Raw genomic sequence first — 1133883 nt, forward strand, 5'->3', positions numbered from 1 at the left:
TGTGTGCCATTATCCTAGCGGGCCTCCCTGAGGTCGTCTCTGCCACGCGGCCGTCAGTCTGCTTTGCAATACCGACTTTCTGTCTGAATCGACCTCTCACGTTAGGTGCACCTCACAAGGTAGCGCATACACTGAGGTGACAAAAGGTCATTGGATACCTCCGTGATAACCTGTCGGACCTACTTCTGCCCGGCGTAGCTGTCATAAGAGTCGAGAGCAACAAAAAGGAAGCAGTGGTTGAGAAGGGAGTGAGACAGGGTTCTAGCCTATCCCCGATCTTATTCAAATGGTTCAAATGGCTCTGAGCACTATGGGAGTTAACTTCTGAGGTCATCAGTCCCCTAGAACTTAGAACTACTTAAACCTAACTAACCTAAGGACATCACACACATCCATGCACGAGGCAGGATTCGAACCTGCGACCGTAGCGGTCGCGTGGTTCCAGACTGTAACTCCTAGAACCGTTCGACCACCCCAACCGGCCCCCGATCTTATTCAATCTGTACATTGAGCAAACCGTAAAGGAAAAAAAAATTTGGAGTGGGAATTAAAGTTCATGGTGAAGAAATAAAAACTTTGAGGTTTTCTGATGACACTCTGATTCTGTAAGAGACAGCAAAGGACTTGGAAGAACAATTGAACGGATCAGACAGTGACTTGAAAAGAGGATGTAAGATGAACATCAATAAAAACAAAACAAAACAAGGATAATGGAATGTAGTAGAATTAAATCAGTTGATCCTCAGGAAATTAGATTAGGAAATGAGACACTTAAAGTTGTAGATGCTATTGGGGCAGCCAAATAACTGATCATGGCTGAAGTAAGGAGGATATAAAATGTAGACTGGCAATGGCAAGGAAAGCGTTTCTGAAGAAGAGAAATTTGTTAACACCGAGTATAGATTTAAATGTCAGAAAGTGCCTTCTGAAAGTATTCTACATCTACATTTATACTCCGCAAGCCACCCAACAGTGTGTGGCAGAGGGCTCTTTATGTGCCACTGTCATTACTTCCCTTTTCTGTTCCAGTCGCGTATGGTTCGCGGGTAGAACGACTGCCGGAAAACCTCAGTGCGCGCTCGAATCTCTCATTTTACATTCGTGATCTCCTCAGGAGGTATAAGTAGGAGGAAGCAATATATTCGATACCTTAAACAGAAACGCACCCTCTCGAAACCTGGACAACAAGCTACACTGTGATGCAGAGCGCCTCTCTTGCAGAGTCTGCCACTTGAGTTTGCTAAACATCTCCGTAACCGCTATCACGCTTACCAAATAACCCTGTGATGAAACGCGCCGCTCTTCTTTGGATCTTCTCTATCTCCTCCGTTGTAAGATGGCAAGAATTATGCCCCTTACATGAAGTCATTAAAGATCACCTAACTCACGTTGAGTGATCAGTAGGGGTGAACAAAATGACTGACAAGGCACAATGCATCTTGTAGAAGGTATAGTATGGACGTATTGGAATAATTAATGTCGGGTGATAGTTTTAAAGTAATTCACATGACATGAAAACTTTGTGGAAACGAGTCGATTTACTGGACGCTAGTTTACCCCAGGGAAGTATTTAGAGTTGACCGTGGCCAGTAGGGGAACGGTGAAGGGAAGCGACAATAGGCAGCTTGGGGCGGCTCAAGCTCTGAGAAAGCGGTAACGCGGCACGGCCTCCAGCCGCCTTAAGATAAGTGACAGCATGGGTGGTTGACCTCGACCCCATGCTGGTGTACTGGGAAACAGATGGAGAACTTGTACGCCTGTTGATAAATGTCCGTCATCCCGTTTTCTGTGAAACATGCGAGAAAGCCACGCAAAGCTACGGTGGAGCGGTCGACAGCAGTCAAAATATGCGTGTTCGTGACTATAGCAACTTCAAGCTGATTTCACGGTCTGCAGAGTCTGAAGCAAATCAGGTGAAGAGCGACAGAATAAAACACGCCGGCCTCCGATGGGAATGTAGGACCAAGGAATTTGAAGTACTCTCCTGGGAGTCAGAATTCCGGAAAACTTGGTGTTGTGCAGACGCTAACCTTGATGGGTGGCCTGGGAGGAGATAAATAACAGAAGTTGAGAGGAAGGGGAATTTTGTGGGAATTTGTTCACTTCCCAGAGCAGGCATTGGTTGGTGCTGGGAAGCGACGCATAATTAACGCGACTTGCACTGCAATTGGCGCAAGTGATTTTGCTGGATGGGAAACTGAGGCGAAGAGTGGACTGTGAGAAGTCTCCGTAGAGGTCTTGCATTCCCAGCTTGCCTAGAGTGCGGACGTGGCGTTCTTCACTCAGATTGCCTGAGAAAGGGTGAGCATCTCTGCAGTTTAGGACTTAGCAAATGGAACGATTGAGCTTGGAGATAGAAAGTTTTGGGTTCAGCTATGTACTGAGCAAGATAGCTAGGAGTGAATAGACGAGCGCAGCCTTGCAGCACCACGAGGTCGGCCGACGTCCACACAATGACGCCGCTCCGCCACGCTGAATTCTGTGATATTGCGCCTGCTCCGGCCACTGATCAATTTGTTGGTGCACATCGGCAAAGTTTCCACGAGGGTTTCATGGGCTGTGTATTGTAGAATTCTTCTCACACTTCACATTACACCTGGGTCAGTCGATAGGAATTACTTTTTATTTATCGCGCATTGATCCACACAGACGCTATTTATTACCACTGCCTGTTAGGAGAGTCATATAATGTGATGATTGAAGATCGTGAGTTAAAATAAATCTGCACTAATCGACTGCATCTGTTTTCAATCAAGTACTTGAAATCCCAAGACACTTTCTTAATTAATTTTATGTTCAACATTTGCATCTGGTGTTTAATAGCTGAATATAACATCAATGTGCACCCCTTCTTAATTAAAAGGGATCAATTCTGAATCAATTAATGTCAAAACTGCCACCGCAGTTCAATCAGGAGTCACAGGGCTTTATTACTTTCTTTGCGTTATCCAACAATTCGGCAGTTTTGCACTCTCTGTTGATCTGTTAGTCAATTACCTGGGGTGAACACATGCCAAAACCAGATAAGTGATGGGTGGTGTGTTACACCATCAACCTGACATGATACGGATCCCACACTAATGAGCAATACTCGAGTATAGGTCGAACGAGTGTTTTGCAAGCCACCTCCTTTGTTGCTGGACTACACTTTCTAAGAACTCTACCAATGAATCAACCTGGCACCCGCCTTACCAACAAGTAATTTTATATGATAATTCCACTTCAAATTGTTCTGTATGCATACTACCAGATATTTTACAATAGTAACTGCTACCAGTGTTTGTTCCGCTATCATATAATCATACAATAAAGGATCCTTCTTTCTATGTATTCACAATACATTACATTTGTCTATGTTAACTGTCAGTTGCCACTCCCTGCACCAAGTGCCTATCAGCTGCTTATCTTCCTTCATTTCGCTGCAATTTTCTAATGCTGCAACTTCTCTGTATACTACAGCATCAGTACCGACTTTCTGCCTGAAGCGACCTCGCATGGTAGGTACACCTCACAAGGTAGCGCGTACAGTGAGGTGACAAAAGGTCATTGGATTTCTCCGTGATATCCTGTCGGACCTACTTCTGCCTGGCGTAACTGTTATAAGAGTCGAGGGGCACGAAAAGGAAGCAGTGGCTGAGAAGGGAGTGAGACAGGGTTGTAGCGTATCCCCGATCTTATTCAGTCTGTACATTGAGAAAGCAGTAAAGGAAACAAAAGAAAAATTTGGAGTAGGAATTAAAGTTCAGGGTGAAGAAATAAAAACTTTGAGGTTTTCTGATGACACTCTGATTCTGTCAGAGACAGCAAAGGACTTGGTAGAGCAATTGAACGGATCAGACAGTGACTTGAAAAGAGGATATAAGATGAACATCAATAAAAGCAAAACAAGGATAATGGAATGTAGTAGAATTAAATCAGGTGATCCTCAGGAAATTAGATTAGGAAATGAGACACTTAAAGTAGTACATGCTATTTGGGCAGCCAAATAACTGATCATGGCTGAAGTAAGGAGGATATAAAATGGAGACTGGCAATGGCAAGGAAAGCGTCCCTGAAGAAGAGAAATTTGTTAACACCGAGTACAGATTTAAAAGTCAGAAAGTCCCTTCTGAAAGTATTTCTATGGGGTGTAGCCATGTATGGACGTGAAACATGGACGGTAAACAGTTAAGACAAGGAGAGAACATGTAATGTCTCTGTCACGGACGCCAAATTTAATTTTTTTTTGTGGTATTCAAAAAAAATTTAAAAACCTCTCTCTCACCGGCCTGATTTAGCTTCACTGATCAGGATAGTAAAAGTATGCGTATATTAAGGGAATTTTCATTCACAAAGCAGGCTTATCACATTCACACAGTTCAATACTGTTCTATCCTGATCAAATTGAGCTTAACTTAAATTCCATAAGGCAGTGAAGCAATTTCGAATTTTTTTTTTTTTTTTTTTGAAGTAATAAAGTGGATATCTTGAGCATACAAAACGGCAGGTTCGTCCAGTGTAAATCAGACATTCCCCACTGATCCCGTGCTACGCAGCGTAGTAAGCAAACACTGTCAATAATAATCAGTTAAATAATACGCGAACACACTTACTTTAGTTTAGTTCATGTATTAAATTCCTTCTCATACAGAATCTCATCAAGATGGCGACTAGCTCAACAATACATACATATACATCCTCCTTCTTTCACGGCTAATCGGCAAGATCTCCTTCATTCTTTTCATAAGAGAAAACATAGATAGCAGATAAGCTATTCCATGGAGTAAATGGACGCTCCAAGGAATAATAGGGCTTGAAACTACTTTGCATTGATAAAATTTCTGAAAATATCGCGGAGAGACCGCTGCAAGAGACATTACAAACAGAAGCTTTTGAAATGTGGTACCACAGAAGAATGCTACAGATTAGATAGGTAGATCACGTAATCAATGCGGAAGTACTGAATAGAATGGGAGAGAAGGGAAATTTGTGGCAAACCTGACTAAAAGGAGGGATCGGTTGGCAGGGCACATTCTGAAGCATGAAGGGTTTCACGAATTTAGTACTGGAGGGAAGCATCGAGAGTAAAAATCGTATAGGGAGGCCAAGAGATGTATGCAGTAAGCAGATTAAGTAGGATGTAGTTTGCAGCTGTTACCCAGAGATGGGGGCTTGTTCGAGATAGAGTATCACGGAGAGCTGCATCAACCAGTCTTTGGACTGAAGACTGCAGCAACAACAACAACAGGCAGCATCTCGACATGGCATGGACACGACAAGTCCTTGAAACTCTCCTACGGAAATACTGAGTCATCTTGTTTCTAAAGCCGTCCAAAGTTGCTAAAATGTCGTCGGTGCCTGCAAGAATTGACCTCTCGAGTTATGTCCCATAAATGCTTCGACGGTATACATGTTGGGCGATCCGGGTGGTCAAATTATTTGTTCGCATAGTCCAGGATATTCTTCAAACGCCGGCCGTTGTGGCCGAGCGGTTCTAGGCGCTTCAGTCCGGAACCACGCGACTGCTACGGTTGCAGTTTCGAATCCTGCCTCGTGCATGGATGTGTGTGATGTCCTTAGGTTAGTTAGGTTTAAGTACTTGTAAGTCTAGGGGACTGATGATCACAGATGTTAAGTCCCATAGTGCTCAGAGCCATTTGAACCATTTGAACCAGTCAATGATATGTTCAATTAGACCAGAAGACACTCCGCCTAAACACAGCCCGCATCATTGTTGAGACACCATCACTTCGCACAGCTCTTGTTGACAACTTGGTTCCTATGCTTCGTGGTGTGTGCGCCACACTCGAACCGTACCATCAGCTCTTGCCAACTGCAACCGACTAGGTGACGTAGTGGTTAGCACAGTACGCTCGCATTCGGGAGCACTACGGTTCAAACCGGCGTCCAACCATCCTGATTTAGGTTTTCCGTGATTTCCCTAAATCGCTTCAGGAAAATGCCGGGATAGTTTCTCAGAAAGGGCACGGCTGATTTCCGTCCCCACCCTTCCCTAACACGATGGGACCATTGTCCTCGCTGTTTGATCCCGTCCGCCTAACCAACCAAACATCCAGCTGAAATAGGGACTCATCTGACCAGGCCTCCAGTCGTCTACGGTCCAACCGATATGGTCACGAACTCAACGAGAGGAGCTGCAGGTAAAGTCGTCATGCTGGCGAAGGTACTCTTGTCGGTCGTCTGCTGCGGTGGCCCATTAACGCCAGATGCACCCCACTGATCTAACGGAAACGTTCTTCGGACATCTCAGATATCTGCAGTTATTTCAAGCACTGTTGCTTGTCAGTTAGCACTGATAGCTCTACGCAAACACTGCTGCTCTCGGTCGTTAAGTGAAGACAGTCCTCATCTGCTTTGTCGATGGTGAGAGGTCATGCCTGAAATCTGGAATTCTCGGCACACTCTTGACACTGTAGACCTCGGAATATTGAATTTCCTAACGATTATCCGAAATGGAATGTACCATGCGTCTGGCTCCAACTACCATTCCGCGTTCGAAGTCTGTTAATTCTCGTGGTGCGGCCACAATCACTTCGGAAACCTTTTCACGTGAATCACCTGAGTACAAGTGAGAGCTGCGCCAGGGCACTTCCCCTTTACACCGTGTGTGCGCGATACTACCGCCGTGTGTATACGTGCATAAGGCTACCCAATGGTTTCTGTCACCTTAGGGTAAATCAGCTGTAGATACGTCACGAGTTACATCTATATGAGGGGCCTAATATCAAACAAGGCTAAGTCCATTCTGATATTTCTACGGGAGAAGCGGAAAATTGAAAAACATATTGCCAATATAGCCACGCTTGTGAAATTTTTTATCCGCGCTCTTTCATGTCAAACTAATGATTTTCGTGGCAAAAATCTGTATTTAAGTCGTACAAATGGGTTAAAAGTTGGACTTGTCCGCCTTTGACACTAACTATTAGATTTTTCCGATTTTGAAACTACAAAAACGTGTATCCACGTGCGTCTTACAATACTTTTTACTATATTTTTAGAGAATAGTTAACAAATTCTTACTTATGGACTTCTGTTGTAAGAATAACTCTTTTAAAGTTAATATAAAACAAACATACAACACAGAAACAGTGAAAGGGCTCGAACAAAAAAAGTACTGAACGATCAGATCGAAACGGTTATAAATTTTAGCACTGGTTGCTCTTGAATAAAAGAAATACTTAATATGTTTCAAACATTAACGAAGTAACAATAAAGAACTAAGCGCATGAACTGAGCACTGAATCCCCGTCTTTTTCCATACGCTCATATTCCGCACCAGAGGCTTCTTTTTCAGTGGTACTGCGCTACCATTGCAGTCTCTCTGTTCCATGCGATTTTTCGCCAAAATGTTTCTCTAATAAGTTTTTTTACGTCTGTAGTCTTTTTGGGGTTCACAGCGCATCCATGAGGTATTGTCGAAGGGTTCTACAAACCAAAAGGATTTGCCTTTCTTTGTAACAGCGAAAAGCCTGCCAACGTCAGTATTATAAGATAGCTCCCCAGCTACCAACACATTTGCATTGGCTTCTGTTAACAACGAATCGGAAGCGTTTGCATTCAGCTTTAATTCACCCTTCATGCAAGACTTGCTTACGCAACTCAGACGTCATGAGCTTTTAGGGATATTGTTTTCCCACTCTCATCTTACCACTTCGGATTTTATGTTGCAGAACTTACCCTTTTTATTAAGTCCGTCATCACTTTCCACAGCTGGCATCAGAATACTTCGACTAGTGGAGTAACGAAATAAGAGTTTACGAGGGAGGTTTTAACATAACCTCGGGAAAAAGAATCAAGTTGCGTACATGAGACTTCGTGTTAGTCTTTCTCTAAATGTTCAGCAACGGTGGAACATCTTTTCTCCAACGATGGATGAATAGGTGGAAACCTTGGTTGTAGAAGTGTGCGTTCTGACTGTTCAGGAAACACTCCACCTCGAAAATCGTTATTCTGAAAGTGCGTGCCACACAATGACTTATTCATCCAAGGAGAACCGTGGGGCGCGGGGGAGTGGGGGGAGGCGTGTTGAGGCAAATTTGATAGCCCAAAAAAGCAGCACGTGTGATTAGCGTCCTGTTCAGAATGAACCAGGACGTTTTCGTGGAGAAAAAATAACCCCTCGGACAGCTGTCTATGACGCTTGATCTTGGCAGCCTCCCGTAATCTCCTCGGGAGATGTGGTAGTATGCCCCTGTGTCGGTTTGCCCCTTACAAGAATTATTACTAGCGCTACACCATGGCAGTCCCAGAAAGCATTCAGCATCACCTTGTCCGATGAGCGTACCATTTCCACTCGCAAATACAGCGAGGGAAAAACGACTTTGCCGGCCGAAGTGGCCGTGCGGTTAAAGGCGCTGCAGTCTGGAACCGCAAGACCGCTACGGTCGCAGGTTCGAATCCTGCCTCGGGCATGGATGTTTTTGAAGTCCTTAGGTTAGTTAGGTTTAACTAGTTCTAAGTTCTAGGGGACTAATGACCTCAGCAGTTGAGTCCCATAGTGCTCAGAGCCATTTGAACCATTTTTGAAAAACGACTTTCTATTGCCTCCCTGCGAGTCTTAATGTCTCTTATCTTATCTTCGTGGTCCTTACGCGAAATGTACGTTGGCAGCTGTGGAGCCGTTCTGCAGTCATCTTCAAATGCCAGTTCTCTCAGTTTCCTCAATAACGTTCCTCGGAAAGAACGTTATCTTCCCTCCGGAGATTCCCATTTGAGTTCCTGATACCACTCGGTGAAACTCGCGTGCTGATCGACTCTACCTGTAAAAAATATTTCAGCCCGCCTCTGAATTGCTTCGATATCTTCCTTTACTCTGATCTGGTGGGAATCCCCAACACTCTAGTAGTACTCAAGAATGGGTCGCACTAGTGTTCTGTGTGATTTCTCTTTTACAGGTGAACCACACTTTCGTAAAACTCTTCCAATAAAGTGAAGTCGACCATTGGTATACCCCACTACAATCATTACATGCACATTCCATCTCGCTTTGCAACGTTACGGCTAGGTATTTAATCGACCTGACTCTTTCAAGCAGCACAGTATTAGTGCTGTATTCGAAAATTAAAAGATTATTTTTCCTGGTCATCTGCGTTAACTTACATTTTCCTACATTTAGAGCTAGCTTCATCACACCAACTAGAAATTTTGTCTACGTCGTCTTGTATCCTGTAACAGTTACTCAAAGGCGAAATGTTCCCATACACCGGAGCGTCAGCAGCAAACAGCCGCACTTTGCTACTCGCCTAGTCCGTCAGATCATCCACGTTTATAGAGGATAAGAGCAGACCCATCACACTTCTCTTGGACACTCTTGACGATACCGTTGTCTCTGACGAATATTCCTGTCTGACACAACGTACGCCGGCTGCTGTGACCGAGCGGTTCTAGGCGCTTCAGTCCGCAACTGCGCTGCTGCTACGGTCTCAGGTTCGCATCCTGCCTCGGGCGTCGATGTGTGTGATGTCCTTAGGTCAGTTAGGTTTAAGTCGTTCTAGGTCCAGGGGACTGATGACCTCAGATATTAAGTCCCATAGTGCTTAGAGCCATTTGAACCATTTGAGCCGGCCGGTGTGGCCGTGCGGTTAAAGGCGCTTCAGTCTGGAACCGCGTGACCGCTACGGTCGCAGGTTCGAATCCTGCCTCGGGCATGGATGTGTGTGATGTCCTTAGGTTAGTTAGGTTTAATTAGTTCTAAGTTCTAGGCGACTGATGACCTCAGAAGTTAAGTCGCATAGTGCTCAGAGCCATTTGAATCATTTGAACACAACGTATATGGTCCAAATACTTAAGTATTCGAGCCACTCACATCTGCAAACCTATTCCGTACGCTCACACCGGCGGTGACAATCTGCCATTAGGAACCGTGTCAAATGCTTTTCGGAAATCTAGAAATGTGGAATTTGCCTGTTGTCCTTCATTCACAAAATATCATGGGAGAAAAGGGGAAGCTGAGTTTCGCATGAGCAGTGCTTTCTAAAACAGTGCTAATGTGTGGACCTATGTTTTTCCGTCTCAAAGAACTTTACTATATATGAATTAAGAATATGTTCAAGAATTCTGGAGCAAACCATTTTAAGGACATGTGTCTGTAATTTTTCGGGTCAGTTCTTTTACCCTTCTTACGTACAGGAGTCACGTCCTCTCTTTTTTCCACACGCTTGGGACTTTGCGTTGGGCGAGAGATCGCGATAAATGCAAGGTAAATAAAGGGTTAATGCCGTAGAGAACTCTTTCTGAAACCGAATTGGGATTCCATTCAGACCTGACAACTTACTTGCTTTCGACTATTTCCGTTGCTTCTCTACGACAAGGATGGCTTTTACTATGTCCTCCATACGAGAATTTGTGCTGTCTTCAAATGACGGTATGTTTGTACGATACTCCTCCGTAAATGATTTCTTAAAAGCCAAACTGAAATCTTCAGCTTTCCTTTTGCTATCTTCTATTCTCACACAGATCGATCAACGAGTGACTGGATAGAAGCCTTCGACTCTTTATGTATAACCAGAATTTTCTCGTGTTCTCGACTGGATCCTTTGCTGACAAGGGAACCTCCCCATCGCACCCCCCTCAGATTTAGTTATAAGTTGGCACAGGGATAGGCCTTGAAAAACTGAACACAGATCAATCGAGAAAACAGGAAGAAGTTGTGTGGAACTGTGAAAAAAATAAGCAAAATACACAAACTGAGTAGTCCATGCGCAAGGTAGGCAACATCAAGGAGAGTGTCAGCTTACGAGCGCCGTGGTCCCGTGGTTAGCGTGAGCAGCTGCGGAACTAGTGATACTTGGTTCAAATCATCTCTCGAGTGAAAATTTTACCTTTTTATTTTCAGATAATTATCAAAGTTCACGCACTCACACATAATCAACTTCGCTCTCCAAAATTCCAGGACATGTTCAGATTTGCTTGGACATATACAGGATTTGGCGGTCTACGCACGGAAACATTTGAAAACGTCAAAAACATATGTTTTGACAGAGCATAGGGAAAACTGTGCGACTGTGAAACTGTTGCATTCATTTGTTGCAGTTTATGTGACAAACTCTTATGTTTTCATCACTTTTTTCGGAGTGATTATCACATCTACAAGAAAACCTATATCGGGCAAGGTAGAAGCATCTTTTTACCCATTCGCCAAGTGTGCAAGTTAGGTGGGTCGACAACATATTCCTGTCATGTGACGCACAATATATCAGACGTGTTTTCCTGTGGAGGAATCGGTTGACCTATGACCTTGCGATCAAATGTTTTCGGTTCCTATTGGAGAGGCACGTCCTTTCGTCTACTAATCGCACGGTTTTGCGGTGCGGTCGCAAAACACAAACACTAAACTTATTACAGTGAACAGAGACGCCAATGAATGAACGGACAGATCGCAACTTTGCGAAAATAAAGAAAGTAAAATTTTTACACGAGGGAGGATTCGAACCAAGGATCTCTCGTTCTAAAGTTGCTCACTCTAACCACGGGACCACGGCGCTCTTCAGCTCATATTGTCCTTGATGTGGCCTATGTCGCACATGGACTACTCAGTTTGTATATTTGGCCTATTTTTTCATAGTTCCACACAACTTCTTCCTGTTTTCTCGATTGATCTGTGTTCAGTTTTTCAAGGCCTATCCACTGTGTCAATTTATAACTAAATCTGAGGGGGGTGCAATGGGGAGGTTCCCTTGTGAGAAGTGATGGTGGTAGTCGTTGTGTGCTTCGCGATCTTTTTACAGACGCACGAATCTCAAATCCGCGTCTGATCATCCAAAATTATGTTTTCCATGGTTGCTCTAAATCACTCCACGCATCGCCAGAATCGTCACTTAGAAACGACACTGCCGACTTCCTTCCCCGTCCTTCAAACAAACCGAGTTTGTGCTCGGCCTGTAAAGACTTCGTTGTCGGCGGGACCTTAGACCCTAATCTTCCTAAATCCATTCTTGATCACAGTGTAACACCACAGCACTTGTCCGTGATGATGATGTGGCTACGGGAGTCATCTGAATTGGCCTGACATAGCTGCGACATCCCCTGCACTGCCTCCGTTCAGCGAACTTATTCAGTGGGCGTGAACAGCCGTGGAACCCAGCCGGCACCGACCTTTGTCATGTTAAAAATACCATGCAAGGCGTTGGAAACTGAGTCGTCAATGATTTTCGTTGTTTCCACGGTCTTCTCGACAGTGATACGCCGGTTATCGAGCATCGGGACCTCCACTTCACTTGCGATTACAGGTTCTTCACAGAAGGATGGTCTGCCACCTTCTTCCTTGACATGCAGATTTGTTTAACCTACTGGAAGCGTATGCGCCATCTAACTACTGTGTTGTGTAATGGTGCATTATTTCCGTCCACTTAGTCCAACTCAGTACGGATTGTTATATCACTCTTCAAATGAAGAAAATGTAACTCTATTTAATCAAATGGTTGAAACGGCTCTGAGTACTATGGGACTTTACATCTGAGGTCGTCAGTCGCCTAGAACTTAGAACTACTTAAACTTCACTAACCTAAGGACATCACACACATCCATGCTCGAGGCAGGATTCGAACCTGCGACCGTAGCGGTCGCGCGGTTCCAGACAGAACCGCCTAGAACCGCTCGGCCACAACGGCCGGCTTCTATTTTATCAGTGGGCTACGCCACTTCTTTTATGTTTTTTTTTTTTTTTACGGGTCTCGCGGTACTGTGACATGAAGCGTTCAATGTGTGCCAGGACTGCAGACATGCACCTACAAACAAAAAATTAATTATGTAAATTCGTGTTTTCGAAGTCATGATTAAAACTTTGACTACTCATCGTACTAATAGGAAGTGCCAGATAGTCCTGCCAGAAATAGAGAGTAGTGGCAGATGATAACGGGTTCTTAATTCGATGAAGAGCCTCTAGTATGGGGTTTCCGTGATCCACTGTTTCCTGTATCTTACATTTTAAGTGGCTGTCCTTTCTATTCTAATAGCTATTACGTCACCATCTAGACTTTTCCTCAATTCCATATGACAAGATGACCAACGTGGCACATTATTTTTAATAAATACAGCAACCAGCTACTTTGTTACGTATTCAAGCTAATACGTATTTCGGCCTTTCACCCATCTGTAATCAGCGTAATACATATTTGAGCCTTCAGCCAGTACATAGTTACAACATCGGCAGCAAAATGGATGGTGCAGCTGCCCTGTACAGTATAACAGTTTTGTTTAGATACCCACTTCGCGACTTGTATATTTCCGATGTATTGCTGTTTCGAAATACTTATGTTCTATTCTCTTGTTCTTATTCCAATTATGGATGTGGCGGAACACTTTTTTGCTTTTATTTTGCACAAAAACAGCCCACTATTGGCCATGTTGCCGATTGACTTCTTTGATTACATGCGAAAATACGTCTATGGTCAAAGATTATAATTTGCTTACATTTTCTGCTATGGTCAAATTTATATTTAGCTTACAGTTTCTATCCGACAGAACTGAAAGCGAAAAGTAACTTTGACCATGTTCGTATGAGAGAACTGTAACGAAAATGTAACTCTGACCGTAGCAGAACCTACAAGCAAAATATAAGATTTGACCATAGACGTGTTTCCGGATGCAAGTAAAGATGTCAGACGGCAATATGTCGGGTACTGGCCTGTTTTTGTTATTTTTTGTGAAAAATAGAAGTAAGAAAATGTTTCCGCCGGATCCATAAACGCCAAAAACTGAATAACAACAAGCAGAGTAGAAAGTAGGTACACCTAGACAACAATACATCGGAAATATACAACTCGCGAAGTGCAGTAGCTAAACAAAATTGTTACTTTGCTTAGGGCAGCTGCAGCATCCAATTTGCTGCCGATGTTGTATGTACTGACTCAAGATTCAAATACGTAATACGCTAACTGAAGATCGGTGAAAGCCCGAAACGTGTATTAGCTTAAATAAAAATACATAACAAAGTGGCTCGTTGCTGTATTTATTAAAGTAATATAAGCCACAGCCACGGAGCTCAACATCCAGTAAAATGAATAAATTATTGTTAACGTGGTATGTGTTTTAAATTTTTGTGCGGTGCTGGCCTGGTCTATTTATTATTAGAGAGATGTTTATAGTCTGTACTTGGGAATTCCTCTGTAAAAAAATTTTTAATAACTGGTGAGTTGACAAAATTTCTATAGTCCGCTATTTTAATTCTAGTGCATTTTTTGAAATACCTTTCAATGACCTAATAGTTTTTAATATTGTCTATGTGTCAATGTAAATGCTTGTGACTAAAGAGAGAGTCTCACTTTAACAACCAATCAGTGAACAGCTTATAAGAAGTTTTTCAGTACCCATCTCATGATATTTTATGAAGGATGCCAACGCCCGCGCTACTGAGCGGCCCAATTATAAACTCTCACCATCGTGGGAATTATAACTATCGTTGGAATTAACCAACTAAGAAATCGAGGCGAGAAATGGTATCCATGGATGACCTGAACATGGGTTATTTGAAATACTCTGAACTGTCTATCAGGATAGAGAAAAATTGCTATGATAGACTAAAGTTTGCTGATTTGGTTTCTGTTTACTAGCTACGGGGCACGAACTTTCGAAGTCTTACACACCCTTAGTACAAAATGACGCTTTTGCGTGGAGATATGGCAAAAATTATAGGCTTTATCAATGAGAGGCAAGAAAACGCCACCTGATTATGTGCTGAACTATTGAGCTAAAACTGAATGAAACAGCTCTGTTCATTCTTTACAACTTAAAACGACCCTACACAGACCTGAAGCAATAAATATTTCCACAATTATTAAGTTTAATAATAGTAATAGAAGCTATGGACAGTTACTGAAGTTTTCTATCTATATCTTTTGTAAACAGAAAGGACTGATATTATTCATCAGGAACATAATTCGCATGTGTCAGTCCATAATGGTACCAAGAAGTAGTTGTTATATACGCGCCGTCGCGGAGATATATCCATAAAAGGAAAAAACCTTCGTAGCATTGCAACTTCACACAAAGAGGGGCTATAAATGTTTATCAGAGCTCTGTAGGTCTTAGATAAATTGGGCGTAAGGTTATTCTCAATACTGATGGTTTCTGCGCTCACGTCGGCACTGCAGTGTGGGGTGGAGACAGTAAGTGTGCTGTCGTCATATGTGTACAGACAGGGTGAACTTTGTTCGCGGTCACTCCAAGCGATGAAAGATTGTTTGTGCAGGCTGCGCATCAGAGAAATTACAGAGTGACTGTATTTGCTGCTGGCACCAGATCCGCTTATTCTACTGGTGGTGCGGCGCTACCGTGAATCATTTAAAAGATTCTGGTATTGTAGCCACCTTCAAATGCACAATTTATGTTCCCAGATACCTGCAACAGATGTTCGCAAGGTTAAGTGTTGTGCGCTTACCCAACACTAGAGCTTAGCCGAGTCAAGGGATATGAAGCGCATTCCCATTTAGGTAATGCAGTGGGTCATCAGACACGTAGGAGGCGCTTAATGTTGCTAAGTAGACAGCTGGCCTGTATGAAGATCAAAAAGTTAAAGAGAGAAGTACAAGACATCTTCTCCGCATGGACTCTTTCCCTCTTGAATAAATGGGCCCTCATTCCTGCTGTAATACGCTCGGAACAAGCACAAGACGGAGTGCCACTGCTCGCTGTAAAGTAAGACGAATGTTACCACGCTCAAACCTGTACAGCTACAAAGAGCGGCTAACATCATACGAGAATTTTAGAGCACCTCAAATCCCAAGAGGCTGTCTGGGTAGCTTGTGTGGGAGTACACTTGCACAGAAGCCCAAGACTATTATGAAACGGGCGTCTGTTTAATTTAATTCACAATAAATACAGCCGGCCGAAGTGGCCGCGCGGTTCTGGCGCTGCAGTCTGGAGCCGCGAGACCGCTACGGTCGCAGGTTCGAATCCTGCCTCGGGCATGGATGTGTGTGATGTCCTTAGGTTAGTTAGGTTTAACTAGTTCTAAGTTCTAGGGGACTAATGACCTCAGCAGTTGAGTCCCATAGTGCTCAGAGCCATTTGAACCATTTGAACAATAAATACATACGCAAAATCCCATAAGAAAATTTTAAAAAATATTAAACTATGATGTAATCGGGAAATATGTAAAACTTATGCTTAATTTCATGTATCATGTAATGCACCAATCACATTCGTCTTTCTCTTCCCCTCTAAAGAATTAAATTAACAGACTCTATGGAATATAATGAATGTTATATAGAATGGGAGATGGGCGACGCATGGGAAAAATCTTTTATTAACAATTTTCGAAAAATCTGTGGCACGTCTATAACAAAGAACTGCCGAGTCTCTCTGCAGCATCGCGTTCTGGGGAATGGGGTACCCCGGAGATATAATGTGGATGCGATGGAGGTGCAGAGCAACCACTATGGAACAAGAACCACTAAATAACCTACCATCGGACGTTTTATTAAGGAAAATCAATTAAGAATTTTTTTTGAAAATTCGTGGTAAGTACCTATGGGACCCTGCTGAGGTCATCGTTCCCTAGGCTTACACATTACTTAATCTAACTTAAACTATCTTAGGCTAAGGACAGCACATACGCCTATGCCCGGGGGAGGACTCGAACCTCCTACGGGGGAAGTCGCGCGAAACGTGTCAAGCCGCCTAAGACCGCGCGGCTACACCGCGCGGCAATTAAGATTTGATTGTAAAATTAAGTCTGTCTTTTGTAGTCGCCTTAGATTGGCGATAGCGATGTGTATGTATACAAATGGCGGTAGTATCGTGTATACAAGGTATAAAAGTGCAGTGCACTGGCAGAGCTATCATTTGACTCATATGATTCATATGAAATGGTTTCCAAGATGATTATGGCCGCACGACAGGAATTAAGCGATTTTGAACACTAAGTCATAGTTGGAGCTAGACGCATGGGACGTTCGATTTTGGAAACCGTTAGGGAGTTCAGTATTGTGAGATCCACAGCGCCAAGAGCGTACCGAGAATACTAAATTTCAGGAATTATCTCTCAACACCGACAACACAGTGGTGGACAGTCTTCCCGTGAGCAGAGGCGTTTGCGTAGAGTTTCTACTGCTAACAGAGAGACAAAACTGCATGAAATAACAGTAGATATCAAACTGGGACATTCGACGAACGTATTAGTTAATCCTGTGAGGCGAAATTTGGCATTAATGTGATACGGCAGCAGGCGACCGAGGCGAGTGCCTTTGCTAACAGCACGACATCGCCTGCAGCGCCTCTCGTGGGCAGCCGGCCACTGTGGCCGAGCGGTTCTAGGCGCTTCAGTCCGGAACCTCGCTGCTGCTACGGTCGCAGGGTCGAATCCTGCCTCGGGCATGGTTGTGTGTGATGTCCTTAGGTTACTTAGGTTTAAGTACTTCTAAGTCTAGGGGACTAATGACCTCAGTTGTTGAGTCCCATAGTGCTCAGAGCCATTTGAACCATTTTTTTCTCCTGGGCTCCTGACCATATCTGTTGGGCCATAGGCGACTGGAAGAAGACCCGCAACAACGCCTCAAGTCAGTAGTAGCAATGAGACACACAGAGCACAGAGATGCCTCACACAGAGAGCATCCCAGAGTGCCCCAGAGAGCTACAACACCAAGAAGAATCTCTTCTCGGCTTTTGGCAAGATCGGTGTGTAGTTTCTTTTCAATAGAGAAGGACTTAAGGATAAGGAAGGGTCTGATCAGAGGAATCACGATTTCAGTTGCTAAGAGGTGACGGTAGGGTGCGAGTGCGGAGCAGACTTCGCGAAGCCATAGACCCAAGTTGTCAACAAGGGATTGTGCAAGCAGCTGGTGACTGCATAATGGTGTGGGCTGTGTTTACATGTAACAGACGGGGTCCTCTGGTCCACCTGAACCGACCATTAACTGGAAAAGGTTATGTTCGCCTGCTTGGAAACCATTTGCAGCCATTCATGGACTTCATGTTCCCAAGCAACGACGGAATTTTCATGATTGACAATGAGGGATGTCACCGTGCCACAGTTGTTCGCGATTGCTTGGACGAATTCTAGACAATTTGAGTGAATGATTTGACCCAGATCGCCCGACATGAATCCCCGTAGGACAGTTATGGGACATTATCGAGAAGTCAGTTCGTGCACAAAATCCTGCACCGGCAACACTTTCGGTATTATGGCTCAGTAATTCTTAGGGGGCTTCCAACCACTTGTTGAGTCCCTGCCATGTCGAGTTGCTGCACAATGCCGTGCAAATGAAGGTGCGACACGATTTTAGTGCCGGCCGGCGTGGCCGAGCAGTTCTAGGCGCTTCAGTCTGGAACCGCGCGACCGATACGGTCTCAGGTTCGAATCCTGCCTCAGGCATGGATGTGTGTGATGTCCTTAGGTTAGTTAGGTCTAACTAGTTCTAAGTCCTAGGGGACTGATGACCTCAGAAGTTAAGTCCCATAGTGCTCAGACCCATTTTTGAAAGATTTTAGGGGGTATCACATGAGTTTTATCACCTCCGCGTATCACTGATGCAAACATAAATATTAATTTCACGGACACAGAACACTGCTAGATTTGTTACCGGTAAGTTCGATCAGCATGCAAGTATTACGAAAGTGCTTCGTGAACTCAAACAGGAGTCCCTGGAGGCAAGACGACACGCTTTTCTCGAGACATTATTGCGGAAATTTAAAGTACCGGTATTTGAAGGCGTCACATTGTGTTTAGTGATGAATACCGGTTCGGCACTACCTCAGACGACCATCGTCGGGGAGTATGGAGAGAGGTCCCATTCTTCCGATGTTTTGGAGAGGCAAAGTGGTGTTATTCCTGGTGTCCTCGTGTGGGGAGTTAGCGGATATTTCAGGTCACGGCTGGTAGTGCCTGAGGGAAATCTGTTGGCGCAACGGTACTTCGGGGACACCCTGCGTCGCCGGCCGCTGTGGCAGAGCGGTTCTAGGTGCTTCAGTCCGGAACTGCGCTGCTTCTACGGTCGCAGGTTCGAATCCTGCCTCGGGCATGGACGAGTGTGATGTTCTTAGGTTAGTTAGGTTTAAGTAGTTCTAAGTCTAGGGGACTGATGATCTTAAATGTTAAGTCCCATAGTGCTTAGAGCCATTTGAACAATTTTTTGAACACCCTGCGTCATTAGGCATTACACAGTATAGTATTGTCATTTTTCAAGAGGAGATTGATCGTTCACACAAGCCACACGTGTCTCTCAGAAATGTCTGAGTGATGCTGAGGCACTCTCGTGGCCAGCTATCCGCAGATCTGTCTCCGAGTGAGCAAATGTGGTACCAGTATGGACGTGAATTCGGTCCTGATGACACTATCTGGGATACCAAGGACCAATTACGTAAGTTGTGGGCCAGCATTCCTCAAAAGAGTACACAACGGTTTGATGACACCATTCCCCACAGGATCAGTCCACGCTTCCAGGCCAGACGGGGTGGAACGTCACACTGACAAGTGGGCTTATACTGCTCAGTCCTTTGTAAATCTGACTCGATTTTGCAAACACTGAGATAACACCACATACCCTCTCAACCAGTGAAGTTTCATTTCATTTTCAGCTCTCCTTTGAGTGCTTCAGTCTTTTTTGTCAGGCGGTGTACTAGTATATTGTTTGCTTCCCTGTAGTCAGACCTTTCCTTTGCAAAATACTCTGATATGGTCCTGTACGGGATCTATTTCCAAATATTTTTGCCTGGTTTGTAGTTTTAAAATCGTGTACTGCGTGAAACTACTATATAGATGTGATGTTTGTTCTTTCGGACACTTCCTAAAGGACAGACACCTTGTGGTCCAGCGGCGATCCAAATATTATTCAAAGTTTTCTGTGACGTTACCCGCATTCGGGCATTGAAATGAATAACTGGTAACAGGCAACAGAGTTATACGCTACATGAACCTTTCACTCGCCATTTCCAAAACCCGCAAGAGAGTCAATAAGGTAAGGTATAAGATGTGGCTAAAAAATTTCAACGACTATCGCGTGCTACCTTGAGCACACGAACTGACTCCGCAATAGCATTACAAAATATGGCCACGCTTACAAAATAAAATCGGTATGAGCTGCACAATCACAATGTCTGTCTGACACGCACACAAATATTCCTGTGAAAGATCCAGATGCAAATTTGGGGTGTAGTGCAGCAAGAGGTCCCCAGGTGGCGCGCATGACCAGCGTAAGGCACATTTACGAAACACAAAAACTACGTGCAACTAATAAATGAAGATGTATATATGCAAACAATAACAATCACATGACATCAAAAGTACATTGAGGTATACCTACATAAAGTACAAATAATAGCGAGTCAAAATGCCATTTACGGAGTGAACCAGCTAAATTTTAAAGTGCATGCGTAGTTTATACATACAAAATCAGCAACGCAAACATCAAGGCATCAGGATTAGGGGCAGTCATAAGCATAAATGTAAGTTACTGAATTTAAAAAGGTAATGTCACCTATAATAAACTGAGGTCATTAATAAGCCCCCCTTGAAACATAACTCCCCTAACTTCACTCACAACAAAATGAACAAGTTAAAAATAAAACTGTCGACGTAAAATAAAAGGTATCATTGTAGCAACATTTTAAACACTGGTAGTATTGTATCATAATATACTTGATTTCTGCTATTCAGTTGATAGTTCAGTAACTTGTCTTTATCAGCATAGAGATGTTTAGTAATTTACAGCTCCTTTAGTAGATTTAGCTTTTTCGCATTCTGAGCAAGGTGTAGTATTCTCAAGTTTTCTAGTGTGACAGGCTGGTGCCTGCTTGACTGACGCAGACGTAGAATTCTGTCTAACCTGGCCCTTCTTAGTTAGCATGTGCTCGCTGAACCTGGTCTTAAACATTCTGCCAGTGTGGCAGAGTCATTCGCTCTAATTTGTATATGTCAGACTCTGCATACTTATTCATATGGGCGCGTTCACAGTGAATGTAGCTATGCTGAAGCTTATCAGCTTAGTCAATCATAATGGAGGTTCCCCATAAACGGGATCACCACAAATTTCGACCTCGAAAATATCGAGACGGGAAGCTGCCTATGCTCACCTACTGATGTTTTTCCTTTACGTCCCTTATCAACTATTGCAGGATTGAAGGCATTGCTTACAGTGATGCATTTCAAATTCCCTAATTCTTTTTCTGTGGAGGATTGGTTAAGCAGTATCTCACTAACGCGGGGCACCATAGATTTGTCAAAAATAACTTAGCTTATACGAGGAGGATGGCAAGAGGAAGCGTGGATTATAGAATCTCGTGAGTTAACGATGGATGTCAAATCGAATAATAGCCCCAGTAAACTCAAATCTAACTAGTTAAGCGTCGTATTATGGTCCATCGCTTCGTGAGTGAATATCATTTTTTTCGTGCAAGACCTTAAATTTCTTAGCTAGCAATGTAATGTCAGAAACAGGGCCGGTGAAGACAATAATAATATCATCTGACATTGTGCTGTCACACCGGCTCATACCGCACTTATTTTGTAAGCGTGGTCCTTTTCTATACTGCTATGGTGGGGTCAGTTGGACTGCTCAAGGTAACATGCGATAGTCGTTGAAATTTTTCCTTCACCTCTTCTTGATGATATACTGGTGGTTTTCCTTTCTTTTAATTAGGTTTACTTTGCATTTCGTATGTTCTTATGACAGATGGATTACATATCTAGTTACTGTTGCATCCATTTTTCGTTTTATATGGCTTTATGATAGATGGGATTCATATCAAGATACTTTTGCGCAAGTTTCTGTTAGTTTTAGATCATTTTACCTGCTTGGTCGTACAAGGTAGGATCATGCCCCTTCCTTTATTTGTTTCTAATTGATTGGTTTCTTATTTTATAGAAAATCTGATGATTTCCCAAAGGGTGAAACGCGTCATTGATATTAAAAAAACTTCCCAATGAAGACTGTTTGTACATACACCTTCTGATGTATCGGAGTAACCCTCCTTTCTTTCCCCCCTGTTGTCTAAACGCTGAGCAGCCGATTGAAAACAGTTCACCACAGAACTACCATCCCATGGCAAGTGGCTCTGCCCTTTAGAGCGGGAATTTACAAGCTGCAGGGAAATTTAGTTCAGGTCTCAACTCAGTATTGAGCGTGGAAGGCAATCAACTTCGTTCATACTTACGGGATATCTCAATTAATTTGTAAGCTTAGGAAGATGGACAGGGAATGTAATAGTAATGAAACAGATTAAGTTTAACAATGAGATATAGTCTATAAGAATTCATAAACATATAGCTGATGTGTTAATACTACTTATATAGAGAGATAGCACTCAGTGAATATACAGTAGGAATCAACCCAGATAGCTATCAAAAAGACTTAAGCGACTCTTGGATTATTAGTGTGCTGGAGAGAGTTGAATGCATGTGAGAATCCTCATACGCTAGAGAGAGAATTGAACCCCTGAAATAGCAATCGAGGTAACAGTGGGGGAGTGGGTTTGCGATGACTGTTTACCGCATGGCAGAGTGTGTAGTTTCACGGCAACTGTGTGATGCAGACGCGCAAGCAGGTATACATGGTGACGCCCATGTGTGAGCGACGTTACTGTCTTCTGCTAATGTTAATGTACAGAAAAACTGACTCAAGGCCGAAAGTGCTAAGAGCACAGCGCATTGTCGTGGAAGTCTTCTTGCTGTTATCGTAGGTATGAAGAGAAGCTAGCAAACTGAAACTCGAGTAGCTGCGCTCTGAGGTTTTATGACCTCTGAGTGATGATATAGCGGTGAGCTTCCGACATCAAAAAATAGGGCTAATGCCAACGTCTGGAAGGGGCTGCCTGTTGGGGCTTCGATGTCACCTGTTCACAGAACTTTCACATTCAGCATTCTCTCCATCCGGAGAGACACCATAGTCTTTGCACCTTCTGTTCCGCGAAGAAGAAAAAGAAGAGCCATTTGAATTTTGATCTGAATTTATCAATTGTAGCCACCTTGAACAACAAATAGAATCCTCTCAAAATGATCATATCTGAAATCAGAATCAGGGCTATTGTTCCCCAGTATGTCAAGAATCAGGAATCTATTAGTCTCTTTCCTCTTTGGAGTTTTAATGAGGGGTTAATTTACATTAAAAGTTTAAGGAATCTCGAAATAAAATTGACAACCAGACCGTAAGTTCACCAGTGAGTTGGTTATTACGAACTGGTCGGAAATTTGCAGTGTTAGCGGCTTCACGTGGATGCGCATGTATGTTTCTTTTCGCCTGTGTGAAATTGTCGGAACTGTAGACGTCGTCGATAAAGTGGGATGAATCACGAAGTCTGAACGAGCAATAAAACCATCGGCAAAATTATAAATTACTTAGAAGGTAAAGAGGAGAGACCAAATAATTAAAAATGATTGCACCAAGAAGTAAGATCATGATCGCTATGTTTTTTTTTCAGTGACGATTTGTGGGATCTTCCAGAGTGGAAATGTCTACATTCAGCGTCTTCTACTGACAGTCATTCACCAGCTGATTTGGTGTTGTGCTCCTTGGATATACACCCCAACAAGATGACAAGTAGTCAGTGAACACTATCTGACAGCTTTATAGCTTACTGAGCCATGTCCTCCAACAAACTCTGGGGCGGAAGTCAGTGTAGCACACCTTCCTGTGCCGAGATTGAGGAGACCAGGGGCAAAAACTCAGTCAGCAAATATTAGTAACTTGTACACGCAAATCCAATCCAGTCAGGGACTCATATGGAATAATTAAAATACAATTTATGTTCCGTATGGGCCAAATATTTGACGCGTGCCTGGCAAATGTTTTAGTTCTAGCCTTCAGTGAACATAAAAATTAATAAAACATTTGTTTGTTTTAATGTATGTGGTTCTCTATCAGCTTCTTTCCCATAGAGTAATCTGTTCGCAATTCTACAAATTTGGTCGTTCGTTTTTTGCATACCTTCAGCAGCGTGTAGCGTGGTGATCAATAAAAAAAAAGTCTGTTATTTCAGGAGGGCACAATGTCATTTGACACGCGTCTGACTGTAGAAGTAAACACTTCATTGTATTTGCCTTCCTGCCCTTTCTCGTCATTTCCAACATGCTCCCTTTCAGTGTCCATAGGCTGTCGGTTTTGAATTTACTTGCCCATTTAAAGTCAATGACCACTGTTACAAGCCAGAAGAGAGCGCGCACACTGATTTCACGTAAAACTGTAATGTAAGGCACTTACGTTTCTAATAGAAAAGGAGCCCCTATTTTTTTCCTCTTGTTTCTTTGCTTTAACGTCCACTCGTTTCCCGCTTTGCCGCGCGGTTTGAGGCTCCATGTCACTGACTGCGCGGATCCTCCCGCCGGAGGTTCGAGTCCCCCCTCGGGCATGGGTATGTGTGTTGTTCATAGCATAAGTTAGTTTAAGTAGTGTGTAAGTCTAGGGACCGATGACCTCAGCAGTTTGGTCCCTTAAGAACTCACACACATTTGAACATTTTTCCCCGCTTTCAGTGTCGTTAAACAAATAATTTCCTCAAGTTTTCCTATAATGTCACTGTTAATTTTACTTTTTCCGTAGCAGGTTAGCCTTAATGTACTTAATTTTCAGATCTTCTTGTGTAGTGGAGACTTTTCAAAGGCATACAATGCACGTGGCAATGCCACAACGGCAATCCGGTCCAGTTATAACACCTACTTTTGACCATTTTTTTTTTTGTCTGTATCGATATTTCTATGTCAATTTGCAGTGTTGCTTATATAGAATGCTGTATCTATCATGGAAATTCTTTTACTATGTATACATGTTTCAGTTACGTGAACTTTTGAATGACGTTGTTTGAAATGTGCTTGTAAATTTAAATAACTGCTGGAATAATTGTTATACGAGGGTTGGAACTTTAATAGTGGCAACTATTTATTTACAGCTCGTACAAAATAGATACGTGTTTCAAAGTTTTACTGACCTTCAAACTAATCACCAGCATTGTGTATAACCCGTTTCCAGCGATGTGGAAGTCGTAGGATACTCTTAGCTGTGCCAGTTGTGTTGACAGTTCGAGCGTCGGAAGTGTTTCCTTCAGTTTAGAAATCGAGTTGAACTTACGAGGTCTTAAATCAGGGGAGTGCAGTAGGTGGTGTATAATTTTTGGAGCACAACTTATGACCAGCTTAGAGACAGAAGTGATGACACCTTCTACAGGACCCGACCATCATTTTGTAGGACAATGCTCAAGCACGTACAGTGCAAGCTGTTAGTGATTTGTTTGACTGATGGGGCTGCTAAGTGCTGTATCTCCTACTGCACTCCCCTGACTTAAGCCCTCGTAAACTTAAGGAAAAACTTCATGGTTCAAATGGTTCAAATGGCTCTGAGCACTATGGGACTCAACATCTTAGGTCATAAGTCCCCTAGAACTTAGAACTACTTAAACCTAACTAACCTAAGGACATCACACACACCCATGCCCGAGGCAGGATTCGAACCTGCGACCGTAGCAGTCCCGCGGTTCCGGACTGCAGCGCCAGAACCGCTAGACCACCGCGGCCGGCCAAACTTCATGGCATTCGCTTCAGAACTGCTACAAATTCGTCGGGCAACAGACCGCGCCGCTCGAACTGTCAGCACAACTGGCACCGCTTAGGATATCCTACGACTTCCACATCGCTGGCAACTGTTTATACGCAATGCTGTAACTACTTTGAATGTCAGTGAAACTTTGAAACACGTATCTATTTTGTACGAGCTGTAAATAAATAGTTCCAACTATTAATGTTCCAGCCCCCGTATAATGTACTGTAAATAACTTGGTCCATAGTTAGGGTACATAGGGTTGAATGTTAAAGATGTGAGGAAGGCCCGCAGCTGCGGGAGTAGCTTTGTGGAGTGGAAAAGGTGTGGTTGGAGTGCAAGTGGTAACTCGTCCTGTGTGACGGCTAAGGAGTCTGGGTTGAGCAGTGCTGTGGTTAACACCTCGCTAGCAGCAGCGGATCATTGTGGCTCGTATTCCTGGAGTTTTGAGGCCAGAAGAGCTTAAGGGCAGTATTTATGGGCCTCGGATGCCGCGTTTGATGATACGATTATCATAGTATGCTTTTTGGCCCTATAAAAATATAATTCAGACACCAAGAAGGTATGTAAGAGGGCGAGGCCAACAGTATTGCTATGATTGCATCGCCGGCAGGTAAATAGCCACTGGAAATTTCCACCAGTGCCACCAGCCTTCAGCTAAATTGTTTATATTTGGCATTCTGTAAATGGATCAGGTATTTGTGAAATTTGGTTGATTTCATAACAATAATTGTGGTGTCGCTAAATACTCTATCCCAAATCACAAACCTGAACAAGAATCCTATCCTAGTGAATTTAATTCCGAGTGTCCCGATTTATTACGAGAAAGTGGTTGAGCTTGAATTTAATGTTGTGTTGTTATTTGTACAGCCAATTACACTTTTGAGTAGGTCAAAAGACTGCTTATCAGATCACATTTGTTATTTAAAGAGTTATAGTTTGTTGTGCTTTACTTAATTAATAATTAATGATAAGAATGCTTACCTTTTCTCATACAAACTGGTGTAGTTTTGCTAATGAGCATTGTTCTTCAAGCCATGAAAGTCTAAGGGTTCTCACTTACTAGGCTAGTTAGTTAATGAATCAATTCAAAAGCTCCTTCAGAGCCAGTGTAGTTAGATCTGCATTTTGTTAATTTGCTTCAACCCGAGTTGGTTAATGCACAGGCATAGAACCCTGTACTAAGCAATGAAGTTAAAGATTATGATCGCTAGCAGACCACGCGATTTAAACTCAGAATCATTTCAAGCTTTTCCCTGTTCCTGTTCTGTATTGCTATTTGTTCATGTGTGTCGGTAATTGGTTTTATAAACTGTTGCACCTAGTTCATTCAAGGTACGTGTTGTTAAAGGCATATGTTACTGTTTACTATCTCATTGGCCATTTGCTGGTTACTAGCATATCTACCTGCAAGGTTATAGGTTACTGTGTTGTAGTGTGAACAGCTATAAGGAAAGAGTTTAGTGTGTGTGTCAAGGAAGGTTAGGTTAGCCTTAGGACTGTCTTCTGCTTTAGCCTTTTGCTTGACACAAGAATGCCTAATTAGGCTGGCGACCGGTTTTAATATGTAATGTTACAACTTACTTTTGTGCTAGGAGAACGTTTGTTCGTGACCCACCTGTTCACTGTTGTTTATACTCTGCTGGAGTGTTTCGGAAACGAGTCCCAGTTTGATTGTTCTGTTTGCCTTAGGTTATCTCACGGTGACAACTGTTCTGGCGTAACCACAAGCGCCGGAACGACGAGGACGAACGGAAGACCAGAGGAGGCGGCGAGGAAAGGTCGGCCAATGGTGCGCGGAATTGGACCGCGCCGCGCCAGGAGCGACACCTGAAAGAAGTGGCTATAAGAGCCGCTCCTGCCAGCCTCGGGGCTCAGATCGCCTCAGTGTACTGACATTAGCGGAACGTATCCGCGGAGCGTGCTACAAGAACAGCTAGCTGTGATCCGTATCAGTTACTTGTCTGGACTTCGCCTGTAGCGAGGACTATTACTGTTCGCGTGTTACTTGTGACACAGATGAATCTCCGAAGTTAAGTACTGTCAATATAGAAATAAAACTACTATTATTATTTGTTTGAATTGTTGTACAGCCTTTCGAGAACACTACATTCTTTTTTTATGTGCTGGCGCCTTAATTCTCTTTTGTGGTTACTTTGCAGGGGCGCTCGCTTTGCTTTAACAGACTCTTGCCGTTTTTACTAATGAGTGTTTTCAATAGGTTTGTTTATAATTAAATAAATCTTCTGCTACCAGTCACGATTTTTCTTTATTTTACTATTCGCACGACGCGTTTCGAGAAATAATTCTCATTTTCAAGTGCGTTTTTTTGATGTGTGTTAAGCCATTTCTTTTCATGTTGTCAGTGTGTGTGAGTCTGCTTCATTTTGTTGACTTTTACTGTAATACATAAGAAACGCGATTTTTTAGTTGGGTATCAATTCTTTCTGTGAGGTTAGTGGCTAAAGTTTGAGAACAATTTGTACTTACAGGTTTCTAATGGTCCATTTGTGTAGAGTCTCACACACACTTAACATCACACACAACTTGTACATTTTACACATCGAAAATATCTTATATAAACAAAACAGTTACAGAGATCTTCTTACAGGTAGTTCACAGAGATAACATTATAGGTCTTCCACAGATTATGATATGCTTTTGCACAGAGGTTATTTATCTTAACAGTTTGATTTTACAATTGTGCTTATTTATATGTTTCACTATTTTTATTTAAGTATATTATCGAAACATCTGAAGAAATTCACTGATTCACTTTCAAGTTTTTCATTTAATATTTTATCTTCAGGTGGGCGTTGCAGAACATTTCTTTACTTTTGTCATTATTTTTGTCTATTTGTTGCATTTGTGTCTTCCAACATGCCCACCAATCCTTTCCCGCCCCCTGCTCAGGCGCCGCAGCCGCAAGCTTTAGATTCCATACAGCTAATGCAGATGTTTCAGACGCAGCAGATTTCTACCCTGCTCAACACGGTGCAGCAGCTACTCGCGAATGCAGCGCGCTCTATGGAACAACCACCACCTACTACGGTTACTATACCACCTTTTCGATAATTTTGTGAACAAGCAGAAGAACGGCTCGAGTGGTTACAACAGTTTGAGACACATTTACTTACCCACAATGTTGCAGGTACTATGAAACTTCCCTACCTGTTATCCACAGTAGGAAGTGCAGTGTTCATATGGTTCAAATGGCTCTGAGCACTATGGGACTCAACTGCTGAGGTCATTAGTGCCTAGAACTTAGAACTAGTTAAACCTAACTAACCTAAGGACATCACAAACATCCATGCCCGAGGCAGGATTCGAACCTGCGACCGTAGCGGTCTTGCGGTTCCGGACTGCAGCGCCTTTAACCGCACGGCCACTTCGGCCGGCAAAAGTGCAGTGTTCAGATTAACTCAAAAACTGTCTTAACGTCACTCCGAGTGAACTTGCTTACGATCAAGTAGTACAGTCACTAACAAACTATTATGACCAACAAATGAATGTGGTTCAAATGGCTCTGAGCACTATGCGACTTAACTTCTGAGGTCATCAGTCGCCTAGAACTTAGAACTAATTAAACCTAACTAACCTAAGGACATCACACACATCCATGCCCGAGGCAGGATTCGAACCTGCGACCGTAGCGGTCACGCGGTTCCAGACTGAAGCGCCTGTAACCGCACGGCCACACCGGCCGGCCAAATGAATGTGGTAGCAGCTACGTATCAATTCTTCAATTGCAAAAAACGGTCAGACAAACTTATCTCGAGTGGGTAGCTGATTTTCAAGATATGACAAGGAAATGCAACTTCAAATGTGTTTGCGGTTCTTTATATTCAGACATTATGTAGCGTGATGCGATCGTGTACACCGTTCCTGATGTCAAACTCGGAGAACAATTTTTGAAACAATCCGATCCATCATATCAGCAAGTAGTGCAAATACTAGATCAGTACTACTCCAGTGCCTCGTCGGCTCATACATTTGAGCAGCCAGCTTTTTGCCGGGTAGTGTCCCTTAGTTGCGATCGCCCCATTCCGCACCGGCGGCTTGCGCTAGCCAAGCCGGGTAAACAACCTTCCACGCCGCGTACGCAGTTCGCTAAACAGGCGGCTACACAGGCGAACAGAATTACGTCTTGCCCTCGCTGTTATACACGGCACAAACGCCAAGACTGCCCCTCCTGACAAGCTCAGTGTTACGCTTGTGGTACGAAAGGACATGTGCAATCCGTGTGTTTGCAACAGAACAAACATCAGAATTGTGCCCACTCACAAAAATATAGTCCCAAAGCCCATGTCATTAATGCAGTATATTCCAAGTCTGCAACTAGCAAGCGTACAGTTTCGTTGGTGATAAAATTTGTAAATTTGTGGTAAGATCTAACGGGACCAGTCTGCTGAGGTCATCGGTCCCTAAGCTTACACACTACTTAATGTGACTTAAACTAACTTACGCTAAGGGCAAACCACACACCCACGCCCGAGGGAGAACTCGAACCTCCGACGGGGGGAGTCGCGCGGACCGTGGCAAGACGCCTAGACCTCGCGGCTCGTCGGTGATACGACATTCAAATAAACAGTTTGTTCATTTACTTATTTAGGGGAAACGTGTGAAATTTCAGTTGGACACGGATGCCTCTATCACGTTGCTAAATCGTCACACATATGAACTCTTCGGCTCCCCACGCCTGTCAAAACTAGCATGCAACTGAGACGGCTTATAATGGACGAGACGTACCCATTCTCGGAACATGTACTTTGCCTGCCATGTGTCACTCGCATACGCAAACAATGACTGTTACAGTGCTAAAATCACGCGAGTAAGAGAACATATTTAGTCTTGATTCCTTTGACTTTAACATTCAGGACAATAAGTTGGCAGTGTCTGCATTCAATACAAAAGACAATGTAGCTAGCTTGTTCAAAGAATTCCCGGAACGCTTTTCTGAAGATTTAGGCAAACCTAGCAATTGTGTTGCACATAGTATGCTGAAAGACAATGCTCAGCCGAAATTTTGCCGGGCCAGACCCCCTCCCATTGCATTAAGGGACAAACTCGCTGCTGAACTTGAAGAATTGCAAGATAGCAGATTTATTGCGCACATATCAGCTAGTCAATGGGCAAGTCCTCTGGTTTTGCTCCCCAAACCTTCAGGTCACATTCGCCTCTGTGTTGACTTTAAGTCTACAGTCAATCCTCAAACAGTCATTGTTACTTATCCCTTGCCACGCCCAGAGAATATCATGGACAAATTAGGCGCTGGACGCAACTTTTCAAAAATTGATTTGCGCGATGCATATTTTCAAATACCGCTCGATGAAGAATCTCAAAAAGTGTGTATAGTGAATACTCACTTCGGCTAGTTTAAATATTTATGTTTGCCTTTCAGCAGTGCTTTCGCACCCGCCATTTTCCAACGGTATTTGGAACAGCTGACTGCACAAGTGCCAAACTGTTCAAACTATTTGGACGATATTGTCGTAGCAGGTCGTACACCGGAAGATCACATTGTTATCTGATGCGGAACTAAAGTGTACTCTGGACAAGTGTGATTTTTTAAACCTGAGTTGCAGTATCTTGGTCATGTCGTAAACAGTCAAGGTGTATATCCTCTTCAGTCGCATTTGTTATCCATACGGGACCTGCCAGTTCAACGCAATTTCACAGAATTGCAGGCAGTCTTAGAGAAAATGAACTATTATATTCGGTTCACACCGAATGCTGCACAGATTGCAGCTCCGTTGCATCGCTTGCGTCACAAGAATCTCCCCTTTGTTTGGATAGATGAGTGCTACGTAGCTTTTCAAAAACTTTATAAGATTCATTGCACAGTTACCGATGCTTAGTTCACTTTGATCCTGACAAACCGTGTTGTATTGCAGGTGACGCTTCCTCTTACGGAATTGGTGCAGCACTTTCGCACAGAATTGGTGATAAGGACAGACCTATTGCTTTCGCACCAAAAGTGTTCTCCAAAGTTCAGTGTAACTTTTCAGAAATTGAAAAAGAGGCTTTGGCTGTTGTGTTTGGTGTCACCAAATTCCACCACTGTTTGTATGACAACTCCACCATAGCCGGTCCCAAGCCCGGTTGAGAAAGGAGGAGGGGGAGGAGTAACACCTCGTTAAAAAACCTTGTTTCACCTGGACCAGGTGACAATACCTCATGAGGGCCCCTTGCCAGGGATACGGTGAAGACCTCAACGGCAGCGAAGGCGGAGAAGATGGACTTCGATACGGCGGAGCTGGCAGAAGAGGCACCTTTTCTCTTTGGGTACAAAAAGAGTACAAGTAGCGACTGAACCCCAGAGGGGCGGCTACAGACAGCGATGGTGAGCGGCTGACTTTAGGCTGGGCACCCTACTGCCTATGTTGAAAGTAACGGGAAACTACCACATTTCATTCCCAAGCAGTACATGGTATGTCTCTCCATGTGAAAGATTCCGGAGTTAAAATTTCCCCTCATTCGGATCTCCAGGAGGGGAGCACATTGAGAGTATACCTATTTGAAAGGAAGAAAGGGACAATGAAGGTAGGAAAGATAAGGATTGGAACATGGAATGTGCGGACACTACTGCAAGCAGGAAAGTTAGAGAATGCAAAACAGGAGATGAAAAGGAACAGATTAGATGCCCTCGGTTTGTGTGAAATGAGATGGGGAGAGAATGGGGAGATAGAAAGTGGAGATTATAAGCTCTTTTACTCAGGGGAAATCAAGAGTGGTGAAAACGGATTAGGAATATTGATAGGGCAAAAGTTGAAAAATAAAGTAATGAAGGTACAATATATTGATGGACGACTGATGATTATACGACTGAAGGGTAGTTCAAAAGATCTGGTATTAATACAGGTATATATGCCAACCAGCCAGCATAGAGATGAGGAGGTGGAAGAATATTATGAGAAAATACAAGAATTCATCGAGAAAGAAAATAGAAATGCCTGCGTTATCATCATGGGGGACTGGAATGCAATGGTGGGTGAAGGAAGAGATGAAGATGCAGTAGGAAAATTTGGATTAGGAATAAGAAATGAGAGGGGTGAACGAATAATTAGTTTCTATAAAGAAAATTCATTAGCAGTGGATAACACATTATTTGAACACCACAAAAGGAGACGTTACACATGGATATCAAATTTGAACAGGGAAAGATATCAGTTGGACTACATCCTGATACAAAAAAGTTTAGAAACTAATTGAAGAATGCTAAAGCTTATCAGGAGCGGATATAAATTCAGACCACAACCTAGTAATGGGAGAAATACAAGTGAAACTGAAAAAAGTCTGGAGAGGTAAGGCAAAGGAAAGACTAAACATAGAAAGACTTGAAGAGGTAGGAGAGGCATCAGATTTGGAGAACAGATTTATGGAAAAATGGCAAAGAGATAGTGTTGATGGAAGTGTTAATGACAAATGGATAAAAATGAGGAAAGGGCTCATGGTCTCTGCCAAAGAAGTACTAGGAATTAGAGTATCCCAAAGTACCAGGAAAGAATGGAAAACAGAAAACATGTTGAAAAAGATGGGCGAACAGAGAAAGTGGAAAAGTGTAGAAACTGAAGAAGGCAAAAAGAGGTACAGGAAACTGAATAATGAATTAAGAAGAGAAACTGAAGAAGCAAGAGAAAAATGGATGAAACAGAAATGTGATGAAATAGAGAAAATGGAGAAAGAGGGAAAGTATGAAATGATGTATAGACTGGCTAGTGAGATAGTTTTTGAACGTAAAAGAAAGACGAATAACATGGAAATAGAAAGAGCGGATGGTACCCTAGCAGAAGAACCACAGGAGGTTTTGAACAGGTGGCAAGAATATATTGAATGTCTGTATAAGGGAGATGAAATGCAAAGCGAAATTAAGGTTGAAGAGGAGCAATATGCGCCGGAAGATGGAAAAGGATTTACCATCTTGGAATCAGAAGTAGAAAAGGCGCTGAAGGAGATTAAGAATAGGAAGGCATGTGGAATTGATGATTTGCCAGCAGAACTGTTGGAGAGTCTGGGAAACAAGGCAAGAAAGGAAATAGTCTACCTCTGTAACGAGATATATGACAAAGGGGAATGGCCAGAGGACTTCCTTGCAACAGTTATGGTACCAACAGAGAAAAAGAGAAACACTAAAAAATTTGAGGAGCACCGAACCATCAGTCTAATTTCTCATGCAGCTAAAGTCTTGCTGAGAGTGTTGAATAGAAGGTATATGGCAAGCTGGATAGAGGGATTGCAGAGGGACAGTTCGGATTTAGGAGAGTAAAAGGAACAAGAGACGCTATTGGCCTGTTAAGAACTATAGGGGAAAGATATATGGAAAAAGGTAAGGAAATCTTTGCTGTTTTTATAGATTTAGAAAAGGCTTTTGACAGAGTTCAGTGGAACAAGCTCGTGGATATTTTGAAGAGGAAAGGAGTAGATTGGAAAGAGAGACGACTGATACAGAAACTATATTTCCACCAGGAAGTAAGGATAAGGATTGGAAATGAAATGTCAGAAGGAAGCAGCATTGGACGAGGTGTTATACAAGGTTGTTGCCTTTCCCCGCTGTTGTTTAACGTATACCTTGAAGAGATTACTGCGAAAAGCTTAGATGGGAAAAGAGGAATATGTATTGGTGGAATAGAAGAGAATAGAATGTATACGATTTGCTGATGACATGGTATTAGTGGCAGAAAGTGAGCGGACAGTGAATAACATGCTGAAAGATCTTGTGTGGAATATGGGATGCAAATAAACACAGCAAAAACAAAGAGTATGGTCATTAGTACAAGACGCAGACTGTCCAATATTAAAATAGGACAATCTACCATTAGCCAAGTAAGTGCATTTAAATATCTTGGAAGCACAATAACTGAAGGCTTGAGATGTCACCAGGAGGTGAAAACCCGAATTGCCATACCGAAGGAGGCATTCAACAGAAAGAGGAGACTCTTATGTGGCAAATTAGATAAAGGACTAATGAAAAGGCTTGGCAAATTTTTTTCTGGAGTGTGGCACTATATGGGTCAGAAACATGGACGCTGAGACGAGAGGATGAAAAAAGGTTAGAAGCATTTCAGATGTGGATGTGGAGGAGAATGGAGAGAAGAAGCTGGATGGAAAGAGTGAGTAATGAAAGAGTATCGGAAAGGGTTGGTGAGAGAAGATGTCTGCTGAAGGTTGTAAGAGAAAGGAAAAAGAACTGGTTGGGACATTCATTCAAAAGGGAGTGCTTGCTAGCAGATGCTTTGGAAGGATTGGTTTGTGGGAGAAGACTGAGAGGAAGAAGGAGATACAAGATGATAGACGACATAAAGGGAAGAGGAAATTATGTAGACCTGAAGAGGATGGCAGAAGACCGGACAGCCTGGAGAACTACCATGTGAAAACCTGCCTTTAGGCAGAACACTGATGATGATGATGATTTGTATTGCAGAAAATTCTACTCAGTAACGGATTCTTTGCAACCCTTGTTTCATCCGACGAAACCGGTTCCTGTACGAGCTGCCCAAAAATTCCAAAGATGCGCTTTGTTGTCGTCTCAATACCAGTACGAGACTGTGTATCGTCCGACAGCTGAACATGGTAATGCGGACGCACTTTCACGTCTTCCGATTGGCCCTGCTACGGACTTTGACGCTTCTGCTGCATCTTGTTGTCACATCCAAGTTTCAGTCTTTTCCGCTGAACTATAGGAAAACTGCACAGGTTACAGAAGCTGATCCACATTTGAACATTTTGCTCAATTACGTTCGTACATGTTGGCCTTGTTCTTTGCATAGCATAAAGAATTATGTAGTGCGCCGATACTTTGCATGTCGGTATAGCCTCGATGCACAGAAAGTTGTGATTCTTGTTCAGATTGGCAGTGGACAGTCACGTGTGTTGATCCCTAAAGCTTTTAAAAACGAAGTGTTGCAGTTACTTCACGAAGGACACTGGGGGATTGTTCGTACGCAACAGTCAGCGCGTCGACACTGTACTTGGCAGGGCATGGACACCCAAATAGAACAGATGACGTCACAGCGTCTCTGCTTGGCCTAAGTCACAATCGCCATGACAACGTGTGCACACAGACTTTGCGGGACCTTTTTGGAACACCCGTTGGTTGATTGTGGTTGACTCATGTAGCAAGTTTCCATTTGCTGTGCCAAGGAACTCGACAACGTCACGTAGCACAATTCAGGTATTGTCATCGATAGAAGGTTTACGTGAAGTAGTAGTGTCAGACAACGGACCTCAGGTCACGTCAAATGAATTTGAAATATTCTGTGAACGCAATGGCATACAGCATCTAACTAGTGCACCGTTCCATGCACAGTGAAACGGCGAAGCGGAACGGTTTGTCAGAACATTTAAGCAGCAGATGGCCAAACTGCGCTTCGCACACACCAGGGATCGAGCATTGCAACTGTTTCTCGTCTCGCATCGTTCGCACCCACGAGATAGACCATCGCCGGCGGAATTGCTTCACGGCCACCGCCATCGCACACTGCTTCACCTGCTCCACCTTCCTCAGCATCCGGCCGCAAATATAACTTGGCGCCGCATGATATCGTCTTTTATGGGTTTTGTAGCAGCAGAAGACGGTGGGCGCGAGGCGACATCGTCCGTCGACTTGCCGCTTGCACGTGTTTCAGGTCCAGATGGCTTGCAGCGCCGCCATCAAAACCAACTTCGCCTCTGTCATGTACGCGATGATCTTTCAGTCTCTCTTGCCCCAGATTCACGGGTCCAGAGGACAGCACGTCCGCAGCAGCCGCCAGAGGGTGTCATCACGACACCGCGGGACGACCCCATGGAGACAGAGCATTCGCCTCCTCTGCCTCCACTCGTCCTACCGATGGAGCTGGACTCACATGCACCGCAGCAGCCGCCGCCTTCTTCATCTGGCTCATGGCAGCAGGAGGAGGACACGTACCCTACTGGTCGTTTTCCGGGGGACGTTTCCGCCAGAGCACAGCCCGGATGATGGGATACTACCGGAAGCTTGACGTCCCCTGCAGACACAGCTTCCGAGCCGTCGAGGCGCCCACACTCCTGCATCCCCCGCCGTGGTCGCACTCCATACACGACGGCGGTCCGTCGTTTTGATGGGGGAGGTGAGGGGGCGGGAGGTAGGGGGGGGGGAAGAATTTTCTCGCGTAACTACAGGCTCCGGAACGGCGAAGACGAACGGAAGACCAGAGAAGGCGGTGAGGAAACGTCGGCCAGTGGTGCGCGGAATTGGAGTGCACCGCTCCAGGAGCGATATCGGAAAGAAGTGAATATAAGCGCCGCTCCTGCCAGCCTCGGGGCTCAGATCGCCTCAGTGTACTGACGTTAGTGGAACTTATTTGCGCAGCGTACTACAAGAACAACTAGCTGTGATCGTTGTCAGTTACTTGTCTGGGCATTGCCAATAGCGAGGACTATTACTGTCTGCATGTTCATTGTGACACTGATGTATCTCCAAAGTTAAGTATTGTCAATTGCTTTATAGAAAACTACTAATGTTATTTGTTTGAATTGTTGTATAGGCTTTCGAGAGCTCTGCATCCCTTAGGTACCCTTAGCGACGAGTGGGCAAGACACAACAACAACCTTCAAAAATTCCTGGCAGAGGTATAGCCTTAGCATCGATTATCGTTTTAAGGTGGTCGGTGGTAGCGTTACACAGTCTCTTTCATAAAGAAAGAGAGGTCAACATAATTAATTCCTTAATTTCAATGATAGATTCGAAGTGTTTGCAAAATTCCGAGTTCATTTGTAGTGATCGTGGATCTGATCGCCAATTAATAAAAAATCCGGGTAAGTGCGAGTAGGACTCGCGCAACGAGCGTTTCGTACACACTTACCTGTGTATGTAGATTGTTCATCCATACCGGGAATCGAGAATTTCGACGATTTTTGACTGTTACTGATATCGATACTGTAAATATATCAAAATATGTAACTTAAGTGATCGTATCTCTCGATTGCATTGATATAGAAGCTCAAACTTTTTACGCCGTCAAAGGACTTGACACGTCAGTCCGTTTCTGAGAATAACTGGCTGATGGACAGACAGATAAACAGTCAGATAAAATACGACCTAATCCTTTTTGTGTGATACAATTACATATTCATAATTCCTGTTTTTTTCTCTGTGCTTGTACTGTGAAACCTTGATTTTTGTCAAATTCACGATTCTAAGTCAACGGGAAGTACCCTATAGGCTTTGCTGAGTGAGTTTGCGAGTATCAAAATATGTGATATAAATGGCCGTAGTTTTTGATTGCATTGACGTAGAAGTTTACATTTATTATGACGCAAAGGGACCGCAGACCTTAGTACGTCACATAAATTTCATCTTGATACGTCTACCCTTCCCTGAGAAAAAGTGTTTTTAGCAGTCTGACAGACAGACGCACGGACAACAAAGTTATCCTATCCTATAAGACTTCCATTTTTATCGCTGAGGTACGGAATCCTGGAAAGTTGTTAAACTAAATCAATCATTTTATGTAATAAGATTAACTACCTCCAACAAGCAGACACCACCTGCACGGAAGGTGGTGTCTGCGGCTTTTCGCGGATGATGCTGTAGTATACAGAGAAGTTGAAGCATTAGAAAATTGCAGCTAAATGCAGGAAGATTTGCAGCGGATAGGCACTTGGTGCAGGGAGTGGCAACTGACCCTTAACATAGACAAATGTGATGTATTGCGAATATGTAGGAAGAAGGATCCTTTATTGTATGATTATATGATACCTGGAACAAACACTGGTAGCAGTTACTTCTGTAAAATATCTGGGAGTATGCGTACGGAACGATTTGAAGTGGAATGATCATATAAAATTAATTGTTGGTAAGGCGGATGCCTGGTTGAGATTCATTCGGAGAGTCCTTAGAAAATGTAGTCCATCAACAAAGGAGGCGGCTTACAAAACACTCGTTCGACCTATACTTGAGTATTGCTTATCAGTGTGGGATCCGTACCAGGTCGGGATGACAGAGGAGATAGAGAAGATCCAAAGAAGAGCGGCGCGTTTCGTCACAGGGTTATTTGGTAAGCGTGATAGCGTTACGGAGATGTTTAGCAAACTCAAGTGGCAGACTCTGCAAGAAAGGCGCTCTGCATCGCGGTGTAGCTTGCTGTCCAGGTTTCAAGAGGGTGCGTTTCTGGATGAGGTATCGAATATATTGCTTCCCCCTACTTATACCTCCCGAGGAGATCACGAATGTGAAATTAGAGAGATTCGAGCGCGCACGGAGGCTTTCCGGCAGTCGTTCTTCCCGCGAACCATACGCGACTGGAACAGGAAAGGGAGGAAATGACAGTAGCACGTAAAGTGCCCTTCGCCACACACCGTTGGGTGGCTTGCGGAGTATAAATGTAGGTGTAGATGTAGATGGAGGTTAAGAAGTTTTCACATTCCCCATTTAATTAATTTAGAAAGTACGCAAGATCACGTAAATCCATGGCGTTCAGGGTCGTTACGCACGATTAAAGTATGGAGCTATGTGGACACATAGGCGCACTAATTCCTCTTGCGTTCTGAGAACTGACACCAAGACACGTCACGCCCAGTGGCCTGAGGCACTTTGTCATTTTGGCAAAGGGTTCTTTTTCTAGTCATGTACACACGTTACAATGTGGCAACCCGAGTTTACAAAAGTATGGAGATAACACTTGTCAACCCCATTTGGTTGCAGTACGGTTTGATTAGCATGCTTTGCGGTAGGACGCTTGCACCAAGTAGGTCAATTGCTACGGTGCAATCAGGCCAATTAACATCACGAGCGCCCGGCATTGCAGTTCCACAGATAGCAATACGCTAAGCTTCATCATATTGCCCCCGTCTCTGTGATCGTATTTCGGAACTCATTGCTAACTTGTTCCGTTTTCTTAATTCATCTCAATTAAGCAGTTCTCGCTCTCTCTAGGGGCTGGACACATTCTTCTTTAGTTTCATTGTGTCTTGATATGCTGTCTGTTTCATTACTCATTCTGCAACGTGGCAGTTTCCCAAGTTACTCAGAATTGTGAGTACACTCGATAAGGTATTCTTACAGGGCTACCTCACATTTGTGTCTTATTTTTTCAACATAGTCGAAGTTACTTTCAATTACTGACCTCTAAAGATTTGTAGCTTTCCACTGCCCCCTTTTCTCTTATTATCTCACCAATTTTGGTGACGAAACACTTGCAGTACGTAAAGATGATCGATGTCTCCACGGTCCAGGAACAGAAGATTCGAGTGAGTGCAACTTGCTGCCTAATAGGAAAACACTAACAGTCAGTTTAATCCCGATTTCTATCCACTGTCACTACAGACGAGACAACAGACAAGGTACCATACAAGTTCCAGCGGTTATAAACTCTCCAGTTCGTTATGCTGCGACCATGACTGCACATTTCATTCAATTCACAGAATTATGGCATGATTGAGACTGAACTCGTAAGTCTAGCTGAAGAAATGTGCCTGTCATGAATGAAGCCTATGGCAAGTGACGATTCATCTGAAAATGCTCACACATCCACGATCATGACTCCTCTCAATCTGTAACCTGAATTTCGGAACCTGAGACGTTTTCACGTCGGAATATGTGAAACTGGCGGCTGTTTCACCACGTAATGATTCAGCCTCTATTGCGCCATAACAGGGACGTGTTACTTGCTTTAATAATCAGACATACCACACGTCATGTAGACCGCAGTAAGATCACTGAGATTACAAAAGCGGCGATTAGCGGTTTCTCAATTGGTTCCATTGGAACAGCAAGATGGCGTAATGTTGTGGATCATAAACAAAGTGCGAAAGTTTTGTTTTCCTGTGTATAGAATCAGCTACATGCCGTCCAACGAATTTGCAACTGACGTGATCTACGCTGAGAAAAAACGGCGACAGAAAAAGCCTAGGAAATATGCCACAAACAGCGACAGCAATTCTTAAAAACATGCCATAACATACAATAAATAAGATTTAAAGATCCCACTGATGATGACAATATTTGTCGCTGAAACTAGTTTGGGGAATAAATAGGTTAACAAATAACAAAGTGTTTTGCATCAAGGCGGACTCACAATTCCCATACTGTTGTTTCTCTATGCAAACACGGACCAAATGGAAGAGTCCGTTTACCACCAGTATATCGAAGAAACGCTGCTGTTTACTGGGTTTCCAGAGAGTGAGGGTAACCGCTTCACATCTATATCTCGCGCTCCCCCTAAAGTGAAAACCTACGCATCGTCTTAGCAGTGGTAATTATGAAGAGTGTAACACCCACGGATGCCATTAATAAACGAAAGTGGTTCAAGTAAATTGTATATCTGCAGTTCCTTTAAAAAAATCTCAATTAAAATTCAAACAGTCTCTATAGCACCATTAGCCAAATTAATCGACGCTCGTTGTCCTCCCATCGGTATTCCTCCGAAAGCACCAGACGCGACTGGCTTAAAGCTGTAATTACTCTACGAGCCCCAAACACTTTTCGTCGGATCTGATGAGCTCCAGATTCCGGCTCAATAAAGCTTAATTGCTGGGTCCAGTGACAGGTTAAAAATGAATTCGTATAAAGAATTGCTCGTATATCAGTTAGGTGACAGTAGTTCCATTAGCCACTTAACTTCTAGGAGACTGAACATATTGCCTGCTACGTAGACTGTTATCAGTGAAATTATTAGATGCCTAAGTAAATAATACAAAGGATATTATCGTTTTGTGGTGAACGAAATACTGGGAAAGGTTAACAGGGAGAACTCAAAGCCATTCCAAACTCAAATGTTCTGATGTATATTACACGTTGCTTCTTCGAAATATTCCAGACCTCTTATAGCACTTCTGTTGCTCTATGGCCACTTGGAACATGGCCAATTCTTATGAGCTATTACTGCGGCTAGGGTCAGAGTTCTCGGCAGCTATTTTCTGCTTGTTACTTGGAACTGAAATGACAGAAGGTGTCGTCCTGACCCTACACTGACGATTAGCGGTTTAACTGCCGACGTAATAGCCAAAGGATGACCAAACTGACGAGAGGAAGCGGCATAATAGCTGCTAACTTGCAGAAACTCAACAAACCCTTCCTCATTCTCGCTTAGATCAGCTGCTGTCGTTATTTTATGCATCCTTAATACACGTTATGCACCTTACGTGACTCTTACCTCCTCTCTTCTGCCCCCAGATGACCTAGCCATGATCATTTACTGGATAGTGGAGTGATCGTAAGTGGTAAGTGCTTAGCAGTGTAACAGCAAAATTTGCAATTCAAAAGAGGTCGTCTATCAGTAGCGAGAATATTTCCACCGTGGAAAATTGCCACTGACTATTTTTCCTGTTACACGGCGCGGGCTTCGGAATCGCCTGTGAAATAAGTAACAGTTTAACACTTACGCTACCCGCATGGGCAGAGGAGCAACGTGTGTATTAAATTAACTATTCTATACACGACCCAGAGCAAAAATACGTTTTACTAGTATAATGGCTATCTGTAAGGAGTATGTTAACTGTGCGGACCTATCTACGTGACCTTACCATCCTCCGACATCGGTCCGAATTTATTTATGTATTGGAAGACGCATGGCGAAATCCACCATTCTTGTTACCAAATTGTATTTTTTGTAATAATATTTTCTGCTTATGTAAATATCTCTGTCGTCAGTCTTACATTATGCGTTAGCTTGACTTCCATTTCTCTTTGGTGGCGTAATATAGTGTGAAGTACACTCCTGGAAATTGAAATAAGAACACCGTGAATTCATTGTCCCAGGAAGGGGAAACTTTATTGACACATTCCTGGGGTCAGATACATCACATGATCACACTGACAGAACCACAGGCACATAGACACAGGCAACAGAGCATGCACAATGTCGGCACTAGTACAGTGTATATCCACCTTTCGCAGCAATGCAGGCTGCTATTCTCCCATGGAGACGATCGTAGAGATGCTGGATGTAGTCCTGTGGAACGGCTTGCCATGCCATTTCCACCTGGCGCCTCAGTTGGACCAGCGTTCGTGCTGGACGTGCAGACCGCGTGAGACGACGCTTCATCCAGTCCCAAACATGCTCAATGGGGGACAGATCCGGAGATCTTGCTGGCCAGGGTTGTTGACTTACACCTTCTAGAGCACGTTGGGTGGCACGGGATACATGCGGACGTGCATTGTCCTGTTGGAACAGCAAGTTCCCTTGCCGGTCTAGGAATGGTAGAACGATGGGTTCGATGACGGTTTGGATGTACCGTGCACTATTCAGTGTCCTCTCGACGATCACCAGTGGTGTACGGCCAGTGTAGGAGATCGCTCCCCACACCATGATGCCGGGTGTTGGCCCTGTGTGCCTCGGTCGTATGCAGTCCTGATTGTGGCGCTCACCTGCACGGCGCCAAACACGCATACGACCATCATTGACACCAAGGCAGAAGCGACTCTCATCGCTGAAGACGACACGTCTCCATTCGTCCCTCCATTCACGCCTGTCGCGACACCACTGGAGGCGGGCTGCACGATGTTGGGGCGTGAGCGGAAGACGGCCTAACGGTGTGCGGGACCGTAGCCCAGCTTCATGGAGACGGTTGCGAATGGTCCTCGCCGATACCCCAGGAGCAACAGTGTCCCTAATTTGCTGGGAAGTGGCGGTGCGGTCCCCTACGGCACTGCGTACGACCCTACGGTCTTGGCGTGCATCCGTGCGTCGCTGCGGTCCGGTCCCAGGTCGACGGGCACGTGCACCTTCCACCGACCACTGGCGACAACATCGATGTACTGTGGAGACCTCACGCCCCACGTGTTGAGCAATTCGGCGGTACGTCCACCCGGCCTCCCGCATGCCCACTATACGCCCTCGCTCAAAGTCCGTCAACTGCACATATGGTTCACGTCCACGCTGTCGCGGCATGCTACCAGTGTTAAAGACTGCGATGGAGCTCCGTATGCCACGGCAAACTGGCTGACACTGACGGCGGCGGTGCACAAATGCTGCGCAGCTAGCGCCATTCGACGGCCAACACCGCGGTTCCTGGTGTGTCCGCTGTGCCGTGCGTGTGATCATTGCTTGTACAGCCCTCTCGCAGTGTCCGGAGCAAGTATGGTGGGTCTGACACACCGGTGTCAATGTGTTCTTTTTTCCATTTCCAGGAGTGTATATAAAACAAAATTATTTATACACATTGTCTTTTTGCTTTGTTTTTAGGCCTCCTTCCTTTCCACAATCGCAGTAATACAGGTAACATAGATACGTTATATACAGTCGCAAAAGACGGTATACAAGCTACATCAATTGCGAAATTACTAATGTACTGTTAGTCCATTAACTTTCTGATATTCATAACTTACAATGAACTGATACCTGCATTCAAGAACGCCAGTTAGTACAAAGCATATAGGTACATATATAACGACATAACGAATATTAATTTTTCTTCCTTCAAGAGTAAGATTCTGCGAGAAAAAGTCGTAAGCAACACTGTTAATATCTGTGTAAGAGTTATTTTCTGTAAAGGAGTCTGTCAATAGATTTCCAAGCCCACGAAAATGTACGACACAAAATGTTGTACCGCGTTATGGTATACAAAAGAACAGAGTAATACCTATAACATATTCTTAGAAGAATTTAATTCATTGAGTATTATTAGCTTCGTCGAGCGGTTGCTCACGTAACACAGCAAGAAACGCATATCCGAAAAAGAGAGAATATAATATAAGTATTGGAAGTCTTTTCTTAAAATATTTGTCTGTAGTGTCGCCTTATTTGGAAATGAAATGTTAAAGGTAAGAAGTAAAGAAAATAAGAGAATAGACGCTTTTGAAATGTGGTATTACATAAGAATTCTGATGGATAAATGCTGAGACCGAGTAACTAATGAAGAGGTGAAGTCGAAGTAGTCTCATACTAAGGGACTAAGCGAATGGAAACAGACTGAAACAATCTCTACTTTTGTGGCATCCGTACAGTAGTAGATCACGATAGAGTTGTGTCAAATTGACCTTTCGATACCATTCTCTTTCTGGCGTTTCTTTGAAATTTGCATACCTCATGTTCTAACAACGTTTTCGGGACTAATATAATATTTGGCGCCTATCAATCGAAATTTCATGTATCATATTATATTTTTCCATTATATTTTGAAAATACGCTTCTCTGTATTTCCACTTTATCTCTGAAAACGTTAATTGTCATTTGAAATCAGATCTGTTACTTTTACCAGTTATTGACAAAGAAACTTACTTTTGGCAAAACGCAAATTATTAAAAATTCGTGATAAAAATTATATTTGTGTTTGTTAAATCGTTCATTCTTCAGGAAACATGACTATATTTCTATTGATATTCATTACTTGCTTTAATAGTATCTCTTACAGTGTTTTTGCTAATCGGTGTATTCAGGAGGGTGTTGCGGAAATTTTCGTTGCTTTTGTACTTATTTTTATTGCTTGCTTTGTCTGTTTATCGTAATGAGCAACCCACCTCACCCACCCTCTGCTCAGGCGCCTCAGCTACAAGCGATAGATGCAATGCAACTAATGCAGATGTTTCAGTTTCAGCTCCTGATGACTCGAGCCACCGATACAGAACAACAAGCCGTACCTGTAGCTCCGAGTGCCATAACGCCTTTTCGTCAGTTTCATGATCATGACGAGGAATGGCTCAAGCGATTGCAACAGTTTGAAGCCCACGTAATTGCTCACACCATAACGCGCACGGTGGTAGATTCGCTAACTAATTATTATGACCAACAAGTGAATGTGGTAGCACCTAGGTATCAATTCTTTAATTGCAAGTAAAGGTCAGAACAAACTTATCACGAGCAGGTAACAGATTTGCAGGGTATGACGAGGAAATGCAAATTCAAATGTGCTTATGATGCTTTGTGTGATGCGATCATGTACAAAGTAACTGATGTCAGACTTAGAGAACAGATTTTGAAACCTTCCAATCCATCAATTCAGCATGTAGTGCAAATACTACACTACTGGCGATTAAAACTGCTACACCACGAAGATGACGTGCTACAGACGCGAAATTTAACCGACAGGACGAATATGCTGTCATATGCAAATGATAAGCTTTTCAGAGCATTCACACAAGGTTGGCGCCGGTGGCGACACCTACAACGTGCTGACACGAGGAAAGTTTCCAACCGATTCCTCATACACAAACAGCAGTTGACTGGCGTTGCCTGGTGAAACGTTGTTGTGATGCCTCGTGTAAGGAGGAGAAATGCGTACCATCACGTTTCTGACTTTGATAAAGGTCGGATTGTAGCCCATCGCGATTGCGGTTTATCGTATCGCGACATTGCTGCTCGCTTTGGTCGAGATCCAATGACTGTTAGCAGAATATGGAATCGGTGGGTTCAGGAGGGTAGTACGGAACGCCGTGCTGGATCCCAACGGCCTTGTATCACTAGCAGTCGAGATGACAGGCATCTTATCCGCGTGGCTGTAACGGATCATGCAGCCACGTCTCGATCACTGAGTCAACAGAAGGGGACGTTTGCAACACAACAATCATCTGCACGAACAGTTCAACGACGTTTGCAGCAGCATGGAGTATCAGCTCGGAGACCATGGCTGCGGTTACCCTTGACGCTGCATCACAGACAGGAGCGCCTGCGATGGTGTACTCAACGACGATCCTGGGTGCACGAATGGCAAAACGTCATCTTTTCGGATGAATCCAGGTTCTGTTTACAGCATCATGATGGTCGCATCCGTGCTGGGCGACATCGCGGTGAATGCACATTGGAAGCGTGTATTCGTCATCGCCATACTGGCGTATCACCCGGCGTGATGGTATGGGGTGCCATTGGTTACACGTCTCGGTCACCTCTTGTTCGCATTGACGGCACTTTGAACAGGGGACGTTACATTTCAGATGTGTTACGACCCGTGGCTCTACCCTTCATTCGATCCCTGCAAAACACTACATTTCAGTAGGATAATGCACGACCGCATGTTGCAGGTCCTGTACGGGCCTTTCTGGATACAGAAAATGTTCGACTGCTGCCCTGGCCAGAACATTCTCCAAATCTATCACCAACTGAAAACGTCTGGTCAATGGTGTCCGAGCAACTGGCTCGTCACAATACGCCAGTCACTACTCTTGATGAACTGTGGTATCGCGTTGAAGCTACATGGGCAGCTGTACCTGTACACGCCATCCAAGCTCTGTTTGACTCAATGCCTAGGCGTTTCAAGTCCGTTATTACGGCCAGAGGTGGTTGTTCTGGGTACTGATTTCTCAGGATCTATGCACCCAAATTGCGTGTAAATGTAATCACATGTGTGGTGTCACCGCTAGACACCACACTTGCTAGGTGGTAACTTAAATCGGCCGCGGTCCTGTAGTACATGTCGGACCCGCGTGTCGCCACTGTGTAATCGCAATCCTAGCGCCACCACATGGCAGGTCACAAGACACGGACTAGACCTCGCCCCCAGTTGTACGGACGACATAGCTTGCGACCAGACGTACGAAGCTTTCCTCTCATTTGCCGAGAGACAGATAGAATAGCCTTCAGCTTAGTCCATAGCTACTACATAGCAAGGCGCCATTTGTATCAGTGCTTATAACTTACTAATATTCAAGAGAGATGTATTCCAACAAGAGAATAAAGACAAGTATTAAACGCATCTACGTACTTTTCCTCTTATTCATTAATAAGTCTCCTGTTCCAGAACTTCAAGCCCGTCTGCGTTAGTTTAGCGTGCACCTAGCTACCTCATTGTGTCTAGACTGTATGAACTAGACACAACAACATGTCTATTCTAGTACAATATATTTGTCCAATGAATACCCGTTTATCATCTGCACTTCTTCTTGGTGTAGCAATTTTAATGGCCAGTAGTGTAGATCAGTACGACTCAGGTGCCTTGTTGGCTGATTAGTTGAGCAACCACAAATTTGTAAGTCGAGTCGCCCCTTGCTAGTGACCGGCCCACCAGGCAGCGACAACCAGCACGTGCCATGCCGTGGAAGCAGTTCTTTGTGCCATGTAAACAGCTCCCTATACAGGCGAACAGAATTCAGTCATGCCCTCGGTGCTATTCACAGCACAAACAGCAAGATTATCTACGAAATCAAGAATTCAAGACGAGTGTAAATTGCTAACTACTCTTTACTGCTATAGATAACATAGGCGTTTCCTGTCTAAAACCATTGTTCTCGTCATTAATTGCTCACGTTGAGACGTCAGCCACTTCAGACAGAAATTTCATAAAAACTTAAATTTCTATTGTAAATACTATCGTGATTATCAGTCTGTGGCGACAAGGTTGTTAGAAGATGCAGCAACCGTAAAAAAATAAAATAAAAAAAATTGGAAATTTGTGGTAAGGGCTTATGGGACCAAACTACTGAGGTCGTCAGTTCCTAAGCTAACGCACTACTTAATCTAACTTACGCTAAGTATAACACACACACCCATGCCCGAGGGAGGACTCGAACCTCCGACGGGGGGAGCCGCGCGGACCGTGACGGGGCTACCACGCGCGGCTCGGCAACCGTGGATCGCCGTTCTAGACAAGGTCCTAATGGAGTTGATTTGTCATCGCCTTCCTCCGACCTGTTATGATGTGTCAATTGTGTACCTGTGTCGTGTGGAAGACTATATTGTGTATTTGTACAGTGCAGTGTTGGGTTTGTGTTGCTATGAGGCGAAGGGGCAGATCAATGCCCGGTGGCAGCACATAGCCTACTGCTCTCGAGTAAAGCCAAGGACGCCGCCGAGCTTAATGTCTCCACCCGACGGACAAACCACCACCTACAGTGTCCCATGCGCTGACTGTATTAGACACTGTGGAGAGGTTTGGAGTTTAATCCAGGAAACCGGCGTAAAGACTAATGATCACGAATTTTACGCCAGCACCTCTCCTTCCTCTGTCGGACAGACAGAAGTTTTCGAACCGGCTTACCTTTAAGTCAAATGTCACCGAACAGGCGTGCGTTAGCTCGTCTACGGAAGCGGGTTAATGAAGAGCATCAGCATCGAATTCTGGCGACAAGAACTGTATGACACAAATTGACGATAAAAAGGGATACGTTGACAGCATATATCCCAAGGAATCAAGGTAAAGTTAATTTAATAACGGATGGAAGAGCAGGTATTAAAAATTGTAGAGGGACACCAAAGTTCGATTGCAGTAAGCAGGTTCGAGTGCATTACTTATGTAGAGGAGAGACTTGCACAGAACAGACTTGACTAAAGAGCTGCATCAAACAACCTTCGACCTTCAGATCACAGTAACATTTTAACCATACAACCCAAAAAAGGGTGAAAAAGTTACATTTTTACTAAACCATCATAGGTTTTATTGCTCGGTGTTCTAATCAAAGGACGTCATAATTTGTAGTTTATGCACTAGTTAGTTACAATTATAAGGTCTCCAACGGTAGAAAAATGGTTCAAATGGCTCTGAGCACTATGGGACTTAACTGCTGAGGTCATCAGTCCCCTACAACTTATAACTACTTAAACCTAACTAACCTAAGGACATCACAAACATCCATATCCGAGGCAGGATTCGAACCTGCGACCGTAGCAGTCGCACGGATCCAGACTGCAGCTCCTAGAACCGCTCGGCCACTTCGGACGGCTCTCCAACGGTAGGTCACATACGAAATAAGTACAAAATATCCTATTTTGCACCCTATACTCTCAATACCAGATTGGCAGGAACCGCTGATAGGTACTAAATGGAATCGTAAATTTTATGAAAGTTTAGTAATCTAGGGTTAAAAGACATTTTGAATCCTTCTTTCGTTCGTGTAGAATGACTTGTTTGCCACCCTAATACAATAATTAGTTATTATTGCACCATGTATTACCGTTCTTTCTCGGAAACCATGTAAATTATTTCTTGTTTTGTTGCGACTAATGGTCTCTAGCTCGGCTGAGCGTTCTAGACGACGTTATTCGTTAGGTTCATAATAACTGAGGAATCACACTGGGAATTTACTTCCTTTAATAATACATTGAAGGTTTTCACGCCCAGTGTTTACTTCAGTGAAAACTTTCAGGTTACGTAACGATGGTCGAAGTATTCAACTACTCACTGGAGTTTCGGCACCATCTGAGGAGACAAATCGGCAAAATAATTGATCGGTGCGTGGTCGTCGTTTACACCGGATATGCGTTAGCTCCTCTGTGCGCTACGATCGTAGAGTTTATTCCCCACGTACCAGGTACCTCGTCAGTCGTCCAACTGTCTATTTATCTCTGAAAATATCTCCCGCAGTTGGGGACAAAGTATCAGCGAATGTAAGGTCGTAGGCTTCCACTGTCAGCGCCTGTTTGAGAAAATCAATTACAGTATCAGTAAATACCAAAAAAAAAAAAAACTACTAAAATGCCGACGTTTCGACCGACTTTGCATCCGTCTTCTTCAGGGCGACTGCCTGCTGGATTTTGATGATGATCTTCCCTTATGTCTTATTTTGGCTGTGGCTACCAGCGACACATTCTGGAAAACCATTCGTCAGTTCGAAGTAAAAATAATCCAGAGCGGCCGCAAGATCCGAGATCTGTAGAGCCCCACAAAGGATTCCGTAGATGTTCCCCGTACTGATGGCGTTTACGAACTTCTACGTGAATGCTATAAAGTCTACGTTGATGAAACCGGGAGTCCGATAGCAATCGCGTGTCGGAGTATAAACGCCACATGCGACTGGTGCAACACAACAAATCAGCTATAGCTGTACACCACCAGGACTGAAGCCAACCATCAGGGTGGTTCCAATTAAAATGCATCTATTCACTTAAGTCCGACGTGGGCTGTAATTATCATATGGTAGCGAAACTTGGCAGATATGCTGATGCGTTAATGAGAAACCGATTTACGATGGAAAAATAATTAGTTCCAGTTGTGGCCACCAGGTGCAAATCTAGCGCTGTACTGTGTGTGTATGACAGTATGACCACCATGCTATCATCATGTAGCAAGTCATAACATGAGTGAACAGTAGTATAGCTATCCAGAAGAGAGAGACCGTGTACTATCAGTCAAACCGTTTTATGTGAACGGCAGCAATTACAGTGCTGGAATGAGAGAGTATCGCCGACTGAAATGTCTGAGGGGAGGCCCGATGTCATTAAACGGTTTAAAGAGGATACTGATGAAATTCGAAAACACGGGTGAGCTTGGTATGACCCCTTGAAGGGAAAGGCATCCTATTCCGGTGGAAGTTATTGAAAAGGTTGCTGTTGCTGTAGCTGACCATACAGCACGTGCCCCGGGTAGTGCTACTGCTTGAGCAATATCACGAGAACTGTCCATTCCATGAGTAACAGAATGGCAAGTTTTGCGGTCTGTTTTACACTGCTACAAGACCCAGACGGTGCAGCAACTGAAACCTCATGATCCGCAGCACCGTTCCGAATTTGGTCTTCGGTTTCTGGCACAGATCGAAATTGACGAGAAATGACAGGACAATATTCTATGGAGTGAGGAGGCACATTTTACACTACAGGGTGCAGTAAATACACAGGACTGCGGAATTGAGGTAGTGTTAAACCGTGTTTTGTGCACGAAGGGACAGTGCACTCGCCGTATACGACTGTATGGTGCGGATTCACGACCACCTTTATTCTCGGCCTGTTCTTCTTCGAAGAGAGTACAGATACAGGACCTCTCACGTAGCCCGCATCTCGTGATCGTGCGGTAGCGTTCTCGCTTCCCACGCCCGGGTTCCCGGGTTCGATTCCCGGCGGGGTCAGGGATTTTCTCTGCCTCGTGATGGCTGGGTGTTGTGTTATGTCCTTAGGTTAGTTAGGTTTAAGTAGTTCTAAGTTCTAGGGGACTGATGACCATAGATGTTAAGTCCCATAGTGCTCAGAGCCATTTGAACCTCTCACGTATACTGCGACGTCTTTTAATTGTACAATTATTAAACCATGTACTCATACAATCGGTATTCGGTGTTGAATAAATATACCAATTTATCTTAAGAACCCACCACCTTAACCCCTTAAAACTAAATATGCCCATGCAATGTACGTAGATCACCTGTCTAGCGGGTTTTGAACGGTGCACACCTTACTTGGGATCCACGATCAATAAGGTCGTACTTTGGGACAGCCTGATTTTGACCGCGGCGACAGACCTCCTTGTACAGCACGTGATTCCTGCTGTGAAAGAGCGCAATTGTGTGGAAACCACTGTTTTCGTGCAACATGGGGAAACACCTTATGTTGCCCGCCCAGTGAAAGATCTACTTCATGCAGCCTTCCACAAACATGTTGTCACAGAGGTTCTCCAGATGCATGGCCGGCTGGATCACGTGGATTTTTGGCTCTGGGGATATCTAAAAGAACGCGTTAACCAAGGACACGTTCAGTCGCTACCTGATCTGAAGACCATTGTACAGGAATACGTTGCTGAGATTCCACCGGAACTGCTGCGAGCAACTCTTGATAACGTCGTTTAGCGGATTCAGCATCTCTTCAACATTTCTGGCGCTTATATTGTAGAAATTAAGTAAGCGACAGTTAATAATAGAATCAACATTATGCCTTTCTCGCTTGTTTGGCCTTTTCTGCCCACGTGCTGTTCCTCATCCATTACATATGGAAAAATTTCCATACATCTTTCTTGCATTTACAGCGCCAGATTTGGACCTGGTGGTCAAAGTTGGAACTAGTTTTTTTCTCACAAGGGAACCTCCCCATCGCAGCCCCCTCAGATTTAGTTATAAGTTGGCACAGTGTATAGGCCTTGAAAAACTGAACACAGATCAATCGGGAAAACAGGAAGAAGTTGTGTGGAACTATGAAAAAAATAAGCAAAATATACAAACTGAGTAGTCCATGTGCAAGATAAACAACATCACGGGGGCACGACCTCAGGATCGCCGTGGTCCCGTGGTTAGCGTGAGCAGCTGCGGAATGAGAGGTCCTTGGTTCAAGTCTCCCCTCGAGTGAAAATTTTAATTTTTTATTTTCAGACAATTATTATCTGTCCGTCACTTTTTGGGAGTGATTATCACATCCACAAGGAAACCTAAATCGGGCAAGGTAGAAGAATCTTTTTACCCATTCGCCAAGTGTACAAGTTAGGTGGGTCGACAACATATTCCTGTCATGTGACGCACATGCCGTCACCAGTGTTTTCCTGTGGAGGAATCGGTTGACCTATGACCTTGCGATTAAATGTTTTCGGTTCTCATTGGAGAGGCACGTCCTTTCGTCTACTAATCGCACGGTTTTGCGGTACGGTCGCAAAACACAGACACTAAACTTATTACAGTGAACAGAGACGTCAATGAACGAACGGACAGATCATAACTTTGCGAAAATAAACTTTTCACTTGAGGGAAGACTTGAACCATGGACCTCGCGTTCCGTAGCTGCTCACGCTAACCACGTGACCACGGCGCTCTTGAGCTCACGCTATCCTTGATGTTGCCTATCCTGCGCATGGACTACTCAGTTTGTATATTTTGCTTATTTTTTCATAGTTCCATACAACTTCTTCCTGTTTTCTCGATTGATCTGTGTTCAGTTTTTCAAGGCCTATCCACTGTGCCAACTTATAACTAAATCTGAGGGGGGTGCGATGGGGAGGTTCCCCTGTCAGTGTTAAGTGCTTCTGCATTAACGTAACAGAATGTCTATCAAAAGCAGCTGCTATACAATAATTACAGTCCACATTGGACTTCTATGAGTAGCTGCATTTAATTATGACAATCTAGTATTAATTTTCAAGTGCCTCATGTGTTGGTTCAGCACCAGTGGATGCGGAAAAAAATAAGAGAGACTACTGTAACAATTAAACACCCTAGCAGGATGAACAGTGAGGATGGCTACAATTTACAAACGGCCTGGCTGTTAGCGATTCCAGACCAGAGAGCCGCGTATTGCCTCAGCCAGCAACTCCACATGACTCGTGCTCAACTCTGCAAACAAGCTGCCATAAGTCAACGGCCCTGCGGCACCAAACACTTGCTGCAGGAAAACACAACCCCTAGGTTCAAATGGTTCAAATGGCTCTGAGCGCTATGGGACTTAACATATGTGGTCATCAGTCCCCCAGAACTTAGAACTACTTAAACATAACTAACCTAAGGACATAACAAACATCCATGCCCTAGGCAGGATTCGAACCTGCGACCGTAGCAGTCGCGCGGTTCCGGACTGAGCGCCTAGAACCGCTAGACCACCGCGGCCGGCACAACCCCTAGGTAAAAGACCCCGGTTCGCCATTGTCTGGCAATCTCCTACCAGAGTGGCACAGGCACTAGCCTGTAGTCACCCATTCATCATTCATAGCAATCACTGTTTCGCATTGTCCAATGGCATCCGAGAATGTAACGTCTGTAGACATCTGACAATATAGAAGAAGCAATGAGCGAAATAAAAGAAGGGTTCAACAGTGAGCTGTGCGTGGCTCGTTGGCTCCTTGGCATCTTGCCATTGGGTTATGGCATCTCGTTTCTTATTCGATTTACTGGCGTCACTAAGTTGCTGGCTTGCCTGCTTGTGAGTGGCAGCAGCAGCGCTTATCGATACGAGTACTGTGGTACTATCTTTGGAACGCTAGTATTTCCAGGTGGCGTTGTGTGGAGCAAGGAGTTGTGAATGGACATCAGTTCGGTTGGGGCACAGCATTGAGCAGGTCGGTGCAGCACGAGGGCAAGCCGGGGCCACTGGCGGCGTGCTGCCACTGCCGGATCGAGGAGGGACGACTTCGTTGCACACCGAACCCTGTACGTTTAAGTTGTGTGAACAGTTAACTGCTAATGCAACCTCGACTATTCAGAGATCTCGCCTTCGGCCGGCAGGTTGTTGCCCCCAGGGCCTCTGAGCCTGGCGGCAATGAGTGAAGTGTTTCGAGGTGGTGAAATATTGCAGCTCTCTTTCTCTATGTGCTATTCATCATTGAATTTAGTATTATCCTTATTAGTGAATCGCAACCAGCGGTATTTTCTGCCTTGTAGCCGCTAACGCCCCAGTTATCTGCCATGGAGGTTAGCGTACTTTTCCGGCTGTGTACCTGTCCCCATCGTGTTGATGCTGTCCGACACGGCTTGTAACCGACAGCCCTTTGTGACTTGAAGTTGTGTGTGGCCTTCAGCCGAGCAATAATTTCACTTCTTTCGTGATAAGGCCTTCAGCCATTTTACAGTAAGTTTTTTTTAACAAACTTGTTTTAAAGGCAAGGTATTTATTTTAAAGGTGCTATTTGGAATTGTTTTCTGACTTCTAATTCAGGCCTTCCATCGTTTGTTATTTGAAAATGTTTGTGGCCTTCAGCCGAGTAATAATTCCACTTCTTTTATAATAAGGCCTTCAGCTGTGTTACAAATTTTTGTGCAACGAAGTATTTATCTTAATATGTGCTATTTGGAATTGTTATTCTGACTTCTAATTCAAGCCTTTCAGCCGTTTGTTGTTTGAGATACTGTTGGTGGCCTTCGGCCCCCAAAATTGTGGAATTTTTTTCCCCCTGTGATAAGGCCTTCAGCCGTCATTCAGTCAATTGTGTTATTTTAAGAGATCGTTTTAAAATTTTAATTTCTTTAAAAAAAGTTTACGTATTTGCTGTGCAACCGAGAGTAACTGATTACAGCCCCGTCCACAATCCTAACCTTATCCTGCCCCATCCTGAAAATACAGCTCTCAAACAGTTGTATTAAAATTCACGTGAAAGGATATCAATGATAAGATGCGCTAATGACATTGCTGACTTCGTTGAAGGCGAACAAGAATTAAAAGATCTAATGAGTACAGAATATGGATTAAAAATCAATCGAAGAAAGACGAAAACAATGAAAACTAGCAGAAATAAAAATACTGAGAATATTAACATTAAAACTAGTGATCACGAAGTAGAAGAAGCGGAGGAGCTACCTTGGAAACAAAATAACCAATACCGGAGGAAGCAAGGACATAAAAAGCAGACAGCGCTAGCAAAGATGGCATTCCTGGCCAAAAGAAGTCGACTAGTATCAAACATAGGCTTTAATTTGAGAAAGAAATTGACAAGAATGTACGTTTGGAGCAGAACATTGTATGGTGGTGAATCAAGGACTGTGGGAAAAATGGAGCAGAACAAAATCGAATCGTTTGACGTGTGGTGCTACAGGAGGATGTTGAAAATTAGGTAAAGTGATAAGGTAGAGAATGCGGAGGAGCTCTGCAGAATCGGCGAAGAAAGGAACCCATGGTAAACACTGACAAGAAGAAGGGACAGGATGATAGAACTTGTGTTATGAAACGAGGGAATAACTTTCATGGTACTAGAGGGAACTGTGGAGGGCAAATACTGTGGGTAAAGACAGATATTGGAATACGTACAGCAAATAATTGAAAAGGTTTAGTGAAGAGCTTGAACCGTGATTTATTTTCAAAGAATATTCTTAAGAATTTATTTTATTTACTAGCGATTCATCAAGAACATTAACACATTTAATCACACTATGTAAGCATGGAAGTAGTTACCAGGGAGAAACTGATCAAATCATAACCAAATTCCTTTTAACAAATGGGAATTTTATTCACTTTAATAGTGCCTAAAAGCATTTTTCAAAAGAAACAGATTAAAAATTGTAATCAGAAAGCACCCTCTAAATATCAAAGTTACAATTTATTCAGAGGCAGAAAGAAACAAGTTTTGACTGTATGAGCTTTCGGGCAGAGAACCTTGCCGCTCCCTTTTGACACAGCCGTAGTTACGACCGCTCACAACAGCCTCTGAAAGACTACACTGGTGCAAATCTGCAACACACCAGATTACTTCTTCAAACTAAGAGTTTTAACGATTTACACAAGCACACAAACTATGCACCCCCCCCCCCCCCCCCCGCCCGTAGGAGGGATGGAAATGGTACAAAACACTAACAATAAAAATATTAACCTTGCCACCGAAGGTGCAACTTGATTTTAACTTCCAAGCAAAGTCTTATGGTGAAAGGGTGGCAACTTTATATACTAAAATGATCATTTAAATAAAAGCCATGAAATGCAATCTTATATAAAATTCTACAGTACACAGATACCGCCTCTCAAGATCATAGGCAATAATATCAAAGTTTCCAAAGATCAAAACATATTTCAGGTATTAGGCCGTTACACCCCAAGCAAAAAATTCGTTAACACACCAAATCCGTACCGGCCAGACTGATGTCGTGGGTTGACTCCTGTTGCTCTCGTCTCGACCGCGAAGTCACTAACCCTCGCTATACGCCGCGGCCCATTGGACTCACGTGGCGACCTCACATGCGCCGACGCTCAAGACGGACAAGTCATCTTTTGTCTCAGTGCGCGACCGACCAACCGATCGATCCAACCGCCAATGACCATTGCCTGAGCAAACTCGAGCAGACTGGCGGCCCAACGCGTAGACTCAGATGCAAGAACTAAGCCCCGACCGGGCGACCACTCGCTGAGTTCTCTTACTGGCGGAGTGGAAGGACTCTCATTTTTCCGGCTTTAAAGGTTGATCCGAAGACAGACAGACACTAACTGCCTAACAAATGCGGACGAGGGACAGACTAGCAAGCTGGGGACGAGAGACTGACCCAGACTGACCGACTGGCGAGTTTTTTTTTGTTTTTTTTTCATTTATTGTATTTCAATTCCCCATCGGGGCGGGCTGGCAGCAGCATATGCGCTGCTCTTCAGCCGAAACACATAGAACAAAACAATAGAAGACATTTAAAAATAACAAAGGAGAGAATATGGTGAACATAGATATAAAAAATGGGGAACATCATGGAAGGCAATAGATAAAAAACGGGATGATTGTAAAATGGAGATAAAAAACTGTTTAAAAGTAGCACACAAAAAAGCCACACACTGTGACAATTAAAAGAACACAAGGCACAGTATGACTGGAGCATAAAAGGTATCGAGGATGGCTTAGCACAGAACAAACATTGACGGCGAACCTCAAGGCAGTACACAATTAAAACCACACCTCTTGACGCACAGGAGAAACAGCACTAAACACAACACTGATGTGGCACACTGACGATGATCAAAACAGAGGATCTGCCAGGTGCAAGGAGATGAGGGATACCGGAAGAAGGGAGGAGGGGAAGAGATGGGGGAGATGAGCGGGGGGCGCGCTGAAGAGGGCCAGGTAGGGAGGGATGTGGGAAGGAAAGAGGCAAGTATGGGGTGCAGGGTCTCAGGGGGGGGGGGGAGGAGGAGGAGGAAAATCCGCTCTAGGAGAAGGAGGGGAGAGGAAAAAGGGGGCCCTGGGGAGGGGGGGGGGAACAAGGCCAGGTTATAGTTGGAAGGAAGGGTAGATGTCATGGCGAAGTTCGTCATCCGGGAGGGGGAGGCGTTGGAAATTGCCCTGATGAAGGAGACGGAGGGTGTGGAGGTGGAGAGAGGGAGCAATACAGCGATAGAGGCGCAGCAATGGGAGGGGAGTGGAGAGGAAGGAGGAAACGGAGAGGGTGGGGGGATCAAGCCTGCGGACAATGTAAAGGATGCAGAGATGTTGGAGGAACAGGAGGAGGTGGGGGAAGGGGATCAGTTCATACAGGAGCCGTGTGGGGGAAGGAAGGCGGATACAGAAGGCAAGGCGAAGCGCATGGCGTTCAAGGATTTGGAGGGCCTTGCAAAAGCGGGTGGGGGTGGAGATCCAGGCAACACTGGCATAACAGAGGATAGGATGGATGAGGGATTTGTAGGTGTGGAGGATGGTAGAAGGATGCAATCCCCTTGTCCGGCCAGACAGGAGTTTCAGAAGGCGGAGGCGGGAATGGGCTTTCTGCTGGATGGTCTGGAGATGAGGGGTCCAGGTGAGGTGTCGGTCGAGGGTGAGGCCAAGGTATTTCAGGGTGGGGGTGAGCTGGATTGGACGACCATAAAGGGTGAGGTAGAAATAATGGAGGCGAAAGGACCGAGTGGTGCGGCCTATGATGATTGCCTGCGTTTTGGAGGGGCTGAGACAGAGGAACCATTGGTTACACCAAGTGGTGAACTGGTTAAGGTGGGTTTGGAGAGTACGTTGGGACTGTTGAAGGGTAGGATAGAGAGCCAGGAAGGCGGTGTCATCAGCATACTGGAGAAGGTGGACTGGTGCGGGTGGCTTGGGCATATCAGCCGTATACAAGAGATTAAAGGACAGGGGAGAGGACAGAACCCTGGGGATGCCAGCTGTGGGATAAAAGATATGGGAGTTGGTGTTGTGGAGGGTGACATAGGAAGGACGGTGCGAGAGGAATGAAGCGACGAGACGGACAAAATTGATAGGCAGGGCGTAGGTTTGAAGTTTAAAGAAGAGACCGGGATGCCATACACGGTCATAGGCATTTTGGAGGTCAAGGGAAACAAAAATGGCGGAGCGATGGGAGTTGAGCTGGAGGGCCAGAAGGTGAACGAGGTTGAGGAGTTGGTCTTCAGCAGAGAAGGAGGGTCGGAAACCACACTGGGTAAGTGGGAGGAGGTGGTGTTGAGCAAGGTGCTGATGGATACGGTGGGAGAGGATGGATTCAAAGACCTTACTGAAGACAGAGGTGAGGCAGATGGGACGATAGGAAGAGGCATCAGAAGGGGGTTTGTTGGGTTTGAGGAATAAGAGGACGCGGGAGGTCTTCCACAGGTCAGGGTAGAAGCCAGTAGAGAGGATGACATTATAGAGACATTATAGAGGTTGGGGCAGTTCTTAAGAAAGTGGGAGGCCTTGTCAGTCAGGAAGGAATAGGGGCTTTCTCGAAGGTGACGGTAGGTGACACAGTCGTGACCAGAAGCCGTGTTGCATTTGGACCGGAGGATAAGTTTAATGTCTTGTGCTGTGATGGGAGTGTTTATGTCGGAGGGGGGCTACTGCCCCAAGTACTGAACACTAGGAGCAAGTGGAGCGACCGAGGTATCGACACGTTCCATGACGGTGGGGAAAAGAGAATAATCAAAGTGGGGATCATCGGGGATGGAGAAGACCTCGGAAAGGTGGGAAGCAAAGTGGTTGTCCTTACTGAGGTTGTCAGGAAGAGGGCGATCGTTAGGGAGAAGGAGGTAGTGCGGAGCGGAAAGGGAACCAGTAAGGCGATGGAAGGCGGACCAGTACTTGGAGGAGTTGATACGGAGGGTGGCGTTGAGTCATGTGTAGGTCTGGCGCCAGTCTCGGCGTTTCGTTGCTGTAATAAGGTTCCGTACGTGTCGCTGTATTTGCCGGTGGTGTTGGAGTGTATCCCTGTCACGAGTGCGCAGGAAGGAGCGATATAGGCGGCGGGATTCACGGAGGAGGAGGACAACCCGCGGAGGGAGAGTTGGACGGTGTGGGTGGATGGTTTTAGTAGGAACATGGGCCTCCACGGCGTCAGTAATTACCTTCTGAAGGAAGGATGAGGCGTGGATGATGTCGTCAGGATGGCGATAGGTAAGAGGGTGGCTTTCGACCTGGGTAGAGATGGAGTCCCGGTAGGCAACCCAGTTGGCACGGTGATAGTCATGGACGACCTTGGGAGGGGGTGCAGGGTGTGGAGCTGGAGGGGGGCGATGAGCAGACGTTATGGTGAGAAGGACAGGGAGGTTATCGCTACCTGTGGGGTCAAGGACGGCGACAGCGATACGCCTAAGGAGGATGGTGGAGGCAATGACAACATCGGGGGTGGTGTCACTTTCGAGTCGGGTGTGCTGGGGAAGGGGAAAAAGGTCACCTTGGATTGTGGAAAGGTGCGGTCAATGTACGAGATGAAGTCATAAGGAAGAGGAGCAGTGGAGCGGACATAGATGGTGGCACAGGTAATGGTGAGGGAGGGGAAGAAGACGCTAAGGATAAGGTGTTCAGTGGGGTCATTGAGGAGAGGTTGTGGCTGGACGGGGATATGCTTATGGTGGCAAATCGCGACTCCACTCTGCGCACGAGGACCAGGAGCATCAGTGTGGTGGAGGATATAGGGATAGGTGAAGATAGAATGGTGGGGCTGGAGAAAGGTTTCGTTCAAGAGGGAGGTGTTGACTTGGTGGTGGGAGAGGGTGTGCATGAGGAGGTATTTGTTGGAGCAGAAGGAGCGAATGTTCTGGAAGAGGAAGCGATACTCATGCCGCGCCATGGCGGGAAGGAGGGTGGGAAGAGAGGGAAGGGAAGAGACTTAAACTAGGGTGTCGAGGGGGGTGAAGGTGAAGTGGGCTTGGTTGTGGGAGTAAGTGGCGAAGGTGTTCAGGAGGAAAATGGAGCGAGTGGCAAGTGAGATTTTTTGGAAGGTGTGGGGGTGCTGAAAAGGGTGAATGTTTTGGAGTACAATGGTAAGGAAGCGGATGATGTCCTCGGCCGTGGGGGGGTGGACGGAGGGAATTGTTGGGATGGACAGGGGGATCGACGGGACAAACTGGGACTGTAAGCTCAGGGGTGGCAGGAGGGGGTTTAGCTTTACACTTGTGGGAGTAGGTGGGACGGGGGCCATTGCAGGTATTACAGGAAGCAGGAGCAGCGAGGTTGGGGCAGTTCTTAAGAAAGTGGGAGGCCTTGCAATGGGGACAGGTGAGGGGGTTTTTGCAGTTGGGAATCAGGTGGTCATTGTACATCAGGCACCGCTGGCAATGGTAGGATTGGGGAGGGGATTTGGAGGATTCGACAGGGTGGCGATGGTGGTATATCAGGGCACCCTGGGTGATGAGATGGTCAATGGATGGGGCGGACTCAGAGAATACCCGCATGAGGTAGATGGGATCATAGGCATTGTGGATACGGCGGGTAGAGCGGATTTCCAAGTTGGGGTGGGAGTTCAGTTCTGCCAACACTTCATCCTCTGTGATCACTGGGCTGAGCTCGGTGATCATAGCGGTGTAGGTGGGGGGGGGGGAGGCGACGGGGAGGCTGGGGCTGACGAGGAGTGGAAGTGGAAAGGAAGGGTGTCAGAGAGGCATGGGGGCCAAACATGACTCGTGGGAGTTTTCGCAGGAGGTCTGTGTGAAAGGATGGGGACGGGGACTCAATAAGGACTGAGTCCCTGCGGAGAATGAGTTGGGAGATGGGAGCACCAGGTAAGTACTTTTGTATCTCCACGGAGAGGGTATGAGCGTCGAGGAACTTAGGATCGGGAGTTGACAGGACAAAGGTGTGGATGGTGGGGGCCGAGGTATGGGTGGCAAGAGGAGGGATGGTGTCCATGGAGACGGCAGGAGGAGGGGGAGGTGGTGTTGATTTTTTGTGGGAAGTGGCAGGAGCAGAGTCGGTAATGACGCGCTTTTGGGGTTTTTTGGAGACTGGAGGCTGGGAGGAGGGGAGAGGGACGGGGAGAAGAGGGAGGTGGCGGGTGGCAGATCCCTGTGACGTAGTGGAGGTGCCGGGAGAAGCAGCCGGTTCAGTGGCGGCGACGGTGGCTCGGCGCGACGTGATGTGTGCAGGAGATGCAGATGACGAAGCGACGGGGTGGGTGAGAGAGGGGAAGCCGACCACCTAAGGGGCGGCAGTAGAGGCGGCAGCAGAGGCGTACGTGAGGGCGGGGGTAGTAGTGGGAGCTGTTGAGGGTGTGGAGGCTGGAGGAAGGGTGTAGAGGTGAGGGTATACAGCAGGGGAGGAGATAGGGTGATGGGTAAGTGGGCGAAGGGGAGGGGAGGTGTAAGGAGGGAGGCCAGGGGCGGCACTCCAGGAAGTGATTGTGGGAGAGGGGGAGGGGGAGGTGTAGATGACAGTGGAGGTGGGAGTACTCATAGCAGATGAACGGCGACAGACAGACGGACGGACAGCAGGCAGCGGCGGCGGCGGCGGCAGCGGCTACGGCGATGGACAGGGAGCAGGCAGGCGGACGGACGAACAGCTACAGCAGCAAGCGGCGGGCGGGCAGACAGACAGACAGACCGACTGACAGACAGACACAATCTTCGAAGGCGGAGATTCCACCCTGAGAGTAGCCCAGGCTTTGCAATCTGACGCTTTCGAAGGGGGGGATCCAACCCTCTAGATCCCGACTGGCGAGCTCATAGCGCCCCTTAAATGCACGTGAGCGGGCAACCTTTCTCCTTTCCCACCAGAGGGAGACACCAAAGCGGCGCCACCGCTGGAAACGGAGGGTGACTGCTTCACACAACGCGCTGCGGCGCCCTCTTCAAAACAGCAATTTTTACCACGGCTCAGAGCTATTCTGAGCTGAAGAAGTTGGCATAGGAGAGGAATTCTTGGTGGGCAGCATCAAGTCACTCAGAAGGCTGATAACCTGATGAATGAAAAATAAATAAATAAATAATAAACGGGGGCAGACCATCACATAATTCTAGCAGTTAATCGCCCTGAAGAGGTTCGCTGCAAAGACGGCCGAAACGTCAGTATTTCAGTTGTTTTTAGTATTTCATAAAGCGTACCCTAATACCTCAAATGATTTTGTTCAAAACTGGTGAATAGTTTTATACTTCGACTGAGCGTCTCAGCATGGAAGGTGTAAATGAAACTGGTTTCGTTTGTGAATATTTTGCGTATCTCGTTCGTCGAGCGTGCTGATGAGCGAGTAGTAACAGGAACGCCGTAGGCCAGGGCCCAGCCTCCTGTAGCGAGATCTGGTTGCGTGTTAAGTGGCGGTGGCGTCGGCTCGCCAGCGGGCTGGTCTGCGCGGCCGAGAACAAGGAAGGCAAAGAGGCCACGACGGCGCGCCGCTATAAAGCGCTATCTCGCCAGATTGCGCTACGAGCTGTAAATTTGCCCGCTATCAGAGGCGCGGCCGTGTCTCGCGCCCCGAGTAAACCGTACAGTCACGCGCCCAAACAAAAGCGCTCCAGTTCCGCGCACGTGCGCACCCCGCAGTTTGTGTAACTGGGCGTTCCCTGCCACCGCTCCACACCGCACTTGTTGAATGGTGCACCAGGCCTGCCGCGTATTCGATAAATCTCGAACTCCGTCTGATGGTTACAGGGCGTCTTCAACGCTCCAACGAAACAAGTTTTCATTTTATGACGCCACAGTTAAATTGAGTAAATTTTTTCTGGGTAATTGACTGACACATGACGTGCAATACAGGATAGTTATAAAGCGCATGGAACATTTCAAAAAATCGAAACCGATAAATAGCTTAGAACAACATAGCAAATGATGCAATCTGTGAAAGACAAACTTTCAATTTTTCCTTACGTTTCCAGAATGAGATTTTCACTCTGCAGCGGAGTGTGCGCTGATATGAAACTTCCTGGCACATCAAAATTGTGTGCCGGACCGAGACTCGAACTCGGGACCTTTGCCTTTCGCCGGCAAGTGCTCTCGCAGGAGAGCTTCTGTAAAGTTTGGAAGGTAGGAGACGAGGTACTGGCAGAAATACAGCTGTAAGGGGGGGGGGGGGGGGCGTCAATCGTGCTTGGGTAGCTCAGATGGTAATGCACTTGCCCGCGAAGGGCAAAGGTCCCGAGTTCGAGTCTCGGTCCGGCACACAGTTTTAATCTGCCAGGAAGTTTCTTTCCTTACGTTGTTTATAGACGTTGTACGAGGTCCGACAATAAAGTAATGAGACTGATTTTCTTTGCAAGATGTGGCAATCCTGCAGGCTTGCGTAGGCACAGTATCTTTGACCTCTGTCTACAAGCTGCTTCTAGTCCAAGCGGCACATCAATGCAACTGCTCAGTCGTGAGTTGTGCTGTAATAAGTTGACACGTGTTTGTGTCTCTCGTCACGGAAATGGAACTGCATAATCTAGCGCAACGGTATTCCATTTCTTTTTGCGTTAAATTGGGTGAAAACGCGACGACAAATTACGGTAAGCTTCAGAAGGCTTTTGGAGAGGAGGTTATGTCAAGAGCTCAAGCTTTGCGTTGGCATAAAATGTTTAGTGAAGGCAGAACGAATGTTGATGATGAAGACCTCTTGGACGGATGTCAACTTGACCAGGGTGCGTGAACTCGCACGATCTGATCGAAGATTATCCGTGAAAATGATTTCAGAAGAACTGAACATCAGTCGAGAAACGGTTCGTCTAATAATAACTGAAGATCTTGGTATGAGAAAGATTTGTGAAAAAATGGTCACCAAAAATTTCTCACAACATCAGCAAAAAACACGGAAAAATGTGGCAGCCGATCTGTTAGAGCAAACAGAAATCAATCCAGAACTGTTGAGCCATGTTATCACTGGTGATGCAAGTTGGTTTTTTCAATACGATCCAGAGACAAAACGCCAAAGTTCGCAATGGTGCTCAAAGGGATCACCCAGCCCAAAAAAAGCTCGCATGTCAAAGTCAAAAATGAAATGCATGCTTGTGTGCTTCTTTGATTCCAAGGGAATTGTTCATAAAGAGTGGGCGCCACCTGGACAGACAGTTAACCAATATTACTACAAAGAAATTTTAGAAAGACTTCGTAAAAGAGTTCTTCGTGTCCTGCCAACATTGCTGACAATTGGATACTACATCACGATAATGCGCCATCCAATACTGTTCTGTCAGTACAGCAATTTTTACCTCATACTAAATTTCAGTACTATCACAGCCACCTTATTCACCAGATATCTCTCCGTGCGACTTTTTTCTATTTCCAAGAGTCAAAACGGCGGTCAAGGGAGACCATTTTCAAACAACACAAGATGTCCAAAAAGCTGCGGCTAGGGTCTTGGAGGATATTACAGAAGATGAGTTCCAGAAATGTTACCATCAATGGCAGAAGCGCTGGAAAAAGTGTGTGCAGTCAGAAGGGAACTACTTTGAAGGAGACAACACTAAACTTGACTAAAACGGTAAGCAACATTTTTTTTTCACGTCAGTCTCATTGCTTTATTGTCGCACGTCGTATGTGTGCACTCTTCGTCAAACGGCACTCATGTATTCGGTAGTCTAGTTCTGCCCATACTCGATCCAACATCTGGAGTGACAGTAAGAAAAGCTGCTGTGATGCCATGTCGCAAGTCTTCGGAGTTCTGTGATATAGGTGGATAATAAACGCTGTCCTTGATGTAACACCAGAAGAAGAAATCGCAAGGCGCCATGTCCGCCTACCGCGGTGGCCACTTGCGTAGCGCCGTATCAACTGCTGCAACACATGTCCGGCGACTTGGCAACGCCTCGTTCCGGTAAACTCCTAAACAGTGGTTAAAATATGTAGCGGCGCCATCTTGTTGGAAGATGAAATCCCTGTAATAATTTTCAAGTTATGGCATGAGCCACAATTGCAGTATGTCGAAATAGGTGATACCGTTGACAGTTCTCTCAGCGAAGAAGGGTCCATAGACTGTCCTGTTGAACACAGCGCAGAACACGTTAACTTTCTCGAAATCCCGGACGTCCTCAGCAGTTGCACGTGGATTCTCTGTCCCCCGTATTTATGTGTTGAGTCGTTCGGCCTTTCCCGAAAGATGAAAAGTGGCTTCGTTACTTAAGATTAATTTGCTTTTGGAGTAGTTATTTTCAAGATGGTTCTGCATATCAGTGCAGAACTGCAGACGTCGCAATTTGTCGTCACGGCTTACATCTTGCAGGAGATACAATTTGGACAGTTTCATTTTCAATCATTAACGAAGGATATTCCACACTGTTGTCTTAGGGAAGTTAATTCAGCACTACCTCGATAGGTAGACTTTGTGGACCTTCACATCATCACAAAGTGCACTATCCGTCCTGTAACGACCAGTCGGATCCAGCGTTTTGCACTGCACAAAGAACCAAAAAAATGGTTCAAATGGCTCCAAGGACTATGTGACTGAGGTCATCGGTCCCATAGACTTAGAACTACTTAAACCTAACTAACCTAAGGACATCACACACATCAATACTCGAGGCAGGATTCCAACCTGCGGCCGTAGCAGCAGCGCGGTTCCGGACTGAAGCGCCTTGAACCGCTCTGTCACAACGGCCAGCGCACAAAGAACCATCCACCTCGAATTTATTGTACCACTTCACAATGCTATTGTAAACTGGTGGTGTCTTGTGAAACTTGCCACATAAAGGTTTTTGCACACTCGTTACCGATTCGCAACGGGCAAATTCTAGGACACTAAATGCTTTCTGTGTCTGGTTCGCCGCCATGTTCAACAACTGCAGTTAGCGGCGCCCCTATGCTCGTTTTTCGAACTAACTTCCCATTACCTCGTGGTAGGGGAAAACCTAATTTTTTGAGTGTGTTTCTCATGGACTGTATCATTTGCTGTGCTATTTTTCGCCGTTTATCTATAACGATAGTTTCAAATTTTTCACCGGCTTTATCCTTACCCCGTACAAAATCGACATTTCGATTGCAGTTGGTAGCTGTGGTATCGTAGTCAGTCGATACTACACAGGGGGCAATTGTTCCGCGTACAGTGGTTGGTACTAGAGGTTCCGTTGTTGTCCAACCACAGGCCGCACGAGTGCCACGCCCCCTGAGCTGAGGCGCCAGCGGCTCTACGGATCACGTGGATGAGACACAGCCGGACACCAGCTCTAGCCAGTTCTGACCGAGTTCTCGCTAAGTTCTTGCCCAGTTGTCGAGTAGGTCCAGTTAGCAGCAGTCGAGGATCCGGTCGCAACTTTCTCTACGAAAGTAGTACATCAGGAATGGCCTCAAGATACTTTTACATCTATATAATGGACAGTTAAAGTGTTTAACTCATCTTGCGTTTGTAACGACTTTCGACAAGACTGCTCTGCACAAAAGTTGAGTATAATACAATATTCCTCTCAGTGATTCTGTTCTCTGACTCTTTTTATTCCAGTTTCAGAACCCACGCAACCATCCCAACAGGACATCGATCTTTTAGCGACGAGACTTACTTGGTCACTTCAGCGACAACCATGATGGGTCTGACTGAAGGTGGCGGTGTTCTATGGTAGTCGTTACGTCTGTTTGCTTTATGCTTCACACAAACAGAAGATTTTATTGAATGTAGTTTGCGCCATTTAATGGAGATCTTTTGTCTGAAAAAATAGCACAGGATAGACTGCTAGCATGAAATGATTGTATTCATTGCACTTCAGTTCCGTTGCAGCGGTTTTTGCTAATGTTAATGATACCAGTTCCTTAAAAAAATCTGTCAGTCCAAATGCATATGCTGATCGCCTGACACATAAATTCCGAGGCTTGGGCGAAATCACGTCGTTGTATCGGAGTACTGTCTGTTAAGAAAATTTCCGTTCACTTCGAGCATGACATCTACAAATATGTTCTCCGATCAGTGGCGTTTAGCGATCCTGAACGCTGGTCTGCCACATGGAAACACGATAGAAGCCACGACAAAATTTCCTCATTTCAGGACTACTGATGGAAGTTGCCACTACCGCCTACATGCGAGCACATCGTCTTATACCGGGTGTCCTATTTATCTTGCACCTCCCCCCCCAAATAACTTTTTGTCGAGAAGAAAAATAAAAAAAATGTTTCAGACATATGTTGTTTAGCTATGAGGGGGCCATTAATGAGCATTACTGCCTTCCCTGTACCTTTCTTCGTTGCGAAGATACGAACATTAGAATGTCCCTATACCATTCTACATATTTTTTATTCGGCAATCCACTTACTCTTATCAAGACCTATTCAAAACCATATCGCAGCGTACCATTCACGAAAACATGGCGTGGTTAAAAATGTAATACAAAAATGATTTTGATTTTCCTGTACTAGTACACACATAAGTCGTCCACTTGCTGTAATAGACTACGGTCGCAGGTTCGAATCCTGCCTCGGGCATGGATGTGTGTGATGTCCTTAGGTTAGTTAGGTTTAAGTAGTTCTAAGTTCTAGGGGACTGATGACCTCAGAAGTTAAGTCGCAGAGTTCTCAGAACCATTTGGACCATTTTTTTTTTTTTGCTGTAATAGACAGTAAACAAATGGAAAGAGAAGGAAAATGCACATCCGTTATTCAGGCAGTCGTTTTCAGTTGTTGTGTGAGTTCAATGTACTTTAACAAAGAGGAGGTAGAAATGCTGCTCATCTATGGACAACGTGAGTTAGCAGAACAGGAATGCCAGTAATGTTTCTTATTTACAGTAGAGGTACATGTACTACAGTACGTAGTACTTTCAAAGTATATGTTGTGTACAGTAACGGCAGACCTTGATTAAAACCTTCATCATCATTTATTTCTTTTATTGTGATTGAATGTAGGCGTAATGCTACTCAGAAAGAGGTACTCTACAGAGAGCGATATCCTGACAAGGACCCACCTTCCTGGCCGCTGTTTCCTCGTCTTGTTGTGGCGCTTTGGGGAAAGGAAAATTTCAGCATAATACAATACAATCGTCGTAGAGCTCGCATAGACGAATCCGCCGACTTCACTGTTCTCGCTTCTGCTGCAATGAATCTACACGCCAGCGTACGACAGGTTGATCAGGAGATTGGCATTCCAGCACCAAGTGTACGTATATATCATCCTGATATGTCACCAGTTCCATCCTTATCGTGTACACTCACACAGAGAATTGCATGACTACAGTTTCCAGTTCTGTCAGTGGGTGGAGCAGTTTATTCTCGCCAACCACAACTTCTTCTCGCGTTCTTTTTCATATCGATGAATTTTCCTTTCAAACTAAGGACAGGTAAATACAAAGAACGTGCATATTAGTTCAGCGAAAATTCACAATGGGTTAGAACGATGGAACATCAGCGTCAATGGAGAGTTAATGTCTGGTGCGGGATGCTTCGTACTATAATAATTATTTGTCCCTATTTCATCAACGGTAACGTAAAATGCAGGGTATATCCCAACTTTCTCGCACAAATTCTTTCTAAACACCCAGATATAGGGTTTTCGTAATTTCCCTAATTCGCTTCGGCAAATGCCAGGATTCTTCCATTGAAAAGGGCTCAGCTGATTTACTTTCCCAGCCTTTCATGATCTTGACTTGTGGTTCATCTCTAATGACCTCGTCATGACAGGACATTAAACTCTTCGTTTCCCCTTTCCTCCAATCACATCTCAGTATTTTACCAGCCAGTAAAACTAAACAGCCATTCTCAGTCCAGTATTTTTACTAATCACGAAAAAGTCAGTCCCATGTTTGTTCTCTGTATCTCCCACGTCTTAATGGGCGTAGTTACACTATTCAAGGCACAATGGAGTGCTAAAATTGAATATTTCCACATCTAAAATGTCTGTGCTATTTCTCACAATACACTACTGCTGAACGAATATAAAAGTTAAGCTGTACTTTTCAATGAACGTAGTTTGATTTATGTACCACACTTGATGCAAGGGATGAGGGACGCCAAAATTAAATATATCCACATCTAAAATCTCTGCAAAATGTACCTACGATCCATCACCAACACTCGTACACGCACACGCACGCACGCACACACACACACACACATACACACACACACACACACACACACACACACACACACACACCGCACACGCACACACGCACATACAGTTTACTAATCTGTCACAATGTTATTTCCACTTCTAAAATGCGTGAGGATGTACCTTACAGTAATGCCATGCTTAAAATGTACGTAAAATACATGTCAGCAACACAGTATTTGTATCAAGTGCCACAAGCTTACGTTCAAGTGTAAAATATCTGCCAAAAAAGGTAGAAGGTGTAACTTACAGTATTTCCACATATTAGTTGTTTTACAAACTGTGCAATATAGTAAACGCTAAGATAGCATGCTAAGCGGGCACTAACTAGTGTAATGCTAACACGTTTGTTTATTTAGTGATCACAGTCCACTTTCTTGATTACAACAATGGACCATAACATACAGAATTACATATATGTGAATTGTCATGACAATATTCTTATTTTCTTACCCCTTTTGTTTTGAACACGAATTAAGTTTGCATTGTCTGCAATAGTGTTTTTACTTATCTTCATATTTTTTTCTACTAATTTCACTCTAACATTTAGATGGTACCAAACGTTTTCTATGACATCTCGGTCCACCCTCAGTCGGGGTCTTCCCTTACTGTGGTAGAAAGAGAGCCATAGGTTTTCGTTATTTCAAATTATCTTGACTAATTTACAGTGATCTTATACCTACTGCTATTACTACTGTTACAACATCATATACTACATCTACAATAAGAAACAATATAACTATTACAATCACAAAAAAGTCCCAAATATTACTACCACCACCTAGGTTTTTATTTATTCCTGTATTTATTTGTTTTTCAGCATATGCTACTAGTGTTACTAATACTAATATTTCGAGATTTCTGTTATTATTAAAAATGATCACTACTTGTTTTGCTGTAGTCTGAGGTGGACAAAACTACACACATACTGTTTAACACTATCTATATGTACTTAGTTTCTCTGTACGTTCCGTACCACATTGGCCACCGCTTCGAGTGCAGCAATATTTTGCTGCCTCCAGACAGCATGGTGACGGATCTGATCGTATGACTTATATTTCACGGTTTCTTCTCATTCTTCTTGTATGCGCTTGTTGCCACCTACCTTCTCTCATTCATACAGGACCCTGTGATCGTAGAGATAATTGAGCTCCGTTTACATTCCATAGGGTCGTATATAGGCTTTACTCCTCTCTGCTATGGTGTCTTTTGGCTATAGTTATGCTTTGCTTTTTCTGAGACAGCATCAGCTACATTGTTTAAGATATGAAAGACATATTTTACTCTAATTATGTAATAAACAGTTATACCTCTTAAAACCGACCAAGGGGCTCTTGCTATATCTTCAGCTAGGGGACATTCCTGTAAGAGAAGATCTGCTGTGCCGGTTTCACTTCAGTCACAGCTGCTCGTTGCCCTTTTACCTATTTTTTTCATATGTAGGATATGACTCATCTCCGGTAACAAAGTGGACCAATTCCCTACTTGGCTCAAAATGTGTTTCTGAAGCCTTTCAATCACATCAAGAAAAAACTGAATCGTTCTCCGTCCTGTGCCTATGAGTTCCATCTCGGCTGCCGTTCTTCAAATATTAAAATTCTTTACTACTGTTGCTTTTGTAGCCAGTTCTCCGAGAATTCCGTATATTTTTTCACACTGTTTCTTCAAATGGTTCAAATGGTTCTAAGCACTATGGGACTTAACATCTGAGGTCATCAGACCCCTAGACTCAGAACTACTTAAACCTAACCAACCTAAGGACATCACACACATCCGTGCCCGAGGCAGGATTCGAACCTGCGACCGTAGCAGCAGCGCGGTTCCGGACTGAAGCGCCTAGAACCGGTCGGCCACTGTGGCCGGAACTGTTTCTTCTTCAGCCAATCCATGACAGCCTCTTTTCTTATTTGTAAGTTCAGAGGACATACGCCCATAAAAATAGTTGACTGCTGAAGACTTCGCAGCATCGTAGCAGAATTCGTCGTGAACAGAGTCCTGAGGGATTACTTTCGTAATACGTTTTGTAACGGTTGTGGTACTTGACAGCGTCACATATCGGTCTTTGCAGTAATCCCGTACTTCTTGGTAGCCCATTTCCCTTAATCTATTAAATAACGAAGGATACCATAAATTATCAAATGCACCAGATATTTCTATCATTATACCAATTACATATTTTGCGTCTGCAGCGTAAACTGTTTTTTAATTTTTTTTTTCTTTTTCTTGTTAATTGAATTCTCAGCACATTTATCCTTTCTGAATCCAAATTGTGCACTATTTAATCCCGTTAGAATCCTGTGGCATTTTAATCTATCAACCAGAATTGTTTCCAAAATCTTACCAAGTACTTTTATTGGACAGATGAGCTGGTATAATTTCGGTCGTATGGGATCTTTATCTTCTTCCTTTTTTACAGTGACTGCTTCTGCCATTTTCCAACATTTTTAAAGCGCCCGTGGGCAATGCATTCATTAATGAATCCGCTCGTATAAGGAGATACACAGAGACTTAATGATCGTGCTACCTCACCTGGTATGCAGTTGGAACCTGGAGCCCTTTTACTTTCATCGCGCATACGATTTCAGCGACCTCTGTATGAGTACAAGGGTATACGGCAGCTGTATTGTCATAAGGTTCTTCAAGGTCCTCTCTCAGCTTTTTGTGATATTCAGCGCCGTACTTTTCGTAGTCATGTGGAAGAAAAACTTTATAGAGAACTTCAGCGGACTACCTCCAGTTTGTTGTCATTCGGCATCCAGTCTAGATTGTAGATAGAAAGTGGGGGGGGGGGGACTTTATTTTCTCAGTTTCAGTTTTATAGGGCGTGTCTCAGGAGCCCACTGCCAGGTTTTCAGTACTGACACAAGTCGTTCAACCATTAAAAACCAGTTTTCGATTTCAGCTGTAAATGAGCAAAACTGTAACTGCCATATCCACTAGAGCGTAATGACAGAAATTCGGCTTTTCATCTACATCATGAGATTCCAAACCTCGACACGGCAAAGACTGGGATGTGCGAAGTCTCAACGTGTCTATGGTCAAACCTGTGTCCTACCTTCCTATTCATAACGAATTCTACTCCCTTTACACCATTTTCTGATGCTTGTGATATTACCCTATATTCATCTGACTAGAAACGCTTAGGTTCTTTCTATTTTGCTTCACTGACTCCCACTATATCTACACTGAACCTTGTCGTTCCTTAGCTTCCCTGCCATATTCAAACGTCTGAATTGTCACGCTCCCACTCGTGTAGAGCGTTACTTTTCCTTTGGGTTATTCAGTCTCCTCCCGGAGATCCGCAGGCGGGAAGTAATCAGAAACCTTATACCAAAGGAAAAATTATCATGACGCTTTTCAGGTACGAGCTACATTTCTTGTATATACAGATTATGTGTCTTTAACAAAATGGTTTCCACTGCCCTCACATTTAAAGATTAATAATAATAAAGTTTAAAAAACTGCACGAAACAATGCTTCGTCTCTGTTGTACTCTCGTAAGCAGTTTCAAAATAGTTAGCATTTTAAGTTTATTTCTTGGTAAATTTACTGATTTTCCCACTTGACTCGTTCCATCACGTGATTGTGTTACTGAACTTGAATACGCACTCTTTGTACGTTCTTAACCTATCTTGAGAATTACTCGCAGATAGTTGTGCACTGTCGGTCTATTTCTGCCCTCTAGATGAGATTAAGACTCCAATGATGCAATGACAAATAGTCACTGGGTTCTTGTATGTCAGTGTTGCTGAATTTGTCGAGGAAAGAAGTTGAGTTGCCAAAAAGACAGGCAAAGCCATTGTGTTCAGTGTCAGAGAAAAACTTACAATCTGGTGGCAATTCTTGGTTGACGTTTGTCATATTTATGGCAGTTCTAGTGATGATGGGGTTTCTTTATCACAGAATTTCAAATTCCAACTGTTTGCCTTGCATAGGTGTAATTGTCTTGTCCGTTGTAATACTGCACACTTCGCATAAGACTGAGGCGGCCAGACTGACTTTGTGTTTCTTAGCAAAACTTGGGTAGGCGGTGGTGGTAACTTCCTATGGGACCGAACTGTTGAGGTCATCGGCCCCTAGGCTTGCACACTACTTAATCTAACTTAAACTAACTTACGCTAAGGACAACACACACACCCATGCCCGAGGGAGGACTCGAACCTCCGACGGGGGGAGCGGCACGAACCGTGGCAAGGCGCCCAAGACAGCGCGGCAGTTGGATAGGTTTCGGTACAAGACGTCTAGTCACACAACTCTGTTATTTGTGGGTAAACTCTTTGCCTGGTCATTTCTCCCATCTTATGACGAATTCGTGTGAGGATATTTGATTGTCATAGGATACTTAGAAGAGCGTTGGCTTAATTGGTGACAGGTTCTTCCTAAGGACTATTTCAGTGTGTCCTCTGCTACGTAGCTTTTTTGTATGTAGTAGATGCGGAAACATACGTTAATTTTGCATTCTATATCAATACAAATCGATAGCTTTAATCTGAGGATAGGAACATTTGGTCTTGCCACGCTACCACGAAAAGTATTCGTCCCACATAGTTTTCAGCTATTATGTAGGACTGCAGCTGTGCAAATGAGCTTGGATAATACGTAAGAATTGATGTGACCAGCGGAAAAATCCTTCTACCGAAGCACAAAAAAATTTGAATATATTCCTGTTTATTTAAAAGACTCTGGCTGAAAAGTGTGGTACATGCTGCCTTATTGTACCTTCCTCAGCACCAAAAACTGCGACATGTGAACATATTCCCGCTTTTTTTTAAAACATACAACATACCTCACACTTCCACAAGCTGCCCTAACTGTAACTCACTCACACCCACTAGTCCATCGCTCTAAGTCGCTCATACCAATCCCCTCTCAGTTTCCCTTTATCACTCACTCATTCATCCCAACTCATTGTCACTATCTCTGTCTCCTGTGTCACAGCCAGAGTCCCCTTCGTTCGGGCCTGCTACTACCGTCTCCTCTCACTGTCACTATGTCCGTTTTGTTCCCTTTTACTGCTAATATCTTATTCTTTCTTCCTACTGCTGCTCTGCTGCTTTCTCTTCTCAGGTTCACTATCTATCTCTCTTCCTCGTTGACATTGTCATGTACTCTATCTCTCACTATCGCTTGTTCTCACCCACTTCCACTTTCTCTTCCTCTTTATTCCAGCCCCCCCCCCCCCCCCCAATCCCCGGGACTCTTTCCTTCACTCTATCTAGCACTTCTTTCACTGTCAACTATTTTCCACTGCCGTTGTGCCCCTTTTTTCCCTCACGTTGCCATTGACTCCTTCGCTCTTTGCATAACACAACCGCTGTCTACTGTCTTCCAGTATTTATTGCTTTTCGATCTCTCTGCCACTGTCACTGTCTTCTTCTCTCACAGCATATAAAAAGCGCGAATTTGTTTGCATGCCAAAATTTTTGAAGGTGCTGAAGAAGGCAGAATGAGGCACTCTTTTCAGTCATAGTCTTTTAAATAAACAGGAACATAATTTTATTTTTTGTGCTCCGATAGGAGCATTTTCCGCTGGTTCCATTCTTTTCTCTGCTGCAGCAAACCATATAACTCTTATGAAAAGAAATTTATTGGTCAGTAAAATTTAGATAGTTCACTTATGTGAAACTGAAATAACGCAAACCTAGTTTTACACCTCAGACCGGGTCTTACGAGCAAAGGAAATTTGCATGTGCTTCAGTACCACAGTATGGGGTCCCCACATGATAACGGAGGCACTTTACAGCACATTTCTCCGTGCTATGTCACTTTACAAACTATGTTTACGCCTCACACCAGAGTTTACGTGCGTATTTTACGTCTGCAAATAGGGTAACTCTGAACTTCTGTATCTCGGAAACGGATAAAGACATGAAGAAAATTTTCAAGATTTTTCGAGATCGGGAACTTAGGAACATATTGCAAAAACTTGACCCACTTGCTGTGCATAGCCGACTTGTTATCCTCGGTTAGGTTTTGGTTCGCTGTGACGGCGAAAATACAGTATAAAACCTTTTTGCGGGGTTTTCCGAGGAAGCATCCTGAACTAATGGTACCTCCATAAGTTCCATCAAGTCCACCGAAGATATCAAATCCAAAAAGAACCAACCGATTTGGTCCATCTGCCTAAGCAAGAGGAGCTGTGTAATATTCATACGTTGACTTTGTACTGTAGGATAGTGTCGCTAAGATGATCCTACTTTCGGGTATCCAAATGATCCTTAGCCAAAGCGCTACCCGAATCACTTGACCCTATCTTTTTATCACCAATACAGTCCGAGGTATTAGCTCCGGAAAATTCCGTGTTTATGCGCGGCGTTTTGGAAGACATTAGGTACACATGCTGTCACATACATACCGATAAGCCGTTTGTACTGTCTAGATTTCGAAGGCTTTGCTCCTTAATGTCATTTTGAGTGACTGCAGAACCTTCTGCCAATTGAATCGTAACATATGTGTGGGATTCACCGTCATGTTTATGCCCATATAGTGTTTTTTGACCATTATGCGCAGCCATGGGTGCCGCCGATACTCAGAATTGGAACCGATGTTGACATATAATAATTTATCCATATTGATTTTGGTTCAGCTGAATGATATTCGTTGAGTATGTCGCCTGCGTTGATTCCATGTTGCTTATCATTTAAAATTAGACTTTACCCAATAGACACAGCTTCTACGGATAAGATGTTGCGCTACCATTGCATAGAGAGAAGTAGGCTAAGGAAAAACCTGACGAAATGTACTCTGTAACTGTATCGGCTCCAAAAAATTAAGCCGGCCGCTGTTCTAAGCGCTTCAGTCCGGAACCGCGCTGCTGCTACGGTCGCAGGTTCGAATCCTGCCTCGGGCATGGATGTGCGTGATGTTCTTAGATTAGTTAGGTTTAAGTAGTTGTAACTCTAGGGGATTGATGGCCTCAGATGTTAAGCCCCATAGTGCTTAGAGCCATTTGGACCACTTTACAAAAAAAATTATCATTAATCTTGATACGAGTGCGCACATTTCATACACATGCATCGATAATTTCAATGAATTTCCTCTAAAATCTCAATCTATTCATGACTGTTTCAAGGTAGTCAAATTCGACTCTACCGTACACTTTTATAAAATCGAAAAATCCAATACGCAAAGTTGCTAGCGCTTCTCAAACGAGATGGAAGACATCTCGATAATCTGACAATATCTCAGTCGTTCTACGTCCTGGGAACGCGGATTTTCGGTAGTGTACCAAGGCCCCTGGCAATTCAGTGTTTAGTCAACTTTTAACGACTCTTGTGAATATTTTGTAACCAGTATTGGTTAAGGCAATCGGTCGTACATTATCTGCTGCAGTGGGTTTCGATTTATCTGGAAGTAGCACCGATGCAGCGACCGTGATTTCCACCGTTGGTACTGTCCTCGTAGGTTTTCATTGCAGACGTTTTCTAGCGTGCCACCTGGTAAACGCCAGAATTTGCCATAAAATTTTACCAGCAAACCCGTCGGTACCGGCCGATTTGTGACTTGGTGCCTTCCGGAATGAATCATAAATTAGTCACAGACGACCCCCCCCCCTCCCCCCAGATCACTAATCGTCCTGGGAGTACCCCATTCCAAACGTCCATTGCATGCAGTTCCCTTCGCAACGTTGGCTCAGAAACTGGTTGAAATCGACCTGTATTTACTGACGGCATCAGTTGTTGTCACCTTTGAGACCGATTGTCGTTGCCAAAGTGTGACATTTGACTCCGGTCCCAGTCGATTAGGATCATTTTACAACTACTATTTTTCTGTTTTGTTACAATGCTGCGTTTGTTATACCATTCCTTGTAGATAAGATCGACAGTATGCATTCGCACACCAACAATTCGGCAAACTTCATTGACGACGTGGTCATGGGCGCGTCCAAACACGATACCCCCTTTCTGCCATTCTGTCAGGTCTCCAACATCCCTGATTCCATACTACCGACGGCACATACGCACCACTCCACAAACATGACTTACGTCAGCCCTGGAGGGGCACACGACCGCCTGGTACCAGTTCTTCACTGTCTACAGCCACGCACAGCCACCAGTGTGATCTTCTCAAGGGGCAAAAAATATTTTGTGTGGTGAGCTTACTAGCGATGGGGCAAACCGACCGGCTAGGATCGACAGCAGTATTTTAGTTCTGAATAATCGATACTTTTCGGTATTTGTTTGGTATCGTTTATAACGGTCGTGAGTAAAGAAACGAAATATTATTTAGCCATACCAGCATTGCTAAAAATTTTCATTTTTAAATAAAATTTATTACAGAACGAGTAATTTTCATTCGTAAAATTTGCATTGCTTTGAAATATTGTGTTATTACAGAAAATAGGGAAAAGCGATCAGTGTGATTTTAATAACAATGCCGACAGTAAGGACCAACAAACACATGGCATGAGCACTCCTTTGACAATAATGTACCTGTTACCAAGTGGCGTGGCCTATTAGATGGTACACGTGTACGTGAAGAGTACAAGACCTGGCCGATCTGGTCTATACGGTAATTTCTCACTATCGTCAGATATTACGGAATGACAGCATCCCTAGTCTGGGAGTATTTTACGAAATGATGTATCAGTAAAGTACAATGTTCCATTCGCTTGAAATGATTAAAAGTGGGAGGATCCAAAACAAAATTGTGACATTTTTATTAGGAGAAAACTTAAAACTTAACAGTTCACCCATAGTTTACAGTGAAAATATAAAGCAGCTGTTGGGTTGCCTGTGTCTAAACAACGCGGTTTAGCGCTTGAAAATGGACAAATTAACACAAATAATAGTTCTTCAACCTCAGTTTTCACCCTTTAGAACTGACTATTCGTAATGTACAAGTATGGTAGTATCCCCGATTACATGATTTTTGAGCAGAGTTTCAAAAAATTAGAATCGATAGTAGAATACGGGTTATTTTTTGTAGCAGTCACTTATCGAGAAAAGCTCCTAATGGTGAACGGACTAATTTTCTTTTATTTGCCTATTTAACATGTATCTTGAAATTGAGGGAGACTAGGTTTTTCGATCTTTGTTCGATTTCTACGTTTATTAAAGGAAATAACAGGAATAAAAAAACCCAAAATCTGTTATTTTAGAAAATACTTTTTATCAGTCCGGTTACACTCGCGTTGTAAAAGAGCTATATAACCGAAAAACCGTTGTTTCAGCGATAACCGCTATCCTCGGAGCTTATACGCAATTATTTAGAAATTAAACGACACACTTTCTCATTTTGGCTCCGAAAAGTTTAACCTGGTCTTTTTCTCTTAATCTACACGCTAAGCTGTCTTTTTTGTTTCTTAATGGAAGAATTATAAAATACCTATGTAAAATAAACACACTGATTTGGATTAACCTTAATACAATAATGACTGTTTCAACCTATTGAATCTGTGCGTCGTTGAATGCTGTGGACTTTTTTCTACAGCGGGGGAGACCGGAGGAATTATCGACATACCAGGTAATACCAACACCATCGTTTTCTCAGTTTAGTAGCACTGTTGTCAGTGAGAGACTGCTGCGGCACAGCGGACTTTGCCAGACGTAGGCTGCAGGGGTGACGAGCTCTTGTGACGCTAAAAATTAATTTTTTTTATCTTTGATATTATTTTTGGTTTCCACTTGAATTCAGGTAAGCGTTTCAATATTTTTTTAACTGATATTTAGGTACATAGTATTCTCTATAGTGTTTCTTTCAGCATTGGTTTTGTAACTTTTCGAGCATTAGCAAATCCATTTATCCAGAATGAGATTTTCACTCTGCAGCGGAGTGTGCGCTGATATGAAACTTCCTGGCAGATTAAAACTGTGTGCCCAAGTTTCATATCAGCGCACACTCCGCTGCAGAGTGAAAATCTCATTCTGGAAACATCCCCCAGGCTGTGGCTAAGCCATGTCTCCGCAATATCTTTTCTTTCAGGAGTGCTAGTTCTGCAAGGTTCGCAGGAGAGCTTCTGTAAAGGTAGGAGACGAGGTACTGGCAGAAGTAAAGCTGTGAGTTCCGGGCGTGAGTCGTGCTTCGGTAGCCCAGTTGGTAGAGCACTTGCCCGCGAAAGGCAAAGGTCCCGAGTTCGAGTCTCGGTCGGGCACACAGTTTTAATCTGCCAGGAAGTTTCAAATCCATTTATGTTTGATTTCCACTATGATGTACGTGTGACAGATGAATATGGGGCGATGTCGACAGGGGGTCGATATTTACCCATGAGCTAAACTTCAGGAAAAAGTTGTGTGCACTTAAGTAAGTCTTATATTAAAATTCAGATGGCAAGGATAATATAAAGGAAATCAGAGAGGACTAAATGACAGAAGAAACCCTACAACAGTTTAGTGAAATCCAGAAGATCCCTGAATAGCGTGTCAGACAAGCTGAACATACCAATAATTACACTTTATGACTGATTAAAATGGAATTCAGCCATGATACCTACTTTAGGGAAAATATCTGATTTTAATCCTGAAGAAGAACGGGATTACTCAAACATGTGACTACATTGTCTCAAATATTCTATGGCATCCTTGGTTGATATGCGGTGAATTGCCTACGACTTTGCTGAAAAACTATGCTCTGAGCACAATTTCAATAAAATTACCAAATGGCTGGAGGATACTGCGTTCCTGGTTTTAAAAAGAAAAATCCTAAAATAAGCTCAACAGAACTAACAGTAACAAGTATCATAAGAGTTCTCTCTCTCTCCCCGTCTGAACAAACCTCGGAAGGCCCAATGATATCGACCGACCGCCGTGTCATCATCAGCCGATAGATGTCAATGGGTGCCGATAGGTAGGGACATGTGGTCAGTACACCGCTCTCCCGGCCATTGTCAATTTTCATGACCGGTGTTGCTATTTCTCTGTCAAGTAGCTCCTCAACTGGCATCACAAGGTTTGAGTGCACCCCGCTTGTCAACAGCGATCGGCAGACCTAGACGGTCACTCATCTATGTGCTAGCCAAGCCCAACAACTCTTAACTTCCGTGATCGGATGGAAAGCGGTATTACCACTGTGGCAAGGCCACTGGCATTCAAAGTGTTCTAGGTTTGAATAAAAGTTCATGTGTGTGTTTGTGTGTGTTTTTTTAGCAACTTGGACACAATTTTAGAAAACATGCTGAATACATTTTTTTATATATGTTACGATGATAAAATCTCTTACTTTCTTAGAACAGGAATTTTGTTCAGTCTGTACTTCATACTGTTGTTATTACCCTGTAAGAGTGTCGATATTACCCAGGTTCTTGGAACAATACCGACAGTTTACAGATTTAAGAAAATGTTCTTATAGTTTCAAAAGAATTCAACATTTTTATAGTTTGTGGTGCAGCTTTGCGCCTAACACCCCTGTATCGCACAGGATGCCACGAATTTTCCCATGGAAGTGACGGATTCCAAAACAAAACGAAACATTTCTTCATGTGCCGGTATTCCCCCGACCTCCCCTACACAATGAGGTGTCAAGACTGTACAGATCGTTCTCGTCTCTCGTGTTCACTGAATCAATGCTGCTGTTTCTTGTCGCTAACCAGAAAATTCGTAAGCGAGTAGACGTACAGATAAGTCAGTGAAGAAGCCGCAGTTTGTTAAAAAAACGCTTACAAAGTCTCGTGAACTAACAGTACATGTGACCCGCAGTTGATTCGTACATCTCACAGTGTTCGGTAGCTCCTATCTGCCTTCTTATGCCTACATGAGCGATAGTCGATTTAGTGTTTCTTTGAGGTTTTCATGTTACTCAAATACTGTTAAATGGCGATCTGGGCAACTGTGGTAATGCCTCGTTCGAATGCTCTCACTTCTTTCTGGTGAGGGGAATGGCCTTAAATGCAAATGGTGCAACTTCAGAGCCCTATTGGGACCTAACATAAGATCTCGACAGCTGGCTATTGAGCATATTCCGTATAATAACCGCAACGTGAGGGCAGCCTTGCAGCTCTAGATACTACCCCGACGCCAAGTCACTGCGTATTCCACATACCTCATAAGAATAATTCCCGGCAATAGGTGGTGAAGGGTGTGCAAATCCTCTATCAAAAACAATGCCATCTTCTGCTTCTCGGCCCTTCACTCACACAGCTCATTTGGAAGGTTGAGCACTGCCAGACAGGTGCAATACAGCATTCATTTTTCCGATATACCAACAGGGAAGCAAGACGGACTGCTCTAATTACGGAGGGATCAAATTATTTGAGGTGGCATACAAGATCCTTTCTACAATATTTTAGACAATCTAAAACCATTTACATAAAATGCCGTTGGAGACGACCAGGCTGGATTCCGTCCAAACCTTCAGAAATACTGGGAAAGAGATAGAGAAGACCAGATTTTCAAAGAGCTTAAAGCAGTATTCTTCGAGATAGGTTCTATGAAACGTTGAAGGAGTTCGAAATCACAGATAAATTCATTGAAATGTTTAGGAAATGTGTAAGTGAATCAAGAGTAAAAGTACGGACTGAACAAAGTCAGCGACGTGGTTGGTAGAGGCTTTTTCGGTGACGGGTCTCCAAATCCATTATTAATGTTTTGCGGCGTAGAACAGAAACGACGCGGAGGAGTGTCCTTTCCGAACACACATTGTCTGTACAAAGTAACCGCACACCTAATGCGGACATTTATATGTGGTGTGTCCAACTTTAGCTGCTATAACGACTAGATCAGTGCAGGGGACACAGTCAATGAGATGTCTGAATGTCTGTGGAGGCTGTGAGACGACATCAGCCAATAGTATGCTGACTAGGACCGCACCACGAAAGGAGCGGCACCTATACGATGAGGAAATAAGCGCCGCTCCAGCTGGCCTCGGCCGCACTAGAAGACGAGCTGTGATATAAACTCTATAGCAGTGACTTATGAAATTGTGTCATTTACTTGCATGGAAATTGTATATATCGAAGGACATTGATTATTTGCATGTCGCCATTTGCCTGTGACCCATCTTCGCAGAAATGCGTGGTTAAGTATTGTCAGTTTAACTTATTATAATAAACTCCACTAATAAGATTTGTTTGAACTGTTGTTTAGCTATCCGAGAAAAAAGTTTCCTAGGCACTCTATATCAGGCGAGTTGGCAGAATCCCACAGCGAAATGTGGATTCTCAGTCCCCCAAAAGCACCAATTTTGCTTGTTGACGAACTCATTCTAATGAAAGTGGCCTTCATCGCTACACCAAACCTTACAGCGCATACTAATTCTCATGACGCCCCGAGGGCAACCGTGCAGCTTGAAGACCTAACGCAAACCGTTCAGAGGTTGCGACGTTTCTATTTCATATAGTTTAATAATTGTCATCCTGCATGTAATCAGTATTACGAAATAGTAGTGATGATAATAATAACGATCTTTTGTAAATAGTCCAGTTTCGAGGCCCAAAAACTAGTAAACTCTGTGTTTGTTACCCCTTAGAAAATTTCATTTTATCCCTCAGGGGGTAATTATCCCCAGTTTGGGAACCACTGGGTAAGTGGATGTAAGAGAAGTGTGAGTGACGGAGGAAGTGCTGGATGAAAGCAGCGTGGGTTTCAAGTCTAGAGCAACCTGTAGGGAGCACAGCGCCATACGCAGAGCACAGCACAGGAAGACGGCTGGTGGAGCGCTGGCTCGCCAGATAGCGCTATCTACGCCTCCGCCGCCGCCGCCGCCGCTTCCTGAAGCAGTGATAGCCGCGAGAGAGAGATGTGTCCGCCCGCCGCCCGGCAAGTCGCTGCCTCTTAAGTCTGCTACAGCCAGTATATCACCACGTGTTACAAACCTCTGGGGGACGGGGCAAGGGAAGTCTCTTTGATTATAGCACCCACTGCCCGGAAAGTGACCTCTTGCGGTCGAGGCCACGCTGATAAGGCACTCTCACAAGACAGAAGACTGCAGGACGTGGGTCTCTTCTGACGTGCTCTGACAAAGGACCACTGTGGGCAAAGTTCCTAGAACTCCATTCTACCAGCCAACACAAATTTCTCCGAGGGCTACTGAAATAGCCGGCCACAGTGACCCGGCGGTTCTAGGCGCTCCAGTCCGCAACCGCGCAGCTGCTAAGGTCGCAGGTTCGAATCTTGCCTCGGGCATGCATGTGTGTGATGTCCTTAGGTTAGTTAGGTTTAAGTGGTTCTAAGTCTAGGGGACTGATAACCTCAGATGTTAAGTCCCATGGTGCTCAGAGCCATTTGAGCCATTTTCTGAGCTATCAAAATCTATTACGGAGGAAGCTCGATTATACGGACCTCTGTTACACGGTTTCACGATAATCTAGATTGTCAACACGAGCAAATGTCTCTAGTTCAGTCCGTGCGTACACGGACGTGACACGCTGTCACCGCCCACCCGCGTACAGCGCGATCTCTGTTCTTCGATTTTCATTACTGTTTGAATTACACAGCGCGCGTTTCTTTATTGACTGACTTAGCTCAATGGTTCCCAACCGTTCTTAGACCAACACCTGCTGAGCGCAATCAGACGTTAGCTAGTAGCCCCCCACAGCCATCCGTTGTCCCCCTCTCCCACATTGTTGCCAACTTTAGCACGTAACAGCCGGCCGGAGTGGCCGTGCGGTTCTAGGCGCTTCAGTCTGGAGCCGAGCGACCGCTACGGTCGCAGGTTCGAATCCTGCCTCGGGCATGGATGTGTGTGGTGTCCTTAGGTTAGTTAGGTTTAATTAGTTCTAAGTTCTAGGCGACTGATGACCTCAGAAGTTAAATCGCATAGTGCTCAGAGCCATTTGAACCATTTTTTAGCACGTAACTAAACAGTAGAATGAAAGATTTCTTTGAATACTTACTTTTAAAATGATGAAAGATGAATGATATTTAGTTTGTGTGGTGTGTGTCTGAATGAATGACGAAGGAATTCGTGGCACGTCGCAAATGCTACCCACAACTCCTCAGAAAAGAAAGCTAACTATCCACAATGAGGATTGTTACAAAACATGCTTCCCGTGCATTACTTCTCTCCATTGCGACACTTGCTTGACCTGAGCACTGCAACCCCAATTAAAATCAAACAAGTTCAGATGTGTGCTCTATACTTACTGTTGATAAATTACTTCATTACTGCACTCCTTGCTTCTGAACTGGCAGAAATTGGAGGATTTCAGGCTGTTAATGCTTTGTGTCTGACTACTCTAACGATAATAAAAAATTTTATAGCATTTTTGTAGCCCTTACGTAGTTACTGCTGCGTCGTGCTGCCAATAAATTAATTCATGTCTTTCGAAGTGCATAATGAGCAACTTCTGGACTACTGTAGGTACTATTTACAACTTGGAGAAGACTTTTTCTTGAGATGTTTAGCATTTTTTTACCTATATGTCATATTCTTATCATCAGCGATGTGCCGGATAAAGCACAACACGTCTTTGTAGTGGGTGGACTATGTGAGAAACCTGTAACCTCAACCACATTAATGCTACTAATTGAGAAAAAGTCATTATTGATAACTTATATCTTTAATATTAGAGTCTTACAAAATTGTGATAATAGTAACGATCTTTTGAAAGTAACCTAGTTTCTTGACTGATTCAGAATCCAATTGTTTAGTTTTCACCCCTCATAGAATATCATTTTACTCCTCAGGGGGCAATAACCCCCAGGTTGGGAACCACTAACTTAACTGCTAATCGCTACGCCTCTGCGCCGTGTAGCGTCTGTCCTTAAAAATGCGGCAGCGCGAGAGAGTGGTGGTGTCGCTTAAACGTCAAATAAACATATTGATTCGTTAAAAAAAAGGAGAAACTGGTCGAAGTTAGCGGGTAAGTACGGTGTAGGTACCACTACGATAAGCGATATTAAGAATGCCGTACCAGTTATGAAGTACACTTGTAAACTTGATAGTGATGATCAGAGTAAGCTTCGGAAAGTGGTGAAGAAACCGAAAACTGAACTTTTGGAGGAAGCTTCATATTGTTTGTTTTTACAAAATGATCAACTAGACAACCAATATTTTGTCTCTTTCTCTGTGCAAAGGCATTACAGTTCAGCAAGGAAAACAAGTGGCGATAAATCGTTTGTAGCTAGTAACGGATGGTTACGCCGATTTAAATATCGGCATGGAACTTGCCAATTGGAAGTACAAGGTGAAAAAACGTCAACCGTTGAATATGCAGGACATTCTTCTAAGGATGGTTTTAAAAAAGAATTGGACGAAAGACTATGACTAGGACTTCGTTTACAGCGCTGATGAAACCGGATTAAACTGAAAATCGTTACCGTCAAAATTTTTAACTTCACGACGAGAGAGTTCATTCCCAGGATTAAGCTAGTAAAGTGCGAGTAACAATATCAGTTTGCATAAACGCTACCGCGACCCACAATACGCCTTTGTTTCTCATCAGAAAATCAGATTCTTTAAAAATATTAGGATTATCTTAACTTGTACAAATCAAGCAAGCGCATGGATGAACACCGAGATATTCATTGACTAGTATGACACCACTTTTATCGCTGACGTAAAAAGAAATTAAAAACTAAATTGAGAGATAAGTAGAAGTCCTGGTTGTACTACACAGTGCGCCAACCCATCCTTCACTCGAAATGTTAGAGAGAGATTAAATGGAATGTTCACAGTAAAACGTTTGTCTCCTAATGTGGCATCCTTGCTACAACCAATGGATGAAAGTGTTATTGAAACATCAAAACGACTTTACAGAAAACAGCTTCTACAAAGATTGTTATCTGTTGATGAAGATAATAAAGAAATAGTTTTGTCATTTTTCAAGTATGTGAATTTAAATGAGTATTGTCATTAAAAGGTTGTAGATGTGTGGGGTTTGATTGAAAGGAAGACTTTGAACAAAACTTGGAAGTGGAAACTGAAACGGCAGCATGAAAATCCAGTGAACGATACGGGTGATGCTGTTTTGGAGGATATATGTGAGTTAATGACAACCATACAAATATGCCAGGAATGTGATGCCGATAGTACGAAAGACTGGCTTACTTGTGTCACTAATGGTCAAGGTTTTCAGATCTTGTTGGGTGACACAATTGTTAAAAACATATTGCAAGCAAACGAACAGCAAGAAGTGCAAGAAGATAAAACAGAAGAAAACGTAGATGCAGCAAAATAATGCAGGACCATATTATGCAGGAGCATTTCAAACATTGGAAACTACTTTCAATTGGTTCGAAAATCGGAGTGTGATACAGTGAGTTCACTACAATTAAAAGGAATTTGTGATGAGGCGGCAACGACGACAAATATGAGTTTCGTCAAATGACAGTTACGAAATATTTTAAACAAAATTATACTACAGTGACTGTCCTATATGACTTTTGTTAGGTATTTCATGATTAAGGTTGCAGTATTTTAGTAACTGTAAGTAAATTTGTACGTGTATACGAAAATGTGTCTCTAATTTCTCAATAAAGATTGATTTTTGTTGTTAGTAAGTTTAATTTGTTTTTGCTGTACTGAATAAACGCTTAAATTATGTATTAACCCCAGAAAGATAACCATATGACAATGTACCCGAAAGATAACGACACGCTGGCGATGTAGGCGATCTTTCTAGAGTTAATAATACAAAAATCGCTTTTCTTCATATTTTCAATTAGAATTTTCGATTATCCGAATGACTTACGGAGGAGGAGGAGATTAGCGTCTCACGTCCCATAGACCACGAGGTCATTAGAGACGGAGCACAAGCTCGGATTAGGGAAGGAAGGAGAACGAAGTCGGCCCTGCCCCGTCAAAGAAACTATTCCGGCATTTGTCTTAAGCGATTTAGGGAAATCACGATAAACCTAAATCAAGATGACGGGCGCGCGTTTGAACCGGCGACCTCCCGAAGGTGAGTACAGAGTGCTAACCACTGCGCTACCCCGCTCGATGAGTGACTTACGTCAACAGTTAGTTCGGTTAATCGATTCTCGACTGTATATGCAGTTTGTGTATAAGGTGTCGGATTTTATGGACGTCTTACATGAAGTAGTTAGAACAGCACTTGTATTGTAATTGTAATAAGAGATCGATACATGCGGGCTGCGTCTTTTTTATATTGAAATCAGCTGAAAAATATACCTGTTCAAAAGAAGTCCCTCTAACTAAGGTCTCACCTTCAAAGGACGTCATGTTTCCAAGTAGAGAAGGAATTAGCATATTTCATCAAAATATAAGAGGTGTTAGAGATAAAATTAGTGAACTGCTTATAGATGTTGCCTCTGAAATTATTGGTATATCGGAGCACCACTTAAATAATTTAACAATTCAGAGGCTTCCTTTAGCAGGATACAGATTAGTTGGCTGTTTTTCAAGGAGTTACTTGCGGGGTGGGGGAGTGCTATGTACGTAAAAAACAGTATTCCATTTGAGTCCATAGACGTATCACGACACTTCTTTGAATAGATATTTGCATGTTGTGCGTGGGCAGTTGAATTTTTGTTGTTTATAGGTCCCCTAACTCTAACTTCACAGCATTTCTACTAAAACTAGAGAGGGTTCTTGATTAATTTTGTATGAAGTACCAGAAATTACTTATATGTGGTGACTTCGGTACAAATTTTGTATATGACGGTGCAAGAAAAGGGATGTTGGTAGATCTCCTAAATTCATAGGAACTGGTGTTTTTTCCAACTAGGGTGCAGGGGGACACTAGCAAAATCATAGACAATATTTTTATTCATTATTCACTACTAGATGGACATTCTGTTAGTAAAAGGGTGAATGGCCTCTCAGACCATGATGCACAAATTTTTAAACTAAAAGGCTTTTGTACTCAAACAAATGTCACATATAATTACAAACTATGTAGGAAAGTTAATCCAATAGCAATTGAGAATTTGTTAAACCTTGACAAGGAGCAAGAGTGGCAAGATGTTTATAGTGCCGATAACATATATGATAAGTATAATGCTTTTCCTAACACATTTCTCATGTTCTTTGAGAGTTGCTTTCATTGGAACATTCTAAATGGGGTACCAGCAGTAATAGGCAGCCCAGGTGGCTGACTAGTGGGATAAGGGTATCATGTAGAACAAAGTGGGAATTATATCACAATGGTAGAAGTAGTCACAATCAAGCTATAGTAGTCCGTTACAGACACTATTGTAAGGTGCTAAAAGATGTTATTAGGAAGGCAAAGAGTATGTGGTATACAAATAGAATAGCTAATGCACAGGATAAAATTAAAACTACATGGTCAGTTGTGAAGGAAGTGTCTGGTCTGCATCACAAGGCCTATGATATAAAGTCAGTTCGTAGTAAAAATATTTCTGTTACTGATAAATCAGATATATGTACAGTATTTAACAATCATTTTCTGAGCATTTCTGGTGAATTAAATAAAAATTTAGTTTCTACAGTGAATCATGTAACTTTCATGGAAATTGCCTTTTCGAGATTGATGTCTGAAATACTCCTCTGTGATACAGAGCTGATTGAGTCAAAAATTAAATAACTGAAGACTAAGGGCTCTCATGGATATGATGGAGCGCCTAGCAGAATATTAAAGTACTGTGCTGCTCATGTTAGCCCTGTATTTAGCCATATTTGTAACTTTCCCGTTAGGAATGGTCAGTTTCCTGAACGATTAAAGTACTCAGTAGTAAGGCCGCTTTATAAAAAGGGAGGAAGTGATAATGTAGACAATTTTAGACCTATTCCTATGCCATCAGTGGTTGCTAAAGTTACTGAAAGTCTGTGTATGTAAGGATAATTGATAATTTTATATCACACGGTTTGCTGTCAAATGTACAGTTAGAAGTCGTTTAACAACTGAAAATGCTATGTTCTCTTTTAGCTGTGAGGTACTGGATGGGTTAAAAAAAAAGATTTCGAACACTAGGCGTATTTTTTTTTTATTTAACTAAGGCGTTTGATTGTGTTGATCTGAAAATATTGCTCCAGAAGTTGGACCATTATGGAATACGGGAAGTAGTTCACAATTGGTTCACCTCTTACTTTAGCAACAGACAGCCAAAGGTCATTATTCACAATGCTGAGAATGGCTGTGATGTGGAGTCTGAGTGGGGTACAGTCAAGAGGGGGGTGCCCCAGGGATCAATGTTGGGGTCACTCCTGTTCCTTATTTATATAAATGATATACCCTCTAGTATTACTGGTAACTCTACTGGTAGCTTGGTAGTAAGGGATGCTGTGTGCAACATTGGCTCGGTTTCAAATAGTGAAGTTCGTGGCCGAAGTTCATGGCTTGTAGAAAATAAACTATCGCTAAATCACAGTAAGGCTCAGTTTTTACAGTTTCTAACACACAGTTCAACAAAACTTGACATATTAATTTCACAGAATGGCCATATGATTAGTGAAACTGAACAGTTCGAATTACTAGGAGTTCAGATAGATAGTATACTGTCGTGGAAAGCCCACGTTCAGGATCATGTTCAAAGATTTAATGCTGCCATTTTTACTATTCGAACGATATTTGAAGAGAGTGATCGTTCGACACGAAAATTAGTCTACTTTGTTTATTTTCATTCTCTTGTGTCGTATGGTATTATATTTTGGGGTAACTCTTCCCATTCTAAAAGGATATTTTTGGCCAGAGAGGGCGGTTCGGGCATAATTGGTGTAAGTTCACGAACCTCTTGTCGACCCCTGTTCATGAGTCTGGATATTTTGACATTGGCCTCTCAATATATATACTCCTTACTGTCATTTCTTGTTAACAATATTAGCATATTCCCAAGAATAAGCATCTTTCACTCAGTTAATACTCGGCAGAAATCAAACCTGCATTTGGATCGGACTTCCTTAACTCTTGTGCAGAAAGGTGTGCAGTATACCTACTGCATCCATTTTCAGTAAGCTACCACTTAAATTCAAAAATGTTAGGAGTAATACACTCGCTTTCAAATTGAAACTGAAGAGTTTCCTCATGGGTCACTCCTTCTATTCTGCTGGGGAGTTCCTTGAAAAATTAAGCTGATTCTTGCTGAATTGTTGATCGCATTTGCTTAAACTTATGGATTGACTTTTTTCGGGTTCATAAACATTTTATTTTTATTTGTTATTGCTTTTATGTTGTAATTTCATGTACTGAAACGTTCCATGACGTTGGAGATTCGCTCCTCAATCAGGTCCTACGGAACTTGGCGTGTAAATATATACACTCCTGGAAATTGAAATAAGAACACCGTGAATTCATTGTCCCAGGAAGGGGAAACTTTATTGACACATTCCTGGGGTCAGATACATCACATGATCACACTGACAGAACCACAGGCACATAGACACAGGCAACAGAGCATGCACAATGTCGGCACTAGTACAGTGTATATCCACCTTTCGCAGCAATGCAGGCTGCTATTCTCCCATGGAGACGATCGTAGAGATGCTGGATGTAGTCCTGTGGAACGGCTTGCCATGCCATTTCCACCTGGCGCCTCAGTTGGACCAGCGTTCGTGCTGGACGTGCAGACCGCGTGAGACGACGCTTCATCCAGTCCCAAACATGCTCAATGGGGGACAGATCCGGAGATCTTGCTGGCCCGGGTAGTTGACTTACACCTTCTAGAGCACGTTGGGTGGCACGGGATACATGCGGACGTGCATTGTCCTGTTGGAACAGCAAGTTCCCTTGCCGGTCTAGGAATGGTAGAACGATGGGTTCGATGACGGTTTGGATGTACCGTGCACTATTCAGTGTCCCCTCGACGATCACCAGTGGTGTACGGCCAGTGTAGGAGATCGCTCCCCACACCATGATGCCGGGTGTTGGCCCTGTGTGCCTCGGTCGTATGCAGTCCTGATTGTGGCGCTCACCTGCACGGCGCCAAACACGCATACGACCATCATTGGCACCAAGGCAGAAGCGACTCTCATCGCTGAAGACGACACGTCTCCATTCGTCCCTCCATTCACGCCTGTCGCGACACCACTGGAGGCGGGCTGCACGATGTTGGGGCGTGAGCGGAAGACGGCCTAACGGTGTGCGGGACCGTAGCCCAGCTTCATGGAGACGGTTGCGAATGGTCCTCGCCGATACCCCAGGAGCAACAGTGTCCCTAATTTGCTGGGAAGTGGCGGTGCGGTCCCCTACGGCACTGCGTAGGATCCTACGGTCTTGGCGTGCATCCGTGCGTCGCTGCGGTCCGGTCCCAGGTCGACGGGCACGTGCACCTTCCGCCGACCACTGGCGACAACATCGATGTACTGTGGAGACCTCACGCCCCACGTGTTGAGCAATTCGGCGGTACGTCCACCCGGCCTCCCGCATGCCCACTATACGCCCTCGCTCAAAGTCCGTCAACTGCACATACGGTTCACGTCCACGCTGTCGCGGCATGCTACCAGTGTTAAAGACTGCGATGGAGCTCCGTATGCCACGGCAAACTGGCTGACACTGACGGCGGCGGTGCACAAATGCTGCGCAGCTAGCGCCATTCGACGGCCAACACCGCGGTTCCTGGTGTGTCCGCTGTGCCGTGCGTGTGATCATTGCTTGTACAGCCCTCTCGCAGTGTCCGGAGCAAGTATGGTGGGTCTGACACACCGGTGTCAATGTGTTCTTTTTTCCATTTCCAGGAGTGTAAATAAATGTGAATGACATTACCAGTCATCTGTATTGCATGCTCGGGAGATAATTAGCTGTCAGAACACGGCACAATGTTTTTCCTGAGAAACCACAGGAAACGAGGACGGGTATTGTTAACTAGCGAGCTGCCTCGTGGTGCGTGGCAGGGACGGGACAGCGTTTTTGCACGGGCTGCCTCAGGGGCGGCCTCGTTCCGGAGTCAATGGCACATCACTGGACGCAGGCCTGTCAGTTGAAAGCCACCTCGTAGCAGTACACGTTTATAGGGGCTCGGGCCGTTGTAAGTCAGTGGAAGGTGGAGTGCGAAGTGAAGCTTGTTGCGGCGAAACGCCACCAGCCCAGCCCCACAGTCCGACGGCCACAGCTTAAATTCGAAAAAACCAACAACCATTGGCTCTTCTGAAAAACTAGGCAGGAGTGGAAGTTTTGCTGGAAATTTCCTCGAAATTGCTACGTGGACTAGCATGGATTGGAGGAAGGCTGTATGGCTCGAAGTAGGGTGGGGCCATCCGTTTAGGGATGAGCCCTGTGACTGGACAGGAAAGTGCGGTCATTCTGCTGTTCTTTTGCAATGGCAGAGCTGTTAGTTTTGTGTAAAGAGCTGAGGGGTCGGAGCCTTCTCCGTGAGGGGAGAGGAAGTGTCTCTGTGTGCGTCATCTAGTGCACAATATAGAGGCACTTAGGTTTTTTCTGATTATCGAGTAGATGAACCTGCGCATCTCTGTGAGCTGTACATTCGTGACTCTGCAAGCAATGTAGGGAAATTAAGGAGTTCTAAGAGCAGTTGGACATTAGAAGTGCTCTTTATTCTCGCATTCTTATAGCGAGGCTCTTGTCTTTATCTGGCCTGAGGGCAAGCAGCTGATCTCACTCGCACAGGGTACGATGTGACACCAGTTCCCTGAGAGGAGTGGCTGGCCGAAGTAGCCGTGCGGTTCTAGGCGCTACAGTCTGGAGCCGCGTGACCGCTACGGTCGCAGGTTCGAATCCTGCCTCGGGCATGGATGTGTGCGATGTCCTTAGGTTAGTTAGGTTTAAGTAGTTCTAAGTTCTAGGGGACTGATGACCACAGCAGTTAAGTCCCATAGTGCTCAGAGCCATTTTCCAACCCCCTTCCACGTCGTGGGAAAACGTCCTTTCGTTCGTCGGTGGGACTTCCTTGTGCGACAAAAAATCGTCAGATTGGAATCGCTAATAAACAGGAGACTAACAATACGTAAATATATAGAATAGGTCATGTCTGTACATGTTTGTCGCGCGGTATTTGTTTTGTCTGTGATGTCATCTAACCAGTGTAGACACTTGTTGGTGATTGTTACAAATTAAATTTGTGTAAATTTACAAATTGATGTAGCCCGGAAACGCGTTTAGCTAACACCTTGATTCGTGTGTCATTATGAAAATCTTGTGGAGTATTTCTAGTACCCAGAAAATTAAAAAAAATCGACCGGACTTTGAATGAAAATCGGTAATAAATTGAAAATTACGAGGTAATGAAAGACATTGTCTCATACTACTCGTAAATATGCTTGATATTAATTTTAAGAAAACGCAAATCGGAGGAAAGCTCGAGTAAGAACGAATCCAAAAAGTCTAATGCCGAATGAATGTAAGAGCTACGGTAGCGTTGAAAAGGAAATGATAAAACGGTGCAAAGTGATAACGTAGCTGACCCGTCGGGCATACAGCGGCCAGCAACAGTCCAAATTTGTGCTTTATCTATTCTTTAACCACTATACTACTCTGTGGCTACTGTATTAAAGAGACCGACAATTAGCTGACATACTAATACGAAACACTTCATGATCTTATTGCGACGTTTTCAGGAGAAATTTACGCCTTGGACAGAAGTGCGAACAGTGAAAGTTTTTGTCTTCTTCTGTCTCAATCGGAAGACTTGTTGACAGCACTTCTTCTTCTCCACTCCTCTCTTTTCATTCTTAGTATCCTCGTTTCCGTTGTATGGACCTGTCTGGACTACGGACGGTTGGGATTAACGAGCGCCTACTGTATAGCCCGAATTATGCATCAATGGTAATTCTAGCAATTTGCCCGTTAGACTTGGAAATCACGAGAGGAGCCTCGTGTTGATTAAAGAAAGACAATCAAACGGAGGCCGTAGAATATTTGGAATTGAGAGCCATATGAAAAAGTTGATGAAGATTACATAATACATTTTACAGCTGTGGCAAAATGGGTACTTCAGGCACAAGCAAGACAACATACGACTGTCTTTGTAACAAAAAGGAAGGACTAAAACTGAGACAAAAGAATGACATTTGCGCCAGTGGCAGTCTACGCACTCCGGAGCAACTTTGTAGTAATGTGCGGTGTTTGAAGATACAACGGGTAGGATAGCGGTACGTTTACGCTGCAGCCTCGCTGCTGGCACATCCTGGTCTGGCAGGAATCTCGCTTCTCGCCGGGAACATTTATCCTGAGTCTGTTCGTGTGGCTAGTACAGTGGATTACTTGCAGTCTGAAGCAAAAATGATATTCTCTGTATCCTCTGAGGACAGTAACACTGGTTCGTTCATTCAAAAATGTGGTTATTGACAAGGGGAAGGAAGAAGATGGATGTTCTCTCTGAAAGTAGACCGTGCTCACTGCAAACACTCTCACAAGTTCTAACAAAGGCTCAAAGACTATCCGGAGCACATTGAGACAGTTACGAAAGTCGCAGCAATATTTTCAGTTTATTTTAAATATTATTGAGCCAATATGCACTGAAGAGCCAAAGAAACTGTTACATCTGCCTAACATCGTGTAAGGCCCCCGCGACCACGCAGAACTGCCGCACCACGACCACGACGTCGGAATGCACAATGGACATATAAGGATGCAGGTGATCAGATAAAATGCTTACGTACGTGTCACCTGTCAGAGTCGTATCTGGATATATCAGGGGTCCCATATCACTCGAACTGCACACGCCCCACACCATTATAGAGTCCCCATCAGCTTGAACAGTCCTCTGCTACATGCAGGGTCCATGGATTCATGAGGTTGTCTCCATACCCGTACACGCCCATCTGCTCCATAAAATTTGAAACGAGACTCCTCCGGGTAGCCAACATGTTTCCAGTTATAAACAGTGCAATATCGGTGTTGACGGATCCAGGTGAGGCGTAAAGCTTTGTGTCGTGCACTCACAAAAGACACACGAGTGGGCATTCGGCTCCGAAAGCCCATATCGATGATGTTTCGTTGAATGGTTCACACGTTGATACTTGTTGATGGCCAAGCATTTGCTAAGGTCATCAGTCCCTAAGCTTACACACTACTTAAACTATCCTAAGGACAAACACACACAACCATACCCGACGGAGGACTCGAACCTCCGCCGGGACGAGCCGCACAGTCCATGACTGCAGCGCCTAAGACCGCTCGGCTAATCCGGCGCGGCTGGCCCAGTATTGAAATCTGCGTAAGGGTTGCACTTCTGTCACACTGAACGAACGATTCTCTTCAGTCGGCGTTGGTACCGTTCTTGCAGGAACTTTTTCCGGCCGCAGCGATGTCGGAGATTTGATGTTTTTCCGGATTCCTGATATTCACTGTACACTCGTGAAATGGTCGTACGGGAAAATCACCTCTTCATCGCTACCACGGAGATGCTGTGTCCCGTCGCTCGTGCGCCGACCATAGCACCATGATCAAACTCTCTTAAATCGTGATAACGTGCCATTGTAGCAGCAGTAACAGACCTAAGAATTGCGCCAGACTCTTCTTGTTTTATATATGCATTGCCGACCGCAGCGCCGTATTCTGCCTGTTTACATATATCTGTATTTGGATACGCATGCCTGTACCAGTTTATTTGGAGCTTCAGTGTAGTTAAATACACTACTGTTTGGAGAAACTGAAACGCCAAGACCGAGAGATGCGATCACAATGAAATTTATTACAACAATTAATGACATGACAGTACACAAATGATGAGCATTACGGACCCCCACACGGTGTGCAGGCGCGTCCACAATACATCAAATGTGGCTGCAGGAGAACCCGAACGAACCATATCCCAGACATGTTCGATGGACGACATGTCAGGCGAATGGCCTGGAAGCAGTGGTACTGGTCATTCTTCGATGAAGGCTTGCACATTTCTCGCTACATGCGGTCAGGCGTTGTCCTGCTGAAAAGTGGTCTGTGGAACAGCCTGCAGGAGGAACAGTGCCTCGGGCTTAAAACCTGCCTCATGCAACAGTAGCTGTTCAGATTGCTCTCAAGAAGCGAGATCGTGTGTTACAGGCAACTGCGCCTCCAAACCACCACACTTTGCGTTTGCCCGATATGCCGCTCAACATTGCTGTCTGCCCGACGGCGTTCACCAAGGCGGCGTCGAACACGTATGCGGCCATTAATGTTGAACGAGTTGAAGCCGGAGTCGTTCGAAAATCTTCATTTTTCCACCCAGCACGCTAGTGTCGGCGTAGTCATGCCCATAGCATTGTGTGGTGTTGGTGGTTTCTAGTCAGTGGAAGTCGACTCAATGGCAATGAAACAGATGTCAGAATTAACCATCGAGTTGGTGAAAGTGATCAGGAAAGTGTGGACTCTGAGATGTTACAGCGAATCATGGAATCGATTGGCACAGTGGAAACAGTGGTAACATGCTGCCCTTCCCCAAGGAATCCAGCAGACAACACTGTTGACCAGGGTTGTTTGAGATAGAATCCAGAGGCGGAAACAAACTTCTACAGTGAAACACTGTTCTATAGTTTAGATGCGCCCTAATGAATGAACAAAAATAGAAGTGTTCCGGTTTTACACACGGAAGCAATAGTAGTAACAGTAGTACTAGCAGTTGTGTAATTGGTTTGGGGGTTTCTACTAATTTTATAACAGTAAAAAGTGCTTTTTTTATAGAATAGATGTATTCCCGAATTGCTTATAGGTTTAGACTTCAGCTGTACAATTTATTAGTGACATACAAAAATTTTTGCCGGAGTGGGACTCGAACCCAGTTCCCCCGCTTAACTCAAGCAGTCGCCTTAATCACTCCGGTTATCCGTACACGCGTCCCAGACCCATCCAAACCTTCATATTTCACCGTGTCCATGTCCCTTACTGCCCGTACATTTTCTGTGATTCCAAAACGAGGGGAGACATTGTTATTACGGCCGTTTTGTCCTATTTTGGTATGTAATACGAGTACAATACTGCAGTTATAGTAGTATACATACATTGTAAAATTCAGACATTCTAGAATTGTATTACATGCCAAGACAGGCCAAAACGACAATAATAACTATGTCTCTCCCTGCGTGAGAGTCATAGAAAGTGTGCGCGCACAAGGGACGTGAAGACCGTGACACATGAAGGTTTGGATTGGCCCAGGAGGCGTACACGGATGCCGAATAGGTTAAGGCAACCGCTCGCGTTAAACGGGAAATCTGGGTTCGAGTCCCGCCTCAGCACAAATTTTCATGTGTTGCTAATAAATTGTATAGCTGATGTGTAATTCGCTATTTGAGAAAATATATCTTCTATTTCATGCAGTTGCAGGTCGCCAGCAGCGTTCGCTCCTTCAGAAATACACGCATGTCTGAAGGACATTGCGTAGCACTATATAGACACTGTAAAAGACAGACATTGCAAAACTGTAGTTTAAGGTTTTTTTTATAGTTGTTACAGCATCAGGATTGTTTCTTTGTGGTATTTTTAAGCACTGTGTACAAATAATTATTACAAACATTTTTATTATATACAAAATGTGAGTTGTATGGCCTATTTTAGCTTCCCGTGTAGTAGGTTCTAATTGTGAATAATGAATAAGTACAAAACCAAATAAATGTCTGGATATTCCTTTGTAGGTAGGTCTTTCTCTTCATCTCTTACCTTTAATAATTTCTTTCATTACATTAAACATAAAACTATTGTGTCTGTAAAGGTGGTGAATAAACCGACCTCGTAACTTATGTACTGTTGGTAGCAGAATTTCTTCATGTTTGAGTTTTGCTGTCCCGAGATCGTTTTCCCCTTTCCCATCATCACATTTCAGACGTCTCTTATGGAGCGAGGTGACGCAGTAGTTATCATGCTGGACTCGCATTCGGGAGGACGACGGTTCAAATCTCCGTCCGGCTATGCAGATTTAGGTCTTCCGTCGTTTACCTAAAGCTCTCCAGTCAAATGCCAGGAACGCTCCTTTCGAAAGGGCAAGGGAAATTTCCTCTCCCATCCTTCCCTAATTCGACCTCGCGCTCCGCACTGCCAACGAGACATTAAACTGCAATTTTCCTTCCTTTTTCTTCCAGACGTCTCTCGTCGCAAGCGCCAATAAGTCCACGTTGCCGAGCCATACTACGTCACGCTCCATACAAAACCCTTAAAAAAGCTCTCTTTGGTCTTTATATCTACGTTCCTTCATGTAACCAGCAACTTCTTGTAATAGGCTGCCTTTGTCTATGCAGTTCTGCTCTTTGTATCGACCGAACTTATGCCATCTAAGTCAAATCTGCTTCCTGAGCAATTAAAGATATTTATTTGTCTGAGTGGTATTCATTATCTCTAACGTCTACTGCAATACGTTAGCGGCTGCGTACCATAACTTCGGTCCTGTTTGCATTTTTTTTGCATGTTACCCTTCTCTTACAACACCTTGTTCATTACTATCTGGCAGCGATCTAAAATAATGCTTTTGGTTTTGCGAGTCTGAGTATAGTTCGAATTTATTGTCTTGGCATATTTTGTAATCAATTAAGTGTTCACCTGAACAGTTACATCTCAGCGGCCACTTCAGTTTCATTCGTCATCGCAGAACGAACAGGAAGACAGCGGAAAGCGGCCAGCTCATTTCCACAGCTGATAACTATTAGCGTCAACGCTTAGAACTAGAGTCGCACTATCGTTACTCAAATAATCTGTTCACTATTTGTAAGGATATTACGATTAAGTCATCAAATATGTTTTAATGAAAAATTTTGGACTCGCCTGCACTGCTTAGCACAAGTACGATTTCTGATCAAAAATATCTGACACCCAGATGTAATGCGAAATTGAGCACTAGATGTTACCACCAGATCAAAAGAGGAGGGAAGTGTTGTGTTGTCAGTAGAAAAATAGTCACAGAAAAATGATTAGCTCAGGAAGGCTAAGCGACTTCGAACGTGAATTAGTCATAGTATGTCACTGAGGAAGAAATCCATTTGGGACATTTCAACTGTCGTCTATTGGTGATGTGATTGTGAAGTGGAAAGGCGGAGGAACAAGCACAGCTGAACTAAGATATGGTAGACATGACGCAATGACGGCCAGCGGCTGTGGAGCATTGCGAAGAGTGGTTGTAAAAGTCGAACAAAATCAGCACAAAGGATCACTCGCCAATTCCAAAATTCTTCCAGTGATCCAGCTAACACAGTTATTAGGCATAGGAAGTTAAAAAGAACCGTGATCGATCAGCTCCTCATAAGCCACACATTTCTGTTGTCAATGATAAGCGACGCTTGATGTGGTGTGACAAACGACGCCACTAAGAGGTGGATGACTGGAAACGAGTGATGTGAAGTGATGAGTCACGCTATACCCTGCGTCAGTCCGAGGTAACGGTCTGGGTTCGGCGAGTGTCTGGAGAACGTCACCTACCATTATGTGCAGTGCCCACAGTGAAGTATGGAGGAGTTGATATTACATTACGGGACCGTTTATCATGGTTTGGTTGTCTCTTATTGTGCTTAAGATAACAGTAAATTCGAAAGGATATCAACATGTTTTGGCACCATTTTGTACTGCTTACAGCAGAGGAACAGTTCAGGGATGATGATATTACCGCCGGCCGGTGTGGCCGAGTGGTTCCAGGCGCTTCAGTCTGGAACCGCGCGACCACTACGGTCGCAGGTTCGAATCCTGCCTTGGGCGTGGATGTGTGTGATGTCCCTAGGTTAGTTAGGTTTAAGTAGTTCTAAGTTCTAGGGGACTGATGACCTCAGATGTTAAGTCCTATGGTGCTCAGAGCCATTTGATGATATTACCAGCATGACGATGCACCCTGTCATAATGCAGTAGCATCTCTGAGACAGTGGTTTGTGGACAAATAACATTCCTGAAATACGTTATTGCAGTGCTTGTGTTATTTAGAATGCAATGTCCCTTCGGACTTGCATGCATTCATAATGAATGTACGAGTACAGGTTGTAGACACGTGGTTGACGATATATTGAAGTTTGAGCCTGACCGTGGGACGCGCTCTGATAGCCAAATGGTAAGGCGACCGCTTGCAGTAAGCGGGAAATCCGGACTCGAATCCCGGGCGGGTACAAATTTTCACTGTCGTCATTAAATTGTACAGCTGATGGTTGCCCACATTCTCAACTGCGAACACATTTCATGCAGTCCTCCAATGGACTGGCCTGCCCCGAGTCCCGACCTGAATTCAATGGAACACCTTTGGGATGAGTTTGAACATCGACTTCGCTCCAGAACTCAGCATCCAATATCATCGTCTTCTCTGGTTTCAGTTTAAAATTGTAAATTTGTGGTAAGATCTTGTGGGACCAAACTGCTTAGGTCATCGGTCCCTAAGCTTACACACTACTTTATCTAACTTAAACTAACTTTAACTTACGCTATGGACAACACACACACCCACACCCGAGGGAGGACTGGAACCTCTGACCGGGGAGGGGGGGGGGGGGCGCACGGACCGTGACAAGACGCATGAGACCGCACGGCTGGTTTCACTTCTTGAGGAAGACTCGGCTGCCATTCCTCCACAGACATTCAGACACTTATTGAAAGCGACCACAGTAGAGTCCATGACATCATAATGGAGAAAAAGGCGAAGTGTGGATACACGCCATATTAATGTCAACCAATAGGTGATCGGATACTTTTGATATATTATGTCCAGAAAAAAATCATCCTGCAGTGCAATGGCATACCATGTATTACACAGAGTAACCAATATACTTGGGAAGACACTGCATGTGATGTATGTTGCTGCTGAAGAGTATCAGTTCATTTGCCTCAGACCGTCCCTGGGAAGAAATGGGTTCGTGACACTCGACAATAAATCCAGCAGCGATAAGACTCATACCAGATCATCGATCACGCCGTATGACACCGTTTCTCAGTGACTTGTGGTCATGATATGCGGCGGTTAAAACGCATATCTCTGTTATGTTGAAAATCCGCCCTAGACATCGTTGCCCTTGAAGATACCGAATTCTGCTGTACTCTCCGGTATGCTGTAACCTATACGTGTTGCACCGATTATCATCCCAAACTGAAAGTCGGTTAACTCGCGACTTGCTGCCCTGTTCACTACACACATCTCTGCAACAGTCTGCTCAGATATTGTCTCTACGTTCGTGCCATACGTCCCATCTAGTCGCATCATTCAACCAGATAAAATCAAATACTTTGTAGTGAGTAGAAATAATGCTGACAGACCTTTAGATGTGCATATTGAAATCTTTGAATGGATAAAAAGAGTTCAAATACAGTGACGGAAAAAATCGCAACACGAAGAAAGAGTTGTGTGACATAAAGGAAACATGATGGCTATTCAGATTGCAAGCCAGTAGCGTAAGAGTGGTGCTAGTAACGCCACTATGAGGATACAAATCACGTTTGCCTTAAATGCACGCTGTAACGGTCGTGAGTGTTATTTACCTTTGAGATTGGATATTGTGAGTTGATGTTGGTGAAGAATGCCTATAAGGCAACAAAGACGTCATTATCAGCATCTCGCTGAGTTTGAAAGAGGTCGTGTGATACAGCTGTGATAAGTTGAATGATCGATCTGTGAGACTGCAGAAAGACTTGGCAAGAATGTAGACACCGTACATGATTGCTGGTAAGGGTAGTCACGAGATTATATGGTCGCAGGAAGAGCGGGCACCGGATGGCCACGCGGCACTACCGAGAAGAAAGGCCACTGTGTTCGGCGTATGGCCCTGGCGCATCGTACTGGATTTACAGCAGCAATTTAAGCAGCAGTTGACACCACACTGACACAACGAACTGTTACAAATCGGATACTTCAGGGACAGCTGCGAGCCCGACGCCCTGTAGCGTGCATTCCACTGACTGCAAACTACTGCCACTTGCGAATTTAGTCTTGTCGACACTCTAAATTAATTATTTTTTGATGTTTCGATTTTTTCCCGTCAGTGTATCATTGGACAGTACTCAATGAAGGCAATAAACATACTAGGAAGTAATGGCAAGAATTCAGGCAGGAAACAGGTCAAGGTTTGCAATCGGAAAACTGCTGAAGTCCCAGATTCTATCGAAATACAGGGTGTTACAAAAAGGTACGGCCAAACTTTCAGGAAACATTCCTCACACACAAATAAAGAAAAGATGTTATGTGGCTCAAAAAAATGGCTCTGACCACTATGCGACTTAACTTCTGAGGTCATCAGTCGCCTAGAACTTAGAACTAATTAAACCTAACTAACCTAAGGACATCACACACATCCATGCCCGAGGCAGGATTCGAACCTGCGACCGTAGCGGTCGCTCGGTTCCAGAATGTAGCGCCTAGAACAGCACGGCCATTCCGGCCGGCCTATGTGTACATGTGTCCGGAAACGCTTAATTTCCATGTTAGAGCTCATTTTAGTTTCGTCAGTATGTACTGTACGTTATCATGATTTCATACGTGATACTCTACCTGTGCTGCTAGAACATGTGCCTTTACAAGTACGACACAACGTGTGGTTCATGCACGATGGAGCTCCTGCACATTTCAGTCGAAGTGTTCCTACGCTTCTCAACGACAGATTCGGTGACCAATGGATTGGTAGAGGCGGACCGATTTCGTGGCCTCCACTCTCTCCTGACCTCAACCCTCTTGACTTTCATTTATGGGGGCATTTGAAAGCTCTTGTCTACGCAACCCCGGTACCAAAAGTAAAGACTCTTCGTGCTCGTATTGTGGACGGCTGTGATACAATACGCCATTCTCTAGGGCTGCATCAGCGCATCAGGGATTCCATGCGACGGAGGGTGGATGCATGTATCCTCGCTAACGGAGGACATTTTGAACATTTCCTGTAACAAAGTGTTTGAAGTCACGCTGGTACGTTCTGTTGCTGTGTGTTTCCATTCCATGATTAATGTGATTTGAAGAGGAGTAATAAAATGAGCTCTAACATGGAAAGTAAGCGTTTCCGGACACATGTCCACAGAACATATTTTCTTTCTTTGTGTGTGAGGAATGTTTCCTGAAAGTTTGGCCGTACCTATTTGTAACACCCTGTATACGAAGATTTGGATGTAGAAGGCTAATACAATCCGTGGTCGTATGAGGAGCAAGAGACATCGACTCTAACCCAAAACATAGAAAAAAAAACCTGACATCTGGGAATCCTCTTAGTGGCAGATTGTTGGACCAGTGCGAGACAGAAGCGACTAGAAGAAAAGGAAAGACCGCGGACTGCAGGAGTTCTAAAAACCGCTGAACACCTTGGCAGTGATTAGAGAGATGAGACTGATGCGATACGCACACGTAATGCGTCGCGAAGGGCATATCATCAGTCAGATGGGGGAAAAAGAGATCATGGGTTGTAGCAGACCAAGGGGAAGACCAGGACTGAGGCGGATTGAGGGGATCAGGACTAGCTCGACACGAATACATGGACCCAGGAAGATGGAGGAGGCCAAAGAACGACTGGCCAACCTCGTAAGCAAGTAAGTTCATATCTGACTCTCACAAATAAAAACCACTCGATATTCGCACATGAAGATAAACGAATTATGGAAGAAAGAGGGGAAGAGATATAAGTAAAAAGAGAATTATTCCAGAATATCTAATTAATATTCATTAAAAGCGATCCAGGAAATTGTTCAAATGGTTCAAATGGCTCTGAGCACTATGGGACTCAACCGATGAGGTCATTAGTCCCCTAGTACTTAGAACTAGTTAAACCTAACTAACCTAAGGACATCACAAACATCCATGCCCGAGGATTCGAACCTGCGACCGCAGCGGTCTTGCGGTTCCAGACTGCAGCGCCTTTAACCGCACGGCCACTTCGGCCGGCAGGAAATTGTTCACAACTGCTAATTATGTGTTGGAAAAAGATATATGTCCTAATCTCCTTTCCCCCACCTCTCTGTCAATCTCCTCCTCCTCCCTCGCTCCCCATATCCTTCTCTCCCTCTCTCTGTCGATCTCCACTTTCCCCCTCCCTATGTCCTCCTCCCATGAACCATGGACCTTGCCGTTGGTGGGGAGGCTTGCGTGCCTCAGCGATACTGATAGCCGTACCGTAGGTGCAACCACAACGGAGGGGTATTTGTTGAGAGGCCAGACAAACATGTGGTTCCTGAAGGGGGCAGCAGCCTCTTCAGTAGTAGCAGGGGCAACAGTCTGGACGGTTGACTGTTCCGGCCTTGTAACATTAACCAAAACGGCCCTGCGGTGCTAGTACTGCAAACGGCTGAAAGCAAGGGGAAATTACAGCCTTAATTTTTCCCGAGGGCAAGCAGCTTTACTGTATGGTTAAACAATGATGGTGTCCTCTTGGTTAAAGTATTCTGGAGGTAAAATAGTCCCCCATTCGTATCTCCGGGAGGGGACTACTCAGGAGGACGTCGTTATCAGGAGCAAACAACTGGCGTTCTACGGGTCGGAGCGTGGAATATCAGATCCCTTAATCGGGTAGGTAAGTTAGAAAATTTAAAAAGGGAAATCGGTAGGTTAAAGTTAGATATAGTGGGAATTAGTGAAGTGCGGTGGCAGAAGGATCAAGACGTCTGGTCAGGTGAATACGGGGTTATAAATACAAAATCAAATAGGGCTAATGAAGGAGTGGGTTTTATAATGAATAAAAAAATAGGAGCGCAGGGGAAGCTACTACGAACAGTATAGTGAACGCATTATTATTGCAAAGATAGACACGAAACCCACGCCTACCACAGTAGTACAAGTTTATATGACAACTAGCTCAGCAGACGACGAAGAGATTGAAGAAATGTATCATGAGATAAAAGAAATGATTCAGATAGTGAAGGGAGACGAAAATTTAATAATCATGGGGGACTGTAATTCGATAGTAGGAAAAGGAAGAGAAGAAAAAGTAGTAGGTGAAAATGGAATGGGAGTAACGAATGAAAGAGGAAGCCGCCTGGTAGAATTTTGCACAGAGCATAACTTAATTATAGCTAACACTTGGTTTCAGAATCATGAAAGAAGGTTATATACGTTGAAGAGGGCTGGAGACACTGGAAGGTTTCAGATAGATTATAGAATGGTAAGACACAGATTAAGGAACCAGGTTTTAAATTGTAAGACAATTCCAGGTGCAGGCGTGGACTCTGAACGCAATCTATTCATTATGAACTGTGGATTAAAACTGAAGAAACTGCAAAATTCTGGAAATTTAAGGACATGGGACCTGGATAAACTGAAGCAATCAGAGGTTGTAGAGAACTTCAGAGAGAGCATTAGGGATTGAGTGACAAGAACAGGGAAAGAAATACAGTAGAAGAAAAACGGGTAGCTTTATGAGATGAAATAATGATGGCGCCAGGGGATCAAGTAGGTAAAAAGTAGAGGTCTAGTAGAAATCCTTGGGTAACAGAGGAGATATTGAAATAAATTGATAAAAGGAGAAAATATAAAAAGGTAGTAAATGAAGTAGGCAAAAAGGAATAATACAAACGCCTCAAAAGTGAGATCGACAGGAAGTGCAAAATGGCTAAGCGGGGATGGCTAGAGGACAAATGTAAGGATGTAGAGGCAAGGATATAGAGGCATATATCACTAGGGGTAAGAAAGATAATGCCTACAGGAAAATTAAAGAGACCTTTGGAGAAAAGAGAACCACTTGTATGAATATCAAGAGCTCAGATGGAAACCCAGTTCTATGCAAAGAAGGGGCAGGAAGGTGGAAGGGGTGTGTTGTTGTGGTCTTCAGTCCTGTGACTGGTTTGATGCAGCTCTCCGTGCTACTCTATCCTGTGCAAGCTTCTTCATCTCCCAGTAACTACTGCAACCTACAGCCTTCTGAATCTGCTTAGTGTATTCATCTCTTGGTCTCCCTCTACGATTTTACCCTCCACGCTGCCTTCCAGTACTAAATTGGTGATCCCTTGATGCCTCAGAACATGTCCTACCAACCGATCCCTTCTTCTGGTCAAGTTGTGCCACAAACTCCTCTTCTCCCCAATTCTATTCAATACCTCCTCATAAGTTACGTGATCTACCCACCTTATCTTCAGCATTCTTCTGTAGCACCACATTTCGAAAGCTTCTATTCTCTTCTTGTCCAAACTAGTTATCGTCCATGTTTCACTTCCATACATGGCTACACTCCATACAAATACTTTCAGAAACGACTTCCTGACACTTAAATCTATACTCTATGTTAACAAATTTCTCTTCTTCAGAAACACTTTCCTTGCCATTGCCAGTCTACATTTTATATCCTCTCTACTTCGACCATCATCAGTTATTTTTCTCCCAAATAGCAAACCTCCTTTACTACTTTAAGTGTCTCATATCCTAATCTAATTCCCTCAGCATCACCCGACTTAATTAGACTACATTCCATTATCCTCGTTTTGCTTTTGTTGATGTTCATCTTATACCCTCCTTTCAAGACACTGTCCATTCCATTCAAATGCTCTTCCAAGTCCTCTGCTGTCTCTGACAGGATTACGATGTCATCGGCGAACCTCGAAGTTTTTATTTCTTCTCCAAGTATTTTAATACCTACTCCGAACTTTTCTTTTATTTCCTTTACTGCTTGCTCAACATACAGATTGAATAGCATCGGGGAGAGACTACAACCCTGTCTCACTCCCTTCCCAACCACTGCTTCCCTTTCATGTCCCTCGACTCTTGTAACTGCCATCTGCTTTCTGTACAAATTGTAAATAGTTTTTCGCTCCCTGTATTTTCCCCCTGCCACCTTCAGAATTTGAAACAGAGTATTCCAGTCAACATTGTCAAAAGCTTTCTCTAAGTCTACAAATGCTAGAAACGTAGGTTTGCCTTTCCTTAATCTGTCTTCTAAGATAAGTCGTAGGGTCAGTATTGCCTCACGTGTTCCAACATTTCTACGGAATCCAAACTGATCTTCCCCGAGGTCCGCTTCTACCAGTTTTTCCATTCGTCTGTAAAGAATTCGCGTTAGTATTTTGCAGCCGTGACTTATTAAACTGATAGTTCGGTAATTTTCACATCTGTCAACACCTGCTTTCTTTGGGATTGGAATTATAATATTCTTCTTGAAGTCTGAGGGTATTTCGCCTGTCTCATACATCTTGCTCACCAGATGGTAGAGTTTCGTCAGGACTGGCTCTCCCAAGGCTGTCAGTAGTTCTAATGGAATGTTGTCTACTCTCGGGGCCTTGTTTCGACTCAGGTCTTGCAGTGCTCTGTCAAAATATTCACGCAGTATCATATCTCCCATTTCATCTTCATCTACCTCCTCTTCCATTTCCATAATATTGTCCTCAAGAACATCGCACCTCTATAGACCCTCTATATACTCCTTCCACCTTTCTGCTTTCCCTTCTTTGCTTAGACCTGGGTTTCCATCTGAGCTCTTGATATTCATGCAAGTGGTTCTTTTTTCTCCAATGGTCTCTTTAATTTTACTGTAGGCAGTACCCCTCGTGAGATAAGCCTCTACATCCTTACATTTGTCCTCTAGCCATCCCTTCTTAGCCATTTTGCACTTCCTGTCGATCTCATTTTTGAGACGTTTGTATCCCTTTTGCCTGCCTCACTTACTGATTTTTTGTATTTTCTCCTTTCATCGATTAAATTCAGTATGTCTGCTGTTACACAAGGATTTCTACTAGCCCTCGTCTTTTTACCTACTAGATCCTCTGCTGTCTTCACTATTTCATTCCTCAAAGCTACTCATTCTTCTTCTACTGTATTTCTTTCCCCCATTCCTGTCAATTGTTCCCTTATGCTCTCCCTGAAACTCTGTACAAACTCTGGTTCTTTCAGTTTATCCAGATCCCATCTCCTTAAATTCCCGTTTTTTTGCAGTTTCTTCAGTTTTAATCTATAATTCATAACCAATAGAGTGTGGTCAGAGTTCACATCTGCCCCTGGAAATGTCTTACAATTTAAAATATGGTTCATAAATCTCTGTCCTACCATTACATAATCTATCTGAAACCTTCTAGTATATAGAGGGGCTATACAAGGGCTATGTACTTGAGGGCAATATTATGGAAATGGAAGAGGATGTAGATGAAGATGGAAAGGTAGATATGATTCTGCGTGAAGAGTTTGACAGAGCACTGAAAGACCTCAGTCGAAACATGGCCCTGGGAGTAGATAATATTCCATTAGAAGTACTGATAACCTTGGGAGAGCCAGACCTGAAATAACTCTATCATCTGGTGAGCAAGATGTATGAGACAGGTGAAATACTCTCAGACTTCAAGAGGAATATAATAATTCCAATCCCAAAGAAAGCAAATGTTGACAGGTGTGAAAATTACTGAACTATCAGTTTAATAAGTGACGGCTGCAAAATACTAGCACGAATTCTTTACAGACGAATGGAAAAGCTGGTAGAAGCCGACCTCCGGGAAGATCAGTTTGGATTCCATACAAAAGTTGAGGCAATACTGACTATACGACTTATTTTAGAAGATAGGTTAAGGAAAGACAAACCTACGTTCCTAGAATTTCTAGACTTAGAGAAAGCTTTTGACAATGTCGACTGGAATACTCTCTTTCAAATTCTGAAGGTGGTAGGGGTCAAATAGAGGGAGCGAAAGGCTATTTACAATTTGTACAGAAAGCAGATGGCAGTTATAAGAGTGGACGGGCATGAAAAGGAAGCAGTTGTTGAGAAGGGAGTGAGACAGGGTTGTAGCCAGTCCCCGATATTATACAATCTGTATATTGAGAAAGCAGTAAAGCAAACAAAAGAAAAAATTGGAGTAAGAATTAAACTCCATGGAGAAGAAACGAAAAATTTGAGGTTCGCTCAAGATATTGTAATTCTGTCAGAGACAGCAAAAGGACCTGGAAGATCATTTGAACGGAATGGACAGTGTCTTGAAAGGAGGATAAGATGAACATCAACAAAAGCAAAGCCGGCCGGAGTGACCGAGAGGTTCTAGGCGCTACAGTCCGGAACCGCACGACCGCTCCGGTCGCAGGTACGAATCCTGCCTCGGGCATGGATGTGTGTGATGTCCTTAGGTTCGTTAGGTTTAAGTAGTTCTAAGTTCTAGGGGACTGCTGACCTCAGAAGTTAAGTCCCATAGTGCTCCGAGCCATTTGAACCATTTGAACAAAAGCAAAACGAGGATAATGGAACGTAGTCGAATTAAATCAGATTAGGAAACAGGACACTTAAAGTAGCAGATGAATTTTGCTATTTGGGGAGCAATATAGCTGATGATGGTGGAAGTAGAGATGATATAAAATGTAGAGTGGCAAATGGCAAGGAAGGAGTTTCTGAAGAAGAGAAATTTATTAACATCGATGATAGATTTAAGTGTCATGAAGTATTTTCTGAAAGTATTTGTATGGAGGGTAGCCATGTATGGAAGTGAAACACGGACGATAAATGGTTTAGACAAGAGGAGAATAGAACTTTCGAAATGTGGTGCTACAGAAGAATGCTGAAGATTAGATGTGTAGATCACGTAACTAATGAGGAGGTACTGAATAGAATTGGGGAGAAGAGAAATTTTTGGCACAAATTGTTTATAAGAAGAGATCGGTTGGTAGGACAGGTTCTGAGGCACCAAGAGATCATCAATTTAGCACTGGAGGGGACCGCGGAGAGTAAAAATCGTAGAGGGAGACCAAAACATGAATACACTAAACAGATTCAGAAGGATGTACAGTAGGTACTCGGGGATGAAGAAACTTGCACAGAATAGAGTAGCATAGAGAGCTGCATCAAACCAGTCTCTGGGCTGAAAACCACAACAACAACATCTCAAATTTTCCCTCCCTCTCTGTCCATCTACTCCTATTCCTCTCCCTGATTTCGAACTTTGTTTACTGCTATTGCAATTTCAGACCCTGTAGTAGTATTATAAGCTTGTGAGTCATAAATACGACTTGTCTGGTTTCTGTGAAAACGACTGCGAGGAAGAAAACAAAACACATTGTTGTATATATGTGGTTTTTGTTTAAAATGTATGTGAGAAATAATATGTACGAGGGAAACAATTTTTCTAACGGTTTAACTGCACTACTATTGTAGTTAAAACTGATTGCGGGAAAGTAAACAAAACTGCACGTATTTACAGCAGAGCAAAGCACACCGTTTTTCCCCGCAGTCCACTTCAACAGAAAACCTGTACGTCGTTGTTTAAAAAAATATACGCCTTAGTCAGTAGGAATGTTAATTAGAGTGTCCTGTAAAAATCTGAAATAAATTGGTCAAGAACTTTTCGACATTTTTGGTAAAAAGGTTTTCCTATTATACTGTTACGTATTACAAACAAATTTATTTATCATATACATTAAAAATGTATACCATATTCCCGTCCGAATGTTCATTAGAGTATTGAGTAAAAACCTGAAGTAAATCCGTCAATTTTCGAGATTTTTGTTAACAGCTCTTCCGCTTTCTATATTAAACATGTACTTATATATTGTGAGATGGCGCTCCAGTAGGTATCTTTAAGGAGAGATCAAAAAGTTTCCGTTTGAGCGCGTTGCTGCAGCGTACACTGTCTGCAGCGTTCTGCGGCTCCGATGCGGGTATATAAGCACCGACTTGTCGGCAAGGGATTAGTGTGGCAGTGGTGTCTTACCGGCGTGCGGTAAATGCGGAAATGTAAACTATGGCAGCGTTATAACCTAATGCGGGCAAACAAGAGCAACGTGCTGTTTTTCTTTTCTTGGCGGCCGACGGACAGACACCGGTACACATCCATCGGAGAATGTGTTTGGGGCAATTGCGGCGTGTAATTAAGGCGAGACGTCCGGGGAAACTGCGATATGGGGTGCTGCTGCATCATCATCACCGTCCCCGCATCGCAAATGTCGTAACGCAGACAGGAGACACTTGAACGCCGGCCGTTTAGCCCTTAGTCTCTCCCAACTACGATTCTCACGGCTTCGGTCCCTTGAAAAGGATCTTGAACGCTCGATGGTTCCTGCCGGACGAGGATGTGCAGCAGGTAGTTACAGACTTCTTCACGCACCAGGACACGTTTTTTTATCAAATGGGTAACCTCAGCCTAGTTCGCTGGTGGAACGATTGCCTCAATGCTCACGGCGATTTGCCTGATTGGCATACCGAATCTGGACTGTACGGTCTTCCAACGGAAACTTTTTGATCACCCCTTATTAAGACACACGCGAATTCGAATGCAACTTTGTGTCAAAATTCCACAGCAACCGACGAAAACAATCAGGAGCTTTAAAATTTTCAACAAACGAAAATTTACATTTTTATTTATGTAGATTAATTAATAAGTGAATAATTCAGCGAGCCATGTTGAAACCTAATTTTTAATTATCCGTAAATTTCATCAGAAAATCTTTAGAGCACTCATATTCGATTTACTTAACATAATAACACGCACCGTAAACACTTGGGCAATGAAGCAGAGACAACATGTGTTCATCTACAATCTATAGATCATCTTATCATCCAGTAACACATTTAAACCTTGAGCGGTGTTAATTTATTCATCTCCTGCAGCTGGCATCTTTTGTACTCACAATATTTCCACGGTCATCCGATTGCAAAGTGGCCAAATTTGACTGGAAGTGCACTCTCTCCACCGGCATACAGTCAACCTGCACATAAGCGAGTTATCAGTAACCATATGACAGAACATTTTGGTGTATGGTATGTCTTTAAGAGAGGAATGGAATTCCCACTGTTCTCAACAAGTCACTCGTAATATATTTCACATTTACTTATCACACCTTTCTGGCCAAATAGTCATAGCACTTTTAAACTGCGAGTTTCCCAAGCGCTGCCTATGATCTTCACGACGTTGTGTCCTAGAGAATGCTGTAGAAACATACGTAGAGCAGCCAGGCGTCAGAGAAAGAACTGCATCTGACTATTACGGGAAGTATGAAACTTTCCTACTACACTGACGCAAAAGAAATCGCAACAGTAAAAAATTATTAATGTAGAGTAATGGAATTTCGGGAACACATTTGTCTAGTTAACATATTTAAGTGATCAATATTGCAATATCACAGGTTAATGTAAGCGCGAGATTGCCAATGCAAATATGAAATTCTGGTACATCAAAAAAGAGGTTCAAATGGCTCTGAGCACTATGGGACTTAACTTCTGAGGTCATCAGTCCCCTAGAATTTAGAACTACTTAAACCTAACTAACCTAAGGACAACATCATACACATCCATGCCCGAGGCAGGATTCGAACCTGTGACCGTAGCGGTCACGCGGTTCCAGACTGAAGCGCCTAGAACCGCTCGGCCACACCGGCCGGCTCTGGTACATCAATAAGCTGTGAAGCGCCAGGATGTTGAATGCAAGCACGCAAACGTGCATGCGTTGTGTAGTAAGGGTGCTGGAGGTCACTTTGTAGGATGCCTTTTGCATTTGGTCGGTCAATACAGGAACGGCTAACTGTTTCTAGATGACGCTGGAGTTGTCGTCCGATGATGTCCCATATGTGCGCTGGACTCGCATTCGGGGGTGCGACGGTTCAAATCCGCGTCCAGCCACCCTGATTTAGGTTTTCCGTGAGTTCCCTAAATCGCTTCAGCCGGCCCAAGTGGCCGTGCGGTTAAAGGCGCTGCAGTCTGGAACCGCAAGACCGCTACGGTCGCAGGTTCGAATCCTGCCTCGGGCATGGATGTTTGTGATGTCCTTAGGTTAGTTAGGTTTAACTAGTTCTAAGTTCTAGGGGACTAATGACCTCAGCAGTTGAGTCCCATAGTGCTCAGAGCCATTTGAACCATTTTGAAGCCATAAATCGCTTCAGGAAAATGCCGGGATGGTTTCTTTGAAAGGGCACGGCCGATTTCCTTCCCCATCCTTCTCAATCCGATGGTACCGATGAGCTCGCTGTTTGTTCCCTCCCCTACATAAACCAGCCAACCAAATGTGCTCGATTAGAGACAGGCCTGGTGATCTAGCAGGCCAAGGCAACATATCGGCGCTGTAGAGCAATAGCGGAATGTGAGTGAGTGTTATCTTGTTGGAAAACACCCCTTGGAATTAAAGAACAGGTCTAACCACCAGGCTGACGTAAAAATTTGCAGTCAGGGTGCCTGGGCTAATCATGAGAGTGCTCCTGCCGTCATACGAATTCGCACCCCAAACCATAACTCCAGGTGTAAGTACGGTGTGTCTAGCGTACAGACTGATTGGTTGCAGGCCCTCAACCGGCATCCTTCTAACCAACACATGCCCATTACTGGCAGTGAGGCAGAACCAGTTTTCGTCAGAAAGACACCGAGCGGTCTAAGGCGCTGCAGTCATGGACTGTGCCGCTGATTCCGGCGGAGGTGGTTCGAGTCCTCCCTCGGGCATGTGTGTGTGTGTTTGTCCTGAGGATAATCTAGGTTAAGTAGTGTGTTAGCTTAGGGACTGATGACCTTAGCAGTTAAGTCCCATAAGATTTCACACACGTTTGAACATTTGAACATCAGAAAGACACACAACAGACCTTCACACTGCCCTCCAAAGAACCCTCGTTTCACGCCACTACATATCAACTCCACCCAATATGCGTGCTCTGCCAATACACTCCAGCTCAGATCGCTCACTTACGTTCCACGTCTTCCAAAAACTACATCAAAACTCCGTAAAACGCCGACCTACACTGCAGCGAACTTGTATGGGAACTAAATAACATTCATGATGAACTATATGAACGAGTATGAAACATTCTCGTCATAAATAGTTCGAATCAACGTTCGGTTATGGTACGCCAGTAACGAACTAGATATACACTATGTGATCAAAAGTATCCGGACACCTGACTGAAAATGATTTACAAGTTCGTGGCGCCCTCCATCGGTAATGCTGGAATTCAATATGGAGTTGGCCCACCCTTAGCCTTCATGACAGCTTCCACTCTCGTAGATATACGGTCAATCAGGTGCTGGAAGGTTTCTTGTGGAATGGCAGTCCATTCTTCATGAAGTGCTGCACTGAGGAGAGGTATGGATTTCGGTCGGTGAGGCCTGGCACGAAGTCGGCGTTCCAAAACATCCCAAAGGTGTTCCATAAGATTCAGGTCAGGTCTCTGTGCAGGCCAGCCCATTACAGGGGTGTTATTGTCGTGTAACCACTCCGCCACAGGCCGTGCATTATGAACAGGTGTTTGATCGTGTTGAAAGATGCAGTCGCCATCCCTGAATTGCTCTTCAACAGTGGCAAGCAAGAAGGCCTGTCCTCTGATAGTGCAACGCAAAACAACAAGGGGTGCAAGCCCCTCCGTGAAAAACATGACCACACCATAACACTACCGCCTCCGAATTTTACTGTTGGTGGATCACGTGCATCGGGCATTCGCCAGACCTACACCCTGCCAATGGATCGCCACGTTGTGTACCGTGTTTCGTCACTCCACACAACGTTTATGTTTACGCTCCTTACACCAAGCGAGGCGTCGTTTGGCATTTACCGGCGTGATGTGTGGCTTGTGAGCAGCCATTCGACCGTGAAATACAGGTATTCTCACCTCCCGTCTAACTCTCATAGTTCTTAGAGTGGATTCTGATGAAGTTTAGAATTCCTGTGTGATGGTCTGTATAGATGTCTGCCTATTACACATTACGACTCTCTTCAATTGTCGGCGGTCTCTGTCAGTCCACAGCCAAGGTCAGCCTGTAGGCTTTTGTGCTGTGCGTGTCCCTTCACGTTTCCACTTCACTATCACATCGGAAACAGTGGACATAGGGATGTTTAGAAGTGTGGAAATCTCGCGTACAGGCGTATGACACAAGTGACACCCAATGATCTGACCACGTTCGAAATCCGTGAGTTCCGCAGAGCGCCCCATTCTGCTCTCACACAGTGTCGTACGACTACTGAGGTCACTCATATGGAGTACCTGGCACTAGGTGGCAGCACAATGCATCTAATATGAAAAACGAATGTTTTGGAGGTGTCCGGATACTTTTAATCAGATAGTGTAAGTCGTTGTGGTGGTACGTCTTGCTTCAGCTTCCATTCCACAAAACTTAAAATGCGAAATAAAATCAGATTCTGCGTAAATGCGTGCCACACAGATATTGTTTGGCGTAGGGCGGCAGCCAGTCTGATAATGCAGTGTGGGTTCGTTTTTGATGCGGTTTTTAACATTATCTACACTGAAGATCCAAAGAAACTGGTACACCTTCTTAATATCGTGTAGGGTTCCCGCGAGCACGCAGAAGTGCCGCAACGAGACCTGGCACGGACTCGACTAATGTTTGAAGTAGTGCTGGAGGGAATTTACACCATGAATCCTGCAGGGCTGTCCATAAATCCGTAAGAGTGCGAGGGGGTGGAGATCTCTTCTGAACAGCACGGTGCGAGGCATTCCAGATATGCTCAATAATGTTCTAGTCTGAGGAGTTTACTGGCCATCGGAAGAGATTACACTCAGAAGAGTGTTCCTGGAGCCACTCTGTAGCAGTTCTGGACGTGTGAGGTGTCGCATTGTCTTGCTGGAATTTCCCAAGTCCGTCGGAGTGCGCAATGGACATGAATGGATGCAAGTGGTCAGACACGATGGTTCGTACGTGTCACCTGTCAGAATCGTGTCTAGACGTATCAGCGGTCCCATATCACTCCAACTGCACACGCTCCATACCATTACAGAGCCTCTACCAGGTTGAACATTCCCTTGCTGACATGCAGGGTCCATAGATTCACGAGGTTGTTTCCATAGCCATACACGTCCACCCGTTCGATACAATTTGAAACAAGACTTGTTCGACCACGCAACATGTTTCCAGGCATCAACAGTCCAATGTCAGTACTGACGGGCCCAGACGAGGCGTAAAGCTCTGTGCCTTGTAGTCTTCAAGGGTACACGAGTGGGCCTTTTGCTTCGAAGCCCATATCGACAACGTTTCGTTGAATGGTTTACACGCTGACACTTGTCGATGGCCCAGCATTGAAACCTGCAGTAGTTTTCGGATGGGTTGCACTTCCGTCACGTTGAATGATTCTCTTCAGTCGTCGTTGGTCCCGTTTTTGCAGTATCTTTTTCCGGCCGCAGCGATGACGGAGATTTGATGTTTTACCAGATTCCTGATATTCACAGCACACTCGTGAAATGGTCGTACGGGGAAATCCCCACTTCATCACTACCTAGGGGAGTAATGACCTCAGAATTTGAGTCCCATAGTGCTCAGAGCCATTTGAACCATTTCATCACTACCTCGGATGTGCTGTGTCCCATCGCTCGTGCGCCGACACCTTCAAACTCACTTAAATCTTAATAATCTGCCATTGTAGCAGTAGTAACAGATCTAACAACTGCGCCAAACACATGTCTTATGCAGGCATTGCCGGCCTCAGCGCCGTATTCTGCCTGTTTACGTATCTCTGTATTTGAATACGCATGCCTACACCAGTTTCTTTGGCGCTTCATTGTATATTAGCCAGCAACTAACCTGTGACACGATCCCAGTTGCAACAAAAATCTGATTTTCAATATTTCATATAATTATTGACAAATTTAAAATAGTGCCGTAATTTAGTTATTATGTCATATAATCTTAAGTTAAAGGCTTGATATAGTAATAGAAAGAGTACAGTTAGAAACTGTGTTAGTGTCGGTGGGGCAGGTTAACTCACAGTGCACAGATTATCCCGATGATATTCATCCAGTATTTCAGATTGAGAACACTTAGCGATTTCCAACAAATTTCACACCTGATTTCAAACCTTAACGAAACTTTCTCACGACGACAACCCCACAACATGATGAAAGCAAAAAAGTTTGCTGCTTACCGCATTTCGCTGTTCATGCAGTAAAACTTCGGCTCCATACATTATTTTTAATTAATTTTTTTCTTTACTACTAACTCTATTAGAATCTTATTTTGCCGACAGTATCCACATATACACTTGCAAAATTTTGTTACTGTAAGAGACATACTTCAAAAGATATCATGTCATAAATATTGAGATGCGTGAAGAACTGCCTTTTGGTTAAAAGGAAGTGCAAATTACCCAGACCATCCTCATCCACTGTTGGGCAATGAGCGCACTTAGCAATTTCCAGGAAACTTTAAATATTACTTCAAACCTTTTCCAAACCTTTCCTCACTTACATGCTTAAACGTCAAATATTTAGCACATTAATTACTTTATGAAGTAATCAGATGTTTGAAGCTGTTTTATACGTTACGGTTCGAATAAAAAATCGGGGATTGGGGCTTTAATGGTTTAAGAAGAAAGGTTGACTTACATGAGCGAGTTAGGATCTGCAAATACTTCATTAGACGTAAGAGGCAGATAAAGGTAACAGAACAGCGCCGTTTGTATTGCGTACTGACAACAACCGCAAGTCCTTGCTTTCTCGTCTGGCAGATACGGGGCAGCTGTACGTAAAGTACTTGTAGACAAGAATTTGTTGCTCAGAAGTCTTTGTCGACACAGGTGAGTTCAGAATAGAATATAAGAGTAAATTTATTAATCTTTCAGTATGTCTTTAACACTATCGGCTTTGCAGTGCATATTTTAGGTTCAAATAAGTACATTAACAAACAAATACATCATTTACAATCAATTTTCATTACGTGTCTAAGTGCATACGTGATAAAGTACATCATACTCTTTTCCAGTTTCACATTATGTGTCTATATATTGATTTGGAAAGTGCATTATATGGATAAGTAATCAGTACACATTTCTTTATCTTGCAGTAAGTACCTACCTTTACTCACTGTTTACGTCATTAAAACTACTTTGAAACAGTTCTTCAACTGACTACGATGCTTTTCTTTCAACCCACATTTGTAACATACTGACGTGTTTAAATTTACCTAGAGGTAGGGTTTTTATTCTTTGTGGCTGTTTTTATACACATCGTAGCTTAGACGTTTGTGGCTATTTTGTATTACTGACAGCTTTACAAATAATACGTCTACACATCTAGTTTACAATTTGTTAACTGTGCAAATGTAAATTTCTATATGTTGCCCTTGACATATACAAGGTGATTACAATTAAACATTCAAAACGCTGTAGAAATAACACCACTGGTCGGAATGGCGTCAAATTGCAACGGAATATTATCAGAGAAAGGGGAAAACGTGTGGCATAAGTAAAAAATAGTGTGAAATTGATCAACAGATGGCGCTGTATATGTCAGAATTCGTAAATTAAAACACCTGTCATGTACACGACCCACTGAATTTGGTATAAACACGCCGGGTACACGGCTTTTCCTCCTTTCGTGTCTGCGACGTTCACCATGACCATTTCAATGCAGGATCGCGCTCTGCTCGTAAAGCTGTATTACAAGAATGATGACTGTGCACACATCGCTCTGCAGAAGTTCCGGACACTGAAGGGTTTGAAAAAAGGCGTTGGTCCGATGACTGCCATGGGTCTGGAGAAAGTGATTCGGAAATTCAAAAAGACGGGTCCTTTTGGTGTGTAACCTGGTAGAGGGAGGAAACGAATTGATTCGACGTCAGTGAAAGCAGTGGCCACAGCAGTGCAGGAGGAGACGAGTGGTGGTGTGCAAACGTGTAGTGCACGGAGAATTACTCGAACATTGGGCATACGCGTCAGCACGGTGCGTAACATCCTACGAAACGTCCTTCTTTGCTATTCATTCAAAATTACTCATGCGTACGAGTTGCCTCCTCTTGACCTGCCAGCAAGAGAGACCTTTGCTTTAGAATTTCTTGCTCGCATGGAAGTGGACAATGATTGGCCGTGGAAGATGTTATGGACAGACGAAGTCCACTTCTATCTGACAGGATATGTCAGTACACAGAATTGTCGAGTATGGGCAACGGCAAATCCACACGCAAATCAACCAGTACCACTTCATCCTGAAAAGGTCAGTGTGTGGTGCGGGTTTACGGCATCATTTATCATAGGGCCACATTTTTTCGAAGAGACAGGTGCTTCCAGTCCTGTTACCTGTACCGTCACTGGTAAGAGCCATGAGTGTCTTTTGCGCAACCATGTCATTCCAGCTCTCCAGCAGCACTGTTGAGTGGAATCTACTTATGACGGCCTGCACCTGAACATGTAGGGAAAGTACAGATCACCTGAGCTCATTGCAGAGTGTGTAGAAGGGCCACAAGCACACGAGAACAACTCTCTGGGATTACAGGAGTCCGAGGGACACATCTTGTACCTACGGTCAGCGTACAGACAGGCAGTGTGGGAAGAAACCAGGACGCAGTAAGACGACAACATATACAACAGTCCGCAGTAGTGAAGTGAATTTTTTACGTCGGAACTTTGGAGAATGGAAAACAAAATAAAAAATGTAGATGAGCTCATATATTATAGTTCACCACAATGTCTAAAATACGCAAAGGAGCAGTTTATGCGTACATAAGAAGCTGGAAGCATGTGCTTGTGTGCTGCAGAAAATTTCTCATGTAATTTTGACGGTTCTGAGGTCCCTGCTGAGGAACTTTAAGCTCTTTGAGGAATTTAGATTCATTGTAGAGATGCTGACAGACAAGAATAAACAGTTAACAGTTTTGGAAATTTCTCAAAATCATTTGAGATGAATGATTCCCACAGATATGGACTCATGCTATTTTCTTATCCATTCTAAGTCTGTGCCCAAGCCACAGTGATGTTGAACCATAATCTTCCTTCCTTCCTTGCTCCCTTTTCTTCTCTTTTTAATTTCTACATCACAAGGACTTCGACTGGATGGAAGTTAAATCACGGTAGCAAGGGATTTTAGAAGACACCTAACTAAGAGTCAATTAAAGGGGTTACTTGACTGTGTGGTATTTACCGGAGATTTACGTCAAATCACATCCTAAATAATGTAGCTTTGTGAAGTTAGAAAAAGAAGGATGTAACACAAGGATGGGAATCAAAATATCAAAAAGATTCTGAGGTACTCAGAACAAACTGAACTAAAACTTATAAGTTGTACCATCCAGACTTGATGAAAGATTTTATTGGTTTTGCGTGCCAAGTGTCAACTTACTGAGATAATGCTTATTCACTAATTAACGTATAAGCCGCCATTAGTTTCGGCATTCAGATGTTTCCATTTCTGTCTTGCCTGAAATCATAAAGTTCTAAGTTTTCTGTTGAACTGTACACTATTACAGGCCTATACCAAAATCGTGAGATGCTCAGTATTGCTACAATAATGGAGCTTTGAAATAGTGTATATTAAATAACCAACAAACTTTTCCTATTGCCTTGGGAGGGTTAAAAGTAATTCCCTTATATACTGAAGCAAATTTGTTCATCAACATTTTACTAATAAAAGAAATGAGGTACTGCAAGTATAAAGTTAGAAGAATGCAAAATTATGTCTTGATCATTGGATTGTGATCCACAGTGGCTATGAGCAGAATAAAGAGAGACAAGCAGAGAACAAGTGGACTTTGTACCCAGTATACACCTGAAAAGAAAATCTTATTTTACAGAAATATTGTTGAAATTGACAAATAGTTAGTGTGTATTCCTAATGAAGCTGAAGCATTTCTTATTTAGTACACAAATTTTATACAGGGATAGTTTGGAGAGCCGCTCGGATTAGCCGAGCGGTCTAGGGCGCTGCAGGCATGGGCTGTGTGGCTGGTCCCGGCGGAGGTCCGAGTCCTCCCTCGGGCATGGGTGTGTGTGTTTGTCCTTAGGATAATTTAGGGTAAGTAGTGAGTAAGCTTAGGGACTGATGACCTTAGCAGTTAAGTCCCATAAGATTTCACACACATTTGAACATTTTTGATAGTTTGGAGTCGCAAAATGCGCTGAAAAAGTAAATGAATGTTGCCACTTTTCCAGCTTGCACTGCCTAGCACAAGGGGTATAGAGAATGTGCATATTGCACCAGAAAACAAAGTTCTCCAGTGGATGGGGAAAAGACAGATTATATCTGACAATACCAAACGAGCTGCCATAAATTGTGTGTGTTGACGTCTGTAGACCATTTTCGCACACAAAGACCTGTGCTAAATATATTGTTGCGCTGTATATATCTCCAGAAATTATTGAAAGTATGCAAAGTCCAGATAGCTAACTACTCACCTACAGTCAAGTCCATAGTCAAGCACATCAACAGTACTCACTTTAAATGTAACAGTAAAATATCTCAAAGGAAAGCGATCTCTGAGAAATCTTGATCTCAAAATTTCATCCAGAAGCAAACCTAGAAGTAAGAACAATCCATGAATTAAACTTGTTTATCTGTCTGTCAGAATAAGAATGGGAAACTCACTGGTTTGAGTATCTTAAATGGTTTGAGGGTGTAATGAAGCAGCTTCCTCATACATCACCCAACATTACCCCTATATAAATTGCATTTTGAGGAAAAGGAAAACGACTGGACACAATTAAGACAGAGACTTAGTTAACATGCAAACAGGAAAAGTAAAAGAAGGCTTAATCAATTTAACAGCAAAGGCAGCTCAAGGGGAGGCATAGTACAGTAAAGATGTAACACAGCAGAGAGTGTGCTGCATAGGAGACTATGTATTGGTATGGAACTATATGCATTGATTTTCCGAAGAGATACAAAAAAAAGTGAGAGCATTTGCCTTCAGGACCATACATGATAGTGCAAATGCCACATGGAAAAATGAAGATGAAACAGCAGCGCCTAGCAGGACATTAACTCTGAGGTCATACCAGTGATGTACTCAGATTAAATAGGAGTTGGAGGCTTACAGTGAATCAAACAGCTGTGTGGAATCAGCACAGCTTGATGAGTCAATGTGGAGACAAGACAGACTAACTGCAAGGGGCTATCGTATTTGGACATTCTCATAATCACACATTGATTCAAGTTTAGTGATTTGCTGGTGTACTAACATGGAATTTCCTACTTGTCTACAAGGAATGGTGTACAACTCTCAGCCATGTAACACAACATAAGGACAGTGGTCATAAAAAGATTCTAACTGACAAGAACCAGGTGTCATTCCCTGTCAATTACAGTCAGTTTAAAGCCCAACAGGAATTGCTGCTGTCAGTGAAAGAAGATCCACCTAAACCAGTTATTAAGTGTATTTGTGGAGGGAACTGCATGCAATGAACATTCTGAGGCGGGTACATCACAAAGCAACATTGCGAACGTAAGGCTGTACGTCTTCCGCGAATCAAACAACACCGAAACTAGGTGGTAGCAATAAGTCACGATTTTACCTCTTTCTAACTGATGTGGGTATCGAGTGCACCAACACCCAACAAGGTGTTCAACACACGTTGTGTGTGTAGTTCAGGCTGAAGGTGTTCCTGCAATGATTTGGGGTGTTTTTGCTTAATGTGATTTTGGTGCACTCATTCAGGCTACCATGAAGATGAACCATGATGCATATTTCGTTCACACTGTTGAAGTACTGCCCTTACTTCCACATCTTCATGATGAGTAAGTTGTGGATATTCCATCTTGTACAGTGAAAACAGCCGTGTTTACAGGTCTGTATGCATATGTTCCTGTTCTCGCACCAAATCGCACCTCGACTGGCCCAAAAAATCACCTGATCTTCATCTCATAGAAAATATCTGGAATTGTTTACAACAGTGGGTGGAACTTAGCAGTCAACATCCCTGTTGTTTGACAGCTTTATGGGACCTGAGCATCAGTGAGTGACTTCAACTGAAAAAACATATGGACTCTTCTCCACCAAACTGAGACCATTACAAAGGCTAGAGGTAGTGTTATAAGGCACTGGCATGATGTCTCTTCGGACCACTTAATTTTTATTTCCTGTGTTTAGTGTATGAAACTGTAGGTCCGCAAGCCACCATACAGTACGTGACGGAGGGTACAACTGCTACTCATTTTCTTTCCTGTTGCACTCGCAAACAGAGCAAGGGAAAAACGACTGTCTATATGCCTCATTTTTCGTAGCTTATCTTCTCGCTCCGTACACAAATGGTTCAAATGGCTCTGAGCACTATGGGACTTAACATCTATGGTCATCAGTCCCCTAGAACTTAGAACTACTTAAACCTAACTAACCTAAGGACATCACACAACACCCAGCCACCACGAGGCAGAGAAAATCCCTGACCCCGCCGGGAATCGAACCCGGGAACCCGGGGCTCCGTACACCCCATGTATGTTGACGACTGCAGAATCGTTCGTCAATCAGCTTCAAATTCCAGTTCTCTAAATTTTCTCTATAGTGTTCCTCGAAAAGAGCGTCGCCTTCCCTCCAAGGATTCCCATTTGAGTTCCTGTAGCGTATCCGTAACATTTGTATTGTATTTTATTGTATGTTAACCAGGGACCTAGAAACGATGGAGAGGCTCCGTCCCCACCGCAGCCGCAGTGGTCCACAACCCCATGACGACTACCGCAGTCCACTTCACCCCTCCGCCGTCCCACACCGAACCACTCTTTCAGGGTTATTGTGCAGTTCGGTTCCCGGTGGACCCCCTCCTCCCTCTCCCCCTCCTCCCCAGGGAACGTCTCACACCAGACGAGTCTAACCCCTATGCTTGCGCGGTAGAGTAATGGTGGTGTACACGTACGTGCATAACTTGCTTCTGCAGCAATCGCCGACATAGTGTAGCTGAGGCGGAATAAGGGGAACCAGCCCGCATTCGCCGAGATAGCTGGAAAACCGCCTAAAAACCATCCACAGACTGGCCGGTTCACCTGACCTCGACACAAGACTGCCAGGCGCATTCGCGCCGGGGACCAGGCACTCCTTCCTAATTCGGAGCCCCCACGGCTAACCGGGCGGGCTCCGTAACATTTACTTGTTGTTCGAACCTACAGGTAACAAATGTAGCAGCCCACCTCTCGATTGCTTCGATGTCCTCCTTCAATCGGACATGGTACGGATCCCAAACACTCGAGCAGTAGTCAAGAAAGGTTGTATCCGCGTCCTATATGCGGTTTCCTTTAAATGTGAACCACACTTTCCTAAAATTCTCCCAATAAACCGTAGTCGACTATTCGCCTTCTCTACCACAGTTCTCAAATGCTCGTTCCATTTCATATCACTTTGCAACGTTGCGCCCAGATATTTAAATGACTTGACTGTGTCAAGCAGGACGCTACTAATATTGTATCCGAAAATTAGAGGTTACATCTTCCTACCTATCCGCATTAACTTATATTTTTACACATTTAGAGCTAGCTGCTATTTATCACACCAATTAGAAATTTCGTCTAAGTCGTCTTGTATCTTCCTACAGTCACTCAACTTCGACACCTTCCCGTACACTACAGCATCACGGCAAACAACCGCAGAATGCTGCCCACTCTGTCCACCAAATCATTTATGTATCTAAAGAATAACAGCGGTTCTATCACACTTCACTTGGGCACTCCTGACGATACCCTTGTCTCTGATGAACTACACTACTGGCCATTAAAATTGCTACACCACGAAGATGACGCGCTACACACGCGAAATTTAACCGACAGGAAGAAGATGCTGTGATATGCAAATGATTAGCTTTTCAGAGCATTCACCCATGGTTGGCGCCGATGGCCACACCTACAATGTGCTGACATGAGGAAAGTTTCCAGCCGATTTCTCATACACAAACAGCAATTGACCGGCGTTGCTTGGTGAAACGTTGTTGTGATGCCTCGTGTAAGGAGGAGTAATGCGTACCATCACGTTTCCGACTTTGATAAAGGTCGGATTGTAGCCTATCGCGGTTGCGGTCTATCGTATCGCGACATTGCTGCTCGCATTGGTCGAGATCCAATGACTGTTAGCAGATGTGGAATCGATGGGTTCAGGAGGGTAATACGGAACGCAGTGCTAGATCCCAACGGCCTCGTATCACTAGCAGTCGCATGGCTGTCACGGATCGTGCAGCCACGTCTCGATCCCTGAGTCAACAGATGGGGACGTTTGCAACACAACAACCATCTGCACGAACTGTTCGACGGCGTTTGCAGCAGCATGGACTATCAGCTCGGAGACCATGGCTGCGGTTACCCTTGACGCTGCATCACAGATCACAGACAGGAGCGCCTGCTATGGTGTACTCAACAATGAACCTGGGTGCACGAATGGCAAAACGTCATTTTTTCGGATGAATCCAGGTTCTGTTTACAGCATCATGATGGTCGCACCCGTGTTTGGCGACATCGCGGTGAACGCACATTGGAAGCGTGTATTCGTCATCGCCACACTGGCGTATCACCCGGCGTGATGGTATGGGGTGCCATTGGTTACACGCCTCGGTCACCTCTTGTCTGCATTGACGGCATTTTGAACAGTTGGACGTTACATTTCAGATGTGTTACGACCCGTGGCTCTACCCTTCACTTGATCACTGCGAAACCCTACATTTCAGCAGGATAATGCACGACTGCATGTTGCAGGTCCTGTACGGGCCTTTCTGGATACAGAAAATGATCGACTGCTGCCCCGGCCAGCACATTCTCCAGATCTCTCACCAATTGAAAACGTCTGGTCAATGGTGGCCGAGCAACTGGCTCGTCACAATACGCGTCACTCTCTTGAGGAACTGTGGAATCGTGATGAAGCCGCATGGGCAGCTGTACCTGTACATGCCGTCCAAGCTCTGTTCTGACTCAATGCCCAGGTGTATCAAGGCCGTTATTACGGCCAGAGGTAGTTGTTCTGGGTACTGATTTCTCAGGATCTATGCACCCAAATTGCGTGAAAATGTAATCACATGCCAGCTCTAGTATAATATATTTGTCCAATGAATACCCGTTTATCTGCATTTCTTCTTGGTGTAGCAATTGTAATGGCCAGTAGTGTACTTCGAAAAAGTGCAACTGTTCTTCAAGGCACCACACGTTACTATTTATTGCATCATAAACAACAACAAAAGAAACGTTACAGGGTCACATAATTTTTAAAACTGTGCAACAATATCTGGGAAATGTGCAGTGGTGTAAATACAAAACGTAGCGAAAAATCATTGGCACAGACAAAAGTATCTGTGTAACACGCTCCCAAGCAGCATAATTCCCTTTAATGTTGGAAACAGAGAAGAAAAGAGCGGTAAGCAAAACAATCTTACTTCAGTAGTTAAATAAACGAACTTATTTTGTACCTCCTACGTAATAAAACTTGATTGGCGCTCAATCTGTAGGTCATTAACAATGGTTTTGCTGAACAGAACAACGAACGCATTGTGGCACGAAAATGTAATTCAGCATACACTGCTTTGCTGATAAGCATGCCATGATCGAAGAAATGAAGAATCAAATCTTTTTGTTATAATCTTTAATTTAGTAGACATGTATTATGGAAAAATCTTAGCTTTTGTGTTGTAATACATGTCTACATATGTCATTGGTAACTGCGAGTGCAAACTAATTTTTTCTTTCAAAACATATGCATAAGATTAAGTAATGATAAAAGTGTGGGCTGTAATTATCGTACGACATTGAAACTTGGTAGAAACGCGTTAATGCAGAACCAATTTATCCTGGAAAAAATTAATTCCAAGTTTGGTAACCAGGTGCAAATCTGGCGCTGTACAGCAACTCGTCGAAGTGTCCAGTGCTCATGCCAAACAAACTGTGTAAGCGGCGGTAACAATAACATCAACATTATGCCTTTCTCACTTGTTTGACCCTTTGTGCCAATGTCCCGTGCCTAATCCATTACATATGGAAACATACCTATAGCCTTTCTTGCATTCACAGAGCCCGATTTGCATCTGGCGGCCAAACTTGGAATTTTTTCCATCGGAAATCGCTTCCGCATTAACACATTAGAATATCCACGAAGTTTCGCTGCCGTACCATAATTACAGCCCGCACAGGAGCTCTGCGAGAAGCTGCACTTTAATTATAACCACTCGGTATGTTTGAGCACGAGAGAGTTTTTGCTGTGAGGAGACAATGAAAATCAAAATTCTTTTGATGTCTGCTACCGTCGCCTTATCTGTAATGAAGTAATACATCGATTTTTCTGTTACACAAAGGCTTAGCTACAGTAAAACACCCTACCGCGCTGCAGAGGATCGATTCGTTCTGTTTCTCCCTGTAGAGTTAAGATAGCCTATCGGTAAAGACAGCCGTTCATGTGGGTCACGTATGCCCAGGCTAACACGAAAAACAGCGAAGAGACGAGTAATGGTATTCGAAACAGCGGATCAGCTGCAATAGATCAACCACACGCATCTGGAATACATTGTTTCCACAGCACCACTTAATACACCGCTATTGTTTTCCCAGCACGACTCGTTAGTGAGAGATTTAACGCTGACAGTACAGCGTGTCTCGAATGACAAAAGGGCGTTTTGTGCCGACGCTGTCACTGGAAGAGGACGGACATTTTCTCAGCGACAGGTGTGACGTATTTTCGTATCCTTCCCTTGCTTCTCCTTCCAGAAATCGAATTGCTCAGAATAACGAATTGGAGGCGAGTAACATGGAGGGATCATTTTTCATCGGCTTCCGGTAAGGAAGGGTGTGGATCAACTTAAGATATTTCAATTGCTGTTGAAGATATTGCCAAGGATCATACACACTTCTTATGTAAAAACCACGAGTGCAAAAATGGCGATTTTGGCATGTGTACATCTGCGAGTTTCATCTTTTGTGTTCATTGTTCAGGTAAAATCTCGAAAGTGTTGCCATGATGTTGTAGGAGAAACTCCAAAAATTTATTATTCCGAAAGTTTAAATAAAAGTGTACTTTGTAATGCCACAACAATGACTGTGATACACACATGGGTATGGTACATTGGTACATCTTACTGAATAAATCTATAGAACAGGGAATGCGTCAGGTTCGTGCTCCAGGCATTCTCTTGAATGCCCTCAGATCATTGTGCGATAATGGATGTGCTACGTGCATTGACTACGAGCCCTGGAAAATTTTTATTATATGAGATTACAATAATGTATTGTATTTTGTCAGTACTTACTTCTCTTTAGACGTAAAAATATGACTGAGATCACTTCAAATATTCATTTATGTATGCATTTCGTTGTACAAAGAAATCAATGAATAAAAATCGAGACGGCAAACGAATGGTTTCAAGAACAAGCGAAATTCAGGCCAACAACGCAAGTTTGTTGCAAATATTTTACAAAAGAGGTAGAAAGGTCGTAGAAGAAAGAATGTACAAAATAGCAGAAGGCATTTCACTAGCTTCTGCTCTCTCGCAGTGGAAGAAGACATGATATATTTGCCATGGTCTTTTGTTTCCTATCTTAAATGTTTTCCAGTATCTGTCCTATATGGTCTATTTACTGTTGTTAAATCGGTCACAGTACTGCTTTGATTATCACTGCAGGGGCAGTTTTTGTACCTAAGCTTTCGCCTATATTGTCGTACTTACGTTCGGATGGTTTGAAATGGACCTAGGTGTCAGAAATTAGTCACCATCAAGAAATAAAAAATATATACTTCTTAATGCAACTTATGAGGGAGCTAAAACCATTTATTTCAATTATGAAACAAGACCGGGTCTGTTTTTCACCTGCATCACGCTACAAGTTCGTAAAACTAACCTTACTAACATTCTACATCTTTATTCTTCAAGTATACATATTTATTTCTCAACATAGTGTCCCTAGCGACAAACACACTTCTCCATATGAGAGACCAGTTTATTTATATCGTCAGTGTAGAACGTTTGACTTTCTCGACGGAGTCGCAAGCTCATCTCCGCTAGCACCACGTCATCACTATCAAAGTGAAGTCCTCAAGAGTGTTCATTAAGTTTTGGAAACATGAAAATCGGATGGGGTCAGGTTCGGGCTTTATGGAAGATGATCGAAGATAGAGAACCCAAGGCGTTGGATTTTTGCGGATGTCGCAGCACTCGTGTGTATTCTGGCAATATCACGCTGAAGGGGGGGTGCTCAGTGTGTGGAAAAACTCTTAGAATTCGTGCTTTCAGTTTTCTCAGAATCTTTCTCGCTCCGACGTAGTTTCGTTACACAGCGCCACGTTACACGCTACAATTCGGAGCCCTCTTTTGCTGAAATTTTTTCTCGGTCGTATTATCTAGTCCTTGTTCTCCATTAACTCTACTTGTATTCGCTCTCCTACCATACGTTCCAATTCCGCATGGGTATTACATTTTCATCTCGCTTTAAAGACTGAATTATCCTTTCAATCAAATCAAACTCTTTATCTCGCCGTCTTCTGTTTCTGCCACTGGTATGTATGCCTGAACGTTGGCATTGGTTTGATTTCGATACTGATGAGAATAACTCTGTCAGTGAACTGTCTACTGTAACTCTCTTTTTGCCCTTCTTTCCCATTCGTAGCGAATCCTATTCTCGTTAAACGATTTTCTGATGCTGTTGATGATATCCTTCATTTGCATGAAAAGGTATTTTTATCGTCTTTCCATTTCACTTCACTGACCCCTACAGCGTTTGTTTTTCCCTATCACACTCAGACTTATGACATTTTACGCTCCGTCACGTAGAATATGGTTCTTTCGTAGGTTATTCAATCTTTTTCTCATGGTTACTGACCCCTTGGCAGCCCCTTCCCAGAGATCCGAATGGGAAGCCATATACTGGCAACATCTCCTGTGGACATACATCACGTGTCTATAATGCAGTAGTTTCCATTGCCTTCTGCACCCTTACCTTCTCGACACACTTACATCTCTCCAGCACTTTACGACGTCACTTAAGACGTCATGTTGATGATTCGCACAGTGTGATATGCGATGTGGTTAACGTGAGTGTGAAACTGCCGTAATTGACAGATGTTTCGAGCACTAGTGTTGGTAGCAATATTATTCTCCGCTGTCATGTTTTACTGCCTCTTTGTCCTTTACTGACTGTGACCTTGCTGAAGGTAATTCGAGTTTTCATACTCATCTGTTCCTTGACGCAGAACTCTGTGAACACTGATGCATAGTTTTACGTTATGTTTATCCAATTCTGTACAAATTTTATGTAACTTCTGTTGGAGTGTGCAGTGAACATTAATTATAATAAATTAAGAAAGCTGCATCTAAGTTCCGGATCAGAGCCGAGGAGCGTAAGTGCGATGCTCGTTATGAAACAAATATTTGCTCATGCTCATCCTTTTCTCTGAATTCTTAATATAATTGATCGTTGAGTTTGGCCATTGTGCACAACGATAAGGTCATCACAGTGAGAACAACAAGCTTAGATGTTTGCCATTTTGTGTTTATTATTACACATATAAAAAAAAGTTTTGCATCACATCGATTTCGAGAGTTCCGGAACCTGTAGGAAAATGGTTCATATGGCTCTGAGCACTATAGGACTTAACATCTGAAGTCATCAGTCCCCTAGAACTTAGAACTACTTAAACCTAACTAATCTAAGGACATCACACACATCCATGCGTGAGGCAGGATTCGAACCTGCGACCGTAGCGGTGGCTCGGTACCGGACTGAAGCGCCTAGAACCGCTCGGCCACAAAGCCGGCCGAACCTGTACATAAAATTGGAATAGAGATCAACATAACAGCATTTCCGCCCTTTTTATTGCTCATGAAAACCACACATTGCATGTTGTACCACAATACAGCGAGACCTTCAGAGGTGGTGGTCCAGATTGCTGTACACGTCGGTACCTCTAATACCCAGTAGCACGTCCTCTTGCGTTGATGCATGCCTGTATTCGTCGTGGCATACTATCCACAACTTCATCAAGGCACTGTTAGTTCGTATTGTCCCACTCCTCAACGGCGATTCGGCGTAGATCCCTCAGAGTGGTTGGTGGGTCACATTGTCCATAAACAGCCCTTTTCAATCTATCCCAGGCATATACGATAGGGTTCATGTCTGGATAACATGCTGGCCACTCTATTCGAGCGATGTCGTTATGCCGGCCGTTGTGGCCGAGCGGTTCTAGGCGCTTCAGTGCGGAACCGCGCTGCTACTACGGTCGCAGGTTCGAATCTTGCCTCGGGCATGGATATGTGTAATGTCCTTAGGTTAGTTACGTTTAAGTAGTTCTAAGTCTAGAGGACTGATGACCTCAGATGTTAGGTCCCATAGTGCTTAGAGCCATTTGAACCAATCTGACGTCGTTATCCTGAAGGAAGTCGTTCACAAGATGTGCACGATGGGGGCGCAAATAGTCGTCCATGAAGACAAATGCCTTGCCAATATGCTGCCGAAATGGCTGCACTATCAGCCGGAAGGTGGCATTCACGTATCATACAGCCGTTACGGCGCCTTCCATGAGCACTAGCTGCGTACGTCGGCCCCACATAATGCCACCCAAAAACATCAGGGAACCTCCACCTTGCTGCGCTCGCTGGACAGTGTGTCTAGAGCGTTCACCGTGACCGGGTTGCCCCCAAACGTGTCTCCGACGATTGTCTGGTTGAAGGCATATGCGACGCTCATTGGTGAAGAAAACGTGGTGCCAGTCCTGAGCGGTCCATTCGGCATGTTGTTGGGCGCATCTGTATCGCGCTGCATGGTGTCGTGGTTGCAAAGATGGGACTTGCCTTGGAAGTCGGGAGTGACGTTGCGCATCATGCAGCCTACAGCGCATAGTTTGAATCGTAACACCAAGTCCTTACCGAGCGAGGTGGCGCAGTGGTTAGCACACTGGACTCGCATTCGAGAGGACGATGGCTCAATCCCGCGTCCGGCCATCCTGCTTTCAGTTTTCCTGACTTCCCTAAATTTCTCCAGGCAAATTCCGGGATGGTTCCTTTGAAAGGGCATGGCCGACTTCCTTCCCCGTCCTTCCCTAATCCGATGAGACCGATGACCTAGCTGTCTGGTCTCCTACCTCACAACAACCCAACCCAACGACGTCCTGTGGCTGCCCGACAAGAATTACTCAACATGTGGTGACGTAGCTGTCAGGGTTCCTCCGAGCCATAATCCGTAGGTAGCAGTCATCCACTGCAGTAGTAGCCCTTGGGCGACCTGAGCGAGACACGTCATCTACAGTTCCGGTCTCTCTGTATCCCCTCCATGTCCGAACAACGTCGCTTTGGTTCACTCCGAGACGCCTGGACACTTCCCTTGTTGAGAGCTCCTCCTGGCACAAAGTAACAGTGCGGACACGATCGAACCGAGATACTGACCATCTAGGCACTGTTGAACCACAGACAACACGAGCCGTGTACCTCCTTCCTGGTGGAATAACTGGCAGTGATCGGCTGTTGGACCCCCTCCATATAATGGGCGCTGCTCATGCATGGTTGTTTACATCTTTTAGTAGGTTTAGTGACATATCTGAACAGTCAAAGGGACTGTGTCTGTGATAAAATATCTACAGTCAACGTCTACCTTCAGGAGTTCTGGGAACCGGGGTGAAGCAAAACTTTTGTTATTGTGTATATTACGTCGCCTAACTATGGAAGGATTTAAGACAAAGTAAAGGAATCTAAGTCAAGTCCAAAATCAACAGATATTTATTCGCTCCAATGAGTAACAAAAATTGCAATAAAAGTTAAGAAAGAACAAAGCTCTATAAAGCCCAATTCAAATTACAAAATAACGGTAACACTGTGGGAACGTACCAAAAATGTTGTAGAGTGTATGGGAAAGCACAAAAAGATCTGCTCATCTGAGCAGCTCACGAAATCAAAGTTAATGATACAACGAAATGTGACGAATTATAACCAAATTAAATAGCATAAGTTACGTGGCGGAGTAAGCAAGTAACGAACCGCTCAGAGTATGGGTCGTTCTACTGCAACTGGAACACTTGCGTTTCCATCAAGCGAGGGGCGCAGTGATTAAGGACTTGAACTTAAGGAGGAAGAAAAAAAGATTAGGGTTTAGCATCACATAGGTCAGTGATTCCCAACCAGGGGGTCAATTACCCCTCAAGGGAAGCGTAAAACGAAATTTTCTATAAGGCAAAAACAAATGAGATCAATTGTGTTTTGCTCACTAAACTAATTATTTTCAAAAGATCGTTCTCTTATCACTCTTTTGTTGATTACTTAAGTTATCAATAACTACTTTTTTTTTTTGCAAATACTAGCGTCAATGCATGACACAATGTAGTAGGCTTCAGTTTGTGAAACAAATGTATGGACAACATCTTCCTCCCACTACAAACATACTTTGTACATTGTACCACGCATCTATGGCAGTAAAATTGAAATATACACGGTCCAGTCACATTAATGTGACCTTCATCTACGTTCTAAAAAAAATATAGTGTATAGGCAGGGTCTAAATCTTCCTTATGTACTTATAATCTGACGCACCAACCTGTGACAGTCCGTTGGATCAGTGAATATCCATGCCAGCTAAAGTGAGCTCGGCGCGGTTGCTTCGAGCGTCTAACAGTCACGTCATACGATTTTGTTTCCGTTTCTATGGCAGTGACTCAGTGTTGCCGCAGTTCTGGGCGACTATAATTTATAGTGACTTTTGCAGCGCCTTATGTTCGAAATATCTGCGTTTATACACTCCACGGATTGTACTGGCGTTAGGTGAGTTTCTTAACGTTTACCGGTATCGTAAAACTAACTCCATGTAACAAACGAAAAACGCGGTCTGGAAAAGGAGGTACCTTGAAAGGTCAAGCTAGCGGACTGGGTCAATTCTAGCGTCCAATTCCACCCGTCGGCTTTGACCAATGACGTAATGTGTGATATTATTAAATGATTTCTCTGGATTTCCTCGCTACGCGCGTATTTAAAAAAAATCGATGTAGATTTTTTTGTTTTCATATCGTAATTTGTTTTCGGCATCTTTCGTTAATGAAAGTAGTAGTCATTTATAAAATATTGATTTCTCTTTTTTCTTGTTTTACGTTGCGTTTTTTTATGTTACTGTACTGTGCGATTGCTACTTTTTTGGTTACTCTGGAGGGGGGGGGGGAGGTTTTTCTGTCGTTTTATATATTTTCCGGTTATTCACGGTAAATGATGACAGCCAAAACAGTTGCAGGATAAAGATTTATTAAAATTCTTCACCACGGTTTCGGTATATCTAAATATACCTTCATCAGAAGTAAAATACAACTGAACAGGGAGACACCTTCATTAGCAAAAACTTAGCATCGGAACTGAGAGAGAAAAAACACTATAGCTTAAGTAACTGTAAAATTACCAGAGTATTACAGGCACAAAAACTTTTAGTCACTTACTAAAATCACATCATGCAATGGAGATTCGTAAAACAATTGTGCCAAAGGCGTCGTCAGCAGTTAAAATATCATCTCCATTTATAAAGCATAATTATGGACACAGGGTCGATGCGAACACAGCTTACCATCAATCAGTACTTCGCCTATGAACTAGCGTGAAGAGGGTGTCTTGTCCGTCCTCTTTTAGAATACTGCTGCGCGGTGTGGGATCCTTACCAGATAGGACTGACGGAGTGCATCGAAAAAGTTCAAAGACGGGCAGCACGTTTTGTATTGTCGCGAAATATGGGAGAGAGTGTCACAGAAATGATACAGGATTTGGGCTGGACATCATTAAAAGCAAAGCGGTTTTCGTTGCGTCGGAATCTTCTCACGAAATTCCAACTTGCTCCTCCGAATGCGAAAATATTTTGTTGACACCGACATACATAGGGAAAAACGATCACCACGATAAAATAAGGGAAAATGGAGCTCGTACGGAAAGATATACGTGTTCGTTCTTCCCGCGCGCTAGACGAGATTGGAATAATAGAGAATTGTGAAGGTGGTTCGATGAACCCTCTGCCAGGCACTTAAATGTGATTTGCAGAGTATCCAAACTGCAACCCGCGGTCAGCTTGAGCACCGAATCAAGTGTTCGTGCGGCCCGTGGTCCTCAGGTGTATTTTTTCTTTTTTTAATGCTTTTAGCAGCTAGCAGCAGACGCCAAATAGACAACAATCTTTAAGAGCTTTTTAAGAGTTATACTTACAGTGACACTAATATAATAATATAATCATAAGCGCGTGACTGCGTGTGAGATCCCTCTCTAAGTTTTTATATATTTTCAGGTTTCAGATACATATTTTAACGGTTTTTGGGATAATATTTACTATATAAGTGACTTATTAGTGGTTTCTTCATTCACCTCTGCCTTTCTTGTGTTGTGACCTGATATTTGTGAGTGTTTCGTATCGAGCAACTTAACCTCTTACCTGTGTTTACATTCCGTGCTGACCAGTTGCACCTGTAGCGGCTCATCGAAAGCTAAGTACTAATTAATTGTTTGTTGTATAGTGGTTTATTTAGGAACTTTAATAGTCTTCAACCGGTGTTCTTGGTGTTTTCTGGTGAAATAATTTCAGAAGAACTTTTTGGGATCTGTTTTCAGTTTCGTTACTGTGTCATTAGAGGCTCAAATGGTTCAAATGGCTCTGAGCACTATGGGACTCAACTGCTGTGGTCATTAGTCCCCTAGAACTTAGAACTATTTAAACCTAACTAACCTAAGGACATCACACACATCCATGCACGAGGCAGGATTCGAACCTGCGACTGTAGCAGTCGCACGGTTCCGGACTGCGCGCCTAGAACCGCGAGACCACCGCGGCCGGCGTCATTAGAGGTTTGATTTCCTTTCTGTGTTAGTCTTTTGTTATATTCTCATTTGTTGTTGATTAATACTGTTAATAATAGTAGTTACTTCCCTTGTAGAGTAAGTTTGTGATTTTTGTAGTCAGTTTTTTAACATCTTCTTATTGTAGTAGCAGAACTTAGATAAAATAGTTTTCTTGCTTCAATAACTGTAAAATTTTACCGTGAGTGAGAAGTGTGGGCTTTGCCGTAGGTTCGTGAGTAGTGGATCGCGGTGTGAGACTTGTTCGAAGTATTTTCACTTAGGGGAATGCAGTGGGGAAGCCAGTGGGCATTCTGGTGAGATCCTCTCCTGGAACTGCAGGTTATGTAGCAAGAGTAAGTTGATAGAGGAGCAGGAGCCTAAGATCTGTGCCCTTCAGGTGCAGTTGAAAAACGCACAGGAGGAGCTAGATAGGATGAGGAGGGAGAAGGGGGTTGGGGAATGGGAGCTGGCTGTTGGCAAGAGATCTGCTAGGAGAAGGAGATTTTCAGATAGTTTTACTATTGGTGTTTGCAATAGATATGACCAATCGCCAGAGTCTAGTGGAGAGGAATCTCTAGTAGCTGTAGATGTAGGAAGGATGCACCAGACCTCAGCAGTTACGGTGCAAAGTTGCAAAGTCGAAGAGAAAGAAGAAGGTTCTGCTGTTAGGTAGTTCTCATGGAAGAGGTGTAGGCCAGAAGTTGCAGGAAGTGTTGGGGAGTGAGTACCAAGTCACCAGCATTGTGAAGCCTAATGCAAGATTGGCTCAGGTGACTGTTAACATAGGGGGGTTATGTAGGGATTTTACTAAAGAGGATCAGGTAGCCTATTGTGGGTGGGGCTGGTAATAGTATTGATAGGGATGGGGAGTATGACATAGCCACTCAGACTGGCAACACGAATGTGCATTTCGTGTAACTGTTTCAGCGTCACGATCGGCCTCATCTTAATACAGCGGTCAGGCGTAATAACGCGAGACTTGTGGGGTGCGCCGATGACAGAAGGCATGGGTCACATTTCAGTGGTGTCGGTGGAGTCTATCAGCAGGACGGGTTTCACTAGACACGGCCTGCACCTCAACAGGTATGGGAAGGGGAGGTTGGCAAAGCTTGTAGGTGACAGCATAGGTGGATGTGGTGGGATCACTCATGGGAAAATTCCTGTACTAGTGGGTGTTAGAGCTGCACGTTCTTTAGATTCAAGTCAGCTGATAGGTATTCCTGCTTAAGGGAAGTCTCTCTAACAAAGGAACCACTTCTGACAAAGCTTAGGTATCCGAGTAATGAGGGAATTAGTATATTTCATCAAAATATACAAGGTATTAGAGATAAAGTTAGTGAACTGCTTATAGATGTTGACTCTGAAATTATTGGTATATCTGAATACTTCTTAAATAAGGAGATAATTCAGAGACTTCCTTTACCAGGATACATGTTGGCTGGCAGCTTTTCTAGGAGCTCTTTGCGGTGTGGGGGAGTAGCCATGTATGTGAAAAACGGCATCCCATTTGAGTCAATTGATGTTTCAAAGTAGTGTACTGAAAAGGTGTTTGAATGTTGTGCAGGTGTGGTTAAATTTAGTGGAGCTAAACTTCTAACCGTGATGACTGGGTGTTGTATGATGTCCTTAGGTTAGTTAGGTTTAAGTAGTTCTAAGTTCTAGGGGACTGATGACCATAGATGTTAAGTCCCATCGTGCTCAGAGCCATTTGAACCATTTTTGAAACTTCTAACTGTTGTTATTTATAGATCCCCAAACTCCGATTTCACAACAATTTTGCTAAAGCTAGAGGAGGTTCTTCGTTCACTTTTTAGGAAATACAAAAAGTTAGTTATATGTGGCGACTTCAATATTAATTGTATAAGTGATTGTGCAAGGAAAAGGATGCTGGTAGATCTTAATACATATAATCTTATGCAAACTGTATTCTTTCCAATGAGAGTGCAAGGGAACAGTACAACAAGCATAGACAACATTTTTGCTCATTCCTCATTGCTAGAAGGGCATACTGTTAGCAAAAAGGTGAATGGCCTTTCAGATCATGATGCACAAATTTTAACTCTAAAAGATTTTTGTGATGCAACACATGTTAAATATAGTATCAACTTTTTACGAAAGCTGATACAGTTGCTGTAGAGACCTTTGTAAACCTTATCAAGGAACAAGAGTGGCAAGGTGTTTATGGTGCTGGTACAGTAGACGATAAATATAATGCTTTCCTCAAGACTTTCCTCGTGCTCTTTTAAAGTTGCTTTCCGTTAGAAAGTTCAATACAGGGTACTAGAACAAACAGGCAGCCTGGGTGGCTGACTAGAGGGATAAGAATATCTTGTAGAACAAAGTGGCAATTATATCAAAACGTTAGAAACAGTCAAAATCTTGCAGCAGCCCATTACAAACAGTATGGTAAGGGGCCTTAAAATGTTATTAGGAAGGCAAAAGTATGTGGTATGCAGATAGAATAGCTAAGTCTCAGGATAAAATTAAAACCATATGGTCAGTCGTAAAGGAAGTGGCTGGTCTGCAGAGACAGGTCGAGGATATAGAATCAGTGCGTAATGGGAATGTCCGTGTTACTGACAAGTCGCATATATGTACAGTATTTAATAATCACTTTCTGAATATAGAAGGTGAACTAAATAGAAACCTAGTCCCAACAGGTAATCATATAGCGCTCTTAGACAAAAGTGTTCCGAGATTGTTACCTGAAATGCTCCTCCATGATACTGACAAGAGGGGGATTGAGTTAATAATTAAATCACTAAAGATCAAGAACTCTCATGGATATGACGGGGTATCTAGCAGAATACTGAAGTATTGTTCTATGTATGTTAGCCCAGTACATAGCCATATCTGTAACTTTTTCTTTAGGAGTGGTCGGTTTTCTGACCGATTAAAGTACTCGGTAGTGAAGCCACTTTATAAAAAGGGAGACAGGGATTATGTTGACAATTTTAGATCTGTTTCTATGCCCTCGGTGTTTGCTAAAGTTATCGAGGAGGTTGTATATACAAGGTTACTGGGGCATTTAAATTCACATAATTTGCTGTCAAATGCACAGTTTGGTTTTAGAAATGGTTTAACAACTGAAAATTCTATATTCTCTTTTCTCTGTGAGGTTTTGGACGGATTAAATAGAAGGTTGCGAACGCTAGGTGTTTTCTTTGATTTAACGAAGGCTTTTGACAGTGTTGACCACAAAATATTACTGCAGAAGTTGGACCATTATGGAGTAAGGGGAGTAGCTCACAATTGGTTCGCCTCTTGCTTTAAGAACAGAAAGCAGAAGGTAATTCTCCGCAATATTGAGAGTGGTAGTGATGTTCAGTCGCAATGGGGCACTGTTAAGTGGGGCGTTCCCCGAGGTTCGTTTCTGGGGCCACTGCTTTTTCTTATTTATATAAATGATATGCCTTATAGTATTACAGGTGATTCAAAAATATTTCTGTTTGCTGATGACACCAGCCTGGTAGTGAAGGATCTTGTGTGTAATATTGAAACAGTATCAAATAATGTAGTTCATGAAATAAGTTCGTGGCTTGTGGAAAATAATTTGATGCTAAATCACAGTAAGACTCAGTTTTTAGAGTTTCTAACTCACAATTCAACAAGAACCGATATTTTGATCAGACAGGGCATATTATAAGCGAGACGGAACAGTTCAAGTTCCTAGGCGTTCTGATAGATAGTAGCTGTTGTGGAAAGCCCATGTTCAGGATCTTGTTCAGAAACTAAATGCTGCTTTATTTACCATTAGAACAGTATCTGAAATAAGTGACAGTTCAACACGAAAAGTAGTCTACTTCGCATATTTTCTTACGCTTATGTCGTATGGTGGTATTTTTTGGGGTAATTTTTCTGATTCAAAAATGGTATTTTCGGATCAAAAATGGGCTGTTCGAGCTATAAGTGGTGTAAGTTCGAGAACCTCTTGTTGACGCCAATTCAATAATCTGGGAATTCTGACATTGCCCTCACAGTATATATTTTCTTTAATGTCGTTTGTTGTTAGCAACATTAGCCTATTCCCAAGAGTTAGCAGCTTTCACTCAGTTAATACTAGGCAGAAATCAAATCTGCATGTGGAATGCACTTCCTTGACTCTTGTGCAGAAAGGAGTGCAGTATTCTGCTGCATCCATTTTCAATAAGCTACCACAAGAACTGAAAAATCTTAGCAGTAGCCCAAACACTTTTAAGTCTAAACTGAAGAGTTTCCTCATGGCTCACTCCTTCTACTCTGTCGAGGAGCTCCTGAAAGAGTTGAAAAATTAAGCAAATTCCAGTGTTACATAGTTGATTTTCTTTATTTAAACTTACGACTTGTCGCCTGAATATGTTTCTTACATTTCATTTTATCTGTGTCTACTATCGTGTTATAATTTCGTGTATTGACTCGTTCCATGACCATGGAGACTTCTCCTTGATTTGGTCCCACGGAACAATAAATAAATAATCGACGTTGGTGAGTTCGACGGTGATCTGAGTAAACTTGGTCGCTTACCTTAGGGGCGAAGTGCAAAGAGTCGCGGCCATGGCGGGTCTAATAGAAATGAGAGGGGAAATATTTTACTGTTTTGTCTTCCAATGCTGACAACTCAAGAGGACACGCGTAACACGCGGCGATCAGATGCTATGGCATAAATTTCAAACGGAAGTAACTCGGATTCGTGAATGCGAATTATAGAGACGACATCTTCAAATGTGATACTTTGCAGCAAGTAACATGAAATCAAATTAATGAGTAGAGGAAAAGTTCCAAGATGGCCGCCGTGTAAGTGACGCCAGAAACCATTTCCAGAAAGTTAAGTGATTTAGACAGGAATATAATTTAGTTTAACGCCGACAACAAATTAAATACGTGCATTAGTGTATCGTTTAGTCTTGCCGTTAAAGGTTTGACTTTTCTTTACGTATTTTTTCAGAAAACACGAAAAGATCGTAACTTCGCGTAGTCGCGCTTAGGCTTAAATTTTGTAAACGTGTTTGTTTCTTGTTTCACGGTAATTTAACTAGTTTCTCGGTATCAAATAAGTAAACTACCGTAAATAGCGTATAACTTCATTGTTTTAATACAGATTTCAGAAAAACAGTGTAACTTTATATCAGAAACTTGCTTATATACATTTGTTTATAGGCCTAATTCTCGAAACGTTTTTGGAGAATCGAAGTTAAAGTATCTCGTTTAATTGTCCTTTTTTTCATTCCATCGAGTGAAATATATAATAAATAGTGTATACCTTCATTGTTTTAATACAGATCTCAGAAAAATAGCGGAATTTTAAATCAGAAACTTGCTTATATACATTTGTGAATAGGCTTCATTCTTGTAACGTCTTTTTTGATTTTCGGTAATTTAATTGATTTATTCTAGCTAAAGTATTATTTTTGCCATGAGTGAGAAGTGCCTGACTTGCCGTAGAATTGTTAGTTCCGGGGTTTGGCGTGATGGATGCTGTAGTTTTTTTCACTGGGGTGACTGCAGTGGCGTGGGTGTCGGGAAAGTGGATCAGGCTCATCAGTGGTTATGTAGGATTTGCAGCAGAGATAGGAAGATAGTGGAACAGGAGAGGTAAATTGCTGCCCTTCAGGCTGAGCTAGATCAGGCTAGGGAAGATCTGGACAGGTTAAGGAGGGAGAAGGGCAAAGAGAGGTGGGAAGTGGCAACAGGTAGCAGAAGGAACAGGCCTAGAACTAAGTCTGACAGTTTTGTGGTGAATGTCAAAAATAAGTTTGACCTGTTGCTTCAGTTATAAACTGATGAGCCTCAAGCAGAGGTAGGTGTAGACAGGACACAAACTTTCAATAGGAAATTGAAAAAGAATGTAAGAAAGTCATCGAAAAGGAAGAAAGTTTTGTTGTTAGGCAGTTCTCATGCCAGAGGTGTAGGCCAACTTCTGCAGGAGGAATTAGGACCAGAATACTAGGTCACAAATTTTTTCAAACCAAGTGCTAGTCTGGATCAGGTGACAGAGGATTTAGGTTCACTCTGTAAAGGATTTACCAGGGAAGACACCGTGGTTATTGTGGGAGGGCCAGGGAACAGCATCGACAGAGATCCTGGGTACAGTATAGAGTGTGACCTGGTAAAGATTGCGTCGGCATCGAGACACACCAATGTTGAATTTGTATCTGTCCTGAGACGCCATGACCGGCCTCATTTGAACTCTTCTGTTGGGAGAGTTAATTTGGAGTTGGAACGGCTGCTTGGGTCGGAAGCGGGGGCTCATATTGGTGTGGTTCCTGTTGATTCTCTCAGTAGGTGGGACTATATCAGGCATGGCCTACATCTCAACAGGAGAGGGAAGGGGAAACTGGCTGGGGTAATAGCAGTAAATTTAAGGGGGGGAGGCACTGCCATGAATGGTAAAATACCAGTGGTTACAGGTGTTGGAGCAGCACCTTTTTTAGGATAGGTAAGACAGAAAGATGTCAAGTTCTACGAGAGGTCAGGATTGAAACAAATCTTCAGTTTAGGAAAGAAATTAAACAGCACAATTCTAGCACATTGGATCACCAATCACAGCTGTCAATTATAAATTTTCACCAATCACCAGAAATTTTATCTCCACCAAGTTGTATCTCAGTCCTAGGTAATTGCATTGATGAATTAAAGTCACCCAACCCAGTTGACATAATCTGCCTCTGAACACCATGTGACCACTGGTATAGGAACTAGGCCTAAGCACAATGAGAAACTCAGACAGGAGAGTACTGCAAATGTTAGAATAAGGAAAGGTTCTCATAAAAGTATAATTAAAAATAATGTAAGTATATTTCATCAAAATATTGGGAGTTTAAAGAATAAAATAAATGAGCTTCTGGTTTGTTTAGAAGATTTAGAAGCTGAGGATGAAATAGATATACTATGCCTGTCTGAGCATCACATTGTTACTGATATGGAAAAGGTAAATGTAAGTGGATATAAGCTCTCTGCACATGTGATGAGAGAAAATATGGAGAAAGGAGGAGTTGCCATATATGTCAAAAGTTATCATTCTGCAAAAAGTATAGAAACAAAAAAGTTTTGTGTAGAGAAACATATAGAAGCATGTGCCTGTGAGCTTAAATTAAAGAAAGGCACATTTATAATTGTAACTGTATATAGGTTCCCATCAGGAAATTTTCATCTATTTCTGAAAAATTTGGACTCCTTGTTGTGCTATCTGTCAGACAGGGGGAAGCATATTATTATTTATGGGGACTTCAATGTAGATTCTCTGAAAGAGGGTAATAGGAAAAATGACCTTGAAGTATTACTCGGTTCTCTCAATTTGACACCCGTTATTGATTTTCCTACTTGGGTGGTAAAGGATAGCAGCTCACTGATAGATAACTTCTTTATAGACCAAGATAAGTTTAACCAGATAAATGCTCAGCCTGTTGAGAATGGTCTTTCTGATCATGGTGCACAGGTAGTTACAATATATGACATAGCTCCATTCAGCAATACTAAACGGTCCTCCAAAGTAGTACGTTCAGTCAACGATTTAACAATTGCAAATTTCAGGGAAAGCCTACAGCAGTTAGACTGGGATGAGGTGTACCGAGAACCTGATGCCAATTTAAAATATAATTTATTTCATGACATTTTTGTAAATGCATTTGAAAACTGCTTCCCCAAGAAAATAGTTAAATATACTCATAAGAAACCTTGTAACAAACCATGGCTTACTAAGGGTATAAAAATATCTTGTAACCGGAAAAGGGAAATGTATCTGACAGCAAGAAAGAGTAGTGACCCAGAAACTATCAAACATTATAAAAACTACTGTGTTATATTAAGAAAAGTTATTAAAAAATCCAGGAGTATGTGTATCATGTCTGAAATCAGCAACTCTGATAATAAAATTAAAACAATTTGGAATATTATTAAAAGAGAAACAGGTCAACCAAGAGCAGAGGAAGACAGTATTACCATAAAATTGAATGAAAACTTTACGAACAAAAAGTCAGAAGTTGAAAATATTTTTAATAATCATTTTCTAAATGTTGTGGATATAGCAGGATCCAGATGTTCATTAGAAGATGCTAGGCTGTTAATGGAAGAGGCCATACCTATGCAATTTGATACAACTGAAATCTCACCCACTTCTCCCTCTGAAATTAGGAAAATAATAAACTTGCTTAAAAGAAAAAACTCACATGGAATTGATGGCATTTCCAGCAAAATACTAAAAGCTTGTTCTCAACAGATAAGTAAGATTCTCAGCCACCTGTGTAATAGCTCTCTGGAACAGGGCATTTTCCCTGATAGACTGAAAATGCTATTGTTATACCTTTGTATAAAAAGGGGGATGGATCTGATGTCAACAATTACCGTCCAATCTCCCTTCTAACAGCTTTATCCAAAATTTTTGAGAAAGTAATGTATTCAAGAGTAGCTTCACATATCTGTAAAAATGAAGTACTAACAAAATGTCAGTTTGGTTTCCAGAAAGGTTTTTCAACAGAAAATGCCATATATGCTTTCACCAATCAAATTTTGAATGATCTGAATAACCGAACACCACCCATTGGGATTTTTTGTGATGTCTCAAAGGCTTTTGATTGTGTAAATCATGAAATTCTGCTAGACAAGCTCAAGTATTGTGGCATGAGTGGGACAGTGCACAAATGGTTTAATTCGTACCTAACTGGAAGAGTGCAGGAAGTTGAAATATGTAGTTCTCATAACATGCAAAGATCGGCACATTCCTGAAACTGGGGAATTATCAAGAATGGGGTTCCACAAGAGTCAGTCTTGGGTCCTTTGTTGTTCTTAATATATATTAATGACTTGCCATTCTATATTCATGAAGAGGCAAAGTTAGTTCTCTTTGCTGATGATACAAGTATAGTAATCACACCTGACAAACAAGAATTAACTGATGAAATTGTCAATACTGTCTTTCAGAAAATTACTAAGTGGTTCCTTGTAAATGGAGTCTCACTGAATTTTGATAAGACACAGTACATACAGTTCCGTAAAGTGAATGGTATGACGCCATTAATAAATATAGACCTTAATCAGAAGCATATAGCTAAGGTAGAATATTCCAAATTTTTAGGTGTGTCCATTGATGAGAGATTAAATTGGAAGAAACACATTGATGATCTGCTGAAACGTTTGAGTTCAGCTACTTATGCAGTAAGGGTCATTGCAAATTTTGGTGATAAACATCTTAGTAAATTAGCTTACTACGCCTATTTTCACTCATTGCTTTCATATGGCATCATATTTTGGGGTAATTCATCACTGAGGAATAAAGTATTTATTGCACAAAAGCGTGTAATCAGAATAATAGCTGGAGTCCACCCAAGATCATCCTGCAGACATTTATTTAAGGATCTAGGGATATTCACAGTAGCTTCTCAGTATATATACTCTCTTATGAAATTTGTTATTAACAACCAAACCCAATTCAAAAGTAATAGCAGTGTGCATAACTACAATACTAGGAGAAAGGATAATCTTCACTATTCAAGATTAAATCTAACTTTGGCACAGAAAGGGGTGAATTATACTGGCACTAAAGTCTTTGGTCACTAACCAAATAGTATCAAAACTCTGACAGATAACCAACAAGTATTTAAGAAGGAATTAAAAGAATTTCTGAATGACAACTCCTTCTACTCCATAGAGGAATTTTTAGATATAAATTAAGAAAAAAAACAAAAGAATTTATAAATAAAAAATAAATAAATAAATAAACACAAAAAATAAAAAGTTGTTATATTGACTTAAGTATGTTGTTAAATTAACTTAATTATGTCATGTATTGGAAAATTTGACTCGTTCCACATCATTACGAAATATCGTATTCATGATCCATGAAACTAGTATTAATCTAATCTAATCTAATCTAATCTGACATTCCAAACAGTTGTGATCTTGTCTTCAATTGCAATTACTGTTATTAATTAATATAATGTACTAATTTATGTACATTATCAAAGTAAGATCTATTGGGAAAGGTGTTGTAAAGTGGCCGAGACGGAAAAGTTTTTGTCCGGAACAGTGCTGCTGCCTGCCGAGAAGTGGTCACACTTGTTCTAATACACATAGTCATTGTTGTTAGTGAGTCTCACAGAGGAAGCTTGTTCCGTTAGTTTTTAGTAAAAACTTTTTTTTTAATTTCGAGTGATCTGATGTAAGGTAAGTCATTTACATTATTTTTGTATGGAGAGTAATAATTTTTTACCATATAAATGTTTGAACAACGTCTTTTGGCCACTAAATGCGTCTCCTTGTAATTTCTTGCAGTTTGATAATATCTTCTGTGGATCACTAACGCCGACATGGCGTCCAATCGGGAAAAGTGGCCAAAGTGTTTAATCAATGGGTTAGTTACTTCCAAAAGACACGCATGGTACAAAAGATAAAACTGTCTTCCAAATCCTTTCTTTACAGAAAGCTATCATTCGTCACGCTATCCCTTTGCGAAAATTTTAAATTAAGTTATATTATTCAAAACCGTCTCTGTACTATTTGTCCTAATACAAAAGCCCTATTAAAAACGATCTGCTGCAGCGTTTTAGTATTATTTCAGATACAAGGACGTGAAGATGGCCGGAAAATACGCCCAAAAATCAGAAAAACAAACATGGGGTTCTGCTTCGATGGCACTAGCTACTGAACCCGCTTAGATGCGGAAAACCGATCACATTATAAGCCTTGAGAAAAATGCATGTAGTTCCTCTATGTTATTTCCTTTTTCACTGTAAAATATTTGGCAGTGGCAAGCGACCAATAATCGTGATTTGGTGAACACTGAATTTCTCTTTGAGTTGCCACTTTAACCCGTTTCCCCTTCCTGTACCTATGTGGCCCGAGGTGTCTCCCTACAATGTCAGTATTGGCTATTGAGCAAAAAAATTAGACGACCACTGTGCCAGATGGTGCACAAACCGTCGAAAACCCCTGTAATGACCTGGGACAGAAGTACAGTACATGTCAAAGACTTTTGCCATGACCAGCACGTTGTGCTGCTCCGCAAACTATTCTAGAATGCATGGAATATGAAAAGAAGCAGCGGCGCCTTGAAGACTGTACAGCACTTTAAACAGCTTCATGAGGATCCAAACTTACTTTCAGAAATTGTCACTAGCGACGAAAATTTTATTAGTGGCTACTAAGCACCAGTCTCCATGATTGAAGAGCCCTTTTCCTTCAAATCAAAAAGTAGTCAACTGAATAGCACGACAGACCCACCAATGCTGATCTGCTTTTGATTGTATTGGCGGAACTGTCAAAGACGTCCGTCTCAGCAGATCAAATACTCCATAAAGCATTTCATACGGTAACGGTATTTTAAGAAGTTTCATGCAAGCGCGAGAAATATTCTGAGAAGTGGTGCACGAATAATTGAGTACTTCACCATGAGTGAGGTTCTTTGAAATGACTGTTACTCCTCAAGTTGTTCAAATGGCTCTGAGCACTATGGGACTTAACATCTGAGGTCATCAGTCCCCTAGAACTTAGAACTACTTAAACCTAACTAACCTAAGGACATCACACACATCCATGCCCGAGGTAGGATTAGAACCTGCGACCGTAGCGGTCGCGCGGTTCCAGACTGGAGCGCCTAGAACCGCTCGGCCACACCAGCCGGCCAGTTGCTCCTCAGAACTCATACTCAGCGAAATAGTTGCATGTGGGTTCCTTCTGCTTTCCCAAGAAGAAAATCAAATTAAAAGGATGAAGATTAAATACAGTTCAGGATATTCAAAAAGGACTCCCAGGGTCTGTTTCAAAAGCGGCAGCACCTCTATGACTGGCTTGATACAGTTCTGACATGAACGTACTGAATAAATTGTAAGTAAGATGTAACGATCGTTATCAATACATGCTGGAAACTTTGGGTTAGTGTATAGTATTTTCTGCTGAAGCAAATATAAAACTGAATGCTTTGCTGTACATGCTGTAATATCTTCACTGGTGAGTTTTCTCGGAAGGTCTTTTAGAATTCCGTTGTTATTAAAATACAATCTGGATGTTGTTGTTGTTGTTGCTGTTGTCTTCAGTCCTGAGACTGGTTTGATGCAGCTCTCCATGCTACTCTATCCTGTGCAAGATTCTTCATCTCCCAGTACTTACTGCAACCTACAGCCTTCTGAATCTGCTTAGTGTATTCATCTCTTGGTCTCCCTCTACGATTTTTATCCTCCACGCTGCCTCCAATGCTAAATTTGTGATCCCTTGATGCCTCAGAACATGTCCTACCAACCGGTACCTTCTTCTTGTCAAGTTGTGCCACAAACTCCTCTTCTCCTCAATCCTATTCAATACCTCCTCATTAGTTATGTGATCTACCCATCTAATCTTCAGCATTATTCTGTAGCATCACATTTCGAAAGCTTCTATTCTCTTCTTGTCTAAACTATTTATCGTCCATGTTTCACTTCCATACTCCATACAAATACTTTCAGAAACGACTTCCTGACACTTAAATGTATACTCCATGTTAACAAATTTCTCTTCTTCAGAAACGCTTTCCTTGCCATTGCCAGTATACATTTTATATCCTCTCTACTTCGAACATCATCAGTTATTTTGCTCCCCAAATAGCAAAACTCATTTACTACTTTAAGTGTCTCATTTCCTAATCTAATTCCCTCAGCATCACCCAACTTAATTCGACTACATTCCATTATCCTCGTTTTGCTTTTGTTGATGTTCATCTTATATCCTCCTTTCAAGACACTGTCCATTCCGTTCAACTGCTCTTCCAAGTCCTTTGCTGTCCCTGACAGAATTACAATGTCATCGGCGAACCTCAGCGTTTTTATTTCTTCTCCGTGGACTTTAATACCAACTCCGAATTTTTCTTTTGTTTCCTTTACTGCTTGCTCAATATACAGATTGAATATCATCGGGGAGAGGCTACAACCCTGTCTCACTCCCTTCCCAACCACTGCTTCCCTTTCATGCCCCTCGACTCTTATAACTGCCGTCTGGTTTCTGTACAAATTGTAAATAGCCTTTCGCTCCCTGTATTTTACCCCTGCCACCTTCAGAATTTGCAACAGAGTATTCCAGTCAACATTGTCAAAAGCTTTCTCTAAGTCTACAAATGCTAGAAATGTAGGTTTGCCTTTCCTTAATCTAGCTTCTAAGATAAGTCGTAGGGTCAGTATTGCATCACGTGTTCCAACATTTCTGCGGAATCCAAACTGATCTTCGGCGAGGTCGGCTTCTACCAGTTTTTCCATTCGTCTGTAAAGAATTCAAGTTAGTTTTTTGCAGCTGTGACTTATTAAACTGATAGTTTGGTAATTTTCACATCTATCAACACCTGCTTTCTTTGGGATTGGAATTATTATATTCTTCTTGAAGTATGAGGGTATTTCGCCTGTCTCATTCATCTTGCTCACCAGATGGTAGAGTTTTGTCAGGACTGGCTCTCCCAAGGCCGTCAGTAGTTCCAATGGAATGTGGTCTACTCCCGGGGCCTTGTTTCGACTCAGGTCTTTCATTGCTCTGTCAAACTCTTCACGCAGTATCGTATCTCCCATTTCATCTTCAAAACATCCTCTTCCATTTCCATAATATTGTCCTCAAGTACACCGCCCTTGTATAGACACTCTATATACCCCTTCCACCTTTCTGCTTTCCCTTCTTTGCTTAGAACTGGGTTTCCTTCTGAGGTCTTGATAGCCGGCCGAAGTGGCCGTGCGGTTAAAGGCGCTGCAGTCTGGAACCGCAAGACTGCTACGGTTGCAGGTTCGAATCCTGCCTCGGGCATGGATGTTTGTGATGTCCTTAGGTTAGTTAGGTTTAACTAGTTCTAAGTTCTAGGGGACTAATGACCTCAGCAGTTGAGTCCCATAGTGCTCAGAGCCATTTGAACCTTTTTTTTTTTTTTTTTTGAGCTCTTGATATTCAGACAAGTGGTTCTCTTTTCTCCAAAGGTCTCTTTAATTTTCCTGTAGGCAGTATCTATCTTACCCCTAGTGAGATAAGCCTCTACATCCTTACATTTGTCCTCTAGCCATCCCTGCTTAGCCATTTTGCACTTCCTGTCGATCTCATTTTTGAGACGTTTGTATTCCTTTTTGCCTGCTTCATTTACTGCATTTTTATATTTTCTCCTTTCATCAATTAAATTCAGTATTTCTTCTGTTACCCAAGGATTTCTACTAGCCCTCGTCTTTTTACTTACTTGACCCTCTGCTGCCTTCACTACTTCATCCCTCAGAGCTACCCATTCTTCTTCTACTGCATTTCTTTTCCCCATTCCTGTCAATTGTTCGCTAATGCTCTCCCTGAAACTCTGTACAACCTCTGGTTTAGTCAGTTTATCTAGGTCCCATCTCCTTAAATTCCCATCTTTTTGTAGTTTCTTCAGTTTTAATCTACAGTTCATAACCAATAGATTGTGGTCATTTTCCACATCTGCCCCTGGAAATGTCTTACAATTTAAAACCTGGTTCCTAAATCTCTGTCCTACCATTATATAATCTATCTGATACCTTCTAGTATCTCCAGGATTCTTCCGTGTATACAACCTTCTTTTATGATTCTTGAACAAAGTGTTAGCTATGATTAAGTTATGCTCTGTGAAAAATTCTACCAGACGGCTCGCTCTTTCATTTCTCTCCCCCAATCCATATTCACCCACTATGTTTCCTTCTCTCCCTTTTCCTACTCTCGAATTCCAGTCACCCATGACTATTAAATTTTCGTCTCCCTTCACTACCCGAATAATTTCGTGTATCTCATCACACATTTCATCAATTTCTTCATCATCTGCAGAGCTAGTTGGCATATAAACTTGTACTACTGTAGCAGGCATGGGCTTCGTGTCTATCTTGACCACAATAATGTGTTCACTATGCTGTTTGTAGTAGCTTACCCGCACTCCTATTTTTTTATTCATTATTAAACCTACTCCTGCATTACCCCTATTTGATTTTGTATTTATAACGCTGTATTCACCTGACCAAAAGTCGAACTTCACTAATTCCCACTATATCTAACTTCAACCTATCCATTTCCCTTTTTAAATTTTCTAACCTACCTGCCCGATTAAGGGATCTGACATTCCACGCTCCGATCCGTAGAACGCCAGTTTTCTTTCTTCTGATAACGACGTCCTCTTGGATTTACAAAGCTAAAAATGGCACGGTGCAGGCTTAACAGGAACTCAGTTGTTTATCGCAAGACTTGGCACATCTGGCGAGTAACGACTGAGCAGCATATGACTATACACTGTGGATGCACATGCTGCGAAAATATACAGTTTACTAATCTTGACCTCTATCACTAAGGCACAGTTCATGAAGGCCGTACACGTTACCACTTTTCATCACAGGACGTCTGGATTTTTCTCTCACCAGTGAACAAAGTTGTGGCATTATTTAAGTAACGAATCTATCAAGCAAGTGGAACCAGCGTAAAGCATTATTTTATCTGAGACTGCTAGATGATTATACCGACCCCAGGTATATCATAATTATTAAGGCAGAAGGTACGAATACGTTTAGATTGCAGCAATAAATCAACCATATTCAGTCTCTCAGCTGTGACTGAAATTGTTAAACTACACGTCACCTGACCACGGATAACTAGCTGGATTTCTCATGGTTCAAGGATATTTCTTGCACAGATATACTCAGCTCATGAGCGACTGTATTTGGTTAAGCTCCAAACGCAGCTGCAAAGTCTCGTAGAATGAGGGCATGACAATATTGAACTGATCAGTAAGTACTAATGGGCTCTTGGTCTCCGAGGCCACTAGATCATATTTGATAGGAATAAGCACAAATTTTCATGCTTTCCATCCCTTTCCAATTTATAACCATACATAGTGACACAAACACTACATTACATAGCACGAGTACTTTCACAATCATCCACACAGCCCATTGTCTCTGTCAGGAGTACTCACACTGTCATTACACTTCGTCACTAAACACATTAATGTGCTGGTCACTACTAATAAGTCTGTCAGCACAAAAACTGGATACCTCCAGCCCTTTCTTTTCATTTTTTCACAGCTGTAATTCCTTGTGCAAGAACGCGAGGAAGGCTACCCCAAAATTAGATTCTTTCGAGCCAGTCCCAGCAAGCTGATCCCGTTTGGGAGTAACTGGAAGCAGATCCAATTCTGGCATCTGACTTACATCCAAGAGAAACCGTTTGTAAAATTTTGATGGAATGGGGAACTGGAATTAATTTTAATTTATAGTTGAGTCAATGCTACCATCCATATATACTTTCACATGACTGTGTGATTCGCAGTTAAGCACTTCGCAGAGGGCTCACAGAACCACTTTCAGACTGAAGAATGAAATTTTCACTCTGCTGCGGAGTGTGCACTGATATGAAGCTTCCTCGCAGATTAAAACTGTGTAGTGCTTCGAGAATTTCGGAGTAAATTCTAGAACCACTCGGCCTTCCACCGTTTCGAACACCCAATATTTTAGAGGTGAGTGGGAGAAACGAATACGCCCTACTGCGCATCGCCTGTTTATATGTGCTGGTCGAAAAACAGTTACGAGAAAAAGATGGACCGGTCAGCCGAACGGCGGCAGAGAAGTACCTGCTGTACGGTCCACAGAGTTTCCATGTACGGATAGAGAACAACAAGGAAAGTTTATGTACTACTCTGTGCTCTTTAGTGTCTGTGTTCTGTGTTGATTGTGAAAAGATTAATGAACAATTGAATATACACTCCTGGAAATGGAAAAAAGAACACATTGACACCGGTGTGTCAGACCCACCATACTAGCTCCGGACACTGCGAGAGGGCTGTACAAGCAATGATCACACGCACGGCACAGCGGACACACCAGGAACCGCGGTGTTGGCCGTCGAATGGCGCTAGCTGCGCAGCATTTGTGCACCGCCGCCGTCAGTGTCAGCCAGTTTGCCGTGGCATACGGAGCTCCATCGCAGTCTTTAACACTGGTAGCATGCCGCGACAGCGTGGACGTGAACCGTATGTGCAGTTGACGGACTTTGAGCGAGGGCGTATAGTGGGCATGCGGGAGGCCGGGTGGACGTACCGCCGAATTGCTCAACACGTGGGGCGTGAGGTCTCCACAGTACATCGATGTTGTCGCCAGTGGTCGGCGGAAGGTGCACGTGCCCGTCGACCTGGGACCGGACCGCAGCGACGCACGGATGCACGCCAAGACCGTAGGATCCTACGCAGTGCCGTAGGGGACCGCACCGCCACTTCCCAGCAAATTAGGGACACTGTTGCTCCTGGGGTATCGGCGAGGACCATTCGCAACCGTCTCCATGAAGCTGGGCTACGGTCCCGCACACCGTTAGGCCGTCTTCCGCTCACGCCCCAACATCGTGCAGCCCGCCTCCAGTGGTGTCGCGACAGGCGTGAATGGAGGGACGAATGGAGACGTGTCGTCTTCAGCGATGAGAGTCGCTTCTGCCTTGGTGCCAATGATGGTCGTATGCGTGTTTGGCGCCGTGCAGGTGAGCGCCACAATCAGGACTGCATACGACCGAGGCACACAGGGCCAACACCCGGCATCATGGTGTGGGGAGCGATCTCCTACACTGGCCGTACACCACTGGTGATCGTCGAGGGGACACTGAATAGTGCACGGTACATCCAAACCGTCATCGAACCCATCGTTCTACCATTCCTAGACCGGCAAGGGAACTTGCTGTTCCAACAGGACAATGCACGTCCGCCTGTATCCCGTGCCACCCAACGTGCTCTAGAAGGTGTAAGTCAACTACCCTGGCCAGCAAGATCTCCGGATCTGTCCCCCATTGAGCATGTTTGGGACTGGATGAAGCGTCGTCTCACGCGGTCTGCACGTCCAGCACGAACGCTGGTCCAACTGAGGCGCCAGGTGGAAATGGCATGGCAAGCCGTTCCACAGGACTACATCCAGCATCTCTACGATCGTCTCCATGGGAGAATAGCAGCCTGCATTGCTGCGAAAGGTGGATATACACTGTACTAGTGCCGACATTGTGCATGCTCTGTTGCCTGTGTCTATGTGCCTGTGGTTCTGTCAGTGTGATCATGTGATGTATCTGACCCCAGGAATGTGTCAATAAAGTTTCCCCTTCCTGGGACAATGAATTCACGGTGTTCTTATTTCAATTTCCAGGAGTGTAGATTTCTGTGTACATTCACGTACTGGACTCGCTTGAGACTAGAGACTTTTCACTTACTTCATGTCTTAGCTGTGAACGAAGCAAGACACATGTATGATGTTCATAAATTATTTGGTTATCAAACCAATGATATCTGAATATGTGTAAATGACTCTAATGTTTAAGGACTAAGTTAGCTTGCAGAAGTTGTTGTCTGTGGAAGTTGAAAATATAAAGTGATTGAACTGAAAAGTACCCAAATTATTTCAAGAATAGAGAAGTAGTTTAATAAATTCCTTTAACCAACTATAGTCTTCGGAGAAGAAGCTTTTGGTAGATCGACGTAGCTAATTACCCAGAGAAGAGACTCGACTACACACAACATGCAAGTTAACTGACTTGAGAGACGTGTGAGCCTTGCAACCAAATACCACACTGTCTCTTGTCGTCAGAAAAACGTTAAGGCGCGTGCCCACTAGCAAGTAACTTCCGCAAGTAATTTCAGCAAGTACCTCCTGAAGTGTTTACATTAGTAAGAAAATTTGCGCAAGTTGACTACTGCAAATTGCTTCTGCAAGTTAATTTCACGAATTTGCTGCATGTACTTGCGCAAGTGTATCCACTACAGTTCGCGTTGTTGAGACAGGCAAGTTGTGGATTACATTGTCGTGTGCACAAACCAGAGCAGCCGCCAGTGTTGTTTTATTGTTATTGTTAAAGAAAATGCGTGACGAAAAGTTAAGAAAAAGAGAAGTGTTTGGGTAAAGAAATGGATACATCCTTAAGTTTCCAAGAAACGCTACTGAACGAATCGAAATCAAAGGACATTGCTCAGATGACAAACTTTATGAGAATGCCTTTTGCAAGTTTTGAACACCTCTTGTCAATTGTGGAATCAAATATTCGGAAACAGGATACAAATATGCGGCAAGCAATATCACCAAGAGGTCGTCTTTTAATTGCTCTTCGATTTTTAGCCACAGGTAAGAGAATAAAACACGTAAATGTCAAATAAATATTTATTGTCTATAGTCGTACATTTATATTTATTTCACTGAATTACTTTTTTAATTTTTAGGCGATGGTTTTCACTCTTTGATGTACCTTTTCCGAGTACCCGTTTGCACAATCTCTCGAGTTGTTACAGATTGCTGTGTGGCTCTATATGAATATTTGAAAAGAGAATATTTGAAGGTTAGTATTTTGATATTTCATAACTCACACAAATAACTCGCTTAAGCAGAAAATTTACGAAACAGTTACCTTGTGGATGATAAACTTGGGCAGTATCAGAAATAATAATTACTTTCTCTGATGGTGTGCAGATGAAACTGCTTTCACCTGTCGTCCAAGAATTAGTTATACGAGTAGTTTCATCTTCCTCAGATACTTCGAGTATTGCCTTTTGTATTATCCTCCTTAACATTTTTCAGCTTGACATTTGTGTTAATAACCTTAATTCCGATGCCACAAAGTTTCCAGACACCTGATGTTCATCAACAGGTTTGTGTATTGCTTCTATTGCCTGGTTTAGAATAGTGTCTGAATTTTCCTCGGTATTTTTTTTTTTTTCTTTTCAAAATTCTTCTTCCCTGTACTTTTTCCTGGACTGTATCTGTCTCACACTCCTTATCTTCCCTAGTCTTTTCTGATCCCTAAAATAAACACTGTGTGGTGTGCGTACTGTAAGACCTTCAGTACACACACATCAGATTATTTGACAATATGTCTCGTGGTCTTATCGTGGCGTGTTTATCTTCTGCCGTTAGGTCAGACGATAGAAACGCCACTTGCACGCTTAGAGTAGCAGATTGACGGTAACCAACTTTAAACAGAACTTGATTAATTTTGACATACCTTTATTAAAAATAATAACAAGCATAAAAATTACTTAACTTGGTTCTGGGTGCTATTTACAATTGACAATCTGAAGTTCTTTTGGTATTGGTACGTTAATCTTATTCTCACATATCTCTGATACTTGACAAAAGTGTCTATACATTTATCTTCATGGCTATGCACAGGAATATGGTAATCTTATTAGGCACAGACTGAAACTTGACCATAGACTGGTACAGACAAATGTAGACTGGTACAGACTAGTGCAGGCAAATGCAGACTGACTAATCAGAGGTCTGTACAGTCGTTATAATACCTCGCGCGTTCATGTATCACTGCGCGAGTGAGATCCGCGAGGAGAAAGGGTTCTACGTAAGCAGCAATCTCATTGGCTGCGTTACATATTAATACGCGGATCGGCGGAAGCAGAATTTGGTCCGCATCTATGGCAGTGCCATCTCGGCGGAGACGGACAAGCGCTGCGCCTGCGCTGTTGTGCTTAGCGGGGCATGCTCTAGTGGGAAAGTTGTGTTGTGTACGTGCTGACTACGCAGAACTATGTACACAAGACACTGCAATGTAATATTTATCTTCAAAGTGATGAATTTCAGTCGTAATTTTGTTTTCTATAATTTTAGGTACCTTCAACAGAAGAGGAATGGTTACAAATCGCTACTGGTTTTGGGAATAGATGGGATTTTCCAAACTGTATTGGCGGTATGGATGGAAAACATATAGTCACACAGGCTCCCAAGAAAGAAGGCAGTGCGTACTTTAATTATAAAGGGAACCACAGTATTGTGCTATTGGCATAGGTAGAATATCTCATAGTGGAGTTTTTAATAATTGCAGACTGTCAGAATGTCTTGAGTCTAATTCTTTGAATGTACCAGTTCCTCGAAATTTACCTGGTAGAACTGTGCAGATACTTTACGTCATTGTTGCTGATGACGCATTTGCTCTAAAAAATTATATTATGAAGCCCTACCCTTTTAAGGGCCAACCAGTGCAAAATCGTGTGTTTAACTATCGGCTTTCTAGAGCAAGAAATGTGTCAGAAAACTTTTTTGGGCTTATATGCACACGTTTTCGAGTACTACGAACGCAATTTTTTCTAAACCCAGAGAAATCGAGGCAGATTGTCAAAACGATTTGTGCTCTTCACAACTTTTTACTCACAGGAGAGAGAAGAAATTCCTTTTTTGCCCCACCTGGCACTTTTGATTCTCAAGATTTACACATGCAAGGAGAAGGGCGCAAAAAGACATATGGACAGAAACGAATATACCGCTGGAACCAATAAACATACATAATTGGCCACAGATGGCCAAGGAAGTCAGAAAGGAATTCACAAACTACTTTGTTTCACCAGAAGGGGAAGTAGCCTGGCAATACAGACGCCTTTAAATTTCAATTGATTGCTGATGAGAGTGTAAACATAAATACATCTGTAATAAATACTACATGCAGAATATTAAATTTGTTTCACTTACCGTATTATCTTCGGTTTCTTCTGGTATGTAGGAACGAAACAAATTTCATGGAATCAAAGAATTCCCATTTACTTTTATATAAGTCGTCTGAACTTTGCCCACTTTTTCTTTTCTTCGATTTATTTAGTTCTTGATTATACTGCGTACGCAAATTGTGGATTTTTTCCGTATTTCTGGCTCTGCAGTGTCGAATTATGGCGCAATAATTTCCATTGCGTTTTTTTAACCGATTTTTAAAGTCCATTTGTTGTGTGTCCCACAACACGGGAAAACACTCCACTCGCTGAATAAGCTATTGTGTTTTTTCACTCGTCCGCACGACCTTCAAGACTGACGTTTCATACTGTATACACTTCTGCAAACACTAGCTTGCGGAAGCTACTTCTCCAAGCTGACGAACCTTGCGGATGTCAACTTGCTGCGGGTGCTTCCACATGCAAAGAACTTGCAGAAGTAGCTTCTGCAAGCGACTGGCGGAATTTTACTTGCTAGTGGACGCGAGCCTTTAGAACTGTGAGCCCAACCAAAGCTCCAACGCGGCACCCTTGCCTTTCGCAGGCAAGTGCTCTATCATCTCAGCTACCCAAGCACGACTCACAATCCGTCCTCACAGCCTTAATTCCGTCAGTACCTCGAGTCCTACCTTCCAAACTTCACAGAAGCCCTCCTGCAGACCTTTCAGTTTTAATCTAAAAATGGTTCAAATGGCTCTGAGCACTATGGGACTCAACTGCTGTGGTCATAAGTCCCCTAGAACTTAGAATACTTAAACCTAACTAACCTACGGACATCACACACATCCATGCCCGAGGCAGGATTCGAACCTGCGACCGTAGCAGTCGCACGGTTCCGGACTGCGCGCCTAGAGCCGCGAGACCACCGCGGCCGGCCAGTTTTAATCTGCCAGGAAGTTTCATACAAGCGCACACTCCGCTGCACAGTGAAAATTTCAGCCTGGAAACATCCCTCAGCCTGTGGCTAAGCCACGTCTCCGCAACATCCTTCCTTCCATGAGTGCTAGTTCTCCAAGGTCTGCAGGAGAGCTTCTGTGAAGTTGAAAAGGTAGGAGACGAGGTACTGGCAGAATTATGACTGTGAGGAAGGGGGAGGGGGGGGGGGGCGTCAGTTGTGCTTGGGTAGCTCAGATGGTAGAGCACTTGCCTGCGAAAGGCAAAGGTCTCGAGTTCGAGTCTCAGTCCGGCATACAGTTTTAAGCTGCCAGGAAGTTTCACTTTCTACTTCTCGACCATTCCACTCTCGACCTAGAAAAACAAACACCTAAATCCTTCCATGCAAGTTCCGATTTCTCTTATTTTATTATGATAATGATCATTTCTCTCTAAGCAGGTGGAAGTCAACAAAACATTTTCGCATTCTGAGGAGAGAGTTGGTGACTGAAATTTCGTGGGAAGATCTCACTGCAACGAGAAACGCCTTTATTTTAATGACTGCCACCCCACCTAGCGTCTCACGTCCGTGACTCTTTCCGCTCCTTCGAAATAATACAAAATGAGCGGCCCTTCTTTGAACTTTTTCGATGGCCGTCAACCTTATCTAACAAGGGTCACATATCGCACAGCAGTAATAAAGCAGACATCAAACGGCAGTGGTAGAGAAGAGGATGTAATGTAGGCATTCTCCTTCGTCAATATTTTGAATCTTCTAAGTGTTCTGCCAGTAAAATCCATTCTATGGTTCACTTTTTCCATATTCCCAATGGATCTAATTTAACGATATATTGTTCGGGAGATGTGACTTTTTATCCAAAGGAGTTTGACTTTGTAAAGAACCACGGGTGGGGATTTACTGGTTGTCTTCTAAATCGTTTACTTGTATACAGATTAGGAATTGCGAATGGCCTGCAGCACTTCTTTGGAGGACACCAGATATCACTTCTGTTTTATGTTGATGACTTCCCGTCATTTACTACGAGCTGTGAGCTATCTGACAGGAAATGACGAATCCAGTAGCACAGCTGTGATACCCTACAGGCTCGTAGTTTGATTAGAAGCGCCTTGTGAGGAATGCTGTCAAAAGCCTTCTGGAAATCTATAAATGTAGAATCAACTTGAGATTCTCTATCGACAGCACACATCACTTTGTATGAGTAGAGCCGGTTGTGTTTCAAATAATGGTATTTTCTGAATCTGTGGTGGCTGCGTGTCAATAAATCATTTTCTTTTAGGCATTTCATAATATTTGAACACAGCATATGTTCCGAAAGCCTACTGTAAATAAGTGTCAGTAATGTGGATCTATAACTCAGCATATTACTTCTATTTCCTTTCCTGAGTAAAAGTGCAACCTGTGCTACTTTCCAGTGTTTAGGTACGGATCCTCTGTTGAACAATCATTTATAAATGAGTGCTAAAAATGGAGCTATTTCATCAGCATACTCTGAAAGGAGCCTAATTGTTATACAGTAGGGACCAGACGACTTGTTTTTATTGAGTGACTTTTTCTGTTTCTTCGCTACACTGAGGATATCTAACGCCAAATTACTCTTGTTGGCAGCGTTTGTTGGTTTAAATCATAGAATATTTACTGCATCCTCTTTGGTGAACGAATTCCGGAAACTATTTTGGTAGTGGTGCTATCATCGGTAACATTACCATTGCTATCATACGGTGAACATAGTATATACAGGGTGTTACAAAAAGGTACGGCCAAACTTTCAGGAAACATTCCTCACACACAAAGAAAGAAAATATGTTATGTGGACATGTGTACGGAAATGCTTACTTTCCGTGTTAGAGCTCATTTTATTACTTCTCTTCAAATCACATTTATCATGGAGTGGAAACACACAGCAACAGAACGTACCAGCGTGACTTCAAACACTTTGTTACAGGAAATGTTCAAAATGTCCTCCGTTAGCGAGGATACATGCATCCACTTTCCGTCGCATGGAATCCCTGATGCGCTGATGCAGCCCTGGAGAATGGCGTATTGTATCACAGCCGTCCACAATACGAGCACGAAGAGTCTCTACATTTGGTACCGGGGTTGCGTAGACAAGAGCTTTCAAATGCCCCCATAAATGAAAGTCAAGAGGGTTGAGGTCAGGAGAGCGTGGAGACCATGGAATTGGTCCACCTCTACGAATCCATTGGTAACCGAATCTGTTGTTGAGAAGCATACGAACACTTCAACTGAAATGTGCAGGAGCTCCATCGTGCATGAACCACATGTTGTGTCGTACTTGTAAAGGCACATGTTCTAGCAGCACAGGTAGAGTATCCCGTATGAAATCATGATAACGTGCTCCATTGAGCGTAGGTGGACGAAACTAAAATGAGCTCTAACATGGAAATTAACATGTCCACATAACATCTTTTCTTTATTTGTGTGTGAGGAATGTTTCCTGAAAGTTTGGCCGTACCTTTTTGTAACACCCTGTACACTGCTTAAGCAAATGTTTTGGTGTGAGTACACAGGCTGTTCTGGTTATGAGGTGGATAAGGAATATTTTTGTGCAATGATTTATGATGGTTTTGAGTCTTATTGAGCCCTAGAGAATAGTTCTGCTTAATTTACTGTCTTAGAGAAATCTCGACATTCTTCATGAAAACAGAAGTGAGGCCATCAATTGCACAAACCCCAAACTGTTTTCCAGCTGCATAGAAATGGTCTAGTGAAGCAAGGGATACAACCTTGAGTTTGGACCATTCACTGTTTCTATTTTGATTCTTTTTTCACAGGTCAGTACACCTTCTTCTTGTTTTCATACTTCATTTGTGTTCAGTTTTCAATGGGCTATCCACTGGGCGATTTTACCACTAAATCTGAGGGTGATTCAGTGGGGAGTTTTCTTATTAGTAATAAACAGCCAAATGCATACGCATTAGACGTACTTGTGCAAACACTATATGCACCACTTACAGACATTAGTTTCAAAAATACAATTCCCAGCAGACTACAGAATTAAACACATCACTAAAAATGGTAATTCTGTTGGCAATGACGCTGTTTCTACCAAAATATTAAAATATTGATAGGATTTCAGTCAATTTATCTTTCCTAAATCAACCTCCTCCCACATTCCCTCATCCCTACTTCCCTCATTCTACATGCACACCATCCTTTCCTCAGTTTCCCTCTTCCTCTGTTCTCCCCCCTGCTCCAAATACTCCATTTTTGCATCACATGCAACCAAGCTGGAGTGCTTGTACAATGTAGTAAGCCACTCTTTTCTGTCCTCATTGACCACTCAATGACTCAATTATTGGTAAATTGTTATTTTTGTTCCTTCCGTTATTTGAATCTCATCCAGGTGTTAGTATTAGCATTCGTTTAATGTTAGTGGGCTCAGTTGTATATTTATTAGACACTCTGAATTTTTAATGTAACATCTGTTTAGGAATTTGTAGTGGACACTTGCGCATAAAATCCACAAAATAAATATGTTAAACTGTTTAATACTTTTGTGTGCTTGTCTATAAGAAAGATAAAAATGAATTAATAAATTGCGAGATAGTAAAGAACAAGCATATGGTATAAATTGCTGCATGTCAAAGCTCCAAATTGTTGTTGTTGTTGTTTTCCTCATTTTTTGGTGTGTGTGTGGGGGGGGACTTAATGGTATTCATGATCTATGAAACTATTTTTTAATGTTACATTTTGTTAGTAAAGACTCAGCAATGTGATTACATGTAGTATAAAATCTTAAAGATAATTATAAGGCTGTCCTTCCTTTTTTAAATAAATAAAAAAAAAACAATATCTGATCTGAGGAACTTGTCACAGACAAGCAAAATGCTAGAAGCCAATTTCATTCCAGATAACAAATGGAAATTAAAATACTCATGCTGTAAGTAAACAGAAGTAAACAGTATCCACAGTAATTCTGGACAGGATCTGTCTGAACTTGAGATGTATTGAGATTCAACATCTGCAGTGTGCTTCACAGGCAAATCTGCACCAAAGTCATGTGAATTGGAGGGGGCAATGTCTGCTGTGAATAAAAATTCTGCTCTGCACATTTGAATGCTCACTCCTATGTGTTACTGACTGTATGTTACTACGAGGGTGGGTCAAATGAAAACCATAAATATTTTTTAAAATATTATTTATTGTGCAGAAGTGGTACAAAACTGTATCACTTTTCAACATAATCTGCCCCATCCTCAATGCAAGTCCTCCAGCGCTTCCAAAGTGCATAAATTCCTTTAGAAAAAAATTCTTCTGGTAGTCCGCGCAACATCTCATGCGCCGCGTGGGATACCCCTTCATCAGAACGGAACTTCTTTCCTCCCATTGTATCTTTGAGTGGTCCAAACATTGAAATCACTTTGGGCCAGATCTGGTGAAAATAGTTGATGAGGAAGACACTCAAAATGCAGGTCTGTGATTGTTGCAACTGTTGTTCAGGCAGTGTGGGGCCTTGCATTGTCATGTTGCAAAAGGACACCTGCTGACAGCAATCCAAGGACACCTGCTGACAGCAATCCACATCGCTTTGATTTGATTGCAGGCCAAAGATGATTTTTTTAGGAGATCTGTGTATGATGCACTGGTGACAGTGGTCCCTCTAGGCGTGTAATCCTCCAAAATGACTCCTTTTTTTGTCCCAAAAGAGAGTTAGCATAACCTTCCCTGCTGATGGTTCTGTTCGAAACTTCTTTGGTTTTGGTGATGAGAAATGGTGCCATTCCTTGATTGCTCTCTTCATTTCTGGTTGGTGGAAGTGAACCCAGGTTTCATCCCCATCCCCATACATTCTTGCAAGGAAGCCATCACCTTCTCGTTCAAAGTGCCGAAGAAGTTCTTCACAAGCATCAACACGTCATTCTCTCATTTCAGGAGTCAGCTGCCGTGGCACCCATCTTGCAGACACTTTGTGAAACTGTAGCACATCATACACAGTGTGGTGTGCTGACCCATGACTAATCTGTAAAGATGCTGCAATGTCATTCAGTGTCACTCGGCAGTTTTCCTTCACTATGGCTTTAACTGCTGCAATGTTCTGTGGAGTCACAACTCGTTGTGCCTGACCTGGATGAGGAGTATCTTCCACTGAAGTCACACCATTTGTGAACTTCCTGCTCCATTCATAGGCTTCCTGCTGTGACAAACATGCATATTCATTCATCGATGAATTTCAATTGGTTTCACACCTACACTACGCAAAACCCAAATAACAGAACGCTGTTCTTCCCTGGTGCAAGTCGCAAGAGGGGCGGCCATCTTTATACTGATACTGCGGTGGTATGTGTGCATCTGCACCATGCTGCCACCTACAGGCCATTCTGCATGCTGTTTGTAGCACGCTTACCAGCTTACAGGGTAACAGCGCGATATTTCCATTTGTTATTACAAATTTAAGGCTTTCATTTGAGTAACCCTGATAATAACAGACGCAAGCACAATCTTTAACTCACAGCTGCCAACTGCTTGATTTTAACTATTACTTCTATGAGAAATTTACACCTTCTCTGAAATATTTTTCCCTTTTATTGTTATTTAATGCTTACCAAATTTTCTTTGATTATAAATTTATACGACAAAGTCAATATGCTGATCAAATATTTTATGACACACTGAATAGTACAAAAGCTAGAACCTGAGCGTATTTACGGAGCATTCACTAATGCCAGCAGTACTGTGATTGATAGTTAAAATGCTGATGATAACTGTAAGTACATTGTATTTCACAATTGCTATCACACATTTCTAAATATTGTAGAGGGGAGTCAGTAGATAATGTAAGAAGAAATCCATGCCTAGAAATGTATCATTTATATAAAATAAATTTGAAGATCAGATCGCTCAATTTCTCACTTCACAATACAGCATGGAATGGGAGAGCTGCACAACTTATATATACTGAGAATGTTTTCTGGTTCCTCTCAGTCCATCACATACCATTTTCATCAGAATACATCAATAGCTGCAAGAAACTGATATGCTTGCAACTAAGAGGGTTGACAGTGGTGCTCCATGGACAAGCATTAGTGTTTGTGGAACATGTGGATGAAAGCATCCATTGCACATACACCTTGTGCAACAAACAATAGAGTCACCAAGAGCGCTCATGCCCATTTTGTCTACTGTGTATGTGCCATGAAGCTGGAGATTTGAAACTGATCAAATCTTCCAACTTATATTACATCAAACAGTACATTTCTTGATGTGTGTTGCTTATCAAACCATTATCTACTAAGTTCCCTATAAAGCCCCCAGAAGCCAGTAATAAGAATTGTGAAACACCTTGTATATTGTTTATTGAGCACTTTTCTTTCTTGCAGAGTTGTGTACATCAAACATAAAATGGCATACCATACTCACAGTGTAGGCACATAGCTTATTGATTATGGCATGCAACAAGGTAAACCAATATTACAATGCTCTCAAAGCTTTGCCTTTTGCACTTCCACATTCAACATAAAAATAATGCATTACTATTGATGTCTATTTCTTAGTTCTTCAAGGTGTTTTAAATTCTGTTTCAAAATGACCTTACAATGAAATTTCTCTGATGATATTAGTTACATTATACTAACACTAAGATTGTTATCAGTAATGTTTTAATTGCAGACTTGTAGGTAGAACTTGTTTCATTATCAGTTTGACTCTCTTGGGGAATGTAAAGATATTTACACCATTTCTACACATAAATAACAATAGTGTCCATATTTTAATCTGATACAAATGGGAAATGATTTGTTTTATTGTTTAGAAAAGCAACAAACAAATATTTATTATATCTTTGGTATTTGAAGTATATTAAGCAGATATTTTCATAGAATGTAAACACAATGTATAAAACAAAATCTATATTTAGTGCTTAGCTGAAGTTTCAGGGCTATTTTGATTAGTGTTACAGCAACTGTTAAATATTTGTATCTCACCACGGTTGGTTCACAACTATCATATTAGTGTTGCTCACAGTGTTTCTATAGAAATATGGCTGCCCACAACTGCAAATGCAAGTAGGTACAATTGATACAATATTATTATATGCTACTGACACTAATCACAAATAAGATAGTTTAGTTATCCCAGAAAACATCAATGTGGTGTCTGTATTAGCTTTCAGGTTTCATGAGGAACTGTTCAGCTACCACTGTCTCATTTTACTACTTTCTTGTGTAGACCTTCTTGTGGTATTTTCTGTTATGGTTCCAGCTGCAGGCGAGAGCCGCAAGCCTTAGGCAGAGCATTAGCAACTTGTTCTGTGTGTGCTACTTCAGCCCTGAGTTTTATAATTTCATCTTCGTAATAATGAATCCACTGCATCTGGAAAAAATAATTGTTCATACTGAGCAAATGAAACTCGAAGTGCATTACAAATTTCATCAATTTTTTTTTCCCCCAATTCAGAATGTTTTGCTTTTCAATTCATGCAAGACCATACTTAAATCACATGCCACAAAATAAAAGCTAATACTTAACAATAGCATAAAAACTTTATTAAACAGTACAAAGTGAACAAATAAACAGTCTACACAAGAAGACTGTCAAGCCTGTATCATTATGTATGATCAAACACAAAACACACACAGTACTCATTGTCTCTGACTATAGTATCAAAGTGTGGTAGGACATAGACACTCAAAGAAGCAGAAACCTGTTTGGGCACTATAGTAATTTTTAATGTACTATGAATTATTTTGATTTGATCAGTAACTCATTCAAGCATTGTACATTGAACATCCCAACAAAAATGTTGACAGAGAATATATGGGGGAGGAGGGGAGCAGAGGTTACAAATTTTACATGAGAAAATTCCTGCAGTTACTGGTGTAGGAGGTTTAAGTTAACCTCTTGACTCACACAGACAGTACAGTAGAGATCAAAATAACTGAAGTTCCAAATTGGAGCATATATCTATCATAATGTTCCAAATTAGCAACTTCCTACTGTAGAAGTAATATAGGGAAAGGAGAAATAATTATATATATGAAAACTAACCATAAATTCAAAGTTATAGACACAAGTAGTTATCACAAAGAGTAACACAAGTAGACATGTAAACACAAGGTGATGTTACCAGTAGTGCACTTTTAATTATTGCACTTTCCATATCCCCACTGGGAAATATTCAAAAGTTCTCAGAAAAATTTCAAACAATGTTGTGTCACTGTGAGACAGAGAACTGTCCTTAAGCTAACTTTAACAATCATGCAGTATAATTATAATTTCTATCTAATATAAATCCTCCACACTGCAGTATGAAATGATGTGTAGTGAAAAAATAATATATAATGACAATATCAAAAAACTCAATGACATGTTAGGAAATGCAGCATGGTCTGAAACAGATTATTATTACACACGCAAACATTTTGCTAGTGGATTCTTCCTCAACAATCAATAATAACTTTAGTTATGGACACTGTCATTTTTGTGTAATTACAACAATGATATCATGTGATTAATATAATAAATATGTACCACATGTACCATATTAGATATTATTATATAAATATTTACCACTGCTAATATGCAGCAATACACAAAAATAGTACAATCAATAATGGAACTCAGAAATATTTCTGTGAATATAAAAATCTTTTAATTAATGATTATTTCAACTTGCTCATAAATGTGCTCAATGAATTTCCTTTATAGTTTTTGTAACCTGTCTTTCAGCTGCCAGTTATCTCTTTTATTACTCTGTACCAGTGGCCCCTTACAGGGCCACCTGCATTGCCACCTGCACCGCCCCTGCCAGTCAGCCTGCATGCTGTTTGTTTGTTTCTTTCGTCAATCGACTCGATGAATTGAGTTATCGAGTAGTTGTACTTTCCTATGTAGCACTCATGAATGCTCTTATTGATCATGATTCTGTTACGCAAGCATTGTGTGTTTGTCCCAGATCTGACCATCCCACTTTGCACATGCTGCACAAAATATTGTATACCTGCATCTATTGCTACAGTAGAAAGAAGTTTTTCAACGTTGCGCCATACAAAGTCATGGCTGAGGTCATCAATGAAGCAGGATCGACTTAATGGCTCACTCTGACATTGATTGTCCCATTGACAATGTAATTAATCAATTTGCCAGGAAGAATAGGCACACAGAATTCATCATTTAAGGAAGAGAACTACAATTGTATTTTTTTTATGTCATAAGATGGCATTGTCTTGTATATATGTATAATCAGTTTAAATAAAACTTTCTTAAACTTTGCATGTGACTTTATGATTATTATTTATTACGCTAAAAGTAAAGGTAGCTCGAGATACTTTTAGCGCCCCCTCCTTGGGGTTTTTCTGTATCTGCCTCTGTACCCTACAAAATTCACAACTAGTTCATGGTACTGTAATGATGAATGTCTCTGTACAATACGCTTGCTACTTCATTCTCTTTTGCAAATATAATTTTTGTAAATACAAACAAAGAGTACAGTCATCAAATTGTATTTGGTGATAAAGTGCCTACAGGACTGATGTTTGATATTGGATCGATGTTATTATAAATGTCCTAGCAAATAATTGTCAGTAAAAGCAATTAAATGTTTTTTTGAATGCTGAAGTAAAATACGAGGTAGCTATTTTTGATCTCAATACACCAAATAAAATGTTCATTACACTGATTCAATGCTATATTATTAATAATAATTGTGACAAAAGAGGAGCATACAGCTATAAGAACAAGTGCTGTCAGACATATAAATTCAGAAATATGATTAAATATCCATTCAGAAATTCCCAGAAATCTTCATTAGTATACAGATGAGAACAAAAAAGGAAAAGTTGTGCAACTGCTGAAGTCACTCCAAAATGTGGACCAAAAACCAAGAGATAACCACATAACAAAAAAATTGAAAGGAATGTGACAATCCATATCACTGAGGCAGTTGATAATACAATATTTTAGAACACAAGTTAATATATACCATAGTGGAAAAAGGAGACTGGATATCTGCACTGACATAATTTAACTCAGTGGGTAAATGCTAGACTACAAATACATAGATTGTGAGTTCATTACACACTTTGCTCTAAAATTTTTCTGTTGGTTACCACTCCTTTCACCTCAGTCACTGAATCACTTAAGACAAAAATATGAAGTCACAAAATGTGTCAAAATCCATGTTACACTCTAAGTCACCTAGCAACTGAATGGGTAAGTCATTTCAAAGTTGAAAGCAAAGCAAGGGTAAACTGACTGCAACACAAGCATGGCATAGTAAAGCACTGAGGAATTCAAACCAACCTTTATGTTGAGGACAGTTTTAGCTTTACAGACATAGCACATAAATACTAAATTCTTCTGGGACACACAAACACACAGTGCACTGAAAGCAGTATATCAAAGTGTGCTGCTGTTGACAGGACTGGAACAACAAATTGAGTGTGAAAACACTGAACTCAAAGCAACTGTATCTGACTTGCTGAAAGAATGACCTGTTGCTTCTCACAACACTCTGGACCAGTGAACATTGTAGATGTCTCAGTAATGCAGCAAGAAGCACAATTTCATTGAGAATGTATTGTGGGGTTGTGGGAGGTTAGATGGCCCTCTCAAACACCTATCAACACTTTGCAAATGAAGAATTCACAATTTATGCTATCGTTACTGTACACACTACACACACAGTGAGATGACGAAAGTCATGGGATACCTCCAAATATTGTGTTGGACATTCTTTTGCCCAGTGTAGTGAAGCAGTTGGACATGGCATGGACTCAACCAGTCTTCCGAAGTTCCCTGCAGAAATACTGAGCCATACTGCATCTGTAGCTGTCCATAATTGCGGAAGTGTTGCTGGTGCAGGATTTTGTGCATGAACTGACCTCTTGATTATGTCCCATAAATGTTCAATGGGATTAACTTTGGGCAATCTTTTTGGCCAAATCATTCACTCAAATTGTCCAGAATGTTCTTCACACCAATTGTGAACAGTTGTGGTCCTGTCACAAGATACACTGTCATCCATAAAAATTTCATCATTATTTGAGAACATGAAGTCCATGAATGTCTGCAAATGGTCTCCAAGTAGCCAGACATAACCATTTCCAGTCAACGATCAGTTCTACATCTACATCTACAGTCATACTCTGCAAGCCACCTGACGGTGTGTGGCAGAGGGTACCTTGAGTACCTTTATCGGTTCTCCCATCTATTCCAGTCTCGTATTGTTCGTAGAAAGAATGATTATCGGTATGCCCCTGTGTGGCCTCTAATCTCTCTGATTTTATCCTCATGGTCTCTTCGCAAGATATACGTAGGAGGGAGCAATATACTGCTTGACTCCTCGGTGAAGGTATGTTCTCGAAACTTCAACAAAAGCCCATACTGAGCTACTGAGTGTCTCCCCTGCAGAGTCTTCCACTGGAGTTTATCTATCATCTCCGTCATGCTTTCGCAATTACTAAATGATCCTGTAATGAAGCGCACTGCTCTCCATTGGATCTTCTCTATCTCTTCTATCAACCGTATCTGGTACGGATCCCACACTGCTGAGCAGTATTCAAGCAGTGGGCGAACAAGCGTACTGTAACCTACTTCTTTTGTTTTTGGATTGCATTTCCTTAGGATTCTTCCAATGAATCTCAGTCTGGCTTCTGCTTTACCGGCGATCAACTTAATATGATCATTCCATTTTAAATCACTCCTAATGCCTACTCCCAGATAATTTATGAAATTAACTGCTTCCAGTTGCTAACCTGCTATATTGTAGCTAAATGATAAGGGATCTTTCTTTCTATGTGTTTGCAGCACATTACACTTGTCTACATTCAGATTCAATTGCCATTCCCTGCATCATGCATCAATTTGCTGCAGATCCTCCTGCATTTCAGTACAATTGTCCATTGTCACAACCTCTCGATATACCACAGCATCATCTGCAAAAAGCCTCAGTGAACTTCCGATGTCATCCACAAGGTCATTTATGTATATTGTGAATAGCAATGGTCCTACGACACTCCCCTGCGGCACACCTGAAGTCACTCTTACTTTGGAAGACTTGCTGCATTTTGTAATCTAGGAACTCTTCAATCCAATCACACAATTGGTCTGATAGTCCATTTGCTCTTACTTTGTTCATAAACGACTGTGGGAAACTGTATCGAACGCCTTGCGTAAGTCAAGAAACACGGCATCTACCTGTGAACCCATGTCTATGGCACTCTGAGTCTTGTGGACAAATAGCGTGAGCTGGGTTTCACACGATCTTTTTCGAAACCCATGCTGATTCCTACAGAGTAGATTTCTAGTCTCCAGAAAAGTCATTATACTCGAACATAATATGTGTTCCAAAATTCTACAACAGATCGACATTAGAGATATAGGTCTATAGTTCTGCACATCTGTTCGACATCCCTTCTTGAAAATGGGGATGACCTGTGCCCTTTTCCAATCCTTTGGAATGCTACGCTCTTCTAGAGACCTACGGTACACCACTGCAAGAAGGGGGGCAAGTTCAGTTGGCTCAGAAGACCCAGTCTATTCCATGTAAACAGAGTCCACACGATTATGGAGCCACCACCAGCTCGCACAGCACCATGTTGACAATCTGGGTTCCTGGCTTTGCTGGGTCTGTGCCACACTCAAACCCCACCATCAGCTCTTGGCAACTTAAATTGGGACTCATCTGACCAGGTCACAGTTTTTCAGTCATGTAGGGTCCAACCAATGTGGTCACAGAGCCCAAGAAAGGTGCTGCAGGTGATTATGTGCTGTTAGCAAAAGTACTCACTTTGGTTGTCTGCTGCCATAGCCCATTAACAACAAATTTTGCCACACTGTCATAATGTATATATTCATCATACATCCCACATAGATTTCTGTGGTTATTTCATGCAGTGTTCCTTTTTTGTTAGCTCTGACAACCCCATGCAAATGCCTCTGCTCTTGATAGATAAGTGAAAGCTGTCAGCTCCTGTGTTGTTGATGGTGAGAGATAATGCCTGAAACCTGATATTCTCAGCACACTCCTGGCGCTGTGGATCTTGGAATACTGAATTCCCTAATGATTTGAAAAATAGAAAGCCCCTTGTGTCTATCTCAAACTATCTGCATTCAAAGTCTGTTAGTTCCCATCATGTGGCCATAATCACTTGCAAACCTTTTCACAAGAATCACCTGAGTACAAATGACAGCTCTGCTAGTGCAATGCCCCTTTTATACCTTGCGTGTGCAATACTATAACCACCTGTATATGTGCATATCACTATCTGATGACTTTAATTACTTCAGTGTACATTGTTTCATTACGCTACACATACTATCAGCTAACATCATGCCCATTTTGTGTACCAGAACTTCCAATTTGCTAGCCTGGAAAACTTAGTCAGCATCCCTCTTTAACAAGTGAGATGTTGAGTTCAGAAAGAGGATAAGGTGTTAGATTATATGTACATCATTTAACTTTATGAGTAACTTTTTGCAGAAAAGAAAAACAACAGGAAAAGCATAGTTTGAAAGTGTTATGTGAAATGATAGATGTTTTATTGTCATTATTATTATTATTATTCATTTGTGTTATTTTTCTTGTCAAACCCCTACTATGTGTTATCTAAGACATCCTTCAACATATAGAATATATTGCTTAAAAGGTACTCTTTACTTTCCTTTCTAAATAAATTTGTTTTAGCAATTTCTTTAACCTCGTTTGGCAGTTAAAGACTTCTATTCCTCTATATAAAATGCTATTTTGACATTTATGTCTATTCTTTCTTGGTAAATGTAAGTTCAGTCTACATCTTGTTCCATAGTCATGAGCAGCGTTGTCTGTACAGTAATTATCAATGCTACTTTTCAAGGGTACAACTGACAGTTAAATGTACGCACACAGTGAATTCCAACAACAAGCAAAAGTAGCAGTGAATATTATCTCTGAAGATGACAATTAGTACTCCATGACTGTCTTTGCACAAAATTGTAGGTCTAAATAGCTATGGGCACTCACAGAAGATGTTTACATTATTGTCAAAGACCATTTGTTTGTAGGTGTATGAGCTTGTATACTGTACAGTCTATACTTCTATACTGTACATGTGAACAAAGCTTCATTCATGGAAGACTATTGCTCCAGGATGTTTGTATTTTATTTTCCACTTTTGTATTTACAGCAAACAAATCTGAAATAAAAATCAACAGAACAACAAAATTTACCTGCTCATGCCTGGCTTCTCTAAGAGCTCTGATTCTCTCGTCTAATCTGATGTTCAGTAATTCATTTTCTGCCATCACAAACTTTCTCTCCAGGATTTCTATTGTAGAAATATCTGAAGAAAAACAACAGTGACATGTTACACCACTTGATAAAAGGTGACTGCTGCTACTTCACAGTATTTAGCAAATAGCTGGTACTGATGCATGCCAATTTCTGCAATTGGAGCATTTATTTGTTATAAAAATTGCAAAAATTAAAATAATACAAGTATTGCAGTCTGATCATATTACATTACTATAATCTATCTGGGCTTGTGCTGTGGGACTAGCTTTAAGAGATCACATTTATAGGCTGCATATTATTTTCTGCTGAAGTTCTACCATTTCCACAAAATGAAAATTAGTCCACAACACTGTCACAAGCATGAGAAGTAAAAAAAAACGTGGTTTGCTAATTCCTATCAATGAATATTTTTGATAAGTGAGATCTACAGTTCCTGAAGAGGAATCCAAAACAAATTAAAAACACAGCAAGATCAATAATACAGTGGTCAATATGATGCATAACTGTCAACTTCATATGACACAATGAAATGTCATGTTTGCCTCATGCCACCATATTTACAGGCAGCTATACACCATCAAACATATCCATGTAACATGGTAGGTGTACTCCTTTCAACACTGCTTAGCATCAGCATTTCTGGATAGTTTAACTATCTCCACTTCAGGAGCTGTATCAATATTCAGGCTACACAAGAGTGCGAATTCTGTATCCAAGCAGGGCACAGATACAAAACCTACAACCGTATGCCATCTGAACTGGCTAAATTATCTCCACTAAACAACCCCAACATTTAATTCATCATTGGGAGAGTAACAGCATTTCCAACAGGACTGAATGTATTTCACAGAATCAAAGTGTGAAATGTGTTTTTTGATCACTATCCAAGATTAGGTCTCTTGTAGGGTGTGTAAAGGATAATCTTGGTTTTTGTAAGGCCCGTGTCTAGCATATTCCATGCAGTCATGGCATATCATACAGTTGTCAGGGCGTCAGCACCACAGCACCACGGAACACCAACATATAGAGCATAAGTGTCTCTCACACATACAACAGAAAAACTACTATTGCAGAACACTGCCTTTGTAGCTGTCATTTTATAAGAGTACAACAGCACAAAGATTCCTGGTGAGCACTTCCCTAGCTGTTAGGGTAATTTATTAAGGAAGCAGGTAGGAAGATTGTTCTGTTTAGCAAAAGTGACAAAAAGTAGATTTCAGAGTACTTGACAGCTCAACACAAAAGTTTTGTCTGAAGTACAGATAGTGTTGAGGATCAGTGAACAAAGTTCAAAACCATCATACAATATGCATTAGATGAGTATGTGCCAAGCAAGATCATAAGAGATGGAAAGGAGCCACCATGGTACAACAACCGAGTTAGAAAACTGCTGTGGAAGCACAGGGAACTTCACAGCAAATATAAACATAGCCAAAGCCTTGCAGACAAACAAAAATTACGAGAAGCGAAATGTAGTGTGAGGAGGACTATGTGAGAGGCGTTCAATGAATTCAAAAGTAAAGTTCTATGTACTGACTTGGCAGAAAATCCTAAGAAATTTTGGTCTTATGTCAAAGCGGTAGGTGGATCAAAACAAAATGCCCAGACACTCTGTGATCAAAATGGTACTGAAACAGAGGATGACAGACTAAAGGCTGAAATACTAAATGTCTTTTTCCAAAGCTGTTTCACAGAGGAAGACTGCACTGTAGCTACTTCTCTAGATTGTCACACAGATGACAGAATGGTAGATATCGAAATAGATGACAGAGGGACAGAAAAACAATTAAAATCGCTCAAAAGAGGAAAGGCCACTGGACCTGATGGGATACCAGTTCGATTTTACACAGAGTACGCAAAGGAACTTGCCCCCCTTCTTGCAGCGGTGTACTGTAGGTCTCTAGAAGAGCGTAGTGTTCCAAAGGATTGGAAAAGGGCACAGGTCATCCCCGTTGTCAAGAAGAGATGTTGAACAGATGTGCAGCACTATAGTCCTCTATCTCTAATGTCGATCTGTTGTAGAATTTTGGAACACATATTATGTTCGAGTATAATGACTTTTCTGGAGACTAGAAATCTACTCTGTAGGAATCAGCATGGGTTTCGAAAAAGATCGTATGAAACCAGCTCGCACTATTCGTCCACGAGACTCAGAGGGCCATAGACACAGGTTCCCAGGTAGATGCCGTGTTTCTTGACTTCCACAAGGCGTTTGATACAATTCCCCAAGGTCATTTAATGAACAAAGTAAGAGTATATGGACTATCAGACCAATTATGTGATTGGGTTGAAGAGTTCCTAGATAACAGAACACAACATGTCATTCTGAATGGAGAGAAGTCTTCTGAAGTAAGAGTGATTTCAGGTGTGCCACAGAGGAATGTCATAGGACCGTTGCTATTCACAATATACATAAATGACTTTGAGGATAACATCGGAAGTTCACTGAGGCTTTTTTCAGATGATGCTGTGGTATATCAAGAGGTTGTGACAATGGACAATTGTACTGAAATGCAGGAGGATCTGCAGCAAATTGATGCATGATGCAGGGAAAGGCAATTGAATCTGAATGTAGACAAGTGTAATGTGCTGCAAACACATAGAAAGAAAGATCCCTTATCATTTAGCTACAATATAGCAGGTTAGCAACTGGAAGCAGTTAATTCCATAAATTATCTGGGAGTAGGCATTAGGAGTGATTTAAAATGGAATGATCATATTAAGTTGATCGCCGATAAAGCAGAAGCCAGACTGAGATTCATTGGAAGAATCCTAAGGAAATGCAATCCAAAAACAAAAGAAGTAGGTTACAGTACGCTTGTTCGCCCACTGCTTGAATACTGCTCAGCAGTGTGGGATCCGTACCAGATACGGTTGATAGAAGAGATAGAGAAGATCCAATGGAGAGCAGTGCACTTCATTACAGGATCATTTAGTAATCGCGAAAGCATTACGGAGATGATAGATAAACTCCAGTGGAAGACTCTGCAGGGGAGACACTCAGTAGCTCAGTATGGGCTTTTGTTGAAGTTTCGAGAACATACCTTCACCGAGGAGTCAAGCAGTATATTGCTCCCTCCTACATATATCTCACGAAAAGACCATGAGAATAAAATAAGAGAGATTATAGCCCACACAGAGGCATACCGACAATCTTTCTTTCCACGAACAATACGAGACTGGAATAGAAGGGAGAACCGATAGAGGTACTCAAAGTACCCTCCGCCACACACCGTCAGGTTGCTTGTGGAGTATGGATGTAGATGTAGATGTAAATGTAGTGATTAGATGAGGAACTGACCTTATAGAGACAGGCATTTTTATTTAAATTCTGCTCGGAATCCAGCTTTCTCACTGGTCAAACAACAGAAAGAAAGCGTTAATTCCACAGTTCCTGCTCACCCACTGGTAATTAATGTTCACTACTGATAACTTTGATGACAGTCATCTTTAGCTGTATGGTGGTGCTAGTTGCTTACATCATGTGTGTTGTCTTTTTTGTGTATGCTGTATTATGGTTTTTAGTCAGCATAGTCCCGCCTACTGAAGGTTTACATTTCCCTTCTTTGATTTATGCCTTGAAAATGATAGGATGTTCACCTATCGGAATATCAGTTGTTGTCAAAGATGTCACATGTCTGCATTCCCGTAAGTTATTTGAACAATATAAACTGGGAAAAACTAGTTTTACAATAAGATAACTGTCACTCCAGTGGCTAGCAGATCAGGCAACCTATGACAAATGGGTTACTGTAAGGTACATATATTCTTAATAACTTTTGTAATGTTGTTGACTCTCAATATTGTGTCTTATTTTTTCTAAAAGTTTGTTAAACATAATTGGGATCAATTACAAAGCTCAACTATTAGATTATGACAAGGATGGAAAATCACTGTGAAAATTTTTTCACAAATTGTATCACAGAGGCACATTTCATAGTTATTACAAAACTGGTTGTGAAAATCATCAAAGAGTAAAAAAACAACTGGTAGTGGCAAACATATTCTATGTATTAGCTTGTACAACATTTCATTATGCATTGCTTGACTTGCTGTGGTTAAATCCTTTCTGAGGCTTAAGATTTTTTTAAAATTTTTTATTATTGGACGGCATCAGGTAGGTAATGGCATAAAACTGCTGTAACTCCTTGGGCTGAAAGATAGAATGGGGGAAAAAGTTAAATGATGTAAATTATATCGAGCTGGTTAAAGATCATCAAGGCTGATAGATGGTGTGAAGCAAAGATACCAACTGTCAAAGTGCATTTTATGTGGTTTCTGTGAAGTAAAGATACCAACTGTCAAAGTGCATTTTATGTGGTTTCTAAGACTGTGCAAGATTCTTACTGTTTGCTTAAAATCAATACATTGTTTTTGTTAAATCTAAATCAAACAGTTGGCTGAATTACTCAATATAATTATTAAGAGACAAAGCAATGATTTCCAAATGTTTACAACCTCAAAGTTGGGCAGGAACTTTCAGAAGCAATGCAGTGTCATAAATTTATCCTTTTATTTCAGCCACAATTTTCCCTGCAAAGAAAACACAAAGTCTGTTGATCTAGTTTGTAGCACAATTGATGTGGTGAGTTTTAAAACCTGCCTCGTGACAATTTTGGTCATACTGAATTATGTTTGCGATCCTGTTATCAATATCAAATTCTACCATGTGCTGAAAAGTAATCTTGCATAATTCAACCATTTACTGTAACAGAAGCCTTTGAATATACCAGTGAGTTTTAAATTCTACAATGTGAACAGAACTATTTCATTTTTCCCCTTTCCTACAATGTCTATGCACCAATCATAATGCTTCCCATCCACACTGCCTTGTTTCTAGGGTTTTAGATCAAGGACAACCTGTATTTTGTGAGCTGTAGTTGTGAGTACTGAGTGTGTTGTCACCCAAGATAGAGAGCACAGGAACTGCAACAGACTGTAGTACAGGTGAAGTAAGGATAGGAGCTTGACAACCATATCTTAAATAAATGCAAAACTATGCACCCAAATCGAATGCCAACTGGCATTCCTGTTGCAGAGGCAATGGTGGTTAATGTTCAAAAACTATTGGTGACCATTTGGGTGCACACTGGCCAAATGATACTTATCTGCATTACCATAAGCTCGTAAATGAAAACAACAAAGTGATTTAAAATGTGAATACAGAAGGGATGACAAAATGTCTGAACAAAGACCTGCAGAAGAGAACCACAACATTGATTTTGTGTAAAAAGCAATGACCATTAACTTAACTAACTTTAGCTAAACTTGTATAACCACTTATACTCGTATTTTCACATTGTTGATTCAAGGGATAGACTAAAACATTATATTATTGATTATGAGAGGTTTGATTGCTAAAAAAAGTGCTACAACACTTTTTTCATGGTTCTATTCAAATTGAGTTTCAAAACTGCCAATGTGAAAATAAATTACACAAAATTCTTGGCAACAATGGCTTCAGATCTTTGAATATTCTCGATGCTTATACGGATTACAAACGGAAATTAGTTCAATGAATTTGAACTTTTGTAAGTATAATACTATAGAAGTTACATATTTTCCTCATTTTTCTTTAAATATTAATATAGTAACATGGCAGATATTGCAGTTTGCTGCCTCAGTTGTTTAGAAAGATTTGAAACAAAAAAGAGAGCTTTTTTCTCTTGGATTCACTTTCACAAGGCAAAACTTTTTGTGCTGCCGACAGACACATACAAAAGTCCACAATGCTAGCCTAGATTTCTTGGGAAGAAGAGAAGGAAGGTTGGTGGAAGGTAAAAAGAAATGATAAGTCCTTCAGATTGCAGGAAGGTGGGGACCCACCTTTCTTCCTGGCAGTATTAAAAATTTTGACACCTGAAGTGAAGTACTGGTCAGTAATTCTGCCTTCAATTTTAGTTCTCATTTTTCTTTTTGATACTGAATTGTTTCTCAGTCTCATTGTTTTATTCAGTTCATTTCTACATACAATTAAGTTTTTTTCACTCTTGTAATAGTTGCAGATACTATGTTTTCCTGCAATGCTTTAATCCACAATAGCTCACATCAAACACCACTAACTGGAGATCAGATCTGCATAAAATTCTACTGTTAGGTCCTTCAACGCTTTAATTCACATAAGCTCAATTTAAAAACCATTAATTGAAGGGTCATATCTGTATGGAACTCTACTGGCGGCTCTACAGCCATACTCTGTGAACCCTGTGAAGTGCATAACAGAGATAGATCCCATTGTACAGTCATTTGGGCATTTTCCTGTTCCATTCCAATATGGAGCACAGGAAGAGTGGTAGTTTACATGCCTCTGTGCATGACATAATTAATCTAATTTTGTCCTATTATCCCTATGGGAGCAATATGTAGGAGGTTGTAGTGTATTCCTAGGGTCATTATTTAAAATCAGTTCTTGAAAGTTTGTTAGTACACTTTCCTGGGATAGTTTCCATGTATCTTCAAGAGTCTGCCAGTTCAGTTTTTCAACATGTCTGTGACACTCTCCTATGGGTCAAACAAATATGGAACCCATTTTGCGGGCTTTCTCTGTATACATTCAATACCCACTGTTAGTCCCACTTAGTATGGGTCCCAAACACTTCAGCAATATTCTAGCGTGGGTCACATGAGTGATTTGTAAGCAATCTCCTTTGTAGACTAATTGCATTTCCCTAGTATTCTACCAAGAAGCCGAAGCCTGCTACCTGCTTTACCCACAGCTGAGCCTGTATAATCATTCTGTTTCATATTCCAGTGCTACACCCTGGTAAATGTATGAATTTACCAATTCCAACTGAGACTCTCTGATTTTATATTCATAGGATATTATGATATTTCTTATTTATTTATTTATTATTTTTTGTGAAGTGCACAGTTTTACATTTCTTAGCATTTAAATTGAGTTTCTAGCCTTTGCATCACTTTAAAAGCTTACCCATGTTAGACTGAATATTTGTGCAGTTTTGTGCAGACTGTACTTCACTCTAGATCACTGCATCATTTTCAAAAAGTCTGAGGTCACTATCAGCACTATCTGCAAGGTCATTAATGTTCAACATGAACAGCATGGGACTCAACTCACTTCCTGGGGTACATTTTAAGCTATTTCTACATCTGTCAATAGCTCTCCATCCAAGATAACATGCTGATAGATCATAGTTAGAAGGTGGGCTAACTCCACCACAAATGCAGTATAGAATCTGATTGGGATTTCATCAGGCCCTGGGGCTTTGTTCAGTTTTATTGATTTCAGCTGTTTCACAATGCCACTGGCACTAACACTTTTTTCATTCATCATTTCAGTGGTACAAGGAATAAATTGGGGCAATACTCCTGGGTTTTCCTTTGTAAAGGAACATTTGAAAACAGAGTTAGCACTTCTGCTTTTTCTTTTTTAATCTCAATTTCTACTCCTGTCTTGTCCATGAGTGACTGGACACTAACTTTGGTACCACTAACAGCCTTTACATATGATCAGAATTTCTTTGGGTTTTGTGAAAGATCTTTCAACAATATTCTGACTTCCCACATTGCTCTCTTGACTGCCAAACATGTTTCGTTCAGCATCTCTCTATTTATAGCTCTATGCTTTGTTTTATAGCTATTATGTAGTAGTCTCTGTTTCTTTAGAAGTTTCTTTACAGTGAATGTATACTGTGGAGGATCTCTCTTATCATGAACTGTTCTTCTGGGTATGTATATATCCACTGCATGGTCAACTATTCTTTTAAAATTGAGCCACAGCTCTTATACATGCTCCACTCCTTAACTAAAAGTTTCAGATTCCTCACTGACATATGACACTACTGCTCCTTTGTCTAGTTTGTTGAACATGTAAATCTTCCTACTAGTTTTAGTTGCACTTCAGTATTCATTTTTGCTGTTACTGTGTCATGGTCACTGATACCAGTTTCAACCTCAAAGCGATCAGATCTGTTTGTTGCCGTTAGGTCAAATATATTTCCATCATGAGTGGGTTCCAAACTATCTGTTCTAGGTAGTTTTCAGAGAAGGCATTTGGTAATGTTTCACAGGGCATCTTGTCACATCCACCACTAGTAAAACTATAATTATCCCAATTGATGGTTGGATGATTGCAGTATGATTAGGGAACTTATGAATGAGCAAACTGAGGTTTAAAAGAGTTTTTGATTACATCAGGAGGTGAGTCAGGTGGTCAATAGAGGACCTTATTTTAATTTTATGCTCATCCTTGTTACTGATTCTTGCCCAGATAATCTCATATGCAGCTTCAATTTCTATCTTGGTAGATTTCAGTATCCTGTCTACTGCAACAAATACACCACCCCCATTTCCTAATCCTTTTGGTACATGCTTAAATCTTTCCCAAAGTTCTCACTACTGTCAACTTCAGGTTTTAACCAGCTTTCCGTGCCTAGTATTATGTGAGCTTCAGTGCTTTTTAGGAGTGCTTCAAACTCTGGCACTCTGTTGCAAATGCTTTGGCAGTTAACCACTAGGATTTTAATACTCTCATTTGTGAGGGGCCTTTCTCTGGATCTTCAACTGACACTTCTCAGTTTCTTACGGCTATTGTCATCTGGATTTGATGGAGAGTCACCTAATCTACTTGGGTAGCTGCCTCTGATATGTAGTGCACACCTGACTCATTTGGGGGGACCCTGCAACTCTCAATCCTATGGCATAGTTCTAGAAAGTCACAGCCTAGCTTGTAACAGAACATTTGCTGCCTCTGGTTCAGGCCTTCCACTCAGTTAAGAAACTGAGCATCATGATAAGTTCTGGGGAAAATGTTGCTGATTGTGAGCTTCATTGGAACTCCATGAGCAGAGCCAGTAATCTCAGCCTTCTCTGCTATTTGATTTGATTTGATTTGATTTGATTTATTTCGTGTTCCGTAGGTCCAACTGTGTTGGATACACAAGGACGTGGAACGAGTCAGTTTTTTACAATTACAATCTGCTAATCTAATAGCATATAAAGAAATATGAGTACATAATTATATAAAAATTTATACAGTAAATTCTTTGGGCAGCAATACAAAAAAAGAAAATACATATTTTCTTAGAATCATTAAGACACTACAGAGAACAGATAAGGAGCACACACAGTTACAGAGCTCAGGTTAAATAAAAATCATAGTGGCATTATGTCAACTTGTATTATATAATATTAAAATATTACAATTTATTTAGTTAAAAATTCATCTAGACTGTAAAAAGCTTTTTCTAGCAAAAATATTTTTAGAGCTTTCTTAAACTCACTATTGTTATGAATCTTTGTCTTTATTTCGGGAGGAAGAGCATTGAAGAGTTTTGCTCCAGTGTAGTGGACACCCTTTTGTGCCAAGCTCAAATTTCTGAGTTCACTGTGTATGTCATTCTTCCTCCGTGTGTTATGCTCATGATAATTACTGTTTGGTTGAAATATATCTATATTTTTACAGACAAAACACATGAGAGAAAAAATATATTGGCATGTAGCTGTGTATATTTTAAGATTACGAAAACTATTTCTACAAGAGTCTCTTGGGCGCAATCCACATATAATTCTTAAAGCTCGCTTCTGTGCAATGAACACTTTCCTTGCTAATGGCTGGTTGCCCCAAAAAATAATTCCGTACTCAATGAGACAGTGAAAATAGCCATAATATGCCACTTTTGCAGTGTTAGGTTCAACACATGAAGTGACAACCCGTAAAGCATAGGTAGCAGAGCTAAGCCTCTTACAGAGATCAATAATATGTGAAGACCAGTTCATTTTCTTGTCAATGTGCACTCCAAGAAATTTTGTTGTTTCCATTCTAACTATTGGTTGATTACCACATGTCACACTTATCTCTCTCTCTTTTTCTGTTTTTGTACAGAATTGAATAAAGCTGGTCTTACTGGAGTTTAATGAGAGACCATTCACCTTGAACCAATTAACCATATCTGAGAGTATGTGATTAATGAGTTCCTCAAGATTGTTGTCTGTTCTACTGCTCATAAAAATTGTGGTATCGTCAGCAAATAATGTAAATTTACACGGCAGGCTTGTACATGATGGTAGATCATTTATAAAAATCAGGAATAATAGTGGCCCAAGAATTGAGCCCTGGGGCACTCCACATGTAATGGAACTCCATTCAGAATCTGAGGAAGTGTCACTTACTCCACCCGAGCTATTCAACACAACTTTTTGTTTTCTGTCTTGGAGGTACGACTGTAGCCAATTGCCTGCAACCCCACTTATTCCTACTAATTTTGCTTTTTGCAAGAGAATCTGGTGATCAACACAGTCAAACGCTTTGGATAAATCACAGAAGACACCAAGTGCTAGCATTTTTTCATTAAGAGTTTCTAGGACTTCATTTGAGAGTGCGTAGATTGCATCTTCTGTTGAACGGCTCTTTTGAAAGCCAAACTGGCTCTTACTGAGAACTTCGTTCTTCATGAGATGATCAGTAATTCTTACATGTATTAGCTTTTCTAGAATTTTGGAGAAAGCTGTCAGCAAAGAGATAGGTCGATAGTTAGTTAGTTCAGCTTTATCACCCTTTTTGTACAGGGGCTTCACAATGGCATACTTAAGTCTACTGGGAACAACACCTTTCTGAATGGAAGCATTGAAAATATGACAGAGAATGTCCTTTATCCACACACAAGAATATTTCAATAAATTACTAGATATATTATCGACCCCTGCAGAATTTGTTCTTTTTAGAGACAAGATGATTTTTTGAATTTCTTCTACAGTAACAGGATTAAGGTGCATTTCTGAAATTGTGTTTGAATATACGGTTTGACAAAGAGTTACAGCTTCGTCAACATCGGGCTTGCAACCAATCTGTTGGGTTACTGATAGGAAGTGTTTATTAAAAATCTCAGCCACCGTTTTGGGGTTATCAACTAGGATACCTTCATATCTGATATTATTTATATCTTCTTTACTTATCGTATCTCTTCCTGTTTCTTTTTTTACAATGCTCCAAATTGCTTTTATTTTATTATTAGAATTATCTATTTTCTTCTCATAATAAAGGGCTTTAGATTTCTGTATTAGTTTCTTCAAAATTTTACAGTATTTTCTATAGTGTTTCCATTTTTCTACATCTTTACAGAATCTAATGCAGCATAAGTTTCCCTTTTGGTTTTACATGACTGTTTTATACCTTTTGTAATCCAAGGCTTGCTTACAGAATTGGAAGCCCTGTTTCTGACCCATTTCTTGGGAAATATTTCTTCAAAAAGAGCACAGAATTCATTTATAAAACAGTTAAATTTGGTATCAACATCATCATGGCTATACACTAAAGACCAATCAATTTGCTGCAACCTGTGGATGAAAGCTCCTTTCGCCTCTTCATTAATTACTCTTATGAATTTCCATCGAGGAAATTCTTTTTTGAACAGATTAACATCATAAATAGTGAGAATTTGTCCATCATGATCTGAAAGCCCACTTATAACCTGCTTGACAATATAATTCTGATGTCTATTTACATCTAAAAAAATGTTGTCTATCATAGTTTGGCACTCGGATGTAATTCTTGTTGGAAAGTTTATTACTGATGTCAGATTGTGTAAGGTCATCACAATCTCAAAGTCTATTTTATTCTTATTTTCAGTCAAAAAGTTTATATTGCAGTCACCTAATACTACAATATCCTTCGCTTTAGAAAGTAACCATGACAGTAGGAGTTCCATTGAATGCAGAAAAGTTTTTATGTCACCTGAAGGAGCCCTGTAGACAGCCAACACTATTATTGGGTAGAATTTAGTTGTTATTTCTGTGGCACATGCCTCAAATTGTTGTTCCACACAATATTTCTTAATATCTAAAGCTTTGTATGCTACACTATCCTTAACATAAATTGCTACTCCACCTTTATCTTTATTTTCCCTACAGTAGTATGTTACTAAAGTATAACTTACTATAGATGGCAAGGCACATTTATCGGTAACATGGTGTTCAGTTAAGCACAAAATCTGGGCATTATTTATACTATCCTTTTCACTAATGTTAATAAGGAGTTGGTCTGTTTTGTTTAAGAGACCCCTTATGTTTTGATGAAAGAAAGAGATGCCTTCCTCTTGCTTTTTTTTTCTATTAGTGCTGTTACCTGACTGAGAATCCATTGGAGTCTGCCTTGGGACAGGAGAGAGGAGACACCTGACACTACCTAATGTTGTCCCTTCTTTTTCTTCAGGCCCACACACAAAAAATCGTTGAGATGAGGGGAGGAGTACAGTATTATGGGGCAATGGGGAACATTTATTTGTTTTTTCAGCCCTGGAATCTGGAATGATCCAAGTATGAGCTCAGAGCCCAAATGCATCATTTGTATCATAATGCACCACAGTCTGCAGTTGGCTGCACCTTGTTACCTTAATGGCTGCCAGAATAGCCTCTTCAACATGCTGAATGAGGCCCCCAGGCAAATACTCTCGAGTGCACTTGGTGTTCCTTCTGCTTCCTTGCTGCAATTTCTTTAAGGGGTACCATTGCTCGCCTTATGTTTGAATTGCTGATGATTGACAAATCCCTATCCATTTGCATTCACTGCCTGTTGACTCAGGACACAGTAGATTTCCCAACAAGTAAATAAAGTCTCACTGGCTCAGTTTCAGTTTCAGTGGAAGACAGCACCTCAAACCTAAGGGTCAGGTGGATGGGTGCAACAGTCTAAGTTCTTCCTGAATCTTGTCTCAACTGCAGGGGATTCCTAGACCTATCACTGACATGCCACTCACTGCCAAGTGGACAAGTAATGATGGGTCCTGTGTTTCCTGCACGAGAGACAGTATCCACAGGAGAGGATAGTACTTGATGTATCACTGGTACAGAACTAGGTATCTCTGGTACACAACTCCCCATAGCCCTTCCAACACATCCATTTGCAACAGCTTCTAATTCCTTGACAGCAGTCAGGGCAATTGCCAGCTGCTTACAAGTAGCAGCCAACGCATCTCCTGCCTGAGAACAGTACACATGGTGGGGCTGCATTATGCCTGGTAAAATATTTTACAGAACAGTAATTTAATAACTTTATACTAGGCTTGCCAGTTCTCATTTAATTTATGAGCCTGATATGCTACAAGTATTATCAGGAGCTTTTTGGAACTAAAGTGATTCACAGCTAAAAAAACAAGATACCTATGGCAACAGAAAACTTGGCACACGTTTTACTTTTTCTCTGACACTTTTCAGGTTACAGACACCAAGAAAATTTGGCAGTAGCATTAATTTACCATAAATGCTGACAATATACACTCATATTAAAGAAAAGAGAAGTAGTGCAACATGATACATTACTTATTTACAGCAACTGTAAATTGCAAATGCTGATCTATTATAAAATAGATTATACAAAATATCTGTAATTTACAAAAAACCTTGCAAGTGTCTGAAACTTCTTAAAAAGATACTTTTTTCATGTAAATATATGAATTTAGTGAACTGCTGGCTGTGAATGATGGTACTGTGGACAAAGTTTCTGCAAAACAAACATTAAGTTTACAGTTGATGATATAACACAACACAATACTACAACCAATCAAACACTTGCCAATCCCATAGATGAAATAACTTTAACCAGAGACACAAACTAACTTGTATGGCCACACCTGGATATTATTCCAACAAAATTATACAATGTTTCAAGAATACAAAATTATACACCAGCTACAGAAGCCACTAACAATCTACAATGATTATTGATACCATGGAAATTAGAGACTTTTCACAATCAGGACTCTACAAAATTAACTGTGAAGAATGCTCAAAATTTTATATTGGAGAAACAGAAAGGAAAGCTAGCACACAATTTAAAGAACGCATACAATAGCCCATCTATATTTTCTGTACACTTAAAAGACATAACTACAAAATACCTACTTCAAATATTAGATAAGTTACAGAAAGGAAAAACAAAGGATATAATGAAAGAAACTGAAATTTACAACCATCTAAAAGATTAGTCAGACAGAATTTTAAATGGGCAAACAGACCTGCAAAATGGGAAATTCCTAGACAACTTTTTACCAGTGCTACGACAAAGCATTACAAAACCATAGAATGTAAAATTATCACTACACTCATTAATAAATATGACTGTAATTTGAAACATCACACAAACATAAAGCAGTTGTTACTCAGACTCTCATAGTTTTCAGTACTGTTTCATTAGACTACTGTGATCAATTTTATATATAAGATCTTTGTAACAACTATTCAAAAGTGACGTGCTCCCACAGTAAGGGTACAAATATTTACAAGTTATTTTAAAGAAATTACATACAGTCATATTTACACCAATGATGAATGATAATTAAGTATAATTGAGAAGAAAAAGTATATGCAAGTTAATTAACAAATTTCTGTAAAATAATTATAATCTTCCTAGTGTTAAGTATGTTAAAGCATGGACCTTATATACAAGAGCTTTGCAACAACTGATTGAAAGTCACTTGCTCCTAAAATAGTGTAAAAGCTCTCTAAATTATTTTATAAGCATAACATGCAGTCACAGGAGTAAGGATATACATGGCATAATTTACTACTAAAGAACCATCCATACAGTAAATTACAATGTGTGCAGTATACCTAAAGATGTGACTTGTTCCTATATCAATACCACAAGTGTCACTAGTGCATCCAATGTATAATGCTTTCGTTTTAGATGATTGAAAGTGGCCTAAGGCCAAAATTGTACAACTGTACAAGAAATAAAGAGAACAGTAGCTGAAGGCATCACGAAATCATTCAAAAAATTCACCAAAACTGCAGACCCTATCACACTGAAGAAAATTACTACACAAAATATAACACCCCCCCTGCTCCCAATGAACCATGGACCTTGCCACTGGTGTGGAGGCTTGTGTGCCTCAGCGATATAGATAGCTGTACCGTAGGTGCAACCACAACGGAGGGTTGTCTGTTGAGAGGCCAGACAAACTTGTGGTTCCTAAAGATGGACAGCAGCCTTTTCAGTAGTTGCAGGGGCAACAGTATGGATGCTTGACTGATCTGGTCTTGTAATATTTAGCAAAACAACCTTGCTGTCCTGGTATTGCCAACAGCTGAAAGCAAGGGGAAACTACAGCCATAATTTTTCCTGAGGGCATGCATTTTTACTGTATGGTTAAATGATGATGGCATCCCCTTGCGTAAAATATTCCAGAGGTAAAATAGCCACCCATTCAGATCTCTGGGCAGGGACTACTCAGGAGGACATTGTTATCAGGAGAAAGAAAACTGGCATTCTATGGATTGGAGCATGTAATGTCAGATCACTTAATTGGGTAGGTAGGTTAGAAAATTTAAAAAGGGAAATGGATAGGTTAAAGTTAGATATAGTGGGAATTAGTGAAGTTCAGTGGCAGAAGAAACAAGATTTCTGGTCAGATGAATACAGAGTTAGAAATACAAAATCAAATACAGTAGAACCCGTCTAATCTGACCTTGGATGGTCCGTCACTCTGGTTAGTCCGACCATGCTCAGATTTGCGAGCCTGTGCCGACTTCTCACTGACTGGATGCCTGTCGGGCGATTTTTGCGGTGTCTATCGCTGTGCATATTGTTATACTGTACGTTATTGTGCAGTTTTATCCTTTGTTGGAATTCAAAAACATCATTGTTTGCTTTATTCCGTATTCTCTACAGTACTTATTACTGTAGATTCATTGTGTGTACAGTTATCTGTTTTTCAACATGTCTGGATTCAAACGTAAACACGTAACTCTTTCACTAAATGAAAAATTAGCTGTGCTACAAAGACTGGACGAAGAAGAATCACTCCAAAAAATTGCAAAGGAACTGAAAATAGGTGTTACAACAACTAAGGATTGGGGGAAGGATCGGAAAGACATTGAATCCTATATGGTTATGATTGATGGTGAAACACTCTGAATAATTGCAAAACATTACAAAAGCCTAAACTTGAACTGCTTGATATCGCATTGTGGATGTGGTTTCGTCAAGAAAGAAGGAAAGGAACTCCAATATCCAGGCCATTTCTCAAAGAAAAAGCGATAGTTTTGGACCAAAAACTGGAAGCCGAAAGTAAATTTGCTGCCAGTGAAGGCTGGGTTGATTGCGGGAAAACTCGTCATAGTGTATGATTTGTTTCTATTTCCAGTGAAAAACTATCTGCCAATGCCGCAGCTGTTAAGGAGTTTTCTGTTAAGTTTCAAGAAATTGTAGAAGAAAATGAACTGTTGCCCTGCCAAGTGTATAACATCGATAAGACAGAGCTGAACTTTAAAATGTTGTCAACAAAAATGCTCGCAGCTTCAAATGAATCTGTGGTAGGAACGAAACTTATAAAAGATAGAATAGCAGTCATTCCTTGTAGCAATGCAGATGGTACCCACAAGCTCCCCTTGCTCGTCATTGGCAAATCTAAGAAGCCAAGGGCATTGCAAAATATAAACTTATCTTCCTTGCCAGTTTATTACCGCAATGAAAAATCTTTGTGGATGGACTGCAATCTTTTTAAATCCTGGTTTTTTGATGAGTTTGTGCCATTGGTCGAAAAATACTTGAAGCAAAAAAATCTGCCTGTTAGTGCTCTACTGCTGTTGGATAACGCACCATCACATCTATCTGAGGAAAGGGGACATAAAAGCTCTCTTTCTGCCTCCTAATGTGACCTCAATAATCCAACCAATCGATCAGGGCATTATCAAATGGTTAAAAAGGCAGTATCCCAGAAAGTATATCAGCTCAATCTTGGAAAAACCTGAAGGAGGTCATAACTTATTTGAGGCAATGATCCCTGAACATCAAAAATGCTATCTACACCATCGCTGCAGCATGGGATGAACTCAAACCTGACATATTGTGAAAATCATGACGTAAGCTTTGGCCACAAGTTATGACTGAAAATGAGCATACCAAAGATGAGCAAAACAACAACGCACTGGAAATCGTTAAAGATCTACAACCTCTGGAGCTGAACGCCCTTGCCAATGAAGTTGAAGAGTGGATCAACGAATGTGACAAAGACTGTGACACTTTTGAAGAGCTCAGTGATGACCAGATTGTTGCTGCTGTTAGCCAGGAAACTGCGAATGAGGACTCGGACCATGAAGACAAACCCCCACACCCGGATTTCACACAATGATGCAAAAAACGCTTTTAACGTCGCCCTTCATTACATCAAGCAGAATTCCACTTCAACTCCAATGGACGTTTTGTGGATAAAAAAATGGAGGGACACTGCAGCTAAATCTAGAATAACATCTGCTAAACAAAGATGTATCACTGACTTTTTTGTCAAGTAATTTGTTTTCGTTTTTACTGTAGAAACAGTGCACACAGTATAATCATTTCTTAGTTTGTACATGCAGTAGTTTATTTCTTTGTAAAAAATTCTTTTTTATATACAGCGATATCAACAGTTTTTAGTTTACAGTATACATCATTTATATGTTATTAAGTATAGTACAGAACTGTAATTTGTTTGTTGTTTTTCCTTTCAAAACCAGTACATATTATAGTGTGTGTAGACTTTTTTAGTTAATATATTGTTTAACACTGTGTAAAAAGCATCTTTTTATATTACTGTAGATGTCATTTAGTTCTTAAATTGTTTAATTATTTGTACTAAATGTCTTTTATATGTTTTGCAATAAATATTAGATTTTTCGGATAATCCAACCTTTTTTTCATTCCAAACATGGTCCTCGACCTGAAGGTGATGGATTAGATGGATTCCACTGTAGGGATAACACAGGAGTAGGTTTATTAATGAATAAAAAAGTAGGAGTGAGAGTAAGCTACTACAAACACCATAGTGAATGCATTATTGTAGCCAACATAGACACAAAGCTCATGCCTACCTCAGTAGTACAAGTATATATGCCAACTAGCTCCACAGATGACGAAGAGACTGAAGAAATGTGTTGTTTGTGTTGTTGTTGTTGTTGTTGTTGTGGTCTTCATTGTTGTTGTTGTGATCTTCAGCTCAGAGAGTGGTTTGATACAGCTCTTCATGCTATTCTATCTTGTGCAAGCTTCTTCACCTCCCAGTACCTACTGCAACCAACAGCCTACTTAATCTGCTTAGTGTATCCATCTCTTGGTCTCCCTCTACATTTTTTACCCTCCTTGCTGCCCTCCAATACTAAATTGGTGATCCCTTGATGTCTCAGATCGTGTCCTACCAACCGATCCCTTCTTCTAGTCAAGTTGCAAAACATGTTGCGCCACAAATTTCTCTTCTCCTCAATTCTGTTCAATACCTCCTCATTAGTTATGTGATCTACCCATCTAATATTCAGCATTCTTCTGTACCACCACATTTCAAAGCTTCTATTCTCTTCTTGTCTAAACTATTTATCGTCCAAGTTTCACTTCCAGACATGGCTTTAAGAAATGACTTCCTGACACTTAAATCTACACTCGATGTTAACAAATTTCTCTTCATCAGAAACATATAATGAGTCTAAAAAAATTATTCAGATAGTGAAGGGAGACGAAAATTTAATAGTCATGGGGGACTGGAATTTGATAGTAGGAAAAGGAAGAGAAGGAAAAGTTGTAGGTGAATATGGAATGGGGGTAAGGAATAAAAGAGGACTCTGAAAACAGTCCATTGGTTATGAACTGTAGACTAAAACTGAAGAAACTGCAAAAGGGTGGGGATTTAAGGAGATGGGATCTGGATAAACTGAAAGAACCAGAGGTTGAGAGAGTTTTAGAAAAAGACTGACAAGAATGGGGGAAAGAAATGCAGTAGAAGAAGAATGGATAGCTTTAAGAGATGAAATAGTTAAGGCAACAATATGTAAAAAATTGAGGGCTAGTAGAAATCCTTGAGTAACAGAAGAGATATTGAACTTGACTGATGAAAGGAGAAAACATAAAAATGAAGTAGGCAAAAAGGTATACGAATGCCTAAAAAATGAGATCAACAGGAAGTGCAAAATGGGTAAGCAGAGATGGTTAGTGAGCTAATGTAAGGATGTAGAGGCATATATCACTTGGGGTAAGACAGATACTGCCTACAAGAAAATTAAAGAGACCTCTGTGAAATGAGAACCACTTGTATGAATACCAAGGGCTCAGATGGAAAACCAGCTCTAAGCAAAGAATGGAAAGCAGGAAGTTGGAAGGAGTATATAGAATGTCTATACAAGGGCAATGTACTTGAGGGCGGTATTATGGAAATGGAAGACGGCATAGATGAAGATGAAATAGGACATATGATACTGCGTGAAAAATTTGACACAGCACTGAAAGACCTAAGTCAAAACAAGGCCCCAGGAGTAAACAACATTCCATTAGAACTACTGATAGCCGTGGGAGAGCCAGCCCTGACAAAACCCTTCCATCTGGTGAGAAAGATGTATGAGACAGAAAAAATACCCTCAGACTTCAAGAAGAATGTAATAATTCCAATCCCAAAGAAAGCAGGTGTTGAAAGGTGTGAAAATTACTGAACTATCAGTTTAATAAGTTATGGATGCAAAATACTTACACGAATTCTTTACAGACGAATGGAAAAACTGGTAGAAGCCAACCTTGGAAAGGACCAGTTTGGATTCCGTAGAAATGTTGGAACATGTGAAGCAATACTGCACCTACAACTTACCTCAGAAGATAGATTAAGGAAAGGTGAACCTACATTTCTAGCATTTGTAGACTTAGAGAAGGCTTTTGATAATATTGACAGGAATATTATCTTTCAGATTCTGAAGGTGGCAGGGGTCAAATAAAGAGAGCGAAAGGCTATTTACAACGTGTACAGAAACCAGACCGCACAGTTCTAAGAGTCGAGGGGCATGAAAGGTAAGCAGTGGTTGGGAAGGGAGTGAGATGGGGTTGTAGCCTATCCTCAATGTTATTCAGTCTGTATAATGAGCAAGCAGTAAAGGAAATAAAAGGAAAATTTGGAGTAGGAATTAAAATCCATGCAGAAGAAATAAAAACATTTGAGGTTTTCCAACCATATTGTCATTCTGTCAGAGACAGTAAAGGACCTGGAAGAGCAGTTGAACAGAATGGACAGTGTCTTGAAAGGAGGATATAAGATTAACATCAACAAAAGCAAAACGAGGATAATGGAATGTAGTCAAATTAAATCAGGTGATGCTGAGGAAATTAGGTTAGGAAATGAGTCACTTAGTGTAATACACTCCTGGAAATTGAAATAAGAACACCGTGAATTCATTGTCCCACGAAGGGGAAACTTTATTGACACATTCCTGGGGTCAGATACATCACATGATCACACTGACAGAACCACAGGCACATAGACACAGGCAACAGAGCATGCACAATGTTGGCACTAGTACAGTGTATATCCACCTTTCGCAGCAATGCAGGCTGCTATTCTCCCATGGAGACGATTGTAGAGATGCTGGATGTAGTCCTGTGGAATGGCTTGCCATGCCATTTCCACCTGGCGCCTCAGTTGGACGAGCGTTCGTGCTGGACGTGCAGACCACGTGAGACGACGCTTCATCCAGTCCCAAACATGCTCAATGGGGGACAGATCCGGAGATCTTGCTGGCCAGGGTAGTTGACTTACACCTTCTAGAGCACGTTGGGTGGCACGGGATACATGTGGACGTGCATTGTCCTGTTGGAACAGCAAGTTCCCTTGCCGGTCTAGGAATGGTAGAACGATGGGTTCGATGACGGTTTGGATGTACCGTGCACTATTCAGTGTCCCCTCGACGATCACCAGTGGTGTACGGCCAGTGTAGGAGATCGCTCCCCACACCATGATGCCGGGTGTTGGCCCTGTGTGCCTCGGTCGTATGCAGTCCTGATTGTGGCGCTCACCTGCACGGCGCCAAACACGCATACGACCATCATTGGCACCAAGGCAGAAGCGACTCTCATCGCTGAAGACGACACGTCTCCATTCGTCCCTCCATTCATGCCTGTCGCGACACCACTGGAGGCGGGCTGCACGATGTTGGGGCGTGAGCGGAAGACGGCCTAACGGTGTGCGGGACCGTAGCCCAGCTTCATGGAGACGGTTGCGAATGGTCCTCGCCGATACCCCAGGAGCAACAGTGTCCCTAATTTGCTGGGAAGTGGCGGTGCGGTCCCCTACGGCACTGCGTAGGATCCTACGGTCTTGGCGTACATCCGTGCGTCGCTGCGGTCCGGTCCCAGGTCGACGGGCACGTGCACCTTCCGCCGACCACTGGCGACAACATCGATGTACTGTGGAGACCTCACGCCCCACGTGTTGAGCAATTCGGCGGTACGTCCACCCGGCCTCCCGCATGCCCACTATACGCCCTCGCTCAAAGTCCGTCAACTGCACATACGGTTCACGTCCACACTGTCGCGGCATGCTACCAGTGTTAAAGACTGTGATGGAGCTCCGTATGCCACGGCAAACTGGCTGACACTGACGGCGGCGGTACACAAATGCTGCGCAGCTAGTGCCATTCGACGGCCAACACCGCGGGTCCTGGTGTGTCCGCTGTGCCGTGCGTGTGATCATTGCTTGTACAGCCCTCTCGCAGTGTCCGGAGCAAGTATGGTGGGTCTGACACACCGGTGTCAATGTGTTCTTTTTTCCATTTCCAGGAGTGTAGATGAGTTTTGCTATTTGGGAAGCAAAATAACTGATGATGGTCGAAGTAGAGAGGATATAAAATGTAGACTGGCAATGGCAAGGAAAGCATCTCTGAAGGAGATAAATTTGTTAACATTGAGTACAGATTTAAGTGTCAGAAAGTCTTTTCTGAAAGTATTTGTATGGAGTGTAGCCATGTATGGATGTGAAACATGGACGATAACTAGTTTAGACAAGAAGAGAATAGAAGCTTTCAAAATGTGGTGCAGCAGAATAATGTTGATGATTAAATGGGTAGATCACTTAACTAATGAGGAGGTACTGAATAGAATTGAGGAGAGGAGAAATTTGTGGTGCAACTTGACTAGAAGAAGGGATCAGGTGGTAGGACATGTTCTGCAGCATCAAGGGATCACCAATTTAGTATTGGAGGGCGGCGTGTAGGGTAAAAATTGTAGAGGGAGACCAAGAGATGAATACATTAAGCAGATTCAGAAGGAGTGGGTTGCAGTTGTTACTTGGAGATCAAGAAGCTTGCACAAGATAGAGGAGCATGGAGGGCTGCATCAAACCAGTCTCTGGACTGAAGACCATAACAACATATAACATTCCCTATAAGCACCACTTACATATACAATTAACAATTTAGTACTACACAATATACCATGATAACCACATAAGTTTTGATGAAATCAACACAGAAAATGTATAAATTCAACATCAAGTTTTTGTACCTAAATTTTTGAAACAAATTTATGCAAAACATCATGTTGCTTGAGAACAAAGGAAATTCTGGGAGTCAGCTTAGATACATAAAGTATATGTAAATAAACATACCGATTGCATGGATTTTGCAACTTAGCTTACTTTGTGTCCCCTGTTACACTAGTGTGCTAAGGATGGACTCTAAAACTTCAGTATATCTCAGAAATACAGTGTGAAATGTGTAGTACAGCAATGAAATACAACAATGTTATACACTAACAATATGTTTGGCCAAGATAATCTTTTACATCTGCAGTCATTTTAATCTCTTTTTTTGACTATTCACTTTTCTACACATCAGTGTTCATGTTTCATTGATAAATTCTTCCATTAAGAAAAATTCTGATGTAAATGTTCTATTCACTGATATGGTAATCTAGATGGATGAGATTTACTATTACCTAATTCAGAAAACTTAGTCATTTCTTCAGTGATAGATCTTATCTGTTGCAGAGACCACTGTGCTACTTTTAATGTTTCCACCTGATCGTATCTCATCTGATCTATGTCACCTTTCACCTGAAACACAATTAAAGTTGAGAATAATATAAATTTCATCAAGTTCATTTTAGTACTGAATTCTATCATGCTATCCTAAATCATTTGCATCCAGCATTAAGGTATGCTGTGTACAAACATTTTCACTTTAGAAATGTAAATCTTTGGTCATTGGTGAAAAGGGTGGCAGAGTGTCATTTGTAACATTAACTAGAAGAGAAAAAAGGAACTGTGGTAGTTGTGTTGCTCACTGAACACAACAGGCGGATACTATGGGTTTGCTAAGTCTGGAGGGTAAAACAGATGGGTAAAGCATGAGAACAACGCAACGAAAAGATGTCTAAATACAAAACAGTTCCTTTATTGTAACATTAACAGGTACAATTAATTACAGAATAGCAGAACACATTTAAAAACGTAAGTTGCCAAAAAAATGTCTCTGAACAAAAACGCTTATTTGTGTTGGCCCGGTAATCCCACTAACCAAGAACGCATTATGAATACACACGAGGAGTGCCCACTGACTGTGTGGAGTGTAATCAGTTTACACATCTTTAAAGACAACAAGAGGAACATCATTAATGTTCTTAAGGTGTCATAAATGGGACTTATCTAACATGATGACCAAGGAAATATGCAAATAGAAATAAATGAACTTAGAAGTACTGTGAGTGCATCTAACCTAACAGAGTGATCAAAGCAAAATACAAATAAACAAAGATGAGGTACTATAAGTGAAACTAACCTAAAACAGTGACTAAAGCAAATACAAAATACAGATAAAAGGACTTGAGGTTCGGTGGTCGAAGCTGGCCTAACATAGTTGGGGATTTCAGTCTCTAACAGCTGCAAGCATGATGCTGCATTAGTTTATGTATAGTTCACAAAAAGATGTTGGATCTTGCCACACTCCCTACAATTTAAGCTTCAAACAGGTACGCTGTTACTCATAATGCAAGCACGCACATAGCTTACTTTGTACACTTGTAAAGAATAGATGTCTTTCTTTTACCAAGGAAACATTTATGATGAAAATCACAGTTTAATCTCAGTTTAATTCAAAAATGATAAAATAAACTTACATTAAATGAGCTAAATCACTGTTTAATTAGACAATAAAAAAAATAAAATGTCATTATATCATCGTTGCTCCATACAAGTATTGTTGTTGTGGTCTTCAGTCCTAAGACTGGTTTGATGCAGCTCTCCATGCTACTCTATCCTGTGCAAGCTTCTTCATCTCCCAGTACCTACTGCAACCTACATCCTTCTGAATCTGCTTAGTGTATTCATCTCTTGGTCTCCCTCTACGATTTTTACCCTCCACGCTGCCCTACAATACTAAATTGGTGATCCCTTGATGCCGCAGAACATATCCTACCAATCGATCCCTTCCTCTTAGGTTGTGCCACAAACTTCTCTTCTCCCCAATCCTATTCAATACTTCTTCATTAGTTATGTGATCTACCCATCTAATCTTCAGCATTATTCTGTAGCACCACATTTCGAAAGCTTGTATTCTCTTCTTGTACAAACTATTTATTGTCCATGTTTCACTTCCATACATGGCTACACTCCATACAAATACTTTCAGAAATGACTTCCTGACACTTAAATCTATACACGATGTTAACAAATTTCTCTCCTTCAGAAACACTTTCCTTGCCATTGCCAGTCTACATTTTATATCCTCTCTACTTCGACCATCATCAGTTATTTTGCTCCCCAAATAGCAAAATTCTTTTACTACTTCAAGTGTCTCATTTCCTAATCTAATTCCCTCAGCATCACCCAACTTAATTCGACTACATTCCATTCCTTGTTTTCTTTTGTTGATGTTCATACTATACCCTCCTTTCAAGACACTGTCCATTCCGTTCAACTGATCTTCCAAGTCCTTTGCTGTCTCTGACAGAATTACAATGTCATCGGCAAACCTCAAAGTTTTTATTTCTTCTCCATGGATTTTAATACCTACTCCGAATTTTTCTTTTGTTTCCTTCACTGCTTGCTCAATATACAGATTGAATAACATCGGGAAGAGACTACAACCCTGTCTCACTCCCTTCCCAACCACTGCTTCCCTTTCATGTCCCTCGACTCTTATAATTGCCATCTGGTTTCAGTACAAATTGTAAATAGCCTTTCACTCCCTGTATTTTACCCGTGCCACCTTCAGAATTTGAAAGAGCGTATTCCAGTCAACATCGTCAAAAGCTTTCTCTAAGTCTACAAATGCTAGAAACATAGGTTTGCCTTTCCTTAATCTAGCTTCTATGATAAGTCGTAGGGTCAGTATTGCCTCACGTGTCCCTACATTTCTACGGAATCCAAACTGATCTTCCCCTAGGTCGGCTGCTACTAGTTTTTCCATTCGTCTGTAAAGAATCCGCGTTAGTATTTTGCAGCCGTGACTTATTAAACTGATAGTTTGGTATTTTTCACATTTGTCAACACCTGCTTTCTTTGGGATTGGAATTATTATATTCTTCTTGAAATCTGAGGGTATTTTGCCTGTCTCATACATCTTGCTCACCAGATGGTAGAGTTTCGTCAGGACTGGCTCTCCCAAGGCTGTCAGTAGTTCTAATGGAATGTTATCTACTCTCGGGGCCTTGTTTCGACTCAGGTCTTTCAGTGCTCTGTCAAACTCTTCACGCAGTATTATATCTCCCATTTCATCTTCATCTACAACCTCTTCCATTTCCATAATATTGTCCTCAAGTACATCGCCCTTGTATAGACCCTCTATATACTCCTTCCACCTTTCTGCTTTCCCTTCTTTGCTTAGAACTGGGTTTCCATCTGAGCTTTTGATATTCATACAAGTGGTTCTCTTTTCTCTGAAGGTCTCTTTAATTTTCGTGTAGGCTGTATCTATCTTAACCCTAGTGAGATAAGCCTCTACATCCTTACATTTGTCCTCTAGCCATGCCTGCTTAGCCATTTTGCACTTCCTGTTGACCTCATTTTTGAGACGTTTGTATTCCTTTTTGCCTGCTTCATTTACTGCATTTTTTATATTTTCTCCTTTCATCAATTAAATTCAGTATTTCTTCTGTCACCCAAGGATTTCTACTAGCCCTCATCCTTTTACCTACTTGATCCTCTGCTGCCTTCACTACTTCATCCATCAAAGCTACCCATTCTTCTTCTACTGTATTTCTTTCCCCCATTCCTGTCAATTGTTCCCTTATGCTCTCCCTGAAACTCTGTACAACCTCTGGTTCTTTCAATTTATCCAGGTCCCATCTCCTTAAATTCCCACCTTTTTGCAGTTTTTTCAGTTTCAATCTACAGGTCATAACCAATAGATTGTGGTCAGAATCCACATCTGCCCCTGGAAATGTCTTACAATTTAAAACCTGGTTCCTAAATCTCTGTCTTACCATTATATAATCTATCTGAAACCTGTCAGTATCTCCAGGCTTCTTCTATGTATACAACCTTCTTTCATGATTCTTGAACCAAGTGTTAGCTATGATTAAGTTGTGCTCTGTGCAAAATTCTACCAGGTGGCTTCCTCTTTCATTTCTTACCCCCAATCCATATTCGCCTACTATGTTTCCTTCTCTCCTTTTTCCTATTGCCGAATTCCAGTCACCGATGACTATTAAATTTTCATCTCCCTTCACAATCTGAATAATTTCTTTTATTTCATCATACATTTCTTCAATTTCTTCGTCATCTGCAGAGCTAGTTGGCATATAAACTTGTACTACTGCAGTAGGCATGGGCTTCGTATCTATCTTGGCCACAATAATGCGTTCAGTATGCTGTTTGTAGTAGCTTACCCGCATTCCTATTTTCCTATTCATTATTAGACCTACTCCTGCATTACGCCTATTTGATTTGGTGTTTATAACCCTGTGGTCACCTGACCAGAAGTCTTGTTCCTCCTTCCACCAAACTTCACTAAATCCCACTATATCTGACTTTAACCTATCTATTTCCCTTTTTAAATTTTCTAACCTACCTGCCCAATTTAGGGATCTGACATTCCATGCTCCGATCCGTAGAACGCCAGTTTTCTTTCTCCTGATAACGACATCCTCTTGAGTGGTCCGCGCCCAGAGATCTGAATGGGGGACTATTTTACCTCCAGAATATTTTATCCAAGAGGACGCCATCATCATTTAACCATACAGTAAAGCTGCATGCCCTCGGGAAAAATTACGGCTGTAGTTTCCCCTTGCTTTCAACCGTTCGCAGTACCAGCACAGCACGGCCGTTTTGGTTAGTGTTACAAGGCCAGATCAGTCAATCATCCACACTGTTGCCCTTGCAACTCCTGAAAAGGCTGCTGTCCCTCTTCAGGAACCACATGTTTGTCTGGCCTCTCAACAGATACCCCTCCATTGTGGTTGCACCTACAGCACGGCTATCTGTATCGCACGCAAGCCCCCCCACCAACAGCAAGGTCCATGGTTCATGGGGGGAAGGGGGGGGGTTATAAGTATTAAACCACAATAATGATGCATTCAAAGCATTAAACAGTGCAGTTGCATCAGATAACTGCCAACTGCTTATTTGATTGCTAATTACCTTGTAGATAACTGTCTCATTTTGGGACTGCTGCTAGCTTGAAATCTGGTTTATTTTCCTGCATGGATCATAAGTTTTTTTGTCAACTAGCTCCCAATTTACTTTGTATTACTGCTGCACACTTAGATGTATGACAACACAGCGTATCACTGTGTTAACTGAAGCAATAGACTTGGGCTCGCAATTGCAAAACAATGTTATCCGTAACTGGTGCACATTATACATAGGCATGGACTGATCAAGTTTATACTCTATGCTAAGGACATGGGATCACAAGGCAGGTGGTGAATAATGCTGTCCTGAAGTATGGTATCAACCTTGCCTTCCAATTTTCCATAGGCATCATGGGAGCCTGCAACACTGTTCATTTAACAGACACACAAAACTGACTCATCATTTATCTCTTCATGGGTCATGCAACTATCTGCAACAAGCCAGTATGTTCTGATGATGAAATAACTTAAACATAAACTTAACAACAAAAGAACATTAAATTGTTGCATTTCTCGTGTGCACAGCTTGGCATTAGCAGGGGGAGTCCAGGTGTTGGGGAGGCTTCCTGTAGCATGTTTCAGGAAAAAAACCCAAATGCTGCAGCAAAAAGGTGTGTAGCAGAGAAAACTCTTTTTCTCGGATGCATTCAGCCAGTGATGCAGTTTTTGCTGAGCAATGAGCCATTTGCTACAGTGCAAGATCATCAATCGAGCAGACAGGTGGTGGGCACGAAAAAGTAGTAGAGCATCACTGCACAATAGCCCCCCCCCCCTCTGCTTCCCCCCTCCCCTCTTCAAGAAGAAGAAAGCAGGTTGCAGAATGCAGTGGCCACTCCCAATATTGATTACTGAACTGCCACTTGTGGAAGCATGGTGTCAGTGGGGCAAGGGCCACTGATGGTGGAGGCACTGCATGATACATAGCGGCCTCTGTGACATCGCATCACAAGCTCAGCATGGTGGTAACATCCAACTGCATGATCAAATGGGATGGGGGGCAGTGATGCACATGGTAGGCGGGCATAGTTGGGTATGCTGCAGTGTGGGGGCGGGGCCTGGTGGAGCGATGGGAAGAAGCTCGTGCTTAGGCAAGTCGCACTTCGCGGAAGGTGCACAGTGCATCCTGCATGGGTAGCATAACACATGCTGTCCTGTACCGACACTGTACACACTCACTGCTACCACCTCTTGTTACTACACTGGGTCACACTTCATGGTGAAGGTGTGTGATGGCATCATGGGACTGGTGACAGGTGCCTCAGTGTCATCATGTGGTGTTGGTGCCTCTTCACTCAGATAAGGCACCAGAGGACAGGACCAACAGCAGGAGCGAGGTGGCAGGTTTCAGGGGCAGCTCTGCTGGGCATGGTGTGATGGCAGGGTGGCCTCCACTCTCAGTTTCCAAATATTGCCCACCAAGGTGGCAGTGTCCATCACCTCAATTTCAATGACAGATGGTGCGGAAGGGCTGGGATGTTGAGTGTCTATGCCGGCTTCGATCAGTCAATGGCTACTGTGGTGGCAGCATGACATAGATGTATATAAAAGGTCCTCTCCCTGCACTTGAAGACAAGGTGCAGGCCTGAGTACTGTTGGCAGAGCAGTGACTGGCTGGTGTCCATCCAGGGCACGACATGCATGCAGATGGAGAGGTACTGATTCACAAAGTGTTTGTGCTCACCAAGGCATTGTTGGGGCACCGGGCATATGTGTGTCATGTAATTATTACACATAGGCTGGGTTGCAGGTGGTGACCAGCAGGGGTTGCAGCCTGATGAAGTTGCCTGGGACAGTGAGCAGTTGCCCATAGACAACTTCCACTTTGGACACACGCAAGTTCGTTTCGTGGGCCACCCACAATGCTAGCAGAACTAGAGGCACGGTGCCAGACCAAGTTATGGTTTGCATGCAAGGATGGCTTTTAGGATCATGCAGAGTCTCTCCACCACACCATTAGTCACAGGGAGGTAACTAGTAATAAAATGGATGAGCCTACCACAGGTTTTGTTTAAACAGGCAAGATGTGAATTGTCATCCGTGTTTCATCATCATGTGTCTGGGGTATCCAAAATACAAGACCCAATTGACCATGAAAGCCTTTGCCACTGTATCCATCATGATGTCAGGCAGTAACATGGCTTCTGGTCACAGATTGTACCTCTTGATGATGGTGAGGATGTTCTGGTGGTTGTTTGGCATTGGAAGGGGGCCTACAATGTCAGTTATGTACATGGGAATAACGATGGTCCACTGGAACAAGTGCTGCATGAGAGGCAGGTGTGAGCCCAATCAGTATAGTCCCATTGAATGTTGGGCCAGATGAAATGCTCCAACATGAGGGCCACAGATGCACAGGTGCCAGGATGTGACAGGTCTTTGAAGTGTTTGAATGCCACCTTGTTTAAGTCTTGAGGGCTTGGGGTGGGGGGGGGGGGGGGTGCAGGTGCAGATACACTCTGTGGAGTTGGCTGGGTGGCTGGAAGTCACGCAAAAGTTGCCACCCAACATTTACGTTTGTATCAGGAACTGTGTGCCGTTGGAGGTTGAGGCCAGCATTTGACCTCTCCGCAGTCTTAGCAGCTCAGGAATGGCTGCCTTAGTGGCAGCCATACCAGTGTAGTTGAGTGGGGCAGTGAGAGCGCAGGAGCAGCTGAGGCAGTCGGTGATGATATTATCGATGCCTGCCATGTGATATATGTTGGTTGTGAACTGACCTATTTACTCCTGATGAAAGAACTGCCTAGGGGAATTCTAAGTGCCTTCCTTTTGACAAAACCCTGTCATAAGCGGGTGGTGGTCAGTCAAGATCATGAAGGGGTGTCCTTCCACCAAGGGGTGGAAGTAGTTGGCCGCCTCATAGACAAGAAGAAGCTTAAAGATGTACACCGCCTAGCTCTGCTGTGGCTCAGACAGCTTCATGGAAAAGAATGCCAGCAACTGCCAGGAACCTGTCATCAAAGGATGAAACCTAGGGCAGACTGGCTGGAATCAGTAGCGTTCATGAGCTGGGCAGTCAGATGGGGTTGCACCAGGAGGCGGTATCAGTTTACACAGTATTTTAAGACACCAAGAGGAACATCGTTAATGTGTTTAACATATAGGAAAAAGGGGCCAATCAAACACAGTGATCAAGGAAATATGCAAATTAAAAAAGTGAACTTTTAGGTACTTTGAGTGTATCTAATCTAAAATGGTGATCAAAGCAAAATACAAATTAGCCAACTTGAGGTGCCAAAAGTGAAGCTAATCTAACACAGTGACAAAGGCAAATAAAAAATACAAATAAATGAACTTGAGGTCCCATAAACGAAGCTAATCTAACGCAGTTGGGGATTTCAGTCTCTAGCAACCACAATGGTATGCAGGTAGCTCACAAAGAGAGGTGGATCTTGCCACACTTGCTATAATTTAACAAGCTCTGTGATGGGGATACTACACACTCAGGACGCAAATCTGTGAGGCAGTTGCTAAATAATGTTGCCCTGGAGTATGGCACCAATCTCACCTACTAGTTCTCCACGGGCATCACAGAAACTTGCAGTGATGCTAGTTTTACAGACACGCACAACCAACTCATCAATGATGTCTTCAAGGGTCATGCTCTTATCTGGGAGCACTGCATCAAGCTGTTAAGTTCTGATAATGAAGTAACATGAACATAAACTGAACACCAAAGGAACATCAATCACTGCACTTGTCATGTGGACAGCTCTGCACTGATTTGGGAAGAGTTGAGAGTTGGGGACATTCCCCGTAGCATGCTTTATGGAAAAACCACATGCAGACTGTCAAAGTGGCACATGGTACAGAAAATTCTTGTCCTCAGATGCATACAGTTCACAGTGCAGTTTTCCTGGGCAACACATCATCTGTTATAGTGCAAGATTGTCTGCTAGAGCAGGAGAGTGGTGAGCACAGACACATAGTAGTGCATCACCACAGTGTATTATGATATAGCTTGACATATGTAGTTTTTATTACAAAAATCAGTAAGAGACATTTTGTAGCAGGAAACAACTCTCAAAGTCCAACCTGAGTCAGAGTTGTGCTTTTGACATGCAATGCAAAAAGAAAACAGTCAAGCTGAACGTTTTGTTCTTTTTGTGACCACAATGAAGGGACATTTTAAGATGTCCAATATAATCATCTAACTTCCTAAACAATAACAATGTAGAAGCTGTGCTGAGGTATTCTGTTGTGGACTTTGAGCCCATGGCTTCATCTGAAGCTGTAAACTTGTATGAAGGTGAAAGACTTTAAATGTTTGTGTTTGTAACAAGAAATATGATTTGTGAAGTAGGTATGATGCTCTAATTTCAATCATATAGTGTGTTACATTGACCTCTGTCTGCTGCTCTTTTCTTTTTTTTAAGTTGGTAGTCATAGTGCAGAGATGCATTTTGCTCCTCACATGTAGGTATTGTATTCCATTGTTAGATACAGCAGCCTGTCTCTGTTTCATCTGAGATGACCTCTTATTTGGAGATGACTTAGTAAAATTTACATTCTACATATAGTGTAATAAGATCTCTCACTCTTTGCTCATCAGTATATTTAGCTATGCTCCATTACTCTGTAAACTAATTCCTGGCATTTGTACACTAGCATTCAACATTTTTCTCACCTTTCTTATTTCATTGTACATTGATTATGCCTTTTGCATTTACTAAACTTCATTTTTTTCTTATTATATCTTATCTTTCTCACAGTATCACATTTCATGTACTACTGTCCTTCTCTTGTAGCCCTTGAAGGAACATTAACTGCTCCTGCAAATTCCCTCAAACTTATATTGATGGATGAATTTTCAGTGCATTTCAGTGTGGCTCATAATAAGATTTATGTTGGCTTGTTCGTCTTGCCTTCCTACAGTTATTGAGGGGAGATACACTTTCTTTAAAACTTTCACATCTCATCAAATGAATAATTCTGCTGTGCATCTCACATTAGACTATATTATTTCAAGCTTTTTCTCACTGAATAATTATAAGGATTTCTCAGTGCATGATAACATTTTTTGACACAGTTACATGGGTATTTTACAAAATTCATTAGGACAGCATATTCAATAACTATGAATAAACATACACTGGAGTAGAGCTTCATGCACAGGAATAGGAATTTGTGTCATTATCTGTTTATGAATTAAGGCACCAAGGTTTTTCACCTAAGTTGAGGTTGTAACATTGTCTGATAGAGGTTAATAATGGGTCTGAGTCTGCTCACACAATAGTAAATGTTAATTTTTAAACTGAGTGAGCTTTGCACCTTTTTCCCTCTAAGTGTAGGATGCCTATATCTATTATTATTCATAATTTTTGTTTAAGTTATGTTCAACGAAAGACGAATCTGGCTTCTTTTCTCTCCAGTTTCAATGGTGTTTTCTGAGCCTAGTACTCCCAGCCTGTCCAGTGTAGCAGGACTGACACTCTTGGCCGATGATCTTATAAACCTCCCATTTCATTGCAGCAGTTCAGAATCAATGAAAATGATTAAGTTCAGAAGCAGTCATATTCTTGAAATAGACACATCCACCCATCTGCAACCTTACCAGTCTAATCCTATCTGCAAAGCATGAGTTTTATTTCAATTCGTAATATATCATCATAGTGTAATGTAACAGGGATTAAACATCTGCATGTACCAGTTTTACAAAGTTTATTACCTTTATTTTCTTGGTCTACCTAAGTGTCTTTGTCCTTTAGGATTCTTATTAACCATTTGTTTCGGTAGTTTTTCACCTCACATTCTGTCCACATACTGCTTTCATCTCTCTCTCTCTATGTAATCATTTACTTTGGCATTAACAGTTTATAAGACATACCTAAACACTTCTTTAGACTGCTTGTAAATCATATCAGTTGACTTGTTCTCTCCTTCAGCCCACCTCATAACTGGAAAATTGCTTTGCATTCTCTATCCCTCACAGGTTCCCCAGGTATTTCCTGCAAAATTATATTATTTGTGACAAGATTGCCTTATGGAGACTGTTATGGACAACATGGGGCTTAAAGTAACTTGTTAGATAGCTCATACAATTTACTTTCATCTCTCTTTCCCTTTACTGCTTCTTAGCAATAAGCACTAATTCTCATGTTCATAATTGCAAACCTGCAAAACATGCTGTAAATGCAAAAATTAATTCTGCCGAATAAATAGTTCAGAAAGTTTTCAATACAAATAACATCATGCTATCCAGCAGAGAGCACATGATTAAACAAAACTGAACCATCTTTTTCCCATAATCACCTACTGACATGTATTACATAGTCCAAGAAATTGTCATAGTCATTACATATGTGTATTCTACTCCATCATTTTTCAGAATTTTTACTTCTACACATCATGCTAAGTGTAATTTCAAAGCTGATATCCTTATTAAACACTCTTTGGATAGCTGAGCTATTAATGTTATCTTTGATTATGAAGGAGACATGTCATATGGAAAAGTCACCAGCCATCAGCTTTGTTTCGTATTTTCTTGATACTCTTTCATCATTTCATGTACACGGTACAGTCAGCTATGGAACAAGTCAGTTGTGAAGTGATAAGAGGGACACACATTTTTTGATGATAGTAGGGGTACATACAGTATTTTGCAACTGCATAAATACAACAGTTTACAATTTCAGTACATAATGTTAGATTATTTTCTATAAGTTATTTATATGCACATAAGCTCCAGACGGGAGTAGCAGCTTTTATGTCAATAAAATTAAATTTATTTAGTACCACTCCTAAATTTATAGTCATTACAAAATTGGCACCTAGAAAATTCTGAAGGTTACTGTTGTGCCTCACCAATCTTTCAAAGTGCCGCCGTACAGTCACGCACGTCCTCTACATGTGGCGCTGTCTGCCAGCCATGCAGTAGCAGCGCCACCTAAGCGGCCAGACAGCCAGCGGCCGCTAGACTTGGACTCAGTTATGATTTGACTGTTAAAGTCTACACATGTCTTACTTTGTTTACTTGATCTGTGACTTTCATGTATTACGTCATCCTAGAAATATATTTGTTCAACTTGAAGTTATAACAACTGGCGATGAGGTAGTGAATTTTTCTTTTTATTCGTTGACCTACGTGTTTCCATGGCTACTTTAGAGCAACTATTGCAAGGTCTCATAGAACAGCAAACGCTTCTCACAAATGCAATTCGTGATTTCATTTTGGCATCCAATGCGGGGCGTCTCTCGTCATTGTCTCTACCTCCTTTTCTTCCTTACGAAGAGACAGCGGAAGACTGGTCTGATTACAAAAAACGTCTTCGACAGCACTTCTTGGCATTTCATGTTGTGGACGAACAAACATGTAAGTCTATGTTCCTTTCGTGGATTTCACCTCAAATGTATCGGTTGTTGTCACAATTGGCTCCTTTGAAAGATCCTGCATCTTTGTCCTTTGCTGAAATGTGCTCACTTCTGTCCGTCTATTTTCAAAAGCATACGCATGTGGTAGCCTCTCGTGTTGCCTTTTATCGTTGTCAAAAACAACCGAATCAATCCTATCGCGCTTGGGCTTCTGAACTTCACAGCCTCAGTAGAAAGTGTCAATTTGTTACTGAAGCTCACAAAGAATCCTACGCCGATTCCATGGTACGGGATGCTATTATCCAGTCGGTGCCCGACAAAGAAGTTAGGCAACATGCCCTTCAGTTGGCAAATCTGACTCTAGATGAAGTCCTACCAATCGCTCAGTCTTTTGAAATTTCTTGCACCGCTGGAGTGCAAATTGAAGCGTGGGGTGACGTCGGGGAAATACAACCTCTGTGCGCTGTTGACGAAGCATGTGGCGTGTCCCCGCCAGCCGATGCGGCTGCAGTATGGTCCCAAGGGCAGCCTCGGCCTAACCATAAACAAACCTCTAAGAAACTGCAGCAAAACCCATGGCAACTTCCTTCATGTCCACGGTGTTTTCTGAAACATTCACGAAGGGATTGTCCTCAACATTGGGCCGTGTGTCACAAATGCAAAAAAAAGTGTCATGTGTCATCCGTTTGCAAATCCGACCGCATACATGAAGTTCATGAACATGGCGCTGATTCTGATTCTATGTTGTCTGTCAATTGTACTTCTTCCCTTTCAGGGAAGTTATTCCTCACTGTCCAAATACTTGGTCAGGATGTTTGCATGCAGGTGGATATGAGTTCTGCTGCCACTATCATCAATTCTCAGACGTATCTTCAGTTGGGTTCTCCAATCCTGCCACCTGTCACTAGGCAATTATGGACTTACAATAAACAGAAGATTTCTCTCTTGGGACAATTTGATGCTGAGGTATCTTACAAATCTGCCGTTCGCACTGTTCCCATATTCTTGGTTGATCAAAGTAACGCGGAGAATCTTTTTGGTTTCGATGCCTTTCGTGTTTTTGGGTTCTCCATAGATGACTCTGTCAATATTGTCTCTGATGCTATTCCTTATGCTCAATTGGATTCCTTGTCAACAACATTTTCGTCCCTTTTTTCTCCTGGGTTAGGCCGTGCAAACGACTTTGAAGCTCATATCACTCTCAAACCCACTACTCGGCCTAAGTTTTTTCGGGCTCGGCCCATTCCTGTGGCCCTATGTGATCAGGTCAAACGGGAGCTGGATTGTCTCACGGCTTCAGGGGTCTTACTTCCTGTCACTTCCAGTGAGTGGTCCTCTCCTGTCATTGTCGTTGCTAAACCAAATGGTGATATTAATCTCTGTGGCAATTTCAAAGCCACTGTAAATGCTCAATGCCTTAGCGACACTTACCCTATGCCTCGACCTGAAGAATTGTTCACTAAACTTGCTGGAGGCCAGTATTTTTCTAAACTTGACCTGTCAGAAGCTTATCATCAACTTCCTCTTGACGCTGCTTCCCGGCAGTTTCTAGTCCTTAACACGCCTTTTGGCTTCTATCAATACCAACAATTGCCATTCGGGGTTGCCAGCTCCCGTGCTCTCTTTCTTTTCTTGGAACAATTATTGCTCACTGTCCCTGGGTGTATAAATTACATGGACGACATTGTTGTCACTGGCTCCACCACTGAAGAGCATCTTCAGAATTTCTGCACACTTTTTCGTGTCTTACAGACTGCCGGTCTTAAGTGTAATCTTCAGAAATCAAAATTTTTTCAGGCATCTATCACGTACTTGGGGTTTCAACTCTCTCGGGATGGTATTCGTCTGCTTCAGCAAACTGTCACTGCGCTCGATGCCCTTCCTCACCCTACATCTGTTAAGGAATTGCAGGCCTTCTTGGGGAAAATAGCATACTATCACAGGTTTCTACCATCTGCTGCTTCAGTGGCTCGGCCGTTGCATCGCCTGTTGCATAAAAACTTGCCTTTTCACTGGTCCGCGTCATGCGATGTGGCTTTCCAGAAATTGAAGACTATGCTGAAACAGGCCCCATGCCTGGCTACTTATCAACCTGGCCAACATCTTGTTCTTGCCATGGACGCCTCTCAATACAGGGTTGGTGCAGTCCTTTCGCACCATTTTTCTGACGGTTCTGAACAACCCATTGCTTATGCCTCTAAAATGCTCACGGATGCCCAATTAAAGTATTCTCAAATTGAAAAAGAAGCTTTGGCCATTATTTATGCTCTTCATAAGTTTGGTGTTTTTCTCTATGGATCCAAATTTCATCTTGTTACGGATCACAAACCACTTGTTTCCTTGTTTCATCCATCAACGTCACTTCCCAACAAGGTTGCACACTGCCTCCAGCGTTGGGCTATTTACTTGTCTCATTTCAATTATGAGATTCATTTCTGGCTGACAGCTCGACATGCAAATGCTGATACACTGTCTCACCTTCCCATGGGTCCTGATCTGGCATTCAATAGGGGCGAACTTTTATGTTTCCACCTGGATGTTGCCGAGCAGCGGGTTGTGGACGGGTTCCCCATCACCGGGGACCGACTGGCGGCTGCTACGGGTTCTGACACTACCCTCTCCCAGGTTTTTACACTGTATTCAGAAGGGTTGGCCAGATCTTCTGTCCGCTAAGACTTCTGATCCGTTGTAGAACTACTACGCTTTGCGTTACTGCCTCACAGCTAGGGATGGTGTTATCCTCCTTTCCACCGAAAATGCTTCACCGCGTGTTGTGGTACATGCGTCTTTGTGTGCTTCGGTCTTGCGCCTCCTTCACCAAGGGCACTGGGGTGTCTCTTGCACAAAATCTCTGGCACGCTGTCATGCGTACTGGCCCAGCATCGACTCTGAAATCGCACATATGGTCGCTGCCTGTGGCCCTTGTGCGTCACAGGCCACCGCCCCGAAGTCATCTTTGTCACCGTGGCCTTCGCCTGAGAAGCCCTGGGAGCATATTCATGCTGACTTCGTGGGACCTTTTTCAGCTACTTATTGGCTTCTCGTTACTGACGCCTACTCTAACTTTCCTTTCATTGTCCGTTGCACGTCGCCTACCATCGCGGCAACCACCAATGCTCTAGCTCATATTTTCTCTTTGGAAGGCCTTCCCTCTACTCTTGTTACTGATAATGGTCTGCAATTTGCCTCTTCCGATTTTGCAGACTTTTGTGCCCATTACAGCGTCATGCATATCATGGCCCCTCCATTCCATCCACAGTCAAATGGTGAGGCTGAACGACTGGTCCGCACATTTAAGGCTCAGATAAGGAAACTCCTGACTTCTTCTGCTGCTGATGATGTGCTTCTCCAATTTCTGGCTTCTTACTGTTTCACCCCCATTGGCAACCACAGCCCGGCTGAGCTCTTACACGGCCGACAGCCCCACACGCTACTTCATGTTCTGTGGCCTTCCACCTCACGGCCGCAGGTGCCTTCGCTTGGCCAGTTCACCGCCGATGACCTTGTATGGGTACGGGGATATGGCAGGTGGCCAAAATGGAGTCCTGGCCACATCTTACGACACCGTGGGCTGATGCCTGTATGAAATCCAGACGGACCGGACACGGGTGTTGCAGTGCGTCATTGGGACCAGCTTCGGCAACGCCTGTTCCAGATGCCGCTACACCACCTTTGGCTCTACCTGATGCTCGGGATCCAGGAATCTCTCAATACTCTTCACGCAGTCCTCTCACCATCATATCGGTGCCAGCACAAGAATTGACGACACCAGGAGACGTGCCTATGCAGGAACCAGATGACCATCATCTGTCGGAGCAACTCTACTCGCCTCCTTCTCCTACAGACACAGACACATCGCCCCTGTCTCCTGTTAGAACAACAGGACTTGCCACAATGGGCATATTGGTGACCGGGGCCCCAGCAGATTCGACCCCCACGTCTCCTGTCATCTCGACGCGTTATCATCGGGAACACTTTCGTCCGTACGGGAAGCCTCCTCCTCGAGACTTTACGGCCAGTCAAACAACACCTATGGATGTTAGCAATCTACAGGCCACCTCCATCAAGATCTGTGCAAAAACTTCAAAGGGGGGAAAAGTGTTGTGACTCGCCGATCTTTCAAATTTCCGTCACGCAGTTACGCGTGTCCTCTACATGCGGCGCTGTCTGCCAGCGATGCAGCAGCAGCACCAACTAAGCGGACAGCCAGCCAGCGGCCGCTACACTCGGACTCAGTTATGATTTAACTGTTAAAGTGTACACATGTCTTACTTTCTTTACTTGATCTGTGACTTTCATGTATTGCGTCGTCCTTGAAATATATTTTTTCAACTTGAAGTTATAACAGTTACAATAAAAATTAGGAAATTTATAGATTCCATAGATATCTACATGGATTACTTCCTGAGGAATTTCTCTATGCTGTAGAAGCAGTGGGAGGTTAAATATGCCCGTCAATATGATTTTAAAACTTTATATTAGTATTTACTAATTTAACTTTCTCGCATCTGAAAAAGCTTTAACTGCATGCTGTGTTTCTCTAAAATTAACACCATATTTAATATAGAATGAAAAGAAAGAAAAATATTTGTTCTAGGTATTTTCCGTGACAGCAATTTTCGAGCACTCCCTTTAGTTAAAATGTTACATTGAACTATTTGGAGACATTTTCAATGTGTGTATCCTATCCAAGATTATCCTGAAGCCAGAGTCCTTTAAAGTTCATGTGATCTACTGACTAAGTGGTTTTGTTATTTCACAGTGTATTTGTACACAGTTAGTCCCTACCTTTTACACTGTGGAATTTTAGTGCTATTATTTCATTTTAATTAATGATTAGTTTATTTTTATTAGTGATATTTATTGCACCTTGCTTCATAAGCGCATATTAATTGTACAAACTTATCCAAAGAAAAAAAAAAGGGTCTGAGTGCTATTGGTCAAGATCAGACAACCTCAACACTTTCTATACGATGACTTTTGCTTCTTTTTCAGACAATGGGATATCCAGGATGGACTGTATTAGTATTATGAAAAGATAGTTGCTGCTCACCATATAGTGGAGATGCTGAGTCACTGATAAGTACAACTAAAAGGCTGTCACAAAATAAGCTTTAGGCCAACAAGGTCTTTGTCAGAAGAAGACAACAGGCACACACACATCCATGTAAATGCAACTCACACACACATGACTACCATCTCTGGCAGCTGAAGCCAGACTACAAACAGCAGTGCATGATGGGAGAGGCAACTGGGTAGGGGTAAGGAAGAGGCTGGGGTGGGGAGGGGGAGGGATGTCGGGTAAGAGTAGGGGATGGTAAAGTGCTGCTGGGAGAGCATGCAGAGACAAGGCAGAGAGAAGGTAGGGCAGATAGATGCAGTCAGTTGGTCAGACGAAGGGCAGGGGAGAGAGGAGGGGGTATCAGAAAAGGAGAGAAGTAAAAGACTGGGTGCGTTGGTGTGTAGTGCTGGAATAGGGACAGGGAAGGGGCTAGATAGATAAGGACAATGACTAATGAAGGTTGAGGCCAGGAGGGTTACGGGAATGCGGGATACACTGCAGGGAAAGTTCCCACCTGTGTAATTCAGAAAAGCTGGTATTGGTGAGAAGGATCCAGATGGCATAGGCTGTGAAGCAGTCATTGAAATCGAGAACATTATGTTGGGGGGCTTGCTCAGCAACAGGGTGGTCCAGTTGTTTTTTGGACACAGTTTTTCAGCAACTATTCATGCACACAGACAGCTTGTTGGTTGTCATGCCCATGTAGAATGCAGCACAGTTGTTACAGCTTAGCTGATTTCACAGGTAGCCCTGCCTTTGATGGGATAGGTGATGTTTGTGACTGGACTGGAGTAGGTGATGGGAGGATGTATAGGACAGGTGTTGCATTTAGGTCTACAACAGGGATAGAGTCATGAGGCAAGGGGTTGGGAGCAGGGGTTGTATAGGAATGGACAAGGATATTGTGTATGTTTGGTGGACAGCAGAATACGACTGTGGGGATGGGTGCGAAGGATAGTGGGTAGGACATTTCTCATTTCAGGGCATGATGAGAGGTAGCTGAAACCATGGCAGAGAATATAATTCAGTTGCTCCAGTCCTGGGTGGAAGTGAGTCATGAGGGAAATGCTCCTCTGTGGCTGGATGGTGGGACAATGAGAGGTGGTGGGTGGTTGTGAAGATAAGGCATGTGAGATCTGCTTTTGTACAAGGTTGAGAGGGGAGGGGGGAATCATGGTATGTAAAGGCCTCAGCGAGACCCTTGGTGTATTTTGAGAGGGACACTTGTCACTGCAGATGCGATGGCCATCGGTGGGAGAGAGTTTTGGAGGGTGGGTTAAATTTAGTAGTCTGCAAGTCAGGGTTTGGCAGCTATGAGAGGACATGGGGGAGGTATGGGTTGTTGCAGATCTGGTGAACTTCTTCGTATGGAATGGGTGACAGCTTTCAAAATGGAGGTATTGCTGATGGTTAGTAGGTTTTATATGGGCAGAGGTACTGATGAAGCCATCCAATTCCCATTGGATTAGGGAAGGATGGGGAGGAAGTTGGCCATGTCCTTTCAAAGGAACCTTGCCGGCATTTGGCTGAAGCAATCTAGGGAAACCTAAACCAGGATGGCTGGATGCAGGTTTGAACTGTTGTCCTCCTAACTGCAAGTCCAGTGTGCTAACCGCTGTACCACCTCACTCAGTGGGGCTAAGGGTTTGCGGAATCTGAACTGATAGAGGTCATTGTGGAAGGAAGGATGGCAGCTGGAGATGGGTAATTTGGTGGTAAGGCCATTTAGGAGGATTCTATAAGCCATAACAATGCAGGAACAGCATGTGAGACTGGGTTCTGGTTATGAATAAGGAAACTTTCCAGTACTGATGCAGATGGAGGAAACAAGGATCGATGGTGGTGGAAACAATGTGAAAAAATACATAAACAACGTAGAATTACACACGAAAAGCTTTGCAAAAAACACAAATGTAACTATAATTACTTTGTGTACTACTGCTACCAATCCTAACTGTTGTTAAGATTGAATGTGCTGGCTCATACCATTCACAGATTTGCACTGCATATTGATGATAACAAGCATTTACTGTACAGTCAGTGCATACCTATTTCAGTACAACTAATTTCTTTATTGTTAATATTCATGTATCATCTGTTTCTGCCACAATATGCTAGGTACATGAATAATTGTAAAACTATTATTTATGGAAATTCTGGTACCCAATACCATTCATATTAAAACCATTAAAAAACAAAGTAATACCAAAGCTTTTGTGACAAAGTGTTCAAATGGAAGAAGTAAAGTTAGCAAGTGCAAATAAATGAAGTGGCATTGACAATGAATGTGCTGATTGCATTTGTAATTGTTATTGTTTAAAGAGTCAATTTAGCATCAGCAAAATGGATACATACTTCAGAGGTTGTGCCTAGAGAATGTACCACAATAATGCAGGAATGATCCATGCTAAGTGTATCTTTTAAACATAATACAGTTTAGTGATAATGCATAACATACTACAGTCATGAAGTCTTCTGTCATTTTGTTGCATTATACTTACTGCCACACTGCAGCATTTCACACTACCTGCCAGGAATTGTTACATTCCTCTTTATTAATATTACTGCAGATCTTGGCAGTATCACATACCACACAATATATTTGCAGATAGTAAAAGGGATTTACATTAAGCTAGAGGGGCAAATAAGTTTCAGCTTTTAATTTCATCTAGGTATTGACATTTTGGTGTTGTTAGCCAATCCTGGTAGAAGCTATAGTAAATTCAATGTGCACCACTAAATATTACAGCTTACTGCATAGATATCATAATAAAATAATATAGACACAGGATTGCAAAATCTTTGCTGGTTTTAATTTTTTGTAAAGGTATAAATGAATGTCAGTTCTTGAAGAGTTAAAATCAATCAACTACTTCAGTTTTCTGCATTTCGATCCCTAATGTAAACAATTAGTACATAATTTATGAGCAGTTATTTTTACAAAATTTCTGCCTATTCAGAACAACACACAGGCAAATTAATGTACAAATGACCAACAATGACTAAGTATATTTTTAATTTACAACTGCCTGTCCCGCTCCCCCTTCTTCCTTCTTCCACACCCCATGCCTCCTAAATTCTTCTCTCTATTTTTATTAAAAGAATTATGTTTAACACTTTTTCTTATGAAAATGGTTGTAATTTACCTGTACAATCTTATTTCTGTTTGAGTTTCCAGCATATTCAATAGCTGTTAAATCAGCTTTAGTTGCTCGTACACGGCTGGAAAATGCATAAGCTTCATCAAAAAGTCTTATTGCTTCCACTTTGGCAGCACCCGACTCTCGATTAATTTTTGCAATTCCCTGAAAATGTTAGACAGAATTACACTGGTCTGATTTTTTTTATTTAGAAAGTAATGATAATCTTGTGAATATTAACATTAAAATACTTAATATTGAAAAGATTATTCCAGCCTAGACTTTCCATTAATTGAAAATAAAAAATAAAAATAAGTCACCATTCACATGCAGAGTAAGGGTTGCACTCAGGAGTAAGGAGTAGCTAATTAGGTACAATAGTCAAGCAGTGTGTCAAGCAACTGCTGCATGGAGGGTTTTGAGTTCAAAACTCATCTGGACTGTACAATTTTAATTTCCATATTCAGTTCAGATACATTCTAGAAGTATCACATTCTAGAAGTATCACCATGCTGGTGATGGTGGTGGCCAATCATAGTGTGTACTATATGAAACACCAAAAGGGATCATTGAGATATGTGACCACTCGGTCACCACCCACAGGTCATGGAGACTGGTCAGAGCTGAGTCCAATGCACACAGTGTTTGCTTTGGTGTATCTTAAGTTTCCTTGAGGGCATTTTGGTGAGGTGACATGGAGTACCATATAAGTATCCTCACCTGTTGATTGTTCCTTGAACTGTGCAAACACAGTTCAGGAGCAATGGACTGACTCAGTCTTGCTGAAAGTGCAGCTCACCCACATAGTTTTGAAGACAAATAAATAGATGCACCAATTGGACAGTACAATCCTGTTCTTTTCCCAGAAAAAATAACAACAAATGTAGTAGACATAATCTCATCTGACAGCAGTGCTCCCACACAAGAAAACCTCGGGCATCAGCCTAAACGTTGCCCTGCTGGAAAACTGGATACATCACCTCATCCGGTTCTCAATGTATACCCATGTGTGTATTCAAAAATCAGTCCAGGTGAACTTTTCCATTTTTTCTGTATCCAGTGTTGATGTTCTTGTGACCCTGTGGATGACCGGGACATGTGGTGTGCTATTGTCGAGAAAGGCGGCAGATATTTGATGATGCCCACGCCATAAACATGTGAGACAATAAATTCTACACTTCAAAGCCAGGTGGTCCCATATGGTATAGCTATTCACCACCTGTTACTAACAAGCATGATATTGTCACAGAAGCAGCTGAGTAGAACTGTGGTGTAGTGGTTATGATACTAAACTGCTGCATGGAGGGTCGTGAGTTCAAAACTCATCTGGACTGTACAATTTTAATTTCTATATTCAGTTCACGTACATTCTAGAAGTGTCCACAAATGTTTAGAATCATTGTACTGGAATGTTCTGTAGCTGTATATATACTGTATGTGTTCTGGCTGGAGGCAGTTTGCTCTGTGTTCTTGTATGTGCAAGTGCTGAATAAACCTTCATTAAGTGAAGTTGTTTGTCATTCATCTAATTACACCTTCGTCTACATGACATTATGCTGGTGGAGGTGCTGGGTATTGGAACTTGTGATAGTGCACATTATCAATGACACAGTGGCTCCCATCAGGCCACAACACAGCCACCATTCACGTGGCGAGAAACCCGAGTTCGAGCCATATTCAACAGATCGCAATCTATCAGAGACAGAAGAAGAAGAGTACATTATGATGACAGCAACTGTATGCCACCACATGAGACATCCTTCTGGGTTCTCTGGTGATGATGGCCAAGATCCAAACAATTGGCTGAAGATATATGAGTGTATAGCCAAATTTAACAAATGGTATGACACCGTGTGTTCGGCTAACATATTTTTCTACTTGGAGGGCACTGCCAAGCAATGGTATGAGAACAACAAGGAGAAGTTCACAAGCTGGGAAGTATTACAGGTGGAGTTGGGCAAGTATTTTGGTGACACACAATGACAGAAGTGTAAGGCTGAGAATAAATTAAACTGCAGGGCACAGCGTCCAGGAGAAATGACAGCATCCTACATTCAAGACATCTTGGAGCTGTGTAAAATAGTGGATCCTAGAATGGAGGAGGAAGATAAGGTTGCACATTTCATGAAGGGTGCTGCTGAGGATATGTATCAAGCCCTACCCCTGAAGGAGGTTTCGACAGCAGACAACTTCAAAAATGGTGCCAGTATATAGAGACAATTCATCAAAAAAGAATTACACACAAGAAGTTGAGCAGCTTCCAAACATCGTATCGATGTCTGTGATGGAGGAAGCAACTGATTTCACAAGTGTTCTTTGTCAGATAATGAGAAAGGAAGTCCAGAAGGCACTTGGATTGCACGGCGAGCAGAAACTGAGACACTTCAGGAGGTCATAAGGGAGGAAGTGGAACAGACATTGAACCCAAGCTCTCGTCCTTCATTTTCCTTTTAAATGGTGAAAAAGTCAAAACCCAGGTGGAGTTACATTCCTATAATGCTGCATGAGGAACCTGTTTGGGCACCAAGGAAGACCGACATCTGGAGGACCCAGGATAGCCAACCAGTATGTTTCCACTGTGGACGACCGGGACATGTGGTGCGCTATTGTCAAGAAAGGCGGTGGATATTTGATGATTCCCGCACCAGAAGACAGCAGACCGATCTTAGCTGACACCAAACCCGGGGCGACGAAGATGAATAAGGCAAAGGTCCCGAGTTCAAGTCTCGGTCCGGCACACAGTTTTAATCTGCCAGGAAGTTTCAACTGACCCGGTACTTGGTCTGTATGAGAGAGCACCTACAGAACTACACACAGATGCCAGTGGGTATGGGATCGGTGCTATTCTGGTGCAAATTTTGGATGGAAAAGAGAAAGTTATAGCCTATGCTTCTAGGACACTTACAAAAGCCGAGAGAAACTACTCAACTACAGAAAGAGATCTGGGCCATGTGCAGATTTTGACAGTATCTCTATGGAAGGTCATTCACAGTAGTTACAGACCATCATTCACTTTGTTGGTTGACAGGTCTTAAGGATCCAGCAGGACGACTCACCAGGTGAGCACTACGTCTTCAAGAGTATGACATTACCATAGTGTACAAAAGTGGAAGAAAACCCCAAGATGCCAAATGTCTCTCAAGAAACCCTGTGCAAGACCATCAAGGCTTTGATGAAGATAGTGACTGTCTCACTGCACTCCAGGATCTCTCTGCTGAGCAGAAGAAGGACGCCAAGATATCTCAAATTATGCTTGCCTTAAATCAGTCAGAGGATGTGAAAGGACAATTTAAGGTAGTTAATAGGATTACTTTGCAAGAAAAACTTTGATCCATTTGGAAAGAGGTGGCTACCAGTGATTCCTAAACATGTGCGCTTAGATATTCTACAGAAATTCCATGACACATCTGAGGCTGGACATTTAGGATTTATTAAGACATACGATAGAATCTACAAGAGATATTTCTGGCCAGGTTTATTTAGGAGTGTCAGTCACTATGTGTTGCACTGTCGAGAGTGTCAGAGGAGAAAGGCAGTTCCTCAGAAACCACCTGGTCAACTCATACCAATTCCACCAGCTGAAACGCCTTTCCAGCGTGTTGGGGTTGACCTCCTCAGACAATTTCCAATGTCTGCTAGTGGCAATAGATGGGTTATTGTTTGCGCTGATTATCTGACATGCTATGCCATTACAAAAGCTGTGAAAACAGCAAAAGCATCTGAGGTAGCATAATGCATCATGAAAGACATTGTATTAAAACATGGTGCCCCGAGGTCGTTAATTACGGATCAAGGGAAAGTTTTTCAATCAAATCTTGTGACAGAATAAAATGTCGGTGCAACATTACTCATCACATGATGACTGCCTACCATCCACAAACTAACTGGCTTACTGAATGCCTTAATAAGACCTTGGCTGACATGCTATCAATGTTCATCAATGTTGAGCAAAGCAACTGGAATGAGGTACTACCTTTCATGACATTTGTCTACAACACCACGAAACAAGACACCACAGGACTTACGTCATTTTTCCTGGTGCGTGGACATGGGCTGGCTATGATGATGGTCACTGTGTTTCCATTACATCCTGACGATTTGGACGATGACTACATCATCCAGGTATTAACCAGAGCTGAGGAAGCTTGGCAGTTAGCTGGACTCCGCGCGCCACAGGCTCTAGAAAATGATCGCTGAAGGTATGACACGAGCCACCGCCCTGTTGTCTATCAGCCTGGTGACCTTGTCTGGATCTTCACTCCTGTTTGGAAGGTTGGTCTCTCTAAGAATCTCCTCAGGCGCTACTTTGGACCTTATAAGGTTGTAAGACAGTTGTCTGATGTTACTTATGAAGTTGAAGATTTCGACCCGAACACAATATGAAGAAAGATCAGAGATATGGTCCATGTCCTTCGAATGAAGACCTATAAGGATCCTGCAACCCAGGGTAAATTCGAATCAGAAAGATGATGAAGCAGCAAAAGCAAGTTCTAAGAAGATCACCATCAGGGCGAGAATCAATCATAAGGAGTCGGAGTATGCAGGACCGATGACTCGTTCCCAGACTAGAAGAACGCAACACCGTGATGCTGTTCACTTAAGGAGGGAGCAATGTTGCAGAAGAAGCTGAGTAGCACTAGGGTGTAGTGGTTATGATACTACACTGTTGCATGGAGTGTCGTGAATTCAAAACTCATCTGGACTGTACAATTTTAATTTCTATATTCGGTTCAAGTACATTCTAGAAGTATCCACAAATGGTTAGAATGTTCTGTAGCCATATACAGGGTGCTCCATTGATAGTGACCAGGCCAAATATCTCACAAAATAAGCATCAAACGAAAAAACTACAAAGAACAAAACTCATCTAGCTTGAAGGGGAAACCAGATGGTTTTATGGTTGAACGTGCTAGATGGCGCTGCCATAGGTCAAACAGATATCAACTGCGTTTTTTTAAATAGGAACCCTGATTTTTTATTACATATTCGTGTAGTACATAAAGAAATATGAATGTTTTAGTTGGACCACTTTTTCCGCTTTGTGATAGATGCCACTGTAATAGTCACAAGCGTATAACTTTGTGGTATCACGTAACATTCCGCCAGTGCGGACGGTATTTGCTTCATGATACATTACCCGTGTTAAAATGGACCATTTACCAATTGCAGAAAAGGTTGATATCATGTTGATGTATGGCTATTGTGATCAAAGTGCCGAATGGACGTGTGCTATGTATGCTGCTCGGTATCCTGGATGACATCATCCAAGTGTCCGCACCGTTTGCCGGATAGTTATGTTATTTAAGGAAACAGGAAGTGTTCTGCCACATGTGAAACATCAACCATGACCTGCAACAAATGATGATGCCCAAGTAGGTGTTTTAACTGCTGTTGCGGCTAATCCGCACATCAGTAGCAAGAATCAGGACTCTTAAAAATGTCGGTGTTGAGAATGCTACATTAACATCGATTGCACCCGTACCAAATTTCTATGCACCAGGAATTGCAGGGCGATGACTTTGAACATCGTGTACAGTTCTGCCACTGGGGCACAAAAGAAATTACGGGACGATGACAGATTTTCTGCATGCATTCTATTTAGCGACAAGGTGTCATTCACCAACAGCGGTAACTTAAACTGGCATAATATGCACTATTGGGCAATGGAAAATCCATGATGGCTGCGACAAGTGGAACATCAGCGACCTTGGTGGGTTAATGTATGGTGCGGCATTACGGGAGGAAGGATAACTGGCCCCCATTTTATTGATGGCAATCTAACTGATGCAATGTATGCTGATTTGCTACGTAATGTTCTACTGATGTTACTACAAGATGTTTCACTGCATGACAGAATGCAATGATGGATGTCCGGCACATAGCTCGCGTGCGGTTGAAGCGGTATTGAATAGCATATTTCATGACAGGTGGATTAGTTGTCGAAGCACAATACCATGGCCCACACGTTCACTGGATCTGACGTCTCCAGATTTCTTTCTGTGGAGAAAGTTGAAGAATATTTGCTATCGTGATCCACCGACAACACCTGACAACATGTGTCAGCGCATTGTCAATGCATGTGCGAACGTTACGGAAGGTGAACTACTACTCTGTTGAGAGGAATGTCGTTACACATATTGCCAAATGCATCGAGGTTGATGGACATCATTTTGAGCATTTCTTGCACTAATGTGTTATTTACAGGTAATCACGCTATAACAGCATGCGTTCTCAGAAATGATAAGTTCTCAAAGGTACATGTATCACATTGGAACAACCAAAATAAAATGTTCAAATGTACCTACGTTCTGTATTTTAATTTAAAAAACCTACCTGTTACTAACTGTTCGTCTAAAATTGTGAGCCATATGTTTGTGACTATTACAGCACCATCTGTCACAAAGCGAAAAAAGTGGTCCAACAAAAACATTCATTTTTCCTTACGTACTACATGAATATGTAATAAAAAAATGGGGATTCCTATTTTTAAAAAATGCAGTTGATATTTGTTTGACCTATGGCAGTGCCATCTAGTGGGCCAACCATAGTGCCATCTGGTTTCCCGCTTCAAGCTAGACAAGTTTTGTTCTTTGTAGATTTTTCGTTTAATGCTTATTTCATGAGATATTTGGCCCAGTCACAATCAATGGACCACCCTGTATATACTGTATCTGTTCTGGCTGGAGGTAGTTTGCTCCACACTCTTGTATGGGCAAATGCTGAATAAACCTTCGTTAAGTGAAGTTAGTGTTCGTCATTCATCTAATTACACCTTCTTCTACATGACAATATTCTGCACTGTGGATCAGTGCATTGTTGTTAATAACCCAGATGGGATGTACCAATACTATGAAAAAGGCAGTTGTTACTCACGATGTAGTTGAGGTGCTGAGTCGCAGATAGGCACACCAAAAAGACTGTCAGAAAATTAGATTCTGGTCAACATGGGCTTTGTCTGAGCTGGAATATACACACATGAACACTTGCGCAAATGCAACTCACACACACATGTCTACAGTCTCTAGCTGCTGAGGCCATACTGTGAGCAGCTGCACATGATGGGAAATACAAACAGGTGGTAGGGGTAAGGAGGAGGCTGAGGCTGGGAGGGGGAGGGGTAGTAGGGGATGGTAAAGTGCTGCTTGTGTGAGCATCCAGGGCCAAGTTGGAGGGAGGGTAGGGCAACTAGGTGCAGTCGAGAGGTTATATGGAGGACACAAGGGGGGGGGGGGTTGTTAGCAAGAGAGGAGAGAGGCTAAAAGACTGTAGGTGCACTTGCGGGATACAGGGCATGTGCAGGAGTGCAGGAATGGGAACAGGGAAGGAGCTAGGGGTACCCTGTATCATCACCTTCCCTGTTCTCATCCTCCTTTTCTACAACCCTGCCCCCCCCCTCCCACACATCCACTATCTAACCTCCTGACTGCACCTAGCTGCCCTACCTCTCTAAACCTCGTCCCTGTACGCTCCCACAAGCAGCACTTTATCATCTCCCACTCCTATTCTGCTATTCTTCCCCCTCCCCGCCCCAGTCTCCTCCTCACCCCTACCACCTGGTTGCATCCCCTGCATGCACAGCTGCTTGCATAGTGGCCTCAGCAGCCAGATACTGCAGTAATGTGTGTGTGAGGTGCATTTTCATGAGTGCATGTGTGTGTTTTCTATCTCTGGTGAAGGCCTTGTTGGCCAAAAGCTAATTTTGTGACAGTCTTTTTGGTTGGTCTATCTGTGACTCAGCATCTCTGGTGTATGGTGAGTAGCAACTATCCTTTGCATAATATTGTTGTTGTTAATATCTGCAATAACTGATAGTAATCCTCTACCATCAACAGTGGGTTGCCCATGGCAGCACCCTGGTGACTGTGTTTTCCCCTCTGCCAAGACACGTAAGGTATATTTGTGCATTTGCACATGAGAAGCTCTGTGCCTGTATGAACTTGGGGATATTGTATAACATATGGCTGGCATCCACAGCCTGGATGCAATCATATTCGCTGATGTAAAGTGTATTGTACATCCTCCACTCAACTGCAACACTGACTGCTTATAAATGTGGATATGAGGAAGAAGAGAGGCAGGTATAAAGGAAGGATCACCAGAAACAATAGGGTAGAACAAATAAACAAATAAAATTAGAAACATAAAAAATACAACACTACAGAAAGCACCACAATGAAAGGAAAAACATGGGCTAACAGAGGTCAAGTCTAGAAGGAAAGTAAGGTGAGGTAATTATCAGAGTGAAAGTTCTCAGCCCTGTAGTTCTAGTAGCCACATCCATACTTCCACTGTGTAGTGGATGGCAGAGGGTATTTCCCAGTGTACCATTTATCAGGATTTCTTTTCTTTCCATGTGGAGTATGAGACGTGTGTCCATTGTAATTAGTCTAATGATATTTATATGGCCTCCTTGGGAGTGATACGTGGCATCGGCCTTGCCCCAGTGGATACAGTGGTTCCTGTGAGATCACTGAAGATAAGCACTGTCGGGCATGGCCGCCACTTGGATGGGTGACCATCCAGCTGCCATGCACTGTTGCCATTTTTCAGGGTGCACTCAGCCTCGTGATGCCTATTGAGGAGCTACTCGACCACATAGTAGTGGCTCGGGTCAAAGCAAATCATCATAATGACCAGGAGAGCAGTGTGCTTACCACACGCCCCTCCTATCTGCATCCTCAACTGAGGATGACATGGCAGTCAGATGGTCCTGATGGGCCACTTGTGGCCTGAAGATGGAGTGCTTTTTTATGGGAGTAATATGTAGGGAGCTATAGTATGTTCCTAGATTCCTCACTTAATACAGGTTCTTGAACCTTTGCTAGTACCCATTTGTGGGATTGTTAACATCTGTCTTCATTTGTCTGCCAGTTCATGTTTTGTTACATTCCCATTATGCTCTCCCATGAGTCAACAAACCTGTACCATTTGTGCTGTCCACTTTCATATACATTCAATATTCCCTATTAGTCCTATTTGATAATGGTGCCAACACAGTGAGCAATATTCTGGAATGGGTCGTACAAATGTTTTGGAGGCAATCTCCTTTGTAGACTGCATTTTCCCACTATCCTATGAATTAACTAAAGTCAACCACCTGCTTTACCTGTGACTGAACCTACATGGTCATTCTGTTCATATTTGTAGGAGTTGACTGACTACAAAATGGAATCACCGATTTGTCATCATGCAATACTATGTTTCTTCATAGTGCACAGTTCTGCATTTATGAACTCAAAACATCTAACGTTACTTTTAATATTTTGTGCCAGGTGGTTGGTATAATAATATTGTGGTCCCACTCATATATAAAGAAAACCAAAATGTTGACACACAGACACAGACACACATACACAAAATGCATGGATTTTGCAATTAGTTAACTTAGTGACAGCTTCTATTCCAGAATGTAAAGATGAACATGGTATTGTTAATCTATCCCCCTCAAAACAGCAAAACCATTGGAGCACTAACAAAACTTGTCTTCCACTTGGAGCAGCTTACAATGTGTCAACAAAATCATGTGAGGGTAGGCTGCTATAGCCGTTTTCAACTCCAATAAAAAACTTTTGGTTATGTGACCATGTTGTCATGTTGTTACATAGACCACTATTTTGTCAGTTTTCAACGATAGCCTAAACATCGGTTTGCATAACAATGTGACAAAGTGCTCATGTGCCAGAAAATTTTTATTTACAGGGAAACTGTTGTGTGACCTGTATAGTATAGCAGCAATGCAAAAAGCCTTTAGTTATGGCTATCATTCCTGCCCCTTATGTTCTCTGTCATGGTGGTGATTGTTAGAGCTATATCTCAGTTTTTAGTTACTTATCCATTTTTCTCATGTATGTACACCTAACTTCTCTCTCTCTCTGATTCTCTGCATTTATGTTTCCCTATCTTACTCTTTCTTCACATATATTATGTGACCAGAAAGTTGACTATAACCTCCTTCTTTATGAGGTCTCTATTCTGTTGAGCACTTTCTTTATATGGTGAATGGTTGTCCTTCCTCACACTACTGTTTTCAATCCATGCCCCCACCCTCACCCTGCCCTACTTTTCATTACCTTCTTAGCTGTCATTGTTAAAGATTAGTACACCTTGACTTCTTCTGCATCAATAAAAACTGTACTTCAGATGAATACCTATTTAAGGAACATAATAAGTAAATGAATGGATGCATGAGAGACAGCTACTGATTTACAGATGAGCAAATTATCACAAAACAGCCACATATAAAACAGTGGTTATTGTTGGTAAGATGTCAAACTTGAATAATTTGCCAATGAAGAACACATGTTCATTTGCTTAGCAAGAATAATCCCTCCTTTTTTAAAGTGACTGTTCACTGTTTAGCGTAACCCTTTGTGGTTAGAGGTTACCTATTGTCCTGCCCCCCCTCCTTCCCCCCTAATAACTGCAACAAAAATCGGATAAATTAAACACAATATTTATTTTTATTTCTAATTTGTATTCAATCTGGTAACTTCTTGTCCATCTGGTGAATCACAGCCACTCTTTCTTATTTATGTTGTTTCTTTTAAGAAACAAGATCTTGTTCTTAACACTAAATGTAGTGTTGCAATGTTATATTTCCATACCTCTGAAATTTTTGTTGAATGTGTGTGCTGAATATCATGGGCCATTTTTAAAGCATAATTAGTCTGCAGTTCAGATTCTTCTATATGATTTTTGATGTTGGTGGTCATCTTCTGTGAATTTAAGATTGCATGCTTTATTTTTGGGATCTTCAGTACTGCAGAATGAGCTAATTTCTTGTGATGTTGCACATTCTTGTCAAAAACTAGGAAACAAAGAAGTGAATAAGAAGGATCATATTTTTTTCTCTAACAGTTTTTGGACATACTACATAAAGATACAGTTTTTCTTACATTAGTCATATATTCATTATTTTGTTCATTACTGGTTAGTTATTTTCGTGTTCCATAGATTATAATTGTGGCCTTCAATTTAAGTAAAACAAGTCATGATGTTACATGTTCTAAGTAGAAAAAATGGCAACATACTGACCAGTTTTCTTTCTGTATACAGTGATTTATACACACATTGAGAATTTCCTGTTTGGTATAAAAGGAGTAGTCAAGAGAATATGATTTCAGTTTGTGTCTGAGGTTAATTTTATTATTTGTTAAATTCTTTACATCACTGGGTATGTGGCCGTTTCTCCGCTGATACAATGTTTATTTCAAAATTAAAAGTTAAAAATCTGTAAAGAACATATATTCTTTGACTCCTACATTAGCATTCAATATCATGTTTTAGCATCAAAATACTCTGCTTTTCAAAAAAAAGTGAAGCATGTAGAAGACAGTCAGAAGTCACTGTATGAGAGCTAATCACCAAGTTCCCTCCATTCAGTATTTTTTTTTTTTTTTACAAAATGAGCATGATGTTACAGAATTTGTTTTACAGTAGTGTGAAAGTATACTCAAATTTATTTTTGCACATTTTTTTCCAGTTACATTGAGGCACTGTTGTAGCATCTGATGAGCTTTGGTCGCAGAATTCTGCACCCATATGGCATTAAATTTCTGGTAGCCCGAATGAGTGAGGGTGGCATATGTTCAAAAATGGTGAAGTCCATGATAAAGAGAAAATTTGTTAACTGAGTATCATAAATGCAGATTTGATTCATTTGGTTGACAAAAGGGTTAGAAAAAACTACAGAGTCACTAACTCAGAGCTTTTTGTTGATTTGGTTATGGTCTTCTGAACAAAGTGATTACCAAAGTTCTGGGCTGCCAGGAATTTAATGCCAGATGGGTGCAGATGGGCAGATTTCTTCAACTGAGGAATTTCAAAGCTCATCAAACACTACAACAAATGTCTCAATATACCTGGAAACTAGGTAGAAAAAGAAATTAGAATGTGAACTTTCATAGCACTGTAAAACAAATTCTGTAACTTCATTCACATTTGTTTAGATAATAAATGGAGGTCAATTCTTGAATAGCACTCATAATTACATACACATACATAAAAATGATAGGTAGGTAAATTGTTAGGGCTGCAATTCTCTATGACAGGTAAAACAGGCACCAGAGTGCCTTCCAGCTGTTCATGTTTAGTCTTGTTACCAGCCTCTAGTGTATGTAAGAGCATGAACAGTGTCCAATATTAAGTGACCACTGTGAAGGATAGCAGCGCCAGACAGGGTTTAAAAAGGGGCTCATAGTGGGTCTTGATTTGGCTGTCTGGTCATGTCATGCAGCATCAATATTTGTGGGGCATTTGAATGTCAGGCTGCGTGTAAACGTGAGGGCAGGTTCCAGTCAACCTCATCAGACCAACACAAGGGAAAATAGCTGTATTTTACACCATGCAGATTGTAGCTCTTACACAACTGCACCTGCCATCCAACAACCAGTAATTTAATCCCTGCAGCAATCTGTATCATCTCCCACCATTGGTCAGAGACTAGCAGCAGCCAGACTAGTGAATTATTGTCTCCTTCATAGGTTTCTGTTAAAACCAAAAACAAACAATTGTGTTTGGAATGGTGCCATGATCAAGATGCAAGGACTGCTGATGACTGGTGTCATATTGTGTTCGATGATGAATTGCGATTTTATGCTATTCCATATGAGCATCGTTCGCTGGTATGATGGTGACCAGGGGGAAATTCCTTTCTTCCAATGTTTTGGAGAGGGAGTATTACTCTAGTGTCAGGGTGTGGGGAGTCACTGGGTATGTCTTCAAGTCATGACTCGTAGTGACTGTGGAATCAATGACTGCACAACAGCACATCACAGTCAACCTATACCCTCATGTGTTACCTCTCATGTGACAGTTTGATGGTGCAATTTCTCAACAGGGCAATGCTTGACCACAAATGGAACATGTTTCTATGAACTGTCTGTGTGATGTTGCAGTACTTCCATGGCCAGTAAGATCACCAGATCTGTTCCCAATGGAACATTTGAGGGACCAGCTCAGATGTTAAATCATCCCAAGGCCATTATGTACGATTTAACAGACCAGTGACAATAGTTGTCAGTTAGCAAGCCTCAGAAGAGGAGAGAATCGTTTTTTGACACACTTCCCAACTTAATTAGTGGATGCATCCAGGCCAGAGGGGGTACAGAATCATAATAAAAGTGGAATCATACTGTGAAGTTCTTTGTAAATTTAACCCAATTTTGTAATAACCAACATCACCTACCCTCTCAAATCATGAAGTTTTATTTCGTTTCCTCCTTCCCTTCTACTTGCTTCACTTTTATTTGTCAGGCAGTATACATTCTTTTACAGATATATTTATAAATAGAAAATATTTATTGAAGACGTGCAGCTGTATGATTGCATATTTCACTATAACTAGTTAGACTCAGACCATCATCTCACTGAATGCATGAACAGAAAAAACATTGAAATTACAAGCTTATCCACATGATGTATAAGACACTCTCATAGTGTAAATGCTGCAAATGAACCAGGCAAAAGGGACTACAGATGCATAAAAATGATACTGACAGAAAGTGGAAAGCAGAAAAGCAAAGTTGTCGGAAAGAGAGATATCACCTAAAGGGAAGCAGCTGTATGAAGAGCAAGAGCTCAGACAGGCAGACAGTACTAAGCAAAGAACAGATGGCTGAAAGGTGGAATGATACATAAAGGAAAGACACTTTATGACTATATTATGGAATGGGAAGAGGAAGTGAATGAATTTGAGAGGTGTGATGATACTGTGAGAACAATATAACAGAGCACTGAAAGACATAAGGACAAACAAGATACTTGTCACAGTTGACATTAATAACAGTCCATAAATCTGGTCCCACATGGTATTTGCTTAATATGTTGTTAGTATTGGTTACCAGTTTCCTGGCTCTTAATCGTATTTAATAAATTTATATTTTGTGAACCAACCTCTCTTTTTGTTTCCCATCTTCTGTTCAGATGATTTATGAAGTTTGCTTTGTGTTACTGATTAAAGGTATAATGGAAAGGTGAAGAGTCCCCTACAATTAGTCTTCCCTCCTCATCTCATATGATGCGGGGTTCTGGGTGACTTTTGTAAACTGTACCCCTTTCCCTAAACCTCTTCAGTCCTTTTCCTACATCCCTCTTCCTTTTCCTTCAACTCTTCTGCCAGAGGAAGGAACCACTAGCTCCAAAAGCTTGTAAAAGTTAAATTCTTTTGTGTGTGTGTGTGTGTGTGTTCCCCTACCACTCATTGCTTGGTTTGTAGATTTTTTCATCTGTCCATTTACATTATAAACTAAAATTCAGGAATATCTGCAATATGCTTGCCTATGGAAGCCTTAAACTTTTCAAGTGACTCAGATTGTTTTCCAACCACAAATCCCTTTACGTGTGCAAATAAGCCGAAGACAGAGGATGCAAAATCTGTTGAACAAAATGCATGTTTCAAGAATATGCACTTCAGATTCCCCTTTTGCCCTTTGTGGGCAGGTGCATCAGTCTTAATGGATGGTGATTCTCTTTTAAAGTCCAGGCCTCTTCTTGCATATTTCTTTTATTTAATTTGCCAGAAGGCTCATGTAGAACTGTGATTTAAGCCTTTTCAAAATATTTAAAAACAAGAATCCTTTTTGCAACCCAGAAAACTCTGGCTGTAACCTTTTTGTCAAATGAAATAAATTTCACCTTTTTTTGTGCAGGCCCACTGCTTTCTACCTACAGCTTTGATTATTGTTCAGTTTCTGGTATCAACTGATTAACCCATCTCTCATCCTCAGTAACAAATTGGTGAACAATATTCTACATAACTGTAAGTTATTATCCTCAAAAGAGAATGTCATAATTATGACAACAAGATGGCAAGGGGGTGATCTGATCTAACTTCTGTTGATACCTGTGACAATATCAGAGCTACGTGAAAGAGTTAGGACAATATTCATCATATTTGTAAATAGGTTTGAATTAAATCATATGAAGAGTTGGCCAACATATTACAATTTCCCACAAAAGTCTCATGAAATGGCCATAATGAGAAAACCAGAGAAATTAAAGCTTATATGGTGATTTACCAAGAATCATTCTTCCTTATGCGCCATTCATGACTGGAACAGTGAATGGGGAGAAGACAGAGAGGTACCAAATGTGCTCTCTGCCCAATACTGTAAGGCAGCTTGTAAAACCTATATGTACATATAGAAGAGGAAATAACATGAAAACAGAACATAAGGACAGTGGAAAGAAGCTTGTTGCCCACATTTATTCAGGCAAAGTAGTGTGATGATGTTATGCCAAATTATAGGATCATCAATGAATTTCAGAAGTGTTCTATGATTTTACTGTTGAGCTACACAGTCAGTGCTGTGTCCAGGTGTAATCCAAATATAAAACTGACAGAGTTATTCCTGCTCAGACATAATAAATAGAGCACTTCTTAAATTATGTCAATTTCAAACCAGTATATAAATTTAATCAGAATGTGCAGTATGGTGTTCTTTGTATTTTACTTTGACTTACAAAATTTATTTTACCTTGAATATTTTTGTGTGCATCAGCAACTTCTTTGTATGTTGAAGATGCTAGTTCAACAGTACTATCAACATTGGCATTAATTTCCTGTATTTCGTCATATATACTGTTAACCAATGTTTGCTTTCCAGCCACAAGTTTGAGTAAATTATTTGATTTTGAAATATTTTCAGCTGTGCTATTATATAATTCTCTGTTTTCATCCCACATTTCCATAGCAACACTAATGATTGCTGAAGCCTATAAAAATTGAAAATTTATTTATAAAAATATGCAATATTGCAATTTACTGACAAAAAGCGGTTACAGACTGCCTCCTTAACAATGCCAACTAGGTGCAACACAACACTTTAATTAAAGTTTTGGCAAAAATCAGTATAACACTGCAATAGATAAACTGTAAAATATTGGTCTAAGAGTGACACAGAATATGAGATAAATTCAGCAAACATTGGATTTATAAACAGAATGTCTCTATTAATTCCCCTCTGTGATGAGTCATTAACAGATTAGGTTGTCATATTATCATAGTTTCTGAATATGAGAAATTTTGTAACATTGGAATCATCACAAAAATATTTAATTCTTAATGCTTTCAGAAATAAACTAGTGAACATGAAAGTAACAATACCTTTTCTCTACCTCTATGATCTCCTTTTCAACAGCTATGATCTCTGTAAGGGAGGATCACTGCTCTGACTCTTTTATAATCAAGAGATGTATAAATTGCTTTGAACTGAAGTTACTGATGTAGTAAAGAATAAATAGAAAATGGGTAGCAGAGACAGATGAAGAAGCATAGATGTTCAACTGTTCAGGTTCTCAAACTCATTTAAATTTACTGCTGGTGGAATTTATGTTTCTGTTAATTGTCACCTCCAGACCATTCTCAACACATTCCTATCTTATGTACAGGGCACCAATCATTTCTTTTGCTGGTGATATAATATCAGTTTATCTTATGTAGATGTCCAGCATTTTCAGAAATAGTGCATACATCTGATCACTTCAACAGGACATACTTCCTAGAAGGAAACAGTCAGCTGATTTCAACATGATATGTGTATTTTAAAAAAAGATCATATCAATGTGTTCGACTAAGAAATGTGTGCTCTCACTTTCCACAGCTACCACATACATTTATAAATGTTGCTGATTGAAACTAGTGGCCCATTTCTGTTAAGAGTTTATGTATATACACATTTTACATATTTCATTCAGTCTGTCTTGTGTACATGTTTTGTACAGCTATAAAACATGCAGCAACACTCAGTGCAAGAAGTAGTGGGGGGTAGCCATGATAAAGTTTGACTAACCTTCCACATTAATCACTTGTCTCATCATAAGATTCACAAGTTCCCTTCTGCACACCTTGTTCACAGATACTATGCTTAGATAAGATAATGAAATGGCGTGTGGCTAGGGCCTCCCGTCGGGTAGACCGTTCGCCTGGTGCAGGTCTTTCGAGTTGACGCCACGTCGGCGACCTGCGTGTCGATGGGGATGAAATGATGATGATTAGGACAACACAACACCCAGTCCCTGAGCGGAGAAAATCTCCGACCCAGCCGGGAATCGAACCCGGGACCTTAGGATTGACGGTCTGTCACGCTGACCACTCAGCTACCGGGGCCGGACCTTAGATAAGATACAAAAAAAAAAAAAAAAAAGAAAGTAGTCTACCTGATCCAGTGCTATATATTAAATGTACATATTATAATCTTGGACTGCCACTGATTAAGGCTATTAAAGTATCTTTGTTTTTGTGAAAGCTAATGTTTATCCCAAAGCAGTCAATCTGCAGTGGCAAAATCAAACAATAAAAACCAAGTAGGTACACAATGTAATCGAAAGTATCTGGACACCACCACAAACATATGTTTTTCATATTAGATGCATTGTGCTGGCATCTACTGCCAGGTACTCCATATGAGTGACCTCAGTAGTCATTAGACATCATGAGAGACCAGAATGAGGCACTCCACAGAACTCAGGAACTTTGAATGTGGTCAGGTGATGGGGTGTCACTTGTGTCATATATCTGTATCTGAGATTTCCACACTCCTAAACATCCCTAGGTCCACTGTTTCCAATGTGATAATGAATTGGAAACACGAAGGGACACGTCCAGCACAAAAGCGTACAGGCCGACCTCGTATGTTAACTGACAGAGACCGCTGACAGTTGAAGAGGGTCGTTATGTGTAATAGGCAGACATCTATCCAGACCATCACACAGGAATTTGAAAGTGCATCACATTCCACTGCAAGTAATATGGCAATTAGGCGGGAGGTGAGAAAACTTGGATTTCAAGCCCAAGCAGCTGCTCATAAGCCACACATCATGTCAGTAAATGCCAAATGACACCTCGCTTGGTGTAAGGATTGTAAACATTGGATGATTTAACAATAGAAAAATGTTGTGTAGAGTGACAAATCACGGTACACAACATGGCAATCTGATGGCAGGGTGTGGGTATGGTGAATGCCAGGTGTATGTCATCTGCCAGCGTGTGTAATGCCAACAGTAAAATTCGAAGGCAGTGGTGTTATGGTGGGGTCGTGTTTTTCATGGAGGTGGCAGACCCCTAGGCAGTCATGCAGCATTAAAAATATATAACGATTACTAACACATTGTGCTTCAACTACACTTCAGGTGAATACTTATACATCTGATTTACTATGAATTTGGCTAAGGATTTAGTACTGTTTGTGGATAGCTTGGAAAAATCATTAGATATAGGCTTGGACTAGCTGTGTTCTCATTAAAAAAGAACAGTGTAGTAGAGGGTGACATACTAGCAGTTTGGACTTCTGCTTGGGATTATTCTGTAGCTACTCAAGGCTTGTGAATGTATCTTTGTAAAATATATCCATCACAATCAATGATGGCAAGGTTTCCCAGTGACTGTGTCATGACAGTTACAGCTTACTGTTAAGAAGTCTGAGATTGCCTTAAACCTAGACCTAAATGCAACATTCTTTACAACAAAGTGAGAGGATGACTGTTAAATTACAATAATTAGTTGATACATTACAATGTCACACCACAGAATCTGCTGGATACAAGAAAGTTTTTCCCAGTATAATTCTCCACATGGTAGCTATACCTACAGCATTAATGTCCTTATTTTGGATGTTTCTGTTACCTTTTATTCCAAATTAAAGACTATATTATACTGTGCCAGATTTCATACCTTATAAATCTCCAGACATACATTATAACAGTTTTGTTTCAGTTTTTAAACCAATACTTGACGACTTCATGCTACACATCAATATGAAGTCTTCAGCCGTACCTAATTTCTATCAACCTCAACCAATTCATTTTGCATTACGAGAAGACTTGCAAGTTCAACTGTGTTGTCTTCAGAAACAAGTAATAATGCCTGTTCTAGTCAACGAGATTATACAACTAGTAGTGGTGCAAAAGCCAAATGTATATTTGTGCATTTGCATGAATTGCAAAGCATCTATAAATGCCTAATCAGAGGTAGACACTTCTTTGATTCCCTGCCTAAAAGAATTGATGGACATAATTAGCTGGAGGTTAATTCTTCTGATTGAACCCACCTACAGTTATCCCTGAACTAAGAATCCAAGGCAATGGTGGTAATAAATACACTATTTGACTTATTTCTATACAATAATTTGCTATTCCAAGTGAGTGGTGCCCTTGATATTATCAGCAATATCAAGAACAACTAAATCAATGAATACCTCAAAACACTAACTACAATGATGATACAACTGTCACTAGATCAATAACAGAAAACATTTTGATACAATTAAAGTGCTATTTTAAAGTACTTCAACACAGTGGCTCTAAGTGCAATTAACAAAAATATATATACTCTAGCATAGTGAGGAATATCTAGGCCTGGAAGTAGACTCAATTGAATGTAGGATTTACATCAGTTGTGTCCTCCAACCAAAAATTCACCATATGTTGTACTGCATGCACGGAGAGTATTATGTACTAGCAGCTCCCTGTAGCTTCTCAACATTACTCCCTAGCTACTAAAGACCACTGCTTGTATAATCAAGAAATAAATTGAGTGTCACCTCCACCATAAAAGTCAACTGTCCCTTTCAGCTCCTTTGGTGTAGTAACAGGTGTTTCAGATTCATCTGAAAATGGCATTTCAATTGTTTTTGTGACTGGTTGAGTTTTCTGGAGTAATGCCTATGCAGACTGAGAAGCATTTCCTTGTAATGACACTTGAGCTCAATGCATGTGTCATCTACTGATAATTCATACTGCACAGCTGATGAGTAAAGGGCAAGAGGAACTGATGTAAGTGTAGATTTCTCCTTCAGTCCTTGACTAAATGAAAAATATTTGAACTTATCACATGAATAGGACATAATCCAAACATGCCATCATGAAAAGTCTGAATTACTACAGCAAAAAGTGGAGGACACTTAAAACAGTGTAGCACTGACAACAAAAAAAGTGTCTTAATTGATTTGAATAATATTTTATGTTGTAGAACACTGAGAAAAGAGAATGTTGGCACCTTGGAATGAGAAACTTGGAAACAAGCTGGTCAGCTTGTATGCAAGCTACTTTTGTGGGTATCTATGGAAATTGGCTGGAGGACCATGAAGCCATGGGTATGTAATATGGTGTAGGACATCCATGCCTCATCACTGAAAAGGGAGGACAGAGGCTTACCCATTCTTTAAAGCAGTGTAGATAGCAACCTGTAGCAGATTTGACAACAAAGTGCAAAAATGGTGCAGACACAAGTGTTCCAGAGAACACTGTTCACAGCGCAGGATTGAACATGGGGCTCCCTTGCAGATAACCCCTATATGTTCCTATGCTGACCCCACAACATTGTTATTTACAACTGCAGTGATCGAATCATAAAGAATTAATCATGGATCAATGGAAATGTGTTGCTTAAGTGGATGAATCACATTTCTTGTTCAGTGGTCATGTCTGGATACATGAGGTGAATGACTTTTCAGAACATGCTATGCACTATGGATGCAAGATTTGGGTGGGGGAAGGGGGTAGCATTTTTTGTGTGTCATGTGGAGATATTTTAAGGTATTATGATGGCTGTGAACTGTATGACCATTATTGGGGACCATCTGAATCCCTTCACACTTGACGTTTTCCCTGATCATGATGGCATCTTTCAGGCTGGCCTGGATTGTGCTACAGAGGCTTGTTAGTGAACTCATATTGATGTCTTGGCCACCAAATTTGCCTTATCTGCACTTGATGCAATACATCTAGGATGCTATCAAGCACGAGCTCTATGCTCACAATCCACAACCCCATATTTGACAGGAACTGTGTTACCTGGACATAGACATCTGGGGCCACAGGCATCCAAAAATCTACCAAAGAGTTGTCAAATCTATGCCATGCAAAATAATTGCTGATTTGGATTCCAAAGTTGGACCAACACACTATTAAGCAGGTGATTATAATGTTTTGGCAAATCAGTGTATTTCTCCCTGTTCTCTCTTTATATATATATATATATATATATATATATATATATATATATATATATATATATATATATATATATATATATATATATAAACTCTTTGTCTTTGAATATGTCTGCTTGTGTCTGTTTATGTGTTGATGGATATGTGTGTGTGTGCGAGTGTATACCCGTCCTTTTTTCCCCCTAAGGTAAGTCTTTCGGCTCCCGGGATTGGAATGACTCCTTACCCTCTCCCTTAAAACCCACATCCTTTCGTCTTTCCCTTTCCTCCCGTCTTTCCTGACGAAGCAACCGTTGATTGCGAAAGCTTGAATTTTGTGTGTATATTTGTGTTTGTTTGTGTGTCTATCGACCTGCCAGCGCTTTTGTTTGGTAAGTCTCATCATCTTTCTTTTTAGATATATTTTTTCCACGTGGAATGTTTCCCTCTGTTATATATATATATATATATATATATATATATATATATATATATATATATATATATATATATATATATATATATATATATATATAAACAAAGATGATGTGACTTACCGAACGAAAGCGCTGGCAGGTCGATAGACACACAAACAAACACAAACACACACACACAAAATTCAAGCTTTCGCAACAAACTGTTGCCTCATCAGGAAAGAGGGAAGGAGAGGGAAAGACGAAAGGATGTGGGTTTTTAGGGAGAGGGTAAGGAGTCATTCCAATCCCGGGAGCGAAAAGACTTACCTTAGGGGGAAAAAAGGACGGGTATACACTCGCACACACACACATATCCATCCACACATTTACAGACACAAACAGACATCTCACAAGCAGACTTATTTAAAGACAAAGAGTTTGGGCAGAGATGTCAGTCGAGGCAGAAGTGAAGAGGCAAAGATGATGTTGAATGACAGGTGAGGTATGAGTGGCGGCAACTTGAAATTAGCGGAGATTGAGGCCTGGTGGGTAACGGGAAGAGAGGATATATTGAAGAGCAAGTTCCCATCTCCGGAGTTCGGATAGGTTGGTGTTGGTTGGAAGTATCCAGATAACCCGGATGGTGTAACACTGTGCCAAGATGTGCTGGCCGTGCATCAAGGCATGTTTAGCCACAGGGTGAACCTCATTACCAACAAACACTGTCTGCCTGGGTCCATTCATGCGAATGGACAGTTTGTTGCTGGTCATTCCCACTTAGAATGCATCACAGTGTAGGCAGGTCAGTTGGTAAATCACGTGGGTGCTTTCACATGTGGCTCTGCCTTTGATCGTGTACACCTTCCGGGTTACAGGACTGGAGTAGGTGTTGGTGGGAGGGTGCATGGGACAGGTTTTACACCGGGGGCGGTTACAAGGATAGGAGCCAGAGGGTAGGGAAGGTAGTTTGGGGATTTCATAGGGATGAACTAACAGGTTACGAAGGTTAGGTGGACGGCGGAAAGACACTCTTGGTGGAGTGGGGAGGATTTCATTAAGGATGGATCTCATTTCAGGGCAGGATTTGAGGAAGTCGTATCCCTGCTGGAGAGCCACATTCAGAGTCTGATCAAGCCCTGGAAAGTATCCCGTCACAAGTGGGGCACTTTTGTGGTTCTTCTGTGGGGGATTCTGGGTTCGAGGGGATGAGGAGGTGGCTCTGGTTATTTGCTTCTGTACCAGGTCGGGAGGGTAGTTGTGAGATGTGAAAGCTGTTGTCAGGTTGTGGGTGTAATGGTTCAGGGATTCCGGACTGGAGCAGATTCATTTGCCACGAAGACCTAGGCTGTAGGGAAGGGACCGTTTGATGTGGAATGGGTGGCAGCTGTCATAATGGAGGTACTGTTGCTTGTTGGTGGGTTTGATGTGCACGGACGTGTGAAGCTGGCCATTGGACAGGTGGAGGTCAACGTCAAGGAAAGTGGCATGGGATTTGGAGTAGGACCAGGTGAATCTGATGGAACCAAAGGAGTTGAGGTTGGAGAGGAAATTCTGGAGTTCTTCTACACTGTGAGTCCAGATCATGAAGATGTCATCAATAAATCTGTACCAAACTTTGGGTTGGCAGGCCTGGGTAACCAAGAAGGCTTCCTCTAAGCGACCCATGAATAGGTTGGCATACGAGGGGGCCATCCTGGTACCCATGGCTGTTCCCTTTAATTGTTGGTATGTCTGGCCTTCAAAAGTGAAAAAGTTGTGGGTCAGGATGAAGCTAGCTAAGGTGATGAGGAAAGAGGTTTTAGGTAGGGTGGCAGGTGATCGGCGTGAAAGGAAATGCTCCATCGCAGCAAGGCCCTGGATGTGCGGAATATTTGTGTATAAGGAAGTGGCATCAATGGTTACAAGGATGGTTTCCGGGGGTAATAGATTGGGTAAGGATTCCAGGCGTTCGAGAAAGTGGTTGGTGTCTTTGATGAAGGATGGGAGACTGCATGTAATGGGTTAAAGGTGTTGATCTACGTAGGCAGAGATACGTTCTGTGGGGGCTTGGTAACCAGCTACAATGGGGCGGCCGCTCCCAATCCGAAACCTCTGTCCTATCCAAAGGCCTCACCTTCAGCCCCACTCGCAGATTCAACCAAACAGCCCTTGTCAAAGATTTACTGTCCTACACTCATACTCTCTGCTGGAAATCACTTTGCCACAAACAAAAATGATCCTAATCCTACTCCTAATGATCCAACTCCCCAAGACACCATCCAAATTGAACCCCGCCTGGAACAGTTACGTCCTCCGTCGCAGCGGGACCCACCTCCTCTTCCTCAAAATCACCCTCTCCAAACCTTCCAGGAATTTCTGACTTCCAGCCTTGCATCTCAACCCTTCTTAAAAAACCTTAATCCTACTCCCAACATCACCACTGCTGAAGCCCTGGCTATCCGTGATCTGAAGGCTGACCGATCCATCGTCATTCTTCCGGCGGACAAGGGTTCCACGACCGTGGTACTTGATCGTCAGGAGTATGTGGCTGAGGGACTACGTCAGCTTTCAGACAACACCACATACAAAGTTTGCCAAGGTAACCCCATTCCCGATGTCCAGGCGGAGCTTCAAGGAATCCTCGGAACCTTAGGCCCCCTGCAAAACCTTTCACCTGACTCCATCAACCTCCTGACCCCACCGATACCCCGCACCCCTACCTTCTACCTTCTTCCTAAAATCCACAAACCCAATCATCCCGGCCGCCCCATTGTAGCTGGTTACCAATCCCCCACAGAACGTATCTCTGCCTACGTAGATCAACACCTTCAACCCATTACATGCAGTCTCCCATCCTTCATCAAAGACACCAACCACTTTCTCGAACACCTGGAATCCTTACCCAATCTGTTACCCCCGGAAACCATCCTTGTAACCATTGATGCCACTTCCTTATACACAAATATTCCGCACATCCAGGGCATTGCTGCGATGGAGCATTTCCTTTCACGCCGATCACCTGCCACCCTACCTAAAACCTCTTTCCTCATCACCTTAGCCAGCTTCATCCTGACCCACAACTTTTTCACTTTTGAAGGCCGGACATACCAACAATTAAAGGGAACAGCCATGGGTACCAGGATGGCCCCCTCGTACGCCAGCCTAGTCATGGGTCACTTAGAGGAAGCCTTCTCGGTTACCCAGGCCTGCCAACCCAAAGTTTGGAACAGATTTATTGATGACATCTTCATGATCTGGACTCACAGTGAAGAAGAACTCCAGAATTTCCTCTCCAACCTCAACTCCTTTGGTTCCATCAGATTCACCTGGTCCAACTCCAAATCCCATGCCAATTTCCTTGACGTTGACCTCCACCTGTCCAATGGCCAGCTTCACACGTCCGTCCACATCAAACCCACCAACAAGCAACAGTACCTCCATTGTGACGGCTGCCACCCATTCCACATCAAATGGTCCCTTCCCTACAGCCTAGGTCTTCATGGCAAACGAATCTGCTCCAGTCCAGAATCCCTGAACCATTACACCCACAACCTGACAACAGCTTTCGCATCTCGCAACTACCCTCCCGACCTGGTACAGAAGCAAATAACCAGAGCCACCTCCTCATCCCCTCGAACCCAGAATCCCCCACAGAAGAACCACAAAAGTGCCCCACTTGTGACGGGATACTTTCCAGGGCTTGATCAGACTCTGAATGTGGCTCTCCAGCAGGGATACGACTTCCTCAAATCCTGCCCTGAAATGAGATCCAACCTTCATGAAATCCTCCCCACTCCACCAAGAGGGTCTTTCCGCTGTCCACCTAACCTTCGTAACCTGTTAGTTCATCCCTATGAATTCCCCAAACCACCTTCCCTACCCTCTGGCTCCTATCCTTGTAACCGCCCCCGGTGTAAAACCTGTCCCATGTACCCTCCCACCAACATCTACTCCAGTCCTGTAACCCGGAAGGTGTACACGATCAAAGGCAGAGCCACATGTGAAAGCACCCACGTGATTTACCAACTGACCTGCCTACACTGTGATGCATTCTATGTGGGAATGACCAGCAACAAACTGTCCATTCACATGAATGGACACAGGCAGACAGTGTTTGTTGGTAATGAGGATCACCCTGTGGCTAAACATGCCTTGGTGCACGGCCAGCACATCTTGGCACAGTGTTACACCGTCTGGGTTATCTGGATACTTCCCACCAACACCAACCTATCCGAACTCCGGAGATGGGAACTTGCTCTTCAATATATCCTCTCTTCCCGTTACCCACCAGGCCCCAATCTCCGCTAATTTCAAGTTGCCGCCACTCATACCTCACCTGTCATTCAACATCATCTTTGCCTCTTCACTTCTGCCTCAACTGACATCTCTGCCCAAACACTCTGCTTGTGTCTGTGTACGTGCGGATGGATATGTGTGTGTGTGTGTGAGTGTATACCCATCCTTTTTTCTCCTTAAGGTAAGTCTTTCCGCTCCCGGGATTGGAATGACTCCTTACCCTCTCCCTTAAAACCCACATCCTTTTGTCTTTCCCTCTCCTTCCCTCTTTCCTGATGAAGCAACCGTTGGTGGCGAAAGCTTGAATTTTGTGTGTATGTTTGTGTTTCTTTCGGTGTCTATCAACATGCCAGAGCTTTCGTTTGGTATGTTACATCATCTTTGTTTTATATATACACTCCTGGAAATTGAAATAAGAACACCGTGAATTCATTGTCCCAGGAAGGGGAAACTTTATTGACACATTCCTGGGGTCAGAAACATCACATGATCACACCGACAGAACCACAGGCACATAGACACAGGCAACAGAGCATGCACAATGTCGGCACTAGTACAGTGTATATCCACCTTTCGCAGCAATGCAGGCTGCTATTCTCCCATGGAGACGATCGTAGAGATGCTGGATGTAGTCCTGTGGAACAGCTTGCCATGCCATTTCCACCTGGCGCCTCAGTTGGACCAGTGTTCGTGCTGGACGTGCAGACCACGTGAGACGACGCTTCATCCAGTCCCAAACATGCTCAATGGGGGACAGATCTGGAGATCTTGCTGGCCAGGGTAGTTGACTTACACCTTCTAGAGCACGTTGGGTGGCACGGGACACATGCAGACGTGCATTGTCCTGTTGGAACAGCAAGTTCCCTTGCCGGTCTAGGAATGGTAGAACGATGGGTTCGATGACGGTTTGGATGTACCGTGCACTATTCAGTGTCCCCTCGACGATCACCAGTGGTGTACGGCCAGTGTAGGAGATCGCTCCCCACACCATGATGCCGGGTGTTGGCCCTGTGTGCCTCGGTCGTATGCAGTCCTGATTGTGGCGCTCACCTGCACGGCGCCAAACACGCATACGACCATCATTGGCACCAAGGCAGAAGCGACTCTCATCGGGCTGAAGACGACACGTCTCCATTCGTCCCTCCATCCACGCCTGTCGCGACACCACTGGAGGCAGGCTGCACGATGTTGGGGCGTGAGCGGAAGACGGCCTAACGGTGTGCAGGACCGTAGCCCAGCTTCATGGAGACGGTTGCGAATGGTCCTCGCTGATACCCCAGGAGCAACAGTGTCCCTAATTTGCTGGGAAGTGGCGGTGCGGTCCCCTACGGCACTGCGTAGGATCTTACGGTCTTGGCGTGCATCCGTGCGTCGCTGCGGTCCGGTCGCAGGTCGACAGGCACGTGCACCTTCCGACGACCACTGGCGCCAACTTCGATGTACTGTGGAGACCTCACGCCCCACGTGTTGAGCAATACAGCGGTACGTCCACCCGGCCTCCCACATGCCCACTATACGCCCTCGCTCAAAGTCCGTCAACTGCACATACGGTTCACGTCCACGCCGTCGCGGCATGCTACCAGTGTTAAAGACTGCGATGGAGCTCCGTATGCCAAGGCAAACTGGCCGACACTAACGGCGGCGGTGCACAAATGCTGCGCAGCTAGTGCCATTCGACGGCCAACACCGCGGTTCCTGGTGTGTCCGCTGTGCCGTGCGTGTGATCATTGCTTGTACAGCCCTCTCGCAGTGTCCGGAGCAAGTATGGTGGGTCTGACACACTGGTGTCAATGTGTTCTTTTTTCCATTTCCAGGAGTATATATATATATATATATATATATATATATATATATATATATATATATATATATATATATATATATATATATAGGGAAACATTCCATGTGGGAAAAATATATCTAAAAACAAAGATGATGTTACTTACCGAACGAAAGCGCTGGCAGGTCGATAGACACACAAACAAACACAAACACACACACAAAATTCAAGCTTTCACAACAAACTGTTGCCTCATCAGGAAAGAGGGAAGGAGAGGGAAAGACGAAAGGATGTGGGTTTTAAGGGAGAGGGTAAGGAGTCATTCCAATCCCGGGAGCGGAAAGACTTACCTTAGGGGGAAAAAAAGACGGGTATACACTCGCACACACACACATATCCATCCACACATATACAGACACAAGCAGACATCTCACAAGCAGACATATTTAAAGACATTGGACAAATGGAGGTCAACGTCATGGAAAGTGGCATGGGATTTGGAGTAGGACCAGGTGAACCTGATGGAACCAAAGGAGTTGAGGTTGGAGAGAAAATTCTGGAGTTCTTCTTCACTGTGAGTCCAGATCATGAAGATGTCATTAATAAATATGTACCAAACTGTGGGTTCGCAGGCCTGGGTAACCGAGAAGGCTTCCTCTAAGTGACCCATAAATTCATTGGCGTACGAGGGTCCACCCTGGTACCCATGGCTGTTCCCTTTAATTGTTGGTAAGTCTGGCCTTCGAAAGTGAAGAAGTAGTGAGTCAGGATGAAGCTGGCTAAGGTAATGAGGAAAGAGGTTTTAGGTAGCATGGCAGATGATAGTCGTGATAGGAAGTGCTCCATCGCAGCGAGGCCCTGGATGTGCGGAATATTTGTGTATAAGGAAGTGGCATCAATGGTTACAAGGATGGTTTCCGGGGGTAACAGATTGGGTAAGGATTCCAGGCGTTCGAGAAAGTGATTAGTGTCTTTGATGAAGGATGGGAGACTGCATGTAATGGGTTGAAGGTGTCAATCTATGTAGGCAGAGATACGTTTTGGTGGGGGCTTGGTAACCAGCTGCAATGGGGCGGCTGGGATGATTGGGTTTGTGAATTTTAGGAAGTAGGTAGAAGGTAGGGGTGCGGGGTGTCGGTGGGGTCAGGAGGTTGATGGAGTCAGGTGAAAGGTTTTGTAGGGGGCCTAAGATTCTGAGAATTCCTTGAAGCTCTGCCTGGACATCAGGAATGGGATTACCTTGGCAGGCTGAGGGACTGTGGCTGAGGGACTGCGTCAGCTTTCAGACAACACTACATATATACTGCCAAGGTAATCCTATTCCTGGTGTCCAGGCAGAGCTTCAAGCAATTCTCAGAATCTTAGGCCCCCTACAAAACCTTTCACCTGACTCCATCAACCTCCTGACCCCACCGACACCCCACACCCCTACCTTCTACCTACTTCCTAAAATTCACAAACCCAATCATCCCAGCCGCCCCATTGTAGCTGGTTACCAAGCCCCCACAGAACGTATCTCTGCCTACATAGATCAACACCTTCAACCCATTATATACAGTCTCCCATCCTTCATCAAAGACACCAACCACTTTCTCGAATGCCTGGAATCCTTACCCTATCTATTACCCCCGGAAACCATCCTTGTAACCATTGATGCCACAATCTTATACACAAATATTCCGCACGTCCAGGGCCTCGCTCCGATGGAGCACTTCCTATCACGACTATCATCTGCCATGCTACCTAAAACCTCTTTCCTCATTACCTTAGCCAGCTTCATCCTGACTCACTACTTCTTCACTTTCGAAGGCCAGACATACCAACAATTAAAGGGAACAGCCATGGGTACCAGGATGGCCTCCCGTACGCCAACCTATTTATGGGTCACTTAGAGGAAGCCTTCTCGGTTACCCAGGCCTGCCAACCCACAGTTTGTACAGATTTATTGATGACATCATAATCTGGACTCACAGTGAAGAAGAACTCCAGAATTTCCTCTCCAACCTCAACTCCTTTGGTTCCATCAGGTTCACCTGGTCCTACTCCAAATCCCATGCCACTTTCCATGATGTTGACCTCCATTTGTCCAATGGCCAGCTTCACACATCCGTCCACATCAAACCTACCAACAAGCAACAGTACCTCCATTATGACGGCTGCCACCCATTCCACATCAAATGGTCCCTTCCCTACAGCCTAGGTCTTCGTGGCAAACGAATCTGCTCCAGTCCGGAATCCCTGAACCATTACACTAACAACCTGAAAACAGCTTTCGCATACCGCAACTACCCTCCCGACCTGGTACAGAAGCAAATTACCAGAGCCACTTCCTCATCCCCTCAAACCCGGAACCTCCCACAGAAGAACCCCAAAAGTGCCCCACTTGTGATGGGATACTTTCCGGGGCTTGATCAGACTCTGAATGTGGCTCTCCAGCAGGGATATGACTTCCTCAAATCCTGCCCTGAAATGAGATCCATCCTTCATGAAATCCTCCCCACTCCACCAAGAGTGTCTTTCAGTCATCCACCTAACCTTCGTTACCTCTTGGTTTATCTTTATGAAATCCCCAAACCACCTTCCCTACCCTCTGGCTCCTACCCTTGTAACCACCCCCGGTGTAAAACCTGTCCCATGCACCCTCCCACCACCACCTACTCTCGTCCTGTAACCCGGAAGGTGTACACGATCAGAGGCAGAGCCACGTGTGAAAGCATCCAAGTGATTTACCAACTGACCTGCCTACGCTGTGAAGCTTTCTATGTGGGAATGACCAGCAACAAACTGTCCATTTGCATGAATGGACCCAGGCAGACAGTGTTTGTTGGTAATGAGGATCACCCTGTGGCTAAACATGCCTTGGTGCATGGCCAGCACATCTTGGCACAGTGTTACACCGTCCGGGTTATCTGGATACTTCCCACTAACACCAACCTGTCAGAACTACGGAGATGGGAACTTGCCCTTCAGTATATCCTCTCTTCTCATTACCCACCAGGCCTCAACCTCCACTAATTTCAAGTTGCCGCCGCTCATACCTCACCTGTACTTCCGCCTCGACTTACGTCTCTGCTTGTGTCTGAGTACGTGCGGATGGATACGTGTGTGTGTGTGTGTGTGTGTGAGTGTATACCTGTCCTTTTTTCCCCCTAAGGTAAGTCTTTCCGCTCCCGGGATTGGAATGACTCCTTACCCTCTCCCTTAAAACCCACATCCTTTTGTCTTTCCCTCTCCTTCCCTCTTTCCTGATGAAGCAACCATTGGTGGCGAAAGCTTGAATTTTGTGTGTATGTTTGTGTTTGTTTGTGTGTCCATCAACATGCCAGCACTTTTGTTTGGTAAGTTACATCATCTTTGTTTTTAGATATATTTTTGCCACGTGAAATGTTTCCTTTACACAGTCTTAATAATTACTCTTGCTTTACTTCTTGGATTTGCATTTTATCTGATTAGATCACTGGATGTTTAAGGTTATTATTCACAATCTGAAACTTCCTTTCACACTTCCCCCTTCTTTATTATCCTCTCTTACATTACTTTAAAGTACCATTAAATAAGTCTCAATCAAGCAAGCTCAAGATTCATCAACTTTTCAATTTCACCTTCCTACTTGGCCCTGTATCAATTGTTCCAATTTTGGCATGTATCGAATATATAATTTTCTTCTGATTTTATTTTCATCTCTGTTATGTTTATATTTCTACAATCACATTAAATTAGGACAATGTGAAGCAAAGTTAATTACCTGTGCAACTGTTGTTGTAGCATCTAACTGTATTTTTACCAGATCCACTTCTGGAAAATTAAGACTCGATATTTCAATATGATTATTAAGAGCTGTGCTATATGCATCATTTACTTTATCCACTGAATCATCTGTGACAGCTTTTGTTAATTCCATTTTACTGACTGCTACTTCAGTTTCAGCTTTCAGCTTTTCATTCTCATTGCTGCAAATTTAAAATGAAATGAATTTTATGCATTTAAATTAACATTAATCTGTGAATACAAAAAAGGTAACTTCATAACAACCATTTGTTATTCTTAATAAAGAGGAAATGATGATATCATGAAAACTAGATTGAAGTGAAATGCCCCTATGCTTGGGAAGTAAACAAACAAAGATTTTTATTGCGAACATGATATGATATATCATCATCACAGGAAAGCAAAATTGCAGAACTAACCTCTTGGGCCCATAAATATGATTGCCATTGATTTATATTAGTACTCAATGTTTTCTGTTTGTAGCTGCAGATATTATCAGATATAAAATATTCTACACAGGAAAGAATCTCCAGAATAAAGGTAAAACCAAACAAAGGTAAGAGTCCCAATTACCAAGCAGCTGCAAATAAATAGAGGGCTTGGATGAGTCTCAGCAGTGACTGTAACACTCTTTTCTGCAATTTTCAGTATGCATTATTACAACCATAGCAGCAGTTTCTTATTGGCTTACTCTTGTATCTCAGACTTCCTTGTAAATCTTAAGATGTTCATCCACAGAAAATACAGGATTATTAACATATTTTAACATAATATAACTAATTCCAAGATAGGGGGAGTATTAGTGTATATGTTACTTGTTTGACATTCGCTAGTGCAAAAGTCTTATTTGGTAATAATCCTTCCAACTCAACATTATACACAGTCTTAAACACTGCAGCAAATATTTATTTACGGAAATTAGAAATTCTGATACAAACTATATCTACTTATTGGTCTTGGCATATAGCTTAAATGACGTCTGCTCTCTCTGATCTCTGAAGCTAGCATGGTTAGTGTTTTATCATCACCAGCAATAATGATTCATCAGATGAGTAAGATCCATGAACAATAGGTGATAACAAATAGAACTATACTGCTGGTTACTGAAACTGCTACAAAATGAAGATGGCACACAACAAATATGACACTGGCATAACATGTGGAGGCCTATAGGAGGAAGCCAGATTGCATCTTGCACTTTCATATGGGCCAGGCAACTAGTGTGATAGCATAGGATGTCATCCGTTACACAACAGAGTCACTTCTGGTTTACATAAATGGTAATTTGGAAAGCAGCTGCTATATTTCTGATGTGATAAGGCCAGTGGATATCCTCACTCTTCAAGGTCACCAAGACATTATCTTTCAATAAAATATTCCAAGACCACACATTACCTATGCTGTCCTGACCTACCTTGGTACAGAGGGTGTTTGATTGTTACCATGGCCAGCATGACTTACAGATCTCTCACCCACTGAAAACATCTGACCATGGGTTGCTGAAAGACTGGCACACCACTACTCATCAGCCACTAAAACTTCCGAACTGTATCATAGAACTGAAGCAGCAGGGAATGATGTATCCATATCTATCATCTAACTGCATTTGACCAGCTGTGAGCTACAGTTGATAGCTCTGTGTACAAAATTGCACATCTGTATAATCTAAAATATAGTTAATCAAGTGTTCTTCTTACTGTGATATATACACACTAAAATGTTATGTTTTGCTTTCTCTCCTGATGTGGATTTAATGGTCAGAAGTGTAATTCAGGGTCAGGCAGGAACTTGCTAAGAACCTGAAGATAAAGGTGGTAAGAGCAGGACAGAATGAGAAGGAAACCAACTGTTAGTTTTGCTTCTCTTCTTTTTTCTCATTTTCTTTCTATATGGAACTATAAAATTTCCTGCTACATTAATGGCATGCCATCATCTATATGATAACTGATAAATTCTTCCTGTTTAAAAATACAAGGGAATCAACATCTACATACTATACAAATCATTGTGAATTGCATGATGAGGGGACACTTCCAATTATACAGTTATTAGGGCTTCTTCTCATTCCATTCACATGTGGAGCAAGAGAAGAATGATTGTTAGTCTAACCTTGTCTTTGTGTTCTCTACCCTAATTACACTCCTGGAAATTGAAATAAGAACACCGTGAATTCATTGTCCCAGGAAGGGGAAACTTTATTGACACATTCCTGGGGTCAGGTACATCACATGATCACACTGACAGAACCACAGGCACATAGACACAGGCAACAGAGCATGCACAATGTCGGCACTAGTACAGTGTATATCCACCTTTCGCAGCAATGCAGGCTGCTATTCTCCCATGGAGACGATCGTAGAGATGCTGGATGTAGTCCTGTGGAACAGCTTGCCATGCCATTTCCACCTGGCGCCTCAGTTGGACCAGCGTTCGTGCTGGACGTGCAGACCGCGTGAGACGACGCTTCATCCAGTCCCAAACATGCTCAATGGGGGACAGATCCGGAGATCTTGCTGGCCAGGGTAGTTGACTTACACCTTCTAGAGCACATTGGGTGGCACGGGATACATGCGGACGTGCATTATCCTGTTGGAACAGCAAGTTCCCTTGCCGGTCTAGGAATGGTAGAACGATGGGTTCGATGACGGTTTGGATGTACCGTGCACTATTCAGTGTCCCCTCAACGATCACCAGTGGTGTACGGCCAGTGTAGGAGATCGCTCCCCACACCATGATGCCGGGTGTTGGCCCTGTGTGCCTCGGTCGTATGCAGTCCTGATTGTGGCACTCACCTGCACGGCGCCAAACACGCATACGACCATCATTGGCACCAAGGCAGAAGCGACTCTCATCGCTGAAGACGACACGTCTCCATTCGTCCCTCCATTCACGCCTGTCGTGACACCACTGGAGGCGGGCTGCACGATGTTGGGGCGTGAGCGGAAGACGGCCTAACGGTGTGCGGGACCGTAGCCCAGCTTCATGGAGACAGTTGCGAATGGTCCTCGCCGATACCCCAGGAGCAACAGTGTCCCTAATTTGCTGGGAAGTGGCGGTGCGGTCCCCTACGGCACTGCGTAGGATCCTACGGTCTTGGCGTGCATCCGTGCGTCGCTGCGGTCCGGTCCCAGGTCGACGGGCACGTGCACCTTCCGCCGACCACTGGCGACAACATCGATGTACTGTGGAGACCTCATGCCCCACGTGTTGAGCAATTCGGCAGTACGTCCACCCGGCCTCCCGCATGCCCACTATACGCCCTCGCTCAAAGTCTGTCAACTGCACATACGGTTCACGTCCACGCTGTTGCGGCATGCTACCAGTGTTAAAGACTGCGATGGAGCTCCGTATGCCACGGCAAACTGGCTGACACTGACGGCGGCGGTGCACAAATGCTGCGCAGCTAGCGCCATTCGACGGCCAACACCGTGGTTCCTGGTGTGTCCGCTGTGCCGTGCGTGTGATCATTGCTTGTACAGCCCTCTCGCAGTGTCCGGAGCAAGTATGGTGGGTCTGACACACCGGTGTCAATGTGTTCTTTTTTCCATTTCCAGGAGTGTATATACACACATTATTTTAGTACATTCACCATACTCACACAGTCCATTATCACTGAATTCTTATTATATTATCCATGATATTGTAGCCAGTCCCTAGCCAGGTCACTAAATCCATCAACATTGCCTCCACATCCTGTGGCTTGTCTAGTGGCTGGGATGGAGGCATTTCCCTGTCAAAGGTACCAGTTTCCCACTACAATGTGTGTGCACCACCTGTGGTGGTACTGTGATCACCAAATTATTTTGTTTATCTGTGATCATGCGGCTAGACACATCCGAGCATGCACCATACATTGGCATTGCTTCTTGTGCTACCTAACAATTTTCCATTGTTGCAGGATATCCACTGGTCCTTCGGGAACTCTTCCATGCCTTCTGCATCTCTTAGGCAATTCTGTGCCCCATACTCATTGTCAGCCTTTGCTCACCATGGCTGACAATCCTCTTGTGGTTCATCGTTCCCTTTTCATGCATTTTGGTACTTCTAGTGAACCCTCCACCCACGGCCACATCTCCACCCTCCATGCATTTCCTCTTTTTCATTTCAGCCAAAATGGACCCACCATCTCTTTGTAAGGGGGCAGGGGCATTGTAGCCAACTCCTAACTGGGTCACTACAGCCACCAACATTATCCCCATGTTCTGCAAGTTGTCTAGTGGCTGGACCACATGCATTTCCTCATCAGAAGCATGATTATTCTGCTACACTGGGTGCACACCACTTATAGAGGCACTCTGATCACAGAACTATTTTCTTTGTCCTCAATCATGTGGCTAGACACATCTGCACATGTGCCATCCATAACAGTGCTGCAGTCACAATCATGTGATCAGGTGTACATCAATCTGCCTTCCTTTGTATGCCATGACCAGACCAACAGCAGGCAGACTGTTCTCCCACATTGGGCAGTTACACTAATCAGTCAGAGCCTCATCACCCCTATCATCACATCCTTGGACGCCGCCACTCGTTGAATTGTTTCTCCCATCAGTCTTCGACACCTGCCAATGTCATTGCTGGCTCACCAGCCCTACACCTGTGCGCTCTGTCAACATACTCATATTCCAAGCAGCCCTGCTGGTCAAGTGTTGCCTCCCTGCTGCTCTTGATACCCTTGCTGGTCTGTCAGCATTGCTGCATCCCAGGCCAGTGGCCAACAATGCCTGGTGCTGTCTGCCTCTACCACTGCCAGCTCATCAGGCTTCAGAAGCTGCCGATCTCACTGGTTGCCACTCATGCACCACTTGCTGCAGCATCAAGTGCTCCATATCTGCTAATGCTGCCTTTTGTTGAGAGCAACATCACCATTCCCAATCCATCAGGCTAGTGTATCCTGGCTGGTACCCACCGGTCGAGTGCTGTCTACCAAAGTGTGATGATGCCTGCCAATATCAGCAGACACGGCCGCTAGCTCATTGGGCTACCAACACAGCCAGTCTCACTGGGCAGCCATCACATCCCTCTCACTGCAATGTCAATTACCAGGCAGTTGCCACACCCTGCCTAGTACCACCAGTTTCCAGCTGTGCTGTACTACAGCCTATGACATGTTCAAATTAGATCCAAAAGGACTTCAGTATAGTAATAGCACATGCTGTGTATTGTTAGCTATTGTACAATAAACTCCTGCAGGTGTCACTGGGAACTGCTGTTAACCTCCTGTGCCCTTGTCATTGTGCAAGGACATACAACATTACATTCACAATTATCAATTATTTCCTGTAGAATCAATATCTATATTATCTCAACGTACCCTACACCACAATGTACCCTACACCAATACTCAAATTCACAAGCAATTTAAAGCACCACACCTGTAACAAAAGATGTATCTATCACATCTAGATTTGATTATTTGCATGATAATGGAAAACTCCAGCAAACATTATTTGCATCCTCATAGTGGCACTACTAGCACCGCTCTTATGTACAGCTGTTTGATTGCTTGCAGTTTTACTTTCTAGTTTTCTCTTCTTATTGTTTAAAATTTTTATTGAAGTGCAAGGTAAACTGGTATTTTGGGTAAACTGATATTGGGGTAAACTGGCATTGGGGTAAACTGGCATTGGGGTAAACTGGCATTAGGGTAAACTGGTATTGGGGTAAAATGGTATTGGGGTAAACTGGTATTGGGGTCAGTAGAAGCAACAACACTGGAGCAATGAGGAACATTACGAAGCAGTATACAAATGCCACCAAATGTAGACATCGGCACATGGGGGACAGGGAATACTTGACCCCTGATGGGACATGGTACAGCCTTTTTTATTCATTTATTTTGGGTCATAAGTTCTTTGGCTGGCTTGATGTGTTCTGCCCTGGGCCATCATCTTCATCACAGAGTAGTACTTATCACCAAATTCTTACGAATTTCTAGCAATGACTATCTGTGAATCTATGAAATTGCGTAGTTAGCATTGTCCAACATGACAGGAAATACACACAAACACACACACACACACACACACACACACATCCATACTCTGATGAAAAAAATTGCAATATCAAGAAGGAGTTATGTGACATAAATGGAAGTTGGTAAGTGTGTTTCTACATCTGAAAGATGACGTCTATTCAGATTTCATGCCAGTCACATAAGAGCGGTACTAGTAATGCCACCACAAGGATGCACATCATGTTTGTTTCAAATGCACATTGTAATGCTCTTGATCATTAGTTACCTTTAAGGTTAGACATGGTGAGCTGATTTCAGTCAAGATTGTCTTCAAAGTGACAAAACCTCATTGAGTTTGAATGAGGTCATGGAATAGGGCTATGAGCAGTTAGATGTTCTTTCTGCAGTATTGAAGGAAGACTTGGCAGAAATGTAGCCACTGTACATGATTGTTGGCAGCAGTGATCACGAGAATGTATGGTCGCAAGAAGACCAGACTCTGGATGGTCATATGGCACTACCAAGAGGGAACACCATCGTGTTCAACGTATGGCTGTGGTGCATCATATTGTGTCTGCAGCAGCAATTCGAGCAGCAGTTGGCACCACAGTGACACAATGAACTGTTAGAAATTTGTTACTTCAAGGACACCTCTGAACCAGATGCCCTGTAGTGTGCATTCCACTGACCACAAACTATTACCATTTGCAATGTTTCAAGTGAGAACTCACTGGAAAGCAGGTTGGAGGTCTGTTGTCTTTTCTGATGAAAGCCGATTGTGTCTCGGTGACAGTTTTGCCATGTGTTGGTTAGGAGGAGGCCAGGTAAGCACTACAACCAACCTGCCTACAGCCTACACACACTAGACCTGCCACATCTGAAGTTATCATCTGAGGTGTGATTTCATATGACAGCAGGAGCACTCTCGTTGTTATTCCCTGCACCCTGACTGAAAATCCGTATGTCAGTCTGGTGATTCGATCTGTTATGCTACCATTCATGAACAGCATTCCAGGATATGTTTTCCAACAGGAAAACACTTATCTGCATAGTGCTGTTGTAATCCAACATGCTCTACAAAGTGTTGAATGTTGCCTTGACCTACTCAATCACCAGATCTGTCTCCAATGTGCACATACGGGACAACATTGGGTGACAACTCCAACATTATTCACAACCAGCATTAACCATGCACAGAACTCCATCCCACAAACTGACATCCGGCACCTTACAGCATAATGCACAGATGTTTGCATGCTTGCATTCAACATTCTGGTTGTGATACTGGTTGTTAATGTACCAGCAGTTCACATTTGCAAGGGATTATCTCACACTTACACTAAACTGTGATCTTGCCACGTTAATCGCTTAAATATGTCAGTCAGACAAGTGTATTACCAAAATTTCATTACTCTACATTAAGTATGTTTTAGTGTTGTCATTTTTTCCTGTGTGTGTGTGTGTGTGTGTGTGTGTGTGTGTGTGTGTGTGTACAGAGTGAATAATAAATGAAGAAAAATATTCCATACAAATTGTCACACATTGGGCTACAAACAAATTCATTTTCCTCATGTTCCTATGTCACTAAATGATAATGTGATTGAATGTTATAAGATCGAGAAATGTGAAGCAGGCCTTTGGAGATCCTGTACACCAACATAGGCCTATGGGAAAGATCAGCAATACCGCACAGCATGCATGTGTTGTAGGTAGTCGACACCACTGATTATAAGATGAGGCGTGCGGTGTCAAGCACTGATCTGTGTGACCATGTGAGCAATGACAGCACCCACATCTATCTAGTTCCATTTCTGCCAACCAGTATTGTGTATTGTGGCTAGTTGGCATAGGGAACAGAAAGTGAGAAGGAATTGTATTACTATGTATACATGTTTTATTGTTTGGTTTGTGTGTCCTGGATTTAGTCTCAACAAACAAGTACAAAAATTCTGAATACAAAATATGATTACTCAGTAATGTCTCAGTTAATCCATACAAATACAGTACAGCTTTGCAAATCCAAACTAACATAGAAATACATTAGCAGAAGCTGCAGTGGCATTTCATAGAAGTGACAGACACAGTGTGTGTGGCAAATTTCGGCTCTCCGCAGAAAGGGTTGCTGAACACAATCCATCAAGTCTCTATCTTTTTGCATAATATCACAGGCATGTTGTGCTCTGCATTGAATGTTGTTGACATCAACAATTCCTTCTTCATAAGTCTCAGATTTTAAATGGCTCCACAAAAAAATCCAATGAATTAAGGTCTGGCAATCTAGTTGGCCATACAGCAAGGCCTCCACAACCAATCCATTTGGAAGGAAAGGAATTATCCACATAGCATTGCACTGCACCACTGAAGTGAGCACTGAGCAAGAGCTCCATCATGCATGTGCCACAGGCTCATACAAGAGGCCAAACTAATGGCTTCCAACAATTCTGGTAATGTAACATCCAGGAAATGCAGATAGTGCTCTCCTGTCAACCTTGGTGGTATCACATGTGGCCCTATGAGATGCCAATAGGTAATACCACTTGAGATATTGACAATGAATCATTGTTGATGCCCTTGTACCACTGTGATGCAAGGGTTTTCTTCTGCCCACTCACGCCAATTGTGTGAATTCACTATACCCTTGTTCATGAAATAGGCTTTGTTGGTTGACAGCATTGCTTGCGAAAAATGCTGGTTGTGTCTATGACACTATAAGATGAATATGCTAAAGTCCAGCCTCAGTTGATAGTCTCCCTCTGAATCCTTGTACATAGTCTCCTCCACAATGCTTATACCTTTTGCATGTGAAAGGGATGGTAATGGTTTCTGTGTAATATTAGGAAAACAGTAGACGGTGACATTCATAGTGCAGTGGTGAGAGATCTTCTGTTTATTCTGCAGTCCTCTACAAAAGGTGGTAACAAATACTGTTTGGCATCCACACAGTACATCGGCAGTTGGCCCCATCCATTAAATCCTGTAGGTAATACACATGCACCATACTCCTTCTAGCACCTATCCACAGAGTAAAATGTTTTTGCAAATGGAAGGTGTCAGTTAGGAAACCTCTCATGGTAAAGTTTTCTTGCAACTTCAGCTGTTCCATCGACAAAACCATAGGTGAGGTAGATGTCGCCAATTTCCCCATTTGTGAAACTTGATCCATAGTAACACTGTGATGTGTTCATTAGCAGTCAGCATGGCAAGTATCAACTAGAGTGAACAGTACCATGCTATTGTAAACACATCATGCATGCTGCAGTTTTCCTTCCACCAATGACCGCTCTTTTCATTTCAGGACAAACGTTCTGTGAAATGAGATAGTACACTCTGCCACCACCAGCAATGTGTGGCTCATAAGTTCTGACACAATTCCAGATACAATTCCACTATACTTTCTCATATCTTTCAAATGTTTGCAGGTACAAATCAGCTCAATGGTGTATCATGCGATGCACCTGAATGCACATGTTGTGATCATTATGTTTGTCAGTTTCTTGTTAAATGGTTAACTATTTCCTTTGTCTCATGTACACAATACATTGAGTTGAACAAAATTAACAATGGTCTGTCACTTTTTGTGTTTTGCAGCATGCAGTCCTCAGAATATTGTTCCTCATTTATGACTCACCCTGTGTGTATAAATGGATGTTCCACATCTCCTAAACCAATGGACTGATGTCAACCAAACTTGGTACACATACCAGTTCATTTACTGTCTGGAAAGAAACCCTGTGGTGGTAAGAATCATCCACCTATCAAAGAGTTGGGGAAGGAGACAAAAAAGCAGAGTAGCCCATGATGTGTTGATTCCCACACTTCTTATCCAGTATTTGAAAATGAGAGCATTTAGAGACTTGCAACAAACCTTACATATAATTTCAAACCTTCTTGAAACTTGATAAAAGGAAAAAAGTTTGTTACTCACTACATTTTTGCTCTTCATGCAGTAAAACTGCCTTATAAACATGATGTTTTAGTTTATTACTTGTTTACTACTAACTGTTTTCATGACACGTTTTGCAGACCATGTCTACATGTGTCACACATGTACCTAGAAAAATATGTCATTGTACAACACTTAATTCAGGAGATGACATGTCACAAACACTGAAATTTGTAAGAAACTGCCACATCATGCATACCATTTTAATTTATTACTTCTTTATTACTAACTGCGTTCACAACACATTTTTCAGATATACACATATATCACTGGATGCAACTGCAAAATTCTGTCATTGTACAGTATATAGTTCAGGAAGTACAACTGCATAAACTTTTAGCTGCATGAAAAAGAAACTGCTGGACAAAATTTGCTAGACATACAGGTGAAATATTTGTATAAATATGCATGAAATATGTTAAAATATGTTGGAAATGTATTTGACATCTATATATGTGAGCAAAATCATGAGTAAAAAACTCCTCCTAAACCCTTGGAATGATTGAAATCAAATTTGGTATATATATTAGTTACAATCAGGATAGAAATACTGTAAGAGTGAGAACCATCAGCCTCCTACCACAGTGAGAGTGATAATGTGGACAAAAAAGGGGGGGACAAGGAGATGGACAGACAGTGAGGGGACCAGGATTCTCAGCTAGTTTTTATATGTACATACATATATACACTGCTTGATTTGTGACGGTATGCCGTAATAGTACCTCTTATGAAAAAACAACATTAAAATACTGTTTTAAGATGTCTAAATTTCGTGTTTTAAGAGTCTAAATTTCAAAAAAACACCCCCAGAAGGTCACAGTACTGGAACCCTCATTTTTAAAAACGAAACACCACACACACACACAAACACACACACACAAAGGCAATATTAATACCCACATATGAATATCAATGATAATTTCATGTATAATGATAATATCTTTGGAAAGAAAAGCAATGTATAAAAATGTAAACAATAAATCAGACAATGCTTACATACTTTCATAGAACATGTGTCAAGTCAATTGATTGCTCTTTTATTCCCACATAACCCAGCCCCCTTTTCCCCAAAGTGAGGAGCATCCTGATGTAGGGGCATTATCATCCACCTCTTGCATGGAGAGATGGATGTGGCACCAGTACAGTCGCAAGAGTGGTCAAAAGCATAATCAGTGGTGAGTGGCTGGGTGTTGACCCTGTATTGAGGTCTGCATGATGTGTGACCATGGTTCCCCACATGCTGTCCAAAGGTGGTGATGGTATGATCCCACTCATTTCACTCTCTTACATGATACCTTGCTACATTTGTTATTTTCAAGATTTGTTACATGTGGTCCCCATATTACAGCATATGGAAAGGTCCAGTGCATGGGGGCTGAAGAGGCACTCAAACTAAATTAGTGCAGAGCATATCATGAAAGTATTCCACGAATCTGTATGTACAAAAATCTGGTGTTCACTGTAGCAAGAACCAGTTCACTGTAGCAAGAACCACAGTGGCTATTGGATAATTGTGACACATTTCCACATTTGCTGAACCAATAATGGTAGTTCCACTTGATCCGGCAGTGATGCAGATTTGAGGTAGTCTGCCGGAAACCTCAGTTCAGTCAAGGTTAACCACTGTCAGATCTGCAAACAGCCAGTAGCCCTAAAAGGATCAAAGAAAGCAGTTCCATCCCTTTCCCTTGGTGATGCATGAGAGTGGTCTTTAAAGTTCTGTGCCATCTTTCAGTCATTCCATTGCTGACAGGATGATAACTTTTAGTGTGGTGGCACTAACCACTTTGGAACAAATATTTTTGCAACTGTCTCTGTGATGTCTGTCGGTAACTGGCATAGCTTCTGCACATCTCAGGAATCTGTCAACTGCTGTGAATATATATTTGTAAACTTCTGGAGGTTTGGGGCCCAGGAGGTCTCTCTCTCTCTCTCTCTCTCTCTCTCTCTCTCTCTCTCTCTCTCTCTCTGTGTGTGTGTGTGTGTGTGTGTGTGTGTGTCCAAACCTTGCTGGAGACACAGGGAAATGTCTGCATGAATGTGTCATCCCACCTTGCATCTCTGACACTGAAGGCATGCATGAGCCCAGGCCCAAGGATCTTTTTTTACTGAGGGAAACACGAAAAAATCGATTAACCAATGGAAAATCGAGGATGGATTGTAACAATATTATCAGAAGGAAGGTATGAGAGTCTTTTTGTTGTGCCTATCTGAATCTTCACTATATGGTGAGTAGCAACTTTCCTTCTCATATTATTGAAATAATAGATTAATAATTTAGTCATAACATTTTCTCCTGAATGTTCCAGGTTACGGTCACTGTTAAATGCCACTTTTCAAAATTGTGGAGAAATGTAGGGCCATAGCTTCAATTTTGAGACATCACACCATTTTTTAGAATTGCCACCTGGCACTCAACTTGCTTTAACCTCAGTCTCATGGAAGGATCTTTCAGTAAAAGTTGCAGTTGGTGATCCATTGCTTGGGCCGTGGCATAATTGTCGTGTTTGAAAGTATTAATCGAACTGAAAATACAAGAAAAGTAGTCACTGATTGTGTTTTCTGTGCCTTTAATATTACATTATGTCAATGATAAATTGACTGATAAATTCAATTTGCATGAACTGTTGAAGGGAACATTTTATCACCGACATTTTGAAAGGCTGATGTGACAGGTTTCTGATCTGTATAGATCATCACTGCCCAGGACTGAGTTTGAGGGCTAAAAAGCCTCATGCTTTCAAACATCACCAGCAGCTCTGTATCATAAGCATTTCATTCCTTTACCCTGGCTATAATTCTTTCAAAAAAAAATTAAAAAATTACAAAAGTTGACTTTTTGGTGTGGAGTGGCATCAATTGCACTTTGGCTATTATCTACAACAGTGTAGATAGTACAGGGTGGCAAGTAGCATTGCTTCTGCAATGCTCACTTGTAGACAATAAAAAGCTTTGTCCATTTCTGGAGTCCACTTGAGTACTCATTTGTCTATGGCATTATAATCAGAAAGTGCATTAGTTACAGGTGCTTGAACGGAAGGTGTTGCCTGAAGATCATAGTGACAAAAATTCACCACCATTGGTAACACCCTTTGTCCTTGGAAAGTCATGTAAAATGGACTTCCCCAGTAGCAGGTAGGGTACCACGAGCTGAGATCCTATGACTGGGGAAGGTTACTTCACTGTTGTTTGTGATTCACTTACCTTTCTTAAACACAATTCCATGGCTATAAAGTCTCTATTGTACTTCATGAACATGCCTGTTGAGTAACTGAGTCTTAGACAAGAATACCAGGATATCGTCTAAATATGAAAAAAGCCTTGTGGTAGCCCAGAAAAGTGAAAATATTTGCACCTGCCAACATACAGGTGAATTCTTGGATATCAGGTATGGGGTATCTATTCAAGACAGTTCTAGCATTCAATCTATCGTAATCACTGTGGGGATATCACAAGCTGCTGTTTTTATGAAAAAGGTGCAGGAGAGACACCCACAGACTGCAGGAACAACTTGTAACTCCCAACTGAAAAATTTCCTCAAAGACTGCTGTAGTCCCTACAAGGCACTCTTATGCAATCCTGTGGACATGTAAAACAGGTGTGCTTGCAGTCATATGTATTTAGCACTTGTTACTGCACTTAATTCCACACATCTGCATGGACCTCTGTGGCTCCACAATATGCACAATATCAGTGTCCTGTGAGAACTGTGTACTTATACTGTCGACCCTTCTCAGCATGCCAACAGCATAATTACCCTGAATTCCACTAACTTGGTGACTGTTGATCCCATTTATCAGACATGTGATTGTCAATTCCATAGTAAGAGCATTATGTGAAAGAAAATCAGCACCTAAGTTAGGGTAAGTGATGTTGGCAACCACAGAGGTCCATTTGAAATGGGGAGTGAAACCTATATTGATCATCAGATTTTTGTGGCCATTGTTTACAGCTATTAAATGTAAGGGCTCTTCAGACATTTACATCTGCTGTGCACAAGGCAGGCATATACTGACTTCTGAACCCATGTCAACCAAGAAAGCCAAATCATAAATTTTATCAGAAATATGTAACTGCTATTATGCTGTGCTGTATGCTGGAGGTAGTATGACTGAGCAGGTGCTATACTGCTCTCATAGGTGGCATATTGGCCACTGTGTTCCCATTTTCAACTAGTTGTGAGATGATGCTACTTTTACTGGCTAATCCTGATGTCCATTACTGTTTGGGTAATCACATGGATTTGTGCACTTTGTGGCTTGGAATCAGAAATGGCTATGATATCAGCAGAGGTTGGCTTCGAATTGGCTGTGACCTTGAGACCGAAGAACAGAAGAACATTATGAACATAACATTTTATTAGGTGCAGTCCACAGCCTTAACTCCTGAAACTGCTTGATCATCATCTCCACCATGGTGCATAGACCTCGAAGTTCTTCAGCTGTGCTGAGTAAGTGTCAGTATCAGGAGATGGCAGCACAGAAAGGCTTCATGTCTTTGGGTGGGCTCAACAGTAATCAGTTGTATTTGCCTGGAGCATTAGGAGCTATTGATGTTGTAGTCATACATTACACGAATCTAGCACTGCCTGCACACTATCAGCAGTTTGCAGTAACTTATATAAAGGTTGCCCTTCATGTACTATCAAAGCTAGCTGTACCTGTGAAGACAGTAGCCTGTGAAATAACAAATCATCAGAAACCCTACCTGTGTCAACGGCAGCACATAAATGTCTCCAACACTCTGATGGGTTATTTCACCACATTTTTCATAATATAGCACTTGTTTAAACTTTTTATCAGGTAGTTTAGCGCAAAGAGCAACTAAGGCTGTTTTGAGAGCATGGTAGGCTTAATGATGAAGTGAGTGCGAAATACTGTCCAAAATCAAAGTGGTTGCTCTCTGGTCCATGTTGCTGAATGCCAGTGTACACTGCATGTGGTCTCCAGTGACTTGCTGATTGAAAAACATTCAACAGAATCATGAATAATATTTCAAACTGTGCAAGCATAAATGACAGGGCCCACAATTGTAACCACGCTGCAGAAGAACTACATGAGCCAATGGATGGAAAGTCTGTAAGTGGAGTGTCCAGTTGCAGTGCAAACAAGAGCACCAGAAACAATGATCTTGTTATGTCTGGTTTTATTTTTCTTTCCAGCATAGCAGAGGTACCTAGCTTGGATGGTTGAAGGTTGGATTTACTCACAGCACTGCATTTGTTGATTGCTTTACAGGTGGCACTGGATCTTGCCGCTTATGGTGTGCATCCTCCATGACAAAATTGCTTTTTGGGGATGCAGAAAGTACTTGTCCACAGCAAAACTGTTCTTGTATTTGGTTACCAAATTATGTAGGCAAAATTAATACAAATACACATATAAATGCTAATTTGTGTAAAACGATAATAAATTTTCTTGAGGAAAAAAAGGAACATGTCAACATGAACAATAAATCACACAATAAATAACCAACACTCTCACAGAACATATATCAAAATCGATTGATTGATGTTTTATTCCGTGTTCCTCATACATCCCCCCTCAAGCTGCTGAAAGGAACCCTTCCAACACCCCGACACCTGGGTTCCCAGCACAACAAAAAGATGGCAGTAGAGTACTATATCCATCATCTGTCCCTAATTACATCAAGGACATCCCCTCTGCTTCTGCACAACAGAATCACAACACTAGTTTCCCTTTTGTCTGTAGACAATAAAGAACTTCGTTGACTTTATAAGTCTGCTTTCCCTTTTATTTAGTAGAGCTATTGTATTACGCTCTGAGGAACACAGCTGTGTTGGTATGTACAACTGTAGTTAATATATCCACTTACATGCATCAATCAGGAAGAGAAACTACCATTTTTACACTCAAAGTGAAGAAAAAATGTAATATTTTATGTTTAATATTACATGCTGTCCATGAACTGGGACTTACTGAACTCTTTGGAGTGCGACATAGCACCACCCACAATTATGGAACTACAAATTGTAAGTCCAGTTGGCATGGCTGCACAACAATGTGAAAAAGGAGAGATGAGGCCTGCCTCAGTCAGTCATATGTTTGTAAGAGTTGATTCCACCAGCCAGTTTGTGGGCTGTTTTGGGTTACTTTCCTCATTCAGTTAGTTACAGACTGGCCATGGGTACACTTGAGTTAATCCTATCAAAAATACACAGCTTTCAGAGCACATTTTGTTTAGTTTAAGTATACCACTCAACTTGGAAAAAAATATAAAGTTGGAAAGTAACACAACATATCCATTAATGTTATCAGATGTGAAGATTCATAACCAAATAAAGTGTCGTGGATGACATCCAAGTTGAATTTCTCAATTTCAAGGAGTATTAATATTGCATTTTTGTTGATATCCAACATAATTTTCTCAAAAATTTTGATCTTTTTAAATAATTTTATTTTCTGTTTGAAAGTAAACTTTTGGGAAAATGAATACTTTTTTGCGAATATTTCATACCTGTTTTTCATATCTCATACTATTTCCTGGATTTAATTGTACAATAATGTAATTTCCATTTGTTGACTAAAAAAGGTAGCATACACATTCATATAAATAACATAAAAAGTTATATTTTGTACACACTATTGAAACAGGCTTGCCAGTTAAGTTTCAAAGTAATCTACCTTGAAATACAAAGATAATATGCTTTGTGTACTTCTTGTCAAATTTAGCTCTTGGTGCATGGCACATTTTCACACTCACCAAATAAATTATACCAGAACTGGCAATTTTAAAATCTTGCTCTCTTTCTCAAAATTTTTCATGGGCTGCCATGCCACTGAGTAGAAGAAATTAGTTTTAGTCATGTTAACACATATTACTTTGTAATTTTAACTTGGTTCATGAATAGTTTTCTTTGTATTGCTTTATATTTTGTATTGTACATATTTCACTCAGATGCAATACCATTTCATCATAAATTTGTTTCAGGTAGTACATTGGCAACAAGAATTCATCCAAAGGTGGTGAAGGGTTATAAGAGGTCTGTTCCTTCATTTTTAACAGTTAAGATGGGCAAATAATGCAAACATGGGTTTACTGCCTCTTGTTCTTCATCCAAACCTGCAACCACAGATGAAAATATTGAAAAAGTGTGCTACATGAGCACTAGGACTTTTTGGAGCTCTTCCTGTAATCATTGTGTAGTTTGTGTTCATATAAACAAGGAATGTTGTGCATTTATGTACCATACTGACTACAATGGACACAGTGTCTGAAAGAATGGTCAGGAATAGCCTGGTGAAAAACATTTGAAATAGACTTTTTACTATACCTTAATGCATACTGATTATTTATAGCTTCAGTGGGCATTCTGTTAACTTCAGATGCTACTTTCACACATGCTGATGCTGTGTCCATGATGAACTGTAAATCTTCGTGTTGTCTGTAAAACAAAATAATAAGAAAAATATCATAGACAGTTCTTGATGAAATCATCTCCAGTTATCTGTCAACAATATATTTACAAGTTACCTAATTATCACCTATGGTATGCATTGTATAACCATCTGTGACTGGAGATTAATTTTGCTCTTAGATCATGAAGTGAACCCAGCTGACAAATTCACTACTTTGCATACCACTGAACTTGAATCAAATGAATGACATTCAGTGTTGATCAAAATTAAGAAACACACTTAGCACCACCATAAACGTCGGCCATCAACACCATTATGCAACTTGGACTGCAGGTATTAAATGTACATCACAGATACATAGTACAAGGGTAAGTCAATTATTATCTGCAATTTAGTTATGTTTTTGTTTATTCTGGTAGTACTATTGTTTTATATTGATGACACATGCTTTGTTTATTTGTTGTTTTATCTTTGCAATTTTCAGGCTTCTACGTTAGTTTCATTATCCCTGCCATGCTGTTAATCATGGCTGCTCTGCTGTCTCTTTTCACCAAAGAAGAGCAACATTCAGTGATTCGTTTTTTGTGGTCGGAAGGCTTACCAGGGGCTGAAATTCATTGAAGACTTTCGGTACAGTACAGAAACAGTGTTTTGCCACAACAGAGTGTCTACAAATGGATTGAAAAATTCCTAAATGATTGCACAAGTGTTACACACAATGAAGGAGCCGGACGACTGTTTACCGCCACAAATGAAGAAACCATTGAGCATTCACGTGTAATGATTCTCTTGGACAGACAATTAACTACTGACAAAGTGGCACATTGTCTGCGAATTATTCATGGTTTTGCCTACAAAATCATCCACAACAGATTTGGGTTTCATAAAGTTTGTGCAAGATGGGTCCCAAAACAACTCACACAGTTGCATAAACAAACATGCTTGGACATGTGCAAAAAACATTTGGATCACTGTGGTAATGAAGGGGACAACTTCTTAGACAGGATCATTACTGGTGATGAAACATGGATCCATCATTACGAGCCAGACAGTAAATGGCAGAGTATGGAATGGAAACATTCAAATTTGCCATGCAAGAAAAAATTCAAGACCCAACCATCCACAGGAAAACTTATGCTTACAGTTTTTTGGAATGCACAAGGTCCAATACTGGAACATTATGGGGAAAGGGGCACAACAATAAACAGTGCATGTTACATTGAGATGCTTACTCCCGGCTAAAGCCTGCAATTCGAAGCGAACATCGAGGATTGCTGTCAAAAGGTGTTGTGTTGTCGCATGACAATACCCATCTGCATACTGCTGCCTACACTGCTGAAACGTTCCAGAAACTCAAATTTGACGTACGGGATCATCCTCCATATAATCCCGATCTTCCCCCTCCTGACTATCACTTGTTCAGTCCACTCAAACAGGCATTAAGGGACTGTTGATTTGTCTCTCTCAGATGAAGCAGTGAAAGAACAGCGCGTTCCTGGTTCACAGCTCAACCAAGAACCTTTTTTTATGAGAGCATAAGGAAGCTTGTACAATGATGGACCAAGAGTGTTGAAACACAAGGAGACTATGTCGAAAAATGATGTTCTTGTAAGTTCCCTATTAGATTACAATAAAAATTTTTAACTCCTTGGCAGATAATAATTGACTTACCCTCATATTTGTTACTGAAAGTCTCAAATAGTAAGGATAAAAAAAAATAAGCGAAAGAAGGCTCAAGAACCTTGTGGAATTCGTTGCATGCAGAAGAAATCCGTAACAGTCATACAACCACCTCCCCCCCCCCCCCCTCTCTCTCTCTCTCTCTCTGTGTGTGTGTGTGTGTGTGTGTGTGTGTGTGTGTGTGTGTGTGTGTGTGTGCGCGCGTGTGTGCACACGCGGTCGTGCCTGCGCGGGCGACGACGCTCGCCTGCATGCATGCGTGCATGTGTGATGGATCAGTGCCATCTGGCATCAAACATTAGGTGCTGTGGTTGGTTTGACTTTGAACACAAACTGTTTCTCAAAGTGGCATTACATTGTGTTTTCAGCTATTTGTTGAGCATGATGACAACATACATATTACAAATTTTTAGCCATTGATTTAGGCAATTTTCCGTGCAGAAAAAGGTTTCAATAGCTCACAAGTTTTAAAGTAGTTGCTATTCAGTGATAAAGAGACTATTGGTACAGAGAGCAGCAGAGATATACGTTGCATTTTCTGCTTAGACACAGCATTCATAAATTCTAAAGTTGAACACCAAAATGCTTTACTAGGCTTGGTGTTTTCTGGAGGTGATATGCCCTTGCCTTTCTCCAACAACTGAAGTGACATACCCAGCCAGATGGACTCCAAACCATGGTGGAGCTTGGCACTTTTCACATTAACAAATATTGACAAAGCACAAAGAAGTGCCAGAAAAAATACTAGCACTGACAAGAGATTAAAGTCCACACTAGCACATAACCATTGAGTCGCCATGTCACACTGGTGTCTATTTATTGATGAAGGTGTAATTACTGACTGGCCTACATGTACTCAAACCATCAAAATTTCATTCTCTTACTCTGTTGCAAAATGTCTTTGAAACACTTTTAAACTTTTTTACGGTAATTACAAGTTACCTCCAAGAATTTTTAATAGTCATTTATGACCTTCACTCATCACATACATTACCAATAATCTCTTTAACCTAACCTTACACATAGAAAAGCATTTTCAAACTTCAGCAGTGTTGGAGTGCAAACAATAACTTCCTTGTGGTTTATATTTCTCTTAATCTAGTATTGCATAAAACAAACTCCATTCTTTTGTAGTGTCACCAGATTTTGAACTGATGAATGCTATTTAACTTAACTTATTCCACAACATTTTACTAGACGAAAGTCAGTCTCGGTTCACTGTCTGTGATTAACACTAATACTACAGTCTGTGATTAACATTATTGTAATATAGATTTCCATGTTCAGCAGTCAAAGTTCTTTTCTGTACTAATTTAAGAGCAATTGCTTTATAAAATTGGCCTTTAGTACACAGTGTCAGTCTCCCCCTACCACATTCCTACCACAGACTCGGGGGTTCAATTCCCAAAAGCATGCAATTATTCTACCTGGAGATACCTTGGAAAAAAAGAGACATTGCGCAAAATCTATAAAAAGTAACTTCCTGTTGCCTGTAAGTGATAAGTAGGTACTTTGTCCAAATACTGTTTCAAGATGCCACTGTCATTTGGCAGATAACAACATTTCTTAAGTGAAATTCAGCAAGAAAGCATTCTCTTACATAATAAATCTTTCCTGACTGAGATGATGAACAGAAAGTAAAATTTATTAACATATATTGTTATACATGAGAATGTACAATTAATATGTGAGAAAAGAGGATGCTATGATACTACATGACTTGCTTTACTGATGGTTGTTCTGTAAAGAAATTTCAGAGGGTTAGTTGTTTTTATTTTAAATCAATATTTATTTTCACCTAGATAACAAACAGATCAATTGACAAAAGTAGAAATAATGAAATACTACTGATACAGAACATGGACTGAAATTAAAATGGAGTGTCAGTATAAGGTAGAAGATCAGGACAATCTAGTTATGTGTGTATCTGCATTCTATATTGTCACTGAACAAAGACATTGTGTGAAAGCTTAGCAGGATCTAATTTATAAACTGTCTTGTATGTGAACATGTAAAGGTATCTTTTCACGAAAATTTTGCATTAATATTTAAATACAACTCCATCTCCATCCTATTAACTATAACTTCATATCAGTGAAAATGTCTGCCTGCTTAGGTGGGTGGTAACGTGCTTGCCTCCCATGCACTGAGCCCAGGTTCAATTCCCAGCCGGGTTGGAGATTTTCTCCACTCGTTGACTGGGTGTTGTGTTTTCCTCATCATCATTTCATCGTCATCATCAGCCTCAAGTTGCCCAATGTGGCACTGACTGAAATGACTTGCACTTGGCAGTTGAATCCAAATGGGACCTCCCGGCCAACAATGCCATACGATCATTTCATTATCAGTGAAAATGTATTAACCATAATTTGATGTGTCTCCTATACTGGGAACTGACTGATAATATCTCCTGGCAAATTTTTCCACTCATTTACTCCTCTGCCAATGCAAGAGTGCTTACCTCCACTGTTTTTCTATAATTGCACACTTATTTTGTACCGATGGCCTTTCCTTACTCTAAATCATCAGAGACCAGTCTATGCCCTATGTCTTCCAATGCATCCTCATCCACATAATCCTGAAAACTTATGCAGGTGTAGCTTTCATCCTTCTTTGTGACAGATTTCCCCTTTCAGTTTCTTAGTCATTTCTGTGTCACTGCTGAACCTTCTGCAGTCTCTCAAAACAGTAACGTTTGCTTCTAATACAAGTATCCAAATCAAGGACTCAAAGAACCTCATCAGACACTGTCTAGAGGATAACACAAAAGGCTTAAAACTGGTTCATAAATATAAGTTAAGACACAATTTTGTCAGCATGTAGATAATCTGCCAATAGAAACATTCTGTCTCCCCCATCCTCACTACAGCTGAACCCTTTGGGACTGAGTAACCTTCAATCTTCCCCAATCTGCCATTCTTCTCTCTCTAGAAAAGAAACTAACAGTTCTGAAATATAGATATTGTTTTTTCTATTCTTAAATGTGTTCATAAGCAATACTTGGAATTTTACCTCCTGAAAGTAAGTAGTGGCCAGCCATTCTGTCTCTGTAATTTTACAGTTTTCTCAAGTGAATTTACTTCTTGGTAGAGATAATGTAATTGGGATGCTCTTTTCAGAATGTTTTTCAGATTAAAAATAGTGTCTCCTAATATACTGACTTGAAGAATTGGACACTAGTTTCTGTCATATACTTTAGTGTGTTGTTGCCTCACATAATTACAGTATGTTATAGAGCAGTGGTCATCAAACTTTTTTGCTCAAGGGCCAAAACTAACAATATGATGTGGCAGCTTGGGCCGCAGATTTCCAGGTCTTTTTATTAACTGGCAAACCATGTAAATGGTGTGTTATGAACCTCTAATAGACTAGCTATAGTAAAGAAGCAAGAGGTTTACCACTGACTTTCTAGCACTTATCATTGAAGTCGATACCATTCGGACCACTATGTGTAGAATGTTCTCTGTTTCAGATTGTTGCCACCCGTAAACTTTAACTCTGTAATTGTCCAACAAAATGTTGCTGCGTTGTCTTTGTGAACAGATGGTTAATAACAGCAAATGGACTTATACTTAAATGTATTATGTAACATGAGACACGATCATAACTGTTTTCTACATGTTTTGAAAGTCATTTTTCTTCAGCTCACTTGACTGAACTACAACAGCCTTAATTTTATTTCATAACTAGATGAGGTACCTGGCATTGGACAGATATGTATTTATTCCAATTTTATGTTATTCTGTCTCTTCCGTCCCTCACTCTCTGTCGTCCATCTCAACTTTCCCCTCACTCACCATCTCTTCACCCCTTTAACTGTCCATTTCGCACTCCCCCTGCATGTGTCCATGTCCCCCTCCCCCTTCTCCCTCCACATTACCATCCCCCGCCCCAATAAAACATCACCTTTGCTTACCCCACAATATTTCTTTACAGATTGAAAATAATATGTATATCAGTGTCGTTGAAATCGACACACACACACACACACAGACGTCCACCTCCCCCTTCTCCCTCCACACACGCAATTTTAAGAGCTAATGACTATTTCTTTTAACAAATGTGACACACACACACACACACACACACACACACACACACACACACAGACGTCCACCTCCCCCTTCTCCCTCCACACACACAATTTTAAGAGCTAATGACTATTTCTTTTAACAAATGTGTACCTCATATGAGTGTCTCTATAATGTGTATTCATGAATCCAATGAACTTTCATTTACGATTGATACAATAGCAGATAATTGGTATGAGGTACACACACCCGTTCGTTGTCAGCACTAAGAAACAAACAAGAAAACATTTCCATTATTACATCCCCTCCCACCACAATGACAAATCTATCTGCCCCTGTACCAAGTGGCACCTGTAAAGGTGATAGACAACTTTATGCACTCCTACTTACAATTCTTCCAGTAATTATATTTCTCATTTGATGAAGGAGACAGGTACAGCTGACAGCTGTAAATCATTTATTCTTTACCAGATTTGGATATATATCACTTATCGTTCTTCAGAAACTGTAAACATTAGCACCTGTTAAAATGAAATAGTACTTTTGGAAACAAACCACTCGCAACTGTTGGATGTATGTGACTCCTTCGCCAAATAACATTGCTGTGCAGTTGCTGTCAACAATAAGCCGTGTTTATGATGCTGAAATTCTGCAATACAGGGAAAAAAGATTTTTAAATACCCATCCACTGATTTGACAACTATTAGATTATGAGGGATATATTTCTGGAAGACATATGAGTAGTTGTGTCATGTTGTCAACAATTACATTTTTAGTCAGTCTTCACAGGAGTCGAGTGCTGAGACTCACGGGAATAATCATTGTGGTAGCATGAGTCAATGATGACATGTGCCATTCACAAATTTTCACAGAATGACTGTCACCATGTTTGCAAGTGTTGAAAACTGCATAAAATGTTGCTGATCAAATTTCAATTAACTGGATAAAAGCATACAGTGCATCTGACTAATTCATTCCAGTTTAATTATCTCTGTGAAAATAAAATTCACATGACTTGCATAATCTTACAATATTCGTGTAACTAGGCAGGAGCACATGAAGGGTGAACAGAAGGAAGGGAATCATTAGTAATTTTGAGTCACTACCAAAAACAAATCTGGGATCAGTGTATCTTGTTCTTGAAATTTATTTTGAAGTACTTTCATGCAAGATAAGATAGATGTATTATTAAAATATTATATTACATTGTTCAAATGGCCACAAAAACTTTATTATAATTGCATTAATCTCAAACTTTCAAAAAATGTAGAAATAAATGCAACAGGCTATACAAGAAAGCTACAGGTCTCTTATTGAATCTGGTTTTTATTCATTATAATTGAAAAACATAAATACAAATATATAATTTTTCATTAATGTGACTTGTGATGTTGAGCTTTTTTGTCTATGTTATCTATATCTGCATCGTTTGGGCTGCATGCAATCCTCATTGCATCTTCTAAATCACTGGACAACCAATTACGATATTTATTTTTCAGGTACTTCATTTTTGAAAATGAAGCTTCACAAAGGTAAGTTGAAGGAAATAGTGTTAAAATGAACTGTGCAATTTTTATAATTGTTAGGCACACATTTCCAAAATTCAGTGTACTGTTGTGTTTCACAATGTTCTAAAAACAGAGCTTTAAGCTGTGTGTCATGCTGAAGTTTGATTATTTCATTTAGCAAATTAGTTTTAGGAAATCCAAATTGTCAGAATAATTTGAGATCATCATGTCCAGCTTGCCAAGAGTTCTCTACCAGAATGGAACAGCTTCGAATATTTCTAACATCTGCAAATCTGTTTTTTATTTCTTCCAAATAGTCTTCCAAATATTCTTTCATGTTTTCGTAAATAGTTTCAGTGATAGTTAAGCCTGATTGGAGCATAGCAACAGTTGGAAAATTAGACAGATCTTTTACCTCGAGTTCATTTATATATAATTTCAGTTTAGCTTCAAATGCAAATATTTTGTTAGTCATTTGCCCAATTATCTTGTTCGGTCCTTGTAATTCCAAGTTAAGTGTGTTGAATTTTTGTGTAATATTGGTTGAAAAAGCTGTAAGTATCCACCATTCATCATCATCAAGTTCAGTATAATTTTTGCCACTTTGTTGCAACAACAAAATAACTTCAGATTTCAAATTGACAAACTATTCCAGCTCTTTTCCTTTGCTTAGCCATCTGACAGCAGTAAGTAGGAGAACATCACTGTAACAAGCTTGCAATTCCTGCAGAAGTTCTTTAAATTTTTGGTGATTAAGTTCATGGGCAGAATGAAATTTGTAACACTTATAACCATTGTATTTTTTTAATTTTTATTTTTATTTTTTGGTATTTGAAATTTGACATGCCAAGCTTTCTTGATGCAGTAAGCAGTGAATGGAGAGTAAATTTGGCAAATTCCATTCCTTCTTAATCAGTGCTATCAAACCATTGTTGATGCCCGTCATTGACGGACAACCATCTGTACATACTGACATTAACTTTGTCATAGATAAGTCATTTTTTAACAAATTCTTTAATTGCATCCACAAAATCACATCCTTTTGTGTGACCTTTCATGGTTATAATTGGTAAAAAATCTTCCTCTACTACCCCATCATTTGTGTAGTAACGCACAAATAATGAAAACTGAGCCATCAAAGCTAAATCTGTACTGGAATCACATGCAAGACTGAAGTATTTGCATAGTTTGACTTCACTAATTACTGGTTCAAACATATATTTTGAAATATCTTCTATACAACGTCAACAGGTAGATTCTGAAAGTGTGAGCTTATTTTTTTCAGCTGATATTTGTTTACTGTCAGATAAATTTTGAAACAAAGTTTCAGAAACAGTCATCATACATTGCTTCACTAATTCAGAATCAGTGAGAGCTTTCACATTTTTTGCCAGAATATTACATACTTGGTATGATGCTCTTGTGACAGCCTCACTTTGCCCAACTGCTGCTAACATAACATTTTGTTGACAACAAATGGTAGATTTTAGATAAGCAATTTTTTTCCTTTCTTTCATTTGAATTCAAAGGAAAAGCTACTGTAAATGAATTGTGCTTACTTGTGTAGTGGCAAAATGAACTATCTCTTCAGTCCCACAATTGTATCCCGACATATTAAGCAAGTAGCAGTACCTTATTTGTGTCCACTTATAAAGCAAAACTCTTCTTCCCATATTTATTGAAAACTCCTTTTCTCTTCACATCTTTTCCTCTTAGTCACTGTTCTTGAAGGTACATCAGACATTATTTATTCCACTAATAATTATATCACCAAATATGAGCACAAATACACTCAATACGCAACGAACGCTCAGGGGCACCAAAACTTAGTTCAAAACAGACACACTGACAGGACAAAGCTAACAATGAAGTGGCTGTGGGACAAGTCCACCGCTGACAAACGAGCAGCCATGGGCACACGGTGCATTCGATGCACAGCTCACATTGTTGGCTAGCAGGCTGCTCACGCCTTTGGCACCTGCGGAACACCAGCAAGTGGCACATTAAATGAAACTGGTGGATGGTTTTCAGTTACCTAATTACTTCCATGATCTTAATCACAATTCTATGCAGTTTCTGTGAACAAAACACAGCTATGCCAGACAAATAGATAACTAATGCTACCCGTGCAAAGCCGAGAAGGGTCGCGGGCCACACGAAAACATAATTTGGGCCGCCGTTTAATGGCCAATGTGGAGTAATACAAGTAAGAGAATAAAGTACTTGTACAAAAAGTAAGCACTTTATACATTTTGTAAAGATAACTGCACATCTTGGATAACCCTACAAAAGATTATGATAGCAACATTACTGTGCTTTTGGAGCTCTTTGGATTATGTTTAGTGGGGTCAAAGCTAGCATGGTGAGTGGAGTAATATGTGATTGATTGAAGTCAGAAAAGAAGCCAATAAGAAGTCTAGTAAAACAAAAAGTTTTGATTTAACTTCTGTCTTCTAAATATTTTATCATCTGATGATTAAGGTAGTAATTAGTGAGGTTGGCACAAGATGGTTCAGTTCCTGTTTCCCTGCATCAGTACCTTACACCTCATATGTTTGGAATTCACTTCCATTTGCATTTAATTTATCTTTTCATGGTCACTAGGGATGATAATAAATACCAGTTTTAGCTAAATCCAATTTACACAACCACAATGCAAGATACAAAAATAATTTCCACATTGACATTGCCCTCTTAGCTTTTCCTTCGTTTCAAGGTGGGATTTTTAATTCTAATCTATGAAATAATGTAAATATTAAGCCAGAGGCAGAATATAAACAACAGCTACTTGATATAACTGAGAAATCAACCATTTTTATGAGAGTAGTAGCTTTTGAGCTAATTTTACTACTTTTATCTGTTGGTCCTTTGAATCATTATTGTACAAGAAATGCACATGAATATGTACACAGTTTCTATTAACTGAAATATATCATCACATTTTTATGATTGACAGTTGCTACTGCAACCAACAGAATTACTCTCTGGCATCCAATCTTTTTTATTAGCGTATGTCTTGACTCATTCCACATATTATCTTCCATACTATATAAACTTGTTGCAGAAACAGTCAAGTATAATAAATATCACATACTCTTTGTCTTATAATTCCACTGGTCATATTGATGAAAGACCCAGTACTATCAACAACTGTCATTGAGTCTACCTCCAGCAAAGGCATTGCCAGCAAAGAAAACACAGCATCTCTGACCAAAAAATCACATGAGATAAGCTAGACAGTCAATTTAAACCCAACTGTCCACAAGTTCATTCCCATTCTTTGCTAGTCAGCTGGTGCCATACTCTGATCTAGCCAACAACACTGCTATACTTACAGATTATGCTGGTTAGAGTAGTGGACTGTTCTCACTGTTGTGTACTGATAATGCCTATATGTAAGATTGTTGCAGGGAAGTCAGACCTAAGTACCTATGCACTGGTAATGACTGAACCTAGCTAAATAACTAATTGTTACAATGGTTTCCACCATCATCTTATCACTATTACTTACCTAAGTTACTAAACTGCAACTGTGTGTGTTCAGTGTGCACAGTGTGATTTCTTAGATTTTTTTGTGGCTCAGGACAGTTTATTTGTTTCATTGTGAATTTATTAGCTTTTGTTAGATGTTGCACTGTAGTTATACATGTGTCATAAATAACTGTTGCCATAGAAGAGTGAGTCACATTATTGGTAATGAGAAGGCTACTTTTGTATCAAGGCACAACTGTCACAGATGTGAAGCTTTTTGAACTGTAGTAGCAACAGCTCAGTCAACATAAGGAACTTTTTTTTGTCCTAAAATGCATGTAGTAGCAGCCTATTTAGAGAATTTTCAAATTGCAAATCTGATTTAGAAAGCAATATTTCATGGGTTGCCAACCTTAAAGTTTAAGGAGGAAGTTCAGATTTATGTGCACATGTGGCCAATTCTATGCTGAAAGTTTAATTTGAGATGTGGTAATCCATTTGTCCCAAGTGTTATGCATTGCATGTGATTTTGAAATCTCATAAGTTACACAGCAGACATTTCATTCTGATTCTGAAATCTTTACTATGGCTCCAGAATGAAAAGACTCAGTGCATCAGACTTTCCTGTCAGATACTAATGTGATAAATGAGTGTCACCCAGTGGCAGCTCACAAACCCTGTTTTGTGCTGCCCAATATTGTTCCAAGTCACTGATTGTGGTAGTTTCAGTTGTTTCCTAGCACTCCGAACTGTTTTATACTGCATGCAGGTCATCAATGTTTTCATTATGAAGCTGAAGGTCACCATTGTTTTGATAAAGGGCAAGTTGCAGGTGTGTCTCAAATTGTGGCAGGTATCAGGCAATGCCCTACACCAATTCATATTAATAATATTACAGACAGTGATGATAAAGTAGAGCATAGGAAGATAATTTTATGTGCAGTATTACAAGAAGTACCAGTGATGTTTCTCTATGATACTCGTGCATCAGTAGATGATAAATCAGTCATCATACTTCAGTATTGATGCTCTGCCATTGGACAATGTGCAGTCAAAATTATGGATATATGGATACCATGAGATTTCATTGTCAGGCCAAGTGCAGCTTTCAGTTAGATATAACCAAGTTACTCAGACAGTAACTTCCCTGATTGCTGCAGACTGCAGATCCATTCATAGAAAACATTTTTTGATTGCATGCATACTCCACATTTGGGTTTTCTGTTCAGCATCCTGTGCCTAGCTTCAGTGCAATGTGAAGCAATAGAGAGCATCTGCTTCTGATTTGCCCAGTTTTATCCAGCTTTAGTGAAGGTTTTGAATTTTCATATCCCCGTTGTGTTAAAATCTTTGGGGTGCTGTTTTTTTAAAGCTTGTCAAGTTCTGATAGCACTCAGAGATGAAGTTAACCTAAAATCAGACAGATTGGAAAACAACAACTGTTTTTCCACATTTATTTTAGCCCATGGACTTACTCTTTGATGGTAGTATGAAAGCCAGGTGGCTTCCTTCACTTGTGTGGCAATTTGAAACTTACAGTCAATGCACAAGCAGAAGTAGATTCATAGCTGTTGCCAAGCCTTGATCAGCTCTTTTCTAAACTGTCTGGGATCACCTTTTTTCCAAAACTATCTCATAGAAGCTTATTCTCAACTTCCATTAGATGACAAATCCAGAAAATTTTGGTGCTGAACACCTCCCCTCTCCCCTGTCCTCTATTAGTATAATAGATTGTTATTCAAAATTGCTAGTGCACTAGCCATATTCCAAAGATCTTTGGAACAGTTCATTACAGGTATCCCCCACTGTGAAAACTACATGTATGACATTTCAGCAACAGGATGTACTAACAAAGAACATTTACATAATTTGCATCTCATTTTCATGGCACTTGCAGACAAAGGCCTTATGCGTAATTTTTTCCAACGTCATGCATAATTTTTTTCAAATGTTTCTTTTTTCGTGTTCTGTCATGCACCTCAGCAACATTCTCGGTAGTGCAGGCCTTCGGTCCAAAAAAATGTTGTAGCACTACAGAAAACTCCAGTTCCCAAGTCAGTGAAAGATCTCCAATGCTTTTAGGTAAGGTTAACCATTAGGGGCACTGAATAAATAATACAATACATTTTTTATCAGCCAATTTTTGTTCAAGAGGGCATTTAAACAATGTCTGCAAACACTCAGCAGTGGAGAAAAGAACTGTAAATTGCTGGCCAAAGTGTAGGCCAACAAAAGAACAAGGAGAAGGAAATATATCTGACCTCTCACAAATAAGTTGACTGCACACAACTGTGATGTCTGCAATGTTGCAAGGTGTGGACACTCTTATTTGAAAAGATTGACAAATAACAATCAAGCAACTCAGTGCTAAACTTGACATCTCTATTGGTAGTGCTGACACACTTGTTCACAAGTTAGCACATTCGCCGTTCGTCGTTTAGGGGCTAGCGTTGCTGCATCTGGATGACGGGGGCCCAGGTTCGATTCCCAGCCAGGTTGGGGATTTTCTCTCTCTGGGGACTGGATGCTTGTGTTGTGCTCGTCATTTTATCATCATCATCATCATCATCATTTGTGACAGTGGCTAGATTGGACTGTGCAAAAACTGGGACTTTGTACGGACGCTGATGACCATGCAGTTGAGTGCCCCTTGAACCAAACATCATCACAAGTTAGCACAGTCAAAGGTTTGTGCCCACTGGGTTCCTCAAAACCCAACTGAAGAGCATAAGGAGGAAAGAGGCAACATCTCTGCCAAACTGCTTGCTTATTCTTGTCAAATTTTATCACAGGCGATGAAATATTGATTCACCATTTTGAGTGCGCAACACATGCCTCTTTTGAACAGCACACTCAGCTGCATGTGGATTTCATTGGCTCCTTCCTTGAAGCAATGTGGTTTATTGTGGTAGACTCCTTTTCTCATTTTCCTTATGAAGTCAGGATGATCAGATAACAACTTTATGCACCCATGCCATCATTGTAAACTGCTGAATCTTCTCTTCCTACCAACTGAACGAGCCAAATAGGAAGCAACACCATTTTGAATGGCACCCTGATGTGGGGGCACACTTTTGAGTGGACTCCAGACTGGATCCAGGGGTTCATTGCAATACAATAAGGATGCCAGCTGCTTCTGGTAATGACTATGTGAGGGATGCTGTGCAGACATAGCAAACTGCTTCATCTGCAGCATTCCAACTAGATGTCTCCCAATCCAGAGGACTGCTGCAGTGATGACATACCCAACATCAGGCGTTTCATCACCTTGCTGCAGATGGACATCTGGTCCTTCCATCCCAGCTAGTACAGTGGACTCTTGTAGTCATTAATCCATCTCCTCTTGTGAAGAACTGCCTAGGCTACTGGTACCAGCATTGGCAGAGCCTGCTTACAAAATCCTCATATTGCCTTTGGAGTCTCTAGCTTCGGTTCTGCCACCATTGTGTGGGAACCAGAGTATTACCTTGGAAATGACCAGAGACTTCCTCTAGCAACTGCTCACTGCAACCTTATTATCCTCCCTATGTTGGCCTGATCACGTTCAGCCCTATGTGCCAATTCCACGTGGAAGAGATCTTGTAACTCCACCAGATGTATATGGAAAATGCGGAACTATCGATAAGTGTCTTTAAATCTATGTCTGGTGAGGGCACTGGCAGCAAGGAAACCAAAGCATCTTTGGTCCACTAATCACATGAGACCAGCTAGTCAGCCAGTTTATGCCTGAGCAGCCGCAAGTTTACTCTCATTCTCTGCTAGTCAGCTAGTGCCATGTTGTGATCTAACCAGTAACACCACTATATTCAGGGATTCTGCCAGCTAGCACAATGGTGTGTTCTTACTGCTGTGTAAGTTGACCATGCCTGCATGTAAGATTGATAGAGTGCAGTTACGCATCAGCACATATGGTTTGGTATACTGATTGAGTGTAGCTAAGTAACTATTATGTTAGTTTCCACCACTATCACTATCACCACACACCTATGGTGCAACTGGCCTCTATTCAGTGTGCACAGTAAATTAGTTTGCAAATTCTTAAATTTATTTGTGGCTCAGGACAATTATTTTTTTGTTGTGAACTTACTGACTTTTTGACATGTTATGATTACAAAATACAGCACAAGAGAGACAGAAAATCACAAATGTAAACATCAGAAAAATATACATGTAACAAAATGTACATGAAAACAAGAATAAATTCTTAAAACACATCTTGCTAAGGATGGAAAACGTGTAACTGATGCAGTTTTTCATTGTTTAAACCATGAATGACACACTTGCATGCTTTCCAAAACCACTGATTGTGATGAAAAAAAAATAAGTTCTTGACTTTTGTTTCATATTGCAGTGTTCCTGTACATGTATAATAAATTAATGTTGCCACAGAAGAGTGCATCACAACAGCTTGTAAACATGTGCATTTTCTTTCCATTTACCTTCAAACAGATAATTGCTACCCCTACAGATGCTATTATTTTCCCTTCTCTTTATGCAACACGAGTTTACAGAGGGCCATCCTGCTCCGCCATACAGCACTCTCATGAAAAACACTAAGCTTAGAAGAGTTGCTAGTCTGATGGTTGGTGTGCACACAAACTAAAAACTGTACAGTTAAGTAGAACTACAAAAATAGTTATCTGGCAATGACTGCCTTTTCTCTTTGATTGTTTGGTATTTCCACATACTAAAAATAGTACAGTCAGTGATGTTAAAATAGGATTACCTGGCAACCATTGCTTTTGCTTCTTTAGTGATATGAAAAATTCTGTAATTTTGATGATTCAGAGCAGCTGATAATGTCTGAGCTGCATTCAGAGAGATTGAACCAATTACATCCAGATAATCTGTATTGTTCTGTAAAATGAAAGAGTTTGGGCATTATTCCTTCCAGCTGACATGTCTTACAGGAAATCCATCATTTAATTCAAGGATTCTTATGACACGCAAGTTGAGAGTGAACAAGTTGACTCTGTGCTCTCAGAAAGTAAGCAAACAGATAAACATTATGTAAAATCTAGGAATAATTACTAATTCTGTTGCCCACAAATTGGCACACAGAAATATTAAAAGTAAGAGTAAAATACAGGAAAAACAATAGTTTTAAATTATAATAGTTGTAGTTACACACATAGTTTTCAATGGAAAATTAAGAGAAAGAGTCTAAGTGTACGTCTCATCTGTTTAATTCAAAAGTACAGTTCTCATATGCTCAGCAAAAGTAAAATGTGACTCATGGAAATAAAGAAACTAGAGACATTTGGAAAGTGATGCTAAAACCTTAAATCTTAAGATGGCAAATAAAATATCAAATAGATAGATACCAAAGAGAATAAGGGACAAGTTAGTGATATAAAGGATGTTCCAAAACTATTCATACAGATTAATACAGGAAGTAGAAAACATCAAAACAAATATATTTAGTTATGAAAAGGGAAGTTGCTACTCACCGTATGACAGAGATGCTAAGTTGCAGATAAACACAACAAAATTACTGTCACAAATAAAGATTTCAGTCTGAAGGCCTTTGTCAAAAATAGATGACAGACGCACGCGCGCGCGCACGCACGCAAGCTCTCTCTCTCTCTCTCTCTCTCTCTCTCTCTCTCTCTCTCTCTCTCTCTCACACACACACACACACACACACATACACACACACACACACACACACACACACACACACACACAACTATAGTCTCATGCAACTGCAGCCACATTGCAAGCAGCAGTGCATGATGGGAGTGACATTTGTGTGGGGTAAGGAGGAGGCTGGGGTGGGGAGGTAGGGTGGGCTGGTGGACAGTGAAGTGCTGCAGGTTAGACGAGGAGCAGGCGAGATGTGGGGGGTGGAGGTGGTAAGAAAAAGGAGAGAAGTAAAATGACTGGGTGAGATGGTGGAATGAGCACTGCATAGAGCTGGAGTGGGAACAGGGAAAGGGTTGGATGGGTGAGGACAATGACTAACAAAGATTGAGGCTAGGAGGATTATGGGAATGTAGGATATATTGCAGGGAAAGTTCCCACCTGTGCAATTCAGAAAAGCTGGTGTTGGTCATTGACATGAAGGATGTCATCTTTGGCAGTGTGCTCAGCAACAGGGTGGTCCACTTGTTTCTTGGCCACAGTTTGTTGGTGGCCATTCATGCGGGCAGACAACTTGTTGGTTGTCATGCCCACATATAATGCAGCAAACTGGCTGCAGCTTAGCTTGTAGATCACGTGACTGGTTTTACAGGTATCCCTGCCCTTGATGGGACAGGTGATGTTTGTCACTGGAATGTGGTGGTGAGAGGATGTATGGGACAGCTCTTGCATCTATATCTATTACAGTGGTATGAGCTATGAGGTAAGTGGTTGGGAGCAAGGGTTGTGTAGGGATGGATGAGTATATTGTGTAAGTTCAGTGGATGGCAGAATACCACTGTTGGGAGAGGTGGGAAGGATGGTGGTCAGGACATTTCTCATTTCAGGGCACAACAAGAGGTAGTCGAAACCCCGGCAGAGTTGCTTCAGTCCTGGGTGATACTGAGTTAAAAGGAGAATGCTCCTCTTGGACCAGACTGTGGGACTTAGGGAGGTAGTGGGAGACAGGAAAGATAAGGCATGGGAGATTTGTTTATGTACAAAATTGGGAGGATAATTATGGTCTGTGAAGGCTTCAGTGAAACCCTCAGTATATTTTGATAGAGACCGTTCGTCAATGCAGATGTGACTACCATGGGTGCCTAGACTGTATGGAAGGGACTTCTTGGTATGGAATGGCTGGCAACTATCAAAGTGAAGTTATTGCTGCTGGTTAGTAGGTTTGATATGGATGGAGGTACTGATGTAGCCATCTTTGAGGTGGAGATCAACATCTAAGAAGGTGGCTTGTTGAGTTGAGTAGGACTAGGTGAAGCAAATGGGGGAAAAGTTGTGGAGGTTCTGGAGGAATGTGGACAGGGTGTTCTCACTCTTGATCCAGATCACAAAGATATCAATGAATCTGAGCCAGGTGAGGAGTTTAGGGTTCTGGATGTTTAGGAAGGATCCCTCTAGATGGCCCATGAATAGGTAGGCAAAGGATGGTGCCATGCAGGTGCCCATGGCCATACCCCAGGTTTGTTTGTAGGTGATGCCTTGAAGGGAGAAGTAATTGCGGGTGAGGATATAGTTGGTCATGGCGAGTAGAGAGGAGGCTGTTGGTTTGGAATCTGTCGGGCATTGGGAAAGGTAGTGTTCAATAGCAGTAAGGCCATGGGTATAAGGGATGTTAGTGTAAAGGAAGGTGGCATCAATAGTGATGAGCAGGGCACCCTGTAGTAAAGGGACAGGAACTGTGGAGAGCTGGTGGAGGAATGGTTGGTGTCATTTTATATAGTAGGGAAGATTCGGGGTAATAGGTTGAAGGTGTTGGTCTACAGGAGCATAGATTCTATCAGTGGGGCACAGTAACTGGCCACCATGTGGCATCCTAGGTAGTTGGGTTTATGGACTTCATGTAGAATATAGGAGGTAGAAGTGCGGGGGGTGGTAGGGGAGAGCAGAGAGATGGAGTCTGAGGAGAGGTTCTGGTATAGGCCTAAGGATCTGAGGAGTGACTGGAGATCCAACTGGATTATTATAATATAATATAATATAATATTATATTATATTATATATTAATGTACTATAATATAATATAACATAATATAATAATAATTGTTTCTGTTCACCCCTACCACTCTCCATACTCCTGCCTTCTACATGCTTCATAAAGTCCATAAACCCAACCACCCAGGATGCCCCATTGTGGCTGGTTACTGTGCCCCTACTGAGAGAATCTCTGCTCTCATAGACCAACACCTTCAACCTATTACCCGAACCTACCTTCCTATATAAAAGATACCAACCATTTCCTCCACTGGCTCTCCACAGTTCCTGTCCCTTTACCACATGGTGCCCTGCTCATCACTATGGATGCCACCTCCCTTTACACTAACATCCGTCATGCCCATGGCCTTACTGCTATTGAACACTACGTTTCCCAATGCCCGAAGCATTCCAAACCAATAATCTCCTTCCTAGTCACTATGACCAACTATATCCTCACCCACAATTACTTCTTCTTTGGAGGTATTACCTACAAACAAATCCAGGGAATGGCTATGGGCATCTGCATGGCACCATACTATGCCAACCTATTCATGGGCATTCTAGAGGAATCCTTCCTAAACACCCAGAATCCTAAACCCCTCACCTGGTTCAGATTCATTGATGACATCTTTGCGATCTGGATTGAGGGTGAGAAAACCCTGTCCACATTCCTCCATAACCTCAACAACTTTTCCCCCATTTGCTTCACCTGGTCCTACTTAACCCAACAAGTCACCTTCCTAGATGTTGATCTCCAGCCGGCCGGAGTGGCCGAGCGGTTAAAGGCGCTACAGTCTGGAACCGCACGACCACTACGGTCGCAGGTTCGAATCCTGCCTCGGGCATGGATGTGTGTGACGTCCTTAGGTTAGTTAGGTTTAAGTAGTTCTAAGTTCTAGGGGACTTATGACCACAGCAGTTGAGTCCCATAGTGCTCAGAGCCATTTGAACCATTTTTGATCTCCACCTCAAAGATGGCTACATCAGTACATCCATCGATATCAAACCTACTAACCAACAGCAATACCTCCACTTTGATAGCTACCATTCATTCTATACCAAGAAGTCCCTTCCATACAGCCTACCACACCAATGGTTATCACATCTGCAGTGATGAGCGATCCCTCTCAAAATAGACTGAGGGTCTTACTGAAGGCTTCACAGACTATAATTATCCTCCAAACTTTGTACATAAACAAATTTCCCATGCACTATCTCTCCAGTCTCCCACCAGATTTTCTGAATTTCACAGGTGGGAACTTTCCCTGCAATATATCCTATGTTCCCGTAATCTTCCTGGCATCACCCAGCCACAGAGGAGCATTCTCCTCGTAACTCAGTACCGCCCAGGACTGGAGCAACTGAATTACATTCTCTGCCAAGGTTTTGACTACCTCTCATTGTGCCCTGAAATCAGAAATGTCCTGACCTCCTTCCAACCCCTCTCACAGCATCATCCTGCCATCCACCAAACATACACTATATACACATCCATCCCTATACAGCGCCTGCTCCCAACCACTTACATCATGGCTCATACCCCTGTAATAGATGTAGATGCAAGAGCTGTCCCAGACATCCTCCCACCACCACGTTCTCCAGTCTGGTCACAAACATAACCTATTCCATCAAAGGCAGGGCTAGATGTGAAACCACTCATGTGATCTACAAGCTAAGCTGCAAACTTGTGCCACATTCTATGTTGGCAGTCATGCCAACAAGCTGTCTAGCCACATGAATGGCCACCAACAAATTGTGGCCAAGAAACATGTGGCCCATTCTGTTGTTGAATACGCTGCCAAACATGAAATCTTTCATTTCATGACTGCTTCACAGTCCACACCATATGGATCCCAACACCAGATTTTCTGAATTTCACATGTGGGAACTTTCCCTGCAATATATCCTATGTTCCCATAATCCTCCTGGCATCAACCTTCATTAGTCATTGTCCTCACCTATCCAGCACCTTCAATGTTCTCATTCCAGCACCACACAGCCCTCAATTCACCATCACACCCTATCTTTTCTGCTACCCCCCCCCCCCCCCCCCCGCACCCCACAGCCCACCTCTTGCATGCCCCCATCTAATCTGCAGCACTTCACTGTCCACCACCCCACCCTACTATCTCTCCCCTTCCACACCATCTCTCCCCTTCCACACCCTGGCCTGCTCCTCATCCCCATCCAGTCACCATTCCCATCATGCACTGGTGCTGCTGCTCACAATGTGCCTACAGTTGCCTGAAACTGCAGCTGTGACAGTCTTTTTGTTGTGCCTATCTACTACTCAGCATCTCCACTATATGGGTGAGTATCAAATTTCCTTTTCATAGTATTGTTACATTCCATTCTGGATTTTCCATTGTTTGATATATTTAGTTATAGTGCATATGGTCCCTGAACGGCAATTTCTGATGCTAGGGATGACTTACACAGTGGGTAGATTAGCACACTAATTATACCAGTGGCATCCACAGGAACTGCTCAAATGTGCATTGATTGTCATTTCCATTCAAAGTTCCTTGTAGGTACACAATTGTACCTGCAGCAATGGCAATTCTAGCAGGGAGTCTTCTTCTGTTTCCACAGCAGTATCATGCAACAGCTGCTTCATATGCCCCCAGAAAAAGAAATCCAGATATGAGGTCAGGTGACCTGGGTGGCCAGGCTACAGGGCCACTGCGGCCAATCCACTGATTCCCAAAGGTGGTTCCCAGATGATTTCTCACAGTAATGCTGATGTGGGCTGGCACCCCCACATACTGGAAGTACATCCTTTGTCTAGCAATCAGAGGTACATTCTCCAGCAGTTCTGGCAATACATATTCCTTGAAGATGTGATGTCTCCACTCACTGAGACAGAATGGAAGAATGTATGGTGCAATAAACCTATGCCTGAGAATGCTAGCCCTCTCTTCAAAACCAAATCACTCTTGATGAGCATGAGAGAAGATGGGTCAGATAGAAATAGAACTATGTGCACTGAAAAATTCAGCCCATTAATAATTATCTGTTTTGTCATACCTAACTTGAGAGCCCTCATTCTCCTCTTTCAAATACGTATTATTGTTGCCAAAGACTTAATATTTCAAAAGTTATCATAATTCAAAATTGTTAATTTCTGGAATGTTTGAATCTCAAAATGTAATCCTTTCAAAATTTCAGTGTTAGGATCTTGTAACATTAATTTTTTTGATTCCAAAGATGTATACTTTTACAAAAATAACACATTAGTTGGTGACATATTCAAAGGTCCACCTAAAAAAATTGTGCCTCCCAATTTTAAGACTTTTTAAGTTTCAAAGGCTACAACTAATAGTTAACTAAAATTACTTCTGTATAATATGTACATGTATTATGTACCTTTAATGTCTTTTATTTTATAAATTAGTATGTGAGTATGTATTTTATTGTTTTATAACATCTGAGCAACATGTGGCTTTAAATAGGTGTCAGTCGCATAGCAATAGTCAGTCTGTGTCTAGCAGTCATTATGTAAACTTCCATGTCAGTGTGTTGCCATGCATCATTCAATTTGCAAAGTTACATGTCCACCAGTACCAGTTGAGCTTTAGTGTCAGAATATTCACACAGTCAGTTCAAGCTCTGCAATCTTAAAATGTTTAATTACAATGACTATTACAATCAAAAGTACACTCCTGGAAATGGAAAAAAGAACACATTGACACCAGTGTGTCAGACCCACCATACTTGCTCCGGACACTGCGAGAGGGCTGTACAAGCAATGATCACACGCACGGCACAGCGGACACACCAGGAACCGCGGTGTTGGCCGTCGAATGGCGCTAGCTGCGCAGCATTTGTGCACCGCCGCCGTCAGTGTCAGCCAGTTTGCCGTGGCATACGGAGCTCCATTGCAGTCTTTAACACTGGTAGCATGCCGCGACAGTGTGGACGTGAACCGTATGTGCAGTTGACGGACTTTGAGCGAGGGCGTATAGTGGGCATGCGGGAGGCCGGGTGGACGTACTGCCGAATTGCTCAACACGTGGGGCGTGAGGTCTCCACAGTACATCGATGTTGTCGCCAGTGGTCGGTGGAAGGTGCACGTGCCCGTCGACCTGGGACCGGACCGCAGCGACGCACGGATGCACGCCAAGACCGTAGGATCCTACGCAGTGCCGTAGGGGACCGCACCGCCACTTCCCAGCAAATTAGGGACACTGTTGCTCCTGGGGTATCGGCGAGGACCATTCGCAACCGTCTCCATGAAGCTGGGCTACGGTCCCGCACACCGTTAGGCCGTCTTCCGCCCACGCCCCAACATCGTGCAGTCTGCCTCCAGTGGTGTCGCGACAGGCGTGAATGGAGGGACGAATAGAGACGTGTCGTCTTCAGCGATGAGAGTCGCTTCTGCCTTGGTGCCAATGATGGTCGTATGCGTGTTTGGCGCCATGCAGGTGAGCGCCACAATCAGGACTGCATACGACTGAGGCACACAGGGCCAACACCCGGCATCATGGTGTGGGGAGCGATCTCCTACACTGGTCGTACACCACTGGTGATCGTCGAGGGGACACTGAATAGTGCACGGTACATCCAAACCGTCATCGAACCCATCGTTCTACCATTCCTAGACCGGCAAGGGAACTTGCTGTTCCAACAGGACAATGCACGTCCGCATGTATCGCGTGCCAGCCAACGTGCTCTAGAAGGTGTAATTCAACTACCCTGGCCAGCAAGATCTCTGGATCTGTCCCCCATTGAGCATATTTGGGACTGGATGAAGCGTCGTCTCACGCGGTCTGCACGTCCAGCACGAATGCTGGTCCAACTGAGGCGCCAGGTGGAAATGGCATGGCACGCCGTTCCACAGGACTACATCCAGCATCTCTACGATCATCTCCATGGGAGAATAGCAGCCTGCATTGCTGCGAAAGGTGGATATACACTGTACTAGTGCCGACATTGTGCATGCTCTGTTGCCTGTGTCTATGTGCCTGTGGTTCTGTCAGTGTGATCATGTGATGTATCTGACCCCAGGAATGTGTCAATAAAGTTTCCCCTTCCTGGGACAATGAATTCACGGTGTTCTTATTTCAATTTCCAGGAGTGTATTTAGTTCAATCACTTGTTTCGTTGTGAAAGGCTACTTGTTAATTTTCACTTGGCCACTTAGAGCCTATGAAAACTGCTGATCTCTGCTATGATGTCTGTTGAAATTACTATGTGCAAGCTGATCATCATGAGTGTGTTTAAAAATAACAGGTGTGAATGAAATTTCAAAAAAAGCAGATATGTGTTGAATTTTTTGTCAAGTATTTAAAACACGTGATAATTATCAAGAAGATCTATGAGACCTATGAGACATCAAAACAGGTTGGTAAGCTTATCCATTGAGTCCAAAGATTCAATGTACTAACAACTGGCAATGTGCATAATTAACACTCAAACTCCTATGTGAAACTGTGGCTCTTAAAGTGTCTCTTTGCTGGAATGAAATAGCTGTAGACCAGTTGTCAATATGGTGTGATTTATGGTTGCAGGTATATAAGAGCATACTTGACATCTTGGATATGATTAATAAAGGAACCCTTGGAAAGGACCAGTTCAAAGTTGACATATTGATTGGGGAGATCATGTTGAAAGGGGGGGGGGGGGGAGGGGGAGGGCAGTAAAATGCTTACTTTCTTTTATAACATTGTGAGTACCAACTGGTGCAACTTATCTCACTAAAACATACCTCTAATATTTTCAGTACAGCTTGAATAATTTCTTCAGCATGAGATATGTTTGAAACACACTGCTGTATTGTGTTGATGATATTTTCTGTACCACTTTCGGTAACTGATTTCAGAAAGTCTGTAGCATCAAGGTCTTGCTGAAGTTCATTTATTTTTTGTTTCAGACCAACCTCTCCACCTAAAATAAGCATGGCATAGCTTTTACAATTTCCAGCACACAGTAGCACACTGATTATTAAACTAGTATATGCTAGACATAACTTTGTATAAAAGAGCTCCTTAATTGTAGCAACATGCCCTGTAAGATATTAGTAGTAAAGGCATTATGAACCAATAAGATAATTTAAACTGGTAAATTCAATTGACACAATTTTTCAAATTGTGGAGGGACAGAATGATTGGTTAACATTCATCTTCAGGATGCAAAATTACCAGTATTGATATTAGAAATAGTTTTCTGAACTTCCCCAACTAAGCCTTCTTTCTGCTCTGAAGAAGGAGTGTATAAGTTCCAAAAGCTAGGAGTATTATTTTCTAATTTAAGTGTTCCTGTTGGCAGTACTGGCATTCAACCCTGAAGATAAATTACCAAATGAATCTGTTTATTTTTATCTTTTTTTATAAATATGAATAATGTTACAATTTCAAATGTCAAAATTTCAGATATACATGGATTTTAAGGGAGGGGGAGGGCATCAGAGAGAATAAGGGGTCAAAAAATACAGACATCAAAAGGAAAACTGAATTCAGAAAACTGGTAAATTGTTAAGAGAAGGAGTGTAATTGGATAGATAAAAAATCTACTCATCAAGCAACAGCAGGAAACCACAAATATAACAAAAAGGTTTTACTTATGCAAGCTTTTGGAGCCAGTGGCCCCTTCTTCTGGCAGAAGTGTTGAAGGGGAAGGAAGATTGGTGAAGTAAAAGGAGCTGGAGAGGGTTAGGAAAAGAGTCAAAGTTCAGAAAAGTCGCCCAGAATACCAGTTCAGGGAAGACTAACTGGATGGAATGAGAAGCAAAAACTGATTGTTGGTGACTGCAGCGGACAAGATTGGTAAACCTGAGAGTTTAAAGATGGAAGGCAGGGTAATATGCAAGATAGAGATTACTGTTAAAAGGTCATGTATGAATAATAAGAATGAAAAGATAAGTGCATTGTACATGACGAGATGGGTGGGAGGGGGACTGTGAAAAATAGGCATGTCAGAAAATTAAAGATGTAGAAAACTAAAATGGAGTGAAGCAAGGAGTAGTTATTGTGAAGAAATCCTGAATGGAAGAAATTTATGTAAATTAAGACCAGGTGGGTGGCAAGAAGCAAGGATATGTTGTAGCACTAGTTCCCACCTGCAGATGCCTGAGAAACTGGTGTCTGGGCAAGAATCCAGATAGCGTGTGTGGTGAAACAGGCAGTGAGGTCAATAATGTCATGTTGTAGAGCATGCTCTGCAACAGGATACTGTTTGTTGCTGCTATACACCCTCTTCATATGCCCATTGATCCTGACTGACAACCTGGTGGTAGTCATGCCGACGTAAAGGGCTGAACATAATAGCTGGTATGTGACGTGTCATTTCACAGGTGGCTCTCCCTCCGATAGTATATGTTTTGCCAGTTATAAGGCTGGTGAAGGTGGAGGTAGGAGGATGCATAGTGCATGTCATGAAGTGGGGAAGGTCACATGGGTAGAAGCCAAAGGGTGGGGATTGATGCAGAAGGAGCATAGGGTCAAGGATGTTATAAGAGAAAAAATGGCTAGCCAGTACCTGCTGAGGTGAGATTCCATGTACAGCCAACAGAAACAATTATAAATGAAAAATGCTATTTCTCACTTAAATATCTTCAACATTTTGCAGCCCTGTCAGCAACTGTGTAAATATTAATTTTAATTTTAATAATTAACAGCCTCAGTTGCACTGTTTACCTAGAATTTACCTAGGTTTCAGTCGGGATAACCTAACCTTCTTCAGAATAACAGTAAATACCATTTGTCCATAGTGGACATCATCAAGCTAAAACTAAAAATCCATAAATTATCGTCAGGCTATAAAACTTATCTGGAATTGCCTCGGCCCCACTTCGTGACCACGATGCAGCAGCCATGAGTGCTGTACTGGAAAAATTCTAGGTAAACGGTGCAACTGAGGCTGTTGATTATTAAAATTAAAATTACTGTTTCTCACTGTTAAAACATGTATGCTCCTCCTTCAGGGAGGAGGATGATATTTTCTACTTTTAAGTTCTTCTATTGACAGTGTCAATGTAACATGCCATAGCTGTGTAAAAAGACCAACTTGGTTTCTACACAACTACAACATTTTATGTTGAACATAGTGATCAAATTATTATGTATCAGTGTGTTCAATCTTACATACAGCAACAAATGAAAAGTAAGTAGCATTGCATACTGGGTAATACAGCATAAACTAATGTGATATACCTTTCAAGGTTCCCATTGCATACTTCTGGAAGATGTCCAATGAAATATTTGTAACCAAGAGCTGTGTCTCAAACTGATCACTCATATCTAAATGTGAATTCTTTTCATATTCATTTAGATTCTCCATGAGATTTTGCAGAGACTGACGTAAGGAACCCACATTAGATTCAACCAGACTGTAACACTGGGGGCACTCCAAGCAGCCATTTTTCAAATCATACATATTCTCCTTGCAGCGATCACATTTAAGACCTTCAACGTCCTCAAGGCACTAATAAAGACAGTAATCTAGATCACTTTCATTATAAGTTTTTCACTCACTATATTTAATTTAATAATTAGTATAAAAATTCAGTTATTTATGCAAAAATGTGCTACAACCAAAACATAATCTCTTACTGTAGATGGGTTGTAAAATTCCACAGCTGTTATATGCCTGATTAAAATTACTTGTTAGTTGACATTTCATGCCATGGAACCAAGTTCCTACATTCAGAAGTTCCTGGTGTTAGATGTGAATTGTCCAGAACTGCTGAAGTGCCACAACAATACATTAGTTCGTATCTAGCACTGGAGTAGTGGTGTGTACACACCTAGTCCCTTATCAAGCACTACTCCAGTCTATTTGACTATAACTAGCAACCATGTTGGCAGCAGGTCCTCTACACAAAGCCATAACTGTGGGCTTCTGACAGCCTTTGTGCCAGTGCTATGGTGGCACAGACCATACAACTAAGAAGAAATTTTCATTAAATGACTGTTATAAATTTCAAAGTTACTGCATCATTGTCAAAAACTCCACTGAACTATGGAACAGGCATATGAAGGGTCACAATGAGTTCTGCTCTTTGAACTCAATGTAAGGATCAAAGATATTTTTAGGGTCCCTTATTTTTATCCCACACACTTATACAAATTATTTTCCAAGCATTTGTTGACATAAACAATCTTACTAGCCATACTATCTTTCAGCAACACATAAAAATTCAATTGTTTCTACTGTACTCTTTTGAGACCCAACACTAAATAACGAGGAGAAAGACCCAGGAGAGTCATGGATCTGTAGTATATCATGATGACTGGTTGTAGTATTTCCTACAGCTTAATTGACAAAAACAGCTGTGATGTTCTGCAATCAAAATGGATAAAATAAAATATTAATCCATATTTTTACTTGAACTGTGAGCCTAAACAGTTCAGCAATTTAACCAGTATACCAAATACACTATTTTTACTCAAAATCTGTCTTTTTTAAATATTATCCTCTTAACTGTGATTTCTGTGTCTAAAATTTTAACATCACTCCATTACCACTGGTCATTTTTCATTTCCACCCAAATTATGTGGCAGCTTTCAAGACTGGAATCTGTATCTTATAAAGATCAGAGTACTGAGCAGTAGCTCAACGCCTGAAACTACTCTGTCTTATGTGCAACTATTATAGTGATCTTGTCTTTACCATGCAATGATTTGACTGAAAATGAGAGCCAAGATCATAACACAAATAAGGTGAACTTTACTGCTGAGCTTCGAGGAATCTGTGGTAGTCACCAGCATAACATCTGTGAATGCATAGTGAAGCGCAGTATAATTTTGTGGCAACGAATGCACGGACAATCTGCTTTACTCTTTTATTTTTATGATTATTCTTTGTATTGACTTAGATTTTTCAGTTGATTGGCATTCAAGCTTAAGGAAATAAAAAGTTATTGCCTGACTGCTTTGTTGGATCTCCTTAGCACACAGAGATAAGCTGTAGTTGGCTAAAAATCTATTACAGTAAATTTTAACTGTATCACTGTTAACAGGTCACACTATCCATGGTGTATCAGCTACTCTACATTATGTTAGTCTACCAGTAAAAATGTGCCTTTTTTCATGTCATATAACTGCCTCTTCAAATATAACAATTTTTAATCCAGAAAAGGAATTTTCTAGAGAATGAAAATGACATATTGATGAGAAAGAGAATGAGGCTAGACTTAGCAAGTGTGAGTGTCACAGGCTGAGGAACAACAGTGCTGAAAGAATTATCAATTATTGAAAAAGAGTGAATCAATCACACATTTTATTTTAAATGCAAAGCACAGAATTTCAAATAACTACAGATGAAAATTTCACTGTTGTACCAATCCTACCATCCTTTCTCGTTCCTTGCTCATTATTACTACAATCAGACAATGAACTTCTCACTATAGGCCTGTGAAACAAACAATATATGCAGTCTAATCTAGGATAAAAAACTGTCCTCATCCAGCTAATAATATGTACATTTGGAAAACATCAGCAATGATCACATAGTGCTTTATGAGTTCAGCTTATCACTGTCCCACAGAGGGTTACTATACATTCCCACTGAAGTAATTAGGTGTATCAATTCTATCAGAAATCACTAATTAACAATATTGTGATAAACATGCAAATATGTCTGATATTACAATTACTCACTGAGCATTGCCCCGAATTATCACACAGTGGACTAGATGACCCAAGAGGATTACATTCACATTTCTTACATCCATTCTCTGAGAACTTGTGAGTGTGTATTTCACATGCATCACACTGTTTACCTGTAACCCCTTCTCGGCAAGTACACTGTCCACTATCTTTATCACATATTTGACTGACAGATCCTGTGGGATCACATTTACAGACCTCACAAACCTGAAATTTGCAAATAATTATAATTAATGAGATCAACTGAAATAGAATCCAAGTTATTTTTTCTAAATGTACTGAGTTTTACCTTATCAAACTTATTCATTGGTAACTCATCTCAGTTTCTGAGTTAGCTTTTTAACTTATTTAAGTCTGATCTTCAATATTCAATTACACTGTTGTTGTTGTTGTGGTCTTCAGTCTTGAGACTGGTTTGATGCAGCTCTCCATGCTACTCTATCCTGTGCAAGCTTCTTCATCTCCCACTACCTACTGCAACCTACATCCTTCTGAATCTGCTTGGTGTATTCATCGCTTGGTCTCCCTCTACGATTTTTATCCTCCACGCTGCCCTCCAATGCTAAATTGGTGATCCCTTGATGCCTCAGAACATGTCCTACCAATCGATCCCTTCTTCTAGTCAACTTGTGCCACAAACTTCTCTTCTCCCCAATCCTATTCAATACCTCCTCATTAGTTATGTGATCTACCCATCTAATCTTCAGCATTCTTCTGTAGCACCACATTTCGAAAGCTTCTATTCTCTTCTTGTCCAAACTATTTATCGTCCATGTTTCACTTCCATACATGGCTACATTCCATACAAATACTTTCAGAAATGACTTCCTGACACTTAAATCTATACTCGATGTTAACAAATTTCTCTTCTTCAGAAACGATTTCCTTGCCATTGCCAGTCTACATTTTATATCCTCTCTACTTTGACCATCATTAGTTATTTTGCTCCCCAAATAGCAAAACTCCTTTACTACTTTAAGTGTCTCATTTCCTAATCTAATATCATCAGCATCTCCTGACTTAATTCGACTACATTCCATTATCCTCGTTTTGCTTTTGTTGATGTTCATCTTATATCCTCCTTTCAAGACGCTATCCACTCTGTTCAACTGCTCTTCCAAGTCCTTTGCTGTCTCTGACAGAATTACAATGTCATCGGCAAACCTCAAGGTATTTATTTCTTCTCCATGGATTTTGATACCTACTCCGAATTTTTCTTTTGTTTCCTTCACTGCTTGCTCGATATACAGATTGAATTACATCGGGGAGAGGCTACAACCCTGTCTCACTCCCTTCCCAACCACTGCTTCCCTTTCATGCCCCTCAACTCTTATAACTGCCATCAGGTTTCGGTACAAATTGTAAATAGCCTTTCGTTCCCTGTATTTTACCCCTCCCACCTTCAGAATGTGAAAGAGATTATTCCAGTCAACATTGTCAAAAGCTTTCTCTAAGTCTACAAATGCTAGAAACGTAGGTTTGCCTTTCCTTAATCTAGCTTCCAAGATAAGTTGTAGGGTCAGTATTGCCTCACATGTTCCAACATTTCTACGGATTCCAAACTGATCTTCCCCGAGGTCGGATTCTACTAGTTTTTCCATTCGGTTGTAAAGAATTCACGTTAGTATTTTGCAGCTGTGACTTATTAAACTGATAGTTCGGTAATTTTCACATTTGTCAACACCTGCTTTCTTTGGGATTGGAATTATTATATTCTTCTTGAAGTCTGAGGGAATTTCACCTGTCTCATACACCTTGCTCACCAGATGGTAGAGTTTTGTCAGGACTGGCTCTCCCAAGGCTGTCAGTAGTTCTAATGGAATGTTATCTACTCCCGGGGCCTTGTTTCGACTCAGGTCTTTCAGTGCTCTGTCAAACTCTTCACGCAGTATCATATCTCCCATTTCATCTTCATCTACATCCTCTTCCATTTCCATAATATTGTCCTCAAATACATCGCCCTTGTATACCGTATTTACTCGAATCTAAGCCGCACTCGAATCTAAGCCGCACCTGAAAAATGAGACTCGAAATAAAGGAAAAAAAAAATTCCCGAATCTAAGCCGCACCTGAAATTTGAGACTCGAAATTCAAGGGGAGAGAAAAGTTTAAGGCCGCACCTCCAAATCGAAACAAAGTTGGTCCATTGTAATATGAGACACAATTTAGGTCGAATGAAAGATGATACAGCTACAGTAGTTTGGTTCGAGTCGTAAGCTTAGCAGTTAAGCTTTACCAGGTAGCCATTGCTATGCGTCAGGCGCTCCGTCCGTATTTATACGGGTACCTTTCCTTTTTCACGTGCTTCGTCTGGTTTGAATCGATTGCTTATTTTGCTTTGATCTGATAAGTGCCGTTTTCTTTGTTATAGGTGTTTACATCACTCTAAGCTGAAAATGCATTACTGTACTGTGTAATGCATTGTTTGTCGCATTTTGATAGTGCGTGTTTACGGCCTGTCGCCGCTCGCGGCATGACTTGCTTTTGTGCGCGCTACCGCCGCTTAAAAAAAAAAGAGGAATCATCTCATTAGCGAAACAATGGCAAGAGACTGCTATTTGTTGTTACTTACACTGCTGCTTTCTTTGATAATGATCAACAAGAACCAAATGCATATGATAGAACATGCGTATGATAGAACATGTTCTGAACGAGAGTTTTGCGAAAATTTTCCTCCGTTTGAAAATCTTTGCGGCCGCTTCTTTAGTACATCAAATTCTGCACAGAAATTAGTCACCTTACATTTAAAATCTAGTCAGTTGCCGTGCTTCATTTCTGACTGTATCACTATTAGGCATAAGAATAATACGAATATAAACATGACACGATACGTATATTCTTCCGCGTTTGCTGTTGTCTCACTCTAGTTTCGTAGTTTATTACGCAGACAGGATTTAAATGAGATAGCAGCAAACACGAAAGAATACAAGGCAAAATGTTTATATTCGTATTATTCTTATGGTGAAGAGAATACTGCATGTGATTCACATTTCATCAGGTTCCTATTACCAACCATCTCTTCTCACAGGTAGGAAAAAACTCGGAATGTAGAGTTGGCCATATTGACAAACATCCCTAACAGTCTTGCCAGTCGGATTTTCGTAGTACATTGAAATTCTGCTACATTCGAAGATGAACAATACGGAATTTGTATTTACTTCGTTGGATAATGTATGAAAATGCAGTGGTCGAAACTCGGGGCGGAGAAAAAAAAAGCTCGTCTTCTACCTTTTTTTTAAATTTATTTTGGCGCCAGTATTTATCTTTGTGCCCACAAAGCACGCTTGTGTAGCGCTACATATATTCGACGGCAGAAGTTAGTTGTGGCGGCACCTATCAACATTTTTCAGAACTTCCGCTTGCTTTGCACTCGATTCTAAGCCGCAGGTGGTTTTTTGGATTACAAAAACCGGAAAAAAAGTGCGGCTTAGATTTGAGTAAATACGGTAGACCCTCTGTATACGTCTTCCACCTTTCTGCTGTCCCTTCTTTGGATTACACTATGGATTACAAATCTCACTAATTTTGCTAGTACTTTGTATGACGTATGCACTAAAGCATTTACTGTTGAATGTTACTATCGAACATTTTGATAGTCCATTCAGCATAGGGTGCATGATTAATGAATAATTTACGAATTCATTGTCAGAATCAAAACATGTTATTTAGTGTATTGTTCTGTCTGGCAGAAACCACAACAAAGAAGCTTAGTACTGTCATTAATTTGTTAACTGAAATGAGAGAGTTATGTAATTTGTAACATAATGTGAAATATCTGAAAAATTAAGCTTTCTGAGCAATTGTAATGAAGTACTAATTTAGATACCTTACTACTCTTAATATTAAAATAACCGTCTTCACAGGTATCACAGTCTCTTCCTGTAACATGTGGTTTACATGGGCACTGTCCTGTTAAGTGATCACATATGGTATCATCAGTGAGACTTTGTAAAGTACCTAGTTTATTACAATGGCATGGTGTGCAGTTTCCTTTGATGGAAGCTATGGCATTACCATAAAAACCTGTGGAGAATACATTATTTCAGTTCAAACATAAGACATGGTAACAAATTATTAACAAAATCTTTGCATAACAAAATATGACATTAACAAGAATGAAAAAAGTACATTACTTTTGATAACACAATAAACTGGTTATTATATTATGGCAAGTATGTTTTACATAAGAAATGTCGCTAAATAATCTTCTACTAAAACAGAATTCTGAACCACGTAACTTATTTAGCAAGGTGTTTGTAAAACCTATCTACCCACACTACCAGAGCGCTCTTTCATCCTTAGGTTTTAGTGGCCTGCTCTTTCCTTTAAACCTTCCCCTACTTATCCTTCTCTCATTTTTTCCTGAGGAAGAAAGTAATAGTTCCAAAAGCTAAGATAGTGACGTGTTTTTACATGTGTCTGTCAGCAATTACAAATTTTGTAAGTACTAGCCAGCAATTCTGTCTCATAATTTCATATTTTTCTCAAGTAAACAAGTTTCTTCCCATTTATATTGTTCTGATTATTGCAACATTTTGCATCAAGTTCCAAGATTCCACTTTCATAGCCATTTCACTTAAGCCTTCAAGTATTGTGTATGTGGAACAACATCTATGCTTAAGACTGTTTCTATATTAGGTTAGTCAGTTCAACACAAACCGACACACATTCAAAGGAGCTAAATATTTATTATTTTCCACCTCTGGCTGATTGTCAATAACATGTTAATTATAATCTTCCTTTATTCTTCTCTTGTAAGTTATAATTAATTACTAGACATGTCCTGAAGCTAGTATTTGTGAATGACTGCTTATGGTCATGTATAAAGTACTATTTCAACTGAAGTTCCTGGATTCATGTTATTGCAACTGATTCTTTTCTGGTCTCACTTTCTATGCCTGTCTTAGTTTTTGAAATTGCACAACGGAAAATCCAGAATGAATTAATATGCCAGAACACTTACATAGTCCTTTCCCCTACTCTACTACTCTCCCCCTTGCCCCCCTCCCTCCCTCCTCCCCCCCCCCCTCCCCGCCACCCCCTTTCAGCACAGTGTTCCAATGCTGCACATAGCAAGCCACTATGCTGTCCCCACAAGAACCCTGCATTCTCCCACAGGCAGCACTAGCATCTTTCTCTACCACTATCTTACCATCCCTTCTCCTTGCCGCCCTATGCCCCTTGTGTACACCACAATTCACCTCAGCAAAAATTACTACTCATCTCATACACAGTAGCAGCTGGGCCTTAGCACCTGAAGACAACAGTGGCCGCGTGTGTGTGTGTGTGTGTGTGTGTGTGTGTGTGTGTGTGCGTGTGTGTGTGTGTGTGTGTGTGTGTGTGTGTGTGTGTGTGTGTGTTTTTGTGTGTTTTTTTCTGTCTACATCTGATGAATGGCCGTGTGTGTGTGTGTGTGTGTGTGTGTGTGTGTGTGTGTGTGTGTGTTTGTGTGTTTTTTTCTGTCTACATCTGATGAATTACTTAGCCTGATAGCTATAGTTGGAGTCACGAATGATGGCAGTCGAGTTTAGGCTCATTCTACACACCTACATCATGCATTCTCTGACAGCCAATGAGCATTCAATAGTGTTATGAGTGCCATGCCTCTGAATGTTGTATGCATTGTCAGCATTCTACTCAATCATAATGAGTTATTTAGTGAATTATTATTCCATTTGTTGCAAGCTGTCGTGGGAGATGGTGGTGGTGGGCGATAAATTCTACATAAGTAAGCAAGAGACATAATTTGTGGGATACATACTTTCATCAGGAGCAAAGCATGTATATGCGCATACTCCAACTGTCATTTGGAACCAGCAACAATGCTAACCCCATGATTGTCTCAACCTGTGTGAACTGCCATTGTTCATGGGTCAGACTATAATAATATATAGCCGACTTTCAAAATGCTCCTGTCTGCCACTCAATGACTTCTCTATGTGATGGATGGCAATCCATTTTTGTTATAATTTTTAGGCAGCATCAGTTGGTCTCATATGGCCTTTAGGACAGTCTCTGTCAAAATTTGACAGTCTGCTGGCAATATACCACAATTTAATGCAGGAGCAAGAGCATACCTATAGCACTACAGAGGGCAGTTTGCCAAAAGGGTGATAAGACATTTGGATACCTATAGTACTACACATGTCAGTGTTCATAAAGGGTTTCAAGACACTTGGAAACAAACTAAACTTGTCACATTGAATGACTGAAGTTTTTTTCAGGGTTGCCACAAGTTTACCCAAATGAAATTCTATGAAATTTCCCTGATTTCCAGACAATTTTTAACATTTTTCCCTGACAAATTTTAAGATGTCAATAGTAAGTTACAACATAAGTTGACAATCTGTCTTTGCGGCTATGGTACAAGAAACACTAGTGCAAATGATAAAATAACTAAAAAACAACTTAAAAGCAACTAGTGTTTCCTATTGTAAGCAAAAATATTTCCTCATGGGAAGCATGCTAGGGATAAGACCCTGCAGTTGTGCTATCGTCTGTGCCCTCGGTGGCTCAGATGGATAGAGCGTCTGCCATGTAAGCAGGCGATCCCGGGTTTGAGTCCGGGCCGGGGCATATTATTAATTATCATTTCTTTCTAGAGAAGCTGCATGGTCATCATTGGTATCTGTTCTTTCAGAACAGTTACTATCTTCATATAACATCAACACCTTTTATAATGAACTGTTTTTAAATGGAGAACGCAAGCCAAATGGTATGTATGTTTCATTAATACCACTGATGTTATTTTATTTCAATAAAACGAAGCACATATATGACAAAAATATGCATTTCCTTGGATTTAAAATACCTTCACTGATTTGAGAAATAACCTCAGAAAAAAGTAGGCCTCTTCAAAGCAGTGTATAAGATGAGGAAGAATTATGTAAACCAACACTGTAGGTGACTGTCAATTAAATGTTGGTTCTGCTATGTTTGTTATTATTGGTTATTACTCACTGTGTTATATCTATTATTTTACAGGTATTGTGTGATTTATCTTTTGAGAAATATTTGAGTACACAGTATACAAACTGCCAGTGACTGACACAATTTTCTTCTTTTTATTGTCCATACTTTTGAACATATAAACTATTTTTGAAGAGCCAAAATGTATTAGAACAAATAAAATATCTATGAAACACCACACTACAACATACTTGTGGTGAGGCTGTTGCAATTCCAGAAATCCATCACCCATGGCCTCTGGCCTGCTGAGGAGTACTGCAGCCCTGGGTCCATGGATAAACCATGAAAATCCACTGCATTATGCAACACACAAACAGACCCAGCCTGTGGCAGATTGGGAAGACTAGATCCAACAGGCAGGGCCTGTACATTAGTAGGAACTGAGTAGCTTCAGATCGGCAGGCCCGACCCACTACAGATAGTTGCATAAATGGCCTCCAGTTTTGGCCCATCGTGGAAATCAACTCGTGTGGCCAGCTATTCATGAACCACAGACAGCATGTTGATGAAATGAGACCACGATGATCAATCCATGCAACAGATAACTTGTTCAAATACTCTGAGACAATAATAATGAGAGTATGTAGTAACTAATCGTAAAGATGATTGCTGAGCTGCAGACAGTTAGAAAGGAAAATACAATCACACCCTCACAACTACATTTTCAGGCATAGAATTTGTCAGGAAATGAGAGCCCACACACATTCACACAATCCCTCCAAACAAACCACTCTTCACTCATCCCTGCCTCTCATCAGCAGCTGCTAGGCTAGCAGCAAGAAGTGGTAGCAGCACTTAGAAAAATGTGATTTTTCCAGTGTTTTTTTTTCAAATTTCTCTGATATTTCCCTGATGTGTTTGAAATTCCCTGATTTCCAGAACCTGTGGCAACCCTGTTTTTAATAACCTGGCCAACAGTGAAGAAGCCAGGAATAATAGAAATTTTGCAGAAATTCAAAACTGACAGCAAAAGCTTGCAGTGTTTTGGAATTGAGTATTCACAGTGCTGAAACATCACCAGAATCTCCAGATGTGATCATGAGTTTTGATTCTCCAAGAAAGGGACATAAACGAGACTGGAAATCTATGGACTTTGACAATTTTAACAAAAAGTTCATTACTGCAACAGAGGAGAGTACCTGACATCTAGAAAAAATAAAGGGTAATCCCCATGAAAAAATAAATTATTCTGGCTTAGACACCTCCATACTTTCTCTTATACACTCAGTTGGTTTCTGATTGAGAAAGTGTAATGATGGATGAAAATTTTTAATGGAATGCAGACACATTGCAGCAGCAGGAACAAAGCTTTTGTTTATAATGCACTTATTGGGTGCTGAGGCCAGTAGGCATGTAGTGGACTTACATAAAAATTGGCTTCAGAAAACCTTACAAAAAATATATTTTGCTTGACTTCAACAGAAATAGTGGCTTGAAAGTACATACAACTTACTTATTGATTTGCTTAGTTTGTCCTCTGAATCATTCTCATGCAAGAAATGCACATAGTGATTTTCTATAGTATATATCAGCATTTTGGGTGATGGCTGGAGTAATGGCATGTCTCATCATCATCATCATCATCATCATCATCATCATCATCATCATTTAAGACTGATTATGCCTTTCAGCGTTCAGTCTGGAGCATAGTCACCCCTTATAAAATCCCTCCATGATCCCCTATTCAGTGCTAACATTGGTGCCTCTTCTGATGTTAAGCTTATTACTTCAAAATCATTCTTAACCGAATCCAGGTACCTTCTCCTTGGTCTACCCTGACTCCTCCTACCCTCTGCTGCTGAACCCATGAGTCTCTTGAGTAACCTTGCTTCTCCCATGCGTGTAACATGACCCCACCATCTAAGCCTGTTTGCCCTGACTGCTACATCTATTGAGTTCATTCCCAGTTTTTCTTTGATTTCCTCATTGTGGACACCCTCCTGCCATTGTTCCCATCTACTAGTATCTGCAATCATCCTAGCTACTTTCATGTCCGTAACCTTAACCTTATTGATAAGGTAACCTGAATCCACCCAGCTTTCGCTCCCATACAACAAAGTTGGTCGAAAGATTGAACGGTGCACAGATAACTTACCATATTTACTCAAATCTAAGCCGCACTCAAATCTAAGCTGCACCTGAAAAATGAGACTCGAAATCAGGGAAAAAAAAATTTCCCGAATCTAAGCTGCTCCTGAAATTTGAGACTCGAAATTCAAGGTGAGAGAAAAGTTTTAGACCGCCCCTCCAAATCGAAACAAAGTTGGTCCATTGCAACATGAAACACAATTGAGGTCGAATGGATGAAGATACAGCTACAGTAGTTTGGTTCGAGTCGTAAGCTTGACAGTTAAGCTTTAGCAAGTAGCCATTACTGTGTCAGGCGCTTCCTTTTTCGTGTGCTTCGTCTGGTTTGAATCGACTGCTTATTTTGCTTTGATCTGATAAGTGTTGTTCTCTTTGTTATAGGGGTTTATGTCACTCTAAGCTGAAAATGCATTATTGTACTGCGCCATGCATTGTTTGTCACATTCTGATAATGAGTGTTCACGACCTGTCGCCGCTCGCGGCATGGCTTGCTTTTGTGCGCGCTACCGCGTCTTACAATAAAAAAAAAAAAGAGAGGAATTGTCTCATAAGCGAAACACTGGCATGATACTGCTATTTGTTGATACTTACACTGCTGCTTTCTTTGATAATGATCAACAAGAACCAAATAATAGACTGCGTATGATAGAAGATGTTCTGAACAAGAGTTTAGCGAAAAATTTTCTCTGTTTGAAAATTTTTGCAGATACCTCTTTAGTACATTACATTCTGCACAGAAATTAGAGTCATCTTATATTTAAGAATCTAGTCAGTTGCCATGCTTTATTTCTGACTGTATCACTATTCAACATAAGAATAATACGAATATAAACATGACATGATGTGTATGTTCTTCCGCGTTTGCTGTTGTCTCACTCTAGTTTCGTAGTTTATTAGACAGACAGGATTTAAATGAGATAGCAGCAAACACGAAAGAATACATGGCATAATGTTTACATTCTTCTACCTTTTCTTTTAATTTATTTACTGACGCAGAGGTTTTGGCGCCAGTATTTATCTTTGTGCTTGCAAAGCATACCTGTGTTGCGCTACATGTATTTGATGGCAGAAGTTAGTTGTGGCGACACCTACCAACATTTTTCAGAACTTCTGCTTACTTTGCACTCGATTCTAAGCCACAGGCAGTTTTTTGGATTACAAAAACTGGAAAAAAAAGTGCGGCTTAGATTCGAGTAAAACAGTAGTCTTGGTACTGACTTCCTTCTTGCAGAAGAGAGTAGATCATAGCTGAGCACTCACTGCATTAGCTTTGCTACACCTCGCTTCCAGTTCTTTCACTATATTGCCATCCTCTGAGAATATGCATCCTATGTACTTGAAACCGTCCACCTGGTCTAACTTTGTTCCTCCTATTTGGCACTCAATCCGTTTATATCTCTTTCCCACTGACATTACTTTCATTTTGGAGATGCTAATCTTCATACCATAGTCCTTACATTTCTGATCTAGCTCTGAAATATTGCTTTGCAAACTTTCAATCGAATCTGCCATCACAACTAAGTCATCCGCATATGCGAGACTGTTTATTTTGTGTTCACATATCTTAATCTCACCCAGACAGTCTGTTGTTTTCAACATATGATCCATAAATAATATGAACAACAGTGGAGATATGTTGCAGCCTTGTCTTACCCCTGAAACTATTCTGAACCATGAACTCAATTTGCCGTCAACTCTAACTGCTGCCTGACTATCTATGTAAAGACCTTTAATTGCTTGCAAAAGTTTGCCTCCTATTCCACAATCTCGTAGAACAGACATTAACTTCCTCCTAGTAACCCGGTCATATGCCTTTTCTAGATCTATAAAGCATAGATACAATTCCCTGTCCCACTCATAACACTTCTCCATTATTTGCCGTAAGCTAAAGATCTGGTCCTGACAACCTCTAAGAGGCCTAAACCCACACTAATTTTCACAGGTCTCTAACAGCTGCAAATAATTTTTTGGCAGGTAGGGAATATTCTTGTTCCTACTAAGGTGAACCATCAGAACAAAAGTCCTGTCAGCAGTCTACAAGTCCTCGCACGTTGACATTCATGTAGTCTCTTGTAAATAAATGACATTCATAGGTGACGTGGTATGATAATGATGACTTAGACGTTACCAAAATTAATTTTGCAGCTTTTTTAACCATTTTATCACAGGAAGTTTCTACAAGATTGAACAGAATGCAAATTCATCATCGATGGCAATTTTTATCACATTAGCAAGAAAGTTTCAAACCTCTTATGGTACTTTACTTTTTATCTTAGAATACTTTTATGTTTTCAGGATAAAATATGAATCACTTGCATCTATAACCACAGCGAATGTTCAGATATGTATATTTTTCAGTCCAAATATGTTAATGCTTCTATTTTTCCCCGCCCCTGTACAAACAAAGAAACTTGAATTGTAGAAACAGAAGAGGAAGAAGATGAAGATGAGATGGGAGAGAGGAAACAGCAAGAAGAATTTGACAGAGCACTGAAAGGCATTAATCTAAAAAAGGACCCAGGAGCAGATGGCATTCCCTCAACATTTTTCAGATCCTTGTGCAGCCAGCCATGCAAAAACTATCCCACATGATATGCAAGACATATGCAATGTGCAAAATATCCTCAGATGTCAAGAAGAATGTCGTAATTCGTGACAAATAAGACAGGTACTGAAATGTGTGAATATTACTGAATCATCAGTTTAATGATTCATTGTTGTAAATTATTTATGGCACAATGGAAAAACTAGTAGAAACTGACCTTGGGGAAGATCAGATTGGGTTCCAAAGGAATATGGGAACACATGAGGCAATCCTGACCCTAAGGCTTATTTTAAAAGACAGATTGGAGAATGGTAAACCTACAATTATATCATTTGTTATTTGAGGCTAAGTTCACTGTCATGAAGAATATGACAGTGGGCAGTTCAGTTCAAGTATGGACATTTCTAATAAACACAATCATGGATATTGGATGTACATATAAGGCAGAAAAGAGGTAACTGTGAAGAAACATTTGGTAACAGAAGAAATACTTCAACTAATTGATGAGGGAAGTAAGTACAAAAAATGTTCAAGGGAATTCAGGAATGCTGAAACATAAATCATTTAGGAATGAAATGCACAAGAAGTCAAGGGATGCCATGACAAAATGGTTGCAAGAAAACTGAAGAAATTGAAAGAGTAATTACTGACAGGAGGACTGATTCAGCAAAACAAGCTTCAGTGAAATTAAAAGCAAATTCATTAACATCAAGAGTGAAATGGGAATTCCACTATTAATCTTAACGGAGGGTGTGTAAAGAATACATTGAAGGCCTCTATGAGTGGGGATGACTTGTCTTATAATGTGACTGAGGGTGAAATGGGATTCAGTATAGAAGACACAGGGTATCCAGTGTTAGGGACAGAGTTTAATAGAGCTTTTGAACACTTACAAACAAATAAAGCAAAAATTCCTTACATCACTGGGAGAAATGACAACCAAGCAACTATTCAACTTCATGTGTAGAATCTTTGTATGGCGACACACCACCAGACTTTCTTCCACATAATCCCAAAAATAGTGAGCACAGACGAACACGAAAATTATCACACAATTGGCTTAATGGCTCAGGCATCAAAGTTGCTAACAAAAATAATGTATAGAAAAATGGAAAAGAAAGCTGTGGATATATTATCTGATGATCAGTTTGACTTTCAGCAAGGTAATGGTATCAAAGATGCAATGGAAGGAAGACTTAAGACGACTCAAGACAAGTTCATAGAATACACTGACACGGGAAACAGCATTCAGCAATGTAATGTTTGTTGTTGTTGTCTTCAGTCCTGAGACTGGTTTGATGCAGTTCTCCATGCTACTCTATCCTGTGCAAGCTTCTTCATCTCCCAGTACTTACTGCAACCTACATCCTTCTGAATCTGCTTAGTGTATTCATCTCTTGGTCTCCCTCTACGATTTTTACCCTCCATGCTGCCCTCCAATGCGAAATTTGTGATCCCTTGATGCCTCAGAACATATCCTACCAACCGATCCCTTCTTCTTGTCAAGTTGTGTCACAAACTCCTCTTCTCCCCAATTCTATTCAATTCCTCCTCATTAGTTATGTGATCTACCCATCTAATCTTCAGCATTCTTCTGTAGCACCACATTTTTAAAGCTTCTATTCCCGGAAATGTAATATGATGCAAGATTTTTGAAATTCTGGGAACTAAGAGGGAACAATAATATTGATAGAAGAAGAATGGAGTGATCAGATTATAAAGGCTGTAAGACAGGGATGCATTCTTTTATTTCTGCTGTTCAATAAATGGATCAAAGAAGCAATGACAGACATAAAAGAAATATTCAAGAGTGGAATTAAAATTCAAGGTAAAAGGGTATCAATGGAAGATTAGCTCATTACATTGCTATCCTGAGTGCTTAAATGGGAAAAGAATTACAGGACATGTTAATGGAACAAACAGTATAATGAACACAGAATATGGATTGAGACTGAATCAAAGAAACATGAAAGTAATGAGAAGTAACACAAATGAGAACAGCAAAAAGCTTAACATCAAAATTGGTCATCACAAAGTAGTTGAAGTTAAGGAATTCTGCTACCTCGGAAGCAAAATAACCCAAGACGAACACACCAAGGAGGATGTTAAAGGTAGGCTAGCCACATGAAAAGAGGCCACTGCTGGTTAAGAGAAATCTAATAGTATCAAACATAGGTCTTAATTTGAGAAAAAAACTGAGAATGTACATTTGGAGCACAACATTGTATGGTAGTGAATTTACTGTGGGAAAACTGGAACTGTAGAAAAACTGGAACAGGAGATAATAATAATGTTTGAGAACAGGTGCTATAGAAGATTGGTGAAAAATTAGGTGGACTCATAACATAATGAATGAGGAGGTTCTCTACACAAATGCTGAAGAAAGAACAAATAGAAGACACTGACAAGAAGAAGGAACTGGATGATAGGACATGTGTCAAAATGTGAGGAAATAACTTCCATGGTACTAGAGGGAGTTACAGAGGGTAAAAACTGCAGAAGAAGACAGATACACATCCAACAAATAATTGACAACAAAAGGTGCAAATGCTACTCTGGGATGAAGATGTTGGCATTCAAGAGGAATTTGTGGCAGGCCACGTCAAATTAATCATAAAACTGTTTACTCAGAAAAAGAAAGATTTAGTGAAATCTTTTGGTAATGTTGACTGGACCACACTCTGAAATTCTGAAGATAATAGGGATAAAATACAGAGAACAAAAAGTTATCTGCAACTTGTACAGAAAATACACTGCAGTTATAAAGAGTCAAAGGACACAAAAGGGAAGCGGTAGTTAAGAAGTGAGATAGGGTGGTAACCTCTCCCTGATGTAATTTGATCTGTACACTGAGCAAGCAGTAAAGGAAAGCAAGGAAGAATTTGGAAATGGAATTAAAGTTCAGTAAGAAGAAATATAAACTGATTTCTGTCAATGACATTGCAGTTCTGTCAAAGAAGGCAAAGACATTGAAGAACTGTTAGCTAGTAGACTGAATAAATAAAGGGGAAAAATTGTTGCACAGCTGACTAAAAGAAGGGATCAGTTGACAGGACACATCCTGATGCATGAAGAAATCATCTATTTGGTAACAAAGGGAGGTGTGGGATGGAAGCTAAAAGCAGTTGAAGGAGACCAGTAATCAGGTTCAATATGATGCAGAAGTTAAGCAGAAGTGAAGAGGCTTGCGCAAAACACACTAGTGTGGACAGCTACATCACATCAATCTTTGGGCTACGTCTACAATAACATACATGTTGTTGATGATACTTTCTGCATCATTATATGGCACTAAAAAAAGGAAATAAAATACCACATTTAGCTAATTATAAGACAAGAATTTTTCCCAAATTCATCATTCAAAAAATACGGTGTCATCTTATATTCACAGATTAAACTATTGCTGTTCAGATCAACATTTTTACACACTTAAATCAATTAATACAGGGGTTGTCTTACATTTAAAAATGAAGCTTTATCTATTGAGGTTTCATAAAAATTTATTTTGAGGAATTCAGGAGGGTAGGACTTAGCACTCAATGCTTTCACTTGAATAGCATCGAGATTTTCCAGTACGTCAAAGCACTTGATACTGTATTGACCTAGCTCAAACAATAACATAACATCTGACTTCCAGTGCCAGTGCAGTGTGCATGGGATACACCAGAAACTATGTATTAGCCACTACAACAATCTAATGCTCTGCTTAAAAATGGACAATTTTGTGAACCACAGGAGGAAATAGCATTAAATTCTGTCAATTTACGAACTTTTGTTGTATTTGAACAGGTCTGCAATAAAAGTTCTCATACATGTATGGGTGGCACATTCATATTATACATTTATGCTACTTTTAAGGTGAAAATCTTGTCCTTCAAAAAACATCAGTTGATTCTGAATCCAAGTCAGTGTTCTATTTAGTTGTGAGTAACTGTAATGATTTACCAAGTGAGTTGAAAATGAGAAATTCAGTTGCTGTTCGTGTATTAGAATACTGGGGGAAAATGTCACCAGCTTTTAATCAGCTTCAGAGCAAAATGGGAAAATTAAGAGAAAACGAGAAAGAAAATTAATACAGAATTAAATGTCTAACAGGTGATATAAATCACACTGAACTGACTGCAATTGGTATCGCAAGAATAAATTACAGTGGAAGGACCCATTGTCGAGATAGTACCAACAGATGGTACTAGATCGTGGGACGAGTGAAAGTTTGAGAACTGGACTGAATTGTGATTGTGATCTTTTACTTACATATTAGTTTCTGCTGTTAAATATGGTTTGTATCCAAGAGGATACTGCCAGCTATGTTCACTACAGCTCAAGCACACTATAGAAGGGTTGGAGGGGGGCGTGGCAGGGGACAGTGACACCAGTTTAGCTAAGAACTACAATGATTGCAGGGTGGGGATGGTGAGAGCGCAGCAAATTTCGTCTTGCTCCCCCCCTCCCCCCCACCTTGTCCCCTCCCCCTCTAATGGGAAATTTATTTTGTGTACTTTGGCTTTTTATGAACATCTGTCATGTTTAAACTGCAGTTTACCTGAACTCATTTGTACTCAGAATCGAACTGATTTTAAAATTGGACAAGTACTCAACACACCATACAGTTCTGCTTAAGATGCTAAAAGTCTAGATTGGGGCCAGTGATTTATATTTCATGCAGCAATATTGTCAATGCTCGCCATGAGTTATGACGGGAACAATAGGGGTTGTGTCAGCTGCTGATACTACAAACTCAATGAGAGAGCGACGGGCAGGCAATATGTTTGGAAGCAACAGACATATAAATTCTCACATCAATATAGAAATGAAATCCAGTCTGTGTTTTCTCAGGTCCCACCCAATTGCAACCTCTAAAATGGCAAAATATTCGGAAATGACAAATATCTGTGACAACGAAGATTAAGTTTCACAGCTGTCCTGTTAGGATGGTGACAATGATTAAAAATAGTGATACCACAGATGTCAGGCTAAATAATGTCCTTTTTGTCTATTTTATTATTCCTTGTATTATCAAAATGTAGGCAAGAGATATATGTCCTAAGTTTAGAATAGGTGTAAGATTACTTCTTAAGCAGATACCCTATGTCAATGTAAAAGTTTGTAATTCTGATTAGACAGAATATTTTTTTTTAATTTTTCTTGAGGAACATTTTTTAAGTAAAAAAGGGGGGTTGTTTTATATTCAGGGTCGTCTTATACTTGGGTAAATATGGTAAATCAAACAGTGAAAAACAGAAAGACAAAGAAGATGATCATTTAGTTTATTAATCACCAATTTTAGTCATTACATTGTGAGCTTACCTTGTGAGCATCTTTCACACTGTTCTCCTTCTGTATTGAAAATGCATTTCAGGCATACGCCTGTAGTAGCATTACAGTTCCCAGTATCATTGAAATCAATGTTACCATTGCACTCACAAGGCTGACACGACATGACAGGTCCATTAATACCATCAGGATCTCCATAATACCCATCTTCACAGATGTTACAGCGAGGTCCTATGAAAAGCAAAAGTGAAAGTGAAATTCCATCAAAAATATTTTTACCAAATTAAACAGGGTAAACTACTACTTGGATTTCTGTGTGTGATACTGCATCAGACAGAAAATTGTGTTTTATATGTTGTACTTCAAATTTAATTTATCATTAGCAATATAGCAGTATACAGTTTTATTTGGTGACAGTTTAATGCACTGTGAATAAAAATTACAATCATAGCACTCTCATACTTTAGAATGTTAAATAAAAATAAATTGTTTGCAATTTGTACAAAAAACTCGCAATTAATGACAATATACATGATTACTCTGACCTAAATGTGGCTACAGTGCCATGAGGATAAGCACTTAGGGCAAAAAATTAGTCGCCCTAGGAGACATCAAGCAAATACTATGTAACACCACCTCTAGCCTTGATAATGACCTCAATTCAGTAAAAAAGGCAGTCCACAACTATCTTCAGGAATATCACATGCAGCTGATGCCCTCATCGATGAGTAGATTCTGTTGCTGTTGCTGTTGTTGTTGTTGTTGTTATTGTTATTGTTGTTGTTGTTATGGTCTTCAGTCCAGTGACTGGTTTGATGCAGCTCTCCATGCTACTCTATCCTGTGTAAGCTGCTTCATCTCTAAGTACCGACTGCAACCTACATCCTTCTGAATCTACTTAGTGTATTCATCTTTTGGTCTCCCTCTACGATTTTTACCTTCCACGCTGCCCTACAGTACTAAATTGGTGATCCCTTGATGCCTCAGAACATGTCCTACCAACTGATCCCTTCTAGTCGAAGTTGTGCCACAAATTCCTCTTCTCCCCAATTCTATTCAGTACCTCCACATATGTTATGTGATCTACCCATCCAATCTTCAACATTCTTCTGTAGCATCAGTTTTGAAAGCTTCTATTCTCTTCTTGTCAAAACTATTTATCATCCATGTTTCACTTCCATACAGAGCTATACTCCACACAACTACTTACAGAAAAGATTTCTTGACACTTAACTCTACACTTGATGCTAACAAATTTCTCTTCTTCAGAAACACTTTCCTTGCCATTGCCAATCTACATTTTGTATCTTCTCTACCTTGACCATCAGCAGTTATTTTGCTCCCCAAATAGCAAAACTCAGCTACTACATTAAATGTCCCAGTTTCTAATCTAATTCCCTCAGCATCAACTGATTTAATTTGATTACATTCCATTGTTCTTGTTTTGCTTTTGTTGATGTTAATCCTATATCCTCTTTCAAGACACTGTCCATTCCAGTCAACTACTTTTCCGGGTCCTTTGCTGTCTCTGACAGAATTACAATATCATCAGCAAAACCTCAAAGTTTTTATTTCTTCAACATGGATTTTAATTCCTACTCCGAATTTTCCCTTTATTTCCTTTACTGCTTGCTCATTATATGGATTGGATAACATTGGGGATAGGCTACAACCCTGTCTCACTTCCTTCCCAACCACTACTTCCCTTTTGTGCCCCTCAATTCTTACAACGGCCATCTGGTTTCTGTATAAATTGTAAATATCCTTTCGCTCCCTGTATTTGACCCCTGCCACCTTCAGAATTTGAGAGTATTCCAGTCAACATTGTCAAAAGCTTTCTTTAAGTCTACAAATGATGGAAATATAGGTTCACCTTCCTTAATCTAACTTCTAAGATAAATTGTAGGGTCAGTATTGCCTTGCGTGTTCCATCATTTCTATGGAATCCAAACTGATCTTCCCTGAGATCGGCTTCTACCAGTTTTTTCATTCATCTGTAAAGAATTTGTGTGAGTATTTTACAGCCATGATTTATTAAACTCATAGTTTGGTAATTTTCACACCTATCAACACTTGCTTTCTTTGGGTTTGGAATTATTGTATTCTTCTTGAAGTCTGAGGCTATTTCGCCCATCTCATACACCTTGCTTACGAGATGGAAGAGTTTCGTCATGGCTGGTTCTCCCAAGGCTATCAGTAGTTCTAATGGAATGTTGTCTATTCCTGGGGCCTTGTTTTGACTTAGGTCTTTTAGTGCTCTATCAAACTCTTCACACAATATCATATCTCCAGTTTCATCTTCATCTACATCCTCTTCCATTTCCATAATATTGCCCTAAGGTATGTTGCCCTTTTATAGGCCCTGTATATACTCCTTCCACCATTCTGCTTTCCCTTCTTTGCTCAGAACTGGTTTTCCATCTGAGTTCTTGATATTCATACAAGTGGTTCTCTTTTCTTCAAAGGTCTCTTTAATTTTCCTGTAGGTAGTATCTATCTTACCCCTAGTCATATATGCCTCTACATTCTTACATCTGTCATCTAGCCATCCCTGCTTAGTTGTTTTTGCACGTCCTGTCCATCTCATTTTTGAGACATCTGTACTCGTTTTTGCTTGTTTTATTTAATGCATTTTTATATTTTCTCCTTTCATCAATTAAATTCAACTCATTAAATTCTGTTACTACTTCATCTCTCAAAGCTACTCATTCTTCTTCTACTCTATTTCGTTCCCCTGTATTTGTCAAACGTTCCCTAATGCTCTCTCTGAAACTCTCTGCAACCTCTGGTTCTTTCAATTTATCCAGGTCCCTTCTCCTTTAATTCCCACCTTTTCACAGTTTCTTCAGTTTTAATCTACAGTTCATAACCAACAGTTGTGGTCAGAGTCCACATCTGCCGTGGAAATGTCTTATAATTTAAAACCTGATCGCTAAATCTCTGTCTTACCATTATACAGTCTGTATGGAACCTTCCAGTGTCTCCAGGCCTCTTCCACGATATAACCTTCTTTCATGATTCTTAAACCAAGTGTTAGCTATGATTAAGTTATGCTCTGTGCAAAATTCTACCAGGTGGCTTCCTCTTTCATTCTTTATCCTCATTCCACATTCACCTATAACTTTTCCTTGCCAGCCGGTGTGGCCGAGCAGTTCTAGTTCGCTTCAGTATGGAACCGCGCGACCGCTACGGTCGCAGGTTCGAATCCTGCCTTGGGCATGGATGTGTGTGATATCCTTAGGTTAGTTAGGTTTAAGTAGTTCTAAGTTCTAGGGGACTGATGACCTCAGATGTTAAGTCCCATAGTGCTCAGAACCATTTGAACTTTTCCTTCTCTTCCCTGTCCTACTATCAAATTCCAGTCCCCCATGACTTAAATTTTCATCTCCCTTCATTATCTCAATAATTTCTTTTATCTCGTCATACATTTCTTCACTCTCTTCATCACCTGCAGAGCTAGTTGGCATGTAAAATTGTACTACTGTTGTAGGTGTGGGCTTCATGTCTATCTTGGCTACAATAATGCATTCACTATGCTGTTCGTAGTAGCCTACCCGCGTTCCTATCCTATAGCAACCAAATTGCAAGAATACTGTTTGCTGCGTTTCACTTGCTGTTCCAGATATTCCTGTGGGATTAAGACTGGTTGATTTAGTTGGACAGGTGTGGTATAGTACTTAGGTATTCATCAAAACAACAATGGATGTGTACAGTCCTGTGAACATGGGTGTTATAATCTTGGAAGATGCAAGTGCCCATAGCATACTCATCAGGAAGCTGTAGAAGAACAGGAAACACTTTCTCATCAAGAATGTTGAAATAAGCATTCTGATTCATGTTCACAGTGACCTGAATAAGTGAACCCAAGTCATGGTAGAAAAACATCACTTAAAACATCATAGAAACACTTCATACATGAACTGCACCCTTCATGTACTGTAAGTGCCTCACTGGACTGTCGATGCAACTGACACCTTGCATAATTTGAAAAGAGATAAAATCATGACTTGTTGGACCACATTGCATGCCTCCTGTTAGCTAGCACCCAGTTATTTGTCCCATTTAATACATGTAGCCCTGCTGAAAACAATGGCCTTTTCTAAAGTGTTTTGACTCCAGATTTCTGTTTTATGCAGTTCCCTTTGCAATTATCACTTGGGAACTGGTTGAGATGGACCTGCATTCACTGATAGAAACAATTCATCTTGGGTCACTAATATTTTATCTCATCAACTTATCATTAATAATATAGTTATCATACTTCTGTAGACCAATTACAGCAAGATAGCAAGACAGTACTCAAGTTTGGTTCAGTAAACAAATTGTTATCCCCACCTGCATTGTGGCTTAGGTGGTGAGTCAAATCAAAAATGTAATACAGACTGGTGTGTGGTGCACAGAAATATGTAGCAGAGAACTGTTAACATTAGCTTCAAAGTTCTTGCTCTTTTTCTAGTAAGAGTACACATACTCACAAACGTAACCATGCAGATAGAAATGGGTCATCATTGACTGACTGTAGGATTATACAAGATGACTTTGATACAATTCCTAGTTGGTTGATGAATGGTAACTTGCTCTAAATGTAGAAAAATATAAGTTAATGTGGATGAGTAGCAAACACAATCCTTAAATGTTGGAGTACAGCATCAGTAGGGTGCTGCTTGACATAATCACATTGATGAAATATCTAGGCATAATGTTGCACATTGATTAAATATCTAGGCATAATGTTGCAAAGTGATATGAAATGGAATGAGCACATCAGGTGGGTAGTTGGGAAAGCAAATCCTAGACTTTATTTTATTGGAAGAGTTTCAGGAATGTGTAGCTTGTCCATAGAGGAGATGACATTTACAATGCTAGTGCGACCCATTCTTGAGACAGTTAGAATGTTTGGGATCCCTTCCAGGTCAGATTTAAGGAACATATCATCACAATTCAGAGGTGTGCTATGAGTTGTTACCAGTAGGTTCAATCAGCATGCAAGTATTATTTTCTGGAGGTGCTTTGTGAACTCAAATGTGAACCCTTGAAGAAAAATTTTGAGAATAGGAATTTGTGGCCAACTGTAGAACAATTCTACTGCCGCCAATGTACATTTCATATAATGACCACAAAGATACAATGCGAGAAATTAGGGCTTATATGGATGCTTTTAGACAATCACTTTTCCCTTGCTCTTTTTCTGAGTGGAACAGAGAAGGAAATGGCTAGCCATGCATTGTATGGTGGATTATGTGGTTTATATAAATATGTAGGTGTGGATTTTATGTATTTTTCCATTCAAGAATTTCCATTATCTAAAATTATAATATCATTTAAACATTATTTATTGTGTACCTATGATATGAATCCCTTGATAAATATAAGTCTGCCATTGCTTATGAGCCTGTAAGTTCCCATAGGAATAATTCAACTGGGAGCCTGTGCGAACCAAGCACCGCATGGTATAACTCTTCACTAAAAAGGATTTCTTGGTATTCACTGGTTCTTGGTTAGCTTAATTAAATACAAATTGCTCAGTGCACAAATTGATAAGCATAGTAAATGCAAAACACCTGCAAATAATCATCATGTTCAGCACCACAGCTCATTGACACTAACACCAATGATTAATGAAAACCACCACTGCTGTTTAATAAAACAATTTATTGTGTTTCAAACAGTTTCACTCTTAGAACATCATTGGGCTGCCTGCAGTTAAACAAAATAAGACATTAGGGCAAAAGCTACAGTGTCTTAATCAATAAAATAAGTAACTCTCACTGTCAATAGTTTTATAATAAGTCCTCATTGAGTTATACCAATCATGATGTAAATCATCTTGTTGTCCTATGTAATCTTAAATATAAAATCTGGAAACAATGATCCCTAACATTTTGGCAACCATCGGGTAGCAGCATTGAAAGCATACATGGCACACTGTGCGCACTACATTATCCAGGCAGGGCCATCCACAAGAGATGTAAACAAGTAAACACACTACTTGGCCTTCCTCGAGTGTTATGTATCGATTGTGCAATAATAATTATTAGAAGATAAATCCTTACAAAGTGCTCACACAAAATTGCAGCAAATGATTAATTACACAGTACTGTTGTAAAGTAATTACATAAAATATAACAGATATGATAATTGTGATCTCACAGAATGATTATTGAATAAAGTGGTTAGAAAAGATGCAGTGTCACTGAACATGTAAAAGAGATAAAATAAGCAAACTTGTGGTTTTTGTCATATGTTGTTAACAGAATTAAAGTCAAGTTGCGTTAAACTTACTAAAATTATTTACAAACTAAGAGAAACAAATGTCAGAGGTTACACAAAGCTGTATCACCAATGGGCATAAAAGTGAGTGTCTCGTTACACAAACAGCTGTGATGTGATTACTTATAGTACACAAGAAACAGTAACTGCGATCATACACAATGACTGTGATTAAAGAATAAAAGTATTTACAACAAACAATGTACTGTCATTGATCACATAAAAGAATCCAAACAAATTATAAAAATGTATGAATGTTTGTATATATGTTCCACAGCTCCTCCTAAGCTTCTGGGTCGATTTGGCAACTTGACACACAGATCATTTAATGTCTGGAAAGAAGCACTATGAGGGTAAGAACCATCTACCTGTCAATGGGGTGGGAATGGGGGTGAAACGAAGTTTAGTCCATGATGTGCAAAAACCTAGACTTCATTCATCCAGTATTTGAGAATGAGACCACTTAGTCATTTGCAGCAAAATTTAAATATAATTTCAAACCTTTACAAAACTTTTTCTCACTGACATACTACACAAAATGATCAAAGAAAAAAGGTTACCCCTTACTACATTTTCACTGTTCATGCAGTAAAAATGCTGTATCAGGAATGACATTTTGATTTATTACTGCCTTACTACTAACTCTATTCATGACATTTTGCAGACAGTACTCATGTATAACACTGGACACAAATGCAGAACTATGTCATTGTATGACACTCAGTTCAGGAGATATAACATCATAAATGCTAAGATGCATGAGAAACTGGTACATCATGCATGGCAATTTAATTTATTACTTCTTTACTACTAACTCTACTCCAAACACATTTCATAGACAATATCTGCACATACCATTGAATGTACCTGCAAAATTATATCACTGTAAAACACACACTTCAGGAGTTAAAACACCATAACAATTGAGCTGCATGAAAATGAAAGAGAAGCCAAAATCCTCTTGAGATACAGGGGATATTTGACTAAAAATATGTGTGGATAAGAACCAGCAAGTTCCTATTAGGGTAGGTGTGATGGACAGGGAGCAGATGGAGAGAGAGAGGGGGGGAAGGAGGAGATGGACACAGTTGTGGGGAAGGAGGAAATGGACAGAAAGAAGAGAAGGTGGAGATGGACAGAGAAAGGAAAGAGAAGGAGATGGACAGAGAAAGGAGAGAAGGGGCTGGAGAGACAGGAAGGGGAGGAGATGGGCAGTTAGAGGGGGCAGAAGGAGACTGAAGATGAGAGAAGGAGGTGAACAGAGAGAGGTGGAGGAGAAGACGGTTGAGAGAGGGGGGGTAATAGATTAACAGAGATGGGAGGAGGAGAAAATAGACAGTGAAGGGGGACAGGAGATGGACTAATAGGAAATTGTAACAAATACATGCCCTGCCAACACCAGGTACTCAGCTATTCACAAACCATAACTGAAGTGGGTGGTTCATGTTATATGTTCCTAACAAATTAAAACAAGCTGTGCTGAGCTTACTACAAAACTGACCAATAGAAGAACAAATTCCAACACTTACATCGTTATTAGATAAAGCGGTGAGTAACTGATTACACAAATGATGGTGAAGTAATTATAGAAAATATAGCAAAAACTGTAAATGTGATCACACAAAATGATTGTGATCAATGAATAAAATTGATTAAAAATTACGTTATTAAATATGTAAAACTGTGTTTTTGTTAAACATGTAGAAGATTAAAATAACATAACTGGATGGTAAATAATTTAGGGGTAAAGCAGACCAATCACCAAATAGCCAAAGTTTTGAGGCATTGAAAGGCTCATACAAAAGAGAAAGAAAACTTGCCAGCTTTTGGAATCAATCCTCTGTTGAGCTAGGGAAGATGCACATGCACATGCACATGCACCCCCCCCCCCCCACACACACACACACATACACACACTGTACCCTACATTTTGCCAGCTGGATACAGTCTTGTGTTGACAAAGTTATTATCTAGTTGTGTTAAACTTGCCTTAATTATATATAATAAAAGAGGACATGTCAGTGCTTGTATTAAATTTTAACACCAGTAAGCAGACAGTAAAATGAGAATATGATCAAAATAATGACTGTGAAGTAAAAAACATTAACTGATGGTTGTTTTTACTTCCCAGTCAATTGTTTAATCATTCGTTAACTGTTTTATCTATTTAATGATGAAAAACTTTGAGCAAGCAATGCATTAAGTGCCAACACCTCACATTTTTTTAGCATTGAGATAGTTCTTCAGTCACTCATCCTTAAGAAACTTTGTGTAGTGAGAGTGCATCACATGTAATGCAGCCTTTGAAGCCATCATGCTGGAAAACAACTGCCAAGTGGATTTGGATGACACTACAGCACCTGTAAACATAAGTAATAGATTCTGATCTATTACTAATGTTTACAGGTGCTGTAGTGTCATCCACATGCCCAAGCACATGCACATGCACCCCACCCCTCCCCCCCACCCCCCCACCCCATATTCTCATTTTTCTGTCTGCTTACTGGTGTTAAATGTAATGTGATACACTGATGTATTACTAATGTTTACAGGTGCTGTAGTGTCATCCAAATCCACTTGGCAGTTTTCCAGCATTACAGCTTCAAAGGCTGCAGTGTCCTCTGCAGTCACAATGCAATGTGCTTGACCTAGACAAGGAAGCCAGCCATGCACGACACAATATTTTCAAACTTCTGACTCTGCTCATAGACGTGCTCCTCTCAGGAACATGTATTACCATACTGGGCCTTCAGTCCATTATTAACTTGTCTCAACTTTTTATGCAAAAACAGAACAACAAAATGCTATTCATCCCAGATACTGATGGTAGTGGAGGCTGCCATTTTTACACTGTCCCTGTGCTGGAGTACAAACATCTCTGCAATGCTACTTCCTGCAGGACCTCTGCAGGCTACTTAGAAAATAATTAACAACTTACAGGATCCTGGCACCATATTTTGAATCTGATTACGTATTTAGTTTTCATTTGACTCATCATACAATGAACTGATAGATATTACAATATTTATTTTACTTCAAGTGTACCTGTATAACCAGCTGGACATTCCAGGCAAACAATATTGCTTCCATTGTAAAGACAGGGCCCACCATTTGGACAAGGACATGGCATGCAATCAAATACTGAGCCTTGTAAAGCATTTCCATAAAATCCTTTTGCACATAACTCACAATTATGACCAGCTGTATTGTGCTGGCAGTTACATTGTCCTGAAAAATAATATTGGATGGTTTGTACATAAAATATAACAAAATTCTGTCCATTTCAAGCATTAGCATTATTACTGCAAGTTTACTGTCTTTCACATATGAACAACTTAACTTTAAAACTAGCTTTCTAGTTAGCATCAACAATTGCAAATGATGCAACTTCTTTACAGTTAGGTAAATGAGATAAAATAAATACAAAGGAAAATGGCAGTTGCAGTACTTCAGAAGTGAAGTGAAGGTACTGTCGGGTACAGCTAAACTGGTGGCTGTCCGACTTTTGCTTGACGTGATTCGGAAGAATGAAGACCTTCAGTTGAGTAATAATAACTTTATTGCGGCGCGTATCTGACGACGCCCGGCATGTGTGGACAGTTCGGGGGCTATAAAATTTTGCTTCCAATCTATACAGAGGATCCTCAATCCTCGGGAACTTCTGTAGTTAGGAGAGAAAATAATATCCGTCCACACAAGTCAGGAGACAAGGAACTACTCACTAACACTAAAAAACAAGGAATAATAATCATAAGAAACAGAACGTATATAAAAGTTATAAAACACAGCGCCTCTAGAGGCTGGGCGCGGAACTACACAGCGTTGCTACATCACTGTACTGACACACACGCACAGCACACACACACACACACTGGCGAGCTCGAAGTAGCGCGCGGCAGCGTCGCTACATCAGCCCCCCGGGCGGAAGCGGAGCGTCGGCGTCGAGATACCGCGCCGGAAAGTGCACCCGACGTCCAGAACGGGTCGTCCTCGCCGGAGGAGGAGGAACAACGTCAGGAGGCGGATGTTGTGCTGCGTTGGGCGGCGAATGTTGAAGAGCCGGCGCCGGAGATGTGGCGTCAGTGTCTGGAACAGCGGTAGGTGGACGCCTACGACGAGGTGCCGCTAGTGGGGTGTCAGGAAAAACATATGCAGGTTTAACCCGATTCAACGCGACAGTCGTCGTTTTGCCGTTCACTAGGATATCCATGGTGTGGGCACTGCGCCGTAGCACTTCATATGGACCAGAATAAGGAGCTTGTAGAGGCGGTTTAACGCCCTCAGTGCGGAGCATGACGTGACGACATTGTTCCAGGTCCTGGTGCACGAAAGTGGGCGGCTTGCCATGACGTGTGGCTTTCGGAGGGCGAATCTTTGATACATGGTCCCTCAATCGTCGCAAGAAATCCGGCTGGCCAGTAGCAACTGTCTCCGCGGCATCAGCGTCTACAAAGTCACCAGGAAGGCGCAGTGTTTCTCCGTAAACCAGTTCTGCCGCTGACGACCCCAGGTCTGGTTTGAAAGTCGTCCGTAAGCCTAACAAGACCACTGGTAGTGCGGTTGTCCAGGTTTCTTCGTGGCACATCAGCGCGGCCTTCAAACAACGGTGCCAGCGTTCGATCATTCCATTGCTTGCTGGGTGATAACTTGTGGTCTTATGGTGGGTGTAACCACAAAACTTGGCCAGCTGTGAGAACAGGTCTGATTCAAATTGCCGTCCGCGGTCAGTGGTAATATGTAGTGGGCATCCAAATCTTGCCAACCAAGTCATTGCAAAAGCGGAAGCTAATGTGTCTGCTGTGACATTATCCACCGGCACTGCCTCCGGCCAATGCGTAAAACGGTCGATCATTGTAAACCGATATCTTTGCCCGTTCGAAGGTGGAAGTGGTCCGACTACATCTAAATGAACGTGGGCAAAGCGGGCGGTGGTATCCGGAAAATCGCCGATCGGTGCGTGTACATGGCGGTTAATCTTGCAGCGTTGGCACTGAAGACAAGATTGGACCCACTCGCGGCAGTCTTTTTGCATGCCTGGCCACACGAAACGTTGCGATACTAGGCGGAATGTCGGGCGTACCCCGGGATGGCACAATCCATGCACTATATCAAAAGCTTGTCTTCTAAAAGCCGGCGTCAGAAAGGGACGAGGTCGGCCGCGAGAAACGTCGCAGTATAGCTGTGTGTCCTCCCCCGGAACATCAACAAGTTTCAGTTGCAATGCTGAAGCCGTGTCTTTAACATAGGCAAGGAGTTCTTCGTCGTCTCTCTGTGCCTGTGCCAGTGCAGGAAAGTCTATGTTACTGGAAACACTGCTGATCCGTGAAAGGCAATCCGCAACAATGTTGTCGATCCCAGAAATATGTCTAATGTCGGTAGTAAACTGGGCCACGAACTCAAGGTGATGAAATTGACGGGGAGAGCAGTTGACACTATTCCGACGGAAGGCGAACGTGAGTGGCTTGTGGTCTGTATATATCGTGAAAGTTCGCGCTTCCACTTGAGGGCGAAAATATTTCACTGCTTGGTATACCGCCAGGAGTTCACGGTCGTATGTGCTCCATTTTCTCTGTGCAGGCGAAAGCTTGTGGGAATAATACGCCAGTGGCTGCCATGCGTTGTCGGACCATTGTTGTAACGCGGCACCGATCGCCGTCTGGCTCGCATCTACGACAATTGCTAATGGCGCGTCGAGTCGTGGGTGTGCGAGAAGCGCCGCGTCAGCCATACTCCTCTTTGTTGCCTCGAACGCAGAACACATGTCCTCTGTCCACTGTATCAGAGACTTGCTATTTACCTTAGGGCCTGATAATGCCGCCGTCAAAGGTTCCTGCAGCTCCGCAGCGTGAGGAAGGTGTCGTCGATAAAAATTGAGCATCCCCAAAAAACGACGTAATTCTTTGATCGTAGTTGGTCGGGGTAGCTGCAAGATAGCGTCCACCTTCTCGGACAGAGGAAGAGAGCCTTCAGCAGAAATCTTATGGCCAAGAAATGTCACCTCTGACTGCCCAAAAACACACTTGTCCACGTTCAAGACGACACCGTAACGCTCCAATCGCTCGAAAATCTCTCGCAGATGTTGTCGGTGTTGATCGTGGTCAGCAGAGAACACTAACACATCGTCCAGGTAGGCGAAACAGAACGGCAGCCCCTGGAGAACCGAGTCTATAAACCTTTGCCAGGTCTGAGCGGCATTGCGTAAACCGAAAGTCATAAATTTACTTTCAAATAAACCGAAAGGCGTTATTATTGCAGTCTTTGGAATGTCGTCATTGGCCACCGGAATCTGTGTATACGCTTTAGCGCAGTCCAGGACTGTGAACACCGTGGCACCATGTAAAGCGTGATTATAATCCCTCAGTAACGGAACGGGATATCTGTCCGGCACCGTTCGCGCGTTAAGCGCACGGTAGTCACCGCATGGGCGCCAAGCTCCACCCTTCTTCGGAACAAGATGTAATGCGGAGGACCACGGGCTCTTAGATGGCCGCATTATGCCCTCACGAATCATGGCGTCAAATTCTGCCTTCGCTATCTTCAATCTGTCCGGAGCGAGATGCCTAGGTCGGCATGCTACTGGGGGACCATCAGTCGTTTGAATGTGATGCACCGTGTCATGTGGTATGAACCTGGGAGCGCCGGGCGGCCTGGTCAAGTTCAGATAGTTAAGCAGTAATTCAGTGTACTCACCCTCCGTAGCATGGACCAACTTGGCACTGTGCGTTGCGGTGTTGCGACGGAAACCCGTGACAGCTAAGCCAGTGACGCTGTCTACCAAGCGTGCGTTCGCGACGTCCGGCAGCAGGTGATAGTGCGCGAGGAGATCAGCCCCGACGATCGCCTCCGTGACGTCAGCAACTGTAAAATTCCACTCGTACGCGCGACGTAGGCCGAGATTAAGCTCCATCCTCTGTGTGCCATATGTTGCGATGGAAGAATTGTTGGCAGCCGTCAGACGGAAGGCAGTTGGCGGCCGGCAACGATGTATGGCTGTTCGTGGTATGATACTCAGGTCCGATCCAGTGTCAATTAAAAACTTAACGCCGGAACTCCTATCGGTAACGAACAGGCGCTTGGAGGATAACTGGCAGTCGGTTGCGCCTATTGTCGACCGCCGGTGGCGTTTGGGTGCGAGCATGGCGATGTGCACTTCCTTGCCTGATCGCCAAATCGTCGGTGGTACCAGCACAACGGTACCTCGCCTTGCGGAGTGGTAGTACTGCCGGAAGATCTGCTTCTCGAACGCCGCCGTCTGTATCGACTTCTTCTATTATTGTCGTCGTCCCGTGCTAGCAGCGCACTGACCTGGGCGCACAAAAGCTCAACCTTGGCAGCGAGAGAATCATGGTCGGCTCGTGCCACAGACGCGGTACTATTTGCACTGTTGTCCGACGCCGCGACTGCGCTGACCGGAGCCGGTGTGATCGCGTCCTGAATCCGGTCTGCTAGCTGCGCCACGTCATCCAGCGGCATGTCCGTTTGTGAGGCGATTATGGCTTTTATTTGCGGCGGCAACCTACTGCTCCACAGCGTTCTAAGCAGACTGTCTGGCACAGTAACGGTGTCAACTTTGCTGCGTAGATGTCGCAGGTATTGAGAAGGCTTCCTGTCGCCAATTTCTTCCTGTGTCAGAACCGGACGTATCCGGTCCTCTTGTGACGCGGCAACCCGTCGAATCAACTCTGATTTTAGCCTGGCATAAGCTCCAGCCTCGGGCGGTGCTGTGATTATGTCCTGCACCTCGGCTGCATAACGTTGGTCGAGTTGGCTCACAATCAGCGCAAATTTAGTTGCTTCGACCGTTATTCCAGCGCAGCTAAAACTTGCCTCTGCCTGCGCGAACCAGAGTACTGGGTTGTCGGGCCAGAACGGCGGCAAACGGACTGCAATCCTGGAGACGGCCTGCTGTTCGGTCATTATGTGCTCGTTACTTGCGTAGCTCACGACTGCTTCTTCTTAATCACGTCGGTCTCTGCTTGGATCACGTCGGGGTCACCACTTGTCGGGTACAGCTAAACTGGTGGCTGTCCGACTTTTGCTTGACGTGATTCGGAAGAATGAAGACCTTCAGTTGAGTAATAATAACTTTATTGCGGCGCGTATCTGACGACGCCCGGCATGTGTGGACAGTTCGGGGGCTATTAAATTTTGCTTCCGATCTATACAGAGGATCCTCAATCCTCGGGAACTTCTGTAGTTAGGAGAGAAAATAGTATCCGTCCACACAAGTCAGGAGACAAGGAACTACTCACTAACACTAAAAAACAAGGAATAATAATCATAAGAAACAGAACGTATATAAAAGTTATAAAACACAGCGCCTCTAGAGGCTGGGCGCGGAACTACACAGCGTCGCTACATCACTGTACTGACACACGCGCACAGCACACACACACACACACTGGCGAGCTTGAAGTAGCGCGCGGCAGCGTCGCTACAGTACCAAGAAGAAGAGGTTGTAACAATGGAAAATTGTACTGAAATGCAGGAGGATCTGCAGCGAATTGACGCATGGTGCAGGGAATGGCAATTGAATTTCAATGTAGACAAGTGTAATGTGCTGAGAATACATAGAAAGAAAGATCCCTTATCATTTAGCTACAATATAGCAGGTCAGCAACTGGAAGCAGTTAATTCCATAAATTATCTGGGAGTATGCTTTAGGAGTGATTTAAAATGGAATGATCATATAATGTTGATCGTCGGTAAAGCAGATGCCAGACTGAGATTCATTGGAAGAATCCTAAGGAAATGCAATCCGAAAACAAAGGAAGTGGGATACAGTACGCTTGTTCGCCCACTGCTTGAATACTGCTCAGCAGTGTGGGATCCGTACCAGATAGGGTTGATAGAAGAGATAGAGAAGATCCAACAGAGAGCAGTGCACTTCGTTACAGGATCATTTAGTAATCGCGAAAGCATTACAGAGATGATAGATAAACTCCAGTGAAAGACTCTGCAGGAGAGATGCTCAGTAGCTCGGTACGAGCTTTTGTTGAAGTTTCGAGAACATACCTTCACCGAGGAGTCAGGCAGTATATTGCTCCCTCCTACATATGTCTCACGAAGAGACCATGAGAATAAAATCAGAGAGATTAGAGCCCACACAGAGGCATACTGACAATCCTTTTTTCCACGAACAATAAGAGACTGGAATAGAAGGGAGAACCGATAGAGGTATTCGAGGTACCCTCCTCCACACACCGTCAGGTGGCTTGTGGAGTATGGATGTAGATGTAGATGTAGAACTTGAGAACAGCTGAAACTGTGATGTGTAAAAGTGAACATCAGTAAGTAAAAGAAGCTGACAGATATCACAACTTTGTACTTAAGGGGACTACACTACAATTTTAACATAGAAGTGTTTCTAAATGTGACAGACAGTTTACTGCTACAAAAAATATCTGAATTTAGTGACACTATATTTTAAACATACATGATTTAGAGCTACATGCATAAAGTAAGAGAGTTTTATAAGAATAAGTAATAATTTCTTGCAAGAAGCTGCAGTTTGAAATGCATCAGGGGGTGGGCAAGGTTCCTTCAGTGAAGATACAGTTTTGTAAGGGTATAACACTACACACATGACCATATGAAGGTAATATGTTGATTAATTGTGGGCTGTTACTGATAAGAGCCTTCCATTTGTTTTTTTGTCACAGCAAAATAGTTTCCAAAAAATATATGTGATCCTATTGATCATTTTGCATTACAGAATGATAAGTAGAGATACACTCTTGGAAAAAACTATTTGTTTAATATTGCATTTTTGTTTTATACTGTACATTACATTTGTAATGAGCAACAAACAGATAGCCATAAATTTCAAGAATTTTATTTGGGACAGTTTAAATTTTTTACTCAAAGTGTAGATATCTGATACATGGTCAATAAAATGCAATTAGTTTTACAGAAAGCATGTCATCAGATGAAAATTATGGGAAGGTCATAATTTAAACAAACATGTGAAATCTAGAAATTTTTATGTCAAACCTGTTATTAATTTAAATAATAATGTTTGTATTGAAATATTAAAATTGCAGAATCCAGAAACATAAATTTTGTTTATAACTGAGGTATTAATTGAAAAGTATTGTAATTAGAAAAGTTTAATTTTTCAGAATATTCTAGCATCAAACAGTAACCTATAAACAAATGAGAAGCACACCAGCTGCAGCTTCAGTTATTCACTTGTTGTTGAAATGTAAACACGAGTTCAGTCTTTCAGATGTTGTGAGTTTTTGTAAAAGAAATTATTGATTACAATATACATTCTCAAACTGTAATTGTGAAGAAGCCACTTCAGAAGAAAATAAACAGAAAAGGTATGTGTGAAGGATTGTTCCAATCATAAATATGAAAACCTGTCCAACAAAGCTGATGATGCCAGAGTTTATCTACAACTATTTTAGCAGAAGGCAAGAAAAATATAAGCAGCTTTATTAGAGTTTGTGAAACTTTATTCCAAATGACAACTATATTGTGCAACAGTTGTTGTTTAGCAACCCAGCATTAGTAATGAATCATACTGCATATTGTATTTAACAATATTCAACTATATGTGGAGATTTTGAAGAAAGAAATATAAATAGTTCATGTAGCTAATTTGGGAAGTATACTTAGATGTGCCATCTGAAAACACTTTTAAATCCATGTGAGAACTGCTTCACCTGTTTGCTTTAGGCAGTTCAAAACACACACTGTTACATCTGCCAATTCACTTACATCTGATACACAGTTGATGTTATACATTTTCTAAAATTGACCGCAAAATACACATTTTCATTTATGCCATAACACCTTCAAAGCATCAAGTGATCCAACACTAATATTAAAACTGTAAATCAATCATTTGAAAAATAGTACCAGTACAGAAAGTATCTTAATACCTATAGAAAAGAAAAAGAACAGCAAAAAGTGTGAGGAACATAGAACAGTGAGCCTGATATTGCATGCAGCCAAAGTCTTGCTGAGGACGCTCAACAGAAGGCTATATGGAAAGCTGGATTGCGTTATAGGAGATGAACAATTTCGTTTCAGGCAAGGAGTGGGAACTAGAGATGCCATTGGGCTACTGAGAGTGATAGGGGAGAGGTGCATGGAGAAGAATAGGAAGGTGTATGTTGTGTTCATTGATCTTGAGAAGGCTTTTGACTGTGTCATATGGGACAAACTGATGGAAATCTTAAGGAAACATGTAGTTGACTGGAGGGATAGACAGCTAATTAGAAATTTATATTTGAACCAGAGAGCAAGAGTAAGAATAGGAGGTGTGCTGAGTGAAGAAATTGAACTGGGAAGAGGTGTAAGACAGGTTGTTGTTTATCACCAACACTGTTCAATATATATATGGAGGAAATTATTAGTGAAAGTTTTGATGGAAGGAGAGGAGTTTGTATAGGCAGTCGGAGAGTGGATTGTGTAAGATTTGCAAATGACATGGTTGTGATGGAAGAGAGTACAAGAGAGATGAAACAAATGTTAGATGATCTAAACACAAAATTAGAAGAATATGGAATGAAGATTAACAAGAAGAAAATGAAAAGCGTGGTAATTGGAGGAAAGGGGAGAAAATGCCATATGAAAATAGGGGGAGAGGAAATGGAGCAAGTGAATAACTTCAGTTACTTGGGAAGTTTAATAATGGATGATATGTACTGCTCAACAGAAATTAGGAAAAGAATTGCAATGGCAAAAGAAGGATTCAAGATGAAACAGAAATTACTTTGTGGGCCACTAAACAAAGACCTGAGAAAAAGACTTGCCAAATGCTACATCTGGAGCATTGCACTATATGATGCAGAGACCTAGACATTGAGGAAGGAAGATGAAAGAAGATTGGAGGCACTAGAATGTGGATATGGAGAAGAATGAAAAAAGTGAACTGGTAAGACCAGTAAGGAATGAAGAAGTATTATGAATAGTTGGAGAACAAAGAAACATATTGAAAGTCATCAGAAAGAGAAAACGGAACTGGTTTGGACATTGTTTGAGAAGGGACTGTTTATTGAAGGAAGGAATAGAAGGAATGGTGGAGAGAAAAAGGGAGAGGGGAAGAGGAAAAAGAAGATATCAAATGCTGGACAATACCAAATGAGGCAAATATTAAGAAATGAAAACACTGGCTATGGACAGACAAAAGGAATAGGCTTAACCCACGACAAGACCTGCCGTAAGGCAGAATACAATACATACATACCAGTACCATGATTTCTTTTTGACAAACACACAAAAGACTAATCCTTTCGTTAATAATGAAAAGCAACATATTAACTACCATTTTCACAAACATGTGACACTCCAGTGTTATCAGAGTTGTGGCCCACCTTATGTACAGAAATTTGCTGGATGGAGTAAAAAAAGAGGTAATGCTGACAGGCTGTTAAATTTCCTACCGTTACATGACGTACAATTTTTGTGTAATGGAAGTGTAAATGTGCACAGCTGTGAATAGTGCTCTACTGTTGTACTGACTACTGATTCAGTTGAAGCACTGCCTGTTGATGAAAAATTGATATTTTGGCAATAAGTTTATTTAGCATTGTAAAAATGAGAAGTCCTGGATGGACCAACATGATATTGTTAGCACTGTAATAAGGAAGTTCCATCTGCATCTATGCAATTCCATGCAAATTCCATTACACTACCAGCTATATTATCCAAAATACAGATTTCTTATTTTGTGGTCTTTTTTCTACTTTTTAATATTCTGTTTTCCTTCACAAATACTAATTTTCAATGTACAAACTTCATTTTGATGTTAAGGCATTAAACTGGGAATCCATGATTAACATAATTATGTGACTGTTTGTTATTTAATTCACTTTTCCCTGTACATTTGGATAAAGCTTGGTTTTCATAATTCTCCCACAGGCCATCAAACTCAGTATGCATATCAAGTGAAGAAGTCAGTAAAATATTCTTCGCCATTATTTGGGTCTCCATAATAATTATACTATTTGAGTATCAATTTACAATTCATTATTAAAACTGCCATATATCTTTTCTTAAGACAGAGATGAAAATTAAACTTAATTACAAAGTTACCAGTATTCTCATCACACATTTCAGCATGTCCATTGCAGCTGCAAGGCACACACACAGTCGCATGCTCATTATGTGTTTCCCAGTAATAGCCAAGGGCACATGATTCACAAAACTGACCAGTGTAAGCATTTGGACACACACACTTTTCTACCCATTTGGCTGTGATGTCTCCCATTCCATGAACAGCTGTTCCAAGTTCCACATCGTCCAGAAATATTGTGCCTGTTAACAAAATATGTTCAGTATCAGTGTTCAGGAATAATATGCACAAATATCAAGGACAGCCCTGGAGTGTCTCCCCAGAATCAGTTCCAAGGCCTTTGACTTACATTGATCCTAAAATGCAAAAATTTATAGACTTATGATAAAGATTCTGTACATTAAAATATTTTAGTAAAAAAAAGTAACAGACTAATGGTTAAGATGACTGGTGGTTATAAACAGAAAATCTGGGTGCAAACCCACCTGGCACAAATTTTCAATTTGTCTCCTTTTTTTTTTTTTTTTTTTTTTTATTTATTTAAAAAAATCAGTCTACTGACTGGTTTGATGCGGCCCGCCACGAATTCCTTTCCTGTGCTAACCTCTTCATCTCAGAGTAGCACTTGCAACCTACGCCCTCAATTATTTGCTTGACGTATTCCAATCTCTGTCTTCCTCTACAGTTTTTGCCCTCTACAGCTCCCTCTAGTACCATGGAAGTCATTCTCTCATGTCTTAGCAGATGTCCTATCATCCTGTCCCTTCTCCTTATCAGTGTTTTCCACATATTCCTTTCCTCTCTGATTCTGCGTAGGACCTCCTCATTCCTTACCTTATCAGTCCACCTACTTTTCAACATTCGTCTATAGCACCACATCTCAAATGCTTCGATTCTCTTCTGTTCCGGTTTTCCCACAGTCCATGTTTCACTACCATACAATGCTGTACTCCAGACGTACATCCTCAGAAATTTCTTCCTCAAATTAAGGCCGGTATTTGATATTAGTAGACTTCTCTTGGCCAGAAATGCCTTTTTTGCCATAGCAAGTCTGCTTTTGATGTCCTCCTTGCTCCGTCCGTCATTGGTTATTTTACTGCCTAGGTAGCAGAATTCCTTAACTTCATTGACTTCATGACCATCAATCCTGATGTTAAGTTTCTCGCTGTTCTCATTTCTACTACTTCTCATTACCTTCGTCTTTCTCTGATTTACTCTCAAACCATACTGTGTACTCATTAAACTGTTCATTCTGTTCAGCAGATCATTTAATTCTTCTTCACTTTCACTCAGAATAGCAATTACATCAGCGAATCATATCATTGATATCCTTTAACCTTGTATTTTAATTCCACTCCTGAACCTTTCTTTTATTTCCATCATTGCTTCCTCGATGTACAGATTGAAGAGTAGGGGCGAAAGGCTACAGCCTTGTCTTACACCCTTCTTAATACGAGCACTTCATTCTTGATCATCCACTCTTATTATTCCCTCTTGGTTGTTGTACATATTGTATATGACCCGTCTCTCCCTATAGCTTACCCCTACTTTTTTCAGAATCTCGAACAGCTTGCACCATTTTATATTGTCGAACGCTTTTTCCAGGTCGACAAATCCTATGAAAGTGTCTTGATTTTTCTTTAGCCTTGCTTCCATTATTAGCCGTAACGTCATTACACATCTTTTTTAATAAAAAAACTTCAAAATGTACTTCAAATACTGTAATGACCTATACTATACTTGTATGTTTCAGTGCTTGATCTGGGACTAAGGGAAAGGAGGAAAAATGGAAGATACACAATGCTCATAAAACAAATTTGTCTCACTATATTAAGGCAGTAGATAGATTCTTCTTCAACAGGCAGACAGCCCTGGAGAGGAACATGTTGGCAATAAAGTTCTTAAGCCCCAGAACACGGCAGTATTTTAAGCTGTTTGCAAAATTAGTCTGAGTGAGCAAACATGTCTATTTGTCATTTTACATAGCCGCAGAATAATTAGAGCCCTATTGAAATTTAATGTAACAATAAAAATAGTGTAATTTCTCCTTTTATAATTTTTTTAGGTGTAACCATTTTCAAAATAATTTTCCATAATTCACGATCTACATTTACGTCTACATCTACATCTACATACTCCACAAGCTACTGTACGGGACTTGACAAAGGGTACGCTGTACCATAACTAGTCACTTCCTTTCCTGTTCCACTCACAAAAAGTGCAAGGGAAACAGGACTGCCTACATGCCACAGTATGAGCCCTAATTTCTTGTATATTATCTTCATGATCCCTGCATGAAATGTATGTTGGCAGCAATAGGATCGTTCTGCAGTCAGCTTCAAATGTCAGTTCTCTAAACTGTCTCAGTAGTGTTCTTCAAAGTGAATGTCTTTTTCCCTCCAGGATTCCCACTTGAACTCCTGAAGCATATCTGTAACACTTGCAATCTGATGGAAGCTACCGGTATCAAATCTTGCAGCTTGACTCTGAATTGCTTTGCTGTCTTCTTTCAATCTGACCTCTTGCAGATCCCAAACACTCAAATGGTACTCAAGAATAGGTCACACTAGCACCCTATATGCGCTCTCCTTTACAGATGACCTACTTTTCCCTAATATTCTCCCAATAAACCAAAGTCTACCATTCACTTTCCACATCACAACCCTCACATGCTTGTTCCATTTTATATCGCTTCACAATGTTATGTCCAGGAATGTAAACAGCATGACTGTGTCAATGCTGCATCCAAACATTACGGGTTTGTTTTTCCTACTCATCCACATTAACTTACATTTTTCTACATTAACAGCCAGCTGCCATTTATCACACCAATTAGAAATTTTGCCTACGCCATCTTGTATCAAGCTAAAGTCACTTATCTTCAACACCTGCCTGTAAACCACAGCATCAACATTGAATAGCCACAGATTGCTGCCCACCCTGTCTGCCACATCACTTACATATATATATAGAAAATATCAATGGTACTATCACACTTCCATGCGGTACTTCTGATGTTACCCCTGTCTCCAATGAACATACACCATTGAGGACAACATACTGGGTTCTATTACTTAAGAAGTCTTCCAGACAGTCCTATCCATATGCATGTACCTTTGTAAACAGTTTGCAGTGGGTGTCGAATGCTTTTTGGAAACCTAGAAATATGAAAGCTGCCCATTGCCCTTCATCCACATTTCACAGTAATACAATGGAAATACAGGATGGAATGTAACAATATTATTAAAAGGATAGTTGCTACTCATCATATAACAGAGATATTGAGTCACAGATAGGCACAACAAAGAAACTTACCAAATAAGGTTTCGGCCAACAAGGCCTTCGTCAAAAAAAAAAAAAAAAAAAAAAAAAAAACACACACAAATGCTACTCATACAGACATGACCACAGTCTCATGTGAGATAAGAACAAGCTGGGTTTGACACAATTAATGCTTTCTAAAGCCATGCTGATTCATGGACATGAGTTTTTTGTTTCTAAGAAATTTATTATACATACTGTATTTGAACTCAGAGTGTGCTTTAGAATTCTGCAGCAAACTGATGTTAAGTATATTGGTCTGTAATTTTTGTGGGTCCATTCTTTTACCCTTCTTATATACATTCTCGACACTTTGCAATAGTTGAGAGATTCATGATAATTGCAAGCTAAGTAAGGGACCAATGATATAGACTACGTTTTGTAAAACCGAACTGAGATTCCATCCGGACCTGGTGACTTATCTGTGTTCAACTTTTTCAGTTGTTTTTCTGTGCAAGGGTGATACTTTTAATCTCACAAACAACAAGTCGTTTACATTCTCAGGATTCATTCACTTTAACATAACAGCTACTCTCTCTTACTGCGCAGTAATGTTGTCTTGGCTGATTTCTTCTCGTCTAGCAACACAGCATTTATAATTTCCAATGAAAGACAGAACCTCCTCCATTTGGGTTGTTCAGCTAGAATAAATGCTTCATTATCCACTACCTGTTAGTGTATTAGTGTGGAATAAAATATTTATTCCACCTGAACAGCCTAAGTGAAAAAAATGAAATGAAACAATGATATGGCATTGATGGCCAGGAGACCCTCCTGGAGAAGTTGGGCCACTGAGTTGCAAGTCTTTTCATTCAACGCCACATAGGGCAACTTGCATGTTGATAAGGATGAAATGATAATGAGGACAACACCACACCCAGTCCCTGAGTGGTGAAAATCTCCAACCTGGCTGGGAAATCGAACCCAGGCCTGCTGCATGGCAATCATATGCACTGACCTCTCAGCTCAAGGGGTGGACAGCCTGAGTGAAAATGGTTCTGTTTTTCAATATAATGAACAATTTTATCCTAGAGATGCTATGTTATATGTAATATTGGTTCTCCTAAGGTAAGTTTGTGTCTGTTGTTACTGTTAATGTTCATTTGTTGAAATTACTAGGATATTTCCCATTACTGAGATGATTTCTTTTCATCTTCACAAAATGGACCATAATTTTTCACTTCTCTTAAGTAGGCCTCTACCATTGAAGATGTCTCCCTTACTCATGTACAAGTCATGATCAGAAAACATATTTTTATATTTTTTTAGAAAAAGTGCAGTTAAAAAAAATAACTGGGTACTGTTGATAACACTTAAAGACTATTTTTCCACATAATTACCATCCCACTCAATGCATGTGGTGAGCTGTGGCACAAGCTTCTTTATGCCCTCCTCAAAGAAATCTCCCACCAACTCCTTCCCCCCTTCAGAACCTTCTTCTACAACTGTTTGTCAATTGAAAATTTAATTCCGCTCATGTGTGCCTCCAGGGTGGTGAAAAGACAATAATTTGAAGATGCCAAGTAAGGGGGATATGGAGGGCAATTCTAAACATCCAGACCAAATGAGTTCAAGAGCACCTTGGTGGCTAAGGTTGTGTGAGGACTGGCATTTTTATGCACTCCTCTCTGCAGCATTCCCCTCCTTTTGTTGAGATTTCTTTTAGGGTCTCGCAATATTGTTATGCATTGATGGTCTCCCCTCAGACCGAAATTTGAGCTAACTGATGCCATTTGATCCCAAAACACTCAGTCTATGATGTTTTTGCTTGATATTGTGGTTTTGAATTTTTTGGCACATGGGGAATTGATGTGATGCCACTGTGACAAGTGTCTTTTTGTCTCAGGTGTGTAATGAACTAATCATGTTTCATCTCCAGTCACAATAGAAGTCAGAAAATCCTCCCCTTCCAATTCAAGTTGCTCAAGAAACTCACAGGTGCTACTTACCTGATTTCTGCGTGTGTGTGTGTGTGTGTGTGTGTGTGTGTATGTTTGTGTGTGTGTGTGTGTGTGTGTGTGTGTGTGTGTGTGTGTGTGTGTGTGTGTGCTGCTCTGTCAGCTGTTTAGAGAGCCATCTTGCACACAGTTTCCGGTATCTCAGTATTTTTGTGAGTGTCTCGTATAAGAGAGTTGTGGATAAATCATAAAAATATCATCCACTGTCAATTGGCTGTATTCATGAACACTTTCCTTGAATTTTTGTACCACCTTCTCAGTCAGAATGGCAGATCTTCCACTCCTCTGTTCGCCATGAGCATTTGTTCTGTCTCAACCAAACTCCCTACATCACTTAAACACACTCATTCTATTCATAAGACCTTTGCTGTATAGCATTTTGATTCACAAAAAAATTTTGACAGGTGTTATTCCTTCCATGAGTAGGACGCATGTCACAGCATGTGGCTTGAGTGGTGGGACTTCTTAACAACATTTTTCATGAAAGTGGACACCACAATGTAAGTTTACATGCTATTGTGATCCTGTGATGCTCACTCTAGCCACGGGATCCTCATCTACCATTCACTGTTACCAATCCTCATAAAACAAAAATCCACAGCCCATGATGGTCACAGTACACTTACTTTCTGAACATGCCTCACACTCCAACATTACTGTAATGATGAAACATTTTCTTTTACACATAATAAACAGAGCAGTAATAATGCCACTAAGAGTACTCTAATATAAATAAAAGATCACCATATAAAACTGGTTCTGTTTTGAGAACACTTTGAAATAGTTAAAGCACTCTGGGAAATAAATTGTTAGTAATATCAATGTTGTGTACCATCTAGATTAATATGGAAAATGAAACATACATATTCCTGAGTGACATGGTGCAGTGGTTAACACTTGACCTCAGAAGGAGTGAGGTTCACAACCCAATTTCAATTATGCTGATTTGATTTTTCTATGGTTTCCATAAGTAATTTCAGGTGTATGCAGGGATGATACTTGAACACAGCCTCTGCAGATATTCACTTCAATCTTTGCTACAACTTTGTCTTTAATGACAATGACATCAATGGGACATTAAACATCTAAATTTCTTCCTCCTGATGCCTGCTCCCAAAGCTGTGCCTATGATAATTAATTCCCAATCCAATTTTTTGTAGCTGCAGTATATGCCAACAGTAAGGTGTTTTAAAATACAGTGGAGCAGTATGTTCATGACTTAAAGGAGTAATCAATATGCTCTCTCTCTCTCTCTCTCTCTCTCTCTCTCTCTCTCTCTCTCTCTCTCTCTCTGTGCGTGTGCGTGTGCACGCGTGTGCGCGCGCGTGTGCACGCGTGTGCGCTTGCGTGTATGGGGTGTGGAGAGTGGCATAACTTTGCTCTCAGAATAAATTAACTATTTAAAGTGTGATTTCTTTTTGTTTCCAGTTATTGGTGAATGTGTCCTCCAGTGTGGTACATTCCATCTGCTGTGTATCTGCTCCAGTAATCTCTGAGCTGGTTGAGACACTTTAGGTAGAAGAATTTGTTCTCATGTTCTATCCTATGAAATGCTGTGAGTGGCCTGCACAGAAGTAGAGTCTTCAAGGTCACAGCCACTGTCTGCCACCAGCTGGGGCTGCGGGCTGCGATTCACCCACGTCTCAGCTTCGTTGCCAGGTCAGTACCTTTAGCAGTGCGGTAGGTCAGAGCAGCTGAAAGCTCAGCGTTAACATGCTATATTGAGAGTTCACGCCTAATCTCAGTTTCTTACTGTCTTTAGAAAGGTGCTATGGGGTGGGTTTGGTGGTGAACAACAATGCAGGAGCAATGGCCTACTTGCAGTACTGCTCTGGTCAGTGTGCCTAAAGGGCAGAAAGACATTTGTAAACAATCAAAAATTATCATATCGAATGTACTCAAGTTTTTTACTGATCTGGGTGACAATGAAGAGGCAAGGAATAAATTTTGCACAAATTCATAAACTTACTGCTACAGTGTGTGGTGTCTCCAAGTCAACTGTAGGCCGTATTAGCAAATCTGTGTCACTGGCTGAATCTCCAGACATGAACGAAAATTTTGATTTTTCAAGAAAAGGACACAAACATGAACAGAAATCAACTGACTTTGATGATTTTAACAAAGAGCTTGTGCGTAGAACTGTACTTGGACATTATGACAGAGGAGAGTATCCAACAGCTAAAAAAAATACAGGCTGACCTCCATGAAAAAATTAATTACTCGGGCTCAGAGACCTCCATTCTTTGTCTTCTCCACTCCCTTGGTTTCTGATTCAAGAAATGTAATGATGGACACAAATTCTTAATGGGACACAGAGACATTGCAGCAGCAAGAGCAAAGTTTTTGCGTACTATAGACTTCTTGCGTTCTGAAGACACCAGGCCTGTAGTGTACTTGAATGAAACTTGGGTTTCACAGAACCACACCAATAAGTAAATATGGCATGACTCCAAAAGGAAACAGCAGTTTGAAAGTACCTATGGATAAATGTGGCCAATTAATCATTGCCCACACTGGTTCATTAACCACAGGCTTCATACCAGAGGCCAAACTTGTTTTTTGTGGTGGAAAAAGTTCTTGCCAATCTGATTACCATTCAGAAATGAATGGAGAAGTTTTTCCATTCAGATGGAGAAGCTGCCAAGTTCAAATTGGGACAAGGCAGATATTATGGAGTGATTAAAGAGAAAGAATGTTTCATTTTCAGTCCATGAAATGAATGCTGAGCTCCTGTCTAAGGAAGAAATCATAGGTGCCAAAAATACTTACGAATTTGATCAACTGGTGAACAAAATGGGACACCAAGTGGAACATCTACCACCGTATCACTGCCAGTATAATCCCATAGAATTGATATGAGCCCAGGTAAAGTGAGAAGTAGCAAAAAGAAATACTACTTTCAAACTTCCTGATGTCGAGAACCTAACACACGAAGCTCTTGGCAATGTTACTCAACAGGACTGGGAGAGCTGCATAAAACTTGCAGAAGCATTTCAAGAAACTGATTTCTTGAATCAGGGTTTAAGAGACACCATAGTGGAATCTGTGATGATACACTTGGCTGAAGCCAGCGACAGTGAATCTCAAGACACAGAGCCACAAGATCCTTCAGTTTAGGTAAGAGCCATCTATGTAAAAAGCTAACTTGATTTAAATGTTTGTCTATTCATTTCAGTTACAGAGGATTACAGAGGACATGCTGCAAATGTTTTTCCCTTACAGTAGACATCTGATAAATTTATCACAAACGGTGGTGAGTTGTTTACTCGACAGTAATTGTCAATTAAAATAAGACTGTCAATTCTGCATCATTAATAATAGTTTTTCCTAAAAACCTGTATCAAATGTCTTTACATTCGGATATAGTCTTATTGCATTCAGTTTACTTGTACAGGGTGATTCAAAAAGAATACCACAACTTTAGGAATTTAAAACTCTGCAACGACAAAAGGCAGAGCTAAGCACTATCTGTTGGCAAATTAAGGGAGCTATAAAGTTCCATTTAGTTGTACATTTGTTCGCTTGAGGCGCTGTTGACTAGGCATCAGCGTCAGTTGATGCTAAGATGGCGACCGCTCAACAGAAAGCTTTTTGTGTTATTGAGTACGGCAGAAGTGAATCGACGACAGTTGTTCAGTGTGCATTTCGAACGAAGCATGGTGTTAAACCTCCTCATAGGTGGTGTATTAAACGTTGGTATAAACCTGAACGTCAACTACCCGAGGCGATGGATCGGCCGCCAGGCAGCCCGTGACAGAGCACTTCATCACTGGCCTCCAAGAAGCCCTGATCTTACCCCCTGCGATTTTTTCTTATGGGAGTATGTTAAGGATATGGTGTTTCGGCCACCTCTCCCAGCCACCATTGATGATTTGAAACGAGAAATAACAGCAGCTATCCAAACTGTTACGCCTTATATGCTACAGAGAGTGTGGAACGAGTTGGAGTATCGGGTTGATATTGCTCGAGTGTCTGGAGGGGGCCATATTGAACATCTCTGAACTTGTTTTTGAGTGAAAAAAAACCTTTTTAAATACTCATTGTAATGATGTACAACAGAAGGTTATATTATGTTTCTTTCATTAAATACACATTTTTAAAGTTGTGGTATTCTTTTTGAATCACCCTGTATATTCAAAATTTAACTCCTTTTTTTCATAGAAGGATTTACTGGTTGTTTCATAGTAAGGGTAATGCAGTTCATAAAATGACAAATTGTTGTGGTGCTTCTGCATTGACTGTACATATAAACAGTGCAGTAACATCAGAACAGTCCCAGCACCTATTCTGATTCTCCAAGAAGAGCATAGAAATCTATGATATTTGACGACTTTTACAAAAAGGTAGTATGTAGAACTGTATTACTTTAGTATAACAGAGGATAGTATCTGATGGCTAGAGAAATACAGGGTAATGTCTGTAAAAAAAATTGATTATCCTGGCCAGTCATTTCAATGCACTATCTTCTCAGCCCACTTGGTTTTTAATTCAGAAACTGTTATGATGGATGAAATTTGTAACACAAGACAGGGACATTGCAGTAGTAAGAATGAGGTTTTTGTGAACCAAACATGTATTGCATACTGAGAATAACAGGCTTACAGTAAATTTAGATAAAACTTGGGTTTCACAAAACTTTTCAAACAAATATTTTGCTCGACTTCAGTGAAAATATTGGCTTCAAAATAACTACAATTACTTTTGCGTAGTGTATATTGGCATTTTGAGTGATGGATGCAATGACAAAGGATATGTATTAGCAGCCAGTAAAATATTTTCAGGAAGTAGGGAAAATTCTCAGTCATATTAAAGCAAGCTGTCTGAACAAAACTCTTGGCGACGACCTACGACGACATGGAAGTAATTTGCCTCTGTATGTGATACGATAGAATAATGATGTTTGAAATGTTACCAAAAGTAATTTTGTAGTGACTTTCTCATGAGAAGTTTCTTCACAGTCCTACAGAACAAAAATTCATCAGTGACTACATTTTTTGCTATGCAGTCAGCACAGTTTCACAGCTCTTATAATATTTTATTCTTTATCTCAGAATATTTTTATGTTTCCAGGATGGAGCATATGCATCTGAAAACTTTGAGAATGTTCATAATTTATTTTTTTCTGTCCAATTATGTTAGTGATTCTGTTACCACCACAAGTTGAAGTAAAAAATTATTTTCCTCTAGAATTTCTAGTAACATTAGTTTTCATTTTTTTGTCCTGGCAATGCTGTAACAAGGCAAGATGAACTTGAAGCCTTATTTTCATGACTGCCACTATAGTTCTCCTTCCAATGGTAACAGCAATTTGACCATGCACGATACCATCCCGATTCTACACTGATCAGCCAGAACGTGACCACCACTAACCTACAAACCCATCCACGTCATAGCATTGCCACCTGACGAGGAATAACTGCTAGTCACTCACACATGTGCATGATGCATGTAGTATCAGTGAGCGTGCTGCCCATGTGCAGAATGGGGAAGGTGTGCAATCTATCCAAGTTTGACCAAAAGCAGACTGTGACGTCCAAGAGATTTGGCACAAGCATTCTGAAAACTGATGACTTTTCAAGTATTTGAGGACTGCTGTGGTGAGTGTTTTCACCACATGGCAAAACCGAGGTGAAATCACGTCCTGTTATTGTGGGGTTGGGCAGCCATCCCGTTAATAACAGGTGTCGTACATCATAGGCTGGGCAGACTGGTGAAACAGGACATGCAGCAAACTGTGGTGGAACTATCACCAGACTTTAATGCTGAACAGAGTACAAGTGTATCCAAAGACACAGTGCACCGAATGCCCCTAACAATGGGCCTCCACAGCTGACAACCAATGCATGTGCCAATGTTAACACCACAACATCGGCATCTATGACTGAAATGGGCACATGACGATCAGCAATGGACATTGGCACAGTGGCAGAGCATTGCATGGTCTGAAGAATCCCGATGCCTTATTCATCATGCGGATGGGAGGATGCAAATCCATCATCTTCCAGGGGACTAGCTCCTTGACACCTGCACCGCAATAGAAAGAAAAGCTGGTGGTGGCTCCATTATGCTCTGAGGAACAATTACGTGGGCATCCATGGGTCCAGTGGAGTTCATACAAGGCACCACGATGGCCAAAGAGTATCGTACACTGATTGCAGACCACATACACCCCTTCATGACTATCATGTTTTCCAATGGCAGTGGCATATTTCAACAAAATAATGTGTCATGCCACAAGCCCTGGAGTGTGATTGAATGTTTTGAGGAACACAGTGGCAAGTTCCAATTGATGTGCTGGCTCCCCAGCTCGCCAGATCTGAACCCATTGAAACACACTTGGGATGCGATTTAACACGGCATCAGAGCTCATCGACACTCTCCCTAGAATTTAAGGAAATAACGTGACTTGAATGTGCAGACGTGGTGCCAACTCCCTCCAGTGACCTACCAAGGCCTCATTGCTTCCATGCCACAATGTGTTGCCGCTGTTATCCATGTCAGAGGTGGACATACCAGCTATTAGGTAGGTGATCATATCATTCTGACTGATCAGTGTATATACTCATAGTACTTAGCTCCAACCTTACCATCCCAAACCTTCTGAGTTCCAGTGGACACCAATGCAATGTGCTCTTAATTAGCAGCCATCAGTCTCATTTCCAGTTCCACATTCATTTACCATGAGAGCACTGCCAAGACAAGACCAATTAGGGTGCCGTAACAGCTTGACAATGCATACAGTTATGCTGATAGTTAAGAACATTATCTTGTTCATACCATCACTTATATCAAATGCCCTGCCCTTGTCACTGTCCCATCCAAGCTGATCACTGCTCCACCCATTAATACTTCCTTATCATCTTTTAACTCTCACATAAATGTCCTAATTCCTCCACCATCTGATTAACTCCTGAATTTACCTTTAAAATGCGGGTAACCTGATACGCTGATTCTAAATTCTCTTGTAACTGAGGGCCTACGCCTTTGGTATGACTACTACCTAGCAGCAATATTGTCTTCTTCCTTACATTAGCAATGACCTTCTTGTGGTAATCCACACATTGCTACACCTCTGCCACTACTACCACAATGTGTGTCACACGTCTGAGCAGTGCATTGTTCGACTGCTCCAGGCCCCCACCAGAGGCCACTCTGTTGACCATGGTCGGGGCCTCAATTGCCTGCAGCCAAAAGCCAGCAGCCCCTGGTAGGCAAATCCTCTGTATACTGCCAGTCACCAGCTCTGTCTGGGTGTGTTGCACATGTCACTAAACTGTATTGTACTACTTATGTTTATGCTGTCATGCTGTGGCCTGATAAATAGTTGCTAGTTTCCCACATCTGTGTCCTTTATTGTGTTCAGAGTTAGAACACAATTGTTGATGAGTAGAAATTCAGTGACTGATTTTTCATATAACCTCTGTATGGAGATGGTACTTCAATCTCTTCTCCACCAGCAGCAACTTACTAAGGCTGCCTTGGAAAAATCTGTGGCTACATTGACTGTTCCAGCCCCACCAGCACTGGTAAACATGCTGTCATTTCCACAGTATGCCAACTCTGCTGAAGATTGGGATGCTTGTGAAAAACAGCTCTGCTAGCACTTTGTTGCATTTAGGGTGATGAGCCAGACAATGTGTAAAGCTCTGTTTTTATCATGGATTCCTCCTTACACGTATCAGTTGTGTCAATTTGCCACTTTACGGGAACTAGCCTTCCTCTCTTTTGAGGAAGTGTTTAGTTTGTTGTCTTCTTATCACTGCAAGCACACTCATGTCCTTGTCACTTGCATAGAACTTTGCCACTGCAGCATTAGCCACACCAGTCTTATTGGGATTGGATGGTGGAGCTGTAGGGCTTGAGCCACAAGTGTCACTTTATTCCTAACATCTCCAAGGAATCCTATGCCTTCTACATGGTTAGAGATGCAATAATCTGTCTATAACTGAATAATCTGTCTATAATTTTCAGTGTGAGGATCCATCCTTGGATGAAGTTTTAAATACTAATCAGTCTTTTGATTCTCCCACACTGCAGACCAGCAAACTGAAACATGGGGGGACATCGCCATCCTTGATAGTGAACTACATTGGTGCATAGCAACAGGCTTGCTGAGCAAGAGGAGGTCGATTGTGTGTAAACCAGGAAACCACCCTGTCGGCAACAACAACCAGGACACTATGCAGCACTTCCATCATGACCTTCTTGCTTTGTGCAACATGAGAGAGCTGCCAGGCCTACCTTGTGACAAGTGTCACAACGCCGTCCACATTGCGTGGGCTGTTGTTCAGCCTTCCCCAGAACAAGTGGATGTGGACAGTCATTCTATTTCATCATTGTCTGCAGGTCAGACTAGGCTCTTTATTAAAGTGTATGTGCTGAACAAAAAACTGTCACTGCCAGTGGACACCAGAGCAGCTGATTCCCTCCTGAACTCTCAAACATACACATGGCTGGGCTCCCCAGCATTTGCTCCCACCAAATGCCATCTGGTAAGTTACAATAAACAGCGTATTCCTGTTCTTTGTTAATTTACAGCTGTCACAGCTTACAAAACTTTAGTCCAGCTGTCACATATTTGGTTGTTAACTATCTCCTTGCCAAAGGTTAGATGTTTTCATTGCTTCTGAATTTTCCATTACTGACACTGTACATCTGTAACAGATCAGGCTCTCTATCAAGACCTAGATGCATCATGTTCTGAATTTTCAGGTTTGTTTTCTGAGGGCTTAGGGTGTGCGAACAACTTCACATCACATATCAAGCTTAAACCTTTGGTTTAACTGTTTTTTTTTTTTTCAGATGTGGCTTGTACCTGTATCCTTATGTGAACAAGCTATGTCTCAATTGGATTGCTCAACATCACTCATTGTTGTTTGCCCAATTTCAACAAGTGAGTGGGTTATGCCACTGGTGATTGTCAAAAATGTATTAGGTCAGCTCTGGCTTTGTGTAGGCTTTAAAGTTGCCATCAGTGCACAGTCCTTTATTGACACATATCGTCTAGAGAATTACTTGCAAACTGGTAAAGGCCAATTATTTTCCAGAACTAACTGAGCTGAGGCCTACCTGCAGATTCCATTAGATGACACATTCAAACAATAGCTTATCATGAACACACCTTTTGGTCTTTATCAGAATCAATGTTTAATGTTTGGGGCAGTTATTGCCCTGACTATTTTCCAACACTTTTTGGAGCAACTCACAGAGGAGGTTCCTTGCCGCATCAACAATCTTGACGATATTGTAGTAACAGCAAATATGACAGAACAACACTTATGTAACCTCTGTTCTCTATTTACTGTTTTACAAACCATAGCCCTTAAGTGTGATCTTATAAAGTCACAATTTGTTCAACCCTCTATTGTGTATCTCGGTCATAAGCTTTGCAAAGAGGGCGTTTGACCCCTGAAATGGCATATTGCTGCTATTATTCCTTTAGCTCATCTGCCCAATGTGTAGGAATTACAGGTAGCATAATAGCAAAAGTTTATTTTGGGTGCAACCAGTCTCACACTCTGCACCAGTTGCTTCATAAAAATGTTTTTTTCGAGTGGTCATCAGCCTGTGAGAATGCATTTGTGCAGCTTAAAAACAATTTACACTCTGTGCAGTGCCTTGCAGCCTTCCACCCTCATAAACATTTAATCTTGGCCACAGACAAATAACAGTGTGGGGTGGGGGCAGTTCTGCCACCACCATGCAAATGGCTCTGAGCACCCTATTGCTTTTGCACCCAGAATGCTCACCACAGCTCAGCAGCTCTATTTGCAAGTTTAAAAAGAAGCCCTTGTCTTGTTTATGCCATAAAATGTCATGTCTTCTATAGAGTACAAAATTCCACTTAGTCACAACAGATCATAAACCTTTAGTTTTCTTGTTTTACCCTGTAGCTGCTTTACCTGACAAAGCTGCTGATTGACTTCAACAATGCACCTTGTTTTTGTCAAGATGCAACTACAATATACATTTCCACCCTACATCACAGCATGCAAATGTGAATGCATTGCCTTGGCTGCCCATGTGCCCTGTGCCATTGTTTGATCTCGAAGAACAGTTGTGTTTTCAACTTGATACAGAAGTAAGACAGACTATTGATGGTTTCCCCATTATCAGCTCCAGGACTGCACAAATAGTAGTTGCAGACCCAGATGTTAAACAAGCTGTGAGCACAATACGACAAAGGCAGCCTGACCATCTGCCAGGCCAGGCATCTGACCTGTTGTGGAATTTCTACATTTTCTATCGTCAGTGAAAAGGAGTACTTCCCATGTTGTGATTCTAGAAACGGTGTGAAGATTTGTTTCAGCTTGTTACAGCAAGGTTATTGGGAAGCCTCTCACACTACAAAGTTGCCACATCAGCATGGGCTCTGGCCTGGTGTTCATTGTGAAGTGGAGCAGCTGGCTGCCATCTGCCATCAGTGTTCCAGTCAACTGGTGGCACCTGCACTGTTTCTAACATTGGACCAGCACCCACACTTTCTTGGAAAAGAATCCATATTAACTTTGCTGGACATTTTTTGGTTATTGATTGTTGATGCCTTTTCCAACTTTCCTTATGCTGATTGTTGTCCATCTATCACAGCAGATGTGATGGTCAAGGAGGTGTTAGTTATTTTTTCCATCAAAGGCCTATCTTGTATGGTGGTTTTGAACAATAGTCCTCAATTTTTGGCTCAATCCTTCAATTATTTTTGCTCCACAGTGGTATCCACCTCATCACAGTGCCTCCATGTCATCCACAATCCAATGTGAAGGCAGAATGCCTTGTGCAGATTTCCTAAATGCAAATGCCCTAATATGTCACAGAATTACTGGTAGCAAGGCCCTTACATTCTTTCTCAGTTCTTAAAGAAAGACAAATCAGAGACAAGAGTCCAGCCAAACTCCTGCACAGCTGACAGCCACAAACACTGCTCCATCCCCTGCTGCCAGACAGGTGTACTGCACCAGCATCAACATCATCATGGTTTGTGCCTGGATCTCCAGTCTGGGCTCAAGGTTTTGAATGACACACTTGGTGGATTCCAGGCATCACCCACAGCCAGCAAATGCATCATGTGTTCATTGTGTATACTGACTAGCACCTTGTAGCATGCCACTACAATCAGCTGTGAACTTAGGAGGGCACTAATGCCTCCTTGCAGACTGCCGCAATGACTCTTCTTCCACCAGCAACATCATTTGCTGTGGGCAGCATGCCACCCAGCCTGTGCACACCAACCCTCCTGAAATGGTCTCAGGCTGCTCCACCAGTGGCCCAGCCACACAAGGGTTATGCGGCTTGACCTCTCAATGCCCTTGCAGTGCCACTTCTCGCAGGGATGGGGGCTTCTGGGGCAGAGAGGGTGGTCAGCCAGGGCTTCATCAGCACACCTACAGGCATCTCCCACACTGACGCAGGTGCCTCATACACAGACCCATCCACTGCCTACACTGGCACCGGTGCCACTTACACTGATGCCAGCACCTATCGCCCACCTGCCGGCGCTGCCTACATTAACTCTGGACCCTGCAGCTCCCCAGCTCACAGCACCCACTGCCAGTCCAATGTTGACATTACTCCTACTTATGGGGTGCTGTAGTCATCCACGTGCTCTCTGGAAGGGGTAGGAAGACAAACATGACCACACTTGCGGCACTTCCACCCCTACTCACTGGTTCATGTGGACCTGGAACTGTTCATGCCCAGGACGTCTGTTTCAGATACTACCGATGTGTCAACCATCAGAGTGTCATGGAGCTGCTCCAGGCCTCCACCAAGGGCCACTGACTGTGGATGGTGACACAGCCACCTACAGATGAAAGCCAGCAGCCCCTTGTGGGCAAATGGTCTTCATATAGCTGTGCTCCAGCTCCAGCCAGTAGTCTTGTACATGTCACTATCTGTATATGCTGTCACATCATGACCTAATAAATAGCTGTTGGTTTATCACAGCCATGTCTTTTATTGTATTCAGAATTAGAACACATATTTATGTTCATGGACAATAAGCCATTTCCCTGTATAAGCTGTTCATTCATTCATTGGCAAGTATCTTATTTTAAGATATTTACCATGTCACGTGTAACTTAACTTCAGCAGTTGTGCTAACATATCTTAATATGGTATGTATGCTGCTACAGTGACAAAACCCGCATAAGAGCTACACTTTCTTCATTTTACACAGAAACTTCACACCTGTGATAGCTGTGCTTATTCCTGCTATGGTTGCACAAAACTCTTATAGGGACCCCATCATGTGTTGCTTTTTCTCCACAATACTGTGTGAACCATAATAATGCTGTAAGCATAAGAATTTCTATGGTGATTTAGCTTGATAATGTCCAATTAGGGAAGTTAACTAACCACTAAATGGTGAAATAAAATGATTTCAAAATAAAAGCACAGTATATGTACAAAAATGACTTCCTTTATGGAATATGGTAGCTGGAACCTATAAAACTGTGAGACTATGTGCTCCTCCCCTTCAACTACTACTAACTGCTAGTTCCCAACCACCAGCCACCTGATAGCCTGCATTCTTCCTCACTAGCCTCTTTCTTCTTAAAGGCATAGATCTTCCTTTTCTGCTTCTCTGTCAAATTGCCTCTAGTGCAAATCTTGCAGCTCCAACAGAGGGCCTCTGTGAGTTCTCCAGTGGCCTTGCCACTGCACTCACCCCAGTGAAACCATCTACTAAACCCTAACAATGAAACGTGCCACTCACTTATGCCTTCTCTCACAGTTTTCACTTGTGATCGAAAGAATTAATTACCATACACAAAAAAAAAGCTCTGAGTGTGTTAAAAAAAAGGTGAGTATTCTGTGATGTGCTATATTTGTTCAACACAAGAATATATCAAGTGATTACAAGAATACGTAAAGTGATGAGAATCTGCTAAACCCTGTATTAATGCAAGTTCACTAATGTCAGCCAAATGTATGTAAACAAAATGCTTAGAGTAAGTCGTACATAATGAAACTTCAAATAAAACAAGATATTTTCAAAAACACACTGCAGAATGTCAAATTTTCACTTACGTGACAAGAAGTATGTGCAAAAATATGAGAGAATTTGCAACATTCATTATGAAAGGGCGTTCTGTGTGCTGGCTGTGCATAAACAAATGTCAGATCTGGATTGTATTAGAGCATTCCAATAATGGAACATAATGTCCTGTGTTAGTGAATTTGTACCATAAAATTCAGCTATTTATCTTCAAGATCCACTTAGTTCTTGGCCATAAGTTATCCTTAGAGGGCAACGCAAATGGGACTCCAAGAAAGTGCAAGACACACCAATATCAAATCTGCTATTGGCAGTAAGTCAGCTAAGAGTCACTGGACAAGATTAATTTCTTCTAATTATTGTTGGTCCACATTATACGACCTTGACTTTCTTTGTAGGATATAAACACATTTTGTTGGCAACGAGAAGCTGAAAAATTGTCAACGAGCACCAGACATTTAGACGTACAACTGATACTGACCTACGATTGTAAAAACAGATTGCTCAAGGTACTGAAAGAGTTGGATGGCATTTCTAGCTCATGAGCTCCATGGATCTTTTAGTCAGTCCTTTTCTTATTTACTGATCCCGTCTGGTGTGGTCTGGTCTTCACCTGCTATCACTGAACACACCTTACCACAAGTTTCATACTCAGTCAGCATCTCAGACACATTTGACCTCTATAGATCTATAATAATAATCTTGTGTGGTTCGGCGGCTTGATGAAAGTCTTTCAAATGGATGCTGTTTTCACAACTTGGATGTCCCTGACTTTCTCCAATAATCCTACTAGGGAAAGGGGACCTATAGTTTAACATGGAATCTGGACCTCATGTCATTTCTGGCATATCTTCACATCATGAGAGGTTAAAATCGGACTGAAATACCCTGTAGTTCAACTGGGGTTTGATCTCATGGCCTTTCAGTTTCCTGGCACATGATTGATCTCTAGATCACCAGGTCTGACATCTATAATCATTACAGACATTTTAAAATACAAATGTACCCCCTTGAAATCACTTTAGTAATGTATTGAAGAAGTAATTGATTCGACCTTAGCTCAGTCACTCAATAAAAAAAATTCATGTTGTTGAAGTTGTATAAAGGCCCATCTTTATATTTTATTAAAACATTCACCAAGCTGTGTATATCTGAAGCTCAGTTTCAGTGCTGCTATTTGTGGTAGTTGTGTTTGAGCCACAATTTTGCACACAAATGGATGGCATCCTCAGGTTCACTCAGATTTGGTAACTAAACTGCTTGTACATATATAGGGAAAGGGTAGGGGGAAGCCAGCCGGATTGGTGGACAGACAACTTCATGTAATTTATGTAAATGGAAATCAGCTGTTGTCCAGTAGAGATAAAGCTCATTGCAACAACACAGATTAAGATCAGTTGGTTTGGAACTGTGTGTTATTGACTGCAGAAAGTGAGTGCTGAGACTAAGGTCCTAGAAAACTAGGATGGGGTAGAACAGTGACCATCATGTTCTGCTATGTTTAAAAAATTAAAACACTTCAGATATGAAACCAAGTAGAAACCTCCTTTCTAACGGGAGTTGGACTGCACCCTCTCTAACTGTGTAAAATCTGCGAAACACTACCACACAGATGGGCATCTACAGAGAAGGTACACTAGTTCATGTTGTATTATAATATAATCTAAGCGGCAAGGGGTTATAAGGCTGTGTATGTCTGTAGAAGGTAACAGATATACAGTCTTTGTTAATGGACAACTTGTGAATGATAATTGACAGTATAACTCCAGAAAGTGATACTTGGTGAAGCCTACATTGATAATGACAAGAAGATGTACATCATGTTTTTACCTTTAGTGCTGCTAGTTCCCTTGATCTGCCAAGATGAGATATTGGATAAAATGTGAATAAATTCTTGAGAGGATAAATGAGGCAGCCATTCATACACACGATGTTCATGAAGACGAAACGTTTGATACTGCTTCTGAAAATAATGAAGCAGGTGCATTGCTTTAATTACTCCTTGCAAGAGAAAAAAACATCTAATAAATAATAATAAAGGAATTAATGGTATCATAACTTTGGAAATATGCAGTCCCTATCCAGCTATCATTCCACTGAATGTAACAGTTATTCTTACAGCATCATCATGACTGTAAAACTACTCTTAATAATAATAATAATGTAGGAATAACTGTTACATTCAGTGCAATGAAAGCTGAACAGTGAATAAATATTCACAACATTTAAAGGTAACAACTGTAACATGTATAACTGGTAAACAAGCAATACCAAAGGGACAACCATCTGTGAATGACACGTCATATACCAGCTGTTATGTAAATACTGTTCAGCCTTTTACATCAGCATGACTACCACAAAGTTATCACTTATGATGAATTGGCATAGGCAGAGAACGTACACTGGCAAAACATGACAGCCTGTTGCAGAGAGTGCAGTACAGCATGACACCACACATGCTATCTGAATTCTTGTTCCAGACACCAGTGCCAAAGAACTTCGTTAGTGGGAACTGGCATTACAGGATGTCCTTGGTTTGTGTCCTCAATGTTACCTTAATTTACAGTAGTTTCTTTGGTTTCAGAATTTCTTCATAGTAACTATTCCTTTCTTCACTCCCTATTAGTTCCTATATCTTTCGTTTTCTGACCTCTCTATCCCCTGCCCTCCATCATGTACAATGCACTTACTTTTCCACTCTTATTAACTCCTGCACAATGTTTTGGCAGTAATCTCTGTCTTGCATAATACCACAGCTTCCACCTTTAAGCTCTCAGCTTTTCAAATCCCATCTGGTAATCAGTCTTTCCTTCTCATCCCATCAGCTTGGCAGCTTTTCCAAACTCTCCCCATTTCCTAAACCTCACCAGTCTTTTTCCTTCACCCTTCTTCCTTTCCTTTCAACCCTTCAGCAAGAAGAAGGAGCCACTGATTCCAAAAGCTTGCAAATTTAAATACCTTTTCTTTATATGTGTGTTCTCATGTCATTGCTTGGTGAGTAGATTTTTTTATCTATTCAATTAAATTATTTCAGGACATGTGATATTCACTATGTTATTATTTTGTATGAATTGAATAACCATTTCTTGTGATTTTGATGTACTGCCATATAGTCACCCCCCCTACTGAAGACTTTAGGTGTTTCCTTACTATGGACCAAGTGAGGTGGCGCAGTGAGTAACACACTGGACTCGCATTTGGGATGATGAAGGTTAAAACCCATATCTGGCCATCCAGATTTAGGTTTTCTGTGATTTCCCTAAATTGCTTAAGGTAAATTTCAGGATGGTTCCTGTGAAAGGGCACAGCCAATTTCCTTCGCTGTCCTTTCCCAATCCAAGCTTGTGCCCTGTTTCTAATGACCTCATTGTCGATGGAACATTAAACACTAATCTCCCCTTCCTCCTCCATACTACGGGCAATTTCTGTGCCTTCATGGCCAGATAATGCCAGCTCCACTTAACTTCCATGTAGTGGGAATTTCCTGCTGCTGTACCACCCGTATTCCTGCTGCATGCTCACATAACTTAGTACCACACTTAGTAAGCCTAAGTATTTAAACCAGTCCGTACATGAGTGAACTTCTTTACTATGTTGGTATGTGCCTCTTCTCAGCCATGTTGAAAGACATTTTCCATTACACTGTTTTATACATTAACAAGGTGCTGAGGACCAACAACCAATTTTATATCCAGTACTATGTGAATTAAAGAAGTTCCAACAGCTTACCATTAGCCTAAAGAAACTATGCATTTATCTTCTTCGTCCTAACTGAGTATATCGGAGTCAAATGTTACCACCCTACCGGCCAACCCACACTACACCACCACCTACACAATGTACACTCCCATTTGCTATCAGACAGTCAAAGGGTTGTTTCTGTGATCCAGAGGGATTGGCAGAGTTACTTTCTATCATATATAATTAATAGGATTAACACCTAACCCATTCAGTCTGATACTGACTACATGCCACCATGTCATCACACTATGTTCCTACACCACGTAAGAGCACTATGGAGCAATTGTCTTCCATAATTCATACTGGGTTACATTACACTACTTGGTGACTGCACTGAAGAGTGTACATAAAAGAAATCCATAGTGAAAAGCTGCGAAACTTATCCACCTGGCTTTGGTGTTAGTTGTTTCAATATATGGGCAGTTAGAGAGATTGTATCACACCCTTGCCATTTAGGGACTAGTTCTGACATACTTTCGGTGACCCAGTTACTTCCTCTACCAAAGACACATCACCACAGTTGTCTGCTCTGCCAGTCTGCATTGTGAATTAATATCGGTGGGCAGCTGCGGCCAGATGCTACTTTATTTGTCTTCCCCTGTCTAATTATTACTCTCATGCTGAGCTACCCACACTATTCTTTGTGTCCTTTTTGCTGCTAGACAGTAGATTATGGCTAAACTCTCCCAGCAGTACAGGTTACCTATTGGAAGAAAAGGTAATGCATTTTCAACTTGGAGGAGACCGATGTGACAAAAGCTAAGTACAATACTTTATTTTGAACCATTTAGCTGTTCTTGCTGCTATAAAGTTTGTTGTGCAAATCTCATGTCCTGTGAGTGCACACACCAGTTCCAGACAAGAAAGCTGAATGATATTTCAACAGCAATGGTAGTCCTTTCAAGTATCTTCCTAAAGAACAGTTTTTGTTTTCGTTGACTAGGGTAACTTGTTTTGCGTTACTTTATGAACATTTTCCAGGTTACTTTTATTTTGGCCAGCCTGTATAATTTATTACATCATTTATAGCAAACGAAGTTTCAAATAAGAAACCTGAGACACCAATAACAGAAAAAATCACAAGAAACTAAAGAGACTCATCCTTCGTACTAGGTAAAGCCTTACTGCCTCATATCTTCATTTTTATGTGTAATCCATACTTATTACTTATTGAATTTAATGATAACATCTTCATAGACAGCTCTTTAAGTGAAGAATAGAACAATTTCTGCCGGCCGTTGTGGCCGAGCGGTTCTAGGCGCTTCAGTCTGGAACCGCACTGCTGCTACAGTCGAAGGTTCGAATCCTGCCCCAGGCACGGATGTGTGTGATATCCTTAGGTTAGTTAGGTTTAAATAGTTATAAGTCTAGGGGACTGATGACCTCAGACGTTAAGTCCCATAGTGCTTAGAGCCATTTGAACAATTTCCATGAGAAAAGTGTCAGACTTGGAACACATCCTTGACTTTGGGTACAGCTTGGATATTTTTTTCGAATAATGAAAGCTGATAGTATAGTTAAAATCAATAGTGCAGAATGCTGCCTCTAAACATCTACTCCTTAGTGAACTCACTATCTGGTAAGGGAGTTTGTTATTGAGATCTCCAAATGAACACAGTTGAGTTAGCTAATTTTTTAGTTGGGAAAAATCAAAGATACCTTTATGTTAGCTATTCAAATGCATGGACAGAAAAATTAATTCTGTACACTTTGTACTTGAAGAACTCAAAGAGACACATAAACAGAAGTCATTTAAGAAGAAAAATCTTTCCTGAATTTGTCGACTCACTCATCTAAATTGCCAAATACTAAAATAATAGACATTCTGGGATGGAATAAAAGCAGTAGAATGCTACTCACTGCATAGAGGAGGCACTGAGTGGCAGGCAGGCTCACTGAAAAAACACTGCTAGATCCAGCAATCTTATTTCCATGTGCCTGCCTGCCACTCAGTGCTTCCTCTATGTAGTGAGTATCTATCTAAGTATCTATCCATTTCATATTGTTGTCAAATACTTCGGCATATAGATGTGTCTTTACAAGTACAAATCCAGTTTCATCTCTACAAAAGGTGTGCCTTCATTATCATGGAAAGTCTAAGTTACTGTCAAAGTTAAATTCTGAATAATCTTTCACTCTGCAGCAGTATGAGCATTGTTTTGAAACATCATGATATATTAAAACTGTGTGATAGATCAGGATTCCTACCCTGTGCTTTGCCTTTTGTGGGTAATTTTTTTGTTACTGACAGCTATTCAGGCACGGCTCCCAGTGTGCCCTCACTGCTTCACTTCAATCAGTACCTCTCACATATCTTCTCATAATGTTTGACCTCTCAGATAGTTTCAAAATAGCTGATGTAATATGTCCTCTTATGACCAATAAAATAATTTGATTACAAGAGGCCTTTGTGCTCCCCTTAGGCTGCAGTTATAGCGGAGCTGTGTGGCATGAGTGGAGCAATGTGGCACGGCGAGCACAGCAGCGATCACAAAACAAACCAGCGCATGTCAGTGCAAGTGATTATAGTGGTACTGCACGTGGAGCAGCACAGAGCAGAGTAGCACTGAGCAAATCAAACAAGCCTGTTTCTGGGAGCAGTGACCAGAGCATTCGAGCGACTCCGGCTGTGGTCGGGCAATGCCAGCAGAATTCGGCTTTCGCTGTGGGTAGTAATGTCAGAACTGTTGCAGGTGCTCAAGTTTCCTTTGTTGCACTGTTGAGAAAATGATATCAGCAAAAGCTTTGATAGCACCTGTCTTTACTTGGCACCCTTTGTGGGACCACCAAGACAACTATCATCACTACTGATTCATTTTGGGCAAGTTATGTGATGATGTGACAGCAGAATTACAGACTATAAGTACAGAATGCATTTCATTAATCTCTCATTTCTTTCACTGTCCTAAAATGAGAGGCAGTAATAAAGTTGAAGTAGCATAGCTGAGAAACATCAGAAAATCGTGTTTTATTTTCAAAACCATCTCATTTGGACAGCTTCAGTTGAAGATCTATTAGAGTTTCATCCTGTGTGATAAATGCCTTGCACACAATGCTTTATATCTACTGTATTCTGCTTAACACTCAAGGAACCTTGTAGGTCAATGAGCATTGTGAAGAACATGTAAATTTCACAATGTTTTCAGCAAATTGTGCTGAAGTTTCTATTGGCTTCCAAAATTTGCTCCACCTAGTGCTCATTATTCCAAAAGCACGTTCTATTAACCATCATGGTCTGGAAATGCATTTGTTGAAATATTCTTTTCGTGGATCTAAAACACACTGACTGTTAATACTTGAAAAAATGCCTCAACAATGGATATGCCTAATCTCCAATGAATGCAAAAGGCAATCCAATTGATGTATTTAGTAGTGGATGGTCTTGAGGTATATTGATATCCCCTTCTTGCATTGAGTAAAATACACCAGAAGAATAAAATCTATCATCTTTCCTTTCCTTCCCATGTCTCCCAACATCAATTATAATATTTTTCAATGCAAACTTTTCGAAATTCTTGCAGTAGGTTACTTAATTTTAAAATATTATAATAACTATGACCATTAACAAAACAACAAGCAGTTCATCATAAAGTTGATGAGTAAAACTTTGAGATGCATTAGAATTGAATTTTTTTCACCAAGTAGTTTCTTTATAATGGTTTCATAAATACTGCAGCTCGGCTGGCTTGTGCGTTTGCTGTCCATGCAGTCAAGCGAACCTGCTGGCTGCCGCACCACTCCCTGCCTCGCCGTACCCGGGAGTGAAGTAGTGCTCTGGCAACTGCCTGACATGCAGCTACACTCTGCACTGTTGTGCTGCTCCACTATAATCTGGGACTGAGGTAGTAGGTCTAATCTGTGCAAATTTTACTGTCACTTTTACCAGTATCTCACTCAAAGAGAATATAACATTTTACCATTGTACTTTTACTTGAATAAAGTGTTACATTTTTGTGGCAGGTGTGTGTGTGTGTGTGTGTGTGTGTAAGTGTGTGTGTGTGTGTGTGTGTGTGTGTGTGTGTCATGCATTTCAGAGTTTGCAAAGAGCAATGAGGTTCAGCTTTCTCATTTGTTGTAAACCATAATATTTCCTCGTGTTCTGGATTTATTTCATAAAACATATAAAGAAATATTTACTGGTCAGATTTGCATTGAAATTAGATTGTCATGGTCTTGTAAGAAAATTACTCATGTCATATGTATCATATTTCTTGATATTCTAAGATATATACAAAAATGTTAAACTTTGTTGTTAGTGACTTACAGGTGCTGCTGATGTAGGAATTGAGTTTCCATAGATAACCTGTTTAAGAATTTTTCCAGCGCCTTCAATAATTATTTCACCAAATGTCATGTCTTTGCCATCTTCCAGCAACCAAAGCTTGAAAGAAAACAGCTGGTTGTAGCTTGCTCGCTGGTCACCTAAAAATCTGTCTGAATAAAATTGGTTTCAGTGATCGTAATTTTTACCTCAATGTATACAATGATCTAAGCAACATATATTATAAGTTAAAAATCATTAGTTTTAATATTCTGCTTTCTGCAATATGATAAAAAAATCATGTAGTACCTTCTAGACAGGTTAAATACACAAATTTTTCTTTGTGTATTATACCTTTGAATGTTGCAAGCAATACCCTGCCCAGACAAATATCAAAGGCTTTTTGGTTATTACATGCATTGCTCTTATTATTATTATGGTTATTACTATTACTATTACTATTACTATTATTATCATCAGCATTATCCTAAAGCATGGGTTTCCACAGTTAAGTTTCTTTAAAGGATTAGTTATATCTCTCTACAATTTCTGTGGAGCTGTTATTTTTCATGTGAAGAGGAAATTCCTCCTATCATAATGCATCCTCTTCTTTTTTCAAACTTTTGTTATAATGTAAAATAATACTACATGACTGTAACATGCCAGTGGTTGAGTGAGACTCATGAGCCATCTCAAAAGTGTTAAAGACTATGTTAGGCAGCTCTAAGGTCTTCATTCTTTTCTGGAACTTCCTAAAACAATTCCTTCAGCCTGTTTTTCAATGTGCTGAAGATGTTGTTGTCAATCACTCATTATTCCTTGGTTTTTCAGCTTCTGTGTGTTGCGAGAGGAATTTCAATACCAATAATTTCATCGGTCTTACTGATTTCAGAAATGGAAACATGTGATAAGTGTACAGTACTTACATCAATTCAGTAGGAATTATAATACGAAACACTGTGTCCTCTTTTATAGGTGGCAAAGGACTCTTGATTATTCTTATTCATATAGCATGAAACATGTAAATATTGTTGAAATGAAGACCATGTCCCAGTAATGAACATGCTTGACACACTTCAAAGTAAGTTATCACTTCAAAATGGTAAAAATTGCAATTGTACATAAAGAAATGTGAAAACAATCCAGGCAGAACATCTTGTAATGTCTGAAATGCAGTACAATTGCAGACAAAATCTGCTGACCTACAATTTTTGCACCCATTTTGAGTAATGCTCATGTATGGATGAAATTTTTGAGCAACATTTCCTGCAGTCATATAAATACAGGAATATGTATTTGGTAACGTTTGCCCCAGGTGCTCACGGTGTGAAACCTTACATTTCCATCTATATATTTTCCAGACTACTACATACCTTACAGATGTTCAACAGTGTTTTTCCACCTTTCTTTTATGAAGAATAGTGTCTTGCAACTGAACAGTTTGAATGCAAGCAACAGAATTGTGTCAGCAAGCATTTCATCAATCCAATCAAATAATTTCAGATTAGTCTCCAATCAGTGTACGTCAACACTGGCATAGTCCAGTCATTAATTATGGAAGTAATATTCTCCCCAGGTAATATTGTGTTGAGTTCTTTCATCAACATGATTCTATACTAAATAGCTTACTTTGCATAGTTCCATTCATTGATGTGACATGGAATCATTTTTAGGGCAGTTCACTAATCAAACACAAATTACTCATTTCACAGAAACTTGCTGTAAGCACAATTTCTTATTTCAGCTGTCAAACATCATACAGGCAACTGGTTGAAAGGATGACATATTAACAACAGCCTCACAATACTCTCTTATGAAGCTGTGAGAATCACAACAAAGAAAGAAAGGAAGATTAGGGTTTAATGTCCCATCAACAGTGACATCATTACACATGTAGCACAAGCTTGGATTATTTGAAGGAAATCAGCCATGCCCTTTCAAAGGTATCACCCCAACATTTTTCTAAAGTGATTTAGGGAAATCGTGGAAAACCTAAATCAGGATAGCCAGACAAGGATTTGCCATGCCACTCCACTGAATGTGAGTCCCATGTACTAACAATGCTCAGTTGTGAGAATCAGGAGCAATTTGATAATAATAGTAGCATTTATAAATATAACACTATGGGCAAAAATACCTTCCACCATCCAAAACTAACTCTAAGCTGGCATTAAAAAATTGCAAAGTATGCAGATAAAAAGAACACTAAAGTCTGTGGTGTAAGATTGAGAGCAGGCTATTGGCCTTACTCCATGTAGAACGCAGCCTTTCTTCACTGGGCCCATTACCCTGGTCATCTTTTGACCATGGGAAAAATCTGTGGTACTCAATTGATAAAGACTGAGTGGACCTGAGGTCATCCTGGAGGGATTGGAAAGGGAAAAGATCACTGTCTCTTTCTTGGGTTAACCCATGACCTCCAAAGTTGAGTCTAGTGCTCTACCCACTAGACTACCATGGCCACCTACCTTGTAAAGTAAAGGTGCTGAAATATGTATCATGAAAGTTTTAGAAATAAACTGAAATATTTTCTACTTAACAAGTTTTGCTCCATACAAGAATTTCTGAATAGGTATCAGTATGTGACTGAGTTACATTTATCAAATTTTATTGTAGATTAAGATTAATTTCCAAAAAGTGCACTTATGTAAAAAGGCCATGATGTAGCCATGTTTTCACAGGGAGAATGTATCTTATTTGTAGACCTACTGACACATTTCACTTCATAGCAAGTTTGGAAATATGACCCACAGAGCATGCAAAAACCTTAACTAAACCACCTATCTGTAAATATTTTATTTTGCTTTTTAAGATGAGTTGCTATTTTCGTTGAATATATTATCTTATTGTTGTTGGACCATCACAGCAATGGACAACACAAAACACCTACAGATATTAGTATATACAAAAGTACAGTAGATCAGCTATTGTCATTATACCACTACATTACAAAATATAGTCCCCCAAGTCACACAACATTATGGACAAGCAACCTGTCATACAACTTGCCTTCAAATACATGTTCAGAGAGATTTTGTACAACTAGTGGAAGCACTTAAATAATTTATGGTCTTTAAGCTCAGAACTTATTGCTATAGGGAACAAATTGACTAAAAGGGATAGGTTGACAGAACACATCCTGAGGCATCAAGGCATAGCTAGGATCACAGATATTAACTGATTTTGATACACTTTCTGCATGTAACCAAGTCTATAGTTGCTTTACAAGTTTTTTTATAGCCAAGCAGTCATTTTATCTTTGTGGTGTTTTGAAAATGTCTCTAGTTGTGTTTGAAAGGAGTTGAGCGCTGACCTTATTGTTGACTGTGAACTCCAAACAGTGGTTTGCTGAGTATAGATGTAGATGTATGCACCACTCAATACTGAAATGATTGTTTGGTTGTGCCATTAACAAATAAAACACTCAACAAAAATTCATATCCAACAAAAAGATTACACCAAGGGCATAGAAAAGGTGTAAGTGAGGGAACTGCAATAAGACAAAATCCTTTAGTAAAAAACTTCCTTGTGGGAATTTATCTGTGTGCAAAGAAAGAGCTTTGAGATGATCTCCTGCATTATTTAAACAAAACTGAGTGCTGGATTGCACACTTAACCTAAAACCTTTGCTTCTGCTGATTCCTGGTTAAATCACCCACCACTCTAATCTCAATTGCCTCTTTCATTACACTGTTCCATAAATTTGTTGCCCGCTTCACAGTGTGTTACTTGGCTATGTGAGTTGGTGTAATGCTTGTGTTACATACATTTTTATTCAATAGTTCTTATCGTCTGTCCAACATAAGACATACCACATTAGTACTATATATGATTTACACCCAGATTTCAGAGCCTTAGATTTTCTTTCATGCAACATAGTACGGTATATCTTTCAATTTCATGGGAGGGACTGACATACATTTGAAACAACATTTTCAAAGCATTATCCCAATCTTCCACGGAACAATGTCAGCATATGGATTCTTTGTGATCCCAGCTGCTTCTTCACTGGTATCAGTGCCGCCTGGAGGTGGTGTCAGTCTGCTCAGTCTGTTGTTCTAAGTAACTGTTCTTTTTCAAAACATCCCTTAGCTGTTGGAGATGTTCAGCAAGGTTTTGTTTCTGTCACAGCATGATCAGAACATCTCTGTGGTGGATGTGATCGGTCACAGCATGCAAAGTGAGTTTACACATACACATGTTTCGTAGCCTCTCTCTGTAACGGTCTGTTTAAACATGGAATAATGTCATAGGAAATCATGATTTTAGTGCATTCCACGTGGCCATACTATAAATGCATCATCAACATAATCCAACAAATTTCTGTTGGTGTATCAATACTAACATTATCGCGCAGACAATGAATTTGTCGGACAGTGTAATGAATAAACCAGTCAAGATTAGAGTGACCGATAATTTAATCAACAGGGGCAGTAAAGTGAGAAGTCCAACACCTAGTTTACTTAAATCACATCTGAGTGCTCACATTCTGCTTATAGCTAAATACCTATTAAGAGCCTTTTTAGTGAAGAGGTCTGTCTTATAGCATTTTTTCTGTAACTTCTTTACATTTTAGCATCAATTTTCTGTCAGAAAAATTGCTAATGTGGCTTGTAGTATATACCATTCACATTTTGGAGACCAGACAGTGTGCAAAGCAATCTGTGCTTGATACCTGTTGAGAACAAACAGGGACATTGTTAAATTATTGTGAAAGAAAACTTGACAACTCAGTTGCAAACACAAAGACATAAACCACCAATTTTTGAACACAGTGTTAAGGATCACATATCTACAGCTTCTCGCATAGTAAGAAAACAATGTAATACCAAGGTATACCTGTCTTCTAAATATTCAGATCATCTTTCTAGATGTCCAATATTGTGTATGCATGAACATCTGTCTACTTGTCTTGAGTTGCTAGTGAGAAATTTGGAAACCATGTAATACAGGTAGTAAGGTGATGATAATACTAGTTCACACTACTAAACTTCTGAATAGGTGAAAACACTGACAAAGCGGCTGCTCTATAACAATCATGAGTAAAAAAAATCTGACTCAAATTACTCATATCATGACAAAGTATAACATAAATAAAATATTACACTTTCAAGTAAGCAGTTTTTTATGTATAGCAATCATTTGAGCACGACAAAGCTTTGGCAGGTAGTGAGAACTCTTCAAACTGCTTATTTTTCTTTACAAGAATAATTCTGCATGCATATTTATATTCTTAAACTCAGTGCTCCATTTCTACTAGAGTTCTGATTTATCTCTCTGTCTTCCATGCTACCACAGCAACCTTTGCCAGGTTACCAAGGTTATGATTATCCACTGTCATGGACAAAAATAGTTGAACTCAGATAGGTCCCTCCAAATGGAAGGAAGAATGTATTAATAGCAAAAAATCTGTCTTTCCTTTACACCCTGTCCAGTTAGCCTCTACTGACCCAGGGCTCTAGGTGACTTTTACGAAATCCATCCCTCTTCTTAAATCTCACTGGTCCTTTCCCTTAACCCATCTTCCTCCCCCTTCAACTCTTCTGCCAGAAGGAGCCACAGGCTCCAAAAGCATGCAAACTTTAATACCTTCATATGTGTATTTCCCTGCTGCAGCTTGGCGAGTAGATTTTTTATTTATGCAATTACATTATATTTTCAAAAATTGATTATTTTCATTAAAAATGCTTACATATTTATAAAGAATTTCATGTACTGTTCTGAGTACTATTCTGTACTTCCATGCATTCAATCTAATGCCAAACTTAGTTTACAGTTTGCCACTGAATACTGTATAACTCTTAGTACTTTCATATCGCATGTTTATGTTCTCTGTAAATTACTTGCTGTTTCCAATCAAATGTAGTTTAAAATTTTGTACAATTATCCTTCCTCCCATTTACTGGTGTTTTCCTGCATGATAACCGTCCAGTGTCACCCAATGATGGTGATGGCCTACAAAGCTAAATACATATCTAATACATAAATAAATGTCAATTGACCATTCACAATTTTTGTTTGTAATTCTTATATTTAAACTGCCAATATTCGGGTAACATATCTTATAAGTGCATAGTTGAAAGAGGGAGAGATTGGCTAGATGGGGAGTAAGGTACTGTGAAGCCAGCAACAGTAGCAGCAGCAGCAGCAGCAGTAGTAAAAAAGTTTCTGTACCTGGGGCTATGAATGTTACTGGTTCACCCTGTGAAGCATTTATTCCTATAGCTTGGAAGTCTGCATCATATTTTATCTTTACAGGAAACCCATCATGATCCTCTGCTTTCCAGCCTTCTGCATCATACTCAAAAGTGCTTTTGATGACTGATTTTGAATATCCTCTAGCACTTTCACAATCCATTGAATGACCATGACAAAAACAAGGTGTGCAACCAAATATATTCTTTTCATCAAGATTGAAATATCCATATTTACACCTGTTAAATGTAAAAATAATATTTTATGCTGACATAGCAACTTTCATCAAAACATTCTGTCATCTTAAGATAATTCTCCCGTAACACTATTTCCATATTGGAACTGAACTTTTTTCACTTTTAACAAGAGACACACTAACTTTTCTAAATTAGTTAACTAAAGTACAAAAGATACCAACTGCTCTGACCCAAGGAAGGAACTATGGTGTTTGTGATTTATTAAGAGGTGACTGATTAGAAATAACAAATAACAGTTAAGAATAACAACATTATTACACAAACAATAATATTTCATTTTGAAAAATATATAATTCAGAAGCTGTAGCTGAGTAAAAGCTGCAACCTTCTTTCAGTTTTAGACTGCCATGAAAACAACAACACAGAAAACACATGGACATATATGTAGTAACTGTTAAGGTATCAAAGTCAATGCCACAAAAACAGGTAGGAAAGAAATGAGATTAATTTTTATGACTTACGCATCTTATATATTAAATCCTTGCAGTTACAAGAACAAATCTGATGGCAAAAAAAGAAAGCTTAAAAAATATGCTAGAAAGTTAAGATACACAATAAAATATGTGTAAAAAACTCATTCTGAACATAAGTGAATGAAGGCAAGTGTTGTGCTGCACAAGTTTGGCAAAGAAGATAAAAAGTGTACTCAGTTGGTATTCAGATTGAAAAGTGGAAAAAAATTATTCTAGGCTAGCCTTCTTTAGTCATTGTCACTTTTAACAAATTGTGTCTATTTATTCATTCATTCATTCATTTATTGTGTTCTGCAGGTCCTATCAAGGGAGGATGTAACTAGAATCAAAGCACACATCAGCAAAGGGCATAGATATGACAGAAACTTAAACTGCCATATATACAGTATTAACAATAAACTATCACTCTACTGTTAAATGATATTATGCTTACATCATCTAAATTTAATGGAATAAATTAGTAATGAAGCTGCTGCTTTGAAAAAAGCTGCTGCCTCCTCAGTTTTAGAATACAACTGTTGTTTGTTATTAGTAGCTTAGCATTTGCTTCATTATAATGCTTTTTCTCAAAGAAAATATTTTTTTCATCTATAAATACTGAATCCTATTTATGGTACTTTATCACTTGTTGCACATCTTTATAACAAACATTGCTACTTGTCTTGTAGTTAACAGAACCTTTCAGCCCCTGACTAGATATTCTAATAATTTGTTCAAAGAACTGTGAATGAGGTATGCTTTTAATTTTATATCATTCTGAAAACTGGACAAGAAAGAAAAGTCTAGATGAAAATTATTTTTGTATCTTGTATTGCAACTGTGTATATCAAAGTCCAGTTGAAACTGTTTTTTATAATCAGCATAAAAAATCATTAAGAAGTAAATATGCTGGGAGGTGAGTAAGAAATCCAGGTAACATCCAGTTACTGTGGTGTGAAATTATTCATCAATTTCTAAGGGGATTTTTCAGTTCAAACAGAAGTTTTTTCATGGTTATACAGCTTCTGCCATAAAGTGAGACTGTGGAGACCTGGATATATATAGAGTCAACACAAGTTTGAGTGCAAGCATTGAAGCAGTGACTTACCTTTGATATCAAAATTACATCAAATTATCACTTTTGTCTTAAGTTCTTTGTGTCTGAGCATACTGCTACTGTGTGAGTCCAGTGATTTCATTATTTAGTGTAATTAATACAAATAAAGTGTAATACTTGTCGTTGATTCCATTCTTGCAGGATCTTTATAGCCATAAAACTATTCAGATCAGTATTTCCTTATTGCTTTGGAGTCTCTTTCTCAGTTAGTACGTTACATGTTCCATAGATCATTTGAACAATGCTTTTCTCAAAATGATGTGAAACAAGTCAGTTTACAAGGATATATACACTGACTGACTGACACACAAACACACACACACACACACACACACACACACACACACACACTAGAAAAACAGTTTTTTAATAGAAATCTATCCATGGAACAGACAGAGTAGTCCAGAAGAAATGATTTTAGGTTAGATTTAAAACTTACTTTGCTACCTGTCAGACATTTTATGTTATTGGGCAAATAATCAAAAACATTTTTTGCTGCACATCGAACTCATTTCTGAGTCACTGCCACATTTAATGATGGGTAATAAAGGTTATCTCTTCCCTCTAATGTTATAGGTGTGGACATCATTATTATTCTCAAACTGTGATAGATTACTTATGACAAATTTCATTAGCAAATACATTGAAGTGCTAAAGAAACTGGTATAGGCATGCATATTCAAATACAGAGATATGTAAACAGGCAGAATATGGCACTGTGATCAGAAACTTCTATATAAGACCAACAAGTGTCTGGCACAATTGTTAGAATGGTTACTGCTGCTACAATGGCAGGTTATCAGGATTTATGTCAGTTTGAAAGTGGTATTATAGTCGGCACATAAGCATGGGACACATCACCTCTGAGGTAGCAACAAAGTGGGGATTTTCCCCTATGACTATTTCACAAGTGTACCATGAATATCAGGAACTCAGTAAAACAACAAATCTCCACAATGCTGCAGCTGGAAAAAGATCCTGCAAGAATGGAACCAACGACAACTGAAGAGAATCATTCAAAGTGACAGAAGTGCAACACTTCTGTGAATTGCTGCAGATTTCAATGCAGGGTCCATTAAAAACTGTCAGTGTGCAAACTATCCAACAAAACATCAATGATATGGGCTTTCGGAGCTGAAGGACCACTCGTGTACCCTTGATGACTGCGCAACGCAAAGCTTTACGTCTTGCCTGGGTCTGTCAACACCGATGTTCGACTGTTAATGACTGGAAACATGTTGCCTGGTCAGATGAGTCTCATTTCAAATTGTATTGAACATGTGTATGTGTACGCATATGGAGACAACCTTATGAATCTATGGACCCTGCATGTCAGCAGGGGACTCTTCAAGCTGGTGGACACTCTGTAATGGCATGGGGCATGTGCAGCTGGAGTGGTATGGGACCCCTGATATGTCTAGATATGACTCTGACAGGTGACATAAACACAAGCATCCTGTCTGATAACCTGCATCCATTCATGTCCATTGTGCATACCAATTGACTTGGGCAATTCCAGCAGGACAATGTGACATCCCACACATCCAGAATTGCTACAAGGTGGCTCCAGGAACTCTCTTCTGCATTTAAACACATACACTGGCCACCAGACTCCCCAGACATCAATGTTATTGAGCACATCTGGAATGCCTTGCAACATGCTGTTCAGAAGAAATCTCCACCCCCTCATACTCTTACAGATTTATGGACAGCCCTGTAGGATTCATGGTGTCAGTTCCCTCCAGTACTACTTCAGATATTAGTCAAGTTCATGACATATCATGTTGCAGAACTTCTGAGTGCTTGTGGGGGCCCTACATGATACTAGGCTGTTGTACTGTGGTGCTGCAGTTAAAATGCCTGACTCCTTGAAGATATATCCACAAGATGACCACAGGTGTATACCACGTATTATTCTTACTGCTTGCTTTTGAACAATCAACATTTTCTTTCTAAGTTATTCCATGAGACATTATTGAATGAAAATATGCAAAATATCGGGAGGTTAATTCACCTGTTTCCAAACTTAGCAATTGTATGAAGAGTAAACATAGCTGAACTTAATTCTTTGAGAAGATCAGTAGTATGTTTCTTCCAGTTCAAGTTTTTATAAATATGCATGACCAAAACTGTGGTACATGTTGTCCAATTTACTGACTCCTGTGCACTGCTATCACAACAGTTGGCATGACAATTTGTTGTACATAACTGAATGTAGTGTGCTTCCTCAGAATTAAGGGAGAGCTTTGGGAGCTAAGGGACAGATATTCTCTATTTTTTTCTGTTCATTTGATGTCGGAATTCCTTAATTTTGTTTACGGTCTTCCTGTACTCTTTCATATACTACATCTAGTGCCACATTTGTTTTCATCAACCAGTTAATATGTGTCTCCCTACTTTCCATATTGTCTAAGCGTCTCCCTCATCATTTCTCCAGTACCATTCCTTCAATGCATCCATATAATCACAAAAAAAAAAACTCCACAAGTGAATGAAAGGAGGGGGAGAAACTGTGGTTTCTGTCCCTTCTATTCTCTCATGCCTCAGCTTGCTGCACTTCATATTGCTGATCTTATTCTTTTTGTTTCTAGACTCTTTCTAAACTTTTTTCCCTTTCTTCCAAGTCCGTCAGTACACTACTTGCTCAGTGGTATGGACTTCAACTGCCATGTTAAAGTATCTGCAAAAACAAGGTTTATCTATGATATCCGAGTCATCATCCTTGGACTCTCCGGAAGTGTAAGAGGTAGTGCAACAATTTTTCACTTGCCTAACCAATGCCTCCCTCTACAGGTGACTACATTGCCCATTTGTATCAAGACTGCCAGGTCCTTTGTGAAACTTGTGTATGCCTGGGTTTATCTCTTCTGTGGAGCATTTATAACAATTAAAGTGACACTCTTGGTAGCTGTATTTAATACAAGGCACAGCATAACTGTATACTCCTTGTCATCCTCAATGCTCTGTTTTTGTAAGTCACTTACGTACAAAAGTGGTAATGCTAGCGGCACATGAAAGTCAAAGAATTCCCACTGAATAATATTTTGTACCTCCACTAACTATGTGAAGTGTTAATCATAAAATTATTGTAATTGATGAGTGTACATTCGTAAAATTATGTATTTTATGAGTTTATTACTGTGGACACAAAAAACCAACCTCGAGTACAGAATGCTCCCAGTTACATACAAACTGTTGCCCACCATGAGCAAATACAACAACAAATAGTTAAACATGTAATAATTAGATGATAAAGAAATAATTAATAAGCTACGACATGCAACAGATTCAAAACAATAAATGACAGTTGGCAGGCAGCAATGAGCTGTCTAGGGCTCATGCCCAATTTTTTGTGTGGTACCCTGTATTTATAATCCTTATACACAATACCATACAGCTGTCAGACATGGTAGTTTTAGCCTGAAATTTATAATCCTTATACACAATACCATACAGGTATCAGACATGGTAGTTTTAGCCTGAAATAAACTGTAGCTTTGAATATTTTTTTTCTCTTACATATTGTTTTCACAAAATTTTTGTTCTATTAGCACTTTTTGATGTTCTGACTACTACCATGTTTCCGTTATAGATGCAGCATTTAGTTAAATGACCAAGATTTCATTTAGCTACAATAATTGAGTTACATCTCCATGGGGTAAATATTGTTACACAGAAAACCGGTGTTGTGAAAGGCCTGCTGCCCCTCCTGTGATGATCATTGTGTTGTTTAAATTTTCTTCATAGTAACATTGTATCACTATTTACTTGCACCAAATCTCTCCAACAACATACTATTTATAGCCAAGAGACAAAGTGAACAAAAAGAAGCACAGCATACAGATGGATTTTTTTTCAAATATTGAGAATTAGCTGCACGTATGAAAAGAACCCAAAAATTTTTAATTCATCTTTCTATGACAATGTATGACACGAATGTAAAATAACTTTAATAGATACTTCATGAAAATAGTTTCATTAATGTGCACACAGCATGCATTTCATATCAAGTTATTTCATCATAATATTTTCAGCTGGTAACCATTTTAATGCAAAAACAGATCTCTTACAATATATGACAATATAAACTAATTTCCAGTTTACTTAATTCCTGCTGTCTAAATATCTGTATAGCAATTTAACTGCAAGGCTTACAGTTTAAGTGTATTTTTATTATTAGCGTTTTAGTATGCATATAATACCTGTGGCATTTATCTCCCTCAACATTTTCTTTGCAGTTACACAAACCTGTGACTGGGTCACAAGTAGACTTATTAGCAACACTCCCAGCTTCATTACAAATGCATGGCTTGCATCCTCCATTTGAGAGGTCATAATAATTGTCTTTGCATTTATCACATTTGTTACCAGTTACTCCAGGCTTGCATATACACTGTCCCTGACTATTGCACTGCTGACTCTTTGACCCTGAAAAAAAAGAAGAAAATTTTGAGGACAATGACATTTTAATTTTTTGCCAAATGCTTTAGAATAGTTCAATTTATTTTTAAAACAGTTATTGATTTCAGAGCTCTAAACATACCCAACAGTCAGTCAACACATTTCTAAGCCAGAAACTTAGTCCAGTCTGACAATATTACTACAGCTTGTCGATAATAACTTTACACTTTACACAACGATTCATGATAATGTATATATTTTCATAGTAAGGGATAGCACGATTCATTTATTAACTGGTCCCTCATCATAATATAAAAACAAATTACCGCAATTGTAAACACTATTTAACTCACATAGCAACAGAATTTATAATATCAGCAGAAGCGTTTCAACGTTTGGCACTAGTTTTAAATTTCTACCTGGCACTGTCTCACAGCTAATAGACGATTGTTCATATTGACAACAAATGCCAGCTCCAGCGACAATGTCTCATTGCAAATTACTGGTGCTGGCGCGCTATACTTGAAACAGAGGACAGGCTCCACAGTTCACATGTCAACCAAGTTATAAAAAAAAATGTGTGCTAAATCTTATTGGACTTCAGTGCTACGGTCATCAGTCCCTAAGCTTACACACCACTTAACCTAAACTATCCTAAGGACAGACACACACACCCATGCCCGAGGGAGGATTCCAACCTCCACTGGGACCAGCAGCACAGTCCATGACTGCAGCGCCTTAGACCGCTCAACTAATCCCATGCGGCAACCAAGTTATCAACTTAATTTAGTATACATATGACCAAATAAATATTCAGGTACATTACCATTCACATTTTTTTTGTCTCAAACGTTTCGCCTCATAATTAAATTGTGACCTAGTTTTTCAGGTGGTTTCCCTCGACTGCGAAGTGACTGTCGAAACTGGAAACCCATCCCAGATGTTCGCCATTGGGGTTCCTTCTGCCCCCTACCAGCTCGCCTCGTATTTGCCTGAAAAGTCCCTTGAATCGTCAGTGGGTCATATCTCGAACAGCCTGTTCTTCCCATAGGGGTTGGGAATGAACAACAATTAAGAAGAGGGCAGTCAAACATGCAGCGGCCAAACAGAGTGCAGTCAGGGGCCAGTGATCCAGTCAATGGCATTCATTGCGAGTGAGTCGGCTGCTGTGCAGAAAACGATGCCCAACTGTTGCTTCCATGTACACTGACTTCGAGAAAGCGAAGAAATTGACAACATGATATCAATAGTAAACAAGAAGACTAGGATGAATTTGCAACGAACTTTAGTGTACTGAACATTTAGGTGTTTCTGTGACAAGTAATTTATTCCTTTTTAAATAAAAATGTCTTAATATTTTTTACTTATGTCACGTCCATGAGGGCCATTTTATTTAGAATCTGTGGAAGGTACATTAGCGTATTTGGTTTTGTTTGTAAATATTTCTTGTAGTATGTTATCTTGTTTTTCTGATTAGTTCTACATGCTGGAGCAGTGGTCGTCAAAATGCGGCCTTCGAGTCACTTGCACCCCAAATCAATTGCTCTTGCGGCCCACGTTTCTAAGCCATATTTTATAATAATATTCTTCTAGCAGTTAACTGCAGATCCAAAACCGTCAAGAAACCTTAAGAGCTACTTAACAGTGCACATTTCTTGCTCCATAACTAACAAAAACACTAAGGGAGAAAATAATATTTTCAGAGATGCTTAATTTTAATTGACGTCGGTAAATTCGGCAGTGCGCAAAGTGAAGTTGGCTGCTTATGTCATGTACAGAGTGGTGTGTAGCGCGGCCACTGCGTGTTTAATAGAAGTGAGAGATGCGATATTTTACTGTGTGTCGTCCTGTGCTGACAACTCATCAGCGTGCGCAACTATCACCGATCAGCTGCTATGGTATAAATGCCAAACGGAAGCAACGTGGATTCGTGAATGCGCAATATAGAGACGGTCGTCTTCAACTTGGTACATGTTTGTAGAGAGTAATATGAAATCACATTAAAGCTGTTGTAATACAATGCAATGACTACATGGAAAATGGGATTAAAAACATTTAGTAAACATTTGTGAACGTGTCTCATATTGCATTTACCGTCGATAATTGATGTAACATACTAATTTACGTAGATTACCAATTAATAGTAAGATCGGTATGGGAAGACGTGGCAAAGTGGCCAGGACGAGAAAAGTGGCGAATATAAGCATATTTTTTTGCCTTGAACAGTGCCGAGAAGTGGTCAGACTAGTTCTCATATACATACATTGCCATTGTTGTCAGCGAGATAGACAGAGGAAGCTCGTTGCGTTGCTTTTTAGTAAGAACTTTTTTCTTTTTGAGTCGTCTGATGTAAGAAGATACGTCATTTATATTATTCTTGTTATCTCATTTGTATGGAAAGTAATAAGTTTTTGCAATATCAATGTTTAAACAACGTCTATCCTTTGCAATTGTAGTTCCTTGTTATTTATTTCAATTCGATAGTTTCTTCTGTGGATCACTAATGCCGACATGGTGTCCGGTTGGGGAAGGTAAGTTACTTCCATAAACCGCGCATAATACAACAGATAAAAGCTATCATCCGCCGTTCTATCCGTTGGTGTAAGCTTTGAATTAATCGTGTTATGTTATTTAAGACCGCCCCTGTACTATGTGGCCTATACAGCAACCCGATTACAAATGGCCTGCTGCAGACGCTTAGTATTGTTTCAGAGAGTAGGGCGTGAAGAACCGCAGAAACTGTGCCCGCAAATCAGAAAAACAAACATGGGATGCTATCGCAATGGCATTGGCCGCAGTAACCGCTTAGGTATGGAAAATTGGTCAATATGTAAGCCTTCACAAAAACGCATGTTGTTTCTTTTTCACTGAAAAATATTTGGTGTGATACCTTATAAAATGCAGATTCAAAATATGTTAGTGGTAAGCTTCTATTAACAGCCATGGTACGGTGAAAACTGGATTTCTCTTTGAGTAGCGTGGCCACTTTACACTCACCCTCCTAAGTGAAGCGGCCCGAGGTGTCACTCTACGGTATCAGTATTGTCTCTTAAGCAAAACAGTTTGACAACCACTGTCCTGGAGGATCCCCTCACTACCGATCTATTGGAACGAAAAGGACACCTGATCTAATCTATGATCTTGGCGATGACTGCTACTTCAGTTATTTTCACATGTCTCGTGAACAATTCGATCCATTAAACGAGCTCATTTATCCTAAAATCTTGACTGACTTTAGTCGCGCAGCGTGAGTCGTTACGTGAAAATATAGAAAGGGAAAAAATAAACAGACATCGGAAAATTTTATTAATTGGTCCTCTAGATACATGGGCGCTTATACCGAGTGGCAAGGTGTGGCACGCCCCCCTATGTCACGGAAAACAATACACTATGTGATCAAAAGTATCCGGAGACCTGGCTGAAAATGACAGGTTCCTCCGGTAATGCTGAAATTCAGTATATGATGTTGGCCCACTCTTAGATTTGATGCTAGCTTCCACTCTCGCATTAATACGTTCAATCAGGTGCTGGAAGGTTTCTTGGGGAATGGCAGCCCATTCTTCACGGAGTGCTACATTGAGGAGAGGAATCGATGTCGGTCGGTGAGGCCAGGCACAAAGTCGGCGTTCCAAAGCATACGAGAGGTGTTCTACAGGATTCAGGTCAGAACTCTGCACAGGTCAGTCCATTACAGGGATGTTATTGCCGTGTAACCACTCCGCCACAGGCCGTGCATTATACACTCCTGGAAATGGAAAAAAGAACACATTGACACCGGTGTGTCAGACCCACCATACTTGCTCCGGACACTGCGAGAGGGCTGTACAAGCAATGATCACACGCACGGCACAGCGGACACACCAGGAACCGCGGTGTTGGCCGTCGAATGGCACTAGCTGTGCAGCATTTGTGCACCGCCGCCGTCAGTGTCAGCCAGTTTGCCGTGGCATACGGAGCTCCATCGCAGTCTTTAACACTGGTAGCATGCCGCGACAGCGTGGACGTGAACCGTATGTGCAGTTGACGGACTTTGAGCGAGGGCGTTTAGTGGGCATGCGGGAGGCCGGGTGGACGTACCGCCGAATTGCTCAACACGTGGGGCGTGAGGTCTCCACAGTACATAGATGTTGTCGCCAGTGGTCGGCGGAAGGTGCACGTGCCCGTCGACCTGGGACCGGACCGCAGCGACGCACGGATGCACGCCAAGACCGTAGGATCCTACGCAGTGCCGTAGGGGACCGCACCGCCACTTCCCAGCAAATTAGGGACACTGTTGCTCCTGGGGTATCGGCGAGGACCATTCGCAACCATCTCCATGAAGCTGGGCTACGGTCCCGCACACCGTTAGGCCGTCTTCCGCTCACGCCCCAACATCGTGCAGCCCGCCTCCAGTGGTGTCGCGACAGGCGTGAATGGAGGGACGAATGGAGACGTGTCGTCTTCAGCGATGGGAGTCGCTTCTGCCTTGGTGCCAATGATGGTCGTATGCGTGTTTGACGCCATGCAGGTGAGTGCCACAATCAGGACTGCATACGACCGAGGCACACAGGGCCAACACCCGGCATCATGGTGTGGGGAGCGATCTCCTACACTGGCCGTACACCACTGGTGATCGTCGAGGGGACACTGAATAGTGCACAGTACATCCAAACCGTCATCGAACCCATCGTTCTACCATTCCTAGACCGGCAAGGGAACTTGCTGTTCCAACAGTACAATGCACGTTCGCATGTATTCCGTGCCACCCAACGTGCTCTAGAAGGTGTAAGTCAACTACACTGGCCAGCAAGATCTCCGGATCTGTCCCCCATTGAGCATGTTTGGGACTGGATGAAGCGTCGTCTCACGCGGTCTGCACGTCCAGCACGAACGCTGGTCCAACTGAGGCGCCAGGTGGAAATGGCATGGCAAGCCGTTCCACAGGACTACATCCAGCATCTCTACGATCGTCTCCATGGGAGAATAGCAGCCTGCATTGCTGCGAAAGGTGGATATACACTGTACTAGTGCCGACATTGTGCATGCTCTGTTGCCTGTGTCTATGTGCCTGTGTTTCTGTCAGTGTGATCATGTGATGTATCTGACCCCAGGAATGTGTCAATAAAGTTTCCCCTTCCTGGGACAATGAATTCACGGTGTTCTTATTTCAATTTCCAGGAGTGTAAACAGGAGCTCGATCGTGTTGAAAGATGCAGTCGCCCTCCCCGAAGTGCTCTTCAACAGTGGGAAGTAAGAAGGTGCTTAAAACATGGATGTAGGCCTGTACTGTGATAGTGCCACTAAAAATAACAAGGGGTGCAAGCCCCCTCCATGAAAAGCACGATCACACAATAACGCCTCCGCTCCCGAATTTTACTCTTGGCACTACACACGTTGGCAGATGACGTTCACCGGGCATTCGCCATACCCACAACCCTGCCATCGGATCGTCACATTGTGTACCATGATTCGTCCACACAACGTTTTTCCATTGTTCAATCGTCCAATGTTTGCGCTTTTTACACCAAACGAGGCGTTGTTTGGCATTTACCAGCGTGATGTGTGGTTTATGAGCAGTTGTTCGACCATGAAATCCAAGTTTTCTCACCTCCCGCCACTTGCAGTGGACCCTGATGCAGTTTGGAATTCCTGTGTGATGGTCTGGATAGATGTCTGCCTATTACACATTACGACCCTCTTCAACTGTCAGCGCTCTCTGTCAGTCAACAGACGAGGTCGGCCTGTACGCTTTCGTGCTGTATGTGTCCCTTCACGTTTCCACTTCACTATCACATAGGAAAGAGTGGACCTAGGGATGTTTAGCAAGGTGGAAATCTCGCATACAGACGTATGACAAGTGACACCCTAAAACCTGACTATGTTCGATGTCCGTGAGTTCTGCGGAGCGCCCTATTTTGCTGTTTCACCACGTCTAATGACTACTGAGGTCACTGATGTGGAGTACCTGGCAGTAGGTGGCAGCACAATGCACCTAATATGAAAAACGTATGTTTTTGGTGGTGTCCGGATACTTTCGATCACATAGTGTAAATATAGGGTCATAATGTATTTTTCGTTCAAGAAAATGATTTAAAAGACGTTATTACGCTGGTTTTTAATAGGGTAGGAAGAGGAAAGTCCTTTCATGGCTGTATACAAGTCGCCATTCGTCTTCCGAAATATTAAAAATACTCCAGACTTTGCTATAAATATGCCCAAGAAACTTACTATATAATGTGTATATCGTTCGCCCAGTGTTAATTTAGAGATATTCTTTTCAAAACTTATACAAAACCGAGAACTAGCGTTGACTCTGAAACATAATATCCTTTTGTGTGGGGACTTTAACATAAATACAACTAAAACAGATGACACCAGTAACACATTTATGAATATCCTACATAGTTTTGGTCTATCATCACTAGTCAACTTTGCAACAAGAATAACCACACATTCATCATCTACCATTGACCATGTAGCTGCAGATGTAGGCAGAGAAAACTGTGATGTACTTGTCAAAAATCTGGGACTGTCTGACCATCTATGTCAGATTATAAAAGTAAAAGCTTGTGTAAAAAAAGAATCAAAACTGCATTTATATAAAAGAGCCTACTCTCCATCAGCTTTGCAAGAGTTTTCCTTAAAGTTAGCGCATGAAAGTTGGGAACGAGTATACATAGAAAGTAAACTGAATAGCAAGTTCTCCAATTTTATGTCTGAGTTTAAATTAAAATTTGAAGAAACATTCCCCAAAGCATTAATTCCCATTGGAACACCCACCAACAATAAATGGATTACTAAAGGAATTAGAAAAAGTGCTCAAACTTGTAAATATCTAAACTCCATTAAAAAGGACAATAGTGATTCAATTTTTTTGCACTGCTACAAAAGGATCTACAGGAAGGTACTCAACACTGCAAAAAAATCAGCCAACGATAGGTTCATAAATTTAGCCAATAAGAAAAGTAAAGCTACATGGGCTGTAGTGAAACAAGAAACAGGATCCGTGAAGCAGAGAGGTACAAACACACAAATCAGGAACAAGGAAAACTTAGAAAGTAACCCGAAAGAATTAGCAAATTATGTGAATACCTACTTTAGCAGCATTGCAACGAACTTACAGAAAATTTTTCCAAAAGGTGCTAATCAACCAATACAGAAGCATATAGCAAACTCAATGGCATCCAACTCCTGAGGAGGAAGTATGCAATGTTGTAAAGCAATTAAAGAACAAAAACTCGGCAGGTTTAGATGAAATCCCAATGTGTGTGCTGAAAAAATGCATAAACTGTATCAAAGCTCCACTAACAGAAATCATAAATGAATCCTTCAAAACTGGTTGCTTCCCTGACTGACTGAAGCATGCCAAAATTTTACCAACTCACAAGAAAGGTGACGTAGAAGACATTGACAACTACAGACCAATAGCCCTATTGTCACGCTTTTCCAAAGAGATAGAAACAAGAATGAAAAACAGGCTTTTGAGCTATCTAAGTAAATTCAACCTCCTCTGCAAAGACCAGCATGGTTTCAGGCCTGGTAGAGGTACAGAATCTGCAATAGCACAATTTACAAAAACAGTTTTAGGAGCACTAGATGAGAACACCTATGTAACTGGCCTTTTCCTAGACCTGTCTAAGGCATTTGATACAGTTGACCACCAGAAGTTGTCGCATAAATTTGAGGCACTAGGAGAAAGGGGAGTGGTTCTCAAATGGTCTCTGTACAAACAGAGTACAGTCAGTAGAGATCATACATGTCTCCAGTGGATCAAAGTACATTGAGAAACATATATCTGATCCACAATATATCAATATTGGGGTCCATCAAGGAAGCGTACTAGGCCCTGTATTATTTCTGGTGTATATAAATGATTTCCCGCAACATATTAGCCATGGAGAGAAGATATTGTTTGCGGATGACAGCAACATAGTAATCACCAGTAAGACACCAGAACAAATGTTGGAAAATTCTACTGAAGTGCTGAGGGATGTTCACAAATGGTCTCAGGAAAACAAAGTAACTCTCATCGTAAAGGAAACAAATACAATATGCTTTAGAATGAACAGAAAACAGAGTCCCTTAAATTTAAAACTAGATAACATCTGCATAGATGATGTACCTACAACAAAATTATTAGGGTTGTACATTGACAGCCTAATGAAGTGGAATGAACATGCTATGAAACTCTCGAGAAAGATATCAACAACATTTTATGCACTTAGAGTCCTTATATCCGCAAGCAGTAGTGAATGTTTGAGAACTGTATACTTTAGTTATGTTCATTCAGTAATCACTTATGCCCAGAATTTACAAACAGCACTTAAATTGCAAAAGAGAGCAGTAAGAATTATAACAAAAAGCAGTAAGCGGGCCCACTGCAGAGAACTTTTCAAAATGTTAGAAATTCTAATTGTTCCTTGTGAATTTATACTCCAAACCATAGTGTACATCAAGAAAAATATAGAAAATTATAGCACAAATAGCAGTTTTCATAACTATAGTACAAGAACAAGTCACTGTCTTCACCTAAACAGGAAGAATAAACATAAGACTCAAAATAGCTTCTTGTATGACGGTGTAAAACTGTATAATAAACCGCTGCAGAAAATAAAAGAAGCAGATAACATGTACCACTTTAGGAAAAATCTTAAATTGTTTTTGCAGGAACACTGCTTTTACACTATAAGTGAATTCCTTAGTACAAAATGATTGTAAATAGCTTTTGTTTCACAATATTTTGATAAGGTGCAAAAATGATTGTAAATAACTTATATGTTTAACTACATGTAACAACAAACTGTATAAATATATGAATGTACGCAACTGACAACATCCATCCATTTTGATATGTCCACGGAAAATAGATAAATAAATAAAAAATAATAGGTCTAGCCTCCCCCCTCCCCGCCACCTTTACAAACTATCGTACAACAGAAGTGATTTCTGGCGTTCCCAAAAGCAGTGTTATGGGCCCTCTATTGTTCCTTATCTACATAAATGATTTAGGAGACGATCTGAGCAGCCGAATTAGGTTGTTTATAGATGGTGATATCGTTTATCGTCTAGTGAAGCCATCAGAAGATCAAAACAAATTGCAGATATTGGTATGATGCTAAAATTGCCAACTGACCCTAAATAATGAAAAGTGTGAGGTCACCCACATGAGTGCTAAAAGGAGTCCGTTAAACTTCGGTTAGACGATTTATCAGTCACATCTAAAGGCCATAAACTCAAAAAAATGGTTCAAGTGGCTCTGAGCACTATGAGACTTAACATCTGAGGTCATCAGTCCCCTAGAACTGCTTAAAACTAACTAACCTACACATCCATGCCCGAAGCAGGATTCTCCCCCGAATGCGAAAATATTTTGTTGACGCCGACCTACAGAGGGAGAAATGATCATAATAATAAAATAAGGGAAATCAGAATTCGCACGTAAAGGTAAAGGTGTTGGTTTTTTTCCGCGCCCTGTTCGGGATTGGAATAATAGAGAATTATTGTGAAGATGATTCGATGAACCCTCTGCCAGGCACTTAAGTGTGATTTTCGGTGTATCCATGCAGATGTAGATCGTATGGGCGCCCTTGCTCGAGAACAATATTTTATAATTATTATGTACAGCATAGGAATAATAATGCTACAGAATTGTTGGATAGTTCGTGCAAGCATTTTATTACGTCAGTTGAACTGTATTTTATACACCTATATTAGCGTGGTAGTACAGTTTATAATAGTTTGCATTTGCCACGGGGTGGTCAGAAATAGTTTGAAAAGTAGGTTAGCCAATCAGGTCGCTGCGAGCGCAAATTCAAGCAACCTTCCAGCGACAGTGGCGCCAAACGTGTTCGTTTGGTTGCCTCAAACCGAACAAACTTAGCTTTTGCCCACCTAGCTTAAATTTATCACTTTCGAAAAAGGCCGTTTTAACTGGTAATGAACAAGTGGGAATTCAGGAGCCGCAGATGTTTGTACATTACTGCATTTTAAACGCATGCAACTGTTTTAATTTGTGCACACAACGTTGGCTAAGGTTAGTGCTAATTAAATCGGAAACAGCGCAACGAATCAAATTTTTTTCTTAACAATTATTTCTCAGCAAAAACTACCCTGCAACACCCTTACAAGCTTTCCAGACAGTTTCTGACCACACTGTATATAAATATATGGAATAAATTAATAATTGTTTGACACAGACTTGCACCTGTGTCCTCCCTCGTTACTGTTCTTTCCCAAACGTTTTTATATTCGACAGGATGCGTATCGTACAAAAATATGTTTCCACGCATCCAGTCTAACAACCTTGGACAAGAGCGGTCTAGCGCGGGCGCCAGTCTTCAGTTTGATTAGGACGATTGATTTCATAGTAGGGTGCCTCTTATTTTACTAGTGTGATTTCTTCTTTGTGCTACCCCATATCTGGTTTCATCACACGAAAAACGAGATGTAATTGGTGCTCATTAACAAAGGGAAAGCGGTGCCTTAGATTCTTATATTTGGAATAAAAGCGAAAAATCACTTAAAAATTTCACTTCCATTTTTGTAATGTATATTACTGCACAGAAGAAATTGATTAACCAGTAATTTCATTAATTTAATTATTAATATAGCTGTGTTAACTTCAGTAAAACAATGTGTAATACTTATGCACAAATTTGTTATTAAATATGATGATAAAATCCTGATTCTTTGATGAAGTTTCTTTTTATTCACTGAAAACTTATTACAACATTCTGATACATCCTGAACCATATTCTCCTTCCGTTTATCGTTTTTTATGTACTGTAGTTCTCCAAGAGCACGACAACTCTTAGTAGGAACGTTTACAATTTTCAGTTTATTTACTAGGTGTAGATTGTTGACGAAACCTTCATTTTAATGCCACTGCAAAGGGTTCTTCGTAAGGAGTTCATCACTCAGGTTAAATCTGGTAAAAAGTGTCTTGTTTTATTTGAAATAAATGATTCAATTCAACTACCGATAATATCTAGGTTTTGATTGCTACTGGAACCCTTTTATTACTTCGTCTGATGATTATGTCTTACGATTCAATGCACTCAACATTTCAACTGTTGTTTCAGGAGATAAATTAGAATCTAAGACTGCAGATGTGACAGAGTCAGGAGATAGGTTCCATAATTTTTTTTTCAATTTTTTTGAAGGTACACTAAAACTACCATGAAAGTAAGCTCGATATTTGAAGGTACACTAAAACTACCATGAAAGTAAGCTCGATATTTAACAAATTTTTAAGGAAAGATGTAAATAAAATACGATACTGTGGTTGTAGAAGGGGCACAAACCACTTTTCACGGACAATATATCTTAATTTCCATTCTATTCATGTGGTGATAATTCAAATTCATCACCGAGGCCCAATATTTTCAAGCAATAATTAGTTTCCTTCATTCATCTTGCTTGATAGATTGCCTCTAGAATACAGAAAAATTTCCCACAAGATCATACTTCGCCAAGAATGATTGCAGCTAGAGCTGATAACCTCGCCGTCGAAGCCTGCAAACTCCAAATACACGATTACAGTTAACTTTAAAAATTTTGCATATTTTTGTAATTCCTCCATTTTTTATACTAAACTTCTAATTTTAATATGCGGTTTCTTGGCACCTGCGTCGGAGTTAATGCATTTTTTCCTCAACAAATCGTCATTACTCATTTAGCTGGTTTGACACGTTGATACACATTTACACGGAACACAGCAAATTATAAAAGAAAACTGTAGAAATGTGTACTTCCAGTTATTTCTTGCGACTAGTGCGCGAGCATATAAACTATCTCCTGGAAACGAACGGAAACGATGTACTTTCGCAATTCTGGACGACTACAGAGGCAGCATGGCTGAATATTTCTGCATGGGCCTTTCAATGACTTATTTAGTCCATGTGACGTCGAGATGCTGCTCCAAACCAGGCAGGAGGTGGTCCGACACGATGTTGGGAGATGTGCGATGAGTCTTGTCACCTCAATTTATGTTCCCACTTTTTGTATCACAGATGGTATCCCATAACAGTACTTTGATCTTTCGGCAGCGTGCTAAGTGAACTGACGTGGAGCAGACGTTCCGCCTAGTGTGGACTGACCGTCATTCCACTGGGACGTCAGCTTCCGTTCTGTTCTGTTGACGTCCGCTGTGGATCGGTCGCAGTACGAGGTCCACTCTGGCACGGACAGACTCACCTAGCGGGTGGCAGCGGCACGGCCTGCAGGCGGCGCGCGCTCCCGGGGCCCAGAAGCCGTGCCGGCAGCGCTCGCAGGCGGGACCCTCGCGGTCGCCCTGGCAGTCGAGGCAGTGCGCCGCCCTGCCCGTGGCGCGCTCCAGCGCCGCGTCGAAGAAGCACCGCCGAGAGAAACCGTTGCACTCGCAGCCTGCGGACATACACAGCGGCGGTACAGTTTAACAGCTCTGCTACAACGACATATTACACTGCTTGACAGTTGCTGAGGAGTTGAGACTTCTTTCGACGGCAATAGTCACCGGCAAAGAAGGACGAAATGAAACACAGTGCATATACAGGGTGTTACAAAAAGGTACGGCCAAACTTTCAGGAAACATTCCTCACACACAAAGAAAGAAAATATGTTATAGTGGACATGTGTCCGGAAACGCTTACTTTCCATGTTAGAGCTCATTTTATTACTTCTCTTCAAATGACATTAATCATGGAATGGAAACACACAGCAACAGAACGTACCAGCGTGACTTCAAACACTTTGTTACAGGAAATGTTCAAAATGTCCTCCGTTAGCGAGGATACATGCATCCACCCTCCGTCGCATGGAATCCCTGATGCGCTGATGCAGCCCTGGAGAATGGCGTATTGTATCACAGCCGTCCACAATACGAGCACGAAGAGTCTCTACATTTGGTACCGGGGTTGCGTAGACAAGAGTTTCAAATGCCCCCATAAATAAAAGTCAAGAGGGTTGAGGTCAGGAGAGCGTGGAGGCCATGGAATTGGTCCGCCTCTACCAATCCATCGGTCACCGAATCTGTTGTTGAGAAGCGTACGAACACTTCGACTGAAATGTGCAGGAGCTCCATCGTGCATGAACCACAAGTTGTGTCGTACTTGGAAAGGCACATGTTCTAGCAGCACAGGTAGAGTATCCCGTATGAAATCATGATAACGTGCTCCATTGAGCGTAGGTGGAAGAACATGGGGCCCAATCGAGACATCACAAACAATGCCTGCCCAAACGTTCACAACTGCGTGCGTATTCTCGTCAGCCCACAAATGTTGATTGTGAAAATTTACAATTTGATCACGTTGAAATGAAGCCTCGTCCGTAAAGAGAACATTTGCACTGAAATGTGGATTGGCACATTTTTGGATGAACCATTCGCAGAAGTGTACCCGTGGAGGCCAATCAGCTGCTGATAGTGCCTCCACACGCTGTACATGGTGCGGAAACAACTGGTTCTCCCGTAGCACTCTCCATACAGTGACGTGGTCAACGTTACCTTGTACAGCAGCAACTTCTCTGATGCTGACATTAGGGTTATCGTCAACTGCACGAAGAATTGCCTCGTCCATTGCAGGTGTCCTCGTCGTTCTAGGTCTTCCCCAGTCGCGAGTCATAGGCTGGAATGTTCCGTGCTCCCTAAGACGCCGATCAATTGCTTCGAACGTCTTCCTGTCGGGACACCTTCGTTCTGGAAATCTGTCTCGATACAAACGTACCGCGCCACGGCTATTGCCCCGTGCTAATCCATACATCAAATGGGCATCTGCCAACTCCGCATTTGTAAACATTGCACTGACTGCAAAACCACGTTCGTGATGAACACTAACCTGTTGATGCTACGTACTGATGTGCTTGATGCTAGTACTGTAGAGCAATGAGTCGCATGTCAACACAAGCACCGAAGTCAACATTACCTTCCTTCAATTGGGCCAACTGGCAGTGAATCGAGGAAGTACAGTACATACTGACGAAACTAAAATGAGCTCTAACATGGAAATTAAGCGTTTCCGGACACATGTCCACATAACATCTTTTCTTTATTTGTGTGTGATGAATGTTTCCTGAAAGTTTTGTAACACCCTGTATAACACAGATTGAGTGGTACAGATTTCACCACTTGGGATAGTAGTATAACAGACATAAATAACGCACACTGATCCGTACCTGCATACTAAGAGTTATCATCCACCATACCAATGCACTGGCGTCCTTAGGGCCCTGGTACGCAGAGCATATACCATTTACGACGCGGAGAGTTTAACCCAAGAACTTGCGCATTTGATGGCTGTTTTTAAGGAAAATGGATACCCCGAGCAACAAATTCGTGGACTATAGAGTTTGAACCATCACCGGAGGTGCATGAAGAGAAGCATAGATCCGTGGCCTTTATTCCTAATGCTGGGGGCATATCGTTTAAGACTGGAAGAATTGTAAGGAGTTTTAACGTTAAGAGTGTGTTCCGTCCACCTCCCACGATTATGGCACTACTCGGCTCTGTGAAAGGTGATTTGGGGCTTAGGAAGACTAGTATATACAAAATTCCGTGTCAATATGGGAAGGCTTACATCGACCGTTCGATTGTCACAGTTCATGACCGGTTACTTATGACTACATTCGTAGTGTCTCAGCCCAACGTACTCATTACTCGTGGAAGACATTCTTACCAAGTCCCGCAAGAATTCGGGTAATATGTGTGCATCCGCAAAGAAGGAGGTCATGGCTGGTATTGCCAGAACTATATACTTAAATATATACAGGGTGTAAACGGTATAAGGCGCCAAAATTATACACATGGCACATCTCGCAATGCTTGACAAAAAAGTATAGTGACATGTTTGCGTATTTCCTACGGTTGTCCCAGAAAAAAAACAGTTCGTCTCAGGATAATGGTTTTGGAAAAGTAGATACTTGGCCTTACACGTCGGTTCCTGTTATTGCCCGCTGCGCGTATTGTCATCGCGAGCGTAAATCGTAAACACATAGCCAACTGCGGCCTGAATGGCTGCGTCACTTTAATACACCGAGCGACGACTTGAATCAGCAGTTGTCTTGTGACAGCCAGAGCGAGAGCACCAGCAGCAGCGAGTACTGTTTGTATAAAGCGTTTATTTTGCATTTTGTTTACGACCTTCCACTAAGGAAGGGATTCTATTTGTGTTTATCTGCTCTGCATAGAAACTAACAGTTCTTGATCGTTAGGAGAGAAATTTATTTTGTACTTATTGCTGCGCTTAGCTTTTAAATAGTTTTTCTGGGAAAACCTAGCGTAGTTTTCGCATCTCGTATTTCAGTGAGTGTTTCTTGATTATCAGAGTAGCTCATCAGAAGATTATCTTGGGAATTTGTCACCGTATAGAGTAGGGTAAACATAGTCATGTGTAGGGACTGTGGTTGTTGTGAGCGGACGCAAGGAGAATTGGCCACTCTTCGGGGGCAGGTGGAGGCTTTGTCTGTTAGGCTCATCGAGCTCGAGGCGCAGGCGTCGGCTCGTAGTGGCGTTGGGGCAACTGTGGTGAGACCTATGCCTACTTCGGTGGCCTTGGAATCACATGGAACCCCTGATGTCGCTGCGTCTTCCGGCAGTGAGCATCTTACCGGTCAGCCATCACTCCAGGGTGAATGGCGGACAGTGGTGGGCTCGCGCGTGCCTGGCCGAAAGGCGAAGGTGGGATCTGGCCGCGTGGCAGCTGCCTTACCCCTTTCCAACAGGTACGGGCTGCCTCCTAGTGGTGATGACATCGTTTCCGAGCCACCACAGGATGCCTCGCCTGTTGGGCCAGTGGCCGATTCTCCGGCAAGGTCCCGACAGTCACAGAGGGCGGGCCTATTAGTTATAGGGAGCTCCAACGTTAGGCGGGTTATGGAGCCCCTCAGGAAAATAGCGGGTAGGTCGGGGAAGAATGCCAGTGTGCACTCGGTGTGCTTGCCGGGGGGTCTCGTCCGTAATGTGGAGGAGGCCCTTCCGGCAGCTATTGAACGCACTGGGTGTGACCGGCTGCAGATAGTAGCACATGTCGGAACGAATGACGCCTGCCGCTTGGGTTCTGAGGCCATCCTTGGTTCCTTCCGGCGGCTGGCTGATATGGTGAAGACAACCAGCATCGCACGCGGAGTGCAAGCTGAGCTTAATATCTGCAGCATAGTGCCCAGAGTCGATCGCGGTCCTCTGGTTTGGAGCCGTGTGGAGGGTCTAAACCAGAGGCTCAGACGACTCTGCGACTATAATGGTTGCAAATTCATCGACCTCCGTTATTGGGTGGAGAACTGTAGGGCCCCCCTAGACAGGTCAGGCGTGCACTACACACCGGAAGCAGCTACTAGGGTAGCAGAGTACGTGTGGCGTGCACACGGGGGTTTTTTAGGTTAGAGGGACCCCCCCCCCCCCCCCTTGGGCGAAACGATAAAATACCTGACGGCTTACCAGAGAGAACATCATCATCGTTGATAAAGAACGTCCGTCCTCAGAGACCAAAAACAGGAAAAGTTAACGTAATATTGGTAAACTGCAGGAGTATCCAGGGCAAGGTTCCTGAATTAGTATCGCTTATTGAAGGAAATAGTGCGCATATAGTATTAGGAACGGAAAGTTGGTTAAAACCGGAAGTGAACAGTAACGAAATCCTAGACACAGAATGGAATATATACCGCAAGGATAGGATAAACGCCAATGGTGGAGGAGTATTTATAGCAGTAAAGAATTCAATAATATCCAGTGAAGTTATTAGCGAATGCGAATGTGAAATAATCTGGGTTAAGTTAAGTATCAAAGGTGGGTCAGATATGATAGTCGGATGCTTCTATAGACCACCTGCATCAGCAACCGTAGTAGTTGAGCGCCTCAGAGAGAACCTGCAGAACGTCGTGAAGAAGTTTCGTGATCATACTATTGTAATAGGGGGAGACTTCAATCTACCAGGTATAGAATGGGATAGTCACACAATCAGAACTGGAGCCAGGGACAGAGACTCTTGTGACATTATCCTGACTGCCTTGTCCGAGAATTACTTCGAGCAGATAGTTAGAGAACCAACTCGTGAAGCTAACGTTTTAGACCTCATAGCAACAAATAGACCGGAACTTTTCGACTCCGTGAATGTAGAAGAGGGTATCAGTGATCACAAGTCAGTGGTTGCAACAATGACTACAAGTGTAATAAGAAATGCCAAGAAAGGAAGGAAAATATATTTGCTTAACAAGAGTGATAGGGCACAAATCGCAGAATATCTGAGTGACCACCATCAAACGTTCATTTCTGAGGAAGAGGATGTGGAACAAAAATGGAAAAAATTCAGAAACATCGTCCAGTACGCCTTAGATAAGTTCGTACCGACTAAGGTCCAAAGCGAGGGGAAAGATCCACCGTGGTATAACAATCATGTACGAAAGGTACTACGGAAACAAAGAAAGCTTCATCATAGGTTTAAGAGTAGTCGAATCATAGCTGATAAGGAAAAGCTGAACGAAGCGAAAAAGAGCGTAAAGAGAGCAATGAGAGAAGCATTCAACGAATTCGAACATAAAACATTGGCAAACAATCTAAACAAGAACCCTAAAAAGTTTTGGTCATATGTAAAATCGGTAAGCGGATCTAAATCCCCTATTCAGTCACTCGTTGACCACGATGGCACCGAAACAGAGGACGACCGAAGAAAGGCAGAAATACTGAATTCAGTGTTCCGAAACTGTTTCACTGCGGAAAATCGTAACACGGTCCCTGACTTCAGCCGTCGCACGGACGCCAAAATGGAAAATATTGAAATAAACGATATCGGAATTGAAAAACAACTGCTATCACTTAGTAGCGGAAAAGCATCCGGACCAGACGAGATACCCGTAAGATTCTACAGTGATTATGCTAAAGAACTTGCCCCCTTTCTATCAGCAATTTATCGTAGATCTCTGGAAGAACGTAAAGTACCTAGCGACTGGAAGAAAGCGCAGGTCGTTCCCATTTTCAAGAAGGGTCATAAATCAGATGCGAATAATTATAGGCCTATTTCGCTTACGTCAATCTGTTGTAGAATAATGGAACATGTTTTATGTTCTCGTATTATGACGTTCTTAGATAATACAAATCTCCTTCATCATAACCAACATGGATTCCGCAAACAGAGATCATGTGAAACTCAGCTCGCCCTATTTGTCCAAGAAATTCACAGTGCCGTAGACACTGGCGAGCAGATTGATGCCGTATTCCTGGACTTCAGGAAGGCATTTGATACGGTTCCGCACTTACGTTTAGTGAAAAAAATACGAGCTTACGGAATATCGGACCAGGTTTGTGATTGGATTCAGGATTTCCTAGAAGAAAGAACACAACATGTCATTCTTAACGGTTCAAAATCTGCAGATGTAGAGGTAATTTCGGGAGTACCGCAAGGAAGCGTGATAGGACCTTTATTGTTTACAATATACATAAATGACTTAGTTGACAACATCGGTAGCTCCGTGAGGCTATTTGCAGATGACACGGTTGTCTACAAGAAAGTAGCAACATCAGAAGACTCGTACGTACTCCAGGAAGACCTGCAGAGGATTAATGAATGGTGCGACAGCTGGCAGCTTTCCCTAAACGTAGATAAATGTAACATAATGCGCATACACAGGGGCAGAAATCCATTCCAGTACGATTATGCCATAGGTGGTAAATCATTGGAAGCGGTAACGACCGTAAAATACTTAGGAGTTACTATCCGGAGCGATCTGAAGTGGAATGATCACATAAAACAAATAGTGAGAAAAGAAGGCGCCAGGTTGAGATTCATAGGAAGAATTCTAAGAAAATGTGACTCATCGACGAAAGAAGTAGCTTACAAAACGCTTGTTCGTCCGATTCTTGAGTATTGCTCATCAGTATGGGACCCTTACCAGGTTGGATTAATAGAAGAGATAGACATGATCCAGCGAAAAGCAGCGCGATTCGTCATGGGGACATTTAGTCAGCGCGAGAGCGTTACGGAGATGCTGAACAAGCTCCAGTGGCGGACACTTCAAGAAAGGCGTTACGCAATACGGAGAGGTTTATTATCGAAATTACGAGAGAGCACATTCCGGGAAGAGATGGGCAACATATTACTACCGCCCACATATATCTCGCGTAATGATCACAACGAAAAGATCCGAGAAATTAGAGCAAATACGGAGACTTACAAGCAGTCGTTCTTCCCACGCACAATTCGTGAATGGAACAGGGAAGGGGGGATCAGATAGTGGTGCAATGAGTACCCTCCGCCACACACCGTAAGGTGGCTCGCGGAGTATAGATGTAGATGTAGACGACAGTAGGAGAGTAACCTGTGCAGATGTTATTGCAAAAATAGTTCAAATGGCTCTGAGCACTATGGGACTTAACATCGTAGGTCATCAGTCCCCTAGAACTTAGAACTACTTAAACCTAACTAACCTAAGGACATCACACACATCCATGCCAGAGGCAGGATTAGAACCTGCGACCGTAGCGGTCGCGCGGTTCCAGACTGAAGCGCCTAGAACCGCTCGGCCACACCGGCCGGCTGTTATTGCAACTCTGTTAACTGTTAGGATGGAAAGGAGATTTACTATAGCTGAACTATGCGATATGCATTTAATTTATGGCGAGGCAAAAGGTGTTGCGAGGGCAGCTGTACGAATTTATCGAGAACGCTTCCCGCAAAGACGACTTCCTGCACGAAAGACATTTGCTGCTGTGCACCAAAGGTTTGTGTCATTGTAATTCTCTACTTGTATGCGATTATTATGCATTTACATCTTAATAAAGTACAGTAGTTACCCGCACCTTTGTAAATTTTCGTCCGTATGCGAAACGTATCTTCTGTTCTGATATGCTTTCCGTTTTTGTTACATCATGACAGAATACAACTGACGAGTACGTATTTAATTTCCTTAGATTGAGAGATACTGCCTCTTTACTGCCCCGCGCAGAAGGCAGAGGCCCACAACGCGCCGATCGTACATTGGAAGCTGAGGAAAGAATTCTGGACCGCATCCAGGAGGATCCTTCTCAGAGTACTAGAAGCATCGTCCGCCACGTGAGTATATCACACACTGTCGTTCATCGCACTTTGCAAGAGGAGCGTCTGCGGCCTTACCACATTCAACGCGTAGAAGCATTGGAAGAACAAGATTTCCCTCCACGACGTGAATTCTCAGAGTGGTTTTTGTTACACAGTGCGCAGCATGATTTTGTCAACAAAATACTCGTCACAGATGAAGCGTGTTTCACTCGCGACGGAATAACTAATTTCCATAACATGCACACGTGGCGTGTACACAATCCTCGCCACGTAGTGGCAACACATTTTCAGCGACGATTTTCCGTAAATGTGTGGGCGGGTATGCTCGATAATTACATTATTGGGCCCTATGTTTTACCTGAACGTTTGACTGGTAGCTATTACTGAACGTTTCTAGAGGAAACATTATTACCAACGTTGTTAGGAGACATTCCGTTAGGCATACGTCATACATAACATGTGGTTCCTCGACGACGGTGCTCCACCACACATTGGTCACAGAGTACGCAGATTTTTGGATAGTCGATTTCCAGGACGTTCGGGTCCACGTCGACGACCAGCACGCAGCCCTGATTTAAATCCACTGGATTTTTGCTTTTGGTGCCATATGAAGAAACTTGTTTATGCTGAGCCAGTAAATAATATGGACGAATTGACGCAGAAGATTTTAGATGCTGCCAATACCATAAAGGCCAATGTGCATGTGTGTGAACGAGTGCGACGAAACTGGGTTCGCCGTAATGAAGCACGTGTAGAAGCGAATGGTGGTCATTTCGAACATTTATTGTAGTATTGGTGTACGAGGAAACGAAGTAATGGGTTTTCTTTTCTTTACGATGTTGTTGTACAGAAGGAAAATAATGTAAATTTAGTGTTCGTTATGGCATTGCCGTCAAAAGGTGACACAGTTGATTGTAATTAATGCACAACTATCTACTTGGTGATTGATTGAATTTGTACTAATGGAAATACATTATGTTTGATATTATCTTGTCATTACTACTACGACCTTCGTTATCGACTTGTTGAGAAACAGACTGGTTGTATTCAATTCACGTAAAGCGAATTACACATTCTTGACAACCCGAAAACCGTTTACATTCCTTTTTTCGGTACCACCTGATTATCACAACACGTCATTGTACACGTCTAATGATTTCAATCCTCTGGTCGGCTCGTTGCCTTTCTCTGCCCGCCCCGTCATTGTAGGCAATAATCTCGGTACGCCGTGTACTGTCGGTTGACTACGTAAACAGAAATGCGTATATTATCTATCCTACGAACATTAGGTTTTAATAATACAAAAATAAAGTACATGATACAAGAAAATGTCATTAGACTTTTTTGTCAAGCGCATCGAGATGTACCATCTGTATAATTTTGGCGCCTTATACCGTTTACACCCTGTGTAATATAACTTTCGCTTTTAGTTGACTTTCTGAATAAACGTTATGCCAACCAAATCGCAACTGAGTGGCCTACATCATTTATGGGTCGTTAATTTAGTTCCCGGTATTATTATCCCTGCTATTATATTACTTGCCATCATGTGTAGTCCAACAGCGAAGTGAGGAGGAGGAGGCGTTACGCTATGGGAGTCGCTTTCGTGGCTAGGGTGTCGTCCCCTTGTTGCGCCTAAGCAAAAGCTAAATGTGGAAGGATATGAACTCACTTTACAGCAATGTATATTACGTACAGTACAGGAACAGTACGCAGACGATGATTGATTGTCTGAACATGACAATGCTCCCTCAAAGCAGCATCTCTGGGGAAATGTTTCATGGAGAAGAACATTCCTGAAATGGACTGGCCTATTCAGAGTCCCGACATGAACCCAGTGGAATAACTCTGGGATGAGATACAACGTCGACTTCACTCCAGACCTCAGTGTCCAACATCACTACATTCTCTGGTTCCAGCTCTTCAGAAAGAATGGCCGCCATTCCTGCAAAGACATTCAGGCATCTCATTCAAAGTGCCCACAACAGAGTTCAAGCCGTGATGAAGGCCAAGAGTCGACACACGCCGTATTAACGTGTCAGATATTTTTAATCACATAGTATCGTATTGGGCCGGTATCACGTACGGATGTCGGACGCCTGTAATCGTTACAGGCAGCAATTGCAGGCTGTGCATCATTGAGACAGGATCCCACAACCTATTGGCCAGTCCTACAGTCAACAGTTCGGCGGTGAGTTCGTCTTCCAACACGATAACACACGAGCACACCACGCTGCCCATCAGTCGAATGGAATGACCAGAGTTATTTGCGTAGGGCAAGCTGGGACATGTAGTTCACCGTCACATGAAACGTCCTCTCCCACTGGAACATCTCAGGACGGAAAGTGGAACAGACGCGAGCAGTAATTCCTGGACTATCTTGTGGACAGCTTGTCAAGAAGGATTTAAGCGTGTTACAACACACACAGTTGCAAAATGGAAGCATATTTTATGTTATCCAGTAGCTCTGTTGTGTAAATATGTGCACTTTCGATAAAAACTACCTTTATTTTATTCATTTTTGTTTTATTTCACAGTAAAATTACTTTTTTTTTTTTTAGTTTCATAAGGCTTATACTTTCATGTCTTCCTCCCACTGAACCGAAACCCACTCACATTTGCGCGTATGAAGATGGGGCAAAAAAATTGTTGGGCATTTTCCGCATTTAACGATAGTGTTACAAAAGTTAATAATTTTCAATGAAAGCTATTGTTAGTGGTGGAGAAGCATGAACAGTTCTGTTATGACTACTAGATGCAAGTCTGATCAATCGATAGTTGTGCCGCCCGTAACATCATTACCTGCGAACGCGAAATGAGATGAAACAGGACGTCGTTCAGCCTTAATTGCATCTCAGTTATGCTACCAGCAATACAGAAATGTATAATTTGTTGCCTATTAGCCAGGCGCAACGAACAACTGTGCAGAGAATTTTGTGTCATTCTTCAACGGAATTTGCTTAGAAGTTGTGCATGATAATATGACATGAACTAGGTCAGCTTCGTTATTTTCGTTCTGATCGCTACCAAAACAAACTGCTCATTAGTTTATTGTCCTCTGCGGATCATTCAGCTTGACTCAGTTGTCAAGTGCCGAACGACTGAACCATAGGTTTCAGGTTCGAGCCAAGGTAAGTCATAGAATTTTCATCTATCATCCATCACTTGTTTCATCTCTGTCAGTGTTTGTTCGTGTGAAAAAAGCCGAGTAGCTACATGGTTTGGAGTTGAAGTTAGAACCTAGATCCTCCTATCACAGGATGGGAAAGTCAGTTCAAAAGTCGAAACAAAACAGCATCATTGCCCAGATAAACCTTCGGATTGAAACGGCTTTACCTTGGTGACAGTTTATCTACGAAAAAACAGATCACTAATATCTCAAATCAGTCGAAACTTATTTGAGGTGAATTAATTCAGATATACGCTCCGTACACAGTGTGTGATAACACTTCCTTAAAGTACGTTCCGCACTGCTAGTGACGAGGATGATAGGCCGAGTTCTGTCAGCAAGAAGGCTTCAGTCAAAGCGTATATGGGGCATGATATTTCTTAACTGCATATGTTGTATACTTGGTAGTAGCGTGAAATCGCATCGAATGCTTTTCGGGCGAAATATCGCATCAATTTGCGCTCACCTTTCTTCCTTTGGAATCTCGTTAAATTTGCGAGCCCGGTTTTATAAGATCCGTAATTGCCGAATCGGTATTGCTTCTTGCGGAGGAGTTGCTCAGTGCACTGAGCAACAAAACCGTTCGCCGTAGCAAGCACAAATCGTATTGTAGAACCTTAAGAGCAAAATCTCGCAGTTAACAGCATTACTCGTCTTTAGTCTTTAGAAGATGTAGAATGTCTTGTGTAGAAAATAACCACGCTTCCCTTCAGCATTGGAGGTGATATCTGATCGCTAAAGGCTTCGATTAACCGTCATCCTGTGGCCGGATGCTGGAAGAATAACCATTAGGGAGCAATGATAATCAATATGTGTCACCGGGGCGAACTTAATGCGCACGCTGACTGACATTAATGAGCTCATAACTCAAGAATAAACTGCGAAATTAGAGCCTTAATACTCGACACCTCATTAACCATTGACGTACAAAGGAGAAATATTGCTCAGCAAATCAATGTATGAAAGATTCGTACTTAATTATCATTTTTTTTTATCCCTTTCCATCAAGCACCTGCACAGCTTAATTATATTACGCTGTTGGACTACATCATACAACCGCTAGCGTTAAGTGCTTTTTCTACAATATAGGAGCCTAAGATGGTAATTCTGGTTGAAAAGCAATAAATTGTTGCTCTTGAGGCTCTCACGGCAGATCTGTAGAGTAAATGACTCTCAGCCCTGTCGCCGATTCACGTTCTGTAAACTGTATAAGATCTCTTTGAAGCAGCTGCTCGACATCGTCTATTGTCTACTTGGAGTTTTACGGAAGCTAAAGCGGGCTAAAACTGAAACCAGAATAGCCCAGCTAGGCGTGTCGTAGCTTCAGAACACAGTTGAGGGTCGAAAAGCAGTCACACGCTAAAACACCATGATAAATAGTTCCATAGTAATTTTCTCAAAAATCCACAAACTGTTTTTTGAGTGTCGCATATGCCTTCAACAAGACAATCGTCGGAGACGTGTTTGGAGGAACCCGGTCAGTCTGAACGCCTTAGATATACTGTCCAGCGAGTGCAGAAACGTGGAGGTTCCCTGCTGTTTTGTGGTGGCATTATGTGGGGCCGATGTACGCCGCCGGTGGTCTTGGAAGGCGCCGTAATGGGTGTACGATACGTGAATGCTATCCTCCAATCGATAGTGCAACCATATCGGCAGCATATTGGCGAGGCATTCGTCTTCATGGATGACAATTCGCGCCTCCATTGTGCACATCTTGTGAATGACTTCCTTCAGGATAACGACATCGCTCGACTAAAGTGGACAGCATGTTCTCCAGACATGAACCCTATCGTACATGCCTGGGATAGATTGAAAAGGGCTGTTTATGGACGACGTGACCCACCAATCACTTTGAGGGATCTACGCCGAATCGCCGTTGAGGAGTGGGACAATCTGGACCAACAGTGCCTTGATGAACTTGTGGACAGTGTGCCACGACGAATATAAGCGTACATCAATGCAAGAGGACGTGCTACTGGGTATTAGAGGTACAGGTGTGTACAGCAGTCTGGACCACCACCGCTGAAGGTCTCGTCGTATGGTGGTACAACATGCAATGTGTGGTTTTCATGAGCAGTAAAAAGGGCGGAAATGATGTTTATGTTGATCTCTATTCCAATTTTCTGTACAGGTTCTGGAACGCTCGGAGCCAAGGTGATGCAAAACTTTTTTTTTTTTTGTGTGTACATAATCTGTAAGCGTATACTTCTAATTTTTCTCAACAACATTCACTTCGCGTACGTTCTGTGTGGGAAGCATGAGTGATCCTACAAACGTCGACGAAATAATCGAGTTCTTGCCACACACGGGCCAACAAGTCTTCCGAGATTGTCGCCGTTGCTTGTTAAATTCTGCTTTTAAATTCCACACCGTCACCTGGAAGAGAAGGGACATAAACTGTATCTTTTACATAACCTCATAAAAAGAAATCAATTCTCCGCTCGGCTGCACGGATTTAAGCTGTACCCCTTTTAGCTTCCGTAAAACTCCAAGTAGCACTGTGTTAAAATGTGTCCTAACATTACGGTGAAAATGTGAGGGTGCACCATCTAACGGAAGAACAAAGTTCTCTGATTCTGTTTGCAACAATGGCATTAACCAGTTCTCCAGCATCTGAAGGAAGAACTTTCCAATAACAGTTTGTTCTTGAAAGAGGAAAAGGTCCCCAAACTTTCTTGTGAGACATGGTACAAAAAACATTGACCTTCGGAGAATCTCACTCGTGTTCAACAACGTTTTGCGGTTTTTCCGTTCCCCAAATCCTACATTTGTGCCTGTTTACTTTCCCTTTTGTATGAAATGTTGCCTCGTCCAAAAATATTATCGAATTCACATAACCATAATCTTCGATCTGCTATGTAAAGATAAACTCAAATGGCTGTTCTTTGTCTTTAGAATATTACTTAGGCTCTAACTGTAGTCTGTATGGTTTCATGTTTAATTTCTTACGCAAAACACACCATGTCGTTGAAACTTCCTGGCAGAGTAAAACTGTGTGCCCGACCGAGATTCGAACTCGGGACCTTTGCCTTTCGCGGGTAAGTGCTCTACCGGTCGGGCACACAGTTTTACTCTGCCAGGAAGTTTCATATCAGCGCACACTCCGCTGCAGAGTGAAAATCTCATTCTGGACACCATGTCGTTGGTGACATTTCCATCTTACGTGAAACTCTACAGAGAAATTTTGCCGGAACCCTTGCGAAAGCTTCTCTCACGCTTTGAATGTCGTTTTCATTCACACCTGGCCGACCACTTCTCTACTTATCACACAAACACCCAAGCTTAACGAACTTAACATGTAGACTGTAGACTGTCTTTCTGGAAGGCGCTGCTTTCCCTAAATTTTCGAGCCGGCCGGTGTGGCCGAGCGGTTCTAGGCGCTACAGTCGGGAACCGCGCGACCGCTACGGTCGCAGGTTCGACTCCTGCCTCGGGCATGGATGTGTGTGATGTCCTTAGGTTAGTTAGGTTTAAGTAGTTCTAAGTTCTAGGGGACTGATGACCTCAGCAGTTAAGTCCCATAGTTCTCAGAGCCATTTGAACCATTTTTGAACCTAAATTTTCGTTGGATATCAGTCGCACTCCTTGTTTTGTCAAAAATCTAGCACGCAGAAGGCCTTTTCAGCTCCAAAAAGCGCCAGCTTGATTATGATACCATTAGCGACCACACATGGAACTACACGTCGCACTTACAATGAGAGGAAAAGCTTACAAGTTTACTCTTTCAAATTATATGTGTTGTTACTTTGTAATGCTACTCATTCGCCTTCAATAATTTTTTTAAAGTGTTCCCGGACTTTAGAAACAAGCTGCATGTTTTTCACCTCGTTCGTTATCAAATACGTGTAACAAGATGTTTTGCTACGTAAGTTAACTTAAACGATTTTATAACACTCTGTAAGCTTGTACGCCTCTATAAATCGACGATGGTGTCGGAGAAGTCCGTACATCACAATTCAAACCTACGTACCCATTTTTTAAATTTACGGATTGTCAGCTACAATTTTTCACCACCGAAAATGTTTATGAAGTATGAAATCAATGTCCACCACAACATATTAGAAAAGAAGAACAAATACATACAAAGCTCGCTGCATAATAATAATAATAATTTCGGAGTGCTGAAACGCCTGTTGCAAATGTTTCAATTTGCGCGACTTCGGTGATTTGCTTGTCTCTAACCTATCCCAGCTATACTAACGGGGAAAGGGGACCTACATTTTCAGATGAAATCCAAACCGCGCGTTATTTCTGGTGAACAACCATGGTGTTACGAGATGAAGGCTCAGTTAAAGGCAGACCGAAAGAATCCGTCCGATAGGGATTCGACAGCGCAAGATCTCTGTTTCCAGGCAGGCTACTTACTGCTAGACCACCAGGTCTGTATAAGCAAAGGTAACTACGCATAACTTTTGTGTACACTTATATGTTATCATTACGTACTTCTCTGTGTCGAACGAATTCGTAGCAATCTAGTGGGGGTACGTGATTAAAAAAGTAATGTTTGCCGGTGGACCCTGCATGACTGTTACGTGGCAGTATGCGATTCATTCCCTGTCTTCATAAAGATAATGAGGTTCGTGTAATTCATTTGCTACATTTGATAAAGAGCTTACGTCAGGTCGCGGGATCGAAACCCAGTCGGGCCATGAAAATTTTCAGTCCACCTCTAATGTATCCTTCAAGCCTCAACGAAGTGAGGAGTCATCAAGAATGACACGCGGTTCGGATTCGACGGTAAACTGTAAGTCCCCTTTCAAAGTTGGAGAACTGGGATGGACTGGAAACACGCCAGTCGCGGAGATGGCGTCCAATTAAAAGACTTATGTCCATCCATTGAGCGACACGTACTACAGACCTGTTCGAGTGGCGAGTGTAATAAAATGTGACAAATGACGTTACGATCGGAAATCCCTATTTGCATTTGTGAAGACAGATGATAAAATGGAAATATGTAACAGGCAACGCATAGCTCTCATTTTTTCAAAGGAATATGATATAATATGCAAATTTCGCAAAAATTGGGAAATGTCATTGTTTTCTCAACGGGAATTCGATCATTATGTTTAACATTTGATAGAATTTGAAATATTATACTTCGATTAAAATAATTTTGATTAAGACATTTGTCCGATTTGACCAATAGAGGTCAGGCAACAGCCATCTGCCACTCTTTCTCAGGCTCCAAATGCGCTGTGTTGCCTGCTTTGTAGGTCCTTTCAGAGTCTTGTCAGGCGTTGCGGGTTTGCAAAGAGTGGAGGAAGGGGGTAGCTCTCAACACCATCCCTCGCCACTAACGTCTATCATTCACAACGTCATTGTGTTAGAGCTATGGTACCCGTGAAAAGTTGCTTGTATGGACCGGTAGTCGTAAATTTTTAATGTGCACAGCGGAAAAGTAAAATTACATAGTTAATTAGGAGATTTTGTTTGTCTACAGGCATATATCCGCTATCTTCGTATCAGCTAGTGCTTTTCTTTTGTATTAACACGTTCACGTCGGCTCTGGGAATTGTGTTTCTCGCTGTGTGGCGGTGCGCGTATTCATGTTTTCCTCCATCTGGCGGCACCGATTTTCCTGTTTCTCACCGTGGGGCGGCGATCGTATTCAAAGGCGTTAAGGTACCATTTTAGTGTATTGATCTTTTATTTTGAAAGCGGCATAGATCCATTCTTTTAAAACTACGACAGATCCCATAAAATAATTTTACATTAAACTCATCACAAATTACATGATATCTCATTTGTTCAGAACGCTCTCTGTTGCATTGCCACATAAAATTGTATTCACAACAACTCGTTGCGCCTGGCTGATATGTAATACATCATACGTTGGTGTGTTGCTGGTAGCATAATTGGTAGAGTCGAGCGTGAACCACTTGCGGCCGGTCGCAGGTTCGAATCCTGCCTCGGGCATGGGTGTGTGTGATGTCCTTAGGTTAGTTAGGTTTAAGTAGTTCTAAGTTCTAGGGGACTTATGACCTAAGATGTTGAGTCCCATAGTGCTCAGAGCCATTTGAACTTGCGGCCGGGTTAACATGCCGGACACACAATGTGGTAGTGATGACAAATATTCGTTACCTCGCACTAATCTTTGTAATATCTTTGTAATATTTTGCCCTATACGTGTTAAAAATGGTATTTGATACATCGTGGGGGACTAACATTATCGCAACGGTCTAAACCGGCGGTTTCCTGTGCAACAAATTCCACGATTATCAGTATTGATGTCAGCGAAAGGTACTGGCTGAATGCCACCATACCATCACTCGGGCTTTTATTATTTTTTTGAAGATATACTTTGAGTGCAAAGTGTTCTTGTATTAACCAGTGTAATCAAAACATTATCACCACAGCTGAATTCTCACTTTGTCATTGAATATATTTATATTTCTTTATTTGAATGACGCCCAATCTGACTTCGGAACGTAATAATTTGAATGTGCAACTTGCTGCTAGAGAATTACATTTTTCTTGAAGTCTAAGGGTATTTCACATGTCTCTTGTATTGTGCAGACCGGTTGGAGGTGTTTTCTCATTGCTGCCTCTCCAAAGAATCTCAATAATAATAAGGGTAAGTCGTCTATTCCAGGGCCTTTATTTTGACATATTTTATTCAGTGCTCTGTAAAATTCTTCACGCAATGTAATACCTTCCTTCTCATCTTCATCTGTTTACTCTTCCCTTTTTATAACAGTGACGTTATGTTCATTTCCCTTTAACAGCCCTTCTATATAATCCTTCCAAGTTCCCCTCTTTATTTAGGACGGGCTTGCCATCTGAGCTCTTGATAATCACACAGTTGCTTCTCTTTCCTACAAATATCTCTTAAATGTTCCTATGGAGGTCACCTATCCTCCCCATCGTCATGCATGCTTCTACAGCCCTCCAATTGTCCTCTAGTCACTCCTACTTAGCCATTTTGCGCTTTAAGGCAACCTCATGTTTTAGACATCAATATCTCATGTGCTATTCACAGATTTCTGCTGTGTCTTTTCTTTTTGAGTATTTGGTTCTATGTTGCCTTCTGTATTTCATCTTTCAAAGCTTTCAATTAGTCTATTTCAATCCTTTCACCTGTTTCAGTCAATCGCTGCCTAGTGCTCTCTTTGAACCTCTCAGAAACCTCTAGTTCATTTAATTTGTTGAGACCCCCTCTTAACTTCCTACATTTCTCTAATATCTTCAGTTTTAATCTGTAGTTAATGGCGAATAAATTATGATCAGAAAGAAACTCTGACCTTGGAAATGTTTTGCAGTTTAAAATCCGGTTTCCTAATGTATATCGTACGATCAGCGGAATAATCTACCTGAAACCTTTTGGTGTCTCCAACACTTACACTTATACCACCATCTTTCTTTATCCATAAACCATGTATTTGTAATGATTATATTGTTATTTGTGCAAAATTCTACCAGGTAGCTGCCCCTTTCATTCCTTCCCGACAGTCCATATTCTCCTGCTACATTTCCTTATCTCCATCTTCCTTCAGTCGAATTGCAAATCTGTGATTACAATTAAATTTTCAGCTCCCTTAATAATCTAAATAATTTTATTATGTCCTCATTCATTGTTTCAAACTCTTCATTACCTGTGGAGTTAGTCACCATATAAACATTTACTACAGTGGTGGGTGCTGGTTTCGTGAATGTATTGGCTACAATAGTGCATTCACAGTGCTGTTTATGGCAGCTTGCCAGTATTCCTATTTTCTTATTCATTATTAGACTGACTATTGTATTACCATTATTTGATTTTGTATTTATAAAACCCCACTCATTTGGCCAGAAGTTCTGTCCTTCTTGGAACGGCGCCTCATTAATTCTCAATATATCCAGCTTCGATCGATCTATTTCTCTTTTTAAATTCTCTAATCTACTCAACCGATTAAGGGATCTAACATTCCAAGCTGCGATCCGCAGAACGCCAATTTTGGTTTTCCTGACGACATTCTCCTGAGTAGTCACCGCCTGGGGATGCGAATGGAGTCAACATCATCAAGCTATAGAGTAGAGCTTCCCACAGTAAAAATGGCAGCTGTAGTTTCCCCCTTGCTTTCAGCTATTCACAGTACCAACATGGAAAGGCGATGTTGGATAATGTTACAAGGCTAAATCAGTCAGTCATACATACCGTTGCCCCTGCAACTACTACTACCCCTCTTCAGCAAGTACAGTTTTGTCTGTCGTTTCCACAAATACCCTTCTGTTGTACAGGTGTGTATAACGTTGAGGCACGTAAGCCACCTCTACTCTGAAAGGTTCATGGTTCATAGGGGACAAATCCCTACTCTGTGTTATCTAAATAATCCACTGTATACATCATATTACTTAACATAAACTTATAATTGTCTTTCTAATTAGTTCGTATCCGTAACCACTTTAATTTCCTCGGAAAATCTATTGTACAATTTTATTCCTTGTAGAAAATACTGGATTTAAATTTCTGTTTATTCTTTCTTGGTGAATGTTTGTTCAGTCTGTCCCTTGCACCATGATGATAGACATAGATGTTTCTGCAGATATTTTCGAGATTTTTGTATGTACATAACTGATTGGTAAATTTACTCACGTGGGGTAGATAAGTCACCAGAGTTTTGAAAAAATCTTTACAATATGCTCGATTATTCAGAATGAAATTTTTGCTCTGCTGCGAAGTGAAAATTTCATTCTCGAAACATCCCTCAGGCTGTGGCTACGCCACGTCTCCGCTGTATCCTTCCTTCCAGGAGTGCTAGTGTTGCAAGTTTCACAGGAGAGCTTCTGTGAAGGTAGGGGATGACGTACTGCCGGAAGTAAAGCCGTGAGGACGGGTCGTGAGTCGTGCTTGGGTAGCTCACTCGTAGAGCACTTGCCCCCAAAAGGCAAAGGTCTCGAGTCTCGAGCCCGGCACACAGATTTAATCTGCTAAGTTGTTATTTATGGTTATTATTCTTAAGTCCGTTGTCTAGTACTCTATAGTTTGAAAACCATACTTACATTTTGTGCATTTGTTATCGATGAAAGAATAGTGAATCTAACAACTGGGTGTATGTAATAACAATTATGTAACTAAAAGACACTGGCACCTCGTTGACGGGACGAAGGGCATAACATGCCGATGGCATTCTGTTTGCTGGTATCACTGTCTGTTTAGATGACATCAGCTCACAATAAATATTCATTTCTACAGATGATGCGTTTTTTGCGCAATCTACAGGGTGCCAGCCACATTTAATTTCAGACTGTAACACTCCTTACAAGAACCGAAATTCTTGCAACACGTTTGCTTTATGTTCAATATCGCTTATTTCCAAATAGTCCAATCGTGAACTTTTTCCCAGCATTCAGTTTGTATTTTGAGCAAAAAGGACTCTTGTGTTTCAGTGACTATAATGTTGCTGTAACCAGCGAAGGAAAGGTTTCCCCAGGAGTAACACGACTGAGTAAGTCATTGATGTACATCCTGAACTATTTCTAATACTAATGTTACACAGCAGAAATTTATTATGCGAAAATGTAAAATTTTCTCGAAGCCTACTCCAGCCAGCTCCAAGCCAATCCAGGCCAACACCAGTGTCGCGATCCAAACAAGGAACGGGGAAAAACAGACGTTGCAGATAGCAGATCAAACCCGGAATAAATTTATTACGGAACACATAGACTGTATTCACAGTTGCGAATATGGACAACCACCAGCTGTGTAATGGAACGACGACAATCAAAATTTGTGCTGGGTCGAGAATTGAATTCAGATTTCCGGCTTATCGCTTATTTTCATTGTTGTCATTCTACACTCCTGGAAATTGAAATAAGAACACCGTGAATTCATTGTCCCAGGAAGGGGAAACTTTATTGACACATTCCTGGGGTCAGATACATCACATGATCACACTGACAGAACCACAGGCACATAGACACAGGCAACAGAGCATGCACAATGTCGGCACTAGTACAGTGTATATCCACCTTTCGCAGCAATGCAGGCTGCTATTCTCCCATGGAGACGATCGTAGAGATGCTGGATGTAGTCCTGTGGAACGGCTTGCCATGCCATTTCCACCTGGCGCCTCAGTTGGACCAGCGTTCGTGCTGGACGTGCAGACCGCGTGAGACGACGCTTCATCCAGTCCCAAACATGCTCAATGGGGGACAGATCCGGAGATCTTGCTGGCCAGGGTAGTTGACTTACACCTTCTAGAGCACGTTGGGTGGCACGGGATACATGCGGACGTGCATTGTCCTGTTGGAACAGCAAGTTCCCTTGCCGGTCTAGGAATGGCAGAACGATGGGTTCGATGACGGTTTGGATGTACCGTGCACTATTCAGTGTCCCCTCGACGATCACCAGTGGTGTACGGCCAGTGTAGGAGATCGCTCCCCACACCATGATGCCGGGTGTTGGCCCTGTGTGCCTCGGTCGTATGCAGTCCTGATTGTGGCGCTCACCTGCACGGCGCCAAACATGCATACGACCATCATTGGAACCAAGGCAGAAGCGACTCTCATCGCTGAAGACGACACGTCTCCATTCGTCCCTCCATTCACGCCTGTCGCGACACCACTGGAGGCGGGCTGCACGATGTTGGGGCGTGAGCGGAAGACGGCCTAACGGTGTGCGGGACCGTAGCCCAGCTTCATGGAGACGGTTGCGAATGGTCCTCGCCGATACCCCAGGAGCAACAGTGTCCCTAATTTGCTGGGAAATGGCGGTGCGGTCCCCTACGGCACTGCGTAGGATCCTACGGTCTTGGCGTGCATCCGTGCGTTGCTGCGGTCCGGTCCCAGGTCGACGGGCACGTGCACCTTCCGCCGACCACTGGCGACAACATCGATGTACTGTGGAGACCTCACGCCCCACGTGTTGAGCAATTCGGCGGTACGTCCACCCGGCCTCCCGCATGCCCACTAAAGCCCTCGCTCAAAGTCCGTCAACTGCACATACGGTTCACGTCCACGCTGTCGCGGCATGCTACCAGTGTTAAAGACTGCGATGGAGCTCCGTATGCCACGGCAAACTGGCTGACACTGACGGCGGCGGTGCACAAATGCTGCGCAGCTAGCGCCATTCGACGGCCAACACCGCGGGTCCTGGTGTGTCCGCTGTGCCGTGCGTGTGATAATTGCTTGTACAGCCCTCTCGCAGTGTCCGGAGCAAGTATGGTGGGTCTGACACACCGGTGTCAATGTGTTCTTTTTTCCATTTCCAGGAGTGTATTATACACCTGATGGTTGTCTATAATCGCAACTGCAAATGCAAGTGCATTTGATGAGCCCTGAAGATATTGCCTCACCTCGCCGATCAAGAGGCCAGAATCGTAAACTCAGCAGCATAACCTCAACGAGAGGAAGACATCACGATATTCTAATGGCACAGCTTTATTTCTGAAGAGAGAGTAAGAACACTTACCAGGCTGCTGATATGGCGGAAAGGCACTATATGAAGCCCTGAAAATCATCTTGCAAAATAGAGGGCTGGCGAAGAACACTGATGAGCACAGAAACGTAGCCCATACTTGACCCTCCCTGGCCAGACGTAACATGGGAACTCCGATTTTTATTTTAAAATATTTCGGTTCTGATAATTGTTTCACTAAAATTTTAGCCTCATTTGTCGTTTGTATTATCTCTACTGTCGGCGCCATATCTGTTAGTTACGAACAGAACCTAACGATTCCAGCTTATTTTGCAGGATCTTGTGGCCAGACACACTCATCCTTGTTAAGAGCAAGTGCCACTTGTAAATTCTACTATTGGTAATTCTGTACTTCAGATGAATCTTACACATTTTCTGGAGTAAGTTGCTTGAATCAATTTGTATTTACGTGAGGGCGCGATGTGCCCAAGTATTATTTGTCTGGGGTGTTACATGTGGACCTATGATGGTTGCATGGTCGTTATCAGAATCACCACACAACAATTTTTGGTTCCCCGGTCTGCAGAATACTTGGCCCAACTATTTTTCTTCAGATGTTCAATTTCTCTTTATTCCACGTTCGTTTGTGGTTCAGGAATGTCACAGCTGCTCCAACTCCATGTATTCTTGCCATGTGTTACTTCTGTTTCTTCTCATATTTCATTATGATGTCCATTTATTAGTTTTTGTCTTATATCTTCAATTTACCTACTGTTCAGCAAAGGGTATACCACCACTGTCGTCAAGCCTCTCTCTGCTGCCACGTCAATTTAAGCCGCAATAATGGTTTCCTTGGTGGCAGTCAGTGGTGCTCCAGAATTTTCGCATTCTGTTTCTAGAAAATAACCCATTTACTAACTCGAGGTAAGTGACTCGGCTGTACAATTCTGCACCACCAAGTCTTATCTCGGGCGCTAGTCACACGAAACCTCTGAGCTCCTGCAATGATACTCAGTATGGTCTTCCTGAACCCATCGAATCCATATTGGCAAGTAGCAACATGGCGGAACGACTGACTGTAGTTTTCACAGATCACAATGCTGCTGCTGTAGAACGCTAACCCGTACTGGTAGACATTTTTTCTTCTAACACGAGGCGTAGCACGGTCTTGCTAGGAACAAACAACACTCAAATACAAATTCCGAATGAGAAACTTGCTGCCTAATTTTCCTTATGTAAATGAAGATCCATTGCTATTAACTACACTCTAAGAAAAAAAAAGGAAAAGAAGAAAAAGGACGCACTACGAGGGAATTATCCGAATGGGTTGGAAATCGGTAGACATGTTGTACGTATAGAGAAAAATAAATGATTCCAATATCAGAAAAAATGCATGATTAATTCAAGAGCAAGAGTTTCTCAATTTGAGCAAGTCAATAACGCCTTAGTCCTTGCCTGGCCCTTATGGGAGCAGTTATTCTGTTTGGCATTGGTTGACAGAGGGAGATAATACAAGGGAGGGAGATGATACAAGAAATAAGGCCTCATATGGACGAACATAGATAGACGTTTTTTCCTTGTTCTGTTTGCGAGTGGAACAGGGAAGGAAATGATTAGTAGTGGTACAGGGTACCGTCCGCCACGCACCATATGGTGTTTGGGGGAATGTATGTATATGTACACTGCTGGCCACCGTAAATGCAACACCAAGAAAGACAAGAGGTAGCACAACAAAATTTATTTTGTAGATAACATGTTGACCAAGTATCAAATGATTACGTTTACAGACGTCTGTGACATGTGGTTCCCGCCAGAATCAGTAGCCAGAGTAGCCGCCATTGTTGGAGATCACCGCTGCCACAAGTCTCGGCATTGACTCAAAGACGCGTTGGATGTGTTCCTGGGGTACAGCAGCCCAAGCAGCTTCCACACGTTGCCAAAGATCATCTGGTGTGGCAGCTGGGGATGTAATCTGGGTCACTCGTTGAGCAACCATGGACCACATGTTTTCTATCGGCGAAAGATCCGGAGAGCGAGCCGGCCAGGGAAGCAATTCAATCTGGTTATTGACGAAGAAACTTTGGACAATGCGTGCCACGTGTGGTCGCGCATTATCCTGTTGAAATATGGCTGTGGCCGAGCCCTGAAGGTAAGGAAGGACAACTGGCTCCAGCACCTCGGATATGTAGCGCCGGCTATTTAAAGTACCGGCAATACGTACTAGAGGCGTGCGAGAGTAATATCCAATACCGCCCCATACCATAATACCCGGTGCAAGACCAGTGTGGCGGTGCATAATGCAGCTGTCCAGCATCCTCTCTCCACGGTGTCTCCACACTCGAATCCGACCATCGTGGTGCTGAAGACAGAAGCGTGCCTCGTCAGTAAAGACAACGTCATTGCATTCTGCCGTCCACATCCGTCTGTCATCACACCATTGGCGACGGAGACGTCTGTGGTTCTGCGTCAATGGTAGACGAAGTAATGGACGTCTTGCGGACAGACCACTCTGCTGTAAACGGCGTCGAATGGTACGCGCAGACACTGGATGATGCGTTACAGACGCAATGTGCTGTGCTATGGTTCGGGATGTCACTGAGCGATCCGTCACTGCCATGCGCACAATTTGCCTATCAGCACGTGCAGTGGTGCACCGAGGTGAATGCGATCGACCACGTCGGTCCGTCGTACCCTCCTGCATCCAACGGTCACATATCCGCATTACAGTTGTTTGGTTTCGTCCAACACGACTAGCGATTTCTCTGTATGATAATCCACAATCTCGGTAAGCCACTATCCTTCCTCTGTCGAACTCGGATACTTGATCAAACGATGTTCGCTGTTGTCTACGAGGCATAACTGATCGTCTTGTGAAACAACCACAAGGTAAACACACGTGCCGAACGTACACTCGTCGAAATCGCCAAGCCTTAAATGGCGCTATGAGGCGGCGCCACAGGCGCGCGTGATGTGCGTCTGCGCTGAAATTCTAATCAGTTGCATATCTCATCGCTGCAAACCCATGGTGTAAATTTCACTTGATTCGGATGCTTCCTTCAGGGTGTTGCATTTACGGTGGCCAGTAGTGTAGATCTCCTCCAGCTCCCTCTCCCTATTCATAATTTCATGCCTACTCTCCCTATTCACCTCTTCCCACTACTCTCTTCAAATTCACCTCTTCCTACCCCCTCTCCCTATTCATCTCCTCCTGTCCCCTCTCTCCATATCCATCCCCTCCTGAGGGAGATAGTTCCAAATTACGTCCAACTGGTGCGTTAGATCGTAAAAATCCTGAGATGGTTGCAGAGCCCTGCCTATAATGCTCTAAATGTTCTCAACTGGGGAGAGATCTGGCAACCTTGTTAGCCACGGTTTGGTCTGCAAACACGAAGACAAGCAGCAGAAACTCTTCCGTGTAAGAGCAGGCATTATCTTGCTGGAAGCTAAGCCTAGGATGGCTTCTGAAGAAGGGCAACAAAAAGGGGCGTAGAATATCGTCGATGTACCGCCGTGCTGTAAGAGTGCCGTGGATGACAGTCACAGGGGTCCTGCTGCGAAAAGAAATGGATCCCAGACCATCACTCCTGATTTTCAGGCCATATGGCGGGCGACAGGATGTACAGGGCGTCTCGAGACAGGTGTTCACTGGTCATCCGGCCTCAGCTCGAAGCGGGACTCATCACTGAAGATAATTCTACTCCAGCCAATGAGAGACCAGGCCAAAAACGTATCTGGAGGCGTCCCAAATAGCAGTGGGATACCAGTCCGACTGTCGCTCGCCACAGTCCTGACAGCCAGAGATAATGGTCTGAGGTAACTTTTCATTTCATAACGGGTCCCCTTTGGTTGGCCGGCCGCTGTGGCCGTGCGGTTCTAGGCGCTTCAGTCTGGAACCGCGTGACCGCTACGGTCGCAGGTTCGAATCCTGCCTCGGGCATGGATGTGTGTGATGTCATTAGGTTGGTTAGGTTTAAGTAGTTCTAAGTTCTAGGGGACTGTTGACCATAGATGTTAAGTCCCATAGCGCTCAGAGCCAAGCCCTTTGGTTGTAATCCGCGGCACGCTTACAGCACAGCGGCACGTTGACGATATTCTACACTCCGTTTCGTTGCCCTCCATGAAAAGCTATCCTGCGCTTACATTTCAGCAAGATGTGCCAGCCCACAAGAGTTTCTATTGCTTGTCAAAAAAATGGTTCAAATGGCTCTGAGCACTATGGGACTCAACTGCTGAGGTCATAAGTCCCCTAGAACTTAGAACTACTTAAACCTAACTAACCTAAGGACAACACACACATCCATGCCCGAGGCAGGATTCGAACCTGCGACCGTAGCGGTCGCGCGGTTCCAGACTGTAGCGCCAGAACCGCTCGGCCACCAGCGGCCGGCTATTGCTTGTCTTCGAGCTTTCTAAGCCCTGCATTGCCCAGCATGGTCCCCAGATGTCTTCCCAATTGAGAACTTTCGATGTATTATGGACAGAACCATCCAACCATCTCGAGATTTTGACTATCTAACGCTCCAATTGGACATAATTTGACACGAAATCCCTCAGGAGAACATGCAACAACGTCTGACACTCCACTCCCTTTCTCTTTCCTCAGACATCAGCAGAAACGCCTCTGAGTGCGTAAGCATCTATAGAATAAATGACTGGGGTAAGGAGTGGACTCTTATTCTGTGCCAGAGCACAATGGTGTTTAAGGTGTACACAAATTGGTTTTAATGCAGAATTATTGTCAAGGAAATACACGAATTTACATAGGTTGTAATGTGACAATGTTAGGACAGTTGTTAAGATAACGCATTTCGTCCTGAGTAATCGAAATAACTCTAAACACAACAATATCAAATTACTTACCAGAAGTTTCTTTACAAAATTATTCTTACAACTACGTCGTGAAGTTAGCCAATATTATGACAGATCATCTGATTCCGATTCTACGTTCAGTACTATTTAGGATGACAATCAAGTCTATGGGGGATGGTCAGTTTTTTGTGAAATGTTGAGCAAAAGATTACTCAAGGTTGCTCGAGTTCACAGAGAACGTATGTTGGTGAACCAACAAGTTTACGCCTCTACTTGCTGCATTTACCTTAGCTACGATGATCTGTTGGCTGCATGTCTGCTCTCGTCCTCTGAAATTCCTATAAAAGCTAATCAAAACCTTTGCTGATTTTATCAGCAGAAACTCTCCTATGTTTCTCGTTAGGCGAGAAAACATGCACTAATCCCTAGTCTTGAAATATGGTGATATGCACGTGCGTGGCTGGAGCAGCGTGCATATTACAATGCCCTCTCAGTTCTCGCAAGAACAATTAACTATATGGCCGGTTCGCTTCTCCGCTGTTGGAGCTCAACCATGCACCAGCTAATATCTAGCTGAATTTCAGCCGCAGTGATCGCAGTGTTCACACAAAATTCCTCCTCTGTGTCGTACAGAGCGTTATGTGCCCCGTTCTACACTTGACGCCAGTTCAATGGAGAGTCTCCGAAATTTTCGGCCTTGTCTCATTCATAGCGAGACTGTCCCCCACCTGGTCCTTTCGTGCTCCATTACGGCTTTTTCAGACCAATAGGAGCGTTCCTCTTATTTTGTGGAAACTCTCTCTGCTATTCCCAACGGGCCTACCATTAAACTGTGTTGAAATTTCGGCACTTTACTCCTTCCTAATTCGTCTCAGCCAATTGGACATTTTGTGCTCACTCCAGACGCCTAAAAGTTTCATGCATACATCACCAGCGTACCACGCACAGTTCAAGTGATCGACTGCATCACTGGTTTGTTCGTATCCATATAGAAATTCCCCAACACAGTTTTCTAAAGCTTCTTTCTATACCACTCTAGTGGCCAGCTATTTGCCCTCCAGGATGAGTCATCTGGCCAGTTCATTGTCTCTTGCCGTAGGTCGCTTTTAAGAGCTTTCCGCTGTACTCCACCCATGACGAGCCTGGGACGTCGCCCCTCACATTTGCTTCCCAAATGAAATGTTTCCTCCAGCAGCTTGTTTCACCTCTTGGTCATTGACATTCAGGATATAGGTTTGGTGTGTTAATACTGTCAATTGAGTGTCATCCCTTTGCATTGCATACTGTACATTATTATAGGCATATCTGCTCGTTTTCGCCAAGGTATGTCAGGTGACATATTCACCTTCCCATTACAATGTTTAAAAATTCTCATGTAGTGTACAAAATTGACCTTCATTTAATCTGCCACCTTACAAACTCTATCAACCAATGCCAAACCAAACAACTGCTTGCACAAGGACCCAGAGACGGACCATTGCGTTATTGACTTGTAATTTTTCTGAAATTGCAATCATTCGTTTGTCCATACATGTAGTAGTACATCACATCTATCGATATCTGTGCCATTCGGAGAATTCCTTCATGGTGCATCTCTTTTTTTTTCTTAGAATTTATTGTGTGCAGTTGAATTGCAAGTCTAAGCATCTAATACACTTTATGACATCTATTTGTGGTATAGCAGTTTTAATTACCAGCAGTACAGTGTTAGAAAAAGTGGACTTCAGTTAACACTCCTGTCTACGGCCCAGTGTCATTTCATTACGAAGAAAGTCAGTCAGTACACACAATCACACAAATTTTGCTTATCTCTCGCAAAATGTTGCAGAAAACCCTTCCCTGGGGAACACCTTAATGGTTGGATATGTGTATATCTTGAAAGTTACAGAGAGCAGCGTTATACTCTTTCTTTCTACTGGCGAGCCCTTATTGCAACATTGTACTTGGAATGTGGATTAGAAAACTTGTTGAGATCGACCTGCATTCAGTGACGCTAACAATTTCTCTCAGGTTTTAAAACATGGTCGCTGATAAGGCGAGCCACTCATATGCATTCACTTTAGGTTTTACGACCTCTATCATTGTGCCCTATTGCATGGCTGCGAGTAATACACTCTTCCTTGCAGATGCATTAGGCAATCTGTATTGATACACCAACACATTGGGTAATTTCTTTTACAGTGTGCTCATGGGTACATCCAAACATGATGACTCCTAGCTGCCAGTTTGACATGTCTCCATGTCGACTAATCTTATTGCACTGGTTCCTTCATGGTGCATCTCTTTTTTTTTTTTCTTAGAATTTATTGTGTGCAGTTGAATTGCTAGTCTAAGCATCTAATACACTTTATGATATCTATTTGTGGTATAGCAGTTTTAATTACCAGCAGTACAGTGTTAGAAAAAGTGGACTTCAGTTAACACTCCTGTCTAAGGCAGGCTACATGTCAGGAGCAAGAAACTGTTGTTTTCCAGAGGCTGTCCTGCACAACAGGTGAGTTGTGTTGGACTAGCATGTCACAGCTTCATTGCCATGACTTACATCAGCTTTGATACACACCACGCCCTGTACAGAGCTTGAAAGTGACCGATGGATTCTTTTAAGAGGCTGAATTACATTTTCTCCAGTGGGATTATTATCATATCAGTATTCGTTTCTTACCACCAATCTCCCACCCTATGTCTGTCCACACATGTGTGTGGGGGGGGGGAGGGGGGGGGGTGGATGGGTGTGTGGGTGTGTGTGCATGCCCGGGATCCCCTTCCAAATCCCTGGATTGATTTTAGCCAAATTTTGGCCCACAAACAGTAAACTTCACGAGCATCAGCACTGTGGGGTTCATAACCTCCTAGCTCCAATAGGAGCAGAGATATGAGCAAAAACATGTTTTTTCAGTTTCTGCCATATGGGCTGCCCTGCACAGTAGGCATGTTGTGTGGAAATAGTATCGGCCAGCCTTATCAAACTGGTTTGCAAGGCAGGCTACATGTCAGGGGCAAGAAACTGTTGTTTTCCAGAGGCTGCCCTGCACAACAGGTGAGTTGTGTTGGACTAGCATTGAACTGCTTTATCGACCTGCTTTATATGGTGACTTAAATGTCAGGGGCAAAAAACGCGTTTCAAGCCTCTGATATGCAGGCTGCTCTGCACAATAGGTATGTTGTGGAGAAGTATCGGCTGCTTTATAGACCTGTTTTGTAGGGGCTACACATGTGAATCGGCATGGCTGAGGGAAGGTTGAGATGGATTGAGGAGAGCATGGATAGAGAGAGGGGGCAGTAGGGGATGGATATGGAGAGACGGGACAGGAGGAGATGAATAGGGAGAGGAGGGTAGGAAGAGATGAATAGGAAGAGAGTAGTCGAAAAGGTGAATAGGGAGAGTAGGCATGAAGTTATGAATAGGGAGAGGGAGCTGGAGGAGATCTACATCTACATACATACTCCGTAAGCCACCATATGTTGCCTGGCGGACGGTACCCTGTACCACTACTAATCACTTCCTTCCGTGTTCCACTCGTAAACAGAGCAAGGAAAAAAGTCTATCTATATTCCTCCATATGACCCCTTATTTCTTGTATCATCCAAGTGGTCCTTAGCAAAATGTATGTTGGCGGTTGTAGGATCGTTCTCCAGTCAGCTTCAAATGTTGATTGTCCAATGCGGTACTGTTCCCCTAAAAGATCGTCATTTTCCATCCAGAGATTCCCATTTGGGCATCTGAAGAATTTCCATAACACTTGCATGTTCTGCGAATCTACTGGTAACAAATCTAGCGGTCCATCTCTAAACTGCCACAGTTTCCTAAATCAAAATCGACCATCGCCTTCTCTACCACAATCCTTACATGCTCGCTCCATTTTATATCATTTTGCAATGTTACGCCCAGACATATAAACAACGTGACTGTGTGAAGTAGGACAATACCAGTGTTCTATCTGAACATTATGGATTCGTTTTCCTACTCGTCCGCATTAACTTACATTTTTCTACACTACTGGCCATTTAAATTGCTACACCACGAAGATGACGTGCTACAGACGCGAAATTTAACCGACAGGGATATGATGCTGTGATATGCAAATGATTAGCTTTTCAGAGTATTCACACAAGGTTGGCGCCGGTGGCGACACCTACAACGTGCTGCCATGAGGAAAGTTTCCAACCGATTTCTCATACACAAACCGCAGTTGACCGGCGTTGCCTGGTGAAACGTTGTTGTGATGCCTCGTGTAAGGAGGAGAAATGCGTACCATCACGTTTCCGAGTTTGATAAAGGTCGGATTGTAGCCTATCGCGATTGCTGTTTATCGTATCGCGACATTGCTGCTCGCGTTGGTCGAGATCCAATGACTGTTAGCAGAATACGGAATCGGTGCGTTCAGGAGGGTAATACGGAACGCCGTGCTGGATCCCAACGACCTCGTATCACTAGCAGTCGAGATGACAGGCATTTTATTCGCATGGCTGTAACGGATCGTGCAGCCACGTCTCGATTCCTGAGTGAACAGATGGGGACGTTTGCAAGACAACAACCATCTGCACGAGCAGTTCGATGACGTTTGCAGCAGCATGGACTATCAGCTCGGAGACCATGGCTGCTGTTACTCTTGACGCTGCATCACAGACAAGAGCGCCTGCGATGGTGTACTCAACGACGAACCTGGGTGTACGAATGGCAAAACGTCATTTTTTTCGGATGAATCTAGGTTCTGTTTACAGCATCATGATGGTCGCATCCGTGTTTGGTGACATCGCGGTGAACGCACATTGGAAGCGTGTAGTCGTCATCGCCATACTGGCGTATCACCCGGCGTGATGGTATGGGGTGCCGTTGGTTACACGTCTCGGTCACTTCTTGTTCGCATTGACGGCACTTTGAACAGTGCTGACTGCTGCCCTGGCCAGCACATTCTCCAGATCTCTCACCAATTGAAAACGTCTGGTCAATGGTGGCGGAGCAACTGGCTCGTCACAATACGCCAGTCACTACTCTTGATGAACTGTGGTAGCCGGCCGTTGGTGGCCGAGCGGTTCTGGCGCTACAGTCTGGAACCGCGCGACCGCTACGGTCGCAGGTTCGAATCCTGCCTCGGGCATGGATGTTTGTATTGTCCTTAGGTTAGTTAGGTTTAAGTAGTTCTAAGTTCTAGGGGACTTATGACCTCAGCAGTTGAGTCCCATAGTGCTCAGAACCATTTGAACCATTTTTTTTTTTTTGATGAACTGTGGTATCGTGTTGAAGCTGCATGGGCAGCTGTGCCTGTAGACGCCATCCAAGCTCTGTTTGACTCAATTCCCAGGCGCATCAAGGCCGTTATTACGGCCAGAGGTGTTTGTTCTGGGTACTGATTTCTCAGGATCTATGCACCCAAATTGCGTGAAAATGTAATCACATGTCAGTTCTAGTATAATATATTTGTCCAATGAATACCCTTCTATCATCTGCATTTCGTCTTGGTGTAGCAATTTTAATGGCCAGTAGTGTACTTTTAGAACCAACTCCAGCTCGTCATACCAACTAGAAATTTCTTTTAAATCGTACCATCCTACAGGCACACATCTTCGACACCTTTCTGTGCACCAGAGCACACAACAGCAGTTTGCTGCTCACCCTGTCCGCAAGATCACATAAAGATCATATGTATAGCGGTCCTGCCATACTTCCCTGGGCACTCCTGACGATACCTTTGTCTGTGATGACCACTCGTCATCGAGAACAACATAATGGGCTAGACTGCTTAAGACGTTTGGAGCCACTCACATACATGGGAACCTATTCCATATGCTAGTACCTTCGTTAACAGTCTGCGTGCGGTACCGTGTCAAATGCTTTTCGATAATCCAGAAATATGGAATCTGCCTATTGTCCTTCGTCCATAGTTCGCAGTATATCATGTGCGAAAAGGGCAAGCTGAGCGTCACACGAGCCGTGATTTCTAAAACCGTGCTGATTCGTGGACATAAGCTTTTCGGCCTCTAGGAACTTTATTATATTCGAATCCAGAATATGTTCTAGAATTCTGCAACAAACCGATGTTAAGGATACTGGCCCGTAATTTTGCGATTCCATTGTTTTACCTTTCTTATATACACGAATCACGTACGTTTTTTCCAGTCGCCTGGGACTTTGGACTGACCGAGAGATTAGTGATAAATGCACGCAAAGGAAGGAGCGAATGCCGTAGAGTACTCTTTGTAAAACTGAACTGGGATACCATCTGGATATGACAACTGCTTGCTTTAAACTGTTCCAGTTGTTTCTCTACGCCATGGATGCTTATTATTATGTCATCCATATGGATCGATACGGAGGGAGTGGCTATAGGAGATGGACGTGGAGAAGGGGGCATAAGGAGAGGAAGAGAGAGAGAAATGATAGATGATGAGATGGAGAGAGCGAGACGAACAGAGAGTGGAGAAGGAGGTGGAGAGAGAGATGGGCGAGCAGGAAAAGAGCAGAGAGGTGAAGGAGGAGACGATCACAGATTGGAAGTAGGAGATGGACATTAAGAGGGGAGGAAGATATGGACAGAGAGAGGAGGGAGGAAGATGTTGTCGGAGAGATGGGGCAGAGGAAATGGGCAAAGAGAGGGAAGAGGAAGAGATGGACAAATAGAGGCGGGAGGATGAGACGGGTAGAGAGACAGGGAGAGGAAGAGATGGACACAGAGAAGGGGTAGGAGCCGATGTGTGCAATGTATGTGTCGAACGTGTATCGGAGCAAAGTCACAGGGATAAGACTAGCTTTTTATAATTTGATTTTTATGCATTTTTCTCGTAAACATACATGTACTTCCACTATAACGGAAAAACGCTGAGGGAAGTCAAGATTAGCCGCACAAAGGGAATCCAAATTATCGGTGAAGATAAAAGAACACACCTCTAATTACATCATACGAGTACTCTTTTATCATGAGATAACTGTGAGCCTTCAAAACTTGAAGTCACACTTTATCGTCTCCAGTATCCTTATCGATAATCAATTTTAGAACATCAGCACTACATGAGTAAGCTTATCGTTTTATCGAATTGCACCGGCCGCCCGAATTCTACAAGAATGAGAATATTTCGTAAGTCTCCCTAACGATGACTAGTATCTAGTATTCGCTATAGCAAATGGAATAGTTGAGTTTTTTTATGTAAGGAATTCCTGAAGGCTGTATCATTTTCTGTATGGTGTGAACAGATAGTGAAATTGCGTATCCCTGTCATTTTCCACTCCTGTCGCCAATGAGGGGCAGTTAACCATCGGCAATGCTGTTTGTAAACTCGCATTTATATAATTTTGCAGTCATGATCAGATTTTTCGTGAAGTAATTTGATTTTTCAACGCTTCTGCATTGACATTCATTGATGTACTACGCAGGTTCTTAATAAGGTCGAGAAAGCCCCGTCGCAGCGACAATAATAATCGTGAGGTCATCGACATGAGTATTAAAAATATTCCGTTAAATTTCAGTTACGTGATAAATCACACAAAATTAAAGGTTGCCGATTCAACTAAATAGATAGGGATTACAGTTATGATGAACGTAAGTTGAAATAATAACACATAAATCAGAAGGAGAACCAAAAAATGCGTTTTATTGTCAGGGCACTTAAAAGATGCAACAAATCTTGAATTGCTCGGAATAGAATCCATATCAGTTAGGACTGATGGAACACACCGAAGAAGTTTAAAGAAGGGCACCTCATTTGGGTTGGCAATCATTAAATCAAAAGGCGTTTATCGTTGCGACGATATCTTTTCAGTAAATATCAACCACCAAGTTTCTCCTCTGAATACCAAAATACTTTATTGACCCCTGTCCATATAGGGCGGAATGAACATCGCTATGAAACAAGAGAAATTAAAGCTCCCTCAGAAAAAATTAGGAATTCATTTTTCCCACGCGCTTTTCGAGAACGGAATAGTCGATAAATACTCTGAAAGTGGTCGTATGGAACCTCTGGCAGACACTTGAGTGAGAATAGCAGATGTAGATATTTCTGTCAAAATGCTATAAATATTTAGTGTGAATGTGATTCGGGAACTGTGGCCGATTCATGGCTCAGCCGGAATAACTGAGAAACATACAAGCTGTTCAAATGAGACCATGTGCGAAACCCAGTTGAGCCACTGCATGCCATCCTCACAGCGTGTCTTCTTATAGATTGTTCTGACCACGCAGTCACCAGCATCTATCACCCTTCAATGAACCAAAAGTACTCGTTCCGACTCAACTGATAATTAAAAAAAAAATTGAAATCAGAACAATGGTGACGCCTGACGAAGTCTACAGTTTTGTTCTCAGCCGAGAACGACATCGTTTCTCATTCCAGTTGATAAGGAGGCTAGGAACTACGCCAGATGTGTCGACCCACAGAAAGATACGTATCCATAATTACAGTTTCAACCCAATGTTTCATAAAATCTGTGCTGATCGATACAACTGTGTAACAGTTTACGCGACGGACCTAAGTGAAGGGATGACCTCGGCTGCTTCGAAGTATTCTATAAACGTGCTCGAAAAATTAACATCCCTGGTAAATGCAGTTTATGGGGCAGAGTCACGTGTGATCTTGAGGGCACTAGAGTAAATGAGATGTAATTGGACTGCATCATTTCACTGGATGTCGTTCAAGTTATTTTAAGTGTATTTCGACTTCAAAACTGGAAGAAAAAAAGTGTAAGGTTTAAAGTTCAGTCGACGACAGAGTCATTAAAGGCAGACAAGCTAGGGCTTGGGGAAAAAATAGGGGATGGAAGCCATCCGTGTCCCAACACCTCTACCGATTTACATAACCCACAGGGGACCTAAATCTGGATGTCTGGACGCGAATTTTAACCGCTCCGGTTGCAAATGAGAATACAGCAGATGAGATTGATAAGAGTTAGAAATCGGCGTCAGCCATTTACAACTGAAGCGGATTGCTCAGTCTTATCAATGTGATCATCAGTTGTGATTGTTCACCAAATCAGACTTTATGTATTAGTCGGGTACATAACTTCGTAGCGTTTGTCCGTATGTTTAATATACACAACTCATACACATAACAGAGACTTTAGTCATTAATAATATATTCTGCTTCACGATTTACAACAGCCTGCTAACGCTGGGTTAACTTTTCCATTCCGTGACTGTAGAAATCATATGGCTTTGAGGCGAGGAACTCGTCGAGCCGTGTTCGGAGCGCGATTTCATCCAGTAAGGAAATTCCTTAAAGTTTGTTCGACAGAGGAAAAGGTGAAAATGTGAGGGCGCAAGACCAGCTGAATAGGGTGGGTGCAGAATGAATTACCAACCCAACTCCTGTATAATTTTTTTTTTTTTTTTTTTTTTCAGTCTAGCGCAATTCATCACTTCACGCAGTCTACCTAGTCGTTGTTCTTGGATTGTGTCTACAAGATGTTTCAGTTGTTGACAGTAAATGTCAGCAGTGATGGTTATATATTGGGGAAGCAATTCGTAATACACTATACCGGCGCTGTTCCATTAGAGGCGTAGCATTATCTTTTGGGGATGCTCACAGGTCTTAGTATGTGGAGATGCTTCCTTGTTTGGGCTCAACCATCACTTTTTTTTCTTATATTAGCCTAAAGACACCATTTCTTGTCAGCAGTAACGACACAGGATAGGAACGGTTGGCGTTATTCTCGAGCCAGTTGATGACGAGCAAAGGCAGATGCAACTATGGTCACCCAATAATTTCTGTGATTTTGCCTCAGAGCATTTGATGTGGTACCAATACACCCGACTTTTGAAACTTGCTCAGTTCATGTAAATATCTCATGATGGTGGAATGATCTCAGTTCATCACATTTGCCAGTCCCGAGTATTATAGGAGTCTGGTCCCAGACTTCTACAATCATCAGGAGAGAGCCGGGTGGCATGTGGTGATGAGGACCTAACTACACTCGAGAGCGCCGAAATAACATCAATGGCAATAACGCTTTTATTAAGCAACAATACGCGATTGTCTACCAAAGCGCCATGCCATAGCCTGGCTGGCAAAAGAGGGCCGGTATGCACTCCACTTGTGGTTCCGCCAATGCAGCAAAGCGTTGGATGGTGCTGGTCGACCTGTCAACACCGGCGGGTTTCTGCTCTACTTTTTTTGTTTTTTTGTCGTCAGTCTACTGACTGGTTTGATGCGGCCCGCCACGAATTCCTTTCCTGTGCTAACCTCTTCATCTCAGAGTAGCACTTGCAACCTACGTCCTCAATTATTTGCTTGACGTATTCCAATCTCTGTCTTCCTCTACAGTTTTTGCCCTCTACAGCTCCCTCTAGTACCATGGAAGTCATTCCCTCATGCCTTAGCAGATGTCCTATCATCCTGTCCCTTCTCCTTATCAGTGTTTTCCACATATTCCTTTCCTCTCCGATTCTGCGTAGAACCTCCTCATTCCTTACCTTATCAGTCCACCTAATTTTCAACATTCGTCTATAGCACCACATCTCAAATGCTTCGATTCTCTTCTGTTCCGGTTTTCCCACAGTCCATGTTTCACTACCATACAATTCTGTACTCCAGACGTACATCCTCAGAAATTTCTTCCTCAAATTAAGGCCGGTATTTGATATTAGTAGACTTCTCTTGGCCAGAAATGCCTTTTTTGCCATAGCGAGTCTGCTTTTGATGTCCTCCTTGCTCCGTCCGTCATTGGTTATTTTACTGCCTAGGTAGCAGAATTCCTTAACTTCATTGACTTCGTGACCATCAATCCTGATGTTAAGTTTCTCGCTGTTCTCATTTCTACTACTTCTCATTACCTTCGTCTTTCTCCGTTTCATTCTCATACTGTGTACTCATTAGTCTGTTTATTCCGATCAGCAGATCATTTAAATCTTCTTCACTTTCACTCAGGATAGCAATGTCATCAGCGAATCGTATCATTGATATCCTTTCACCTTGTATTTTAATTCCACTCCTGAACCTTTGTTTTATTTCCATCATTGCTTCCTCGATGTACAGATTGAAGAGTAGGGGCGAAAGGCTACAGCCTTGTCTTACACTCTTCTTAATACGAGCACTTCGTTCCTGATCGTCCACTCTTATTATTCCCTCTTCGTTCTTGTACATATTGTATATGACCCGTCTCTCCCTATAGCTTACCCCTACTTTTTTCAGAATCTCGAACAGCTTGCACCATTTTATATTGTCGAACGATTTTTCCAGGCCGACAAATCCTATGAAAGTGTCTAGATTTTTCTTTAGCCTTGCTTCCATTATTAGCCGTAACGTCAGAATTGCCTCCCTCGTCCCTTTACTTTTCCTAAAGCCAAACTGATCGTCACCTAGCGCATTCTCAATTTTCTTTTCCATTCTTCTGTATATTATTCTTGTAAGCAGCTTCGATGCATGAGCTGTTAAGCTGATTGTGCGATAATTCTCGCACTTGTCAGCTCTTACCGTCTTCGGAATTGTGTGGATGATGCTTTTCCGAAAGTCAGATGGTATGTCGCCAGACTCATATATTCTACACACCAACGTGAATATTCGATTTGTTTCCACTTCCCCCAATGATTTTAGAAATTCTGATGGAATGTTATCTATCCCTTCTGCCTTATTTGACCGTAAGTCCTCCAAAGCTCTTTTAAATTCCGATTGTAATACTGGATCCCCTATCTCTTCTAGACTCCTGTTTCTTCTTCTATCACATCAGACAAATCTTCACCCTCATAGAGGCTTTCAATGTATTCTTTCCACCTATCTGCTCTCTCCTCTGCATTTAACAGTGGAATTCCCGTTGCACCCTTAATGTTACCACCGTTGCTTTGAATATCACCAAAGGTTGTTTTGACTTTCCTGTATGCTGAGTCTGTCCTTCCGACAATCATATCTTTTTTGATGTCTTCACATTTTTCCTGCAGCCATTTCGTCTTAGCTTCCCTACACTTCCTATTTATTTCACTCCTCAGCGACTTTTATTTCTGTATTCCTGATTTTCCCGGAACATGTTTGTACTTCCTCCTTTCATCAATCAACTGAAGTATTTCTTCTGTTACCCACGGTTTCTTCGCAGCTACCTTCTTTGTACCTATGTTTTCCTTCCCAACTTCTGTGATGGCCCTTTTTAGAGATGTCCATTCCTCTTCAACTGTACTGCCTACTGCGCTATTCCTTATTGCTGTATCTATAGCGTTAGAGAACTTCAAACGTATCTCGTCATTCCTTAGTACTTCCGTATCCCACTTCTTTGCGTATTGATTCTTCCTGACTAATGTCTTGAACTTCAGCCTACTCTTCATCACTACTATATTGTGATCTGAGTCTATATCTGCTCCTGGGTACGCCTTACAATCCAGTATCTGATTTCGGATTCTCTGTTGACCATGATGTAATCTAATTGAAATCTTCCCGTATCTCCCGACCTTTTCCAAGTATACCTCCTCCTCTTGTGATTCTTGAATAGGGTATTCGCTGTTACTAGCTGAAACTTGTTACAGAACTCAATTAGTCTTTCTCCTCTTTCATTCCTCGTCCCAAGCCCATATTCTCCTGTAACCTTTTCTTCTTCTCCTTCCCCTACAACTGCATTCCAGTCGCCCATGACTATTAGATTTTCGTCCCCCTTTACATACTGCATTACCCTTTCAATATCCTCATACACTTTCTCTATCTGTTCATCTTCAGCTTGCGACGTCGGCATGTATACCTGAACTATCGTTGTCGGTGTTGGTCTGCTGTCGATTCTGATTAGAACAACCCGGTCACTGAACTGTTCACAGTAACACACCCTCTGCCCTACCTTCCTATTCATAACGAATCCTACACCTGTTATACCATTTTCTGCTGCTGTTGATATTACCCGATACTCATCTGACCAGAAATCCGTGTCTTCCTTCCACTTCACTTCACTTCACTGACCCCTACTATATCTAGATTGAGCCTTTGCATTTCCCTTTTCAGATTTTCTAGTTTCCCTACCACGTTCAAGCTTCTGACATTCCACGCCCCGACTCGTAGAACGTTATCCTTTCGTTGATTATTCAATATTTTTCTCATGGTAACCTCCCCCTTGGCAGTCCCCTCCCGGAGATCCGAATGGGGGACTATTCCGGAATCTTTTGCCAATGGAGAGATCATCATGACACTTCTTCAATTACAGGCCACATGTCCTGTGGATACACGTTACGTGTCTTTAATGCAGTGGTTTCCATTGCTTCTGCATCCTCATGTCGTTGATCATTGCTGATTCTTCCGCCTTTAGGGGCAATTTCCCACCCCTAGGAACACGTGAGGCAAAACTGACCTTACGACTTATCTTAGAAGAAAGATTAAGGAAAGGCAAACCTACGTTTCTAGCATTTGTAGACTTAGAGAAAGCTTTTGACAATGTTGACTGGAATACTCTCTTTCAAATTCTAAAGGTGGCAGGGGAAAAATACAGGGAGCGAAAGGCTATTTACAATTTGTACAGAAAACAGATGGCAGTTATAAGAGTCGAGGGACATGAAAGGGAAGCAGTGGTTGGGAAGGGAGTAAGACAGGGTTGTAGCCTCTCCCCGATGTTCTTCAATCTGTATATTGAGCAAGCAGTAAAGGAAACAAAGGAAAAATTCGGAGTAGGTATTAAAATCCATGGAGAAGAAGTAAAAACTTTGAGGTTCGCCGATGACATTGTAATTCTGTCAGAGACAGCAAAGGACTTGGAAGAGCAGTTGAACGGAACGGATGGTGTCTTGAAGGGATGATATAAGATGAACATCAACAAAAGCAAAACGAGAATAATGGAATGTAGTCGAATTAAGTAGTGTGATGTTGAGGGTATTAGATTAGGAAATCAGACACTTGAAGTAGTAAAGGAGTTTTGCTATTTGGGGAGCAAAATAACTGATGATGGTCGAAGTAGAGAGGATATAAAATGTAGACTGGCAATGGCAAGGAAAGCGTTTCTGAAGAAGAGAAATTTGTTAACATCGAGTATAGATTTAAGTGTCAGGAAGTCTTTTCTGAAAGTATTTGTATGGAGTGTAGCCATGTATGGAAGTGAAACATGGACGGTAAATAGTTTGGACAAGAAGAGAATAGAAGCTTTCGAAATGTGGTGCTACAGAAGAATGCTGAAGATTAGATGGGTAGATCACATAACTAATGAGGAGGTACTGAATAGGATTGGGGAGAAGAGGAGTTTGTGTCACAACTTGACCAGAAGAAGGGATCGGTTGGTAGGACATGTTCTGAGGCATCAAGGGATCACCAATTTAGTATTGGAGGGCAGCGTGGAGGGTAAAAATCGTAGGGGGAGACCAAGAGATGAATACACTAAGCAGATTCAGAAGGATGTAGGCTGCAGTAGGTACTGGGAGATGAAGAAGCTTGCACAGGATAGAGTAGCATGGAGAGCTGCATCAAGCCAGTCTCAGGACTGAAGACCACAACAACAACAACAAGGACAAGAGAGTGCCGTGAACCTCTATCCGCTCCTCGGCCCTCTTTGACAAGGCCGTTGGCAGAATGAGGCTGACTTCTTATGCCGGAAGTTTCGGACGCCAATGCTGATTATTTATCAAAATTTAGGCAGTGGCGGGGGATCGAACCCGGGACCGAAGACGTTTTGATTATGAATCAAAGACGCTACCCCTAGACCACGGGTACATGTCGATCTCCAAGGTGCTCTCATCGACTTTGAAAATTTGCACTTGGGAGTGATACCTGGAATACTCGCTGACTGGCAGGAGTAGGTTCTCAGCCCAGTTTAGGGGCCGGCCGGGGTGGCCGTGCGGTTCTAGGCGCTACAGTCTGGAACCGCGTGACCGCTACGATCGCAGGTTCGAATCCTGTCTCGGGCATGGATGTGTGTGATATTCTTAGGTTAGTCAGGTTTAAGTAGTTCTAAGTTCTAGGGGACTGATGACCTCAGCAGTTAAGTCTCATAGTGCTCAGAGCCATTTTGAACCAGTTTAGGGGACAAGAGACGACAGCATCGGTTTCGGCCTCAGGAATGGGATGAGCAGCAGCGCTGTCACTCCATCTCGAACTTTGATGATGGACAACGTCCAGGCCACGCAAGTCAAGCCTCCAGCAAGCCCGTAGGGTGATGGCGTCCTCCGCACCTAACCAGTATTGCCCCAGAAGTTGGCGGTGCACCTGGTAGCAACAGCGTTCTTCCAGCCACACTCGTTGCTCCAGAGACGATCGAAAACAGCTAGGCATGTGGAAGGTCGATCCCCATAGCCTCCCCTCTCACTGGATAGCTGCAACTAACACAAGGGCTGAGACTACGCACTGGGCAGTCACCAATCCACTCTCATCAATCATATATTTGTTAAGAAAGGTGTGATATTTATTTTGGAGCTTCCCGTGCGTTCTGCAGAGGTGGAGATGGAAATGACTGTTGGGTCCTGGTTTTCCCCTGCTGTTAGATGTCTTAGTGACTTCAGACTTTCGCAACTTCAGAGTCCGTTTTCTGGTGGTACAGCACCTAAATACTTAAGTGTTCCATTGTACCTTGTCTCTTCACAAGACTCTCCTTTGTCCCTAGTAAGACGGCATTATACGGAATTGCAGGCTTGGGCGCTTGTTTGTTCCCCGATGCTGCAATAGCTTCCGTTGTTGGCGCAACTCGCTCAGCATTTCCTCCAGCTGCAGTTGGCAGTCTAGTGGCCATTGACACGCGGTTCAGCTTGCAGGAGCTGCTGAGGTCGAACTTCAACGAATTTTTAGTGTCAGCCGGGGATACGATCCTGGGGTGTCACAGTACACTGACGTGGATCACTGTGGATTAATGCGTTTAAACGATCTTCATCAAAACCGAAATGTCTTCCTGATCGTGGAGAGTTATAATGTCAAAATGTTCCTCCTTAAAACGACAAAACAATTTTCTTGCCGTGCTCTGTCCAGTAGCATTATCCCCATACACGGCGCAAATGTTTCTGACTGCCTTCGCTGCTGTCACCTCTATATTGAACTCAAACAGGAAAAATGTTCTAAATGTTACGATTTCTCCACTGGGCACTCTGTATGTTGACGTCACAGCTACTCTCACTATCTCCAAATTTCAAAATGACGTTATGTAAACTCACATAGCAACAGTAAACTACAAATACAAGTTGACATTCAATAAATAAGCCCATAGCAACCGGAATACCAACGTGCAAAATAAAAACTCTACGAACTTATGCAGCAACCTAATAGACTGGAGTATGGTGACGGCTGCGCTACATCATTTTGTTTTTGTCATGTGTGGTAGGGGAATTAGGTGTCCTGCTGGGTACGAAGGCACGCGAAAGTTCAGTTAAATAAGACCACAAACTTAGCTCATAAACACGTCGTTATGATATACACTGTGAAACAATATGCCGTTCCCCTACAAGCTACAGTTTCGTTATTTAGTGGTAGTAACAGTGTCTGAGCTTGCAGAACACAGACTATCATTAATAAACCGATGTTGGCAATTCTCTTTTCGGCCAATGAGGCGAGACGAAGTCATTCTGCCGAATGTCTCATCACTGTACGTTATCTATGCTGTAGAGACATACAGCGGGTGGTAGATATGGAAACAGCAAAAAGAGCTCACAGTCACATCTGGTGTAGGAAAATCGTTCGAATTTAAAACAGCTTCTAGTCGTCTTGAATGCATAAATTCGGGCTCTGTACAGTTATCAAGGGATACTATACTATTATTCTTGGGAAACAGTGGCAAGCTCAGGTAACTACAATGGAGGTGGTTAGTGATCACGCTTTCTTCTCTCCACAATAGACCATAAGGGCTCAATAATACTGAGATGTGGTGACTATAGTGCTAAGGAAAGATGCGACAATTCATCCTCGTTGTGACAGAACCAGTCCTGGACGACGTAAGTCGTGTGAACAGGCGCCTGTCGCCTTTGAACGTAGCATCACCATTGGTGAACAAATATTGTAGCATGGGAGGGCGGTCATCAGCCAAAATGGTCACATAGTCCTTGGCAGTAATGTGACATTGCAGAGTACCCAAGGGGCCCACGGAATGCCACGATATGGGTGCCCAAATCATCACCGAACCCCCGCAATTTATCACTCTTGGGACGTAAACTTGGTCGGAAGCTGGAAACAGTGTGCAACAAAATTCGTCCTACCAAACGACTTTCTTCCATTGCTGCTTAGTCCAAGTTTTATGGCTTCAGTACCATGTTTTCCTGTTACGGGCATTTGCATCACTGAAGAGTGGCTTTCGAATTCCAGCTCGCACTGCAGTTCCCTGTTTATGGAGCTACCGTAGTGATGTTTTCGTCATGACAGGGTTCGCAAGCGCGACTTTCAGTTCTGCGGTACCTGCCATAGCTATAATCCTCATACTTTTCCTCACAGTATTCCTCAAAAACGGGCAGTCACAATCACTTTTCGTCCGCGTTGTGACCTAGCGCATGATGTCTTCCTAGTTTCCCTGTATCCGGTATAAATCTACGATATGGTGCCTCTTGACACGCCTAACACTTCGGCTACTTTGCTTACAGAATAACCCACCATACGAGTACCAGAAATTTTCGCACGTTCGAATTCACTTAGATCTGAAATAATTCACTCACAACGGCATAGAACACTGTTCTAACCACGACTGACATAACGTATTGAGGACATTGCGCAGATGCCGTTCGTGGTCAAATGCAACAGCGCAACCTACAGGCTTGACTAGTATCTACACTTATATCCAAGCGTACATTTACATTGAACGTTTATATAGCTACATGCTGGTCATTTAAAGAGTTTTCTGTAAAAATTATTATTTTTATTCAACAGTGTGACAATTTGTATTCGAGAATGCCTCTATGACATAGAAACAGTTGTTACGGAGAATCATCTTTAATCTGCATTTGAAAAAACTTTTGCTATCTCACATTTTATTTCCATGTGTGAGTTGTGAAAGAGTTTTATAGCTGCAAATCTCATTGCTTTCTGTGCCAAAGTTATAATGACTAAAAGCTAATGCACACATATTTCTTTCTAGTGTTGCAGTTCTGAATGTTTCTGTTATCCTCGAACTCACATGGATTATTGATAACAAATTCCTTACTTGAATAAATGTATTGTGGGGCTGTGTTTAAAATTCCCAACTGCTTAAAGAGATACCTGCAATATGTGCGTGTGTGAACCCCACATATACAGATGTTTCTAATTACTTTCTTTTGTGCATTGAAGACTTTTTGCGTATGTGAGAAGTTATCCCAAAAAAAATCCCATAAGACATCAATAACTGATAATATGAAAAATATGTTAACTTACTAAATTCTATATCCCGAGAGTTGTAAAACTATGTGAAAAGTAGCCTAACCTAAACGTTTTGAGTTGTATACTACATAGTTTTTGCGTTTTAATTTTTCATAAACATGCACACCTAAGAACTTTGAACTTTTTACGTTATTTATTATTTCTTGTTGCTATACTATGTAATAGGGGATAGGATATATCTTACGGTACAAGAACTGTATGACTTAAGTCAATTTTTGGAAACCATTCAGTAACTTTCACAAAACATCATTTACTATTTTCTATGTTGATGCTTCTTTAATCGGCTTCACAATATTGCTTGTAGCATCTGCAAAGAGGACTAATCCTGCTTAGTGAGTCAAATAACATGGCATATCATCCGTATCGAAGATGTGCTTTCCCTCTTTGTATTACACGAACATTCTAAGGTAACTTTCTACATTCAGTTTCTTAAATAAGAAGTAAACCAGGCAAGTGCTGAACTACATATTTCGTAAAAACTTATTTTCTCTAATATAATATAATCATTTACTAGGTGAAATGATAAGTCACTGAAGTTCCCTGTTGATATTATTTTATCAGTTAAAGATTTTATGAAGTGCTCAGAAAATGTATTAATAGTTGGCCGTTTTAAAATCCAAATTGTGACTGGCTAAGTATCCCATTACTATACAGGTATGTGTTGAGTAGAATGTGGTACAAATTTTGATTGTCTGTGTGATGTCTGATCATCTGTCACCTCGTTATACAGAGAATGTTTGCAGGTAGCTGGGCAATTTTTTTTTTTTTTTCTTCTGGTAGGTGGTAGAAGTGGAGGAGCCATATAGGATTAGCTCCGATTTCTGTTTTATTAGGAATAATACGTTGGAAATGTTAGAGAATCAATGGGATATTATCAGATTCTTTTTTGACTCAACAACACGGCAACCATTGCATTACTTTGGATGAATAAAACACTAGCGGTCCGGTCTACTGTATTCCATATGTTTAAATAGAAAAAGTAATATCTCTTGCCAATTGTGCAATTTTAAAGTCCATCTGCTTACTTGAAGGTGGCAAAATATTTCAACAAAAATAATGTCAAGCAACATCATTAAAGCCGCGATGTCGGGTGCAAAACATATGTTAAACAAAAATCGAAGGTCTTATATTTCTTCCAGTTAAGTAATAAAAGTATTCGTTTTTGCGCAGTTGGCTGCCCTGCAACATCTCGGAAGCAAAGATAATGCTCGGGCAGCTACACGCATATTAAAAAATTATTGCCATTCAAACTCCGGTTACGCATTGTCGAACTTAAAAATTATAATCTCTTCACTCTTATATACAGAATTCAGAGCTGGTGACAGTTTTAATGAGAATGCATTGCACTCGGCGTATCTCGTTACAAACGAAGGAAAATCGTAGTGTCATGCGGCAATTATCACCCTATAGTTGTAAATGTAGAATGGCAGAATTTAAAGTTTTTGTGAAATTATCATTTAACAGGCTACGACTGTAACAATCCCACTGGGCGTATAAGATACCACTGATTTTCAAACTATAAGGGCCAAAATATATTAATAGTTGCATGTTTGACATTCGTGGTCATTGCCACATTACATTAGCGGTAATGCTATGAGTAAGAAAAAACTACGGTAACTGACAGTACGTTCATGTTGTTGAATAGAACGCGCGAGCGTTCCTATCGATGGTAGCTCGAACTCTTTTTGGAGGGCTAGCCACTTTCCTCCAAATTATGCAGCCGTGTTTCAGTGACGTGAGTTTCAAACAACGCACGTCGCACATTACTGCACAGGTAAGCAACTACTATGTGGTAAAAACTTTGTGATGCTACCTCAGTCAAGAATAATGCCAGTGAAGCGGATTTGCCAATATGGCATCCAGATTATCTCTTTTCCTTGTCCAAGAACATATCACGCTCCGTATGTTGAAACAGCCCAACATCTGATATTATATTGCACCACCCTGCATTCGATGGGTATACTGTTACAACGGTAATCGACAAATTAGAGCGGTGTGCTCTATAAGACAGACATAATTATTACATCGGGCAAAGGGCTTTTATGAACATTACTGATAGCTTATTTGTACTGGAGAGTCTAAGAACATAATACACTTCATGTTCAAACAAACAAACAAAGTTGTTATATTAGAAGGATTAGAACGCAAGAAGAAACGTCATTTTATAAATGCAGTATTTGAGAACCGAATAGAATAGATAACAGATACTTTAGGGATCAAGTTCACTGCACTTTGTATCAACAGTACTTGTCGGAATGTGAAATGGGTGTTATGAATGATACATACTCAACACTGGTGTAATATTCTACAGTATTTATTATTTGTTACGCGAGTCGGTTTTCAGCTGTTACAACATTATCACGTACAAAGATAAGTATGCGGTGCAGTGTGATATTGTTGGATCAAAGATTTAAACTAGTGCATGTACAGAGTGTCTCCATTTCCAAAGATGGAAAATGTTAATGTTAGAATCAGAAACAAAAGAGCGGGATTATAATGGCGTAACATCCTAAAACTGGTTCGTGTAAAAAAATTAATATTGTAGAATATTACACCAGTGTTCTGAGTGCTTCATTCATAATGTATAAAGTATTCTACCAAGAACCGATGGAACAGTCAATCAATAAAACGAATGCAGAACGCAAATAATGGAAATTTGTGGGATGGTCTGATGGGACCAAACTGCTGAGGTCATCGGTCCCTAAGCTTACACACTATTTAATCTAACTTAAACTAACCTACATTAAGGACGACACACGCACCGATGCCTGAGGGGGAGGACTCGAACCTTCGACAGGGGAGGGGGGAGGAGGGGGGGAGCCGCGCGGACCTCGTGATAAGACGCCTTAGACCGCGCGGCTACCCTGCGCGGCGCAAATAGTGGCAATGGGGTATAGTCATGAACGATTCTCGGCAAATGATTAGTAGATTGAGAAATATCATATTCCCGGCACTGAAGTTGCTGTTAAAACGTATTTATTATCTATAAGGTCTGACATTTGGGCCTGAAATTAGGAAGCTACGAATGGTTTAAAATTTCTAGTAAAAATGGTGTATAGTGTACTGCAACTAATTGGTATCATTTAGGAGTTTGTTTCATATGCTGGTAAGTATGCTTTCTTGGTAATCTAGGTATCATGTTTTGCAGTCTGATACCAAAACAAATGGTTCTGAGCACTATGGGACAACTTCTGAGGTCATCAGTCCCCTATAACTTAGAACTACTTAAACCTAACTAAACTAAGGACATTACACACATCCATGCCCGAGGCAGGATTCGAACCTGCAGTCTGATATCCAAAGGATGTATTGAGATTTTACTGACATGAACGCTGTCGTTGTTCCAATATGTAATGTACTATATGGCAACATATGAGTTTACTGTCTAGCAAAATACATTGTTGTCTGTATTTCCTTGTTTATTATGATATTGAAATTAAAGTTGCCAGGTAATGACCTCGGAGTGAAAATGGTCCTATAATATTATTTTAACAGTAGCACTGATGACACATGTAGCTCCTATCTGGGGATATACAGCTCCATTACTTCTGCTCCTGCTGTTGGTCATACAGAACAAGCAACTAATAGTAAGCAATTATCCACGATACACACGCACCGTAGATATGCACAATGAGCCTCTTGTGCAGGTATCCAACAGACTTGTCACACAACTGCGCAATAACTCGAGGCTCTCAAGTAACCCTTTCATTCTCAAGCAGATGAACTGCCACACAACAATAGATAGGAACATGCACTGTCCGTCCAAAATGATCCGAGACTGATTTTATTCCTGGCGTACAAGCAACGTCAGCGTAGTAACTACGATGGCAGCTTGACCTAACAATTGTTAACATCAGCTGTGCATCCGACAGTCACCTGTGAGCAGGCAGTGTTAAGTAGTGGACGTGCGGCCGTGGTGTGTCAAGGTTGATCTGTCACAAATCACAAAGGACAGCATCTCTGAACCAATTCTTTAAGACATTCTCCAGGACGTTCGGAAGGAAAGAAATGTATGTGCAAAGTTTGTCCCCCATAGCTCGACGCCAGTGCAAAAACAACGACAGTTGGATGCCTACCACGATTTGATTGAAATGCAGAACGCGGACAATTTTTTTCTGGAAAAAGTCATCACGAATGATGAGACTTCGTGTTATCAATACGAACCTACCACAGAACGACGAAGTGCAAAAATTCACACGAAGAGGCAACGCTTTGACGACATAACCGACGTCCAGGTCAGCGAGATGCGCAAGTTTAACAACATCCCAAGAAGAACGTTTCTGACAATTTCACACTGTTATACGAACGTTAAGTGTGTTGTACTCAAGTGAGGGGAGACTGTGTACCCGTAGAACACCTGAAACATTAAAACCATCGCCTTAACTTTTATCTATTTCCTTTCTAAAACCAGTCTCGGAACGTTAGACGGGGTAAGTCATCCTCGTAGGGAATCTAGCCATCTAGGGCAAGTATAAACCTAATAACGCCGACAACGTGATGACGACGAACCCCTTCATATCGACAAATTTGGGTGGCTTTATAAGCTACGCTATGCCTAGCACCTGGCTGTAACAAGAAGCCCGATAATACGTAAAATGCGAACAGAACCCAATCATCAACAAGATCTAGCGGCCGATTTTATAATCGAATTGACTCTGTCATGACGGCTTTGGTATATTATTGGAACGAGACCGGTATGGTTGGTCTAGTAAAAATCATCAGGGCCCAGAAATTACGGTAGCTTCCCCATTACTAACATACCCTTGATCAGGTGCATAAAACGGCGCTGCTGGCAAGAAAATTCCACCAGCAGTATACGTCCGGACTGTCACAGGGATTTATTCCAGCAGCTTTTTTCATTCTTTCTTAAACCTCCATTCAAAAGCTTTCTCTCTACTATTTCCTAGATGACACCATACTACCCAGACGCAGACATCATTGAGCCGCGACAGTAGAACTTCTTTGTGATCACTATGCCAGTACGAGCGTGTAGGGATCCACATCTAAAAAACGCAGCTAACAGTGGTCAACAGGGCGTCATTTCTCAATAAATAAATAAGCACGGAGCAGAAACAGCGAAAAAGATCCGTTTATGTCGCAAACCCGTTAAATCTAGGTAGCCAGACGAGGACTGGAACACCGTTCTTCCTCGTCTTCACCACTACATTACCTCCTTCTCTAACTTTCCTAAAGGAAGTATCTGATGATAGTGAAACCACTGAACCTGAAATCAAGATTTTTTTTAGATGCTTGCTCGAATCTCGATCGTTCTAGATATAAAAGTGAAAGGAAATAGAGTATACTATATAATTCAACTGTACAACATAAACAAATCGAGTCTGATGTTTCCTACAATATATATATATATATATATATATATATATATATATATATATATATATATATATATATATATATATATATATATATAGAAAACATACTCTGTTACAAGTGTGTTATTAACTATGAGGCATTTCGTGCAGTTAGTGTGTCTTCAGATTATCTGTAATTACATAACAGTCAATTCACGAACCTATCTAGCACTAGATAATGGGTTGACTAAGCTAAAGGTAAGCGCAGACTGCATTAGTCATATTTAAAAATTACTGATATGATGGTGTTAAGGCGAAGACCGCAATCGTTAAGTATGGACATAGGAAAGCCAGAAATGGCATCCGAAACTGCTAAGTTAAAAGAGTACAACTATAACCTTATTAAGAAATTAAATTCGAGTGAGGACAGATTTAGAAACCAAACATAAACTCAACAAAGCATGGCAAAATGCGGTTGGAAGATAGGTTAACGATCACAACGATGAATCGTAGTGGTAAACAAGTACTGCTCCAGACAACGTATATGGCAAGTGAGTAGGTCGAACAGTTGACTGATGTGAGAATGAAATTTACTAAAAGACTCCAAGTGGCAGCACTCACAGCAAAATGGGATTGTAATAAAGTAAATATCGAACAGAGCCAATTAAAATTATGGAATAGAGTAAAACACTCATAAAAATTAAAAATAGATGAACTGGTAGTGACATAAAAAATAACTATTTCATTAAACTGCCAACTATTAAGATGGACCGAAATGTCAATCTAAATGAATAGGGAGATGGAGGGTGGAGTGGGGGGGGGGGGGGGTCGAGAGGGCAAAGGATACGAGATTGTAAACATACGGGAGGAGGGGGTCAGTCAAAAATACAAAGGGTTAAATAATATTGGTGTAATGGTAAAACTTACACAAAGCCACAGCGGGAGGAGACAAAAGCAACAAAAGTGAGGAACAGACCCAACAGTTACGTAAAACAAGAGAGAAAACTACCTAAATTTTGGCAAAGTTAGGTAACTTGACGATCCACAATTTGATGAACTAATGTGGATACTGAATGTCTGTACATGGGAGAGTGATCAAGAAAGACTTCATTGCACACTTACCCACTTACGGAAAAATTATTCCAGCCCCATTAACACTGACTGTTTGTTCTCCCTTGGCAGAACTGCGAGATACTTTTTACAGTATACATGGTGTAACGGGTAGAAGTGCAGATATTTTTACGTCTGGTACTTTAGTATGTACAAACATCAGTGTGCTGCTTGTTTTTTCTCTGTGTCAGACAGTCTTCTACACAAATACGTCACAAACTTTACAGCCTGATGTTTTCCGCAGGATTGTAACTGCACCACTAAGTGGAATACACGTGCCAGTATAGTCTAACTGTTCTGCGTCCAAGCGTTCACACTTCAGCACCTGACCTTACGCCCCGGGAAAATAAACATTAATGGTTTACTCTTGCGACATATACGTGGAGGTATTAACCAATCTAAAAACATACTACTCCTAATAGCTCTAATATTAGTCTGCAGCCGGCCGGGGTGACCGAGCGGTTCTAGGGGCTTCAGTCTGGAACCGCGCGACCGCTACGGTCGCAGGTTCGAATCTGGCCTCGGGCATGGATGTGTGTGATGTCCTTAGGTTAGTTAGGTTTAAGTAGTTCTAAGTTCTAGGGGACTGATGACCTCAGAAGTTAAGTCCCATAGTGCTCAGAGCCATTTGAACCATTAGTCTACAAATGAAGTGAAGTAAATACTGATGTCATGTTGTTCAGTACACCGTTCTCAGTCACCAATAGAAATATCTGTACTTATACTCGGTACACTCTGTATATGAATGACGAGGTGGATACCTTTGGAAGTCTCATGACGCTTTTACTCTTTTCTCAGGTAATTGTGTTGTATAGAGGGAAGTCGCAGAGCTGGAAAATTATAGCAAAATGCAGAAGATCTACGCTTCGTACAGGACTCGGTACTGACTCTCAGCATGAAGTATTGTATTGTATTGCACACTAATAGTCGGGGAAGGGCCATTACATGATTTCCGAACAATCAATGGAAGATATCATGTTAATTTTAAAATCTTGGGAAAGCACACAGAGCGATTTAACATAAAACGACCATGTAACATTAATCGTGAGTAAGGATGATGCCAGAATGAGTTTCATTGCAAGAATCGTCTGGAAATATAATCTACCCACAAAGGAGATAGCTTACAGAATCCTCATTCAATCGATATTTGAATTAACAGTGACGTTACCCCTTATGCCAAGCGAATGATCAATGTCAGTGATTTACAGTTTAATCTACAGCAGAATGATCTTCTAAAGAAGGGCTTAAAACGTAACATAATACCAGTAATGAATGATAAACGCGCCTCTGATCTAACTGTAGGTTTTAAGCTTTCCATAATACGAATAGGCTCAAATTAGCATGTGAAACTAGAGGTTTGATCGAGAAATTTGTTAACTAAGTAATGTCAAAAATGAACATTTAGTTTTGAAGTCAATTATTAAAAAGCTTAAGGTGCACAATGACATAGTGATGGGAAAAGATAAAGGCATCATAGCCATTCTTATTTAAAAGGCAGACTATATTTCTAAAGTTGAGTAGTTTTTTAAGGACAATGGTATCATACACATAGAATGCGAACCAATGAAAGCTTTTCAACACTGAATTGTTAATCTGTATTCTTTCTTTTAGCAACATTATTACTCTTGAAAATCAGCAAAGGCTTAAAGCAATAAAACCCAAACCTCCATCACTAAGTGCTCAAATAAAGACACTTAAATCGGATTTTCCTGTCCTGCACTGCCAGTTCAGAAGAACCTACTGTCAAATTTATCATGCAGATTTATGGCAGTTGTATGTTTATGATGACTGTTTCTTGATTCAAAACGGGAGAGCCCTCTTTGATCGGCTTCAACGCAAAACATTCCCACCATACTTTAACGTACCTCTTGTTAAAACCATTGCATCATTGCCGACAACACAGCCGAAGTTCACTGATCCAAGATGAAACTGATGAGTGTATAGCAATCCTCAGAATTATTACTTCTATAACTACTTTTCGTTTAACAACCGTATAAACAAACAAAATGGTGAGTTAGCAATGGGGAACTGTTTAGCTGGTTGTTTAGCCGATATCTTTGTTAACAGCCTACAGTATAAATACTCTAAGCAATCCGCTCTTAGCAAGACTTGCTTTTTTATTGGAATTGTGTGAAAACGTAAGCCCACTTCCGGAAGAGTTTAGTAATCTGAGTCCCAAATTGACTTTCACGCACGAAGTTACGTGTCTAATCAATTACTCAGTCACCTCGATGTAAGCATCCGATTGGTAGAGGGGAACATCGTGTACAAATTTTCCGAAAACGTACAACCAGCGACGCCATCATATGCAGATCTTCTTGTCATCCCGCTAGGCATAAAACATATTTTTTTCTCATCTATTATTGATCGGCCACTCCATGTCCCTTAACGCCCTAATTCCGTAGAACACGAGTTAGTTAACTTGAAATACATCGCTTAATCCGACGATTACCGTCCCAATTTAGCAGTTAGCTTATTACTTTTTAAGTAAAGCAATATGAATAACACAGCTGGTACTCGGAATACTCCTTTCGAGTGCATCTAGGTCGCGAGGTTAAAATGCTGTTTCCGGAGCATCTTCTCACTAAAAAAGACGATGTAAAAAATAATTTCTTTCGCTGTACGTCATAGAGCTAGTGGTCATCGTGAACCGACGCTCGATTCTCTCCAGATCCTACATGTAGGACCTAAAGGATAAAAATTAACCCTCCCCTCCTCCGTCTCCCTAAATATTTCGTTTGGCATTTCGGTCCATCTTTATAGCTGGTAGTTTACTGAAACAGTTATATTTTAAGTCTCCACTACCTCGTCTATTTTTAATTTTTAAGATTATTTCATTCTATTCCTTCATTTTAATTGGTTCCGTTCAACATTTACTCTAGTTCAGTCCCATTTTACTACCAGCGCCGGCAGTCGGTGCTTTCAGTACTTCTTGTTCTCAAAAATTATTCAAATGGCTCTGAGCACTATGGGACTTAACATCTCAGATCATCAGTCCCCTAGAACTTAGAACTACTTAAACCTAACTAACCTAAGGACATCACACACACCCATGCCCGAGGCAGGATTCGAACCCGCGACCGGAGCGGTTGCGCGGTTCCAGACTGTAGCACCTAGAGCCGATCCCGCTCGGCCACCCCGGCCGGCCTCTCGTTCTCACCTCAGTGTACTACGCGTCCCATTCGCTTCATCAAATACGTTGTCTAGAGCAGTACATATTTCCAACTGTGATCCATGGCTGTGTTCGTTAACCTATCTTCGCACCACACTTTCCATGGTTTGGTGAGTATCATTTTGGATCATTAGTCTATGCTAACGAAGATTTTTATTAATATTGGAATTTTACGCTTTTAACTTGGAGAGGTTCGAGTCCTCCCTCTGACATGGGTGAGTGTGTTGTTCCTAGCGTAAGTTAGTTCAAGTAGTGTGTAAGTATAGGGACCGATCACCTCAGCAGTTTGGTCCCTTAGGAATTTACACACATTTGAACTTAGATGTTTCACTTGCCACCTCAGACTCTCTTATGTCCATATTTGACGACTGTGTTCTTCGCTATAACGCCATTATATCAATGTCTTTTAAATATTGAAACACGTATGTTGTGCGGCAGCGATGCTGAGACATTGTAGAATCTCTGACCAGAGCAGTTGCGCTCGACTCGCAGTAGCGAGCAGTCAGTCAGTCTGCAGTAGTCAGTGCTCAGTAGTGCTTGGAGTCGGTTGCTAGCAGTAGCGGAGAGCAGTCGGCGGGCGTCGGCATCGCAATGGTCGAGATTCAGGACGAGGTATAATTTATTTAAATAAATAATCATGCAGCTTTGCGCTCATCAGATAATGTAACGAACACTCATTGTAATTTAACTTTCAAAAATCGCCCCTAATAATAATTTTGATTTAAAAGCAATTTTAGAGACAATCATTCAAATTTCCTTCCATTTCCTTTTAACAAAGATTTTTAAAAGGTACTTCCAATGCTTTTCATGCAAGCGCCAGAGAACAATAAGAGCAGAATTTTGACATGCAGTTTCACTAAGGTAAGAAATTTATTCTCGTTTCGCACAGGGCAAACACCGACTTTTCGGTTGAATTGAGTTTAGGTTATCATTACAGTTTCATTATCATGGAATTAGCGTTCATTATTTAATGGGAACTTGTACTTGAGTCAGATAGCGAGCTTTCATTTAATTGTCTTTGCCATTAATATTCTTGTGGGGAGTTTATACTTAGCTGTGGCACCATTTCTAATAAATATAGTCTTTTGAAATTTTTTGTGGGGAGGTTACACTTGGCGACACCCGGTCCAGGATCGTATTTCGTGAGAATCTTTTGAAAACAGTCAGATATCTGCTCTTATTTGCTTAAATATAATTATAATTTGGCGCAACGCTTTTACTAATCTGTGACTTTCTTTCTACAGGTCAACGACAATTCGTTGCTCTGTTGTATTTGAGTGTTGCTTTTTGCATTGTGTTTATTTGTTTTGTGATTTATTGCGACTATTGTAAAAATGCCGCGAAAGACTGTGAATAGTGTATCGCGAGGTATTTTGAATGAAACTTCCGACTTAAACATGACCGATAGCAATTGTGACGCGCAGAGTAGGGATGACAATGCTGCGTTCACTAACAGTCAGTGCGTTCCAACCGCTAATGACGACTTTTACCTTAATGATGAACAAACGAACTCAATTGTCTCCTCTGTTAATTTGACGACAATTGATGACGCGGGACGCACTATTGTAATGAACGCTGCCCAGGTTAACACACCCGGTTTGGAAAATTCAAGTAACGTGCAGAGAAACTTTTCTAATGAAAACGGACAATGTACTGAAAGTGCGACGGATTTATTTAATTCCGAAATAATGTCTGACAGTGTACATCCGACTGACAAACCCTTTTGTGAATCTCAAAATAACCAAATGGTTACACAAAATGAGACAATTCCAGATCCAGCATTGATTAACACAGAGAGCAGAAATGCTAATTTTTTATTGGATCCAATTATGGCATTTTTACGACAAATGGAGAAACGACAGAATGAAAAACAAGACAATCTTAGTGAAGATTTCAAACAACTTAGAGAACAGAACAAACAAGATAACGAAAAACTCAAACAACAGAACGAACAGCTAAATGAAAAATTAGACAACAATTCCAGGGAACTTAGTGAACAAATTAGAGCCGTTGCCGCGCAGTGCCATGACACTAAGGAACAGTTACGCGAGGAAATTGAGGCTTGTTCAAAAAAAAGTAGCGAAGAAATTAAGTCTGTTGCTCAGGAATTAAGGGAATTGCAAACAGCTACAACCGAAACACTTAGAGCGGAAATTAGCGGAGTCGCTAAACAATGCTCTGAAAAAGCTACACAATTACGCGACGAGTTTAAAGCAATGACGGCAGAACTTTCGCGGACGATGGATACTAAGATTGACGCGAAATTCGAACAACAGAACACTCAAATTAACGAGCGTCTTAGTCTTCACATAGAAAACAGTGATACGCGTTTCCGCAAATTTATTGACGATCAAAATAAAGTCAAACGTCAAGTCATGGAAACAATCACTGCACAGAGACAAGAAGACAAACGTAAAATGTTTGCGAAGGCAAAAACGTATATAGACAACAATATTGCTACAGTGTCCGACGAAATTAATTCCGTCAAACAGTTGAACGCGGAATTAGGTAATGAGATTTCGAATCTTAAATCAAAAACAGATACACACGCAGTAAATATTCAATCAGTGACCGACAGACTCGAACAATTAGAACTAACACAGGATTCCGATGTCGTGAAAGCTGATGTTAAAAAACTGAACGAAACTACACGTAGATTGCAAAACCAGATTAATGCCACAGACACTAAAACCGATGATCAGGTTAAAATACTGACTGAAAAATGTGATGAATTGGCCAGTCGTATTGACGTCATCGAAAGTACTAATGACAATAAATCAGATGATACTTCACCGGTTTCGTTTAATCAAACACCTGAATTTCAAAATTTACAGCAGACAATTAATGAAATTGATTCGTCTAATAACATGTTGCGCAGAAAGTTGTCTAGTTTACAACAGGAAGTAACAGAAATGAAAAGTATTTCAGTTAATAACGCATCACAGCAGACGCCATTTTTCGAACATTTGCCAGACTCACGCAGCGCGTGTAATTTGAGTAATCTACAGAGAGTACGGGACTTAGATTCAGAAATGACACAGAGAAACAGATTCTCACACAAACCTGAACGTATTCTTAAAATCAGTGACGAGAACGTAGATTATGAGCAATTTGCATTTGTAAGAAAATCTAAGGAATTTAATAATGACAGAGCACAGGTACACGATTTGAACTGGTTACGTCGATTTATTTTTGTACTTTCACCATTATTACCTGTAATGCAGAAACGAGCTTTGAACCTGTTACGACAATTTGCTATTGTAATTTCATCAACATTGCCTATTTTACAAAAACTGCAATTAGCATGGATACAGCAATTTGCTATTGGATTTTTACCGCTATTGCCTGTAACACAAAAACTAAAATGTATTTGCAGTGCGTAATTGACCTCAGGGGATTCATTACGCTTTAATGAATATGTGCCGTAGCGAGCATAGGGCCCCGAGCTGTAGTAGTGCTGTTTCATCTTTAGTTTTCTGCACTGCTGCCTTCTCTTCTACTATCCTTTATATCTATCAAAACAGCTCTTTAACTATTGCTCTATCTAGTATTAAGAAATAGGTAAAGAAAACCCGATAAGACAAAATTTTACCGAATGTGACAATATTCAGTAGGCACTCCCGTAATGACAACTACCGCCGTAATTTTAATAACAAAAAAAAAAAAAAAATCGTAATCATCAGTATGTGTAAAATTAACAGCAAACGCATTTTTTTGGTAACAATAGACGTTTTTCACCACAACGGCATGAAAGTCAGTCGCTTAGCATTCCTGACCAACAATGTAATGTACAAGCTTTAATGTTTCGCCGCGTGCACGTATAGTCCCAGCTACAATAAATAGTAACGCACAGCAAAGAAATAACTACGTATAGAAACACACTATTTCGACTCGTATCGTAATGCGCCGTGTAGAAGTGACTATTATGACAGACGTAAAATTAACGAGCACAATTTTCAGCGTACATTTCATTACAGTCGATCTTTTCAGCAGCAAGAATGTCAGCAACAACATATAATCATGAATGAAACAGACAATAGGTGTCATCTATAGTGTAACATGTCAGTAAGAAATAACAGAGCAGTTTAAATAGTCAAAATACCATAACATCGTCCCGTAAATAACAGCACGTATGACAGAATTTGACCAGACACAGTACAGGTAGCCTATTCCAGTAACGTAAGCAATACTTATTGACACGTAGAATCTTATTCACGAGAATGTTGTTGAAACATGCTTTGCTGAATACACCACTTTTATCGCACCCAGATCTTACCAGAAATTTTTCCATTGCCACCGACAGTTCCAACACAGCTTTAGGCGTATACATTTTTCAGGAAATTGAAGAAGATGGCTCAATAGTAATTAAAAACATCGCATTTGCAAGCCGCATTTTGTCACCTGCTGAACGAAATTATTCCGTTACTGAACTAGAAACATTATGTGTTGTATGGGCTTTTACGAGATTTAGGCATTTTCTTTATGGAAGACACACGACCGTTTACACAGATCACAGAGCTATTCAATTCTTACTTTCGGCTAAATTCACTCACGACAGGTTAAGTAGATGGAAACTTTATTTGCAGGAATTTAATTTTACGATTGTTCACATTCCCGGCACACAAAATGTTATAGCAGACGCACTTTCTCGTTCTCTCAGCAACAATCAGCAAGACGTAGCAACCAACTTCTGCAAAGCAAATTTCAGCGTCATGTACATTCAGCAAGTTGCATTTGAAAATTTTATTTCATCGTCATTACAAGACATAGCAAAAGAGCAAAGCAAAGACAATGTGTGGAAAGAAATTAAACACCTTTGGCAAGATAAGAATAATGTTACGATTAGAAACCACTACACTGTACGCAATGACATTCTGTTTCGCCGCTCTCATCCAGACAGTAACAATTGGTTATTATGCATTCCTGACGAACTGGTTAACAAATTAATCTGGTACACTCATTTAAGCTACGCACATTATGGAGCAAGAAAATGTTTTCTTATACTGAGACAGAACTGTTATTTTGCCAACATGGAAAAACGTATACGACGAGTTTTAGCGTCATGTAAAATTTGCCAGAAAGCTAAGTCAGACACCACTTCACACATTCCTCCATTATATCCCATTGTACCTGTTAAATTAAGACATATGGCCGCAGTAGACATTTTTGGTCCAATTCCGAGAACTAACAGAGGTTTTTGCTACATCTTTGTCGCTGTTGAACTCACTTCAAAATTTGTTACTTTCACTCCGTTACGCAAAGCTACTGCTAAAACTGTTTCGAAAGCATTTGTAAAGCATTTTCTATTTCATGTAGGGCATGTGATGAAAGTAATTTCTGACAATGGATCACAATTTCGTTCTGCTATATGGACACGCATGTTACGAGCTAGAAACATTTCTCCGATCTATATATCTAAGTACCACGCCTCTTCGAACCCTTGTGAACGACTAATGAAAGAAATTGGTAAACTGTGTAGAATATACTGCCACAAAAGACATGTTAATTGGGACACACACGTACACTCATTTCAAGATGTAATTAATTCCATTCCAAATGAATCCACTATGCTACCTCCGTCTGTTATACTGAAAAACGTTGAACCACCAAACAAAATCAAAGAATTAGTAACATTTCCTACATCTCGTCGATTACGACACCACGAAATAATTGACATTGCGCTGAACAACATCAAACGTGCCGCAGAGCGCCGGAGAAGACAGCAAAAACAGGTTTGTAGACACCGAGACTTTCACGTTGGACAGAAGATATTAGTACGTACACACTATTTATCCAGCAAATTAAAAGGTAAGTGCAGTAAATTTGAACTTCTATACGCAGGTCCATATCGGATTCGCAGCATTCCTCACCCCAATGTTGTACACGTCGAAACTCTGAGAACTAGAAAATCGAAAGGCAACCATCATGTGTCAAACATTAAACCCTTTATCGAATGAAACCACTTTACGATGTAACATGCTATGAGGCCGTTTACACATTTTATGACCACTTATGCAATTATATTCACATGACTAATTACTGATGATTATCGTATTTTTTCTTGGCAAGTGCCCGGCAAGGTAAGGTTAGCAGGTCGCTTTTCTTGTCGTTACACATCAGACCGTGCACATTTTTTTCAGATGAACTTACACATTTTATGACCACTTATGCAATTATATTGACATTACTAATTACTGATGATTATCGTATTTTTTCTTGGCAAGTGCCCGGCAAGGTAAGGTTAGCAGGTCGCTTTTCTTGTCGTTACACATCAGACCGTGCACATTTTTTCAGATGAACTTACACATTTTATGACCACTTATGCAATTATATTGACATTACTAATTACTGATGATTATCGTATTTTTTCTTGGCAAGTGCCCGGCAAGGTAAGGTTAGCAGGTCGCTCTTCTTGTCGTTACACACTAGACCGTGCATTTTTTTTCAGATGAACTTACGCATTTTATGAATAATTATGCAATTCTCTATAATGACGCATTAATTTTATCAAATTCTCTCTCCATTGAAGTCTTTAATTATCGCATCTATTAACTACACTACATATAAGCTGAACACAACGAATGTCACATTTTGTCTTTCTTATGTATGTACGATTGTTTTTATGTTTTGTTTGTATGCACTGTGAACTAGTTAAGGTATAACACACACCATTTGACTTTGACATTTTGCCTTGTGATATCTCAACATCGTGACTGTTTTACATTTTCCTTTTTTGCTGCTGCATTACGATATTCTCTGTACACTTTTTGCCTTTAAACACTGTCTGTGCTTTGAGATATTACGTTTTCTGTCATGTTATGTTGTATGCTTAATTGAGTCACCATTAACCAGTCACTATTTAATGGGTATATGATTTAAATGCAAGACATTAATCTTTGTTCATCAATTTCAGAAATAAATGATGCGTACAGGAAATGAATTAAACAGAAGTGGGAATTTCACCTATGGAATAAACGAAAGAAGATGCAATAAGCTAATGAGGACGAGTAAATGGATCAGAATTAACAAGCATTAACCAGAATATATTATACACATCGCAGAATAGCAGTCTTAACTAATTTTTTCTTTCAGAATACAAAGCGATTGATGCAAGCTGTCAGACAGAACTACACATTTTAGTTTTAAGTGATGAAATATGCTAGGGATTAGGAATAGTTGTGTGATGAATAATGAAATGATTTTTGCAGATGATAATGAATGCTGATAATGAACAATGATGAAGAATATGGTACTATGAATAATGAAGTTTTTGTTTACAGGTGATGATAATGATGGAGTTATGATGATATGAATAATGAAGTTTTTCTTTACAGATGAGGATAATGTTGAAGTTATGTATTTATGCTATGTAGTTATTTAAGTATTTGTTGCAGTTTACTTTGACAGCAGGTGTTATATTGCGTAGTAGGATGACTGAAGGTTTTGGAAAGGACAGCTATGGAACACATTTTTTATACACATTTCACTACCTGTTAATTCGAAGTTCACTACTTTTCAGCATAGTCTGCGTTTCTTCTTTCAGCTCAATAATCCATTTTGTATTTTTCTTTCAGGAGAAGCTTTTTATGATACTTACTAAACTTGTTACTTATTATACCTGTTCTAGTACTTGCATTTTTCTTACCCACTTGTGTCTATCATTTATAAATGTGATAACCTTGCTACAACTGACTCATGACGAATGACGTTACACAATCTTTTCATTTATAGGAACAACCTAGAAGCAATTTTTTTTCTCTTATTTCTTCTTGCTTTCCCTTGTAATTACCCAAAGCAATGCATTGCTAGCAGAAAAAACAAAATGTATTAACAGTCCCAGATAATGTCACTACTTTATGATAATTCTGAATAACACTGATCAGCTCTGAATAGTATGTCACTTGAATAATGACTTCTTAAGGATACCAAAACATAATTGCCACTATCTATTGTAATGAGAGTACTTATTATGCCCATGCTTATTAATGCTACTAATGTTTTGTACTATTCAGTACTTGCTGGCCACTGAGTGCCCATAATTAATGTAATTACTTATTATGCCCATGATTATTAAGGCTATGACTGTAATTCACTGATTTTTCTAATAATGATTTCTTAATGATATGAAGAATACTGAATGATGAATAATGTTTTATACTATTCAATACTTGCTGGCCACTGAGTGCCAATAATTAATGTAACTTAACGTTTTGTTAGTGTTTTCAATGATGACTTCCCATATTAATACTGAATGATGATAAATATTTTGTACTAATCGAAAGTTGCTAGGCCACTGAGTGTTAATAGTTACTTGTAAATATGTCATTTGAATGAGGAAAAATGTTTTGTAATACTCAATACTTGATGGCGATTGATTACCACTCTTGTCTTTAAATTAATTAATGAACATTTTTCTGTAATACTACATTCATGGTACAGAAATGTTCAATGACTAGAGTATGGATACCGCAAACTACTTATGTAATCACTAATCAAGACTTGTGTGTTAGTTAATGTCCTTCACCTTCTGACCTAACTACCTGAAATTATTGTAACATCCATTTGTCTTGTCCATCCTCATTATCATGGAGCACTATATTTGGTTTTTGCACTAATTCTACGTTGGTGTGCCGCCTCTTAAAAGCGTGGTGTTGACACGACATGCTGTCCACCACTGTAGGCGAAGAAACTACTTATGTAATCACTAATCAAGACTTTGTTATGGAGCACTGTGTGCCGCCTCTTAAGAGCGTGGTGTTGACACGACATGCTGTCCACCACCGTAACCGATGAAGACGTTATTCTGGTCCCACTGTTTGGTGTACCTGGTATACTGCCAAATGATAGTATGGAATACTACTACGACGTTTCACTGTCTTGATAAGCTGATAAATACTTCTGGGAACGGAACTGCAGATTGTATCACTTAGTTGTGATTCTGTGGAAAGATATGGACTTTCAGTGCAGCTATGTGCAAACTAAAGTGCTACAACCATGATGCAATCCTTCCTTTCCTATCCTAATAGTGAAAATCATTTTTTTAGCTAGCATCATTTATGTTCATGGCATATACATTTTTTCTCGATTTGTTGAACTCTAGTGCGAGTACACTTGTGTCACTTGTCGACATGATTTTTGCCATTTGTTGTCAAAATACTAAAGACATTTTCGATTTGTTTTGAAGTGCAGTATGTGTGCACTCTTGTCATCTATATTGTATATACTTTTTGTGATTTGATGATTTTTTTGTACTCTTGCGTTTATTTGTTATAAAAATGTTCAAAAGTTTTCAGTGCATGTGCACTTATGTGAATATGTTTTCAACTGAACTACAGTGCCTGTGCACTCTTCTCAATTTTCGATATGATTTGTGTTCATTCTGTATACCTTTTATGATTTATGTCATTTGTTACTCTTGTATATACATTTCGTCTTTTACTGATATGTTCTCCACTGCAGTGCATGTGCACTCATGACACTTGTCAACATGATTTTTTTTTGCCTGTTATGAAACTGCTAAAGAATTTTTCAGTGTGTGTACACTTTGTTATCTGTCAAATAATTTGTATATACATTTTTCCTGATTTGTTTTGTACTTATATTTTGTCTTGTCTGTAATGTTTTGTAATCGGTGCATGCGCACAACATTTAATTCATGTCATACATCTAAATATTTTGTAAATGTTAATTAATTAAAAGAAAAATTTGTTACGATGGCAAGTCCAAATGACTCACCATCGCTGCCAAATTTTTGCCCCCCCAGTGGAGGGTTATGAAACACGTATGTTGTGCGGCAGCGATGCTGAGACATTGTAGAATCTCTGACCAGAGCAGTTGCGCTCGACTCGCAGTAGCGAGCAGTCAGTCAGTCTGCAGTAGTCAGTGCTCAGTAGTGCTTGGAGTCGGTTGCTAGCAGTAGCGGAGAGCAGTCGGCGGGCGTCGGCATCGCAATGGTCGAGATTCAGGACGAGGTATAATTTATTTAAATAAATAATCATGCAGCTTTGCGCTCATCAGATAATGTAACGAACACTCATTGTAATTTAACTTTCAAAAATCGCCCCTAATAATAATTTTGATTTAAAAGCAATTTTAGAGACAATCATTCAAATTTCCTTCCATTTCCTTTTAACAAAGATTTTTAAAAGGTACTTCCAATGCTTTTCATGCAAGCGCCAGAGAACAATAAGAGCAGAATTTTGACATGCAGTTTCACTAAGGTAAGAAATTTATTCTCGTTTCGCACAGGGCAAACACCGACTTTTCGGTTGAATTGAGTTTAGGTTATCATTACAGTTTCATTATCATGGAATTAGCGTTCATTATTTAATGGGAACTTGTACTTGAGTCAGATAGCGAGCTTTCATTTAATTGTCTTTGCCATTAATATTCTTGTGGGGAGTTTATACTTAGCTGTGGCACCATTTCTAATAAATATAGTCTTTTGAAATTTTTTGTGGGGAGGTTACAATATAACTAATGCGGTCTTTGCTGTTCGAGGCAAGTGAATCACTTTCCGTCTCGCCTTTAGCCTAGCAATCTCAATGTTCGGTGCTATATTGGTTCGTGAATAAACTAATACAGGGTGTTACAAAAAGGTACGGCATAACTTTCAGGAAACATTCCTCACACATAAATAAAGAAAAGATGTTATGTGGACATGTGTCCGGAAACGCTTAATTTCCACGTTAGAGCTCATTTTAGTTTCGTCCACCTACGCTCAATGGAACACGTTATCATGATTTCATACGGGATACTCTACCTGTGCTGCTAGAACATGTGCCTTTACAAGTACGACACAACTTGTGGTTCATGCACGATGGAGCTCCTGCACATTTCAGTCGAAGTGTTCGTACGCTTCTCAACAACAAATTCGGTGACCGATGGATTGGTAGAGGCGGACCAATTCCATGGCCTCCACGCTCTCCTGACCTCAACCCTCTTGACTTTCATTTATGGGGGCATTTGAAAGCTCTTGTCTACGCAACCCCGGTACCAAATGTAGAGACTCTTCGTGCTCGTATTGTGGACGGCTGTGATACAATACGCCATTCTCCAGGGCTGCATCAGCGCATCAGGGATTCCATGCGACGGAGGGTAGATGCATGTATCCTCGCTAACGGAGGACATTTTGAACATTTCCTGTAACAAAGTGTTTGAAGTCACGCTGGTACGTTCTGTTGCTGTGTGTTTCCATTCCATGATTAATGTGATTTGAAGAGAAGTAATAAAATGAGCTCTAACATGGAAAGTAAGCGCTTCCGGACACATGTCCACATAACATATTTTCTTTCTTTGTGTGTGAGGAATGTTTCCTGAAAGTTTGGCCGTACCTTTTTGTAACACCCTGTATAACAAAATTGTTATTACTAGTTATAGATAATCTGAAAGTGCATGAGATGCGTCATTATTAATAAAATGCTTGAAATAGAAACTAGTTTTCTGTTTCTGAAACATTCAACCACTGGTGCTACATTAGGCCAAAATGGAATGGTGTAATGTGTACATAATAAATGGATTGAAATTGCAAGAAGTTAAATTTCCATGACCCAAAGATCATTCATATTTTTTGGATAATCATCTTAGTAAATACAAAAATATGGATTTAGTACGCTATTTAAAAGGTTATAGATTGATTTTTCTCGGTGCTGCGTGTTTAATGCATAGAGAAAATTCGTCAGCAAAATAAGCAGAAATACCAAAACTAGTAAAATCGAAATCTCCAGTGGACTAACATCTAAAATTCTGCACCGCATTCATCCATTCTAGCGTGTATTTGCGAACAAGGCTCTCTTAAAATAAAACTGAACATCAGAAGTTGGACCTTCATCAAGCAGCATAGGTGAGAACATTTTTATCCGACTAATGGCACAATTAATTACGAAGATAAACCTCTGGGAACACGTGTACATGCGCGAATGATGTCACCATAAGACACTGGGCATTGTACTACGTAACTGCAAGACCTGAGTGGTTATGTCGTTTGCGTACTAGAGCTACCTTCCAGAAATCTTATCAGATCATTCGCAATATCTTGTCAGCTGATTACAGAAATCCCAGCAGATATGAACAGCACTGTTTCCTTTGTATGATGCAATTCACATATGGGTTAACTCACGTTCAAATAGCTTTCAAATTCGACAAATGTCAACTCCAATAATTAGCATTAACCAACGAAATTGTCGAGAGCATAAGAGGGTGAAACAACGGTTTTTGATTCCTGCGTAAAATGAAAATTTTCTGCAATTTGTGCGAAACTAGCTCTCCATAAAGTCGAGAGATCCATAACTGTGCGAATTATGATGATTCTTCACCTTCAGATTCAGGCTGTTTCTAATGAAATTATTTTTATCTGTAGTACGGCACGATGATCCAGTATCTACATCTACACTCACAAGCCACAATATATGTAACGGAGTTTGCACTGTGCACCGTCATCTCCTTCCATAACCGTTCAGGCGCGAATATTTCGCGGGAAGAACAACTGAGGCATTCTCCGGAAGAAAGACTCATAGGACACAATGGTTATTAGGAATCGGACAGTTTAAATACTTACTTCTAATATATTTAAATGAAATGATTCTAATAATAAAGCATGTTTTAATAGGCTGTGTACTACTATTAAGTAAATCTTTCCATAATACTAGATATCTTTATCTATATTTTTAATGTGAGCCGGCCGCGGTGGTCTAGCGGTTCTGGCGCTGCAGTCCGGAACCGCGGGACTGCTACGGTCGCAGGTTCGAATCCTGCCTCGGGCATGGGTGTATGTGATGTCCTTAGGTTAGTTAGGTTTAAGTAGTTCTAAGTTCTAGGGGACTTATGACCTAAGATGTTGAGTCCCATAGTGCTCAGAGCCATTTGAACAGTAATATTATTCTTAATACTACCTACGTTTTATTTTCCTATCGTCTTTCTTCGCATTCAATTTGTCATAAAATTGTCGTTGTTTCCTACTCGTTACTACCGTTTACTGTTACAAACCCGCGAAACAGGTTTAAAAATGGTTCAAATGGCTCTGAGCACTATGGGACTTAACTTCTGAGGTCATCAGTTCCCTAGAACTTAGAACTACTTAAACCTAACTAACCTAAGGACATCACGCACATCCATTCCCGGGGCAGGATTCGAACCTGTGACCGTAGCGAGAGCGCGGTTCCAGACTGTAGCGCCTAGAACCACTCGGCCACTCCGGCCGGCGGAACAGGTTTATTCGTAACGTAAATACAGCACTAACTGGCATGCTCCAAGTAAGCTGACTTTCACATAAAAAGTCGCTGCATTAAACTGAATGAGAAGTGCTGCACACACCATCAAGAAAATGCTGCCCTGATCTCTAGCACTGAGATAATGAAGCAAAACCTCGGTTGAATATTCTAGATAACCCGGTGACCAATTTTAAACTATTCCCCTAAAAACGCCATACAGACCTGCGGACTTTACCTCCGCAAAATGCCTCAGTTGAAGGTAAATCTCTGTGTGGGCAGGACTCTCTAATTTTATTTTTATTATTTTTTCGTGAGATATATGAAGGAGGAAGCAATATATTGGTTGCCTCTTTTAGGAAGCTACTGTCTGGGAATTTTAACAATAAACCACACCATAACGCAGAATGCCTCGTATCATCTACCATTGAATGGGCATCTCCATTACACATTCTCGACTGATAAATGAAACTGTAACTAAACACGCTGCTCTTCTTGGGATCTTCTCTATTTCCTGCATCAATCCTATCTAGGGGTGAGATAGAAAATTAAAGAGACCTTTGGAGAAAAGAGAACCATTTGCATGAATATCAAGAGCTCAGATGGAAACCCAGCTCTAAGCAAAGAGGGGAAAGTAGAAAGGTGGAAGGAGTATATAGAGGGTCTATACAGGGGCGATGTACTTGAGGACAATATTATAGAAATGGAAGAGGGTGTAGATGAAGATGAAATGGGAGATATGATACTACGTGAAGAGCTTGACAGAGCACTGAAAGATCTGAGTCGAAACAAGGCCCCGGGAGTAGACAACATTCCATTAGAACTACTGACAGCCTTGGAAGAGCCAGTCCTGACAAAACTCTACCATCTGGTGAGCAAGATGTATGAGACAGGCGAAATACCCTCAGACTTCAAGAAGAATATAATAATTCCAATCCCAAAGAAAGCAGGTGCTGACAGATGTGAAAATTACCGAACTATCAGTTTAATAAGCCACAGCTGCAAAATACTAACGCGAATTCTTTACAGACGAATGGAAAAACTAGTAGAAACCGACCTCGGGGAAGATCAGTTTGGATTCTGTACAAATATTGGAACACGTGAGGCAATACTGACCCTACGACGTATCTTAGAAGCTAGATTAAGGAAAGGCAAACCTACGTTTCTAGCATTTGTAGACTTAGAGAAAACTTTTGAAAATGTTGACTGGAATACTCTCTTTCAAATTCTGAAGGTGGCAGGGGTAAAATACAGGGAGCGAAAAGCTATTTACAATTTGTACAGAAACCAGATGGCAGTTATAAGAGGCGAGGGACATGAAAGGGAAGCAGTGGTTGGGAAGGGAGTGAGACAGGGTTGTAGCCTTTCCCCGGTGTTATTCAATCTTTATATTGAGCAAACAGTGAAGGAAACAAAAGAAAAATTCGGAGTATGTATTAAAATCCATGGAGAAGTAATAAAAACTTTGAGGTTTGCCGATGACAGTGTAATTCTGTCAGAGACAGCAAGGACTTGGAAGAGCAGTTGAACGGAATGGATAGTGTCTTGAAAGGCGGATATAAGATGAACATCAACAAAAGCAATACGAGAATAATAGATGATGCTGAGGGAATTAGATTAGGAAATGAGACACTTAAAGTAGTAGATGGGTTTTGCTATTTGGGGAGCAAAAAACTGATGATGGTCGAAGTAGAGAGGATATAAAATGTAGACTGGCAATGGCAAGGAAAGCGTTTCTGAAGAAGAGAAATTTGTTAACATCGAATAGAGATTTAAGTGTCAGGAAGTCATTTCTGAAAGTATTTGTATGGAGTGAAACATGGACGATAAATGGTTTGGACAAGAAGAGAATAGAAGCTCTCGAAATGTGGTGCTACAGAAGAATGCTGAAGATTAGATGGGTAGATCACATAACTAATGAGGACGTATTGAATAGGATTGGGGAGAAGAGAAGTTTGTGTGCACAACTTGACTAGAAGGAGGGATCAGTTGGTAGGACATGAGGCATCGAGGGATCACCAATTTAGTATTGGAGGGCAGCGTGGAGGGTAAAAATCGTAGATGGAGACCATGAGATGAATACACTAAGCAGATTCAGAAGGATGTAGGTTGCAGTAGGTACTGGGAGATGAAGAAGCTTGCACAGGATAGAGTAGCATGGAGAGCTGCATCAAACCAGTCTCAGGACTGAAGACCACAACAACAACAATGGATCCATACTGACGAGCAATATTCAGGCACTGGTTGAACGACGTTTTGTAAGCTACCTCATTTGTAGGTGGACGACACTTCCTGAAGATTCTTTCAATGAAACTAATTCTGGCATCAGCCCTACTGATGGTTAGTGTTATGTGGTCGTTCTATATTAAATCGCTCTGTATGCGTTCCCAAGATTTTTAAATCGTGTGATATCTTCCAGTGACTGTTCGGCAAACATGTAATGGGTCTTCCCAACTATTTATCCTAAGAGTCAGTGCCGATCCTGCACAAAGACTCGATCCCCTGCAGGTTTTTCTGCATTTCGCTACAATTTTCTAGCGTTGTGACTTGTCTCTATACAACAGCATTATCTGCGAAAAGAGTAAAAGCGTCAAGGAACTTCCGAATTTATCCACTAGGTCATTCATATACATGGTGCAGATATTTCTATCGGTGACTGAGGACCGTGTACTGAACAACATTAGCTCAGTATTCACTTCATTTGTAGACTAATAATTATAGCTATCAGGAGTAGTACGTTTTTAGATTGGTTAGTACCTCCAAGTACATGTGGCGAGAATAAACCATTAATGTTTTTTTCTTCCTGGGCAGAAACTGAAGTGTTGAAGTGTGGACACTTTGACGTAAAATGGTTAGACTGTACTGACAGGTGTAGTCCATTTAATGGTGCACTTGCGACCTACCAGAAAACATCAGACTCTAAAGTTTGCGATGTGTTTATGGGAAGGCTTCGAAGAAGAGAAAAAAACAAGCAACACACTGATGTATATTAAACAACCACACATAAAAATATCTGCCCCTCTACCGATTAAACCATATATACTGTAAAAACTATCATGCAGTTCTGCCAAGGAAGAACAAAAGTAAATTGTTAATAAACGAAAGAAATTTTACGTATGAATCTATGATCATTATGCACCGCAAACAAATAATTTTCGTTCATATTGCGCAAGGTTTTTTTTTAATTCGATGTATTTGCGCTATTGCCATCGTCAGTTATAGAATATTAAATTCTACACTACTGGCCATTAAAATTGCTACACGACGAAGATGACGTGCTACAGACGCGAAATTTAACCGACAGGAAGAAGATGTTGTGATATGTAAATGATTAGCTTTTCAGAGCATTCACGCAAGGTTGGCGCCGATGGCGACACCTACAAAGTGCTGACATGAGGAAAGTTTCCAACCGATTTCTCATACACAAACCGCAGTTGACCGGCGTTGCCTGCTGAAACGTCGTTGTGATGCCTCGTATAAGGAGGAAAACTGCGTACCATCACGTTTCCGACTTTGATAAAGGTCGGGTGGTAGCCTGTCGTGATTGCGGTTTATCGTATCACGACAGTGCTGCTCGCGTTGGTCGAGATCCAATGACTGTTAGCAGAATATGGAATCGCTGGGTTTAGGAGGGTAATACGGAACGCCGTGCTAGATCCAAACAACCTCGTATCACTAGCAGTCGAAATGACAGGCATCCTATCCGCATGGCTGTAACGGATCGTGCAGCCACGTCTCGATCCCTGAGTCAACAGATGAGGACGTTTGCAAGACTAAAACCATCTGCACTAACATTTCGACGACGTTTGCAGCAGCATGGACTATCAGCTAGGATACCATGGATGCGGTTACCCTTGTCAGGAGCGCCTGCGATGGTGTACTCAACGACGAACCTGGGTGCACGAATGGCAAAACGTCGTTTTTTCGTATGAATCCAGGTTCTGTTTACAGCATCATGATGGTCGCATCCGTGTTTGGCGACATCGCGGTGAACGCATATTGAAAGCGTGTATTCATCATCGCCATACTGGCGTATCACCCGGCGTGATGGTATGGGGTGCCATTGGTTACACGTCTCGGTCACCTCTTGTTCGCACTGACGGCACTTTGAACAGTGGACGTTACATTTCAGATGTGTTACGACCCGTGGCTCTACCCTTCAAACCCCTCAAACCGTAAATTTCAGCACGATAATGCACGACCGCATGTTGCAGGTCCTTTACAGGCCTTTCTGGATACAGAAAATGTTCGACTACTGCCCTGGCCAGCACATTCTCCAGATCTCTCACCAATTGAAAACGTCTGGTCAATGGTGGCCAAGCAACTGGCTCGTCACAATACGCCAGTTACTACTCTTGGTGAACTGTGGTATCGTGTTGAAGCTGCATGGGCAGCTGTACCTGTACACGCCACCCAAGTTCTGTTTGACTCAATGCCCAGGCGTATCAAGGCCATTATTACGGCCAGCGGTGGTTGTTCTGGGCACTGATTTCTCAGGATCTATGCACCCAAACTGCGTGAAAATGTAATCACATGTCAGTTCTAGTATAATATATCGGTCCAATGAATACCCGTTTATCATCTGCATTTCTTCTTGGTGTAGCAATTTTAATGGGCAGTAGTGTATAAACAATATTCCATATCAGTGGCATGATATGTACTCACTGTCATGAAATTTTAGGGAGCTCTGTATTTTATATCCGGTGATGGCAGTAGTCGAAAAGTATCATATGGAATTAAAAGGTCTTTAGGCAATCTAGATGAGGAAATATTTCAGTCAGCTTTATTAGTCTCAGGTGTTCGTATTTCCACTGTAATACATTTCGGTGTTACATAGCTCCATCTACAGACGTGCAAATGATGTCGAAGACACTTATGTCTATCTAACAGAGCTCATGTTAGACAAGCGTTAAGTGTGTCATTTCAGTATCATTATTGCTGTGTCATCTTATATCATCGGCTTCTAAATGTGGCTTGCTCAGTCGGTCTTCTGTGCATGCATTAATTGCGTTGCTTAATGTACTCGACGTATTTGTGCAGTCGTCTGTACCTCTTCACATGGAGTTCTGCAGCTCTGCAACGATAGCGTGATGTACATATGGGCATCTTAAATCTAGACAGCTGAGTGAAATATTCCAAACATACAAGGACTGGAGAAAAGTACGGAATCAATGTGAGAAATGTATGCTTGAAAATAAGTATAGATGATAGCCAAACCTGCAAGTTGTCCACGAATTGCGTTCCTGCAGTGTCCTCAATACGTTGCAAGTGTTGTTCGTGGCCCTGTGTAGTTTCTTGTGCGTTATGTTGGAGCTGAGTTACTTGGAACTTGAGATTTTGTTGGTGCTCGTTTGGTTGGTGATTCCATCAACATTGTAGCTGAAGGGTTTGACATTTTAAGAGGCACCATGTCAAAGATTTGTGCTGCATTCAGGAAAAGTGCAAAAACACCATCCGTTAAGTCACAGCGCGGATGACAATGCGCTGAGTTGTTAAATCCTGCCTAGTCGTCGAATCTGGGGTGTCTAGGAAACCTGCCTTCTCGGATCGCTAGACAACATGCAAACAATTCGTGTTAATGAGTTTTATTACGAAATGAACAATGTTAATACTTAACTTTGACAATAACTCAGAAGCGTCGCAAGCAAAAGGCGATATGCAAGTAAGAAATCTCTTCAGTATGTACAAAACCTAATATAAATGAAGTAATATAGTGTACCCTTCTACTCAGGTCGCTAGTCGTGAAGCTTCTGTAGAACTGGGCCGCGCTTATGTTCTCTTTGCAAAGAGGCCATTGCTGTCGCGTTGCCGTCCTGGAGAGGGGTCGGTCAGCGTGCAGTTGGCTGACGTTTTCTTCACAGCCCTATGTGCTCTCTCTTTCCCGACTGGCGTGCCGGCCCTTGACTTCACGCAGTACCGTGAGTAATCGTAGCGGAAACCTCTGAAGAGGACTGTAACGAAAACTAAGAGGACGACAGCTGCAGAAGTAGAACTGAATGTCACACTCGCGAACCACGTTGCACCAAAAAGGAAGGCAGCTCCATAAGCTGGGAATTGTAATGCGAGCTGGAATTCCAAAATCATTAATCAGTGATGTAAATGTCTGTAACAGGAAAGCAAGGTGCTGAAGCCATAAAACGTGGACTGTGGAGCAGTTGTCGGATAAGTCCTGTTTTTGGTTCAAATGGCTCTGAGCACTATGGGACTTAACATCTGAGGTCATCAGTCCCCTAGAACTTAGAACTACTTAAACCTAACTAACCTAAGGACATCACACACATCCATGCCCGAGGCAGGATTCGAACCTGCGACCGTAAGTCCTGTTTTTAACTGTATCCATCTTCTAGCCGAGTTTACATCACAAGAGTGGAATATGGCGGGGGCGGGTGATGATTTGTGCAGCCACATCATCGTGTTCCATGGATCCGCCAGGGTAGCCGAGAGCGCTAACGCACTGCTTCCTGGACTCGGGTAGGCGCGCCGGCCCCGGATTGAATCCGCCCGGCGGATTAACAACGAGGGCCAGTGTGCGGGCCAGCCTGGATGTGGTTTTTAGGCGGTTTTCCACATCCCGCTATGTGAAAACTGGGCTGGTCCCCACGTTCCGCCTCAGTTACACGACTCACAGACATCTGAACACATTCGCACCCTTCCATGAATTCCACTAGACGCAGACAGCAGGGGTACACTCATTCCACCCCGGGGGAGGGCGGGGGGGGGGGTACGGGGTGGTGGCAAGAAGGGCATCCGGCCACCCCTAAAACTAACCTTGCCAAATCCGTTGTAACCACGCCGACCCTGCAATCGCTGCGGGACTATGGCGTAAGCGAAAGAAAGATCGTCGTGTTCCATGGGCTCCATGGTTACTGTGCAAGGTCTCATAACTGCCAAGGACTACGTGAACATTGTGGCTGATTAGGTCTGTCCCATGATATAACTTTTGTTCCCAAATGGAGATGCTGTGTACCAAGACGACAGAGCCCGCCTTCATACAGATTGCATGGGCCAGGACTGGTTTTGTGAGCACCAGGATGAATCTCTCCTAGCCACCATCGGCACCAGCTAGCAGCCTTTGTGGTCTACTTTGAAAAGAAGGGTGCGTGATAGCTATCCGCCTCCATTGAGAAGCTGTTTTGAATGCAAACGGTTTTCCTTCGCCATATAAGACGCAATACGTCAATTCGTTATTTTTCTGGTGCTTCCATATTTTAGTCTACCCCTAGTATATTATTAAATAATGAAGCTGAACTCCCACGACGTTTGCCTAGAAAGACGAATCGCACATAATAGATAGGTATTATTTACTTGGAAAGTAAATTGGTTTCTAACAGACCCATAACGCTATCCGACATGAAATTTTCACTCTTCAGCGGAGTGTGCGCTGATATGAAACTTCCTGGCAGATTAAAACTGTGTGCCCGACCGAGACTCGAACTCAGGACCTTTGCCTGTCGCAGGCAAGTCCTCTACCATCTTCGCTGCGTAAGCACTACTCAGGTACCCTCCTCACAGCTTTAATTCCGCTGCAGAGTGAAAATGTCATTCTGGAAACATCCCCCAGGCTGTGGCAAAGTCATGTCTCCGGAATAACCCTTCTTCCAGGAGTGCTAGTTCTGCAAGGTCTGCAGGAGAGCTGCTATGAAGTTTGGAAGGTAGGGGACGAGGTACTGGCGGAATTAAAGCTGTGAGAACTGGTCTGAGTCGTGCTTGGGTAGCTCAGATGGTAGATCACTTGCCCGTGGAAGGCAAAGGTCCCGTGTTCGAGTCTCGGTCCGACACATAGTTTTAATCTGCCAGGAAGTTCCATAACGCTATATCCAACAAGATGGCGCACTAAATCAGTGGACTCGTATTCTGGGCGAACGGGCTTCAAACCTCCGTCTAACTAAACTGATGTAGCATTCTCACGGTTCCCTGAGACTATAACAGAAAGTGAGAAAAAATTCTTCCTAGTCAGTCTTTACATTGGCCTATACTAACAAACAAATTTGCGATTTTATTAAGTGTTTTCTAAAAAATACAATTTATTTTCCAAAACACGTTTCGACTGTGTGTCATCGTCTGTGGGTCTCTATTTCTGAAACTACCTTAATTGTCCAAAAATGACTATGAGCACTATGGGACTTAACATCTGTGGTCATCAGTCCCCTAGAACTTAGAACTACTTAAACCTAAGTAACCTAAGGACATCACACACATCAATGCCCGAGGCAGGATTCGAACCTGCGACCGTAGTAGTCACGCGGTTCCGGACTGAAGCGCCTAGAACCGCTTGGCCACCGCGGCCGGCTACCTTAATTGTGAAAACGTATTTGCACAGGTCGGCTTTCAACGACGTCACGATATATTCCTATCCCAGTCCCTGTCAGACCGTCTCTAATGACCCTGACATCGACGGGACATTACATGATAACCCCCCTTTCCTGAGCAAGGCAGTATCAAAGGCGAGTGTAAAATTATGAAACTTTTATGTATTCTGTAATATCATACAGTTTACTTATTGACCGCAGGAAGCTGAAGTAAGATGGTTTTGCACATTCAAATTACAAGCCGCATGTCAGCTCGACGTCACAGGTTACAGGTGTCTAGGAAGACACACGTTTCGGCCGTGTCTGTTGCACACCCGTAGATTTTCCCTGTTGCAGAAGGAGATTCGAACAGCTACCACTGCCACAGCGCTATGTTTTTACATCAGGCGAGCAAACAGTGCATTTTAGCAGCATTCCTCCCTGTCAGGTGTTGGGTGGTCAGCGTTGGCAGGTTGCGTCAGGTCAGATCACATTACTGAGTTACGTAAGCGGTGACGTCACGCCCGTGGCGTAAGGCTCGCAGGCAAAGTAGCGCGTAGTGCGAATGATCGACGCAGGCGAGGCGGGTAGCAGCAGGAATCAGCTGTTTTGTCGGCGATAAAGCAACGGGAAGCAGTGTGCCCCAGCTGCAGGTCTGTATGGAGCTACTCACTTGCCAAACACTCTGTTGTCCATCGAAGATTTATTTCTCCGTAAGGCAATCCGTCCGACCCACAGCTGATAATTTTAGCGCGGCGTGCCGAGGGACAATGTCTCAGGAAGAAAATTTGTTAGTCTGTAGTTGTGTTACGGAAGTAGATCCTAGTGACCAATTGAAATTATCTACCGAATCAGGATCGACGCTGCACTTTTGACTTTTGCAGAGATGGATTAGAAAAGCTATTCTTTGCATTTGAGTCGCGTTCCAGCACACGAACTTCCCCAAACCGATTGAACGATATCCTGCAGAAAATCGACACTCCAAAAAAATATTCAGGTTAAGGGTTGTAAGCTCCTCTTGATTTTTTTTCTGTATTTTTGAATTAAATATGTTTTTCAAACTTCGCCTTCCACAAAAACAATGACTTTTTTTGTATTTATCAAATCTTTTTCGATAGCTATGTGTCATCTTCCATGGGCTCAATTACGAAATTGGATTTTTGTTGGTCGACTTGTTTTTATTCTTTTGTGGCTTAAAAGGATGCCTGTTTTACATTGTATTGTACAACTTTAGCGTGTTTCTTTTTGTTTTAATTACATATAAAATGTTTTTCACATCTTTTACACTTCACTCTCCCCTTTTATAACATGTTTTCATTCACAAAAACGAGATCTGGGAGAAAAGTTATGTCTCCAGAATCATCATAAAAGTCATAAAAAGGCAAAAATGCAAATCGACATGTGCAATTACACTTTCACAATTAAGGTAGTTTCAGAAAGAGAGACCCACAGACGATGACACACAGTCGAAGCCTGTTTTGGAAAATAAATTGTATTTTTCAGAAAACAATAAAAACGCAAATTTGTTTGTTAGTATAGGCCAATGTAAAGACTGACTAGGCAGAATTTTTTCTCACTTTCTGAACATGTATTTTTGTGTTTGTATTGCAAGTGAACGCGGAACAAAATACTTCATTTCCCATCAAAGTAATTAGTATTGTGTTACATATTTAATCTCGTTTTAGCGGCACTAACAACTACATTGTTTGGTTGGCCGTGACCCTTGTTGCATTCATATTTTTCTATGCAAAAAAATACGCGGAAGCACGTTTTATAGAAATGTATTCTATTTATTTTTGCAAATCTAATTTTATACTTTTGTGCCACCATCAGTATGATGTCTTCATTTTTATAACAGCTCATATATAATTCTAAATTGTACCGTAATTGTTTATTACTATTTAGATTTGAGCTCTCAGATCGCACACCTAATATGCTGATTAACAAGGTTACTAAAGTGTTGAAAAACGTCTGGGTGAAGATATAAAAAATATTTATTGTACAACAACAAGCGAAACTTATTCCAAGCAATTCTGCGGAAAGGGGTGTCAAAGAACGACACCGACTAAAAGTAGCACTTGAATTTTTTTGCCTCGAAAGAAGATTACGTTAGATGAAAGGATGTAAAAAGAATTACTATAGTTCTCACCTAAGCGAAAGAGTATGATTACTGCGTAATGTGTCATTGAACTAGCAATTCTTTAAAAATATATCATCTTGAATGCAATGTGAAACTTCGTTGCATTTAAAATGCTATAAACTGAATTAAGAGATCGCAGAGGAATTTTCTAAATGTTTTTCCGACATTTCGGGTGCATATGTATAATAAAAATGGTCAGTTGGAGCGACCGATCAAACGTCGCACATAACATGGCTTCTCTCTGTGACGAGATTTTCAGCGGAAAGCTGATTTTAGAAATCAGATTTTTCTGACCTCTTGTTTTCTACAGATTTTTCTATACTGTAACCCACTCTCGACAAGTCCTTGATAACGGGGCAGTTGGATGCGTTGGGCGAAGAAATGTATACCCTCGTCTCCTGATGGACGATTTAGTTCATGAATCCCGAATAAAGAATTTCTGCTGGTCCCTGATGTCCACATCCCCTCTGAGACACGTTCAAGTCTGCGAAAATGAAGATGTAGAATGCATTTATGCGCTCCATTGTCCTCTGTGGTTCACAAGGCTGGACACTGCCTAAAAGGGAGGTGCTAAATTTTTTTGCATTTGAAAGAGAGACGATGAGAAGAATCTGGGGGCCGGTGAGAGACGAAGATAGTTGGAGAACAAGCAAGAATAATAAAATTTAAGAGATCGTGAATCAAGGCCACGTTTTACAACAACAAAAGAGTAGATGACTCCAAGGTCAGGTCACGTAGTCCTGACACCAGACGCCCGACTTGCTAAGCAAACTTTCATTGCCCACAGTGCAACAAAAAGACCCTGTGTAGCTCACGGAACAGATGACGTAAAGGAAGGTGCCGAAGCTTTGATTGCAGTCAATAAGGAGGAAACAGCAACGGAGAGAATACAGTGGAGACATTGGGTCAGTGATCGATGGATAAGAAAGGATGAAAAAAATCGAAAAATTTACTCTGAACTGATTCATCAAGGTCTTATCCGGATCCGAGTAGCTAGTGTCAGTAATATTAGCGAGAAATGGCATAGTGTGCATGTACGTGTCTTGGAGCTGTAGCTGCTCACTGATCTTGAGCTGCACACATCCTGTGTCACTACGAGAAATGTAGCAACGTGCTCGCCATTGCAGGCGACCGATTGTCTGTGCAGAGCTCCGTTCACTGTTGCGTGACGCAAGAGCGAGCCTGCACGAACGGACGTGTCGTCACGGCACTTGTTAACTAGCCGCTAGTTAGTGGAGGGCCGAACAAGGCCGCTCGTCGTAATCATATGGCTCATATCTGTCGCACAGGTATTCTTCTCTCCATTACCGGGTTACGGGGAAGCGGTTTTTTCCCGGTATGCGCGTATAAGAAAAATGCCTTCAGTAGTATGGAGTTCTGACGGTAGGTTATCCCCTGGAATGTAATTTTGTCGTACTTCATAATTCTCATTCCATAGATTAGGACTACAGAGACTGGTTGTAATACACTCTATTACAGCATGAATTGTCGACTCTTTTTGTAAATCAAAGATCGACTGCAAGTAGTCAAATTTTAGCTGTTTGATGGTTCCAGACAGACAGACATTTCTTACAGGACCATTACTTTTCACACTATATAGAAATGACCTAGAAGATAACATCGGTAGTTCCATGAGGTTTTTCGCAGACCATGTTGTTCTTTACAGAGAAGTCACAAAAATGGGAAATTGTAGTGAAATACAGGAAGACCTGCAGATGATCGATGCTTTGTGTAGGGAGTGGCAATTGCCGCTCAACACTAACAAATGTAACGTTTTGCGAATACAAAGATAGACAGACCCTTTATTGTATGACTAGCTGACAAATATGGCATTCCCTGGATATTCATTTTCCCAGTTTTCTATTAGAAACGTATCGTTTCTGTGCGCTGGGCACAGCTGCTTCGCATACCTACAACATGATTCTGTAAACGTCTCCATGGCAATGCCTCTTCATAGATCTATAGACGGCTATTGTTTTCCCACACAACCGTTTGCACTTCGCAATTGTAAGCTGTCAAAAGCCCTGCCAGGTGTCAGGGATATCCTAAGTTGACTCGACAGTAAGTGTGTGTTAGTAGTAAAGAATAAATATATCAAAACTTCATGATAGATGCGACATTATTTTTCATTCAGCTTACTGTTTAGAAAGCCATATCTCTTGAACTATGCATCGTACAGTGATATACTTATCTAGGTATATTTAATGACATATGTCAATACTGTCTGCGAAATTTATTGCCAATAGAATTGGTAAAACAGAAGTAATACGTTCAGACGTCATCGATGATGCGGCAGTTTTTACGGATCTCGTTGTTTATTATGTCGTATCTGCTGAACTACGATAGGTAGGTGCTACTTACCCCACTGAGATTGTTGTCTGACGTAACTGATGTGTGTACCAAGTTTGGTTGAGATCGGGTCAATGGGTTTCGAGGAGATGTGAACATGCATATACGCAAACATACGTCCATTTTTATAATATGTATGGATCACACGGCTGCAGAACAATCACTGCAAGTAATTACTTCCATAAAATATCTAGAAGTAAGCGTCCGGAGTAATCTGAAGCGGAACGACCATAAAACACTAACGGCAAGTAAGTGAGATGCCAGACAGATTCATTGGAAGAAAACTCTGTAAATGTAGTCTATCGACAAAGGGAGTGGCTTACAAAACACTCGTTTGACCAATACTTGTTTACTGCTCGTCAGTCTAGTATCCGTACCAGATGGTATTGATAGAGAAAGCGGGGACGATCCAAAGAAAAGCAGCACGTTTCGTTACAGGTTCATTTAGTAAGGCGGAAGCGTCACGAGGATGCTCAGCTAACTCTAACTGCAGACGCTGCAAATAAGGCATTTTGCATCAAAGTATGGTCTACTGCTAAAGTTTCGAAAGCGTACGTTCCTAGAAGAGCCAACCAATATATTGCTTCCTCCTAGCTATATCTCGCAAGAAGACTACGAAAATAAAATCAGAGAGATTCGAACCCATACGAAGGCTCACGAGCAATCGTTCTTCCCGCAAACCACACGCGACTGGAGCAGGAAAAGGGCGAATTGACCGTCGTGCACCAGTACCTTCCATCACAAACCGTAAGATGGCTTGCGGAGTATACACTCTGTGATCAAAAGTATCCGGACACCTGGCTGAAAATGACTTTAAAGTTCGTGGCGCCCTCCATCGGTAATGTTGAAATTCAATAGGGTGTTGGTCCACCCTTAACCTTGATTGCACCTTCCACTCTCGCAGGCATACGTTCAATCAGGTGCTGGAATTACAGCCCATCCTTCACGGAGTGCTGCACTGAGAAGAGGTACCGATGTCGGTCGGAGAGGTCTGGCACGAAGTGGGCGTTCCAGAACATCCCAAAGCAGTTCCATAGGATTCAGGTCAGGACTCAGTGCAGGCCAGTCCGTTACAGGTGCTCGATCGTGTTGAAAGATGCAATCGCCATCCCCAAATTACTCTTCAACAGTAGGAAGCAAGAGTATGCTTAAAACGTAAATGTACGCCTATGCTGTGATAGTGCCACGTAAAACAACAAGGGGTGCGAGCCTCCTCCATGAAAAACACGACCACACCATAACACCACCGCCTCCGAATTTTACTGTTGGCACTACACACGTTGGCAGATAACGTTCACCGGGCATTCGCTATACCCACACCCTGCCATCTGATCGCCACATTGTGTACCGTGATTCGTCACTCCACACAACGTTTTTCCACTCTTCAGTCGTCCAATGTTTACGCTCCTTACACCACTTCATTATCACATCGGAAACAGTGGACCTAGGGATGTTTAGGAGTGTGGAAATCTCGCGTACAGACGTATGCCACAAGTGGCTCTCCAGAACCACCTCTTTTTCGCAGTGAGATAACATATTTTGCGGGGTATAGTTTCACCATGAACAAAGCCCGAAATGACATATGAGAGGACTACTTAACTTACTGTTTGACACGTTCCTTGAAAAACATTCTGAAGCCACTAAAGTATCACGGCCGATGAAAGAGGTCAAAAAATCTCGATATAGGTAATCTGTTTTATCCAGACTATGATGTTTTAATCAATCGCATATAAGTTACGGAGATTTTATAAGTAGCAACATATGTATGAAGTGCAGATACAAACCAATTATCCCATAAAATTATTTAAAGCTTTCAGTTTAATAATAATTATTTTTGGGTTTTGAATTAAGTACAGATAAAAGTTGCTTGGTTGACACATTCCTTTTGGTATGTTGCATTAGCCTAACGAACCTGTTTGCTTAAAGTTACAAAATGTTATTTTTAACTCTGAAGTAGTCATTTACGCAAGGACATCAATCGCAAGTTTTTCTTTAAAACGTCACTACCTGGCATAAAAGGAAGCATCCAGAAGACGATGTAATTCGCACACGTACACATGGACGAGTTAGAGTTGCAATTCTTTGTGACAAGTATAACGGCCACCAGACGGCGTACAAGGGTGGTGAGCAGCGTCAGATGTTGAGTGATCACTGTGGACGTCATGGAGATGCCGCGTACAATGTGAGAGAGCATTATCAGTATGGGTCTCCATACGTCCGGATGGTCGAATCGAGCAATATCCACATTTGTTAGGCAATCAGATGTGACAGTGGTCCGCTGTTGGACTGGCAACTCATCAAAAAAAAAATGGTTCAAATGGCTCTGAGCACTATGGGACTCAACATCTTAGGTCATAAGTCCCCTAGAACTTAGAACTACTTAAACCTAACTAACCTAAGGACATCACACACACCCATGCCCGAGGCAGGATTCGAACCTGCGACCGTAGCAGTCCCGCGGTTAGGCAACTCATCCTCAAGGTTCCAGTCGACACGTTCGACCACCACAAGGGAGGATCGGCGTATTGAGCATCAAGCACATCCTAACCCCTTCCAAGCTGTGCCTGCCAATTGACAACAAGTGATTGACTCCCTGCAACTTTCCGACACCCTGGCACCACTGATCGGAGACTAGCAGCAGCTGGGCTAGGGGATTACCGTCCCACATGTAGGCTGCCGTGAACACCACAAAACAAACGGCTGTGCTTGGAGTGGTGACGTGACCGGTGAGCAAAGACTGCTGTTGAATGGCGTCGTATTGCGTTCGGCAACGAATCGCGGTTCTGCACTTTCCCGGATGACTATCGTCGGCGAGTATGGTGACGGCCTGGGGAGAGGTCCCATGAGCTCAGCTCACAGCTGGTATTGATTGAGGGAACTGACGTCACAAAGATACGTCACGGACGTCGTGCGTCCTCATGTTTCACTTCTCGTGCGATGGTATCGTGGCGCCATTTTTCAACAAGAAAATGCTCTTCCACATATGGCACGTATCTCTATCGTCTGCGGCCACTCACCGAAAAGAAGCTTTGTGCTGTCGATAGGCAACGTTTTTTTTCCGTGAATGGTTTCCTTTCATCCTAAAGTACTTACATTCTACAATAACTTTCCCACAACCTCTATCAACTATGTGATGTTGGAGTACTCCCGAGGCCAGTAATATCCCCAGATGTGTTTCCGAGAAAACATGTGTGGGACCAGGTCGGATGTCAGCTCTACCCAGTGTCAGTACCCAGGATATCAAGGACCAGTGAGAACAGTTGTGAGCCAGCTTGGCAAAGGACAGGGTGCAATGGCCTTATGATGCTGTTTGCAACCGAATCAGTGCATGAATCCAGGCCAGAGCGGTTGTAATGTTCTTCTGATATGTGGGCTCATGTTGCCAAGTTCTTCGTAAATTTGACTCGGTTTTGTAATAACTTATCCTATCAACCAGGGAAGTTTCATTTTGTTTCCCCCTCCCCTTATTTGTGCTTCATTTTGTCACACAGTGTATACGGTTGTTTATAGAGACATTTGTAAACCGTGTTGAAAAAAATGTACAAATGTGTGTGAAATCTTACAGGACTTAACTGCTAAGGTCATCAGTCCCTAAGCTTACACACTACTTAACCTAAATTATCCTAAGGATAAACACACACACCCATGCCCGATGGAGGACTCGAACCTCCGCCGGGACCAGCCGCACAGTCCATGACTGCAGCGCCTCAGACCGCTCGGCTAATCCCGCGCAAACCGTGTTGAATACCTTAACGTCTTTCATTTCAGGAATATTTTTAATGGCACTGATTCATTAAGTCATATATGAAGAGCCCACAAAAATAAACAGGGTAAACTCCTAAGATTACAAAAAAATACATAAAACACTCTAATAGAGTGTAACCAATATAATTATGATACCCTGTTTAATGGTTGAAGGGGATATACAATAGAAAAAAATGAAAATTGAAAATCGTGATGAAAAAAGATAATTTATGCAAAAGACATACATCATACCGCGTAACGAACATTGTAAGTCCATCAATTTTTGGTAACCTTTCGTCACTTTTCTGTGTTGTTTAGCATTGGAAGTTTCTGTTTGTTGGTCCTGGATTCTGGTTCATTATGTGGTAGACCGTAATAGAAATTTCTTGCACCTTGACCAGAAAAATATTAAAGTTCTTGAAAGTCCGCATATTTTTCAAAAGATATTGGCAGGATCCGTGGGGTCTTCCAATTGCATAGTAAAATTTTATACAATTAACCAATATCTCTTAAATGCTGTGTTATAGGTCCTGAATTCGGGAACCATTCCGAAACGCTATTTTTGCTGGTCAGTGATCACAAGTGTACGCACGACAAGTTCAGCCTAGCGGTCTATACAGAGTGTCTCCATAAGGCGTGGAAAAACTTAATAGAACGCAGAGTATGCTCCACTGAACGATTTGAGGTCGGGAACCTTGGGGAGGAGAAGCCAGCTTAAGGAGGTATGAAAGTAAACTTGGCTACCGCTTTGTCTAGCATTACTGTTTTCCTGCTTATGTACTATTAACATGCGAACAAGTTTACACACACTGTGCTCTTCGTTCGCATGTACATCCCTCATTTTATGCAAGGAAACAAGGACTCTTTCACTGGGCGATATCTTCTATCTGGCGGTCTGAATGGCCACATGTACTTGGGATTCGTGCGAAGAGTTCTGCCTGAGTTGCGAGAGAACACAGCCGTGGCTGTTGGTGAGAGAATGTAGATACATCATGACATGCACCGCCTCACTTCAGTGTGGTAGTACGCAACCATCTCAGTGCTGTATTTCCTGGTCGCTGTATTGGAAGGGAAGGTCCTATTCCAAGGCCTGAGAAGTCATCTGACCTGAATCTCCTTTCCTGTCGGAATAGCTAAAGTCACTAGTGTGCGTCAGGACCTTGTCCGCCGATGTCATTCTGTCATTGACGTTGATGGTAGTCAGTTTCAGTACTTTTGTAAGATATAGTAGAAATAGTACGTTCACTGTGTCAGTGATGGTATCTGCAGTTAATTGTAACCAACTAATGTAAATAAAGAAGTACACAGTAATGTGATTTTATTCCTATTATCTCCTTAAGCTAGCTTCTTCGACCCCAGGTTCCCTACACCAAATTGTTCAATGCAGCATTCTCTACGTCCGATTAAATTTTTGCATGCTTTTACGGAAACACCCTATATATCGTAAATACGGGCCTGTCATAAGTCATGGAAATTAAAGGTATCATGCTCAGTGCATAGTTTCGTGAGTATTATCTTCAGGGGAAATGAGGCACAGAGCAAGTTAGTTATGCATCATTCAGGTGTGTCTTGAAAGTACCGAGGTGGGACATTGACGAAGCTACGGAACAATGGGAGACAGGCTTCCTTCGCACCTGGCAGGTAGCGGCTCGAGGCGCTAATGACGTATTAACAGCAGAGCCAGCTGGCAGGCTCATGATGAACGAGCGCTCATCTCCCCTTACGTGAAGCGAGCCTGCAATTATTGAACCGAGCTCCCTTGTCGCTATCCATCATCGTTCTTCGCAACTGACGAGAGGCGTGCGAACTCGCTGAAGTCAGCAGCACCTCGCCCCGATATTAAAGGGAAGTGTCCTTCCCGTCCTACTGTTTTAAAACCGACCATCCGCCCGCAACTATCGCTAAGATCTCGAACGTCCTCAGCCGAAATAAAGTAAACCCAAGGTAGACTGTTGACAACGTTTCGAAGTGTTGTGGAAGTCAAAAGCACAGAGGTACAACAGTAGAACAGAAAAGAATGAAGAATTCAGCAGTGTTGACTTTAATTTCGTATCACGGACATGGAAGGGATAGTACATTGATTAGAATATTTTTAAGAGCGTAGCTAGGATCTGAACTAGGGGAAACTCATATACTGAATGATTACATTTATTAATCACCAAACATACAAATATCAAAACTTTATAATAGGTACGCACTATGTGCAATGTTATTAGCTAAGAAAGAATAGTTTCTATGAGATTTGTGGACGGTAATAGAAAGTGGTACATCACGGAGCCCCAACCAGGTTTTTATCAAAAGTATGGAGATGTTCGTCATTTAATGGACAATAAATTATTAAAATTCCATTCAGAACTGATCGTCATTATCATCATTATCATGAGTATTCCTATAGCACATATAGAGAGTGTGCAAGGAGGAATGATCAATATTGAGGGATCTTACAGGGATGATCTTTCGAAGCAAAAAAAGTCCAGCAAATATGGCCCCAAAAATGTATATCTTAAGAACCAGGAGCACTTCACCATTGTTACCGCGAAACAAATCTCTTCTTCTGCAAGTTTGTGCTTTCCACTTTTTGACATGAGGCAGTATGGACCAAAACAAGAAAAAATTGTCTAGTAAACAAGGGTTCTACAATGCATAGCTTAAACGTTACGAGCACTTGTTCAATAGAAGAGATATTTCACTGTAGGAAGATCTACATCTACATCTACATGGATACTCTGCAAATCACATTTAAGTGCTTGGCAGAGGGTTCATTGAACAACCTTCACAATTCTCTATTATTCCAATCTCTTGTAGCGCGCGGAAACAATGAACACCTATATCTTTCCGTACGAGCTCTGATTTCCCTTATTTTATCGTGGTGATCGTTCCTCCCTATGTAAGTCAGTGTCAGCAAAATATTTTCGCATTCGGAATAGAAAGTTGGTGATTGGAATTTCGTGAGAAGATTCCGTCGCAACAAAAAACGCCTTTCTTTTAATGATTTGCAGTCCAAATCCTGTATCATTTCTGTGTCACTCTCTCCCATATTTCGCGATAATACAAAACGTGATGCCTTTCTTTGAACTTTTTCAATGTACTCCGTCAGTCCTATCTGGTAAGGATCCCACACCGCGCAGCAGTATTCTAAAAGAGGACGGGCAAACGTAGTGTAGGCAGTCTCCTTAATAGGTCTGTTACATTTTCTAAGTGTCCTGCCAATAAAACGCAGTCTTTGGTTAGCCTTCCCCACAACATTTTCTGTGTGTTCTTTCCAATTTAAGTTGTTCGTAATTGTAATACCTAGGTATTTAGTTGAATTTGTGGCTTTTAGATTATGAGTTATCGTGTAATCGAAGTTTAACGAGTTCCTTTTAGCACTCATGTGGATGACCTCACACCTTTCGTTATTTAGGGTCAACTGTCACTTTTTACACCATTCAGATACTTTTTCTAAATCTTTTTGCAGTTTGTTTTGACCTTCTGATGACTTTATTAGTCGATAAACGACAGCGTCATCTGCAAACAACCGAAGACGGCTGCTCAGATTGTCTCCCAAATCGTTTATATAGATAAGGAACAGCAAAGGGCCTATAACACTACCTTGGGGAACGCCAGAAATCACTTCTGTTTTACTTGATGACTTTCCGTCAATTACTATGAACTGTGACCTCTCTGATAGGATATCACAAATCCAGTCACATAACTGAGACGATATTCCATACGCATGCAATTTCACTACGAGCCGCTTGTGTGGTACAGTGTTGAAAGCCTTCCGGAAATCCAGGAATACGGAATCGATCTGAAATCCCTTGTCAATAGCACTCAGCACTTCATGTGAATAAAGAGCTAGTTGTGTTCCAAATGGTTCAAATGGCTCTGAGCACTATGTGATCTAACTTCTAAGGTCATCAGTCCCCTAGAACTTAGAACTACTTAAACCTAACTAACCTAAGGACATCACACACATCCATGCCCGAAGCAGCATCTGAACCTGCGACCGTAGCTGTCACGCGGTTCCTGACTGAAGCGCCTAGAATCTCTCGGCCACATCGGCCGGCAGCTAGTTGTGTTTCACAGGAACGATGTTTTCTAAACCCATGTTGACTGAGTGTCAATAGACCGTTTCCTTCAAGGTAATTCATAATGTTCGAACACAATATATGTTCTAAAATCCTGCTGCATATCGATGTTAACGATATGGGCCTGTAATTTAGTGGATTACTCCTACTACCTTTCTTGAATATTGGTGTGACCTGTGCAACTTTCCAGTCTTTGGGTACGGATCTTTCGTCGAGCGAACGGTTGTATATGATTGTTAAGTATGGAGCTAATGCATCAGCATACTCCGAAAGGAACCTCATTAGTATACAGTCTGGACCAGATGACTTACTTTTATTACGTCATTTGAGTTGATTCCCTACTCCGATGAAATTTACTTCTACGTTTCTCATGTTGGCAGCTGTTCTCGATTCGAATTCTGGAATATTTACTTCGTCATCTTTTGGGAAGCCATTTCGGAAGGCTGTGTTTAGTAACTCTGCTTTGGCAGCACTGTCTTCGATAGTATCTCCATTGCTATCGCGCAGAGAAGACACTGATTGTTTCTTGTAGCTAACATACTTCACATACGCCCAGAATCTCTTTGGATGAAGTGCCCATAGCTCTTTGGGCATGCTTTTTAGACCCCATGTTCACTGTCGTTTTTTGCTTCGAACAATCGTTCCGTCGTATCCCTGAATGTTGACCATTCCTCCTGAGATTACCTGTATGAATGTGACCTTAAGGTATTTCTTGCCATGTCCTAAACACATGTTGTCAGTTCATGGAAATTCCTGGCTGGAGGTCGGAATGAAAGTATACGTCTTGCTATCGCATTCTAATCATGCTCTATGATTGACAAATCAGGGGATCTGGCAGTCCAGTTAAGAATCCGTACATTCTTCAAGGCGTTTATGGTGTAAACGGCAGTGTAGGGTCTTACATTACCCTGCCGAAATATGCCAGTTTTTACGTTGGCCATGAGTAGTGTGACAACAGGATTTACCAGTCTTGGCAAATAATGGCGACCATTCACGCTCACTTCAGTGATTACCATATCAGTCATGTTGTTATATCGAATAGCTCCCCACACCATGATTCAAGAAACTGGAAAGGTCTGGGTTCCAGGATCGCTGCTTTTGTGACGAGGTGTATGCGACCACGTCGGCGTCGGCTAAAAACGGGGGCGAGATTCGTCTCTGGACACTACAGAGTACCACTCTATGTCCTAGTTGACTGGCTGTTCACCATGGAAGTCCGTTTCCAATGGGATGGTTGGAGCGGTAAAGGGCGCATAGCAACTCGAGACCTCATCTGAGTTTCTAGTAATATGTTCGCCAGGGACTGTGGTCACACTGCACCTGTAACCTCTCCCCACATTTCAGCTGTTGTCATCTGTCTGTCCACTAGAGCCAGTCGAACAATCTTACTATCTTCTCGTGGCGCAGTCCTTCTGGAAGGGCGTTTGCCTATTCTCCTTGTCACGTTGTTGTTCTGAGACCATCTCGCCACCATTCCTTCTGCAGCCATTGCGCTACAGTCAACTTTGTGTGCGCTCTAACGGTATGACGTTCCAATGTGCCTCATCCCAATGATTCGATCTTTCTCAGAGTCAGAGAGATGGTGATAAGTTTCCTGCAGGCAAGCGGATAACGTTCTGTTACATGTGAATACTTCCTATATTCACATTTTAGCAATTTTTGACATTGACTAGTCACACGAAAAGAAAACATCACTGTCTGAAAATACACAGTTACAGGAAATGTTTAAAACCAAGAGATATCTGACATTACCAGTTGAAATAAAAACAGCAGCAAACGGTGTAATACACTGTAAGAAAAAAAGACGGACCACTAAGGAATTATCCGAAGGGGAACGAAATCGGTCAGTGTGTTGTACATGTACAGGCAAATAAGTGATTACAATTTCAGAAAAATAGATTTGTGTATTCAAGAGAAATAGCTTCACAAATGCAGCAAGTCAGTAATGCATTTGCCCACCTCTGGCTCTTGTGCAAGCAGTTATTCTGTTTCATTAGATAGCCAAAATCCATTGAGTGTTGTATGTTCCAGCCCATAATGCTCCAAACGTTCTCAGTTGGGGAGAGATCAGGCGACCTTGCAGGCCAAAGTAGAGTTTGGCAAGCACAAAGACAAGCAGTAGAAATTCTCGCTGCGTGGGGGCGAATATTATCTTGCTGAAATGTAAACCCAGGATGGCTAGCCACGAAGGACAACAAAACGCGGCACAGAATACAGTCGACGTATTACTCTGCTGTAAGACTGCCACGGATGGCAACCAAAGGGGTTGTCGGGCCATATGGCAGGCGACATTCCGGTTGGTATACCTCCCCTGATCACCAGGGCTCATTTCGAAGCGGGACTCGTCACTGAAGACACTTCTACTCCAGTCAGTGGGGTTGTTGCTGTACAGGGCTCAACGATAGTCGGCGCAAGGGGCGCCGTGAGCTCAGCCACCATTAATAGACGGCTCACAGAATTAATAACGATCCTTTTGTTCACTGAAGCAGCAATTACACGTCGGACAATGATAATGATGAATCTGTGGTTCTGAGTGCCTGTCGGACAATTGCCCGATCCTCTCATTCTGTCGTCTCTTTTGGTCGAACACTTCCTTCTTGACGCTGTGTTGCCATGGTTTACCCACTGGTGCCAACGTCATTGAATTGTGGTGTCGCTGCTACTCAAATGTCGAGCGATTCGCCGATTACTCCAACCAGCTTCATTGAGCCCAACTACACGTTCTCTTTCAAGTGCTCACATCTGCGTATATTGTCCATTTGTCCATGACCCCGTCTGTAAGGCATAGTTATTGTCAAACCGAGTACTCGGAACGACATGAAATTCAGAAAGACTTTATGCCCTGGTATCGACAGCCCTCTGTTTACTATACTTGACAACTGCGCCATGAAACTGCGCTGCAACGTCACTCACTCATCCCTCGGCCGTCAAAGTTTACAGTTTTATGCATTCCGTCGATATCTGTATGCACATCAACCTGTGACCAATTTTCTTAACCCCTTCGTGGTGCGCCTTTTTTCTCTTCTTTTCTATTCTGCTTGTCTTAGAGCGTACTTTCGAGATTTCACGACAAGTGTCTGTGGTTGGATTTGCTACTAGCCCATATCCATTGTATGTTCTGGTGCCTTAAATTAACTGATATTCCTGGCTCTGTGGTACAAAATCTACAAGAGATTTTAAAGATATTAAAAACAGGTGATAATGGTCCGGTAAATTGGAAGACCTAACTGATTAAAATTGCTGAGCAGCCACAAGTCGTATATCAGTTTTTCTTTGTTTTGACCTCTTTCACCAACCAACGCGAGCATCTTGAGAAATAGTGTAGCAGAAGGCGATACGTTACAAATATGGAGCTGTGTGCAGTGCAGCCGGCATACATTCGCACACAAAGTATAACGGCGACACTAAACACAGCTCCATATTTGTAACGTGTCGCCTTCTGCTACACTATTTCTGAAGATGCTCACGTTGATTGAGTGAAATATGTCAAAATAAAGAAAGTTACATGCGACTTTTAGCTGCTCTGCAGTTTTAATTTCTAACGATCGTTGCTCCCACGCAGGAAATTCCTGAGCTTGCTACACCAAGCTAAATGTCTATCCCAATACTCCGAGAAACATGTGAAAGGATAAAAATTTAGTGCACGTGCTACTCTTCCAGTATTGTTGGTTAAGAGACTGGGAAAATTCCTTGCAAAATCGCGAGCTGTCTTTTCATATGCAAACTGGCTGCTCCACACACCGGAGAATTCTTTCGCTGGAGGGGGGAACAGTGTCAAAGGTCAGCGTATAGGACGAGGGAGGAGAGGTGGGTGGGGCAGTGATAGGAGCACTTCCTATCTACTGCCTCACTGGAAGGGGATACGCCAAGGCGGCTTAGCAGGTTCCATCGATCGCAGCTTTCAGCACACTAGCCTTCCACTGATGCATGGCATAGCGCCTCAACAGCTTGGACGCTGCTCGCAAGGGAATCGCACTCTGTGTATTGGTATTAGGTACTGAGCACACCTCCCTCGGTGCTGTTATCTATTAATTCGGATCCACTGATTTTTCACAGGCCCTGGAACCAGGCGCAATATTTGCTGCCCCTTCTCTGGAGCTAACACGATTTTATGTGACGAGACTATCGTCCTCCATGAAATCATCAAACTCCAGTCTTAGTCCTCTGAGATCTTTTGCAACTGTTTAACGGCAGTTTAAACTGCTCAGACTATTTACGTTTTCCGTCCAAGGAGTTGGCAAACAATTTTTCTTTGGTGGTTGTTGATGCTTTTAATTTATCTGTTATTCCCATCGATCACATTGTCACTAATAAGAATTCTTAGTTCTCTCTTTTTCCAGTTAAGGCAAGTCTCAGGGGTAACAACCGCTGGAACTTCATATGACGAAACCTGCGTGAGCCAACAAGGCATTTCCAAGCATGTTTGCAGACAAGCACGTCCATGGGTGTCATCACGTGGAACTGTTACACACGTTAGTATTAATTGAAGCACGGACTGTGTCACGTGATATGGCCATCACGTAACGAAATAGACGTTAATTGAAACTGTTGGCGGGGTACACCGTGCATGCAATGGTGCAGATCACAGTTCTAGCGTTCATGGCTAACCTAACGAATATTTCCTTGTCTCTTCTTCACTGACAGATTTTTCAGACGTTTCACTCAATTTGTATGTTTTTGTTTTCACTTTTTCCTCAATTTCAGAATCACGTTTATACAATCACGTACACTTTCTTATTACGTAAACTGAAGGGAGAGAGGCGGGGGGAGAAAGGAAACGAAAGTGAAGGAACTATAGATATCAGCTGCATCGGGAGTTTGTGCGGAATCAGCGGCGACGAGTGAAAATGTGTGCCGGACCAGGACTCGAACCTGGGATCTCCTGCTTGCTAGGAAGTTGCGTTAACCGCTGCGCACGTGAACACAGTGTTTATCGCAAATGCGCACACAGTTTCGGCACGCTCCCCGGCCGACTTATATTCCCACCTATCCGCAGTCCCCATCCATGTGCTCCATGCTCGCTAGTTTTAGATTTCCACTGGAGGTCGAACGTAAATGTGCACTAGCACTGAAGGCTGTGGATTCATTGCCTATCGAGACGAATCAGTTTTATGAATGCATGCTGTCTGTGCTTTCGGACATGTCCACAAGAGCAGACACCACGCATTCATATAAAATACACTTTCTATTTGTGTGTCTGAAATCCATGTAGAACATTTTACCAGAGAAACATAGTTGCCGAACTTCCCTGAAGGGATATCAGCTGCAGGATGGACGTATGTAACGTTAAAGCATATTACAGTCATAGTAAAGTATAATAAATTCTAAAATAGATTGGTCCAAATTACAAAACCTGTCAAAAACAAAGAATTTCCTGGTGCTTGCGTCGAACGTTCAGGTGTTAACAGAATTGAATATTAATATGAAACACTAATATGCAGGTGCCTTGGAAAAGTTCTTATGTTGTTCTTGCATCTGCTACGTAAATTTATCAATTGAAGACATAAAGTCAGCATATGAGTCCGCGATCATTCTATTTTTAGCACTTTTATTTTAACAAGTCCGTCTTGATCACATAGATTTCTTGAAACTTTATGACCGGTTTCGGCTTATCGCCATCCTCAGATCGTTAAAATATAACGATGAGCGCCGGCCGGGGTGGCCGAGCGGTTCTAGGCGCTACAGTCTGGAACCGCGCGACCGCTACGGTCACAGGTTTGAATCCTGCCTCGGGCATGGATGTGTGTGATGTCCTTAGGTTAGTTGGGTTTAAGTAGTTCTAAGTTCTAGGGGACTGATGACCTTAGAAGTTAAGTCCCATAGTGCTCAGAGCCATTTGAACCATTTTTTATAACGATAAGCTGAAACCGGTCAAAAAAGTGTAAAGAAATCTATGTGATCAAGATGGACTTATGAAAATAAAATTATTACGTAAATACTAAGATTTTTAAAGCCTAGATCGATAGAGAAATAAGAACCAAACACGTCCGATAGTGGAAAAACATTTGAAGAAAAAGTAGATTGACAGTTGGCGGGGAGGAGAGAGTTCGCAGATATCTCGTTATATCTATATCTACATACTCTGTAAGCCACGGTGTGTGGTGGAGGGTACCGTGTACTTCTACTAGTCATTTCCTTTCCTGTTCCACTCGCAAAGAGACCGAGGGAAAAATGACTGTCTGTATGCCTCCGTATGAGCCCTGATTTCTCGTATCTTATCTTCTTGGTCCTTAGGCGCAATGTATGTTGGCAGCAGTAGAATCGTTTTGCAGTCAGCTTCAAATATCGGTTCTCTAAATTTTCTCAATAGTGTTTCTCGAAAAGAACGTCGCCTTTCCGCCAAGGATTCCGATTTGAGTCCCCGAAGCATCTCCGTAACGCTTACGTGTTTTTCGAGCCTGCCGGTAACAAATCTAGCAGCCTGCCTCTGGGTTGCTTCAATGTCTTCCTTCAATCCGGCCTGGTTTTCACCATGACTCAAACATGCTCTACCTGCTCAAAATTATCTCGGCACTCCTGTGTAACGTGGAATTTACCACTAGATGTTACGATAGGTGGACCCGATAATTTTCAACATGTCCCCAATTATGTACATCAATGTCAGTTTGCAGCTTGGGTGTCGATTTAATTATCACTTCAATAGCAAGAAAGCTGTTGACATTTCTTGTGGCTTCAGGAGTCCTGCCTCATTTAACTGGATAGAGTTTATATGTGTGTTGCAGAGGCAACGTAAAAAGTATGCGAAGTTCAGAATAAAGCGAAATCCCGAAGATTGGCTAAAATTTACAGACGCGCGAAATTTGGCACGGACTTCAATGCGAGATGCCTTTAATAGGTTCCACAACGAAACATTGTCTCGAAATTTGGTAGAAAATCCGAAGAAATTCTGGTCGTATGTAAAGTACACAAGCGGCAAGACGCAGTCAATACCATCGCTGCGCAGTGCCGACTGTACTGTTACCGACGACTGTGCCGCTAAAGCGGGGTTATTGAACGCAGTTTTCCGAAATTCCTTCACCAGGGAAGACGAATGGAATATTCCAGAATTTGAAACACGAACAGCTGCTAGCATGAGTTTCTTAGAAGTAGATACGTTAGGGGTTGCGAAGCAACTCAAATCGCTTGATACGGGCAAGTCTTCAGGTCCAGATTGTATACCGATTTGGTTCCTTTCAGATTACGCTGATACAATAGCTCCCTACTTAGCACTCATATACAACCGCTCGCTCACCGATAGATCTGTACCTACAGATTGGAAAATTGCGCAGGTCGCACCAGTGTTTAAGAAGGGTAGTAGGAGTAATCCATCTAACTACAGACCTATATCATTGACGTCGGTTTGCAGTAGGGTTTTGGAGCATATACTGTATTCAAACATTATGAATCACCTCGAAGGGAACGATCTATTGATACGTAATCAGCATGGTTTCAGAAAACATCGTTCTTGTGCAACGCAGCTAGCTCTTTATTCGCACGAAGTAATGGCCGCTATCGACAGGGGATCTCAAGTTGATTCCGTATTTCTAGATTTCCGGAAAGCTTTTGACACCGTTCCTCACAAGCGACTTCTAATCAAGCTGCGGGCCTATGGGGTAACGTCTCAGTTGTGCGACTGGATTAGTGATTTCCTGTCAGGAAGGTCGCAGTTCGTAGTAATAGACGGCAAATCATCGAGTAAAACTGAAGTGATATCAGGTGTTCCCCAGGTAAGCGTCCTGGGACCTCTGCTGTTCCTGATCTATATAAATGACCTGGGTGACAATTTGAGCAGTTCTCTTAGGTTGTTCGCAGATGATTCTGTAATTTACCGTCTAGTAAGGTTATCCGAAGACCAGTATCAGTTGCAAAGCGATTTAGAAAAGATTGCTGTATGGTGTGGCAGGTGGCAGTTGACGCTAAATAACGAAAAGTGTGAGGTGATCCACATGAGTTCCAAAAGAAATCCGTTGGAATTCGATTACTCGATAAATAGTACAATTCTCAAGGCTGTCAATTCAACTAAGTACCTGGGTGTTAAAATTACGAACAACTTCAGTTGGAAAGACCACATAGATAATATTGTGGGGAAGGAGCCAAAGGTTGCGTTTCATTGGCAGGACACTTAGAAGATGCAACAAGTCCACTAAAGAGACAACTTACACTACACTCGTTCGTCCCCTGTTAGAATATTTCTGCGCGGTGTGGGATCCTTACCAGGTGGTATTGACGGAGGACATCGAAAGGGTGCAAAAAAGGGCAGCTCGTTTTGTATTATCACGTAGTAGGGGAGAGAGTGTGGCAGATATGATACGCGAATTGGGATGGAAGTCATTACAGCAAAGATGTTTTTCGTCGCGGCGAGATCTATTTACGAAATTTCAGTCACCAACTTTCTCTTCCGAATGCGAAAATATTTTGTTGAGCCCAACCTACATAGGTAGGAATGATCATCAAAATAAAATAAGAGAAATCAGAGCTCGAACAGAAAGGTTTAGGTGCTCGTTTTTCCCGCGCGCTGTTCGGGAGTGGAATGGTAGAGAGATATTATGATTGTGGTTCGATGAACCCTCTGCCAAGCACTTAAATGTGAATTGCAGAGTAGTCATGTAGATGTAGATGTAGATGTGTGTTTTTGGTGGCTGGTTCATCCTACTACTTCCACGATCAATCAGATCTGTTTGATTAATACTGTTAACGTATGACTACGACGTGAACAGAGATACTGGAGAGACTACACTACCGGATAAAAGTGCAAAGCGCTCAAAACAGGCCATTTTGTTGAGAAGTGAGGTGACAGCTAATTCATCATTGTAGCAGCGACGACAGCAAATATAGACCAAATGAAACACACACAGTCTTATCAATATACAGGGCCCTCTGGAGGCAACGCAGGCGTGAATTCTCGCATGCAAACGATCATAAAAATACATTGTCCCAAGAAACTTGCGCCTCTTGTTACAATTCGGCAATGATTCTTGCTTGCCTTGAAGAACGAATAAATTCCCACTTCATCTTCTCCCATACGTGTTCAGTTGGTGAGATCTGATGATCCTGCTCGCGAAGGCAGTTATACACCGCGAAAAACTCGCTGCGTCGCAACAGCTGTATGTGTATGTGCACTGTCCTGCTAAAAAAGCACATCGTCTTGTCGAAGAGATTGCAGCAGCACGGGGATAACAGCCTGTGCAAGGTAGCAGGCGCTGGTTACTTTACCCTGCAGAAACACCACGTGTGACCGTGAGTTGTACCTGATGCCCTCCACCCCCTCTCTCCGCGCTGTGTGTAGAAGGCACTTCAGAATAGGTGATCTCCAGGCCTACTCCGTGCACCCGTATGTCCATCACTCGCATACAAACGTGACGTACTCTCATCACTGAACACAACAGTGCGCCATTACACTCTCTAGTCAACTGTTTCACGACACCAGAGTAGCCATGCTTGGCATGGTCGTGGTGTCAATGGTAGCCTGGCCAGAGGCACACGTGATCTTAAGTCCTGCTGCAAGCAGGCAGTTCCCAATGGTATCCGATGATACAGCATGATCCAGGATATCTTCCCTGTATTATGTTCAGTCAGTCAACACTCCCCGCACCATGCGTCTATTTTGACGTGCATCTGTACTACGCCGACGTCCAGAGCCTGGTCTACAGGTGTGGAAAAGTTCCACAGACCACTGTCGAAATCAGCGACACACCAGTGATACATTGTGCCCAACATGTGCAGCAATCCGTCAATAGGTCCATACAGTTTCCCATAGGCTGACAATGCGATCCTGTTCAAATGTCTGAAGCTGTTCAACAGGAGTACGTACTTGTCAGTGGGACACGGTTGCACCCTAGAATGAATGTTACTCACATGTTCACCTCTGAGCTCAGTCACCTGCCTCGAGATGACTGGGCGTTTGTGTTGTCCTCATTACTTCATCATCATTCATGAAAGTGGCGAGATTGGACTGGGCAAAGGTTGAGAATTTGTACGGATGCTGATAACCGCGCAGTTGAGCGCCCCACAAACCAAACATCATCATCTTCATTTAAGCTCAGCACAGCTATCGCCTGTAGTCAGAAAAGAGACCGCACAGAGAGGACTCCACAGTTCCTTCGATAGTTGATAACTGTGACAAATGAATCACTAGCACTACGAAGTCTCAATACGTACCGGATAGTTATAACTAAAGAGCAGCTACCTGCGGGGGTCCAGTGATGGCTGTAACTATCGTATGGCAGCAAAACTTGATAGATATGCTAATCCGCTAATGCGGAACCAATTTACGCTGAAAAAAATTGGTTCCAATTTTTTCCGCCAGGTGCAAATCTGGCGCAGTGAATACAATAAAGACGTTTAGAAATGTAATGGGTTAGGAGTGGGACTTGGGTATAAAAGGACAAATAAGTGAGAAATGTATAATGTTGACTTTGTTATTAACCATCTTGCCTGAAAACAGTGGATCCACTCATTTGCGCTCTTCCAAAGCAGAAATCACGTGCTGTGCAAGGTGGTCTCGATAACGTGCAGTCATCACGGTACAGGTCCTCTGCGTGCATTATCCGCAAGGAAGAACTGACCGAGAATAAAGATGCTTGTGAATCCGCACCATACAGTCACATAAGGCGAGCGCAATGGCTCTTCGTGCACAACACGCGGTTTAACTCTACCTTAACTCTACCTCAAATTCGGTAGCTGTGTGTATTCACTATATCCTTAGTGTACAATGTGACTAGTCACTCAATAGAATATTGCCCAGCCGAATGTCATCAACTTCGGCCCGTGACAGAAACCGAAGAGCAAATTCAGAAAGTTGCTGCACTCTGTATCTGGTAGTGGTACCAGTGTAATATAAACCACAAAACTTTTTGTACTGTTGACGACGGGAGGGATAATTCTCACTAGTACTAACAGGGGCATGTGCTGCATGGTCAGTTACAGCTGTAACACGCCGGTATTTTGGTCAACTTATTAATTAAAATCCATTATTTATGTTAATTAATACAGATATGTTATATCAAGAGAGATGGATGGTTAGGAGAGCTGTCACTTTATTAAAGCAAAGGGTTGATACTGGCTACTTGCTCCCTAACACAATAAAATTATATACGCTAGGAAAATTAAATTTTTCGTTGGCCGCAGAAACGAAAAGACAAGGAGCGTTCCTAAAGGCTGTGGGCAACAAAGGGCTGCCCGTGAGAGCCGTCCCAGCGAATCCATACCAGGATGAGGTTACAGTTACACACTGAAACGCCAAACGAACTAGTATCTTTTTTTTTTGGTCATCAGTCTACTGACTGGTTTGATGCGGCCCGCCACCAATTCCTTTCCTGTGCTAACCTCTTCATCTCAGAGTAATACTTGCAACCTACGTCCTCAATTATTTGCTTGACGTATTCCAATCTCTGTCTTCCTCTACAGTTTTTGCCCTCTACAGCTCCCTCTAGTACCATGGAAGTCATTCCCTCATGTCTTCGCAGATGTCCTATCATTCTGTCCCTTCTCCTTATCAGTGTTTTCCACATATTCCTTTCCTCTCCGATTCTGCATAGAACCTCCTCATTCCTTACCTTATCAGTCCACCTAATTTTCAACATTCGTCTATAGCACCACATCTCAAATGCTTCGATTCTCTTCTGTTCCGGTTTTCCCCCAGTCCATGTTTCACTACCATGCAATGCTGTACTCCAGACGTACATCCTCAGAAATTTCTTCCTCAAATTAAGGCCGGTATTTGATGTTAGTAGACTTCTCTTGGCCAGAAATGCCTTTTTTGCCATAGCGAGTCTGCTTTTGATGTCCTCCTTGCTCCGTCCGTCATTGGTTATTTTACTGCCTAGGTAGCAGAATTCCTTAACATCATTGACTTCGTGACCATCAATCCTGATGTTAAGTTTCTCGCTGTTCTCATTTCTACTACTTCTCATTACCTTCGTCTTCCTCCGATTTACTCTCAAACCATACTGTGTACTCATTAGACTGTTCATTCCGTTCAGCAGATCATTTAATTCTTCTTCACTTTCACTCAGGATAGCAATGTCATCAGCGAATCGTATCATTGATATCCTTTCACCTTGTGTTTTAATTCCACTCCTGAACCTTTCTTTTATTTCCATCATTGCTTCCTCGATGTACAGATTGAAGAGTAGGGGCGAAAGGCTACAGCCTTGTGTTACACCCTTCTTAATACGAGCACTTCGTTCTTGATCGTCCACTCTTATTATTCCCTCTTGGTTGTTGTACGTATTGTATATGACCCGTCTCTCCCTATAGCTTAGCCCTACTTTTTTCAGAATCTCGAACAGCTTGCACCATTTTATATTGTCGAACGCTTTTTCCAGGTCGACAAATCCTATGAAAGTGTCTTGATTTTTCTTTAGCCTTGCTTCCGTTATTAGCCGTAACGTCAGAATTGCCTCTCTCGTCCCTTTACTTTTCCTGAAGCCAAACTGATCGTCACCTAGCGCATTCTCAATTTTCTTTTCCATTCTTCTGTATATTATTCTTGTAAGCAGCTTCGATGCATGAGCTGTTAAGCTGATTGTGCGATAATTCTCGCACTTGTCAGCACTTACCGTCTTCGGAATTGTGTGGATGATGCTTTTCCGAAAGTCAAATGGTATGTCGCCAGACTCATATATTCTACACACCAACGTGAATAGTCGTTTTGTTGCCACTTCCCCCAATGATTTTAGAAATTCTGATGGAATGTTATCTATCCCTTCTGCCTTATTTGACCGTAAGTCCTCCAAAGCTCTTTTAAATTCCGATTCTAATACTGGATCCCCTATCTCTTCTAAATCGACTCCTGTTTCTTCTTCTATCACATCAGACAAATCTTCACCCTCATAGAGGCTTTCAATGTATTCTTTCCACCTATCTGCTCTCTCCTCTGCATTTAACAGTGGAATTCCCGTTGCACTCTTAATGTTACCACCATTGCTTTTAATGTCACCAAAGGTTGTTTTGACTTTCCTGTATGCTGAGTCTGTCCTTCCGACAATTATATCTTTTTCGATGTCTTCACATTTTTCTTGCAGCCATTTCGTCTTAGCTTCCCTGCACTTCCTATTTATTTCATTCCTCAGCGACTTGTATTTCTGTATTCCTGACTTTCCCGGAACATGTTTGTACTTCCTCCTTTCATCAATCAGCTGAAGTATTTCTTCTGTTACCCATGGTTTCTTCGCAGCTACCTTCTTTGTACCTATGTTTTCCGTCCCAACTTCTGTGATGGCCCTTTTTAGAGCTGTCCATTCCTCTTCAACTGTACTGCCTACTGCGCTATTCCTTATTGCTGTATCTATAGCGTTAGAGAACTTCAAACATATCTCGTCATTCCTTAGTACTTCCGTATCCCACTTCTTTGCGTATTGATTCTTTCTGACTAATGTCTTGAAATTCAGCCTACTCTTCATCACTACTATATTGTGATCTGAGTCTATATCTGCTCCTGGGTACGCCTTACAGTCCAGTATCTGATTTCGGAATCTCTGTCTGACCATGATGTAATCTAATTGAAATCTTCCCGTATCTCCCGGCCTTTTCCAAGTATACCTCCTCATCTTGTGATTCTTGAATAGGGTATTCGCTGTTACTAGCTGAAACTTGTTACAGAACTCAATTAGTCTTTCTCCTCTTTCATTCCTCGTCCCAAGCCCATATTCTCCTGTAATCTTTTCTTCTACTCCTTCCCCTACAACTGCATTCCAGTCACCCATGACTATTAGATTTTCGTCCCCCTTTGCATACTGCATTACCCTTTCAATATCCTCATACACTTTCTCTATCTGTTCATCTTCAGCTTGCGACGTCGGCATGTATACCTGAACTATCGTTGTCGATTCTGATTAGAACAACCCGGTCACTGAACTGTTCACAGTAACACATCCTCTGCCCTACCTTCCTATTCATAACGAATCCTACACCTGTTATACCATTTTCTGCTGCTGTTGATATTACCCGATACTCATCTGACCAGAAATCCTTGTCTTCCTTCCACTTCACTTCACTGACCCCTACTATATCTAGATTGAGCCTTTGCATTTCCCTTTTCAGATTATCTAGTTTCCCTACCACGTTCAAGCTTCTGACATTCCACGCCCCGACTCGTAGAACGTTATCCTTTCGTTGATTATTCAATCTTTTTCTCATGGTAACCTCCCCCTTGGTAGTCCCCTCCCGGAGATCCGAATGGGGGACTATTCCGGAATGTTTTGCCAATGGAGAGATCATCATGACACTTCTTCAATTACAGGTCTGTGGATAGACGTTACGTGTCTTTAATGCAGTGGTTTCCATTGCCTTCTGCACCCTCATGTCGTTGATCATTGCTGATTCTTCCGCCTTTAGGCATGCGTATTCAAGTACGGAGATGTGTAAACGCTGCAGTCGGCAACGTCTATATAAGACAACAAGTGTCTGGCGCAGTTGTTAGATCGTTTAATGCTGCTACAATTGTAGGTTATCAAGATTTAAGTGAGTCTAAACGTAGTGTTAAAGTCGGCGCACGAGCGATGAGACACAGCATCCCAGAGGTAGCGATGAAGTAGTGATTTTCTCGTTCGACCATTTCACGAGTGTACCTTGAATGCCAGGAATCCGGTAAAACGTCAAATCTCCGACAGCGCTGCGGCCAGATAAATATCTTGCAATAACTGGACCAACGACGACTGAAGAGAATCGTTCAACGTGACAGAAGTGCAACCCTTCCGCAAATTGCTGCAGATTTCAATGCTGGGCCATCAACAAGTGTCAGCGTGCCAAACATTCAACTAAACATCATAGATATGGGCTTACGGAGCCGAAGGTCTACTGGTGTACGCTTGATGACTGCACGACATAAAGGCTTACGCCTCACCTGGGCCCGTCAACGCCGACATTGGACTGTTGATGACTGGAAACATGTTGCCTGGTCGAACGAGTCTCGTTTCAGATTCTATCCAGCGGATGGACGTGTACGGGTATGGAGGAAACCTCATGAATCCATGGACCCTGCATGTCAGCAGGGGACTGTTCAACCTGGTGGAGGCTCTCTAATGGTGTGGGGAAAGTGCAGTTGGATTGATATGGAACCCCTGGTAGGTCTAGATAGGACTCTGACACGTGACACGTACGTAAGTATCTTGTCGGATCACCTGCATCCATTCATGTCCATTATGCATTCCGACCGACTTAGTCAATTCCAGAAGGACAATGCGACCTTGACGTGTCCAGAATTGTTACAGAGTGGCTCCAGGGATACTGTTCCGCTGGCCACCAAAATCCCCATACATGAACATTATTGAGCATATCTACGGTGCCTTGCAACGTACTATTCATAAGGGATCTCCAACCTCCCGTACTGTTACGGTTTATGGACAGCCCAGCAGGATTCGTGGTGTCAGTTCCCGCCTGCATTACATCAGACATGAGGCGAGTCCATGCCACATCGTGTTGCGGCACTTCTACGTGCTCGCGGGGGTCCTACACGATATTAGGCAGGTGTACCAGATTCTTTGGGTCTTCAGTGTAGTTCGGTGACAGTGTAGTCGTTGGCCGTTTCTCTCCAAAGTGAGGTTATGAAACGATGCCATTGGTCGGAGGTTTGAGCATGCATTCGCTTGAATCTTTCGAAAAACATCTTGAAGGTTCTGGAAGCTCTGGGTAGGCTGGCGAGCGGTTTCACATCCTACAGGAGTGGGAGGAAATCGCTTCGAATGGACAGCCGTGTTTGGCTTTGTTCAAAACGGACACTAGAGTGATGGAGGACGTTCGGTAGCAAGAGAGTTCAAATGGCTCTGAGTACTATGGGACTTAACATCTGTGGTCATCAGTCCCCTAGAACTTAGAACTACTTAAACCTAAGTAACCTAAGGACATCACACACATCCATGCCCGAGGCAGGATTCGAACCTGCGACCGTAGCGGTCACGCGGTTCCAGACTGAAGCGCCTAGAACCGCACGACCACACCGGCCGGCGGTAGCAAGAGTAAGCGAGATGCTCTGAGACGTTGCTGGCAACGTATCCAGTGACTAGTCTCTGTCTTACGCAATACAGTGCTGATTGCACTACTTGAAGAACGAGCAGTTTGTTCCCTGTAGAGTGAAAGGAATAGGTTGGTAATTTATTTAGGCGCTGTTAGTATTGACAAGTGCTCATTTACGCTCACGCACCACACACAATTCTGCTCATGGCCAGAGTAGGCAAGTAGACTGCAGAGTCTCGTAAACGATTGCGATAACTGAGTATCTTCAACCATAGAAGTCTTCGGACATAATAATGCGTTCGTTTTTGTTCTCTGGACGCTACGCTGCATCTCCACGGCGCCGTCAGTCTTCTGCGACGCGGAAGATCCACACTTTGATGATCACTTTGGTCATATTTGCTCATCGAGCTAATACAGCGAACAGTAAAAGTTAAATACTTACAGTTCCACTTGTTCGTCTCTCTGAGTGTTTTGTTGCCTGTGCCAGCGTAGGTGGTGTTCAGAACTAACAGAGGGATTAACAGTATCAACCTTTCGTCTTAACGAACATAGCAGGGGACTCGTTTAGACAGCTAGTTGTTGTGACAGTCTTGGATACGATAAATCGTAGGACTTATAATTATACATTTGTTAGGACTCCCAGTTGTGCTTTTTGCACTTTCCTTTTTATTTTTTGTTTAAACATTTATTAACTGAATCCTCATTTGCTTATTTAACTGGGATCACTCACTATACTCATCCTGCATACATTAGATAAGGAGTAGATATATAGGAAAGGATCAATTAAATTATGTTTTATGCCAAGAATATCTCAGTGTTGCGAAAAACAGAGCCAGAGTCAGACAGCGATCAATCCACTGCTAATACCACTGACGGCAACTTGCACACTAACAAAAAAATGGTTCAAATGGCTCTGAGCACTATGGGACTTAACTTCTGAGGTCATAAGTCCCCTAGAACTTAGAACTACTTAAACCTAACTAACGTAAGGACATCACACACATCCATGCCCGAGGCAGGATTCGAACCTGCGACCGTAGCGGTTGCGCGGTTCCAGACTGTAGCGCCTAGAACCGCACGGCCACGCACACCAACAGCAAGAGCAACCACGACAATAAGTTTCAGCATGATAGGACGCACGCCACTTCCAGGTGCCACACCAAACTCACTTGTGTCTTCGAATTTCATTATCATCTCCTTTAAAACATTTAATGACACTGGACCTCTCCTCAGGTCTCTCGATGCAGCACTGTAATTGCTGCTTTTTGCCTGAAAGTTTCACTAACAGATCTCTTCTCGATAGCCATACTGTTCACTCACGCTATGGCTTGTTAGATGACAGTGTGGATCTCATACTCTCATGTGAACAGTACAGCGCCAGATTGTCAAATGGTGGCCAAAATTGGAACTAATTTTTTTCCACCATAAGTCGGTTGTGCATTAACACATGGGCATTTCTACCAAGCTTCACTGCCATGCGATAATTACAGACCATGTTTGTGAGTAGCTGCATTTTATGTATAAAGCCCAGTACATACAAGTATTATAGCCTGATGCCACTAAACACAATAACTGAGGGTGTTCAACTTTTTTTTCGATATTTTTTATCACTAGCTATAGTTTTATGGTCTTCGCTTTTCATTTTAACATGATTGACTACTCGTACAGAAGTAGCACAGCACGGTCTTGAGAAAGGGCTCTGATGACCAAGCTGTTTAGCGCCCGACAGTTTTAGTTCCACCCATCCGTCCAGCTACTTGTTGCCTAAGTGACATGCTGACTGGTCGAGCTGCGTTCATCCCCGGATCTACGATATTTCCTAAGTGGGGCAATAACTTGATAGTACCTCCTCTCCCTCCCCCCCCTCCCCGAACGTTTCAGATAGGACTCAAAACGACTTTTCAAAAAAATATATTCATTTTGTAGCGCACATCTTTCTGAAGAGTTTGATATATAAAACATACATGTTCGAGGAAATGTAAAACATGTTACTTGGTCTTAAGTGTAGCGAAATGCAGTGCCACACCTCTTCACACAGGATTCTTTTATCGCACGTCACTGCACTTCGCCTTGTGGAATTCATAAGTGTGTATTTTGTCATGGAAGCCATCAGTCAGGACAGTGGAAATTAAAATGTCCTGTGGTGCCTCTCCTGCTCCCAGTCGGTCGGTTTGATGAAAACCTCGCAATTAATGCTGGGTGGTGGTATTTGTGACCAGGAGAATAAGAACTCATCAGGAAATTTGCACTCTTTGCCTATCAACTAATAGACTTCGTGTGACATAAAATTAACTACAGGGAACAGAAAGCCATTAAAGACAAGCAAGAACGCACACTTTTCTTCAGTCTAAGGTCCCAGTAGTATTTTCTCTCTAATCTTGTTACAGCTTTACACGGAGTGCTTTCCTTTCTCTGAAAGAGTCTATTACCTCATCAAAATTCGTCAAACGTTTTGCTACATGAAAAATAAAAATGTCGTTATCAGATACTGAAAAAGCTATTAATAGGAATAGTATTTGAGACTGGTGTGGTTTCTCGATTTGATTACGTCAATTTTGTCACTGTCTGCTAGGTAAAACGAAATCAGTCTTTCTAATAGAGCAGCAATTGTAACACACGCCAAATAAGCGAGACCGTTTTGGCTCAAATGGTCATTTTTATGTACCTCATCTAGATAAATAACATGATAGAATATAATCCACAAAATACCAGTGTCAAATGCCTATTAGGCCTACTACAAGCAGTAAGTTTTAAGTTAGGAAATAGTTTCACATTTCATTCATACGCTCCAATTTCTCAAGCATCAGAAAGTAATACTGTGAAATCTTTACACAAATTTGGAATAGTCAATATTCTGCTGTGTAATTTATGTGATGTCCCCCTTTCTTCTTCTTCCTCGTTCTAACAATCTTGTCATGTCTAATTCTCTAACTATTCCTACCATTGTCAAAGCTTATTCTCTGGTTAACTTCACTAATCATGCCAGAATCTCTGGTTTAGTTAACCCGCATTTATTCTCCAGTTTCGCACTATTACGTGCTCTTACAGCGCATCTCCGCGCTATTCCAAGAATAGATGTTGAGCGGCTGCTTACCGCTCATCATTCGCACGCTGAGACAACCACATAGATACCAGCGACGTCTGGTGCATTTCATAGGTAATTTCGCGTACTTATTTTTGATCAAAAGATTCTGTGTTGAACTGTAATGTACGACATTCTTGTATAGGACTTCGAACATTTGGTGGTCGATGTTTGCTGTAGAATCTGCTTCAATAACACGGTCAAAAGTATAGAGAAAGTTTTCTCTGCTAAAACAAACTCATTTCACTCATAGACAATCATCGAATGACCAAATGCGAATGGCATCATCGAATGACCAAACGCGAAAGGCAGTATCCCAGTTCGAGAAGATCCTATAGAAGTTTTCGGTCTCTTACATTTGAAGAATTTTATAGGCGACCGTCGGCAGCTGCTTCTACACCGCGATAGTAACTTGTCTACGTGTACGAAATTGCGTACGCTGTGGGAGTACTCGACGCCGCACTGGAAATTGATATTAGCCGCACGGGATTAGCCGAGCGGTCTACGGCGCTGCAGTCATGGACTGTGCGGTTGGTCCCGGCGGAGGTTCGAGTCCTCTCTCGGGCATGGGTGTGTGTGTTTGTCCTTAGTATAATTTAGGTTAAGTAGTGTGTAAGCCTAGGGACTGATGACCCATGCAGTTAAGTCCCATAAGATTTCACACACATTTGAACATTTTTTGTTATCAGTTTCCTGGTAAAGTCTATGAAGCAAGTCTTGATGTATGGTGGCAACTGTTCGTGTTAACCGTTGTCGCGGCTCCTCGAAGTTTCTCGAAAGCGGAGGAACAAACACACTGTCGTTACTGTAACCCCATGCGCAGGAGTGCACTGGGGTTAAACCAGGTTGATCGTGGTGGCCAGAATATTGTTCCGCCACGTCCAGTTCAGGTCGACACATTCCTACGGAGATACACGACAAGTTCACGATGATAATGTTGTGGCGTGCCACCTTGCTGGAGAATAAATTCTTTGCCCATATCCTGTTGCATTTGAGGCATTGGATAATATTTAAGCGTGTCCAGGTCCAACAGGCCAGTTACAACTGACTCGGCAAGAAAGAAAGGATTGTCGATCTTGTTACAGTTTGCAGCGCAAAAAATATTTGCCTTAGGTGAGTCTCGTACATGTTCGATATCGTGACGTGGTTTGTTATGACCCCATATCCGAACATTATGTTGATTCAGTTTGTCGGATATATGGAAGGTGGCTTCGTCAATGAAAAAATTTTTTTAAGAAAATCGTCTTCAGTCTGCATATTGCTGAGCATTTCTACACAAAACTCAACTCGCTTTTCTTTGCCACTTTCACTTAAAGTTTTGCAGCAGTTCCAATTTGTAGGGTTTGAATGGGAGGTGTTTTCGTAGTATTTTCCACACTAGACGTATTCAATTCTAAGGTGGCACATCTCGTTGATTTACCTGGACTATGAATGTAAGACTGCCATACTTGTTCAACTGTGCCGTGCGGTTAAAGGCGCTGCAGTCTGGAACCGCAAGACCGTTACGGTCGCAGGTTCGAATCCTGCCTCGGGCATGGATGTTTGTGATGTCCTTAGGTTAGTTAGGTTTAACTAGTTCTAAGTTCTAGGGGACTAATAACCTCAGCAGTTGAGTCCCATAGTGCTCAGAGCCATTTGAACCTTGTTCAACTGTGTTATCAGAGACAGTTAGCCGATCCTGACCCGACGTCCTATGTGATAGTTTCAGTGAAACGATTGCTCCAATCAAAAACCGTTTTCCTTTGAGTTGGTGATTTATGATATATAGTCCTGAATTGTCTCTGAACTGTAGCGGCGTAGCAGTCATGAAACGATAATCAACATTGCGTGAACTCTGAATCGTTATGCGTCTCCATGACGACTGTTGGGATAACTCACGCATACCACCTAGTGGAAACGTTGGAAACTAACAGTGTTACGCGGGAATAAAACTTGAGGAGATACCACTTACTGTATCCAGCATTTCTGTGAATTATTTATCCTTTTCATAATTAAAGCTTACTTTTATATAACTAATTTATAAACACCCTGTAAACCGGTCTGCTATAGATTTAACTGCCCCTCGACATCGTGGATATTGACACTGTTTAAGAGCGAGCTGGTCCCACATACGTATTGTCGGGGACAGGTCGAAGCATCTGCTGGCCTAAAGAATGTTCTGTCTTCATACTGACAGTTCAGAGAGACACGAGCCGTGATAGAATTTTAATCGTCAGCAGCGTATGAAGGCCAAGGTTATTACACCCCGTAATATCGTATTCTCCTTCATGAAGGTCTATACACTGACTTGTTTATCATTCATTTTTCTCGACAGGAATTAAGCGTTAGTGGTACTACAGCGTGGGCGGATCGTTAGAGCAGAGTCTGGCGGCTCTTGGCGGGAGTCAAGGCTCGAGGCAGAGCGCCACTAGTTGCGAGTCGAGGCGGGCCCTACGTAGAAAGTAGCGCCCCTCCCCCTCCCCCGCCCCAGCGGGTCGATCGCAGGCCTGGGGCAGTGCGGCCCAGCTGGCGCCGCCGCGAGCTGTGGGCGGTGGGCGTGGCCGCCCCAGCCAGGGTTTCACAAAGCCGCACCGGCAACACACGCTCCACACGATGGGTCGCACAACACAGCCAGGCCCGAATCAAAGGGATGGGCGGGAAGAGGGGGGGGGGGGGGCAGCGGGGTTATCTGTTATCTGCCCCGGGCGGCAAATTCAGGGGGCGCCCGGCCGCGGTGGTCTAGCGGTTCTAGGCGCTCAGTCCGGAACCGCGCGACTGCTACAGTCGCAGGTTCGAATCCTGCCTCGGGTATGGATGTGTGTGATGTCCTTAGGTTAGTTAGGTTTAAGTAGTTCTAAGTCCTAGGGGACTGATGACCATAGATGTTGTCCCATAGTGCTCAGAGCCATTTGAACCATTTTTTTTTATCTCTGCCAGGGGAATTCCAGGTGACAAAAAAAAAAGCCTCCCTGCAGACAAAAGGGGAAGGGGCTACAAGAGCTGAGCCGAATAAACCCTATATTATGGCTCAAAAGAAGAAGTTAATGTTTCAAAACTGGTAATATTAAACTCGTTGTTACCGAAGTAGTGTGTGTAGTGTCTGTCTGTATATCTGTCAAGCACAATATCAATTTCAAAAAATGTTCAAATGTGTGTGAAATTTTATGGGACTTAACTGCTAAGGTCATCAGTCCCTAAGCTTTCACACTACTTAACCTAAATTGTACTAAGGACAAACACACACGCCCATGCCCAACAGAGGACTCGAACCTCCGCCGGGATCAGCCGCACAGTCCATAACCGTAGCTCCCTTGACCGCTCGGCTAATCCCGCGTGGCAAACTGATTACAGATTGGATATTTGTCGTCTTACAGAAGGCAGCCACAAATGAAGATTTGTAAATAAAACTTGAGGATATACTGCATTCAGTGCTGTGTCAAGCATTTCTGTAAGTTATTTACCTTTTTCCACGATTAACGTTTGATTTTGTATAACTAATTTATAAACACCCTGTGATTTCTGAGGTGATGCAACGGCAATGAGCTACCGTTCCCAACCAAGTCAGTGGTCGCATCAATGCCCAAGGGGCTGCAACACCTACTGACAATAGACTGGCAGTGTGTTCCTATGGCCAGTTTGATAGTTCGTTTAACTTACTTATATTTACTTATACTGGCCACAGAAACCGCAGCCAGTCCTTGGGCTCACTCAGTCCAGCCTTCCGCACCTCCCTGTCAGCTGCATCCTTATCTCCCACACCCAGTATCTGAATGTCTCCCATGGTATTATACTTCCATCTCATTCTCGGTCGTTCTAGTGGTCTCCTTCCTTCGGCTTTTCTACTGCCTTTATTACCGTATTCTCTCCTATAGGCGCTACAGTCTGGAACCGCGCGACCGCTACGGTCGCAGGTTCGAATCCTGCCTCTGGCATGGATGTGTGTGATGTCCTTAGGTTGGTTAGGTTTAAGTAGTTCTAAGTTCTAGGGGACTGATGACCTCAGCAGTTAAGTCCCATAGTGATCAGAGCAATTTGAACCATTTTTCTCCCCTCTGCTGGTTGGTTGGTTGTTTGGGAGAAGAGACCAAACAGCGAGGTTATCGGTCTCATAGGATTAGGGAAGGATGGGGAAGGAAGTCGGCTGTGCCCTTTCAAAGGAACCATCCCGGCATTTGCCTGGAGCGATTTAGGGAAATCACGGAAAACCTGAATCAGGATAGCCGGACATGGGACTGAACCGTCGTCCTTCCGAATGCGAGTCCAGTCCCCTCTGCTCCTCACAAGTCCGTACCACCCGAGTCTTTTAGCTTTCACACTCCCTACGATGTCAGGTCGTTCAACTCTATTTCATAACCACTGAAATAAAGCAACATAACCTGCTGCAGCGCAAAGTTCCCTTCTTAAATCTACTGAAAGAGAATAAAAAAACTGAACAGTCATTAAATGAGTCTCGGTCGAGAAAAAGTGTGTTCTATATTACATTCGCACAAATTAAGTCAAAGAGCATGACGTTCAGATCTTTTTAGAGATAATTACGATGTCTGCATTTGAAACACGTACGAACGCAGCTGCAGTCGAGCGGCGCAGCTGTGAGGCCAGCTCCGAAGCAACGGCATCTCGCCACGAAGCACAAAGGCTTCCCCGCCGCAGCGGGTACTTCTCGCGGAGACGGCGCTTACAACGCCATTAAGCACGCTGCGCACGCGTATCGGCTCGTCTCCCGCACGGCTGCTGACACCTGGCCGCCGAGCCTCCCAGTAAATACTCGCCCACCAGCTGCCGCCTCAGGGGCCCGTTGCGGAACCAGCTCGCGGGCCGCTGGAACGTAACACGTCGTCGCTCCACGTGAGTAGTTATGACTAAATATTTGCACTCGTTACTGTGCGTGGTGACGATGTGGCACACCCGACTTGTTTGGTAGGTAGCATCCTAATCGTCTGGTTCGCTATTGACTTCCTCCGACGTATGGACGATGAGTTGCATGTGGAATTCCGGTAGATGAATAACTGTAACGAAGGACTTAAAGCCGGCCGAAGTGGCCGAGCGGTTCGAGGGGCTTCAGTCTGGAACCGCGCGACCGCTACGGTCGCAGGTTCGAATCCTGCCTCTGGCATGGATGTGTGTGATGTCCTTAGGTTAGTTAGGTTTAAGTAGTTCTAAGTTCTAGGGGACTGATGACCTCAGCAGTTAAGTCCCATAGTGCTCAGAGCCATTTGAACCATTTTTTATACCATTTCTCGCTTCGATTTCTTAGTTGGTTAATTCCAACGATAGTTTTAATTACAACGATGGTGAGAGTTTATAATTGGGCCACTCAGTAGCGCGGACCTTGGCATCCTTCATAAAATATCGTGAGATGGGTAATGAAAAACTCCTTATAAGCTATGACCTAAGATGTTAAGTCCCATAGTGCACTTTTTGTGGAAGTCATGACTTTACAAACAACTGGTTCTTATGCAACACAAAAAAAGGCGAAACATTGTCCTTAATACTTTGACCAACTGAGGCACTATCTTCCATTTATTTAATTTAATCGTATGACTAGGGCCTCCCCCCGCCTCGCAGACTTTTCGCCGGGTGCCGCTCTTTCAATTTGACGCCACTTCGGCGACCTGCAGTCGATAAGGATGAGAGGATGATGATGATGATGATGATGATGATGATGATGATGACAGCACAACACCCAGTCCGTGGGTGGAGAAAATTCCCGGCCCAGTCGGAAATCGAAGCCGGGCCCAGAGGATTGACAATCCTTCACGCTGACCATTCAGCTACCGGGGACGGACACTACTATCTTCCATAAACTATGGCGAAGAATATGGTGCACTTCCTGAAATACCGAAGTCATTTTTAACGGATATAGCTGTCGAATTGCGGCACCTCTCTCTGTAGCATTCCAAAAAGTATTCGAAGAGAACCACAACGACATAGCGTGTGTGAAACTTAGTCAAACAGCAGAAAGATAACCCAGCCGCAAACCAATGTCAGTAGTCATGAGAATAGGTCCCACAGCCGTTATTCTATTTATTGTACAGAACTAAATATACTGCAAACAAGGACATAAACACATTAATATGTTTTGCGTATTCCCATTCATTACTGTTTTACTGCACAATTTTCTGTGGTGGCGTTTAGTACTCATTCCGACATGGTTCCTTGACCAAAGCTGCGGAAATATTCCTCTTCTATCCTCCTGCATTCTGAGTATATAATCTCTCTCTAACATCCCTGATGGTTGTGTTCAAAATGGTTCAAATGGCTCTGAGCACTATGGGACTCAACTGCTGTGGTCATCAGTCCCCTAGAACTTAGAACCACGAGTACTTAAACCTAACTAACCTAAGGACATCACACACATCCATGCCCGAGGCAGGATTCGAACCTGCGACCGTAGCAGTCGCACGGTTCCGGACTGCGCGCCTAGAACCGCGAGACCACCGCGGCCGGCGATGGTTGTGTTCACGGTGCTTCTCGGTAATACTTGAGTGATTTTCGAACCTGCCAGTAACAACCGCTGAACTGCTTCGATGTCTTCCTTTAATCCGATCTGGTACGGATCCCAAACATCGAGCAGTACTCAAGAGTAGGTCGCACTAGCGTCCTTTACGAGGTCTCCTTTACAGATGAACTACACTTCCCCAAAATCGTCATCTTCTACTGTTGATGTTACAGCTATTACTAATATTAATACAGTCACTTCGGTTTTGTTGTTTTCCTGTGGTTAGTAAGGTGTATGCATTGTATTACCTTGCACGCAGCATTTTTATTTGTGTGGCCAGAGGTCCTTCCCGTCACACTTCAACATAAAAGGTAGGGTAAAGGGGATTTTCCGCTATGCGCATCAGATATTTGTATATGGTGTCTTATTTAGAACTTTAATCGTGTGTGTATTGTGTATTGAAGATGAAAACAGATGGTGATCCAGAAAGAAATTCAACAGATACGGTAAACTGCCTAGAAACGACACTCAGGGTGGCTAGTCTATCAGACCAACTGCAGTGAACGTTTGTTTCAAACTAAGTAGTCTACTCGTTACTCCATACATTATTCACGCATAGTATCGTAATAACAGAGGTATCTAGGAAAAAATAATGTATTTTTATGTAGCTAATTTGAGGCGAATTCGTACTTCGAAAGAAAGATAACATTGAACCAAATATTACACATTAGATCTAATAACAAAAAGAAAAAAATGGCCCTACTTAATTTGGACGCGAAGCCAAATAGCAAGAAAACATTCATTCTCATTATGCTGATCACATGCTGTATTCTTGCATGACGTGCTATAGCTGCGTAACAAGTTTTAGTATTGTTATCCGAAGCCGTGCTGAAAAGTAATGCCTCGAAATTTTTCAGTCTGTTGTCAATATAGGTTGAGGTATTAAATGTCGTGCATATTTCTCGGCCGACCTTCCCGCTGCAGCCACAGGGCTCCAAATTATAGCGTGTAATATGGTGGTGTGTAACGTAATTATGACAGCGCATGAGAAACTGCGTGCTGCAGCCGAGCTTCTACCGCAGAAAACATGCCTCCAATTGAAATCGTAGAAGAATGAAAGCTGTGTACGGCGATGACTGTATTGAAATCAGTAATGTGCGACGCAGGGTTGTTCATGCTATTAATGAAGGAAACAGAAGAGCATCGGAGAAATTTCGTCACTAAAGTTCACTCACGCCTAAAGTCACCACCATAAACACTGTAATTCGAAGAGTTGATTTTCGTCTGTTTCCAAAACTTGTACACCTTCCACAACTTGAGTTTGATAGTGATGAAGCAGTGGAAGCAGAGGTGAGGTTGTCGTTCCGTCAACAAAGTCATGCATTCTACAATGGCGGTACTAGTTGGAAGAAATGTGTCCGTTGCCAGGGTGACTATGTTGTGAAATAAATATTAGACATGAAAAATAAAGATCTAAGTTCTCCATAAGGTTGGTTTTATTTTAAAACGTTAAGAATTTTCTCATTAACAATTCTAAGGCATTACTTTCAGCATGTCCTCGTATTATGATTAGCCCCATGGGATCACACTCTACCAACTGACTGCTGCACGTTCCTCCACCAAAAGAAGCATTGAAGGTCAATATAGGGTGGTCTGCGGCCAGCAAGGTCACCGGATCTCTCCACAGTTGAGAACCTTCAGAGTATTATGGGCAGGGCCCTCCGACAATTTCGGGATTTTGATTATCTAACGCACCAATTGGACAGAATGTGGCACGGTATCCCTGACGAGAACATCCAACAACTTTATCAATCAATGGTAAGCCGAATAACTGCATAAGAGCCAGAAGAGGACCAATGCGTTACTGGTTTGCTCAATTTATGAAGCCCTTCCTCTTGAATAAAACCTCCTATTATAATTATTTGTTTGTCCGTACATCTGTATCAGGTCTACCGATTTCCGTACCATTCGAATAATTTATTCATGGTGTGTTTTTTATTTTTATTTATTTATTTTGTCTTAAAGTATATTTATATGCATGCATAGCTTCAAAAACGAGACTAAACTTCCGGGGGTGGACGTAGTTTCTGCTTGGTCGGTTCCTCTCTTTCGGGAGGACAGAACTTGCTTACTCCTCCTTGAGTCTGTAATGCCAGGAGAAAAGGTTCAAATGGTTCAAATGGCTCTGAGCACTATGGGACTTAACATCTGAGGCCATCAATCCCCTAGACTTAGAACTACTTATGCCTAACTAACCTAAGGACATCACATACATCCATGCCTGAGGCAGGATTCGAACCTGCGACCGCAGCAGCAGCGCGGTTCCGGACTGAAGTGCCTATAACCGCTCGGCCCCCACGGCCGGCCAGGAAAAAAGGGAGTTATCAGATTCAGCTATCAGTCAATGCGGAAGTTGGTGCAAAGGCAAACACTGACCTCGTGGTTCAAATGGCTCTGAGCACTATGCGACTTAACTTCTGAGGTCATCAGTCGCCTAGAACTTAGAACTAATTAAACCTAACTAACCTAAGGACATCACACACATCCATGCCCGAGGCAGGATTCGAACCTGCGACCGTAGCGGTCGCTCGTTTCCAGACTGTAGCGCCTAGAACCGCACGGCCACACCGGCCGGCACTGACCTCGTGTCTGAATGGCAAGATAACCGTGCTGTTGGCGCCTAATATGTTAATTTCAAAAACATCGGCAATGTATGTTCACATAATCGATAAAGCAGGAAAACCACACCTCTGCAATCAAATAATGACACCTAATCGTTCGATGCTTTGAATGCAATTGTTTTATTATTGCCTAATTTACAAAATGTTAGAAGAACACTGGCCAGTTACTATCTCTTAACTTCTTCAACATATGTAAGTTAGAAACTAAGAAAAATATTTGGAAGTTATACGTACTACAGTGGACATCAGTAATGAACGGTGGCTAAGTTTGCTAGAATAGGTACAGAACTGGACAGTTGATACACGTGTCGGAAAAAGCACTGACCAGTCACAACGATAAGGGAATTTTTGCTGTCTAATGATTTCGCAGTCAAAATTGCGGGGGAAAGGGAGGCTAATGACCGGCGGTCGTAATACATCATGCAGGGTCTGGTGGCAGGGCCTGACGTGTACTTCCCGGAGCTGCTCCCAGTGAAGCACGTACGTGAACAGGAAATCTTTCCGATTTAATACCTTTGAACGTTTGCAGACACTCCTACCGTTTTTCGAAACAGCATGAGCTGGTGTCCGGTAGTGTGCTGACATGAAATCACGTCCGCAGAACGTACGTGATCCAGGACTTCAACGACCTGTACGAGACAAAGCGAGAGATAGTCACATCAGATTCGTCCTTTTATCATCTGTCCTGGGGGAGTGACGTAAGCAGTTTTGCTCTCCACAGTGTCTCGATGGAAATAGGCTACCGGATCGCAGGAAATGGCACCCTTGTGTATTTATACAAGGGTTGTGGTGGTGAGTCTGCTTTCTAAAGTTGGTACATACAAAAACAAAGTGGCCATGGAAATCTCCAGGACTTTCCTCTGCGCAACCGTCTTTTTGGGCGTGATCTGGTGTGCCCAAGGAAAAGAGGCTTTTGAAATAAACGGTACGCCATCTTAGTTAATCTCTTCAGTAATCGAAAATGAGATTATAACTGTACATAAATCTGTAAGATTGTCCTCTAGTCGAATTTTAATGCATTCAACTGCAGCAGAGTTAGCGTATCAATTTTTGCCAATTGTTGTACACACAATTAATCAAAATTGTAATACAAGCAGTTGTCCTGCATACATTCGTCAATCACTCCTTACAAATAACTTCCATTCATGCTTCGTCTTCTACAGTTCTCAGACAAATGAGGCCTCATAGACTGACTGAAATAAAAGACACGTACAACCAGTAAGGTTTCTAAAAATGGACGCTAGCGTCCGATACTGTGGCCATATATCAGCTTCTCATTTGGTGTGAGCTCATACAGAGATATGGCTGGTTGCTGCATTAGGTGAAGTGATTTTGCTGACGGTTACTGCCAGTTTGTTCCATCCGCTTTCAACTTACACTCCCCATTTGTAACTGAGTTTACTTCGTGAGTAATGGAACACCTCAGCCGTATTTTCAAACTGTTTGTTATTCAGACGACTACTTACAACGCTACATTGGCATCATGTTCAGGTCCTACTGTCAACCAAATAAGTACTTCTAGTCATTGGCTCATGTGTCATAGGATCCATACAACGACTAGGTGCCGTGGACCGCCATTCATGAGGAGTGTATATTCCGAACGTGTAGTCACTATAGTGGTATGGATCCTTTGATACATGAGCCATTGACTGGATGTACTTATTTCGTTAATAGTAGGGCCTGACGATAAAACAAATGTAGCATTGAAAAAAAATGGTTCAAATGGCTCTGAGTACTATGGGACTCAACTTCTGAGGTCATTAGTCCCCTAGAACTTAGAACTAGTTAAACCTAGCTAACCTAAGGACATCACAAACATCCATGCCCGAGGCAGGATTCGAACCTGCGACCGTAGCGGTATCGCGGTTCCAGGCCGCAGCGCCTAGAACCGCACGGCCACTTCGGCCGGCTGTAGCGTTGAAACTAGTCGTCTGAATACTAAACTGAAAATACGGCTCTGATGTTCCACATCCATTACTTATATTGTCAACCGCTGTCCCGCGTCCACAGGAAGGACGGACTTTCAGAAGTACACTTAATGAGGCGGCACAGTCATTGAACTGCTTAACACTGGAGTGGGATTTCGGAGGAGCAGGTGTGAAGTTCGCCCTCAGATCACTTTCTTTTCCCCTCGCCCCCTCCCGACTTAATTTATCGGTGATTTAGCCAAATCATGACAGACCAACGTCAGGATGATTCATTTGAAAAGACCACGGCCGATTTCGTTCCCCATTTCCGTCCAACTGCGCTAGGGCTCCGTGTCCAATGGTTACGCTGTCGACAGAACACCCTAATCTTTCTTCTTCCTTTACATCAATAGAAGAAACTGCACCGATATTTTGAAAATGAACGGAATATTCGATAAATACTATTATCATTATCTCAGAGTTTGAAATCTGAAGTTCCGATTTCGATGATTGTGTACGCACCTCGTAGCAACAGTGCACAATTCCACGAACTCGACTCACTCAGGAACCGGAAGATTTATGTAAACTGAATCTTGAAGATGGGACCATAAGGTTGGTTGGTTTCGACGAGGGCCGCGCGGTCTGAGGCGTCTTGTCACGGTCCGGGCGGCTCCCCCCGCCGGAGGTTTGAGTCCTCCCTCGGGCTTGCATGTGTGTTGACCTTAGCGTAAGTTAGTTTAAATTAGATTAAGTAGTGTGTAAGCTTAGGGACTGATGACCTCAGCAGTTTGGTCCCATAAGACCTTACCACAAATTTCCAATTTTTGGGGAAGGTGACCAAACAGCGAGGTCAGCGGTACTGTTGGATTAGGGAGGGATGGGGAAGGAAGTCGGCCGTGCTCTTTCAAAGAAACCATCCGGACCTGAAGTGAATTAAGGAAATCACGGAAAACCTAAATCATGATGGCCGGACGCGGATTTGAATCGTCGTCGTCCTCCCGAATGCGAGTCCAGTGTGCTAACCACTGCGCCACCTCGACTATAAGGGCTGAAACGCATTCTGATAACGCATAATACAGAGCAAGGTGGTAAAGACACTGCTGGTTTCCAGTCCCTACCCTGCCATCCCGCTTTAGATTTTCCGTATTCAATCTCGATAGGATATTAAATTGTTATTTTTCGTTCCTTAGTTTGCTGTTTTTGAGTTGAAGTCAGTATTTCGTTACCAGAAAATCTAATCAAGATATTTCTTAATGACCAATAATTTATTAAAAAGTATTTGAAAATTTATTACTGGCTATTTCTTGATCTTCCGTGCAAAACAGAGCCCACATCTGATTCTTGGAGACTTCTTCTGAATCGATTTTTGATTTTTTTCAGTTGCCTACGATGACGTTAAAAAAATTTAGTGCCCTCCCTTCAGGTTGTAACAATGACTTGTTTCGACAAGTGAAGACTTGGTTGAAAAGATGGATGAGTCTTGGATGCGTAGAATGTTGAACGGAGTGAGTAACAGAGAATGATGTGGAACTCTGAAACAGTTGACTTTATTTTGATATAACTGGATTATGTTGAAGTGAATAGACACTGCATTGAAAAGAGGTTACGAGATGGATATCAACAAGAGTAAAACAAGGTTAATGGAGTGTAGCGAATTAAATAGGCGAGGGAACGAGATTAGGAAACGAGACACAAAAACAGTGGATGAGTTTTATTATTTCGGCAGATGGCCGATTTACAGAGAGGATATTAAACGTAGACTGGCAATAACGAGAAAAGCTTCTCTGAAGAAGAGAAATATATTGACTTCAAATATTAATTTAGTTGTCAGGAAGTTTTTTACTCCGAAGGTATTTGTCTGGAGCGAAGCCTTGTACGGAAGTGAAACGTGGACGGTAAACAGTTCACATACGACGAGGATAGAAGCTTTTGAAACGTAGTACTACAGAAGAATCCTGAAGACTAGATGGGTGGATCGGACAGCTAATGAAGAGGTAATGAACCGAATTTGGGGGAAAAGAAATTTTAGATACAACTTGACTAAAATAAAGGATCGGTTGATAGGACGGGAATTAATAATTTGGTAATAACGGGAAGAGTGTGTGTGTTGGGGGACGGGGTGGGGGGAGATAGGAATTCGAAGGTAGGTAAAAACTGTGAAGGGAGACCAAGGCGTAGATTTATGAAATCGTATTTATTTATTGTTTCAAAAATGTTCAAATGTATGTAAATTCCTATGGAACCAAACTGCTGAAGTACTCGGTCCCTAGACTTACACACTTCTTTAACTTATGTTAAGAAAAACACAAAACACACACATCCATGCGTCCGAGGGAGGACTCGAACCTCCGGCGGGAGGGGACGCGCTATCAGTGACATGGCGCCTCTAACCGCGCGGCTTTATTGTTTCCTTCAGACTCTCTCTCTCTCTCTCTCTCTCTCTCTCTCTCTCTCTCTCTCTGTATCATATAGCTCGTGTTTTAATATTTTTTTGAAGTTGTTACATGTTCAGATTACAAACTTACGTTTCAGGCTAAAATACGTACAATAATATCACAACAAAAAATGATAGTATTGATAATAGTAATCAGTCAGTAACAGTTAAGGCGTAGAAACAAAAGGAAATATACGAGGGTCATCCCACAAGTCATGGCAACTATGGTATACCATGATAACATGTAGCGTTACTGTAATCGCAGTAAATGCATTCGAAAGATGTTTTGCCTCACCCCGGTTCCAAGAACTGCTGAAGATAGACGTTGACTGTGGATGTTGTATCACAGACACAGTCCCATTCACTGTTCAGAGATATCACTAAACCCGCCCAAAGATGTAAACAACTATGCATGAGCAGCGCTTGTTATACGGAGGGGATCCGACAGCCGATCAGTTCCAGTCATTCCACCAGGAAGAAGGTACCCGGCTCGTGTTGTCTGTAGTTCAACCATGCCTAGACGGTCAATACCGCTGTAATATCGCGTCCGCATTGTTGCTTTGTGCCAGGAAGGGCTCTCAACAAGGGAAGTGTCCAGGCGTCTCGGAGTGACATGGAGGAGATATAGAGAGACAGGAACTGTCGATGACATGGCTCGCTCAGGCCGCCCAAGGGTTACTACTGCACTGGATTATCGCTACCTACCGATTATGGCTCTGAGGAACCGTGACAGTAACGGCACCATGTTGAATAATGCTTTTCGTGCAGCCACAGGATGTCGTACTACAACTCAAACTGTGCGCAATAGGCTGCATGATGTGCAACTTCACTCCCGATGTCCATGGCCAGTTCCATCTTTGCAACCACGACGCCATGCAGCGTGGTACAGATGGGCCCAGCAACATGCCGAATGGACCGCTCAGGATTGCAATCACGTTATCTTCACCGATGAGTGTCGCATATGGCTTCAACCGGACAATTGTCGGAGACGTGTTTGGAGGCAACCCTGTCAGGCTGAACGCCTCAGACAACACTGTCCAGCGAGTGCAACAACGTGGAGGTTCCCTGCTGTTTTGGTGTGGCATTATGTGGGGCCGAAGTACGCCGCTGGTGGTCACGGAAGGCGCCGTATCGGCTGTACGACACATGTATGCCATCCTGCGACCGATAGTGCAACCATATTGGCAGCATATTGGCGAGGCATTCGTCTTCATGGACGACAATTCGCGCCCCCATCGGGCACACCTTGTGAATGACTTCCTTCAGAATAACGAATTCGCTCGACTAGAGTGGCCAGCATGTACTCCAGACATAAACCCTATCGTACATGCCTGGGATAGATTGAAAAGGGCTGTTTACGGGCGTGACCCACCAACCACTCTGAGGGATTTACGCCGAATCGCCGTTGAGGAGTGGGACAATCTGGACCAACAGTGCCTTGATGAACTTACGGATAGTATGCCACGACGAATACAGGCATGCATCAATGCAGGGGGACGTTCTACTGGATATTACAGTACCGGTGTGTACAGCAGTCTGGACTACCACCTCTGAAGGTCTCGCTGTATGGTGGTACAACTTGCAATGTGTGGTTTTCATGAGCAATAAAAAGCTCCTGAACTGGAAGCTTATTTTATGCTGGCATTCAGATACACGCGGCCTTTCCAGTCCATGGCACATGGTGCACTTTCCATATAGTCGCATTATCGTGGGAGATACCATAGTTACCATGCCTTATGGAATTATCGTGCTATATCCATGAACGTGTTATGTATGATTACCAAAATTGGCGTATTTATATACAAATGTGAATATGCTCTGAAATTGCATCAGAGTACGTTACCATTCGGTCTCTACCGTCGTATTAATTTTTAAGTTTCTATAGTTTTATTATCATTATTTATTTCTTTCTTTCTTTCGTTCTCTGTCTCTCTGTCTCTCTCTCTCTCTCTCTCTCTCTCTGCCGGCCGCGGTGGTCTAGCGGTTCTAGGCGCGCAGTCCGGAACCGCGCGACTGCTACGGTCGCAGGTTCGAATCCTGCCTCGGGCATGGATGTGTGTGATGTCCTTCGGTTAGTTAGGTTTAAGTAGTTCTAAGTTCTAGGGGACTGATGGCCACAGATGTTAAGTCCCATAGTGCTCAGAGCCATTTGAACCATTTGAACCATTTCTCTCTCTCTCGTCTCGGAGGAAACTCTGGACTGTTACACTTCATGTGTTATGCACTTCCCTTCGATGGGCATCTCCTCGTGATCGTCAAACAGGTGGACCTGGAAGCCGCACAATCATGGAGCTGATGAGGTACTGCGGGTTTGGCCTCGCGTGTCGTTAACACTAGATGCACTCGCTAGAACTTCGTTATTAATATGACGCTCCTATGGTTATGCTGTGCAGGATGGGGAAGGTGGGAGGGAGTTGTATAATCGCCGAACTCTGTCAAATTTGACTTCTTCACGCCGGAAATGATGTTAGCAAGATTGTCTGTTATTGTCCACCACTCGATGTTTGTTTCAAGCACATATAGTGGTTGGTTAGTCTCTACTGGTTCCCTGATTGCATTATAGGCGTTACAGTCAAAGATATGGTGGTCGGGTGTGCCCATATTACCACACTGACAAACGTGGTGTTCATTACTGTTAAATCTGTACAGGCACAGGATATGGGCTATGTTCCGTTAGATAATGTGACTGGGATTCACACGACCAACCGCTAGGCGTTCTCGATTGCACGGATACAGCTGGTAGACTCTTCGAGTTTCAGCCAGCTCTCGGTCCCGAGAACAATTTGAGCGCGTAAAGTTACCTGGACGGGAGTATATTCGAGAACTGTCTACTACAATACATATAACTATTAAAGGTTTTCTTAACTTGTAAATAACTTTTTGTGATGAATGGCCTTGCCGCTGTGGTAACATTGCTTCCCGTTAGATCACCGAAGTAGTCAATCTTACTCGTTACATAAAGGGGGCTTGACAGAATTCCAAGAAATCTTAGATCAAAGGCTAACACTGCTGTAGGCTGCAGTAGCTATGCAGAGACGACGACGATGACAATTGCACTGGAACACTTCCCATCATACATGAAGCATTTGTGCTTCATCTTGTAAGAGACGACATATACCCTCTACTCTTAGAACGCACTGTGAGAATCAGATATTCCAGCACAGAATCGTCATGGCAAGTTTCCGTTCCCACGAAGAAGGGTCACCCTACCCGCGTATCTGATGACGGGAGACGGCGGACGTAGAAGGCACGTTGATCCGTCGCCCGTAAATGGCGCGTCCGTTAATGGAACGCGCCGACGCAAAAACACGTTTGACTGTCGGCGTCTCTCGAAACAATAGCGCGGAAGCTGATCTCAGGAGCGTTCCCACCGCACCACAGACAGCGGCGGCGATGCTACGCTAACGTTTTTGCTTCGAGATCTTCGTGGAAGTGCCAGATGTGCGATGTGTGGATGTGACTCATAAACGAACAAATTATTCTCAAAACTGACTAAAAACACTACATTTGCAATCAATGAAATTAAATTAAGAAGAAAAAAAGGGTGGCTGCAGGAAGAGAGACGGCGAGCATGAATACCCTTCATTGCTCCAAAAAGCTACAATCTGGTGTCGACCCCGGCGTCCATATGTCGTGATGAGATCAGGTGTCCCTCTCTGGTTCACATGAAGTGACACTGTGCTTCAGTGCATTGCCTAAGTGGTAGTGCAGTGGGTTGGCAGTGCTAATGCACAGAATGCTGAGATGACAGCTTGCAGCCAAGGATCCCACAGCGGTGGCAGGCGCTGACCAGAGTAGCCCACTGTGCTGAGTGGTGTAGAGGCGGGACGGCTTGGTGCTCAAACTCAGAAGGTCTGTGTACAAGTGGTGGGCTGATGACGACGACTGCTATCAAGAGATGCTGGATAGGCCTGGCATCATAGTGGCTGCTGGTTATGGTTGCGAGGTGCCGGGGCTAGCAGTGTATTTAACACTAAATTCTTCTAGAATCTTCATATGGAAATGATGCTCTAAGCCCCCCTTTTCCAACTCCGACTTTTGCTGTTGCACATGGATTAAGAAGAAACGCGAACTGACTGTAATCGACCCTGCAAGTGCAGTAGAAAAGAGTTTGGCACCTGCAATAATTTAATTTGCTAGAAATTAATTTGATAAAGGAAAATTTCATTAACGTAGTGAGAAATGAAAGGGCTGCTCTACCGATCTACAGAATGAATGTTCTGTCCAAAATAACAATTTGATTTATTATGACTAAACTCAAAATAATAAACAAAACACATGAAACATTTACAATACGTCAAATTGGATACTCAAATAAATGCTGTAAAGGTGAAGTTGTCCATAAGCTAGCTTGTGACATTTATGGCCAAGTGGTATGTGGAGACAATTCCTTGCAACTCAATTCTTAAGAGAAACACACAGCCAACCCAACATTAATTGCTGCTGCAGTAGTGAGAACTCAGATAATGAACACCCAAGACAGAATCACGTTAGAAAAGACGAACAAGCGCGCTCTGCTGAGCTCTAATTATCATATAGCAAAATTCCCTAATCTGCCGGTGCTGCGGACATACATTACCAAGCTGTCTTCTTGACTGCAAGGACACGATCTGGCGTACCGGAGGCGATGGCTGGTTGCTTCGACGTCCCGTCGTGGTGATGATAATGTCGCGAGTATAGCCCGAAACAAATTATCCTGGACTGGTTGGCCCAGACTAAAGACTTCTTAGCAACACAAATGCGCCTCTGAGGGAGACGAAGAAGGCTCGCCACACAATCACTGACGGTACATTGATTGATTTTAACAAGCGAAGTCACACTGTAACTCCGATACAGTCAACTTTAGCCAAAACTGCTCAATACGGACAACATAGGCCGCTTGTACGCAGAACGCTCAATTGCCAACTGTACTCGGAAAGTTACGTTGAAGACGAAACTTCAGCAACTTCGTCAAACAGTTACAATTAAATAAAAGTATATTAGACAGCCAACGGAAGGTAGGCTGTCCAGAGCAGCGAGAGCTCAGCCTTGTAACCTACTTCGACCGAAAGGACCTACCAAGAGCACCCGTACAAGCCAAACACAGAACATTCCCGCCCCCACCACAGTGGCCGTGATTAAACGTGCCAATCAGCAACTCGAAAACCGGCGGAAAATTTCACTCTATTGCCGAAGCACTACCATTCCACCAATGGAGATATTGGCGCCAATTTCTGCGCCGATTTTGCTACGTCACGGAGCTATCCCCTGGGCAAGCCGATCGCAGTTATGATTTTGCTGAAAACGCGGTAACTTGCCCACCAAGACTGCCTGGAACACAAGTCATTCCCACGCCTCGCTGGTAGCCCGTCAGAAAGTGTTTTCGCTAAGTTTGTGCGAAGTAACGTAATCTCTAACCCCAGCCGCTCCTTCAGGCCCCTGTGGGCGTGTCACCGCCGCTCTTATGACAATGTCGGTGTCTGGAAAGCATCCACTCGACTCCCTCACACCCGTCAGCATAACCCTTTCAAGATCAGCAGAACCCGCCTGTCACCGGACCACCCGGGTGACGAGAGATGCTGCGTGGGAAGTCCTCGTGTGAAGGAATAGCAACTTTTCACCGCATGCAATTAGAGAGGAAAATATTCATATCTTCTGATTTCTCAATACTAGCCTTGTAATGACCATACTCGGGTATACTTCTCCAAATCGAATTACTCAAAGATATAAATATGAGAGGGGGCAAGTCACTGTGTGCATCGTAAAGGCCATTTCTCGTGGTCACTGACTTGAACCTGTGCACAGTGGCTCGACTGGTGCGTACCAACTTTTTTTTTTTTTTTCTGGGAAGGAGTGCACAATGGTTGACGCAGTGCTGCGTCAATACGTCGTTACAACCACCTTGCCACGCGTTATCGTAAAGTCTGTCTCTCTCTGTAGGTCGGCTGCGTCGTCAGCCACGTGCCTACTGGATCGTATTTTGGACACCACGTCCAAATTTCCTTGCCGACCCGGTATACTGCGGTACAGTGAAATAGTGCCTAGTCCCTGAAGCCATGTGACGCTGGCCTGAATAGCGTCCCTAACAGCAAACGGTAAAGAGCGAGCTCTACAAAATTGTCTTTTCATAGCAAGACATGACTGTCACTGAGTAATTTGAAGCGAAGGCAACTGAGTCGACAATACATATCACCATTGATTAATGACACAAGAGCTCCAGTGTTGCTGGAACTCAACTCACTGGTTGCAAATAACGACAGCCAACGTCAAATGCCATGGTGTTTGCTAAATGGCTTGCCCACTTGACGTGACCGCATGGAGAGATTCTCCATTACTGGGCCGTGTTGCTACGCAATGCCGGCGTGCACCTTGTTGACACACTGCTGCCTGGTTTCCGCATTTTCCACAAGCTCAACAGTGAGCAGCGCTGTGTGGGCATTTGGGCAACTGTTTCTTGGACGCTGTCAACCATAATCTGAACATGACTGGAACTTCATTTACGTCTGTAATGCACACTTTAGTGGCGAGGTAGCGGGTCGTTTTTGAGCCGTTCATTGAATACAAAACCCTTTCCTTCATTCTGAGGGAAGATTATTACGAACTGGAGAGCCATTAGCTCTGCTAAGGGAACAGGCACTAACACAACAGCAAAACATTAGAATTACGAAATAACACAGAAGTATAAGCATTGAAACTAACATTTCAGGTGACACTGGTAAATAAATGTCCGTTTATTACTTTATTTACTACAACCAATAGATTGTAATGGTATTGATATATTCGCACCCGTTTCCCTGATAGGTATGAAACCATTTTTATATTTATAGGCTGGCAAGCTACTGATAACAGCAAACAAGTAGTGGTATGAATATTTAAGTGACGGCCTTTGAGGCACTTTTCTTCAGTGCTGGTTCTGAGTTTAGCTAGCATTTTTCATCTTTGGATTTAAACTGAGGTGACAAGAGTCATGGGGTACCCCATAATGTCTTGTCGGGTCTCCCATTGCCCGTCATAGTGCAGCAGCTGGACGTGGCAGGGACTCACCAAGTTGCTGGAAGTATCCTGCAGAAATATTGAGCCATGCTGCCTCTATAGACGTCCATAACTGCGGTAGTGTCGGCAGTGCAGTTTTAGTGCACGTACTGACCACTACATTGTGTCCCACAAATGTTCGATGGGGTTCATGTCGGGTGACCGCTAGACCACCGCGGCCGGCGACGACCGGGGTGGGCAAATCATTCGTATTGTCCAGAATGTTCTCCAAACCAACAGCGAACAAATTTGGCCCGGTGACATGGCGCATAGTCATCCACAGAAATTCAATCGATGTTTGGAAACATGCCCTCCATGAATGGTTGCAAATGGTCTCCAAGTAGCCGAACATAACCATTTCCAGTCAATGATCCGTGCAGTTGGACCAGAGGACCCAGTCCACACCATTATGGAGCCATCACCAGCTTGCACAGTGCCTTGTTGACAACGTGGGTGTATGGCTTTCTTGGGGTCTGCGCCACACTCGAACACCACCGTCAGCTTTTGCCAACTGAAATCGTGATTGATCTGATCAGGCAACGGTTTTCCAGTCGTCTAGAGTACAACCGATATGATCACGAGCCCAAGAGAGGGGCTGCAGGCGATGTCGCGCTGTTGTTAGCAAAGGCACTCGTGTCGGTCGTCTCCAGCCATAGCCAATTAACGCCGAATGTCACCCCACTGTTCTAACGGATACGTTCGTCGTACGTCCCACGTTGATTTCTTCGGTTATTTCACGCATTGTTGCTTGTCTGTTAGCACTGTCAACTCCATGCAAACGCCGCTACTCCCGGTCCTTAAGTGAAGGCTGTCGGCTACTGCGTTGTTCGTGGAGAGAGGTAACGCCTGAAATGTCGTATTCTTGGCACACTCTCGGCACTGTGGATTGCGGCACACTGAATTCCCTAACGATTTCCGGAACGGAAGGTCCCGTGCTGCTAGCTCCAACTACCGCGTTCAGTCTCTTAAAGCCTCTCGTGCGGCCATAATCAAGTCGGAAACCTTTTCACATGAATCACCTGAGCTCAAATGAGAGATCCGCCAATGCAATGCCCTTTCATGCCTTGTGTAAGTGATACTACTGCCAACCAAACCCACGAGAACCATCTCATTTTTGGGTCTATGGAATAAAAACTGAATCTCATCTGTATATGTGTATATCGCTATCCAATGAATTAGTCACCTCACCGTACTCTTCTGACATCTCATACAAACAAGTTAAAATCAGAGTAAAATTTCCTACATTACAAAGTACACTACTGGTCATTAAAATTGCTACACCAAGAAGAAAAATAGATGATAAACTGGTATTCATTGGACAAATATATTATACTAGAACTGACATTTGATTACTTTTTCACGCAGTTTGGGTGCCTAGATCCTGAGAAATCAGTACCCAGAACAACCACCTCTGGCCGTAATAACGGCCTTGATACGCCTGGGCATTGAGTCAAACAGAGCTTGGATGGCGTGTACAGGTACAGCTGCCCATGCAGCTTCAATACGATACCACAGTTCATCGAGTAGTGACTGGCGTATTGTGAGAAGCCAGTTGCTTGGCCACCATTGACCAGACGTTTTCAGTTGGTGAGAGATCTGGAGAATGTGCTGGCCAGGGCAGCAGTCGAACATTTTGTGTATCCAGAAAGGCCCGTACAGGACCTGCAACATGCGGTCGTGCATTATCCTGCTGAAATGTAGGGTTTCGCAGGGATCGAATGAAGGGTAGAGCCACGGGTCGTAACACATCTGAAATGTAACGTCCACACTTCAATCTGCCGTCAGTGCGAACAAGAGGTGACCGAGACGTGTAACCAATGGCACCCCATACCAACAAGCCGAGTGATACGCCAGTATGGCGATGACGAATACGCGCTGGAAGCGTGTGCGTTCACCGCGATGTCGCCAAACACGGATGCGACCATCATGATGCTGTAAACAGAACCTGGATTCATCCGAGAAAATGACGTTTTTCCATTCGTGCACCCAGGTTCGTCGTTGAGTACACCATCACAGGCGCTCCTGTCTCTGATGCTGCGTCAGGGGTAACCGCAGCCATGGTCTCCGAGCTGATAGTCCATGCTGCTGCAAACGTCGTCGAACTGTTCGTGCAGATGGTTGTTGTCTTGCGAACGTCCCCATCTGTTCACTCAGGGATCGAGACGTGGCTGCACCATCCGTTACAGCCATGCGGATAAGATGCCTGTCGACTGCTAGTGATACGAGGCCGTTGGGATCTAGCACTGCGTTCCGTATTACCCTCCTGAACCCATCGATTCCACATCTGCTAACAGTCATTGGATCTCGACCAATGCGAGCAGCAATGTCGCGATACGATAAACCGCAATCGCGATTGGCTAGAATCCGACCTTTATCAAAGTCGGAAACGTGGTGGTACGCATTTCTCCACCTTACAGGATGCATCACAACAACGTTTCACCAGGCAACGATGGTCAACTGCTGTTTGTGTATGAGAAGTCGGCTGGAAACTTTCCTTATGTCAGCACGTTGTAGGAGTCGCCACCGGCGCCAACGTTGTGTGAATGCTCTGAAAAGCTAATCATTTGCATATCACAGCATCTTCTTCCTGTCGGTTAAATTTCGCTTCTGTAGCGCGTCATGTTCGTGGTGTAGCAATTTTAATGGCGAGTAGTGTATAAAATGAGTGCTGCAGTGGATTTACAGGTGTGAGATTTAAAACTTTCCCGGTGTACATACTGTTCCACAAAATTTCGGGCTTTCGCTTCGGGATGAGAAGGTACGCCGGCCCCTAATCGAATCCGCCCGGTAGAGTGACGACCATTTGTTAATGTGTGGCCGGCATGGATGTGCTTTTTAGGCGGTTTCCCACATCCCACTAGGTACATACCGGACTAGTTCCCACATTCGGCCTCATATATACGCTACGCAAACATTTAAAGCACTTGCACACAGAATTTACTCCATACACAGACAGACTAGGCACACTATTTCGGTCCTGGGTGCTGAAGAGAAGACTTTTGACATTCGGTGTTTGGTCTCCTTAAAAATTTAATCAGCATCGCCAAGGCCTAATTCTCGTTTCGTCTCCCAGGGCTAGAAACAGACATCATAAGCTTTGCCGACTCAGAAAGCAATCACAGACTCAAACGAGCTCTGCAATTCGAACTGTTTGCACGTGCCCACGAAACGGCCAGTTCGTGACGTCATCAGCATCAGACTGCTGCCTAAGGTCGCGGAGTCACACCGTCGTATGCTATGGAGCTCCAAGTGGGGAAGAGATGCCGCTGTTTGTTTTATTTAGCACTAAGGCCCACAACGTGTCGAATTTTAATCCTCCTCCATTTCTGTTGAATTTTTTTTTTTTTTCTCCCGAGCCGGCCTCTGTGACAGAGCGGTTCTAGGCGCTTCAATCATGAACCGCGCGACCGCTACGGTCGCAGGTTCGAATCCTGCTTCGGGCGTGGATGTGTGTGATGACCTTAGGTTAGTTAGGTTTAAGTAGCTCTAAGTTCTAGGGGACTGATGACCTCAGATGTTAAGTCCCATAGTGCTCAGAGACATTTGAACCAATAAATATCGATCGCAAATTTTTTTATTGACATCTGACAGAGTTCAATGCCTAATGCACCTTCATCAGATACATAGTGTACTTGGTTGCAAATATCACATTAATTTGAACTGCGGTATCATAAGCAGCAGACTCAACAAGTAATTTTTACGAAATATATCTTTGTAGGACATTTTTTCTAGTTTTGAGCAATAGCCTTTCCGCAACAATGCGGGTCACTTATTTTAGAACCCCTGTACAGACATTATATAGAAAATAATGCGGGACTCTAAGAGCTTGGTCAGGTTTGCTTACAACAGCCGTCAGAACAGAACGCAGGACGCGACATACATAAAAGGCATGTATTTTAAAATGTAGAACGATATCCGGAGCAAGCACTCAAACTCAAGACGCCATGGTCTCTGTAAATTCGCATTAATTATCGCTGTCAGTTGACTAGCTAACTATGATCTTTATTGACGATTACCAATGAGTTTTTAACCTATTAGTGCCCTACTAAGGGCATTAAAAGGTTGAAGACTCACTGTTAGTCGTCCATTAATATAACACTAAGGCAATAATGTTTTCTAATGGTATTTCATACAAAATTTTTAATTCGTAATTAGAAGGAAATGACAACAAACGATACCACCCTAATTGCTTTCGCAGTCTTTCAGCTTCAGTATCAGTATCACTCAAACAATTTGAGGCGTTAGGTTAACAAATACACATTGTAACCAGTCTTAAGCCGCCGTCTTTATTGGTAAAGGCACATTTAGGAGGCTCAGCCCTGTGCGAAGATAGACACTGGCAGAGATGATGATGATGTTTGGTTTGTGGGGCATTCAACTGCGCGGTTATCAGCGCCCATACAAATTCCCAACCTTTTCTCAGTCCAATCTTGCCACATTCATGAATGATGATGAAATGATGAGGACAGCACAAACACCCAGTTTTTTTTGTAACCATATATATTTATTTAAATATATTAGCAACGATACATTTAAAAAAACAGTTTATTCTACAGGGTGTTTCAAAAATGACCGGTATATTTGAAACGGCAATAAAACCTAAACGAGCAGCGATAGAAATACACCGTTTGTTGCAATATGCTTGGGACAACAGTACATTTTCAGGCGGACAAACTTTCGAAATTACAGTAGTTAAAATTTTCAACAACAGATGGCGCTGCAAGTGATGTGAAAGACATAGAAGACAATGCAGTCTGTGGGTGCGCCATTCTGTACGTCGTCTTTCTGCTGTAAGCGTGTGCTGTTCACAACGTGCACGTGTGCTGTAGACAACATGGTTTATTCCTTAGAACAGAGGATTTTTCTGGTGTTGGAATTCCACCGCCTAGAACACAGTGTTGTTGCAACAAGACGAAGTTTTCAACGGAGGTTTAATGTAACCAAAGGACCGAAAAGCGATACAATAAATGATCTGTTTGAAAAATTTCAACGGACTGGGAACGTGACGGATGAACGTGCTGGAAAGGTAGGGCGACCGCGTACGGCAACCACAGAGGGCAACGCGCAGATAGTGCAGCAGGTGATCCAACAGCGGCCTCGGGTTTCCGTTCGCCGTGTTGCAGCTGCGGTCCAAATGACGCCAACGTCCACGTATCGTCTCATGCGCCAGAGTTTACACCTCTATCCATACAAAATTCAAACGCGGCAACCCCTCAGCGCCGCTACCATTGCTGCACGAGAGACATTCGCTAACGATATAGTGCACAGGATTGATGACGGCGATATGCATGTGGGCAGCATTTGGTTTACTGACGAAGCTTATTTTTACCTGGACGGCTTCGTCAATAAACAGAACTGGCGCATATGGGGAACCGAAAAGCCCCATGTTGCAGTCCCATCGTCCCTGCATCCTCAAAAAGTACTGGTCTGGGCCGCCATTTCTTCCAAAGGAATCATTGGCCCATTTTTCAGATCCGAAACGATTACTGCATCACGCTATCTGGACATTCTTCGTGAATTTGTGGCGGTACAAACTGCCTTAGACGACACTGCGAACACCTCGTGGTTTATGCAAGATGGTGCCCGGCCACATCGCACGGCCGACGTCTTTAATTTCCTGAATGAATATTTCGATGATCGTGTGATTGCTTTGGGCTATCCGAAACATACAGGAGGCGGCGTGGATTGGCCTCCCTATTCGCCAGACATGAACCCCTGTGACTTCTTTCTGTGGGGACACTTGAAAGACCAGGTGTACCGCCAGAATCCAGAAACAATTGAACAGCTGAAGCAGTACATCTCATCTGCATGTGAAGCCATTCCGCCAGACACGTTGTCAAAGGTTTCGGGTAATTTCATTCAGAGACTACGCCATATTATTGCTACGCATGGTGGATATGTGGAAAATATCGTACTATAGAGTTTCCCAGACCGCAGCGCCATCTGTTGTTAAAAATTGTAACTACTGTAATTTCGAAAGTTTGTCTGCCTGAAAATGTACTGTTGTCCCAAGCATATTGCAACAAACAGTGTATTTCTATCGCTGCTCGTTTAGTTTTTATTGCCGTTTCAAATATACCGGTCATTTTTGAAACACCCTGTATTAACCCATTATATTCCTAGTGTTGGTTAACATGACTGTCATTTTATAGGTTTTCGTTTGTATATTCTTTTCCTTTTTCATTTTGCTCTTATCGTTATTCCTTGAACCCTTTTACATGGCCATTTGTCATCTTTTTTTTTTGGGTAAAACATTGCACGACAGACATAATAATTTATATGTAGCATCGACACATTGGTTCTGAGTTCATGTTTCTGTATGTCATGCGCTTGTGATGCCACAGGCACATTGTGCATTCTGGTTTGAACTCTTCCTTTAGTTTGACTGTTAGGTGGGACAGTATGAGGGAAACATCAGCATGATAGATGGAGCAGAAGTGGAAGAAACTTTTTTACATATACTACAGATTATACCTAAATTGAATAAGAGAGAAATTTTTTTCATATTATATAAGAGAAGCAGAATGGAAAGTGTGAGTAAACAATATAAATTTTATAGGGCACATAGTAAAGGAAATCATTTTAAAAAATTATGAGTAGTTGTCACTTTCCACTATGTAATACTTGCATCCTAGACAATATAGTACAAATAATGAAAAAAATAAAACTGGTGGTACTACTGGGCATACTTTTGACACTGATCTGGCTGCGAGTATGACAGATGTTTGGTGCGAAGCACTTTGTATCACTGATTTCACTAAGAAGAAACACTTTATACTACTATAATTCGCTATCATATCTAGGCAGGGGAAAATCTCTGACCCGGCCGGGAATCGAACCCGGTACCCCATGCTCGGGAAGCGAGAACGCGACCGCGAGACCACGAGCTGCGAACACACTGGCAGAGAAGACTGTAGAGAATGCAACATGGAGTACCACAGTCGTCACAATTCTTTCAGTTTCATAGAGCGAGTTGTCACTGGACTCGAATTCGATGTGACGTCAGTTCAAATGCCCGTCCGGCCATCCACATTTTGCTTTTTTGTGGTTTCTCTAAATCGCGTAATGCAACTGCAGCACGGTGCCTTTGAAAATAACTTAGCCGATTTCCTTCCCCATTCGCCTACTAACCGATCACGTGCTCCATCTCCAACTTCCTAGTCATTCAAAAAAATGGCTCTGAGCACTATGGGACTTAACTGCTAAGGCCATCAGTCCCCTAGAACTCAGAACTACTTAAACCCAACTAACTTAAGGACATGACACACATCCATGCCCGAGGCAGGATTCGAACCTGCGACCGTAGCGGTCGCGCGGTTCCAGACTGTAGCGCCTAGAACCACTCGGCCACTCCGGCAGGCACCTAGTCGTCGATAGGACGTTAAATCGTTTCCTTTTCAGTGTCTCGTACAGCTAGCAATGACATGTGTTTATGTGTCTCGTCACCCAGTGAGCCGCTGTAACTAAGTGTGGTCTCAACTGTCTCACTGAGTATCTTCCAGGGACTGTACTTTCATTGCGTAGCCCATAAACGAACCATTGCGTGCATTTACACATCTACATGTCTGCTGTTTAAACGTAGAGTGCAAACTGTAAACGATGTGATGAGATTCGCCGTGTCACATTCCCCTGCAGCCGCTACTATATCTTGCTCCAAAATGAGATTCAACACGTGTGAAAGATGGCAGCGGACAGGCCAACGACTGCATCGGTCGCCGGGGGCCCCATATAGGCAGTAACGAGCCGCTATTGTCCCAGCAGTTCTTGCACCGCGCTGCATGTAGAGGCCGCAGCGATCGGCGCCCATTGCGGGAGATCGCAATCCGACAAATGGCGGCCGGCAGTGCAGCGACGCTAACTGCACCTGGGGGACGTTCGCAGGGGAGTTTTTCTCCGCTGCGATCTCGTCTCGCGGGCACTCGCACGCCGACCCGGCAGGCTCAGCTTTCTACTGGGGACGATGACCGCAGCGGACCAGTCAGTCACCGCCTGTCAAACGGCAGCCACCTGACACACGTCAACCTGCGATTTCGCTGCGACTAAAGAAGCTGCTTATGGCTCTAAGTGCGGTACACGAGCGGGAAGCAAGTTCTCGGTAATACAGTTACAGAAATGGAAAACTGTAATGGTATTATCCTTTTGCCTATTTTGTACAGGGTGTCCCACACATGGATTGAAGAGTTTTTAGCAAATAGAACACAGCATGGAGAGACGTCTACAGACGTTAAAGTAACCTCTGGCGTGCCACAGGGGAGTGTTATGGGACCATTGCTTTTCACAATATATATAAATGACCTAGGAGATAGTGTCGGAAGTTCCATGCGACTATTCACGGATGATGCTGTAGTATACAGAGAAGTTGCAGCATTAGAAAATTGCAGCGAAATGCAGGAAGATCTGCAGCGGATAGGCACTTGGTGCAGGGAGTGGCAACTGACACTTAACATAGACCAATGTAATCTATTGCGAATACATAGGAAGAAGGATCCTTTATTGTATGATTATATGATAGCGGAACAAACACTGGTTGCAGTTACTTCTGTAAAATATCTGGGAGTATGCGTACGGAACGATTTGAAGTGGAATGATCATATAAAATTAATTGTTGGTTACGCGGGTGCCAGGTTGAGATTCATTGGGAGAGTCCTTAGAAAATGTAGTCCATCAACAAAGTTGGTGGCTTACAAAACACTCGTCCGACCTATACTTGAGTATTGCTCATCAGTGTGGGATCCGTACCAGGTCGGGTTGACGGAGGAGATAGAGAAGATCCAAAGAAGAGCGGCGCGTTTCGTCACAGGGTTATTTGGTAAGCGTGTTAGCGTTACGGAGATGTTTAGCAAACTCAAGTGGCAGACTCTGCAAGAGAGGCGCTCTGCATCGCGGTGTAGCTTGCTGTCCAGGTTTCGAGAGGGTGCGTTTCTGGATAAGGTATCGAATATATTGCTTCCCCCTACTTATACCTCCCGAGGAGATCACGAGTGTAAAATTAGAGAGATTCGAGCGCGCACGGAGGCTTTCCGGCAGTCGTTCTTCGCGAACCATACGCGACTGGAACAGGAAAGGGAAGTAATGACAGTGGCACGTAAAGTGCCCTCCGCCAACCACCGTTGGGTGGTTCGCGGAGTATAAATGTAGATGTAGATGTAAAACCGGTACGCCTCACGTACCGGTTAATCGTCTCTAGTCGAATTGCGTGTGAAGTGGCAACACTACATTTATCTGAAAGTTGAGTGCAGTCGTGTGTTCGTGCGTCAGTTGTGAGAAGCCCGTATCGTTGAGTTGTTAAAAGAACGTGGCAGTTTGTATTAGAACAGGGTGATATTGTAGAGTGTTACATAAAGACAGGCTCTACCAAGGAATGTAAAAAATGTTTCAAGCGAAGTATCCTGGTAGGAAACTCCCCACGACCAGCACTATTCATGATTTGTATAGGAAATGGAGGGCTGTGGGATACGTCAAGAATTTGCAGAGGAATAGACGACAGACAGTGTGGACCCCTGAAACCACAGATAGAAATCGCGTGGACATTTCTAGAAGTCCCCGCAGATCGGTAAGGGGGTTAACGTAGCATTTTGATGTATCTCGTACATCGTGTCTTCGTGTGCTAAAAGATATGAAATTAAAAGCCTGTTATTGTGGTTTAAGAGTTGAAATTTGACGATCAAGAAGAGAGAGTTCTTTATTGTAACTGGCTGTTAACATCAACTGCTGATCGTTACTTGTACCCCTAGCTCTTCTTCGTGTCAGGTGAGGCCTGGTTTCATTTGTAAGGTTATGCAAGCATCCAGAACTGCAGATACTGGTCTCATGACAACCCATGTATTCGGCACGAAGTATCTCTCTACTCAGACAAGACAGGTGTTTGGTGTGCGTTGCCCGGCATGAGCAATATTGGCCCCATATTTCTCAATTACACCTTAAACAGTGCCAAGTATCTAAAGATCGTTGACACTTTCTATGATCAATTAACAGATACAGAGAAGTTATAAGCAGTTTTCCGACAAGATAGAGCAACAGCTCATACATCCAACCTAAGTATGGCGCACATCACCAACCTCTTTCCCGAAGGCAGACTTGTCAGTAGAGCCCCCTCGTCCCGAAATCACCGGACTTAACGTTGTATCATTTTTATTTATGGGGCACACTAAAAAGCAAAGTGTACCCTTACTATCCTCGCACAATAGACCATTTTAAACGGAACATGACTAGAGAAATTAACATCCGAGCGACGTGGTGTGCCGGCCGCTGTGGCCGAGCGGTTCTAGGTGCTACAGTCTGGGACCGCGCTGCTGCTACGGTCGCAGGTTCGAATGCTGCCTCGGGCTTGGATGTGTGTGGTGTCCGTAGGTTAAGTTTGGATTTAAGTAGTTCTAAGTCTAGGGGACAGATGACCTCAGATGTTAAGCCCCATAGAGCTTAGAGCCATTTGAAGGTTTTTTTTTTTTTCCTTCTTCGACGTGGCGTAGTGGTTAGCACACTGGACTCACATTCGGCATGACAACCTATGACCTCGCTGTTTGGTCCCCTCCCCCAACTCAACCAACCAACCACCTAGACTTGGCCACTGTTTCTATGTTTCGATACAGTTTATCGATACGTGGAACTGTTTCAGTGTTTCGGAACGGCTGTGGTTCACTGTTTCGAAACAGTAGTGTTTCATTCCGCCCCTGTCTCGGACCAGATCCGATCTCACTGTGGTTCACTGTTTCGAAACAGTGGTGTTTCATTCCGCCCCTGTCTCGGACCAGATTCGATCTCGAGCCAAACACAGATACTGTATCGTTGTTTCAAAATAAGGCTGTTTCAGTCCACCTGTGCTTGGAACTGACTGATTGTATCGAAACAGTGATGTTTCATTCCGCTCTGTGTCGGACGAGATTCGGGCTCGGCACAGGTACTGAAACACAACATACCACTTCATGAAACACTTTCAAGAGTGTCGAAATATTTTTGACAAGCAATAGCATGAAGCTTAAGATATCCGAAAATAAAGCTTCGTTTCTAGCTGACTGTCCTATTTCGAAATGGCGTAACATCTACTTTATAAACACTAACCAACAATAAAACAACGCATACTATTCACATTCAAAATAATGAATATGTGAAAATCATTCAGTTAAATTATACTTTTTTTTATAACATACGCTTCTCTGTTCATGTACAGTAATCATATTAAGAAACGCATGTAAGCCTACAACATTTTGAATAAAACAAGGCGTAGAGTGACAGTTATTATACATATACATAAATTTGATGTTGGTATAATTGCAAGCAATCTGTTTGACATATCACTGATAGTGTAATGGTGAACGGGAAGGGCTGGGAAGCATGATGAATTTATAGGAACGGTTCTAAACACCTTGAAAGACCAAAATTTTTTTGTTATATTTTGTTATTTATTCGAATTATTTGGCGTTATTTGTGAGTCTACAGTCACTGTGCCTATTATCCACAATGATTCCCTTGTGTGCATGGAAATTAGCAGGATGGGTATATTACCCATACTAACGGAATGTGGGAATCCCAGTAGCATATGCGTTGTTTCTGCAGTTTGCTCCCATCTCCAGTTCCGTTCGTGGTGGCTCTTCTGTCTTCAGCTATGCCTGTCCTCAGCCAATTGAAAAGTATGAAAGTCACAGGACACGAAAGCAGCGCATTTGCTGCAGGAAATACGAAACTGCCAAGACGTCTAAGTGATAGTTTCACACTTTCTGCGATATGATTATCGCTCTCGCACCTCATTTGTGCTTATATGGACATACTTATACAGTAGACATTCAAGATGATAAAATGTGTAGGTTTATTAGATTACAAAATACGAACTGTTTCACTGTTTCGAAACTGCGTATCGAAACATTACATTGTACTGTTTCATTTGTTTCGAAACAGTTACGTGTTTCAGTTTGCCCATCTCTACAACCACCCAACCTAACATCGTCGCGCCTGCAGAATTACAGCGTGTTGGTAACGTCATCACATGAAGCCAGCGATGCCCGTGACCAGCACTTCTAGCACCTCTTATAAGCAGGTAACCACGCTGTTATTGTCAATTCTTTCTTAGTTAATTGTTACTTGAATCTGGGGCGTGAAGCGTACCGGTTTTATGTGGGACGCCTTGTATCATAAGGAAAGTACACCGCGAACCTTTCTCGACACATTCTAGAGACATCACGCTAATACAGTTTAACACCGCGTATAACTTAGATAAGGTCCTCATTTCGATAAGGAAGGGAGTCATATCCTACTGAGGCCACTCATTGATGATTAGATACCAAGCTACCAAATTTAGGGTATATTTGCTACATTTCAGTTGCTGTTCCTACCAGTCCCTGACGTTTACTATTGGAGTAAGATCGGGCTAGTCTAGGTGCGATATGATGCTTGATTGTTCGTAAACCACGAATGTGGGACTTAAATGCTAAGATCATCAGTCCCCTAGAACTTAGAACTACTTAAACCTAACTAACCTAAGGACATCACACACATCCATGCCCGAGGAAGGATTCGAACCTGCGACCGCACCGGTCGCGCGGTTCCAGACTGTAGCGCCTAGAACCGCTCGGCCACTGCGGCCGGCTCGAATGTATGCACGCAGCCACTGTGAATAAGGTGGTTCTCAGTTTTGAATATTGGGAGTGTCCACAGATCATCTCCATTATGTAGAAGAAAGTCTGTGACGACACTAGTTTGTCACGTGTTACTAAGCAACAATTTATGTAATCATTTTATGGTTTATTCTGGTACACTTTCTGAATGAAAGAGCAGGGCCTGTGAATTCTAGCATGATACTACGCGTTTCTCTCCGTTGCTGGAATGTGCGATTCATGCCACGTGCAACTGTTAGGCGGTGGGTAGACAGTGGCGGAAATCTGGGAGGTTTACGATCAGGAACTACCACGGGCAGTGGTTGTGTAAGCAAGCCGCTTTGGGTGTCTCTTAAGCCAGAGTATTTCAAAAGTGCCCTTCAAAGGAGTGGGAGCCACGTGATCTCTGGAGAGACTTCAACAAAAGTCCACATGTTGTCCCAAATGTGGAATCGACCGCTATGTTGAGTGCTATTGACAGGGGAATTCAGATCGATTCCGGTTTTTCTGGATTTCCGGGAGAGTTTTGACACTGTACCACACAAGCAGCTCGTAGTGAAATTGCGTGCTTATGGAATAACGTCTCAGTTATTTGACTGGATTTGTGATTTCCTGTCAGAGAGGTCACAGTTCGTAGTAATTGACGGAAAGTCATCGAGTAAAACAGAAGTGATTTCTGGCGTTCCCCAAGGTAGTGTTATAGGCCCTTTGCTATTCCTTATCTATGTAAACGATTTGGGAGACAATCTGAGCAGCCGTCTTCTATTCTTTGCAGATGACGCTGTCGTTTATCGACTAATAATCGGAAGCTGAAAACAAATTCCAAAACGATTTAGAAAAAATATCTGAATGGTGCGAAAAGTGGCAGTTGACCCTGAATAACGAAAAGTGTGAGGTCATTCACATGAGTACTAAAAGGAACTCGTTAAACTTCGGTTACACGATAAATCAGTCTAATCTAAAAGCCGTAAATTCAACCAAATACCAAGATATCACAATTACGAACAACTTAAATTGGAAGGAACACATAGAAAATGTTATGAGGAAGGCTAACCAAAGACTGCGTTTTATTGGCAGGACACTAAGAAAATGTAATAGACCTACCAAGGAGACTGCCTACACTACGCTTGTCCCTCATCTTTTAGAATACTGCTGCGCGGTGTGGGATCCTTACCAGATAGGACTGACAGAGTACATCGAAAAAAGTCCAAAGAAGGGCAGCACGTTTGTATTATCGCGAAATATGGGAGAGAGTGTCACAGAAATGATACAGGATTTGGGCTGGAAATCCCGTTGCTACGGAATCTTCTCACGAAATTCCAATCACCAACTTTCTCCTCCGAATGCAAAAATAATTTGTTGACACCGACCTACATAGGGAGGAACGATCACCATGATAAAATAAGGGAAATCAGAGCTCGTACGGGAAGATACGAGATTGGAATAATAGAGAATTGTGAAGGTGGTTCAATGAACCCCCTGCCAGGCACTTAAATGTGATTTGCAGAGTATCCATGTAGATGTAGATGTATACAGCATGGGAAGCGAGCTACGTTTACACTCTCAGACATCGTTCCGCCAATCATAAGGCGAGGCCCAGTACGTTGCCAACTTTTAGTTTGTTGAGAGAGAAAACAAGTGCTGGATGAGAAAATTCTACAAGCTTCCCTGCTTGCAGGAAGAGAAAGGGTGGTTTTCAGTGTCAATGTTGCAAACCTTGTAACTTCCCTCCTCCCACGGTAATTTTGATGTGTGAGAATAGGCAGCTGGTAGTCGATTCTGGTGCGAGCTCATTTCGACGGTTCGTACCTCATCGTTAGCGAGTCGCTGTTCTATGCCCTGCATCAGCTTGCCGCTCCATCAGCTGTTTTGGAGAAAGTTTTGCGTTTAGAATTTACGTTGTCTTTACACTGCCTAGTTCACAATTTCCTAGTTTGTTTCGTAACTTGTGATTGCTTTTAATCATTAGTTCCCCGTCATCCTCTAATCAAAAGTCGAAGTTATCCAGTATATGTCCCTTTTGTGAGTTGCCCAGACTTTGGAAAGCGATTTGCATTTCTACATTGTCATCCAGAGAACATTCGGGGTGCCCATTTCACGGATACAGTGTCTATAAATCCCGATATTATCACGCTAGTGACTTTCCGATAAAATGTAGTGTTGCCACTTCACAAGCAATTAGACTAGAGACAATTAACCGCTACGTGAGGCGTACAGGTTTTGTGTGGTACACCCTGTACAAAATAGACAAAAGGGTAATACCATTACAGTTTTCCATTTCTGTAATTGTATTACCGAGAATTTGCTTCTCGCTCGTGTACCGTACTTACATCATACGCATATTGCTTTTTACATTTTTTTATGAAAGTAATTGTAAATCAGTTCAACTTCAACTTGAACAATACTGATTGAGAGAGAATTAATTAGTATTTTTAAGATACATCTACATCTACAGGGATACTCAGCAAATCACATTTAAGTGTCTGGCAGAGTGTTTATCGAAACACCTTCACAATTCTCTATTATTCCAATCTCGTATAGCACGCGGAAAGAACGAACACCTATAATTTTCCGTACGAGCTCTGATTTCCATTATTTTATCTTGGTGATCGTTCCTCCTTATGTAGATCGGTGTCAACAAAAAATTTCGCATTCGGAGGAGAAAGTTGGTGATTGGAATTTCGTGAGAAGATTCCGTCGCAACGAAAAACGCCTTTCTTTTAATGATGTCCAGCCCAAATCCTGTATCATTTCTGTGACACTCTCTCCCAATTTTCGCGATAATACAAAACGTGCTGCCTTTCTTTGAACTTTTTCGATGTACTCCGTCAGTCCTATCTGGTAAGGATCCCACACCGCGCAGCAGTATTCTAAAAGAATCCTCGCTCCATCATTTCTTCCCACAACGTCCTGATGTAAGCGATCCTTCCATTAAAAATAAATATTGTCGAAGGATTCTAGCTCACTGAACTGCGATCTCACTGTGTCCGCGTTTTAGATGTAACTCAGGTGCCATTACGAGAAACATATTTTATTTTGTGGATAGTGAAATATTAACTGCTTTGGCACTTATCAGCGTGAATATTTAACAATTTAATAGTCGAGCGATTGCTTTAGATTCTACCTGGCCATAGGACCGCTTGTTTAGTTATGTGTGTGTTGAATTCACGAGTGTGGCAGGCATCTTGGACGAACGACTGCTGAAGCCCAGTCGAGTGACACATAGTAAAAGAAGTACGACTAGAGATGCAACCATTTCAAGGCAACACTTGAACATCGATGATGTTGAAATAAACATCCTGATTCATGTTCACGGTCACCTGAGTTAGTGGGCTCAAGACATGGTAGGAAAAGTAACTCCCAAACAATGCAGAACCACCTACCCCTTTAGTACATCCTCCACACGCAGCTAGTTGAACGCCTCATTGGGTCGTCGACTCACATCATTTGAAGAGAGACAAATCGCTACTCGTTGAACCACCCTATACTCCTCCAGTCAGCTGTTACAAGTTCTTGTCTTGTTTGGGCCAATGAAGACAGGCATCATTGAAAGCGGACGTGAGCAATGGCCTTTTGCAAGGTATCAAACTCCAAACGTCCTTGACATGCAGTTCCCTTCGCAGTGTTTTCTTGGACAGTGTATTCATTGACAGCAGCAGTTCCTGTCAAGTCTGAAACCGATTTTCATTGACAAGGAGTGACACTTGCTTCTTATCGTGTCGATTAGGGTCTTTTTTACATTGCATAGCTGCGCGTGGTATACCATTCCATGCAGACACATTCGACAGTCCGCGTTCATACACCAGCAAATCGTACAATTTCATTCAAGGTGTGGCCATGAGTACGTCCAAACGTGTTAACTCCTTTCTGTCATTCTTTCACATCTCAATGTCGATTCATCTTACTGTGAAAACTACGTGAAACCGATACACACATACACATTACGTCACTACCATGAGTTACATCAGTGGTAGTGGATCCACAGGACCATTTAGTTCCATTTCTTCACAATCAGCGCTCCAAAGCGACCAGTATGTTCTTTTAATATCGTGTCTTACCTTGATCATTGAGTTTGTGAATGCTTGATTTGGCTTCCCGAAGTAATGGTTGCTAACTAATGTTAACTGCAACCGCATCAAATTCGTCCTACTTCAGCCGTTCCCACTACAAATGTATCTGTATCATCTAGTACGACAATCCCTATACACGGTACGCTGACAACATTGCGTTTTGTATCGCTTCTACACTGTCCATTCACATTAACATGACCACCTGTCAAAAACCTGTATAACCATCTGCTGCAGCTCGTCCCGCTGCGAGATGTATAGGAAGAGTGTCACAGATTCTGGACAGTATCGACACGGATTCGGAGCCATTCCGACTCCAGTCTCTCGCGCAGCTGCGGTAGATTTCTCGGCTGAGGGTCAATGGCGCGAATAGCCCGATGGAGGTGGTCCCAAAGATTCTCGATTGGGTTTGAATCAGGGGAGTTTGGTCGCCAGTGGAGTAGGGTAAACTCGTCCTGGTGATCTTCGAACCACGCACGTACACTGCGACCTGTGTGACACACTGCATTGTCCTGCTAGTAGACGCCATTTAGCCGAGGGGAAAGAAACTGCATGTACGGGCGAACCTGGTCCCCATGCATAGATACAGACTTGTGTTGATCCATTGTGTCATCCAAGTTCCAGCCTTCGTTGCTGACGAACAGCATTCATGTTGTGTCCATGAACTAGGCTCGTGCTGTGGAGGCCGATACGCAGCAATGTTCGTTGAGGAGACACTGCTGGTAGCCCCTTAGTTCATCTGGGAGGCTAGTTGCACATCTATGCGGTCTTACACATCTTCTCGGCAGTCGTTAAACCTTTTAATTTAAGACCGGTGTTGCACCTCCGTTGCCTCGGCGCCGGTTTTGGACAGCGCCATTTTGCCATGCACGGTATACTTTAACCACGGCGGCACGTGAACATTTTGGACTTTCCCACGTCCCCCGACCATACTTATACTCTCCACTGCTAGTTCTGCCACCTGGCGTCTGTGAGAGGTTACTCCACATTGACGTCGAACGTAGGCGATGGTCACATCAATGTAGTTGGACTGTGTATATGATAGTTACTTTTTGATTTGTATTTGGACGAGAATAATTAATTCATTGACTGTAAATACTTCTTCACTTGACTGTGAAGAGAGATAAATGCCCTCCAAAATTTTCATAAATCATCACAGTATTAATGCGTCATAGACAATGGTTACTTCATAAAAACACATGGAACATTACAGTCCACGGATCACCAGTCTTTAGTCCTAAGACTGGTCTGATGCAGCTTACCACGCAACTCTATAGTATGCAAGCCTCTTCATCTCCAAATAACTACTGCATCCTGCATCTTTCTGAATCGGATTACTGTATTCCCCTCTTGGTCTCCCTGAACAATTCTTACCTTCTACGCTTCCCTCCAATACTAAACTGGTGATCCCTTGACGTTTCAGAATGTGTCCTATCAACCGAAGCTCTTTTTATAATCAAGTTATGCTATAAATTTCTTTCCTCCTCAAATCTATTCAGTACCTGATTAGTTACGTGATCTGCCGATCTAATCTTCACTTTTCTTCCGCAGCACAACATTTCCAAAGTTTCTGTCCTCTTCTTGTCTGAACTGTTTATCCTCCACGTTTCACTTCCATACAAGGATACACTCAAGACAAAAACCTTCAGCATAGACTTCCTAACACTTAAATTTATATTCGATTTAACAAATTTCCCTTCTTCAGAAACGCTTTTCTTGACATTGCTAGTTTACGTTTTATATCCTCCCTACTTCGCCCATCATCAGTTATATTACTGCCCAAATAGCAAAACTCACTTACTATTCTAAGTGTCCCCTTTCCTAATCTAGTTCCCTCAGCCTCACCTGATTTAATTCAACTACATTCGTTTGTCGTTGTTTTGATTTTGTTGATGTTCATCATATGGCCTCATTTCAAGACACTGTCCATACCGTTCAACAGCTCTTCCAACTCCTTTTCTGTCTCTCACAAAATTACAATGAGATCGGCAAACCTCAAAGTTTTTATTCTTCCTCCTTGCACTCTAATTCCTTTTCCAAATTTTTCTTTGGTCACAGAAATTGAGATGCCGAAAATTGCAACTGTGTAGTCAACAACGCTGTGAGATCGCGCCATAATGAAGTCTCTAATGAACCGTAGTGCAATCGCCCACACATGCGTATTAAAACAGTCACACCTAACTTACAAAGTAAAGAAAAATGTTTGTAGAAGTTCTAGTAAATTCACTCGTAGTTAGTGGAGGAAAGCCTGTGGTTGAATTAAAGAAGGAAAACAGAGCACTTACTTGTCTTCTCAAATCACGGCATATATTCTCACAAATTTAGCTGATCAAATGAGTGACCACTTGGCTGTAATAGAACAGAAAAGAAAGATAAAAGAATAGCCAGAAGCAACAAATATTTGATTTTCAATATTTCATATAATTATTGGCCGCGTTTAAAAATGTGAAATGTTGTTATAATATAATCCGTGTGGCCTATAATCTTATGTTAAAGATTTGACACAGTAAGATAAATGTTACAGTTAGAGACTGTGTACCTGTCTTGAGCAGGCGTAACTCACAGGGCGCAAATACTTGGACTGTATTCAATCAGTATTTGGGAATGAGAACACTTAGCGGCTTCCAACAAACTATGCACATGATTTCAAACTTCTGCTCGCTGACACTCCCCACAAAATGATTATAGCGAAAAGTTTATTGCTTATTACATTTTCGCTCTTCATGCAGTACAACTGCAGTATCAGACATTATGTTTTAATTTAGTACTAGCTCTATTCGCAACGTGTCTTGCAGACAGTATCCACATATACCACTGAATGTCCCTGCAAAATTATATCATTGTACGACAAATAGTTCAGAAGATACGATGTCATAAACATTGATTTGCGTGAAAAACGAGATTTTGCTTAAAATAGTGCATAAATTACACAGTTTATATTGATACACTCTTTCATAATGAGAGCAGGTAGCCGGCCGAAGTGACCTTGCGGTTCTAGGCGCTACAGTCTGGAGCCGAGCGACCGCTACAGTCGCAGCTTCGAATCCTGCCTCGGGCATGGATATGTGTGATGTCCTTAGATTAGTTAGGTTTAATTAGTTCTAAGTTCTAGGCAACTGATGACCTCAGAAGTTAAGTCGCATAGCGCTCAGAGCCATTTGAACCATTTGAGAGCAGGTAGCGACTTCGAACATACACACACAAAAAAAGTTTTGCATCACCCCACTTCTCAGAAGTCGGGAAGATAGACGTTGGCTGTGGATATTGTATCACAGACACAGTCCCTTTGACTGTTCTGAGATGTTACTAAACCCGCCCAAAGATGTAAACAACTACGCATGAGCAGCGCCTATTAGACGGAGACAGGCCGACAGCCGATCAGTTCTAGTCATTCCACCAGGAAGAAGGTACACGGCTCGTGTTGTCTGTAGTTAACCATGCCTCGACGGTCAGTACTGAGGTTCGATTGCGCCCGCACTGTTACTTTGCGCCAGGAAGGGCTCTCAAAAAGGAAAGTTTGCAGGAGTCTCGGAGTGAACCAAAGCGAAGTTGTTCGAACATGGAGGAGATACGGAGAGACAGGAACTGTCGATAACATGCCTCGCTCAGGCCGCCGAAGGGCTACTACTGTAGTGGATGACCTCTACCTACGGATTATGGCTCGGAGGAACCCTGACAACAACGTCACCATGTTGAATAATGCTTTTCATGCAGCCACAGGACGTTGTATTACGACTCAAACTGTGAGCAATGGGCTGCATTATGCGCAACTTCACTCCCGACGTACATGGCGAAGTCCATCTTTGCAAAGCCCGCATCTCGTGGTCGTGCGGTAGCGTTCTCGCTGCCCACGCCCGGGTTCCCGGGTTCGATTCCCGGCGGGGTCAGGGATTTTCTCTGCCTCGTGATGGCTGGGTGTTGTGTGCTGTCCTTAGGTTAGTTAGGTTTAAGTAGTTCTACGTTCTAGGGGACTGATGACCATAGATGTTAAGTCCCATAGTGCTCAGAGCCATTTGAACCATCTTTGCAACCACTACACCATGCTGCGCGGTACAGATGGGTTGACGTTGTCTTCACCCATGAGTGTCGCATATGCCTTCAACCAGTTTGGAGGCAAACCGGTCAGGTTGAACGCCTTAGACACACTGTTCAGCGAGTGCAGCAAGGTAGAGGCTCCGTGCTGTTTCCTGGAAGTGACCCACCAACCACTTTGAGGGATCTACGCCAAATCGCTGTTGAGGAGTGGGACATTCTGAACCAACAGTGTCTTGATGAACTTGTGGATATATTCCACGACGAATACAGGCATGCATCAATGCAAGAGGACGTGCTACTTGGTAATAGAGGTACCAGTGTGTACAGCAATATGGATCACCACCTCTGAAGGCCTCGCTATAGGGTTGTACAACATGCAATGTGTGGTTTTCATGAGCAATAAAGAGGGTCTAAATGATATTTATGTTGCTCTCTATTTTAATTGTCTGTACAGGTTCCGTAACTCTCGGAACCGAGGTGATGCAAAACTTTTTTTTGTTTGGAGTGTGTATTTTCAACATAATTTCAAACCTTCTCTGAACTTTCCCTCGCATGCATGCTTAACGTCAAATATTTAACACAATGACTCATTTCTAATCAGGCGTTAAAAATTGTCTTGTAAGTAGCGGTTCGTTTCTTGAAAGACTTGAAGGGTTTACTGATATAAAGAAAAGATAAGTATAAAGTTGGAAGAGGACTGTAAAAACTAAACCATAAATGAAAGTAGAGTACACAAAGATAGAAAAAGAGGCAAGAGGCAGTGAGACATGGTGCCAGCATATAGCGTATTCCTCGTAAATAACACCAAGAGAACAGCCGAAAGTTCCAAGTCTGAAGGACGGGTCGCCGTGGAACGGTGTCCCGTGCGCCATGCCCCGTCTCTATCAGACATTCAAGAGAGGTTCAACATTTAGCCCAGGTTGTTAATGCAAAGTCTGGTGATTAGGAACTCTGTGCCACCATCTTTTCTTCCATTGAAGGTAAGTTACTGGCAAACGAACATACCTGCGCATGGATCTCTACAACATCAGCTTTTGTGAGCGACACCAGCGACAAAGGTGGATTCTGCGTCTTGAATAGTTCTTAATCAGTCTTCATAAAATCGAAAACAGCGTTGATTGACGGTTCTAATTCATTATAATTTCGTTGTCAATAGAAATTTAGAACGAGGGTCGTTCAATAAGCAATGCCCGACATTTTTAAAGCCATTTATATACATAGACAAACGTCCTTGTTGATGGCTCACATTTGATGTTTGTTCCTTGCGCCGGTGAAGCTTCGAACCGTTCTGGCAGATGGCAGAGCCGTGGTACAGCGTCAAAATGGCGTCTACATACGACTCACGTTACAAGCAGCATGTTGTTTTAGAATTTTTGTGTGCAGAAAAAGAAACCATAGTGAATATCCATAAACATTTGTGTGCAGTACATGGCGATGTTGCAGTTGATAGGAGTGCAGCTGGGAGATTGGTAAAGAAAGTTACAGCCTCAGGAATTGCAGTAACAGAGTTCCATGATCAGCCACGCTCGAGACGTCCTGTCACAGCCACTGCTCCAGACATGCTGAATCGTGTCGATCGGTGCATCACAACTCGACAATTGGCTCTACAGTTGTCGGTAAGCATTGGAAGTGCGTCTGCAATGGTCGAGGCTCTCGGATAGTCGAAGAGGTTCTCACGAGGGGTTCCACGAATGCTCACAGCGGACCACAAGATTCATAGAAAGGCCATTTCACTGAATTGTTGGAGCGTTTTCAGACCTTTCTGTCACGGACCTATGCTGGGGACGAAAGTTGGGTGCACCACTTTGCGCCGGAAACAAAAAGGCAGTTCATGAAGTGGCACCATCCTTATTCACCACAAAAGAAGAAATTCAAGACAAACCCTTCGCCGGAAAAGTCATGGTGACAGTCTTCTGGGATTGTGATGGCGCCATTCTCGTGGATGTGACGCCAAGAGGGTCAGTCATCAATTCAGAGGCATACGTGAAGACTGCATAAACCCAAGAACCGTTTCCGACCGATCGGACTAGAATCCAGCATAAATCTTGCTCCAACACGATGATACACGCCCACACCCAAGTCTGAGAACCCTGGAACACGTCGCCAAATTGGGTTGGACATCACTGCCTCATCCACCCTACAGTTCAGACCTGGCACCCTCGCATTTCCATCTCTTTGGGCCGCTTAAAGATCCTCTGCGAGGAACACATTTTGAAAATGACGAGAGTATCATTAATACAGTGAAAACATGGCTACGCCTACAGGACAAGAGCTTTTACCAGTGGGGAATACACGCTTTTCGAAAACGTTGGCGTACGGCCATAGAACGTGATGGAGACTACGTAGAAAAATAGGACATGGACAAGACATGTTGATGTACATTGTCACCAAATACTGATTCTTAACAATAAATATGTTCTAAAAAAATGTGGGGCATTACTTATTGAACGACCCTCGTATGTTATGTGGAAATTCTTAAGCTTGTTTGAGCAGATCCGCGACTGCTAGTAGGCTTGGCTTGGCTTGCTGTTTCCGTGTCTACAATGACCAGTTGTGTAATGAAATGTTTACGCTTCTGTGGCAATGCTTCAACGTATCCGTAGTGCTAGATGACTATGTTCTTCAGTCAGGCACGATCCGTCGCGTAGACACATGTACGCGGCCTACAACAATGTGTGTGCGAACAGAAAAGGGCAGGAGGTTTATTATTCTTCATCCTGGGTGTTGTGACGATGTTTCGACAAAGAAAGCTGTAGTTTACCTCGGAGAAATGAATGCCGACACACTTCAAAAATGTTCATGTGTGTGAAATCTTATGGGACTTAACTGCTAAGGTCATCAGTCCCTAAGCTTACACAGTACTTAACCTAAATTATTCTAAGGACAAACACACACACCCATGCCCGAGGGAGGACTCGAACCTCCGCCGGGACCAGCCGCACAGTCCATGACTGCAGCGCCTAAGACCGCTCGGCTAATCCCGCGCGGCTGACACACTTCAAGAATGGTTCGTTACCCTAATCGTACCACCTGTAAGTGCCATTCCGTACCGTTAAATATGGCATCAGCTGCGTCTAAAACAAAAGATGAGATTTTGGTGTGGTTGAAGGAAAACATATAGAATTTTAACACAGTACATGAAAATCGAAATTTTTGAATAGTGAAAAGATACGAGCAAGAGGCAAGAAGCAGTGTAACTTATTTTCTATCACAGAATGACGGCCAAAATGTTGCACTTGTTCCAGCCTACCATCTCCATCTCGTTGAACGCGTCAAGGATTCAAATTAAAGCAGACGCCGTGGGTCGAAATAAAACATTTACCCTGCGATACACGTAAGGACCGGTGAACCAACACCAGAGAAATGGAACAGCATTGCAAACCACAGGAGATTAAAATGTCGAGTGAAGAAAAGAGCCCAACAGATGAAACAAAATATATTAGGTTTTCTTTTATCAGCCGATGAGAACGGAGCAGTAAAGGTAGCGGTACGGTACCAGTGTTGTCTTGACGAAAGGATATTATTATGACTGCGATGATCTCGGGTTTTTTGTGACCTTCGGCAAACTGAAGTTGTGCGTGCTTGCGTGCGTGTTATGAGGCAAATATTAGTGGCGCACGAAATTTCATAAATAAACGCCAATTTACAGCGGTGCCCGCTGTTCGTGATCTTCTCACCGAATTTTGTGGTGGGTTACTCTCCTGCCAGTACGAATTAAGTTTCCCCCATTCACGGACCATGTGGCTGCCACGAGACCGAGGTAGCACTGATACGAGGAGACCTTGCTCCAGCCAAGGTCACGTTCCTCTAACATCTGGTGTGAAGCAGTTCCAGCTACTCTCTGGGTTATCACAGGGGCCTCACATTGTGTCACGAGTGCGTTAGCCATTAAACTTAATCTACATGCTATCGACACCGAGAGACCATGTTGGTACTGTCATTTAAATTTCTTTTTTCCTTTCTTGATCACTCAAGTCCATCGCACTAAGATAAATTGCAAAACATTAATAATACGGTTAAAAAAGGTAAAGCAATTCCCGTGAAAGTTGAATATGTTAGTACCGCAGTACTGCTTCATAAACCCTCCGCGTGAGAACAAGCGTCAGTGCACTCCAATCGTATAATCTGTAGGCGGCAGGTAACTACGTGTCTGGCAACGCAGGGAGGAAGATTTCAATTTGTAGAAGGTTTAACACAGGCCTGTTCGAAAGGGTAACACCAGGCATTCGTTTGTGGAACACGGGTTTCCTACGTTGTGAATCATTGTCCTATCGATCTTTCTTCTGTACAGCAGAACAAAGGAAAGCGGATGAAAGCTACCCTTTCATGTCGTGTCGGCTTCCTTTATTGCCATCTTCGACATATTGTCGTCAAGATGCCTGCGAGGTGTAGTCAAGTCAAAGCACCCGTTGAGATTCAGTCCCAGGTCCGTGCTGCAAGTAAAGGTGGCCACACACGCAATTGAAAATTTGCGAAGCGTGCAAGACTAAGAACTTAGATTACGCACGCTTGTGCGTCTGTAGCGTAATTTTGCGCAAACATCAGGATTGTTGAACCTGGCTGACGCATGATTGATTTTGTATCATGCAAGTTTGTTTAAACATATCAAAATACATATGGTTGAGCATGTGTACCGATAATGTTCAGGCTTCTAAATCAAAACGTCAGTCGTGAAGCAGTCTTCGCAGCGGAACTATGTCGACCGACATGAAGCTAAGCAATCTCAAATTTATGGGAAAGTTTATTCAACTATTTGAAAGTGTTAACCTTTTTCCAAAGGCGTTAAATCGATGGTCTGTCATGTATACATGGATATCTGAAGCCTTCATACAACCTTCAGCACGCGATAACCCGCAATGTTGCCGTCAGTCTTTCGTGTGTTATTATAGCTTATCTCACGAGTGTGCCCTGCTTTTTTATACAACATGTTGCGACTAAGAGCGGGTTCATACAGGCATCTCTGTTTACCTTGATATTATTATACCAATCATGTGGATATTATATGTTCAGCTCAGATTAATTTAACGTGACATCACGTTTTCGGTTTCATTAATCAGTTTCAGTAACCGCTCAAAACGAAAAAAAAAAAAAATCATCTTCGCCCGAGACCCACGTATTCTAAAGACGTTCACTGAGCGCGATGCCGCAGTGGTTAGCACCTTGGACTCGTGTTGGGCGGAAGAAGGGTCAAATACGCGTCCAGCCATCCAGATTTACGTTTCCTGTGATGTCCCTAAATCGCACCAGGCAAATGCCGGGATCGTACTTTTGTGGAGGGCACGGCCGAATTCCTCCCTCGCCCTTACCCTATCCGAGCTTGTGTTCCGACACCAATGGCCTCGTAGTTAAAGGAATGTTAAATTCTAATCTTCATCTTTTTTACGAAGAGGTGCTTGTCAAAGCCTGCATGGAATGTGGAAAAGTCAAGAGTGTTTGTGCGTGCTTGCATAAAATGCATCATCAGACTTGCTTATCAAACTCACAGTTACGTGTGCGGTGACCTTAATTTCAATCAGCTGATCGTATTACGTGGAGACATCATTTAGCGGACACACTTTTGCTGGAAGACCGTTGGAAGACGACGGGCAGATAAATCGTGAACGAGGAATATTCAGAAAGTAAGTGTACTAGGCTTTTATATTTTTTTAGAAAAATTGTATTTAAAAAATTACAGGATGTTGATACACTTGTTGACTATTTTTCAACGCAATCGCCATAGCGTTCAATGCGTGTGGTGAGCTGTAGTACAAGCTTCTTTATGCCCACCTCTAACAACTCTCCCACCAGCTGCTTCCACCACTTTAGAACCTCTTTCTGCATCTGCTCTTCGGTTGAAAAATTTATTCCACTCATATGTGTCTTCATGGAGGTGAAAAGATGACGATCTTAAAGTACAAAGCCGGAAGAATACGGGGGGTGGTTCAAAACATCCCAACCGCATGAGCCCAAGAGCTTGTTTGTGGCTAAGGCTGTGTGAGGACGGGCAACAAGCACTCTCCTCTCGTCAACATTCCCCTCGTTTTGTTCTTAACGTTCCTTTCCAATTTTTTAGGGCTTCACAATATCGTTGTGTATTGATGGTCTCCACCTGAGGCACAAACTCGACCAAAATTACGTCTTTCCGGTCCAAAAACACTGAAGCCATCCACATTTCATATCCAGTCACAATAGAGTTCAGGAAAACCCCACCTTCCAATTTAAGTCATTCAATGCTCGCGGGCCCTACTATTTCTCTTATGCTACTCTGTCAGCTGCTTTGGGACCCACCTAGCGTGCAGTTTCCGGTAGCCCAGCGTTTCTGTGTGTGACTCATATAAGAGAGTTCTCGTGAGTTGTTGAAACATTGGAGAAGTTTCATCCAGTGTCAATCGGCGATCTTCACGAACAGTTTCCTCGATTTTTTGCACCAACTCATCAGACAAAATGGAAGGTCTTCCATTCCTGTTCGTCATGGACTTTTGTTCTGCCTCCACTAAATTCCCTAACTAACTAAACTCACTCATTGTCTTCAGAACACCTCCGCCGTAAATAATTTTGACTGGCTAAAAAAAGGAAAAGGTTTTAATCCTTCCAGAGTAGGAAGCGGATCACAGCACGCAGCTCACACTTGGCGGTATTTCTTACCAACATCTTTGACACAAGTTGACAATACAACGTGAGTTTACCTACTACCGTGTTCCTGGTTAGGGGATCCCCCCCCCCACTCCTCTACCACTCAGTGTTGCCAACCCTCAAAAAACAAAAAGCCACAGCCCTCTATGTTCATAGTACACTTACTTTCTGAGCATGGCTGGTAGAGCACTAATCACAGGTCATACGACTTAGTCTCCACTACATCCCAATTACAGTATGCTGCAGTCACCAGAAGGGTGATACCATCGAGTTCAGTGTGCGGAACGTTTCGTGAAAATGATGAGCCTACGAAGCGATCAGCCTCGTGATTATTTCGGACTGGTCATCATAGGGAAGAGCGTTTGCAGTACACTGATGATCGACAGTGTCTCCTCGGATATGTCCCAGCTACCGAGCCAAGTGCATCGAACTGGACAGCTGCCGGAGCTCGAGAGCCTTCATCGGACATGAGTGAGAGGTTTGCTTTCAGCAGAGATGGTGTCTGTGTAGGGCTTATTTGTTTCTAGATGGACATTTAGTCAAGCACGTAATTTCATGTAGAGCTATAACAGGATAGATTCATATCGATGAGAACATTGATATTAAGTATTCTGGTTGGCACTGGCTGAAATTCGTCAGCTTGCTCACACTGAGATAAAAGTACTGTGTTGGACCTTCTGTAGGGACAACAATAAGAAGGGCTACTCTATATCTAGTGTTAATCAACAGCTGAGAGGATAACAAGACAATGTCCAGGTCTCGATGCCTACAAGTATGACGAAATCCGCCTGGAAAGCTAAAGATGGAGTGTGTAACGCGGTGTTGGCAGGATCTGTAGTCGGCTTACAAGATGCTCCGAACTGAAGAGCTATGGTCCAGAAAAAGCCACAGACGGAGCACTTGCATGCAACAAGTTAGTTCCAGCCAGGGATTGTGATTCCGCCATTGGAGATGAAACTACCCTCCTAGTCTTACAAGCTGCAGGCAGATCCGATCTGCTGGATGAACTCTCTTTACTATGGCTCGTAATAATAATTAGAGTGGCCCACTGGCCTGGTGGAAATGTTTAAAATGGAGCCACTTCGGCGACTTGCGTGTCCGTAACCTGCCCCAGTAACCCTATCGGGGACAGGGGACTTACAGTTTAAAGGGGAATTTGAACTAGGTGTCGTTCCTGTTGAACTTTCGCATCATCGAGGGGTAAAAGCTAGGTTAAAGTTAAACTGAAATATTCCGTTGACCGACCAGGAATCGATATTGCGATCTTTCGGTGATTAGGCATGCAATTTACTTCTAGATCACAAAGCCCGAAGATCCTATAGCTACCTCGTAGTTTCTGGATACGACGTTGAGGTACATCCTTACACCTGCACATTAAGTGGTGATTTGATCCTACGGTACAACACTGGGCCACTAGGTCGTTTCTCGTGAACAGCGTTTCCGGTAGCCCAGCGTTTCTGTGTGTGACTCATATAAGAGAGTTCTCGTGAGTTGTTGAAACATTGGAGAAGTTTCATCCAGTGTCAATCGGCGATCTTCACGAACAGTTTCCTCGATTTTTTGCACCAACTCATCAGACAAAATGGAAGGTCTTCCACTCCTGTTCGTCATGGACTTTTGTTCTGCCTCCACTAAATTCCCTAACTAACTAAACTCACTAATTGTCTTCAGAACACCTCCGCCGTAAATAATTTTGACTGGCTAAAAAAAGGAAAAGTTTTTAATCCTTCCAGAGTACGAAGCGGATCACAGCACGCAGCTCACACTTGGCGGTATTTCTTACCAACATCTTTGACACAAGTTGACAATACAACGTGAGTTTACCTACTACCGTGTTCCTGGTTAGGGGATCCCCCCCCCCTCACTCCTCTACCACTCAGTGTTGCCAACCCTCAAAAAACAAAAAGCCACAGCCCTCTATGTTCATAGTACACTTACTTTCTGAGCATGGCTGGCAGAGCACTAATCACAGGTCATACGACTTAGTCTCCACTACATCCCAATTACAGTATGCTACAGTCACCAGAAGGCAAATAATTCTTCGTAAGGTGCTTGATCCCGTACTGAAATCACTCAACAGAGGAAACGCCACGCTATCTGACGAGATACCAGTTAGATTCAACACAGAGTATGCGAAACAACTTGTCCCTCTTCCATCAATAGTGTACCTTAGGTATCTATTGAGGAGCAAAGCGTTCCTTATGGTTGAAAAGAAGCACACACAGGTCATTCTCATTTTCAAGAAGGGTCGTCGAACAGGGGCGCAAAACTATAGGCCTACATCTCTGCCGTCGGTCCGTTATAGAATTTTAGAACATATTTTAAGCTCGCATATTACGACATTTCTGGAGACCGAAAATCTCCTCTGTAGAAACCAGCCTGGGTTTCGAAAACAACGATCGTCTGAAACCTAGCTCGCTTTGATCGTCAACGAGACCGAGAAAGTTGTAGATAAAGGCGACCGCGTTCCTTGGCTTCCGGAAGGACTGTTCCGCACTGCACCTACTCAACAAAATACGAGCGCATAGATTATAGAGATGGGATGACAGCTACACTCAGTTTCCGAACACGACCTAGAAAGTGACATTTCCAAGAAAGCGTCCCATCTGTCAATAATTTGATCTGTACCACTTCAGTAACTACTGGATCATCCTGCGTTTTGCTTTCCAATCTGATGAAAACCACTGCTCTGCTTGTTCTCTGATGAGTCGTGATTTCATGTTGACCATGACAACGAATGCTCTTGCGCCAGGTAATAATGTGGATCACGGGATAACTTCGTACTTGTACTCGAAACTTCGAGATTATTGATTTATCTAGCGAGCAGCTGTTAGTCTCTAAGAAAGAATAGACATACACATTATTGGTAAAGCGCCTTGTTCGATTCGGGAAAGTTAAATGGAGGAGATCCTTCCATCTTTGAGAGAGACCCAGAGAGGGTTCCTTTGAAAGTAACACTGCCGATTTCCTCCCACGCGGCTCCGTAGCCAATGTCGCTAACACACGCTGTCCGGTGCCCTCGACTCGGAAGTAAGCCGGTTCGAATTTTGGCGGTGGAAAATTTTCGCTGCGACCACTCCGGCCAGGCCAGGCCAGGCCAGGGGAGAAGTAGTTCCTGATCGCCAATCTTTGCGCCAGTGTCTCTAATTATATTCTAAACCTCTTAGAGGTGTCTCATGAAGTGAGGTCACGTGATAGTTGATGGTGACACTTCCGTCTGATGTGGACGTTAGGCTCGGCGGTACTCTTAGTGCTGTTCCAGAGGAATAGGTGATATGCTGGCACCGGGTTTCTCCCTCTCCCTTCCCTCCATCCACAACAACACAATCTCGACTGTATAAGCACTCATCACAATCAATCACAAATGCAGATACACACTTGACAATTCACAACACGTCGGAGGAAGGCAACGTCAAACCACTTCCAATAGGATCTTGTCTATAACGGTAGCGCAGGATTCCTGCTCCGACTGCTGTCTTTCCCTGACTATGGAACTACTTCAACTTTTGGTTTCCTCCCCTGTCCTTCCCAATCAGAGCTCCGTCTGTAACGACCTCGACGAGGCGTAAAATCCTAATGCTCCTTCTAACTTTCGAACTGTCATATCTTCAAGCGATACGAGACTCTCATTTTTGTGCCTCACTGTGTATATTTCCCCAGTTACTATCGACACTATATCGCTCCTCGCAAATAAATAAATAGATAAATAAATAAATAAAGTAAAATAAAATTAATAAAAAAATAAAAAAAGGAAGAAAGAAAACTCATTCTGTGCCCCTAAACGCCCTCTTGACATTCATTTTCGTATGGAATGACAAAATGTCCAGAATTCATCAATAATCCCTGCTCCATAGATAGCAACTAGATGTGAACGTACAGGGGTTGGATAAAAATATGGAAACACCGCGAGAAATGCATACTGGAACATAAATGCAGATGCTCACAATGTCTGCAGATTGCACTGTTGTATTTGTTCACCGACGACACCTATGCAAAGTCCTCAATACGTTGCAAATCTCAGTCGTGATCAGAACAGTGTTCTGTGTAGTTGCGACTGCGCTATGTCGGAGCCAAATGAATTCGAATCTGGGCAAATTGTAGGTGCTAGTATGGATAGTTTTTCAGTAATTGAGGGAGACGAAGTGTTGAGCGTTTCAAGAAATACCGTATCGCAGATTTATGCAGCATACAGGGAAAGCGGAAAAATATCCGCTAAATCACAACGCGGATAAAAGTGTGTGTTGAGTGACAGACGTCATTGAAGAGGACTGGAACAAGAAAGAAGGGGACGAAAGCTGCGAAAGCTACTGCAGAACTTAGGGCCTAATATCGCACCCTTGAACACTGTCAGAACCAAGACAACACGAAGGGAGCTCCGAAAGCTGGAAACTGCACGGCTAGCTGGAATTCCAAAACCACGCATTAGTGATTCAGTTGCCTGTAATAGGAAAACGTGATGCCGAAGCAATTAAAATGGTCTATTGAAGCAATGGAAGAAAGTCTTTTGATCGGATGAGTGTTGTTGCACACTGTTTCTAGCTTATGGCCGAGTTTAGGTCCCAAGAATAAAACATGGTGGTGGTTTGGTAATGATTTGGGCAATCATAGCGTGGTAATCCATGGGCCCCATGAGTACTCTGCAAGATCGCGTTACTACCAAGAATTATGTGACCGTTTTGGCTGATCAGGTCCATCTCATGGTACAGTGTTTGTTCCCCAGTGGTGCTGCTGTGTTCCAGGACGACAGGGTCCTGTTGCCACAGTTCGCATCGTCCAGGACTGGTTTTGTGATCACGCGGGGAACTGCCCCGTCTCCCCGTCCACCATAGTCACCAAATCTCAATATTTTCGAGCCTTTGTGGTCTACTTTGGAGAGAAGGGTGTGTGATCGCTATCCACCTCCGTCATCGTCACCTGAATTTGCCACTATTTTACAGGAAGAATAGTATAAGATTCCCTGGAAAACCATTCCGAGTGGTCTGTAAACTGTTTTGAATGTCTACAGTTTTCCCACGCCGTATTAGTGTTTCCCTCTTTTTGTCCACACCCTGCATAATAGTGGTAATTATATTAATGATCAGTATTTCGCCAGTTGCTCACTTATCACACTTGTCTAAAAACTGTCTTGTCATATCCTGAGTCCTATAGACAATCATTACGGAGCTCATTCTTCTACAGCTATACTCTACGAAATCCTATTGTCTGTTTGGAACAGGCTACTTTTCATTGCATCACGTTCGTGCTGTTATTTAGTATAAAAAAAACCTGCCGGGTATTTTCTGGTGCAGACAGCAGAGACGAGATCTTAACAAACCGTGTGCCAGATGTCACTGTTTGCTAAAATTGAAATCTTTTCTAATGTTTATAAGATTTTCGGGCATTGTTACACTAAAGACAAGGCGTTCCGTCTTCAGGCCACAAGTGGCCCATCGGGACCATCGGACCGCCGTGTCATCCTCAGCTGAGAATGCAGGTAGGAGGGGTGTGTGGTCAGCACACCGCTCTCCCGGTCGTTATGATGGTTTTCTTTGATTGGAGCCGCTACTAAGCGGTCGAGTAGCTCCTCTATTGGCATCACGAGGCTGAGTGCACCCAGAAAAATGGCAACAGCGCATGGTGACCCGGATGGTCACCCATCCAAGTGCCGGCCACGCCCGACAGCGCTTAACTTCGGTGATCTGACGGGAACCGGTGTATCCACTGCGGCAAGGCCGTCGCCCATTGTCACACTAACCGAAAAAATAGCAACACCAAAAACTAATTAATTTAGAGCACTTACATTTCGGGAATACATTTGTCTAGGTAACATATTTAAGTCATTAACATTCGAAGATCACGGGTAAATGTGCGCCCGAGATAAGCCATTGTAAATGTGAAATGTTGGTGCATTCATAACTGGCGTAACCGCCATAATGTTGAATGCAAGCGTACAAACGTACATGCATTGTGCTGTACAGGTTCCGATGTCAGTTTGTGGGATGGAGTTCCATTCCTGTTGCACTTGGTTGGTCAAAATGGGGACGGTTAACGCCGTTTTTGGAAGACGCTGGAGTTGTCGTCCGATGATGTCCCGTATGTTCGGGATTGGAGACAGATCTGGTGGTTCAAATGGTTCAAATGGCTCTGAGCACTATGGGACTCAACTGCTGTGGTCATCAGTCCCCTAGAACTTAGAACTAGTTAAACCTAACTAACCTAAGGACATCACACACATCCATGCCCGAGGCAGGATTCGAACCTGCGAGCGTAGCAGTCGCACGGTTCCGGACTGCGCGCCTAGAACCGCGAGACCACCGCGGCCGGCGACAGATCTGGTGATCTAGCAGGCCAAGGCAACGTGTCGACATACTGTAGAGCGTGATGGGTTACAACAGCGGTATGTGAGCGAGCGTTATCCTATTAGATAAACACCCCCTGGAATTCTGTTCATGAGCCGGCCGAAGTGGCCGTGCGGTTAAAGGCGCTGCAGTCTGAAACCGCAAGACCGCTACGGTCGCAGGTTCGAATCCTGCTTCGGGCATGGATGTTTGTGATGTCCTCAGGTTAGTTAGGTTTAACTAGTTCTAAGTTCTAGGGGACTAATGACCTCAGCAGTTGAGTCCCATAGTGCTCAGAGCCATTTTTGAACAATTCTGTTCATGAATGGCAGCTCACCAGGTCTAATCACCAAATTGTGTAATTTTACTGTCAGGCCGCCGCGTGTGGTAATCACTGGAGTGCTCCTCCTGTCATATGAAATCGCACTTCAGACCGTAACTCCAAGTGTAGGTCCAGCGCGTATAGAACGCAGACAGGTTGGCTGCAGTCCTCAAATGACCTTCTCCTAACCAACCCATCGCCATCACTGGCACGGATACAGAAGCAGCTTTGATAGAAACACAGCAGACCTCCACTCTGCTCTCCAATGACCTCTTGCTTGACATCACTGAAGTCGCAAATGCCTGTGGTTTGGGATAAGTGGGATGTAAGCTACAGGGCGTCTGGCTCGGAACGTCCTTGAAGTAACCCATCTGCAACAGTTCGTTGTGTCGTTGTGGTACCAACTGCTGTTCAGATTGCTGCAGCAGATGCAGTACGATGCGCCAGATGCATACCCCGAACATGAAAGTCTACCCTCTCGATACTGCCACGTGTCTGTCCAGAGACCGGTCTTCTTGCGACCTCGCACACTGTCGTGATCCCCACTGCCAGCAGTCATGTACAGTGGCTACATTCGTCCCGAGTATTACTGCAGTATCACAGAAGGAACATCCTCCTTCGCGTAGACCTATTACACGACCTAGTTCAAACTCAGGTGTTGATAATAGCGCCTTTATCGCCTTAAATGCGTTCTTGACTGACATCCACTCACCACGTCCAGTCTCAAAGGTAACAAACGCTCACGACCGTTACAGCGTGTCTTTAAAGCAAACCTGATTTGCGATGCTCTTAAGAGACTATCGCGAATTTGGAATAGGTATCACTCTTTCAGATGTACAAACTTGCCTGCCAATTTTCATTTATGTGCCACAACTCCCTCTTAGCGTCGCGATCTTTTTTTTTGTCAGTGTATTTAGACAGACTCCACCATGCACGGCCCATTACGAAGGCGTCTGCGCCACGATAAAACAGATACAGACGTTCAAAACTAAGAAAATACAGAATTAAAAAATAAAAATCTTCCAGGGCTTTCAAGAAAACGAGAAATGCAAAAGTACTGAGGAGAAAGAACGGAGAATAGCGACCCACAGCGAACTTGAATACATAGGCCGCAAATGGCCGAATTCGATGATGAAGAGAAAGCTGTAAAGTCGGGTAATGTAGTTGTTGGTCAAGATTAGCCCAGATATATCCCCCTTCAGCTCCAAGTGTAGATTGGAACGAACCAAAACCTACGCACTGTCGTGTTCTACGGGGAACGTTCGCGCCATGACGACGCGGAACCGAGTTTATCTCGTAACCACAAGGAGATAATACATGACGTTTCAGCTGCAGACGTGACTTCGCGCCAGTGACATAACTGTTTATCGCGAGGAGGCGCTGTGACGCGCTCGCCAAAAACGGCTTACGAAAGATTTGTGACAAAGCTTCTCGAATAGCGCCAGTATCTCCATCCGCATTTTGCTCGACGGTTGCAACATTGCATCAGTCGGCATTCCTCAGCGCCCCCCTCATATGATATCGCGACGCATTCGATAAGCCCAGTTCTCCCAAAGTTAACGTAGTTCTCTCGTTCTTCCAGTGACTGGTGAATCTTCTCCACCGCGTGGTCTCAGCGCCGTGAACATCGCCACAGTGGAAAACGTGTATCGCTTGCGACGTCACCAACAGTGCTCGCTAATTAGGTAAGTACAGTGCTTACTAAATCAGATTTTTCTTTTGTGTATTCTAAGACGCCCACGATCTGCAGATCACGCTGCTGCTTACATTGTAGCACCGCACTTAAGTTCAGTATGCATTTTACTTGGAAGGAACCTAACACTAAGATGACAGAAATGTACTATATGTAGGGTATTGCATGGTAATTCGTATCTGTTCATTACTGTCACTATTCGTTTAGTTCAGATGGATGTACGTTCCTTGTGTCTTTAATACGCGTAGTTTTTCACTATTGATACAGTTCGAGAAAATAGCTATCGAATTAGAAATGATTTTTTTTTTTTTTTACATTTAGCTATAGCCAGTTCAGGTTTTGAAAAGAATTTACGAAAGTAATATAATAAAAAAATGGTGTTTCAAGAGTGATGGTGAAACAAATATTTCTTTGAAAGTATTTAAGAATTCTATTCAGCGCTCGCTTCGAGAAGTTTTCAACACACGCTTCCAAAGATTTTTAACATTTGAAAGTATACAATTACTCCAGACAGTTCTAATTCTCTACATGGCTCATGTACTCAGAGTCGGAACGAGTAGTTATGTGTTGATCCTCGTTGCGCAATCACAGAAATGTCAAAGTGAAGGCCGTTTAGTGCTATCTTCCTCGTTGCTAGGGACGTGTCCATAATGAAATTATATTCAGTGATCTTGTAGTGCAGTATTGTGTTTGTACTGTTATTCATACCTATAACTTTAAAACGAAGGTACAGGCACATAGACTGCTTTATTTGAACACCGCCAAAGAGGCTGCAGATCTCCATATCCACATCCGATAGATCCACTTACACCAGTGTACTAAGCTTGTTTCTACGAGACACTACAGAGAGCGCCAGAGTCGAGACGCTGTTGCATTGAGTGGCATTTTGTACTGTTCATCACCTCTCCTTTTTTCCCGCTACACCAAAGACACTCTTAGATCGGCGAAGGAGAAAAGAGACCCACTTGCAATGTCGGGAATATACCGTATACCATGCACATGCGGAAAAGTTTATGTCGGAATGACTGGACGATCCATCAATACCAGGATCAAAGAGCATAAGCGACATTGCAGGTTGGGGCAGGTGGAGAAATCGGCCGTGGCAGAGCACGCACTGAATGAGACCGACCACGTAATAAAATCCACCGACACGGAAGTTCTGGCTGTAGAGAAGCACTATCACACGCGCTTGTTCAGAGAAGCTGTACAAATACAAAAACACGCGAACAGTTTGAACAAGAAAGAGGAAAGCCTTAAGGTAAACGGATCCTGGCTTCCCATACTGCAGCGAACGACCGTCGCAGGTAGCAAGAGGAGAACCGCACCGGAAATGACCGCGGAGAAGCCCTCGAACGTTGGCGCGCCGGGTACATATAGTCTGCGCCCGCGAGCTCGGCTACAGTTCACCACCGGCAATGGAGGGTGAAGCTTTGACAATGCCAGCCACTCGTGCTGGCGAAACGTCAGAAAAATCATTAGATGAACGTCGGCCGAAGAACCCGAGACAGAAGCCAATAGGCAGTTTGTCAACAAGTGGCCACGAAAGCCTTAACAATTTTGTATTCGCAGACTATCTCTAGTCTGTTTGTTTCACATACCACTTGAAACGCCATATTTACGTGCAGCAGTCACTCCTGGATATCTGATGGTGGATTAATTCCGAAACGCGTAATATGAACAATAAAGTCATTCTTCGCCTGTCCTTTGACTTTTACCATTGCGACCCAGTTAGCCAGAATGCAGAATTACTGATTAGAACTGTGACCCTCCGGTAGCAACTGCGGTTCTTCTTCGACAAATAAATAAACGTCTGATGACGTATTCTGAGTATTTTCATTCATTCATTCATTCAAAAATGCCACATGGCATAATGTTCTGGAGTAATTCGTCTTTAAGAAAGAAGATCCTCATCGCTCAGAAACGTGCTGTAAGAATAACGTGTGTTTATTCAAGATAATAGTGTTGGTCATTTTGACTATTGATTCACAGCGGTCTAAATTTATTCCCTCATGAAGTCTGTTGTAAATAATCCACTGTAGTTCGAAAGGAGCAATGATGACAAAATTACAATACCATAAGAAAAAATGGCATTTATTACTCTATATCAAGGTTATCTTTAGCACAAAAAGGGTTGCACACTGCTGTATAAAAATTTTGGATCAGCTACCCTCTGATATAAAATGTCTGACATGGAAGTTAAATTTAAAAACGAACTGACAAATTTTCTTCTTGACCCCTCCTTCTGTTCTACAGAATAATTTCTCCTGTTGTCCTATGTAAAAGACGGTGAGTAGTAATTACTAATTGAAATCTCTACTTAAATAATAAAAAATTTCTAAGTGTCAGCACGTATATATATATATATATATATATATATATTGCATATGAATGTTTAATGTGAATGTATAATGTCTCGCCGGCCGAAGTGGCCGTGCGGTTAAAGGCGCTGCAGTCTGGAACCGCAAGACCGCTACGGTCGCAGGTTCGAATCCTGCCTCGGGCATGGATGTTTGTGATGTCCGTAGGTTAGTTAGGTTTAACTAGTTCTAAGTTCTAGGGGACTAATGACCTCAGAAGTTGAGTCCCATAGTGCTCAGAGCCATTTGAACCATTTTTATAATGTCTCTTTTCCACACCATTACGATTAGTCGTTCAAATGATCCATGGAACATGAAACTAACACGTCCATATAGTTTTGGTATCAAAGACGTTCTTTGTCCAATAGATGTGTGCCACATGTGACTCCACTACAGAGAAGCAGGATCCCTGATTTCTAATGATAATGTTAATCTACTACATATCCCTTAGACAAACATCGAAACAATTAGGAAGTCGATATATTTTACGAAATTAAAATTTCACAGCTGTTGACCAAACAGAAATGGTGTTAATTTAATTAATTGATCTTCTAGAAGACTCATCTTTTGTCACAAATTTTAACGTTTCACTACAGCATTTAGCACATGCATTGTGAATGGAACATATTTTGGGCTTTATCTTGTTAGAGCTCCTAAAAAGCATTAACTTTGGTTTGCACTTTTATAATTGTATTCATTTTCTAAGACAAAATCATACCATAAGCGCCAAGTATTTCATTTGCCTTATGTGAATATACTCGCACTACAGGAGATCGATGCTGCTGAAATTTATTCTTATCCATGACTGGAAAAAACAAATTGAATTTGGAAACAATTCTCTATGCCCTATGTTGTCAGCAATAATTTTCCAAGACAATCGACAATATACCGTGCCCAGAAAGTCTCCACTTACTGGTTCAGACCTCACTTTAAAATGCCTACCAATTCTTTGCAGAGGGACCATCTCCATTGCTAGCCCTGAATTGAGAACTGTCCGCAACTATTTAGCCTTTCCATTTCCACCACCCCTTTCCGAAGAAAAATTCTGCATTTCCAATCAAAATAACAGAATTTGTTTATCGTTAATTGTGAGAGTTAACTGTTCACATACCAACGCAACAGAAGGTGGGAGTTTCTTTTTAGTGAACATCTGGGAAATAATCTTTTACAATAATTCGTATCGATACGAAATCGAGAAACCCAGCGTCGTTAGTCGTTTTCACTACACATCATAGCTAAGTAGTAACACACGCAATACATAACATTTGTAAAGTAACATCTTATTACATTGATTTATCGGCGACAGTTGTGTGAGTCAAGTGATAAGAAGCAACCGTCATCCACTCATTCCTCATTCTTGCTGACCGCATGTTACGACCTTGAGAGAGCGGAATAAGCAGTAAACTTCGTTTGTTACTTACAGCTCGAAGGAGCATCACATAAACTCTGTGAGTATTTACAAGGCAACAGTACTCATCTCTGTAACAGCGTATCTTTTGTGTCGACCATCTCTCTGAATACTGCACTACTCCTGTAGTTACATTTGGCCTAATCTGTTCGTAGTTCGCGTGGATGTCACTAGTACCTCATTGACAGATCAAAACACTGGACCAAGTTTTTCCACGGGATGCAGTAAACGATAAGATACATGCCTATATAAAGAGTTACTGAAGTAAGTTTTGAAAATAGAACAATGAACTTTTCGAACGTTGTTCTGTAGCTCTTGGAATGGAGAGTATAATGGTGTAACATATGTTAAGATTTACATTTTAAATACTCGCAGGAACGCGGGACATGTACAGAATTTGTGGGCTGAGGCTGCAGGTTCACTGTAATTCGTCCTTCATTTGACGTGATTGTCACTTTAAGAAGCAAAAACTCCTATGTGTCACTGGACTTGGCCTTTACATTTAGCATGTTTTCCACCTTTTCTTCTAATAGTTTCATTGCAAGCTTTATCAATATAGACCTGAACGCTGCAAGCTTTATCAATATACACCTGAAGGCCATATTCCTGGTGCTGTCTAATGTAGTTAAAAGAAATACATAACTCCATTAAAAACCTGTTGTATAAATATCGTGGACAGTACAAAACTGAGAGTATTAACAAGTAGTTAAACACTTGCCCGTTAGTGTACAGCTAGTCTTTGGAAACGTTTATCAGTTTACAAAACCTTAAAAGATGAAATAGTAAAGGCAGCAGAGGATCGAATAGGTAAAAAGACAAGGCCTAGCAGAAATGCTTGGATAACACAAGAGATACTGAATTTAATTGAAGAAAGGAGAAAATATAAAAATGCAGCAAATGAAGCAGGCGGAAGACAATACAAACATTTAAACAATCAGATCGACAGGAAGTGCAAAATGGCTGAGCAGACTAGCTAGAGGACAAACGTAATGTATGTACTTAGAAGCGTATTTCACAAGAGGAAAATCAAAGAGGCCTTTGGGGAAAAGAGAAGCAGCATAAATATCAAGAGCTCAGAATCGAAACCAGCTCTAAGCAGAGAGAGGAAAGCTGAAAGATGGAAGGAGTTCATGGAGGGTCTGTAAAGGGAGATGGAATTGAAGGCAATGTTATAGAAAGGGAAGTGAACGCAAATGAAGATGAGATGGGTGATATGATACGAGGAGAATTTGGCAGAGCTCTGAAAGTTTCAAATTGAAACAAGGCCAGGGAGTAGACGATATCCCGTCAGAACTACTGGTAGCCATGGGAGAGCCAGCCATGACAAAATTCTTCCATCTGCCGTGCAAGATGTATGAGACAGGCGAAGTATCCTCAGACTTCAAGAAGAATGCCATAATTCCAATTTCAAAGGAAGCAGTTGCTGATAGGCAGGAAAATTACCGAACTATCAATTTAATAAGTCGTGGTTACAAAATATTGACAATAATTCTTTACAGAAGAATGGAAAAAGTGACAGAAGCCGACCTCGGGGAAGATCAGTTTGGATTCCGGAGAAATGTAGTAACATACGAGGCAATACTGACCATACGATTTATCTTAGGAGATAGGTTAAGGAAAGGCAAACGTACATTCATAGCATTTGTGAACTTAGAGAAAGAGCGAAAGGCTATTTACAACATCTACAGTAACCAGACGGCAGTAACAAGAGTCGAGAGGCACGAAAGTGAGCAATGACTGAGAAGGGAATGAGAGAGCTTTGTAGCCTATCCCCGATGTTATTCGGCCTGCATACTTAACAAGCAGTAAAGGAAACCAAACAAAAATTCGGAGTAGGAATTAAAGCTCAGGGAAAAGAAATCTAACCTTTGAGGTAATTCCATCAGACACGGAAAAGGGCATGAAAGAGCAGTTAAACGGTATGGACAGTTTCTTGAAAGGTGGGTATAAGTTGAACCTCAACGAAAGCAAAAGAAGGATAATGGAATGCAGTCGAATTAAATTAGGTGATGCTAAGGGACTTAGATTAGGAAATGAGACACTTAAAATAGTAGATGAATTTTGCTGTTTGGGCAGCAAAATAACTGACGATGACCGAATAGAGAGGATGTAAAGTGTAGACTGGCAATGGCAAGAGAAGTATCTCTGAAGAAGAGAAATTTTTTAACTTCGAAAATAGATGTTAGGAAGTCTTTTCTGAAAGTATTTTTCCGGAATGTAGTCATGTGTGAGAGGGAAACATGGACGAAAACAGTTTGGACAAATAGAGAAGAGAGACTCCGAAATGTGGTGCTACAAAAGAATGTTGAAGATTAGATGAGTAGATCACGTAACTAACGAGGAGATACTAAGTAGAATTGGGTAGACAAAACATTTGTGGCACAACTTGATCAAAAGAAGGGATCTGTTGTTAGGGCACAATCTGAGACATCAAAGGATCACCAATGTAGTACTGGAGGGAAGTGTGGGGGGTAAAAGATGTAGAAGGAGACCATAGCGATGAACACAGTTAGCAGATTCAAAAGGACGTAGGCTGCAGTAGTTATTCGGATATGGAGAGGCTCGCACAGGATAGAGTAGCATGGAGAGCTCCATCATAGAAGTCTTCGGACCGGTAACCACAAAAACATGGATGTCAACGTTACATGACTCATACTGAATTGAATGATGTGTTTCAGTTAAGTCATACTCGCAGAAATCCGTTACAGTGAAGCACACATTCAACTTCCTGTTTGTAGCGCACAATGATATAGTAGATTTGCTACTCTTCTTTCTCTGTATCCGTGCTCTGCTGAAATATAAATAATCTGCCAGACTAGCCGCAGCACTTACTGGAATCTGAGAACCAGGGCGTGATGCCGTCCCAAGTGGTGGGTTCTACGGATGCTGCCAGCAACAAGATTGACACCAGTAGACACATGGCGAACTGTAAGTGAGGCGCACCTGCAACACAAGACACAAAAGACGTTCGCTAGCACTCAAGAACAGTTTGCTGCGCCTTTTCCAATGCGTTAATTAACCAAACACTTATTTAAGAATGATGGAGGACGAAGCAGAGAAGTCGTGTGAGGAGGGAAAGCAAGAGAGTTTAACCAAGCCAGTATCGGCAACGGAACACTAGCAAGAGCATGTAAAGCAACTAGCCGTGAACTTCTTGGAGGAATCAGCCCAGCTGCTCACTGCTCTCCGAACACCTTATCAGAATGGACAGAATACGGCTTTAATCATGGTTTTCCCAGCTAACACCAGAAAAATCCAAAGTAATTATACTGAACTCCAACCGACAAAGATATTAAATTAATAGCGATTAACTGTAGAAGAATTCTCAAAGTTCCAAAGTTTTAACGATTTTTGTAAAGCAGTCGGAGTGGTGATACTAAGCACAGAAACTTAACTGACTCTACAAAGTGGATCTTTGAAGCAAACCGAAGCACTTTTTTAACGAAAAGCCAGGCTACTCGGGATGAAATGTGGAAAATTCGCAGTGGTGAGCAACAAACACAGATTATTCATTGTGGCAAGTTTAGTGTGCATGAGTGATGCTTTGGATCCTACTAACCCTAGATTACTAAACCCTTGTAAAATTCAGGACTGCAGTAAGGTGTGTAAAATAGGAAATTTCGTACTGATTTGATATGTAATATACCGTACCATTGGATATTTAATAATTATAATCAACTAAAGCATAACCTATAAATTATGTCTTCCCTTGAATAAAATGTGGAACAGTAAACTTAACGATGGTTTAGTAGCAATGTAACATATTCCTTCCTTTGGAGTTCTAGGGTTAATTATTACATGCAGGCTCAAAGTTACAGAAAGGTGGGACGTGAATTAAGGCAGCTGGTTCCCCCCTTTTCTGTCAGTGTTATAAAGAGAAACGATTTCGCCTTTTTTGTGCTCAGACAGCAGCATTTTTCCGCTATTTCTGTGTGTACGAAAGTAATGCATTTAACTGTGTTATAATTATTGGTTACAAGGTATAGACTGTCCATTGCTTGTACTCGGTGTCCTTTTTTCTGCGGATCTGAAGATGATCACCACTGACCGAAATCGAGAGTCGATGGACAATTATTATTTTGGGGGGGGGGGGGGGGAGGGGGGGGGGGAACGGGGTCGTAGACTGCAATAAATGAAACAAGTTCTGAACTTCGTGTACTACTTTTCTAATTCGCGACTATGTCGTAGCTTGTGAAATACTGCATATTCTCCTTCCTACTCAATTCTATAATGCTCTGTGGGAACAGTGTTTTCATGTCAATTCTATCAACGCGTTGCATCTAATTTTATGACAAAAACATCAACAGAGTAACCGTATACAAATAATTATCATGTCCATAAAATAAGTGAAACGTTTGTTTGAAAAGAACAGCCCATCGCCTGTTACATGACAATTTTTTAAATGGGTATGCATCTGGACTTTATCTTATAATACGTAATTGTCTTACCCGCTATGCATCCCAGTGAAACGAATCGGGCTCGAGCTTGAATCGCACAAGCTTCTAATTAGTTACTTCTTTCTGAGAAAGTATCCTTGCCGCAACCGTGGTTGGAATGAACACTAGCACCGGTTTTATTAGAGGATCTGCCTAACAATTAGTTCTGATGTGCAGACGTGACAGGCATTGCACACTGAACCAATAGATTACAGCCGTAACTCCATAGAAAACAGAAAAATAGGCAATAAATAAACAAATAAACAAATATCTGATGCCACCCATAGGAACCTTCCTGTAAGTGACGGTGTGAAAATGACTCTACAAAGGAAATACCTACAAAACACTCGTGCAACCCACTTTAAAGTTGAAACGTCCCCTTAGAAAAATTATTGAATTACTGTGCTGGTAAACCCCTTACGTTATTTGATTTCCAAACAGCTGAGCAGAACTGAACGTACTCAGACATTTCGCTCTTTACTTATTCTGATCAACACTAAACTGACACACAATATTTTTTTAGCGCAACGCAATCTGACTTTCAAAAATCCCTAGAAAAGAATGGCCCTGACTGGCAATAACCTATACCATGAATCACTTACCTCACAAAAATCTTCATTACTCGAACTACTACAATACAACGAGCCCCAATACTGCCAGCTAAATAAAAGATTCTAACTACTGAAGGGACTAACTGCTGATAGGCATAGTTAGCAAATGAAAGATTTTGATAAAGAACGAACAATGTATTTACCTTAATAGTGTTCAAAAGTCATAATATATATATATCAGTTCATGACATCCAGTCTTACAAATTTACTGTCTTTGATGGACACACGTCCAGCTCATCCGCTCTCAAAACTCCGCCATTTATCTCCCCACATCCACCACTGCTGGCGGCTCACCTGCAACTGCGCAACACTACGCGCTGTTAACATCCAACTGCCCTACACTACAATGGCGAATTCCAACAATGCCTACCAGCCACAGACTGCACACAGCACAGTCAGTGATTTTCATATAGAGCGCTACATGGCGTTACCAACATAAAAACCTAAACAGACTACTTACAAAGTGTGTGCGACTCATACCATATACCAATAACGTATACAAAGAAGGGCAACACGAATGGTCACAGTTTTGTTTACCCCTGGGGGAGCGTCACTGAATTGTTAAAGCACCCTAACTGATAGACCTTTGAAGACTGAGACAAACCATACCGTGAAAGCCTTCTTAGCTTTAAGTGAGGAATCTAGGAATATTCTACAACTCCATACGCATCGTTCCCACAGCGACCGCAAATATAGGATTAGACAAACACAATACACACAGAAGAATTTAAGCAAAATGCAATCATTCATCCCGCCCACCATACGAGAACGGAACGGGAAGAAACCCTAATACGTGGTGCAATAGGAAGTATCCTTTCCCCTGCATTTCACGGCGGCTTACAGAGTAGATAGGCAAATATATCTGTAGAAAACTATGTAAGCCACAATGACAGATGTGCTCGTCGGCTACCGTGATCGTTGGCTGTTTCAGTAAAAATCCAACGTTTCAGCCATTATTTCAGGCGGCTTTTATCAAGGCAACAAGACCACCTGTAACAGTGACCAAAACGATGGACGTGTGACAACACGGCACGCCAAACATTCCGAAGATTTTTATTGAAATTGCGGTGCATACTTGATAATCCCTTTTGGGGCAACGTAGCAAACTTACGAGTGAGATGGCTTGCTGCGATGCCTCCAGCTGAAGCGGACCCGTCGCCGGCGCAGCTGTGTTGGCACTGGAGAGCCGCGCCTACCAGAGCACGCCGCAGCGGCAGCCGCTATTGGTCGGTCACTGCTTGCGCCGGCGGTGGCTGCCGCGTCGAGCCACCGGCGTCCACTAGGCCGGTCCTCCCTCATCTCGACACCGGCTCCTGTCAACAGGATGCGAGGCGTTTTTCTCTTCCCTGCTCTGTGTCATTGCCCATTGGGGTCACTCCTGTGTAGCACTTCACTTCGTCAAACGCATTTGCTTTTAGGAAGAATCATTCATTCAGCAGCTGATTTGAAACGTCCAGGCAGATTAAAACAGTGTGTCAGAGCGAGACTCGAATCTTCAGTCATAACTTTTGCAGGGAATACTCTTACTTTGACACTGTACCACACAAGCGGCTTGTAGTGAAATTGCGTGCTTACGGAATATCGCCTGAGTTATGTGACTGGAATTGTGATTTCCTGTCAGAGAGGTCACAGTCCGTAGTAATTGACGGAAAGTCATCGAGTAACAAAGAAGTGATTTCTGGCGTCCCAAAGGTAGTGTTGTAGGCCGTTTCCTGTTCCTTATCTATATAAACGATTTGGGAGACAATCTGAACAGCCGTCTTAAGTTGTTTGCAGATGACGCTGTCGTTTATCGACTAATAAAGTCAAATGGCTCCGAGCACTATGGGACTTACCTTCTGAGGGTATCAGTCCCCTAGAACTTAGAACTACTTAAACCTAACTAACCTAAGGACATCACACACATCCATGCCCGGGGCAGGATTCGAAACTGCGTAGCGGTCGTGCGGTTCCAGACTGAAGCGCCTAGAACCACTCGGCCACACCGGCCGGCCTAATAAAGTCATCAGAAGATCAAAATAAATTGCAAAACGATAGAAAAGATATCAGAATGGTGCGAAAATTGGCAGTTGATCCTAAATAACGAAAAGTGTGAGGTCATCCACATGAGTGCTAAAAGGAATTCGTTAAACTTCCGTTACACGATAAATCAGTCTAATCTAAAAGCCGTAAATTCAACTAAATACCAAGGTATTACAATTGCGAACAACTTAAATTGGAAGGAACACATAGAAAATGTTGTGGGGAAGGCTAACGAAAGACTGCGTTTTATTGGCAGGACACTTAGAAAATGTTACAGACCTACTAAGGAGACTGCGTACACTACGCTTGTTCGTCCTCTTTTAGAATACTGCTGCGCGGTGAGGGATACTTACCGGATAGGACGGAGTACATCGAAAAAGTTCAAAGAAGGGCAGCACGTTTTGTAGTATCGCGAAATATGGGAGAGAGTGTCACAGAAATGATACAGGATTTGGGCTGGACATCATTAAAAGAATGGCGATTTTCGTTGCGACGGAATCTTCTCACGAAATTCCAATCACCAAATTTCTCCTCCGAATGTGAAAATACTGTGTTGACGCCGGCTTACATAGGGAGAAACGATCACCACTACAAAATAAGGGAAATCAGAACTCGTACGGAAAATTATAGGTGTTCGTTCTTTCCGCGCGCTATACGAGATTGGAATAATAGAGAATTGTGAAGGTGGTTCGATGAACCCTCTGCCAGGCTATTAAATGTGATTTGCAGAGTATACATGTAGATGTAGATGTACTTCTCGAGCTATACAGTTACGGCGCACGGTTCATTCTCAGAGATTCACTTCTGCCAGTACCAGTCTCCCTCTTTCAACTCTTTCCAGTAAAATTAATTTCATGAGTAGTTGTCTTTCGTTATGATGTTGTTTCAGCACTAATCTATTGCGTCGGTGCGTAAGTTCGTAGAGTTTTTCCATAAGTTTAATAAACACAACAGGTATACATAACAGAGACTGTCATCAATCATATATTCTCCTTCACTATTTACAACAGTCCGCCAATACTGGGGTAACTTTTCCATTCCGTGTCTGTAGAAATCATGTGGGTTTGAGGCGAAGAACTCGTCGAGCCACGTTCGGAGTACATTTTCATTCGGAAAGGGAATTCCTTGAAGGCTGTTCGATAGAAAACGGAAAAGGTGAAAATCTGAATGCGCAAGATCGGCTGCACAAAGAGGGTGCAGAATGATTTCCCAACCCAAGTCCTGTATAGTGCGCTTTTTGTCTAGCGGAATGAGGGCGGGCGTTATCATAGAGTAGCATCACTTCACGCAGTCTTCCTGGGCGTTGTTCTTGGATTGCGCCCGCAAGACGTCTCAGTTGTTGACAATAAATGCCAGCAGTGATGGTTACTCCGCGGGGAGCAGCCTGCAGTACACCACACCGTCACTGTTCCTCCAGATGCATAACATTATCTTTTGTGGATGCGCGCAAGTCTCCGTACGGGTAGTTGCCGCTTTGCTTGGGCGCAACCGTCGCTATCTTTTGCTTATGTTAGCATAAAGATACCATTTCTCGTCACCAGTAACGATACAGGTTAGAAATGGTCGGTGTTGTTCATGAGCCAATGGATGACAGCAAGCAGAGATGCACATACGGCTACCCATTTGTGATTTTGGACTAGAGCAAGCTGTACTCATACACCCGATTTTTGAACCTTCCCCATTGCATAGAAATGTCGCAACATTGTGGAATGATAACAGGCCATCACATTTGCCAGTTCGAGAGTACAGTGACATGGATCATTGTGGGTTAATGCGTTTAAACTATCTTCATCAAACCCCGAAGTCCTTTCTGAACGTGGAGAGTCATTAAAATGAAAAAGATCCTCCTTGAAACGAGAAAATTTTATTTTCTCGCCGTGCACGGTCCCATAGCATTATCCCCATACCCGGAGCGAATGTTTCTGGGTGCCTTCGCTGCTGACACCTCTCTGGTTCTTTCAAAGAGAAGAATATATCGGAAATGTTCCAATTTTTCTAATGAGACTCCATTCACCGTCTGTAAATGAGAAAATGACAATACGTAAATTCAGATAGCAACAGTGAAGTACCAATAAAAAAGGTCAATCGATAAATAAGCCCATAGCAACCGGAATACCAACTTGCAAAACAAAAACGCTAAGAACCAACCTAGTATATAACTGAATGGCTAAAGCGGTTCACGCTGCAGGTTTCCAGTTACAGGTTGCCTACCTAACGGCTTCCAGAGGCAACAAGAATTTGATTTTCAATATGTCATACAGTTAATGACAGAATCTAACATTTAAAATGCTCTCTTAATTTACTCATTAAAATATATCCTACGTTAAATTTTTAGCACAAAAGTCAAGTATTAAACTTAGAAACTGTTTATATGTCTCGAGGCAGCGCAATTTACGACGTGTCGATTACCCAAAATATTTTCGTACACTATTTGAGAATGACCGCACTTAGCGACTTCCAAGAAACTTTGCACACAATATAAAAACTTTTCGAAACGTTTTCTCGTTGACTCCCTCCGCTCCTCCTCCCCCACCCCCACCCCCCAAATAAAATAATGAAAGGGAAGAAGTTTATCGCTTTTCAGCTATTCGTGCAGTAAAAGTGAGCGTTAGGCAGGGCGATTAATTTATTACTTCTTCACTAAAAGCGTTATGCGTAATACACTGAAAGCACCAGCAAAATTACTGGTAGTTGGGAGCTCCAACGTCAGGCGCGTAATGGGGCCCCTTAGGGATATGGCAGCAAGAGAGGGAAGAAAACTAATGTGCACTCCGTGTGCATACCGGGGGGAGTCATTCCAGATGTGGAAAGGGTCCTTCCGGAAGCCATGAAGGGTACAGGGTGCACCCATCTGCAGGTGGTCGCTCATGTCGCTATGGATCGGAGGAAATCCTCTCTGGCTTCCGGCGGCTATCTGATTTGGTGAAGACTGCCAGTCTCGCTAGCGGGATGAAAGCAGAGCTCACCATCTGCAGCATCGTCGACAGGACTGACTGCGGACCTTTGGTACAGAGCCGAGTGGAGGGTCTGAATCAGAGGCTGAGACGGTTCTGCGACCATGTGGGCTGCAGATTCCTCGACTTGCGCCATAGGGTGGTGGGGTTTCGGGTTCCGCTGGATAGGTCAGGAGTCCACTACACGCAGCAAGCGGCTACACGGGTGGCAGGGGTTGTGTGGCGTGGACTGGGCGGTTTTTTAGGTTAGATGGCCTCGGGCAAGTACAGAAAGGGCAACAGCCTTAAAGGGTGCGGAGCAAAGTCAGGACATGCAGGGACCAAGCAGCAATCGGTATTGTAATTGTAAACTGTCGAAGCTGCGTTGGTAAAGTACCGGAACTTCAAGCGCTGATAGAAAGCACCGAAGCTGAAATCGTTATAGGTACGGAAAGCTGGCTGAAGCCAGAGATAAATTCTGCCGAAATTTTTACAAAGGCACAGACGGTGTTTAGAAAGGATAGATTGCATGCAACCGGTGGTGGCGTGTTTGTCGCTGTTAGTAGTAGTTTATCCTGTAGTGTAGTAGAAGTGGATAGTTCCTGTGAATTATTATGGGTGGAGGTTACACTCAACAACCGAGCTAGGTTAATAATTGGCTCCTTTTACCGACCTCCCGACTCAGCAGCATTAGTGGCAGAACAACTGAGAGAAAATTTGGAATACATTTCACATAAATTTTCTCAGCATGTTATAGTCTTAAGTGGAGATTTCAGTTTACCAGATATAGACTGGGACACTCAGATGTTTAGGACGGGTGATAGGGACAGAGCATCGAGTGACATTATACTGAGTGCACCATCCGAAAATTACCTCGAGCAATTAAACAGAGAACCGACTCGTGGAGATAACATCTTGGACCTACTGGTAACAAACAGACCCGAACTTTTCGACTCTGTAAGCGCAGAACAGGGAATCAGTGATCATAAGGCCGTTGCAGCATCCCTGAATATGGAAGTTAATAGGAATATAAAAAAAGGGAGGAAGGTTTATCTGTTTAGCAAGAGTAATAGGAGGCAGATTTCAGACTACCTAGCAGATCAAAACGAAAATTTCTATTCCGACACTGACAATGTTGAATGTTCATGGAAAAAGTTCAAGGCAATCGTAAAATGCGTTTTAGACAGGTACGTGCCGAGTAAAACTGTAGGGGACGGGAAAAACCCACCGAGTTTCAACAACAAAGTTAGGAAACTACTGCGAAAGCCAAGAGAGCTTCACTTCAAGTTTAAACGCAGCCAAAACCTCTCAGACAAACAGAAGCTAAACGATGTCAAAGATAGCGTAAGGAGGGCTATGCGTGAAGCGTGCAGTGAATTCTAAAGTAAAATTCTATGTACCGACTTGACAGAAAATCCTAGGAAGTTCTGGTCTTACGTTAAATCAGTAAGTGGCTCGAAACAGCATATCCAGACACTCCAGGATGATGATGGCATTGAAACAGAGGATGACACGCGTAAAGCTGAAATACTAAACACCTTTTTCCAAAGCTGTTTCACAGAGGAAGACCGCACTGCAGTTCTCTAAATCCTCGCACAAACGAAAAAATGTCTGACATCGAAATAAGTGTCCAAGGAATAGAAAAGCAACTGGAATCACTCAACAGAGGAAAGTCCACTGGACCTGACGGGATACCAATTCGATTCTACACAGCGTACGCGAAAGAACTTGCCCCCCTTCTAACAGCCGTGTACCGCAAGTCTCTAGAGGAACGGAGGGTTCCAAATGATTGGAAAAGAGCACAGGTAGTCCCAGTCTTCAAGAAGGGTCGTCGAGCAGATGCGCATAACTATAGACGTATGTCTCTGACGTCGATCTGTTGTAGAATTTTAGAACATGCTTTTTGCTCGATTATCATGTCGTTTCTGGAAACCCAGAATCTACTCTGTAGGAATCAACATGGATTCCGGAAACAGCGATCGTGTGAGACCCAACACGCTTTATTTGTTCATGAGACCCAGAAAATATTAGATACAGGCTCCCAGGTAGATGCTATTTTCCTTGACTTCCGGAAGGGCCGGCCGCGGTGGCCGTGCGGTTCTAGGCGCTCCAGTCCGGAGCCGCGCTGCTGCTACGGTCGCAGGTTCGAATCCTGCCTCGGGCATGGGTGTGTGTGATGTCCTTAGGTTAGTTAGGTTTAAGTAGTTCTGAGTTCTAGGTGAATGATGACCACAGCAGTTGAGTCCCATAGTGCTCAGAGCCATTTGAACCATTCTTCCGGAAGGCGTTGGATACAGTTCCGCACTGTCGCCTGATAAGGTAAGAGCCTACGGAATATCAGACCATCTGTGTGGCTGGACTGAAGAGTTTTTAGCAAACAGAACACAGCATGTTGTTCTCAATGGAGAGACGTCTACAGGCGTTAAAGTAACCTCCGGCGTGCCACAGGGGAGTGTTATGGGACCATTGCTTTTCACAATATATATAAATGACGTAGTAGATAATTTCGGAAGTTCCATGCGGCTTTTCGCGGATGATGCTGAAGTATGCAGAGAAGTTTCAGCACTAGAAAATTGTAGCGAAATGCAGGAAGATCTGCAACGGATAGGCACTTGGTGCAGGGAGTGGCAACTGACACTTAACATAGACAAATGTAATGTATTGCGAATACATAGAAAGAAGGATCCTTTATTGTAAGATTATATGATAGCGGAACAAACACTGGTAGCAGTTACTTCTGTAAAATATCTGGGAGTATGCGTGCGGAACGATTTGAAGTGGAATGATCATATAAAATTAATTGTTGGTAAGGCGGGTACCAGGTTGAGATTCATTGGGAGAGTCCTTAGAAAATGTAGTCCATCAACAAAGGAGGTGGCTTACAAAACACTCGTTCGACCTACACTTGAGTATTGCTCATCAACCAGATCGGGTTGACGTAGGAGACAGAGAAGATCCAAAGAAGAGCGGCGCGTTTCGTCACAGGTTTATTAGGTAACCGTGATAGCTTTACGGAGATGTTTAGCAAACTCAAGTGGCAGACTCTGCAAGAGAGGCGCTCTGCATCGCGGTGTAGCTTGCTCGCCAAGTTTCGAGAGGGTGCGTTTCTGGATGAGGTATCGATAATATTGCTTCCCCCTACTTATACCTCCCGAGGAGATCACGAATGTAAAATTAGAGAGATTAGAGCGCGCACGGAGGCTTTCCGACAGTCGTTCTTCCCGCGAACCATACGCGACTGGAACAGAAAAGGGAGGTAATGACAGTGGAATGTTAAGTGCCCTCCGCCACACACCGTTGGGTGGCTTGCGGAGTATAAATGTAGATGTAGATGTAGATTATATCACAGTACACTACATAGTTCGGGAGGTATTATTTAAAGAGGGAAGACGGGGGAGGTGTTCCAGCTATTACTAATTAGTGCCCAGAATGAATCATTTTGCAATGAGTTGTGCGCTGTCTGAAACGTCCTGCCAGGTTAGTCAGAGTGTTATTCAAACCTGGAACCTTGCCTTTTGTGGGGGCTGTGCTCTTACCGGCTGAGCTTTGCAGACACGTCTTACGACTCACCCTCACCACTTCCGTCAGTACCTCTCCCATAGGTTTCAGAACTTGGTAGAAGCTCTCCTATGTACCTTTCTGGACTAGCATTCTTGGATGGAAGGATTTTGCACAGAAACAGTTGAAAGTAGGGAAAAGTGAATCTGACAGGCGGACTGAGAGCCGTGTCTGCGTAGCTCAGTAGCTATACCTGTGAAAGGCAACTCCGTGTACCGGTCCTGATCCAGTACACATTTACTGCCGCCACCTGATATCTGCAGAGGGCATGTCCAATGCTGGAAAAGAGAAAAAAAAATTTTTTTGTTAAAATTGACAACTGCCAACTCGAAATAAGCGAGCTTTTTAAATGTCTGCATTATAATTTATTACGTCACGGCCGCTCACGTATACATAAAATAATCATATTCTCTTTTCGGCAAGCAGTTGCCGTCTTCTGATGCGTCACGCCCACTACAGAGCTTCGTACATATCACAAAAAACAGAATTAGGCACTTTGAACATGATGAAGTCAGTGAAAATATTGTACATAACATCGTGACAGTCTTTTTTATTCTGTGACGATATTATGTACATTCACTGAAATATTTTTACTGACTTCGTGATGTTCGAAGTGCCTAACTGTATTTTTCATATACGTTGTACGTAGCTCTTTAGTTGATGTATGGCATCAGAAGATGGCAGCTGGTTGCCGAAACAGGTGATGTGAACATTTTATACACCAGGTCTTTGTTTTAACTTGGAACAAAATATCTCGAAAAATATGCATCGTACAAAAAAAGTTACAGACTAAAGGTTGATATTTTCAGTGGGGCCATCTATTTGAGCTAAACTGGCCATCCCCTTACCCGTTCAATCCTTATTTGGGAGTTAACTTTTTATTTTCAAATGGAAGTCCCCAATTTTTATTGCAATTCGGTCTCTACGCCAAAAGATATCTAGCACTTACCAGAAAGACTTTATCCATTAGTGGAAGGTGGAGATGTAACCGACAAAATTCAGTTTTTCCGGTTTTTAAGATTAAGAACCAACGCATTTGATTCTACTTTACTTTTTCGATAAAAATGTAAACTTTTTGTTCTAAATAGTTTATATTATCACTAAAAAAATTCAGTTTAGTAAATTTCATTGTACAGTAAAACTTTAACGGCTGTTACGGTCGCAGGTTCGAATCGTGCCTCGGGCATGGATGTGTGTGATGTCCTTGGGTTAGTTAGGTTTAAGCAGTTCTGTTACGGCATATTGATAATTTTTACTTATGGACCGTCTGACAGTAACTGACAGTTGCTGTCAGACGGTCCATAAGTAAAAATTTATCATTATACCGTAATATTACACCCAACTGAGGAAGACAGGACTACAAAACTGGATGAAGTAGTTCTAATTCTAGGGGACTGATGGCCTCAGATGTTAAGTCCCATAGTGCTTGGAGCCATTGAACCATTTTGAATTTTAACAAAAAACGGCTCTGAGCACTATGGGACTTAACTTCTGAGGTCATCAGTCCCCTAGAGCTTAGAACTACTTAAACCTAACTAACCTAAGGACATGACACACATCCATGCCCGAGGCAGGATTCGAACCTGCGAACGTAGCGGTCGCGCGGTTCCAGACTGTAGCGCCTAGAACTGCTCGGCCACTACAGCCGGCTTGAACTTTAAAGTTCAGACATTTAAAAATCTGGAAAATACCCTACATTTAAAGTAACGTAGTTTCTTGTTCCCTTCAAGGTTAATTTCGGTGAGTCCCCTCGAATCTCACCATCAACATTACTGATAACGATATGTTCTTCCTCCCAAACGTCGCAGCTCTCGAACCTATTATAGCACCATCTACCGCGAACGGAAAAATTTGCTCAGATAAACCATAGGTATTTTTTGGCATAGAATCCGAATCTGCAATAAAGAAGATGGTTCCCTTTACCCCACCGTGGGAGAGGGTATGGGAAATTTCGGCGTGTGATCGGAACATGTTTTCATACGATACCTATCTTTCGGGATATTTCATTATTAGAAGTTAAAACAAACAACCGGTATGTGCAAGCGATCATGAGGTAATACATCATTACATTTTTTACGCTTGCTGCATGTTATCTGCTCAAAGTGAAGTCCATCAAAGTGTCTACAGATTTCACGGCAAAATACCACTGACTTTTACACATGCTGTAGCTCTCGAGTGGTGTTACGTCGACGTGCAATTACAAGGTTACAAACTGCAAAGGCACAAAGCTTAATCAGTAAGTTTTTAGTGCATAACAGCCCATTCCTCGAACATCAACATCTACATATACTCGTACCAAGCCACTGTACAGTCCACGGCAAAAGAAGTTCGTACCACTTTTAGCGATTCCATATGTTGTTCTCTCTGCGTACTGATCGTGAGAAAAGTGACTGTACGTGCCCTAATTTCTCTCATCGTATTCTCATCACACTTACGAAATATTTATGATGATGGCACCGTAAGTCACACAGTCTTCCTCATATACAGGCTCTTTAAATATATCCAACGTGTATCCGTGAGAGCAGTGTCGTCTCCCAAAGGATTCTCCTTTAAATTCCCCGAGTATTTTTGTTCCCAGGTAAACTGTTAAGGTTCAGGCCCCATTTTCTGATTCTTTTTAATTTCTGTTGTCATGCCTGCTCAAAGGACTCGATTCCCTGGAACAATACCGTACACCAGGATTAGTGGCACAGCGTCTTTTACGCACTTTCCTTTACAGATGATCAGTACTTCCTCTGAAATTTCGACACATTACTAGCCTGTAATAAGGCACCAGACACAATGGATTCCTTACAAAACGCTCGCTTCATATACCTGAAAACGCTTCCAGTTTCGTTGTTAATATTCAATTTCACATCAACAGATAATTTTGTTCTAACCATTATTATTATTACTATTATTGTTACTAACGAAACCGGCAATAATTCGCGATTCCAGAATGACATTTTCACACTGCAGCGGAGTGTGCGCTGATATGAAACTTCCTGGCAGATTAAAACTGTGTGCCCGACCGAGACTCGAACTCGGGACTTTGCCTTTCCCGGGGAAGTGCTCTAGCATCTGAGCTACCGAAGCACGACTCACGCCCGCTACTAACAGCTTTACTTCTGCCAGTATCTCGTCTCCTACCTTCCAAACTTTACAGAAGCTCTCCTGCGAACTTTTCAGAACTAGCACTCCTGAAAGAAAGGATAATGCGGAGGCATGGCTTAGCCACAGCCTGGGGGATGTTTCCAGAACGAGATTTTCACTCTGCAGCGGAGTATGCGCTGATATGAAACTTCCTGGCAGATTAAAACTGTGTGCCCGACCGAGACTCGAACTCGGGACTTTGCCTTTCGCGGGCAAGTGCTGTACCATCTGAGGTACCGAAGAGCACTTGCCCGCGAAAGGCAAAGTCCCGAGTTCGAGTCTCGGTCGGGCACACAGTTTTAATCTGCCAGGAAGTTTCAATTCGCAATTATTAACTATGTATGGGAATCGGATATACGTCCGAATCTCCTTCTCTCTATAACTCTGTCCGTCAGCTCCTTTCCTCTCTGTGTGTCCATATTTTACATATAGTAAAAGTACATACTCTGTCCAGTCATATTAATGTGATCAACTGTCAAAAGGTTGAATAACCGCCTTTTGCAGCGCTGACCACTCCGATACGTGCAGGGAGAGTCAGTAATGTTCTGGAAGATACCAGCAGGGTTGCAGACCCACGCTGAGTCGGCGTTAGTTTAGTTGGTTCCTGACAGTTGCAATGGACCGGTCGCGGCAGCTTCGCGAGCCTACCTTAATCACTATTGTAACGTGATATTGTAAACGTCTCTATGGCAATTCTTCAGTATTGTCACAGCACTGTAAAGCCGGCCGGAGTGGCCGAGCGGTTCTAGGCGCTTCAGTCCGGAACCGCGCGACCACTACGGTCGCAGGTTCGAATCCTGCCTCGGGCATGGATGTGTTGATGTCCTTAGGTTAGTTAGGTTTAAGTAGTTCTAAGTTCTAGGGGACTGATGATCTCAGAAGTTGAGTCCCATAGTACTCAGATCCCTTTGAACCATTTAGCACTGTAGACGCCAGTTATTTACGCCTGTAGCCGTTTGCCCTTCAGAGCTGAGAGCTGGCAACAGTGCTGCGGGCTGTCAACGAACTTCTTACGCCGCCTCGACTACAGGTTTCTGGGTTGACTATCCATGGCATGAACAGTTCGATCGAGATGGTCCCAGACATTCTCGTTTGAAATGCTAATTAAATCGAAACCCTTAGCTGCCGACAGGTGCTGTTGATAAACATCAATGGGGACAGCTGAAAATGTGTGCCTCGACCGGGACTCGAACCCGGGATCTCCTGCTTACATGGCACACGCTCCATTCATCTGGGGCACAGAGGATAGTGCGATTGCAGGGACGTATCCCTTGCACGCCTCCCGCGAGACCCATATTCCTAGCTGTCCAAATCCTACATTCCTAGTACTCCTAATAGATATTTGCGCAACCACAACACCTGTCAGCAGCTGAGGGTTTCGATTTAATTATCATTTGATTCTAGAGAAGCTGCACGGTCATGAATCGTATCTGTTCTTTCGGGAACAGATACTATTTTTATATTCTCGTTTGAGTTTGTTAGGAGAGTTTGAGGGCCAATCGAATATGGTAAACTCATCCTAGTGCCCCTCGAACCACGCACGGGCACTGCGAGCTTTGTAACACATTGCGTTGTCCTGCTCGTATACATCTAGCCGAGGTGAAAGAAATTGCATGTACGGGTGGCCATGGTCCCCAAGCATAGACGCATACTTGTGTTGATCCATTGCGCCTTCCTTAACAAAGAAATCACACAGGGAACGCCACGAAAATGTTCCCCAAATGTTCAGATAGCTGTGAGCACTATGGGACTTAACTTCCGTGGTCATCAGTCCCCTAGAAGTTAGAACTACTTAAACCTAACTAACCTAAGGACATCACGCACATCCATGCCCGAGGCAGGATTCGAACCTGCGACCGTAGCGGTCGCGCGGTTCCAGACTGTAGCGCCTAGAACCGCTCGGCCAGCCCGGCCGGCAATGTTCCCCAGATCATAATGCTGCTTTTCCGGCATGGACCCTTCCGACGATTGCTGCAGGGCGTTTGCTTTCAGACGTTTCAAGCCGTAGGCGCCAACAGCCATCTTTCCGGTCCAGCATAAAATGTAATTCGTCTGGAAAGGCCATCGTCACCTCTCAGCGGATGTCCAGTTGCGGTATTGGCGTCAAATTCGAGCCTCCGTAGCCTATGAACAGCTGTCAGCATGGGTGCATGAACCAGGCGCCTGTTTCAGAGACCCATACACAGCAACGTTCGCTGAACAGTCGTTGACGAGACACTATTGGTAGCCCCTCGGTTCATCTGAGAGAACAGCTGCTCAACAGTTGCACATCTACTCGCCTGTACACATCCCTGCAGCCGTCATTCGCATCTGTGGACTGTGGTGCATCACGGTTGTCTCAGCACAGGTTTTGGATAGCATCAAATGTTCAAATGTGCGTGAAATCTTATTGGACTTAACTGCTAAGCTTACACACAACTTAACGTAAACTATCCTACGGACAAACACACACACCCATGCCCGAGGGAGGACTCGAACCTCCGCCGGGACCAGCCGCACAGTCCATTTGGATAGCATCATTTTGCCATGCACGGTATATTTCAATCACGGCGGCAAGGGAACAGTTTACATACAACCTTAGCTGTTTCAGAAATGCAGAAATGCGGGCCCTTGGCCCGAAACCGAGTGACCATGACCTTTTGGACGACAGATAAAGCGCAATGTTTTCCGCGTCCCCTCAAAAAAAAATGGTTCAAATGGCTCTGAGTACTATGGGACTTAACATCTGAGGTCATCAGTCCTGTAGACTTAAAACTACTTAAACATAACTAACCTAAGGACATCACACACATCCATGCCCGAGGCAGGATTCGAACCTGCGACCGTAGCAGTCGCGTGGTTCCGGACTGAAGCGCCTAGAGCTGCTCGGCCACCGCGACCGGCGCATCCCCTCAATTCGCTTCATATGCCCTCCACTGCTAGTGTTGCCACCTGCCATCTCTGAGTGGTTACTGGTCGTTGATGTCGAATATAAGCGGTGGTCCCATTAATATGACTGGACAATGTAGCTTATGTCTGTTGGGCTTGTTGACAATGTTTGTATGTATCGAATTTGAGACAGCCACACGGCATACTCGGCAGCCAACCGACAATTGCTCCACGCTCCACGAACACGCCCACCTCGGCCGGAGCAGATAGCGCCGCTATCGAAATCTGTAAGAGACCACTGAAAGCTATCGTCACCCTCTCGAGTCTTGCTTTACACGCCTGCTTGACTATGGACTTGGACATTTCTGGATATTAAAGAGTATCTGCCTGCATTTATGTTCTTGCAATCAGTAAATGTTTGGCATAATGAATAACATGATGTCCACCCCGGTAGCTGAGTGTCCAGCGCGACAGAATGTTAATCCTAAGGGTTAGGGTTCGATTCCCGGCTAGTTCTCAGATTTTCTCCGCTCAGGGACTGGGTTTGTGTTGTCCTAATCATCGTCATTTCATCACCATCGACGGGCAAGTTGCAGAAGTGGCGTCAAATGGGAAGACTTGCACCCGGCGAACGGTCTACCCGACATGAGGCCCTAGTCACACGACATTTACTTATTTAACAACATGATTAAATCCGGAAATTGTTGCATTTTTCCATGATCCAAATCCAGTGATGCGATTACCAATGATTATATCCTTGAGTAAACAATTAACAAGGACATCCACGACGATGAATAGATAACGAGCCCATATGTAACAAAATGTGAGTAAGGTGTGATACGGAAACGCTTTCTCCTTCCGCAGCATTGCACTCTGCCAATGTATGCCCTACTGATTGCGCTCTCTACTGTTTTACAAAGGTCCGCGTTCGTGTAGTATGGACAGTACCGTCACTACACTAGGGGCACGTGGGACACAAGCTCACGGCCCCATCCTGATCAGGACCCCGAAATTCAGAAACTTTATTCCGATCTCCTGAGCAACTACTTTTAAAATGAATTTTTAAAACTGAAAAACAAATAATTGAAACTTATTCCAAAGTTTGCAATCGTTTCTCATGCATTCAAAAAGTTTATTTCAAAATTTAAACGACACCACTCAATAAAAAAAGAAAAGAAAAGAAAAGAAAAGAAAAAAAAGAAAAGAAAAGAAAGGAAGAGAAAACAAAAAGATCGAGATCAACCGTCTTGCATTTGCAGAATATTTTGCTATACTTTCCGAAAATGCGGCATCTACTGTAACACAAATAAATCTTCTGGAAGAAATAGCCAGCAGAAAACTGGCTCAAGAATTTCTGCAGAAAAAAAAATTTTTAACAAACGTTAAGGATGTTCCAGAATTCCTGAAAACATACACTACGTGATCAAAAGTATCCGGACACCCGAAAAACATACGTTTTTTATATTAAGTGCATTTTGATGCCACCTACTGCCAGGTACTCCATATCAGCGACCTCAGTAGTCATTAGACATCGTGAGAGAGCAGAATGAGGCGCTCCGATGAACTCACGGACTTCGAACGTGGTCAGGTGATTGGGTGTCACTTGTGTCATCCGTCTGTACGCGAGATTTCCACACTCCTAAACATCCCTAGGTCCACTGTTTCCGATGAGATGGTGTAATGGAAACGTGAAGGGACACGTACAGCACAAAAGCGTGCAGGTCGACCTCGTCTGTTGACTGACAGAGACCGCCGACAGTTGAAGAGTGTCGTAATGTGTAATAGGCAGACATATATCCTGACCATCACACAGGAATTACAAACTGCATCAGATTCCACTGCAAGTGCTATGACGGACGAGAGGTGAGAAAACTTGATTTCATGGTCGAGCGGTTACTCATAAGCCACACCTCACGCCGGTAAATGCGAAACAACGCTTCGCTTGGTGTAAGGAGCGTAAACACTGGACAATTGAACAGTGGAAAAGCGTTGTGTGGTGTGACGAACCACGGTACACAATGTGGCTATCCGATGGCAGGGTGTGGGCATGACGAATGCCCGGTGAACGTCATCTACCAGCGTGTGTAGTGCCAACAGTAAAATTCGGAGGCGGTGGTGTTATGGTGTGGTCGTGTTTTTCATGGAGGGGGCTTGCAACCCTTGTTGTTTTGCGTGGCATTATCACAGCAGAGGCCTACATTGCTGTTCTAAGCACCTTCTTGATTCTCACTGTTGAAGATCAATTTGTCAATGGCGACTGCATCTTTCAACACGACCGAGAATCTGTGGCTGAGTGGTTACATGACAATAACATCCTGTAATGGACTGGCCTGCAGAGACTCCTGACTGAATCCTATAGAACATCTTTGGGATGTTTTGGAACGCCGACTCCGTGCCAGGCTTCACCGACCAACATCGATACCTCTCCTCAGTGCAGCACTCCGTGAAGAATAGGCTGCCATTCCCCAAGAAACCTTCCAGTACATGACTGGACATATTCCTGCAAGATTGGAAGCTGTCATCAAGGCTAAGGGTGGGCCAACACCATATTGAATTCCACAATTACCGATGGAGGGCTCCACGTACTTGTAAGTCATGTTCTGCCAGTTGTCCGAATACTTTCGATCACTTTGTGTATATTGGACAAATAGAGAGGGTAAAGCCAAGCGGTTCTAGGCGCTTCAGTCTGGAACCGCGTGACCGCTACGGTCGAAGGTTCGAATCCTGCCTCGGGCATGGATGTGTGTGATGTCCTTAGGTTAGTTAGGTTTAAGTAGTTCTAAGTTCTAGGGGACTGATGACCTCAAATGTTGAGTCTAGTGCTCAGAGCCATTTATTTTTGTAGAGGAGATAATCTAAGAAAATACTTTGAAAAAGTCTGTAACAAAGGAAAGGTTGCATAAAAGGCGGAGAGGGTATGATATCACCGAAGTCCTTTACAATAACAACCGCCTATCCCAAAATGCGAAAATAAGGCATTACAACACAGCAGTGAAGTCACAATGCCTATCTGCGAGCGAATGCATGCCATTAAACTACAGGGTGAACCACTAACTACTGCCGCCTAGAATAACTCCGAAAGTAAGATTGCAGCTGAAAAGTTTGTAGGTCAAAAGTTGCACGGGACAACGAGGGCCATAATATGACGTTGGTTTTTGTAGATAGGTGGTGTCACGTCAGAGATATGAAGGTCAACTTTTTTTTTTAATGGGATGCTATAGTTTGATACTTATTATCTGATAACGGCTATCAAGACGAATCCAATATTGTGTAACAGTAAGGTCTTTGAAAGTGAACGAAGATCAAAATGGTGTCATGAACGTCCATTTATAGAAGGTGTTCGAAGTGATGACCATTGGTATCAATGCAGTGCTGAAATCTTCTTATCATGGATTGAGTGGTATTATCACATTAGCACTTATCGAAGCACATGTTCTGACAATTCGCTCTCGTATATCATGCAAATAGTAAATATTCGCCGAACACGGCGTATCCATCTAACGTGCCATTGACATGTAAACACCATTCGACGGTTTCGCAATACAATATGAATAGGAACGGTAAGAATGGTATCGTCTAATCAAGAGAATTTGAATGATGTATTCCTTCGAAGAACAAGATATGCTTCTCATTTACGGAGAATGCCAACGAAATTCAGTGAGAGCTAGAGATTTATACGCTGACAGATATCCTCAATGTATTCATCCTACAAGTCGTACATTTACATACGTGTATGATAAATTGAGAACAACTGGATCTTTAACGCATCGGAAACACATCCGGCAGAGGAAAGTTACAACGAGGAAACGGAAATTGGTACTCTTGCCACTGTGGTTCGAGATCCTTGTGCTCGCGTCAAATTTCAAAAGAATCTGGCATGAGCCAGAGTAAAGTTGTTCGTGTTCTGCATCGTCATAAATATCATCCTTAACATATCAGTCTCTCACTGGAGAAATCGCTAGCTTTTAGAATTTCACCCCTTGTGTAACCCTTAAATTGAGTGGGGTATTTTCTTAAGTAAGTCAGCTTGCCCATCAAAAAATACATCTACATCTACTTTCGGTGATTAAACCGCAGTTCTCTTGATTATTTTTGAGTACCATGAGAACGCACTTGTTTTCTATAAGTTTAACCGTAGCACCTGGTTGAACAGACATAATAATAACAATAATTATTACTCGTTAACACGAATCACTCGTTAAATGAAACAAATTTTTCGAAAGGAAAAAAATGAAATGAGCGTATGGCATCGTTGGCCGGCAGGCCCCTATTCAGGGAAGTTCGGCCGTCAAATGCAAGTCTTATTTCATTCGAGACCACATTGGGCGACTTGCGCGCCGGTGATAAGGATGACATGATGATGAGCACAACACCCAGTCACCGAGCGGAGAAACATCTCCAACCCGGCCGGGAATCGAGCCCAGGCCCGCTTGCATGGGAGGTGAGCACGTTACCACCCAGCTAAGCAGGCGGACATTCGAAAGGAATCCATGTAAAATAGGATGATGCGCTACACAGCGAACATAATATTCCAACAGATTTCTAATAGGCTACACTACCTGTAATGTAATTTTTATTTTCACTAGGGCTATTCGGAAAGCAAGGTCCGATCGATCGCGACATGGAAACCGCAGAGAAAATCTGATAAAGCTTTGCAGAGGTGTGTTGGGCAGTGTCTCTAGTATGCCCATCGATTGCGTCACGTCGCTCTTTTCAGTTCTCAGCGCACACTGAGCACGTAAAGATGCCTGTCTCCCACAGTGGGAGTGCCCGTGAGAGATTTTGCTTGATTTCATGCAGCCCGCACATTGTATCTGTCATGCATTTCCTTCGTCATGATAATTCTCCGCCGCACAGTGCAGGAGTCATGAGGACGCTCCTGAATCGTTTTCGATGGGCGGTGTGGTCACTCACCATACTGCCAGGACCTGGCTCCCTCTGATTTTTGTCTCTGCTCGTACGAATCGCTGACTATGAAGACAACATTTCGGCACAGACAACAAACTGTAGATCAGCTAGAGAATTGACAGAAAGCACAGGCGGCTGCTTTCCACGACGAGGGTATTGGAAAGTTGGTACAATGCTACGACAAATGTCGCAGTCTGAGCGGTGACTATGTAGAGAGGTAGATGGAAGGAGTAGCTAACTGTTGTAAATAAAACATTTTTTATTTTCACTGTGGTTTCCATTTCGTGACCGATCGTTCCTTAGTTTCCCAATAGCCCTCGTAACACAGCAGAACCCTCTTTATACAGGGACCTTGTCACAGATATTTGTTCATGCTTACACTTCAAGAAAAGTGACGTGGCATTATTGTAATCTAAATTTGTTGTGCGCATAGCAACTGCCTTAGAGGCAAATTTATTGAATTCGTGTTAGCCAACGACGACAAATTGGAATCGGAAGGAATTAAGTCGAAGAGAGGAAAAACGTGCAACATCGTTGCAGAGGGTTTACAACATCGCAGTGGAGCCCGGCGCACTGGTACCGGAGACAACAATCGCGGTGTGGGGTGCATTGCCATCAGTCCACTTCGACTTACCAATGTTTTAGAAAACACATTATCCTGGTTCAAATGGCTCTAAGCACTATGGGACTTAACATCTGAGGTCATCAGTCCCCTAGACTTAGAACTACTTAAAACCTAACTAACCTAAGGACATCACACACAGCCAAGTTCGAGGCAGGATTCGAACCTGCGACCGTTGCAGCAGCGCGGTTCCTTACTGAAGCGCCTAGAACCGCTCAGACACAACGTCCTGGCCTTGTAAGAACTGTGATGCAATTTTAAAGGAGGAAATACGCGACATTTGGATTCGCATGGGGTCAGAGATTTTCCAAAATAAAATAGTGACTTCTTCGAGACTTGTACAAATTTTTCTGCTGTAAGCGATAAAACAAAAACCAGAAACGTAACGAGGAGTGTTTTCACATTAAAACTGACGAGCGGTGGATGTGTGAAAAGGAAATGGCTTCTATATTCACCTTCGAAGAAATCCGTGTATTGTTGCTGTTGCCGTCTATCTATTATATTCTGGGTAATAATTCGAGTTCTTCTAGTGAATGCAAAACGTGGAGGTATATAAATAACTTATTTAGGGAGCATGAGAACAGTTTACAGCAAAGGAATGAATGATGATTTATGCCGCAAGAAGCAAAATTGCTGGACGAGTGGACAGTGGATTGTTTTTCCCATTTAAACCTTAAGTCAGCTATTGGAAAAGCTTACTAAAAAGGATTGTTGCAGTTATGAAATGTGTTGCTTCAAGGGGACTTGGGTTCCGTGGAAATAACATTTCGGCGTCTCAAAATAATGGGAATTATTTGGGATGCTTGGAATAAATAAGCAACTTTGACCCTTTTCTTCATTTTCAAAACTACTGCTGTCGTGGCAAAGGAAATATATCAAACTCGTTTGCGAATACTTGCAATGAATTTATTAATGTAATGAGATAGAAAGTGTTAATGACGATTGTCAACGAACCAAAAGCAGACAAATACCACTCAATACGCATGGATTCCTTATCAGATCTCTCCCACGTTGAGCAGCTTTCATCGCTCGGTATGTAAAAGACAGTGAGCCTGTTGAGAGATTTTTGCCACAGAGGAGCCTAGGGCTCAAAATGTAGTAATACTGTTTTTACTTTTTTGGAAAGCTTGTCGTGAACAGAGCTATGATAATGCAGCAAAGCTGGAAAATATTCTAGTCCTCAGACAAGAATAAAAGAAAAATGAGGATTTGCTGTTTTTGACCCGTGTGCCGCACATTCACTTGAAACATGGCTCTGAGCACTATGGGACGTAACATCGGAAGTCATGAGTCCTCTAGAACTTAGAACTACTTAATCCTAACTAACCTAAGGACAGCACACACATCCATGCCCGAGGCAGGATCCGAACCTGCGACCGTAGCGGTCGCGCGGTTCCAGACTGAAGCGCCTAGAACCGCTCGGCCACAACGGCCGGCACACATTCACTGAATTTAGCACATGTTGAGGTGGTTGGATACGTTTTAGAATCAGTAGCATACTTCCAGTTTGTACTAAAATCGTTCACGTTTATTCCGGGTTCGAGCGGTCTATGGAAGTTTTTGACAAAATTTTTAGGTACAAATAAAGTTCTAAAGTACATCTCTGAAACCACGTGGTCTGCACGCACTGATGCTCTTAACGCTTCGCAGGCAGATACACTGTAATATCCAGAAATATCCAAGTCCGTCGTGAAGCAGGCGTGTAACACGAGACTGAAGAGGGTGACGATAGCTTGCAGTGGTCTCTCACACATTTCGATAGCGGCGCTGCTTGCTCCGGCAGAGGAAGGCGTGAACTTGGAGAGGCTTTCGGTTGGCGGCCGAAGATGCTGTGCGGCTGTCCATGCCGACAGTTCTCACAAGGGGACGATACGAACTTCCCCCGGTCATTGGGAAAGTCATTGGCAGTGTGCATAGGGTACGACTAGGGCTTCAGTACAGGTGAACAGCAAGACGCAACTGTTAAATTTTCCAAAAAATAGAGTTCGAGCATTTTACGCATGCTTACACACTTCGAATGGTCGCTAGCAACCAAGGATTCCGCAGCCAAACGAGTAAGCGCTTAGTTTCATAAGCGTGGGTCTGTGGGTCGAATGCCGCTTCCGGTACTCTTTTCATTTTTTTAAATTTATTCTCCCGTGACTCTAACAACAGATATGCGTGACACGCCGCGAAATTGTGTGATAACCGAGGACCACTTTACGAATGTAACCCAAGTTTGTTTTGCAATAGACACACGAAAAAACCATGCACATGCAAAGATTCGGCTTCATTATAAGTGATGTATGTCGCAATAATTATTTCTATTTTGCTTTTCACATCTTGTCCCGTAAGACCACTTTGAGAAGAAAATTTCCATGGTCATGGACAGTGTCAGTACATGAAATTACTACTGAAAAGTAACAATAGATAAAATAAAATGGTTATCAATCCTAAACAGACAAACTACAAGTTTATACAAACGCAGTCAACAATGTAACGCAGTAATTAGCTTAATTTGAGCAGAAAGAGTGATCCAAGAGGGAAATCTTCAGTTTAGATTTGAAAGCGCGCGGATTACTGCCAAAAGTTTTGACTTCTTATGGTAGCTTATTGAAAGTGGATGCAACAGAATACTGCACGCCTTTCTGCACAAGAGTCAAGGAGGTACGATTCAAATGCAGATTGGACTTCTGCCAAGTATTAACCGAGTGAAAGCTGCAAATTCTTGGGAATAACCGTATATTGTTGACAAGAAACGACATTAAAGAATATGTATATTGAGAGGCCAATGTCTGACTAATGAACGCGGGTTGACAAGAGGTTCGCGACCTTACACCACTTATTACCCGAACCGCTCGTTTCTGAGCCAAAAATGCTCTTTGAGAATGGGAAGAGTTATCCCAAAACATAATACGATTTTCTGTGATCAGGTACCATCCTGATTCTTACAGTCTTCCACAGGTTACGCACTATATTTTCCATACATGTAGATTAACATAAATAAAATGGCTCTAGCGATTTGATTGACAGTTCTAGTGTAGCCATTTTTTCCAGTGGCATTACGAAAATTTTTGTCTCCTTATTTCAGGATAAAGGTTATGAAAATAACAGAGGAATTATTCAATCCATGAGCCTAGTCTAACATTCTCGGCTGCAGACTTTTCGATTGATAACGACCATACAAACTATATAAATATGCGTTAAATTATCAAACTCAGTTTTCTCGAAAACGATTCAGAGTTGTGTCTTTCAGTTTGCATTTGTTGAAGTCGTAGTCGTGCCTTCAGACATCATGTTACTATGAATCAAATCGGTGAGGGGAAGTTCATATGGCTCCCTTGTCAGAATGTAAATGGTGCCAACCTATGAGTTAGGGAGTGACACGCCCAGAGTGCGTCTGTGGTGAACGACAACACAGTTCGCATTTAGGTCCTGAAGGCGATCGTTACTTTCAGGTAAGATGGGCTGCAAAAAACCTGCAAGAGTATTATCGAACAACAATTGTGACTTCACCTCCTGGCAAAAAATGGAGGTAGGGCTCGAATTTAGTTTCTGACACTGTTGATGAAAGGTCTGCGTTCAGTTTAAAGTTTGTATCACGAGGGCAGTTCAATAAGTAATGTAACACATTTTTTTTTCTCGGCCAATTTTGGTTGAAAAAACTGGAAATTTCTTGTGGAATATTTTCAAACATTCCAGCTTCGTCTCGTATAGTTTCATTGACTTCCGACAGGTGGCAGCGCTGTACGGAGCTGTTAAAATGGCGTCTGTAACGGATGTGCGTTGCAAACAACGGGCAGTGATCGAGTTTCTTTTGGCGGAAAACCAGGGCATCTCAGATATTCATAGGCGCTTGCAGAATGTCTACGGTGATCTGGCAGTGAACAAAAGCACGGTGAGTCGTTGGGCAAAGCGTGTGTCATCATCGCCGCAAGGTCAAGCAAGACTGTCTGATCTCCCGCGTGCGGGCCGGCCGTGCACAGCTGTGACTCCTGCAATGGCGGAGCGTGCGAACACACTCGTTCGAGATGATCGACGGATCACCATCAAAGAACTCAGTGCTCAACTTGACATCTCTGGTGGTAGTGCTGTCACAATTGTTCACCAGTTGGGATATTCAAAGGTTTGTTCCCGCTGGGTCCCTCGTTGTCTAACCGAACACCATAAAGAGCAAAGGAGAACCATCTGTGCGGAATTGCTTGCTCGTCATGTGGCTGAGGGTGACAATTTCTTGTCAAAGATTGTTACAGGCGATGAAACATGGGTTCATCACTTCGAACCTGAAACAAAACGGCAATCAATGGAGTGGCGCCACACCCACTCCCCTACCAAGAAAAAGTTTAAAGCCATTCCCTCAGCCGGTAAAGTCATGGTTACAGTCTTCTGGGACGCTGAAGGGGTTATTCTGTTCGATGTCCTTCCCCATGGTCAAACGATCAACTCTGAAGTGTATTGTGCTACTCTTCAGAAATTGAAGAAACGACTTCAGCGTGTTCGTAGGCACAAAAATCAGAACGAACTTCTCCTTCTTCATGACAACGCAAGACCTCACACAAGTCTTCGCACCCGAGAGGAGCTCACAAAACTTCAGTGGACTGTTCTTCCTCATGCACCCTACAGCCCCGATCTCGCACCGTCGGATTTCCATATGTTTGGCCCAATGAAGGACGCAATCCGTGGGACGCACTACGCGGATGATGAAGAAGTTATTGATGCAGTACGACGTTGGCTCCGACATCGACCAGTGGAATGGTACCGTGCTGGCATACAGGCCCTCATTTCAAGGTGGCGTAAGGCCGTAGCATTGAATGGAGATTACGTTGAAAAATAGTGTTGTGTAGCTAAAAGATTGGGGAATAACCTGGTGTATTTCAATGCTGAATAAAACAACCCCTGTTTCAGAAAAAAAATGTGTTGCATTACTTATTGAACTGCCCTCGTACTAACGTAAGTGAGCCGACTGCTGTGACCGATCGGTTCTAGGCGCTTCAGTCCGGAACCGCACTGCTGCTACGGTCGCAGTTTCGAATCCTGCCTCGGGCATGGGTGTATGTGATGTCCTTAGGTTAGTTAGGTTTAGGTAGTTCTAAATCTAGGGGACTGATGACTCAGATGTTAAGTCCCATGGTGCTTAGAGCCATTTGATCCATTTGAACTAGCGTAAGTGAATCCTACCGTGACCTGATTTTGATCATCATAGATGAAGTTATGACCCATCAAAAGTTAGTTAATGAATGGAATATGACTGCAGCGCAAAATGAAAGTTACTAGAGCAGCACACACTTACTTAAATGGAGCTCTGAAAAATTAGTGGGCATAGCAATACGAAATAGAACACAAGTTAACACGAAAAATTGTGAATGTGTTGTAGCAGCTCGACTTACAGTCGATCACAATGCGACAGGAATGTAGATCCTAAATTGTAATTATAACAGTCAAATCTACAACATCGAGTGTATGATCTTCTGTAGAAGCAAATACAGCAGCTTTGCAAGTTGAAACAGCATCGCATTTACCTTCTTTAGTGTAAAATCGCATTCATATAACGGTACATGTAATATTCAGAATAGTGGATGCTATCTTGAATGTGAAAGTTTTACGTAAGAGTCATAGAGTGAATCAATTAGTACAACCCAAATACTGCATTGTACTAATAGATAATGGGGCCAGGACATCAGTTTACTACTAGTTAAATACCCAGGAAACCGAAATAATAACAGTTGATTGAGTGATACTTTGCATAATTTGCTTATAAAACCAATTCGAGAGAATAACACATGCCTTCTTGGCTCACAACAACACGTGTTAGATAAAGTGCAAACGAATACTTATTATGTGAACAAGACTCCATGCACGACACAGAGTGTTTAATAAGCTCAACTAAAAGGAAGAGTGATTGAACTAACTATATAACTTACCGGATTAATTGGCGAAAGTCGGGTTCTTTATCTAGAATCGTTTGTAGTGACTTCACAAACATGCAAACGGATTGCAACAGCACGTGGAAGACAAGTTCACTCCCGCTATTCTGACCATCTTAAGCGTAGGGAATTAGTAAAAATTTAACCACTGAATGCAAGCACCTAACTAAAGATTAATGAAATAATTTCGCAGGTAATCATCGCCCTCGAGTAAATCCAGTAAATGGAAACATCCCAACAAGCACCAATCCGGTGGCAGCCGGCTCCAACACAAAGCGGTCATCCGCACGCCGCTGAAAACCAGAAAACAAGTTTGTTTGGAATGCTACGTTACTGCATGCCCATTGCCAGCTACACGCTCCTTGAATATCACTCCCGGGAACGTATGACCATGTTTCTGCAAAATCTCACAGACATACAATTCCAAAGATAGTGACCGTCTCTTGCGATAGTCATTTCGCAAAGTAATGAAAATACAGAGAAAGCAAAATTGAACATTGAAAGTGGCGATTAACCAGCAAGTTTTAAACGTCACTAGTAACGAAGTAGTAACTCCACTGGTGAAGGGTAGGACAAGGCATTAGCTGTGGCCCGGTTTGAAACAAATAACTGAGGACTTGACATGGAGAACTAAAAAAAAAAAAATCAGATTGGTGGAACAACGATTTGAACCTCCTTCTTCTTGAATATAAGTTGAGAGTCCTCGACATAAGGATACCTCACTAAGTTTTATCTCCTGGAACTCTTTAAGGAGTCTTTCCTCAGAGACTATTTTCAATGCAAATTTCTTCAGAAATGATGTGTTCTTAAAAGGGAATGTAGTTATGAGATCTGTGCCAGAAGGTTTTATACAAAACTTTATATTTATTGCATCTGAATGAACTATCATTGTCTATACGATATCGTCAATGAGAATAACAGCACCCGGCCTATATGCCACATTAGATGTACTTACTGGTGTATTTAGTGATACATTACTACAATTGTTTCGTGCGTAATAGGTTTCTGCTTTCGAAATTTTTCGAATCTTATGATCTGTACCAGTTGGGAGACAATCGGTCATGTCTGTCGAATAAACGCCAAATAAAGAATATAGAGTTAAAACACCGTAAGAATTGGATATTAAGACATTCTGCACGTCAAACACGTATTTATTAAAGGACATCTTCTAAACAATATGAGCTTCTAAATAACATGAGTAGCCAAACCGATTTTCCGATATATAACCCATCGTCAGTAGCATCTGTACGCAGGACCATACAACTGCATCGATTTCTACCAAATGACAACCTTATATATAACAGCAGAAATATAAGTTCACTTACATTATGTGTCTCTGTAGTAATGACACGCTGTCAGGTGTACGATAATATATGAAATCCATCCTATCATACGGTTCACACATTCTCGTGTATATTATTGCTGTCAGATCTTAGGCAGTAACAATTCTTGATCACGCCTGACATAAATGTCATATAGTATAAACGTGGAACTTACAGGTTAGAGTCTACATCAATAAATATCTTAAAGTTCAGGAGCACCAAGCATTCGAGATATTTACAGCAGACATGTCGTTAACCATTTGCATGCTACCCAAAGGCTCCGCCTTTTGAAATCGTGAATCAGTTCACTGTTTGTTTTAAGAATTGCCCAGTGCCTGCGAAACACCTAAAGCGTCATACGCAGTTCTGAGTGGGCTTACATACACACACACTCTCTTGGGACTGTAATCCTATGTAGTGTAATATGTGCGTTTTTTGTAGCCCTGTTTCGATACGCCAACTTTATGGTCTCTGTACTTAAGGTTGTAAAGCTAGGACTACGTCTACATTACCCCGCGAGCCATCTTTCGGAGTATGCTGAAGCGTACTTCCAGTTCCATTATCATTTCCCCCGTTTCCTGTTCCATTCGTGAATAGTACGCGGTGAGCACCACTGTTGGTTAGCTGTCGTTGTCATCGTCGTCGTCGTCGTCGTCGTCGTCGTTGTTGTTGTCTCCAATCGGAAGACTAGTTTTATGCAGCCCTCCCCACCAGTCTATACTGTGCAAGCCTTTTCATCTCTGTGCAAGTACTACGATTTACATCCGCTTGGATCTGTTCAGTGTACCCAAGCCCCCGAATTATTTGTTATTCCGCGGTTTTCTCGTCGTGGTTATTTCGCGGGACATAAACGGGAGTGTCAGTGGCTTCTACATTTAATTTATTAATTATTTTTATGAAACGTTCTGCTGATAAAAGTAACATTTGCTTCACTTCGTGTAGCTCGCCTGTTATTCGCCGGAACGTATTTAACCAATGCGAAAAAGGTTGTTACTTGATTTAAACTGACGTCGATTTACAAATATTTATCTTGCCCGAGACCGTTAAGGTTCAAATGGCTCTGAGCACTATGGGACTTAACATCTGAGGTCATCAGGATTCGAACCTGCGACCGTAGCAATGGCGCGGTTCCGGACTGAGAGCCTAGAACCGCTCAGACGGTTAAGGATACGGCCTACTAAGAACCATTCCATGTGCAATGAATTCTTCTTTGAAACTACTGCCGTCTATAGCCTGTTATTGCTCGATGACGAGGCAAAACGTCATGATGACCAGTTGACCACTGCCCCTCCCCCTCCCCCCCCTCCCCCCCTCCCCCCTGCAGCGAGACGAGAGATTAGAAGGTATATTAAGAGGAGCAGAGATGAATGACGAATCATTCTAGTGCCGGGCCGCAAATGGGGAAATCAAGTTAAATATGTGGCTTTGACAACAGACAGATTATTGTGACTCGGCACCTGGGAACGAGAATTTCGAAAATGGCGAAGTTGGTCGGCTGTTAGTGTGCTGTTGTCGTGAGAAACCATGAAAAACAGTTGAAGGCCGGTGGAACCACGAGTAGGCAACCACGTGTTGGACGTTCACGCCTCATCACAAAGTGTCGAGGTCGGAGGAATGTAAAAGTAGGATAGGCGGCGATCTGTGGCAGATCTGACGATTGAGTACAATGCTGGTGCAGGCACAAGTGTTTCGCAACATACCATACATCATACATTGCTGAACATGAAGCTCTGTAGCAGATGACCCCTACATGTTTAGATATTGGTCGAAAGACATCAGTTACAACTGCAGTGGGCACGGGACCATCGTGGCAGGACGTTTATCAATGGAAACATGTCGCCCGGCCGAATGAATTACATTTCTTGGTACACCAGGTTGTCAGTCGTGTCCGGATGCACTATCGCACAAGGGAACGGCTGCTCGAAACATGCACTGGGTCACCGGTCTAAGGCGATGCGGGAAGTATTATACTATGAGGAACATTCACACATTCATCTGGGCTTCCATGGCAGTTGTGTTAGTATTCGAAGGCAAGATGACAGCTCTGGACTACGTGAAAATTACTGTTGACCATCTCGATCGCCTCATACTTCATATTTTCCCCGACGCTGATAGCATCTTTCAGCAGGAGCGCACGATCATGTCTTGGCGTTCAAATTCTCCTGATCTGGACACAATGGAACACAACTAAGACGCTGTCAAGGGCTGACTTCGCACCCATAAACGACAGAATCGCAATTTACGGAAATAGCGTGACCAGTGCGTAGACATCTGGTGGGACGTACGTCCAGAAACTGGAGTTGCATCATGCATAAACCACATCCTGGTTCTTATTTGCAGGGGCACATCGTCTGGTAGGACTTGGAGGGTGTTCCGCATAAAGTCCCTGTACACAGCACTTGTAAAAAGTGCTGGGAGAACGTATGGCCCTACCAGGCAGTCACTGCAATTCCAGCCCGGGGATTATTCTTAAACTGAAGCTGATGACCAGCCTGTACTGAAACTTAAGGATTGCTATCGGTCCATATGAGTCGGTCGCGAAAATTGATATTCCATTTTTTTCCAAAGACTGACTCACAAAAAAAAAAAAAAAAAAAAAAATTAAGAGACAACCAACAGATTGGCAGTTTGTGCAACGAACCATCAGCAAAAGTTCTTCCATGGTGGGTGATCGGCAGGCGTAAGGGTCTGCGCACATTGAAGATGATACGTATACAGAGTTGCTCGTGAAACATCCTCCATGCTGAACTTAGAGATGCACCACATATCGGGTCCACTTGTCTTGTGCTGGTACCAGGCTCTTCAACAGCCTGAAGGAGGTGCTCTTCCCTGATAGGCGTATGGGCAACACGTGGTCTGTGGTCTTCCCTGACCCATAGTCTGTGGTGCTACGGATCTTGCCTCGGCAACGCGATGATACGCAGCACCAGAGGTTTGCTGACTCTGCTGCCTTCCGTCCGGAAATGCCGTCTGATATGCCCGTGCAGCCTCTTGTCCATTACCATTCGCGCGGCTGCACATTAAAATCTTACGTTCCTGCTCACGAAATGAATATCCTGTCGTGACTGAATGGAGCACTTTCATCTAACTCACTACCTGCAGTACATGTTCACAGTGGACACGTTGAAGACAGAGGAATGAAGAATGTAAACAAGGCTTCCTGACGACTCAGCGCCATCTAGGATACAACGACTCAAATGGGCTCATAGATAAGTGAAGATGCTGGGTAGTTTCAGAAAAGCTGTTGAAAGTCAGCTGTCATTGACATCTCGAAAACGAGAGATTTTCGGACATATGGTTATATGAACTTTTTTCTCGTTTTGGTGTAATGAAGCTGTCCCCAAAATTTGTAAAAGTCTATACACGGCCGGGCGTTGTGGCCGAGCGGTTCTAGGCGCTTTAGTCTGGAAGCGCGCGACTTCTATGGTCGCAGGTTCGAATCCCGCCTCGGGCGAGGATGTGCGTGATGTCCTTACGTTAGTTAGCTTTAAGTAGTTCTAAGTTCTAGGGGACTGATGACCTCAGATGTTGAGTCCCATAGTGCTCAGAGCCATTTCAACCATTTCCTAGACACGTCCACGTCACGCCACATTGCTTTAGTGGGCCCAATTGACAGTACCCCATTTGACAGTACCGAAGTAAACACTGCACTCGAATGTGACTGTACGCACGATTTTTGTCTGGAAGAATTATCCGCTGCCGTCAAGTCTCTGAGGGTACTTTTATGCTTAATCGCGTCATTAGGTTTCTGCAAGGGCCCCAGGCGACCGCCCTCCAGTTTGGACCTGCGACCTTATCTCGGAGCCCGATCAGTCGCAAGGCGGCTGCAGCGGCACAGGAAAGGGCAGGGAACTGCACGCAGAGGCCGACCTTCCCACGACCGGCGCGGCCTGAATTATTTATAAAAGCGCAGCCACTTCCTTGTACGTACGCGGGCAGCCCCGTCTGCAGGGCGTCCAGGCCGTCGAGTGAGGCATGCGGCCGCGAAGGCATCACTCCACAGTGGACAGCGCCCGGCCGGCAAAACCGAGCGCCTATACTAATACGTCCGCCGGCTGCCGGCAGCGGCAGCGGCTGCGGCCTGCCCAGCACGTGTCGCAAGAAACTGGCACCACCTGCGCTGCGCTGCCCAGCGGGTAGCACTCTAATCGACAGCGCGCCATGTTTATCTGCCTGCCGCAGTGCAACGTGGAGTAGCGCTTCTTGTCCACAGCGTCTGGGGGCTCTCGCAGCGTGGAGATCCGCAGTCTCAGACCTCAGCTAGTTCACAGTTGTCAGCCGGCGACGTATCAGACGTAGAACAGAATGGTAGCTTTCGACAGTGCGTAACATACACTGAGATGACAAAGGTCACGGAATGCCTCCTCATATCGTGTGTGCGTGAAATCTTATGGAACTTTACTGCTAAGGTCATCAGTCCTTAAGCTTACACACTACTTAACCTAAATTAGGACAAACACACTTGAACCTCGGCCGCGACCAGCCGCACAGTCCATGACTGCAGCGCCCAGACCGCTCGGTTAATCCCGCGCGGCCCTCATATCGTGTCTGACCTCCATATGCCCGGCGTAGTGCAGCAGCTCGAAGTGGAATGGACTCAACAAGTCGGAAGTCCCTTCCAGAAATATTAAGCCATGCTACAACTATAGCCGTCCATACTCGTGAATCTGTTTCCGGTGCAGGATTTTGTGCAGTAACTGGCCTTTTGATTATTACCCATTAATGTTAGATGTGACTCACGTCGGGCGATATGGGCGGCCAAATCATTCGGCCGAGCTGTCCAGAATGTTCTAGAAACCAATCTCGAACAACTGTGACCAGGTGACATGGCGCATTATCATCCATAAAAATTCCATCATTGTTCCAGAACATGAAGTCCAACATGAATGGCTGCAAATGCTCCCCAGCTAGCCGCACATTACCATATTTAGGTAATGATCGGTTCAGTAGGGCCAGAGGACCCAGTCCATTCCAAGTAAACACGGCCCACACCCTTATGGAGCCACCACCAGTTTGCACAGTATCTTGTTGACAACTTTGGTCCGTGTATTCGTGGGGTTTGCGCCACACACTGACCCTACCATCAACTCTTACCAATTGAAATCGAGAGTCAGTTAACCACGGTCAAAAAATGGTTCAAATGGCTCTGAGCACTATAGGACTTAACGTCTAAGGTCATCAGTCCCCTAGAACTTAGAACTACATAAACCTAACTAACCTAAGGACATCACACACATCCATGCCCGAGGCCGGATTCGAACCTGCGACCGTAGCTGTCGCGCGGTTCCACACTGTAGCGCTTAGAACCGCTCGGCCACCCCGGCCGGCTAACCAGGGTCCAACCGATATAGTTCAAATGGATCAAATGGCTCTGAGCGCTATGGGACTTAACATCTGAGATCATCAGTCCCCTAGAACTTAGAACTACTTAAACCTAACTAACCTAAGGACATCACACACATCCATGGCCAAGGCAGGATTCGAACCTGCGACCGTAGCAGTCGCGTGGTTTCTGACTGAAGCACCAAGAACCGCTCGACCACCGCGGCCGGCCCAACCGATATAGTCACGAGCCCAGGAGAGGCGCTGCACGCAACGGCGTACTGCTTGCAAAGGCACTCGCGTCGGTCGTCTGCTGCCATAGTCCATTAACGCCAAATTTCGCAGCAATGTACTAATGGATACGTTCCTCATTCGTACCACATTGACTTCTGGGGTATTTCACGTACTGTCTGTTAGCACTGGCAACTCAACGCAAAGGCCGCTGTTCCCGGTCGTTACGTGAAGTCCGTCGGCCACTGCGTTGTCCGTGGTGACAGGTAATGCCTCAGATTGGTATTCTCGGCACACTCTTGAGACTGCGGATATCGGAATATTGAATTCTCGAACGATTTCCGAAATGGAATGTCCCATGCATGTAGATCCAACAACTATTCTGCGTTCAAAATCTATTAATTTCTGTCGTGCGGCCACAATCACGTCGGAAACATTTTCACCAGAATCTCATGATTATAAAAGACAGCTCCGCTAATGCACTGCTCTTTCATACCTTTTATACGCGATACTGTAGTCCTCTGTATATGTACACATCGCTATCCCATTACTTTTGTTACCTCATCATATACCTTCTATTTTATAATGTCGTTCTTTCCATGTCTTTTGAAATAGTAACTCCTGCGGTTATGAATCTAGATTACATACTCTTCTAGCATTAACCACTGCCACACCTGTTCGTGCTTAATATTGTTGCAAAATATCGACATTAACTAAGGCTCATAGAATAATGTTACTAGTAAAATTTTATAGTAATCTTAGTGGTACTTCAAAATTTGAGCCTCGATGTCTTATTTAACTAGGGATGAAATAGAAGTTCTGGGTTTTACTTTTCATAGTACAGAATCTTCGTCAGAATTGACACTGTGCGATGATTTATTTCACGTATCGGTTTCTTGTTAGACCACAAAAAATTCGCAGTAAACGCTCTTTTTATACTAAAGAGAGCTTGTTTATAATTCTACTTTTCATGATAACCACATTTTACGGAACGTACGTGTAAAGACAATATTCGTAGACAGATGCTGCCAACTACAGATTGAGACAAAGAACACGTGTTTGGTGCACAAGATAGATACCAGACGACGAGTCGTCAACTACTGTAAACACAATGACTGAATTTTTGCGATTTTTGTTTCTGTATATTAAAACACGACCTTCTGGTATGTTCTAGAAACGGTAATGGTTTAGATCAGTATTTGTATTAATTTCCTATTTTCAAGTAGTGAACAATTTAAACAATATTGTCTTTACAAAAATGTAAGGATAAAATCAGTAACATAGATTGTTTTAAATAGTTATGAAATTTAACTTGTGAAATACTTTAAAATGCCACTTGTATAAGACAATAAAAATTTAGCTTTTTCTACCACGTGAATGTATTTTATTAAAAGTTAACAATGTTTCTGAAGCACAAAAATAATTTTACATTCAGTAAACAAATGAATTTCGTGAATACTTACGTAAATATATATCGGGAAAAATCTTAAACACGTCTCATTTTGCTAATTCGCGTAAAGTGAAGTCTATAGGACGAGTAATTTTCTTAGCACAACATTAACTCATAGAAAAATGAAAAATTATTATGATGTTATTGATAAATTTGGAAAGACTGACTTATAAAATGCATCAATGTATAGTGTAACTATTTGAGAGACATGAATCTCATAATTTGTAACCGAAAATCACATTAAATATTACGGAAAAGTTGGTGCCGTTAATTTCAGTTATATCAGAAAGCTGCCGTAAATCTTGGTCTGTTGTGCCGTCGTAGGGAGAGGATGTAGAAATATCCGCGGATAAACGCTTACGTTGATACGAATATCTGTAGGTATATCTGTAGATATCCGTAATAATAATTTCTTCTTGTTTTTTTTTCATGGTGAATAAATCCACTCCAGTTGAACTTATTTTATACAAATAAAGAGTTTCAAGAACAACTGGAGAGGATTTATTCATCACGAAAAATTTTAGCGGCACTGTGGATGTCCCACAAAGAGCGTATTAATTTCTTCTTGTTTAAAAGCTAAAATATAGTGTCAGTATTATCATTTTCGTCAATTTGCGTTACATGTGATCGATAATATTACTACTGATACAGAAAGTTACTTATCTACGTATTTTATCTGCTGCCATTTACATTTGACCTACCACCTAGTGGCTAAGACAGGTAATTTTTCGCATTGTTAAATTGTAGGAGGGGACTTCAGAAGGGAAGTTACACTTTATTACGGCAGGCCAAGTACCTTTTATTGAATCTTGCACTGCACTTCAAAGTGACACAGATACATGACAATATTTCTCAACATACAGTGCCTCCAAACAACGGCTTGAATATTCTACTAATCGCTCAATTCACTGACGGTAGATATCGTCTCCTGGGTCACGAAGCCATAAGCCATGCGAGAATTGCTGTGTGCGACCGTCCTCCACCGCCCCCATAAATCCCCTCCCTTCCACCAGATGTTCTTTCATCTTGCCGATAAGATGGAAATCTCGTGGTGCAATATCTGGACTTCCCGATCAGCACCATTCACGCTTGTGCACCCTTGGTCAAATTGTTACCCCCGTCTCACTGCGGCTGGACGCAACATTGCCTTGGGTGCAGTTTAGACGTTTCGCCCACAACAATCGTGCTGTCCCGCGTACTTCAACGTTGAAGGACGTTTCCAGTTGCCGCACCGTTTCACTCACATGCTGATGGCTGCCCCTATTATCCGTACCGCAGCAGAAATTTGTCTGCTGGGAAGCTACAATATGTATTCACTTCTGATATGCATATAGGCAGAATACGGTCCTGCGGTCAGCAACATCTATAAGACTGCTGCTACAGTGGCAGGTTATCAAGATTTAAGTGAGTTTGAACGTGGTGTTAAAGTCGGCGCACGAGAGATGGGACACAGCATCTCCGAGGTAGCGATGAAGTAGGGATTTTCCCGTACGGCCATTTCACGAGTGTACTGTGAATATCAGAAATTCGGTAAAACATCAAATCTCCGACATCACCACGACCAGAAGAAGATCCTGCAAGAACGAGACCAAAGACGACTGAAGAGAATTGTTCAACGTGACAGAAGTGCTACCCTTCCGCAAATTGCTGCAGATTTCATTGCTGGGCCTTCAACAAGTGTCAGCATGCGAACCATTCAACGTAACATCATCGATAGGGGCTTTCGGAGCCGAAGGCCCACTCGTATACCCTTGATGACTGTACGACACGAAGCACTACACCTTGCTGGGCCCGTCAACAATGACATTGGACTGTAGATGACTGGAAACATGTTGCCTGGTCGAACGAGTCTCGTATCAATTTGAATCGTGCGAATGGACGTGTACAGGTATGGAGACACCCTCATGAACCCATGGATCCTCCATATCAGCAGGGGACGGTTCAAGCTGATTGAGGCAATGTAACGGTGCGGGGCGTGTGCAGTTGTAGTGATATGGAACCCCTGATACACCTAGATACGACTATGACATGTGACACGTACGTAAGCATCCTGTCTGATCACCCATATCCATTCATGTCCATTATGCATTCCGACAGACTTGGGCAATTCCAGCAGGACAATACGACACACCACACGTCCAGAATTGCTACAGAGAGGCTCCAGGAACACTCGTCTGAGTTTAAACACTTCACTGGCCACCAAACTCCCTAGACATGAACATTATTGAGCATATCTGTGATGCCTTGCAACGTGCTGTTCAGAAGAGATCTCCACCCCCTCGTACACTTATGTATTTGTAGGCAACCCTGCAGGATTCTTGGTTCCCTGCAGCACTACATCAGACATTAGTGGAGTCCCTGCCACGCCGTGTTGCGGCACTTCTTCGTGGTCGCGGGGGCCCTACACGATATTGTACAGGTGTACCAGTTTCTTTGATTCTTCAGTGTATATTATAAATGCAAATGATTGTGTGTGAGTGTGTTTGTTACTCCTTCACGCTGAAAGGGCTGGACCTGAATTAACACACATTCGACTTTTAAAAGTTGTAGCACAAGATATTTATTGATTTGGAGAATATAACGCGAAATGTAGAACAACTCTTAGAAAAAAACTATTTACTCTTTGACATTTGAACTGTATAGTATTTGTGAAAATGCTTTTATTGTTTGATATGTTCTATATAATACGATTCAACGTAATAAGTACAGTGCTTATACATTCATCAAAGCTTTTAATCCATACTTCCATACAAGCCCGTTGCATTTTAACCGTTGAGCTTCAGCCGTATCTTACAGCTTGCGAGTCGCTTGAACACTCGCAGCGACAGTGTCATTTAAATACAGTACGACAGAGACACGTCGTGCCTTTGCATATAGAACAGAGAGGCTTTCAGTGAGGCTGGATTTATTTATGAGATGCGAGCGTAACCGCTGTTGCAGGCACACACGTGATGGCAGATAACGTTATTACACGCACAAATACACTCCTGGAAATGGAAAAAAGAACACATTGACACCGGTGTGTCAGACCCACCATACTTGTTCCGGACACTGCGAGAGGGCTGTACAAGCAATGATCACACGCACGGCACAGCGGACACACCAGGAACCGCGGTGTTGGCCGTCGAATGGCGCTAGCTGCGCAGCATTTGTGCACCGCCGCCGTCAGTGTCAGCCAGTTTGCCGTGGCATACGGAGCTCCATCGCAGTCTTTAACACTGGTAGCATGCCGCGACAGCGTGGACGTGAACCGTATGTGCAGTTGACGGACTTTGAGCGAGGGCGTATAGTGGGCATGCGGGAGGCCGGGTGGACGTACCGCCGAATTGCTCAACACGTGGGGCGTGAGGTCTCCACAGTACATCGATGTTGTCGCCAGTGGTCGGCGGAAGGTGCACGTGCCCGTCGACCTGGGACCGGACCGCAGCGACGCACGGATGCACGCCAAGACCGTAGGATCCTACGCAGTGCCGTAGGGGACCGCACCGCCACTTCCCAGCAAATTAGGGACACTGTTGCTCCTGGGGTATCGGCGAGGACCATTCGCAACCGTCTCCATGAAGCTGGGCTACGGTCCCGCACACCGTTAGGCCGTCTTCCGCTCACGCCCCAACATCGTGCAGCCCGCCTCCAGTGGTGTCGCGACAGGCGTGAATGGAGGGACGAATGGAGACGTGTCGTCTTCAGCGATGAGAGTCGCTTCTGCCTTGGTGCCAATGATGGTCGTATGCGTGTTTGGCGCCGTGCAGGTGAGCGCCACAATCAGGACTGCATACGACCGAGGCACACAGGGCCAACACCCGGCATCATGGTGTGGGGAGCGATCTCCTACACTGGCCGTACACCACTGGTGATCGTCGAGGGGACACTGAATAGTGCACGGTACATCCAAACCGTCATCGAACCCATCGTTCTACCATTCCTAGACCGGCAAGGGAACTTGCTGTTCCAACAGGACAATGCACGTCCGCATGTATCCCGTGCCACCCAACGTGCTCTAGAAGGTGTAAGTCAACTACCCTGGCCAGCAAGATCTCCGGATCTGTCCCCCATTGAGCATGTTTGGGACTGGATGAAGCGTCGTCTCACGCGGTCTGCACGTCCAGCACGAACGCTGGTCCAACTGAGGCGCCAGGTGGAAATGGCATGGCAAGCCGTTCCACAGGACTACATCCAGCATCTCTACGATCGTCTCCATGGGAGAATAGCAGCCTGCATTGCTGCGAAAGGTGGATATACACTGTACTAGTGCCGACATTGTGCACGCTCTGTTGCCTGTGTCTATGTGCCTGTGGTTCTGTCAGTGTGATCATGTGATGTATCTGACCCCAGGAATGTGTCAATAAAGTTTCCCCTTCCTGGGACAATGAATTCACGGTGTTCTTATTTCAATTTCCAGGAGTGTACGAGGGTTGATGAAAAGTAATATCTTCACCTTCATAACTCTTCAACAGTTGGCAGCATTGGTATGCGGCAGGTACTGGCTTGTTCCGTAGCCTCTTCTCTTCAGATCCAGTTGGCGGGAAGCGTTAGCATTGAACCTTTGTGTTGCTACAGTGTCAAGTATGGAACACTGCGCAGATGGTCGGTCAATGCCATTTAAGCAACGTGCAGTCATTGAATTATTGACAGCAGAAGGTGTCACCCCAAAGGAGATTCATCAGAGAACGAAGCAGTTTATGGTAATTGTGTTGATGTTAGTACTGTTCGTCGTTGGGCGAGTAAGTTTAAAGGTGCTGTGGCGGGAACATCTGACCTGCGTGACAAAGAGTTGGACGGCCTGTGACAGCAACCACCGAGTTTCACAAGCAAAATGTTGACAAATTGATTCAGGATGATCGTCGTATCACTCAGAGAGAAATTGCTAGCACAATCGGCATTTCACAAGAACGTATGGGTCGCATTATTGCTTTGCTTGGCTATCGGAAGATCTGAGCAGGATGGGTACCCCGGATGCTGACTCCTGAAATGAAAGCACACAGACTTGAAATTTGCCAGGAACTCCTCCCGCGTTACGAGAATGAAAGTGACGTCTTTCTCCATTCAATCATGGGACATCATTATGCTTCTGATGAAGACAGTGAGAGAACTGTGAGATTGTGGTTGCGGAAACAGAGTGTCGACTTCTTCCATGACGGCTTCAGAAAATTTGTTCATCGTTGGCAGAAATGTATCCAATTGACTGGTGATTATGTGGAAAAGTGAATATTTGTAAAATAAAGATCACATTCTAAGGATTATTTCTGCGTTTGACTTACTAAAATATTCCCATCCAAACCCAGTTAACGAAGGTGCAGGCATTACTTTTCATTCAACCCTCGTATTATAAAATTTGCGCTTCACCGAACAAGAAATTGCTTATTTTCTTTCTTCATCGAGTTAGTACGTTTATTACTCCATTAAGCTACAACGACTGGAACTATTTGGACGAACTTCGTGATGGATACAGTCTACGTTTTAATTCAGGCTATAGGCTACTTTTTATTCCGAAAAAAATCGCTGCTACCTGGGGATGATCAGCGCGACTATTGTTCTTGTGGTATGGGTAACTGTGTAAATAGCCATCCGTGAAAATTAACTATCAAATGAATGCATCAAGTTTAGCGTAAAGACACTGGCGCCCAAGACTGAATCGATGGGAAACATCAGTAACAAAATTAATGACCAAGTACCTTGTGAGGTGAACGGCTACCGTCAATCGATTCAGTGATGACAAAATAGGCCGCTACTACGTACCCTGTACAGCTTTTAAACCCATTAGGACTGTCGGATATGCCATCCCACAAGTTGGATCTAATGGTGGATGTGCTTGTAATACTGATGCGTAACTAGGACGCACCATGACTGTGCAATGGCACCAGGTTACGCATCACGGAGCTGAGAAGGCATACGTGCAGGCCAGCATCATCAACAGTGGAGCAACAGAGAGTCGGTGTTGATAACACGAATTCCCATCATCCCAACAAACTTGCCTTTCCAGTTTAAACACTAACAGTTCCCTTTGAAACAACCTTCTCGATCACTATGAGTGAAAGTCAAGGACAAACGTTAAAAGTGTCAGATGTTCATCTGGGCACACCATGTTTTTCGGACGGACATTGGCCGCTCGCGTTTATCTGGAACCAAAAATCTCTCCATAAATGCTGAGAAGAAGAAGTCACAGGACGCTATTTAGAGACGTATTACAGTAGATTTCTGGCTCTCCATACACACCTTGACAATTATGATCTTGTCCTTGATATGCATGTCGTGAAATTATTTACTTCCTTTCTTAGCTAATTTTGTATTTCAATACTCGATCGCGTAAAAATTTTTTGCTGGACTGAGTGAGTTGTGAGCGGAACATATTGTAATCTGTCTGCAACTCTCATCATATCAAAATTTGCTTTTTTTTTTCCTTTTTCGAAGACGTGCGGTCTTATGGGCCACAAGTGGCTCACTCACTCCTCAGTAGCGCCAAGAGGTAACTTTTTTTTGATGATGCATACGCGTGGATAGTGAGTTTCGGCATTAACATTCCTTTAGAAATAACTGTTTAACCGCGGATAGCACTGCAGGAAGCAGCTAGTATAGTTGTAAAATGGAAACTAATTAGGAAGGGGAAGAGCTTAAAACTTTCAATTTATGGTTCAAATGCCACTGAGCACTATGGGACTTAACATCTGAGGTCATCAGTCCGCTGGAACTTAGAACTACTTAAATCTAACTAACCTAAGGACATCACACACACCCATGCCCGAGGCAGGATTCGAACCTGCGACCGTAGCGTTCAATTTATGTATTAGGAATTTAAGAAAAGGTTTCGATTTATAGAATGTCACTACTGATGTTGCACGACAGACTAACATTAAGCGTCTCGCTCCTGGACAGCAGCTGCCCGATCTGTTACTACCGTTCGCCGTACCACGGCGCGGATCTCCCAATACTTTGAACGTCTCACCCCCACCCAGAATGCGCAGTCTTACATCAAGGTTAGCTTCTGTCTTTCATGTACTCTACACGGCACTGTTTGCTCTCATCTATTTCTACATTTACCTTACAATCTAACACTACTGTCTAATGTACACGTGCTTCCGTGACACTGTAGTGACAATCACCAGTCACGTTTAATTATGATTCTGGTTATAGTTTCACAAGTCTAGGTTCTTTAGACTTCTACCATGTGCGTATCTATGAATTTTTAGTGTCTTGTGTCTTTTATATTGAAGTGTTAAGTATTATTCCATTCTTTGGGATGTCGGATTCAAATGCGTTAGTAGCTAGCAACTCTTGTATACCACATACTCTAGACCCCACATTCATTCCTTACTAGCTATACACCCGTGCATCTCAACAAAAGTTAAAGAAGGGCTTACGCATAGCGTCACTTTTTAGCGTTCCGTACATCTATCAGTAAAAACCTAATCACTTTGTCGAAAAATTCGTTTTTCCTAGCCAAGAAGTGAAATATAAATGAAATGTTTCGAAAGAAACAAATTCCGTTATTTTTTAACGCACAAAGCGGAATCAATAAAACCGTATATATCAGCCAAGCAATTTCAATGTTACTTTGTGTTCGTAAAGATAGTATTGCAGTGCTTAGTTCTATCCCTTGCGTAAACTTCCGAAAATACTTCTGTCATCGGACGCAGATATGGAGGAGCATGGGCTCAGCAGACCGCTCTACATCTACATCTACATAGATACCCTGCAAGCCTCCGTATGGTGCGTGGCGGAGAGTACCCTGTACCATTAGTCATTTCCTTTCCTGTTCCACTCACAAATAAAGCGATGGAAAAATAACTGTCTATGTGCCTCCACATGAGCCGTAATTTCTCGTATCTTATCTTCGTGGTCCTTTAGCGCAATGTATGTTGGCGGCAGTAGAATCGCTGGGCAATCAGCTTCAAATGCCTGTTCTCTAAATTTTCTCAATAGTGTTTCGCGAAAAGAATGTCGCATTCCGTCCAAGGATTCCCATTTGAGTTCCCGAAGCATCTCCGTAAACCTGGGTATTGTTCGAACCTACCGATAACATATCTATCAGTCCGCCTCTAAACTGGTTTGATGTCTTCCTTCAATCCGACCTGGTACGGATCCTAAACACTCGAGCAGTACTCACGAATGGGCCGCACCAGCGTCCTATATGCGGTCTCCTTTACAGGTGAACGAACCACACTTTCATAAAATTCTACCGATAAACCGAAGTCGACCATTCGCTTTCCCCAGCACAGTTCTCACACACTCGTCCTACTTCATATCGCTTTGCAACGTTACGCCTAGATATTTGAACGACTTGACTGTGTCAAGAAGGACACTAGTAATACTGTATCGGAACATCTCAGGTTTGATCTTCCTACTCATCTGCATTAGCTTAGGTTTTTCGACATTTAGGGCCAGCTGTCATTCGTCACACCAACCAGAAATTTTGCCTTGTATGTTCCTATCGTCACTCTACTTCGATACCTTTCCGTACACCACGCCATCAGTAAACAACCGCAGATTGCTGCCCATCCTGTCCACTAAATCGAATAACAGCAATCCCATCACACTTCCCTGGGGCACCCCTCACGATACCCTTGTCTCTGATGAACACTCGCGGTCGAGGACGACACACTGAGTTCTATTATTTAAGAAGTCTTCGACTCACTCACATATCTGTGAACTTATTCCGTATCCTTGTACCTTCGTTAACAGACTGCGGTGGGGCGCCGTGTCAAATGCTCCCCGGAAATCAAGAAATTTGGATTCCGCCTGTTGCCATTCATCCGAAGTTCGCAGTATATCATGTGGGAAAAGGACAAGCTGATTTTCTCATGAGTGATGCTTTCTAAAACCATGCTGATTCGCGGACACAAGCTTCTCAGTCTCAAGAATGGTTATTATATTCGAACTAAGAATATGTTAAACGATTCTGCAGCAAGCAGAAGTTAAGGATACTGGTCTGTAATTTTTCGTGTGCGTTCTTATACCCTTCTTACACACTGGAGTAACCTGCGCTTTTGTCCAGTCGCTTGTGATTTTGTGCTGGGCGAGCGATCCACTATCAATGCAAGCTAGGTAAGGGGCCATTGCCATAGACTATTCTTTGTAAAATCTATTTGGGATTCCATCCGAACCAGGCGATTTATTTTCTTTCAAATCTTTGACTTTTTTCTGTACGCCAGGTATGCTTATTACTATGTCGTCCATTATAATGGATTATACTGTAAATGATGAAAGTATGTGAATGCAGCTTGCCGCTAACTTGGTGTAATGTCTCTCACACATAAACCTGTACAGTAAAGTAAGGGCCTCCTGTTTTATCTTTAGGCTGATCCGTGATAAGACAGACAAACAATTATACTAATGGAGGATTCTGCGTATTTTCTCTAATTTCATTCGCTCTCTCTCTCTCTCTCTCTGTCCTTTATCTATATACAGTTTTAAATATAATATTTCATTACGTGAATTCAGCCCAATAGAATCTCTGGTGGAGCCCTTCGTCTTAATATTCAGCGGCTGGCTTGCTGTAAAAGATCTTTATATCTATTATTATTGTTAAGCGCTGCGCCGGCCGCGGTGGTCTAGCGGTTCTGGCGCTGCAGTCCGGAACCGCGGGACTGCTACGGTCGCAGGTTCGAATCCTGCCTCGGGCATGGGTGTGTGTGATGTCCTTAGGTTAGTTAGGTTTAAGTAGTTCTAAGTTCTAGGGGACTTATGACCTAAGATGTTGAGTCCCATAGTGCTCAGAGCCATTTGAACCATTTTGTTAAGCGCTGCATTCAGTTGGGAAAATCGATCGTTTGAACAATTCGTTCATTTTACGACAGATTTAGAATTTCAGATGTGTCCGAAGCCTTTTTGGACGATTTTATAAAATCTCGGTGATTGCAGGCTCTCTTCGTCACAACTGAAACTTCCCCACTAATTACAGGGCCAAGACAATCATCAATGATTCAGACAGAGAACTCATTCGTCATTCATTCTAGAATAAAAGGGTCACAAACCTTATTTCTGAGGAAAATTGTATATTCAATCCATCTCCATTACATGTTCCGTTTTCTGTTGATTCCAAGTCTTACTTAATTTGCGTTTACAGTTTTTCTCTCTCTTCAAATAACCCGCTAGTGGCACAAATGTTAATAGCTCGCTTTAGCGTGAAGAAGAGCAAATATGTCTCTTTTAGCAACCCGACAATCTTCCAACCGATACTTCCGAAGCTGTCCTCGTTATCCGTCCCTAACAACCATGGATAATACATATATGTATCTCTGTTCAACCAAGGAATAAACGTACTAGAAAAATACCTTGGCGTCGACGAGCTGTCGGCGCATATATTACTAGAAAATCCGATCAGACACTTTCCAAAAGTGAATAAATGTGGATGATTTGATTGATAATTATTAATTATTGCGTGGTAGAGGGTAATTTTCCGTGGGGAGATTACAAGGAGTCTGTCCGATGGTCAAATGACGACGTGTTGTACGACTCCCCTGTGTGAACGATTTCTGGAACGTGAAATTTAAAACTTCGGCTTTCATTTTGCTGCCTTCAACTGCCACACCAGACTGTTCAGCGAGGTACTGAATGGAGCCTTAGACCCGCTTACCGATTTTATGCAAGATCAGTATTTTCTCCGGTTCTCTGCCAGATCTGCTAAGGTGTGACGATGGTAGTCGTTGTATGCCTCGCGCATCGATCTTGTCACAGACGCACCAACTCCTAACCCTCGCTTAGTAGGCACATAACTCTCCAGGCCACGATTTACAATCTCTTTAAACTTTGTCCGTAATTCCTCTACACCCATCTTACTGGAACTGATGCCAGTTCACTGTCTAAGTGAAATATGAGTACTAATAACTGCTTATCTGCTCAATCCAGCAGAAACAGTCTCCTAGTCTCTTAACAGATTTATTAACTTTCGTAATCATAGTTGCTATGATGACATCATGACCGCTAATACTCGTTTCTAGACTGACATTGTCGATAAGGTCGGACCTACTTGTAGCTACAAGGTCTAAGATATTTCCATTGCGTGTGGGCTGCCGAGCTAGCTGCTCAGGACAATTTTCGGAAAACGTGTACATAAGTACACACATCAAAAAACGTTTTGCATCACCCCGGTTCCCAGAACTCCTGAAAGACGTTGACTGTGGATATTGTATTACAGACAAAGACAGAGAAGTCACTAAACCAACCCAAAGATGTAAACAACCATTCATGAGCATGGAGGGGGTCCGACAGCCGGTGTTCCAGTCATTCCACCAGGAATGAGGTACACGGCTCGTGTTGTCTGCAGTTCAATCATGCCTAGACGGTCAATACCCTGGTTCCATAGCGTCCGCATTATTACTTTGTGCCAGGAAGTGCTCTCCACAAGGGAAGTGTCCAGGCGTCTCTGAGTGAACGAAAGCGACGTTTTTCGGACATGGAGGAGGTAGAGAGAGACAGGAACTGTCGATGACATGCCTCGCTCAGGCCGCCCAAGGGATACTACTGCAGTGGATGACCGCTACCTACGGATTACGGCTCGGAGGAATCCTGACAGCAACGCCACCATGTTGAATAATGTTTTTTGTGCAGCCACAGGACGTCGTGTTACGACTCAAACTGTGCGCAAAAGGCTGCATGATGTGCAACTGCACTCCCAACGTCCATGGCGAGATCAATCTTTGCAACCACGACACCATGCAGTGCGGTACGGATGGGCCCAACAACATGCCGAATGGATTGCTCAGGATTGGCATCACGTTCTCTTCACCGATGAGTGTCACCTTCAACCAGACAATAGTCGGAGACGTGTTTGGAGGCAACCTGATCAGGCTGAACACCTTAGACACACTGTTCAGCGATTGCAACAACGTGGAGGTTCCCTGCTGTTTTGGAGTGGCATTTTTTGGGGCCGACGTACGCTGCTGGTGCTCATGGAAGGCACCGCAACGGCTTTAACGATACGTGAATACCATTCTCCGACCGATAGTGCAACCATATCGGTAGCATATTGGCGAGGCATTCTTTATGAACGACACTTCGCGCCCCCATCGTGCACATCTTGTGAATGACTTCCTTCAGGGTAACGACATCGCTCGACTAGAGTGGCCAACATGTTCCCTAGACATGAACCCTATCGAATATGCCTGGGATAGATTCAAAAGGGCTGTTTATGGACGATGTGACCCACCATCCGCTCTGAGGGATCTACGCCGAATCGCCTTTGAGGAGTGGGACAATGTGGACTAACAGTGCCTTGATGAACTTGTGGATAGTATGCCACGACGAATACAGGCATGCATCAATTCAAGAGGACGTACTACTGGGTATTAGAGGTACCGGTGTATATAGCAATCTGGACCACCACCTCTGAAGGTCTTGCTGTATGGTGGTACAACACTGCAATGTGTGGTTTTCATGAGCAATAAAAAGGGCGTAAATGATGTTGACCTCTATTCCAATTTTCTGTACTGGTTCCGGAACTCTCGGAACCGTGGTGATGCAAAACTTTTTTTGATGTCTGTATTTCGCATAACTGTCAGTCTGTACCCTCCCACATTGATTCTATAGACAACCCAGTCTATAGTCGGCAGGTTAAAGTCGCCTCCAACAAGTATTACATGATCTGGGTATTTACCCGCTATTGACCGTAGAATTTCTTTGAATGACTCTAGAACTGTCACAGCAGAATCGGGTGGCCGGTCAAAACATCCAACAACTAATTTGGTTCCACCTCTACCTGTTATACGCGACCAGTTGACTTCACTGTCACATTCAACTTATATCTCACTAGAGACAATGCTGTTGCAAACTGTGATGAACACACCCCCTCCTATGGTCTTTAATCTGCTTTTCCGATATACGTTCCACGACTCGCTAAATATCTCAGAGCTTTCCACATCGGGTTTCAGTCACCTCTCGGTCCCAAGCATAATTTGAGTGCGAGAACTGTCTGGAGGGCAGTAAATTCTGGAACTTTACTAAGAATACTTCGACAGTTTACTGATAAAATTCTGACAGTAGAAGTATCTTTATTCTGAACGCTGTTTGATTTTCCTTGTTGCATATCGACTGAATATTGTTCATCAAAGCACCTCAAACTACTGCCTAGCTTTGAAATCCCTCATCTTCACTCCAGAACTACTCTGATACCCGAGTAGGTGCTTCCTTTGTATAGTGCACCCCTGACCTATCAAGTGGAGTCCTACAAATCCCCACACGATAACGCACGTCGAGAAATTTGCAGCCAAGACCGTACCAGTGTCGACGAAGCCTTTGGTTCAGACCCTCCACTTTGCTCCAAACCAAAGGACCCGATCAACTCTGGGAACGATGCTGCAAATTGTTAGCTCTAGTTGCACCTCCAAGCGACAGGCGTCTTTGGTACCGACGTGAGCCACAACACAGAGCCTGCACGATCGATAGCCACAGGCAAGGCCGCCTCTACATCCCCGATGAGGCCCTCCAGCAGACATACTGAGAGCACACTGGTTTCCTTCCCAGCCCTAAAAGTTATCTGCCTAAGCGGCTTCATAATGCGCCTATCATTGGCGGTCCCAGTAACTAGTAAACCCCTACCCCTGTGTGCCTGCTCGGACGCTGTCGAAGGAGCGGCCACCGGTGCACTAACAGGGTGAATGGGCGAGGCCGCTTCGAGCGACATGAACACGATACCACCCGCCACTGACCCTGCTGTGAAGGCGGATCCACCGCGTTGGGTGCACTAGGAGGTGCCCATGCGACGCGCCAGATTTTCCGCCGCCGCTACACGCCGAGGGCCGTGCGGAATTAGCCGAGCGGCTGGTCCCGGCGGAGATTCAAGTTCTCCCTCGGGCATGGGTGTGTGTGTTTATCCTTAGGATAATTTAGGTTAAGTAGTGTGTAGGTTTAGGGACTGATGACCTTAGAAGTTAGGTCCCATAACATTTCACACACATTTGAACATTTTTTACACGCCGAGGCAGCAACCCGAAGGTGACTGACCGTAGGCAAAAGCACGTTCAGCTGTTCGCGAACAGTGGCCAGCTCCTCCTGCGTTCGCACACACTATGCACACATCCTAGCCATCCCAGCGAGACTAACTGAAGACGTGAACTATAAAAGCAGACAACTGTAGATATGCAACTTGCTGAACTCCCGATGCATCTCCAATGGACGCTGATGCGCTAATGAGCTACGTAGCTGGCTGTTCAGTGAGCTACTACTGCGCTACAGACTGAATGAACTTACATTTAGAGAAACGCGAGATTAAACCTCTGAAACAGAAAAAACACGCTTGAAATTTAATAAATATACACTACTGGCCATTAAAATTGCTACACCAAGAAGAAATGCAGATGATAAACGGGTATTCATTTGACAAATATATTATACTAGAACTGACATGTGATTATATTTTTACGCAATTTGAATGCATAGATCCTGAGAAACCAGTATCCAGAACAACCACCTCTGGCCGTAATAACGGCCTTGATATGCCTGGGCATTGAATCAAACAGAGCTTGGATGGAGTGTACAGGTACAGCTGCCCATGCAGCTTCAACACGATACCACAGTTCGTCAAGAGTAGTGACTGGCGTATTGTGACGAGTCAATTGCTCGGCCACCATTGACCAGACGTTTTCAGTTGGTGAGAGATCTGGAGAATGTGCTGGCTAGGGCAGCAGTCGAACATTTTCTGTATCCAGAAAGGCCCGTACAGGACCTGCAACATGCCGTCGTGCATTATCCTGCTGAAATGTAGGATTTCGCATGGATCGAATGAAGGGTAGAGCCACGGGTCGGAACACATCTGAAATGTAACGTCCTCTGTTGAAAGTGCCGTCAGTGCGAACAAGAGGTGACCGTGACGTGTAACCAATGGCATCCCATACCATCACGCAGGGTGATACGCCAGTATGGCGATGACGAATACACGCTTCCAATGTGCGTTCACCGCGATGTCGCCAAACACGGATGCGACCGTCATGATGCTGTAAACAGAACCTGGATTCATCCGAAAAAATGACGTTTTGCCATTCGTGCACCTAGGTTCGTCATTGAGTACACCATCGCATGCGCTCCTGTCTGTGATGCAGCGTCAAGGGTAACCGCAGCCATGGTCCCCGAGCTGATAGTCCATGCTGCTGCAAACGTCGCCGAACTGTTCGTGCAGATGGTTGTTGTCTTGCAAACGTCCCCATCTGTTGACCCAGGGATCGAGACGTGGCCGCACGATCCTTTGCAGCCATGCGGATAAGATGCCTGTCATCTCGATTGCTAGTGATACGAGGCCGTTGGGATCCAGCACGGCGTTCCGTATGACCCTCCTGAATCCACCGATTCCATATTCTGCTAACAGTCATTGGATCTCGACCAACGCGAGCAGCAATGCCCCCGCGATACGATAAACCGCAATCGCGAAAGGCTACAATCCGACCTTTATCAAAGTCGGAAACGCGATGGTACGCATTTCTCCTCCTTACACGAGGCATCACAACAACGTCTCACCAGGCAACGCCGGTCAACTGCTGTTTGTGTATGAGAAATCGGTTGGAAACTTTCCTCATGTCAGCACGTTGTAGGTGTCGCCCCTGGCGCCAACCTTGTGTGAATGCTCTGAAAAGCTAATCATTTGCATATCACAGCATCTTCTTCCTGTCGGTTAAATTTCGCGTCTGTAGCGCGTCAACTTCGTGGTGTAGCAATTTTAATGGCCAGTAGTGTACAAGGAAACTAGGCATCCATCTGAATGAATCAATGAAAATTATTACGGGGACATTAAAACCCACACCGATCCGTTGGCTGCATACCATCGTAACATTCCACCACTGAATTGCGACGCCGAGAAGCAGCCGATCGAGAATGAAGAAAGCTGCATCACCCCGACCACCCAATTCATACAGTCTTAAATGACTGTCCTCCAGACCGCTTGGTATCACGCACGCCACTGTGACATAATCGAAAAAACAACAAGAAGTTTGACAATAAACAAGAACGGTACAGGAGACGGAATGCTGCAGCAATAAAACATCAAGGCGTTCAAGATCCAGTCTACCAAGTGAGTAGACACGATTAATAGGAGGAGAACTGGTAACGCCAGGTGAAACGCTCGGATGCACAACTGCTGTCTCTGGGACATTCCAGCCTGTGATTATGGGGCTGAAGAACAAACCGTTCGCATACTGTCAGGGAGCGCCCTCTGAGGAAGTACCCAGGACCATTTAGTGCTTTCATTAATGCTGCCCCCTCTATCAACTGCCTTCGTTCAACAGATGTTGAACTCTGACTAAACGTATATTTTTAATTAACAGTCCCAATTTTTATAGTTTGAATGCCCTCCTCTTAGTGTTATTCAATTATTAACTTTCAGAATTTGAACATATTAGCTTTGTGCCCAAATCCTTAAATGTATAATTGTAAACTTTAAGTATTCCTCAATATTTGCTGTTGTCGCCATACGATAAGTAAATAAATAAGTTGTCCTCGGTTGGCGTCAAGAAATTGAGTGCAACACGGGAAATCTATGTGCGTGGAAATTTCCACGTGCTGCACAACTATTATAAATGCCGCCAAGACACCGAGCGGGCAAACCCCACCGGCACGCCCGGCCTCGGTGCCCCTTTGTTCTTGCCGCTGACAGGCGAGCGTGGCGTGATTCAGCCTGAGGCTCTTGGCTCGCAGGAAGACGGGCTCTGGCAACCGGGCTGTGGTGTTTGGCAGTTTCCCAGCTCGTCACGAACGCTGAGCTCTTGGCGAAATTTCGCTTCGCTCGCCCGTTCAGAAACACTTGTAAATACGAGCAGCGTTCAGCAGATAACAATATGGAAGCTGCACGACTTCAGATTGCTGGGGAGAGGATGTACAGCCATCTCACCTAATCTTATGGACGTTCATTAATTACGTTAGGTTTATTTTTAAAAATTAAGACCCCTCCCTCCCCCTTGGTGAGAATAGTGCATCGCCCCTCTGCCCCTCAGGTGAGATTTACCCTACGACCGCGCGGGGTAGCCGTCTTGTCACGGTTCGAGCGGATCTCCCCGTCGGAGGTTCGAGTCCTCCCTCGGGCATGGGTGTGTGTGTTGTCCTTGGCGTAAGTTAGTTAGATTAAGCAGTGCCTAAGCCTAGGGACCGATGACCTCAGCAGTTTGGTCCCATAGTCCTTACCACAAATTTCCAAATTTTTACGCTATAGACGGGTAAACATATATTTTGTTTTAATAATTGATTAAAACACTTTATAAAAACACGTTTCATTTAAAAACTGTATTAAAAAGTGTTTTTAACACTTGATTAAAAACAATTTATTTTTAACATGCCAAACCTGAGTAATATTAGGACAAGCAGAGATAGACAGACAAAGATGGTCCACGAAAATAGTATTATTCGTTTTAATGAATACCTAAAAAATTGATCTTTTATTGACATATTACGTACGTTAAGTGGCACTGAACATTTACTTTCTTTGCAGGCGGAAGACAGCATTGTTTGTAACTTCCTTTGAACCGCACGATAATGCAGCTTTCCAGTCCCTCGATTTGCGTGATCGCTAAGAGAATTCTTACCGGTGAACTTCAGCTTAGCTTTCATCCACAAACGGTTAAGCTCTAGCTGACGCGTTTGTTTCGCCTTGCCGGCATGCCGCTGGACATACGCATTGCGAAAGTTGTAATACAAATTCATGTTCGACGCAATAATATTTTGTATGCATTGTAAAATAACACGACTGACTCACTGACTGCCATGCACTGATTTCGACCGGCATGCCAGGAAATTCTCCGAATAAAATCTGACGGTTGTGTGGCACTTGTTTCTGACCGGGGAATCCCTGGAATGCACACATGGAAAGCATACAGTTCAATTCAGATAGGCCATACAAGACTGTTGAGCTTTTTGTCTATGCTCAGGTCCGGTTTTATACAGAAAATGTTATCGATTATAATAATGTATATTCTCTGAACTGAAATGTTGACGTGAGATTTTCATTATCCCCTCGCCCCTTTAAATGAGATTCGGTGGGATCTTACCGGCCCACTCGCTCTCCATTTTCGGCTCACACCATTAGTGGACGTCCGCTTACCATGTTCAAGCACAGTTTATTCATAAATTATGGAAACTACACTTTTGAAACTTATGAACTGAGAGGTAACTGGGGCAAATAAAAGCGACCCAGACGATTGGATATGATTGGACCACTGTGGCAGCATTATCGGAGGAGGTAAAGACGTACAGTCACTTGCCCATACAGCCAGCCGAACCTTGGAGTCAATTTACACAATCTTCACGACTGACAAAGTTGTTAGCAGTCTGGTCGTGCCCCTGGTTAGTCACCCAAGTCACCCGACCCATCAATGTGCGATTAAAAAAAATGGTTCAAATGGCTCTGAGCACTATGGGACTCAACTGCTGAGGTCATTAGTCCCCTAGAACTTAGAACTAGTTAAACCTAACTAACCTAAGGACATCACACACATCCATGGCCGAGGCAGGATTCGAACCTGCGACCGTAGCGGTCTCGCGGCTCCAGACTGCAGCGCCAGAACCGCGCGGCCACTTCGGCCGGCAATCTGCGATTAAATTGTGTGGGGAGTCCTCAAGTATAAAGTGGATCGCAACAATCCTCATAGTCTTCAAGAACTGTAGCAGAACATTACGGATGAGATTGCAGCAATTCCAGCAGTCCAGCTTCGATCCGACTTCAGCAGATAGCTGGGCCGGCCGGCGTGACCGAGCGGTTCTAGGCGCTTCAGTCTGGGACCGCGCGACCACTACGGTCGCAGGTTCGAATCCTGCCTCTGTCATGGATGTGTGTGATGTCCTTAGGTTAGTTAGGTTTAAGTAGTTCTAAGTTCTAGGGGACTGATGGCCTCAGATGTTAAGTCCTATAGTGCTCAGAGCCATTTCGGCAGCTAGCTGGTCAGGGCCCAAAGCGCCAAGAGACGAATGGTGATCACTTGCAGCGTCTGGTATAGTCAAGTTAGTACTGTATTTCCTTTCCTCTGTTGTATTTCTTTGTATCCTGGAACTCTGTTCTCCGGGCCACTTTCATTTGCCCCACCCTCTACCATCTCGAATTTTTCTGTAATGACTGAATTAAAAACAACTGCTATTTTAGTTATTTTTCAATTTATTCGTTTTCGCTGTACTTTTTGTTCACAATTGAACATCAAAACTTATAGATTTTCACAAAGCTCAATAAAGCCAGCAACTGTAAATACACGTAATATACCCAGAATAAACATTTTATTCACGTATGTTGAACTGTTTGTGTGAATGGGTATCTTATATTCAACAACACATTTTTGCAGGCGTGTCTAAAAAGGAGAGCATGTGGCAATCAAATTTTTGTAATTTTTTGTGTTTGTGGTTCGTGAAGTTCAGAACTAAAATAAAAAATCTTCAAAAGCACTTCGATGCAACTCTTAAAAATTCTCATGAAAATTCGACCGGGCATGCTTAGTTAAGTAAAGGTAGGACAGTTTTTCGACTGGCCTCCCGGTTCTGTGGTAGAATGTTTGCATGCCATGTAGGTGGCCACGGTTCGATTCCAAGCTGAGGTAAATTTTTAAACAGAGGTGCATGTTCGATAAACATTTCCGTCAAAATCAAAATAATTGACGATGATGATACGAAAAATCACTAGCGTTTGAAACTGGTAAACGCTGGATCATTGGTTCGAGTAGCGTTTCGGTCATTTCTTTCCGGTTAACTTGTTTACCGGGCGAGGTGGCGTAGTGGTTAGCACGCTGGACTCGCATTCGGCAGAACGACGATTCAAACCCGCGTCCGGCCATCCTGATTTAGGTTTTCTGTGATTTCCTTAAATCGCTTCAGGCAAATGCTCTTGTTTTGAAAGGGCACTGCCGACTTCCTTTCCCATCCTTCCCCAATCCGATGGGACCGATGACCTCGCTGTTTGGTCCCCTCCACCCAAATCAACCAACCAAGCAATCAATTCGTTTGTCTAAGTTATTTAAATGTGAAATGTTGTGTGATATGGTTGGTGTCTGTGAGGGTACTTGCTCTGGTATAGCCGTGCTACCTCTCGACTGCCTCCATCCTCATGGACGTATACAAACATCATCTCGGCATGTTCCCGCAGTAAATACCGGACCATTCTGCTGCTTACAGTACGCTGCGTCAATCACACTACCTGAAACAAGTAACAAACGACACGTTGTCAGACGAACTTTCATTCGTCAGCGTCATCAACCGTGGCAGTGATGCATTTCGGGAGACATGTTCATAGGACATTTTTTCCTCCATTTCCAGTCATGAAACCGTCCGTGCAGTTTGTCGGATTTTTAATGTTCGCCCTGTATATATTTGTAAACGAATTGTGTACACAACAATGTATTACTTGATTTCTTCCTTGTAGTCGGTTTTAGCAGAAAATTGGAAAGCTGTGTTTACGGTTTATCGGCGTATGATTAGGATGCTACTACGTAATCTGAATAATGCGGAACTCTGTAATCCTTTCCGTTCGCAGATTAATGCTATGGAATATACTGTCGTTGAAGCTACTATCCTCACAGATACGGCAGCTGGAGAGGTGTCTCTCAAAGACTGTACCTGTGTTCCCAATAGATTCACCCACTCACTTCAAGCGACCTCAAGTCCCAAACAAGATTTCGTTTGCAAGGCTTTTGGTCAGAGAGAGGGAAAAGAAAAGATGGACACAGAGGGCGGCAAGGGGGAGATGGACAGGGAGGGGGAAGGAGAAGATGGAGAGAGGGAGGGAGAGAGCAGAGAGAGAGAGAGAGGGAGGGAGGGAGGGAGGAAGAAGTGACGGACAGAGAGATGGGGAGAAAAGCTGGACATAAAGGGGGCAAGGTGGACAGACAGAGGGAGGAGAAGATGGAGAGAGAGAGGGAGGAGGAAGTGATGGACAGAGAGATAGGGAGGGGGAGGAGATGAACAAAGACAAGAAGGAGGAGGAGATTAGGACGTATATCCAATTCCTGTACATACAGGATGACACTTATTGAACTATGTGAAAAAAAACGTAAATTAGTTACAAACTGCGGCGTGCACACACTTTATTCGACATGTAAACGTCACTATAGATATTCGGATTTAGGTTGTGACGTTCGGTATGCCTGCCGTAATTGGCGATGATGTGGCATAGACGAATAGAGAAATTCTGCATAACCCCCTGAAGTGTCGGAACACCGATGCTGTCGATGACGTCCTGAATGGCTGTTTTCAGCTCAGAAATGGTTTTGGGGTTATGTGGAAATTTGTGGTTAGGTCTTATGGGAACTAATTGCTGAGGTCATCGCGCCCTGAGCCTACACACTAATTTATCTAACTTAAACTAACTTACGCTGTGGACAACGCACACACACCCATGGCCGAGGGAGGACTCGAACCTCCGATGGGGGGAGCCACACGGACCGTGAAAAGGCGCCCTAGACCGCGCGGCTACCCCGCGCGGCCTTGGGATTATTGCTGTTCACCTTCTTTAACATAGCCCCACAAAAAGGAGTCGCATGTGTTCATGTCCGTAAATTATGACAGGCAATCGAGGCGCATGCCAATGGCCTCTGGGTACCCCAGAGCCAAAATACTGTCCCAAAATGCTCCTCCAGAACATCAAACACTCTCCTGCTTCGATGGCGTTGAGCTGCACCTTGCATGAACCACATCTTGTCGAAATCAGTGTACTTTGGATGATGGGGATGAAATCATCTTCCAGAGCCTTCACATACCATTCGCTAGTCACCGTGCCATCAAGAAATATCGCACCGATTATTCCGTGACTGTACACTGCACGCCACACAGTCACCCGTTGACGGTGAAGAGACTTCTCGATCGCGAAATGCGGATTCTCAGTCCCAAAAATGCGCCAATTTTGCTTATTGACGAACCCATCCAAATGGAAGTCCGTTCGTCGCTAAACCAAACCATGCATGCGCATACTAATTCCCATCATGCTCAGCGGCCAGCCGCGCAGTTTGAACGTCCTAACGCCAACAGTTCAGAAACTTCGACGATTTTATTTTATATAGTTCTATAATTCCCACCCTGTATTTAGCAACTAGGAAGCATTGCCGGTTTCGCTGGTTATTACTATGTACTAATGAATATATGTTATTTATGGAACGTCAGTCTTATTGACGTACTGTTAAGCAGGAGTACAGAAGGTATCAGGGCGGGTCAAGGCGATAAATGTTCAAAGAAGGGGGAGAAATAATAAGGTAAGATTAGTATAGGAGATGGAAGTGAGGATACAGAAGTAGAAGGTTATGAGAAATGCACAGATAGATCACAGCGACGCAGAGATACTGGTTTTGCTCTGGAAGACCTAAAACATTAAAGACGACATCCACATTTATATCACCCTGAAACATTACAAGCGATAACCGGGATACTTCGACCAGAGAAGAATTTGTCTCGCGGTTTAAATCCCCTACTATCATAGTTAAAACCGATTACGAGAAAGAAAACTACATTCACAGCGAATTTTAGTGCGGAACGGTGGCAAGTCATGCCCTTGACCTGTGAAACAGAATAGATGATTCTAATAAGGAAAGTGAAGTCCGCATGCTTAGAACATTTACTTCCCTGTGTGACGTTGTCGTGTACGTCTAACTCAGCGGGTTCTGAATGATCGCAGTCCTCTTCTTAAAAATAAGACGTAATACATTTCGAAATTACGTCACTGATTGCGATCAAAACTGGTGGCTCGTTCTATGACGACAAGGCCACATGAGACAGTCACTCGTTACATCACTGACGGATCGAGTACTGACATCACCACAGAGGACGCTATCTGCCGTTCTCGCCGAAGGACACGCTGGTTCGCGGCCGTCTGTGAAACAGTTGAGTGTAGCGCCATGCGAAAGCCTCGCCGCGCACTGCAAAGCAGGTGAGTTATCTGGAGATCTCTTATTATAGAACTTCGACCTTCTGATCTTCCCCCACGCGATAGTGTGTGTTTTTTCTGCCACAATCGTCGTAACATTCTGCAACGTTAACCAGCTGATTACAGATGCAAGCACAGGTTCGGTTGCTTTCTTTTTCTCTGCCCCTCTCCCTCTTTCTCTTGTAAGTCCCGCCATTAACACTTATCGTTCTACACGACAATGTGTCCCTGTAGTCAGCTGGAAATTTTGTACCCGAAAAAGGCTAAATGTGACAAAATATTATCAGCAGTTTCTCGTCCGCAGTAAGCCTTGGCGGCGACGAACTATTTTTAAAATTATTAAGATATCACATTTTAAAGAGAAATGTACCATAATCTATACTAATAATAAACCTGCAAAACTGCTGTGTCTGCTGGTTTCTCTGTTTGAAACCACTAACCCCTTTGAAGGGGTTTTGACAGGTAACTTGAGCATATCCTGGGGCACCGTATAGGCTTTATTTCATCAAAATCGGATTACGGAAAAAGGTATGTAATTGAATGTTTTATCCACGCAAATATTATAAATGTAAAATTAACTCTGTTACGTTTTTGCAACTAGTCACTAAATAGCCTTCGATGAAATTTGGTATGAAGATAGCTTGACCCCTGAGGGAGAACTTAGACTACTTCAGGAAGTGTGTAGTACAACATACTTATTTATTTCAAGAATATTTAGCGAATTAGGAAAAAATACTTGCTCCTGGAAAAAGCTATTTACTCTTCGACTTTTGATATTTATCATATCTGTGAAAACACTTACATGCTATATGAATATGATTCAAAGTATTAATTACAATGCTTGTACAACTCTCGGTGTGTTTAATCCATACTTCCACACTGTTTTTTCCGTTGTTGCAATGTAGACACTGTATAATGTATAGTTACTTTAATAGCACGATGCGTAGGTGCGTGATCCTGCCCACGCCCCTCTAAGCACTGCTCGGCAATGACATTGCACATACCGATGAATCGCGTGTTTGGACAGCCTGACAGTAGGAAAACAGGCTAAAAATCACGAGCTATGCTTTCCCAAATAAGCAGATACGTGAGGGCAGCTGATATTATTGCATGTGCAGTAGCTTGCTTACGCACCATCGCCCATCATAACGAAACTACTGATATGGAACAGAGCCGCGGGTAACAGCTAGTTTCTAGTTACAGGACTGACTGGTAACGTTTCCTGTACACCTTAATTTCTAGTGATTTTTTTGGGGGAAATATTGCTGTAAAGCTAAGGATTAGTTTTTCGATGGTCAGTGTTTGTAGTGTACTTTCACCATTTGACTTGCTGTCTGGATGATCAAAAAACGAGCCAAGTGGAAGAAGTACTCGCACACTGAGGCTTCTGTAAAAACTTAATTATCTATACAGACAGTTTATCCATTCTGGGAATCGAGAATCTCGGACATTTTTGCCTGTTTCGCAATTGATACAGGCAAGACATCACTCCCAGGGATTCCAAGATTTTAGAGCATGTTTTAATTTCAATATTATAAATGTGAGACAGTCCCGCACGAGGCAGGTCGTTATTATTATAGTAATCGGCAGTTCTCCACTCAGGCTGACTGGGTTGCCATCGTAAAAGCCAAATATCAGGCAAAGAATGACTTTATTGCTCATGACTCGCATTCCAGAATTTAGTCATCATCAAATATACAGGAGCTATTACTGAACATAGACATGGCATTTCGAGTTATATGTTAAACAAATGTTCGCTCAAATGGCTCTGAGCACTATGGGACTTAACATCGAAGGTGATCAGTCCCCTAGAACTTAGAACTACTTAAACCTAACTAACCTAAAGACATCACACACATCCATGCCCGAGTCAGGATTCGAACCTGCGACCGTAGCAGTCGCGCGATTCCGGACTGAAGCGCCTAGAACCGCTCGGCCACCGCGGCCGGCCAAATGTTCGCAGTCTAGTTTCGCTGGGAAACCCACATACATCTACCATACAGTACCGAAATCTATCCTAGTGATTTCCATATTTTTGAAGTCCTGAAGACGAAAATTCGTGGTTGTCAATTTTCTTCCGACGAACAGGTCCGCCCCTAGTTACAATCATCGTTTCGTAGGCAACCGCATACATTTTTTCAATAAGGCAATGATTGTCTCGCCTCACAGTGGGAAAAAGTGTATTAAGAGGTATAGGAATTACTTTTGAAACAATAAATGGTTTACTTATTTTTTCCATCTGTGCCGGGCCGAGCGGCTCTAGGCGCTACAGTCTGGAACCGCGCGAGCGCTACGGTCGCAGGTTCGAATCCTGCCTCGGGCATGGATGTGTGTGATGTCTTTAGGTTAGTTACGTTTAAGTAGTTCTAAGTTCTAGGGGACTGATGACCTCAGAAGTTAAGTCCCATAGTGCTCAGAGCCATTTGAACCATTTTTTTCCATCTGTGTCGCTTTCATCTGATGCACCTTACACAATACAAACAAAATTCTTCTTGAAATTAAATCAGCTGAAGATTCTGTTAACAGTCTTCATGAGTACGGATGATATATAAGTATCTGTTACAGCATACGAACCTACTTACAAGATCAGACATCAATATATCAGCATATTGTAGACTTTATTTTGTATATGTATATAAACGGTGATTATAATTAAACTTTCAAACCGCTGTAGAGATAACACCACTGGTCGGAATGACGTCAAATTGCAACGGAATATTATCAGAGAAGGGGGGAAAGAAAAATAAATAGTTACAAAATGTAGCAACAGATGACGCTGTAAGCATTATAATTTAATAGTGATTGACTACAAATGACAAATGAATCATATAACAAGGTGTACATTTGAAGTCAAACAAACTGTACTACTCAGTGTGCATGTGTGTACAGGTGTGACACTGTTAGTTACGTAAGCTCATCCACCACGGCAACGTCATATCACATAGTATTGGAAAAATCGGTTTTTAATTGTCCTGAGACCAAAAACCGCATAAAAAGCATCAACCAAAATCAAATCGGATTATTAATTTCCGTGTGGTTGGCATAAAACATGTTCAATATGCTGTCCACCGTTTTCTGCAACACGTTGAAATCGAGAAACAGTATGTTCCACAACTGATCGAAGTGTTTCCGGTGTCACGTTCAGAATGTGTTGCTTAATGCGTGCCTTCAATGCAGCTAAGTTTGTAATCGGAACACTGAACACAACATCTTCCAAGTAGCCCCACAGCCAGAGGTCACACATATTAAGATCAGGTGATCGGGACGGCCAGGCTGTAGGGAAATGGCGGCTGATAATTCTAGCATTCCCGAAACGGCGCTTCAGCAGCTTCTTAACTGGATTTGCAATGTGCGGAGGTGTGCCATCCTGCATAAAAATGATCCCATCCACACATCCACGCTGTAGCAGAGCTGGAATGTCGTGGTTGCGCAATAGACACTCATAGTGCTTACCAGTGACGGTACAGGTAAAAGGACCGGAAGCACCTGTCTCTTCCAAAATATATGGCCCTATGATAAAAGATACCGTAAACCCGAACGGCACAGTGACCTTTTCAGGATGAAGTGGTACTGCTTGATTTGTGTGTGGATTTTCTGTTGCCCATATTCGACAATTCTGTGTATTGACATATCCTGTCAGATGGAAGTGGGCTTCGTCCGTCCATAAAATCTTCCACGGCCAATCATTGTCCTCTTCCATGCGAGCAGAAATTCTACAGCAAAGGTCTCTCTTGCTGCAGGTCAACAGGAAGCAACTCGTGCACATGGGTAGTTTTAAATGGATAGCAAAGAAGGATGTTTCGTAGGATTTTACGCACCGTGTTCACGGGTATGTCCAATGTTGGGGCAATTCTCCGTGCACTACACGTTTGCACACCACCACTCGTCTCCTCCTGCGTTGCTGTGGCCACTGCTTCCACTGACATCAAATCAGTTCGTTTCCTCCCTCTACCAGGTTACACACCAAAAGGACTCGTCTTTTCGAATTTCCGAATCATTTTCTCCAGACCCACGGCAGTCATCGGACTAACGCTTTTTTTCAAACCCTTCAGTGTCCGGAACTTCTGCAGAGCGATGTGTGCACAGTCATCATTCTTGTAATACAGCTTCACAAGCAGAGCGCGATCCTGCACAGAGAGAGTCATGGCGAACGTCGCAGACGCGAAAGGAGAAAAAGCCGAGTACCCGGCATGTATATCAACTTTAATTGATCGTGCGCATATCAGGTGTTTTCATTTACGTATTCTGACACATACAGCGCTATCCGTTGATCAATTTTCACACTATTTTTCTTCTTCTGCCATACGTTTTCCTCCTCCTCCGATAATATGCCTTTGCAATTTGACGTCATTCTGACCAGTGGTGTTATTTCTAGAGCGTTTTGAAAGCTTAACTTTAATTATAATCACCTTATATATTATTATGTATTAATATTATTTCATGTATGTAAATTTAATTTTCGAATGTATAAACGTGTGTGGAAAATGTAACACAGTAATTTACAAAGCATGTTGTATGTTGACGTATAAAAAAAATGCAGCGCTTTAAATGGTGGTAATCGCACGAACAAAATATGTAGAAATCAGGAATGTTCATCTGAGTGTTCGGAAAGTCTGACATGCATGATCCTGCTGCTAACACGCGGAAAAGCCTTACAACGCGTTTAGCAAGCAACAGACTCCTCACGTTGAGTGTGTTCGTGTTCTTGGCGTATCTGAATAAGGGCTTAACAATACCTTTACTACGAGGCTGGAATTAATGGTGAATTATGCTGAGGCCTGCCGACTTCAGAGGGAACTTTATCGAAAGAACATTTGCACCAGAGTTCCAAGGAAAACGTAGTTGTTCGCTACTGCCTTCAACCTCGCGCAATTACAGTAGGTGAAAAAAACAACAACAGTGCACATGGGTAGGCTGCAAACGTGATACCTGATGGAAGGAATTAAGTTTTTACTTGTATCTGAGTGATCTACAACGCCGTGTTCATAGCAGTCCTCGCCGGCCGGAGTGGCCGAGAGGTTCTAGGCGCTACAGTCTGGAACCGCGCGACCGCTACGGTCGCAGGTTCGAATCCTGCCGCGGGCACGGATGTGTGTGATGTCCTTAGGTTAGTTAGGTTTAAGTAGTTCTAAGGTCTAGGGGACTGATGACCTCAGAAGTTAAGTCCCATAGTGCTCAGTGCCGTTTCAACCATAGCAGTCCTCACGGAACATCGAAGTGCGAGGTGGCAGACCATGTTAGTTATACTGGGGGTGTTTCAGATACATGAAAATCTACGACTACATAGATACCACGCAAGCCACCTTACGGTTCGTGACGAAGGATACCCTGTAACACTACTAATTATTTCCTTTTCTGTTCCACTCGTAAATAGAGCGAGGGAAAAATGACTATCTACGTGCCTCCGTATGAGCCCTAATTTCTCCTCTCTTATCTTGTGGTCTTTACGCACAATGTGTTCTGGCGGCAGTAGAATCCTTTCGCAGTTAGTTTCAAATGCCAGTTCTCTAAATTTTCTCAATAGTATTTCTCGAAAAGAATGACCTTCCTTCCATGAATTGCCATTTGAATTTTCGAGGCATCTCCATAACACTTAGATGTTTTTCGAATCTATCGCTAACAAAACTAGCACCCCGCCTCTGAACTGCTTCGATGTCTGCCTCTAACCCGATCTGATGTCGATCTCTAACACTCGGGCAGTACTCAAGAATAGATAGCACTGGTGTGCTACATACGGCCTCTTTTACGGATGAATCAATCTTAAAATTGAAACAAATGAGCCCTCTGTCACAAATATTTTTAGTCTTATTGACCAGGTTTCAACACTTCTAAGAGTGCCTTCATCAGAATTAAAACAATTAAAATGGCCTACAACATAGTTACAAATTTATAGGAAAAGACATTTTTATATAAAAAGTGTAAGTAACTGTCGCTGTTAAACAAAATATTACTTTTTACATTATGTACTGAACAATATTCATTATAATTTTCGTCTGTCTACACTTGAATGTTAAGTAACCAACTAGTACCTGCGGTTCTAGGAGCTTCAGTCTCGAACCGCGCGACCGCGACGGTCGCAGGTTCGAATCCTGCCTCGGGCATGGATGTGTGTGATGTTCTTAGGTTGGTTAGGTTTAAGTAGTTGTAAGTCTAGGAGACTGATGATAGATGTTAAGTGTCATAGTGCTCAGAGCCATTTGAACCATTTTTGTACCTGCGGCTACTAGATGGCACTCTCGATGCAACGTCATGTTCACCTGCCCGCACTTGTTAACGCGGGCACCTCAGTCCGTTGCAACCTGTGGCTGCACAGGTACGAGCAGCCCATAGTGGCTCGCTTTCACGCATTCCTTTTTATATATTTTGTGACTAAACCCCTTCTGGCTTGTTAATTATTTTATATGCAAGATGTAAGTACTGCCTCCGTCTTTTAATGTTAGTAGTTGCCGATAGCCGGCACGGTACCTCAGCATGTCCGGTCAGAGAGCCGATTGGCCTCTGTAATAAAAAAACTGAGTGGAACGATCAACAAACGAACTTGAACGGATGTCATGTGACATCCGCAAAGACCAAACACAACGATCAACAACGAACAAAATGAAAAAAAAAAAGCAGTCTAAGGCGCTGCAGTCATGGACTGTGCGGCTGATCCCGGCGGAGGTTCGAGTCCTCCCTCGGGCATGGGTGTGTGTGTTTGTCCTTAGGATAATTTAGGTTAAGTAGTGTGTAAGCTTGGGGACTGATGACCTTAGCAGTTAAGTCCGATAAGATTTCACACACATTTGAACTTTTTTTTTTTTAAATGTTAGTCAGCACTTACACTTTTTATATAAAAAAATGTCTTTTCCTATAAATTTGTAACTATGTTATAGGCCATTTTAATTGTTTTAATTCTGATGAAGGCACTCTAGAAGTTTTGAAACCTGGTCAATAAGACTAAAAATATTTGTGACCGAGGGCTCATTTGTTTCAGTTTTAATTTATAAACGGTCACTGAACCAAGCAGCCATGTTTAAAACTTTGTGAATCAATCTTTCCTAAAATTCTCCCAATAAACCGAAGTCGACAATTCGTCTTCCCTACCACAGGTCTCACATGCTCGTTCCATTCCATATCGCTCTGCAACGTTACACCTAGATATTTAATCGACATGACCGTCAGGCAGTACACTAGTAATACTGTATCCGAACATTAGAGGTTTGTTCTTCCTATTCATCTACACAGCTTACATTTTTTTACATTTAGAGTTTGCTGCCATTCATTGCTTGCAGTAATGGGTGAAACGTAGTCGAACAATGCGTCAAGAAGGAAGTGATCGACATACAGAAACGACAGAACGAGAGGACCGAGCAATCGTCAGAGAAGCGCTCAGAGCCTCGGATTCATCATCATCGATCCGATGTGCAACTGGTGCTTCAGCAACCATAAGGACCATTAATAGGCGGCTCACGGAATGGGGACTGAACTCACGACGCCCCTTGCTCCGACTACCGTTGACCTCTGTAAACCAATAAGCCCGTTTGCAGTGCTATCGGACACATTTGACCTGGAATCTCGTTGACTAGAGTAGAATTGTCTTCAGTGCTGAGTCCCGCTTCGAACTGAGTCCCGATGACCAGCGAGACGTGTCTGGAGAGGCTGTGGATAGCGGTGGGATACCAACTTGACAGTCGTCCGCCATACTGCCATACAACTAAGAGCGGTGGTCTGCGGTGCCATTTCTTTTTGTAGGAGGAGCCCTTTGTTTGTCATCTGCGGCACCTTTACAGCACGGCGGTACGTCGACGACATTCTACACCTCGTTTTGTTGTCCTTCATGGCACTCCACCATAAGCTTACATTTAAGCAGAATAATACTCGACAGCACAGGGCGAGAGTTTCTACTGCTTGTCTTCGCGCTTGCCAAGCCCTGCCTTAGCCAATAACGTCTTCAGATCTCCCCCCCCCCCCCCTCCCCCCAGTTGAGATCGTTTGAAGTATCATGGACATGGTTCTCCAACCAACTGGGGAGTTTGATGGTCTAACGGATTAAATGGACAGAATTTGGCACGATATACCTCAGAGGACATCCAATCACTGTCAAGCCGAATAACAGTTACATAAGGACCAGAGGTGTATTAACACGTTATTGGCTTGCTCAATTTGTGAAGCTCTTTCTCTTGAATAAATCATCCTATTTTTTTCTGAAATTGTAATCATTTATTGTCTGTGCATTAGGCAATCTGAGTATCGCATCTACCAATTTCCGTCCCATTCGGATAGTTCCTTCATTGTGGGTCGTTATACGCAACTGGTACACTGTTGCGACTTCTAGCAGTGGCGTATTCAGCGTCAACACTGGACACAGGAGTGACACCAAGTCGTCTTGTCAGACGATTCCTGGTTTGCGAATGCAGCATTATGACGGACATATCCATTTGTGGAGGACCCGGGAAGAACTGACATTGCCAGACTGAAGCATGGTATGAGGTGCCATCGGGTACATATTACGATCAGCTATGTTTCACATATCCTACAATTTGGTCACACGGGGTAACGCTTGACATGCTAAGACCAGTGGCTTTGGCCGATCCTCGGGTCTCTGATGTGTTATCTTTCAACAAGATAACTAAATACCGAACGTTGCACGCGCTGTCCCCATCAGCCTCGATACGGAAGGTGTTCGACCACTGCCCAGACCAGTACGCTCCCCAGAACTCTCACCTATTGAAAGAAAACATCTGGTCATGTGTTGTCGGGAATCCTGGCATAGAGTTGAAGCAGCATGGAATAAATTACCCGTATCTATCCTAACCTACTTAGACTCGACGTCAAGTTGGTTTTTAGAGTCATTGTTGCTGCCAGAGACGCAACACTAATACTTAATTTCGCAACGAATATACCCCAAATCACCTACAAATTTAATCATAGCTTCTGCCCACTGTACTGTGCACGTACAATCTGTAAGCTTTCGTTGCTTTGTCTCCTTTCAGTTGCTACTGTTTTAATGACCAGTAGTGTGTAATGTATCAGCAAATGTTTAGCTTTTTGCCAAATAATACTCAATACAACATATGAATCTTGTAATATACTGATCATAATTGTTTGTTGCACCGAAAGTATTGATATATCAATGAAGTGTGCTTCTTTAAGGCTGCTAAAACTTCAAACATTGTTTGTCCAGAAATGGAGAGTTTTATACTGAGTGTTTGAGGAGGAATGGTCATTACTCTGGGACATCACAGGAACGATAATTAAGAGCAAAAAACATCATATGACGTATGCCCTACTTCGAATGGTTCCCGAGATAGAACACATTTAATGTATTCTTATTTATTTTCTGCATTGTTCAGTACATTTTCAGGTTTACACATGTACAACAGTTACCAAACATCACAACATGCGTTTTACAAAGTACTAATTGAAAAATATGTATTTTTAACACATTCACCTTTAAAGAGTTATGGTACATGCCATGCTACAACTCTTGCACAGTTAACAAATATCCTCACCATCACCTATGATGCGTCTGTGCACTACTGGGAGATCATGTGTTGCTTGTGTAAGTGCCTCTGCACGTCCGCTAAGGCAGCACCACCCATGATGCTACCAAGCAGTTTATCTAGTGTATTCACCTTTCGTTCTGAGTCTTCAAATGGCTCTGAGCACTAGGGGACTTAACATCTGAGGTCATCAGTCCCCTAGAACTTAGAGGTACTTAAACCTAACTAACCTAAGGACATCACAGACATTCATGTCCTTGGCGGGATTCGAACCTGCGACCGTAGCGGTCGCGCGGTTCTAGACTGAAGCGCCTAGAACCTCTCTGCCACTCCGGCCGGCACCTGAGACTTTATCCAACCCCATAAACAAAAATCTGATGGCGTAAGGGTTGGCGAATTTGATGGCCAATTAACTGAACTACCATGATCAGTCAAGCAATTAAGGTTAAACGCATCTGAGAGGTTTCCTCGCAGGTCTGGTAGAATGTGGAGGGGGTCCGTCATTCTGGAAGCACTCGAATCCGTGTGGCCAAGGGACGCCATTAGAGTGTTCAACAAACGAATTTTCTGAAGGATCCATGTAATTCTGTCCCGTCACTCGCTCATCTAAAATGACTGGATCTATTAACGTTGTACAGATCATGCTGCTCCAAAACTTCATCAAAAAACGGACTTGGAAATTGGTATCCACTGGAGCGTGTGGAGTTTTCTGTGACCATTGTTGATTATTACGTGTGTTGTTGATTCCATTCCGTGTAAATGTGGTTTCATCTGTGAATGTATTAATGGAAGCAAATAACGATTGTCATTTAACCAGTAACAAAATTGAAGTCGTGTGGCATTGTGCCAATGTGAAGACTGTGGACATACCATACGTCAAACAGGAACAAGTTTACCACAAGTAATGTTCGCCATAACGTGTCCGTAGAGCACTGGTACGAGTAGAAAGTCGCTGTGTGCTGGTAGTAGGCTTAAGCTGCACCATTTTAACAATGTGTCCGCCTTTGGGAGGACGACGGTTCAAATCCGCGTCCAGCCATCTAGATTCAAATTTTCCTTGATTTCCCTAAATCGCTCAAGCAAATGCCAGGATGGTTCCTTTGAAATGACACGGCCGATTTCCTTCCCCATCCTTGACACAATCCGAGTTTGTGCTTCGTCTCTAATGATCTCGATGTCGACAGGACGTTAAACCCAATCTTCGTTCCTTCCTTCAAAAATGTGATACTGTCCCTGCACAGGCTGTTGAGCTACACGTTGAGAAGAAAAATGGGGACTTTGAAGAATACCTGTTTCACGCAATGTACTGAAAACTCTGATAAACACTTTACGATCAGGGAGCGACGCGTCGGAAAGCGGCAACGGTATTCTCCGACAGCAGCGGGAGCTCTGCCATCGCAGAAGCCGTAAACACGCACCATCTCTGCATATTCTTCATTAGTGTAGATGTATGGCATTTTAGCCAACGCGAGTACAAACACAATTAACCGATGCTTCTCTCAGACACACTCTCGTCCTCACGCTACTTCACTCACAACGCGCCATTACCAACGGCGCGTTCAACTGGCTAGTTCAATTTCAGAAATATATATCGTTCAAAGAGGTTGAAAGCATCGAGGTAAGTTGGGCTAAAAAAAAAAGACATCAAAGAGGATACGTGGGTAAAACACATATGTGCGCGCCACTAGCGCAAAAACAAAGTAGATTAAATGTGTTCTACCTATTAAACCAATCGGAATAGGACGTATGCACATATGACACTATTTGCTTCAAATGAGCGTTCCTGTTATGTCCCTGAATATTGCCCATTCCTTCTGAAACACCGAGTGTGTAAATGACCTCAATTGCTGGTGGAATATACACACATCTCCGTATTTTTAAACTCATTTTTATTCGCCTTTACCCGTTCGTGTTAGGATACTTCCCTTGTCATTCTGTGCTTCTACTCTGATCAAGTCGCATCAAAATCTACTGGTAGCAAACTGCATGAAGGAGTTGGAGTTGCCGCTACTAGGAAGACAGTGCAGCTAGAGAGTGGTGTGAGTCGGTGGGCAAACTTCCCTGTTGGCAGGGCTCCGGCGGCGCCAAAAATGCAAACAGGCGGGGCCATCCCGGCGCTATTGTTCTCGCCTAGGCCTAGGCAGCGCCGCCGGCTGCACTTCGATAAGCTGAGAGCGACAGCCATTGCGACACAGCTACCAGGCCAGCGCCTCTGCTAGCCGACTACTTTCTAGTCCCGCTCTTAGATAACGAGCGATGTGACGACTCCGGTCGAAAGGTTGCCAGGAAATCTGCTGGGAAAAAAATTTTACACAAAAATTTACCTGATTGGGTTCTATTTCACTATTCTCCTGGATGTGGAAATATGCTCCGCCTTCGTTTGTCAAAAATTTCTTCAGTCTGTGTAAGAGATGTCTTTGCCACGAATCAATGCCGGTTTAGGTCGCGCGGGGTGTACTGCCCGGCCTGCCCTGTCTATTGAGTGAAATTTCCAAGCTCGACTTTCGTGTAATACGACTTAATGTCGAACCGTACTTTGCTGTTAGTGACGATATTACCGAACAATAATTACACTCCACTTAACTGTAATAAGACGCAGCACGTACAAAAAAAAATAAATAAATACGCTACTGGCCATTAAAATTGCTACACCACGAAGATGACGTGCTACATACGCGAAATTTAACCAACAGGAAGAAGATGCTGTGATATGCCAATGATTAGCTATTCAGAGCATTCACACAAGGTTGGCGCCGGTGGCGACACCTACGACGTGCTGACATGAGGAAAGTTTCCAACCGATTTCTCATACACAAACAGCAGTTGACCGGCGTTGCCTGGTGAAACGTTGTTGTGGTGCCTCGTGTAAGGAGGAGAAATGCGTACCATCACGTTTCCGACTTTGATAAAGGTCGGATTCTAGCCAATCGCGATTGCGGTTTATCGTATCGCAACATTGCTACTCGCGTTGGTCGACATCCAATGACTGTTAGCAGAATATGGAATCGGTGGGGTCAGGAGGGTAATACGGAACGCCGTGCTGGATCCGAACGGCCTCGTATCACTAGCAGTCGAGATGACAGGCATTTTATCCGCATGGCTGTAACGGATCGTGCAGCCACGTCTCGATTCCTGAGTCAACAGATGGGAACGTTTGCAAGACGACAACCATCTGCACGAACAGTTCGACGACGTTTGCAGCAGCATGGACTATCAGCTCAGAGATCTCGGTTGCACGAATGGCAAAACGTCATTTTTTCGGATGAATCCAGGTTCTGTTTACAGCATCATGATGGTCGCATCCGTGTTTTGCTACATTGCAGTGAACCCACATTGGAAGCGTGTCTTCGCCATCGTCATACTGGCGTATCACCCGGCGTGTTGGTATGGGGTGCCATTGGTTACACGTCACGGTCACCTCTTGTTCGCATTGACGGCACTTTGAACAGTGGATGTTACATTTCAGATGTGTTACGACCCGTGACCCTACCCTTCATTCGATCCCTGCGAAATCCCACATTTCAGCAGGATAATGCACGATCGAATGTTGCAGGTCCTGTCTGGGCCTCTCTGGATACAGAAAATGTTCGATTGCTGCCCTGGCCAGCACATTCTCCAGATCTCTCACCAATTGAAAACGTCTGGTCAATGGTGGCCGAGCAACTGGCTCGTCACAATACGCCAGCCACTACTCTTGATGAACTGTGGTATCGTGTTGAAGCTTCATGGGCAGCTGTACCTGTACACACTATCCAAGCTCTGTTTGACTCAATGCCCGGGCCTATCAAGGCCGTTATTACGGCCAGAGGTGGTTGTTCTAGGTACTGATTTCTCAGAATCTATGCACCCAAATTGCGTGAAAATGTAATCACATGTCAGCTCTAGTACAATATATTTGTCCAGTGAGTACCCGTTTATCATCTGCATTTCTTCTTGGTGTAGCAATTTTAATGGCCAGTAGCGCACTTTAATAAATAATATGAGCAAGAGCACCTGATATATTTCAAAGATTCCAGTACGTAATAGAACAATTTGTAGTTTCTGATTTGGATTTAGCTAAGGAGTCTTAATCTGTTGTTTCTGGCTATTCTTTTTATCAGAACTGCACGTTCAGAATTCGTTACGCTTATTAATATTCAGTGGAACTGTCACTGTAGAATTAAACGTATCCCTGTTAGACGAATGGTTTTAAATTCTCAAAAATGACGTCTACTCAATTAATGATTACACCAAATAAAATCACGGTAGTAACTAACAGTCACCATTAATCAGTACATAACCAACAACAGTTTTTCTCTCTTCAAAATTCACGTAGAAACGTAAATTTATCTCATTAGTCTATATTCTGGTTGAATTTGGATGACCACTTCGTAAGCTGTTAATCTCTATTGTTAATAAACAAAGAAATTGAAATTACTTTTCTATAAACTCTGTACCTTGTTAAAACTAATGCCCCCTTGTAGCAAACTGATTACGTTTCGTAATATAATATTAAGTAGTTCGAATGTTTCGTAGAAATGTTCAGCTCCTGCGATTGAAAATTATCTCTTTGCCTTTTGTTTACATCAGCAATGTCAATTGTATATTTCACTGTTTCAGCATATTTATACAAATAATATCTATGAAAGCTAAGTACGTATTATGAAAGAAATTAGAAAATTCAGTTTCCTTCCTTATTCAGGATTAATTATAGTAAAAAGATCTTGTTCTCATATGTCTCTAGATATTCAATTTTCTCCATGTGAGTCCGTTGGTCGTAATTAAAGAAGTCACACAAATTTCTTTGTAGTGTCTCCCTTTACAACGAACGCACTCCAAATATATCATCAAAACCTAATAGGTTGAAATATGAATACTGATTTGGAGTTCTATAACATCTTATTTTTTGTGTTTGTACTTTATTTTGTCAATTTTACACATTTTACGAAAGGTAGTGACCGAGTGCCAGCAAATCAGTTTACTCTCTAACGGAATCGAAAGTACAACAAAAATAAAACAAAAATCCTAAGTGTCACCCTCCGCTTTACACTGACCTTAGGACAATTCGGTGACAAAGCTAAGCCCTTCATGCGTCGACAGATCGGGAATCCCACTAATGAACTCAAAGTCGAAAACGATCACTCGTCACTTCATCAATCACCAAATTACAGCACAGGCATATGCAGTTTCCTAATATGGTTCCAAATTTCAAGGGCAATTTATTATCACTGCTAGGGAGGATCACGGCATTTACCAGTATTCAACGTTTTCTGCAGTCTTTCATCACAAAGTTTCCTTATCTACTCATTGCTAGGGATTGTTATATCAAGTACAATAACCAGTTACATATTCCGAGACATCACCTTGACGAGTAATCCCAAACCACCTACCACTAAATCATAAGAAAGCTTACACTCAATTTCCTTTGATCATCTAGCTTTACTTTAAAGAAAACAAATCGGATCTTCCGTCAGACCAAATCCCCAATACCAATCAAAATTCCAAAAAGACCGAAAATTAATAAGAACTGCAGAATCTAAACTTCTTGTATTCATCTGCTTATTCACGTCAACGCCGAAAAAAATGTTTATAGCATGAACTATGACGCTGCAACATTCACGATTATTAATAAAATGAATTTGTTATCTTGCAGTTAGAGAAAATTCATAACTGGTAGATTCGTACCTAGCGTGCTAACCTCAGCCTTATCGCGTATTAGACTTACCGCTCCTGAACTTAATGTTCTTGACCCAAGTCGTCCTATTAGGACGATCTGCCGTGTGATGGACATGAAAGAACTAACTATATCTTAATGTTGATTTCGTTAGGAGTCATAATTTTGAGACAGGTATGTGTCGATACTGCAATTTTACAATAATCACTTCATTGTATTGGATAGCTGTCGATCAATCTTGCCTGCTTTTTGTTGTATATCTCTCTCGTCATAGAGAAGGCTGACCTCATCTTCTTTATCCTCTCTGTTATTTCCTCCTTGCTCCTGTTCCTTCCTGATATAAATTCTCCCAGGTATTTAAATTTGTCTACCATTTGCACAGTGCCGTCCGGTGTTTCCCAGTCTGCAGTGGTATTTAATGTCTTTGCCCTGTTATGGACGATCCTCAGTCGAGTTGTTAAGTTGCCGAGTTGTGTCTTTGCATCTTCTTCCGTCTCACTTGCTATTGCCATGTCGTCTGCAAAGGCTAGGCAGTCCACTTGAGCCCTGTTGTCCTTTTTGTCCCCCACGTGGGTCTTTGGTATTGCCATTTTCTCGTTTATTGCTCTCCACTGCCTGATCACTTCGTCAGTGCTATATTGAACAACTGTTTAACACAAGTCTTGATCTCAAATTCTTCTGACAGTGCTCCTCCGAATCACACCCTTGCTTTTGTGTCTGTCAGAATTTCTTTTTTAAGTTCTTGTGTAGTTCCATCAAGTCCTCTGTTCTTCAGGAGCCTAAAAAGTGTCTGTCTGTCGAAGGAGTCATATGCCTTTGTGGTTATGTAAGGTTATTAATGTCTTTTTGTTTTTTAAGGCCCTATGTTCTATCAGTTGCTTCAGGATAAATATGTATTCTATACAACCTCTTCCCTTCCTGAATCCCGCTTGACAGTCGCCAACTGTACTTTCTACCTGTTCTTCTACCCTCTTGAGCAATGGTTTTGACAGCACCTTGTATCCGACCTCTAGTAGCGATATTCCTTTGTAGTTGTTTGCATCTCTCTTGTCCCGCTTCTTATGTATTGGTACTACAATTGCATTCTTCCATCCTATTGGAAACTTCTTTGTTCTCCAGATCTGGTGGATTATGTTGGTCATGTTGTCTATTGCTGTGTTGCCTCCCATCTTTATCATTTCGGCTGCTATACCATCTTCTCCAGTTGCCTTATTGTACCTTAGATCGCTTATGGCATGTGCGACTTCATCCCTTCTTGGAGGGCGTGGCTCTCTCTCTTCTGTGTCAGTCCCCAGTTCGAGCTCGTCTTCAGGTGGTTCACAGTTCAGCAAGTCGTGAAAGTACTCTGCAAAAATCCGACAGTTCTCCTTAATTAATACATTTATTTAATAATACTTTACTCTTCCAAACTATAAATAAAAAAATCTCACCGTTAAATATCACTTCAGGTGAACTGGACAAAGAACAGATTCTCAAATCACGCTAAGTACCGTAACTCCCTTCTTGTTATCAGTATGATGAAACATTTTGAAACTCCCAAAGACTCTGTTGGTCGTTTAGCCCACATGTAAACAAACACATGCTCATTGATTGATCATCGACCCTAGGACACAGCCGCCATGTTTTATGCCATTGGAAATAGGTCCAATTTATGTATTAAGTATATCACTGTTACATCACTTCGAATGAAACTGAGAAAATTAAGTATAAAGCATTAAAAGCGTCGAGGTTTTTTGGTAGCCACTATGTTGTTTAAGCCAAGTTTTTTTTATTTAAAATTTTAGTCATCTCAGACCCAATAGTTTTGCTCATAGATATCGATAAGAGACTATATAAGTTGTTGGCGCTAAGTTAGGCTTCGACTTCAGTGGAGTTTGAGGTGCGGAGCACGCAGAAAGGAGAGCATTGTTGCCACGTTGAGGAGGCACGTAAGAGGGGGAATGTTGTCCGTCTACTTTGAAATAATGCAACTTTAGGCATGAGTGCTCACAGACTCTAAGCAACTACGATGTAAATTACGAACGAAAGTAACAAAATTGTGTGAAAGCTATCATACAGTTGCTCATGTTCAACCACATTCATTAAGTTATTTATTTTTCCGATGACACACAACACGAGTTCGTCGCACTACTGTAGTGCTACAGTTGTTAGGTCACAATAGTTGGCAGCAGTAGTAAACATCAGAAGTCGTCACGAAGTGTACTGATATGTATCGATAACAAGTAGGTACCCAAGCTCAACACAGAATCGATAATTTATAGACGTCGTGCCCTCTCGCTGCTACCAAACTTTGCTATCAGTCATTGTAAGTGTTCAATAGTCAAACTTTAATCTCGAATCTTGTATATATTACAACTGATTAATGCCATATTTCAACGTGAGCGACTTTAAACCAACTTTTAAAAAATCCTTCGTGACAATGGGAGGGGAGGGGGGGGTCTGGAACCCCATCGTCCTCGTTGCCCGCCCCCTCCTCGTATCTTCTCCAAGACGACACTGGACCCAGGAGTAGTACTAAGACATTCTGTCAGATAAGACTGTGTATCTGGATCACGATCACACCGTGCGACGAGCAAGTAAAATGAGTACAGTACAACCGCTTTTATTTGGAATTCATTTGTAGGCTTCACCAATTCCCAACCAAATTATCACCTTTCAACCTAACTTAGACAATGGGCTACACTACATATCAGTATGTCACCACATTTAAATCGACCGATTTTAGCCGAACGCCAGATTTACCGTACTTATTTTAGCGACTCGTGTGTGTGTGTGTGTGTGTGTGTGTGTGTGTGTGTGTGTGTGTGTGTGTGTGTGTGTAGAGGCCCGAGAAGAAGGACCGTTGACCGTTGACAGACTGCATGATTGATGGGGTGCCATTAAGTACACAGCCCAGTCAATTCTGGTTCACGTAGCCGGGAATTTAGACAGTCGGCATTACATCTGTATGCCAGTGCCAGTGGCTTTTGCCTCTGCGGCGTTATCTTTCAACAAGATGACGCAAGACCACACGTTGCCCCCGCTGTCCTGACCTATCTCTATATAGAGGGCATTCGACTTTTGCGCTGGGCAGCACCTTCTCCTAATCACCTCACAGTGGAAACATCTGACCATGGATTACCAACAGACTAGCACACACCACTCGCCGACCACTATGATCGATGAACTTTGGCACAGCTGAGAAGCAGCATGCACCTGTGATTATTTTAAACGTATCATTTCACTTTCATATAACACATGCTGATAAAATGCAATATAATTTTTTTCACTAAATTAAGTATTAATAAGTGCTATGTGCGCTGTATTTAAAGCCATTATATAGCCAACAAAATGAACATCGTTCACACACTAATATTATCCATGACTGTTGACTTTTTTCAGCTGCATTCACACCGCAAGGAAAATCGACTATTGGGCTACCCCTTACGAATAAAAAACTACCCATTGAAGAATGGGATATACAGTAACATGTCAAATCTGTCACATCGTAATGATGAGTGGTGTCTCGATACGACACCAGATTCACAGGAGATGACCCACACACAGGGCGCTGATTACCCAGCCATTGAGCGCGCGTAAATTACACACACACACAGATGGATAGTCCGGAACCCGTCACTGCTAAGGTCGCAGGTTCCATATGGATACCGGTAGGCCGGAAAAGCGTTTCTGTCTCAGTTAAGCTTCACTCAGACAGGAAGAATATGAAAAAACACGCGGTGGCCATGAGAGTGCGCGACCGGCTTTCTGTGTGGTTGTGTGAGTGAATATGGCTACTTTTGCTATAAAAAGAGAAAGAGCTCGAAGACTAGTCTGAATGCTGTTCCTTGTTTCGTGTCTCTGATCTCTACTATACGGTCCATTATTTACAAGGTCTTTGGGTCCATTATACAATCCCTGGAACATTATTAGACACACCTGAGGTTTTTAACATAATACAAGTTTATGGGGTACAAAAGGATGCAAAGATTATCTTGATCACTATAAGTGAAGTGATTTAATTTCTTTAAACATTACAGGTTATTAATAACTGATCAACCACACAGTTTTAATAGTGCTGTTGTTTTTAAAAAATGTTCAATAAGCGCAACAAGGTCAAAGTTCTTAATACTTTGTAACGTCGCCTTTAGCAGCTGTTAATGCTTCAATTCGCCTTGGCATACTATTAATACAGGCTCCACCAGTGTTCTGCATCTGAGGGTGATAAGAGACTTGAATAATCGTTTCAATGAGACAGATTATTGTAGTAATTTTTTTCTTTGCCTCTTTTCACTAGTTCCCAAATATTTTCAGTTGGGTTCATGCAAGTCGAATTTCCTGACCCAGGTTAACAAAGGAGCGTTTTCTTAGCTGTAAATAGGTTTTAAGTGATTATGGGTGTGTGGCATGGAGCTCCATCCTTCACAAACACAAATGCTTCACCTTTAGGGCACCATTCTCGTATTTGGGGAAGTAGCGTCCTCCTTAACACCACCTTATATTGGTCTTTCCGTATTGTTTCCTCAACGAAATGCAGACTTAAAGTGCCTTCGTCACTGGTCACAGACGATATCACGGCGTCGGTGGTATGTTTCACAGTCTGCACAACACAGCCTGGATAGTACTTTTCATCGGGGCGTCTTCGTACAAACTGAGACTTATTTACTAAAATTTCAAATGTCAACTCATCACTAAAGCAAACTTGAAACGAAATGAAAAAGCCGTTCAGATTTACTTTAGTATTGGCCTTGAACTCAAAAAATTTATCACTACTTATAACGGCTCTTCTTCTTGATGATTTGGTTTGATTTGTACGTGGCCTCGGCTAAAACTCGGCGACAGTCGGTAGAGTGTTGAGATCGTTATCAAGTTACGAAGGCGACGTTACACAAAATAACAGTGCTGGACCGAAATGTCGACGTGCGTGAGATATTTACGTCACCAAGAATCGTAATTAATCGTTCGTAATCGATGTTTAACTGATTAATGATGAAATATTAATGATAAAACCAATTTAGTCACATCCACAACAAGTTCCCTACAAGCTGGTCGTAATTTCTAGCATCTAAGAAATCGTAACAGTGGGCTGAGTCAAAGATACTACACAAGCGCCAAGCGCTACAGTCAAATATTATCGCAGCGCGTAATTATTAGTCGGGAGTTTCATGTCAATAATTTGATAGAATTTTAAACCACAAATGCCACGAGAGAGTGTTTTATTGCACAATATCAGTCACTTCCTAACCGAGCCTTGAGAAGAAAACTTTCCCAGGTGTAGGGGGGATTTAAATTATATGCTTCGGACCTATCACTGAAGTTCCATAAACCACTGGCTATTATGAATGAAAATTGTCTATCAGTGTTCATTGCCTAAATCACTGTCTAAATAATATTTAGTTCAATTATCTAGTTAAAAGTTCAATTTATTCTAGTAGGTAAAAGTCCTCCGTTCGAATTCTAATGCCGTGATATTTAAAGTCAGAAGATCGTATTACTGCGTCATAATAGATCGCAATTATTCAATGTCAAAAACAATCTAAGCGCGCCTGTATGTACGAGCATTCAAATATATATCCTGCTTCAGCTAACTCTCGTAACGTAGTGACAATGCATTGAATTATACTTAGTCATTATTCACGATTCCCAAAGAGTACTCACACGGAGTATTCTTTGGGATTGTTGGTTCTACTTTTCAAATGTTAATTTATGCTAATTTTCCGATTTATTATGATTTTGATTTTAATTTTACTGAAATTTGATCTTTTATTCGTAGATTGCTAAATCGTCAAGTCTTAGATTCCTGATTTAATTACTTGTTATTGTCCTGATAATAGTGATAAAAGGAACTTCGTTCGCTTATTCACTTTTCTGGGAATTTGGGACTTGGGGGGAAATCTTTGGGGTTGTTGTTGTTGTTGTTGTGGTCTTCAGTCCTGAGACTGGTTTGATGCAGCTCTCCATGCTAATCTATCCTGTGCAAGCTCCTTCATCTCCCAGTACCTACTGCAACCTACATCCTTCTGAATCTGCTTAGTGTATTCATCTCTTGGTCTCCCTCTATGATTTTTACCCTCCACGCTGCCCTCCAATGCTAAATTTGTGATCCCTTGATGCCTCAGAACATGTCCTACCAACCGATCCCTTCTTCTAGTCAAGTTGGGCCACAAACTTCTCTTCTCCCCAATCCTATTCAATACCTCCTCATTAGTTACGTGATCTACCCACCTAATCTACAACATTCTTCTGTAGCACCACATTTCGAAAGCTTCTATTCTCTTCTTGTCCAAACTATTTATCGTCCATGTTTCACTTCCACACATGGCTACACTCCATACAAATACTTTCAGAAACGACTTCCTGACACTTAAATCTATACTCGATGTTAACAAATTTCTCTTCTTCAGAAACGCTTTCCTTGCCATTGCCTGTCTACATTTTACATCCTCTCTACTTCGACCATCATCAGTTATTTTGCTCCCCAAATAGCGAAACTCCTTTACTACTTTAAGTGTCTCATTTCCTAATCTAATTCCCTCAGCATCACCTGACTTAATTTGACTACATTCCATTATCTTCGTTTTACTTTTATTGATGTTCATCTTATATCCTCCTTTCAAGACACTGTCCATTCCGTTCAACTGTTCTTCCAAGTCCTTTGCTGTCTCTGACAGAATTACAATGTCATCGGCGAACATCAAAGTTTTTATTTCGTCTCCATGGATTTTAATACCTACGCCAAATTTTTCTTTTGTTTCCTTTACTGCTTGCTCAATATACAGATTGCATAACATTGGGGAGAGGCTACAGCCCTGTCTCACTCCCTTCCCAACCACTGCTTCCCTTTCATGTCCCTCGACTCTTATAACTGCCATCTGGTTTCTGTACAAATTGTAAATAGCCTTTTGCTCCCTGTATTTTACCCCTGCCATCTTTAGAATTTGAATGAGAGTACTCCAGTCAACATTGTCAAAAGCTTTCTCTAAGTCTACAAATGCTAGAAACGTAGGTTTGCCTTTCCTTAATCTTTCTTCTAAGATAAGTCCTAAGGTCAGTATTGCCTCACGTGTTCCAACTTTTCTGAGGAATCCAAACTGATCTTCCCCGAGGTCCGCTTCTACCAGTTTTTCCATTCGTCTGTAAATAATTCGCAATAGTATTTTGCAGCTGTGGCTTATTAAACTGATAGTTCGGTAATTTTCGCATCTGTCAACACCTGCTTTCTTTGGGATTGGAATTATTATATTCTTCTTGAAGTCTGAGGGTATTTCGCCTGTCTCATACATCTTGCTCACCAGATGGTAGAGTTTTGTCAGGACTGGCTCTCCCAAGGCCGTCAGTAGTTCTAATGGAATGTTGTCTACTCCCGGGGCCTTGTTTCGACTCAGGTCTTTCAGTGCTCTGTCAAACTCTTCACGCAGTATCGTATCTCCCATTTCATCTTCATCTGCATCCTCTTCCATTCCCATAATATTGTTCTCAAGTTCATCGCCCTTGTATAGACCCTCTATATACTCCTTCCACCTTTCTGCTTTCCCCTCTTTGCTTAGAACTGGGTTTCCATCTGAGCTCTTGATATTCATACAAGTGGCTCTCTTTTCTCCAAAGGTCTCTTTTATTTTCCTGTAGGCTGTATCTATCTTACCCCTAGTGAGATAAGCCTCTACATCCTCACATTTTCCTCTTCCATGCCTGCTTAGCCATTTTGCACTTCCTGTCAATCTCATTTTTGAGACGTTTGTATTCCTTTTTGTCTGCTTCATTTACTGCATTTTTATATTTTCTCCTTTCATCAATTAAACTCAGTATTTCTTCTGTTACCCAAGGATTTCTACTAGCCCTCGTCTTTTTACCCACTTGATCCTCTGCTGCCTTCACCATTTCATCCCTCAGAGCTACCCATTCGTCTTCTACTGTATTTCTTTCCCCCATTCCTGTCAATTGTTCCCTTATGCTGTCCCTGAAACTCTGTACAACCTCTGGTTTAGTCAGTTTATCCAGGCCCCATCTCCTTAAATTCCCACCTTTTTTCAATTTCTTCAGTTTTAATCTACAGTTCATAGCCAATAGATTGCGGTCAGAGTCCACATCTGCCCCTGGAAATGTCTTACAATTTAAAACCTGGTTCCTGAATCTCTGTCTTACCATTATGTAACCTATCTAATACCTATTAGTATCTCCAGGATTCTTCCATGTATACAACCTTCTTTTATGATTCTTGAACCAAGTGTTAGCTATGATTAAGTTATGCTCTGAGCAAAATTCTACTAGACGGCTTCCTCTTTCATTTCTTAGCCCCAATCCATATTCACCTACTATGTTTCCTTCTCTCCCTTTTCCTACTGTCGAATTCCAGTCACCCATGACTATTAAATTTTCGTCTCCCTTCACTACCTGAATAATTTCTTTTATCTCATCATACGTTTCTTCAATTTCTTCGTCATCTGCAGAGCTAGTTGGCATATAAACTTGTACTACTGTAGTAGGCATGGGCTTCGTGTCTATCTTGGCCACTATAATACGTTCCCTGTGCTGTTTGTAGTAGCTTACCTGCACTCCTATTTTTTTATTCATTATTAAACCTACTCCTGCATTACCCCTATTTGATTTTGTATTTATAACCCTGTATTCACCTGACCAGAAGTCTTGTTCCTCCTGCCACCAAACTTCACTAATTCCCACTATATCTAACTTTAACCTATTCATTTCCCTTTTTAAATTTTCTAACCTACCTGCCCGATTAAGGGATCTGACATTCCACGCTCCGATCCGTAGAATACCAGTTTTCTTTCTCCTGATAACGACCTCCTCCTGAGTATTTGGGGTATTGGGAGCCAATTTTTGATTTTTATTTCTCGTCCGGGGAAGTGGCATTACATATTGTATGAATGCAAATACTAATTTAGTGGCAGTCACCCATTTCCAGAAGTCTAGATATCAATACTTGTGCTCCCTTACCCATGCAAGACGTTTTGACATCAGAGCAGCAGTTAATTTTCGCTTTCAGGAGGGCCTACAAACTTTGAAGTTCATTTGTGAAAGTAGGCGTCTTACAGTTGTTTCAGATGCAGTAACGCTACTGCGTTCGTTTCTTTTTAGTTTTTTGCACAAGCAAAAGGAGCACGCAGACCTTGGTCAAAACATCAGTCTTTGCCACACCTCTTCTTCCTTTGCGGGACTAATTCCTTATCAAAATAAGTTTTCTTCTTTACACGTCTCGCGGATGATTCTGATATGCCCAATCTTCGAGAAATCTCCCGATTTGACTACATCTTGGTGCCAGTGAGTGCTTCGAGGTGTCAAATCATTTACTTCGCTAATTATTTTCGTATTTTATTCTATCTAAAATCACCCAAAAATCAGCACTTTCCATTGGAAGTTACAGATGGTAACTAGCAGTTGTTCATCAGCAATATGCTCTCACAGGAATGCAGCACAACAAATGAACTCATTTCATTCATTAATATTTCTTTAACAGTAGTCGTTTATAAAACTAAATCCTAGAAACAAATGAAGTGTCAAAACATCGAGTGCATCTACTAATGTGGGCAGCAACTGTAGGTGAGTGCTTTCCCTTATTTCACGTGTTGCTCCATCCAGGAATTTCGATTTTCGTTCATCTCTGTAATTCGTGCCATGTATATCAGCCCTCTCCTTTAACCCCTTCCCACATGGAATAGCAAATTACCCCAAATTCATTCCTGGGATTAGCTTTTAAGATTTTAAAGTCGTATGTTGAATAAGCATTCCGCCAGTCTCACGATAACTGATATTAAGTGAAAAATTATGGCGACGACACAGACAACAAACTGTTGAATATTACAGAAGCAAGAAAACTTAACAGAAATGGATTTAAGCACTTGAGACAGACGTACTGTGAACATACATTAGACTGAATCTAAATTGGATAAACGAGAATAAAAACGCGATCGTATACACGGCAGTAACAAGAGAACATTCCCAAGTATCAATAAACGATCTTGACGAAACTTAGCGGGTGTATAGAGGGAGCAAAATAACGCGAGAAGTATTTCTTTCTTTGCAAAAATAGAGAGGAATGAACATCCATATGGAGTTTCTGGAAAATATTCACTACATGAAGAAAACAACGAGAACGCAGACTTACTATGCCAATTCGCAGAAAGGAATAATATGATTATTAAAAGTACCTGCTTTCCACACAAAAGGATCCCTCTGGGTACTTGGAAGTCTGCAGCCAATGGAGTAGTCAATCAGATTGACCATATTTTAGTGATTGCACGCATGTGAAAACTATAGAGGTAAAACACAGCTGATAGGATCTTCACAAGTATATAAAACGAAAGGATACAGAAGTGTGCAGAAGGCATACTAGGGGAATATCAGTGTGGCTTTCGACCAGACAGAGGAACAACTGATCAAATATTTGTGATAAGACAAATGATGGAAAAGTTCTATGAATATGATATAGATCTGCATTTCCTATTCATCGACTTCAAACAAGCCTTTGACAGCATAAATCGGCAATAACTATACAGAGTACTGAAAGAAGTTGGTATATGTGCTAAATTAATAAGTCTAATCAGAATGACAATGACAGAGACAAGAGAAAAAGTAAAGGTCCTTAGCAGAGCAAGTGAAAGCTTTGACTTTAATAAAGAGATGAAGCAAGGGTATAGTCTCTCCACTGTCCTATTCAACATAGCCCTGCATAGTGTGGTAAATAAAATCAACAAAAGAGGTACCATACTTATGAAAACTAGCCAGATATGTGCATACGCTGATGACATTGCTATAGTAGGAAGAAATACCGATACACTCCTAGAAACATACGGGGTAATGAAAACAGAAGCCTGAAAAATTGGCCTCATAATAAATGAAAACAAAACAAAATATATGGTAATGTCACAATCTGAGGCCAGAAGAACCCCTAAAAACCTAAACATCAATGGGAAATGCTTCAATGGAGTGTCCTCTTTAAAATACTTGTGAGCCCTAATAACAAATGATAACAGTATTGGAAAGGCTATAAGGGAAAGAATACAAGCAGGAAACAGACCTTACTTTGCAAATATGCAACTTTTCAAAAATAGCCTTGTTACAAGAAAAACTAAACTGCTAATATATAATTCCCTAGTCCACCCAGTTATCACATATGGCTCAGAGGTATGGACGTTGACAGAACACGATAAAAATGCACTAAGAACCATTGAGCGGAAAATACTACGCAAAATCTATGGGCCAATAAGGGAGGAAGAAGGCTGGAGGATATGCTACAATGCCGAATTACAAGAGTACAAGGCAGGGACAGGGTAAAATTTGAGAAATCACAGCGAATACGATGGCTAGGACACTCGGAGAGAATGTCAGAGGATAGAATTCCAAAGAAAATGATGAAAGGTATGATCCATTCAGTTAGGCGAAAAGGGAGACCTAGAAGAAGATGGATCGACGAGGTAATAATGGATATCACCAGTATGGGAGTCCGGGGGTGGAAAAGAGTAGCATATAACCGAGTAGTGTGGAGGTGTTGAAAAAGCCAAGGCTCACCAAGGGTTGTAGCGCTAGTGAAGAAGAAGATTTCTTCCAGCTTCACTTTCAAGAGATAAAACACAAATCAAAATGTAATTTGGCATATTAAGTTTGGAAGTAGTGTCTTCGAAATGATGATATACCAAAAATTTTTCTCACATAGTTGAAACGTAATTAACCTTCTTGAAAACTGTATAATCGAATTTAGTAATAAGTTGAAATTTTACATAATACCCCACGACTATTAATTAATTCTGAAAAATTAAAACTTTTTAACAGTATTAATTAAAGGATCTTTCAAGCTACATACATTCATGTGAAATAAAGTCATTTTATGAAATACCATTTCTGAAAAATAAGCTGTACAAAATGTTCTGGCATATTATTGTCAGCCTATCTAATTAAAATATCTGCACCTTCATGATTAGTCTAGTTGTTATTTTACTTATATTTGTTTTGTGTTTGAAATTGTTATTTGAAGTTTTACAATCATTTTTTTGGTTTTTTGGTTTACCATTTCAGATATGTGTATTTTGTTAATTTAAAATAACTCATTATTGTGATACAAAATCACTACAATAATAATAATCTGAGAATAAATGAGTAAATCATACGTTTTCTTACACAATGCAAATAAAATGAACGAAATTTTGCAGGATTTCAAATTGTTGTTAGCGACTCTCTGAATATCCTGACTGGTATCAGACATGTTTCAGTACATTGGAAAGCCTTTGTGAAGAGAATATATAATGTACTAGTGACTGTGGCTTGATTATTATGTTGTTTCTCAAATGGAGATTAACATCATAATCGTTTGACAAAACTGGATCTGGAGACCTTCTCACAAAGTTTTTCGAACATCGAAAGCATGTACATCTCATGACTGTACCTGTGCCCTTGATCCCTTTGGGGTCTCCAATTAAACAAGTTCCTTGTCCTGGTCAAAACGGTTTTTTTCACACTGATCACTTATCTTCTCATGCTTTTATAATAAACTAATGGTGAGTCTGGACAGAGAATTCGAGAATCTCTTTTTGAAGCTTCGAATAACGTTGTGACAGCATTGAAATCTAGTAAACAAACGTCTGATGAGGCCAAAAGATATTTAAAAGATTTTTTCTTTCCCAGCGATTATAATACTTACAATATTTGCTTCAGGATCGTTAGCCATCAATTATTCATAAAAAATTACAGACACTCACATTAAAAGTAGTAATCGGTCCTACATTGTGAGAGCCCTGACACTGCATGTGTTACACGTGTTGTATGAATTAATCTGCCCTGCCACCAATGCAATGCGTTTTGATCTGTCTTGAGCTCAGTAGCCATTTTACTAATCAGCTGGGTGTTAATTTATGAGCACTTTCCTGCAGTGTAACCCAAAACATCAGACTGAGGTAGTTGGGCACGAAGTCGTGAGGATCAAAGGTAAAATCTGGACTGGTGAACCCTTCAAGTTCTCCTTCGAATGTAATTCAGCTTTTCTCAACAAGACTATGGCCAATATTTTTTCCACCCTTTTCGCACAGAATTACAAGGGAAGGTGAAAAGTTTTTGGTCTGGCCCAGATATGGCAATGATATACTAATGAAATTTTATTGTTTTTATGTGGTGCAATAATGTAAGTCAATAGAAAGCTTTCGATGACTTTCCCACGAATAACACAACACACAGACATTTGCTGTACATTTATTTGCTCTCAGGGGTAACAGGATGACAACAGGAAGGGCATCCAGCCATCCCTTAAATTAAGCTTGCCGAATCTGTAAATAACCATGCTGTCCCTGCACCGATGTGGTATAAAGACACAATAAAAAGAAAATAATATAAGTCAAGAGTCAGTTTGAAATTTAGGATGTTTAAAGAGATCGTATTATGTGTGATTTGTTCATGTGAATAAACTGCAGTACCATGTTATCATAAAACTGTTTTCGATGGTCTACCACTATTTAAAATTCATTTAAAGTCGATAAAAGTTTATAAAAACTCAATTATTTGTCTTCACGAATTTAGCAATGGAAAGTACATTTAATGTGGCAAACTTCTGACATAGATGATCCACATGAAGGGGATTCCAAAACCGTATCTGCAGATGAAAACATTGAAAAAGTCGCAGTATGGATTATCAGTGATTAATCGTGTATGAAATCATATCCACCATGACAGTCAAAATCAGTGCAGTTAACCAAGCATAACCAATCCTCAAAATCAAAACAGTATTTTGGCATTCAAGCAACCACACGTTCGCATATGCTGAAGGAGAATACATAGTCCTAAACGACTTGCATTACTTCACTAAATATAACACTTCTTTCCAGCCTCAAATATAAAAATAGATAAAATGACATGCATTAATTTTTTGAAATTGAATGATTTCGTCCACTGCCAATCTCACTTTCATCTCTAGTATACGGGTCTGAAAACACTGAGGCGATGTATGAAACAGGAAAAATCATTCTGGGACAAGGATTACAAAAAACTACAAAGTTTTAACTAATGTGTTAATGCTCTATGTATATGATGATTGCAAATTCACGTCTTTCATGGTTGACTTTTATCATGTTTCTTTCTCTGCTTAGTCATCAAAAAGATGTGATACTCCTAAATTATATCGTTCAATGAAATTGCATGTTGTTTACATTAACATCACATTCAAAAAATGTATACTACAAATTTAGAGTGTACTCCTGACGTGTTCCTATAATTGTTTTTTACTATGTGCTTGTAACTTTACGCTGTACTTCTCAAAATAGCTTACACAGTCTCTAAGATTGCAGGAAAACGATAGCTTCTTTATTCTCTATCATCTACTTTTGAACTAGATGAAAACTGAACAACATTTCCCTCTCAGGGGCTCACAGTTCTTTTGTGAGTATGTGCTTGGCTACTACAGGGCCCCAGCCTTTGTAGCATTACTTCCCCACTGTGCTGCAAGTTTATACTTCCCTTTCCCACTTTGCCTGTCCATCAGATGGCTTTCTTGGTGCCGACCCTGCTTGGAACTTGTTTACGACTGGGCCTTAAGTTCGCACTTCGCGTCCTCTACAACTTTCCATTAAGTAAACACACAGTCCCCATTGTTGGGTTGACCTTCCACCAATTTTCAGAATTCTTCAGAGGTGCGGGATGTACAGGGAGGTCACCCATTGTGGTGAATGATCCAGCTTTGTGCCTTTCAATCTGTGCACATTTGCCTTTAATAAGTTAACACACAAAACACACAGCACAGTAGCCATACCGCCCCGTTTTTTTTTGGGGGGGGGGTCGTCAAGCGCCTGCATGGTGGTAGCCCCCTAACCATGCAGGGATCACATTGTTGTTGCCTGATCTGAAATCGCCCTATTTGTGCTAAGGAGTATGTGCCCATCATGACTTGGGCATTGGGACTCTGAGCAAAGGATTACTGACCAGGTAGCAGTTGCTGAGGCTGGGTAGCGCCCATGGAGAGATTCCCCATTTGGAGTGGGTGGCACCGTGTTGGATGAGCCATAAATAGGGTGGATGAAGTTATCTCCTGCTGATGGTAATACTGCTCTAGCAGGCTGTGTGAAATAACAGTCCCCTTACGACTCTAAAATGTTCCCTTAACTGGCAATGCTGTGGGATGAATGTAGGGTTAAGTAGCAAGCAGAGCAACACTCCCCACGATACTTGGTTTGTACAAGGACTGATGGTGATTCCTTCTAGGCCACAAAGCCCTTATTCTTTGTGAAGAACTTCGAAGATAAGTTTGGGGAAGCGGCAGCTACCTCTAAAATGAAAGGTGGGTCAGTTTTGATGAAAATGGCGTCCACTGCCCAGTCACGGGCACTGCTCGCTTGTTACAATCTGGGTGACATACCAGTGACTGTCACTCCCCATAACAGCCGAAATTTCGTTCAGGACACCATTTTCCAACAGACCTGCTCTTACAATGTGATGATGAGCAACAGAGTGTGCACTTTGTCAGTTGCATACATAGGGGACCAAGGACAATAGGGTCACTACTGTTGCCTTCATCTTGGCATTTGAGGGCTATCCATTGCCTGAAAAGGTCAAGGTGATAGTACACAGATGCAGTGTGGAACTGTATGTGTCCCCCCACCCCCACCCCCCAAGTGATGCTTCAAGAGTGTGAAATTTGGGCAAATGGTTTTGCACTGCAACACTAGCCACATCTATCGAGATTGTGGACAAGTGTTACATGTGAATGCTGCTTGTACCCCTCCCGTCCCCCTCCCTCCCTATGTGAACTGTGGAAAGCATCATTTTTCCCTGCTGACCAGATTGCACTGTTTTCCAGTAAGAGAAGAAGATACAAGAATACAAACTCACTTTCAAAGAGGCTATGAAGAAGTACGAACAATTGCACCCAGCGTGTCAAATAGTGTCATATGCTACAGCTACGACGACGTCTCCCCCTTCGGCAACGATGACTCCCGCCTACAGTGGGCCCTCAAGGCCGCTCAACCTTGTGTGCCCGCTCTGATAGTTCAGGGCTCCCCTCTTGCTGCTTCTCCCACACTTACTTCGGACTGATGGCTTCCCACTCACCAGGGATATTAGTCCCCACCTCCCAGTCGGAGACAAATTACCTTCTTTCAGCTTCACTCGTCCGGAAGTGGAACCCTTTTCTCCAATGTTTCCGCTGGTCTACAATCTGGACACCAGCCAGTGGCTGAAGGAGCGAGGGCTCAGGGATTTGCGATCGTCATCTTTACCTGAAACTGATTCAGAGAAGCCCTTGCAGTCATCGAAATCTTCTAAGGAAAGGAAAGACAAGAAGGTGGACATTTCTGGTGGCTGCCACGCCACCAGATCCCAACCTTTCCACTCCTATGGCTGAGGTGAAAATTCTGGCCGCCCCTGAGGTCCTGGTTCACACCACACAATAGAACCCAGAACCTATGTATACTGACGCCATAACTCCTTAATCTGTGGCACCAGGTGACCCTAAGGCATAACCTGCCCCGTTGGCCCCTTCATGGCCTCACTGTACATGCACAACATTATTCTTGAGTGGAACTGTATCTGTTTTTTCCACTACTTAGCTGAGCTACGACATATGAATATCTTAATCATTTCCACTGCCTTCTTTATTGCCCTTCAGGAGACTTGGTTTCCAGCAACACAGACCCCAACCCTTCGTGGATACTGGGAATATTATAAGATTGTGCTACGTATGACACAGCATCAGATGGAGTTTGCACCTATATTGCAAAATTCTGTCTCTTAATACACCATTGGAGGCTATGGCTGTTTGGGTAAGGGCATTTCAGGCTATTACAATCCACTATACCTTCTTCCTGATGCTGAAGCGTCTCAGAACATACTGTTTGCAATGATTTTTAAGCTCCCCCATCTTTCCTAATCTTGGGCGATTTCAACGCCCATAAACGTTTGTTAGGTGGAACCATGATCACTGCCCCAGTAAAGACCTCGATAATTACTGGCACAACTTAACCTTTGTCTCTTGAATACTGGTACTCAACACACTTCAGCGAGGTGCACTGAACTTTCTTGGCCATTGACCTTTCCATTTGAAGCCCTTGTCTTCTCTGACCCATCCACTGGAGTGTCCTCAAAGACCTGTGTGGTAGTGACTACTTCCCGATCTTCCTGTTCCTCCTACAGCATCACTGCCCTGGACGCCTGCCCAGAAGGGATCTCAACAGTGCTGACTGGCGTGCTTTCGCCTCTGCTGTCGACTTTGTCTCCCCACTCCATGGAGATACTGATGAGGCAGTCCAGAATACAAACACAACCATTCTTTCAGTAGCTGATTTAACACTCTTCTGTTACTGAGGCCTGGCCTGAAGAGAGACAGTACCTTGATGCTCATCAAAAATCGTAGAGACCATTAGATAACGCAGGCAGGCCTTCCAATGCCATAACTGACATCTGTTGATGGAGCACCTCATTACCCTTAAGCGGCTCTGTGCCAGTGTCTGCCACCTAGTAAAAAGAGAGAAGCAAGAATGCTGCAAACAGGTTTCAATCATCGTACCGCGTACCTCTCCTTCACAGGTTCGGACTAAGATCAGATGTCTTTGGGGATACCAGACACCTGCAAGAGTACCTGGTATTACCTTGAATGGCACTGTCTACACTGACCTGGACATCATCCCTGCACATTTTGCTCTGCACTACACTCAAGCCTCAGTGTTATGAGAATTATCAACCTGCCTTTCATGCTCTAAAACAGTGGGTGGAGCGATTGATCTTTTACTACATGCCATGTGGAGACATAAAATGCTCCGTTCAGTTAGTGGGAACTCATTAGTGTCCTGGGCAATGGCGAGAAATCATTATTGTCCCACTACTGAAAGCACCCTCTAGAGCTGAATAGCTTACTCGTGGAGTCTGGGGTCCCCCCATTGGAGATCAGGCACCAACAACAGCTTGTCAGTTATACTCCACTAAGCATCTGAACTACCATCTCCTCTATCCAAACATGGTAATCCATCTTCTGAAACAGCAGTCCAGATCAGGAATAAGGGACTTACTGAACTGCACTCCTTGCCAGATGGCTGTAGTGTTTTCACTGCAGAGTTCATAGCTGTCTCTCGTGCTCTTGAGCATATCTGTTCCTGCAAGGGTGGGGTCCTTCCTCTTCTGAAGCAATTCCTTGAGCAATTTGCAAGTTCTCGACCAGTGTTACCCTCGCCACCCCTGGTCATTGCTACCTAGGATTCCCTGTACGGCCTTGAACAGTGTGGACGCTCAGTGGCCTTCGTCTGGCCCCTGGGGAATGAACTCACTGATAGCCTGGCCAAACTGGCTACTCGTAAACCAATTCGTGAGACTGGATCCCAGAAACAGACCTCTAATCAGTATTATGCCAACATTTTTTATGGAATATTGAATGGCTCACTCTGACTACACCAAACAAACCAAGAGTGATAAAGGAGACTACAAATCTGTGGAGGTGCTCCATGCAGACCTCTCACAAGGACCCTACTGTCCTTTGCCAGCTCTGCATCGGCCATACTTGCCTGACTCATGGTCATCTCCTCTGTAGTAAGGAACCACCCTCTTGTCATTGTGGCTGCTGTCTGATGGTGGTCCACATTTTGCTGGACTGTCCCAACCTAGCCACCCTGACTCACTACCCCTGATGTTAGGAAATGATTCCTAGTGGCTGACTCAGTTTTACATTTTATTCATGGAACAGGCTTTTACCACTCTCTTTAAGGGAGGGCCGCTTAACCTTATCAGTCCATTGAGAAGTTGGCAGAACACTCTGCTGCCTCCTCTGCCCAGACCGGACTGTGGCTTTCTGGGCTTGGTGGCGCACCCTGATCCTCACCCTACCTACTCGTTTACTCTTCTACTCCCCTCTCACATGGTCTGTTAGACTTTTTCATCTTTTGTCTCTCTGTGTGTCTCTTGCCCTGTCTGTGTTGCTAATCTTTCCATGGCAAACTCTAAGTGGAGTACCTCTGGTAAGTCGTGGGGACTGGAAGATGTATGTCCCCTCATTGCACTCTGTTTTCAGGGGCATCCTGATGCTCTCTAGACCAGGCAACGTCCCTACCTTTCTTCCTTTTCTCCCTTTCCCCTTTGTGTTCCTTATCTCATCTTCCCCGACCTTTTGTAAACCTTACAGTTTTCTTCCCCTGGGTTTATCGTGGTAGGCTATCTCTGATGTACAGTCATATAGACCTGTCTGTTCAAGGAAAAAGGGTTGATGACCTAACAGTATGGTCCTGTTAATCATCCATCCAACTACACTTCCCAGTGACCTCTGAATGATAATCTGTAAACGATAATAACGCTTATTAGCAATTGCCCTAAACGAATTCCAAGTCAGTTGTTGCAAAAATGATGCATGAAAAGTACCAGAAATTAAACGGAAAGATTTCTGACCCTATTGCGGATATCACATGCTGCCACCATAGACAATTAAGAAACAAATTGAACAGTACATTTTTGGCAATTAATAAACTATGAAATATCGTTGTCCAAAATGGATGTGACACTTACTAAAATCTGGCAAAAAGATAACACAAAATCAAATTTTTCAGCACTGATTGGAGCGTTTTAGAAAGAATTAAACGCACTTTATAAGTCGATTTGTTGCTACACTAAGATGAAGATCCACCAACGTACCCCAGAAACGAAATAAAACCAAAGCAATTAGGTAAAACCTGATGGCGCCTTGAAAAAAAAGTTGAAGTTTATGTCATTTGTCAGAAAGGTTCTTAATAGTGTTTCCTGGGCTCCAAGAGTCATCCTTCCAATATAAGTTAGCAATACAGTAAACAGCGAAAACTGCACACGTCTTATGAACCAGAAGTGTCAACAAGAGTGTGAGAAGACATCTTAGCTTTAAAAAAAAGAAAGTAAAGGAAGGTCCTGCATATATACCAGATTTAGCCATCTCTGCCCTCTATTTATTCCCATGATGAAGTAAATTTTGTGCTGATGAAAAGTTTAGAGCAAGCATAGGCGTTTATTATGCAGTGCATCCACATTCTCACTTCAAGGATGAACTCTTCTTAAAGAGATTGAGTGTGTTAACTTACACTTTACCATAGTACTCTGTCTCCAATTATCATTATATTGACAACACATCAAACTTTATTAAACTTTAACCTTCTTTTCTAGGAATATAACAATGTCTGTGCAACACCATAATAGTTTTGATTTTCATTTTCAGATTTTCAGATACGTTTCTTGGTCTGGAAGGCACAGTGCAGTGGGTGTGAGACACCTCATTTATAAGGACTGTTTTCAGAAATATGTTGTATTTGTCCTTTGATTACCTCTCGTGCTATAATATTTCTGGAAGTGTTCTGAGTCGCCAGTATGTGTAGTATTGTGGTTTCTACTCCCATGATGAATCTTACAGACTGTGAACATTAGTAAATAGACAGTTCACACTTGGTTAGGAAATGTAACAATACTCGCAAATCCCTTAGGCATATTAGAGGTTATACATCTAGTTATATACCTAGTTTGGATGATCACTGTGCAATGCAAGTAAATATTCCTGGTAGAACTGCTATTGTCAAACCTCCTAAAAACTGAATGAACACAATGTTCATAATTACTAATAGACAATTTCTAAGCAGCATGTAGACTGTATAGTTATGAAACACCTACTAAACTAATGCATTTTAGTCTAGAATACAGACTAGTGGCAAAATATGATGTGGGCCAGGAAGTCCACTTCTGCATGGTTCACTTTAGTAAGTCATGTTTAAGTAAAATGAAAACTAGGGATGCAATTCATATTGTCATCCTTAAAGTTTCTTTTCTTGATGAATCTATGTATGTATGACTAATCACAAAACAGAAATTGCTTCATGCTGCAATTAGAGGATCTTCATTTTCTAATATCATATGGATTTCTATTTCAAGATACACAATACAGTTGCATTACATCTTGTATATGTGCTAACAAATTTATTGATTTCTTCCAGTTAAGAGATTGATTAATGTCCATTATATTAATATCAAGAATGCACACAAATAACACATTTGTATAGTAACAGACAAGCTAAAACTATACAGTAATGTCTAATTTAAATTTTTAAGAAAAACCTGAATTTGTTGGCAATTTGTTTACACCTCAGCTTAGTCAAAATTGAAAATGAGGGTGCATGTAATATCTCATATTGTAACACATTTTTGCATTAGCAACAGCCAAAACAGTAGGATTACTTAAATAGGTATAGTGAAACAATGTACCAATCTTTAATTAAAGGAAGAAATATTAAAATGTCGTTCCTAATAAACTCATAAGTCACCAAACACTATTAAAATGTCGGAGACTTTGACCTTGTAACAACACATAATAAACTACTGAAAACCCTATTTGCCACATGGCATTACATCATATATTAAGTAAATTAAAATATTATCATCTCAAGAGAATTGTGTGAGATGATTAGAGATGTACCTAATGACAGTCAGCAATAGGTGTGCTGCTGACTGCTGCACTTTTGAAAAAAATAGCACACATTGGAATTTAATTTTCTGGTTTTATACAATCACAGCAAAGACAATGTTGTTTGGCTTTTTAATCAGTAGCTTTAACTATAAAAGTAATGCAGTAATGCTACCTAGAGTATCCTGTCCTACTTAAGGTAATCACTTATGTTTGTTTGCTTTTTGCATTTAAGATGTACCTGCACATTTTGTATTTGACAACATATTTGTATAAAATGGAGGGGGCGTGAATCGTGCTTGGGTAGCTCAGATCGTAGAGTACTTGACTGCGAAAGGCAAAGATCCCAAGTTTGAGTCTCGGTCTGGTACACAGTTTTAATCTGCTAGGAAGTTCCATATCAGCGCACACTCCGCTGCAAAATGAAAATCTCATTCTGGAAACATCCCCCAGGCTGTGGGAAAGCCATGTCTCCGCAATATCCTTTCTTTCAGGAGTGCTAGTTCTGCAAGTTTTGCAGGAGAGCTTCTGTGAAGTTTCGAAAGTAGGAGACGAGGTACTGGTGGAAGTAAAGCTGTGAAGACGGGGCGTGAGACGTGCTTGGATAGCTCAGATGGTAGACCACTTGCCCTCGAAAGGCAAAGGTCCCGAGTTCGAGTGTCGGTCTGGCTCACAGTTTTAATCTGCCAGGAAATTTCAACAATTTCTTCACCTGCTGAGGCAAACTGGTAAGACTGTTGTCTAGCTGGGCGAAGTTTTCCATTTCACAAGTTGATCCCATTCCACAAAGTTCTTGAACTATGTTCCCCAGAAGAATGTCATCCTCATCTTCTTCTGTTACCCTCACCATGGAATGGCAAGGAAGGTCTCTGAAACTTACATGATTCAAATAATTGACAACTGTCTTTTGAGTGACATTTTCCTCCCTTCTGATATCACTAAAATTGCATTAGGAACGCTGAAACACTGTTAACCTTAAAATTCCGATGTATTATCTGGTCTCACGTTGTAAAATAAGCCAGCTTCAGATGCTCTGAATATGTCATTGACAAAGCTCATGTCAACAGTAAAGATAGTCCTTAACTTCATTTTTACTTCTGTAGCATTCTGTTTCATCACGTTAAAACATGAACTTAACGAAAGCAGTTTATTTGAACAACTGAATTCACCCAATTCCTTTCATCTCAGTCACTTTAAATGAGAAAGCACACCAATAAATGGCTAATAGAATACGTTTGAGGCATTTATTAGCTTTTGACAACTCTGAAATTCTTAAACCCATAACTGTGTAGAACACTCTTGTTAAATAACGAATCATGTTCAGGATCATAACTGACAGATCTACAACCTGTAACACAAAAAAAAGTTTTTGAGTCAGTGTCTGTCACATTGGTTTCAGAATAAAAATATGGATCACAATCGGCCAAAAAGTGAGTTTTCCATTCAGAATTCCCTGTAATTAGATTTAATGTTCACTGACTGATTATGTATCAAAAGGAATCTCATTGAATTCACGTGCCAGGTAAAATGATGGCAAGTATAAATTGTGAGTGCGTTAGTTCCTGGAACAAACTCAATAGAAAAAAATGGAAAACAGTTCGATTTTTTAAAATGTGTCCACTATGATTATGGCTACAGCGTGTCTCACTTAACTCTGCCACCTCAAATATCTCCGGAACAACAACAAATATTCAAAAACAGCTTTCACCAGCAGGAACGCACGGAAGGGGCGTAGGAAACCAAATACTATGCGAAATTTTAAAACGTAAACCAATACTATTTTCAACACAAACGTGTGCATTTTTAAATGGACACTCCCTATTATTTCGTATGCAATCAGTAGCATGAAAAATCACAATAATAGTGGGTTTGGTTGCATCGCAATACGTCAATTACATCCCGAGAAATTGCGAAGTGTAGTTGATGCTTGAAATAAATGAAGCGCACTACTAGAGCACTTCCTGAGACTCAAGCGTGCACCTCACGCTGTCTGTGTCAGGGACTCACACAATGGGAAGATATGCACAATCCACAAACATAAACAAGTAGCACGTCCAAACCAAAGTTACGTTTTTCAAATTGTAAATGTGTGTTTATTCTAGCGAAATGACAATTAGAGCTATAATAGAGATAACACACTTGAATTCACTTTGCTAAACACATTTACTAGTGCCCTGTCGCCCACAGAAACTGTATTGTTGTGTATTACGTCCAGCATAGAAAATAGACACAAATCGTCACCAATGAAATTGTGTCACGTCAACATATGTTCAAAGTGCCCTCCAATTGCATCAATACACGATTACAGGCGGGTAACGAGAGAGTGTTGCACAGATTGTAGAGTTTCTACAGATATTAGAGCACACTCCGCAGTAATACGATGTTACACATCCTCTACTGTCGTTGGGGGTTCTTGATACACTCTATCTCTCACTGCGCCTCACTCCGCAGTAATACGATGTTACACATCCTCTACTGTCGTTGGGGGTTCTTGATACACTCTATCTCTCACTGCGCCTAAAAGAAAGAAGTCTAATGGCGTCATGCCGGGGGACTGTGCTGGCCATCGCACAGTACCTCCCTGTCCCATCCACCTATTTGGAAATGTTGCATCTAGAACATCTCTGGCAACTTTTGCGTTGTATGCGGGACATCCATCATGCTGGAAACACATTGGTAGATGAGTTTCCCATCTTAGATCCTCCATGAGGAGCGCTAGTGTGTGTTGAAGGAATGATGCATATCGCTGTCCATTCAATGTTCCATGGTAAAAATAGGGACCTACAATACAGTTAGCGATGATGCCGCACCAAACATTGACACTGTACTGTCGTCGATGAGCAACTTGGTGAATTCAGTGGGGATTTTGCACGGACCAGTAGTCCATGTTCCGCAGATTCACATTACCATGATTAGTAAATGAAGCCTCGTCCGTAAACAACGTATTGCTTAGAAATATTGGATTACCTTGCTAATTCTGAAGTGCAAAACGACAGAATGCAATGCGAGATTCAAAGTCATTTCCGCACAGTTCTTGGTGCAATGAGATATGGAACGGATGAAACCGATGCCGATGCAAGATTCTGCACACACTAATGTGGCTTATTCCTACACACCGTGCAATTTCTCGTAGACCCACCTGAGGATTGTGCTCTATAGCAGCCAGAACAGCAATTTCGTTTCCATTGCCAGTTGTTGGCGTCGTACGTCGACGTTTTGTGGGAGTCCAGCTTCCTGTTTCCGTTAGTGTCTTGCAGATGTTGAAAATGGTTCGACGTGACGGACACCGCTGGTCTGGGTAGCGTTCAGCATACAGTGTCACAGCTGCGGTTCCATTTCTGTGACATTCACCATAAATTAAAATAATATCTAGTTTTTCTTCATTACTGAAGGCCGGCATATGGACTAGATGACGGCAATGTAACAAGCCACAAGGAAACAGGTTTTAATGTGGCAACGTATGTGAATTACGTTACAGTATGAGAGCAGTTCAGCAGATCAGATTAGGAGACACTTGTACACTGAAGGTAGAGCGTGCCGTGCTGATATTGACATATTTACAGCAGGGTATAGGCGCCAGTGCAGGCAACCCCCGCTCTGACCACAGTACTACATGCGATGCATTACGTCAGAAACTGTGATGCTGTTGCTGTCCTTTACAAGCCACATATTTCAGAACGTATGAGGTTTAGAAACGTGAAACCAAGTGTGTTACCACTAATTGTACCTCTAGCTGTCATTTCGCAACAATAAACATTATGCACAGGACATCCATCATTCTGATACCCGGCTCCCCCCATCGGACGTTCGAGTCCTCCCTCGAGCATGTGTGTGTGTGTTGTCCTCACTGTAAGTTAGTTTAACTTAGATTAAGTAGTGAGTAAGCCTAGGGACCGATGACCTCAGCAGTTTGGTCCCACAGTCCTTACCACAAAATTCTGATACTGCATTATTTGACACACTATAAGAGGTGGACCAGTTGAAATAAGGTACAGCTCAAAAAGGGGCGCAACTATCCCACTTTAGGAGTGCCATCAATGAAATATGGGCCAATGATGTGTTGTCATACAAAACAATCCATTGACATAGTACGTCAATCACATCACGATTACCAGTAGCGTGAGGTGCACGTTTGAGTCTCAGGACGTGCGCTAGCTGTCCACTTCATTTATTTCAAGCGTCAACTTCGCTTCGCAATTTCTCGGTATGTAATTGACGTATTGCGATGCAACCAACGCCATTATTTTTGTGGTTTTTCATCCTATTCGTTGCGTAAGAAATAATAGGAGGTGTCCATTTAAAAATACACAAGTTTGTGTTGAAAATAGTATTTGTTTGCGTTTTAAAATTTCGCATAGTATTTGGTTTCCTAAGTCCCTGGAGTACGTTTCTTGCTAGTGAAAACCGTATCTGAATATCTATTGTTCTTCCAGAGTTATCTGAGGTGGCAGAGTTAAGTGTGACATCCTGTATGTTGAGAATTTTATTGGAAGAATATTAGCTGAAAAAAAAATCGATTGAATCAAAATTGCTAAAATGTAATAGCACTATATATTAAATTACAAAATTTTTCATCAGATCTCTATTGTTGCAAGATATGTGCTTAAAAGAAATGATGTGAATAAACAGTGAAATTGTGTATCATTTGGCACGTGCAAATGTAAATCCAACACAAAAATTGTGGTGTTAAGAAGGTGTAATGAATATAGTCTACGCAAAACACTAAACAAGGAGCATTGCAAAATCGAAACTATCACCTTGCCTATATAGGAAAATGTAAAAGTGATAAACTCAAGCAGCAAAATAATCAGAGTAATGACAAAAAGTGAGTTCTTGTTAGATACTAGGACTTATGAAAACAAATATAATGACTTCCATTTTAAAAATCCGTGAAAACTTTGAGAGGTGGTATTGTATGTGTAAAGTATGACACAAAATTTCGTTTTAGATGTGGAAAGCCGAATTCCTCATTCAAAAGAAACGAGAAATTTGTTAAAGTGTGGATACCTAATAATTGTACAAATATATCAAATATCCTACAGATTATCCATTAACAAACACATATGAAATTATGAGTGATGAATTGCTTTTCTAGGTCATGCCGAAGGTCCTCAAATATTTCATGTTGCAGAAGGTATTCTCCAAAACGATATCACTTCAAAACTTCAGCATGTAGATGTTTTAATTTTGGATGCTGCTGTTTCTGTATCACAAAATATTCACCCAATTGGTACAGATTCCAGTCACTCGAGAAATCCTGTGACTCTTGCTAGCAGTCGTATAAAAGAAGCAACAAATATGAAGAGAACAGTTTTTGTCCATATTTGAAATAAGGAAACATGTTAATTTGGACAAAATTGATATTTATTCATTGGATTCATGGTCTGCTGTTTTGGTCCAGTGTGGAAAAAGAGGCTACTGCAGCAAATGAACAATTTTCAAAAACCTAAATGACAGGTGAATCGCAGAATGAGGGCTATGGTTTGAGTTACACATTACGCTGTCTGTGCTGCTCAATGTGCATGGATTGGATGCACAAGTTCGGCAGTCAACAGTTGTAGCACTGTTAGGTAAGCTCATCCACCATGGCAAGGTCGTCCCACGTCGGAAGGACGAAATCGATTTTTAATGTCCTGATGCCAAAAACCATATAACAAGCAAAATGACATAGGTTTTTAATTGTCTTAGGGCCAATGTATGGAAGTGAGACATGGACGATAACTAGTTTGGACAAGAAGAGAATAGAAGCTTTCGAAATGTGGTGCTACAGAAGAATGCTGAAGATAAGGTGGGTAGATCACGTAACTAATGAGGAGGTATTGAATAGGATTGGGGAGAAGAGAAGTTTGTGGCACAACTTGACTAAAAGAAGGGATCGGTTGGTAGGACATGTTTTGAGGCATCAAGGGATCACAAATTTAGCATTGGAGGGCAGCGTGGAGGGTAAAAATCGTAGAGGGAGACCAAGAGATCAATACACTAAGCAGATTCAGAAGGATGTAGGTTGCAGTAGGTACTGGGAGATGAAGAAGCTTGCACAGGATAGAGTAGCATGGAGAGCTGCATCAAACCAGTCTCAGGACTGAAGACCACAACAACAACAACAACAGGGCCAAAAACGGCATAAAAACAAAATATCATCAGTTTATAATTGTCATGGGAGTGGCGTAAGACATGTTCAATATGCTGTCCACCGTTTTCTGTCACAAGTTGAAATCGAGAAACAGCATGTTCCACAACAGATTGAAGTCTCTTGGGGTATCATGTTCAGAATCTGTTCCACACTGTGTGCCTTAGTTCAGCTACATTCATAACTCTAGTACTGAATACAACATCTTTCAGACCATCTTACAGCCAGAAGTCACACAGATTAAGACAGATGATCTGGACAGCCAGGCTGTAGTGAAATGACAGGTGATAATTCTAGCATTTCCGAAATGTCTTTGCAGCAGCTGCTTCACTGGTTGTGCAATGTGTGGGGGAGCGCCACCTTGCATAAAAATGATCCTACCCACAAATCCAAGTTGTTGAAGGACTGGAACGACGTTGGTGTGAAAAAGAATCTTATAGCTTTTAGCAGTGGCGGTATGCAAAACAAGACCCAAAGGACTTATCTCCTCGAAAAAATACAGCCCTATACTAGATGATGGTGTCAACCCACACCACACAGTCACCTTTGCAGAATGAAATGGTAATAGTTAATGTGCATGCGGATTTTCTATTGCCCATATTCTGCAGTTCTACATATTGACATGTCCACAGAACGTTCCATGGCCATTCATTGTCCATTTCCATGTAAGTAAGAAATTCCAGATTATACATTTGTCTTCCTGGCAGGTCAGCAGAAAGCAACATGGATGATTTTGAATGGATGGCAATGCAGGATGGTTCGAAAGAATTTATAAACTTTGCTGACAGGTATGTCCAACGTTTGGGCACTTCCCAGTGTGCTGCATGTTTGTGCTGTGTCCACATCTTCAACAGCCATTGGATCAGCTGCTCACCTCCCTCTGTTGCGAGGCACTCCAAAAAAACGTATCTTTTCGAATCTTATAATAATTTACTCGAGACCCTTGCTATATATCGGACCAATTCCTTGCTTCATACTGTTGAGTGTCTGGAACTTCAGCAGGGTTACTAACGCAGCGTCACCATTCACATAAAAGGGCTTCAGCAGCAGTGCACGATCCTTCATGCAGTCGGTCATGTTGGACAATTCAGACAAAAACTGCAAAAGTTGTATGCCACACATCTGTTGCTGTATATTATGGCGCTTATAGTGCTATCTAGAGGTCAAATTTTAGCCAATTGTTTTTCTTTTCTTCCATGACGTTTCCTCCTGTGTCAAACATAAGCTGTTCAAATTTGACAGCGTTCTGAGGAGTGGTTCACCTTCTATAGCATTTTGAAACTGGAACTTTAAGTGCAGACACTACACACACACACACACACACACACACATATATATATATATATATATATATATATATATATATATATATATATATATATATATGGTGTTACAAAAAGTTACTGCCATACTTTCAGGAAACATTCCTCTCACACAAATAAAGAAAAGATGATGTGTGGACATGAGTCCGGAAACACTTAATTTCCATCTTAGAGCTCATTTTAGTTTTGTCAGTATGTACTGTACTTCCTCGATTCACCGCCAGTTGGCCCAATTGAAGGAAGGTAATGTTGGCTTCGGTGCTTGTGTTGACATGCGACTCATTGCTCTACAGTACTAGCATCAAGCACATCAGTATGTAGCATCAACAGGTTAGTGTTCATCACGAACGTGGTTTTGCAGTCAGTGCAATGTTTACAAATGCGGAGTTGGCAGATGCCCATTTGATTTTTGGATTAGCATGGGGCAATAGCCATGGCGAGACAGATTTCCAGAACGAAGGTGTCCCGACAGGAAGACGTCGGAAGCAATTGATCGGCGTCTTAGGGAGCACGGAACATTCCAGCCTATGACTCACGACTGGGGAAGACCTAGAACGACGAGGACACCTGCAATGGACGAGGCAATTCTTCGTGCAGTTGACGATAACCCTAATGTCAGCGTCAGAAAAGTTGCTACTGTACAAGGTAACGTTGACCACTTCACTGTATGGAGAGTGCTACGGGAGAACCAGTTGTTTCCGTACCATGTACAGCGTGAGCAGGCACTATCAGCAGCTGATTGGCCTCCACGGGTACACATCTGCGAATGGTTCATCCAACAATGTGTCAATCCTCATTTCAGTGCAAATGTTCTCTTTACGGATGAGGCTTCATTCCAACGTGATCAAATTGTAAATTTTCACAATCAACATGTGAGGGCTGACGAAAATCCGCACGCAGTTGTGCAATCACGTCATCAACACAGATTTTCTGTAAACGTTTGGACAGGCATTGTTGGTGATGTCTTGATTGGGCCCCATATTCTTCCACCTACGCTCAATGGAGCACGTTATCATGATTTCATACGGGATACTCTACCTGTGCTGCTAGAACATGTGCCTTTACAAGTGCAACACAACATGTGGTTGATGCCCAATGGAGCTCCTGCACATTGCAGTCAAAGTGTTCGTACGCTTCTCAACAACAGATTCGGTGACTGATGGATTGGTAGAGGCGGACAAATTCCGTGGCCTCCACGCTCTCCTGACCTCAACCCTCTTGACTTTCATTTACGGGGGCATTTGAAAGCTCTTGTCTACGCAACCCCGGTACCAAATGTAGAGACTCTTCATGCTCGTATTGTGGACAGCTGTGATACAATACGTCATTCTCCAGGGCTGTATCAGCGCATCAGGGTTGCCATGCGACGGAGGGTGGATGCATGTATCCTCGCTAAAGGAGGACATTTTGAACATTTCCTGTAACAAAGTGTTTGAAGTCACGCTGGTACATTCTGTTGCTGTGTGTTTCCATTCCATGATTAATGTGATTTGAAGAGAAGTAATAAAATGAGCTCTAACATGGAAAGTAAGCGTTTCCAGACAAATGTCCACATAACATATTTTCTTTCTTTGTGTGTGAGGAATGTTTCCTGAAAGTTTGGCCGTACCTTTTTGTAACATCATATATATATATATATATATATATATATATATATATATATATATATATATATATATATATATATGTGTGTGTGTGTGTGTGTGTGTGTGTGTGTGTGTGTGTGTGTGTGTGTGTGTGTGTGTGTGTGGTTTGTTACATATAGGGTGAGTCAAAAGTGACTCTACATTTTGGAATGATATAGAAATTTATTGAGATAACTTGCAGAATTGGTTGACGTGTCACCTTCTGGCAAACAACCTCAAGTTTCACGTATAAGTATCAAGTGTCATTTTGGTTCGATGTGTCTATGTTTAGTGGCACGACAAACATCCCACAGGTAATCAATTTCTTCCCACACTTCTGGAATAGCAGCACAGATCTGAATTTTCAGACAAAGGAAGTCTGGAGAGTGAGGTGGCCATGCGATTGGCCCTTCACAGCTATTCCACCTACCTGGGAAGTGATTATCGAGGAAACCTCGAACTTCTGTGAGGAAATGAGGTTGTACACCATTTTGCTGGTAATAAACCATCTCATCTCGGTCATCTTCATCGACCTGTGGAATTAAAGAATTCAAAATTTACTTTGAACTCTTGTTTCAGACTTCACCTCTTGAAACAAAAACACACACTGAGCACACTCCACACCAGTGAAAGTAGCCACTTCAACTGTGCACTATTCTGGCACTCCTAGTGGCGGAATGGGTCCTGATGCACTATATAAATCAAACTTATATCAATATACAGTTATACATCAATAGTACTCTCCAAATACTAGTCAGATACAATACCATACTAACACCATCATACAAACATCTGACAAAATATTCATAGACTAACTAACTAAATAATATTTATTAGTCTAATGCATAGCATATACAGGATGTCTCACAATTCCTATTCCAGGTTTGATTGTAGAGAATAGGCCTTTCAGCCTAGCAAAGAAATTCTGAGAAATACTGATGCGTTCTTGAGATTTTATTTCAGAAGGTGCCAGAACGATAAGTCTAATTATGTGGAGACGAGGATGTACTTGCAAAAAGAGCACCCAACATTATATTTTTATGGAAAATGAAGCATCATAATTAAAGTAGGCACTAATATATTTAGATGAAACATGTATTCATACACACTACACTGTAAACAAAATGTTGTAAAGTATCAATGTGCAAATCGTATTGTCTTCACAACAGCACTAGATAACATTCATTGTTGTGAATGGAGAGTTTAGTTTCATGGTTATTTCTCCTCTGAGTATAAAAGGAAAACTTCGGTCTAACTATATTACTAAGTGGCTAAAGTGGAGAAAAATGCAAGAAAGCCAGTTGCAGGTTGCCTATCTAATGGCTCCTGGGGCAACAAATACTTTATTCTCAGTATGTAACATAATTATTTACGGAATTTAAAAATGTAAAATGCTGTCATAATCTACTCACAAACAGGTATAACCTTATCTTAAAGATTTAACACGATAAGACAAGGATTAAAATTAGTAACTGCATATTTGTCTCGAGTCAGCACAGCTCAAGGAGTGCAAATTATCCAGACTTCATTCATCCAGCATTTGAGAATGAGAGCACTTAATAGTTTCCAACAAACTTCACATATAATTTCTACCCTTTTCGAAACTGTTTCTTGTTGTCGCCATCTCTCCCCCACCCACAAAATAACAAAAGGAAAAAATTTATCGCTTACCACATTTTCGCTGTTCCAGCAGTAAAACTTCGCCATCAGACATAATGTTTTAATTTATCATTTCTTTACTACTAGTTCTGCATCCAAATTTTATGATTGGAGTTTAGGAAATATCACGTTTTATGCATAGAAGTTCAGTTATTAATGAAATGGAGGAATGGGAGGTGGTACTGATCATGTAAAAAAATGGCAGAAAAAAGTAGCTCGAGACAAGAAAAGCCGAACTTTAAGGATTAATTATCAATAACCAACCGTCACCTATAATAAAGTAAATCCCATGTCCACTGAAATAAAAATCCCCATTTTAAGTGATAGTAGGTGTTTCATACATTTAAAAGACTAATGCCAGCTAGCATGGTGAACCAACAACTCATAATGACTATATATAAAGTTATGTTTAGGCCAGTGGTTACATATTGATGTGAAGCACTAATGAACAACAACTCGGAATACTTAAATGAGGAATATTACGAAAAATTTGTGGAGAGATCCGAAATAATGATGGTACCTGGAGAGCAAGGACCAATTATTGGTTGGTTTGTCTCATACATGGAGCTCTTATTGTAAGGCTAATGAAAAGTAAAAGAGTAGTCTGGCTGGGTCATGTCCTAAGGATGAAGGACACAAGAACTACAAAGATGGTCTTCCAGTGGAAACTGGCGGGAAGAAGATAAAAAGGAAGACCATGTAAACGATGACTGGATGACATGGAAGAAACCATCAGAGCCCTAGGAATCAGAGGACGGAGAAGGAAAGTAAACAAGAGAGCATAATATAAAGAAATTGTGAAGAAGGCAAAGACCCTCACAGAATTGTGAACCACAAGAAGAAGAAGAACAAGAACAAGAACCTTTTCCTTTTTATTTCATTGACATATTTGACGGTCGTTATCTTTCTAGTGACTTCTTTCATTGAAAAAATAAAGAACTATGCATTTTCGTATCGTCAATTCGTTCCCCAAACCATTACAAACGAGAAAATTGATGCAAGAAAGTGGTCTCTGGGATCATACGAGATCATAAACACGTGGCAGCTAATTTTCTTCATTAATAATCATGCCAAGATGCACATCCTATAGTTTAGCTATAATCTTGTAGGTATAATACGACTTCCATATTTAGTTATTTCCGGTTAACAGTCAAGTATGAGTGTAGATAGATCACCCTTAAAAACGTATTCTTAAAACTATTATAGCCTCCATGCCTCATTTATGTTAGTACCGAGTTGCTGTCGCTGCTTTTCTAAAGTTCAGTGATGTGCATAATCTGTCTCCTAGCCAACAGTCGTTCTGGAGTGATCTCTTCTAGCCAGCCAAGTAAGGAATCTTTACACATAGGAACTAGGCAGGTACAGAATGTGCGTCAGATATATCACATTTCGAGGATCAATGACTCCCTTCCCTTGTGTGATGTTACTCCCTGCTGTTATTGCCAAATGGTCCGAATTTACTGATGTTTTGTCTAGAGTGGTCTTTTTTTCTGTTGAGCATACCTACAAAATTTTATCATTTTATGATAGAGAGTTTGGAAGACTTGGCTTTGTATGCATAGGAGATCGAGACTTTAAACATTTGGGGCGAGAGAATTTTATGGTCATGTAGAAATGGACAGAAAAAACTAGAGATAGTATTAGTAGTAGATTTATTCATCCATAGATCTCTTTTTACAAGGATATATGGCATGTCAAAGTATTTACAGGTTTAGACCAATTTAAAATAAGCTAATTCGTATACACATATATTTTCAGACTTCTAGTTAGAGACAATCATTAGATTAACTCCTGGTATACAATACTTTTTTTAGAAATAACTTATTAAATTATGTAATGTCACACTGTTTACTCATATCTCACTATCAGTGGCTGCACACACTGTACACACATTGTTTCATAACACTACACACACACACACACACACACACACTGGTGATCTCCAGGTCATTTTCTGTACTGCAACTTCCCATTTGCAATCCTGAAAAACTGTTTCAGCATCCCTCCATAATGAGTGAGATGTTGAGCTCAGAAAGAAGAAGAGGTGTTAGTATCACGTTATGCAAAGTTTAGGGATAAGTATTTCTAGAAAGGAAAAAAGAAGGAAAAAACATAAAGATGTATGTGGAATGTTGGATATTTTATAATCATTATTATTATTATTATTTCTTTGTATGACATTTTCTTATCAAACCCCTACTCTGTTTTATCAAAGTAATCCTTCAATGTATTGAATGTATTGCATAACATGCACTTTTTAGTTACCTTTTTAACTAAGTGTATTTCTGCAATTTCTTTAATCTATTTTGGTAATTTATTGTACAGTTTTATTCCTTGGTAGAAAATGCTGTTTTGAGTTTTATGTTTATTTTTTCTTGGTAAATGTAAGTTGAGTCTATCTCTTATTGAATGGTCATGGACAGAGCTGTTTGTTCAGTAATTACCAATGTTATTTTTTATGTGTACAGCTGACTGGTAAATGTATTCACGTGGAGCAGTTAAAATCCCCAATGCTTTGAACAGATATTTACACTGAGAGTTAACTAATATTTTGGGCTATTATTCTTATGGCTCTTTTCTGGAGTTTCAAAACTGTGTTCATATTTTGTACATTTGTTCCCCAAAAAAGAGTGCCATAGCTAAGAATTCAATGTACATATGAATAATATGTAACTAAAACACACTGCATGTTACACACTGATGATAGGATTCTAAGGGCATAACATGCTGATGACATTCTGTATGCAAGTACCTTTGTATGTTCACACCACTTCCATTGAGAATCAATGTACATTCCTAGAAATTTTGGATTTGTTACACAGTCCATAGAGGTGCCATCTACATTTAATTTAACATTGTCATTTTTCGTCTTCAAACTGAAATTTATGGCATTAGTTTTCTATATGTTCAATATCACTTTATTGCTTATTGGTCAACCATAAACTTCCTTGAGAGCTTCATTTACTTTCTCGGCAAGGAGTTCTTTTGTTTTCTCAGTGACTATAATATTGCTGTCTTCATAAAAGAGAATTTTTTCACCATGAATAACACTACTGGAAAAGTCCCCTAGAACTTAGAACTACTAAAACCTAACTAGCCTAAGGACACTACACATAACCGCCCAAGGCAGGATTCGAACCTGCGACCGTAGTGGTCGCCCAGTTCCAGACTGAAGCACCTAGAACCCCTCAGTCACACTGGCCGGCACTGGGAAATTCATTGATGTGTATCAAGAATAGTATCGGTCCTAATATGCTACTTTGTAGAACCACTGTATTAATGTCTTTTGGTTCTGATAAGTTTTTAGTAAATATTTACAACTATATGAAGTATCTGTTATCTCTACTCTTCGTACCATATCTGTTAGGTATGGTCGCAATCAGTCATTAGCTACCCCTCTTATTCCTAATGCTTCTAATTTATTTAATAGAATCTTGTGGTCGACTGTATCAAACGCCTTAGAAAGATCCAAAAATAAGCCTGTGACACACTTATCCTTATCAATAGCATCAAGTACAACTTTTGTGAATTCTACTATGGCTTACTTCTTATTTTTGCCACTTCAGAAACCAAACTGTGATTCGCTTAAAAGATTGTAATTACTCAGGTAATTCATTAATCTGTCTTTCATAAGTGATTCTATTATTTTTGAGAATGTTGATAGCAGGGAAATGGGCCAGTAATTTTCAATGTCTTCTGCATTACCTTTCTTAAGCAAAGGTACAAAGCTTGCTTGTTTTAACTGCTCTGGAAATGTCCCTGATGTGAAGGATTCATTTATTATATTTGTTGAGGGGCCTTGTATATTCCCTATTCATTGTTTCAGTACACACATTGGTAATTCATCTAATCCTACTGACTTTTCATTTTTTAGTTTTTGAACAGTTTTATTGACTTCATTCTCTGTGGTTGGAAGTAACATCATTGTATTTAGTGCAACATTATTTACAGATGTTATATATGTTTTGAGCAATTTTTGCTTTAATTTCTCTGAAATACTTGAGTTACGCTCATTTACATAGTTTGCTAAGTGTTGTGGATCATTTATTACCTTATCCCCCTCCTTTAGCAAAATGTTATTCTGCATTTGTTTGCCTCTCCCCGTTTTCTTTTTTATAACACCTCAGACTGCTTTGCTTTATTCTCTGCATTATATATTATTTTGTCATTAAATGACTTTTTGCAGCAATCAGCACCTTCCTATAAATCTGTTTGTATGAATGATACAAATTGAAGAATTCTGGATCATTGCGAATCATTTTCATGGAACTGAGGTGTTTAAGTGTTTGAGAGGACTTCTTAATACCTGCTGTTATCTGTCTGTTTTTGTGAGATGTTGATGCAGACCTGCATACTTTTGGAAATTCCTTTTCAAATTTCAATTTAAACAATGTGGAGAATTTAGCGAATTTCATATTCACATTGATTTCCTTATAAACTTCATCCCAGCTTTGTTTTTCTAGTTATTTTGATTTCTGATAGATGTCGTTTGTAGGCTTGTAGTTTAGGGAATGATTTGATGCCTTTTCTTACTGTTGTTATTTGACAGAGATGATGTGGTAGTCCGATATCTTTTATGGCTACATCACATTTTTCTGTGTCCATATTTGTGGTCACATGGTCAGTTGCTGATGCAGTCATTGTAGTAATTTTTGTTGCACTATTGACCAATAGGTACATGCCAAAACTTTGAAGGATGTTAATGAAGGTGCTGCTGGATTCATTTATGATATTAGTGTGGATGTTAATGTCCCCACACAGAATTATGTTTGTTGCACTATTGACCAATAGGTACATGCCAAAACTTTGAAGGATGTTTATGAAGGTGCTGCTGGATTCATTTATGATATTAGTGTGGATGTTAATGTCCCCACACAGAATTATGTTGACCTTTGTACTTGAGACTTTATCTAGAACTTTATTGGTGGTATCAAGCCCTGTAAATTCAATAGCTGATATTTCAAAGTGTTTGTCTTCGTTACTATTCTGAGGTCATGTCTTCATTTGAACTATGCTCCTTTTCTGATATAAATGCATGATTCTCCAACCATTGATGTAGTTCTGCAGTAAGAGTTTGCCCTTTCATACAATTATAATACTGCATGTTGCATTTATGTGTCTCTACACCAGTGCTCAGTAATGCAAACTACTGTGCAGTCCAAAGATTAGATCTCAACTTCTAATAGCTGTATTATTTTATGTTTTATTGATTGCACGTTTTGATGGAGGATTGTTGAGTCTGTGAAATGTTACTCTTTCCAATGTTTTTTTTTGTGACATCTGGTATGTGTGATATTTGAAGTGTTAAAATCTGTCTTGTGAGTGATTGTTTCAGTATTTTTTAAACTGCTGGAGATACTCTTTAGGCAGGGGAACCTGTTGTCTGTATTTATCCTAAAAAAGGCCTACTTTTCCTAGCTATGACAACCATGACCATGTGTGGCCTGAGATCCACCCCCTATCTTTCATGAATCAACTGTACCAATCTTCCCTTCCCTGTCATGTTTAAGTGTAGGCCATGCCTAGTGAAACCCCATCTGCTGATAGTCCTGATGGGCACCAGAGAAACATGAGCAAAGTTGGTGTCCTCAGAGCCATCGCTAACCTCACGTTGATTCGCCTTACAGCTCCATCAAGGTGTGGTCGATCATGACGACAGAACAGCTCAACAAAGTTTACGTTGGTGCCATGAGTCATGGACGCTATCTTGTTGAGGCCACCAACTATGTCATATGCCCCACGTCCAAACTGTTTCCCGCCCCACCCACTATCACTACATGGACCTCTTTTGTAAGTCCTTACATAAAGACTCTAGGTCCTCTATCACATTACTTAGCTTTGCATTTGGCATGAACATACTGGTGGCCTGGTATGCTGCCCATAAACTTTCCTGTAACTTAGGGCCTACACCTCGCCCATGGCTACTACCTAGCAGCAGCAGTTTCTTCTTCCTTAGACTTGGTACATTCCTAGGCTTCTTGGCCCCAGTAGAAGTGTACTGCACATTTCCTGCTCCTCGTTCTACCTGAGGTTCTTCTGCATTAACTCTGTCACTGGTAGATACCTTTTTTGGTGTTGATGATAAAACTGTCATATCGTGTTCTCCTTCTTCCTATCCTCCTATCAGCTGCCAGTACCCAACCTTCTTCCTCCCCCTACATCCCTTGATCTTTATGAGTTCCTTCCTTGCTTCCTCCAACTGTGCCTGATGGGCACAGATTTTCCTTTCCTGTTCCCCAATCAAAATGTTCCTACTGTATACTCTGCAGTTCCAGGAGAGAGCCTCTTCTGTTCTCCCAGCATTCTTCCCACTGCATCCCCCCTGGTGAAAATATTTCCTACAAGATTTTCAACAAATCCCTCTACTCACTATCCTATAACAGCTAGCCAGATTTCTCACTCATGGTCACTTTCGAAAGAATAATTAAGTTTAAACAATGTTTTAAATTTCTCAAGGACGCGAGACGGGCTGTGTCAAACAAAAAAAAACACAAAGTTCTTACGTGAGGTGGTTGTTGTTTTTGTAATTATTTACAGATACAATGACAGAAGAATGAATTTGTAATTACTTTGCTTTTAGAGAATTTACGTTATCAGGCTTGTTTGGTCAGGTTTATAAACGTTTATAACTCGGAAAATTTAGGCATAGATCGCGTCTATCTAACTAGTAAACAATACGAAATGTGTTAGTTAAATACGATTTAGAAACGTTTAATTGCACTTTTATTGCGACAATAGACACTGATGAAACTAGTAGCTGTCTTTTTTAAACGAATTTTGCACTATCAAGAAAACATGAACAGAATTTTTTGTGTTTATGTCACGCAAAACTTCGGGTTATGTCGCAGTTATCGGGACTTCAGCTAAAGGACAAGTTTTTTTAAAGAACAAGCTCAACTGGGACGCTAATATTCAGTTGTGTGACAAGAACGGACACTACAGCAAGTATACAAAATAAAGAAAATTTAAATTTGACACTATTTCCTCTTAAATAAGTTCCTTTAGCAGACAAAGGAAATATCTGTCATCTCACTCAGCGGCCATCTTGGACAATTCATCAGAAAAGCTGAAATTTTTGCGTTAATTATGGAGCACTAAGCTTCTCCTCTTTATTGCGTTCGTAAAATTTTGCAAGAAAATGATTCCCTTCTTGCTGCTGCCATACCGTCTAGACCCAAATCCTGTGGAACTGCTGTGGAATCTTGCAAAGAATAAGACCCATGCTTATAATACGTCAGGCATATCACTCTCCAACCCAAAGAAACACTGCCTGATGATTTTTTTGCTAATAAATAAATGTACTGTGTCATCTAATGTAGTGTAAACCTTCCAATGCAAAGCTACTTCAGCTACCTGAGAGTCAATTTGGTTCCGTTAAATACAAGTAGCTTTGCAGTTGGCCTCTCAAAGCTGATTGGACCTCCTCCTTGACCTTTCCACCAAAGAAAAAATTGAAATGAACACTGGGAATCAAACTTGGGCCTCAGTGATACTAGCCAAAATCGTTAACCATTAGACCACACAGTTAGTCCATGTTTGGTACTGTTTCATTAGCTTTTACTGTTGCGACATTAGGGAACACAGGCAAGGCTGTGAATCACTCCAAAAAAGTATGTAATCACTAATGTAGATACTTTGATGAATGAGGAAGCTGAAAATATAATTCAGTGAGTCAGCATAGTTTCAAACAAAGAGCCGGTATGATCATTGCACGACTGAAAGAGCAAACGATGAATCAAGAGACACAACTCTAAAAAATTGTGCCATCACCAGCAAGGTGGTTTTGAGGATACTTCCAGAGAAGCATTGTCAGCAGTTAAGTAGAGATACAACTAATACTCCATGTTTCTGTTCTTGTTCTAAATGGCACTTCATTCAGTGGCTAGTAAGGACATGCAATGTGTGACAGTGCTCCACCTGAAAGAATACTGGAGTGTACATTATTGCTACCGCCCTCCCTACTTCTCGGTTGTATACATAGCGGTGCTGCCACCCTGGCTAGGTAACTAGTTCTCTTTCCTGGGTAATACAATCACTGTCTCTGTTCACACTGCACTATCACCAGGGAATCACTATAGGTATTTACATGGATTACATTTAATTTAATAATAATATTTGTACATTCACCAATGCTGTAGAAGTTGTTCATGCCACCTTTTTATAAGTCTCGGTTCAACCTGCATAGTTGTTAAATTTGCTTGGTTCTTACAGAAAAAAGCATTGCATAGAAGTTGATGTAGAGCACTTTTTAATATAAGGTTGTTGTAAGTATTTCTCTGCAAAAAATCTTCTTGGTGCATACTTACAAACATTGCTGTCTGATACTGCTCAATCCTTACAACAAAAATGTGTATTGTAGTAGTATATTCCTGTAGCTGTGTTCATGTATAGACTCAGTCTTTTGTTTCAGATGCTTTTAATCAAGCTGTTCTTCCATGATAGAGTGTAACATATACACTAACAAATAAAGCTTTTAATGCTATACATTATAATCGATTCATATGCAGACGATTGTTCATATACGAAAAACGCCGGAGACCCATTGAGTGATCGATATTTCGTATATCAAACGAGGGAGGAAAATTCAATCGATACATGTCAAATTGACAGGAATTCAAAAAAATCGGTAGAGGTAGAGGAAAAGGTGCACATTCTTGCTGTGAGGAACATTACGTTACAATTAATCGTACATTGATGCCAGACCCCCAAGGAAAAAAGAAAAAAACAACCATTTTATAACCGTGTGATTTACTATTGTACCGAATCAGATACATGTTGTTCACACGATTACTAACTTTTGTTATTAAACACATACAGAAAAATGTCGTATAACGCACCCAAACTGCTCCAAAACCTGCCGGCTGCATGTAGACAATCTATGCTGTGTGTAATCATGGTAGACAATATTCTATACATGAAGCGGACTATGCAAGTGAGAGCAGCTGAAAAGGTCATAGTTTGGCGTAGGCCTATACAGTCAGCTGAAATGCCGAAAATAAACATAGTTTCCCCCACCTGGGTACACCTTCTATCCAATGTGATGCGTTCGTAGAGGTTTGCCAAATGAGTCTCGAATATCCCTTCAAAAATAAACCGACTAGTCCGCGTCCTTAGCTGCACGCGATCACGGTACGGAAGAGGACAAGTACCGTGATCGGTAACGATTACTATTAATTCGTTTCCGATCTGTCAGGTAAGTGTCTTGAGTACATTTTTTTCGAGTGTTTATGAAGTAAAACGAATATAAATTGACCAACTTAGTAACCTGCAAATCTATAACATTCGAGAGTGACAGTTGTCAGCCAGAAGATGGTAAGTGGAAATACTTGAAAGTATTTCGTAAATAGTTTCATTGATGCCAGAAACGCCTTTTTTCCCACCGTAACATATACTGCGTACGTATTCTTTAAGAACGCCTAGCACAGTATGTTGCATGTTGCTGTGTACTTTCATATTGGAATGCGCATGGGCTGATATCTGATAGTGTATTAAGTACGTAGTGTATAAGCGCAAAACAGTCTCAACCAGGTTTAAAAATTCACCGTAAACACTGTTATTTTCACATTAGTAGACAAAGAAATTTAATAACTGCATAGCGGCGTGGGCTTAAGCGTTCCATGACGTTTATGTTGACTTACAAATTTTAACTTGTTCTAGAATAGTGCTTATAAATGTCAATTTCCGTTTACAAGTATAAAACCCAGTTTTTATTATGCCGCTGATAATATTTCTTAGTGTTGCTTCTTCTGCAGATTTTAAAGCACTATGGCCTCACATGTTCGAAGACTGGCAGTTAGTGGACTGGCTTTTGGGGCAGGAGCATACGCTGTTACGACCTTTCTTAAAGAAAATGATTTGAATGTAAGTGTTTTTATAAAGATATGTTTACGCAAACAGAATCTTACGAGTTAGGAACGCTACGTCACAATTGTGGCCCCATTGTATTCATTGTTTTATGCGCAGGTACAAGCTGCTGAAGTGAAAAACAAACCGCGTGCAAAAAGACACCTGCCACCACGATCAGATCAAATTAAGTCATTGCAGTCTGAAGATTTTGATGTACTAATAATTGGAGGTGGTGCTACCGGCTCGGGTTGTGCACTGGATGCTGTTACTAGAGGTCAGATTCTTAATGAAGATGGATAGTGAACTTAGATTTTTTGCTAAAGACCTATAATTATAAGAACCTGGAAATGCTGGTTTAAGGTCTGAAGACAGCACTGGTGGAAGCTGATGACTTCGCTTGCGGCACAAGTAGCCGCAGTACGAAACTCATTCACGGCGGTGTTCGGTATCTGCAAAAGGCCATTATGAATTTTGACATTGAGCAGTATCGTATGGTAAAAGAAGCCCTCCATGAGAGAGCTAACATGTTACATTCGGCACCACATTTAACTCGACCACTACCAATTATGTTACCAGTATACACGTAAGTCAGTTAAAACTTAGTTCTCATTATGGTAGATATGTTTGTCAGTGCATAGTCAAAAACTTGTGCTTTTTTAATCATTCAGTTATATATAATATGTTGCTATGTTTATAACTCTTTGTATCTCACAAACAAACTAAAAGTTTGTTAAAATTGACAGGTATTGGGAAATTCCATACTATTGGTTTGGCATCAAAATGTACGACTTCGTTGCTGGGACACAAACTGTTAAGAGTTCATACTATCTGTCAAAATCTAATGCACTTGAGCTGTTCCCAATGCTGCAGGGAGACAAGCTACGTGGAGCTATTGTATATTATGATGGTAAGGATGAATCAATAAATGGTGTGCAAACATGGGCTATCAGTACAACATTTTTGTGACAGTGACAGTTTTGCTGCAGTTTGTCTTGAATTGGACATAAAATTACTTTCCAGGCCAACAAGATGATGCACGCATGAATCTGGCAATAGCTCTGACGGCCACAAGACATGGAGCAACAGTAGCAAATCATGTTCGTGTGACAAGCCTTTTGAAAGACAAAGACAAAGATGGGAAAGAAATTCTGTGTGGAGCACATTTGAAAGATGAACTGACTGGTCAAGAATGGGATGTGAAAGCAAAATGCATAATTAATGCTACAGGGCCATTTACAGACCATATACGAAAGATGGCTGATGCTAAGGCAAAAGAAATATGCTGCCCTAGCTCAGGGGTTCACATTGTGCTTCCTGGTTATTATAGGTATGTTCGTACAATATTTATGAACTCATGTATGTAATGTAATTAATATTTTGGCTCTTTATCTGTTGAAAATCATCCACTCAGACATTTTCTTAGTGAACAAATCATTGTGTCATGTCATATCAACAATACTAAATGATCTTTTAGTTGCTATCTTTGTTGTGGTACAAAATAGTTTACAGTAGTCTGCAAGAACTAGAACATTATTCAAACTTCATATAAATGTATCATGTGATATGCTATTCCATAAATGATGAATCTAGGAATATAAAAACACCCCCCCCCCCCCTGTATTCTCCAGTAGGGATTGTCAGGACAAGATTAGATTAAGCACAGCATTCACAGATGCTTTTAAATAGTCATTCTTCCTGCTTACCATACTTGAAAGAAACTGGAAGAAGCCCTAATAACTGATACAATGGGAAATATCCTTTGCATCTTCTTCTGAGGTGTTTGATGAGTATAGATGTAAATGTGAACATGTGTTGCTCAGGCTTGTTATAGAATGACTTAAATGAAAACCAGAAATTAGCAAATTGTATCTGTTCTGAAACGAGATGTGAGCTTTTTACTGGGTCATGGTTGCAATGTTTGTTTTGTACTCTATTATAGATGCAATGTAGGAATGTCTTGGAAAAATAGCAATCATCCAAAGCTCATCTTCTTGTCATCTGAGTTTGGGCACAAGTTTGGGCTATGGATGGAAATAAGTCATGTCCTCTCATAGGAACCATTCCAGCATTTGTTTCAAGTGATTTAGAGGAACAACAGGAAACCTAAATCTGGATTTTGATTTACTTTACTTCCAAATATGAGTCCAGTGTCTTACTGTGCCACCTCCGTCCGTCTTGGATATTTGTTTGTAATGTCTTTATGCATAATACAATTAGTTATGTAGTAGTGTTTTTGTTGCTCGAAAATACTTACATCAACTTTAATATGAGTGGAATACCACTCTTTTGCTTAGAGTTGTGAAGGTTCCACTTACTAGCTGCTAACTGAAACAAGTACTACAGAACTGATAGTTTGTGTCAGTAAAAGATTAATAAGATCATCAACTAGACATGCCCATAGAGAAAGCAGAATAGCAGCAAGAACAAAGGTCAGGAAATGTGGTAGGGATATCACAGTGAAGGACAAGCCATTAATGATTCTGTCCCAATAAAACAACGTTACAGTTAATTATAGTTGTGTGATACATAGGGAAGGGAAATAAAATTGTCATTCTGTAAATTAAAAAGGAAAGAAAAATTCCCCCATAACTATTAATGTTATATGTGATGCATTGATATACATTTTCATTCATCTTTTTTTTTATTATTGTTCATGAATGCGGTGTAAGACATTTCTGTGTGTTTCTCCTAAATTTCAGTCCAGATCAGATGGGTCTCTTGGATCCCAATACTTCTGATGGGCGTGTCATTTTTTTCCTCCCATGGCAAAAGCATACAATAGCAGGAACAACTGACCTGCCATGCCAGGTCACAGCACATCCCAAGCCAACTGAGGATGAAATCATGTTCATATTGGAAGAAGTGAAGAATTACCTTAATCCTGATGTGGAAGGTAAGCTCATAGACATGTACTCATAACTCACTTTAAATCTGAGATATAAAATGGCAAAACATATGTATGCAGTATTGAAAGAAGATGAAATTGATTTGTATATCCACTGAGCACTATAAGAAATGGTTAAGACTGCTTTTTTATTTGATAGCTGTAGTGTTCAAAACCATCTCCGAACATCTAGAGTTAGGTTACTGTTGTTTTCATAAAATACTTCAGAGTCATCTTTGGGTGATTCTTTCAAACATACCTCGCCATTGCTTTTAAATCATGGTGTAAGTAAAGACAAGGAAAGTGGTAAACAATGTGAAACAATCCTAGTCAGCTTTGACCAGTGATGCTATCAATGAAGCAGGTATTTGCACTACATAATCACTATGATGACTATGATGTCATACAATCACATGTATTTAACTACATGCTAGAATACTGTGGAAGTGCAATCAGTCTACAAAGGAGATTGCTTACAAATAACTCGTGCAACTAGTTCTAGAATATTGCACAAGTTTGTGAGACCCATATCAGTTAGGACTAACAGGGGTTATTGAATGTATATGGAGAAGGGAAACGCAAATGGTCACAGGTTTGTTTAATGCATGGAAGAATGTCACAGAGGTACTGAAGGAACTGAACTGGAAGACCCTTGAAGATAGACATAAACTATACCGAGAAAGTCTGTTAAAAAAGTTTCAAGAATCAGCTTTAACTAGTGACTCTAGAAATATACTATAATCCCATACATGTCACTCACATAGGGATTGTGAGAATATGATTAGAATAATTATTGCTCAGACAGAAGCATTCAACCAATCATTCTACCTGTGCTCAATATGTAAACGGAATGGGAAGAAACCCTAATAACTGGCACAATGGGGCATACCCTCTGCCATGCACCTCACTGTGGTTTGCAGAATATAGATGTAGATATATTTAACTACCCAAGTGTCCACTCCCCTTCAAAATTGTAGAGGTACAAAGTTGAAAATACCAAACTTCAGTGGGAAAAATTGGGTTTTCAGAAGAAACAAAATGTAATTAATTAAAGAATAAAGGTAACAACAGCCTGAATGCCCTGTGCAGGTATGTAGTATCAGGTATCTCTTAATTTGAACTCTGCCATCTCTGTACATATACTTCATCATGGGATTTGCTATTGACAATATTGATTTATTCATAAGAAACTGTAACAGCATTTAGTGAGAAAGACACTTTCATGTGGAAAACTTATCTGAAAACGTACTGTAGAAAAGTGTGCTGTATTCAGCAGTTTTCATTTTCAGTAGGCTTCCAAAAGAACTTCCTTGTGGCACACTGGTATTCTTTACAGGAGTTTCTAACAATAGTTGAGATCTTACCTGTGTAACATGCTATTTATTTTAGGAATTGTGATAGTGGTGTGTATGAATGGATGATGACAATGGTGATTTGTAACTGGTAAACATTGTTCAAATGGCCAGTTGGAAACGTACTGTAATGTGAGAGCTGGATAGAACCATGGTTTATGTTGGGGATTTTTGTTGAACAATGGAAGTTAAACTATATAAGAAACATCATTAGTAAATTATAGAGATCTTCTTCGAAATTTATCTGTGTTTTCAGACACATCGAAAAACTCATGACCAACTTCATTCTGTGCAAGAAAAAATATATTACATTCTACAACACTATAGTTCTTGTAGGGCACTGAGATGTTAAATGACTGCTGCTCCATTCTCTCTTAAAGGCATGCTGTAATGAGTGTACTGGAGAAGCATGAGATCAAAATACCACACTTCTGACTATTGAGGTCAGCTTTCAAAAGCAGAGTGGCTACTACTTCTTCACATAGCTCTTTAGCTGTTACCACAAGTCTTTTTGTGGACATTGCCATGCTCGTCTTACCCAGGAAAAAATCCTAGGCAGTGCTGGAAATGAAACTTAGGTCCTCTGCATGGTAGTCGGGCTTAGCTATGAAAGTGGATAGTTTTCTTTGAAGAGGCTTCAATGGTGTGGTGCAAGGGCTGATTATTTCATGTAGTTTACAGTAATAAGAATGATCTGTCACAAGTAGGATTAGTATCTTGATTTGAAAGATAGGAAATTGTTAATCTCAAAATTCATTTCTTACTGATCATATGGTGTGATTGATTTTAGGCGTGGTGCTGTAGAATTATTTACTAGTCCAAAAATCCCTCTCATATAATGCTGTTTCCATCATTTTTGCAGTTGCTGTTTGATGGAAACATTGATGCCAGAAGTATAATTTCCAAATTATTTATATTAGTTGTTTGTTCAGGTTTAATTATTTGTGTGATATGATTATTTCCCCTCTGTGTTTCATTATTAGGTTTCTCCATAAGGCATAATATTGTTTGATGGATAATGATAGTGAATAGGTTTGTTAGAGGGCAATTTCAGACTGTGAGATGCCTTACTGTTTAATTTTTGCAAGTATAATTAGAGCCATAAAAACATAAATTAATTCTCTCTCTCTCTCTCTCTCTCTCTCTCTCTCTCTCTCTCTCTCTCCCTCCCTCCCTCCCTCCCTCCCTCCCTCCCTCCCTCTCTCCCTCTCTCCCTCTCTCCCTCCACACACACACACACCCACAGGCAACAAAATATATTCACATTCTTTCTGTCTTCTTGTACTGAAAGCAGTCTGACTTAATATTTACAATATTATGAAAAGGATAGTTGCTACTTGCTGTACAGCAAAGATGCTGAGTCGCAGAAAGGCACAACAAAAAAAACTGTCAGAAAGTTAGCTTTCGACTAGCAAGGCTTTGTCAAAAATTGACTACACACACACACACACACACACACACACACACACACACACACACACAGACAGACATACATGACCTCAGTCTCTGGCAGTTGGAGCCATAACCGGCTGACTTTTGTTGTCCCTTTCTGTGACTCAGCATCTCTGCTACTCGGTGTGTAGCAACTATCTTTTTTATAATACTGTTACATTTCATCTTGGATTTCCCTTTGTTCACTTAACTTAATATTTACTCACTCTCATTGTTACCTGCATATTTTAATTTATTGAGTCATTTAGCACAGAATGTAATTTGTTTTGTGCATTACATTTCAAGAGCACAGCTAGAATTTGCATTCTGAACATGCTGTACAGTTAGTTTCATTTATGTTTTATTTGTCTGTATTGTGCTAGAAGAATAGGGAGCGTTTTACTCCCAAATACAGATTGTTTTTTCCTTGGCGTGTGTTGTGGGCGGGGGATAAGTCATACTTGTTAGGCAACAGCAGTCAGCAACATTCAGGAGACATGCTCACTTCAGTCCAATAATAATAATAAGAGAGGGAAGAAGAAAAAAGATGAAATTATTGAAGGAAATCTGGCTTCATAAGAATTGAGCTAATTAAAATGCAGCACAGTCATTCAAAAGGACAAATATGATGAACCAGAACTCATCCAATCTTTCAGAAAAAAAAGTACAGTAAATGTGAGCTCTAAAGCACGTATCTCAGAAGCTATGAACACTCATTCAGTAGATGAGATGTGTTTCCCACTAGTGAAGGTGAACAACTGCTCATAGCTCGTGTTTACTAGATTTTTTTTTTTTTTTTTTTTTTTTTTTTTCCCAGTACATACTACCACTTCCGAAAGTTTGTCAGTGCAGCAGTTCTGGTTCACCTTGTTTGTCTTCTGGAATGTGACCTTTGAATCACACTACACTATGCGATCAAAAGTATCAGAACACCTGGCTGAAAATGACTTAATAGTTCGTTGCACCCTCTATTGGTAACACTGGCGTTCGATATGGTGTTGGTCCACCCTTAGCCTTGATGGCAGCTTCCGCTCTTGCAGGCATACATTCAGTCAGGTGGTGGAAGGTTTCTTGGGGAATGGCAGCTCATTCTTCAGTGTGCTGCACTGAGGAGGGGTATCGATGCTGGTCGGTGTGGCCTAGCATGAATTCAGCATTCCAAAACATCCCTAAGGTGTTCTATAGGATTCAGATGAGGACTCTGTGCTGACCAGTCCATTGCAGGGATGTTACAGGCATATAACTACCCCACCACAGGTCGTACATTATGAACAGGTGCTCGATCGTGTGGAAAGGTGCTATCTCCATCCCCAAATTGCTCTTCAACAGCGGAAAGCAAGAAGGTGCTTAAAACATCATTATAGACATGTGCTGTGATAGTGCCATGCAAAACAATGGGTGCAAGCCCCTCCATGAAAAACACAACCACACCATAACATCACCACCTCCGAATTTTACTGTTGGCACTACACGCACTGGAAGGTGACGTTCACCGGGCAATTGCAATACTCACATCCTGCCATCTAATTGCCACATTGTGTGCCATAATTCATCACTACAAACAAAGTTTTTCCACTGTTCAGTCGTCCAATTTTTATGCTCCTTACATCAAGCGAGGCGTCATTTGCCACTTACCGGTGCGATGTGTGGCTTATGAGCTGTCGCTCAACCATGAAACCCAAGTTTTCTCACCTTGCGCCTAACTGTCATAGTACTTGCAGTGGATCCTGATGCAGTTTGGAACTCCTGTGTGATGGTCTGGATAGATGTCTGCCTATTACACATTACTACGTTCTTCAACTGTCAGCGGTCTCTGTCAGTCCACAGATGTGGTCGGTCTCTGTGCTTTTGTGCTGTACATGTCCCTTCACGTTTCCACTTCACTATCGAATTGGAAACGGTGGACCAGGGGATGTTTAGGAGTGTGGAAATCTCGCTTACAGACATACGACCCAAGTGACACCCAATCACCTGACCATGTTCGAAATCCGTGAGTTCCGCGGAGTGCCCCATTCTGCTCTCTCACGATGTCTAATGACTACTGAGGTTGCTGATATGGAGTACTTGGCAGTAGGTGGCAGCACAATGCATCTAATATGAAAAACTTATGTTTTTTGGGTGTCTGGATACTTTTGATCACATAGTGTATATGAAATATATGAACTTTTAAAGCTAAAAGGTACAGCCTGCCAGTCAAGAAGTAAGAAATGAAGGAAGGAAACTGACTAAGAAGAAAGTGCATAGGGGGTAATCTGTCTTTGTTTGAAGTTGGGTCCCCATTTATGGATTATTAAATAACTTTCCAATCTCTTCATTGTTAAGTTACATTTATTTATGTCATTTTACCTCTGATGAATCTTTTATCGTTTAACTGTGTAATTCTCTCTCTCATAGTAGGTAGACTATTTTTCTGTCTTTTGGGTTGTAGTTTAATTGGGAGTCTTCTTTTCTTTTACATTACATTGCATTAAGTGTATATAATTATTTTCACATCATCTGTAATGTATTTTGCTTTTGCAAAAGTGGTGTTGCATCCTACTGCTTCTTGAGTTTTGTAACTGAATATTTCCTCTTAATAAGTAACATCATCCACAACAGTAGGTAACTGTCATTAAGGTGTTAGTGACACTGCTACATTATTTCTCTCCACATCTTTTTCTCCAGTTGACCAAACATAAGTCTTCATCTAGTAGCATATTAAGATGCAATTAAGGATATAATTGAGTATAGTCAAAGATGCCTTACATAATCTGTTGTTTGTTGTTGAAACTGGTTTTTCTCCAAAAGCCAGTTGAAGCTACACTTTGATTCACAAAAGTATCATATGCCTTGACACACTGGAGCTTCAGGTGTACTGTAGCATGGCACAATTAATTATACTGTACGTTGTCGTGGAATGGGTGCAATTTCATTCCATTTACAGTGATACACACACATCTCAATGTGCCTGCATTTGAAGGGATGTGCTGACCAAACTGGGACCAATTCAAATATTATGCCCAACACATGCAACACACACAACAAAGATAATTCAAAAAATACCATGAACATGATAACATTTTTAAATCTAACCAGCTGTTGCTGCATGACTGTAAATATGCAGTATCCAGCAAAACTAAAGAATAAGCTAAAATGCCAAAAAGTAGTATATAATATGACATTTGAGACATAAGATCATCACAAGTGCATGTTTGTATAAACTCTCACATAAAGTTTGAGAAACTATGGGTAGATAAAGCAATCTGATGGTGAAAATAAACTATTTGCCCTGGTGTTAAATATTTCAGAAAACTCTAAATGTACTCTACTGAAGGAAAATTCAGTCAAAAAAACTAACTATTATGGGACAGTATTATGAGAACGAAAGTTGCTACTCACCATATAGTGGAGATGCAGAGTCACAGATAGGCCCAACAAAAAGTTTTGACACTTAAAGCTTTCAGCCAATGGCCTTTGTCAACAGTAGACACACATACATGCGCACACACACACTCACGCAAACTCAACTCACACACACGGGGTGTGTGTGTGTTTATTGTTGACAAAGGCCATTGGCGAAAAGCTTAAAGTGTGAAAATCTTTTTGTTGTGCCTATCTGTGACTCAGTATATCTGCTGTATGGTGAGTAGCAACTTACACACTTCCCAGTTTTTGGAACTAATAGTTTCTTCCTCAGGGAGGAGAGGAGGATAGGTTGGGGAAGGTTAAAAGGAAGAATGGATCCCTCTCATGAAGTCTTAGTGAATGGCCTTCCTTTTAAACTTCCCCAACTAATCCTTCTCCCCTCCTCAAGGGAGGAACTATCAGTTCTGAAAGCTGGGAAGGGTATTGCCTTTTTGTACTACACATTTTGCCTCCTGTAGATAAGTCCTGGCCAGAAATACTGTCTCATAATTTATTAATTTTCTGTTACGAAGTGTTAGTGAAATTTACTCTGTTTTTCACCCATTTGTAATATTGTTGTAATATTCTGATTCAGATGTTGTTAATACAGTTGGAGATTTTTCTTGCTATAATTTACCAGTTATATATTTTTCTAGTTAGTTCATATCTGCATGCTGTGAAACATGCATTTCATAGGCTGCATAACTTCCCCCGTTACATACATATATTCTTTGTTGCAGTGAGAAGAGGAGATGTTCTATCAGCATGGAGTGGAATAAGGCCACTGGTATCGGACCCAAATAAGGAAGACACACAGTCATTGGCAAGAAATCACATCATTCATGTCAGTGACAATAAGCTTGTGACAATTGCTGGAGGCAAATGGACAACTTACAGAGCAATGGCTGAACATACAATTGATGCAGCTATTAAAGGTACTTCGCTGAAGAAAAAGGGAATAGTTAATGTTTCCTGTATTTTACTACCACGTTACTAAAATATATCTTCCTTCTTTTCCTCACCCTTCCATCCATCGCTGCCTCCTTCCACCCGTCACTGCCTCCGCCTGCCTGCCACTGCCGCCTCCTGTCAATCCCTGCCTGTGGTCTTGTACCCCACCAAGTCTGCTGTGCTTGATATTGTTATACTGTATAAGTAATTGTGTTTTCTGCTTTCTCTTTATTTGCAGTAGTAAGATTTTCACCATCTGAAGTTCAGTAGGCACTGACTAGCCATCCTATCAAAGTAATTGAAGTTATATAAAGATAATGGAAATTTCTGGCTGGAAAATTATGTAAAATAAGGGAAAAGCAACAACTTACCTGTAGAGGACTGGTGTGTGGCACACAGAAACACGTAACAGAAAGCAGTTTACACTAGCTTTCTATCTGTTGGCCTTTTTCCAGTGAGAGTACACACACACACACACACACACACACACACACACACACACAGATATATATATATATTCATGCAAACCCGACAGACATAGGCATGACCATCGGCTCTGTCCTCAGCGGCCAGAGATTGGTGTGTGCGTTTGTGTGTGTGTGTGTGTGTGTGTGAGAGAGAGAGAGAGAGAGAGAGAGAGAGAGCACGCGATCTACATCAGAAGGCCTTTTGGCCAAAAGCTTACTTGTTTACCTTGTTTAGCAGTCTCATTGTTCAGTCTGTCTGCAAATCAACATCACTACTATATGGTGAGTGACAATCTATCCTCCTTATAATATTGTCATTATTAAATATTTAAATAACTTATGTAAATCCACCTGGGTATCATTTTCAACTATGCCGATTTTTGTGACATTGTAGGCTTTCCCAGCGTAATAAGTCTTAAAAGTCTCTTCAAGTTTGCTGCCGGATCCTAAAATCAACTCCATTCGATATTTCGGTTATCCAACTGGTCACCATCTTCAGGATAATGCAGCTCCTGTTGAAGAGTCTTGCTGTGAACTGACAGCAGGCTGCCAATCGACGTCCTATATAGGCCATCCTACCGTATGTGGCGCATGTGCCGCCCATCACAGTTGCTGCCCTCCAAGACTGGGCAGGTGGCACCACCCTTAGTAGAACACTGGCAGCAATGATAAATCGCACTCGGGGATGATATTTGAAAACTCGGGCTGGCCGCACTGAAGAATGTTCTCTTTTGATGCAGGATAATACAGGATTCCACATAATGCTAAGAAGAAACCCATTGTCTCTGTTAATTAAATTATCCACCAACCTAATTTCAATTGCTTCTTTGTAGACACTGTTCCAAAAACCAGAAGTGTTGGCAACTGTCACAGTTTTGTCAAATTTCGTACAGTTTCCCTCATTTAAGCAGTGTTCTGCTACTGCCGATTTTTCCAGCTGTTGTAGCCTTATATGACGGCAATGTTCCACACACCTGTCATGAACAGTGTGAACCGAATGGCCAGTGTAAGCCTTCCCACATTGGCATGGAATTTTGTATACACCAGGTTTCCTAAGCCCCAAATCATCATTCACAGAGCTGAGTAGTGCCATAATCGCGGGAGGTGGACGGAACACACTCTTAATGTTAAATTTCCTTAAAATTTTTCCTACCTTAAACGATATGCCCCCAGCATAAGGGATAGAGGCCACCGATCTATGTTCCTCTTCATGCACCTCCAGTGAAGGTCCAAACTCCATAGCCTGATGAATTTGCTTCTCAGAGTAACCATTCTCCTTAAAAACAGCCTTCTGCGCAAGTTCTTGTGTTAAGCTGCCCGTGTCGGAAATGGCATATGCCCTGCGTACAAAAGTCCTAAGGATGCCACTGCATTGGTATGGTGGATGACAACTCTTAGAATGCAGACACCGATCCATGTTCGTCGGCTTTTGGTGAACACTATGGCCCAAAGTACCAGCTGTTTTTTTTTTTAATAAACCTTAACATTTAAAAATGGAAAAATCCCATCACTTTCGACCTCCATGGTAAATTTAATGGGGGGATGAAGACAACTGAAGTCGTCCAAAAATCTATTGAGAGCATCACGTCCATGTGGCCAGACGACAAAGGTATCATCCACATATCTCCAGAAGCATGTTGGTTGCAAAGCCAAAGTTCTCAGTGCCATATCCTCGAAGTCCTCCGTAAATAAATTGGTGACTATGGGTGATAAAGGACTACTCATAGCCACACCGTCATTCTGTTCAAAAATGTTGCCATTAAATAAAAAGTACTTGGATGTCAGCTTCACCAATTCTTCATCCAGTTTTTACTGATCAAACTAAGGGACTCTTCCAGAGGGACTCGTGTAAATAGAGATACCACATCAAAATTCACTAATAGATCTGAAGGACTCAGCCTCAAAGATTTCAATCGTCGAATAAAATCCACCGAATTGGAGATATGCCAACATATGGACTGAGAACAGGTGATAAATACTTCGCCAGATTATAAGTGGGTGCACCCATATTACCAACAATAGGGCGTAGAGGAACCCCTTCCTTATACAACTTAGGCAGACCATACAACCTACAGCTTAACACAAGAACTTGCACATTTGAAGGCTGTTTTTAAGGAAAATGGTTACTCTGAAAAGCAGATTCGTCGGGCTGTGGAGTTTGGACATCACTGGAGATGCATGAAGAGGAACATTGATCGGTAGCCTTTATCCCTTATGCTGGGGGTATATCGTTTAAGATAGTAAGAATTTTAAGGAATTTTCAACATTAAGAGTGTGTTCTGTCTACTTTCTAAGATTAGGGCACTACTAGGCTCTGTGAAAGATGATTTGGGGCTTAGGAAAACTGATGTATGCAAAATTCCATGCCAATGTGGGAAGGCTTACACCGGCCGTTTTACTCGCACAGTTCATGAAAAGTGTGTGGAACATGGCCTTCATACGAGGCTGCAACAGCCGGAAAAATCAGCAGTAGCAGAACACTGCTTAAATGAGGGACACCGTATGAAATTTGTCAAAACTGTGATAGTTGCCAACATTTCCAGTTTTTTGTAACAGTGTCTACAAAGAAGCAATTAAAATTAGGTTGGCAGATAATTTGATTAACAGAGACAGTGGGTGTCCTCTTAGCAGGATGTGGAATCCTGTATTATCCCGCATCAAAACAGAATGTTCTTCGGTGCGGCCAGCCCGAGTTTTCGAAAATCGTCCCTGAGTGCGATTTATCATTGCCGCCAGTGTTCTACTAAGGGCAGCGCATGCGCTGTGTGTGGTATGGTGGCCTATATAGGATGTCAATTGGCAGCCTGGCGTCAGTTCTCAGTGGGACTCACCAGCTGAAGCAGCATTCTCCTGAAGATGGCGACCAGTTGGATCGCCGAAATATGGAATCGAGTTGATTTTAGGATCTGGCAGCAAACCCGAAGAGACTTTCAATGCTTGATTTTTATCCTCAGGCTTAATGTTAGTCACCATCCAGATCAGCACAAAGGAACACTTAGTACTGTAGTTCATAGGCATACATTGTATCAGAATTTGGAAGTTTGTCATCTGATTTAGCCCACCATGAACTCACCTTTTGCCTAAATGGTTATAGAGAAAGACAGATAAGATGTGCATTGTGCTACAAACCAACCGTGGACCTGGTAAGTGATGAAAATAACGAGATAGTGCCTAAGCCTACAGCTTTTTTGCCTTATACAGGTAGGATTTCCAACAGAATTGGGCTTATTCTACAGGAACATGATATGAAGTGTGTTTTTTCGCCACCATCTGAGGTTAGGGCCCTTTTAAGGTCTGTAAAGGATGACCTTAGTTTGCGTAAGGCATCTACAGTATCCCTTGTTGTTGTGGCATATCATACATTGGTCAAATCATCAGGACCATGGAGGACCAGTGTACTGAACATACGTGTCACCAACATGTACAACAGCCAAGTAAATCTGCTATTTCAGAACATTTCCTTGGTACCATTTGACCCATGAAAAATAACAGGGCAGAGATTGTAGTGTTCACTTCCAACTATTGGTACAGGGCTATTAAGGAGCAGTTGTGATTAAAGTAGGAAATGACCTTATAAATAGTGATGGAGCTTTTTGCTTAAATTCTGTTTGAAAACGTGCTCTCTCCCTGATGAAACAGAGGACAACGTTAATGTAGCTTTGTCACCCATTGGTAATTAATATTCACTATTGATGATAATTTCTAACATAGGTTATCTTTGGTTTTTTAGTGTTTACGAAGTGTGTTGCCTTTCTGCGTGTGCTCCACATACTGAGGTTTTAAATTTTCTTGCACAACACTTTCTCTTTGCATTTGTGCTTTGTAGATAACAGGGTGTGCACTTGTTGAAATAGTGACAGTTGTCAAAGAAGTCACCCAGCCTACATTACTATGAGTTGTTCCAATATTTTATACGTCGGGAGAATCTCAAGTTACAACAAATAAATATGTGCAATTATAAGTTCTAGTACCAGAGCAGAGTCCAGAATGTAATTTTGAAAATACTGTAAAGAGTTCATTGTAATCACAAGGTTTCCAATTAATGTAAGAGCACAGTGAGAGGGTAAACAGATGGGGTACCAGGGGGGAGGGGGGGGGGAGGGGCGGAGGAGGAATGTGTGCTTTGGATCAACCGTAGTTTACGTGGCCCATTAGGCCACTGACTGCCCAGTGCATGGACCAGAGGTGCTGCCTCTGCCACCCTTTCAATTGTTTTTCATCAGATCAGGGGGAAATTAAATTTAAATAGTCTGGGACTGGCTGATATACAACATATTTTTTCATATATCCTTTGAGTCTAAGTGCATGTTGTGCTTATTGTATACGTTTGAGCTGACAAGGAAAGCTACCAATGAATTCGGAATTCGTGTACTAGAATGCCACTGACAGTATATGATATTATATTGTCTATACATTACTAGCAGTAAGTTGGAAACAGAAAAATAACTGAGAAACAGAAAACAAAAAGGTACCTCTTGTCGAAAATTTTTGATTTTGGGCTATTGTAATTTATACAATCAGCATTAAAATGTGAACAATTTTATTTAAAAAAATTCACAAATTGTTCTTCTTGTATGCAAAGCTACTCTGAGCTCCTTAAAATGTCCATAAAATTCAGGAGATACTATTTTGTGAAACATTGCATACGCAGCTGTAAGATTTAGAAAGGGCGTTGGACCAATGTTATTTTCTGGTACTGACAAGAGGTCCTTTTTCAGAACACTGACATCAATTGCTTATAATGATTTTATTAATTCCTGTTGGATTCAAACAACTTTCAAATTGATACGAATGTGTACAGAAGAAAGTAAATTACCACAATATACAATAAAATGAAAATAGTTACTCTAGACATTATTGAATGTGTTTTCTTGTACTGAAAATTTTACTTCTCCAACAAGAGGTTCCTTTTTGCTTTTTGTCTCACTATTATAGCTGTAAAAAATTAGTAAGTTTCCTATTTCCAAATGGTCCAAGCTGCCAGAATTGGCAGTCACGTGTGCACGGGGTGTGCTTGCTTGTGATAAAGAACAGTGTGTGTTTCGCTTTCATTCTCTGATGAAGTCTGTGGCCAGAAGGTAATGTATAAGTGTCCTTTAATTGTGCCTGTCTGCTACTTAACATGTCATTTTTATGGTAGGCAGCAATCTTTCTTTTCCTTACATTGTTGACATTGCAACCTGGAGATTCCATTGTTTAATTCTTGAGTCTAGATTTTATCTAGTGAGCAAAACTGATTATGATTCTCTCTCTCTCTCTCTCTCTCTCTCTCTCTCTCTCCTTGTGTGTGTGTGTGTGTGTGTGTGTGTGTGTGTGTGTGTGTAAAAAACAAAGATGATGTAACTTACCCACCAGGCCTCAACCTCCACTAATTTCAAGTTGCTGCCGCTCATATCTCACCTGTCATTCAACAACATCTTTGCCTCTGTACTTCCGCCTCGACTGACATCTCTGCCCAAACTCTTTGCCTTTACATATGTCTGCTTGTGTCTGTATATGTGCGTGTGTGTGTGTGTGTGTGTGTGTGTGTGTGTGTGTGTGTACCTGTCCCTTTTTCCCCCTAAGGTAAGTCTTTCCGCTCCCAGGATTGGAATGACTCCTTACCCTCTCCCTTAAAACCCACATCCTTTGGTCTTTCCCTCTCCTTCCCTCTTTCCTGATGAAGCAACCATGGGTTGTGTAAGCTTGAATTTTGTGTGTGTGTTTGTTATTGTCTCTATCACGTGTGTGTGTGTGTGTGTGTGTGTGTGTGTGTGTGTGTAAGATTTTCCATTCTTGTATTAATGTTACAGGTAAGAGTTTATTTCAGAGATGATACTTTCAGTTTACATGAAAGTTCTGGGAATAAATATGGGCTGTAAATATTTTAGAGTTTCATAACATAGTTTGAAACTAGTCTTATCAGCTTGTTAGTCTTATGCTGTAACATTGTGGTTAGCTTTCTTGATGAATATGTGAAAATCTTGTTTTGTCCTAGAGTTTCATTGTAATGTCAGCTGTCATACAGAATACTGTTTCTGTTCTGCATTCTATATAAATTTTACCTTACAGTTTTAAATTCAGCACAATAATCTGTAATGACACATAAATCTAATCTTACTTTCATACAGCGTGCAACCTGAAGCCAGTTCACGAGAAGTCTCAAACTGATGGACTGCTCATTGAGGGAGCTCACGGATGGACACCTACCATGTACATTAGACTTGTGCAGGACTTTGGTCTTGAATGTGAAGTTGCTCAACATCTTGCTAATTCCTATGGTGACCGAGCCTTCGCAGTTGCAAAGTTGGCATCCCTCACAGGGAAACGGTGGCCTATTATTGGGAAGAAGGTACACCCGGAGTTTCCTTACATTGATGCAGAGGTAACGAGACACTATTCGTTCGCTTTGTCATGATAGGTTATAGTTTCTTAGGTTTTATTCTTTTTTAAAGATAATATTGTTTCACTGTTCACATTCCTTGGCAATGCACTGAAATGTACCAAAATGCAAACACTTAAGATTAAAGTCCCCTCTGATCCAGAGAGCTACATTCTAGTTGAGGAAAACTGATTCCAAAAGAAATCCTTGGGCTAATCAATGGTAGAACCCCGGCCTTGGAATTTGTGTTAAAAGCTTATCCAGTTAGCTAGCAAACCAATGAACTAGTGTGAATCGTTATCACTGAACAGCAGGAAACAACTTGATAAATAATGAATTTGAAACTAAACTCTCAAACAGCAGTTACTGTCATAGGCAACCATGTTACTCACTCAAATAATTGCAGCGTACATTTGTCAATATTGTTAAATTTTTAGCAGCAGTAATGAACACTGTATTCTTGATCAGTGTTGATGTCAGTTGTATCACCCACCTGAATTCAGCTTGTATGTTCATTACTACAATGGCGTATTTTTAATGATCGATATCCTAATACTGCTATAATTTTTTCTAAGTTTTCAAGCTTTGCATTGATGTGTTTTGTAGAACACTATGTCCTAGGTTTTATTATTTGAGTAGGATCACAACCTGCATTAGTTCTTCTTGTTCACCTGTCCCATCAGGTTGTAGTTTTGAGATTACTAGGTCATTTTCATTATTGTGAAGTAATAATAGTGAAAATTGTCATCTTTCTATCAGTCTGTAGTGCAACATAAAACATAAAAATATGGTTGCATTTATTACTCAACCCACAATCCAGAGATTTACTGGAACTTTTCCCTTCATTTTGGGGTACTGTTGTTTACATACTGAGTGACCAAGTAAAATATGTGTTTTTTTTCCTGGTATTTATCAGCCAGTGACGGTTTATCATAAAAGAATCTAATGGTACTAATTATTTCATAAAACTGACATATTATATTGGACTGTTTGTTAAAAAAAACATTGTTTTCTTAAAAGAACTCCTCTTCCATCCTCTGTCAAAAGGATAAATACCTCTTTGAGACAGAATAATATGGAAATTAAAGAAATATGCCAGACAGTTCCGTTTGTGAGAAAAAAAAAATAAAACAGTGTGCCACACTTTAAACTTTGCAGCGAGGATGAACTATGATTCTGAACTTTAGACCAGTCTATATCGGTTGGGACAAAACGTTTGATATCATCCAGGAAAAAAAAAAAAAAAACCTTTGTGGAAACCCTATAGTGGAAGTGCTGAGTCACAGATGGGCACAAGAAAAAGACTGCTAAACAAGTAAGCTTTCAGCCAAAACAGCGTTCTTCTGAATTAGACTAAACACACACTCACACTCGCGCAAATGCAACTTGTGTATGCTTGTGTTCCATCCTGTATTTTCCATTGTTTGGTGAAAATACTATTCGATTTGTTTGTAGTGGGAACATATTTAACAGTTAAGAGAATTCCTGTGTGTTTTGCCACTGTCAGCATGAAGACATCAAGATATTTTGTGTAATATCATTGCAGTATAAGACAGTCAAACTTTAAATTATTGAGATTACATTAAGAGTTTGAACTGCATATCAAAACTAGGACTCAACCTAGATAACTGATTTTTCTTGACAAGGTTTGTATATTAGATAATGCCTCCTTTTAAGAATTGTTTTATGTGCTTGTGCCGGACAATAAAACATTTTAAAAATAATTTTATCAGTCACAGACATTTGTCACAAATAATTATTCTAGAAGTAAAAAATTCCACTCTTGAGCAGAATATAGTGTGTTGCATTTGCGGAGCTTTGAAGCAGTGTAGAACACTTAGTGACTAGTTGATCCTTGTGTTAGTTCATGAAGTGTGCTCAGATGACTCAATTGGAGAAGCCCTGTTTCCCAAAGGTGTGTTATCAGTCATGCCCCTGATTACAGTTTTAATGCATTACTAATTTTCATTAGAGCATATCTGCTAAAGAGCAAATCATTTTGTTTTAGTAAATGTACCATTAATTTCAATTAAATGAGAAGTTGTTGTTGTGTCAATGTAGAGATACTTAAAATTAAAATGACACTCTCATTAACCACTTCATCTCACAAACAGAAGAAATTCCCCTTACACTAAGTTTGAACTGTACATGAATAATCCAGTACCTGTCATTTGAAACTCTGATAGAGGTTTTTTTGTCCCCATTTTAATTGAAGGACAAACATTGTCAAGTAACAAATCCCTTATCAGCCACAGGACATATAAGACACACATTTCCCGTTGGTGAAAAAAGGGTCATTTCATTGTTTACAATTTGTTTGGGAAGCGAGAATGCAGTAATTGTGTTAAATGTTATTTTACTATGGCAGTCATGAACAATAGCTTGCATAATGACTCGTCATAGTTTTGCCCAGAATATCTGTTCTTCTTATTACATCTCCGGAGAAGAACTAAGGTAGTATCCATTGACTGCACTTTGTCATGCTTCATATAGAGAATCCATCCTGCTCATATCTCACACAGAAGTTCCTCAGGCGCTCTGGTCTACAGTCAACCTTGAAATTGTAGAGATGTCACCAATTGGCATGAAAACTGTGAACCAATTGCATTTACACCACTTGTCCCACAAGGGCATTTTGTGTTAGACTTCCTTCACTGACCATGTGTGTCACTAACATTGATATGTTCCTATGCCAAATTCTTGCAACATTGTCACATTTTACTGTTGCCCATACACATTACAGATCTGTTAATTACAGTTAAGAAATGAAATCTTACAGGTAGTTTGTGTCTACATCTGTATGATTACAGTACAGTTGACACTTAAGTGCATGGCAGAGGATTCTTCATATCACCTTCAGACTATATCTCAACTGATCCAATCTCTAACAGAATGTGTGAAAGATGAAATCTTTCTGTATGAGCTCTGATAACTCTTATTTCATTATGCTGATCATTTCTCCCTATGTAGGTCAATGACAATAAAATATTTTCACATTCAGAGAAGAATGTTGGTGATTGAAATTTCATGAAAATATCTTGCTGCAACAAAAACCACCTTTGTTTTAATGGTGCCATCCTGGCTCGCTTATCATATCTGTGGCACTCTCACCCCTATTTTGACATAATACATAATAAGCCGCCCTTCTTTGGACTTTTTTAATGCCCTCCATCAATCCTATCTAAGGATCCCAAACAGCAGAGCAATACTGTAGCATAGAGGTGGGCCAAATGGTTATTCTGGAGTAACCGTTATCACAGTTCCAGTTATTCTTTGATAACCATTATTTTTAACGGTTATTAATAACTGTCAAGTTATTTTTCGCTAGCGAATACTAAATACTCGGACGGGGCTACACTTAAATAATGACATAGTTGGAATCCATCAGTTTAGTTATCAGTATAACTGTGAGTAGTGTGAAATGGCAGGAATGTCATATGAATCGTGTCATAACCTTACCTAATTAACTCTGGGTGCATTTTAGTTGATGTTAGAACGATTATTAGTGTTTCATATCATATGTATGTAGGTTATCGGTCGCTATTAGAAGTATTATCTTCGCAGCTGCAACAGAAAGTATGCGGAACTTTGCCACAGCACTGTTTAAGTAAAATGTTAACAACGTGCGGTTTTAAGTATGAAGTAATATGTAAACTGAATACTGTAGGTTAAATTCGAAGCTTAATTTCCTGTGCTGCTCACTTAATAGAATAAGTGTACAGCCTTGTAATACAACAAAAAATATACGTAATGTTATGAATATAACAGAGGGAAACATTCCACGTGGAAAAAATATATCTAAAAAGAAAGATGATGAGACTTACCAAACAAAAGCGCTGGCAGGTCGATAGACACAAACAAACACAAATATACACACAAAATTCAAGCTTTCGCAACAAACTGTTGCCTCATCAGGAAAGAGGGAAGGAGAGGGAAAGACGAAAGGATGTGGGTTTTAAGGGAGAGGGTAAGGAGTCATTCCAATCCCGGGAGCGGAAAGACTTACCTTAGGGGGAAAAAAGGACAGGTATACACTCGCACACACACACATATCAATCCACACATACAGGCACAAGCAGACATATTTAAAGACCAAATATGTCTGCTTGTGCCTGTATGTGTGGATGGATATGTGTGTGTGTGCGAGTGTATACCTGTCCTTTTTTCCCCCTAAGGTAAGTCTTTCCGCTCCCGGGATTGGAATGACTCCTTACCCTCTCCCTTAAAACCCACATCCTTTCGTCTTTCCCTCTCCTTCCCTCTTTCCTGATGAGGCAACAGTTTGTTGCGAAAGCTTGAATTTTGTGTGTATATTTGTGTTTGTTTGTGTGTCTATCGACCTGCCAGCGCTTTTGTTTAATATACGTAATGTGACGGATTCGTTTACTCCTGTCCTGTACAAGATAGTCCTATTGAGGAAAGTGTGACTACGCTAATCCAAGTTTTATGTGAGATTTGGAAATTGCTCGATTTCTCCAGCTACAGCATGTTTATAACATATGAAGACATGCAGATAGAAAAGGTTGACACTGTTACATTTCTGGGACTATAACTCGATAATAAATTCAGTTGGGAAGGGCATACCACAGAATTGATGAAGCGCCTAAACAAGTCTGTATTTACAATGAGAATGATGTTAAATGTAGGAGACATAAATATAGAAAAGCTTACATATTTTCATTCTATTATTTCATAAGGGATCATATTCTGTGGTAATTCATCAAATGGAGCAAAAGTTTTTCGCATGTAAAAGCGTGTAATAAAAATCGTTTGTGGTATAAATTCAAGAACATCATGTAGGAACCTGTTCAAGGACCTTTGTATTCTAACCACTGCTTCCTAATATATTTATGCCTTAATGAAATTTGTTAAAAGTATTTCCAACCAATAGCTCAATACATAATATCGGTACTAGAAATAGGAACAACAATCTACATAAAGACCTAAAATCACTTACCTTGGTCCAAAAGGGGTCCAATATCCAGGAACATGCATTTTCAATAAACTGCCAGCAAATCAGCAACCATTAAAAACTTGGTTTCAGATAAAGCACGGTTTACAGAGTGTTTGAAAGACTTTTTTTATACAGAAGTGTCCGATTCCACCCGTGCGCTTTGACCCAGGACGTCATCAATATGCTGGAAATGGCTATTTTAAGTGTGTCTATGATGTCACTACATACACATGGCAACAAACACCAAGATACATATAAATTATACAATAACATCTCCCACCAAAAATACAATCAAACCAACGGGACAACTGCGGGAAGTTTGGGGTTTTAGGGTGAGGACAAGCTAGTCAAAAAAAAAAACACAACCATGATCCGAAAACACAAAATGAACAAAAAGAAAAAAAAATACAGCATTCCGCTACACCAACAAAAATCTGCAGCAATCGGACACTTCCCTTGAACAATAAAGCACACTGGACTCGCATTCGGGAGGTCGACGGTTCAATCCCGTCTCCAGCCATCCTGATTTACGTTTTCCATGATTTCCCTAAATCGTTTCAGGCAAATGCCGGGATGGTTCCTTTGAAAGGGCACGGCCGATTTCCTTCCCAATCCTTCCCTAACCCGAGCTTGCACTCCGTCTCTAATGACCTCGTTGTCGACGGGACGTTAAACACTAACCACCACCACCACCACTTGAACAATATAGGTCATCCATATACCAAAATACCAGTACCCACAACTAAAAGTACGAAAATGGGAATCAGATATTTCCCTTGACCTACATAGTCCAACCTCAGATGACGATACCAAAACATCAACTCCTACGAAAATGGGAATTGGTCATTTCCGGTGGCCTATATAGGTCCACCACAACTACTGATGCCAAAAAACCAACTCCTACAAATGCAAAAAATAAAACCAAAACCACAACCCCAAAAAATCCACAAATCAAACATCCCTACATAAATTAAAACACATTCAATACTCCATAAATACACAAAACATCACAAATAGAAAAAAAAAATTAATTACCACCAGCAAATTCCGGCACTGCATACTAGATAGGCCAGCCTCCCCCTCCCCCCCCCCCCACACACACACACACAAACCAACTCATAAACACCGTGCCGTAATGACATTCACACACCCCAACATCTTTACGTCAAAGCAGATGGGTGGAATCGGACGCTTCCATTGACCCCTCCTTCTACTCTTTAGATGAATATCTTAACAGAGACTGATAGAACAGCTTAAGTAAAAATTCTGCTATATTTCAGTTTTGACAGCACTTGGTCGCAACAGTAATGATCGGGTATTCTGTGAATGATAAATTCATTAAAAGTGCGTAACTGTGTTTTATTCTGGAAGTGTATCAATTCTATTAATATTAGCAGTTACTGTAATATATTCACATATTTTGACAATCTACTGACAAATGATGAGGATGATTAATAATTATTACATTAAAATGTATTATGTTATACTTTCTGACATCATTCGCGATGGCCAGCGGCTATTTCCAAAGAAGTATGAAAATATTTGTTCGCTCCAGTATCTATCCTTTCTGGAAATATCACCGGGGGCTAAGACTGGAGTCACTGTGTCAGGAACACAGACACACAGTTATTCTGTTACCAACTTCCAGGTTACCTGTAGTGGTAGCCCGATAACTGCCATAGAACGAGAACTGTGAGCCAATAACGATAACTGCCAGAGGAGAATACTGATCTCTGACAGTCATTTACATAGTTGCTCGAATTCCTTATGGTACCTTTCCTTGTACTACCCGTCCAAGCTAAATTAACACATAAGGCGGTGGCTCAAGGGATCGACTGTACTTGTTAATGCCTGTACTGCAGCTCCTATCAGTCACCGCTCAGACATTAACTTTATTTAATTGTTTATGCTAAAAGTAATGAAGGCCCACGAAATAGTACACAGTTCTTATCAACAGATGTCTCTCAGTTATTCCCATGGCCTATAGAACGCCTCCCAAATGTGCAGTAAGATCTTTGGTCAACAGATGGCGCGAGGCACTGTTTACACTAGACAGTTATTGAAATAACTGCCAGAATCAGAGGAACGGTTATCGCAGTAACCGTTACTTCTCAGTAACCAGTTATTTCTATCAGTTCCGTTATTTTTTGCCACCTCTACTGTAGCAGAAGGTGGATAAACATAGTGTAGGCAGCCTCATCAGTAGACCTATTGCATGTTCTTTACATTGCTTTTCCCACAATATTATCCATGTGATCAGTCCAGTTTAAATTGTTCGTAATTGTGATTCCTAGGCATTTAGGTGAAATGAAAGCTTTTAAATTTGCATGATTTATCATCTAACTGAAATTTAATGGATTTCTTTTCATACTCATTTGCATGGCCTCACAGACTGATTTACCACTTTCTGCGTGATACAGATATTTTGTCTGAATCATTTTGCAGTTGGATTTGGTCTTCTGGTAACTTTACTGTGCTATAAATGTCAGCATCGTCTGCAAACTAGGCAAGAGAGATGTCCAGATTGTCTCCTAAATTGTTTGTATAGATTAGGAGCAGCAGGGAGGAGCAGGGGAACTAGGAAGAGGCCTCAGTAAAACGAATCAATTATTAATTCATTCCGGATGTCAAGTGTAACCTACCCATGCTAACTCACAGGAACTGTTTGCTTTAGTTTTGCTACGTGATAAACAACTTCTAAAAGCAACAAACACACTCCCACCAACTGTATTCAGTCTATCCTATCTGAACACTCATAGATTCTTTGTAAAAATATTGGCTGAACCTCTGGCCTTAGACAGGTTTAATTACCTATAATGATTTGAGCTTCAGTCCATTGTATTAACGCTTGGAGCACTGGTTCTTTGCCAACCAGCTACAATAACTTACAACTACAATACAGATTGTTGCTGTGTCTGCCCTCTTCCTGTGTTCATCCTGCACCCTTTTACACTGAAGCCTTTCTCTAATTTTCCACAACGTGCTGACCGAAAAAAAAAAAAAAGAACAGCCCAGTATGACCACACAGCATCCACTACCCGTGTAGCTATTCCTGACCCGACCTGCTAAGCAGTAAGTTGAGAAATCTGCAACCTAAATGGTCGCAGAACGGCGAGTGTCTCCAATTCAGACCCTTCACTCCCAACGGTTGCTTCATCAGGAAAGAGGGAAGGAGAGGGAAAGACGAAAGGATGTGGGTTTTAAGGGAGAGCGTAAGGAGTCATTCCAATCCCGGGAGCAGAAAGACTTACCTTAGGGAGAAAAAAGGACAGGTATACACTCGCCCGCACATACACAGTCACAAGCAGACATTTGTAAACGCAAAAAGTTTGGGCAGAGATGTCAGTCGAGGCGGAAGTACAGAGGTAAAGATGTTATTGAAAGACAGGTGAGGTATGAGCGGCGGCAACTTGATATTAGCGGAGGTTGAGGCCTGGCGGATAACGAGAAGAGAGGATATACTGAAGGGCAAGTTCCCATCTCTGGAGTTCTGATAGGTTGGTGTTAGTGGGAAGTATCCAGATAACCCGGATGGTGTAACACTGTGCCAAGATGTGCTGACCGTGCACCAAGGCATGTTTAGCCACAGGGTGATCCTCATTACCAACAAACACTGTCTGCCTATGTCCATTCATGCGAATGGACAGTTTGTTGCAGGTCATTCCCACATAGGAAGCTTCACAGTGTAGGCAGGTCAGTTGGTAGCTCACGTGGGTGCTTTCACACGTGGCTCTGCCTTTGATCGTGTACACCTTCCAGGTTACAGGACTGGAGTAGGTGGTGGTGGGAGGGTGCATGGGACAGGTTTTACACTGGGGGCATTTACAAGGGTAGGAGCCAGAGCGTAGGGAAGGTGGTTTGGGGATTTCATAGGGATGAACTAAGAGGTTGCGAAGGTTAGGTGGACGGCGGAAAGACACTCTTGGTGGAGTGGGGAGGATTTAATGAAGGATGAATCTCGTTTCAGGGCAGGATTTGAGGAAGTCGTATCCCTGCTGGAGAGCCACATTCAGAGTCTGATCCAGTCCCGGAAAGTATCCTGTCACAAGTGGGGCACTTTTGGGGTTCTTCTGTGGGAGGTTCTGGGTTTGAGGGGATGAGGATGTGGCTCTGGTTATTTGCTTCTGTACCAGGTCTGCAGGGTAGTTGCGGGATGCGAAAGCTGTTTTCAGGTGGTTGGTGTAATGGTTCAGGGATTCCGGACTGGAGCAGATTCGTTTGCCACGAAGACCTAGGCTGTAAGGAAGGGACCGTTTGATGTGGAATGGGTGGCAGCTGTCATAATGGAGGTACTGTTGCTTGTTGGTGGGTTTGATGTGGACGGACGTGTGAAGCTGGCCATTGGACAGATGGAGGTCAACGTCAAGGAAAGTGGCATGGGATTTGGAGTAGGACCAGGTGAATCTGATGGAACCAAAGGAGTTGAGGTTGGAGAGGAAATTCTGGGGTTCTTCTTCACTGAGAGTCCAGATCATGAAGATGTCATCAATAAATCTGTACCAAACTTTGGGTTGGCAGGCTTGGGTAACCAAGAAGGCTTCCTCTAAGCGACCCATGAATAGGTTGGCGTACGAGGGGGCCATCCTGGTACCCATGGCTGTTCCCTTTAATTGTTGGTATGTCTGGCCTTCGTAAAAAAAAATTGATTATTTTGCTTGTGTGAGTTAGTGTTGTTATTCTGCCTGCTGATGTGTGTTTATGTGGAAGCTTAGTTTTCATAATATTAGTTCAGTGTCAGTGGTGCTTAGTTTTCATAATTATTAATGACTGGACTCCTTTCAGATTCTTGTGTCATTTTCTGTTTATTGACTCTGAGGTGCTAGCTTTGATTCTGCAACCCATCTTATTATACCATGAAAACATGTGCATCAGAGTTATCTCAGATGTGAGAGATCAAAAGAGAAATGTCTTGAGTATATTATCAATAAAATTCACCCGTGGTCTTTTCGAAGCTACACCAAATCAAAACGCTTGTCTGAGCTTAGAAATTGCAGGAGATCTACTTATTTATTACTAGATAGTCTCAGCTTGTCATAGAAATTCACGTATAGCTTTGTTATCCATTAAGTTATGATATATATTAAACAATGAAGTACACAATATTGATGATCTACATTAGCATTTATTTTATAATGCATTGTGAACCACCTTTGGCTGGCCAACATCAGAAAACTTAATATTGAACAGTCCACACAAAAAAGCACCCACTGCCAATACATGTTACTGTACAAGATACCTGGATGACGCTCCACTTATAAAATACCAGTTTTTCACACAATACTTAATAATTTAAGTTTACGGAATGCATTTTTGAAATGAAACATATCACACATATATTGAATGAGCGACACACATTTAATCATCTGGACATACTTGCCTCCACAAAGCCTTTAATAAAAAATGTTCATTAAATCTGTGTTTAATATTGAGAGATAAACAACAGATGATCACTACTTAGATTACAAAAGAACAGAGTCGGGCACATCACATTACTATTCAGAGTTAAAGTTCACTAAGCTTTGTAGAAACATTCAGTAACCCAAACACATAGCAGTTCAGGTATTTGGTGTTGTTGACTATTTTGTAACTTTATTAGTTTAGATGTTACTTCATTTAACTGTCAAAAAATTCACAGGCCAAAACACAATCTTGTTTAGAGTTAAAGTTTATCAAATTCACTGTCAAAACTTTTGTAGATGCAGGACTCCTGCACAAAATTTTACAAGTCCACAAAACTGTTGCCCAAACAATTTTTGTTACTTAAGCTGTGACCAACATACCACTTACCAACACATATGCCCATACCCAGTGATCTCTCAAAGTGAACTTCCCTACACAATGGGGCACCATCCCAAAATAGATGGGATCTGTCATTGCGAAAATCTCTAATTTACATTTAACTTATTCTTACTTCACATATTACACTAGACTAGAATTTCACCAGCTTTTATGTTCTACTGTTAGGTTTTTGCTTGGCTTTCTTATTATTTAAGTTTTCATCCGTTAGTTAATTTACCCATATTTGCCTTTACTGATTGTTAAATTAAATGAAATTCATAGGCTTGTAGATAGATATATATGGTGGTTTACTGTCTCATAGAGTTGCTATGTTTATTGATTTGTAGCTTATTTTGCATTGAAATAAGTTTTTTAATTCTTGGAATTAACATTCCAGGTCATAAGTCAATATGTACTGCATTAATATAAATTCTGGAACTATACTTCAACAATGCTGTTCAAACACTATCTGTTGGTACTTGGTGTTTTCAAATCACATAAGACATTTAGAAGATATTAAGTTCTTGTCAAGAGGTACTTTTAAATCCTACAACTTCTCTCTCTCTCTCTCTCTCTCTCTCTCTCTCTCTCTCCCTCCCTCCATCTCCCCCCCCCCCCCCCAACAACCACTGAGTGGGCATTTACATGCATTTTGTGCCATTGCCTATTTTGTAACTTTATTAGTTTGGATACTGTATCCACGAAATTATTTTGCGACCTCTGATTCCACGCCACGGTGGCACCTCAGCTCTTAAGTGCCCAGCAATAGCCAATTGCACTGGTCAAACCCACTCAAAGTGACCTTCTGTTGCCAGATTAATTTGTGATGCTCTTTCTGCCAATTGCAGAGGCTGAAGTGTCACTTGATAGGTTAGCTGACAGCTTTAGTCACTACTTCCTCACAAGTTATGCTAAGCAATGCCAGGACTTGTCAGTACAGTGTCACCTGTCAAACCAGCGCACATTTTCCCCCTCCCCCATTTGTCTGTAATGTCTCACATCTTTTGGCCACACAGAAAACATAGTCCATTGTGTTCTTAACAAGGTTGCATCTGACATGCTACAACAAACTCTCAACACTGACTCTCCCTTCATACAACAGCACTAATATGCCCTCAGGACTTGGGAATCAGGAAGAGGGGAGCCTTCTACTGGTCAAACAAAGGCAGTGAAATGGAAGTCCAAAAGATGATTTGAACTGAAGGCAGTACAGAAAAGTTAATAAAATATAGCATTCTACAATTGTGGCAAAATTAATGGGACACTTTAGGCACATGCAGGAGAACCTACAAATTTCTCTCTTTTATCAGGAAGAGATTACAAATGAGATTTCTTAACCCATCAAGTGGTTTGGTACATTATCTGACCGTGCGTGGCCTGTGTGCTACATATCTATACAAAATCAAAAGACAGATGAAAGATAGCTGCACCAGCGGCAGAGTGAGCACATCAGAACACACATTATGGGATGCACGCTCTACAAAGATGCGGCGGGTAGTGGTTGTCAGGTGTTAAAGATGTTACACCCCAAAGCAGCCCTAAGGAGCAAGTCAGCCTGGTATGTATTGAACGATACTGTAGCTGCAGTATTGAGGAAGCCCAAGAAAGACATCACGAGGCATTCAACCATATGTCAGCATGCTACCATCCTGGCTAGGCAACATACTCTGCGGATTGATTGAAGACAGCTGTGGTCAGCAACCACTGAATGAAATAGTCTCTCAATAATCTACATTCCATTTGTGCAAGTTATCATGGAAGTGTGAACTTTAATAATACATAGCAGTGATTGTTGGAATTGCTTGTTATAATGGAAATACTGCTAACATGCTGCCTGATGCCCAAGGAATCAAAGGTAGTGTTAGGGTGGATCCAGTAGTGGAAACAACCATCTGCAGATTAAATACACCAAAATAAATGAACAAACACAGAACAGATTCTGTAGTGCTTATAGTAGTACTAGTAGCTGGGTAACTGGTTGTGTTTTATTGTAGTTTTGTAATAGTAGAAGTAGCTGTAGTATTTAAAAAAATTAGGCCTGTTGAAATAAATAGTAAAATATAAACTTATTATTGTCCTGGAAATGTGATTTGTATGGCCTGTTTCAGCTTTTCAGATAAAAGACTGTAATTATGAATAATAAATAAATAAGTACAACAGCATTACCAGGAGTGGGGGAAGCAGTAAACCATTACAGGGTAGTGAACCTTATAGCTGCTAACCTGATATGCTTCACTCTACATTTTACGGATTCCAGAGACCTGAAGCATGATAGAAATTCTTTTATGGTTTTGTTTTTATGTTCATAGATCCGATATGCAGTAAGAGAATATGCTTGCTGTGCTGTTGATGTGATTGCAAGACGGCTGCGGTTAGCTTTCCTCAATGTCCAGGCTGCTCAGGAAGCTCTTCCTGGTATTGTTGAAATTATGGCAGAAGAATTAAAGTGGGATGAAAAAAAGAAAAAGGTCAGTTTTTGGAAATTTCAGAGATAATCCATTTTTTATGCCTTTAATGTAAGAAAATTCACACTTTCACTTTTTGTCCTGAAGGAGGAAATAGCACTTGCCTCAGAATTCCTTGCAAATGAGATGGGCCAGATGGTCAACAGAGCTTCAAGAGACAAATTACCTATCAATCTTAGTAAAGAAGAAATTCAAACATACATAAAGAGATTCCAGATAATTGATAAAGATCGTAAGGGATATGTATCGATCAATGACATCAGACGAGGACTGAAGGTAAGAAATTACTTTTTATGAAGTCATTAAAGAAAAGAAGCTGTATTTGATGTGTGATAGTTTTATTGTTTATATATTTTGCAAAACTGGAAAACTTTTATTGTTGTTGTTAAGATCGTCATTCATGTTGGAATATGTCTTCTCAACCACACATACTGCCATCAGTACACCAGTACAAATTTTTGATTAAATAGAAAAGTCTCTCACAGGTCTGTTGCTGTGAGCGTTCTCCTTCCTTTTCTCACTTTCACATGGAAAAATTATAATAAATTTCCACTTCTGTGTGTCTCTCTCTATTGTGTCCAGTAACACTCTATTTTGCCCAACTATTTAAAAAATATAATTTTTGTACTTTTATTGGTAAGCTGTCTCATTTCTGATAGTACATCACGTTTTATCCTGATTTTTAACTGTGATTCATCAAACTGAATAAGGGGGTGACGTGAAGCATTTAACCCCTTCTTTTGTACATAGTCCACAAGGCACAATGATTTCACCCCTGTTTTCAGTTTCAGTAGTAAATCTTCACTTACTCACTAAAAAACTGTACATTCATTAATGCATTTTTTATTATGTGAAAGAAATGACAAGAGATGAATAAACTTGTCTGATATGAAGCTAACACAATAGCAATTGCGTATTGAACTTCTTTCTATACAGTACTGTGTTCTCTTGCAGAACATTAACCAGCTCCATTGGAACAATTATTTTCAGATGTCATAGCTTCAAATTAGATTATTCTTTCCACGTCACTTAGTTAGCTTTTCATCAGCCTGTACATCCTGAAATTTTTCTTATATTATGCATTTCGTAAGGATCACCTCAGTGCAGTACCTCCTCCAGTTCTGTGGCTGATTTATGAAAGATAAAGCCCCATTTGTGAATATATGAGATTGGTTTTGGTGAATTATCTAGCTTCAACTTACACTAACTGTTAGCCAAACTTTGCCATTATATTTTTGTCACTAGTTTATTGGCCTATTTTGATCTCCTTTCTGTGTTAATTTCTTTGACATATTAAAAAAGATGCACTATTGAGTGTAGCACCCTCCTCCCCCTCTCTGTCACTCTTTACAGATTTTGTTTGATAGCCAAACTGTTCAAACAGTATCTTTGTACATAGCACCATATCACATTGTTTAGTATAATTCTAAAAGTTCAACTTAAGTATTGCAAACATAAATACATGCCAGTGCCATATTGTAGTGGTCTAGCACTTCATGTTTTGATTTCTCTACTGCACAGCTTGTCAATTCTGTCTTTTCAGATTTCATTAGTTACTAGTATTTAGTTCGTTATTTCCCTATAATGTATCTCACTTGAGTCATGACCCCGGACAGCTTTTATAATGAATTCCAGAACATTCTGATTTCTTCTAACTTGTTCATCTTTAGTTGCACAAAGGAACCCTTGATGGCAATTGCTGTCATTTGGAACACCTTGCCGTATGCCTATGTCTACTGTTTATGTTATCTTCATTTCATCTTAGTGTTTTTTTGGGGGGAGGGGTGGTGGTAATTGATTTTCTTATTAGTGTAACTTGAGTGCATTCATGTAACTGATCCTAAAATATTTCTGAAGTGTGTGTGACACTTACAAAGGGGATATTGAACATACACAGAGAAGGGCGGCACAAATGAGCACAGGCTTCTTTGTACATCTACATCTGTACTCTGCCAACCACTGTGAAGTATATGGAAGAGAGTATATCCCAATGTATCAGCTATAAGGGTTTCTTCCTGTTCCAGTCATGTATGGTGCATGGGAAGAATAGCTGTTTAATTGCCACTTTGCATACTATTATAATTAATTTAATCCTGTCCTCGTGATCCCTGTGTGAGCTCTACATAAGGGGTTGTAGTATATTCCTAGAGCCAGTTCTTGAAATTTCATAAGTAGGCTTTCTTGGGATAGTTTCCATCTATCTTAAAGAGTCTACTACTTCAGTTTCTTCGACATCTCTGTGCACTCCCCTATGGGTCAAACAAACCTGTGACCACTCTTGCTGCCCATTCCTGTACAGTTCCGTATCCTTTGTTAGTCATATGTCGTACAGTTCCCACACTTTAGCAATATGCTAGAATGGGTCACATGACTGATTTATAAGCAATCTTTTTTGTAGACTGATTGTATTTTCCCAGTATTCTAACAGTAAACTAAAGTCTACTGCTTTACCAATGACTGAGCCTATTTGATCATTCCATTTTTTATCCCTGTTAAGTATTAACATTAAGGTATTGGTATAAGTTGGCCAATTCCAACTGTGAGACAGAGGGCAGGGGAGGGGGATGGGGCAGAACAGTGGAAAGGGAGAGAAGTAAAAAGATTGGGTGCGTTGGTGGAAAGGGGGCTGTGTAGTGCTGGAACGGGGCTAGAGAAGGGGCTGTGTGGATGAAGACAATGACTAACGAAGGTTGAGGCCAGGAGGGTTACGGGGACATAAGATATATTGCAGGGAGAGTTCCCACCTGTGAAATTGAGAAAAGCTGGTGTTGGTGGGAAGGAGCCATATGGCACAGGCTGTGAAGCAGTCATTGAAATGAAGGATGTCATGTTGTGCAGAGTGCTCAGCAACAGGGTGGACCACTTGTTTCTTGGCCACAGTTTGTCAGTGGCCATTCATGTGGACAGACAGCTTGTTGGTTTTCATTCCCACATAGAATGCAGTACAGTGGTTGCAGCTTAGTTTGTAGATCACATGACTGGTTTCGCAGGTAGCGCTGCCTTTGGTGGGATAAGTGATGATTGCGACCAGATTGGAGTAGGTGGTGCTGGGACGATGTATGGGACAGGTCTTGCATCTAGGTCTACTACAGAGATATGAGCGTGCTCCAACCCCTTACCTCATGGCTCACACCCCTGTAATAGACTTAGATGCAATATCCTTTTCCACTACACCCCCCCTCCCCACACACACGCACACCTGTCCCCTGCCCTCCATCTACCTCCTGACTGCACCTAGCTGCCCTACCCTTTCTCCACCTCGTCCCTTCACGCTCCCCACCAGCACTACACTGTCCTCCAGCCCTACCCTGCTATTCCTCCCCCTCTCTGCCCTAGCCTCGCGTGCGCCTTGTCTGTTTTTGACACAGGCCTCATTGGCCGAAATTTTATTTGGGACAGTTTTTTTTGGCGTGCCTATCTGCGACTCAGCATCTTCGCTATATGGTGAGTAGCAACTTTGCTTTTCACAATATTGTTAATATAAACATGAGCAGCCAGGGTCCCAACACACTGCCCTCAGGTATATCCAAAGTTATTTCTATGTCTGATGATGACTCTACATCCAAGATAACTCCCTGTGTATCCTCTCGTAGGGATTTTTGTGTGCACACACAGGCATTAGAGCAATCATTTTTCCTGCCCTGCAAACATGAATTAAGCAGGAAGAAGCCCTAGTAATTGGCACAGTGGGAAGTACCTTCTACCATTCATTTCAGTGGTTTGCAGAGTATACGAGGGACATCCAGGAAGTAACAGATGCTTTGGTCTGTCACTGTGGTGGACAGGGTTACATTCATCATCTTGGTGCCATAACTTTCCTACACTCACAAGAAGAGATCCCCAGTGGTGGGATAGGCTTTATGAAACCAAATATATGATGATGTAGGTTAAGATCCCACATATCACACCCTGCAGCCTTTCACCCTGGTGGGCCCTCATTTGTGAATAATTGATGAAAAAAATCCGAGAATTTTGTGTCATCTTCAGTAGTGTTGAATAAGTTGTATTGTGTAGTCTGTGGTGTGATGGATAGGATAATAGCTTCACAAAAAGAAGTTTATGGGTTCAAATCTCATCAGTTGCAGTAGACTTCTTTTTTATTTTTTAAATGTAATTTTTATTTCCATTCCTTTGTCATATCATTTTAATATCAACTTCATTTGATCCCATTTTTCTTCCTATCATTCTTTTTCCACTTAAAATCTTTGTTCAGTTATTAATGAATAAATTTTATGTATTTCGATTTCATGTCCTTTGTTTATCATCCTGGTGTTTTTGCTTGGATTTCATTTTGCTTATGTAATCCTTTCTTTTATTTCAGTCTTCATCTTCTTTATTTTGAACATAGTGCAATAGGAATTTAGGTTATGTTTTAAATGTTAGTATGATGATTTTATCATGCAGAAAAACTGTGCATCTGGTAACAAAACATACATTTTTTCACACAGTTGCACAGGCAATATAAATAGATTATTTCGTCTTTTGTTTTTAACTCTTAGATCAGAATTTTCAAATAATTGAATATTATAACAACAGAAACAACAAAATCCATACACTTACTGAATATTATAATAGATAAATATAATTAAATTCTCATTCACAAAAATTCTAATTGGAAAAATAATGATATAAAGAAAAAATTAAACAAATGAAAAAAATCATATGGTGATTAAAATGATGTGACAAAGAAATAGAAGTAAAAACTTACATTTAAACCAATCTTTGCTACATTACCGTATATTTGACTTTAAAAAGTTGGTCCCATCACTGGGGGGACCTCTCCCTGTCATTAGGTGCCCAGAGGTGGCAGCGTGTGGCCTGTGTCTCTGCTACTTTGGTTTCTGTGACATTTCGAAATGTGCGCTGCAATAGAAAATCTCACCATTTGTGAGGTTCGTTCTGTGATTAGGTTATTGCTGGCCAAAGACTGAAAACCATTTGAAATTTATTGTGTCCTTTCTGATGTGTGTGGAAAAGGAATAATGAGTGAAAGCCAAGTGAGGCAACAGTGGATTGCTTTTAAAAATGTCTGTACCAGTGTTCACAGTGAGGACCGTAGTGGTAGGCCCAAGTTTGTGATTGAGGAACTGGTGATGAAACTCAATGACAAAATTTGTGAAAATTGTCGTTTCACGATTACGGAACTTTTGCGATTACCAGCTCTTCCCAGAGTTGAAGACAATGCTCGCTACTCAACGCTTTGATACTGGCACCAAAATGCATGTCTGTATAAACCAGTGGTCGCAATCACAGACAGCACATTTCTACAGAGGTGGTAATGAAAAATTTGCGCCACTGTATCATAATTGTCTCAATTTGAAGGGTGATTATGTAGAATAATAGCTAAAGAGTCTACCTTTAAAACATATATAATGAAACGTGGTTTTTCCATATTAATTTTTATTTCAAAATTTGTGTTACTTCCTGAATAGCCCTCGTAGATGTAGAAGTGGATATAAATAGGATCAGCTGAGATAACATAAACAACTGGAAGGGGGAGGGACATTATGTGGTGGTGGTGGTGGTGGTGGTGGTGGTGGTGGAGGACGACGACTTGAGAGAAAGCTTGTTCTCATATAGGCATTAGTAGTAGTAGTAGTAGTATTATATTTTACGTTCACCCTCAAAAAGAAAACAATTTTTATAAACTCAAAGGACAAGCCAGTTGATCTTCCTGCTGTCACTTTTCCTCCACCATATGCAGTTTGTTTAAAAGCATCATATGTGATGTCTTTTTCTCTTTCCACACTGTTATTTGGTCTCACCCCTTTCTTAATGGTCTCAGCAGCACCCTGTTGCTATGGTATTATTGTTGTGATGTTTCTGCCATAACCTGCTCACCAACTTGATGTTGATTTTCCATCATCTGCTTTTCTTTTGCATCATTTGTTTTTTCAATACATCAATCTTAAATACCTTCCATCTCTTAATGCCTGGTGTCTCAACATTATCAAAATATCGTCTCTCTTCAAGTGAACAAGCGTTATAATTTTTTTGATTGATTTATTTTTAATCTTTAATTAGGAACATTATTCTGTAGTATTAACCTTTTTCCCATGGCTACCTATGTATGCATTCAACACACATTGCACACCTCCTGCCCCCAGGGGCTCAGCATTCATTTGCTGGGTACGGGCTTGGCGACCCCGGGGTTCCTGAGCTGGGGACTGGTAAGCGCCGCCAGTCCCCTGTCACCTTAAGCTCTGAGCATCCTTCAGCGACCACCGAGCGGCGCGGCGGTGGAACGTTGTGTGTCTCAGGGAATGGGGATCTTGGCTTGACCGCCCGGATCGCGAGGATGGAATAAACCTCTATAAAAAAACCCTCAATCTCAAGGTGTGCTGCGCGCCGATGAGATGCATGGCTGTTGAGGTGGAACAGTCGTTAGCGGGCAACCTCTGGGGAACCTGCCGCACCTCAGTTGTATAAGGCTTACCTAGGCACGCGGGGCTCTGTCTAGGTGGACTTCTAGTTCCCTAGCTGCTCGTGGGATCGAGATGGAACCCTCGAACTTTTCTTCTCCTCCTCCCAGCGGAAAGGGTGGGCCGCTGGTAGGTTCTAACACCCAATCTAACAAGAGGGCTCGTGTAGCCAGTCCTCCTGATTTCGGTACTAGTAACAGAACGCATGCTGCTTCCCAGAATGTGTTTCTCATAATTAAAAGAAAAGATGGGAGTTTTGAAAAAGTTTCGCCATTTTATATACAGAAGGGCTTAGAGGGTATTGCTGGCACGTTAAAGTCTGTAAAGCGCTTGCGCAATGGCACCTTGCTGGTTGAAACTTCTAGCTTCCAGCAAGTTCAGAACCTTCAGAAGGCACAATTTCTTGGGGAGTTTGCGATAGAGACTGAATTTCACAACACCTTGAACTACAGCAAGGGTGTTGTGACTTGCAGAGATCTCGTTGACATTCCCCAAGACGAACTGAAGGCTGAATGATCCCGGGAAGGAATTGTCGACGTGCAACACGTTATGAAACGGGTGGATGGTGCTCTCATGAAATCTGACTCGTTTATCCTTACGTTTAACAGCACCAAATTGCCCGAGCATGTGAAGGCAGGTTTCCTACGTCTCAGTGTACGGCCTTATTACCCCAACCCCATACGGTGTTTTAAATGCCAATGCTTTGGACACACTACTCTCGGCTGTAAAGGGGAAGCCACTTGCGGGAACTGTGGTAAAGCCGCCCATGAGGGAGTTGGTTGCTCCTCTCCTCCCAAGTGTGTCAACTGCTCTGGGGATCACCCTGTGTGGAGTAGGGAATGTAGAGTTTTCCTTGAGGAACGGAAGATCCAGGAACTTAAAACCACCAAACGCATCCCGTACGGTGAGGCAAAGAAAATTTACAAGTCCCTGCAGCCGCCCACGTTCGCTGCTTCCTTTTCTTCCGGTCTGAAACAGCCAGTCTTGAAAACTGATGCCGCTACACAAACGGAGGTTGCTACTGTCAGCACTAGCACCTGCGTTTGTCAATGTACGTGTGCTGCTGCTGTTCCTGTGAAGCCTGCTGCTCCTCCCTGGCCTTCTGACCAGGCCGTGGTAGCTGACGTCATGGAACTTCCTGCCCCTTCCCAGGTCCAGTCTTGTGCAATGCCCAGCGCTGCTACACCCCCTGCTGCTTCTGAGGTTTTGGCTCCACTGCCACCTCAGGCCAGAAAATCGAAGCCCAAACCAAAGGTGAAGACTCGACCGCTAAAGGAGACTGAAGTTCTACAGTCTGCTGATGTTGATGTCATTCTTTCTGACGTCTCTCTCGACTCCTCTTCAGAGGCGATGGAGGTTGATGTCAGACTGGGGCAATCATCTCGATCCAAACCTGACCCTCCACCTGTTGTGGGCTCTCCTCCCCGACAGAAAGTGAGACTGAAGGTCCTCCCACCCTGATCGATGGCTCGCATTATACAGTGGAACATGAATGGATTCCGGGCACATGTGGAGGAACTGCACCTCCTAGCACGGCAACGCCCCCTGTGCTTGTGTTTACAGGAAACACATCTAAAACCATCTGATGCTCCTGTACTCAGGGGCTATACGTTGTATCGCAAAGATGACCTGACTGGAGACAGAGCCAAAGGCGGAGTCGCCGTGTTTGTCAATAATGACCACCACTCCTCTGCTCTCCCCCTGGATACTGACCTGCAAGCAGTTGCAGTTGAAATTCATTCCCGTCGAAGGCTTACTGTTTGCTCCCTTTATTTACCCCCTCTGGATGCAATGACCTTAGACACTCTCACAGATCTTATCGACCAACTCCCCCGCCCCTTTCTCCTCCTGGGAGACTTCAATGCCCATCATGTGCTGTGCGGCTCCACTTCTCTTTGCACTCGAGGTCGAATTTTGGAGAGCCTCCTAACATCTCAAGTGTTGTGCATCCTCAATACAGGTACTCCAACTCATTTCTCTGCTGCTACTGGGTCATTCTCAGCCATTGACCTATCTTTCTGCTCTCCCGCCCTCACCGACTCTGTTCACTGGGAGGTCATTGACGACCTTCATTCCAGCGATCACTTCCCCATCCGCATTCATCTCCTGGATGGTGTATTGCTGGAGCAGAGGCCGCCATCGTGGATGATTGGCAGGGCTAACTGGCCTCTGTTCACTCGATTGGCTGTCTTTGAACGCCACAACAGCGTACAGGAATGGGTGGATCACATCACACTTGTGATCCATCATACTGCTGACCTGTCCATACCACAGTCTTCTGGCCCTCCTAAGCGGCGCATTGTGCCTTGGTGGACGGATGAGTGCCGTTCAGCCATCCGGGACAGGCGTGCGGCTCTTCACCGATTTAAATGCCGCCCAACAGCAGTCAATCTTACCGCCTTTCGCATCGCGAGAGCCAGGGCACGCCGTGTCATTAAAGAGAGCAAGAAAAGGTCATGGCAGGAGTTCCTGGACTCCATAAACCGTTCCACTTGTTCCACAAAAGTATGGGAAGCCATCCAGAGGATTTCCGGTAAACGCAGCCGTCTACCAATAGCTGGAGTCCTGAACCAGGGGTGCCTCCATACAACACCCAGAGCCATTGCTCAGACGCTGGCAGAGCATTTTGCACAAAGTACTGCCACTGCAACCCAGGATCCAGCATTTCGTCGCTACCGTGCGACTGTCGAACGAGCGAAGTTGGACTTTCGGTCGAACAGTTCTGAGGCCTACAACTCCCCTTTCTCCATGTGGGAACTTGAATCGGCACTTACTGCGACTTCTGACACTGCACCAGGTTACGACCGCATCCGGTACTCCATGCTTCGCCATCTGCCAGCGGCGTCAAAGGAAATCCTCCTCGAATGTTTTAATCTCATATGGCAGACAGGAGTGCTCCCCACCTCGTGGAGGGAGGCAATCCTCATCCCTCTCCTCAAACCAGGAAAGGAGCACACATGTCCCAGTAGTTATCGTAGTATCGCCTTGACAAGCTGTGTCGGAAAGACCCTGGAACGGATGGTTAACCGTCGTCTGGTCTGGCTGCTAGAGACCAGACAGCTCCTTAGCCCCTTTCAGTGTGGATTCCGAAAATTTCGGTCCACAGTCGACAACCTGACCCTCCTCGAGGCGGCTATTCAGCAGGCTTTCCTCCGTCGGCATCACTGTATCGGTATCTTCTTTGATATCAGTAAGGCCTATGATACTACTTGGAGACACTGTATTCTTGCACAACTGCATCAATGGGGCTTTCGTGGCCGCCTCCCCATTTTCATTCGGTCTTTCCTGTCTCAGCGGTTTTTTCGGACCCACGTTGGTAACACACTGTCTGATCGCTTTGAGCAAGAGAACGGTGTCCCCCAGGGCAGTGTTTTAAGCGTTACTCTCTTTGCCATAGCAATCAACAGTATAACGTCTACAGTGAGGAGTCCAGTACAGTGCTTCTTGTTTGTGGACGACTTTGCTGTTTTCTGTTCCTCCTCTAGTGTTGCATCCGCGAGCCGTCAATTGCAACTAACAGTGCGGCGGTTAGAGGAGTGGGCTGCAAAGACGGGTTTTAGGTTTTCTGCCAATAAGTGTGTTTGTGTTCATTTTAATCGTTCTCGTCGTCTTTTTACGTTGCCTGCCTTGCATATAGGGGATACTGTCCTACATTTTGGAGACACAGTGCGGTTTCTGGGCCTAATTTTTGACTCCAAGTTGTCATGGTTGCCACACCTACGCGACTTGAAAAGCCAGAACGCTGAAGGCACTGAACATCCTAAAGTGCCTCAGCCACAGGTCTTGGGGAGCGGACAGGGCACGTCTCCTTCAGTTTTATCGAGCTTTCGTGCACTCACGGCTGGACTATGGGTGCACAGTATATGGGTCAGCGAGGCCGTCTTATTTGCGGATCCTTGACGCTGCTCACCATGCTGGGATTCGACTGGCCACGGGTGCTTATCGGACCAGTCCCGTACCCAGCCTCTGTGCTGAGGTTGGTGAACCGCCACTTACCATCCGGCGGCAGCTCCTGCTGGTGCGCCAAGCTTGTAAGTTTCTTGCAGCTCCCAGCTCACCTTCTCACCGTCTTGTTGCCCATCCACCTCTGGACCGCCTTTTTTCCCGCCGTCCCCGGGCTACGTTGCCGTTTGGGATACGAGTGCAACGTGTGCTTGAGTCCCTGGGTGTGGAGTCTGTACAACCCCAAATCCTGGGTTTTAACCGCCTGCCACCCTGGTTACTGAAGAGGCCACGTGTGATTTTCGATTTATTGCAGTACAAGAGAGATTGCACTCCCGCCACCGTTTTTAATGCAGCATTTTCTGCTATTTTATCTGAGCACCACGACTATGTAGCTGTTTTTACGGATGGGTCGAAACAAGGGGATTCCGTTGGTTGCTCAGTTGTTTTTCCGGATCGTGTCCTCAAGGTCCGACTGCCTCAGACTTTTACTGTCTTTGATGCAGAATTGTCTGCGATCTTGCGGGCGCTGGAGCAGATGAGACGTTCTTCCTCTCCTAAATTTCTTGTCTGTTCCGATTCACTCAGTGCCCTTCAATCATTGCACCATTTGTATCTGGCATATAAAGTAGTCCAGACCATCCAGGATGCCCTCCTCCGACTACAGCGACTGGGGAAGGTTGTAGCTTTCTGCTGGGTTCCGGGGCATGTCGGCATTGCTGGGAATGAAAGGGCAGATCTCGCAGCCAAGGAGGCTCAGTGTGCTATCCCCTTGCACGCACTTACCTCGCTGATGAGCTCCCGAGTCATGTGTCGGTGGGAGGATGAGTGGCTGGAAGTGACTGACAATAAGCTCCGTCTAGTCAAGCCCACAACGCGTGTGTGGTGTACTTCCTTTCAGCCCCATCGACGGGATGAGGTTCTCCTCACTCGGCTTCGAATAGGCCACAGCCCTATGACGCATGGCTTCCTGCTCCGGCGAGAAGACCCTCCATTGTGTGGTGCTTGCGGCGTCCAGGTCACTGTGCACCACGTTTTACTGGATTACGTTTTATTTTCTGACCAGCGGGCCGCGGCTGACTTGCCAGCGGACCTGCCAACTCTTTTAGGCAACACTCGGACGAATGTGGTTAAAGTTTTAAACTTCTGTGCCATGTCAAATGTTTTTACAAAGATTTTAGGGGGAGGATTTTAATTTGCTCACTGTGTGACAAGCTCGCCCATATTTTATGTAAGTGGCCAGCCAATGACAATTTCCTGTGTCATTCTTGTTGCTATGTTTTCCCTTACCTTAGGTTTTACATTCTTATGTAGTATTTTCCCTCTTTTTCTGCTTTCTTTGAGTGTGTTTTTTCAGTTTTATTAGGTCTGTCCACATTCGTTCCTTTTAATGTGTGTCAGGGCGCTGATGACCTCGATGTTGAGCGCCCATAAACCCCAACACACACACACACACACACACACATGCACACCTCCTCCTGCTCTCTTCTCTCCGCCTCCCCCCCCCCCCCTCTCTGTCTCCACCTCTTCCTCCGTCCATCTCTATGTCCACTTCATTCTCCCACCACTATCTACCACTATCTATCTCCTCTTCCCCATTTTCTCTGTCCTCATCTCCTGTTCCCCCTCTCTTTGACCATTTCATTCACCACCTCTCTCTAATCATAACTTCTTCCCACCTCTCTTTGCCCATCACCTCCTCCCCCTCTCTTTGTCCGTCTCCTCCTCCCCCTCTCTTTGTCCGTCTCCTCCTCCCCCTCTCTTTGTCCATATCCTCCTCCCCCTCTCTTTGTACGTCTCCTCCTCCCCCTCTCTTTGTCCGTATCCTCCTCCCCCTCTCTTTGTACGTCTCCTCCTCCCCCTCTCTTTGTCCGTATCCTCCTCCCCCTCTCTTTGTACGTATCCTCCTCCCCTCGCTTTGTCCGTATCCTCCTCCCCCTCTCTTTGTCCGTATCCTCCTCCCCCTCTCTTTGTCCGTATCCTCCTCCCCCTCTCTTTGTCCGTATCCTCCTCCCCCTCTCTTTGTCTGTATCCTCCTCCCCCTCTCTTTGTCCGTATCCTCCTCCCCCTCTCTTTGTCCGTATCCTCCTCCCCCTCTCTTTGTCCGTATCCTCCTCCCCCTCTCTTTGTCCGTATCCTCCTCCCCCTCTCTTCCTCCGTCTCCTCCTCCCCCGCTCTTTGTCCGTCTCCTCCTCCCCCGCTCTTTGTCCGTCTCCTCCTCCCCCGCTCTTTGTCCGTCTCCTCCTCCCCCGCTCTTTGTCCTTCTCCTCCTCCCCCGCTCTTTTTTCGTATCCTCCTCTCCCGCTCTTTGTCCGTATCCTCCTCCCCCGCTCTTTGTCCGTATCCTCCTCCCCCGCTCTTTGTCCGTATCCTCCTCCCCCGCTCTTTGTCCGTATCCTCCTCCCCCGCTCTTTGTCCGTATCCTCCTCCCCCGCTCTTTGTCCGTATCCTCCTCCCCCTCTCTTTGTCCGTATCCTCCTCCCCCTCTCTTTGTCCTTATCCTCCTCCCCTCTCTTTGTCCTTATCCTCCTCCCCCTCTCTTTGTCCGCCTCCTCCTCCCCCTCTCTTTGTCCTCCTCCTCCTCCCCCTCTCTTTGTCCGCCTCCTCCTCCCCCTCCCTCAGTCTGCCTCCTCCTCCCCCTCCCTCTGTCCGCCTCCTCCTCCCCCTCCCTCTGTCCGCCTCCTCCTCCCCCTCCCTCTGTCCGCCTCCTCCTCCCCCTCCCTCTGTCCGCCTCCCCCTCCCCCTCCCTCTGTCCGCCTCCCCCTCCCCCTCCCTCTGTCCGCCTCCCCCTCCCCCTCCCTCTGTCCGTCTCCCCCTCCCTCTGTCCGCCTCCCCCCCACTCCCTCTGTCCGCCTGCCCCTCCCCCCCTCTCTGTCCGCCTGCCCCTCCCCCCCTCTCTGTCCGCCTGCCCCTCCCCCCCTCTCTGTCCGCCTGCCCCTCCCCCCCTCTCTGTCCGCCTGCCCCTCCCCCCCTCTCTGTCCGCCTGCCCCTCCCCCCTCTCTGTCCGCCTGCCCCTCCCCCCTCTCTGTCCGCCTCCCCTCCCCGCTCTCTGTCCGCCTCCTCCTCCCCCTCTCTTTGTCCTCCTCCTCCTCCTCCCCCTCTCTTTGTCCGCCTCCTCCTCCCCCTCCCTCAGTCTGCCTCCTCCTCCCCCTCTCTCTGTCCGTCTCCCCCTCCCCCAAACCCTCTCTCTGTCCGTCTCCCCCTCTCCCAAACCCTCTCTCTGTCCGTCTCCCCCTCCCCCAAACCCTCTCTCTGTCCGTCTCCCCCTCCCCCAAACCCTCTCTCTGTCCGTCTCCCCCTCCCCCAAACCCTCTCTCTGTCAGTCTCCCCCTCCCTCTCTCTTTCTCTGTCTCCTTTTCCTCCTCCCACTCTGTGTCTATCTACTCCCCCATGTCTCCCTGTTGGAGCTAGGAGATTATAAACCTCACACTGCTGAAACTTGGTAAGTTTACTGTTTGTATGGCAGATTTGGTTTAAATTAATGCAAAGTTTCATTTACATTGCTACATACATACATGCTATCTTTAATTGAAAGTATTTGAGGTTTTTAGTTCTGTACTTGTAAGAAAGCTTTCGTACTGGTCCATTCTAGAAGTGCCCTGTGAAATCAGAATTTATGTTCTCTTAAATTTGTGCACATTAATAATGAATAGAATATTCTTAATGGAGCACATACTTGTGGTTCATGAGATTCAGAAATGCTTATTTATGATGTCAAAATTTTCTATGGCAAAGGTGAGAACCTGTGCAGTGTTGTTTCCTATAGATAATATTTTAATACTACAGCGGAAGATTCTGCGATCTAAGCTCTAGCTTGCTAAGATAAGTGCGCAAAATCAGAAGTCTCAAAATAATGTATCATGCAGTTTTTATTTACAATCAATGAATTTCTCTTTTCCCCTTTGAATTATTTTGCGTATTTTGTATTTCATACTGCCAAAAAATATGTTGTAGTTAACTATGTGTAATGTGATTATATTTATAGTGCTGTCTTGCCTTATGTAATATAAAGCTTAATTTGTTTGAAATAACAGGAACTAGAAATTCGCCTGACTGATGAGGAAATTCACAACGTACTAACTGAAGTTGATACAGATTGTCATGGAAGAATAGAATTAGCTGACTATATTAAGGTAACATTCTAGCATAGAATTTTTGCCATACATTCTGCTCCACAGCTTATTATCAGCTGGTGCCACCAAGCTTATGCAGCCATTTCTGTGCCGACATCAAGGTGAAACTGATTGCAGCAACAAGCTGTTGTAGTGTGGAATATATGAAAATATTGCATTGTAATGAAACAAATGAACTATCTAATTACAGAAATTTGGTGAGGAGGTTTCGGGTGAAGAGCTTCACGAAATCCTTAGAGAGATCGACACAAATATGAATGGCCAAGTAGAGTTGGATGAATATTTGCAGGTAGCACATCAGAAAAATTTGATTTGATTTGGTACATATTGGTGCATGGTTTTAACAAAGTCATAGTTTTTTCTTCTATCCATTAACACAGCTCCTACAAATTCACCATTGTGTATCCAGTTTCGTAGATCATGAAGTGCTTTCTTAATTTTTGCTTGACACCTTTGTAACAGGAGTTTAGTGCATTCTTCTTCATCAAAGAGTTTCTCTTTTCTGTAGCTCCCTTTCCATTTTCTTAATTGCTTGTTCTCTTTGGTTACAGTTTTCAGTTCTGATTCATATTATTGGTATCTTACATACATAAGTAATATTGTATATTAGATACAACATTATATGGGAGTATTTGTTTTATTGCATGCATTCCTGCCCATTGTCTTGCATAATTGTAAGTTCCACACAATTGCTTATGTTTTTTTTTTTAACATTAGCAGGTTGCTAATTTTTTTTGTGGTGTTGTGCCTATATGTAATACCCTGAAGCGTATGTAAAAATTCTTACTATTTCATATTTCAAGACCCAACAGTAACATTCCAGTAAATAAATACAGACTTCAGTACTGCATTTTAAGTAACTAATATTCATGACATATTCATTCTGAATATCTTCAACTTCCTCTTATAGAGATTTCATATGTCATAAGTTTACCAACACTTTCATTATAGAACAAAATAACATTGCTTGGCACTGCATGATAAGATTCATTTCAACATCACAGAAACTGGCAGTTTGAATTTTAGCCTTCTTTTTGAAAGTCTAATAAAATGAGATGTCGTTATTTATACATTGATTCACTTTGTTTTGGAGATCCCATCAAAGGAGGAGAAACTTTAAGCATGTGAAGTTAGTCAAGGTGAACACAAAGAAAGAGCAGCAGATGATTGAAACTATCTTTGCAATAATAAAAGAACTGTTGTGAGTCTGATGTACCTATTTTTGTCTACTCAGGCTAAATTTAACATTGCAAAATTAAACAACTGTTGTTGCAAAATTGAACAACTGTTGTTGGTCCTCTACTGGTAGCTTAAATAAGTACATAAAACAAAGCATATTTATGAAAGAATAGAGTTACATACATGATCTAATAATACAGGCTTATGTACAGTGGACATTGCTACTAATAACACAGATAACATAAATCTTTAGTCATTGTACCTCAATAACTAGTTAATTTGTGCGAGAGGAGTGGCTAATAAGACAACTTTCAAATTTTCTGAAAAACCTCTCATAAAATACTTTTGTTCATAGTGATATGTGTTGTATAGTCAATGAGAACTATTATTCACAAAAGAAACAAAATGTGCTTATAGGTCATTTTTCGTAAGAAACCGCTGTTTCAGTCGCACTGCTTTGGCAATGTGCTGTTTCATTGATGAATGGAAACACATTACTTAAAAACACCTAGAAATTGCAAAATATGACTTAGATGGAAAGTATAGATTGCGACTTGCAACTTACTGTAAAGGTATAGTGAAAAGACTGTTACACACTGAAGTCTTGTACAGAAAGTAAAGGAAAAACACACACACACTCTCTCTCTCTCTCTCTCTCTCTCTCTCTCTCTCTCTCTCTCTCTCTCTCATATATATATATATATATGGTTATAATAGAGGGAAACATTCCACGTAGGAAAAATATGTCTGCTTGTGTCTGTATATGTGTGGATGGATATGTGTGTGTGTGCGAGTGTATACCTGTCCTTTTTTCCCCCTAAGGTAAGTCTTTCCGCTCCCGGGATTGGAACGACTCCTTACCCTCTCCCTTAAAACCCACATCCTTTCGTCTTTCCCTCTCCTTCCCTCTTTCCTGATGAGGCAACAGTTTGTTGCGAAAGCTTGAATTTTGTGTGTATGTTTGTGTTCGTTTGTGTGTCTGTCGACCTGCCAGCACTTTCATTTGGTAAGTCACATCATCTTTGTTTATATATATATATATATATATATATATATATATATATATATATATATATATATATATATAAAAAGAAAGATGATGAGACTTACCAAACAAAAGCGCTGGCAGGTCGATACACACACAAAAAAACACAAATATACACACAAAATTCTAGCTTTCGCAACCAACGGTTGCTTCGTCAGGAAAGAGGGAAGGAGAGGGAAAGATGAAAGGATGTGGGTTTTAAGGGAGAGGGTAAGGAGTCATTCCAATCCCGGGAGCGGAAAGACTTACCTTAGGGGGAAAAAAGGACAGGTATACACTCGCACACACACACATATCCATCCACACATACAGACACAAGCAGACATATTTAAAGACAAAGAGTTTGGGCAGAGATGTCAGTCGAGGTGGAAGAGTAGAGGCAAAGAAGTTGTTGAGAGACAGGTGAGGTATGAGTGGCGGCAACTTGAAATTAGCGGAGATTGAGGCCTGGCAGATAACGAGAGGAGAGGATATACTGAAGGGCAAGTTCCCATCTCCGGAGTTCGGATTGGTTGGTGTTGGTGGGAAGTATCCAGATAACCCGGACGGTGTAACACTGTGCCAAGATGTGCTGGCTGTGCACCAAGGCATGTTTAGCCACAGGGTGATCCTCATTACCAACAAACACTGTCTGCCTGTGTCCATTCATGCGAATGGACAGTTTGTTGCTGGTCATTCCCACATAGAATGCATCACAGTGTAGGCAGGTCAGTTGGTAAATCACGTGGGTGCTTTCACACGTGGCTCTGCCTTTGATCGTGTACACCTTCCGGGTTACAGGACTGGAGTAGGTGGTGGTGGGAGGGTGCATGGGACAGGTTTTGCACCGGGGGCGGTTACAAGGATAGGAGCCAGAGGGTAGGGAAGGTGGTTTGGGGATTTCATAGGGATGAACTAACAGGTTACGAAGGTTAGGTGGACGGCGGAAAGACACTCTTGGCGGAGTGGGGAGGATTTCATGAAGGATGGATCTCATTTCAGGGCAGGATTTGAGGAAGTCGTATCCCTGCTGGAGAGCCACATTCAGAGTCTGGTCCAGTCCCGGAAAGTATCCTGTCACAAGTGGGGCACTTTTGTGGTTCTTCTGTGGGGGATTCTGGGTTTGAGGGGATGAGGAAGTGGCTCTGGTTATTTGCTTCTGTACCAGGCCGGGAGGGTAGTTGCGGGATGCGAAAGCTGTTGTCAGGTTGTTGGTGTAATGTTTCAGGGATTCCGGACTGGAGCAGATTCGTTTGCCACGAAGACCTAGGCTGTAGGGAAGGGACCGTTTGATGTGGAATGGGTGGCAGCTGTCATAATGGAGGTACTGTTGCTTGTTGGTGGGTTTGATGTGGACGGACGTGTGAAGTTGGCCATTGGACAGGTGGAGGTCAACGTCAAGGAAAGTGGCATGGGATTTGGAGTAGGACCAGGTGAATCTGATGGAACCAAAGGAGTTGAGGTTGGAGAGGAAATTCTGGAGTTCTTCTTCACTGTGAGTCCAGATCATGAAGATGTCATCAATAAATCTGTACCAAACTTTGGGTTGGCAGACCTGGGTAACCAAGAAGGCTTCCTCTAAGCGACCCATGAACAGGTTGGCGTACGAGGGGGCCATCCTGGTACCCATGGCTGTTCCCTTTAATTGTTGGTATGTCTGGCCTTCAAAAGTGAAGAAGTTGTGGGTCAGGATGAAGCTGGCTAAGGTAATGAGGAAAGAGGTTTTAGGTAGGGTGGCAGGTGATCGGCGTGAAAGGAAATGCTCCATCGCAGCGAGGCCCTGGATGTGCGGAATATTTGTGTATAAGGAAGTGGCATCAATGGTTACAAGGATGGTTTCCGGGGGTAACAGATTGGGTAAGGATTCCAGGCGTTCAAGGAAGTGGTTGGTGTCTTTGATGAAGGATGGGAGACTGCATGTAATGGGTTGAAGGTGTTGATCTACGTAGGCAGAGATACGTTCTGTGGGGGCTTGGTAACCAGCTACAATGGGGCGGCCAGGATGATTGGGTTTGTGGATTTTAGGAAGAAGGTAGAAGGTTGGGGTGCGGGGTGTCGGTGGGGTCAGGAGGTTGATGGAGTCAGGTGAAAGGTTTTGCAGGGGGCCTAAGGTTCTGAGGATTCCTTGAAGCTCCGCCTGGACATCGGGAATGGGGTTACCTTGGCAAACTTTGTATGTGGTGTTGTCTGAAAGCTGACGCAGTCCCTCAGCCACATACTCCCGACGATCAAGTACCACGGTCGTGGAACCCTTGTCCGCCGGAAGAATGACGATGGATCGGTCAGCCTTCAGATCACGGATAGCCTGGGCTTCAGCAGTGGTGATGTTGGGTGTAGGATTAAGGTTTTTTAAGAAGGATTGAGATGCAAGGCTGGAAGTCAGAAATTCCTGGAAGGTTTGGAGAGGGTGATTTTGAGGAAGAGGAGGTGGGTCCCGCTGTGACGGAGGACGGAACTGTTCCAGGCAGGGTTCAATTTGGATGGTGTCTTGGGGAGTTGGATCATTAGGAGTAGGATTAGGATCATTTTTCTTCGTGGCAAAGTGATATTTCCAGCAGAGAGTACGGGTGTAGGACAGTAAATCTTTGACGAGGGCTGTTTGGTTGAATCTGGGAGTGGGGCTGAAGGTGAGGCCTTTGGATAGGACAGAGGTTTCGGATTGGGAGAGAGGTTTGGAGGAAAGGTTAACTACTGAATTAGGGTGTTGTGGTTCCAGATTGTGTTGAAAGGAATTTTGAGGTTTTGGAGGGAGTGGAGCTGGAAGTGGGAGATTGAGTAGATGGGAGAGACTGGGTTTGTGTGCAATGAGAGGTGGTTGAGGTTTGCTGGAAAGGTTGTGAAGGGTGAGTGAGTTGCCTTTCCGGAGGTGGGAAACCAGGAGATTGGATAGTTTTTTGAGGTGGAGGGTGGCATGCTGTTCTAATTTACGGTTGGCCTGTAGGAGGATGCTCTGAACAGCCGGTGTGGATGTGGGAGAGGAAAGATTAAGGACTTTTATTAAGGATAGGAGTTGACGGGTGTGTTCATTGGCTGAGTTGATGTGTAGGTGAAGGATTAGGTGGGTGAGGGCAATGGATTGTTCAGTTTGGAACTGGTATAGGGACTGATGGAAGGAAGGGTTGCAGCCAGAGATGGGAACTTTAAGTGTGAGGCCTTTGGGGGTAATGCCAAATGTCAGACAAGCCTGAGAAAATAGAATATGGGAGCGTAATCTGGCTAGGGCGAAGGCATGTCTCCGGAGGGAATGTAAATAAAACTTAATGGGGTCGTTGTGGGGGTGTTGTGCGGGTGACATGGTACTAGAAGGTCGAAAGTGTAACGTGAGGCTGAAATGAAAATGAATATAAAAATATGTGGGGAGAGATAAAGGTGAAGTAGAAAGCAAATGGAGATCTGGTGTGAAAAGAGGCGAAAAGGGGTTGGTTGGAGCTGGGTTATGTTGATCCTGTGGTGAAATAGTGTAGGTAGAAAACGATGTGCATAAAGGTTAGGTGGTTGTGTTGCCGCCAAAACACGTTAAAGGGTGGAGAAATTCGGGAAAATTTCGAAAAAACTACGTGAGGATGTATTAAAAGTAGTGGTATGTTGGTGGCAGATTATGGAAATGAGGCTAACAATTGTCTGGTGGAGAAATAATAACGTTAAAACCTGTGGGAAGCGGCTAAAAATGATCGGTGATGTGAAAAAACGGAAATCGAAATAAAGCAAAAGTTATTAAAACTAGCCGAAAAGGTTGTTTAATAGCTGAAAGGAACTGTTTGTGAACTGGAAACGGTGGATTTTATAGCAGTAGCGGAAGAAAAAAGTTTTTGGTTATGGTTTGGAAGTGGGTTACGTATTATTACGTATTGTTGAGTATATATCGGCGGGATAAAATTGTATAGTGGATTACGGTAAAAAGGAGAAGGTGAATACAAAGGGAAACTACTGGCAAAAACAGAAGGAGGAAATAAGACGACAGAAAAGACTTCGAAATGTAACAGTGACAATAACAAACGTCATTGTTGGGTTCAAATTAATGATATGAATATAACAGAGGGAAACATTCCACGTGGAAAAAATATATCTAAAAAGAAAGATGATGAGACTTACCAAACAAAAGCGCTGGCAGGTCGATACACACACAAAAAAACACAAATATACACACAAAATTCTAGCTTTCGCAACCAACGGTTGCTTCGTCAGGAAAGAGGGAAGGAGAGGGAAAGATGAAAGGATGTGGGTTTTAAGGGAGAGGGTAAGGAGTCATTCCAATCCCGGGAGCGGAAAGACTTACCTTAGGGGGAAAAAAGGACAGGTATACACTCGCACACACACACATATCCATCCACACATACAGACACAAGCAGACATATTTAAAGACAAAGAGTTTGGGCAGAGATGTCAGTCGAGGTGGAAGAGTAGAGGCAAAGAAGTTGTTGAGAGACAGGTGAGGTATGAGTGGCGGCAACTTGAAATTAGCGGAGATTGAGGCCTGGCAGATAACGAGAGGAGAGGATATACTGAAGGGCAAGTTCCCATCTCCGGAGTTCGGATTGGTTGGTGTTGGTGGGAAGTATCCAGATAACCCGGACGGTGTAACACTGTGCCAAGATGTGCTGGCTGTGCACCAAGGCATGTTTAGCCACAGGGTGATCCTCATTACCAACAAACACTGTCTGCCTGTGTCCATTCATGCGAATGGACAGTTTGTTGCTGGTCATTCCCACATAGAATGCATCACAGTGTAGGCAGGTCAGTTGGTAAATCACGTGGGTGCTTTCACACGTGGCTCTGCCTTTGATCGTGTACACCTTCCGGGTTACAGGACTGGAGTAGGTGGTGGTGGGAGGGTGCATGGGACAGGTTTTGCACCGGGGGCGGTTACAAGGATAGGAGCCAGAGGGTAGGGAAGGTGGTTTGGGGATTTCATAGGGATGAACTAACAGGTTACGAAGGTTAGGTGGACGGCGGAAAGACACTCTTGGCGGAGTGGGGAGGATTTCATGAAGGATGGATCTCATTTCAGGGCAGGATTTGAGGAAGTCGTATCCCTGCTGGAGAGCCACATTCAGAGTCTGGTCCAGTCCCGGAAAGTATCCTGTCACAAGTGGGGCACTTTTGTGGTTCTTCTGTGGGGGATTCTGGGTTTGAGGGGATGAGGAAGTGGCTCTGGTTATTTGCTTCTGTACCAGGCCGGGAGGGTAGTTGCGGGATGCGAAAGCTGTTGTCAGGTTGTTGGTGTAATGTTTCAGGGATTCCGGACTGGAGCAGATTCGTTTGCCACGAAGACCTAGGCTGTAGGGAAGGGACCGTTTGATGTGGAATGGGTGGCAGCTGTCATAATGGAGGTACTGTTGCTTGTTGGTGGGTTTGATGTGGACGGACGTGTGAAGTTGGCCATTGGACAGGTGGAGGTCAACGTCAAGGAAAGTGGCATGGGATTTGGAGTAGGACCAGGTGAATCTGATGGAACCAAAGGAGTTGAGGTTGGAGAGGAAATTCTGGAGTTCTTCTTCACTGTGAGTCCAGATCATGAAGATGTCATCAATAAATCTGTACCAAACTTTGGGTTGGCAGACCTGGGTAACCAAGAAGGCTTCCTCTAAGCGACCCATGAACAGGTTGGCGTACGAGGGGGCCATCCTGGTACCCATGGCTGTTCCCTTTAATTGTTGGTATGTCTGGCCTTCAAAAGTGAAGAAGTTGTGGGTCAGGATGAAGCTGGCTAAGGTAATGAGGAAAGAGGTTTTAGGTAGGGTGGCAGGTGATCGGCGTGAAAGGAAATGCTCCATCGCAGCGAGGCCCTGGATGTGCGGAATATTTGTGTATAAGGAAGTGGCATCAATGGTTACAAGGATGGTTTCCGGGGGTAACAGATTGGGTAAGGATTCCAGGCGTTCAAGGAAGTGGTTGGTGTCTTTGATGAAGGATGGGAGACTGCATGTAATGGGTTGAAGGTGTTGATCTACGTAGGCAGAGATACGTTCTGTGGGGGCTTGGTAACCAGCTACAATGGGGCGGCCAGGATGATTGGGTTTGTGGATTTTAGGAAGAAGGTAGAAGGTTGGGGTGCGGGGTGTCGGTGGGGTCAGGAGGTTGATGGAGTCAGGTGAAAGGTTTTGCAGGGGGCCTAAGGTTCTGAGGATTCCTTGAAGCTCCGCCTGGACATCGGGAATGGGGTTACCTTGGCAAACTTTGTATGTGGTGTTGTCTGAAAGCTGACGCAGTCCCTCAGCCACATACTCCCGACGATCAAGTACCACGGTCGTGGAACCCTTGTCCGCCGGAAGAATGACGATGGATCGGTCAGCCTTCAGATCACGGATAGCCTGGGCTTCAGCAGTGGTGATGTTGGGTGTAGGATTAAGGTTTTTTAAGAAGGATTGAGATGCAAGGCTGGAAGTCAGAAATTCCTGGAAGGTTTGGAGAGGGTGATTTTGAGGAAGAGGAGGTGGGTCCCGCTGTGACGGAGGACGGAACTGTTCCAGGCAGGGTTCAATTTGGATGGTGTCTTGGGGAGTTGGATCATTAGGAGTAGGATTAGGATCATTTTTCTTCGTGGCAAAGTGATATTTCCAGCAGAGAGTACGGGTGTAGGACAGTAAATCTTTGACGAGGGCTGTTTGGTTGAATCTGGGAGTGGGGCTGAAGGTGAGGCCTTTGGATAGGACAGAGGTTTCGGATTGGGAGAGAGGTTTGGAGGAAAGGTTAACTACTGAATTAGGGTGTTGTGGTTCCAGATTGTGTTGAAAGGAATTTTGAGGTTTTGGAGGGAGTGGAGCTGGAAGTGGGAGATTGAGTAGATGGGAGAGACTGGGTTTGTGTGCAATGAGAGGTGGTTGAGGTTTGCTGGAAAGGTTGTGAAGGGTGAGTGAGTTGCCTTTCCGGAGGTGGGAAACCAGGAGATTGGATAGTTTTTTGAGGTGGAGGGTGGCATGCTGTTCTAATTTACGGTTGGCCTGTAGGAGGATGCTCTGAACAGCCGGTGTGGATGTGGGAGAGGAAAGATTAAGGACTTTTATTAAGGATAGGAGTTGACGGGTGTGTTCATTGGCTGAGTTGATGTGTAGGTGAAGGATTAGGTGGGTGAGGGCAATGGATTGTTCAGTTTGGAACTGGTATAGGGACTGATGGAAGGAAGGGTTGCAGCCAGAGATGGGAACTTTAAGTGTGAGGCCTTTGGGGGTAATGCCAAATGTCAGACAAGCCTGAGAAAATAGAATATGGGAGCGTAATCTGGCTAGGGCGAAGGCATGTCTCCGGAGGGAATGTAAATAAAACTTAATGGGGTCGTTGTGGGGGTGTTGTGCGGGTGACATGGTACTAGAAGGTCGAAAGTGTAACGTGAGGCTGAAATGAAAATGAATATAAAAATATGTGGGGAGAGATAAAGGTGAAGTAGAAAGCAAATGGAGATCTGGTGTGAAAAGAGGCGAAAAGGGGTTGGTTGGAGCTGGGTTATGTTGATCCTGTGGTGAAATAGTGTAGGTAGAAAACGATGTGCATAAAGGTTAGGTGGTTGTGTTGCCGCCAAAACACGTTAAAGGGTGGAGAAATTCGGGAAAATTTCGAAAAAACTACGTGAGGATGTATTAAAAGTAGTGGTATGTTGGTGGCAGATTATGGAAATGAGGCTAACAATTGTCTGGTGGAGAAATAATAACGTTAAAACCTGTGGGAAGCGGCTAAAAATGATCGGTGATGTGAAAAAACGGAAATCGAAATAAAGCAAAAGTTATTAAAACTAGCCGAAAAGGTTGTTTAATAGCTGAAAGGAACTGTTTGTGAACTGGAAACGGTGGATTTTATAGCAGTAGCGGAAGAAAAAAGTTTTTGGTTATGGTTTGGAAGTGGGTTACGTATTATTACGTATTGTTGAGTATATATCGGCGGGATAAAATTGTATAGTGGATTACGGTAAAAAGGAGAAGGTGAATACAAAGGGAAACTACTGGCAAAAACAGAAGGAGGAAATAAGACGACAGAAAAGACTTCGAAATGTAACAGTGACAATAACAAACGTCATTGTTGGGTTCAAATTAATGATATGAATATAACAGAGGGAAACATTCCACGTGGAAAAAATATATCTAAAAAGAAAGATGATGAGACTTACCAAACAAAAGCGCTGGCAGGTCGATACACACACAAAAAAACACAAATATACACACAAAATTCTAGCTTTCGCAACCAACGGTTGCTTCGTCAGGAAAGAGGGAAGGAGAGGGAAAGATGAAAGGATGTGGGTTTTAAGGGAGAGGGTAAGGAGTCATTCCAATCCCGGGAGCGGAAAGACTTACCTTAGGGGGAAAAAAGGACAGGTATACACTCGCACACACACACATATCCATCCACACATACAGACACAAGCAGACATATTTAAAGACAAAGAGTTTGGGCAGAGATGTCAGTCGAGGTGGAAGAGTAGAGGCAAAGAAAACCTTTATGCACATCGTTTTCTACCTACACTATTTCACCACAGGATCAACATAACCCAGCTCCAACCAACCCCTTTTCGCCTCTTTTCACACCAGATCTCCATTTGCTTTCTACTTCACCTTTATCTCTCCCCACATATTTTTATATTCATTTTCATTTCAGCCTCACGTTACACTTTCGACCTTCTAGTACCATGTCACCCGCACAACACCCCCACAACGACCCCATTAAGTTTTATTTACATTCCCTCCGGAGACATGCCTTCGCCCTAGCCAGATTACGCTCCCATATTCTATTTTCTCAGGCTTGTCTGACATTTGGCATTACCCCCAAAGGCCTCACACTTAAAGTTCCCATCTCTGGCTGCAACCCTTCCTTCCATCAGTCCCTATACCAGTTCCAAACTGAACAATCCATTGCCCTCACCCACCTAATCCTTCACCTACACATCAACTCAGCCAATGAACACACCCGTCAACTCCTATCCTTAATAAAAGTCCTTAATCTTTCCTCTCCCACATCCACACCGGCTGTTCAGAGCATCCTCCTACAGGCCAACCGTAAATTAGAACAGCATGCCACCCTCCACCTCAAAAAACTATCCAATCTCCTGGTTTCCCACCTCCGGAAAGGCAACTCACTCACCCTTCACAACCTTTCCAGCAAACCTCAACCACCTCTCATTGCACACAAACCCAGTCTCTCCCATCTACTCAATCTCCCACTTCCAGCTCCACTCCCTCCAAAACCTCAAAATTCCTTTCAACACAATCTGGAACCACAACACCCTAATTCAGTAGTTAACCTTTCCTCCAAACCTCTCTCCCAATCCGAAACCTCTGTCCTATCCAAAGGCCTCACCTTCAGCCCCACTCCCAGATTCAACCAAACAGCCCTCGTCAAAGATTTACTGTCCTACACCCGTACTCTCTGCTGGAAATATCACTTTGCCACGAAGAAAAATGATCCTAATCCTACTCCTAATGATCCAACTCCCCAAGACACCATCCAAATTGAACCCTGCCTGGAACAGTTCCGTCCTCCGTCACAGCGGGACCCACCTCCTCTTCCTCAAAATCACCCTCTCCAAACCTTCCAGGAATTTCTGACTTCCAGCCTTGCATCTCAATCCTTCTTAAAAAACCTTAATCCTACACCCAACATCACCACTGCTGAAGCCCAGGCTATCCGTGATCTGAAGGCTGACCGATCCATCGTCATTCTTCCGGCGGACAAGGGTTCCACGACCGTGGTACTTGATCGTCGGGAGTATGTGGCTGAGGGACTGCGTCAGCTTTCAGACAACACCACATACAAAGTTTGCCAAGGTAACCCCATTCCCGATGTCCAGGCGGAGCTTCAAGGAATCCTCAGAACCTTAGGCCCCCTGCAAAACCTTTCACCTGACTCCATCAACCTCCTGACCCCACCGACACCCCGCACCCCAACCTTCTACCTTCTTCCTAAAATCCACAAACCCAATCATCCTGGCCGCCCCATTGTAGCTGGTTACCAAGCCCCCACAGAACGTATCTCTGCCTACGTAGATCAACACCTTCAACCCATTACATGCAGTCTCCCATCCTTCATCAAAGACACCAACCACTTCCTTGAACGCCTGGAATCCTTACCCAATCTGTTACCCCCGGAAACCATCCTTGTAACCATTGATGCCACTTCCTTATACACAAATATTCCGCACATCCAGGGCCTCGCTGCGATGGAGCATTTCCTTTCACGCCGATCACCTGCCACCCTACCTAAAACCTCTTTCCTCATTACCTTAGCCAGCTTCATCCTGACCCACAACTTCTTCACTTTTGAAGGCCAGACATACCAACAATTAAAGGGAACAGCCATGGGTACCAGGATGGCCCCCTCGTACGCCAACCTGTTCATGGGTCGCTTAGAGGAAGCCTTCTTGGTTACCCAGGTCTGCCAACCCAAAGTTTGGTACAGATTTATTGATGACATCTTCATGATCTGGACTCACAGTGAAGAAGAACTCCAGAATTTCCTCTCCAACCTCAACTCCTTTGGTTCCATCAGATTCACCTGGTCCTACTCCAAATCCCATGCCACTTTCCTTGACGTTGACCTCCACCTGTCCAATGGCCAACTTCACACGTCCGTCCACATCAAACCCACCAACAAGCAACAGTACCTCCATTATGACAGCTGCCACCCATTCCACATCAAACGGTCCCTTCCCTACAGCCTAGGTCTTCGTGGCAAACGAATCTGCTCCAGTCCGGAATCCCTGAAACATTACACCAACAACCTGACAACAGCTTTCGCATCCCGCAACTACCCTCCCGGCCTGGTACAGAAGCAAATAACCAGAGCCACTTCCTCATCCCCTCAAACCCAGAATCCCCCACAGAAGAACCACAAAAGTGCCCCACTTGTGACAGGATACTTTCCGGGACTGGACCAGACTCTGAATGTGGCTCTCCAGCAGGGATACGACTTCCTCAAATCCTGCCCTGAAATGAGATCCATCCTTCATGAAATCCTCCCCACTCCGCCAAGAGTGTCTTTCCGCCGTCCACCTAACCTTCGTAACCTGTTAGTTCATCCCTATGAAATCCCCAAACCACCTTCCCTACCCTCTGGCTCCTATCCTTGTAACCGCCCCCGGTGCAAAACCTGTCCCATGCACCCTCCCACCACCACCTACTCCAGTCCTGTAACCCGGAAGGTGTACACGATCAAAGGCAGAGCCACGTGTGAAAGCACCCACGTGATTTACCAACTGACCTGCCTACACTGTGATGCATTCTATGTGGGAATGACCAGCAACAAACTGTCCATTCGCATGAATGGACACAGGCAGACAGTGTTTGTTGGTAATGAGGATCACCCTGTGGCTAAACATGCCTTGGTGCACAGCCAGCACATCTTGGCACAGTGTTACACCGTCCGGGTTATCTGGATACTTCCCACCAACACCAACCAATCCGAACTCCGGAGATGGGAACTTGCCCTTCAGTATATCCTCTCCTCTCGTTATCTGCCAGGCCTCAATCTCCGCTAATTTCAAGTTGCCGCCACTCATACCTCACCTGTCTCTCAACAACTTCTTTGCCTCTACTCTTCCACCTCGACTGACATCTCTGCCCAAACTCTTTGTCTTTAAATATGTCTGCTTGTGTCTGTATGTGTGGATGGATATGTGTGTGTGTGCGAGTGTATACCTGTCCTTTTTTCCCCCTAAGGTAAGTCTTTCCGCTCCCGGGATTGGAATGACTCCTTACCCTCTCCCTTAAAACCCACATCCTTTCATCTTTCCCTCTCCTTCCCTCTTTCCTGACGAAGCAACCGTTGGTTGCGAAAGCTAGAATTTTGTGTGTATATTTGTGTTTTTTTGTGTGTGTATCGACCTGCCAGCGCTTTTGTTTGGTAAGTCTCATCATCTTTCTTTTTAGATATATTTTTTCCACGTGGAATGTTTCCCTCTGTTATAATCCCGGGAGTGGAAAGACTTACCTTAGGGGGAAAAAAGGACGGGTATACACTCGCACACACACACATATCCATCCACACATATACAGACACAAGCAGACATATTTAAAGACAAAGAGTTTGGGCAGAGATGTCATTCGAGGCAGAAGTGCAGAGGCAAAGATGTTGTTGAATGACAGGTGAGGTATGAGTGGCGGCAACTTGAAATTAGCGGAGATTGAGGCCTGGTGGATAATGGGAAGAGAGGATGTATTGAAGAGCAAGTTCCCATCTCCAGAGTTCAGATAGGTTGGTGTTAGTGGGAAATCCAGATAACCCGGACGGTGTAACACTGTGCCAAGATGTGCTGGCCGTGCACCAAGGCATATTTAGCCACAGGGTGATCCTCATTACCAACAAACACTGTCTGCCTGTGTCCATTCATGCGAATGGACAGTTTGTTGCTGGTCATTCCCACATAGAATGCATCACAGTGTAGGCAGGTCAGTTGGTAGATCACGTGGGTGCTTTCACACATGGCTCTGCCTTTGATCGTGTACACCCTCCGGGTTACAGGACTGGAGTAGATGGTGGTGGGAGGGTGCATGGGACAGGTTTTACACCTGGGGTGGTTACAAGGGTAGGAGCCAGAGGGTAGGGAAGGTGGTTTGGGGATTTCATAGGGATGAACTAAGAGGTTACGAAGGTTAGGTGGACGGCGGAAAGACACTCTTGGTGGAGTGGGGAGGATTTAATGAAGGATGGATCTCATTTCAGGGCAGGATTTGAGGAAGTCGTATCCCTGCTGGAGAGCCACATTAAACAAAGATGATGTGACTTACCAAATGAAAGTGCTGGCAGGTCGACAGACACACAAACAAACACAAACATACACACAAAATTCAAGCTTTTGCAACAAACTGTTGCCTCATCAGGAAAGAGGGAAGGATAGGGAAAGACGAAAGGATGTGGGTTTTAAAGGAGAGGGCAAAGAGTCATTCCAATCCCAGGAGCGGAAAGACGTACCTTAGGGGGAAAAAAGGACGGGTATACACTCGCACGCACACACACACACATATCCATCCACACATATACAGACACAAGCAGACATATTTATTTCGGTCTTTAAATATGTCTGCTTGTGTCTGTATATGTGTGGATGGATATGTGTGTGTGTGAGAGTGTATACCCGTCCTTTTTTCCCCCTAAGGTAAGTCTTTCCGCTCCCGGGATTGGAATGACTCCTTACCCTCTCCCTTAAAACCCACATCCTTTCGTCTTTCCCTCTCTTTCCTGATGAGGCAACAGTTTGTTGCGAAAGCTTGAATTTTGTGTGTATGTTTGTGTTTGTTTGTGTGTCTGTTGACCTGCCAGCTCTTTCATTTGGTAAGTCACATCATCTTTGTTTTTAGATATATTTTTCCTACGTGGAATGTTTCCCTCTATTATAATTGTATTATATATATATATATATATATACACTCCTGGAAATGGAAAAAAGAACACATTGACACCGGTGTGTCAGACCCACCATACTTGCTCCGGACACTGCGAGAGGGCTGTACAAGCAATGATCACACGCACGGCACAGCGGACACACCAGGAACCGCGGTGTTGGCCGTCGAATGGCGCTGGCTGCGCAGCATTTGTGCACCGCCGCCGTCAGTGTCAGCCAGTTTGCCGTGGCATACGGAGCTCCATCGCAGTCTTTAACACTGGTAGCATGCCGCGACAGCGTGGACGTGAACCGTATGTGCAGTTGACGGACTTTGAGCTAGGGCGTATAGTGGGCATGCGGGAGGCCGGGTGGACGTACCGCCGAATTGCTCAACACGTGGGGCGTGAGGTCTCCACAGTACATCGATGTTGTCGCCAGTGGTCGGCGGAAGGTGCACGTGCCCGTCGACCTGGGACCGGACCACAGCGACGCACGGATGCACGCCAAGACCGCAGGATCCTACGCAGTGCCGTAGGGGACCGCACCGCCACTTCCCAGCAAATTAGGGACACTGTTGCTCCTGGGGTATCGGCGAGGACCATTCGCAACCGTCTCCATGAAGCTGGGCTACGGTCCCGCACACCGTTAGGCCGTCTTCCGCTCCCGCCCCAACATCGTGCAGCCCGCCTCCAGTGGTGTCGCGACAGGCGTGAATGGAGGGACGAATGGAGACGTGTCGTCTTCAGCGATGAGAGTCGCTTCTGCCTTGGTGCCAATGATGGTCGTATGCGTGTTTGGCGCCGTGCAGGTGAGCGCCACAATCAGGACTGCATACGACCGAGGCACACAGGGCCAACACCCGGCATCATGGTGTGGGGAGCGATCTCCTACACTGGCCGTACACCACTGGTGATCGTCGAGGGGACACTGAATAGTGCACGGTACATCCAAACCGTCATCGAACCCATCGTTCTACCATTCCTAGACCGGCAAGGGAACTTGCTGTTCCAACAGGACAATGCACGTCCGCATGTATCCCGTGCCACCCAACGTGCTCTAGAAGGTGTAAGTCAACTACCCTGGCCAGCAAGATCTCCGGATCTGTCCCCCATTGAGCATGTTTGGGACTGGATGAAGCGTCGTGTCACGCGGTCTGCACGTCCAGCACGAACGCTGGTCCAACTGAGGCGCCAGGTGGAAATGGCATGGCAAGCCGTTCCACAGGACTACATCCAGCATCTCTACGATCGTCTCCATGGGAGAATAGCAGCCTGCATTGCTGCGAAAGGTGGATATACACTGTACTAGTGCCGACATTGTGCATGCTCTGTTGCCTGTGTCTATGTGCCTGTGGTTCTGTCAGTGTGATCATGTGATGTATCTGACCCCAGGAATGTGTCAATAAAGTTTCCCCTTCCTGGGACAATGAATTCACGGTGTTCTTATTTCAATTTCCAGGAGTGTATATACCCAATCCGTTACCCCCAGAAACCATCCTTGTAACCATTGATGCCACTTCCTTATACACAAATATCCCGCACGTCCAGGGCCTCGCTGCGATGGAGCACTTCGTTTCACGCCGATCACCTGCCACCCTACCTAAAACCTCTTTTCTCATTACCTTAGCCAGCTTCATCCTGACCCACAACTTCTTCACTTTTGGAGGCCAGACATACCAACAATTAAAGGGAACAGCCATGGGTACCAGGATGGCCCCTTCGTACGCCAACCTATTCATGGGTCGCTTAGAGGAAGCCTTCTTGGTTACCCAGGCCTGCCAACCCAAAGTTTGGTACAGATTTATTGATGACATCTTCATGATCTGGACTCACAGTGAAGAAGAACTCCAGAATTTCCTCTCCAACCTCAACTCCTTTGGTTCCATCAGATTCACCTGGTCCTACTCCAAATCCCATGCCACTTTCCTTGATGTTGACCTCCACCTGTCCAATGGCCAGCTTCACACATCCGTCCACATCAAACCCACCAACAAGCAACAGTACCTCCATTACGACAGCTGCCACCCATTCCACATCAAACGGTCCCTTCCCTACAGCCTAGGTCTTCGTGGCAAACGAATCTGCTCCAGTCCGGAATGCCTGAAGCATTACACCAACAACCTGACAACAGCTTTCGCATCCCGCAACTACCCTCCCGACCTGGTAGAGAAACAAATAACCAGAGCCACTTCCTCATCCTCTCAAACCCAGAACCTCCCACAGAAGAACCACAAAAGTGCCCCACTTGTGACAGGATACTTTCCGGGACTGGATCAGATTCTGAATGTGGCTCTCCAGCAGGGATACGACTTCCTCAAATCCTGCCCTGAAATGAGATCCATCCTTCGTGAAATCCTCCGCACTCCACCAAGAGTGTCTTTCCGCCGTCCACCTAACCTTCGTAACCTCTTAGTTCATCCCTATGAAATCCCCAAACCACCTTCCCTACCCTCTGGCTCCTACCCTTGTAACCGCCCCCGGTGTAAAACCTGTCCCATGCACCCTCCCACGACCACCTACTCCAGTCCTGTAACCCGGAAGGTGTACACGATCAAAGGCAGAGCCACGTGTGAAAGCACCCACGTGATTAACCAACTGACCTGCCTACACTGTGACGCATTCTATGTGGGAATGACCAGCAACAAACTGTCCATTCGCATGAATGGACACAGGCAGACAGTGTTTGTTGGTAATGAGGATCACCCTGTGGCTAAACATGCCTTGGTGCACGGCCAGCACATCTTGGCACAGTGTTACACCGTCCGGGTTATCTGGATACTTCCCACTAACACCAACCTATCCAAACTCCGGAGATGGGAACTTGCTCTTCAATATATCCTCTCTTCCCGTTATCCACCAGGCCTCAATCTCCGCTAATTTCAAGTTGCCGCCACTCACACCTCACCTGTCATTCAACAACATCTTTGCCTCTGCACTTCTGCCTCGACTGACATCTCTGCCCAAACTCTTTGTCTTTAAATATGTCTGCTTGTGTCTGTATATGTGTGGATGGATATGTGTGTGTGTGTGCGAGTGTATACCCGTCCTTTTTTCCCCCTAAGGTAAGTCTTTCCACTCCCGGGATTGGAATGACTCCTTACACTCTCCCTTAAAACCCACTTCCTTTCGTCTTTCCCTCTCCTTCCCTCTTTCCTGATGAGGCAACAGTTTGTTGCAAAAGCTTGAATTTTGTGTGTATGTTTGTGTGTATGTCGACCTGCCAGCACTTTCATTTGGTAAGTCACATCATCTATGTTTTTAGATATATTTTTCCTACGTGGAATGTTTCCCTTTATTATATATATATATATATATTTTACACCTCATGCACATATGACCACTGTCTCCAGCAGCTCTCGCCAGAGTGGCCGGAGACGGCAGTGATGCTTGCGTGAGGTACGCCTGCTTGTGTAAATGTGTGTGTTTCTATTTTCTGAAGAATACTTTGGCGGAAAGCTCAGTATGTAACAGTTTTTCATTACACTTGTCTGTGACTCAACATGTCGTCTTCATGGTGATTAGCAATCTGTCCTTTCCATAACTGTTATTCCAACCTGGACTTTCCATTGTTAGGTGGTAAGCAATGCCCCAAATAATTCCAGCAAAATGCAGCATATGTCAGAACCTGAATGAAAAGAGAAATAAAGAAAACAATCTTTTAGTTGCACTGCTGCCCATTAAAGTGGAACATCATGAAGGCACCATGCAATAAAAGTCAAACTGTCAGGAAGTATACTACATGTGTGGATATGCCAGTGCATTTCAACACATCCACATAGTGTAGGTAGGAGTACAGCTGTATACATTCTTCATATAAAAAAGGATACACAGCGAGTTTCTCATTTGAAAACTGCATTTAATGCAAGGCACCAGGTTGGGATGAAGTAACAGTGGATATGATACGAGCAGCAGGAGTAGTAGGAACCCAGTGGCTATACAGAGTGCTGAGGGTGGTGTGGAAGGAGAACAGAATTCCTGAGGATTGGAAGAAAGGAATTATAGTCCCGATCTTCAAGAAAGGGGATAAAAGGAGATGTGAGAACTACAGAGGAATCACCCTGCTATGCCACTGTGGAAAAATCTATGAAAAGATCCTGGAGAAGAGAATAAGAAGCAGTATTGAAAGTAGATTGCAAGAGGAGCAGTACGGTTTCAGACCGGGAAGATCAACAACGGACCTCATATTTGCGGTAAGGCAACTGCAGGAAAGGCACTATGAGTACGGGAAGGACTTAATCATGGCCTTTTTAGATATTGAGAAGGCGTATGACAGTATCTGTAGGGACAAGCTCTGGGATGTGCTGAACGCAAAAGGGATAGATGAAGAGATAACACGAAAAGTCAGAAAAATGTATGAGGGAAGTGAGAGTTGTGTGAAAGTGGGGAGGGAACATACTGCATGGTTCAAGCTGGAAAATGGGCTGCGACAGGGAAGTGCACTTTCGCCTTTATTGTTTATTATTGTTATGGATGAAATCCTACAGCAAGTATCAGATGCAATTGGAGATCATAAAATGAAAGCAGTGCTTTTTGCCGATGACCTGATGTTATGGGGAAATTGCGAGAAGGAGGTGCAAGAGCAGTTAGATGTATGGGAGGCAACGGCAGCACAATATGGAATGCATTTCTCTGCAAGGAAAAGTGAAATAATTGTCACAACAACGAAGAAGAATAGGCCAAATGTGGATATAACTTGTGGAGGGGAAAAACTACAAGTGGTAGAGAACTTCAAGTACCTGGGAAGCATGATTGAAAGTAAGGGGGGAAACGCAATGGAAATAAATGAAAGGTGCAGAAAAGCAGGGCAGTTCTACAAATGCATTAGGGGGCTTATTTGGAGCAAGGAGGTGCCACAGAAATCCAAGGGAATTATATACCGAACCTACTTTGTCCCCATATTGACATACGGAAGTGAGACATGGGTAATGCACAAAAGCAACAAAAGTAGAATACAGGCTAGTGAAATGAAGTTCCAGAGGAGCAGGTTGAGTGTAACAAGACGAGACAGATTGCGAAATGTGTATGTGAGGGAAAGACTAAAGGAGGAACCAGTACAGGACAGGATAGAAAAATCAAGACTGCAGTGGTATGGACACATGAAGAGAATGGATGAGGGAAGAATTCCAAAGAGGATGTTTGATCTGCAACTGGAGGGGAAGAGGCCCAGAGGAAGACCAAGAGATAGATGGGTGAAGGGAGTGAAGGAATGTGTGACGAGAAGAGGAGAGAACTGGACGAAGGTGGAAGAGGGGGAATGGTGGAAAGACAGAACACGATGGAGAGGCTTGTGTTCCCGACAGACCCAGCCAGTGGCTGGAAACTGTCCAAGATGATGATGATGATGATGATTTTAATGTTGCCAACTATTTATGCAAGTAAACTGCTATCCAATTACATTACGTTTTAACATTGGTCGTTTGCAAAAACATTGTGTTATGTTTTGGGTAGGAAAGAGAAATGTGTGCCAGTATTCAACACTGGCAGGAAACTGTCACACAAATATGGCATTGGTGGATTTATGAGGGCTGTACTCAATAACATGAAGGATCTAATGGCCCCATCTGACTAGCACTCGAAACGACCAATATGTTGTTCGTGCAGGATCCTACTTTCAGAAAAGTCGTAATTCAACCACCAAGAGATGCAAACAAATACTTCCTTATTACAAATGGTCTCAGTCTTCACATCATTATCAAGTATCTTAAAGTAATTCCAAATAGCTTAAATGACTTAAAGGTACCTGATGATTTAGAGATTGAATCCAGGTGTAATAAAGAATTATTTATTAACAGCTCTTATGAGCTGTGGCACACCAGTGTCACAAAATATATCAGGATTCTACAGCTATGTCATGTACCATGTCACAAAATGAAGTGTGCACATGGACAGTGTGACAACTTGTGGAGCACCATAGAGATCAGTAGGGTTTCTTTTGACGTGACTGGTTTCTCTTGACATGGCAGCAGAGAGAGGTGTGTCAGCAGTAGTGTGACTAACATCAATGGACACAGGAGCACCTCTGCATGATCTTGCCACATGAGTCCTGGTTGTGTGTACAGTATCACAAATGACATATCCATGTTTGGAGGCTCTGAGGAAAATGAACGTTGCCACATTTCATTAGTCTTAGTCATCGACCTGGGATGCTGGAATGGGTTGCCATTGAGTATAAAGCACAATCAACTCTGGTTCTCCTACCCAGTAATCTGGACAGCAGCAGTTTCACTTGTTAAGTGTTATTGCCACTGGCTGTGCCCTATCTTCAAGGTCCCCATGACATTATCTTTCAACAAAGTATTGCAAGACTGCTTGTTGCTCATACTGTCCTCACCTATCTTGATATGGACACTGATATGCTGCCTTGGGCAGTGCGTTCTTCTGACCTCTGTCTCACATTGAATACATCTGGTCATAGGTTTCTGAGTAACTGGCATGCCATCATTAACCAGCCACTACAATTGATGAACTCCAACACAGACTTGTAGTAGCATGAATAATGTATTCATATTTGTTATCCAAGCTCAGTGTAACTTAATGCCCAGTCAGATTAGAACTGCTGTTGCTAGAGGTTGCAGCCATGTGTACTAAATTTTTCTCTCTGTATCTCTCCAAATCATGTACAGATTTAATCATGTATTCTTCCTACTACACTGAATGCACACAATAAGTACAATTTTGTTATTTCCTGTCCTTCCTGGTGTTGCAATTTCACTGACCAACATTGTAATATGAAATGACTCTACATCTGTGGTCCTAGACCATGAAGAATTAGATCGTCATCATGTGAATATAACTAAAATAATGGTACTCTGGATTTTCAGACACAAGTCTCCTTCTTTAGAACTGAACTGAAGGTGTAGAACAAAATAAGAGGAAGCAAAAGAAATAAATCTTCATCACAACATACAATAGAAATTTCTGTACTGAGATCTGATTTATTTAAGTGTGTTGTGTCAGTGTAGGTCTGGCCTCATTTATTTGTGGGATTAGTATAGCCTTCTAATAAATTAGGTTTTTTTTCCAGATAGAACTTCCATGTCACTGGTGATGTAACAGAAAGTGGAGATTGTACTGCATGAAAGGAGTCCTATCTGTCATTACTATTTCCCTTGCAACCAGTTCTTAATTTTCTTCTTGACTGCAAGTGTGTAAATGTAGCTATTACTGCTGACTCTCCCATGGAATGTGGATTGCCTTCACTTATTCAGTTTCTGCAAAGCAGAGAGGCGTAATGCAGTGAACATTAACTATAGGATGAGTCTGATGTATGGTTGAAATTTTATGTAAAAGGCTGGGCTGCGTGAGTGATGCAGGAAATTTTGATAAAGCCAAAGTTATCAATGATGAAGATGGTTGTTTCAGTAGTTGAGGTGACAAAGAAATACAGTAAGACATCTACAAAAAGATAACATATGAAGTTTATTTACACTATGTACACTTATGAAAGAGTTTTACATAACTTTGAATGTTGTAGGTTCTTCTGTGGTGCTGAGTTATATTAATGTTGTTGGAAGAACCAAGTAGTCTTGAATACTGATGCACATACATAAGTCTGAGTATCAGTAATACTTCGAAGTGTTGTGCTATGAGGTATTGTCCTCACCGCAGTCTTTCACATTAATATTGATAAGCTTATAGATGCACTGCATCTGAGGCTGAACTCTTGAGTTGCAGCTGTTTAAAAGGATACATTGTCCAATCAGAGTTACATGCAGTGAGGTCATGTCAACTTTGGGTTCTCTTATGGGATGTAGTGTGGGGCCACCCTTCAGAGATCAGCGAGCGACAGATATTGAGCTCGTCCTAATGGGGGGGCCATGGCAGGAGATTTAAAAATGCCATCTCTTGCATAGCTATGAGCAGTGCACCAGGTGCAGTTAATGAAGATGTCGTCAATAATGCATACCCCGCCTTCTCCCTCTGCCCCCTACCCCCCCCCCCCCCCCGCAAAAAAAAAAAATTGTGCACTGTCATTGTATAGTGGGAGTGCGGGCGATGATGGAGGAGGGTCTGTGCCATGGTGGTGCTAATGGGATCGGCTGTGGTGCAGTGGCAGATTGTACCAACCAATCTGTATCCTGACATTCGTCTTGCCAACCATCAGGGACATCTGCCCGGAAAACCGTAAGTAGGATGTCCAGCCAACAGAACAGGATGGTGCAGTGTGGGGGCTGCTGCGTGCAGATGGCTGTACAACTGGTGTAGGCTCGATGACCATGATAGACATTTGCTGTGAATGGTGGGTGGTAAGTGTGGCGGCGGCGGCAGCAGCTGCTAAGGCGGACAGGAGTTGACCTTCATGGCAGAATCGCCAGAAGACCTATGCACCCAGATGGCAAGCAATGGCAAGGGATGCTCACAGCAAGCTGGGTTGCATGCAGAGTGTCTGAAAAATGCAAATCTTTGGCAGTATCACTACAATCACGGAAAAACAGTTGGTTTTGGTGCCATGCCATAATGAGACGTGAGGGTATAATTATGAGGACAGCCAGATGTCTGAGTGACAAGAATCAGAAAGAGATGCAGCAATGTGTGGTGGTGTTGACCAGTAAGAATTCTGCTGGCAAAGCATTATGAACAGGTATAGTGATAGGTGCTAAGAGACAACAACATTGCGTTGTCCCTCAAATGCAAAACATGAAGTTTAGGCATCAAAATCTTGAAAGTGCGAACAAAACAGTGGCTTCACTTGATTGAGGAGAGAATGGTGCCATTCAGCTATGTTGAATTCTTTTCAGTTGGTAGAACTGTGGAAACTCTGACGAATGAAGAACTATTGTTTGTGCAAAACCTGAGCAAAAGACAAAAGTGAGTACTTTGATAGTGCTAGCACTAATAGTCAAATGCATTAGAATGGCAAAAGATTATTTTCTGTATACATTGACGATAATGAGCCATCTTGTATTCCAAAAAAGGACCGTCACGTCTAGCCAATTTATTTTTCATCTAAGGTGCCACATACCCCAACAGAAATAATATCACAGCTGGAAATGTTTTGTTGTGCAGTGAAAACTGTTAAATCAGGGTTAGGCAAACAAGCATGCAAAATTTGTAGATGATTCCAGAACATGTAGTATTACTTGATCAAAGAGGTAGAAATTGTAAAGCAAGGCAAAAGAAACAATTGGATTCACCTTTTCCTTCCTGCATTTTGCACCACATTTTTTAAATATTTATTTTGTAGTGCAAGTAGTATGTTTTTCATTCTTAATCTGTCTGTTTAACTAGTATGTCAGATTTTTTTCGGGTTTTGTGGCAAGTTATTTTTTTGGTATGTGTGTGTATGCTCCGTATGTGTGTATGACTTGAATGTATAAGCTGACATTTATATGTTCATGGAGTGTCTGAGACCACCACCAAGTCAGCTTGAAGAGAAAATGACAGGATTAGGAAACTTAATCTTATAGAAGGAATTGCTGAAGAAAACTGATATTTAAGATATAATATGAAATAATTGCATTGTCTGTAATATATATTTTGTCCAAGAATAATGAGTTTACGATAAGACAGGTGAGGTAAGGGCAGATGCAAAGTACAGTCATCTTTCCCTTGCTGTGTACATGAATACCACAAAAAGGGTATGATTAATAATTAGATTTCCAATAGTTTGTAAAAAATACAAAACCCCAGAAAGCTACTAATTGGCAGTCTTATGCTTGGGTTAGTGGACTGGAGTTTTGTAAGTTGTAAGACAATTTGGGTTTATGGACAGAATGTGAACATTAACTAGTAGAGTGAGCCGAATAACAAAGATTAATAAAGTGACTGTGAAAATCAGAAGATATTTATTACAACAAAATCCAAATAATTAACATTAGTGAGATCTCATAATTAATACAAGAATAATTGCAGGTGGAATCTTCTGAGTTATCAGTCAAGTGACAGTGTTATCTGGAAGCAACATTTCTGAGAGTTTTCCACTCATCATCTTCATACAGAGTGTCAGATTCTGGGGTGTGTGATCTTTGACAGCTACTGGACAATAGCCTCACCTGTTGTTGGATTGTTGGGCAGTCTAATTATATCCCTCTGGAAGTATGTCATACCAAGTGGTGGTAGGTGGGGGACCTCCATGTGTCAAGTCCTGATGTTGGCTACTCAGTCTGTCATAGGCCCAGGACTTAATGGAATGACCCATCACGTCTGTCTGTTCAAAATCAAGCCTGCGCACTTTGTTGATACTGTGCTCTGCCACTGCATATCTGTCTTTGTGGACAACTACTTAAGCACTCCATACTGCACCTACAGGAATTCATGTAGGTTTTCTTTATCCCACACCCAAACCATAATGATATTTTCCACATATCTGTAAAATAGTTCTGGTTTCAAGATCTGTTTCCTGAAAGTATTTTGTATATAAGTTTGCAGTTCGTGAAGCTAGAAGCAATTATATGGTGACACTGATGATTTATTCATAGAGCGTCCCACAACATTGGAAGTAAGTTGTGGTAAGCACATGTCAAAACAGTTTGATTGTGTCCTTACCCAAATGATCCTCAAACTGTACCAGAGAGACTTCTAGTGACATCCATGCGAAAAGAATTGTGACATCAAAACTGACTAGAAGAAAAGTATCATCCAGATCCATATTTGTCAAGAATGCACCCATCTGAGAGTAGTTCAGCCTGTGGGCAGAATGGGCATGCAGCACCAGGACTTGACACTTGATCCCTCACCCCCACCTCAAGATGAGACATGTTTGGTTATATAAGAATGACACAAGTCATTTGTAGGTTAAAAAAAAAAAAGCACACTGGTTTATTAGAAGTCTATGGAATAATGCTTAACAATGATAGTTTCCATTGTGGCAAAGAATGCAAAACAATCCATGTGTGGTAAGATAGAGACATTTAAATGTCAGTGAAGTTATTAAATAACACTGTTCATGACACACAACTTAAATGCTCTCCCTTATTTAATGACTTACACACTCATATTTTTGCACAACTGTCTTAGTCGGGCAGCAAATAACGGTTTTGTTAATAAATCTGCAAAGTGATTTTCTATATCTACTCTTGAAATGGTAATTTCACCAAATGGAACTAATTCTTGAACAGAGAAGTGTGTGAGATGAATATGTTTTGTCAGTCGGTGAAATTCAGGATTCTGTGCAAGTCGAACAGCAGCTTCATTGTCCACTCGTAGGCAAGGTTTTGAATCCTTTAGGTGGCAAAGTTGAGTCTGCACCATTTCTCATGCTGCTTCACTAGCTGCAACAACTTCAGCTTCTGTAGTAGAGATTGCAACTGAAGTTTGTCACTGACTCATCCAACTGACAGGTGCATGGAAGTACAGCCAGAGAACACCTAAGGTAGATCATCCAGTCCCTAAATCACCTCCATGATCGACATCATTATAACATTCAAGAATGCCTTTGTCTTCATTACTTTTGTAAATAAGTCCATAGTCATATGTGCCTTTCAAATAGCAAAAAATTCTTTTTACCTTCATTACATCACGTTATGTTGTATTTTCAAGACGTCTAGATACTACTCCAACAGAATATGCTATGTTTGGTCTTGTCCCACAAATTAGGTACATCAAGGACCCAACTGCTTGTCTGTAAAGGTATTCAGTGTTGATGTGTTCTCTTCCGTGCTGTTGTCCTCGATAATTGGAGTTACAACTCTACACTCACTCATGCCAAAGTGCTCTAAAACCTTCTTGATGTAGTGAGTCTTACTGACTTGAATGGACCCATCTTCTTTTCTAACAATTTCCAAGTGTAAGAAATATGATGCTGGCTTTGATTTAATTTTGAATTCTCTTTCAAGATCGTCAATAAATTCTTTAGATTCACTATCATTGTTTGTCACAATCAATCTGTCCTCAGCATAGAGTATGAAGAAAATCTTGTAAGACGCTGTCTGTCTCATAAAGAGGCAACGATCAGCTCCACTTCTCGTGAATCTTAATTCCATCATAAAATTAGTGAATCTCTCATTCCAGCAGTGGGGTGACTATTTCAGGCCATATAAGCTTTTCATTAATTGACATACTTTTCTAGAACCTTCATTATAACCTTCAGGTTATATAGTAAATATCACTTCTTCAGGTCCCCGTAAAGAAAGGCAGTAGTCACATCTATTTGTGCAACATTCATCTTCTCTTTGGCTGCAATGTTGAGTAATGTGTTCGAGTAGTCGACATCTTTTCCACTGTGCTGAAAATTTGTTCATAATTAATCCCTTTCTTTTGAGAAAATCCTTTGACAACCAATATTGCTTTGAATCTATCACCCAATCCTTCAGCATTTGTCTTCAGTTTATAGATCCACTTACATGGAATTGTCCTCTTCCATTTCCTTGATGTGCCACCATTTCTTGATCCAGTACTGCTTTTCACTTGTCTCATTGACTCAGATTTATGGCCCATAATAAGATTCTGGTTCCTCAAAGGCCACTAACTGCATTATGTTGTCTTGGAAGTCTTTTTGGACACTTCAGCGTTAAATGGTCACACAGTTGTAGCCCAGTTCTTCCATCATCAGATCATTCTAATCTTTCTTCAGTTTCATCCTGCAAATCATAGTAATTGTTGAACTCATTCTGTTCTAATTTCTCTTCTGATGAATCTTCAGACTTCCAATGATGGAGCTCAAGATCCACAGGATCTACTGGACTTTCCATTTGCATAATTTTCTCTTCAAAAATAATATGCTGTGACCTCATTAACTGACAACTTGCAAACCTTGCAGAACTAGCACTCCTGGAAGAAAGGGTAGAACAACTTATATGAAGTTTGGAAGGTGGGAGATGAGGTATTGGCAGCATTGAGGCTGTGAGAATGGGTCGTGAGTCATGCTTGGGTAGCTCAGATGGTAGAGCACATTTCCCATGAAAGGCAAAGGTCCCGAGTTTGAGTCTTGGTCCGGCACACAGTTTTCATCTGCCAGGAAGTTACGCATTTCTAGTTTGTGTGCTGTCATAATGTAGTAAGTGCTCTTAGATATTATAACTTACATCTACAAAGTACAGAAATACCATACTTCTATACACACCAGATTGCAATTGTAACTTCTTTGCTCACAGTCTTACTCTATAAAATGAGCCCATATACTAAAAGTTAGGTTATGCGTTAATAATTTTTTTTTTTTGTGAAATATAGTCTGGCGAGCATAACAAGCTTGAGTGTCTCAGAAAGTTATGAAGTAGTGTGCAAATTCCTGCTTTTGTAAAAACTCTATTTCAAGTTTTCTCAAAGTGCATTGCTTTAAATTGTGTGCTCTATTTGATCTTCTCAAACCACTTCTTAAAAGGATCAAAGGCATTCTCCTCCTAGTGCATTAACGTTTTGTTGACTGGCACCACCACTTGTGGGATTCAAAATGCTGTGGAGCTAATCATGAACAAAGATGGCATTTTCTTACATATTTGCCATTTGCTATGATTGTGTTTATTTAGACTACTATTGAGAATGGCTGCATAAGTTCTCAGATGGTCTTTGTATAATAAAAAAATAAAAAAAAATAAAAAAACACACACACACACACACTCTGTGATAGAAAGAAATAAGAAATTTTTATGTATGGAGACCACTAACACAACTGTTCATTTCTGCTAGTAACAATGTCTATTTCCTGTATACGTTATGGTCTAGGCAGACTGCCTGTTCTGAGTTAAAATTCAGAATTGTTCACATCTCTTCCTACATCTTCCAGATTCTCTTCTTCCTTGGGGCTTATGAAGCCTTAACTGTTTCAACGATCTGTCTTCATTGATTCTTTTAATATGTATTTTCCATTTTCTTTTGTAATCATTCCCTTTTTCCCCAATTTTATAAACATAATGTTCTGTTGTGAACATACAGAGAAAGATGCTCTCCAAAACTTCTGAAGTGAAATTTGCTTGCTGTAGACTAAGTCTCAACAGAAGTCAGTCATTTTTGCTGTGGTTTCTGAAAATATGAGGGCGGTTCAGAAAGTAACCTCCGATTGGTCACAGTGTGGGTTGTGGGGGGAGTAGTGACGCCATCTGTGCGTTCACGCACTCAACAGGTCAGTCGGCATCAAGCCGTGGTCGAGTGAACGTCGTACCTGCGCTAGTTTAGTTTTTGTGGCAGTTTGAAATGTGTGCTGCAATAGAAAACCCCACCAAATGTGAAGTGCGTGCTGTCATAAGGTTTTTTACAGCCAAAGGATATTCTGCAGCAGCTATTCATCGTGAGCTTTGTGCCGTGTACGGACCAAGAGTTATGAGTGAAGGAGTTGTCCGTGAATGGGTACGTTTATTTAAAAGTGGACGAGAAAACGTTCATGATGAAGAGAGGAGTGGTAGACCATCATTGGTGACTGACGAACTCGTTCAGACAGTTGATGCAAAAGTTCGTGAAAATCGACGTTTCTCAATGTCGGAGTTGTCTACTGGTTTTCCACAGATTTCTAAGACTCTCTTGGACGAGATAGTGACAGCAAGATTGGGTTACCGTAAGTTCTGTGCACGATGGGTGCCCAAAATTCTTACCGACCACCACAAAACTCAAAGAATGGCCTCTGCATTAGACTTTCTGTCACGTTATGAGGATGAAGGAGAACCATTGTTAAACAGAATCGTGACCGGTGACGAAACCTGGATTAAGTACGTGAACCCTGAGACAAAAGAACAATCAAAGATGTGGGCACATTCAAATTCGCCTACCAAACCAAGAAAAGCCTCGCAAGATTTTTCTGCCAGAAAACTGATGGCAACGGTGTTTTGGGATGCCAAAGGGGTGTTGTTGGTTGAATTCATGGAACGTGGTACGACCATTAATCAAGACGTGTACTGTGAAACAATAAAAAAATTACGACGGGCTATACAGAACAAACGCCGTGGTATGCTGACTTCCGGTATCGTTTTTTTGCACGATAACGCCCGTCCTCACTCTGCTAGCAGAACAACGGCCCTTCTTGAGTCCTTCAAGTGGGACGTTATCAACCATCCACCTTACAGCACAGACCTGGCGCCAAGTGATTATCACCTCTTCATGCATTTGAAGAAATGGCTCGGGTCACAGCGGTTTGATGACGACGAAGAGCTCAAAGATGCGGTCACAGGCTGGCTCCAGGCACAAGCGGGTGATTTTTATGCAGAAGGAATTTCAAAGCTTGTGAAGAGATACGATAAGTGCCTCAATCGCTATGGAGACTATGTAGAAAAATAGTGCAAAGATGTAGTTGTAAGATGTATATATTAAAATATTTTTATTTAACTTGGTGTATTTTTTTAAGTCAACCGGAGGTTACTTTCTGAACGGCCCTCGTACTTTGTTTTAGTATTATTGGCTCTGCAATAACATTATTTGATGTCTTTACAGATGATGTCTGCTATCAAGTCTGGACATGTAACATACTCTCGTTTTGCTCGAATGGCAGAAATGGAAGAAGAGCACCACGAACGAGAACGTCTAAAGAAACAGATTTCAGTGGAGCGCAGTGGAGGAGGACTGTAATGATGTGTAATTTTTTCTAATTGTTTATATGGCTTTAACGCTGCTTACAGTAGCGACAAATGTCTGACAAATGCACTTTTCTCCTCTTCCTATCATACAGAGGGAATTTTATTTATTAAAAAAACTATACGAAGAAATAACTCTCAGTTTTTAAGATGAAATTTATAAGTAAGTTCAGGTTTTGAGCTCTTTAATTTTGAGAGTTTAAGTATGTTAATACTCAAGAGTTTATTGAGTTATGCTGTGTGAAGAGACTATGTAAATAAGCTTCTGTGGCTAAAAGACAAGTTTCGTAATCATAAGTATTTATATAAATGCAAACACTAAAGCGTGTCTGTAACTTATATTTTTGTATATATGCAGGATCTGATATTTTGTCACCATCTAAATGTACGATTTTCGTGAAGAATCAAACTATTTTGGCAGCATTTATTTGCTATTCTCATTTTCAGTTGACATAAATACATCATAAGTTTGCTATTACTGAGTATTAAATTTGCCTGTTAACAGACATTAACTTAAAAAACAACTGAGTACTTCTTATAAGATAAATAACTTTTTTATCTACATTTCTCATGCTAAAAACATGGAATACTCTAGTGCTTATTGTGAAAGTATTCACAATAACTGTTTCATAGACACATCTACACATTGCATTACCAGAGCGGTACGTGTTTGAAACATCATCTCCATTGCTGTCAGCTTAATATTGTAAATTGTGTACTGTCCTTAGGGGCGTGTAATAATCTCTGTTTACAGTTAATTACAAATGTCTATATTTTTCAATTGATTTTTTGAGAGCTGTTAGAAAATATGTGCTGAAAGAAATATTTTAGCAGGTACTATATTCATGGCAGTATATGCTGTTTATTTAAATAAGATGTTTAAAGCAAATCCTAATACACCAGATTAAGCTGTGTAACACAGAGTTTTTATAGCTTTTTCATGTAAAAAATAATATATTGTATAGTATACTGTGTTTACATATTGCATACTGAATTTAACAGCTGTCATTTGATACATTCTCTGCATTATCATCTTATATGCGAGAACTGCTACACCACGATTTTAAAATCAGGCATCCTGCAAAAGGAAGCTCTTTTTGTTGGTCCCAGTATGAAATGTTTGTTGTGACATAGTGTAACCCTCAGAGTTAGACGATTGTTTTTATTTTGTATTCCTGTGTGTGTGTGTGTGTGTGTGTGTGTGTGTGTGTGTGTGTGTGTGAAGTACGGAAAGTATTATTACAAGAGTTATCTTGCTTCACATTTTCTGAAGAAAATGATCTGTGAGATTATTGATTTTAAATGTTGCTGAATGACCTAATTCTCATTCCATTAGTGCTAGTACTATCCTTTCCTGTTTTTGTCTTTGTACTAATATCTGTCTCTAATTTAAATTATTTATTTATTTATCCATGTGCCCAACCTATGCCTCTGTGATATGAATGTTCTTGTATTATAAATCTTGTAATTCAATACTGACTGATCAGTTATGTACAAAAACTAAGTCTATATGAAAAGTTTTCATATGCTTTATAGCATGGTTTTAAGACGTCTATAATATGATTTTCACTGAAACTAAAAACATGAAACATGAGTTCGAGACTAAATTGATGTTGTGACTACTATAGGCAATTAATCAGTCAATAAACATGAAGGAAGGAGATATTCTGTGTAGTAATTGAGACCTTGTTAAAACAGTTATTTCCTAGTAAATATGCCCATTAATTATCTTTCCTCTATAAATACCCATCCTAAGCTATTAATATTATTTTTTATTTAAATAAATGTGGCATCCTACATTTGTTGTACTATTTCTGGTAAACAAAATGCAAACAGGACACACAAAACTGAGAAAGAAGGGGAAGAAATATAAATGCTTATGTAGTCTAGTGATCATTTGAGAGGGAATGCTAGGTTAGTCACAGAAGAAAACAGGGAATCAACCAAGACACTCAATGACCTGTCCTGCAGTTCATCAGAAATGATTTAGAAAACTATGGAAAATGAATAAAAATCGGGGTTTATTGTGTAGTCTACTATAAGGCCTTCTGTCTTATCCCTTATGCACCTCCTTCAGTAGATAGAAATCCCTGGCTCAAGGTATGAGCATTTTCATCTTGACATTAAACCTAAACTATTTTAGCATTCTTAGCACAAGATAATTTCTATTGATTTTCTTTTTTGTCACAGTCACTGCAGATTGATTTCCATGACAAAAAGAAATGAGCGTACCACACAAAGTTTAAGTAACTTTAAAGCAATCGTGTTGGAGGAATGGTTCAGCTTTTGAACTTTCATTTGGAAGTTCAAATCTCCATATGGCCATTTAGATTCAGATTTTTTGTGGTTGCTGTAAATCACTTAAGGAAAAAGCAATAATGATTCTTTTTGAAAAGGACACAACTGATTTTAATCTCCCAATTTGAACTTTTGTTCCATCTTCTTATTGACAGATTGTTAAACCTTAATCATCCAGCACCCAAAATCTTTAATTTGAAAAGCTGGTGAATTAGTGAGCTTGCAATTAAGTGTAGCAGATAAGTTTTCTGTTAAGTGATAGTATTGTTTATTTGCTGCAATGTGATAGCAGTATTGGACCAAATAACAATGCTTTATAATATTTTCAAGTGATGTGATGTCTGGGTTGGTCTCCATATTTGACTAAATAAAATTCCCCCTTAATTCTTCTTCAGGGTAAGGAAGTTATAAATTGTATATAAACAGTTTTATTTTCGAAGTTTTTATGCTGAGAAACCTGTATGTGGATCATGAAAGAGAAAATTTGCATTGGTGTTTTCAGTCCTTCTCTCCTTATACACTCCTGGAAATGGAAAAAAGAACACATTGACACCGGTGTGTCAGACCCACCATACTTGCTCCGGACACTGCGAGAGGGCTGTACAAGCAATGATCACACGCACGGCACAGCGGACACACCAGGAACCGCGGTGTTGGCCGTCGAATGGCTAGCTGCGCAGCATTTGTGCACCGCCGCCATCAGTGTCAGCCAGTTTGCCGTGGCATACGGAGCTCCATCGCAGTCTTTAACACTGGTAGCATGCCGCGACAGCGTGGACGTGAACCGTATGTGCAGTTGACGGACTTTGAGCGAGGGCGTATAGTGGGCATTCGGGAGGCCGGGTGGACGTACCGCCGAATTGCTCAACACGTGGGGCGTGAGGTCTCCACAGTACATCGATGTTGTCGCCAGTGGTCGGCGGAAGGTGCACGTGCCCGTCGACCTGGGACCGGACCGCAGCAACGCACGGATGCACGCCAAGACCGTAGGATCCTACACAGTGCCGTAGGGGACCGCACCGCCACTTCCCAGCAAATTAGGGACACTGTTGCTCCTGGGGTATCGGCGAGGACCATTCGCAACCGTCTCCATGAAGCTGGGCTACGGTCCCGCACACCGTTAGGCCGTCTTCCGCTCACTCCCCAACATCGTACAGCCCGCCTCCAGTGGTGTCGCGACAGGCGTGAATGGAGGGACGAATGGAGATGTGTCGTCTTCAGCGATGAGAGTCGCTTCTGCCTTGGTGCCAATGATGGTCGTATGCGTGTTTGGCGCCGTGCAGGTGAGCGCCACAATCAGGACTGCATACGACCGAGGCACACAGGGCCAACACCCGGCATCATGGTGTGGGGAGCGATCTTCTACACTGGCCGTACACCACTGGTGATCGTCGAGGGGACACTGAATAGTGCACGGTACATCCAAACCGTCATCGAACCCATCATTCTACCATTCCTAGACCGGCAAGGGAACTTGCTGTTCCAACAGGACAATGCACATCCGCATGTATCCCGTGCCACCCAACGTGCTCTAGAAGGTGTAAGTCAACTACCCTGGCCAGCAAGATCTCCGGATCTGTCCCCCATTGAGCATGTTTGGGACTGGATGAAGCGTCGTCTCACGCGGTCTGCACGTCCAGCACGAACGCTGGTCCAACTGAGGCGCCAGGTGGAAATGGCATGGCAAGCCGTTCCACAGGACTACATCCAGCATCTCTACGATCGTCTCCATGGGAGAATAGCAGCCTGCATTGCTGCGAAAGGTGGATATACACTGTACTAGTGCCGACATTGTGCATGCTCTGTTGCCTGTGTCTATGTGCCTGTGGTTCTGTCAGTGTGATCATGTGATGTATCTGACCCCAGGAATGTGTCAATAAAGTTTCCCCTTCCTGGGACAATGAATTCACGGTGTTCTTATTTCAATTTCCAGGAGTGTATTTTGGTTGTGATGTTACATTCTGTACCAATGAGTATTTCATTGGTTGTCTAACTCATTGTTCTTCATAGATTGCTGTCATTTGATGTCTAAAAAGCCCACTGTCTGCAAATGAGAATTAGTGCCGCATTTCAATATGTAATTGAAAGTCCTGGATTGAATGTAAATAATTGAAGGATTATAGCTGAGGCACTGAGTGGTTGCGTGGCACATAAGCAAAACTTTAAAATGTTCTAAGCTTTCAATGTCCTGCTTCAGAGCTAGTACCGAATGTTATGTGTATTCTGTATTAGTTAGCTCTGAAGGAGGATATTGTCCAAAAGCTTAGCAACATTTTCAGTTTTATGAGTGTGTGTGCATTCATATAATTGATTCACCTCAATGGCCAATGAATCCATAACCTGCAGTGCGGACGCACAGTATCATTCGACCTCATGCAGGTATCTAAAATTAACGAGAGTGGAGGACATGGATAGAGACTGAGGATAGTTGGTGCTGGGTGGGAGTGTGGGTCAGCTGGGAAGTGTACTGAGATATTCCGTGGAGCTGCGACAAACACTCTTGAGTCCCAGTCCAGCACACATTTCCACTCATCGCTGCTGAATCCACATAAAAAGTTCTGATGCAGCTGATGTCATCAGTTCCTTTCCTTTCCTTTCCTTTCCTTTCCTTTCCTTTCCTTTCCTTTCTCCCTCTTCCTCCTTCAGTTTACATAATTCCAGGTTTAATATATGTGCTCTACAGATCACTCTTAAGGAAATCATTAAAACTAACAAGGCTTCCTATTGTGTATAGAAGTAAAATACTTCTGCTACACAAAATTTATTATTGATTTATAATGAACTGCCGGATTGGTATTTCAGAGTTTACTTATTGCACTGATGTGATATCCAGATAATCTTAATAACATTGTTGTGATTATGATACAAGTAAATAACTAGAAGTTGAATACTACTCAATGAGTATTCACATCCTGTGTTTTAAGATTCTGATGACAGGGTTCACCAACCCAAAAATTCTCTCATCCCATATGGTACTTTTTTTCTGAAATTCATCACCCTACTGAACCTTCATTTCGTTCAGAAGCTGTAATAGTCATAAAATGACACAGCTACACTCATCAGATCTTTCTCCATTGTCCTTGCAGTAGGTGCATGCATCTTATCCTGGGGCTTGAAGGTACTGGTCAGCAATTCTGTTTCATAATTTTAAATCTCTTTTACCTAATACCTTTTGTATTAGGCTGTATTCATTGTTGTGTATCCTCCTCTTGACTGCAGGTCATGATGTTACTTTTCTTGGATGAATTTTCGTTTCAATACAAGCACCCTACACTGAATGCATTGCTGGAGCTATTTCAACATTATCTAACCTGTCCTCTTTTGGCCTTTTCTTTCATGTTAAACATTGAGCTAAAAACTGTTTTGTTCATTGTCTTATTCTGTATTATTGTCTTCTTTCAACTTCCGGCACCACTAACTTTCCTTTGATTTTTGATGTGAACTGACACATATTGTCTGTTTTGAAAAATGTGTGTGTGTGTCACTTTACAGTAGGATAAAACAGCTTCGTGAAACAAAAAATTCATTTTCTGCCGTGAAACAAAAATTCATTTTCTGCAGTTTTTGTATTGCATAATTCTGCGATGCACACAACTCTCAAACACGATTAGCAGTGAAAAAGGTTGTAGAAGTGAACAACATAGAATTATGCTAGAAAGTTCTGGTAGACAGTAAATACTTTACACAGACAGACAGACAGACAGATAGAGAGAGAGAGAGAGAGAGAGAGAGAGCTATCACTTACATGATGCCAGCTGGATGTACAATTGCAGTGTTACATTTCACCAGGTGGACTATGATGGGTTGGTTGGGGTAGGGATTGTGTCGAGTAGGGTGGGTAGAGGGAGAGAGGGGGATTGGGTGGCTAACAGCTTGGAGGGAGGCAACCAGTTCTTTTTTGTGTGTGTCCCTTTCAACAACTTAACAATTCTGCTTTCTGGTGAGTGGTCTCCTTAACTCCTAAGGAACAACACAGAAGATATCAAGGTTCTCCAAGAATGTTGGAGGAAGCAACAAGCTTGGCTGTTGATGGGACTTTGGATAAATTTTAAATCACTGGTCTATAACAAGTTCAATACGACAAGTTTTATGTATCGGCCTATATTACTTGGTACTTTATGCAATTGTTGTAATGATGTAAGGGTTGCACAGACAACTCCAAGTAAGGAGACCTAATTGACTGTTCATTCTAGTGTTTGCTCAGACAACATCCTCAAGATTCACCCACAAACAGAATTCAGTATCTTCAGTACCAGTTTGTGTGCAAACCTGATGGCTTCGTAGCAGATGGTGTATGGCCATACAGAAAACTTCCTTATCTGGTTCAATTCTTTAGTGCTGTGCAGAGCACCAAGAAAATGCATACAGCAAAGATTATTCTATAACACTTATTGTGAATACTCTGTTCTCTCTGCAGAAGCAAGACAAAGACGTTTCATACTGCAGGGTACCAGAGCATGTCAGAATCAACTGTAACCAGGTTCTTGATGCAGCATCCAAGCAAGCTTTTGATGAGAATTGAGTAACTTTCGTAAGGACCCCAGTGGTCAGTTATATCACTACTAAGGAGAACATTAATGGGTATGTTGGAGAGAATGGCTGAAATCAAGTGAAAACAAATTTCAGATGGTTAGGCCAACTACCTGACCACGGAATCTTTCCATCTGGCCACTCAGACAAAATGAAGTCATTTTAACTTGCCTTCATATAGGGCCTTGCTCTTTATCCCATGGCTTCCTCCTCCATCATGGGTGAGCCGGCAGAAAGTGATGCATGTGATGTAATTACACAAGCATGCCACTCTTTAACTAAAAGTTGTTCATATTACAATAAGAGGACAGTGAATTGTTTGACTGGAGACATTACCTCCGTTTTAAGCAGTGGTTGGAAGAGTTACTATGTCATGGATTTTAAAATTTTGTAGGGTATCAAGACCTCTCCCTAAGATATTATGAAGATTTTAACAATTGATCCGATGGTTCTTTTTTTCCTTACATTATTTGTCAGCCAGCCACATGAATCTGCATTAAAATTTATAATGTAATTGGATAGATAAAAAATCTACTCATCAAGCAGTGGCAGGAGAACACATTTACAAAAAAGGTTTTACATATGCAAGCTCTTCAAGCCAGTGGCTTCTTCTTCTGGCAGGAGGATTGAAGGAAAAGGACTTCAGAGGTATAGGAAAAGGGGCATAGTTCAGAAAAGTCACCCAGAAGCCTGGATCGGGGGAGACTTACCAGGTGGGATGAGAAGGAAGGACTGATTGTTGGGGACTGCACCAGAGGAGATTTGAAAAACAGGTTTTCAAATATCATTCAGTGCAGTTCCCAACAATCAGTCTTTCCTTCTCATCCCATCCGGTAAGTCTCCCCCGGCCCAGGCTTCTGGGTGACTTTTCCGAACTATACCCCTTTTCTTAAACCTCTCAAGTCCTTTACCTTTATCCCTCGTCCTTTTGCTTCAGTTCTTCTGCCAGAAGAAGGAGCCACTGGCTCCGAAAGCTTGCATATGTAAAACCTTTTTTATATGTGTGTTCTCCTGCCAAGCTTGGCAAGTATTTATTGTCAAAAACTTATTATTTTCATGGTTAAAAACTTAGTGCCTTTTACCTAGCTAATCATTTCAAAAAGTAGTATTTTATATTAAGACGACCATAATTTTATTTTAAGTGCATCTCCACTGTTTTCATCTGTGGAGACCATGTTATAAGGTTTTCATGTGCTTGGTAGTAGTATGTAGTACTGCGGAAGCCATTGGTTTCTTTTTAGGATTATTTACTTTTTTCATTGTCCTCTACTTAGCACTTTCATTTGTATCTGTAATAGTCAAACCTCTGTATCATGGTGCACTGTCACAATAATTGTTTTTCTAAGGAGAGATTTCTTTACTCAGTTCACAAGCTCCATGTATTTATATTCAGCAAGCACAGTCGTAAAAATGGTGCTGAGCACCATAAAATCATCCTTATTGTGTACTACATGTAAAAGAAAACAAAAATTACATTAGTAACAATTGTCCCATCCAATTGATCTGATAAATCATTCGAGGGTGAGTCAAATGAAAACCTTAAATATTTTTTTAAATATTATTTATTGTGCAGAAGTGGTACAAAGCTGTATCACTTTTCAACATAATCTCCCCCACGCTCAATTCAAGTCCTCCAGCGCTTACAAAGTGCATAAATTCCTTTAGAAAAAAATTCTTTTGGTTGTCCACACGACGACTCATGCACTGCGTGGCGTACCTCTTCATCAGAATGGAACTTCCTTCCTCCCATTGCGTCTTTGAGTGTTCCAAACATATGTAAATCACTTGGGGCTAGGTCTGGTGAGTATGGTGGATGAGGAAGACACTCAAAATGCAGGTCTGGTAATGTTGCAACTGTTGTATGGGCAGTGTGGGGGCTTGCATTGTTATGTTGCAAAAGGACATCTGCTGACAGCAATCCACATCGCTTTGATTTGATTGCGGGCTGCAGAGGAATTTTCAGGAGATCTGTATATGATGCACTGATGACAGTGGTCCCTCTAGGCATGTAATGCTCCAAAATGATGCCTTTTTTGTCCCAAAAGAGAGTCAGCGTAACCTTCCCTGCTGATGGTTCTGTTCAAAGCTTCTTTGGTTTTGGTGATTAGGAATGGTGCCATTCCTTGCTCGCTCTCTTCATTTCCGGTTGGTGGAAGTGAACCCAGGTTTCGTCCCCAGTAACGGTTCTTGCAAGGAAGCCATCACCTTCTCATTCAAAGCGCCAAAGAAGTTCTTCACAAGCACCAACACGTTGTTCTCTCATTTCAGGAGTCAGCTGCCGTGGCACCCATCTTGCAGACACTTTGTGAAACTGGAGCACATCATGCACAATGAGGTGTGCTGACCCATGGTTAATCTGTAAACATGCTGCAATGTCATTCAGTGTCACTTGGCGGTTTTCCTTCACTATGGCTTCAACTTGTGCAATGTTCTGTGGAGTCACAACTTGTTGTGCGTGACCTGGATGAGGAGCATCTTCCACTGAAGTCACACCATTTGCGAACTTCCTACTCCATTCATAGACTTGCTGCTGTGACAAACATGCATCACCCTACTGAACCTTCATTCGTCGATGAATTTCAATAGGTTTCACACCTTCACTATGCAAAAACCGAATAACAGAACGCTGTTCTTCCCTGGTGCAAGTCCAAGTGAGGCGGCCATCTTTATGCTGATACTGCGATGGTATGTGTGCATCTTCACTATGCTGCCACCTGCAGGCCATTCTGCATGCTGTTTGTAGCACGCTTACCAACTTCTCAGATAACGGCGCGAAATTTCGATTTGTTATTACACATTTAAGGTTTTCATTTGACTCACCCTCGTATGTTATTTGTCAAAATGGTAAAGTACAGAATCTCCTAAATTCTAGTTAAAAATGGAACAGAACATGAGTTGAATTTTTATTTTAGTCATGGACTTTTTTCCAATCTGGATGTGATATGAAATTCATTGCTCTAGTCAGCAAACAACTACGTAAAATGTGCAGTTTTTGCAAGAGAGAATTACAACAGTGCAAACAAAAGACACACATAACATATATTTTTAAATAGTTATTAATAAAATTTCCATTTGTTGCAAATTACTATGGTGTAATTACTGTCATTCCACTTTGATGTATGCTATAATACACCTTAAAATTGAATGTAAGAACTTTCATGTGATATAGTACGTTTTGTTTCACCTGAAGTTAAAATTCTAAAATTAAACTTGAGTAATAATGTGTCAATCCTATAAAACAATGAACAATCCACATTAACTTATTTACAAAGATGACTTCACCAAGTAAAAACATATCAAGGTTCTCCCACTGTGTTGAAGGGAGCAGCCAGCCATCTTGGCTGATAATGGAATCCAGGATAAAGTTCAAATTATTTGCATGCAACAAGTTGAATACCGGCATGACAGAATTTATGTACTAGCATACATTCCTTCATACCTTAAACAACCTCTATAATGACACAGTAGTTTACACAGACAACTCCAAATCCTAAGGATTCACATACCAACAGAATTCAGCATTTTCAGTTCTAAGTTATATGTCATCTAGGGACTCCCAAGCAAATGAGGTATGTAAAACACCCCCCCCCCCCCCCCCCCCCCGTCCACCAAGAAAATATTTCTTCAACTTCCTCTTAAATTGGGACAATACACAATCAAAACTATCATTCATATACAGTGTGTTAGAAAATGATGCCAACAGACTTTGATGTACGGTAGAGGGTGTCATGAGGAATAAATTGAGGATAGGAAGCCATATCTGGAACTGCCACCCAACGATGCTATAGAGCATTCAAGTTACAGGCGCAGGTGCTGGCACCTGCCATTAGGCTACCACTTTGGTAGCAAATGTGACTTCATACACTGGCGGGCGGTAGGTGGAATGTCTCACAATGTTTTTTGTCATTCAGTGATTGTTGATTGATTGCCAGATGAGAATATGGAGCTAGTTGCTGTATATACAGGCTATGTCCCTATGAATACAATGCTGTGTTGCCTTGTTGGATGATGGTTTCAGATATGGGTTTCTATCTGCAGTTTATTTTTCTCCTGTAAACCAAAAACCAATGGATACCTTAGAGAGTTCCAGGTGAAAACCACACTACAGATGAAACCTGTGTCTAAAACCATCATCAGCTGAGGCAACAGAGCATCGCATTCACCAAGACAAGGCTTATCTACACAGCAGCTAGCTCTATCTTCTCCATTGGTGACCATGGCAATCAGTCACAATCACTGATCAACAAACAACACTGTGAGATGTTCCATCTATGGTCCATCAGCAAACAAAGTCACATTTGTTGCCGAAGGGGTGACCTAATGGCAGGCTTCAGCATCAAAATGTGGATGCTCTGTAGTGCCATTGGATGACATTCCTGGATACGGTTTCTTGTCCTTAATTTGATCCTGATGATACCCTCTACAACTCCTTAAAGTTTGTCAGTAAAATTTTGCAAAACCCATATATTGGTACTGATCTGACTGATAGGTTTGCTACACTATTAAGACTATTGTAAATCATTCTGTGAATGTGTCTTTTGGATCTCGGAATCATGAAAAGAGGAGCCCTATACTAATTCAAGAAAGATGATCAAAATGCAAGTAGATAGAATGTTTGAATTTGAGGGATATGTGAAAAAAGAAATATGGTATTGCATTTGACAATGGTGGCAGAATGAACAGAAAACTTCTCACACTGGCAGAACATATTAACTTTCCTATAACATTAGGGAATGACTAAGAACTGATCCCTTAACCATTTGGGAGTGGGAGAGATGCACTCTAATGAATTACCTGAGTGACCATGGCCTGTGTGCTATATATGTGTACAAAATAAAAAGATGGGTAAGTGATGATTATATTTGTGGCAGTGTGGACACTCAGCATATTCTGTAAGACTTTGCGCTCTTTGAAAATATAGGAGAAATTGGTTGATGGGTACTAAAGGTAAATGGATGCCAAAGCAGCAGAGAAAAAATAAGTTGACATGGAACAGCTTGGACCATACTGCAGTTGCAATATCTAGGAAGGTCTGGGAGAACCTCATGAGACTTTAAACCGCAAGACAACAGGCTGCCTTCTCTGCCAATCAGTATGCCAACAAATTGATACGAGGCAACTAAAATCTGTGATGAATAGTCTTCCACACTGTCCATCACATTAGTGTGGGCACTGAGATGGTATAGTGAATCATAGAATTGATTACCATAATGGAAACTGTGCTGGTGTACCATCCTGTGACTGAGGAATCCAGTGAACAGCAGTAATGACCAGGGTAGCTTTAGGATGGATCAGTTTGTGACCAGATACAGTGATGATATACAACTATGTCATCAACACCATCGAGTGCTGCTATCGGGCCTCAACAGTATGGATACACAGTCAGCCAGTTATTTGACCAAACTGCAAAACTGGTGCTGCATTAGACCAAATCCTAACAACTCTTAAGTGAGTCTAAAAACAGAAAAGATCAGATGTATTATGAGTCATACTGTTAAGGCTAAAAGACAATGAAATTACTTAGGAGTCTACCTGGACAAATATCAAAATCTGTGGTCATAAGTGGCCTGAATCAAGTATTCCTGCAGCCTTTGACTCTCAGCCATACTTTGTAATAATATGCATCTAGCAACTAACATCCAAATCCAAAATGTCAACTAATATTGAGGTTAAAAAAAAACTGCTCTTCAGAACTGGAGGACAAGATAGATAAAGTAATGTAACATATTAATTACTTGGTAGAAATGTATGGAAATGCAGGAGCATGTTGCTAGAGGTCCCCCAGTCACACACAGAAGGCTGGACATCACATTTCATGACTATAGTGCCAAATGGGGCTGGTCATGTAACAGGAGCCAGTTGAAGGAACAGGAAAAGACAGTGTGTGTCCATCAGTGACCAATTAAAGTGCAGTGTGGTGGTGATCTTCATTACATCATACCTGAAGACAACATTTGGATGACATCACATTGGGAGGAATCATTGGCAAACTGGAAGGTTGATGAAGTGTGATGAAAGTGGCCCAGGAGTTTGGTATTGCTCACAGCACTGTTTCTTGTGAACTGAGAGTTTTCTGAACTGCAGCCACTGCTGCCCAAAGGAGGGGAGTTGGTTAGTTGTGGTCATCTACAAACAGCAGATGATCACTAAATAGTGCAGCACATAAGAAGGGACCCACCTCAAACAACAGCTGCAATTTCAGTCACATTTAACAAAATGTCTCGTGCTCCAAAGTGGTATGTAACTGCAGGGGGTGGTCTCTTTGCCCTGCAACCAGTAAATTGTATTCCACTGACACCCACTAAACGGCAGCAACAGTTTTGATGGTGCCAAGAGCATAGGGATTGCACTAATGAGGTGTGGGGTTGCTTGCACATTTTGAGTGAGAGCAGATTCAGTTTGAGTAGTGATGGTACAATACTTTTCCCAACTTTCAGTCTCGGCAGAACCATAACGTGGCATTTTGGTGATGTGGAGGCTCCAGCATGGTACGACATGTAGATTCAAATATAACAGTTGCTGATGTGGCATGGCATCATCCAACTCTGCTGGCTAGATACTCGCTGACAGCAATTGAAACAAATATAGGCATAAGAAAAATCCTGGTCCCTGATTGGCCAAATAGTATTGAGGCCAGAAATACCAGTGTCATGACTCTGGAAGTGTTGTAGGACTGGCTGAGGCACACGGTTGCATGTCAGTCACAGATTGCACCAAGTGTGGCATAACATCTCAAGCATTATCAACATTGTTAGAAAGAAAGAGAAACAGTCATGAGAATTGTGACAATTATAATCAGGCATTCTTGGGTTAATGTGCTGTGGACTATGAATGAGAGTGAAGTTGGTTGATTAGTTAGTTACATGTTTCATAGATATTTGAATGATTCTTTTATTGAAATGATGTTGGATGATCCAGTTTACCAGATACATACACACGATTAGTGTTAACATTAATGAATACATTATTATTTTTAATCCTACTCATGTAACTACACTTTTTTTGTTATTACTGTTGCCAGTTTATAAGGAGTTGTCCAGGAGAAATGATTTTAAAATGTATTTAAAACTTTGTTTGTTACCTGTCAGATATTTTATGTTATTGGGTAAATGATCAAAAATTTTTGTTGCTGCATTCTGAATTCCTTCCTGAGTCAATGACAGCTTTAACAATGGGTAATAAAGGTTATCTTTACATGTAGTGCTGTATGTGTGGATATCACTGTTCATCTCAAATTGTGATGGATTATTTTTGATGAATTTCATTAGTGAATATATGTGTTGTGATGGCACAGTTAAAATGCCCAGCTCCTTGAAGAGGTACGTACATAATGTCCACAGGTGAATAACACATATTATTCTTACTGCTTGCTTTTGTGAAATCGGAACTTTTGTAGCAGCAAGTGATATCAATCAGTGGACATTGGCAGCAGTGACATGTTTCAGTGTGTTTTATCTTTATGTATGTACTTCTTTGTTCTATGGTTCTGGTGCTCATTCTCGATATGTTTTTGTGGTAAGTTGCCAAGCTTGTAATTTGCACTTTAGTGTAAATATATTCAGTTATCTTACAAGTTGGAGCTTATTCCCTCCAGCCATCAGTTCTATTCACTTGACGTAGATAGCTAAAGTGGTGACGCTGACAGAGAACTAGAATCACGATTAACAATAGCCACAGCAGCAGCATCAAAATGCAGCTACACGGGACACCACAGCAGACACTAGCTCTTCAAATGAGCCTACAGTCTCTACAGTTCAAGATAGGAACTTCGGAAATATTAAACTTACTGTCTTCTGGATGAAACAACCACACCTATGGTTCAGGAAAGTAGAGAGCATATTTTTGCAAGATGGCATCCTAGCTCTACTCAACAGGTTTCATTGTGGAGTGGCACATTTGGAAGACGTACAAATTACACAAGCAGAGAGCCTGGTAAGTTCACAAAGTTATGAGATTCTAAAAGCAGGTTTAATCAAAGAGTAGTCTTTAACCTCAGAGAGCAGACTGTGTAAACTGTTATAGGAGATGTCAACTGGTGACATGTCACTGAAGCGAATGTTGGCATAACTAAAATCACTAGCTAGAAATAATTTGTTGCCTGAGGCTTACATTCAGTTATTATGGCTTAGGAATACATCAACAATCAGCACTGTCTTAACACCACATACTGAATTACCCTTGGCAGTCTTGGTCGACAAAGCCAAGATGACATCTGAATATTCAGAGCCTAAAGATTGTAACACTGTCAAACAGACTGGCATGGATGAAGGCTCCAAACCGAACATTACCCTTAATGATGGGCAAGGTGCCCCCCAACTCAGGTATAAGTCCAGCCATGCTCCTAACCAAAATAGAACACCTGACAGGGTGTGTGAGGGAATTACAAGCCACGGCGATAGCTCTGAAACGCAAGCGTATAGCCACTCCAGAAACAAAAGCAAACACGGATATACAAAAACCATCAGCTCAAACTTCATGGTGTTGATTCCATTGGCGTTTCAGCAGAAATGCATGCCAGTGCATCAGTTTGTGCAATTTCCCAAACTAGTTCAACGACCCCAGGAGGGCATAAGTGGTCATTGACAAAAAACATTGCCCTACTACTTCTTTTTCTCCCACGTCTACCATACAGGGTTACAGGAGCCAATCGCTGCTGTATGTAGACAATGTGCAACATACCCAGGTATATCATACTAGAAGATTTCTGCAGATTCACCATTCGATGAGCATTAACCAACAGGTCACTTACCTCTGACGTTTTTGAGGATCTGCAGCTGGCAGATAGGAGGCAACTGGCAAAACAGATTGTTCCTTCATTTACAACCAAGGCAGTCTCACCAGTTATTTGTGAGGGACAACACATGCAGAACAACATTTTTGGTAGACAGGTTCTGACGGAAGTTTCACAGGCAGTGGTTCTAAGGTTCCGATAACTCTAAAGGTGGCAAATAATTCCAGAACTGAGATGATGGGAAGAAAAGTTTTGACACTTGATCTTGGGCTGCAACACACATTCACATGATCATTCCTCATGGCAAACTTGATGGAAACGATTTTGGGAGCTGACTTTTTGCAGTTCTTCTGATTGGCTCCAGACTTATCTTCTGACTGACTCCTAGAAGTAGCTCAATTGGCACAAGTTTCCAGCAGTTGTGAAGTGGTGCTGCAAGAATTTCTGGATATTCCAGAAATCAGAAAATCAGGATTAACTTCTAAGCACAATACTAAGCACAATACTCAGCACTACATTCAGAGTTCACTCTGCCTTCCAGTAACAGCACACCACCACAGGCTAATGCCAGAAAAGTTCACCACCGCTAAGGATGACATAGACAAACAGATTGCTGAAGGCATCATATCTCCATCAGATAGTCAATGAGTGTCACCTAGTCAAAAAAAAAATAAATAAATAAAATAAAATAAAATAAAATAAAAAGGCAGAAATTGATATATGTGAGGGTATTATAGAGTCCTTAAATTACCAAACTGTGTCCAATAAATATCTGTTACCTCACCTGGCAGACTACAGCACCATAGAAGGGGTGAGAGTTTTCAGTGTTATATAATGCTGCAAGGAGTACACTCAGATTTTAGTCACAAAGGGTGACAGGGAGAAGACTGCTATCAATACTCCATTTGGTTTGTTCCATTTCAACTTTATACTCTTTGGTCTTAAGAAGGCCACATGATCACAGCAAAGGTTTATTTACCAGATTCTTAGATGGTTTCCTTTCCTGTTTTGTTACCTGAGTGACACTATGGAACAACATAAGGAGCACCTATGAACCCTTTTCCAGAGGCTTAAGAACTTTGGAGTAGTAATCAGCAAAGACAAGTGTATTTTTGGGAAAGAGAGCGTACAGTTTCTCAGGTTCATCATTTCGACAAAAGGTCTATCTCCAAATCCTGAAAGAGTACAACTCATCCGTGACTTCCCAGTTCCAATGACTTTCAAGGAATCATGAACATTCTTGAGAACAATTAATTTCTGTTGATGCCATCTTCCACAGGCAGCTGCGAAACAGGTTCCTTTGACTACACTTCTGAAGGGAAAGTTCACATCAGGGAACAAGAAGGTACTGGGGAACAAGAATCTACTGGAAGCCTTTAAGGATGCTATTGAAGAGGCTGTGCTATTATACTATCCCATTCATGATGCCAAAGTGGCAGTCATGGTCAACACCAGCCAGGAGGCAGTTGGCACAACATTGCAACAGACGATCAATGGTGATTGACAACCCTTGTAATTTTTTTCCCACCTCTTGAAAGAAGCACAAATGGAGCACTTCAGACAGTGCATTACTAGCCATTCATGTCGTGGTTAAATTCTTCAAATAATAACTGGAAGACATGCACTTTTCAATTTATACAGATCATGCACCACTTACAGCATTCTTTTCAAAGATGTCAGACCTAGCATTGCCCTGTCAGTGTTGCATAGCGGACTCCATAGCACAGTTCTCCACAGATGTTAGACACATCAGCAGCATGAATAATGTTGCAGCTGATTATTTATCATGTAGCTGCACCAGCATGAAGGTGGTCTACTGGGAGAAAATAGCAGTTGGTCAAAAGGAAGACTCTGAGTTGAATCCGTTGGTAGCTAATCTGTCTCATGGTTTGTTATTTGTTAAAGCGTAACCTTATGGTGTGATAAATCACAGGGTGGATTACAGCCTTAAATCCACCAAAACACAGGAAAGACGTTTTATGCACCTTTCATAATTTAGCACACCCAGGAGCCAGGGCTTCAACTAAACTGCTGGTGAAATATGTCACATGAACCATCATAAAAAGGATTCCCACTGCGGGGTCAATGTTGTTTACAGTGTCAGAAGAGTGAGGTTGGCAGACATGTGCAACTGTGTATGGCAACATTTGCTAAACCTACAACCCATTTTATGCTATTAAATATTGATTTGGTGAGACCTCTTCTGTGTTCCAAAAATTATAGCTACATATTGGCAGTGGTGGACTGGTTTACCTGTCGGCTAGAAGCATTCCCTATTTCCAATACTTCAACAGGCACTATGACTAAGACACTACTGGCAGGCCGGTTTGTTTGTTACTACGTACCACAAGTGATCACGTCTGCCCACGAAAAACATTTTGAGGCTTGTCTGTTTCAAGAGCTGCTACAGATATGCAGGTGCAGTCACATTGAGACAACTAGTTACCATCCAGCAAACAATGGGTTAGTTGAAAGATTTCACTGATCTCTGAAGGGAAAGGCACATGGCTCTAAGTGGATGGAAGCTGTACCTCTGGTCTTGTTAGGTCTTCAATGAACAGTGGAGGAAGCTCTAGGTTGTTGACCAGCTGAGTTGGTGTTTGGTAAGCAAGTACAGCTACCTGATGATCTGCTGACTAACAAACCAACAAATTCTACCATCTGAGGAACACATGTCCAATTTTGGTAGAAAATTAAAAGATAGAATGTCACAGACCAACATACATCCTCTGCAACACCATGGCAATAAAGCAGTTTTCATACATAAAGATCTGGCTTTCATCAACACACATCTGGCTGTGTGAAGACACTGTATGTCCTCCCCTCCACCAACCATATACAAGACCGTTCCAAGTGCTGCACAGATTGTGAACGACTTCATGATAAACTGGAATGGAAAGCATGAAAAAGTCTCCAGGGAGTGGCTCAAATCCCCTCATCTCAATGCAAAGGACAACGGGCCTTTGAGTGCAGCCACTACAAACCATGACCTTCGGCATAGACTCCAGGCTATAGACCACACCTTACTGCCAACAGAAACTCCACTTGTATGTTACAGCGATCACATGGGCCAAAAGAACTGTTCGCCACCAGTATCCTGACGTACTTGGAGCATTGAACTCCAAAAAGAGGGGCTGCTGTAGCAGCAAATGATACAAATCACTGAACACAGACAGCAGTGATATGTTTCGCTGTGTTTTATCTTTATGCAAGTACTTCTTTGTTCTATTGTCCTGGTTGTCATTCTCGATATGTTTTCATGCTAACTCACTGTGTTTGTAATTTGTGCACTAGTGTAAATATATTAAGTTATCTTGCAAGTGTGGAGCTTACACTGTCCTGCCATCAGTTCTATTCACTTAATGTAGATGGCTAAACTTGCTTTCTAAGTGATGAGTTACCGCAGTAAATTATTCCATAACATGTTATTCAGTGGAAATATGTAAAATATGTCATGAGGTTGATATGTTTGTTTCCAAGATTAGCATTTATATGAAGAGCAAAATAAGTAGGACTCAGTTGTTTGAGAAGCTCAGTGATGTGCTAATTTTAGTTCAACAGTGTAGGAAAAGACAAGAGTGCTACTTACCATAAAGAAGACAAAGCACACACACACACACACACACACACACACACACACACACACACATTGGAAGGACATTGGGAAAGATAGTGTTCAACAGCAGTAAGACCATGGCCATGAGGGATGTTGGTGTATAGGGATGCGGCATCAACACTGGAGGCCTTCTGCCAGGTAGTCACTGCAATTCATAACAACAGTGGTGGAACCTTCATTTGCAGGTAGTATGATTAGGTCAGGATTTGTTTTGAGGTTGTGTGTGGCTGTTCTTTCTTCTACTGAAAGGTTGGTGTTCTGAGGGAAGAGGCATGAGGAAGGATGGTGAGACTAAGTTGGAGGTAAGGAATTCCTGGAAGGTAACTAGTGGGTGGTTGGGTGGGAGTAGGGGTGGATCATGGTTGGATGGTGGTATGAATTGCAAGAGGCATGGTTCCTAAAGGTGTGGCCTTTGGATAGGACTGAAAGTTCTGTGGAGCTGAGGATTTCAGTGGAAATGTTAACAGCAGTGTTGGATGTTTTGGCTCTGGTTTGGTGGAGGGTTGGTAGGGAGTTTTGGGAGATATGATAAGTTGAAAAGGTCAGCTAAGCAGGGTTTAGCTACTATGAGGGGGGACAAGGAGGAACACTGTGGGTACAATAGAGCTTGGATAATGGTGCCCCGAGGTGGCAGTAGGACATCAGCAGATTGGATAACTTGTTGAGGTGGTGTCTGAATGCTCCTCCAGGTGCTGGACAACAAGGGATTCAATTTCAGGGATGTGATGTATGGAGTAGGGATTGCAGAGTGATAATATCTTGTGGAGGAAGCAGATGTGATTATGGTTGGTTGGTTGGTTGGTTTGGGGAAGACCAGACAGCTTGGTCATCGGTCTCATCGGATTAGGGAAGGATGGGGAAGGAAGTCGGCCGTGCCCTTTCAGAGGAACCATCCCGGCATTTGCCTGGAGTGATTTAGGGAAATCACGGAAAACCTAAATCAGGATGGCCGGACGCGGGATTGAACCGTCGTCCTTCCGAATGCGAGTCCAGTGTCTAACCACTGCGCCACCTCGCTCGGTGTGATTATGGGATGCCTGTGCCATGGAGATATGTTTTTGCAGTACCGTGTTTGTGAGAGCCAGGGATTGGCAGAATCTGAAAAGGTGTAGGTCATTGTGAAAGGAGGGGTGGGATCCAGAGAAAGGAATCTTTATAGTTAGGCCATTTGGGGAGTCCATGATTTAGGCAGCATTTGAGCAACAGGATATGGGGCTGGGTTTTAGCCAGCGAAATGGATACTTTCCTGAACTGGTGCAGAAAGCTGGAGCAAGGGTTCTTGTGGCAGGAATGGTGTAAAGGAAATGGGAATGACCCAGAAATAGGCAAAATAGGTGTTCATGGTTGTGAGAGGAGCTCAAGTTTTCATCATTATGTATACCCAAAAATCTGGAGCTTTTTACTGTAATTACTGACTCCTGCTGCTGTGCTACCTCTATTGTTTCTACAACTCTGTTGTACAAAACAATGTACAATGTTTCTTCAAAATTTAAGTAGAGTTCATTTGAAGAGAATTAATTAATAATTCTTTGGAAAATAACATTTACCAACTCTTGTGCTGCTTTCTCTTTAATGGGATGTATTATTACACTAGTATAGTCTGGAAAAAATTACCGATTTTGCTTGATGAATGTTAAGTGGAAGGTAATTAACACATATATAATGCTTAGGAGCAGACTCAAAATTGAATCCTGTGGGACTCCCTCTGTGATATGTTTCCCCCATTCACTGAAGTTTTCTACCTTTCCGACATTGCCTGAATTACTCAGAGATTATCTGAATTATTCAGCACAACCTTTAATGTTCTCTTTGTTAAGTATGGTTCGAAACAGCTGTGCATAAAACCTTCAGTTATCAGTTACATAATACTTAAGTTTTTCTAAGAAAGAAACATGATCTATACAATCAAACACCTTTGAAAGACCACAAAAAATACCAACTGGTAAATATATTATTATTTAAGGGTTGTACTATTTGATGAGTGAATGTAGAAATAGTGCTCTCAATCGATCTACCCTTCTCAAATCCAAATTGTAATATGCTGAGCAAATTGTTTCCACTTAAGTGTGTACATTACTTTGTAGAATATTTTGGTAAAAGAGGTCAGTAAGGAAACTCGATGATAAATCTTTAAGTCGGTCTTGTCACCTTTCTTATGATGTGGTTTAACAGCTGCATATTTTAACCTGTCTGCAAAAATTCCTTGTGCACATGATGCATTGCATACAACACTAAGCAAATTACTTATTAAGTTGGAACAACTTCTCTACATTCTTTTTGAAATTCCATCAACTGCACATGAACTTTTGTTCTTTACAATTTTTATAATTGCATTAATTTCAGTGAAGGATTTTGGTACTACTTCTATTTGCATAAAGTTTTGTGGAAAGACATACTTAATATATTCTCTTGCTCCTTCAACTGAGCCATTTAATCCTATATTTGCTGCTATGTCTAGAAACTGATTGTTGAAAGTACTTACAATTTGTGAATTATCAATCACAACATTGTCATTTAGTTTAATTGTTATGGAATCTTGCACATTGACTGGCAGCCCTATCTCCCATTTGACAATGTCCCATATAGTTTTAATCTTATTACCTACAATATTTATTTCTGGCTGGACATGCACGCTTCTGGGCATTTTAATGACTTCCCTTAAAATACTACAGTATTTTTTGTAATATACAAGTAATGTGTTTTGATACTGTTATGCAGCAGGATTTGCAGACAGTAATTAATACTGGCATTCCTAAAAAAATATTAGAGATGTTCATAACAGTAGATAAGCTCCTCACTATTCTACAGTTTTCACTTAACAGTACTTCAAAAATCTTGACAAGAGACAAAGCCGTGATTGGAGCTATCAACTACTGCAAAGAGACATCTGTAGAAGATTCTAGGCAGGAGGCCTCTATAGATACTCTCAGTGAGGTGTGACAGGTCTGCACTTCTTCAAAAAGAACTCTTGTGTGTACGGTCGATTTAATACAAATAGATACCATGGCATGTAATTACTAATTTGAGGGGTGTGTTGTAGTGATTCTGATGTACAGATGTACATTCATACTGTGAGAGGTAGGAATTCATAATATCCACAGGAGCATGGTTGAATATGGTAATTTTGGTGATCCATATGTTACAGTTGGGAGGGGGGGGGGGGCGGCAAGATGTCACATGGATGTACTGACTTCCAAATCTTTGAATACGGTACACTCGCTGGTCACTGTTATTGTGATACTTTACTCTTTACCCATATGCATCTTTTCAGGGATCCATTTAAATGCGACTTCATTTTTACGGATGAAAATGCAAGATCGCACTAAACAGCACAGGTGAAGGAGCTCTTCGAATGAGAGGATATTCAGCAAGTGGACTGGCTTGCCCATTCCCCAACTTAAATCCCATCAAGTGCTGTCAGATGCATTGAGGAGATGTATTGCAGCACATCCGCAAACACTAATGGCTATCGAGCAGATGTCAACAGTACTGGTGGAGGAATGGAACTGCCTACCTCAAGAAATTCTTACCAACTTTGTGGCCAGTTTGGGAGCACATTACAGAGACTGTAACTGTACTTATATTTAAATGAATTAATATGAGGCACAATGATAAATGTTTGTTAAATGTTTTGATGACGTTTCTCTTGCACTAGTTATACTATATCACAAGTCATACTTCAGTTTCATACTTCTTGCTACAAATAAGTAGCACATTTGAAGATGACTATCTCTGTAATGCACATTCATGAATCTATGTTATTTCCATGTCAAAATTTATACCATAGCAGCTGCTCAGTATGACTTACACATGCTCATGAGCTGTAAGTATTTGAAGACAAACAACAAAACATTCCCTCTCCTACATCTTGTAACCCTGCAGTGGCCACACTACTTGCACTTCTATCCCCTAGTAAGCAGCCAACTTTACTTTGCACATGGCCAAATTTAACAATGTAAGTTCCATTTCAGGAATATTACTGTCCACAAACCATTGCCCCACAGATGCTGCTTTTTTGAAAGAGTGCATTAACGCTGATCAAAGAATCAGCACCTCCGAAATTGTCCTTTTATGTATGCAGTACACAATGCTGTAAAATGTGTGCATATCCTTCCACATGTATTATTTTCTTAAGTGGCATAAGAGGTCACACCCTAACCACAATAAACACCACCTTCTATACACTTCACTGTTGACACTATACCTTGTGGCACGTTACACCACCTCAAGCATCACTTATCATTGGCTACAGAAATGTGTGACTTGTAAGGAGCTGCTTGACTGTTGTACCCTATTCTGTTTAATTCCATGCAGTCAGTCATTGTGCTAGCTGGATTCCTTTGGAACTCATGAGTGTTTCCTTCCACTGACATCATGCAGTTTTTCTACAACCACCATTTGCTATGCTCGACAGTCCATGATCATCAAAATACAAAGCATTCCTGATCTTGGTTTAGCTGCAGCTGTTCCAGGGCTTTTTCATTTCACAGTCAGTTACTCAGATGTTACTCAGGTTTTTTATTCAGGTGACATGCAATGACTAGTCCACATTCAAACTCAGTGAGCTCTCCTGATCTACTCAGTCTGCTGTTACTGCTTCTCTACTGACAACACAATAATCGACACTTCCTTTTATACTGGTGAGTCCAACTCTCATGACCTCTAGTTGCCTGTTCTACATTACACAGGGGCGTGTGGATACTTCTGATCAGATAGTGTGTTTGCACTGTTTTATTGCATGGTGTTGTCTGAATTCCTGTCCTGGTGTAATAGAGTTTGCTTTAGGCGTTAGTGGTTTACTCTGACTTTCTCACTTTTTAGTGACCACTGAGAAGAAATCTCAGGTTCACCAATCTGTGGGTACATTAACCTCAATAAATAATGTGTGGCCAGAACTGATAAATAAGAATGAAATTTATTTTACAGATTTCAAACACTTACACCTGGAACAAGAGTGAATGCTAGTGGTACAAGAGACTAATTGAAACCGAGCTACTTGGGATGAACAGTGATACACCGTGTAAACCAAAGAGTTCATACTACACTTGAAGCACTTGTCAAACTTCTACTCTCATACTTTCACATAAGTATCAGACAGAAAAACAGCTGCATGGTAGAAGAGGAGAATCAATGGCCTTTTTCCCCAAAATAGCTGGTTTTCTTTTCATATATGTATACAGAGTGAACACAAACACTATCAGTAAAATTTTGAAGGCGCTTGATGGACATTTTCTAATTAATTTGGGGTAAGGTACCAGTGGCCTCCAATCATCGTTACAGAACAAAAAAGGTAATTATGATTTATTTGGATAACCAATGTTGTTGTGAAAATATCTTGTGTCGCAAAGTATTTATTTATTTTGCATTCGATATGCCAGATGCCTTACAGTACTATGCACATTCAGCATGAAAAACTTAATTAACATGCAAATGTAACAAAACATTATTCATTATAAATTTAGTTACATATATAACAGTACATATAAACCTATAGTGCATACATGTTGTAATCTGTCAAAAAAATTAACAATAACAGAAACACTTAAATTACAAAGCCAAGAAATGGCACAGTCTGTGATCCTATGCAAATCCTCTAGTGAACCATCCTGAAAACCATGAATTTCACATTCAATTATGTGCTGCATCGTCTGTATTTTGCCGCAGTCACAGTGAGGTTCGTCCATGAGCACTACTTAGCCATCAGCTTGTTGCACCATCCAGCATCAGTTCTCATCTTTTTTAGTGCCACCCAGGTCCTTCGAGGGATGTTGAGGCCAGGAACACAAACAGCCGGGTTCTTAATGAGGTGTCCATTGTTAACATTTGCTTGTTGCCATAGGTGTTTCGAGTCTACTGTAGTGTCCCAATTGTTCGAGGAATGGTTGCAGAAGGGATTTCTTGACTTTAATCATGTCAGGCCACACAGATCAGCGTGTATTGTGAGTGTGGTGTCAGCAGCAATTTTTTTACATTTCTCTTTGGATTGCATCTTGTCTCTGGAGTGAGGGAGGTTCAGTGTTTGCCAGCACAGAGAGCCATGGTGTTGGGGTAGGTCTCACTCATCCAGTTATTGTTCACAAGATGTCATTTAGACAAACATCTACTTAATTGATGTGCAAACTGTTAGCCCATACGGGCCCACAGTATTCTGAAATGCTGTAGACAAGAGCCAAGGAGGAAGTGCAAAGTGTCATAGCATTACTTCCCCAGGTAGAGCCTGCAAGTTTCTGGATGATATTGACTCTGCCTCTGAGTTTTTGTCTGACATCCTGCAGTTGTTCTTTGAATGTTAGGTTGCGGTCCAGTTTAGCACCCAAGTATTTTGGTGCTGTTTCATGGCTTATATTCTGGCCTTCTATATTCAAGAGCAGCTTCCTGTCTACTTGTTTTTTTTTATTCAGGTGCATCACTGTACTTACTGTTCTTGATGCATTAAGGTTCAGATGCCATGTCCTGTAATAGTTATGAAGCTGCACCAAATCAGAATTTAGGCCTGATTCCAATTGTTTGAATGACTCGCCTTGCAAAGCGATAGCCAGATCATCGGCATATGCGAACTTCCATGGTTTGAGTTCCATCATATCAGAGATGTACAAATTAAATAGTAAAGTAGCTAGCACAGAGCCTTGTGGCAGTCCATTATCGAGGATTCGGACTTTGCTTGTTTTTCTGTGAAGATGTACTCTGTACATCCTTGTGGATAGCATGTTATAAAAGTGCTTTAATGACTTTTTTTATTTGACTACTGTAGCAAGCTTATACGGTAATCCTTTAAGCCATACTGTGTCATATGCAGCTGAGAGATCTATAAATACTACACCGGTCTTTTTCTTGTTCTGAAAACCATGTTCAATATGCGTGGTTAGTGCCAGGGCTTGATTGCAGCGCCAAGCGAGGTGGTATAGTGGTCAGCACACTGGACTCGTATTCAGGAGGATGACGGTTCAATCCCACATAGGCCATCATGATTTAGGTTTTCCATGATTTCCCTAAATCGCTTCTTGCAAATGCCGGGATGGTTTCTTTGAAAGGGCACGGATGGCTTCCTTCCCTAATCTGATGGGACTGATGACCTTGCTGTTTGGTCCCTTCCCCCAAACCAACCAACCAACCAACCTTGATTGCAGCAGCTCCTCTTCAACCTGAAACCAGCTTGTTCCACAGGTCACTCTCTTTAGGAGAATTTTCTCAAGAAGTTTGTATATCACACACAGCAGAGAGATAGGTCTGTAGCTCTTGGGATCTCTCTCAACCTTTCCAGGCTTCAAGATAGCTATTATCTTCGACTCCTTCCATTTGTTTGGGATGTTTCCAGTCTCAAGTATGGTGGAGAAAAATTTGCAGAGCCATGTGTGCGCTCTTGGACCTAGGTTCTTTAGAAACTCTGGTAGGATTCCATCAAGTGTAGCCGCTTTCCTTGATTTGATGTCATTTATTGCAGTTATCAACTCTTCTTCAGAGATAGTGCTCACAATGTCTGACCATCCTGCGCAGTTCTTCAGTGCTTCAGCCATGAGTTTTTTAAGGTCCTCCTTCTGTTGTGTAGGGATGTAGATCTTGGAGTTTTCAAGTATAACTGAGCTTATTTTATTAGGTTAATAGCACTCTGCTTGGAGCTAGGATGTACAGCAGCCCCTAATTTTCTGAGAAGGCCCCAACTTTTACAGCTTGAATGGGTGAAGTCAAGCTGCTCAACTAGCTCCTGCCAACATTTCCTTCTTTCTTCTGTGAGCTAACACCCCATAGGTGTTCAGGCTCACATGCAGTTCCTGTTCATCGAAATGTCTTGGCTCAAACTCATCTAGGGGTTGAACCGCACGTGTTGCATTACACGCCCTAAATTAGACACTTGTGACCCTTTGGTTAAATTGTCTGGCTGATGGCAAGTTTGCGAAATACAAAGTTAACATAGCATATAATAACAGTAAAAATGATATTGGGAACTAAATTAATGACCCATAAATGATGTAGGCCACATAGTTGCAATTTGGTTAGAATAATGTTTATTCAGAAAGCAAACTAACAGTGAAAGTGGTAGTATTTAGAATTACTATTACACTCACGGACCCATTTGACACACTTCAGTCATTCACAATCTCATCACGAATTACCAGTCCAGTACTCCACCTCATTAACTATGCAAAAAGTTAGAGTCCACACCAGGCAAGCGGCTGCTCACTGCTCTGAGACTAAGTCCTACAATACCACACAACGTGAAATTTTCTAAGTCATTCCCTTCCTACCTACCTAATGACCAACCGTCCACTTTTGCGTCTCCACCAGCATTCCCTCTGCCCCTCCCTAGCCGTGTTTCCTGTGCACTGAATATCCTTGCTCAACTGACGAGGGCAGTTCCCTTTTCTGAAGCCATTCATCTGATTGGCTACAGCTTATTCTAAATTATTTTACATTTTAACATATTTAAATAATCAAAGCTTGAAAACCAATAAAATTTCCTTTTTAACTTTGAATGCCACGACCAGTAGCCTTGCACCAATGTGCTTTCTGATAAATAAATAAAGAACAAAAGTAACTATTACGCACCAAATTTTACAACAAATATTCTATTACCTAATGATTCCATAAGGAGTCATGCTGTCATCATTTAATGTATTTTGTGTGGAGGAAATGATGTTCTGATGCTTAACTGAAAATACTGACTATTTAAATTGACTATATCTTTTAAACAAATAAAGTTACAGAGTTGATATTAACAACATTTGCCATTTTAATGGCGTGCTTCTATATGAAATGTCAATCATTAAGATCGGCCAAAGGTTTCAGATTTTAGCATTCAGGTCTTTGTTACAAAACTTGTTAATTTCACTTTAACAATAAATCCTAAACTATTATAGATATGACCAATATTCAAGTTTTATTGCGATCACTATGAAAATTTATGGAGGATGGCAGATTAAAATTACTGTGGCTTGACTCCCTGAATTACTACAGATTTAATAGTTTTCATAAATGTTTCCCTTTATGGCCAATCTTAGGTCTGCCATACTTAACACTGCTACGTCTCCTCACCTACAAAAGCCTTCTACTGGGTTTTCCTATGACATAGGTTCTCGTCTGTTTCACTCACACACTACAGCGCTTAGGATTCAATAGACAATAGACGCCTGTGAATTTCCCCATCTCATGGCGAATCTGTGCCCTTTGTGGCACACAGTCCTTGATGACAGGGTTCATTTCACAATTCCTGTAGGCTGACTATTTTGGCCATATATTTAAATGAGAGTGCAATGCTCATTAACTCACACTTTGTCAAGAAGTGTGCTCAGTGAGTCTGCAGTCTGGGGATTTCCAGTGTTGTTTCCCTGAAGAAGAGATTCACATTGTTTGGCAAAGCCTGGTATGTATTCTCTTCTAGCTCCATATGGGATAGTTTCTTGGGCTGCTCACAGCAGCAGTTTAGTAAACCATCCATAGTTTATCAGAATTGGAGTAATTCTGGCAAACTTGAAGTTTTCCATCCTTGTCCTTAGCATCATATATGAGATGGATAGCCTAATCTGCTAGCGGGAGACCTTGGTCAACACAGGAGTGGTATCCCCATCTGAAATGGTGAGAATTGAAATCCCCAATGTACACTGCTGGCTGGCTTACATCAGGAAGAACAGGAAATGCCCAGTTTTTGGATGGAGGTTTGTACACGTTGACTATCGTTAAGACATTTACTTTTATCCCTATGGCAAAGCCAGTGGGCATGGGAAGCTCTTTAGTATTATTCAATAGCTCATTTTTAATAAGTGTATCAATTACATGCTTTTCATGGCCTTTGGAGGCAACTGTGGTAAATCCTTGCACTTTAAGTTGGTAAGTTGAGCTCTCATTGATATGTGTTTCTTGAAGTGCCAGTACAGATGATAAATCATGATTGGCAGGAGATAAGTTTTATACATGGTCTATTTGGCTCTTTGAGGGACTTCCTTGACGCAGATTAGATTTTGTACTTGGTGGAAGAAGCTAGATCCTTTTGTTATTCTTTTTAAGACTTTTAGTTTGGAACTTCCATCACGTGATACGATGCTACCCTGATAATTGAAGCTTTTAACACATTCATCCTTCTTCCCCTTCATTATGATGTGACAAGGTGTGGGTGTCCTGTTCATCTTCATTGCCAACTGTCTTGTTCCTAGTCACAGTTAACTTGAAGTTTTTAAATTTTGTGTTCCAGTAATCTAGTCTCCTCTGAACCTCCAGTTCCATCACTCCCCAAATGGCAATGTCATCAGTAAAAACAAACACGTTGAGATCTTCATTTTCTTCTTCCTTGATTTCTTTATTAATAATTATTTTCTTTGTTATATAATTATTTTCTGTATTAATAATTATTAAGTGACTCATTTATTATTAATAATAAATGAGTCACGTAATTTATTAAATTGTAATTCATCAGTTCTCAAGAAAATAGAAGCTGTATCTGTAAGAGAAGGTCATAAAAATGTTGCACTAGCTGATTTTTATATAACATTTTGAAGTCAGAATGTAACATCAAAAAACAATAAACTATATTGTGATGGAGAAACAATAGAAATCCCTGTTGGTTAGTATAGTTTAAAAAGTTTAGAAAAACTTATTCATACAAAAAATCTAATATATACATTAAAGCAGATAAAAGTTTAAATAGAATTGTTATTGACACAAATGTTAAATTGTATATGGAGATCAGGAGTGTGTTAGGATTTAATAATCAAATTTATGCAGCTAATGAAAAAAATATTGCTAATGGCATTCCCAAAATTACTCTAGTTGAATTAATCAATTATAATTTAGCTGATGGAATGTTTATAAAAAATGATGATTAATTTCATTGTAAAACTAATATTAATGCTTCTTTTAAGCCTAATGACAAATTTGGTTCAGCTATAATTTATGAACCACATTATTCTTTATTTATTCCAGTTCATGATAAAATTCAGGATGTAGAGATAAATTAATATTACTGATGAAAATGATAATTTGATTGATTTCAATGGTGCTACTGTAACAGTTACTTTAGAAATAAATTAGCAAATTTTATCTTTATAAATAAACAAGTTTGAGAGCTACTCATTTTATCCTTTTCCCGTGAAAGAGAAAAGTAAAAATAATCTAAATAATCTTCATAAACATTCATGTTGGTGATGGCTGCAGCATTCAAATCATGCTCAACTGTACGTGCATTATAAAATTAATTGATAACTATATAGCAAAGCAATTTGATTTTGTAACCACAAAGTAAGGAAATAATATTTTAACCAGAATCAAACGTCCATTTATTTCTTCATCAGCTTCAATACATTTAACTTTGTCTCTTGCTGGTAAGATATGTATGGAAGGGCATATACTTAATAACTGTAAAATAAAGTGTAAGGAAATTGAGGTACTGTATCCACTACAATTTTTGGAGGGTTTTTTAAGATTATAAAGCAGTAATGTGGGAAGGAGATCTCATTGTAATTCTTACTTGGAGTCAGGTTCAAATGGTGCTATTTTTATATGTTATGATTAAATGATTCTGGAGTCAACACAAAAGATGCTTTGCTGAAAGAAGGTAAAACTGTAGTTGAGAATATAGAAATTCAAGTACCAATTGTTAAATATGAGTCTAATTATGAGCTTGAACAATGAGAAATTGTTTTGAAAAATGCTAATATATTGATTTCTTTTTATGAATTACAGACTACAGAAATAACCGGATTAAGCAGAAAGAAAAATTTTGTGATAGATATCACAAATTACTATAACCCAGTGAAATTTGAAATGCCTTATTTTATATTTGTTGTGTTTCAAACTAATCATAAAAATGATCAGCTGATTCATAAGATCATGTTAAACTATATACATTATCCAGAATGAGATTTTCACTCTGCAGCGGAGTGTGCGCTGATATGAAACTTCCTGGAAGATTAAAACTGTGTGCCGGACCGAGACTCGAACTCGGGACCTTTGCCTTTCGCGGGCAAGTGCTCTACCAATTCAGCTACCCAAGCACAACTCACGCCCCATCCTCACAGCTTTACTTCCACCAGTACCTCGTCTCCTATCTCCTAGAGCACTTGCCCGCGAAAGGCAAAGGTCCGCAGTTCGAGTCTCGGTCTGGCACACAGTTTTAAAATACCAGGAAGTTTCTTATGTACATTGTATTTGAAAAATGGAAGAAACAAATTATTTCCACAAGAAATGTGGAATTTAGAGATAATTATTTGTAAGCTTATGATTCATTTCATGATTTCAAGCTGGTTATACAATATAAACAGATACTGATATAAGTCCATATAATTTAATAATAAATTGTCTTATCTGTCTCATAAAAATGAGATATAGAAAAAATATTGCAGTGATACAAAAAACATCAATGAAATTATGTGGCTACTTTTAATGATAATATACCAGCTGATACACTTTTGTACACAGTTATGTAAAGAAAAAAGAATTTATCGTATGATGCTCAACATAGAATATTATCTGAGAATTTTTAAAATGATACAAATTATGAAAGAAAAATTTTTAATTTTTATATTTTTCATTGGTTGACATGATATTACTGTATGGCGAATGTCACCAAAATGGCACATGGGTGGCACAGGTGTATGCCCAGCGGTACTCTAATAGATGTCATATGATTCGCCCTACCTTCATGAATATTGTTATAGAAGGCTTTGCGAGACAGAGCTGTTGTCTCCACAAATGCAGATCTGGAGCAGAGGCATAACAGATGAAACAGCAGAGGTAGCTGTACTGGTGGCTACTGCAATAATCCCTCATGCAAGTATCTGTGAAATGGAGACACAGACGAGAAACTCTCAAACAAGCATGATGTGTATTCTGCAGAGACATAGATACCATTCATATCATGTGGTGCTATATCAAGGCCTTCATTGCAACAATGTTCACAACTGCCTGGAATACTGTCAGTGGGTTCTGTGGTAAGACCATGACTTTATGCATAGGGTACTTTTTACTAATGAGGCCATGTTTACACACCATGGGACTGTCAACTTACACAATATGCACTACTGGTCACCAGAAAACCCACACTGGTTTTGTGGGTTGAACATTAACATCAGTGAAGTGTCATTGTATGGTGTGGTATTGTAGGACACCACATCATTGGCTGGTATTTCATTGCTGGCACTCTTAATGGGTGACAGTACAAGTGGTTCCTGAGATGTACCGTACCTGAATTAATAGAAGACCAACCCCTTCATTTGTTTCAAATATTGTTATATCAACATGATGGTTGCCTGGAGCATAATGCCATGATGGCACAACAGGTGCTAAAGCAACAATTCCCACAACTATGGATTGGATGGGCAGTCCCATTCAGGGTTCCAGCACAGTCACTGGATCTTACCCCATGGACTTTTTTCTCTGCGGATGTGTGAAAGATGTGGTGTATGGTCAGGTCCCAACAACAATGGTCAACATGAAAGCCCAGCCCATATTACTGCTGCATGCTATGCTATAACACTACAAACACTGACAGCCATGAGTGGTTCTGTGATGAAGCATGCACAGTGCTTATGGTTATTCAGTGAGAAACTTTTAAAAATAACATATAAACACAAATATAAGATTTTAATCTTTTTGGTAAATTATTTATTGGAAAATTATATCGATAATCTGATTTCTTTGTAGTCATAAAAAAGACAGAATTTGACTTTTCTGTTTCTTTGCATTTTTCTATTATGTTTTTGTTATAACTAAAATATTCAGATTCAAATGAATTGTCTCCATAAGTACCACTAATGTAATCAATAGCATTATAATACTTCATGTTTCTCAAATTTTTTTATTATTAAAGATTGTTGAAAGTAATATTTGCAAATATTACAATGAACTTGTCTCTCTTTTGGTTGAAGTTAAAATCTCCCTATACATTAGTCATACTCAAAGTCTTAGAAAAGTTGTTATTTTTTATTTTTCCTAACATAGTAGAAAAAACTGAATAAAAAAGAAAAATGAAAACAATCTTTTGTGATCTCTTTTTTATAGCTTATTAATTGGAGTCTATACTTAAAAAACTCATCAATGTAAACAATGTAAAACTGTTTAAGAAAATTGATAAACTAGCAGTAGATGTTTTATAGAAGAAACTGGATGTGATTACCTAAATCCAAAATATGGAGAAAAAATTTGTATGGAACTCAATAATGAATCTCAATAATGAGTGCTTGTATCAAATAAATATTTCAAACTAATAAGTGGATAGGATCTTCCATTTTTTTAAAAATGGAAATGTTAAATTAAATCATAAAGGAGAAAAGAAACAAGGTGAATATAATGTATTTCATGAAACTGAGTTCTTAGTTTCAAATTTTATATCTTTTACATTTTTATTTTATGCTTGAAAAATTTTTTGGGTATTTTTTGCTGGAAATTTCATGATTTGTCCTTAAAATCTTTAGAAAATGTTGTAATAATATTTGTAAAAATGAAACAGGAGTTCAAAAATAATAGCGAAAACACTCAAAAAATAGCAAGAGGGCTTGAAAAAATAATGAAAGTACTTAAAAAAGACATGAACTTGTTAGAAAAATACAGCTAAAATGCATGAAAAAAACGAGTATTTCTTTGTTTGTCTCAATATAACTTTTTGTTATTATAATCTGACTTTTTAATAAAATTGTGTGATGATACCCTTTCATGAATTCTTTTGACCTTTTTGTTAAATGTAACTGAAAAATAATAATTTTTCAAATTTTGTGGGAAGTGAGCCAGAAAAGTCAACATATATCTACCTAAATTAATGCCATTTTCGAGTTTTTTAGTGACCCTAACATCAAAAACATTTCAGGAAAATAGTAAATTTTCCCAAATTTTCCGTCTTGTCATAATATCTCTTTTGACTGTTAATCGCTTCAGTTCTTAAAGGCAACTAGTAATACCTGTAACATATCAGACACATAAACTAAAAAAGGATCAGCATGCTTAGTTATAGTTATTTGTTTACTGTTCTGTAATATATTGCACCAGCCACAATGCACTGTGTATGCTGTTCTCATTGATTTTATTTTTCTCTATTTTTGTCCAGCACACTCTGTAAGTTCTCTCCTGTACTTATTAATGTCATATCGACGGCATATAGTATGTTCTTACACGGTATGTAATTCGAGAAGTCATTAACATAGACAATGGACAGAAAAGGTCCAAGAACAGAGCCTTGGGGTATTCCTCTTTCTATAGGGAGTATTTATGACCTCTGCTTATTTGCATATACAATTTGTAACCTATTGCTTAGATAAGATTTGAATAGACGGAGTGTGTCATCTTCAATGCCATAGTATTTTAACTTTTTGATGAGTACGTCATGTGACACCAAGTCAAATGCTTTACTTAGGTCAGGGCTTAACAACTGGCCGGTTTTGAGCGCGAGTACTTGCGTCTGCTCAGGCACGTGCTCGCGAGCAGGTGCAAGGTCTCGGAGTAGGGAGGGAGGGGAAATGCGCACGCACTTTTGGATAGGGTCGCAGCGTGCCTATTGAATTCGCGCCGACTGTGTAACATTTAAAGTACTACGATCAGCTCTAACAGTCACTTCGCTGGTTAAGAATCATGTCAAGTCACCGTTGTGTAACCCCAACCATGCTTTCGCAGTTCAACCCCCATTGGGAGGAATTGTATCGGTTTACAGAAAAAGATGGTGTTGCAAAATGTTTAGTATGTCACAAAACTCTGAATTCTTTTAGGAAATTTAATTTGCAGCGACATTATATGTCGTACCATGCGAAAGACTACGGAAGTGGAAAATGTGATGGACCAGATCGTGCACATGAAGTTATTAAACTTAAAAGGAAGCTATTCAAAGAAGATCTGGGCGACGAAGAAAAATCAACTGAGGCAGCTCTCAGAGTGGGTTACAAAATTGCTTTGCTTTTAGCAAAATCCCTGCTCCCCATCACTGATGGCGATTTAATAAAAGAATGTTTGGTAGTTGCCGCGGAACATTTGTGTCCATCTCAAGTTGAACAGTTTCGGATTGTGCCATTATCTAACATGACCATTATGCGTTGCATACATGACATGGCAGACAACGTCCAGAGCCAGCTTGCAAATATCCTTAAAGATTTTATGACGTATTCTCTATCTCTGGACGGAAGTGTTGATATCACAGAAACAGCGCAACTTACCATATTTATTAGAGGTGTTAATAGAGATCTTCAGGTGAGGAAGGAGCTCCTCGATGTAGTAGCCATGAAGAACACTACAACCAGAGGTGATATTTTAAGTAATGTTGAAAATATAGGATTGTCGTGGAATTCTTTAGTTTCATGCACCAGCGATGACAGGGAAAAAATCAGGTTTCGTCGCGCTGTTGAAGGAGAAAATGCAAAAACTGACCGTGCCGAATGAAACAAGGGGCGTTCACTGGCTGATCCACCAGGAAAACTTACGTGCAAAGAGTGTCACTCTAAAAAATGTGATGAGTATTGTTTTTCGTACAACCAATTATATAAGGAAGCATGGGCTACAACACAGGCAATTTAAAAGCTTTCTTGAGTATGTAGAAAGCCAGTATGGTAGCCTGCCTTATTACAGCGAGGTCCGCTGGCTTAGTCGTGGCGAATTATTAAATCGATTTTTTTGCCTATTAGATGAGATAAATATGTTCATGGAAATAAATAATATGCGTGTTCCTGAATTGAAAGAGCCTTCATGGAAATGTGATCTCGCGTTCTTAGCAGATTTAATTAGCCATCTGAATGCTTTGAACATTTCACTACAAGGTAAAGATCTGTTAATTACTCATTTCATAGATCGAATACGAGCTTTTAAAATGAAATTGACACTTTGGGTGAGTCAGCTGGAAACAGGAAACCTAGCTCATTTTCCTAAATTATCATCCATGCAAGATGTTCACAAAGACTGTGAACGTTATTCACATAGTTTAGTTGCCCTTAATGAAGAATTTGATCAACGCTTTCAAGATCTGACAGCACTAGACAGTGATTTTGATCTGTTCTCCTCTCCATATTCAGCGAATATTGAAGAGATTCGTCCTGAGCTGCAACTAGGAATTATTGACCTGCAATGTGACAGAGAATACAGAGACAAATTTCAGAACAAGAAAAACATTTTGGAATTCTACAGAGGCTTCCCTCTGGATGGATTTCCTCGTTTGCACAAACTGGCGGCTACAATAATATCAATGATCGGTTCCACGTATGTTTGTGAACAACTGTTCTCTGCGATGAAATGTAACAAGACGCGCCTGAGAAACGCATTGTCTGATCGAAATTTAAACTGCACGCTGCGCCTACAATGCACAAAAACAATTACTCCGAACATAGACGCAATTGTAAAGGGCAAAAAGTACAAGATAACCGAGAACCCCACACTTCAGTGACACCTTTTATTGTGTAACAGTTCACAAATTAATGCGAACGTAGAGGCATACACTAAGCTAATAAAATTATGTGGCATGTGTACATTCTCCTTTATTTGTTTCATTTGTTTCATTTCGTGAGTGATATCCCTGCAGGTGGCCGCGGATTTACATCGACTGGCGGCAGCTGTTGTGTGCCCCACGTCACTCTCCCCACTCTCCGCTCTGATCCGGTAGTGGGGGTAGCGTGCTCGCGCTGCTCCGTGCTCGCGCCTTGCTGCTCACAGCTTGCTCCGCGAGCACGTATGTTGTGAAGCCCTGACTTAGGTCAATAAGTGTTCCAGATACTGATACCCTTTTTTCATACCCTTCATAAACATTGCTCACCAAAGCTTCTACTGTTTTTACAGTTGATAGGTGTGACCTGAAGCCAAACTGTTGTTCATTTAAAATTTTGTTGGTTTGAAAATACCTGTATATCTGCTTATGCACACAATTTTCTACTAACTTGGATATGATTGGTACTATTGAAATGGGTCTGTAGTTATTTGGGAGGTTTCTTTCACCCTTTTTATACACAGGCAATGTAACTGTGAGCTTAAGACTGTCAGGGAATATTCTTTCATCAACTCCTCTGTTTGATAGTGAGAGAAGTGGCATTTCAATTTCTTTTGCTATACATTTAATGATGAGATTACTGAGTCCATAATAATCTTCTGCTTTGGAATTACTTAATTTGTTTATTGACTTTTGAATATCATTTAATGTGATTCGGGTCCAAGTGAACTCACTTCTTGTCTGTTTTGCACAAGTGAGCAATGAATGCTTCTGCATCAGAGGCAGAATTGATGGGTGGGGTGGTGACGCTATTTACAAAATATTCATTGAGAATATTGCAGTCAATAGGGATACTCCTTTCTTTATTGGTATTATTAATTTCCCTTTTAATGACAGTCCAGGCAGGTTTACATTTATTTTTAGAATTTAAAATATATTCGTCATTTGCACAGCACTTAGCATTTTTTATTTCTAATCTGTAAAGATTTCTCATTTTAGTGTAATTTTCCTTGTCCCTATCATTGTTATGAGGTTTTTCTTTTATAATCATCAGTAGTATTCTGAGTTTGTTAAGTTGTGGGGTGTACCACTTGTTAGTATTTTGTTGCTTATGAGTAATATTACTCTGGTACCTTTTGGTTACCAAGGGGCATGTCATTTCTACTATATGCTTGATCTCTGTCAGGAAAATGGAAAAACATTTATTAATCGTTTTCTTGTTATCCACTACATGAGTCTAATCCATTTCTTTTAACTGGTTTATCATTTTGTTTACATTGGATTCACCTAGAATTCTATATGTCACTTCTCTCTCTGTAGAACTGAAGGCTGACTTTTCTATTTGAAGCCATAGCCCTGCGTGATCTAATATTCCTAATTCCATTACATCACATTGTATGTAGTCTCTTTCTACATTGCTAATTATGTTATCAAGGCACACGTTCAGTCTACTGGGTTTTTCATTGAGACAGTAATAGTTTTATGACTTCAGAGTGTTAATCATATGAATTACATTTTTTCTCTTTGCCCTTATGTCTATGTTAATATCACCTACAATTACAATTCTATGCTGTTTATATTTTGACAATAGCAATATTAAAGTATTAATTTTTTCTATAAATACTATCTCATCAGAGCCTGGGATTCGATAGATTGAGACAATTACAGTTTTCTGTTCGTGCATTACCACACCAGCTACTTCTATTGTAGCTTCAAGGCATATTCTACTAAGGTCTATAACTGAGTAATGCAATTCAAGGTTACTTTTGACATATATTGAGACACCACCATGTGTAATACTTTTTCTGCAGTAGCTTGTAACTAACAAATATCCAAGAGGAATACACAAGTCTATTTCAGTGTCTTTCATCCAGTGTTCATTGATGCATAGTACACTGCAGTTGATTTTATCGAGCCAGTATTGTAATTAATTGATTTTACACCTAAGAGATTGTACATTTATATGAAGGAGGAGGAAACTGTCACTGCTACATAATGGTATTCTACTTTCACAGAACCTTCTGTATTCATTTATTTTCGCTACATGATCTAGCGTTGCACAATTATCTGAATGAATTAGACTCCTGCAGTTCCCACTTAATGTGGTTTCTAACTTTCCTTCGTCTGTAATGTACCAGGTGCAGATCCAAGGAGGTGGGCAGAGTGTTGGGAGGGGAGATTGAGGGGATCATAGGGGTCATTGTCTCACCTCCCCAAAAAAATTTATCAATTTCGAAATGTTGCAGCTAACTTTCAGAGAATAAAACAGCTTTTGCCATTTTTCTTACTGCAACTAAAAAAAATTATGGAGTGCTGTTGCCACAGGGATTTGAGAGTCAAAACAGTCTGCTAATTTGTCTTTCAGTTGCATGTACTGGCATTTAAGTTCATTGAGTACATTTCCAGCTCCAAATTATTATTATTATTATTGACATCTTGGGTTGTCGGGTGTTCTGCCGGATATCAGCGTTGTACTTGCACGATATTTCGGTCACGTAGCTCTTAACCTTCATCAGGTGCGACCTGAGACTGCTCCTCGAGTGGACCTGGACTTCAATGCGAGATGTTTGTAATAGTTTCCACAACGAAACTTTGTATCGAAACCTGGCAGAAAATCCAAAGAGATTCTGGTCGTATCTGAAGTATGCTAGCGGCAAGACACAATATCTTCTTTGCACGATAGCAATGAAAATACTATCGACGACAGAGCTGCCACAGAAGAGTTACTTCCGAAATTCCTTCAGCAAAGAAGACGAAATAAATATTCGATAATTCGAATCAAGATCAGTTGCCAACATGAGTAACGTAGGAGTAGATATCCTCGGAGTAGTGAAGCAACTTAAATCACTTAACAAATGCAGGTCTTCCCGTCCAGACTCTATACCAGTTAGGTTCCTTTCAGAGTATGCTGATACAATAACTCCACACTTAGCAATTATATACTACCGTTCGCTCGACGATAGATCCGTTCCCAAAGACTGGAAAGTTGCACAGGTCACACCAATATTCAAGAAAGGTAGCAGGAGTAATCCACTGAATTACAGGCCCAGATAATTAACGTCGATATGCACCACGATTCTGGAACATATATTGTGTTCGCACATTGTGAATTACCTCGAAGAAAACGGTCTATTGACACGCAGTCAACACAGATTTAGAAAACATCGTTCTTGTGAAATGCAACTTGCTCTTTACTCACAAGAAGTGTTGAATGCTATTGACAGAGGATTTCAAATTGATTTTGTATTATTAGATTTCCGGATGGCTTTTGACGCTTTACCACACAAGTGGCTTGTAGTGAAATTGTGTGCTTATGGAATATCGTCTCAGTTATGTGACTGGATTCGTGATTTCCTGTCAGAGAAGTCACAGTTCAAAGTAATTGACGGAAAGTCATCGAGTAAAACAGAAGTGATTTCTGTTGTTCCACAAGGTAGTGTCATAGACCCTTTGCTGTTCCTCATCTATATAAACAATTTAGGAGACAATCTGAACAGCCGTCTTAGGTTGTTTCCAGATGACGCTGCCGTTTATCGACTAGTTAAGTCACCAGAAGATGACGTATGGTGCTAAAATTGGCAGTTGACCCAGAATAACGAAAAGTGTGAGGTCATCCACATGAGTGCGAAAAGGAATCCGTTTAACTTCGATTACACAATAAATCAGTCAAATCCCAAGGTCTTAAATTTAACTAAATACCCAGGAATTACAATTACGAACAGTTGAAACTGGAAAGAACACTCAGAAAATGTTGTGGGGAAGGCTAACCAAGGACTGTGGTTTATTGCCAGGATTTTTGGAAAATGTAACAAATCTACTAGACTGCCTACACTACGCTCGCCCGTCCTCTTTTAGAACAATGGCGCGCTGTTTGGAATCCGTACAGATAGGATCGACGGAGTACATCGAGAAAGTACATAGAAGGGTAGCACGTTTTGTATTATCGCGGAATAGGGGAGAGAGTGTCACTGAAATGCTACAAGTGCTACAGGATTTGGGGTGGACATCATTAAAACAAAGGCGTTTTTCGTTGCGACGGAATCTTCTCACGAAATTTCAATCGCCAGCTTCCTCCTCCGAATGCGAAAATATCTTGTTGACGCCGACGTACATAGGAAGGAACGATAATCTTATAAAATTAGGGAAATCAGAGCTCGAACCGAAAGATATAGGTGTTCTTTTTTCCGCGCGCTGTACGAGAGTGGAATAATAGAGAACTATTGTCAAGGTGATTCAGTGAACCCTCTGCCAGGTACTTAAATGTGATTTGCAGAGTATCCATGTAGATGTGGATGCAGGAATAGCCCCGCTCTTTCGACCACACCAGTAATATACAATAGCAATACAATAGCAAGTGACTTCAACTTCCTGTTGGGCACCAAAGACCGGATGGGAAACTAGATAACTTCAAGAAGAAGGAGCACTTAGTAAAAGAAATGAACCTGACAGATAACACGCATGGGAATTCAAACACGGAGCAGCACCAGCATTTACTCAAATTGTGAACCACAAGGTAAGTCGCCTCGGCAGGATATGTGTATCACATAACCTCACAAATCATTTACTGCAGGCAATCGTATGGGCCCGCTATATTCTCAGACCACGCAGCATACATATTTACAATTAATCTTCAAAAACTAAAGAAAAGTATCTTACTAAAAGACTCTGGAAGCTAAATGTCGCACCCTTCAACGATGAAGGATGCCACAAGAGGTTCGATTCCTTTTGGGAGGATTGTGAAAAGAAACTGCCTAATGTGGCACAGGGACAGAGTGGTGGCTAAAGTGCACCAAGCCTAGGATAAGAAGGAGGTCAGTTAGTTAGTTTCATCTGCCAAGGATCATTTTCCACGACAAATCGTGGAACGAGTAATTTTACATTCACTTTTTTTAGTAATTTAATTAGTAAATATGGCTACATGCTGAACATTTAGAAGCTTTTTTATTTCATTTTATTTTTTTTATTTTTTGTTAAATATACGGATGTGATGTAGTAATTTTCCTTGTGGTATTTTAATTGTGTATATTATTGTCCTTTTTGGAACTGTAGAGTATTATTTACAACAAACTTTATGAGGTAATAAATATGCTGTGATGCAGTGCTCAGAATGCCCAAATTCTTAAAGAAATGCCTGCAAGATAACCGTGGGTTCGCGCAACATATTCTTACAGCACGTTTTTGAGCAATTAAGACTTACTTTCTTAAAGATGAGTTACCCCAGAATATTATTCCATATGACATTATTGAATGAAAATATGCACAATATACTAAGGTGACGAAAGTTATGGGACAGCGATATACACATAAACAGATGGCGGTAGTGTCGCGAACTCAAGGTATAAAAGGGCAATGCATTGACGGAGTTGCTATTTGTACTCAGGCGATACTTGTGAAAAGATTACCAACGTAATTATGGCCGCACGACGGGAATTAGGTTAGTTTTTAAACAAATTCCTGCGCCGGAAACACGTTCACAGTTATTGACGGCTTTAGGAGCAGTATGGCTCATTGTTTCTGCAGGGAACTCCCAACGACTCGTTGAGTCCATGCCATGTCGAGCTGCTACATGAAACAGGAGCTATCCCACGGCTTTTGTCACCACAGTGTATGTCAACTTACTTATCTGTCTCTTCTCAGTATTTGCAATGATCCCAAGTGCAAATGTAGCTGGACCAAGGTGTTTTATGAGTTCCAAAATGTGTTTTTCTCAGTTTAAATTCATCATTTTGGACACCTAAGAATTTTGAATTTTTCAGCCTATTTACTATTTTCTCGCTACGTGCTACACTTATTACTGGTGTAGTACTCCTAGATGAGCAGAACTGAATATGTTGTGTCTTTTTAAAATTGAGAGCGAGACCAATCGCAAAAAACATTTAAGAACTTTGTTTACCATTTCTTCTGCTTCTATATGTTTGCTTGGATTGATTACAATACTACTGTCATCTGCAAAAAGAACTATTTCTGCTTATTGTCTAATAAGACGGAAGATCAATTACAAATATGCAGGCCTGAAACTTCCTGGTAGACTAAAACTGTGCGCCAGACTGAGATTCAAATTCAAGATCTTTGCCTTTCGCTGGCAAGAGCTCTACCGATTGAGCTGCTCAAGCACGACTCACGATCCGTCCTCACTGCTTCACTTCCACCAGTACCACGTCTGCCAACTTCCAAACTTTACAGAAGCTCTGCTGCGTAACTTCCAAGATTAGCGCTCCTGGAAAAAAGAATATTTTGGAGACACGGTTTAGCCACAGCCTGGGGGATGTTTCCAGAATGAAATTTTCATTCTGCAGCACAGTGTGTACAGATATGAAACTTCCGGACAAATTAAAACTGTGTGGCGGATCAAGACTCGAACTCGGGACTTTCGTCTTTCGCAGGCAACTGCTCGACAGACTGAGCTACCCAAGCATGACTGATGCACAAGAGGTTCTGTGAAATCTGGAAGGTAGAAAACGAGGTACAGGAGGAAGTAAATCTATGAGGACAGGTTGTGAGGCGTACATGGGTAGCTCAGTCGCTTAGCACGGTAGCTCAGCGTCCACCCCAAAGAAACGCAACGACCAATAAAAAACAAAATGAGATTTTAAAAAAAGGCAGTAGAGCGCTTGCCCACGAAAGGCAAAGGTCCCCCAAGCTCGAGTCTCGGTCTGGCACACAGTTTTAATGTGCCAGCAAGTTATACATCAGCGCACACTCTGCTGCAGAGTAAAAATTTCATTCTAGGATTGTGGACCTAATATTGAGCCTTGGGGAACAACATACGTGATTTCTCCCCAGTCAGAATTACGTCCCTGTACTATATTGATTGAATTACTGGATACGAGTTCCCACATTCTTTTGATAAAATATGACAGTATGTGTTGGTTGGCTATACCATCAATCTCAAAAACTTCAATTTATGTAGGGGAATGCTGTGATTCACACCATCAGAAGCCTTGGATAGATCACAGAAAATACCGACTGACACTGTTTTATTATTTAATGCTTGTAAAATTTGATGAATGGACATGTAAATGGCATTTTCAGTAGAGCAACACTTCTGAAACCCAAATTGTGCATTACTGAGGATATTCTTGTTGCTAAGGTAAGATGCTGTTTTTAAATACATTATCTCAAAGATTTTTGGAAAATGATGTCAGCAGTGAAACAGGTCGGTAGTTAATGACATCTCTCTTATCACCTATTAATAAATTAGTCAGGAGAAACACGACACTGGCTCAAGATGGGTACTGAATTCTACTAAGCATGTCTGCATGAACGACATTGACTTGAAGTTTTAACAATAGGGAACTATTAGAGCAGTAAAAAAATAAAAGCCAAATTGTTGGCCCTGAAACGAAAACAACTGTGGAGATACCAAATAAGATACCACATTGTACGAGAATACAAAAGAGTTTGCAGATAAATAACAACAGATATTTAAAAGATGATCGATAACAGCAACCAAACAAAACGACATAAAGATGCATTCTACAAACATTTTGTGGTGTTAATGGCAAAAATAGACATTGACCCTAAAACAAGTAATGAGTTCAAACTAGAAGGGAAGCTTAACAGTATCGAAGCGAACTGCTGGCGCAATGGGGAACGACGAGAAGGTCTCACGTGTGCAATCGAGCAGTCAAGAAAATAACTCGCCAGCCCCAGATGGACTACCTGCAGAACTGTCCCAGTCATTCCAAGACTCAGAAACAATGTATTTACAACGAATTGTTAGCTCTGAATACTAATATTTGTCAGGATCTTTTGGAAAGGATTGTAGTGTTAGTAACGAAAATTCCAAATGAAAAGCTATTGAAAACTTCAGGTCGATAACATTATTAAACAGTGATTACAAAAAATTCATTCGAATAATGGGCTAAAAAAAAACAATGAACACAGTAACAGACCAACACCAGACGAGTGCGATAAAAACAGATCAATATTACAACCTCCATGTGATTGCAGAGACTTCACCTCAACAGCGGAAGCACGCAGTATAAGAAGTGCCATCATAATGGTGATGACGATGATGATGTTTGGTTTGTGGGGCACTCAACTGCGCAGCCATCAGCAGCCATACGAAGTTCCAATTTTTACACAGTCCAATCTAGCCACTGTCACGAATGATGATGAAATGATGAGGACAACACAAACACCCAATCCCCGGGCTGAGAAAATCCCGTACCTGGCCGGGAATCGAATTGCTATCGTTTCGACATCTGGATAATGCATATTATAGAGTATAACACTCTTTCTTTCTCTATAGTAAGGAAACAATGGGCTACTACGACCGTTTTACACGTCAGTATGCAACATCTTAACGAAATAGCGTGTCCTAAATACTGATTAATGGCCAACTAAGCAGGGAAATATAGATCCATAACTCGATTAGGAATTGCTGTCTTTTGTCAGTGGCGCTATTCAGCATCATAATAGAACTATTGCTCACAACCACGACGAGAAAATTACAACGATTATACACTGAAGAGCCAAAGAAACTGGTACACCTGGATGACGTCACGTGTTTTTCCAGCTGCACTTGTGCCCCAGCCCCCTCCTCCCCCTCGCCACCCTCGTCCCTGCTTCCAATCTACACTATTGGCGGATATTTTAAATTTTGGTGGGAATTTCGAATTGTGGCAAGAATTTCTTTGTCCTATGGCTGTGCTGCCATCACACCCCACTCCACCCCCCACCCCCACCTGGAAAATGGCAGGAAAATGACTCAGCCTGCGCTAGATAGGATGGACAAGGATGGACATATGTCTTTATTTAAACAATTTGAGGCAGTGCCTCCATCAGCTCACAATGGGGTCCGGAGTCCAACTGACCTAGTACACAGCACTGCCACCAGAGGGCACCATCATCACTCCCATGACATAATCCAAGATGGAGGGGAAAATGGCGGGAAAAGAACTCAGCCTGTTCTGGGTTTCTGGAGAGAGGAAGGAGTGTACTTTATTTACTTTTGGAACAATTTATTTAGGGACGGATTTCACATAGTTTGTTTTTTACACAGATACAAAACACTCACCCTGACATGCTTGAGGTCGCAGTAAATAGTCTACAGACTTGCAAACCACTCGTAAATAATGCAGTACACTGATGTGCAGAGCAGCAAACAACTCGTAAATTACCAAAATAATGCAGTACACAGCATACAGACATGCAAACTACTCGTAGATCACTGAAATAATGCATGTGTAATGCAATACCCACACACTCACAACGCTTAAACACCAGAAAATAATGCAGTGCACAAGCACTCAGTGCAAGTAAAAAACGCAATGTATCAGTGACTCAAACTGTGGTCCTCCTGGGTGGAAAGCCCAAGTACACCCCCTAGCACATGGAAACTGTCCAGATGCGGGAGAGGAAGGTTAGGTTAGTGTACTTTAGTTATTTTGGTCGGGAAACTGCCGCAAATATCGATCCTAATTCCGTAATTAATCCAAAAAATTGGGCATAATTACACAACTATATTCAAAGTGCTGTGCAAGGATGGCATAAAATCGCAATAAAGCGCAAAAACTGATGATACCGTACAACTGGCGTTATCCTTCTGTGAAAAAATGTCGCAATACCACTCAAAGCCAGTGACAGAAACACTCAAACTCTACCCTACACCTAGAAGCTGGCGGAAAAAAGGCTGGGGTGTAAGGTACTATCTTTGTTCTTTTTGGTGGGAAATATGTTCAACTGATGAGATGCTGGTGTTGGACAGAGAGGAGTTTAAAAAGTATATTACCTGTAAGCGTACAGTATCTACTGCTGTTTGACATCGGAGTTTGCTACAGACACAACCCAGCTAACCGAAGCCAATACACACAGTCACAACTTATGGAAAAAATGCGTCACAGTTCTAATTACACTTGGAAATTGCCATAAAACAGCAATCACTTGCAATGAACAAGTCATAATGCAGCACATTTATTCGGGAAAAATCATCATCCTAAAAAATTGCAGAGGGGGTGGTAGTTGAACGTGCGTCCTCCTCCATGTACAATCACAAACTGCCGAAAATTGAGGACCTCTCCCGTCCCTCCCTCCAACCACCTATGGGATGGATGGATGGAATGGATGGAGGGAGGGAGGGAGCTACTCCGCCGACATCCTTACGGCACATGATGGCTGCTGTCCGCCTTGAGGCGACGGTCCTTCGCCAACACAAAAGCAGGTATAATTCATTAAACAAAACTAGAAAAAGAACCACTGTCACGAATGCAACTTGGTCGTCTAAAGTATATTGACACAGCCACCCCTAAAGGTTAGGGGGCGCACCTGCGGTGACGAGCTGTCACAGACTACACAGGTCCCCAACGCCTCCAATCGCCCTCTCGTATTGCGATGGAAAACACTTTTGTTTGGTGTCACGTAAGATGCTCCGGATAGGACTGAAGGAGAGGCGTGGTCTCGTAGGGAAGAAGTCCGCCTTTCTGTACTGGACTATTTAACATCAACTCGATTTCTATTATAAAAAAAAGGAAAAAAACATTCATGACAACACTAAATGTCTTCTTTCCAAGAAAATAGACAAAGTCCATTTTCATTTCGTTTTATGAGCAAAATCGGTATAGTTTTTTATGCTCGACTGCACTCACATCTCATTATTTTGTGATGTCCAGCACAGTGCACAGCCACTACATCTACATCTACATACATACTCCGCAATCCACCATACGGCGCGTGGCGGAGGGTACCTCGTACCACAACTAGCATCTTCTCTCCCTGTTCCTCTCCCAAACAGAACGAGGGAAAAATGACTGCCTATATGCCTCTGTACGAGCCCTAATCACTCTTATCTTATCTTTGTGGTCTTTCTGCGAAATATAAGTTGGCGGCAGTAAAATTCTACTGCAGTCAGCCCCAAATGCTGGTTATCTAAATTTCCTCTGTAGCGATTCACGAAAAGAACGCCTCCTTTCCTCCAGAGGCTCCCACCCGAGTTCCTGAAGCATTTCCTTAACACTCGCGTGATGATCAAACCTACCAGTAACAAATCTAGCAGCCCGCTTCTGAATTGCTTCTATGTCCTCCCTCAATCCGACCTGATAGGGATCCCAAACGCTCGAGCAGTATTCAAGAATAGGTCATATTAGTGTTATAAGCGGTCTCCTTTACAGATGAACCACATCTTCCCAAAATTCTACCAATGAACCGAAGACGACTATCCGCCTTCCCCACAACTGCCATTACATGCTTGTCCCACTTCATATCGCTCTGCAATGTTACGCCCAAATATTTAATCGATGTGACTGTGTCAAGCGCTACACTACTAATGGAGTATTCAAACATCACAGGATTCTTTTTCCTATTCATCTGCATTAATTTACATTTATCTATATTTAGAGTTAGCTGCCATTCTTTACACCAATCACAAATCCTGTCCAAGTCATCTTGTATCCTTCTACAGTCAATCAACGACGACACCTTCCCGTACACCACAGCATCATCAGAAAACAGCCTCACATTGCTATCCACCCTATCCAAAAGATCATTTATGTAGATAGAAAGCAACAGCGGACCTACCACACTTCCCTGGGGCACTCCAGATGATACCCTCACCTCCGATGAACACTCACCATCGAGGAAAACGTACTGGGTTCTATTACTTAAGAAGTCTTCGAGCCACTCACATACTTGGGAACCAATCCCATATGCTCGTACCTTAGGAGTCTGCAGTGGGGCACCGAGTCAAACGCTTTCCGGAAGTCAAGGAATATGGCATCCGTCTGATACCCCTCATCCATGGTTCGCAAGATATCATGTGAAAAAATGGCGAGTTTCGTTTCGCAGGAGTGATGCTTTCTAAAGCCGTGCTGATGCATGGACAGCAACTTCTCTGTCTCAAGGAAATTCATTATATTCGAACTGAGATTATGTTCGAGAATCCTGCAACAAACCGATGTTAAGGATATTGGTCTGTAATTTTGAGGGTCCGTCCTTCTACCCTTCTTATATCACAAATGATCAGTAGACATACCCACCCCGCGTAAAAACAGGAAAAAACGAACTTCAACTCTTTAGATGTGAAAACTACAGATCACTGCAGAATGCCCTCGTTATTTCGAAATTAAATTGGTCATGAGAATAACTTTGCATGGTGAGTAATTTTTGTTTTTGATTTTTTTTCTTTAATGGGATTACACTCACCAGATAGGTCAAATGGGAATCTGTGGAGGGAACACGATGTTCTTTTCGAGAAACACTATTAAGAAATAACATCTGAAGCTGACTATAGAGGGATTTTACAGTCGAAAACATATCGTGCTATTAAAAACACGATCGTCGCGACTACACTACCATCACCCTGTATAAAAAGTGGTCTTGAGTCTACAGGTACACACACGAGCCACTGATAGTTTAACGCTTTCTGGTAGAAATTCTGTCCACAATTTGGAATCAAGTCTATCCATTCAACCACTTACTTGCATTGGATTCTGTAGAGACATCTTTTAATGATTATAGCCACTGGTGAATCATATTCATGGTACTCTCATACCTTGAAATGAGTCACTTTTTGTCTCTCACGGTGCATTCATGTCTATCATCCATCTGGTGATCTTATTAAATATGCAGGTATTGGTTCATTGGAACACGTGGTTCGTGATCGAAGTTGCTTCCACAGACTGGTGTAAAGTTTCATCACCTGTACTGTAGGATGACCATATCCAACAGACTATATTGCTCCTTGATAAGAAGTTTAATACATTTTTTTTATTGTAACACATCCTATCAGTTTACACCGTCACGCACTTTGTTTTTTCTACCATGACTTAGAGACCCGTGTCAGCTGCTGCTAAACCAACATTAATATGCTTCGATCCTCTGGCTCTCACAGAAAACTGAACATCGCATGGCATAAACCGTACAGCTACCACACCACAGGCTGGTAGAAATAAAACAAAGATGTGATGTTTCTCACTGACAAAAATGTGGAAGACATCGCAACATGTGGAAACTGGAAGAGTCTGCGGTATTGTAGAGTACTTCAACAACTATTCGAAGGTGACTACCTGTACAGTTAATCTCATCTTCCCATCAAAAGAGTAGCAGGTGTCTCGGTGCTCCATTTCGAAAAGCACTGTTCCTTCGTTTTGCAGTCATGTACATGATTACTGTACCAGAAGGTGCTGTTCACAACAGGTGTGAGGTAGCACAAATAAAAAGAGGTACTATTCGCAGCATATGTAAATAAAACGGGTCTGTAGGAATGAGGAACGCTTCCAAACAACTGTATCAAGGTGATGACCTCTACATTTAATCCCATGTTCCACAGCGACAAGTAGTAGATATCCAGTGTTCCGTCAAGATTCCCTCCATCACAGGGGGGGGGGAATCATTATGTGGTAATCAACAGCGTACCCAGTGGATGGTCAGGATTGGAAAGACACCATTGATATGGAGCCATGTACTATAATACACACCGCAGTTGATAGCGAGATCAATTTTAGCAATTTTACCCAGAAGTCGGAGAGAGCAATATCCACCACATACTGCAACCTGTTTTGAAACAGTGAACTGAGTTAATGCCATACGAGTGTGTTTTGACAACTGGGTGGAAGTGGGAACATGTTCTCGTAGCTCCAACATCTGTGTACGACGTGTAAAGTTAGCGTCAAATGAAGCCTCCTCCAGCAACACAACGACAGTATGAACAGTTATGGTGGTGTTTCTTGCTGGGAAAATTAGGAAGACTCAATATCGAAGCAGATCCACGTCCCTGACCGTATCCCACAAACTATACAATAAGTCGCAAGAGACCCTGTATCGTTACTTGAAACATTGCTTTTTCTGCTGTAACATGCTTTTTACACCGCCATACATTTTGTTTTTTCCCGCCACGACTTCGAGGTCTGTGTCAGGTTCCGTACTGACATTAACACGTTCTGATCCACTGCTTCTTGCAGAAAACTAGACTTCACACAGTATAAATCATGTTGCTACTGCTGCTACCATAACACACCACACGCACACACACACACTGGATGATTTTGAATAAATAACAGTTACAACATAAGGAAACTGGAAGAGTTTGGCGGCGTTGTGTAGAGTCTCCAAACTGCTGTCTGAAGGTGACTGATGACTTCTACATTTAAACTCATCTGTCACAGTGATGGAATAGCTGGTGGCTCAGCGTTCCATTTCGTCTGCTTCCTCATATTGCAATTATGTACGCGATCACTGTTTCGATGCTAGCAACCCCCAGAAGGTGCCACCCATACACAAAACTCTTTCTCTATCTCAATCAAGCGATGTCAGTTAATCATTATGTGGTAACCAATAGTGTATCAGTGGATGGATGGGGTGGAAAGACACCATCGATGTACTGTAGTAATAAGCATCCCAGTTGATAGTGCGAACAATTTTATCAATTTTTCAGTAATGTCAACACAGACCAATGATGCAACATCCTGTTTCCCAATTTCCTTATAATCTCTAAACCGTCCCTTCCATACTTTGCGAGTGTCATTGCGAATGTGGATAGATGACTGTGCAGTATGTCTATTCATTGTTAATTGTCGAACATATACATCATCAAAGTATACCAGACAGCGCTCTACATATTTCTAGCACCTTGAGCATACTGCATAATTTACGATCTATCTCTATGCGAATGGGAGTCAGAGAGCATTCTCACAGTCTTAGGATAAAATTAGAGACTGAAAGACCCCTTAGCAACGTCTTTGACCAATCCACTCTGCAGAACCATTACGATTTAATCTGCAGCTGACCAGAAGTAGACTGCTACATTCCACATCTCGTGAATGACTGGAGCTTGCCGAGTCCTCGCCCATCCAAGTGCACAAGATTTCTCCAGATGCTCCCATGTCGAGGAGGTTAGCAGCCCTTATCGATGTATAGTAGTAGATTTGAAAGTGCTGAGATGTAATAGCAGATGGTTAAGAAGAACAAGAAATGGACGTTTTTATGGGAGTTAGAAGCATTTTACGTAAATCAACTACGCTATCAGTTTTAAGGTATTGTTCTAGTGTCTGGGATCAGTATCAGGAGGGTATTGGTAAGAGTGAACATAAACACACACACTCCTAAGGCTACACGGTTCTGCATTTACAGCAGGCTATAATGTTAGATCACTTCGGTTTCCGACCTATCAGTCATGTGAAATGCAGCGCTGTTATCATTCCATTGTAAGAAATATATTTCCTCCGCATGACATACAACCTTCCTGTAGGTTTCTCTACAATAAACTGTGGTAACAAACTGTAAAATGAAAAAAACACTTCCTTAAAATATCGATTCTGTGTGATACGTGCACAATGTAGCTTTCCAGAGATGTATAGCATCCACTGTTCACATCCCATTACGGTTCAGAAATTATACTATGCTTGCATCAGTCCTATATAAAATGATCGTTAGTCATGGAGAATACCTCTTACAAGGAAACAGATAAACGCGTAACAGCGACGTCCGACATGTGAAATTATACGTCATGCCACCACTAACTCTGTAAACAGGACATCTGTCAACCGGATGAATACATGGGGATTGCAGTGTCTCACAAACACCTATCGTTAACTTAGAATCATCTTAGTTATGAAACTGAAATATCGATTTTATACCCAAGATGCGACAAGGGAATGGAGTACATCGCATAAATCTTCGTTCATTTAGAGGAATTCGTCGAAACAGGATGGTCACGTTTCACCACATGAGATGGAAGTCCTCTGATGACGGAGAGGTTTGCTGTTAACGACCACAAGTAGACAGTGCCCTAAGTCAAATACAGAACAGATGGTTGTACACGAGTCGAACGCAGCTATGTCACACAACTGATGCATCCTGAGAGAACAGCCGAAAAAATAGTCAAATGACCACCGCCAAGCCGGCCGCAGTGGCCGAGCGGTTCTAGGCGCTTCAGTCCGGAACCGCGCTGCTGCTACTGTCGCAGGTTCGAATCCTGCCTCGGGCGCGGATGTGTGTGATGCCCTTAGGTTAGTTAGGTTTAAGTAGTTCTAAGTCTAGGGGACTGATGACCTCAGATGTTAAGTCCCATAGTGCTTAGAAACATTTGAACATTTTTTGAATCTCTGCTAACATCTCCCTCCCTCTCTAGAATGCATCATCAGTCTGCCATTAAATCGTACCTCGTTAAAGCTCCATCTCAATCGATCACCCCGTCCACTCTCTGTTATCCTTTAACACAGATGCATGTAAGTTTAGAGGCAGATGGTTCTCTGTTTTCCTGAAAAGCGTCAAATACAGTAGTCAACTTGCGTGTATCACTCTTACCTCAATCGACATACGGTAGAATGCTGCCTCAATGGAAAAAAGTTACTATTTCCCTGGACCCTTCGCTTCCATGTCGACATTTTCTCGGATTCCTCTTGCTGTCGCATGCTTGTTCCCACATACAAGAATTATTCTGCGCCAACCAGAAGATACACAATAACTTCCTTAACTTCCCCGGATTTCAGCGTATTTTCGCTCAGTTTATAAGTATGAGGTCTATCTAGAAAGTAAGTTCCAGTCGTCCACGAAATGGGCACTACCGTAAAAATGAAAATAGTTTTATTTGCAACAGCTGGCCAGCCACAACTCCCAGTACTTTACATCTACATCTACATATAAATAATCGCCGCTCCGACTTAGACATTTGTCGTGGCGTTGTACCAATTTTCAATAGCCTTGTCATAGAAGGCAGCCGCCAGTGCTTTCCGATAATTCTTTACTCAGGTCTACAGCTCAGTGTCTGTGCCAAAATGTCGTCTTCATAGTTAGCAGTTCGTGCTAGCAGAGATGAAACTCAGGGGGCCAATTGCGGTCTGTATTGTGGATGATCAAACAGTTCCCACTGAAAACGCTGTAGGAGGATATTCATTGCCTCTGCAGAGTGCAGCTGAGAATTGTCATGAAGAAGGAACGGCGTGACAGTTGTGTTACGTAGGCTGCATAGCTTCAGGCAAAATTTCTCACCAGGCCCTCGTACTTGGCGGGAGACACTATTTTCTAGGTGCATTTACGTGCTCAATGTGTGCTCATATATGAAAAGAGCGATGTGGAGCTATCGACGGGCGTTCTACAGACACGGTCCAACACATCTGTGCAAAGCTTCATCGGATTTTTACAGTGGTTTCAATTTCGCGACCGGTCGGAACTTACTTTCTGAGTAGCCCTCGTATTTTCCATCATTTTTCGCAATTCTATAGATTTTTTATGTCACTTCTACCCATGCAATCATGATATAACCTCTCGTTCCGTGTTCTAAAAATGCTTGTAAATGTAGTACAGCTGCCAACACATAGCGCAAATTCACTATTTTTCTTATCGGGAGGCTTAGTATAGCACTGTACTCGACTGCATTCCACATTTGCACTGTGTTTGCTCTGTTTCTTGTATGTCTGTGTATGTGCAAGTGTCGCAGATTTTTTCCATCCGCTGTGATTGCGTATATTGGCTTCGGTTAGCTGGGTGGTAGGGTGATTTTTAGTAGGTGTCTGTAGTGCACTCCGATGTCAAACAGCGATAGATGATGTATGCTTACAGGTAATATATTTTTTAAACTCCTCTCTGTCCAACATCAGCATCTCGTCAGTTGAACACATTTCCCACCAAAAAGAATAAAGATAGTACTTTACATCTACATCTACATCTACAGCTACAAGACTACTCTGCAGTTCACATTTAAGTGCTTGGCAGAGGGTTCATCGAACCACAATCATACTATCTCTCTACCATTCCACTCCCGAACAGCGCGTGGGAAAAACGAACACCTAAACCTTTCTGTTCGAGCTCTGATTTCGCTTATTTTATTTTGATGATCATTCCTACCTATGTAGGTTGGGCTCAACAAAATATTTTCGCATTCGGAAGAGAAATTTGGTGACTGAAATTTCGTAAAGAGATCTCGCCGCGACGAAAGACGTCTTTGCTGTAATGACTTCCATCCCAATTCGCGTATCATATCTGCCACACAACCTCCCCTACTACGAGATAATACAAGACGAGCTGACCTTTTTTGCACCCTTTCGATGTCCTCCGTCAATCCCACCTGGTAAGGATCCCACACCGCGCAGCAATATTCTAACAGAGGACGAACGAGTGTAGTGTAAGCTGTCTCTTTAGTGGACTTGGTGCATCTTCTAAGTGTCCTGCCAATGAAACGCAACCTTTGGCTCGCCTTCCCCACAATATTATCTATGTCGTCTTTCCAACTGAAGTTGTTCGTAATTTTAACACCCAGGTACTTAGTTGAATTGACAGCCTTGAGAATTATACTATTTATCGAGTAATCGAATTCCAACGGATTTCTTTTGGAACTCATGTGGATCACCTCACACTTTTCGTTATTTAGCGTCAACTGCCACCTGCCACACCATACAGCAATCTTTTCTAAATCGCTTTGCAACTGATACTGGTCTTCGGATGACGTTACTAGGCGGTAAATTACAGCATCATCTGCGAACAACCTAAGAGAACTGCTCAGATTGTCACCCAGGTCATTTATATAGATCAGGAACAGCAGAGGTCCCAGGACGCTTCCCTGATATCACTTCAGTTTTACTCGATGATTTGCCGTCTATTACTACGAAATGCGACCATCCTGACAGGAAATCACGAATCCAGTCGCACAACTGAGACGATACCCCATAGGCCAGCAGCTTGATTAGAAGTCGCTTGTGAGGAATGGTGTCAAAAGCTTTCCGGAAATCCAGAAATACGGAATCAACTTGAGATCCCCTGTCGATAGCGGCCATTACTTCGTGCGAATAAAGAGCTGGCTGCGTTGCACAAGAACGATGTTTTCTGAAACCATGCTGATTACGTATCAATAGATCGTTCCCTTCGAGGTGATTCATAATGTTTGAATACAGTATATGCTCCAAAACCCCACTGCAAACCGACGTCAATGATATAGGTCTGTAGTTAGATTGGTTACTCCTACTACCCTTCTTAAACACTGGTGCGACCTGCGCAATTTTCCAATCTGTAGGTACAGATCTATCGGTGAGCGAGCGGTTGTATATGAGTGCTAAGTAGGGAGCTATTGTATCAGCGTAATCTGAAAGGAACCTAATCGGTATACAATCTGGACCTGAAGACTTGCCCGTATCAAGCGATCTGAGTTGCTTCGCAACCCATAAGCTATCTACTTCTAAGAAACTCATGCTAGCAGCTGTTCGTGTTTCAAATTCTGGAATATTCCATTCATCTTCCATGGTGAAGGAATTTCGGAAAACTGCGTTCAATAACTCCGCTTTAGCGGCACAGTCGTCGGTAACAGTACCATCGGCACTGCGCAGCGAAGGTATTGACTGCGTCTTGCCGCTTGTGTACTTTACATACGACCAGAATTTCTTCGGATTTTGTACCAAATTTCGAGACAATGTTTCGTTGTGGAACCTATTAAAGGCATCTCGCATTGAAGTCCGTGCCAAATTTCGCGCGTCTGTAAATTTTAGCCAATCTTCGGGATTTCGCGTTATTCTGAACTTCGCATGCTTTTTCCGTTGCCTCTGCAACAGAGGTCGAACCTGTTTTGTGTACCACGGGAGATCAGTTCCATCTCTTACCAATTTATGAGGTATGAATCTCTCAATTGCTGTTGCTACTATATCTTTGAATTTGAGCCACATCTCGTCTACATTTGCATAGTCAGTTCGGAAGGCATGGAGATTGTCTCTTAGGAAGGCTCCTAGTGACACTTTATCCGCTTTTTTAAATAAAATTATTTTGCGTTTGTTTCTGGTGGATTTGGAAGAAACGGTATTGAGCCTAGCTACAACGACCTGGTGATCACTAATCCCTGTATCAGTCATGATGCTCTCTATCAGCTCTGGATTGTTTGTGGCTAAGAGGTAAAGTGTGTTTTCGCAACCATTTACAATTCGCGTGGGTTCGTGGACTAACTGCTCGAAATAATTTTCGGAGAAAGCATTTAGGACAATCTCGGAAGATGTTTTCTGCCTACCACCGGTTTTGAACAAGTATTTTTGCCAACATATCGAGGGAAAGTTGAAGTCCCCACCAACTATAACCGTATGAGTGGGGTATTTATTTGTTACGAGACTCAAATTTTCTCTGAACTGTTCCGCAACTATATCATCGGAGTCTGGGGGTCGGTAGAAGGAGCCAATTATTAACTTAGTTCGGCTGTTAAGTATAACCTCCACCCATACCAATTCGCACTGAGTATCTACTTCGACTTCACTACAAGAGAAACCACTACTGACAGACACAAACACTCCACCACCAATTCTGCCTAATCTATCTTTCCTGAACACCGTCTGAGACTTCGTGAAAATTTCTGCAGAACTTACTTCAGGCTTTAGCCAGCTTTCTGTACCTATAACGATTTCAGCTTCTGTGCTTTCTATTAGCGCTTGTAGCTCAGGGGCTTTCCCAGCACAACTACAACAATTTACAATTCCGACTGTTCCTTGATGCAAGCATGCCCTGTATTTGCCATGCACCCTTTGAGATTGCAGCCCACCCCGTACTTTCCCGAGGCCTTCTAACCTAAAAAACCGCCCAGTCCATGCCACACAGCCTCCGCTACCCGTGTAGCCGCCAGCCTTTTTCCCGCCAGCTTGTAGGTGTAGTGTAGAGTCTGAGTGTTTATGTCGCTGGTTTCGAGTGGTATTGCGACATTTTTTCACAGCAGGATAACACCAGTTATATGCCATCGTCAGTTTTTGTGGCGTATTGCGCTTTTTTGCCGTCCTTGTGTAGCGCTATGCTTATAGTTGTGCAATTAAGCCGGATCTTTGTGATTAATTACGTAATTAGGATCGATATTTGCGTCAGTTTCCCGACCAAAATAAATGAAGTACATTAACCTAACCTTCCTCTCTCGCATCTCGACAGGTTCCATGTGTTAGGGGGTGTACTTGGGCTTTCCATCCACGAGCACCAGGGCTCGATTTGCGTCAGTTTCCCGACCAAAATAAATAACGTACGCTAACTTAACCTTCCGCATCTGGACAGTTTCCTTGTGTTACAGGGTGCACTTGGGCTTTCCATCCTGGAGCACCAGGGTTCGAGTCCAGGAAAGGGCACCGCCATTTTTAATTTCCCATGAATTCCAAGCACCTCTGTTGGTTTAATTTAGGGGTGTTGCATTTGTACTCTCCGCCCAGGAGGACCAGGGTTCGAGTCGCTGATGCGTTGCGTTTTTTACGTGCACTGAATTATTTCCGGGTGTTTAAGCGTTGTGAGCGTGTTTGCATAGCATTACACATGCATTATTTCGGTGATCTACGAGAAGTTTGCATGTCTGTATGCTGTGTACTGCATTATTTCGGTAATTTACAAGTTGTTTGCGACTCTGCACATCAGTGTACTGCATTATGTACGAGTGGCTTGGAGATCTGTAGACTATTTACTGCGACCTCAAGCACGTCAGGGAGAATGTTTTGTATCAGCGTAATAAATAAACTATGTGAAATCCGTCCCTAAATAAATAGTTCCAAAAATAAATAAAGTACTCTCCTTCCTCTCTCCAGCAGCCCATAACAGACTAAGTCCTTTCCCCGCCATTTTCCCCTCCAGACCGTGGGTGGTGGTGGATGGTGGGGGACAGGGGGGAGGGATGACAGCAGAGCCCTGGGACAAAGAAATTCCCGCCAAAATTTGAAATTCCCACCAAAATTCAAAATATCCGCCAATAGGGTAGGTCGGTGGCAGGGGGGAGGGGAGAGGGGGGAGGAGGGGGTTGGGGCACACGTGCAGCTGGGAAAACACGTGATCTCATCTGGGGGTGGAGATGGGCGTGGTCGGGGGCGGTGGTTGGTGGGTGTGGTGGTGAGTAATTGATCTATTTAATTAATTTGCATATTAATTTGATATCAAAATTGCGATGAAACAGCCGGCCAGGGTGGCCGAGCGGTTCTAGGCGCTACAGTCTGGAACCGCGTGACCGCTCCGGTCGCTGGTTCGAATCCGGCCTCGGGCATGGATGTGTGTGATGTCCTTAGGTTAGTTAGGTTTAAGTAGTTCTAAGTTCTAGGGGACTGATGACCTCAGAAGTTAAGTCCCATAGTGCTCAGAGCCATTTGAACCATTTTTTTGCGATGAAACCCCCACGCCTTACTAGTGCCCCACACAATTACAGAGTCTTCACCAGGGTCCATGGATTCATGAGGTCATCTTCATACCCATACACATCCATCCGCTCGATGCAATTTGAAACGAGACTCCTCCAACCAGGTAACATGTTTCTAGTCATCAACAGTCCACTGTCGGTGTTAAGGGGCCAAGCGAGTCGCAAAGCTTTGTGTCATGCAGTCATCAAGGGTACACGAGTAGGCCTTCGGCTCCGAAAGTCCATATCGTTGAATGGTTTGCACACTGACACTTGTTGATGGCCGAGCACTGAAATCTGCAGCAATTTGCGGAAGGGTTCCACTTCTGTCACGTTGAACGATTCGTTTCAGTTGTCGTTGGTCCCGTTGTAGCAGAATGTCGGAGATTTTATATTTTACCGGATTTCTGATATGCAAGATACTGTCGTGACATGGACGTAGGGGAAAATCCCACTTTATATGCTACCACAGAGATGCTGTGTCCCATCGCTCGTGCGCTGACTATAACACCACGTTCAGACTCACTTAAATCTAGGTAACCTACCATCGTAGCAGCAGTAACCGGTTTAACAACTGCGCCAGACACTTGTCTTTTATAGGAGTTGCCGACCGCAGCCCTGTATTCTGCCTGTTTACATATCCCTGTATTTGAATACGCATGCCTATACCATTTCCTTGGCGCTTCAGTGTATACAGATGGACGAAACACCACACGCAGGGCATATGCGGACGACGTGAGTTTCGTAGCTACAAAGAAAGGATGTTGAAGCCCTCCACAGGATAGTGAATTACGAATTCATAATTGTGGCAATGCTCAACGAACAAAAATCTAGATTAATTCATGTTGACAGACGAATACACATTCAGAACCAAGGAACGCTGACTATCCATACGTGAAATACTTGGCATTGACGCCGGCCTAGCATGCAGCTCGCTATCGATGACAACTACAGGTGCCTTTACAAAGTTATGCGCATGTGTCCGAGACAGTAGCATGAAAAACTTATATGAAATTCAGAAACCGACTTTAGCAAATATCTGCAGGCTATCTCAGGTCTACTACATTGCTATTTGTCAATAACGCAAGAAACAGCGAATAGGACAAGAGTAGCACTAGGCCGTTTCCTTAGACAAAGGACATATACGGTCCATTCATATAATGTGACGTCCGCCTATGTTCGACGTCCATGTGCAGTAACTGCTCTCAGACCGCAGGTGGCAGCACTAGCAGTGGAGGATATATAATTCATGCCAGTAGTGGGGGACGCGGAAAACAGTACAGTCGTCGTGGTAATGCAAATACGGAGGGATTTATCTGACGTCCTAAAGAGCATGATCACTGTCTTTCGGGTCAAGCATTTCCGAAACGCCTAACTTTGTAAACTGTTCGCGTGGCGTCGTGGTTAAAGTATATCGTGCATGGCAAAATGACACCATCCAGAACCGGAACTGAGGCGACTATGCTGCACAACGGGCGGTAGATGACAGGTGTGAATGACGCATGCGGAAATGTGTACAGGCGAATAGATGTGCAACTGTTTCGCTATTGACAGCCTAGATGAACTAAGGGGCAACCCACAGCGCCTGCTCATCGACAGCGAACGTAGCTGCATATGGGCCTCCGTTGCAGGCGCGTGGTTCATGCACCCATGCTGGCGACGAAGGCTGGAATTGCTGTTTACGTGCGTTTCATAGCGAATACACGCAGGCTACGGAACTTTACCTTACAGTGACAAATTCATTTAAAGACTGTACCCATTCTTGTGCTGTTCTCCTTATCGGAGACCAGAGATAACGCTCACCTAAGAAATAGCCAGTGTGATTAATTGTACAACAACGGTGGGGGCGGCACAATGGGAACCACGGGCACTGCTGTCCAAAGGAGAGGGGGTGGTCGGCTACCATCAACTACAGCACCAGATAACCGCTACATAATGCAGCAGCCAAGAAAGTACCCACGTCAAACAACAGACGCCATCGGTATCACGTTTAACTGGAGTTCAAGGCATGCAGTATCGCGCTCCACAGCGGCATGGCGTCTGCATGGGGGTAGTCTCTGTGTCTGGCGACCAGAACTTGTGTTTCGTTGACAACCGCACATCGCCGGCAGTTTGCGACGGTGCCAAGAGCATAGCGACAGGACTAACGAGGAGTAATATTTCGTAAACTTCTCGGATGAGAGCACATTCAGTCTGTGTAGGGACTCTGGACCAATCCTCATAAGACGAGAGGTTACACATAATGCAGGAAAATACATTGTCGAGCATGATAGTTTTGGTGGTCCACGTACATCTACATCTACATCTACATTCATACTCCGCAAGCCACCCAACGGTGTGTGGCGGAGGGCACTTTACGTGCCACTGTCATTACTTCCCTTTCCTGTTCCAGTCGCGTATGGTTCGCGGGAAGAACGACTGTCTGAAAGCCTCCGTGCGCGCTCTAATCTCTCTAATTTTACATTCGTGATCTCCTCGGGAGGTATAAGTAGGGGGAAGCAATATACTCGATACCTCATCCAGAAACGCACCCTCTCGAAACCTGGCGAGCAAGCTACACCGCGATGCAGAGCGCCTCTCTTCCAGAGTCTGCCACTTGAGTTTGCTAAACATCTCCGTAACGCTATCACGGTTACCAAATAACCCTGTGACGAAAGGCGCCGCTCTTCTTTGGGTCTTCTCTATCTCCTCCGTCAACCCGATCTGGTACGGATCCCACACTGATGAGCAATACTCAAGTATAGGTCGAACGAGTGTTTTGTAAGCCACCTCCTTTGTTGATGGACTACATTTTCTAAGCACTCTCCCAATGAATCTCAACCTGGCACCCGCCTTACCAACAATTAATTTTATATGATCATTCCACTTCAAATCGTTCCGCACGCATACTCCCAGATATTTTACAGAAGTAACTGCTACCAGTGTTTGTTCCGCCATCATATAATCATACAATAAAGGATCCTTCTTTCTATGTATTCGCAATACATTACATTTGTCTATGTTAAGGGACAGTTGCCACTCCCTGCACCAAGTGCCTATCCGCTGCAGATCTTCCTGCATTTCGCTACAATTTTCTAATGCTGCAACTTCTCTGTATACTACAGCATCATCCGCGAAAAGCCGCATGGAACTTCCGACACTATCTACTAGGTCATTTATATATATTGTGAAAAGCAATGGTCCCATAACACTCCCCTGTGGCACGCCAGAGGTTACTTTAACGTCTGTAGATGTCTCTCCATTGATAACAACATGCTGTGTTCTGTTTGCTAAAAAATCTTCAATCCAGCCACACAGCTGGTCTGATATTCCGTAGGCTCTTACTTTGTTTATCAGGCGACAGTGCGGAACTGTATCGAATGCCTTCCGGAAGTCAAGAAAAATAGCATCTACCTGGGAGCCTGTATCTAATATTTTCTGGGTCTCATGAACAAATAACGCGAGTTGGGTCTCACACGACCGCTGTTTCCGGAATCCATGTTGATTCCTACATAGTAGATTCTGGGTTTCCAAAAACGATATGATACTCGAGCAAAAAACATGTTCTAAAATTCTACAACAGATCGACGTCAGAGATATAGGTCTATAGTTTTGCGCATCTGCTCGACGACCCTTCTTGAAGACTGGGACTACCTGTGCTCTTTTCCAATCATTTGGAACCCTCCGTTCCTCTAGAGACTTGCGCTACACGGCTGTTAGAAGGGGGGCAAGTCCTTTCGCGTACTCTGTGTAGAATCGAATTGGTATCCCGTCAGGTCCAGTGGACTTTCCTCTGTTGAGTGATTCCAGTTGCTTTTCTATTCCTTGGACACTTATTTCGATGTCAGCCATTTTTTCGTTTGTGCGAGGATTTAGAGAAGGAACTGCAGTGCGGTCTTCCTCTGTGAAACAGCTTTGGAAAAAGGTGTTTAGTATTTCAGCTTTACGCGTGTCGTCCTCTATTTCAATGCCATCATCATCCCGGAGTATCTGGATATGCTGTTTCGAGCCACTTACTGATTTAACGTAAGACCAGAACTTCCTAGGATTTTCTGTCAAGTCTGTACATAGAATTTTACTTTCGAATTCACTGAACGCTTCTCGCATAGCCCTCCTTACGCTAACTTTGACATCGCTTAGCTTCTGTTTGTCTGAGAGGTTTTGGCTGCGTTTAAACTTGGAGTGAAGCTCTCTTTGCTTTCGCAGTAGTTTCCTAACTTTGTTGTTGTACCACGGTGGGTTTTTCCCGTCCCTCACAGTTTTACTCGGCACGTACCTGTCTAAAACGCATTTTACGATTGCCTTGAACTTTTTCCATAAACACTCAACATTGTCAGTGTCGGAACAGAAATGTTCGTTTTGATCTGTTAGGTTGAAATCTGCCTTCTATTACTCTTGCTAAACAGATAAACCTTCCTCCCTTTTTTTACATTCCTATTAACTTCCATATTCAGGGATGCTACAACGGCCTTATGATCACTGATTCCCTGTTCTGCACTTACGGAGTCGAAAAGTTCGGGTCTATTTGTTATCAGTAGGTCCAAGATGTTATCTCCACGAGTCGGTTCTCTGTTTAATTGCTCGAGGTAGTTTTCGGATAGTGCACTCAGTATAATGTCACTCGATGCTCTGTCCCTACCACCCGTCCTAAACATCTGAGTGTCCCAGTCTATATCTGGTAAATTGAAATCTCCACCTAAGACTATAACATGCTGAGAAAATTTATGTGAAATGTATTCCAAATTTTCTCTCAGTTGTTCTGCCACTAACGCTGCTGAGTCGGGAGGGAGGCATAATGTTGCATGGACGTACTGACCTGCAAATCTTTGAACACGGTACACTGACAGTTCAATGTTATTGTGACACTGTACTCCTTTCCCTTGTGCGTCTTTTCAGGTGTTGCATGGGCGACTGACCTGCAAATCTTTGAACACGGTACACTGACAGTTCAACGTTATTGTGACACTGTACTCCATTCCCGTGTGCGTCTTCTCAGGGGTCCATTCGGCCCTGGCTTCATTTTTATGGATTACAATACTGCATCGAACAGCACAGATGAGGGAACTCTTGGCGAATGGACTGGCCTGCCCCTTCCTCCGATTTAAATACCATCGAGCACGGGTGGTATACGATGGGGAGACATTTTGGCGCACGACCACATGCACGAACGACCATCCAGCAAATGCCAGACGCGCTGGTGCAGGAACGGGACGTCCTATGTAAGAACTCGTTACCAGCCTTGTAGCCAGCGCCGCAGCATTTCGCAGAACGAGCATTGCTGTCCGTCGTGATCACAGAATCTATTAGGAACCATGTCCCGCCTTCTGCAGTGTCCAGAAGACCACCGTAAATCGCGGTGACCTTAGTGTAATTATTGTCTTTGAGTGAAGGTATCATTCCTGTTCCGTCCGTTAGGTATTTATGTTACGAGGGTCACTCCAAAAGAAATGCACACTATTTTTTAAAAAATACATCTTTTATTTTACATGTTTGAAAGTTTTACAGTGTGTGGATATATCCTTTAGCAACAATATTTTCTTTTCTCAATCCCTCTCAACTGCCTTACGCCATCTTGGAACCAGTGCCTGTATACCAGCATGGTAAAATTCTGGACCAACCTGTTGGAGCCACTGTTTGGCAGCGTGCACAAGGGAGTCATCATCTTCAAACCTTGTTCCACAAAGAGAGTCTTTCAGTTTTCCAAAGAGATGATTGTCACATGGAGCCAGGTCAGGACTGTAAGGCAGGTGTTTCAGTGTTGTCCATCCGAGTTTAGTTCAAATGGTTCAAATGGCTCTGAGCACTATGGGACTTAACATCTGAGGTCATCAGTCCCCTAGAACTTAGAACTACTTAAACCTAACTAACTTAAGGACATCACACACATCCATGCCCGAGGCAGGATTCGAACCTGCGACCGTAGCAGCAGCGCGGACCCGGACTGAAGCGCCTAGAACCGCTTAGCCACCGCGGCCGGCCCGAGTTTTGTGATCGCTTCCATGGTTTTTTGACTGACATGTGTCCGTGCATTTTCACGCAACAGCAAAACATCCTGCTTTTGCCGATGTGGTCGAACACGACTCAGTCATCACATATGCATCAGAATTTATGGTGGTTCCACTTGGCATGATGTCCACAAGCAAGAGTCCTTCAGAATCGAAAAACACCGTAGCCATAACTTTTCCAGCAGAAGGCGTGGTTTTGAATTTTTTTTCTTGGGTGAATTTGCATGATGCCACTCCATTGATTGCCTCTTCGTCTCTGGTGGAAAATGACGGAGCCATGTTTCATCACCTGTCACAATTCTTCCAAGAAATTCATTTCCACCATTCTCGTACTGTTCCAAACGTTCATTGCATACCGATTTCCTTGTTTCTTTGTGAGCCACTGTCAACATCCTGGGAACCCACCTGGCACAAACCTTTTTTAGCGCCAACACTTTCAGTATTCTGCAAACACTTCCTTCCCCTATCCCAAAGTAGCGTTACAATTCGTTCACTGTGATGCGTCTGTCAGCAGTCACCAATTCGTTAACTCTCTGCACATTTCCGGCCGGGGTGGCCGAGCGGTTCTAGGCGCTACAGTCTGGAACCGCGCGACCGCTACGGTCGCAGGTTCGAATCCTGCCTCGGGCATGGATGTGCGTGATGTTCTTAGGTTAGTTAGGTTTAAGTAGTTCTAAGTTCTAGGGGACTGATGACCTCAGAAGTTAAGTTCCATAGTGTTCAGAGCCATTTGAACCATTCTCTGCACATTGTCTGGAGTGTGTGCAGTACGAGGCCTGCCGCTGCGAGGACAATCCTCAATATTGTCGTGCCCGCTTTCATCATGTAACCTGCTTGCCCACCGACTAACTGTACTGCGATCGACAGCAGCATCTCCATACATATTTTTCAACCTCTTGTGGATGTTTCCCACTGTCTCGTTTTCACAGCACCGGAATTCTATGACAGTACGTTGCTTCTGACGAACGTCAAGTGAAGCAACCATCTTGAAGACATGCTGTGACGGTGCCACTCACGGGAACAGGTTGAACTAAGTTTAAAAAAACAAGGGGAAGGATGTATCTACACACTGTAAAACTTTCACACATGCCGAATGAAAACTATATTTTTACATAAGTGTGCATTTCTTTTGGAGTGACCCTCGCACTTACCTTTTGTATTATACTGTAGCAGTTCTTTCTGTGTATGGTCCAAGTTTCATTAAGATACGTTGCTTGGAAGTGACACATGGTTCGAAAGTTATTTTCGTCCTTGAGTTTTACACACCCGTGTATTTATCATTACTAAAGTGTAGTTTATAGTGATATACGCATCAGCTTTGTGAGAAAAAACATGATACAAGATTGAGATTTTCACTCTGCAGCGGAGTGTGCGCTGATATGAAACTTCCTGACAGACTAAAACTGTGTGCCGGACCGAGACTCGAACTTGGGACCTTTGCCTTCCTCGGGCAAGTGCTCTACCATCTTTTTTTTTTTTTTTTTTAATCTCATTTGTTCGTTTTTGTTCGTTGTATCTGCTCGGGGCGGACGTCGAAAGACACCCATTTCAGTTCGTTGTTGATCCATCAACTCAGTTTTTATATTACAGAGGGCAGCTAACCCTCTGACCGAACACATTTTTAAAATGGTTCAAATGGCTCTGAGCACTATGGGGCTTAACATCTATGGTCATCAGTCCCCTAGAACTTAGAACTACTTAAACCTAACTAATCTAAGGACATCACACAACACCCAGTCATCACGAGGCAGAGAAAATCCCTGACCCCGCCGGGAACCATCTGAGCTACCCAAGCACGATTCACGCCCCCTCCTCACAGCTGTACTTCTGCCAGTACCTCGTCTCCTACCCTCCAAACTTAACAGAAGCTTCTGCATCAGTACGTCACGCGTTGGGTACACATACTGTTTAAGAGGGAAGTCCACGGCAAACTATTTAAACCATTCTTTGCTTCTGATAAGAAAAACCTCTATACAGTAAACTGTTATGAGAAATTATATCCAATTCAAACGAAAAAATAAGTTCAAGTTGCTTCGACAGAGCAAACTTGCTAGCACCAAATTATTAGGCTATTGGCAACACAGCGGTCTCTTATAGGGATGCCCAAACCCGGGACCAATGGGCCGCCACGACCTCTCACTCCGTCTAGCTCTCGGGGGAAGAAAAAAGTTTAGTACACAAATGTTTTTCTCTCAAAAAAACTATTTAAAAGTCGGCATTAGCAGCTCTTAACAGAATTAGAGCTGGAACTTTTTATGGCTGCTTGCAAATCACAATTCTCCTCCCTCCAGGACTTGACAGCTCGCCACAAGGTGCAAGTCTTGTTAGGTGACACCATTTAGGCGATTTGTATGTTGATGATGACCAAATGATGGCGAGGACAATTTATTGCCACGAATTTTAGTTTTATATTATTTATATAGTAATAAATTATGATAATAGCAATCATTGGTAATATTCTAAATCTACATCTACATCCATACTCCGCAAGCCAACTGACGGTGTGTGGCGGAGGTACCTTGTGTACCTCTATCAGTTCTCCCTTCTATTCCAGTCTCGTACTGTTCGTGGAAAGAAAGATTATCGGTATGCCACTGTGTGGGCTCTAATCTCTGATTTTATCCTCATGGTCACTTCGCGAGATATAGTAGGAGGGAGCAATATACTGCAATATACTCCTCAGTGAATGTATGTTCTCGAAACTTCAACAAAAGCCCGTACCGAGCTACTGCTCGTCTCTCTCGCAGAATCTTCCACTGGAGTTTATCTATCATGTCCGTAACGGTTTCGCGATTACTAAATGATCCTGTAACGAAACGCGCTGCTGTCCGTTGGATGTTCTCTACCTCTTCTAGCAACCCTATCTGGTACGTATCCCACACCGGTCAGCAGTATTCAAGCAGTAGGCGAGCAAGTGTGCTGTAATCTACTTCCTTTGTTTTCGGACTACATTTCCTTAGGATTCTTCCAATGAATCTCAGTCTGGCATCTGCTTTACCGACGATTAATTTTATATGGTCATTCCATTTTAAATCATTCCTTATGCCTACTCCCAGATAATTTATAGAATTAACTGCTTCCAGTTGCTGATCTGCTAAATTGTAGCTAAATGATAAAGGATCTTTCTTTCTACGTATTCGCAGCACATTACACTTGTCTACATTGAGATTCAATTGCCATTCCCTGCACCATGCATCAATTCGTTGCAGATCCTCCTGCATTTCAGTACAATTTTCCATTGTTACAGTCTCTCGATATACTACAGCATCATCCGCAAAAAGCCTCAGTGAATTTCCGATGTCATTCACAAGGTCATTTATATATATTGTGAATAGCAGCGGTCCAACGACACTCCCCTGCGGCGCACCTGAAATCACTCTTACTTCGGAAGACTTCTCTCCATTGAGAATGACATGCTGCGTTCTGGTATCTAGGAACTCTTCAATCCAATCACACAATTGGTCTGATAGTCCATATGCTCTTACTTTGTTCATTAAACGACTGTGTGGAACTGTATCAAATCTCTTGCGGAAATCAAGAAACACGGCATCTACCTGGGAACCCGTGTCTATGGTCCTCTGAGTCTCGTGGACGAATAGCGCGAGCTGGGTTTCACACGATCGTCTTTTTCGAAACGCATACTGATTCCAACAGAGTAGATTTCTAGTCTCCAGAAAAGTCATTACACTCGAACATAATACGTGTTCCAAAATTCTACAACTGATCGACTTTAGAGATATAGGTCTATAGTTCTGTACATCTGTTCGACGTCCCTTCTTGAAAACGGGGATGACCTGTGCCCTTTTCCAATATTTTGGAACCCTACGCTCTTCTAGAGACCTACAGTACACCGCTGCAAAAAGGGGGGCAAGTTCCTTCGCGTATTCTGTGTAAAATCGAACTGGTATCCCATCAGGTCCAGCGACCTTTCCTCTTTTGAGCGATTTTAATTGTTTTTTTCTATCCCGCTGTCATCTATTTCGATATCTACCATTTTGTCATCTGTGCGACAATCTAGAGAAGGAACTACAGTGCAGTCTTCCTCTGTGTAACAGCTTTAGAAAAAGACTTTTAGTATTTCGGCCTTTAGTCTGTCATACTCTCTTTCAGTACCATTTTGGTCACAGAGTCTCTGGACATTTTGTTTTGATCCACCTACCGCTTTGACGTTTCTTAGGAGTTTCTGCCAAGTCAGTATATAGAACTTTACTTTCGAATTCGTTGAACGCCTCTCGCATAGCCCTCCTACACTACATTTCGCTTCGCTTAATTTTTGTTTGTCTGCAAGGCTTTGGCTATGTTTATGTTTGCTGTCAAGTTCCCTTTGCTTCCGCAGCAGTTTTTTAACTCGGTTGTTGTACCACGGTGGCTCTTTACCATCTCTTACGATCTTGTTTGCCACACACTCATGTAATGCATATTGTATGGTGATTTTGAACTTTGTCCACTGATCCTCAACACTATCTGTACTTGAGACAAAACTTTTGTGTTAAGCCGTCAGGTACTCTGTAATCTGCTTTTTGTCACTTTTGCTAAACAGAAAAATCTTCCTACCTTTTTTAATATTTCTATTTACGGCTGAAATCATCGATGCCGTAACCGCTTTATGATCGCTGATTCCCTGTTCTGCGTTAACTGTTTCAAATAGTTCGGGTCTGTTTGTCACCAGAAGGTCTTATATGTTATCGCCACGAGTCTGTTCTCTGTTTAACTGCTCAAGATAGTTTTCAGATGTTGTTGTTGTGGTCTTCATTCCTGAGACTGGTTTGATGCAGCTCTCCATACTACTCTATCCTGTGCAAGCTTCTTCATCTCCCAGTATCTACTGCAGCCTACATCCTTCTGAATCTGCTTAGTGTATCCAACTCTTGGTCTCCCTCTACGATTTTTACCCTCCACGCTGCCCTCCAATACTAAATTGGTGATCCCTCGATGTCTCAGAACATGTCCTACCAACCGATCCCTTCTTCTAGTCAAGTTGTGCCACAAGCTCCTCTTCTCCCCAATTCTATTCAATACCTCCTCATTAGTTATGTGATCTACCCATCTAATCTTCAGCATTCTTCTGTAGCACCACATTTCGAAAGCTTCTATTCTCTTCTTGTCTAAACTATTTATCGTCCACGTTTCACTTCCATACATGGCTACACCCCATACAAATACTTTCAGAAACGACTTCCTGACATTTAAATCTATACCCGATGTTAACAAATTTTTCTTCTTCAGAAATGCTTTCCTTGCTATTGCCATTCTGCATTTTATATCCTCTTCGACCATCATCAGTTATTTTGCTCCCCAAATAGCAAAACTCCTTTACTACTTTAAGTGTCTCATTTCCTAATCTAATTCCCTCAGCATCACCCGACTTAATTCGACTACATTCCATTATCCTCGTTTTACTTTTGTTGATGTTCATCTTATACCCTCCTTTCAAGACACTGTCGATTCCGTTCAGCTGCTCTTCCAAGTCCTTTGCTGTCTCTCACACAATTACAATGCCATCGGCGAACCTCAAAGCTTTTATTTCTTCTCCATGGATTTTAATACCTACTCCGAACTTTTCATTTGTTTCCTTTATTGCTTGCTCAACATACAGATTGATAATGATAAGATAATGCACTTAAAAAATTTAACTGGATTCTTTGTTCCTACCACCCGTTATAAACGTTTGAGTGTGCCAGTCTATATCTGGTAAATTAAAATCTCCACCCAAAACTATAACATGGTCGGGAAATCTACTAGAAATATTTTCCAAATTTTTCTTCAGATGTTCTGACACAACAGCTGCTGAGCCAGAGGGCCTATAGAGACATGCAATTACCATGTTTGAGCCTGCTTTAACCGTGACCTTCACCCAAATTATTTCACATTTCGGATCTCCGTCAATTTCCTTAGACACTATTGCACTTTTTATCGCTATAAACGCGCCTCACCCCCTTCACTGTCCAGCCTCTCTCTGCGGTATACATTCCAATCTGAGTTTATAATTTCATTACTGTTTACATCTGGTTTCAGCCAACTTTCCGTCCCTAGTACTCTGTCGGCATTGTGACCGTTTATTAATGAGAGCAGTTCTGGGACCTTTCTATAGACGCTTCTGCAGTTTACTATTACCACATTAATATTGTGATTCCCTGTTACGTTTTGCTTACTGCTACCTTGTCACATCTCAGGAGGCGTCTTGTCGGGCCTAGGGAGGGAAAAAACCGACAAGTGCACTCCACACGTACTCCGCTACCCTTGTAACCGCTTTCTGCGTGTAGTACACGCCTGACATATTCAGGGGGACCCTACATTTCTCCACCCGATAGCGGAGGTCGAGAAATTTGCACCCCAGATCTCTGCAGAATCGTATGAGCCTCTGGTTTAAGCCTTCCACTCGGCTCCAAACCAGAGGATCGCGATCGGTTCTGGGAACGACACTACAAATAGTTAGCTCAGATTCCACCCCGCGAGCGAGGCTTTCCGCCTTCACCATCTCCGCCAACCGCCTGTACGAACTGAGAATGATCTCTGAACTCAGACGGCAGGAGTCATTGGTGCCGACATGAGCAACAATTTGCATCCGGTTGCACCCAGTGCTCTCTATCGCCGCAGGGCCTCCTCCACATCTCGGATGAGACCCCCTCCCCCCCCCCCCCCCCCCCCCCGGCAAGCAGACAGAGTGAACACTGGCCTTCTTCCTCGACCTTCCCGCTATTTCCCTAAGGGGCTCCATCACCCTCCTAACATTGGAGCTCCCAATCACTAATAAACTCCTCTCCCCGTGTGCCTACTCAGACCTTGCTGAAGGAGCGGCCACATGTCAACTCACAGGCAGAGCGGGCGATGCCACACGGCCAGCCTCCATATTGACCCTCCGCCTCGTGCGACACGATGAACCCTCCACTACCCTTGGGGAGAGGGTGGTCCAACCACGCCCGGTACCCGCGAAGATGTCTCGACAGCAGGGACCGTGGGCGAAGCATGTAACACCTGGGGTGTACCATGCGAGGCACCAGACTCCCCACTGCCGCTACACTCCGAGGCAGCAGCCTGAAAACGGCTGACCGCGGCCATCAACACGTTCAGCTGTTTGCACAGCATTCTTTCTTTTATTCTTTTTAATATTGTATATATATTTGTGTGTGTGTGTGTGATTAAATTTATCTGTAATATCTGTTGGATATTAGTTTGGTATTTACAGCATCCACTTGATCTAAAAGACTGAAAGTTAAGTAGTTGCCTTTTAGATATTCTAGTGCTATAATACTGAATGTAGTCCACAAGTTTTGCCCACTTAAATCACAACCAGATTTTTGACACTAATTATTGAGATTTGTTGTAAGATGATGTTTCAGACCTTTATTTAATAGAGTAAGTTCACTGTTACTTAACTGGATGTCAGTGGTTTTAAATCTCTTAGCCTGTACAAAACTTGCATGTGACACAGCTAAACTAGACACATGTGAGAAAAATACACTGGCTTTTAAGTCAAATAAATGGATAATGAAACAGCTAAAAAGAAATACTACCAACAGAAATACTGAAATAAATGATTTGAAAAATATCAACATCAGATAATCTGAAAGTACAGCACTCATAACAAATGCTGAAAAAGGAAGCTCTATTATCATATTATATTAAAAGGAATACATAGAGAAAACATTACAATTTTTACACAACAACAATACTACTGAAATAAAGTCGAATCCCACAATGAAATTCCAAACTGAACTCTGTAAGCCTCTAAATAATTGCAAACTTTTATTGAATACATATGAAGTGCACAGCTGTATGACAATGAATCCCTCAGCACCAGAACTATTTGCAAAGATACATAAAGAAAGCTGTCCTATTCGTCCGATAGTTACCCTAACTCTAGAAGCAGCCCTGCATATTTTGTAAGCTGTAAGCTGAGAGGCCGCATTGCCAAATAAAAATAGCTACACCATACATAACACACATGAATCTATAGCCTCGATTGAAAACATCCACATTCCACCCATAGCTAAATTTTCATCACTCAACATAGTCAATCTGTACACAAATATCCCTATTAAAGTGAATATTGACTTTATAACCAAAAATGAGCTTAGTATTGCAGAGACCTGTGAACTCATAGAAATACTCACACTCATCTTGGAGCACAATTATTTTAGTTTCAACAACAAGTTTTACCAACAACATGATGAATAGCTCAACTGGGTTTTTAGTTGACAGCAAATACTTCTCAACTAATCAACAAATCACAAACAAAACAACATACTACAGAAGATATGTTGATGATACAATGCTGCTTTTTGTGGTACAAACAGGGAAATTGAAGCACTGGTAACAGACATCAGCAAAGTGTAAAAAGTATTAAATTCACAGCTGAGCGTGAAACAAGAAGAAAGCATAAATTTTCTTGATCTTAAAATCTGTATCATTAACCATAAACATCAGTTTAGCGTCTGCAGGAAACTCACCACCACAGTTGTCAGCATTGACATTTCTTCATGTCAACCCAGCAGACACAAAATGTCATATTTCAGAACAATAGTACACCAAATGCAAAAAGTACCTGCTAGTCACACAGATCAACAAAATGAAATCAGTTTAATTAAAAGAGTTGCTCATAATAATGGCTATGATCCTATAATGATAGACAAACTCTACAACAAAATAAAAACAAAAGTCACAGATCCACAGAATAGCAGTTCACACAGCATTCAATCCAAAACAAATCAAGCCACCTGCAGAAGCCAAACATAAATATACTGTTATCCCATACATAGGCGCAATATCACACCAGATTGCAAACTTGGTTAAAAAGAAGAATGTTAATAGTAAATAACAGCAAAAACATACATGTCCAAAAATCTACATTTGTCAGACAGGTAGAAGTTTTGAGGTTAGGTGCTAAGATCACCTCAATGCCTTAAGGCTTGGAAACTTGAACAAATCTACATTTGCAGCCCACTTTGCAGAAGAAAATCATTCAGTAACAAAGACTGAAAGCAACTTGAAAATATTACATGTAGCATAAAAAGGACCCACTATGAATATGTTAGAAGAAATAGAAATACAGACACACAAAAATACTTCCTCTGATACTGTCCTTAATGAGCAGACTGCATTGGCTAACGTTCCTTTACCGAAAAACTTCCCCTTTCCCGAAAAACTTCCAGAAAGTACTGTCAGTGGTCTAATATAAATAATGTTTGTACACCTCTCTGACCTGCCGAAGTGGCCGAGCGGTTCTAGGCGCTTCAGTCTGGAACCGCGCGACCGCTACGGTCGCAAGTTCGAAACCTGCCTCGGGCATGGACGTGTGTGATGTCCTTAGGTTAGTTAGGTTTAAGTAGTTCTAAATTCTAGGGGACTGAAAACCTCAGATGTTGTCCCATAGTGCTCAGAGCCATTTACACCTCCCTGCAGAACAAATAACTAATTTTATAATATTTTATGTACCTACAATAGTCAATATTATCTGTGACACTAAATACTAACAAATTTTAATGTATTATCATCATCGATCTTCAGACAGCTCATAAAGATTTCACATACTTCTTGCCCACATTTGGACCTTTGTCGTTGTATAAAATAAGTTTGTAATGCTATAACTCACAAAATCCCATGTATTTATCGTTTCTGTCTGCATTTAATGCCCTATATTTTATGTAAAACACTTTCCCTATCTCACAGAACAGTAATTTAAGCTTCTTTCCCAAAACATGCCATATCTTTATATCATTGCATTGCACCATTTTTGACATGTATGTACTTTGTAAACTGTGTATTTGTCTTCGTATGTCGTAAATCAAAACGTGTGATGCACATTGAAAATTTGTTTTGGTTTACAATGCAAAGCAACGTGAGTGGCTGTGGAAACACAAACATCCTTAAGAATGTATTTCATTGCAAGAAACTACGAAAACAAATGTGCCAGATGGGAGCTTCACGTAAGTTACACAGATATGTATGGCAACCATTTTGGTTACGGGTTAGTATCTGTTAATTATTGTTTGTCCTAGGGCAAGTCAGAGGAAAAAATGTGTAATTTGTTTTGGTGAAAACAGGAAAAACCGTCTAATGATGAACTGTGAATTACTGGAAACTGATAATGGTACTTTTTGAATAAAGTAACCTGAAACCAGTTTGTGGCTGGTTGCTGTACACCATCAGAAACATTTTTCATGTAATAGCCACGATCTCCAGCCATGTCTTTATTTGACAAAATTGCAGAAAACGAGGCAGGTGAATAAAACGAAATGAACTGTTTATTTCAAAAATAATCGCCATGACTGTTAATACATTTGTCCCACAGTAAGACAACACGGTCAGTGTCTTCATGGAGAAACGCTCGCGGTTGCCTATAGAACCATGACTGTACCCAGACGGGCATCTCTTCAACCGAAGCAAATCGGCAGCCACGAATGTCTTTCTTCAGGATTCCAAAAATATGAAAATCGCAGGGGAAAGATCGGAATTCTATGGAGGATGTGTAGGGGATTTCAAGCGGAACTCCCGCAGCGTAGCCGAAACAACGCGTGCGCTAGCTCGGAAAAAGTCATGATGACCTTTTTCTTTGACCGCAATTGCCCGATGCTTATTGACTTCCTGAACCTTGGCGCTACAATTAACGCTCAGCAGTACGAGGGCACTTCGCAAAAGTTGAAGCGCGCCATGAAGTCTAAACGCCCAGGAGTGCCGACGGACGGCATTAGTCTGTTGTAGGATAAACCCCGCCTATATGTTGCCACGGTTGCAACTTGTTTTGCAAGAAAGGTACAAGAATTCAAATTTATTTGTTGCACAGAAGTCTGGTATGACATTATGTACAGAATCAATCAGGTCACCAACGCTCTCCAAAGAGGTGTTGTAAAAATACAGAGTACTGTGGATCCAGTACAAAGCGTCGGCAACTTTTTTTTTTAAGAGGGTGATATCAAAAGAGCTCTTTAGTAGCGTGATAGAAGATGCAAAAGTTGCTCACTTACAAATTTGAATGGATCTCATTCCGTCTTTGAAAATAAAAAGGAAGTTCGTCCCAGGAAAGTGAAGAACCAATTTACTTATGAGTCTAACGCCGAAATAACTGTGAAGAAGTTAAAGCAGACAGTTTCTTTTATGTAATTTTTTTCCCTCTTATTACCGATACAGCTGTCTGCTCACTAACACAGAGAGTTGAACTTATTTATGATCTGCAGACGTGGTATGATGGAAAACTGGAAAACTAAAAGCTGCATGCATGGCTCTTGAGACTGTGTTAAGTGATGGTGATAATGTGACATCAATGGGAAGTAACTAAACGATGACGTCTTGCTCTTAGCGCCCGTTCTTCTTGCGGGTAGTTCTCCACAGAGCTCTTTATATTATACTGGAAAAAAAACAACTTTACTAACATTTTTTCCAATACTTTCGTCATGTTACTTAACCCGTATCTGTAGATAGCTAGTGGTGAAAGGAGTTTTCAAAACTCTAGTTGTCAAATACATACCTTAGTTTTCACACTTTCTCAAGAACGATTGTGTGGAATGTCAGCTCTAGGAATTGAAAACCATACCTCATAATCAACAGACTCAAGTTTTATTTTAAAAGAGTTTGCTAAGTTGAAGCCTTGAAATTTTAGTATAACGGCTTTTATCCAAGGGGCAAATCATATGTACTTATACAGAATAACTATAGGAACTATACATTACTTTATTAATAAAATATTTCTCTTTCAATTTCGGAGGTTCGAGTCCTCCCTCGGGCATGGGTGTGTGTGTTGTTCAAAATGGTTCAAATGGCTCTGAGCACTATGGGTACTTAACATCTGAGGTCATCAATCCCATAGAACGTAGAACTACTTAAACCTAACTAACCTAAGGAGAACACACACATCCATGCCCGAGGCAGGATTCGAACCTGCGACCGTAGCGGTCGCGCGGTTCCAGACTGAATGTGTGTGTTGTCCTTAGTGTAAGTTAGATTAAGTAGCTTAGGGACTGATGACCTTCACAGTTTGGTCCCATAAGACCTTACCACAAATTTCCAAACTTCTCTTTCAAATCGTTCACAAATTTTTGTTTTCCATATGAGTTACATACATAAATTTTTTGACGTTGTTCATCAATTTTCAAATACAATCCTGACCAATTTTCTACAATTTAACTTTTTATTGGTGAGTTTTCTTAAAAAGAAAACACAAACCCATTCCCACGATAGAGGGAATTCATTTTTAAAGGTCTTATTCATTTTTAAACGTCTTATCAAGAGACCAAGGAAAGGCAAATAACAGGAGTGGGACGACGGGGGAGTTTACTTCACACAAGTGAAACATGGCGGAAGTTCTGTGACGATGTGGGCAACCATATCGTGATATTCCATGGACTCCATCGGTACTCTGCAAGGTCGCATTACTGCCAACGATATGGGACTGTTTTGGATGATCAGGTCCATCCTATGGTACAGTAATTGCTTCCCAATGATGGTACTGTGCTTCAAGTCGATTGGCTCCTTTCACATCACATCACATCACCCAGGAGTGGCTTGGAAGCACGAGGGTGAGTTGTTGCATCTCACCTGGCCACTAAAGTTACCAGATCTAATATCATCGAAGCTTTGTAGTGTGCATTGCAGAAAAGGGTGGGTGATCGCTACCTGAAGTTGTTACTGTTTAACAGGGAATCAGTGATCATAAGGCCGTTGCAGCATCCCTGAATATGGAAGTAAATAGGAATATAAAAAAAGGGAGGGAGGTTTATCTGTTTAGAAAGAGTAATAGAAGGCAGATTTCAGACTACGTAACAGATCAAAACGAAAGTTTCTGTTCCGACACTGACAATGTTGAGTGTTCATCGAAAAAGTTCAAGGCAATCGTAAAATGCGTTTTAGACAGGTACGTGCCGAGTAAAACTGTGAGGGACGGGAAAAACCTACCGTGGTTCAACAACAAAGTTAGGAAACTACTGCGAAAGCAAAGAGAGCTTCACTGCAAGTTTAAAAAAGAGTGGCACGTAAAGTGCCCTCCACCACACACCGTTAGATGGCTTGCGGAGTATAAATGTGGATGTAACAGAAAGAATGGTATAATATTCCCTTGAAAACAAGACACAAATTGTATACTTGTTTTTGTCCACTCCGAGACGAATGGACCCTGTTTAGAATGCCAACGGGTTTCCTACACCGCAGGCATGCTAATGTGTTGTTTCTGGTGTTTCCAGAATTTGTCCGTCTCAAGCATATTGCTTGTGTGGAAAAATGAACCTGCCGTGCTGTGCTGAGACGCTGCCGTCTTTCGCACAGTGGTCAGAGTTGTGTTGTCTCTGGGCCTTTCTGAAGCTCTGGAAAGCAGTGTGGACACTCCCGCATTCGTCTTTGCTGCGTGCGCGGCATAACCTATGTGCACCCGTGCGGAAGGTCGGCCTTGCCCCGAGCGACTACGGCGCATGCGCAGACAGCAAGTGACGGCTCGTGGTGACCTTGGCCGTGTACACTGTCTGCCGCCAACAGGTTTGTTGCTAGGGCTCAGGGCTGCAACTTTTCGGTCACAATGCAAGAGGCCGGAAACCAGCTACTCACGAATACGTTTCAAACTTCTTACCTTCGCACTCACCCGAATTTAAGTCTCTCACACTTAGTTGGAAATTCTTATTATATTTTACGTTACTGATTTTTTCCAAAATATCCAGGACAAAGAGACACCAGTGCCGTGTAGTTGTGCCACATGGTAAGAAAAGTAGATGCTACGCTGAGATTAATTGGAAAATATTATTCATCTATGAAAGAAGAAGGTTGCAGAACGCTTTATCGATCTAGTATTGTTCACCAGTCTGGGAGACTTAACATGATGGATTAATAGGAGAGAGAAGCTGCAACGAAAAGCGTTGCGACTCGTGACGATTGTATATCCGGGGCGTGAGCGCTATGACATTTCAACATAATACGGTGGCAGACACTACAAAATGGCTCTGAGCACTATGGGACTTAACATCTATGGTCATCAGTCCCCTAGAACTTAGAACTACTTAAACCTAACTAACCTAAGGACATCACACAACACCCAGTCATCACGAGGCAGAGAAAATCCCTGACCCCGCCGCGAACCGAACCCGGGGCCGGCCGAAGTGGCTGCGTGGTTCTGGCGCTGCAGTCTGGAACCGCGAGACCGCTACGGTCGCAGGTTCGAATCCTGCTTCGGGCATGGATGTGTGTGATGTCCTTAGGTTAGTTAGGTTTAACTAGTTCTAAGTTCTAGGGGACTAATGACCTCAGCAGTAGAGTCCCATAGTGCTCAGAGCCATTTGAACCATTTTTGAACCGAACCCGGGCGCCGGAAGCGAGAACGCTACCGCACGACCACGAGCTGCGGACGGCAGACACTACATGAGAGGCTTTGTGCGTTATGGAGAGGTTTACTGTTGAAATTAATAAGATGTATATTCAAAGAAGACTCGTGCCACATACAGCTTTCTCCTGCCATACACCATAACGTAGCTTGAGGAGTATAAATTTTATTTTATTTTACTTATTTATTTATTTTTGAGTCATCAGTGTTCTGCCTGATTTAATGCGACACGCCACGAATTCCTCTCCTGTTCCAACCTCTTCATCTCAGAGAAGCACTTGCAACCTACATGCTCAATTATTTGCTGGATGAATTTCAATCTCTGTCTTCCTTTACAGTTTTTACCCTCTACAGCTCCCTCTAGTACCATGGAAGTTATTCGCTGATGTCTTAACAGATGTCCTATCATCCTGTCTCTTCTTCTTGTCAGTGTTTGCCACATATTCCTTTGCTCTCCGATTCTGTGCAGAACCTCCTCATTCCGTACCTTATCAGTCCACTTAATTTTCAACATTCGTCTGTAGCACTGTATCTCAAATGCCTAGATTCTCTTATATTCCGGTTTTCCCCAGTCCATGTTTCACTACCATACAATGCTGTGCTCCAAACCTGCATTCTCAGAAATTTTTTCCTCAAATTAGGGCCCATGTCTGATACTAGTAGACTGTTATGGCCAGGAATGCCCTTTTTGCTAGTGCTAGCTTCTTTTTGATGTCCTCCTTGGTCCGTCCGTCACTGGGTATTTTGCTGCCTAGCTAGCAGAATTCTTAACTTCATCTACTTCGTGACCATCAATCGTGATGTTAATTTTCTCGCTGTTCTCATTTCTGCTATTTCTCATTACTTTCGACTTTACTCGACTCATTCTCAGTCCCTATTCTGTACTTATTACACTCTTCTTTCCATACAGCACATCATGTAATTCTTCTTCACATTCACTCAGGATGGCAATGTCATCAGTGAATTGTATCATTGATATCGTTTCACCTCGAATTTCAATTCCACTCCTAAAATCTTTATTTTATTCCCATCACTGCTTCTTCGACATATAATATAGGGCCGATATATAATACAGGGTCGAAAAGCTACATCCCTGTCTTTCACCCTTTTTAATCGGAGCACTTAGTTCTTGGTCTTCCATTCTTATTAGTCCCTGTTGGCTCTTGTACATGTTGTATATTACCCGTCTCTTCCAGTAGTTTACCCCTATTTTCCTCAGAATTTCGAACATCTCGCACCGTTTGACACTGTCGAACGCTTTTTCCAGTTCGACAAAACCTATGATAGTGCCTTGATTTTTCTTTAGTCTTGCTTCCATTATGAAACACAGCTTCAGAATTGCCTTTCTGGAGCCTTTACCGCTCCTAAAGCCAAAAAAAAAAAAAAAAAATGGCTCTGAGCACTATGGGACTCAACTGCTGAGGTCATTAGTCCCCTAGAACTTAGAACTGGTTAAACCTAACTAACCTAAGGACATCACAAACATCCATGCCCGAGGCAGGATTCGAACCTGCGACCGTAGCAGTCTTGCGGTTCCAGACTGCAGCGCCTTTAACCGCACGGCCACTTCGGCCGGCCCCTAAAGCCAAACTAAACGTCATTTAACACGTCCTCAATTTTCCTTTCCATTCTTCTGTATATGACTCTTCTCAGCATCTTGGATGCATGAGCTGTTAAGCTGATTGTGCGATAATTGTCGCACTTGTTAGCTCTTGCAGTCTTCGGAATTGCGTGGATGATAGTTTTCCGCAAGTCAGATTGTGTGTCGCCAGACTCACACATTCTACACAGCAACGTGAATAGTCGTTTTGTTGCCACTTCCCCCAATTATTTTAGAGGGTTGGGGGTAGAGCTGTTTTGGGGAAGGAGACCAGACAGCGGTCATCGATCTCATCGGATTAGGGAAGGATGGGGAAGGAAGTCGGCCGTGCCCTTTGAAAGGAACCATCCCGGCATTTGCCTGGAGCGATTTAGGGAAATCACGGAAAACCTAAATCAGAAAGACCAGACGTAGGAAATTATTTTAGAAATTCTGATGGAATATTATCTATACGTGCTGCCTTATTTGATGTCTACCAAAGCTCTTTTAAATTCTAACACTGAATCCCCTACCTCTTGGAAATCGAATGCAGTTTCTTTCCCTATGACATCAGACAAATCTTCCCCCCTCACAGAGGCCTTCAGTGTACCGTTTCCACCTACACACTCTTTCCTCTACATTTAACAGTGAAATTCCCGTTGCACTCTTAATGTTACCACCCTTGCTTTTAATTTCGCCGAGGGCTGTTTTGACTATACTATATGCCAATACAGATATACGAGTAGATGTAGAAGTAGAGCGTTTGTAGTACTGTCGGAATACGATCAAAATATTCAAGAAAATAATATAATCTAGACACATGTCAAATTTCTTCTCCTTTGGCTTTTCCTGTCGGTAGATGGGGTCGGCATTTTTTTTTACATGAGTTGTCGCTTTGTTAATAGTAGTAAGTGGTCGCATGCTCCTTCTAACGGCCCCATTTCGCCCGGGGCGGGATCTGCGTACCCCAGCTGTTTGCGTGTAGAGAAAATCTCGTGTTCAAGTGTGATAGCGTTATCTAAATGTTTGTGTATAGTGTATTTGAGATGGGTCACGGGAACCAGCCCAGTGTCTACCTAGCTGGATGTGGGAAACCGCCTGAAAACCACATTCAGGCTGTCCGGCTCGCCAGCCCTCGTTAAACCACGAGGCGCGTTCGATCCGGGGCAGGCTCGCCTCGCTGTATCCTGGAGCCGGTGGGTTAATGCGCTCGGCTATCTGGGTGAGTTTGTAGTACCACGTTTCAGCAGAAATTATTGAACTGGTGCATAACAGTTTGCGATTCGAAAGTACTCGGCGACCAAGAATAAGAGTTTATACATTTACTCTCCAAATATTGCAATCTTAAGAAACCAAATACCACCAGTTCGTATTTTTTGTGATCAATGATTGCAAGTATCATAATATTATCTAACACAAAATTAATTTTTTTGTAGTTAATGGTGTTTCGCGTTAATGGTTTGGAACGTAAGCCTACTAAACAAAATGAATGACTGCGTACATCGAATAATCATGTTCCGAAAGACTCAAACTGCGACCGTGAGTCTTAACGATGGTGTAAAGTCCTTCTATTGACATTCGCCCTCGATTGCGACATTTGACTTGAGGGGAGACGGAAGGTAACTTTTTTCTCTATTTTGCCAATGCTATTTTACCCTTTGAATAGGTACACTTATCAAAAGAACTATAAGTGATAAAATAACGAAAGTTTTACTGCATATATATAGCATATATGCCTCAATTTACAAATAAAATGAACATAATACCTGTTATGGTTTTGAAGGAAAAAAAATATTCTTTCACTAGTAAAATTTAACTTTTTTTGTACATTAATTATTATAAAACAGTTTCTCATTGTTTTGTGGTTCTCAATTTACTTGTAATAACTTATTACCATCTGCAGTACAAATTGACCAAATTTCATGTTTCTAACACCATTAGTTTGTCAAATAATGGTACCTGAAAGTAAAAAAAATGTAGTTTTGAGAAAAATCCATTTACAGTTTAATATTGCAATTCTAGTATAGTTATTGATGAGAATTACTTCCTGCACCATACTGAGCATCATCTGAATCATACTGATCTTCTTTTCTTCTCTTGGTCTCTCTTCTTTTCTGTCTAGCTTCTTTTGTGCATTTTAAATTAGCAATATCTGCTTTGCGGATTCTCTCTTTATCTATTTGCACCAAGGATTTTGCAGTGTTACCACTAGATTATATGCCCAATAACTCCAAAACATCCAGTTTTCTAATTATACCCTCATTGAAGCATAAAATAGCATCATAAACACCAAATTTGAGGGTTGTAAGCTGAACAAATACAGTTTTCGGTAACTGGTTCCAAATGACTGAATCCACACATTCATTTAAATTTTGGGTTTTCCCATGAAGACATTTCTTCAACAAGGTATCTTTACAAAGGTCTCTAAATACGGGTTTAATTTCGTTCATTACTGATGCAGGTAAAGAATGTTTGTGATTATATCTGGCACTTCTCCTGTACTTGCACCAAGCGTCAGGATCATTCGGGCAAAGACTGTGCACCGGATTTTGATGTGTGGAAAACTTATGGAAAAAGATAGCCCATACAGCTTTTTTCATGTTTTCTAAATTCCCTACATGTCTTCTTATGGCCAAGCCGAGGATACCAAGTTTTAGGAATTACCTCTCACCAGGAGAACGCAGTGGCCGACGGCCTGCACTTAACGATCGAGAGCAGCGACGTTTGCATAAAGTTGTGACTGCTAACAGACAAGTATATCGATAGTAGATACAGGGTAGGAAACACTGAAGCGATAAAACAATGGAAGCATGAAATTTTATACAAGGAGTAAAGGAATACGATGCATTATCTCTGCATGGCGCAAAAAGGAAGGCGTCGCATTTAAATGCCAGATTGCACAGAGCGTCAGGAAAACTATCATATCTCACGGAAAAAATGTATTTATATAAAACGAAAACTGTTTCACGCATGAAATACCATGCATTTCAAATATGCTAAAATCTAAAATCGAATTTATGAGGCCCACTTGCCTTCCGTCTCTCCTTGACGGAGACATTCGTCGCACAGGGGTGGACAAGAATGTGGCAAACACAACACATTACCAAGCCTAATAAGATGTAGGAAAACCATTGGTATTCAAAACAGCTATCAGCCGTCCCGGAATGGATAAATATAGGCTTCTCTATGGTTTCAACAGTATCTTACAACATTCTTCCTGAAAAATAGCTCAAGGTCAGGTAACGACGATGGAGGTGGATAGCGGTCACACACCCTTCACTCCAAAGTAGAACACAAAATGTCAATAATATTGAGAGCTGGCCAGGTGAGACACTTCATCCTCGTGCTCACAAAACCAAGCCTGGACGACGCGAAATGTGTGAACAGAGGCTCTGTCGTCTTGGAACACAGGATCACCACTGGGAAACAAACATTATGCCATGGGATGGACCTGACCAGTCAAAATGGTCACATTATCCTTGCCAGTAATGTGACATTGCAGAGTAACCATGGATCCCATGGAATACCACGATATGGCTGCCTAAATCATCACCGAATTCCCGCCATGTTTCACTCTTGGGACACAAAACTCGGTCTGAAACTGGAAGCAGTATGCAACAAGATACATCCGACCAAATTACTTTCTTCCACTGATTCATAGCCCAGGTTTTATGGCTTCGGCACCACGTTTTCCTTTTACAAGAATTGTATCACTGATGTTCGGTTTTGGAATTCCAGCTCGTTTTGCAATTCCCAGTTTATGAAGCTCTCTTCGTGTTCTTTTGGTGCTGACAGAATTTGCGAGTACGACGTTCAGTTCTGCAGTGACTTTTGCACCTGTCATCCTCTTATTTTTCGTCAAAATCCTCTTCAGTGACTATCAGTCACGATAATTCAACACACACTTTCATTCAACACACACTTTCGTCTGTGTTGTGACGTAGCAGATGATATTTTTCCACTTTCCCTGTATGCGGAGTAAATCTTCGATATGGTGCCTCTTGAAACACCAAACACTTCTGCTACCTTGGCTACGGAAACACTCAGCACACGAGCACCAAAAATTTGCCCCCGTTCGAATTCATTTAGCTCCGACATAATGAACTCAAACCACAGAACACTATTCTGAACCACGTGTGACACTTGCAACGTATTGAGGACAATGCATAGGAGCTGTTCGTAGTGAAATACAACAGCGCAACCTGCAGTCTTGGCTAGCATCTGCATTTATGTTCAAGCATTCATTTCTGGACGTGTTCCCATATTTTTCCTTCAAACCTTGCGAAAGTATGCATTTTGGCTGTTCCGGAAACGTTCTACATCCAAAATCACCTCTTCACCATTTTGGAAATGCCTTGCATGCAATGATTTCTTCATGCAGGAAAAGAGAAAGAAGTCATTGTTATGTCGGGGAATGCAAGGGGTGAGACAAAATTTGATAATCGAAAGAAGCAGATAGATTTGTTTTTAGAGAGGGTCCGCTTTGAGCAAAACATAATTTTTTATCTTTTCTTTTATTTTTCAGACATGTTGTGATGAAGTTTAACATCACCAGCGGGCTTTTATTATTATGTCTCTATAAAACTGGAAGAGTGCTCTTTACTACTTGCACAAATATAAATTCGGGTTTTAAGACAGTATTTACAAATTTGTAAAACAAAGTTTTCTATATATATCTTGTTGCCATATTCTTTGGTTTTCTTGGATTGTTATGTTTTGTTGCAGCTGTCCTTTTCCTAATTTGTCCAGTCCGGAGCCGCGCTGCTGCTACGCTCGCAGGTTCGAATCCTGCCTCGGGCATGGGTGTGTGTGATGTCCTTAGTTTAGTTAGGTTTAAGTAGTTCTAAGTTCTAGGGGACTGATGACCACAGCAGTTGAGTCCCATAGTGCTCAGAGCCATTTGAACCATTTGAACAGTTATTTACTTCGAAATTTTACGACTGGGAATGATACGGCTATGTTTTACAATAACTAATTATATGTGGAAGATTTTGTGTGTGTGTGTGTGTGCGTACTATGTTGTAGTTACTTTTTCTGGTTTCCCTATTATCTTCACTGTGAAGATCTGCTCTAAATAACTGTCAATGTACTGTTTACGAACTACAGAAACAAGATGGCGGATAACTGAAGAATTGAATGTTGTTTGGGCAGAAGTTTTGAATCTGTGCGATATGTGTCTGCCATTTTGTGTATGTATGTATGTATGTGTGTGAATATTATTAATTTAATTACTACTTTGTGTGAGTGTGTGTGTGTGTGTGTGTGTGTGTGTGTGTGTGTGTGTGTGTGTGTGTGTGTGTGTGTGTGTCGAAAGAGGGAGGGGATTTGGGGTGGTTATGTGTTGGTGTTGTCTGATAGTTCTTTGAGGGAAGAAAACAGAGCTCCGTTGCAGAGAACTGTATATTCACTTATTATTTATTTTCTATCTACTATGTCTTTTTGTATTTGATAGTTTTCTTCAGTTGTTAGTTTTGTGGGGGGAGGGAGGGGGACTGTTTTTGCATTTGAGAATTTTCACGTCAGTGTTGATGTTTGTTTGGCGTGTTCCGTATCCATAAAGCGTTCAGCAAATGTAGAATGACAGCTGTTACTTCTTAATGCTCTGGTATTAAAGTTTCTGCTTGTCCGTCCTACATAAATTGATTTGCAGTCCTGGCATGTCAGTTGATAAATAGCAGATTTTTTTCTTTGTTTGTGATTGTACTGATTGCCCTTAGTTTTCTCTGTATTAAGCTGTCTGTCCTGTAGACTACTTTTAGCCCTTGTTTTTTGTGTATGTTGTCTATTCTTGGGGCTGCTTTGTTGTTTTAAGTGAGAGTGTACTATTTGCTTGTTGTTATGGGTGTCATAACGGTCAAAAATAAAGAGTGGTCAGAAACAATCTGAAAAGCTTGTAACGGTGTTGCAAGGTAAGTTGTGCTGAGCTATAACTGTTAAGACAGAAATTCGATACGTTGCTCCGTTTCTGCGTTAATTAGCATTGAAGTTAGCCAATCAGGCCGCTGTGCTCACAGATTCAAGCTGTCCGCCAGATACACTTAGTGTCATTTGGGAGTGTTCCAATGCGGCATGTCGAAATCTACCCTGAAATTTTTCGCATGGAAAGAATATATCAATAGAACTGTACTGTCATTGTTAGCTGATAAGGCGCATTGCATTTTTTTAAATGTAAAAGTTACTCATTTTTGCCAGATGAAGAAGCTTTTATAACAGTGGTTCTTACCTGCCTAGCGTGGACTCGGCAAATAAGCAGACGCAATTGTGACAAGGGAAAGCAACACTGCATCGCGGGAGTCCAATTTGCACACACGCGAACTGTAAGCTCTTAAACCATAGCAAAATCTCTCAAATTATTAAGTTCATATCGACAGCTAAATTGTTACAAGTGTAATTGTTACACAATTGACTAGCAGAGGAAGGAAAATCGAGGCAGTGCCTAACGTTACATTACAGATGACTTCCATCAATTGAGACTTTAATTTCTTGACAAGAGACTTTATAACAATCACCCGCCAGGTTAGCCGAGAGCGCTAACGCGCTGCTTCCTAGTTGAATACTGGGCTAGTCCCCATGTCCGGCCTCAGTTAAACTACTCGCAGACATTTGAACACGTTAACTCTCTTCCATGGTTTGCACTAGATGCAGACAGTTAGGGTACAGGGGGTATGGGGCGCTTATCCATGGGTTGTGGTGCACTGCCGCTAGTACAGCTATTTCATTAGCTTCTCGTGTAACACGTTTGCTTTGTTTCCCTTTGTCGGTCCGTACACTTCCATCAGACATAAAGGCACAATTTATTCTTCTGTGTTTGCAACATTCATTATCCTCTCGCACGTCTGTTCAAACGGTTCAAATTGCTGTAAGCACTATGGGACTTAACATCTGATTTCATCAGTCCCCTAGACTTAGAACTACTTAAACCTAACTAACATAAGGACATCACACACATCCATGCCCGAGGCAGGATTCGAACCTGCGACAGTAGCGGTCGCGCGGTTCCGGACTGAAGCGCCTAGAACCGCTCGGCCACAGCGGCCGGCTGCACGCTTGTTCTCCAAATGACAGGTAGGTGTGCTGGCAACAAGCACTGCGCAAGTATTGTAAATTTTACAGCTGCTATCTGTCCTACGTCTGCACGATATGTGAACGCCGTCGTAATTTGTTACACGACCTTGGTGGCTCATCGAGTAGTCCCCTGTTCGATATGTCGGAGGAATAAAACGGCGCGAATGGGACTTCCAATTACAAGTTGTGAAATACTGACCCGTCCCACCCTCGCAGCATGGAGTCCGACATGCCACTGGATATTCAAGAGCCGTTGATTAGCATGTCGTAAATTAAGATTTACGTACCCATTTCTACTCCTCCGATTACATCTCTGGTGAAACGAAGAAAATGCTTCAGACAAAACGTATGTAGATTTTGCGATATAATCGTAATTTGCAACAAAAACGGGGGTTCACATTGAAGATTTCAAAGTTGCCCCTCGCCACCCAAGCACGGGGTGGAGTGGCGGGTGAAGTGCGGTATCGTTGGATGTCCGCCTCTGAGGCAAATAAATTGGAATTTTTCATACTATGTGTAATTTTCGCGATATTTCAGCGTCTTCAGTTAAGATAACACCCTCTAGACGAGAGCGGTAACATATAGAAGTTTCCAGGGAAGCATGCTCGGTAGCCGAGAAGGTTAAGGGGACCGCTCGCGTCAAACGGAAGATCCAGGTTCTAGTCCCGCGCTGGCACAGGTTTCCAAAGTCACGAGTGCATAGTGCAATCAACGTTTAGCCATAGTAGCAAATTCAAATATGATTCTCACATTTCACGTGGCTGTCGATCGCAGCAGTGCCTCTTCCTTCAGATATGCATGATTGTGGGTTGGCATTTGTTATATATCTATACATCCTTATGGTATATCTCCAAATTGTTACTTTTACTTACTCCTAGCGCTTACGTCATGAGCTCGGGACGGACCTTAGTTGTGCGTTCTCCGCTTCGTCAGTAAAAAGTCTAACTTGTATATATTTGGTCGGACACGGAAGTAAAAAGCCGGACACGTCCAGTTAAAGCTGGACGCATGGCAAACCTAAGCACAGAGCAAAGCGGATGTGGGGAGGTTGCTTGGGCTGCTATTCTCACGGCGCGGACGAGATTATTCCTGGTGCATACATTCTGTCTGGTGTCTATACAATCTTGTTTGTAAGTTGCGGCAAGATTCAATTTTAGCTCTAGGTACTTGGAACGAACACAGTGATTTAACTGCGTCCTTTCCTGTCGATGTTCCTCTTTCGTTTTGCCTCCTTATTCAGCAGGTGGAATACAAACACTTGAGTTTTATCCGGATTAGGTTTCAAGTGGTTGTCGTCGCAGTAGATAGCAAAATCTTCGAGAGCGGGTGTTAGCTTGGATTCTGAAACCACTCTTCGATGTACGATATTGACACACTGAGCAGCGTACACAAACCGCATTCAGGATAGGAGACACAAGAAGCTTTATCGAACTACACTAAGAGTGGAGGTTTATATTTCCTTCCATTACACAGGTGCCTGACCTAGCAATTTCCTGCGGTCAAAAGAATATTGAAAAAGATTTTCCCGACGAAAAAAACACACTCACAATGTGCAGAAGTCATGACAGCGGTATGCTTAAATAACGTTTTGAATAATTTGTATTGAAATTAAGAAAGCAGTTTATTGAGGCGTTAATAGTTGCCCTCTTCCTAAGACCTAAGAGAAACAACTGTCATGGCGCAGCCTTAGAAGGCAATAGTCGAACATCCTGGAAACAAATATGATAGAGTGTAGGCTTGTCGTCCACCACTATGTGGAGCTCCAGCTCATTCCCAAAAGTAAGTAATGCTCTGAACACAAATTACTTTGTAAGGAAATTCAGCATGAACGTGAAATGTTTAAAAAAGTGAGCAGGCGCTACTGCTGCAGTAAAAAGAATGCAGTCAAGTTTCGCTAGAAACTTATAAAGTGGTAAGCAACTATCCACGAGGTACTTGAAGAGGTATTTTCATTATTCATTTCGCTTTATCGTACCACGCCTGTTTTTTTGTGTTTAGCGGATCTTTTAGTGAGAAATATATACTACCTGATCAAAAGTATGCAGACTCGCATTTGTAATGAGGAACTGACCACCGGATGTCACGAAAGGCGAATCAGCCAGTACAAGAGAAGGCGATCAGTAGAGAAGCGGTAACAGGTGAATGGGTCGACCAGGAGAGCTCACACCCACACCTTCAGATGTCAGACACTCAGATCGGTACCAAACGTTACATATCGATAGAGTATCAACGAAAATACCTATATAGTTTGTGCTATGTGCTGCCGTCCAGGAGAACATGAGTAAACGTTAAGTAATAAGTATCATACGACCCACGGAGCACAGCTAAGGCACAGTTATGAGCAGCTGTTGTGTGGAGCTCACGTAGGCAAGTTGGTAGAGCGTTAGTTCGATCCCTGGTACTAATAGTTTCTGTACTGCAGTATATGTGAAACTATTATATGGCATACCATGTGTAAGAAGGCTGTTTAGGTTTTTATGTTGGTGACGCCATGTAGCGCTCTGTATTAAATCGCTGACTGCGCTGTGTGCAGTCTGTGGCTGGTTGGACTCTTGTTGGATTATTCGCTAGTGTAGTGTTGGGCAGTTGGATGTGAACAGCCAGTAGGGTTGAGCAGTTGGAGCTGAGCCGCCAGCAGTGGTTGATATGCGGGGAGAGATGCCACAGTTTTGATATGTTAATATGATCGGACGATCTGGACGTGTGTCCGTCGGAAAAAGGAAATTTGTCAAAATGTCAAGAATTTATATATTATGACTTTTGAACACCATTAAGGTAAATACATTGTGTGTTCTCCATCAAAATCTTTCATTTGCTAACTATATGTCAGGTAAGTGATTCATGAAGGGTATAGGTTATTGTTAGTCAGGGCTATTCTTTTGTAGAGATTATTAAAAGTCAGATTGCGTTGCGCTAAAATATTGTGTGTCAGTTTAGAAATGGTCAGAATAAGTAAAGAGAAAACTGTCTGAGTACATTCAGTTTTACTCAACTGTTTCAGTATCAAATAACGTATATAGAATGCATTGATAAGTTATATGAAAAAATATTTGGGCCCATATGATTACTGTACAATGAGAAATAATTATTTTGAAAGAGTATATGAATAGACAAGTAGGGCTTAGGGACAACAGAGTTAGGTAGTACTTTCTTGGAAACATATAAGGAGGTAATGAATATGCGAAAATACTAATACAGAAAGCATGCGCAGATACGACTTTTTGGGAATAATGATGAACTAAGGGAGATCTCCGAGAAGTAAAGAAAGTTTTGTTTGCAAGTGAAATACGATAAATACTTCAGTAACAAATGTTATACGGAAAACAAACCCTGTCCTTTCCTTTTGTGTTATTCTGCTATGTGTTTATGTGTACCCTTGTGTGTCTATGTTGTTACTGCTGTCTTTATGCGTTTATCTGATAAGAGTTATGTTGCAGAATTTTTCTGATACTAAGCTGTATTTACTATGATGAGGAGTACTGTTATCCTCAAATACAAGCTGTTCTTTGGTTTGAAAAAAAAATGTTTCGATATCACTTATTCTGTTACGTTTTCCTTTTTATGCTCATGTATCAATTTGATGTGTTAATTAATATTCTCATTTTTTTTATTTATTTATTTATTTATGTCACCATTCCTACAATACTCATGTATACGCTTATTTCTACTCTTTTGTAACGCCTGGATTACTACTAATGTTATCATTATATTTTTAACGATTTTTTTGTACCTTTGTAATTGTAATTAGACGCCAGTTCTTCAAATTAAGTATATAGTAGGGTTTCATTTCACTGCACGCATTTCTATTGGTCATAGTATATGCACAATATGTGAGAAGTTAAAAAAAGGGAGTGTTAGTGCTCGCCTGTGTATTGATAATTCTGCAAGGGACTGGTTAACAGCATTGCTGATTCTAAGGACATTTCAATTTTTTTTTTTTTTTTTTTTTTTTTTTTTTTTGTGCACAAGTGGTGGTTCATGGACTTGCTATATTATCCGCAAGACTCTTCGACGGTGGTTGTGCAACCGCACAGTCACAACGGATGGCTGCTGGCCATCTCTACAAGGACTACAGCGGGTCTGCACCTTTGGTGGCCCACCAATACCATTATCTCTAAAAATGGTAGAGCGACCTCCAGAGCAGATGTGAGGAATCGCAGATCAGCAAATGGTAAGTAATTAATTTTTTTACAAAAAAATCGCGAAGTGAACTGTTTGATAATCTATAACTAACAAAACTTTATCGTTATAGATTCCACTGATGATGCCTTAGAACAGGAGAAGGCGAAACGCGTATGGGATAAATAAAGTAACTAGCAGCAGCAACAGGCAGTTTTATTTAGGAAACAAGTATTTATATGCTGGCTGCGGGGGATGGCCACACAAACAAACTTGTTAACAAGAATACTAATTGACTTCTAGATGGCAGCGCCAAAGTAGATCTATAAACTCGGATCAAACGTTTTACATGTCATGGACGTGTTGTCCCATATCTCAATTTCACACGTATTACAATTCAAAAACTGGCATGACCGGTGCTCGAACCCAGTAACCTTGGTACGATGAACCAACACTCTACCATCTTCACCACTGGAGCTCCACACGGCAGATGCTCACAGATATGTTTTTCCTGTGCTCTGTAGGTCATGGGGTACTTATTACTTACTATTTACACTCATTCTCCTGGACGACACCACATAGGACAAACTATATCAGTGTTTTGGGTGATACTCTGTCGTTTGGTACTGATCTGCTTGTCTGACATCTGGAGGTTTGGGTGTCAGTGACTTCGGACATGGACTACTCATTGGATGTCACCTGAATAACAAATCCATCAATGATATTTCAACCCTTCTAAAGCTGTCTAACTCAACTGCCGGTTTGTAATTGTTAGTCGGAAACGCGAAGGAGGAACCGTAGCTAAATCGATACCACGCAGACCTAATGTCCTGATGGACACGGACCGTCGAGTATCGCGGAGGGTGCTTGTAAAAAATCGCACGAAATCAGCAGAAGGAATCATTCGTGAGATCCGAAGTGCTTACCAGCAGTCCAGCTAGCACGATGATTGTTCGTCTGGCGTTAAAAATAATGGTGTACAATGGTCGAGCAGCTTCTCATAAGCCACAAACTTCTGCAATCAGTGCTAAGTGGTAACGCTTGAGGTGATGTAAAGGGTGGCGCCACTGGGCTGTGGACGACTGGAAGCCACTGTTTTAGAGTGATTAATCACGCTGTATCCTGTGGCATTCCGATGGAAAGGGTTGGGTTTGTCAAATGGCTGGACAACGTTAACTGCCATAATGCATAGAGCGCAGTACGGAGGAGATAGTGTTACGGTATTGAGCCGTGGTGGCTCATATCGATAGTGCCACTCTGGTGGTTTATCTTTCCTGCCACGGTCAGGGCGGTAAGCAGACCCCTCTGGGGCCTACGCGAGGAGTAACGAGGCGTGGTCCTGGGGGGGGGGGCTCCGGGACGTGGTGGAAGACGGTTGTCGGGTTGACGCAGCGAGTGTGGGACCGGACCTATCGCATGGAGATATACAAGTTGGCTCTGAACGGAAGGCGCCGTACCAAGCAGCGGGAAGCGGGCGTCCTGTAATTTGTGTGAAGGAGTAACGATTTTTGCACTGGATGTCCGAGTGGTTCCCGAGAGTTGCGGTAGCTGCTTTCGGAGAAGAGAATTGGTAAGGGCTTGTGTCTACGCTCTTTTCCGTACGATGCTGCTGCGTACCGTTATAAGCGGGTGAAAATCAAGCACTTGTATTGACTGTACGGGAACTGGTGACGTAAAATTAAATTTGTGATTGAGTCTCACTTGTACTGTGACAATTTAGAGGTGAAAACTGTGGTGGTTTCATTAGGTCTGGTTCTTTGCTGTGCAACTGAGGGAGTCAGTTATTTGGGGTAAGTGAGGGAGCACCATTATGTTGGTCTAAGTAATACGTTCTCCATGTTTTGTCTATGGCTTTGCGAATCGAAATCGTGGGGGAGTACACGTGTGAGTAATTTGCTATTGTATTGATGGTTATGTTGTAAAGACTGTTCTCTGGTGTGTTAAATCACGCTCTGATTTGTAGCTAATCTAAGCAGAAGTTACCATTGCTACTTGCTTACGTGTTACTGTCCTTATGATTGGCGTTATTTGTCTTTTGATTGTGGGTGTGCTCACGTTTAAAAAAAATTACGGCTACCATTCATAAGGGTTGTCTAATAAGGAAGTTGCTTAACCTTTTATCATACGCTGGTCTGTTTGCCTATCACATTGGCTTTCTATGCAGTAACTGAAGGAATGTGTATGGTGGTTCAAGATTGTAGGCTCACTAGTATTTGAACTGGTGTTGAGGTTAAGGGCGAGATCAGTATCCCGCAAACCGACATGCTGCGCGTGGTTAAATGTTCCGCTATTGGGGAGCCGGCTCTCTGTTCTTCGATTTTGTAAGGATACGTGATGAGTGCATCGCTGTAGTTTTTCGCGTGCTAAATTGCGGGGTGTCGGTGCCGTCCTAGGGCTAGATTTGTGATGTATCTTATGTTGAAACGAAATTAACTGTACCAAACTTAAGAGAGCTTTAAGTTTATTTTAGGTCTGTACATGGAATGATGTTGATATTTTGTCGATTGCTGCAGTAACTTCCTGTGTGGGGAGATTCTCTGAAGGACTTGTATTGTACTGTTGCAGTGCAGTCCATCTGAAACGTGCTGCTTAAAACTTGGGACTGCAGCTCTCTGATGTTATACAGGGTGTTACAAAAAGGTACGGTCAAACTTTCAGGAAACATTCCTCATACACAAAGAAACAAAATATGTTATGTGGACATGTGCCCGGAAACGCTTACTTTCCATGATAGAGCTCATTTTATTACTTCTCTTCAAATGACATTAATCATGGAATGGAAACACACAGCAACAGAACGTACCAGCGTGACTTCAAACACTTTGTTACAGGAAATGTTCAAAATGTCCTCCGTTAGCGAGGATACATGCATCCACCCTCCGTCGCATGGAATCCCTGATGCGCTGATGCAGCCCTGAAGAATGACGTATTGTATCACAGCCGTCCATGATACGAGCACGAAGAGTCTCTACATTTGGTACTGGGCTTGCGTAGACAAGAGCTTTCAAATGCCCCCATAAATGAAAGTCAAGAGGGTTGAGGTCAGGAGAGCGTGGAGGCCATGGAATTGGTCCGCCTCTACCAATCCATCGATTACCGAATCTGTCGTTGAGAAGCGTAGGAACACTTCGACTGAAATGTGCAGGAGCTCCATCGTGCATGAACCACATGTTGTGTCATACTTGTAAAGGCACATGTTCTAGCAGCACAGGTAGAGTATCCCGTATGAAATCATGATAACGTGCTCCATTGAGCGTAGGTGGAAGAACATGGGGCCCAATCAAGACATCACCAACATTGCCTGCCCAAACGTTCACAGAAAATCTGTGTTGATGACGTGATTGCACAATTGCGTGCGGATTCTCATCAGCCCACACATGTGGATTGTGAAAATTTACAATTTGATCACGTTGGAATGAAGCCTCATCCGTAAAGAGAACATTTGCACTGAAATGAGGATTGACACATTGTTGGATGAACCATTCGCAGAAGTGTACTCGTGGAGGCCAATCAGCTGCTGATAATGCCTGCACACGCTGTACATGGTACGGAAACAACTGGTTCTCCCGTAGCACCCTCCATATAGTGACGTGGTCAACGTTACCTTGTACAGCAGCAACTTCTCTGACGCTGACATTAGGGTTATCGTCAACTGCACGAAGAATTGCCTCGTTCATTGCAGGTGTCCTCGTCGTTCTAGGTCTTCCCCAGTCGCGAGTCATAGGCTGCAATGTTCCGTGCTCCCTAAGACGCCGATCAATTGCTTCGAACGTCTTCCTATCGGGCCACCTTCGTTCTGGAAATCTGTCTCGATACAAACGTACCGCGCCACGGCTATTGCCCCGTGCTAATCCATACATCAAATGGGCATCTGCCAACTCCGCATTTGTAAACATTGCACTGACTGCAAAACCACGTTTGTGATGAACACTAACCTGTTGATGCTATGTACTGATGTGCTTGATGCTAGTACTGTAGAGCAATGAGTCGCATGTCAACACAAGCACCGAAGTCAACATTACCTTCCTTCAATTGGGCCAACTGGCGGTGAATCGAGGAAGTACAGTACATACTGACGAAACTAAAATGAGCTCTAACATGGAAATAAAGCGTTTCCGGACACATGTCCACATAACATCTTTTCTTTATTTGTGTGTGAGGAATGTTTCCGGAAAGTTTGGCCGTACCTTTTTGTAACACCCTATATATTACTGTTTAATCTTAAATGTCTTGGATGTAATATGGTTGTTGACGATTATGTAATTAATTTTGATCGCTGGTTCCTTAAAGGAAGTAATTAGTTTTAAAATATGTGCTCGGTCAGAGCTTATTTATGATTTTAACTCATCATTCAAATTTTCTGGTCTAGCTTTCTTAAAAGGGATTCAGTTAAATGATTGCTATTTGCCTGTTTAAATGTTTGAGTGACTTAGAGGAAAAGAATATTATTTTGTAATTTGTACTGATTGTTCCTTTTGGGTAATACCTAAATTATGTGTTCAATAAATGAGTGTCTAGTCAATGGTGATGCACTGTTCTATTGCAAGCCTACCCCTGCCACTCCACAGCCTATTGAGCTGCTTTGTGTCGAAATTGTGTTCAGAACGCCACTCTGACCTGACACCTCTGGTATGAATGTGTTTTTCGTGCTTATTCATGGTCTACTTACTGCGCCTAAGAAACGCTAAATGCTGGAGGTTATGAACACATGTTACAACACCGTGTACTGCGTGCAGAGGAGGATCAGTTCAGATACGGCGAGTTTTTGAATCAGTAGACAATGCACCCTATCATAAAACAGCATCTGTGATGCTGTGATTTGTGGACAATAATGTAACTGAAATGAACTGGCATGCCAGAGTCTGGACTTGAACACAATGGAACTCTTTTAGGATGTGTTAGAACGTCAACTCAGCTGCACACCTCAGCGGTCAATATCAGTACCTTCTCTGCTTACGGCTCTTGAGGAAGGATTGTCTGCATTCCTCCACAGAGATTCAGGCAACTCATTGTAAGCGTCCCCAGCAGAGCTCAAGCCATCATAAAGGCGAACAGTGGATTCACCCCATATTAATATCCAGATGTCCACCCCGCTAGCTGCCGTCCTAAGGGGCCCGGGTTCGATTCGCAGCTGGGTCGGGGATTTTCTCCACTCAGGGACTGGGTGTTGTGTTGTCTTCATCATCATTTCATCCCCCTCCTAGACGCAGGTCGCCCAATGTGGCGTAGAATGTAATAAGACCTGCACTACGGCAGCCGGACCTGTCCAGTAAGGGACTTCCTGGCCAATGACGCCAAACGCCCATTTCCATTTCTAGTAACCAGATACCTTTGATCAGGTAGTATATGAATATGTCTTGCTTGACTAAAATGATACGTGAGTCGACGTTGTTTACATAAGAACAAATGAGGAACATATCGGAGTTTCTCAAGCGGCCGTCGCAGGAAGAGAGTGTCATTAAGAATACCCTTCTTCAGATGTATCGATCACCTACGTTCTATCCCGAAGTGTCATAAAAAGAAACCACACGTATGCTCCATCATGAGCGCCACTGAATCGACTATTTACAGACTCGTAAACATCTGCCCAACCTGCTTACTCTGCACGTTGTTCACTGTGGGCACCATCTCACCAACACGGCCGAGTTCGTTATGGAAGTAAACGCCTGTGCTGTGGAAAATGAATGATTGTCAGGTCTGATGTGGTCTCCTTGTTCACGCGAGTCTCATTGACAACTCTATAACTTTTCACTTCCAATTCCTTGAGGGCACTGTTGAGCGGCTTTTTAAGCACATTAAGACAATACTGGACTTTTTGTATGGTGGAGAATATGTAACCTGAGAGGCCATGGGAAACACATTAGCTCCAGTTATATCCAACCTGTTTATGGAGTATTTCGAAGACATCGCTGTGGACATGGGTCTTATAGTGCCTAGTTATCTTTAGCTATAGGTGAAGGTCACATTCACTGTCTGGCCTCATGGATGGGAAAAACTGGGAAAGTTTCGTGAACCGCACCAACAACACCCCTGGCAAAGTCAAGTTCACGATGAAAGTAGAGACAGACAGTGCGTAGCCGTTCCTAGACTGTCCACCGTAAAACAAATGGATGTAAATGAAATGTATTCGCAGGCATGTCCGGAGGAACACTATCGTAACCTGGAATAATACAGGCACTGCAACATCATATTTATCAGTCTACTGCGGGCAAGCGACTTTCAAGTAAAATGTCTCCCTGTACAGGAATGCATAACGAATCTACGAGTACAACTGTAGACACATGGTTGAAGGCAAATGGAACTTCGGGTCTAGTCAAATAGTAAAGCGACTGTTAGCGATAAATGGGAAAAACAGGTTCGAGCCCCGTCGAACCCAGCATTCCAGTGTACAGCCGATGGTTCTCCATATTCGCAACTGCAAAAACATTTCGTGTATTTCATAATGGCTATAGTCGCCATGGATGTGCATTAATGTCCGAAGGAACATTGCATCGTAATTTGGAATAACACAGGCACAGCAATATTGTGCAAATGGCTGTCTCAGACGGCATGGGTTGGTATCTGCACGCTACCAGCTAACATAGCACAGAAATATCTGTTCTGTTGGATCGAACAGAAGCCGTTTCATACGAAACCCTGCCAAAAGAACTGAGCCAGAGATGGGAAGTACTCAAGGTAAACGGCTACAACCGACAATTTCTTTTTTCCTTTATTGTTATTTCATGCCTCAGCTGAGGCAGGCCGGCAGCAGCCTACATACGCCGCTCTTCGGCCAAGAGACACAACATAGAGACACGGAAGACACAGAAAACATAAAAAGCATGGTAAGTACATGGTGAACATTGCACAATAAATTTGAAGTCGTTCAACGGAAGGCACTGAACATGAGGGGCGTCACCTATTGAACAGATGAAGACATCCAGGTGGAGACGCGAATGTAGAAGAACACTGATGAAAGCACTGTAGCACACAATGGAGAAACACTGATGCACGGAAAACACTGGTGACGATCGTCAGCGAAGCACACACACTGACGAAGAGGGGGGGCTGCCTCCAGGTGGAAGGGAGGGGTAGGGGGGCGCGAAGGAGGGGGTTGGAGCCAGTGGGAGGAAGAAGGGAGAATGGGGGGTGAGGATAGAGGGGAGGGGTTGGAAGCCCAGGGAGGCGGGTGGAAGTGGGACATGTGGGAGAGAGGAGGGGGGAAAAGGGGAGGAAGGAGAGAGGGAGCCCTGAGGGGAAAAGGGGGGAATGGGAGGGGAGAGTCAGAGCTGGTAGGAGGGGTAGATGGACGGGACATCATCAGGGAGGAGGAGTTGGCAGAAGCCACCTTGGGAAAGGATATGGAGAGTGTGTAGATGGAGAGCAGGTGGGATACAAGAATACATGTGTGGCAGCAGCCTTGAATGGGCGAGGATGGGAGGGACAAGCGGGTGTGGGGGATTGAGCTTGCGGGAGGTGTAAGGGATCCATATCTGTTCGAGGAAAAGGAGAAGGTGCGGGAAGGGAATCAAGTCTTATAGGATCCACATGGGGGATGGGAGACGGATGTGATAGGTGAGGCGGAGTGTGTGGCATTCAAGGATTTGGAGGGACTTATAGTAGGTGGGATGGGTGGAAATCCAGGCGGGATGGGCATAGCAGAGGATGGGGTGGATGATGGATTGATAAGTGTGGAGGATGGTGTAGGGGTCCAGACCCCATGTGCGGCCGGAAAGGAGCTTGAGGAAGCGGCGTTGGGTGCCTGCCTTGGCTTGAATCATCTGAAGATGAGGGGTCCAAGAGAGGCGATGGTCAAGGCTGACGCCAAGGTACTTGAGGGTGGGGGTGAGGTTGATAGGACAGCCACAGATGGTGACATAAAAATCAAGGAGGCGGAAGGAAGGGGTGGTTTTGCCTACAATGATCGCCTGGATCTTGGATGGATTGACCTTGAGCAACCACTGGTTACACCAAGTGGTGAAACGGCCAAGATGGGAATGGGGAAGGTGCTGGGAGCATTGCAGGGTGGGGGCGAGGGCAAGGAAGGCAGTGTCATCGGCGTACTGGAGAAGGTGTAAGGGGGGTGAAGGCGGCAGCATGTCCGCCGTCTGAAGAAGGTAGAGAAGAGGGGAGAGGACAGAACCTTGGGGCACACTGGCGGAGATGTAGAAGGTGCAGGAATCCGTGTTATGGATGGTGACATAGGAGGGATGGTGGGAAAGAAGGGGAGGCGATCAGACGGACCCGGCCGCTGGTGGCCGAGCGGTTCTAGACGCTTCAGTCTGGAACTGCGTGACCGCTACGGTTGCAGGTTCGAATCCTGCCTCGGGCATGGATGTGTGTGATGTTCTTAGGTTAATTAGATTTAAGTTGTTCTAAGTCCTAGGGGACTGATGACCTGAGATGTTAAGTCCCATAGTGCTCAGAGCCATTTGAACCATTTTTTGATCAGATGGACGTAGTTAATAGGAAGGGCGAAGGTTTGGAGCTTGAAGAGGAGACCAGAATGCCAGACATGGTCATAGGCACGTTCAAGGTCGAGGGAGAGGAAGATGGTGGAGTGACGGGAGTTGAGTTGTTCAGAGAGGAGGTGAGTGAGGTGAAGGAGAAGGTCATCAGCAGAGAAGGACGGCCGAAAGCCACATTGGATAGCAGGAAGGAGGGGGTGCTGGTGGAGATGCTGGTGGATGCTTTGGATGAGGATGGATTTCAGGACCTTGCTGAAGTCCAAGGTAAGGCTGATAGAACAGTAGGAGGAGACAGTGGATGGTGGTTTGTCGGGTTTGAGGAACATCAGGATCCAGGAGGTTTTCCACAGGTCAGGCTAGAAGCCAGTGGACAAGACCACATTATAGAGTGGCCAGGGTGGAGAGGAAGGAGGTGGGAACTTCACTGTTGTGACGATAGGTAACACGGTCGTGACCGGGAGCGGTGTTGCGTTTCTTGTGGAGTGTAGATTTGATATCTTGAGTAGTGATTGGGGCATTGAGCTCGGTGTGTGGAATGTTGTCCAGGTACTGGAAGCCAGGAGCGAGTGGAGGGGCAGAGGTGTCAGTTCGATCACAGACATCAGGGAAGAGGGAGTAATCGAACTGGGGATCGTAGGGAGGGTAAAGATATCGGAGAGGTAAGAAGCAAAATAGTTGGCCTTATCAGGAAAGGGGTGGTCATCATGAAGGAGAGGGTAGTAGGGCGGGGGGGTTATATCCGGTTAGGCGGCGGAAGGTTGACCAGTACTTAGACGAGTTAATTGGCAGGGTAGCATTAAGATGGGTGCATGTCTGTCGCCAGTCCCGGCGTTTCTTGACCGCGAACAAGTTTTGGACGTGTCGTTGGAGTTGCCGGTGGCGTCATAGTGCGTCCTGTCACGTGTGTGAAGGAAGACACGGTATAGACGGCGGGATTCACGGAGGAGGAGGGGGACGACCTGTGGGGGTAAAGTGGGGCAGTGGGGGTACAACCGACAATTTTTTTTTCTTTATTGTAATTTTAATCACCTCATACAAGGCGGGCTGGCAGCAGAATATTACGCTGCTCTTCAGCCTTGAGTGGTACAATAACATGACATATAGGTGGCACAGATAATACGATAAAAACGGCGGACAAAAAATGTAGATACGAAAAACAATAAACATGAAGCCGTTCACGCTGGACAAGGAAAAACACTAACACTTGTTGACACGGCGCACAGAACACGGATGATGGCGACGGCACACGTGAACAGTGGTGGCGTGACGGCGAAAGAACAGTAAACACAAAACTAAGGCACACACATGAGATACTGATGGCGATGATCTCTGGCGCGTGAAAGTCCACTGAGCGTGTACGAGTCCGGGAATCTGCCAAGAGAGGAGGAGGGAGGGGGTGGGAGAGGGAGAGGGGAGAGCAGAGATGCCACGGGCAGAGGAGATAGGGGGAAGGGAGGAAGGGGGAGGGGAAGCACGGGGGAAGAGGGGTGGAGGAAGGGGGATGGGGGGAAAACGAGAGAGAAGGGAGGGAGGGTGCCTAAAGGAAAAGACACAGGAAGTGGGGGGGGAGGATCAAAGTTGATAGGAGGGGTAGATGGAGAGGAGGAGGACATAATCAGGGAGGGGGAGCTGGCGGAAGCCACCTTGGGAGAGGGTAAGGAGGGTGGAGAGATGGAGACCGGGTGGGACGTGGGAATACAGGTGCGGCAGCGGGTGGGGGTGAGAGAGGATGGGCGAGACAAGCGGGTGAGGAGGATCGAGTTTACGGGAGGTGTACAGGATCCGTATCCTTTCAAGGAAAAGGAGGATGTGGGGGAACGGAATGAGATCGTACAGGATCCGCGTGGGGGAGGGGGGTACAACCGACAAATTTCCCAAGCTGTTTTATAGAAGAAACATAGGCAGAAAGCCACCGAGAAGGAAACGAAAAACCTTGTGTTTTTATCGTTCTGTAACTCAGTAACAGAAAATGTTAGCCGGCGCCTAAAGAGATATAAATTCGTCAGTTCATGAGGCATGTAAAACATGATGTAGGACTCAGAATGCCTGGGATATGCCGTGCGGGCGCTGACTGCTTTATGTTGCACAGGCTGTGTGCACTATTGAAGAGCACCGAATAGAAAACGAGGTGTTACCGCCTGCCGTATACCGAAAAATTAGCGGTAGCGGAACATGTTAAGGATGAAGCATATCGAATTGCGTTCAGCAAGACATCTATTATTAAATGGACAACTGGGTTCTGGGATAGCGATATAAAAGAAGCGATCGAGATAAAAATTTTCGACATCATTCTCAGTGAAGACCGTGGTCTGCGGCTATACAAAGCTTGGGACCCGGCTATTGGATGTGGCTAACAGCTCACGAAGACTATAATTCCAGGAGGCAGTAAACAACAGGAGATTTCAAAAGGTAGATACTGGTCAACCAACACATCTGGAGCGAGGTGTCCCTCCTAGACGAAGTGGGAGGATTATAGTCGCTAAACGAAAGGTAAAAGACAACTGAAAAATCAGTAATTCTAAACGTATAGCTAGTAACGCGACAGAGTTCGCTGAGATACGTAATGAAAAAAGTTGTTGTTTCCAGTCTGGTTACATATTTTAGCGGCAACAGATGATGCTGTAGCAGTTCCAGTGCTGCTCCCTACCGCTGTTTCATCAAACTTATTGTCTAACTGAAACAGAAAGCAGTGCGGACTGTGGGCACATGAGGCGTACTTTTCACTCAAAGCAAGAGGAAATGCTTGGATCTATGAGCAGTAAGCCGCTGTACGGACTACAGGCGAAACATAGGGTGGAAGAAAGACACTGTGAACAAAAAACGAATGTATTACTAAATGGCGAAGGCCGGGATAGGTCCCAGCTGCAAGTTGCCTGTCTAACAACTTACACGGGCAACAAAACCACAGACGGAAAAAAATCGTAACACCAAAACATAATTAATGTGGAGTAATGAAACTTCGTGAATACATTTGTCTACGTAACATATTTAAGGGATGAACATTGCAAGATCACAGGTTAATGTAAGCGCGAGATAAGCCATTGTAAATGAGAAATGCTGGAACATTACTAAACCGAACCGGGTGGCGTATCTGTTAGCGCACTAGACTCGCATTCGGGAGGGCGACAGTTCAAACCCGCGTCCGGCCATCCAGATTTTGGATTTCCGTGATTTCCTTAAATCACCCCATCCAAATACCGGGATGGTTCATTTGAAAAGCCACGACCAACTTCCTTCCCCATCCTTGACACAACCCGAGCTTGTGCTCCGTCTCTAATGACGTCGATGTCGACGGGACGATAAACCAAATCTTCTTTCTCCGTACATTAATAATCGGTGTAACAGCCAGACTGTTAAATGCAACCATGTAGACGTGCATGCATTATGTTGTACAGTTGCCGGACGTTAGTTTGTGGAATGGAGTTTCATTCCTGTTGCATTTGGTCAGTCAATACAGGGACGGTTAATGCGGTTTGTGGATGACGCTGGAGTTGTCGTCCATTGGTGTCCCAAATGTGCTCCATTGGAAACAGATTTGATGATCGAGCAGGCCAAGAAGACATGTCGACACGCTGTAGATCAAGTACGGTTACAACAGCGGTATGCAGGAGAGCGTTATCCTCTTGGAAAACACCCCTGGAATGCTGCTCATGAATGACAGCACAACATGTCGAATAACCAGATCGACGTACAGTTTTGCTGTCAGAGTGCATGAGATAATTACGAGAGTGCTCCTGCCGTCATATGAAATCGCACCCCAGATCATAACCAGTGTGTCTAGCATGCAGACAGGTCGGTTGCAGACGCTCAGCTGGCCTATTCCTAACCACCACACGGCCATCACCGGCACAGTAGCAGAACCAGCTTTCGTCAGAAAACGCAACACAGCTCCACCCTGCCCTCCAATGAGCTCGCTCTCCCTTGACACCACTGAAGTCGCAAATGGTTTGGGGCCAGTGGAATACATGCTATAGGGCGTCTGGCTCGGATCTGACCTTGAATTAACGGTTGTGTAACAGCTCGTTGTGTCACTGCGTTTCCAATTCTGCTGCAGATGCAATACGATGCGATAGAGCCATACGCAGAACACGATGGTCTTCCCTCTCGATAGTACCACGTGACGGTTCGACGCCCGGTCTTTTTGCGACTGTACATTCTCCTGACCACCACTGCCAGCAATCGTGTACAGTGTCTACTTTCCTGCCTAGTCTTTTTGCAATATCGCAGAAGGAACGTCCAGATTCTCGTAGCAATATTACGCGACCTCGTTCAAAGTCAGTGAGGTACTGATAATGGCTTCTTTGTCGCTTTAAAGGCATTCTTGACTAACATCAAAAGACCACGTCCAATCTGAAAGGTGACTGCCGCTCACGACCGTTACAGCGTGTATTTAAAGTAGACCTGATTTGCATCCTCATAGTGACACCACTAGCACCACTCTTATGCGACTGGTGCAAAATTTGAACAGAAACACGCCTACCAACTTTCATTACGTCGCACAATTCCTTATTGGTGCTATGATTTTTTTTCCGTCAATGTATTTGATATTCAACATTTCACACAGTTATTGATCGAATTTCAAAATTTAAAATGTTGTCATAGCTTACCGATTAATAGCTATAATCAGAATGAGATTTTCACTCTGCAGCGGAGTGTGCGCTGATATGAAACTTCCTGGCAGATTAAAACTGTGTGCCCGACCGAGACTCGAACTCGGGACCTTTGCCTTTCGCGGGCAAGTGCTCTACCAACTGAGCTACCGAAGCACGACTCACGCCCGGTACTCACAGCTTTACTTCTGCCAGTATCTCGTCTCCTACCTTCCAAACTTTACAGAAGTTCTCCTGCGAAACTTGCAGAACTAGCACTCCTGAAAGAAAGGATACTGCGGAGACATGGCTTAGCCACAGCCTGGGGGATGTTTCCAGAATGAGATTTTCACTCTGCAGCGGAGTGTGCGCTGATATGAAACTTCCTGGCAGATTAAAACTGTGCGCCCGACCGAGACTCGAACTCGGGACCTTTGCCTTTCGCGGGCTGTGAGTACTGGGCGTGAGTCGTGCTTCGGTAGCTCAGTTGGTAGAGCACTTGCCCACGAAAGGCAAAGGTCCCGAGTTCGAGTCTCGGTCGGGCACACAGTTTTAATCTGCCAGGAAGTTTCAATAGCTATAATGTTATGTAAAAGGTTTAATATAAGAAGTCGAGTACTACAGACGGAAATTGTGTATCTGTCTTGCGGCAGCGTAATTCACGTCGTACAAATTACCCAGACTATATCCATGCAGTATTTGAGAATGAGAGCACTTAGCGACTTCCATCAGCCATTACACACAATTTCAAACCATTAAGGAAATTTTTCTCACTGATTGCTTATTGCTTTATACATTTACGCCGTTCTCGCAGTAAAATTTCGGTATCAGGCTTGACAGTTTAATTCATAATTTCTTTGCTACTGACTCCATTCGCAGTACACTTTGCAGACACTATCCTCATACACTGTCCGCCTCCGTAGTTGAGTGGGCGGAGAGCGGCTGACAGCGACGAATAGGGTTCGATTCCCGCTACTGCCAGGGATTTGCTCTTGGTGGGGGGACTGAAAAGGAGTGTACTCTGCTTCGTGCGATCAACTGAGGAGGATTTTGGCCAAGTAGCAGCGGTTCCAAGATCAAGGAACCAGACAACGACTGGTAGAACGGTGATCTGCCCACATGTCCCTCCATACAGCATCCAATGACGCCTTTGGAGGAGAATAACAGAGTGGGCGGAAGTAGATACAACGCAATTATTTCAGAGAATACCATGCAAGTTTCATTCACCTGATGATTTACAGGATAGCTTCACGTACGAATTATCGAGTATACCAATGTCTCTGTTTGACAGCAGTGGATTGATGAGGAAAACAAAAAAGTCGCCACTGTGCAATCTTTTGAATCAAGTACCTGAAAGGAATACTGACAATAATGAATCGAAGTTCTTTGTTATAGATGGAGGGTTTCTTATCCACCATGTCGTGTGGCTTGAGAATGGAACTTTAGGTGACAATCTTAATAGCTTATATTCAGAGACATTATAAAGATTATGATGCTCTTGTATTTGACGGATATTCAGAAAGTTCTCTGAACTCAAAACCTATTGAACGCCAAAGGCGAACGATGTTACCGACCTCACGAGAAATTTTCTGTAATGTCGAGATGTGTGTTGAATCACAGTCCACCTTTCTTAATAACCTCAGCAACAAGGAAATTTTATTACACAGCTCATGCAAAAACTAGACAGTTTTGGTATTGAACCCAGGATTGCGGACGACGATGGAGATGTTGAAAATGTTGCAAAAGCAATAAATGCCTCAAAATTTAACCAGAAATTGATTATAGTGGGTCAAGATGTAGACCTTTTTGTGCCACTTATCGTTCTTGCTCCAGGCGACACACACATAATCCTGATGAAGGAGGCTACAGGTAGTATCAGAAAAAGGCGTTACAGTTCTAAAGATATACTTAACTCCTCATTCACTCATGAATACAAGAATTCAATACTGTTTCTTCGTTCCAACTATTCAACCGGTATCCCCAACTTCATAATATTCCATGGATATTCAACGATCCTGCTTCCTCTCCTGATGCCACAGCAAAAGCAGGAAAGAAAATTTACACTCACTCTCTACACAAAAACAGTAGAGTGTCCTGACGATGACAAATGCCATTCGATTTAAATGTTTTGATGTACTTATGGGTCAAGCAAACAATGCTGTCATACTCCCTCCTTTGTCACCCACTACTGATGCAGAACGCCTCCATTCTTACTGAGTTTACCTACAAGTTCAGCTATGGCTGGGGAACGACTTGGATCCCAAAAACTGGGGCTGGAGAGAATCAAATTCATCCCTCTCCCCGATTCACATGAAACGACTACCTGCTCCAGAGAAAATACTGCTACTAATTTCATGCGGCTGCACTTAAGGCTGCAGAAGGAAGTGCGGATGTGTGAAGGCTGACCTACATTGCCCAACAATGTGCAAAAACTGTCGTGAACAAAGCTGCACTAATGTGCCTTGCAGTGATATGACAGAAGATTTGTATGATGGTTCTATGTAAAAAAAAAATTTACAAGAATTTGTTTGATAGATATTGTGGTATTTTCATTGTCTACATGCTGTACATATGACTGTAAATATATCACAACAAAAGTAATTGTTGATCAGTTTTACAGTAATTCTTAATTTTCGTGAGAAATGATTTTCATTCCAATAGTTTAAGATGCATAAATCTAAAGTAAAAGATAATAAAGCAGAATTGTTCTGTATGAATAAAAGTCTTTTTTAAAAGAAATTTCACTTTTTTCCCTCAAATTTTAGCACTCATAAACTAATTACCTTGCTTAAACATGCATTTGACCTTACCTGAGCAGAATTTCACCAGAAGTATTTTCTGTCGCACAGATAACTTCGTTAAATAAACCGTTTTTCGTAAAGTTTGAAAAAAGGTAAATAAATTATATTAATGTGTGGGGGAGGGGGAAGCTTCCCCGATAGGGGAGGGAACTTCTTGTTTTTTGCTTCTACATGCCCTAAGAGTGTTTTCCCAAAGTTTCAAAACTTTATAAATTTTTTCCTCCATTTTTCCTAATTTACCTGGACTGTGGTGTGAACACCGTCATGCCTCGCGGCTTGAGAACATAAAATCTCGTTAGTGCTCGACGTGACTCAGGGTGGCTCCACGTTGCCCATGAACTGACGACAAACGTTCAGATATCAAAGGTTTGGAGACAGAGAGCTGACATGCATCAGTATGGCTCATGCACTTGTTCCCACAGCCTGTCGCGTAGCAAAATTGCGAAGCGTAGTTCCTCATCACTGTTTAAACTTTATTCACTTTTCAAAATTTATTTTCATTAACATAAAATTAGTAACAGGAGAACAACGAAACAAATTAAACTGGAAGACGGCGGTACTGACAAGAAGAGGCGCGAATTTGAAATTCAACCAGTCGTAAGTTCAATAGTACGGTCTGGATCTCGATGTTTTTCAAGAGACACACCATGGGAACTGGGCTTAAACGTGATACTGAAATGCAGCTTTCTGAGCTTCACGGTCAAAGATCCTCATTCTCCTCTTTTTTGTCCAACTAAAATATGGTAGCGTATAAGAAAATGCTTTCTATTCCTGCACCCACATGAACCTATTTCACCAGATATTCCAGATTTCTGGAGGTAAACAAAATTAAATGTTATAAAAGTAGTGCAAAATAAGAGGCAATAGTTCTGTTGTATCGTTCAAAAGTCAATTGTGAGCCGTGCATTGACAGACTACTTAAAATTTGTGTGTTTCATTTTCACTTACTCGTTCATTCCATTGCGACGCAAAACAACGCCATGAATTGTAATGTATTAACCAAATTTTTAAGAATGTGTAATTAACAAAATGATGTAAGATGGTGAGAACTATGCCCCTTACATGAAGTCATTAAAGATCACCTAACTCACGTTGAGCGAACAGTAGGGCTGAACAAAAATGACTGACAAGGCACAATGCATCTTGTAGAGGGTATAATATGGACGTATTGGAATAATTAATGTCGGGTGATGGTTTTAAAGTAATTCACATGACATGAAAACTTTATGGAAACGCATCGATTTACTGGAGGCTAGTTTATCCCAGGGAAGTATTCAGAGTTGATCGGGGCCAGCTGGGGAGCAGCGAAGGGAAGCGACAATAGGCAGCTTAGGGCGGCTCAAGCTCTGAGAAAGTGATAATGGGGCGCGGCCTCCAGCTGCCTTAAGATAAGTGACAGAGAGTGGGTGGTTGACCCCATGCTGGTGTACCAGGAAGCAGACGGAAAACTTGTATGCCTATTGATAAATGTCCGTCGTCTCGTTTTCAGTGAAACATGCAAGAAAGCCAGGCAAAGCTACGATGGAGCAGTCAACAGAGGCCAAAATATGCGTATTCGTGACTATAGCAACTTCATGCTGAATTCACGGTCCGCAGAGTCTGAAGTAAATCAGGTGAAGAGCGTCAGAATGAAATATGCCGGACTCCGATGGGAATGTAGGACCAAGAAATTTGAAGTACTCTCCTGGGAGTCAGAATTCCAAAAAAATTGGTGTTTTGTACAGATGCTAACCTTGATGGGTGGCCTGGGAGGAGCTAAATAGCAGAAGTTGAGAGGAAGGGAAATTTTGTGGGAATTTGTTCTTTCCCAGAGCAGGCATTGGTCGGCGCTGGGAAGCGACACATAATTAATGCGACTTACGTTGCAATTGACGTGAGGGGAAACCGAGGCGAAGAGCGGACTGGGAGAAGTCTCCGTAGTGGTCTTCCGTTTCCCAGCTTGCCTAGGGTGTGAACGTGGTGTTCTTTACTCAGCTTGCCTGAGAAAGAGTGAGCAGTTCTGTAGTTTAGGACTTAGCAAATGGAACGATTGAGCTTGGAGATAGAAAGTTTTGGTTCAGCTATGTACTGAGCAAGATAGCTAGGAGTGAAGAGACGAGTGCAGTCTTGTAGCACCACGAGGCCGGCAGACATCCTCACAACGACACCCCGCCACACTGAATTAGGTGATATTGCACCTGCTCCGGCTTGAATTAGGCCACTGATTAATTTGTTGGATCACGTCGGCAAAGTTTCCACGAGGGTTTCATGGGCTGTTGAAAGGTGGCTACACTGAGCCACAGCGCCAGAGATCGCTAGAGAGCATTGTTCCGCCGCCTCCACTGGCAGTGATTATTGAGAACTCGTAGTGGGCAGTGTTTGTCGAGGACTCGTAGTAGTCAGTTCGTGTTCAGATGTGCTAGTAGGGAGTGCTTGCTGAGATGTGACACTGAAAAGTTCTTGTTGAGATGTGGTAATAGCGAGTCGGTGTGGAGATATATTGTAATGATTAGAGTGATTTTGGTCAATATATGAAGGTAACGAAACTTGATTTATTTTTCATTATTTCCATGTTTTAAATAATGCGTCATTACAGGTTCAGTCAACAAAGCATCTGGCTTGTGTTCTTGTATTAGAGTGTAATTCTGGTTTTCTTGAGTAATTATGGTATTTTTATTTTCTTTAATTAATTCAGTATAAATGATATTTAAAATTTCTTGTGTTATTGAAGAAGAACCGTGCCAGATGCGTACGTTGAGTCATACTTCCACACACAGAACAGTTACACTTGTGCTTTGGCTTCGTAGGTTTTTATAGTTGCTGGGGACTTAATTAATTAATTGTGTTAATGAAAATTTCCATTTCATTCTTTGTTATTGTTCTAAGCAGTCAGATTGCGTAATAATACTAGTCAGGGCCAACCGTTTACGAGACTTCGTAATCGGACAAACAGCTACGAAAAATAAAAAAATATTTGCATTTTATTTTAATTAAGCCCACATGCACGTGGCGACCGCTGCTTCGGATCGTCCCTTGGAATCTTCTGATTGTAGAAATAGTAGACAGTAGGATTGTTGTAGTAATTTGTAGTTTAGTAATTGTAGTCTATATTGCATGTGTAGATTTGGTAATTGTCATTCTTCTAATGGTATTTTTTTTTTTTTGCAAAATTTCATTTCTGTTGTCTTGTCTATGGGTTTGACAATTAGTGCAATTATTTCAATTGTTCGATGATCGTGTTTGAGGGAAACATCTCGTGTGAATGATATTGTTGATGATAAAGTGTCATTGTGTGTAATTTTTTTATAGTGACGAGTTTTGTATATTTTGTAAATGATCACGCGATCAATAAAAAAGGCAAAAATGATGGATAGTGAGAATGACGAAATTGTTAACATGGCGAACTCGCCAACAGAGGAAAACAGTATGATGGATAATGAAGTGGAAAACAATGTAATAAGTCGGGAAAATAGTCCGGAACCATTTCAAAATTTTTCTCAATCAGAAAATTCACAGAATACGAGATTAACGACAGAAGATTCTGTAATAGTATCGAACACAGATAGCTTTACAGCTATGACGAAGGAAACTGGTTTTGCGAGAAATGTTAGGGGCGAAAAGAATTTCGAACCAGATCATACGGAACAGTTGATGAGTGCAATATTAAATTTGGGATCACAGTTACGATCTGAATTAAAAACAGAGATGGGAACTTTGGCAACACGGTTAGACTCACAAATGGAAACACGGATGGGAACAATGGAAACTCGGTTAGGATCTGAATTAAAAACAGTGGCAACACGTTTAGAAACAGAGTTGGAAACAATGGAAACACGGCTAGACTCACGAATAGGGACATGTTTCAAAAATATGAAAGATGAGTTAAAGAAAGAAATCAGAGAAGAAGTACAACCGATTTTGAATTCTCACAATAATAGATTAATTGCAGTAGAGATTAGACAAAGGGAACAGGATAGAGAACAGGAAGAAAGAGATCGCGTGATAGTACAAAAATTTTCAGAGTTAAATTTACAACGTGCACACGATAAGAAAGAAATATTTGAGAGAATCGAGGAATCCGTACCAAATGACAGAATAAATAATCTAACACAACAATATGAACAGTTAACTACCAAATGTGTCAACACTGAAACCCGAGTCGCGACACTTACGGAAGACGTAAATAAACAGAAAGAAAAAATAGGTGACTTATCGGAAAGAGTTGAGGAGATTTCAGATAAATTGACAAATCTTAGTTTACATGGGGACAGAGATTCAGATGATACAGCACCATTGCCATTTGCAGAAACCGAAGAGTATCAGAACATAAATAAGCATGTTGAAAATCAGGGAAAATTTAATGAACGCGTTAAAAGGGAAGTTGAGGCATTACGAAAGCAAGTCAAACAAATTGAAGGCGAAATCGTAGGAAAAGACAGCAGAAGAAATTTAGAATCACAGATAGCAGAGGGCTTTGAAGAAGATAATTTGTTTCATTTACGGGACGCAACAAGAGAGCGCCAGGCGCGCGAACTTGACAATAATCGACATTCAAACTGGGACAGACGCGGTAGGTCTTTGTCGCCACGAGGCGAAAACTTTGACTATAAACACTTTTTGACTGTTCGGAAATTTAAGATCTTCCGCAATTCTAAGAATGACATACATCCATGTGCATGGTTAGATCAATTTATGTACGCACTCCCACCAAATTGGCCACTAAGTCACAAACTGGAATTTATGTGTGGATATTTAGAAAACGAACCGGCGACGCGGATGCGCGCACTCATTAGAGAGTGTAATAATCTGAATGATTTTTATCATGCATTTCTATCGGCATATTGGTCCGAAAACACACAAGACAGAGTCAAACATAGTCTGATTATGCAGCGTAATTTTAAACAGTCTGAGTTCCGCACACCGGCAGAATACTTTGAAGACATGATTCGAAAGAATCAGTTCCTGTCCAACCCCTATAGCCCGACTGAATTAATTCGCATTTGTTTAACTAAGCTGCCGCAATCCATAAGACAAATTGCTTTAGCTGGAAGATGTAAAGACGACATTGAGACTTTTAAGACTTTATTGCAAGAACTTGAGTATGACAACGACGACGGGACTTCTTGTAACTTTTTCAGTAACAGTAATTACAATAGATTTTCAGAGAAAAGGGATAGTGATCGGAACGGGCGTTATATGGGTAATTTTGAGAATGACAGACGTAACAGACAGGACAATAGATACCAGCCTTATGACAATAACAGACGTTCTAACAGAGATTACACAGACAATTATAATAACGGTAATTCTTACCGGAATGATCAATCATACGGAAACAGTAATCGGTATCATCAAGACAGAAATTATTCATACAATAATAGAAACTCTTACTACAGAAATAACCAGGGTAGTAGGTCTAACAATAATTTCAGAAGTGACAGTCGAAATTATACAAGAAGTAGTTACGCAGACAGACAGGAAAACAGAAATTTTAATAACAGACACAACCAAGAATTTGCATCTAACAGACAGGAAGGACCTAATTGGCATCCTCCGCGTGACAGAAATTCAGAGAGACAAGTGGAAATAGTAGAAATTGATCCGCGAAATGTCGGGAATAATCAAAGACGTGACGCAAACAATCGACAATGACTAGCAGCTTCGGCTTCTGGCAGCAATATAGACGGGTCAGAAAGTAATGACACTACAACTTTACACTACGTACGCCTGGAAGATATGAGAGACATTTTGCTAGGCGAAAAGGAGAATAATGTAGACGCATTTTTACATCCTGTTATTGAACTATGTGTGGGTAAGAATAAGTTCACTGCAGTTCTAGATTCTGGGAGCCCATTGAACGTCATTAGTGAATCAGTTTTTCGTATATGTGAAAGAACTATTGCCTGTCCTGTGTTACCTATTTCTAAAACTACAATTCGAGGAGCGATTTCTGGAAAAGGTGTGGAAGTTAAACAACAGACCAACCTAAATTTCATTTGTCAAGGATACGAATTGTCTGCTAATTTTATTATTGTTCCATTACTCAGTACACAGATTATATTAGGTATGGAGTTTCTTAACACACATAAGGCAATTTTGAACTTTAAAGAAGGAAGTGTGAATTTGACTGTTGCCGGAATGCCGAAATGTTTGAAATTTTTCGAGTGTTTAGCAAGATCTGAAGCAGATACAAAATGTTTAAGGTTTCTTACTTCTGATGTTTTTGTTGAGCATTATGACGACAGTGTGTTTATTCATGACAATGACAATAGATACAGAGACGCGATGGAGGATATAATTAATAGCGAAGAATTAATTAATGAAAAGGTTAAAAAAGCTGAAGTGCCAGATGACGTTGCAAGAGAAGAGCTGCACCATATTTTGACTTCACATGCTACAGTGTTTAGTCATCACACAGGAACTATACAAGGCTTACAATATTTATTTAAAGTAAAAGAACACACACCATTTCGCGGGAAAACGTACGCTATTCCTTTGGCTTACAGAGACAAGGTTAAGAATGAACTTCAATACATGTTAGATCAGGGCATTATTGAGCCAGCAGTCAGCCCTTATACCAGCCCATTACACGTTGTTCTTAAAAAGGATGGGTCAATTCGTTTGGTTCTGGATTCCAGACAGATAAATAATATTATTATTCCTGAAACTGACCGTCCACAAAATTTAGATGAACTTCTTCAACATTTCCATGGAATTAAAGTTTTATCCACGGTTGATATGCGCGCAAGTTTTCGGCAAATAGAACTCCACCCTGATTGTAGAAGATATACTGCCTTTTTAGCCTTTGGTAACTGTTACCAGTTTCGGAAATTACCGTTTGGACTTACTGTATCTTCTGCAGCATTCATTCGTAGCTTAAATGAAATTTTACCTGTTTATCTTCGTGACAATATTACTTCATATGTTGACGATATTCTTATTGCTAAACGTTCTTGGAGTGAGCATAACAAAATTTTGGATTTATTATTACGTATTTTTGCAAGAGTTGGCATTACAGAGAACTTGAAAAAATCGGAATTTGGTCGTTCTCAGGTGAAATTTCTCGGTCACATTATTTCTACAGAAGGTATTCTCCCTGATCCAGAGAAGCTAGACGCTATTCGTAATTATGCTGTTCCTTCCACAAAACGTGATGTTCGTAGTTTCCTTGGTGTCTGTAATTTTCTTAGACGCTTTGTTAGATTGGATGATTTGGCCACACCTCGTTTACACATTACAGTTATGCGCACTTTGGTCCCAGAAAATGTTTTCAGAAATTACAAGAAAATTGCTACTTCAGTAATATGGAAAAACGTATTCGATCTGTTCTTGCCAAATGCAAATTATGTCAACAGGCTAAGCCGCCAACTGTTTCTCACAGAGCACCGTTGTTTCCTATCATTCCAGCGAAATTAAAGGACATGGCTGCAGTCGATTTGTTCGGTCCAGTGGTTCGTTCTACTAATGGTTTTGCGTACATTTTCGTAGCAGTGGAATTGACATCAAAATATGTGTGTTTTACACCTTTACGCAAAGCAACAGCTCGTTCAGTATCTAATGCTTTCATCAAACATTTTCTTAAAGAAGTTGGTATTGTTGATAAGGTTATATCAGATAATGGATCACAGTTTCGCTCTAAAATTTGGCTTCGTACTCTACGGCGTCGTAAAATTAAACCAATCTTCATTTCACTTTTTCACCCTCAATCTAACGCTTCAGAAAGATGGATGAAGGAAATCAATAAATTGTGCCGTCTTTATTGTCATCAGAATCATAGAACTTGGGATCAGTATCTTCATATTTTTCAAAACATTCTGAATGAACTTCCTAATGACTCAACCTCTTTACCGCCTCTATTGATATTAAAAAATAAAGTACCAACAAATCGCATTTCTGAAATCGTTCCTTTTCCGCCTTCACGGAAACTGCGGCATTCTGAAGTTGTCAACCTGGCTCTACGAAATATTGCATCTGCGGCTGCTAGAAGAGAGAAATCAGCTAAACGTCCTGGTCGTTTAAAAATTTTGTCAGTTGGTCAAAAGGTGTTAATTAAGTCTCATCGTTTGTCTCACAAAGGAAAAGGCTTGTGTCGCAAATTTTTTCTGCTTTATAACGTCCATATAGAATTCGCAAAATTATACATGATAACACTGTTGAAGTAGAAACTGTTAAATCTCGACGCTCTAGGGGAATACATCACATATCTAACGTTAAAATTTTTGTGGAATGACATACTTCAGAGAAACTAACAGCTACATGTAAACATGCAGAGAATACAAGGATACCGCGCCGTGTTCCGGCGGCGGCACATACTCAAAGCAACAGTCAAGTCGGCGCGCCGCACAAGGCAGTCGTTGACCGCAAACAATCACTTCCTACGTCACGCGCCTACAGCTGATCGAGCGCTCAGTGCGAATGCACTGACAGACGTAAACAAATACACAGTCTAATTTCTCCGACTAAATTCTGTATAAAGCTATAAGGACTTCATAAATTATGTTATTAACGTTCAGTATTTTTCAGGATACGGTTGTATAAAATATTTAAGACCTTCAGGTAAATTCTATGTGTGTCCGACGTTAAGAGGACTTGCTATGGAGAAAATTTCGGGAAGAATGTAATTTAAAAAAAAAAAAAAAGCAGTAAAAAACCAAAAAGGTAACGATTAATTGAGTTTATTTTTCAGGTAACATATTTCCACTTAGGTACGTACTTTAGACGTAATTTGCTGCTCGCGATTACGTGATTCATACTTTGTGCTAAATTTCATGTTCTATGAATTTACTAGTGAAGCGACGTGCTTGCGCACATTAACTGATTTTGACAATGATTGATTAATGAACAGGCTTGTTATTTGTATATATTACGCATCGCTTGGCTGCACTGCTTTTTCACTGATGTCACATTTTTCTATTATGTGCCTGCTGTGCTTATTTATTTAAATTATAATTGTCACCTGATTAATTGTGCTGACTGTAGTTAGGTATGTAGGTTACACTTTGTGATTTATCTGCTTGCGCCTTCATGTTTACTTATTAAGATTACATATGAACATTTATTTGCTTATGCTGAATGATGCTAATGACTTGTTTATTACGTAAGATATATGTTTGCTGCTGTGCGTATGGATTGCATATTTACACACTTCTGTTTTGTTGTCATAACTATAAGTTGGTATATAGAAATGCTGATATACTGTGTACAAACATAGAGTTTAGGTCACACTATGGTATTAATTATAGATTGTTCGCTTGGCAGAGCCTCGTTGTAGGAATTGTGCTGCATCCACTTGTTGACATTCAGTTCTCTACTGGTATATTTACTCGCTATTGCATGTTTTGCTTATGCTCAGTGCCTTATATTTTTAAGATAAGAAAATGAACTGCTATAATTCGACGAACGACATGAGTACAAGAAACTTCATAGAAGTCACATGAGCTGAGGTTTTATGGAAGCTGTATAAATTTATGCTAATAGGAAGGAACCTAACGACATGACATACCAAAACTAGGTTTAGACCATTGACAGTTATTACACTGCATTTTTCGTGAGCAATTGAAATAGGAAGTGACACTTGACACAAAAAATACTCCATATGTTTGCTTCTGCTATGATTCTTGAAGTGGTGTACACACTGTGAAATATTATGATCATTCACACTCCGTAATCGTACTTAATTACTGAGAGTTATTCGAACTAAGTCTGTTAGAGGTCATGTATGCATTTCTTTTATTTAATAATGGACAAGGAACCAAAATGTATCTTATAATTTATAATGAGTAGAAAATTTGGGTCAGATGGATTACACAGAGGTTGTGTGTAGACACTGTGTCTTCGGATTGTATGGGATGATGAATTGAAGTTGCACTAGGATTTTGTCTGTACTTGTTCCAGGAGACTGACTAGAGGAAAGAGTTGTTATGGAAGTGAAATGATATTGGTGCTGAGGTTTATATATATCGACGTAGTGAAGAGGTATTATTGAAGTATTAAGATTAAGTGATGATTATTGGAGTTTTCGTGGACAAGAGGTAAGGTAAATGATATTGATGATAAGGTTTATATGTATCGACGTATTGAAGAGGTATTAGTGAAGTATTGAGATTATGCTGATGATTATTGGAGTTTTGGTGGATAAGAGGTAAAGTAAGTGAGGAGCATATTTTTTTTGTGGTCCATATGGAACAAGGAGGATGAAGATGGCAGACTAGAACACTAAAGTGGAAGGAAGATTGTCTACACACACACTTTGTCAAATCACTAAGCAGTATATACTTTTTTTTGAGAGAGGAAGCATGTGCATATCTTGGCTCACTGACAGTTGTTCAGCAACCGTACATTTTGATCTGGCTTGGCAAACATTGGTCTTGACATGATGACTATGACGTTGACTTAACTATTATTGACTGTTATACATTGCTGCCACTACTACTTGGTACACATGATGAACATCAAATCTTGGACAGAGTTACATTTACACAGTTAACACTATTCAATTACACAGTAGTACTTAATGTGGATGAAAGATGAGTGAGTGTGTTTTGTGTGTTTTCCTTTCCTAATCCTACCCACCTATCTCCTAAATATTATTTTATTTGTTGGTAGTGGCTTGCACTGACACCCATAAATGTTATAGGTTTACTGGTACTGTATTTGTGTATTGTAATAGTTAATAGGACAATTATCTGATATCATTTGTGTGTTTGTTATGATTTGTATGTTTGCGAGGTGCCGGGGCTAGTAGTGTATTTATCACTAAATTCTACTAGAATCCACATGTGTAAATCATGCTCTAAGCCCCCCCTATTCTAACTCCGACTTTTGCTGTTGCACAAGGATAAAACAAATACGCGAACTGACTCTAATCAACCCTGCTAGTGGAGTAGAAGAGAGTTTGGCACCTGCAATAATTTAATTTGATAAATAAGTTAAATAAACAAAGGTTTCATTAGCATAGTGAGGAATGATAGGGTTGCTCTATTGATTAACAGAAAGAAAGTTCTGTCCAAAATAACAATATGATTTATTAAGATTAAACGCAGAATAGTAAAAGAGACACAGGAAATATAAAACATCAAATTGGCTAAAATTGGAGATTCATACAAACACAGTAAAGGTGAAGTTGTCCCTAACTTAGATCGTGAGGTTTAAGACGAAGTGGTATGTGGAGCCAATTCCTTTCCACTCAAATCTCAAGAGAGACACACAGCTAACCCAATAGTAATTGCTGCTACTCGAAACTGAACAAAGTTAGAAAAGGATGAACAGGCGCGCTCTGCTGAGCTCTGATTATCACCTAGGAAAATCCCTATCTGCCGGTGCTGCGGACGTACATTACCAACAGTCTTCTTATCTCCCAGAACACGATCTGGCGTACCGCAGGCGAGGGCTGATTGCTCCGACGTCCTCGACCGAAAGGCGACTGCCGACTACCTAGAGCACCCGCACAGGCCGAACACCGAACATTCCCGCCCCCACGACAGTGGCCGTGGTTACGTTCCAATCAGCAACTCGAAAACCGGCGGAAATTCCACTCCATTGCCGGAGCACTACCATTCCACCAATGGAGATTCTTGGCGCCAATTTCTGTGCTGATTTTGCAGAAAGTGCGGGAATTTTCCCGCCACAACTGCGTGGGTACACAAGTCATTCCCACGCCTCGCTGGTAGCCCGCCAGAAAGTGTTTTCGCAAAGTTTCTCTGAAGTAACGGAACCTCTAGCCCAGCCGCTACTTCACACCCCAGGGGGCGTGTCTCTTGACAATGTCGGCGTCTGAAAAGCATTCACTCGACTGCCTCACACACGTCAGCTTAACTCTCTCCAGTTCCACAGAGCCCGCCTGTCACCGGCCCACCCGGGTGACGAGAGACGCTGCGTGGGAAGTACGCGTGTTAAGGAAAAGCAACCCTCCACCGCATGCAACTAGAGAGGAGAATCGTAAGATAGAAATATGAGAGGGGGCTCATGCCACCTCTCATTGCCCCTACGCCATTTTAGATTGTAATTGGTGAGCGGTTGGCTCACTTAGGAGCAAGGTAGTGAGTCAATCGCCCAAGAACAATCTTACAAAGTGACTCCACATACCGCACTCTATAAAAAAAAATCATTGCAACTGAAAAATGCAACTCATAGAGGGAGGATTATTTATGATGTAGCCAACTTCACCTTCTTAATATGGAACACTAACACTCACATCACACATCCATACCCAGGGAGCCCCTTCCAAACACCGATTCACGCAGACATTCACGCTCTAAACATGGCCCGGGCATCTGAGCCAAATATGGAGCAGTTTATTCTTTACAATCAGAGTTGGAGTGCTCCGCAATTAAATGCCCAAGATGTTACAACAATTTTAATCATTAAACTAACCTGACCTCACTCACACATGATAATATTTAAGTTAACAATCTCTTTGTGAGTTTTCAGAATCTAGTTACAACCTCCGATTCATTCTGTCTCCCTGCAGCAAGAATAACCTTTACAAAATGTTCCCTGAACTGATGGTCCATTCACAATGACAGTGGTGGTATCTGCTTCAGTTTATGGGGACTTCAGGCACACTGTTAGCATACACACAACAATAAACACAAAATACAAAGAAAACATGATGTGGAGAACAATACAGTAATCTGTAATAAGAATTACAGTGTAAAACACAAACGCATACAAGGTATAACATACATTACAGAAACAACATAAGAGAAAGAAATTTAAGAAAAACAAAAAAAACAAGGTTCATGGGGCATCAAATTGTGCGTGCACATTGCACAAAGTTCACGACTGTGCTGAGAATGAGGCACTAAATCACATTGTTAGAAATATCCGTGGCACTTCACTGATTCCACTGTACTGACATCACATAAGGCTAAACGTCGGTTGTAGTTGCTACGTTGTGGCAACAGCAATAGGGAGTTCTGGAGTGTCTGCAGTACGCTGTTGAGATTGTAGTCAGACCCACGCATATGATCACGGCCGTATGGTAGGAAGACACAGTGATAGGCTCTCCTCACGTCGATTAATTGTCTCTGAGGTCTACTCGTTGGGATACATCACTAGTCTAGGTCTCTTCTCTCGCTGGACAGAACTTTATGTTTCCCAATATTGCAGTTCGACGAGGGATGATGGCACGTGGAGTGACTCCACAAGTGTGTGAGGTCATCCATACAGGATCGAACTAGGAGCGACTATTGTTAAAAACTGCTCTCTAATAGAGAGGAGAAGTAAGACATGAGACCATACATTTGTTAGTGTGGCACGATACTGCTTTGTGTATGCAGATCGGCCAATGCTAGTGAGTTGTAAAAACCCAAACAGGTGAGTATAGAGCGTCCCTTTCTGTCCTGAGGCACATGAGGCGCAGGTTCTGACACGATATGTGATGTTCTTCGTGTACTCACGACAACGTGGTCTGCCGCAGGGAATCCCTCCAAGCGGCTGCCGCGTCCGGAGAGCTAGCAGGCTGTCGCGTGTCAGGGTCAACGGCCAGCCCCACTTTCGCTTGTGGCGGGGCGAGGGTCCCGTGTAATCCCTCAGGTAGGCAGCCGGGTGACTGTCAGCGTGTAGGACGGGACGCTCGCCCTCTAGCAGGTAGCCGAAGACCTCTTGTTTTTGCGCTGGCTGGCCTCTGCATTGCCACGTTCCTCGTCATCTGTACAATTCTTACAAAAGTCTTATGCCTAACTTTTTCCCATGACCTTCTATGTTATAATAAATTTACATAATGAAACATTGATGGTCTGTCATTTCAGACACTCTTATTTTACTTTTATAGTTATTAATCTATGGCAATCATTATAACATCTAATCTAGACATGGAAATAATTTATTTTGATATATGTGTAGAGACCGATCTCAGTATGTACATGGTGTGTGATAACTGATGCTTTGTAATGGATGGACAACTAAATGTGCGGGCCCGCACTAATATTACTATTAATTATATAGATCGACAGTAGACATGCTTCAAGAATTAACTACCATATCCCAACGATCTACATTCTACGTCTTTTAATTAAATTATGTTGTTATGCAGGTCTAAGTTTTACTGTGCTATAAAGAACATGCAACTACGCTACTTTCGCTCGCCCGTCGTCCCTCCATCTCGGGTCTGTGGTTTGGTGACCTGAAAAATAGCAACTCAACAGTCGCGCGCCACACTTGTGGTAGAAAACCCCCACAATATTAATCTAGTTATTGTTAAATCCTACAGTTTAACTTATCCTAGTATCGTACTTTCCCTTTTATTTATTTATTTATTTATTTTATTTTATTTATTTATTTATTTATTTATTTATTTTATTTTTTTTTTTTTTTTACCTTATACAATACCCTTACATAGTTCCTGTTACGCTGAGGTGTCTTGCTGCTCGCCGCTATTGACGACAGTGATGTGCGCGCCGTACGACATGACCTCCGAGTTTTCATTACGCCTCACTGAAACTCCAGAGACTGGGTTAGCCATGGCTATACACGACAATAAATTTATAGTTGCAACTTCCTTCTCTATGTGAAGCGGTTTTCGCGATCGAAGTACACCTTTCCAGAAGCAATGTAATATGACCAAGCCAGGACTGGTTCCTGTTGAGGATTCAGACACCCAACACACGCCAGCTACACAGTATGTCACGAATATCCAAGTACAATTCCTTGGTGATTCATCTGTGACAAAAACGAGCAGCACGCTAAATCCCCAACCAGCACATTAGCATGGTAGGCTTTTATGCCCTCATTTCTCTCGTCTAGGGCACCATTAGAGTCAAATGCTCACAGGTTCACCCCGACTTGCAAGACAACGATACCGGCGCAGCTCTGCAAAAACTATACTGCCCATATTCACCCTCGAAATCGCGCAATATACCACAATCGTGCAGTGCACTGACGCGTGCCTGCAAGCATTGGTATGAACGTCTCACGAACTGGTTGTGGCCGCTATGGAGCGTATCACGACCTCTCAGAACGCTTCTAAGAGCACGTTCTTGTATGCGCCCGTTTGTGCGACGTCTCGTCACTCATCCTTATCCCTTAACATGGACACCAGATAGGAAAGGACAAAAACATTGCTCATGAAAAGGTAGTGTCTCCTACTCCATCGACATTGGAGATCGCAAACATAAACAAAAAGAGGATAGCAGCAGTAAATTCTTATGCAAGACAACGCAGCGTGTTAATACTTTAGCAGTCTTAATCTATTAATGTAACGATTATTGTTCCCCGAACAAAGGTTCATATATTTGCCTATTCTACTATGTACATTTCTTACACTACTACTATTCTACGAACTCCTTTATGTGAGATATGTGGTGGAGTCCTATGGACTTCTTTCCTTTCAGCGTCTCCAATTCATAAGCATTGTGGTGAGCTGCTCTCCTTATACGGTACGGGCCGTTGTAAACAGAATAGAATTTTTGGCATTTCATTTTTTGTTTGTTCGAAAGTCGGAAAGACTTAACGAGCACCTTTTGTCCAACTTGGAAGTGTCGTAGACGAGCTCCCCTGTCGGCACGTCTCTTCCTGACCTCTGCTGCAGCCCGTATCCTCTTGAGAGCCAAATCCACTATGGCTTGGTGCTGTGTTCGCGCCCTTGGTGGGAAGTTTACGACCTTGGTTATCAAGTCCTTAGGAATCCAGTTTTTTAGTACTGTAATGGGTGCCAATTTTGTTATCCCATGGGGTGCCTCATTGATCACCTCCTGGAAGTCTTTAAGGAAAACGTCCCATGTCGTGTGCTGTTTGTTACAGTACAACCGGCACAAGTTTCCGAGTTCTTTAATAACCCGTTCTGCAGCATTCGAGCTCGGATGGTGTGAAGATATAAAAATGGGATCAATTTTACATCGACGCAACGTCTCCTTCCATGTTTTTGACTTAAACTGTGGCCCGTTATCAGAAATGATTCTACTCACATGACCAACCTGTGGTAGGAAATCCCGGATGAGGGCTCGTGATACAGTTCGTCCTGTCGCCCTCTTCAGTGGCGTAAAGGTAACGTATTTGGACGTTAGTTCAACAAACACTAATACGTAAGTATATCCTCTTCTTGTTCTTGGCAAAGGTCCCATCAAATCTGTTGCTGCTAATTGTCTTAATTTGGTCGGTACGATTGGGTATAATGGTGCCTGCATGCTCACAGTGGTGTGCTTAGCCTTTTGGCAGTCTTTACACACCGACAGTACCCTCCGAATTCGACGCTCCATGTTTCGAAAGTAACACATGGTCCTTAGCTTGAGATTGCACTTGCGTGGTCCGAAGTGTCCATAGCTAAGGTGAGTATGCCATATAACCTTGTTTATTAGGTGTTCAGGGATGCATACCCCCCATTCAGTGTCATTGGTATAATTTCGGTGGAAAATTATGCCTTTACGCAAGAGGTAGAACTGCCTGATGGTGGCGTGTCTTCTGTCTATTCATTTCTGCTTCAATAACACTAGGGCAGGGTCCTTGTCTTGCTCCTTCTTGATGTCCTGCATACTACAGGTAATAAAATTCTCAAAGGCTACTTTCTGCATATAGTAAAGGCAGTAGTGATTTTCCTCTAGATCTTCTTCCATGTTGTGCTCAAATCCGATCGGTGACCGTGATAAGGCGTCTGCAATAATGTTCTGACTGCCGGGGATATATTCTATCGAAAAGTTGTACTGCTGTAGATATGATGCCCACCTAATGAGCCGCCTGTGATTAAGCTTTGCAGTCATCAAGAACTCGAGTGCCTTGTGGTCTGTGTAGACTTTCGTCTGGCGACCAAACAGAAGGTATCTGAATTTTTCAAACGCCCATACAATAGCCAGCGCCTCTAACTCGGTTACTGAGTAATTCCTCTCACTCTTGGCTAGTACTCTGCTAGCAAACGCAATTGTCTTCCACACCCTGTTTCCTTCATGTACATAGTCTTGGAACACCATGACACCCAGACCGGAGTATGAACTGTCCGTTACTATGCAAAGCTCTTCAGCTAAATTAGGGTGTGATAGGATGGGTGCTTGTAATAATGCGAATTTTAATGTTTTCCATTCGGATTCGGCCGCCTCATCCCATTCCCAAGGAATCTTCTTTCCTGTAAGTTGATGCAACCGAGGACTGCTCTGAGTTTTGACATGTATAAAGCGGTTGTAAAAATTTATGATCCCCAAGAACCCCCTTAACTGCTTCTTTGTCGTAGGAATGGGAAACTTTTCAATCGCTTCGATCTTTTCGGGATTTGGCGCAATGCCCTCACCCGTGATAATATGTCCTAGAAATTTCACAGAGGACGTCCCAAAATTCGATTTTTCGATATTGATAGTCACACCGTATTCCTTGAATGTCGCTAGGAGTTCACCGAGGACCGCATTGTGCTCTCCCCAAGATTTCTCCGCGATCAGCAAATCGTCCACATAGCTGGTGACATGACGTTTCAAATTATCGCTTAGTATGCCGTCCAGCCCCCGAATGAATGCGGCAGATGAAACGTTCAAACCAAATGGTAGACGACGAAACCGGTAACATCTTCCAAATGCTAAAAAGGCTGTGTACTGTCTGCAATTTGGATGGAGCTCGATCTGCCAGAAACTCGATTTTAGATCAACTGATGAGAAGATTGATATTCCATGGAAGTTTTGTAAGAGTTCCTCTAATCGTTCCGGTCTGTCTGTTTCGGGTTCTATTATGGTATTAATTTGTCGCGAGTCCAAGACTAAACGAATACTACCATCTGCCTTCTCGACTACTCTTAACGGGTTATTATAGGCTGAAGCCGTAGGTTCTATTATTCCTTCACTCAGCATTCGCGTAATTTCAGCTGCTACTTTCTGTCGATATGCCAAGGGGATTGGATAGGGTGGCACACGAAACTGGTTGTGCGGACGTACACGAAATTCATATTGGAAGTTCTTTATTGATCCTGTCTTGGGAAGGAAGACCTCCGCATGTTCTACTAGTAATTTATGAAGTTCTTTGCGGTGTTCGCCCCTTATATTCTTTATTGCTTCCACTTTTTCTCCTATTTTCTCCTTTATTTCTCCCATTATTCCGACTTCCTTCTCATCCGTGTCCTCTCCCCTATCCGCAACGTCGTCCTGTTCTTCCTTTCTGTCTTTCAGACACGCATAGTTTATCCGAACACAGTTAGACGGTAGTTGAGCTGGGATCAGCTGATCGTCGAACTTAATGTGGACGGGATTCCCTTTCCTCAAAACCACTTCACCCCGTCCTAGATCAACTATCGCTTCATGTTCATTTAGGAAGTCCGTTCCTATTATCATGTCGATCGCCAGATTTGGCACGATCCAGAAGTTAGACTCTATTTTGTGTCCTTGGCAGGAGAATTCCAGTCTTGTTTGTTGGGTGACCTCCGTACATTTACCCGCTAATGCCCCTTTTATTTTGGTTTTCTTAACCGATAGGACAGGCCAGTCCATCTCCTGAGAGCACCTCTTGTATGCTGCCTCAGATATTGCTGTTATGTAGCTTCCACTATCTATTATCGCATTCAGACTCTTTTCAGCTATTGCTACTGTGATAAGAGGCTGCCGATCATGTCGAGGAGTTGCTTTATGTTCCTCGAGCAGGATTTCTGATAAATCTTCGTAATGTATCATCCGTAGTTGGCCAGGTCCGAGATTACGTGCGAAATTCCGGCGGCCTGTGTTCGCACTAGTCTGGCGTCAATCCCTAGTTAGGCTCCCCCTCCTCTGACGTGCATTAGGATTTGCGGGTCTGGTTTCAATCTCCTGGTTCCACCGTTGTCCTTGGTTTCGCTCTCTCCAATTACGGTCGCTTTGCCGTTCGTTATTCCTTCTATCCCAGATTCCTTGTCTAGATTGACCCTGCTCCCTGACGTTCTGGTTTCCGTGTCTTTGGTTTCCATAACCTTGAATAGCGTAACCTTGACTTCCGTAACCCTGGTTTCCTAACCGACCAGTGCGATTATGCAATCTGCTATCGTCTTCTGTTCCTGGCCGGTGGTATTTGTTACTTTGCCCCTTCTTCCTGTCCTTTGCGTCTTGTTTATCAAAGACTACTTCGAGTTCGCGCAATAGAATCTTGAATGCTTCTATGTCAGCTCCACACTTGCCGACAAGTGTCTGTTGGTACCTAACTGGCAATTTGGAAAAGCAAAATTTAATGATTTCTCCGTTACTATATGGACTATCTAAAAATTGATTCTTCTTGAGTAAATCATCAAGAAATTTGGTTGCGCTCCTATGCCCGGACACTTCCAGTTCAGGACAAAATATTATTTCCTCTTTAATCCTATCTTGCGTTTCCTTTGACCAGTAGGTCCGCAGGAATGCACCAACAAATTCCTGATAAGTCCGACACGTCACTGCCACACCCCGCATCTTTTCCGCGGCTTGGCCTTCGATGTGTCCACACATGAATTCTAATTTTGCCTGGGTTGGCCATGATGCCGGTAATGAATTTGTAAACTGCATCACCCAGCTCTTCGGATGCATCGACCCTCCATTTTCTTTGAACTTCTGGAATTTCAGTATCGACAGGAAGTGATTGTGATCAAAATCCTGTCTGATCCTCGCACTGGTGTTGTCACTCGTTTCCGATACTTGCACGTCTGCTGAGTGTCCTGTTCTATCTTGCTGATAACTGTGATGTGCAACCTCTGTATCACAGTGGAAGTGGCACTCAGAATTCACTCTCCTAAGTGGGCTATAATTATTGGAGCTATTACTTGCTGTTTCTGCGTGTGCATTGTTAGTTCCGCACTCTGTCACTGGGCTAGAGCACGGCGGGCTTTTCCTCGGAGACACAATTCTGTGTACTCCATCATGGGTATCCGAACGCGCAGTGCTCGTGTGCCCGTTTTGCTCTAGTTTTGCTATCCGACTCTCTACTTCTTCCATTCGTTTCGTGGAGTTCGCAACCGCGATATTACCTTGAGTTTTTAAGAATGCTAGGGATTTTGAGTGGGATTGTGTTGTACGTCGCAAGCGCCCTGCGAGTTTAGAAGTTGCTTCCGCGACTTTCATTGCCCCTGTTGCTGCAGTTTTGGCAAGGCCTGCTACTTTTTGTGCTACCGTTGACATTTGTTTTGCTTCTCCACATTCTTTCTTTATTGTTAATAATTCCCCACGAATTTCCCCTATATGCGAAATTATTGCCTCCGTGTCCTTCTTACGCTGTTCGTCAGCTTCTTCCTTCTCCTTCTTACGTTGTTTCTCCTCTTCTTCCTTCTCCTTCTTACGCTGTTCGTCAGCTTCTTCCTTCTCCTTCTTACGTTGTTTCTCCTCTTCTTCCTTCTCCCTCTTACGCTGTTCGTCAGCTTCTTCCTTCTCCTTCTTACGTTGTTTCTCCTCTTCTTCCTTCTCCCTCTTACGCTGTTCGTCAGCTTCTTCCTGCTTCTTACGCTGTTCGTCAGCTTCTTCTTTCATTGATCGTAGGAAGCTCAGTATTGGGTTTACGTCATCTTCTTGATCCTCTTCAAACATGGGCGATGTAACTCTGGACACCTGGGCGCTAGAGCTCTGACGTGACCGAGCTGGCCTCTGTCTGCACTCGTTCGTTTGACTATAAACTTCTGCTACCGTCTCGACCTGTGTGCCTGTCTCTGTTTCATCCTCTACTTCACTATCATAATCACGGCCGCAACGCAGCTCTGAGATCGCGTCCAAATCACCTTCCTCATCAATGCCCCTGGCGTCCTGTCCTGCTAAAAATGTGCCCATCTCATCTCCGAACCTATTCCCGTCAGTAAACTGCCCCTTATCCATTATGCTATCCTCTTTTGTTTTAGCTTCGCCCGATAATAGTCGTGCCTTACTTCTCGTTATCATTCATAAAAACAAATTCATCTAAAATGCACAATAAAATTAATCTACTCCATATATTTTTTACACATAAACATAAAATTTCAACAACGCTGTTCCAACGCTGTAATCACAAACACAATTTGATGTGGTACAGAAACCGCACACAAATCCGACAAAGTGCGATGCGGTACAGACACCACATCAGCGAAACACAAAAAAAACAATGAACAAAAAATATATACACTGAAAACAAAAACTGTAGTCATGCGCCGCTACTTAAAACTAAACGCGGAACTACCAAAAAAAACTTGGGTATTAATCATTAAAAAAAATACAGAGAAAAAAAATTGAATGTTCCTACTAAGAATCCTGTTTGTTTATCAGAGATTCACAGGAAAGATCCGAGGCCAAGGGTCGCCATATTATGCGAGGTGCCGGGGCTAGTAGTGTATTTATCACTAAATTCTACTAGAATCCACATGTGTAAATCATGCTCTAAGCCCCCCCTATTCTAACTCCGACTTTTGCTGTTGCACAAGGATAAAACAAATACGCGAACTGACTCTAATCAACCCTGCTAGTGGAGTAGAAGAGAGTTTGGCACCTGCAATAATTTAATTTGATAAATAAGTTAAATAAACAAAGGTTTCATTAGCATAGTGAGGAATGATAGGGTTGCTCTATTGATTAACAGAAAGAAAGTTCTGTCCAAAATAACAATATGATTTATTAAGATTAAACGCAGAATAGTAAAAGAGACACAGGAAATATAAAACATCAAATTGGCTAAAATTGGAGATTCATACAAACACAGTAAAGGTGAAGTTGTCCCTAACTTAGATCGTGAGGTTTAAGACGAAGTGGTATGTGGAGCCAATTCCTTTCCACTCAAATCTCAAGAGAGACACACAGCTAACCCAATAGTAATTGCTGCTACTCGAAACTGAACAAAGTTAGAAAAGGATGAACAGGCGCGCTCTGCTGAGCTCTGATTATCACCTAGGAAAATCCCTATCTGCCGGTGCTGCGGACGTACATTACCAACAGTCTTCTTATCTCCCAGAACACGATCTGGCGTACCGCAGGCGAGGGCTGATTGCTCCGACGTCCTCGACCGAAAGGCGACTGCCGACTACCTAGAGCACCCGCACAGGCCGAACACCGAACATTCCCGCCCCCACGACAGTGGCCGTGGTTACGTTCCAATCAGCAACTCGAAAACCGGCGGAAATTCCACTCCATTGCCGGAGCACTACCATTCCACCAATGGAGATTCTTGGCGCCAATTTCTGTGCTGATTTTGCAGAAAGTGCGGGAATTTTCCCGCCACAACTGCGTGGGTACACAAGTCATTCCCACGCCTCGCTGGTAGCCCGCCAGAAAGTGTTTTCGCAAAGTTTCTCTGAAGTAACGGAACCTCTAGCCCAGCCGCTACTTCACACCCCAGCGGGCGTGTCTCTTGACAATGTCGGCGTCTGAAAAGCATTCACTCGACTGCCTCACACACGTCAGCTTAACTCTCTCCAGTTCCACAGAGCCCGCCTGTCACCGGCCCACCCGGGTGACGAGAGACGCTGCGTGGGAAGTACGCGTGTTAAGGAAAAGCAACCCTCCACCGCATGCAACTAGAGAGGAGAATCGTAAGATAGAAATATGAGAGGGGGCTCATGCCACCTCTCATGTTTAGTGTAAAAGCATTGTATGTGTATTCAAACTATTGTTCATGCCTGAACTGTCTGATTAGTGATGGTGCTGCACTTTTCAACATGATGTGTGACATTTAGTCATGTTTAATTTCTGCTGATGAACTGTGTGATCAGTGATTGTAAAAATTATGGACTGTTACTTGTACCTTTTCTACATGATTGGTGCCACTAGGACATGTTTAATTTCTGCTTATAAACTCTGATGAACAGCGTGATCAGTGATACTGAATTTTATGGAACTGCTTCTGCTGAGAAATGTGACTTGTTGCTGTGTGTACCTGCTCAACATTGCTGGGTACCACTGATGGACTGCTTCTACTGAAATGATGTTGCTTCTTGCTGTCTGCACCTGGTCAACATTACTGGGTGCCACTGATGGACTGCTTCTACTGAAATGGTGTTACTTGTTGGTGTCTGCACCTGCTCAACATTGCTGGGTGCCACTGATGGACTGCTTCTACTGAAATGGTGTTACTTGTTGGTGTCTGCACCTGCTCAACATTGCTGGGTGCCACTGATGGACTGCTTCTACTGAAAAGATGTCACCTGTTGCTGTGTGCATCTGCTCAACATTGCTGGTGCCACTAATGGAACTGCTTATATTGAAATGGTGTTACTTGTTGGTGTCTGCACCTGCTCAACATTGCTGGGTGCCACTGATGGACTGCTTCTACTGAAAAGATGTCACCTGTTGCTGTGTGCACCTGCTCAACATTGCTGGTGCCACTAATGGAACTGCTTATACTGAAATGGTGTTACTTGTTGGTGTCTGCACCTATTCAACATTACTGGGTGCCACTGATGGACTGTTTCTATTGAAAAAATGTTACTTGTTGGTTTTTGCACCTGTTGACCATTGCTGGGTGCTACTGCTGGAACTGTCAACTGCTTATTCTTGAGCTATGGAAAGCGTTTATGTGAATATTTGTATAAACTGATTTTTTGTGTATTACTGGTTGTGAAAAGTTATGAGACTCTTACCTGCACATATTCGTCATTGCTGACGCTATTGATTGAATTGTTTAACCACATAATACTTGTGTAAACTATTATGTAAAGTCACATGTATGAAAGAATTTGTATTGCTTACTGTATTCTATATAATAGGTTATTGAAAGGTCAGTGCAAAGCCAAAATTTTATCTAGTTATATGATATTTACGTATTAATATTATCTTTTATTTTTGTCTGTATTTTTTTGACGAATTTGGTGGTATTTTCACCACCAATGCTGGCAAAAATACCATCAAATTCTAGCCGTGGAGGAAGGGCATATGAAAGGTGGCTACACTGAGCCACAGCGCCAGAGATCGCTAGAGAGCATTGTTCCGCCGCCTCCACTGGCAGTGATTATTGAGAACTCGTAGTGGGCAGTGCTTGTCGAGGACTCGTAGTAGTCAGTTCGTGTTCAGATGTGCTAGTAGGGAGTGCTTGCTGAGATGTGATACTGAAAAGTTCTTGTTGAGATGTGGTAATAGCGAGTCGGTGTGGAGATATATTGTAATGATTAGAGTGATTTTGGTCAATATATGAAGGTAACGAAACTTGATTTATTTTTCATTATTTCCATGTTTTAAATAATGCGTCATTACAGGTTCAGTCAACAAAGCATCTGGCTTGTGTTCTTGTATTAGAGTGTAATTCTGGTTTTCTTGAGTAATTATGGTATTTTTATTTTCTTTAATTAATTCAGTATAAATGATATTTAAAATTTCTTGTGTTATTGAAGAAGAACCGTGCCAGATGCGTACGTTGAGTCATACTTCCACACACAGAACAGTTACACTTGTGCTTTGGCTTCGTAGGTTTTTATAGTTGCTGGGGACTTAATTAATTAATTGTGTTAATGAAAATTTCCATTTCATTCTTTGTTATTGTTCTAAGCAGTCAGATTGCGTAATAATACTAGTCAGGGCCAACCGTTTACGAGACTTCGTAATCGGACAAACAGCTACTAAAGCAGAAATTAAAATTATTTTCATTTCATTTAATTAAGCCCCCATGCACTGTGTATTGGGGAATTCTTCTCGCACTTCGCATTACGCCTGGGTCAGTCGATAGGAATTAATTTTGATTTATCGCGCTTTACTCCACGTAAACGCAATTTATTACCACTGCCTGATAGGAGAGTCATGTAATGTGATGATTGAAGGTCGGGAGTTAAAATAAATTTGTGCTAATCGACTGCATCTGTTTTCAATCAAGTACTTGAAATCCCAAGTAACTTTCTTAATTAATTCTATGGTCAACATTTGCATCTGGTGTTCAATAGCTGAATATAACATCAATGTGCACCCCTTTTTAATTAAAAGTGATCAATTCTGAATCAATTAATGTCAACACTGCCACCGCAGTTCAATCAGGAGTCACAGGGTATTATTACTTTTTTTGCGTTATCCGATATTGCGGCAGTTTTGGACTTTCTGTTGATCTGTTAGTCAATTAGCTGGGGTGAACACACGCCAAAACCAGATAAGTGACGTGTGGGGTGTTACAATGAAGTGTCCCAAACAATACAGACGCCTCTCAAACAAAGTTGACATTATTTGCTCAGACAGACATGCAACTACAGATGATAAGAATTACGAATGAACTACACCAGTACTCCGTACGTCGAAACCGATATTGACGTACGCAAGTTTGTCAATCTACACCAGAGAACATCCTTACATAGTTGGTATCTGAAGTGATGCTCTGCCTGCTGGCATTTAAACTGCCGGAAAAAAATAGTACATCCTTTTAGAGGTTTACAGTTCACTCAGGATTTATTGTTGCAGCAGTGCATATGGAGTACATGAGATCATTATATTTTCAGATCAGCAGCAAAAGCGGTTCTGAAGTACTGGGTATCAGCCCATGCTGAAACGACCATATTAGTACATGGTGTAGCGTACACGGGCGGCAATACAGGTGCTGACTCTGGAATGCAGTCGATCGTATACTGTCTTTCAATACGGTATGCCACGCCTACTCTACTTGTTCACGTGGTTCTGTAAGAGTTGCTAGCTGACAAGCCCTAAGTCTCATCACGTCCCACACGTGCTTGGATGGAGAAAAGACCGGAGATCGTGTGAGCCAGGGCAGTTTCTGCATGACTTGCAGGGCACACTGAGTTCCACGGGCAGTGTGTCGGCGAGCATTATCCTTTTGGAACAACACATTATCTTCCTGTTGCAAGAAAGGCAAAAGACTCCAGAAACACGAAAGGTTAACGAGAGTTGTAGCTTATCGCACCGCAGATCATAAGATCTAGGATGGGCTCAGTGAGCCTTGGAAGTATGCACTCTACAACACAGCGCTCACCAAATCTACGTGGTACGCGCAAACGACCATCACTTGCGTTCAGGCAAAATCTGTTTTCATCACTGAAGCCCACATCGCGCCATCCCATCTTCCAAGTGATCCTCTGACGTCACCAGTCGAGCCGTGCATGTCGATGCTATGGCGTGAGTGGAAGACGGGCTAGAATTGTGCGTACCTGTCGTCCCACTGCCAATAACTGGTTCGCAACAGTTCGTTTTGACACGTCTGGACCCACAAGCCCTCTTTATCTGTGCTGTGGTAGTGTAAGTAGGCTGTTTATGTTTTCTTATTGGCAACGTTACGTAGCGCTCTGTATGAAAATCACTGGCTGTGCTGTGTGCAGTCTGTGGCTAGTTTGCATTGTTGTCTGCCATTGGAGTGTTGGGCAGCGGCAGCTGGATGTGAACAGCGCGTAGCGTTGCGCAGTTGGAGGTGAGCCGCCAGCAGTGGTGGATATGGGGAGAGAGATGGCGGAGTTTTTGAAATTTGTCATGAACTGCTATATATATTATGACTATTGAGGTAAATACATTGGTTGTTCTCTATCAAAATCTTTCATTTGCTAACTATGCCTATCAGTAGTTAGTGCCTTCAGTACTTTGAATCTTTTATTTAGCTGGCAGTAGTGGCGCTCGCTGTATTGCAGTAGCTTGAGTAACGAAGATTTTTGTGAGGTAAGTGATTTGTGAAAGGTATAGTTTAATGTTAGTCAGGGCCATTCTTTTGTAGGGATTTTTTGATAGATTGCGTTGCGCTAAAAATATTGTGTGTCAGTTTAAGCACAGTCATGTATAATTGTTCAAAGGGGACGTTTCAGTAGCTGTACGGTCTGCCACGGCTACCGTTACACTACAACGATCCTGGCGAGCGTCTGTGCTATGCGAACGTCCAGAACCTCATCTATGGGTGTGTGAATGTTCACGTGACCACCGATACTAGCATCGTTTCACAACTAACGCAGCCCGTCCAACTTGTGTGGCATGGAAGGCCACCGGTTTAACCCTTTCAATCTGGCTCACTTGGCTGTAGGAAGCATGAGTGCATCTCCATAGCATGGTTGCCTGCTTACTTCATAGTTTTGCATCACACTGAGCCTTCTGTGGACATACCCTATTACAGAGTAGACACAAATGACTCTCTGTTAGCCATGCCATTATGCCATCTGATGGCGGACGACGTTGAGGCCATTATCAGTACATCTACTAGCCCCCAGGTGGCATATGCCGTCGTTGGATCAAAATAGACGTCGTCTTTCCAGGTGTGCTAATTTTTGTTCCAGGAGTGTATGTTACTTCTCACAAGGGAACCTCCCCATCGCACCCCCGTTAGATTTAGTTATAAGTTGGCACAGTGGATAGGCCTTGAAAAACTGAACACAGATCAATCGAGAAAACAGGAAGAAGTTGTGTGGAACTATGAAAGAAATAAGCAAAATGTACAAACGGAGTAGTCCATGCGCAAGATAGGCAACATCACTGAGAGTGTGAGATTAGGAGCACCGTGGTCCCGTGGTTAGCGTGAGCAGCTGCGGAACGAGAGGTCCTTGGTTCAAGACTTCTCTCCAGAGAAAAGTTTACTTTATTTTCGCAAAGTTATGTTCTGTCCGTTCGTTCGTTGACGTCTCTGTTCACTGTAATAAGTTTAGTGCCTGTGTTTTGCGACCGCACCGCAAAACCGTGCGATTTGTAGACTAAAGGATGTGTCTCTCCAAAGGGAACCGAAAACATTTGATCGCAAGGTCATAGGTCAACCGATTCCTTCACAGGAAAACACGTCGATATATTCTACACGACACTGGTGACGGCATGTGCGTCACGTGACAGGAATATGTTGTCGACCCACCTAACTTGTACACCTGGCGAATGGGTAAAAAGATTCTTCTGCCTTGCCCGATTTAGGTTTTCTTGTGGGTGTGATAATCACTCCAAAAAAAGTGATGAAAACATAAGAGGTTGTCACATGAACTTCAACAAATGAATGCAACAGTTACACTGTCGCACAGTTTTCCCTGTGCTCTGTCAAAACATATGTTTTTAACGTTTTGAAATTTTTCCGTGTGTAGACCGTCAAATCCTGCATTATGTCCAAGCAAATGTGAACATGTCCTGGAATTTTGGAGAGCGAAGTTGATTGTGTGTGAGTGCCTGAACTTTGATAATTGACACACGATCACGTAAACAATACTGCTCTGTGTACCTGTGCAGCTTCGCAAAATCATAGAATCTTTTTACAAAGTATTTCACTTGCCGAAAACCAAACACATCTAACGGTTACACAAGAGGTGTACAACCTGGAGGAATGGTAATCACGTCTACTCCCACACTAAAATTGTACAATGCCTGATCCTTCTGTCCTGTGCAGCTGTCAAGGAGTAAGGCAAAATCTTTGTCCGCGTAAGGAGCAATCACACATTCATTAAAGTCTTTCATTAGCTTTTCTCCATTTTTCCTGATGCACTGCAATTCACAATGACATTCGGCGTTTGCGCAATTACCCTATTCACCTGTTTCTGAACTTGCGAGTATTGTAACAGGGCCGGTTCTATTCCAGACCGGTTCTATTCCAAAATACCGTTATCCATGATGGCGGCCGTGACGTCAGAGTCATTATGAACTGTTTTCATAACACCTTCACCCTTCCAAAGCATCGTTAGTCGAAGGTCGCACGCAATGTATCCGGCACGTGGTGCCTCTCTAATTGTTATTACCGTAGCGGGTTGTGACATAGAGAGAGTCCATTCCAAAGCATCGTTATTAGACAACAACAAGGTCGCACGCAGTGTATCCGGCAAGTGGTGACTCTCTAGTCGTTAGTACCGGCGAGGGGTTGTGACATAGAGAGAGAAACCCTTTCTGGAACTCGAACCCTGCTCCTCCTGGGTGGAAAGGCCAAGTGCTCCCACCTAACACAATTAAACCACCAGACACACATCGAATTGATAGGAAATTAAAAAATGCCGGAGCCCTTTCTGGGACTCGAACCCTGATGCTCCTGGACGGAATGCTCAAGTGCACCCCCAACACATGAAACCTGTCTAGATGCGGGAGAGGAAGGTTAGGTTAGTGTACTTTATTTATTTTGGTCGAGAAACTGACGCAAAGATCGATCCTAATTGCGTAATTAATCACAGAGATAGGCCCTAATTACACAACTATATGCAAAGCACTACAGAAGGACGGCATAAAATCGCAATACGCCGCGAAAACTGACGATACCATACAACTGGTTTTATCCTGCCAAGAAAAAAATTCGCAGAACCACTCGAAACCAGCGACAGAAACATCGAAACTCTACCGTACACCTACAAGCTGCCAGAGTTGATATTAGCTAACTTTGAGAAGGGTGTATTTCCTGCTTTGCATGTATGCGTGTTTCTACTGCATTACAGAGAAGTTATTATCAGAGTTTTTTTTTTTCTTCTTTGTATACGTCTACGGCATTGCATGTTTCGAATTCTTTAAGTTCAAAGGGCTCCATGTACAATTAATCTTAAATAGAGTGATGGTAGAAATGCTGTCTGGACGCTTCCATACGAGGTCTACTTTTTTCGTATTTGATCTTCGTGGTCCTTATGCGCAATTAATGTTAGCTGCAGTAGAGTCGTTTGGTAGTTACCTTGAAATGAGGGTCTCTAAATTTTGTGTTTACAGTTCCTAGGAAAGAACACCGTCCTCCAAGGACTTCTGTTTGAGTTCTGAAAGCAGCTCCATGGCACTTACAGGTAACAAATCTAGAAGCCATTCGCCGAAATTCTTCAACATGACCTGGAACGGATCAATCCAACCAGTGAAGTAAGCATGACGATAGTAATACTTCACCTGAAAGTTACTGGTTTATTATTCCTACTCATCAGCATTAACTTGCATTTTTTCCGCATTTAAGGCTAGCGACCATTCATCACACCAAATGGAAATTTTGTCTAAATCGTCTTGTGGCCTCCTACAATCACTCAGCTTTGATGACTTATCGTAGACCGCTGCATCGTCGGCAGACTACTGACCCGCCAAATCATTTAAGTATAAAGAGAACAGCAGCTATCCAATTGCACTGGGCTGCATATTGGATATAGCCACTCTCGTATCTCTGAGCCTGATACATATGCTCGTGGCCTCGTTAACGGGCTGCGATGGGAGATCGTGTCATATACCTTCCAGAAATCTAGAATATGTAATCCACCTGTTACCTTCCTTTATAGTTCTAGATATATCATGTGAAATAAAGGCATGCCGAGTTTTGAACGAATGATGCTTTCTAAAATCAGGCTGATTCATCAACATAAACAGCTTAGCCTCAAGAATCTTTATTATATTCGAACTGAGAATACGTACAAAGATTCGGGAGCAGTCCGAAGTTAGGGATATTGGTCTGTAATTTTGAGGTCTGTTCCTTCATCTTTCTTGTATACTGGAGTGACCAGCGCTTTCTTTCGTTCCTTTATACCATTCGTTTCGATCTTCGTATTGGACGAGAAAGAAAGAGAGAGAGAGGCGGGGTGATGGACCAATTCCCTGGAGTACTCCTTCTAAAATCTAACAGGAATGCCATCCGGACCAGATGATTTGTCTGTTTTTCAAATCTTGACGATGCTTCCTTATGTCAGTTATACATCTTCCATACGGGGGTCCGTCCGAAGGTCAAGAGACTGCATGTTTGTACGGTTTTCATGCTTGAACGATGTCTTAAACGTGAAATTTTAAACTTAGGTTTGGCTTTTGATATCTTCAACTGATGCACCAGACTGGTCAACAAGGAACTGACTGGAATCCTTAGACTGGCTTACCGATTTTACACACGGTCTGAAAGTTCTCGGCTCCCTGCCAAATCTTTTGCTAAGTTGTGACGATGGCAGTTACGTGCTTCACGCATTAATATTTCGGCAGCCGGCTAATGGCTTACGAGACCTCGATTCAGTCTATTAAACGTGCTTGATTCGATTATTCTATTCCCTACAGCTTACAGCCATGAAATATCGATCAAATTATACATCATCTTCGTTTTCCATTAATGTCGATGGTACTTCATTCCTAAATATACGGCTTACAAGTAGTATTGTTTAGTGCTCGTCGCAGTTATGAGTACCGGTAACTTCAAGCGAGGTTCATTACAAAAGCGAATCATTACAAAAGCGATACTATCTGACTCGAAATAGCAAGGTATCTATGACAGGGTATGCTAATACACAGAAAATTCGGTGCATAACTGATTCTTTGTCTATGTGATGCACAAAACTAATTTCATTTTGTTTTGAGGTTATTTATTTATTTATTGATTTTAGTTTCAGAAGCTATCCCCGATAGCCCCGCATCGCCATCAGTGTCAAGATGGTACTTACTTCCGGAGGAGAGGTATGGAAAAGATGATAATGATGACGATGATGATGATGTAATATTTCTCTGTGAAATAATAAATATCGAGTAAAAGCACTACATATTTTGGAACACAACCTACGAGCAGCTTAGAGACAGAAGTGATGACACTTTCTGCGGGACCTGACCATCATTTTGCAGAACAATGCTCAAGCACGTAGAGTGCAAACCGTTACTGATTTGTTTGACTGATGGGATTGCTGAGTGCTGTACCACCTACTGCGGTCCCCTGACGTAAGTCCTCGTGAGTTCAACTCGATTTCTGACTGAAGGAAACACTTCACAGCAATTGCTTGACGACTGCTGCAACTCATCGATTAACAGACCGCGCCACTCGAACTGTCGACACATGTGACACTGCTAAGAGCATCACTGGCAAGGGTTATACACTATGCTGGAGACTACTTTGAAGGTCAATAAAACTTTGAAAGACATATTTATTTTGTACGAGCTGTAAATAAATAGGGTCCACTGTTAAATGTCCAATCCTCGTATATAAACTCTCTCCTAGTATCCACCATCTTCTACAAGACGAGTCCCTTACAACAGAGTATACCACAGAGGTGCATGTGTGGTTGATGCTTTAGAAATACGCAGTGTGTTGCCTCTACAGTTGCTAAATTCATCGTAGCATCCACAGTGAGTAAATGATACACTGTCACTGTTGCGGCCAAAGATGCCAATACAGAGATAGAATGTATTGTACTTAAACTGACAACAGCCTCGATTTTTACATCAGTCTATCGCACACACTTGTTCAATCTATTTCAGTAATGTCAAGCCTCGTACCTATCCATATATCCTCAATTTACACTATAACTTTGATGCCACTGACTGATCTCCATGACAGCAGCAATATCTCCCTCCCTGTATTACTATTACTTGGAGTGCAATAAGACTCTCTTCACCAACTGTTCGGTGTTGTAATCAAGGAAGAAATTAACCGCATATTTACCTTCTCAGAGGAATCGAAAGTATAGGACCACTCAGATTACGTTTCGCAGACTCATCCATCATTCAATTTGATTTCGTTTGGCTCCCATACAACTCAGTTGATGAAGCCATTCTTACGTGCTCTCCGTCCCACACAGCAACTTGTGTGATGAAGACGCTCGATCTGCTCACCACACAACGAATTCAACCACTGGTGGTGTTAAAGATTAATATGTTTTAGAACAGTTAGTCTAATTCTGAAGACGACGCTAGTGTGACTGATTACGGCATTGGTCTTCCGCTCCTAGTCTGCTTCTGTCTGTAACGGCAGGCTCAATTCAACGTCATGCTTATCTGTTGAACAAAACAAGAGTTAGTTTTACACGTTACAACAAGTAAAAATCAGTGATAGTGGTCAAGGTTCATGGCTGGACTTGAGAGCATCTATCTTTTGTTGTGACCTTCATTATCATCCTTTAAACTGACTGGCGTGGTGATTTAGCGTCTCTGCTTAACTCAAATAGTTAAGCCCAGACTCGGCTAGCGTCGCTAATACGTCTCTACAACACTCCTACGGCCCAAATCATCAATAAGCTCTGTCGATCACGCTATTGCGTGCGATCAGCCACCTGATTTACGTCTATCTATAACGGCTCAAAACTCGTCTTTTCACACAACATCCTCATCGCGCCGATTACGAATTATCCATGTTTGATGCGTCCCTATCGCCTAATTTCGATTGACTGGCCACCGGATAGTCGTTTTGATCACCGGACTCACACTATCAACACAACTGAGATAACAGGTGCGTCTCGAACACTACTGCGTCGGACAGACCACCTCATAATTATCACCCGAAACACCCACAATCGCCATACGCCGATAACGCACCGGGTGGGTCCTGAACACTACCGCGTCGGACGTCATACCAGGCACTCATCTCAAGAAACGCAACACATTCGGTGGGACGCAATATCCACCTACCACATCACAACACGCTCAACACACCCAAATCCATCCACCACAGAGCCAGATTTTATCCTGAAAGCTCTCCGGTCCAATAGCCTTGCCATAAAATTTTGTATAGGAAGTTATCTACATAAGATAACCCCTTCTATAATTAATCTAATATTTCTAAATATAGGTCGTGTCATAGCTGAAACAAATTTTCTATACTAAGCGACCCAGTGGTCCCCATACAACAAAATTTAACATCAAACACATAATATACACACAATCCATGCCAAAATAAGACAAGCACATGAAAATAGGAAAATAAATACACACAACATAAAACAAATACTCGCAAAACACAAATAAAACACTGCCTATACTAATACAAATAAACATCGCCAACAAATCACAAAAATCTAATCTAATTATACACTACATTGTTCCCGGCCGCGTTCTTCCGCAGCCGAGTGTGCAGCCCTAGTCATTCTTGTCTGTTTTGCGCAGTTTGCGTACGGCCAGGGTTCGCCGGACGTATTTTGATTATTTGTGTAGGTTCTGGATTGCGGTCTTCATTCGCTCTCCATTTCTGCAATGGTTGATCCCTTCCATTTTTATTGGTTGGTTTCCAGTTATTATTACCCTGGTTCCACCTACGTTCCTGTGGCGGATAATGTATGTCCTCTATTATCGCGTCACTGTGGATTGTTTCTTCAAGTTGCATGCTTTGTGAGCTGCACCGCGGAACTTACCCGTAAGATGACAATGGTCTCTACGAGGAGTCCCAGCTTTTCTAAGACCAGCCCGCAAATATGACAATTAACAGCCTTTTCATACAAGTCATCATTTTCCTTTGATTTGGTCATGGGAATATTGATGCTGTAGAGCTTGTGAACTTGCCATGAAAGTTTTCCAAGCTCAGTGAGAAGCCAAACCGATGGATCGCCCCCTACATAAGACTGATAGCTATTAAGTTTACAATCATATGCGCATACAACTTGGAACGCAACCGCATAAGGTACATGTTTTTGTGTGAAGGTTGTGTGTGAGGCTAAGGGATTCCCTTCACAACGAGTAATAGGAACCAGCAAGCATCAAAATCGGCGTACACAACAAAAGGACAACGCTGCTGGTGGTGAGAATTTTTAAATTTAATGAAGTTATTTTCCTCAGTGGGCATAACAATCTAATAGATGTGTCGCTAATAACTCTTGAGATGAAAAATAATTCAAACACCTTATACAAATATGTTGTTTATGTTCATTTTTACTTAACTGGGAGGAAATGAGTCGGGACATGTCTTTGATTCAGACGTAGCGGTAATTATCACGTTCGGAGAAGAGCAGCATGTTGACATGCAACTCTCGCTCACATGCAAATTTTGAGAAATGGAGGGGTCTACTACTGTATGCTTGTTCTGCTCATCTGAATTGCTTTTCTTCTCCAGGCCACAAACGTGGACCGATATTGCGGTATTCTGAGCTTAAAACTTAGGTACGTCCTGGATTCTTAAAGGGAACTCTATTCCGTCAAAGTTGTACTGTCTCTTAATATCTTTGACTTTGTAACTGCTGGGACGCTCGGGATGATGTTTGTAATTGTAATTTCTCTCGCAAGCCAGGACTGACCATGCAAAACACGCATTATCATAGTTATTTTGAACATTAATGCACTCCTGCTTTTTCTCAATATCTATAGGGAGTTTAATATAACTGGACCCTCCATTCATTGGATCATAGACATGTATATGGATGTCGAGGTGTGGTATACTGCTGAGCGCTTTAGCGGATCCACGTACTTCCATCTCGGAAAATCGGGCCATAATAGCGCTCAAGGTGGATTCTCGGTACAACTCATCAATCGATGTGCTCCGAGAAATAACACCATTTTCACCCCATATATAAGGCAGAGTAGCCGTCTCCGCGTCACCTTGATGTTTAGGGGGTGACTCAGTTCACTGCATAATACCGCACTGCATTTAATGGCGTTAAATTCAGGATCTTCTAAGAGTTTGAGGAGCTCGGTCTCCAAGACGGGGAGGCACGCCTCCAAAAACCTTACAGGATCGCAATACATCCCGCCTGGATTCTCAGTTCTGGTGAAAGAGATTCGCCCCTCAAACGCTATAGCAACTGCTGAGTATTCTAAGGGAGTCATTACGCCGTTATTCTGATCGAATTCGTTATCGATAGAACGGGGGAGAGAACTACCGCTAGCCATAAGGAAATTACTATTATTACTGTTGCTACAACTAGGAGTCCACCCGATAGATGAATGGACTGCTGATGGGTGATCGTAATCATCATCATTTGCGGGGAGAGGTATACGTCTCGGAACGCACACCTTGCGTGGGCGGCGACGGCAAGCTGCTGCTTCTAGAGGAGGAGGGGGTGACAGCCGGTTTGAAGGGCCAGGCTGCGGCGACGGCGGACGGGCTGGGCAACCAAACGGATGCGACAGCGCTGGGGTGAGATGGCGCTAACTCTCTCTCTTTGTCACAACCCCGCGCAGGTAATAACGACTAGAGAGTCACCACTTGCCGTATACACTGCGTGGGGTGCCTCTCTAATTGTTATTACCGTAGGGGGTTGTGACAAAGAGAGAGAGTTAGCGCCATCTCACCCCAGCGCTGTCGCATCCGTTTGGTTGCCCAGCCCGTCCGCCGTCGCCGCAGCCTGGCCCTTCAAACCGGCTGTCACCCCCTCCTCCTCTAGAAGCAGCAGCTTGCCGTCGCCGCCCACGCAAGGTGTGCGTTCCGAGACGTATACCTCTCCCCGCAAATGATGATGATTACGATCACCCATCAGCAGTCCATTCATCTATCGGGTGGACTCCTAGTTGTAGCAACAGTAATAATAGTAATTTCCTTATGGCTAGCGGTAGTTCTCTCCCCCGTTCTATCGATAACGAATTCGATCAGAATAACGGCGTAATGACTCCCTTAGAATACTCAGCAGTTGCTATAGCGTTTGAGGGGCGAATCTCTTTCACCAGAACTGAGAATCCAGGCGGGATGTATTGCGATCCTGTAAGGTTTTTGGAGGCGTGCCTCCCCGTCTTGGAGACCGAGCTCCTCAAACTCTTAGAAGATCCTGAATTTAACGCCATTAAATGCAGTGCGGTATTATGCAGTGAACTGAGTCACCCCCTAAACATCAAGGTGACGCGGAGACGGCTACTCTGCCTTATATATGGGGTGAAAATGGTGTTATTTCTCGGAGCACATCGATTGATGAGTTGTACCGAGAATCCACCTTGAGCGCTATTATGGCCCGATTTTCCGAGATGGAAGTACGTGGATCCGCTAAAGCGCTCAGCAGTATACCACACCTCGACATCCATATACATGTCTATGATCCAATGAATGGAGGGTCCAGTTATATTAAACTCCCTATAGATATTGAGAAAAAGCAGGAGTGCATTAATGTTCAAAATAACTATGATAATGCGTGTTTTGCATGGTCAGTCCTGGCTTGCGAGAGAAATTACAATTACAAACATCATCCCGAGCGTCCCAGCAGTTACAAAGTCAAAGATATTAAGAGACAGTACAACTTTGACGGAATAGAGTTCCCTTTAAGAATCCAGGACGTACCTAAGTTTTAAGCTCAGAATACCGCAATATCGGTCCACGTTTGTGGCCTGGAGAAGAAAAGCAATTCAGATGAGCAGAACAAGCATACAGTAGTAGACCCCTCCATTTCTCAAAATTTGCATGTGAGCGAGAGTTGCATGTCAACATGCTGCTCTTCTCCGAACGTGATAATTACCGCTACGTCTGAATCAAAGACATGTCCCGACTCATTTCCTCCCAGTTAAGTAAAAATGAACATAAACAACATATTTGTATAAGGTGTTTGAATTATTTTTCATCTCAAGAGTTATTAGCGACACATCTATTAGATTGTTATGCCCACTGAGGAAAATAACTTCATTAAATTTAAAAATTCTCACCACCAGCAGCGTTGTCCTTTTGTTGTGTACGCCGATTTTGATGCTTGCTGGTTCCTATTACTCGTTGTGAAGGGAATCCCTTAGCCTCACACACAACCTTCACACAAAAACATGTACCTTATGCGGTTGCGTTCCAAGTTGTATGCGCATATGATTGTAAACTTAATAGCTATCAGTCTTATGTAGGGGGCGATCCATCGGTTTGGCTTCTCACTGAGCTTGGAAAACTTTCATGGCAAGTTCACAAGCTCTACAGCATCAATATTCCCATGACCAAATCAAAGGAAAATGATGACTTGTATGAAAAGGCTGTTAATTGTCATATTTGCGGGCTGGTCTTAGAAAAGCTGGGACTCCTCGTAGAGACCATTGTCATCTTACGGGTAAGTTCCGCGGTGCAGCTCACAAAGCATGCAACTTGAAGAAACAATCCACAGTGACGCGATAATAGAGGACATACATTATCCGCCACAGGAACGTAGGTGGAACCAGGGTAATAATAACTGGAAACCAACCAATAAAAATGGAAGGGATCAACCATTGCAGAAATGGAGAGCGAGTGAAGACCGCAATCCAGAACCTACACAAATAATCAAAATACGTCCGGCGAACCCTGGCCGTACGCAAACTGCGCAAAACAGACAAGAATGACTAGGGCTGCACACTCGGCTGCGGAAGAACGCGGCCGGGAACAATGTAGTGTATAATTAGATTAGATTTTTGTGATTTGTTGGCGATGTTTATTTGTATTAGTATAGGCAGTGTTTTATTTGTGTTTTGCGAGTATTTGTTTTATGTTGTGTGTATTTATTTTCCTATTTTCATGTGCTTGTCTTATTTTGGCATGGATTGTGTGTATATTATGTGTTTGATGTTAAATTTTGTTGTATGGGGACCACTGGGTCGCTTAGTATAGAAAATTTGTTTCAGCTATGACACGACCTATATTTAGAAATATTAGATTAATTATAGAAGGGGTTATCTTATGTAGATAACTTCCTATACAAAATTTTATGGCAAGGCTATTGGACCGGAGAGCTTTCAGGATAAAATCTGGCTCTGTGGTGGATGGATTTGGGTGTGTTGAGCGTGTTGTGATGTGGTAGGTGGATATTGCGTCCCACCGAATGTGTTGCGTTTCTTGAGATGAGTGCCTGGTATGACGTCCGACGCGGTAGTGTTCAGGACCCACCCGGTGCGTTATCGGCGTATGGCGATTGTGGGTGTTTCGGGTGATAATTATGAGGTGGTCTGTCCGACGCAGTAGTGTTCGAGACGCACCTGTTATCTCAGTTGTGTTGATAGTGTGAGTCCGGTGATCAAAACGACTATCCGGTGGCCAGTCAATCGAAATTAGGCGATAGGGACGCATCAAACATGGATAATTCGTAATCGGCGCGATGAGGATGTTGTGTGAAAAGACGAGTTTTGAGCCGTTATAGATAGACGTAAATCAGGTGGCTGATCGCACGCAATAGCGTGATCGACAGAGCTTATTGATGATTTGGGCCGTAGGAGTGTTGTAGAGACGTATTAGCGACGCTAGCCGAGTCTGGGCTTAACTATTTGAGTTAAGCAGAGACGCTAAATCACCACGCCAGTCAGTTTAAAGGATGATAATGAAGGTCACAACAAAAGATAGATGCTCTCAAGTCCAGCCATGAACCTTGACCACTATCACTGATTTTTACTTGTTGTAACGTGTAAAACTAACTCTTGTTTTGTTCAACAGATAAGCATGACGTTGAATTGAGCCTGCCGTTACAGACAGAAGCAGACTAGGAGCGGAAGACCAATGCCGTAATCAGTCACACTAGCGTCGTCTTCAGAATTAGACTAACTGTTCTAAAACATATTAATCTTTAACACCACCAGTGGTTGAATTCGTTGTGTGGTGAGCAGATCGAGCGTCTTCATCACACAAGTTGCTGTGTGGGACGGAGAGCACGTAAGAATGGCTTCATCAGCTGAGTTGTATGGGAGCCAAACGAAATCAAATTGAATGATGGATGAGTCTGCGAAACGTAATCTGAGTGGTCCTATACTTTCGATTCCTCTGAGAAGGTAAATATGCGGTTAATTTCTTCCTTGATTACAACACCGAACAGTTGGTGAAGAGAGTCTTATTGCACTCCAAGTAATAGTAATACAGGGAGGGAGATATTGCTGCTGTCATGGAGATCAGTCAGTGGCATCAAAGTTATAGTGTAAATTGAGGATATATGGATAGGTACGAGGCTTGACATTACTGAAATAGATTGAACAAGTGTGTGCGATAGACTGATGTAAAAATCGAGGCTGTTGTCAGTTTAAGTACAATACATTCTATCTCTGTATTGGCATCTTTGGCCGCAACAGTGACAGTGTATCATTTACTCACTGTGGATGCTACGATGAATTTAGCAACTGTAGAGGCAACACACTGCGTATTTCTAAAGCATCAACCACACATGCACCTCTGTGGTATACTCTGTTGTAAGGGACTCGTCTTGTAGAAGATGGTGGATACTAGGAGAGAGTTTATATACGAGGATTGGACATTTAACAGTGGACCCTATTTATTTACAGCTCGTACAAAATAAATATGTCTTTCAAAGTTTTATTGACCTTCAAAGTAGTCTCCAGCATAGTGTATAACCCTTGCCAGTGATGCTCTTAGCAGTGTCACATGTGTCGACAGTTCGAGTGGCGCGGTCTGTTAATCGATGAGTTGCAGCAGTCGTCAAGCAATTGCTGTGAAGTGTTTCCTTCAGTCAGAAATCGAGTTGAACTCACGAGGACTTACGTCAGGGGACCGCAGTAGGTGGTACAGCACTCAGCAATCCCATCAGTCAAACAAATCAGTAACGGTTTGCACTCTACGTGCTTGAGCATTGTTCTGCAAAATGATGGTCAGGTCCCGCAGAAAGTGTCATCACTTCTGTCTCTAAGCTGCTCGTAGGTTGTGTTCCAAAATATGTAGTGCTTTTACTCGATATTTATTATTTCACAGAGAAATATTACATCATCATCATCGTCATCATTATCATCTTTTCCATACCTCTCCTCCGGAAGTAAGTACCATCTTGACACTGATGGCGATGCGGGGCTATCGGGGATAGCTTCTGAAACTAAAATCAATAAATAAATAAATAACCTCAAAACAAAATGAAATTAGTTTTGTGCATCACATAGACAAAGAATCAGTTATGCACCGAATTTTCTGTGTATTAGCATACCCTGTCATAGATACCTTGCTATTTCGAGTCAGATAGTATCGCTTTTGTAATGATTCGCTTTTGTAATGAACCTCGCTTGTAGTTACCGGTACTCATAACTGCGACGAGCACTAAACAATACTACTTGTAAGCCGTATATTTAGGAATGAAGTACCATCGACATTAATGGAAAACGAAGATGATGTATAATTTGATCGATATTTCATGGCTGTAAGCTGTAGGGAATAGAATAATCGAATCAAGCACGTTTAATAGACTGAATCGAGGTCTCGTAAGCCATTAGCCGGCTGCCGAAATATTAATGCGTGAAGCACGTAACTGCCATCGTCACAACTTAGCAAAAGATTTGGCAGGGAGCCGAGAACTTTCAGACCGTGTGTAAAATCGGTAAGCCAGTCTAAGGATTCCAGTCAGTTCCTTGTTGACCAGTCTGGTGCATCAGTTGAAGATATCAAAAGCCAAACCTAAGTTTAAAATTTCACGTTTAAGACATCGTTCAAGCATGAAAACCGTACAAACATGCAGTCTCTTGACCTTCGGACGGACCCCCGTATGGAAGATGTATAACTGACATAAGGAAGCATCGTCAAGATTTGAAAAACAGACAAATCATCTGGTCCGGATGGCATTCCTGTTAGATTTTAGAAGGAGTACTCCAGGGAATTGGTCCATTACCCCGCCTCTCTCTCTCTTTCTTTCTCGTCCAATACGAAGATCGAAACGAATGGTATAAAGGAACGAAAGAAAGCGCTGGTCACTCCAGTATACAAGAAAGATGAAGGAACAGACCTCAAAATTACAGACCAATATCCCTAACTTCGGACTGCTCCCGAATCTTTGTACGTATTCTCAGTTCGAATATAATAAAGATTCTTGAGGCTAAGCTGTTTATGTTGATGAATCAGCCTGATTTTAGAAAGCATCATTCGTTCAAAACTCGGCATGCCTTTATTTCACATGATATATCTAGAACTATAAAGGAAGGTAACAGGTGGATTACATATTCTAGATTTCTGGAAGGTATATGACACGATCTCCCATCGCAGCCCGTTAACGAGGCCACGAGCATATGTATCAGGCTCAGAGATACGAGAGTGGCTATATCCAATATGCAGCCCAGTGCAATTGGATAGCTGCTGTTCTCTTTATACTTAAATGATTTGGCGGGTCAGTAGTCTGCCGACGATGCAGCGGTCTACGATAAGTCATCAAAGCTGAGTGATTGTAGGAGGCCACAAGACGATTTAGACAAAATTTCCATTTGGTGTGATGAATGGTCGCTAGCCTTAAATGCGGAAAAAATGCAAGTTAATGCTGATGAGTAGGAATAATAAACCAGTAACTTTCAGGTGAAGTATTACTATCGTCATGCTTACTTCACTGGTTGGATTGATCCGTTCCAGGTCATGTTGAAGAATTTCGGCGAATGGCTTCTAGATTTGTTACCTGTAAGTGCCATGGAGCTGCTTTCAGAACTCAAACAGAAGTCCTTGGAGGACGGTGTTCTTTCCTAGGAACTGTAAACACAAAATTTAGAGACCCTCATTTCAAGGTAACTACCAAACGACTCTACTGCAGCTAACATTAATTGCGCATAAGGACCACGAAGATCAAATACGAAAAAAGTAGACCTCGTATGGAAGCGTCCAGACAGCATTTCTACCATCACTCTATTTAAGATTAATTGTACATGGAGCCCTTTGAACTTAAAGAATTCGAAACATGCAATGCCGTAGACGTATACAAAGAAGAAAAAAAAAACTCTGATAATAACTTCTCTGTAATGCAGTAGAAACACGCATACATGCAAAGCAGGAAATACACCCTTCTCAAAGTTAGCTAATATCAACTCTGGCAGCTTGTAGGTGTACGGTAGAGTTTCGATGTTTCTGTCGCTGGTTTCGAGTGGTTCTGCGAATTTTTTTCTTGGCAGGATAACACCAGTTGTATGGTATCGTCAGTTTTCGCGGCGTATTGCGATTTTATGCCGTCCTTCTGTAGTGCTTTGCATATAGTTGTGTAATTAGGGCCTATCTCTGTGATTAATTACGCAATTAGGATCGATCTTTGCGTCAGTTTCTCGACCAAAATAAATAAAGTACACTAACCTAACCTTCCTCTCCCGCATCTAGACAGGTTTCATGTGTTGGGGGTGCACTTGAGCATTCCGTCCAGGAGCATCAGGGTTCGAGTCCCAGAAAGGGCTCCGGCATTTTTTAATTTCCTATCAATTCGATGTGTGTCTGGTGGTTTAATTGTGTTAGGTGGGAGCACTTGGCCTTTCCACCCAGGAGGAGCAGGGTTCGAGTTCCAGAAAGGGTTTCTCTCTCTATGTCACAACCCCTCGCCGGTACTAACGACTAGAGAGTCACCACTTGCCGGATACACTGCGTGCGACCTTGTTGTTGTCTAATAACGATGCTTTGGAATGGACTCTCTCTATGTCACAACCCGCTACGGTAATAACAATTAGAGAGGCACCACGTGCCGGATACATTGCGTGCGACCTTCGACTAACGATGCTTTGGAAGGGTGAAGGTGTTATGAAAACAGTTCATAATGACTCTGACGTCACGGCCGCCATCATGGATAACGGTATTTTGGAATAGAACCGGTCTGGAATAGAACCGGCCCTGTTACAATACTCTTGCGGCCCAGATACACAATTTTTTTTCTGCAAACATAAATAAACTGTAGGTAAAAGAAATCCTGCTTTGTTCAGAGCATATGTATGGTATAACTACGTGAAGTGGCATGCAGCTGGTCTACAGTACATTCCGTGTCGCCTTCTCCAACTAACGATAACGTGCGGGTCGATTTCATTTCATAGTTAAAACCGGACTGATCTGTGTTGCTAATATATGCGTCTTCATACTGTTGGAATCTGACGTTAGTTTCTGTAACAAACGTCTTGGAACACTCTAAAAGTTCTTCCAGTTTTTTCGCGTAGTTCTTGCTTACATATTTCATAATCTTCCTGCTCGTAATTTAGTATTTTCTTTTGAACGTGATAAGCCAATGAGATGAAGCCTTAAAGTCCAGGCCGATTTGTTAGCCTAATGCAATCCCAAAATCTGTAGGTCTGTATCTTGCATTGCACTTAATTCATTTCTGGCTTTAATAAATTGTCGGTATAAATCGTTTTCTAGTTCACAGAACTTATATCTTCAGCTTCCACCTCGTTCCACGACTTCTTTGCAATATTTAATTGTCCTTTTTTCCTCCATCCCTTTAAATTTCTTAAATTTATTTGTTACTTCACTCCATAATCTATATTTGCGTCTTTTAATTTTTTGGACAGTAACCTGTATTGGAGCATTTCCTTCGTGTAACCCAAAGAAATACCACCCGATTGAAGTCGCAGTATTTCCTCTTCGTGTTCTTCGTACGGATCGTCAACAGTCTCATCATCTGGTACATACAGCCCCGCAGCAATCAGCAAGGTACCGTCATCACCACACGTACTGTTTATCAACAAATGTAGGAAATAATCATACAAATGTTCGACAATCGTTCGATCCCTTAAGGAACTTTCCGATTCCTTACAGTTCGGAAAACATTCATTGACCTTGTTATTGAAGTCGCGAGCTATACTTGCTGCATTCATATTGCCCGGGGAATACATCTCACGTATTTAATGCACTCTCGTTCAAAGTAGCGAACAGTCAACCGCCAGCCAGGGAGCCTCGTTAGCAGGAATACTCTCTCTTCCGTGCGCTGTAGTTGACTGACGTCGTGTGTTTCGATGTTTGTTTAGGTGTAGCGTCCCCATACTACGGCGCAGTTACCTCCCATCGGACGGACGGACGGATAATAATTGTCTGAAATTCCGCAGCTGCTCACGCGAACCACGGGACCACGGCGCTCCTCAGCTCATACTATCCTTGATGTTGCCTATCTTGCCCCTGGACTACTCAGTTTGTATATTTTGCTTATTTTTTCATAGTTCCACACAACTTCTTCCTGTTTTCTCGATTGATCTGTGATCAGTTTTTCTAGGCCTATCCACTGTGCCAGCTTATAACTAAATCTGAGTGGTGTGCGATGGGGAGGTTCCCTTGTCAGTGACATAGAGACAAGTACTGCAAATGTGACCAACGTATTTCTCCCAACAATACATTAAAGTCAAATTTCCCGAAAATAATACGCGGTTCCTGGTACTAAATGACTGCATGTCCCAATTTTTAAAACAGAAGTGTGTAAAACTTGACAAATAATGCACTTTGAGAATAGCGTTCTTAATGATTGACAATTTCCTGCGGATCTACACACTAATTGCTTCCTGTCAGTTTTAATTTAGCGTAAACACGACCCTCTGATTAGGCTTTAGGCCTGTTCTGACGGATCGACTGCTGTCTACGAGGCAGTATGGAGAGCGATCTATGAACGTGGGACATGTGATCAGCCATCCCTCCAGTCGTTATTGCCAGTAGATGAATCCTGCTGGTTCCGCTGCTTCTTTATTCAAGCAGCTCCTCGTTTGGCTTCACGAGGCTAAGTGGACCCAACTCCGCACCCCTCTACCTTACGAGGGAGTTAGCGCAAGTTGCTATCGCAGTTGCACTTGAGTTGTGGTTTTTACAAATATGTTTGAGGAGCTGACTACAAAAATGTATAAACTTAGTATCATCGCCAATTACTCTGTAAGCTACGAAGATATGCCGCTCACTGTGGACCATACTTAACGTTATCGTGACTTTAGTAACTGTAAACACTATTCCTCTAGCTAATGTAGTTATTTGCATTCTATGTTATGGTCGACACACGCCCCTCCGTACCGAATGTCACGAGACGAAATGTCCGATGTGACGTCTATGGGAAGAAGACAGACATTACGTTTAAGAGAAAGGAAACCAGTATAATAGTGACCCCCGTCTGTGTTGCATCAACCTCGGCAGTTAATCCGTCCGTTTGAGGTGTTACCACTTTCGTTGTGCGTCAAGTCACTCTCACTGTCGACGTTGTGAAAATGAATCCTGCAAATATAGTGAGCATGATTGTAGACCATTGCAAACACAAAGGAGATCCGTAGAGATTGCAGAAAGGAGAGACATGCAACTGCATCCATAATCAATGTGATAGATGGAACAGTGGCAACCAATCATAGTAATATACGTCACGAAAATACAATGGACTATATTGAAGAATATGAATACACAGACGAAGACTTGTCTGATTACGAAAAAAACTTATGGATGATCCAGAACCTGATAGTGAAAGAAAGTTGTTATGAAGTGATGTAAGCCACTCGTTTGTTTATCTGCCAAGCCCACCAAAGAGGAAGAAGTGGGGTGATATATATTTTGAAAAGACAAAGGAGATAACTGCATTCCAGGATTCTGGAAAAAGGAAATGATTAAGCTTCAATCATTGCAGAAACGATGTCGTATGGTGCAGGACATACCTCAACTACGATATTATCGTCACGTGGTAAAGAAAAGGGAGGAAGGCCAGCGCTCAGAATTTCACGTGCTGGATGATAATGCAGCTGAAAAATTCAAGTTGGCGGGGACTGTTCCAGGGATATTCGTGCTTGGGGTTTGGGGACGAAAAAAAAAAAAAAAAAAACGGGACTGACTCGATTCACTTGATGGATTGATTGCAAGGTTTAAACGGCAATAACAAAATGTGTAATCTGGAAAGCCCGGAATACAGATGGCAGATGGTGACGTCAGTGAAAGGTGTAAGGAGTTTCGCAAGGAGGTAACGTCCTATTTGAACACCATGGAACGTATTCAGATTTAGGATACGAAACGAAGTGGTATACGGAAAGAACTTAAATCGTCGTGAACTCTGCATTTTAAGGGAGAGACGTCGGTTCGACACCGAGGCCTACGAGAAAGACAGGCCGCGGCGCGTACGTCACGAAGGTAGTCCAGCGATCGCTCGCTCGCTCAAATCAGCAGACCAACTACGTTTCTACACCTGTTTACTCGTAACTAGGCGTGTCTGTAGAAACGAAAACTGAATCTTCTATTGGAATCCGCTATTATGGAGTGTTGCTGTTGTTAGTCCTATAATGATGGGAAGTACATGGGCCTACTTATAATTTGTTACGGCAGTACTGGCGTACAATAAAATAAAATCATGCTAAAATGATTATCAGTTGCATAAGGCACCACTTGCAGCATGTAAAGCAGAAGAGACTAAATGCTATAAACAAGCCGTTATACCAATTATATCGAGTACTGATCTTAAATTAAATTTTGCTGTAATACTGTTAATCAGTAAGACTTCATAATGGCAGATTCCAGTGGAAGACGCAATTCTCCTTAGTACTTAGACGCCCAGCTGCGAGTTAACAGGTTTAGGAATGCATTTTGTCTGCTGAGCTGAGCGAGCGGATTCAGGACTACCTTCGTGACGTGCGCGCCGCAGCCTGTCTTTCTCGTGGGCCTCGGTTCGACGCGAAGTGACGATGCAGCAGCTCATTCGTACACCATCCAACCCGCTACTTCGGCAAATGAATACATGTTTCCAAAGAACGTGGTAATCTACCAGGATGCTAGAGGAGTTTGCACCGCGAGTAGTACATCACATGCCGGAAACACAAAATCTGATTCAAGTTGCTTCGAAGTTCGGCCTAATCACGAAACTAATGCTGGCACAATTCTTTCAAGACGTCTGCTTCCCATAGGCAGTGAGGGTCTCTTTTTGTGGTTGATCTACGTGAGGCATATCGCAGCAGGATCCAAGTTTCCTTCAGAAATTATTTTCGTTTGATTTTGTGAACTGTTCAAATGTGTGTGAAATCTTATGGGACTTAACTGCTAAGGTCATCAGTCCCTAAGCTTACACACTACTTAACCTAAATTATCCTAAGGACGAACACACACACCCATGCCCGAGGGAGGACTCGAACCTCCGCCGGCATCAGCCGCACAGTCCATGACTGCAGCGCCTAAGACCGCTCGGCTAATCCTGCGCGACATTTTGTGAACTCGTACTAGCTTAGTTGGTTGGTTGTAACTTTGCTGTTGTTTAGTTGATGGGTTACTGTGCATTTCCAACAGCGAGAGAAACCAAACATAACTGCCTGCAAGAATATAACATGAATTTGGCCCTGTTTTATAATCTTTCTAAAAATGTGCAAACTAATTAACTCCTGAACTTCCCTCTTAATCTCTTTACCTAAACAAAGTGGTCCCCATGCGTTAATGGTCTGCCTAATAATGCTGTTCATGAAATGGTCCCTGTGCGTTGATAATTTTCGTAGCAAACTGATCCTGAAACGAAATATCTTACCTCGTAATGTAATTGCTTGGAAACGCAGTGCTTACTGCTCTCTGTGCGCCAGCTGCAAATTTCTAACTACAGCTGCTGAGAGTTTAGTGCAATGCTCCATACAACTAGTAAACTATTTTACACATTATTGAGTGAGACACTCACTAAATAAAAATGGCTTGGATTACGGATGTGGACAATGCTCTTAGGTGAAACATCAAACTGTTTTTAAATTATCTGAAATTCATGTTACAACACTCATTAACGTTGATAAAAGGTAACACCGACAAATTCTTACTCTCACAAATGCAAGACAAATAATTAATAACCATGAAATGTACACTGAAAATTACTCAATCTTTAATGAAAAATCTGTAGTTCCCTGATATGGATGTCTCATTCAACAATGGTTCCAAACTAAGCGCGGCTACAATGTAACTAAATAAAAAATATTACCTTCATGTGCTTTTCTAATTTCATCGTGTCTCATTTAATTCTAAATCACTAGTCGAAACTTTCTCCTCTGTTTCATAATATTCAAACACAGATGCACCTAACTTGACGTCTACATTGCCACGAATGCTCTGCTCGGCGTCTGTCTCACGACTCCTCTTAACGATAGAACTCTAACGCTCCTCGCTGCCAAGCAGCGATGACGAAACAAGCAAGCACATCTCCCAGCGACAAAGCTATTCGGACCGAAGACTGCGCGCGAATAATAAGCAATTCAAAATTGTCGCTTAGCGTTTGTGATATCCATAGTGTATACAAATTCCGGAAATGCAAATAACAGACTTCCAACAGACCTGTTTCCTTCATGAGTGCACACTTTACATTCAGCCACGTGATGTGCTATTCTTCCGACAGTTCAAGGCAGTACTGAAGCGGAGTGAAGACCATAGTATTCTTAACGGCTATCAATTCACATCATCGTTCAGGGATTCAATTTCGTTGCTGATGCATATTCTACACAATCAGTTCTCCAGTCTTCGCAGACTTTGTTCGGTACTCCTGGACTGTAGCTGGATACGATGACTTCAGCGCAGAGAGGTTTCGAACAGTCCCCGAGCGTAGTTTTGATGTTCAAACGCATTGTGACTCGAAGACTGCTTCGTGCAGGCATTCTTGAAGTGCTCCTGCTGTGATAAGCAACTCTGTTTCTGGCACTCTATACCCTGTGGTCATGTTCACTTCGTAATCTTTTGCCAAGAACTACCAATAATCCATTTTTCGAGCTCGGTGATCGAATATGCGCATGATTGTCGATTGCAGGGTAATTTTCGATGGCAAATATTGTCCGCATATTTGTAATGTGCATGTAAAACTCTTACATGCAGACCAAAACTTCGTTATAATTGCGATCGCATCTTCGCAACTCCCTTGTCAGAGGAAATTTGAGGTGGTGCTGCGAATCACATCTACAGCCTTGTGCGCCGAAGGCAATGATGCTAACCATTCAGCTACGGAGGCTCTCAGTTTTAATTCGACAAATTAGTAACAGTTTTGTTACCATTTTGAGAAAGAAACCCACAAGAAGATTGCAAAGTTCTTTGTTTATGTGAAAGGAGGCTTTATTCTTGTGATGTGGGCGGCTTGTAAGGATGTAATGCAATCTTGTGTGTATCTGATAGTTCCCTTTTTGAGACACTACAACGGTCAATAAATAAATTATATCCACAATGAATTTTCACTCTGCAGCCGAGTGTGTGCTGATATGAGCACTTGCCCGCGAAGGCAAAAGCCCCGTTTCGGGTTTCGGTCCGGCACGTAGTTTTAATGTGCCAGGAAGTTTCAAGTAAATTATACTTAATCACAAACAGACCGACGGAAACGTTTTGCCTAACCGGTCGATGCAAACGTCAGCGACTGCAAGCGCGCAGTAGTTCTTTACTCAGAGACCAGAGTTCAGCACCCAAGTAGTGTAGAGATAACTGATGTGTAGCAAAGGGTTAATCGCTGCGAACAGAGTTTACAAATCAGGCACATCCCCAAAAACAATAAGCTACTCGACAATTCTCCATCCTCTTTTTCTTCTTGAAACGTTTCTGCTTACGCAAGTCGTTTACAAAACCTCCTCCAATCTTCTCTTCTCTCCCACAGTCTACCGTCCAATATTCCCTGCCACTGTAGTCTTCTTCGATTCGCATCATCCTTCACTTGGTCTCTACATCTTGTTCGCGGTTTTCCAATTGCTCTTCTTCGTTGTCTTTCTTTCCCCATTCTTTCAACGTGACCAAACCATTCCAGACTGTTCCTCTAATTAGTCTCTTTTAGGGGACTGATCTCAAGCGTGTTTCGTATTGTTTCATTTCTTATCCTGTCCCTCCTTGTCCTACCTACGTTCCTTCGAGAAAGTGCATCTCTTCCGCTTGTATTCTACTCTGTCAATGTCCAACTTTCTGAACCACAGGTCAAAATTGATGGATAATATGGTTTGTATATCATAATCCTTGCTTTGGCAGATATTTTCCAATTCCTAAGTATGTCTCATACACAATAATAAAATTTTGAGTAATTTTCTAACCTCTCAGAAATTTCTTGCTTGATGCTTCTTTTCCTGGTTGGCGTAATTCCTAGATATTTGAAAGTATCTACTTCTTTTATAATTTTCCATTGCAAATTTCATCCTGCATTTTTCATTTTCCCCAGTAATTTTAACACCTCGCTTTCTGTGAAGCTTATTTTAATGCCCGCTTTTTCAGTTATCCTCTGTCAGGTGTCTAGCTTTTCTTCCAGTTTCTGCTCATTGTCTTCTCGTAGGACCTAATTGTTTGCATATGCTCCTATTTTCATATTATCCGCTGTCGATCCTTGGCGAACTTTTCGAATGATGTTCATTATTAAACTGAGAATCAAAATGTGGCTAAATACTAAATGTAATATGTTCAGTTGTAAATAAGAAATCGAATAGACAGCATACGACTGTTTGAAAAAAATCAGATATAGAGTATCGTTTTAAGGGCCTCACACACGAGCGACGGATCGCTGTCGGTCGCTAGCTTCGATTCACCACACAGGAGCGATTTGTCGAACAATTTCAACCAGAATTGCGAACGCCACTGCGTCGAGAAGTTCTGCTATGGAAAATGACGTGTTACGTTAAGCAATGGGGGTTGTCCTCCGTATCTCCCCGAATACTTAGAATAAAACATAGAAAATGAGACGTTAAATGTATTAAATTTATTTTGAAACGCATTTTTTGGGAACTGTGTGTTACTTTGCCGAATTTATTTCATACATACATTTCGTTGACACCAGGCAGGTTTGCGTACATTTTTCCAGTATGCTAATATTATTGATGTTTCATTTACTAGTCCTCAAATCCTTTTTCGTTCATTAGTCTTGTAGTTTAACTGCAAGTACGCTGGTGTGCAAAACTTAACGACAAACGTAACTTTCGCTTGATGTGTCACTGCCAAGTAACATAACGCGATGAAACTTAGACGATGCATACAAAGAACTGCTACAGTATAGTACAGAAGCAAACTGAAAAAAATACGCTATGAGACGTAGAGAAATGACACTTTTATTTAAAGACAAAATTGCACTGAAGTCATCGCGACTTGCGTGTCGATGAGGATGAAATGATGATGATAAGGTCAACACAACATTCAGTCCCTGAGCGGATAAAATCTCCAACCCAGCCGGGGATCGAACCCGGGCCGTTAGGCAACACTTTCCGTCGCGCTGACAACTTACTTTTTTTTTATTCTAAGCCTGTGCGCGAACAAGGTTTTTTTTTTTTTCCCCCAGAAAAATCTGATCCACTTCAGGCGTTGGCTCCTGATTAAACCTACCCCAGAGAGCCGCCTATATACCAGGGGAAATATGGGAAATCAAGGTTAGGACTATCCTTAAAAACAAAACAAAATCTTCCTTTTTCTGAATTTTATTTATTTATTTATTTATTTTAGTTTTGTTGTGTAATTGATCGGAGGCCTTCTGCGCCCAGCTGGTAATATGTTGAGTCACGTCTTCTCGAAATTGATGTGTTCCGTTCAATTGTTCAGAAATGTTCATTGGTTCAAACAGGAAACCTTCTTCTCTCTTGGCTTAACACATTCCAGCTGCGAGGCGGGTCGTGGAAAGCACTTCCAAGGAAGTTCGTGAAAATTATCTGTATTTTGGGTGACGGACAACGACATAATGACGGTCATTGAGGTATGTCCAAAAATCGAGTACAGAGTCTACAGTTTGTCCAAATAGGTAGTGAATGGCATGTCAGCGAATCCAATTCACAGCATTGGTCTTTGCCCGAGGAAAATAGCCACGTTCCGGAAATAATAATGAAAGGGGAGTAATCCGATCCGGAATGTCCCGCGTTAGAAAAGCCACAATACGACGAATCAAGTGCCAAACCTCTGCCGCCGGTCCGCAAACAAACCGATGTTCGTCATTGTCTGGCACTCCACACGTGGAACATAGAGGTGATTGGGCGAGGTGGATACGATGAAGGCTAAATTGGTTGACTTGCTTACCATTGACAGTTAAGTACCAGACAGATTGAACATTCGTGTCAAGGTAACAGGCGAACACCGCGCTCCATACATGACGCCAGTCAACCTGGGGGAACTTTTGTTCAATCGGGTTAGGTGGACGACCTAATTGGAGGACATTGTATACTGCCTTTGTCTTGAGTAAAAGCTGTCTTGGTAAGGTGAGGCGTAGATAACTGAGTTCAAGAAAGAAGTACCGTATATAATGGAACTGGGCCGGAACATCCGAGATCATCACTGGGGCTGACAGTGAGACCGGCGTATATGCCGACAGGAGGAGACCAGTGAGGCTCGTTGGGCAACGTGTCCATATCGTCATCTGGGAGCTGACAAATAGGGCGCGAGCTCTATCCGGCACTTGAAACAGACCTATCCCACCTCGTTCACGGGGAATAGTAAGCATAGTTAGCTTTGAACAACACCCCAGAGCTGACGATTGATGGTTCCTGCCCGGATCGCATCGCCGACTTCATCATCAGTCACCTCTGACATCAAGTCAATCGCCGCATCTCCTGGGATGCCACTGAAGTTGAGCTGTGAGACTTCCTCGATCAAGTCTGGGGAATGTGGAGTTGCGGCGTAGAGCTGTTGGTAGTGGGCGTGAAGCACATTCCCTATTGCAGATTGGGTTACGTAGCGACGCCCTTCTTGGTCTGTTAGGACGTGAATCAATTTTCGGCGTCGATTTTGGCGTTCTTGGATGATATGGTACATCGACGGATATTCATGAGACATGCAATCAGCAGTACGAGATCGTACTATAGCTCCTTCCAAATGCCTTCGCATGAGATTGGAGATAAGGGCCTTAGCATGGTTCATCCTTGTATGGCGCTCAGGGGAGGCTGGCATCGTGGAGCATTCTCGTAGGATCCTGCAGTAAAAGTCCATAGTGCTCTTCCTCCAGGCGACAACATCTTTGCCATACCGGATGAAAGTTTTTCGAAGAGCAGGTTTTACACACTGGATCCACCAGGATAGACGGATACGTGGGACGGCGTCTATTACATGTGATCCAAGTGTCTTCTATTAAAAGTCGACAGTCAGGTGAATTAAGAAGTGCTGTGTTCAGTTTCCATAAACCACGTCCGTGCCATACTGCCTGTCTTGTGAGAACAACATCACAGAAGTAAGCCTCATGATCTGAGAAAGCAACAGGCCAGAGTTCAGCCTGTCGAGTGTGTTGAATTAGGGATCGCGAGATGTAGATGCGATCCAGTCGGCTAGAGGAATGCGCAGTGTAGTACGTAAAGCCCAAAAGATCACCGTGAACATGTCTCCACGTGTCGACAAATTGTAGCCGCGTGACGACTGTTTCCAGAGCTGCGCATGGTGAGTGACGCGGCAATTGATCCTGAGGTCGCTGGGTGCAGTTGAAGTCTCCACCCATGACCCAGTCATCGTGTGGTCCCATAAAAAGGGGTGTAACTTCATTCGCGAAGAAGGCATTGCGTTCACGACGGTAGCTGGAGCCCGACGGCGCATAAATGTTGACGATGCGTACACCAGAGAGAGTAAGGGCTATACCTCTGCCGATGGGGAGGTATAGGACATCTTCGGCAGGAAGACCTTCTCGTAAGATGATGGCCACACCACTACCGGTGTCCGAAGCGGGAGAAAGATGCGCCGTGAAGCCATGTGGTGGTGAAAAATCGGCGACATGCACTTCCTGAAAAGGCACAATATCTATGTCCGCATCATATATCATATCGCGGAGCAGCGCCAGTTTGTGGGGCGCACGAATGGTCGCTAGGTTAATCGTTGCGACACCATAATGTTGGTGTTGGAGTCCCACAGGCACAGGTGGGGCTCCTTCTTCAGGAGCGAGAGGTCGTCGATCGTGCCGGTCCGCTGAAGAGGCTGCTATTGTGGAGAGTTTGCGGTCGCGGGCGCAACCGATGGGGGCGCCCCATCACCAGCACCATCCACCCCAGTCCCTTCAATCTCCACGTCATCTGCTCAGGAGACTGATACTGCGGTAGGGCATCGGCTGTGCACATCATCCACGTGGAGAGGAGACGTAGTTTTCGGCTCAGCGGATAGTATCTCTTCAACGTCGGCCTGTGGGGGCGACGGCGCCAGTAAGGAGGGGTGTTCGTTGCCAGTGGTCGCCTGTGGCTGGTCGTTCGCATCAGACTTTTGGTCATCAAAGAGCGTTTTGTCGTCCATTTTCGGGTCTGCATCCCTGGTATCCATCCGTAGAATGGATTCATCAGGGGGTGTGCGGCTACGTTTCTTTCTCTTTCGTGTCGATCCTTGTTTTCGAACATGTCGTTCAGAGTCCGATTGCGGGTGGCTTTCGTCTGACTCCGGACCAGTCTGAAGGAAAGCAGAAGTAGGTACCACTCCCGGATCAATGTCCATCTCAGTAGCATTTTCAGTCACAATGCTGCGAAGATTCGGCAGGTCAGGATCTGGCGTCTGTGGCACCTCAGAAGGAATCGCAGTAGCGGTTGCATCTACCTGATCAGACGACGTCAACGGAGCAGGAAGACCTCCCTGGGCAACCTTGGCGTATGTGACAGGGATCTGAGTGATCACCGCTGGGGACGCTTCCTCGCCGACCGGTGTCTGGATCAGGCGGCGTCGCATGCAGGCGGATCTGACGTGGTCTTCTTGTCCACAACCCGCATATGTTCGGGGTTGGCCGTCGTACATGAAAATGGCTCGCACCCAACCAATTGTTAGGTATGATGGTATATGTTTTTCCAGTTTAATTTTGACCTGACGCACACCATTAAGGACATGGTAGGTCGTGAAGGTTTGCCATTTTTCCTCTGCGTAACCCATGACGTTACCGTATGGTTGTAACGCAGAGACAACTTCGTCCTTCGGCACTTCGAAAGGTAGTTCAAACACCCTAATCGTGCGTTGACCGTACTCTGCGAGTTCAAGTGTCACAGCTCCGACGTGACCATCAGAGTATTTGAACTTAAGTCCATTGGCATGGCGGCGAATAACATCTTCACACACCTCGGTGTTTGTCATTTTACTATAAACGACACTACTCGTGGTCGAAAAATGGATTCGGTGGACGGACACAAGCCTTAAAGCTACGACGCGGAAGTAAATAGACCCCGCCAGCGGAGCACTGGCCGGCGCGCGGGGCCGTCCGCACGCTACCACGGTTGAGAGCCGACTGATGAAATGATGATGATAAGGACAACACAACAATCAGTCCCTGAGCGGATAAAATCTCCAACCCAGTCGGGAATCGAACCCGGGCCGTTAGGCATGACATTCCGTCGCGCTGACCACTCAGCTACCAGGGGCGGACCCCTGGACATTAAAAACGTGGGACATAATTCTTAGTAAAGTGTGTGATCACCAAGGACGGCAGTGCATGCTCTACAACATGCTCACATGCTGGTCACAATATTAGTAAGGCAATTTCTCCACCAGTGCGGTTGACAATTGCTGGATCGTCATCGGTGCATGCGGGATTGCAGCAACGCCTCTCCAATGCATCCAACACTAGCTCGTTGGGAACTAAGTCTCTCATTTCAAGAGAACTCCCACCTGCACTGTTCGATGTGGTCTCGGTATCTTCATCCATAAACTGCAGTCAGGGCCGATGTAAATGGGGAAGGAGGACAATTTCGCAATAACGTTAACTTGTGAGCATACCGTGTTCAAAGATCTGGAGGTCAGTACGCCCGAGCAACATAATGCCTCCCCAAACCGTAACATCTGGGTCAACGAAGCGAACATGTTCGACAAAACTGAATGAACTCATATGGCGAGAGGTGGGAATATGTAATGTACCCAGGAACATTGTCGAACATGATCGTTTCCTCATGTGCGTCTTTTCAGGGGTACAGTCGGCCCTGCCTTCCATTTTTATGGCTGACAATGCATCGAATAGTGCAGTTGAGGAGCTCTTGGAATGAGACGGTATCCGGCGAATAGCCCGGTTTCCCCCCCCCCCTCCTCCCCCTCGCTGTAAATCCGATCAAGCGCTGTGAGATGCATTCGAGAGACATACTATAGCACGTTCACATGCACCAACGACCATCCAGCAACTGTTTATCGCAGTGGTGGCGGATGAAACGCTCCTCCACAGGAGCCTTGAGGTTGGCATGGGGGCACGTTGCAGAGAATTCATTACATTCCTTGGTGATTACCCAAGCTATTAAGAACCATACCCGCTTTTTGTAACGTCCGTCAGACCATCATGAATAACGGTGATTTCAGTGTAATTATTCTCTTTGAATCAAAGTGTCATTTCTGTTCGTCTCGTTGCGTGTTTCTTTGTGTTGCCTTCCGTATTATACTCTAGCAGTTCTTTCTATGAATGTTCCAAGTTTCATCGAGCTACATCACTTGGCGTGAAAATCATGCGAAATTCCTTTCGTCCTTAAGTTTTTCACACCAGTGTATTTACACAATGGTTTTGCAGTCTCGATTTGAGTTGCGAAATGTCAATAGCAGCCCAGCTACATGGGAACGATGTTTTTCGCGACGGCACTTACATGTAAAACATTCTAGGTATTCTTGCCGCGTCAGTTCTGGATAAAATCTCGAGCTTTCGACGATTACCTCCATCGTCATCGTCAGGAGCTGACTGTCCTCACTGCTGCTGTGGTAGCCTCTATGCAGCCCGTGGACGGCTTCTGATTGGTCGGCTTATGGTTGGTCGGCGATTACGTACTGCCGTCGCAGACAGTGTCCCTGTGTTCCGTTGGAACCGAAATCTTGGAACGAAAGTCTCTGCTGCTTCTTTGCATCAAGCGCTCGTTTCCATGCACAGCTCAGATAGTATCCGCTATCGCAGTTAAAGTTCTTTTGGCTCATTCCTGTTTCAACAGCCTCCTTAATGACAGAATCCCAGTACGTAGAGGCATGGGATAGAATTTTTGTTTCATCGAACAATATTTTATGTTTGTTCGTGAGGCTGTGCTCCGCAATTGCCGATTTCTCCGATTCTCTATTTTTAACATGGCGTTGGTGTTCTGCACAGCGGTCGGAAACGGTACGAATCGTCTGGCCTATATAATTGCTTCCACACTCACAGGGTATATTATAAACTCCAGGGACCCTGATGCCGAGATTGTCCTTAACAGGGCGCATCATCTCCTTAATTTTCTTAGGAGGACGAAAAATCGGTCTTATACCTCGTCTACGCAGGACTCTTCCTATTTTGCTGGAAATCGCACCACAAAAAGGAAGAACCGCAATTGGTGTTTCATCCTGTGAGTGTGCAGCATTTTCACGTTTTTTTTGTTTTTTTTGTTTTTTTTGTTTTTTTTGTTTTTTTTTTTTTTTAAAAAGAACGCTGCCTTCCTATCGCGTGCACCATAGCCATTCTTTCGGAACACGTACTTCAGATGGTTAATCTCGGACCTTAGATGGTAATCGCCGACCAATCAGAAGCCGTCCATGGGCTATAAAAAAGGCTACCACAGCAGCAGTGAAGACAGTCAGCTCGTGACGAGATGACGATGGAGGTAATCGTCGAAAGCTCGAGATTTTATCCAGAATTGACGCGGCAAGAACACCGAGGATGTTTCACATAGCAGCACAGCTAATTTCCATAATTCTTGTTATAAATTGTATGATGAACAGTTAAATGATATGAAATGACAATAGTTTTGAGTATAGCTGTAGAATAAATAGGTTCATTAAAAAAAATTAAATTGAAATGGTCCACTTAATTTCGTGGTAAACTTACATAGTTCTGGTTATATGTTAAAAACTCTAATAATTCGTGCAGTTGTATATTGTGGCTGTTACTACGAATTTACTATGAATTTCTATTACTACAGCACAAGCTTCAAAATCATAATCACTGCAAATCTGAGGATGTTAATGTTTTTGTATTTACATTAATGGCAACTCCAGCCTCAACTTCGCATCCCAGAGTAGTTTGTCACCTATAAGTAACTATAAATTCTAACGTAAATTTCTTACTTAACGTGGACAAAACTACACAACCACATTTCATAACTAGACAAACAAGTCGCAGCCAGGCAGCCCTAGTGTCATACGTCTCATGCGGTTAATCAGATTGCATGGAAATTCCGAGCTATCGCACGGCCTGGTGACGAATCTTTGCTGTCCGTCGTTCGTGCGTGGGGACTCGTAGGGTACATGTACTCGACAATTGGTTCGTTATATCGCTGTTTCATGTCTGCGCATCTGTCAAATAAGCGCACCGACGTGCCAACGGTGTTTGTTAACATTAGCCTCACTTTTGAAGCGGCTATCACTTTGTCGCGAAATATTTTGGCTTTGGCGGGAATGGCTAGCAATGAAAACAAAGAAGCATTTCATACGTTGGCTTTAGCACTGTGTATGAAGAAGAATACGAGACGCTGGTCCGGGAATAGTTGAAATTGAGAGATAAATATGCCCATTAAAATCTCACGAAAGCTCATTAAAATGCAGGGGGAACATATACAGGGAGGTCAGGAACAATGTGAAAAACTTGTAAGGGTATTGCGGAGTAGGATCTGGTGAGAAATAATTGTTAAGTAAAAAATTCGATAGGTTGTGCGGCTTTCGAGTTAAGTAGCAGTTAAGTTGGCCAATCGGCCGTTGCGCGCGCAAATTTAAGTGGATCTGCAGAGACGGCGTCACCGAACGTGTTCTTAGTTTGATTTCCTGAAACCGGACAAGAGAGTAATACAAAAATTCGACACGTGGCAGTAGTAGGGATCGAACCAGATCCAAACACTAAGCAATAATTGTGCTTCATCTATGCTATGAGAACAATTGATACATTTGTATCTGGCGGGCCGCTTAAATTTCCGCGCGCAACGATCTGATTGCTAAATTCAATGGTAATAATATTAGGAAATGGCGCAACGTATCGATCTTTTTCTAAACAGTTATTTTTCAGCACAACCTACCCTGCAACATTCTTACAAGCTTTCCAGACTGTTTCAAACCATCCTGTACATCCGCGGAACAATCGGAGTGCTCCGACTTTTTTTCTTTAGTCTTATTGTACTTCCGCCTGTATGTTGTGCATAAAACACTCATTTTCTTCTTCCTGTGTAATATGTGTCTGTGGAAGACCTAACACTTCTACCATTTTGATGCCTACCAGCGCTCATTTGTTTTTATCCATGTACTCTTCCGATCGTAGTTTCCACAGTTGTTAAACTCACGATGCAGTTGTAAAAATTCTTTCTCGCTAAAAATGCGCGGCGAGACAACACAAAAAAACGTCCGATATCTTGTCAAATCAGCCATCAATCTAATTTTCTCGCTAACGCAGTCTGCGTTCGACAGACGCCTGAAATAAAGCTGCACACTGCCTAATAATTTAACAAACTAGTGAAATCTGACAAATTGATCGTTTGCAGGGGTCTTAGGAAGTGAGTGTTTTGTTTATTGTCGACATTATATCAATATCGAAGCCGATCGATAGTATGCATCGAGACCACTATTCGAAGTAGGTCATTTCTCAGATGATAGTTGTACTTGTAAATGAGATTCTCGTCCTAGCTCGAGTGTCGTTACCTTGATGCCGACGTGAGTGATCGTAATTTCATTTTTCTCGATTCTGTTAATAAGTCTCCATTTGTCCCATTTCCCTCGTACTTAGAGAATGACAGAAGCCAAGAAACGAAGCAGCAAAACAATGAAAAAGAATTTGGTTATAACGGTTTGTTTACACCGGCGGAAATGGTCACGAAAGGTGAGTTTATATTTTAATAATGACCTGTTGTTATATCTGGTCTTATGAACATCCATAAGTGCCTATAGAGTAAAATCCTTGTAATCTAATATATTCACTTTATAATTACTTAACAGTTTGTATATCTTGTTGTGGACACAACAATGATCAGAATGTTGCCACCTTTGCGGTTATAGGAAAGCTATTTCGTAGGTATTTACATTTAAAGAAGATATAACTATCCATAATCTCTAAGTGTTCCAATGTTCTCCCTGAGTAGGTAGTGTCACTAGGCCTATAGAAAATTTAGTTAATTGCTTAATGTCGAAATGGCAAATCACAGTAGACCTATGAAAGATGCCGGTGTAATGCAACAGCAATCCTAATATTGCAGGGGATGGATATTTTGGTTACAATTTAGTTAACGGTTGTCCCATTAATATTATATATTGTATTTTTTCGCTTAATAGGTACAACAAAAACGAAGAAATGATACTTCACGTAATTGCTCAAGAAAAGTGTTCCAATTATACCAATAATTACATTTAGTTTTGTCTAATTATGTTGGAATGTGATACAAGTTTCGAAATGCACTTGAAACAGTTTGTTCCTTTTCCCGTGTAGGATTACTGAGGTAGATTAGGTACACACAAGCCGTTGAAGTGGCGTCCAATTGAAAAATTTCGGGGTAAAACCATCTGTGATGTATTCCGTTTATCAGTTATCAGAAGTAGCGGGTGCAGCAAACGTTGCTATCCCACTTTATTCGAAACGTTTTCTTTATTGACTCCTGACTTAGCGAAACTGTACAGTCGTCCACGATAGTAGTAATAGTAGTAGTTTTAGTCATCCATGGATCACTTTCACGAAGGTCATTCCACAACTTATGGCAGCTACGGTATAACGTACGATATTGCGACAACATGACAATTCAACGATGTGCGTTGAGCCCGTAAGGCAGTGAGTATCTGAATGCCAGCATACAATTAAGATTCCAGTACAGGATGTCGCGGCAAAGGCTGTTATGAAACACAAGAATTGGAACTCTTTAAATTCAGTGAGCACGAGATCAAAAATGAATCAAAATCAACTGTTGTCCTTCAAAATAGTCTCCCAGTGGATCCAGGCAGCGTTGCCAACGATAGTGAAGGCATTGAATGTCAGAACTGCCATCATTTGTGCCACCTGTCGCCGAAATGCCGTGAGAATATCGGCCCTGTTTGCAGAGTGCCTCCAATTCAATAGTTTCTTCAGTTATGGAACGAGGTCAAAGTAAGTAGGATGGGTGGGGGAGGATTTCTCACCCCAACGCTGTACACAGTTCTTGATAACGTCTGCTGTGTGGGCTGTAGCGTTATCATGCGGTATGACTGCATTATCCAGCAGTGCCGGACGTTTTAGCCATCATTCACACCTACTCGTAGTTCCGCATGACTCTGAGTAGCATTTCTGCCAGAGAGAAACGAAATTTTCATGTATGCTGCCGTTCCATTCTACTCACAATGAATGTTACGGGCGCTGGTACCGAGCCATCCTCGCATGCGGTAGCAATCGGTGTTGACTCCGCTACTGTTTGCTGCGGACTTTCGAAGGTATTTACTGCTGCGATTACACCTATGCCACATGTTCACACGATAGGCCTACACCACAGTTGCCATAATTCGTGGAATGACCCTTGTACAATAATACTGATCATGCCGTCGTACTATAGTTTAAGTCATATATACTAGCTTTTACATGCTTAAAGGAGTAGTTTGGCTAGGACGGTGCAGGTACGATAACCAGGAGCAACTAAAATGGATACGGTAAACCGGCGTTCGGCTGAAATCGACTGATTAAATATGGTGCGAACCTAAAAATATATATAAGACGATTTCAGTTTTGATTATGAGCAACGTTTAAAAGAACTTTTACCTTTGTGAGTGGCTTGTGCTTAGGCAGAAGCGTGAATTAGATTACTGTACCTACACTGTGGGAGGCATGTGGAGTTTGTTCCACCTGCGTGGCTCCTCTCCCAGTAATGGTGTATGTTGGGGTGGGAGGAGGGGTGGGGCTTCTTCCCTCTGGTCAACTTGCAGTAAACACACTGTACAGGTCAATCTAATACCACAGGCTTTATTTGGCATCCACAATCGTTGACCTCGCCAACTCACAACCAAATTATCACCTTTCAACCTAATCCAGACTTCAGGCTACGCCACAGATCAGTCTTGTCACCACAACCATACCGACCGATTTCGGCAGAACGCGATTTGTACCTACTCATTTTAGGTACTCACCGGTAGTCGACCTTACCCTTATTGTAGAAACTGTCCTGGCATTTGCCTGAAGTAATTTAGGGAAACTACAGGAATGGCCAGATGAAGATTAGAGCTTCCGTCCTCATGAATAAAAGGCCCGCTTGTTTAAAATAGAACAACCTTTTTCTGTTTATCCCTAGGTACAATACAGATTTGTTCATACATTGCTGCAAGTGTTGTTTATTAATGTTAGCAGCAAATTATTAATTCACTTCTCTATACCAACCAATGCACGTACTACACAAACATTATTTCATGATGTAACACTGCTCACACTATCATTTGACGCCGTGAGACTGAAGAATCTGTTATTTTGAAACGTATTCTGAATAACTTGACAGTTACAATAGACACGTTTTTGCCTGTAAGTTCCATAATAAGCCTGTGTGACTGATTGTGTTTTAGTAAGTTATGTCAGCCATATTTTTGAGATATTTCCTAGGAAATAAAATTCTTGCTACAAACTGAATGGGAGCTCCGCCGTATTTACGCCCAAGAGAGAGAGAGAGACTGAGATATAAACCACGCACAGACCTGTCCTTTTACAAGTGGAACGCTGTTATTCGCTTCGTACATAAGCTATCGCTGTCGTGGCAATCAAGTTGCTACAACAAAACAGACAAGGCTTACTTCTATCTTTTCTGCTAATTGCATTTCATTGGCAGTGCCCGTGTAACTAGTTTCTCTTTCTTTCGACAAAAGCTGCGTGATAATACTAAGTTGCATCTCCATCAAATCATGTGTTTTGCAGGAATAACCACACATTTTAGGCACAAAACACGATAGTCTCTCGTTGGCATAGCCGGTAATTTGGACTGCAGGCGCTTGGTTTCGTTTTAAAGCCGGTGGTTGTAGCTTTCCTTCTCTGTGACTGTATATTTCAACGAGGTAAAGCAAGACCGCATGTTATCCGTACTGTCCTAACCTACCACGATACAGAGGGTGTTGGACTATTGCCCGGGTCAGGATATTCTAGAGATCACACACCCACTGTCGTGAGATTGTTATGCCACCACTTGACAGCTACTATGATTGACGAACTATGGTACAAAGCTCATGTACCCATATCTATTATTCAAGCTCAGTTCTATTCGATGTCCAGCCGGGTTAGGCTTAATTCACAGAGTAATGGCGTGGCGCAGACGTCTGGCGGGGATGTGGCGTTGTTTCACGCCACCTCTGTGTTAACAAATGGAGCAATTCACACAGAGCTAGCGTGACAGACATGCGTCGCTTCGCGGTCCTGCCACGCCAGTTACTAGTCACGAGTGGCACGTTAAAGTGGCATGTTGCTCTTTTCATTACAAAGATGCAGTTTGTGAGGATTCAGATGGCACTGCTTTTTGTTACGCATAAATACGTTTGCGAGTGCTGTACCGTGACTATATGACTCAAAGTTAGTCTATTAAAAAACATAAAATCCTGTAAACAATCACTAAAATTTACTTTAATTAGCCACGCCGCGTTTCCAAGACTAGCTCTATTTTCAGGTGATAATACTGTAGTTTATTTCGTCTACATTATTCTCAAAAACCCAACGTTGTTAAATGTTCTCCAGCGTAGTATTCATTGGAGCTACTGGAATGAAGGGCCAATTTCTCGCTTGAATATGGCACTAAGTCTCCGAAGTGGAATGAATTTAAGTTACAGTGGCTGATTACATTGTATTTTTGTTGTCTTAATTTAGCATACAGTCGTCAACACAGCCTTCACAATTACGTTTTCATAAGCAAAAAAAAAGTAGTAGTGCAATCTGATTATTCACCAACGAACTTCTTTGTGATCTACAGAAATCGTGTGACCTATGCACAGACATCAAGTGCCACTGCCTCTAGCCCTACGTTCATTTCATTGCATTTCTTGTAGTTACAGAGGATACAATAACTGCGTTACATGTGAAGAAAAAATTAAAATGAAATGGAAAACTATGTGCACTACACATACAAAAATCAAAATTTTTTATGGCACACACAAATCTCTGATTTGGCCATCAAAACAGAGATCTCTCCTCAGCTAAATGTCCAGTGCTTCTTTCCACCCGACAACATATTTCGCAGTCTGTTGATATCGTATACTGTCCCAGTAAATTTCCATCGCAATCATTTCATTACAAGATGCTAAAACATACGTAATTGACCTCATGCAGTCACTCTAATGGGTTTCCACTTGCACGTCCAACAGGTACCTGCCGTGGCCAGCTGATACAGGATTAAGCAATGTCCAAGTTTTTTCTTGCCAGGTCGAAGCCAGGTGGTTGCCTGACAAGAACAGAGGCAATACCAGTCTTTCTGGGTTTCCGGCGGACTAGTCCTCATGCGGTCGCCCCTAATAAAGTCAATGTTGTCGCTGCGGCTTCTTAGCGCCCAAGAGTGTTTTCCAATCCTACATCAAGCGTTTATTACAAAACTTACATCAGATTATTTGCAGCAGTTTTGGCCAATGGTGAACCAACACACCATTAAAGCCGTCATCACAGTGTTCTGGTTGGAAAGAGTGAATGTCTGTCAACGCAGGCAGCACCCTGTGTCTTAGTTGAAAATATTGCCTTAGTTAAAAGTACCACACTCAAGACACTTTAACTGTCGTTTCAGTTAACTGAGACCGACAACGTGCGTTAATAAATGAAAAACTATTCTGAATGAAACGTGCTTTGTTTGGTGACAACTATGATTATTTGTCGATAGTCGGAATACAGGATATGACGGCGTGCTAAATACAAATGGCTCCGATTTTTTTTTTTTTGTGAAGACTTTTAATTTTTTTAAATAAATCAAATGTTATTAACATTCTACATTGTCATTCTTCATGTCTACGTAATTTACAGCTCTCTGCCGCTAGAAGGCTCCGTATTGTAGCGTGTAACATACCTATGTCGGTTCTTGAGAAACAGCCTGCCATTATCGAGTTTCGAATTCGGAGTGTTCGTCCACACATAGGACCACATAGGAGCGCTGCGCCATCTGCTACAATCCGGCACCTTGGGTTCACTCAATCGATCATCCTCCATAAGTCCCCTTATGTTGAGAAATAAATACGAAGACATGAAGGATAAAGATATTTTGCAGCAGGGCCTCATATTAGACTGAGTAGTTCTCACGTATCCAGGAAATTTGAAGATACATTAACTCTCGACACAGGTTAATCCGCAAACATTGGCTACTTTGTGTGTGTGTGTGTGTGTGTGTGTGTGTGTGTGTGTGTGTGTGTGTGTAAAATGACGCAAAGATTCCGAATGACATTATTATTAGTCGGGACGAGAGAAAAATAATAAATTCAAGAGAACATTTGTCCTGCATCACGGAAAGTTTTACTGTTTTAAGTCCAAGAGGTACATTCCCAGAAGAGCCAAACAACATGTACATGCATAAAAACAGAATAAGAAGGAAACATACACTGAAGCGCCAAAGAAAGTTGTATAGCCATGCGTAATCACATACAGAGGTATGTAAATAGGCAGAATACTGCGCTACGGCCACAACGCCTATACAAGACAAGAAGTGTCTGGCGCACTTGTTAGATCGGTTGTTGCTGCTATAATGTCAGGCTATCAAGATATAAGTGAGTTTGAAAATGGTGTTACAGTCGGCGCACGAGCGATGGTCTACAGGATCTCCGAGGTAGCGATGAAGCGGAGGTTTTCCCGTACGATCATTTCACGAGTGTAACGTGAATATCAGGAATACGGTAAAACATCAAATCTCCGACATCGCTGCGGCCAAGAAAAAATTCTGCAAGAACGGGATCAACGACGACTGAAGAGAATCGTTCAACGTGACAGAAGTGCAACCCTTCCGCAAATTGCTGCAAATTTCAGTGCCAAGTGTCAGTGTGCGAACCATTTAATGAAACATCGTCGATATGGGCTTTCGGAGCCGAGGGCCTATTCGTTTACACTTGATGACTGCACGACACAAAGCTTTACGCCTCGCCTGGGCCCGTCAGCATCGACATTGGACTGTTGACGACTGGAAATATGTTGTTTGGTAGGGCGAGTCTCGTTTCAAATTGTATCGAGCGGATAGACGTGTACGGGTATAGAGACAACCTTATGAATCCATGTACCCTGCGTGTCGACAGGGGACTGATCAAGCTGGTGGAGGCTCTGTGAAGTGTAAGGAGTGTGCATTTGGAGTGATATGGAACTCCTCGTACGTCTAGTTACGGCTCTGACAGGTGACGAGTACGTAAGCATCCTGCCTGAAATGAAATGGAATGTATGTGAATTCCTAGGGGACCAAACAATTGAGGTCATCGGTCTCTAGATTTACACACTACTTAAACTGACTTATGCTAAGAACAACACATACACCCATGCCCGAGGAAGGACTCGAACCTCCAGCGGGAGGGGCCGCGCTATCCGTGACATGACGCCTCAAACCGCGCGGCCACTCCGCACGACTCATCCTGTTTGATCACTTGCATCTGTTGATGTCCATTGTGCATTCCGACGGACTTGAGCAATTCCAGCAGGATCATGCGACACGCCACACGTCCAGAATTGCTCCAGTAACACTCTTCTGAGTTTAAACACTTCCGCTGGCCACCAAACTCCCCAGACATGAACATTATTGAGCATATCTGGGATGCCTTGCAACGTGCTGTTCAGAAGAGATATCCACTCCCGCGTACTCCTGCGGATTTATGGACAGCCCTGGATGATTCATGGTGTCAATTCCCTCGAGCACTACTTCAGACATCTGTCGAGTCCATGCCACGTCATATTGCGGCACTTCTACGGCGCTCGCGGGTGCCCCACACGATATTAGGCAGATGTACCAGTTTCTTTGATTCTTCAGTGTATCGAGTTATATGAACATGGATCGGAAACATTTTACTTTCTACACCTCTTCATAGTACATCAAACAAGGGAAATACACAGAAACAGAACGCAATAGCATACCACACAAAGTCTTTCTTATATCTAATCTCCATTTACATCTATCTCTTGCACAAAGCGCTGTGAAGTGTCCGACAGAGGATACTGCCCATTGTGCCACTTACTAGGGCTTCTTCCGTACCATTTACGTGTGGAGCGCAGAAGAATGATTGCTTAAATGGCTCCTTGCTTGCTGTAATAAGTCCAGTCTTATCTCCTCAGCCCCCATGGGACCAATACGTAGGGAGTTGTAACATATTCCTAGGAACCTCACTAAATGGCGGTTCTTAAAACTTTAAGCAGGCTTTCCCGGAATAGTTGGCTTCTGTCTTCAAGAATCTGCCTGTTCACGTTTTTCAGCATCTCCGTTCGCTCCCGCATGGGTCACATATCCCTGTGATCATATGTGCTGCCCTTCTTTGCGTACATTCAATACCCTATGTCGTACAGGCCCCACACATCTGAGAAATATACAGGTGGGGCAAATAAAAGTGGCCCTGAGAATAGAATTCCAGGGTACAAAGAAACACAGCAGAGGAAAAGAAATACGGTACTAACGTGACTATAGCAAATGTTGGCAGTTGTGGGCCCTGGTCAGTTGCTGAAGGCGGATCGAAGCTGGACTGCTGTAATTGCTGCAGTCTCGTCGGAAATGTTCTGCTGCATTTCTCAAAGACTATTAGGGTTGTTTCGATACAATTCAGACTTGAGGGCTCCCCACACAAAGTAACCACACACTGACAGATCCGGTGAACTGGGTGGCCAGCTAGGGCTACTGTTCCGAAACTGTTTCACTGCGGAAAATCTTAACACGGTCCCTGACTTCAGCCGTCGCACGGACGCCAAAATGGAAAATATTGAAATAAACGATATCGGAATTGAAAAACAACTGCTATCACTTAGTAGCGGAAAAGCATCCGGACCAGACGAGATACCCGTAAGATTCTACAGTGATTATGCTAAAGAACTTGCCCCCTTTCTATCAGCAATTTATCGTAGATCTCTGGAAGAACGTAAAGTACCTAGCGACTGGAAGAAAGCGCAGGTCGTTCCCATTTTCAAGAAGGGTCATAAATCAGATGCGAATAATTATAGGCCTATTTCGCTTACGTCAATCTGTTGTAGAATAATGGAACATGTTTTATGTTCTCGTATTATGACGTTCTTAGATAATACAAATCTCCTTCATCATAACCAACATGGATTCCGCAAACAGAGATCATGTGAAACTCAGCTCGCCCTATTTGTCCAAGAAATTCACAGTGCCGTAGACACTGGCGAGCAGATTGATGCCGTATTCCTGGACTTCAGGAAGGCATTTGATACGGTTCCGCACTTACGTTTAGTGAAAAAAATACGAGCTTACGGAATATCGGACCAGGTTTGTGATTGGATTCAGGATTTCCTAGAAGAAAGAACACAACATGTCATTCTTAACGGTTCAAAATCTGCAGATGTAGAGGTAATTTCGGGAGTACCGCAAGGAAGCGTGATAGGACCTTTATTGTTTACAATATACATAAATGACTTAGTTGACAACATCGGTAGCTCCGTGAGGCTATTTGCAGATGACACGGTTGTCTACAAGAAAGTAGCAACATCAGAAGACTCGTACGTACTCCAGGAAGACCTGCAGAGGATTAATGAATGGTGCGACAGCTGGCAGCTTTCCCTAAACGTAGATAAATGTAATATAATGCGCATACATAGGGGCAGAATTCCATTCCAGTACGATTATGCCATAGGTGGTAAATCATTGGAAGCGGTAACGACCGTAAAATACTTAGGAGTTACTATCCGGAGCGATCTGAAGTGGAATGATCACATAAAACAAATAGTGGGAAAAGCAGGCGCCAGGTTGAGATTCATAGGAAGAATTCTAAGAAAATGTGACTCATCGACGAAAGAAGTAGCTTACAAAACGCTTGTTCGTCCGATTCTTGAGTATTGCTCATCAGTATGGGACCCTTACCAGGTTGGATTAATAGAAGAGATAGACATGATCCAGCGAAAAGCAGCGCGATTCGTCATGGGGACATTTAGTCAGCGCGAGAGCGTTACGGAGATGCTGAACAAGCTCCAGTGGCGGACACTTCAAGAAAGGCGTTACGCAATACGGAGAGGTTTATTATCGAAATTACGAGAGAGCACATTCCGGGAAGAGATGGGCAACATATTACTACCGCCCACATATATCTCGCGTAATGATCACAACGAAAAGATCCGAGAAATTAGAGCAAATACGGAGACTTACAAGCAGTCGTTCTTCCCACGCACAATTCGTGAATGGAACAGGGAAGGGGGGATCAGATAGTGGAACAATAAGTACCCTCCGCCACACACCGTAAGGTGGCTCGCGGAGTATAGATGTAGATGTAGATGTAGATGTATCATCATCCCCTTTGCACTGCTCCACTCACAGTGACAGCCAGCCCTACGCTCTGAACCGGCGAGGATCACGTGGCGGTCGCACACGCGGTGTGAGCGCAACGGAATGTGGTTATATGCATATATTGTCCGCCCCGATAGCTGAGTGGTCAGCGTGACGGATTGACGTCCTACGGGCCCGGGCTCGATTCCCGGCTGGGTCGGTGATTTTCTCCGCTCAGGGACTGGGCGTTGTGTTGTCTTCATCATCATTTCATCCCCATCCGGCGCGCAGGTCGCCCAATGTGGCGTCGAATGTAATAAGACCTGCACCAAGGCGGCCGGACTTGCCCTAAGGGGCAATGACGCCAAATGCTCATTTCCATTTTCCATATGCATATATTCATGTCGTCTGGGCCACTTTTATTTGCCCTACCCTGTACTAGGATGGGTCGCGCAAGTGTTTTGTAAGCAATCTCCTTTGTGAACTGATTATCTTTTCCCAGTATCCTGCCAACGAAATGAGATCTGCCACCTGCGTTGCCTAGGTCTCTGAGCCTACATATCCATTCCATTTCATATCGCTTCACTTTGTTATACCCACATACACCGTCCAGTCCCATTACTGTGATCACCGCCGATGTTGGACTCGACGTGCAATAAGCAAACACAGAAGCAGGTGGCAGCACTAGCAGTGGAGGGTATATGAAGCGTGTCGGGGTGACGCCGGAAACAGTGCAGTCGTTGTCGTATTGCATAAATGGAGCGATTATATGACGTCCAAAAGACATGGCTATTGGCTTTCGAGCCAAGCGTGGAAGCATTTCCGAAACGGCTAAGTTTGTAAACTACACGTATACCGTTCATGTCAAAACGGCGCAACCAAAACCAGCGGCAAGGTAACTGTGTTGCACCACAGGGCCACAGATGACAGGGGTGCACGACGGCTGCGGAGATGTGTAATGGCAACTGTTGAGCAACAGATCGCCCAAGTGGCTACCAACAGTGTCTCGTTAATGACCATTCAGCGAATGTTGCTGCATATGGGACTCCTTAGCAGGCTGCTGTTCATCAGCGACGAAGTCTGGAATTTACACGGCAATACTGCAATACTGCAACTGGACGTTCACGGAGTTTCGGCAGATGGCCTTTTCAGATGAATCAAATTTTATGCTCCATCGGACAGCAAAGGTCTTAGGCCAGAGGAGAGAGCGTCATGGTCTGGGGAATGTTTTCGTGGCACTCCCTGGGTGATCTCGTCATTCTGGATGGCGCAATGGATCAACACAAATATGCATACAAGTATATCCTTGCGTACCATGTCCACCCCTTGTTTTTCCTCAGCACCATGGCATTTGCCAGTGGGGCAACGCCACATATCACACAGTGTGCAGTAAATGTGTGTGGTACGAAGAGCTCTAGGACGAGTTTACCATCGTCACCTGGCCATCAAACTCCCCACATTTATCCCATTGGAGAATCTGTGGAACCACGTCCATCAGGCTGTTCGTGCCATGTATCCACCTCCAACAAACCTAACGTAGCCCAGCCGGCTAGCTGCGTGATCTAACATGCTGCTTCCCGAGCAGGAAGGTGTGCCGGTCCACAGCATAAATTCGATAGGCGGGTTAGTATCGAGGTCCGGTGTGCCGGCCAGCCTGTGGATGGTTTTTAGGGCGGGTTTCCATCTGCCTCGGCGAATGCGGGCTGGTTCCCCTTATTTCACCTCAGTTCCACTATGTCGGCGATTGCTGCGCAAACACTGTCTCTACGTACGTGTACACCATAATTCCTCTACCATTTGCTATTACACTCGTCTGGTGTAAGATGTTCCCAGGAGGAGGAGGGGGGGGGGGGACCACTGGGGGCTGAACTGCGCAATAGAATGCCGGACATTTGCCACGCCGGACATTTGCCACACTTGCCCCTTCGCCAGGTAGCTTGAGCAGCGATCCCTCAGGTAAGGGACGCCCTTCCCCGCACTACCTCTGTCCGCTTTCAAACTGCCATCTCCACATCTTACTCTATACAACCAGTACGTAAGGGACCTTCTTCTTCGACATCTTGGCCAAATACAGAGCTTCTTTTACGAAATCGTAATATTTATAAGTTTTGGGAAACGAAAGCAATACCGACGATTATGTCAGTATGTAATTAGTTCTGCCAAGTATAAATATAGATTCCTCTGTCTGTACGGTAGCTTCCTTTCACGCTTACTGATTGCGATAGAAAAAATCCATCGGCATGGGAGCAACAAGAAAGGAACGATGTAACGAGAACGCGAATGTACGCTAATCATTTCTTTTTGGTCACTCCATTTGTGCCTACTTTAGTTACTACAACTGTATACCCAAAAGACAACAGGGAAAGAATAAATGGGTATGTGAATGTTTGAAAAGAAGAACGACATACTCCATATTAATTTACTCTCTAAAAACATTAGTTAATAAAGTGTAGCGGGACAATGTTCAAAACAACTGAAAACACGTTCACTAAATAGATATAAGAACATCTATGACTGACATGGCATCTAAAGTCGACTTACAATTTTAAAATGTTAGAAATAAGGAAATGAAGTAATACAGAATGCTATGCTTGTAACGTACGTTGTTGTTCTACATTTTTTAGCTCTGGCATTTACAGGGTCACAGGGGAAGCATCTTAGGTTTTGGAGGAAATACCGTAATTGTAATTACTTGCGCTACAACAGAAACAAGAAGGACAACTTAAGGAAAAATAATGTAAGCTCACAATCGACTTTGAAGCAGGTAGTTCCTGTGACTTAGTAAGGGCAGAGGTTATATCCGACAACCGGAATAAATTAATAACTGGCTCCTTTTACCGACCCCCTGTCTCAGATGAAGCAGTTGCTGAGCTTGAGTCTCATCATCTTACTCATATAATTATAGTTGGCTGTTACTTCAATCTACTTTCTGCATGTTGACAAAAATACATTTTCATACCCTACTATAAATAGAAAACAACTTCCATAATTGTTCTAAATGCTTTTTTTATTTTTAACGATTAGTTGACGAGACATTCAAATTGTAAATGGTTGCGAAAACACACTTGACCTCTTAGCCACAAATAATCCTGAGCATCACGACGGATACAGGGATTAGTAAACACGCATTCGTAGCGAGGCTCACTTCCGTAACAAAGAAATTCACCAAAACTAAACGCGAAATATATCTACTTATAAAGCAGCTAAAAATTGGGGTGACGTCTATCTAAGAGATAGTCTCCAATCCTTCCAAATGATGTAAATGAAGACCATATGTGGCTTAAGTTCAAAGAAATAGTATCAACAGCACTTGAGATATTCATACCAAATAAATTAATAAGAGACGGAACTGATTCCCCATGGTACACAAAACACAACAGAAAGCTGTTGCAGGAGCACCGCAAAAGGCACGTATAGTTTAGACGAACGCAAAACCTCCAAGACTGGTAAAGTTTTACTGAGGCTCAAAGTTTGGTGCGGATTTCAATGCGAGACGCATTTAATAGTTTCCACAACGAAACTCGCTCTAGAAATGTGGCGGAAAATCCAGAGAGATACTGGTCACATGTTAAGTAAACCAGCGGAAAGGCTCAGTAAGTACCTTTACTGCGCGACAGCGACGGTAATGTTACTGATGACAGTGCCACTAAAGTGGAGTTAGAAAATGCATTTTCCGAAATTCCTCCACCAAAGAAGACGAAGTAAATATTTCAGAATTCGAATAGAGAACACCTGCAAACATAATTTAGAAGTAGATATCCCTGGTGTTGCATAGCAACTGAAATTACACTGTCAGTGACAGAGGAAATGATCAAATATCTTTTCAAAAAGTCTCTAATGTATAAGAAAAGTAGGTCTAATACATTTGTTTCTGATGTTCTTTAGTAACAATTAATTTTCAGTAGTAATCAACAACTTAGTAAGAAATTTTAATTTTTAAGGGACTATATCTAAATGTACTTAAGTAGATTTACATCTACTACAAATGTTTGCAGCTAAACTTAAATAAAAAATATTTGAGGTGCCAAAATTGTCTACCTTAGGATCAGATCAGTTTTGGGATAATTTTAGGTGCAATTCAAATGTTCAGTTCCCGTTTCCTTTTACGAAAGCGTATACTATCAGTTTAACAAACCATGATATTTTAGGTGATAGTTGCGATTCTGAAGCTTCAGAAAATTATTTTAGAACTCACAATTATTTAATGGTATGGCCGCAACATTGGAAGGGAGAAAAAAGTTATCTTAACGTGACAACAATAGGTATACTTTTGTGAGGCTTGAAACACTTTTTAATTTTTACATTAAAGGCTGATTCGCATCACACTTTACACAGGCTTTGGACCGTGAAAATGATAGATGACCATCTACCATTCTGGCGTGTGTAAAATCAGCCTAAACACGCTGAACTAATGTACATTCTGTTTACAATTACAACTTAATATTAGCTGCGATAATGCTGCTTCAATGTTTTAATAATTTTATGTCAGTAACCTGCGAGGACTCGGTGGTCTTCATAGTTTTTAATACATTACTTTTAACGTATTTTAGTCCAGTTTCTGAATATGGGCAATGGCTTTCAAGCAAGGCCTAATGTTGCCAGTCTCTTCATAATTCATTACGATTCTCTCTATCCTGTCGTCCAGCTTCAAGTACTTCTTCCTGTTCTTACCTTCAATATTCATTTCCAATTTCATGTACATACAGTTTGTGAGCTCTGCTTCCTTTTTCAAGCACTCCACCAAATAGTTGCTTCTAGGGTGAGGGTTTCCAATAATACTATTTATTTTGTTGTGCCACCCTTCACAGCATTCGTTGTTCGGTGGCTTTTTCCGTAACAGTCCCACATTTCTATAGCGATATCCTCATTCTCTAGCCAGTTATCCACAAAGGAGTCAAAAAATAGAGAGAACCTTCCGTTATCAGGAGCTTCTGCATGAATCTCAATCCATCCATTGCTTACGTCCTCCGGTTTTACAACTGCCAGCGTTGCACACATGCTGACGTGAAGTCTTAAATCCTCGTTCTAGTGGTACTCCTCAGTTCGACCGAGAATTCGAGTTCTTCTCCATAAACTGTTCTTCATATGGAAACAGAATCCATTTATTTCAGTTGTGGGAAAAACTTGACGAATGGCCGATATCGCAGCTGCCTCAATGTCCATCTTTACTTGTTTAGGACACCACTCAGAGACTACCTGTTTCATCAGACGAAACAGACGAACATGTGTGTCTTTCTTCTTATTAGGGAGCAGTGCAAATACAGTAGGAAGAATGTTTGTTTCTTTAATCCGGCCTCCTAAGTCTACGTGTATGGTGTAGATCTGTGCAAACTGCTTGCTGCATCTCTTAAATGTTACATCCATAAAAAAATGGGAACATGTTTTTAAACTTTCTTTTCCTTTGCTTCCACCAAAAATTATTATTCTCACATCTAATCTATCGTCTTCCAGAAGAAAACTACTGCCATCTCCCATTTTTAATAGATCTTCATGAAGATCAATTTCATAAGAGTTCTTAGGCTCTTGTTGGTCCCCTCACTCTTGACTCCATCGACGACGCATAGTTCTCTTCATAGACTCTGAATTAGGCATCTCTGTAACAGTCATAAACTTTATTATGTAGATTTCCCATTTCATCCTCGTATATCTCCGATAACTGTGTAGTTTCTTCTCGAGACCTTCTCTTCGCCCTTTCCACTTGCTTTCTCACTTTCAGAGCTGCATCGTCAGGTGGTCCACAGAGATGTTCTAATACGCTCAACACTTCTCCGTTCCTCGAAAGCAGCTTTCCCTTGCAATGACTCGCTTTTCGGCGTAAGCACATTGTAAGTAGGCTGTTTAGGTTTTTTTATTGGTAACGCCACCTCTGTATGAAAATCACTGGCTGTGCTGTGTGCAGTCTGTGGCTGCTTTGCATTGTTGTAATACTCGCCATTGTAGTGTTAGGCAGCTGGCTGTGAACAGCGCGTAGCGTTGCGCAGTTGGAGGTGAGCCGCCAGCAGTGGTGGATGTGGGGAGGGAGATGGCGGAGTTTTGAAATTTGTCATGAACTGCTATATATATTATGACTATTGAGGTAAATACATTGGTTGTTCTCTATCAAAATATTTCATTTGCTAACTATGCCTATCAGTAGTTAGTGCCTTCAGTACTTTGAATCTTTTATTTAGCTGGCAGTAGTGGCGCTCGCTGTATTGCAGTAGCTTGAGTAGCGAAGATTTTTGTGAGGTAAGTGATTTGTGAACGGTATAGTTTAATGTTAGTCAGGGCCATTCTTTTGTAGGGATTTCTGAAAGTCAGATTGCGTTGCGCTAAAAATATTGTGTGTCAGCTTAGGCACAGTCACGTATATAATTGTTTAAAGGGGGCGTTTCATATGTCGACCCTTAGCCGAGGATATCTCACTGGAATCTTCTGATTTTTCTTGTAGTTTGTGCAATTAGTGCAGCCTTTGTCTATTGCTAGCGCGTAATTATAGAGAGAATTTCCTTTGTAGTTGTAGTTTTTCATTGTTGTACAGTAAAACAGTTGTGGCATGCATGTAGATTTGCAGCAAGTATTTCGCAGCTGCGCTTGCAATTAACTAGATATTATTTTCAGTGCTATGTTAATGTGTTCTCTTATTTTTGCTCTTCAAATTGTGCTTTTCTCTGTTATCGTGTGAAATATTGTGACAATAATGGCGTGTGAAAAACGTAACACTAGGCTCCAAAGTAAACTGAGAAATAATAGTGACGAGGAGCGTAGCTTGCCAGCACCGCTGTGTAATGAATTAACAGACATTCAAAGTAGTCATTTGGTAACTGTGCATAGGGAAATGGAGCGGGCGTCAAATAATGGTGTAGACAGTGAAACAATTAGCGAACAGGGAAGCATTATCGATCGATCGGTCGGCAACAGCTCGCCTCAGGAATCCGAAATGACAGGAAACAATCTCGCAAATACTGTAGATTCGGGTTTTGGGTCCTCACCGTTTTCTCAAATAAGTCAAGACACATTTTCTGCTTGTCAAAATGTCAATGTTGCCGGTGCAAATTCACTGCCGAAAAGCACTGAGGAACATGTTTCAGACACCAGTGCATTGTTATTACAGTTAATGCAACAAATGGGACAAAAGCTACAAAAGTTAGACACAACACTTGAACAAAATCAGAAACAAATGGGACAAAATCTTGAAAAGTTAGACACAATGGAACAAAATCAAAGACAAACACAGCAAAAGCTTCAAAAGTTAGACACAATGGAACAAAATCTTAAAAAGTTAGACACAATGGAACAAAATCTTCAAAAGTTAGACACCACACTTGAACAAACACGTGAAGATTTAACTACTGAGTTACATAAAATTGAATCGAAATGTCAAAAAGTCTGTAATGACGTAAAAACACAAATTTGTGAGCATTTTCAACCTATTTTTTCGCGGCATGAAAATGCATTACAGAATCACGAAACAGCCATAAAAGAACTGCAAACTATTGTTCATCAAAATCATGAGACCCTGCAAGCTAAAATTGACTCAGTTGCATCTACCGATTCGGTTATGCAACTTGCAAAAACTCAAGAAAACTTAAAGGACACAGTAGATACTCTGAAAATTGGTTCAGAAAGATACATGGAGGAAATTAGTTCATTATCAGAGAAAGTAGTTAAACTTTCGGATCAGCTAAATAATTTATCTACGAAGGTAGATGATAATCTGAATGACACAAAACCGGTAGTCTTTAATGACACAGAAGAGAGCGAACAAATTAGGAAACTGAAACAAAATCTGAATCAAATTAATACGCAACACCAAAGAGAAATCCGGGAAGTAGAAGATCAGCTGACACAGGTAATACAAGAATTACGTATTTCAGAGGACACTCGCGCTCCGACACGGGAAGAGGGACATAGAAATACAGAACAACCACAAAATAATAACACAGGACACTTCGGAAATTATGAAATAAATTGGCAAGGCGCACTGGATTTTGAGATGGGACCGCCGACACGACGTAACAATGACCGATATGCTACTCGCTGACACTATGATTTTGACTATAAGCTGTTTATTACTACACGTAAATTCAAAACATTTAAGAATTCTGGCAACGACATTCATCCACAAGCATGGCTCCATCAATTCTCTCATTGTTTTCCTCCCAACTGGTCATTGGAGCACAGGTTAGAATTTATGTGTGGCTACTTGGAGAATGAACCAGCTGTAAGAATGCGATCGGTCATTCACGATTGCCACAGTGAAGGAGATTTTTACCATGCCTTCCTCTCAGCATATTGGCCTCAAGCTACACAAGACCGAGTAAAACATAGCATCATGATGATGAAACACTTTGAACAATCTGAATTTTCCAGTCTTGTCAAATATTTTGAAGACATGTTGAATAAGAATCAGTATCTTTCAAACCCATACAGCCCCTCAGAACTCATCCGCATTTGCTTAATCAAATTGCCTGAACATTTACGACATATTATTTTAGCAGGACGTTGCAAAGACGACATTGAAGCTTTTCAGGGACTGTTACAAGAATTAGAAATTGACACAGACAGTCGCCAGATGCGAAAACAGGAAAAAAATCACTACAGGTCACATACGTCACAATTCCATGACGACAGAAACAATAACTGGACACGACAAGGCTATTCTTACAACGCAAATCGTGACCAAAACAGACACCACCCATATGACAACCACTGGCAGAGTAATAATAGTTACAGAGAAAGATCGCATTTCCGTAGTAATGACTATCACAGAGACAATCAGAGAAACAGACAATATGGGAACCAAAACAATTATTATCAAGGGAGGCAGAATAACTTCAGACGCAACAGTTCGGCGCACAGTTACGATTCAGGGAGAAATTCTCCACCACTTAACCGACAAGAAAGAAACCACAGGAACTACCGACATGACGATAGACGATATGATCGTAACGACAGACCTGAATTGCATCAGAACTGGCGGGATTTAAACAGGGCAGGGCCTTCTCGTCAGAGTGAATTTGTAGAAGTTCGGTCTCCTAATCCCAATAACGACGCGCGCCAACAAAGAAACAGACAATGACCCGCACCACAGGCAGCCACCTGCGCCGGCTGGCTCCGAGAAAAATAACATAGACGCTAACCTTGAGAAAAACTCCAGTATTCTTTACTGATGTATACCACATGATAATTGCGTTGGAGTTGAAACTCTGCGTACTAGGAAGAGTAAAGGTTTACACCACATTTCACATGTAAAACCATTTATTAAGAGATAATCTGCTTTTTACCTTAGTCTTTGGTATAAAATTTTTCACTTCACATTTCTAGTATGTTTTGTCAGATTTAGAATCTGTTAACATGCAACAATGTTTGAAGTTAAATATCCAATCAAGAAGCAAGAGAACTTATTTAAACAGAAATTACGAATGCATTGTTATAGTGAACAGACGTCACAGTGTTATTGTGTGTGTACATTCTTGCTTGTTAGTTGCACGATTACGTAACGACTATAAGGCTTACATACTTAGGACACATACTGGTACTGCTAATGAGATTCTAATGCAACATTTTGGTTTACTTGAAAATACATTCTGGATTTAAAGTACTTTCAGTGAGATACCAGATGACATAGTGGTTAATTTATGTGACAGCTACACGATTTTATCACGACACTACTAATGAGTGACAATTTACAATGTTGCTTTTGCAGTGTTTCTGTTTTATATCTACACAGTTTTCTGTTTTATTCTGGAAAGTAAAACATGTTTTAGTAGTAACTTTTGTGGTATAGCAGCAATGAGACAGCTTTTTTCGTGGCACAACAATACGTTACTGTACAGCACTTTCTTCATCACGCCAATAAGCATAATAACTATACGCAAAGCATTTCACTTTTGTGTATCATGAGGTAAGTACATTGACTTCTGCAGAACTTAGCTTTCGGAGGACGATAACTACGACACTTCCACAGAGATTATGTTGCGACAAGATGCACAGTTTAGCGCTACAGGACACATATTTGAGTGATTAATTTCGCACTTAAAACATGCATTTTTTAAGATATTTGAAGTACAATGATACAAGGGTTTTCCGTGATATATTTCATTCCATTGCTGTAATCTGTAACACCTGAGGGTATAATTACATTAATCCTCAGGGGGGTACACGCCTACTTTGTGTACCATGTGTTTGGCAAGCACAAGGAGCCCTAGCTAATATGGTATTTGCTTACACAACTTTACACATCGGTACCATATTTCTCTAACACAGAATTACACAGCTATCTGATTATTTAACAGAGAAACAAACATTTCTTTACTACATCAGTGACAGATGTTTACGTAATTACACAGTTGGGTAACTTCACACTTATGAAATTGTATTTTGTCTGTACTTTGTGAAATACTCATATTTTTTCGGAACCATTGTGATACTATGAGAGCTTTGAATGATGTATTTGGTAAGGGAGCATGATCTTTAAAGTACGTTTCAGGTAGATGACACTTTTTAAATGAGCAGAAAATTTTTTTTAGGTTTTGAAATTATTGCAGAAAGCTACGACGATTTTGAGATTTGGCTGAGGTGTTATGATGTTATTTTTTTATGACGACGATGTGTATTATGCTACTGAGGTATGTTTATGATCAATAAGCTGATGCTACATGAGGAATTTGATTATGCTACATATTTATAATGATGAAATATTGAAGAATGTCTACAAATATGTATATGTGTAATAAGGTAAGGAATAATGAGTAGTGGTTAGGGACTCTGATTTACGAAAAGGATGTTGGAAACCAAGAATCGTACTTTAAGAGTTATGAAATGTGTGTATATGCGTCAATGTATCACAATGCTGCCGAAAATTTTTTGGACACTGTTATATTTACAGGATTTTGTTTCTACACATTTCTAACGCAAATTTTCGACCTGTGAAATTTTTATATGAGACTGTCGCTGTAGCGGAAACTGCTGTCGTAAATATGTCGGTAAGAAAGGTAAGTGACCGTGGCGTAATGCGTTGTGAACGGCCAGGTGTGCCAGCCGCCTTGGGGAAAAGCCATTAGGTGGAGAAGAAAAAAAAAAGAGGCTATTATCCTCGCTTTTGACATTCCTTTGCAGAAAGCATCGTAAATACGACACCCTCAAACTTGAAAACATGATTACACTGTAGAGTTCTTAATTTATGATATTTACTGAAATGAAATGATGAGAAACATATCATGTCTATTGTCTTGCTAGTTGAAAGATTGTTTACTGCATTATGAAATGCCATATGGCTAGTGAATGACGTTTCACGCCTTGCTTTGCCTATTTTGTTTAATATCTAGTTTCTAGCTGCACTGCAGCATTGGTTAAAATAAAATTTTATAGATGTACTAATATAGATATTTTCTGTCTACAGATCCAGTAAATAATAATTTTGTGATATTTCCAAAAAAATGAGAGAGCACAAAAAGACATTTCCCTTCACAGGAACTGCATACATAATTCTCTTTACAGTATTTGGTAATTTATTTCATAGAATAAGATTTTGTGGTGCACCACTTTAATTACATAGACATTAAGATGTGAATATACATTTCCCTTGTCTGCATTGTTGTCTTTACTGTACTATTTTTTCTGCTTGAGCTTTGTCATGTTTAGATGCTGCTGCTGTTTGCCAGGCATAGTGCTACTAAATTTCACTTTGAATTACTCTGTTAAGCCAGTTTTACTGCGAATTTGTTTTTCTTGTTTGCTGCGCATTGCCTTATATTTGTTGTAATATTGCATTTGCTTTGCTAATTTATGCTGCTTGCTTTGCCTTTTGTATTTTTTATCATTGCTGTTTGTGTTAATTGTTTTGTGCTGCTGCATTGCCTCGTTCCTTAGTATATATATCTGAGCTCAGTAGATTTAAGTTAGCTTAAAATGGGGTAGGCTATATATGAGAACGAGTTGCGATGAATTGGAAGAAATGCATTGAGAAGTCATACGAAAAAAATACAGAAAGCAGGTATAGATAGGACTTTTGGAAATAATGAAGAATGAAGGGAGATCTCCGAGAAGTAAAGAAAGTTTTGTTTGCAAAATACTGCAGTAAAACAAACCCTGTCCTTTCCTTGTGTTATTCCGCTATATGTTTGTGTACCCTTGTGTATTTATGTTTTTCCTGTATTTATATGTTTATCTGATAAGACTTATGTTGTAGAATGTTTCTAATACTCAGCTACATGAACTATGATGAGGAATACTGTTATCCTCAAATATAATTTGCATTGATAATATGTTATTTACTTTGTAAAGATGGTTAGACATTATTTATTCTGTTTTGTTTTAATGCTCATGTGTGAAATTAATGTTTCGAAAACTATTCTCATTATTTTATATATTCACTTATGTCATAATTCCTGTAACACTGATGTATATGTTATTTCGATTCTTTTGTAAAGTTTGTTACGACCAATGTTATCTGTATTGTTATGTTCTTTAATGATGTATTTTGTACCTTTGTAATTGTATTCTTATGTTATAAAATTGTAATTGACACCAGGTCATCAAATTACTAACTTGTAAGTTACATTTCACTGCACACATTTCTGTTGGTCATAGTATATGGACAATATGTGAGAAGTAGGGACTGTCGGTGTTTGCACGTGTGTTAAAAATTCAGCAAGGGACTGGATAACAGCATTGCTGGTTCTAAGGACAATTCCAAAAACTTTGTGAGTGCACAAGTGGTGGTTATGGACTTGCTATATTATCCGCAAGACTCTTCAATGGTGATTGTGCACCTGCACAGTCACAACAGATGGCTGCTGGCCATCTCTACAAGGACTGCAGTGGGTCTGCACCTCTGGTGGCGCACCAGTACCGTAATCTCTACAAGGACTACAGTGGGTCTGCATCTTTGATGACCCACCAGTACCATTATTTCTACAAGGACTACAGTGGGTCTACACCTTTGATGATCCATCAATACCATTATTTCTACAAGGACTGCAGTGGGTCTGCACCTCTGGTGGCCCACCAGTACCGTAATCTCTACAAGGACTACAGTGGGTCTGCATCTTTGATGACCCACCAGTACCATTATCTCTACAAGGACTACAGTGGGTCTGCATCTTTGATGGCCCACCAGTACCGTAATCTCTACCAAGACTACAGTGGGTCTGCTCTGTGATGACCTACCTACTAGTACTCTTCAAAACTTCGACTGACTCTGCTGTGGGTTTGCTCTGTTGTGGCCCATTACCTGTCAGCATGTCAAGAGTCAGCACTGTCTTTCCGTTGGAAGGACAACGCTACTTCTTCAAGACTGCATGGAAATCCACTACTTCTGTGTGCAATTTCTTTTACTAATGAGACTTTGTAAAAAAAACTGTAGTTACTATTATGATGAATGATCAGGACTATCTTTATGGACTGTGAGAAAATTTTAGCTTTTGACCAACATTGTATCAATAAGTGTGTGCATTTGATTTCTTTGTTATTGTAATTACGATTATGAAAAATTTTAACAAATATGTATTGCCCAGTGCCAAAAACAATTTGTAAAATTTTTTGTGGGGAGCATGGGGGCTATGTAAGTAGGCTGTTTAGGTTTTTTTATTGGTAACGCCACCTCTGTATGAAAATCACTGGCTGTGCTGTGTGCAGTCTGTGGCTGCTTTGCATTGTTGTAATACTCGCCATTGTAGTGTTAGGCAGCTGGCTGTGAACAGCACGTAGCGTTGCGCAGTTGGAGGTGAGCCGCCAGCAGTGGTGGATGTGGGGAGAGAGATGGCGGAGTTTTGAAATTTGTCATGAACTGCTATATATATTATGACTATTGAGGTAAATACATTGGTTGTTCTCTATCAAAATCTTTCATTTGCTAACTATGCCTATCAGTAGTTAGTGCCTTCAGTACTTTGAATCTTTTATTTAGCTGGCAGTAATGGCGCTCGCTGTATTGCAGTAGCTTGAGTAGCGAAGATTTTTGTGAGGTAAGTGATTTGTGAAAGGTATAGTTTAATGTTAGTCAGGGCCATTCTTTTGTAGGGATTATTGAAAGTCAGATTGCGTTGCGCTAACAAAATATTGTGTGTCAGTTTAAGCTCAGTCTTGTAATATTGTTCAAAGGGGACGTTTCAACATCCATGTAACAACACCTTCTTTAAATTCCCTCTGTTTAAGATACGCGTAACCTTTCTAATGAGCAGGAGGCCTGCCCTTGTTCGTTGTGATAACTTACATACTGGTGGTCACATTAGGATGGTCACATTTTCTGAAGCTTCAGAATCGCAACTATCACCTGAAATATCATGGTTTTTTAAACTGATAGTATGCGGTTTTGTAAAAGGAAACGGGAACTGAACCTTTGAATTGCACCTAAAATTGACATCCCAAAACTGATCTGATGCTAAGGTTGACAATTTTGGCACCTGAAATGTTTTTTATTTACGTTTAGCTGCAAACATTTATAGTAGATGTAAATCTACTTAAGTACATTTAGATATAGTCCTTTAAAAATTAAAATTTCTTACTAAATCGTTGATTATCTTTAAACAGGTCAGTAAAAGCAAGGAGCTTACTGCTGAAAATTAATTGTTACTAAAGAACCGTCGCTGTCGCGCAGTAAAGGTACTTACTGAGCCTTTCCGCTGGTTTACTTAACATGGGACCAGTATCTCTTTGGATTTTCCGCCACATTTCTAGAGCGAGTTTCGTTGTGGAAACTATTAAATGCGTCTCGCATTGAAATCCGCACCAAACTTTGAGCCTCAGTAAAACTTCACCGATCTTAGAGATTTTGCGTTCGTCTAAATTATACGTGCCTTTTGCGGTGCTCCTGCAACAGCTTTCCGTCGTGTTTTGTGTACCATGGGGGATCAGTTCCGTCTCTTATTAATATATTTGGTATGAATACCTCGAGTGCTGTTGATACTATTTCTTTGAACTTAAGCCACATATGGTCTCCACCTACATAGTTTGGAAGGATTGGAGACTATCTCTTAGAAAGACGTCACCTGCATTTTTAGCTGCTTTTATAAATAGATATATTTCGCGTTTAGTTTTGGTGAGTTTCTTTGTTACGGAAGTGAGCCTCTCTACGACTGCGTGTTCACTAATCCCTGTATCCGTCGTGATGCTCAGGATTATTTGTGGCTAAGAGGTCAAGTGTGTTTTCGTAACCATTTACAATTTGAATGGCCTCGTGAACTAATTGTTAAAAATAATTTTTGAAAAAGCATTTAGAACAATTACGGAAGTTGTTTTCTATTTACAATAGGGTATGAAAATGTATTTTTGTCAACATGCGGAAGGTAGATTTAAGTCACTGCCAACTATAATTGTATGAGTAGGGAACCTATTTGTGATGAGACTTAAGTTTTCTTTTCTTTGAACTGTTCAGCAACTGTTTCATCTGAGACAGGGGGTCAGTAAAAGGAGCCAGTTGTTAATTTATTCCGGTTGTCGAGTATAACCTCTGCCCATACAAGTCACAGGAACTATCTACTTCAAAGTCGATTGTGAGCTTACATTATTTTTCCTTAAGTTGTCAAAAATGGTGCAAATGGCTCTGAGCACTATGGGACTCAACTGTTGTGGTCATCAGTCCCCTAGAACTTAGAACTACTTAAACCTAACTAACCTAAGGACATCACACACATCCATGCCCGAGGCAGGATTCGAACCTGCGACCGTAGCAGTCGCGCGGTTCCGGACTGCGCGCCTAGAACCGCGAGACTACCGCGGCCGGCAACCTTAAGTTGTCCTCCTTGTTTCTGTTGTAGCGCAAGTAATTACAATTACGGCTTTTCCCTCCGGAACCTAAGATGCTTTCTCTGTGACCCTGTAAATACCAGAGCTAAACAATGTAGAACAACAACGTACGTTACAAACGTAGCATTCTGTATTACTTCATTTCCTTATTTCTAACATTTTAAAATTATAAGTCGACTTTAGATGCCATGTCAATCATAGATGTTGTTATCACTATTTAGTGAACGTGTTTTCAGTTATGTTTTGAACATTGTCCCGCTACACTTTATTAACTAATATTTTTAGAGGGTAAATTAATATGGAGTATGTCGTTCTTCTTTTCAAACATTCACAAACCCATTTATTCTTTCCCTATTGTCTTTTGGGTATGCAGTTATAGTAATTAAAGTAGGCACAAATGCAGTGATAAAAAAGAAATGACTAGCGTACATTTGCATTCTCGTTTCATCGTTCCTTTCTTGTTGCTCCCATGCCGATGGACTGTTTCTATCGCAATCAGTAAGCGTGAAAGGAAGCTACCGTACAGACAGAGGAATCTATATTTATACTTGGCAGAACTAATTACATACTGACGTAATCGTCGGTATTTCTTTCGTTTCCCAAAAGTTATAAATATATCGATTTTGGAAAAGAAGCTCTGTATTTGGCCAAGAAGTCGAAGAAGAAGGTCCCTTACGTACTGGTTGTATCGAGTAAGATGTGGAGACGGCGGTTTGAATGCGGACAGAGGTAGTGCGGGGAAGGGCGTCCCGTACCTGAGGGATCGCTGCTCAAGCTACCTGGCGAAGGGGCAAGTGTGGCAAATGTCCGGCGTGGCAAATGTCCGGTGTGGCAAATGTCCGGCATTCAATGCAATCTGACTTCTTTGTGCCATCTGTACCTGCTCCACACAGTCAATGAGAAAGACTGTACGTGATGAAAGCTCAAAAAGTAGTAAGACTCCTTCACACAGCGAAAGTGAAATTAAGTTCTACGACAGTTTCGAAACAACTTCAAATATTAATCGAAAATTTGCGAAAAAATATAATATAAAATAAAAATATTGGCTCTCGATATTGCCATTTCTGTCGATATACCGATATGTCAGTGATAATCGTATCGCCGATGTATATCGATATTTTTACGACAAATAGCGATATAGCGATATTTTATCAACAGTCCAATCCATACTGTAATACTGCTTCCTCTGTACTTCACTGTTGGCACTACACGTGATTGCAGGTAACGTTCTCCTGGCATTCGCCAAACCAAACCGTTACTTCGGATTGCTACAGGGTACAGCGTGATTCATCACTCTAAATCACTCACTTCCAGTCATTCACTGTCCAGTGGCGTCTCTTTCTACGCCACCTCAAGCGTCGCTTATCATCACTGATTACAGAACTGTGTGGCTTATTAGCTGCTTGACCATTATACGTCATTTTTTTTTAAGTCCTTACGCAGTCATTGTGCTAGGTGGACTGCTTGTGAAACTTCCCCTTTAGAAAAATTTATACACGACTGTGCTTTAAACTGACGCACATTATTTTTAGCGCAACGCAATCTGACTTTCAATAATCTCTACAAGACAACGGCCCTGACTAACATTAACCTGTACTTTTCACAAATCACTTACCTCACAAAAATCTTGGTTACTCCCCCTACTGCAATACAGCGGGCGCCACTACTGCCAGCTAAATAAAAGATTCAAACTATGGAAGGCACTAACTACTGATAGGGATAGTTAGCAAATGAAAGATATTAATAGAGAACAAACAATGTATTTACCTTGATATCATATATATATATATATATATATATATATATATATATATATATATATATATATATATATATAGCAAATGAAAGATATTAATAGAGAACAAACAATGTATTTGCCTTGATATATATATATATATATATATATATATATATATAGCAGTTCAAGACAAATTTCAAAACTCCGCCATCTCTCTCCCCACATCCACCACTGCTGGCGGCTCACCTCCAACTGCGCAACGCTACGCGCTGTTCACAGCCAGCTGCCTAACACTACAATGGCGAGTATTACAACAATGCAAAGCAGCCACAGACTGCACACAGCACAGCCAGTGATTTTCATACAGAGGTGGCGTTACCAATAAAAAAAACCTAAACAGCCTACTTACACTTGTAGCACTTTGGATAGGCTACCCGTGCGTCCGGACAGTCCTGATTTTTTAGTGCAGTTCGAGATAATTTCCGGGGTTGCAAAAATGTCCAGGGTTTGAATGTTTTGTGACTGACGAGGATTTTTTGTAAATATGAGACCTACATGTCCGACATCGCGTTTTTAAACATGCTGTTATCGCCGAGCCACTCTCATCGAGCGTGGAGAATGCACTGATGTCGATGAGGAAGGTAGCCAACGGTTTCGCCACAGCTTTCCGCGTTGTCGTTAGGCAACACAACAGGGGCAATGCGTTATGTTGTATTCCTTTGTGAAGTAACTCGTCTATACGGTTTGGCTCAGTTTATCTCTGTTTGTTTTTTGTCTCGCCGTTTAGCTATGGACAAAAGAATGTGCTTAATGTTAACCTGCAAGAGGAATACAAATTTTTGAAACTGTATTGTTACAGAAGCAATGAAAGTGTTTATTACACACCATGTACTGGAAAATTTCTGTTGCACATGAAGGAAAAACTGGTATTAAAGATCTCGTGAAAGCAGCTAAACATAGCAGTGCTATTGGATGCTACTGCTTCACCAAACGTAAGAAATTTTTGAAGCCAAAGATGGGAATAACAATGATATGGAGTGTGCTGCCAAAAAGGCTACATCCTCATACCGCACTGCTAGACACGAACACCATTTCTGAAAATGGCACGTCTGGTGAGAATACAACTATACAAACAAAGCTAATGTTTCAGTGAACTGCTTTGACTAGTTTCAAAAATATGGCCTGGATTGTATAGAAAAAAACATGGTAAGCCCAACATTTCATCTCGTGGGTGGTCCCTTCAGCTAATTTTTTTACAACAACTCCTTGAAATGTTGGACTCCGCTGTTTGTCAGCACGTGAGGGCTGCCTGGTCTTGTTGTAGCTGCGGTTGTTCCTTCGTGTTCCCACTTCACAATCGCATCATCAGCAGTCGATCTTGTCACTTTTAGAGGGATTGAAATGTCCCTGATGATTTGTTACTCAGTTGACATGAATTTCAGGAAGAAACTATTGGTGGCAGTTGAGGAATCGAAGAAAACACCGCATTCCTCTTTCAAGTTCGCAGGTTTTGCTTTTAGGCAATTATAAACAGCAAACTTTAATCCTAACAGATGAGGAAGGGACTGTGGTACCTACTATGGAGCAAGCAGATCAGTTTGAAAAGCATTTCAAAAAACTGCTAAATATAGAACTCCAGAAGGAAGTATAGAAGAAGAATGGGAGTTAAATACGGAGGAAGAGGAAGAAGCTGAACCTTGAATGGAAGAGTCACTCAAAAACAATAAAGCGCCAGGTGGTAGTGGTATCAGTGCAGAACTGGTTAGAAACGGAGGGGAAGTTTTATTAGAGGCGCTAAGACAGCTTATTGTCAAAATCTGGCCATCAGAGGAGATCCCGGTTAAATGGAAGAGAGCAACTATATGCCCAATTGTTAAAAAGGGAGATGCCACAAAAGTGGACAATTATCGAGGAATCTCGCTACTTGATATAGATTTAAAGTCTTATCCTCCCTGTTACTTAGTCGCCTGAAACCTGCTGTACAAGAGATCATAGGACCATATCAGTGTGGATTAATGGCAGGACGCTCAACCATAGATCACATCTTTACGTTACGACAGCTAATGGAAAAGTACTACGAATTTGATAGAGAATTACACCTCATATTTATAGATTTCCGACAGGCCTATGACAGCATTAATCGGACGGTATTATGGAGAATAATGCAGGAGTTGGGCATCACAAGAAAATACATCAAAGTGATTGATGCATGTTATACAGATACAAGCTGCGTAGTATGGTTTGGAAACAAAATGTCAGAGCCTTTCATTGTTCAACATGACACAATCTTGGCCTTTGCCGATGATGTTGTGATTATGGGAGACTCACTTAATCAGGTAGTGTCTGACACCACTAGGTTCATGAAAGAGGCAAGCAAAGTGGGATTAGTTGTCAACGACGAGAAAACCAAATATATGATCATCTCACGCCCTACCACTATTAATATAGATGGACACAATTTTGAACGAGTAGAGAAGTCTTAAGAGCTGGAGAATCTATCCCCAACCGAGTATTCAGTTCCCAGCTGATTGGAAGACGTCCAAGAGGTCGTCGAAGGACTAGGTGGAAAGATGGGGTGATGAGGACGTTGCAGAAGGTAGAACTGACAGCATCCCTGGAAGATGCAATGGAAAGAAGAAAGTGGAACAACATCTGCCGGAAATACCTGCAATTGTGATCAAGACAATGCTCCTTCCTGTGTCACCCTGCTTGTGTTATTGATCGTTGTATAGGGTGTTATTCTGGTTTGTAATATTTCTTTTGCTTTCTGTCATGGGTCTTTATGGCCTGTCATTTACAATAAATGATGATGATGATGTTGACGAAGATATCCGATGCCTAGTCCACGTTTGAAGTCATAGAACTCTCCTGACGTATCCATTATGTGGATAATGCTTCTCTACCGACAACATAGTATTCCCCACCTCCCTTTATACTTGTGACATCTAATGGTCAATTCTGCATTACATTTGGGTGTTCAGAAATATTTGATCGGATAGTGTATCAGTGCTAACGAGGAGCATTTTTATAAGAGCTTCCTGTGGCTTGCTGGTACGTTCTGCCCCTGTATGTTTCCCTAGAAGAAGAGATGTAGAATATGAGTTCCAAGCCGGCCGCAGTGGACGAGCGGTTCTAGACGATTCAGTCCGGAACCGCGTGACTGCTACGGTCGCAGGTTCGAATCCTGCCTCGGGCATGGATGTGTGTGATGTTTCTTAGGTTAGTTAGGTTTAAGTAGTTCGAAGTTCTAGGAGACTGATGACCTCAGATGTTAAGTCCCATAGTGCTCAGAGCCAGTTGAACCATGAATTCCAACTTGTACAATAAAGCATCTTCTTCTTTAACTTCTTGTGCCTTGTCCCGTGTCGGTGCAGGGTCTGCATGGTTATTTAAAGATTTGGCATGGTTAGTTTAATTCGTGGCCAGTAGTCTGCGTGCAGCACTATTCTTGCCAAAATGGGCGTATGTTGTCTAAATATTTCCGAATGGTCTAACTGAGGCGCGAATTGGGGATCATCCCGGTACTTATCGAGTGGGATGTGGAAAACGCCTAAAAACCACATTCTGACTGGTCGGCACACCGACCCTCTTCGTTAATCCTTCGTTAATACGATCCGGGGTAGGCACACCTCCCTGTCCCGTAAGCGGCGCTTTAACACGCACAGCTATCCGGACAGTTCAACATATAACTAAAGCATGTATCCATATAACACATTTTATCTTCTAAGTTCGGAACATGTCCTGAAAGTTTCATCGTCGATTTGTTACAGCCTTTATGTCGCGAAATGACAATGACCGTAAAATCAGAGCAATGAGACCTCATACAGGAGCTCGCCGACACTCCTTCCAATGCCCAGTTAAGAATGGAATAGGGCAATGTCAAAGGGGAGAGGGGAATAATAATAAATTAAAGTTATCAATTTAACTGTCAACATCTGCCACATAATTAGATATCCAATATCGTCTAAAATCTACCACGACATTGTAATGGTACCATTTAGATTATTTGTGTTACTGAAGAGTTAATTCGTGGCCTATCTCAGTTACAGGTTGTCTATCTAACGGTTTTCAGGTGCAAAAAAAAAATGATTTTCAGTATTTTATACAATTATTGACCTATTTGAAAGACTGAACTCCTGTCATAAAGTACTCATTAAGAGCTATAAGCACACTTAAAAGTTTAACGCAGTAAGTGTAGTACTGGGTTTATGAACTGAGTATATGTCTTCAGGCAGCATAACTCATGACGCGCATATTGCCCAGACTATATTCATCCAGCTTTTGCGAATGAGAACACAGAGCGACTTCCAACATACTTTACACATAATCTCAAACGTTTGCGAATCTTCTTCTCGCCGACAATCCCACAAAATGATGAAAGGAAAAAGTTTGTCGCTTGCTACATTTTTGCTCTTCATACAGTAAAACTACAGCATAAGCCAACACGTTTTAAATAATTACTTCTTTACTACTGACTCTGTTGGCAACACATTTTGCAGACAGTGTCCACATACACCACTGAATGTACCAGCAAAATTGTATGATTGTGCGACACATAGTTCGGAAGATAAGGTGTTTTGTACGTCGCAGTTCGATTCTTTAAAGAATCAGGGCGGAGGTTTATTGTTTCTGTTATAAGGCATTCCAGTTCATACCATTTGGTAAACTACATAAATGATCTTCATTTTCAATGAACTAGAGCTATATTAATTTGTCCTGCTTGCAGGAGGCAAATTATAGGTTAATGGTACTGTGGTAACGGATTCGCATACCGTGTAACAAAAAAAGGTTATTACTGTTGTTTAGTGACAGTAGCCTAATATATACGAAAAATTCGAAATATCGTTGATAAGATGCATGTCTGTGATGCAAATGAACTGTAATCATTAACATACTCAAATCTGGAACAACAGTGGTGAAAGATATTTGGATGAGCAAGAAAGCCTTGGAATATAACTTCCATCGCCAAGTAACTGGTATTGAGTTTACCCAGTAATTGGTATTGAATTCACCCAGTAACTGATTTTGAGTTTCGTTTTGCGAGTACGTGCTAGTAGCGCAACGAAGTAACCACAGTAGGAGTACGGAACATAAAGACTAATTTGGTAAATTGCTTTTCGGTTGGGATTTGTGTGTTCAAGACACGTGCGACGTTTTCCAACGGACAAGGAAAATACTCTGTACATCAACAAAGCAATGACGGAAATAAAGAAAGGCTCAGGAGCGGCATTAAAATTCAAGGTGATAGTATATCTGTCAATTGTAAGATTCGCTAGCGACATAACTATCCGTAGTAAAAGCGAAGAAGAAATGAGGCACCTGGTAAATGAAATCAGCTGTCCAATGAGCACTGAATATGGATTTAAGGTTAAACCATAGAAAGAAAATGGCGAGGAATAGTAAAAATGAGAGTAGCAAAGCATTTAACAACAAAGTTAACTTGACGTCGAAATTGGGGACTACGAAGTACTGTAGTTGAAGTGAAGGAATTCTGCTACTTTGGAAGCAAACTAAAACCTGACGGACGAAGTCAGGAGGACATGAAAAGCAGACACGCACAGATAAAAAAAGGCATTCCTGGCCGAAAGAAGTCTACTAATATCAAACATCAGCCTTAATTTGAGGAAGAAACTTTTGCGGACGATGATGATGATGTTTGGTTTGTGGGGCGCTCAACTGCGCGGTCGTCAGCGCCCGTACAAAGTCCCAATTTTTACACACTCCAGTCGAGCCACTGTCAAGAATGATGATGAAATGATGAGGGAAATACAAACACCCAGTCCCCGGGTATAGGAAATCCCCACGCCGGCCGGGAATCGAAGCCGGAACCCCATGATCCAGAGGCACCAACGCTAGCCACTAGACCACGAGCTGTGGACTGAGGACGTGACATTTAATGCTCAACATTATGTGGGAGCGAATATAGGACTTTGGTGAAACCGGAAAAGAAAAGAATTCAAGCGTTTGAGATGTGGGTCTATAAAAGGTGAACTGACAAGAAATAATGAGGTCCTCCACAGAATAGGCGAGGAATTTGTGGAAGACATTGACGACCAGAAGGGACAGGATGACTGGACACGTATTAAAAATCAAGAAATAACATCCATGGCATTTGAGGGAACTGTAGAGTAAAAACTGTAGAGCGAAACAGAAACTGGAACACATCCAATGAATAAATGAGATTTGCGCAGGAGAGAAATTCGTAGGACGCCGCGCGTTACATAAATAGAAGTATCTTTTGATTGCATCGACTTATAGAAGCTCAACTTTTTACAGTGCCGTAGACCCTTGTACGTGTCATTTATTTCAACTTGATACTTCTATCCGTTCCTGAGAAAAAATGGTCTCAACAGACGAACAACAAATGGCAAACAAGTGACATAATTATAAATGATAATTTTCTGATTTCTTTCCTTTACTTATGCTGTGAAACCTTGCTTCTTGGTAAATTTCATGATTCTAGGTCAACGGGAAGTACCATACAGATTTTCATGAGTGAGTTTGTGAGTATAAAAATATGTGACATAAATGGTCGGAACTTTTGAGTGCATTGAGTTAGAAGCTTTAATTTTTTACGCCACCAAGTGATCTTAGACTTTATTATCTGACTAAGTTTCAACCTGATTCCTCTATCCGTTCCTGAGAAAAGGGGTCTTAACAGGCGGACAGACAGACGGACAACGAAGTGATCCTATAAGAGTTTCGTTTTTACCGACTAAAGTACCGAACCCTGCCTTAGTTACACTAGCATTACGTGTCCACAGCCAGAGAGTTATTATTAGCAAGGAATTTAACTCCCGCCGACAGTAATATTAAAGTGATTGTCCTCGACTGACACGGGCCAACAAGAATCAGCTGTGACCTTGCGCGCTGTCACGATTATGGAAGGACCGAAGCTGTACTTTTGCTACACGCACGTCCAGTCAGCATCATAGAAGTATGTTTTGTGCAGCATACATGTTGCGACTAGCATCCACAGAAAAGTTAAAATCTTTTAGCGTCCCGTAATTACACGCAATTCTTTGTCTTATAAAACTGTGACACCAAGAAATTACGAGAATTTTGTTGCAAGCCGGATGACCCCTTTGGCTATTATAGGCTATTTCCCAGTTGAAAACAATATAACTTGATATTTCCCTTTCTTTACAGGAGTTACATTGGGTGCTTCCGTTTTGCAGAAACGTTTGTATCGTACTACAGTTTTGTTGCTCGCATGCGATGACGCTAGTTGTTTTCCATATGACCGCTAGATGTCAGGAAACGGCTCGCTACCGTGCGCTGTCGTGCCGTAATCTGACGTTAGCAGTGACGTCACTAATGCTGTCCTGTATTTCTGATTACGAACGCTAGATGTCGGAAGAAGCGTTGTGGCGTCCTCCACGGCCACGCGCTGTGAGCGTAGGCACTGGTAGGCCGGGATTCCTTTCTTTCAGTCAAACGTGTGTGGCCGGTACCAGTTTGTTGAACACTGCAGTCGTTCAAAGCCGTACGCTTGTTTATGCCCAGTTTAATATGCTTCTGAGATTATATTCCTAACGACACAATTACATCTGAACTCTAAACAGTTAAGGGAGAGAAAAGATTTACGTCTTACGTGTAATTACGTTTTACGGTGTTCTGGCTGTTTAATTTGTACACCTTTGAAATGGTATAGCATATCCTAACCGCTGAGTTACTTTGTTGCCTAGCAACATGCCAATGCGTTCAAGGCAAGCTGTAGTTACGAAACGAACAGACCGGGTGGCCTTTGTTCCGACGTTGTCGTATTTCCCCAAAGCGGTTGCCGACAAGGCTGTACAGGGTGACGCAAAAGTGTCGCTACTTGTCTCATTTGCTTCAACGCTCGTGTCCCTTTCGGCCTCCCAGCCATTAAAATTGCCCTACGACTACGAGGTAGAGCACTAAACAGTCTGTTTTAATACGAAACTGTTTTTTCCTGATATCGACTTGTCTAACACGATACAATAACATACGTTGAGTTTGGAACCGTAGAACAATCAGGAGGCTTCATTGAAAAGCATAGGGCGATTCCAGCACAGTCACATGTGAGCTGCACAAATAGCACCTATGATCGTGTTGTAATCACGAAACGTCTTAAGATGATAACAAGTTGATAGACGGTGCAAATGATGTCGGGACGTTACAACATCGACCACTGTGGCTGGCAAAGAATATATTTCTTCACCGTTTCCAACATTGGCTTTGTGTGTGGCAGACGTCCAGAAAAGTTTACGTCCTTTGCAGATTTCTAATCATCGCTCTTGGAGATTGTGTGCTGGACTGTGTGGCGCAGTGTTTAAAGGCTCAGGACTCTAATTCGCTGGATGGCGGTTCAAATGCCCACCACCCACACAGATTTCTCGTTTTCCGTGATGTTACTAAATAGGTTAAGGAAGTTACTGGAATGACACTACAAAAAAGGACCACGACCGATTATCTTTCCTTAACCTTCCCCAATCCGGATATATGCCCCGGCACTTCTCTACGTTAAGCCTTTATTTTCTTTATTCACTGGGATGGTGTGGTTTGCAGTCTTATGGTATTCTGTTAATCATATTCCAATTCATTACGAACGAAGATGCATGTGAATATTTCAGTCGACCTGGTAAATTCTCTGCATATATTTTTTCGTATCGCGGATGCTGTCTACAGAGAAGATGAAACACTTCACAATACTCATACATGATGTAACAAACATGTGGGTGTACTTTAATACTTTCCCTGGGTCGGTCGCTCACGTTAATGATCGGTGTTTAGGCGCTGCACCTTCTGGCGAACCTTAAACAGTTCTTCTGGAAATATAGTGCAACATTCACTGCAGTACTATAGTACAGTTCCGGAAGAAGCTTTTTCAATTTTTTCAGATACATACGTATATCCTGACGCATATGATAGATGCGCGAAGCATGCACAAACTTCCCAAGAAGATCTTCCCAAGAACCCGAGAAAATTCTGGCCCTACGTAAAATAGGTAAGCGCCTCGAAGGTTTCTGCCCATTTATTCGTTGACCATTCTGGTGTGGCAATAGCAGACAGCAAAATGAAAGCGGAAGTTTTAAATTTCGTGTTTAAGAAATCATTCACGCAGGAGGATAGTACAAACAAACGGCGTTTGACCGTCAGTCAAACTCTCGTATGGAGGACACAATAAAAAGCATCCCTTGCGTAGATGAGCATCTAAAAGAGTTGAAAACAAATAAGTCACCAGCTGGGGATGGAATATCTGCCGTTTCTCTATGGCACAGGCCACTTACCTTGCAGTTGCGAATATTTCTCCCAGCGTTACTTGAAAAAAAAAAAAAAAAAAAACAGGTGACTGCTGTATACAAAAGTGTAAAAAAACGTACCCACAGAATTACAGACCAGTGTCCTTAACGTCGATATGCTGCATAATTATGTGACATATCGTGATTTCAGAGGTGATAAATTTCCTTGAGACGGTAAAGCGCCTGTCCACAAACCAGACGGTTTTAGAAAGCAACGCTCGTCTGCAACGCAGCTTACCCTTACCTCATATGTTATCCTACGAACTATGGATGAAGGACAAGGGCAACAGCTAAATCCCATAGTCTTAGATTTCGGTCAGGCTTTCGACACGGTGCTCTACTGCACAGCGTAGACGAAGATCCGAGCATACCGATCAGGTTCTCAGAAATGTGAATGAGTCGGAGACTTTTGAAGCAATAGAACCCGGTACTTTGTCCTGGACGACGAGCGTTCATCTGAGACAAGGTTATCTACATCTACATATATACTCCGCTAGCCACCAAGCGGTGTGTGGCGGAGGGCACAATTCGCGCCAAACTCATATTCTCCCCCCCCCCCCCCCCCCCATCTGTTCCACTCGCGGATCGTCAGGTATGCCACATGGAAGTGTGATGATACGGTTCTTATTCTCCGTTCTTAATCTCTGTGTACTTAACTGAGCTGACAGACAGAATGAGCAGCAATCAGCGGCTATTTACTGATGACGCTATGGTGTACGGGACTTTATCGTCGTCGAGTGACTGTAGGAGGATGATGTAGACAAATTTTCTGTTTGGTGTGATGAATGGCAGCTTCCTCCAAACGTAGAAAAATGAAAGTTAATGCAGATGAGTAGGAAAAGCGATTTTGTAATGTTCGAATACAGCATTAATATTGTGCTGCGTGAACAGTGACCATCGATTAAATTTCTAGGCGTAACGTTGCAAAGTGATATGAAATAGGACGAGTTCGTAAGAACACTGATGGGGAAAGCAAATGGTAGACTTGGAATTGTTGGGAAAATTATAGGGAAATGTAGATCATTTATAAAGGAGACGGCGTATAGAACAGTAGTGCGATCCATTCTGGAGTACTACTCGAGTGTTTGGAATCCCCACTAGGTGGCATTAAGGGAAGACATTACAGCAATTCAGAGGCGTGCTGCGAGTTTTGTTACCGTGTGTCACGGAGATGCATCACGAACCATATGGGAATCTCTAGACGGAAGACGACGTTCTTATCATGAAACAGTATTGAGAAAATTTATATAACTACCATTTAAAGCTGACTGCAGTACGATTCTACTGCCGTCAATGTACACTACTGGCCATTAAAATTGCTACGCCAAGAAGAAATGCAGATGATAAACGGGTATGCATTGGACAAATATATTATACTAGAGCTGACATGTGATGCAGCGTCAAGGGTAACCGCAGCCATGGTCTCCGAGCTGATAGTCCATGCTGCTGCAAACGTCATCGAACTGTTCGTGCAGATGGTTGTTGTCTTGCAAACGTCCCCATCTGTTGACTCAGGGATCGAGACGTGGCTGCACGATCCGTTACAGCCATGCGGATAAGATGCCTGTCATCTCGACTGCTAGTGATACGAGGCTGATGGGATCCAGCACGGCGTTCCGTGTTACCCTCCTAAACCCACCGATTCCATATTGTGGTAACAGTCATTGGATCTCGACCAACGCTAGCTGCAATGTCGCGATACGATGAACAGCAATCGCGATAGGCTACAATCCGACCTTTATCAAAGTCGTAAACGTGATGGTACGCATTTATCCTCCTTACACGAGGCATCACAACAACGTTTCACCAGGCAACGCTGGTCAACTGCTGTTTGTGTATGAGAAATCGGTTGGAAACTTTCCTCGTGTCAGCACGATGTAGGTGTCGCCACCGGCGCCAACCTTGTGTGAATGCTCTGAAAAGCTAATCATTTGCATATCACAGCATCTGCTTCCTGTGGGTTAAATTTCGCGTCTGTAGCACGTCATCTTCGTGGTGTAGCCTAAGAACCACGAAAATGAGAGTTCATACGGAGGCGTACAGACAGCCGTTATTAGCTTGCTCTATTTGCGAGTGCGACAGAAAAGGCTTGCAGAGTACGTACGTGGATGTAGACGATAAAGCATTAGACCTTTTCGTGGTGTCAGAAATTTTCTCTTATAATTTTTGAGGTAAGTGTTCCTTTCCAATGAACTTCAGAAAATTGTTTTCTTGCGTTCCTGGATAACTTCATTGCAAATGTTGATGTCAAATCGTAATGAAAAATGAAACTACTTTGTTGCGTTTAACTGAATAATAGCTTCCTTCGACAGCGATACGTAGTGTCCACCTAACACCATTTGTAAAATCGGAATGAAGATTTTGGTTACTCAGAACTTTTCACACTGCTGAAATCTCTTTCAAGAAAAGATATACGCTGGCCTTTCAGGCATAGGAACAAATGGTGAAATACGTTTTATTTCTAGACTCCTTGAGAGTCTGCAAAGTATTACCCGACGGAAATTCTGACGAGTCACTGAGTTGAGTCTGTGTGCCGTAAAGAGATAGTATGCTTCTTTCAGTTATTTTTTAAAGAAAAGTATAATGTGTCGGCACCGCTGGAAACTATTGGCGAAAATGGAACTTGCGGCACCGCTGTCTTTCAAGATACAAGACTCCTCGCCGGTTGTCGCAAATGCACTTCTGCAGCAGACGTAACAGACATATATTCTGATCCTCCATACGACATCATCAGTAGACACGCTTCATCGTGATTGGACTGTAGACAAACGAAAATAGCTCGTCTGGTTAAATTAAACGCAGTTGCTCACACATTGTAGCAACCAAGAGATACAGGATGTTTCACAATATCTATTACAAGGAGAGGAGACCTAGTAGATAAGGTTTTGATAAAGGACCCATGTCTGGCAATGTACTGTTTGGAAGTAAAATTAGTTTAAAGATCGGCTCACTTTCAAATAGCTTCACGGTACGCACACAAACTGAGAAGAGGGCGCCGCTGTCAGTCCCTGTTGTGATTATGACGTCCTCCGACTACCATAACGGCTGCAAGAAGCTGGTAAACGGTTACGTTCGTAACTAGGTTTGACTCTTGTGGGCCACGGACTCAGCGCACATTTGGCTTAAAAAGGGGCGTCCTTCGTTACGTAGAAAAGAACCCGACGATGAGCACTCGAAACACTGCCGTTGCCACCGACTTCTGTAGAGAACGTAGGCCAGAGGTCATTGTCTCCTCTGCGTACGGTGAAGCCGGAGATTTGGAAGTTATCCCATCTTAGACTTATTTTTACATCCAAACGGCACATTTCCGGACATAGTTTCCTTATCAAAACTTCATCTATTACGTCCCCTCTACAATTGCAAGAAGCTTGTAATAGGACCTTTCTTTTTCTTAAAAGACATCATAGTCGCCGTTGACTGTATGAAATATTTGTTATTACGATTGCAATTTCGGCCTTAGGGCCATTTTCAAGTAACACTGCAAAAGTTACCTCAACACAAAAAAACACAAAAATGAAGCACAGGGTCTACAAGTTAATCACTTGTAATAGGAGTTGTGAAACATCCTGTAGAGTCATAGACGTACGCCAAGAGAGGTGAGAGGGGGCAGTTGCCCCTCCCCTGGAGACTAGAATACAGAGTTTTTATTGATTACAGAATTATCACACACTTCATTTCTCTGGGATATAATACTTTTCTCGTGTCACCTATAACATGTAGTGCTTATGGCATGACACGTATCAAAACCGGCTAACTCACATCAGAAACGGCAATTTTAGTCCTGCCCTCGCCCCTGTTCAAATGGCTCTGAGCACTATGGGACTCAACTGCTGAGGTCATTAGTCCCCTAGAACTTAGAACTAGTTAAACCTAACTAACCTAAGGACATCACAAACATCCATGCCCGAGGCAGGATTCGAACCTGCGACCGTAGCGGTCTTGCAGTTCCAGACTGCAGCGCCCTTAACCGCACGGCCCTCGCCCCTGTATTTAGTATTCTGGGAAAACGACTGATTTGACTCCCCCCCTCCCCCGGTTATGTGCACAACGCAGTGTTTGCAGTATTAATGCAATGAGGGAAAGATAGTTTTCCAATATCTCTATTACAGTCTTCCTCATTTCCTCTGATCACTCCTTTCGTGGCCCATATTTGCCCCCAACAGCCGCAGAACTTTCCAGTAGGACAGTAATTATTATTGTATGTGGTACCAGTTCACTAATCGACTACAATGCGATATGGGGCACGAGGATAAATTCCAACTACGGACCAAGTGTTCAAAGCCGCCAGATATCAGTCCAGTCTAGCATACTTAGTCCACAGATCACTTCTTTGTAATTATCAGCGAATGACGACTGGAGGTTACCAAGTTTGACGTCCCATTGACATCGGGGTTGTTGGAGAAGGAGCATAAGCACCATTAGGAATGGAATGGGAAGTACGTGAACTGTGACTTCGCTGAATGAACTATCCTGCAAGTGCCTCAAAAGATCCGGTAAGTGTAAATAGAAATTTACAAAAGGGTGGGTGGAGGGCGTGAGAGACACGTTGCTGAACCCCGCTCCACCTGCATACAGACCCGGCGCCCTAACCACTGATGTGGTATGTTTACACCAGACGTCTTCCTCTTTCTATGGTATAACGAGAGGTAACGTTCTCTGTTTCATTGCCCACATTGGCCCTCCAGGACTTGAGCTACGTTGGCTACGTTCTCATGTTAGAATGCCGAGATAGTATTGAGAATTCACGAGAATGGATCTGATTAACCCACCAGAATAGCCGTGCGTGTTGAGGCGCCGCTTCCGGGTCGGGGAGGGTGCGCCGGCAAGGGATCGAATCCGCCAGGCGGATTAACGACGAGGGTCGGTGTGCTGGCCAGCATGGATATGGTTTTCAGGCAGTATCTCACATCTCACAAACTGACTGCCGCGCTGGTACCCAAGTCTCGTCTAAGTTGCACACTTTGCAAACATTTAGTAAACTTCCGCTGACTTTCACATGGGTAACACTTTACGCAGACGGTTGAGGTACCATCTACATCTACAATTATACTCCGCAAGCCATCCAACGGTGTGTGGCGGAGGGCATTTTACGTGCCACTGTCATTACCTCCCTTTCCTGTTCCAGTCGCGTATGGTTTGCGGGAAGAACGACTGCCGGAAAGCCTCCGTGCGCGCTCGAACCTCTCTAATTTTACATTCGTGGTCTCCTCGGGCGGTATAAGTAGGGGGAAGCAATATATTCGATACCTCATCCAGAAACGCACCCTCTCGAAACCTGGACAGCAAGCTACACCGCGATGCAGAGCGCCTCTCTTGCAGAGTCTTCCACTTGAGTTTGCTAAACATCTCCGTAACGCTGTCACGCTTACCAAATAACCTTGTGACGCAACGCACCGCTCTTCTTTGGATCTTCTCTATCTCCTCCGTCAACCCGACCTGGTACGGATCCCACACTGATGAGCAATACTCAAGTATAGGTCGAACGAGTGTTTTGTAAGCCACCTCCTTTGTTGATGGACTACATTTTCTAAGGACTCTCCCAATGAATCTCAACTTGGTACCCGCCTTACCAACAATTAACTTTATATGATAATTCCACTTCAAATCGTTCCGCACGCATATTCCCAGATATTTTACAGAAGTAACTGCTACCAGTTTTTGTTCCGCTATCATATAATCATACAATAAAGGATCCTTCTTTCTATGCATTCGCAATACATTACATTTGTCTATGTTAAGGGTCAGTTGCCACTTCCTGCACCAAGTGCCTATCCGCTGCAGATCTTCCTGCATTTCGCTGCAATTTCGACAGGAAGTGCATCCGGCCATCCCTTGAATTAACCACGCCAAATCCGTTTCATAACCATGCCGACAGTGCGCCAGTACGGGAGAAAGGCACAGGAAACTTAATGATGGCGACGATAGTTCTAGTTGCACCTGCTTGTTGTCAATATCCATCACTCGATCTGGCTTTCTTCAAACTGACACAGAATTGGTACGTATATCGGTGTGGCGGGGCAGTATGCTTGTTCAGTTTACGAATTTTTTTCCCTATGGGGAAGGGGGACGGGTGGGGGGGGGGGAGGCAGCTACCATTCCCTGCCCCTCATTGGGTACGCCGTTGCACCCAGTACCTTTTACTGTTGCGATCTCAGGTGTATTAATGCCCGATCTATTACCACAAACGGATCAGATTTTTTATGTAGGGAGGAGGATCTTCGGTGTTCTGACTGCTTTGTTGCACGCCACCACGATTTCCTTTCCTGTGTCAACCTCTTCATTTCAGAACACCACCTACACCTCAATTATTTGTTGGATGTATTCCAATATCTGTCATCCCCTTTGCCCTCTCCTATAGCTACCTCATGCACCATGGGCGTTATTTCTTAATGTCTTAATAAAAATCCAGTCATCCCGTCCCTTCTTCTTGTCAGTGTTTTCCACACATTGCTCTCCTTGCTAATTCGGCAGAGGATTTCGTCATTTCTTACCCTGAACAGTCTCCCTAGTTTTCAATATATTTTTAAAGCACCACATCTCAAACGCTTCTTTTCTTTATCAGTTTTACCACAATCCACGACTCGCTTCCTACCCATGCTGTGATCCTTCTCAGAAAATTTCTTTCTCAAATTAAGTCTTCTATTTCATACCGGCAGACTTCTTTAGATCAGGAATTCCCTCTTTTCTACTGCTTCTCTACTTTTATATATTCCTTGCTCCGCCCGTCGTGCGTAATTTTGCTTTCAAGGTGGCAGACTCCCTTCACTTCTAATTCTTAGTACTCAGTTCTGATCTCAAATTTCTCGCTGATCTCATTGCTGCTGCTCCTCATTACTTTCGTTTTTCTTTGATTTACTATCAATCCATAATGAGGGGTCATTCTGTTCATAAACGTCCGTAATTCTTTCTCACTTTCACTGAGGATACCAGTGCCATAAGCGAATGTCTAGAGCGATATTCTTTCACCCGTAATTTTAAGCCCACTCCTGAACCTTTATTTTATTAGATCTCGTCAAACTATACGCAATACAGCACCGCTGATTTAGAGCGTATGTATATTGAAGAGATGCCATCAACACCGATCAAAACTCTGCTTTTGCAAGCAGCGGAGATGCATTTACATATTCCGCACCAGCTCCTTGCGGATAAATTTATGCTACGGAGAACTAACGAAATCTGGAGCTCTCCATTGTCCAGAAATTAACTTTGCGACAATTATTGTCTGTCTTTTGAAACGATAACCGCGCTGCCTGGATGATAACCGCTACTTAGCAAGCATACTTCTTTACTATTCCGTTCACAGGTCCAACCAGCACTTCGAAATTAATTTTTCTCAGCCACTCAGTTCTGCAACACGCACGTACTCCAAAAATGAAAATCAGACATAAATAATCTATTCACGACAACCGTGCATACGCAGTGGCCGGATGTGGTTAGAATATTTACTGATGGATTGAAAAGAATTGACCCAGAATATGTGGGTAGCGTCTTCTTTTATTCTGATCTCTGTGCAGAATCGTCACACATCCTCTCTCAGAACACGGAAGTGTTTACCATAGAAAGACTTACCATCAGGCGAGTTCTCCAGTTCGTCAAACCGTTTGGACCCAGCAAGATATTTATCACAGCTGACTCAATAAGTGCAGTATCACCTCTCAACGGTCTGGCAGTAAGCAGGACCATCACCTTCCATGTTATAAATATATTGCAGACGATGGTTGTGTTGTAGCAGAATGAAACTTGCTGAATTTTGTCTGGATATCATTCCACGCATGCCTCCAACGAAACGAGTAAGTCGACCTATTCCCAAACGGAGCAACTCATAATGGACAGTTAGTTATCCCAGGTTTCAATACATTCCGCATTATGCCTGTACTTTTAGCGAGGGCACATGACGTATTAAAGACACAGGGCAAAGAAATAAGGTGTCAGAGAGAAATCGCCAGTACTGCACTGTCTGACAGAAAGGGTAGTAACCAGATGACAATGGTCAGACGTCAGGGTAACTTCGTACACATATACACCATCGCCGAATATATAAATGACTTATTAGTTATAATTCTCTGTGACACCAGAAGGGCCACAAGAGTGCATTAGTGTTGTTTATAAGACGCGTGAACCGCGTCAGATATTGAGTAATCACTGTGAACGAATCGGAGACGCTGCGTACCCATGTGAGACAGCATTATCAGCGCCTGGCAGAGTTTGAAAGAGGCCTCATTGTGGGTCTCTATTTGGCCGGCTGGTCGAATTCTGCAATATCCAAATTTGTGGGGCATTCGGATGTGACAATTCCCCGATGTTGGCCTGCACGAGAACTTGAGGGCAAGGGTACTCGTCGACGTACCGGTCGACCTCGTACGACCATCACAAGGGAGGGTCACCTATTGTGCCCCAAGAACATCGGAACCAATTCATGTCTCTTCCGACCATTCAAGAACAAGTAATTGACTCCCAGCTACATTCCATGCCACCTCGGAGAGTAGCAGCAATCGGATAAGGAAATTACCGTTGCATACATAGACTGCCGTTAACACAACACAACTGGCTGCGTTTGGAGTGATGCTGTGACTGAGTAGCACGGGCTGGTCATGAATGGTGTCACATAGTGTTCAGGAATGAATCACTGTTCTGCAGTACCCAGGTGTCCAATGTACGGCGCGACCTGGGGAGATACCCCATTCTTGCGATGAGAGGCACATCGGTGTTACCCTTAACGTCATGATTGAGGGAACCATTGGGAATGACTTCAGGTTTGCCTGGTGGTGACTAAGGGAACTCGAGGGCGGTACGTCACGTACATCCTGCGTCATCATATACCTCTCATGCGATAGTTATCAGGGTGCCATTTTTCAACAGGACAACTCTCGTATGAGCATGGCACGTGGCTTTACGAACTACATGCGTGATGCTGAGATACTCCCGTGGTCTGCAAGATCCCCAGGTCTGTTCCCTGTAGAATTATTTGGGACCAGATCGGACGTCATCTCCTTACCAGTACCAGTCTCTAGGATATCAAAGGCCAGTTACTCGTGCAACAGTTGTGGGCCAGCTTGTCTTCCTAACCATATCAGTGCGTATATCCAGGCTAGAGGAAGCGCACATCATACTGATGAGAGGTTCATCCTGCCAACTTCTTTGTAAATTTCACTCGGTATTGTAATCACTACAATAATATCACATACCCTCTCAAACCGTGAAGTTTCATTTCATTTCGCCATTCCCTACTGGATGCTTCACTTTTTTTGGCAGACAGTGTACAAAGTGTACAGTGTACAACATGTCCCACCCAAAAGAGGTGTTTTATGGCTTGGACATGCAGCAGATGATATTTAACGTCAATGATAAACGGCTCGCTTCTACCATGGAAAATTTCCCCATCACCTCCACAGGATAGATGTTACAGATCCCCAACTGATTTTGTACGACTCAGCACCAAAAGATGATTTAAACAGTCTACGACTTTCGTGTGGGTGGTATAGCGATAAGCGCATAAATTTGAGTAAGAGACCAAGTAAGTTGAAACACCAATTGTTCAATTACATAACCACAATCTTCGCATCAAAAAATGGAAAAGTGTTTAGAGAATTCTCATAGACTGTGGAACCTACTCACAAAAAAAAAGTGCTTCTCTAAAGGGGACGTCGATTTTGATCCGAGGATGGCATGGATTCAACATCTTGCGCCAACAGATAGCGTAGTGGCGTAGCTACCAGAGCGCCATCTGTGCCTACACTTTAACAGGGAATACTCACAGCTAGAAGGCCTAATACGGGGCAAACTTGTGAAGCAAGCCGGCATTCATGCCACAGAGACATAGTGAACATTCTCACACTTTTAGACGACGTTCTGGACGTCCACGTAGCACAGACTCTCGCCGGGATCGTCATATGGAAGATCGTTCAGCTATTACATCACAGATAAAGAGAGCTTGTGAGCCCAGACGTGTCAAAACGAACTGTTGTGAACCGTTTATTAGCAGTGGGACTACGGGCACGCACACATTTAGCCCGTCTTCCACTCACGCCACAGTATCGACGTGCACGGTTAGACTGGTACCGTTAGAGGACCACTTGGAAGATGGAATGGCGCGCCGTGGACTTCAGCGATTAAAGCAGATTCTATCTGCACACAAGTGATGGTCGTTTGCGCATACAGCGTAGACCTGGTGACCACTGTCTACGGTAGAGTACATCCGTGTAAGACATATTGGCGCCAGCTCAGGCCTTATGGTCTTGGGGGAGATAAGTTAGAGCTCTCATTCACCTCTGATGTTTCTGAAGGGGACGTTAACCAGCGTTCGGTACATGCAGAATGTTCTTAGACCAATTTCTCTGCCGTTCTTAAAACAGGAAGATGATGTGTTGATCCATCGGGATAATGCTCGCCCACACTCTGCCCGTGAAGCTCAACGTGCTCTGCAAGACGTGCAGCAACCTCCCTGGCCCACACGATATCCAAACTTGTCTCCAGTCTACATCTACATCCATACTCCGCAAGCCACCTATTCCAGTCTCCTATTGTTCGTGGAAAGAAAGATTGTCGGTATGCCTCCGTGTGGGCTCTGATTTTATCCTCATGGTCTCTTCGCGAGATATACGTAGGAGGGAGCAATATACTGCTTGGCTCCTCGGTGCGGTGAAGGTATGTTCTCGAAACTTCAACAAAAGCCCATAGCGAGCTACTGAGCGTCTCTCTTGCAGAGTCTTCCACTGGAGTTTATCTATCATCCCCGTAACGCTTTCGCGATTGCGAAATGATCCTGTAACGAAGCGCGCTGCTCTCCGTTGGATCTTCTCTATTTCTTCTATCAACCCTATCTGGTACGGAGCAAGTGTGAGATATGATGGGACGAGAAGTGACTCATGTGGCTTGCCAAGTAACAACTCTTACAGATCTACGTAAACAGGTCGAGCGGGCGTGTCATAATGTATCCTAGGGCAGAATTCGCCGCCTGTACGATCGATTGGATGCCAGAGTCAGCGTCTGCATTGACACTCATCGATGCTGATGATGATGAGGTCCCATACTCCGAGGAGCGTATGGGACGATGCGGGAGACCCGTACCGCCGTACTAGGCAAATTCCTAGTGGAGGTGGTTTGCCATTGCTCTCCTCCGACCGTAATTTGGATGAATGATGATGCAGACGACACAACACCACCCTGACCCCGCCGGGAATCGAACCCGGGACCGCGTGCGCGGGAAGCGAGAACGCTACCTCAAGACCACGAGCTGCGAACTCATGGAGGCTACATGACGTATTAATATGGATGTTTCAGCATGGGTCGATACCTGATACCTCAGAACCACTTGTGCTATTGATCTGTAAATGTAATTATTTCATGTACTCCATATGCACTGTTTCAACAATAAATCTGGAGTGCATTGGAAGCTTCTAGAAGGGTGCACTAATTTTTTTCCAGCGTGTATAAGCTGATATGTGCTCTGTATTACTGACATAACTTTGTTGTAATCATTAGGTTCACTACTGATTTAATGCCACTCTGGCCCCATCGTATTTGCACCGAATTCTAATAAAAGTAAATCAAAAGTAACCACTAAATCATCTCTCTTAGTTTTTGACCCTTAGGAACCGAGAGATTCGGGTGGGCTGAGTTTATGCCAGCCATAGCTGGCCACGCGCCATGTATCTACAAAATAAATGTCACAATTTCAACTACCCTGCATGCCAAAAGCACCAAAGCGATGACACTGTAGGCAGTTGGTTACAATCTTTGCTCTGATCAGCGCACACATAAGAAACTAAATGCTGTAGATGTTCTTAAGTGCAAAGTACAATAAATATCATTTTAGAGTCCACGCTATCTCTGCAGAAAGATTATTTAAACAGCTAGATATCGCTAACTTTCTAACTTGTAAATAAATTATAAAGAAGAAGAAGAATTTTTTCGGAGGGAGAGAAGCACAGAAATTACAATTTTCCACACGTATTTATTTATTACGTCATCGTCAGGTAATAAACATCGGACAGGGCACCAACAACAGGCAAACAGGCACTTCGTAATGAGTAGATAATAGTAGAACAACTGCGGTTCGTTTGCGCTTTAGCCTTAAATATTGCGTACCGTATTTCTATTGCGGAACAATAGTGGAATCCATGAAAAAGTAAAAATTATCTGCGCCAAAGGGAGTAAAGGGGATGTGCTGGAAAGTTACTCGGGTTTGTGAAACAGCAAAGAGAGAAACAACCCAACACTATTTATACCCTGACGGCTGATCGATAGGGCGCTAATGCGTCAGCGAGTGACGACGTAGGGCCGTAGTCCCAGCTTTTTCAAGCAAGTGAAACCCGGAACCATGCAGCTTCCCGTTTAAAGGGGACTTATCCGCTAGAGTAGAATCAAGTGGGGCAAGATTGCGCACTTAACGTTTAACTGACGATATATTGTAGGAAGCCTAACGAACTGCAGAAATATTTTAACTGAAAGTTCGTCTGAATTTTTGCAATTACGAAGCGTGTTTTTTTTAAGTAAATGCCCTCTTGAAATAAAAGTAAAAACAACAAAACTTTTCTTACAATTTTGTTTTTACATGAAACCCGGTACTTTAATCTAGTTTCCTACATAACTGCCATCAATATTAAGGTTCAAAATGGTTCAAATGGCTCTGAGCACTATGGGACTCAACTGCTGTGGTCATAAGTCCCCTAGAACTTAGAACTACTTAAACCTAACTAACCTAAGGACATCACACACATCCATGCCCGAGGCAGGATTCGAACCTGCGACCGTAGCGGTCGTGCGGTTCCAGACTGTAGCGCCTTTAACCGCTCGGCCACTCCGGCCGGCTCAATATTAAGGCACTTACCGTATCGAAAACCAGCTTTGAATACCACCCTCGTAGGTATCTGCCGCCTGAGAATAACTTTCGGTATTTTAAACGTTCTGTAACAACTGCATAAAGCACACTTCTTGACAATTCAGGAAACTCGTCACATAACGCCGAAATCGTAAAGCGCCTGTTCTCTCTCGCTTTTTCGTCAACTTACTGCACCAAATCGTCAATACTGATACCAACACATCGCCCATAAGTGCCAAGAAGTGTACTTTTTGCAATTGTTGCAGAATGCTTAAATTCTCGCAAGTTATGTCCAAGCGGCAGATTTCTACGAGGGTGCTATTCAAAAGCTGGTTGTGCTAACGGCAAGTGCGTAAATAGTGGTGGGAATTACGTAGGAAGTAGATTAAAGTACAGACTTTCATGTAAAAATAAAATTGCTAAGAAAAGTTCAAATGGTTCAAATGGCTCTGAGCACTATGGGACTCAACTGCTGAGGTCATTAGTCCCCTAGAACTTAGAACTAGTTAAACCTAACTAAACTAAGGACATCACAAACATCCATGCCCGAGGCAGGATTCGAACCTGCGACCGTAGCGGTCTTGCGGTTCCAGACTGCAGCGCCTTTAACCGCACGGCCACTTCGGCCGGCTGCTAAGAAAAGTCTACTTGTTTTATTTATATATCGGAACGATACTTACTTAAAAAACACGCCTCATAGATAACTTAGTTTGAAAATTAAACGCACATTCAACAAAAAAGTGATGCAAATGCGCAATCTTAACCGTCCATGGGGCAAGAGAACGTTTCTAGTGTGCTGCATTAGCGAATTATTATTGAAACAGCCAGCCAGAGTGGCCGAGCGGCTCTAGGCGCTTCAGTCTGGAACCACGCGACCGCTTCGGTCGCGGTTCGAATCCTGCCTCGGGAATGGATGTGTGTGATGTCCTTAGGTTAGTTAAGTTTCAGTAGTTCTAAGTTCTAGGGGACTGATGACTTCAGCAGTTAAGTTCCATAGTGCTCAGAGCCATTATTGAAACGACAAAGCGTCCGTGTTATTAATTTTATCTTCTTTCTTGTTTTTCGAGTATACGCTTGTACGTGTATACTGTACCTTGTTTTTTAGTGTACCATATTTACTATCACCACAAAATTTGATTTAATGACTAATTCTGAAGCCTGAGAACAAGATAATAAAAAAAAATAAAATCCTGCAGAAATATTCCAATCAGAGGAAATTATATATAACAGAGATCACAAATTAAGTGTCCAGAACCGCGCTAACAAGCGCACAAGTGATGCTACCACCTCTCTCATATTACACATTGAAAACAGTCTTATGTTGGTGATTATGTGCTTTTCATTACAGCTACTACATGCACTACAGTTAAAAAATGTACATAATTACAATATTAGAAAGAAAAACGGCATTCATTACACCACGTTAATGTCGTCTATAGCACAGAAAGGGGCGCACAATGCTGCAACAAAAATTTTTGATCACTTACCGTATGACATAAAAATCTGACAGACAGCAAAATAAAATTTGAAAATAAACTGAGAAAGTTTCTCCTCGACAACTCCTTCTGTTCCGCAGAAGAATTTCTATTATTGTAATGCGTAAAAGGTGATGGGTAGGAGCTACTAACTCACCTCTGTAAATTTCCTTTTTCTTATTAAAAGCAAAAAGAGACACTTAGAAATGTTCAGAAAATAACATACATACAATTTAATTTGCAATGTGAATGTAAAAGTACTCGTTCCATATAGTTACAATTTATGTCCGCCCCTACAGCTGAGTAGCCAGCCGGCACGGTAGCTCAGCGTGTTCGGTCAGAGGGTTAACTGCCCTCTGAAAAAAAAAAAAAAAAAAAAAACTGAGTTAATCGATCAACAACGAACTTAAACGGATGTCTTACGACGTCCGCCCCGAGCAGATGCAACGAACAAAATGAGATTAAAAAAAAAGTGGTCAGCGTGACGGATTGGCGTCCTACGGGCCCACGTTCGATTCCCGGCTGGGGTGGCGATTTTCTCCGCTCAGGGACTGGGTGTTGTGCATTTCATCCTCATCCGGCGCGCAGGTCGCCCAATGTGGCGTCGAATGTAATAAGGCCTGCACCAAGGCGGCAGGACCTGCGCCGCAAGGGGCATCCCGGCCAATGACGCCAAACGCTCACTTCCATTTTCCATTACAATTTATCATGCAAAAGATCCATGGAACACCAAACTAACTGGATGAACTATAAAAACTTTGTAAATTTACTTTCTTTTTACTTGTCCGTGCAGTCAAAGAGTTTCCTTTTTGGTTTCTTACATTATTGTTCTCGTAATTCCGACTCCAGTTGCTCCTTGGATACCAGATACGATTTTTGAGTTCTTCACTTCCTATGTTGTTTTTGGCGATATTCTTCTTCCCAAAGAGATTATTTAATTTGGGGAAACGAAGATAATTAACTCTGTTTGTGGTTCATTTGTAAAGAGATTCACCATCACCTGTGTATTAGACACTGCACAATTTTGCCCCACTTACAAAGCGTAAACTAGTCCCGTACTACGCGATTGCTTCTTTGCATGCACAAAGGAACACTTTGTAGGAATTTCGATGTATTAATACATCACTAGAATGACAGTGCAACTTAGTTCATGATGGTATGAAGTTAAACTTCCTACACTCATGTTGCCTGAGCTATAGCGTAGTTTGGCAAGACAACATTTCATGTGCATGTAAAGTAAAACCATTCTTACCGAACTGCTCAGCAATTAGCGCGAGGACAAAAACCAACAGATGGTAACAAAGAATCAACCACAGACTCTGTGTAGTCTTGTCCCATTCTAAGCGAAAAATTCAGGTTGAGTGTTGGTGTGCAAAATATTATGGACCAGTCTTTAATATGAAGTGTCTGCATCAAAAGTTAAGGATTTTGTGATTACTGGTCATACAACTCGTCCAGGGGAGAATACATATTCCTTGAAATAAAGACTGCGAACAATCGACATGCTTTAAGAGTATGGAAAGAATGCTTCCTCAGCATTCCATGAAATATGACATTTAAACTACATGAAATATGGTTTATATCGAGAGTAAAGATAAGTTCAGCCCTTTGTCCGGAGCTTTTATATCAAGTTTGGTAAAAAGTGTTGGAAACCTACAGAAATTATAAAAATGGATGTACGTATGTATATAAGTAAGCAAGTTCCACATCGCCACGTAAACTATTGGACCGATTTCAACCAGTCTTGGTATACATATAATTTACTGTCTGGAAAGAATCACGGGGGGGGGGGGGTAAGAACCACCCACCTATCAAAGGGGTGGGAGTGGGGGTGAAATAGCAGTGTAGCCTACGACGCTAGAATAGCCATACTTTACTCATCCAGTATTTGAGACTGGCCTGGTGACGACTCCACAAAATGATGAAAAGAAAAACATGTTGTCGCTCACTACATTATCGCTGCCCATGCAGTAAAACTGACACATGCATGATGTTTTAATTTATTACTTCTTTACTACTAATTATTCAGAACACATTTCCCAGGCAGTAGGCACATATACCACTGGACGTAGCTGAAAAATTTATCATTGTACAGCACATAGTTCAGGAGATACGACATCATAAACACAAATATGCATGAAAATGAAACTGCAGGACGAAATTCAGTAGACATACAGGTGAAATATCTGTACAAATACCCGTGAAATACGTTAAATGTGTGTGAAATATGTTTGATATGTGTGTAAGCGAGCAAAGTCACAGGTAAAACACTCACCGACATTTGCTGCACATATTATTTACAATCTGGAAAGAAAGAGTCAGCCTCCTATTGGGCTGAGTGTGATAGTGTGGAGAAAGAAAAGAGGACGAGGAGATGGATAGACAGCGAGAGGGAACGAGGAGGTAACCAGATAAGAGGAGCAGGAGATGAATACAGATAGAGGAGGGGGAAATGGACAGAGAGAGGGTAGGGGAGAAGATGGACAGAGAAAGGAAAGAGGAGGAGAATGGGTCGAGACAGGGGGAAGGAGGGACAGGCAGACAGACAGAAGGGGAGGGGGAAATGGACAGAGAAAGAAAAGAGGAGGAGATAGACAGAGAGAGGGGAGGGGAGAAGATGAGTACAGAGAGGGAGAGGAGGAGGTGGACTGAGAGAGGGTGGAGGAGGACTGAGTGGAGGAAGAGGACAAGATTGACAAAGAGAAGTGGGGAAAGAGATGGAATTAGAGAGGAAGAAGGAAATGCACAGAAGGGGAAGGAGCAGATGGACAGATGGGGAGGAGCAGACTGACTGAGTGGTGGGGGAAGAGGAGATGGACAGAGAAAGTGGGAGAAGGAGTAGTAGAGAGTGGGGGTGGAGAATATGGACAGAGAGAGGGGGTGGTGGAGATGGACGGAAGGAGGGAGGGGTGGAGGTGATGGACAGGGATAGGGGGGTGGATAGAGGGAGGATGGAGGAGAGGTGGGTAAAGAGGGGACACGTACAGAGAGGAGATAGGAGGTGGTGGATAGAGAGAGGGGGAAGGTTGAGATAGACAGAGGGGCAATAGGAGATGGACAGAGAGAATGGGAAGGAGGAGATGCTCAGAGAAAGGAGGGAGGAGGAGATGCACTAATCAGGATTGAAATTAACGCTGGGTGTCATGGACTAACGCAAGAGTGGAATAAAAGCCAGGCTTCTCAACTAGTATTGTATGCAATGGACTGCATTACCTTACTTATACGGCGTATTTGGCACAGTTCTGTGGGCGGCCCCATGTTTATGGTTGGACACAGAGTGGCGAGTTAACAGGATTCGAACTGAATAAAAGATGCAGTAAACGGAAGTGTTAAAAATTAAAATAACAAAGAACCTCACGATTTGACGAAAGGTGACGAATAGGGTAACCTAACATCACAATAGGAAAGAATTGCTTGAGATCAGTTTACAGTGTCACTCGAAGAGGGAACTTTACCCACAAACAGCACCATTTTACTGTGTAATGTTTAGAAGAACAGAGATCAAATGCATATATAGAAAAAAAACAATATATAGTTTTTAATACAATGTGACTTGTAGAAATGACGCGTTCGACGTCATAAGGTTGATCGTGCCCATGATGTGTGCAACATACATAGTCTGACCAAAAAATTGAAGCACCCTGCAGGGGAGGAGGAAACGAAATGAAAATTCATGGGTTGAGAGAGTATGTGACATTACTGCAGAGATTACAACGAGTCAGATTAGGAAGAACTTAGCAATGTGAGCCCGCTTCAATTAGACGTTACACCTCCTCTGACCTGGATGCTCACACTGATTCGTTTGGGAAGGGACATTAAAGCCGACGTATCCTTTTTTGAGGCAAGTTGTCCCACAACCATTGTAACTGGTCCTCGATATGGTGGATATTGGTAGTGGGATAGCGATGATGTCCGAGCTGATGCCACTCATGTTCTATGAGGACGTGTCTGGGAATCTTGATGGCCACAGGTGTGCCTCAATATCACGCAGACAGTTCAGAGAGACACCTGCTGTGTGCGCACGAGCATTCTCGTGATGGAAAATGGCATCACAATACTGCTGCATGAGAAGTAACACATCAGGCTGCAGGATGTACGTGATGTGCCGTCGGAGCTACCTTAAACACTACCAGCCATGATCTGAAGTCATACCCGTTGACTTCCCAGCCACGGACATCAGCAGTAATGTAGCTGTACCTCTACAAAACATTGAAAGAATGGGATGTCTCCCCAGGTTACCACCATACTAGTTGACAATGGTCATTCTGAGCAGCACAGAACCACGATTCATTGTTAAACACAAAGCGATACCATTCGTCAGTAGACTATGCTTTCCGGTCACGGCACCACTCTCCAAACGAAATCATATATGCTGTGGTGTTGACGGTAGCCTACGTATGGGATGGTAGTTCCCTAGTCCAGCTGCTGTGGCTAGTCTCCAACCGATAAGCACAATGATACAGAATGTTGCTGGGAGTCAATTACTTGTTCTCGAACAGCAGGCGAAAATGTGAAGGGGTTCTGTCGTGCTTGGTGCACAGTACGGCAATCCTCCCTTGTGGCAGTCAGATGTGATCGGCTGGAAACTTGACAGTGAATATGCTTGACCCGACGTCTCATGCGGTCCAACATTGGCCACTACGAGATCTGAATGCCTCGCAGATCTGAATATTGCAGTACGATCAACCGACCAAATGGTGCCCCTTTCAAACTATGTCAGGTGCTGTTAATGCTTTCTCACCCAAGTATGCACTGTCTCCGTGTCTTTCACACCGATCATTCAGCATCTGACAGTGTTCAAGCCTCTTACATTCCCTGCCGAGCCTGATAACAACACTAAATACATACAACGCAGTAATGCTCTCTAGTGGCCATTTTATCTGTCACGGGGAATTTCAACTCTAATGATATACATAACTGCTCATGGTGTGTACGTGTACAAAGGTAGGCCTACACTGACATCTGACTATATCGTCTTCGTTCTTCACTTTTTTTGCCAAGTGTTGTATAAATCTGCAACAGGAGCAAATGGTAAAACTTCCAAGGAATACCTATAAGGTTTGTCCGTTACGTTTCAGTAGGCACAAATTCGAATAACCAAACCAGAAAATGGCTTCATCTGGTTAAAAATTGAATCGACATATGATATTCAGTTTTCTGCTCAATGTGAAAAGAAATATAATTTCCTGTGTGTGAAAGAGAAAATGTCCCTTTCGCGTACTGTGTCCTGTGATGTTCATTTGGTTATTAACTTCCATGTCACTATGAAGTACGAGGGTTGCCCAGAAAGCAATGCACCGCATTTTTTTCTTCAACAGTTCTTTATTGAACATAACAATTATACACACAAAAGAATGTTGTTTTATCTACACACCCTATTTTTCCACGTAATCTCCATCCCATTCTATGGCCTTACTCCAGGGCGAAACAAGAGAGTGTATGCTCTGTTGGTACCAGTCCTTGTCCTGGTGGTGGAGCCAGTGCTGCACTGTGTGAATCACCTCCTCATCGTCCTCAATATGTCTTCCACAAATGGCATCCTTTAACGGCACGAACAATTGCAAGTCCAAGTGGGCTAGGTCACGTGTGTCAGGTGTGCCAGCCGTGGATGGTCTCCCCAACCGCCGCAGCTTGTGGAGATCCGCCGAACCGCCTTCTGATGACCTCAACCTCCTTGCCCAGCGAATAACTGTACTTCTGTCGACAGCAGATGCTCCATAGACTTTGCACAAGCGTTTGTGAATATTCCACAGAGTGTGAAATTCTCTGCAGTGAGAAATTCAATGACGGCACGTTGCTTGTAACGTACGTCACCTGTTGTTGTTGTTGTGGTCTTCGGTCCTGAGACTGGTTTGATGCATCTCTCCATGCTACTCTATCCTGTACAAGCTTCTTCATCTCCCAGTACTGCAGCCTACATCCTTCTGAATCTGCTTAGTGTACTCATCTCTTGGTCTCCCTCTACGATTTTTACCCTCCACGCTGCCCTCCAGATTAAATTGGTGATCCCTTGATGCCTCAGAACATGTCCTACCAACCGATCCCTTCTTCTTGTCAAGTTGTGCCACAAACACCTCCTATCCACAATTCTATTCAACACCTCCTCATTAGTTATGTGATCTACCCATCTAATCTTCAGCATTCTTCTGTAGCACCACATTTCGAAAGCTTCTGTTCTCTTCTTGTCTAAACAATTTATCGTCCATGTTTCGCTTCCATACATGGCTACACTCTATACAAATACTTTCAGAAACGATTTCCTGACACTTAAATCTATACTCGATGTTAACAAATTTCTCTTCTTCAGAAACACTTTCCTTGCCATTGCCAGTCTACGTTTTATATCCTCTCTACTTCGACCATCATCAGATATTTTGATCCCCAAATAGCAAAACTCCATCACTACTTTAAGTGTTTCATTTCCTAATCTAATTCCCTCAGCATCACCCGACTTAATTCGACTACATTCCATTATCCTCGTTTTGCTTTTTTTAATGTTCATCTTATGCCCTCCTTTCAAGACACTGTCCATTCCGTTCAACTGCTCTTCCAAGTCCTTTGCTGTCTCTGACAGAAATACAATGTCATCGGCGAACCTTAATGCTTTTATTTCTTCTCCATGGATTTTAATACCTACTCTGAATTTTTCTTTTGTTTCCTTTACTGCTTGCTCAATATGCAGATTGAATAGCATCGGGGAGAGGCTACAACCCTGTCTCACTCGCTTCCCAACCACTGCTTTCATGTCCCTCGACTCTTATAACTGCCATCTTGTTTCTGTACAAATTGTAAATAGCCTTTCGCTCCCTGTATTTTACCCCTGCCACACATCACCTACAGACGCCATTTTGAAACTGTCCTACAGCTGTGCTATTTGTCGGAAGTGACGGAAACTTGGAGCGATCACTCAGGAGACTTCAGATAATACGTACGTAACGTTTCGCATTCGTAGCATTGTTTTCGACTGAAAAAAATGCAGTGCATTACTTTCTTGGCAACCCTTGTATAATCTGCATTCAGTGCACACAAGAATTAAAGGGTCACCTTTTTCCCCATTGCGACGCCGAAGTGTGAAATTTCGCCCAAAGGTGGCTACAACCTTCCTGTGTAACGGTGCAAAAGCGTGGCGCCCTGGGACGTAATGTTCGGGCTCGACGACACTTCAAACAGCGAAGGCCAGAGCTCAGAAGCTCTTGTCAAGAGTAAAGTAGGTTAACGAGATCATCGCACCAGATTCACCTCAATTTTGTCTAACGTCACCGTGGACGTATCACACCACGGGAAGTTATTCTCACACCACCTTAAATACATTTCACATCTTCTCTTGACACATCTGCGATGGAGGTCAGCATCGCGACGCTCAGCATTGAAGTCACGCGGCTTTCTTGTGTGTGTGTGTGGATGACGAATACATTTCAGACACACGACGGCCTAGAGACGACAGGAAAAGGAGTCGGGAGGAGGAGGAGGAGGAGGAGGAGGAGGAGGCATAAATGACGCCAATGAAATCACTGTTTTCTTTGGCGCGTTCATTTACAAACATTTTGCGATCTAAAACGACAATTCGCAATGCAGTGCGCAACAGAACAACGTTCTTGACAACATTTGACACTGCCGACACTATACGGACGAGTCACGCTCTTTAAAGACATTGTGGCGACACCCCTCAGATTTCGCATGCCCATAAGCAGCCACTAGAACAGCAGTGTAGCTCTACTTAGCTGTGTAGTAGGGTTCCCTGCCCACAGGCGCCTAGGACTCGATCATTGGTTGTCTCTGTCGAGATACGTTATTTTAAGTGCTCAACAAAGGTGTGCGGGTGGCACCGAGGATGTTGTCAAACTGTGTAGGCTTAGAGGGACCCTTTGTCGTTTTAATTAAGCAGCCTCACCCAGTGATCACGCTACAGGAGGGCATGGAACAGGAGAGCTGGAAAACTGTAATCACCCATTGCTGATTTGGATCTTGTTCAGATTTCGTCGAATGGCTTTGAACACTCCTAAGTGTTACCATACTGTATACCAGAGCAAAAACTGTGGTCGCGCTACACTCCATATTAGTCAGATCATGTTAAATGTAGTTGCACCCTCACTATGTTCTCAGAGAAGGGGGTCAGTCGACCGGGGTATGGGGGGCGGGAAGTGGACGTCGTTCTGTTGCACATCGCACTGCAAACTGTCGTTTTCGACTGCTAAATGTATGTAAATGAGTAGTCTAAGGAAAGGGGTGTTTTCGTTGAAGTCCTTTATGCCTCCTTCTGAGGCCTTTTCGCCTCGATTCTGTGCGACCATGTGTCTGAAATGTATTCCTCAGTCATGCGTCAGAAAACTGCATGATTTCAATGCTGGGCATCGCGGTTTTTTCCTCCACCGTACAGGCGTCAAGAGGAAGGGTGAGATGTGATTAAGGTAGAGAGGGGAATGTGATACGTCAACGGTGGCACTAGGAAAAACTGTGGTGAAATTTTGTGCCAATCTGACCTCTTGAACCCACTTTAAACCTTATATAAACTTCTGAACTCTTGCCTTTTTTCCGCGTGTCGACACTTTGCTTTTAGAAGCGTCGCCGAGCCCGAGGGGAATTTCACTCTTCGGCGTCGCAATGGGGGAAAATAATGGGGCTTCAAAAAAAAAGTGTCTCTTTCATTCTTTTGTACAGTGTAGTTGCGAGAATTCCTAACTATTACCGCAAACAGTGTCGGCGTCGTGAGGAACCAAAGGCGCCGCACGTTGTATCTTTCAAGGCAACGAAGCAGACGTTGGGACAGTGTGATAAACCTTTTGCATTTCCTTTATGTTTTCGTCTTCTTTAAAGGCAAAGAGACAAGATGAAGCGGTAGCCCATCATAGAGCCTATGCCTACCGTCATGTATTTTTTGACTTTCAGTTGTTAATAAAGAGGATTTTTTTTGGTACCAGTAGGAGGAAGGAGGGATTCGCGCTCAGCTAGTGAAAGAGTGAGAAGCACGCCAATTTTTTAGCGAGTAATTGTAGACCGCCATTTTGGGGTCGCTATGAATAAGTGAGGAGTGTGTATTTCATATGTGCACCGTTCAGAAAAATACAGTATTGTTTTATTAACAGAAAGGTCGTGTGAGTTGTTATTTCAAATAGTACAATAATTACAATAACTGAAGCCCACCTGTGTACTTTGGAAAATTACGAAGATCCGATAAGCTTAATAGGAACACGGTCAAGACTTCAAAGGTGAACGCGGCGACCAAACGTAGTATTATAAAGAATGGTAAGCACAAATCTACAGCGGAGAAAGAAACTACTCCGCCCTGCAAAATAATATGAACTAATACGGACTTATTTCCAGGCATAGCTCAGCTTATTGTGCTTGTCATTCACGCCGAAAATTAATCTCATTAATTCAATACATTTTAAAAAGCAACGCATTTTATTATCATCTATTCCATTATTTTATTATACTATAACAGGCGTGAGACAAGCTTCTTGGGAGTGAGGTCTTTGTGAGAACGTGGTCTGCATGATGGGTCTTCTAGGAATATCAGCTATTGATAGGAAGGTGAAAATTTTGTTTAGCATCTTCGGAACTGAAGAGCACAGAAATATCTTTTTGGAAATGAAAAACTGTCATGTTACATAGGGAGTCAATCATTAGGAACATTCTCGCATAATTCACAACTGCAGGCTGTCGGCTTCAAGGTTACCGTCAACGTTCGTCCTTTTTTTGGAAGGAAGGAAGATTAGAGTTTAACGTCCCGTCGCCAGTGCAGTTCTTAGAGATGGAGCACGAGTTAAAATTACGAAAGGCTGTGCCCTTTTCAAAGGAACCTTCCCGGCATTTACCTGGAGCGATTTAGAGAAATCACGGAAATCTTAATTCTGTGTGGCCAGCCCTGGGTTTGAACCGTTGTCCTACCAATTGCGAGTCCAGTCTGCAAACTACGGCGCCACCCTATTCGGTCTTTCTCCAGGTTATTGCTTATATGGTAAAGATTAGAACCTGAGGCCCCGTCGATGTTGAGGTCATTAAAGACGGAGTTCGGATGGATACTGAACGACGAAACGTGGTTTACACACTAGATTAGCATTCGAAATCAACACGATTTAGATCACCGTCAAGTCATCCCGATTTAGGGTTCTCGCGATCTTTCTAAATATACTCATGGGAGGATGGTTTCTTCGAAAGGATCATGGTCCTGTTTCTTCCTTATTCTAATCCAATTAGTGTAATGGTCCACTACCTCTACGAGAATAGGAATGACCTCTAACAACCTATCCTTCAGTTGGACATGGGTGGGGAAAGAAGCGACTGTGTTGTGCTTAAGGAACCAATCAATAGCAATATCCACCTGGAGTGATCTAAGCAAACCGGAAGAAACCAGAATAGCGAAGGACAAAGGAAAACTTGAACCCTATTTCACCCGACTTAGAATTCAGTGCCTTAAGGAACTGCGACACTTTATTGCTAAAATCAAAAGCCTCCATTCTATGTGTAAGTGTCACATAATCATATTCCATACTGATGGTGAGACGACGATTAGCCTGCTCAAAAATTGCGGAACGTCGTCTTGCATTTCGTATAGTGCTACTAGTTGCAACAGAACTGCGATAAATTAGCACAACATCAACCAGTTTTTATCAGTTTTCCTGTTATCGTCGCGAGGCTTGAGTCTCGTAACTCAGTTCATAAATTCTGCATTTCTTAGTCGACCAAAAGCGGAAAATTTAGGAGCAAGTCGTGGAACCGATGCCAAATCAGTATACAAAGTGCCATTGAGACCCTTTGGGATGACAAGGTTCCATCTGAGAAGATCTAAGAAAATGACTTATTAATGTAACAAGGTTATATCTGACTTTGCTGTAAACAGAACGTACTCATGCTGCAGTTTGTTGAGAAGTAGCCGAGTTAGAAGAACGCCAAAGTTCAAACTGATATCACTTTTTTGATTCGTTGGGATGGCAAGGCTCTATTTAACACATGGAACTTAATTTTTTTATTACTCAATTATTTTTCTTGTAATATTTCTATAATTTTTAGTTTTTATGAGTCGAATCTTCTCATCCTAACAAACATTAGGATTTAAGTCGGTAAAACATCTACCATATAAATTATACATTTTTGGAAGGAAAAAAACAAAAAAAGGAAATACGCTCTTATAAATTCACTGAAGAAAAGGCGTAGAGGTAAGGGAATCATGAAAATGCTTGAGAGCTTGAACAGCATGATCAGATAACAATTTCTTGTAGTTTTCAGGGGTTGTTTGCAGCATCAGTTTTACAAAGAATGAGATAGGGGAAGGTTAACACATTCAAGTTGCACTTTTACTACAACGTTTTTGAAAATCTTTACAGTTCGTTGTGATAGTCATTGACTAGTTTCATATCAATAGATCGTTACTGTTGGTGGCGACTGAGTGAATAATGAGTTACTGAAGCTTTGACATAAATTTAAACGAAAAGAATGAAATGTTAGTTGACACCTTGTCATTCCAAAGGGCCGATGTGTCATTTTATTAGCTCTTTTGACAGTACGCGCCCAGCTACGTGCCACCTGCAAGCCGTTAGAGCAGAACTTCTAGATTCCGGTTTCCGTTTCCGAACTGTCCATCGTTTTTAAGGTCTAGCGTCTACTCCATAAGTCGCTCCAGATGAATCGTAGGACAGCACATTCAAAGAGATCGCGGCTCATTTTTTCCCTCACTTGTCACAGAAAGTGCTGAAACAAATATTGTGATTAATAATGAATGAGTGGGAACGAGTCTTGTTACGAGGAAAAAATCAGGAAGCATCATAGAACAGTCTCCAGCCTGAACTACACCCTCCATACTCCGCGGGTGAAAGTCCTTAATCAACCGTCGGTGTACTCTGCACCCTGCGGCACTTAAAAAGTGGGAAAATTGGGACTCTTCAGACCACACTACACCCCTCCAGTCAGCTACTGCCCACTTTCTGCACTGTTTGGTCCCTTGCCATTCAGGTTTGTGCGCAGCTGTGAGCAATTGCCTTTTTCTAGGTATTAAACTACACTTCGCCCGAACAGGCCATGAAGTCCCAACGGTACTGACCAGCCGCCGTGTCACCCTTAGCCCACAGGCGTCACTGGATGCGGATGTGGAGGGGCATGTGGTCAGCACATCGCTCTCCCAGCCGTGTGTCAGTTTACGAGACCGGAGGCCGCTACTTCTCAGTCAAGTAGCTCCTCAGTTTGCCTCACAAGGGCTGAGTGTACCCCGCTTGCCAGCAGCGCTCGGCAGACCGGATGTCACCCATCCAAGTGCTAGCCCAGGCCGACAGCACTTAACTTCGGTGATCTGACGGGAACCGGTGCTACCACTGCGGCAAGGCCGTTGGCTTTTTCTGGGTATCCGACTCTAAATGTCCTTTGCATGCAATTCCATTCGCAGTGTTCTTTCGTAAATTGACTAATATGGACTCGCATTCACTGACAGTAACACTTCCTGTCAGGTGTGACACGGTGGTCATTCATAAGCCGTGATACTAGCCCACGGTCGATGTCGGTTAGTTAGGTTTTTTTTATTTATTGTTTTATTTTTAATTTATTTACAATAGAGCAGTAGCCATACAATAGAGCAGTAACCATAATCCTAGTTGATGTGCGAATGGTATGTGAGTGGTGGAAAATGATTCTGGCACACAGTGAACCTTTCGACACAAACTTCCAAATTAAAAATGTAGATGTGTCTAAACACTGAGGCAGACTAATCTTATAACATCTCGACTCATTTCTCATGTTCAAATGCATAGCCTAGCATTTATCCTTTTTAAAGAGAGAGATAGTTCGTTAAATGAAAACGCTCTCAAAGTCGTTCTGCATCTGCCTAAAACCGTCGAAAGTCGAACTTTTCCTGTAGTCAACAGTATAATCAGCGAACAGTCTAAAGAGAGCTGCTAATTCTGATTCCATAGACGTTCAGTCCACCATTTAAACAGCACATTCATTTGAGCTACTCGAGTATCACAATTTGGTGAACCTGAGATATTGTAAAAAGATAATTTCTACGATAAGTTTTTCGCAATGTTAATCATTCAGACCGCCTCTCCTCTCCCTTATGGTGCTTACAAACCACGTATTATCCAATATAAGCAACGGAATGTTCTATCCGCACAGTTTCTAACACGTTGAATCATTAATTTGAAATCGAATGTAGCTTCTTATTTTCACGTATGATCCTAAAACATACTGAATTACTGAGGTAGATTCCCTCTTCTTTCTTGGAAGTAGTATGCAAGTGTGTTACGTCGCTGCTATAGTCCGAAATGGATGGGTGTCAAACTCCGGTGTTGGAGGATAGCCTGTTTCAGTTAACAGTGTCACATGCTCCCACGCCACCAGGCAATCCGCAGGGATTTGGGCTCTAACACCAGATATCTGAGCACAGTTCGGTTTTCAGGAACTGTAAGCCATCAGCTAAACTCCCCCTTGGTGTCCAAATAATAGCGAAGAATTTTATATTCTGTCGCTATTCTAAGCAGCGACCTCAACGCCGTTCTCTCGTGCGTTAGCGACCTCGGCTGCGAGGACAGGCGAACAGCATTTACATAACACAGGTAATCTAATCGACTCTGTTGTACTAACTATGTGAAAGGCATTCAGGAAGAAGCTTCACAGACAAAATTGACCACATAGCTAACCAAAAAAGTAGTGCTGCGTCTCATATAGATGTAGTGAACACATTCGTAGTTTTATAATCGTATATATTTAAGAAATAGCTACTGTGTGGAGGCTGCGAAGAGAAAAGTGCAAACACATGCACAGATAATATTAAAGAATTTTAGGAAATCATGTTCGTACACGGCGAGAGGAGAATTGCTCTCAGGAGGAAAGACAGGCTGAAAACGAAACAGTTTGGTGGCGTAACAGTGGATGAGGTGGGTCTTTTGTAAATTCTTTGGTCCTACCCGGAATAAACATGTTTTGTATCAGCCCAGCCAACAGAGCTTCAGCCTTACATGGGTTCACGAAACAGCATCACGATAATATTACACTACCGGCCATTAAAATTGCTACACCACGAAGATGACGTACTACAGACGCGAAATTTAACCCACAGGAAGAAGATGCTGTGATATGCAAATGATTAGCTTTTCAGAGCATTCACAAAACGTTGCCGCCGGTGGCGACACCTACAACGTGCTGACATGAGGAAAGTTTCTCATACACAAACAGCAGTTAACCGGTGAAACGTTGTTGTGATGGCTCGTGTAAGGAGGAGAATTGCGTTCCATCACGTTTCCGACTTTGATAAAGGTCGGATTGTAGCCTGTCGCGATTGCGGTTTATCGTATCGCGACATTGCTGCTCGCGTTGGTCGATATCCAATGACTGTTAGCAGAATATGGAATCGGTGGGTTCAGGAGGGTAATACGGAACGTCGTGCTGGATCCCAACGGCCTCGCATCACTAGCAGTCGAGATGACAGGCATCTTATCCGCATGGCTGTAACGGATCGTGCAGCCACGTCTCGATCCCTGAGTCAACAGATGGGGACGTTTGCAAGACAACCACCATCTGCACGAACAGTTCGACGACGTTTGCAGCAGCATGGACTATCAGCTCGGAGACCATGGCTGTGGTTACCCTTGACGCTGCAACACAGACAGGAGCGCCTGCGATGGTGTACTCAACGGCGAACCTGGTTGCACAAATGGCAAAACGTCATGTTTTCGGATGAATCCAGATTCTGTTTACAGCATCATGATAGTCGCATCCGTGTATGGCGACATCGCGGTGAACGCTCATTGGAAGCGTGTATTCATCATCGCCATACTGGCGGATCACCCGGCGTGATGGTATGGGGTGCCATTGGTTACACGTCTCGGTCACCTCTTGTTCACATTGACGGCACTTTGAACAGTGGTTCAAATGGCCCTGAGCACTATGGGACTCAACTGCTGAGGTCATTAGTCCCCTAGAACTTAGAACTAGTTAAACCTAACTAACCTAGGGACATCACAAACATCCATGCCCGAGGCAGGATTCGAACCTGCGACCGTAGCGGTCTTGCGGTTCCAGACTGCAGCGCCTTTAACCGCACGGCCACTTCGGCCGGCTCTTTGAACAGTGGACATTACATTTCAGATGTTTTACGACCCGTGACTGTACCCTTCATTCGATCCCTGCGAAACCCCACATTTCAGCAGGATAATGCACGACCGCATGTTGCAGGTCCTGTACGGGCCTTTATGGATACAGAAAATGTTCGACTGCTGCCCTGGTCAGCACATTCTCCAGATCTCTCACCCATTGAAAACGTCTAGTCAATGGTGGCCGAGGAACTGGCTCGTCACAATACGCCAGTCACTACTCTTGATGAACTGTGGTATCGTGTTCAAGCTGCATGGGCAGCTGTACCTGTACACGCCATCCAAGCTGTTTGACTCAATGCCCAAGCGTATCAAGGCTGTTATTATGGCCATAGGTGGTTGTTCTGGGTACTGATTTCTCAGGATCTATGCACCCAAATTGGGTGAAAATGTGATCACATGTCAGTTCTAGTATAATATATTTGTCCGATGAATACCCGTTTAACATCTGCATTTCTTCTTGGTGTAGCAATTTTAATGGCCATTAGTGTATATTTACCTTTCTCGATAATCCCTAAAAGTTTGTGACATCATCACGGAATCAACCGCATGTCCTCATTTAAAGAGAGCTGTCATTCGTTACACCTGGTGGAAAGGTCGCGAAAGTCTTTTTGTAATTCCTTTCAAACAAAGACACTTTCCTGTTCACAAAAGCATCATTAGCGAACAGTCTTAAAGTGGTGTTGACCCTGTATGATAATTTGCTCAGACAAGGTCCTTATTGTGCCCTTACTGAGAAAGCAAGAACGTTTAGCGGATGCTTTAAGTTAATAAGTAAAAGTAAAAGATTTGCTATCCGACTGGCTCCGATTGCTGCAGTGCGATTCGTCAGAATATTCTGAAACTAAGAAAACTGAAAGATCTAAATATATTTGTCACAAAAAATGTCAGATTGTACACTGAGAAGATATTACAGTAGTTCAGAACGAACAAATTGTAAAGCAATAAGAGACGGTATACCAAAAACATTTGTTATTCTATGAACTGAAATACAGGTGTATATTTATTTATTTGTAATTTCTGCTACCAGTTACTTTTTTAATTTTTTGCTAGATGTTTAACGCAATACAACGCGTTTCGAACATGTTCTTTTCATCATCAGGCGTTTATACATACTTCCATACAGAAAGATGTTACTTAAAAATAAACTGTCTTAAACTAAATTAACTTAGAACTTTTTGTTCATTGTTCGTTACTATAATGGCTGGTGTTGCATTTGGGGGGGGGGGGGGGAGGAGGGGTTGGATGGTTGGTTGATTTGGTCAAAGAGACCAAACAGCGAGGTCATCGGTCTCATCCGATTAAGGAAGGAAGTCGGTCGTGCCCTTTGAAAGGAACCATCCCGGCATTTGCCTGAGGCGATTTAGGGAAATCACGGAAAATCTAAATCAGGATGGCCGGACGCGGGATTTGAACCGTCGTCCTCCCAAATGCGAATCCAATGTGCTAACCACTGCGCCACCATGCTCGGTGGAGGGGTGCACAGGATGGCCAGAAATTGATGTCAGTGATGTCTTCTGCTAGTTTTTTTTTTCTTGTTGTTGATTATGTATGACATCACAGCGATTTCATCGCCTTGCAGCTTCACTTGCATCACTGATATAATGGCGGAGCTGTTGAGTAACATTACACTATTGCATTTCGTATTTTGCCACTGTTTTCCAACGTAATTCACTGCACAAATTGTTTCGACATACATGTAAACATTATACACTTAACACAAACGTAGCCCTTATGGCCGAAAATAGCACTGGTATGTCACAACGAATTGACTGAAACAAACTTTGGCCCATTCTGTGTATATGTAATGGGCAAAATATTACTGACTACACATATTATGTACTGTACTGTAATGAACTGTCTCTAGTAAAATCTGGTCTATTTGAAATTTAGGCTGTGGTCTTAAGAATTACACGAAATACATTAAAATTCAGTGTATGGGAAATCACCTTTAAATTGCCAGAATGAGATTTTCACTCTGCGGCGGAGTGTTCGCTGGTATGAAACTTCCTCGCAAATTAAAACTGTGCGCCGGACCGAGACTTGAACTCGGGACCTTTGCCTTTCGTGTCAAGTGCACTTGCCCGCGAAAGGCAAAGATCCCAAGTTCGAGTATCGGTCCCGCACACAGTTTTAATCTGCCAGGAAGTTTCACCTTTAAATTTGTTAAAATGATTTTATGTCTCCTCTGAAATCATATTATACGTGGGCATTAAAACGTTCTTCCACACACATGCACACACACACACACACACACACGTTTTATACACACACGCATACACACACACACACAAATGGGACATTTAAGGACGCTAATACACTAATTTCCGAGTGTGTTTTCATCTACATTTACGTCTACGTCTTCATGATTTATCTTAAATTCACAGTTAAGTGCCAGTTGATCGAACTACCTTTAAGCTACTTCTCTACCGTTCCAATCTCGACAAGTCTGCATCCCGGAAATACCATATCCAGAATCCAAAGTGACAGCTTTCCAAAGTTATCCGTTACACTCCTATTAATGTCACTCTTAAAAGTTTTATGTGAGTTGCTTCAAAGACAGAGCTTGATTGATGAATATACAACGCTTGGATGAGTACGTGGGACTATAAGCAGGACGCTGAATAATAAGACGAGGAAAGATATGAGAACACAAAATAATAAGATAATGGCGGTACTGATTCTGACATATGGTTGAGAGACATTGGTTCATTTACAGAAGAACTTGAACAATCTTCAGTAACGAAAATGTAATGTCTAAAGAAAGTCAAATATGCTTTATGTTTTATTGATAAGTAATCGTAAAATACGAACAGAATTCAAGTTTATTAAAATTAGAACAAAAATAAAAATAAATAGGAAGAAATGGAAAGATCATACCGATAGAATGGGCGGGAGAAAACTTGTTATGCGAATACAAGGATACAAACATGAAGGAGTAAGATACTGTGGAAGAAATCGGAGAAGAAGGGAAAAATTCTCTGGATGAAGTTGGAACAACCAATTTTTTCCCGTACCGTGAAGTAAAGAAGACGTTACACTACTAAAACGCATTGTTTCGAATACGGGGAAAAACAGATCTTTATGTTCACTAACTGGTTTTGGTGACTATTTGTATCCAAGGTTGCTGGTCTGTGAACACTGTCTTGTCTATGAAATGTCTCAGTCGCGTTAATGTCTGAAAATTCATCTTGCACTTAATGTATTCTCCTTGTTATAAATAATTATGAAGTAAAAGCTAGGAAGAAGGAAAATCCACAGCGGGCACGTAGCCTCTCCATTTCAGAAGATATCCAGGTGTTATTGAGTTCGACTTTTCCATCTTCTTCCGTAAGACATCGTGGAGAGGCTCGTAATTTAATACGGAAAACAGTATCCGGCGACCAGAAAATACACGCCTCTTTCTTCCTCCGCCTAGTTCGAATTTATGTAAATTTTCCTTAAAACACAACTTGTGAAATGTAAGGATTCTGGATAAAATCCCGAAATGTGACACAATTTTAATCTGTCCGAAAGTTTCAACTTTTAAACAGTTCCCGATCTGTTTCTCGAGAGTCAGGCTGCTTTTGTATCTCAACACAGCTCATTGTTTGCCTAGTTCGTAAAATAACGACTGTATTGTTATTTGCGCAAACATATACACGTAGCTTTTGTTTCTGCCGCGAACTGTGTATAGTTGCTTAATATTTACGATCAGTGCTCGTGATGGATGCTCTCGTTAGGTACATTTGGCTGATTACACAGTTTGACTTTGGCCGCACTATTATCTAGACGATACGAGTGTCTCATCTGTTTCTGCAACTGTTTAAAGGAAAGCTGCAAGGGACTGTGGACCTAACGGTCGTTAGATTATTGAGAATAAGAGTGCCTTTCAGCGGCGTTTTCGGCATCACTGCTGAGCAAATGGAGCATAAATTGTAATTTGTCTACTTTGGGACTGTACAGGATGGCCTAAAACTCATTAACCATCGTGAATTAATTGAATACAATACTAACAACTGGAATTCCGAAATAACTGCACGCTTTACTGAAGCTACAATATTATTTATAACATCATTCTTTCTCGAATTGTTTTCCATTTTTGCTGATACATTTCGTCATATGGCCTGGGACGCTTAATCTTACTAGCTTACACAGTCTGTTAGAATCAATGTCTTCAAAAGCGTTGCAAATAGCTTCTTTCAAGTCCTCAAATGTTTACGGTGTTCTAGCATATACTTTAACAGCCCCAAAAGAAGAAGTCCTTTGGTGTAAGGTCGGCAGATCTGAGTGGCATTTCTGTTGCCCTTTGTCGTCCAATAATGTTCCTACCAAATACTTCGTCAACGTAGTTTCGCACAGCTGTTGCTCAATACGATGGAGCCCCATCATATTGAAAGTAAAGTGAGTTGAAGTCGTCGTAGATTGTTTCTTGTCCCAGAATGGCATAAGTTGTCAACATTTCCAGGTAGTTCTTTCCAGTTACTATTCCATCAGGGAGCAATTACACCACGACATGAGATATCACCACAAACCGTAACATTAGGTTGATTTAATTGCCTCTCAAAAACAATTATTTGGTTCTCTGTATACCAATAGGAACGGATGTGTCTGTTAAGACGGCCTGGTTGTTTGAAATTGTCTGAGAAAACAACCCATTATCTATCACCTTCTCTCAGTTCACTTAACATTGTCACGCAAAATCGAAGCCTACGATCAGGATTGTCTGCCAATAGCCCAAGTGTGAGACGAGATATGTGATATTTGAAATTGGCCTTGTGTAAAATTCTCCACACAGAAGTTCTAGAAATATTCTGTTCGAGAGAAGTAAAAACTCTTTCTTCGTTAGAAACCATCTTTACGACAGGTTAGAATCAATAATGAACAATGTCTGAAACGTTTTATTTAATAGCAGTGTTTCTATCAATAACTATCGGAAAAATATAGCACTGCACTCTGGTGTTTGTATCTACAATTATCACAAACAAGCAAGATTACGTTAATGTTTTCAGTGGGTTAAGATAAACTGTGACTTTTGGCCCACCCGTAAAAAGGTAGCGTGCCGTCATTGTATACTTCTTCTTCTTCTTCTTCCAGGCAAGGTTCACTAGCGGATAAATGAAATAAAAGTACCGAAAATGCTGACTGCCTCTTGCTTGCTGTCGATGTATGTCCCGTCTGCATTTGTGTTTATAATAGTATGCTTGTCACGTGAGGTAGTGTTGAGTCATCCGATGTAAATTTGACATCCATTTCCTTTGGTAATTAAATGTTTCACAGGTTAATGTATTAATATTAAATTTCTTACAGATATCATCACTTGTAATTTTATCTCGTAGAGTCACTTTCTTGGTTTGTAGTAAAAATCTCATTTCAGATGTTTCTGTTTTCTCCTGTCTTGTTGCTATAATGTCCTAAACTGAGCACATTTGGAAATGACGTTACTTCTTTTGATTTTGAGAATTTTACTCACCTTTTTTCAGTGTTCCTATTAATGCAGCCAATTCAATGTATAGTATTTCTGGGGATTGTCTTCTACGTGAGCGTTAGCCCTGTTAACAGAGATATTGCGATTCTAATATTTAAATGGAATTACCTATTGGATTATTTCCTCATTATCAGCTGTTTTAGCCTCTCTGTACATATTTTCCTTGCACAGCCACTGATTTCGAATTATTTATTTTAATCTTATTTTTTCTTAGAACTTTATCAAATTTTGTTACATTCAATCGCACGTTGTCTTGTGAATCCGCTCTTGGTATCTGTCACTGCAAACAAGACTGTCGTGATGCCATTCTTATTTCCCCAATATATTCCCTGTTTCTTGCCATTCCTGCAGAATGTTATTTATCACTGGTCATATAATAAATCTGACAGTCCACTTAACTACGAGGGGCCTCCATATCTATGACTTTTCGATAACGTAAGAAACTCATAGCGTTCGTTAAATTAAATGATATATTATAATCTTCTAGTATATCTCACAATTTAGATAATTTAGGTCGCCTTACTCAAGCTTATGTTTGGCATAATTGAAAAATAGCAAATAGACTGGTAGGATTGTTCTCTGCGTTTTTCTAATATCTGCTTAATTGGAAACGTTACATATATGCATGATCTTCCTTTTTTGCAGCCACAGTGGAGTCCCAGCAATGTCCGTTCAGCAAATGGATGAAATTTACTTTTCACTACCTAAAATGTAAATGTCGTGTGACTAGGGCCTCCCGTCGAGCAGACCGTTCGCCGGGTGCAAGTCTCAATTTGACGCCACTACGGCGACTTGCGCGTCGATGGGAATAAAATTATGATGATTAGGACAACACACTCCCAGTACCTGAGCGGAGAAAATCTCCGACTCAGCCGGGAGTCGGACCCGGGCCTTTAGGATTGATATTCTGTCGCGCTGACCACTCAGCTGAAAATGACACTTTTCGATTGTTCTGTTTTCTATCTGCTTTCTGAAAAGGAAAAATGTGCAGATAATTATCGCATATGTGTACCATCTAACTTTTTCGAAATAACCTCCTGACAAAAAATAGTGAAGCACGCAGAAGGGGAGGAGAAAACGGAATGAAAACTGACGGGTTGAGAGGCTATGTTACGTTATTTCAGTGATTACAAGTTCGAATCAAAATTATATAGAACTTGGCAATATGAGCCCATTTATCAACATGACGTTGCACATCCTCCGGCCTGGATGCATGCACTGATCCAGTTTGGAAACCTGTCGTGAAGCCGTTGTACGCTGTGTTGAGGCAAGGTGGCCCACATTTATTGTAACTGCTCCGTGATATACTGGCACTAGGACGGAGTTCACCTCTGAGCTGCTCCCACATGTGTCCTATCAAGAACGGATCTGAGGGTCTTGCTGGCCACAGCAGTGCCTCAACATGACGAGGCAGTGTATAGAGGCATGTGTCATGTGAGGATGAGAAATATCCTGTTGGAAAATGGCACCGCCCTGCTGTTGCATGAGAGATAACACATGAGGGCACAGGATGTCCATGTCGTTCTGTGTACTGTTATTCTTCAATCCTACCAACCGTGACCTGAAGTCACATCCGATGCCTCCCAACGCCATGACACAAGAAATAACAGCACTGTGCTTCTCCAGAACATTGGAAGAATAGGACCTGTCCCCAGATCCCAGCCGTATTCAACGAGGATGGTCAGTTGAGTTGGTGCAGAACGGCCATTTATAGATGACCACAATGACCTTGACCTCAGCTTGCTCCCAAAGGAGGTTATCCCAGCTTCGGTATACCGCTCGCGGTTTGTCGAACTTCGTTCGAAGTTCATTAATACGATCTTCATTTATACAGATGGCTCTAAGACCAATTACGGTGTCGGGTGTTCTTTTGTCGGGCCACACAGTTTCAAATACCGGTTCCATGGCCATTGTTCGGTCTTCACAGCTGAGCTATTTGCCCTCTATCAGGCTGTTCTTTACATCCGCCGCCACCGACATTCTGCTTATGTCATCTGCTCTGATTCCCTGAGCGCCATCCAGAGCCTCAGTGATCCGTATCCGGTTCACCCTTTCGTGCACCGGATCCAACGCTCTCTTCAGCAGCTGGCGGACGACGGTTCTCCGGTTACCTTTATGTGGGTTCGTGGCCATGTCGGGGCGCATTTTATCGCTGTGGCATGCCGATTGGTCTACACTTACTGACAACAAGCCTCGGGCCTTGAAACCTCTCCCCACGGCTTGGACGACCTCTTCACACCCTTCTCGGCGGGAGGAGGTCGTTTTGGCCCGGTTACGGATTGGACACTGCCGGTTCAGCCACCGCCATCTGCTGACGGATGCGCCGGCGCCGTTCTGCCCATGTGGGCAATTGCTGACGGTACGCCACATTTTAACGTCCTGTCCGAATTTTAATACACTGCGCATTGATCTTGGCCTGCCATGTACTCTGGATGAAATTTTAGCGGATGACCCAGGAGCAGCTGCTCGCGTTCTTCGTTTTATCCACTTGACAAACCTGTCTAAGGACATTTGATTATGCTGTTTTCTTTTAATCCCTTGCCTGTTAATGTGCCTTTTATAGTGTTGTCCTTTTTAGTTGCTGTTTTAACATTGTGCCTCGCAGTGCATTCATCATTTAGTCTGACCGCTAATGACCACTGTAGTTGTGCGCCCTAAAACCACAAAAACAAAAACAAACAACAATGCGGCGCCTTTCGTCAAGAGTCCATGATTCCCGGTCACTGTACCATTTCAAATGCAACCGCTTATGTTGTGTTGTTAACGGTATCCTACTCATGGGTCAATAATTCCCTAGTCCGGGTAATGGTAGTCACCGACCAGTGGTGTGGGATGACAGTGTTGTAAGGATACGTTATTTGCTGTCGGATGGGAGGTGCAGAAAAAATGGCTCTGAGCACTATGGGACTCAACTGCTGTGGTTTTCAGTCCCCTAGAACTTAGAACTACTTAAACCTAACTAACCTAAGGACATCACACACATCCATGCCCGAGGCAGGATTCGAACCTGCGACCGTAGCAGTCCCACGGTTCCGGACTGCGCGCCTAGAACCGCGAGACCACCGCGGCCGGCGGAGGTGCAGATATGAAAGGGTTATAACGGCTAGGTGCAAAATACGGCGATCTTCCCATGTGGTGGTCAGACGTGTTTTTCTGGAAACTTGACGACGAGTTTGCCTGCCCCCGCGTTCTCATGGAGTCTGACACCAGGCCTCTGTCACATCTGTATGCCCCAAAAATCTGGACATTGGACTAGTCGACCAGCTGCCCAAACGGAGACGAGTAACAAAGTCCTTTTCAAACTCTATCAGGTGCTGATAATGCTGTCCCACACGAGTATGCAGCATCTCCCTGTCCTCCGCAGTGATCACTCAACGTCTGTCGCGGTTCACGCCCGTTACATCTTACCAGGCCTGGTAACTACAAACACGAACAACACTAATGCACTCTCGTGGCCATTCTATCATAGAGAACTGCAGTTCTAATCATTTACACACCCACAGAGGGTGTGTATAAGTACGAAGCTACACTGACGTCCGACCATGTCTTCTGCTACACTTTTTGTATCAGGCAGTGTAATTAAAGCTTGCTTTGGAAATCATTCTGAATACATATATGGGAATCATTTATCTCCTTTACCTAGGTCAAAGATTAACCTGCATTATCACTCGAACATCAACTAATTGAATCTATAGAACGAAACGGATTCTGGATATCAGCGAGTGTTTCGCCCAAAGCTATTACAGGGAATCCAACACGAGTGACGTTTACAATGAAGTGCAAAAAAATAATCAACTCAGAATTAAAATTTAGTACTTAACGGCACTGTAGTTGTTAATTGGCTAATCAAGAAACGGCCCTACTTTTCGAAACAGTTGATAATATTTGCGACCTTTTTGGTCACAGCCTTCTCCGGTAGTAGGATTTAGAAACTAGTCCTGTAATTACTTCTAAGTTAGTGCCAGAGACACTAAATCCAACGCATTGGGCTCACAGAAACGACAGCGTCTATGCAGTTCTTATGACTCTGATAAAAATAATTCATACAGTTAAGAAATGTGACGAACGAAGTTTATCAATAGGTTTTAAAACATAAATCCTATAACGTTTTACCCTTTTAAGTTGCAATGTAAACAACTATAAAAAATCGGTATAGTATCTACGGCCTTCCAATATGAAAGTATGGACGTTGCAACTGCAAATGACCTCGCAGCAACGGTACTGTCCACAATAAAGTAAAGAAGATTAGGGTTTATCATTAATAGCACCGAGCGAGGTGGCGCAGTGGTTAGCACATTGGACTCGCATTCGGGAGGAAGACAGTTCCAAACCCGTGTCCGGCCATCCTGCTTTAGGTTTTCCGTGCTTTCCCTAAATCGCTTCAGGCAAATACCGGGATGGTTCTTCTGAAATGGCACGGGCAGTTTCCTTTCCCATCCTTCCATCATCCGATGGGAGTGATGACCTCGCTGTTTGTTCCCTTCATCCAAATCAACCAACCGACCATCAATAGAGACAGAGCGCATACTCGCATACTCGAGAAGGAGAAGCATGGGTACGGCAATTGACCTTGTGTTTTTCAAAGGAGTTGTCCCGACGTTAACGTCAAGCCATTTGGAGGGAAATCACGGAAAAGCGTACTCTGCATGGCTGGATGGCGGTTTGAATTCCCGTTCTTCTCAATATGGTGCAACTTTAGGTAACTGTCAGAAACAGCTAGCATCAAATTATCATCCAGCAAAATGCCTGAAGGTATTTTCAGTAACTGTAAAAGATAGGGCATCGCTCGTAAATTCCCTAATAAGCGAATAAAAATACGAGGGTAGGAACTCTAATAGCGGCAACTATTTATTTACAAATTATACAAAATAGATATGTGTTTCACCGTTTGGCTGATATTCAGAGTAGTCAACAGCATTGTGTATAACAAGTTGCCAGCGATGTGGAAATCATAGGAAGCCGGCCGTGGTGGCCGAGCGGTTCTGGGCGCTTCAGTCCGGAACCGCGCGACTGCTGCGGTCGCAAGTTCGAATCCTGCCTCGAGCATGGATGTGTGTAATGTCCTTAGGTTAATTAAGTTTAAATAGTTCTAAGTTCTAGGGGACTGATGACCTCATATGTTAAGTCCTATAGGGCTCAGAGTCATTTGAACCATTTTTGAAGTGATAGGATACCCTTAGCAGCAGTTCGAGTGGAGAGGTTTATTACCCGACGAATCTCTATAGCCGCTCAGAAGTGAATGTTACGTAGTACTACCTTCATCTTAGGCATCAAATTGAGATCACATGGTCTAAAGTACGTGGAGTGTGATGTAGCACTTCCCAAATCTATCGCTCGAGCAAATCAGTCACATCTTGCGTCATATGCGCCAGAGCATTCTCCTGTAAAATGAAGGGCGGTCCCTGCAATTAAGTATCGCCGCATCATTCTGTAAGCTGGTCGTAGGCTGTGTTATAAAATGAGTTGCTTAAAGATTGAAGCGGCGACACTTCCTGCAAGACTTAGCCGTCATTTTGCAGGACAATGCTCGGGCGCATGTGGTGCACGTTGTGACTGATTTGTTCGATCGATGGATGTATGAAGTGCTGTACCACCCACTACGCTTCCAGGACTTATGCCTAGTGACTTCAGTTTGATGCCTAAATCGAAGGAAGTACTTCATGGCATTCGCTTCAGAATTGTTAGAGATTCGTTGAGCAACAGATCGCCCTACTCGAACTATCAACACAATTGGCGCTGCTAACAGTATCCCACGATTTTAGCATCGCTGGCAGCTTGTTGTACATAATGCTCTTAACTATCTAGAAGGACAGTAAAATGTTGAAACATGTATCTATTTTGGATATTTGTAAATAAATAGTTGTCACTATTAAAGTTCCAACCCTCTTAGTAAAGAAGTACTTTGACGTGCTTTGTGGGGATGAGAGACTGACAGAGCCATTAACTAGATTTTAAAGTTACTCATTCTTACCGAATGATTGCAAACATTTATTCTTAACTGAGTAAGTGAATTTAAGCAATGAAGTACGAGGGTCGAATGAAAAGTAATGCCTCCACCTTCGTTAATTCGGTTTGGATGGGGATATTTTAATAAATCATCCGCAGAAACAATCCTTAGAATGTGATCTTTAATTACCAATATGCATTTTTTCACATAATCACAAGCCAATTGGATAAATTTCTGCCATCGATGAACAAGTTTTCTTAAGCCGTCATGGAAGAAGTCGACATTCTGTTTCCGCAACCACAGTCTCACAGTTCTCTCAACGTCTTCATCAGAAGCATAATGATGTCCGTGCAGATCCTCTTTCATTACCAGGAACAGCTGGAAGTCAGACGGTGCTAAATCTGAACTGTATGAAGGATACCGGACGGTGGTGAGATTCAGTCTCTGAAGTTCTGGTGTGGTGGTACGTGAAGTGTATGGTTTGGCATTGTCATGCTGCAGGAAAACGTGGTGACCCACACGTTCTTGTGAAAAGCCGATTTTGTTTGCAATTTCTCTCAGTGATACGATGATCGTCCTGAATCAATCTGGCAACATTTTGCTTGTAAAACTAGGTGGTTGCTGTCACAGGACGTCCAAGTCTTTGTTTATCACGCAGGTCAGATGTTCCCACCTCAACATCTTTAAACTTACTCGCCCAACGACGCAAAGTATTCACGTCAACACAATCACCATAAACTGCTTCCTTTCTCTAATGACTTTCTTGTGGGGTGACACATTCTGCTGTCAAACCGACCGTCTGCGCCGAGTTCCGTACTTTATGCTGTAACAAGCGTTACACTGTAATAAGCGTTCAATGCTAAGGCTTCCTGCCAACTGGAGCTGTAGAGAAGAGGCTACGGAACAAGTCATTACCTCCGCATACCAATGCTGCCAACTGTTGAATAGTTTCGAAGGTGGAGGCATTCCTTTTCAGTCAACCCTCGTATATTATACATGCATGCGTACTAATACAACCATTTTCATATCTAACAACTCTGAGAAAGTATCGTTAAAAAATGAGATATTAGTTTTTCAGTGACGTATGCTCATGAGATGTCTCTTCTGTCTTTAGCACAGATAACAGTGACAAAAAGTTCATTTGATGTACAAACACAAAAAAGTTTAATGTTTTAGACTTAACACGTTGATGTGGAATTACCGTGAGGTATGCGTAGTCGTCCTGATTTATCTTCTACATCCACAAGCTGGAAATCCCTGTGAAGTGGATGGCAGATGGTACTTGCCATTGACATATGGATCGCGCGAAAAAATATTACTTAAATGCCTCTGTGCGCACGGTAATTTATACAGTCTTGTGTCTACGGTAGCGCTACGTATAGATCTACAGTATATTGCTAGATTTCTCGCGTAATTATTGAAACTTTGTAAGTAAGTAGGCTTTCATGGGGAAGTTTGTGTCTGTTTTACAGTTTTTTCAGCATCTCTGACAGTCTCCGAAAGGTCAAAAAATCTATCACTATTGGTGCTGCCCTCCTCTGTATACGTTAAATAACGCCAGTTTGTCCTATTTGGTGTGAGTCCCACACACATGAGCGATATTCAAGGATGACAGCGCGAGTGACTTGTAAACAATCTCCTTCGTAGGCTACTTGCGTTTACCCTAGTATTTTACCGATAAACCGAAGTCTGCAACTTGATTTACCTACCACCGAGCCTATGTGATCGTTCCATTTCATGTCCCTACAAAGTGTTACATACACGCATTTGTATGTGTTTCCCTAGTCTAGTGGCTCGTTGATACTGCAGTCATGGGAGACTGCTTTGTTTTTCGTTTTGTGAAGTGCACAGTTACACATTACCGAAGATTTAAAACAAGTTTGCAATCTCTGCAGCACTTTAAAATTTTATCGGGATTTTAGTGCATATTTGTGCCGCTTCTTTCAGCCAGTATTTCGTTACAGATAAATGAATCATCTGTGAAAAATCTGAGGTTACTGTTAATATTTTCCGCAAGGTCATTAATATACAACAGGAACAGCAAGGGTCCCAACACACTTCCCTGGGGCTCGCTCAGAGTTACTTCTACATCTGCCGATGACTTTCTATCCAAGATAACTTGCTGCGTCCCTGCCACCAAAAAATCCTCAATCCATTTTACTTGATACTCCATACGATCGTACTTTTGATAATAAGCGCAGATGTGATATTACACCAAGTGCTTTTCGCAAATCGAGAATTACTGCATATACCTGCCAGCCTTGACCCATATCGTGTGAGAAACTGCGAGTTCTGTTCCACATGATCGATGTTCTCGAAATCGATCTGGTTGGCATGCAGGAGATCATTCTGTTCGAGATACCTCACTACGTTTAACATCGGAATATTTCTAGGACACTTCAACAAATGGATCTCGAAGATTGGATGATAGCCTTGTGGATCACTTTTGCTATGCTTCTTTTAGACGTGTGTGACTTTTCTATCAAACCACTGGCCACAGTTTCATGTTCGAGGCATTTACGATAGATTATAGTTAAAAGAGGAGCTAACTCAACCGTAAATTTGGTACAGACCTGATAGGTATTCCATTCGGCCCTCGAGCTTTGTCTATTCGTGAATGGAATGTAAACAGAATTTAATGTGTGATTCGATAAAATGTTTCCTGTGCCACATTGTTACAGCGATTGGAAGAGTACAGACGAAGACACAGATGTATAAGTTACGCGGAAAATAACAGAGTACGAAATAGAGATGTTTCTAAAATAATGGACCATTTGGTACAAACACGAACGACGGTGAATTCATTTAAGTAAGACATAGATTTCAATCACTATTATTTCATTAGCAGTTTACATATCTACATGGCTATTCAAACTCTTATACACCTTCGAAATTATCTGTTCGGTCCTGTTTCGTTTTGCAGTACAGTATTATACAGGGTGAGTCACTAGCTATTGCCACCAAGAATAACTCGAAAGTGTGATAGGAGCTGAAAAGTTTGTGGGACAAAAGCTGCATGGGACAACGGAGGCCGTAATATGACGTTGGTTGTTTGTTGCTAGGTGGGGTCGCTTCAGAGATATGAAGGTCAACTTTGTTTTTTTAAATGGGATGCTATACTTTGGTACTTATTTTCTGATAGCGGATATCGAGACGAATCCAATGATGTGTAACAGTAAAGTCTTTGAAGGTCAACGAAGGGGTCAAAGGTGACATGAACGTCCATTTACAGAAGGTGTTCGAAGTGATGACCATTGGTATCAATGCAGTGCTGCAACTTCTCATCATGGATTGAGTGGTATTCCTTATCACATCGACACTTTATCGAAGCACATCCTCTGACAATTCTCTCTCGTATATCGGGCAAAATATTCGCCGAATACGGCTTATCCACCTAACGTGCCATTGACATGTATTACATCACGGTTTCACAATACAGCACTAATAGGAACGGTAAGACTAGTATCGTCGAATCAAGCGAATGTTGTTGTTCACAGTCGTTGGTTCAAGGTGCCGCCGTAGCTACTGCGCTGGCGTCACTTTATACACCAGGAACAAAATCAGTCTCGGAACTTTTTGAACGGACTGTTTATGAGAAGCATAATGAACACACTATCGTAGCCAAGATAGACACGAAGCCAACATTCGCCACATTGGCCCAAGTTAAACGCCTACTAGCTCTGTAGATGATGAAGAGAGGGAAAGAATGAATTCCGAGATAAAAAATATTGTTTACATAGTTAAGGAAGACGAAAATTTAATTGTAACGAGACCCGGGAATTCAGTGGTAGGAAAAGAAAGTAAAGGAAAAATGGTAGGAAAGCGTGGACTGGTAGAATTTTGCACAGACATAATCTAATCATTACGAACGCCTGGTTTAAGAGTCATGAAAATATGGTTCAAATGGCTCTGAGCACTATGGGACTTAACTTTTAAGGTCATCAGTCCCCTGGAACTTAGAACTACTTAAACCTAACTAACCTAAGGATATTACACACACAAACATGCCCGAGGCAGGATTCGAACCTGCGACCGTAGCGGTCGCGCAGTTCCAGACTGTAGCGCCTAGAACCGCTTGGCCATCCCGGCCGTCAGGAGTCATGAAGGAAGGTTGTATACGTGAAAGAGACATGGAGACACCGGAAGATATCAGATCAATTACGTAATGGTAAGTCACTGATCTGGACATCATAGTTTAAGAACATTTCCAGGGACAAATGTGGACTCTGACCATGAGTTATTGGCTATGAAACTGAAGAAATTGCAGAAAAGTGAGAAAATTAGGTAAGAGGTGCGTCAATTGAAAGAACTAGAAGTTGTTGAGGAAATCAAAAGGACTATTAAGCAACGATAGACTGAAACAGGGGAAACCAATTCAATAGTAGTCAAATGGGTGGCTTTGAGAGATGACATAGTGAAGGGCCGCAGAGGATGATAAAGGCAAAAAGACAAGGTCCGTGAAACCTTGTATAATACGCGAAATATTGAATTTAATTGACGAAAAGAGAAACAGAAAAACGCAGCATATGGAGAAGGTAAAAGGGAATACAGACGGAAAGTGGAAAAATAGTTAAACCGTAATGGCTAGAGGATAAATGCAAGGCAACAGAAGCAGACGTGACTATGGGAAAATGACAAGTAATGGACTCCCTGCAACACTATGTGTCTTGCAGCACTCAGACAAGGGAAATACTGTCCCATATGGAGGCTACCATTAAGACCACAACACAAACGGTTGCATTTGAAGTGGTACCGTGACCAGGAAGCATGGACTGCTGATATGTGATGGAGATCGTGCGTCCACATACGAGGGGCGACAATAAAGCAACGAGACTGATTTTCTTTGCAAGATGTGACAACCCTGTAGGCTTGCGTAGGCACAATATCTTTGACCTTGGTCTATAAGCTGCTTTTACTCCAAGCGGCACATCGATGCAACTGCTCAGTCGTGAGTTTTGCTGTAATAAGTTAACACCTGTTTCTGTCTCTCGTCACGGAAATGGAACCGCATAATATTGCGCAATGGTATGCCATTTCTTTTTGCTTTAAATTGGGTGAAAACGCGACGACAACTTACGGTATGCTTCAGAAGGCTTTTGGAGAGGAGGTTATGTCAAGAGCTCAAGTTTTTCGATGGCATAAAATGTTTAGTGAAGGCATAACGAATGTTGAAGATGAAGACCGCAGTGGACGACCATCAACCTCGCGGACGGATGTGAACTCGGCCAGGGTGCGTGAACTCGTACGATCTGATCGAAGATTATCCGTGAAAATGATTGCAGAAGAACTGAACATCAATCGAGAAACGGTTCGTCTAATAATAACTGAAGATCTTGGTAATAGAAAGATTTGTGCAAAAATCGTCCCCAAAAATCTCACAACACAACAGCGAGAAACGCGGAAAAATGTGGCAGTTGATCTATTAGAGCAAACGGAAATCAGTCCAGAATTGTTGAGCCGTGTTATCACTGGTGATGAAAGTTGGTTTTTTCAGTGCGATCCAGAGACAAAACGCCAATGTTCGCAATGGTGCTCAAAGGGATCACCCAGACCAAAAAAAGCTCGCAAGTCAAAGTCAAAAGTGATATGCACGCTTGTGTGCTTCTTTGATACCAAGGAAATTGTTCATAAAGAGTGGGTGCCTCCTGGACAAACAGTTAACCAATATTACTACAAGTAAATTTTAGAAAGACTTCGTAAAAGAGTTCTTTGTGTTCGTGCCAACATTGCTGATAATTGGATTCTGCATCACGATAATGCGCCATCCCATAATGCTCTGTCAGTACAGCAATTTTTAACCTCAAAACAAATTTCAGTACTACCACAGCCACCTCATTCACCAGATATCGCTCAGCACGACTTTTTTCTATTTCCAAAAGTCAAAACAGCGGACGAGGGACACCATTTTCAAACAACACAAGCTCTCCAGAAAGCTGTGATGAGTGTCTTGGAGGATATTACAGAAGATGAGTTCCAGAAATGTTACCATCAATGGCAGAAGCCCTGGAAGAAGGGAACTACTTTGAAGGAGACAACACTAAACTTGACTAAAACGGTAAGCAACATTTTTTTTTTTTTTTCAAATCAGTCTTATTACTTTATTGTCGCACTCGTATGTTGCCTCTCATGCGCCAGTATCGTGGGGCGATTTTTCATCTGGACAATGGTTGTCCACAAATGTCACATGTCTCTATGAACCGCTGGGTGATGCTGAGGTACTCCCATAATCTGCTAGATCCTCAGATATGTCCCCTATAAAACCTGAGTGGCTTCAACTCAGATGTCAACTCTGTGACAGTGACAGTGACAGTGACAGTTACCAGGATGTCATGGACCTGTTACAACAGTTGTGGGCCAGCTTGGATTAAGGGAGGATACTTTGGTTTTATGTCGCCCTTCCTAACTGAAACACTGCATGCGTCCAGGCCAGAGTGGGTGCAACGTCATACCGACAAATGGAGTCCTACTACCAATTTCTTCATACATTTGCCTCGAGTTTGTAATCACTGAAATAACATCACACACCTTCTCAGTCCGGAAAGTTTTCATTTCGTTTCCTCCTCTCATTCTGGGTACTGCACCTTTTTTGTTAGGGAATTCAGATGCTGCCTGTAGTAGAATAAAAGAGACCTTTCGAGAAAAGAGTAGCCGCTGTATTAACATCAAGAGCCCAGATGATAGACCAATACTTAGCAAATACGGGAAGGCTGAAAGGTGTATGGAAGATATAGAAGGGCTACACAAAGGAGAGAGGCCTGAAGACTTTATTATGCAAAGGGAAGAGGAAGTGGGTGAAGATGAGATGAGCGATGTGACATTGCGAAAAGAATTTGACAGAGAATTGGAAGACCTAAAACGAAACAATACACATGGAGTAGATGACATGGAGGAATTATTGAGATCGCTGAGAAAGACTATTCTGTCTGGTAGGTATGATATAGGAGAAAGGCGAAATGCTCTCACACTTCCAGCAAAATGTAATGATTAATATTACAAAGAAGACAGGAGCTGACAGGTGTGAACACTACTGAAACGTCAGTTTAATAGACCTTGTTTGCGAAATATTGACTCGGTTGATTTACAGAAGAATAGAAAAACTGTAGAAGCCGACCTCCGGAGAAGATATGTTTGGGATCCGGATGAATGTAGGAAGATGCGATACCATACTGATCCTATAGCTTACCTCAGAATATAGACTGAACAAAGGCAAACCTATGTACAAGCATTTGTAGATTTCGAGAAAGTCTCCCGTGCCTCGTCGAATGCATTTGGCTTCAGGAATGTGTATTAGACAGTTTGCATCTTTACATGCACGATCAGTTGGATCTTATTCTGTATCAGATACACAGGCATAAGGCTAAGTATGACTGTAGTTAACAGCTAATGGTTCTAGTGTGTCGCTTATGCATTCATTTTTATTACTTGGTTACTTAATAGTGGACACATATAACTGCCGTTTGTATTTTTCTCCTAGACTTCAGATTACAACATTATGTAACTTTCAGCTGCTCGCTTCTTACAATTATGAAGCATTAAAATTTTGAGGTACCCTACTCGATATGTATGTAACGCCTAGACCCTAAGCTACATTTGGTTTATATACCTTCCTAAGTCTCCTGGATCGTGGTCTGCGAATGTGATGGACCTCACAAAAATGTTGCTTATTAGTTATTAGATAACTTTGCGAGGTGCCGGGGCTAGCAGTGTATTTAACACTAAATTCTTCTAGAATCTTCATATATAAAGGATGCCCTAAGCCTCCCCTATTCTAACTCCGACTTTTGCTGTTGCACATGGATTAAAAAGAAACGTGAACTGACTGTAATCGACCCTGCAAGTGGAGTAGAAAAGAGTTTGGCACCTGCAATAATTTAATTTGATAAATAAGTTAAATAAAGGAAAGTTTCATTAACGTAGTGAGAAATGAAAAGGTTGCTCTACCGATTAACAGAATGAAAGTACTGTCCAAAATAACAACATGATTTCTTATGACTAAAATCAAAATAATAAACAAAACACATGAAACATTTTACAATACATCAAATTGGATAAAAATGGTTCAAATGTCTCTGAGCACTATGGGACTTAACATCTATGGTCATCAGTCCCCTAGAACTTAGAACTACTTAAACCTAACTAACCTAAGGACAGCACACAACACCCAGCCATCACGAGGCAGAGAAAATCCCTGACCCCGCTGGGAATCGAACCCGGGCGTGGGAAGCGAGAACGCTACCGCACGACCACGAGATGCGGGCTCAAATTGGATACTCAAATAAATGCTGTGAAGGTGAAGTTGTCCCTAAACTAGATTGTGACATTTATGATGAAGTGGTATGTGGAGCCAATTCCTTGCAACTCAAATCTTAAGAGAAACACACAGCCAACCCAACATTAATTGCTGCTACAGTAGTGAGAATTCAGACAATGAACACACAAGACAGAACAAAGTTAGAAAAAGACGAACAGGCGCGCTCTGCTTAGCTCTGATTATCACCTAGGAAAATCCCTATCTGCCGGTGCTGCGGACATACATTACCAAACTGTCTTCTTAACTGCAAGAACACGATCTGGCGTACTGGAGGCGATGGCTGATTGCTTCGACGTCCCGTTGTGGTGATGATAATGTCGCGAGTATAGCCCGAAACTAATTATCCTGGTCTGGTTGTTCCACACTAAAGACTTCCTAGCAATACAAATGCGCCTCTGAGGGAGACGAAGAAGGCTCGCCACACAATCACTGACGGTACAGTGATTGATTTTAACAAGCGAAGTCACACTGTAACTCCGATACAGTCAACTTTAGCCAAAACTGCTCAAGACAGACAACATAGGCCGCTTGTACGCAGAACGCTCAATTGCCAACTGTTCTCGGAAAGTTACGTTGAAGTCGAAACTTCAGCAACTTCGTCAAACAGTTACAATTAAATAAAAGTATATTAGACAGCCAACGGAAGGCAGGCTGTCCAGAGCAGCGAGAGCTCAGTCTTGTAACCTACTCTGACCGAAAGGCGAGAGCCGACTCTCTCAAGAGCACCCATACAAGCCGAACACAGAACATTCCCGCCCCCACGACAGTGGCCGTGGTTAAACGTTCCAATCAGCAACTCGAAAACCGGCGGAAAATTCCACTCTATTGCCGAAGCACTATCATTCCACCAATGGAAATTCTTGGCGCCAATTTCTGCGCCGATTTTGCTACGTCACGGAGCTATGCCCTGAGCAAGCCAATCACAGTTACGATTTTGCAGAAAACGCGGGAACTGCCTGGGAACACAAGTCATTCCCACGCCTCGCTGGTAGCCCGCCATAAAGTGTTTTCGCTAAGTTTCTGCGAAGTAACGGGACCTCTAGCCCTGCCGCTCCTTCAGGCCCCTGCGGGTGTGTCTTTTGACAATGTCGACGTCTGGAAAGCATTCACTCGACTCCATCACACCTGGCGGCTTAACCCTTTCAACATCAGCAGAGCCCTCCTGTCACCGGACCACCCGGGTGACGAGAGACGCTGCGTGGGAAGTCCGCGTGTGAAGGAATAGCGACTTTTCACCGCATACAATTAGAGAGGAAGATCGAATTACTCAGACTGAGATAGAAATATGAGAGGGGGTTTCTGACACCTCTCTACTTGACATGGATCGTCGGCGTTATCAGTTGGTGCTATATTTTATAGCAAATGCTTAGACATAATGTACTATGATTATACTCACGAATTTCATTTTTTGTAACCTACTTTAATGTATCATCTAATAGCGCATTGTACCACTTAGGTTATTTACTGCTTTGTAGTAACAGCTCGGGTCCGCAGCTCGTGGTCTTGCGGTAGCGTTCTCGTTTCCCGCGCATGGGGACCCGGGTTCGATTCCCAGTGGGGTCAGGGATTTTCCCTGCCTCGAGATGACTGGGTGTTGTTGTGTCATCATCATTCATCCCCATTACGGTCGGAGGAAGGCAATGGCAAACCACTTCCGCTAGGACCTTGCCTAGTCGGCGGTGCGGGTCTCTCGCATCGTCCCCTACGCTCTGCCAAGGAGTATGGCACCTCATCATCATCAATAACAGCTCGATATAACGCTGGTTGTGTTTTGCACCTAGACCATGAGTTAACAGTATTACTTTCGCTTAATAGTCAATATTATGGACAGATATATTTTCTATTATGGGTTCTATTCATACTTTTCTGTATCCAAAAAAACTGTACTGTTTCAATCAGTTTTTATTCGTTTTGTTTTACTTAACGAACAGGTAATGTTCGGTACATGTTTGCTACAGATTTAGTGAAATTTAACATAGTTTATTGTATCTTATGTAGTGTAAATGCAGTACAAGTTTCGACCTCACAAAGTTTGATGCGTAGTACCGCCATCTGGCAGTTAGTGCCTTCGTGTAGTCATGACGGTACAAATTGGCCAGTTCTATGCCAGCCATAGTACATATACTTCCTTGTCTCTGTAGCTAGCGTTGCGAGTCGTAGGTCTTGTTTACATCCGCATGTGGACTACGTAACTGTTACCGCTGTCAGTCGCTTTCTATTAACAAACAAGTGTGGCAGTATAAACACTAGATCTATGTATCACAAATAGCCAACTCTTACAAATTTTTGTAACCAATGGCAATCTATTACTTCGGGTAAGATAATAGTTGGATAGCACTTACCAAATATACTACTGTATATCTATATTTTTGTAACGATCTAACATATTTTCTGGTATGTACATGCCCATCCAGTTCCTGCATTTAATACCAGAGATTCAGCTCAGCACATTATGACGATTCAGCTCAGCACATTATGATGATGTATAATACCTGTTGGCTGATACATACTGAACAAAATAATATTTTTGTATTGGTATTGCAAGAAATGGTTATTGAGAGGCGTAAGTATAGTTGGTTCTGTGTCAGGAGGCACTCACCCACTTCGTTTCTTGCCAGTTTTCCTCGGAAGGATGGTAGTGATCTGTGGTCGCTAATAGGCGCCGTGAAAAAAGATTTAGAATTAGTTACTTATTTCCATAAAAATACGGGTAGCGTCTTGACTCGTGGCATCGTCTGTCAGTGCCCGCTGAGGAATCGCGTCGCAAGTGGCCTTCAGACCGCTCGAGGCAGTTGACACCGCGCACTTCGTTCCAGCCTGCTGCTGCACTGGCAGCGCCGCTTGCGGTGGACTCAGCTCCGGCTGTACCACGACACCGCGACAGGGAGTGACGGCGGTGCGTATATTAAACTTACAAACGAGGACTTGGGAGGCGCTCTGTCCCTTCCTGCCCACCACCCTTCTTCGTCACTCGTCGTACCGCGATAACGGTTGCCACGAAGTTCGACGATATTGGCCTGCCGTCCAGGTAGGCCCAATTCAGTCCGGCGGAATGTCAGGAACGCTGGTGTCCTAATCCTGGTGGGAAGGACAGACCATAAGGTCCTCCCATGTGCGACAGAGGCAGATTGTCGTGTTGAACTCTGCAACTGGTGATTAGGGCGAGGTAGCCATATCTCTCAGTAGCGACTGTTGTTCTCCGTAGCTTGCAGGAAATCTACAACAGACTTGTGCCAGACGCCACTTAGTTGCAGTCAGGGAGTCTAGTACGAACGTCATGTACGACATCGATCCGTATCACTGACTACCTTACGAACTAAACTGCTGGGGTATTTACGGAGCGAAGTAGTGGCTAATTTTTACCTGACGTCACTCGTCATGACTGCATTGGGCTTGCTATTACAAAGGTATCAGCCGTTTTCCTTCTGCCGTGCTTGCTTAACGAGTTTGTTATACGCTAAAACGCCAAAGAACCTGGTATAGGCATGCGTATTCAAATACAGAGATACGTAAACAGGCCGAATACGGCGCTGCGGTCGGCAACGCCTACATAAGACAGTAAGTGTTTGGCGCAGTTGTTAGATCGGTTACTGCTGCTACAATGGCAGATTATCAAGTTTTAAGTGAGTTTAAACCTGTTGTCATAGCCGGCGCACGAGCGATGGGACACAGCATCTCAGAGGTAGAGATGAAGTGGGGTTTTTCCCGTACGGCCATTTCACGAATGTACCCTGAATATCAGGAATGTGGTAAAACATCAAATCTCCAACATCGCTCCAGCCGGAAAAAGATCCTGCAAGAACGGGACCTCCGACGACTGAAGAGAATCGTTCAACGTGACAGAAGTGCAACTCTTCCGCAAATCGCTGCATATTTCAATGCTGGGCCATCGACAAGTGTCAGCGTGCGAACCGTTCAAGGAATGGCTTTCGGAGCCGAAAGCCCACTTTACCCTTATGGGACCCCTGATACGTCTAGATACAACTCTGACAGGCGACACGTACGTAAGCATCCTGTCTGATCACTTGCATCCATTCATGTCCATTGTACATTCCGACGAACTTGGGCAATTCCAGCAGGACAATGCGACAACCCCACACGTCCAGAATTGCTACAGAGTGGCTCCAGGAACACTCTCCTGAGTTTAAACACTTTCGCTGGCCACCAGTCTACCCAGACATGAGCATTACTGAGCATATCTGGGATGCCTTGCAACGTGCTGTTCAGAAGAAATCTCCACCCCCTCGTACTCTTACGGATTTATGGACAGCCCTGCAGGATTCATGGTGTCAGTTCCCTTCAGCACTACTTCAAACATGCCACGTCGTGTTGGGGCACGGGGGCCCTACACGATGTTAGGCAGGTGTACCAGTTTCTTTGGCTCTTCAGTGTATCGTAGAACTGATTCGTAAAGCTCTTGGTACCGTTTGCTGCATTCTAGCCTTTCTTTCGGCACATAACGAAGGCGACGCAACCCTGTTTGGCTGCTCGGACTCACTACATTCTGCTGAAGTCTGCTGCCTGGCTCGCCAGAAACGCCAATGTTATGTTTTGCCCTGTCCCAGTCTTGGTGGCAAAATGTTTTCATTGCGGCCGCTCTAGGACTTGGAAAATTTTATCCGTTTTACTCCCTTATACAAGGTTGGCATGCAGCATTATGTATCGTGTAATGAAAGCTCTATTATTAAATACCGGTATATCTTGTTATTGTTCATCTATTGTATGGAGTTTTCTGTGTTTTAGATCTGAAAATGGCTCGCCAATGAGCTGAAACTAATTATCAATAAAGAGACTTTTGCGATTTTGACCCAGGATTTTTATCCATGCATTTTAATTTAGAGAAAACTTTTGAAACTATTGACTTGAATACAATCTTTAAAATTCTGAAGATAGCGGGGGTACGAAACAGGGAGCGAAAAGATATTTACAGGATAGACTAGCGTGAAGAGTTGCACTATACTATTCTTCGTACTGTAGACAGCAACAACTACTTTAGTTGATCTTATAAAGTTCCAAGCCTCTATTTAATAGATAATCGTTCCTGGCTGTCTGATATGAGCATAGTATACGGACCTTCATCACTCTGCAGTTGAAAACATTACCGCAATTGAAAGGTGACTCTTCCGAGAACAATACAAGCTATAGGCAGCTCAATACAGCGTCTCGCAAATTCAAATTCAGAGGACGACGGTTCAAACCCGCATCCGGCCATCCTGATTTAGGTTTTCCGTGATTTCCCTAAATCGCTCCAGGCAAATTCCGGGATGGTTCCTTTGAAAGGGCAAGGCCGATTTCCTTCCCCATCGTTCCCTGACCCGATGACCTCGCTGTTTGGTCTCCTCCCCCAAATCAACCAACCACCCAAATTCAGAGCCAGAGCCAGCCAACGGTGTTCCCGTTGTCCACACGTTTCGAACATGGTAGCTGACCTAGGTCGTGCCGGTTTCACGCGACTGTTTATGTTCACAGTTGCACCTTCACATAGCGGCTTTGTAAAGCGGAAACATCAAACCGCTGCCCGACAGCAGAGGTGTTTTTCGTGTGTCGGGGCCTACCTATCTGGCTTGCAATCCCATGCCGTGAAATCCCGTGCCCTGTCCATTCTTTGCCTATTACATGTCACGCCTACGGTTTCTTCCGCCTGGAAGACAAAAGGGCCAACTCCTCATATGAGAGCTGTTTCTAATGCAGTTGCTCGAAAATGAATGCAAGATCTTTCGTCCATAGGTGTTGTCGTGGCCGAGAGTACAGAAAGAGTATAGTGTACTGTCTACACTGTTAATAACATTAGTGCACTCCAAGTTAACTGGACTGATATTCAGCAGGAAGCTTGCTGAGCGAGGTGGCACAGTGGTTAAGCTATTCCACTTGCATTTGTGAGGAGGCGTATTGAAGGCTTCGTCTGGTCAATCACATTTAAATCTCCCGTCCTTTCGTTAAATCACATCAGTTGAATGTTCAATTCCAATCTTTCATCCTTTGGGAGGAATCGGTTTCAAATGCTTTTTCATCTATCTGTTCCCCCCCCCCTTCCCCCCCCCCCCCAAATTTCTAGCAGTATCCTAGAACCTTCGTAAGCGAATGGGAGCAGAATCAGCTATGATTTTTGTTCGCAATAGTTTATTAATCCTTGAGTAGCTGCTAGTGCCTTCAGGCCGGGCGCCGTTTGCGGCGGCCGAAACAGACTGAGTAGACCAGTCGAGCTATTAATAGCAACTATTTGGAACCATAAACCATAATAAACGGCCACCCAAGAAAGACGTTGGCATCGTGTCAGAAAACTGAAATAGCAGCCCTGTATGCCGGAGATCCTGTGTGTACAGTAGTCAATATTTTCTTTCCTCCTTTCTTTTATACATGTTACGTCACGTATGCTGCATACGTCATCGCTGTGTGCATTGTTAGCAAAATTGTGTGTCATCCAGAGACTTATATTCCATAAAATTTTGTATTTGTGGGAATACACAGCCTCCAGATGCTTAATAAATGTAAGCATGGTCCGCAGTAGACAGTAACGTGATTTTTATTTAATCGTGCGATTAGCTAAGTTTGAGTACTTGTCGTTGTTGAGCATTTGCAAAACCAACATGGAAAAGCACTACACTGTCTGCATGCTTCGCATACTTGTTTTATCTTATACATTCGATGCGAGCAAACAAAGTAATGCTTTTCCATGTTGGTTTGACAAGTGCTTGACAATGCCAAGTAGCCGAAATTAGCTACTCGCACGATTAATTAAAAAATCACGTTACAGCCCACTGCGGACCACGTTAACATTTATTAAACATACATTCCAGTTATTCCGTGCAAAGAATGGCATTTCATTTTACGTGAAATATTCCTCATTTAAATTTCCGTCATAAGTCTGAGAATTCTGCACTAATTGTGTGGGGCGTGTGTCCTGATAGCATTATTATCTCATAACGGACGGCTAACAGGCTGTCCTCTTTCCTCCCAGCAAGCCATATTTGGTTGCCCACTGGCCTCCTGTACCCGTGCGGCCCGACGGTAATTGAATAAATTCCATTCTCGTTTACCCATTAAGAACAGGTTTTCTCTCCGCAGGGTTGATGGTTTCTGCTCGCGGCCACGGCAAGGCAGGGAGTCAGAACGCTGCCGTTGCTAACAGTGTACGATCGTTCGCTGCAGCAGGCACACACACACACACACACACACACACACACACACACACACACACACACACATACTGCACACTTTCGTGATGCAATCATACCTTTCTTTTCATCAGTATGAAAGCCGCTGTTGGTTTCTGAAAGAAGCGAGCTATAAGCATAACCAAGTACATCCCTTTGTCTTCACGCGCAGGTGCGCAATTTATTTTGTGCCTTAGCTGTTCCTTGTGAGAATAAACATTGAATATAATTTCCCAAGCGCAAACTGAAAGAATAATACAGCGCTTCTATTTGGTCCATTAATCCTGCAAAACAACATCTTGCCGTTGAAGTGTCGTATGATCGTACGGCGGTCTGGAAGCGTACGGGTTCTCACACACAAAACCGGTACACCTCACGCACGACATTCAAGTAACAATGAACTAACCAAAAACTAACTAAAAAAATTGACAACAGTTACGTTAAAAAACATGTAGTTACCTGTTTCTGAGAGGTGCTGAAAGCGGTGGTCACCGCCGACTTCGAGTGATGACGTTACCAGCAAGTGCAGTTGCCGCGCGCGATTAGCCGAGCGCTCTCAGACGCTGCAGTCATGGACTGTGCGGCTGGTCCCGACGGAGGTTCGAGTCCTCCCTCGGGCATGGGTGTGTGTGTTTGTTCTTAGGATAATTTAGGTTAAGTAGTGTGTAAGCTTAGGGACTGATCACCTTAGCAGTTAACTCCCATAAGATTTCACATACATTTGCACATTTGAACCAGCAAGTGCAGTACGCTATAATTTTGCAGGCGTGATGATGTTAATTTCTATAGTAATATTTCGTTTAAGATCGTCTGTTGTGCGAGGATTGTCAGTACACACTTTGCTTTTTAGTGTGCTCCATAAATAAAAATCATCCGACGTTAAGTCCAGTGACTTCGGGGCCAGAGGCCTCTACTGACAAGTCTGTCTTTGGGAAACATGTTGGTGATGTGGACCATACTTTGGTTGTGTGCGAGCAGTTGATCCATCTTGTTGGAAAACGCCACACAGCTCTCTGCATCTGTTAATTGCACATAGTAAGAGTCACAGATCTCTAGTTGTCTGGCACTGTTTAAGGTGTAATTGGGAAATATGAGGCCAATAATGCGCATACCGGACAACGCACACCAAACCCCCGTCTTCTCTGAGTGGAGAGCAGAATATTTGGGTCGTTCTGCGCCCATTATCTGCAATTCTGGGAATTTACGTAACCTGACAAATTAAACCAGTCCTCATCTGACATGGAGTAAAGCAAGGGGTCCAAGTAACAGTCAACAACTGAAGTTAACAGCCAGTTACAATAATGAACTCTCTCTTCCTGATCCTCATATTTCAATTCTTTCACCACACTCACACGGCAGACTTTTAATTTCTTACCTTTTAGTACACGATGACACGATGTACTAAATACACCAACCTGCTGCGATAACCACCTTGCCGATTTCCTAGGACTTCTCGTTAATTCCATGCGAATTCTGTCTACAGCTTCAGGGGTTCTCACAGTCGATCGCCTACTCCTCTGCACATTCTGAACAGATCCTACAGCCTTCCGTTTCTGCCGCAGATCTTAAATAGCGCTGGTCGCCAGGAGTTCCCTACCAGGACACTTGCTTGAAAATGGTTCAAATGGCTCTGAGCACTATGGGACTTAACATCTGAGGTCATCAGTACCATAGACTTAGAACTACTTAAACCTAACTAACCTAAGGACATCACACACATCCATGCCCGAGGCAGGATTCGAACCTGCGACTTGCTTGAAACATTTCTTTACATTCCTTGATGGAGCCTGTCTCTATCTGACACTTCACAATTTGAATTCTCTGTTCTAATGCAGACTGCGCCATCTACTCAACTTTCCGATGAAATGTAGTGCAGCCAACTTTCGGGACAGTGTTGCCACTTCACAAGCAATTTGACTAGATGTGATTAACCAGTACGTGAGGCGTACCGGTTTTCTGTGGGACACTCTGTAGTACTTGTATTATGTATTATTACAGACATCGCAGTATGCTCCCGAAATAGCAGCGTGAGTGATACAAACCCTTTTCTTTCGCCGTCATGGCGGTGACTGTGCTGTAAATGACATTTCTTCCCGCCATAATTCTATAGACAAACGCTGAAAACTCACAAAACTTGGACATATATTAGTAGCAAAAGAATTTCTAGTGAAAAAGAAGACAAAGAAACAGAACTTAAGAACGCTTACACAATGAGTGATTAACGAAGTTAGGAACGAAGAAAAAGGTGATCGCGGGAATATGTATTCAAATCCCTCGAATATGTGCAGTTGAACATTCAGTTGCACTAACATGCAGTTTAATCTTTGCACCTTCATACAAAGTCGAGCCTTGATTTTCTATTCTCCCACTGAAAAGACTGAACATTTTTTATTATGAGGAGCTAAAGTAGCTGGGTAGTTCCACTGTCAACCTAAATATTAGTTTTTGACAGAAAGTAAAAATAGAACTGTCCTCAACGCAGTTTTTGGTTTGAACAGTTACTGCTTTACTAGGTATGGTCATGTGGAAGATTGTATACTCTCGTCTTCCTCCTACCTTTGAACATAAGAAGGGGCTTGTAAGTTACACAGTATTATCGCAGGCCAAGAAACTTTTATTGAAAGCTGCACTACTTTTTAAACCGATACGGTTACATGACACTATTTTTCAGCATAGTGGCCAAATCTCTGTAAACAGGGGTCGGAACATTCTACAAATCGTTCAGTTCCTCGACGACAAAAATCCCCTCCTTCATCTCAGAGGTATTCTAGAACCGCGGTATGAACGTTCTCATCGCTGGAAAATTTGTTCCCCCCACCCCCCCCACCCCACCCCCCTCCACCAAGCACTCTCCCTCGATTGCCTGGACATTGTCCTCTGTGTTCGATGTCGATGGCCTTCCTTCTCGAGCAGCGTAACCCACATCTGTGCGACCTTGGTTAAATTGTACCATTTCACTACAGCTGGACGCGACATTGCATTTGTTTGGTCCATATACCGCCAGAACTACTTCGTGCAATTTAGACGTTTTATCCACAATAATCGTGCTTCAACTTTTTGTGTACGTTCCCAGTTGCCGCGCCATTTCACTCCCACACAGTGATGCACCCGTGATCCGTACCGCAGCAGAACTGTGTCTACAATAAACCTGAAACATCAATTCTGTTGTATTCTAATCAGACAAGGCGCCACTTTTGTTGCACAATGGTCTTAGCGCGGGACGACATTTGTAACTTACTGTCTGAAGTCTTTACCTACGTAATTAACAATTAGAGAGGAGCGTATGGGTTGACGTGCACTCCAAACCATGGTTTTATCTGGCTTTGTGATAGATCTTACACTGAAGCGCCAAAGAACTGGTATAGGCATGCGTATCCAAATACAGAGACATGTAAACAGGCAGAATACAGCGCTCCGGTCGACGATGCCTATATAAGACAAGACAATACTATGGGCCTGTCAAAACCAACATTGGACTGTTGATGATTGGAAACATGTTGCCTGGTCGGACGAGTCTCGTTTCAAATTGTATCGAGTGGATGGTCGTGTACGGGTACGGAGACAACATCATGACGCCATGGACCCTGCATGTCAGCAGGGGACTGTTCAAGATGATGAAGGCTCTATAATGGTGTGGGACGTGTGCAGATTGAGTGATATAGGACCCCTGATACGTCTAGATACGACTCTGACAGGTGACACGTACGTAAGCATCCTGTCTGATTACCGGTATCCATTCATGTCCACTGTGCATTCCGTCGGACTCGGGCAATTCCAGCAGGACAATGCGACACCCTACACGTCCAGAATTGCTACAGAATGTCTCGAGGAACACTCTACTGAGTATAAACACTTCGGGTGGCCACAAAACTCCCCAGACATGAACATTACTGAGCATATCTGGGATACCTTGCAACGTGCTGTTCGGAAGAGATTCCCCCCCCCCCCCCCCCCTTCGTACTCTTACGGATATATGGACAGCCCTGCAGGATTCATGGTGTCAGTTCCCTCCAGCACTACTTCAGACACTAGTCGAGTCCACGCCACGTCGTACTGCGGCTCTTCTGCGTGCTCGTGGGGGCCCTACATGATATTAGGCCGGTGTAACAGTTTCTTTGGCTCTTCAAATGTAAGCGATAAACAGGCTTGACAGTGATAGGCAATATGTTGTACAAAGAGTTAATTTTTTTCATTGGATTGCAAATCTCTTGTTATTGCTTTTTCCTGTAAGTCCTATCTAAATACTATGACTGAACCATTGCTTATGAATTAGACCACCATAGGCAGATTATTATCACTTTGACACCTCAGTTACTGTTGGTTGTCTGATGCGATCCATTGTTGAAAATTTTAATGTGGAAACTAATCACAAACATGCAAGACGGCGTGGGTATGTACAGCTGTGGATTGTAATGCATGGAAAAATTCAGGGGAGGCCTTTATACCGCATTGGATGTCAGTCGACTGATAATGGTGATGATCATGATGACGGCGACGACGTGACGATGATGATGATAATGATGGTCTCGCCACTTTTGTTAAAGTCTGTTGTGGATTAAGATTTAAAAAAGTACGACGCACGGAATATGCAGAAAAACTGAACTATCGTACTAGCGAGGTACACAGTTCGTCTGAATTTAATTTGGGAACTTTCTCATAAAAAATAAGTTGCGAAATTTTCTGTATCTTCGTCGTCTATAAATGGGTAAGCGTGCATACTACTAATTTTACTGTAATTTTAATAATCATTAACTGGGACAAAACACCGGAATTTTTGTGGGCGACGTACGGCGGATGGAGTTCGCTAGCATAAATCCGTACGACACAGCAGGATCTGAGTGGAAATACCAAAACAGTGCAGAGTATCCGGAGAACCTCAGAGGACGTGGCGCAGTGGTTAGCAAATTCCAAATGGTTCAAATGGCTCTGAGCACTATGGGACTTAACATCTGTGGTCATCAGTCCCCTAGAACTTAGAACTACTTAAACCTAACTAACCTAAGGACATCACACACATCCATGCCCGAGGCAGGATTCGAACCTGCGACCGTAGCGGTCACGCGGTTCCAGACTGAAGCGCCAAGAACCGCACGGCCATACCGGCCGGCGCAGTGGTTAGCACACTGGACTCGCATTCGGGAGGACGACAATTCAAACTCGCGTCCGGCCATCCTGATTTAGGTTTTCCGTGATTTCCGTGAAACCCTTCAGGCAAATGCCGGGATGGTTCCTTTGAAAGGACACAGCCGACTTCTTTCCGCATCCCTCCAAAATCCGATGGGACCGATGACCTTGCTGTTTGGTCCCCCTTCCGAACCTATCAACCATCCAAAACCATGGACGAACCTGTTAACTCTATAAATGGCGAGTAAAGAGTTTTTTATGTAAAGCTTTTACTGTAATACGAGCTTGGCGATTGCTCAAACCAGACATATTGCTTACATAAAAAATAAATGTCGCGTGACTAATGCCTCCAGTCGGGTAGACCGTTCGTCGGGTGCAAGTCTTTCGATTTGACGCCACTTCGGCGACTTGCACGTCGATGGGGATGAAATGATGATGATTAGGACAACACAACACCCAGTCTCTGAGCGGAGAAAATCTCCGATTCAGCTGCGAATCGAACTCGGGCCTTTTTTTGTAACCATATGTATTTATTTAAATTTTTAACAACGATACAAAATGGCTCTGAGCACCATGGGACTTAACATCTCAGGTCATCAGTCCCCTAGAACTTAGAACTACTTAAACCTAACTAACCTAAGGACATCACAACATCCATGCCCGAGGCAGGATGTTGCGCGGTTCCAGACTGTAGCGCCTCGAACCGCTCGGCCACACGGGCCGGCAACAACGATACATTTTTAAAACATTTCTTTCTATTAATATATTATATTCTAACAGTTAGTTAACATTATTGTCGTTTTTTATAGGTTTTCGTTTGTATATTCTTTTCTTTTTCATTTTTCTCTTATTGTTGTTCCATGGCCATTTGTCGTCTTTTTTTTTTGTGGGTAAACCATTGCAGAACAGGCATAATACTTTATATCATCATCCACAAATTGATTATGAGTTCAGATTTGTGTATGTGATGCACTTTGTGGTGCTACAGGAACGATGTGCAGCCGGGTTTGATATCTTCCTCTAATCAGCATTGTTAAGTGGGACAGTATGAGAGTAAACATCAGCATGACAGATGGAGCAGAAGTAGGAGAAATTTTTACATATGCTACAAACCAAAGGTAAATTGAAGAAGAAAGCAAAATAATGTCATATTGTATAAGAGAAGCAGAGGAGAGTATAAATTTTATAAAGCACATAGTAAAGGAAAACCTTAATTTTTTTATGAGTAGTTGGTGTTTTTCACTAAGTAATGTTTGTACCCTAAACAATATAGTACACAATAATGAAGTGTATATGGATGTCAGGCAACACTGCATAACCGAAATATCTGTTGTCTTTTTTTGTCACAAACACACGTTTAGAAGCACTGGTAGTACTATTGGACGTACTTTTGACTCTGATTTGGATGTGAGCATGACAGAGATTTAGTGGGACGCACTTTGTAACACTGATTTCACTGAGAAGAAACACTTTAAAAATTATACTTGACTATTTGAGGTGAGAGGAGAAACGCTTTCTCTTTTATGGTGCACTTATTCACTTTCTCTGCACACTTTCTTCTTGTGATGAGTGTGGTGAGGTGGCTGGTGACAGTGCTGAGGGTCACAGGCTGGGGAGGAGTCTGCCGATTGCTGTCTGCAGTGGAATCTGCAGGAAGTTTTTGAAGATCTCGCGGTAACGTCTGTGCTGCTGGGCCGTCTTGTTTTCCTCCCATAGGTCCATCAGGAAGGCCAGATGGTCGGTCTGTCTCCTCGCTATGATGGCGTGTGCCGTCATGGCGAGGATCCAGAGAGTCGCCAGTCGCTTGGGTCGTGGAAATGGGTTACAATCTGGGGCGGTGATTGCTTCCACTGTGATGCTTCCCGGCGCCGTTCTGTTGATGTGGGCCATCATCTGCTGACACGCTTCCCATGTGTTGGTGGCATTCCCGCAGGTGAAACGGTGCTCGAGGGTGTCGGTCTTGGCAGTCTTTGGTTGGTTGGTACCGTTCTGTTAACTATTTTGTACCATGTCTCCTTTGCATCTTAAGGCAACACGTTTACCGAAACATTTTACCATATCTGTTTCCAATTGTACTGCGGAAGTTTGTTTTCAATTTTGTTTCTCGCCGGTTTCCCCCTGAGGGCCCAGTGTATTCTCTTGGCTGGTCTGTGGCCAGGGTTCGCCACGGTGTCCGTAGCGTAACTTTTGTTTACATAGTGCAGCCTGACGTGTCGCACTCTGAAGGAGATGTGCCTTGTGTCGACCGACGCCTCTTCTGATGCGGGCTTGTATCTTGCAATCACCGTGGCTGTGACGCTGTCAGGGTTTTTGTCCTGGATGGCGAGCGTTCGTTTTAATAGGAGTGCTGCACACTCAGTCTTTACATCAACTAGACCTAGGCCCCCTTCTTTTTTTGGCAGTGAACACGTTGCTTGCGCCGCTTTGAATATATTTCGACGCCACAGCAGGTAGTACACGGCGCTCGTAAGTGCTCGCGCAATTTCTGTCGGGTTCCTTAAGATTTGCGCCAGATACCGTGATTTCGACAGGATCGTCGTGTTTATCGGGTCTATTCTCTGGTGTATTCTTAGTTTCCGGTTCGCGTGCTGTCTGGAGAGTCCTCTTATGGAGTGTAGCACGTCTCTCCAGTTCTATGCGGTCATTCTAAGTGGACAATACAGTACAAATACTCCAAGAGCTTTATGGCTTTCTGCTATTTTGTATCACTGCCTGTCTCGTTTGAGTTGCTGATTCCCTGTCGGCAGTAGTACTGTTTCCCTGTGGTTGGTTTGGGCGCCTGACGCTTTTTGGAATGTGTTCATGATGGTTTCTACTCGTCCAATATCTTCCTGATCTTCAATAAAGATGCCTAGGTCGTCAGCGTAGGCAATACATGCTATTCCTTTGTCTCCTACGGAGAATCCTCTGTCGTTTGTGAGTTTCCGAAGCAGCGGGTCTAGAGCTATAGCGAAGAGAGCAGTTGACAATGGACAGCCTTGCCTCACGGATCTGTCCAGTTTCATCTGTTTTGTTTCCTAACTATTGACTGTTACAGTCGAGCTCGCAGTACTTAGTATCTTCTGTATGATTGTGATATATTTTTACCCAAACCCGAGTCTGTTTAGGGTTTCTACGAGGTATGTGTGATCGATCCTGTCGAAAGCCTTGTTGAAGTCCACCGAAATTATGGCATTTGCGCTTCTGGTGGTGGCTGCCTGTGCTATTATGTACCTGTAGGTGCATGTGGCGTCAAATATATTTTTCCCTGGTACCGCACATGTTTGCCACGGTCTGATGACTTTCCTCATAATTTTAGGTTATTTGCGATGCATTTCGCTATTATTTTATAGTCGGCGTTCAGGAGCGTAATCGGGCGAAACTCTTCAATGCGGCAGGCGGCTTTCTTCTTAGGGATGAGGTTTATGGTCCCTTCGGTCAGTCCAGCTGGAATTTCGGCCCCATTGATCTCCGTGAATTTCACTCCTAGTACGCCCCAGTATGCGAGGTAGAACTCGAGCGGGATGCTGTCGGCGCCCGGTGCTCTTCCTCTGGCGCTGGTCTTCATCGTTTCTTTGACGTCGCCCTCGTCGATATTTTCTGTCAGCAACGCCCTGTCTGCGTTTGGCAGCACGCTCCTCGTCTGCTGCAGAATTTCAGCAGTTGCCGTGTCGTCTGTCGCTTCTCGACGGAACATGTCTCGGAAATAGTCTTCGATGTGTTTTGTTAATTCCGTTCTAGTCGTAAGCGTCTTCCCATGCTTGTCCTACAACTCACACACTTTCCTGCGGCTCTCTCCCTTTCCCTGTTTGGGTGGTGCATGGCTCTTCTTCCACCTCTCCATATGTTTTGCTTCTGGTGAGGATGCCTCTCATTTGCTGTTTCTTTATTTGCAGGAGTTTTGCTTTGATTCTACTTACTCTCCGCAGGTATAGCTGGTTGTCTGCTGGTGCGTCGAGTGCGTCTTTCAGGCACTGCAGGTAGAACTTGGCCGTTGTTCGCCTCCAGAATGACTTTTCCGCGTTGTATCTTATCAAGTGCGCGCTCCGCCAGACATTCTTGCCACGATTCCGCTATTTGCTTGCGTATTTCCGCGTCTTGCAGGTGTTCCATATTTAGGTTCCACGTGCTTCTTGTGCCCACGGTCTTTCCTTTCTGGAGATGCAAGCTGCATTCGTAGCTGAAGTGGTCCGAAAAGATGACAGGATAGACTTAGACGTGCGCTACATTTTCAGTTGCTGCTCTACTGACATATGTACGGTCCAGTCTGCGTTTGCCATTTTTGTGGTGGTATTTAAATTCTGTGTGCGTTGGATGGAAAAGACGCCACGAATCTTCTGTTTTCAATCGTCGGATTAGTTCTTGCAGTTCTGGGCATATGTTTGGTACAGGCGTTTGGTCTTCAGCTGCGGCGACACAGTTAAAATCTCTTCCAATGAGGATGTTGCCAATCAGCTACCGGGGGCGGACATTGCTTACGTATATGTAATTAAAGTTCAACGATATTTGGATGTAGAAGAATCATTTTTAGTAAAAGTCAGAAGATAAGAAAACATTAATTCATTACGATCAAAGGAGAATTTTACTATGGAAATGTTGAAAAACGGCGCTACAGCAGCCGGAGAAATAAATTAAAAGATGTCCAAATGGTTCAAATGGCTCTGACCACTATGGAACTTAACATCTGAGGTCATCAGTCCCCTAGAACTTAGAACTACTTAAACCTAACGAACCTAAGGACATCACACACATCCATGCCCAAGGCAGGATTCGAACCTGTGACCGTAGCGGTCGCGCGGTTCCAGGCTGTAGCGCCTAGAACCGCTCGGCCACTTCGGCCGGCAAAAGATGTCCGATGTGGTATATATTACGCGGTTGGTGTGTTTTTGAAAATCCGGAAATGAGAAGAGACTTACTTAAAAGCAAATTCTGAACATTTTAACTTCGACTCCGATCCTGGTAGATTTCACCTTTCAGTACGACGCCCCAAAGTGCCTCATTCACTCTTCTTCTTCATGAAGGAAAGGAATATGTGCAAAACACTGACAAGAAGAAGGGGCAGGATGATAGGACATCTGTTAAGACACCAAGGAATGACTTCCGTGATACTAGAGGGAGCTGTAGAGGATGAAAACTGTACAGGAAGACAGAGCAAATAATTGAGGACGTAAGTTGGTAGTGCTACTCTGAGATGAAGAGGTTAGCACAGGAGAGGAATTCGTGGCGGGCCGCATCAAACCAGTCAGAGGACTGATGACTCAGACAAAAAAAAAGTTTGCTCGTGGAGAGTGTAGGCTGTTGCTCCACTGCAGTTAGTAACTGGTGGTTTTAGCCACGGCCAGGTGACACTGCGCAAATCAGTTCTGGAAGAGGTCTCCGGGAATAATTCACTTCTGTAAGTGGCGTTGCTAAACCGTTATGGCTCACAACTTTTGAGATATCCCTTTTGATGCACGACATGTAGCCAGAAAACTATGGCAAGCAACAGGCGGACAGCACAGACTCTGCTCTCCAATACTGTATTGGTGCACGTTCCAAATCCTCGTAACAGCCGAGTGCTTCCCTCACCGCCAACATAAATACGAGGCAAAGGGAGGTAATTTTGAGAGGGACACCGAGAACAGATAGTGTCCGAAATGCGAGTGCAGAGTCTTACTATGCCGTCACCTCACTCGTCGCATAGCAAACAGAAGTGGTGTTTGTTCGAAGTGCAATAAGGGAAAGAAATGAGCTTAATGTGTAACAGTTATCAGTAAGCAAAGTACTCACAAATTTAAACTGTGTACCGGACCGGGACTCAAACGCAGACCCTTTGCATTCGTGGCTAAAGTCTTTGCCGACTGAGCTATCCGAGCAGATCACCACTGACAAATTCCACCTTCTCTCCCCCCCCCACCCCCCACCCCGCCACCCCCCCACCCCCGGAACCCACAATTAGACACCCACATATGTACTCTCGCTTTCCAGACTTCACAGAACTCCCTCCTCAATTAAAAATGAAGGGTGACAGATGCAGAAAAAGAGCAGCTTATAGGAAGTTGCTGGAAAGGACTTGGAAAAAAACACCGGAGGATGAGACGATGAGGAAAAAGAGAAGTTGAAAAATTCCCTCCGGGGGTTTCCTTCATATGGCGCCGAAGGTTGTTGGACTTTTTGATAATGTATTTATTTATTTACTTTTTTATGTTCACCATAATTCATTTTCTTTGTTTTCATATGTTCACCTTTCGTATGAAAAAAATAATTATAATAGGTGAACGTGATACGAAAAAAATATTCATTTTTATTAATTTTTCTAAGTAATTTAACATACAACACAGTTTTTTACACGAGAATACGCGGTTTTGACCTAGAATTGGGAATATAGTAGACAGAAAATGTATAGCTCTAGTAACCTATCTCAGCCCTGGCTGTACTTCAGACTAGCGCTCTCGGAAGAACTGACTTAGCCACAGCCTGAGGAAAGTTCCAAAATCAATGTTGACTCTGCAGTGGAGTGTTCTCTGATTTGAAACATCCTTCAGATTAAAACTCTGTCGGGCCGGAATTCGAACCCGGTACATTTGCATTTCTTCCGGGAATTCTAGTCCCGCAACGTATACAGAAGAACTTCTCTGAAGTTAGGAAAGTAGGGAAGAGGAACTGGCGGAAGTACAGGTGTGAGGAAGGATCGTGAAGTGTGTTCAACCGGTAAAGCATTTGCTGCGGGGCCCCATGTTTAGCAACGTGCGCTGAACAACGTGCTGAGAAACACTATATTTAATCGCCATCCCACGAGTACCATATAATGCCGCCTATTCTGCTAGGCACAGCGGTCAGTCCTCCCATCTATCCTTTTTTTGTGTATAGGCGTGGGCATGCAACACCTCGTCGCCTAGTCGTAACTACTTTCCACAGATGCTCACAGCTGTCGAAAAGTTTAGATTTTTTCGAGCTGCTCATTCCTATGCACCGGACCGTAACAATCTGCCATTTGTCAATGTCGTTTACGCCTGTGGATTTCCCAATTTGCGATCCATATCGTCTCTGGAATGATTCCCCATTCGTCTCTGGTTGGCTTATATTCACTGTCCAATCACATTAATGTGACCACCTGTCAAAAACCCCAGTAGCTACCTTTTGCACCAAGAACCAGTGCGAAATGTGCAGGAAGAGAGTCAATGAGATTCTAGAAGGTACTAACAGGGTTGTGCAACCATGCCGACTCCAGTTCTGGGTTCGATTCCCGGTCCAGCGCACAGTTTTTATCTACCAGGACGTTTCAGACTAGCACAAAGTCCGCCGCAGATTGAAAATTCATTCTGGGGTTATCATAATGTTGAAATTAAAATTAAATAATATCGACTAACACGTTGTTTCTTTTAATTACACTTGCCAACACTAAAGCGTAAACGTGGAACGCAGACTGAGAATATTGCGGTATTTCGACTTGTCGATGAAACGCGAATACTATTCCCTTATGGACGGATATCGAATCAATAATATGGGATAGATCTATCGGGAGTACGTCGTTAACACTCACTACGTTTACATGCGACACATCTTGCGAAAGACGAAAACCGAATTTCGGAATCCGCTGTGCTGTTTACATGTAATGAACCGAATTTGCTAGTCCTGTTAAATATAGCGTCTCGAAAATAGCTGTTCCAGTTTCTGATTTAGTCAGCACAGTCGCTATTTCTCTTTACGCAAATTTTAGAGGTAGACGGCTTCATGTTCAGTCTAATATTTCTGCTTCTCCTTCATTGCAAAATGAGTCACTCCGTATTGCCGGCCGTTGTGGCCGAGCGGTTCTAGACCCTTCAGTCCGGAACCGCGCTGCTGCTACAGTCGCAGGTTCGAATCCTGCGTCGGGCATGGATGTGTGTGATGTCCTTAGGTTAGTTAGGCTTAAGTAGTTCTAAGTCTAGGGGACTGATGACCTGAGATGTTAAGCCCCATAGTGCTTAGAGCCAGTTGAACCATTTGAACTCCGTATTAGCGGAATATTTTGAAAACAAGGCGTAATCAGACAACCCAAACATGTTTCAAAACGGTCGTGCTTTTACATGGGAACGAAAATCGGTTATGGAAGTGGAAAACTGGCAGCCATGAACGGATTTCCAGAATCGATTTTGGAATGTTTACTTAACCAACCAGAAACGGTGACGACCTCAGGTTTGGGGGGCCCCTTCTAAAGAATGGTTCAAATGGCTCTGAGCACTATGGAACTAAACTTCTGAGGTCATCAGGCCTCTAGAACTACTTAAACCTAACTAACGTAACGACATCACACACATCCATGCCCGAGGCAGGATTCGAACCTGCGTCCGTAGCGGTCGCGCGGTTCCAGACTGTAGCGCCTAGAACCGCTCGGCCACCCCGGCCGGCCCCCTTCTAAACATAGTGACTCTGGTTCATCATGTGGAACGGGTAAGGGTCATCAGTGAAAAAGTTTCGATCTAAAACACCAATTCCATGTCTTTTAACAAGTCGTTGAAACGATTACGCTATTCGTTTGGCATGAGCCATACAATGTAATTGTTGCACAATTTTATACGGATACATCCCCAGTTGTTAGTTTATGGCCTTATGTGTTGTCGTACGAGAGGCTTTAGCCTCTTCTGATAATCTCCTCACTGATTTTGTTAAACTCCACAACATACGTCCGATATGTGGTCAAGCTTCCGTTCTATTAAAATTGTGGGCCTACCAGTTCGTGGTGCATTATAAACTGAACCTGTTGTCTGAAATTTGCGAAATCACGTATAATGTCACGATGCGGACACTTCGAAGCAGGAAAACGCAGTCTAAATTGCCGCCGCACATTCTGCATAAAGTTTCGTCCTGCTTGGGAAACCTCTTCCACTAAAAACGGTATCTCTGTAATAGTAAGCATTTCCACTACACTCAGCTTACTCAAGTACTAGACGATAACAACTAAAAACGGCAACACACACATAGCAGCGCTACCCCCATCCTACCACTGCAGATTCACGGAACACGTGCAGGCGAGGTTTGAATGTGCTGCCAACCCTGCGGGCCCCGCAAGGCGAGACACGTGAGGTTCACGCCGCTGCGGGGAGACTTTGCGGACGCACGCTATAAGAAATAAAAGTTGTTCGCCTCGCCAGCAGGGTCCTCCCACGCTGTGCCCTGTGCAGCCGGCGACGGCAGATAGCCCAGAACGTGACTCGGCGCATGCCTGATAACGGCTGTGGCTTATCGCTCAGCCCACTGAAACTCGAGGCAGTGGAACCGAGTGTACAATAGGACCTGACAGTCTACCAACACCAACGACATTAATGGAATAACCAGCCGACGGTTCTTCCCATTGCACCCCTTGATAAGTGCGCGATACAGCGAATAAAGCGCCGCTGTCGTTGCAAGGAGAATGCTAATCGAATTTTTTTCTGGTTGCCTGAATTCAGGTTCCACTTGTGTATGACAGAATGTGAGCTTGCGTTCTTTGTCCGCCACATGAGTACCAAAAGGAATCCGTTAAATTTCAGCTATACAAAAAATCCCACAAATTTAAAAATCATCGATTCTGCTAAACTCCTAGGGATCGCAATATTACGAACAACTGAAATTGGAACAGCCACATAGAAAATATTGTTTAGAAGGCGAAGACTTCGTTTTATTGCCACAACACTTAGAAGATGCAACAAACACGCCAAGAGACTGCCAACACTGCACTTGTCCGTCCTCGTCTGGAGTATTGCTGTGCCGTATGGGATCCTTAACCAGGCAGAATTGACGGAGGATATCGAAAAAGTTCAAGAAAGCCAGCTCGTTTTTTACCATCGCAAAATAGGGGGGTTGAGTACCACGGATATGACGATCTGCCTATTGGCTTCTGTCGCGGGTTCTTCGGCCGACGAGAAGCCAATGGACAGTTCGTCAACAAGTGGCCACGAAAGCCTTAACAGTTTTGTCCCACGGATATGATACACGAGTTAGACGATAGTCATTAAAACAACAGCGTTTTTCGTTACGACGAAATCTCCTCACGAAATTCACGAGTTAGACGACAGTCATTAAAACAACAGCGTTTTTCGTTACAGCGAAATCTTCTCACGAAATTCAATCTCCAACTTTCTCCTCAGAATGCCAAAATATTTTGTTGGCTCTCAGCTAAGCAGGGAGATGTTCTCATCGTAAAAACGATAGAGAAATCAGAGGTCTCGAGGAAATATTTATGTGTTCGTTTTTCCCACTAGATATTCGAGAGCGGAACGGTAGCGAAATAGTCGAAATGGTTCTGTGAATTAATTGCCAAGCATTCAAGTGTGAACTGCAGAGAAGTCATGTAAGTGTAGATGTAACTTACTTCAGGTGAATGATTGGCAGACACCGTCCACTAGGCCATACGCTATAACTTCTCCAATCCTTGTCAACTGGAATGAAAGCGTACTTCCGATTGCAGTTCCGGACTGCTTTCTGTAAGCCTTAATCCGTCCTGGGATTTTTTCTCTCACGTATCGCTTCCCTCACCTCCGGTTGTGATTTGTACATATGAAAACTGTCAAATTTCAGCGTGATTCGCAGCCCACGATAAATTGTTGGTGCGCTTATAAGTAGCTATGAAAGTTAGTTCAAAGGTCGGTGGAAGGCCAGAGCATACAAATTGCAGTAGGACCGTACCTAACGAAGAACTGTGGTGCTCAGATCAACCTTCGTGTAGAGGACAGCATTCATTTTTCTGATTTCAGAAAATGAGGACGTGTAATGTCTCTCAATTCCGCACATTCACCAGGGTCCTGTACGTCAAAAACATTAATCTTCACACTAAAAGTTCGCTGCACCTAATATTACAGATTTATATTTACTTCCAAATGATCCAATGGGTCACTAAATTTTGTGGGGCCAAAAATGTTTTCAAAGAGCTAATCCACGGGACTTGTTGGAAAATGTAGTGTGGTTCAAATATGAGTCCGGTTTAACTGATAGGGGTTCTTTTCTTTTTCCACCTCTCCTTGCCACCATATAGCCAAGGGTGTACTGTCAGTGAATACAATTCGCCGCGCTTCAGCCAAATGATTATAAATTTTTTAAACATATTGTAAAATTATACATGGTAATAGAAAAAATGAATGGCGTATGCAACAGAGAGATAATAAGACAGTTGCATAAATTAAAAGATAAAATTTCTTGATGCAATAAGAAATACATGCCAGGCGTTGTCCCACAGTCCATAATGGATCAACAAAGATTAAAAGATAAAATGCCGAGCTCTCTATTAATTAAAATGTATGCACAAATGAATGGAAAATAAATTATCACAATCAAAAACATGGCTAGGCGCAGAAGACAAAAAATGTAAAAGCTGTTGTGATGCTTGATTAAAATACAGGCTCCAGTGACATTAATGTGACCAACGCACATGTTCGACGTCAACGTGCAATAACCACTCACAGACGACAAATGGCGGCACTAACAGTGGATAGTATACAAGCATGTCTGGGGCACGCGGAAAAGTGCAGTCGTTGTCGTAATGCGAAAACGGAAGGGCATGATCATTGGCTTTCGGCCCGACGGTGAAAGCATTTCCGTAAGGGCTAAGTTTGTTAACTGTTCACGTGCCGCTCTAGTCAAAGTATGAAGGTAATCCCAAAAGTAGGGTCTCCTATATTTTTATAAGAACATAGACCTGTTTATTTCTACAATGGTTTAGATCAGTTTACAGCTTGAACATTTAGCTATTTTTCGACATAACCATAATTTCTGTCGATGCATTTTTGTAGACGCTGCGGCAGTTTCTGTATGCCCTTGTCATACCAGCTCGCCGCCTTGCTGTTCAGAAAGTTATGAACCTCTTCTTTCACCTCGTTGCCGGAGCTAAATCGCTTTCCAGCCAAATGTTCTTTTAACTTAGGGAACAGGAGATGGTCACTGAGCACCAATTCAGGACTATAGGGTGGGTGGGTGATTATGTTCCACTGAAACTGTTGCAGGAGAGCCAGTGCCCTTTGCGTTCAAAAACCAAATAACTGCACCCAATTCGTATTTGGCGGTAACATCCAACGGGAGTTCCATTCTCAACGGCTGCCAAGCCAAGACTGAGCGCCTCAGCGCGGCTTGCGCATGTTGGGATTGCCCTAATGGCGCTGTCCAAATCCCGTGCCGAGGCCTTTTGTGCACTAAGGGCCACGGATGACAGGGCTGAACAGAGATGTGTATGGACTAATAGACTTACGGCTGTTGCGCAACTGACCGCCCAGATGAACAAAGGGGCTGCCAACAGTGTCTCCTCTGCGACTATTCAGTGAATGTAGGTGCCCATGGGCCTCTGTAGCAGGTGCCTGTTTCATACATCCATGCTGACTGTTGTGTATCGGCGACGAAGGCTGGAATTTGCACGCAAGTACCTGGACGTCCACTGAGTGGCGACGGGTGGCCTTTTCACATGAATCACGCTTTATGGTCAATTATCTGAAAGCAAACACCCTGTAACAGTCGTTAGAAGGATCCAGGCCGGGCCGGCCGGGGTGGCCGAGCGGTTCTAGGAGCTACAGTCTGGAATCACGCGACCGCTACGGTCGCAGGTTCGAATCCTGCCTCGGGCATGGATGTGTGTGATGTCCTTACATTAGTTAGGTTTAAGTAGTTCTAAGTTCTAGGGGACTGATGACCTCAGAAGTTAAGTCCCATAGTGCTCAGAGCCATTTGAACCATTTTTGATCCAGGCCGGAGGAGGAAGCGTTAGGATCGGGGGAATGTTTTCGTGACACTTCGTGGGTGATCTAGTCATTCTGGAAGGCACAATGGATCAACAAAAGTATGCATCTATCCTTGGGGACCATGCCAACCCCTACATGCAGTGTATTTTTCCTCAGCACGAAGGCATCTACCAGTAGGACAATGCATCGTGCCACACAGCTTGCAGTGTGCATGCGGGGATCGAAGAGCACCACGATTAATTCAGTCTACTGCCATGGCCACCAACCTCCCCGTATTTAAACCCGGTCGGGAATCTGTGGGACCACCTCAATCGCACTGATCGCGCGATGGATCTTCGGCCGAAAAACCTAGCGCAGCTTGTCACGGCACTGGAGTCGGCATGGTTACACAACCCTGTCACTACCTTCCAGAATCTCACTGACTCTATTCCTGCACGTTTCGCATTGGTTCTTGGTGCAAAAGATGGCTACTGCGGTGTCTGACAGGTGGTCACATTAATGTGATTGGACAGTGTTTATAAGCCAAGCAGAGACGAATGGGGAATCATTCCAGAGACGATGTTGTTGTTGTGGTCTTCAGTCCAGAGACTGGTTTGATGCAGCTCTCCATGCTACTCTATCCTGTGCAAGCTTCTTCTTCTCCCAGTACCTACTGCAACCTACATCCTTCTGAATCCGTTTAGTGTATTCATCTCTTGCTCTCCCTCTACGACTTTTACCGTCCACGCTGCCCTCCAATACTAAATTGGTGATCCCTTGATGCCTCAGAACATGTCCTACCAACCGATCCCTTCTGCTAGTCAAGATGTGCCACAAATTTATCTTCTCTCCGATTCTATTCAATACCTCCTCATTAGTTATGTGATCTACCCATCTAATCTTCAGCATTCTTCTGTAGCACCGCATTTCGAAAGCTTCTATTCTCTTCTTGTCTAAACTATTTATCGTCCACATTTCACTTCCATACATGGCTACACCCCATACAAATAGTTTCAGAAACGGCTCCCTGACACTTAAATCTATACTCGATGTTGACAAATTTCTCTTCTTCAGAAACGCTTTCCTTGCCATTGCCAGTCTACATTTTATATCCTCTCTACTTTGTCCATCATCAGTTATTTTGCTCCCCAAATAGCAAAACTCATTTATTACTTTAAGCGTCTCATTTCCTAATCTAATGCGGATCGTAAATTGGTAAATCCACAGGCGTAAAATACATTGACAAATGGCAGATTGCTACGGTCCGGTGCCCAGGATGAGCAACTCGGAAAAATCTAAACTTTTCGACTGTTGTGAGCATCTATGGAAAGTAGTGAGTGACGAAAAAATTACGACTAAGCGACAAGGTGTTGCATGCCCACGCCTCTTCACAAAAAACGGAGAGAAGGGAGGACTGACCGCTGTGCCTAGCAGAATAGGTGTCGTTATATGGTACTCGTGGGATGGCGATTGAATATAGTGTTCCTGAGCGCGTCGTTCAGCACACGTTGCCAAACATGGGGCCCCACACTTGACAACCTCCTACGTATTCCCATGTTGACCCAACGACATCGTCAATTAAGAATGCGATGGACATGGGATCATCGAGATTGGGCCGTCAATCTATTGTAACAAGGATGTACTTGTGAATTGTTACTGCAGGATGTGAAGGCATTGCTAATTACACATATAAAATTTTTTTTCATGATTTTATTTAGATTTCTATTCTTTTTCTTTTGTTCATATGGGCATTTCTAATTGTGATTATGTAACATTCTACTGTGGTTTTTAAATGTAAAGATGTAATTGTGATTATTTCGTTTGCCAATGGATAAATATGTTTCTTGCTTTGTACCTGTGGTAAAGTTTCTAAAGTTCTCTTTTGGAATATTATTAATTGTGAAAAATGCAGTCAATAACATTTATAAAGGTTTATGTAATTTACGATAACGATATAACATCTATAGACAGAGGACAGCGATAGTGATATCGAGAGTTGAAAGGTTGTTGCGTAGTAGAGGGGATGGTGGATGGCGTGTCTGTGAAGCGTGCGCGGGAAAAATAGTACTGTGTTCCATGAAAAGCATACGTAATTGTATGGGCAGTGATACCGAACTATCAGATTGTTAATTCTCTTTACCACTGTGGTATGTAATGCCATCGCCAGCGAACTTTAAGAGCAAATAAACCGGACTGTGAAAGTGCCGCTAACATTACTTTGTTGTGGCCGACACGAACTGTGCCTTTATTCGAATGAACTTCGCTGGTATTGGTTTTGGGTGGTGGAGCTGTTGTATATTACATTCTATCAAGCCATGAAAGTGAAGACTAATTAACTGTGCAATATAAATGGCTTTCAGTGACGTTGTCGAAGTTTGAAATGCGAGAACAGAGTGGACATTATTTACGGTGTGCTTCACATACATGAACAATTCTATGAACTGTGTATTTGTGGCTAAGACTATATGAATGTGACGAACCGTGTAATTATGGACGATAGAGTCACGGACAGTGCATAAAGTGTAAAACCGAGCGATGTCTACGTCATGTACTTTGAAAGAGAGGACATGTCAACAACGTTCGTATACTGGCGTCTTGTGGTTTGTTAATCACCACGGGGTTAATGATACAGCTGTGCCGGGACTTTATTTGCGTTTCGCCGGAGAAGATTAACCAGCGGAACTGCCTGTATCCTGCTCTCATCATCGTAACCCGCCGACATCGTGCTGCCTAACGCAACGCTTCGTATGAAACAAAAAGTTAGGGATTTCGCTGAACGCTATCCCCTGACCTAGAAACTTTCTTTCTCTATTAAAAGTATAAGAATTACAGACTCTGTTTAATTAAATTCTTTGTTTAGTTTGTTTGCTTTCTGCTAACGAAAATAAAATTACAATCAGTGAATTAAAAGTTGCCTGGTAGCCATTGTTGAAACACCAGTAAATATAAACTTCTTCCTCTCATTAGGACTAATTCTCCTTGCATGTCAAAATTATTGTAGTTATTTTATGTAGTTTTATGTATTGTTATGAGACTAGATATATGACAGTAACTAATAAGAGTATTTTGTCGCGAAATGTGGCTTCGCGCGAAAATTACGGCGACTGCCATAATTGCTTGCGTTCTGACCAATAATGTAAAAGCTGCTATTCCCGTATTTGTGCTTTTCCTGACGTGAGTGGGAATTATAAATGTCAGCTGTCAAGTCACGTAGTGACTCTTTACCCAGTAATAAAAGTTTTTTGATATTGTATTGCTACGAGTCGTAGTATTAAGAGACACTGGTTATACTCAAAAGTGGGTAGATGTGTGGTGAAACCCCCCCAGTGTTCATGCGATTGTTAACAGTATTGTGTGTGATTCACGAAATTTTGTCACTTTTTCTAATTCCTTTGAAGTTTCAGAGAATATATACACAATTTTGTCGGTTCAGGATAATTTCAGAGCAGTTTCTCGTGAATATTAGAGTTTTCAGTCCATAAACAAGATCGTGACAAATTGAGAAGTATAACAAAGAGTGTGGTTTTCCAACTAGAATTTTGGATGACTTCACAGTTCAGATTTTGATAATTATTTTTCCTGTGGGTTGAGGTCATCACATATGGCGCCGTGTTGTGACAGGACAGTGTTTTAGTAATACTGTCTTTTCGAACCTGTCAATCTTAGGATCGATGTTTGACTTTGGAAGAGTGAAAATTGTATTGTTTTGTTTTGTGTGGGTTACCTCTTGTAGACAAAATGACAATAAAAGAAGATGAGCGTATAGCTAGCTTGAAGGTGTGGGAAAGTGAGCAAGAAAAGAATAAAGAAGAGTTTGTTATGGAAAAGGTAGATAAAGGATTAGACATTAAAGTGGAACCAGATGTCAGAAGAGAAGCAGATGACAAGAGAGGAGTGGAAAGTATGTTAGCATTGCTCTTGACGAAACTGGAAGGAATGAAAACAGAAGTGAGTGGAAAGCTAGAAGCTGTCAGCAAATCACAGGAAAAAGTGGGTGAAGAAATAAAAAAGCTAGACGAAAAGTTTGAAAAACGTCTGAGGGGATTGAAACAGGAAATGGAAGATTGGTTGGAAAAGAAAATCTTGGGCTTTAAGTCAGAGGTTGATAAAGATTTTGAGAAGTTTAAAGATGACGTTAAAGAGACTTTTTAAGAGACAGAGTTTGAGTTTAATAAGAAGCAAGAGAAGTTTGAAAACATCGTAAAGGAAAGTGTAGAATGCTTGGATAAAAACATTAAAACCCAAGCTACTGAATGTATGATGGGGAAGGATGAAATTAAAGATTATTGCAAAGGATTGTTCCGTGAATATAGACAAGAGACTAAGGCAGAAGTGGAAGATATTAAAGAGACCACTGCTAAGATCGAGAATAGGGTAGGGAGTTTAGAAAAGACAGTACAGGGTAAGCAGTTTACTGCATCACCAGTAATAGTGCAGATAAGGGATGCTAGTAGTTTCAATAATATAGATTTTGATCCTAGTGGAGATGTACATCCCGTGTCTTTTGTGAATAGTTTGAGAAGTCAGTTTACTACAGATTGGACAGTAAAGGACAAACTAAGGAGGGCAAGTGCTTGTTTAAAAGGGTGTAAGTAGGCTGTTTAGGTTTTTTTATTGGTAACGCCACCTCTGTATGAAAATCACTGGCTGTGCTGTGTGCAGCCTGTGGCTGCTTTGCATTGTTGTAATACTCGCCATTGTAGTGTTAGGCAGCTGGCTGTGAACAGCGCGTAGCGTTGCGCAGTTGGAGGTGAGCCGCCAGCAGTGGTGGATGTGGGGAGAGAGATGGCGGAGTTTTGAAATTTGTCATGAACTGCTATATTTATAAATGTTGATATCAAGGTAAATACATTGTTTGTTCTCTATTAATATCTTTCATTTGCTAACTATCCCCATCAGTAGTTAGTGCCTTCCATAGTTTGAATCTTTTATTTAGCTGGCAGTAGTGGCGCTTGCTGTATTGCAGTAGTGGGAGAAACGAAGATTATTGTGAGGTAAGTGATTTAGTGATTTGTGAAAGGTATAGTTTAATGTTAGTCAGGGCCATTCTTTTGTAGGGAATCTTGAAAGTCAGATTGCGTTGCGCTAAAAATATTGTGCGTCAGGTTAAGCACAGTCGTGTATAATTGTTCATAAAAGGGGATGTTTCATATGGCGACCCTGCCAGGATACCTCACTGGAATCTTCTGATTTTTTTCTTGTAGTTTGTGTAATTAGTGTAGCTTTTGTTTATTGCTAGCGCGTAATTATAGAGAGAATTTCCTTTGTAGTTGTAGTCTTTCATTGTTGTACAGTAAAACAGTTGTGGCATGCATGTAGATTTGCACCAAGTATTTCGCAGCGGCAATTAACTAGATATTATTTTCTGTGTTATGTTAATGTGTTCTATTATTTTTGCTCTTCAAATTGTGTTTTTCTGTGTTGTCGTGTGAAATACTGTGACAATAATGGCGTGTGAAAAACGTAACACTAGGCTCCAAAGTAAATTGAGAAATGACAGCGAAGACGAAAGCAGTGTGTTAGCGCCACCGTGTAATGAATTAACTAATATTCAAAGTAGTAATTTGGTAACTGTGCATAGGGAAATGGAGCGGGTGGCAAACAATGGTGTAGACAGCGAAACAATTAGAGAACAGGGAAGCATTATCGATCGATCGGTTGGCGACAGCTCGCCTCAGGAATCCGAAATGACAGGAAACAATCTCGGAAATGCTGTGGATTCAGGATTTGGGTCCTCACCGTTTTCTCAAATGAGTCAAGACACATTTTCTGCTTGTCAAAATGTGAATGTTGCCGGTGAAAATGCACTGCCAAAAAGCATAGAGAAACAGATTCCAGACACTAATACATTATTATTGCAATTAATGCAACAAATGGAACAAAATCAGAGACAAATTGAACAAAATCAGAGACAAACACAGCAACAGCTAGACACAGTGGAACAAAATCAGAGACAAACACAGCAACAGTTAGACGCAATGGAACAAAATCTTCAAAAGTTAGACTCATTGGAGCAAACTCTTGAACAAACACGTGAGGATTTAACTACTGAGTTACATCACATTGAATCGAAATGTCAAAAAGTCTGTAACGACGTAAAAACACAAATTTGTGAGCATTTCCAACCTATTTTCTCGCGTCATGAAAATGCACTACAGAATCACGAAGCAGCCATAAAAGAACTGCAAACTATTGTTCATGAAAATCATGAGACCTTGCAAGCTAAATTTGACTCAGTTGCATCTGCCGATTCGGTTACGCAACTTGCAAAAACACAGGAAAACTTGAAGGACACAGTAGATTCGATTTCAACACAAATGGACACTCTGAAACTTGGTTCAGAAAAACACATTGAGGAAATGTGTTCACTATCGGAGAAAGTAGCCGAACTTTCGGATCAGGTCACTAACTTATCTACAAAGGTAGATGATGATCTGAATGACACAAGACCTGTAGCCTTCACTGACACAGAAGAGTATGAACAAATTAGAAAATTCAAACAAAATCAAAACCAAATCAATACACAGTACAAAAGAGAAATCCGGGAAGTACAAGATCAGTTGACGCAGGTTATACAAGAATTACGTATTTCAGAGGATACTCGCGCCCCAACACGGGAAGAGGGACTTAGAAATACGGAACACCCACAAGATAATAACACAGGACACTTCGGAAATTATGAAAGAAATTGGTAAGGTGCACCGAATTTTGAGATGGAACCGCCGACACGACGTAACAATGACAGATATGCTACTCGCCGACACGATGATTTTGACTATAAGCTATTTATTACTACACGTAAATTCAAAACATTTAAGAATTCTGCCAACGACATTCATCCACAAGCATGGCTCCATCAATTCTCTCATTGTTTTCCCCCCAACTGGTCGTTAGAACACAGATTAGAATTTATGTGTGGCTACTTAGAGAATGAACCAGCTGTAAGAATGCGATCGGTCATTCACGATTGCCACAGTGAAGGAGAATTTTACCATGCCTTCCTCTCAGCATATTGGTCTCAAGCTACACAAGACCGAGTAAAACATAGCATCATAATGATGAAACACTTCGAACAATCTGAATTTTCCAGTCTTGTGAAATATTTTGAAGACATTCTGCATAAGAATCAGTATCTTTCAAACCCATACAGCCCCTCAGAACTCATCCGCATTTGCTTAATGAAATTACCTGAACATTTACGACACATTATTTTGGCAGGACGTTGCAAAGACGACATTGAAGCATTTCAGGGACTCTTACAAGAATTAGAAATTGACACCGACAGTCGCCGGATGCGAAAACAGGAAAACAATCACTACAGGTCACATACGTCACAATTCCGTGACGACAGAAACAAGAACTGGACACGACAAGGCTATTCTCACAACACAAATCGTGACCAAAACAGACACCACCCGTATGACAACCGTTGGCAGAGTAGTAATAGTTACAGAGAAAGATCGCATTTCCGTAGTAATGACTATCACAGAGACAATCAGAGAAACAGACAATATGGGAACCAAAACAATTATTATCAAGGGAGGCAGAATAACTTCAGACGCAACAGTTCGGCGCACAGTTACGATTCAGGGAGAAATTCTCCACCACGTGACGGACAAGGAAGAAACTACGGAACCTACCGACATGACGACAGACGATATATTCGTAACGACAGACCTGAATTGCATCAGAACTGGCGGGATTTAAACAGAGCTGGGCCCTCTCGTCACGGTGAATTTGTAGAAGTTCCGTCTCCTAATCCCAATAACGACGCGCGCCTACAATGGGACAGACAATGACTCGCACCGCAGGGAGCCGCGTGCACCGGCTGGGCTTGAGAAAAGTAACACAGAAGGCAACATTGAGAAAAATTTCAGTATTCTTTACATTCAGAAAGTCGCCTTTGAAAACTTCATCACCACATCTTTAAAGGACATTGCTCATGAACAAGATAAAGATCCGATTTGGAAAGACATCAAAAGCAAATGGCATGAAAAGACACACACACAGATTCGGCATTATTATCTGGTTAGAAACAACATACTGTTCAAACGCTGCACTGTTGATGCAGCAGACAAAAGGAGAAAACTACACGGTGAAGCAAATGCAAAGAAATTGTATATTGGTCAGAAAGTTCTCATTAAAGCTCATTCATTGTCACATAAGAAGAAACACTTGAGTCACAAATTCTTTCTAGTTTACAATGGACCTTACAGAATCCGACGTATACCACATGATAATTGCGTTGAAGTTGAAACTCTGCGTACTAGGAAGACTAAAGGTTTACACCACATTTCACATGTAAAACCGTTTATTGAAAGATAATCTGCTTTTTTTAATGCAACATTTTGGTTTACTTGCAAATACATTATGGATTCAAGGTGCTCTCTGAGAGATACCAGGTGACACAGTGGTTAGTTTATTTGACAGCTACACGACTATATCACGACGCTACTAATGTGTGACACAATTTACATTGTTGCTTTTGTGGTGTATCTGTTTTATATCTGCACAATTTTTCTGTATTATTCTGAAAAGTAAAACATGTTTTAGTAGTAACTTTTGTGGTATAGCAACAATGAGACAGCCTTTTTCGTGGCACAACAATACGTTACAGTACAGTACTTTCTTCATCACAACAATAAGCGTAATAACTACAATATCTATACGCAAAGCATTTCACCTTTGTTTATCATGAGGTAAGTACATTGACTTCTGCAGAACTTAGCTTTCGGAGGACGATAACTACGAGACTTCCACAGAGATTATGTTGCGACATGACACACAGTTTAGCGCTATAGGACACGTATTTGAGTGATTAATTTTATACTTAAAACATTTATTTTTAAAGATTTTTGAATTACAAAGAAAGTTTTCCGTGATACATTTCATTCCATTGCTGTAATCTGTAACACCTGAGGGTATAATTACATTTATCCTCAGGGGGGTACACGCTTACTTTGTGTACCATGTGTTTGGCGAGCACAAGGAGCCCTAGCTAATATGGTATTTGCTTATACAACTTTACACATCGGTACCATATTTCTCTAACACACAAATTACACAGCTATCCGATTATTTAACAAAGAAACAAACATTTATTTTACCGCATCAATGACAGATGTTTACGCAATTACGCAGTTGGATACCTTCACACTTATGAAATTGTATTTTGTCTGTACTTTGTGAAATGCTCATATTTTTTCGGAACCATTGTGATACTATGAGAGCTTTGAACGATGTATTTGATATGAGATCATGATTTTTAAAGTACGTTTGAGGTAGATGACACTATTGAAATGAGCAGAGAATTTTTTTAGGTTTTGAAATTATTGGAGGAAGCTACGACGATTTTGAGAATTGACTGAGATGTTATGATATTTTTATGACGACGATGTGTATTATGCTGCTGAGGTATGTTTATGGTCAAGAAGCTGATGCTATATGAGGAATTTGATTATGCTACGTATTTCATATGATGAATTATTAAAGAAGCGTCGACGAATATATATATGTGTAATAAGGTAAGGAGTAATGAGTAGCGGTTAGGAACTCTGCCTTGTGAAGACGTATGTTGGAAACCGAGAATCGTACTTTTAGAATTATGAAATGTGTGTAAATGCGTGAATGTATCACAATGCCGACGAAAATTTGTTTGGACACTGTTATATCAATAAGATTTTGTTTCTACAGATTTGCAACGCTAATTCTTGACCTATGAAATTTTTATATGCGACTGTCGCTGTAGCGAAAACTGGTGTCATAAATATTTCGGTAAGAAAGGTAAGTGACCTTGACGTAATGCGTCTTGAGCGGCCACCTGTGCCAGCCACCTGGAGAAACAGCCATTAGGTGGAGAAAAAAGAGGCCATTAACCTCGCTTCTGACATTCCTTTGTAGAAAGCATCGTAAAAACGACACGGTCGAACTTGAAAACATATGATTACACTGGATGCCTAATGAAATGACGAGAAATATTTTTATGTCTATACACCTGATTATGACTACTGTCTCTCTAGTTGATAGATTTTTCTACTAACTTATGAAATGTCACATGACTATTGACTGATATTTTTATGCTTTGCCTTTCATAGTTGCTTATTTCATTTGATATCTAGTTTCCAGCTGTGTTGCAGCATGGGTTTTATATTTTAAAAAAATAAAAAAATAAAAATAAAAAAAATTCATTTGCTAATGTGGACACTTTCTGTCAACAGATCTATTAAATAATTATTTTATGACCCACATTCTTCGAAAAAGGAGCTCTTGGAATGGAAAGAACAATAAGAAGGGACTAATAACAGGAACTGCATACATAATTTTCTTTTAACTACTTGGTAAATTTTTTTTGTAGAGTCAGTTTTTGTGATGCATCTCTCTAGTGTTAAGATGTGACATAGGTATTAGACATGGCCATTTTTACTGTAATATTTTTTCTGCTTGAGCTATGTCATGTTTAGGTATAAGTTATGCTGTTTGCCAGGCATAGTGCTACTGAATTTTAATTTGTGTTACTCTGCTAAGCCAGATTTATTTTTCTTGTTTGCTGCACATTGCCTTATATTAGTCGTAATATTGCAATTGCTTTGCTAATTTCTAAAATGCTGCTTCCTTTGCAAATCTGCACTTTTTTGTCATTGCTATTTGTATTAATTGTTTTATGCTGCTGCATTGCCTCGTCCCTTAGTTTAATATCTGAGCTCAGTAGATTTAAGTTAGCTTAAGATGGGGTAGACTATATAAGAACCTAACTATGGAGACTAGGGAAAGAATGCTTTGGAGGTTATATGAAACAGATTTGGCAAAAATGAGTATTGTGCACTGAGAAATAATTATTTTGAAAGAAATATGAATCGAATACAGAAAGCAGGTATAGATAGGACTTTTTGGGAATAATGAAGAACGAAGGGAGATCTCCGAGAAGTAAAGAAAGTTTTGTTTGCAAAATACTGCAGTAAAAGAAACCCTGTCCTTTCCTTGTGTTATTCCGCTATATGTTTGTGTACCCTTGGGTATTTATGTTTTTTTCCTGTCTTTATATTTTTATCTGATAAGACTTATGTTTAGAATTTTTCAACTACTATGTTATTTTCTTTGTAAAGATGTTTAGACATTATTTATTCTGTTCTGTTTTAATGCTCATGTGTGAAGTTGATGTTTCAATAATTATTCTGATCTTTTATGTATCTACTTATGTCATAATTCCTGTAACACTGATGTATATGTTATTTCGATTGTTTTGTAAAGCCCATATTACTACAAATGTTATCTGTATTGTTATGTTCTTTAATGATGTATTTTGTACCTTTGTAATTGTATTCTCATGTTATAATATTGTAATTGACACCAGTTCTTCAAATTAAGTATCATTTCACTGCACACGTTTCTGTTGGTCATAGTATATGGACAATATGTGAGAAGTAGGGACTGTTAGTGTTTGCACGTGTGTTAATAATTCAGCAAGGGACTGGATAACAGCATTGCTGGTTCTAAGGACAATTCCAAAAACTTTGTGAGTGCACAAGTGGTGGTTATGGACTTGCTATATTATCCGCAAGACTCTTCAATGGTGATTGTGCACCTGCACAGTCACAACGGATGGCTGCTGGCCATCTCTACAAGGACTACAGTGGGTCTGCATCTTTGATGACCCACCAGTACCATTATCTCTACAAGGACTGCAGTGGGTCTGCACCTCGTGGCCCATCAATACCGTAATCTCTACCAGGACTACAGTGGGTCTGCTCTGTGATGACCTACCAAACGATATTCTTCAAAACTTCGATTGACTCCGCTGTGGGTTTGCTCTGTTGTGGCCCATTATCTGTCAGCATGTCAAGAGTCAGCACTGTCTTTCCGTTGGAAGGACAACGCTACTTCTTCAAGACTGCATGGAAATCCACTACTTCTGTGTGGATTTTCTTTTACTGCTCAGACTTTGAGAAAAACACTGCAATGTGATGAATGATCAGGACTGTCTTTATGGACTGTGAGAAAATTTTAGCTTTTGACCAACATTGTATCAATAAGTGTGTGCATTTGATTTCTTTGTTATTGTAATTATGAAAAATTTATTCAAATCTGTATTGGGCACTGCCCAAACCAATTTGTAAAATTTTTTGTGGGGAGCATGGGGGCTATGTAAGTAGGCTGTTTAGGTTTTTTTATTGGTAACGCCACCTCTGTATGAAAATCACTGGCTGTGCTGTGTGCAGCCTGTGGCTGCTTTGCATTGTTGTAATACTCGCCATTGTAGTGTTAGGCAGCTGGCTGTGAACAGCGCATAGCGTTGCGCAGTTGGAGGTGAGCCACCAGCAGTGGTGGATGTGGGGAGAGAGATGGCGGAGTTTTGAAATTTGTCATGAACTGCTATATTTATAAATGTTGATATCAAGGTAAATACATTGTTTGTTCTCTATTAATATCTTTCATTTGCTAACTATCCCCATCAGTAGTTAGTGCCTTCCATAGTTTGAATCTTTTATTTAGCTGGCAGTAGTGGCGCTTGCTGTATTGCAGTAGTGGGAGAAACGAAGATTATTGTGAGGTAAGTGATTTAGTGATTTGTGAAAGGTATAGTTTAATGTTAGTCAGGGCCATTCTTTTGTAGGGAATCTTGAAAGTCAGATTGCGTTGCGCTAAAAACATTGTGCGTCAGGTTAAGCACAGTCGTGTATAATTGTTCATAAAAGGGGATGTTTCAAGGGGAAGGTTTAGATTGGGGAGCTGATGCACCAGAAAAATATGAAACATTTGAGGATTTTGTGTCAGCGTTTTTGAAAGAATACTGGTCGAAAGAAAAACAAAGTGAAGTCATAGAAGCTTTTAAGAAGGCCCCATGGTATGATAGGAGAAGTAGGAAGAATATGAGAGAATATTGTGAGAAATGGACAGGTAAGCTAAAACATCTGCACAGCCCATGGAGTGACAAGGATACTATAGAAGTATTGATAGGGAAGTTGCCTCCTAATAGAAGATGTGGGTTGATAGGAAATTTTAATACTATCAAAGACTTTCTGAACAGAGTGAGGGATGTGGATAGGTGGCAAGTGGGCTGTTCATGTAATGAAAATAGACATGTGGATGGTCATTATGATAATCAGGATAGAGTAGGGAGAATGAACCAAGTAAATGTTAGAGGTAGGGGAAGAGGCCGAGGAGCTTTTAGAGGAAATAGCCAAGGTTATCAGACAGTAGGGGAATCACGAGAAGGAAATGGGGCCCCGCTACAGTGAAGGCCTGTGCTGGGGCAGGTCAAAGGTTAGGGCCTATTGAATTATCAAATCACCATGGTAATGTAAGGGATACAGTGATGGCTAATAGTATTAGTAATGATTATGGTGATAGGGTGTGTAGTCATCATGGTCTGGTGATGGAAGAAATTGGACCTGAGGTTAATGGTGAAGGTGGTAAGGAATTAGGGGACTCATGTATGGAGAGATTTTCCCAGATGTATGAGGGAGTCAAAGAATATGAAAGGCAGCCAAAGGGAGTGATAAATGAAAAGAAATTATTTCAAAATGCAAGTGGTAACAGTGAAAGGGAGAGTATGAGTAATGGTTGCAGTATGGGAGGAGAGAAAGAAAGTAGTGAAAGGGGTGCTTTCCATGTATGTGATGATTTAAGGAAAGATGCTAAGCCAAGAGAAAGGTCAATTTCTGAGGTCAATGGAGGGGGTGATGAATACACATGCCTTGAACCATAAAGAGAAAGTAAGTAATGAAGAAGATGTCAATGTTTTTATTATTCACAGAGATGTAGGAATGGCAGCTGATGATGAGGAGGAAGTAGGTGTTTGTGCTCTTCAGAAATGTTTAGAAGGAAAGGAAAGTTCATAGTTGAATTGTGATGACTGGGCTCATAATGAAATTGAGCAGGATTTGTTATGTGAAGAAAGTCGTGATAATGGTGATAGGATCAAGAATCAAGAATCAAAAATTTTATTCACCGTAGATCATTTTACAATGATATTGGCTTCGTCATACAAGATGTACTAGTACATACAGAATAATAAAATAAACTTCTGTCAATACATTATAGAATAAATTTGAAGCATGGCAGTGTACCAAATTACAAAGGATGGCTTTTAAAAGTTAACGCAACAGGCTATCTTATAATCTAATATAATATGGTATTTTATTGTTTATAGTATAAACTTTGTAATTACACACGATTAACCACAGCACAAAATAATATGTTTAACTACAGACAACTTTTAAATGCTTATATTCTCCTCAGGCATCTCAAAGAATTCTTTAATGTCATAGAATGGATCATCTGACAGCCAGCTGTACCACTTAATTTTAAAAGAATTTGTATCCATAGACTGAACATGAACTGGCAGTTTATTGAACATTTTGAGTGGGTTAACTTTGTGGGAATTTCCTGTTCTCGCTAATCTGTGGCGCCGTATGTCTAAATTACCGTTAGCCCTGGTGTTGTGTTCGTGTATTTCCCTTCTGGCAATAAATTCTGAAATATTATTTTTAATATAGAGTACAGACACATAGATGTATAGATTTATAATTGTAAGTATTCTGAGTCTGGAAAAAAAGAGGACGACAGTGCTCCCTATGACCTCTTTTACATATTATATGTATGACTTTTTTTGTAATTTCAATACGTTTTTGATGTGAGAGGAGTGCCCCTATATAATCAGACCATATGAAATATGTGACTGGAATAGCCCAAAGTATGTCACCCTGAGGTACTCCAAGCTCACTACCTCCCTTAGTTTCAAGAGAAGGTATGCCACCCGAGATATTTTTTCACATACATGATTGACAAGTTCCTCCCAATATAGTTTTGAGTCAATGTGAATACCTAAGAGTTTTACCGACTTATTGCCTACTTCATTTGATGTTCCCATTAGAGGTTGTTGTTTTTTGTCAGGGTTGCATAGGAGCTTATTGGCTGGAAGCCAGTCCAGGGCCTTATCTAGTGTTTCTTTTGTTAGGTTAGTCAGATCTGAAATGTTCTGATGTGTGGTAAGTAGTGTTGTATCGTCAGCATAACTCACAACAGGGTGAGCTATATTTTTAGGTAAATCATTAATAGCGACAATGAAGAAGAAGGGTCCAAGGATAGACCCTTGTGGTACACCTGTGCTGATTTCGATGATGGAAGAATTTAAGTTTCTGACTGAAACGAATTGTTTTCGGTTACTTAAATAAGAATTTATCACAGATAAAGTGCTCCCTCTCACCCCATAAAACTCTAATTTTCAAAAGCTGTTCAGGTTTGGTCAATGATTTCCAAGATGGCCCCTGTTGTGTTCTTCCCCTTTCGAAAGCCAAACTGATTGTTACATAGGATATTGTGTTTTTCAAAGAAGTTGCCTATTTGTGTGTGTATTAGCGCCTCAAATACCTTTGAGAATATTGGAACAATGGAGACTGGTCTGTAGCTTTGGGGGAGATGTTTGTCTCCTTTTTTAAAAACTGGGACAACTTTTGATACTTTGAGTGCATCCGGAAAAACTCCAAATTCTACACATTTATTAAAAATATAAGCTAATGGTTTGGCGATTGAGTGTATTGTCTTTTTAATTATGTTATTTGATAACCAATAACAGTCCATGCTTTTAGAACCTGAAAATTTGGATACAGCTTTTATAACATCAGCAGGCGTGACAGCCCTCCATTGAAATGCCAGGTTAACAGGCAGTGGTGTTCCAACAAGGTTCATTGCAGATGAATTTATTGCTTTGATACTGTTACTTATTTCTTTTACTGAGTTTAAAAAGTACTCATTTAATTCTTCAGGATCAAGCAGAGCTGTTTCTGTGCGTTTCGGTGTATTCTCTTGTTTTATTATTTGCCAGGCTGCCTTGCAGTTATTGGGAGCTCTTTCTATATGGTTCTCCACTGCTTGCTTTTTTGCCAGAAGAAGTTTAGCTTTATAGTATTTTTTGCATTTCAGATATGACCTATGAATGTTCATACTCTGTTCTGCCTCTTGGTCAGAGGCTTGTTTATGCATCTGGTACAGCATATGCAAGTTTCCTCTAATCTCTACTAGCTCTTGTGTGAACCAGTTCAGACTTTTCTTTTTCATTTCATTTGGATATCTAATTTTTTTTACTGGTGAGCAAGAATACCATAAATCTGTGTACTTTTTAAAGAAGTTACCAAAGCTAATTTCAGCTTCCCTTTTTCCAGATTGACAATTATATATAAAGTCCCAATCTGCACTTCCTAATCTATCAACAAACATATTTATGTACACTTCCTTCTGTCTTTGTACCACTACTACTTTAGATTCTTCAGTTTTAACTGGCTGCCTCTTGCAGCGTGTAAGGAGTAGTGGCTCATGATCTGCAAGTCCACTTCCAGCAAGTCTAACTGTAAAATCCTCCCTATGGAAATTCACAATAATATCGTCTATACAGGCATTCTTACGTGTGGCACAGTTATTTGTACAATAGAGGTCTAATGATCTTAGCATATTCAAAAATGTCCTAGCAACTGGTCTCTGTGTGTTTACCATTTCTATGTTGAAATCACCACATATAGCAATTCTCGTTTCACTTTTCAATATTTTTTAAATTATTAATTCACATTTTTCAATAAACAAATTTACATCACCATCTGGCGACCTATATAGACTAACTACCACTATATTTTCATTCATTAGTTTTACACAGCTAAACTCCCCATCTAGCTCTGAGGAGTATGTAGATACATCAATTCTGGAAAACATTATTCCTTCTTTGAGAAAAATTCCCTCCCCACCATTCTTTCAGTGTTTTCTACATATCATGTCTCCCACAACATACCCTTGGGGAATGAACATATTTACTTGTTCTTGTGTTAACCAGTGCTCAGATACACATATAACATCTACATGATCAGTGTTACATAAATGTTCTAATTCTAAAATTTTATTTCTAATACAACGTATGTTAACTTGTAGAAAAGTAAGTAGTTTGTCTCTGTCTGTATTCCTCTGAGAGCAATTTGACTTTATATTTGAAGTTGCAGGTTCCGTTAATGTCTTTAATCTTGATGCACTGTGATCATATGTGTTATGATAGTCACATACCTGTTCATCCACTTGATGACTCACTTTATTAACTGCTTTCGTCTGTGAAACCACTGTTGATTCCACCAAAAATCCTGGTGTGCTTCACATACATGAACAATTCTATGAACTGTGTATTTGTGGCTAAGACTATATCAATGTGACGAACCGTGTAATTATGGACGATAGCGTCACGGACAGTGCATAAAGTGTAAAACCGAGCGATGTCTACGTCATGTACTTTGAAAGAGAGGACATGTCAACAACGTTCGTATACTGGCGTCTGGTGGTTGGTAATCACCACGGGGTTAATGATACAGCTGTGCCGGGACTTTATTTGCGTTTCGCCGGAGAAGATTAACCAGCGGAACTGTCTGTATCCTGCTCTCATCATCGTAACCCGCCGACATCGTGCTGCCTAACGCAACGCTTCGTATGCAACAAAAAGTTAAGGGATTTCGCTGAACGCTATCCCCTGACCTAGAAACTTTCTTTCTCTATTAAAAGTATAAGAATTACAGACTCTGTTTAATTAAATTCTTTGTTTAGTTTGTTTGCTTTCTGCTAACGAAAATAAAATTACAATCAGTGAATTAAAAGTTGCCTGGTAGCCATTGTTGAAACACCAGTAAATATAAACTTCTTCCTCTCATTAGGACTAATTCTCCTTGCATGTCAAAATTATTGTAGTTATTTTATGTAGTTTTATGTATTGTTATGAGACTAGATATATGACAGTAACTAATAAGAGTATTTTGTCGCGAAATGTGGCTTCGCGCGAAAATTACGGCGACTGCCATAATTGCTTGCGTTCTGACCAATAATGTAAAAGCTGCTATTCCCGTATTTGTGCTTTTCCTGACGTGAGTGGGAATTATAAATGTCAGCTGTCAAGTCACGTAGTGACTCTTTACCCAGTAATAAAAGTTTTTTGATATTGTATTGCTACGAGTCGTAGTATTAAGAGACACTGGTTATACTCAAAAGTGGGTAGATGTGTGGTGAAACCCCCCAGTGTTCATGCGATTGTTAACAGTATTGTGTGTGATTCACGAAATTTTGTCACTTTTTCTAATTCATTTGAAGTTTCAGAGAATATATACACAATTTTGTCGGTTCAGGATAATTTCAGAGCAGTTTCTCGTGAATATTAGAGTTTTCAGTCCATAAACAAGATCGTGACAAATTGAGAAGTATAACAAAGAGTGCGGTTTTCCAACTAGAATTTTGGATGACTTCACAGTTCAGATTTTGATAATTATTTTTCCTGTGGGTTGAGGTCATCACAAGGACACTTCTCTTGTAACTGTAACGGTTTACGCCTCCGCTCCAGGAAATTTCAGCTATTTATGAGAATTCTAGATGATTATTGAGTTGTCTGTCAGACAAGAAGAATCAGCTCTAGTAGTTCGTGAAAGTTTCATTCCAGATTTCTTGAAAGGTTCCGACAGGAAAATTAATTGGATTCGTTATTTGACTGTTTCAGTCTGATTTCAGTTGTGAATTTTCCAACTCTCATGTAGCAATATAGCACAACCCTGGTAACATTTTTTACATGCAGTGCTCAGACTGAAATAATTTATGTGCACCATTTTCTTAATAGGCCATCTGATCATGGTAATGGAATGGAAGTAACGTAACACCTTACAGTTTATACGAAACAGTGAGGCTTATTAGTGAGAACAGCGTACAATCCTTTAAGAATAAGTTAAAAGAGGTGGTATATGATGAGGTACACATAATTACAGAAGAAGATGCTTATATGAAATTCACCACATTCCACAGTAAATTTCTGCCAATATTTGAAAGTAGCATTCCTAAAAAGTTATCCTTTCTAAAAGTACAAAAAGAAAGAAAGAAAAGAAAACTATTTGAGTGTCGTTAGATAGCCTAGAATTTCGTCTAATTGCTATATTTCAAAAGAAACCTAAGGTTTTTTTTTTGTAATTTGGCTTGGATGAACAACCACAATAAAGGACCTAATTAATAATCCCCTGGGAAATTATGTTAACCGGTGTAAAAATCATAACTGGAGTCCTAGAATAGGGACCGCATCAAAAACGATCCGCCGCTAACAAAGCAATTAATTTAAAAGTAAATCCATGGACTAAATTTTCATCATAACTTCACACAGTGCTTTAAAAACCTGCAAACTACATAAACCGAAAGCAAATAAAATAAGTACAATTCAATATCGTTTCCCTGTGTGGAAAAAAAAAAACACCGATCACTCGAAGAAAAGTATGATACCTTCTTGCAGCCGTATTATTGGCACTGCACTTCTTAGACCTAACTTTATCACCTTCAACGTGCAGTCCCATGACGTCCTTGTAAGACTTCATTGTAGGATAGAACAATTTTTTCCACGTGCCGGCCGCCACTTATCCCTGGAACGATCCCCAGTACTTATTTTGAGTGCAGGCTGAGTAGACCTCGTGCTGTCCTGGAAGGACTGGAACGAGGAAGAATCCGCACGAACCGGGGACCTCCAGGGACGGAGTCAAGTGCTCTACCCGCTATATGACAAAGCTCCTTCAAATTAATACTTTATGGGAAGTAAAAAGAATGTAACTGGTTTGTCAGAAGCTGTAGTGCCGACACTAGAGAAACACGTATACATTCTTACACACAGCTGTTGTCTCTTAGCTGTGTCGTCCCGTCTGGCTCACTGGTGTGTTCCTGGTGCTGTAGCGTTCTTTAGTCGCTTCTGCCAAGATCTACAGTCGTGTACAAATCTTGCATAAGTAATTTTGTTTATATCTTGTGTTAACTTTTTTCTGTAAAGTCAAGTAAATTACAACACTCAATCTAACATGTCAAGTGTCTCTGTACAGAAGATATTTTACTAAGTTAGGAGACATAGTTCTCACTCTCTATCAGTGTTGTATGTTAAGCGTATGTGTTTTATTTTCCTTTAACATTTATAAGTCCATACTTTTATTACGTTGTTATATAATGGTGTAAACTTAAATCGTGGAACATGTCGTCAGCTGTCTTAAAAGATGATCATTAGTCCGTTAGTGGCTGATAATATGGTTGTATTAAGCGTTATACACTGAAGAGCCAAAGAAATAGGTATACCTGCCTAATATCGTGTAGGGCCCCCACGAGCACGCAGAAGTGAAGCAACACGACGTGGCATCGACTCCACTAATGTCTGAAGTAGTGCTGGACGGAATTGACACCATGAATCGTGCAGGACTGTCCTTAAATCCGTAAGAGTACGAGGGGGCGGAGATCTCTTCTGAACAGCACGTTGCAAAGCATCCCAGATATGGTCAATAATGTTCATGTCTGGGGAGTTTGATGGCCAGCGGAAGCGTTGAAACACGGAAGAATGTTCCTGGAACCAATCTGTAGAAATTCTGGACGCGTGGGATGTCGCATTGTGCTGCTGGAGTTGCCCAAGTTCGTCAGAATTCACTATGGACATGAATGGATGCAGGTGGTCAGACAGGATGCTTACGTACGTGTCACCTGTCAGATTCGTATGTAAACGTATCAGGGGTCCTATACCATTCCATCTGCACACGCCCCACACCATTACAGAGCCTTCAAAAGCTCGAGCAGTCCCCAGCTGACATGTCACATGTCAGAGTTGCCTCCATACCAGTACACGTCCATCCGCTCGATACAATTTGAAACGAGGCTCGTCCGACCAGGCAACATGTTTCGAATCATCAACAGTCCAATGTCGGTGTTGACGGGCCCATGCGAGGCGTAAAGCTTTGTGTCGTGCAGTCAAGGATACACAAGTGGGCCTTCGGCTCCGAAAGCCCATATCGATGATGTTTCGTTGAGTGGTTTGCACGCTGACATTTGTTGATGGCCCAGCATTGAAATCTGTGGAAGGGTTGCACTTCTGTCACGTTGAACGACTCTCTTCAGTCGTTGGTCTCGTTCTTTCAGGATCTTTTTCTAGCTGCAGAGATATCGAAGATTTGATGTTTTACCGGACTCCTGATATTTACAGTACAGTCGTGAAATGGTCGTACAGGAAAATCCCTACTTCAACGCTATCTCGGAGAAGCTGTGTCCCATCGCTCGTGCGCCGACTATAACATCACGTTCAAACTCACTTAGTTCTTGATAACCTGCCATTGTAGCAGCAGTAACCGATCTGACAACTGCGCCAGACACTTGTCGTACATAGGCGTTTCCGACCGCAGCGCCGTATTCTGCATGTTTACCTACCTCTGTGTTTGAATACGCATGCCTATACCAGTTTCTTTGGCACTTAGGTGTATAAAGTTAAGTGATCATTTATAGATGAATAGTATCACAGTGAACTTAGAATGTATAACTTCTGAAAGTTTAAGCTGTTTCTGTGGTCAGTGAGCCTGGACTTGCATTATGTTATGACGTTGCTATAAAGCGTTATTGCTTTTACACTTCTGAATACTGATAGGTCATTAGCAAAATAGTTATGAAACAACACAAAGCAAACTTACAATTGTAGAGGAAGGCGATGCAGGTCCCTCTGCAATAAACAGAGTTATAAGCAAAGAAGATGAGCGAGTGCAATGCGCGTTACCTTCACTGAGTAATAAGAGAATGATCGTTCAGTTTGGCTACTGTGCACAACAATAGCACCATGAAAAGTGAGAACAACAAGCTTAGGTGTGCGACATGTTATATTTATTATTAGTGGATCGCCTGACTATGGCTGAGTTGTAGGGAATTATAAAGGCCTTGTAATTTAAATCAAGTCTGAGTATAACAGATTTTTATTTGCTCTAATTATTGGACGCAATACACAAGCCGTTAACAGAGAGCAACATTTTCTAAAGATCTGGGTTGAATTCACAAAAAAATGTTGTTAACACTGTGGGGAGGTACCAAATAATACGGAAGACTTCATGGAGAGAACGCAACAAGTTATCCTTATCTGGGAAGCTCGCGAATTCAACGTTAATGAGACAAAATCACAAATTATAAGCAAATGGGCAACTCAAGTTGCGCGCCAGAACTAGTTAGTACAAAACTGCTCAGAGTATGATATGCATTACCACAGTTTACATTTCCCCAAAATCAGCGAAAATGCACCCATCAGCACCAGAGAGTGGCTGAGAGATGAAAATGGCACGGCAGCCGGGACATGAATACCACAAAATATACGTCTCCATACGCAGCTCTTTACTTTCAAAAACTCAACGTGGAGGAGACAACTCAGTGCTATTGCCAATGTGATGAACGAAAATCTCGCTTACTTCACGAAAAAACAGGGGAATACAGCAAAAACTTCCCACACTTGGCGTACAAAATGTACATTAACAAACTCGAAGTTGCTACTGGTTTACAGCAGTGTCTCCTGGATTGGTTGGCCGCTTTATGCCAAGCATAGTAGCAGGGCGACTTAATTGGCTAGGATGACCAAAATTTTGGAGCGAAAGCAACCCTGTTCATCACATTGGCTGAGCGGCGCCGCGGTGTCTCAACCTTCGTAGACCGTGCAGAAAAGTCAAAAATGCCGTACTTAATGATTCTCTTAGGACAGCTGTGGCAGCAAGGTGTCCCCATACACTGAACTAGGCCAGGCTCTGGCTCTGCCCGCAAAAGCACAAAGCAGCGTAGTCCCCCCTCCTCAGAAGCCCGCCTGTCTCCCTGGGGAGGCTCACGTCTCCTAGTGAGATTCACTGATTGCCTTCCGGCCCCGACAACACGACCCTGAGCGCACACCAGGAGTGCACCTTCCCAATGTGAAAAACAGAAAGCCTTCTTCCCAAGCCCTCTCATCCAAATAACAACCAAGTAGTGGCAGAAAATCAAACAATATCAGCGATATGTGACAGTAATGACCCCTCACTCTCTTTCAAAAAGAATACAAGTTCACAAAATTGAAGAACTCGTTCACCACCTGGCTTACGCATCCCAGAGATTATCTAACTCAGATAACCACCAGAACCTGAAAATGTCTGCTGACAGTCTTCTATCAGGATAAAGAAAATGGTAGGGCACTATGTTGCCTGTTTGATTTACGATAAAAAAACATGAAGTGAGGATGAATATGGTACCTCTGTTTTGTACATGGGTAACATGTTAGCAAGATTAATGCGTAATACAGGAAAAAGTTTGTTCCTCATGAGTAACTATAAAATTAATCTTTTAGCCTGGCTTGACAGTGCGGCCTGATACTAGGAGCGTAGGCCTGATCAACGTAATGATCAAATTTTCAAATTACATTATAATGATGTTTTCCGACATAGGGGCGCCCTGATTATAGTAGCAATGTCTCTCACGCTAGCAGGAGGTTGCTATCGACACCTGTACGTGCTGGCAGGCACGCCGTTGACAAGAGGTACATGCGAGCGGTCCCTTTGTAGCTTAACGCGTGGGGCAGTTGCTGACCTGTTTAGTCACAGGCATGTGAGGGGGGGGGAAGGGGGGGGGGGGAGTCCTCCGCCCTGCCTGCCGCCCGAACCTCTCCTCACGTCTGCCCGCAGTCCGTCTAACTTCTGAAACAGTCGTAAGATTCAGTCAGCAAGCGTTGCGAGTGTACACAACATTACTCTGTCACATGTTAATCCTGACCAGAAATTATGATATGGGTGAATCTTAGAATGAACGTCAATGTGCAACTGTGGAAAATTTAATGTAAAAGTACTGTAACTTGATGTCTCTTTTTAATTTTCCTCATCGAAAATCAAGGCAAATGAAAATATGGTTTCCACAGCAAAAGTTAACTTCAGATCCTGCCTCAGACGCTCCTGATGAACATATGTTACACGAAGGTCATTGCCCCCAAAAATCTTAAGTATGACAAACTACTGTTGCACTACCACCCATGTCATGGTTTAAATAAGATGTGCTCAATCCATAGCAAGATAAGAGAAGGCGAAGTAATCCAAATAAGACACTCCAGCAGTACAGGCTAGCGTACGTTCGAAAATGACAGAGAGGACGACACAATTTCTAGCATAAACATCATCAGGATCGCTCAGCGTTCTGTTGGCAAAAGCTGGCACCTGACAAACCCTCAAAAAATTTCGGAAAATACTCCAGGGCATAATTCGCAGCTAATTACAGGCCAAAAAATTCATAGTAAGATATGCAGTGCGTTCTCCAGACTCCAATATAAGTGGTAGAAACTAATGGTTACCCCAAAGAAAGATATACCATCTCACAACAAAACTTGTTTGGTAGAATAACGCACAGGACGTCAAAAGGAAATGAGGTGAAGCACTACTAAAACATACAATTTCAGAGGAACGATACATCACGTTTTGCTACCTTACACGTCCTTGATGCTTCTGAAAGAGAACTAATACAGTAATACGTTTTGGCGGTACCCTTCGACGACTCTCGCTGATCATAGCTGCCTTTCACTGTCCAAAACATTTGCAATACAGGCATTACACGCATGCAACATGCGATTATCACGCCATGCGATCGAAAGACTGGCAAACGTGTGCATATACACACTCTCGTTCAACGGAAAAAATATTATTTGTGTGGCGCGGCTGTATCCAACGCATCATTCTACCCCTGACTTATCCCCAGAGGTATAAACATATTCAACTGCAGCAACCACAAGTGTCGTAAAAAATACGTAAGAACTTAACACTGGCACACTGTTATTTTGCTGTAGCCCATCTCAGCCAACAGGTCATTTCTGGCTTCATCATACCTTAGCGTAGAGTGTAGGCTTGGTTCCCGGCTGGGCAGGCTTAACGTCTGAGGTCATCAGTCCCCTAGACTTAGAACAACCTAGACTTAGAACTAACCTAAGGACATCACACACATCCATGCCCGAGGCAGGATTCGAACCTGCGACCGTAGCAGCAGGGCGGTTCCGGACTGAAGCGCCTAGAACCGCTCGGCCACAACGGCCGCCGCTTGGTTCCTGTCTCCACTCGTTTTCTGCTCCTTCTTTCGCCAAGATTGTCGACCACAGTCAGCAGCTGGGTTCTATATTTCAGCTACTTCCACAGCACAGTTTTCAGTTTTCCCACTCACTTGGCTGTACTTGCGCAACATTCTCCAGATGGGATTTCTCCTGATAATAACTGTGTCTCCGAGTTCTCTAATTATTCCCCTGATTTTGAGTCCTGCTGTTGTTGCTGCTCCCTCTTGCACTGGCACTAGTACACTCACTCTGCTGTGAGTATCTGATCTTGTATCTTTCCGTTGCAGTAGTTACTCTTATGTCTTCCCATACACACTCATCGAGACCTGTTAACATTAATTTCGGTGCCTCCAGACCACTCTTTCCAAAACAGAGCAATGATCTCTTGTGCTCTGTTGGCATCGTGTTTATGAACAATTGAATCAGCTCCCCACTGCTGCATCGGTGGTCAAGATGCTGAATCAGTTTTAGGATCTAATCAAAATACTATGAATAAGACTGAAACTGTGTTACTTTTATGATGCTCATGCGCAACCTACTTTGCTACACAGCAGACTACTGTAACTTCATAATTTCGAGTTCAAATTAAGCAAAGTTTGTACTATGTCTTGTGACTGGTAAAGCTTCTTCGATTACATCTCCAATCATGTGGCTACTTATGAACTCCAGCTTCCTCCGACTCGGCCAGGAGTTCAACAGACTCTTCTTCAACTGACCGATCCACAACTTAGTATGCAGCTCTGCATCTGCGGTAGAAGCGAAAAATTTGTCATCAAAGTCCTGTCCGTTGACGGACATAGACGCTGATACCGCATATGACTCGCTCGCGATGGCCCTATCTTGCTTGCATTGCTGAAGACACACCACTGCGCCTTCGAACTCTCACAAATATGCCGTTCATTATTGTCTCCCAGCCTACTCTCTTCTAAAGGTATTAATGCTCTCGCGACTTGCAGTCGCACATTCTCTCCACTTAGTTTCTCTAGACGTCTTTCGGGCGAGGCAAATTTCTCGTTTGCAAATTTCTCATGTACCTTCAGATTCAGCGCACTCCCCCAGAGCCTGTATTCTCTAAGATACTGAGGCACTGCAATCCGCTTCTTTCAGAAAGTGAGGTGTTAGTTTCCTCTACTTTCTTAAAATTCGGATCAGCCTGGGCCTGCCTGGTCACTTTGCTTTATACTGCTTTTGAAACCTTTTCGAGCACAAATTTTAATCAGATGCGAATTTTTTGCGGAGTGGTGTCTTCTCTTCCCTAAATAGCTTTTTCTGTATGCTTCGGCTTTCCCATCTCACTCCTCTGCTTGTTTCCTATCTGTTTCGTCTTTTCTGTCTCTGTCCTGCGCTTGTTTGCTATCTGCCTCGGCTTTCCTATCTCTCTCACACAGTTCTTTCCTGTCAGCATCTGCTTGTTTTCTGTCTGCTTCACCTTTTTCAACTATCTGTTTGGTCCAGAATGGAATATCCCCGTGATTCCATAATTCGAGCTGGTCCATACCACGGTCGACATCGTTACGCAAGTCGTGCTACTTTCACTCTGTTCGTTTATCTCTGTGGTTTTCTGGGTTGAGTGACGAAATTGCTGTGGATGCAATTTCGTCGAAATTGCTGTGGATGCCTCCCCCTCACAGAAGTCCGACACAATTTCCTGCATTCCACTGAATGCTCCTGGCTAAAAACTCTCCTTCCATTTGTAGATCACACAGGAGAGCCCTACCCATGTACAAAAAAATGAAATCAAAATCTACTACACAGCGAAAAATCACTATCACAAATTTAACGTGTCTGAATGATCCTTCACCCATAACACTAAAATATACAATGCAAACTTAGCCAATAAAGTTCCCCAAAGTAGAAGTACGCATACAAGAAAGAAATTATAAGTGACACGTAGTTCTGATGAATCACTCTAACGTAAGATTAAATTTACAAGCTACCAAATGGGGCAGAAATGGTTGCTACAACTTTTTGCATCTCAAGAAATGTGTTACTGCGGCGTCCTGGCTACACAATATAAAAAGAAACGAAAAATGAAATCCTGGTTAAGGGTCAGTAAGAAAGTTTAAGCAATTTGTGTGGGCCTGACACAGGACCTACGCTATGGAATGACGTTGCTATAAAATATTGTTGCTTTTTACGTCTGAGCACTGCAACGTCATTAGCCATATAGACATAGTCATGAAATACCACATGTACTCATAATCGTCTGGCAGATCGACAAAGCTCTCCCTAGCAATAAACAGAGTTATAATCAAACAAAACCAGCAGCACAACAACAACACCATCACAGTGAGAACAATAGTCTTAGTTTTTGCAACATGTTATATTTATTATTGGTGGGTCGCCCAACAGTGGCTAAGTTGGAGGGAATTATAAAGATCTAAGTATAACAGATTTTTATTTGTTCTAATTATTGGACACAACACACAAGCAGTCAAGAGAGAGCAAAGTTTCCAAAAATGTCTGGCTTAAAGTCACACAAAATGACGCTAATGCTGTGGGGAGGTACCAAATTATGAAGACTGCCTGGAGAGAACGCAACAAGTCATCTTCACCTGGGTAGCTTGAATTTTCAACGTTAATGAGACAAATCACAAACTTCACTGGTGTCCTAAACGATAGCAACAAACCGCTATTTCTACTTCCTGTGTCTAATTCACGATATAATCATACAAATTGTCAACAGATGTCCGTGCGATCGTGTCCTGCACGGAAGATGGCATTTCGGTCAAAGGGCAATCCCGGCAACAATGATGTCAGGGCACTTATCAAACGGGGTAGTGTTTGCCGCGGAGTCCCACATCCACAATCGCTGTGTACACGGTCACAGACTGTGCACTATGGCACAGAGAAGATGCCTGCCAGACTCTCTGCGGTGGAGGGCCATAGAAAGCATGTAAGTAGGACAGTTGGAAATTGTTGTGGCTCGATGGCTTGATGTGAATCGTTTTGTTATTTCTCGGCTATTGCGACTGTTTACAGAGACCGAAACTGTATCCCTGCCCACTACGTTTGATATCAGAAAGAGAAGACCGTTATTTGACTGTAAGGGCACGAGGATACCGCCGTAAGTACTGCACGGTACTTGGGATCTGACCTGGAGGAGTTGTATCGACGCAAAAGGTATGCAGAGTGGCCTTTATTGTCGGGTACCTGTTGTACGTGTGTCTCTGACGCGTCTTCCCGGAAGGGAACGTCTAGAGTGGAGTCGTCAACGTGCCACCTGGACGGTTGAACAATGGGCCAATGTTCTTTTCACAAATGAGTCCCGATTTAGTCTGGAGAGTGATTCTCGACAGATTCGCATCTGGAGAGAAAGTGGAACACGATTTTCGGACGCAAACATAGTGGAAAGAGACCGATATCGAGGAGGACCCCTAATGGTGTGGGCAGGGATTATGTTGACTACTTGAACACCTCTTCATGAAATTGTACAGGTGAATCAGCAAGGCTTAACTGCTGTCATGGATCGTGACGAGATCTTGGGATCTCATGTGCGGTTGTTCTGAGAAGCTGTGGGCCCAGACTTTGCAATGACGGACGATAATTCTCGACCTCATAGAGCACGGGTATTTGATGTTTTGCCGGCCGCGGTGGTCTCGCGGTTCTAGGCGCGCAGTCCGGAACCGTGCGGCTGCTACGGTCGCAGGTTCGAATCCTGCCTCGGGCATGGATGTGTGTGATGTCCTTAGGTTAGTTAGGTTTAAGTAGTTCTAAGTTCTAGGGGACTTATGACCACAGCAGTTGAGTCCCATAGTGCTCAGAGCCATTTGAACCATTTTTCTTTGATGTTTTCTTGGAAACGGAGCCGGCCGCGGTGGTCTCGCGGTTCTAGGCGCGCAGTCCGGAACCGTGGGACTGCTACGGTCGCAGGTTCGAATCCTGCCTCGGGCATGGATGTGTGTGATGTCCTTAGGTTAGTTAGGTTTAAGTAGTTCTAAGTTCTAGGGGACTGATAACCACAGCAGTTGAGTCCCATAGTGCTCAGAGCCATTTTTTTTGGAAACGGAAGATATTGCACGCATAGTGGGGCCCACTCGCCCACCCAATTTGAATGCCACAGAGCACGTCTGGGATGCACTAGGGAGACGAGTTGCATCACGTTAGCAGACAATGAAACACTATCGCTTGGCGATATGTGGCATTTATGTCATACTACTTACATCTGAATAAATAAAGGTGTTAACTTTTGACAATATTTTAGGGTTCATTACATTCACTAATTTCATTCAAAATGAGCTCTTGACTTATTTATATCTTATTCTACTTTGCACGTGATCTGGATAATATGCCAACAGCGAAAACTAACCTAATTTAATGTTCATCCATCTTTGACATTCGAAACACCCTAATCCTCCCAGAGACTGAGACATATATCCTGAGCACTGGACAAAGGGTTGTATACTACTCCTTGCAAAAATGGTTCAAATGGCTCTGAGCACTATGGGACTTAACTTCTGAGGTCATCAGTCCCATAGAACTTAGAACTACTTAAACCTAACTAACCTAAGGACATCCCACACATCCATGCCCGAGGCAGGATTCGAACCTGTGACCGTAGCGGTCGCGCGGTTCCAGACTGTAGCGCCTAGAACCGTTCGGCCACCCCGGCCGGCCTACTCCTTGCAGCGAAACAGTCTGCGAGATATTTGGAAAAGGTAAGGGATACGTAATTGCTTCATACTATTCAAAATCAGTATTAGTGAAGACAGCTGAAAAGCCATTACTTCATCCTCATAGTTATCAAATTAGTCTTGGACATTTCTCTGCCTCGTGATGACTGGGTGTTGTGTGCTGTCCTTAGGTTAGTTAGGTTTAAGTAGTTCTAAGTTCTAGGGGACTGATGACCATAGACGTTAAGTCCCATAGTGCTCAGAGCCATTTGAACCATTTTCTTGGACATTTCCAGTAGTGTAAGTGGGGAGAGTTCCCAACTGGAAAGGATACTTACACAATTAAATACCCGCTACGCTCTCGCAACGGTAGTTAATAAAAAAACACTGTGGCCCTATCGAAGAAATGGGATACTCCATGCGCCAGGCGAGCGCGATCTGCCCGCGACCATACGATATGCCCACAATCAAATGCGATAATATCGGTGTTTTGCCCGTCCTGCGGTCGTCTGTCACACTGGCCTGAGAACATTTTCCGTAGCGACATCAGTGCTCTCTGCATAATGCAGCAGGTATGACTTTCTCAGTTACTCGTGAATGTGTTGACACATGCAGGATTTCGAAATGATCTTATTAGGCTGAAGAGCAGGTCATGCCGTGAATGCGAAAAAGTGTGTGTGTAATCTTATGGTACTTAACTGTTAAGGTCATCAGTCCCTAAGGTTACACACTACTTAACCTAAATTACCCTAAGGACAAACACTCACACCCATGCCCGAGGGAGGACTCGAACCTCCGCCGGGACCAGCCGCACAGTCCATGACTGCAGCGCCCCAGACCGCTCGGCTAATCCCGCGCGGCTGTCGTGAATGCAGTCCTTGGCTTAAATGCTTTGTAAGCCTGGAACATTCATTTATTGAAAAGTAGTTCAAAGAACCTGCCGTTATGCCCAAAAATAACTTTTGGCGTGACTTTTAACATTTTACATTCACTATAGTTTAATGCAAATCTTTCCCACGTTGCCGAGTTGAAGTATACTGTATGTTACTGCCTAGCTGTAATCATGATATAGTCATGTGAAAAAGTAATACAAATAGCAGCATGATGATGAGACGAGGTTTGAAACTCGTAACAGAGGTTTCAGTGAGGTTATAAAACTCTGGCATAACATTTGCACGTCTTGCCATTGGTATTAACGGTAAAAAACCGAAGTTCTCTGCAGTTATTTTGTTGCCTTACCTTCCGTATCGAAAGTTTGGTCACACCGCGGTCTGTAGTGAATGAATGTAACGAGCTGACAAGCAGTAAACAACTCTTGTGAATAGAGCAGCTGACAGTGCCGTGTTGATTTCACACCGAACCGTTCTTGCAGTACCCTTCAATATACCCTTCAATACTTGTAGTTCATAGACTGGAAAAAAAGACCTAAGTTGTGAATCATGATACTAATTGTGCAACAGGAGGGCATATTAATAACAAGGGCGACAGCATGCTTAACACTATACTTGATTAATCTCGTCTTGCAAATGTCGTACTGCTGATTTGGCTCATTTAGTGTGCTTCGCTTATGTTCAAGCTAGCACATATGACTGGCCTGGCACTAGAGCTGTTCATGTTATTTATACTGAGATGACAAAATTCATGGGATACCTCCTAATATCGAGTCGGATCTCATTTTGTCCGGCGTAGTACAGGAACTCGACGTGGCATGGACTCAACAAGTCGGTGAAAGTCCCCTGCAGAAATATTGAGCCTGCTGCCTCTATAGCCATCCATAACTGGAGACAGTTGCCAGTGCAAAATTTTGTGCACGAACTGACCTCTCCATGATGTCCCATAAACGATCGATGGGTTTCATGTCGGGCGATTTGGGTGGCCGAATCATTGTCTCAAATTGTCCAGAAAGTTCTTCAAACCAATCTCGAACAATTGTGTCCCAGTGACATGGCACATTGTCATCCATAAAAATTACATCGTCGTTTGGGAACATTAAGTCCATGAATGGCTGCAAATAGTCTCCAAGTAGCCGAACATAACCATTTACAGTCAATGATTGGGTCATGGTTGGACCAGACGACCCAGTCCATTCCACATAAACACAGCCTATACCTTTATGGAGCCACCAACAGCTTGAACAGTGCTTGTTGATAACTTGGACCCCTTCCATCAGCTCTTACCAACTGAATTGGTTTCCCACTCGTCTAGGGTCCAGTCGATATGGTCACTAGCCTAATTTCGCCACACTGTCTAACGGATACGTTCGTCTGTCCCACATTGATTTCTGCGGTTATTTCATTCAGAGTTATTTGTCTGTTAAGCGCTGACAACTTTACACAATAGCCGCTGCTCACGGTCGTTAAAGTGAAGGCCGTTGGCCACTGCGTTGTCCATGGCGAGAGTATATTGGCTGAAACTTGGCATTCTAGTCACATTCTTGACACTGTGGATCTCGGAATATTAAATCCTAACGACTTTCGAAATGGAATGCCCCAGCGTCTAGCTCGAACCACCATTCCGCGTTCAAAGTCTGTTAGTTCCGATTGTGCGGCCGTAATTACTTCGGAAACCTTCTCACATAAATCACTTGAGTACAAATGAGAGCTCCGCCAATGCACTGCCCTTTTATACCTTATGTACACGGTACTACCGCCATCTTTATACGTGCATTTCGCTTCCCATGACTTACGCCACCTCAGTGTATGGGAATAAGATATGTGTCGATTCCAACATGATGTTTCCAAATCATAGGCACCTATAAAGGAAATTCACGTAAACCATTTAAGATTGTATGGACTGCATGGATTATGTTTAAAAGTAGCTGGATTATGTCAGAAACGATAAGGATACCATTTAGTCCCAGACTGTCCATGTCAGCTTTTCATGAATTTTGGCAAAGCGTTCAGAATGCAATTAAGTAGAAACAGAGGATTCCGAAGAGATATCTAATTTCTGGGTGGAGTGAGGATTCCTTCGCATGGAGAATGTAACATATTAATTCGGTTTGGTAATCATCGACATAAATAGTAGGAACTTCAGGTACACCCCAGGGAAGTGTGTAGGGACTCTTGCTATTCATGCACATTAATAACAGGCGGACAATTTTAATAGTGACCTCAAAACTTTCTATTACTGATTCAGCCCTCTACAACGAACTACTGCCTGGAAAAAACTGTATAGATATTCAGGTAAATCTTTATAAGATTTCACAGCGGTAGAAAGATTGGCAACTTGCTTTATATTATTTTGTGTACTTTATAAAACGAAAAAACCGACTGTGCTGTGAGTACAGTATCAATGTTAGTGAATTAGTTAGTTAGTTCATTTCTCCATGGAGCACTTGCACGATAAATCATAATGATGTGGAACGAGTAATTTTACGCATACCTCACAACTTAATTTTTGGACAAGGCTACATGCTGAACATTTACAAAATTGTTTTTTTTTCTTTTCTTTTTTTTTCTTTTTTAATCTGCTGATTTGAATGTGTAATTCCTGTCCACCATCTTTTACACATTACAGTAACAGAAATTCTTCTACAGAATAGAAGGAGTTGTCAAGGAGAAACGTTGATAGTTTCCAAATTTTACTTTGCTGTCTGTCAGACGTTTTATATCACTCGGTAAGTTATAAAAAATTTTTGTAGCAGCATTTTGCACCCCTTTTCTTGCTAAAGACAATCTTAATGTGGAGTAATGAATAGCATTTATTCCTTCTGGTATTGTAATTAGGTACATCATTGTCCCTTTTGAACTGCAGTGGATTATTTACAACAAACTTGATGAGAGACTAAACATAATGTGAAACAGTAGTCAGGTTGCCCAACTCCTTAAACAGATACCCACAAGGTGATTGTGGGTGTGCACCAAAAATTACTCTCACAGCAAGTTTTTGAGTAACGAGGATTTTCTTTGTTAGAGATGAGTTACCCCAGAACATTATTCAATATGACATTATTGAATGAAAATCTGCGAAATAGGTCAGCTTACTGATTTGTCTCTCCCCAAGATTTTCAGTGATTTTAAGTGCAAATCTGGCTGAAGTAAGTTGTTGTAGCAGTTCCAAAATGTGTGTTTTCCAGTTTAAATTCTCATCAATAAGAAGACCTAAGAATGATTCACGATTGGAATCAGACAAATCATACAAATACCTGATTTTAACGGTTTGTGGGAACACAAAAAGCAGTGTTCGCATAGGCTGAATCATACGTAAGACAGGTGGCAGGTTTCGGTTCATTGGCAGGATACTGTGAGACCGCAGTCAGTCTAGAAAAGATTCTGCGTACAAACCACTCACGTGACTTGATCTAAAGTATTCCCCGCGATTGTAGGGTCTGTGTCAAATAGGACAAATAGGCAATATTGAACATACAGGAAAAAGCACTCGTGGTGACAAGTTTCACTGAGCAAAGGGAAGGCGACGAGGAAAAACTGACAAACATGAATTTTCAGGCGCTTGAAAATAGACATCAACTATCCCACGAAAGCCTGCTTACAAGAACCACAATTAAATACCTAGGAATATACCGTACTTCAGTCCCCTTTTTTCGTTCCTGTAAAGTGTGCGAAAACAAAACTAGACTAATTTCAGCGCTAGCAGAAGCATAGCATTCATTCTTTCCGTGTAAACGAATTCAGCAAGACAAAACCATCACACACTTACATAAATACAAAGTGTTACACCATGAAATACCAGTCCGATATTTATTATACTTCGGGGGGCAGTTCATCAAACAAGGGGATTAAATGACTAAACCATCTTTCCATTCGGAACTAATTTCTGTCGTCAACGTTAGTAATAGATGTGATCCCCACGGTCAGGAGTACACTCTTGTGTTCGTTGTGCCGCGGACGCGAACAGCTCCGAATGTCAACGAGAGGAATTTCTTGCTTTGCTTGAAACAAATGCTATGTCAGTGCATGGAAATTGCTGGTTTTAATGAAAATATCCGTTCCGTCGCGTCCCAGACGTGCTTTATGGATGACGAAGCCAGAAACTGAACTCGTCAGTCAACGACCTGTACATTGCTCAGAGCGTTTGTGATGTGGGTGCGAGGTCTTGAGTTATTTTGCTGGATATGCCATGCCATTTCATACCCTGATCATAAACAGTATGGCAGCAGGGCTTAGCATTATTACTATACTACTGGTCATTAAAATTGCTATACCAAGAAGAAATGCAGATGATAAACGGGTATTCATTGGACAAATATATTATACTAGAACTGACATGTGATTACATTTTCACGCAGTTTGGGTGCATAGATCCTGAGAAATCTGTACCCAGAACAAGCACCTCTGGCCTTGATACGCCTGGGCATTGAGTCAAACAGAGCTTGGATGGCGTGTACAGGTACAGTTGCCCATGCAGCTTCAACACGATACCACAGTTCATCAAAGTGACTGGCGTATTGTGACAAGCCAGTTCCTCGGCCACCATTGACCAGACGTTTTCAATTGGTGACAGATCTGGAGAATGTGCTGGTCAAGGTAGCAGTCGAACATATTCTGGATTGGATGGAATTGTTCGGTGTGAAACGTCCCCTTTGAAAAATTACTGACACACAATATTTTTTAGCGCAACGCAATCTGACTTTCAAAAATCCCTACAAAAGAATGGCCCTGACTAACATTAAGCTATACCTTTCACAAATCACGTACCTCACAAAAATCTTCGTTACTCGAACTACTGCAATACAGCGAGCGCCACTACTGCCAGCTAAATAAAAGATTCAAACTACGGAAGGCACTAACTACTGATAGGCATAGTTAGCAAATGAAAGATTTTAATAGAGAACAAACCATGTATTTACCTTAATAGTCATAATATATATAGCAATTCATGACATCCAGTCTTACAAATTTTAAAACTCCGCCATCTCTCTCCCCACATCCACCACTGCTGGCGCCTCACCTCCAACTGCGCAACGCTACGTGCTGTTCACATCCAGCTGCCGCTGCCCAATACTACAATGGCAGACAACAATGCAAACTAGCCACAGATTGCACACAGCACAGCCAGTGATTTTCATACAGAGCGCTACGTAACGTTGCCAATAAGAAAACAAACAGCCTACTTACAGGTGGAAGAGACCAAACAGTGCGGTTATCGGTCTTATCGGATTAGGGAAGGACGGGGAAGAAAATCGGCCGTGCCCTTTCAAAGGAACCATCCCGGCATTTGCCTGGAGTGATTTAGGGAAATCACGGAAAACCCAAATCAGGATGGCCGGACGCGGGATTGAACCGTCGTCCTCCTGAATGCGAGTCCAGTGTCGAACATTTGCTGTATCCAGAAAGGTCCGACAGGACCTGCAATATGTGGTCGTGCATTATCCTGCTGAAATGTAGGGTTTCGCAGGGATCGAATGAAGGGTAGAGCCACAGGTGGTAACAAATGTGAAATGTAACGTCCACTGTTCAAAGTGCCGTCAATGCGAACAAGAGGTGACCGAGACGTGTAAACAACAGCACCCCATACCATCACGCCGGGTGATACGCCAGTATGGCGATGACGAATACACGCTTCCAATATGCGTTCACTGCGATGTTGCCAAACACAGATACGACCATCTTGATGCTGTAAAAAGAACCTGCATTCATCCGAAAAAATGACGTTTTGCCATTCGTCCACCCAGGTTCGTCGTTGAGTACACCATCGCAGGCGCTCCTGTCTGTGATGCAGTGTCAAGGGTAACCGCAGCCATGGTTACGAGCTGATAGTCCATGCTGCTGCAAACGTCGTCGAACTGTTAGTGCAGATGGTTGTAGTCTTGCAAACGTCCTCATCTGTTGACTCAGGGATCGAGACGTGGCTGCTCGATCCGTTACAGCCATGCGGATAAGATGCCTGTCATTTCGACTGCTAGTGATACGAGGTTGTTTGGATCTAGCACGGCGTTCCGTATTACCCTCCTGAACCCACCGATTCCATTTTCTGCTAACAGTCATTGGATCTCGACCAACGCGAGCAGCAATGTCGCGATACGATAGATCGCAATCGCGATAGGCTACAATCCCACCTTTATCAAAGACGGAAACGTGATGGTATGCATTTCTCCTCCTTACACGAGGCATCACAAGGATTCACCAGGCAACGCTGGTCAACTGGTTTGTGCATGAGAAATCGGTTGGAAACTTTCCTCATGTCAGCACGTTGTACGTGTCGCCACCGGCGCCAACCTTATGTGAATGCTCTGAAAAGCTAATCATTTGCATATCACAGAATCTTCTTCCTGTCGGTTAAATTTCGAGTCTGTAGCACGTCATCTTCGTGGTGTAGCAATTTTAATGGTCAGTAGTGTATATAGAGGCGATTATTCAGCCTCCCTTCAGCAATTCCCTTATCAGTCCTCTTACCATATCCAGTGCCTACCCATTTCATGATTCTGAGGGTTGCGGGTGTATGGGTCTTGAGAATCGCTGCATCCTGTGAACTTTCACAAGACCATCTATGGGCACGTTGGCGCCGAAATGGTCACCACAAACAGCAGCGATTCTCATTGCTGAACTCCACAGAATGCCACTCAGTGTCCCATTTGACTGTGATATGGTGTTTTCTGTGATATTGTGTCAGTGGTAAAAAAGACTCATGGCAAATCGATATCCAAATCCAGCTTTCAGTAATCTGTTCCTGACGATCTGTGGTGACCTGTAACCTCTGTCGGACTTTCAGCTGTTGTTATCCGTCTATTAATCAGAGCCATCCACAATGATCTCCCTTAGCGTAGTCCTTCTGGAAGGAAAAGTGCCTGCTCTTCCTGCCACAGTGTTATCTTGAATCCACTCTCGTCATCACTCTGCAGTCATTGCAGTACGGCCAACTGTCAGTGCGATCTGTCCGTTTGACACTTCCATGTCCCTCATGCCAATGATTCAACGTTTCTCAAATACACTCTAAGGAAAAGAAGAATAAAAAACAACGATTCACCATGAAGGAATTGTTCGAATGGGATGGAAATTGGTAGATGTGATGTAAACCGCATGTACAGACAAACAAATGACTACAATCTCAGAAAAGTTAGATGATTTATTGAAGAGGAAGAGCATCACAAATTGAGAAGATTAGTAACTCGTTGGTCCACCTCTGGCCCTCGGGTTGGTATTGATTGACAGTGTTGTTGAATGTTCTTCCGAAAGATATCGTGCCAAACTCAATCCAACTGGCGTGTTAGATCGTCAAAATGCTGAGCTGGTTGGAGGGCTCTGCCCATAATGATCCAAACCTTATCAATGGGAGAGAGATCCTGCGACATTACTGGCCGAGGTAGGGTTTAGCAAGCACGAAGACAAACAGTACAAACTCTAACCGTGTGCAGGTGGGCATTATCTAACTGAAATGTAAGCCCAGGATGGCTTGCCATGAAGGGCAACAAAACGGGGTGTAGAATATCATCGACGTAACGTTGTGTTGTAAGGTTGCCGCGGATGACAACCAAAAGGGGTCCTCCTAAAAAAAAAAAAAACTAACTAACTCCGTCTACAGGCCGCAAGCGACCCATCGGGACCATCCGACCGCCGTATCATCCTCAGGTGAGGATGCGGATAGGAGGGGCATGGGGTCAGCACACCGCTCTCCCGGTCGTTATGACGGTTTCCTTTGACCGGAGCCGCTACTATTCGGTCGAGTAGCTCCTCAATTGGCATCACGAGGCTGAGTGCACCCCGAAAAATGGCAACAGCACGTGGCGGCGGGATGGTGACCCATCCAAGCGCCGGCCACGCCCGACAGCGCTTAACTTCGGTGATCCCACGGGAACCGGTGTATCCACTGTGGCAAGGCCGTTGCCAAAAGGGGTCCTCCTACGAAAAGAAATGGCACTCCTGGCTCTCGGACAGTATGGTGGGCAACAGTCAGGTCGGTATCCCACCGCTGTCCGTAGCTTCTCCAGACATGTCTTCGGCCTGGAATCTCATTGACTGGAGTAGTAGAGTAGAATTGAGCCATAACGACCAGCGAAGACGTGTCTGATAATTCCTTCGTGGTGCACCGCATTTTTTTTTTAGTGTACTTTAAGATGGCGATGAGGAATACATGTACATCCTCTGCAGACACTGTATAGAAATCTCTAATTGGAAAGTTCCAGAAACGGTAGACACACCCAACAGCTACCATGTATTCACACCATTATTTGTTGAAATGACTTGGTCTGTACGGAAAATAAGCTAGCATAAGGATTGAATTTTAATTAGCATGGATATGCTGGAGTATCCGTTTGGTAGATTTCAGGTGAGGTGATTATATGCCGCAGTTTTCATTTCAATTAGTATATACATATACATCCATGCTCTGCATACCATTGTGAAGTGCATAGCAGAAGGTACTTCCCATTGTACCAGTTACTAGGCCTCCTCGTGTTCCATTTACAAATTGAGCGCGTGAAGATGAAAAGAATACATTTACGCAAATTTCCAGTGATAGGAGCTCAGGCTGTCACAATTTGGTTCGCCATAAATAGGTAACAAACAGATTTACAAGTAAATTAGACAGCTATGATTTATCATTTCATACAAGAACTGAAATTGCATCGCAAGCAAGACATAAAAATTATAAACGCCTACCATTAAAACCTATAGATTTTTCGCAATACTCCTCAGGAAATTAGCAGTCACTTTATAAAGGCGGGCAACGGCCTTGCCGCAGTGGATACACCGGTTCCCGTCAGATCACCGGAGTTAAGCGCTGTGGAGCTTGGCCGGCATTTGGATGGATGACCATCCGGGCCGTCATGCTCTTGCCATTTTGAGGAGTGAACTCACCCTCGTAATGCCAACTGAGGAGCTATTCGACTGAATAGTAGCGGCTCCGGCCACAGAAAACCATCATAACGATTGGGAGAGCGGTGTGCCGACCCCACGCCCCTCCTCTCTGCATCCTCCGCTGAGGATGACACGGCGGTCGGATGGTCCCGGTGGGCCACTTGTGACCTGAAGACGGAGTGCTTTTTATAAAGGCGAATGTCTTTTGTAAACAAAAGAGAGAAGCTGATTGACGGAGACAGTATTACATACTCAACAATATCTTCTAAAACTCCAACTTTCCACAATCAAATTTGGGACAAGAAAACAAGATGTGGTTCACATCAGCTTCCGATTCAGAATCACACTCACATGTATGGGAACTATAAATAATGATTCGATGTGGATGGAGAGAAAAGGAGGCGTGGTCGGAGCGGAGTTGAATGATGATGAAAATTGTTGATTGACCTAAATGCGTCCTTGTTAAGTACGGCCTTGTAGGAATTCGAAGTTTTAACAGCGCATGATGAACAACTTTCGCTTGTTGGGACACGTTCCGTATCTCTGTCCTCGGAGTATTCCGCGGCAGCATGACTGAATAAAATCTTCTCGGTTTTCAAGCCACGTCAATTCCAATAACCCAGCCCCGGCAGTCAGAAGTTTTATTCCTGACGCTAGCCATCGAAAACTCGAGAATTTTATTGAAACTGACACGGCTTGAAAACCGAGAATATTTTATTCACGTTCCACATATCTTGACACTGACGTTTTCCGAGCTCTTTACCTCACTTAAGTAGTATGTATGGACAATTTCAGATCAAGATAGTTCCTCTAGATGGAGCTAACTTCGCTAATAAGTCAACTTCCTCATTATAGCCAATGCCAGTGTGGAAATGCTCCCACAGCAAAGGATGGTCTGCCCCCTTCGTATACTCCTGACATAGCCCAAAACCAAATTCAATATGTAAATGTTGTTTTATTCCATGTCTAATGCTGAATATTTTAAGGCCCCTCTGAGAGTCAGAACGATTAATAAATAGTCTTGGGAACGGAGCTGAAGATACAAACTTCCAAAAGTGCCACCGTCTTCGCCGTAAGAATAGAAGTGCTTTTAGACTGTTTGAAGCGTTTCCGGATTTGGAGCTGAGGGTCTAAAAATGCGCTTCCAGTATACTCCTCTTGTGGAATTTTGGGGTCATCAGTATAAATACGCAGATAACCAGGCCACAGAGGACGACTAAAGATGCAGTTGACATCAACACTGCTTGAGCTGGTCGTATGAAAATAGTACACTGTAATCTGGTAGCCTAGTGTGTCAAGATCATATTTAAATAAAGGTTAATGGGAAGAACATCGAATGAAATCCATAATAGAAGACCAGTGTCAAAGCCAAAGTTTACTTCTGTTGTAGGAGGCACCGGAACTAATGATTAGGACCACGCCTAGAAAGTAAAATTTATCTGACAACATTTGGAATCTAATGCGTAAAACATCTCTTCCGTCTTTACTATAAGGGCACTCGTGGGCGCCGAACGCATGACACTAAGACAGGTACGAATGGCTCACTATTGAAGAGTATCTAATTTCGAGAGATAAATCTTAGGTGCAATGTGATGCAGTAGAGAGCCATAATCTAGTCGACATCGAATAATCCGCCGGTACATGGTGAGTAAGGTACTTGATGCGCTCCCCACCACACATGTGTTACTGAGCGAATTTAAACCTTCTTCACTTTTAGTAACAGTAGTTAATATGTGAGGCGCCCAGCTTAAGCGAGAGTCAGATATCATTCTTAGTAAACTAGTATGAGATTTTACCTGGAAACTTTACTTTCCACACGAGACTTGACCATCAATACGAACAGCGATCGATTTGTAAGAGTGGACGATCACTGATTTATCAATCGAAACCTCCAGCCTATTAGTAGACAGCCATTCATCGATGTGTGCCTTAGTAGTGAGTAATACCGTTTTTATCTGAATATACGACTCGGCAGTGGAATAGACGCATACATCGTCTGCACACTGCAAAATGAATATGGGACGAGTGATGGTGCCTTTTAAATCATGAGTATCCACTGTGTACAAGACGGGGCACCTTGTAATAAGCCATGGGAGACAAAAAAAGGTCCGAGCAAACTGCCTTTGAGTCTGACGTAGATTGTTCTTTTGCGGACAGGGTACTGATATAAATTACCCTTCAATAAATTCTTAATTCTGGTAGCTTGTCCAAGATCATTGTTATATGACGTCAAAAAAGGCGGCGACGACTGTTTATTTAATTTGAAAGGCTAACGTGATATCATAACAAGCAAGTACAGATTCTCGACAGTCCCTTTGCCTTTTCTGAATCCATATTGACTCTAAGGCATCAGATTAGTATTTTCATGCCACCATTCCAGTCTCTTGTTTTACCAGTGTTCTTGCAACACACGACGACAATGCGATCGGTCGACAGTTAAAGACCATATTGTGATCTTTCTCACTTTTTGTTGTGGCGTAACAAGCTAGTCACGCCACACTGAGGAGGAAGCCGAAAGGCACGCGTACACACACGCCGACTGGCGTCAAGTCTGGAACAGGATAAGTTATGACTGCTATAAAGAAAATACGTAGCTTTGGAATATACTTAACTTTTAATGCTTCCTTTGGTACATCTCTCTTGACTATACAAATGAGACTCGTAAGATACATGCACTGTGACAATTGGCGCCTTGCTAAGTCGTAGCCATTAACTTAGCTGAAGGCTATTCTAACTGTCTCTCGGCAAATGAGAGCAAAGGCTTCGTCAGTATAGTCGCTAGCAACGTCGTCGTACAACTGGGGCGAGTTCTCGTACGTCTCTCGAGACCTACCGTGTGGTGGCGATCACACAGTGGCGACACGCGGGTCCGACATGTACTAATGGACCGCGGCCGATTTAAGCTACCACCTAGCAAGTGTGGTGTCTGGCAGTGACACCACACTTTTCACAGTAGGAATTGTGACTTGCGTCGTCCATCTTGCAGGGAATTCCTGTTGCATCCAATATAGATTAACAATGTACTAGAGCAAATCTTTCCCTTCCATGGGCAAGTACGCAAGCATAGGGTAGTGCTAAAATTAATATCAGAACAGCTGTCACTCGATGATTTTAAAGCTTCCTTGAGTTCTTCTTGAGAGAAAGGACGATGTAGGACATAATGTCGGTTTTGTTGTAACAATAGCGAGGTAGCCAGTAAATAAACGGTCCAGACATAAATGTGTCCACCGCCTATGTTCAATGTCAACGTGCAATAACCACTCACAGAAGACAGGTGGCAGCCCTAGCAATGAAGGGTATATTATAAAAGGGTGCCGCGTGGGATTAGCCGAGCGGTCTGAGGCGCTGCAGTCCTGGACTGTGCGGCTGGTACCGGCGGAGGTTCGAGTTCTCCATCGGGCATGGATCTGTGTGTTTGTTCTTAGGATAATTTACTTTAAGTAGTTTGTAAGCTTAGGGACTGATGACCTTAGCTGTTAAGTCCCATAAGATTTCACACACATTTGAACATTTTATAAAAGCGTGTCAGGGGGACGTCGACACAATGCAGTCCCTGTCGTACTGCGGGAACGGGGAAAGCGGCATGGTCATTGGCTTTCTGGCCAAGGGTGAAAACATTTCCGAAACGGCTGAGTTTGTAAACTGTTCGAGTGCCGCCGTGACTAAGTATATCATGCATTGCAAACTGGCGCTATCCAAAACCGGCGTCGAGGAACTGTGGTGCACCGCGGCCCATAGGTGATAAGTGTGAACGACGGCTGCGGAGACGTGTACTAGCGAACAGGCCTTCCAGAACTTCTCCTACTTCACATCTCGTGCTGAGCAACTGACCACCCGTGTTAACTAAGGGGCTACCAACAGTATCTCCTCGACGACTGTTCAACGAATGGGGCTCCGCAGAAGGCTCCTGGTTCATGCACCCATGCTGTATCCCCTTTATGGGTGACGATGGCTGGAATTTGCACACTAATGCGGTAGCGTTCTCGCTTCCCACGCCCGGGTTCCCGGGTTCGATTCCCGGCGGGGTCAGGGATTTTCTCTGACTCGTGATGGCTGGGTGTTGTGTGCTGTCCTTAGGTTAGTTAGGTTTAAGTAGTTCTAAGTTCTAGGGGACTTATGACCACAGCAGTTGAGTCCCATAGTGCTCAGAGCCATTTTTTGCACACTAATACCGCAACAGGACATCCACTGAGAGGCGACTGATGGCCTTTGCAGGTAAATCACGTTTTCTATTCCTTCCACCGGACTGAAAGAAAACACCCTGTAAAAGTCGTCCTAAAGGTCCAGGCTGGTGAAAGGAGTGTCTGGGGTATGTTTTCGTGGCATTCCCTGGGTGATATTGACATTTTGGAAGGCTCAAAATGGTTCAAATGGCTCTGAGCACTAAGGGACTTAACATCTGAGGTCATCAGTCCCCTAGAACTTACAACTACTTAAACCTAACTAACCTAAGGACATCACACACATCCATGCCCGAGGCAGAGTTCGAACCTGCGACCGTAGCAATCGCGCGGTTCCGGACTGAAGCGCCTAGAACCGCTCGGCCACAGAGGCATTTTGGAAGGCACAATGGATCAATACAAGTATGAATCTATCGTTGTAAACCATATCCACCCTTACATACAGTGTGTTTTTCTTCGGCTGGATGGCTTGTAGCAGTGCAATATGTCGCACATCTCGCAGTGTATGTGCGTGGTTCGAAGAGGATCAGGACGAGTTTACCGTACTCCCCTGGACACCAAACTCCCCCGATTTAAAACCAATCGAGATACTGTGGGACCACCACGATCGGACTGTTGGCGCCATGGATCCTCAAGCGAGAAATACAGCTCAGCTGGCCACGGTAATGGAATCGGTATGGTTCCACAACCCTGTCGGTACCTTCCAGAGCCTCTCCTCCTGCACACCTCGTAGCGGTCTTCGCGCTTATTCAGGCGTTTGACAGGTGCTAACATTAATGTGATTGGACAGTGTACAAGCAAACATCTTCAAAAAGGTAACACATTGACAAGTTTATTTACACTATGACCACTTAATAATTGAGTTATACATAACTGTAAGTTTTTCTGTGGTGCTGAGTTATATACAAATGATGGTAGTGTTCTGGATGGGACCAAATAGTCTGGAATGTTGATACTCTTATACAAGTCTCTAAATATTAATAATACTTACAAGGGAACCTCCCCATCGCACCCCCCTCAGATTTAGTTATAAGTTGGCACAGTGGATAGGCCTTGAAAAACTGAACACAGGTCAATCGAGAAAGCAGGAAGAAGTTGTGTGGAACTATGAAAAAAGAGCAAAATATACAAACTGAGTAGCTCATGTGTAAGATATGCAACATCAAGTACAATTACAGCTCAGGAGCGCCGTGGTCCTGTGGTTACCGTGAGCACCTCCGGAACGAGGGGTCTTGGTTCAAGTCTTCCCTCAAGTGAAAAATTTAATTTCTTTATTTTCTCAAAGTTATGATCTGTCCGTTCGTTCATTGACGTCTCTGTTCACTGTAATAAGTTTAGCGTCTGTGTTTTGCGACCACACCGCAAAACGGTGCGATTAGTAGACGAAAGGACGTGCCTCTCCAACCGAAAACATTTGATCGCAAGGTCATAAATCAACCGATTGCTCCACAGGAAAACACGTCTGATATATTCTATACGACACTGGTGACGGCATGTGCTTCACATGACAGGAATATGTTGTCGACCCACCTAACTTGTACACTTGGCGAATGGGTAAAAAGATTCTTCTACCTTGCCCGATTTAGGTTTTCTTGTGGATGTGATAATCACTCCCAAAAAAGTGATGAAAACGTAAGAGTGTGTCACATAAACTGCAACAAATGAATGCAACAGTTTCACAGTCGCACAGTTTTCCCTGTGCTCTGTCAAAACATGTTTTTAAAGTTTTCAAATTTTTCCGTGTGTAGACCGTCAAATCCTGCATATGTCCAAGCAAATCTGAACATGTCCTGGAATTTTGGAGAGTGAAGTTAATTATTTGTGAGTGCCTGAACTTTGATAATTGTCTGAAAACAAAAAATTAAACTTTTCAATCGAGGGTAGACTTGAACCAAGGACCTCTCGTTCCGCACGTGCTCACGCTAACCACGGGACCACGGCGCTCCTGAGTTCATATTGTCCTTGATGTTGCATATCGTGCGCATGGACTACTCACTTTGTATATTTTGCTTATTTTTTTCATAGTTCCACACAACTTCTCCCTGTTTTCTCGATTGACCTGTGTTCAGTTTTTCAAGGCCTAACCACTGTGCCAACTTATAAGTAAATCTGAGGGGGGTGCGATGGGGAGGTTCCCTTGTTAGTAGCGTCGTGCTACTTCGAGGTAATGTTCCACACTGCAGTCTTCCACACTAACCTCCCTAAGTTCATAGATGCGAGCTCTGAATTGCGGCTGCTTAAAAGGATGCGCTGGCCAATCAGAGTCTTTAGCAGCGACGTCATGTGTGTCTGCATTCTCTGGTGGCACGTACGCGTGGCGCAGCTGATCGGAAACAGCGAGCAGTGAAGGGAGGGGCCGCTTCGCCCGACGGCGCACTGGCGGGAGACTTAAAAGCGACGTCTCTCGTGTAGCTGTGAGCGGCGCACGGCGCGTCGGGTGCGGTCGATACCGTGGGTCGTCTTCAACAGGAGGCGGATGATTTAGAAAAGGCACCGTGCTAGTAGGAAGAGGGGAAGGCAGTCTCCTATTTCTAAATACCTTCGTTTTGCACCAGATACGTGTCATACTTGATCCTTTATTAAGTGAAGAGCAAATCTTTATTCCAGTGTTCACACGAGCAAATCTTTATTCCAGTGTTCACACGAGCATTTACTTTTCCAAATTACGCAATATTTTTCTCTCTTTCAAGAAGTTATGCAACATAGAATTCTGGCGATAGGTTTTCAAACCAAGTCACCATTGTACAGCTCCTTAAGGACATTCGGGATTCCACCAAGGAGGGGAATGTTGCTTCCTAGCAGAAACTTTTTTTTTCTTTTCTTAGGAATACTGTTTTCCGCTGCGAATTCCATAGCGTTTGTTAAAGCTTTATATGCGTCTTCTTCCTGTGGAACTGTGCCCTTACATTTTTCCCAGTTGGTTTCCGAAATTTTCCACTTACTATTAGCGTAACTTATATATGTAGAATCAGCGTTTACAGTAATGTGGAACTCTATTGGGAAATGATTGTGTCCCATGGAGTCTATTTTAAAATGTTTGTTTTTTTATTTGTTTTATTTGGCCTCCAGATTAGTACTCTGTTTAGCCATTGAGAGCCTACGTTTACATTGAATAGATAATTGCACATAGAAAATACATAAAAGTATGTTTATAGAATTGAAAGCTCAGGCTGTCATTTTTTTCCACGAAAAATGTTTAACAAATAGGATGACACGTAAAGTAGACGTATTTAATGTGATTCTTCAATTTCCCCAAGTGTATTTCATGACGAAATAAATGTCGGGTGAACAGCCTGGCGTGAGTGTAGAAAGGACACAATATTTCGGCAATCGACCTTGATGCCATCATCAGGTGTGCTAATGTACTGCCAAGGGACGGCAGGCGTGAGGTATATATCAGATTGCCCTCCCATCCGCGCCGGGGTTCGACACCCGGCTTGTGGCCCCGCGACTGGATGTTCCCTCGTAGGTCCGCGCCGAGGGAGGTTTGCCGGCGGTCTTTCGGAGGTTCCTGCCCTCGAAGTCAGTACATTCTGCGATATTTCTATCTTCTTTTTAATCCGGGTAATGGTTGGTTCCCAAGCTTAGTTAAGGGAATAGCAGCTGTCATGTTTCAGTTCAGGTTTCCTTACTATGTTCTCTATAGCTTCTTTGACGATACAGTCCCAATATTTCGAAGTCTGTGTTAGGACCTTGGTCTTGTCATAAACCATGCCGTGAAATTCTGATAGGCAATGCTCGGCGATTGCAGGCTTAATAGGCTGTTGCAATCTCGTGTGCCGTTGGTGTTCACGGCATCGGTCTACAATGGTGCGAATTGTCTGACCTATGTATTCCTTACCGCATTCGCACGGTATTTTGTAAACCCCTGATTTAAGTAAACCAAGGTCGTCCTTAACACTGCCAAGAAGTGCTCTGGTTTTACTTGGAGGGCAGAAGACGGTTTTTACTCGATGTCTGCGTAAAATGCGTCCAACATTTCCGATAAGGCCCCACAAAACGGAATGAATGCCATGGCCGTGTCTGTACGTTTGTAGAACTTAGGAGATCGCTGGATAGCTACAGTTGCCACAGAAAGAGTGTTGGTAGCATTTTGTTGGTTGGGAGCGGAACCAGAAGAAGCTGCATCTGAAACGTTAGTACTGAATGAGACTAGATTAGCTTCTGCAGTGGAGGTTTTTGAATTCCTTAAATCCAGAATCATCTCACTTTGTCGCTTATTTCTCGCGCTGGAGAAGTCGTAGGGGCCTATTCTGAAAACTTCTCTTCGTCATGGTGTATTCCAGATTCACATCGAATGACTGCTAACTACTGGCTGAAGGCATCCGTAGGATCTCCCAAAGTAATTCTTGGAGTAGCTAGAAAGGGGACTGCATATTGATGTAGTTGCTGGGCAGCAGGTTGTCGTCAATGTTGCCCAGTGGGGCTACGACTATTTACCACCTTCACCATATATTCCACTATACATGGCGTGGCTTGTCGCTACAGAGAGGAAAGTCAAATGTCAAAGTTTGTTACAGATAAGTGTACCAAACAAAAAAGTAGTGTGCGGACACTATAAGGAAAGCCCTTCACTTACTCGCTACACGTAAACAACTCGAGCCACGGCTTCATGCAAGTAACCAGCACCTCTGATCGTTGTCACGTCTCAAGCATTTACAGACTCTTAAAGACACACCGACGACGTACCACGCAAGTTAAAAACCAATACGGACTCTCCCTGTTGCCCTTCATCCATGATTAACAGGATATTAGTCTATGTGAGAAAAGGGAAAGCGAGTGTCGGACTAGCTGTGTCTTCTAAATCCGTACTGTTTTGGGACAGAAGTTTTTCTGTCTCAAGAAATTTACTGTATTCGAACTTAGAATACGTTCAAGAGTTCTGCAGCATACCAATGGAAAGGATATGAGTATAATTTTGCGAGTCCGTTCTTTACCCTTCTTGTACACAGGGTCACCCGCACTTGGCATTTTGAGTTGGGCGAGGACCCGCGATAAATGCAAGCAAAGTAAATGGTCAATATCCTAGAGTACTCTCTGTAAAAACGAACTGAGTTTCCATCCGGACCTGGCGACGTACTTGATTTCAACTCTTTCTGGTGCATCTCCGCACCAGGGTCTTTTTAAATTTATTTTGTGTATTTTCACAGGTTGCATTTGGACTACTAGCCCCCGCCTCTCCCTAATAAGTTTTGTGCGGGCCATACTGCTCCACTCAGTCCACTTAGCCAGAACTAACAACCCCACCACGCAGCTCTCATGATACGCAGCTGAGGTCGCGTGCTCCTTTGTCCTTGCAGTACCAAGCGGACGTGAAGCCTCGTGCAGGTCTTTCGTCCTCTTTCTTTGCTTAATTGGCAAATGATTTATACTTATTGAACTGTTATATATAAAACTAAAAATAGGAAATTATAAAAGAAAAAAATTTTGATTTAACAATAATGACAAAAGAAGCGAGGCTAGAGTGTGTAGTAGATGTCCAGTCCCTTCCCCTGCACTGCCAAGGGAGGTCCCGGAATGTGACCTCGAGCCCTACATCCCTGTTCAGTGCCTGTCAAGGTTACTTACTAACGTGTGTTGATATGCTAGTCTGCTTAATTCTGAATTAGTGTTTTACAGGTTTACTGTGGTGCCTGGTACAACAACCGACCACACTAAAGTTATAGATTCGACATGGTGTTTGTATACTTAGAGCGTTGAATGAAAAGTAATGCGTCCACCTTCGTTAATAGGGTCTGGATGGAAATATTTTAATAAATCAAAATCAGAAATAATCCTTAGAATGTGATCTTTAATTACCAATATTTACTTTTCCACATAATCACCAGCCAATTGGATACATTTCTGCCAACGATGAACAAGTTTTCTGAAGGCGTCACGGAAGAAGTCGACAATGTTTCCGCAACCGCAGTCTCACAGTTCTGTCAACGGCTTCATCAGAAGCATAATGATATCCCCGCAGATCGTCTTTCATTATTGGGAACATATGGAAATGAGACGGTGGTAAACCTGGACTGTATGGAGGATGCCATACGGTGATGAGATTCAGTCTCTGAAGTTCTGCTGTGGTGGCACGTGAAGTGAGTGGTTTTGCATTGTCATGCTGCAGGAAAACATTTCCCTTCTCCTTTCGGACCCTTGTTAGCCGTCGTTTCAGAGTTCGCAGCGTTGTAATGCTCTGAATTTATTGTTGTTCCACGATCAAAGAAATCAACATGGATAACACCATCTGTGTCCCAGAACACTGTGGCCATGATTTTTCCAGCTGAGGGCTGCGTCTTGAATTTCTTTTTCTGGGGCTAGTCTTTGTGTCGATATTCCATAGACTGACGTTTCATCTCCGGGTCGTAATGGTGTACCCTCGTTTCGTCTCCCGTCACAACTGAATGGAGAAAGGCGTCACCTTCATTTTCCTAACTCGAGAGGAGTTCCTGGCAAATTTCAAGTCTGTGCGCTTTCATTTCAGGAGTCACCATCCGGGGTACCCATCGTGCACAGATCTTCCGATAGCCAAGCAAAACAATAATGTGACCCACACGTTCTTGTGACATGCCGGTTGTGCTAGCAATTTCTCTCTGAGTGATACGACGATCGTCCTGAATCAATAAGTCAACATTTTGCTTGTGAAATTCGGCGATTGCTGTCACAGGATGTCCAACTCTGTTTGTCACGCAGGTCAGATGTTCCCGCCTCAACAGCTTTGAACTTACTCGCCCAACGACGCACAGTACGCACATCAACACGATCACCATAAACTGCTTTCATTCTCAGATTAATATCCTGTCGGGTGACATCTTTTGCTGTCAAGAATTCAATGACTGCACGTTGCTTAAATCGCATTGACCGACCGTCTGCGCAGGCTTCCATACTTTACACTGTAACAACACAACCGTACAATGCTAAGGCTTCCCGCCAACTGGAGCTGTAGAGAAGAGGCTACGGAACAAGCCAGTACCTACCAACTGTTGAAGAGTTACGAAGGTGGAGGCATTACTTTCCAGTCAACCCTCGTATATTATAAGGGGTTACCATTCATATGTATTGTGTCTGCTATGTACTGTGCGTCTTCGTGGGTTTTGTCAAATGTGTACTCTTTATTTTAACTTACGCCATGTGGTAAAAATACATGTCATTATAGTAACAGATTTAAGGTGGCGTCTGGTACAAATTCCCGTAAAGATTATATGACAAGAGTCTCCTGTTTGATCTATGCTAGATGTTTCAATGTTTAGGTATCAACATGTTTTTCTTCGCGTTTTACGTCCTCTGTCTGGTGTCCGAAGACTCTGTTGTACTGGAAACTTCACATCCAGACAACCCAGTTAGTTAGTTAATTAGTTGGTTGCGTGTTCCATTGATCAACCGCACGGTGCGGTAGCCGTTATGATGTGGAACGTGTCAGGTGCACAAGAAATGCACATATGAAACAATATATATATATATATATATATATATATATATATATATATATATATATATATATATATAGAGAGAGAGAGAGAGAGAGAGAGAGAGAGAGAGAGAGCTAAAGATTGATATTTCTATTATTTACCCCATTTCCTTAAATGACACAAAATGCATATACTATATTTATAGATTTATTTATTCCTATTCAAGAATTCATCTATGGTATAGAAGGAGTTGTCAAGGAGATATGATTTCAATTTATTTTTTAAGCTGTTACTGCTGTCTGTCAGACACCTTATTTCATCCGGCAATTTGTCGAAAATGTTTATTGCACCATATTTTACCCCTTTCTGTGCCAAAGATAGGTTGATCAAAGGATAGTGTAAGTCTTTCTTTTTTCCGGTATAATGATCATGAATATCACTGTTGTTTTTAAACTGGTCCATGTTGCTGAGAACAAATTTCATTAGTGAACAGATGTATTGTGAGGCTGTTGTAGGAATTCCCAATCTTTTAAAAAGATGCCTACAAGATGTGCGACTATGAACCCCACACATTATTCAAACCACTTTCTTTTGAGCAGTGAATACTTTTTGTCTAAACGTTGAGTTACCCCAAAATATTATTCCATATGACATTAGAGAGTGAAAGTATGGGAAGTAAGCTTACTAATTTTTATATCCTCAAAATTGGCAATTATTCTGATCGCAAAAGTTGCTGAACCTAGTCGCTTTAGGAGACCCAAAATATGAATTTTCCAATTAAGATTCTCGTCTATATGTACACCCAAAAACTTAGTATGCTCTACCCTGTCTACTCACTTTTGTTGAGTCAGTGATCTCTTTGTCGTCTACTACGATGCCTGTAAGGTCTCATTTGTTTATAGGTAGTGTATTCTGTATTGGAGATGTGGCCTGTTAGTTCATTTAGTTTGTCCTCATTCGTGTGAGTACCTGAGTGTATGTTGAGGTTTTTCTATTGTTATTCCCGTTATGTTTCGCCGTGTGTGTGATTATGGCTCACAATATCGAACGATGTGTTCGGGGGATCCATTTTCAACACATTCGCAGTTGCTGCCCGCCGAAAGTGAGAAGCGCTGTAGGAGCGGTGGCCAAAACCAGTCAGAAAATGAACCATGCCTGGGATTTATTTATTGCAAATTTAGAGACCTTTTACCTAATTTTTTAAAACTGGCCACACATTTAGTTTTTTTGTCGTTTTTTTGTAGTTTTTGTTTTATTTTTATCTGCAACATATGACACGGAATTAATACTTTTTTAAAATAACAAATAATTTGAGGTTGAAGTGAAAATAAAATTTTGTTGTTGTAAGAAGAACGTGAAAAGTTGGTAGTATAGAGGAGAGATTTGTTACTGCCATCACTGATTATGACGGGCGGTGAATACCTCGGGATGGTTTCTTCGAGCTGTTGACCGCCAGTCACAACAAAATGGTTTATACATACTAATAGAGAAACGGTATTGCTAATCGTATGCATTAACTTTCGGTATTCATCCATGTACAACATTGGGTGCTTTCGTGGCTAGACTGTCAGCACCTTACACGACATTTACTCTAGTATTCTCTACCCTTAACTAATACTTGACTGATACGTACAATTTGTCAGAGAATTTTGCCATGTTACGTCTGATTCATAATTCTAGGTGTCTCATTTACTGTTACATCTCGTCTTCCTCCTCCTCATCCTCTTCAGTGTCACTGTTGTCACTGTCACTGTGGGTGTCGCTGTTCACCCTCTGGAGACGGTTGTTACGTTGCACACTGACATGTCAGTTAAGTCGTACCCGCAGGTGCTCTTCATGTATTGTTTTTTACACACCGTCAGTTAATGCATTTAATTGTGCCCATCGTTCTTGGTCTCTTACTGCTATGTATATAGGGTCCTCTAAAATTCTCCTCACAAACTTCTAGTACTTGTAGAGGCGACTGAGTGGACAATATTTTGAACAGGAACCGACGTCCGTAAGCGTACTGTTTCCGTGTTACAGCCGATTGAAAACACGATTGTTAGGTAGGTACGCAACAGGGTAGTTATGGAGGGGGGATGCTTACGTCGGATCGGCTGATGTCATGTGACGTCATCATACCTATCTGACCTGGTTCGAGCCTCATTCAAGTGTCCGTGAGTGATAGAGCAGCTTGGTTGAATACACGTTTGCAGAATACACCGAATGGTCCTTCAGTATGGCGAAGCTCATCGTAATGGAAGAGCTGCTCGTCACCTTTATCATTATCGTTATGCGCAACATCCGGCGCTATCGCATACCGTTTTCGCAGCAAATACGGCTTCGAGAAAGGGGCACCTTCACCGTCAGCAAGCGTGAGTGTGGTGCTCCAAGGAGACGCCGCACACCCAAATTGCTTTCAGTTCAACTGCAAACAACAGTGTTTGTGAAAATAATTAAGCTTCCTTTTTGTTTCTTTGGTTATCGTCTTGTTGTAGTCTTGAGTCTGAGTAATGGTTTGATGCTACTCTATCCTGGACAAGCCTCTTCATCTCCGAATAACTTCTGCAACTTACATCCTTCTGAATATGATTACTGTATTCATCTCCTGGTCTCCTTCTACGATTTTTATCCCCACACTTCCCTCCAATACCAAATTGGAGATCCCTTGATGTTTCAGAATGTGTGCTATCAACCGATCCCTTCTTCTAATCAGGTTGTGTCATAAATTTCTTTTCTCCCCACTTTTGTTCAGTAGCTCCTCATTAGTTACGTGATCTGCCCATCTTGATATTCGTCATATATCCTCCTTTCAAGAGATTGTCCATACCGTTCAATTGCTCTTCCAACTCCTTTGCTGTCTCTGACAGAATTACAGTGTCATCGGCAATTCTTTAACTTTTTATTTCTTCTCCATGAACTTCAATTCCTGCTCTAAATTTGCCGACCGTTATGGCCGAGCGGTTCGAGGCGCTTCAGTCCGGAACCGCGCTGCTGCTACGGTCGCAGGTTCGAATCCTGCCTCGGGCATGGATGTGTGTGTTGTCCTTAGTTAGGTTTAAGCAGTTCTAAGTCTAGGCGAATGATGACCTCAGATGTTTAGTCCCATAGTGCTTAGAGCCATTTGAACCTTTTTTTGCTCCAGATTTTTCTTTGGTTTCCATTGAACAAGCAATGCACAGATTGAATAACGTAGGGACAGGCTACAGCCATGTCTAACTCCCTTCTCAACCATTGCCTCCCTGTCATGTTCCCGACTTTTATGACGGCCGTCTGGTTTCTGTACAAGCTGTAAATAGCCTTTCGGTCCCTGTATTTTATCCATGCTACCTTCAAAATTTGAAATAGGGTATTCCAGTCAACATTGTCGAAGTCTTTCTCTAGACCTCGGACGGGGATCCACAAATCCGGTCTCCAGTGGAACATAGTAAAGTACAATCGTTATCCAAGGGGCGTGTACTAAACATAATTACGTACATGCAAGATCATTCGCAGCATAGTAAAAAAAAAAAGAAAAAAACTATGGATATTCAAGGGAGGACAAGGCCCACTTATTGCAAAAACTGATATTTGCGCTTTTCAAGGCTACTTGATGCAATTTACAGGATGTGCATGATAGTGACCTAATACACAACTGGCCATTAAAATTGCTACACCAAGAAGAAATGCAGATGATAAATATATAATACTAGAACTGACATGTGATTACATTGTTACGCAATTTGGGTACATAGATCCTGAGAAATCAGTACCCAGAACAACCATCTCTGCCCGTAATAACGGCCTTGATACGCCTGGTTCAAAAATGGTTCAAATGGCTCTTGAGTACTATGGGACTTAACTTCTGAGGTCATCAGTCCCCTAGAACTTAGAACTACTTAAACCTAACTAACCTAAGGACATCACACACATCCATGCCCGAGGCAGGATTCGAACCTGCGACCGTAGCGGTCGCGCGATTCCAGACTGTAGCGTCTACAACCGCTCGGCCACCCCGGCCGGCGATACGCCTGGGCATTGAATCAAACAGAGCTTGGATGGCGTGTACAGGTACAGCTGCCCATGCAGCTTCAACACGATACCACAGTTCAAGAGCAGTGACTGGCGTATTGTGACGAGCCAGTTGCTCGGCCACCATTGACCAGACGTTTTCAGTTGGTGAGAGATCTGGAGAATGTGCTGGCCAGAGCAGCAGTCGAATATTTTCTGTATCCAGAAAGGCCCGTACAGGACCTGCAACATGCGGTCGTGCATTATCCTGCTGAAATGTAGGTTCAAATGGTTCTGAGCACTATGGGACTTAACTTCTGAGGTCATCAGTCCCCTAGAACTTAGAACTACTTAAACCTCACTAACCTAAGGGCATCACACACATCCACGCCCGAGGCAGGATTCGAACCTGCGACCGTAGCGGTCGCGCGGTTCCAGACTGTAGCGCCCAGAACCGCTCGGCCACTCCGGCCGTGTGAAATGTAGGGTTTCCCAGGAATCGAATGAAGAGTAGAGCCACAGGTCGCAACATATCTGAAATGTAACGTCCACTGTTCAAAGTGCCGTCAATGCGAACAAGAGGTGACCGAGACGTGTAACCAATGACATCCCATACCATCACGCCGGGTGACACGCCAGTATGGCGATGACGAATACACGCTTCCAATGTGCGTTCACCGCGATGTCGCTAAACACGGATGCGACCATCATGATGCTGTGAACAGAACCTGGATTCATCCGAAAAAATGACTTTTTGCCATTTGTGCACCCAGGTTCGACGTTGAGTACACCATCGCAGGCGTTCCTATCTGTGATGCAGCGTCAAGGGTAACCGCAGCCATGGTCTCCGAGCTGATAGTCCATGCTGCTGCAAACGTCGTCGAACTGTTCGTGGAGATGGTTGTTGTCTTGCAAACGTCCCCATGTGTTGACTCAGGGATCGAGACATGGCTGCAGGATCCGTTACAGCGATGCGGATAGGATGCCTGTCATCTCGACTGCTAGTGATACGAGGCCGTTGGGATCCAGCACGGCGTTCCGTATTACCCTCCTGAACCCACCGATTCCATTTTCTGCTAACAGTCATTGGATCTCGACCAACGCGAGCAGCAATGTCGCGATACGATAAATCGCAATCGCGATAGGTTACAATCCGAACTTTATCAAAGTCGGGAACGTGATGGTATGCATTTCACCTTCTTACGCGAGGCATCTCAATAACGTTTCACCAGGCAACGCCGGTCAACTGCTGTTTGTGTATGAGAAATCGGTTGGAAACTTTCCTCGTGTCAGCACGTTGTAGGTGTCGCCACCGGCGCCAACGTTGTGTGAATGCTCTGAAAAGCTAATCATTTGCATATCACAGCATTTTCTTCCTGTCGGTTAAATTTCGCGTCTGTAGCACGTCATCTTCGTGGTGTAGCAATTTTAATGGCCAATAGTGTACGTTGTGAACATCAAATTGGGCGCGAAATAGATTACAATGATTTCAAGGGAAGCAGTGGATGGTTGCATAACTTCAAACAGCGCTACAGAATTGGAAGATGTAAGATAACGAAACTTCAAACAAAGTGTGAACTTTACGTTGCACAGCAAATTGCGGAATCGGTCAGAAAATTAGTAGATGAGATAAACAAACGTGTCCCATCATTCAGTAAGGAATTTGTGTTCAATTCCGCCTAATCGAGATTTGAAGAGGAAATGCGTATGAATGGAACTCTGGAAATTACAGGTTTCAAGAGAGTGCCTTAACGCACTCGTATACAGGGTGGTCCATTTATAGTGACTGGGCCAAATATCTCACGAAATAAGCGTCAAACGAAAAAACTACAAAGAATGAAACTTGTCTATCTTGAAGGGGGAAACCAGATGGCGCTATGGTTGGCCCGCTAGATGGCGCTGCCATAGGCCAAGCGGATATCAACTGCGTTTTTTTTAATATATGAACCCCCATATTCGTGTAGTACGTAAAGAAATATGAATGTTTTACTTGGACCAATTTTTTTCGCTTTGTGATAGATGGCGTATAAGTACGTAGTATCACGTAACATTCCGCCAGTGCGGACGGTATTTTCTTCGTGATACCGTGTTAAAATGGACCGTTTACCAATTGCGGAAAAGGTCGATATCGTGTTGATGTATGGCTATTGTGATCAAAATGCCCAACGGGCGTGAGAAATGTATACTGCTCGGTATCCTGGACGACATCATCCAAGTGTCCGGACCGTTCGCCGGATAGTTACGTTATTTAAGGAAACATGAAGTGTTCAGCCATATGTGAAACGTCAACCACGACCTGCAACAAATGATGATGCCCAAGTAGGTGTTTTAGCTGCTGTCGCGGCTAATCGCACATCAGTAGCAGACAAATTGCGCGAGAATCGGGAATCTCAAAAACGTCGGTGTTGAGAATGCTACATCAACATCGATTGCACCCGTACCATATTTCTATGCACCAGGAATTGCATGGCGACCACGCTGAACGTCGTGTACAGTTGTGCCACTGGGCACAAGAGAAATTAAGGGACGATGACAGATTTTTTGCACGCCTTCTATTTAGCGACGAAGCGTCATTCACCAACAGCGGTAACGTAAACCGGCATAATATGCACTATTGGGCAACGGAAAGTCCACGATGGCTGCGACAAGTGGAACATCAGCGACCTTGGCGGGTTAATGTATGGTGCGGCATTAGGAGAGGAAGGATAATTGGCCCCCATTTTATCGATGGCAATCTGAATGGTGCAATGTATGCTGATTTCCTGCGTAATGTTCTACCGATGTTACTACAAGATGTTTCACTGCATGACAGAATGGCGATGTACTTCCAACATGATGGATGTCCGGCACATAGCTCGCGTGCGGTTGAAGCGGCATTGAATAGCATATTTCATGACAGGTGGATTGGTCGTCGAAGCACATTCACCGGATCTGACGTACCCGGATTTCTTTCTGTGGGGAAAGTTGAAGGATATTTGCTATCGTGATCCACCGACAACGCCTGACAACATGCGTCAGCACATTGTCAATGCATATGCGAACATTACGGAAGGCGAACTACTCGCTGTTGAGAGGAATGTCGTTACACGTATTGCCAAATGCATTGAGGTTGACGGACATCATTTTGAGCATTTATTGCATTAATGTGGTATTTACAGGTAATCACGCTGTAACAGCATGCGTTCTCACAAATGATAAGTTTACAAAAGTACATGTATCATATTGGAACAACCGAAATAAAATGTTCAAAAGTACCTACGTTCTGTATTTTAATTTAAAAAACCTACCTGTTACCAACTGTTCGTCTAAAATTGTGATCCATATGTTTGTGACTATTACAGCGCCATCTATCACAAAGCGAAAAAAGTGGTCCAACTGAAACATTCACATTTCTTTACGTACTACACGAATATGTAATAAAAATGGGGGTTCCTATTTTTAAAAAATGCAGCTGATATCCGTTTGACCTATGGCAGCGCCATCTAGCGGGCCAACCATAGCGCCATCTGGTTTCCCCCTTCAAGCTAGACAAGTTTCGTTCTTTGTAGTTTTTTAGTTTGACGCTTAATTCGTGAGATATTTGGCCCGGTCACGATCAATGGACCATCCTATATAACTATGCCGACTGTTAATCTCGATGGGTAATTGCCTGGAAAGTTATTTATTGCGCTGCGAGGAGTTTGACGTGGTCTCTCTCCTGCGATTTTTTTTTTTTTTTTTTTTTTTTTTAAAGAAAAGGATGGAGCCTCTCCACGCTCACACCGGCATGATCGCCAACACGAATGGTCTACTTCCATCTCTGCATATTGGTTAGTTTTTACTAAGTGAGGTATCGTAGGATGTGGGTACTGCTATGTTTGCGTACATCTGGTTAAGATTAACCATTAATACGCGCTCATCTGGAGATACCGAGCGTGCACACTGGACGCGCACTCGGTAAGACGACAGTTCTAACCCCTGACCGGCCATCCGGATTTAGATTTTCCGTGATTTCCCTAAATCGTTTCAGGCAAGTTCCTGGGTGGTTCCTTTGAAAGGACACGGCCGACTTCCTTTCCCATCTTCCCCTAATCCGATGGGACCGATGACTTCTGTGTTTGGTCCCTTCCGCAAATCAAACAATCATGTGGTGATAGATTGGGTCGAAAGCTGAACGAAGGGTAGAGAGTTGAAAGGCTGAGGAAGAAAGGTGCCAAGGCAAGATCCAAGGAAAGAAAAACCTTCTGCGATAGTTGGGTCGGATTGTAAGAGCAGTAGCGGTTTTCTTGCTGCCAGCGACAGGTCATGCCAGGGTAGGCTTTGTTAGTAGTGGGTATCATGCAGGCGGATACCTTTGACGTTGTGCAGCATGTTACTCGGCGGCTGCAGCTGGGTGCCGGTGTTGGCTTCTCGGTCAGCATCAGCATACAGCTGGGTTCATCATCGGTTAGTGTCCGATAGATCATATATCAGATACACAGTATAGGGGAGTGTTGGCGGTTTGTTTGTGCGTTAGTGTGCGAGTGTGTAATAGAAAATTTGTGGTAAGTTCTATGGGACCAAATTGCTGAGGTCATCAGTCCCTAGGCTTACACACTACTTAATCGAACTTAAACTAACTTACGCTAACACACACACCCATGCCCAAGGGAGGATTCGAACCTCCGACGGGAGGAGCCGCACGAACCGTGGCAAGGCGCATTATACCGCACGACTACCCCGCGTGGTTGCGAGCGTGTCGGCTCCTCTGCTGTAGCATGTTGGTCGGCTGTGGTATCAGCTGGCATATCCAGTCAGTATTGCTGATGTGCAGGGGCTTGCCGATGTTGTCGCTTCTGAGTGCATGTCAGCTCACCGTAGGTGGTTATGCCCTAGCTAGCAATATCTTTGGCTGCTGATACTTCCACCTGTGGTTGTGATCTTTGTCGTGTGCGTCATCTTGCAAGGGCAGTAGGGAATATTTACGTCACAGCGAGCAAGAGTTGGAAAATCGACGTACGAGAACTACAATTATGGTATGAGCACTGCTTTAGGCAAGTATCTGGTCAGCCGCGCGGGATTAGCCGAGCGGTCTCGGGCGCTGCCGTCCTGGACTGTGCGGCTGGTCCCGGCGGAGGTTCGAGTCCTCCCTCGGGCATGGGTGTGCGTGTTTGTCCTTAGGATAACTTAGGTTAAGTAGTGTGTAAGCTTAGGGGCTGATGACCTTAGCAGTTAAATCCCATAAGATTTCACACACATTTGAACATTTTGAAGTAGCTGGTCAAAATAACTTGCTTTTGCTTGACGCCTGGTCTGCGCATAAAACTCATACTCGTTTAGAGCACACTATCCCTTCTGAAAAGTATGTGACATGGCAGTTCATACCACCTGGAGCCACTGGACAAATTCAGCCTCGGGATGTTTGTTTTTTCCGTGCCTAGAAAACTTATTATCGCACTATCTGCAGCTACGCTTTAAAGAATAGTCAGTTTCATGATAAGCTCCACGCCACACTGTTCCGAATTCGGTTGCATTCCATCACTTCTCACCACCTCGTTGCTTCAGTATGATTCTATATGCATTCTTTGAGAGCGGATACCAAGCTGAACGTCCTGCACGGTATGTAACTTTCAATGAGTTCTCCTTCGATCTTGATAGTTCGAACCTTTGTGATCGCACCATTTTTCATTCGGTGTTCATGGTGCAAATTAATGGTTGTTTGGAACATTTCTTGAATGTCGACGATTCTTATTTTGTGAAGTGTAATACATACCTCCCATAGAAGACTGATGTCTGCACCTCCCGGACACTCATTTTTTGTCGCCCTCTTGATGAACATGGTGAGTCAATAGTAACTAATACTTTTCCTGTCGTAATTCTTAACACTTTCAAATTAGCCTTACTTAAGATTGAACTTCCGACCTCGCACTTAAAGGGTTTCATGTCAGACTCAAGCGGTTTAAGTGCGTGGAATAAGGTCCATGTCGAGTTAAAAAATCAACCATACCGCGGCTGGGATCGATCTGCTTCATTTTCACTCGCCCTCTTATGTCGGGGCGGAAGTCGTACAGTTTACGTCCCTTACCACGGGGATGCCTATTACTGTGTCCTTCATGTGGGAGTCTGTGCGACGGTGTGGATGTAGCAACCGCGCTGAGCTGTGCGGCGAGTCCGGCTACAGCGATGGAGTCGCGGGGGAAGGGAGGTGAGGTCGGCCCGCGGGCCGCGCACCGACGCCGCGGCGTGGCTGGCGTCTCCATTATGACGCGCTGGCAGCGGCGGCGGCGGTTGCGGCGTCCGGCGGGCGCGTGTAAACACGAGGGGAGCCGGGTGTGGGGCGCCGCCCACCGCGGGGCGGGCCGGCCCCTCCCTGCGCCGCCGCCTCCGCCTCCGCCTCCAGCGCGACCTTGCCCCCGGCACCGCCCCCGCAGCCACCAGCCGCCGCCCCGCCGGGGAAAACTTTCACTGCACACCGCTACCCCGCCCCCCTGTTTGTGCCTCCTCCCTTCCCCCACCGCACCGCTTCTTCATAGAGTGCGTGAGGGTGCGGGAAGCGGGCTAGAGAGAGACGGAGGAACGGCCCGCATCGCTATGTGGGGCGTGTCCTTGACGGGCAGGTGCGGACGATATTCGCCTTCGTCAAGGTCGATGCGGGCAAAAGTTGGCTCGAATACACAATTTGGCTGGATCCCAATTTTCTGCTGCTCTGCTATTCGCCTGCTCGCTAGAACTCGTAAAGGGATAGAGAGGACGGATGCCGTTATGTACTATTACTTACCAAATCATCGACGTGAAGGAAAGGAAATCACATAAAACCTACTAGTGCGAGCAGTTCTGCTGCCTCAGAATTTCGCGTCTTTACTAAGAATGACGACCCGTCCTACCCCTGCGCGCCCATTAGCATGTCACTTCCGGGATTCGGGAAGGTGCGCCAGATTCCGGATAGAATGCGTCCAGCGCATTAACTATGAGGGTCAGTGTGCCGAGCACCTTGGATGTGGTTTTTAGGCGGTTTCCCTCATCTAACTAGGTGAATACCGGGCCTGGTATCAAATCCCCGCCTCAGTTACACGATTCGGAAACATTTAGAGTACATTCGCACACTTACACTTGGGATAATACGCGACGCAAAATTTCTTTCCCCTATGAGTGTGGGGAGGGGGGCGGGGCGGAAGCTGGCGACGAGGAGGACATCCGGCCTCCCACTATCAGTAACATTGTCAAGTCCAATAATTAACCCTCCAACCCCTTGAAGATACGAGTTATAGGCCAGGTAAAAGAACAAGAGAACGACCCGGAGCTCCGGGGAGCAAGCCCGGCCCGGATGAATCCGCCTCACGGATTAACGACGAAGGCTGATGAACCGGCCAGTCTAAACGTCGGTTTTAAGTGGCTTCCCACAACCAACTAGGAAATTACCGCGCCGGTGCCCATGTGCGCCTCAAATACCGGCTACGCAAATATTTAGAAAACGGTCACACACTTGAGCTTGGGGTTTACTGTACACGCACACAGATGGGATACATAGTTGGGTCGCAAGGGGAGTGATGGCGCCGACTAGGGCATCCCGCCACCTACTGTCATTAACGTTGCCACAGTCCGTGTAACAATGTCCATCCCGTAGAAGAAACGGAGAACAGGCAAAGAATAGGGGAAAAAAGATCATTCAGGAATGACAGTGGACACTGAACGAATTAGAATGTAATGTTTTGCGCTTCAGTAAGCAGAAAGATCCATTATTCTTTGACCGTACGATTGCAGAACAGTCACTGGAATTAGTCGCGTCCATTAAATATATGGGACTGTACGTACGGATCGATTTAAGGCGGAACGAACACATAACACTAATCGTAGGTAAGGCAGATGCCACACTGATATTCATTGGAAAAATACTTGGGAAGTGTAGTACACCCACGACAGATGTAGCTTACAAAAAAATGGTTCAAATGGCTCTGAGCACTATGGGACTTAACATCTATGGTCATCAGTCCCCTAGAACTTAGAACTACTTAAACCTAACTAACCTAAGGACAGCACACAACACCCAGCCATCACGAGGCAGAGAAAATCCCTGACCCCGCCGGGAATCGAACCCGGGAACCCGGGCGTGGGAAGCGAGAACGCTACCGCACGACCACGAGATGCGGGCAGAATGTAGCTTACAAAAACGTTCTTCGACCAATACTTGAATATTGCTCGTCAGTGTAGGATCTGTACCAGATAGGACTGATAGAGGAAATAAAGAACATCCAAAGACGATCAGGGCGTTTCGTTACAAGTTCATACAGTGAGCGCGAAAACGTGGCTGAAATGCTCAACCAACTACAGTGACAAATGCTGCAAGAGCGACGTTGTTCATCACAATGGGTGGTTTACTGTTAAAGTTTCGAGAACATGCGTTTCTTGAAGAGTCATCCAGTATATTGCTTCCTGCTACGTACATCTTGCGAAAAGACGATGAAGGTGAAATTAGAGGGCTTCGAGCACACACAGAGACTACTAACAATAGTTCTTCTTTCGGACCATTCGTGACTGTTACAGGAAAGCGAGAAGTGGTAGCGGTACACAAAGTACCCTCCGCCGCACACCATAAACTAGCTACTGGAGTATAGATGTAGATGTAGATGAAGAGGCGTACTGTTAGCGAGCGTAACAGATCGGTATAGCCCATACGAAAGTGTAACAGAAATGCTCAGCGATCTTAAATGTGAATCCTTGGAAGAAAGACGAAGTAGTACTGTGGTGTCACCGCCAGACACCACACTTGCTAGGTGGTAGCTTAAATCGGCCGCGGTCCATTAGTACATATCGGACTCGCGTGTCGCCACTGTCAGGATCGCAGACCGAGCGCCACCACACGGCAGGTCTCGAGAGACGTACTGGCACTCGCCCCAGTTGTACGACGACGTTACTAGCGACTACACTGACGAAGCCTTTCTCTCATTTGCCGAGAGACAGTTCGAATAGCCTTCAGCTAAGTTAATGGCTACGACCTAGCAAGGCGCCATTAACCATTTGTAACGTTGCATGTACCTCAAGATAGAGTCTCACTTGTATCATCCAGAATGCTGTATACCAAAGGACAATATAAAAGTTAAGTGTTCTAGTAGCTACGTTCTTTTCTTTATCACATTCATTACGAATCCTGTTCCAGACTTAACGCCAGATGGCGTGAGTTGACGCGTGCCCTTTCGGCTACTTCACTGTGGACTGGCTGCCTTAATAGTCCACTACAAGTACTCAAAAAACCCTGTTCGGTTAAACTTAGAAAACATGTATTCGAAGCTGGTGCCAGCGCACAACTTGAGTAAGAATCATGAACATAAGATAAGAGAGATCAGCCCACGGACAGAGGCATGTAGATTGTCATTTTGCCCTCGTCTATACGTGAACAGAATATATAAGAAAAGGTAATATAATTGCACGATGTACCCTCGGTCACACACTGCACAGTGGCTTGCCTTGCCGAGTGTATAAAGTGTAACTAAATTCCGTTTACAGACTTTTAGGACAAGTACCTTCCGCAAAAACAAGTAAAACATTGTCTAGTAAACATGGACTCTAAAATGCATGCCATAAGAGCTATGAACACTTGGTCATTAGAGGAGATGTGTTTTACAGTAGCGAGATGAGCAAGTGCTCATAGTTCTTGAAGTAGCCTACGCATTTCTTTTGATCCATATTCCCACCTCTCAAAATATGGGAAGCAAAGAGTTTGCATTAGAAGAGATTTGTTTCACAATATCGAAGATGAAGAAGTACTCATAGTTCTTGAGATATGCATTTTAAAGCCCATGTTTACTAGACTATTTTGCTTTATTTTGCTTCGAATGATCGTTCCTGTCATATCGCTAAATACAGGCCATTTCTCCTGGGACACCCTGTACACGCCGAAAAGGCCTCGTAGATACCGAAAGTTTTCATACAAAGTGTATAATGGTAAGACAAACCCGATTTTAAACTGCAGGTGCAGATGTGGAAGGTAGCAAAAAGTTGTTAGTTACGAACTGTAGATGAAAACTAAAGAAATTGTTGACCCTGGATAAGGAGATAGTTGAGAACAGCAAAGGCAGCAATAGGCAACAACTAACTGAGACAAGGGACGGGAGAGTCCGCAGCTCGTGGGTAGTGGCTAGCGTTGCTGCCTCTGGATCACGGGCTCCCGGGTTCGATTCCAGGCCGGGTTGGGAATTTTCTCTGCCCGGGGACTAGATGTTTGTGCTGTCTTATCATTTCATCATCCTCATTCGAGACAGTGGCTCGATAGGACTGAGTAAAACATTGGACTGTGCCAAAAATTGGGACTTCGTACGGGCGCTGATGACCGCGCATTTGAGTCCCCCACAAACCAAACATCAACATCAACGGTCGGGAGTACAACAACAAATGAATGGGTAACTCCGAGAGATGAAACAGTGAAGGCAGCACAGAATCAAATAAATAAAAAGACAAGGTCCATTAAGAAATCATTGGGTAACAAACGACATATTGCATTTAAGTGATGAAAGAGGGAAATGTAAAAGTACAGAAAACAAATTAGACGAAATGGAGGGGGCGATGGGAGGAAAAATGAGATTGACAGACATTACAGACTGACAAAACAGTGAAACCTAGAGGAGAAATCCAAAGCTGTAAGCCATGCGTGATTAGGGAAAACCTAGCTGCTGCCTATAAAAAACGAGATCTTTGGAGAAAAGAAACGCAACTGTTTGAATATGAAGCGCTGATGCACACAGGTGACAAAAGTCATGGGATAGCGATAAGCATATATACAGATGGCGGTAGTACCGCGTACACGAGGTATAAAAGGGCAGTGCATTGGCGGAGCTGTCATTTTTACTCAGGTCATTCATATGAAAAGGTTTCCGACTAGATTATGACCGCACGGCGGGAATTAAAGGACTATGAACTCGGAATGGTAGCTGGAAATAGACGCAAGCGGCATTCCATTTCGGAAATCTTTAGGGAATCCAATATTCCGAGATCCTCAGTGTCAAGAGTGTGCCGAGAATGCTACATTTCATGTATTATCTCTCACCACGGACAACGCAGTGGCCGACTGGCTTCACTTAACGACCGAGAGCAGCGGCGTTTAAGTAGAGTTCTTAGTGCTAAAGGCAAACAACATTGCGTAAAATACCCGCAGAAATCAATATGGGACGAACGCCGTACGCGCCGCTTAAGACAATGTTGCAAAATTTGGCGTCAATGGGCAATGGTAGCAGACGACCGACGTGAGTGCCTTTGCCAACACACGGCATCACCTGCAGGGCCTCCGCTGGGCTCGTGACGATATCGGCTAGGCAGAAGACGACTGGAGAACCATGGCCTGGTCAGACAAGTCCCGATTTCAGTTTATAAGATCTGACGGCAGGCTTCGAGTTTGGCGCAGACCTCACGAAGCCATGGACCTAAGTCGTCAATAAGAGACTGTGTAAGCTGGTGGTGGCTCCATAATAGTGTGGGCTGTTTTTACATGGAATGGACTGCGTCCTCTGATCAGACTGAACCGATCACTAGCTGGAAATAGTTATGTTCGGCTATCTGGAGACCATCACCAGTCATTCATGGGTTTATGTTCCCAAGCAACGATGGAATTTTTATAGGTGACAATGCATCGTCTGACCGGACCACAAATGTTTGCGATTGGTTTGATGAACATTCTGGACAGTTCGAGCGAGTGATTTGGCCACCCAGATCGCCCGACATGAATCCCATCGAATATTTATGGGACATAATCGAGAGGTCGGTTCGTAAATAAAAGTCTGCATCTGCAACACTTTCGCAACTATGGACGGCTATAGAAACAGCATGGCTCAGTATTTCTGCAGGGGACTTCCAACGACTTGTTCAGTCCATGCCTTATCGAGTTGCTGCACTTTGCGAGGAAAAAGGGGGGTCGACACGATATTAGGAAGTATCCCATGACTTTTATCACCTTAGTATATAACAATCCATTACTCAACAAAGAAGGAAAGTCTGAAAGTTGGAAGGAATATGTAGAACGGCAATGCAGTGGAAAGAAACTTGAAGTCTTTATTGCGAAGAGAAGTAAAATGGACGAGGAAGTAAATGAAGATGAAGTAAATGAAGATGAAAGAAAATGGAAGACCTAAGTCGAAACAAGGCACCAAGAGTATGCGACATTATGTCAGAATTATAGAGATCCTTGGGAGAATCAGCCATGACAGAACGATTTTCCCTGGTACTCGAAATACAAAAGACAGTCAAAATACCCTCAGACTTAAAGAAGAATGTAATAATCTCAATTCCACATCAGGTGGCGTTGTAAGCTGTGAATACAGGGTGGGTAAGGAGGAAAAGTACATGCTTTGAGGGGTGATAGTATTAGTGATTCTAAACAAAGAACTTTATATGGACATTGCCCTACTCCGAATGCTTTTCGAGACAGAACACATTTAATGTACACTGTTATTCATTTTCTGTATTATTCAAGATTCGTCACTGTTTACAACGTACCCCACTAGTGTAGAGGAAGTTGAGACGAACAGTCTGATACAGGATACCTGTGGTCCACCAAGTCGGGAAACTACCTCAAATTGACCTACAAAAACTACCTAATCTGCAGAGCATGCGCATCACGCGAGATTTTCAATATTCTCGCGCTCTCTTCACGCAAACTATTAGTCCTAGAGAAAAAAACTAATAGTTCTCTTATTGTTGGAAATTTATCGTAATATAATTTTGTTCTGCGTCATGCCTCCGCTGGAGGGTGCGGTTTTCGATTTATTCAAGAAAAAGGTAGAGAAGTGATATTAAATGTGTTATATCTCGGGAACCATTCGGAATAGGGCATAAGCTCATATAAAGTTTTTTGTTCAGAATCCCTAATACTATCACCCTCACCCTGCATTATCGAACCATCAGCTTAATACGTCACGGTTGCAGAATACTACCACGAATTATTTACAGAAGTGAGACTGACAGAAGCCGATCTCGGGGAAGAACAGCTTGGAGGAACATGCGATGCAAAATTGAACATATGACGTGTCTTAGACATAATAAAGGCAAAGCTACGTTTATAGCAGTAAATTGCAGATTTACAGAAAGCTTTTGATAATATTAGTTGGTATACAATCTTTGACATTTTAAAAGTAGTACGAATAAAACACAGTGTGTAAGGTTATCAACACACTGCGAAACTTAAGGATGCGATGGATAAAGTAATGAAACCAATTAAAAATACGGTGGAAATGAATTAAAATGCGGTCCCATGTTGCCAGAGGTCTCCCAGTCGTGCACTTGACGTGGGATCAGAGCTGACTGTAGAGCCAAATGTAACTGGCCTCGCAGCAAGAAGCATTTGTATTTCAATCAGCGAGCTGTTACGGTACCCTGTGGTGGTGTCCTTCGTTATAGCATGGCTCGGAGACAAGATTTGGATGACTTCACACGGGGAAGTATCAACGGGAAACTGGAAGATGGACGAAGTACGGCGGGTGTACCCCAGGAACTTGGTACGGCTCACAGCACTGTTTCACGTGCATGGGGAGCGTTCTGAAAGGCAGGCACTGCTGCCTGAAGGAGAAGTGGTGGTTGCATGCAGTCATTACAGCACCAACTGCAGATAAAATGCGCAACAGTCCAGAAGAGAACCAGCCCAAACAGAGGGTGCAGTTGTAACCACATTTAACAGGACTGCAAGGCACGCAACTCATGCTCCACAGTGGCACGGCGAGTGCATGAGGGGGGTCTCTTTGCCTGGCAGCCATTAGTACGGCAGGCACCGGCACGTCGGCGGCACTATTTGCAACGGTACCAAGAACATAGGGACCGGACCAGCTAGGAGTGGGGTCGCGCGCTCTTCTCGGATGACAGAAGATTCAGTCTGATTCAGGACGTACCCTCGGAAAACGAGAGGCGGGAACGCGTAATGCACTCACGAAAATTGTCGAAAATGATCGTTTTGATGATCCAGTTGTGGGGAGGTAAAAGTTGCAGGGGCGTACTGACCTCCAGCTATTCGAACACGGGACTCTCACCGGTCAACATTGTTGTGACACCTTATTCCTTCCCCACAGGTGTCTTTTCAGGGGTGCCTTCGGTCGTGACTACATTTTTATGGATGATAACGCGCGACCGCGTCGGACAGAGCACGTGGAGGAGCTCTTGGAACGAGAGGATATTCGGTGTATGGACTGGCCTGCCCGTTACCCTGATTTAAATCCTACCAAGCAAGTGTGGGATCTATTGGAGGAACGTAATGCGGCATATCAAGCTTCCCCAGCGACCACCCAGCTGTTGTCAACCGCGACGGTGGAAGAATGGAGCCGGCCACTGTAACCGGTCGGTTCTAGGCGCTTCAGTCTGGTACCGCGCGACCGCTACGGTCGTGGGTTCGAATCCTGCCTCGGACATAGATGTGTGTGATGTCCTTAGGTTAGTTAGGTTTAAGTAGTTCTAAGTTCTAGGGGACCAGTGACCTCAGATGTTAAATCCCATAGTGCTCAGAGTCATCAAGAAGTCCTTACCGGCCTTGTGGCCAGCGTGGCAGCACCTTATTGCCGTCCGTGGTGATCACACACTCTATTAAGAGCCGTGTCCCGCCTTTTGTAATGTCCAGAGGACCATCATAAATCTCGTTGACTTCACAGTAATTATCGTCTTCGAATAAAAATGTCATATATGTTTCTCTCATTGGCTATTTCTTGCAGTTACCCTCTGTACTATGCTGTAGCAATTCTTTCCATGTATGATCAAAGTTTCATCGAGCTATGTTACTTGACAGTGAAACATCATAGGAAAGTTAAGTGTCGCCCTTACGTTTTGCACACCTGTGTACTATTTGTACAGAAATCAGACTGCAGATTACAAAAGTCAAAGGATGTGACAAGGAGGCGGTAGTTTCGAAGGGAGTGAGACAGGGTTAATTTTAATCTGTCACTCGCCTTATTCAGTCAGCTCACTGAGCAAACAGTAAGGGCAACGAGAGGTGAATCTGGAAAGGAGATTAAATTTCAGCAAGAAGAGATAAAAGTTTTAACGTTTTCCGTTGACGTTGACGGTTTAGGATTTGGATGATCAGTTGAAGGTAATCGACAGAGTCTTGAAAAGAGGTTATAAAACGAGCATCAACAAAAGTTAAAAAAGAGTAATGAACAGTAGCTAAGATAGAGTAGTCAGGTGACGCCGAAGAAACAGTTTATTGCACGGGCATCCACAGTCAGACTTTTGTATGTTGAATAAGAACCGCTGCGGCTGTTGTAAATCATTTATTAAAGTCAGATTTCGTACTTTAAATTACATCATCAGGTACAAATCTGAATAAAAAGAAGAAAGAGACTGTAACGAACACTACGCAAAGACCATGCTACAGTGATAAAAGACTAAATATTTACATTATCGTGGTAAAGCCACTTTTATAGTCCGATCTCAACTCTTTCTTTAAAATTTGGGGAAATTTCGCAAAAAGCGAGATTTATGGATTAAAACGCAGCAATGAAACTGGAACCTATGAAGAAATGGGACGAGAGAAGGAATTATAAAAAGCACCGTAAAGAGGGGGGAAGGGGGGAGTGACCATGTATAGAGTGAACAGAACCTCAGCTGGAGCCGTGCCGGGACGGAACGCTTCGGCTGACACACTGACTGACAGGGGTCGCTCGTTGCCGAGTTGTATGCTCAACAACGTGCGCTGAACGATGTGCTCCGAAACACTTGCGCCTGCACCAGCATTGTATCCGTCGTCAGAACTGCCACAGATCGTCACCTATCCTGCTTTACAGTGCGGCCAAGTCTCTGACTTCCAAGTTCTTTGATGAGGAGTCGACATCCAACAACTTGTCGTCTAATCGTGGTTTCATCGTCCTTCAGCCTCTTTCCCTAGATGCTTACGACACTAGCACGTGAATAGCCGATCATCTTCGCCGTGTCAGATATGCTCGTTCCCAGGCGACGGGCCATAACAATCTCTTCTTTGTCAAAGTAGCTTAAGTCTGTTAGATTCCCATTTGCTGCCCTTATCGGCACTAGAATGAATCCCTATTTGTTTCTGTCACGCCTTTTATCAGTACGGGCTCACATGCAACAAACGGGGACTCGGACTCAGGAACAAGAGTGCGCATAGCGCTGTGGTCTGCCTCTTGCAGATGCACCGGCTTTTAAAGGCGGACGAAGATATTTTACATTGTTCTATCAGAGTTCAGACACCTGCCAGCGGATAGATGTTAATCCCCAGAGAACTGAACCGCAGTGTATCGGTCTTTACTATCTGGAGAATGCCGCAAGGGAGTGTTATAAGACCATTACATTTCAAAAAATATATATAAATGGCCTAGTGGTTAACGTTAACGTTTGGAAGTTCTACGCTTTTTGCAAATGATGCAGTTGTAAACAGAGAAGTCGCAGTGGTAGAAAATTATGGAAAAATTCAAGGAAAGCGGTAGAAGATCGACCCTTGCTGGGAGTGGCAATTTCACCCTCAATATAAAGAAATGTAACGTGTCGCTCATAAATAGACAAAAAGACGCATTTTTGTGTGATTACCGTGTCGCACAACAGTCACTGGAAGCAGTTGCTTCCATAAAATATCTAGGAGCATGCGCACGGAATGATCTGAAGTGGAACGACCACATAAAAATAAATCGCGGGTGAGGCAGATGCCAGGCAGATTCAATGGAAGAATGCCCAGGAAACGTAGTCCAACAACAAAGAAAGTAGTCTACGAAACACTCGTTCGGGCAATGCTTGAAGCAGGCCGGGGTGGCCGAGCGGTTCCAGGCGCTTCAGTCCGGAACCGCGTGTCTGCTACGGTCGCAGGTTCGAATCCTGCCTCGAGCATGGATGTGTGTGATGTCCTTAGGTTAGTTAGGTTGAAGTAGTTATAAGTTCTAGGGGACTGATGACCTCATATGTTAAGTCCGATAGTACTCAGAGCCATTTGAACCAATGCTTGAATATTGCGCGTCAGTCTGGGATTCGTGCCAGACATGATTGCTGGAGGAAATCCAAAGAAGAGCAGCGGGGAGCACGTTTGATTACAGGTTCATTTAGTAAGCACGAAAGCGTCACGAAGGTGCTGAGCAAAATCCAGTGGCAGACGCTGCAAGAGAGGCGTTCTGCATCACGGTGTGGTCTTCTCGTAAAGTACCGAGAGCGGTCGTTCCTAGAAGATCCAACCAATATATTGCTTCCTCCTACATATATGTCACGGAAAGACCATGAAAATAAAATTAGAGAGATTCGAGCTCTTACACAGGCTTACAAGTAGTCTATCTTTCAGCGAACCATTCATGACTGGAACAAGAAAAGGGGGAGAGAGACACTGGTACGTGAAGTACCCTCCACATCTCAAAACGTCCACAGCGTTAATTTACCAAGTTCTAGTTATAAGGACTACCCGAACCCCATATTTGTCAAATACCCATGAATATCTCCGACATAACTATGGATGAATATCAACGTTTAAGTACGCAAAAATCAGAGCCACGTAATATATTACCACTAAAACACTAACAACACATCAAAAGAAATTAAAACTAAAACTGATGAATAGTCCAGTTTCTATTGGATTTGCATATAAAAGAAGATAAAAGACAATGATAACAGGGCTGATGGTCAACAGACTGATGTTTTGAGGCTAGCCCGCATCTCGTGGTCGTGCGGTAGCGTTCTCGCTTCCCACGCCCGGGTTCCCGGGTTCGATTCCCGGCGGGGTCAGGGATTTTCTCTGCCTCGTGATGGCTGGGTGTAGTGTGCTGTCCTTAGGTTAGTTAGGTTTAAGTAGTTCTAAGTTCTAGGGCACTTATGACCACAGCAGTTGAGTTCCATAGTGCTCAGAGCCATTTGAACCATTTTTTTTTTTTTTTTTTTTTTTTTTTTTTTTTTTTTTTTGAGGCTACTACGACCAGACTGGAAGTTTTTCCCTACCGCTAAAGCCACTCTACATTTAATTGGTAGAACACTACGTCAACAACATGGTGACCATGAACCAAAATCTCTTTTAGCGACAATAGATACTGCAACATCAATTTCATAAGAAAATGTAAAGAGTACCAGCGAATACTACTGGAGGCAAAATGAAAAAGATCGCGTATTAGAGTCTCACAAAATAATCTCATTTCTTATTATCCTCCATGCTCAATGTTCCCTACCCCGTGACGAAGAAGCAGAGCTACAGGAAAACGTGTGAAAGTACGTGTTTACGTGCCCTCGCCTTAGAAGAAGACCTTAGTATCAATTTACAAGGGAAAACTATCTTGAGCGGAACTTCGGGCAGCGTAAGGCATTTGCTGAAGAGGGGGAATGAGCGTGTAAATAAAATAAAAAAATTGTGGGTGCTTGTCAGGTTACAAATCCAAAGGCTCGGTATTCGATCCTCAGTCAGTGCTACTAGAGGTTTTCTGTCACTTTTTGTTTCCTTCACCTCAAGCAATGTTTTGTTAATGTAAAAAATACAAAGTTACACTGAACTTCATAGTCCAAATTAAGCTTCACTTACAGTCACAGTTACAGTATTATTAAGGACACTATTAAGATAGTTAGCAAGTTGTTAAACATCATTTCCTGGCATTGCCCATTATTTAATTTTGGCCGTTATAGTCAACGACAGCATCATTTTACAGGTTTACGGAGGTCAGTGACTATTCTCCAGCTAGAAGATAATGAACTATCTTTCCTTTATCCAGTTTGTGTAGTGGTCTGGACTGAGCACGATATTTTCAAGGGGGAGTGATTTCCAAAGTATCGCGGTGTTTCCTAAGACTCTTTGGGAAAGACATTATGAAAGTCCTGGTAGGAAACAGTACCTTACAGTAACTACTGTCAGCGTTAGCATGAAACGGCCAATAGAGAGTGCCTACATTCTACTGTGCAGGCTTATTGGCCTAATGGCCTGAATCCTAAAATATTTTGCTGGAACGGCTTTGGTGTTCACGAAATCTGGAGTGTATGAAGTCGGGAGTGAGTGATCCTCAGATTAGATTAGTTTAGATAGTTTTCCATAGACCCAAAAATTAGATGATTCTCGTTTTTGTTCGCAGGAGAGCCAACACCGTGTTACTAGAGGAGGCCGAAGGGCACGCGTTTTAGCTCACACAGGCTGGCGTGACGTCTGGAACAGGACAAGGAAATTAGAATTTAGAAAAACGGACGTAGCTGGTGGAATACTTAACTTTAATCCATTAATGGTGAACGTCGGTCTGGACGGTACATGATTTTCAATATCAATAGTAACTGATAATGGCGCCTTGCTAGGTCGTAGCAAATGACGTAGCTGAAGGCTATGCTAAACTATCGTCTCGGCAAATGAGAGCGTATTTTGTCAGTGAACCATCGTTAGCAAAGTCGGTTGTACAATTGGGGCGAGTGCTAGGAAGTCTCTCTAGACCTGCCGTGTGGCGGCGCTCGGTCTGCAATCACTGATAGTGGCGACACGCGGGTCCGACGTATACTAACGGACTGCGGCCGATTTAAAGGCTATCACCTAGCAAGTGTGGTGTCTGGCGGTGACACTACAATTCTCATGGGTTTGAAATACATCAGAAAGCATAACAAAAAAAACATAGAACATTTTAATGTAACTCACTTTCCGCATCATTTGTCAGGAGACTGTCAGAATATGTGAATACACACGGTAAATTGGAACTGCTAATATTTGTAGAATTAATACACTGTCAGAATGAAACACAGTTATGCACTTTTAATAAAGTTACCATACACAAAATATACACCGGGTGAGGTGGCGCAGTGGGTAGCATATTGACTCGCATTTGGAAGGACGACGGTTCAAACCCGCGTCCGGCCATCCTGATTTAAGCTTTTCGTGATTTCTCTAAATCGCTTAGGACAAATGCCGGGATGGTTCATTTGAAAGGGCAGGACCGACTGCCTTCCCCATCCTTCCCTAATCCTATGGGACTGATGACGTCGCTGTTTGCCGGCCTGTGTGGCCGTGCGCTTCAGTCTGGAACCGCGTGACCGCTACGGTCGCAGGTTCGAATCCTGCCTCGGGCATGGATGTGTGTGATGTCCTTAGCTTAGTTAGGTTTAAGTAGTTCTAAGTCTAGGGGACTGATGACAGATGTTGAGGCCCGCATCTCGTGGTCGTGCGGTAGCGTTCTCGCTTCCCACGCCCGGGTTCCCGGGTTCGATTCCCGGCGGGGTCAGGGATTTTCTCTGCCTCGTGATGGCTGGGTGTTGTGTGCTGTCCTTAGGTTAGTTAGGTTTAAGTAGTTCTAAGTTCTAGGGGACTTATGACCACAGCAGTTGAGTCCCATAGTGCTCAGAGCCATTTTTGAACAGATGTTGAGTCCCAAAGTGCTCAGGACCATTTGAACGTCGCTGTTTGGTCCCCTTACCCAAGTCAACCAACCAATACCTAATCCTGACTCTTGTGACCAAATGCTGTCAAAACTAAAATCTAATAGACATTTTTACTTAAGCTGATCTAACAGTCCCTGTTAAGGTATTCATCCATAAAGTAGAAGAGGTTGCTACCAAAAAGTCTTTCAAACTCTGTTTAAATTGTGCTTTATCTGAAGCCAAGTTTTTAACGGTTGCTGGCAATTTATTGAAAATATATATTCCTGAATTCTGGACCCCTTTTTGGACCAAGGTATGTGATCTTATGTAGATTGTTCTTATTCTTAGTGTTGATATTATGTATTGAGCTTTTGGATGCAAATAGAGACATATTATTTGTAACTAATTTCATTAAAGAATACATAATCAGAAGCAGTGGTCAGAATACCCAGTTCCTTGAACAGATTGCTACATGATGTCTTGAATTTACACCGCAAATGAGTCTTATTACACGCTTTGGCACTGTAAAAACGTTTGTTCGGTTTCACGAGTTACCCCAAAATATGATCCTGTATGATATAACAGAAAGTAAGTAAACAAAGTTTGCAAGTTTTTTTATATCTCCTACGTCTGACATAATTCGCACTGCATACACCGACTTGTTTAGGAACTTCAGCAGTTCTGTAGTGTGCCGTTTCCAACTGAATTTGTTATCGAGTTGCAATCCCAGAAATGTAACACTGTCAACCTCTTCAATCTGCGTGTCTACATATGTTATACACGTACTGGAAGGAAGCTTCTTACAGGTTCTGAACTGCATATGGTGGGTCTTTCCAAAGTTTACTGGCAGATATCAGCTTTAAGCCATTTATTAATGTCAGTGAAAATTTGATTATCAGCCATTTCTGAACCTGTACTTGACTTGCTATCTATGCTTTACTTGGTCAGTGATTAATGAAATCGCTCTTCCACTTTGGGAAACTGAAAAGTGTTAGCAAGCGCTTTTCTCGTGCAGGGGTTCTAGGGTTCTTTTGTGAGCAAAGGCGTGACACATCAGGCGAGCACTTTCTCGGCCGGCAGAGGCCGCGCCATCATATCTTAGAGACAACAGATAGCTGGAGATAGTGACTGGTAACAACGAGGCGGACTAACCGAGGTCGTGCAGATGACAATAATTCCGATTGTTTTAGAGGAAACTTGAATTGTGGTATTCTTTTGTGAGTCCTTATCATTTTTTTTATTTTCGTAGACTGTTGTCATGTTTTGTTTATGGACGAGATTACTCGCGGGAGAGACTTCAAACCAGTTTGAGACGGTGTTGCGATTGTCTGCTGTGCACGTTTTTCAGTACAGTAGTCGTATCCGACAGACTTTTGAAATTAGTTGAATTGCTACAGGGCACCGATTTGTGGTATATGAGGAGTGACTATTTTAACCCTTTCTCGCCGGTCAAAGTAAGGCTGGTGACTCTTTTTTAGGCCAAGAGTGAATGTCGTGGCTCTGAGCACTATGGGACTTAACATCTATGGTCATCAGTCCCCTAGAACTTAGAACTACTTAAACCTAACTAACCTAAGGACATCACACAACACCCAGCCATCACGTGAATGTCGTAACAGTGTATAGACTAAATCCGTGTCCGCCATTACACGGTTCGGGGAAAGCCTGTGTAGCAGTAATCGCATAATTTGTTTCACGCTGCTCTTTCTGAGGCATCTTTCTAGGTGAGCCAGCTGGCCGGCCGGGGTGGCCGAGTGGTTCTAGGCGCTACAGTCTGGAACCGCGCGACCGCTACTGTCGCAGATTAGAATCCTGCCTCGGGCATGGATGTGTGTGATGTCATTAGGTTAGTTAGGTTTAAGTAGTTCTAAGTTCTAGGAGAGGGGACTGATGACCTCAGAAGTTCAGTCCCATAGTGCTCAGAGCCATTTGAACCATTTGAGCCAGCTGTTGCGACCGCGGCTCGGAGACAACGCGGAAATATCAAACAATCGCCAGTGATTTAACAGCCCTATGTGAGCGCACACGTCCAGGGTTTCACGCGATGCACCGAAGCGGACACGATCAGTTTGGTTTGATATTTTCGTGCGAAGTGGACGCGATTTGCCGTATTTGTTTCAAGGTACAGTTTCTGAAATTTTGATCAGTTTATTTTCAAGAATGTAGTGTATTATGGGACAAGAGACATAAACATTGTAATAACCGTTTGATATCGTACAGCGAATGGGAGGAAGTTAGCGAAATAGTCGATACTAGAACCAGGTGCTCGGAAATTGCCGTTACAAACTTCTAGGACTTGTAGAGGGGAGGAAGTACATATTGTTTAGAATAGAAATCCATGTCCGGAAACGTTCCGGTTCCGTTATGCGACGGTTTCAGTTCTGCTTGAGGAATTACAGGCGTGACGCAGTAGAATTATTAGGTAACAACTCGAAAGGAAACATTCATTCGTCACTTAAGCACATTTGTTTGTATTAACACTTAAGCATTACCTGTTTATATTACTTTAAAACAAAGAAGAATCCCCGAGCGAGGTGGTGCATTGGTTATCACACTGGACTTGCATTCGGGAGGACGACGGTTCAGTCCCGCGTCCGGACATCCTGATTTAGGTTTTCCGTGATTTCCCTAAATCGCCTCAGGCAAATACCGGGATGGTTCCTGTGAAAAGGCACGGCCGACTTCCTTCCCCATCCTTCCTTATCCGATGAGACCAATGACCTCGCAGTTTGGTCTCCTCCCCCAAATCAACACAATCCCCCAAAGAAGAATCCAGCATGCTGTATGTACAGGAGAGCACTGATGCAATACAATAGCGGCTCGATGTGGCGACCACCAACGTTGTTACAGACATTGAACCTACTGCGCAGCCTAAAGCATCGACAGCACACCGACCAGCGCAGCGTCGCGAAATGGCACCAAGAAAGCGCTGACACGCGCGCCAATGGAAATAGCGGTCAGCGCCACACCTCCAGGAAAACAGAGTTCAGCGCCCCCTGTCAATACTGATTTAACCAGTCGCTCATCGCTGGTCGGCCCAGTTCGATCGCGGACTTCGAGAGCATCACAAAAATGGTTCAAATGGATCTAAGAAGCACTACGAAACTTAACATCTGAGGTCATCAGTCCCCTGGACTTCGCACTACATAAACCTAACTAACCTAAGGACATCACACACATCCATGCCCGAGGCAGAATTCGAACCTGCGACCGTAGCAGCAGCGCGGTTCCGGACTTAAGCGCCTAGAAACGCTGGGCTACAGCGACCGGCTCGAGAGCATCAGCATTGGGTTGTAGGAAGGCGTTACTTACCCTGCGTTCTGCGAGTAGTAATAGATTGTCATTGTAATTGCATGTAGGAGGCACAGGAAGCACAGGAAATTTAGTCTAGTTTATTCCCTTAACAAAAATAGTGTTTTCTATTCTTTAGAAAGTGTTTTTTACAGATCATTTTGGATTCCTGCGATCGCCTATCGCAACTTCCCTCCTTTCTTGTTTGTGTCCGTGTTGACTCCCACAGCACGTTCTAGTTCACACTCTCCATCCTACTTGGCGTCTGTTCAGTTTCTAGCGACCAGAACTCGTGCCAGCAGATCTTCTTTTGTCCCTACAGGAGTCTCGTAAATCGAACTTTGCATACGACGTTAGATCACAACGTCATCCGGTCTAACCTATTTCATACCACGATAAGAAACTCTAAGACTTTTCCATTTCCGTCAGCAGACGTGGACGTGTTACACATCTCAATTGAAGTCATTGTATGTTTCCGGACATGGGTTGCTATTCAAAATATTATCTACTCACGGCACTCTAAAAATCCTAGAAATTTGTGAAGGGAACTTCCGAACACTCGGTATAACATATTTATTAAGCACTATAGCTTACATCCTTGGTAAAGGATCTTGTTCAAAACACAATTTAAAATTTTCCCTCACTTGCACAGCTATTTGCGATGAAGTATTGTTTCCCATCTGTAAATTGTCTTGCGGTGTATTTCGGTATACATCCTCGAAAAATGCGACCTCAGTCTCGTTTATTGATTCGAAGTCACCTGTGGTGTTTTTTAATAAACTTATACACTAAAGTGCCAGAGAAACTGGTATAGGCATGCGTATTCAAATACAGAGATATGCAAACAGGCAGAAGACGGCGCTGCGATAGGCAACGCCTTTATGAGGCAATAAGTGTCTGGCGCAGTTGTAAGATCGGTTACTGCTGCTACAGTTGCAGATTATCAATATTTAAGTGAGTTTGAACGTAGTTTTATAGTTGGCGGACGAACGATAGGCTACAGCACTTTCGAGGTAGCGATGAAGTGGGGATTTTCCCATACAACCGACCATTTCACGAGTCAGGAATCCGGAAAAACATCAAATCTCCGACATCGCTGGGTACGGATAAAGATCCTGCTAGAACGGTACCAACGACGACTGAAGAGAATCGTTCAGCGTGACAGAAGTGCAGGCCTGCCGCAAATTGCTGCAGATTTCAGTGCTGGGCCATTAAAAAGTACCAGCGTGCGAACTGTTCAACTAAACATCATTTATAAGGACTTTCGGAGCCGAAGGCCCACTCGTGTACCCTTGATAACTGCGCGACACAAAGCTTTACGCCTCACCTGGGCCGATCAATACCGACAGTGGACTGTTGATGACTGGAAACATGTTGCCTGGTCGTACGAGTCCCGTTCAAATTGTATCGAGCTGATGGAGGTGTACGGGTATGGAGACAACCTCATGAATCCATGGACCCTGCGTGTCAACGGGGGACTGTTCAAGCAGGCAGAGGCTCTGTAACGGTGTGGCGCGTTTGCAGTTGGAGTGATATGGGACCCCTGATACGTCCAGATACGACTCTGACAGGTGACACATATGTAAGCATCCTGTCTGATCATCTGCATCCATTCATGTCCATTGTGCATTCCGACGGATTTGGGCAATTCCAGTAAGACAATGCGACCCCCACACGTCCAGAATTGCCACAGAGTGGCTCCAGGAACACTCTTCTGAGTTTAAACACTTCCGCCGGCCACCAAACTGCCCAGACATGAACATTATTGAGGTTATCTGGGATGCCTCGCAACGTGCTGTTCAGAAGAGATCTTCACCCCCTCGTACTCTTACAGATTTATGGACAGCCCTGCAGGATTCATGGTGTCAATTCCCTCCAGCACTACTTCAGACATTAGTAGAGTCCATGCCATGTGTGTTGCATCATTTCTGCGTGCTCGCGGGGCCCTACATGATATTAGGCAGGTGTACCAGTTACTTTGGCTCTTCAGTGCACCTTTCACGACAACAGCTCTTATGGTGTCCACGATATAATCAAATGCTGTAGGTAACATTCAAACTCACTCATCGAATAGCACGTGTTAACACTTCCATTCTTCATACAAATGTTGGAACACTCCATGAACATACCTTTGCAAATGTATAATATTAGTTTCACACCTTTGTCGTAGACAGGTTTCTTCAGTATGCGATATATGAGATGCGAATTTTGCATAAAAATCTCTTTCGTCCGTCCATAATGAATGTATTGTGCTAAGTGGGCGGGCATGGAGACAGCAGTAGATCTCGACCGCGGCGCAGATATAGGACCGCCCCGCGCTGCTTCGCTAGAAACATTAGCGCGCTTCCCGCGCCGCGCCGCATTCGCATTAGATTGCTGACGTAGGACGAAGTGTATAAAGAAGAGACAGAAGTATTTGCTTAAATTATGTCTGGAAACCTGTTCTCTTCCTGGTCAAACAACAGAGGGACAGAGTTAGCGCACTATCGAAACGCCTGCTATTGGTTATCTTTGGGTATGTGATGACGCTAACTGTTTATGGTGTGTGTTGCCTTGCTGCACACACCATCTTTTTGTTTCCGGTTTCGGTAGCCCTGCCCACCGGAGTTATAAGTTACCATGCAAAGCGGTCGCGCATTGTATTTCTGTCTTGAAAATAACGAGTTGTCGCTTGTAGGTCCGCCTCGGTAGCTGAGTGGTCAGCGTGGCTGACTGCCATGCGAAGGACCCAGGTTCGATTCCAGGTACTGCCAGAGCTTTGGTTGGAGGACTGGAAACAGGATACACTCAGCCTCGTGATGCCAACTGAGGAAGAACTTGGCCGAGTAGTACCGTCGTCAGATCACGGAATCTGACGACGGCCTGGAGGGCGGTGTGCTGACCCCATGTCCCGCCATACTGCGTCCAATGGCGCTATCTGTGGAGGATGACATGACGATCGATCGGTACTAATGGGCTCGCCAGAGACAGTGAGCGGAGTTAACGTTTACGTTCACTTGCGGAAATATCGTAGACTGTCAAGGACGTTTCCCAGCTGCATTCTTGTAAGTTATTTGAATATTCGATACGCCAGGAGAAGCTGAAATTTCGCGTGATGTCTCTTACACGCAGCTTTAGACACAAAGCTATCCCTAGACAATTTTGGGTGAAGGTGTTCACAGAGACGTGCTAATGGGCACCATGAGTAGTCAGAGCTGCAATCGAGCATGTAGCATCGTCTGTGCTCGCCGGCCGGAGTGGCCGAGCGGTTCTAGGCGCTCAGTCAGGAACCGCGCGACTGCTACGGTCGCAGGTTCGAATCCTGCCTCGGGCATGGATGTGTGTGATGTCCTTAGGTTAGTTAGGTTTAAGTAATTCTAAGTTCTAGGGGACTTATGACCACAGATGTTGAGTCCCATAGTGCTCAGAGCCATTTTATATCGTCTGTGCTCAATTTCTAATAATTATTACGTAGTTGTATTAAATGAACTTGCAATTCTCGCAATACATGCTTCGTTATTTGTATGTTTGCTTCGGCACGAGTAAAAATACTGGTGTGAGTGTTGCCCTTAGCGTTAAGGTAGTTTAAGTAGTGTGGAAGTCTAGGGACCGATGACCTCAGCAGTTTGGTCCCTTAGGAATTCGCACACACACCCAAAAATACTGAATACTTTCTAGTTGTAGTAAATATAGGCTACGTTACTTTATTTGCCAGCAGTGAACGTGTGGCTTCAGTGCAAAGCGACTGAGTTGTTGTGACAAAAAAGAACCTGTTCCATTACTGTCACTTACTCTTCATTTGAGCGTATTTTTTTTTTTTAGGTTGGATGAACCAGAAACATTTTTTTTAGGTTAGATGAACCAGAAACAATGGTACTGCACCTGTTTCGGATCCAACCAGGTGAAACAGCGCTCTGTGTGACCAGTAATACCAAACGAACTGTGCAATACAACTATTTTTTGCGCTGAAACTAGGCGACATTATCTGAGGCGACATTATCTAACCTTATTTGACCTGATATTGTTTAAGTAAAAATTTCGCACTTAAGTATTTGTGACGCAGATCGTGGGGTGGATTATTAGCCTCGACTAGGAAAGCGTTTGTAGGGGTGGATTTCACTTACTCCAGATACACTGTAAGTTTTTTATACTGTCATTTATCTAGCCGTCTTAAAATTGTGTCCACGGTTGGTCCAAAACAGAAACATGCGTAACGTTCTCCGTAATCTGAGTTCAGTTTCCGCACCCGCTCCCCATCTCAAATCCACGATAGGACGCAATATACAGTCAAGAGTAAAGTGAAATAATATGTCCATTGTCTACAACGAGACTAAATGCCGCCTTTTACATCAGGTCGGACGGATCTGCCGTCAACCAAGAGAACAGCTGCTCGGAATATCCACCGCCCCATGATCGCAGACCGGCAGGGACATTATTATGCTATGGGGGACATTCACCTGGCCTTCCTTGGCACCTGTGGCAGTAATCGAAGGCACCATGATATCTGTAGACGACGTGACTATAACTGCGAACCACCAACATCCCTTAGCGTTTGATGTCTTCCCCTACGGCGATGGCATCTTCCAGAGGGATAACTGTCCTTGCCAAAAGGCTAGAGACGTGCTTCAGTGATTTGACGAACACGATAGTGAACTCTTTTCGCTATTTTGACCGCCAAATTCACGTGATCGGGAACGCTGTCGGGCGCCTGCTCCCCACCCATAAAACACTGGCCTCTAACTTACGCAATTGCGTGACCTGTGAGCAGGCGTTTGATTTCGCATTCTTCCGGAAACCCACCAAGGGCTTGTCGAAATCATGTCACGCAAAATCAGTGTTACATTGTGTTCCAAAAGTGGACCAACATTCTATAAACCAGGCGATCATAAAGTTTGGACTTTTCGCAGCATGGGGCAGCTTCTGTAAAATATGCTCTCTATCGGAGTTGAGGATCGATGTGGAGTCCAACACACTTCACCATTACCCACACTGGCATGACGGATAGAGAGAACGTACACGAACACTATCTGCAAATCTTTTTAGTGGCCTCGAACTAGCAGTCAGACAGAAGTGGAACGTAAAATGTAATGTTACTAAAATACAGAGGCAGAGATTATGTCAAGAAGTTAATTCCAGTACTGGTAACTACGCTGTGGCAAGAGAAATGCTAGTCTCTAGAAGTTTCAGTAATACTATAACTCGCCCACGTTTACTCAGGGCTGCTACAGGAAACATCTACATGCATTTTCTTTGTCACAAGCGCACTATGTGACAGCTGTAAAAAAAATGCCAATCACATTCTATTTGGATGTTCGCATGAGTGGGAATCTCTGTGGAATGAAGACAGCGTACCATATATGTCACCAACATCAAGCCCGAATTGTCACATGATTTAATTATAACGCTTTTTGACTATAGTTTGCGTCAAGAGCGAAACTTTCAGTTTGTATATAATTGTCTTGATTTTATAAATTTAAATGTACTATTACAAGAGGCGAACACTTGCTGCTGCTACAAATGAAAATCGAATTAAATGAAATGAGGAACAGTTAATTTTCATAGATAAGTACTGCAAAGTCACTCGTCCAGAGGGGTGTACCTTGACGACAAAAATCCTGTTCTGCACGTCTGAATTCTCACTCCATACATATTCAGCCGGCCTCTGTAGCCGAGCGGTTGTAGGCGCTTCACTCCGGAACCGGGCTGCTGCTACGGTCGCAGGTTCGAATCCTGCCTCGGGCATGGATGTGTGTGATGTCCTTAGGTTAGTTAGGTTTAATTGGTTCTAAGTTCTAGGCGATTGATGACCCCATAAATTAAGTCGCATAGTGCTCAGAGCCATTTTTTTGTTCATAGAGTTTCCGCTGTATCACACCAGTTGGTCCCGACGTTTGTGGCCAGTACTTAAATATGTTAATGTTACTTCCAGCTTTGTGTCCGTGGGTATTTGACAGGTTTGGGGTGTCGTGTGTGTGTGTGCGTGTGTGTGTGTGTGTGTGTGTGTGGTGTGTGTGTGTGTGTGTGTGTGTGTGTGTGTGTGTGTGTTTATGAGAGAGGCAACATGAGTGGATTGGTATATGTAAGATTATGCCTCTATGTAATCTGTATCGGTTCTAGTAAGTGCTGATTGGTAGCTATGTTGTTGTAGCGGTCTTCAGTCAAGAGACTGTATTGACGCAGCTCTCCATGCTACTCTATCCTGTGCAAGCTTATTCATCTTCAAGTACCTACTGCAACCTACATTCTTTTAAATATGCTTAGTTTATTAATTTCTTTGCCTCCCTCTATGATTTTTATCCTCCACGCTGCCCTCCAGTACTAAATTGGTGATCCATTGATGCCTTAGAATATGTCTACCAACCGATCCCTTCTTCTAGTCAAGTTGTGCCACAAATTCCTCTTCTCCCCAATTCTATTATCTCATCATTACTTACGTCATCTACCCATCTAATCTTCAACATTCTTCTGTTCTGTAGCACCACATTTCGAAAGCTTCTATTCTCTTCTTGTCTAAACTATTTATCGTCCATGTTTTACTTTCATACGTGGCTACACTCTATACAAATACTTTCAGAAAAGACTTCCTGACACTTAAATCTATACTCGATGTTAAAAAACTTCTCTTCTTCAGAAACGATTTCCTTGCCATTGCCAGTCTACATTTTATATCCTCTCTACTTCGACCATCATCAGTTATTTTGCTCCCTAAATAGCAAAACTGATTTACTACTTTAAGTGTCTCCATTGCTAATCTAATTCCCTCAGCATCACCCGACTTAATTCGACTACATTCCATTATCCTCGTTTTGCTTTTGTTGATGTTCATCTTATATCCTCCTTTCAAGACACTGTCCATTCCGTTCAACTGCTCTTCCAGGTCCTTTGCTCTGAGAGAATTACAATGTCATCGGCGAACCTCAAGGTTTTATTTCTTCTCGATGGATTTTAATTCCTACTCCGAATTTTCCTTTTGTTTCCTTTACTGCTTGCTCAATATACAGATTGGGTAACATCAGTGATAGGCTACAACCCTGTCTCACTCCCTTCCCAATCACTGCTTCCCTTTCATGTCCCTCGACTCTTATAACTACCATCTGGTTTCTGTACAGACTGTAAATAGCCTTTCGCTCCCTGTATTTAACCCCTGCCATCTTCAGAATTTGAAAGAGAGTATTCCAGTCAACATGGTCGAAAGCTTTCTCTAAGTCCACTAATCCTAGAAACGTAGGTTTGCCTTTCCCTAATCTATCTTCTAAGATAAGTCGTAGGGTCAGTATTGCCTCCCATTTCTACGGAATCCAAATTGATCTTCCCCAAGGTCGGCATCTACCAGTTTTTCAATTCATCTGTAAAGAATTCGAGTTAGTATTTTCCAGCCGTGACTTATTAAAGAGATAGTTCGGTAATTTTCACACCCGTCAACACCTGCTTTCTTTGTGACTGGAATTATTATATTCTTCTTGAAGTCGGAGGGTCTCACACATCTTCCTCACCAGACGGTAGAGTTTTGCAGGGCTGGCTTTTCCAAGGCTATCAGCAGTTCTAATGGAATGTTGTCTACTCCCGGGGCTTGTTTCGACAGCTCGTTTTTAGTGCTCTGTCAAACTCTTCACGCAGTATCATATCTCTCATTTCATCTTCATCTGCATCCTTTTTCACTTCCCTAATACTGCCCTCAAGTACATCGCCCTTGTATAGATCCTCTATATACTCCTTCCACCTTTCTGCCTTCCCTTCTTTGCTTAGAATTGGTTTCCCATCTGAGCTCTTGATATTCATACAAGTTGTTCTTTTTTCTCTAAAGGTTTCTTTAACTTTCCTGTAGGCAGTATCTATCTTACCCCTAGTGATATATGCCTCTACATCCTTACATTTGTCCTCTAGCTATCCCTGCTTAGCAGTTTTGCGCTTCCTGTCGATCTATTTTTTGAGATGTTTGTAATTATTTTTGCCTGTTTCATTTACTGCATTTTTGTATTTTCTCCTTTCATCAATTAAATTCAATATCTCTTCTTTTACCCAAGGATTTCTACTAGCCCTCGTCTTCTTACCTACTTGATCCTCTGCTGCCTTCACTATTTCATCTCTCAAAGCTTCTTCTTCTACGATATTTCTTTCCCCCATTCTTGTCAATCGCTCCCTAATGCCCTCCCTGAAACTCTCTATAACCTCTGGTTCTTTCAGTTTATCCAGGTCCCATCTGCTTAAATTCCCACCTTTTTGCAGTTTCTTCAGTTTTAATCTACGGTTCATAGCTAATAGATTGTGGTCAGAGTCCACATCTGCCCCTGGAAATGTCTTACAATTTAAAACCTGGTTCCCAAATCTCTATCTTACCATTATATAATCTATCTGAAACCTTCCAGTGTCTCCGGGCCTCTTCCATGTATATAACTTTCTTTCATGATTCTTGAAGCAAGTGTTAGCTATGATTAAGTTATGGTCTGTGCAGAATTCTACCATTTAATGGCATTACAACTAGGAAGATATTATATCAGAGACTGGGAAGTAGTAACGTTGCAGAAGAAGATCAGTAGCACAGTCACTGTGGCGTAGTGGTTATGGTACTAGATTGTTCATTGAGGGTCGTGAGTTCAAAACTCACCTGGACTGTACAGTTTTAATTTCTATATTCGGTTCGAGAACATTCTAGAAGTATCCACAAGCATCAAGAATCATTGTACTGGAATGTTCTGTAGCTGTATGTGCTCTGGCCGGAGGCAGTTCGCTCCGCGCTCTTGTATGTGCATGTGCTGAATAAACCTTCGTTAAGTGAAGTTAGTGCTCGTCATGCGTCTAATTACACCTTCTTCTACGTGACAATAGAATAAAAAAATTTTAAGAACCAAATACTACATTCAGAAGGCTTTCAAGGCAGATGAGGGAGTACAGGAAAAATAGGAAACAATAAAGAAAGAACAGGAACTGATGCTGTGACGTCACCCTAGTTGGTCAATAATATGATAATAAAAATGAATATCAATACTGAAGCCTTATTCTATTTCGTTTTCAAGTTGCGTGGAAATATGCATAAGGTACAGCGTGAATGTACGCTGTCACGAACGATTAACGTGCGTCCCAACAGGCTAGATGAAATGACCGCTCGTAAACACCGGAGCAGACAGCTGATCTGTTCGAATGTGCTGGAGCACTTTGAGCTGCACGAACTGATGAGGGATTGCTTCGGAGACAGCCTGCGGAGGAGTGACGTAAGTGGGCAGCGACACGGGGCGGTGAGTTTGGGTGGCGGCGGCTGCTGCTGCCCCAGACTCCTCCCACACCAGGGTTCGTGACGCAGGGACGACGCCTCGCGGCTCGGAGGGACCACGCCCCCCGCCCATGATCGAAGGCACCGCCTTGGTCCGCCGCGAGCTCCGGCCCGAGCCGCGCCGCTGCCTGTCCGCCTGTTTCGCATTTCTGGCCGTCACACCGCTCATTCTCCTGCCCAGGGCCATTCTTTCTGCGTAACAGCCGTTTCCTCACTCAGGCGCGAGTCAAACAGAACTTGGAATACCAAGTATCCACATCCCACCGAGTTCACCATGGCTTCCGTCAAGGCCTTTGGAAAGTAATTAATAAAAAATAATCAACGTTAATAAACATTAAAAAGCGTAGTTGATAGTGGGCGCTCTTGTCTTTGTTAACATTTATTCTATTCTTGTTTCACCTGTATTCAATATAATTTTGGATTTTTTGTGGAAGTTGCTCATTGCCGTTACAAATGTGCCGAGACACTCATTGCTATCCATTATAATCCAAATTTTGTTTCCGTTCAAACCGTCAAATGCTTTAAACACATCTGTAAAAGCTATTTATCTTTGAAAGTTATAGTCTCGTCTCTTCTCTATTACTTGTGCAGAGTTAATACATTGTCTGTGCCAGAATGAATTTTCACTCTGCCGCGGAGAATGCCACGATATGAAACTTTCTGGTAGATTAAAACTGTGTGTCGGACCGGGACTCGAACCGTTAAAATATAGGAGATGAGGTACGGGCGGGAGTTAAGCTGTGAGGACACCCCGTCAGTCGTGCTTGGGTAGCTCAGTTGGAAGAGCACTTTCCCGTGAAAGGCAAAGGTCTCGGGTTCGAGTCCTCGTCAAGCACACTCTTTTAATGTGCCAGGAAGTTTCACATTGTCTGTGATTGATTGTTCTTTTCTAAAGCCAGCCTGTTCTTCACTAATGAGAATTTAAAGACGTCTGACAACGCGCTCTACCTTTGTAAACAGTACGCTGTAGAGATTTCTGAAACCAAGAGTAAAGTGATGGCTTTCTGCTTTAAAGATCAGATCCGAGTGGATAATGTAATTTTGGAACATGTGTCAACCTTCACTTATTTGGGATGTCAAAATGGTTTAAATGGCTCTAAGCATTATGGGACTTAACATCTGAGGTCAGCAGTCCCCTCGACTTAGAACTACTTAAACCTAACTAACCTAAGAACATCATACACATCCATGCCCGAGGCGGGATTCTAACCTGCGATCGTAGCAGCCGCGTGGTTCCGGACTGAAGCGGATAGAACCGCTCGTCCACAGCGGCCGGCCTTTGGGATGTCAAATTGTCTTGACAGTAATGGAGATCTGGAGGAAAAATTGGCTGGATTTAGAAATGGATGGGGCACAGTTCATAATGTATTCAAAAATAAAACCATAAAACTTTATAAAACTATGGATCTTCCTACACTTCTTCATGGGAGTGAATGCTGGATACCTTCAAGAAGAACGTCAAGTAAAATACAAATTGCAGAAATGAAATTTCCAGGGAAAACAGAAGGCTGCTGACGGCAGATCACGTAAGAAACGAAAGAGTGCGACGAGAACTAAAAGAAGAGTCAGAAGAAAGCAGAATAAACAGATACCGCAACACCTGTTAAGAATACGTAAAAAATGGACAGTAAACGACATCCCAAGCTAGCCTTAGTTTAAAAACCCTTAGGAAGAGTAGGTATTGGAAGACCTTAGAAGAAAGGGACAGACAATTTGTGAATACAGAACCAGATCAATGCCTAATGCATGAAGTGAAGAAGGAGATGCTCAACATTTCTACCACCGAGAAGAACCGTGTTACTCACAATTTCGCCCTTCAAAAGTAATATAAAATAAACACACAAAATTATTTATTGAATATCAGGAAAATAGTTTTTCAAAACTGGAAAGAAAACATTCGTGTATTAATACGGTGCTATTAGAGCCAGTAGTCTCGTTCGCTTTTCCTCATTACTCGTATGTGAGTGCCAAGTAATAAAATCTGTACAAGAGAGAGTAATGATTATTTTACATAGAAGAGGTAGTGTTTCCCTCATCCGTGAATTAAAAGTAAACGAAAAGGAAAGTTAGAGTGAACGTCAGGTAATATTCTACTTAAATCTCAATCCGAAGATTGGTTGGCAGCAATTTTTCTTCTCCACTGTTCTCTGTTCCCTGTTAGTAATAAAAACCCGTACAACAAAGAGCAATGTTTACGTTACACAGAGAACGTATGCGTTTCCTTTCACCCATGAATTGGAAGTTAAACAAAGGGAAGGTCAGAGTTTAAGTCCCGTAGAGACAGAGGCCATTAGAGACGCAGTACGTAGATAAAGAGGTGTAGGGTAGAATGTACAAGTTATTCTTGTTGGTGGCAATTGTAAGAAATAGGAGTATGGCTTCTCCTGGTTTCTACTTGGATCCTTAAGAAACGACAAGTTCACTGGAGTCGATCAGAGCTCGGTCTCAGGGAGGATGGGGAAGGAAACCGGCCATGTCCTTTTCAAAGGAACCAACTCAGCATGTGCCTCTAGCAGTTTAGGAAAGCGTGGCAAACTTAAATGTGGATGGCCCGACTGAGGTATGAACCACCGGCTCCCGAATATGAATCGCATGTTCTACCTTTGCAGGCACAGAATCAAAGTGAGGCAGTGGGGTGTGTTCATGATGATCGTGAACCCGCCTAAAAACAGTTTATTAAAAGCCTTTATATTTTCAAGTATACCAATTTATAAATTTCTCATCTAGCTTTCACAGCAGCATGAAAACTACAAATCTGGAAATGGCAAGAAATTCTAGAAATTACGAGCTACGTTTAACACAGTATGCCTTTCAGTTACTTGCATGAGGGCCTGCCCACGTGGAGAAGCTTGCGGCTTGGCTGCCTGCGCGGAATGCGCACATTCACACGGAGACCGTATATGCTATCAATAACAAATCCGACGCGGTCCCTGGTGAATAATTGGGGTGAAAAGGTTAGAAGGGAACAGGGTGGAAAAGAGTGAGGAAGGAAAAAATTACTTCCAGCCGCACGGGGCGTTGCAGCAATGCAAAGGCGAGAGCCGAAAAATTTATGCTGGACTGGAACTCAAACCCGGTCGCTCCACTCCTATTTTTTTTTCTCGGTATTGTTCGTTGCGTTTGGTGTGGGCGGACAACACATGATATCCTTTCAAGTTGATCGTGAATTTCTTTACTCAGTTTTTTTTATTACAGAGGGCAACCAGCCTAAGCAGCCCTCTGACCGCATACGCTGAGCTGCCGGCAACCGCCTCGGTCATCCAGACAGCTCGCCAACAGGCCAAAATTTCTAATTTTCCACTCGCCGCACCGCAACGACCGCCTTTCATTAACCACCTTCCAGCAGAGTTCTGATTTGGTAGGAGTCTGGACGTTGGTTGCGCAATCGCACTGAAACTTTTTCAGCAAACAGTCATCGCGCACATAGAATTATAGATACGAGTGGGTTCCATTCTGTCGGACATGTCCAATCATATCTATAATTCTTGGGCGTAGCGGCTGCTTGATGAAAAAGTTTCAGTGCGGATGCACAATCAACGTCTGAACTCCTACGGGAATCAGAAATCTACGAGTAGTGAGTCAATGGGCGGGAGGTGTTGCGCTTTGGCGAGTGGGAAGTTGGGAATTTAAGTCCGATGGAAAGCCAACCGCTCTAGACAGGCGGCGCGTCCGGGTTCGAGTCCACGCCCTGCAAAAATTTTCAACTCGCACTGGTGCATTGCTACAGTATCCTGTGCGGTTGGGAGTTATTATTTCCTTCCTATCTCTTTCCCATCCCGTTACCTTTCCATCCCTTTCATCCCAGTTATCCACGCGTATATCCCACCTGATTCATATCTCACGGTTTGTGATTCCACGGGCATAATCGGCAAACTACAAGTGGGTGAGTAAGGCAAGACACAAATGGAAGGCCCTCCACTAAAAAAAAGAGTAACAGAACGACTGACTTCACAAATGTAGGAATAAACCACTGAAAGTTACAGGACCCCGCTCATTTACACACTCGTTTAGCATGTATTCAGAATCTTAATGCTAGGTAAAATACTTATGATAGTGAGCGCACATTACGTTTTCATATTGTGTAAAGTATCAAGTCGTCAGAGTTCTCACATTTTGCAGTTGCACTTTTTTAAATCACTTTCTCGGCAGATGTTTTCAGATTTTCGGAAGAACAACCTTCTTCGCTCTTCTATCCATGATGATTTTGTCTTGAATCTAATTCTGTACTCGGAGCCTGTTTCAGCCTAAATTTTTGACTTGAAAGTTATCCAACTATAAATCTCCTGGCCGAGCGGTTCTAGGCGCTTCAGTCCGGAACCGCGCTGCTGCTACGGTCGCAGGTTCGAATCCTGCCTCGGGAATGGACATGTGTGATGTCCTTAGGGTAATTAGGTTTAAGTAGTTCTAAGTCTAGGGGACTGATGACATCATATGTTAAGTCCCATAGTGCTTTGAGCCATTTGAACCCCTTTTTGTAAATATCCGGTTCCTGTATTCTAATTTCTTACGAATTCCTTTCTACCGGGTGGTTATAACTGATGTGCAGGTACTCACGGACGTTCAGTTGGGCTGTAATTATCGTATGGCAACGAAACTTCGTAGATACTTCAATGCGTTAATGTGGAAACGGTTTAAGCTGGAAAGTAACTAGTTCCAGTTGTGCCCACCAGATGCGAATATGGCGCTGTACACAGTTTATATGATGGTATAACATCCACGCCGTCATTTTACAAGCTATAACGTGAGTGAACAGTACGGCTATCGACAAGAGAGACCGTGCGCTGTTAGTGAAACTGTTTTATGGGAACGGCAGCAATTACAATGCTGGATTCGGAGAGTATCGTCTACTGAAATGTGTAAGGAAAGCCCGATGTCATTAAATGGTTTAAAGGAGGTGATAATGTTATTAGAAAACACGGGTGAGTTAGGTGTGGCACCTGGAAGAAGAAGGCTTCCTATCCCGGTGAAAGTTATTGACGAGGTTATTGTAACGATCATGCAGCACGTGCCCTGGGTCCTGCTACTGCTCGCGCAGTGTCACGAAAATTGTCCATTCAATGGTCAACAGTCCGGTAAGCTTTGCGGCCTGTTTTACACTGGTATCCGTGCAAGATCCAGGCCGTGCAGCAACAGCAACCTCGTGATCCGCAGCAACGTTCCGAATTTGCTATTCGGATTCTGGCACGGATTTAAGTTGATGACATGTAGCCGGGCAACATTCTGTGGAATGACGAGGCACATTTTACACTACAGAGTGCAGTGAATACACAGAACTGCGAAATTGGGATAGTGTTAGACCGTGTATTGTGCACGAAGAGCCACAGCGCTCGCCATGTATGACTGTGTGGTATGGATATACAAGCACCTATTTCTCGGCGCATTCTTCTTTGAAGAGAATACACCCATACGGCGTATCAGGTGTACCGTGACGTCTGCACTTTAACTTGTACAGTATGTGATTCCTGCCTTGGAAGAGCGCAACTAACACCTCACATCGTTCGCCCACTGAAAGCTCTGCTTAATGCAACCTTCCATGAACGTGATATCTCCAGAGGTTTTTCTGATCAGAATCCATGTGACTTTGGGCTCTGGGGATGTCTGGAAGAACGCGTTTACCAAGGACACTTTTGGTCTCTACCTGATCTGAAAGCCGGTATACGGGAACACGTTGCTCAGATTCCACTGGACCTGCTCCGACCAACTGTTGATCACGTCGTTTTACGGATGCAACATCTCGTCGACATCTCCGCTACTCATATTGGACAAACTGTGTAAGGGGCGGTTAGTAATAAAATCAACAGAATGCCTTCCTCACCTGTTTGACCTTTTCTGCCCACGTCCCGTTCCTAATCCTTTACATATGGAAACATTTCTACACGTCTTTTTTGCATTCACAGCGACGATTTGCACCTGGTGGCCAAAACTAGAACTTATTTTTTCGAGCGTAAGTCGGTTCCGCATTAACACAATAGATTGACTACCAAGTTTCGCTGCCATGCAATAATAACAGCCCACCCTGGACTTTTTTAAGTAGCTGCAGTTTAATTATAACCATTCGGTGCCTCTTGGAACCAGCGTACTATGTTCCCTTATTTCTTGATGACGTCCGAGATTCTCTCTGCGTGGGTATGCAGTTCTTGGTTCGCTCGTCTTCTATATTGACCGTTTCCTATCCTTCGAGATCCCATTATCCTCTCGAGAATACTTCTTTCCACAAGTTCTATTCTCTATGTATTCCTGTTCCTACTAGCTTTAGACTTTCTGCTGCATATAAAGCATCGAGGCGGATCACTGTCTGGCAATATCTTAATTTTGCATTGATCTAAAAATATCATGAGTAGTGCAAAATTATTATTATTAGTCTACACAGAAACGCTTTACAATTTTTTTGTAATCAAACAATTTATGATTTTTGCTCTTAAAATCGTATTCATCTGTAGCACGTTCAAAGGGGGTAACGGTAATTTATATTTTGGAAAGGGGTGGGGGGAGAACAATAAACAAATTGTCAAACCCTTCCCCCCCCACTGCCCCCCTCCCACACACACACAAACGAACGCTGGATCCGCTCCCAACATCTCGCGCGATTTAGAGTGTAGATCATGAGGTGAATCATTAACGTGCCAATGGCAATTGGATCGTGAATGATGATTCGTTATCAGTTTTGGAAAAGGCTTTGCAAAAGAATCGGTTCAGGTAAACAACGGCAAACTTAAAAGCGCGTTGCTGGGTGGCAATTTGAACTCGACACCTGCTGATTTAACCACTACGCCAATTAGCTGTGAAAGAGCTTTGAAGGAGGAGTGAGGAAGTATGGCAGTGAGAAGACCCATTACTGTTAATTTAGTTCAGCAGACAGCTGCTCGTGGAACGTAGGCGCCTCTGTCCCTTCAGTGCGACGTGTTTATATGATAGCAGACGTTTGTGGAAGCGTTAACAGAGGGTCGAAGGCTGATGTACAGGTTTCTGCAAAATCGCATTGATGAAAATAACCAACTTGATACTGTACTGTTCCTAGCATCAGCTCCTGCGGTATTATAGCTTGCAAGACGAGCGCTATTCTTCGCTTAGCGGGCATGCTGTGTCGAAATGGGAGACTTGTAACCGATAACAGGGACAACTGAGTCGCGCCTTACAAGCGAATGATAAGGAGTGATACGAGCTATGCGGTTCGATAAATCGAGGAGAGGCATTTTTTTTTTTTTTTTTTTTTTTTTAATGAGGGTAGTTCGGATAGCTGATGCGATGAAGCTCAGTCACACCGTACATCACGTGAGTCGATTTGAATACAGCGTGGGAAATGCTTCTGTCTCCATACTGGCTACAGCGGCCATTTGTTGCTGCATTAACGCCAAACACTACAATTACGTAAGACTCACTAATCCGATTTTTCATAAACTTACTTTCCATTTCAGTTTCTGGTAAACACTCCAGAATCGATTCTGGAAATGCTTTTGGTGCTGCATTTGAGCTTCGCCAATCAGTTTTCGGCTCCATGCGAATGCTCTAGCTTGTGGAGGGTTGTGACGAAAAATAAGAGGTCAACAGCTGCAGAGGTCTCTGTACGGCTGAAGGTCACATCCACGATTTTAGCACCATAACAACACAAAGGAAGCTGTAAAGCAGGGCGAGCAAGAATTGCAAAATCACAAACATCAGTTACACAAATGCCCGTAATAGGAAAACGTAGTGCCGAAGCTGTACAACTTGAGCTATGGTGCAATGGAAGAAAGCCATTTGGTCCAATTAGTCTTGTTTGACACTGCTTCCAACTTCTGATCGACTTTACATCTCAAGAGTGAAACAAGGAGGAGGTTAGTGGTGATTTGGGCAGCCATATCGTGGTAGTCCATGAGGCCCATGGTTTCTCTGCAAGGTCGCAGTGCCGACAAGAATTATTTGACCATTTTGGCTAATCAAGTCCATCCTGTGGCACAGTGTTTGTTCCCCATTGGTGATACAGTGTTCCAAGACAACAGGGCCTCTGTCTACACAGCTGGCTTCGCGCCCAAGAATGAATTGTCGCATCTCTGCTGGCCACTACATTCACCAGGTCTCAATATCATTGAGCGTTTGTAGTATACTTTGGAAAGAAGAGTGCTGAACGCTATCCACTACCACCATCATTACCTAAACTTGCCACAATTTTGCTGTAAGAATTGCATAAGATTCCCAGAAAACCCATTCAGGACCTGTATCTATCCATTCCGAGACTACTAAAAGCTGTTCCGTACATCGTATTAGGCATGGTAATTTGTCGTGTTCCTGGGGTTCCATAATTTTGTTCAACCACTATATATACTTTGAAAAGCATTTTCGAGAATCTTATTTTTCCGAAAGTTAGGTGAGAGATTAAGTAAGAAATATCGGAAAAATGGGAACGATTACAGTAATATGTTCCTTGAGAGACGGTTATCACCGCCTCTTGGATCCGCGCCTGGCTTGTTACCAGAACGAAAATACGCCGCGCGGGATTAGCCGAGCGGTCTAGGGCGCTGCAGTCATGGACTGTGCGGCTGATCCCGGCGGAGGTTCGAGTCCTGCCTCGAGCATGGGGGTGTGTGTTTGTCCTCAGGATAATTTAGGTTAAGTAGTGTGTAAGCTTAGGGACTGATGACCTTAGCAGTTAAGTCCCATAAGATTTCACACACATTTGAACATTTGAACGAAAATATACTCTAAGACAATAGTAACGACGCATCACGAATAAATTACCCGAATGGGTCTGATATTGGTAGATGTGATGTTCAAGTACATACAAACAAATGGTTACAATTTCAGAAAAAAACGGGTGATTTATTCAAGAGAAAGAGAGTCACAAATTGAGCAAGTCAGTAACGCATTGTTCCGCCTCTGGCCCTTACGCAAGCAGTTAGGGGGATATCGTACCAAAATCTGTCGAATTAGGTGTTACGTAGTCATAATCCCGACTTAGTTGGAGAACCCTGCTCATAACGCTCCAAACGTTTCAATTGGGGAGAGATCTGGAAATTTTACTGGCGAAGGTAGGATTTCGCAAGCAAGAAGACAAGCAGTAGAAACTTTCGAAGTGTGCAGGCGGGCATTGTCTTGCTGAAATGTGAGCCTAAGATAGCTTACCATGAAACTCAACAAAACGGGGCGTAAAATATCGTCGATGTCTAGCTGTCCTGTAAGGGTGCTGCGGATGAAAACCAAAGGCGTCCTACTATGAAATGGAATGGCACTCCAGACCACCACTGACTCTAGTTGGGCCGTGTGGCGTGCGACAGTCAGATTGGTATCCCACCACTGCCCGGGACATCTCCAGACACGTCTTTGCTGGTCGTCGGAGACCAGTTCGATGCAGGACTCATCAGTGGAGACACTTCTACTCGAGTCAGTGACATTCCAGGCCGAAGACGAGTCTGGAGATGTCCTAGACAGCTGTGGGATATCAATCTGATTGTTGACCGCCATAGGGCCTGACAATAAACAGTGATAGTCAGGGGTACCATTTCATAGCAGGACCCCTTTGGTTGTCATCGCGGTACCCTTACAGCACAGCGGTACGTCGACGATATTCTGCGCCCGGCGTTGTTGCCCTTCATGGCAAGTCACCCTGGGGGCCGCGCGCGATTAGCCGAGCGGTCTCAGGCGCTGCAGTCACGGACTGTGCGGCTGGTCCCGGCGGAGGTTCGAGTCCTCCCTCGGGCATGGGTGTGTGTGTGTTTGTCCTTAGGATAATTTAGTTTAAGTTGTGTGTAAGCTTAGGGACTGATGACCTTAGCAGTTAAGTCCCATAAGATTTCACACACTCACCCTGGGGTTACACTTCAGCAAGATAATGAGCACCCGCAACCGGTGAGAGTTTCAACTAGCCAAACCTACGTTGGCCAGTAAGATAGCCGCATCTCTCCCCATTTGAGGACATTTGTAGCATTATGGGCAGGACCCTCCAACCAGATCGGGATTTGACGGATTAGAGCGTCAGTTGGACAGTATGTGGCACCATATTCATCAGGATAACTCTGTCAATCAACGCCAAGCCGAACAACTGCTTGGGTAAGGGTCAGAAGTCGTCCAACGCGTTACTGACTTGCTCAATTTGTGAAGCTCTTTCTCTTCAGTAACTCACCCAATTTCACTTTAATTGTAATCATTTGTTCGTCTTTACATGTGCATCACATCTACCGATTTCTGTCCCATTGGGATAATTCCTTAGTGCTTCTTTTTTTTTTTTTTTTTGTCTTAGAGTATGCGAGTCACACTGCAACGCTGGAGCGGCAGACGAAAAGAGCAGGAAGCGCTGCGCCGCGGGGCGGGTTTCCCGGCGAACTGGGTGGCCTTGTAGCCCGTCTCCCGCCGTGCTGCCCATTCATACCGCGCCGCTTGCATCCAAAAGAGAAAGTGAGTGCTCCCCAGGCCTTGCGAACCGTACCTTTGCAGCTGCCAGGAAGAACGTTACAGTTCGACGACGTCGAGGTCATTAGATGAGAATCACAGCTACGATACACTGTGTACATAAGAGAGAATAGCTAACGCACGCCTACGAGTGGGACTCGACACGGAGGTAAGCTTGTTCGAATATTGGTGGTGGGGAATTATCACTACCGGTATTTGACCAGAAAGGGGAGGAGAAATGGGGGCGTAAATTTCCTGATCACTAGTCTTTGCGCAATGTCCTGGGTTACATTCCAAACCACTCCGCAGCGTCACATGAAGTAAGGGCTCGTGGCGCTGTTGGTGGTAATCCGTCCGTCGGATGGGGACGTTAAGTTAGGTGGCATCCTTGGTGCTATTCGAGAGGAGTAGGTTGTGTGTCGGCACTAGGTTTCACCCTCTTCCTTTCCTTTATCCACAACAACACAAACCCAACACTGCACTGTGCAAGCACTCAGCTTGACAGGTCGGAGGAAAGCAATGGCAAGCCACCAACACTTGACACTTTGTTTTGAGCGGCGGCGACGAAGGATCCCTGCATCTTCTCCCCTACACTCATATCCTGAGTATATCACTACGAAGTGTGGCTGTAAAATAACGGGACTGTTGCTGTAAAACATTTTATATCAAATACGTATATATTTAATTATTGTCACCCTCAATATACACCCCTTCTCTATCCCTTCAACGCTCCACGCGAATTTTTCATTGATGAAATCAGTGTTGGAACTTGTCCTCTGTGAGTTCCGTGGTGACACGTATCGCTTCTCCTTTCACTGCTTCAATGGACTGAAATATTGTTCCTTTTAATACAGATTTGACCTTGGGGAATGGATAAAATTCACACGGTGCTAGGTCAGGCGAATAAGATGCGTGGCCTAACACTGGGATGCCGTGCTTCGTAAAAACCTCTTAACAGTCAATGCAGTATGAGCCGGAGCATTGCCTTCACGCAGAACTCATGACTTGTTCTTCCACAGTTCGGGTGGTTTTTTCATATTTTCTCACGCAATTCAGCAACAACCTCAAAGTAGTGATGTTGATTAATAGTCTGACCTTCAGGAACTCAGTGAAGATCCACAATTCCGTGAACATCGAAAAAAAATCATCATCGCTTTGAATCTTGATTTGCTCATTCGAGCTTTTTTCGCCCTTGGTGAAGTTGGGCCTTTTCAGTGCATGGAGTGGAGCGTAGTTTATGGGTCATAAGTGAAAAATCAGGATTCGTCACGTGCTATCGTTCTTTTCCAGGAAATCAGGACCATTTTGGATGCCTATTCAAAGTGTCAATAAAAACATTTTCACGAGCTTCTTTCTGTTCGATCGTGAGAATTTTCGGCACCAGTTTCGCAGACACTTTTCTAATGTTACATTATTTATATACAGTTTGCCTTACTCATCATTTGTCAATTCCTACAGTTTCAGCAGGCGATCAAATGAGCTACGTTTTCGATATTTTCATCCGTTTTTGATGTTGAAGAGCGGGAGTCAACTTCAGCTTGTTCTGGGCCGTATTGGAAACGCTTGAACCCCTCAAAATTCCACGAACGTAATAAACAGTCTTCGCCATACACTAGTTTTAGTAAAAGATAGGTTTCAGTAGCAGATTTTCCACGTTTCACGTGCAACTTCATGATAATTCGTTGCTCTGTTATTAAACTTATCGTTTTTTCTGCAAAACAAAATAGCAGCTCTTAATCAAAAAGAGGCCACGGCCACACAGATTTGTCTACAGAGACCAGAGACGGCGTATTCGACTGAGAAAGCGTCACGCTTCACAGCTATTTGTCATTCATCTTTGGAGTGTGTGCACTCTGTGACAGCATCAGTCTCCTTATTTCATAGCCACTGCTCGTACATTGGCTTTCTTGAGATGCTGCTTCAGAGCGCAGTCTGTTGAAGAGACATCTAGGTCGTTCACTCGTCGGTGTGACCCGAAGACCGTTGTTCTACGGGTGCTGGTCAGCCATTGAGGTGTGAGTTTCTTTCTTTCCACAGGTGCAATCTTGTGCGTTGTGCATCAGTGAGATTATGTGTAATATAGGGAAAGCTTTCCTTGATGTAAGCTGTTGATGGACTCTCAGGTGGCAACATAGCGAGTCATCGCGTTTGTTTGTTTGTTTTCTTTTCCCCTTTCTGGTCATCACTTCCCATCTGATGTCTACTGGTGCATTACCAGCAGCTTGTCTTTGGATGTTAGAACCAGACACCTTATTATGATACGGTATGATTCGTTAAGGGTTATGTCGAACTGCTTTCCATGTCATGACTTATTCCGTATCGGACAAGCAAACTCATCTGCTGAATAGCATAAAGCGAGGCTTGTAGTCCTCATTACCGAGGTTCGGTGCACTTCATGTAGTTCCTTCCAGTCTGCGGATGATATTATTTCTCACTGGACCTTTCTGTTCGGTATTCGTACAGAGTTTTCTGTAGGTGAATGTCCTACCCAAGCGGACTCCCAGATACACTGCAGAACCAAAGAAATTGGTACACCTATCTAATGTCGTGCAGGGGCCCCGCGAGCACGCAGAAGTGTCGCAACACGACGTGACGTGGACTCGACTAGTGTCTGAAGTAGTGCTGGAGGGAACTGACACAATGAATCCTGCAGGGCTGTCCGTAAATCCGGAGATGCGGTGGAGATCTCTTCCGAACAGCACGTTGCAAGACATCCCATATATACTCAATTATGTCCATGTCTGGGGTGCTTGGTAGCCAGCGGAAGTGTTTAAACTTAGAAGAGTGTTCCTGGAGCCATTCTGCAGCAATTCAGGAAGTGTGGGGTGTCGCATTGTCCTGCTGAAACAGCTCAAGTCCGTCGGAATTTACAATGGACATGAATGGAAGCACGTGATCAGACAGGATGCTTGCGTACGTCTCGCCTGTCAGAGTCGTATCTAGACGTATCAGGGGTCCCATATCACTCCAACTGCACACGCCCCACATCATTAACAGCCTCCACCAACTTGAATAGTCCCATGCTGACATGCAGGGTCCATGGATTCATGAGGTTATCTCCATACCCGTACACGTCCATCCGTTCGATACAATTTGAAACGAGACTCATCCGACCAGACAACAAGTTTCCAGTCATCAACAGTCCAGTATCGGTGTTGACGGGTCCAGGCGAGGTGTAAAACTTTGTGTCGTGCAGTCATCAAGGCTCCGAAAGCCCATATCGATGATGTTTCGTTGAATGGTTCGCACGCTGACACTTGTTGATGGCCCAGCATTGAAATCTACGGAAGGGTTGCACTTCTATCACGTTGAATGATTCTCTTCAGTCGTCGTTGGTCCCGTTCTTGCAAGATCTTTTACCGGCCGCAACGATGTCGGAGATTTGACGTTTCAACGGATTCCTGATATTCACGGTACACTCGTGAGATGGTCGTACGGTAAAATCCCCACTTCATCGCTACCTCGGAGATGCTGTGTCCCATCACCCGTGCGCCTACTATAACACCACGTTCAAACTCACTTAAATCTTAATAATCTGCGATTGTAGCAGCAGTAACCGATCTAACTGCGCCAGACACTTGTCTTATATAGGCGTTGTCGACCGCAGCGCCGTATTCTGCCTGTTTACATATCTCTGTATTTGAATACGCACGCCTATACCGCTTCAGTGTAATTTTGGGTTGCGCTGTGTTCCAGTTGCGAGTCCTCCCAGGTCAGTTGTAGGGCTCTTGTGACCTGTCTGTTTATCAGGTGGAGCACACGTGTTTGAGTTTCGTAGGATTAGATGTGAGCTGATGATACGGAAGAATTTCGAACTAACCAACGCATTTGTGACACAATCGTCGTATCCTATTTTTAGCCATGCGAAGTCTTGATATCGCACCACTCCAGTGATTTGGAGACAGACAGAGTGGCAGCAATGTTATCTGTACAGTGCACATTTTCACTTTCGTTAGCCGCGACTGTCTACATGGAGTTGGCTGGTAGCTCTTTGCGGGAAACAGAAAGCTAGCATAGCCGTCGGATCGACATTCTTTTGTATCCATTGTTACCTTTCTAACAATCCTGCAGAAACCCAAGCAGTTATTATAGGCAAAATCACACGAACATTCTACATTTACATCAATAATCCACAAACCGCCTTACGTTGTATGGCGGTGGGTACTTTGTGTACCACTCTTACTCCTGTTACAGCTGCGGTGGTTCACGAATCTCACTCATTTAATCTTTATAGTCTCTTCGCGAGATGTTCGTGGGAGGGAGTAGTGGAAAAAAGCGCAGGTGACTCCTGTGTATAAGAAGACTAAAAGAACGGATCGGTTTGCATCAGAATTCTTGAGCATAGTCTGAGTCCGAATATAATAAATTTCCTAGAGATGGAAAAATCTCATGTCCACGAATCACCACGGCTTTAGAAAGCATCGCTCGTGCGAAACGGAGCTTGCTCTTTTCTCACATGATATACTGCCAATTATGGGTGAAGGGCAACAGGCAGATTCCATATTTCTAGATTTCTGAAAAGCACTCGACACAGTACACTACCGCCGACTGTTAACGAAGGTACGTGCATACGGAACAGGCCCCCAGATATGTGACTGGCTCGAAGATTTCTTAAGTAATAGAACCCAGTATGTTGTTCATCAGGGACAGGGGTAATATCAGAAGCGCCCCAGGGAAGTGTGACAGGATCGCTGCTATTTTTTATGTACATAAATGATGCGTAGACAGGGTGAGCAGCAATCTACGGTTGCTAGCGTATGATGCTGTGGTGTACAGGCAGGTGTCGAAAAAATGTGACTGTGACACAAGATGGCACAAACAAAATTTCTAGTTGGTGTGATGAATGGCAACTGGCTCTTAATGTCGAAAAATGTAAGTTAATGCGGATGAGTAGGAAAACCAAACCCATAATGTTCGTATAGAGTATTAGTAATGTCTTGCTTGACTCAGTCACGAGTCACGTCGTTTAAATATCGTAACGCTGCGAAGCGATACGAAATGGAACGAGCATGGTTCAAATGGCTCTGAGCACTATGGGACTTAACATCTGTGGTCATCAGTCCCCTAGAACTTAGAACTAATTAAACCTAACTAACCTAAGGACGTCACACACATCCATGCCCGAAGCAGGATTCGAACCTGCGACCGTAGCAGTCGCGCGGTTCCGGACTGAGCGCCTAGAACCGCTAGACCACCGCGGCCGGCGGAACGAGCATGTGAGGATTGTGGTAGTGCAGGCGAATGGTCGTCCACGTGGTTTATTGTGAGATTTTTCAGGAAAGTGTGGTTCATCTGTAAAGGAGACCGCATACAGGATGCCAATGCGACCTACTCTTGAGTACTGCTCGAGTGTTTGGGATCCGCACCAGAGCGGATTAAGATAAGACATCGAAGCAATTCGGAGGCAAGCTGCTAGATTTGTTACCGGTAGCTTCCACCAGCATGCAAGTGTTACGGATATACTTCGGGAGCTCAAGTGGAAATACCTGGAGGGAAGAAGACATTCGTTTCGAAGAACACGACTGAGCAAGTTTAGAGAACCAGCATTTGACTGCAGAACGATCCTACTGCCGCCAACACAAGTATGCATTTCGCGTAGGGACCACGAAGATATACGAGAATTTAGGGCTCTTACGGAGGCATATAGGTAATCGTTTTTCCCTCGCCCTATCTGTGAGTGGAACAGGAAAGAAAACGACTAGTTGTGGTAAAGAGTACCCTCCGCCACGCACCCTTCGGTGGCTTACGGAGTAAGATATAGATGTAGACGTAAAATACACACATCAAAAATAGTTTTGCATCGCCGCGGTTCCCAGAATTATTGAATATAGACGTTGACTGTGGATATGGTATCACAGACACAGTCCCTTGTTCAGAGATGTCGCTAAAACCGCCTAAAGATGTAAACAACCATGCATGAGCAGCTCCTATTAGACGGAGGCGGTCCGACAGCCGATCATTTCTAGTCGTTCCACCAGGAAGGAGGTACACGGCTCGTGTTGTCTGCAGTTCAACCTCGCCTAGACAGTCAATACCGCGGTTCGATCGCGTCCGCACTGTTACTTTGTGCCAGGAAGGGCTCTCAACAAGGGAAGTGTCCAGGCGTCTCGGAGTGAACCAAAGCGATGTTGTTCGGACATGGAGGAGATACAGAGAGACAGGAACTGTCGATGACATGCCTCGTTCAGGCCGCCCAAGGGTTACTCCTGCAGTGGATGACCACTACCTACGGATTGTGGCTCGGAGGAACCCTGACAGCAACGCCACCGTGTTGAATAACGCTTTTCGTGCAGCCACAGAACGTCGTGTTACGACTCAAACTGTGCGCAATAAGCTGTATGATGCGCAACTTCACTCCCGACGTCCATGGCGAGGTCCATCTTTGCAACAACGACACCATGCAGCGCGGTACATATGGGCCCAACAACAATGCCGAATGGACTGCTCAGGATTGGCATCACGTTCCCTTCACCGATGAGTGTCGCATATGCCTTCAACCAGACAATCGTCGGATACGTGTTTGGAGGCAACCCGGTCAGGAGGAACGCCTTAGACACACTGTCCAGCGAGTGCAGCAAGGTGGAGGTTCCTTGTTGTTTTGAGGTGGCATTATGTGGGGCCGACGTACGCCGCTGGTGCTCATGGAAGGCGCCGTAACGGCTGTACGATATATGAATGCCATCCTCCGACCGATAGTGCAACCATATCAGCAGCATATTGGCGAGGCATTCGTCTTAACGGATGACAATTCGCGCCCCCATCGTGCACAGTCTTGTGACTGACTCCCTTCAGGATAACGACATCGCTTGGCTAGGGTGGCCAGCATGTTTTCCAGACATGAACCCAATCGAACATGCCTGGGATAGATTGAAAAGGGCTGTTTATGGACGACGTGACCCACTAACCACTCTGAGGGATCTACGCCGAATCGCTGTTGAGGAGTGGGACAATCTAGACCAACAGTGCCTTGATGAACTTGCGAATAGTATACCACGACGAATACAGGCGTGCATCACTGCAAGATGACGTGCTACTGGGTATTAGAGGTACCAGTGTGTACAGCAATCTGGACCACCACCTCTGAAGGTCTCGCTGTATAGTGGTACAACATGCAATGCATGAGCAATAAAAAGGGCGGAAATGATGTTTATGTTGATCTCTATTCCAATTTTCTGTGCAGGTTCCGGAACTCTCGGAACCGAGGTGATGAAAACATTTTTTGATGTGTGTATTGATTGATTCTTCTAGAATCGTACGCTCTCGGTACATAAACAGTAAAGCATACCTTGATGCAGAACGCCTTTCTTGCAACGTATACCGTCTGGCACCGGCCTTAGTTGCTACTAGTTCTATGTGGTCGTTCCACTCAGATCTCTACGTGCGCATACTGCTAGATATTTTATAGACGCGACTGTTTCCAGTGTTCTACAATCTTGTAATCATACGTAATGGGTCTTTCTGTATATCTATGCGCAATGCGTTATATTTATACTGAGGGTAAGTTGCCAGTCCGGGCACCAAGCGTCAATTCTTTCCCCTTTTTTTCAACGAATTTCTTTGATCAAGTATTCTCGTGTTATAAGGGGCAATCAAAAAGTTTCCGTTTGAGGATGTTACTGCAGTGTATATGCAAAGTAGCGCGAATCCGAAGCGGCTATATAAGGACAGACATGTGGGCAAGGTAATAGTGTGGCATACGTGTCTTTCCGACGTGCGTGCGGTAAATGACGAAACGTGAACTATAGCAACATTATTTCCAATGCGTCCAAACAGGACCAACGTACTCTTATTCTGTTCTTAGCTGCCGAAGGACAAACAATGGTAGATGCCCATCGGAGAATGACGAATGTGTTTGGGCTAGCATGTCTGTCGGTAACCACCGTTGTGGAATGGCGTGCCAAGATACCTGTTGATCGCGATTCGACACAAGACGCCCACACACGGCAAACGTCATAATGCAGAAGTTAACCCAGCTCAAGTTGGAGACACTCGAACATTCGCCCTATAGTCCTGATCTTTCCCAATGCGACTGTCACTCCTTAGATCCCTTAAAAGAGGCCTCGAAGGGTCGACGATCCCTGTCGGACTAGGTTGTGCAGCAGACAGTTAAGGTCTTCTTCGCGCAACAGGACACAGTGTTTTACCAAACGTGTGTCTTCAACCTGGTACGTCGGTGGGATGATTGCCTCAATGCTCACGGCGATTTTCATCATTCATGAAAGTGGCGAGATTGGACTGAGCAAAGATTGGGGACTTGTGCGAGCGCTGATAACCGCGCAGTTGAGCGCCCCACAAACCAAACATCATCATCATCATCATCTCGCGGCGATTTTGCCTGATTGGCATACCGATTGTGTACTGAACGGCCGTAGAACGGAAACTTTTTGATCGTCCCTTATATTAGAAGAGAAAACAGTCGTCTTGATGTAGTACTTCACAAAGTTTTCTTCTCATCGTTTTTTGGCGAAGTCAGATTTCATCAGTCCATCATTACACCCACCTCTTACTTCAGCTAACGAAAGAAGTTCGTAGTATATAATGAGAGAAAACGAAATGCCGGTGTTCTCGTATTACAAATAGTCTTGCAGTAAACTTACTGTCAAATGCTTTAACGATCACCTTCATTTTCCTGTTCAAATTTGCAATGAAGAACAGTTTTCTCGTTATCTCTTTATTGACTTTACAGGAGGTGAAAATCATTGACACGCGTGCTCGTAATAGTTTCACGTCGTTTGCAGCCGTATAATTTACCATGCCGAGCATTTGAACAACATACTACTAGGGTCTAGTGAAATGTTTCCCTGATAACGTAGTGATACAAGTTCCGCAAGACACCGACAATGTTTCCTCTACCCACGAAGACCAATAAACGCTCCCCCACGTTGGTCCACGAAGTCAACACAATGGGCTGCGCATCATTTTTCCACGTGCCGCGATTACCACATAGGCAGGAAAGTACGCATTTTATTGGCTGACTCTGGTCCACTTTTCATGTTTGTATAATTGTTTTAATTAAAATTGTTACCTCTGAAAGACTCCGTCTGACTTCCAAACTGACTCCTTGCAACTACAGGACTTGGAAAATGAGCGGGATTACAGTTAAAATCACGAGAGTCAAGCTGTATAAAACGAAGTACAAGTGGTGGACAAAAATATGGAAACACCAAAACCGCAACACGTTACCATTTCTAACAAAATGGTTCAAATGGCTCTGAACGCTATGGGACTTAATATCTGAGGTCATCAGTCCCCTAGAACTACTTAAACGTAACTAACCTAAGGACATCACACACATTCATGCCCGAGGCAGGATTCGAACCTGCGATCGGAAGGGTCGCGCGGTTCCAGACTGAAGCGCCTAGAACCGCTCGGCCACACCGACCGGCTCATGCCTAACACGGCGTAGGAAAACCGTTGGCATTCAAAGCAGCCTCTAGTCGTCTCTGAATTGATAAATACAGGTCCTGTATGGTTTTCAAGGGAATTTGATACCAGTCTTCCCGAAAAATAGTGGCAAGTTCAGGTAAAGATGATGGATGTGGATAGCGAACGAGCAACCTTCTTTCCACAATGTACCGCAAAGGCTCAATAATACGGAGATTTTGTGACTGTGGTGGCAATGGGAGAGGGCAACAATTCATCCTCGTGCTCACAAAATTGGTTCCGGACGATATGAGCTATGTGAACAGGGGCCCTATCGTGCCGGAACACAGCATAACCATAGGGAACAAACATTGTACCATGGGATGGACCTGATCAGCAAAAATGGTGACATAATCCTTGGCAGTAATGCTGCCTTGCAGAGTAACCACGAGGAATATGCAATCCATTATACAGGTGTCCAAACAATCACAGAACCCCGGCCATGTTTCATTCTTGAGATGTAAACTCAGCCAGTTGTTGGAAACCATATGAAACAAGACTCACCCGACCAAATCACATCCTTCCATTGCTCCGTAGTCCAGATTTTATGACTTCGGCACTACGTTTTCCCGTTACGGGGCTTACATCACAGCTGTGTGGTACTGGAATTCCAACTCGCCAAGCAATTCCCTACTCCTGGAGCTCCCTTGGTGTTGTTTTGGTCGCGAGGCGACATTCAGTTATGTAGTGACCTCTGCTTCTGTCGTCGTCTTACTTTTCACCACAAGCATCTTCAATGGCAGACTATCACGATCATTAAACACACATTTTTGTCCGCGTTGTGACTTAGCGGATGATGTTTGTCCTCTTTCCCAATATACGGTATAAATCTTTGATGCGGTGCCTCTTGAAACACTAAACACTTCGGCTACCTTGTTTACGGAAACACTCACCATAAGAGCACCGACAATTTGCCCGCGTTCGAATTGATTTAGCTCCGACATAATCCACTCACAGCTACACAGAACACTGTTCTGACCACGACTGTTTCCCTTCACTTCACTGTTCTTTGATACAGCACAGAAAATTGCCCCTTAACAAACCTAGTCAAATCTGGTCCCTCGACCAAAACTTTAAATTGCTCTATTTAAAACGGAGGTCTTGCTTCAAAACTGTCACCTTCTCTCTGAGCTCGAAGGAACATCAAACGAGCCCACTCCTTGCAGTTTTACCGAGCGATATCGTGCTGTAGTAAGAAATAGGACTCGTACTCGGGAGGTAGGCGGGTCAAATCACCGTCTGTGTCTCCAGATTTAAGTTTTCCGTAGTTTCCCTGTGTCGACTCGGACAAATGTTGGGTTGGTACGCTTGAATATGAGACGCCTGATTTTGTGCTCCGTCTGTAATGATCTCGTCGTCGACGGTACTTAAAACACCGATTTTTCATCCTTCCTTTTCCTGGCTGTCTCCTCGATATCCAAAATTCAGAGAGTTCTCAAAAACTGTTTAACTTTCCTCTAAAAGTCAGCCATCAATGCAGTTACAGATCGATTAGCTTTTGCCTCAACAGTGGGTATTTCCATTAGTTGTGGTCCTTCTGGTAATTACATTTCTCTGCGAAGCTCTGCCTTCCTGCAGTATCTGTTGTCACTGTTATTTACATTTTAAAATTCAGAAACGCTGTTGATTTTGATGAGAGGACTATCATTGTAGTGCTGTCATAGACGCACCGGCCGTGTGTGCTCCTGCAATGCCCAGCATGAAAAAACCGTTGGTCTTTCCGTGTTAGTTCTCTGGAAAATAGAATATGCTGCGCATTGTTCATGCTCCTATAGCAAATTCTACCTTGATGGAAAAAGACTGGTCCAATAATTCGTGCTGCAGTAACTATTGGGTTGGTGCATAGGTTTGTAGCTTTATTACATACGTTTAATAAACACAACAGATACACATAACAGAGATTTCAGTCATCAGTAATATATTCTCCTTCATTATTCACAACAGTCTGCCAACGCTGGGGTAACTTTCCGATTCCGCGACTGTACAAATCACGTGGTTTTGAGTCGAGCCATGCTAGGAGCGCGTTTTCATCCGGAAAGGAAGTTTCTTGAAGGCTGTTCAACAGAGAGCGGAAATTGAGAAAGTCTGAGCGAGCAATATCAGGTGAATTAGGTATGTGCGGAATGACTTACCAACCCAGCTCCTGTAGAGTGCTTTTCCTCAGTCTACCAGAACGCGGGCAGGCGTTGTCGTGGAGTAGCATAACTTCACGCAGTCTTCTTGGCCTTTGTTCTTGGACTGTATCTACAAGACATCTCATTTGTTGACAATAAATGTCAGCAATTATGGTTACGCTTCGGAGAAGCAATTTGTAGTACACCACACCGTCGCTGTTCCACTAGATGCATAACATTATCATTTGTGGATACTCGCAGGTCTTTGTTGCTTTCTTTGGGCTCAACCATTCCCTTGCTTTCCTTATGTCACCACTAATGATACAAGATAAGAATAGTTGGTGTTGCTCACGAGCCAATTGATGACGAGCAAGCGGAGATGCACATATCGCCACCCGCTGATTTTTTGTGATTTTGGCTTAGAGCGTGCGGTACCCACATACCCGATCTTCGAATCTCCCCCATTGCATGCAAATGGGGCACGGTGGTGGAACGATCGCGGTTCATCACATTTTCCAGTTCTCGAGTACACTGACGTGGATCATTGTGGGTTAATTCTTGCAAACGGATCTTCATCAAATGCCGAAGAGCCCACTGAACGTGGAGGGTCTCTAATGTCAAAACGATCCTCCTTTCTTGTCGTGCTCCGTCTCAAGTCATTATCGTCATACACGGCGCAAATTTTTCTGGCTGTCCGCTGCTGTCACCTCTCTACTGAACCCAAACAGAAGAATTTGTCGGACATGATCCGACTTTTCCACTTGGCACTCACTACCTCTAAATGATAAAATGACAGTATGTAAAGTCAAATAGCAACAGTAAACTACAAATCAAAAATGACAATCGATAAAGAAACCCATAGTAATCGCAATACCAACATGCAAAACTTAAACACTACGAACTTATGCACCAACATAATATACTCCACATTCCAGTTTTCACGTCATACAGAGCCTCTTAATGTAACTAATGATGATTTTCAGAACTTCAAGGTAGATCTTTTTCGAGTTCACTATCACAATTGTATGCTACCAGGCAACACGAGAAAAAGGAGCATCTTAGGCTCAGTCAACTCAAAATCCAAATGATGTCCAGCAACAGTATGTACATTGGTCACTCGATGCACCGCTGTTACATCTTTTTGCTCAGCTGGCATACCAGTCTGAAGTCTCAATGGCCTTCCAAGGTCGCGTCTCAAGCATTCAGTTCGGCTGAATCAGACACGCCACCTGTCAGAATACGAGGAAAAAAATGGCTCTGAGCACTATGGGACTTAACTTCGGAGGTCATCAGTCCCCTAGAACTTAGAACTACTTAAACCTAACTAACCTAAGGACATCACACACATCCATGCCCGAGGCAGGATTCGAACCTGCGACCGTAGCGGTCTCGCGGTTCCAGACTGTAGCGCCTAAAACCCCTCGGCCACTCCGGCCGGCTCAGAATACGAGGAATGTGCTGCAGCTTCATCGGTGATAGTACCCGTTTCCCCGGTACTGGTTCCTTCACAATGCCGGATGTGGCGTTTGCGTCGTACCTAAAACGATTTGCATGTAATACTGAAACAAAATTCGAATTGAGAAATAAACAGTTCCATAACGGACCGATTCAGGATCGCCTGCCGCTGTGGCCGAGCGGTTCTAGGCGCTTCAGTCTGGAACCACGCTGCTGCTACGGTCGCAGGTTCGAATCCTGCCTCGGGCATGGATGTGTGTGATGCCCTTAGGTTAGTTAGGTTTAAGTAGTTCTAAGTCTTGGGGACTGATGACCTCAGATGTTAAGTCCCATAGTGCTTAGAGCCATTTGAACCATTGATTTCTTTTTCGGTTCAGGATCAAAAATAATGCAGCTGGAAGTGCACGTAGTGATATTGGACGACGACCAATAAATCATACCTCAAGGAAATTGTTCAAGAAAGTGTCTATGAGGCATACATCACAGACGTGTATAGTAGAACCGATGGTATAGTAGCCGTCAATCCTTTTCAAAATAGAGCTATATGGGAACAAGTGGAAAAATGCAGTGTCTTTTTTAACATGCACATCACCCAGTGAAAAACTGTAAACGAGCCACCCAAGGGCTACACAAAAAAAAGAAGAAAAGAGGGAGGAGGGAGACGGAGAGCCAGGGAGAGAGAGAGAGAGAGTGTGTGTGTGTATGTGTATGTGTGTGTGTGTGTGTGTGTGTGTGTGTGAGAGAGAGAGAGAAAGACAGAGAGAGAGAGAGACAGAGAGAGAGAGAGAGAGAGAGAGAGAGTTTATTTTAATATTAGACTTACAGAGACTATATATACATATTCACCCTCCTTGAGGCCCCCCCAACTCCACCAGAAAAAAATTTGTATCAGCCCCTGGGGCCATTGCGTGTGCCAGAAATTACTCTGCATCATTCGTTGACGAGAGACGGTGCTTTATTTATTTAGTGTATGGCACAAACCACAATTTATAAAGGACACTAGTAAAGTACGTAAATTCGTAAATGCGCAAGAATGGTACAAATAAAATCACAGACAGATCACAAACATGCAAAGACAAATACACTGAAGAGCCAAAGAATCTGGTACACCTGTGTAATATCGTGTAAGACCCCCGCGAGCACGCAGAAGTGCCGCAACACGACATAGCATGGACTTGACTAATGTCTGAAGTAGTGCTGGAGGGAACTGACACCATGAATCCTGCAGGACTGTCCTTAAATCCGTAAGAGTACGAGGGGTGAAGATTTCTTCTGGACAGCACGTTGCAAGGCATCCCAGATATACTCAATTATGTTCATATCTGGGAAGTTTGGCGGCCAGCGGAAGTGTTTAACTCAGAAGAGTGTTCCTGGAGTCACTCTGTAGCAATTGTGGACGTGTGGGGTGTCGCATTGTCCTGCTGGAATAGCCCAATTCCGTCGGAATGCACAATGGACATGAATGGATGCAGGTGATCAGACGGGATTCGTATATAGACGTGTCAGGCGTCCCATATCACTCCATCTGCACACCATTACAGAGCCTTCCAAAGCTTGAACAGTCCCCAGCTGACCACCCAGGGTCCATGGAGTCATGATGTTGTCTCCGTACCCGTACACGACCATCCGTTCGATACAATCTGAAACGAGACTCGTCCGACCAGGCAAAATGTTTCCGGTCATCAACAGTCCAATGTCGGTGTTGACGGGCCCAGACGAGGCGTAAAACATTGTGTCGTGCAATCATCACGGGCACACGAACGGACCTTCGGCTCCGAAAGCTCATATTGATTTTGTTTCGTTGAATGGTTCGCACTCTGATACTTGTTGACGTCCCAGCATTGAAATCTGCAGCAATTTGCGGAAGGGTTGCACTTCTATCACGTTGAATGATTCTCTTCAGTCGTCGTTGGTCCCGTTCTTGCAGGATCTTTATCCGGCCGCAACGATGTCGGAGATCTGACGTTTTACCTGATATTCACGGTACACTCGTGAAATGATCGTGCGGCTTAATCCCCACTTCACCGCTACTTCGGAGATGCTGTGTCCCATCGCTCATGCACCGACTAGAACAACGCGTTCAAACTCACTTAAATCTTGATAACCTGCCATTGTAGCAGCAGTAACCGATCTAACAACTGCGCAAGACACTTGTGTTATATAGGCTTTGCCGAACGCAGCGCCGTCTTCTGCCTATTTACATATCTCTTTATTTGAATACGCATCCCTATACCAGTTTCTTTGGCGCTTCAGTGTATAAACAGCAGTATAATTAAAGATATAACTATACTTATAAAGACACAAACGTCTTAGTCGGTGTATAACAAAATAAGATGCAAATCACAGACATTTATCCAGATTATTAACTATAATCGAAGGCCTCTTTGGTCGCATCAGGAAACCAGCAATCTCGCCGTGGCATTTTTTTATAGGGCATTCTTCGACGATGTGTCGATTCGTTTGTCTTTTAGCACCGCAATCACACCGAGGAGAATTAACTATGTGGCATTTATACATGGAGACCGTAATCTTCTGTGGTTCGTTCTTATCCTACACTCCTGGAAATGGAAAAAAGAACACATTGACACCGGTGTGTCAGACCCACCATACTTGCTCCGGACACTGCGAGAGGGCTGTACAAGCAATGATCACACGCACGGCACAGCGGACACACCAGGAACCGCGGTGTTGGCCGTCGAATGGCGCTAGCTGCGCAGCATTTGTGCACCGCCGCCGTCAGTGTCAGCCAGTTTGCCGTGGCATACGGAGCTCCATCGCAGTCTTTAACACTGGTAGCATGCCGCGACAGCGTGGACGTGAACCGTATGTGCAGTTGACGGACTTTGAGCGAGGGCGTATAGTGGGCATGCGGGAGGCCGGGTGGACGTACCGCCGAATTGCTCAACACGTGGGGCGTGAGGTCTCCACAGTACATCGATGTTGTCGCCAGTGGTCGGTGGAAGGTGCACGTGCCCGTCGACCTGGGACCGGACCGCAGCGACGCACGGATGCACGCCAAGACCGTAGGATCCTACGCAGTGCCGTAGGGGACCGCACCGCCACTTCCCAGCAAATTAGGGACACTGTTGCTCCTGGGGTATCGGCGAGGACCATTCGCAACCGTCTCCATGAAGCTGGGCTACGGTCCCGCACACCGTTAGGCCGTCTTCCGCTCCCGCCCCAACATCGTGCAGCCCGCCTCCAGTGGTGTCGCGACAGGCGTGAATGGAGGGACGAATGGAGACGTGTCGTCTTCAGCGATGAGAGTCGCTTCTGCCTTGGTGCCAATGATGGTCGTATGCGTGTTTGGCGCCGTGCAGGTGAGCGCCACAATCAGGACTGCATACGACCGAGGCACACAGGGCCAACACCCGGCATCATGGTGTGGGGAGCGATCTCCTACACTGACCGTACACCACTGGTGATCGTCGAGGGGACACTGAATAGTGCACGGTACATCCAAACCGTCATCGAACCCATCGTTCTACCATTCCTCGACCGGCAAGGGAACTTGCTGTTCCAACAGGACAATGCACGTCCGCATGTATCCCGTGCCACCCAACGTGCTCTAGAAGGTGTAAGTCAACTACCCTGGCCAGCAAGATCTCCGGATCTGTCCCCCATTGAGCATGTTTGGGACTGGATGAAGCGTCGTCTCACGCGGTCTGCACGTCCAGCACGAACGCTGGTCCAACTGAGGCGCCAGGTGGAAATGGCATGGCAAGCCGTTCCACAGGACTACATCCAGCATCTCTACGATCGTCTCCATGGGAGAATAGCAGCCTGCATTGCTGCGAAAGGTGGATATACACTGTACTAGTGCCGACATTGTGCATGCTCTGTTGCCTGTGTCTATGTGCCTGTGGTTCTTTCAGTGTGATCATGTGATGTATCTGACCCCAGGAATGTGTCAATAAAGTTTCCCCTTCCTGGGACAATGAATTCACGGTGTTCTTATTTCAATTTCCAGGAGTGTATTTAGCCCGGTCCACACTCTCCTGGGAAAATCAAACCCTGGCGGTTTTTCTGATATGTACTGGATCTCTCTGGGATTTGTCAATAAAACCATTTCCCATTCCCCATGCCAACATTCTGTCATGTCGAAGTCATCTCGTTGCAGATCTACAGCATTGACATTTGGGGAATTTCTTCACTGAACCTTGTTGATGTTTACACTTTCCGACGGTGATTTATATTGGCCCTGTAAACATTCCACGTATGACGGCACGACTTTTGTCATATTAACATGTATACATGAAAAGTGTGTCCAAGTAACTATTTTCAACTTCAGATCATCTAATAAAGTGTTCTTGTTGCCATTATCATTAACATCATTGTCATACACATCAGC

At 42.4% G+C, this 1133883-nt stretch overlaps 2 protein-coding genes and 1 pseudogene across 10 annotated transcripts; 1 reads left to right on the top strand and 2 right to left on the bottom strand.

Annotated features, from left to right (window-relative positions):
* Positions 1–163420: 163420 nt before the first annotated feature.
* On the bottom strand, positions 163421–553028 carry LOC126260180 (laminin subunit gamma-1-like). 6 transcript variants are annotated; one of them, XM_049957445.1, is made up of 24 exons: positions 552911–553028; positions 549585–549695; positions 379183–379371; positions 366810–367035; positions 360761–361020; positions 359211–359261; positions 354590–354759; positions 348415–348547; positions 328332–328553; positions 318330–318512; positions 309048–309245; positions 295965–296161; positions 292130–292345; positions 289682–289952; positions 287239–287417; positions 278644–278774; positions 263143–263253; positions 245927–246131; positions 230260–230497; positions 225388–225590; positions 214790–214948; positions 194639–194756; positions 171903–172015; positions 163427–165068 (listed from the first exon to the last, which is right to left on the bottom strand). In XM_049957445.1, exons 2-24 carry the CDS (start codon positions 549670–549672, stop codon positions 164946–164948), a joined length of 3984 nt encoding a protein of 1327 aa, XP_049813402.1. In that variant the 5' UTR covers positions 549673–549695; positions 552911–553028; the 3' UTR covers positions 163427–164945. The 6 variants fall into 6 exon arrangements, with proteins under 6 accessions (XP_049813405.1, XP_049813406.1, XP_049813404.1 ...); XM_049957448.1 differs by lacking the exon at positions 171903–172015 and having other exon boundaries at positions 163421–165068; XM_049957449.1 differs by lacking the exon at positions 292130–292345 and having other exon boundaries at positions 163424–165068.
* Positions 540257–540374, bottom strand: LOC126261182 (5S ribosomal RNA; annotated as a pseudogene).
* Positions 542902–743072, top strand: LOC126260183 (glycerol-3-phosphate dehydrogenase, mitochondrial). 4 transcript variants are annotated; one of them, XM_049957455.1, is made up of 13 exons: positions 542902–542979; positions 665853–665961; positions 666064–666220; positions 666307–666529; positions 666690–666853; positions 666967–667273; positions 668646–668839; positions 675738–675932; positions 682526–682779; positions 695818–695976; positions 696061–696249; positions 710661–710759; positions 741270–743072. In XM_049957455.1, the coding sequence occupies exons 2-13, from the start codon at positions 665866–665868 to the stop codon at positions 741402–741404; spliced, it is 2172 nt and encodes a 723-aa protein (XP_049813412.1). In that variant the 5' UTR covers positions 542902–542979; positions 665853–665865; the 3' UTR covers positions 741405–743072. The 4 variants fall into 4 exon arrangements, with proteins under 4 accessions (XP_049813412.1, XP_049813413.1, XP_049813414.1 ...); XM_049957456.1 differs by lacking the exon at positions 542902–542979 and adding an exon at positions 608852–608871; XM_049957454.1 differs by lacking the exon at positions 542902–542979 and adding an exon at positions 665034–665293.
* The last annotated feature ends 390811 nt before the right edge of the window (positions 743073–1133883 follow it).

The sequence above is a fragment of the Schistocerca nitens genome, chromosome 5 (genome assembly GCF_023898315.1).
Source record: "Schistocerca nitens isolate TAMUIC-IGC-003100 chromosome 5, iqSchNite1.1, whole genome shotgun sequence".
Classification (NCBI taxonomy): Eukaryota; Metazoa; Arthropoda; class Insecta; order Orthoptera; family Acrididae; genus Schistocerca; species Schistocerca nitens.

Bases quoted from the DNA above. Each gene is read 5' to 3' on its own strand.
- LOC126260180 (XM_049957445.1), bottom strand. From the start codon at position 549,672: ATGTGTCTACTGGTGTCAATCTTGTTGCTGGCAGCATCCGTAGAACCC. The intron at 309,246-318,329 runs GTACACTTGAAG...TGCTTTTCATAG, and splicing joins ATGTCCAGCTGGTTATACAG to GACCTCGCTGTAACATCTGT. The intron at 278,775-287,238 runs GTATGTTTTAGT...TTCATTTTACAG, and splicing joins CTGTACTGAAAATATTAGAG to AACAATACAGATTATCTGGA.
- LOC126260183 (XM_049957455.1), top strand. From the start codon at position 665,866: ATGGCCTCACATGTTCGAAGACTGGCAGTTAGTGGACTGGCTTTTGGG. The intron at 682,780-695,817 runs GTAACGAGACAC...TTATGTTCATAG, and splicing joins TTCCTTACATTGATGCAGAG to ATCCGATATGCAGTAAGAGA. The intron at 695,977-696,060 runs GTCAGTTTTTGG...TTTGTCCTGAAG, and splicing joins GGGATGAAAAAAAGAAAAAG to GAGGAAATAGCACTTGCCTC.